Source organism: Crocodylus siamensis, chromosome 3 (genome assembly GCF_052110815.1).
Source record: "Crocodylus siamensis isolate JL-2025a chromosome 3, ASM5211081v1, whole genome shotgun sequence".
Lineage (NCBI taxonomy): Eukaryota > Metazoa > Chordata > Crocodylia > Crocodylidae > Crocodylus > Crocodylus siamensis.
In genome coordinates, this window is record NC_143397.1 from 194,349,316 (window position 1) to 195,399,046 (window position 1,049,731).

The 1,049,731-nt window shown below is 43.6% G+C and overlaps 4 protein-coding genes and 1 pseudogene across 14 annotated transcripts; 2 read left to right on the forward strand and 3 right to left on the reverse strand.

The window, feature by feature from the left end:
• The first annotated feature begins 106,480 nt into the window (after window positions 1-106,480).
• On the forward strand, window positions 106,481-797,542 carry NKAIN3 (sodium/potassium transporting ATPase interacting 3). 3 transcript variants are annotated; one of them, XM_090040058.1, is made up of 7 exons: window positions 106,481-106,737; window positions 416,495-416,632; window positions 427,085-427,165; window positions 592,814-593,011; window positions 717,661-717,721; window positions 790,818-790,888; window positions 793,990-797,542. In XM_090040058.1, exons 1-7 carry the CDS (start codon window positions 106,684-106,686, stop codon window positions 794,026-794,028), a joined length of 642 nt encoding a protein of 213 aa, XP_089896184.1. In that variant the 5' UTR covers window positions 106,481-106,683; the 3' UTR covers window positions 794,029-797,542. The 3 variants fall into 3 exon arrangements, with proteins under 3 accessions (XP_089896184.1, XP_089896185.1, XP_089896186.1); XM_090040059.1 differs by lacking the exons at window positions 790,818-790,888; window positions 793,990-797,542 and adding exons at window positions 744,869-744,948; window positions 756,645-763,260; XM_090040060.1 differs by lacking the exons at window positions 790,818-790,888; window positions 793,990-797,542 and adding an exon at window positions 756,645-763,260.
• On the reverse strand, window positions 761,286-784,368 carry LOC149869285 (uncharacterized; annotated as a pseudogene). Its single transcript, XR_016440941.1, has 4 exons — window positions 784,324-784,368; window positions 779,775-780,723; window positions 762,669-762,730; window positions 761,286-761,422 (listed from the first exon to the last, which is right to left on the reverse strand). The product of XR_016440941.1 is annotated as an uncharacterized LOC149869285 (transcript).
• Window positions 780,710-823,749, reverse strand: GGH (gamma-glutamyl hydrolase). 5 transcript variants are annotated; one of them, XR_016441442.1, is made up of 12 exons: window positions 823,580-823,749; window positions 821,680-821,791; window positions 816,555-816,605; window positions 815,751-815,835; window positions 811,757-811,895; window positions 810,766-810,872; window positions 810,583-810,673; window positions 809,125-809,262; window positions 797,558-797,722; window positions 786,493-786,641; window positions 784,142-784,181; window positions 780,710-783,014 (listed from the first exon to the last, which is right to left on the reverse strand). XR_016441442.1 is itself a non-coding variant. In XM_090040055.1 (10 exons), the coding sequence occupies exons 1-9, from the start codon at window positions 823,710-823,712 to the stop codon at window positions 806,348-806,350; spliced, it is 978 nt and encodes a 325-aa protein (XP_089896181.1). In that variant the 5' UTR covers window positions 823,713-823,749; the 3' UTR covers window positions 802,455-803,870; window positions 806,334-806,347. The 5 variants fall into 5 exon arrangements, 3 of the variants coding, with proteins under 3 accessions (XP_089896182.1, XP_089896181.1, XP_089896180.1); XR_016441441.1 differs by having other exon boundaries at window positions 780,710-784,181; XM_090040055.1 differs by lacking the exons at window positions 780,710-783,014; window positions 784,142-784,181; window positions 786,493-786,641; window positions 797,558-797,722 and adding exons at window positions 802,455-803,870; window positions 806,334-806,469.
• An 18,840-nt stretch (window positions 823,750-842,589) lies between these two features.
• On the reverse strand, window positions 842,590-878,581 carry TTPA (alpha tocopherol transfer protein). Its single transcript, XM_090040061.1, has 5 exons — window positions 878,211-878,581; window positions 850,795-850,948; window positions 848,797-848,990; window positions 846,552-846,662; window positions 842,590-844,839 (listed from the first exon to the last, which is right to left on the reverse strand). The coding sequence occupies exons 1-5, from the start codon at window positions 878,400-878,402 to the stop codon at window positions 844,663-844,665; spliced, it is 828 nt and encodes a 275-aa protein (XP_089896187.1). The 5' UTR covers window positions 878,403-878,581; the 3' UTR covers window positions 842,590-844,662.
• Window positions 878,582-934,279: 55,698 nt separating this feature from the next.
• YTHDF3 (YTH N6-methyladenosine RNA binding protein F3) lies at window positions 934,280-976,657 on the forward strand. Of its 4 annotated transcripts, XM_090040064.1 has the most exons (6): window positions 934,282-934,567; window positions 935,443-935,597; window positions 936,168-936,192; window positions 942,250-942,335; window positions 944,848-946,440; window positions 972,898-976,657. In XM_090040064.1, the coding sequence occupies exons 2-6, from the start codon at window positions 935,580-935,582 to the stop codon at window positions 972,919-972,921; spliced, it is 1,746 nt and encodes a 581-aa protein (XP_089896190.1). In that variant the 5' UTR covers window positions 934,282-934,567; window positions 935,443-935,579; the 3' UTR covers window positions 972,922-976,657. The 4 variants fall into 4 exon arrangements, with proteins under 4 accessions (XP_089896188.1, XP_089896189.1, XP_089896190.1 ...); XM_090040062.1 differs by lacking the exon at window positions 935,443-935,597 and having other exon boundaries at window positions 934,280-934,588; XM_090040063.1 differs by lacking the exon at window positions 935,443-935,597 and having other exon boundaries at window positions 934,281-934,567.
• Window positions 976,658-1,049,731: the final 73,074 nt, after the last annotated feature.

The window sequence follows — 1,049,731 nt, forward strand, 5'->3', positions numbered from 1 at the left end:
CTCTATTAGCTGCTCTTGCGTAGCCCTGCAGACCAGAGTTGCCAGGTGTACAATAATTACAGTATTGGTACAATCATTTTCAACCCATGTGTTGTATATGAACAATAATAGTAAAATGTTCAAAGTGTACAGTAATTTTGAGGGGTGTGGGTTGATGAAGCATATGCAAAACCCAAGTCTTAACTGATAGGGGGGTGGGAATTTTTCATGTTCCAGGTCAAATTAGCCAAATTGGTTCCAAATCCTATTGCCTGAGCAAGACTCAATCGTTTAAAAATCATATGTGGTGCTACAACTGGCAACTATCCTCCACTGGCTTCAGATACTCCCAAGTCCCTTTGGCAGGCATCTTATATGCAGGCCCAAGCCCGGAGGTCTTGGGGTTCAGATACCCGAGTTTCACATGCCCTTAGCCAACGGCCACAGGAGTAAGCTAAGGTGCGGTTCCCCCATTTCCATAAAGTAGGTGTGTAGCCAAAATCTTCCCACTGGGAGGCTGCACTGGACTCTTGTATGGTGTCTTGTCTGCAGTGCATTGGACAGGGGTGCATCCTACTGCACAATGCAATTCTAAAGTGATCTCAGTCGGGGCAATAGACCACTGTAGCACAAGAGACTGGGGTTTACTCTCAGCCATAGACGGAGGAAGAAAAAACAGTTGTGTGGTGGGGGGGACTGAGCATGCACCACCCCCAAATGGGAAAGTCTGCAGGGGGAGTGGGGCTGGGACCAGGCAGAGATTGGGAGGGAGCTGAGTGGAGCCAGGATCAAGGCCAGGGCCTGCTATGCCTGTACAGCCGCCCCTTTCCTCATCATTGGTCAGCACTAGTGCCCCCTGCACCAACAAATCCACTGCCCCCAGCCCCACACTGGCCCTGGCTGCCTCCCCGCACCAACCCCAGTCCCACACCACCTGCAGGGCCCAGACCCCGATGCCATAGCAGGGCCAGCCTTGGCTGCATCGCAGAGCCCCAGGGACCCCCATACCCATGACCCGTCTGGCTCCAAGTCATCCCTGGGAAGTACAGCCCTGCGCCCAGCCCTGCCCCGCAGCAGCCCAGCCTAGCCTGCCCTGCCCTGCCCAGATCCAGGGGTGCGTGTGTCCCATGCCTCCTGGGGTGTAGCAGCAGGAGCAACGTCCTCTAGATGAGCTGCCTGGGGCTCAGTCTCATGCTCCACCCACTATGCAGTGCCTGCCTCTGCCCCACCCCCTCCCCACCTTGGTGCAGCTGCCAGAAGCCTGCAACCAGGCTGCCTTGAGGCCCTATTCCTGCCCTGCATTTGTGGGGACTAAGCCCTGTTAGCTCCCCCTTCTACCACATGTTTTTTGTAACATTTTATTAGAAAAGGGGCAATATCAAACAGATTTAAAAGGACCCCACCTGAGGCCTCACAAAGGGAATACAAATACAATTTCAAGAAATTACATAATACTCGCATGATAAACAACGTCTCATTCACTGTGCTTAAAACTCCAGTGTTATTCAGTGAACATCTTACCCTTGCTACTTGTATAACTACAAGTTCATGCATCAATACTTAACAGAAGGGTACTGACAAAGCCCTCACCCACTCTTTCTGATAACAAAAGCTATCCCTTAGTCTATCCTATACCTATACGGGGCTGAATCAACCCCTGAAGTCCAGAGCTGTCAGCACCTTCTTGTGATTGCTTGTCTCAAAATAAAGAAATGCTTCAACTTCGATGGAAGGCCCAGTTCTCACTCACTAGCTATGTACAAGTAATATAAAGTAAATAAGGAGATAGCTTATTTGCATATTTTTCAGTATACAATAGTTTTTCAGCAAATACAATAATTTTGAGCTTCCAATACAATAATTTTGTATTTAAGACATGGCAGCATTGCTGCAGGCTGTTCTAAACTCTAGGTTAAGATGTCAGCTTGGATGTGGAAACATTCATTTGGGTCAATGTCAGCTCAGGTGTGGAAGTAGTGTTAAGTGAAACAGTGGGTGCACTGTCAAAACACTCGAGCAGTTTTGATTTTTTTAAATAAATCTGAAAGGGATGGCCACTTAATTCTAATAACTTCAGGCTGAAATCTTTTGTGGGTTTTTTTTGTTTGTTTGTTTGTTTTTTTAACTTGGTTTGTTGTGTTTTTATACACGGTATAGAGGATAGCAAATTTAATGCACATTCCCATAAAGTTCTATTTTTCTTGGTTTGATCTTAAATGGAGTAATATAGGCCTAGGCCCCAAGCATATTCTTAAAGCTTCTAGTTTCTGTTTACCTAGATAAAAATGTGTGTTGTGTGTGACAATGCACCACACCATCTGCACCCCACTTTCCAAAATCCTAGATCTGCCCATGCTGGTAGGTATACAAACAACTCATAGGATAAACCCAGAATTGCAAATGAGGAATCCATAGTATCAAAAGAATTCTGACCAGAGCAAAGAACTCAGAAGGACCACAACTGTAGTCAAAAAACGATTGAAAACTAAAATCTGACATTTTCTGAGAAGGACCTCAAGTCTAATGAGGGGAACCACTGAGTTAGTTTATAAAGTGCACCTCTACCTTGCCTTCTTGCTGACTTCAGGCTCACGTGGCTAACTGCCTCTCTCTAGCCTGCAAAGGTCAGTCTTATTTTGGGGAAGCTAAGGCACAGAGCAGCTTGTTTATCTGGCTGGCCAGAGGCAGAGCTGGGAAAACAATTGATGGGTCTTTTTGGGTCTATCTCAGTGCCCTTTAATAAGGCCACATTTGTGTGGCTGTGACCAAAACATGACCAAGACCTGAGCCTAACCCTACATGACAGATTGAAAAACTTGTACTATTTTGCACTTTATTTTGATTTAGAGTAATTGTGATCCTACTATAAGTGGGATTGTCTACAACTTGTGTGTAGTTTTGTTTCCTTGTTTGGAGGGGGTGTTAATAAGAAACATTTCCACATGTTCTGTGCATCTTTCTTAAGTCAATGCCTTGGAGTTTAGCATGGAATGAGTAATTTAAACAAAACATTATCAAATTTTCGTTCACTTAACTCTTGGAAGTAAAAACAGAGAAAAACAAGACAAAGCCCTGGCTGGGATGATCTAGTTGGGGATGGTCCTGTTTTGAGCAGGGGGTTGGACTAGATGATGTCCTGAGGTCCCTTTCAAACCCTAGTTTTTATGATTCTATAAGCACACTGATTACAATCATATCACACATTATGGTACCAATTGGTCTCCTACATGATTAGGGAAGGATTTTTTTTCTCTCTGATGCATCTTTGAGTTATTTTGTCAACTTTCTCTGATACCCAGAGGTTCACCACACTGGAAGTTGTGATGCTGAATACCAGAACCAGTACTCTTAGAATCTGCACAGAAAATTCTGTTTTAGAGGCCTCCCTGGTATATCTTGTCCATATATTCATCATACTAATGACCAGATTTGGATTTAGAAAGGAACTCCCCCAGCTATGATTTGTTGTGACCGCAGCGGCTTGTACCTACTTTTGCAGTACGGGCATGTTTTGTCTGTTGAGATCATCTAGGCATTTGTCACCTTAAACAGTCCTTTACCATTTCAGAACCTTGGCAGCTCTGCAGCATCCTGTTATCTGCTTGTTGCACGTGGTGTAGTTTTCTGAAGGGTGAAATGCTTCATGTGTTGAAGGTCTTGTCCTAAATATAGGGATATCCAGACGAAATTCAGTGGCCTGTAGCATACAGGATGTCAGATGAGATAATTTGATATTCCATTCTGGCCTTAAGATGTCTGAAACTATGAAGCTAGTTTAAAAAAGAAAAAAGAGAGCGCTTTTTTTTTTTGCTTTTTTTTGTTTTACAAATATTTTAATGAACATATTTTTGTGGCTTTTCCCCCTCATTCTTTAATCATTTGTGCTAACTTATTTCCTACTGCATATAATAAATTATAAGAACCTCTAAATTCTATCTGCTCAGTGAAGAAAAGAGAACAAGTGAAAATACAGCCAAAAAAATCATGGATATGTAAAGGGTATGATACAAAGCCCACTGCAGTTGGTTGGAGTCCTTCTAATTGAATCATGCCAATAAAAATCCCTATCACTTCCAAGAGCCATATCTATCCTTTTCTTCAAAGTTTTGATTCCTAGTTCAGTCTGCAGATGAAATCTTCATATATTGTATTGTCCTAAAGGCACCAAAGAAGTCCTGTTTGGAAAATAAATGCTTTTCCTTTACTATGACACACATTTTTCCATAAACACCTCAGCATTTATGCTGCTGCAGCAGCAGCTGTTCAGTTGGCCCAATTCATTCAGGAGAACCATGATTCAGTGTTTGACGGAAATAAACACTTCCAATGTGATGAATTGCTGCCTCTCTGAAATAATCGGGCAGAAAGAAGATGCCACATATATAAAATGAACACTTGTATCTGGATAATGTGTAACCACAGGGAAAAGAGGTGCAGAAATATGAGATGATTTATAGAAGTTGTACAACCAATGAAATAGCATCTGCTTAAGCTAGTGAATTGGACTCTGTGCTTTAATTTTCCCAGGGGATAGTAGTGGTATTAAGGTATTCAAGGTGGTTTTCTGATTTCAAGTTTGTCCTATTGATAGGTTTATTTTGATACAGGATCTGAGGCGTTGTAATGAGACTTTTAATGAGCCTTTTTTTAATAGGAAAACAGTACCCAAATTTTACTGAAGATTTGGGTCATTCATCAGCAGAAGAAAGATACTCCCAAATTATTTTCTTTAGTGGCAGATTATACTAATTGACTTGTAGATGTATGTTCAATTAAGCTTTGTGCATTCTTTATAAATAGGTGCATATCTGTAAATAGATATGTTTTAAATTGATTGTTCATGAAGCACAAAATGTGAGCACAAACTAGAAAGGAAAAAGATGGTTGGTTGGAAGAATTAATTTTATGCATTATGCTGGAAATGACTAGAAGGGATCCAGGATACATTATAATTAAAAAATAAAGTCTTTGGGGGGAAAAGGTGCTTTTCCATTTATAATTATAGTTTCTCTCCAAAACATTTCTAAATGCCTTTCTTTCAGATTATCTTTTGGGAGATGAAAGAAGCTAACTGCCTGGTCAACCAAGAAGATCATTGCAGTCAGCATACTGTTTTCATGAATTTGTTTCATGGCTTGGGACATTAAAACCATTCCTAAAAACATGGTTTTAATTTCAAGGTTACTGTGTTGAGACATTTGGCTTGATTTTTTTTTCAAACCTACTGAGCAGCTTTCTAACTACAAATTGAGGTTTGGGCACTGAACTAGATTTAGGAGTTACAGCTTAGGCACTAAAACTACTAGCTACTTTTTGGTGGAGTGAGGAAGGAGGAGCTGACTGAGGGTTTGGTTTGGTTTTTGTTCTTGTCAAGGGAGGAGGGTATGTTCACCCCACATCCTAAATGGGTAAAGTGCAGAAGTTATTTATTCCTTTTGGCCACCTTAATCCAATGATTCATGTTAGCAAGACACGGAAATAAGAGACTGTGATAAACAAAAGGTATATTTGACTTTGATTACTGCCCAAGAAGTACCTGCTGCTTCTCTCCTTGTAGCGAAAGACCTGTTTCTAGGTGTGTACATTTTTATAGAAACTAAAAGGATTATCTACGTGGTTAAAATATTACATTTGCTATTTGCCTATTTGCTGGGACAAGAATTCAGTAAGATATAACCCTCTGATGTTTAAAGGAAATGAAGCATTTAGGCCAAAATGCAGTAGTCCAAGTTCAGGCAAAGCTCCAATTGAAGTAAATTTTGATTAAAAATTGGCATAGTAAAAAAAGAACAGGCTACATATTAACAAAGGAAGGACAAAAATCTGTTCCTTTTGCTCCCAACCAACTGACTTTGACCCCTAGGGTGAATAAAACAACCAGAGTTGTCCTTTTGGGCAAATACTTTAGCTGTTTATATGGAGTACTTGGCTTCTGGACAACTTGCACCAAAATTTGCCAGGTATGATTCAGCTAGATTGGTCCCCTTGAGTGTCATTACAGTTGGGAATAGAACAGCGAGGGTTTCTTGTTTCATTATAATCTCCTTGGAACAAGATTTTGCAGCTGCTGATTGCATTTAGTATAAAATACAAAGATTAAAGGGCTTCCTTTGTGGCATTGTGCCCAATATTGAGTCTCCTCACACCAGCCCCGTTCCTAAGTAAAAATAATATGTTGCCCTTCTGTTTTGCTCCCCACCTCCGCCCCTCCATTTCCCCTCCTGTCTTATAAGGAGATAGGCATGCTGTCATTACAATTTCCGCTTGAAATGGAGTTGTATCTAAAGGGATTGATTGTGCCATAGGTGGACTGTTCAGAATTGCATGGTCTCAGTGAGAGCACTGTGCAAATACTTTCACAAGCCTCTTGGGCTGAGTACAGACATTCCAAAAGCCTGTGCCTGAATTGATTCAGTCTTTGCAGATTTAATTTAATAGGGGCTGCTGTGCCTTAGCTAGGCAGACCCAAGCTGCAGTCCCCCAGTGGGAGAGGGGAGGGAGGGGGGAAATAAACCTCCTCCCTGCCCACTTTGCCTCAGGGGCCATACCAGACTCCTGTCTGGGCATGCCCTGCCTCTGCTCCAGCTAGAGAGCAGGTGGGGCAGGACCAGCCCTGCTCTCTGGAGCAGACAGCACAGCCCAGGCCAGCCCATCACAGCCCAGGGCTGAAGACCATGCTGGGGGACTCTTTAACTTTAACCAGGAAGTGGTCTCAGAGAGAAGTTGCATACAGTGGTTTGACTTCAATCAGTGAAGTCTGATACTACATTCAACCGGGTTTATCTTAACCAGCCGTTTTGGAACTGGGTTCTATGCACTGAACTTTTGTTCTCTTACATGTTTAAACCAGTTTCTGATCACTTAAAGCAGTTGATGTGTAACTTCTGTCCCTAGCCTTAGAAAACAAAGGTGTGCATGTTCTATCAGAGCCTTACTATACATTACACTTTGAGCTCCTCAGATGTTGATCAGTGTTAGTGGTAGCTCAAGTTTGAAGGAGTCGCATCTTAGGGCTAAAAACCTTTTCTGACTATTCCCCACCTACACAGCTCTGATTTCATAGACATCAGGGCTGGAAGGGACCTTGGGAGATCGAGTCCAGCCCCCTGCCCAAAGGGCAGGAATGAGCTAGGGTCATAGTATCCCAGCAAGATAAGCATCCAGTTTACTCTTGAAGGTGTTCAATGTAGGTGCTTGAACCACCTCCGCTGGCAGACTGTTCCAGACCTTGGGTGCTCGGACAGTAAAGAAATTCTTCCTTATGTCCAGCCTGAAACAGTCTTGCAGGAGTTTCTGACCATTCGACCTCGTCATCCCTTGGGGCACTCTGGTGAACAAACGTTCCCCCAGATCCTGGTGGTCACCCCTGATAAACTTATAGGTGGCCATCAGATCACCCCTGAGCCTGCGCTTTTCCAGGCTAAAGAGTCCCATGTATCTCAGCCTATCATCGTAAGATCTGTTTTCCTGACGTCTGATCATGCGCGTGGCTCTCCTCTGGACTCTCTCAAGCTTCTCCACATCCTATTAGAATTGTGGAGCCCAAAACTGGACACAGTACTCCAGCTGCAGCCTAACCAAGGCCAAGTACAAAGGGAGAATGATGTCCCGGGATTTGCTCAAGAAGCATCTATGGATGCAAGCCAGCATTTTGGTTGCTTTACTAGCCACAGCATCGCATTGCAGGCTCATATTCATCTTGTGGTCAATGATGACCCCCAGGTCTCTTTCTTCTGTAGTGCTATCCAACGTAGCACTGCCGAGCCTATGAGGAAGCTGCAGGTTTTTCCTCCCAAGGTGGAGAACCTTGCATTTTTCGGTGTTAAACACCATCGGGTTCTCGTCTGCCCATTTGCTGAGCTTGTCCAGGTCAGCCTGGATCACCTGCCTATCTTCTGGCGTGGATGCTTTGCGCCAAAGTTTGGTGTCATCGGCGAACTTGGCCAGTCCACTCCTGACTCCAATGTCCACATCATTAATGAAGATGTTGAACAGTATGGGTCCCAGGACAGAGCCTTGAGGGACCCCACTGGTCAAAGGGCACTATGATGAGTGACTGCCATCAATTACAACCCTTTGGGTCCGACCACGGAGCCAGTTTCCCAGCCAGCGGATCGTGGTGGAGCCAAGGCCACAACTGGGCAGTTTGGCCAAGAGGTGATCATGGGATACCAGATCAAAAGCTTTTTTGAAGTCAAGATATATGACATCAATCTCTTCTCCCTTGTCCAGGTGATAGGTCACCTGGTCATAGAAGAAATGAGATTGGTCAAACAAGACCTACCCATAACAAACCCATGCTGGCTGTCCCTTAGAATGTTAGCCTGGTTCCAGTCCATCAAGGATGGCCTCCTTAATAAACTTTTCTAGGATCTTCCCCAGGATAGAAGTCAGGCTAATGGGCCTGTAGTTAGCCGGATCCACTCTCCTCCCTTTCTTGAAGATCGGCACCACACTGGCCTCCTTCCAGTCTTCGGGCACTACACCAGAGTGCCAGGAGTTTTCAAAGATCCGTGCCAGGGGCTGGGCTATGACGCTCGCCAGCTCCTTGAGTACCCTGGGGTGCAGATTGTCAGGACCGGCTGACTTGAAGGTATCCAGCTTCTCAAGGTGTTCCTTCACGAGGTCAGCATTTATGGAGGGTAGGGGATCCCCATCACCCAGATCTCCCTGTCCCATAGCAGGCATGGGCGTCCCATGCGACTGATGAAAGACTGACGCAAAGTACCTATTTAATAGGTTGGCTTTTTCCTGGGCGTCAGTTGTGAGTTGCCCCATCTGGTTTAGCAGGGGTCCAACATTGCCCTTGCTTTTCCTCCAGCTCCCCACATATCTGAAAAAGGACTTTTTGTTGTCCTTGATGCTTGAAGTTAGTTGGAGTTCAGTTGCAACCTTGGCTTTCCTGGTTTGCTCCCTGTAGGACCGGACCAGCGCACTATAATCCTCCTTGGAGGTGAATCCTGTCCTTCATCCTTTGTAGGCTTTCCTTTTTAGCCGCAGGAGGTCCGCTAGGTCCCTGGAGAGCCAGGAGGGCTGCTGTGCTTTCTTGCTGCCTTTCCTCTGTGTTGGAATAGATTTAGCTTGTGCATTGAGGATCGCTTCCTTGAGAAGCAACCACTCTTCTTGAACTCCCATCTCCCTGGGGTCATGGTCCCTGAGGGCCTGACCCACAAGCCTCTTGAGCTTGTCAAAGCCGGCTTTTCTGAAGTCAAGGACTTCTGTGTTGCTGACTGACTTGCCAGCTTTACGGCGGATGGTGAAGGTGATCAGCTCGTGGTCACTGTCACCCAGCTTCCCATCGATCACTAGGTCGCCGATTAGGTCATTCGCCGTAGCCAGTACCAGGTCGAGCAGCGCTTTGCCTCTCGTTGGCCCATAGACTTCTTGAGTCAGGTAGAGGTCATCCACGCACGAGAGAAAGCTTTGCGACTGCTCGGATTTTGCTGAGTGATCTTCCCACGAGATGTCCGGGTAATTGAAGTCACCCATGACAACCAAGGTCCTGGAGCAAGCGGCCTCAGTCAGTTCCCGGGGGAACTCCTGGTCAAGCTCAGGACTTTGGGTGGGAGGTCTGTAGTAGACTCCCACCGTTGTGTCCCCTGTGCCGTATTCCCCACGAATTTTTACCCAGAGGGTCTCTAGCTGTGCATGCTGGTCGCCAACATCAGCTTGCAGGGACATGTAGCTTTCCTTCACATAGAGAGCTACACCCCCGCCCCTTTTGTCAACACGATCCCTCCTGTACAGGATATAGCCCTCTATACCCGTGGTCCAGTCATGGGTGGAGTCCCACCAGGTCTCCGTTATCCCAATGACGTCATAATTCTTTGCACTGAGCAGGAGGACGAGCTCGTCCTGCTTGTTGCCCAGGCTCCTGGCATTAGTGTACAGGCAGGCAAGTGTGCCCTTGGGGGCTCTTGCCTTGCCCACAGGTTGTGCCAGGGCTGGGGCAGGGGTGGGCTCCCTTAAGTGCCTTGGTCTGCTGGCTTTGCAAGGGTTGCTCAGCGGGCTAGCATTGGCAGTAGTGGGAAAGCCTTGGGTAACATGGCTGTCATGTCTATTAAATATTTCTGTTCTAGGAAGGCTCAACAGCTTGATTACCATATAAGAGAATAAAGAGGATCATAGCTATGATACTGACTCATTTGGTGATGGCAATCTCCAACAGCACACATAGGGACAACAGTCTTGTTCCTTTGATCCTGCCCTCACTTCCCCCAGCCTGAAAAAATGTTCTGAACAGACCAGATAAGGCAAGAGAACTTGAAAACATCACAATTCCTGCAACTGTATCAGGTTCAGATACCTGGCCTTATATTCCTATCTTATTCTTCCTAGAAGCTAAAACTACAAAAGATAAAAGTTTTGAACCTCTTGCAACATTGTCTTGACATGAAATTGGTAAACCACACAAATGCCTGAGCAGCCCTATTCCTGTAAGAGTATAGATGGATGCAATATTGTTAATGAAGTGGTGTGTCCTCCTTCTAAAGTGCTGTTGCCTTCCAGCAGCTGAATATGATATTATATATAATCTTTACTTTTGGAAGCCTCAGAACCAGAAGGATGTTAACAAGTTAGAAAGAACTCGGGAAAGAAAATATAAATGCTTAAATAGCTTGAGGAAGTGACTCCGACAAGAGGGTTAAAGAATTGTATGTTTCAGGTGTCCACTAATGACTCGCTGGGAATTTAGGTTGAAATGGGCAAAGTACTGTTCTATAGTGCCACAGCAAGCCATTGGGTTTACTTCTACTCTATCATTCTGTTTCTTGGGCTTAAAGCAGGAATCCTCATTGAGTTTGGCCTGTTATTATGCAGAAGGTCAGGTCAGAACATCCCCTTCTAGCCTTAAAATCTATAAAGCACTATCTGTACCAAGTAGCTAAAATACAAGTACCTACTTGGTGGCTTCATCCAGTTCTGGTATGGTAGTGTGATGCATTTTCACTAAATACAAGTTTCTGTTAATCTACTGGAGCCTTATTTTGGGTGCACCTTCAACTTTCACAATTTTTACATACTTGACATGAGTCAAGGGTGCTAAGAGCTTGTACATTTCCTCCCCTGGTCTATAAGCCTCTCCAGGATGGCTTACGTTTGAATTTGACCAAGGGCAAACACAGAAACAAGTATTTTACAAAAAATGTTTGTGGCATGAATCATACTTTCACAAAAACTACAATGCACATCTAGGTTTCTAAAGTGTGTTTTTTTTTTTAGTAAGGTACATGCATTCTGTATTCTAAAATTTAGGAAGGATTCTATCTTCCTTCTGTACTTAATTTTAAAATCTTATATTAGCATCAAAATATGGTTGTTCCATGTTGTCCAGATTTTTTTCATAATAAATCATTCAAATATATGCTACTATGTGTGAGCATATTCTGGTGATCTCAAATTAGTGATCTTTGGATCTTCAATTATAAGACATATGAATTATGCTAAAGTTTCTGGAAGTTTTTTACATGGTCTGTGCTGGAAGCAGATGCATTTAGAATGCAGCTATTGCGTTCTAAAGTAGCTGAACTGAAAGCACATATAAAAAGGAACTATTCAGTGAACTATAAATATTTATTTGATTTGATTTATATCCTGCCCTTTTACAAGAGGCTCACAGAGGATTACTATAAAACAAGCAATATACAAACAGGGGTTCCCAAACAGTACCCCAAAACTCTAGATCTCCAACTCTTCCTACTGTCAACCATCACTTCGCTTCCCAAACCCCCACACAAGCAAACCTTCCTGCCAATCCCAACCAACATTCACATCCAGATATACATTTTTCCCTAGCCCCAACTCCCACCTTCATGCCTCAACACCAGGGAATACCTTCCTGCCCCCTTAAGCCCATATCCCTTTCATACAGAGGGGTTGCAACTGTCACTTCCTTTCCCAACCCACACAGATAACTACACCCCTCCCCCAGCAAACACACCACTACAATTAGAAAAAAAGGAACCCTCCAGTCACTGTCAAAGGGAAATACTAAATTGTGCCCTTTAGTAGCACTCACTCAAGGAGGCCTGGAAACTTTGTAGGGCCTGTGGGCAGGCCAGGTCATTCCTCTTCTTAGGAATTTTATAAAATAAATAGGAATATATAAAATAGGAATAATGTAAAAAGTGATTTTATAATATAAAAGGAACTATAAACTTTAGAAACTAGTGTGTTTCTAAACACACTACGTCTCTTCCTGATGTAGAGCTCCAGAACCCAGTTCAGAGACTAGCATCAAGATGGCCACACCAAAACAGGAGTAGCAAAGTAGCAAGAAGAGGTGACTGAGACCTGGAAATCTCCTGTCCTTCTCCCAAGGGCAGCTGTCATGCAGATGCCAGGTACCAAGACTGTTCATGCACACTTGACCCATATCTACTACCTATAGAAATCTTTTTGGGGACAAGTTGTACAGCTTCACCAGAGACCAGCAGCATGCACTCTCTCTTTGAGGTGACCCTGGGAGTGCATTCTTGCCCATGTCAGCCACAAAGAGAAAAAGGACGGTTGACTTTTTAAGCCTTTATAATAAAAATGTTCAAAACAAAAAGGTCAAACTGCAGAAGTTTGTAGTCCTCCCAGGACTACAATGAAACACTGGTCAGTAGTGAAAATGCTCATATTTACCAAAGATTGAAAAGCTCTTTCCTCAATGATTTTTATGGGGTTACACATGTATGACCAGCTGTCCATCTTGCAGAGTGCCCCCTAAGTGGTCCAGCATAACACAATATATTCTGTTGCAAGGTGAAACATCCAGACCTAAATGTGACCTGCATCAAAAGAGTGAAGAGTTGGAGGAGCCACCCCGTGAGCCTGTTTCTACAGCTTCTCAGAGTCACCATCTGGGCCTGGCCCAACAGATCATGCTCCCGTTGGCCACCTGGTGTGGGATAGAGAAGGTGAGCACAGTCTCAGAGAAGTCCTCCCACTTCCTCCTTCTGCAGAAAGGGCAGGTTGCCAACATTATTGGGTCTACATGATCAACAAAAGTGCCCATAGCCAGGGCTTCTGGAAGTTGCCAGTTTTCTTAAGAAGCATAGCTCATATAGGGCATCAGGCTCGGCAGCCTTGCTCTGATATTGCCGCTACTAGGCACTGCCACCAGGTTGTCAGAGCAGGGGGTGAGGACCCAAGCATTATACACATCAATTGTCCCTGTCTGGGGAAGCACCGTAGACTTGATCTCAAAGCATATACCACCATTGTTTTCTTTGGATTTGGGGAGGGACAGCAGAGTACTATGCCTGCCACTCTCAGTGCTGTTCATGGCTGGAGAAGTAGGCAAGTAGCGGTTGGGAGAGGCAGAGGGAGAGGGGTCTGTCTGGTGAACCGTCATCAGGGAGAGCTCATTGCTAGAGATTCTGGTTTTCGCCAATTAAAATAAATAATTTGCAAATTCTCAGATAACCCCCCCCCCCCCCCAATTCCATAATTAAAATGAAACACCACTCTATTTTATTGATATATTTACAATTTTAAAGCAATTTGTAGACCTACTAGTGCCTTAAGCACCATAATAAAATAAATTGTAAATATTGATAAATTTTTGCATTTGATTTGGGGTTTTTTATCATGGAAAATCAGAGCTCCCCCTTCACTCACCAGGAGACAGGTCCAGGCCCCTCACTCCCAAGCCACAGCCCCCCAGATCTGCTGGTGCCCTTCACTCTCCAACTATAGCCCGTGGCCCTGCCAGTGCCCCTCCCTCACCAACCACAGCCCTCTGGCCCTGCTGTGTTACCAATAAGATTTCTTTTTGCCAGAGCCCTAAAGGATTAACACAGCAACTAGTCTGATGTAGTATCAAGTGACCTTTAATAGTAACCCTAATACAATATTACAGATTTCCTCCCCATAATACGGCCTGGCAAGTGGCTTCTTAGATGTTTCAGCAGCAACCTTTAGAGGTACCTGGCCTCAGGTCCTCCAGTGGGTGGGTGTTATGTTTGTTTCTGGCTTCCCTGCTGTTCAAGCAGGGATGCAGCGGCTGTGTCTATCCTCCTAGAATCACTGCATGCCAACACACACCTTCCCTTTGTGTTAACTACTTGTAACTTTTTCATACCAAATTGTCCAATCCTCTGGCACTCTGCCAAGCATTCCTTATATGGTAGACCAATCCCCTGGCACACTGCCAGGAACATTCCTTATGAGGAAATTATTGTGCCTTGCTCACCTAGCACACCAAAAATAGCTCTCACATTTCCCAGTGCCACAGAAGGTACTCTGTTCCATTTTATAGCCATAGTCCAGGCCTTCCTGGAACTAAGCAAAGAGCCTTAGTACAACTCAGTTTGGACACTACATGCTGGTGCCCTGCAGCTGCCAGAGCTATGGGGCCAGGGATTTGGGTCCACAACCCAGTGGACCCACAACCCACTCAGGAGCTAGGAGCAGCGGGGAGAGGAAGGACACAGGCACACATGTGTCTTACACACATGTGTGCCCCCTTACCTGACCCGGAGTGGAGGCGAGAGCAGCGGAAGAAAATGGAGCAGCAGCGGGGGCAGCAGCAGCTGATCCCCCTGAGGTAAGTGGGGCAGAGGGACCAACGCAGCTGAGCCGGATCCGGAGGGGAAGCCCCCCGGATCCCTCTTAGCTGAGCCGGTAGCGAGCCGCGCGAACAGAGCACGCAAACAGGGTGGGCTGGGGGGGAGACAAGCCAGGGAGCACCCCCGGGGGTATCCCTCAGGGAGGCGCCGGGTCCCCCCGGCAAGGGAGTGCAGGGGGGCGGGATCACCGGTAGGCACTTCCGGTAAGTCCGGAGCGCCTGATTGGCGGATAGAGCGGAGGCGGGAAATTCAAACCGCAGCCTTTAAAAGCCGCGGTTTGACATACCTTCCGGGAGCTAGGAGCAGCGAGGAGGGGAAGGACACAGGCACACGTGTGTGCCCCCTTGCCTGACCCGAAGCGGAGGCGAGAGCAGCAGAAGCAAATGAGCAGCAGCGGGGGCAGCAGCAGCTGATCCCCCTAAGGTAAGTGGGGCAGAGGGACCAACGCAGCTGAGCCGGATCCGGAGGGGAAGCCCCCCGGATCCCTCTTACCTGAGCCGGTAGGGAGCCGCGCAAACAGGCATGGTCTGTAAGAGCACGCCGGCGTTCGCGCCGAAGGGGGAGAAGGAGGGTCCCAGAGGCCGACTTGTCTTAGTGCGGGCCAGAGGACCCGAACTCAGCTAGAAACTCCTACGATGGTGTCGACACGGAGTGCTACCAGGGCCCCTGCCTGGGGCGTGCGGCCTTCCCGGGGCTTGTCTGAGGCCTCCACCCAGACGGAGCCCACGGGGGGGCTGGCATCCCCCAACCCCCTGGCCCGCGGGAGCTGCCCAGCAAGGCCTGGGGGGGCAGGGACTGGAGACCCCCACACCTGTCCTGCAGGCGCCTGCCTTAGGGCCCTGGAGGTGCAGGTGAGGGAGCTCCAGGAGGAGGTTAGCAGGCTGAGGGGAATCAGGGAGGCAGAGGAAGAAATTGACAGCTATTTTCTTTCCCTACAGGGTTGTACGACCAAGGAGGATGCACCTCAAGATGAGCCCTCCACTGCTAAGTGGCAGACGGTTACCTCCCGTGCCAGGGCTGCTTGAGACAGCAGCACCAGTTCCTACAGTCCGGCTGGAGAACAGGTATGAAGCCCTGGCAGCCCTGGAGGAGGAGGACACAGAGGACGAAACCGGGGAGGAGGCAACTCCACGCTCACCGCGTCCCGTGCAAGCTGAAGGAGGCAAGAAGGCCAGGAGGAAGAAGCATCGCGTGATCATCATTGGTGATTCCATCCTGAGAGGTACAGAGGGCCCCATCTGTCGCCGGGACCCCTCGGCACGCGAGGTATACTGCCTACCCGGAGCGAGGATTCAGGACGTGAAAGGGATGCTCCATACCGTAATCCAGCCCACCGATAATTACCCCATGGTCCTTGTCCGTGTGGGCACTAACAATGCAGCCAGGAGGAGCCCTGATCACCTGATGGAGGACTACCAAGCTCTGGGGTGTGTGCTGAAGGAGATGGAGCACAGGTGGTTTTATCTTCTATCCTGCCAGTGAGTGGACAAGGCAGATGGCATGAAACGTGCATCACGGAGACCAACTGGCGCCTACAGGAATGGTGCTTCGAGGAGGGATTTGGCATCCTCAGCCACGACCGGCACATCACGACGAAAGACATGCTGGGATGGGATGGGCTCCACCTTTCCCCTAAAGGTAAGCATGTGTTCTCTTCTAGGTTGGCGGACCTCCTCCAGCGGGCTTTAAACTAGGCTCGTCGGGGGAAGGGGAAGATGAGGGCGGAGGAAACATCAGACTGCCAGACCAAACAGCACCCACAACTACAGCCCAGCCCAGACCAACGAGCAAAGCGAATAAACAGGTAAGAGATAGGGGCCAGGGTAACGCTGGGACTAGGGGGTCAGTACACACACCCAGAGGAGGCCTCAAATGCCTCGACACAAATGCTCGTAGTATGGGCAACAAGCAGGAGGAACTCACCCTCCTGCTGGCTGACACCAGCCTGGACATAAGGGGGATTACGGAAACGTGGTGGGACGCAATGCATGATTGGGCGGTGAATGTCAAGGGCTATAGGATGTACAGGAGGGACAGGATAGGAAAGAGAGGTGGGGGCATGGCGCTCTATATTAAGGAGGAATACACATCCTCGTTAATTAGCAAGGAGTCAGGGGAGGGGCACTCTGAAGTGCTTTGGGTTAGCGTACAAGGCAGTCGAGGGAAAAGGGACTTAACGGTGGGAGTCTACTACAGACCTCCCAACCAGGGAGAAGAGCTTGACCAGGAATTCTTGGGTCAGCTCACAGAGGTAGTGAAGGCTAAGGATGTGGTAGTCATGGGGGACCTGAATTTCCCAGATATCTGCTGGGAAGAACAGTCAGCCAGGTCTGAACGCTCACGTAGGTTCTTGGCCAGAGTGCAGGACCTCCATCTAACCCAGGAGGTGCACAGCCCCACCAGGGGAGACGCCTTGTTGGACCTAGTGCTGGCCACGGGTGATGACCTGGTGAGGGGGCTGCGGGTGCTCGACCACCTGGGCGACAGCGATCATCGCCTGCTGGAATTCACCATCCAGCGCAAGGTGGCAAAGGCATGCAGTAAGGCAGCGGCCCTAGATTTTAGGAGGGCAGACTTCAACGAGCTAAGGAGGATAAAAGTGCTGAGGTCCCAGAGGGGACGGGAGCCAGGTGTCCAAGGAGAGTGGTCGCTCCTTAAGGAGACGATCCTCCAAGCCCAAAGGAAAGTAATCCCAACGAGGATCAAAGGGAGCAGGAGAGCACACAAGCCTCCGTAGCTCATCAAAAGCATCCGGGAATGTCTCCTTACTAAAAAGGAGGCTTACACCCAATGGAAAGAAGGGGTCATCACCGGGGAGGACTATTCTGTAGTTGCTTGGGGATGTAGGGGGGTAGTTAGGAAGGCCAAGGCAGAGATGGAACTGGGACTAGCTTCCCAGATTAAGGACAATAAGAAGTCCTTTTTTAAATATGTAGGGGGTAAAAAGAAGGTCCCGGGTAATGTGGGGCCCTTGCAGGACGCCATAGGAAACTTGGTTGTCACACCAGATGGCAAAGCCAACATGTTTAACGATTTCTTTGCCTCCGTCTTCCTAAGTAGGGACCAGAACAGCTACCTCCCTGCTGGGCCCCCCTCGGCCCCCGAGGGGGGCACACCTGGGCCACGGGTTAGCGAGGATTTAGTTAGGGAGCTTCTGGAGGAGTTGGACGTATTCAAGTCAGCCGGCCCGGATGATCTCCACTCTAGAGTTCTAAAGGAACTGGCCGAGGTCATTGCAGGACCCCTGGCACAACTTTACGAGCACTCGTGGTGCTCTGGTGAGGTACCGGAGGACTGGAAGAGGGCCAGCGTGGTCCCCATCTTCAAAAAAGGCAGGAAGGAGGACCCAGGAAACTATAGGCCGGTTAGTCTTACCTCAATCCTAGGCAAGCTGTTCAAGAAAATTATGCTGGCACACATCTAGGAGGGTCCAGCAGGGGACTGCATGCTTAGGGGCAACCAATATGGTTTCATCAGTGGCAGGTCTTGTCAGATGAACTTGGTGGCCTTTTACAATCAGATCACCAGATCATTAGATGCAGGGGTAGCAGTGGATATAGTCTTCCTGGGCTTCCGGAAGGCTTTTGACACTGTCTCTCACCCTGTTCTCATTAAGAAACTGGGGGGCTGTGGTGTAGACACCCACACCAAATGGGTCGCCAACTGGCTGGTGGGCCGCACCCAGAGGGTGGTAGTGGATGGGTCCTTCTCAACCTGGAGGGATGTGGGCAGTGGGGGTCCGCAGGGCTCGGTCCTCGGGCCCGCGCTGTTCAACATCTTCATCAGTGATTTGGACGAGGGGGTAAAAAGCACACTGTTCAAATTTGCTGATGACACTAAGATGTGGGGGGACATGGGCACACTGGAAGGATGCAACAGGCTACAATCAGATCTAGACAGGTTACAAGGGTGGGCGGACGAGAATAGGATGGACTTCAACACAGACAAGTGCAAGGTGATGCACCTGGGGAGGAACAACCGGCACCATACCTACAGGTTAGGGAACTCCCCTCTTGTCAGCATGGAGGCGGAAAGGGATCTGGGGGTCATCATTGACTCCAAGATAAACATGGGCCGGCAGTGTGGAGAGGCAGTTAGGAAGGCCAACCGCACCTTGGCATGCATCCACAGATGCATCTCGAGCAGGTCCAAAGACGTGATCCTCCCCCTCTATGCGGCACTGGTCAGGCCACAGCTGGACTACTGCGTCCGGTTCTTGGCACCACACTTCAAGAGGGATGTGGACAGCATGGAGAGGGTCCAGAGGAGGGCCACTCATATGATCAGGGGACAGCAGGGCAGGCCCTATTGGACCTGAAGCTGTTAAGCCTTCAAAAGAGAAGACTGAGGGGGGATCTTGTGGCCTGTTACAAACTAGTCAGGGGGGATCAGCAGGCATTGGGGGAGTCCCTGTTCCCCCGAGCACCGCCAGGAGTGACCAGGAATAACGGTCACAAGCTGGCAGAGGGTGGGTTTAGGTTAGATATCAGGAGGTGCTACTTCACAGTCAGGGTGGCTAGGGTCTGGAACTAACTTCCAAGAGAAGTGGTGCAGGCTCCTACCCTGGGGGTGTTTAAGAAGAGGTTAGAGGAACACCTTGCTGGGGTCATTTGACCCCAGTATTCTTTCCTGCCATGGCAGGGGGTCAGACTAGGTCCCTTCTGGTCCCAGCCCTGCCAATTCCTTCCCTCCCAATGGGGGCCTCAATTCCCACCACTCCCCGCCTCCCCACCACACCGCCAGACTTACCTGCAGCAGCTGCTCTCCAGGCTCCATAGAGGCCATGTGCATGTATATGCACATGGTTTCCACTGCCTGACTACCCTCTTCAGCCCCTTTGAGGCTGAAAATCTGCCAGTCTGCAGAGAACTCTTTGCAAAAGTAGAAAATTGATGCATTTCTCCATTAAAATGAGAAATCTGCATTTCTCTCAGTTAAAAAGGAAAATCCACAGGTTTTTTCCACTTTTCCGTGGGAAACAGAAAACTGGAATCCCTGCTCGTTACATGCAGAGGTGGTCCTCAAAGGCAACTTGCAGTTCAACCAAGTGGTGTGAAGCAACCCAGAGTGCAGGCCCAGCCAGTAGACCAGGGCATTTCCCAAGGGCCAGGCAGACTGGGGTAGATTTTAGGGGCAACATGTAGGGGGTACACAGGGGTACATGTGCACCAGTTGAGAGCCCTGGTACACCCTCTGCCAGGCCATGCTCCCTGTTTAGCCAGCGAGCAGGGGGGGCAGGTGGGAGCACCAGTGCCCACCCTGTGAGTGCTGGCTGGGGAGCAAGGCTGCCAGCAAAAGCAGCTGTGCTGCTTCTGGAAGTGGCCATGGGACCTGGAAGCAGTGTGGCCACTTTCATGGTGAGTGAGATGGGGGGGGGGTCCCTCACAGCCAGTCAGCAGGATTGGCTGCTGGGGGACCCCTCATCCCCCAGTTGCTGATTGTTGTTATGCCCCACTTGACTCAAGAGGTACCAGATGCCCATGGTAGATTGAGGAGGTGGATCAGCTGGATAGTTTGTGACTAACAGGGAAGCAATGAGACTTCTGGAGGCTCAGCTCAGTGTCCCCTGCTGCAAGGCCAAGTTGTAGACTAGGGGCTCCTGCAGCAATTCTAGAAAATGAAGGTGCCTGTCTTGGGGTCTCAGTTGGAAGAAGGCCTGTCATGCCTGGGCAAGGCTGCAGTTGAAGGGCAGGAGGGTCTCAGCTCTGTTGATCACTATCCAAAAGAAAGAGTTCCTAATTGAGGTTGAGGTCCCCCACCCAACACAGGAAAATGAAGGCCAGTTGTTGGCAGGAGAGTGGTTCACCAACAAAGAGGAGGAGCTGAAGAGCTTGCAGATGGAAGGCAGCCACCCCGATTGCCAGGTCAATCAAGCCCTGGCCCTGCTCATTAGTAGAGGAGAGTCCACTGGAGCCAGTGGTGCTTGCCCCATAAGTCTGCAAGGAGCTTCCAGACCTTTTGGGCAGGGACATTGGTAGGTCCAAGGTGGCACACTTGTGCCACTGTGTAGAAGCTGGTGGCTGGTTAATGACTAGGACCTGGCCAGGGTAGTAGGGACTGGGCAGGCAGTAGTGCCACCACTACAGTTGCCTTCCCAGTTCATTGCTAGATGGGCTAGCAGGCCTAGGTAAATGCCCAGGGCTTTGAAGCCATCACATCACCAGGGCAGGCCTCCAGGCAGGTCAGGATCTGAGCATCAGTGCAGATACCCAACAGAAAGGTGTTGGTTTTTGCCCAGTTCATATGGGCTGAGCAGGCACACTCGAATGCCTGCTGACACTCAGTCGGGGATGATATGTCATCATCACTGCTCACAAAAATAGTCTGATCACCAGTGTACCCTGTCACCTTAACTGAGAGGGCTGCAACTGATGGGATGGCGCTTGTCAGACATCACAGCAGCACACAAAGCAGTTACTTGATGATTAGGAGTTAGATCCTTCCAGAGAGGGGGAGCCCTGTCGGATGCCCCTGCATGCTGGGAACAGGGTTCATAATGCTCTGTTCACCTTTAGGAAGCTAGAGATATCCCAGTACAGGAGCTGGATGGTCGAGGTGAAGAGGGACCCAAAGCCAAAGGCTCTCAGTATCTGGAATTAAAAAAAGTCATAGTTGACCCAATCAAAGGCTTTTTCTTCATCCTGGGAAACAAAGCCAATGTTCAAGCCAAAGAGTTCCATGATTGCCTGCAGGTCACGCAGAAGAAACAGGTTGTTCTGGACGGTTCTGCTGGGTACACTGTAGTTCTGTCTAAGGCCTACAATCAAGGCCATGACCATTTTGAGCTGGTTGGCCAGGGCTTTAAGGGTCATGATTTTGTAGCCAGTACACAGATGTGTACCGGTTTTGAATATTGCTGAGATCCTATTTTTGGGTAGCAACATGAGTACAGCTTTATGGCAGCTGACTGATAGGATTCCATCTTTGATCTTCTCCCGGAATATACAGGAGGTCCAGGCTGAGAAGGGGCCAGAATTTGACAGGTAACCCATCAAGGCCTGGTGCTTTCTGCCTGGTGAGGCCAAAGATTGCACCTGTTTGAGCCTCAGATATGGAGAGTCTGAAGAGGCCTTCATACACATGTTGTATGGCCTCTGGGCATGTTCAGCTACAAATAGTTCTTTGTAGAAGCTAACAGCTTGCTCCTGGATCTCAGCAGGGTCTGTGAGCCCAAAGGAGTTTTAAGGCTGCCAATGATCCGTTAGACCAGTCATTCCTGGGAACAGGACACCACAGCTTCATGTCCCTACCTCACCTGGTGCAGCAGTATCAATTAAGCTTGCTACTTTCAGTCCCCTAGGCCTAGTTATCATTTTCCAAACTGAAATGTATTTGCTGATTGAAGAAACCCAACTCGGCCACACCAGCTATTGGATACCACCTGTAGTACTCAACATGCACAATCAGTTAAAGCAGCAAATATCTCATCACTTCACTTGTCCTTGCAGGGTAGTGGTATATGTTGGACAGGGTTCACAGAGTCATTCAACTAGGCTCCCAAAGGATACCCGAAGCTGAATGCCTATTCTGAGATGACGTTGTGGTAACTTTATTTTCCTTTATGCTGCTTCCAGACAGATTGGTTCTTTATGCACTGATCTGTAACAGTTTATATACAACACTTGAATAGCCTTCATTTATCATCATTCATGGGATTTAAAATGCTCTGTAAATTGTAGTTTCCATATGCTGGAGACTTGAATTAGTTCTGCTTTATACCCATAGGTATGCTGTCCCCTTTCCATTGGAGTAAAATGCTTCCAGGACCAGTTGATTTTTATTGCTTGATACTTATTACTTTGTTATTGTTGTTGTTTTACTCTTCTTTGTTTCCTTATAATAATCCCAGAAACTTTAGTGAAGAAGAATGAATGTTCAACACCACAAGATCTACACTTTGGCTGCATTTATTTATACCACATCAGTCAGATTCAATTTGATCTCTGACAAACCTTAATACTTCAGGCAAAGGAGAGCAAGTATCAATTACCTGAAATAGTAGGTCAAGCTTGTAAGTTCTCTCTGAAAAGAGTGAAAACATGACTCATACAAACATTTGGTATTGAGAGCCTTTCACTACAGTGCACATTGTGAAGGCAGTATTGTGATAAACAACAACTGGAGAAATTATTTGGTTATCACAGGAGCAAAATTTATTAAATACAAGGTGTTCATATAAATATATTAATTCTCATGCCTTGTAATGTTTCATACTGTAACGGGGGCAAACTCCCAGGCCTAGGCACAGTGCTGGCCCGCCCACTTGTCTTTGGGCACGTTGCCCGCCTTACTTGCCCGCCACACCTTGTTGTTAAATAACTAAGATGGTAATTAGGCAGGAAGCTGCTCTTCAAGTGTCCTGATGCCAAAGGGCAGTACACACACAACTCTGACTTCCCCTTATCATGTCCCACGCCTCAGATGACATCTGCCAGTCGTGCTGTGCTCTAGCTTAAGGCCAGGCCCAACTTAACACACTGTTAGGCTTTTCTCACACTGCCCTGTTTGGGCCTTACACATACTGTCCCCCCTGTCACTAGGGCCTCTACCACTCTACCTGCTGTAACCAGGCCTCTTACACTCTCGCCCTTTACTGAGCCCCATTCACCCCTCCCTGTTCTCTTGAGCAACCACATGGGCCATCAGGCTTGTCCCTTCACTTCTTGGCCAGCCATGACACATTCTTTTGGGCCTCTCCCATGATCCTCATCTGCACAGTGGCCAGTCAATTTGCCAAACACTGGGCTAACTCCACCCTGGCCCCTCACCAGGTAACACAGCCCACTGGTTACCAGCTGGGGGCTAGTGACTTGCCTTTCCCACTTGTAGCTCCCTCTATGCCATCCCACTCGGCCTTAGTGGCCCCAGGCATCTGAAGACTTACCTGGGCCTCAACACACTCACCCACATCTCCCTGGGGCCTCAACACACTCACCCTGCTCTGAGACCCCAACTTACTTGTCCCACTTTGGGAGCCTCAGCTCACTCACCCCCAACCTTTAGTGCCTCAATTCACTTGCCCCTATGCTGGGGCTCTAGGGTCTTACACCCCCGTAGGCTTAGGTGCCAATCCTATGGGCATGCCTGGCCCCACTACTATTGGGTTTAGGTGCCCCTCCCTGGAAGCGTCTGGCCCTCCTCCTCTCCACTCTCATTAACCCACCAAAAAGTGGGAGCTGAGACTTTAAGGCATCCCTCATCACCTTTCATCAGGGGGATAACTAGTCTAGCATTTCCAAGGAACTATCCCACCATGGCCAGTCCTACCAGGCTGCCCTTCCCAGGCAGGATGCAGTTTTCAGTCATAACCAGGACCAGGAGCCTCCTGCCATCCCCAATAGCTCCCACCCTTACCTCCAAGATGTTCTGAGCAGCAGTTAAGCCAGGTGTTGCCTCCTTAGCTGTTAGCAGCAAACTGCTGCTCCAACCCTGAGAACCAGGATCTTAAAATGGCCGCCTCACCAGGACTGGCCTTCACCTGTCTACTGCCTGCTCTCCCCACCTTCCCCACTAAACTGGTTTCTGGGGAAGGCTTTCCCTGCTGCTCACAAAGCAGGCTCATTCAGAGCCTGCAAGAGCCCTTAAGTGGCAAGCACCCCCATGGTGCACTGCCACATACCTCTCCCCCTATACACTGGGGTGTCTCCCAGCTACTCTCCTTACAAGCACTTCTCCAGCCTGCTGCAGCCCCCACTAAGTGGCAAGCACCCCAGTTGTGCTCCTCCACACATACTTACTAAAAGATGTTTGTTTTGTTCTTGAAGGGAAGTCACTTTGAACACCAGGCTTTATGACTCAAAATAGGTTCTCTGAGTGATATTTTTACCAATAAAAGTGATTCCATTTTTTCAGTTTTGGAGAAGATTATAGGAAGTAGTATATTGAAGGTTCTTAATACACTGTTAAGAAGTCATGTGCCTGGGAAGTACAACCTTGCCCCTTTTTTCATTGTATTAAACAGGATGACCAATCTTACACCTGAAACCGTCATTTAAAAAAAAACACTTTTAACAGATTCTGCCTATTTTACTCATGCTGGGTGCGTCTACACAAGTTATTTACTGCACAATAGGCTCATAAGCTATGCAGTAAATGTTGCATGTCTACATGTGTGCCCCTATTAGGCTGGAGTAAACTAATTTACTCCAAAACAGTGCATGTGTAGATGCTGCCCCAGCTGGCTGGACCATGAGAGTGCTTCAGTGCTGGGGCTTCCTACTGGCTAGCCTTGCATTGAAGCACCCCTGTGCTTCAGTCAGCCGCTCTGAAGTAGCAGCCCCAAGCTGGCAGGCTGACTCTCCAAGGTCCCCTGCCAGGCAGGGATGCTCTGACTCATCTCAATGTGCTGTGATCCCGGGCATATGTGCAAACATGCACCCAGGAGCAATACACTCCAGTGCAATAAGCACTAGAGTTTACTGCAGCATATTAATATGTTCTCTGAGTAGTTCTCTTTCTCACGCTTCTCCCTGGGATAGTGAAATAGATCTTTAGTTTCCCCTCTACCACCACCTCCCTTTTCAAAAACTATCATACCATTTACTATTAAATCCTTTAACCTAAAAATTGTCTTTGATTTGGCCCTTCATTGAGGCTGCAGCTAAGGGTTTTTTTTCCCCAGATTGTTTCTACATAATATCTATAGAACAGAGCCTTTCCTCTTCAGCCACACAGCTAAAATTCTCATTTTCTTAGGCCTCAATTATTGTAACATACTTTTCCCAGGCCCTGGCAAATTCAACCTTGCCATACATCTGTGCAGAATGCTGCTGCAAAGATCATTTCCCCAGCCTCCTGCTTTGATCTTTTCTCTTTCTATTCTTCCCTTAGCTTCCAAATCAATGTGAGTAATGGTGGCAGAATTTGGCCTATTTTGTTAATTGGCTTGTCTCTTTATAAAAATTAACTGTGTCTTGTAGGGACTGTGAGATGGTGGCTTGACCGCTGCGGGATGGGGGCAGGCATGACCTGTGGGGTGGGGTGGAGGGGCAGGTGTGACCCACAAATGGGGTTGGTGGGGCCCACATGACCTGTGGATAGGGGGGACCAGTGTGACCTGTGTGTGGCGTGGGCGAGGTAGGTCCAACCTGCATGTGGGGAGGTGGGGTGGAGGGGCAGGCATGATGCATGGGTGGGGTGAGGTGTCCTCTCCAGCAAACCTACACCTTTCTGCCCCCCCACAACTTATTTAGCTCCAGCAGCAGCGAATGCTAATAAAAGCAGTTGCATCTGGAGCATCTTGAGAAGACTGCTGGGGGAGGGTCAGGGAACCCAGGAGATGGGGGAGGGCAAAAAATATCCCGGGGGGGCAGGGTGAAAAGAGCAGCCCTGGGGCTGGGGCCAGTGGCTGTTTTTTCCTGGCCCCCAGGGCTGTGCAGGGAAAGTGGGCAGAAGTTCCATGCACCAGTTTGACCTACATCAAATAAATGCGATACTACACAGATCCAGGTTTATCTTACACTGGGTTCTGCAATTTTTAGACTGGTTTCTGTGCATGGAACTTCTGTACAGTTACAGGTTTAGACTGATTGCTGATCATTGAGACTGGGTCAAGTTAAGGTTGGAACTGGGACAAGCTAAGTTTAAATTGGGCAGCTATTTTGAACTTGATTTAATCTCCCCAAATGTCTGTACTTAACCTAGGTGTGTAAAGTAGCGTAGCACAATTGACATACAGAAATCAAGGAGATGGCCTCAAGTTTCTAGTCTTCAGGTGACCTTATTACAGCTGGAATGCATTTTTCTGTTGCATCTCAGAAAGCTGCTATTTACATTTTCAGAGCTACATGTATGGCATTTGTTTTCTATGTATGTGCAAGAGAGACAGAGATCACATGAGCACTTAAACACATGGTGAATTACTGAGGTGCCAAAGACAGTGATGTTCCTTTTCTGTGTTGGGACAGGGAGCCTACCACCAAAACATTAAATATGGCTAATAACTTTTAAAAGCTGTATATAAATATTTCAGACTCTTGTTTTGTCTAATTGATAAAATGAAAGTGATAATGTATGTAAAAATCAGACTCCATTCTTGGGTTTCTTGAAGTAAATAACAAAACTTACATTTTTTCTGTTTGCGGAGGAAAAAAATTAGATTTGGGTTATGACCTTATTTTGATAAACATTGCTTCTGTTGACTCTGTCATATTTTAATGACAAATGGAAAGTGATGTTCCATGCTTCAGTTACATTACTTTATAAGAATTAATTACCAATGTACAAGAAGATGGTAATCTGACACTACAGCGCCCATCAGAATGCATTCATTCAACAGCCAGTAGTCATGTGTTAAAGTATTACACTGAAAAGGAGAGAGATCTTATTTCACAAATATGTTTTCCTAATTGTGACTGGACAGTAAAATGACATGAACCTTAATGTAATTTAGAAGTTTGAAAAACCTGAACTTTAATTTAAAAGCTCTGAATAAATAACTGTACCTGATTTCACAATCAGAAAATATTTTATTAATGAAATAGTTTTTGAATTTCCACATAGGGAAGGAGGCAGGAAAAGGCTATAAAGATCATTATTTTTTTTCAAGAAATTTTGGTCCAAATAAAATGGTGTTCAAAATCAAAATTAGCCCAAATCAGTTTGCTATCAAGAATGTAGACCCTAGAGTGCAGAAAGCACTATAAAAACAGAGCGGTATATCATCCCTCAGAGCCAGGATATCTTAGCATTTGCATCCCTAATTTTTCAATGTCCAGATGTGGCAGTGGAATTCACAAACCTAAGTTAGGTGCATGTAAACTCTTACCATTTCAGTCAAGTGAAAGGAGAGAAGGAAATGCTTCAGGTAGCTAATGACGATTGCTGCAGTGGAGGGGTGAGTCTGAAATTACCTCTCTCCTGGACATAGACATATATAGGAGATAAAATACTCAGCTCAAAACCACTTCCTGGACTTAGGCAGACAAGGTTCTTTGGGTGAATCCGATATCTTTTATTAGACCAATCTTTTATTATACTTCCTGTTCCTTATTATGCTTCCTGTAAGCATTTGGGCATGGACACCTTGCTCAGTCCTTTTTTTAAAACTTGATCCAGACAAGGGGAAGGTCCTGACTGTGGCAGAATGAGGGTATTCACTTAGGTGTGCAGAGTCCTGGATTCCAGTTCTTACTACCCCGACTGCTGATGAGTCATTGGAAAAAATAAACAAACAGTGTTGGGAATGATAAACCCTCTATTAAAACTCTTGTACATCTCTTGTAGAGACTTTCCTCCACCAGGGACCCTACATTCCAAGTTACATTGAAAAAACCTGTTGAGTTCATTCTCTACGTGCTACATACGGGAGTTACTTAGTAAATACTTTATGGCCGCATCTACACATTGTCCTATGGTGATGTAGCAACATGCTACATTGCCATACAGTACACTATGGTGAAGTAGCAATCATGTGGGTCTACATGTGATCTCCAACTACATGTCCACGATGGCACACCCGCTTGGTATTATTAACAGATTTGCCCATCACTTTGGGGTATGCTCATTTATTAGGGGTACATTTCTGGGGGTCTCTGTAATTCTATCAGTGTGCTGCTTGTGTTACTTGTGTTTCTGTATTGAGCTGTATCTCTCCCTTCTGAAAGTCCTCACCTCCAATGGAACTATCTTGCAGGACTCAGGTTCAGTGGGGCTGGGTTCCTCCAACCACCGAATCGGTCAAACACATATACACACATGCACACAGAGATTCACAGGGCATGCCTGAGTCAGGCCAGATTATTCAGCATTGACAGGCTGACACCCTCACGTGTCTTGAACTCAGTTCATCCCTTATTTCAGCAGGACAACACTAAATGCAGTTAGACACACATACACACACACTAATAGACTACGTCTGATCAGGCTGGGTCCAATCAGCACTTTCAGCTGATACCCTCACGCGCCTCAAAAATCAGCATGTCCCAATCTCTTATCACAATGCTCCTAGTAGTGACTCCCATGGTGAGCAGACCCCACCATAGTTTTGGACATTACAGGGATCTTTGGCTTAGGTAGAAGAAGCATTGCTGCAAAGAAAATGGGGAGGACAAGGGGAAGGAAGGGTAAATGAAGTTGAGAGAGACAGTATGGCAACCAGCTTGACCATAAAAGTTATTTATTGCCAGGTATATGAACTTACGATGATACCTGTAGTAATAGCCATACAAGAGAGACAGATAAAATAGTTACAATATTACATAGTTTCAGTTAGGTATTTGGGGACGTCTAGCTCAAGTTTGATTAGCAAAAGTCAAGTTCAGAAAGCTGTGCCTGGAGTAAGAGAATAAAAGGTTCCTGGAGTCAGAGAGAGGGAGAGTGATCAGCTACAGTCTGGCTTAGAAAGCTGTGCCTGGACTAAGAAAGCAAAAGTCAGGTTCCTGGGGTTGGGGGGGAGGAGAGAGAGAGGAGAGAGAGAGTTGGGATCTCACCACTCAGAGAAGCTTGAACCAGTCTAGGTTCCCAGGTGCTGGAGATTGCAGACAGGCAGAGACCTCTGCCTGATCAATGGAGGGATTCCAGGCAGAAAAGGAGTGGAACTGATGCAGCTTTTGGATCCAAACACCAGAACAGAAACTTGAGCTTGGGTAGGTGTTTTTGTAGAGAACTAACAATGGCTCAAGGGAGAACACCAGGTTTGTTAATGGGTAAACAATGGTTTGTATGTTGGGTAATAGGAACTGATCACTCCTGGCCATGGGTGGCATTACTCTGAGGGAGCTCACAATACAGACAGGCAGTGTTTTGGGTACCAGTAAAGGAGTCATTACATTAATTGGTCTGATAAATACTGAGCTAGGTTTGTGTAGATGTGGGTTGATTAGCATTTGGAGCAGGGATCCCCCATCATGCGGTGCTTCTCTAGTCACAGAATTCAGTGTGGTCCTTGCCTTGGAATCTGTTCTCCATCCTGAATGTTGATGAAGGTGCTTTCCTGTCCCATCTCTTATGTAAATGAGACCAGGGGAGTTACTTCACTCCTATCACCTTGTCTGGAGGACTTTGGATGTGTCTCTCAGTGCATGTTCATTGCCTTTTGTAAGTCCTTCTAATCGGCTCTTGTTCAGGGAGAGGTGGAGAGGTGCTGAGTCCTTTGTGAGTCAGATGGGCTGCGTACTGTGCCAGGGTTCCGAGGAGCACGGCCCCAAGAACACAGAGCTGAGAAGTAGAAGTATAGTATACTGCTACAGCAATGTAGCAGTGAAATCTAACCATGCACCAGGACGATGCATAGCACCAGGACGATGCATAGGGGCTGTACAGTGGTGCACACGTACCCCCTGAGGGTGCTGGTGCACCCCCTGTCAGGCCGCGCTTCCTGTTTAGCCAGCCGGCAGCGGGGCAGGCGGGAGCATGAGTGCCCTCCCTATGAGTGCCAGCCGGGGGGTGGGGCCACCAGCAAAAGTGGCTGTGTCGCTTCAGGGAGTTCCGGGAGCAGCACGGTCTTGCTTTTACAGTGAATGAGATTGGCCACTGGGAGACACCCCTCCCCCCAGTTGCTGACTGGTGTTGGGGCGGGGTATGTGCCCCCCCGACTCAAGAGGCACCAGACACCCATGCATATCACAGTAACCACCCAGAAGGAAGGATTGTAGCACAGCGCTGTACTAACATTGCTGTACGATGACCTGTAGATGAGCTCACTGTGTATTAATTAGATGTCTTTGACCAAGATACCTCCGTAAAACCAATGGCAGGTAAAAAATAATGTTCACAGTGAAGGAATAGTATATATGTGAATAGCATACTGCCTTTGGTCTTGATTAACTGAGGGGGAAAAAACCCTGTAAAACATATGAACTAGTCAAAATTATGCCATCAGGATAGATTTCTCCATGATCCTGGTTAGGAATCAGGAAGCATGAGGACTGAATATAACTGTTGACCTAGCTAATGTAATATGCTATCTAATGTAATTCTTTTCATTTGTGCCCACACTATTTTATAACTTATATTTGCCTCAATAATATCCTATTAACGATTCTATTACGCTTCATCTGAAGGAGTAGTATAGGTTGCAACAAATGGTTGTCTCTATTACATATAATGTGGTATTCCATGATGATTAACAATTCTTCAGTGCTGTGTACTAGTTTGCTCTGGGCGTTTTGTCTGTACCTGCCTATGAGGTTGCAGCAATTCATCTCAGATGTGGACTTTATCACCTTGAGATTAAACTTCTTCAGTGTAATCTACAGGGGGGAGGCATGTTGCATTTATTTAGAAACTACAGCTGTTGAAAACTTGTTGGCCTGCTTTTTAAGCAGCATACCTTTTCGGGAGCATTTCAAATCGACATTCTGTGATTACCACTGGCTGTTAATTAGTTTCTACTTTCTTTTTAAAATGTTGGTTTTGACTTATAAAGTCTAAAGCCAATCTTAGAAACTCCTGCTCCCCACCATGATATTTTGCCAGGGGGGCAGTGAACAAAGGACCTTGAACTGAAGCCTCACTTGTATAAAAGGGAATGATTGGTGGACCATTTTTCCATGAGAAACTTTGGAACTAACTTCCTTCCAGGTCTGAAGGGGGAAAAAAAGTTGGGAATAGGTACTGGGGAGAACTGTGGTAGTGTAGAGGTGGGCAGGTCTGCTTAATTTATGGTGTTACTTTAATTATTTGATTTGGTCTGGAAAATTTGATGGTTTTACTTACCTATTTATAATACTTTAAAAGATTGCCTTTGACTTTCAGATCATTGGATGGTAGCTCTTAAATCACACTACACTTTCTAAATTCTAATTTAATTACATAAACAAATGCATACACAACAAATTTATAATTGAAATCGTTCATCATACTTTTTATATATTAAATTCATTGACAATGCTAAGAAGGTTTAAGCATACTTGCATGAGTGTTTTGCTATGCATTTCTCTTGTGCTCATTTACAGGGTGTGCAGTGGACCATGTAAATAAATTTGAGGCAAAAATGTAATGTAAAAGTAAGGTCCATGGATTGCCTTTGTGTGTGCAGGTGTGTCTGCGTGTGCAAGTGAAGAAAGAGCATGAGAAGTGTCAGTTTCAGTTTTCATGACTATGAAGGGAATGTGTAGCAGTCAGACATGTAGCATAGGTTTTGGTCTATAGCAGGGGTGGGCAAAATATGGCCCGCAGGCCACATCCGGCCCTCCAGCTTTGGGCCCCTAAAAAATTTAGAAAATCAAACTCAGCTCCTCATCATGCATGTGCCATGCTAGGTATTCTGGGAACTGTAGTTCTACCTAGTGGCAGCCATGTTGAAAACAGAGCAGGGAAGGAAATCCTGGACATTTGTCTTGCATTTAAAAAACCCACCCAGACGCAACACAGGGGGCCCAAAAAGAGGACATGTCCAGGAAAACCCCAGACATATGTAATCCAAGGCAAAGGTCAGGGATTAGGGGGTGGGACTTCCAGTCACAAGATGGTGACCGGGGGCAAGGCACCTGTTAAGTGGACCCTCCACAGCTTGCCAAAGCTCAGTAAGCGGCACTTCGCCCAAAATAATTGCCCGCCCCGGTGTATAGCATTGACTCAACCTGGGTGCCGCATATCCTGGGGTGCACTGTTCAGTGTGCAAACATATCTAGAGATTTCAAATAGGAATCCACAGTATTAAAAGCATTTTGACCTGTTGTAATCTTTGTGAGTTCTTTGCAACAGGAGAGCTGCTCTATTATTTTTCTGTAGTCAAAAATGAAATTAAAACTATGAGCTGACATTTTTCAAGGGGTGCCTTGAGTCTACTGAAGGGTGCCTTAAGTCTAAAAAAGTTGAGAACAACTCATATATGGAAGCGTGTCAGTCATCCAGCTAGTCCAGTGTCAGGTAAGTGCAAAAACATTCAACCTCATAAATTATTAAGAACCCCCATCCCCCAGAAACAAGCCGCAAATCCCATAACACACATAGCCAACTGTGCAGTGCTCTGCATGTGTAGGAAATTTATTTCTGATCTCTGTAAGTGATCAGTCTAGGCCTTGAATCAGGAAATTTGATTGCTGTTATTATCTTAAGCTTGCTTAACCCTAAATGTTCTTTAATGGAGATAAAATCATTCGTACCTTTAAAAAAATCCTGCACTCATATCTGATTTAACGATTTCCTGTTGCAGTAAACACATAATATTACAGCTCTTACAGGGAAAAAATATTCTCTTATTTTGTGTTATTTACTGGCTTCTAATTTCATAGGTGACCCCTTGTTTTTGTACTTTGAGAACAAAATAAAAAAGCTTTTCATTAGCAAATTCCTAATTTTGAATATTTCAATTTATATTAATTTAACTTTGTTTTTCGCAACTAATTCCATATTATAGGAAAATTGGTCTATGTCTCTAGCCATCTTTGTTTTCTTTTCCTTGTTCCTTTGAAGTATCTGCCTTACAGTAGGGCAAGGTTACTAAAAATACCAAGAGCTGGACAGTGCAAAGGGCTGGCTTTACATCCCTGTAACGAGGCAAGGAAGAAAAGCCAGCTTCACTCAACATCATTTACATCAGCGGTCAGCACCCTTTTAAAGCTGTGGGCCAGATTGAGTCAGTTTGGGTCAGTCAGGTAGGTGGACGGGCAAGCATTAGCATTCATCCACCACCTCAGCGTTTCCAAGCAGTGACACAAGGAGCACCTCTACAGCTAGCACATTCCCCTTCAGAGGCAAGGGAAAGCAACTGCAGCCAAATGGTGCCAAAGCTGCATGTGCCTGCACTGGATCTGGCCTGCAGACCATGGGTTGCCAAACCCTGATATACACAATTATTATGTTGCTTACCCACAGTTCTACATATTTGTTGCTTTAATTGGAGTTTGTAATATACTAACATCAATACCCAGGAGGCTTGAGCACTGAGTCATCCCCAGTGGCACTGTGATATACAACAAAACATCAATCATTTTGGGCAAACTCACCTCACTGTGAAGGCAGATAGACAAGAGAGACAAAGGGACAGCTGTGACCCAATATCACCAGGATCTGCTCCTGCCTCCTGGAACTATTTGCCACATCTGCAGCTGTGAATCTTGGATTGGTCTCCTCAGTCACCTAAGGATCCACTAATGACTTCCCTATTTACTGGAAGACTGTTATCCTCATATCGAGGACCGCTACTGCTGATATTTGTAGTCTGTCTGTGTAAACAATAATAGATTGCAGTTGTAACAATATTGAGAGGGAAAAATAATTCTTCCTGACACTGAATGAGAGCACCACCTTAGTAATAGCACTAGACTGATTTGGGAAATGGGATCTGAGTTCAACAAGAAAGGTTAGAGAATTCCGTCCTAGAAATCAGAGATCCATTTTAAAAAAACCATGAACTGTCTAACACTCCTGTTGTTTTTTTGGATTCTCTAAAGGGGATTCTTATTTCTGCATGGAGAAGTTTCATACAGCTGGTCTTTTATGGAGCAGGGTGAGCTAGTGGCAGCAGCAGCAGCTACTGACGTTTTCTAGCAAGGCCCAACCAGACAAGAGACAGCAGCTGATTTGCAGTAAGGTCAGTCTGGTCCAAACTAACACGTAGGCTGCAGTCTAGGACTTAGCAGCAATCTGATAGGTGCTGTTAAACGAAATGTGCAGATCCCACCAGATCAGCAGGGCTTATGTCAGAGAGCTGGAATAAGTAGGTGAAAACTGAAGAGGAATTTTTCAGTCCATATGGGAACAAATAAAGATCTGGCCTCTGATGACAACTGAATCTTTTTGGACTTGTGGGTGGGATTGTTTTGTGACTAAATTCTGAGCCTTAGCAAAACAGGTAATGCTTTGTACTATGTGGTGGCCATATTCCTGCTATATTTTTCAGATTTTGCTGCTTTTAGCATGCATGTGTGTGCGCATGCACAACCATGCATAACTAGGATTTTCTCCTTTCTTCCACAAATATAAAATATTTGTGGTTCTCAGTACTTGTGAGTTGGGAAGAACTATCCGCAAAGGTAAGTAGGAAAGTATCTTAATTTTTTAGGACCCAAAGCAGAAGTACAGGCCTGGGCAGAGGCTCAAGCCAGTATTTTATTTGTCCTTTTAGAACAGGATCCCAGCCAGGCTGTACCTGGGTTTTGTTGCTGCTACTGGTACCTGGGAAAAGTATTAAGTTATATTTATTTTATATCTCATATAGATATACATAAGTATTCTATGTACATCTTTAACTACTGCTATGTTGCTGAGCTTTATGAGGAATTCTTTGGGAGTTGTATTGCCAGTGTTGTACACAAATTAGGTTATTAAAATGGTTATAAAATAAATGAATGTGTTCTAAACACACTATTCTTCGAGCTCTGTATGGTTACTCTCCTGTTTCATCCTCTTGTAAGTACAGGGCACATCAGCATATGGTAGAAGTGTAGCAGTATACAGGGTGATAAAACCCCTGCACCCACCCGTGGAAGAATTCCTGCCTTGAGAACATTGTCTAGGCCAGTGGCGCTCAACCTTGAGTGATACAGGGTTGGTCTATAGGCCGGATCCCACAGGGGGTCAGTCCATGGACATGATCCAGCACGTTGGCCTAGCTGCATGCCAGCCCAACCTGATCCTGCACACCTGGACCTGGCTGCATGCTGGAGCTATCCAGCATGCAGGGCCATGTCATCTGACCTATGGGGCTCCTTGTGGGTCCAAAAACGTAGCAGCAAAGGAGTGGAAATTAACACTGCCACTGCCTTCCTGCCACCACATTTCTGAACCCGTGGGGAGCCCTACCTTGGCTGAATCTGGCCTGTGTGCTGGAGGTTGGACATTCTTGCTCTAGGGCTACAAGTCCCTTAGGAGCGAAGCTGAAGGGAAGCTGCAACTGCAGGGAAACTCTGCACAGATCTATGGGACAGGGCCCAGGAGAATTGCTACTCAACTGTTTCTTTGCTTGTGGCCAGTTACTCCTATCATATAGCTGTACAACAACATTCTCTATACATGTGGTGTATCTGAACTGCACTCTCAGGAGCTGAAGCTTGAATTCAGTTACCTAAAAACAACAGAGCAGGAAATGAGTTTCTGTAGCAAACAGAACCACAGAGAGTTTGGGCTGCTCAGGGCTATGTAGCAATCCTCAGGAGGCTGCCATAAATAAGCACAGTTCCTGGCTGACTGACAAGGACCTTCAGCTGTCAGTGGAATTAAGTACTGAATATGAAACTAGAGTTGTGCCAATATCAAACAGGTGGGAATAAGATCAAAATCAGACTCCCTAATATCTCTGACATGCATGTACTTTGCAAGTCTGCACGGAAAACTGGAAGTTATATAAAAGTATACTTCATACATAATTATATATGTGGGTGCACATGCACACACAAAGTAGTGACACCTAAAATTTTTCCTTCCAGGTGAATTCTGCATGCATTCTTCATAGATTTTTCTTAAGTGGTAAACTTTCATATGGCAGTAACATTTTAAACATGAGATCTATGTGTGTGTGGGGTGGAAGGGGGTAAGTATAGACAGTCAAAAAGCCCGAGACTGTGCAGGTTAGTCTAGGCTGCATAAATTGAACCAATAAGCCAGTGAGCAGACATTCACTTTTGATTCTGGAAATTCAGCCACATGCTTGCAGTGGCTCAGGCCAGAAGTTGGAGGGGTTCTAGAGCACACCTCCCTGGCACACAGTTTGGATCAAAAGGTTCCCCACTGCCCCTACCCTGCAAGCAAGGGGGGAGGGTTGCAGGGGAGGTAAAAATCATCCCCCTGGGGTTGTGGGGGACCCCGAGTTAACTTGAAGCTGGAGGGGATCTGGGGCAGAAGATCAATAAACTGATTTAACCTAAGTTAGTTAAGTCTGATATTGCATCTATCCATGTTTACCATAGACCTGTTTCAGCCATTTTGAAGGCCGTTTATATGCACTGAACTTCTGTTGTGTTACAGATTTGAACCAGTTTCCAGTCATTTATACTGGTTTATGTGTAATTTCTGTCCCTAGCCCTTGTGTGTGTTTGTAAGCGAGAGGTGGTGAGGGGGCCTAGGAACAGATATTCAACAATCCTGAGTCTAAATTGATTCAGTCTTGGCAGGTTAGTCTAACCTGGCTAGGCTGAACCAGTTTGTAACCATACAGACATCACCTCTGGACTGAGGAAATCCCAGCACATGCCTGCAGTGGCTCAGGCTAGAAGCCAAGGGGTGCTAAAGCAGCCCTTTCTTCCCTTCTACAGTGCTGAACAGAGTGGGGGGCATGGCCAGGCCCCTGTGATTAACGAGTGGGTTCCCCCCACCCCGTGGTTATTAACAGAGCATTTCGTTACACAGGAGGGAGTTACACAGGGAGTTGTTAGCATTTATCAGCCCATCAAACAAAACAAAAGCCTCTCTCATTCGCTCAAGATCTTCTTAAACAACTTTTTCCAAGGAAGGAATGGAGGGACATTACCAGCTACCTGTTGATTAGCTCCAAAAAGCCCTAAGCCAACACTGTCCTTCTGCCTTTGTCCTGTCTCCCATAGCATGGACTAGGCAGCATGTGGTATGCTAGCAAATGCTGAGAGGTGTCTCTATAAGGCAGAGGGGAGGAGAGAATTCCTGCTTGAGCAGGGAGTACTTGGGGGTGGGGTGAGCCAGGCAGGCAGACACCGCTGTACCTGCAGTCTCTACCAGAGCTGCAGCCAGGGAGCTGAAAGGGTGGAGCAGAGAGCAGAGCCCTGCCTAGGGCTGCAAAGCATCTGGGATGCTGGGGTACTATGGTTTAACTTAAACCAGAAAGGGGTCTGGAACAGACATTGCATAAACTACTTTAAGCCAAATCAGTTAACTCTGATCAACCAGGTTTATCTAAAACCAGTTTCACCCATTTTCAAACTGGTTTATGTGCACTGAACATCTATTCTGTTACAGGTTTAAACCAGTTTCCGATCACTTAAACAGGTTTATGTGTAATGTCTGTCCCTAGCTGGAAGGTCAAATTTTACCTCTTATATGACTCCAAACAGAGTATGTTGTTCAGAACTCAGCTGAAGACAAAGGTTTTGTGAATTTTGGATCACGCTTTAAGTTAAGTGCTGTTCTGTTGCAGGGTTATTAGATACTTCTTAGAGGCAGTAATTGCAGTGATCTTCAGGTTTGTAACTTTCTATTAGGAGAGTTCAGTAATACATATGGCTTTGTTCTAAATCAATTTTAAACTAAGAGCTTCTTGTTGGATCCTGAAACAATACTGATAAAATTACCTTAGAAACCTTGAAATATTCCCATTTTACTATCAGAGTTATGTGCTTGCCACTTCAGCAAGCTAGTATTTTATACAAGTTCACTGCTTTTGGAAGTTCTAGTTCATTGCTTTTGGAATTCTATGAGAATAATGTGCCCTGTGTGCACTGCGACCTGTTTTTGTGGTGCCTGCTTTTTCTATACAGGCATGTAATTAGAAGTGGAATTAAATGACAGCAACAAAATTCTGAAAAATCTCTGTTTATTTAATTTAGCAGTCAAAAATTATTCTTCGCTTTGCCACAGAATATTATTTTGAGGGAGAAAATAGGGCTAATAAGTTCTTTCTTTAAGCTGAGCCTTTTTATTAAATAGGGCATTCTTTCTTCCTTTTGGGATCGTTGCTCTCAACAAAACTTTTGTAAGCAAAGGAAATAGATGGGGGAAAAGAGAATTGTACAGGTCAATCTCTGCTCATTTGCATAAGCCATTTCATTGTTAGGTCCAGATTATCCTATGGTGATAGGATGTGCCATAGCAATGGAAGAATAGTCCAGTTTGGTGATAAAGAAGCTCAGCTGCACACAGAATATCACAATTAGTTATGGTAGCGTGGGCTACCACCTGGAGCCAATTGTCTTTCCAGTAGCTGATCAGGCAGAGGTGAGGAACCAGAGATGAACAGCCTTAGTAACATAGTAAAAGCAGGAGGCAGATCCAAGACACCAGGCAAAGATCAGATGCCAACAGCCTATAAGTGTGATGTCAAGCAACCAGGCAAAAGTAAGAGGTAGATCCAAAAGCTTTTTAGCCAGAGCATCCTAATGAAGGTCTGGGGAGCAGGGAATTAACCCTTACATTAACTCAGTTGAGCCCATAAGCCAGAGTTTCTCAACTTTGAGGCTCACGCACCCTCCAACCCCCATTTCAAAAACAAATATAAATATAGCATGAACATTATGTTAGAAACATTATGCTATTCATATTTAGTTAATTGTATTTCTGTGTTGTAATACAATACAAAATGTAATATAGTAGTCACCCCTTGAGGTAGCTCCTGCTGATTTTGTCTGGCCCTGCATGTTTACTCGCAATCGTTCAGCTGGACTTCCTACATATGGGGGTTAGGTATTAGCAGGCCAATTTCTGGTCTTTGTTTTTCCAGAGGCAAAACAAAGGCCAAAGTGTAACAGAGAATACTACTCCTGTTACTAGGAAGGGGAGAGAATCATCAGGGCAAACTGCAGAAAGCCTGATAGCAATGGAAAGCAGCTGTGAGCCACCATTTAAATTGAGCTGCAGAGTGCAAGGCTGCTACTGAGGGCATCAGCAGCACTTAGGCCTGGGTGGCTATTAGCCCAGCTTCCAGATTTAGATGATCAGTGTGTCCTTAGTTATCACAAGGGAAAGAGCTTTGATTGAAACTGGCTGTAGAAAGGGGTGTTGCAGGCCAAATAAAATACCTGAGAGACTGGAGGTATATGCCAGCTCCTAGGATAGGAGTACTATAGTAAGCAGAGACCCAAGGATGGGTTTATATCAAAGTTGAATCTGTTTGACACTTTTTGTTCCAGTTGCTTGGGGGGTTGGGTTATGGTTATGGGAGCGGTTTGGAGGCCATGTGATAGGTGCTAGGGGTGCAGGTCAAGACTTGCTCTGGGTGGGGATGTGAGGGGCTGTAGCCCACGAGCTGAGCTCTGGAGCAGTGGGCCTGGGCTAAGGGCTAAGCCAGAGAAAAGGGAGGCCAGAACTGGGAAGGCTAAACGCCCCCACCCAAGTGTTTTAGAGACCTCAGGGGAATGCTTTAAAGGGAATCACTCTTGGGGAAGCATAGAGAGCCTAGACTGAATTTGGGTGGAGTGCAAGGATGGCATCAAAAAGAGGAAGCATCATAGAAGCTACTCCTAGCTGCCCCAGGATATTATCAATGATGTCAAAGGTGTGGCAGGTAAAAGACTGGAGGCAAGGGGCATGAAGAATACAGCAATCAGGTCTGACCCCAGGGGCATTAGATGTTAGGGAAGACCCACAAGTTTGCTACAGAGATACCTTGCTGGCAGGGACAATATGCGAAACTGCACACTTATAGCATATGGTAGTCCTTGAGAGGTCACAGCAGCAGTGAGGGGGGGGCAATAAAACACATGGAACTCAGGAGATGGTTAGGGGGAAGGGAACCCCTCCCTGCCCCAGTCTACGTGAAGGAACCGGTACAGCCCCTGCTACCATGGCTGGTCCTCTGGGCACTTCCAGGCTTGGATCCAATGCCACCGGTCCTTGTAACCACTTCTGCCAGCCCTGGGAGCATGTGGATTGGAGGGATGAACCAGGCTGAAAGGCCCAGGGGACCCAACACCCTGGTTGAGAATCACTGCTGTAGAAAATTGGGCCAAATGTTTAAGTCTTGAAGTGGTATGCTATTATTTATTTTGGGGGTCGGACTTGAAGATCTACAAGGTCCCTTTCAACCCTACTTCTATGATTCTATGATATGATGATGCTGCTGCTTCCTAGGTAGCATGTAGGGAGCTGCTTGGGAAGGGGAAACCTTAGGGACTCTTCATGTAAGCATTCTCCTACTCCTCTCTTATGTGACGATAAAGTTCTGATACCTCTGTCTGCTCAGACTGGCCTTATAAGGAATACTCCAGCCAAGTACCAAGTGCCATCAACTTCAGTGGGTTAGAGTGATAAACTAGATCAGTAATTTTCAAAGGAAAAATTCTTGTTTGTGGAGTAGATAGTCTGAAGCCTCAGAAGAAGGTTACATACTTCTTCCTCTAGTGGTTCAGCCACAGCTGACTCTGTCCATGCTCCCTCATAGATTTCATAGACATTAGGGCTGGAAGGGACCTCGGGAGATCATTGAGTCCAGCCCCCTGCCCAAATTGCAGGAAGTCAGCTGGGGTCATAAGATCCCAGCAAGATCAGCATCCAATTTACTCCTGAAGGTGTTCAATGTAGGTGCTTGAACCACCTCCGCTGGCAGACTGTTCCAGACCTTGGGGGCTTGGACAGTAAAGAAATTCTTCCTTATGTCCAGCCTGAAACGGTCTTGCAGGAGTCTGTGACCGTTCGACCTCGTCATCCCTTGGGGCGCTCTGGTGAACAAATGTTCCCCCAGATCCTGGTGGTCACCCCTGATAAACTTATAGGTGGCTATCAGATCACCCCTGAGCCTGTGCTTTTCCAGGCTAAAGAGTCCCATATCTCTCAGCCTGTCATCGTGAGATGTGTTTTCCTGACCTCTGATCATGCGGGTGGCTCTCCTCTGGACTCTCTCAAGCTTCTCCACATCCTTTTTGAATTGTGGAGCCCAAAACTGGACGCAGTACTCCCGCTGCGGCCTCACCAAGGCCGAGTACAGGGGGAGAATGACGTCCCGGGATTTGCTCGAGAAGCATCTATGGATGCAAGCCAGCATTTTGGTCACTTTACTAGCCGCAGCTTCGCATTGGAGGCTCATGTTCATCTTGTGGTCTCTTTCTTCTGTAGTGCTATCCAACGTAGCACTGCCAAGCCTATAAGGATGCTGCAGGTTTTTCCTCCCAAGGTGGAGAACCTTGCATTTTTCGGTGTTAAACACCATCAGGTTCTCGTCCGCCCATTTGCTGAGCTTGTCCAGGTCAGCCTGGATCACCCGCTTATCTTCTGGCGTGGATGCTTTGCCCCAAAGTTTGGTGTCATCGGCGAACTTGGCCAGTCCACTCCTGACTCCAATGTCCACATCATTAATGAAGATGTTGAACAGGATGTGTCCCAGGACAGAGCCTTGAGGGACCCCACTGGTCACAGGGCACCATGATGAGTGACTGCCATCAATTACAACCCTCTGGGTCCGACCACGGAGCCAGTTTCTCAGCCAGCGGATCGTGGTGGAGCCAAGGCCACAACTGGGCAGTTTGGCCAAGAGGTGATCGTGGGATACCAGATCAAAAGCTTTTTTGAAGTCAAGATATATGACATCAATCTCTTGTCCCTTGTCCAGGTGATAGGTCACCTGGTAATAGAAGGAAATGAGATTGGTCAAACAAGATCTACCCGCAGCAAACCCGCGCTGGCTATCCCTTAGAATGTTAGCCTGGGCCAGTCCCTCAAGGATGGCCTCCTTAATAAACTTTTCTAAGATCTTCCCCAGGATAGAAGTCAGGCTAATGGGCCTGTAGTTAGCCGGATCCACTCTCCTCCCTTTTTTGAAGATCGGCACCACATTGGCCTTCTTCCAGTCTTCGGGCACTACACCAGAGCACCAGGAGTTTTCAAAGATCCGTGCCAGGGGCTGGGCTATGACGCTCGCCAGCTCCTTGAGTACCCTGGGGTGCAGATTGTCAGGGCCGGCTGACTTGAAGGTGTCCTGCTTCTCAAGGTGTTCCTTCACAAGGTCAGCATTTATGGAGGGTAGGGGATCCCCATCACCTGGATCTCCCTGTCCCATAGTGGATAAGAGCTGCTTGTACAACAACTTCTATTCTTTTGTGACTAAAAATCAGCCAGTGCTACTTGGCTGCTGGGGAGCAGTGTCCATCTTCCACAAAAATGCTTCTGGGGACGAAAGTGGTCAAGCTGCATGACCACTCTAGGCTCTAGAGCTTGCAAGAGCCTGCGGCTATGGTTTGGCCCTTACTACTTTCACTAATTACTATTAAATGTAAGTACTTTTATTTCTAAAACAATGCACTCAGCTGTATCTACCATGGTGGCTGTCATCTTACCCTTCACACTGTGTTTTGAATTCTGGATATGAAAGCTTAAACCAAAGAATGACACTTCCCAACTAAGAGTTTTAACAGATCCATATTTACTGTAGATTAAATGTGAAATGGTACTCAAAACACGTTCTCCAGGGGATGCCATACTTTCCATGATTAAAGAAAGCTGGTCCCAGGTGTCAAACCATCATAACAGTTCAAATTTTAAATAAGCCCCCAATTTGTGTTCTGGTTGATACCAAGGATTAAACTAGAGATATCCAAAGCTAAAAGTCAATGTTTTCATGGCATGAGCTAAAGACAAATCTTTCTAACTAAGAGCTGTAACAGACTTGTATATCCTCTGGGGAAGAGGCATAGCAGGCAGACTCATGAATTAAATATGCTTACATTTGTGAAAATGGTACTGCTACTTGTAGAAAAATCTTACAGTTCACACTTGGAAATCTTAATAAACAGTTAACTGATATAACACAGGGAAAAGAGCCCAATAAGCAGCTTAGAATCCAAGTACACGTATTTAGTATTTACAAAGGTGCTCAGCATGTGGTTCTTTATTCAAATGTAAATGTAGTGTAGAGTAGAACATTAATTTCAACAATGTGGAATGTCTTTTATTCTCTGAGGACTTTGAGCAATTTTTAACCTGGTCTCCAGTGTCTTCTGAATATGAATTCAGACAAGACTGATATCATGATGGTTGTGGGCAGACCACTTGATTGGGGGTCACTGAGACACCTATCATTGATGGGGTTCAACCTTTTTTTGTATTCAAGTTTACAGTCATGGGATGCTCATGGATCCTCTGCTGTACTGGGTAACAGCTATAGATAGGAACACCTTTCACGAATTCCATCTAGTAAGAAGGTTGCAACCCTTCTTTTCAGATTCTAATCTGGCCACCATAATCCATGCCGTTGTAATTTGCAGCTATACTACTGCAATGCCTTTTATGTACGGCTACCCTTAAAAACCATCCAGAAGTCACAGCTGGTGGAGAACATGGCAGCCTGCCTTCTGACAGTAGCAAGTCACCAGGAACACACAACTCTAGTACTCCAAAGTCAGCATTGGCTTTCTGGGGACAATTCCGGGTGCTGGGCCCTATGTATATAAGGGGCTGCCTTCTTCTTTATGCCCCATTGTGATTCCTAAAGACAGCCCAGATCAGCCTCCTTCAAGGATCATCAGTATACCAAGTCCACTGGTCAAAATCATATGGGAGGTAGATCTCCACATTTGCTCCTCAGCAAACACCTTTCAGAAGACTTTCCTCTTTGGACGGGTGTTTACCAAAACAAAGCTAGGATGGTAAATTGTTTAGGGGGTCTTTGTTTCATCTTGATATTCTAGTTCCCTTTTAAGTTGTTTTTGTTCTCTTGTCGTTCTCCTGTTTTTAAGTGTGACATATAAATAAAATACATAAATAAATAACATTTAACTTGGGCCTGGCAATAGCTAATGAAGTTAGTTTTTCTAGTGATTTAAGAGCATTAGAGGAAGTCCTTCAATTCTATCTTAGCCTATGTGCTTGTAATTAGGAAGCTGTTAAGAAAGATAATGTCCAATAAGATTAGGGCCTGAATTTATTATGTTTCTATTTTAGAAAAATAAATCTTTTATAAAAGCAGCAGTCCAAGAGTTTCCTTATCCTTATAAATTCCAGTAGAATGTTTTTTAACAAAATCCCTGACTTTTACTGGTGAAAAAGCATGTAGCCTTGTCCAAGAACACCTAAATGTTGAAATAACACTGAATATGTAGCCACAAACTTGAATCTGACCAATTTCTTCTTTTTTATTGTCTCATGGTGAAAGAAATTCAAAACATAAACAATGCAAAATATGTTACTTTTCCTATTAAAAATATTATTTGCTATTTAAAGATGTCTGTTTTGGATGTTTTGAAAATAATTTTAATCCAGCAGTATCTTTTTAGTATTATAATTATTAGTATATGATATTGGGTCAGCACATACTTGAAGAGGCTGATAAGTTCCAGCATGCAGTCTGTACCAGTTGCTTGGCTTTTGATAAATGATATGTTTTATATTAATTTTAATGATACAGTTGAGTCACATCTTATGCGTATTTAACTTACGCAAATTCAGCTATATGCGCTCGGCTGTTGGGGCTGGCCTCGGGCTGCTGGCCGGGACACAGCACATAGTGCGGCGCCACGTGACGCTTCCTGCACGCTCCTGCATGTGCCGGCATGGCTGGGGGGCGGCAGCTCGCTCATGCTCAGCTGGCTGCCCTGGCAGGACAATGCAGCGGAGGACGAGCGGGGCAAGGAGTGTGGCGGGAAGGGCGATTTCAACTATATGCGATTTACACCTTACGCGCTGACTTCAGTACATAACCCCCACATAAGATACAACTCCACTGTACTGAAAATCTTTAGTAAATGTGGTCCTTGTCTATTAAAGAGGAAGGAAAAAGATCATTTCAATTACAGAACCCCAAACATAGTTATATACAACTATATAATTCTATATCTAGACAGGGCTTTAAGCTAAGATCCCTGGGGACAGGTGGACAATCACTAGTGCAAGCCAAAGAAGGGCAGCAGTGTATCTTTCTATGTGAAGGAGCAGTACAAGGAGAGATTGGCACCCAAGGAGGGCAACTTGAGATCCACTGGGTTAGAATATGGGGAGAATGGGGTGAAGGGGATATAACTGTAGGTGTCTGTTACAGACCTCCTAACCAGGAGGAAGAGCTTGACTATGAATTCTCTAGGAAACTGGCAGAGGCTGCTCACTGTCATTACATGGTTGTCGTGGGTGACTTCAACCACCCAGACATCTCATGGGAAGAGAATTCAGCCAAATCTGATCAGTCATGAAGCTTCCTCACTTGTATTGATGAGCTCTGTTTCACTCAAGAAGTCTACAGGCTGACAAGAGGTAAGGCACTACTGGATCTGGTATTGGCCAAAGGGGATGATCTAGTCAGCAGCCTGGGGATCAAAGGGAAGCTTGGTGACAGTGATCATGAGTTCATCACTTTCTCAATTCATCACAAAGCTGGAAAATCAGTCAGCAATGCAGAAATCCTCAACTTTAGGGAAGCTGGCTTTCACAAGCTCAGGATATTGGTTGTTGAGGCCCCGAGAGACCATGATCTAACAGGGAGGGGAGTCCATGATGAGTGGTCGCTCCTTAAGGATGTAATCCTAAAAGCACAAGGGAAGTCCATTCTGGCCCATTCTGGTAGCAAAAGGGCTGGGCGATCCCCTTGGCTCAGTAGGCAACTCATGGACCTCCTGCATCTGAACAGAGAAGCTTAGAAGGGATGGAAGTTGAGAACTACCACTAAGGAGGATTATGTAGCATTGGCTGCTAACAGAAGGTAATGTTCTAAGAGAGAGCTGACATGGCTTTGTTGCAGGTAGGTTTTGTCTGGCCAATCTCATTTTCTCTTATGACCTGCTGATGTATTACTTGGACAAAGGAGAAGAGGTTGATGTCATATATTTAGATTTCAAAAAAGCCTTTGACTTAGTCTCCTGTGATGTCCTCATGGTAAATTTGGGTAACTGTGGCCTCAACAACTTTCCAGTCCAATGGCTGGGGAACTGGCTCCACGGTTGGACCCAGAGAGTGATAGTTGATGGAACTGAGTCAACATGATGCATGGTGACCAGTTGCATGGGCTCAGTACTTGGACCAGTACTCTTTATTATATTCATAAATGATTTGGATTCAGGTGTCAGAAGTGGACTGGCTAAGTTTGCAAATGACATAAAATTATGGGGGAAGTAAGTTCACGTTAGAGGAAAGGCTGGCACTTCAGGCCAACCTGGAAAGACTTGCAAGGTGGGTGGATCAAAACCTGATGACATTAAACATGGAGAAGTGCAAGGTGCTCCACCTTGGGAGAAAAAACCCACATCATACTTTTAGCCTCGGCAGTGCTACACTCACTATCAACACAACCAAAAGAGAGTTGGTGGGTCATAGTTTCATAGTATCATAGTTTCTAAGGTCGGAAGGGGCCTGAGTAGATTTCATAGATTTCATATTTCATAGATTTCATAGACATTAGGGCTGGAAGGGACCTCGGGAGATCATCGAGTCCAGCCCCCTGCCCAAAGGGCAGGACGTCAGCTGGGGTCATAGGATCCCAGCAAGATAAGCATCCAATTTACTCTTGAAGGTGTTCAATGTAGGTGCTTGAACCACCTCCGCTGGCAGACTGTTCCAGACCTTGGGTGCTCAGACAGTAAAGAAATTCTTCCTTATGTCCAGCCTGAAACGGTCTTGCAGGAGTCTGTGACCGTTTGACCTCGTCATCCCTTGGGGCGCTCTGGTGAACAAACGTTCCCCCAGATCCTGGTGGTCACCCTTGATAAACTTATAGGTGGCCATCAGATCACCCCTGAGCCTACGCTTTTCCAGGCTAAAGAGTCCCATGTCTCTCAGCCTGTCATTGTAAGATCTGTTTTCCTGACCTCTAATCATGTGCGTGGCTCCCCTCTGGACTCTCTCAAGCTTCTCCACATCCTTTTTGAATTGTGGAGCCCAAAACTGGATGCAGTACTCCCTCTGCAGCATCACCAAGGCCGAGTACAAGGGGAGAATGACTTCCCGGGATTTGCTCAAGAAGCATCTATGGATGCAAGCCAGCGTTTTTGTCGCTTTACTAGCCGCAGCATCGCATTGGAGGCTCATGTTCATCTTGTGGTCAATGATGACCCCCAAGTCTCTTTCTTCTGTAGTGCTATCCAACGTAGCACTGCCGAGCCTATGAGGAAGCTGCAGGTTTTTCCTCCCAAGGTGGAGAACCTTGCATTTTTTGGTGTTAAACACCATCAGGTTCTCGTCCGCCCATTTGCTGAGCTTGTCCAGGTCAGCCTGGATCACCCGCTTATCTTCTGGCGTGGATGCTTTGCCCCAAAGTTTGGTGTCATCGGCGAACTTGGCCAGTCCACTCCTGACTCCAATGTCCACATCATTAATGAAGATGTTGAACAGGATGTGTCCCAGGACAGAGCCTTGAGGGACCCCACTGGTCACAGGGCACCATGATGAGTGACTGCCATCAATTACAACCCTCTGGGTCCGACCACGGAGCCAGTTTCTCAGCCAGCGGATCGTGGTGGAGCCAAGGCCACAACTGGGCAGTTTGGCCAAGAGGTGATCATGGGATACCAGATCAAAAGCTTTTTTGAAGTCAAGATATATGACATCAATCTCTTGTCCCTTGTCCAGGTGATAGGTCACCTGGTAATAGAAGGAAATGAGATTGGTCAAACAAGACCTACCTGCAACAAACTCATGCTGGCTATCCCTTAGAATGTTAGCCTGGGCCAGTCCCTCAAGGATGGCCTCCTTAATAAACTTTTCTAAGATCTTCCCCAGGATAGAAGTCAGGCTAATGGGCCTGTAGTTAGCCGGATCCACTCTCCTCCCTTTTTTGAAGATCGGCACCACATTGGCCTTCTTCCAGTCTTCAGGCACTATACCAGAGTGCCAGGAGTTTTCATGGATCCGCGCCAGGGGCTGGGCTATGACACTCGCCAGCTCCTTGAGTACCCTGGGGTGCAGATTGTCAGGGCCGGCTGACTTGAAGGTATCCAGCTTCTCAAGGTGTTCCTTCACGAGGTCAGCATTTATGGAGGGTAGGGGATCCCCATAACCCAGATCTCCCTGTCCCATAGCAGGCATGGGCGTCCCATGCGACTGATGAAAGACTGACACGAAGTACCTATTTAATAGGTTGGCTTTTTCCTGGGTGTCAGTTGTGAGTTGCCCCATCTGGTTTAGCAGGGGTCCAACATTGCCCTTGCTTTTCCTTCGGCTCCCCACATATCTGAAAAAGGACTTTTTGTTGTCCTTGATGCTTGAAGTTAGTTGGAGTTCAGTTGCAACCTTGGCTTTCCTGGTTTGCTCCCTGCAGGACTGGACCAGCGCAGAATAATCCTCCTTGGAGGTGAATCCCATCCTTCATCCTTTGTAGGCTTTCCTTTTTAGCCGCAGGAGGTCCGCTAGGTCCCTGGAGAGCCAGGAGGGCTGCTGTGCCTTCTTGCTGCCTTTCCTCTGTGTTGGAATAGATTTAGCTTGTGCATTGAGGATCGCTTCCTTGAGAAGCAACCACTCTTCTTGAACTCCCATCTCCCTGGGGTCATGGTCCCTGAGGGCCTGACCCACAAGCCTCTTGAGCTTGTCAAAGCCGGCTTTTCTGAAGTCAAGGACTTCTGTGTTGGTGACTGACTTGCCAGCTTTACGGCGGATGGTGAAGTTGATCAGCTCGTCGTCACTGTCACCCAGCTTCCTATCGATCACTAGGTCGCCGATTAGGTTGTCCCCCGTAGGCAGTACTAGGTCGAGCAGCTCTTTGCCTCTCATTGGCCCATAGACTTCTTGAGTCAGGTAGAGGTCATCCACGCACGAGAGAAAGCTTTGCGACTGCTCGGATTTTGTTGAGTGATCTTCCCACGAGATGTCCGGGTAATTGAAGTCACCCATGACAACCAAGGTCCTGGAGCAAGCGGCCTCAGTCAGTTCCCGGGGGAACTCCTGGTCAAGCTCAGGACTTTGAGTGGGAGGTCTGTAGTAGACTCCCACCGTTGTGTCCCCTGTGCCGTATTCCCCATGAATTTTTACCCAGAGGGTCCCTAGCCCCTGCATGCTGGTCGCCAACATCAGCTTGCAGGGACATGTAGCTTTCCTTCACGTAGAGAGCTACACCCCCGCCCCTTTTGTCAACATGATCCCTCCTATACAGGGTATAAACCTCTATACCCGTGGTCCAGTCATGGGTGAAGTCCCACCAGGTCTTCGTTATTCCAATGACGTCATAATTCTTTGCACTGAGCAGGAGGACGAGCTCGTCCTGCTTGTTACCCAGGCTCCTGGCATTAGTGTACAGGCAGGCAAGTGTGCCCTTGGGGGCTCTTGCCTTGCCCACAGATTGTGCCAGGGCTGGGGCAGGGGTGGGCTCCCTTAAGTGCCTTGGTCTGCTGGCTTTGCAAGGGTTGCTCAGCGGGCCAGCAGTGGCAGTAGTCCCCACATCCCCCAGCGGGCTTAGTTTAAAGCCTGGTGGAGCAGGTCAGCCTGCCTGGCTGAGAAGAGCCTCCTCCCCAGGGGAGAGAGGTGGAGGCCATCTCTTCCCAGCAGCTCGCTGCTTCTCCCACCAAAGAGCGGGCTGTGGTCATGGAAGCCAAAGCCTTCCCGATGACACCAGTGCTGCAGTCTTTGGTTCACTGCGTGGATCCTTCTCTCCCTCCTCAGCCCATAGCCCAAGACTGGGAGGATTGACGAAAACACCACCTGATCTCCCAGACCCCTAAGCTCCGCTCCCAAATCCCTGTAGCGCCTCATGACCTGGCTGGTGGTGCTCAGAGCCATGTCATTGATGCCCGCATGAATAAGGAGCATGGGGTAGTGGTCTGTGGGCCGGAGGAGCTGTGGGATCCTCTCCGCAATGTCTCATATGCGGGCCCCTGGGAAGCAGCAGACTTCCCGGGCTAAGGGGTCAGGGTGGCAGATTGCCCCCTCAGTGCCCCGCAAGATGGAGTCTCCCACAACAAACACCTTTCGCTTTGACTTGGGGAGAGCGGGGGTAATAGCTGCGGTTGAGCCTGGGTTGCCTGCGGGAGCTGGCAACTGAGCAGGCTCTGCTGGGGCTGCAAGAGGTGCTAACCTGTTGCTAAGCTGTGGCGAAGGAGGGGCCTTGGTGCGGCAGGCCTTGGGGCTCTTGACCACCTTGGTCCATGCCCCTGACTGGGCAGAGCGGGAGGTCCCAGAGTCCTCCTTAGTCATGGAGTTAGATGGTGCTCTACCCTGCGGCTCCCAGCGGAGAAGGGCCTGGCAGTAGGAGTCTACCTCCTGCTCGCAGTCCCTGATGGCATGCAGTCTCTGGACTCTGGCCTGGAGCTCCTCCAGCTGGTGCGCCAGAGACCCCAGTAGGGAACAGACCCCGCAAGGGGAGGTGGCCATGCTCCCGGGTCCCAGAGCCTGGAAAAGGGACAGGCAGCCCCCGCAGCCAAGAGCCAGGGGCTCCGTCTGCGTGGAGCCTGGAACCATGGGCTCCGTCTGGGTGGCCGTCTCTGAGGTGCCCAATGGGGGGGGCCGCAGAGCCCGAGGGGACCCTCTGGGTGTGGCGCGTGCCCATCCGTGTCATGCCTCTGGTAGGCTGGCTACGGCTGGGGCTGACTATTCTGGGGGGGTCGCAGGCAGGGTCTCGTGCCCTCCCGTGCCCTCTCCTGCGTGAACTCCGCGCTAACTCGAGCGCCTGTTTACGCAGCCTGTTCGCGCGGCTCCAGTCGCGTGGCTCCTTGCGGGGTGGGCCAAGTAGGGGCCTGGGCTGGGGCTTGACCCGGCCCAGCACCAGGCAGCGGCCTCCTCCCAGGGAGCGAGGAGTTAACCCCTTCTCACCATGAGCCCGCTTACCTCCGCCTGTGCTGGGGGTCGGCAGGGGGCTCTGCGGCTGCTGAGGGGGTGTCTGGGGGGCTTCGGGGGAGCGGGGGCACAGCGGGCTTCACCCACATGTCTCTCTTACTGCTCCAGAGCCTAACTGAGCTTTTTTTTTTTTTCCCCCCCCCCCGTTTGGCGGGCCCTTTTAAACTGCGCGCATGTGCAGTGGGCCTGCCGTCGGGGAACGCTGGTTTCTCAGGCCAGGGGGGCCCTGCCTGGGATTTGGGGGGCCCTGCCTTACAGGAGGGGGCTGGTGAGTACCCCACTCCTTCTCTTGTCACTCCCTGGGGGGCTGGGCCAAGTAGGGGCCTGGGCGGGGGCTTGACCTTGCTCGGCACCAGGCAGCGGCCTCCTCCCAGGGAGCGAGGAGTTAACCCCTTCCCACCGCGAGCCCGCTTACCTCCGGCTGTGCTGGGGGTCGGCAGGGGGCTCTGCGGCTCCTGAGGGGGTGTTTGGGGGGTTTCGGGGGAGCAGGGGCTCAACGGGCTTCACCCGTGCGTCTCTCACCGCTCCAGAGCCTAACTGATCAGATCATCTAGTCTCACCCCCTGCCATGGCAGGAAAGAATACTGGGTTCAAACGACCCTAGCAAGGTGTACCTCTAGCCTCCCCTTAAGGACCCCCAGGGTAGGAGCCTGCACCACTTCGCTTGGAAGTTGGTTCCAGATCCTAGCTGCCCTGACAGTGAAGTAGCGCCTCCTGATATCTAGCCTAAATCTACCCTCTGCCAGCTTGTGACTGTTATTCCTGGTCACTCCTGGTAGTGCGCAGGGGAACAGGGACTTCCCCAGTGCCTGCTGGTCCCCGCTGACTAGTTTATAACAGGCCACTCTTTTGGAGGCTGAACAGGTTCAGGTCCTGTAGCCTCTCCTCATAAGGCCTGCCCTGCTGTCCCCTGATCATGCAAGTGGCCCTCCTCTGGACCCTCTCCATGTTGTCCACATCCCTCTTAAAGTGCAGCACCCAGAACTGGATGCAGTACTCCAGCTGCAGCCTGACCAGTGCCGTATAGAGGGGGAGGATCATCTCCTTGGACCTGCCTGAGATGCATCTGTGGATGCATGACAAGGTACAGTTGGCCTTCCTGACTGCCTCCCCACACTGCTGGCCCATGTTCATCTTGGAGTCAATGATGACTCCAAGATCCTTTTCCACCTCTGTACTGACAAGAGGGGAGTTCCCCAAGCTGTAGGTATGGTGCCGGTTGTTCTTCCCCAGGTGCATCACTTTGCACTTGTCGGTGTTGAATCCCACTCTATTATCATCTGCCCACCCTTGTAACCTGTCTAGGTCCGACTGCAGCCTATTCCTTCCTTCTAGCGTGCCCACATCCCCCCACATCTTAGTGTCATCAGCAAATTTGAACAGGGTGCTTTTTACCCCCTCGTTCAAGTCACTAATGAAGATGTTGAACAGTAGGGGCCTGAGGACCGAGCCCTGGGGAACCCCACTGCCCACATCCCTCTAGGTCGAAAATGACCCATCCACTACCACTCTCTGAGTGCGGCCCTCCAGCCAGTTGGTGACCCAGTTGACTGTGTGGGTGTCTACACCACAGTCCCCCAGTTTCTTAATGAGAACAGGGTGAGAGACAGTGTCGAAGGCCTTCCGAGAGTCCATGAAGACTATTTCCACTGCTGCCCCTGCACCTAATGATTTGGTTATCTGATCATAGAAGGCTACCAGGTTGGTCTGACAGGACCTGCCACTAATGAACCCATGTTGTTTGCCCCTAAGCATGATCTCCCCTGCTGGCCCCTCGTGGATATGCGCCAGAATAATTTTTTCAAAAAGCTTGCCCAGGGTCGAGGTAAGACTAACTGGCCTGTAGTTTCCCAGGTCCTCCTTCTTGAAGATAAAAACAGTCTCCTTTGAGCAAGCAACCTAAGGATGTCAGCAGGTAGCTCCACTACAGTCCTCTGCTCTACCAGCTGAGCTATTGAAGGGACATGGTCAAAGGCCAAGAGAGCAAGCCTTATGAGGAGAAGCTGAGGGACATGGGACTTTTCAGCCTGGAGAAGCAAAGACTCAGGGGTGAGTTGGTGGCAGCCTGTAAGTATATAAAGGGTGTGCATCAGGATCTGGTCTGTTCATCAGGGTACCCCAAGGGAAGACAAAGTCTAACAGTTACAAGCTGTTGGAAGACCATTTTAGACTAGACATAAGGAAAAACTTCTTTACCGTCCGAGTCTCCAGTGTCTGGAATAGAGTCCCCCCAGAAGTGGTGCAAGCACATACTCTGGATACCTTTTAGAAAACATTTGGATGCATATTTTGCTGTGGTGATCTGACCACAGCTGACTTCCTGCCGCTGGGGCAGGGGGCTGGACCTGAAGATCTTGCAAGGTCCTTTTCAACCCTAATGTCTATGAAATCTACGTTGCCTTGTAGAAGACAGGAAATTTTATGAGATTCCTATTGAAGAGCTGTCTGTGAAATATTCCGTTTGAGGTATAGGATCTGTATCTTCCAGCTTAGAAGTATTACTGGTAAACATAGGTCTGTGGTTGAGGAGCCCTCAAAGTCTATGAGGCAGAAATATGGCAGTGTGTAACAAGGGCCAAGCCCTATTACTGAGAGAAGGGCTAGGCAGTTAGAGAGCTACCAAGCCCATACTAGGAAGCTCGTAGCTAGTTAGGTATTAGGTTGCTGGGGTGTCCTTAGCTTAAAAGGAGGAGCCAGGGGCTACATAAGCCCTGAATCAGAGGCAATGGAGGCACTGTGACTTTGGCAGAGCTGGAGGCAGGACTTTGCTGCTGGAAGCAGAGAGAAGCAGCATGGGGAAATGGAGACCCTGACTATGCTAGCTGAAATTGTTCTTTGTGCTGAGTGGAGAAGCAGTATTTGAGACTGGGGGAGCTCTGAGTAGGCCTAGGAGGGACCAAGCTGGGAAAAGGAAGTAGAACTGAGTAGAAGCCTGGGGAGAGCTTAGAGAAGTCATCGTGGCTGCACTTCTTAGAATCATAGAATCATAGAAGAAGGGTTGGAAGGGACCGTGTAGATTTTCAAGTCCTACCCCCTGCCTGGGCAGGAGAAAAAACTGGGCTCAAATGATTCCAGCCAGGTAGGCATCAAGCCTCCTCTTAAAGACCCCCAAGGCCAGCACCACTTCCCTTGGAAGTTGGTTCCAGATCCTAGCCACCCTGACGGTAAAGTCATTCTTATGGATGTCTAATCTAAACCTACTCTCCAACAACTTATGGCCATTATTCCTTATTATGCCAGGGGGCACTAGGGGAAACAAAACCCTTCTGGTCCCCGCTACTGAGTTTATAGATGGTCACCAGGTTCCCCCTCAGCCTTCGCTTGTGAAGGCTGAACAGGTTCAGGTCCTGCAGTCTCTCATTGTAGGGTCTGCCCTGTTGTCCCCGGATCATGTGGGTGGCCCTCCTCTGGACCCTCTCAATTTTGTCCACATCCCTCCTGAAGTGGGGCGCACAGAACTGGACACAGTACTCCAGCTGTGGCCTGACCAGTGTTGCACAGAGGGGGAGGATCACCTCCTTGGCCCTGCTTGAGATGAATCTGTGGATGCACAACAAGGTCTGGTTAGGCCTGCCAACCGTGACCTCGCATTGTCGGCCCATGTTCATCTTGGAGTCAGTAATGACCACGTTGGCTATCTTCCAGTCATCTGGCACCTGGCCCGAGCACCATGAGTGCTCGTAAAGCCGTGCCAAGGGCCCTGAAATAACCCCTGCTAACTCCCTCAACATCCTGGGGTGGAGAGCACCTGGACCCACTGATTTGAACACGTCCAGCCCCTCCAGAAGCTCTCTAACCCAGTCCTCCCCAATCTGAGGCCTGGAAGCATTCCCCTCAAGTTCATCTTGTATCACGGTGGGGAAGTCTCGGTCCCTGCCCAAGAAAACAGAGGTGAAGAATTGGTTAAAGAGGTCTGCTTTCTCCTCTGGCGCAAGCACCAGATTGCCCAGAGGATCTTGCAGGGGCCCCACATTTCCCAGTGCTTTCTTCATCTTCCCTATATATTTGAAAAAGGACTTCTTATTATCTTTGATTTTGGATGCAAGTCCTAGCTCTATGTCCACCTTAGCTTTCCTGACAGCCCCCCTACAGGCCCGAACAGAGAAGGTATACTCCTCTTTGGAGATAGCACCCCCCTTCCACCGGTTGTACACCACCTTTTTCACAATCAGACATTCCCGTACACCCTTGGTGAGCCAGGGGGGCTTTCGGCACTCCTGCCCCCCTTGCTTTTTGTTGGGATGGTCACCCCTTTGGCCCTGAGTATAGTCTCCTTAAGGAACAACCACTCATCTTGGGCACCGAGCTCCCCTGCTCTCAAGAACCCCAGCGCCTCTCCCACTAATCTCAACTCATTGAAGTTGTCCCTCTTGAAGTCTAGTGCTACCACCTTGCTGCAGGCTCTTGACACCCTGCGCTGAATGGTGAATTCCAGCAAGCGATGATCGCTATCACCCAGGTGGTCAAGAACCTGGAGGCCCCTTACCAGGTCGTCGCCTGTAGCCAGGACCAGGTCCAACAGGGCATTTCCTCTGGTGGGACTTGCACCTCCTGAATTAAGTGTAGGTGCTGTATCTCGGCCAGGAACCTCCTGGAATGGTCCAACCTGGCTGACTGTTCCTCCCAGCAGATGTCCGGGTTATTTAAGTCACGCATGACAACTACATCCTTCACCTTAAGTGCCTCTGCAAGCTGGCCTGAAAATTCCCGGTCCAGCTTCTCCCCTTGGTTGGGGGGTCTGTAGTAGAACCCCACCGTTAGATCCCTCTCCCCATGGCCCCCTTGCATCTTGACCCAGAGCACTTCCGTTTGCCCCTCTAACCCCATTTTGCTGGCAGAGGATGTGTATTGCTCCATGACATAAAGCGTCACACCCCCACCTTTCCTTCCTTCTCTATCCCACCTGTAAAGCCGTATAGCCCCTAATACTAACTGCCCAGTCATGGGATGAATTCCACCAAGTTTCTGTAAGCCCTATTATGTCTGGATCTGAACTGGCTATTCTGAGGGTGAGGTGCTCCTGTTTATTCCCCATGCTACGAACATTGGTATATAGGCATTTAAGGCCTTGCCTAGCTGCGTGTGCCACCCTACAATTTGGGAGACTGTTTGGGCTCCTGTTTCTTACCTGGGTACTCCTTGCATTTGTCACCTGTTTTGCTCAGGTGGTGTCTCCTTGTCTTCCTGCGGCCCCCCTCCCCCGGCGATGCTAGTTTAAAGCTCACTGTATGAGATTGATTGTGTTTGGGTTTTGATTTATGCTGTTGTTTAAGCTGCAAGGCATGAGAGTGTCTGAAGGGGATGCAAGGTGGCCACTGACGGTGCCCCACAAAAGGGCTACATTATTGTTGAATTGGTTGGGTACCAGAGACTCAGTAAACTATGACAAGGCTGTTGGAGCCTGAGATGTGGTATGGGGCAGGGCACCCAGAAATGCATTGGTGATGCATAGGGAGTGCACACAGGTGTACATTCACCCCTGAAGACTGGCAGTGCTCCCCATGATTGTCTGCCACTGCCAGTGGTGTCTGTGGGTGGTTGACAACTGCTGGTTGGTGCTCGCCACCCCCCTGCCCCCACCACTGATGCTGCTGTGACTACCTGTGGGAGCTCCCCACTCGCCACCACCACCACCACTGCCTGTAGGTGGTTGCCATGCCCCCTCAGCCTCCAGGGGCATGCATCATTCATGCAGAAACACATTCTGGTTCTCTGGAGGCAACTTCCCAGAGTTAATTATAACAATCAAAGTCTGGCAGGTGAGGAGACCAGAGTGGAATAGGTGGGATTAAAGTGGCCACAAAGAGGTGCTACTCCTGCCACTAGTGACAGATCTTGCTACACTAAGTTATTGTCAAAGTCCTGTAAGTGTTGGTAAGCCAATAATAAAAAAGTCATCCTAAACCGTGAAGACTACATAAAGGAAGCCAACAGATACCACCTACTACAAAAAACTGCAAAAAGATCCTACTGCCCTTTTCACCAAGAAACTCAACAATACCATCAAATCATTTCCATCAGGACAACAAGAAAAACTACAGACCTTGATCTCACCATTACCTAACATGGGGACTTTTTACATGCTCCCTAAAATCCACAAACAAGGGAACCCTGGCAGACCTATCATATCCAACCATGGGACCCTAACTGAGGAACTATCAGGTTTCGTTGAATCAATCCTAAAGCCACTCATCACCCACAGAGCAAGTTTTGTCCAAGACACTACAGACTTTCTACAGAAACTTAAAAACATAGACCACCTTCCCAGCAATACCCTCCTAGCCACCATGGAGGTTACCAGCCTACATACCAACATCCCACACCAGGATAGCATCCAAGCCTGCCTTACATATCTACAGGAACAAGATTACAACTCAGTATACATACCCAAAGATATTACTAACCTTATACACTTCATCCTCACATACAACAATTTCACTATTAATAACCAACACTTCCTCCAAACAATGGGAACAGCTGTGGGCACCAAAATGGCCCCACAGTATCCCAACCTTTTTATGAACCACCTAGAAGAAGACTTCCTCAAGAACTGCACCATCAAACTCTTGCTATACTTAAGATACATTGATGATATCTTCATCATTTGGACTGAAAACCTGCAATCTCTGATTGAGTTCCATCAGAAATTCAACAATCATCATCCCTCCATCTGACTTTCTCTTGAATATTCCAGCACCAACATCTCCTTTTTAGACATGATGATCAGTATTCATAATGATAAAATACGGACCACATTATACAAGAAACCCACAGACCAACATACATCTGCACAGGACCAACAATCACCCTAAACACATCAAAAAAGCTGTGATATACAGCCAAGCCCTTAGATACCACCGAATTTGCACTGAAGAGAACACCCGAGATAGCCACCTCACCAGTCTTGGCTTTCACTCAACAAGGATACTCCTCCAGAGAGACAGATTGCACATTTGAAAGAGCCACCCAGATACCACGTGAACTGCTGCAGTACAGAAGAACGCCCCCCCCCAACAAATTGCACACTGCAGGTTATGACATATCACCCCTCCCTTGAACCCGTACGGAAAATCCTCAAACAATTGCAACCCACACTAGAAAGAGACCCTATTCTTAAAGAGATCTTCCCAGAGCCACCCATCCTAGCCTTCAAACAAACACTGAACCTCACTAACCTCATCACTAGAAGCAAACTTCCTCAGGCCCAGAATATACCAAATGGATCCAGACCACGGCATGACAAGAAATGCAAAACCTGCCAACACGTCTCCACCACTTCCACAATTACTGCACCCCATGGCAGAGCCATCAGCATTCCCAGATCTTACAGCTGCACCTCCAGAAATGTAATATATCTCATCCAATGCACCAAATGCCCTGATAGAAAATACGTAGGAGAGACCAAACAACAACTGCGCACCAGAATGAATGCACACTGGAAATCTATCAAAGACAGGAATACCCAATTACCTGTGGGGGCACATTTCTCACAAGAAAACCACTCTCTCTCCAATCTTTCAGTCCTGATCCTCAAAGGAAACTTACAAAACACTTCCCAGAGATGAGCCTATGAACTCCACTTCATCAACCTCCTGGATACTAAAAATCATGGACTAAAAATAGACATTGGATTTATGACACATAACCTGCCTGACATCTGACTCCCCAGGTACTTCTCCACTATTCACTCCCTTTCTCTCCCCTGCCACCCAGCCTGTCTCTCACCCACTGACTCCTCAATCTACATCTTCACTGACTGCCTGTCTTGTATGCATACCAGACCAGCCCCTGGCTTCTTTACTTTTCATTCCATCCAGGAAGAGCAGACACCAACTGCTGAAACTTCCTTAGCCTGATGAAGGGCTTCTGAACCCAAAAGCTTGCTTAAAAATTGTTTTCCAACTATTTACATTGGTCTAATAAAAGATATCAGATTCACCCAAAGAACCTGGTAAGCCAATAAGGTTTTTGTTTTTTTTCACAGACCTTGGAAGTGGGTTTGTTGCCAGCCTTAGGCATTTGCAAAATGCCTAAGCTTCAGAACTGTAGATAAACAGAAGACCCCAGTCTGTTTTTGAGTAACTGTAGCGTGAACCTTTGCAAATGTGCCAACTAGCTTGGTTTGCAAAGTAAAGGAAGACATCAAACACATTTAAACAAAGCACAGGGCTTAAACAGTGACAAGGGAAGACCAGACATTTAAATAATCCATATACACTATATCATAGCTTTATCTTAAAATGTTAGTCATAGTGATTGATGTAACCCAATATATTGAATGCTCTTTTGCTATGATAGACACATTTTTGTTAAGTTACTTAAATATTTTTTAAAAATAAAGGGAGCCTTGTCAGAGAAGACCATAAACTAGGAAGAAACAGGCCAGTGTTGAATAACATTCCACAATGGAAAGGAAAGGAGATAAGAAACTCTCCTTTTTCTTTCCCAAGGGTGTAAGTCCTAACTAACTGATGCCTTCCAAGTCCACAAGATATTCAGCTTAGTCTAAAAACTTCCAAACATTTCAGTGAAACAGAACATTTAAATAAAACTAAATGGAGATAATTTATTAAAATATTAGAACCAGTCATCTATAAATATTGGACATAGGCTGGAGGGAAATTTGGAAAACTCAGCAAATTCAAGAAGATCTGCTACCATTCTGTGTGCGACCCTCCTCCCACTTGTTGAGTCTCCCCAGCCAGGATAGGTGAGAATCTATGTTGTGCTGTCATGGTTAGTCAGGTAGACTTTGGGATAAATGTTTGCTTTCATGTTTTAAAGTGAAGGAAAATAAAAGGTTGGGAAAATAAAGGGTTGTAGACCTGTTTTAGTCTCTTCTATCAGTATCCTCCTACCCACAAGGTTACCTGTAATCAGGGCAAACACAACCCGAGGTCTTGCTGAGGCTGGTGGTTAAACACAACATATCATGCAAATTAATATAAATAATGCAAAATCAGTCAAATCTAATGATCAACACTAGGTGTGTGCAAAGCTTCAGTCACTGATTTAATTCGGTAGAAATTCAGCCTGATTTTGTGACCGAATCTCCAAGTCAAACAGGAGACCCTTTAATCTCTGAATTAAATCGGAACCCTCCGAATCGATTCAGAGAGATTCAATGATTTGGACGTAGACACAGCTTTAAATGTTTTTTCTACATATCTCAAGGTACCAGGCAGCTCATGAACGCTGAGATGGTAGGGTGGATGGAGTGTCCCATGGGAGCATGGAGGGGTCCCCAGCCCACTCAGCAGCAGACCCCAAAGTGGACCAGAATTAAATCATTGTCCCCCAAATCCGGCTGGATCTGAATCAAATACGGTCTCCTTCACACACCCCTAGTCAACACTGACCAAATGAGTAGAGAATCTTCCTTCAGGCAGTAGAAACACAGCACATAACTCTCTTCTGTGCCCCAGGAACTTACTTTCTCTTTTTTTTATCTGCCCTGTAAAGCCATATGATAGCTAGAGGGACTCCATGAGCTCTTTCTAGCTTGCTGTTTCCATTCTCAGTGGGTGTGTTTACACAAGAGACAAGCTACAGTGATATAGCTTGTCACTAGGGTGAAGTAGCATTGGCGGGCATGAGCCATGACACTGATGCTATTGCACAGTAGCAAAAAGCTACTGAGCAGTAGGGTCAGAAACAACCTGTGTACTTCTGGGACTGTGCAAGAACTAAATGACAGCACTGTGCAGTTGGGCACATGAATAGACATGCCCGGTGTGTTTTGGAATAAGTCGACTTCTCCTTCATAGCTATCAGAGGCCTTGACTACATGAACAATTCATTTTGGAATAAGGCAGGTGTGTAATTAAATCAGAACAGCTATTCCAGAATAACTCTTCATTTTGACACTTAGTCTGGAATACAAATGCTTTTGCTTTTTCTTGGTTTTGCTTAAGTCACATTCAAAGTGGTATCAGCTGAATCAGGAATGCCTCTGATTCTAGAACAAAATGTCCACAAAGGAAGCTATTGCAGAAAAGTCTTTTTTGTAAGCTACTGTTTTGGTCAGTTTCCCCATGTGGACATATCCTGAAAAGATCTGTGGCAGATGCAGAATTCCCCATTCCCAGATGGGTCCTAGCTTTTTGTTCTGCATCGTTGCCCATTGTTTTCTCTGAATGAGTGCTAACTACTGGAACTTGAATTGATTCTGTTATTCCTATCCTTGATTCCCTCCCAACTCTTTTTTTTCTCCTTTGTGATAGCCTTTCAAGAGTTGGAGGATAGATTTCTTTTTACTAATTTAATCCTTCTTCATATTTGGCAAATATGTATTTATTCCTGGCATTTCTGATTAGAGATGAAACTGACAAGGCTTTTGTAATTTGTACATGCATTATAATCAGGCATGAAGACAGTGGCCTGAAATATTCAATTGGAAGATAGTGTATAATAAATCATCACAGTTACTTTAAGCTGTATTATAGTCAGCCCCCTGCAGAACATCTCAGTGGCGAATAATGAGATATTGAGCCTTTGGATTTATAGAACTCCTTGAAATGTGGCACAGGTAGGATTTTGGTTACATTGCAGTTAGATCTTCACTAGCGTATGGGAAATGAGGTGGTGTTTAGTTTGGTTGCCCAGATCATGATCCATGTGGTTGATTTTAGTTGTTAGTCCAAATGGGCATGGAGACTGCTGTGGATTTTTTCCCTCATCCTTAACTTGTGGTCTCTCCAGTGTTGACAAAGAATGACTGCACTTCGGATAGATACGACAAACTAAGAGTAAGCAGACTAATGATGGAGGCCTTCAGTGTCCAGGGCAGTCAATCTAGAAAAGTTAAGTGTTAATTATGGTGTTAATTATGGACTTTACAAATCATCAAATTCTGAACTACTTAAAATCAGAAATAAATAGCTAAAATGTTAATGCAATCTACCTGTATTTAAAATAAATGGAATCCAGAACATTACAATGCTACAAATGTGCTATATTTAGAATCTCAGGCCCAGAAAAATGTTGGTAATTTAAGTTATGAACTCATACATATTTAACTTTATTCCCATGAGGTCTAGAAGCCCAGTCCTGGAAATACTCTGCCTACAGAACCTTAATGACTTTAGCTGGGAGCATTGCAAGCACAGTGTTTGCAGAACCGGACCATACTTTCCTAGTATTAGAAGGTACTAGTGTTTAGTCTTGTCAGCTGGCTATTGTGCTCCTTTGCATTCTTCTGGAAATCAGTTTCTTTGGAAGATTATAGCTCATAGCATAACATTTATTGGAAGGAGAATAGATCTTGAGTAAGACCCTAAGGATTTGATCCTGTAACTTCAACTCACGCAAGTAGTCTCACTAACTTCACCAGGAAAACTCTTGTGAGAGACTTCTCAGTATCAGACAGACCGTGCCTACCTCTTCAATAAATAGGGAAAGAGGCAAAGCATTTTGTTCAGGCCATATACTAATTGCTCAGTAGAGGTCAGTAGTGAAGCATAGCAAAGAAGATAAGCATTCTTTTAAGAAATCCCAGTTCTGTTCAACAATACTATGTTTGAAAAAATCCTTAAAGTCAAATTGTATGCCAAGAATTCTAGGCGTGGAATTTCAGTAACTCTTATAGAAAAGTTAAAAGGATAATGTAATAGAATATAAAATACTTTGTAATCTTTTGAATCACACAAAACAAAATAACTCACCAGCAAATATTTAATACTATAAAAATAAATGTCTACATTTATTTTTTAATTTTCCATAGCTGTGACCCCTAAGCAGTAGGCAGTGTAAAAAAAAAAATAAAACTGGGAACCACCACAATTTTAAATCCAGTTTCAAAGAATAATAATAATATTGCCATGTCCATAAACAGGAAAGTGTTAAATGAGAAGAGACAAATTGTTGATAACGTATTCCAGGAACCTTGGGCATTACAGTGAGAAGGGAATAGCAGATTCCTCTTTTTAAGGTTTGATATATTTTCTCCTCCATATTGTTTTGTGTGAATATACAAACATATACATTAAAGCAGAATTCAATGAAATTTCTTTTCATCAGGATAGTGAGCTGTACCACTGGTGCTTGTGTCTTGATACACATCAAAGAGGCAGTGGGTTTTTTTTCCTTTCAGAAATATTACAGTCCCAGATCAGAGCTTGCTGAAATTAGTGACACGCTATTGAATTTTAACGGCTTTTGGTCAGCACCTGAAGTGAGCTGCCCAGATTAATGGGCTCATATCTGTGGAAGTTTTGAGACAGTTTAATAGTTTTAAAACACTGTTTTTAATATAATAAAATAATTTATGTAGTCTGATTAAAATGAAATCTTTCGTAGTCATCTACGGCCATGTTAAAGAATCATCCATTTTCATTTATATACTAGAGATGGAATTAGTAATGTACTAAATCAGGCAAATTAGATATCATGCAAAACTGGGTTATCTTTCAGGTTTTAATAATGTAAAATCAATAGAAACATTTAGCACATTCTGGCACTTTCTGAACTTGATCTATAACAGTTTTTTTAGAACACTGACTGATTTGCAAACTATTGCATTGCCCAAAGTTTCCCTGTTGGACAGAAGATGCACTTCAAAGGCTTGCATAATTTAGCAGTCATCTTTATCTGAGTTTCTGAGCTGTAGTTGAAGTTCTCACTGAAAGGATTTAAACATTCTCACCATTATAAAATAATAATCAAATGAGACATTAATTAAGCCCAACCATTTGTCTTCCTCTTGTGGAAGCTTGGCATTTAGTTTTTATATTAAAAAACTTGTTTTAATTTAAATAGAAATGAAGAAACTGTGCAACTTATAATACAATCAAAATAACAGCCTCTGACCTATGGTATCCTGTTCACTCAGCTTTTACAAGGGTCTAATCCAGTATTCAAATTAACATTTTTGCTAGATTTACTGGGTAGCAGAATGGGCCCTAAATAGGGAATGTGTTGAATTCTGTTATCAAGGTCACGATCCAAAGTCCAGCAAAGTCAATAGAGATTCCTATTAATTAAATTCAGTGGGCTTTAGATTACATTTTAAGTGAACAGACAAATAATATATAGGTAGGGAAAAGTGCTTAAGAACAACTCTTGGGATGGCCATGTTTTCATTGTGTAACAGGGTCTCCACTGAGACCCTGTTGCTAAGGGACCCTAGTGAGACCCACTAGGAAGGGCTAGAAGGGATTTGGTGGCATAGCCATACCACCATACTCATACTACTTTCACTTGGTAGTTGAATGCTGCTTATATTGGAAGAAGAGTTCCCTAAACAAATTAAACTATACTGGGGCTGTACACCACGGCCAGGGCCACACGGTGGGGCTGAATTTGGCACCTAGGCCTGGACTGTGCAACAGGTTCTAGTCAGTTGGGGCAGGGTGTGGGGATGATCCAGAGATTTGGCAGTGGTGGAGTGGTGGCTGTTTTGTTGCATCTCCCAGTGCCACTCTGGGAGCCGCTGCAGTTAACAATATCATTGATCCACTGCTGCCAAATCTCCAGACCTATGGACCTTATTTGTTGCATATAATGCACATCTGTAGTTTCCCCAGCTGGTTTGGGAGTATTTTGTATGGAAATATATGGTAATTATGCATCTGTATGCAGAACTGGGCCTGATGCTTGTCTTCCATTGCCTTAAGTGAAGTTACTTCAGTTTTACAAAATATTCAGCTAAGGCTAGACTGTCCACTATCTCTAGCAGTGATAACAGTACTAAGCATTGGCCCAAAAAATTACTAAAAAATGCCCCAATCAAATGATGTGTAAAGTCCTCATCATTATCAATGTGCTATCTGATCTTGAAGGATTAAGATTTATTTGCCCATGATGGGGGAGAAAAAAAACAGTACAGCCCTTCCTGTTGACACTAAGTTACATTCACTAAATTCAATATGTTGCAAGTTTTCAAAATAATATACTTCAGATCCAAAGTTAAGTGTTTGGTGAATGTTGAACTTGGAATTGGAATGGGACTGGAAAACATACTTGAATGTTACAAGTAGTATGCATAAGAAGGAACGTAGAGTGAAGCTAGGGTGAGAGAGTCAGAATCCACATGCGTTTGAAAGTCAATGGAAGGTTTGTTGCAAAATTGAAGGATTGGGATGGGGGAAATGAACTCGAGAAGACATAGTGGATGTGAAAACTGCTTCTCCTGGTGGACCACAAGATGGTCATACTACAGTTGTTAAAAAATTAGAGTTAAAAGAAAGTGAAGAATTCCCTCAGGGTCTCAGGTGTGCCACTTCAGGGTTTTGCTGCACTGTTCTGGAACTTAACATGCTTTGACTGAGCAATGCAGGGTATGGTAAGGTAAGAAGCAGGGTTGGGTATTTGACGAGTCAAATAAAATTGGCCAATTGACTGGTCAAATATTGGTAAAAAATTGTAAAAAAAATAAAAAATAAAAAAGTCTAAATAATACACAGAAAAAGCACATTTTTCAAAATTAAGAAATGTGTTTAAAAAATAAATATATTTTTGTCAAGAAAACTACCAAAAAAATGTAAAATTGCTATACTCTTTGACCGGTCAAAAATATACAGTCAATTGACAATATTTGACCTGTGAATTGACCAGCTTGCCAACCCTAGTAAGAAGAGCTTGAGTGGGGACCTGCAAGGCAGTTGTATTTATGATGTTTCCAGGGAGATAGTCAGAGTACCAGTGCAGAGTGAGAGAGATTTTTTTAGTTAAAACACTGCTCCTTTGTGATACAGGAGACATAAATAAGTAAAAAATATTCCCACACCTAAAAGCAGATCATTATCTTTTCTGATCTTAACAATGCTGTACACTAGTAGTATATAGACATGGATTTTAAATACAGTACCTTTTACGTGTATGGTACTTATGCCCAGCAGATGTGTGTCTAGTCATACATGTATCTATATGCCGGTGGTATCTATATGTGTGTGCTCCTCAAGAAAGTTCTTGGCTACTGCTCTACACTTAGTCTCTTTAGTGCTGCCCTTGCTCTCTGGAGGTGTGAGGCTAGCAAAGAACAGCAGCCCATAACGGTTAGACATAAGGAATTTGAAGCTTGTTGGTAATTCCTAGTATCCTACACTTATACTTGACTTGAAAAATAATGTGCATGTGTCAATGCCTTGCTAATCCCAGCATGGTTTCAGAAATGTTCCTGTCCTCATCTTTCATGTATTGTTTAGTTCACTGAAGATTAACTTAAGAAACATCAGGGAAGTGAATTGCCTCCATGTGACAGACTTTTGCGAAGCTGAAACAGCTGGAGCTCTTTTACCAAATAATTCATCAGGAGGGCTCATTACCATTAGTCACACTAATGTTCCATCGCACCATTAGCTTAAAAGAACTCTTGAGCCGCATCCATTTCATTTTTCTTTTATGAGTAATTGTTTCTGCAAAGGACAGGTGGTTGAGCCAAGCCCTACCACAAATCATAGGGAATTCCTCCCCCTCTCTCTTTTTTTTGTATATGTATCATATTATTAAAAGACATTCTGAATATTTAGATTCAAAGCCGAGTTATATGGAAGCAGGGAGAATCTGGATCGGGGGTCAGCAACATGTGACCCAAACAGGCTGGATCTGGCCTTCAGAGCCATGGCTTCAGTAGCAGGATATTCTCCATGCGCTATGTCACAGTCGGTCCCCTGGGATTCCATCCGGGGAGAGCTCTCCATGCACTGCGTGGCAATTTGCTCCCTGGGACTCTGGTAGAAGGAGAGCTCTGCCCAGGTCAGGCTGCAGTCAGGCAGCATGGGCTTTGGTAGAGGGAGTTTTTGTCATGACATGCTGCAGTTGAACAGTGGCAAGGTCCAAAGGTCCATCCGCCTCTGACGCAAGTTGCATCATTCTCCTCCTCTCCTTCCACCCCTCTCCCCACCCCTCCTGGAAAACATTGCTACGGACATATGGGTGAAAGGACACACAAATGTTTCCCTGACTTCCACAGCTGCCTCATGAAGTTTCCTCCCGTTACCATTTTTCTTTTGGTGAGGACTAGGGAATGGTAGTTAATGTAGTTTTGTGTCGTTGAGAAGGTATGAAGCCACAGAGTTCTTCCTTCTACCTGCTCCTTAGTTACAGTTTACAGAGCCCCTGAAGCAGGAGATAATTAAGGGAAGTGTCAAAGCCTTCATTCCAGAAGGGATTAGTGTGGCCATCATCGGAGGTAAGATGATTTCATATAGCCAATCCAATAACACTGTCCATTAGGAATGTGCATGCTTAACAACTCAGGAGTATGTTACAGAAATAGCTGAGTATTTATATATAAAAACAATTCAAAAGATAGGGCAAGCCAGGATGAGTTAACAGCATGTACGTTTGATATACATATTGGCAAGTGTTTGATTTTGGTGTGAATTGTAAGGTTTTAATTTTGACTTTTAAAGTAGCTTGGACCTAGCTATCTGAGGCTTGGCCTTTCTCCTCCAGTGCTGCCATTCCTGATGAGTTTATCCGGAACACTTGAACAGTTGGAGGGTTTATTGGCAGGGCCTTCTAACAGGCATATTCAGCTATGGCACCCAGCCCACTGCTTGGCCTGTGTGACAGACCAGAGGTTTTATTGTGATATTTCCATCTTCATGTTATAACACTGTATTGACCCAGTTTACCTCCTTAGCTTGTGTACAGAGGAGAGGTTAAGTGCCAAGGCTGGCTACAAGCAGGAAGAAACCAGATGGACCTTTAGTATCAGCAGAGCCTTCAGTGACTTTGTTGGCGTATCATCTGAGTATCTTTGGTACTCTCACAGAGACCAGACAAGGCTACAGCAGTCCTGAGTAAGCACTCCTCTGGAGGGTACTCCATGGCAGTCTGCCAGAGTCCATCTTGGTTAAAATGTGTATTAAAATGTTACCTTTTATTTGCTTACCAGACCAGCCAGAACTTGTGGCAAGAGCAGAGATTTGACTGGTTAGTTGAGCAAAGTCCTTGTGAATGGTAAGTCAAATTAACATAACTTAGGCTTTTTCGACATGTGCACCTATCTTTTGACAAATGTCCCTGGGCTCAGTTTAGAACAACACTAGACAATGAATTCACTGAAAAATGAGGTTTGGGGAAAATAGTGTGTGGGGAAAATTCTTGATTTTTGGTATGATTAATTTGGGACAAGCAGCCAAAAAAGATAAAAAATAATTGGAGCTTTGCCATTGAATTGAATGAATGAACCTTATATCCCAACCTAAAGCATGTGATTGAGCGCTTTTATGAATCGGGGCTTCAATGACAGAGGAATACAAACTGACTCCTGATATATGTCATCAATGACCATAGTTTTTAAACTAGTTCTAAGATAGGCCTCTCAGATCATTGACACTTTGTTTTGTTATGGATGTGACTGAATCCATTTTTGTAGGATCGGTCATTTTGCAGTAAGTCATTGTAAAAGAAATACTGATTGTCATAAAAATATAATGAGTACTATTCAGAAATGGATTCTGAGGTAGAATATTCTTTGTTCTGTGGCTTTATAGCATCAGTAGCAGTATTTTCAGTTAAAACAAGACACTTATTGAAACAAATTCCCACATAGGTCAGAGAGAACTTCCAAATTAGTAATTAATTTACCTTTTATAATTTTCACCAAGTTACAGAAAAATACAAACCCTTTTACAAGTCTTATTTTTCTGCTCTATGGTTTCATTACTAGCAATAAAACTCTTTCAGATTCAGGAAGTCAACAGCTGACTGATTACTCAATGATGCAGCAGAATAAATCTGTCTCAACCATAATTAAAGAGCAAATAAGTTCCACACTGCCCATGCAATGAGCATTAAATGTGTTACATACAGGAAGCAGACATCTTATTGATCACATACAGTTCTCTAATAAATTGAGGTAATTAATTTCTGTCTGCAAGTTCTCAGATGAACATAGTTTAAACTTTGTAAAAGAGTTTCTGGTACTCAGCAGAAATTGGGTCTTTTTTGTTCTTAACTCTTCCAAAGTTTAAGGTATTCAGATATGAAGGCTTGATTTAGTTCAGTTCTTATCAAAGTGATATTCATTTAAAACTGCTGCATTTTTTAAACTCTGCTTACACACTCAGTTCATCAAGTATTCTTTTTTTTTCCTTTTTATGTCTACATTAAATGTTGTGGGCCAGTTCGTGACCTTCTGAAGGAAAGTCCATTGGAAGGGACAAAACAGAAGAAAACTTTTTGGATTTCCTTTTATTGAGTTTCCTATGCATCTTGTAGAGGTTTCACAGAATGACCAAAGGCTCCTGCATTCAAACCTTAAGGATCCATACAGACACTGAGGGATCAGCTAGAAGAAGCGAGGGCTATCTGGGTTTGTTAGAAAGCATGGATACACAGCCTAGAAGAGACTGCCACATCTCCTCCTTTTATCTCTGATATGGAGGGTTCAGTTGCACACTGAGGGATATTGAGCAAGTGTTATATCCTGGGATTTTATCATCCTTTTGATGGGGTTCCTGCTGGGTGCCACAGGGAAATGTGAGAGTACTGTTTGGCTGGCTCCTGGCTCTCACTTCTCCTCCTTACACCTATTCACATGTTCACACTCAGCCCCACAGTGCACACAGATTCCATGGTTTGAGGACAGGGGATCTGAGAAGAGTGCCGAGTAAGTGGCTAATATCTGCTCTCTCTCCATGTGATATGGATGAGATGCCCAGTTCCACAGGGAATGACCCACTTCATCTTTTTTGGCAGGGAGGACCACAATCAATACCTTTGGTGAGTATAGTTTTATGACTGCTTTACCCCCTGTGCATGCAATGGTCTTGAACAGATCCATAAGGATACTTCTACTCCTTCTCACTCCCCCTAAGTCTCTTCTTTAAACTTAACTTACGTCATGATTCCTAAAAGAAGTTAGCCAACAAATAAAGGCCTAGCCAAGGGCAGTGTGAGAGATCCATTAAATAAAAGTAGTTAATGGATATCTTTAACATCATTCATATGCTAATGCCATCACATCTTAAAGTCTATGTATATACTGCTTTTTCACAAAGTTAACTATATTGGGTTAGGTAGGTATTCATATAATTAAAACAGGACAACATCCTAGCAAGGTGCAATTATATCAGGTATAAAGCTGGTTTCATCACTAGAGCTTATTCCAGTGCATTTATGGGAATAAGCTACCCTGATATAAGTCTCTCTATATATCTATATAAGAGAGATATAGACATGGTTGGAGATTTCACAGTTGAATGACTTTGTGGTGAAACTGTTCAGGCCACAAAGTTGAAATTTGTTGTGGGAACATTTGAGGGTTTTTTTCTAGAAATGTTTTTATTTCCCATAACTAAACTTTGTCACCCCTGTGCTTCTTTTCTTCTTGGCAGTCTGCCTGGTGCTTTGGGAAACCTCTACAATACTGCAGTAAGTTCAAAACAAAATGTCATTTTTAATTTTTCAAAACATAATTTCATAATTTCCAGTCTGCAGGGAGTTTTTGAAATTTTAGTCTTTGTTCTATTTTGGATTCTTTTTGCTTTGCATTGTAGGGATTTCCTGAGGGACAGAATTCCTATTTCTGTCCATCTCTACAGATATAATTAAGTTTGTTGAAACCTGTGTGCTGAACAACCATTATATTCAAAATTCCTCAGGTCTAAGAATATGTTCTCCTATGTGTTTGTACTGCATTTGACACATGCTGGGCATTACCACAACATAAGCACTGGCAATAATGAAGTTGCTTTAAGATAGTATGAACATCAATAAGGTAGGGGCACAGGAAGACCAAACAGAAAGAGTAAGATAAAGCTGCAGGGCTGTCAACATAATGATGGTAACAAATCATATTTATAGAAACATGAGACGTCAAGTACGAAACCTGATTAAGTACCAATTGAAATTACTGCTAGAATTGATTGCTTTTTAAAGCTGCCGTCTTGAAAAATGGTTCAGAGGCTTTTTTTTTTCCTCCCTTGGGATCCTCATGAATTAGTTGTGGAAAGAATGAGCAAACTTCTCATTTTGGTATCCTTTTTGGATAAATTAAATGAAAGAAGTGGAAATTTACATACACAAACTGTGTAGAATGGGGTACTTAATAGTCACAACTGACACTTCTTACATTATTAGTTTAAATGGTGTGATTTAAATCCTGATGCCACAATGTGTTATATATGAAAGTAGTTATTACCTTCTGTGTTATAGCAGAATCTTATGGCTTCAGTGCAATTGTGTCCTATTATGTTGGAAACTCTACAGACATCACAGTTCCTGTCCCAAACACTTTAAAGTAAAAGAGACAAGGTACCTGGACAGACAGCCTGTTTACACCATTGTAATTTTATATTGGTTTTGTATACTAAGGCAAATTACACTGAGATCTGAAGCAACCATCTTGGAGCAGCTGCATGTAAACTAATTACCTTGTCCTTGAGTTGCAGGGGAGCATCAGCTTGGTTTTACTCAGATTCTTGTAGAAACTTTGGCTGTTACTCAGGGTAAAATAGGTTAGTGGCTTAGGCCCTGGAGAGACATAATATTAGAAGTGTGTCAGATGCCTTTGAAGCACTTGAAATGGCAAGCAGATAGGCATGTACACCCAATGAAGTACTCCAGAAGTGGCCAAAGCACTCCAAAAATGACCATGTAGAGTGATGGAGAGTTGCTTAGTCTTCCAGTATCCCACAGTGCAGCACATTCTCCCCTCTCCTCCTCTGTGCCTCGCCCAAATGCATGGGAGAAAAGGCAGAGAAAGTGGGGCCAAGGCAATGGCTAGTGAGAACTCTCCTGTGCACATGGCCATCCCTCAGACTGAAGGGGTACCAGCATGCTGCTTCACCTCTGGCATATCTGGGAAGGATACAGTCTCCCTTCCCTCGTCTTTTGGGGAATGGGGTGAGCACTTGGGCCTCTTCAGCAATCTCAAGAGTTTGAAAACTGCAACAAATCATTTTCTTCAGCCCTGGGATCAGACAGAACAATTCCTTTCATGCCTCTGCTGCCAGATATTGGAGACCAGAGGTCAGGAACATAGAAAAGCACTTATTGGCTGTTTGACCCACTTCCCTTGTGGAAAGCAGAGCCAAGAGATCAAGCAATCCCCCTTATCACACCCCCTGGCTGAGAGTACACTACTGGATGCCATCACAGTGATTTTTTTTTTTAAGTGCTTTGGCACAGGAGAATGCCAGGGAAGGTCTGCATCTGTTTGCAGCTGTTTCTGAAGCACTTCTAAGTGGAGCAGTACTTGAAACACTTTAAATGCTACATCTGTCCAGGGTGCTGGTGCCTAAAACTACCTGAGTGCCACTTAGCCATCTTGGAGGCAAAATAAGATTCGGGCCTTTGTGTTTCCCGTTATTTGTATTTTAGTTTTTATTTTGTGTTTATCATGCTTTATTGCCTTAAATTTTCCTATATAATTTTTTTAATTCCAATATTTGTTTTTCTTCTGTGGTATTTGGCCCTGGTTTAAGATATTTATTACAGACACTAGATGTCACACTAGGAATGTTTGTTTCTATCCAGAGTCAACACCTGGCATCAACAGGCAAAATGCATTCTTTTGGAATACTGCACTATAGGGATAGGACCATTATCTGATTGAAGTCAATTGATTTTATGTGGGCCCAGGATCTAAACCTAAGTGTTTTTATTCATTTGTATTGTTTACAGAATTAGTAGATGTGGGCCAAAGTTACAAAGTCTGTTCTGCAGCTACATGCATTCAGATTTCCCATTCAGCATATGTGGGAAGGAAGTCATTAGAATTTGATCTGAATCTGATCCTCATTTTTTTCAAGCTTTGGAGCGGATGCTGGTACACTTTTATACTTGGTGTTCCTGTTTTGCTTCTTCTACAGATAGAGATACAGCTGATTAGATCTCAAAATTACAAACTCAGACAAATTCTGCCTAGACTTCATAGTTTCATAGTGCTTAGGGTCGGAAGAGACCTAAACAGATCATCAGGTCCGACCCCCTGCCCCGGGCAGGAATGGATGCTGCGGTCATATCACCCCAGGCAAATATCAAACTTCACACTGGAAAAAACCTGATTGAAACAATTGGGCTTCTACAATTTAGCCATACAGGTCAGATTATCCTTGTCTTCATGCAGATCTTCCTAACATCATGATGAAGCTTGGGGCAGTTGCTTCTTCGCCATGCTTCTTCTAATGGACAGAGAAATTCCTGTGGTCCTAGCTCTATGTGGCAAGAAAGAGAAACATGTGGTAGAAGGATTGGTCACTGTACCACAAAGAGCCTTGCTGGAAGTGTGTTTAAAAACTTACCTTGCATTATCTTTTGCACAAAATTCCTCCACATATGGTTATTTATATAAGGTCTAAGCCATAGTTCATTGTATTCAATGGAAGACTTTCCACGGATTGTATTGGATTCTAGTTCAGGCTTGTAGTGCAGATCTGTGGCCAGACAGGTCACCTGCAGGTAGAAAGGGAAGGGAAAAGAAACCTGTACGTGGAAGGAGAGATACATTCAGATTTTTAAATTTATTTAATTTGTTTTGACTTTTAATTATTTGAACAAATATTTGTCTTTGTTGTGAGATATAGCAGACTTTACTGATGAAAGCATGGACTTCATTTCAGAGAGCTCTGGAAGCTTTTAAAAGAGAAAACTTACAGCATTTGCTCCTTTAGTCTGATATTCTTCAAGAGAGGTTTAAATCCTAACCTCTTGTAATTCTCTCACAACACACCACAGGCTCAAGCTGAAAGCACTATAAAACTTGTTTACAAGGACTCAGAGTGAAATATTGTTGAGTTTTAAATGCTACAGAGGAAATGGGAGCTTACAACCCTAGTACAATCACCTACTACCTGGCAGCTTACGTAGTACAAAGAATGTGTAATTTCCTACCAGGCCAGAATGTTCCCTTGAGAACATGTATGACTACACAACATGTGAAGAAATGAAATTTTTTTTTGTATGCTTCTTGGATTTTTAATCTTTATAACGTGATAATTCAAAAAAGGGTGTGTCTGCATGCATGTGTGTATGTGCACATCATACTAGGTCATTTTCCTTTGCTGCTTTAACACCAGTAAAGCACTAGGGTGGCAATAAAAGGGAGGAAGGGAAAATCATGCAAAATTATGTTTACCCCCATTTACTTTAGCCTAGCACTTAGGGGTAGGGTGTGCAGATGGGTGCAGGGGGGTGGCAGCAAACTCTAAAATTCAGGAAGCTGGAGCTTTGATGCTAATTTGTTTTCTTCTGCACATCTTTGACAGAAAGGTGTCTTATGGGAATGTGTAATGATTTAATATAAATACTCTTCATTAACAGGATCAACAAAAGACATGACTATTGACTATCAGAACCCATGCACTTTAGACATTCTTATGTGTACACTACTAGCTAGGTTCAGCTTTATAGCTGCTTTCAAACCCTTGTATAAGCATCATCGGCAATCCATCACAGTCAAAGATGATAGTCTTCCGTGACTGCCTTACCTATGGGTCTGAAGATGACTGACAAAGCCAATCCAGGATTGACAGGTTCTACTGCAACTCAGGCATGTGTTTTCTTGCAGGGAGGGTGGCTCTGGATTCTTGATTTGGTTTGCGACACTGTTTTTGTTGCTCCCACTTTTTTGTCTCCTGTTGTCATTGTGGGGTTTCAGACTACTGAGATCCTTGTGGCAAAGTCTTCCTCCATTTGGCAATAGTTTTCTAATACTTGATGTCTTGCATTTTCAGGTTGGCCTTGAGGATGTCCCTGAAGCATATTCTCTGCCCTCCTCTTAAGCATACACCTTGACTGAGCTGAGAGAATAAAGCTTGCTTTGGGAGTCTGGAGTCCAACATCTGCATGATGTGGCCAGCCCTTGAATGTTGATGTCAGATGATCGTTGCTCATGGTGTTTGCTTGTAAAAGGACACTAATGTTGGTGCATCTGTCTTTCCACTGGATTCAAAGGATCTTCTGCAGGCAGCATTGATAGGTACTTCTCCAGCAACGTGAGGTGTCTCCTGTATGTTATTCATGTCTCAACTCCACACAGTAAGGTGGGGATTGTGATGACCTGATAGATCATGAACTTGATTGAAAATCTGATGTTGTGTTCTCTGAACACCCATTTTATTAGGCATCCAAAGGCTGCACTTGCACATTTTGAGACAGTTACAGACAGAAAATACCCAGCCCCCAGCACCAGTTCAGTGCAACCCTAGGAGCTCAGCTAAACATTAGAGTTGGAGATTAATCATCCCCATAGCTTATTTCTTCCTGCAGTGCATTCAAAATTCATTTGGGCACTGTAGTCCCCAAGTACTGGAATTCTATTAACAGCAGTCCAACAACTTCCTGTTCCTAGCTTCTGATCCTTCTGTATCACACTTCCTGTTTCTCGTGAAGTTGGCAGGTGAATTTCTAGAAAGGCTCTGCTTGGAGAATGGGAAACACTGTAGACCACTTTTAGTGTGAGTTTGTTTTATTTATTCATATATTATATATCCTACCCTTCCCAACAAAGCTTCAGGTGGCTTGAGGAAAGTTAATGCAGGTTTCCCACTTATATCAGACTGAGCCAAAATATTCTCAATTTTCTGAAATTTTCTCAAGTCTACAGAAGAATCAGTTGGGCCCATCTTAAATTGTTTAACTCAGGCTCTATTTAAATTGAACACACAGTGTAGGTTGACAGGCTTTACGTAAGAGGGAGCATATTACTCTGTTATACATAGACAACTTTAAGTTAAGATGGAAGTTTCAAATGTATTCAAGATTGGTCTAACTCTGCTGCTACTGCATTAGTGTTAAAGATGTCATTTTCTTAAATAGAAGAGGATTTTAAGCCACTGATCAGTACTCTTAAAATCCCACCCTGTCGCCACATCTACATGAGAGGCTGACTGTGCAGTAGCCCACGCCTACTGCCCAGTAGCATTGCATGGCAAAAAATGTAGTGCAATGCTACTGCGCAGTGGTATTAGGCTACTGCGCGGTAGCATCACGAAAAAGGCATTCATTGGTGCTACTTGTTTATACAAGTATTAAACGACTGCACAGTAACAATTGTGCAGTCCGCATCTCACGTAGATGCAGCCTTTAACTTTGGCCTGTGAATCATTGATGTACAGAGAACAGGGGAATGATAACAGCAAACAAAATGCGAATAGCCTACCAATAGGCTGCTCAAGCCTTTTGAATGCTTTAAGATTATGGGATCTGTCATGCAGCTGAGGTGAAAACTCAGGTTTTGTATCCACTAAAAATGATTTTAAAATGTTAACATTATTATTTGGTTACTGTTACTAACAGCAAAAATATCAGTAAATGTTCTGCCTATCTACAAGCATTATTTACACAACAAACTTCACAATGTAGTGGTGGAGGATGAAAACTAGAATCTGAAAATTGTTCTAAGAAAAAAAAAAGCTCTTAGTTCCATGTATACCAGTAATTAGTAAGCTGATTTGCATATACACAACTATTGACATTTTACCATAAATTTAGTTTATGGTGGTTAACATATCCTTCCATGAGCAATGAAAGGAGTAAAGCAGGGGGCTGCACACTGCTTGGAACATATGACAAAAGGAGGGAGAAAGGTGAAGGGTAATGAGGGTGCTAGAAAACCCAGAAGTCATTATCTGAACCTGTGATCGCTGCTTCCCTCTCTTGCTGCTGCTGTGGATGTCACAGCCCTTTTCAGCCCTTGCACAGCAACAGAGAGATGGAAAGCACCAAGGTTAGTTTGTCTGTCTGCTTGGCAGATGACATAAGGGTACTGGGTAACTGGAGACAGCATTTGCAGGCCATTGTTATTGCCTGCCTGCCTCCATGGGTGTGATCTTAGCTAAGTTATGAGGCGAGACTGTGTTGCCAGTATGGAGTGTCACATGATATGTGTGATACCTGGCAGCCTAGAAAGTATTACCCATTGTGAAGGAGACACAAAAATTAAAGGCACACAGTATACAGGAGAAATTAAATTAGATTTTTGAGACTGCAGATACTGTTTATAAATACTCCAATGTGATAAGCAGTGTGTAGAATGACATATTTTAATGTGTGCTGTACTTGATTCTCCTTCTGTTATACCTTTTGACACCGGTGTAACACTACTGACTTTAGTGGAGCCATCTTTTATTTTCCTTGTGTACATGAGTGAATTCCACCCCCACCACCCCATTCTTAGACCTCTCAACTGATGGAGTCATGTAACTGATTCAATATAGGGAAGAATCAGGCCCATCACCTGTAGCCAGAAGGTTCCCTTTATTAAAAGAAGAACCTAATATTGCCTAGTGTGTGTCCAGGGTCTTTTCTGTCTTCTCCAGTCTATTCCTTCCATGTGTGAGCAATGTACAGCTTAATAGGCAGGTTTACAAGATACAGAACAGACCAATTCCTTGTTAATGATCTGGCTTCTTTTTTAAGCAGCTGGCTAGAGGCAAATGCTTCTCAAACCACTGACTCTGAACAAAAACTGCAGAACATTTGGAACAGTTTGGCTTCTAAATGTTTGGCTTGGATCCATCTCTGTATTTCACTCTAGTACCTTAACACTTCATTAGGCGAGAATTATCTGTACTACCTCCTTATGATTATTTTTTACAAAGTACTCCCATCACCTATTCAAGCTGTGAGAAACTGAGATCAATGCCTAACTATGGCAACCAGTTAGGAGTGGGAGTATCTCAAGCTAAGCGAGTGAACACACAGGTAGCCTGTCAGCTCCTAATCATTCTTTGCTGTTTTGACTGTGTTCTGAAGTGTTAAGTCTTCGTCATCTCTAGGAGTGAAATAACAAAACTGAGTGCTAACTGAGGAATGATACCCAAAAACAGTTTCTGAGTTCTTAAAAACAATGTTTACCAACAGCTTAAATCAGCAGTATAGGGGCTGACAAAAGCTTGCTGTGGCTCTTTTTCTGACCCTAAACTGGATTTTGCTGCCTTTATTTTTAATCTACTAGCACAGTTCCAGCACTGGCTGCCACTATAGGCCTTTATTAGTAGGTCCAGATTATACTTTTCAGAATTCTAGGCAGCACTGTAAATCCATTAAGACTTTTGAATTAAAGCATCTCCATAGAATCCTTAAGAGGAATGCAGACAGTTCATGACTTTTTTTTTTAGTAGAATTGAGTCTACCAGATTCGTTATCTTCTATCAGGTTTCTAGGTTATTTCCCTTAGATGTTTTAAGAAAAGGGTGTAATCTGATTGTAAGTTCAACTCTTTTATATTTGTTTTCTTGGATGACTGAACAGAACAAGTCTATAAATCTTACCTTACATGATTTTGACCCTTCAAGTTCAAACTGTTGTATTGCCAACTGGAAGATTTTTTTATTTCTGTTTTTTTGGCTCAGAAAACAGATCAGCGTTGTTCAATCTGTTTCAAGTTCCTAGTTCTTTTGTCAAGTGTAAAAAAATTTGGGGTGGAAAAAAATTTGGGGTGGTTTATGTAATGATAGAGAGACTGTAGTGACAAGTGCTGTGGAAAGATAAATATGTGAGTAGGCTGCTAGACAAGACAATTACTGGTCAGTAGACTTATTGGCTGTGCAGTAAATGTCACCCGTCTATACATGCTCCCCTACTAGGCTAAACAAATTTACTCCACAGCAGGATAGTGCTTGGAAATAAAAGTATGGTTCTGCTGTGGAGTCTTTTACTCTGCAGCAGCGCATGTGTGGACACTATCCGTGCTGGCTGGCGCACACGAGTGCTTCAGTGCAGGGGCTGCCTGCTGGCGAGCCTTGCACTGGAGTACCCTTATGCTCCAGCCAGCCCTTCACAGCACGTTGAGCTGCAACAGAGAGGCCCCAGGCTGTCAGGCTGACTCCCGGGGCACCCTGCTAGCTGGAGCTGCTCCACTCTGGCTCAGTGTGCTACAGTCTCTGGCACATGTGAGGACACACTGGGAGCAATAAACTCTGGAACAATAAGCTCTGGAGTTTATTCACACGCATTAATATGCACATGTAAACACATCCAGTAATGATTTTCATCAGAAACCATGGAGGGAGGGAAAGAAAGGGGGAAGGTTTACAAAATTCATATTTTTAACTATGCAGAAAAGACTAGTGTTTCCATAAGAACCCGTATGGATAAAAGTAAACTTAGTGCAGAGCAGTAGGGGCCAACCTTTTCTGCCAGGCATGCCACAAATTAATCCTGGGCCCTGCCTGAGTGCCACTCTGAGTTCCTCTGCTTTCTGCTACCTGTCCTGTGCTTTCTGCCCAATCTGCCATAGCGCACACACAGGTGGCATGTGCTGCACAACCAGAGGGACTGTAGTTGTATCTCCTCCCACCATACCTGCCTTGGATCCACCCATGTAAACAACTCCAAATTCATTAGACTATTTTTTTGCAAGGGTTAAAAAACAGAGCAAGAAATTCTCACTTCTTTTTTTCTTCAGCATAGTTACTTCCATCTTGGGGCCCTTCCCAATGCCAGAGCCAGTAAAAACCTCTTGAAGTATCATTATGTCTTCCTTGTAGCTCCTATGGCTCCTGTTCCTTTTTCTGTCCTCATGGTTCCCCTTCTGTCATTCATGGCCACCATGGTGTCTGTACACGGCACGGGATCCTCTGTAGTTCACATCTTCTGTTTTCTGCCCCTTTGAAATCTCTTTCTCTCTACCCCACATGTATCCATAAAGTTTTACGTAGCCAGTGGCTTGTTCAACCACTTTATGGCCCTTCCCTGGCTCTTACTATGCTCTAGAAGTGGGGGATTGTTTGGTTTTGGGGAGTGGGGCTGAGGGGGGTTGGCTCTTAATGTACTTTAGAAGTAAGGTAGGTTTGGGGGTTTTTTTGATTACTAGGGAAGTCCCCAAGATTTTACAGGCATCATAGGTATACTTAAAGGTTATGGGTATGTTAATATTGTCTCCCTTGATTTAGAGATTGGATTTACATGTGCCCAGTTTGCCAATTTTTGAAGAAGTCAATGTGAGAGTTGGTGACTGCAGATGATCTATTTTGCTATCGGCTTTCTCTCATAAAGTGGGAGGTTTGTCCCTCATGGAACGGAAATGTGGGAATAAGTCGGCCTGCTGAATGTTATTTTTAAAGTCTTATGGTTGTGATTTCCAAAATCACTTGCAGTCTTTATTTCTTTACCTCTCCCAGCCCCACACCTTAGGTATTCCTACCAAGAATATTCCCAGCTTGGTCTCCTCTCTGATCCTTTTTAATTAGTCAGCTAAGCGCCCATAAAACTTAAAAGCCCTGTAGAAAACTAAAACGCAAAGCCCAGAGCAGCACTTTATGTAACTCAACTGCTGGATGGAAAGCTGCTTCCCTTCTCCCCCTCCCATGTTGACTAGTCTTGTTGCCTTGACTTAATTCAGATGTCCCATACACAACAGTGTGTTTTTCTGGAGTAAGTTTTCTTCTGTGACCATTTTTCAGATTAGATACTAAATGGAGTCTAATAGATTATGTTAAGGTTAGATGGTTTTATGTATTGGTTTGCATAATGCTAGTCAGTTTCTTCAGTACAGTCTGTAGCTGTTCTGTGTTTTTGACACTAAAGCCTGGCATTTCAGATGCTTACTTTTGCTCCTTTCTTGAGTGATAAATAAAAAACTATAGGTGCCTCAAAACTGTTTCCAGTTCAATTCTACTATGAAAAGGTTTATGGGAACTGATTCCATTGCACAGCTTTTGGAACACAGTCATTTAAAGAAAACACAGAAACATGTTTCTGCACTTTGTGGCATGCCATTCCCATACTAAATCTATGCTGAGAGTTTGAGATGAAGGTTATTGAACATTACAGCATATCTCACACTTGTAAGATTACCACTACCACTTAAATGAGTTTCATGGTAGGGAATGCATGCAAGTTTTGTTGGTTTCTATAGATAGACTTGGGGCACAAAGTTCATTAAAAAAAGATTCAGAGTTCCCAAAACTGTGAAATAGTAAGAGCTCAGGATTCAAGCTCATGTGTTGGCCTGTTTCATTATTTATGACAACCTTACTACCAACTGAAAATATTTTACACTTGCTTCCATACCCACTTCATATCTTACACATTCAAATCCATGGGATATAAAATGCTACTGTTCTGATAAAATCCCTAGTGTCAGGCAGAAGAGAATAATGTAAATTTGTCATTAAATAAGCATAAATTCTTCCCTGGTCAGTTCTTCGTGCTATTTGACAATGAAGTAACATCTTGAGATTTGAATTCAACTTGAACAACATTTTAGGTAAAATCCCTGCCTCTTTCAAGGTTTTGCCAAGGCACTCTCAGCTCTTTTGTTGGTTTTGTGTATTTATGCCCCTGCACATTCGAAAACCAGTGAGCATACTTTATTTATTACTGTGTGTTCTGATGTTTTTTTTCCTAAAGGATTGAGAATTTTGCAATATGTTTCCAAACTACAAAATAGTAGCACTTGAAACTATTTTTGGACCTTTCCACTCGCCTATGGTTAGAAACAAATCTTCAGATCATACTCCAGTTCTGACTTGGCTGACTGTGTGTGTATAATTTTTTTTTATGAATTACATCTTGATGTATTTGGCTTTGGAGACTGAAATCCTTTATCTACCTACAAAAAATAGGTACAGGGTGCACTGCAGCTTTGCTAATGTTATTTGCTAATGCTTAAAATGTCCCACAGCTATACAGGCTATCTCTAATTTGGATAGTTTTACTGTATTACAATCTAATTGGGCATAGTGACCACATCTAGTACGTTCTCTTGTCTTTTCAGATACTAAAGAAAGTATTTTCCTCTGTTTCCAGTTGCTTAATCTTTCTTTAACTGTCTCACCTAGGCAAGCACCATGACTCTTAGATGTGACTTTCAGTATGTATTCAGCAATTTAAAAAACAGGGCCTGATGATCCTATGTATATAAATATATATCTCGTATACATTCTCTCTACCACGTTTTTTGAATTAGATAATGATTTCCTTAAGCCTTGAATGAAAATAGTTCCTGTCAGTAGACATCTAAAACGTGAAACTCATTCTAATGCAATTAGAGACTGGCTGTGATTCAGGCCTTGCTTTTTACATTGTTAATACTTACCTTTTCTCCAGAGACTTTAGCTTCAGTTATTTGTGTTGATTCTAGCTTTTAATTTTGAAAATATTTACACTGATGCCAAATGCTGTAGGATGTGATTTGAAAATTAAGATTGGTTTATTAAGATAATACTATTGCTTAATGAGATTCATGTACCAAATTTCTACATGCGTGACTGAGCATAGAGTTCAATAGATTTAAATATGGCTTTCACTAAAGCTGACTTGAGTCTGTTTTCTTTTCTAGTGTATGAATCTGTAGTATATTATATTTGGATCCATGATAGGATCAAACTGCGAAACAATGGATTTAGATTTTAAATGCCCCAAATTTCAGGAGCATTTTATCCAGAGTTTTACTCGGATCTGTATTTTTCCAAACATTTAATTTTTGGAACAATAAACTATACCCCTGAACATTTAGTAGGTATGTTGCCTTATATTCTATAGGATGTTGATTCTACATTCTTGTCTGATTCATACAGGTACTGGAGCAAGTGGCTAATTTTAAGGAATAATAGTTTCTTTGGTTTCAAAAGTACTCGTGGTTAAATATAGGCATATAATGAAATATATGAATCAGATGTTTCATAGTACCAGTACTTGTATTGTATACACTACAGAAAATGTATCTGTTTACTCTTCTCCTGACCTAATGGAGGCTGATGCCAGTAACAATGAAGAATTAGTACTTAGGGCAATCCCTTCTAAGGCTTTCAACTTGATGCTAAAACCTCATTTGCAGGGAACAGTCCTGCCACACCAGGATGAAATTTTACCCAGAGTGTAAACATCTTGGTATAGGGGCTTTCTGTCTGTTAGATATCATATAACAGCTAGTACAATGATGCTCTCGTCTGTGATTAAGGTTCCTAAATATTATTTTTAGGGACCTACTTAAATTGCAGCAAGACAAAGTGTTTTTCATGGCCTGCTTGCAGTGCACAGAGCGGATTTCTTGGGCATTTCACGGCAGCCCTGTCCCTCAGTGCTGATTGGTGGACAGGTCCTGGATGAGGGGAGAGGAGGGACAAGGGGGCAGCCGCCACCTTCATGCCTGGCTGCCCTTCGTGCTACCCCATCCCTTGGCACTGATTGCTGAAGAGGCCCCAGCGGGCAGAAGAGGGACAAGTGAGCAGCCACCATCTTGTCCACTGCCCTTTGTGGCACCCTGCCAGCTGGTGCCTTCCCCTCTTGACAGCAAAGACTACTGGCTGTCACTGGGGAACCAACATTTTATTCTTATTAATATTTTTTTGTGGATTTTGCGGACAACCCTGCATTTTACGGTTTCTGCAAAACCATGAATTGAGTAGGTCACTAATTATTACTGTAGAAATAATAAATACATTTTAAGAAAGTATTACTCCAGTCAGGGATCAAGACAAAACCCCAACTTTCCTGCTGCTTGTGTAACTTCTTCTATCCCAAACAACTGAAACCAGCAAAGCAGCATGTCTTCCTATAATTGAATATTTGAGCCCATGGTTAGAAAAATAAGTTGGAAAACTGTGTGTAATGGAACCACCTGGGGAAATCTGCCTTAATAAAGTTCTACTGTTTATAACCTATCCTTCCCTGAGTTTGCTGAAGTTGTTGATATTCATATACTACAAGCATATATCTTCATTTCTAGTCTTTATACCTCCTCTTGTCCAGACAGCAGGGGATAGAAGCAGAAAATGAGCCTTTTTGAAGTGACAACAGATTTCTTGTCATCCTTAGGCTCTGTTATTTAAGTAGTAGTCCATTTCTGCCTTACCCCTTTGTCTAAGTGGGAAGAATCTTTCTACCAATTATTAGTTTCTGAGTCATTGCTTACTGAGATGATGCTATCAAGCACAGAACAATAACTATTTTATAGTTACTCTAGCTTATCATGATTATCATTGCTCCCATAATTTTTAGAAGGATTTTGCTCCCTGCTCAAGAGGAAATGGTTAGCCATTATTCTATATGCTACATGTATAAAGAGAAGGGGAATTGAATGCATAAAACCAGGCTTTCAAGGAAGCTGCTGAAAAAAGAAAAAGAAAAAAAAAGGCAGAATTTTTTTTCTTGTTTTGAGATTTTAAAAAGTTTATTTTAAAAATAAGGACCACAAGATCTTAATCTTTTATCTGAATTATTCAAAGATTAAATTAATTAATCTAAAATGATCCTTATATAAATGGTTTTCAGAGGCTATACAAAAGTATTTTGAATATGTCAAACTTACGTGACTTAGGTCATTGCATGAATTGAATAAGGATTTGCTTTTTCCGATTTAAGTTTGTTATTCTCTATCAAATAAACCATTATGCTCTTCTGTAGCTGTTTCACTTTCTGGGTGGGATGTGGTGTACTTTGAACACAGACTTCAGACATGTGCATAAGACTTTATTTTTCTGTTTCACAGAAACTTCTTTGACTGTCCAGATCTTAACAGTTTTTAATTATATGCACACTGGGGCTTTGATTCACAATTAGAGCCCCTAGTAAACTAATCAGTATTGGACAAGTGGTCAGTGGTTTCCTAGGGCATAATGTAACAGTAACCAGCATGCTCTGCCTGATCACCTGCTGTGCTCAAACTGGGCTCATCTAAAGGCTTACATTGGAATTGCTTTAATTTGAACCTGTTTGAACAATCTGTTAAGACTGGATCCTAGTCAATGTCCAAATTCCTGTAAGTACCCTGGCCTTTTCCCAGGCATCTCTGCCAGGCTTCTTCTGCTGAAAGATTTGCAAAGGATAGTACAGAACTAGATTTAGCCAAGAGGCAGCTTTAGCTATCCTTTTAGGACAGTTTGTACTCCTTCTGCCATCTAAAGTGCTCATAAGAGGACATAAGGTCTGGCTCAGAGCAACTGCACTATTCTTTTTAAAGTTCCAAAAGCTGCTGTTTTAATATCCCCTGTTACAGGGACTATTTCAGACTGGTTTCAAGCAAAGAAACAAGGGGCACATTCTAGGTCTTGCATTATTAATGAAAAACCCAGTGTCTTGCCAGCAAGAGGGAACTGCTGCAGCATATTTGTGTCTTGCCATGTAGCCGTTTTTTAACTTCTTGCCAAAAAAATAATGAGAACACCAATTTTCTGTGAATTTCACAGTGCCCCATTATATGTGATGGTGCATTGATTGGAAACAAATCCTGTATGAGGCTAATCATGGGACTCTAGTTCCAAACAATTAAGCTGGGTCTCCAGATTAGTGGCATGGGGACAAAAATACAAACAAGTCTGACTTGGGGAGGTTTGTAAGAGATTGTGTGGAGAGCTACAATTGTAGGACTGCCATGGGGTGTTAATGTTCATAAATATTTGCGTTTAAGAGGAGATCAGTAGAAGAAAATTCATTAAAATCTGTCAAAAATAATATGTGGAACATGGAAAAAAAACTTGGTGGGATGTTAAAACTATTGTTTCCAGATCAGATACTTGATTGTGAAGTTTTATAAGTTGTAAATTGGAGCCTGGTAATAGTGTGAGCATAATAAATGTTATTCAAGACTTACTGAAACAGAATGAGAACTAAATCTAAAAGGAGCAAGCTTATAGAATCATTGAAGATATTTTAGGTAAAGGTGACTCAGAGCAGAGCAAAAAGGCAGATGATGTGATTACATTTAATCATTAAGAAAAGTAAGCAGTGGTAGTCAAATACAAGATGAAAAATGTATCTAACACTGCAACTCTCTTGATTCTGAAGCTCTTGAAGGAAACAGAAAGGGGAAATGCAGCAGTGAAATAACTGGGAACACTGTTAAAAAGTGAACACCCATGTTGATGTCAGTAGGTTTAGCACAATTAGAATGAGGGCATGAAATCTGTTCCTCCCATGTTGCCTGAATGGTTTTTACCATTTATTATAATGATACTAGCTGCATAATACCATATTTACCTGAATCCAAGATGACCCTGAACTTAAGATGTCCCCCAATAATTAGATTTTATACATGGAAAATTAATAAACTTCTTCTAATTTTCTATGTGAAAAATCTAATTATTGGAGAGTTGTCTTAAATTCATGTTCCTCACTGCTGTAGTGGTGAAAGCAGTGGCAGAGGGGTAGGTGGTAGGGGGATAGGTGGTAGGAACTTGGTGGAGGGGCAAGCAGCCTGCCCCTTGCTCCCTACTGTCTATCTCCCCCATCACCCTCCATGACCCTGTCCCCTCTGCTATTCCTCTTGCTCTGCTCAGGCAGCTCTGGCCCTGTTCTAGCCTGGGGCATGGAGCATGCCCCCAATCCAGCTTGATGGCAGTGACATGACAGCTCCAGCTCCAGCTCCAGGGACCAGCCAGGGCTGCTGCTGCTGCCACCACCACTGTTACCAGCCTGTGCTGGGCTGTTCCCCACACGTGAGGCTGCAGCAGGGCTGGAGTCTGCCAGAGTAAAACAGGAAGGTGTGGGGGGCAGGTGGTAGGGGGAAATGAGGTGGCAGGTGGGATGGCAGAGGCAGGAGGGCAGGCAAGAACTGACTCTGGCACAGACCTGGACCTGGACCTGGAGGTGGAGCAGCTGCCTGCCCCACAACCATCTTGTATTTGAATCAAGATGAAGGGCTTTCCCTCCATGTTAAATGGTGAAAAAAACCTTGTCTTTGATATGAGTAAATATAGTAGCTATAGGTAAGAATGTTTTCAGTGTCATAAAACATGGGGATAGGAAGAAAGAGAAAAGGTGGCTTAACAACCACAGAGGTTTTCTAATCAATGGCCATCTATGAAGGGGCCCATACAACCGGGTTTTACTAGAAAGACCACTCTCAATAAGATGTCCCACTGTCTTAGGAACTTCTTTTAGGCTATATGATACATCTTTAGTTTTTCATTTAATCTGTCAAAATATTAGCGGTTTTAGTTTTTTCTTTTTAAAATACATGCCGAGGAAATGTTTATATCCTTGTTTCACTCACCATGTAGTAATAGTCTGTTTTGCATCAATCATTGTTCAAACCTAAAATTTGTCATAAGTTGTAGTCACAGCAGCACATATCTTCCTATTACTTCCCCATGCCCTTCACTTGTAATTTTCTATATTCCATAGTGTGTGTGGCCCCTGGTTTTGTCTTCCATTTCTTGTTCAACATGGTCTTTTTCATCTTTCAGATTGATTTCTTCCTTTCTTCTGCGAAATAGCCCTGCCTTGTTCTCCTCAATAAAAATCTTTCAAAATCTTTCTACATCTGATTTGTTTTGAATCTTTGAACAGTTTGACATAGATTTGAAATATCTAACATAAGAAAAATATTATTCTACTTTACATAGCTCCTCACATACGGGGATCACTATATAAATGAATAAAAATAAGGTGTCATGGCCATGTTGTTTACCTGTAATATGCATCAGTGGGATGGACAACATGACCACAAGTTCTTTCTTGTCTCATTTCTGCTAATAAGCCCTAAAATGTGCTGCTTATTTAATCTTATTGCTCAATTACACTTGTGTCACTGAACAGAAAATGCACATGCTCCATCTGGATTATTAGAGAATGCAAGGGAATGGCTAAACAACTTCTACATTTAATTCACTTGTTTTCTTTATCTGGCTGTAACACAATAAAGCAAATTAAAATCAGTGATTGATTGTTTTTGGGACCATTATCATCAAGGCTGAATACATAAACAACATACCAAATGAAAAGCTATTTAATCACATTCTTTCCTGTGCGCATCTCAGTCGGTATATCATGAGCCAAGTAAATTACATTTATTTTATTCAAAAGAGGAAAAGAAATTCATTTATTCAGTTTAAATGTTTCTCCCATGACTAAAGGTTTTACTTTATTTGAAGCTTCCATATTTAGGAAAATACATAACAATATTTAAAAGTATTTGAAGACATCTAATGTCATATGTACCTTTCAGCAATTGCTCAGTGAAGCACAGGAGCTCTGTCTTCATACCACAAAATGTAGAGAACTTTAATGAATTTAGAATGCCCTCCCCTTAATACAGGGGTATCAGACTCACCTTGCACCCTGAACCAGTTCTGGACTGTGGGGCTCCTCATGAGCTAGATATGGACTGGGGCACAAGGAAGCTGCATTGACAGTCACAGTTCTGGTTCTGGACCAAGCCACAAGGCAGCAGCAGCTCCAGCTGTGGACCAGGGCCTGTGGCAGTAGCAACTGTGACTCTGGACCTGGGCATGCAGTGGCAGCAGTTCCAGCCCCTGCTTTTCCTGTGCTGGAGCTGGAGCTGGAATCACTAAATGCCCTGTGCCATGATGGCAGCTCCAGCTCCAACACAGGGCACACATCAAGGGCCCAAAGTTGGGGAGGTAGGGCTCTGGCAGTGTGGACAGGTGAGGCAGCTGCAGGGCAACTGGGGCTGTGTCAGCCCTTGCCAGCCTGCCACCAATTGTCATGTTCACTGGGGACATTCCCTCTTGGCCACACCAGTAGATCAATGTGCTGGACAGAGCAGCCCCACTGTCTGCATGTTTGACACCCTTTCTATAATGTACAATTGTGTACAACTGTAAAGTCCTCCCACCTAATGCTCAATGCTGTTTTATGTTCATTTTAGTTGGTATGTTGATTTCTTTGGGCCATAATTTTAAAATGTATTGACTATGGGAGTGGGGGGTTCTTTCTTTTTGTGGTGTATTTCAGTTCTGTTTTATTAGCTGTCTCAAGCTCCTTTGAGGATGTTGTGGTAGGGTGGTGTATGCATGTGCTTGCACCTGCTCCTGACTTGTGCCACAGGCACCCTTAGCTGTAAATGGGTTCCTGCTTAATTGTATGGGGAGGCTTGTGTGCCACTGAGTACAGAAACTGGTGTAGCCAGTCACAAATTACGATCAAAACTCTTAGAAATGTGTGCCCTGTGAATGACATCAGAATGCTGCTGTTCTGCATTTCAGTTTGCACAGATTTACATGACTGCATATGCCACAAGGCACTTGAGAATCAAGGCTATTATTTCTTTTATTAATCTGAAATAGTAGTACACTATGCACTTGCTCCTTTTAATTTTATTTTCCCCAAATTCTTAAGGAAGTGAAAGATGATCTTCTGGTAGCTCTTCCATTAGGAAGATGGTGAACATTTATGCATGTTAAATTTCAATGATTACTAACAAATAGTATTTTAAGAGTTTTTTTGCTATATTTTTTACTATAAATCAAACTAAAAGAATACATGTAGCACACTGAAATGTAAAATGTTATATCTGTAACCTGGTGATGTGAAAACAAAGGCATAATTTCATGGAGACAAAATAATGGTGTTGATTTTAACTTCGCTTATTTAACAAGAACATTTTTCTCCATGCTGGCATGTACTAATTTATGGGCCAGTGTTTTGTGCTTTTTTTTTTTTGTACACTGCCAGGATCTGTTGCTGTATCCTTTAATATCTGTGTACACTCCTTCAGATTTCTCCTTATATTTGAAGTAGAGATACACTTTTACACCAACACTGGATGGTATGGCAAATTGACTCTTAAAGCCCAAATGGGTTTTGTACAGCTGGAAGAAATAAGCCCTTAATTCTTTTTTTTTCCCAACACAACAGTGGTATTTGAAACCTGGACAAGTTATCTCCAATATTATATTCCCCAAATTCATAAGGAAAGGAAAGATGATATTTTGGTAACTTTCCCAACAGGAAGACACTGACATTTATGTGCTAGATTTCAATGATTACTAACCAGTCCTATTTTTCTAGCTGCAATCACATTGACTTTTATGTTTGTGTGCAGAGAGAAATCCCTGGTTAAGATCTGTAAAACCATTAGCATATCCTCCTCCATATCCACCTTAAGAGTCACCTCTTCTGTGAGCCTTCTGAACACTGCCATCTGATAGCAGTTCTGTGGTGCATGGTGAGCTGAGATAGCAGATACGGATCAGTTTTATTACACCTATAGAGAGTTGGATTGTTAAAACGATGCTTGTATTATTATTACCCTGTACTGTCCTTCCCTTCACCCTCTCTTCCCCCTTCCATTTATATGCCTGGCATTATGAGGGCTTATCTTTTGCTATATATTTGGACAATGCCAAGTACAGAGCATCCTAAATCTGATTGAAGGCTGTAGACACTACTGTAAAACAAGTAAAGAATAACAACACTAATCAAAGAATAACAACAGTAATCAGAAATAAGTAGCTGCCGTGTCTTTGCCAGGACAGGGGTAGTCTGTATAGGCCAGTTAACATATAGAGGCTGAGGTTTCTGTCCATTTAAAACTATGGTTTAATCTGTACAGAAGTCTCATTTGCACAAAAAGGCCCTTAATTTACTTTAATCCCATTATCTGACATTTTTAACCAATAGCCCTTTTGCCATGACCCTTCTTTACTTTTTCTGTTTCTGAATGCTAGTTAAATTCTAATCCACAGATCTGTGGCCTTCTCTTCTAGGAGCTGTTTTTGGAGAGTTCTTTCTTTGTACTTGCTGGTCTGAGTTTACAGTGCAGAAGTTTTACTTTTTATCAGGAGGAGGTCTGTAGCAGACTGTCGACCAAATAAAATGTTTTCACCAATTCTGTGGAGTATTGGCTCTTATGTGATTTAAGCATGAGGAAAATGAGCTTCAGTAGGAATGAGAGGACCTAGCACTTCCCTTCGTTTCATAAATATGCACTATGTGACAGGAGCAGAGTGACTGACTACATGGCAGTCTCCAGTACTATGCTTTCTTTCTTCACATGGCAAAAGGAAGAATAGATGGGAGACCACTGCTCTCAGGTGTAAGCAGATGTCTGGCCTACAAAACTAGGAAGTGAATTGCTAAGTGAGCTAGCATTGGAACGCAGCTTAAAAGTTTCAGAAGTAAACTGTGTTTTTTTCCTTCCTTCTTTCTTTCTTTTAAATGCCACTTTTATGCTAAAGTAGACATGTTCCAAACTATATTCTGAGGATGGCCATGGCAATGAGCTTGTGTGTCTAAGAACGTTCTCAGGTGAAGCTGGTGACTCTTATTTCCTTTTCACTGGGACCTGGTGCAGCCAATGTTGCATGCTGTATTCACTGGAATGCATAAGCCTAGAAGGCACCATATGACCATAAAAACATGGAGATTGACTTGAAAGAAATAGTGAGAGATAACAGGTAAAAGAGATGAGACTGGATGGAAGAGGAATGCAGTCATAAGAGAGACGTGCAAGGGGAGCTATGGGTTTAAAATAAGCCTTAGTTAAAAAAAACAGGTCAGGATTAACCAATTAACTAACCTTAACTAGCTTGCACCATACAGGTGGTTAAGGTACAGCTGGAAAACAAGTATCTCCACTTACTGATCCTAAACCAGATACAGCTTAAGTTAATGAACAGATGCCATATCTTTTATCTAGATTTGTAGTACTCCATCATAGATAGCACCTTCCGTTTTAAGACTCTCAAAAATATTCTTGACAATGAAATGATGTACACAGAATTCCTTGGAGAATAGTATTTAATCTTTTCTATGCTTCCAGGAAACTAGGACCTAGTAACTTGCCAAACATCCTATAGGAAGTCGTCATCGTCGTCATCATCATCATCATAGTGGGACTAGAAATTAAAACCCAGATACTGGCTATATCTTCTTTTGTGTTACTAGAACCATTAACATTCAATGCAAGTTAGAACAGCTGTAGTTCTGTGGGAGGAGGAGACAGGATACTGATTTAGAATCATATTTGTCCCCTTGCCTCTAACCTGTGTTTGAGTTCTGTTCGAGAGTGCTTATACTGTGCATACAAATTTGGGTACCTGGGATTGCAAACATCCATAGTAGCACATTTTAAAAATATTGTTCCCAGATGGAGAATACCAAGTTATTTCAAGCAAAGAAACATCTAGTAATCTGTTTGTTTTTAAAAGTGAAAGCAGAAAAGTTGAAGGAACATAAACCTGTAAGAAAACCTTGTATAGCCATCAGTATGGTTTAAACCAGGGGCGGGCAAAATATGGCCCATGGGCTGGATTCAGCACACCAGGCAATTTCATCCAGCTGGTGACAGCCCACCAACTAATTGTACCCTGCCCAGCTCACGTGCCTCACTCTCATGTACAGATGGGCTTGGCCATGCCCAGCCAGCATGCAGCTTTCCAGTGGGGCTGATGCCACCATGGTGGCAGCCACCTAGGGACCTGCTCATTTTTCCTGACATCTGGAAGTTCCTCCTTGCGTCCCTGCTGCAGTGCTTGCTCCAGGCAGCAGGTAGGGAAGTGGCAGAGGAAGTGGGGACTGAAGCTGGGCAGGAGCATGGAGCATGGGGCTGGCAAGAGCACAGAGCCTATGCCCAAGCGGGGTGGCAGGAGCATGGAGCTCAGGTGGACAGGATGTGGTGTGCAGGAGGGTAGCAGGATGTGGGGACCCCCCCCCAAACACCCCCCGCACCTATGGTGCATAGGTCCTAGTGCCAGCAGCAGCAGGCGGCAAGCGCTTGGAGGGCTTATGGCCTGTGTAGGCATTGCTGCCCAGTGGCGCATGGCTCCAGTGAGCGCTGCACATGGTGGCAAGGAGTGCTGCCAGGCCAGCCTGGCTCTGTCACAGGGGTGGGCAATTATTTTGGGCAGAGGACTGCTTACTGAGTTTTGGCAAGCCATCGAGGGCCGCATGACAGGCAGCCAGGGGCAGATAAATATTAATTTTCTAAAGTTTTTAGAGGCTCTGCAGGCCAGATAGAATGCCTTGGTCAGTCGCATCTGGCCAGTGGGCCGCATTTTGCCTGCCCCTGCTCTATCACATGGGGCTCCTGGCATTCGTACACCATCAGAGGAAGCCCTGCATGATGGAGCTGGCCGCCTTCCTGCTCCCTGCCACCATGGAAGCAGGGGGTGGGACTCCCTGCCACTTCTGGCATAGTCCCAGGACCTGCACAGCAGGGGGCAGAGAAGGCAGCTGGCTCCATCATATAGGGCTTCCCTCAGTGGTATGCAAGTGCTGGGAGTTGCATGTGCACTGGGGGGAGCCCCACATGATAGAGATGAGCTGGCCTGGCTGTGCTCCTTATAGCCATGTGTTGTGCTGGCTGGAGTTGCACACCGCTGGGTGGCAGTGCCTGCACAAGCCACAAAGTGCCTTAAGCACCTGCTGCTGCCTGCTGCCACTGGCAGCAGGGGCTGTGCACCATGAGGCCGGAGTGTGTGGGGGGTCCACACACTCCTCCCAGCGTTCCTCACATCCCACAGACCCCACACACCTAAGCCCAGGTCCCACAAAGCCTACACACCTACACCTGCCAACATACCCTATGCCCCACCCACACAGCTACACCCCCCACAAACCCCACACATACATACACCCCCACCCCAACCACACCCTACCATACACATGCACCCCCCCAACCCCCCACAATATACAAGAGTAAGGCTTTATTTTTTAGCTGTTATGCAATCATCTCTATATGCCAGCAGTTCCTGAAGTGTGGGTTGCGACCTCAAATGCAGTCACAACTGCAATATCAGCAAATAGGGTCTCAGGGGTATTTTTACAATATTTTTTGTAATAAAATTAAAATATGTTATAGTAGGTGTTTGACTTTTAGTATATGATTTTTTTTTCTGGTTCCAAGATGGCAGCCCTCCCCTCTCAAAAGGAGTACATCCAGGTGCAAGGGGAGGGACTTCTGGTGGCAAACATCTTGGGATCAGAAGTCCCACCGACTAACTATGGTGACTAGGGGGTGGGGCACCTGTCAAGGAAAGGGGCTACCCTTGCAGCCCTCAACAGCTCATCAAAACTCATTAAGCAGCCCTCCAGCTGAAGTAATTGCCCACCCCAGTTTAAACGCTAAATTATTTTGGCTAAACTATTGATTCAGAGTCTTCTAAAAATCTTGTTTTCAAACATATACTGAGGCACTCAAGACATAGAAGTTCAGAAAGGTTTTATGATACTCAAAGATCTGACGAAATAGATCTTGTATGTGCTTTTCTTCTTGAGAGCAAAATTTATTTTATTTTATTTATTTATTAGATTTATAGCCTACCTGATCCAAAAGGCACTCAGGCTTAAACAGGAGATGAGCAGCAGTCTTTGTACCCTGCACCATGCAGACTGCAGTGGCAGACACACGGTTTTACATTTTATGGTTTTATATCACTAGGATAAATGAATGTATAATCCATCCATCCCCTGAATCAGTTACTTTTAAATGGAACACATTTTAAAAGAGTATTAGAAAATATAATAAGTACTGATGTGACTTTGGCTAATTATGAGACAGGTTTTGTAACATTACATGTATACACAAATTCCAAAACTTTAAAATGTGGTTCTGCTGTGAGAATGATTATAAAATTACATTTTACCATGTTTGTTGTCTCTCAATGACTTTCATATTCTGTATTTTCATTAATAGAAAATGTGTTTTGCTATCTCCTGAAGTAACAAGATTGGCTCGAATCTAGGAGTCAAGTTGGGTTGTTTCTGGTTTGTGCATTACAGTAGTATTTGGAAGTAAAATGTTTGTTGATGATGTACAAACCAGAAGAGTCTCACTTGCTATCTTGCTCTCTCTCTCGCTCTCCCCCCTTCCATGATAGCTCTTCTGTATTAGTACACACCAATTTTGGTTGGTAAGCAAGTAGATATGAATCTAAATACAGAGACTGTGCCAAACTTGGTCCTTTGCCTCCCAGACAAACTCAGAAATGCAAGTAGTCTCCTTTCATCAGAGACGGATGAAGGTGTACTGGGGCCCTGGGCAAAAACAAAATTGGAAACCCTCTCCCCCCATAGGATCTGGACTGCAGGGGGGGAGAGGAGCCACTTCCCTTCCTAGTGCTGGCTGGGTAGACCCCACTGGGCTGAGGGGGTTTCCAATTTTGGGGGGTCCACCTCTTCTCCCTGCTCCCTGCCTCCCCTACAGTCAAACGTACACACATGTGCACACACACACAGGCATGCACAGACAGGCATGCACACTCTACTCTCACTTTCTGCAAATGGACACAGACACACTCTCTCTGCCATGAACAGACAATTGCACAGACTCTCTCTCTCTTTCTCTCTGTGTCTCATCTCTCTTTCTCACTCTCTCTCTCTCTCCCCTCATAGTTTCATAATTAGTAGGGTCGGAAGAAACCTGAGCAGATCATCAAATCCAACCGCCTGCCATGGCAGGAAAGAGTACTGGGGTCAAACGACCCCAGCAAGGTGTTTGTCTACCCTCATAGGACCTCCTCGCACCCTCCCTGCTGTCAGTTGCCTGTGAGTCAGTCTAGATCCCTGCCCAGCCCCTATTACACTTATCTGCAGGGAGCTGCTGCCCAGATGTCCTATGCAGTCATGCAAATGCAGAGGGCCAGGCTTGGCTGGGCTGGGCTGGGAGTGCCGTGCTGTGTCTCTGGCTGTGGGTGGTGGCACTGGGATGGGTGGTGTGGGCAGACCAAGGTGAATTTTTGGGGCTATAGCCCCCAAAGCTCTCCAAGTGCTGCCATCTGAAAAGGCACAATGCAGTATGGCGCAGTGCTCGTGGCCTGGCTCAGCCCTGCCCACCCCCCTCCCATGCCAGATGAGGTGTGGTTCTCCTGGCCAGGCTTGGCCGCTTCCCCGCAGGCAGAGCATCACCCGGCTTGCCCCCTTTCCCCAGGCATGACGCTGTTCTCCCGGCCCAGCCCCAGCCCTGCCCCCTTGCCCCATTGGTGGGGACCCTGTTTCTTGCTCCCAGGGAAGCAAATGCGAAAGCCATGGTTTTAAACTTGGTGCATTTTTGTGTCTCTGTTGGGAGACAAAAATGGGCGCTGAGTTTAAAACTCTGGCTTTCACTTCCTGGTGATGAGGATCCTGGGGCCCTGAACTGGTAGAGGGCCCTGGGCTCATGCCCAGCTGGCCCATCCATGAATCCACCTATGCCTTTCATTAACTTTTGGGGGTACAAAAACTCAGAAAAGTAGGTCTAGAGGCCAGGTTAGGAAGTACAGAAAGGCAGTGGTAAGGTAGATGTACAGAACCGAAAAAGCTACAGCAATCAACCTTGGGCACAGTGTGTATACTTGGGGCACCATCTTTTCTGCAAGTCCCTCTGGAACAGAGTGGTGAATGGCCCCAGTCTATAGCTCAGTGCAGCAATGAAAAGCATGATTTTACATACTTTGTTTTCTGTTAGGACTTTCAGACTGCAACTTAATAAGGCTCCTTACTCCTCCATGATGAAAGGTACTTATCAAATCCAGTAACATACTTGACTAAGAGTACACAAATATTTTTAAATGTATGCATTTATTTCAAATGTTACTATTTATCATAGCATTTGAACCACAAGGACTTCCTTGCAGCAAAAGCACACTGAAACTGCTTATAACACGTCACTGTGTACATCAGGCTTGACTCAAATTACCTTTTTTGTTTCTTGGGGCTAACATAACTCTCCATCTGTAAGAAGAACAAACTACAGGTGGGTCAAATTCATATCCAGGAGTTCACTGCAGTTTCATTATGATATTCCAAGTCCGTTACTCCTTGTTGAAAAGATGACATTTCCTGTTGAATACTGACATTTGAAAATACAATGGTAGCATATTACATTTCTTCTGAAATATTTGATACTTTAACAAACACATGACAGACAAGATTTCATTAGCTTTGGAGGAAAGATTATACAAGTTGTTATTTATTCTGGAGTCTTAACCCTTCTTTTCCATTTTGGTGTCAAGCAGCTGAAAAGCAGATCACAAACAACTGTTATTTGTTTCATTATTTGTTACAGGAGGAACCACAGGCTGCTGTGGTGGTTGATTTTGTAAACCACATTGTAAAAATCGATCTCTGCCTCAAAGTTTAAGATCAAGAGTGTCAAATTCACCCTGAGCCATGGGCCAGATCCATGAGGCCAGTGGCTGCAGTGGTTCTGGCAGTGATGGGGCTGATGCCATGGGTCCAGCAGTCATGTCAGGGCAGAGATCTGGTAGTGATGGGGCTAAGGTTGAGCAGGGCTGTGGCAACACCATTCCTTGCTTGCCCTCTTGTGCCAATGGCCATGTTGAGCAGGCCCCAGGGGCCCTGAATTCTGTGCCAGACCCTCCCTAGCTAAATCCACCAACTTCAAGTAGCCCACTGGTAGCCTGATGGTCTGGGTGGAATAGCTCTGCATACCAGATACAGCCTGCTGGCCATGTTTGATACTCCTCTTTTGACAAATGAGAGAACTTAGAGATGGTTTATTCCTTTAAATCAGCACTGTAAAAGCTAAAGGGGGGTTTTATTTCAGATTACCAAGTGTTCACCCAATTAAAGCCCATAATGAAATACATGGTAAAATCTAGATAGGTGGTACATAGTACAAAACTGTGCCCTAGTATCAGTAAATATGAACTATCAAAATATAAATGGCTTTGCTTACTGCAATATAAAAATATAGTTGGACTGCTATTAATGAAGTTACAGCAGCGTATAACTGGTGCAATGAAGTGGAGAATCTGGTCCAGTGGGTATTACAGTTAGTTCATTTAATAATGGCAGGATTGCCTTTTCCCTTTTTTCCCCTTGTACAAACCAGAAAGTTGGAATTGGGTTTAAAAATCTTATCCAAAGCTCAGTGAAGTTAGGGGAATGGGAATTTGATCAGTCTCTGTATTTCATATGATAATTTCAAAGGACTGTGGAAATACCCATTGCAAAATGAAAAGGATAATATTCAGATTTGGAATATATTTGTAGTTTACATGATCAAAACATTATCCATCAATACAGCCTCATTCTGTCTGCTGCAGAAACTTCTGTTTATTAGAGCTGGGAAAACTATTTGCATCCAACAATTATTCAATGGATTTATTTCACTTTTTTGTTTGTTTCATAAGGATCAACAAAAAGACTGCTCATGAGCTGCTCCTGACCTATTCACACTGGCTCTTTTTTTTTCTTGTTTGTGCTGTATAGGTCAAATCAGTTGCATAGTACTGGTAATGCTTCTTTAATGGATGATTCATAAACCCTAGAGCAGGGGTTCCCCAAGTTTTTATGCTGTGGCCCGGCAAACCACAGCCCGGAAGTGGTCACATCCTGGCAAACCGTGGCCCAGCAGTCACAGCCGATTGTGGCCAGAACTTCTGGCTAGAAGACAGGCAAGGATACCCCCAACGCCCTGGCAGGGAGGGAGGGTGGGCCAAGCCCTGCGCTGCCACGGGCCCTATAGGAGCCGCAGCCTCTCCACCTGTCTCTGGAGGGCCTCAGTTTGCCAGTCCACGGCCACTTACGGTCCGGCAGTGGCCCTCGCTGACCTGCTGTGGCCCAGCACAGGCCTGTGACCTGGGGATTGAGAACCTATGCCCTAGTAGGATACATAAATTATGCCTGGCATCCAATACCTATGGCAGCAGTGTGGCCCAGAATCTTAATAACAGTACGTGCTATAACTCCATCTTCTCCCATCCTGAACACATCCATCTCACTCTGACCCAGACATCCCCTTTGTACTAGTGCTTGTGAAGGTTCCACTGAAACAGAAGCCTGAATGGATCTCTTGGTTCACTAATTCCAGTCTCTTGCTATCACAAGCAGCATCATTATAAAAAAAAAAAAATTATTTCATAACATTTTAAAAATAAATTGGTTTTATGCCCCTCCTATTCCTGTTAACAGGCTGTTCAAGGACCTCACTTCCCTAAGGTAAAGACACTTTCTTCTGATTTCCAACCTAAACTTGTCCTCCAAGTGCACCTTGTACTTGTGTTCCTCAATTCCTGTGCCCTGGGATGTCTTCTGTTTAGAATCCTATTATATGCTCCACTCTTTTTTCTGAGTACAATGGCTGGAGTAACAGAGAATCTTGTCTATAACCATTATAACTGTACCTGTTTAGTATTATCAGATGGGTACAAAACCATACAGTATGAGTAAGTTATTTAGTAATAATAAGTTAATGATTTCCTTTCAAATTGGTCCAAGATCTGTGATGGCATCATTCAACCTGATGAGAAATTTTATTCGTTCAGACTACTTCCTTGTGCACCAGAGAATATTTTTATGAGAATGAGTGTGTATGTATGCACATGTGAGTGTCTGTGTATGAGTGCATTTGTGAGTTCTGTACAGCTATAGAGCTAATCTAACTTTTATTAAGCTCAGTTGATAGACTCCCATTGACTTCATAGGGTATTGCCAGCTGTGAAATTTCAAGGACAGAAATTACATATAAACTGCTGTAAGTGAATGGAAACTGTTCAGATCTGTAACATGAGAAGTTCAGTGCGCATAAACCATTTTCAGAATGGGCGAAACTAGTTTAAGATAAATCTGGATGAATGTAGTATCAGACTTAACTGATTCTTAAATTGGTTTACTGAACTTCTGTCCCAGATACCTTCCAGATTCAAGTTAATTCTCAGTCTCGCAGTATTCCAGGATGCTTTGCACATTTTTTTTTATAAACCCCTCCTCTTAGGGTGGGCGTACTAGCTTTGACTCAAGCTGTCAGTTCCAAATGAACAGGGAGGCATGCTCTGTTCCCCCCCAGCTTCTGGCCTGGGCCACTGCAGGCATTTGGCTGCATTATTAAAATCAAAAGTGAATTTTTGTTCACTTGCTTATCAGTTCAATCTACACAGTTTAGACTAAACTGCGAAGATTAAATTGATTCAGCCTTGGGCTTTTTGACTGTCTGTACTTAGCCTCAAACCTCACTTGACTCCTAGAGCTAGGAATTAAAGAAAAACAACAAATATTATGAAACTAATTATAACATTGCAAGAGTGGGCAATTGGAATTGACTAGGTCCTATACGTATGTATTTTAAATGTCAAGTTTAACCACTGACAGCTGGCGATAAACAATGGTATTATAGGAGTCTGGGTATCTTAGGTGAGTGGGCAATCTATAGAGGAAACAAAAATTAAAATAGTAAAATAGTGCGCACATCACTCTGTATGTTGTTCAACATCATGCACCAGCCAGACAATATCACTGGTTCTGGAAGAGTCTGTAAAACATAATCCAAAAGCTTAAAAAATGCCCATTTACTGGCCTAGTTCACTCTAACATTTGTCAAGTATGAAAAAATGAAATTAACTTTGTTCTAGCCCTTTTTGATGCTATCGGAGTTTGACCTCTATATAGATAGCCTAATAAGTGCCTGTCTGTAAAGTCAGATATAGATGGGTATATGAGAAAAAGTAGAATAGTGTTCATTTTTCTATTAATTCAGATATACAAGCTAAATTATGTTTCAATGAACTTAGTTATGGAAGAGAACTAAAAATGTATTTATTTCAGAGTGACACATAATTATGTACTTCTAGTCTGCCTTGTCTGTTTTAAATTACTTTATGCAAATCTCATTTTCAAGGATTATATATAGAGTAAAATTAGATGAGCCCTTAAACACTTAATATAATATAATTGTGGAATTATGGTGTGTGTGTTCATGGTGTATGTTTGTGTACATGTGTGAACCCACACACGCACACACACACTTTCTCTTTTGCATAAGGTCCAAAGGATAATTTGTAAATCAGGTTGTTATAGCTAACAGAAACGTGTTTTGTTTGAGGAAAATTGGCGAGAGGCCTAATTATTTCCAGCAAATGATTGTTTGTGTCATGAGCGTGTTGAAAAGAAAGACAAATTAACACAGAGCAAAATAATTAGGGGAAAAACCCAACAGTTAAGATACACAAATAAGAAACGGTTCCCGCCAGATCTAGGCTGCTTTACTTTGCTGTGGAAGAAGTAGTGAGAAGCCTTCTTCTACCTATATGGTTTAAGGGAAGGGTAGTTTTGCAGTCAGATCCTCAACTTATATAAATTGCAGTAGCTCGACTGAAATCAATGGAGCAAGGAGTGAAGACGGTTTACTCAAGCTGTGGCTCTGGCTCATGGTCTTTGCTCCAGTGGCACTTCCTGCATTTTAGAGAGGTTTACACACTCCCTCCCACCATCTAGGGAGTGCATTCTTCTGTCCTATGCCAAAATGCTCTTCATTACTACCCCTTAGTTTGGGGTTGCTCTTTATGGCCCCTTAATAGGGCATGCCCAAATGGTGCAATCAAGTGCATGTTGTGGAAAACAAGCACTTGAGTTATAATGTTCTAGCACTATAGATGTAACAAAAGAACATGTTTTTAAAAACAACGGTAATAAGTGTAATTTAAGTCAATTTCATTTTTTGGCATTGAGTGGGCAAGTCATTTGTTGCCTCTTTTTGTGAAAAACTGCTATTACACATCTGTATGGAATAGCAGGAAAGGGAATGTGAATCATCCTGAAAAAACACTGCATCTACTAATGTTGCCACAAGAAATCTTAAAACTTAGCATGTGGGAAACTAACCCAAGGGGGAAACAATAAACAATCGTAATTCAGGTCTCAAACTCCTACTGTCTTCAGTGTAGAAGGAACAGAGTGCAGAGCATACCAATGTTGCTGAGACGCGTAGTACAGGCTCTCACTTGATGACTAGGACAGGTTGAGAGGAATGAGCCCATCAGATGCAGAAAGACTGCCTCATGTATTCCTTAATAGCAAATCCTTTTACCATTAGAACAGCAGTGTTGGTACTTGGCTGTGTTTTACATGAGTATTTGTTCTTAAAATGTAATACCAGTTTGGGGGGCAACTATGTTTTACTATTATAGTACACTGTTACAGTTCTTCTAGCATAGATATGGTTGTAGTCTGTTGTGTTAATGTCGGTTAGCTTTTGATTTGCAGATGTGACAGTTTTTCAATGAAGTTTTGTTTGTTTGCCATCAGCTTGTGTTACTATATCTGAATCAGTTTCTTAAAGTTAAAAAAAAAAGACTTCAGCACCATGTTTATTCACAGTTAATGTTCTCAAGTGGAACATTTATTGACCTGCAAAAAAGAAGTGTCTTAGTACTTGTCAGCTAACATGTGTTTCTGTGGTTAACATGAACTGGGGAGTTACAAAACAATGATTTCTAACTGTGTTCTATCACAGATAGAACTCGTAGTTATAGTGCCATGATAGCGAGTACTACACATAAACAAGAGAAACATAGAGAGAAAATAGAGGGAATAAAGCTTAGCTGGACAAAATCTGTTGTCAACATGCCAGGAAATGTTATAGGAAGACAGGCCCTGTGTTTAGAACATGCTTGTGTTTTCAAAACTGGCTTCATAACAGTCTTAGTTTACAAGTGAGATCATTCTAATCTGTTGTTCAGATTCAGAGTTTAGGACAATTAACATCTGACCAAGGAAAACCAAGAATGAAGTGGTGTTTTAGATCAGGGTTAAAGTATATGAGCCAACATGTGAAGGAAAGCAAACACAACAGCCTCTCATGATATTCTGAAGTCTGGTCTTTGTCATTGATCCCTTGCTTTCATTACCATTGGATTCACCTGTTGTATTGTTTAAAACAATATTTTTAAATAAAAAATCATCTTTCAAAATATGCATGCTTTTCTCTTCCACTCCATTCTAATGAAGGACACAATTTCCTGGCAGGAGGTGTTAACACCGGAATGAAAAATTAGATCGTAATATTGTAGGCCTGTCTTCTGAAAGATAAACGGAAAGCAGGATTTACTCAAAACACTGATAATATCTTGAAATACTCATTTGTCTTTAAAAGTGTATTAAATTCTATCTAGTTTCCAAGTTGTCTACAGTATTTTAAAACTGCTTGGGGAATATACAGTAGGTTGTTTTTCCTAAGCAATTACAATTCTGTATCTCACTGAAACTCAATCTACTGCTAACTATAAGGAGAACCATTCCCATCCCTGTATCCCCCATGATTCAATGAATGCTTAAAGAGCTGTCAAACACTCTAGCTGTTTTCAGTTCTATCTCACTGCACACAGAAGAAAAAAATGACAGACTACGAGAATCCTGCAAACTTCTAACTACCACATTTACTTGAATCTACGATTCAGCACAGGGAGAAAAGCCCCTTGTCTTGGATTTGAGTAAAAAGTGGTGGTGGGGGGAAGGGTGCAGGGGGGACAGGTTGCTGCTGCAACTCTAGCTTCATCCCAACCAGGGCCCAGAGTCAAAATCATAGCTACTGCCCGCCCCTCCTTCCCACACTGCTCTGCCACCTTTGTTTTGGGCCATCTCATCCCCCATGCCACCTCTGCTTCCCACCATGCCATCTAACTTCCCCTTCCCTGCCACTGCTGCTTACCCTGAATTGTGGCTCTGGCCATGATGCAGCAAGGAGTTGGAGTCAGGCTGCTTGACTCCCCTGCTGTGTACCTTCCTACCATCTTAAATTGAAATAGTCTTGAATTCAGGTAAATGCAGTATACACACTTTGCTTTCTGCACTATACCTGAGGACTATTTGCCATGCTTAGAGTTAAGGCTTTCAGCCTGCAGGTTTAAATTGCCTTTCAGTGAGGTATTTCTATACATGAGTAAAGATAGCAGAGCCAGGCTGTTAGAGTACATTCTCTGTGTTTTGATAATTATTGGAATGCAGTGAAAAAGTACTGGGAGTTGCCTTATTGTTAACTCTGCCTCTTGCTCTTTTCAAGATGCATGCTACGACTTTAGTGGTGGGGTGGGGGTGGGAATGGAGAAGAAGCCTTTTGGCAATAACCCTATTCTCTCCAAGTTGCCTTCAGATCATGGCACGAGGCTAAAACCACAATGGCAGAGCCCTAGACTAATGGGGAACCTACATCTAAAATTGCTTTAAACTGATCCTGAAACAGTAGTTAAATTACAAGCTTATATAAAATGACAGTATCAGAAAAGTCACTGATAGCCATTAATGTCATATAGCTCTATTTAGCACCTATAAGTCCTCTCTGGAAAAGCCTAGGCCCAAGAATAGAATTACATTCCAAGACTAAAGACCTCTCTATGAGGAGCCTCTGCTCTTTTGCTTGTTTTAAAGAAGTGGTCACTAGTTTCACTGCCTCCCTTGATTTCAACTTATGAAGTTGCATCAGGAGACTGACAGGATCTGGCCAAATCAGGGTTACAAAATTAGTTACTAGGATGAAGTTAACACCCTGAGCTTCATTTGGAAGTTAATCAGTATCTAGGCTAATCTAGCAGATGGATGGCAGGTATAATGTGGTCTCCATGTGAAACACTGCTTAGAAAGTGAGCAGCCACATTCCGTACTTGCTACAAAATGGATTTAGGGTTAAAGTAATGTAGGCTCAAGATGCTGAAGAAATAAAAGGCTATGATAGTGTCTGCAACTTCAAGAGTCTGTAATTTTATTAAGTACAGATGATACTCCTGATGGCACCTGCTGCTACCTGAGCATCTAACAGGAGATGGCAATCCAACAACATTTCTACATCTGGTATGCAGGCCAATTCAGGGAACAGAATCCTTTCCTTCTCTACAAATATTTTCACACCAACTGTCTCTTTTTCTGGCCCAGTAACTGTTTCATTGTTGAATGTAAAGTGGCTCATAGCTGTCTTGTGATTGATGAGTATGTTCAAGTCTTTCTCTTCCTCAGTCATTTCCAACTATGTTAAAACAGAAATTTTAATTAGTCCTCCATAAGTGAAATATCTTGCAGTTGTATTATGCTGTGTCTGTTACTGTAGGTCCTAAGGCTATGCCACTCTTTCTATATGCTACCCCAGTCCTTTTCTATATGGCATATGCCTTTGAACTTCATATGAACAGTGAATGCTGTTATACTATGTGCTAGGATAATTAATGAAAATATCAAAAAAGACTAGTCCCAGGATCAGTTCTTGAGAAACTGCAATAACTTCTTTCTACCCTGATAAATTCCTCTTTCAACACTATGTGTTACCTTCCCTTTCGATGTTTCACTTTGTAATTCTACTAATCCCCCATCTTCTCCAGCCTAACTAATAATATCGTATATCATATGGCGCTATTCTGAATACTAAAGTCTAGATAGATGTTATCTGTAGTATTTCCTTTGTTTTGAAAAGCATTTATCTTAAAGTCAGATATTAGGTTAGCTTGGTGTAGCCTGCCTTTGCTAAAATTCATGTTACATTTTATCCCAATTTCTAAGCTTAGTCTTTTTCATCATCCTTTCCTTTAAATCAAATGTATTTTAAATCCTCATATACTACTGAAGTCAGATCAACAGGCCTATAGTTGTTCAGATCACTTATTTTTCACCTTTCTTAAATATAGACACTACATTTACTATTCTCTATTTTAATGATACCTGAATAAATGTTCTAAAGGTTGAGTTGATAGAGCTCTGTCGGTGCTTTGTGTGAGGTCTAATCAGCTATGTGCATTATAAAAACTCCTTCAGAATTGAGTCTCAGGGTAGGGAAGGAGAGGAACACCTGACCTGCAAGTCTAGCGTTGTCAGGATTTGGATCTTAGGAAATTCTGCTAGCAGAAGTTTTGATGCCTAGGAAATTAAAGCCACAACAGAGAAGAGGTTCTGAGGACTAAATTTTGAACTTAAGTCGCATTCAGGCACCTTAGTTCCTTCATGGTCTAGCCATTGGTATCATGCCTACATTGAAAGAACTACTCCTCAGGTGCTTATATTGAATCTATCACAGTAATATCTATGCAGAGATGATGTGCTCAAACTGTCATTGCAAACTTTCTTATTGTCATTGCAAACTTTCAACGTACTAATAGATGTAAACCTTTGAGCCTCTTCAAACTGAATAGTCTCTTTTTAAGATGTTGTAGATGGAGGGTTAATTTCTGCACTCCTTACTACCATATTCAAGCTAACACTTGCCTAAGTTAAGCAGGTCATGGCTTCGTTCTTTCTCTCTTTTGTTCCTTGATCTGTATAAAAATATTGTAATTCTTTTTCTTACATAAGCAATTGAAAAAAAAAAATCAGACTTAAGCAGCATTCCAAATCCAACATGCAGTCCTCTCACTTTGCAGTCAGCCTGGCTTCCCAGGGGATGCTGCCCATGAGTTTCCTGAGCCAAAGTCTGATTTTTCTGAAGTCCAGGATCCTTATTTTGCTGCTCTCTGTCCTTCCTTTACTCAGGTTCCTGAACTCAGTCACCTCATGGTCACTGCTGCACAAGTCTCCATCTACTAGTACTTTCCCTACCAATTCTTCCCTGTTTGCGAGCAGCTGGTCAGGAACAGCACAGCCCCTAGTTGGCCGCTCCAGCACCTGCACCAGAAAATTGTTCTCTCACTGCAGTTAATTTCTGGTCCCAACTAGCTGACAGTCATTATTAACATTTAATCCATCCATTGAAAATGCTGCTGAAGGTCTAGTGATGAGCCTTCTTGGAAGCTCGTCTTCCAGGACTGTCATCCTCCGGTCCACTGTTGCGCTGTGTATGTCACAGAAGGGTGATCGGGTGTGTTTCTAAGGTGCCGATAGACAGATTTTTCATACAGCAGTGTTCAACCTTGGCTGGCAGCTGTTAGCAGACAATAGGACCGTGGCAGTTAGGGAGTGCAACATGCTTTGTCTGTGGCCAGGCCTATGAGAGCCAGACAGGTAATCAGTTTGTGCTGATGGGGAAAAAACGTAAATAGCACTTCTGATGTTTGAGAGAGAAAAGAAACCCAGCAGAGGCAAGGTGCCTATGTATTTCTGTTTCCCTAGCTAGAGCTTGCAATGAGGGGCTGTCTCTGGACCCTAAAACCTGTCTGGAGGTGCACCTCTACCCTGACTTCAGCCTAAGCCAACTATCTACTTCTCCATCTGCCCTCCCGGGGCCGCAGCGCTGCAGCTCCGAGCTCTCCTTGAGGCGCTAGGAGAAGGGGAGCTCTTTCGTGCTTCCCGGGCTGCCTAGGTTGTCCTGGCAGTGATCAGGGAACTTACTCCTGGGGCCAGCTCCATCTCCCCGGTGGAGTCAGGGGGACACGCGTGTGCCCCCCCCCCCAGCCAGCCAGCCAGCCAGCCAGCCAAGTCCTTTGAAGTTTCCTCTTGGCGACCCTCCCCCGGCGCTTCCTCCCTCCCGCCCGCCCCGCGCGCCGCCCCCACCTCCCCGCGCACACGCCGCCGCCCCCTCCCCAGAGCGGGACCCCGCTGCCCCGGGCTGCGCCGAGCGCGGCTCCCTCCCAGCCGCCGGAGCCCGACAACAAAGGAGCCCCGGGGCCAGGGGGAGTGGGGCCGTCCGGATGCGGTGAGCCCCGCCGCCCCCGGGAGGAAGGGAGAGGACGGAGCGGCTCGCCCAGCCGCCACCATGGGCTGCTGCACCGGCCGCTGCACGCTCGTCTTCCTCTGCGCGCTGCAGCTGGTGAGTGACCGCCGGGTCGGGGCCGCGGGGCAGGCAGGCACTGCCGAGCCGCCCTCCTCCTCCTCCTCCTCCTCCTCCTCTCTCCGAGCACCGCCACTGCCCCGACCTTCGGTTTTTTAGCGATTTAGTTAATTTCTGTTGGTGGTAGTCGGGGTAATTTGCTCCGCTGACCTGCCCTCCCCTCCCCTCCCTCAGCGCGGGGGTGCCCGGGCCCGGGGGAGAATCCCTCACTCCGGCCCGGCTGCCCCTCCGCCTGGGTCTTTCTTGTGCCCAAGCCCGCTTAAAAAAACTCCTCCGCCTCGTGTCAGGTTGACAGCTCCGGGCTACGAATCAAGTTGGTGGTTAAGCCCGGGTCGCGGTGCTGAGGCAGCGCTGGGAGGTAGGAGGGGGCGCCTGTTGTCTGTCTGTGTGTGCGCTGGCAAGTCCAACCAACTGAGAAACTGAAGTTGGGTTTTACGCCCCGCCATGCGAATGGCACTCTTAGGACCTGCCGTTGGCTTTGGCTTCTTATTTTTGAGCCCTTTCTTGTGGTCAGATGTCACTGACCTCCTTTGATGTCAGATCCGTGCGGGGGAGTGTGCAGGATCCCCCTCTCCCTGTTTTAGGCTGGAAAAATGCAGATTTTTAATTTTTTTTTGCCTATCTTTCTGTGTCTTTCCTCAAAGGTCTTCCTTTCCTTTGATAAAATATTCCTGGACTTGTACCATCCAGATCTAAAGTGCATCTTCTCTTTGTTTACCGAGTTGGCGCGTTTGTTTTGGAGAGAGAGTTGTCAGGGAAAAAAATCTATGCCGAGCAATAATAATTCTTTGTCTGGCTCATTAGCTCCGTGAAAAAATAACGCTCTTTCTTTTACCAGTTAGTCCCTAGTCCCAGGAGTGTTTTAAAGGATTTTTCTCTCTTATACTGATTTGGAGCCATCTCTTTTACCGCATGATTTTCCTTCCGATGAGTGGTGTTTTCACTCTGGGTGTGCGTGTGTGTGCGCGCACGCATGTGCATGTGTGTGCCTCCAAGGTGAAAATGTACCATGTGTCTCTGGATTTTGATCGTTTGGTAATCTTTCTACCTTCCTGCTAAAGCCTTTTGGAAAAGCTTCTGCTTCACAAGAAATATGAATGCCTTGTTAAATACAGCATATCATTCATTTTCAAGGCATTAGATGAGAATCTCAGCTGGTGTAAATTGGTATAGCTCCATTGTTTTCAAGTATTGGCTCATTAAGGGGGACTCTTTATCATTTAATCTTAGACACCTGAGTGCAGTGTATGCCTTTAATGCATGGCATTTGGCAGTTTTGTTTCTCTACTTTTAGGAAAGCTTTTCTTATGAATTGGTGGCCTTAATTTTCCTCACTTACATGAGTTTTAAACTGTCACTGTATTGACTAGAAAGAAGTAATTTCTGATTTACACTGATGCACAGGAGAGGGGAATTGGGGCTTTCATCTTTAAAAATCTCTCTCTACTGCAGCTATGAAGGTTATAGTAACTGTATTTACTATTCTGTAGGATTACTGGGAGGCTATAAAAACTGAAGAAGTAAAGTGTGAATAGCTACCATAATACATGGAGAACTGCATATAAAATCTTTTGGAAAAGAGTATCATATTTTATAACATACCGATCAAATGCTTTCACAACTTTAAAAAATGCCTTTAATATGTGGACTCTTCTACTCTGCCTGTTTTCTAATAATGCTTAGCTTGATGAATTGCATCTAACATAATTCTTTCATTTACAGAATAAAAACTGTTGTAATGGGTATGTTTGTAGAGCTGAGATTTTAATCTAGTAGGCATAAACTCAAAGCCAGGTAACTTCCAGCGATCTCCATGGTGGCAGTGTTGAATTTATGTTTGTGAGAATTGTCACCACAGGGGGTTTTAGATCTCTTTCTAACACCACAGGTCATGAGTATAAAGCATGCCCAACAAAACTGCATCCCCAGACATTACTGTCATTAAGGGAGATTTATTCTACCTTGCATCCATTTATGGAGAGGTGAAAGACATATTACTGACTGTGGACAATGTTTAGATTAAGTGCTACAAAAGCCAAAGTACTTGTCTTACTAATCTGTAGCAGTGCAAAAGTACAAATGATTTATACAAGCTGAGAAAACTCTGGAAAAATAGAAAGATCATACTGTTTTTAAAAACAATAAGAAGTAAAGGTTCACAAAAAGAGCATTTCACCTTCCCATCACAGCCAAGTCATATTACACCAAAGGAGACAAAAATAGTTTTACAAAAAGGGACTTTGAAAGCAATCGGAACTTTGATTAAGAAAAAAACTGGGCAGCTGAAAATTCTCTAATAAAGAGTCAACCCTCCTTTTGTGTATGCACCATGTACCTGGTACTCCTTGTATCTCCCTAAATGTTTGCCAATAAAATGTATATTTCAGAAACTGTTTGATATCCCAAATAAATTATGTGTAGATTTACTGATGCTTGGGACTGGAATACTTTCTAGTCAGTTCTAGCAAATGCTATCGTTATTAACTATGTAGAGTGACCCTCATATTCATTCAATCCCTAGCCATGGAGCTTCTCATACTTTACTTCAAGGCTTGATTCTCCATCATGTTTCAACAGTTTTGTGTCAGGAAGATTTTGATTAATGTCTGTAGAGTCACATCTGTATCAAACTGGATATAAGCCTGGAGAACCAGGTCTCTGAATCTTAATCACTGTTTAAAGATTCTGTTCTATCTAGTTCTGAAAACACCGGCTGCATTCATGAAACGTGTTGGTGTGATAGCAAGTTGGTGTAACAGGGAGCAAGGGCTCCTGTCACTTTAAGAGGACATGGACATCAGGGTAAGACCTGCAGTCTGGTGGAGGCAGCTGAGCAAAGGCCAGTTGCTAACACCTAGAGGCAACAGGGATAGGAGCTACCAAAGGGGCTAGGTATAGACAATCAAAAAGCCCAAGGCTGAATTCATTCAGTGTTTACAGGTCAGTCTAAGATGCAGAGGTTGAACCAATAAGCAAATGCACAAACATTTACTCTTGATTCGGGAAGTGCAGTGGCTGGTGGCTCCAGCCAGAAAAGGTGGGGGACAAGTGCTAGGGCACAGCTCTCTGGTACATAGCCAGCATAGGCTCTTCCTGCTGCCCCTGAGGTCTCTGGGATTTATAGTTTACAGTCACATGAGCAGGACTCTGCAGGGCTGTTCATTGCTCCCTCTTCCTGCTTCCAGATGCCTCTGGGATTTGTAGTCCACAGTTGCAGCCAGCAGGGCAGCTCTGTACTTGAGGGAAGGGGAGTTTAACTCCACTCCCTGGCCCCAGATCCCAGCTAGGGTTTGCCAGTGAGCCATCTGGTGAGCCAGCCCTCACTGTTTCAGGTAGGGAGCAGAGGAATAGGACCAGCCCTGTCTCTGGAGTAGACAGCACAGCCTGGCCCAGGGCGGGGATGCTGGGATGTTGAGGGATTCTGATTTAACTTGAACCAAGGAAGGGTCTAGAACAGAAATTTCATAAACTGGTTGGACCAAAATCAGTTAAGTCTGATACTACACTCAACCAGGTTTACCAGTGTTAGCCATTTTGAAATTGGTTTATGTGCACTGAACTTTTATTCTATTACAGGTTTAAACCAGTTTCTGATAACTTAAATGGGTGTGTGTGTGTAACTTCTGTCCCTAGCCAGAGATAGTGGCCCTGGAGCTAGATACCCTGCAATAAGCAGCAAGTGGCAGAACTCCATGCAGAACAGCTGGGTTGGCTGCAGCAGAGGAAGGCTGGTTTAGTGGGCTAAGGAGAAATCCCTGTGCATGGTTAGGAAATCATGTGATTGGAAGGGGTGATGCTTAGGGGAGTATACGACTTGTTTCTGAGATGGATTAGGCAGTTTGACCCTGACTGCTGCAGGGAAAGTTGCTGCCAGGGAGTAAGGTTGTTGAAAATAGACCTGTAGGCACCCAGAGTACACTACAGCGCTGGAAGGAGATGGCTAACAGGGGAATAGGGGTTCTTGTAGGATAGGGACCCAGAGTAGGGTTTAAGGACTTTAGTTGGAGGCTGTTTCCTTGTGTTTTTATTTTGAATGATGGTTTGTGTGGCGGTCAGCGGTTTTGAGAGCCAGTGCTACATGACAAACTTGGACGAACAGGTGGGGGCTAGCGGGGCAGAGACAGCACTGATGCGTAATGGTTTCAACGTAGTTTTGTTACTTACGCTTGTAGGAACCGTAGGTTTCAGATGTAAACTCTTAGTTACTTAAAACAATTGAACCCTAAGTTGAAAACAACTAACTGAACTAATAAAGCAAAATAAAGTAGAATAACAGAACAGAACAGAGTGGAACGACAGCTGATGAAAACGAGTCAACTGGTCTCGAGCATGCAGGGATGGGGTACGCTGGGAAACAACTGTGGTAGAGAGACAGTGTTCACAGGTGGCCAGCCTGTGAACTAACCCAAGGTAATTCAGAGCTGGTCTCTGTTCTCTGATTTTCCTGAGCTGGTCTCTGTCTGGGCAGAAACTGTGCTGACTTAAATACTTCTCAAATAGCCAATCACACGATGCCTTTTGTGGAATGTTCTAGGCCTATCATGTAATGGCTATCTGCTAGTGCATGACTGGGCATGTGCGCTCTGTCAATTTGAATACCTTATTAATCACACACTGGCCATGTGTGTGGCACGTGTTGGGACATGCGCACTTGTCCTAGGTGCCCTCCCTCTGTATGCTTGTATTTGTCTCTCATGGCTCTGTGTCATCAGCACCTTCTGATTTTTGGCTCAGATAGTTTGGACATGACTGCAGGGGTAATTAGATGGCACAGGTGGGATGTCTGGGAAGCACTACAACTCAAGGGGTTGAGGCCAGACCTGCAAGTGTCTGGGATCTGTTGGGCTGTGAGAGCTAAAGTCAGGTAGTTCATAGGCTGGGGGCAGCAAGCCCTGTAGGGATCGGGGAGCCTAGCAGATGGAATAGTGGGACCAATGAGGCATGGACATAGTTATGGGGGAAGCTGGAGACCACGATTAGGACTTGTAGGGACATGACTGGTACCCACAGGGCAAGATTAATTCCAGGTATGCACAAATGATGCTGGCAGGGACTGGAATAGTTTTTATTAGCAGACTGAAGGTCCAGTGACAAGTACTATCAAGGAACCAGCTAAATAAGCTGAGTCAGACTAAGGGCAGGGTCACCAGGATCACCCCAGGACACTGAGGCCACTTTCCAAAGTAACATATAACATTCACATCAAGATACTGGCAGGCAAAGCGGTGAAGGACTACCTAGAGGAGCTGGAGCGGGACCAGTTCTGTCATAGTTGGCTTCATAGCACAGTTTCTCTGGTTCCATTCTACAGATTTTTCTTCTACTCTTAGTCATTTAAACTTGTTCTGAAGAGAATCACAGTCATTGGTTGACTGTTGGACCATAAACTGTCCTTTTTCTAATGGAAATAAGGCTTATTACCTTCAAGATAACTTGTTTGCATTCTTTAGTGTTCTCTAGGCAGGATTGCAATATAAGTTTTAAAAATATCATATTAGCATAATTTCCCTATAATTATCTTTAACAAAAGCATAACCCAAACTGTCCACACCAGTTTTCAGCTTTGTACAGAATACAGTTCAGCACTACATACAAAAAACTTCTCAGAACCATGCATAGTGGTGAATACCTGAAGGGCATTCCATAAGTAATCTTGTATCTTATATCACAATAAACTTGTTTCAAAATGTAAATCAATTCAAATGCATGCAATACAAAGGTTGTAGAAATATTCAGAGAATGAGTGAGGTATTAGGTCCCAGTTTAGAAAAGCCCTGAAGCTTGTACTTTGCTGAATTGGGTTGCCTCATAAGCTTGTGGCTGGCCAGTCATCTTTTCTCAGACCAAAGGCTTGTTAAAAATCAGGAGTTTTCCGTGTGTAAGAAGGTGCCTTTTACTTTATTCAGTGATTTCATTCACTGTAACACTGTAATGTGTCATTTCAGCAGCTGTCAACCTGAGAGCTTTAAGGTATATATATTCTCCTTAATGTGTGTGTAAGACTCTCATTAATGTTAGCAGGAGAGATGTATATATAGCAAGAAAATATATCATAAGGATATAGTAATACTTTGGTTTGTGACAGTAAGTCTCATCAGTACCATCAGAAGTCACATGTTGGACTTGAATGTCCTAGGAAAGTATAACAACTACTGGCAATAATGCATGTATTAGTAGCCAACATATAATGAAAAACTGCAAATGAAAAAGATAAAAAAATTAAGCAAATGCAAAAATATTGATAAAGAGTGGAAGATGTAAATTGGCAAAGAATTGCTCATGGATTTAGCTGTATGAATCCAATTGAATTAACATATGTTGCATAGCAAAAGGTTTCGTGCTGCTTTGAGATGTATTTCTGGGTAATCTACATTGCAGGATAATTTTGTCTTAAAGTTTACAGTAGGTGGGGGTTCTTGGTACCCAAGAGTAAGATAGTTATGTAAATGCAATAGAAAACTAGACAATAAGTATGATGGATGAAATTTTCAAAGGGGCAAGGTTATTTGTGGGGGTGGTATCTTTTATTGGAGCAACTGCATGGTTGTGAGAAATTTCAGATAAGCTGTTGATCTTCCTCAACTGCTGAGGAAGCTTAAAATCTCTCCTAACCCTGCATTTGGTCCAAAAAAGGTAAAACCCTACAAAAATATCTTTGTTTCTCTCACATTTCTTGGACCATCGAAGCTACACATCATTCCAACACAATATGAACATTTCAAAGCAGTTTAGGGTAGGTTAACAGAAGGTAAGTCATCGTCTCCACTTCACTGGTTTGAAAATTGCAGCCCGTGTTTTTATCTCTGGGTTTTGGTGCCCTGTGTTCATTGTAAGGCTCCCGATTTAAATCTTAATTGAATATGGTACAGCTGGTATAAAATAGATTATTACCTATTTGCAATATTACTTTCCAATTGATTTAAGTGTCAGCTGAGCACAGGTGAGATAATCGTAATAGAAATGTGGCCTCTGTGTATTAGTATTTGCTAGTGGGTGATTATTTTGTGGGTGCATTTGGTCATCTTAAAATAGTAATTGTTCTCTTGATATGCAGGAGATTTATGCTTGTAACTCCCATTAATGCTAATTAGAGTAATGCATGTAAATCCTTGCACTTTGAGATGAGACTTCTCCATTAGCCTAAAAGGTACCACTTTGCAATTGATTAGTATGTATAATTCCAGTTCAGTAGTTGTACAGGCAAATGATACATAATATGCACAGAGGCAGTTCCATTTCCATCTCATTTTAGTATACTTTATAAAGCAGGAAACTCTAACTGATGCTAAAATGCACTTTATAAAATCTTCTGATTTTGGCTAGAATTGATATATAGCCATTAATTAGTTAACAGTACTGGGACATGAGAGATTTTGATAAATTTAAGAAAGTAAAACCTTTGAACCGATAAATTGCTGAACCATTTGATGTTGGTAAAAGAATCACCAGTCCATTGATTTGGAGATGAAGCATCTGCCCATCAGAAAAGAAAAAGCAGGAGGTTGAGATTGTGCTGTAATAGTGGGGGCTGGGAAGGCCCTGGTAACCAGCGCTGACGAATGTATTGTTTATAGAAGTAGATTGTCTGTTTTTATTAAGGGAAGCTGATGTATGATTGCTTAGATGGCTTCCACAAAACATACACGTGCTTCCTTTGTGTTTGTTCCAGACAGAATGATTCTTTTGTGTAAGGCAGGCCCTGATCCTGTAAAAACTTGTGTACATGCTGAACTTAAAGCATATGAATAATCCTGGCAAGTCTGCCAAAGCATCAGATAGAATCAAGCTTCTGAAATGTATCGGTCAGCAGGGACATGCATAGCCTGCAACAACAACAACAATTTTCTGCACTGTATTTTCAATTAGTTTTACAAACCCTTCAATAATCACAACATGCACACAAAATAACCTCAAGAATGAAATATACATTTACTTGTAATTTCTTTTGTTGATAGTGGTAGGTTTTCAACAGAACTTGGTTGTGTCAGCTCAGCTGAAATTGAGTCAATATGCTGTTAGAGTGCATACATATGAATTTCAGCCAACAATCAATCTGACACTATAATGCATTAAAAATGGCACAGTTCATGGTGGACTGTTCATGTTTGTAGAATGCAAATAATCTTAAAAAGTTTAAAGCTTGGATTTTTGAAAGTGTTCACTTTTCTAGGTAATTGAGGCACTTAATTATCCAGAGTAGGGGGGTTCAAAATTTGAAGAAACAAGAGTTGAAAGCCTTCTTTTTAAGTGAGCCTAGGTGAATTTCTGAAAGTCACATAGCAGTTTATGCGTACAGTGGTAGTGCTGGTGGCTGAACCGTAGCTCCCACCAGGTTTAGTGTACTACAGCATACTGCCCTTTTCCTTACAGATCCATGACTGGCAGTGTAAAAATAAATGTGTGTGTGTGTGTACATGCACCATATTTACATCTATGAGGTGAATGATTCCAATTTAACTAGATAGCCCTCATTTACGTGGAAGCAAACTATTAACTAAATATGGCTACTTGCAACTCCCATGGCAATACAATCTGTTTTTGGGAATAATGACCAAGATATTGGAATTTGCTGCTGATCTGATATGACTCCAAAATCTGCTCATGTCCCAAATAGCAAAATTGCTAGGCCTGAAGTAGTGTTATTACAGAGGTTTGTTATGGCTACCTTAGTGATAGGCCTAAGTGGGAGAACTTGAATCTGGATTGAAATCAAAGATCTAATTAGAAAAATCTCTAATTAGAGGTGAGATCTAATTGAGGCAGATAGTTGGCTAGATAATGTCCAAATCCTGAGCATATCACGTTCTGGTCTATGTCGTTTCATAAGATCTGGTAACGAGAGCTCTTAGTTACGAATGCGTCTGCATCTCTGATTCAGTTAGTCTATAAGGTGCATATTTACACAAAAGTGCTGAAGAAAATGTATGGAAATAGATTACATACTTCTTTCTGGATCATTTGTTTTTATAGTATTTCAGTTGCATCTGAACCACAACCAAAAAATAGATTGGATTTATTTTTTGAGTCTGACTTAATATCAAACTGTAGTGGCAGATTCAGAGATGGGAACTAAAAACAGAACTATCCCCTTTGCTTTTTTTCGCTGTGATCTTTGGGTTTTGGCTCATCTATAATCTACAAATTACTTTCCTATATAAATAGGTTTAATTGATTAAATGTAGAAAGAGAGAGCCAAACAGGTCACAAAGTTCTTAGGCCCTGATCCTGCAAATAGAAGTCTTGCAATTGACTTTAATAAGAACAAGATCAAGCTCTTAGTTCCAATATTAGCAGTTCTCTCTCCAAGGTGTAAATAATAAATAGTCATGCATTCTTTATGAAGATGACATTTAAAATACACAATCATTTAGATTACATTAAGGGTATAGAAGAATGAGATTTTTTAAAAACAAAATTTGAGTTTGATGCTGTAGAAATTAATCCCAATTAAGAATGAGGATGCTACTGTATCTTTCTCTCCCAAATCTCAATTTTTAATTAACAAAATAATAGCAGTTGTGTGTGTAGTTTTTCCATGTTTTCATTCTACTAATAAAATTATATATCAAAAAATGTACTGTAGCCTGCTTACGAGTGCCTGCCATTAGAGGCGTCCTAGTGCCTGCACTCTTCATTCTCTTCTCTTCTCTTCTCATCAGTATTCTCGCCTGTGATGTCTTGCTGTCAAAAGTAGGGAAGGCTGCACAGAGGGCAAGGCAAACTTTTGAAGAGGTGGGCCCTGTCTGGTCTGAGGCTTCTCCCCTGGCTTTGTTCCAATCTTACTCTCGCTGAGCCCTCCAGCTTGGGGCCCACTATTCAGGGCTACAAGCTCCTGGCTCAGCCTTGGTCATGCCCCATGATCTCAGATTCTAGACCCTGCAATATCTTCAGTATAGGCACCTAGATTTCATAGACATTAGGGCTGGAAGGGACCTCACAAGATCATTGGGTCCAGCCCCCTACCCAAGGGGCAGGAAGTCAGCTCAGGTCAGATCACCCAGCAAGATAAACATCCAAGCATTTCTTAACAGTATCCAAAGTAGGTGCTTGCACCACTTCTGGGGGGGACACTCTATTCCAGACTCTGGAGACTTGGATGGTAAAAAAGTTCTTCCTTATGTCTAGTCTAAAACAGTCTTCCAATAGTTTGTGACTGTTAGACCTTGTCTTCACTTGGGGTGCTCCTAGTTCCTGATGTATACCCCTTATGTACTTATAGACTGCCACCAAGTCACCCCTGAGCCTCCGCTTCTCCAGGCTGAAGATTCCCATGCTTCTCAGCCTCTTGTCTTGACTCGGTGGTGGCTCCAAGTAGAAGGGAAAACAAAATAGAAAGTGCCTGGGCTATTTAACTTGTTTCTGATGCAAATCTCCAGTTTCTCTTCATTAGGGGCTACCTCCTGAGTCCTCTCACTGCAGCCTAGGCTCCAATCCTCATGTCTTTCAAAGAAGGTCTGTCCCCGATGGCTTCCACAACCAGACTGCCCCTTCCTGGCCTGAGGTTCAGGTTTATGCAGGGTGCTTTGGGTCACCTGACCTCTCTACTTCTACCCACTGGGTCATCGGGCTCTGCCTATGTCTGGATCTGGCAGCTATCTTGCTTTAGTCTCTTCTGCTTGCAAGTTTGCCTCTGGCATCACCACTGGGGCACAAGTAGAAGACACACAGAGGCAAAGTGGAAGGAAGACTATGGAGCAAGGAAACCATGGAGAAGGGACCTCAACTAGGGAAAGGATGCACTGGCAGATTGGAGGGGTGGGGTTAAGGAGGGGAGAAGGGCCAGGCATCCCTGGATTCCCTTCCCATTCTAGTAATAGGATATGGGTGCTGTTACAGATACTCTGTCAAATTTTATACATTAATTATGTTACAACCAAGTGAAATTCATTAATCCAATTTCATAATGAATTCTATTCAAGACTGCAAGCACTTTGGGGCAGGAAATTTGTCTGTATTTGTATGGTAAAGTGCAATGCACATCTATAGCTCTGGGTGAGTAATACATACTAATCATGATAAAATGGAATTGTGTTGTTCAGGAGACTGGTAATAGGATAGAATCTTTCACCTCTAAATCATTGATTGAAATTCATTGCAAGTTAGGTGTTGCTGAAAGTCATTATGGTCAATGTGAAATGAGTTAGTAGTCTTGATCATTCTCCATATTAAAAAATTACAGTCATATTAGCAGTAATTGGCACCGTTGCTATTATATTAGTAATATCAGTAGGAGACCAAGGTGTCATAAAGGCCAAAGTACTGCTTTACCCTCGTAGTTCCTTCAGGTCATTGTTCAGGAATATTGGCAGGATGGTGTGATGGAGTTTTTATTGCTCCTACCTATGGTACACCTGGTGTGCCAGCATTGTCACTGTGGTCCTTTGCATAATCAGTGCATTCACGCTAAATAAAAAAATCTTTTAGATGGGGTCTTACTGAAAACTAGCAAATAATCCTACTCCCTCACTTTTACCCATGCATTTTGTGTGAAAGATTTCACTTTGGAGACAATTTGGGGACCAGAAAATATTTGTTAACTGGGTAGTGCCAGACTTAGAATCTTGAAAGTTTCTATGAATCATATTGGATGAAAATGTCTCTTCATCTAACACAGGAGGCTAATTTTGTACTTTTTTGAAGAGAGGAAGGGTGCAGCAGGTTAAGATAGCATGCTGTTACTTTCAGTGGGAAATGCAGTCCTCTGACAGATCAGTGCCTGCATGGTGTCACAGTTTTTAGTGAATCATAGTTTTATCTGTTCATTTTCATGATGGACCAAATCTGTGTGATCTTAGTAAGGATTTGTGCCTTTGGAGAAGTCTGTGAAAACAATTGTGAATTGGGATTAATCACTGTTCTCTGATCTCAAGAACATACAGAGTGCTAAAACTAGGGTAATAAAAAGACCATAAAAGATTTTATTTTAATCTCTTTATTTCCTATAATATTCCCTGAACTTTTCCTCCTGTACCAAGAGTCATACCTTGTACGTTATATTTCCTTGACTCAGTTGACTTGTTGGTGGATATTTTTAATGTTGTATGTGGTGATTTGGGACTTCAATAGTTGTTGGAGGGCATTCAGTAATTCATAAAATAAAGTCCCAGAAAGTCATTCTGATGCATTTAGACCCTTCACAATGATAAGTTCAAGCATCAAGAGCAGTAAAACCCATCTGACCAATAAAGATAAACATTGCATTTAAAAGTTGGTTTAGATTTGCTATTCAGATTTGGAACAACAAGTAGTGCCTGCTAAACATCATTTAAAAATAAAATGGAAAAACTTGCAAAATGCAAATTGCAGAAGGAATGGAGAAGAAATAGTTGTATCTGAGGATCTTTCTCTTTCTAAAAGGTCACAGCAGGTTTCTTCCAGAGGCTTTGAGGAGGGAAGTTTTTGATAAAGGCATAGATTTTTTTTTTATCAAGAGAAGTAGAACTAGCGAATAGAAAAGGAATGGTGTTGTAGCTAAGATGGTCCAGGAATTATGTAAGAAGCAAGGATTTTTGTGGGTGATAGATAATTCCAAACATGAAGTTGGATCAATAAAAGGTATTATTATCCATAACAATCTTTACCTCTTGCATAATTCCTAGACAGTCATGGCTATGACACCAAATACATTACTATTCCAACCATGCAATTTGCTCACTAAAAGGTATCTACCCAAAAAATCCTTGCTTCTCAAATTGGGAGTCATTATAGTTATAAAAATATATGTTAAGTTTTGTCAGTTTAGAAGTTGTAGCTGACATTAATGTAGAGATAAGCTAATCAAAAACAATGAGATATAAAAGAGCATATGGCTGAGAAGTGAGACTTAGAGCTCAGAAACAAGATGTCTCTAGAGACTGGGGAAGAGTTATAAAAAGAGATGAATCATGAAAAATGGGGTGGGGGGGGATCCTTACATGCCTCTATAGCTAGGTTGGTGATACAGGAGGATGGAATAAACAGTCCACAGTACAGAAGTATTTAGGTCCATGCAAAAGATATGGGACAAGGAGCCATCATCAGTAAACAGATGGAAGTTAACTCAGTGCATGGGAGGAATTGCTATTTTATGGCTACAATGAAAATCCAAATTGTGTGCATGTAACTTAGCTTTCTTCTTCTATTCAACAATGCTAATAATACTCTTCTACCTCACAGGGGTATCATGAAACTTGTTATATTAGCACTAGTTCCTTGGATAGAAGGCACTATAGAAGCAACAAATATTTAATGTTCCCAGTGCATGTTTTTTCTAGAGTGGCTGGAATTAGGATCTCTATATTTATTATTCAGGTTCTAGCATTGACATTTAATTGTGCCTTGAATGCACTGGACTGTGTTGTGGATAGCATGGTTGCATTGCCCCACCAGGAATACTGCAGAAATGTTCAGCAATTGAGGATCTTGCAGGTATGCAAGCAGCATACAACTATGTACAATAATATAGATAACTTTTTCTCCTGCCTCTTGCTCCCCTGGCAAAGCAATCTGTAGTCAATCCCCATATTTTTAATGGACTTTTATGCTGAATAAACATGTAGAGTACAGTATATCAACTCATATTAAGTACATTCTTTCCCTAAATTTTTCCTAAACATGGGGTTTGGTTAACATTTCATGTAACTATCACCCTTCTGCAGTTTTGCAGCATACAAAATAGTCCATTAGAAAATGCAACCAATACTGTTCAAAAAACACAAAAAAATCCAGAGTATCTGAACATCATAAAATATACCACAAAGAACAAAATACGTTGTACTCAAAATAGTATCACAGAAATGTAGACTTTAAACAGGCCCCCCCTTCTAAATTCAATCTAAATAGCCTATGTTTTGTGCTTTTTTTCTTATTGTTAAAAATGTAATGCATCTTTTTAAGATGGAGTGAACTGAAATTTGTATTGATTTATTTACTTATTCCCCCCCCAGTTAGGAAAGGTAGGGTTGTGTTAAGGATTTTAACTATGTCAGAAGCTTTGCTACTTCTCCAGATGGTCTGAATTATTTGCATCATGGAAATCTCAAAAGAGTCCTAACCCATGCTAAGTCATTTTACTCTCAGAACACTGAAGAGGAGTAATGTCCTCTTGAAACACTGCTGAGCTACTAAACATCATCTTACCTCTCTGTATACACCCATCTTTTCTTCTTGCACTATTATTCTGTATACCATACATAGTTTAAAGGATTCTTGTCCAGTCCTTTCAAATCTCAGTCTTTCTGGTGGCTTAGACCTTTTATTTCCAGCTGATTCTCTTGTTGGCTAATCTTGTGGATTGGTGCCCCAGGCAGGTATTCTCACATTAGACTCCTCTGATTACTATCCAAAGCAAATTCTTAGTTCCTGCTATTTCTCAAAAGACATTGGGTTCTACTTCCTTTCTATCTCCTGAGTTCTGCTTGGTTCCAAACTCTCCTCCTACCCACCCCTTGTCAAATACTGGGTTTTGACCTTTTTCATGTCTATTCTAGTAGGCTTCAGACCTCTCCCAACAACATCCAAGAGGTATATTTTGATCCTTGCTTCCAGCTATTAATCTCTCAGGCAAGCAGCTGATGTCAGTCTCTCCCCATCCTCCAGCTATTTTTGTTCACAAATCCTCAACTTGTCCCTTATTTCATTTCCATCTGCAAGGGTCTCCTAGCTGAAATGATGTAGCATTTTAAGAGTTAACATAAGAAATAATTACAATGGGACAGATTAGTATTATAGTAGAACAAGGGGCAGTGTCTATAGATCTAATGTATCTTTTATTTACTTAAGTGAAGATTAAAATTCCAGTGGATTTTAAGAAAGACAGACATGATAACTGAGATCACTAGCGAGGTCTAATCAATTCCAGGATATGATTTTAGTATCACACCTGGGATTTCACTGTCAATTTCCTAAACTTCTCTTTCAATGCTATAACATAAAGAAGGATAGGAAGCATCTTTTAATTATTATTTAATTAGATGATTCTAGGAAACATCACAATCATTTTCTTCATTGATAGGAAAAATCAAAGGGTGTACCACTGATTTACAATATGAGCTAATTTATACCTACTGAAATCCTGTTGAAGTTAATGGGAGCCAGTTTGGCTCCTCTTCTATGGCTGACTGCATCACATTTTAAAGAGTATTGATTGATACCATTTTGTTTCAAAAAGTCTAACATTTATGTAATAGATAATGATTGATACTGGGTGAATAAACTAATAGTATCACAGTGACTCTTTTAAGAAGAGTAGTGAAATAGAATTGAATGGTTTTCTCCATCCAAAATTGCATTTGTGATGAGAGATAAATAAAAATGACAAAGTATTTTAAATTCAGGCTGCATTTAAATATCATGAATATCTTGCTGTACTGAAGTATTTTAAATTTAGTCATGGATGGCTTTAAGTTGTATTATTAATGTATAATTTAATCATAGCTGTTTGATGAAAGCTGAAGGCGACTGTGTTGTACTGGAAATAACCACAAGGTGCCAAACTTGATTTAAACAGATTGATGTGATCAAACCCTTAGTTGGAATGGTTGGATACATTGTTTCAGAATGTAGCTCTGCACTGCTGAGGAGCAAGGTCTGATTCTATACTTCTCCAGCCTCCTGAGATTGTGCAGGCTGCCTCATAATGGCAGGACAGCTGCAGTAGTTGTAACTTCTTATGGTTCTTTCAGTGAACTTGAAAGATCAAATGGCAGGAATCTGGTGAAAGCTTATTTGAAATTTCATCTGATTTTTTTTTTTGTCTAAAAAAAGTAAACAGCTGGTATAATCTTGATGATATGCTCAAACAGTGTGTGATATTTGCACTAAAGGTTGAAGAGCTGTTAACTGCAGAGTCTTTAGGGACACAGATGTGTCAAGTGTTATTGAAAAACAAAGTTTCCAGATGTTTTGCTTGTGTAAATAGCAATGCATTATATGAATTAATCAATATGCTTGTCACGGTTCTTTTTAAATTTTCACAATCCCTCTGTTCTGTCTGTTCTGTGAAATGCCTCGCTATGGATCCCTCCGTTTTGGGGAGATTTTTTGCACCCAGTTGTAGTAGCTGTGGCACATGTGGTTCCAGGATAGTTAAAGTTGCCTCTGGTTACCTCCCTGCTGAGGCAAATAATACTGACTGCAAAGGAGGGTTAGATTGAAGGCTGTTTTTAAAAAAGTCACTTGTGCATATGGTACAACCAAGATGGTCTTTATGCTAGGGTTTATACATATGCAAAAATATACATGGCTTTACTTGTTTAATTTTTGTAAGATGTTGTATAAATACTACTATTTCCTTCCATGCCCCAAAATGCTTGCCAGTAGCTGGGGTGCCCAGTCTCCCGTTTTGAAAATGTTTATAATGGGGTGATTTTCCGAAGTTGATACTTTTAAATAGGCCATAGCACAAGCTTCTGGGCTTCTAGATTGGGAGGCTGGTGGTGACCCGAATATCATCCACGCCCCCTTGTTGCTAAATTAATTTTGTTTTATGGAATTGTCATGGAAATTTTTGAGTATGTGCTGCCAGTACAGAAGAGGTTAAACTGACATGCGCGGTTTGAAGCTGTGAGTGGAAATTTCCAAGGCTCACCCAGCCCTTGCCCCCTGGGTGACCTGCGGAGCTGTCAATCATTGCTGACCTACTTTCCCCACAGACGCATGCTCAGATTGTGTCAGCTCCTGACTGAGAGCATGCTCAGTCAGAACCTGACATGAGGTAATCGGACTAGAAATTTCTCTGCGGAGAGCACGTTGATTGGCTACTAAATTGATATAAAAGTTCTGTGAGCCCCTCCCTCGGGGTGGGGTGTGTGGTGGTGTGTGGTGGTGTGTGTGTGGTGGTGTGTGTGGAGAGAGATCGCGCGGACCAGAGACAGAGGCTGCTGCTGCAGGGACTGCTCTCTGAGTCAGGCTTTAGGGCCTATTGATCTCCTCCTTTGCCTCCTTCGCTTAGTATTTCGTATTACTCGTTGTATTGCGGTTTTGACTACGTTCATCTGGCTTCCTGACTTACCTTTCGAACTGATTAACGGCTTACGATTTCGGATCACCCTATGGACTTTGTTTAACTCGGTTCCGGATCACCGACCTCGGCTTTCCTTCACCACCTACGACTCTGCTCATCCCTCCAACTGACGTCTCCGCTGCATCACCTTCTGGCTACTGACCTCGGCTTCTCTCATTCGACCACCCGATTTGTCCATTGCTGTGGACTGGCGTCACGCGGTTCATCATCACCGTGTTACAGTTCGTTTTATTGTTTGTTTCGTTGTTTGTAATCCCCATTTATGAGCTGTTGACCAGCCCTGGGACTAGGTCTTCGGACTGAACCTCGTGGGCCAACAGACCCCTTTGTTGTTAATTGTTTGTTTGTGTTCCAACTGTAACTGAAGACCTTTCTGCCTACGCCTAAAGCGTAAGTCAAATAAACTCACCTGTTTTCAATCCGCTCCGAGTCCCTAACTCCAGACTCTACGCCGCTAATCCCACCTGTCCGTATCTAATTGCCACCCCGGCCCACCGTGACCTTGGGGCCCGATCCTTCGGTTTTCCCCGACAGGAATCTTCAGGGCAGCCCTGTGTACAAGTTGTCACAGAAATGTTCATGGGTCATAGAGTTTAAGATGAGAAAAACCTGTGTTGCCACCAAAATGCTGAATTCAACTGTCTGCACAACATCAAAGGGAGACCATGTCAAGACATTTTTTTTCCTCTTCATGATGGATAAGCAAATCATTTTGATCATATTACAAGAACCTTGGAATTTATAACAGAGTTGGGTACATCAACTTCTTCATCCCATCTGCTTGCTTTAGTTTTTGGTAACTGCAATTGACTAAGGTATTACAAAACCCTTATTGCAATAATACGAAGATAACTTAGTCTCTTGGGAGACAAGCCTTTGATTTTTTTTTATTTATTTATTTTTTGTGTATGCACTATTTTTCTAAGTGACAAAAGCACATCTGACAGTGGATCTCAGATATATAGGCGAAAGAAAAATTTCCAGGGCAGACTTTCATAATCAATTGTTTTTCCTCTCAAAAATAGTAATACATTATTTTCTGGGTTTCAGGAGCTGATCTTCTTTGGCTGAAAGTTGGTGAAATATCAGTGGTCTAAGAGCCTATTCTGCTAAGTGCTGAGCATCTCCTTAAAGATGCTCAGTGATCTCATCTTATTGAGAGCAGAAGGAGTAAAGGATATTTATTAACTTCCATTCAGGCACTCACTACCTTGTGGATTAGGCTAAAAGTGTGGCAGCCATGCCTCTGCATCAGCTTTGAAAGAGCAGGCACTGTTAGAGGGGACCATTAGATGAAGTCATTGAACCATTAGGAAGCCTGCAAAAAATTAGTACTCTTTCTGATCTAAAAAATGTTGTGGTTGAGAATATACATATGAAGCCATCCTCAAGGGAAGATTCCTTTCACACGTACTGACTCTGTTAGTGCAGCCCTTCACTAGCATGAGACTTAAGCTTTGTAACATTTCACAGATTTCTACATCATGCTGAGTAGTGCCGGTCATTTATTATTAAAGCACTGGCATTTTTTTACTAGACTAAAAGTGTCTTCTAATTATCTATATTTTATTAACTCCTGTATTGCTAAATGTTGCTTGCAAGCTATGTTTTGTTGCTACTTTGTCATTTGGGAACAAAAGCATTCCACATCTCAAAAACTGTGCGCTCCCACCTATTCATTATCTTAAGACTCATCAAGTTTTCAAATTATCTTATTGTGCAATTGCAAATGTCTGAACAAAGTGTTAGGATAATACTTTTTTTCTTAATTATATTTCAGTACATAACTATATCTATTTTGATATTTCTGTACTAAACACATCAGGATAATGGTTAAAAACACATTTTTTCTCTTACCTCTAGTTGTTAATACTTTTCATTTATGCAGAGACTGACACCAAAGATTGCAAGATAACAGTTTAAGAACTGATACCCTTTTATTATTACTCCACTTTTACAAATGATGACATTGAAGGGTTTTGTGTTAATTCCAGCAGAATAAAGGGACCCAGACAGTCAAAGGTATAAAACTGGACAATATTAGTTAAATCTGGTTCAGAGTTTTGAGTAGAGACCTCTGTCTGCTTATTTCCATGGTAAACTCATTAGGAAATTCAAGCCAAAGTTTGGAAATACATTGATTAGGATACCAAATTAAAAAAAAATTAAAAAATTGAAATTGAGTGCATATGTAAAACTGACTTATGCAAAGCCTCTCAGAGCCTCAAAGAGATAATATTCTTTAGAGTCTCTTTGTTGTCAAACAATCCTTCTAGTGGGGGAAAATGGTTAGTTATGTTTAATTTTGTGCTGAACACTGTGATAGTTACTTTGTCCATTATATTAAAAGCAGGAATACACAAACAAGAGAGAGATGACCATAACATGCAGTGGAAATACAGCTGATTGACACTCTGAGGGTACAAGGTGGCTGGTCACAGACAAGCAGATGCTTTAGGCTGGTTGGTTGGCTACATAAGCTGTTGTCATTGGACTTTAGCTCATTTCCTGAGTTTGGGAACATCAGTTGCCTGATTTGATCAGATTATTTTTCTTCGCTAGTCATCCTCAGGCTTAGCGGAGGTGGATGGGCCATTTCATTTTATGGTGTTAGCACTGATCAGGTGATAATCTGAGAAAAAGTACAGAAAGAAACTAGTAAGAGATGAAGTCGCAAACACAGGATGTGAAAACGGGTCAGGGTATCGCATGTATGAGGTTTAGGATCTTGTCATTCTAGTGCTCATGGTCAGGCATGCTAGCCTTTAGTGACAGAAGCTCAGAAGTTGGAAATGGAATCTCTGGTCTGAAGCAGAGGTCTTCTGGGCTTCTTAGGGAGTCTTTCCCAAGAGCCTGTTGTAACATTTTGGTGCTTTTACAGTTTTTAAAGCTCCAAAAAGGGGCTTGCAGGTAGAGCAAGACCATCCTATCATCATTTTGTGAAATTGGACTGAATGTTTGGCATACCAGTTTTGTTCCCTTAACTTCCAATGTCACCCTCTCCTTGCTTATAAGTCATGACTTCAGTACAATCCCTACAAGGTTCTTTACATACCCCTTCTAGTAGCAGTTGTTGCTGCAGGTTATTTTAACATTTTATGAACTTCCTACTTCCCACAGCTAAGCTTAAAATTAGAGTAGCTCTCTAGGGCCTTTCTGCGATATATAGTAAGACTGCGATGAAGCTGGGAATAGAACCCAGGTCTCTTGGCTCCCAGTCACACGTCTCAGCTATGTTTCCTGTTTCCTAGGCCTTTTTTGTCTAGTGCTTTCAAATCTTCAGAAAAATTTGGCTTTAGGCTAAAATTGTCATACTTATTTTGCAACACAAAGATGGGTTTCTTTTGGAAAGTTTGGAAAGACTTTGCATTTTGTTATTTTTAAGCTGACTGAGTATGCAGTCAGTTGCTCCCTCTGCAATTGCTCAAACATCGGTTTGTCTAGCTCCTTAGCTGGCACTTTATTTTTGGTTATAGCTGTCAATAACAAATGCCTTTTAACATGTTTGTAGAGACTTGGTTTAGAAATTGTGTCCTACAGCTTGCTACTGAATTTTTAATAACTTACTACATGGAGTGCAAGGGTATAACGTAGGGGTGGGCAAAATATGGCCCGTGGACCAGATCCAGCCCACCAGGCCATTCTATCTGACTCACAGGGATCCTTAAAAAATTAGAAAATTAATATTTATCAGCCCCGGTTCCTGTCAAAGATGACAGGAGCCAGGGGCAGTAGGACCCAGGGGCAGCTCTGGCAGGCTCCTGCAACAGCAGGGCCCACCTGCCCCTGCCTCCCCACCCCCAGCTTGCCTAGGTCTGTGGGGCTGTTCGTGGTTGCACCAGCACAGGAAATTCAGGTAAGAAACGGGGCGAGGAAGGCAGGGGACGACTGTGTGGATCGCCTCAGTCCTTGGGGCTGGGCCAGCTCTTTCTGAGCCCCATGGTTCACCCATGCAGCTGGGAGCTGGTGGGCAGGCAGGAAAGCAGCGGTAGTGGGTGGGGGGAGTGGAAGTGAGTGGGAGCATGGGGCCTGTGCTGGTGTCCTGGAGACAACACCGGCGGGGCCCAGAGTGGGGTGGTAGGACCACAGAGTGTGGGCTGGCAGAAGTCTCTAGAGTCAGGCTGGGCTGCACCAGCAGGGAGAGCAGGGAGCTGGCCCAGCTCCATAGAGACCCTGCTGCTCTGCTCTGGGCCCTGCCAGTGCTGACCTCAGGACACGAGTGTGGGCCCCGCGCTCCTGCCTGGCTGCTGCTAGATCTTGTGCATCTGTTCACTCCCAGTGCCCCGCCTCAGCCCCATGGTACAGGAAGGGAGCAGCATACAGCCCCAGCCCCATGCTTACCTGCAGGGAATGAGCTGGTGCTTGGCAAAGGGGAAAAGCAGCCTCCCCCCACTCATGCCCAGTGCTTCCTGCTGCAGCTGCTCACAGCCTGAGTGGGGCAGTCCTGCTCCAGTCTCCATCACCACTGCCCAATGGAGAGCAGGTACAGGTAGCCCCGTGCTGCCGCTCCCCTTTCCTGTGGCTGGTGCCCTGGGCTGCAGCAGCTCAGAGCCCACACAGGGCTGCCTGTACCTGACTTCCATTGCCACCACTGTGATGGAGAGGCAAGCCATGGGGGGGAAGGTGCTTTTCTCCTGCACTGAACACCAATTTGTTCCCTGCAGGCAAGCGCGGGTCAGGGCTGTATGCTGGTCCCTGCCTGTACCGCGGGGCTGGGGCGGGGGCACTGGGAGTGAATGGGCGCACAGGGGCCAGCGGCAACCGGGTGGGAGCACAGGGCCTGCGCTGGTGTCCTGGGGCCCAGAGCAGGGCAGCAGGAATGTGGGATCCCAGCTTGCTGTAGATTAGTTCTCTATGAACTTCCTAAAGTGGCACAGAGGGGTGATGGAACGGGACTGTAGGGCATGGCTGAAAGAATCACAGGTATATTTACCAAATCCTTCACTTTGTACTTGTGTGTGTGCACATGCACACGTGTGACTGAGTGAGTAGTAGCTAAGGGAATCTGTAACATTTGCAGTTTGGGAAGGCATTCTATTCCCACATCCCAGTGTAAAGTCCTTTTAGTCAGGTGTAACGCAGAGGTACATAATTTATTGAGATAATTTGATACTGTCTACTATGTATTTTTACTGTAATGTGGGACCATTCACATTCAAATTCAGCTTTTATCTACTTTTTTATTATTTTTCTTGAAATAAGAAAAAGAAATTGCAAACAGTGATACGGTGGCCCCTGGCATACATTCAGTTAATGGCACAATGGGCTCTAATTCCTAGTCCTAACAATCATGCCTCCTACCATGCCACATGTGCATGGGAGGGAGGCACAGCTGTTGGCATCAGCAGCACTCAGTGGCAAGTTCCCCACTGCTGAGAGCCATGGTGCAGGGCTTTCTAGCTGACCATGTCCAAGTCTGGGGTGCTTCCTGATATTTGGGCTCATGGTACTTTTGGGGATTGGACAGGGGTGCTGGGTTCAGCACTTGATGCTGTCCAAGCCAATCCCACTGATTGTGTAGGAGATGGATATGCCTCAGACCCTAGTGCTGTCCCATGCCAAATCCCTACACTCCTGAGTATCAGGATCTGTCATGGGTCATTCCTCACATGCCCCATGTTCAATTTAAGGTGGAATACAAATGAGCCACAAAGACAATATATGTTGTATATGGAGTATCTTTGTGGCTTGTCTGCTATATTAAGCTATACCTTGGCTTTAACATTGGCTAGTTACATTTACAACGTGAGGCATGAACAGTGTGTGCCCCTGGCGGTTGGGGTGGGCACAGCTGCGCTGGTGGTGGCAGGAGCGTAATGGTGGTGAGTGGGGACCTCCTGTAGACACTGCTGCAGATATGGCAGTGGCGGCAACACCTTTTTGCAGGGGATGCACCACTACACTCAGGGGGTGCATGTGCACCCCCTACACACTGCCCCTGACATAGTAACACTAAATTGCATCATAAATGTAACGTGCTAGGGCTTCAATTACCATTTTAAACCTCTGACACACATGTCCTGGTTCCCTGAGTTTGGTGCTCCAACTACAAGGCCAGGCTTTCTTTTCCTGTAGGTCCCAAATCATTCTTTACCTACTTAGCAACTCCTGCAGCAAGTGAGGTAAGGGTCGTACAGAGAACAGGTACATTCACTAGGCAACCCTGAATCTGTCCCAGAGAACCATCTATCCATGCACTTGAATATGGCAGGATACTGCAGCAAAAACAATATGTGAACCTAGTTAATATAGGCAGAGCAGGAAATTCTGGGATTTTCAGTGCATCACCCTGAAATATTGATAATTCTCTTCTAGGGTCTGATGAAAAGTTTAAGTCAATGGAAAGATGCCCATTGACTCCAGTGGGCTTTGCACTAGGCTGTTAATTTGGATTTGTGGGATATTTTCTGAAAAATGTATAAGTGGACAATGTGATTGAGAGACATAGTTTTTGTTTCCCTGATTGGCTTGTTTAAAATCTCAGCCATAATATTGTATTAATGGAATTATTTGCATTTAACATTTTTATTCAACAGGCTAGAAACCTACCAGTGTCTGGAATCATTATCTGAAGACCTTTCTGGAATTGTCTAGAGAAATATTATATATGCATTCTTAACCTTTCAGTGGGAAGCAAGAGGTTCTAATTCTAATTCTGAACTGAGCCAAAACTGCAGTTCAGAATTAGAACTAATACATCCTACAACAATATGATAAAATGTTAGATACCATGGTAAACAGGCAACTTTTCTAAAAGTATAAGTAGTAAGAATTAGAGAAATGCATCATCTCAGCTACTTACCTCAAAGTGTTACCCAGATTTTCTTGATGACAGTGGGAGCATCAGCAAGTAAAGTAAACCTTGCTCATTTTTATGTGTAACTGGCACTTTATTTACTTGGGGAAAACATGTATTTTTACTTTTGGTCTGTTGCTGCTTATACTAAAATCAATGGGGAAATTTTCATCAGGTTCACTGGGTCCAGGACTAGGTCCTTGATTTGAATAGTATGTGTGAAGGCAGGTGCTAGCCTTGTTCAGCAAATTCATATTTGCAGGCTTTCAAGGTATGAACTGTATGAGTCACGGTGCTCAAAGCTGCAAGTAAACACAGAATGAGATCCACTGTCTTCCTTCACTCTCCTTCAAATAATTCTCTGTTTGGAATGACAGATTCCTTTACAGAAATGCTTTGATTAGGAAGTGTGTACATCAAGTCAGAATCAACAGAAGGTTTGTACAGATTTGAGAAACTAATCCCATTCTACATAGTTCTTATTTAAGATTCTCTCCTTATTGTCTACCATTGAATTGATGGACTGGGTTCCTAGCCCAAGTGCTCAGTCTGGAAGGAAAATATATCATCCATTTGAGAATGTGATTGTGAATATGGATGATATTAATGTGCAGGTAAATTTCTGCACCCTCAGAAACTTAGGTACAAATCTGATAGCGTTAGAGTTGCGTACTGTTGATAGCTGAGTTTACTTCTTAGTTTATGACTGATGAGATTTGTCTGTGCAGGTATACAGTTACAGGCAGTCCAGTGATAAGAGCTGGTTTTAGACACTTTAGCCTGGAAGTGTGGTATTGTGTTTTAGAACATGAGTACAGGATTTAAAGGACCTGAGTCTGACCACCACAGACTTCCTGTATGGCCTTGGACAAATCAACATCTTTCTGGTTTTAGTTCTTTATATGTAAAATGAGGATCCTAGTATTGGCCTACTCAGAAGAGTGTTGTAAGGATAACTGGTAAAGACGGTGAGACACTGTGGTATTAAGGTAATAGGACCATACTTTAGATCAGTGGTGCTCAATCTGTTGGCCCCATAGGCCAGATAAGTAATATGGGGCCAGTCTATGGGCTGTATTCAACATGGGGTTGGTTCACCAGTGCAGTCTGGCACACCATCCTGGTCCTGTGTGCCAGCTTGACCCCACACACAGCCAGATGTCATGTGCCAGATCTGCCTGCAGAGTGACCCTATGGTCTGGCACAATATAGTAACCAGGGCCACGGATCCAAAAGTTTAGCAGCAGGGGAGTAGCAATTCCCACTGCCACTGATTCCCCCACTACCAAAACGTCAGACCGATGGGGAGACGCACAAGCCAGAGAACATGGCTTCCCTGGCTGGAGGTTGATTACCACTGCCTTGGGTAGAGAGATGGGCTTCCATTCCATATCGATTCATCTTCTACTACACGAATGAGAGCTTGCCTTCAAAGGGGCTTATGGTGCTCAGTGTTAGTCTTGATAGCTGTGTATTGCTGCCTTTGTTCACAGTAAACTTTTTTTTTCTTTTGAAAAAAAGAAATTAAACTTTATCGTCTTTTGAAGAATACAAACCTAATTAAGTGTAGGTAGGACACAAGTACAGACCAAGCAGTTATGAAGTATCAGGTAGACCTAATTTTAATGATAGATTATGGAAGGTATTTTTATTATGGACATACATGATATTGCTCTGGAAAGCTAAATGCTGAACCATAAGAATGCATGAATAAACAAAAGAAAAGGAAGACGGAAAGAAGAAAGCAAAGGATATAAGATAAGAAGAGAGACTGAAAAGTTGAGTTTTGTCTTTAAGTAGAGGAGGTTGTATTGCTTTAACTTCTGGGCCAGATTCTGTCACACTTATTCACTGTGAGCAATGTCCTCCTGGTTAAGTAGTGCTATTGATTCTGGAGGGACTTCTTGCGGCATAGGGCCTTGCTTAACTTGAGTAGGGGTGTTGGTATTGGATATTCTGTAATTTCAGTTATTTTAGTCATGATAACTACTGTATTTTCTCAACCAAAAACTTATTTTTGTTCAGTGTCTGACAGTGATTGAGAAACTCATTCCCTTGGTGACAGTCAGAGGCAGATCCAGAGCATAGTTACACTCTGCTTTTGGACCATGCTGAAGGATTAAGAGCTAGAGACATTTTTAAATTCCTGAAGCAGGTTAGAATGTCCTCCCTGCCTCTCTTCCTTTCTGTGTTCAGTAGCACCTCTCCTTCCTTCCTTCCCATCCCAGCTCTCCCCTGCCTGCTGATCCTGTGCCCACTGTCAGGTTGTGCAGGGAGTTGGGTTTAGGGATAGCAGCAACCACAGCAGTAAATGGATTCCTCCTACCTTCCTGATTTCTGTCCCTTCCCCTCCTGCTGGAGTGGGGCAGGAGCCCCACTCTGCCCTTTAGGCAGCTGGGAGCATTGCCAGCGGTGGGCTGGGAATGGGGAAATGGGAGGGGAAGGGATGTGCCACCAAGAACAGAAGGAAAGGGATAGAATGCTACCTGGTTTGAGGACTAGAATTCCCAGCTGCTTCTCCAGGAGTATGGTCTGCTGGCTGGTTGGTGAGGGAGGAAGGGAGAGCTTGGAGTAGGAAGTGCAGCCATCCCTGCATTTGTTGCTCCTACACCCCTCTTTACAAAATCCTGGATCTGTCCATAGTGATAGGTTGGTGGTTTTCTTTCAGTGATAGGTGGTTAGTAGTCCTTTTCCTCTTAAAAACAGACAAATGGTTGCACTATTTAGTAACCTGGTGAGGAGGGCTTTAAACTAGGTTTGCCAGGGGATGGAGAACAAAGACCTGAGTTAAGTGGGGGACCTGGAGAAAGCAGAAGCAGGAGGGGGGTAGCAGGGGAGTCCTTTCTGAGAAAGTAGGGCAATCAGCTAGTCCCATGAATGCCTGGGGCCTGGGAAACAAGCAGGAAGAACTGGATGACCTTGTACATGGTCCTTGTGAAGGAACTATGATGTGATTGGAATAACAGAGACTTGGGATAGCTTGCATGACTGGAGCATTGTCATGGATGGGTACGAACTGTTCAGGAATGATGGGCAGGGGAGAAGAAGAGGAGGAGTTGCACTTTACATAAAAGAGCCATACAATTGCTCAGAGCTTGTTTGAAACTGGAGATAGGCCTGTTGAGAGTCTCTGGGTTAGGGTCAAGGGGAAGAGCAACAAGGGTGATGTTGTGGTGGATGTCTGCTATAGACCACTAGATCAGGAAGATGAGGTAGATGAAGCTTTCTTTAGACAACTAGTGGAAATTTCCCAATTACAGGCCCTGGTTCTCATGGGGTACGTCAATCATCCTGACAACTGCTGGGAGGGCAAGACAGCAGTGCACAGTGAATCCAAGAAGTTTTGGGAGAGTGTTGGAGACATCTTCCTGGTGCAAGTGTTGGAGAGACCAACAAGGGGTGGCGCTCTTGACCTACTGTTCACAAACAGGGAAGAATTGGTGGGGAATATAGAAATGGATGGCAAGTTGGGCAGCAGTGACTATGAGAAGATTGAGTGTAAGATCCTGACAAAAGGAAGAAAGGAAGTCAGCAGAGTATGGACCCTGGACTTCAGAAAGGCAGACTTTGACTTCCTCAGTCATGAGCAGGATCCCCTGGGAGGTCAGTCTGAAGGGGAAAGGAGTCCAGGAGAGCTGGTTGTATTTTAAAGAAACCTTACTGAGGGTACAGAAACAAACCACCCTGATCTGTAGGAAGAATAGCAAATGTGGCAAGTAACCAGCTTGGCTTAGCAGAGAACTCTTCAGTGAGCTTAAATGCAAAAAGGAAGCTTACAATAAGTGGCAGCTTGGACAAACAACTTGGGAGGAGTATAAGAATATTACTTGGGCATGCAGGGATGAAGTCAGGAAGGCCAAAGTGCATTTGGAGGTGCAGCTAGCAAGGGACATGGAGGATAACAAGAAGGGTCCCTACAAGTATGTTAGCAATAAAAACAAGGTCAGGGAAAATGTCGATCCCTTACTGAATGGGGGAGTCAACATGGTGACAGATAATGAGGAAAGGCTGAAATGCTCAATGCCTTTTTTTACCTTGGTCTTCACAGGCAAGATCAGCTCCCAGACTACTGCACTGGGCAGCACAGTTTGGGGGAGAAGGTGAGCAGCCCTCAGTGGTGAAAGAACAGGTTAGGGACTATTTAGAAAAGCTGGATGTGTACAAGTCCATGGGGCCAGACACAATGCATCCAAGGGTGCTGAGGGAGTTGGCTGATGCAACTGCAGAGCCACTGGCCATTATCTCTGAAATCTCACGGCAATTAGGGGAGGTCCCGGATAATTGGAAAAGGGCAAATATAGTGCCCATCTTTAAGAAAGGGAAGAAGGCAGATCCAAGGAACTACAGGCCAGTCAGCTTTACCTCAGTCCCCAGAAAAATCATGGAGCAGGTCCTCAAGAAATCCATTTCTAAGCACTTGGAGGAGAAGAAGGTGGTTAGGAACAGTCAGCATGGAGTCCCCAAGAGTAGGTCATGCCTGACCAATCTGACTGCCTTCTGTGATGAGATAACTGGCTCTACGGATGCAGGGGAAGCAGTGGATATGATGTGGCTTTAGCAAGGCTTTTGATACCATCTCCCACAGCATTCTTGCAAGCAAGCTGAGGAAGTTTGGGTTGGATGAATAGACTGTAAGGTGGATAGAAAGCTGGCTGGATTGTCTGGCTCAGTGGGTAGTAATCAATGACTCAGTGTCTAGTTGGCAGTCAGTATCAAGTGAGTGCCCTAGGGGTTGGTCCCGGTGCTGTTTTTTCTTTTTTCAACATCTTCATTAATAATCTGGGAAATGGGATGGATTGCTCCCTAAGAAAGTTTCCAGATGACACCAAGTTGAAGGGTGCAGTTGATACACTGGAGGGTAGGGCTAGGATTCGGTGACCTATACAAATTGGAGGATTGGGCCAAACGAAATTTCATGAAGTTCAACAAGGACAAGTGCAAAGTCCTGCACTTAGGACAGAACAATTTCATGCACTGGTACAGCCTGGGGACTGACTAGCTAAGCAGCAGCTCTGCAGAAAAGGACCTGGGGGTTACAGTGGACAATAAGATGGAGATGAGTCAGCAAGGTACCCTTGTTCCCAAGAAATCTAACAGCATACTGGGCTGCATTAGCAGAAGCGTTGCTAGGAGATTGAGGAAAGTAATTATTCTGCTCTGTTCTGAACTGGTGAGTCCACATCTGGAGTACTGTGTCCAGTTCTGGGTGCCCCACTTGGATGTGGACAAGTTAGAGACAGTCCAGTGAAGAGCAGTGGAAATGGTTTGGGGGTTGGGGCACATGACTTATAAGGAGAGACTGAAGGAACTGGGCTTATTTAGTTTAGAGAATAGAAGACGGAGAGGATTTAATAGACACTTTCGGCTACCTTGAGGGTGATTCCAAAGAGGATGGAGCAAAACTGTTCTCAGTGGTGGGAGATAACAGAACAAGGAGCAATGGTCTCAAGTTGCGGCGAGGGAGGTTTAGGTTCGATATTAGGAAAAACTCTCTCACCAGAAGGATGGTGAAGCACTGGAACAGGTTACCTAGAGAGGTGGTGGAATTTCCATCCTTGGTCCTGTTTTGAGCAGGGGGTTGGACTAGATGACTGCATGAGGTCCTTTCCAATCCTAACTTTCTACGATACCTCTTACTGACTGCACAGATACCTTAGACTGCCAAAAACCACTTAGTAACAGAATGGATCTTTTTACGACATTATAGCCTTGCACCAACCATCAGACATGTAAAAGCTACCGCCTTCTCACTGGAAAGGCCTACCTATATCAATGGGTTAAATGAGGTAAGTGGAAAACCATCATGAATTCAAAATGCAGTCTGTTGGATGGTTCTAAGTACTGGCCAGAATGCAGATAAAACAATAGTTTATCTTTGAAGTTTTTTCTCAGCAGGAGTATTGTCACTCACTGGAGACATGAACCAAGGTATGTATAACATACATATCTTGAGCATGTCTACATGGTGCAATGGACTGCTGTGTAAAGATACTTTATTTAGCTTTAAATGAGCTAGATCAGATGCTGGAAGCAGCATATCCATATTCGCTTGGAGCTCCAGTCAGCTAATTAGTTCTGCTGAGAATCTAGCTTGTGTATCTCTGTGAATTTCCACATCATGCCATGAAGACCTACCCCAAGGGTTGGCACCATTTTTGAGCCAGTGCCAAAAACCCCACAACCTGAATTTCAAACATGTTGGCATGCTGGGGCAGATGGTGGGGGAGCCGTGAAGTGCTCAGTCCTTGTTGTGGCATTGCAGCCCCAGCCCCTTCCCTGCAGTGCTTCCCAAGGCATTTGTGCAGCTACAGCCAGCAGTGAGCCAGGCTGGAGCTCTGGACCCCAGTATAGCCACTTGCAACCTTTTGGCTGCCAGCTGCAAGCAGTCCGGGTTCCGTCTGGATAGTCACCTCCATGTTGTGGGGAGAGGGAGCTGCTTCAGGGGCTGGCTGTCCCCTCTGGAGGGCTCCTCTAGGCAGCAGCTGCAGTAGCTTTCCAGTGCCCCCCTGTCTCCTGATCACAAGGCATCAGATGAGCAAAAGGGCACATAAAATAAATGACATGGGACGGAAAGGGGACAAGTTTGCAGCCACTTCCCTACACAGAGTGAAGATTTACAAACCAGAGCCAGCATTCAAACGAACATACCATCCCCAGCCTCAAAGGCACGTGTAACAAATCCCTGCAGTGTTGGGTACAGTCACTACAGCAGATGAGGGTTATACTTTATATTCAGTGTCCTAGGAGTTAAGGTTACGGGCAAACAGGAAGGGACAAATACAAGTACATAGGCATCCAAAGTATAACAACATACACTTACAGGGCAAGTAAACAGGCAGTGGTCCATACCGCTGGGGAACATGCGTTCAGCACATAGGGTCCCCTGCCCACCTCCAGAGGTGCCCCCAAGAACCAGCCTTTAGTTCAAAGTCACTCTGTACAGCTCTGTAGGCTGGAGATCGTCTATGTTGTGCAGAAGCTTTCCTCTCCTTCAGCCCATCTCACAGCTGACCCCATAGCCACAGGCACCCTGGCATATAGCCAGCCAGTGCTCAGAGGTTGCCTCCTCTTCCTCCTGCCCTCAAGATTGTCTGGGATTTGCAGTCCAACAGCAGGGTTCTGCAGGGTGTCTTGTCACTTCCTGCTTCCAAGTGCCTCTGGGATTTGTAGTCTATGGTCAGTCAGCAGGGCTCAACAAGGATGCTCCCTTTCTGTCACACACTTGTATCGCATTTTCAGTGCACACGATGCGTACATTACACATGGGGGCAGCATGCTGGGAGTGGAAGGAAAGACAAGGGAGAGTTGTTGCTGGCTGCCAGGCATGGGCACTGCAAGGTAGGAAGCGCAGGGTATTTTTCCCCCCCTTCCCCAATCAAGGAAAGCCCATGCATTGGGCACATAACCCCTGCTACAAAGCCTAGGCTGCACAAATAGCCCAGGCCACTTGCAGCAGGCGTTACTTCAGGCCACTTGAAGGCGTTACTTCACGGTCAGGGCAGCTAGGGTCTGGAACCAACTTCCAAGAGAAGTGGTGCAGGCTCCTACCCTGGGGGTGTTTAAGAGGAGGTTGGATGAACATCTTGCTGGGGTCATTTGACCCCAGTGTTCTTTCCTGCCATGGCAGGGGGTCGGACTAGATGATCTGCTGGGGTCCCTTCCGACCCTAGAAACTATGAAACTATGCATCTGGAGCCCTGGCTGGGCTTGTCGCTGGCAGCAGCTGCACACATGGATCGGGGAGCACGGCAGGGAAGGGGTTGGGGCTGGGCTGCCTCCTGCCCTTCCCTGCCATGTGCCCAGAGATGGGCATGCAACCACTGCTGCCACAGAGCCCAGGCTGCTTGCAGTAGGCAGGCTGCGAACAGGTGCACTGGGGTTCGGAGCCCCGGCCCAGCTCTGTGGCAGCAGCAGCTGCATGTGTACTTTGGGCGTGTTGAGGGGAAGGGGCTGTGGTTGTGCTGTGCCAGGCTCCTTCCCCCTCCTTCATCCTGATGAATATGTGCAGTTACCACCATGGAGCTGGGCTGGGGCACTGGACCCCGGTGTGCCTGTTGCACCCTCCCAGCTGCCTGCTGCACCCTGCCTGGGCTCTGGGCAGCTGCTGCCTGCCACAGAGCCCTGGCTGCTCACAGCAGGGCTTGCAGGCTCTCTGCCACCTGTTGCAAGCAGCCTGGGCTCCATGGCTGGTGGCAGCCTTCCAGAACTTGGGCCAGCTGTAGCGCGCTGAGCAAAATGGCTTCATGTGCCATGCTCTGGCACATGTGCTAGGGGTTGCTGACCCCTGACCTATTCCCTTTTTGCTATAATTGCAGTTGTTGCAAGGGAAGTAATCCTTCAGTATTTCTGTGTTCAACACTATATGCAGTGCTTACATTGTAATTCTTGGTTTCACAGAAGGATTTTAGAAGGTCAGGAATTGCCAGTCAGGTTCCTAAAGAGAGATCCAAAGTAGTAAAAGACAACAGCATTTTCTCATCACTGGGGTCTGTAATGGTGAGAATGGAAGTCTTCATGGTCCTGATCTTACAGAGGCTTATGCATGTGAATGGCATATGGGACCTCAGTCCTATATAGTTATTGATACGAGTCAAAGCTACCCTTGTGAGTCAGGCTAACAAAGCCAATATTTTTGATTTTCAAAAAGAGGAAAATAAATAATTTTCTTCCTTTTGTTAGTATGTATTACAAGTACAATTTCAAGGATAAAAGGTTTTTGAACATCTGTTTCATCCACTCCACCAAAATGCGAGTATAGAAATAGATTACAGGTATTTCCACTGAACGAAATTAGATGAATTCACATATTACCCATGGAAAAATCAGGATGTTTGATAGAAAACCATTAAGGTCAGTATTTAGACTTCATTATCTCCAGTATCATCCATTCCTTTTCTTTGATTTTAACACACGGCTGGTTAACTAAACATTTTTGAAGCCGCATGATTAATAATAAATGCTTTTAAATTGGTGATAATTGGAAGTCTGTTAAAGAAACCCTTAAAAAGCTACTTTCTAAAATAACTTTGAGATGATAGCTTCTTCCTGAATGGAATTTAGCCAGGATAAGCAGCTGTGAGACAGCTTCTTAGTAAGGGGCAAATGAGGAAAGTTTTGGCCAGTAGCAATTCATAGGGGGTGCACATGCACCCCTTGACTGGCCCTCCCTGCAAGCACCGGCTGATCGCCACAGCCACTCCTAGAAGCAGCCACAGCCGCTCCCAGAAGCAGCTGCAGCGATCAGCTGGGGGGACCCTCCCCCTTGGCAGCAAGATCAGCCATGGGATTGGCTACAGGGGACACCCCGTCTTCACCTCCAGTCGATGGGACTGGTTGCATGTGCCCCCCATGACTAAGGCGACACTAGTTGCCCATGGTTTTGGCCTCAGCCCAGTCCATTTTCCATGATATTTTTTTTCATGTTTTGCTCCCGTTTCTGATGTGTTTGGCTTCTAAAATACATTAATTTGAAAATATGTCAAATTTGTGGCATGGCAATCTTTAGGATTTTTTAGTGGTCTCCACTTTGTATAGTGTGTAAACCATATTGGTATTCTCTCCTATTGTCATTAGGAAGATTTAACAGATTAGTTTAGATGCAAAATGCAGCTGTGGTCAAAAGCTTATTTAAAAATATATCGTCTTGTGTTTTATGCTTTGAGAATATTATAGGCATTTTACAAACAAGTATATAGACCAAAGTAAAATGATAGTCTTATAAAATTAAGTAGGAATCTTGACTTCTGCCACTAATTTTTATGGGCTGGGATTTCACGCCAGGTCAATTTTTCTGGTTGTCTTAAAATGAAGATGTCAATGTTATTTCTTACAACATCACAGACACCAAGCTAAAGCTGAGGACTTTGGTTTCTTTGGCTAGGGACAGACATTCAAAAAGCGTAAGCCTGAATTGATTCAATCTTTGCAGATTAGTTTAACCTGGCTAGACTGAATCAGTTTGTAACTGCACAGACATCCCAGAAATTCAGGCACATGCCTCCAGTGGCTCAGGCTAGAATCTGGGGGGTGCTACAGCAGCCTTCCCTTCCCTTCCACCGTGTTGAGCTGAGGGGGGCATGGCCAGATCCTGGTAGGATGCTCTGATATCAGGGAGGGGTTACTTCCCCCTCTTCCTCTCCTTAACAGCCCAACAGGGAGTTGATAACACAGTATTTATCACACCTAACTCGGTATTTATCACCCCATTAAGAAAACAACATGGGAACATTACCAGATCTGTTGATTCTGCCTTTGTCCCGTCTGCCACAGCATGGACTGTAGCCAGCATGTGTAATGCTATGTGTCCACGTAAGGCAGAGGGGATGAAGAAATCCCCGCTTAGCAGGGCATGAGGAGGGAGGGGGGGAGCCAGGCAGACACCTGCAGTCTCTGCTAAGCCCCAGTCAGGGAGCAGAGGAGAGGGGTCATCTCTGCTGTGTAGCGGAGAGCCCTGCCAGCCCAGAGAACATGCTGGGTTGCTGGTAGAGTCTGATGTAACCTAAACCAGCAAGGGGTCTGGGACAGACATTTCATAAACTGGTTTGACCCAAATCAGTTAAGTCTGATACTACATTTGACCAGGTTTGTCTTGAACCGGTTTCAGCCATTTTCAAACTGGTTTACGTGTACTGAACATCTGTTCTGGTTCAAATCAGTTTCTGATCACTTAAACCAGTTTGTGTGTAATGTCTGTCCCTAAAAGGCTGTGTGTACATGGTCCAATGGGTGGCAAATCGGCTTAGCAGTCACACCCAGATGGTGGTAGTAGATGGGTCAGTACTGACCTGGAAGGGTGTGGGTAGTGGGGTCCTGCAGGGTTTGGGTCTTGGACCTGTACTCTTCAGTATCTTCATCAGTGACTTGAATGTGGGTGTGAAGTGTACTCTGTCCAAGTTTGCAGATGATACTAAATTGTGGGGTGAGGTACACACTCTGGAGGGCAGAGAATAATTGCTGGCAGACCTAGACAGGTTAGAAAAGTGGGCAGTACACAAAAGGATGCAGTACAACAAGGACAAGCGCAAAGTGCTGCACCTGGGGCGCAAAAAGTTCCAGCACACTTACTGGCTAAGAAGTGACCCTCAGCAGCACAGAAGTGGAAAGGGATCTTGGAGTCCATAGTGGACTCCAAGATTAACATGAGTCATCAGTGTGACAAAATCATAAGCAAAGCTAACCGCACTTTATCATGCATCAGCAGATGCATGACAAGTAGAACCAAAGAGGCAATACTTCCCCTCTATGCAGCACTGGTCAGACCACAGTTGGAGTACTGCATCCAGTTTTGGGCACCGTACTTGAAGAAGGATGTTGATAGACTTGAGAGGGTCCAGAGGAGGGCCACTTGTATGGTTAGGGGCTTACAGGACAAGCCCTAGGAGGAGAGACTGAGGGACCTGGACCTCTTCATCCTCCACAAGAGAAGGCTGAGAGCTGATCTTGTAGCTGCCTACAAATTCATTAAGGGGATACAGCAAGGGATCGGAGATGCCCTGTTCACCAGGGCGCCTCTTGGGGTAACAAGGAACAATAGTCACAAACTGACAGAGAGCAGATTTAGGCTAGATATCAAGAAAAACTTCTTCACAGTAAGGATGGCCAAAATTTGAAATGGGCTCCCAAGGGAGGTGGTGTTCTCCCCTGCCTTGGGGGTCTTTAAGAGAAGGCTGGATAGGCATCTGGCTGGGGTCACCTGACCCCAGCACTCTTTCCTGCCTAGGCAGGGGGTCAGATTTGATGATCTGTTGAGGTCCCTTCCAACCCTACCATCTATGTATCTATAAATCTAGCCTTTGACATCAAGTGTATGTGTATGATCCTGGTCTTCCCCTGTCTTGTAAGAACAGACCCAGTCAAGAAGATCCTAGCAAAGCAATAAATTGGGTTTCTTAGCTCAGTCAGTAGACATGTGAGACCCACAGTCCCTGTTCTGAATGACTGACAATTTATTACTTAGGTACACTTTTGGGGGCAAGCATCATTTTAAAAAAAAAGTTTGTATAGCATACAAACTTTGTATAGCATCCCAATAACACTGGATCCTCTAGGCCAGGGTCCCTCAGGTTTTTTTCCACTGTGACACCACTTGTAACTGTACTTTTCTTACAAGCGCATCTACTGTAATTGAATACAAGCCTATTTTTAAATACCATGACCTCATATGGGATCACAAGCATTAGTTTGGGAATCATTGCTTTATGTACATGTTTAAATACGATAGTATTGCCTATGTTTAAGGATCAAATGCATTACCTGCAGTCCTGACTTGGACTGTATTTCTATGAAAATATTTAGGGGCTGAAGAAAAATTATGCTACCTATTCTAACCTGCAGTAAAGTCGCATACAGTTGTTTTAGTAGCCAGGAAGACGGCATTGTCTTGGACTGCTGTTAACAAGGCCATCTGTATTTTTCTTTGTCTCCTTTTTATTGCAGTGGTAACTGCTGAAAATATCTGTTGCTGATGTTAAGTAGGATGGCATATATTCCTGAGTTGTGAGTCCCTGTAATAGAACTGTATCATTACACTTATTGTTAATAATGATACCGTTAAAAATGTTGGAAAATATGTTTTTTCCATAGAGAACTATGGCTTTTTGGTAAAAAATGCAAACATACATTTCAGCATGATTTTTTTTTTGGCTGAGGACTTTGATTCTGACATTGATAAGAGTTGTAGTTTGAGAACCACTTTTCATGATTTTTCCATGAGTGAGGCTTTCAAGCTAGATGCTAAACATGGTATCACAAGGCATCCACAAGGTATGGTCTCTTTCATCATGGAGGTCTGGTCACAGGGTGTTATGGAGGGTTGTAGTATAGCTGAAGGGGAGGGGGTCTGCAGAAATTGAACTAAAAGTCTCATGAGGTGCTGGAGCTATGCTTCCTAGCTGGATTTTGTGTGTGTGTTTTCACCAAACATCTGTTTTTCACTAAAAATTCAGAATCATCTGTGGAAACTGATCCTTCTTAAATGTGGTGCCCTGAACTAAATGCTTCTGCCTAGCCAGTTATCCACATTATACATTTGGGTTTTCACCTTGGGAATAGCCCTTATTTGTCTTGGTTGAATTTCATTTTGTTGTCTATAGCCCAGTTTTCTAATTATCAAGATCCTTCTGAATTCTAATTTTATCTTCCAAAGTGTTTTCAGTCTCACTCAGTTTTGTCTCATTTGCAACTGTTATCTGTAAGCTCTTCATTAGAAAGAGGGTAAGTAATACCAATCCCAGAACAGACTGCTGGAATGCCCACTTAAGACCACCTGCTTTTGATGGGACCTATTCCCAATGGTGCTGTGTTGCTCCCTGGTGGATACACAGTTCCTGCTCATTCTGAACCCCTGGGGTGCTCTTTCCTATTGCTCATCAGCCATGCCTTGATGTTGTTCAAAAAAAGTGTTGGGAGGCTGCCCCAAGAGTGAGTCAAGTCAACTGCCAGTTTGCCTTCAGCTATCCATCACAGCCCTTCTGGCCCTATTGGTGCTGTAGGACACCAGGTGCCTTAAGGGCTGTGTTTGCGGCCTCTATCCACCCCCTAGCCATGCCCATGCCTCACAGATGGTATAATATCACTTCAGGTGGTATATAATATCACCACAATGCCCTCTCAGGCCTGAAAACCTTTGTTGGGACTTAAACCTTCCTGGCTTTTGACCCTTTTCTCTGGCTGTGCCCCTCTTAGCTTAGGCCCACTGTGCTTGACCTTGACTTCTAGGCCCCCTGGCCCTGGTCTCACCCCTCTCAGGCTCTGGGGCTTAGACCTATCTCATGCCCCCAGAGATCAAAACCTTGGCATGCCCTTGAGGCACCTTTGTGGCATCCTCTTCACCCCTGACAACCGCACCCAGTCCAGCAATATAAACTAGAAGAAAAAGGCAAGCAACTGCTTTAAAACAAAAACCTTCCCAGCTCTGGGTAAAGCGGACGTTTATCCAACCCTCTTTCCCTTTGGCTTTCACCTTTCTGCTCTCAGGGTGTTTTTGTGCCTGCCAGGCTGTCTCCAGCAGCCCCATCTCCTGGGACCTCTGTTCCCTGCAGTGCACCAGGCCTGACTGTCTGCCTCCAGGTTCTGGGCTTGTGTGCCCCAGAGCCCTGGCCCCTAGGCCTGCACAGGTGTTCCTCTTTAGGTCTAATGGGCAGCCTACTCCTCCCTATTGCAGCTTAGTTCTGCTACTTACAGCCTTTGTCCTGTGGCTGCCTGAGAGTCTGCTCTATTCCTCCAGCCTATTGCTGTGTAGCTAGCCTCCTCTCAGCTGCCTGCCTACCTACGCAGCCAGGCTAATCTGCTGTGCCTTCCCCTTTCTAGTAAGAGGAGCCTTTGGCTTCCTGCTACACTACTATTCCAATCTCAATTCATTTATAGTTAATTTTGTTTGCAGTTATTCAAACAATTATTTTATTTGATAATTCACCTACCTTCCTCATTCTATCTATCTCATGTTTCTCCAGTTAATTCTGGTGTTTTACAGAAATAATAGATTCGCACAGAATGCTTTGAATCCACTAAATTAGCCTTTTCCAATGTAAAAACCTTTCATTGGATAATTCTGGACCAACCTAATATTCGCACAGAAGGTTTATCTTAAATTGGCCTCCAAGAGCTCCAAGCCCCAGTCCAGTAAACCCTTATGCACATACTTGACTTCAAGAACATGAGTAATTCTTTTGACTTCAATAAAAGAAAAATTCAACTGTGAGCTTCAGCAGCTGCTATATGGAATTTATTATTAAATTCCAAGCATAGTACCTGCTTTACAAGTAAGTATAAAGCTAAATTTGTGTCTTGGACAGCAAACAATCTAAATAGTTTTGTTATTTCTAACAGTTGACAAATATCAGACTCATTGAATTCAGTAGGAATGCTACCATGGTTAAAGTTAAGTGAATACAAAAGCTTTATTCTCTAAGCTCTGGGCTCTAAGCTCTGAAGAAGAGTACTTTAATAATTCTGAGTACTTTTTAACATAAAATGATATATTCTTTCAAATGTAGTGATAAGCAAATTGTGGATGTAAAATAAAAACTAAAGAATGAAGCCATTTTATATTTAATGGATTGGTTTAATCATAAATTGTCTGGAGACACCACTGTCTGAAGGAAAATTATAGTAGGCATCGAAAACCTGGCCATAACATTTTCACATTTTATAGAAGGAAATAAAAAAGAGGTAATTGTTAGAATTTTGTGTGCTGTGTAAAACATACTTGTCTATTATTCCTTTTCATTGTGCAGAGGGACTAATTTATAAATGTATGGAAAAGAAGACAATGTTTTGTGTTTGATCTCATAAACAATATTTTATACAGCCATTATTTCTCACTGTTTTCTGTAGAACTATATTTTAGGAGGTTTCATAAATTATTCTCTCATATTTGTGGCTCTTATGCGCTCTCTCTCTCTCTCTCTCCCATTCTCTCTTTCACATGCACAGACTTTAGTTAAAAGTAATGTGGAAGGTTGAAATCTACAATCTAACTGAATCATTTTCTCCTAGCATTGAGTATACCGAAGTCCCTTGTTCATGTGCATGTAGTTTATTAGGTTTTAAATATCCCATAAAATAACTCATGACAGCTAAACACTAAAACAGATAGCTTACTCCTTACACTTTCAGTAAACCTTTGACTTGTATTTAGTTAAAGCCAGTAGACAGAACAGACAATATTTGTGCCAGCTCCAGCAGAATGTACATTTAGAAAGAAAGTTTTATACACAGTGGGAGCTCATGAGATATGTTCAAGAATATCAGGAATTATGCTAGCTCTAATTGGTCTTCTTGTAGAGACACATGTAGTAGATTTATCTGAGATTTTGTCATCTTTGAAATTGAACCAGTGTTACTTTAATACAGTTAAGGTTAGCATAGATCTGGACCAATTCACCTGACACTTGTACATAGTGACTTTCTCTCCCTGGAAAACCAAACTATTCAGTAGCCACAGCAAATCTCCAAGGGTCCCTGCAAATGTTAGGTTTGAGATGTGATTAACTAGGGCTCCAAAGTGCTCCTGTGCCTGGGAACAGTGATCAGCTGACTGACTTTCCCAGCCATGGGTGCACACTGGACCAGAAGGACTGCGATATGCTTCATGACTGGGAGTGCTAGTTAGCTGACTGGTGCTCCCAGCCTCGAGACCCAGTTTGCTACTTGCACCTGCATCAGCAACAGAAAGTGATTGGGATCCAGTTCCTGGGATCACTTGTGGCATGCCAGGAGGCATGATCGTTGGAATCACAGATTAGATCTCATCACACCTTTTAATTGAACATTTGTTAATGGCTTCAGATAGACCAGATACTCACAGGGGACAGAGACAGCTAGAACCATACTGGCAATAGCTATCATAAAAACGTAAGGATTGACATTTATTGGATCAGATCACAGGTCCATGTATTGCCCAATATTCTGTGTCACATGGTTGGCAGAGAGTGGATTCTGAGAGGGAGAGTGAATTGGGTGTGACCAGGATTTTTTCCCACTGTTCCTCTCTCACTTGAAGCTTCCAGCATTTTAGGTCTAGGAAGTTCTATTTCAGAGACTATATCTCTAACTCCCATGCTCAATAGCTACTGATGCCCCTTTCCCCCAAGAATTTGTCCAATACCTTTTTGATTCTAGCTAAACTGTCAGCTTCCACATCTGGTGGCAATGAGATCCACACTTGAATTACATGTGTGAAAAAGAACTGTTTGTTAGTTTTAAGTTTACTTGCCTCATAGTTTCATTTTATGACCCCTAGTTCTTGTATTAGAGATTAAATAATAAATCTTTATTTACTTTCTCTTCATGTAGTATTTTGTAAACCCTTATGATGTCCCTCCTCAAGCATCTCTTTTCTGAATAGGCCTAGTCTTTTCAGATATCCATCTCCTTCCAAGAGAGTGCCGTAACCATGTTCTAGGGTTGGGGGAATTCTCTTATAATTTCTTAGTTGGTAGGGTCAGAAGGGATCTGAGCAGATCATCGAGTCTGACCCCCTGACATGGGCAGGAAAGGATGCTGGGGTCAAACAACCCCGGCAAGGTGTCTGTCTAGCCTCCTTTTAAAGACCCCCAAGGTAGAAATGAGCACGAATTTCCTTGGAAGTTGGTTCTAGATCCTAGCCACCCTAACTGTGAAGTAGTGCCTCCTGATGTCTAGCCTGAACCTACTCTATCAACTTCCGGCTGTAATTCCTAGTTACTCCTGGTAGTGCTCGGGGGAACAGGGACTCTCCTGTTCCCCGCCGGTCCCCCTGGTAAGTTTATAGACGGCCACCAGATCCCCTCTCAGCCTTGTCTTGTGGAGGCTGAACAGGTTCAGGTCCTGTAGCCTCTCCTCGTAGGGCCTGCCCTGCTGCCCCCTCGTCATGCGGGTGGCCCTCCTCTGAACCCTCTCAATGCCATCCACATCCCTCCTTGAAGTGCGGCCTCCAGAACTGGATGCAGTACTTCAACTGCAGCCTGACCAATGTCACATAGAGGAGGAGGATCACCTCCTTGGACTTGCTCGTGATGCATCTGTGGATGCATGACAAGGTGCGGTTAGCCTTACTGACTGCGTCCTCTTATTGGTGGCCTGTGTTCATCTTAGAATCAATAATGACTCCAAGGTCCTTTTCTGCCTCTGTGCTAATGAGATGGGAGTTCCCCAGCCTGTATGCTGCTGGTTCTTTCTCGCTAGGTGTAGTACCTTGCACTTGTCAGTATTGAATCCCATCCTATTCTCATCTGCTCGCCAGATCTAGTTGTAGCTTGTCCCTCCCTTCTAGAGTGTCCACCTCTCCCCACATCTTGGTATCATCCACAAATTTGAAGAAGGTGCTTTTCATCCTCTCATCCAAGTCGCTGATTAAGATGTCTCCATCTGTCCTGTTGGAGATTTACCACAGAAAGAACTCAATATTCATTGGGCCAAAAAATGAAGAGAGGAGGAAACAGGGTTCTGCATCTTAGTGTTTAGGGCACTCATATATGAGGCGATAGCTCCGGGTTTCGGTTGCTTTTTTCAAAACTGCTTATGTATGTGACTGGTGAAAGACAAGAGTAGTCCTGAAAGCTGGTACCAGAACACAGGTTTCCTTCCCCCATTTGTCCTATACTTTCCTGACCATTAGGCTATAATTCATGTTTTTGTTCTGACCCAATGAACTTCTTTTATATACAGTGGTACAACTTCTGTAGGAGGGATGGAGAGTGCTCCTACCCGGCCTCTTCTAAGGGTACTCTCCTAAGTGCGACTGATGGAGGAAACATTGCACTGAATTCCTTTTCCTCTGATCACATCTCAAAATAAAGTGGCACCTGCTACTGAACTTTTTAGGGAATCTAATTCTTGCCAGTGTGTTAGCTTGACTCTCTCAGAGTATGACTATATCAGTCTTCTCAGGGGACATAAATGGAGGAATGTTTGGTTTTTGGATCTCAGCTGGGCTTAGGCACTTCTGCTTCAAGGGCACTTCTGCCCAGGTCCCAAAGTAGCAGAACTTTTAGGTATGTTAGGGAATTTTAAGGTTGCAAACTACAGTGCCTAAGAGGCTAGTTACCTCCAGGCAGCATAAGAGTGGGTTTTACTGAAAATGAAATAAACTTGGTGCTCAAATTCTAAGTCCCCTGTTACGCACCTAAGTCTTTAAAGATACGGTGGAAAGGTTCTCATCTTGAATAGGGATCTGTGTGGCTGGACTTCTCTGCTCACCAGGAGCCCCACAGAAATCTTACCTTAAATTCAGTACTATTGGTTTTCAAGGTGTGAACCTTCAGTCTCAAGAAGTTAATTCTAAAGTCAGTGGGTTGGTCTCTGTATCTACTAACAATAGAACTACTGCAGGCACCCCTTGAATTAATTTATTCTTTTGATTAAATGAATCTCGAGAATTGGTGCAAAATTGATTTCCACAAACACTCAAAGGAACAAAACTTTATCTGCAGAAATGGGGCAAAATAAAGTAAAAATAGGGCAAGCTTGGCTGACTAAAAATGCAGTTCATTGTTTAAAAGAACATTTGAGAACATTCTGCACTCTTCACTCAGCTTGAGTTTGGAGTACTGAGCAGCACTTTGAATTCTATTCTCAAAAAAATCCCTCTGCTTTTTCTTTTTCACTCAAGATGCTTCATCAGACTTTCATTGCTTTGTCATTTTGATCTCTTCTAAACCCCACCTTCCCTTGAGAGAACAAGTATGCTTGCACTTTGCCATTGAAACCATACCAACTGCAACACCGCTTCATATCTTCTCAGATGCATGTGTACCTAGAGTAAGTAGCTGATTAATCCTATTTCTATGTCCTTCTTTTCCTGTCCTCCTTTATTGATATATGTTATACCAAGACTAGTTCACCAAGTCTGATCCTGCACACACTTATTTTCATGCACTACTATAAAAATATTTTCCTGTGGATTTTCTTTCAACTTACAAGTAGTTTGAGAAGGAAGGAAAGGAAGATAGAAAGAAATCCTTATGACTTCAGAGGAACTATTGTGCACAGTGCTTGAAGACTTCCAAGTATATATGATTGGCTGGATTAACCATAATGGGTCATTTAAAATGTACTGCTGAGGTTTTTCGAGATATGTGCTATTAATCATATGACTCTTTTAGAACTATTACTGTTTTTCTAGCACAGGTGTCTATAACCTTTTGAAAATTCGCTTATATGAGGTTTGCTATTATATATCTGATTTTAAAAAGCTGCTAAATGATTAGTTGTGATATGGACATGGCATTCAGATCATGTATTGTTTTAGATTTAGCTGAAAATACATGTGACTATTTTTTTAAAATTATACAAAATGAACAAACCAAAAAAAAAAAAATCCCTCCTAGAAAAGCAAAAGACATGCACAAATTCAAATAAGCCACAGAAGAAACAAAGTAATCTCTCACCGAATCTATCACTGGAAAGAAAAAAACAGAAGCAAGGAGAGGAAGAAATAAAACTAAGTATCTTAATAAGCAAATATAACAAGACTACTAGAATTAAATAAACAGTGTTGTACTAGGAGTGACAGGAAGCTACCAAACCAATAAACTTCAAGGCCATCTTGAAAGATCCTTTGGCTGCTGAACTCTAGTTTGGTACAAATAAGTTCAGGTAGCTTCATAGTTAACTTATTTGCTTAATAAAGAGCCTAGAATACCGAAATGATGCAATTTAGCATCTGGGTAGTGTTCATGTCTTAACAGTAATTTACAGTCATTAATAAGTTAGTCTTTATAATTAGAATTGAATGCACTTTGTTGCGAATCACTGATTCATCAAAAATACCTGTTTAGCACAGCTGAAATTATTTAAAATAATAATGAATTTGGGTTATATTTAGTGAATATTTTAGTCCCTCCCCCTCCAAATCGGACATTTCAAAGCAGCGTGTTTAATCATTTCCAAATAGAAATGTCTACATTTTTCAGGAAAAAGAAAGAAGCAACTTGGACACTATAGTGGGTTGTCACTTTTACAATACAGTTTTTATTTTCCCTGGGGCAGAAACTTGTCCCCACAGGAAACAAAACAAACAAGAACATAAAGAATAAATGATTAAACCAAACCCTGCCATCCTTTCTCAGACCTTAAGAGAATAACCCCATCTCTGTGCTGCCTCCTCAGAACCTCCACCTTTCCTTTCTCCCTCAGCTCCCTTCCCTGGGAGCTTTTTAACTTCATCTGGGCTATCCAGTAACCCCCCTCAGCTGGCCCAGTCCTCCTAGGCAGGTAAGTAGTCCTTTTTCAACTTCCTGCAGCTGGGCAGCTAAGCACCATTCACAAATAGGAGGTGGTGCTGTTCCCAACCAGCCTTAGGAAGGTATAGGAGTTAGAGCAGGGGTGGGCAATGTGGTGGATCCAACCAGTAGCCAGACTCTATTTCCCAGCAGCTCTCAGCTGACTCCATGGAGACCCCAGGAGTGGCAGGGCCATGACAGTGCAGGGCCACAGAACCAGAGCACTGCCACGCCCTGCCTCTGGCCCTGTGCTGTCATGACCCCATGCTATCAGGGCTCTACACTCCCAGGGAGACTGGTTGGGAGTGGCATGGGCAGGAAGCTGCTCTGGGGCTGGGGCCGGGATCTTGCATCGGTGACAGTGCAGGGCCAGAGTTGTGGCTGCCACCACAGGGGCTGCTGGGAAATGGAGTCCACTATGGATCCAATCCACCCTATGGGCCAGACCTGAGCCACCCCTAAATTAGTCAGTCATTTCTATAAGTCAGAAGCAAAGAATATGAATCCATATCTTCTACACCTTGTGTAAGTGTCCTAACTGCTCAGCTATTCTATAATGGCATTCCTGCCTCTTCTGTTTGGTCACTGGCACACCCCTTTCTGACTCTAGCCTTTCATTTCCAGATTCTATTCAACAAATCTGTTCAAAATGAGCAGCAAGTAAACTATTTTTTTTTTAAATCACTGATAAACTTGGGGAATTTTGGTTTAGGTTGACCTGCAACATTTTTTAATATTCTTTTTCAAGAACAGCCAGCAAACAAAAAATTATTTATTCCCTTGACTCGCAACTCCCCTGTGAAATATAGGTATAATATCTCCCATTTAACAGACAGAGAAATAGAAAGTGATTTTTCCCAAGAGTGCAGGATGAACTTCTTGAGCTGGGCCTAGAACTTATAGACTAGTTTCAGTACCTGTCCTCCTATTGCTAGATCATGACTATCAACATTTATTATTTTAATACATGAACAGCACATATCCAAAACAATATACAAGCTAGCTCAGTATATTGGGCTAGGTAGCTGATGGTGTAATTCAACCTAACTTTATTGACTTTTAAAGGAGTGATACTGATTTAAATTATTTGAGGATCTAGCATTACCTGTTTTGTTACATTGTTACGTTCTTCCCTCACAAAATTGAGTTTACTCTATAAGCTTACTCTTGTAGATTCAGCTGAGAAAAACCAAAATTATTTGCACAATTACGCTGTGTGCACATGTGCTGTGGACATTTGGTTTCCTGGGGACAACTAACAGCAGCACACCTGCTGCTGCCGCTTCTTGTCCCTGAGGAACGCCTGTGCCATGGGTGCTCTCGCATGCAGCAAGTTACCCCAGGGGCAGTAGGGGAGGCTGGGGCCAGCATTGCGCTGGTCCCAGCAGCCTTACCTGCGTTCTTGGGGGGCCTCCTGGGGCTGCAGCAGTGCTGATTCTGCTGTGTGGAGCCTGGCTCTACTTTTGAGCAGTGTGTGCTCCCTGTGCGTGTGCTGCTCTATGTTTTTTCTTTATAGGTCTCCTTGACCCCTATCCAGGGGTCAAAAACCCCTCCATACTGCTTCCTTGCAGCATGGAGAACAATTGAACATGTGCTATGTGGCGCCACAGATGTGTCTGCATCGCCACATACCTTATGGCGGCTGTGCTTGCCTGGATGCGGCCTTAAGGAGCAACAAAACTCATAGCACAATTCTAACCTTGATCTAATACAGTACAAGAAAGAGGAACAAAGTTACTGTATTTACCTGAATCCAAGGTGACTGGATTTAAGATTACCTCCAATAATTAGATTTTATACATGGAAAATACATATTTTTTTATCATTTTTCGTGTATTGAATCTAATTATTGGAGAGTCGTCTTAAATCCATTTCCCCCATTCCTGCAGCAGGAAACTCTGGCATGAAGGGAGTAGATAGGGGGTTGGGGGAGGTCAAGACCCCCCATGTCTCCACCCTCTGGCACCTGCCTGCCCCCTGGTATTGGTTCTCCTGCCTGGCCCTTTTCCTTCTAGCTCCCTCCCACTGACTCTGCCCATGCCTCAGTCTTTTCTGTTTCCCCCTTGCTGTTTCTACCTCCTTCCCCCCAGCCTTTGCCTGTCCCTGTCCCCTGCTGCTTCCCCTCCAGCTCTGGCAGGCTCTGCCCCACCACAGCCCAGGGTACAGAGCATGTACTTGCTCTGGCACCAGCACCAGCCCCGGTCCTTATGAAATTCAGGGCACTCCTTGTTAGGCTCAGGGTGCCCTCAGAAAATGCAAGCTCTTAGTTTTCACTATTTTTTTTGACTACAGAAAAATAACAGAACAATTTTTATATTGAAAAGAACTCAGAAAGACCACAACAGGTCAGAATGTTTTTAATGCTATTTGAATCTCTTGATTTATCTTGTGAATCATAGTTGCACACTTAACAATGCTAAAAACACAAGGTACCTTGAGGCACCCTTGACAACATCTGAAGGCACCCCAAGGTGCCATAGCACCTTCGTTGAGAATTATTGGTGTGGTCTGTTATGCCTATTGTTTAAAATGATCTATTAAGAGCCTTGTTACACATTGCACTGTGAGCTATTCAAATGCTGATCAGTGTTATTGCTAACTGGAGTTTGGAGCAGTCACACCATATGGCTAAAAACCTCTGATTGCCCCCCACCTGCGCAGCTCTAACTTGCTACTACAGGGCTGGCAAGCAAGGCCCTAACTAGGAGCTACAGCTGTGAGTTGCCATTAGAGTGCTGGTGAACTAAGGCAGGCTTCTATTTGTGCTATAGGTTGTAGGGTGTGAAGGACATGAAGATGGGAGGCAGAATTAATGGGATGGAGATGAAAAAGAATGAAAAGGGTGTGTAAAAGAAATGGGGATAAAAGAAAGGTGGTGAAGTGAAATCAGCTGCTGAAGGATAAAATAAAAATAGGGAAATAAAAAAAAAAGGAATAAAAAAACCCTAAGAGGAAGTAAATCCAGGAAGGTCTTTTGTTTTAACAAATTGGGTTGGGAATTGGGATGTAAGAAGTGCTGGCTATGCATCCTGGGGTGGCTGGGAGGTGGGAGAGGTAAGGCCTCTTTGGAGGAGCTACTGCCCCTGCCCTGGAAAGGAAGTCCCAGCTCATGGGGACGTAATCCAGCCCCCAGTGGCAATGTGTAGAGGGTGCATGGGGGTGCACTTGCACCCCCTGAGAGTGCCAGTGCACCCCCTGACTGGTCGTGCTCACCACTTAAGTAATGGGCGGGGGGGGGGCAGGTGGAATTGCTGGTGCCCCCCCCTGCAGGTGCTGACCAATTGCTGCCATTGGGGTAGCTGCTTCTGGGAGTGGCTGCAGCTGTTTCAGGGAGTAGCTGCAGTTATCGGCTGGTGTTTGCTCCCAGAAGCGGCGGCAATGATCTCAGTGATTGGTCATCGCAGGATTGCCTGTGGGGGACCCCCAGTCTGCAGGACTGGTCGCAGGGGTCATGTGCCCCCCTCTGACTAAGGCGGCACCAGTCGCCCATGCCAGCCCCCTTCTTTGTTTTTTCCCACTCCTCCCGTAGAACCCATTATCACACTCATCCATGCCCTGCGACTGGACTAGCAGACATGTGTTCTGCAGGCTGTTAGCATGGAGTTGACCCCCTGGGGGCAGGAAGATCCACCCATGGGGGCTGGAGTGGGAGTTGGCTTGGTGCTAGAACTACCCCCTGGGCAGTTAAGTTCAAGAGGCTGAAAGCTTGTCCACACAAAACAGGAGGGTGAGAAGGGCACACTGCATCCTGGGATGCTGAAGGACTGCAACTTGGGCAGCTCATCTGTGGGGAATGGCTACACATTAATGAAACACAACCTGGGTAACATGGATCAGAGAGAAATCTGCCCTGGAGTGGTGTAACTCTAACCTGCTTAAAGTTGCTTAGAACTGTTTCAGGTGTTTATATGTGAACAATCCAGGGCTTAAGAGTTCCAGGAGCTGTATTAACTTAATGTGTAACAGGACCCTAACAATAGTTATTTTTTCTTCTTGAAGTCTGCAGAGGGCCTACTATTAAAATCACTGCAAGAGCACAAAGGAAAAAGGACATAAATCAATTTGCAGATTTTGGGGATAGATAAAGAACTCCATTTTTCACTATTGCCTGTCTTTTTGATCTCAGGAATTGAAATGCATACACAATAAATCCAAATACCACGGTTAGAACCAACCCAGTTAGAGTGTGTGTTTTGCCCTGCTCTCCTGGGATATAGTAATTCTTTTAGAAACAGTCAGATTGATTTTCACAGTTTGCCAGTAGTTTCCTTCTGTTAACAAGGGGATATATAAATTAGCTGATTGGACCAATCGGCACACCCAGTCAGTAAATGAAAGGGGTGGGGGGCTTGCTCTTACCCACTGTAGGTCTGCAGGCCGTTCCTAAGCTGATGCAATAATAATACAACACAAATAGGAGGATTAATTATATATTATTTAACAACCATCAACAATCAACACTAACTACACTACCATATACATATTAAATATACTCAATAGCACTCTAACAACAGAGACCAGCAACAATATCAAGAAAACAATCCAACTGTGAGGGTGCTGGAGAGCAATCCTGTGCTCTCGCTCTCTCCACAGCATTCACACACGCTGTTTAGTCATGCCACCCACTCACTGGCAGCCCCAGGCCCTCACTTCACAAGGGTATTGGTCCCCCAGACCCTCACGTTGGGCACCTGATACACACTTTGGACCACGTAGCCCACAGATGGGATCGGTCCCCTTGACCCTCACCCAACCTGCGTCTATGCTCCAGACTCGCATGACTCTGTCAGTCCGTCACCATCACGACCTATGCTGGTTCAAACACACAGGCATTGGGGAAGAGATGGACCTCTTGGGTCCAGCCTCATTCATCTGTCTTAACCTGTCAGCCACAAGCACACAAAGCAGAGAGCCCCGATTTGCCTAATCTGGCTCCTTTTATCCATAAAAGTGACTGGCATCTGCCAATTGCCCAACTAACCAGTCATCCTCTGGTGCACACATCACTCATGTCTCTTTCACTTGGCATTCTAATGTGCACACAACATCTAACTTTCATTTAACAGTAACAATTTTAATTTCCTTCAGAGGCTTTCCCACCTTTACTGAGGCCTTACCATGCATGCTTATATCTCAAACGTAGGTCAACTGCTCTCAGAGGTGAGGAGTTCAGCAAATCCAGGACCTTCCAGTTTTCGGGTACTCTGGCCACGTTCAAATTATCAAAAGGCCAGGGTGCATACTGCCTTGTGGCCCCAATACTCTTTCTGTTACAAAGATGGATTGATTATTTGGAACACACGATGTGACAAGTTTTATGAAAAATAAGGAATTAGCGGTTCCTACTTTTCCATCGTTTTGCATCATTACAAATATTAATAAGCTCTTGGCATGTCTATGCATGCATTTATACCAGCTTAAATTTACTGTGCAGTAAATTACTGCACGTTAAGTGGGAATAAGCCAGCATCTACCCGTACAGGCATTAAAGTGCATTAACTCTGCGTGTGGTTTGACTTGGGACTAAAGTTAGTCCCAAGTAAGTCCACACACACAGTGTTACTGCACAATAAGACTTTTACACTTGCTTTCCTGCACAGTAACTAATTGGGCATAAATTTGATACCTGCATGATACAGGTATCAAATTTATGCTAAGGTTGGAGTAAGTCACCATATTTACTGTGCAGTATGGGCCTGCACGTGTAAAAGTCCACCCATACTATGCAGTAATTTTGGTTACTGCGCAGTAAATGTGCATTGTAGATGTGCCCTCTGTGACTTTTTTTCCCCCTATCTCTGCAGAAAGTTTTAACAAGCATTTATTGTCTTCAATGTTATCTGTTATCTTAGCCTTCATTTTTTATATTATCTGATGCATATCAGGTTTGAAACCATAGGAAGAGTATTAACATTTCACATTGCGAAAATGTTTCCTATAATTAGAATGTCTGTGTAATCACTAGAAAAGAGACCACTTCAGTTTTCTAAAATACAACGAAGTTGGCCCCACTACTAGTTCGAGTAAATTGTGATTTGAAGGCAAAGGATACACCAAGAAGACTTTAAGTATTATTATTTGATATGCGTCACCACTCCAGTCAAGATAGCATAAATGAATGCTGTTGAGCTTTTATGGAGAAAAACCTGATGGTATTGGATGTACAGGATTTGTATGATATGGAGGATCATTTCAGGGTCAGGAGCAGATCATTTACATTTTCCAACGCTTTTAAGGGAAAAGAAAAAATGTCAAGAGTGGAACATTCCTGTTGTTTCAATTTAATGAGCATGGAATATTATAATAGGCCTGCTGCTTTCTGTACATTTTACATGATATAGCAAATGATATTTTGTCTGTGCGATCATAGAGTTCTGTCAAAGTCTGGGGACTGGAATGTGGCCCAAGTTAGCAGTAATCAAACTCATTATCTGGCACCAGACTGTCAATAGGAATTCCATGAAATGAGTTTCTAGTCTCAGCCTAAGCCTTCTGATGTCTATTTGGCACGACCACCACCACCCACACTATTATTGTCTTCTGTTTTGGGAAGCTCTTCAGAGAGTGACTTAAGAACTGAGAATCTGGTCTAACGCTGATGAAAGTCAATGGCAGTTGTTGGAAGCTCAGCAATTTTGAAAACCAGGCAGTTTATTTAGGTAGCTAAATAAGGATTTAGAAGCTTAAGTTTGGTTACTCATTTTTGAAAGTGTTGACCATGATACAGCTTCTTTTTAAAAACAGTTAAGGTATTTGTAACAGAATGCCTTGTCCCCATAAGAGGGAGCTGAGTAGCTGCAGCTCCAGGGACATTGCTGGTAAGGGAGTGACTCAGTTTTATCTTAAAAACCTGGAGAGAAAAGTAATAGGATAGCAAACCGTGAGGGAACAGTTGTGAACCAGAAACAAGCAGTGGCCTGAACAGCTGACTGCATGGTGAGGTCAGACTCCTGTGCCAGGGCCAGAGCCACAGGAGAGCCCTCCCAGTGTGTGGGACAAGCCATCAGGGTTTTGTTGTTGTCTTGTTTGCTCAAAGACTATTGTAGTTGTCTGAGCTGGCTGAGGAGCTCCTCAGGGAGCAAAAGCCTGCCTGGAAAAGCCCACAATAAAGGCAACCTGCTTATGGTATCTTTTAAGCAAAGCAGCAGCAAGAAAGGAGCCTATAGTAGGTTGATCTGGAAAATAAAGACTTGTCTATTTTCCTGCTAAACAACTGGAGAACTTTGGATTTTTAAGGGCTATCTGAATGCCAACAAGACCTGGAGGACTTCAAGGATTCTCTTAGAGATTTAGCAGTATAGTTTGTGAAGTTAGAGTAGTAGAGTGATGGAAAGACCTGCCTGGTTCATTTCCTTCTCTATCTTTTTCCACCCTTACAGCTGCACCACCTCTGCACGTAAGTGGCAAATGGCAATTTTAAATAGTTGGTAATTCCGCTCTTCTGAGTGGATTTTCATGAGGTAGAGATAATTCTTAGGCCTACAGTCTCTCTCCCTGCTAGATTTCACGGGATGGCTACAAACAAGAAGCTCTGAGACTTTCTCAGAAAAAAGTCACATGGCATCTCGCTTTCTCAGAGATGGGAACAGAACCCATTTCTGAACTTTCACATGAGCACCTACTCCCCCAGACTATGCTGCTTTCCTGTGTGGGCCTTTCATAGTCAGAAGGCACATCTACAAATTAATTAATGTGCCATAATTACAGCGCATTAAGTTTAATACCTGTAATAACAGGTATTAAACGTAATGCACTGTAATTGAAGCTATTGTGCGTTAGTGGAAACGAACACTTTTTTGTGACACTTAATGCTCATTGGACTAGCCTACTGCAGATTAGCACATTACAACCTTTTTTGCCAGGCATGCTAATGCAATGTAGAATTAGTCCAATGGGCATTAAGCATCTCATGTAGATGTGCCCAGGAAAGTTGTACTGATAGTATTTAACTAATTATCACAGAAGCCTTATGACATCATCTTATCCTCATAGGCACAGAAAGTTATACAGTTAGTATAACTAAAAGTTTTGCACTCTAGGTGCATGTGTGTGTGTGTGTGGGGGGGGGGAATGCTGATTGCCAGAGAATAGGGTAGAGGGATGGAGGTGAGAACAGAGGATAGTCAGTCTTATCTGCACCCAGCTTCTACTGGGTAGCATGGGGCTGTTTTTGCCTGGCTTCTACAGCAAAGTATCCTAGGTTAGGGACAGATATTACATGTAAACTGGTTTAAGTGATCAGAAACTGGTTTAAACCTGTAACAGAACACAAGTTCAGTGCACATAAACCAGTTTCAAAATGGTTGAAAATTGTTTAAGATAAACCTGGTTGAATGCTGTATCGGACTTAACTGATTTGGGTCAAACCAGTGTATGCAATGTCTGTCCTAGACCCCTTCCAAGTTAAACCAGCGTCCCAGATGCTTTGCAGCCCTGGGCTGGGCTGTTTGCTCCAGAGTGCAGGGGTGGCCCCTCCCCTTTGCTCCATAGCTGGAGCTCTGGCAGAGACTGTAGGCACAGCAGGGTCTGCCTGGCTTCCCTCTGTCCCACCCCTCCCTTGCCACTTGCTGCTCAAGCAGGGATCCCTCTCCCTCCCTCCCTCACATCTCCCCTAGCATAGACCTCTGCCCCATGGACCGTAGGCATGTGGTATGCTACCTAATGCTGAGAGATGTCTGCATGTGTGTTTCCAATTTCACTGGGACAGGACAAAGGCAGACAGGACAGTGTCCACTTATGGCTTTTAGGAGCTAATCAACAGGTTAGTCCCTCCATTCCTTCCATTCCTTCCCTGGAAAAAGGCTATTTAAGAAGAGCTTGAATTAATGAGAGAGGATTTTGTTTTCTTGATGGGCTGCTAAACACGGTTATCAGCTCCCTGCTGGCTCCCTTGCCTGTCAGGTTTGCAGACAGTATGAAGAAGCAGAGAGAGGGAGACTGAAAAGCTCATCAACAGATGCATGCAATCCACACTCCTGCTTTGCCTCGGAGTACAAGCTGGAGTTTGGGGTCTGGCAACACTCCCATTGCTTGAGCAGCGACCGGGGAAAAGCGTAGGACTGTGCAAGCGGGGTGAGGGTTTAAACCCCTCCCTAATCAGAGTGTTCTTCTGGAGGCTGGCCATGCCTACCCTCAGCTCAGCACTATTGAAGGGAAGAGAGAGCTACTTTAGTGCCCCCTGGCGTCTAGTCTGAGCCACTGCAAGCATAGTTTCATAGTTAGTAGGGTTGGAAGGGACCTAAGCAGATCATCAAGTCCGACCCCCTGCCATGGCAGGAAAGAGTACTGGAGTCAAACGACCCCAGCAAGGTGATTGTCTAGTTTTGTTTTAAAGACCCCCAGGGTAGGAGCCAGCACCACTTCACTTGGAAGTTGGTTCCAGATCCTAGCCGCACTGACAGTGAAGTAGCGCCTCCTGATGTCTAATCTGAATTTACCCTCTGCCACCCTGTGACTGTTATTTCTAGTCACTCCTGGTAGTGCTCGGGGGAACAGAGACTCCCCCAATGCCTGCTGGTCCCCTCTGACTAGTTTGTAACAGGCCACTAGATTCCACCCCCCCCCCACCTTCTCTTGTGGACGCTGAACAGGTTCGGGTCCCATAGCCTCTCCTCATAGGGCCTGCCCTGATGCCCCCGATCATGTGAGTGGCCCTCCTCTGGACCCTCTCCATGTTGTCCACATCCTTCTTGAAGTGCGGCCTTCAGAACTGGATGCAGTACTTCAACTGCAGCCTGACCAATGTCACATAGAGGGGGAGGATCACCTCCTTGAACCTGCTCGTGATGCATCTGTGGATGCATGACAAGGTGCAGTTGGCCTTCCTGACTGCATCCCTACACTGCCGGTCCATGTTCATCTTGGCATCAATGATGACTCCAAGATCCTTTTCTGCTTCTGCACTGACGAGAAGGGAGTTCCCCAGCCTGTAGGTATGCTACTGGTTCTTCCTCCCCAGGTGCAGCACCTTGCGCTTGTTGGTGTTGAATCCCATCCTATTCTCTTCCACCCACCCCTTTAACCTCTCTAGGTCTGATTGTAGCTTATTCCTTCCTTCTAGCGTGCCCACATCCCCCCACATCTTAGTGTCATCAGCAAATTTGAACAGGGTGCTTTTTACCCCCTTATCCAGGTTACTGATGAAGATGTTGAACAGTGTGGGCCTGAGGACCCCACTACCCACATCCCTCCAGGTCAAAAATTGACCCATCCACTACCGCTCTCTGGGTATGGCCCTCCATTCAGTTAGTGACCCTTTTGACTGTGTAGGTGTCGATGCCACAGTCCCCTAGTTTTTTAATGAGAATGGGGTGAGAGACAGTGTCAAAGGCCTTCCTAAAGTTCAGAAAGACTACATCCACTGCTACCCCTGCATCTAAGGATTTTGTGACCTGGTCATAGAAGGCCACCAGGTTGGTCTAACAGGACCTGCCTCTAATGAACCCGTATTGGTTGCCCCTAAGCATAATCTCCCCTGCTGGCCCCTCATGGACACGTGCCAGAATAATTCTCTCACAAAGCTTACCCAGGATCAAGGTAAGACTAACTGGCCTATAGTTCCCCGGGTCCTCCTTCCTCCCTTTTTTGAAAATGGGAACCACACTGGCCCTCTTCCAGTCCTCTGGCACAGCACCAGAGCACCATGAGTGCTCATAAAGCCATGCCAGGGGTCCCGCAATGACCTCAGCTAATTTCCTCAGCACTCTTGGGGGGAGATAGTCTGGACCAGCTGATATAAATATGTCCAGTCCCTCCAGAAGCCCCCTGACTAGATCCTCACTGACCCTTGGCCTAGGTGCGTCTCCCCTGGGGCCTGAGGGGGGCCCAGTATGGGGGCTGATCTGGTCTCTGCTTGGGAAAATGGAGGCAAAGAAGTTGTTAAATAGGTTAGCTTTGTCGTCTGGTGGGATGACCAAATTTTCTAGCATGTGCCTGCATTTCCTCAGGCCAAGGGGATGTCTGTACACTTGCAAACGGTTCAACCTAGGCAGGCTAGACTAACCTTCAAAGATTGAATCAATTCAGGCTCAGGCTTTCTGAATGTCTGTACCTAGCCTTAAGAGGAGATTTAGCATTCCAGTGCCCCCCTATGTCAGGATGCTGTGCTGATGCTCTGCTTACTCCCCACTAGTTATATACTGCATAGAGGGGTTGAGACTTGCCCAATCAGTGTGAGTCAGTGCCTGAGCTGGGATTACAATTTAATAGTCCTGGATTTCTAGTGGCTTGATCAATATAGCTATAACACCCCTGTTGTAAAGTTCTTTAGAAGTAATTGCTTTGGGTAGGTGGCATCCTTCATTTCATCAGAATGAAAGTCTGTCATTTGTCTTTGAATTTACATACAAACGTGATTTTTATTTGCCTCTGAATATGAAAAGAAGCTTACATTTATAAAGCTGAGCAAATGCTAGACAGCAAAGAATTTATGTAATGTTCTTTATACTCATAAACATTCTGTTATTTCCTCATATTCATTTCTTATTCAGAGTGCTTAACCATTTTTATTTTGCTAGATAAATTGGAAACAGTCTTCTGCAAAAAAGATGATTAACATTTGCGTTACTTTGTCATTCATCAGAGAAATTGCATAATAGTGTATCTGCTCCCTAACTGAAGAATTAATGCAGGACTTCAGGTGTGAATACTTGGCCATACAACTTTAAAACTTTGTTCCTACAAATACTCGCATAAGAAGCTTTGAATTTCATTTTGTGCAAACAGTTGTGATAATCAAACTTGCTCTCATGACTGCTCATTATCAAGATTAATTTTAAAAGGAGAACAAATAAGCTATTTTTTTTCTAGTTATTTCCCATATTCTGTTAATTTCCATTAAACTCAATCTTCTAATTATTTTGAAAGGAAACAGAAAACATATTCTTGGTTTGTATGTCTAAAATATGCTATGGCATCTCAGTGCATTTAGCTGACAAATTTCATTATCCATTTATCAAAGCAAATGAAAATATATTTAATATGGTACAGAGTACTATTGTATATGCTCTTATACAGTGCAATTTTAATAGTTTAATCTCTAAGCATAATTAAACACATGCTATGGAAGTTAGAAGTCAGATTAGTTTTTCAAGTGATGTAAGTACAGTTTGTGAACAGAAATGTTTGAAATAATAGTTGTGTCAATTTTTTGTTGGGATTTTGTGCAAGTTGCCTATATTTTTATCTTCTCTGAAACAATTTAAAGTTCCTTATTCAGACTGAGCCGGAGAACTCTTTGTAAGGGGAAAAATATTTCCATTTTTACCAAGCTATCTTCCTTAATTGACTTGATATTTCTGTCAAGGAGAGGTTTTTAGTGTGATGGGGTGCTAAGGCTGAGAAGCTATCAAACATTCTGTTTTACAGTAAATGGATTCATGATGGATTAGTTCAGTGTTCCATATTGGAGTAAGACAGACCCAGATGACATGAACTGAGATGCCCCAACACTATTCAAACAACACTAAGTGAGCCTGGTTGCAGTATCATCCACCTGCAATGCTTTTTAAAGCTTGAAGTCAGAATTGAAAGCCTAATTCCCTGGAGAATTATTTCTTCTCCAGCACGCTTCATCATAAATGAACGTTATTTTATCATTGTTCCTCACAGATAAAGATGACTTGGCCTCAAGACTCTCTTTTCCCCTTACATACAGATACTAATGTTTCCTTGAACTTGCTGACTGCTGGCGAATTTTAATGCCCCAATCATGTTATCTTTCTATACGCTTGCATCTTTTATTCAACCAAACCACTTGATATTGCTAATTTGTGGTACATTAACTGTGGACTCTTTTATTGTAACAATACTCAGAAGAACAATATTCTAAACAATAGCTGACAACATTTTACAGGAACCCAGTGCTATGTGTTGAAGTGATTTAATTACAAGGCTCATGATTTTTGCAAGTAATTTTGGCTTTTTCTTTATTTAAGTATGTATACATGGTTCAGAGTATCTCTTATAAATTTGAGGACAAAGCCACATTATCTTTCTGATATGCTCTTTATCCTGCCTTTTAAGAGAGGATGAGCAAATTTTAATTTCTGAGAACATATCTGAGTGTCTTGTAAATAGGCCTTCCTTTTATTCTTTCTCTCCTCGTTTAAGAAGACTCTCTCCCATGACTTTCTGGCTGCAGCCACTCTCTGCTGCCCTCAACATCCTCTTTGGCATGCTGGACCTGGATTTCTTTGAGATTGTGTACATTTTTCTGCCCCATATCAAGCAGCTGAAGGGAATGTGATCTGACCAGCTAATTTCCTGCTGGTTGGGGCCAAGATGGTAAACCTGAAAAGCCACAGAAATTGACTAGCAGAGGCCAGCTCTGATAGTGCCTTCCAACTCTTCCACCTCTTGGTCTGGATATGTGTCTCATTTGAGTATGGATGCTTCACTTTATAACAAAATGAGAACCAGTTTGTATCATGCTGGGCAAAGTGGAAGAAAGTCCTAAATGTAACACTACAAAGGACACTGGGGCTAGGGGCATTACACATAAGCCAGTTTAAGTGATTGGAAACCGGTTTAAACCTGTAAGACAAGAGAAGTTCACTACACACAAACTGGTTTCAAAATAGTCAAAACCAGTTTAAGATAGACCTGGATGAATGTACTATCAAAATTAACTGATTTAGTTAACAGCAGCTCACTTCAATCTAGGCAGCTCAGAGAAACCTGTGCAGATTGAATCAATTCAGTCTCTCGCTTTTTGACTGTCTATACTTAGCTTGGGGGAAGGGACTTTCAATCTCTGGTGACATGGCTGTTTTGTTACTTACAACATTTTCATGCTTGGTGTCAGGCTGTGGCCTTGAATCTAGGACCTCATTCTGCCTGGCAAAGTTGCTCATCCTGGTCTGTCACCTCCTCAACAGAGCATTCGGGTGGACACAGGTGGGTTTAGCCATATGCTCACTCGCTGCCACTGGAGTGGCTAGCCGGGGTCAGCTGACCCCTCTCCAATATAAACCCCTGATCTGGCAGATGAAGTGTTTGGGCAACAAGCTTCAGCTTTGTCCTCAGGTTGCTAGACCCTTGGTTTATGTGACTACTGGCTTCCTGACAGATTTTCTATATACTTGACGTGGCTAGCCTCCTGAGCCTCTGGATCTCTGACTTGGTTTGCCAGATGGATCTTCTAGCTTCCTTATACTCTGACTCAGCGTGCTCCCCTTGGACTTTGGATGCTTCTTCTGGACCTGAGGTAACCCTGGGACCTGGCCACCTATACTTACTTAGCCGCTGAAGAGATCATGTGTACTTTGTACATTAACTTTTTTCTTTTTCACTTTTTAAAATCTTTTCTTAAAAATACTGGAAAGTTTCCATCTGAAACCCCCCCCCGCAACAACAACCCCCTTAAAAACAGTGAATGATGTCTCAAAGGAGTGTCTCTATCCCTTTCTCTGTCATGGCAGCTTTTAAAAAATTGTTGGGTTTTTTTTTAGCTTCATCGATTTCATTAAGTTATTTGTATGCATGTGGGATGAATTCATTTTCTCTTCTATACAAATCCTGTACATTTCATATGACAGTCTGAGAAGCTTCCCATCAACCTTCCAAGTGCAGGTTGGTGTTACCTTTGTAGTTGTCTAAGACTCACCTCTCCATAGACTTGTTACTGGAACATATGATATTCTAGCCAATGAGAGGCTGTTGTTATATGTTCTCAGTTGTGCATCAAAATATCCCCTTTTATTTTGAGAAGATGCTTTGACCTCTGATGTAAAGACTTTCTTTTTGGTCTTGAACAGGTCTGATATGTGTTCTCCAAGAAGCTGTCTTATCCACAGAATATCCTTTCCAAGCAGGTATTACCATGGGACTATGGTAACTCTGGTTAACCACAAAGATAATCTCCCAACTTTTGGACACTAGAGTTAACCTGTCCATGATGTGGTTAGAATGGCCTAACTAACTTTTTGGAAGGGGGACTCCTCATCTGTGCAGGTACTAGATCCCAGCTCATAATGAAAAGGGAACATTCCAACACAGCTTTAATATGTTATATTTTGCTTCCCATAAAACTATGCTAGAATGCTGGGTTTTTTTCAGATCCCATATTCATAAAACAATAACACTTTCAATTGGGATTCTAAGACTTTGTGTATCTTTTATGTTTAGCTACATGTTTATCTTAGAACCGGCTGCCCAACTAGCAGCCTATGGGTTGCATGTAGCCTACAAAGGTTAATTTGAAGCCCCTGGGCTAGTCCCTTCAGCGCTCCAGCTAGGGAGTAGCTAGGAGGTCTGGGCTCCCCTTTCCATTTCTACGGTCTGATTCCTGCCCCCTCTCCAGGTGATAATGCACCATAGCCAGTGGCACTGGGTGAGCCTGCAACCTCGAGTGTCCACAGAGCACAGTAGAGCAGAGGGGGAGAGCATGTGCAATGCAGTGAGGATGTAGGGTGCCTATGGACTTGTGCCCTCTGGAGTCCATGACCTGTGCTGGTGAGACCCACACAACCTGAGGCCCCTGGGGTATGTGGTTTCCAGTTGCTTAGAAGTTGAACAGCCATGTCCAACTTAAAAAGTTTAAGTATTTACAGAAAAGTGCATGTCTTTTTTAATATTTGCCATGCTTTATGTCTAAAGGTTTTTAATATCAACTACAAGATCAACTACATTTTTGTTGTCTTCGCCTGAGGTTATGGAAAATGCAGGTTATTCTAGGTTATTTTAGTTTTATTCTAAATATCTCATCTCATTCAAAACCAGTTATTGAAGAAACAGTCATTATTTATACGCAACTTAAACTGCAAGTTTTAAGAGATGAAGAATTGCTGTGTTGCATCTCATGCCTTTCAAAATAGCTGAAAGTTGACAGTGGAGTTCTGCTTCACGTGTTTGCCAATAGTCTGGAAAAACGGGTGATAAAGGGAGGTGACACTCACCATCAAAACAGTTGCAGATGTTAAATTCTGTAGGGTGTCAAAGATCAAAAAAAGACTGTAGGGGTCAGAGTTTATCTGACAAAGCCAGGTGAAGTGGGAAAATGGAGGACTAAAAATCCAATGCCAATAAATGCAAGGTAACACAATGAAAAGAGCTCTTTGAACTATTCATATACATTATTTGGTTCTAAGTTATCATTAGTTATCATTGGTCACCATTTTATGAACGTCTCATTTTGGCTTCCTTTGCTCTTTAAACTCCAGGATATGCTGTGTCATTTTTCTTATGAGTGTTATCATTTCTCTTTGCTTGTCAGACTTTGACCAAACTGCCAGAATATTACAGTGTGTTAAAAAGGGACTCCTCATTCTACCACCTTCTCTAACGCACAGAGGGCTACACTACCTCTACAAAGCATCCTGGAAGCACTCACTTGTCAGCAGTATAGTCTAGAGCTGTCCTAAGCACGTGCCATAAACCACACCTGAGACAAAGAGCCTAAGAATATCCCTGGTGTTCTTAGGGCTGCCCTTAGGATGTTGCACACCTTGTTTTTGTAATTTGGCATACACCAAAGAAAATGATTTAGCTAGGTATGTTCCATGGTGATGCTCCCCAGCAAGGCTCTGAGGCAGTGTAGATGTGCCCGTAGTTTAAGAGTTTACAAAAGGTATTTCAGGGACTTGAACAACTTTCTCTGCAACTTGTGTACAGTAAGTATTGTATATATGGTATGTGCTTGAACCTACTCTCACTTCTTCCCCTTATCACGTATCTCCCAGATAGAACAACTGCTGAACGTTCATAGCTTCCAGTCACGCTGCTCCATTACTTTTTAAATTAGTACTTCACTTGCATGCCTGACGGAATTATATCAATACTCCAGATAAAGGGGTTGCCATTCAGCAACCTTTGTCTGAGTTACAAAAGAAGGATTTAATGATGATCTAAAACAGGCAGAGGGCTGCAGAGAATGAAACCATGGATAGAGCCTCAGAGCAGTATTTATCCAAGGAGTTCAGCTCGATACTCAGGTGGTCAAGAGCTGGCATAGCTGTTCTAATTAGTCCTTTGAGACCTCAGGAACATGTGGCCAGCCACTCATTGTTCATTTTGGACAAACAGACAAATAGCGAATGCCCAGTGGTGTACTTAAGGCTGCAATTAAGGCTTACCATTTTTCATGCTGCTATTTACTTTGTCACTAATCAGCAGGGCTTTGTGTTTTGATCTAAGCATTTCCCCTTTATCTAGCTATTATTAAGTTTTTTCTGTTTTTTTCATTTAAACAATAAATAAATACCTATTAGAACCAGGATGAACAGTCCACAGATATCTTGGATTCTTTACATCTCTCCATCAGCTCTGTGCTGCTCTTTGTCAATGTCCTACCAGAGAGTGCTGTAGAATCGAGGGCCTAGGGCATGCCCTTAAGATTAGTTGATCCTGAGTACATATGGAAACCTGTGAATGAAATGGAGTTGTATAGCCTCAGATTTATTTGCCTCTTTTTGTTGTTTTTTATAATTAAACAAATCCTAGGAATTGTAAATTTTGCTATAAATCTGTTTACAAACTTCTTTTCTAGGACCTCGCATCTAAAACTAAATAGTTAGCATTCATTCCTGAACTACACCCCCTTTTTATACAAAATAAAAGTATTCTATGTGAGAACTAAGTGAGTTATCCTGTAGATGGGTTAAAAGCTATATTTTCATAGCTAGCTAGCATTGTGATATCTGTGGTATTAAGGGGAAGTCATTAGTTCACCAGCCCGGAGTAAGTTTTTTTTTCATAATGACTTACTTATGTTACCTTAGCTTTCCAGAAGAAGGAAGAAAAAAACCCAGTTATCATTGCTATATCAGTTTATTTTGTAAAGAAATGAAAAACAATATAACCTAGAGAAACCTGTTACAAGGCCTTTATAGATTTTCTTTAATAAATTCCTGTATTCCTTCTTCACTAAGCAGTTTTAGTAGTTCTGGGTTGCAGTTGTACCACTGTTTTGAACTGGAATTAATTTCTATGGTAGGATTTCCAGAATATTCTGTATTGGTCTTTTTTTATTTATTTTCTTTTTTTTTTTACTTCAATGAGAGAGCAGTCGAGCCAGCACTATGTTGGAGGATCCCATCCCTAATAAGTACAGTAGAAACTCACTAATTTAATCGGTAGCATTTGTCGTGGAATACTGGTTAGATGAAGGTGGGAGTTACTGATCCTCATGAAGAGAACTGTGGGCCTCCTTTATTTGTGTAATGGACATATTGGAAGCTACTGTTTCTTAGTGTGCTCCTTTAGTGGTTCATGTTGTCCTAAAAGGGTGGAAAGCTATGTCAAGAAATCCTCCACACCAAAGTTCATATGGTGCTGCCTGCATATTCCAGCTCTGAACAGAGGCCCATATCCACAGAGGGACTCCAGCAGGGCAATGCTGAGCATCACCATATCTAACTCGTACATGCCCAGCTCCCAGGGTTCAGGTTAGTGGATTGTATTAACTCCAAGTTTCCTGCACAGGGAATTGGGAAAGTTAGGTGCCTAGGATTGGGGGACACAACAGTCAGCAGGCCAAGGGGTCTGTGTGGAGGAGGACACTTAAACCACCCACTAGGAAACATCCAGGAGAGGGGCATTTTTTAAAAGCTCACCTCTTTCCGAGACTTAGATGTTATATTGCTGTCCTTGTTGGGTAGCTATGTGAGATGAGATCCACAACTTGAAACCACTTCCTGGACTTGAGTATGTGGTCTCATGCTTCTAAAATGTGGCCCGTTGCTATGGTACTGCCCATCTTTCCTACAGTGACCTAGTGATTAAAGTACGTGAAGTTCTGGGCTTACCCTGTCTGTAATGGTTCAAATGCATGTTTCCTACATCGTAAGAGAGTGCACAAACCACCAGGGAGAGGCTATCCATTCATCCTGTTGGTGGCCATGTGCAGCAAGAAATACAAGATTCAGAAGGCTAGGGGGAAAGTAAGATAGAGGGAGCATGTCATATGTACTCACATGTAAGGAAGGAGCCCTAGGTTCTGGACCATGCTATCAATTCCCTTTATGTATTTTATCCATAAAATAATTCACGTAAAATGTGTAAGCATTCCCTGATGCAAGGACCAGAGGTCAAAACTCCTTGCTCTCCCAGAGAAATGCCTGCTTCACTGGGCTACAGAATCATGTAGCCTTGATTGTTCCCTCTTGATTGTTCTACCTTTGGCCTGATGAAGCTTGCATTCCTTCTTACATAGTGGCCTAGATTGAGGAAACAGTGAAGTTACTCTCAACCTAGCTTACCCTGTGATGGTTAGGATGCTCCTGGGAGTTGGGGGATGGGAGTTTTGACTCCCCTTCTCACCTGTGAGCTGGCATTGAACCCAGATCTTTCCAGGCAAGTACTCTAATCAGTAGGCTATTATATAAACGGTGGGTAGTAGAGCTCTCCTCTGCCTGAGTTTTTGAATGAAAATGACTGCAGCTGCTGCATTTTCCAGTGAACTCCAGTGATTATGGTTCTATATTAAGGCTAGTTTGAAGATGTAAATCTAAGACAGCCTGCTAATCTGGGGCATAATTCTGCCACTATTCCGTGTTGAATGTTGCTTAATAACATAATTTACAGAGTTATCCCAATGGGACTATTTGGATGAATAAGAACTTGCCAATAGGGGTATGGGAAGTGCAATTGGACCCCTAATTTGTTCAGTAAAGGAAGGCATTTCTAGAATTGAGCACCAAGAGAAAAGACTGTCTGGGGGAGATGAAAACCAGTGACCAATACACCTTCCAGCAGGGATTTTTACTTAGTAGATTTGACTTCCAACACATTCCTTTTATTTATGATGCATGCTATGATTCTGACATGCATTTTAATTAAAATAATAGTAGCAGTGAAAGATAATTTTTCACATAAATTTACAGGGATATTTCTCTGAAATGTATTTGTCTCTTGAGACAGTTCAGTTAAGTCTTTTTCCATCAAGGCTGAGAGAAGCAGTTGGGTTTCTTCATTGACTAGGATAAACAATTTCCTTTTTCCCTTTTTCTTTTCTTCCCATACTGCTGCCACCAAATATATTTAGAAAATCACAATAAGCAAGCTTCCAGTTATGTACTTTACACACTATTTATAGTGAAGAAAAATGCTGCAGAATAAGGGGGTGCTGTAGCTGAATGTGATTTTTTTTGTTTGTTTGTTTTCCCTTGAACACTTTTCACAAGAGCTTTGTCATAAGCTAGAAAGAAGAGATATGTAGCTTTCTTTAGAATATACCTGGGAAACCAGGGTTGACTTGCAAGCTTGAACATAAAATTTTCCACATGTAATATATGCCTATATCATCATATATTTACTTGCACTTCCTGGGGCCCACTTCTTTGATTTTCACTTCTTTGTCTATAGCCATGCAAATAATAGTGAGTAGGTTGTGGTAATGCCTCTCAGTTCTCTACCACAGAGTCAGTTCCAGCTGTGATTTCCTCAGTATCTTCTAACGTACAAGGTAACCAACCACTGATAGGCTAGCTCTGTCTACATGGTAAACGTAGTCTCCTTAGGAATGGTTCTCATAAGGATGCTATGCTGTGCCATAGACTACAAGTAGTGTAGCCACATACACATGGATGGCTTAACTAAGTTGGAAGTGGACTAAATGGTAGTGTCGTTTAGCAATACTAATTGACCTACTTAGCATGAAAGCTGCTATATGACTTCTATTCCAGAAGCAGCCTGCTCAGAGCATGCAACATCTTTGAGGGTACCATCACTACCAACAGTAAGTTATCCTGTTGATGAAACCCGTAACACTCCTACCACCTCCTCCATTGCACAAAGAAAGGGACATTCAGGTACAGAAACATATTCTTAAGCTGCTAGTGGGCACCTCTCTGTGTGCATGTAAAAATTGGGAAGTGCATTTAATAGACATGTACATCTGGTTCTTCCTGTTGTAGTGAAATTCACTAAGGAAGGGTACAGGATCTGACTTTAAAAATTGCTTTAATGAGCTACTTTAGTTTTTCATGTATTCATGAACTGGATTACAAAGTGGCAATCACTAGGGTGCTGATCTGGAAGGACTTTGTGCTTAGCGCCTGTCAGAACTGGAGCCTTTATAACCAAATTAAAATGTTGGGTTTATATCTCCAGTCTACTTCTTTGCCAGACATTTTGATACATTTTAGGAAAACAAGACTTCTTGGCTTGTTGAAAGCTAGAAACTTAAAATCAGGGCTGTGCAACTGGCAGCCCATGAGCTGCATGCAACCTTCATGGGGTTTGTGCAGCTCCCAGGCAACTATCCAGCCACCACTCCCCCTGTCACTCCAGCTGCTGCTACAGTCAGGGACTCTAGGTTCCCCTTCCCTCCCTCAGTTTTCACTTACTGCTCCCTGACCCAGGAGGTTGGGCAGTGTGGCAGCTGAGGTGAGAGCTGCCTGCCTGTGCAGTGTGGGGTAGGGAGGTTCTACCCACCCACACAGTACAGCATTCTGTGCATGCATATGTGTTCGGGGTGGGGGGGAGGGCTACTTGCTCTCAGTGCAGTAGTGGTGGGTATAGCCTGGATGGCAGTGACTCACGCTAGGATGGCCCGAGTGCGTATGGCCCCTGCTTGTGCAGCCAGTATTGCATGTGGCCAATGGACACTTCCAAATTGGACAGCCCTGTTTTAGAATAAATGTGAGTTGGTATCTGGTGGGTCCAATATATTCAAATGTATGTTGTTCATTTGTTGATTTAATGTTTCCTTTCAAAGCAGCTCTAGTCTTTGGTGACTTATTCTATTACAGTTAAAATGAAATGTGTGGAAATGCTGAATTATCTCTGTATCAGCACAATAAAACTGGACACACTTGCTAGTGTGAGTAGATCTTTCCATTCTAATTTGCTGTGGTTATCACAAGACTCTTGAAATATAGCCTGTTTGTGCAGGTCTAATTTCTAGCCTGCTCAGCCCCTACTTCATGTATTTTTAATATGATTCAAACAAAAAATAAATTAGGTGTTTGGAAGGGCCTAGCTATATTTCAAATACCCAAGCGAGCCTTTCGCTGCAGGGATCATGCTATTTAATTGCAGATGAGATTGCCTCCAAAATTGTGGTTCTTTCAGAATCTGTAGGCTAATGTGGTGAGAAGGCTTGGGTTCATAACTTAACAAAACAAAAGGTTGATTGGAGATGTCTGGTTCTTAACATGCTACTAATTCTTTTGAAGTTCGGATGGGAACTGAGTAAAGAAATGACATTTTACTGTTCCATAGATTTTAAATGGAAGAAGATATTTAAAATTCACAGTTTATAGTTTTGTAATACCTGTGAACATGGCAATGAGTATTACTTCATTTTCCCTTTTGCATCCTCCATCCTTTCTGTTTTCTTCCTCTGATATATATCAACTCTTATTTAGCCTGTTGTTGGGACAGAAACTGCCTGATCATGCTACTTTTTGTATAGTGAATCGTAGTCTCTACAATACAAAAGTATGATGAGAAATAATAACAAACTTTTGTTTGTAAGAAGGCTCAAAGTGATGAAGGAATAAATCAAATACCATGGGTACTGTGATTTAGAATTGTCTTCTGCTTTTAGTATTTATCATTCTGAAAAAAATTCCTAATAACATAAGCTGAAAAGAAAGGGTGCAGGTTTCAGCTCACGTTTCTGGTTCATTTTATTGCCTAAAGCTGGGAAGCTTAGAAGACAGACTAAAGGAAGTATATTATAGACGCATAAAATGTTGCTATTTTCTTGGCCACTAAGTCTATTCTTCCACGAGACTAGGAAATCTCCATAAAAGGAAACAGGAAAAGAAAATATGGCAATCTTTCTCATCGTTACCAAGAAACTAGACCTGTTGTTGTCTAAGCCTGATACTATTAAGGATCTTTGGCAACAACTGCACTGTTTCACACAATGTTCAATTGCTTTGATGTAATATTTGCTTTAATATTAAGGTATATTTGAAAACTGGGAAGGGGGGCTGGGAGGGAAGAAGGAACAAAGATGAGATGAAAACAATCTAATAAGGTGAAGGTGGGGAAATTTAGGATACTATAGCTGGGTGGGCTATCAGTGATCGCTAATGAAAATGAATGGAGTCTCTTTTGTTACCATGTTCTAGTGGAAATGAGTGGAAGTTATTAAGACTTAAAAATGTTTCATAGTGATCTAAAATTAATATTTTAGTAGTTGTAATGTTTTACTGATTTATATATTAACTATTTTTAAATATGTAGCTTCTTCAATGAGCCCTGAGCCTTTAGTAGGGTTCCCTTGCATAACACTCATGGTAGATTTCTGGCCTATGGGTTAGAACTCATGCAGCATGCCAAGAACTTTCTGTGGGGCTCTCCTGAAGAATAGCACTAGTCCTCTTTAAAAAAAATAAATAAAAGGATGATCAATTAAAAGACATATTTGTCACTCTAAAACAAAATAAAATGTGAATCTATTTTATAAATACATATTTAAGCAATTGTTAGAATGGAAGAGAAACTTTCCTTTGATAAACAAATGCTAATCTAAATGAGTTTTATAATAAACCGTATGAACATTGTGACAGGGCTCACTGTGGCCAAGGTGCAACACTGGCCCACCTCTGTCTAGGGCAGTCTACCCTCATTCTTCTGCCATGTCTTGATGTCACAAAATGGATGAAAATGTGGGAGGCTGCCCATTTTATTGCTCTGATGCCTACGGCCAAATACACAGCTTCAAACCTCTCCTAATACCATGCCTCACAGAGGCATCTTATGCAGCAAATGACTCCCCCAGCCCCCTACTGGGCTGAACTCTGCCCCTCGCTGGGCTTCACTCACTCCACCCTACTCTGTGTAGTCCTTCAGGCCCACCTTTGTGTTGCATCTTCCATGCACTCAGGCCTCAGCCTGCACAGACCTTCAGGCCACCCAGGCCCTACTCTGCACTGGCCTCTAAGCTCAATGCCCCACACACTGGGACCTCCTTGGCCTCTGGCCCACTGTGACCTCAGGTGCCTTATGGCATGCCTTGGCCCAAATCTGTACCCTCTATGTGGTAACCCACCAGACTGTGGGGGCTAAAGTTTTCCAGTGCCCCAATCTTGCCTTTTACTGGAAAGGCACAGGTGTGGCACTTCTTGGGGGCTGCCCTGCCACAGGCAGTTCCACCACACCAGCCAACCCCAGCAGGATGCAATTTCATGGCTTACCTAGGACCATAAGGAACCTCCTCCATCCCCGTAGTTCCTAGCCTAACCTCCAGGTGTTCTGGGAGTTGCTCTCCTCAGGCTGTGTGACTTTGCTCCACTGGCTCCCTAGATGCAACTGCCAGCCCTGCTTCTAGGGTCTGGGTTATATAGTCCCTGCCTAGCCCTCCTCCAATCAGGCAGCCGCTTGTGGTCAGGTGACCACCTAAATGGGCCTGAGCTTACCTGCTGACAGGCTGCCTAAACTTCTTAAAGTGGCAGACACAACTTGTGCAAAATTTGTCATATATTTGGGGAACTGTAACTGCCAGCAGTAATAGGATGTATGGGTAAATGAATATTGAAGAAAGTGCAAATACGGTTTACTAAAGGCTGATCATGCCAGAATAACTTGATACTGTTTTTTGATAAAATAAATCTATTGGATTTTCTTTATCAAACACAGTCCAGAAAGATTAAGATAACTGACAAAGTTATCCACATGACATATTTTTAGCCAAGATGAAGATGGGGACTGTAAGTGCAGAGGGTAAACAACTGGTAAAGGGGTAGATGAGAACAAGTTGTTAAGAAAAGGGAACTACTGATTTAAAGTGAGTTTATTAATAGAGTTTTCCTAGGCTGGAGTTCAGACCAAACAGATTTAATATTTTCACTGATGATGTTGCTCACACAATGTAGGAGTGAGCTGATCAAATTTAATGAGAAAAAGTTAGAAGGCGTTACCACTATAAAGAATGGTCAGGATGCTGTACAGGAAAAAACTGAATGTCCTTGAGCACTGGCATAATAGAGGGAATGAAATTTAGTACTATGAAGTGCAAGGCCCTACACTTGTGGGCTAATAACAAGAATTCCTGCTGTAACCTAGATGTATTAGGGTGCATCTGCATGAGATGCGTTAATGTGCATTAGCCTAAATTAATGCGTATTACAGGTGTATGTCTACACATGTGCGCCCTTAATGCACATTAACTTAAGCTAATTGTGTCTAAATAGGTATGATTAGTTAATGTGTATTAATGCACATGCAGACACAACCCAGCACAAAGTTTGGTGCTGGGTCTGGCCTGTCAGTAAGGGGCCAGCCTGAGCCCAGGCCCAGGGAACATCCAGGGGTTGGGGTGCTGGACACCTGCCCTGCCTCGTAGGCCCCCTTTCTGTTTGATAAAGAAAATCCCCAGATGCTCACTCTGGGATTGAAGACCCAAAATATTATGTATAATTTTCCCCTTGAATATGGTTTTTATTGTTCGTGGGTGGGGTTAGTAGTGGAGGGGTTCTGTTGGTTGAAGGGAAGGGATGGGGGTGGGTATTGTGAGGGTAATAATTTTTTTTTGTTTCACCTATGCACATGTACTGAGAGTAGTGTATAGTGTGGGCAGTGGGGCAGGAGTGCTGAAGGAGGGGGTTGGGCAGGGCCTCCCACAACCAGTGCCCTGGCCCCTGATGGTGGGTGTGGATCTGTTTTGGGGCATGGGAGTGGGACCTGATGAGGCCAGCAGGGCCAGCACCATGGCCAGCAGGAGTGCGGGGCACTAGTCCATTACTGGCAGGGGCCAGGCTGGAGCAGCGGGGCACTGGACATCACGGACAGGGGCAGTGGGTGGAGCAGTCCTGGTGCAGGGAGGCAGGGTGGACAAAGAAGGAGCTCCCGCGTGCTAGGCAAGGAAGGCGCTGCCCAGAAATCAGAGTTTTCCAGGTGGCTGGCAGCTGGCTTTAGCGTGGCTGCCAAGTCATGGTAGCCATGGGGCCAGAGGTTGGACCTTCCCTCTGGTGGCCACAGGAGCACATGGCAGGGCTACAGGGATTTGGTACTAACTTTAGTTCCAAGTCCCTGCATATGTCAAAATACCTGCCAAAAATGCTTAATGCACATTAGCTTTGTGCACATTAAATTTAGTCGCGCTTAAATGCACATGTAGATGCACCTTTAGTTGATTAAAGGATACCTATGAGGTACCAATGTGATGCAGCTATTAAAAAGGCATATGTAATCCTAAAATATATCAGGCAAGGAGTTTCCAGTTCTGCTTCTATAAAAGATGCTTCTGGAATACTGTGCACTGTTCTTGGCCCTGCTTACATCTCAGAAAAGGTGAATTCAGACTAACACAAGAGCAGAGAATAGCTGCTAGGAGGATTATGGGAATAGAAAATCTATTGTATGAGAGGAAACAGGAGAAATCTGGCTTATTTTCCAAAATTATGGTTGAGAGGAGGTAGGGTTGCGATCTATAAATATATCTGTAGTTTGTGAAGTCTGCAAATAATACTGGAGAGAGAGAAGAGCCTTTTCACCTAAAGACCAATATTGGCACAAAAACAAATGACTGTGTATTTTATCACCTGTTACACACCCTGGAGTATAATAAAACCCTTCTTGTAGAATGAAACAAGAAATTTTTCTAGAGTTCTGCCTGCATAGAATAGGACCAGAGCCTAAGGTTCAGTTGACTTGCCATTCTTTTCCTGCTTAACTGAATCTAAAACCTGAGCTATTGCCGAAGTCTGGTCTTCACAGGTGCATCTGTGATATAGGAAAGAGCAAAGGAGTCTCCAGCGCTGTGAAATAGGACAAAAGAGACCAGAAACAGTTAGCAGATGGCAAAATTGCCCTAAGAACAGTTGGATTGATTAGTGGAACATCAAAAAAAAAAAAAAAAAAAAAGGAGAAATGATTTTTAGCAGATCTGGAGTGAAGAATAAGCCATGAGTACTCTGACCACCTAAATATGTCTATCATATGTACTGTAACAAAGAGTCTATTAAGTTCACTATAGTGACATAAAATGCATCATGAATTATTTGCCATTATCATTTTTCTCTCTTAATGTAGTGACTAAAGTGAATATTATCTCAAACTGGTTGATATGTTTCTTTGACTTCATAAATTTGTGGAAAAAAGATACAGTCATATCTTTAAAGGTTCTTTGGTGAAAAGTCTATGACTCATAACTGAACGACATCAAGCTGCTGGGCAAGTAACATTAAAAAACCCCCATACAACCTTAAAATAACAAATGGAATAGGAGAGGTTGTATCGTAGGGCTGTGCCAAGCTTTGGGTCCTGATTGATTCGGAGGAGATTTGGCTCAATTCAGTGGCTGAATCTCTGAATACAAATCAAATTGGGAGACCAATTTAAAGGTCCAAGTTGATTCAAAGCTCTCCAAATCCATTTGGAAAAGATACTGAGAGCTTTAGAGAGACTCAGGCAGTCCTCACTTGCTGCCACAGGGAGCTGGACCCAGACTCCATGCCAGTAAGTAGGGGGTGGAGGTGGGAGTGGGGGCTAGAGGAGTGGGGAGAGGGCCATGGGGGCACCACCACCATGCCCCATCTCCTGTCTGTTCCCTCTCTGAGCACCCCCGACCCCTGCCCACTCTCCCAGCCCTGTCAGTGGCTGCCCCACCGGCTCTTTTTTAAAGCCCTGCACTCACTGGCTTCTGCCAGGTGAGGGGGCTATCCCCACTACCCCACACTGCGTGGGGGGCTCTGCCACGAACCCCCAGTCCCGTCAATGGCTGCCTCAGCTAGCCCTATCATCCCGGCTCTTTAAAAAACAAAAAAATCCCTGCATTCACCAGATGCTGCAGTGGCCATCGGGGCTTCAAATGGGCTCTGCCATGAGCCCCGAGAAGCCCCAATGGCTGCTGCAGCATCTGGTGAGTGCTGGGCTTTTTTTTCTTCTTTTTTCCAATGAGCTGGGATGCTGGGACTGGGTGGGGCAAAGTCAAGCCATGCCGTGCGGGGCAGTGGAAGGCAGTGGGGATCGCCTCCCCACCTGGCAGCAATTGGTGAGGGCGGAGCTTTAAAAAAAAAAGTGCTAGGATGCTGGGGCAGAGCAGGACAGCCATTGACTGGGCTGGGAGAGTGGGCAGGGGATAGGGGCTCATGGCAGAGCCTCCCATGCAATGTGGGGCAATGGGGTCCAGTGGGGATCTCCCCCACCTGGCAGGAGCCAGTGAGTACAGGGCTTTTTTATTTTTTTATTTTTTTATTTTTACTTTTTTAAAGAGCTGGAATGCTGGCGGGGAATGGGGGCTCATGGTAGAGCCCTCCATGCATTGTGGGGCAGTGGGGATCACCCCCTCACCTGGCATGAGCCAGTGAGTGGGGGGCTTTGTTTTTAAAGAGCCGGGACACTGGGGCTAGGCAGGGCAGCCATTGATGGGACTGGGAGAGCAGGCGGGGGATGGGGCCTGTTCGATTTGGAGATACAGCAGTTGCTGAATTGGCTGAATTTCCAAATCGGATTCAGCTGAATCAGTTTGGGATAGTGATTCAAATCACTGTCCGCCGAATCTGAAGTGAATACTAGCCATTTTGCACAGGCCTATTGTACTGTTGCTTGGAGTTTGTCTGTGCTTCTGTATTGATCAAAATCAACTCAATTTTGCATTCTGTCTGAATTAGAAATTAGCAGTAACATTCTAGTATGGCAGGTTTGAAGAAAATAAATATTTAGGTTTAAATCATTTTTTGTCAGCAGGCAAAGTAGTTGAATAGTACACATCTACTTGGTGACACGGGACTAGCTTTGTTTAGAGTTTCTGCAAATAGACAGAATATATGTTATTTCATGTAGAATTTTTCACATAGAGTATCACTGAATGTCTTACAGGGGGGTGAATTATAAGCAACAGAGAAAAGCAAGCTTTTAAGATGTGATTTAAGGAGAGTGAATTTGACTCAGTTGCTGAGAAGGGAGGAGAGGATTGGATTCCAGATAAATGAGGCAGCAAAAGTAAAAGCATGACTTTCTTAGTTGGGGAGGGGTAGGGGGGTCATCACGTTTGAATGAACTTAATAAGCAGATGGAAGGGGAGTGGGTGAATATATGATCACAAAGATAGGGTAGGAAAAGGCAATAGAAGCTTTCCAAGATAGCAACATGATTTGGAAAATGAGATGGTATGATTTAGCTCTAGTAGCTAACTAATTAAGGGACTTGCCCAGGAAACTAGACACACAAGATCTAGCTGCCTTTCACACACAGGGAGTTTGAATTTGCATCTCTCTGACTTCCCAGTATGTTTCACTAACCATTGCACCAGCAATTAGATCCAGTCTCCTCTCTAGTACTCCTATGAGGCTGGTCATTGGGAATGCGAGAGAAGAAAATACCTGGGGCCACAAGGATGAGAGCAAGTTGGATGGTATGTAATCCAATGAGATAAATACTCCCCTAGAAGGAAATAGGTTCCAGCCTGGGCTCAGGCTCCCAGTGATTAGAAACTGTTGTATTGGTCTTCATCCATTTTATTGAATGACTATAAAATGAAAGGGACAGTACGCCAGTTTCAGAAGAATAGCTGGAGAATGCACTGATGTCTAACTGGTAGCAACATGGCCAAAATATTGTTTTGAGACGTCACTAAGGTGACTTCAAACACTTTAGGGAGAGTGGTCTTAAACCTGGGTCATCTGCTTCCTGAGTTAAGTGCTTTGCCCACTACTGGAGCTAAAACATGGGATGGTTGTTCTCACTTTCTCCAGGATTTATGGCAGCGTACATGCATATGTATCCATGTACCTACTTTAAGTGTCCACACTGCATGTGTAAGAGAGGAATAGATTTGCAAACAACATGTGGCTGGGTAAGTTTAATTTAGGTGTATAAAGAATAATGGAGTTCCACTTCAAATGACTGGTAATGGTACATATAGGTTCTCACTTTCCAGAGTTGCACATAACTGGCTGAGGCATACTTGGCCTCTTGTTGAATATAGAGATTTAAGAAGAAAAAATAAATTATTGTGGTCAAACTTGCATGTAATTAAATGGTCAACTATAAAAATAGCTCACGAATATGTCCTGTTCTGTATAGACGCACATCTTTTGACAAGATGCATGTCAGCAGAAAAAGTTGATCTTCAAATTTCAGTGAAGTTAAAGACATAATACGTGTGTACCATTTGGCCACATACCACAAAGTATCACTTTTTACTTTATTTTATTACTTTTATTTTTAATTTATCCTTTTGACAAGGTTACTATAACTTGAATAGCAAAATACAGGATTTACATGCTCATTGCCTTGCAATATTTTTGATAAATCTATTCTATGATAACTCATTCTGAAATAATCTATTGTCATCTTCAATTTTCCCTTGAAAACAAATGTGTTTTCAAATTCAGGTAAAACAAGATTTATGCAGCCTGCTCAGTATTTGGCAGTTTGCAGTCTAGATCTAGATATGGATGTATTTTGGGGATAACCATTACTAGAAGTGTGCGCATCTGCAAAGCAATCCACAGCAATATCTTCAAGATATAGGTACATTTTCATTGCTGCTTCTCTGCTTATGAGCAGAAATTCTAATTCAGGGGTGACTACGTTTATGGCCCACAGGCCAGATCCAGCACACACTCATGTCATCCAGCCTGTTGGGCTCCCCATGGGCCTGGAAGTTTGGCAGTGTGGTAAGTGCTAGCAGTGTTTAATTGCTGTTCATCCAACTACCAATCTTTTTGACCTGGGGGGAGCCCCATGGGCCAGATCTGGAATGCAGAACTGCATCAACTGGTCTGTAGGGCTGGAAACTTGGCAGCAGGAGGAGTGGTGGCAGTTGTGGCTCCAAGAACCTAGCAATTAATGCTGCCACTGCTGAATTCCAGCTCCGTGGACCAGATGATATGGCTCTCTACTCTGGATTCAGCCTGTGTACCAGAACCATGGGGCCAGGTGAATTGGTTAATAGTTGCCTAATTTACTGCTTAGTATTATATCAGGGGTCACCAACAAATGGCACAGGCAGCCTGTGTGTAGCATGCAGCAGATCAAGGAGGGGACAGGCAGCACAGCAGATCAGGTAGAAAGCAGAGCAGCAGATTGGGCAGAAAAAGGGGATCAAAGTGGTACTCAGGAAGGGTGCAGGGCTAAGTTGCGGAGCACCTACTAAAAAGATTGGCCACTCTTGGTATCAACACAATCTCCTCCTCATTCATCAACAAAGGATTATTTTTCATCAATATTTTATGAAACGCTTGATTCTATAATTTAAGAACTGAGATATTTTTTTTATCACATTATAGCCTTGCTTTGGAGCTGGGTAATCATAGAATATTATAGAAGCAGGACTGGAAGGGACTTCCAGATGTCATCCAGTTGAACCTATTGCCTGAGGCAGGATCATCCCTATCCAAAATCATCCCATACAAATCCATAATCTAAACTCTTTGTAAAACCCTGACACAAGACCTAACACCCTAACCTGTCACAGGTAAAGCAAGGGGATCACAACAGTCAATATATTGCTTCTGTAAAATGTTGTTAATATATGCTTCAGAAATCCCAGGTAGAGGGCCATGCCCCCACTACACAGGAAAGTAATTTTACCTTTATTAGGGACTGACTTTGGGAAGACAGGTGCAATTTTTATTTCTGTTCATCTTGATTAGTGTGTCTATGAAGAAGAGTTTATTCTGATAAAACTGTTGGCATTTTTCTAGTGGTGGTCTATAATGATCCAACTAGGGTCCAGTGTAGGCCAGTGTTAGGACCCAGTTGCTGCCAGTACTACTTCTTCCAGCTGCCTGGCTGTGGTACAGCATAGGTGAAGCTCCCTGCCACACTGCTGTCATCCAGCACAGCAGCATAGGTAAAACACCCTTCTGCTGAACACTGCCAAAGTCCCCCAGCTCTGTGGGCCAGATCCAATGGTTCTGTGGGCTATAGATTACCAATCTCTGACATAGTTGTCTTGATTCATTTACTCTAAGCACATTACAAGTTATTAGCTGTCTGGGCACCATTCTGACTCTTTTAGTGAGCTGGTAGTTGATATACTTTTTATTTTGATTTAATAACACTCTTTCACTCAGACATAACTTCTAACATCTTTAAACATAGAGGAGTTGCCACTGAGAAGCTGGTATGATGTACCTGTTATGTCTGTGTGACGGGCTGGCTGGCAGTGACCTGGCCCAGGGGTTTTGAAAGGGCAAAAGATGGTTGGAGGACTTGGGACTCCCTTTCCTCACCAATCAGGCCCCAGAGACTCACCCCCTGTGTTCCGATTGGCCCCTTGGGTCACCTGGGGCGGGATAAAAGGGGCAGCGTGGGCTGACTCAGGGAGACCAGCGAGGGACAACAAGGAAGCGGCTTCACAGAGCTGAGCCAGCGGGGCAGGAGCACTGCCCCGGAAGAGCTTGAAAGAGCAGGACCTGCAGGCAACAGTGGGACCCTCAGCAGTGCTGTGTGCGGCTGGCAGGAGAGGCTCCCCACTGGGCTCCAGGATCCCCGAGGAGAGGCTCCCCAGCTCCAGGAAGGATCTAAGCAGCAACCTGAGGGGTTCCCAGCTCTGCTTCCAGCTCCTCCAATCAGAGGCCAGGCAGCTTGACATGAGGCCGGGCTCTGGGAAGGGCAAGACCCCTAGCAGGTTGGAGCAGTGCTACCAGTGGTGGCTGTGTGGTAGTGTTCCTGCCTACCATGTGGGAGATCTGGGTTCAAGTTCCAGCTGAGGTGACTTTGTTTTGGGGTGAATGAACTAACAAAAGGCAAATCTTCTTGCAGTGGAAAGGGGCCATTGTGTTTTCCGCCCTTTCTCCCCCTCCAGGTACCAAGGCCCTATGTTTCCTTGTCATTTGACATTTTTCATTTTGTGCCCTTTGTATATTTCACCAACCCATATTGTTTGTTCTGCTGTTTGTGTTTTATATTTTGTTAACCCTGTTTTGTCAATGATTGTAAGTGTCTAACTGTTGTTGAATTCTGCCCCCTTGGGACATTGTAGTGTTCACTATAGCCTCTGATTTATGCCTGTTATGTTCCCAGTATTAAAAGGTATATGGTTACGTCCTCATTGGTGGTCTGGCTGTGCTCCATAGGGGAGGAGAGTCCCTACACCTCCCACAGAGCTTGTGCACCTGCTTTGATCCCTTCAATTGAAGAGGGGGTACTTCTTGGAGTACCACCTAGGTTACATCTGCATGTTCCTGGAGCAATACAATCTATCTATCAATCAATCAAGTACCGCCCTTGTCAAGGGGGCCAGCGGTATGATAGACAAATGTTTTCCGCTTGTCAGCCACAATCACTGTGTAATCCAATCCAGTCTTCTGTGTCTTACTACTGTCACACTCTTCCTGTTCCCTGACATTCTCTTCCTCTTATACCCTTTTTGCACTGTCTCCTGATCTTAGAATGTGCCCATGGTACTGCAGTTGTTCTGGTTTCCCGCCCCCCCCAACCACATTTGTATAAATTTGGGCTCAGGAAGATGGGAGTGAATTAAACCTGAACAACAGGGGGTTAAAATTTCAATGGTTTTGCAACACTTACACTACAGAACCATGCAGATGTAAGTTACATTGTGACCATTTCTATCAGGATCATTTACTACCAATATATGTTTGCTTAAACCCTCATAAAGATTCCCCTTTCCATGTGTTATGTAACAAGAAATCTGCAGTACATGTAACATGCATTCTGCCATTCTGTACATTCTGTCATTTTTAATATAATATAGATGGCAATCAAACATGTACAAACAACAAACATGTTGCGCCATTCAGGCTCAAATTCACCTTGAGGAGGTGTGTATGCAAGAGGATCTCTGACTCGGTTCCTTTATGTTCTGTGAAAATCTATAGCAAAGTTGATTTGGGAAAAACTCAGAATCCTAATTGGTATTGTGTGACTAGGTATTGCAACTAGGTGTACATGCCAACTGGATGAATTTATTTTAAAATCTAAGACCTTGTCAGACCTTGAATTGAATCATAAAAAGGTATCAGAAAAATCCATCCATTTCTGTACTAATTGAAAATGGGATTTGTTCATATTAGAAAAAAATATTAGTGGATTTTACCTTCAGTGATTTACTTTAGTATAGAACAACTTGCAGCTCTGAGTTCTGAAGGAGAAAATCAATTTTGTCAAGTCATTTTACTGAAGTCAGGATGTAGGTTTTGAAACATGAAATCATTACGAAGTTTTATTTAATACTGAGTTTTACATTCTGCTGGAAAAAAAAAAATTGTCGTTCATGCCTGCAGTTGTTGAAAGTAAATTCATTCTTAAGCCCTGTTGTGATGGATTGAATTATTGCATAGAAGCATGTGTGTTAAGGGGCCTGAATATCAGCAATTTCATGACAACTCATTATAATTACTAGCAGTTCAAGGAGAAAATATTAGACACTACCAATGGGAATTTAGATGATAAAACGGCTGTTCTCTGTGTGTGTGTGTGTGTGTGTGTGTGTGTGTGCACGTGCCAAAGGGCCCCCCACTCACCCTTTGGGGCCAGCCATGTAAACACCCTGCGCCACTGCTGCCACCTCCTCCAGCCAGCAGCGCGGGGGCTTCCTCCCCCTGCCCACCTCTGCCTCCTTCCCTGATTGATGGGGCTTCCCCTCCCCATTCCTCTCCATCCATGCTGCCTCCCCTTCCCTGCTAACTGTTGGGTGTGTGTGCGCCTGCCTCTGCCCCTTGCCTGCCTCTGCCTCTTCCCCGCTCAGGCCTGAGCAGTCAGTCACCACCTGCCCTCTTGGTGGTGCTTGTGCAGTAGACCAAAAGTGTTATGGACAGACAGACAGACTAAGCTCTTTATTATATTAGAGTGTGTGTGTGTGAGCGCGTGCATGTGAAAATGGTACATATCCAGTAGCATAGAACTACTGAAAGCCCAGTTCTTCACAATAAATGTTTACTTAGCTCTATAAGAAGTGGGAAGGGATTAGTTTAGAGTATGCCCTGGTGCCTCTGGAAGTTTATGGAATGCCTTCCTGCAGTCTGTTGCTGTTTTTATGCAACTTAGTTCTACAAGCCTTGCAGGTCATTTCTGGTTTATACCGGAGGAAAATGCAAAGTTGTGCCAATTTGAATGCTAGCAGATCAATAAAAGCACTACTATATTTATTCTAGGAGAAATAAACAAGGGAAGACCATACACAAACATGTAATGGCTGTGACAGTGTGACCAATATGCTTACATGTTTAAAAAAAAAAAAAAAAAAGGTTTCTTTTCATGCTAAATTATATTGTTGTTTAACTTGTTTAATTCTATTGCACTCCCTTTTCTTTGTTCCACATTGGTTGTATAATATGCTAAACCTTTACGTTGCACACAGGGAGTTGTTTGTTCTAACAACTTGCACTCTTATTCTGGTTTTATAATGAATTCTAGTTAATTCAATAGATTGTACTTAAAACCCATAAAAATTAGGTTGATTGGTTGTCGTTTTCTGCCATTGCTTATTTGCATTCTTTGTTGAAAACACATAGGTAGTGTACAGTGCTACAGTACAGGGTTGGAGCTTCTGGGGAGGTGTAAGACAATTCATAGATTGTAAGGGCTGGAAGGGACCTCACAAAATCGTCACGTACAACCCCCCTGCACTAGGCAGGAAACACAACTGGGGTCATATGGCCCCAGCAAGATGACTGTTCAGTCTTCTCTTGAAGATCTCCAGGGTAGGTGATTGCACCACCTCTGGAGGGAGATTATTCCACACTCTGGACACTAACTATGAAGTTTTTCCTAGTGATAGACAGTCAACAGGTTAAATAAATTAACAGGATGTGCCAAGTGGTTTCTTGGATTAATGTTTGTTCATGGGTATTTTTCTGCTTGCTGCCTCTATGGTATTAAAATCCATGTGGACTTAGGGCTACTTCTTTGCTATTTTTAGTAATTGCTCCTGAAAAAAGAAGGTGTATATCATTTGAAAAAGGCTGGACAAAGAAAGATTCAACCATAATTCAGCACTCAACAAGGCACACCACATAAGGAAAGTATAGGAATTTTGAAAGTGGCTTCAGAACCATGCTATTTAATTAATTTGGTCATTCTTCATCAGTATTTTGGCATACCATATACCAGTTAAAGGGTTATGAATGCAGAGTATTGCATGTTAGTACAAATGTAATTTTGAATATGCAGAAAAATACTGATGTATTGTTCTTAAATACAGTCAATGTGCTTCATTAAAAAGGTTCTCTCTCTATTCTCACTTTGAAAAGTTTAACCATAATCATTCAAAAAAATAGATTTCAGTATATAGATTTCTTCTTTGGAGAAGCAAAATCGTTACACTTCTTTTTTGCCTCGACAAAAGAAAACGACTGAGTGTTCTTTCAGTGTAACTTTCTTCCGTCTCCAAACTTGTGTATACTCCAAACTGGTAAATGTTCACGTTTTACAGAAAATTAACTTTTGATATGGGAACCCCCAAATAGGTAAATTCAGGTCAGTAATCCTCAAAGCAATTGATCAATCTGTGGAACAGAACCTCTCTCTACTGGGTTCTGCAGGGGCTTTGTGAGAGAAATAATCTCCAATCTACTGATTTCATTACTGTTCACTCACTCAGAAAACAGGGGGGGAAAAGACCCTCCTGAGCTAATTACATAGTTTCACAGGATTCTCATTATAGTCCTGTAAGGTACTTAAGTGTAATGGAGGTGCGAGGCTGAATTCTCTGTTACTCTAGTATAAATCCTCCAAAGTCGAGGAAGTTGCTTAAATTGTATGCTTATATCTTCAAGGACAAGGATTGCTATTATTAATTTTTTATTATAGTGGCAACAGCTAGAAACTTAGAGGGTTCTATCTGAAGCTAGCTCTTTATTGTGCTAGGCAGTATACACAGAAATATTGAAGAAGTGGTTCATGTCTCAAAAATAAGGGGTAAGAATAAGATGAAGAATGTAGTAAATGAACTAACGAGCAGGTAACTAGAAAAAGTCTTGAACATTTGTATGGTCATTTTTGTCTCAGTTTTGCACCTGTATTGTGTACGTGTCCTATGTATGTGTCCATGCCGCTGTCTTGGAGTAAATGTCGACATATGTGACTAGTCATTGCATCACACCACTACATGACAAGGGACTAGGTAATAGACTATGGCAAGGTAGTCATTTTCTAAAGGCAACAGACATGGAAGCCAAACACTACACTGGTGTAGTTTACAATAGTAATGTTCTAGCCTTTTTTTTTTTTTTAAAGGGTTATTATCTATCAGCTTGGGTAAAAATACCCTGGCTTAAAGACTTACATGATCTTTCTGCTTCTTTTTGACACTAGTAGACTGCTGATTACTCTGGTGTAAACAGTTCTTCTGTCTACATGCCTTCATGCCTGAATTTTTTTATTGCTTTCTCACTGTTCTGGTATACTTTCTCTTGCCCCTGAAAAGTAAGGCTTTAATAAAGGACTGTGTTTTCTCTATGTCCATAGGTATTACTCCTCAGCCATGTAGTGCTATTCCTAACCAAAAAAACCAAAACCAAGCCACAAAGCCTAGAGTATTTTTTCTACAAGTAAAGCCAGTGCGATGTTAGCTGTTTTCCTTGTTGTGAAGGGACAGCTGAAATTGTACACCTGTAATTCTTTCAATCTTTCTTTTTAAGGTTTAATTTAGCCCACATTCAAGGTATCCCAGACAAGGTTCAATCTTCCAGGGAAAGCTGTAAGGGGATATTAAATCCCAGCCAAGACAGCAGTGTAGTACAGTAGGTTTAAAATGTTCACTGATTAGCAGCAGGAGCTTTGGAGATTAACGGTGTGATAAGTGGCAGTACCCCACTGGTAAGAGTATAGTGTACCACCACTATCTTGTTGATGATGAGAGTATCAAGGAAACTGTTGGTTGCAATCTTATACGTTTGGTCTGTTTGTGTGTGCTTAACTTCTCTACGAACCTAGTAACTGAGGGCAACACTTCTTTTCAACTGCTTTAGTTGTTTTAAAAGCAAATTAAACTATAGCTTTTTCAAGAAAACCATTTCACTTGGAAATATTTAGTTGAAGGCAACTGAGTTGTGAAAACATCAATCTCTAGACGAACCTCCCTACCATAATCGAAAGTTATGATACTCAAGGGAGCTCCTTAATGTGCTCCAATGTTTTACATGAACTAGCAAAAACACTAGGAACACTGAATTTATCTTTAAAACACAGCAATAACAATCTGTTACAAGTCTATTTCTGACAAAGGAACACCTTCATTTTTTATTTTCAATTCCGCCCCCCCCCCCCCCCCCCCCCCCCCCCCCAGTTTCAGAGTAGACCCTGGCAGTAATTCTTTTGAAATTTTAACAAGAGGCTTATGTAGCAGCATGCAGTAATTAACTATTAATTCAAGGAATCATTTTCTAAATGTTATAATTTCAAAACAATTAACTTAATAATGATTTTTCATATTGGTTCCATCCTGAACACATTAACTGCTCATTATATCCTTGTGTTGTGTATTGATCCATCAATTATGCCCATTCATTCCATTCTTATGCAGAGAGAAATGCTTATCAATTGCACCCATGAGCCTGAATTTATTGGAACAGTTAAGTGACATTTAATGCACTGTAGCTGGGAAACAGAGCCAGTAGACAAACCTATTATTATACTAATGGAGTTTCTGAATTGCATCTTGACTAAGCTCAGCATTATCTTCTACAGTATTCTCAAACCCAATGACAGGTAGGATAGTTTAATATCTCTGGAATGTGTACACTTCTGATTTGTTTGCTTAATGGACCCACAGTCTCAGACACTGTTTTCCGTTATTTCTAACACAGCTTAAATGTTTTAAAACAGTCATAAGCAAACCAGCCAAGCTGAAAAAGCAGCTCTAGCATCTGGAGGTAGCATTCATCTTTCACTACCTATCTGTTCCCTTCAGAGGTCCAATGGAGCAACAGTTTAGCAGTCACATTTCAGGCACAGATTTAAGCTAATGTGGTAAAAACTTCAGAAAAATCAAAGCCAAACTAGGTGCTGCTCCTCACAGGGCACGTCTACACGAGCGTGCATGTGCCTGCTGCCCCATCTCAAGCCCCTTTGAGGCCGGGCAACAGGCAGGTGCGGGAACAAAAAAATGGTCCCTGCACTGCAAAATTGCAGCGCGGGAAGAAAATTAGACCCCTCAACATCCAGGGGTCTATAAAAAGCAAAGTATAAAAAAGCAGGGCAACCAGAGGCTGGGTCCTCCGTAGAGATGCTCTGTCTGCCATATGAAGCACATGGCTAAACCAAAACTGGCATAAAAATGTAGAGACCTGCTGGTTTACACCAGCTGATTATTTGGGCCATGATTCTAACTGTCTTGGAAATAGCAAGTGACAAAAGACAAGAATCACAGTATAATGTGGTGATAGGTGATACACAGCTAGTTTCATTACAGGGGAAGCTAGTAACAACCTCTACATTAAAGTTTGCCTGGTGCTACTCTTCATATTTATAGCTAGCTGAAAAGCAGAGCTCCAGTTCATAGAACATAATGGATTTTTTAAAGTTTTGGCTTCTGTTTGGCTTGGACTGAAACAATTTTTTCTAAAAATTTCCAGCAAGCAAGAAGCTTTCAGAAACCTACAGCTGCTTAGTGAAACTGAGTACAATTCTGCTCTGGAACCACCATTTTCTAACATCCCTGGGCCCAGGAGAATGATATACCCACCAGGCATGTAGGCAGAATCCCATCAAAACTTTGTCTTATATTTGGTGAAATTTCATTGAAACCAAGATGATTTGACCAAGAGCTTAAGAAATAAAATTTCTATATTTCTATCTATATCTAATTTAATTTTTTCAGCTCTTGGTCAAAAAAATCTCAGGTTCAATGAACTTTCACGAAATATAAGGGTGTACATGCATGTGTGTATGCGCATGTGTGCACGTGTGTGTGTGAATAAATAAATTTCTGGCCAGCTCTAATTCCTTAATTCATTGCTTTAACACATTTTAGCCACTCGGACTGCTTTAACACATTTTAGCCACATTTTGTCCCACCAGACAGCATAGGGATTTCCCTATGCCATGGGCCTCCACACTGCCCTGCCCGGCCCTGCTCCACCATCAGGGCTCCTGGGAGGTGCGGAGTCAGGGCTGTATGTGTGTTGGTGCATGTGCATTTGCACAGAGAGGCAGGGCAGAATCATGGCGTGTGTATGCAGGTGTGGGGTGTACATGCCTGCCCACCTCCCGTTGCATCCTGTATTTCCCTAAAATTATCTTAACCCTAGCTATCAGTTAAAATAACCCTGAGGGTCTATTAGCCCCTGGTAGCAGTGGGTAATCTGGGAACGCCTTGCTTGGCTTAAGCTCCTTTAGCTCTCTGTACAGCACAGCTATTGTCCCTAAAGATCTGAGCCTGAGATTGGATTTATTTTCAGTGTTAAAGAATCAGAGCTGAAATTTGAAAGAAAAACCTGACTTTGTATATTTGTTAATGTAAATGCATTTTTATCTTTGTGTGTGTGTTTTGGTGTAGCAAAGTGGAGATAGGCCTAAATCACAGATAAGATAGGAAAAAATTCAGAAGCACAAGAAATCGCACGTTTCAGAAATGAGAAAAAGATAGGCAGTTAGTTATGTATAGGTGCTCAGTCCACAGATAAAGCAAGCAGTTATAAATCTGTGCTTGATGTAGAACAATACTACAATATTACACAATACAGTACAAGAGATTTAATAAACCATTTGTTCCTTGCCCACAGAACACAGCTTTATTATGATTTTTTAATTTTCTCTTCAAACGATATAAAAATTATAGTTGAGCTTAAATTGAGATTTATTATTTATATTTATTACTCCACTAGGATTTCGTAGATTTCACTGGCATTAGGGCTGGAAGGGACTTTGGAAGCTCATTGAGTCCAGCCCCACACATGAAGGGCAGGAAGTCAGCTGGAGTCATAGGTTCCCAGCAAGATAAGCATCCAATTTGCTCTTGAAGGTGTTCATTGTAGGTTCCTGAACCACCTCTGATGGCAGGCTGTTCCAGACCTGGGGGGCTGGGACAGAAAAGAAATGCTTCCTTATGTCCAGTCTGAAACGGTCTCACAGTAGTTTGACCGTTTGACCTCGTCATCCCTTGGGGCGCTCTGGTGAACAAATGTTTCCCCAGATCCTGGTGGTCACCCCTGATAAACTTATAGGTGGCCATCAGATCACCCCTGAGCCTGTGCTTTTCTAGGCTAAAGAGCCCCATTGGTCTCAGCCTGTTATCGTAAGGTCTGTTTTCTTGACCTCTGATCATGTGTGTGGCTCTTCTCTGGACTCTCTCAAGCTTCTCCACATCCTTTTTGAATTGTGGAGCCCAAAACTGGACTCAGCTGTGGCCTCACCAAGGCCAAGTACAAGGGGAGAATGACGTCCCGGGATTTGCTTGAGAAGCACCTATGGATGCAAGCTAGCGTTTTGGTCACTTTTCTAGCTGTAGCATCGCACTGCAGGCTCGTGTTCATCTTGGGGTCAATGATGACCACCAAGTTTCTTTCTTCCATAGTGCTAGCCAGCGTAGCACTGCCAAGCCTATAAGGATACTAAAGGTTTTTCCTCCCAAGGTGGAGAACCTTGCATTTTTCAGTGTTAAACACCATCAGGTTCTCGTCCGCCCATTCAGCCTAAGCCTGTCCAGGTCGGCCTGGATCGTCCTCCTGTCTTCAGGTGTAGATGCTTTGCCCCAAAGTTTGGTGTTACTGGAGAATTTGGCCAGTACACTTCTGACTCCAGTGTCCACATCATTAATGAAGATGTTGAACAATATGGGTCCAAGGACAGAGCCTTGGGGGTCCCCACTGGTCACAGGGCACCATGATAATTGATTTCTATCAATTACCACCCTCTGGGTCCGACCACGGAGCCAATTCCCCAGCCAGCAGATCGTGGCGGACACAAGGTCACAGTTGGCCAGTTTTGCTAAGAGGTGATCCTGGGATACCAGATCAAAGTCTTTTTTCAAGTCAAGATATATGACATCAATCTCTTCTCCCTTGTTCGGGTGATAGGTCACCTGGTCATAAAAGGAAATGAGATTGGTTAAGCAAAACCTATCCGCAACAAACCCATGCTGGCTATCCCTCAGGATGTTGGCGTCAGCCTATCCATTAAGGATGTCTGCTTTAATAAACTTTTCTAAGATCTTCCCTGGGATAGAAGTCAGGCTGATGGGCCTATAGTTAGCTGGATCCACTTTCCTCACTTTCTAGAAGATAGGCACCACATTGGTCTTCTTCCAGTCCTCGAGTACCACAGCAGAGTGCCAGAAGATCTCAAAGATGTGTGCCTGAGGCTGGGCTATGATGCTCGCCAGCTCCTTGAGTACCCTGGGGTCTAAAGTGTCTGGGCCAGCTGACTCTCAAGGTGTTCTTTTACAAGGTCAGCATTGATGGAGGGCAGGGGATCTCCCTCACCCAGACCTCCCTGTCCTATAGTGGGCATGGGCCTCCTGTGAGACTGATGAAAGACCGACGCAAAGTACCCATTTAATAGGTTTGCTTTTTCCTGGGTGTCAGTTGTCCCATCTGGTTCAGCAGAGCTCCAATGTTGCCCTTGCTTTTCATCCAGCTCCCCACATTGTGAAAAAGGACTTTTTATTGTCCTTGATGTTTGAAGCTAGTTGGAGTTCAGTTGCAGCCTTGGGTTTCCTGGTTTGCACCCTGCAGGACTGAACCAGTGCAGAATATTCCTCTTTGGAGGTGAATCCCATCCTCCATCCTTTCCAGGATAATTATGGAAAGGGAAAAGGAAAAATTACTGGTTTGTTTATGACCCCACATTGCCTACAGGCAGCATCTTATTCTCTGACTATATACTAAAGAAAGGGTAAAGTGAAGATATGTACCACCCTGAAGATATTTTATCAAGCGTCTCTACATGTGAGCAGCATTGCTTGGTAAGCACCGTTCCCATTGTGTGCTATTCATAATAGTGTGGTCTGTAAAACGAGATTTATGCATAGCCCAGTCACTGTCTGATGTTATAATGTTCTCCAGAAGGTGTTTGGAATCATCCTGTTCTTTTCTGGTAATGACAGCAGGCAAGGTTGGAGAGGAGAGAGAAGTCCAGTGTGGTGGTTCCTGTTGAAGGCCAGTGATTTTGGTAAAATTATCATTGGCTGCATGTCTTTGGGATCATGACACAGTTGCAAAAGTAGCAGGTTTTTATTTTAATTTCTTGCTTTGGCGTACTTTAATAAAAGTATTTGAAATTTGTCAGCATGTTGGAGCCATTATTTAGTTCAACAATAAACAATTCAAATGAAATGTCAATAAACTCCACGTTGCTAACAATGTACCTCTTGCATGACCCCCCCTAGAATACATCCTTCCTATAAATGTCCATGAACACTGGATTTTCGCAGTTTAGCAACCATTAAATCCTAACTGGCCATAGACTATGTAATTGTTTGGTGCACTGGCATATAGTGTGTTTGTATATGTTTGCCATCCTGAACTGAGCTGGCAAACTGACTGAAAAAATGCAGCTTTGGGAGGGACCAAAGCTGTTTTTGAATTGTATTTGTTTCAATTAAAAAAAACTCTGCATTCAAAATTAGCCTATAGAAATGAATTTTAAGAAAAAGGGCAGGGGGACAAAGAACTTGAGGGGCACTTTGTTTCAGTAGCAAGAAAAATATTTTGACATGACCCCAAATTACTTTAAAAAAAGTTCTCAGTAGCAATTTTTTCAGTTTCTTTCCTGAATTACCAAAAGAAGCAGCTGTGGGAAAGGGCTGGAGAGCCACAGGACAGCAATTAGTGGTGAAAAAGGGAAATAAGGAAATCAGAATGTAAAATATATCAAATGTATGTATACATATGTGAGAAGTATAGAGGACAAAGAAGATGACCTGGAAGTCGCAGCCTGTGAAAGGGACAATGATCTGGCTGGTATCACAGAGACTTGGTAGGACAGCTCTTATGGCTAGAGCATCAACATTGAGGGTTATACTCTGTTTCTAAAGGACAAGGTTTTGGAAGAAAAGGTAGTTGTGTTTCTGTATATAGCAAAAATTAAATACAGTTGTTTCCTGTTTTGGCATGTGATTAAGAATAGAAAGAGTCAGATCTTTGGATGGGTCTGAATTAATTCAAGCCATCAGGGCCTGAAGTAATGAGCAGAGATATCAGAGCCTTTGGTAGTACATTTACAAAGTTGTGGGAGATGGGTGAAGTACTAAAGGGCTTTCAAAGGGCCAACTTCAGTCCTTCAGTAGTTTGTCCTGGGTCCAGTGCTCCTCAATATGTTTATTCATGATTTGAAAGCTGGCACAGAAGGCTTATTGAGCAAGTCTGCAGATGACAAAACTGGGAAGGATTTAGAATACAGTATGGGGTGAGAGTGCAATTAAAAAGGATACTGAGAAATTGGAAAGCTGGGCCTAAGCTATGACGATAAATGATAAAAAACCACAAGTACAAAATGAGTGACAAGTGACAGAATGGCAGCACTATAGGAAAGAATCTGTGAGTCTTGATGAAGTACAGATTTAATATGAATCTGCAGTGTGGTGAATGCCATTTTGGGCTGCATCGATAAGAGCAATTAGGTACAAGGTACTGGAGATTTATTCAGCACTGGTTAAGACTTGTCTAAAGTATTGTGTGAAGCTTTGGGCTCTACATTTTAAAAAGGATGTGGAGAATCAAAGAGGGTTCAGAGGCAGGCAACAAAAATAATGAAGGGCTTGGAAGACAAGCCATAAAAGGAGAGGTTGAAGGAAATAGGTATATTCTGTGTACAGAAAAGGTGCTTAAGATGGGATGTGATGCCAGTCTTCAAATATTTGAATGGCTGTTATAATGAAGAGGAAAAACAACTGTTCTTTCTTGCTGCAGAGTAGGATGAGGACCAATGACTTGAAGTTGCAGCACAGTAAGTTTAGACTGGAAAAACTTATTCACTCTTTAAAACAGTGAGGCAGTGAATAGACTGACTAGGCAAGTTATGGAGTCTCGATCATGGGATGTGTTCAAGAAGAGGTTCTTGGCTTTGCCTCTTGTTTCTCCAATATGTGAGGATTTCCAACCCCCCCCACCCCAAAAAATAAAAACAACCAACTTTCCCAGAAATATGGAGTGTTGGCTGCAGCCGAGGCTGGGAATTTGTACTGGGATGTGCCAGTGCTTCCGCTGGGACGAAAACCCAGCAGTTTCTGGCTAGAAAGTTTAGCCTCTACACTTGGTGTCAGGCCAGTCACTACATTTGGCATCAGGAAGGAATTTTACAGCATAGTCAGATTGATATAGCCTAAAGGGGATTTATGCCTCCTTATGTGTGGGGGAAAGGGGATGGACCCTCTCCCCTGAGTCTCTTGAACATATTTTAACAACCTTTGCAGCAGCAGGACACTGATAGCTGTTTCCCCTCTTCTTTACCTGTAGTTTAGGTTGCTACACTTTGTCATTTGTGCAACAGGGGACTGAGTAGTTGCCTGTATAGATTTAGGGTGCAGACAGAAGTGACAATTTTCACCTGATCTGGCCACAGAAAGTGATTTATAGATATGACCAAACAAGCGCATGGCTGAAGACCACTTAAAAATCGCCAATCAGGTAAAAATCTGAACCCTTATGCAATGAGGGTTCAGATGAAGATATTTCTAAACATAGTGTTTTCTGTGCCTTCTGATTGTGCTACCTGTCAACCTCCGAGATGATGTTTTCAGACTGGGAGCGGGGAAAGGGAGTGGAGGGAGTTTGGTTTGTCATTTTTTTTTCAGCCTCTGCTGGAGGATGGGACAGGTATATTGGAATCCCCTCAAGGTGGGGGGCTTCAGTTCACCCACCCCATTCCATCCTCCAGAGCCAGCTCCCTTTCTGAAAACAGGGACAGGCTGGGAGGGAGGAGGGGCTGTTGCCTGGGGAAACCCAGCTGTACACTGGAAACCAGCATCTAGATTCCCTTCCCCCCACCCCTGGAACCAACAGTGAACTTCTGTTTGATCTGGGGGATTGTTGTAATTGATCTGCAGGAAGCACTGTGAGTTAAAGCAGGGAGCTGCACTTCTGTCTGTGCCCTTAGCAACAGGTTAGACAAGGGTTTGCCTGGGCTGGTTTGGATAGGGATGATCTTACTTCCAGCAGGGCTTGAACTAGATCTTTTCTAGAGGTTCCTTCCAACTCTACTTTTCTATGGTTCTATGGCATAAAAAACCCCCAGTCAAACAAACAAAAAACCCCACAACTGAAACTTAAAATATATTGAAGTATACTAATTGATAAGGTATTGCAAATTAAAATTAATATTTTGTACCTAAGTTTTGATTTCTTATCCAGAAATGTGTTGATCATTCCTGTTGACAGTCTAGGAGGTTTGATAATATATTTACTTGTGCAAACATCTATGACCAAATTATTTTACAGAATTTAAATTAAGGTATAAAAAAATCTGTTCTTAGGTGCTACATTCATGGGGGGGGGGAATCCATCCCTAGACGTTTTGGTGTCATCAGAGCTCTTGAGCAGTATTTTCATAGATTTCATAGAAATTAGGGCTGGAAGGGACCTTGGAAGATCGAGTCCAACCCCCTTCCCCAGGGCAGGAAATTAGCTGGGGTCATAGGATCCCAGAAAGAAAAACATCCAAGTTTCTCTTGAAGGTATTCAAAGTAGGTGCTTGAACTGCCTCCAGAGGCAGGTTATTCCAGACCTTGGGGTCTTGGACAGTAAAGAAGTTCTTCCGTATGTCCAGCCTGAAATGTTCTGGCAGGAGTTTATAACTGCTCAACCTTGTCATCCCTTGGGGCGCTCTGGTGAACAAACATTCCCCCAGATCCTGGAGAACGCCCCTTTTAAACTTATAGGTGGTCATCAGATGGCCCCTGAGCCTGTGCTTTTCCAGGCTCAAGAGTCCCATAGCCCACCTCCAGCACCTATCTACTCCTGGGCAAGGGGGGCCCTGCCTGGGATTTGGGGGCCCCTGCCTTCCTGGAGAGGGGTCAATGAGTACCCCTCTCCTCCTCAACTGTCTCCCTGGGGGGCTGGGCCAAGTAGGGGCCAGGGTGGGATGAGGTCCTCCCTGGTTCCTACTTAGCTGCCTCCCCACAGCTGAGCAGGACTAGTCCCCACCCCCACAGGCCCCACTTATCTTCAGTTGCTGCTAGGGGCCAGTGGGGGGCTGTTACAAAGAACTGTTTACTGCAAGTGGCTTTTCAAACAAACCTGAACCTGATCACTACATTTTGTGTATGACTTTTTAATGTATATGCAAATTCTGAGAAATTAAAGTATGCACAGAATTGTCAGGGCATAATTCCAGCATGATTTAAACTGTCTTCTAGTATCAAGCTTTCCCCCATGATTTAACGGTATTGTCTGCCCCAGTTTTCAGAAGTAATGTCAGAAAAATCATGTGATTTATTTAATAATCATGACTATGTTTAAAAGGAAAAGGAACAAAAGATGCAAAACAAAGTAATGAATTCCAAGTTCTTTTGGTTTGCACTGTGATGCAGTCATGTCACATTTTCAGGCTTTTCCATAAACCATTGGATTCCTTCATAGTCATAGGATAGGGCTGGAAGAAAAACACCAAATAAGAAACATGCAAATTTCAATCAAGTTGTTAAACTTTGATATTAGTGAATGTATATACTTCCTTTCTCTGTCCTGAGTGAATATGAAGGGTATTGCTCAAATCAACAAATAGGTTTTGTATATTCTGTTTTTACATCATTTCATATTTGAAAAACTTTGTTTCAGTAAAATTAGAATCCATTTTTGGTGGCATGTAAGAGAATCACTGACAATCATATGCTTATCGCTATTTCGTCTGCAAAATGTACTATGCACCAAATGCTTCTGCCTCTTTTTTCAAATAAAAGGAATGCTATAGAAAATATTACTGCTGTGGTTTCATACTATCACACAGGATAACATTGTCATATAGAGTAGATACAACAATTGGCTATCTTTGCTTTGCTGTCAAAATTTTCTATCTGTCATGACATTTTTATTTGAAATTTGTTGGAAGCTAAAAATGAGGTTCTTCATTGACTTATGCCCATGTAAATTGGAAATAATTCTGTTTAAGCCAATGCAGTGGCTTGTGAGAAGGGAATCAGGTATATTGGATTTATATTTATTCAGATTGTCAATGTCTGCACCAGACCCAGTGTAGCGTAATCTACACATTTTTACTGGCTGCAGCACAATTTGTTTCTTATTTTAGGCCTCCCAGTGCACACGGGCAGCTTATGGTTCTTGTTATCCATTAATCTAAGGCTTCTATATATAAAATGCAACAGCAAGAATGTCAATTCATATACTGGGTATGCCTCTTATTGGATAAAAATAAGGATTAGTTTAGAGCTCATTTTCTTGTCAATTTCTGATGAAACAAAAATGATCCAAGTACTGTGTGTAGCCATTCTCTTATATTTGTAAGGCTGTAAAAGTTGCAGATGGAAGCATAGAAAAGTACCTAGTTTTCATGCTCCAACTACTCAAACTTTTACGTCAGAATTACTATTTGGAGAATGAAAGCTTCTATAGACCTTATAGTGTCTTTGTAGGTGAACAATAAAGAATGATGTAATTAGAATTAAAGAGATCAGACTAAGAACTTGATCTAACATGTTCCTGAACAAAATGGCTCAAGCCTACCTCCAGTTAAGAACTTTAATTACTCCTTAGAGATGGGTTAGTTTTATATAAACCATCCATACATTAAGTCTTGGTAAATGGCCATTTTTACCACTTTTTTTCCCTTTTTGGGGAGCCAAGCTATATTCACTTCCAGAGACTTCTTGCTAGCTTAAGAATATACAAATTTTCCCATACATGGACAAATGCAGAATGGTGAGTATGCTTTATTCACCCAACAGAGAGGTAAGAGCAACACCAATAACTAAGTAGTTAAAACTAAGCAGAAAAACATAATTCCTTTGTGTGAAATATACTTTACATAACCGACTATATGATCCCTAGGCAAATTATAAATGCTAAACAATGTTGTTTATATTTTAGTTATAGGAACAGAAGATGGTATTGTGCTTTCATGTCAATGGAAACAAATCAACTCTTTTGGAAGGTTTTTTGTAATTCAGCTTGCAAACATAACGTGCTTGGTTTTGGTTATTATTTATTGGGCACAGTTAGTCAGACAATCACTCAGTTTTACAGACCTGTGATACTAGAGCTTCTATTAGCAAAAGCCAGTGCTGAAGTAACAGTCTCCTGAATATGAGGTATCTAGACAATCGTGAAGAAGCTCTTTTTTTGTAACAAAGGTATGTATTCTCTTGCTCTCTGCATTTATTAAAGCTGTCTGAATATCTCTCTGTCACATATGGCTTGGCATACGGCTGTCTCACCAGTGTTAGAGTGGAGAGACTTCTGGACAAAAGAACTCCCAGAGCTTTTGATTTTCATGATCTAGTGACACAGGGTTACTAGGCTTCTCTTTTATTGATGAGCTGAATGAAAGAGGGTTATCACAACAGCCAGGGCCCACGTGGCATCCCCTGCCCATATTCTTTGTCATATTTCCTGAAAAGAATACATTAGTGGAGTCAACAGTTGTCCCTAGGTTGTCGATCAGTCATACAACAGTCTGTTTTGAGAGAGTTCTGACTGCAGACAGAATCACTTTCTCTCCAGGCAGAAGTATCTATGTACTGTGTGTCAGGAGGAGCTTCAAGCAGTGTTAGAAAGTCGACAAGAAACCTTTTGTTAAGATTCAGCAGTGAGCTGAATGAGACCAGGGAGCTTTGATCAGAGTTCTTTTAAGAATCAAATAAATTCACTCAGCAGAAATTAAATAAGTCTCTGAAAAGACAGATATATTAGCCTTCCAAAAATTTCAGTTGTTTTTACTACCCTAATTACCCTTTCAGGTCACCTGCTTTATAATGAACTCTTAAATATGCCCTTTCAATACTGAATCCTACTATACTACTTTAAAAAGTATTGTGCATGCGTGCAGTTTAAAAGGGCCAGCCAACAGCAAAAAAGCCTCAGTCAGGCTCCGGAAGCAGGAAGAAACGCGGGGGTGAAAGCCCGCTGTCCCCATGTTCCTCTGAAGCCCCCCAGAGACCTCCCAGCAGCCGTGGAGACTCCCGCCGAACCTCAGCACAGCCAGAGGTAAACTGGGCCCATGGTGGGAGGGGGTTAATTCCTAGAGAGTGGGAGGAGGTGGCTGGGTTCCAATTTGGTCCCCAGAAGTGAGTCACACCACAAGCCACAGAGACAAAGCCTTTATTGCTTGCAAGCAGGTCGGCCTGGAGTCATGAGACTCAGATCAAAGCCGACCCCGAGTGCCTGTTTTCCATTGCTTATATACCCGGTTACAAAGTACTGGAATCTTTCATTAGCGCAGGCGCACTTCAGGCTGACATAGTTGCAAGATTAGTTGCAAAACTTGGGACTTTTCAGCCACAAGCTTTGTGGTTTGCATTCTCACACAACAGGGTGGAAAGACAAATTTCAGGTCCTGGGTACATTCTTGTGAAAGCATAAAGCATTAAAGCAAACAGTTTTTAGCCCCCGCTTGTCCCACAACTGGTCCCTCTCCAGTGGGGCAGGGTCCCCTAAATCCCAGAGAGTGTCCCCCCAGCCCGAGAGCAGTTTCCACCAATGGTGGGCCCACTGAGCATGTGTGCAGTTTAAAAGGACTTGCCAACAGCAAAAAAGCCTCAGTCAGCCCCTGAGAGTGGCGAGAGATGTGTGGGTGAAAGCCTGCTGCGCCCCCACTCCCCTGAAATCCCCCAGAAATCCCTCAGCAGCTGTGGAGCCCCATGCAAACCCCCAGCACAGCTGGAGGTAAGCGGGGCCCATGGTGGGAGGGGGTTAACCCCTAGAGAGTGGAAGGAGGCGGCTGAGTGGGAGCTGGGCTGGGTCTCACCTCGCCCAGGCCCCTACTTTGTCCAGCCCCCCCAGGGAGCCATGCAAACTGGCTGCACAAACAGGCACGCTTCTTTGCTGGCACGTGAGTTAATGCAGAGTTTGAGCAGGAGGGTGCACGGGAACACCCAGGGCCCTGCCTGTGAGCCCCCTAGGGTAGGCAGACTCAGGCCCAGCCTGCCTACCAGCAGCATGCCATAGATCGGCACGCGCTACACCCCGAGGGTCCCCTTGGGATCTGTGGCCCCTCCCCCCCAGCACCTCAGAGACGGCCACCCAGACGGAGCCCCTGGTTCTTGGCTGCGGGGGCTACCTGTCCCTTTTTCAGGGTCTGGGGCTTCGGAGTGTGGCTACCTCCCCTTGTTGGGTCTGCTTTCTTTTGGGGTCTCTGACGCACCAGTTGGAGAAACTCCAGGCTACAGTCCAGAGACTGTGTGCCATCAGGGACTGCAAGCAGGAGACAGACTCCTACTGCCAGGCCCTTCTCCTGCAGGCAACACAGGCTCAACTGCAGCTACTGCCCCCCGCTCTCCCCAAGACAAAACGCAAAGTGTTTGTTGTGAGAGACTCCATCCTGAGGGGGCAATCTGCCACCCCGACCCCTTAGCCTGGGAAGTTTGCTGCTTCCCAGGGGCATGCAGCTGATACATTGAGGAGAAGATCCCAAAGCTCCTCCAGCCCACAGAGCACTATCCCATGCTCCTTATTCATGTGGGCACCAATGACATGACTCGGAGTGCTTCCAGCCGGGTCATGAAGCAGTACAGGGATTTGAGAGCTAAAGAGTCCAAGGGCACAGGTGGCATTTTCTTCAATCCTCCCAGTCTCAGGGTATGGGCTGAGGAGGAAGAGGAGGATCCAGGGAGTTAACCAAAGACTGTGGCTCTGGTGTCATCGGGAAGGCTTTGGTTTCCATGACCACAGCCCACTCTTTTTGGTGAGAGTGGCAGTGAGCTGCTAGGAAGAGATGGCCTCCACTTCTCTCCACTGTGGAGGAGGCTCTTCTCAGCCAGACTGGCTGACCTGTTCCACAGTGTTTTAAGTTAAGCCCACTGGAGGATGGGGGGACTACCGCCACTGCTGGCCCACTGAGCAACCCTTACAAAGCCAGTAAGGCAAGGTGCTTAAGGGAGCCCACCCCTGCCCCAACCCTGGTACAACCTGTAGGCAAGACAAGAGCCCCCAAGGGGACACTTGCCTGCCTGTACACAAATTCTAGAAGCTTGGGGAATAAGCAGGAGGATCTGATCCTCCTGCTTAACGCAAATAATTATGAAGTCATAGAGATAACGGAGACCCGGTGGGACTCCACCCATGACTGGACCACGGGTATAGACAGCTATACCCTGTACAGGAGAGACAGTAGATAGAAGGGGCAGGTGTCTAGTTTTCTAAGTTAAGGAAAGCTACGCATCCCTGCAAGCTGATATTGGTGACCAGGGTAGATGACTAGAGACCCTCTGGGTTAAAATCCCTGGGGAGCATGGCACAGGGGACACAATGGTGGGAGTCTACTACAGACCTCCCACCCAAAGTCAAGAGCTTGACCAGGAGTTTGCCCGGGAACTGGCTGAGGCCACTTGCTCCAGGATCATGGTTGTCATGGGTGACTTCAATTACCCAGACATCTCATGGGAGGATAACTCAGCAAAATCCGAGTGGTTGCAAAGCTTCCTATCGTGTGTGGATGACCTCTACCTGACTCATGAAGTCTATAGGCCAACGAGAGGTAAAGCGCTTCTTGACCTGGTACTGGCAACTGGGGATGACTTAACTGGTGAGCTAGTGATCAATGGGAAGCTGGGTGACAGTGACCCCGAGTTGATCACCTTCACCATCCGCTGTAAAGCTGGCAAATTGGTCAGCAACACGGAAGTCCCTGACTTAAGGAAAGTCAACTTTGACAAGCTCAGGAGGCTTGTCAGTGAGGCCTAATGAACTATGACCCTCGGGAGGGGGGTTCAAGAAGAGTGGTTGCTTCTCAAGGGAGTGGTCCTCAATGCACAAGCTAATTCTATTCCATCTTGGAGGAAAGGCAGCAAGAGGGCACAGAAGCCCCCTGCCTTTCCAAGGATCTAGCAGACCTGCTGAGGCTAAAAGAAAGGCCTACAAAGGATGGAGGACGGGATTCACCTCCAAGGAGGAATATTCTACGCTGGTCCAGTCCTGCAGGGAGCAAATCAGGAAAGCCAAAGCTGCAACTGAACTCCAACTAGCTTCAAGCATCAAGGACAATAAAAAGTCCTTTTTCAGATGTGTGGAGAGCCGGAGGAAAAGCAAGGGCAACATTGGCCCCCTGCTGAACCAGATGGGACAACTGACAACTGACGCCCAGGAAAAAGCCAACCTATTAAATGGGTACTTTGCGTTGGTCTTTCATCAGTCCCATGGGATGCCCATGCCCACTACAGGACGGGGAGGTCCCCTGCCCTCCATCAATGCTGACCTCATGAAGGAACACCTCAAGAGGTTGGACACCTTCAAGTCAGCTGGCTCTGACAATCTACACCCCAGGGTACTCATGGAGCTGGCTAGCATCATAGCCCATCATTTGGCACAGATCTTTGAAAATTCTTGGTGCTCTGGTGTAGTGCCTGAACACTGGAAGAAGGCCAATATGGTGCCTATCTTCAAGAAAGGGAGAAAAGTGGATCTGGTAAACTACAGGCCCATCAGCCTGACCTCTGTCCCAGGGAAGGTCTTGGAAAAGTTTATTCAAGAGGCCATCCTTAATGGAGTGCCGATGCCAACATGCTGATGGATAGCTATCACAGGTTTTTTGTCGGTAGGCCTTGCTTGACCAATCTCATTTCCTTTTATGATCAGGTGACCTATCATGTGGACAAGGGAGAAGAGATTGGTGTTGTATATCTTGACTTCAAAAAAGCCTTCTATCTGGTATCCCATGACCACCTCTTGGCGAAACTGGCCAATTGTGGCCTTGGGTCCACCATGAGCCGCTGGCTGGGGAACCGGCTCTGTGGTTGGACACAGAGGGTGGTAATTGATGAAAGTCAATTATCATGGTGCTCTGTGACCACTGGGGTCCCCCAGGGCTCTGTCCTTGGACCCATATTGTTCAACATCTTCATTAACGATGTGGACACTGGAGTCAGAAGTGGACTGGCCAAATTCGCCGATGAAACCAAACTTTGGGGCAAAGCAACCACACCTGAAGACAGAAGGGCGATCCAGGCTGACCTGGACAGGCTCAGCAAATGGGTGGATGAGAATCTGATGGTGTTTAATGCTGAAAAATGCAAGGTTTTCCACCTTGGGAGGAAAAACCTGCAGCATCCTTATAGACTCAGCAGTGCTACACTGGATAGCACTACGGAAGAAAGAGACTTGGGAGTCATCATTGACCACAAGATGAACATGAGCCTGCAATGCGCTGCTGCGGCTACTAAAGCGACCAAAATGCTGGCTTGCATCCATAGGTGCTTCTCAAGCAAATCCTGAGACGACATTCTCCCCTTGTACTTGGCCTTGGTGAGGCTGCAGTTGGAGTAGTGCATCCCATTTTGGGCCCCCCAATTCAAAAAGGATGTGGAGAAGCTTGAGAGAGTCTAGAGAAGAGCCATGTACATGATCAGAGGTCAGGAAAACGGACCTTATAATCTGGCTCATAAAGAGCAATGGGGCTCTTTAGCCTGGAAAAGCACAGGCTCAGGGGTGATGGCCACCAGGATCTGGGGGAACATTTGTTTAACAGAGCACCCCAAGGGATGATGAGGTCGAATGGTTATAAACTACTGCAAGATCATTTCAGGCTGGACATAAGGAAGAATTTCTTTATTGCACAAGACCCCAAGGTCTGGAATAGCCTACTATTGGAGGTGGTTCAAGCACCTACATTGAACATCTTCAAGAGTAAATTGGATGCTTATCTTGCTGGGATCCTATGACCCCAGCTGACTTCCTGCCCTTTGGGCAGGGGGCTGGACTCAATGATCTTCTGAGGTCCCTTTCAGCCCTAATGTCTATGAAATCTATGAAAAAAACCAAAAAGTTTAATTTCCAAGGGTGAAATATTATGGTAATGTGTTATTAATTTAATCTTAGAGAGTTGAAAACTGTCCATTGAAGAGAGGCCTTAGAATTATTCTTTACTGATTTGCCGGAAAAAATGTTTTCAAGGGACCCAGCACAAAGCAGAATTATGAATAACTTTTGGTTATGTGATTTCTTTCCCAAACTCCTGCATGCTTATTCTTTTAGAAAATGTGAGGCTGTTTTTATCATGTCGGGCAGGGGTGGCTCACCTGCAGCATGGTTGGTACAGGCGGGCTCTGTGTGACACACAGCATATTGGGATGGGGACAGGCAGTACAGTAGCAGATAGGTTAGGAAGCAGAAAGCAGAACACCCAGATTAGGCAGGGAGTACAGGGAAGGAAGCAGAAAGATGAATAGCAGATTAGGTAAAGGAAACGGATCTGTATGGCAGTTGGGAGGGTGCAAGTCTAATTTGTGACATGCCCACCAAAAGGTTAGTCCCCACTGATCTAGAGTAAGAAAATTGCACAGAGGTACAAGGAGACTAGACAGTCACCTTGCTGGGGTCACCTGACCCCCAGTTGTCTTTTCTGCTTGGTGCAGAGGGCTGGATCTGATGATCTTCTGAGGTCCCTTCTGGCCTTACAGTTTCTGAATTATGTGAAAATCCATTTTGTTTTTTACTTAAGTGTATTCATTGCTTGTCATCAGTCCGCATCCCAACAAATGAGAATGTACTTGTAAATAAAATCAATTTTTCTACACCCTTTCAAGAAGATTGGCACTGACTCTTACTAGTAAACATATATGTGGTCACCCCCAGATGTAACAAAGAAAGTCCCGACTCAGATTTCTTGATATTTTCGACTGAAACTCTCTTTACTAGATGGACACAGTCAGTTCACTAGAATTTCAGTGTCATCCAATATGTGATGATGTCCACTATCAGAAGATTTGCACGTTAGAACATTAAATTGCTCTATCAACATAGTTACTTGTTCAGTGAAATGTCATAAGTGACAGGATGAATTCGTAAGGATAAAAATCTCTTCCATGATGTTTCTTTTCTAATGGAAATAATAAGGGCATGAATTGGATGGTGGTTTCTGATATTATTTCAACTTAATTTTAATTTGTGATCAGTCATCTAGAGCACATTTTTATGGTTTTATCCCTGATTTTGGATGGCTTCTGACTTGCCTTGAAGAGTCTTAGGTGATTCAGTTCTCTCTGGGAGTAGATGATACATTTTGAGGGAGAAACAAATAGCAGGATATGTGGGTCTAATGTATTTTAGGACATTGGCAATACTTGGTTTTATTCTTGCATGTTGTGGGCATGCCTTAAGTGCTAGAATTAATCATCATCTACTGACTTAGGTCTCACTTTTCATTAATTTTAGTTGGAGTCTTTGGGAGTTGAAGTGGCCAGCACTTTTCAGGAATAAAGCAAGGTGCTTCCTGCTGCTCAGGCACCTCTGTGTCAAAGATCAAAGTCTTTGATTTCAGGTGCCGATGGCAAAAGGTCAGATGACAAAATGTCAGAGGCTAACACAACAAACTCTGTGGTTATAATTTATCCCTGTGTGTTAACAGTGCTGCATATACACACCCGTGTCTGTGCCTCATTTCAAATTACTTGAGAGAAAAACTGGCCTTGACAGTTCAGCACAAGAGATATCGGTACCCATAGTGACCAGATAAAAATGAAACTACTTTTAATGAAGTTGTAAAATTAAATATGCTACGTGTGCCATCCTGTGACCAAACAGAATCAGTACCACCCAAGTAAAAATAACCCCCCTTTTTTATGAAACCTGAGCAAACAAAGAAAGCACATGTGCCAACTCATTAATTATTCGTATTTGGCGTATAGTAATTGGTCACTTTTCCCAAATATAACTTTGAAAGAACTTCCTCCCAAAGCAGAGAGCAGGGAACCGTGTATACACTCAAGAAGAACAGATTGTGCATCTCTCTACCTACGTTATTTTTCTGGTGTACCCCCGTCTCATCTTATGGGTCCGTTTATCTCTCTATCTTTGGCATTATCGTTCTTATCAAGAGCTCTTAGTAATCTGCAGACTGCAACGGCTTATATGAATCGCTCGGAAGCAACTGTCTTACCCACCCTGTAAATGCTGGGTAACATGATATATACATGCTGTAACTAAATCAATCAGCTCCTCTGCCTACGCTGCAGCACATCAGAAGCGTAAGTAAAATAAATGTTTTGTGAAACCATCACGCTGTGTTTAAATCATACTGACTCCTGCTCACCGTTATCACCCACCTGCCCGGTCATAAATCCCCCTCCTCGCGCCGAGCTGGTCGTGCCGACCCAGGCTCGCAGGTCAAGGGTGCTCTGGCGTTAGGGGTGCGACAGTCTGAAGCTGTTTATTTCATTGCTTTCTCTTTGTTTCTTAGGGTTTACTTACATGTGGTAAGTAAATGTTGGCTGTCCAGTGATCATTGATATTAAATATGGGTAGTATAGCACAAATAGGCTCCTTTGCTCTTGAAAGTGTAAATTCACACAGTCCTTATTGAACATTTTTGTGAAAAAATGGCATTTGTACAAAATGCAGTGTACGTGTAAGATGTTTATAGAAATGCCAACAGATATAGTTGAATCCTTAAGTGATTCAGAATTCATCGTAATCCTTGGAATCATTTTCCGTACCGTGAAGCTCTTGTCAGTCTCTGTAACAGACTGTATGCTCAGCCTGCTAACAGATGTTGATTCTAATACATTGATCCTAAGCAAGTTCAGTTGTCTCACCAGAACAAGTGATTCATTAACTACGCTGCCTGTAAAGGAAGCGGAAGTGGCCCTATGAAAAAGGAGGTCTAGGTTTCAGCAGGTTCCAAGAAAGAAACAGAAAAAAAGTTGAGTCTTGGTGGAAGGTATGGTCTGGATCTTGTGTTAGTTTGATTATAAATTATTTTTATTTGTAAATACAACAAAATCCAAGAAGGGGGTAGGTGTTGATCCTCTTTAAGTTGTGAGAAATATGTTTGGAAACAGTTGTGCACAAAAGGCTTTCAAAGGCTTTCAATTTTTGCTGAAGTTGAAATGGCTTCTAAATTGAGGGGATGTATCACTGGCATAGGATATTTAAAAAGAAAGAAAATACTATGATAGTAAAATTATTTAAATGTCCTCATGGCACCCATAAAAATAAGACTAAACAATAAGGCTGCAGTGTGTGTTGTAGTGACGCATGCATCGAACTTGTGCTAATGTGGATAGGAGTTGAAGTGAAGATCTACACCTCTCTGTGGACTCTTTAGACAAAAGTATTACAGCTATTGGTAAAATTGTGTTTTTTATTCTGCATGTGTAGCCCCCATAAAAGTCAGGAATGTGTTCAAGGATCTGGTGAAACTTTGACTCCCCAGGTACCTCTGCACTTTTACCTGCGCTGCTACATCTTCCTTCCCCCCACCCCAGCCTGTCATTCACCCCATGATGCCTCCATTTCCATTTTCACTGACTGGCTTTCTTGCCTGCATTGTGTGCCAGGCCAGCCTCTGGCTTCTTTACTATTGCTTCCATCCAGGACCAGGAAACACACCAACTGCACGTACTTCCTCAGCCTGACAAAGGCTTTTTCAACCTGAAAGCTTTCTAACTATTTTGATTTTTTTCATAATAAACATAAAAACACAAGATAAGCCATCGCATACCACGAGTAACATGACAGCAAGAAGTAGAGATGTTGTGTTGCTTATAATTCCTTTATAAAAAGAAAGGCTTTGTGACAGTCCTGTATGGGTACCTTTGCTGCTGCTGGTGCTGTTGGTGTTGAGCCAGCTAAGTTATTTTGACCTGCTGTTGTTTACAGTGGTGGACCGAAGGGAGGCTGTAGGGGAGGAAGAGACCTCATGGAGGCACACTGCCATGTTGTGCAGAGGCCCCAGTGCCAGGGAGGGTGCACCTGAACACACACACAGTCCCACAAGCACCCATGTCACGAGTTTTGCCTGCCTGCGGTCAGAGGTGCATGGTCCCAGAACCCAGACTCCCCCTGCACCTATCTCCTTGACAGCCAGCAGGCTTTGTGGCCACAGCAGGCCCTAGCAGGCCTTCAGTTTTCACCCCCTTGTGCCTTAACACACACAGTGTCACCTATGTCATGAATTTTGCTTGTCAGCAGTTTGAGGTGCAGTTTCCCTGCACCTATCTCTTTGAAACTTGGGAGGCTTTGTGGCCTCAGCAGGGGCTACTACTTCTGCAGTTTTCACCCCACTGTGGCTTAACACACATACATGACATGAGTTTTGCTTTCAGGACTTTGAAGTACAGTTTCCCAGAAACCCTTGCACCTATCATCTTGAAGCTTAGTAGGCTTCATGCTGTCAGCAGAGGCTACCACCCCTGCAGGTTTCATCTGAGTCAGCCAAAAAACAACAAAGGTATAGATATTTCATTTATTCCCCTTATACTGTATAGCCAAATCTCCAAATCGGCTCCTAATCTTCCGAAGCAATTTGGCTGAATTGAATTGGAAAAATGATTCAAATCTCTGAATCAAATCTCTGGCATCCAAATCAGCCAAATCCGAATTCGAGTCATATAGTTCCTTATTCACACAGGCCTAATACCTGTGCTCTATCATCGATGAACATTGGCATGTTTTGGACAGCACCCTACTGGACAGTTTCCACATCTTGAGCAAGAAACTAACATGGACAGCTAGACCTTCTTTGACTCTGAAACCCTGGGGCAGGCTTTGCAAAGGAGTTAGCAGTGGAATGTCAGTTGGAGAACTAGCTTGATGGTGCTGGGAGGTGACCTCTTCTAGTACTCCGATATGGTTTGTTTTTACGGTACAGCTACATAGGGAAACTATTTTGAATGCTATCAAGCACCGTCTCACCAGCATGTTCAAAATACTGTAGAGCATGCACTTGTCTAAATTTCAAATTCTACAAATATTGGCCAAATGTGTCATCATTACTTTTTAATATTTACTTTCTGTCCTGCATGGAGGATGACAACGACAAAGGGGGCATCTTTTACTGCAGAGATGATTAAGTAGCTCTACAGTAAAGTGTCAGTGCCTACAGATGTAGAGCTATTAGGCCAGACTAAACTAATTAATTCTGCCAAGGATAGTACTCCCCAACACAAGTACTGCCCTTCGGTAGAGTTTAGTGTGCCGCAACTGATGTATAGATGGTGACCAGGGCTGTCTGGGGCATGAGGGTGCTACAGTGTGGGGGCTGCCAGCTGGCCAGCACCTCACTGTAGCACCCTCATACCCCAGCAAGCCCCTTTGCAGCATGTTGGGCCAGGGCAGAGAAGCTGTGGGTTGGCATGCTGACTCCCTGTGCCCCCTGCCATCTGGGGCTGTGCTGCCCGAGCTCAACATGCAGGCACATGTGTAAACACTGCTTCCAGGAGCAATAAACCCCAGCACAAAATGTGCCAGAGTTAATTCAGGCACCCTAATTTCACGTGTAGATGCACATAGATTTCAAAACAAAACAAAACAAATGCAGATTCTTTTTATTATAATAGCAGATACTCTTTGTGCATTTTGGCTCACACCTTAGTAAATGTATTGAGCTTTCAGTTCCTTCTAGCTTTTTAGCTGCTTCAGGCTTGAAAAAATGCACACACATTCCAGTTCTAATTAGGCACACCCTTAGCATTGTTATACCCTTGAGTTCAGATCAAACAATGCAAAGGTTTTGCAGTGCATTTGTGTTGCTTTGTGGATGTTATAAACCAGGCACTGAGGCAAAGGCAGTACTTTATTTCAGCATGCATAATGCATGACAACATAGGTTAGTTTAGGCTGCCCATGCAGATTGTGTTTCTTCCACTTCTGAATAGCTATAAGGACACCTTTCTTCCAAACACTACCATGGCATACATTTTCAGTCAGTTTGTATGTTGCCTTTTAAACAAGATTTTTCCCTGGAGTACTCATGACAGCATGATACCCCCCAATGTATAGAGGTGTATATGCAGTTGCTAAGTTGTCTATTTACAAGACCTGGCTAGTCTGGGGTAGAAGTTAATGTATACAAAGCCAGTTGAATGCTGCTTTGTGGCAGTACTCCTATGTGACCCAAATACAAAGAAGAGGTCTTTTGCTTACCACACCATACCAAGTCAGGAGATGTTTATACTCCATAGAGAGGCCCTTTCATGAACATTTCAAGAGCCCAAGATGCAACATCTTCTAGCTACACTTGTCTGATCAGAAAAGCATAGATGTGATCACTTAGTGACAATTGTTTCTTTTCTTTTAGTTTTTGTTGGTTTTAACTGTACCGTATGTTCAATGAAGTTATCTGTTACAAAGATTTTATAATTTTTCCATCTAAATACAAGAAGTTGTAGTTGTGTAAGGTTAAATGCATATTTTACCATCACAGTCTAGCTTAAAATAAGAGCATCATGCTCCTGTGTGCATGTTCAGCACTTAGCATAGTTGATGTCTGCCAGTTCAGAAAATCTGTCTTCTGCTCACTGGTAAGGCACTCTCTCTTTCTCTCACATATGCTAGGTAAAATGTTGCATGTAGTTATTATGTGAAACAGATTATTGCTCAGCAGTCTCCAGGCTGGTGATGCAGTGTCTCCGCTTTCTTTTCAGTCTTCTAAAAGCACTCCTCACTGTTGTTGTACACTTAATCAGAATGTAGTTAAATAGCCTTTTTCTCCTATCCTAAATATCTAGAAAGAAGCTGCCTAGGTTGTAGAAGTAAGGCATAATCTGGGTCTTCCAGAAAATAGCGGTAGGATCATAAGACAGCAAAATAGAAGAAAAAAAGGTAGTTTGAACAGTGGAACATCAACACCATTAAAAAGGGTAAGGGGAGATTAGCAGGAACCAGGGTGATGATAATGAGCCATAAAGTCAACTGATTCTTTCAGCACTGCCTGGACAAATGCTGCTGGTCTTCCCAGGCAGTTGGTTTTAAAGTTCAGGTGGAGCAGGAGTCACAGAGGGGTGCAACTGCACTACTGCAACCTCCCTGGATATCTGCTGAGAGCACGGTGTGCTTATTTTGAAAAAGTTCACTGTGGATGCATTGATTCCAAAAAGAAGTATGTTAATTTAACATGAAAGAACAGTATGGACTCTGTTTTCAGAACAGTTATTCCTCACTAGTTTAAGGTAGAAGATCACAATCTGAAATAACTTTCAAATATAGACAAATCTTTATATTGCAGTATTAATTTCACTCTCAACCCCAGAGGTTCATAAAACTAAACCTAATAAATGTGCTTCTTTTTTTTAATACTCTAAAAACCTGAAGTTAGGAATTGGATAATTAGACTTCTTCATATTTAGACAGAAATTGGAGCTGATTGGAAATGCTAAGGTACTGTGCAGGTCAATTGTGCATCATTATTAGAGCCATTTAATGCATTTTAATGATGACTGATAAGGTGCAAAGTGCTATGTAAGCCAGAAGTGGATGTTTTCTTTCATTATATATAAAAGGTATAGGCATAAATAGACTCACATTTGCATTTTTTGCTACTTTAAACTTTTTTTTAACCTGTATTACTCTTTCACTAGCACTTGGTTGAACTGTAGCACTGGAGAGTTTACTCTGGGCTAAGCACAGGCCACTTCGTGCAGCTCCACTAGAAAAAAAATATAGCCTGAAACCAGTTGAGGGTTTCCCTTGCACAGTTCCCAAGAGCCACCATAATGGGAACGACTGGCTAATGACAGAATAACAGCTGTCAACTGGCCATTAGCTCTGGTCTCAGTAAAAATAATTTGGTGGCAGTGGTAATGAATGACTAAGCTGTATCAAGTAGTTAATGCACAAAATATAATGGGGCCTTATCTAAGAGGTTCTGATGGACTGAACTGTATTCAGATCTAACTTTTCACCATTGGCAAAAGAGTATTCAAATCCAGTTAAGTAAGGTGATGCTTTGATTAAAAACTGTCAAATACTTTAATCTCTTAACTTTCCTACCAGAAAATGAACACGCCTTTATTTATTTATGTTTGCCATTTATGAAAAGATCTGAATATTGCCAGCATTGGTTCAGAATTTCAGATACAACCTGTGATTCTGGATGTTTTGAATTTGAGACAATTTAGCAATCTGGTTTTCAGAAGAAGTTGGTTTCTTCCTGTCTCGCTCTGAAAATGAAACACCTTAAGTGTCTCAAGTCAAGTACCTTAAAATTGGAAATGCCCAATGTAGCCAGTTACTTTTAAAAATAGGGACAAATATTTCCTCTGCCATTTTCTGCTAGTCTGTTTCTTGTGATTTTCCGCTGAATGTTATTGTCTTTCTGCACCATTAGTTGTAAATGTAACAGGTAAAAGGAGGAAAAAAGAGAGAAAACTGACTATTACAAAGCATGATCAGGAAGAGAAAACAAATACAACATGTATGCTGCACTGCTTGCTGTTTTCAAGGTAGAATGAAAACCAGTGCTGACCTATGTTAAAAACAGTGACTTGCTGAGGGATGAGATCTCCAACCCGAGGGATATGTGATGTAGAAAGCAAAGAAGAATTGTTTCCAATGTCAAACTGTTTAGTCTTTAGCAATAGCTCCCCTTTGGATATGATTTTAATCTTAAATGCCACACAGGAACTCCCACACATCAGGGAAATAGGTCAAGCACAAGGTTATTTTCAACTAAAACACACTTGTTGACAGGCTTTTACCAAGGAGAAGTTCTGGCAGGATACTGACAGAAAAGAGAAGATTTTCTTTTTCCTTGTTGAATATGCCCTCAATAAAGGGCACTATAGTGACACATTTCTGCAGTTTGAAGATACACATTCAGTATACATGCAGTAAACTATCCAGGGCCAAATGCCCAGAAGAGGAGTCTTCAGGCTTTTGCATGCGACCTGGCCATGACTGTGGACCAGAGTCTCCATATCCTGGAGCAGCCAGCTGCCTGCACTCGCTCTCACTGCAGATTTCTGACCTGGCTGTAGTGAGCGAAGCACAGATGCACTGAAGCACCAGGCTGCAGTAGAGAGGAGTTTTGCAGAAGTGATGGAAGGCATGGTGCTGCCAGGGCTTGAATTGCACTTTGACTCTTAGGAGGGTCTGCGGCAGTGGCAGCCAGAAGGAGCTGCTGCCTCCACCTGAGTTGCTTAGAAAGGTACGGGGCGGGGTAGGGCGGAGGCTTTCTCCTCCTATGGTGGGGGCTCCTGTCTCTCATGGGAGGGCTCAGCCCCCTCCAAGGCTTCCCCCCAGTATTTTGAACCCTGAGCACAGCTCTATGCCACCAATCCCCTGTGCCAGTTCAGACCTTTGCAGGCCAAATTGGAACTCTATGTGCTGGATCTAAGCTGCAAGCTATAGGTTGCTGCCCCTGGCCTAGGTTGTTTTCTGGAATTCAGTTGGATATCTTCCAATGGAGGTAAGCTTGAGTTGCTCTTTTAAACTACAAGAAGAAAAGCCCACATAGGATTAAGAAGAATGTGTGTCAGAGTTTCTTAAGAGTGGGTTAGAAAGTTTCTCATTTTCATGTCATTGGACCAGATGCAAGGAGTCACATGATTTCCTTTTTTGTGGAGAGGAGTGCCTGCCTCCCCAAATGGCCATTAGGTCGAGAAATAAGGAGTGGAGTCTACACAGAATACTTGTGACCTCTCCATGAGATGGCAGAAATTCTTTGTACAGGCATTTTATGGTTTCACATTGAGGATAAGGTAGAAAAGGTTGGAGTGGGCAAACAGCTGCTTTATACAGGAGATTAGCAGTTTTAACAGGGAAAATGGATTCAGGGCTAGTGTGACAGTGCTGTGCAAGGTTTTGTTGCAGGATGTTCCCATTGTGGAGGGTAGTGTGCAGTTGGGGCTACTAATGGAAGCATAGTTCCTGCTAGCAGCTTCAGTGGCTGGGTACGCCCAAAAACCATTTAGAGTTGGAACAGAGTTTGCACACAGCAGCCAGTGTGGCCCCTGAACTTCTGGAGTTCTACTCTTTCCCCTAGAGAAGGTAGTACTTTGGATTCTTTGAATATGGGCCTGAAGGCAATAGTGAATGAAAATCAATACCACAGGAATGGGTGTTGATCTAACATTTGGTGGGGAGGGGTGTTTTTCCCAGCTATTCAGTTTCCCTGAATCCAGTATGAGTGGTAGAAGAGAAGATTGCAAAGCTGCCCTGAATGTTGCAACAAAGGCATGTGCATGTGTGCATGAATTGTTTAATATCAAAGAACAGATTGTTGCAAATTTTAGAGTATCACAATTTGCTTTGTATTAGACATTTATGATGACTCATTTGTTCTGTGAATTATCTGCGGTTTGTTAATATTTTCATAACAATTTTTCTTGCTTCAAATTATTTGGCAAGCCAATTTCTGGGAGTAGCCCATGGTCTCCAGATTGTTTCCAAGCAGTTCACTGAAGCTATATGGAACTCATTTGAGTTGGCTAATTTTACTTCTGTACATATATGTAGATCACTCAACTAGCTGATTACGTTTAGTACTTTGAATAAGTCCTTTGTGCAAGTATTCACATTGAAAGTCAGGTTTCCATAAATATTTCCTGTTCAGCTGTAAACACAAGTGTAAAACACAAAAGTTACCTTCGGTTTTTCATCCCGTAAAGGGTGCTGTATCCTGGAACCTTTGAGATTTCATATTTACAGTACTGACCTGTCTACCGTAAAATCTCAGGTATCTGTGTGCCTCTGAATTTTGGCCAATACGTTAATATAGCGTTAAGATTGTGAAAACTTTCAACTGTGCTTTTCTTGATTTGGGACTGTTGAAGGCACTGTTTGGCAACTATCTCTGGCACTCTGGGAAATAATTGTGGGCTGGTACCCTAAATTTGTAATTCTGAAGTAAGTCTGTTTTGGCTGTACGGTAACAATATGTTTGAATGTCATTGCTAGTACTAGCTAATTATAATTCTTGATCCTTTAGTTTTCTTCTTGTAAGATGATGTTCTCAAGAAATCCTATGTGCATTTGCAAAAGATTCTTTAAGCGATTAAATTGTTCTGCCTTTCCATCTGGTAGACTTCTGTAAAGTCCAGGAGAATTCAAACCCACTAGATAATCCAATTCAGGATTGTTTTTCAAAATATTTGATGCGGATTTGGCATTCCAGCTTGATGGGTTTTTTTCCCTTCTCAATGGGTGTGTCTATACATGTATTAGATCCAGGAGCAGTTTACTCATGAGTAAACTACTGACAAGTAAACACTCCCAGGCAGGTGCCTACGCATGTAGGGAAGTGGGAACAGATTTGTTGCTAATAGTAGCAAACTGCTCTCACTTCTTAGGCCCTGCAATGGGCCCCTGCTGCCAGCAGGGGGAGATCTAGGCATCCCCTGGGTGCTAGCCCAAGAGCTGGCAGGGAGCACTCGGCCAGGAGACAGCTGTCTCTTGGCCAGGGCTGGGACAATTCTCCCTGTCTGCTGCTGGTGTGGGGACAATGTACCCCTGCCCAAGCAGCAGGGAGCTCCCAGCTCCAGCTCCTTGATTGGGGCAGGGGACTTGGAAAGAACTGCAGGGGAGGGACAGGTACCAGCCCCCTGCCCCAATCTGCCAGTGGGATAGCTACTAGGGCTGTGTGAAACAGCACCATTTCATTTCAATTTCTGTTTTGCCATTTGAGAAATACAGTGTTTCATTTTATTGTTTCATTTCCTTTCCTTTCAAAGCACCATTCCATTTTGTTACATCAAAACTGTTTCGCTGTTTCAATGCATTTTGATGTTTTGCCCATAAGCTGTAATGGGGAATCATGAAAATGCCGATTACTTTGTTATTTCATGCCTGATTCAGATGAAAATTGCAGGGATGGTAGCCCCTTCTGAGGGCATGAAGCTTGCCAAGTGTCAAGGAGATAGGTGCAGAGGTTTCTGGGAAACTACCTCACATTGCTCACAAGCAAAACTTGTGTGACTTGGTGTCAGCGGCAGCCTCCTGTCATCCCACACATAGATCCAGGGGCCCACACACCTGGGAGGTCTGTGAGGTTGCACTGGACTTCTCCCAGGGGTTCGAGCCCCTGGATCTGCTCAGGATGACAGGAGGCTGCTGCTTGGGACTGGTGCTCGGTGCAGCCCATGCCCAGCGTCAGGAAGACGGGTGCTGCCACTGGCCCCAGGCAGCAATGGCAGCCTCCTGTCATCCTGCCTGCAGATCTGGGGGTCCACATCCCCAGGAGGGCTGTGGGGCTGTGCTGGACTCCTCCCAGGGGTATGGGCCCCCGGATCTGCTTGGGATGACAGGAGGCTGCCACTGCTTCCTGGGACTGGTACTGGGCTTCGCCTGCGCCCAGTGCCAGGAAGACTAGTGCTGCCACTGGCCCCAAGCAGCATCAGCAGTCTCCTGTCATACCGTGTGGAGATCTGGGGGCCTGCACCCCTGGGAGGAGTCTGGCAATGCTGGGAGGGCAGGTTGACCAGCCCCATGGAGCTCAGCCCAGTGGCAGGAGGTGGGGGAGAGCCAGGGCTGCACTCCGAGCAGCTCTGCCAGCCCCACGGAGCTCAGCCCAGCAGTGGAAGGCAGAACGCAGCCCTGGCTGTCTCCCACCTCCTGCCGCTGGGCTGCACTCCGACTGGCTCCACCAGCCCCATGGAGCTCAGGCCAGTGGCAGGAATTGGAGCACAGCCCTGGCTCTCTCCTGTCTCCTGCTGCTGGGCTGAGCTTCAACCAGCTCTGCCAGCTCTACGGAGCTTAGCCTGGCAGCAGGAGGTGGAGCACATCCCTGGCTCTCCTCTGCCTCTTGCACCAGGCTGACTGGGTCCACCAGCTGCATGGAGCTCAGTCCAAAGGTGGGAAGTGGCAGGAGAGCCAGTGGTGGAGCCGATCAGAGAGCAGCCCTGCCCAATGGCTCTCCCCCACCTCCTGCCACTAGGCTCATCTTCCTGGCGGGTGGCAGAGCTGCTTGGAGTGCAGCTCATTGGCAGGAGGTGGGGCAGAGCCAGGGCTCTGCCAGCCCCATGGAGCTCAGCCTGGCGGAGGGAGGTGGAGCACAGGCTGAGCTCTCCCCCACTTCCTGCCACTGGACTGCTTCAAAACTTGAAATGTTTTGATACTTTAAAAACTTTTCAAGTGTCCTCATTTCATTTTGAAGCCATTTCAAAGCCTTTTGTCTAATTTTGATTTCACTGTTTTGAGCTCAAAACAACTTCAAAATGAAACACTCATTAAAATGTTGCACAGCCCTAGTAGCTAGCAGTGAATCCCCAGTTGGATGGGGATTCCCTGTCTAGCTGGGGGCTCGCTGTTAACTGCCCCACTGTGAGATCAGGGCAGGGGGCTGGGAACTGCTCCACGTCTGCAGCTCTTTCCAAGCCCAGCATCTCAATCACCTGATCGGGGTGTGGGGCCGGGACCTGCCTCTGACTGGGACAGTTCCCAACCCCTGCTCCATGATCTTGGGGTGGGGGCTGGAGAGTCTGTTCCCTGCTCAGCTCCATGATTGTGCTTCCACCAGCAGGGAGCTCCAAGCACCAGCCCTATGCTCTGCACTCCAAGCACCCCCTGCTCTGAGATTATGATTGCAGAACTGGTGCTGGGAGATAAAGATCTCCCAGTTTCTGTTCCCTGATCATGTTCTCAGAGCGGGGGGAGGGCTTGGAGATCCCTGCTGCTGGGGTGGGGGACATAGTTCCTGCCTGAGCTCCAGTGGTGGAGCCCACCCCAGCAGCAAGCAGCTCCCGGGGGGCAGGGAACAATCTTCTGCCCCCTGGTGGCCACCTGACTGGAAGCAAATCTGTGCCTGGTCAGGTATCTACATGAGTGCTACTGTACAGTTTGTAATTGCAAGTAAATTTGCTACTTGCATAGCAAATTTACTCATGATTAGCAAGGTTTGCTGCGCACTAAGCATGTACATGCTTACCGCACATTAAACTACTCTACTTTTCAGTTAAGCAGCTCATGTAGAAGCACCCACAGGGTGTATCTACATGTGCACTTTACTGCATAGTTGACTAATTAACTCCCCAGTAAAGTGTCACCATCTACACATGCGTCAGTATTAGGGCATAGTAAATTAATTAACTCCACCTTAACATAGTGCTGTCAGGGCCAGACCCCCGGCTCCTGCCAGTCCCTCTGCCGCTCGACGTCACCACCCAGAGCCTGGGGCTGACTCCCAGTGTCCCCTGCCAGTCCAGAGCTGGTCCGCCTTGGCTCTAACTGCTGCAGTTCCAGGCATACATGAAGATGCTGCAGCCAGGAGCAGTTAACTCTGGCATAAACTGCCCGAGAGTTTATTGTGTAACCTTAATAGCACACGCAGATGCACCCGTTATGCACCCTTCTGGTTATTTTGATAATGATGTTCAAGCCTGAACTAAAAATAACAAATCTCATCTTTATTTCCTAGCTTTTGGTTTCTTCCTTTTATTTCTCTCTCTGTTGCTGGTGTGCACAACAGTGTAAATTTATTTTCATCAGAAGCATAATTAAAGTTGATACCGTTGTAAAGGACTGAAGGGTTCATCAAAAGCCCACTTTTAAGATGTTAGCTATTCTCTCTAAAACTGAGACAATATGTTGACCTGTGCACTTCATTAGATCTCCTGGACGATGGTAGAAAAGGACAAAAAAGTAATAGTCCTCAAATAGTGGCTTAGGGAATATGAAGTACCACGAGCAAGAGTACAAACAGCTGTGAGCTCAGCTTATGTTGTTCACTTTTCAACAGTTAATAAGCTTTGTTGTACAAAAGTAGGATACAAAATGCCAAATAGTCCTGCTATTACCGTTGTTTATAGGGGAAATGTTATAGGTAAGAGACTGAATTGACATTTTGGAAAATATATTCCAAGTGGTTATTTGATAAGGTCTCTAAAGTTTTTCAAGACTTGAATATTCATAACCCAGTTTCATAGATTTCATAGACATTAGGGCTGGAAGGGACCTCAGGAGATCATCGAGTCCAGCCCCCTGCCCAAAGGGCAGGAAGTCAGCTGGGGTCATAGGATCCCAGCAAGATAAGCATCCAATTTACTCTTGAAGGTGTTCAATGTAGGTGCTTGAACCACCTCCGCTGGCAGACTGTTCCAGACCTTGGGGGCTCGGACAGTAAAGAAATTCTTCCTTATGTCCAGCCTGAAACGGTCTTGCAGGAGTTTGTGACCGTTTGACCTCGTCATCCCTTGGGGTGCTCTGGTGAACAAACGTTCCCCCAGATCCTGGTGGTCACCCTTGATAAATTTATAGGTGGCCATCAGATCACCCCTGAGCCTACGCTTTTCCAGGCTAAAGAGTCCCATGGCTCTCAGCCTGTCATCGTAAGATCTGTTTTCCTGACCTCTGATCATGCGCGTGGCTCTTCTCTGGACTCTCTCAAGCTTCTCCACATCCACACAGCCCAAAATGGGATGCACTACTCCAACTGCAGCCTCACCAAGGCCAAGTACAAGGGGAGAATGTCGTCTCGGGATTTGCTTGAGAAGCATCTATGGATGCAAGCCAGCGTTTTGGTCGCTTTACTAGCTGCAGCATCGCATTGCAGGCTTATGTTCATCTTGTGGTCAATGATGACCCCCAAGTCTCTTTCTTCTGTAGTGCTATCCAACGTAGCACTGCCAAGCCTATAAGGGTGCTGCAGGTTTTTCCTCCCAAGGTGGAAAACCTTGCATTTTTCAGCATTAAACACCATCAGATTCTCATCCACCCATTTGCTGAGCCTGTCCAGGTCAGCCTGGATCGCCCTTCTGTCTTCAGGTGTGGTTGCTTTGCCCCAAAGTTTGGTTTCATCGGCGAATTTGGCCAGTCCACTTCTGACTCCAGTGTCCACATCGTTAATGAAGATGTTGAACAATATGGGTCCAAGGACAGAGCCCTGGGGGGACCCCAGTGGTCACAGAGCACCATGATAATTGACTTTCATCAATTACCACCCTCTGTGTCCAACCACAGAGCCGGTTCCCCAGCCAGCGGCTCATGGTGGACCCAAGGCCACAATTGGCCAGTTTGGCCAAGAGGTGATCATGGGATACCAGATCAAAAGCTTTTTTGAAGTCAAGATATATGACATCAACCTCTTCTCCCTTGTCCAGGTGATAGGTCACCTGGTCATAGAAGGAAATGAGATTGGTCAAACAAGACCTACCCGCAACAAACCGTGCTGGCTATCCCTTAGAATGTTAGCCTGGGCCAGTCCATCAAGGATGGCCTCCTTAATAAAGTTTTCTAGGATCTTCCCCAGGATAGAAGTCAGGCTAATGGGCCTGTAGTTAGCCGGATCCACTCTCCTCCCTTTTTTGAAGATCGGCACCACATTGGTCTTCTTCCAGTCTTCAGGCACTATACCAGAGCGCCAGGAGTTTTCAAAGATCCGTGCCAGGGGCTGGGCTATGATGCTCGCCAGCTCCTTGAGTACCCTGGGGTGCAGATTGTCAGGGCCAGCTGACTTGAAGGTATCCAGCTGCTCAAGGTGTTCCTTCATGAGGTCAGCATTTATGGAGGGTAGGGGATCCCCCTCACCCAGAATTCCTTGTCCCATAGCAGGCATGGGCATCCCATGTGACTGATGAAACACTGATGCAAAGTACCTATTTAATAGGTTGGCTTTTTCCTGGGCATCAGTTGTCAGTTGCCCCATCTGGTTAGCAGGGGTCCAACATTGCCCTTGCTTTTCCTTCGGCTCCCCACATATCTGAAAAAGGACTTTTTGTTGTCCTTGATGCCTGAAGCTAGTTGGAGTTCAGTTGCAGCCTTGGCTTTCCTGGTTTGCTCCCTGCAGGACTGGACCAGCACGGAGTAATCCTTCTTGGAGGTGAATCCCATCCTCCATCCTTTGTAGGCTTTCCTTTTTAGCCACAGGAGGTCCGCTAGGTCCCTGGAGAGCCGGGGGGTGCTGCTGTGCCTTCTTGCTGCCTTTCCTCCATGTTGGGATAGATTTAGCTTGTGCATTGAGGATTGGTTCCTTGAGAAGCAACCACTCTTCTCGAACTCCCATCTCCCTGGGGTCATGGTCCCTGAGGGCCTGACTGACTAGCCTCTTGAGCTTGTCAAAGTCGGCTTTTCTGAAGTCAAGGACTTCTGTGTTGCTGACTGACTTGCCAGCTTTATGGCGGATGGTGAAGGTGATCAGCTCGTGGTCGCTGTCACCCAGCTTCCCATCGATCACTAGGTCACCGATTAGGTCGTCCCCCATAGCCAGTACCAGGTCGAGCAGCGCTTTGCATCTCGTTGGCCCATAGACTTCTTGAGTCGGGTAGAGGTCATCCATGCATGAGAGAAAGCTTTGCGACTGCTCGGATTTTGCTGAGTGATCTTCCCAGGAGATGTCTGGGTAATTGACATCACCCATTAGAACTAAGGTCCTGGAGCAAGCGGCCTCAGTCAGTTCCCGGGCGAACTCCTGGTCAAGCTCAGGACTTTGAGTGGGAGGTCTGTAGTAGACTCCCACCATTGTGTCCCCTGTGCCGTATTCCCCATGAATTTTTACCCAGAGGGTCTCTAGCTGTCCATTCTGGTCACCAACATCAGCTTGCAGGAACATGTAGCTTTCCTTCACATAGAGAGCTACACCCCCGCCCCTTTTGTCAACACGATCCCTCCTGTACAGGGTATAGCCCTCTATACCCCTGGTCCAGTCATGGGTGGAGTCCCACCAGGTCTCCGTTATCCCAATGACATCATATTTCTTTGCACTGAGCAGGAGGACGAGCTCGTCCTGCTTGTTGCCCAGGCTCCTGGCATTAGTGTACAGGCAGGCAAGTATGCCCTTAGGGGCTCTTGCCTTGCCCACAGATTGTGCCAGGGCTGGGGCAGGGGTGGGCTCCCTTAAGTGCCTTGGTCTGCTGGCTTTGCAAGGGTTGCTCAGCGGGCCAGCAGTGGCAGTCGTCCCCCCATCCCCCAGCGGGCTTAGTTTAAAGCCCGGTGGAGCAGGTCAGCCAGCCTGGCTGAGAAAAGCCTCCTCCCCAGGGGAGAGAGGTGGAGGCCATCTCTTCCCAGCAGCTTGCTGCCTCTGTCGCCAAAGAGCGGGCTGTGGTCATGGAAGCCAAAGCCTTCCCGATGACACCAGCGCTGCAGTCTTTGGTTCACTGCGTGGATCCTCCTCTCCCTCCTCAGCCCATAGCCTGAGACTGGGAGGATGGACAAAAACACCACCTGAGCTCCCAGACCCCTAAGCCCCGCTCCCAACTCCCTGTAGCGCCTCATGACCTGGCTGGGGGTGCTCCGAGCCGTGTCATTGGTGCCCACGTGAATAAGGAGCATGGGGTAGTGGTCTGTTGGCCAGAGGAGCTGCGGGATCCTCTCTGCAATGTCTCGGATGCGGGCCCCCGGGAAGCAGCAGACTTCCTGGGCTAAGGGGTCGGGGCGGCAGATTGCCCCCTCGGTCGCCCGCAGGATGGAGTCTCCCACAACAAACACCTTTCGCTTTGTCTTGGGGAGAGCAGGGGCAGTAGCTGCGGTCGAGCCTGGGTTGCCTGTGGGAGCCGGCAACTGAGCAGGCTCTGCCGGGGCTGCAAGAGGTGCGAACCTGTTGCTAAGCTCCGGCGAGGGAGGGGCCTTGGTGCAGCGGGCCTTGGGGCCCTTGACCACCTTGGTCCATGCCCCTGACTGGGCAGAGCGGGAGGTCCCAGAGTCCTCCTCAGTCGTGGAGAGAGACGGAGCTCTCCCCTGCGACTCCCAGGGGAGAAGGGCCTGGCAGTAGGAGTCTATCTCCTGCTCACAGTCCCTGATGGCACGCAGTCTCTGGACTGTGGCCTGGAGCTCGTCCAGCTGGCGCGCCAGAGACCCCAGTAGGGAGCAGACCCCGCAAGGGGAGGTGGCCATGCTCCCGGGCCCCAGAGCCTAGAAAAGGGACAGGCAGCCCCCGCAGCCAAGAGCCAGGGGCTCCGTCTGCGTGGAGCCCGGAACCATGGGCTCCGTCTGGGTGGCCGTGTCTGAGGTGCCCAATGGGGGGCCGCAGAGCCCGAGGGGACCCTCGGGGTGTGGCGCGTGCTCATCTGTGTCATGCCTCTGGTAGGCTGGCTACGGCTGGGGCTGGCTATGGCTCGCGGGGGTTGCAGGCAGGGTCTCATGCCCTCCCGCGCCCTCCCCTGCGTGAACTCCGCGCTAACTTGGGCGCCTGTTTGCGCAGCCTGTTCGCGCGGCTCCGTTCGCGCGGCTCCCTGGGGGGCTGGGCCAAGTAAGGGCCTGGGCAGCGGCTTGACCCAGCCCGGCACCAGGCAGTGACCTCCTCCCAGCAAGCGAGGAGTTAACCCCTTCCCACCACGAGCCCGCTTACCTCCAGATGTGCTGGGGGTCGGCCGGGGGCTCTGCGGCTGCTGAGGGGGTGTCTGGGGGGCTTCGGGGGAGCGGGGGTGCAGCGGGCTTCACCCGCGCGTCTCTCACCACTCCAGAGCCTACCTGAATGGTTTTTTTTGTTTGTTTTCCCCTGTTTGGCGGGCCCTTTTAAACTACGCACATGCGCAGTGGGCCTGCTGTCGGGGGACGCTGGTTTCTCAGGCCAGGGGGGCCCTGCCCGGGATTTGGGGGGCCCTGCCCTACAGGAGGGGGACTGGTGAGTACCCCCTCCTTCTCTTCTCTCTCCCTGGGGGGCTGGGCCAAGTAGGGGCCTGGGCGGGGTCTTGACGCGGCCCAGCACCAGGCAGCGGCCTCCTCCCAGCAAGCGAGGAGTTAACCTCTTCCCACCACGAGCCCGCTTACCTCCGGCTGTGCTGGGGGTCGGCAGGGGGCTCGGCGGCTGCTGAGGGGGTGTCTGGGGGGCTTCGGGGGAGCGGGGGCGCAGCGGGCTTCACCCGCGTGTCTCTCACCGCTCCGGAGCCTACCTGAGTAGTTATTTCATGGTTTCTTTATTTTGAATAAGCAGGGTGGTGCAGTGGAGGGAGACTGGCACAGAATGAATTCTCTGAGGATGCCGGAGCGATGCAACTGTGGAGCAAATGCCTTCTCTCCCTGTTCGTGAATCTGTAAAACAATTTAGCAAGTAAAACAGAGACAGATACTGTGCTGGACATAGAAATGACCACGAGTGTTTTTGGTATGTGATTCCCTAACTAGTTGTGCACATAAAGTTGAGAGGATTCCTCTGCCGAAACAGAAAGAATCGTATCCATTGCTCATGTGTCATGCTCAGTATATTCAATTAGATGTTCATTAATATTGTAACTTCTGCCTTGTTTTTTTTTCGGTTTTTTTTCAACACTGGTGGAGAAGCAAAAGATGGACACCAATATATATCATAATGCAGAATTGATGTTGGTTACTTGCGTGTTTCACATTTATCCTTTTTAGTGTGGCACTTTATTGTGTTGCTTCTCTTTCCCCATCTCTCATCTCCTCTCCTCATCTTATCCAGATGCACACCCTTCTAATGGTTTGATCTAAATCAATCAGGATGCAAGTATTAGTGTGTATTTATTGCATATGTAAATTAGTAAATAGATTCTTATGCATACTGCATTTTATTCCTACTAACTGAAAGCATTAGAACAAATTGGAGCATTACTTAATGTGGCGTAAAATGATTGCAAATTTTATCTTGTTAATTGACTTCTCATATGCTAATAATGCCTTAAAGGTAAAACACTAATATAGAAAAAAATTGAATAAGAAAGAATCCTCAGATCCAAATCCTTAGCAGAGTATATGGGCAAGGATTAAAAATGACTGGCACATTGGTTAGAGTATTTAAAGATCATTTCCTTGATAACTAACTCTCCTGACAAGTTCCAATTTCTGGGATATCACCACTAGACTTGATGACATCACAGGTAGACTTGATTACATCTGATGCTACAAGTGAGGGGAAAAAAGAGGGCAGATCTAAATGCCTGGCACTCTGTTAGCTGTTTGTACAAACCTCGTCCCACCCCATGACCCACAACTTTTATACATTGCCCCAAGCTTTCATAGTAATCATCTCTACCATTGTATGTTCCAATCAAAAGCATTACTCAGCCTACAAAGTAAACAATAAGGGCTCCTGTTGCAAAATAGAATGAATTCCAGTTGTTCCCTCTCCATCCCTCAAATATCCTTGTAATGCACTCAGTTACTACTGGCTGGGACTGAAGTGCATGGGCTCACTTTGATCACAAGCCACCAATACACATTTATTAAAGACAGATTATGTCAAACCAGCTTGAATTCCTTTTATAACAGTAAATTATTGGGTTGACATGATATACCTTGACTTGAATGAGTCTTTTGATATGATCCTACATGCTATTCTCCCGATTACTTATGAGAGATACGGACTGGGTAAAATTATGATTAGATTTGGTTGAATAACAGTAAGTTAAGAGAAATGTATTACTTTATCCATGTCAAACTGGGAAGAGGTCTCAAGTAAGGCTTCACAGAAGTCTTCCTTGGATCCAGTGCTGTTTAACATTTTTATTAATGAGTGATCAGATTTGTAGATGACATTAAATAGGAAGGGTTTGCAACACTTTAGAGGTTAAATTGAAAGGGTTATAGATTAATTGGAGGACTAGTCTAAGGACAAGAAAATGAAATTGAACAAAGACAAATGTGAGGTGAGTCAGTAATGTGGTGCTGCCACAAAAAAAGCAAATAGTCTTCAGTTGAATTAACAGAAGCATGAGTAAAGTATTCTGTCTGGGGTAATGCATTTTAAGAAGGATGTAGAAAAATAGGAATAGATCCAGAGATGAAGATGATAAAGGGTTTAGAAGGCAAGATGTATGAGGAATAACTGACTAGTATGCTTAGTTTAGAGAAGAAAAAATTAAGGGGTGATAACTTCTCTCAAATATTTGATAGGCAAATTGGAAAGACTCCCACGGGGGACAGTGGAAATGGTTGGGGGCTGGGACATGTGCCTTCTGAGGAGAGGCTGAGGGACCTGGGTTTATTTAGTTTGGAGAAGGGAAGACTGAGGAAGAATTTAGTAGCAGCCCTCAACTACCTGAAGGGTGGTTCCAAAGAGGATGGAGCTAGACTGTTCTCAGCGGTGACAGATGACAAAACAAGTAACAATGATCTCTAGTTGCAGCAAGGGAAGTTTAGGTTAGATATTAGTAGGGACCTACTGAAATTGAAGTAGAAGTGGGCTGTGTGGTGGCTTCTTTTATCCTGCAGTTTCCCTTGTATCCCTCCCTCCCCCCAGCTGATTGGTGGCGGGTTCCCGCCAATCACTGCAGACTCCTGATTGGCAAGGAGGCAAAAACCATGGTTCTAAATATGGTGCCATTTTTGGTCCTGCTACTGATTGGCCAAGGGATCCTGCCAGGTCTGCTTTTGGCTGACCAGCCAGGAGGCAAAAAACACACCATATGTAAAACCACAGTTTTTGCCTCCCTACCAATCAGGAGTGATCTGTGATTGGTGGGACCCCTCTGTGGAAGGCCAGCAGGGGGTGCTCCTGTACTGAGCCACCCACCTCACTGCACCCGACCACTTTCCAGGCTTCAAGTGCCTCCCTGGGGGCACCTTCCCTGGAGCACAGCTGCTAGCCTGGGGGTAACACTGCCACTGCCCAGGGTCTGGAGTGATCCTGGCTCTGTGCCCCCTGGGAAACAGGCCTAATAGCCCTTGAGGGTACTCGACTCACTTCAAGAACTTGGGGGCTTCCCTCAGTCTGAAGCAAAAACAGTGGTCTCCCTTAGTCAGCCAATCCAAGGGGTCACCAAGGCATAATCTAGACCCACTCCCAATAAGTCTCCCATGCTAGGTACTAAGGAGAACTTTATTGGTTACAAGGAGTAGGTTTGGAATAGGGTACAGGGTAGATAAATATAAGAGAAATCCCATAGAGCAAACTGGCATGGCTCGGTCGCCTTTGATCATGCATCTGAGTTACTACAAGCTATATATTTAGTTAGGTCTCAGGTAGCTTACTGATGAGTATCACCCAGAGGCAAGTGGAGATTCCCTCTGGAGGCAGGCAGTTCATTGATCATCAGTTTCAGATGGTCCAGCTTTTCTCTTTGAGTTTTCATCATGGCTACTGCTCCTCCTCCTGGGTAGTCCTTAACTTATATAGACCTTATGACCTCATTTACCTGGGCCAGTGGAGGCCAGCACCTGTTGGCTGCCAGCCAACCAATTTGAAATGCATCACTGGTTGCTGGGTAGACTGGCATTGCTCAGAAAAATAGGGAGCCCAAGCCCCTCACCCAAGTATGTGATGCTAGTCACATAGAGGGAGCGGGTTACCCCCTCCCCCCCTCCACAGGAATGTATCCAGCTCAAATTACAATTCAGGGTTACCTAAAGAGTCTATGGGAAGTTTGCCCTCTGCAGGGAGCATGTTAACCAAGTTGTCACATAGCAGAGTTTTTAGGGAGAGACAGAGGTGGCGTTCTGCTACACCCTGCCAATCAGCCGCAGGGTGGAGCAGGGGAGGAGGCACATGAGGGAAACTGTAAGATTAAAGGAGCAGCCATGCAGCCCACTTTTGCTGTCATTTCAATAGGTCCCTAGATGCTAGGAAAAATGTTCTCAATAGGGGAGTAAAGCAGTGGAACGTGTTACTCAGAGAGACTGTGGCATTTCTGTCCTTAACTGTTTTTAAGACCAGGCTAGATAAAGCCTCGTCTGGGATGATCTAGTTGGGGATGGTCCTGCTTTGAGCAGGGGTTTGGACTAGAGCTCCTGAGGTCCCTTCCAACGCTAATTGTGTATGATTCTGTGATATGCTACCATAAAGATGAAGAAGCATTGTTTTCCCTTTGCTGGAGGAGGCAGGACATATGGTACTGTGTTTAAACTGTAGCAAGGCTGGTTAAGATTAGATCTCAGGAAAAAAATCCTAGACTGTAAGAACAGTAGGACAGTGGAACAAGGAAAGGTATATAATTGCCTATGTTGCAGGCTCTCAAGAGGCTTAATAGGCATCTCTGTTTGCTTCGTTTACAATATTCTGGGTCATTATTTGTTTAAACTATATTTTTTTTAAAGTGTAGTTAGCTTTGACATACTTTTCAGTGCACTGGATGAAATCAAAACAAAATACTGATTTTTGCCGTGTTTTGGCTAAGCTCCATGTCTATTTGTTGGAAAGTCAAAATGTATTAAATAATCTTTTACACTGTGATTTTTTTTTTGTGAGACTCACTTTTATACTCTAATTGTATGCTACGTGCTTCCTAAAGTGTATGTAAGGAGACAATGGCTGCAGCCTTTGACAGATATAGGTTGCCATGTTCAAAATGGCATACCACGTGTGAAAAGATATGGCATGTTCACTGTTGCAATGTATCAGGAGTGTCCAGCACCACTCCTAGAAGCAATCCCAAATTGTCACTGGGTACATGCCAAAAAACAGCTCTATGCCCTCCGCTTCCTTCCTCACACACTTTTTTTTCAGTGTATAGCACATGCAGAGCAAATGCAAATGGGCAGGGTTTGTTTCTTGGCAGGAGTTTTGGGAATACCATGGTGGCAGCCAGGTTTAGCCATAGATCAAAAATCCATTTTCCCCCCCCATTCAGGTCAATTAATAATTTTACTAAATGTCACTGGAGGCTAAAGAACCATATCAGTCAATGGCTTTACTGATATTCTGTCTCTGGATCATCATTAGTCTTTATTAATATAGCTCCCAAAATGTTCTAGGAGTTGTACCAATGGATAAAGAGACAATTATTTTGCTTCAAGATGCTTATAACTTAAATGGCCAACAATAAAATAAAGGATAAGGAAGGAATATATCCAATTAAAATTAAATAAGCAGCATGTCTTGTTAATTAGATTTAAAACCCAGAAAATATATTTTTCAAACACTGATTTTTGTCAGCGCCTTCATTGAAGGGAAAAAGCTATGGTTATAATGGCTTTAACAAGAAGTATGTTTTTAATGAATGATTGTGCAGGGCTTATGCTACAAACAGAGATTTATTCTGACACTGACCAGGGCTTTTTCTAACATGGGGCATGGTGCCCTCATTATTTAAGTGTAGTAAATAATAAACTTTTAGTTTGCAAACCTAATCTGGATTGATGAACAAAGTTCTGAAAAATAAGAGGCTTGGGCTAATAAAATATAACTGCTCTGCTGTTTCAGCCTGAACTGGAAATCAGTGGCAAAGGGAATCAACTGCATGGATATAGGTGCATATATTTATTTAATATCTGAATTTTGAATGCCTTCCCCATTGTGGCTGCATCAAGCTCCAGTGGTATGTGCTTATAAACTTATTTGTGGAAATAATCGTTGTAGAATAGCATGTGAAGTGCACAACATGATGTATTGTTCTTTGTGGTATCGCTTCTTTTCACAGATGTCTTTGTTTGAAAGGTTTGATTGAATGAGTTGTCATATCGGGAAACTCAGTAAGTCAATTTGTTATACTGATAGTCCTCATGTATTTTACAGGAATGAGCCAAGAACTGCTGTGTTCCAATAGTCATTTCAACAGTCCTGTCTGATAAATCAGACTGAATCACATTTAGTAAATGCTGTGGCTTAAATTTCCTTTCACCTTGACTTCAGCTAAACTACAAAGACAAAGATATATAAAATCCAGTCGCACATGGCAAGGCATGAATTGTAGAGAAGAGACAATGTGAGAAAATGGAAAGCCAGAGATAGAAAGGAAGTGAATTTTTTTGACAGTTCTTCACACCTGAAGCCCTCAGCCTGGAAAAATCCACACAGGACTTATGTGATTAGAAGCTTAAGAAAACTAGTCAGTTAAATCTTGGAGAGGGACAAGTAAGCTTATAATATTGGAATACCAATCTTACAAACTCCTAATTGAAGGTATCATATAAAGATGTTCTGAATTACCTTCAGAACCTGGTCTCATTTTTCTGCTTCTTTCAACCTTAGACAGCCTGGTATCTTATTTGGCTACCAGCGTCTGATTTAAAGAAAGTCATTTGCTGCATTCAGGTTAAATCAAAAGGATCATGCTGCCTTGGGTTGTTTTGCATCACAATTGGCATATACATCATGGAATTTAATGCAAAACAGAGCACCAGGTATTCCCCACTTCCACTTTCTGCTTTAGATTCTTTAGGCTTCAGCAGAACTATTGAAATGACCAATGTTTAGCTCAGGGATAAATCCTAGAAATAAGTTTTTGTCTGTAGGTATAGCCCCAAGTATTGGACAATTTGAAAATTCCCTGTTGCTGGAGATGCTCAACTCTTAATTCCAAGGCATCTCTGAAAGGGTTGCAGGTTCTTGCTGTGCATCTAGCCAGTTCTCTGTTCCTTTTTGTCCTCATCTTACCTAGTTGCTCCCTGATGAAAGCATGTGGACTATATATAACTCACTTTGCACTGCATAGAGGATCGGAATATAGGTAGCCCGAGTATGGCTCCTTTTAAACATTACAGTAAAACCTGTGTTTACTGGCATTTCTATTAACTGGAATTTCTGGTCAGCTGGCCGGATGCTGGTGCGGGGGGGAAGCGGCAGGGAAGGTTGCACGTGGTGGCACCACCCACCACTCTGCGTTGCTGCCACTCCGCATCTGGCTGCCCCCCACCCCCCAGCTCTGTGTCTGGTTGAAAACCCCTGCCTCAGGTAACCTGGATTTTTATATAACTAGCATGCCATGTTCCCCATTCATGCCAGTTAACACAGCTCTTACTGTACAGGCATACCTCGGAGATATTGCGGGTTCAGTTCCAGACCACCGCAGTAAAGCGAATATCACAATAAAGTGAGTAACACGAATTTTTTGGTTTCCCAGTGCATATAAAAGTTATGTTTACACTATACTGTAGTCTATTAAGTGTGCAATAGCATTATGTCTAAAAAAACAATGTACAGACCTTAATTAAAAAATACTTTATTGCTAAAAAATGCTAACCGATGGAAAAATGGCACCGATAGACTTGCTCAACGCAGGGTTGCCACAAACCTTCAATTTGTAAAAAACGCAATATCCGCGAAGCTCAATAAAGCGAAGCGCAATAAAACGAGGGATGCCTGTACTTCCTGTATCATTGTATAAAAGGTAGTTAAAATGAAGCTCCTTAATGGATTCAACACATTCAGTGTTTTTTGTAGTGTAGGGAATTTGAATCATGTTTTTGTTTCATTTGTTTGTTTGTTTGTTTGTTTGTTTCAAACTAGGGATATTATTAAGATTTAAATTTGAGGGTTAAATGCAGAGGAAACCAAATAGAGTGTTCTTCTCTGAATAAAATTCCTTAATACTTAGCATTATTTGGAGGTAAACCCTTGGCTGTAGTGATAGAAGGTATAGTTTAGAGATGCTGTCTAATTTAGAAGAGTTGAGGTATGGAAGATGCTTCCTGATGCAGGCTAGTTGGCTAGTCAGAGAAACCAAGGGACTACAGAGGCTTGTCTACAGCTCCACAAATAAAGGTTATTGCTAGTTCTTCCAAATCACATATGCCCGTACTTATTGAACCCTGTGATCAATACAGTGGTGACTTCAGTGTGTCTTTACTCTCAGGGTCAGGTCTCTCCTGTTTCCCCCCTCTACCTTCAAAACTGGTATGTATATTCCAGGGGTTTTCAACCTTTTTTGGCTGGTGTACTCACCTTTGTGAAGGATGTAGATAGCAGAAACAAAAAATGATTACAGCCCTGCAAAACGTGATTTACAAGGAAAATCTTAAAGAACTAGGGTTATTTAGTCTGGAGAAGAGAAGAGGGAGAGGGATTTGGTAAGAGTCTTTAAATACCTTAAGGGTGATTATAAAGAGTGCAGAGAGTCCTTTCTTCGTGGCTGTAAGGGATGAGACTAGAAGTAATGGCTTCAGACTTCAGCAGAGGACATTTAGGTTGGAAATTAGAGGAAACTGTTTAACTATGAGAGTGGTTAAGTATTGAAATGGCCTGCCTAGAGAAGCTGTGGACTCCCCATTCCTGGAAAGTTTCAAATACAGGCTAGACAGACATTTGACAAGGATGGGTTAGTCAGGGATATTCCAGCTTTGAGAAGGGGGCTGGACAAATCAACCTAATGAGATCCCTTCCAGGCCTACTTTCCTATGAGCCTAATGTGAAAGTCTGTTATGTGCGTATTGCAAAACTGATTACTCTTCCTTTGTCTCATGACACTTATCTTTTACCGATGTACTCCTGCTCCTTTTTACCTTCCTCAGATGACTAACCTCATTTTACTCACATAATCAGTGGATGGCACTGATTATGTGAGAAAATTTGCCCTGTTGAACTGGCCTCTCCTCTTGTTTTACATTTTTGATTTTTTTTTACCATGTGTGTTTCCCCCTCCCCCCTTTAAAATAAGTACATAGAGCAGATGACATAAAATGGATTGCATTTTAGAATGTAAGTAATAGACAGTTTTAAAATCTAATGCTAATGAAATGCAGGCAGCGTGCCAAAACAGATCTCCAGTATTATAAGCTGACAAAGCCCTCCCCTTTAAAAGATCTGGTGTAAATTTAATGTTTCCTTTTTTTAATGCAATTTTCTTGTAAATAATAGTCCCAAAAGAAGCTGAAATAATCAACTCTATGTCGTATGTTTTCTCAAAACATGTCCTACCTACCCAGGCTGTTTTGGGGCAAATTTCCTTGCTCTGCCCATCTATAGTATGAACTTCAGTATCTGTTTATTCCTTGAAACCTCAGCAGATAATATGAATGGGGGAGCCAGTTGTGCTTGTGCTGTTCACTTCTTCCTCCTCTGCCATCTGTTCTCCCTCCCCCACCACACTTAAGAATAAAGCAAAGATCACAATGGTATGTTGATTATATTATGAAAAGTGAGTTAACATGTTTGAGCCTGTACTGTTTCAGCTACTTTCAAGCTAGCGATCTAGAAATGGACACACTGGGGCCCACGGCGAAGTCATCCAGTTCTTCCTGTCTGCTTTCAAGTTCTAACTAATACATGAAGTGCAGTTTTAAAACAGCTGAAAATACAAACAAAATCTTCCACATCACAAGCTACCACAGGAATTTCTTGTGCTACCACCTGAAGGAAGAATGTAGCAAGGGAATGAATGTCCCAGTGGTCCTGGAACCAACAGGCACAAACTAAAACATCCTGAAGGATGCATACTACAAAGCCATATTCCTGCCCCTGCCTGGGTTTTTTAATTTCAAGTCTCCTATGAGTACAATAGGAAACCCCTTTTTAATGGAAAAAGAGAATGTCAGTACAATTGATGCTTTGGAGTGGTGGCGGGAAGTACAGGAGTGGAGTGGAGTGGAGTGTGAAGAAAAGCCTAAATAGCAGTAAAAAAGATGCCCTGCAAAGAGAAGAATTCAGATGCTTTCTGGATTCTGGCCCAAATCACCAGGAACAACGGCATTCTTTATTAAAACTCCCCTGTGGAACAGTTTACTGCAGGGTCACTTTCTATTGCAGTTTAAGGAAAAGAAGTAGGCACAGTTGTGCCCTGTTCTCAATTTCTGCAGGCAGTACAGCATCTGGAGATCAGAGAAATGTGACTTCCTACACTATCAGTCTTTTGTGGCAGCTCTCACCTTCAGAGAGAGAATATATTGCTGTCCTCCAGCAGTTGACCCTTGTATAAACCTTTACTGTTTCACTTCTATTTCCTACTGTACCTTTCTGCATTTTCAGTCAGGATGAATAGACAGTGCTTCTAAGGACTGTCAGATTCCTACTGAAATAGTGTGAATGAAAATGTTTTATTATTGATCATTCCATTATTTACTATAGGCTTTGAAAGAAGATTTATCTTATCTCTTGCAAACCTGTCCTCAATCCCTTTTTACCCTCTCTAGGCACCCCAGCTATATTATTTAACCATCTCCACATCCCAAGATTCCTCCGTTAAATCACAACACTTTCTTCCTCTTCTGCTGTTTCTGGAATCCCCCATCCCTTTCAAACTGCACCAAGTGTCCTCCAGTCACAGGGTTCTTCTGTCTGATGTGCGCCTGGTGGTGTTTTCTACCCCTTACATTCACTTTTCATTCTTGTTTTGTCTGTGTGTATGTCATATGAATAAAGTGCAAAAGGCAATTATTTTTCTTTTTTTGTGAATCACCACACTTCTGTTTTCAACGAAAGGAAAGAACAAATAGGAAAATAAATAAAAGTGAGTAGTAGTGATTGCTAGGCTACTAACATCTAGAAGATCAGATTAGCTGAGCATGACTGGAAGCATGGATTGTGGTAGGTTAGCATGTGGGTATCTGAAACCCAAGAAATGGATCTTTGGAGATGCTTCAGGAGAAGCATATTCAGGGAAGCTTTGTTCAGAGCTGGTGAGCGATGCCATTATTGATTGCCTTCATGTAGTCTGTGCACATGTATGTATGTTGTGGGTTCCTTTTGCTTATGGTGTTCGGGGTTAGAAGAATACAATCTCTGTCCTCATTGATCTGAAGTGGATTTTTCTTTATTTGCCAGCCCAGTTACTTCAGGGCCAGATCCTGTGTCCACCTGTTAAGTACTATGATATGATCCTATCCCACCCTACTCAAGTCCCTGGAAAAAAAATAACATGCTAAGTTCTGTAAATGTCATCTGAGCCTTAAGACTAAGAAGCAAAAAGCCATGAGCAGGAAGAGAGGGGAGGCATCTACTTTTTGTGTTAACTTTTATTTCAGGGACTCGAGCAAGGAGAAAAGAATCATACTTATGTACCTAAATTGATGTAGGCACCTAATAGCCCTTCATCTCAGACATTTTTTAAAAATCTTTCATCTCCTCTATCTCCAAACTGAAAACTAGTACTTCTATCATTGTGGCATTTGCAGTTATTTTATCATTTTAATGAGTTCTTCAGATTCCCAGCAGAATGTAGTAGCAGCATTGATTTTCCTAACTCTGCTCTTGCTGCTTTAATTCCTTGGTTTTTTTAATAATGCACCATCCTAAATTGAATTACTTAGCTAATCAGTTTTATGGCACAAAAAGTGGATGTTTCACTGAAAGTTATATGTGAGCTAACCCAATGTGGGACCTGTCTTGAAAAACATACTGGTCAAGTGAAATCTTAGTCTCCCTGTTATCAATAAAGAATTTTGGCATTGCTTTTCATGGGGCCAAGAGTTCCCCTTGAGAGTACAGTTTCAATGAAATGCTCAGATATGCATTATTATCTATCAATAGCATTGCTGAGTCCCTGCCTCTCGCTTTAAAAATTTATATTTAATTTGACACCAGATTAGGGATCACGTTAAAAAAAAACAAAAAAACCCTAGTGTCATTAGCTTAGGTACATGTTATCCATGAAAATCACCTCTAATGCATTTTCAGATGCAAGGTGAGATCCTTCCAGAAAGACTGAATCAAATCAATTAGCTCTCACTACTCTCATTTCAGCTGTCAATTCAAGTAGGAAAGAGTAAAGGCATGCCTGTATTCAGCAGTACTTCATATGCCACACATCAGGAGGAACTCTGAGTCAAAAGCAAGGGAGAACAGCTCGGCAGTCATAAGAAAAATTGGAGAGAGAGGTTGTCTTCCGAAAGTCTCTAATTTCAGTTTTCAATCTGACCCATGAAATGGGGGTTACTGGCAAGTTGTAGAGGTATGGACCTATACATGTTCTGTCACATTCTGCATTATTACTGAACTTATGCAGCAAATAAGCAAAGTCACAGGGAATAGGCTACCGTTGAGATCAGAAACCTGATCAGTGCTTTAAAGAAAGTGCTGTGCCTATCACCCAAAATGAGCAACTGCTTCCTACCCCCTGCCACGTTGCAAAGGCAATTCAGTATTGCCGGTGTGGAGTAACTTTCACTGGCCATGAACTGGTCATGTAACTTGGATAAATCCTACTAGTATCAGATTTATAACCTAAAGTTCTTACTGAGCCAGGCACTGAGAACATTGCTTCTTAGATGAGAAATGAAGCAGAAGGCAAAGGAGCAGAACAGGGAGCAGTATCAAAAGCTGGACGGCGTTACTTTGTATCTGTTTTTTGTATAATTTAGGAGAGGAGACCATCTCTTTAGATTGACAAAGGACTCTCTTTAAGCTTCTTAAAGCATTTGTCTAAAGAAGCCAATCTTTCACTTCAAATTGGAGGAAATAAAAGGGAAACTCTAAGTACTTTTTCTGATTAATGCTTTGAGAATTACTCTATTGGGCAGTTAATATTTGTAGGATGAAGGCATGAATTTCTTCTGAATTTTACCAGATTTTATCTGTGTTAAAAATCTTAAGTTAAAGATGCTCAGGATACTAGATATAATTTGACAATTGCATAATTGTCTCACTGTGGGCAGGGAAAACTTTTCAGAAAAAGGGAAATATGACAATAAGAGGTTACTGAAGACTTTGCAGAAAACTCTCTTGGTAAGGCTGGATGTATGCCTGTTGTGACAGAATGGTGTCGTGTATTAACTACTAACGACATCTGAACAACATACCATAACATTCACCACTTCTAGTTTTTATGACAGATTATGCAACAAAACCATGTCCTTTTCAAAGGCTCTTGCTCTGCATACAGAAAAAGGCAAGCATTTTAAAAAGGAACATTAGGTTGGGGTAGCTCAGGCTGCATGCAAGTGGAATACTAGGGAACAGGGGACAGAAATGACCCAGGCCTAGAGCAGGTTGAAGAAAATACAATAATAAATTTCTAAAGACCCTCCATTCCCTCACAGTGCCTGGATGTGTATGCTCACACTCCGCTGAAGCAGATGATGGATGCAGAAACCTTCAGAGATCATATGGTATCATTGGGCTTATCCATCTCTGCAAGGCCAGGAGAACTGCAGAGGACAAATACAATTCCTAGTTGAGAGCGGCTTATCAGCTTGCAGCTTGTGAGGAATGAATCTTAAAGGATTCTTGCCTTCATTAATTTTTGTGTGGTTACAAACCAGGAAAAGGCAGGAAAAAATTCACTGAAAAATTGAAGGAGTATTGTAACAGTTTTAATTGAGGAAGAAGCTGTTTTATCTTGTAATAAGTCTTCATTGGGAGATAATTACATGTTTAGTGTTCTCTTTAACTATTTAAATCAGAACCACCTAACTTTATCAGAGTTGTTCATATCGTAACTAAAGTTAGTATGTCTTGGGAACTAAACCTAATCCCTAGAATATTCTAAATATGTGCATAGAGATCCCAGCAACATGTGTCTTGCTTGGCATATGTAGAAAGTGACCAGTGGATCATGAAGAGAGACAAGATCCTAAGTAGCATAAGGATAAGGAAAGAAAAGTGTGAGAGAAGTAGATGTCATCTAGTGCGATGAATGGCTTGTGCATAAAATACACAATGTCACAGTGGGACAGAGAGGTGTACCTCAAAGCATTTCGGTATGTCTCAAAGTCAGAAGTCTCCAATCGAGAACCCGGGGCTTTTGCCACATCTGGGACAGAACTCTGGAATCACTGGGTCACCCTGATAGTAACTGGGCACATCTACACAAGATACTACAGGGCCGTAGCGACGTTACAGTGTGGTAGTGTCCACTGACAAAAACTGTGATGCCACCATTACATCCCCATAGCAGTGAGCTCCCTCGTTATAGTGCATTGCTACAATGACATAGTGGCTAAAAATAACCTTGCATGGCTGGCATAGTGCAGTATGGGCTGTTACTGCGCCACTAAATGATGGCACAGTAACAAAGGTCCCATACAGCCACGTGTAGATGCGCCCTCTGAGCACTTGTGACTTGCTGTCCAGTCAGTTAATGGCAATTAGGAGAGTACCTGACATCTCTTTGTTTGAGTAGGAATTATGAAAAACCTAAGAACAAGTCCTGAATTATTTTCTTATGTGCTGTGCAGAAATAGGGGCCAGAACGAAGAGCTAATTCTAAGTAAGTTGAGGGAGGGCAATGTGAATGCGTGGTGATCTGCCAAAGACTACTGCAATTATGACAGTCAGTTGATGGGTTTTGTATGGCCTTTAGAAACCATAACAGAAGGATACATAGCTCTAACTGCACTTGTATTCAGTAGATTTCAAAGCACTATCCAAAGAAGGTCAGTCTCATTATTTCCATTTTTACAGATGGAGAAACTGAGGTACAGCGAGTGAAGAGATCTCAAAGTCTCAAACCACTGTAATAGTAGAGGATAGAGTCAGCACTGAAGTCAGTGAAGGCTGGCAAAATCTGATCTGCCCTGAGTAGTAATCTACTCTGATGTAGAGAACTATAGATGAACTTCCTGTCTTATTGGATGTCCTGGTCACAGTGGCTCTACAGCTGCAGTGAACCTTTAGACTAAGCACAGCATGCTTTAGTGCAGAATATAGTGTCACGTGTAAGCCACTTATCCCAAAAGAAGACCCAATGTAGTATTATCATTGGTTCCTTTCCTTGTCCTTTCATGTCTTATCCAGGTGGCATTTGTGCACAAATTGAACACCTAAGAAACTAGCTCTGGCTCTGAATGAGAATACTTTGTGGATTGTGGTCATAAATACATTTCCAAGTTTAGTTTGGTCTAGCAAGATTTTTTGTTGTCTTTGTAAAATCCTTTCCTCTCTTCTTGTCTGTAGTTAGAAAGCTCTGATTGTAGGGTAGTTTTCTGCTTCTTTCAATATATGTTAGTGGGAGGAAGCAGTCTGGCCATTGGTTATGGAGAAATAAGATGAACACTATCCCTGGTGTGATTGGTTGCTAGCAATTACGTAGGGAGCTCCTAATACTTGGGTCAGGACTGGGAAATGATGCTAATGTTTTTCAGCAGTTTTTCTTAGATGCTGTTTTTATCAGCACAAACTACTCCTAACTTGGTTGGTTGCTTATATTCTAGTACACAGGTGGGCAATTATTTGGGCCCAGGGGAGATGGAGCATTTTGATGAGTTGTCACAGGCAAGGTCAATACCCCTCTCTCACTCATCCCCAGCCCCCTCCTGCAACAACAATTCACTGAAAATCTCCATGTGGACTGGGGTCCTGGATGGGTGGGGAGCAGTCATCAGAAGTAAGATGGGCAGGTGAGGCTGGGATCATGGGGTGGGGTTGCAGGGTGGCCCCTGTCCTGTGGGGGAGGGTAGAGGATGCGGGGCAGTGTGTGGGGAGGCATGTGCATGTGGTTGTGTGAGTGGGGATGCCTGAGCACTAGATACTGGGAGCTGGCTGGGGGCGAAGGGGCGAGTAGCGGACAGGGGAGCTCATGCAGCAGGCCTTGCCCAGGGAGTGTGGTCTGTGGTTGCCCCCGCTGCACTCTGCATGGGGCCTAGCGCTGCTTGGGGCAGCCTGCTCCAGCGCAACCACTTGGCAGGTGCCTCCAGCAGACTAGGTCCAGTCAGTTGACAGAGCGGATCTGGCCTGCAGGCCATATTTTGTCCAGCCCTGTTTTAGTAGCATCATGAAATTTTGGTGATATCATAGCCCAATTGAACGGCATTACACAAAGCTATTAGAAAAGACGATTCATGTTTGCAAATCCTCCAATTTAAATTTATAAGATATTGTCTTCATTCGTATGTTGTGGCAGTGTGAAGCCCTATACAAGGCCCTATATAGGAACACTTTTTTTCTGTTTCAGTTTAGCTGAACTCTGTTTCCAATTGACCTAAACTGAGCTGAGATGAGCCTCATTTGTACCCATTTAAGAGGGTATTTTCCAGCAACCAAGAGCCATTTGCATTGCTTTTATTAAACATTCTTAAATGTCACTGTTTAAGCCAACACAACTTTGTGTGTAAACAAGTGCTAAAATGTCATGGAAAATGAGGGTTATATGCAACCAAAATGAACGTGGGAAGAGAGAAAAAGTGATAGGAACATTTGGTTATAATGTAGGCTAGGTATCTGCAAAAATTACTGCTTCTAAAGCAATTGTCTGTTTAGATCTAAATAACGGATATTAACAAAGTCATTAATTTGTGCTGCCTGCCTGCCTAGCTAGTTTATCCCCTGTCTCCTTGAGTGCTTTTGGGTGGCATGATTGTATATAACTTGCTTTCAATTATTTGTAGGTAATTTGGGGGAGAACTCATCTTCTCATGACTCCCGGTGCCACAGGGGTTGATTTGTTCTTTTTGTTCAGCAAAACAAAACTGAATTCTAATAAGAAAGTTAATGTGTTGGAAAATTACTCCACATGGAATAAAAACACATTGTACCAACCAATTAAATTATTTTTCATTCTCTAAAATAACAAAATGCAGTTCCCAACATTCATGTCTCTCTCCCTGCTTCTGAGGCCTTTAGGGGTCCATTGGTCTTTATTCTTGCTGTTACTGGTCCTCTGTTCAAAAAGCCATTTTCCCTACAAACCTACAGTCTGCACCAAAGTCTCTTATGCCCTTTTTTCTGTTGCATGGTTTTTATTTTTGCCATTCATCCTTTCAGTTCTTTGAGGCATTTTTTGTATCCTCCTTATGAGTCTTCCTCCTTCCACTAGTCGTTTAGACAGTATCTTTCTGCCTTTTTCCTTATCTCAGACACTCAGTTATTAAATGTGGCTTGCCTTTTCTTACTTTTTTTTACCTCAAAATGTATTGTATCTCTGGGTTCATGGGTATTCCCAGCTTTTTTTCTGCTTTAGTATTTCCCACCTCAGTCTTCATGGCCACATGTTCTAACAACTACCCTCCTGGGAAAACAAGGTATGTAGCAGATTCTCAGGATCGGTACACTATTTGTCAGCAGCATTGCTCTTAAACTATGTGAGGTACTGTCACACTGTGCTCCACAGTTGAATAGCTTTGCATTAACTGTGTTCCAGGTTCCTGGTAGCCCAGAAGGCAATTGGCCAAGATTGAGAAGCAAACCTAAGTTTTTCTCATTGCTTTGGAAAGTAGCTTTGAGGGAGCCTGAAGGGATTCATCACTTTGTTTTAAGTTAACATCCCAAAAGTCAGATCTTTATCTGCTACATAACTACTAGGGTGAAGAAATTTATCTAGGAAGCACTTGTAAATACAGATTTCTACTTTTGTGATTTTCAGAGCTCTGCTGCTGTTACAAGAATCTTAAGAACTAGATTTTTCTCTGGGTATTTTATTTTCTTGTACAATATAAACCTAGGAATTTCAGAGGTAGACTTTTTAAAGTGCTAATAAAAAACTTGGGTTAATTCACTGAACTCTGAGGCATTATGTTAGTCTCTTAAGCCTAAATATAGGTATGTAAATAAGTGGTGTGATTGGCAAAAGCACCAAAACTTCTAAAGCTTTAATTGCCATCATTGGGATCTGTTGAATCTTCTGGACCTCTGGAAACAAAACCATTTATTCATGTGCCTACACATAGAGTTAGATCAGTGGAGGCCTGCTCTTGTAAATTGTTGGCCTAGACCCAGGAACGCAAATATCTGGCCCATGAACTGGATCTGGCCTATGGGGCTCCTAGAGGTTCTGGGAGTTTAGAGATGGGGCATGCCAGGGTGGGCCTGGCCATCAAATTCCCAGCTACAGAGCTTCATAGGTGACATGTTGATGGTAGAGGTAACAAGCAATAGATGCATTAATCTCCACACTGATGCTCACTCTAGCACCACTGCTAAGTCTGGATCTGGCCCAGGGGTTCTGGTGAGTTAGCCATTGCTAGCCTAGATTATTCAATACCATACTGAGGAGTGGGCAACCAAGGCACCAACTCTGGGCGCCCATTTGGAAAGGATGCAAAATAATAGCCCAGTTGCCCCATTGCTGCTACTGTTCTGGTACCTGCTGCTGCCATTGCCTAGAGTGCACCATTTAAAAAACCCACCATTTCAGTTTAGGGAACTAAACCCCATCATGTGTACAAATGGCTTATAAGACTAAATTGGGGAGAGTAGAAGCCTTGGGGAAATGCCAGTAGGCCTAGAATGTGCTTCTAGGTTTCTGGCCTCTTGGCATTTTCCCACTTTGCAGGCTTTAGGTGTACTAGCATTTTAAGGATTCAGATTGCTGCCACTCCAGGATCTATTTTATAATTCGTTCTCCATTAAGATTCAAGCTGTTTCTAAAACTCAGTTCTATAAAGAATAAAACTACAGTTATAAAATAAGAGTAAGGAGTACAAAAGGAAAAAACCGTTACTTTTAAAAGAGAAGTATAATGCCTTCAGTTCTAACAACTTCCAAGTGTTATAAAAAAAAAAAAGCAGACACTTAAAGAAAATCACAACAGGTATTTTTAGTCACAACTCACCATGTAAAATAGATGCTGTGTTGTACTACATACTGAAGAAACATTACACCAATAAAGTACAAAGTGTGAACTGAATTTCTTTTTGCCAATCAGTGTTCCAGCACAAATGGAAGTTTATAATTTAGTACTTAAACTGCAGATTGAGAATGGCCCTTGTGCTCTGGTTTTGAGTAGCACATTATCATTTTAAAAATGTATCTACTGGTGTTTCTTGGAATTGAAGCAATATTTCTTATTTTAAAAAAGATTACTTACCAAGAACTCTCTCTTTCTTTTCTTGTTTCATTTCTAATAAAGTTTCCTGTACTATAACACTGTATAAAACTCAAGTCTTCAATTACTTAATTCTTCAAGGAGTTTGGTGCCCTTTTGACTATTACACTGTATGTAATTCTATTTCCCAAGTGCTCAGCTTACTTTTATGTTTCCATGTTGATTGCTGTATGTAGTATACCCTTGGATTGTTTTTTGCCTGAATTTCTTTGTACCTTCACTGTCTTTTGTCCTTCACCTGCACTCTGTCACTATTTATGGTTTTTATTGCCGCATATCATAAATACTTCGTCCTGAGGCAGTTGCACAGTATTTCACAATAGCATGTCACTATTGCTTCTGAGCATCCCAGAAAGGTCTGCTTCAAAGCAATGCGTGGTATTATCTAAGCACTTTTTTAACTTTGAGCCACATGTTTCAATACTGTGTGCCAGCCTGATAAACATTCATCTAGTGATGGCTTTCATCCTACCAGGTGCAGGTAGTAGTTGTGTTAAAAGAGTGAAAGCAGTACAGGCAATCCCCAGACATACAACAGAATTGGTTCTTTAAAACCATGTCTTAAGTCAAAATGTTGTAACTTGGAAGAAATTTTCTCATAAGAAACAATGTTATAAATGAGGGATTGGTTCCTGAACCAAGGCCTGATAACCTATTTTTACCAAAAAACCCCCAGAATATTGTACTCAGTCAATTAGAGATGAGTAATATAGCTACATAAATGTATTTATATTGTAAATAGCAATCATATTGATTTGGAGGGACTTCTTTCAGGTGGCTTTGCTGGACTTTTTGCAGGGCTCTTGGTTGGACTTCTTGAAGTGTTCTTGGCTGGAGTCTTCTCAGGAGTCTTGACTGCAGGTTTTTCTGGAGTCTTGTCTGCTTTCTTAAAGAAAGTGTTCAAGGAAGTTTGGGCAGATGTTCTCCAGGGAGATGGGTGATGCAGCAAGCTTGTTTGCTGGTGTGGGATTGAATCAGACCAAGCATTGTAAGGTTGAAACTGATGTCAAAGTTGAAACGGTGTCAATTTATAAATGTAAGTGTGAAACGTTGCAACTCGAAACGTTGTAAGTTGAGGACTGCCGGGACATCTGTCATAACAGTGCTAGTAGTAATCTAGTTTCTCATTGCTTTGGAAAGTGCTTTGAGGGAGCATCACTATTTCTCTAGGCAATTACTTATTGGCATGTTTCTCAAGAACTGGAAATATTCAAGGAAAGATATTTGTCATTTTAAAACTAGTTTCACCTGTTTTAGGCAGTTTTTTATTATTCCTTTCAAATGTATTCCTTTTATTCCTTGTTTAGTTTTTTTTCATTCCTCACCTTTGTTTTTTTTCAAGCACCCACATTGTAGTAAGTCCTGGAGAAACAACACCAGTGTGCTTGCTATCTGAGTTTATAGACTCTAAAACTCCTGATACCTGTAACAACAGGAGAAAAAATTCCTGTCTAGCCTGAAGCATGGGAAAACCAACCCTCTTTGATTCTGCACTGCAACATAGATCTTGATCCCTCACTGAACCTAATGTAGAATAATAATGCTCAGTCTTCTGGCTGTGTGGGCTGGATGAGTGACATGAGGCCAGTCTGCAGGCTGGATTCCTTAGGCTGGATCTAGCATGCAGTAGGTGCATGGGATCATTCTGCAGGTGCAACCCTATGTGCCAGATCTGGCCCTGCAAACTGGATCTGGCTGCAGCATGACCCTGCGTGCCACATCCAGCTATGGTGTGATTCCATGCAGCAGCGGGGTCTACCCACAGGCTGGAAGACGCACAGCTCCAGGCTGGAGGTTTAGCACCAGTGTGTTGGACAGTGGTTCTCAACCTTGGGTTGCAACCCAAATGTGGGGGCAATGCCAGTGGTGCTGCACACAGAAGACAAGCTGCACTGTGTGCTGGAAGCTCTCCCACCTCTGGGCCGCCGCCACCGCATTCCACTCCCAGTAGTGCGTCGCAGCAAAAAAAGGTTGGGAACCACTGGTGTAGGAAGATTCATGATTCAGCACAGAGCTCCCTTGAAATCCAAGAGTGCCAAAGTAGAGCTTGGTGCAAGACTAAGCTTAAAAAGAGGAAAAGGAGGAAGAATAGGGGCTGTTGTAGTACAGTGGATGAAGCAGTGATTGTTCATATCATAGTAAAAGCAAACTGTTAGGTATGCAGATATTGTGCCTATTCAGCAAACTTACTTACTACACTAGCCATGGTGCCCTCAAACAGGCCACGCTGTTCTGTAGGGTCTATTTTCTCACCTGGAAGCAGTGTAGCCATGCTGGAAGCCATATCCACAGATCATCCGCTCTAGCCTTATCCACAAATCATCACTTCTGGGCCAATGATTGTAGGGTTGGGTTAATTGGCACTGGCACTCAACACTGCTAGCTAGCCCATTTGAAGTGCCTTGTATCTAAACTGTATCTAATTTAGAAGGTAGCTCATGTAGAGCTCATTGCCACGTGATCTGTTTCAGTGTACCACCACCTCATGCAGTAAGTAGACATGCCCAAATTATCCTCACCTGGGCTGTTGCTGGGTAATTACTACTAGGCATCAGTGACTGGCCATATTAGCCTTGTTGTCGACTTAAATGGAGCAGTAGCTGTAGAGAGGCTGATGACCTCAAAAAGATTTTTGTCACATAAAGAGTGAGCTATGAAATATACCAAATCAGTCTTAATACACAAGCACTAAGTGGCATTTAGTAGCAATGCAGTAGTATTCTTTTTATGTGTCTGGCATTTGGTGTTGCTATAGTTCTATTCTCCAAGTGTTGGATAGCTTCCTAGTTACGCAGGTTTGCTGGATATTTTAGAACCTTCATAGCCTGTGGGATGAGGACATAACAATCAGATAAAAATGGACCAAACTCTTAGATTTTTTTTCCTCAGTCAAAATTAATTGAAGCTAATACTAAGTTTGAGCAGATAAGGACCTCTGAATTTAAGTCAATAATGTTTTTAGCAGTGATATTGAATCTGTCTTCTTCACAGTGATCCAACATGAACAAATTAACCCACAAAACCCTTGTGAGAAGGAATTGTTATCCCTTCTTATGGGAAAATAGTGGAAGAGGATCCAAGTGCTTTAAACAAAGGCACTCAGCAAGCTCATGGCAGAGCCAGAATTCAGATTTCTGACCTTTCCCCATACAACTGTATTCTCTTTCCCCACACAACTGTATTCTTACTGGTTCAGCATATACCACCCCAAAATGTTAAATAACTTTGGCTTTCAAGCCTGCTGCCTGTGGAGTGTCATTCTATGATGAAAGCCAGAGGAGATCAGAAAGAGTTGATTTGGCATAAGCATGAAAGCTAGTATTGTTGAAGACTGTATATGGCCTGCTTGTTGCTTTACTTGGAGTGATGTGGGACAGGTAACTATCCATTAGTGAAAACTTCCATACCACAATTAAGAGACACCTTTTTCCCCCATTACCACCTTTATTTTTCTTTCTGCCTTCATTTTAAATTCTCCATTGATTTGAATTAAGCTTGCCTTGGACTCATGACCATCAACATGGAAACTTCATTTTACTTTAACAACATATTTTTCCTGTAACATCTATTCATCAAGTTACATTTCTCAACTGTAATGAACTCTGCTTCTGAAACTTCCTTCTCTGCTATCCAACTCTTACTTCTTAGTTTGCTTTCAAAATAAATAAACAGCTGTCTATAGTCACAATATAAAGCAAGAACATGTAGAAAGAAGCAATGCCCTGAGATGGGGAATGTATTTTCACACTTAAGGTATATATTCTTCATTTAATATGGGAAGCCTTTAGCTATGTAACAAAAGCACATATTTTGTGTACTGACTGTCCCTTTTGATGACTTTCCTGTATCATTCTCACTTGTCACTTCGCTATACAGCTGTCTTGAAACAGATACATACACAGGCAGAGAACAGTTAGTGAAACCTTTCTCTAAATAACTTTAACCAGAGGAAAGATTTTGGTTGTTATGGAATTAGAATAAGTTGTCTCTTCATCTGCCATACAAACTTCAAATCCTTTTTAGAATATCTACCCTGGGTGACTGGCAGCCTGGCTTAACCAGATCACCTATTCATGTAGACAGAGACATTTCTTTTTTGAGGATTTTTCATATGGTGCATGAATATGATTGCAACAGTAGCATAAGTGGTTGGGGAAGCAACCTGGGCTGTTGCCCCTGAGGCCAGGTTGGGGGAGGGAGTGGAAAACAACGCTGCTTTCCCAGCTCTGCAATTTGGTAGGTGCATGGTGGCAGCCAGAAGTCACCACTGCCCCTATGTGATGCCCTGGGCACTTGGCTTCATTGTTGCATCTCTGAATCAAATTATGGTAATTCCTACTTTAGTATTAGTTTTGTATCCAGATGTGGCATCTCCTACCACTGACTTTCAGTCATATTTGCTCACTTAGGTGTTCAGGGAATTTTAAGCTATGACCCATGATGTCCTTCATGTCTGGTTAAATTAGCAAAAAAGCAAAAGGATATGTGCAGATAATCAACACCTTCCTACAGAAGGATAGTGGACTAATAGCGTCTTTTAAGCAACCATTAGACTTGTTCAGTTCATGGGGTGGATGCACAAGCAGTTATTCAGTATTTTGTTTGATCTTCTTCACCTATCGTGTTACTCCAGGCCTTATTTACTATGTACTGTTAAACCCATCATTTGAATGCATAATTATTCATTTTCTAGTAGTGTTTCTGTGTCATGTGTCACTATAACATGCGAGTGCTTTGTGATCCTTAATAAATGTATTTTCACAAAGGCCCAGTGTGGCAAGGCAGTATTATCTTACAGGTGGGAAACTTAGGCACAGAGAAATTAATGTTTAAAATATTTAATATCACTGCTTTTTGTGCCCTGTTTGAGATGCCTATGGCTTCATTTTTTAGAGGACTCCTATTTTTACTTGTTCAAAGTAGAGCGTCCACTGACTTCAACTGCAGCTATAAGTCTTGTTATTCTGCAGGTCAGACCCAGCGGTCTTAATTTGGGGCATCAAAAATGTAGAAATTTCAAGGCTAACCATGAAAAGTTGGCCTTAAGCGAACTGCAGGAGCAACCTCAAATTTGGCCTTTCCTTACCTCTGAATATTTAACATTTTTTTTCTGTCCTAGGTAATTAAATGATCCTTACTGGCAGAATATATTAATGTGTCAATTTCTAATACCCCTGTAAGATAAAGAAGTGCTGTTATCACCATTTTACAGATAGAAAGGTAAGGGATAGTGAAGCTAAGTCATTTGTCCTGGGCCTCTCAGGAATTCTATAATACAACAAGGGCTAAAACCCGGTTCTCGCCTGGTGTCCTACCCACTGGACTACTTATCTTATCTGTTAGTATAGTTATTTAAATATTGTAGTTTTGATTAAAAATGTATAAGCCAGTGTTCCAAAACAAACAGTGTTAGTAAAAGATGTAAAAAAATAAATATTTATGCCGCTGGTCTACTGCGTACAGGTCCCAGAGAATTCTTGATTAGGTGAAACCATCACCTACCAGAGTTATCTTTTCACTTTTCATATTATTTATTAATCTTTCACACTGCAATTGTGGCACTTTATCTGTAGATTGCTGGCTCCACTCCAGCTCTAGTGGCAGTGATTAAAACTGTTACTGTCTCATTTATGAAGTAACCTTGATTTCAGTCTCATTTCAGTGGGCAAATAGCCATATCAGTTAGGTAGAATTGGGTCTGATTTTAGTGGCCGTTCCCTAATTGACAGTCCTCTCAATGCTAGGGTGTTTGTATTGACATCTCTTGGCGTGGTTGCATGAGGCATCTTTCATTTCTACTGTTTGAATTGTACCTTGCGACTTAAACAGAGCTTATTGATGTCCATGGCTGTCAGCCAAATAACTTTAATGACACATATGCTAAATATTTAATAACAGCAGCAAAGGTAACAAACCTGGAAATAACTCTGTTATCAATTTAATTTCAGTTATTACTAACACCCCAGCTGGCTTCCACAAGCTATGGGGTTTTTCACTAACTAGACACAAAGGCTGCTGTAACTTAAGTGACACCTGAATTGGACCTACCCAGAATTAGGGAGATGCAGATGTAGCTTGACAACCACTCTTGCCCACTTTCTTTGTTCTTGTTCCATTGTTTTTGTTTCTTTTTAAATAAACCCAGAATCTTCTTAGTTATGATACAGAGCTGGTCACACATTTTGTGAAAGCCAGAAAATGCTGGCTCATGAAAAATGAAAGGTCCCGCAGTACAGAACCCCCCCCAAAATCGCATACTGCTGGTTATGACATATCACCCCTCCCTTGAACCTGTATGGAAAATCCTCAAACAATTGCAACCCATACTAGAAAGAGACCCTATTTTTAAAAAAGATCTTCCCAGACCTACCCATCCTAGCCTTCAAACAAGCACTGAACCTCACTAACCTCATCACCAGAAGCAAACTTCCTCAGGCCCAGAACACACCAGAAGGATCCAGACCACGGCATGACAAGAAATGTAAAACCTGCCAACACGTCTCCACCACCTCCACAATTACTACACCCCACGGCAGAGCCATCAGCATTCCTAGATCTTACAGCTGCACCTCCAGAAATGTAATATATCTCATCCAATGCACCAAATGCCCTGATAGAAAATACGTAGGAGAGACCAAACAACAACTGTGCACCAGAATGAATGCACACCGGAAGTCTGTCAAAGACAGGAATACCCAATGACCTGTGGGGGCACATTTCTCGCAAGAAAACCACTCTCTCTCCAATCTCTCAGTCCTGATCCTCAAAGGAAACTTACAAAACACTTCCCAGAGATGAGCCTATGAACTCCACTTCATCAACCTGCTGGATACTAAAAATCATGGACTAAAAATAGACATTGGATTTATGACCCATTATAACCTGCCTGACATCTGACTCCCCAGGTATCTCTCCACTATTCATCCCCTTTTTCTCTCCACCCCCTCCCACAGCCTGTCTTTCACCCACTGACTCCTCAGTCTACATTTTCACTGACTACCTGTCTTGCATACGTACCAGACCAGACTCTGGCTTCTTTACTTTTCATTCCATCCAGGAAGAGCACACACCAACTGCTGAAACTTCCTTAGCCTGATGAAGGGTTTTTGAACCTGAAAGCTTGCTTAATAATTGTTTTCCAGCTATTTGAGTTGGTCTTACAAAATATATCAGATTCACCCAAAAACCCTTGTCTACCACAGGTTGTGATACACTTTTGCCAAAACATAGAAGGGTACCACTGGAAATCTGCTTGGTTTCTTGCCCTTGCCTAGCAGACTGCTGGAGAAAAGATGGATGGCTGCAGGGCAGCTCTATCTTGACGAGTAGCAAGGACTCACAGTTGCTAGTGTTCATGGCTCTACAACAGTGCACAGTTCTTGGCTTACCCTGCTGTGCGGATTTCTCTGGGGAGCAGATGCCTAAGGTTTCCATGCTCTCTCTTGTAGAGCTAAGAGACTGGAAACCCTCAGGACTAGGGACAGACATTCAAAAAACCTAAGCCTGAATTGATTCAATCTTTGTAGGTTAGTCTAACTTAGCTAGGCTAAATCAGTTTTGTAACTGGACAGACATCCCAGAAATGCAGGCACATGTCTGCTGTGGCTCAGGCTAGAAGCTGGTGGGGGTGCTAGAGCAGCCCTCCCTTCTTTTCACAGCATGGAGCTGTGGGGGGGGGCGGTGTAGCCAGGCTCCAGCAGGACACTGTGATTAGTACAGCAGGGAGTTGATAACGGTGTTTATACCCAATTAAGAAAAGAACAGAAAGACAACCAGCTACTGGTTGGTTCTGTGGTCTATATTAGCTAGCAGACCACATATTGGCTACAGTCCCTGTTGATTCATCAGGGACTGTAGCCAATATGTGGTCTGCTAGCTAATACACAGACACCTCCTCAGCAAGGCAGAGGGGAGGAGGGAATTCCTGCTTAGCAGGGAGTGGTGGTGGTTGTGGTGGGGAGGGAGGCTGCAGCCAGAGAGCAGAGGGAAAGGGCCAGCTCTGCTGTGGAGCAGAAAGCCCCACCCAGCCCAGACAGCATGCCAGAATGCTGGGGCTGTCTGGTTTATTTTAAACCAGCAAGGGTTTATTGCATAAAGCAGTTTGACCCAAATCAGTTCAATCTGGTATTACATTCAACCCAGTTTATCTCTAACCGGTTTCAGGCATTTTCAAACTGGTTTATGTGCACTAAATATCTGTTCTGCTAGAGGTTTAAACCAGTTTCTGATCACATAAACCAGTTTGTGTAATGTCTGTTCCTAGCTCAGAAGTCCAGGTTTAAGTAGGCTGCAGCTCCTGAGTCTTCAGTAGGAAGCAGTGGAACCCTAATTGTTCAGCAGGGAGCTGGAAATACTTGGGTAAAGCTGGGAATCTCAGAGCTTCCAAGCTCCCCAGTGTGGACTAAAGAGCCTAGCCTGAAAACTTGTGAACTTCTAGGCTTCTTGCTGGTAGGCCTGAGTCTGGATCAGTTGTTCTAGAAGGGACGCTGTTTTGGACTTTTCCTTTTGCAGGAAATTTAGAAAATTGTATTTTTTCATTTGAATTTTTTTTTTTGCTTTAAATACTAGAATTTCCTGTGGAAAGAAAATTCTAACTTTTGAGACGCTCTGTTGTAATTATATAGTCAGCAACTCTCAGCTGGTCATGGAAAGGCTATTTGGCTTTTGTAGTAGGATTTTGATGCTTCAGGTAATTTTGCTTCCTATTGTGCTCTCAAAACTGCAGTAATAAGTTTGTTTCTCCTTTACATTTTTTAGCTTCTTTATCATTAGTCTGAGGAAAAACACAGAGGAGGAACAGCAACTGTGGTTTTATAAGGAAAAAGAGAATATGAGCTGCCTGAACACAAAGAGTATTAATTTCATTCAATTATTAATGGATAATTTTAGATTACAAGGCGATAAAATTGATTTGGTAGAAACAAATGCACAAGAAATGTAGGATGGAGGCTTTGAAGTGCTGAAGCATTAGCTGTAGTTTTAGAATGATCAGACTTCCCCACAAGAAGCTGAACAGTTCCTTCAAGTGGGGCGTTGGGAGCTGAAAGTGTCAATAGGAAGTCAGTAGAAGTAAAGTGCATTCAGCATCTCCCTAGAAATTCTCAGCATCTCATAGGATTAGGCTCCTTCCTCTTATTAAGGATATATATCTCTAATAGTGAATGTGACTTCAGATAAGGTAGAGTGGGGAGAAGGAAATATATTCATAGGCCTGTTGGAAGGAATATAGCTTCTTTTACAAAAAGAATTTAGATAAGACTTTAATAATAATAATAAAGAAAAAGCTGAAATGATTGTAACGTTTTTAGAAACCTTTTGGTATAATAAGTTAAAAGTTATTTTGCTTGCTGAGCCTCTTGATTATGCAAAGAAAAGCACCAGTGTACTGTATTCATTGAACCATTAAATAGGAGTCCAGCAAGCCATTAAAATTAATAGGTCAGCATGGAACTTGGGTGAATGTAGAGGGAAAAGACCAGAGTGATTAGCTGTCAAATTGTTGCATCTGTTTATCAAGGTGAATGGCGTAGCCCAAATTTTGTGTAATTTTGCGCTGTTCCAAGTATTTGCATTTTAGCTTTGTTATAATTCATGTGTGATTGTCACTTTTAAAATTTGAAGATTAGAATTAAATGATAATGGTATGTGCATGTTTGCAACAATACTAAAAATATATTGTATAATCTAAATTTGTGGAAAATTGATTTCATATTCAGTAGTTTCTTCAGCTACAGCCTAGGAAATAAGCTAAGTTACATACATATCTCAGCTTTGAAAGCCTGTACAAATATTTGTTGTAGCTTTTCTAGTATTAAAACTATAAGGTATCTTCACATTGTAAAACAAAATTAAATGCTGCTCAAAAAATGCACCTGAATGTTTGCTGATTTGAGTAGAAATGAGTGAAATGGAGATAGTATGTTGATCAAAATTTCTAGTACTATTTGAATGGAACCTGCAGCCTGGGAAATAAGAATAATATAACATCAGGAAGGGAGAATTAATTGAATAAGATTCTTTCTGTAGCTAAAAAGCGTGGTTGGGCCTATGGATAGAATGATATTTTTGCTGCTGAACAATTTTAAATATGCCTGACATTGCAATAGAATGTATCTTATACTGACTCCTAGTCATACACTGATTTCAATGGGACGTTAATGGAACATTTGCAGCACAGCAGATCCCATGGAGAATCCACAGTGAAAGGATTAATAAGGATTATGATCTATAACAATGTATAGTTAGTATTTCTGAGGTTGATGTTCTCCTATACACATGTAGGGAGCCTGCTCCAATGAGCTGTAATTCCAGCAGCTTAATCAAGTCTGTTGCAGTGTGGATATTAACGCATTTCAGTAGCCTCCAGTATCCCGTGTCATCCCTGCACTGAAAAATGGCTTAAAGGAAAGCTCATTTGAGCTTTAGTTGAAAGCCACCCACCACCACTTTTCAGTGTGGAGATGATGATACATGTGATGCTCCAGGCACTTTTAATTAGCGTGGCTCTCAGAGCGGAGCTAATTAAAGCACCCCCCATGCTTCCTGGAGCACATGTATAAATGCTCTAAGATACCTCCTTTTCAGTTTTTTGTCAGACCTTATCCTTCTAGAGCCCATTTGTGCCATCACTGGCATGAATGTCATGCGCAATGTTATTTATACTATGTCTTCAAATAACAAGGTGTTTCAAGTGTATTGGTCAGGAGCATATTTTTTGAGACTTTTCATGGGAAAAACTTACACATTTATAAAGTAAAAAATGCTGGATAAACATTGAATATTTTTACATTGTGCCCTAATTTAGTAAACAGGGACCCTTAAGTTAGCAGTAAACTATAAGGCCTGGACATCTTTTAAGCCTCTAGAAATCATAAAAGGAAGCATTTTAAAATTGACTCAAACAGACCTGCAGATATAGTTTGGATTGATGGAAACAATCCTGGGAATGGATTTTGGTCTACAGATTTATGTCTGTGCAACTATATCCATTAACTTTGACAGAATTACCCTAACATTTATACCCTCAAACAGAAAACAGAATATTGTTGAGTTTCACAAAGTTTTATTTAGTCTTTTAAGACTACCCCATGTATTGGACTCAATTTTAAGTACTTAATCTTGTTGAAATGTGACGTTTGTAGTGAGGACAGCTCACACTGAGTCCATGACCATATTATCTGACACCACCAGTGTTATGCTCCTTACTTAACAAAAAATACTGAGGCTCACTTTTCTCCAGGCCCAAAACAACAGGCCGTTTTATTCAGAAACAAACAACACCTACCTGGGAAAATGAAAGCAAACAACATCCTTTTTGGAACAACAAAGGATGGAGTTCTAGCTCTCCCACTCCATCCCATAATAATAAGGACTAATAATTAACCCTATAATTACCCAATTACTACATTCCTCCTCTCTTAATTTACAACCCAGACATAATCTTTCAAATAACTAGGAGCTCTCCATTCTCTGGCTGGACAATCCCCTCCTCAGGAAGAGGCTTCTCCTCTGGCTGGGGGAGTATATGTCTGTCTCCAGCTTCTCTGCCCCCCTGACTAGGAGAGTTTGTGGATAGTTCTGCATTACTGGGCTCAGAATTTGCAGTCATTCTACCCAATTCTGGGTCCTCCGAAAACCTCTCCTTCTCAGGCAATGGCTCCAGTCCCTTAGGTAGGTTGGTTCATAAGCAGATGTGTTCCTGATGTTGTCTCACCATTTGGCCATTACTGACTCCAATTTTAAAAGATAAAGGTCTCGTTTGTTCTTGGATCCTACTTGGAATCCAAGTAGGTTGGTGGGTACTGATGTTTTTTTGTGTAGATAGGATCACCCCCCACCCCCATAACTCTCTCTTTAGCATGATAATCATGGTTGTGTTTTTGAAGGGTCTGTTTTTTCTGCACTTCTTTCTTCATATTGGGATACAGTAAATTCAAATGAGTCCTGATCCTCCTTCCCATTAATAGCTCAGCAGGGCTCATGCCTGTGGTGGTTTGAGGTGTGAGACTGTTTCAAAAGGAATGGAGCCAATTTTGTCTCCAAACTTCATCTGGTCATTTTTCTTATCCCTTCTTTGAAGGTCTTCACGGCTTTCTCTGCAAAGCCATTCAAAGCTGGGTGTTATGGTGATGTTTGAATGTGCTTAATTCCATTTTTACTAAGGAACTCCTTAAATTCATGACTAGTAAAATTTGGCGCATTATCTGTGACCAATACCACAGGCAATCCATGTGTGGCAAAAATCTGTCGAAGCTTGTCACAGTTTGCTTCTGAGGTTGTTGAGTTCATGGGGTACACTTCCAGCCATTTTGAATGAGCACCTATTATGATTAAAAGCATTTTTCCTAAATAGGGATTGGAACAGTCTATGTGCAGATGAAACCAAGGCTGTCCTGGCCATTCCCAAGGATGCAAGGGTGCCTGTGAAGGAGCCTATTGATGTACTTGACATTGGGGGCAGTGCTTGACCACCTTTTTCCAGGTCTTCATTTAGGTGTGGCCATCACACATAGCTGCGAGCCAAAGTTTTCATTCAGGAAATTCCAGGATGTGCCTCATGTTGTTCTGCCAGAACTTTCTGTCATCCTTGAGGGGGGGACTACCACTTACATGCCCCACAAAATACAGCCTTACTCTATGCTCAGTTTGGTACTTCTTGTCCAAGTTCTATGCTCCGTTCAGTACTTCTGATGATGATTTAAATGGCCTCTTAGATTGTCGGAAGACTTCTTCATAGTTTCATAGTTTCTAGGGTCGGAAGGGACCTGAGCAGATCATCTAGTCCGACCCCCTGCCGTGGCAGGAAAGAGTACTGGGATCAAATGACCCCAGCAAGATGTTCATCTAACCTCCTCTTAAACACCCCCAGGGTAGGGGCCAGCACCACTTCTCTTGGAAGCTGGTTCCAGACCCTAGCCGCCCTGACCGTGAAGTAGCACCTCCTAATATCTAACCTAAACCTACCCTCTGCCAGCTTGTGACCATTATTCCTGGTCACTCCTGGCGGTGCTCGGGGGAACAGTGACTCCCCCAATGCCTGCTGATCCCCCCTGACTAGTTTATAACAGGCCACTAGATCCCCCCTCAGCCTTCTCTTCTGGAGGCTGAACAGGTTCAGGTCCTGCAGCCTGTCCTCATAGGGTCTGCCCTGTTGTCCCCTGATCATACAAGTGGCCCTCCTCCAGACCCTCTCCATGCTGTCGACATCCCTCTTGAAGTGTGGCGCCCAGAACTGGACGCAATACTCCAGCTGCGGCCTGACCAGTGCCACATAGAGGGGGAGGATCACCATCTTGGAGCTGCTCTACCTCCCCAGTGCCATGAGGTTCCTTTCCGTAAGAGGTGATGTAAAAGTTCTAAGAGAGCTTAAAAGTTTGGAAGGAACTGATAATAATTCAGCATTTCCAGATATGCCCGAAGTTCTGATGTGTTTTGTGGGGCCAGTGCCTTAACAATAGTTGTGACATTATCTGCCATGGGGTGAACTCCCTCCTTGTTGAACTTATATCCTAAGAACTGCAGTTCAGGCCTCAAGAAAAAGCATTTCTTTTGTTTCAGATGTAGCCCTGCTTCTTCTAGCCTTTGAAATAGCCTCTTGAGTGCTGCCATGTGTTCTCTATCACTTTTTCCCATGATGAGGATATTATCAATCCTCACCACTACCCCTGGAATCTCCTTCAAGAGGTTTCCCATGATCCTCTGGAATATGCCAGGGGCTGATGAAACTCTATAAGGCAATCTATTATATTGATGCAGTCCCTTCTGGGTATTTATTGTGGTGAATTTCTTACACTCTTCCTCGAGTTCCATCTGTTGATAAGCCTGGGACATGTCCAACGTGCTAAAATGTTGGCCTCCTCCAAGCACTGCTAGCAGATCCTTGGTGCGTGGAATGGGGAAGTCATCTACCATAGAAACTTGATGGGCTCTATAGTCCCCACAGATACGGATGATTCCATCAGGCTTGGCCGCTGGTACAATGTGTGTTGCCTATTCAGCAAAATGCACAGGGGAGATAATGCCTTCTAGTTCCAATCTATGCAATTCTCTTTCAGTTATTTCTCTGAGGGCATATGGAACTGGCCTGGCTTTAAAATACTTTGGCTGGCTGCCCTCTTGGCTTTAAATCCTAGCTTGTATTCCCTTCAATGTACCTAACCCCTCTTGGAATACTGCAGGGTAGGTCCCCAGGATTTATTTTAGGGCAGACATTTCCTATAAGTCTAACTTACCTATTTCTTCCCAATCCATTCTGAGTTTTTCAAGCCATGTCCTACCAAACAAGTTTGGCTTTTCTCCTTTTACTACTAAGGCCTTTAAGGTTTTCTGATGTCCTTTATATGTAACAGAGACACTTACTGATCCTATTATTGGGATTTTTGCCCCAGTGTAAGTCTTTAGTTTCACTCTTTTTTTTCCCTAAGGGACTGAGGCTTGCTTTATACTGTTGATAAGCCTCTTTGTATCTATTTCCATGCATACAGGTTGATTATTTAACTGTATAGTTACTCTGTAAGCTTCCACTTTATCCTCCATTACACAGTATACAGTGTGTACCTCTTCACCTGCCTCCTCTGCCTCATCCTCCTGTACATAATAAGCTTTTTGCTTTCTTCCCTTTTCTTTGGCCTGACCTTGTTGTGCAGTCAGATAGCTCCCCACCCCCTTGCATTTTTTGCTAAGTGTCCCATCTTTCTGTGTTTATGGCACTGAGACATTTTGTATCTGCAAACTGAGGCCTAATGTATGCCTCCACAGCGAAAACAACTCTCCAAGTCTCTAAACTTTCGTTGAGAGCTTTGCACTTGGTTTATGGGCTCATGTTGAGTTTCCTTATTGTCTAGATGTAAATCCTGTACATTTTTCACTGCTGCTTCCATGGCCACCTTTAACAGCTTTGTCCCAGGTCAGGTCCTGATCTGCACGTAATTGTTTTTCGGTTGTTACTTCACCAACTCCACAAACAAATCTGTCTCAACATATCGTCTAGGATATTTCCAAAACAGCAGTGTTCAGTTAGCTTTCTGAGCACAGCAATATACTCTAAGATAGATTCATCTTCTTTTCTCATTCTGTTATGGAATTTGAAATGTTCTACAATAGTGTTTGGCTTTGGAGTATAATGTTCAGATAAGATTTTTTGCAACTCTGCCAAACTTTTATTTCCTGGCTTTTGAGGTTGCAACAAACTTCTTTAAAGGGAATATGTTTTGCTGCCACAAACACTGAGAAATGTTGCCATCTGTTTGTCCCCATCAGTGATTTCATTTGCTTGAAAATTAATGGCCCAATCTCTCGATATATTGTTGCCAATCCTCACTGTCTGGATTAAATTCCTCAAGTTTCCAATAGGAAGACATAGTTAGAGTTTCTCGTTATCACTGTTATGTTTCTTACCTTACAAAGAATACTGAGACTTACTTTTCTCCAGGCCCAAAACTACAGGCTGTTTTATTCAGGAACAAACAACACCTACCTGGGAAAATGAAAGTAGCTCTGGAACAGTAGAGGGGAGAGTTCTAGCTCTCCAGCTCCATCCCATAATAAGGACTAACAGTTTAACCCTATAATTGCCCAATTACTACAATCAGTTCTTCGTATTAGAGAACTAAAAGCCGTGCCTGCAAAGAACAGTTTCTCCCAAGTTTACAAATACAATAGCTTTTCTGAGTAGTTTATGGGGATGGGCTGCAAGTTCTTGACTTTGAAACTAGAACTCATGTACATCATATTTTGACTCTGATTTGCTTCTGATTATACTATGCCGATTGTCTTTCAATACCAACCTCAAAACTAGGATGGTAATAGGGTTGATTGTAACCACTGACTACTATATTGATTTGTCTTATTTCACCGATGCTCTGGACTTTGGTATGGTATGGACTGTGGGGATTCTTGCCCCTTTCTGTAGTGGGAGGACATGACCTTCTTCCTAGGACCTCTTGAGCATATATTAACAAATTCACAGAAGCAGGGCATTAGCTGTTGTGGTACCGCTGCTTTATCTGTGGCAGGTTAGGATGTTATGTTGTGTGTTGTGTCAGGACTGATTGTGTAGATTTGCTAAGAGGCTAGACAATGACTTTTGTATAGGATGGTTTAGATAAGGATGATCCTGCCTTATGCAAAGGGTTAAACTAGATGACCTATGGAGTCCTCATTCATTATGATTCTAACAATCATTGGTAGGAAATAGCTCACAAATTGGCCTTTATTAATGAAAGTCTTCATATTGAAAAATTTGTAGATTCCTCCAGCTGTTTATTTTGCTCTGGAGTTCTGCTGGGATGAAAGTATTGACTGAAGAAATGTCAGTTATAGCAATATATTTGCATAAAATTACATGTGTGCATGTACATGTAATGACACCATACAAAAAAAGGAGACATGCATACTAAACAGAAAATTTAAATTAAATGCAAACAAAGGTCTACTCTCCAGTTTCAAAGATTTCCATACGTACATATATTTAAATGAAGTGACTATTGCAGTATGTCTCAAGTAATTAAATGGTAATAGCCTGATCCAAAGCCCCTGGAAATTAATGGACACTTTCCTTTTCATTTCAAAGGGAGCATGATGAAGTCCAGAGTGACCAGCTTCTTCCTAGAGGTTGATTTGCTATAATGTACTCCATGCTTCAGTGCCTCTCACCTCCAGCAGTAGTAAAATAAATTCTTCCTTTAAATACCCTGTAAACTGATGGCTTACTATCAGTGACTATAATTCCTAAATATCATTAACAGGGAAGCTGTTTTTTCCAGTGGAATCTATAACAAACATCTAATATAATAAAGGGCTTTGTCTGTCTGTCTGTCTATAACTCTTTTGGTTAACTGCACATGCACCACCGAGAGGGCAGGTAGCGATTGGCTGCACGGGTCGGGGTGGGGAGGAGACAGAGGCAGAGGTGGGTGAGGGATGGAAGCAGGTGGACACACACCCAATAGCTGGCAGGGAAGGGGAAGATAAGGCAGGGGGAAGCCCCACTGCTCATTGGAGGAGGCGGAGAGGCATTGGGTGGACGACAGAGGCAATCATGCATGCACTCAACAGCTGGCAGGGAGAGGGAGATGGAGGGGAGTTGGAAGTGCGGGGACGCAGGGGGAAGCCCCGCTGCTTAGGGGTGGAGGTGGGTGGGGAGAGGGTGTCCCTGTACCGGCGGCTAAGGCTCAGGGAGTGTTTACATGGCTGGCCCCAAAGTGTGAGTGGTGGTGAAGGCAGGGAGCAGCCATATAAACACTCCTTCATTTATTTTAAATCCATCATTCATGACAGGCAATTGGCTACTTTTATATAAAATACATTTTGTTTGTTTAACTTAAAAAACCCAAATTTGACTAGTCTGAAAAACTAAACCAAGGATCCAACAATTCGTGTCATGCCGTCCTGTCTTTTGTAGCATATGCCTGCCCTAGTGTTCCCACTCAACTCTATCCCTTTCTTAATGGCTCTTCATTTCCAAGCCTGCAACCTCTTCCAAGCTCTGCTACCTCTTTTTCTCCCTTTCATGTGTCCTGGTCTTCTCCTTTTACTACTCAGGGCTCTTTGCCATAGAAAATTACCATCCTTAACTGTGGAGTGGTTTCTACGACTTCATACAGACTTTCTCTGCATCCATAACTCTCCATTCAAGGTATATGTATCCATGCAGCTGCCCACTGAAAGGCACAAAATAGTTGGATAACCATTGGCTTAGTGCCAGTAATTCTCATCTTAAGTGCTACAGGACCATGGGATGTTGTGAGATCCTTTTAAGGATGTCATAGGGTCCACACCTAACACATTAACACTTTTAGATATGCAAACACCTACATATTTCACAAGATAAACCCAGAGATTTCAAATACGAATCCATAGTGTCAAAACCGTTCTGATCTGCTGTGTTTTTTCTGAGTTCTTTGCAACAAAATTAATCTATTATTTTTCTGTAGTAAATAAATCCATTAAAATTATTTTTCAATTTAGTTTACTCTATTTCAAGAGTTGTGGAGGGCGTCTTGAGGCTAAAAACATTGAGAACCATTGGCTTATACAAGAACCCTCTCCCATCCTCTTTAGCTTTGTAGGACTACTTGACAAACAGAAGTGATGTGGTTCCACTAGGCTCTTGGGTGAGTGCACAGAGTCATGGACTTTGCAACGCATGGTGCACCAGTCAGCACATATTCTTTGTACTGCTATGAACAGGCCCCAAAGGGATAAGGATGAGAGTTAGCTCTGAGTACCTAACATGTTGTAGATCCTTTTGTGCTTTTTTCTGTGGAGGGCAAAGTGTTGTCCTTCAGCTGAGTACAATTGCTTGGAGCTTGAGAGGAACCTTGTGCATCTGGTGAACATGAAGTCCAAACACTTGGAATGGTCCTTGGGTAAGGATTTGTTCCTTAATAGAGATCCTAGATATGAGCTGACATCTTTCAATTCAGTTCTAAAATGATGTTAAGTGGGATGAGAAACAACAGTCATACTCACCACAAACCTATAATAAACTCGGGCACAAGGGAGCACATCTGCATGAGACGTGTTAGTGCGCATTAGCCTAATTTAATGAGCACTACAGGCACATGTGTACATGTATGTGCCCTTAATGTGCATTAAAAATTGTGAAATGACTCTATTCACACCTAAATTTGATACTTGCAAATGCAGGTATCAACTTTAGGTGTGATTAAAGTGCATTAATGCACGTGTAGACACGACCTGGCACTAACTTTAGTGCTGGGTCTGCCCAGCCACTAGGAGTACATGGCAGAGCTGCAGGGACTTGGCATTAACTTTAGTGCCAAGTCCCTGCATGTGTAGACCCCTGCCAAAAATCACTTAATGCATATTAGCTTAATGCACATTAAATTAAGTTGTGCTTAAATGCATGTGTAGATGTACCTGAAGACCATCGGGGAAATTGCTTCATTTATGTTTAGCTTTAAAATGTGTTAGTTAAGATGGCAAATGCATTTTTACTGGTTATGTATTGTTCTTTTAAAATTTCAGGCCCCCAGAGAGACCTGGGGAAATCACCCTTGGGTATTCTAACTTGCACACCAATATTTTTGGATTTTTTTGTTTGGCACCTGGTATGAATCATTTTGGGAACTTCCTTCACCTTTTCCACATCCTCCATTCCCTTCCTTGGGTTTCTTGTCACATTCCTCTACTCTGTAGCTGAGCAAAAGAGCCACGGTTCTCCTATGTAAACAGTTCAATAAAATTAAAATTAGATCTACAGAAGGTGGGGGGCAATTATTCTTTCAGCACTGGGCCTTTCAAGTACAAACCTGTAGATGTTTCAGAATTCTCTGGTCTGCAAGAGAAGTTTCACACCTTTCTCTTTTTGCATAGTCAAAGGATTTAAGGAAAATGTGGCTTTTGTCATTTCATAATTTCCTAACAGGGATAAAGTGTATTTTGCACACACAAAATAAATGCATGATTTTACCCCTGATCAATCTGGACTTTTATTAAGAATAAAAGTAATATTGTTCACTTGTGTAGTGCTTCATTCATATGGACTGAAAAATATTCATCAAAGTGATTATTCCTGTTTTACAGTGTGGGAAAGTAAGGAACAAATTGGTTAAAGACCTGAATTTTGCATGTGTAAAGCGCTCACACTTCCATTTAAAGTAAATGGGAGTTAAGCTACTTAACACCCCTGAAAATCATGCTCAAGAAACAGAGTTAGAAAGAGAACTCAGATCACCCAGTTTGGTGCCTTATGCCCTAGACCAGGGGTTCCCAGAAGTTTTCTTATTGCTTACCCTCTTCCACTTTTACCAGCTGCCTGTGTACCCCTAACAGCATATATTTTAACCCCTTAAATGCCAATTATTATTATAATTAAAATTAAATCCACCATCACATAATTTCTCCCGCATACCCCGCAGAGATGTCTTGCATAAAGGTATGCAAGAGAAATTTGGGAGCCCCTGCCCTTGACTATGTGTATTCTTCAATATCTATTAATTTAAATAAAATAATAATTCTAAAATCCATATGGTAATTAGTTCTAGTTCTCTTTGAGCTGAATTATATGGAACTGTGAGTAGGTGCCAAGTTCCTTGAAGTCAGGAGTGCTTTTTTTGAGGGTATTTCCATGGCAACACTATGCAGGATGCAGAATTTCCTAGCAGTGGAATTTTGCTACAAAGGAAAGAAACAGGAAAAAGAAAAGAAAAAAGATTCTTATGAATTATGCAAGTTGTCAATTACTAATCAAAAGTGGGGAATACAGAAAGAATCTTTCTTAATACAGTTGTTATTACCGTCACCTTGGCATAGTAATGATGTACTAAAATCTGTATTGATTAGCAATTGAAAGCTTAAAAGTAAGCTAAAAGCAGCAGTATGTAATTATGTCATCCTCTAATTTTCTTTATAATTGCTGTTCTCTGTCCTGAGACAGTTGTACTGTCACTATGTCCTACCTGCAATTAGAAAAGAGACATAAACTAGGTAACTGTTATATTTAGTGTCTGAACTTTTGCATAGGTAGTCCAGCCAAGAATGGGATGTCCCTACTTTCCTCCTGGAATTATCAGGTAAATGATTAGGAGCTGCTCAGAAACTCCTGGGGAAAAATAGTTTGTCAGCTTGTTCAAATGTAAAACTATTTTGTGTGAACAGCCCTGTTTTGACAGACTTTTTCACTAAAATATAGGCATTGGTGCCTAGTCATTCTGGCTTTTTCAAAGCTGAGGACCTCATGCTGCTAGGCTCCTTGTGGAGGAGGGAGTCTGAAGCCTCTGGGGATCTAACAGGAGATTTTAGTGACTAGAAATATTAAACATATCTAAATAGTTCTCTCCCAAATGATCTGCAAATGGATCACCCACCAGCACAAGTAGAGGGCTCATCAACCTTGTAATATGAGGGAAGAGAAAATAACAATGCCAATGCAGTAGAATAGAATTTTCTCTTCTTCAGATGTTTAATGTAGTGACATAACCTGAAACAACTAGCTTCATGGCATGCACTAGCTCTAAGCATACTGTAAGAGCTGGCTTGACTGAAGGATTCAAGCTCCAAAATCTAAAGTAACAAAACTGTATTGCACTGTGAATGAATTAAATAAGTTGTAATTTAGCTTGTCTATACAGTGTACGATTCTGGCTTGGGAGTGCTCTTGGCTATAGTATGGACAGATAACAATTTTAGAAAGTTATTTTATTTTCCGTTTCCTATTTTGCCTTTTGTGTTTTTTCTCTTTTCTTTATAGTTGCTGTTTACTGTGGTATGGAACCTGTTTCACAGATAAAGTATAAGTTTTGTATTTAAATACTTAATATTAAAGATGGAAGAAACACAGCTGAAGAGAGCTGCTCTTGGGGAATGGGTATGTTTGTTATTGTGTACCATATTTCACAGTGTATAAGTCAAGGTTTGAAGCCCAATTTTTAAATCTTAAAATTCAACCTCAACTTATACACCATACCCAGTGAGCAGTGCTGGGCTCAGTGTTTGACTGGGATGGCCTAGGAAGCACTGCTGGCAAGGGATGGGGCTACAGTGTCCCTGTCCCCACCCCCATCTCCTGCGAGCAGTGGTGACCTTTGTGCTCGGCTAGGAGTGTGCTGCTCACAGGGGACGGAGATGCGGCTGGAGTCGACACTCAGCTGGCACGGCCCCATCTCCTGTGAGTGGCACTGCCTGGGCTGTGTCACCTGAGCATCGAGCCCAGCCTCATCCCTTGTGAGGCAGCACCACTCGCAGCAGATTAGGGCGAGGCTTGGCTGGCGCGGCCAAGGCAGTGGCACTCACAGGGGACTGAACTATGCTAGCCAAGCGGCGAGCCTGGCCATGACTTATATTCCATGCCTATGAAAATCCTTGCCTTTCAAATCGGAAAGCCAAGGGTCAACTTATACACCATGAAATATGGTGTATATGTGCATAATAAGAACCTGCAGCCTGATCTAGCTCCCATTGAAGCCAGTTCCAGTGACTTTAATCAGAGTGCATCAGATACTTAATATGCTGTACGCATACAACTTGTCTGTCAGACAAGAAATTTGCTTTATTTTGAGCAAGAAACCTAGAAGCCCTTACATGGTTCTTAGGACCAATAGGCTCATAGATCCATTGCAGGCCAACAAGCCAAAGTTGTATACCACATAGACAGGTTAAGCACCCATCATTTCAGTAATATATTCATTCAGGGCTGCACTTGTTCATCTGTACTATGTAGTTTTGTTACTTTAGCTTGAATCCTTAAATCAATGTAGCCCTTATAGTATGCTTCGGAGCCTTAGAGGATGGTTTATGCCACCCTCTGTTCTTAGGTTATATCCTTATATTAAACCCACTCAGGAGAGAGAGATGCTATTCTGCTCCATTTTCATTATTTTTCTGTTGGTGAGCCTTCCATTTTTATTGGTAAGTGCTCCATTTGTTCATTTGGGAACAAACTACTCAATTCTGTTTTATATTTTTGTAGTGCAGGCAAGAATAGTATAAGAGATATACCCTGTTGCATTCTTCCTGCTATATATGAATATGAATTACATTTAGACAAGTGATGTTTTTAAAGCCCTCTGTGGTGAAGATAGAGGGAAACTAAAAACGCTGATAAGCACTAGAGGAGGTAAATAAATGGATACTTAGACCTTTTCAAATATAGTTTCTCTCTCTTCCTTTCTCATTCATATTCATATATTGGAGCTCTGCAAATTTTAGCCATCAAAGCACTCCCTGACAGTCATTTACCTGAGAAATTACATTGATCTGACCTTCCTTGCAGTCACATTATACTGGTGGATAAGACTCCCTAACGAGAAATATTTACCAGGGCAAAAGCTTTTTGCCGACTTGCCTGCCTCTTTTTCTGCTTCTTTTTACTTCTGTATACAAAGCTGCTGCTCATTTATTTACCTTTCTTCCTCCTGTATATTCTCTAAAAGCTACCTGACAGACTGCCAATGACTACAGGTTTTCTGTCAATAAAGCCTTGCAGAATCGCACATAATTGATTGTGCTAATCCATAACATAATGTACATTATCCTGCATTCAAAACCCAGAAGCTTGCTGATTGGTGAAGATGATGTTGCTGCTATTCTAACCAACTTTGCCTATAAATGCCGTTAGAAATAGCAGCTGTAAATAGTAGCTCATGAAAAGAACCCCAAATAGATTACTTTAATATGAAATATGCTGGTGGCAGAAAGGGAAAGCCAAATTTTAAAGGGACAACTCTTGTTCACCTTTCTCAAATGAATAGTTCTTCTGAAGGCATAGGGTTTAATCATGAGTAAGCTGAGGAGGATTTTGCTTTTGATATATGCTATCATTTTATGTCATCTCTTACTTTTAAAATACATTGAGAGAGTTTTAATATAGTTTTTTCTATCTGATTTAAATTTAATATAGCTTCCCATCTGTCTAAGTAGAGATAAGTCTGCTGCTTACTTCAAAGTTTACAAAATTGCTATGTCAGTATTTTGCAAGGAAGATTTCATAGTCATCATAGCAATACCAAATACCTAACAGAGTGGGAATGTGCTGTTGTAATCCTTGGAGAACAATATTAGCATTTCTGCATTGCTAATTTTGACAATGGGAACATACTTCAGCTTGATAAGTTTTTCATTAATGCAACACAAGAGTTCTGTCCTAGTTTCACATTTCTTTAATATTAATGACTGTGCTCCTGAAACTAGATCACATTTAAATGTCAGTAAAATCGGTGGGTGGACCAAGATGTGAATAAATTATTCACATACAAACAAGTGCATTAATGATTTTTTGTAAGTCTTAACTTTTGGGAATAGCATTTGTATACAAGACGAGAAGCACTAAATGTCTGCAAAGAGAAAGTGTAGTGCAGCTGAATTGGTAAAGACCCACATCTTTTAACAGTTGTCAATTTAACTTCCTTGTGTAAAGGAGTAATCTTGAATCTAACCTCAGACTGTAAATATCAAAGACATCTGAAGCAAAACAGGCATTTTTGTATAATTCAAATAAAGGTCAACTATAAATATTGCATTAGCCAAGTTCATTAATTTCAATTACACACAAACTAAATCTAATCATATCACTCTTCCTCTCATTTGTAGTTAAATTGTAAGAGTAAATGAATTCACTGTGGCATACTTGACTTCAACAATTAATAAAGTAGTATTTCAAATGAATTTTACTCAACCTTCAATGCTGTTATATGAAGTACATTAAATTTAATAAAGACTGGGATCATGTTTTTCCCTTGTGGAATTCCCTTGTCTGGAAAAGTGAAAATGGATTTGGCCTTGAAATAAATTTGGCCCATTCTAATCACAGGACACCTTGGCCTAATGATGGTTATTATACAAGCAGAAAGTTTAAATTTGTCACACAGCTTTTTCATACTAGATAATCTATCATATATGTAGGTAATCTAACATTGCGTGTGTGTGTGTGTGTGTGTGTGTACACACACACACACACACACACACAATCTAACATATATAAATGAAATGCAGAAGATGTGAATAAAAGTCATGGTATACTCTTTTCTTTTTCAATATATCTACACAAGCTATTAAGCTTTTTCTCAGTTACTTACATGTAAACAATATACTATGTACATCAAATTCTTGAAATATGAAGCAGAAATAAATTGATTAGCCCCTGGAAAGAATATGAATGGGCATTTTTTTGGTGATGTCTACAGTCTCTACTGGAGTGTTGCTTATAATTAGTAATTGTGTGATCACTTTCATTTGTCTGAAGAACACCATGCTGACCTGCAAGAAATTAAATGTAATGCATATATTTTCCTATGCATTGCTTAAAACTGCCTCTTACAGCTGGGGTTGTAATGTAGGGCCTGAAACCAAATGCATTGAGACTAGTGAGCCATCCCGTTGACTTCAGATCAAAGTGTTCTTTTCTGGCCTATAGGAAATCTGGAATTCACTCAGTAGGTAAGGAATAAAATTATGGTGCATGCTTTATTCAGATTTCTCTTGTCAGTAAGGAGTTCTGTGGTGAGTTTGGGATCGAGCTGATGATGAGTTGTCTAGGCCAAGTGGATTATGCTAGATCAGTGGTTTACCATAATGGAAGCCAAACTCAAGATTAGGTATCGGTCCTAGTACAGGATAGCAGGCCAAAGGTTGAGACGGTCATGATCAGGGCACACAGTTGATCTAGATCAGGAGGTTCAAGACAGGAACAGGAGCAAGCAGGAACCCCCAGGAGGGTCTATGCTAAACATTCAGAGCAGTCTAGAGGCACTGCAAGATATTATGTTGCTCAGATATCTGCTATCTGGTCCGTCCTAGCTTATGTAGATCAGTATGGGTGGAGCCCTCTTCCTGAGGGCTGATTTGCCTGATTTCCTGATTATTTCCAGCTGGATCCTGAAACTAGATCTGCCTGAAACTAGATCTGCCTCAGCTATACTTCATCTTATTGCAGACAGGCCTATCCTATCCTATTCTATCCTATCCGATCCTATCCAGTCTTACTCTGTAAAGTATTGCTGCATTTTTGCTATTAGTGACTTGTATGGTCTTAGTGCTCTATGAAAACCTCTGATGATTGCACAAAAGGAGAAATATATGGCAGGAGTTCTGTGTTATTGCTGGAGTTTTATTATATGTGTACCTGCAGACCTAGGGCTAAATTCACTCCATGGATTCAGTGTCCCTGTGGAATCTGATAAAGTGAGGAAGTTGATGGTACAAAATTTCTCTTGGGCCAAGTGGAATGATACAGACCAAGGCCACTGGTAAACTGTGTAGCATTCATTCAAAATTAAGAGTGCTCAACATGATCAGGAAATACTCAGGACTTACCTACAGTTTTTATATGGAGCCTTAGTTGAGCTAAAGCTGATAACTTCAGCTAGGGATAAACATTAAAAACACCAAGCCTGAATTGATTCAGTCTCTTCTGATGATGCCCATTGTAATTTAGTCTAACCTGCAGAGATTGAACTGATTTGCAAGTGGATAGACATTCACTTTTCATTCCATAAATTCAGGTATATGCCGGCAGTGGCTCAGGCCAGAAGCTCAGGGGTGGTAGAGCACACCCTCCCTTCCTTTCCTCAGGGAAACTGAGGTGGTAGAAGGGAGGTGTGGCAGACCCTGACAGGACTGAGTATGACTGAAGAGGGGTTTAAACCCCCACCTTGCCCTGCAGGGTTTGGAAGGTGGGGGGAGGGAGCATGGCCAGACCCCCATAGTGGAGGGTGAAGAAGAGGAGGAGGAGAGGGAGTACCCTGCCCACTACAGCAGCTTTCTGATAGCCAGAAGCAATCTAGGCAGACAGTTTCACTGCCCAGCTCCAGAGGAGTACTATTCCCCCTCCTCCTCCCTCTCCCCCACTGCCATGAGGCAGGGAGGGGAGCTCTTTCTTTTCCTCCTCCCCCCCCCCCCAGCTACTGCACAGTGGGAAGCTGGGCTTTCTGTGGTACTGGAGGGGGAAGAGTCCCCCCCGTAGGACCGCATAGAACCCCTCTCCCACCCTGCAGTGGCGGGGGGGAGGAGGAGGAAGAGCCCCCTCTGGGGCTGGACAGCACCTCACAGAGCCACCCCCCTCTGCCCTGCCCCATGATGGCCAGGGAGAAAGAAGAGGGCTGCTCTGTCTCAGCTGCAGTCTCCTGGTGGGAAGGGAGGGGGAAGGAAAGGGTGCCCCTTTCTGCCCCCTTAGCCTTAACAGGCACATGCTGGGATGGCTGTGGTCCTTGCTGGTGGGACAGGTAATGGAGGGGGGGAATTAACCCCCTCTGTGCTTGCACTCCTTGGGGCACCCTGACAGGCTGCTGCCTCTCCCTTTCCCCTTGCTACTCCAGCAGTGGAGGTGGGGCTGTAGCCAGATGCCATCCTGGCATGGAACCATTAAGGCAAAGTGGGCAGGGTGGGGGTTAATTCCTTCCTCCATCCCTTCTGCTCCTGGGACCAGAGCTGGCGTCTGTCAGCCCAAGCCATCATTTCTGCCTTGGCCACTTGTCCACAGACTGGCAGACCCCAGCTGCAGTGGGGTGGGGAGGGGAAGAAGGGAAAGATTAACCCCCTCTCTGCCCACTTTGCTGTGGCCAGGTCCCTGCCTCTGCCCCTGCTCGGGCTAGAGAGCAGAGGGGCAGGGCCAGCCATGCTCTCTGGAGTTTATGGACAGAAGTTCCATAAACTGGGTTGACCCAAATCAGTTGTTGGATACTACATTCAGTCAGGTGTATCTTAAACCAGTTTCAGCCACTTTGAAACTGGTTTCTCTGCACTGAACTTGTGTTCTGTTGCAGGTTTAAAGCAGTTTCTGATCACTTAACTGGTTTATGTGTAACTGCTGTCCCTAGCTCTTGTAGCAGTAAGGTCCTTTACACATTCACTTCTGCTCTTACCCAATATAGGTTTTCAAGTAGAAAAAGACACAATTGCAAAACTGTAGGGTGTTTCTTGTGCACCCCAATACCACTCCTTGCTACCAGAGGCAATAGGGTATAATTTAAATGTTGGTAATATGGCCTCCAGGCTTAAATGTTCTACCTTCCTGCAAGGGATACTCTCTCTCTGCAGATGAATAGTCTCAAATGACTGATTAAAAACTACTCTCTTCCTGCATGATGGGTGATATATGAATGAATTGTCTGGAACAGAATGCACAGTTTCTTTCACTAATGTTGTCTCAATCTACTTTTATATAGGAATGCAACAATTCAAGACAAATCCGAACATTTTTTTGTCTGCTGTAAATAGAATCGCTGTTTGGCCTACTTAAGTGACTAAAGTGAATGCTCCTTCCATATATTTATTTTTGTTTGAGTTATTTACTAAAGGATGTAGTAAAAGGTGAAAAGTCTTCCAGTGGTTTCAGTAGACAGTGAATCAGACCAAAATCATTTGACTATACAGTCTGATCACACCCTGGGCTCAGTTTTATCACAGAGGGACCTAGGGTTGGAAGGGACCTTAAGATCCATCTAGTCTAACTTCCTGCACATGTACTGGATAGGCTGTTCCTAAAATGTTTCAGGCAGATGTCTATCCAGCTTATTTTTGAAAGTCCCTCAGTTGAAGAGTTTCCACAGCTTCCCTAAGTATCTTGTTCTGTTGCCCTACTTTTCTTACAGTTAGGAAGCTTCCTTGAGATATAATATGAATCTGCTTTGCTGCAGTTTAAAATCATTGCCATAAGTACCTACTCTGCAGTAAGGGAGAATAGTAGTTCTCCCTCTTCTTTACAGCATCCTTTCAAATATTTGAAAACTGCTATTTTCATATTTACTTGAATCTATGATGACTTCACATTTTTTAAGATAACTCCCAATAATTCGGTCCTATACATGGAAAATTATAAATTTGTTATATTTTTCTGTGTCTAAAATCTAATTGAGGGGTTCTTACATTTTTCCTCCTATTGCAGCAGGAAAACAGCAGCAGACAATCAGGCAATGGGAGAAGCAGAATCAAGGGGGCTGGTGAGGTGGAAGTAGAGGTTAAGCAGTGGGGAGGACCATGAGGTGGGGAAAGCAGAGGCATGTCAGGGGGAAAGCAGGCATCCTGCTTCTTATCCCTTGACACCCTAGTGACTACCACCCCACCATTTACCTTTGCTTTCCGCTGCGTTCCTCACTGATCTGGCCACCTGTGTAGCCCCAGAGGTGTTTCTGTCCCATGCTGCAGGAAACGGCTCTAGGAACCTGACTGCACCTCACAGATTTCACTTTCCCTGTCCTGCTTTCTTTCCCCCTCCCCCTTCTTTTGTTTAAAAAACAGGAGATGTAAAGAATAGAGCTAGTTCCAGAGTTCTCTTTAACTTAATGTGAACACATAATTATGGCAAGTTATGCACACATTGGGGTGTTAATATAGTCCTGAAGCCTGTACATTGATTGTGACCATAAAGGAACAGGCCCAGTCATCAGGGCTCCATTTTAACTTGTCATAGGGAATGTGGATAGAAAGTGGGAGTAACTACAAACTGTGACTTTGTTCTGGCTTAAATCAATTCACTTTGGGCATGTCTACATGTCCATTACTGCACTTTTGCTACTGTGCATTAAGTTTAGTACCTCTAATATGAGGTACTATATAAATTTGTAGTAGTTGGCACTACTGCACAGTAGTTTTTGTGATGCTTAATGCTGAGTAGTCTAGACTCATTCAACTGTGTATTAGTCCATTAGAATGGCATTTGTCATGATGCACTAATGCACGGTAGAATTAGTCTACTGTGCATTAAGTGTCTCCTGTAGATGCACCCTTTGTCCATATACAGATCCAGATGCAAACAGAATTCCATTGCTGAATCAGAACTAGAAAGTGAAACTGACTACTTAGAATCAATGGGGGCCTATTCACAAGCAGCAAGACTGCCCCAATGTGCTGTAATTATGTTGGATTAACTGAGTCTACTGGAGCATGGTAATTACTGTGGTCCAGCAGACTCCAGCGTCCCGTGTATCAGCGTCCCCACTCTTAAAAATAGTAGCAGGGCACTCTAACTAAAGCTTATTTGATGAGCTTCTGATAAAGCGTCCCTGCCACCATTTCAAAGCGTGGGGGCGCTAATACATGAGACATTCTGGGCACTTTAATTAGAGTGCTCTTGGAGCCATTCTAATTAAAATGCCCCCACTCCCAGAGCATGTGTATAAATGCCCAGCAGAGAAGTAGGGCTGGAAAAAACCCTTAGAGGTCATGTAGTTCAGCCCCCAGACCAAGGCAGGATCATCCCTGTCCAAACCACCCTATACAAATCCATTGTCTATCTTCTTAGTCCAACTACCCAGCCAACCCATACATAATACAAGACATAGCACCCTAATCTTCTACAGATAAAACTAGGGGGACTGTGGTTGCCAACATGTTGCTGCTGCCAAGGTTGCTAAAATATGCTCGAGTGGACCCAGGAAGAGGGCTACAGGCCCCTGCTATATTGGAAGGCAACCTCCACCCCGCAGTCCATACCAATATGAGCATAGGGTAAAATTCCTCTCTGATCCCAAATATGGCTGTTGGTCTGATCCTGAGTGGCAGGGCAAGACCCTGTAACCAGGAAGCTATGGATTTTGGTCCCAGAAGAAGCATTAGCACCCCCAGTCAAAATCCTCAGCCTTGGCTGCAATCAACACTGAGTGTTTCTAAGGAAACTGTAGTGGCAGAAGGCCCATGTGGCAACCAGCAAAGCCTAGATGCATGGGATACATCCACAGTAGAACATGCCTATAGTTATACTTAGTTCATTCCTGGCCAGTGGCTATCCAGCCTCTTCTTGAACATGTACAATGGAGATTCAACAACTTCCTTAGGCAACCTATTGAATTTGACCTAATCAAGTGCAAAAAAATATACAAATGGTTTACAGTGGTAGAAAGTAAATTGGATTTAAACAATCCATTTAATATATCAAAATGAGATTAACGCAAGGAAGAAGTCTTTTAAACACAATTGTGTAGCCAGAGTGGATTATTTAATTATGAAATGACTTGATTTGCAATGGTGAGGTAGATTCTTAAGATTGAATATCTTTTGAATATTAGAGGTTAGGAAGGTTAAATATATTATAACTAAACCAGCTTTGTTCAAGTACGCAACAGGAAGGGCTTTTTAAATATGCACAGATACTAAAAATGTACTCAACTGGGATATGTAATTATGTGTGTAGAAAGTTGTCTGTGCTGGTTTTTAAAGGAATCCCTATTGAACAGGTTGAAACCCTTAGCTAAATGCCTCAGAAATCCTGAGTCATGTATGACTGAGTTATTTTCCACAAGTGGAAATTCTCCATATATTCATTTGTTATTTCCTGTCTTATTTAAATGCTTATTGATGCAGTAACAAGTTTGATAAGGATTCAATTGTATATCATAAGCCTAGAAGTGAATTAGCATAGTACCTTAGGATTTTTATTTATAAATGTATGCTCACACTGTTCATCCTTAATCCAAAGACATCAATACTTGAGATAATTGAAACTGTTAATTGATTTGGCTAGGCGTCTTGATTTAAGATTAATTGCTCCAGATGGAAAGCTTGCCCTATGGGTAATTTCAATAGGCAAATTATGTTCCCCATTTCCCCCTCCATTGGGCTGCTGCATCATTACAGATCTCAGGTGCCAAGAAAAGTATATTTTAAGTTAAATGTTCTATCACAACACAGAAAGATATTTAAATAAGTAATTATTGATAACTTGACCTTGATAATAAACCAGCTGAATGTAACTTCTAAGAGGGTTCTTTGAACAAGAGTCTGGAATTATGTTTAAGACTTGAGTACATTATAAAAAAGTAACGAAGCAAGGAAGTATGAGGAGTCCCTACAGACACATGCGTGGGATTTCTTTTTTTCATCATATATCTTTTCACTTTGAGGCTTCTGTGATTATTTATCCACAATGGGCCTATAGCCTTTAGAAACCATTTCTAACCATAGATAAATAGGTGGCTCCTAAACTTGGGGCCAAATTCTGCATGGACTTGCATCCCATGCAATTTGAATGATTTCAGGATGCAGGTCATCATCAGATCTAGGATCTTTCATTCTCTAATCAAAGATTAATCTTGTGATTTGAGAAAAGTCTTGAGTGATCCTTTCATAGAAACAATGGTAAAGTTAAATAAATCTACCCCCACAGTTCTTTAATTAGATAAATGGTTTTGCATAAATGCTTCAGTGCTCACTACAGAATGTATTGTAGGAGGCATCAAGGCTGGAAAATACAACCCCTAACAAATGTAGATTGTTTTCACATCACTATACAGTAAAATCCCTGTTATCTTGCATTTTACTAACCGGCATGCTCTACTGGCTAGAATTCCATCTGGCTGGACATGGGGAGGAGGGGGGAGTTTACACCTCGTGGTTGCTGCCACCACCACACTGCCACTGCCCTGCATCTGGCTGGAAAGTCCACCCTGTGCTGCTGCCTCCCTCTGCTCCAAGTCTGGCTGAAAACAACCCGCCTCAGCTAACCGGAATATTTAGATACCTGGTACCCACATACCACTCATGCCAGATAACAGGGCATTTACTGTATTTCATTATCATATTTTAATATATACCTGTGTTATTAACAAAGGTCCTCTGTAATAGGCTGTCACCTTAAAATAGACATGTTGAGGTATGTTTGAGTGCTTCCATGTAGTGACAAAAACAAGGGGGAGAACAGACTGTTGTTTTTGATACTGTAGTTTAGCGTGGATAATAAATATTAAACCATAGTTAAAATGAAAAATCCTTCTGCTTTTACCACATCTGTTTCCCATCTCAAACAGGGGTAATAATTGCAGCTAGATCGGTAAAAAGGCTTATTTGGCTAATTGTGGACAGACCTGATTTGGGCCATATAGGTTCTCAGTCTTTACTTTCCCTATTGCTTTACTTTGACTTGAATACTTGGCGGGTGCTCAGTGTTGAGGTGCTTACCTAACTTTTAGGTGCCTTATTTCTAGATCAGAATCCACTACTTTGATTTAGGTATCTGTGTCAGCTACTCCAGGAACTGCCTTTTTAGATACTTTGAGTAAAACAAGAGATATTTTACTTCTCAAGGAGAATGCAGTTTAATAGATAAGCTTTGGTATGAGCAGTCTTAGATCAATATAGAAGTGGTTTATTTCAGTTTAAAATCAACTTATGCGGGCTACTCTCATGCCAAAAAAAGACTGAACTTGTTAGAAACAAGTTAAATTAGTTTGACTTTGTAGATGTAGATATGTAGATAAAGCCTACTGTCTGAGAGTCAGGCTCCCTAAAATAACAAGATTCTGGCCTCTGGAAATTAATAACTAGCTTATGCCTTGTTGAACTGTTCCACAAGTGAAACCACAATCAGATTGCTTAAAAGATAGCAAAGCAGATGATTATTGATGTTCACTATGAAAAACAAACTTGTTATATGAGTTCAGTGGACACTAGTCATCCTCACAAACCTTTGGAATGATTTAGTGCAATTGACAGGGGTACAGAGATCTAAATACCATGCCTTAAGTACAGAAATGGTGGGTATTTACAACATGCCCCTTATTTAATGCTTCAGATCTGAGGTCTTGTTTCATTACAACTTTCTTTCATTTTTAGGGCCTTATAGGATTTGAAGAAATAGCTTTTTACAATAAACCTGCATGACAAAAAGCCTTCATACCTTATTGGTCATATTATAGCTTCATTAAACCTCTCAAACCTCCTCCTCCAACACTTGATTCCAGTGTAGACTGAAATGGAAGTTGGAATGTAGAATGGAATATGAATGGATGGAATGGAATGGAAACTGGCGGTGTGTTTTTGCTGGGTGAATGTTATTTCTGCCTGACATGTAAAAATCAGTGGTTCAACTTATTTGTTTCTCAGAACAAGATTCTCTGCAGTTAAGAAGAAAGTACAGGTAAAAATGAATGATTAGAATTAATTACATAAAAAGAATATTCAAAATAAAACTGTATACAAAGGAAATAAAATACTCAGTAAAGGGTGAATTGGCTTCTTATAAGAGAATTCTGTGCCTGCATCCTGACTTTCTTTTTTCTCTTCTGGATAAAAGAAACCCAGGGAAATATCTTCCTATTGCTGCTCCCTCTAGCTCTTGAGGGCCCAAAATCATTATCTTTGGGGTCAAGCTCTGTGTGAAGCAGGGCCTGAGGTAGGGGGAAAAGCATCTGTCACCTCTGATGCCCAAGTGTCAGAATACTTCAATGTTAATGTCTGCTCACTTTAGCTGAATAAGATTTAGCTCATAGATTAAGCCTTATCAATAAGATTTAGCTCATAGATAAGTTCCAGCCTGCTAGAGCTGTTTGCAAAAGGGGTGGAAAAGCCCCAGCCCTGTCCAGAGAGGGAAGGGCAGGACCCGACACTCTCACTTACTGGAGGCTGCCTCAGTATCAGTCTTCTTCATTCCTGGAGGTAAGTGGGGTTTGTGGGGCAGGGCTGGGGAGAAAGCTGACTGGGGGCTGAGGGAGTAAAGATGTGTTGGGGGAGACAAGGGGTGTCTGCTGGCTGATGGGTACTCCTGGTGGGGCTTTCCCCAACACCTTCCCCTCCCTCAGCCCAAGCAGGTGGGTGGGCAGGCGGGGAGAGGGGAGGGAACAGAGCACAACCTGGGGTGTGGTGGCGGAAGGGCAAAGGGCACTGCCGGCCCCCCACCTCAGCTCGTTCTGTGCCCGTTCCCAGGAGCAGGGCTGGGGATAGTTCCCTGCCGAGCCAGGGGGATAGGGGGAGCTTGCACACGGCAGCTGCCACCACCACTGGACCGACACCACTGTACCTTGCACTGCTTGCCTGTGACCGGCAGTGGGAAAGATGCACAGCATGCAGGGCATAGTGGTGTGGTGGTGGCCACCACGTTTGATTTCTCCCCTCCCCAGCTGAGCAGGTACGCGAGGCCTGCAGAGGGGCACTGCTGCCCTCACCCCTGCTCTGGACAAGTGGTGTGGGGCATGGTGGCAGCAGTGCAGTGGTGCTGGTGGCTGCTGCCACGTGTGAACAGAGGTGCAGTGTGGGGGCAGCTGCTGGCAGCAGTGTGGCGGCAACTTTTATCAATGTGAACATCTGACATTTATCAATGTGAACATCGAAGAAGAGTTGTGTGGTATGACAACTAGAGTTATTAAGTTGAAACTGGGGGTCTGCTCCTGCAAAGCCTTATTCATGTGAGCAGAATTCAAAGAGAACCTCAGTAAGATGGCTAGTGTCACTAAAAGTTTGCAGGGGTATGCCATTATTTAGAAAGCCTTACAGCCAGTATTTTGTTTTGGATTTTAAAGTGATGTTTTTGAGTCCTGATGGCCTCGTTAAAAAGAAAATAAATTTAATTTCCATGATGTGGAACCCAATTCAAAAGTTTTCTTCAGTGCTTCCTCAATGGAAGGTCCAGGAGTTTTTTTAAAATGGGTTGGTTAAAGTAGCCATGATAAATTTAAGCCAAATACTGTCAGTACAGTATATAAATATGTATAAGTTCCAATAATGCACTTATCACTATGGTGTCTGTACGCTTTTCAGTAGTGTTATTAAGCAATGTGACTAAAATCTGGTACAGGTTTGTTTTCTCATCCTTGTCCCATGGTGAAAAGTGTATAGAATTTTGTTAGGTGGGGAGGAGGTTGAAATATTTTTGTTTTTATTTTATATCTGTTTGTGTGATAATATTAGAAAAGATATGGCAAAAAAAATAAGCCTTGGACCTGGAGCAGAATGTGTTGAGGTTCATAATGGTCATTAATTCAGTTGGGACTTTATTCTGCAGTTTTGGATCAACTCCCAGCAGAAATTCACATCCAGCACAGATTAATTTGACCCTTGTTTGTGAATTTTACTCCATGATGCTTAAAGATATCCTTTGGCATTCTCTATTAGCAGGTGTTTCCTAGGTGCTGAAGGTTTCACGTCCAGATATATCCTAAACCTTAGTCAGCCAAGATGTGAAGAAGTTGGGATAATTGAAACTAGGTCATCATTTACCATGATAGGATAGAATATCCTGACCAGCTTTATATTATGAAATTTATTATTGAGATCTTTTGTGATGTGGCAATTTAGTGTACATAAAATTACACTAAAAGTGTACAAACTATAGATTTAAATCCAGCAATTGTGAGCACATCTGCTGATTAATCACAGACTAATCAACTGTACAGTAAACATCTTTGTGCCTACACATGCTCCCCTGTAAGGCTGAAGTAAATTAATTTATTCTGCAGCAGGACAGTACTTGTAAATATAAGTAAAAAACTCCACAGCAGCACACATATAGAAGTTGCTAGGGTACAAGAGTGCTTCAGTGCAGGGGCTGCCTGCTGGCTAGCCCTGTGGTGAAGCACCCTTGTGCCCCAGCCAGCACCCCTGTAGCATACTGAGCCAGGGGGAGCAGCCCCAAGCTAGCAGGCTGACCCCTACCTAGATCTCCCTGCCAGCCAGGGCTGCTTCAACCAGGCTCAACGTGTTGCGATCCTGGGTGCATGTGCAAATGGCAATAAACTCCAGAGTTTATTGCTTCTGGATGCATGTTCAGATGGTGCGCCCAGGAGCAATAAATTCAAGAGCAATAAACTCTGGAGTTTATTGCTTCACATTATTTCTATGTGTAGATGTGCCCTGTGGGTATTAATCCCTTAACCGTTGGAGAAATGTACTTAGATTGTGAATTGTTCAAAATTCTCTCTTTTTTTTTTTTTTTTTTGCTATCACCACTATCTGGTTTAAATTTGGCTTCAGGCAATATCATTTTTGAATTTTACTTGCTATCCTAAACACAATTCTGTTTTGAAGTTGACTTAGATCATATTTGAAATTGTGTATCCTAAACGATTTCAGTGTTTCATTTTTGTATATGACACCTAAACAACAATGTCATATGATCATACAGCCAATGATTCTTAATTGTGGTGCCATAAGATCCTTTGAAGGGTGTCACAATATGTGAGGAGGTCAGTGAGGTGCAAGGAGATAAGCAGATGAGCACAGGCTTAGGCTTGTCCTTGCCCGACTGATCCCTTACTCCTACTGCCGACCCCCTCTGCAAAGAAACAAGCACTGTAATATAGAAATTTAGTTTTTTAAATAGGATGCCACTCCATTCACAAAAGTTATGAAGGGGTCCCTCAAGTGCAGTGTGGGGTGTCTTTAGTCTAAAAAGGTTGAAGGTCACTGCCTAAACAAATCAACCCTCCTCTTCCTTCTTTAAGTTCTATTATGAAAGAATCACAGTAGCTTTCATTATGCTGGTATTTGAGACTACTCACATGACTTCATTATCAAAAAACAGCTAATAACCATAGATTTATTATTTCATTAAAAATATCTGACAACTAGTGAGCTTCATGATGGTAAGCCACATGTTGCAACTTCATGCTTTTATAGAAGTCCTTTTGACTTCAGTGGGAGTTTTGCCTAGGAAAGGGTATTAGCCTGTGTGTCTGAGCCTGTGACATTTCTAAGAGACCTTCTGCCTTGATTTTTAAGAGGAAGGAATTGGATGCAGATTAGATGAGATTAATTATGTTTAGTCAGTATCAGAGCTGTTTTGGGAAGAGATTTAGAATTTTGACATTTAAGTTCTCATTTGATTGATTTAATTCATTGCCATTCTCCCTTTCCTAATTAAGATGCAAGGGACAAAGATAAGAGGAGGTGAAATCACCTGCAGTGAGAGCAATAGTGGCTTAGTGATACCAGCCTCAGTTTTTGTGGGAGGAGAAAGAATAATGAAATTCTAGACAAGGAATTTGTGAAGACAGACCCCTGGCATCTCTTTATGTGATGCAAAATAAACAACAAACCAGAGCAAGCCAAAACAAATCAGTGCAAGAGAGGGAAAATGTTTTCTCTTTCTGTCCATCAGTTTTTTCTTGTTTTTCCTAACATTAATTTGGGCTAAATAATACCTTGCTGCAACTGGCTTGAATGCTAGTCAGTGCAATAACTGAGTGCAAACCAGGAAGGAAGGAAGGTCTGTCTCTGTGATAGTGGAGCACTTTGGATTGTCTATTCACCTTCAGAAAACCTGTTCTGTGGAAGAGCAGTGCTCTTAATTTTTACTTATTTATTTATTTTAACTAAGACTTTAACACACCTGGGAGTGGCTTGGTGGATGCACTGCTAGAATACAGTTCATTAAGGGCCTCAGTTAAAGACTTGATGCAATTTTTAATTCGGGAAGAGAATTCTCTGCTGAAAAAAAATATTTAGACTGTAACAAGTTTAACACATGAGCATGAGAGATATTTAATTTTTGCTAATATTGTCAAAGCTGGACTTTAAAGTAATCGCATAAACACCTCTAGGAGATTCAAGGTGCAGTTAAATCCAGGCATGCATCTATCTGTAGACAACTCCCTCTAAGACAGTAATGTCCTGCCTTTCATGCAGTACAGCCAAATGCCATTTCAAATGAGCATTGCTTAAGTCTTTGGGACAAAAGTCCCTGCCTTAGTCTTGTCCCCTGTATCACTTGATGTTAAAACTGTACAAAAATTGATATTTGTATGTGTGTGCATGTCACTGACTAAACAAAAAAAAAGGAAATATGTTATGGTTTGAACAGTGTGTTTCATTCGCCCCAGTACAACTATTTCATCACATCATCAGATTTTTTAACTTCCATTTTGCAGAAAGTAGTAAAACATGTTTCAAAACCTAATTCCAAAATGAAATATTAAAATGTTTGGCTTAAAACATCTCACAGTGAGCAGTTTCAAGTTTGATTTTTTTCACCTGAAACTATTAAATGAATTAGCATGAGTTTATGACCATTTTCAATCAACCTGAGACTGATTTTTTTTCTGTGTAATTGTTTAAGCTCTCAAATCCAGCCAAATATATTTAGAACTGGTGATACCCCAGTGAGCTGAATCTTCATAGCCATTTTGTATACCACTTTCATTGAGGTCCTAAAGTAGGGGACAGGGAGGCACAGTGGTTAAAAATGCTTTGGTCCCAAGGGAACTACTTAGTTCTTTCCAGAAAGGGCCACTTTGTTATTCTGTGTTTATACAGCAACAGGCACAATGGAGTCCTAGTTTTTTAGCTGTCATCACTAAAAATAATAACAAGGGGCCATACCCACCTGCTGCATACTGGATCTTGATTCCTCCCCCTGTTCTTGATTCTCACTTTCTCTTCTTTTTCCCTCTTCTGGTTTGCCCAGGGCAGATGCATATGGCACTTCAGCCAGTTTTCACAAGTACTTAATCAGCCAGTCATATTTTTCTTTGTGTTTTTGTCACTGTCATCGCATGGAAATAGACAACAAAGCAGTTCTGGCTACTTTCTTCTTTCTTCCAAGATGTATTAAGTGATTAGATGGAACGCTGCTAAATAATGGCAATGGAGGAATAATAGCAGCTATGTGGAGTAGTCCTAATTCACGTTAGAGTAAAGAACTCAGAAACTTCCCCTTGTATTGATTCAAAGACTTTGCTTTTAAAAAGCACAAAGCACATCTTGAAAACATTATTTCAATTAATAGTAACAAGGACTTTTCTTCTCAAAGCAGTTGCCTTTGAGTGCCACAGTTCAAGTCTGCCTGCCACATGTCTGCACTAGTATTTAGGGCCATTTTTAACTAGCAAACTGCCTTTTTTCTTCTATACCTTACACTGCAGCCTGCACCAAAGTGTTCTACAAAGTGCTTACCATTCCTTGAAGAGATAGAGGTAGTTAACTGTGTTAGTCTGAAGTCAGACACAAGGCAGGGAAAAGCTGGATGTTATAGACTAATTTAGAGATGCATAAACTTTTGTAAGCAACAGCTCACTTTTCAGATGCTATAGAAGGACTTACAGGGAGAAGGCATTCAAATACAAAGCATGATTTGAATACAAAGGATAAGGAAGGGATAGAAAGGAGAGGGGGCACTGCTGAGAGAGGCTGTCTAGGTATCATTCTATTACTTTTCTCTTCCTATATTTGGCTCTAATTATGGGCAATACAGGCAGGACTTGTGCTGCAGAAGGGCCAGAAGCCAGGAACTCAATTTGCAGTTCCTGGGACTGCTATTGGCAGACTTCCTGCAGGCCCTTGAGTGGGTTCCAAACAGGTTGCAGGGAGAAGCAGACTAGGGGAGTGACTTAATGGCTAGGGGATGACATAATGACTGGAAAAAGCTAAATATCATGCCCATCTTTAAGAAAGGGAAGAAGGAGGATCCAAGGAGTTACAGACCAGTCAGCCTGACCTCAATACCTGGAAAGATCATGGAGCAGGTCCTCAAGGAATGTGTTGTGAAGCACCAAGAGGAAAACAAAGTGATCAGGAACATGCAGCATGGATTTATGAAGAGCAAGTCATGCCTGACCAACCTGATTTCCTTCTATGACAATGTGACAGGCTCTGTGTATGGAGGGTGAGAAGAAGATGTGGTATACCATGATTTTTAGGAAGGTTTTTCACACTCTGTCTCTCAATATTCTCATTAGTAATCTGAGGCATTTCAGACTAGACCAGGGCTGGGCAATTATTTTGGGTGGAGGGCTGCTTACCCAGTTTTGGCAGGCTGTCAACAAGGGCCACATGGGTTGTCCCACCCCTTGACAGGTGCCCCGCTCCCTGGTCACCATCTTGAGACCAATGTCCCAATGTCTTGGGACCAATGTTCCAGGGCCAGCACTGGTGGGGCCCAAAGCAGGGCACAGGCTGGCAGGGGTCTGTGGAGCCAGACTGGGCTGTACCAGCAGGGAGAGCGGGGAGTGGCCTGGCTTCATAGAGCTCCTGCTGGCCAGGACCCTGCGCTCCTGCCACCCTGCTCTGGGTCCCACTGGCACTGGCTCTGGGATACCGATGTGGGCCCTGTGCTCCAGATGGCCTCTTGCCCATTCACTCCCAGTGCCCCCCAGTACAGGTGGGGGGCAGTGCATAGCCCCGATCCCTTGGTTGGCAGCAGGGAAGAAACTGGTGCTGAGCATGGGGAAAAGTGCTCCTCGCCTGCCCTGTGGCTGGTGCTCCCTGCTGCAACTGCTTACAGCCCATACGGGGCTGTCTGGAGCAGGCACAGGAAGACCTAGGTAGGCTGTGAGCAGCTACAGCACGGGGCATGGCGTACTGACAACAGGGCGGGTGAGGGGCTGCTTTTCCTGGCACTCAGCATCAACTTGTAATCCGCCTCTGCTGCTAGCCTGGACCCCTCGCCGGCTCTGGGCTTGCCTGTTGGGGCTGTGTGTCGTGGCAGCAGCTGCTGCCCCCCTCCCCCACTTGCCATGCTAGGCAGTGTTGGCTACTGTTGCCCACTCAGCTTGCACACTGGGCAGCCCACAGGCAGTGGTGGTAAACACTGCCCAGTGCGGCCAGCGTGGGGAACACAGCTGCTGTCACCATGTGCAGCTCCAATGGGTGAGCCTGGAGCTGTTGCGCGGCCCAGGCTGGCACCGGGGCCATGTTAGAATCTGGTCCTAAGCATGGGAGGGGGCAGGAAGCAGCCCCTTGCCCGCCTCACAGCCTGCGCCCCGTGCTGCAGCCGCTCACAGCCCACCCTGGGCTGCCTGTGCCTGTTGTAGCAGGGAGCACCGGCCATGGGGCGGGCAAGGGGCTGCTTACTTCCATGCCAGGAAGGAGCCCAGGGAAAAGCTGGGGGGGGAGTGGCCTGTCCCCTGCCCCGTGGCCAGCGCTCCCTGCTGCAGCCATTTGCAGCCTGCCTGGGGCTGCCTGGAGCAGGCACAGGCAGCCCCAGGAGGGCTGTGAGGGGCTTCAGTGGGGGCGCCGGCCATGGGGCTGGTGAGGTGTCACTTTTCCCCCACCCCGCAGTCAGCTTTTCCCCAGGCTCCTTCCCTGCCCAGGGTCCCCCCACCCCCGACCTTTCTCTCCCCTTCTCCCTTGCCTGCAGTTCTGGCGCAGGGCAGCCATGCAGTCCCCAGGCCAGAAGCTCCTGCTGGGGCTTCCAGCTGTGGGGGGCAGGGCTGGGTAGGCCCTGCTGTTGTAGGAGCCTGCCGGGCTTCCCCTTGGCCAAGGGCAGATAAATATTAATCTTCTAAATTTTTTAGGGGTTACATGGGATGTATTTTGTCCACGCCTGGACTAGACCAAGGTACTGTAAGGTGTATACACAGCTGGGTGAATCATCAATCACTCCATGTCTAGTTGTGAAACGATATCAAGTGGGGCTCCCCAAGGGTCTATTCTTCACTTAGTATTTTTCAATATCTTCTTAAGCAATTTGTAAGATGGTACTGAGTACATGCATAGCAGATTGGCAGATGATGCCAAGTTGGATGGAGTTGCAGACACTCTGGAGGGTAGGGCTTGGATTGATAAACTGGAGAAATGGTCTGAAATGAGTATAATGCTATTCAGCAAGGAGAAGTGCAAAGTGCTGCACTTTGGATGGAACAGTTACATGCACAAATACAGACTGGGGAAGGACTAGCTAAGATACAGGACTTCAGAGAAAAGAGCTGGGGGGTCACAAAAAATAAGTTGAGTGGGAGCCAACACTATGCTCTTGTTGTGAATATAGCAGGTATTGGGCTATATTAATAGAGCACCTCTTGAATATATAGTGATTCACCCACCCTATTCAGGTATTGATGAGACCTCATCTAAAATACTGTGCCCAATTTTGGGTCCCTCATTTCAAGAAAGAGACAAATTAGAAAGAGTCCAGTGGAGAGTGACTAAATTACTGCATTTACTTAAATCCAAGACAACTTGGAATTGAAGATGACCCACCCCAAAACACTAGATTCCAAGCATGGAAAATTTATAAGTTTGTTCTAATTTTCCATGTATAGAATCTAATTATTGGAGTTGTCTCAAAGTCATCCACCTCACAGATGCAGCAGTGAGGCAAGTAGCAGCAAAGGACAGGCAGCTGGGGGCAGGCAGCAGGACAGTCGAGCACATGTATAGGCGCCCATAGACAATTTGGGCTGGAAAGGACTTCAAGAGGTCATTAAGTCCAACCCCCTACTCCAAGCAGGAGTATATCATCCCAATCAAGGCTTTGTCTACCTGGGTGGAGATTCCACAACACCTCTGGGTAGCCTGTTCCAGTGTTTTACTACCATCTTACTGAGATGATTTTTCTAAATATCTAACCTAAACTTCCCTTGCTGTAACTTGAAATCATTGCTGCTTATTCTGTCATCTGCCACCACTGAGAACAGTCTAGCTCCATCCTCTTTGTAAATACTTTTCTGGTAGTGAAGGCTGCTATGAAGTCTTCTCTTCTCCAGGCCAAATAAGCCCAGTTTCCTCAGCCTCTCATCATAAATCAAGGCTTATTAGCTGATACAACTGATTGCAAACACAAATTATGTTCCCATGTTTGTACCTGTGATTTTTATACCTACAGAAGAAGTAGGTTGGTTCAGTTCCTAAATTTGCCCTAAATATTTTGGTTTGTTTAGAACCTGTGTTTTGTGGCAAAAATTCATTTTTTAAATGAGTGTCAAAATTAAACTTTACAGCCAGCTGGCAGGGAAGGCTAATATTTAATGAGGGAGTTATATCCTCAGAGGTGTGCAGGAAACAAATTAAACAATCACAGTAGTTTATAGTGTTTAAAAGTAGAAAGATAAAATAATCCGCAATTGTCAAATTGCAATAGGACAAACATAGGTCCTGGTCTCTAATTAGCCTGACTGTACTCATAGAGATTTCTAGCACCTGTAAATATTCATATATGTAGTCTTGGCAACCCTCCCAGGGAAGAAGAATGAAAAGAAGAAGAACAAAATGTAGACAGGAAAAATGCTTGATTGTCTGAATGACTTCACCACACCTGCCTGTGAGTTCGAAGGCAGATGTGAAATACCTGGACATTGGAGTCAGGAGTGGACTGGCCAAGTTCGCCGATGACACCAAACTTTGGGGCAAAGCATCCACGCCAGAAGATAGGCGGGTGATCCAGGCTGACCTGGACAAGCTCAGCAAATAGGCGGACGAGAACCTGATGGTGTTTAACACCGAAAAATGCAAGGTTCTCCACCTTGGGAGGAAAAACCTGCAGCACCCTTATAGGCTCGGCAGTGCTACGTTGGTTAGCACTACAGAAGAAAAAGACTTGGGGGTCATCATTGACCACAAGATGAACATGAGCCTGCAATGCGATGCTGTGGCTAGTAAAGCGACCAAAATGCTGGCATGCATCCATAGATGCTTCTCGAGCAAATCCCGGGACGTCATTCTCCAGGATCTGGGGGAACGTCTGTTCACCAGAGCGCCCCAAGGGATGACGAGGTTGAACGGTCACAAACTCCTGCAAGACCATTTCAGGCTGGACATAAGGAAGAATTTCTTTACTGTCCGAGCCCCCAAGGTCTGGAACAGTCTGCCAGCAGAGGTGGTTCAGGCACCTACATTGAACACCTTCAAGAGTAAATTGGATGCTTATCTTGCTGGGATCCTATGACCCCAGCTGACTTCCTGCCCTTTGGGCAGGGGGCTGGACTCGATGATCTCCCGAGGTCCCTTCCAGCCCTAATGTCTATGAAATTTATGAAACCTCATAATCTAACAGTTAAGTTTATTTTTAAGTGTTGTTCAGTGAAATGAATGTGTCTTCTTCAAACCCAATAATAATCCACAGCTACCAGAACCACTGTGTCAGTGTGGCCATCACCCAGGGGGCCAATGCAGCTGTAGGCATTGTGAAAAAAAATTTACTACACTGGTAACACCTGATGACAGCTGCTGCCAAATTTAATGTTTTCAATTAATTTTTGCTGGCAGCTAAAACCAGCAGTAGTTGGAGATTGGGGTTGAGTGGTGATTTTATTGTTAAAAAGTGGTGACTTTGTTAATCTGGGGCTGGTAGTTGAAGCAACAGTGGCTCCAGCAGTCCTAGTGATAGGGCCTGATTGGCAACATTAACTCCTTTGCTGCTGGTGTCAGCCCAGCAGCTCTGGTCACCTCCTTGAGAAACCCTGCCATTTGGACTGTCTCGCCAACTCATTTGAGTTTGATATCCCTGAGTTAAATTATCCTGTCATACAAGAGCCAGGTCATAGAGTAGAGTAAAAGAGAGTAGAATGGCAAAATCTTCATTGACCTCAATAGCAGCTGACACAACCTTTCTAATTATACATATTAATATAAACATGTTAATAACTTTGTTGCTCCATTCTTTCCATGCCTTAAGCTCATGTTGGGCAGATTGCCATACAACTGGTTGAATGACAGTTGGTAAGATACAGGAGGAACAAGGATCCAGCAACTTCGCTTCAAGTACCAAGTCCTCCTATCACATGCTATCAAGCATTCTAAAAGCAACATGATGATGACATCCTCTATGTTTGCCCTTACCCTGAGTGCATACCCAAAAAAGCATTATTTGTTTATAGTGTGACAATTATCTTGTATTCCACAGACAACCATACTATTATGGATTCAGGTAATCTGAAACAAGTGATTTATTTTCTTTTGACTGTTGTTGGCAATTGTCACGAATGGCCCCGCGAGCGGCCATGAGCTTGCTAGCGCCTCCTTGCCGTGCCAATTAGGGTGAGTTGGCACCCTCTACTCGCCCGCCATGTCTTTGCTGTTGAGGTTCAGAATGGGAGGCTGCCTACTTACACCTAATGACACCTTGCTGGTATCACCTCCGCTCCAAAGTGGAGGTACTCTCACCCCAGCCTTATGGGCAAATGCGTGCCTCCAAACCTCCCCTTTAGCACGCCCCAAGCCTCGCAGCTGTCCCGGGGGACGTTGTTTGGTCCCCTGCCCCTCGGGTACTCTCCCTCTGACCCTGGGCTCGTCACCCGCCTGGCGCCCCTGGGCTGGGCTCTTACCCACCGGCCTATTACTGACGCCTTTGGGTCTCCCTAGCTCCTCTCGCCCCTCCCGGGGTCTCTGCCGCACCCTCTGTGCTTGCGGCCCCTCTCGGGGTCTCGGACTGCGCTCTCCGCGCCTCCCGCCCACTCTGGGCCTGTACCGCGCTCCTCGCGCTGCGCCCTCTCTAGGCCTGTACCGCGCTCCTCGCGCTGCGCCCTCTCTAGGCCTGTACCGCGCTCCTCGCGCTGCGCGTTTCCCGCGCTTGGGGCTCAGGTGGCCGTAGCCGTGCCTGGCCCCCTTGACCCTTTCCTGGGTCGTTTCTGCGCTGCGCCCTCTCCAGGGCCTTGCCCTCTCTGGGGCCTGTACCGTGCTCTCTGGGGCCTGTACCGCGCTTCCCCCTCTCTGGGGCCTGTACCGCGCTCTCTGCGCTGCGCATTTCCCACGCTTGGGGCTCAGGTGGCCGTAGCCGTGCCTGGCCCCCTTGACCCTTTCTTGGGTCGCTTGCCCTGCTGGGCAAAGTGCCGCCCTTACAGGCTGGGGTCCAAACCCCGTACTCCACACCACTCCGGCACAAACGGTTGTGCCCCGCAGGCCCTGTGCCCCCACTGGGCACCCGGGGCCCCCCCAAACTGTTGGGGAGCCCCGCTGAGGCCTCCTCACTCCCCTACAGCCTCACCCAGTCCGCCGGTTAACCATAACTCAAGCCAAGCCCAAACAGCTGTAACAAAACCAACAAAGAGCCTACCCGCTCGTAATGTAAACTCCAAGCCCCTCTCGTCAGGGTGTTCTCGTCCCTAGCATCATCGCAGCCGGTCAGTAAGGTAAGGCTGCAACCTCCAACTCTGGCCACTCAGCTCGGCCACAGAGCTCCTGCTCCTGTGGCATCCAGAGGGGTACTGCTAGCTAGGCTTTGGCCTAGCTGTTTATAAGGGCCTGGCCCTGCCCCCTCCTGGCCACATGACCTGCCTGGTTGCCCTAGCAACCCCCGTCTGTGTTGCTCCAGGGTGCTTCAGCAGCCCTATTCCTTCTGCTAGTAGCAGGCACCCTGGTGCCCTGCTACACCTCTCCCCTTCCCGGGGTGGCGTCCCCTTAGGAGCGGGGCGCGGGAGTGCCCCGCGACAGTAATCAATGGAAAGGATGACATTAATGTACCTTAGAGATGGATTTAATTAATTACCTCTCTTTTTGAGAGCCCAAAGACAATTTAAATCATTTGTCATAAATAAGTGAATTTCTTCTGCACAATATATAATCCTTCCTCTTAAAACATAACTGGTATGTAGTTAACTTATACAGAAAACTCTAATATTCATTATGATTGTATTGGTGGAGAGCAAAGAAGGGGGACAATTCGGTATCAGAGGAAGCATAGATGGATTTCCTGATAACAAACAGCAGTACCTTCTGTTTGTTGAATGTTCATATACTAGGTCATTCTTTGTATAAAAGGGCATTCCTCTGAATGGTTACTTGTAACAGAATGCAGTATCATTCCAAATAGTTCACATCATAAATCCGGGATTTGGTCCTTTCAGAAACCCATAGAAGAACTGAGCCACCATGGGCTGTACATAGTATCATGAACACATACATTCACAAAGTATTTGTGTGCACACCCCTAGAATCAAGTTCAGTTGAGAAAATTCACTTAGTTTAGTCAGAAGGTACAGCAGGGCAAATGGCCTTCATAGCATCTGATAAAATAAGTTGATGCCAATGAAAGTGCACACCTCTCTGACCCAGTTAGTTCTTAAGGTTCCATCCTGCCTTGCCGTCTGCCAGCATGAGAGCCTCCATCTCAGCAGAACTTGAAAAAAGTATTCAAAGAATCTTTTTCGCCCAAGATTACTTTCCTATAGCTGTAAAAATAATTTAATGAACTGTTTCTATGTGAAAGGAGAAAGCTGCTATGCCTTTTAATTTAGTGGCCCAGAAAACTCTCTGTGATGTTGATGTGACCCCAGGGCATATGCATTAAAATTAATCTGTGACAGATATTACACATTATCATGATATTGGATGCCTTGTCATACTAGGTATATGCTTTATCTTTCTCATGCTGTTTTTGATCATTTCTGGAGGGCAGAGTTCAGTGCTGGAAATTGCCACCCTTGAAGGAAATGCAAGTGCTTAGCATACATGTTGGAAGCCAGGACAAAATATTAGTTTGTGTTTTTATTTCTCTGAAAGTGCATACTTTGCACTGCTGTAATTTAAAGCATGGCTGAGTTCAAAATATGGATTGAGTAGTTGCCCCCAGAAATCCAGATATATCTGAACTTGAAGTACTTGAGACAAGGCTAAGCAGGACATTTTCATTTGCAGTCTCACCTGTTGTGAGAATTTTTCACATTGTTCTCAGAATTACCATCTGTCTTTGGTCAAATAAGCTTTTGGGGAGAAGTACCTTTGATGTAGTTATGTATGTTTGGCTTCCTGAGGACTTCACCCCCCCCCTTGAATTGACCTACTGTTAGGCTAGGTCTGAATGGAAGTATTGCGTGTGTGGAGCTGTTTTGTGAAATCAGTTATGGTATTACTTTTTTGCAGCATTTGCAACCTGATAGGTTACTTGGGTGGCAGAAATTATTGGTTTTCATGGCTGTCCAGGTTTAATGAAGATAGAGTAAAAGCTATCGCAGATTGTTTTGAACTCAAACTATACCATTAGCCCACATCATTGGTACAGATGGAGAGCCTCCAGCCACAGCAAAACACAGGAGGGTCTGCTGTATTGGAAGATACAGATGCATTCCATCTGTAGTCTGGATTCCTGTTTTATGGTTGTTCCCACTGCATAACCATTGTGAAGACTGACACAAAAAAGAAGAGTGGGCATCAGGTCCTGGCTTTCTGAGATGCAGTGGTCAATTTCCTTTCTCATGCTTAGAGCTGGGAACTAGATTGTATTTAGGGTTCTTCTGGTGCTCCTGGCTTTGGGAAAGGATTCTTCTGTTCCTTTCAACCTTATGGGCTTTGTAGTGGGGAGCTAAAAGGAATAAATTACATGGTACAGTCATCACATTTCTTTGTATTGTATTAGGTTGTATGAAATTAAGAGTTCAAACACCACAGGTACAGCACTAGGAAATGTCCTTAATTGATGCTGATTTCCAGTTTTGTACTTGGTTTTGTGTGCTGTTCGTTAAATGGCACACAACACAGCTCTCATGTTGACTGAAAATAAGAGGATAAAAACGTGTTTTCTAGATAACAACTTTATATAGGTAATCAAAATTTCTTTTCTACATTTAAGATAGTTTGCTTTTAGTTCTTTTTCAATTTAAAGTTTTCTGTTTATTTGTACCATTTATAAAACCTCTGGGAAACATGCAGTATAAAAGACAATGGCATTTTTTATTTTATGTTGTTTGTATGTGTAACAGGATGAATATGGAGCATGCTAGAAACAGTATTCCTAGTATTACCCTTTTTGTTTTGTTTTTTTGAACAGTAATCTCTATATGGCAATGCAATCTCTAGGGCTAGGGACAGACATTCAAAAAGCCTGAGCCTGAATTGATTCAATCTTTGCAGGTTAGTCTAACCTGGCTAGGCTGAACTGGTTTGTAACTGGACAGACATTTTCTCTGAACTGAGGAAATTTAGGCACATGCCTATAGTGGCTCAGGCTAGTAGCTGGGGGGGGTGCTAGAGCACACCCTCCCATCCCTTCTGCAGGGAGCTGTGCTGAGGGGGGGCATGGCCCAGCCCTAGCAGGACCTCTGATTAGAGAGGTCTTCCTGCACCATCCTGGGCTTTTCTCTGCTGGCTGCTTAAGGGGAGGAAGTGTTATCAGACACTAGCCCCCTGCTAGCACTCTATCTATTTGTAACACTCATATCATGGGCCGTAAGGCCTGGATAACTAGTAACCCCTTGTGGGGCTAATGAGTGAGTGGTACAACAAAATACTTGGGACAACTAATGAAAAAAACAGGATAGGCGTGTCATGTGGGTCAAAGGGTCAAAACATGAAAATAAGTGCACCTGAGGGGGATACTGAGCAGAGTCCCCCAGGCCACACCCACCGGTCATCCAAGGATCCATTGGATGCTGCCCACTGGTGCTCCATCTGAAGGCGTGCACAGACAAGTGAGAGGAAAGTGGCCCCGCAGTCTCCAGGCCTTCCCACCACAGCCTCCTTCCTGGTCAAACACAGGGCCATTTGGCCAGCTGCTAGCACTCTGAGGCAAGGAGAGGTGTGCAGTGCATGCATCTGTTGATGATACGGAGCTTTTCAATCTCCCTCTCTGCTTCTTTGTACTATCTGCAGCAAACTGCCAGGCAAGAAAGCCAGCAGGGGTCCGATAACAGTGTTTATCACCCCATCAGCAAAACAATACATCTCTCTATTAGTTCAAACTCTTCTTAAACAGCTTACCAGATGAACTGTTGATTAGCTCCAAAAGCCCTAAGAAGTCACTGTTCTGTCTGCCTGTCCCAGTGAAACTGGAGACACACACAGATACCTCTTGGCATTAGTTAGCAGACCATGGGGCTGGGGTGTGTGCTGTGGAAGGTGGGAGGGAGGGAGCGGGGGATTCCTGCTTGAGCAGCAAGGTGGGGGAAGCCAGGTAGACTCTTCTATGTCTGCCGTCTCTGCCAGAGCTCCAGTCAGGGAGCAGAGGGGAGGGGTCAGCTCTGCTGTGGAGCAGGGAGCCTCATCCAGCCTAGAGAGCATGCCAGGATGCTGGGGGAGTCTGGTTTATCTTCAGGCAGTAAGGGGTCTGCGACAGACATTGCATAAACCAGTTTGAATCAAATCAGTTAAGTCTTATACTACATTCAACCAGGTTTATCTTAAACTAGTTTCAGCCATTTTCAAACTGGTTTATGTGCACTGAACATCTGTTCTGTTACAGGTTTAAACCAGTTTCTGATCACTTAAACCACTTTGTGTAATGTCTGTCCCAAGACTAGAGGACAGAATTTATGCTTGGTAAGTGACAGTGCAGAGTAAGCTGTTATTGAGAGACCAGGACAGTGTCATAAACAAGAAGTTAAAAGCATTGATTTAAGGAAGTGAGGCTGTAAGAAGCACCCAGTAACCTGAATGATCATATTTCTAATGGGGCTAAAAGTTTCAGGAGCCAAATAGTTTCCGGGTTTTGTGCATGGATGTACAAGTTGACTATAAGTGAAAGAACCTTCCTTACTATGATGGACTGTATACAGGGTGAAAGTCTCAGAATCTTTGTGCCTGGCAGAGGATAAGGGAGACTTTTGTTTGCCCTGAGGACTAAATCCCTCAAAAGAAGAAAAAAAGGAAGTAAGTCTATGAACCAGCACTGTTTACAATGTCCTATGGAGCCCACTAAATCTAGAGAGGAGGCCACCCTGTACCTGTATGCTAGGGAGGAGGAGTATGATGGATCGCATTAACCTTCCAGGATCTTCCTCTCAGCTAGGGTGGTACCTCTAGTATGGGCTTGTGCCTTATTGACAGAACCTGGGCTAGAAGGAATGTAATGATAGGACCAGTCTAGTTTCTACTATCGCGCCAAGTTAAGGATTCCCAGTTTGCATTGCTGTATGATCCATGAAACCGTACAAGAAAAAAAAGGAAACCTAGCAAAAGGTTTGAGGCCAAGTAGAATAATCTTCAAGAGAAGTCTCCAAGGAATCCTGACAACACTAGAATTTGTGTAAATTCAAAAAGGACAAGTTTCTTGACACATACTGATCTTCGTACTACTTCCAGACCAACTGGCAATAGGACCCCACTCGAGGGAGGTGTCATACAACTGCAGAAGACAGTATATTTGAGCAGCAGTTACCCTGGGAATTCTTGCTGGAAGGTTTGTGATTCTGTGGGAAGTAGCTATGCTTTCCAGCATTTTCTCTTCTGTACTAAAGAACTGAAGTGTATCCATGGAAGTGGCAGTGAGGGATGGGTGTGGAGCCAGCACTCTGTTTCACAGAGCAAACTTCCAGGAGTTGAATGTTTCGTCTCCTTGTGCTTATTGGTCTTTTCCACATCATCACTGTGGTGCAATAGAGATCACACACTGTCCAATATTGAATTCTAATGGTTTCCTTTTTTTAATTCAGGTATAATCCATCTCAATACTTTAGCCACAATTGCCTTCTTTTCATAATCCACTACCACCCTGACCTTTAAATTTTTAATACGTAAAGATAGCATTAGTTTCCAAATGTAAAGAGCAGCTTCCTTTTGGAACTGAGAGCCTAGTAATTTCGGTGTAGAGAATTAAGGAAATGTCTCAGACAGTGAACACTGGAAGGCTAGGATGACAGCAGCAAGCAGTATAATGAACTGAACAATCATTCTAAGAACAACAAAAAAACCAGATAAGACTGGAACTTATCTTTGTCCTCAGGGAAACAAGAAATAAAATACAGATCTCCTGTTCTCTTTCCTGAATCTTTTTTTGCAGAAGTGCCTTAAACTGAATATTTAAGGAAAAGAAAATAAGTTTTGCTTTTTGGATTTCTCCTGGATGAGACTGCACGCAGATATTCCCTTGCACAGGAGAAGCAGTCCTGAGAGTGATTTAACCCTGGTGTCTCCCAGGTTATTTTTCTCTTGGAGCAGTCATTTTTTTCTCTGGGAGAACAATCCTGAACACCTGTGCACTCGTGGTTACTCCTGGAAGAGCAGAGACTCTTGGCTGGTAACACTGACTCCTCCCACTCCTCCCCTGTTCTCTGGCATTTGGTACCCCTTGCCACCATTTCCCAACAGGGTTTTGCCTATGGTGCAAACTTACCGGTTACATGTTTGCCTGGAACATTGAGCCTTGATCGGTTGATTCACATCCGGAATTAAACTTCAGGTAAAAACTGTGGAGATGAAAGACTCTAAGAATTTATTTTTAAAAACCCCTTATTTATTAATGAATCCAACTTATAAAATGATAGATCAAAGACATTCAAAGCTGCATCTAATCCCTCAAAATATATACAAAGCAGATACTATCTTCCATTTTCCCCACCAACAGAATTTCTTGGTAAGTTAGTAGAGGAACTGATAATTCTGTGTCAAATGTCTGCATAGTCCTTGGTTTCAGTGGAAAAACCAGATGAAACAGCATTTTTTTAAATTAAAACCAAAATGAAATTCTGGTGTTAAGAGTGCAAACATATGTTGATCTATATTAAGGAAAAGTTTTTGTAAATTCCTGTAAAACAAAACATCTGCTTTTAGAGAGCTGTGCATTATGTTCCCTCTGTCTGTGTGGGCATAATCAACTAAGGAAGAGTAACAGAGGGGGCACCTTTGGGAATTTGGATGTATCTGGTATGTCTAACCCTCTATGTCTAAACAACCTAATTAAATCAGTATTAAATAGCCTGCATGTGCTTTTTAAGTGCTCCTTTGGTTATGTTCCAATATTCATAATTAAAGAGAGTGGTTTTCTTTAAGTTATTTGATTTAATTCCATTTTCTTATTAATGGTTATTATTATTGCACAGTTACTACATACAGAAAGGCCTAGTTTATACTTTGAGAATCTTGCACTCTAAAGGCTTGATCCAGCTCCCATTAAATTAATGGAAAGTGTCCCATTGACTTGAATGAAAATAGGATCAGGGTCTAAACTGGCTGAGAACATGAAGTGCCTAGGGAGTCCTAGAAAATGCTTGAGGTTGTGGTGCAGGAAGATTGTGCTTTCTCATCCTTTTGTCCCCACCATTCTTGACTGATCCTAGCTAGCACTGCAGACTTAAATCTTCTGGGATTATTGGAACAAGGAAAAACATTGTTACATGGTGTACCATGTGGAGAGCTGTATGACAGCATTACAGGTGTATGAAATGGTATAGAATAGGAGAAGGAAACAGAGTGGTAGAGCACAATTCTTTAGTGACATCAGTGGCTTTAGCTACCAAAATGTTCAATAAGGAATACAGATAGTTAAGTGGGCCAGTGCTCTACAGTGCCTGTTTTGTGTCCAGTTCAATCCCATTGTAAATCGAGGCTGAATAGAGGGCTCATATGAACACAAAGCAGGTACTTTTGAACAAGTGAGTTCCCCCACTACTCTTTTAATTCAGTTTAATTTATTTGTCTCTGTGAATGCTATGACAATTATTATGGCACCTGATGCTAAACACTTCTTTTCTTTCTCTACTTAGGTTCTGAATTTTTTGTAGACAGCTTCTTTACAGTATTTTAAAACAATGAGAGACTCTAATGTATCTGTGGATTGAGCACATGATTAGCCTCCGAAATATTCATGCTCATATTAGTATTACGCTATCCTTCTTCTGTGCCCCTTGTTGTTTCACCTGCCCATTGCCTTTTTCTCTGGCTCACGTTGTAAGCTTTTTGGTGCAGGGACTTTTTTGTCATACATCTGTACAATGCCTCCAAAGATGGGTACTCAATTTAGTTGGAGTCTGTCTCAGGAGATCTTATTAGTGTGTATCCAGTGCCAAACTAAGCTGGTCATGCTGGTTCAGGGTTGGTGTGAGTGGACATATTATATCACATGTCTGCACGGCACTGAGGCATTCTGGGACAGTATAGACACTAGAAGTTGCCATTAGTCATCCAATCATGTAATAGAAATATTATCATTTTGGTACCAAGAACAAATAGTCAAAAGAAAAGATAATAATTCAAAAGCAATAGAGGCTGAAATTTGTTCCCAGAAAATTCATTTAATTTCAGGTGAGAAATGAATGTATGAAAAGCATGTGGGCAATAAAAATAACTGAATTCATTAAATAAATTACTAGCTGTTAATAGGTTGACCTGTTCCATGAAGAATTTGCTAAATTAATTCAAATAAACATTGACATTGTTTTTAACTAAATGATTCAGCATAGAACAAATTAAAAAAGACATACTTATTCCCAATTTTCTCACACTCTTTGCATTAAAAATTATGGTCCCTGAAAGTCATGTACAATCACTGAACATTGAGTGTGTTGCCCAGTATCATGTTATATGTTTCTTACAGATGTGCTTTTTAATTATTACTTTTCCTGTTTGCACGGAGAGGCTAAACTAGAATGGTTTTCTATACATCTAAGGCTCTGTTCACTGTAATCATTACTTTAAGCAGTTTTTTTTCTTTTCACAGACCACTATATTCCTACTTCCATGTAAACTCAAGGTTTTTTGCCAGTTTTATCTATATTATACTTGGAATAGTTTTATTTTAGTCTTATCTTTTTTATTTGCCTTGTTATAGATTGAAATAGGTCTCTTAAGGGGGACTGGTGCTCTTTCCTGAAAGGTATTTTGCATCTTTAAGTGCTTCCAAGGTCAGATTCTTGATGAATGGGGAACACATCATTCATTTTTTTATTGATCTATGGGAACACTTCTATTTAACTTCTATACTAAACACCGAAAGGGCTCAAGAAATGCACTAAAATAAAGCAGGTCAATGGTAAAGTCACTTTATTATTTGTCTGACTTAATAATTGGTTACAAACAAATAATAATAATATCGATTTCCATAAACTGAGTGTGATGATTACATTAGTTGCATTGTTTGTTTGGATGGTCTGTTTTAAATTTTTTTTAAATGTGTTTTCGTGGTAAAGGGGTTAATGGCTGAATTAGAGGGGCTGGGGGTGGCCTGGCTTATTACTTGTTCCTCTAGATGGTGCTGGAAGGGATCCTTTCCTGAGAACTCCAGCTCTTTCTAAAAACTCAGGGGAGGAGATATTAGCAGGGGAGACAGAGAGTACATGTGTCTGTGAATGCCCACCAGCATGCGGCCTATTGGAGTCATAGACTCATAGAAAATTAGGGTTGCAAGGACCTCAGGAGGTCATTTATTTCAACCTCCTGCTCAAAGCAGGACCGTCTCCAACTATATCATCCCATCAAAGGCTTTGTCTAGTCGGGTCTTAAAAACCTCCAAGTATGGAGAGTCCACAACCTCTCTGGGTAATCTGTTCCAGTGCTTTACTACCCTCCTAGTGAAAAAGTTCTTCCTAATATCTAACCTACAGTTCCCTTGCTGCAACTTGAGACCATTGTTTCTTGTTCAGTCATCTGCCACCACTGAGAGCAGTCTAGCTCCATACTTTTTGGAGCCCTGCTTCATGCAGTTGAAGGTTGCTATTAAATTCCTCCCTCAGTCTTCTCTTATCTAGACTAAAGCCCAGTTCTCTCAGCCTTTCCCAGAAGTCATGTGTCCCAGCCCTCTAACCATTTTTGTTGCCCCCACACTAGACTCTCTCCAATTTGTCCACACCCTTTCTGTACCAGTGCGTAGGACTGTTCCATCCTAAGTGCAAGACTTTGCACTTGTCCTTATTGAACATCATATGGGGTTTTTTGGTCGAATCCTCCAATTTGTCAAGATCTCTCTGAAGCCTGCTGATGTGAAGCCCCAGAGAATGGAAATGGAGGAAGTCTGCCACTTGGGAACTGTAGCTGAAAAATCTGGGGCAAGGGGCAGAGGCAACCTGCTCAGGGTCAGCAGACAAGCCTAGACCTCCAGGGTCAAGGGGGAGTCTTGCTGCAGAGACGGGGATGATTTCTCCTTGCTACTGAAACCAGCTGGGGACTGAGAAGTAAGCACTGGCCAGGTGTGAAAGTGCAGTGTTGGGAGTTAGTGTGTTTTCAACTTTTATTTTGCATTATGTCTTCCCTAGTTATGTCGTGGTGTTTCTTCCTAATGATTAAAGTTGTGGTATTTTAATCCTGAACTTTGGCTGTATCTTTAATTTGATATTTCACCTCAAGGGGAGTTTTTATCTTAATGGTGTTGGCTGACTTGGGGTCCTGTCACACTGAGTTTGATCTTTTACAGCAGGGGTAAAACCTGTAGCCTGTAGCTGTATGATTCAGCCCAGGGACATGGAGCTTTGGCGGTGGGCAGTTTCCCTGTGCTGCCATCTGGAGAAGTGGCAGTAGTATCCAAGTCCTAGTGCCCGCTCTGCTTATCTCTAGACCAAGCTGGGTCATTCTGGTTCACAGCCTGAAAAGGTAGCTGATCACTGCTTTACAGCATCTGAGAAAAAAAAAAAATGACCTTATCTTTAGAGATGATGAACATGAGCTTTGATTAGTGTGGTTCTCACCACCTCTGATAATTAAGCCACATGCACATTTTAGACTACTGGAATGAATAGAACATGGGTGAGAAACATGTTCCCTGCCTTGCAAATCTTTTCAAGATTTGGGAATTTTTTTCTGTTCCAGATTGTGACAAGCCTAAAATTTTCCATGGTTTTTGAACAAAGAGTGATCCAGACCTATTCTAGGCCAATACCCTGCTGGTAAGCTACTCACCTGAGATGTGGGAGTCCAGCTCTGCTAGATTTAGGCCAGCCGCTTGACCCGGGGTGCGTGCCCTAACCATGCAGGAATTGCCTGCTGTTGAGAGACTTACTTTCAGTCTTTCCTCTTGGAGCTACTTCATTTGGGAGAAATAATGAACTGTTCATTAGAGCCAGGACTTGAACGTAACTCTCATACCACCTATGACCACTGGACTATGGAGTTAGTATTTATATTTTTCAATATTACCTGTTTAAGCTATATCAGTTTGTATAAATAATATTCAGTGAACACAAGGGAGACTGACTACGTGGCCTGGTATGTATAATACTCAACTGGAATCTGCATGTGTAGTTTCCAAATCCTTGGTCTCATGAATAGTTAATTATGTATAAAGGGTGGATCAGCTTCAACAGGAAAGACTGAAGACGCATCATTCCAGAATAAACAATATGCTGATCGTTACAGCACTTTCCTTAGATGCCAGATTTGAAAGTTGGATTTGTGCTGATAGCCTGAATAAAGGAGAGCAGGAACAGCTTGAATGCCTATTCTGAGTAAGTAGCGTAACTACCAGCCTGTTTGTTATAATGCAGTAAGTCTCCTGCTAGCCAAACCGTCTCCTGAGGACTTGAGAAATTGTTCTCAACAAATTTTGTCAGATCCCTCATATTCTTGCAAACCATTTTGGTTTCAATGAATTTGGCACGTTGCTGACAAAATAGAAACATGTTGAACAATTTCTGACTAGCTTTAGATATAAGCAAGTATTTTTTGGAGGAGCATAGGAGTATGCCATCCCATCACAAAGAGTTTTTAGTTTTAACCTGAAGTAAGCAATTTTGTAGTCTGAAAAGTGCATCTTAAGATCTGGAAAGCAAAATATCTGGGAGATAATTATGATTATTTGTTTTGTCCCAGCAGAACTGATCTTCAAGAATTAGTCACATGAGAAAGTTTAATATTAATTTTGATATATCTACATCGCATTTGAATGAAATATCCTATTTTTCCCCTGAACTGAAAGTTCTAAAAATTAAGGTCAGAAATACCTAGGCTTTATTTTATTTTATTTGCTTAAGGAGATTTGAAAAAAATGCACACCTTGAAACAGCTCAATGAAAAATCTAGGTACAGGCTGTTTTCTTTTGACTTTTCTTTTGGTTGTTTGTTCTTGGCACCAAAATGGTATTTCTGTTACCTGGTTGGATGACTAATTGCAATTCCTAATGTCTATGCTCTCCCCATTGTCATGCTAACATGTGATACAATATGCCCAGTCACACCAAGCTCTGAACGAGAAGTAGCATGACCAGGTTAGTTTGGCAGTGGATACATACTAATAAGATCTCCTGAGACAGACTCCAGCTAAACTGAGGACCCATTTTAGAAGGGCACAAGCTCATGAGTCACTCCTGCAGTGGTGTAGGCTTCCCAGGGCTGCCATTTTGGTGCCCCCTCTAAATTAGCATCTGGGGCTGATGCTCCGCTTGACCACCCCTAGTTCCACTACTTCATGGGAATACCCAAATTAATGTTTTTGTTGACATAGTGCCCCATCTCAATTGTAAAGTACATGGTATATAATAAGTGGGCTACTGGGAAACTAGATACAAACAGTTGTTTGGAAAATTGGCTACGACAGTGACTTACAGTGTGAACCTATAAATCTATGTAATGTTAAATTAAAATCTGAGTAATGCTCCATAATTACCCTCGGCTGGTATAAATCAGCATAACACCATGGGGCTACACTAATTTACATCACCTGTAGATTTGGGCCAGTTAGGATTTGATAATTGTTTTGCCATGTGAAAAGTCCTGCTTTGTGGTTTTTTTATAGAGTAGGAGAAGGGTTTGGCCAAACCTTCCAGCACCTTCACCTCTGCTGGGCAGTGCATTTCCTGGCAACAGGTTGTTGTTTTGTTTTTTTTATAGAATATTAATGTAAATTACTGGAATTTCAGATGGTTGCAAGTACAGTTTATTGAACTGGGAGAGTGCATTTCCCATTTGTACCTGGCACATGCTGTAGTTTATTATGCAGGAGCTGACACATGGTATTCATAATCACAACTGTGAAGCCAAGCTCATCTGTTATGGGAAGTAGAACCAAAATAAACCTATCATTATAAATGATACATGCAAATTAGATGTAGCTTGATGTTTTGATTTTTCTTTGTACATGAAAAAGCAGAATTAATTTTTAATATAATTTACACAATAATATGAAGTAATAAAATGTCACAGAAAGCAGAGACCAAAGACCTGCCATATGAAAGGAATTTTTCTTAGTCAAATTATGATCTAATTCCATCTATAATCAATAATGACAAAAACTCCAAGGGGAGGCAGGAACTACAGTGAAAACAAAAACTTCTTATAAACAAATATTCTGCTGTCAGACAATTGGAAAAATGCCCAAGACACTCATTTTAGAAACATATATTTGTATAAGCAAATGCAGCCCGAGCAGAAAAGTACAACCTACTTATTCAAAATCAATACAAATTAATTTTTACACCATAGAGAACACATCTTAGGTTAAGTAGACAAACATATAGGACTAGACTGTGGCTATTATAGACAGTTCCACACAAGGGAGGCATAGGGGGTGTGGGGGTCACTGTTACATTTTCTGTAGGTATTTTGCTTGCAGAGAACAAGTGCAGACAGCAGGCCTCTAGAGGGAATGAGAGAGAAAGTGTGAGTGTGTGTGTGTGCACGTGGGTGTGTGTGCACGTGCATGCATGCATACACACATGTACACCCATGTGCATGTGCCTACACACATACACACACACGCGTGCGCGTGAGTAGTAGCAGCTGACACTACACCATCGGTGTTTCTGACTTCAGCTCTTGCCCACTTCACCATGAAATGGCATATTCAGGACCATATAAAGTATTCAGTCTTGAATTACAGAATCATCGAAAATTAGGGTTGGAAGAGACTTAAGGAGGTCATCTAGTCCAGCTCCCTGACCAAGGCAGGATCATCCTTGTCCAAATCATCCCATACAAATGCTTGTCTAACCAGTTCCTAAAACCACACAAGGAACCCTGTCAGAAGGTAAAGCAGGAGAATGAGGGCTTTCATTGTCCTGCCACTGCAAGGTTGTTAAAAATGCACTTCAGATCTCCAAGGAAGAGGACCATGATCCCCACCACAGAGGAAAGCAAAACTCCCCACAGTCGGAACCAATCTGAGCATGGTCACGCTGGTTCCTGATCCCAAATACAGCAATTGATCTGACCCTGAGTGGAGCGTAAGACCCTCTAACTGGGAACATCTGGGTTTTAATCTCAGTAGAAGCACTGACACACCCCAATGAAAATCTTCAGCCTTAGCTGCAGCCAACATCCAATGTTTCTGAGGAAGACAACCCTCCCCCTACCCCTCCCCATATCAACAGGTGGGGAATAAAATTCTTTCTGGCCCCATGAAGGCCCAGAAGCATGGGGGAAAAATAATACCTGCAACCTGAGGATAGTGGGAGCTTGTACACGTGACACTATTACCATGTACACATGATGAAAATGTCACTTTGTGTGGCTTAATGGCAACATGCTGTACCCATGGAGAAGTTTTGGGGGGGTTAAATGAGTTTGTATCAGGATGTAGTTTAGTTTGCAATGATGTGTTGCAGCTATTAGTCAGCTCTCCCCCTTGCCTTGGGAGAGGCAGGCAGGCTCTGTAGAAAAAAAGGATCGGGCCCATCACCGCTTCTGCCTTCAAGTGCCTGCTGATGGCAAAAGCAGTGAGGGACCCAATCCTTTTCTTTGTTTTTTTAGCAGAGCCTGCCTGCCTCTCTCATGGTTGGGGGGCAAACTGCCAGTGGGTTGAGCAGCCCCTGATTTGTGGGGAACTCTGATCTTTCCCTCTGCAGCAGTGGTACCCCCTGGGGCTGCCAAAGTGGGCTGCTAGCAGGCTGGGTGCTCCCCAGCTCAGGGTCGGGGAAGAGTTGGATGTGGCTGGGTGCTGCCTCCAAACTATGTGGCCCTGGGGGTGCTGCTGCTGTGGAGGGAAGGAGTGGGGCTCCCTACAGCTCAGAGGCTGCTCAGCCCACCAGCAGCTGCCCCCCAGCCACACTGCAAAAAAAAAAAAAATTGGGCTCCTCATGTACCAGTGACAGAAACCCCTAAATTGAAATGGAGTGTTTCAGTTAACTCACCATTTCAATTTAGGGGGCATAGAATGCAGCCCTAAGGACTAAACCCCCCTTACATGTACAAGTGCCCAGCAAGAATATTTCTGTACATTATACCCTCTAACTGGAGTGCCAGAAATCCCCTGTCTGTATGTCCTCACTAAACTTATCCCAAGTCCATTAATCTTTTTCCATAACCAAGCCAATTGTGGAGCTTTGCTTCATTCTTTTGCTGCTCAGGATAGTTCTCTCTGTTATCCCCTGCTCTGGACTGCAGAGCTCTTCTTGTGATCTTCCAATGATTATGGTGTTAGGGGGCTTTCAAGTGTTACTCTTTCCAATGCACTCTACATATTGCTACTCATATATAGTCCCTAAACAATACTTAACTTCTTCTTGAAACCCTCCAATAAAAACATCCACAATTTCCTTAAGCAATCTGTTCTACTGCTTCACTGTTTTAAGAGTGAAGTAGTTTTTCCTTATGTTCAATTTAAACCTACTTTTCTGCAAATCTAAGCCATTGGTATGTGTCCTACTCTCTGTCTGTCCTATTCTCCTTCTTCTTTATCAACACCAGAATAGACATCTTAAATGATAGTCAGAACAGAGAAGTCCACAAGTGAATAGATGTGGGGACTAAACTGATTTCTTCTGTACTACTGTTCTAAAACTTGTACTGTTGCCATGTTCTGTTGAACCATTTATTATATTCTGTCTCTTTTTCTCCTTTCTGGCCACATCCCCACATGCAGAGGCAAGTGTTTGCAGCAGAACAAATTTGTGCCACTACTTTTTGCTGCTGCACATGTCCCTGCACACGTGGTGTGGTGCAGGGCAAAGTGCCCTGCTTTGGGCTAACTGCCCATTTCCCACTTCTCCTGGCTCTCAGCATGCTGGAGGAGCTGGGGCAGATCTAGAGGAGGGGAGATGCTGTGGCCAGCAGCTAGAGTGTTTCCCTGGAGAACCCAGCCTCCAGTTGCTCTGGCACACACTCTGAGTGTGCGCTGCATTTTTTTGGGGTGCTTTTTGGCCGCTTTTACCAGAAGTTCCCAGTATCAAATGTTGGTGCTGCATTGCAAATTTGCAGTGCGGTACACGGTTCCACGTGTGCCGCATGCAGTTTGTGGTGCCTTAAACAGATTTGAAGTGCCACAGACTGCATGTGCATACTTATCTGGATGTGCCCTATATGTTTATTAAAGTGTCTTATGCCACAGCCATTACCATGATATCTGAGTGCGTATTGAAACACCTGTTGTCATGTAGGGACTATAGTCAATCTGTATTTTTAATATGTACATACTGCACATCACCCAGTGTAAAACACTTTCTTTACACGTAGACTGGATTGCCTGCCTTCAAGTCTGATTTTGGCAAGGTTGTCCTGGGCAGCCTTAGTATTGCTTTTCCCTTAATTAATATGTGGATGTGTATACTTGACGCTCCTGAAAGCCCAACTGAATGAACATAGCCAAGAGCCCAGCAACTCTATTTACAATTAAAACTTGATGCCAACGACAGACATGCCTGGCTTCCTGGCTGGGGCAGAAATTACACATAAACCAGTATAAGTGATCAGAAACTGATTCAAATTTGTAACACAACAGAAGTTCAGTGCACATAAACAATTTTCAAAATGGCCAAAACTGGTTTAAGGTAAACCTGGATGGATGTAGTATCAGACTTAACTGATTTAGGTTAAATTGTTTTATTGAACTTCTATCTCAGATCCCCTCCAGATTCAAGTTACTTCACAGTCCCCCAGCACCCTGGGATGTTTTGCACCTCACCCACAAAACCCTCTTGCAGGGTGTGTGGGCTAGCTTTGGTCCAAGCTGTCTGCTCCAGCTGAGCAGAGCTGTGCTCTAGCACTCCCCGACTTCTGACCTGAGCCACTGCAGGTATGTGGCTTCGCTTTTGAAAGCAAAAGTGAATGTCTGTTCACTTACTTATTGGTTCAATCTACGCAGCTTAGACTAACCTGCAAAGATTAAATCGATTCAGCCTTGGGCTTTTTGTCTATTTGTACTTAGCCTACAAGTCAGTGCTCCTGCCAGCTTGCTGTATTCCAGTTTCTTTTCATGTTTGTCTCAAAGTATTAACAAATGGTGAACGTATCAAATATTTAAAGCCTCTGAGGCACTGCAAACTGTCAAAATGATCTATTCGACACATGCAGCTTTATACTGAGCCTTTTAGGGCAGCTTTTCCAGTTTATGTTAGCTATAGCTAGAATTGTTTTCTTATATTTCATTGAACTACATCATAAAAGTAACAATAAACTTTAGAATATACTTTAAAATCCCAGTCTTTCTTGTTTGTTTGCCTTCAGGTGCTGCACAGGAGATCCCAAATGGAAGGGAGAATAAAAGAGTTAGTGCATTGCCTAATGAATGATTTGAAAGCGCTGGAACTGGAACTTAACTTTGCAAGAGTTGTAAAATCGCCAACTCTTTGGATTTTGCTGTTTTCATATCATGCTGCATCCTCAGTATAAACTGAAATATTATTGTTCAGATCTAGAAGAGCATGAATCACCTTAAGGTTACTCAACTTCATTGAGGCCTAAAGGAAACTCATTAATGTCCATTGCAGACAGTCTTTCATGCTAGCATTGTCACCTGTCATGAGTTGAACCTAACATCTTTGAAGGTAAATAACATGTGGGAAGGAATGGGTATGAGTTACTAAATAAAAGAGCTGCTCCTCAGGGAGAAGCAAACAGCATTTGAGTCAAAATGACCATACCCAGCATTTAGGGTTTACCCATGCATTTTGCAGTTAAAGCACATTCTTGCATTGTATTGCTTATTTTTTCTCTTAACTGCTGTCCCTTAAATCTATTTTTTCTGTTCCAACTAACTGTTTTCCTTCCCCACCTTGGTTGTAGTTCAGAGAGGAGAAAGGAGTGGTTTAAAGTATATACCAGTCTAATGATAAAAAATGAAGAAGAGTTGAATAGGATTTTAGTAAGCCCTACTAAACCAAAGAAGTCTCTCTTTAATAAATCAGAAGAGCAAGAGACTCAATAATAGATAGGTGTCCTGTGACACTACTAATAATACTCTGCTTAAGGGAAGAGAGTGTTAATAAAGACAGTTCTTTGCAGCCCTTGGGATTTTTTGTTGTTGTTAATAGTGATGGTATCGTTTGGCAATGGGTTTCCTAGGCAATTTTCTACATTTCTGGCAAGGCAACATATTGAAGCCATTGTAAGGTGTACACACACACTCAGTTGTTTCTTGTTGTTGTTGTTTTTTTCCAATTATCCTCTTTGATAGAGGAGGGCAAGGGATAAATATTTGACTTGATGGAATCTCCTCTGGGCCTACAACAGAAGGTGCAACTTGTTTCTGAGATGAAATTGGTAAGGAAGGTTATTAGCAGATGGTCACCAAATTGCAAAATCTAGGTAGGGTATACTAAAAGCCATGTCATAGGTTATCTACACAGCAGTGATGAGGGGAGAAGTCACACTGAGCACTTCCTCAACTTGCCTATTTACAGAAGAATCCTAATGTCTGCTCAGCAAACCCTAATCAGGTATATGGAAACAGGTATCAGTGTGGCTCCAATGTCATTAGTGGAGTTCAAATAATTTACACTTGCTGAGGATAAGGCCCCATTAGTGTAAATGTGGGCTAAGATGAAGACTGGTATGGATTTAAATGGCATTGTGTAGTGGACAACATGCTGTGGACAGGACACCCTGTAAGTCTTGTAATTAGCTTCCCACTGGCCAGCTTCCAGTGGATCTTATTTATACACCTACTTTATGGAAATGGGGGAATCCTCCCTAGTTTGTACCTGTGGCCATTGGCTAAGGCAGAGGTGGGCAAAATGCAGCCCAGGGGCTGGATGCAGCCCACCAGGCCATTCTATTCGGCCCACAGGGCCCCTAAAATTTTTTAAAAATTATATTAATATGCTGTGGCTGCCTGTAATGAGGCCCTCGATGGCTTGCTGAAAGTAGGTAAGTGGCCCTCTGCTCAAAATAATTGCCTGCCCCTGGGCTAAGGACAAGAGAGACTTGGGGGCATCCAAACTCCATGTACAGGCTTGGGCCTGTACATAGGATGCCCACCAGCAGATTTGGGAGTATCTGAAGCCCTGGGCTGAAAAGTCTGGGGTGGAGGATGCTTGCCAGTAGCAGCACCACATATGGTTTTTGAATGATTGAGTGTTGCTCAATCAAGAGGATTCAGAACTAATTTGGGTACTTTGATTTAGACTGGAAGACCAAAACATAAAAAATAAATATCAAATAAAAATAAAGTGTGTTGGGAAAATCATAATGCTGGGGCCTCTCGTGCACCACCTGGCAGCTAGCTGCCATTCATAGCTGTGCAAACTACAGCTTGTTAAAAGGCTCTTTTCTCCTCCAGCACACTCAAAGGTAGTCTGCCTTTGTCTCTGGTTCACAAACCGAATGCCTCCATCACTATCCCTAGTGAAACCCTGTGCATCAGCACTTACAATTTGGATGTCTTTAAATTAGAGCTCTTGAAAACATTCCAGTGAAGTATTTTTCATCAAAATATGCCAATTCATCAAAGCAAAAATGCTTTTGGAAATTATTTGAATGTGAGAAGTTTGGATGGGTAGCTTTTATGTGAGAGCTCCTGGGGCTTTCAGGGCTTGCAACTCCATTCATTTTTATGGAGAGTTAAAAAGAAAAGGAAGGAGGCTCTTGTTCCAATTTGGAATAAAACCTAATTTCAAAATTTCAGAATGCTTAGTGCAGTAGAATTACTGTTCTCTTTCTAGCTCTACTGTTAATATCACAAATGTTTCACTCTTACAAAAAAAGTTGTTGCCCCGAGAGGAAGGAGTCCAGGAACTGCATCTTACAGAATATTTTATTTTTAATTACTGTAAGAGGACTATTCTTCACTCTTCCAGATGAGTACACTGTATAATTTAGAGAAACTTTGCCAATGTAAAGCACTGGTGCCTCTTCCTATTCAAAAGAAAATTATCCCTTTCTCCCCCTCCCATCTCCTCACTGGCTTGGGAAATAAAGACTGGACAGATTGGATAATTTCAAATGGGAGTAGAAGAGGCCATGGAATGTTTTCAAAAATGCTTTTGGAACTTCAGTCTGAGGAAATGTTGAAAAAAATGTTTTTTATTGTTTGACTGAAACACAATGAAAAAAAAGAAACCCAGAATGTTGTATGAACCAGAAACCCTGCTCTTCTGTTAGTTCTCTGGACAGACACCAGTCTGTTTTGCTAGAATTTAAATACATACTTTCGATTGAGTCCTTTGGTCTAAGGAGTGACTGATCCCTGGTCTTTGCTCTGGATCTCTTAGATATACTATCTCTTCCTGATATACTAACCTCGTGTTGAATGCCCTTTTTGAGTAAGGGGACCCTGCATTCCAGCTGTGAGTGCTCTAGAATCGATGCCATAAGCAACTAGGAATCTCTGGTGGTTAATCACAAGTCCAGTTGCCAATGGAAGCTCCCATTTTCTAATGAATACCTTGAGGGACAGTGGGTAGTAAAACAAGGAAATGGGTTTAGGAATGGGATCTCTCATTCACACACTCACTTGTTTTTCTTAAAAAAAGCCTAAGAAAAATGCATATTTATGGAATTCCATATGAAATTTACTGTCTCATATGTGTCCATCCACATATGAGAAAGCATCAAAATCCTGAACTCATTCCCTCTAAATCTGACCTCCTGTTCTTTCAGGAGTCCTGAGTTTTGGCCCAAGCAATTAAGTGATGCAACGTCCTTACTGCTTCTGCGTTCATCACCTTTGTCTTCAGTTTCTGGCAATGAAATCGTCCTCTTTGCTTGGACATTATGTATCTCTTTAAAAAAAAAAACTTTGTTGGTATGATAGATGTGGGATATGCCTGTCATTTTTAAAATTCTAGGTTGACATTGATATATCCCACATCTGTCACATGCCATCTAATCCTGAATCATAAAGAAACTGCCAGGGGTTTTTTTTAGTGGATATTGTGTACTATATGCAAGGGGCTAAATTTTGGACTGAATTACAACTTGTCTGATCTCATTGGTTTGAGCCTTGTTGCGGGCAGTGCATGTGTACAGATTTTATTTTTTTTTTTATCTGCAAGCAACTATTGAAATCCAGTTGTACAACTCTTTGAATAAAAGCACTCTTTCTGTGCCCATCAGCATTTTTCCATACTAAGCAACGTGTCCGTAGGGTACTTAAAACAACAATATATAAAGAGCCCCATACAAAAAAAGCACCCTGAGGAACTCAGGGTCTTGTGGGTAATCTTTTCTTACAGGAGTACAGGAAGGAAACACAAGCTTTTCCTTGTACATTTGATGCATATGATAACAACAACTGTGTGTTGTTTATCCCCGACACAGAAACATCTTACAGCCCCTATGCCCCTGAATGTATTAAACAGCACATCAGAATTGTCTAAAGTTTCTCTTATGCATTTTGATTTTTCTGTTCTGATTTATTATGCTTCCCACCTGCAAGTGGATTCTCTTTGAACACCTTTCATTTGGTGAAAAACAGCAGCGAACATTGATTTCACAAAATTTCTTGGCCTGATTTTTCTGAATTGAAAAAAGCATGGTTTTTTGGTGTTTATAATTTTATTGTCATTTTCTTTAGATCTTTCAGAATATGGAGTGCAGTTATACCCAGCTATTTTCCTTTCAACTTTCTAGCTGGAACCTATTTGGTCTCTGAGTATGCAATCAGGAGCTCTTCCCACAGTGATAATTTAGAGCTAGATTGTGCAACTTTACTCAAGTTGAGTTGACTCATACTCTAGAAGTATTCATTTTAGTTCATTTATAGATTCATAGATGTTAGGGTCGGAAGGGACCTCAAATAGATCATCAAGTCTGATCCCCTGCCCTGGGCAGGAAAGAGCACTGGGGTCATATTACCCCAGCCAGGTGCTTGTCCAGTCTCCTCTTATGGAGGGGAGAGCACCACCTCCCTTGGAAGCCCATTCCAGACTGGCAACCTTTACCATAAAGAAGTTCTATCTAAAGTCCAACCTAAATCTGCTTTCCATCAATTTGTGGCCATTGTTCCTAGTTATTCCAGTGGGTGCCCTAGTAAATAGAGCATCTCCTGTTTCCTGCTGCCCTCCCCTGATGAATTTATAGGCAGCCACAAGATCACCTCTTAGCCTTCTCTTGTGAAGGCTGAAGAGATCCAGGTCCCTCAGTTTCTCCTCATAGGGCCTTGCCTCAGGCATCTAATCATACAAGAGGCTATCCTCCGAACTCTCTCAAGATTCTCTGCATCGCTCTTGAAGTGCAGTGCCCAAAACTGGACACAGTACTCTATCTGCAGCCTGACCAGTGCCGCATAGAAGGGAAGCATCACCACCCTGGACCTGTTTGTCATGTATCTGCTAATGCATGATAAAGTGCAGTTAGCCTTGTTGATCACTTCATCACATTGATGACTTGTGTTCATTTTGGAGTCAACTATAACTCGAAGATCCCTTTCCACTGCTGAGAAGGTCATCCCCTAGCCTGCAAGTGTGTTGGTCCTTTTTGCCCAGGTGTGGCACTTTGCACTTGTCTTAGTTGAACTACATCCTATTTCATTCTGCCCATTTTTTCAACCTGTCCAGATCCACCTGGATCCATTCCCTACCCTCTGCTGTGTTTAATTTGCCCCATAATTTGGTATCATCTGCAAACTTGGACAGGGTGCTCTCCACGCCTTTATCCAAGTCACTGATGAAGATGTTGAATAGCACTAGTCCAAGGGCCAAGCCTTGCAGGCCTCCACTGCCCACATCTTTCCAGATCGATATCGACCTGTCCTCCACCACTTTCTGGGTGCAACCCCTAAGCCAATTTGCCACCCATCTGACCATGTAATCATTTACATCACAGCCTGTCAGTTTATTTACATGAATAGAATGAGATACCATATCAAAGGCCTTCTTAAAGTTTAGGTAGATGACATCTACCTTGACTCCTGTGTCTAAGCATCTTCTGACTTGGTCATAAAAAGGAACAAGGTTAGTCAGGCAGGATCTGCCTGCAATGAATCTGTGCTGATTTCCTTTCAGTGTTATTTCCCTTGCTGGGCTCCCACAAATGTGATCCTTAATGATTTTTTCCAGAGTTTTCCCAAGGATAGAGGTGAGACTAACTGGTCTGTAGTTTCCCAGTTCCTCCCTCCTCCCCTTCTTGAAAATAGGGACCACATTGGCCCTTCTCCAGTCCTCTGGGACCTGACTGGAGCACCATGAGTACTCAAACAGTCATGCCAGTGACTCTGCTATGACACTGGCCAATTCCTTCAGCACCCTTGGATGAAGTTCATCTGGGCCTGCTTATCTAAACACATCCAGCCCCTCCAAGTGCCCCTTAACTAAGTCTGCACTAACAGTTGGTGGGCTGGTATCCCTCGTGTGTCTGTCTGTGATCCAACTGGGAGATTTGTCTTGGTCTATGTCTAGGAATACAGATGCAAAGAACTCATTGAAGACCTCAGCTTTGTCCCCCCCCAGTCACCAACTGCCTTAGTTTGTCCTGTAGGGGTCCTATGCTGTCTTGCGCCTTCCTTTTACTCCCTGCATAAGGACTTTTTGTTGTCCTTAATTTTTGTTGACAGCCTAAGTTCTAATCTTGCTTTGGCCTTCCTAACTCATTCCCTGCAAGTGCGAGCCAGTGAGGCATACTCCTCCTTGGTAGCTACCCCATTTCTACAGCCTGTATGTCACTTTCTTTGCCCTTAAGCTTTTCTGGACTCCCCTGTTCAGCCAAGAGGGCTTTTTGGCCCCTTTGCTCCCTTTTATGTACAATGGGATTGTCTCCTTCTGCACCTGTAGGATTGCTCCCTTGAGAAAGGACCACCCTTCCCGGACCCCCATTTCACCGATGCTCTTGAGCTTTAATGGCTCACTAGCTTATCTCCTGAGCACATTGAAGTTAGCTTTTCAGAAGTCTAGCACTTCAGCCCTGCTGGTTAGTTTATCCACTCTTCACTGGACAGTGAATTCAGTCAATCAATGGTCACTATTCCCTAGGTTACCCTGTACCTGCAGATTCTCCACTAGGTCATCCCCTGTAGCTAACAGCAAGTCCAGCAAGGCGCTTCCTCTAGTGGGATTGTATACCTCCTGCATTAGGTGGAGGTCCTGTAGGCAGGTTAAGAACCTACGTGAGCGGTTAGATTTGTCTGACTGCTCCTCCCAGCAGATGTCAGGGTAGTTTAGGTCACCCATGACAACCATATCTCTGAACCATAGGGCCTTTGAGAGCTTTATGGAGAATTCCAGAACTAGCTCATCCTCTTGGTGTGGTGTTCTATAGTAGACCTCCACTACCAAGTCCCTTTCCCCTGACCCCCCTGTATCTGGACCCACAGTACATCAGTTTGTTCCTCCTCTACTCCCATCTTGATTATAGAGGATGTATAGAGCACCCCCCCCACACCTTTCTTCCCCACTCTATGACATCTGTACAACCTATGGCCCTCAATGCTTACTGCCCAATTGTGAGTAGGGCCCCACCAGGTTTCAGTTAGTTCAACCAGGTTAAAATTTTTGCTTGCAAGCAGAAGTGCAAGTTCCTCCTATTTGTTCCCCATGCTCCTAGCATTAGTGTAGAGACATTTAAGCCCCCCGATGGGTGCCACTGGTACCCCCCTTGCCCTGATGTCTATCGGGCTCCTTAGCACTTACCTTAGTGCTTATCGCGGGCTGATCCAGTGCATTGCTTGTGGCTTGCTGATCCTAGGTTCTCCTTATCCTCTGCTTCCCCATCCCGCAATGAACCTAGTTTAAAGCCCTTAGGAGGAGATCAGGCAACCTGTCAGATAACAGAATCTTACCCTTTTGAAGAAAGATGAAGACCATCTCATCCCAGGATACCCCTCTGATGGAAGTATGGATCGTGGTTGTAGAAGCCAAAATCTGCATGATGGCACCAACTCTGGAGCTGCAGGTTGACTTCCCTGATGCAGGTACCCTGATGCTGACAGCAATTGCTGACTGGAAGGATGGATGAGAAGACCACCTGTGCCCCCGACTTCCTAATCCTGGCCCCCAGAGCCCTGTAATCACCCATGACATGGTCCAGAGTACTTCTGGCTGCATCATTCATGCCCACATGGAGGAGGACTATGGGATAGTAATCAGAGGACCTGATGAGGTTGGGAATCCTCGCAGAATCTACCTGGCTCTGAGTAGGCAGCAAACCTCCTGTACCATGGGATCCAGTCGACAGATAGGCCCCTCCATGCCTCTTAGGAGGGAGTCGCCCGCCATGATGACCTGGCTGCTCAGTTGTTGCTTAGCCTGCCTGGTGTTTGTTGCAGATGTGTCTTCCTCTGCTGCATCATCCTCCAGTCCTGCCATGGTTTGTATCTGTTCCCCAGTTTCATTGGGGAAGCAATCACAGCTGCATGCTGTCTAGCTGTGGAGGTGACCGTCCTCCATTTGGCTGTCCTGGGTCTCTCCCATGATGTCTCTGTGCTAGGTGTCTGGTGCGGCAGAGAATGAAAGTATCTATCAATCTCATCCTCTGCAACCCTGATCCACCACAGCCTGCTCACCTCTGCCTGGAGTTCCCTCACCTGCCCCTCCAGGCCCTCGATCTGGGTACATGTGGGGCATGCAAGGGAACCCCCAGCCCTCACACTATCCCCAGGCCTCAGAGAGGTCCCTCCAGGCAAGCCCCACAGACGGGGGGGCCAGGGCACTGCTGACCCATCCAAGGGGCATGTCTGGGTAGAAGCGTCACAGGAGCTCCAGGGTGAAGGCAGCAGCAGAGAAGGGTCCCTGGCTGCGCTTCGTGTCACTACCCCCATATTAGCCCCCTCCTCATTCACTTACCTGAAGTCCTCTTATACAGTGTGTACTCCTACCCACAAACTGGCCTGTGAACTCCTCCCCTGTTGGCAGTCCCTGTTCGCTGGCTCCCTGGTCACCTGGGGAGTCTCCTTTTATACCCTTCTGGGCCTGGGCTGACTCACGCCCAGGCAACAATCTCACAGCAATCAACAATCAGCACTCACTCCCAGCTTCTCAGAGCACAACCCCCACCAAAAAAACAAACAAACAGTCAGCTAAACCAAAGGTACAGGCAGCTGGATGACTTACCTTTCCTTGGCAGGTTCTGGTGCCTGGCCTGGCTTCTCTCCACCTTCTTCCTTCCTCTTCTTGCCTCCAGTAACTGCCTGCAAACTGTTCCCCTGTTGGCAGTCCCTGTTTGCTGGCTATTCTGTTTACTCATAGAATGAGGTATGATTTCTTGTAAGTGGGATAGAACAGTAACAAGTGAGAAAATTTCATAGGATCCAAAATAAAGGTTATGGAAATCAGTAAGGCTGGAAATGCCTCTCTACCTGCAAAGTGGCTGTCTGGGAGACAAGTTATTTACCAAATAATAATTTACACTTTGTTCCTTTTCAAACATAGCAAAAAATAAATAGGCTGATTTTAGAAAGTGTTTGTATCCAGCAAGATAGTTTGTAATCCAAGTTATATAACTGATCCAAATTTCTTTACTGGTTACTACCTCTAATATTTCCATATTCCTCTGTATGGTTAGTTAAGAACACAGCCTCTGTATAGAATGAGCAATCCTTGCCAAATGCAGACCACAAGATTTGCTTCATCTATGGTTTAGCTATGCACTGAGAATGATTTTTTTATTTAATCTTTTTCTTTATCTGAAGTTATTCAATGTTTTCCTTGCAATGTACTTAATAAAGCAATTGGCTAAATATATGTATAGCTGATTTTTATTTACACCAAGGAATTGTGTTATATTAATTTAGGTATGGGGGTATTTAAAATCATAGCAGCTCATAAATTGTTCAGCATTAGAACCTGAGCATTATCCCTTTATTAGCATTGTCCCTTTCTCAGTTCCTGTCTAGTATTTACTAACCTCCGTAATTGTTATACATTAGGTTTGGGTCCAAAAATCACGCAAGCAAATAACAGTTTCACTGATGACCATATAGTGATCTTTTGTCCCCTTTGTGTGGGCTGTATATTTAGGAAAGTTTCATAGATGAGCAGAAAGTATTTCAATCTACTTCTACCCAGAAGAAAACAAAATATTATCAGAGTAATAGATAGCAAGTGCCAGATAACTGTCTGGCTGTTTGTGAATAATCTCTACATCTTTGTCCAATTGTATGCTAGCAGTGGAATTGTACATTTCCACCATTTTCTTTGCTTCTGCACATGCTGTAGTGCTATGTGTATATAACATGCATATGCCATTCACCAAATCCATGAGAAGAAATATAAAAAGTTTCAAATTCAGGAAAAAAAGAAATGGGATAGGCAAGTCAAAGGGCTGGTAAATATTACCAATTATACAAATATGACTGTGAGTGAAAACCTCACTGCTGACTACTGTATAGCCCGAGCTCTGTTTTCCCTCCCACCCAAAAACTGCCCCCCAAACAAACACTTTTTGATATCTCATCATATGACTGTTGATCAACCATCACCCTGCAATGTTGGATAAAAGCAGATTTTGCAAGTCTTCCTGATATATGGAAATACTTAGCATAGATAATTAACTGTGTCTGTGATTCTTTATATGCATTATTATATTATAGTAATATAATAACTGCATCCTTCTGTTACAATTGTGCTTTGTCCTGCAGAATAGTTCCCATCTACATAAATAGTCCCAAGCCCTTTAAAAAAAGCATTAAACTGAACATAATTCAATATGCTTAAAATATATGACTGAGTAATGCATTTTTTTCATGTTTTTGCTTTGCTTGGAGTAACCTTTCAACATAACTTTGTATACTCAAGCATTGTTCTCTAGATAGTTCAACATGAAGCAAATAATACAGGTATCTGAAAATTATATCCAAATAACAGATATAATTGAGTGGTTGGAAACCCTACTTATTTGTATTACTGTTGACAGAATAAGTACAACAGTTATTGGAAGAATGCTGTCATATCAGGTATCTTTAGTATTGACCTAAGTCTGAACAAGTTAGTGTTGACTTGTTGCATTTCTGGTAGAAGTGTGTGTGTGTGTGTGTGTGTGTAGGGCTAGGGACAGATATTAAAAAAGCATGACCCGAATTGATTCAATCATTGCAGGTTAGTCTAACCTGGCTAGGCTATATCACTGTGTAACCATACAGACATCCCAGACATGCAGGTACATGTCTGCAGTGGCTCAAGCTAGAAGCTGAGGGGTGCTAGAGCGGCCCTCCCTTCCCTTCTACAGAACTGAGCTGAGGGACCTGGCTAGGCCCCAGCAGGATGCTCTGATTAGCCCAGCAGGGAATTGATAACATGGTGTTTATCACCCCTAACTCAGTGTTTATCATCCCATTAAGAAAACTACAGAGGGACATTACCAGGTACTTGTTGATTCTACCTGTTGACTCAGCATGGACCCTAGCCAGCATGTGATCATCTAATTAATACACAGACACCTCTCATCAAGGCAGAGGGGAGGGGAAATTCCTGCTTAGCAGGGAGTGGTGAAGGAGAGGGGAGAAACAGCTTGCAGTCTGTGCTGTAGCTGCAGCCAGGAAGAAGAGAGGGGCCAGCCCTGCTGTAAAGCAGAGCACCACCCAGCCCAGAGAACATGCCAGGGTGTGGTGAGAGTCTGGTTTATCTTAAATCAGCAAGTGGTCTTGGGCAGATTGTTTAAACTGGTTTGAGCCAAATCAGTGAAGTCTGATACTACATACAACCGGGTTGATCTCAAACCAGTTTCAGCCATTTTCAAACTGGTTTATGTGCACTGAACATCTGTTCTGTTACAGGTTTAAACCGGTTTCTGATCACTTAAATTGGTTTATGCGTACTGTCTGTCCTTAGCCTAAATGAAAAACTTCTTTGGAGCTTCCAGCTATTGTTTTAACCTGCTGTTTGACTAATGAAATTAATTATTATTTTATTTCTTTTTTAATATAAGTAGACTATCTAAAAATGTTCTCGGGTCCTCCAGAACTGAATCCACAAGAGATTCTTTTAAAGACACATTAATTTGAGAATTACCGGAGGGTTTTAAATAGTGTTTTTGCTCCATATTTTATTTACCAAATCTGCTACCTTTACTCCAATTAAATAGTACTTTGCCTTGTCTAATTACTTACTTCTGGAGTAAGGATGCAACATCCAGTGTGAGGAAGGATGACAGGTTTTAAAAAATTGGAAGGATTAGATGGTCTAGGACAGCAGTAGCCAACCTGTGGCAAAGGTGCTCCAAGTGACATGGGACAGGCAATACAATGGCAGACAGGTGAGGGAGCAGAAAACAGAGCAGCAGAATGGTCAGGAGGCACAAGGCAGGGAGCAGAAAGCAGAGCACCAGATCTTTCAGAGAAGGGAATCAAAGTGGCACTCAGGGAGTTTGCGGGGCTACTTTGTGTCATGCCTGTGAAAAAGGATAGTGACAATATTGTTTCCATCAGTGCCATATGAGAAATAAACTGACAATTTATTTCTGTCCCTAGTTAGATACAGGCCATACAGTTAGCATTAATTAGCATTTTTGTTGCTCTAAGAATGGAGGTCAAAGAGTAGATGGACATTGATAATGTCATACAAAAACATAAGACAAGGAAAGTATAGGAGAATCTGGCCCTGCTGCTGTCTGTCCTGTTCTGTAGATAAGAATTTTAAGTTCCCAACTTTGATCATACTCCTTTCTTGATTTATTTATTTATTTATTTTGGATTAGACATTTTGAGAAACTAAACTCAGATATTCTAAGAAAAAGGACCGTATTTCACCATGTTTGCCTACATATTGTACTGTTTGAATTTGAAAGGGACCTTACTGATTTATGCAGGGTTATTTGTGAAGTAAAGTGTTATTTCTTGGCATAAGGAAAGCAGAATACAGCCATATGTGTTTAATACTGATGTTTGTTTGGACGGATACATATGCAAATATGTAAAGAAAAGGAAGAAGAGATTACAGTGGACCATTTTGCAGATGTCTGGAGGAGGAAAGGCTGATCACAAACACCAAGCATGGATTTATGACAAACAAATCGTGTCAAACAAACCAGATCTCCTTTAACAAAGTAACAACTTGGGCTGATGAAGGGAGTGCTGTGGATATAGTGTATTTGGACTTAAGCAAGGCTTTTGACAGGGTTCTGCATGACCTCATTAATAAGTTGGATAAACATGGGCTGGATAAAACTACTATAAGGTGGATATATAACTGGCTCAATAGCCATAAGCAAAATATAATTATTAATGGGTCCATGTCAGAATGGCAGGCAAGTTTTTAGTGGAGTCCCACAGGGGTCTCTTCTCGTGAATTGGATGCTGATGAGGCCTCACTGTGTGCAGGTTTGGTTCCAACACTTCAAGATCAGATTAAACAGACACTTGACTGGGAAGGTGTCATGGAATGACATACAGGGGGTACTTGCTTGGGACTGCTGCAGCCCTGTCTAGTCTCTGAGACTGACTCTTGAAGCCAGCACACTTTGGTTTCCAGAACAAAGAGGGAGCCTAAACTCCTTCCCACTCTGAGACCACAGCCTTTGATTTCTCACCTTTCCTGTATCTCTTTGGGCCTGACTCAAGGAGTTATAATTGAATTCTGCTCCTGAGAGACAAACTTGACCTCCTGGTGGGGTGACCCACAATTGCAAGCAGCACAGCAGACAGTCTCTTCTCTAAAGGCATTTACTAGGGCAAAGGGCCCAGCCAGAGGTTGTTTGTCATGGGTGTCTGGCAGCTCACCATTGTTGACAGGTCAACAATACCATTCAAGACTGCATTGATGCTAAAGGATCATTTTGTTTAATGTTGCGTGAAACAGTCTTTGGCATGTAATTCTTCATTCATTGTGCATAGATTAAAGAAGTAAACTGAATCAAAGGTTTGGAATAGACTGCCGCTGGAGGTTGTTCAAGCACCTACTTTGAACGCCTTCAAGACAAATTTGGATGTTTATCTTGCTGGGATCCTATGACCCCTGCTGACTTCCTGCTCTTGGGGCAGGGGTCTGGACTCGAAGATCTTCCAAGGTTCCTTCCAGCCCTAATGTCTATGAAACTATAGTCTACAACATGAATATAGTTGAAGTAGAAATACTGCAATAAAACCTGTCATCTTTTATAGATAATTTAGTCAGGGATGATGCCTTGAGCAAGGGACTTGACCGATGGCTAGAAAATGATATTTAGAGATTTGCTTTTAGGAACTGGTTTGTGGGTAGAGTAAATATTTCATTAGAGCAATGGTCCAGGTAAATGGCAAAAGGTTTAATTGGTTTCTAAAAGTCTGTTTGTGACAAAAATTTCACATTCTCAGCCTTTCAGGCAGACACCATGTCTGAAGATGGCAGACAAACAGGCCTGGGAAATTGAAAACATGAAGACAGTGTTCCATAACAAAATAAGGAACCTGCAGAATTGGCATCAGGTCACAGTGACCAGCTACAAAGCCCCTGAAATGTCTTGTTTTGGGGGAACACCCAGATTAAGTCACTGAGAAATGACCAAATTAAGAACCACCAGCAGAGGTGGTTCAAGCACCTACACTGAACACCTTCAAGAGTAAATTGGATGCTTATCTTGCTGGGATCCTATGACCCCAGCTGACTTCCTGCCCTTTGGGCAGGGGGCTGGACTCGATGATCTCCCGAGGTCCCTTCCAGCCCTAATGTCTATGAAATCTATGAAAGATACATGCATGTGATATGGCTCTCAGCTGTGGGGGATGCCTATCCCTTTTTCAGGCTCTGGGGCCTGGGAGTGTGGCCACCTCCCCTTATGGAGTCTGTTCCCTTTTGGGGTCTCTGGCACGCCAGCTGGAGGAGCTCCAGGCCACAGTCCAGAGACTGCGTGCCATCAGGGACTGTGAGCACCTCTCTTCCACAGGCAACATAGGCTCAACTGCAGCTACCGCCCCCGCTCTCCCCAAGACAAAACATAAAGTGTTTGTTGTGGGAAACTCCATCCTGAGGGGGACTGAAGGGGTAATCTGCCACCCCGACCCCTTAGCCTGGGAAGTCTGCTGCTTCCTGGGGGCCCACATCTGAGACATGTGGAGAAGATCCCTAAGCTCCTCCAGCCCACAGACCACTATCTCATTCTCCTTATTCATGTGGGCACCAATGAAATGGCTTTAAGTGCTCCCTGCCAGATCATGAGGTGCTACAAGGATTTGGGAGCAGGGCTAAAGGGTCTGGGGCACAGGTGGTGTTCTCCTTGATCTTCCCAGTCTCAGGGTATGGGCTGGGGAGGGAGAGAAGGATCCACGCAGTTAACCAAAGACTGCAGCACTGGTGTCATTGGGAAGGCTTTGGCTTCCGTGACCATAGTCTGCTCTTTGGTGAGAGAGGCAGCGAGCTGCTGGGAAGAGATGGCCTCCACCTCTCTCCCCTGGGGAGGAGGCTCTTCATAGTTTCATAGTTTCTAGGGTCGGAAGGGACCTGAGGAGATCATCTAGTCCGACCCCCTGCCATGGCAGGAAAGAATACTGGGGTCAAACGACCTCAGCAAGGTGTTCATCTAACCTCCTATTAAACACCCCCAGGGTAGGAGCCTGCACCACTTCTCTTGGAAGCTGGTTCCAGACCCTAGCTGCCCTGACCGTGAAGTAGCACCTCCTGATATCTAACCTAAACCTACCCTCTGCCAGCTTGTGACCGTTATTCCTGGTCACTCCTGGCAGTGCTCGGGGGAACAGTGACTCCCCCAATGCCTGCTGATCCCCCCGACTAGTTTATAAGAGGCCACGAGATCCCCCCTCAGCCTTCTCTTTTGGAGGCTGAACAAGTTCAGGTCCCGCAGCCTCTCCTCATAGGGCCTGCCCTGCTGTCCCCTGATCATGCGAGTGGCTCTCCTCCAGACCCTCTCCATGCTGTCCACATCCCTCTTGAAGTGCGGCGCCCAGAACTGGACGTAGTACTCCAACTGTGGCCTGACCAGTGCCGCATAGAGGGGGAGGATCACCTCTTTGGACCTGCTCAAGATGCATCTGTGGATGCATGACAAGGTGTGGTTGGCCTTCCTAACTGCCTTCCCACACTGCCAGCCCATGTTCATCTTGGAGTCAATGATGACTCCAAGATCCTTTTCCGCCTCTGTGCTGACAAGAGGGGAGTTCCCCAACCTGTAGGTATGGTGCCGTTTGTGCCTCCCCAGGTGCATCACCTTGCACTTGTCTGTGTTGAAGCCCATCCTATTCTCATCCGCCCACCCTTGTAACCTGTCTAGGTCTGATTGTAGCCTGTTGCTTCCTTCTAGTGTGACCACATCCCCCCACATCTTAGTATCATCAGCAGATACTAAAAACAGGGTGCTTTTTACCCCCTCATCCAAATCACTGATGAAGATGTTGAACAGTGTGGGCCTGAGGACCAAGCCCTGTGGAACCTCACTGCCTATGTTTTTCCAGGTTGAGAAGGACCCATCCACTACCCCCCTCTGGGTGCGGCCCTCCAGCCAGTTGGCGACCCATTTGACTGTGTGGGTGTCTATACCACAGCCCCCCAGTTTCTTAATGAGAACAGGGTGAGAGACAGTGTCAAAAGCCTTCCAGAAGTCCGGGAAGACTATGTCCACTGCTACCCCTGCATCTAATGATCTGGTGATATGATCGTAAAAGGCCACCAGGTTGGTCTGACAGGACCTGCCACTGATGAACCCGTGTTGGTTGCCCCTAAGCATGCAGTCCCCTGCTGGCCCCTCCTGGATGTGTGCCAGAATAATTTTCTCGAACAGCTTGCCTAGGATCAAGGTAAGACTAATTGGCCTATAGTTTCCCAGGTCCTCCTTCCTCCCTTTTTTGAAGATGGGAACCACGTTGGCTCTCTTCCAGTCCTCTGGCACCACTCCTGAGCACCACGAGTGCTCGTAAAGCCATGCCAGGGGTCTTGCAATGACCTCGGCCAATTCCTTTAGAACTCTAGGGTGGAGATCATCCGGACCGGCTGACTTGAATACATCCAGCCCCTCCAGAAGCTCCCTAACTAAATCCTCGCTAACCCTTGGCCTAGGTGTGCCTCCCCCGGGGCCCGAGGGGGGCCCAGCAGGGAGGTGGCTGTTCTGGTCTCTACTTAGGAAGATGGAGGCAAAGAAATCATTAAACATGTTAGCTTTGCCATCTGGTGTGATGACCAAATTTCCCAACGCGTCTTGCTTGACTAATCTCATTACCTTCTACCAACAGGTAACCTATCACCTGGACAAGAGAAAAGAGATTGATGTCATATATACTGATTTCAAAAAAGCCTTCACTCTGGTATCCTATGATCACCTTTTGGCGAAACTGGCCAATTGTGGCCTTGGGTCCACCACGATCCACTGGCTGGAGAACTGGCTCTGTGGTCGGACCCAGAGGGTGGTAATTGATGGAATTCAATTGTCATGGTGCCCTGTGACTAGTGGGGTCCCCCAAGGCTCTGTCCTTGCACCCATATTGTTCAGCATCTTCATTAATGATGTGGACATTGGAGTCAGAAGTAGACTGGCCAAGTTCACCAAACCTTGGGGCAAAGCATTGACACCAGAAGACAGGAGGGTGATCCAGGCTGACCTAGACAGGCCTTTGTTCCAACAAACCCATCACATGCATATATTTTAATCTGGGCCTTTACTGGTCTCCTAATTTGGTCTGTCCACCAAAACCAGAAATCCCAAGGGTACTGCAGTTGAGCACTGTGACCTAATGCCACCTTATGTTATGGGACACTGTTATTCCATTTCCCAGCCTGTGTGCCTGGCTTCAGACACAGTGGGCCTTGAAGGAAACTGTCACGAACAGGCTTTTTGAAACCAATTAACCCTTGCAATTGCCTGTGACCATTATTCTAATACATATCTACTTTACTGATAAGCCAGTTCCTAAAAGCAAGCCTGTAAATACCATTTTCTAGCCATCAATGACTGTGTTGTAAATCTAGTGCCAGCCTTGACTAAATGGCCTCATGAGTCCCGTCCAGTCCTATTTTGCTATGATGCTTTCAAATGCAGTTTCTGTCCCAGATGATTATAAGACAGTTCAGACATGCACAGTGTGAAAGAGAGCAGTCTAGAATATGTGGTGTTCTGTGAAGCTGGATTGGTCTAAAAAGAGTTCTAAATATGAGGGAAAAAATCATTAAGAGTGGGAGAAGTTTGCAAATGGGCCATTGAGGAGGAATATTTCCATGAAGTGCAGGTACCAGAGAAGGAGTAAGAGAAAAGAGAGCAGAAGTTTTGGCAGGGTCAGAGTTGTGTCGTATCATTAAATTTGGGGCCAAGAAATATAAACATAATGCTGAAGAACAGAGAAAGTCACTACAGATATTTGTACAGCAGAATGATCATCGGAACAGTTAATAAAGTCAAACATTTCAGAATGGATTAGTGCCATTAAATAGTACCATTATTTAATATAAATTATTATCATTTAGTATTTTGGCAGAACCTAGAGATCCAACTGTGAAAACGGTGCATATATGTAACAAAAAGATGATTTCTTCCTTAAGAGTTCTGGGAATGGACATTAAAAAAACCTTTCGGGGAGAGGTTTTTGGGCTGTGCGCTGCCTGAAAGATGTGAGGAGCTATGAATGTTATCTTTGTAAACAAATGGGATCGTGTCAGAGATACCAGACTCTCATTAATGTATTTTGCTAATCAAAACAGTCTGCAGGCTCCTGAAATTTGACTAACTACCCAGGTCAAAAGGGCTAATTATGCTATTTGTAATGTGCCTCATTTATTGCTTTCAAAATAAATTGATATCTTGGTAGTCTCTTGATAAACAATATGTTACACGAATTATGAACAGGGTGTATCCTTCTTGATGTAAAACCAGTAAGAGTTCTTCACTATAGTAAGCTTATGCTTGGAGTGAATTTGACGTGTGAAATTTAAAACTTATATCACAAGGACTTAACACTGATAAGTGCAAGGTGTTGCACATGGGGAGGAAGAACCGGCACCACACTTACAGGTTGGGGAACTCTCCTCTTGCCAGCACGGAGACGGAAAAGGATCTTGGAGTCGTCATTGACTCCACGATGAACATGGGCCGGCAGTGTGGGGAGGCAGTCAAGAAGGCCAATCGTACCCTATCATGCATCCACAGATGCATCTCGAGCAGGTCCAGGGAGGTGATCCTCCCCCTCTATGCGGCACTGGTCAGGCCGCAGCTGGAGTACTGCGTCCAGTTCTGGGCGCCACACTTCAAGAGGGACGTGGACAATATGGAAAGAGTTCAGAGGAGGGCCACTCGTATGATCAGGGGTCAGCAGGGCAGGCCTTATGAGGATAGGCTACGGGACCTGAACCTGTTTAGCCTCCACAAGAGAAGGCTAAGGGGGGACCTTGTGGCCTGCTACAAACTGGTCAGGGGGGATCAGCAGGTATTGGGGGAGTCCCTGTTCCCCCGTGCGCTGCCAGGAGTGACCAGGAATAACGGTCACAAACTGGCGGAGGGTAAGTTTAGATTAGATATTAGGAGGCGCTACTTCACAGTCAGGGTGGCTAGGGCCTGGAACCAGCTTCCAGGGGAAGTGGTGCAGGCTCCGAGCCTGGGGATTTTTAAAAGGAAGTTAGATGAGCACCTTGCCGGGGTCATCTGACCCCGGTGCTCTTTCCTGCTAAGGCAGGGGGTCGGACTAGATGATCTACCTAGGTCCCTTCCGACTCTAGCTACTATGAAACTATGAAACTATGAGACATAGTGGTTTCTGAATTGTAAAATTGTGAGCCAATCAATTACTACAATAGGTCAATAACTGCTTAATCCATGAAGCACACATCATATTGTTAGGGAAATTATAGGTTTCTTCTAATGCCATGGTGTTGGCTTTGCAAGAGCTAACAGAATAATGCAATGTGAAAACATGAAAAAGCTCTTGAAGTGTTCCTTATCTACACAGATGCATTTTTTGCATATGATCTATAATGGGTGGGCAAAATACAGTTTGCAGACGATATCTGGCCTGCCAACAGATTTTACCAGCCCACAGCAGGTCCCTCATCCTTGCCCAGCCCAGATACAGGGGGCAGGCCGGCCATGTCATGTGTGGCTGGTCACACCACCCCCAGACATGCAGCAGGGCTGGGGCAGCACAGCAGCCAAACCTACTTCCCAGCAGCCCCAGTGGTAGTGGCCTCATCCAGCTGCCATTACCAGTGTTGCCACTGCTGTCTGACCCAGCCCCACTGCCTTAGCACCCAAGCTCATCTGCATCACACCCACCACCGAGTCGCTTGATGGAGTGGCAGGCAGACGGGTTCTAGCGCAGGACCCGTGTGGGTAGGGCATGCTCGGCCAGGTGGATGGGATGGGGATGGGGCTGTGGGCGAGCAGGGAGCAGTGTCCAGGAATGAGACAGGTAGGCGGGGGCTGGGATTGTGGCACAGTGACAGTGTGGGGATGGGGACCCAGGGCAGAGCCACGATTCGCTGCCCGCGTGTCCCTGTGACGAGTGCTGGTTCCATGGGCAGGTCATGTGAGGAGCGGATTGTAGCTTTTTCCTGGGCCCTGGCCTCACGCACCCATCCTGATTCCAGACACCACTCCCCACCCACCCTCGGCCCCATCCCCTCCACCTGGCCGAGCGCAGGATCGCTAGGTGGTGACAGCACGGGGCCAGGCCCCAGGCAGAACCCCTTTGGGAGTTTTGGTGAGCTGTTGCAGGCCAGGGTCGGGGGTGCCAAACCAGTGCAGCAGGGAGAAGTGATGACCCAGCCCTCCAGCCCAAAGAATTGCACACTCCTGGTCTATAATTTTAAGTGTGATTTCTTTTTTTCCTCACTTGATTTTGAAAAAAAAAAAACTGCTTGAAGAGCTGGTTGTCTGGTTGTTACTGAAGGAGTAACAGATGTATTGTTCTTCAGTTCTCCCAAATGTACATTTTCAAATCTTTGTACATGAGTAATCTCATCCCACTCCAGCTGGGTTGAAAAACCAGCTCCTCATGAGCCCTGTGAATACTCCTTTTCAATCTGTTCTCTCAAATACTGGCTAAATTTACCTTGATGAAATGCTATTGATGTCAGTGGAGTATCACCAAGGATGAGTATGGCCATATGTATTAATTCTCAGGAAACTTTCCATGCAGTAGAAAGTATTTCCTTTCTGTTTATCTATTTTAACAAAGTGAAAAATCAAAATATTAATTGTTATTAATTAAAAGTGGAAAGAAGAAGAGAATAAAGGAAATGCAGGCTTCACTGGAGTGACAGTGTTAGTCATGTCTCTAAAAAATAGACCCCCAAAAATGTGTTAATATTAACAAAGGAAAGAATAATGTTCTTATTAATATTTGCATTTCTTTGCGTGCAGTTTTTTCAGGCACTTATTTCTTACTAGGGATATGAAGTGTCAGATTGCACCCAAGATTTAAAAATTGAAGCAGAGAAATCCCTGTGGAATGCAGTTTGGTTCCAAATAGAGAAAACTGTCCATATGAAAATGAACCCTTTTTAAAATCTTTATTTTCTATCTCCTTTTCCTCTGCAATCGCTTCACATGTGAGACTGAGTTCTATTCTACTGAGATTCACTAGTTCATATAATACCTAGAGGGAGTGACAAGTAGGGCTCTAATTGTGGAAATCTCATACTGCAAATGGAGTAATTGTGATGTAAAGAATCTTTGAATTATGTTGCTTTGGTTACACTGGAACAAATACATTATTTTCCACTTTCATTCCAACATGAAAATAAATTTTTCTCAAGTGTTTGTATAGGAGTCGAAAGAAAAAGGATGGATCATACATGCATGTACTATTAATTTATTCTCGTGGTAGGTAAATGTAATATACCAAGGAAACGATTATATGATTTCATAAGGAAACTGTTTGCAGTGTTTTTGTAAAACCCCCAAGCGCAACAGATAGATTTTCTATAAATATTATGAACATATTGCCCAAATCATGTGTGGCCTATGTAAGTTTACATATTAGATATTTCAGAATTCATTCCAGAAAGGGTCATTTTCTCACTTAAAGTATCACTGCCTAGAAATTTGACAACTCTGGAAAAGCAGATGCTCTTAACTCCCACAGCCATGCACCAGTATAAACAATAAGGATTTGCTTCACACATTGGTCATGTCATGCAGGATTCTGACTGAAAATAGTAAGAGCAAAACATTACAGCTGCCAGTCTCCCAGCCTTTGGGGGTGCACAAACCCCCAGGGCTGGGACACTGCAGCAGCTGCATCTTCCAGTTGCAGGGATACATGGGCCGCCTCTGTGGCTGGGAACCCCTCAACTGAACCCCTCCCAGCCATGAGAGCTTGCATCTTGCCAGTATAAACAATAAGGATTTGCTTCACACATTGGTCATGCCATGCAGGATTCTGACTGAAAATAATAAGAGCAAAACATTCATTTAATGCCATTACTTTTTCATAGATCCTGTTTACGTAATCAAAGAGAAGACTTTGTTGTAATAGCACTTGCTGTTACAGTCACTGTTACATCCCAAAATATAGAATTCTAACAATAACTGTTTAAACATGCCAGAATCAGAGTACAAAGATCTGAGCTACTAGAACATACCATTGGCTAATCCAGTCTGGAAGCACTCTGCTTCTAGCAATTGCTAAGACATGGTCATTCAAGGGAAGATAAGCCCTTCATATCCCACTTGCATACATGCTCAGTACATTCATTCAGTTGTGGAGTGCTGCCTCTTTTGGATGAGCAGCCAGCCAGAAATTTGGGGGTTTGTTGGTTGTTTGACAGGATAATTTGCAAGTGGAGCCAGGCATTTGTTTGTACTCTTGTTCTTGTTTCTTGAACTACAGGGGGAATCAAATCTTCATCGTTTCTCCAGTCCAACCTTTCTATATGGTCTGTTCCCAGTATTCTGCATGGGGCACTACTTCTGGTGTTGGTGTTGCCAGATATCATGGAGTGCACTGTGGTGCTACAGGGCATCTCATCTCAGGAGATGATCCATGGTTCACTTCTCCTGACAAACAGATTGGTCACTTGAGTAGAAGCTCCATGATTTCATGAGAAAATTGCATCTGCCGAGAACCACTCTCAATCTGTTTAGGCTCGGCCATGTATGTCATTTGTTGTTGGAGACAATCAAATGGTGGAATCAAAAGAGTAGACAGTAACCTTGTTCTGAGCACCAACCCTCTTTCACCTAACATCTTCCCCAAAAACCTGGTAAAGCCTTTTTTTCCAGGACCAGCTACCACCTGCATATTCAGGCTATGCTATACTTTTTTGCTCCTCTCTCTCTCTTTCAGGCTAAGTACAGTCAAAAAGGCCAAGGCCGAATCAATTCAGTATTTGCAGGTTAGTCTAAGCTGCATAGATTGAACCGATAGGCAAGTGAACAGACATTCACTTCTGATTTTGGAAATGAAGCCTGTGGTGCAGGTCAGAAGCTGAGGGGTGCTGGAACATACCTCTACTCAGCTGGAGCTGACAGCTTGGACCAAGGCTAGCCCACCCACCCTGCAAGGGGGTTTTGCGGAGGAGGAGCAAACCATCCTGGGATGCTGGGGGACTGTGAGGTAACTTGAATCTGGAGGAGATCTGGGACATAAGTTCAATAAACCAGTTTAACTTAAATCAATTAAGTCTGATACTACATTCATCCAGGTTTACCTTAAACCAGTTTTGGCTATTTTGAAAGCAGTTTATGTGCACTGCACTTCTGTTGTGTTACAGATTTGAACCCGTTTCCAGTCATTTAAATTGGTTTATGTGTAATTTCTGTCCTTGTCTCCCAGACACTTCTACTCAAAGAGTACCTGACAAAACCCTGTACCAAAAAACTTCAAGTTCTTGAGTGGCCTTGACTGTGCTTTTGTTTCGATTTGGAGCGGGTATTTTTCTGAACCTATAATCTAGAGTAATAAGCCTGTGTTTGGAAATAGGACAGGTTGGAGAGGAATCCTTCCTGCTCTCAGAAACTGCTTATGCCCTGTAGCATGAGATATGATTACCTTTAGCTTAGAGTGGTGATTCAGCAGGAGTGTCAGATTTATTAATACAAGATTGGTGGTGCCATTCTACTTCAGGTTTTGTCAGTATTTCCATTATAAATGCCTCTGTGTAGAGAGTGATAATTTATCTGTAGCAAACTTGCTTCCATCTAAAAAATAGATTATAGGTCTCAGCCCATGACTGTATTTTACTCTGCAAAGTTCCCCCAAAGTTAGTTCATATTATTATTATTAGTCGTAGTAGTAGTAATATTATGCTGGAAGAATATTTTTCCAGGAACAGATAGAAACAATTATTTTAGTATTTTGAAAGAAAAATGTTTTGAAACACCTGGAATACCTGATGAGCTTTATGAAGTCAATGATTTTCTCCCCATGTCCTTTTCCATATTTTCTAATCTTAATGAATAAGGTTGCAACTGCAAAGCATAACTACAAGGTGTAAAGTTGTCCATCGTAATATTTAACTATTATATGTTAATTTTCTATAATTAAGCTAGCTACTTAAACTCATGAAAAACAGTGAAAACTTGCTTATAATAAACAAGGATATTACCTAAAAAAATAGGGGAAAAAATGAACATTCAGGATCTAGGTGGCCAAAGTTAAGGGCACTTCTATTTAAAGAATAGTCCTGCAATCTCAGTATACCATCTGAGTATGCAACCAAATAAGGCAAAATCCCAGTACTACCTATGAGACCATGAGGCTTCTTGACGCTAGGGTTTTGATTCTGAACTAAGATTTGCCTTATTTAGACTATTCTTTCTATCTGAAAATATTTTTTCTCTCAACATTATACACCTAAATCTGTTTTCATTGAAGTCAATGGCAAAGCTTTTTTTTTACTCTAATGGGAAGAGATCAAGATCATTACAGCTATCAGATGTCAGGTTGACTGTTGCCATAAAAGAATCTGGAGAGACCAGTTAGCAAATCTTATCCAAGTTTTGCTAAAATGCCAACAGCAGTTCTGATTTGTAATTCCTTATAATTTGATAAATGCCAACAATTATACAAACCATTACTGCGTTGCAGTACCTGCCACCTCAGCTAATGATACTGCACTATATTCAGACATATACAAGGCTTTTTCTGTTCACTATTTCACTGTGCAACATGTTCTTTCTACGAAATCATTCATTGTTATATATCAAGGCTCTTATACTTTACTTAATCAGGGAATTAATTCAAAACTTGGTCTTTATACATGGATGATCACCTCAATAGATTGTAAGATATTAGAATGTGTAAAACAGCCTATAAAATAGCTCCATCCAATTAATTCTAATTTTAAAACTCGAAATTGAAGGTTTGAATGTATTTACATATTTTTTTAAGTCTTTCAGATGTACGTAGTCTACCTGCCAATACTATTTGTTACTACTGCAACTTAATTCTTCTTTTACTGAAATTAAATTCCTGCTAGTCATTCAAAACCCGTGAATTATGTTGCCACTTCTTGCAATTGTCACGGTAGTTAATTAGCTCTTGGCATGCCTGAGTATTTGAAGAGATTGGGGAAATGATTTGTAATTGTTCACTGAAGTACAAAGAGGCTCTTAAAATAAATAAAGCTATGTAAATGCACAAGAATAGATGTGTATTTCAGCGTAATTTAGGTTTATGTTTTTTATTACATCAGCAAAAAAGAGAGGCTCATTTATTTTGCATATGAAATATAGGCTCACTACCTCTACCTTTACCTGATTTAGCAAGGTCATAAAACATGGCGAATACCATAAAAAGAAAAATGGGATTTTATAGAAGAAAACTGCCAAATAGAATTTGTAAAGGCTAACTTCTGCAAGACCTCTGGAATAAAATGGGCTCTTACTGCTGGTACAGATTGTGAGGGTGTTAGAATGGAGAGACTTAAACAGCATACCAGATTGGATGCATGAAGAACTTTGCAACCTAACTCATGAAGATAGATCATTGGCTCTGTAAGGCTGCTTTCAGTGTCTGTGGTGGAACAAAGTAAACTTAAAGCTGGCCTAAGTGACTGGGGCCTTTTTGAAGTCCCTAAATAGGCTTACCTAGAACTAAATGCCTGTTCCTTTGGGGTGCAGTAAGGTCACAGAGCCAGGGTGCAAGCGATTTCTTGGGGCAATAAATAGGATAAGAGGGATGAAAGTGAAGTCAAAGGGCCAACAAGGGTTCTAGGATGTTCCTGACAACACTCACCTCATCAAGTTGTCTAGAAAGGTCAAAAGAACTGCCCAGAAGTGAACAAAGGAGGGCACAAAACTAGCATGCTGCCACCAAGCTTCTTCCTTCTGCTCTCCTCCTGAGTTCAACTAAGATAGGGCCTGGAGGACTTCACGCAGCCTGGGATGGCGAAGGCTTAGTTAAGAATGTGACTGGGGAAGGCCACCAAACATTAGCATGAGCGTCAAATATTTAGAGATGGCAAGAATGATGTTGCCAACACATCCATTGCCATATTACCATTCAGATGCTACTCAGCTTCCATCTCCAGCAGGCCACAATACCATTATCTAGTAGACTCCTTGCCCTCCTGTGACCGTGGCTTGCAGCTGCCACTCCCCACCAGCCTGAAGTGGCTAGAGCTCCTCCCTCAACAGACTTCAGGGCTACACTCCCCCCTCTGCCTGTGGGACCCAGGCTCATATTGCCTGGGCTCCTCCCCTTCCTGTTAGGTGTTCTCTTGACAAGATGCAAGTGTGTCCTTTCATCTTAATGGGCAGCTTACTATTCTTAGGCTGCAGTTTCTCTCTTCCCTCCTGCAGCTAACCCCTGTTCAAATGCCTGGGGCTCTTTCTGCTGCAGTCTCTCTCTTAAAGTAATAGAAGCCTCTGGCTCCCTGTCATACCCACAGACTGGATCTGGCCCATGGACCAACCTGGCATCACTCATTTGGCCTGTCTGATGAAAAGGTTGGGCACCACTATTCTATACCATTACTACTTTATGAGAAAGAGGGGATGGATGCCTGGAGAGGGCCTGTTTCAGTGATCTGTAATAGTCACAATGCTGTTTGAGTGACTTTGCAAGTATTTGTACCTTAGAAAAATTCCATTCTTGCTTTTACCTGGGAGTGAATTGACATCTGGGACCCCTGGTCTTGACGGTACACATAAGCAGTATAAGGTACACACAAGCTTCTTCATTCTTTCATTGAGTGCAGTTTATAATACCCAATAATACCCTGTTGGAGAAGGGAAGAAGGAAAGCCTATATTAACATGTTCCTTTTATGGAACATGGAGCCAGATCTGTACAGTAGCCACCTAACTCCCTTGAGCATGGATCCCATGAACATAGATGGAAAGTATATGCATGAAGGAAGAGAACCTTAAGATGAGCAACTTCAGAAGTTACGTTGTTTGATTTCTTGTTTATCAAATGCTCAGTCTCCTAAAGTCACATAGCTACAAGTGAGGATGCCAAGTGCCTTGTTAATGCAGAATTTAATGTACTGCAATGGTGGTGTCAGATAATTAGCTTGACAGCACAATAGATTTTCCAATAAAACTGATGGTATAAACTTTTAATTTTTTTATTATTTATATCAGGCATTATAGACTTTTGCTGAAGTTGAAATCAATCCAGAAATAAAGCCTCAAAGTCTAAAGCATGGATGTAATTTTGGCTCAGAATTATCTCTGGCTCACTTCTTTTCACTGTTCCTCCCTCACTGTAATTCTGATTTCCTTTGAGAAATGTAACTTGGCAGGGATCATTAACACCCCTAATTTGTTCAAGAAAGGCAATGTGGCATGGAGAGGAGATTTTCATAAACAAAAGTTCTTTCAAATAACTTTTACAGCATTTGACTGACTGTTTGCTGCCTAACTTTTCTAGCAGCCAGTGTTTCATGTTTGTACTGGCTTATGTACTTTATGTACTCTTATGTACCTATATATGCTGTTTCTGGAGCAAAGATACCATACACCAATATGGAAAAAAAAATATATTTACCTATGAAGACATGGTTTCCGAAGAACTTATAATTCTTATTTTTCAAAATCAGGTCTGGACTGTTCAAACAGTTTTGTATTAAGACTTTCTGTATTAGCTTATTAAAGGAGCAAAACCTTGCAAGCAAAAAACACACCAAGGATAGTGAAGAGGGATGAGGATTCAGACATATAACATGAAACTTGTACTTAAACAGATACATTTGCAATTTCGTGTCTAATTATATATAGGAAGAAAAAATAAGTGCCAACAAGTATCTTCTTAGCATCTGATTTTTTATTATTGCAAAAGTGATTTGCAAGGTAAGATTTAAAAGGAAGGGTAGTTGCTTTATTAGTTGAAGCTTCACAATAAACCTGTAACGGGTTTATGTAGTGTGTCCCTTCTACTAGGCTCCAGATGGCAGCATGGGTGTTATTGCACATGAACTTAAATACAATTTTAAAGGCCTTTAAACCAGGAGTGTCTACACAGTAGGGCAAAGAAACATGTGCTGAGAGCCCTGTGAGTGTCTTAGAGATAATCCTCTTCCATCAAGGATGATCTGTAACTGGTTTTAGGCAATTTGTGTTGCAATCACATGTAGCTGTTCTACAGGCCCAGATCCAGTTGGGAGCACTCCTTCAACATCCCAGAAGACACTGTTCCCAGCTGCTCTTTCTTTCTCCACGGTGACAGTAGAAGAGCACCTAAATGTCAAAATCCTTCTGTCCCTTTCCATTCCAGGCTCTTTGTTAACAAGTGTTTGCTCAAACCATGTGCTAATTTTAATACCAATTAAAATCAGTATATTCTAAACTGCTAAGTTTAATGTGGATCAAGGCCCTAGCGAGGATTCTGGGAAAATTTAAAGGTGTAACACCAACTTTCCAAATCTAGCTTGAGTTTCCACCCAGAAACCTGGGAAAATAAGTTTGAACTGGGTGTTCTGAGACAAACTTCCCCACTTGCAAGGGATGTTCAGCTAGAAAAAGGTTTATTTCAGGGGAAAAGAGACAAATAGACAACATTAATGACAACCTTAACTATTAAATGTTAATGTTTCATAGTAATGTTTTGAACCCCCCAAATAATTAACAGTCTTAGTCACCAGCAAGCCAACCCAGGAGAGCTATTACCTAGCCCACTCAGTTGGGAAGGGACACTTACTCAGGGCTGCTGTCCAGGGACTCTGCCAGCCAATGTCATAAGTAGAGGCCTAACCTGGAGACTGTGCGAGGCTATGCAGCTCCTTGGTGTCAAGGGTTGCCACTGTGCCATAGGGGCTCTACACCTATGCTAGCCAAAGTAGCAAGTGTTGGGTAAGGAAGTCCACATCAGAGTTACCACCACTTTGCTGGGGATCACTACAATGACCATTGAGGACCATTGCTAGGGATTGCTTCTCAAATTGCTACTCTGGCAGCTGCCACTGGGGGTTGCTGCCAGTCCTCCACACCATCACTATGGGGTGCCACTGCTTCTCCACCAGCCCTCTTCAGATTGCTATGACAACCCAGCTCTTTCAGACCATGACCTACATTAAAGCAAGTTCTGGAATTTTTCAGCTCTTTTAGCCATCGCGAGTATCATGCTTTTACTTGAACCCAGTATACCAATTTGTGCTTAACAAGCACTTTTACTTGAAGGAACTGATGAACTACAAGGCCATCCAAAGAGTCTCTCCTCTTCTCCATATACACACTTATTCTGCAATAAAACTGGAAGCTGTCCCATTGCAGATCTCTGCACAGCTCAGGAAGGGGCTGACCTTTTAGTGACTTTTGTGTCACTTTGCATTAGCAACAGTTTTGTGCCTACAGATTTCAGCCTTTTGGAAGGGAGGGCCTGTGGACACCAAATCTGATCCATCTACCCTTTACAATTGCACACTTGAACCTCAGATAGTAAACCTAAGCCTACATACAATGAAAACATGCAGAACTCCTGAAAATGCATAGTAATGACAGTCATATATATGTCACCATTTATAGAGCATAGCCATAACTGAACATGCATAGCATAAGAAAGGTTACATCAAGAAGTATCATGGTCATTTAATGGAAACAAAATCTGAGGTTGTGAGGTAAGTCAGGGTTGTCCCACCTCTAAGCAACTGGGGGCTATGTGTTCCTCAGGTCACACAAGTGGGGGCCATGTGCTGTGCGGACCATGAGCCCCCAGGCAATATCTGCATGTGTATAGGTGCCCCTGACTCCTTTCCCAGCACTGCACACAGATGGCCTGAATGATAAGGGCAGTGGAGACTGGGAGCTGCATGTTAACCTCCACAGGTACCAGTTGGATAGCCCAGGGTATGCAATCAGACCATGGAGAAGCTGACTGTAGAGGCAGGAAGAGAATTTAAGATTTCCTAAGCCACAGGCTTGATCCAGCACCATTCAAGTACTTATGGGATTTGTTTTTTGTTTTTGACTTGAGGGAGAGTAGGAGCAAATCCTAGATGTTTGAAATACTAAACTGCTCTTTTTTCAGGCACTGGTGGAATGACAGTAACTAACTTCCACAGTGATGATCTGGTACCAATCCAAAGCTGTAATTGTAATTTTTGTATACACCTGTTCCTGGTACTATGGTTAAATGGGATATAATAGGCAGCTCTGGATAACCGTTGGACAGGATGTATAGGACATTGTGTCCAAGTGAAACTTCGATACCATTTTTGTCAGATTCTCTGTCATGCAGACAAAGACAGTGGGAGAGAGTGTGGGCTTAAGGGGAACATGGCTTTTAAAAGATTTTGTTTATAAACAATAACAATAACAAAATTGTCCCCTTGGGCTCTGCGGCCCCCCCATTGGGCACCTCAGAGACGGCCACCCAGACGGAGCCCATGGTCCCGGGCTCCACGCAGATAGAGGCCCTGTCTCTTGGCTGTGTGGGCTGCCTGTCCCTTTCTGAGGCTCTGGGGCCCAGGAGCATGGCCACCTCCCCTTGTGGGGTCTGCTCCCTACTGGGGTCTCTGGCGCACCAACTGGAGGAGCTCCAGGCCGCAGTCCAGAGACTGTGTGCCAGCAGGGACTGTGAGCAGGAGATAGACTCCTACTGCCAGGCCCTTCTCCCCCGGGAGCCGCAGGGGAGAGCTCCGTCTCCCTCCAGGACTAAGGAGGACTCTGGGACCTCCTGCTCTGCCCAGTCAGGGGCATGGACTAAGGTGGTCAAGGGCCCTAAGGCCCGCCGCACCAAGGCCCCTCCCTCGCTGGAGCTTAGCAACAGGTTGGCACCTCTTGCAGCCCCAGCAGACCCTGCTCAGTTGCCAGCTCCCGCAGGCAACCCAGGCTCAACCACGGCTACTGCCCCCGCTCTCCCCAAGACAAAACAAAAGGTGTTTGTTGTGGGAGACTCCATCCTGCGGGGGACTGAGGGGGCAATCTGCTGCCCCGACCCCTTAGCCTGGGAAGTCTGCTGCTTCCTGGGGCCCTGCACCTGAGACATTGCGGAGAGGATCCCAGAGCTCCTCTGGCCCACAGACCACTATCCCATGCTCCTTATTCTCGTGGGCACCAATGACATGGCTCGGAGCACCCCCAGCCAGGTCATGAGGCACTACAGGGAGTTGGGAGCGGGGCTTAGGGATCTGGGAGCTCAGGTGGTGTTTTCGTTGATCCTCCCAGTCTCAGGCTATGGGCTGAGGAGGGAGAGGAGGATCCACACAGTGAACCAAAGACTGCAGAGCTGGTGTCATCGGGAAGGCTTTGGCTTCCATGACCACAGCCCGCTCTTTGGCGAGAGAGGCAGACAGCTGCTGGGAAGAGATGGCCTCCACCTCTCCCCCCTGGGGAGGAGGCTCTTCTCAGCCAGGCTGGCTGACCTGCTCCACCGGGCTTTAAAGTAAACCCGCTGGGGGATGGGGGGACTACTGCCACTGCTGGCCTGCTGAACGACCCTTGCAAAGCCAGCGGACCAAGGCACTTAAGGGAGCCCACCCCTGCCCCAGCCCTGGCACAATCTGTGGGCAAGGCAAGAGCCCCCAAGGGCACACTTGCCTGCCTGTACACTAATGCCAGGAGCCTGGGCAACAAGCAGGAGGAGCTGATCCTCCTGCTCAGTGCAAAGAATTATGACATCATTGGGATAATGGAGACCTGGTGGGATTCCACCCATGACTGGACCACGGGGATAGAGGGCTTTACCCTGTACAGGGGGAATCGTATTGACAAAAGGGGCAGGGGTGTAGCTCTCTATGTCAAGGAAAGCTACATGTCCCTGCAAACTGATGTTGGCGACCAGCATGGACAGCTAGAGACCCTCTGGGTAAAAATTCATGTGGAATACAGCACAGGGGACACAATGGTGGGAGTCTACTACAGACCTCCCACTCAAAGTCCTGAGCTTGACCAGGAGTTCGCCTGGGAACTGAATGAGGCCGCTTGCTCCAGGACCTTGGTTGTCATGGGTGACTTCAATTACCCGGACATCTCGTGGGAAGATCACTCAGCAAAATCCGAGCAGTCGCAAAGCTTTCTCTCGTGCGTGGATGACCTCTACCTGACTCAAGAAGTCTATGGGCCAATGAGAGGCAAAGCGCTGCTCGACCTGGTACTGGCTACGGGGGATGACCTAATCGGCGACCTAGTGATCGATGGGAAGCTGGGTGACAGCGACCACGAGCTGATCACCTTCACCATCCGCCGTAAAGCTGGCAAGTCAGTCAGCAACACAGAAGTCCTTGACTTCAGAAAAGCCGACTTTGACAAGCTCAAGAGGCTTGTCGGTCAGGCCCTTAGGGACCATGACCCCAGGGAGATGGGACTTCAAGAAGAGTGGTTGCTTCTTAAGGAAGCATTCCACAATGCACAAGCTAAATCTATTCCAACATGGAGGAAAGGCAGCAAGAAGGCACAGCAGCCCTCCTGGCTCTCCAGGGACCTAGCGGATCTCCTACGACTAAAAAGGAAAGCCTACAAAGGATGGAGGACGGGATTCACCTCCAAGGAGGATTATTCTGCGCTGGTCCAGTCCTGCAGGGAGCAAACCAGGAAAGCCAAGGCTGCAACTGAACTCCAACTAGCTTCAAGCATGAAGGACAACAAAAAGTCCTTTTTCAGATATGTGGGGAGCCGGAGGAAAAGCAAGGGCAACGTTGGACCCCTGCTAAACCAGATGGAAAAAGCCAACCTATTAAATAGGTACTTTGCGTCAGTCTTTCATCAGTCCCATGGGACGCCCATGCCTGCTATGGGACAGGGAGATCCGGGTGATGGGGATCCCCTACCGTCCATAAATGCTGACCTCGTGAAGGAACACCTTGAGAAGCTGGATACCTTCAAGTCAGCCGGCCCTGATAATCTGCACCCCAGGGTACTCAAGGAGCTGGTGAGCATCATAGCCCAGCCCCTGGCACGGATCTTTGAAAACTCCTGGCGCTCTGGTGTAGTGCCCGAAGACTGGAAGAAGGCCAATGTGGTGCCGATCTTCAAGAAAGGGAGGAGAGTGGATCCAGCTAACTACAGGCCCATTAGCCTGACTTCTTTCCTGGGGAAGATCTTAGAAAAGTTTATTAAGGAGGCCATCCTTGAGGGACTGGCCCAGGCTAACATCCTAAGGGATAGCCAGCACAGGTTTGTTGCGGGTAGGTCTTGTTTGACCAATCTCATTTCCTTCTATGACCAGGTGACCTATCACCTGGACGAGGGAGAAGAGATTGATGTCATATATCTTGACTTCAAAAAAGCTTTTGATCTGGTATCCCATGATCACCTCTTGGCCAAACTGGCCAGTTGTGGCCTTGGCTCCACCACGATCCGCTGGCTGGGAAATTGGCTCTGTGGTCAGACCCAGAGGGTTGTAATTGATGGCAGTCACTCATCGTGGTGCCCTGTGACCAGTGGGGTCCCTCAAGGCTCTGTCCTTGGACCCATATTGTTCAACATCTTCATTAACGATGTGGACATTGGAGTCAGGAGTGGACTGGCCAAGTTTGTCGATGACACCAAACTTTGGGGCAAAGCTTCCAAGCCAGAAGATAGGCGGGTGATCCAGGCTGACCTGGACAAGCTGAGCAAATGGGCAGATGAGAACCTGATGGTGTTTAACACTGAAAAATGCAAGGTTCTCCACCTTGGGAGGAAAAACCTGCAGCATCCTTATAGGCTCGGCAGTGCTATGTTGGATAGCATTACAGAAGAAAGAGACTTGGGGGTCATCATTGACCACAAGATGAACATGAGCCTGCAATGGGATGCTGCGGCTAGTAAAGTGACCAAAATGCTGGCTTGCATCCATAGATGCTTCTCGAGCAAATCCTGGGATGTCATTCTCCCCTTGTACTCGGCATTGGTAAGGCTGCAGCTGGAGTACTGCGTCCAGTTTTGGGCTCCACAATTCAAAAAGGATGTGGAGAAACTTGATAGAGTCCAGAGGAGAGCCATGCAGATGATCAGAGGTCAGGAAAACAGATCTTATGACGATAGGCTGAGAGAGATGGGACTCTTTAGCCTGGAAAAGCGTAGGCTCAGGGGTGATCTGATGGCCACCTATAAGTTTATCAGGGGTGACCACCAGGATCTGGGGGAATGTTTGTTCACCAGAGCACCCCAAGGGATGACTAGGTTGAACGGTCACAAACTCCTGCAAGACCGTTTCAGGCTGGACATAAGGAAGAATTTCTTTACTGTCCGAGCCTCCAAGGTCTAGAACAGTCTGCCAGCGGAGGTGGTTCAAGCACCTACATTGAACACCTTCAAGAGTAAATTGGATGCTTATCTTGCTGGGATCCTATAACCCCAGCGGACTTCCTGCCCTTTGGGCAGGGAGCTGGACTCGATGATCTCCCGAGGTCCCTTCCAGCCCTGATGTCTATGAAATCTATGAACCCTTTGATATTTATAATTTGAATTGTGTTTCATGGAACGGGTAAATCCATCATCATGTCCATTGTTAAGGTGTTTTGGAAGGTATTTTATACCTTTACAGTGGCCCAAATGTTAGTTTAGTAAGAGAATGGTTCTACTATTCTTTCCCAAGTAAGCCTACTGTTTACTTGACATGGGGGACTACAGAATTTACCCCTCAAACCCACTTTGACTTATTGCTTTGCTTTGTCTTTCTATCTCCATCTCTTTTAAAATGGATTGCCATACCAGTCCAGGAAGATGAGAGACAAGTGAGCACAATATGACTGAAGGATGAAATGACATGTAGTTTGGGTACCACTGCAAAGACAGCTTTGATTGAAATGAAATATAAGGAAGGCACAAGAACAATCACAGGAAACTATTATATATCTCTAGGGGCAGAATGAAAAGACAGACTAGGAAATGTTTAAGCAGATAGAGGAAGCAGCTTGTAAAAAAACTAGAGAACTAATCATGTGATATAGATTCAGCACTCATCTGAGACTTAGCTGTACCATCCCATATGGGATTTAAGGTGGGAGAAATTTTAGTGTGGATTTTCCACTGCAGTATGAATATTTTAAGATTGCACTGCAAAAAACAGTTAGATGCACATCTTTTCTCTTTTAAATGCCAGAGAAGTTATAAACATAATCTATATGGTTATATGGTATAGAATCATAGAAAGGATTGGAGGAACCTCAGGAGGTGATCTAGTTCAATCCTCCAATTTGTCTAGGTCACTCTAAGTCCTAGCCCTACCCTCCAGCATATCTACTTCTCCCCTCAGCTTGGTATCATCTTCAGACTTGCAGAGGGTACCCTCTATGCCATCTTTCAGGTCTTTGATGAAGACATAAAAAAAAAACGGCCCCAGGACTGGCCCCTGGGGCACTTCACTTGATACCATTTGGCAACTAGACATCAAGCCATTGATTACTACTCTGTGAGCCTGATGATTCAGCCAGTTTTCTATCCACCTTACAGTCAGTTCATCCAGCCCATACTTCCCTCATTTGCCTGGGAGAAAGTTGTGGGGGCTGTACATTGCTAAAAATCAAGGTACACCACATCCAATGGTTTCCCCACATTCACAGAGCCAGTCGTCTCATCATAGAATGCAGCCAGATTGGTCAGGCATGACTTGTCCCTGGTGAATCCATGCAGCTGTTCCTGATCACTTTTCTCCTTCAAGTGCTTAGAAATGAATTCCTTAAGGATCTGCTTCATGATTTTTCCAGGGACTGGGGTGAGGCTGACTGGACTGTAGTTCCCTGATTGCCCTGATTTCTCATAGAGTATGAGAGCACCTCTCCTGTTGCCCTCTCCTGCTTGCTCTTCCTCCAGGTCTCCCGCTTCCCCACTTACCTCAGGGCTTTGGTCTCCATCCCCTGGCAAACCTATTTTAAAGCCCTCTTCACTAGGTTAGCGAGCCTGTCTGGAAAGACACCCTTTCCTCTCTTCATCAGGTGGATCCATAAGAGGTTTAATCAGTACAATGTGTTTATCAGGAAATGTTCCTTCTACTCTTTGCAGCTTTGGCATTCATCTTTTCCTAAGGTTATTCCTGTTTATGTGGTAAATACCACTAATCGCAATTTAGCAGTGATTGAGCTCTCACTAGTCAGGGGAAGGCTTGCCACTGATTTTAATGGGAGTTGGATCTGCCCCCTTTGGGGACAGATCTTCAATTGGTGCAAGTGTTCACAGCTCCACTGGGGTCAGCATAATCATGACAATTTCCACCAGCTGAGGCTCTGTGCTCTCAACTGTGGACTATTTGGTGGATAATTTCTTAAATCAGCATTAATGTTGCAATGGCATTCAGTTAGGGACTTGGGTAGTACACAGAGAAAAGAACTGAAATAAATTGTTGAGCAAGTCTAAGGCACTTAGACTTCATGTTTAGAAGTAGTATTTGCAAACAAAATTAAGATGGATAAGAAATCAGGTTTGCTGGAGCTTCTGTGTGTGTTTTCAGTAATCCAAAATGAACTGTTTTGTTTGGCAGTGAGCCATGGAAATCAGAGGGTGTAATCTAATAACTAGGAAATTAGGAACTATAAAATATTTTAAGTATGCAAGGGAATAAACATATGGGATAGATTACTGTAAAAACAAAGCAAACTAGTGAGACAGCTTCTAGGCATTGAGTGAGACTGAGAAGGGAAACCAGCTCAATCCTCTGCTTCTTATAGGATTTCTTGAAACCAAGCTTCATTAGATATCCCAAAGCCTAAGCTACTTCAGAATCAAGGCTCTATAGATCAGTGTCAGTCTGAACAGTTCCCTAGTTATGTATATAGGTACTTTTTCAGTGTCTCAGCCATGGTATCTATTTAGCCAATCCAACCAGGAAACTGTAAATATTGGAGAAGAGAACTTTAAGCCAGAGAACACAGTGGGCATGTCTACACATGAACATGTAATGTGGGGTAACCCGATTTAAGGTGCATTAAGGGCATGTATCTACACATGTTAACCCTTAATGCACCTTAAAAATGGTGATTTTAGGCCATGCGAGCCTAAATTTGATACCTGCATGCAGAGACGACCCTAGCAGGCTGTAGGACCCAGGGCAAATCAGCCTGTGTGGGGCCCCACCCCTGGATGTGAGGAAGCCAATGGTAGATTTTGGGGGGGAGAGGCGGAGGGTGCCAAGTGGCCAGAGGTGCCAGATTCAGCAGCAGAATCAGTGGCAGCGGGGGCGGGTGCCAAGTCGCCAGATGTGAAGCTGGCAGCAGCGCAGATTCACTGTGCCACACTGCCTGACTCCACAGGGCCCCCTAAAGTGTAGGGCTGGGGCGATCACCAATTTGCCCCCTCCTCAGGACGGCCCTGGCTGCAGAAGGTGGGTATAAAATATTTATGCACAAATAGCAAAGTTGCATTAGTAAACATGTAGATGCACTAATGTGCATTAATACCGTGTGTGTCCATTGACTTGGGACAAACCTTACTGTGCATTAGTGTAATATGCATTAAGTTTAGGCGTGCGGAAAAGCACATGTAGACACAGCCAAGTAGGAACCAACATGGGGAACAGAGCACCAAACTGATGTGTTGCTAAGCAGTAATTAGCTTAGAAAGAATTATCAAGCATTGTTGTTGATCTACAAATCATGATTGTAAGGTGAACTATGACCAGTTCTGTGGCAGATAAGAGGGATACAGTTGTCTGGATTGCCCCACAGGAAGGGGCATATCTTTTTTTCAACCAGTTGCAGCAAGGAGTCAAGAAAGACCTCAAGGCAGCAGGATGACTTAATATGAGAGTAGAAGTTTGTTATAGGACATTTCCTTCCACCCCTGCTCTGTTTTCTGGAGCTGAGAACAGAGTGTTTGGCGATTAGTAGCATCAAAAGCTCCAGAGAATTACAGGTTATGCATTTACTCACCTTGCCTCTGGAGAGGAGAAAGTATTATCAAACAGTGGGAGCATCTACATGTGCATTAAGGCATATTTTCTATGTGCATTAAATTCAGTTCCTCCAGGCATTTTTACATGTGCTCCAGGAATGGGGGGTGCTTCAATTATAGTGGCTCTGAGACAGCTGTAATTAAAGAATCTGGAGTCTCTTAGCGTCCCCATGCTTCAAAATGGCAGTGGGAGTGCTTTACCTAAAACTCATCGAATGAGCTTTAGTTAAACTGTCCCTGCTAGAATTCTGAAGCATGGGAATGCTGATACATAAGACATAGAGGTGGGCTAAAGTGCAGTAGTTACAGCACGTCAGGGCAGCCTCCCAGTTGATGTATAGGCACCCCCCAATGTGAGGTACTAAAGAAATCTGCGTTAGGCTGCTTTAATGTGCTGTAATGAATGAACATAGTTTTTAAGTGATGCTTAATGTGCAGTAGCCTATTTTACTGTGCATTAGCATAATTATATGGTTTTTTATGTGATGCTTTAATGCACAGTAAAATAGGCTACTGCACATTAAAGTACACATGTAGACGTTCCCAGTGACTACTTTCTCAGTACCATGCACTGGCCTGAATCCTCAGCGAGAGGGAGCTATGATTTGGCACCTGACTTGCTATTGAAAAGTATTATTTGCTAACTTCTTAATTAGCAACCATAGGTTGTTAGAAACTGCAATAGTTTCCAAATTTCCTAGTATTAAGAGAGTGTTTCTTGTCCTGGTGTCAGTTTCTGATGGCCATTGAATTCATTGTAAAAGATGGTGATTATTATTTTTTTTTGTATTGGGTAAGAAAATTCTTCACTTTCTTCTCACATTGCTGGGTCTAGATTGAGTGTAGACAATCCAGGCCATTTGTGAACTGGAAAAAGTCTGCTGATTTTGACGTCTTTGACTGTTTGGCAGTAGAGAGGTTGGATTTCTATTGCATTTGCACTGCTTGTACAGGACTGTAGAAATTCACTGCATCTTTCCTTACCAGACTGTACTTTTTGCCACACAAACTTGTTTTCTTCCTACTTTTCTTGAGCGTACCTCACTTTTATAATACCAGTAATCAGGGAATATATGTACTGCTTGACTTACTTGTTTGGGAAGTCTCCTAGTAGAAAATTGTAATAGATTTCTCTTCCTTTGCAACAGGAAGAAGTGTTCTTTTTTGTTTGTTTGCTTCTAATTTTGGCAGCAAGAGGAAGTGGCTTGAAAAGCTTTGGGGGTATGAGGCTGATTATTGTGTGTCTTAGGCCTGATCAGACAAGGTTTTTTGGTAAATCTGATATGTTTTATTAGGCCAACTTAAATAGTTGGAAAAATTCTTCTTAGCAAACACCCTTCATAGATTCATAGAATGCAGGCTGGAAGGGACCTTAGAAGATCATTGTTTCCAGCCCTTGCATCCTTTGTCAGGCTGAGGATCACTGGTTTATATTACGTACCCTTTGCACCTATGCAGACAGCTTTAAAAGTGTTCCCATTGACAGGGGCACAGCAGGGGACCGGAAGGGTTCTGGCTGGATCATATTAGTTATGCGATCCCTGTCATTGAAATGGTGCTTAAACATGAAATGTGCCACAGAATTTTGCTAATCACTTTTTTATCTTGAGATTGGCTCAAATTGTGCCATTTCTGGACTTCCAAATAATATTGACGTCAAAGGCAAACATTGGCTTATTGTTCTGAAGAAAGACATTTTCATATATAAGGCCTACATTTTATCCACTAAATGTGCATTCAGACAGGTGCACTCACTGAATTGCATAGTGAGAAAGTCATGCTATTACCTCTGCATCTTATATATGAGCTTTAATCCCAAGTTTGGCTCTTTGCAGCTTGACCCTGAAAGATGGTGAGCATTCTGGCCTCCATCCAGCAAAGCACTTAAATATAGGGCTAGAAAATTTTCTTCATTGAATAAAAGATTTGACTCTTGCAATTAACCCTTAAGTACTTGTGAATTCAGTTTCGATCCACTGAGTAGATTAACTGGAAAAAAACTCTTCAGCTAAATTTGCCAAACTCTGAAGGAAAAGGAAGTGGTGCCTCTTTTTTTTTATTTGATAGCCTAATGGTGACGGCACTTAACTGCATTGTAAGAGGTCTATGTTCGAATGTCTCCCCTGCTGGAAAGAATTTGAATGCTCATCTCCCACCTCCAAGGAGACTGGTCTAACCCCCAAGGTAGAGTACATTCATGGGAAAGGCTGCTCTCAATTTCTCCTGTTGATGTTGTTTCTTTTAATGTAAAAGCTTTACTGTTCATGGGGCCTAGGAAAGAAGGGAAAAGTATGATATCATAGCACCTCAGCTTGGGCACTCTTCTTAGATGGATAGAATGAAGCTTGAATTCTCTTCTACCTAATTCTGGCCAGGTACTGGAACCAGAATTTCCATTTCCACAGAAAACTCCCTATAGCCCAAATGCTGGGGTATTCTAAATTCAGTCCCTCATTTCTCCTGTGCAAGTATTCCACTTTGGATAAATAATTACATATTTATTGGATTGGAAAAAAGAATACTTCTAGTGCCTGGTGGCCAAGGCACTCACCTGGACCCCAGTGTTGGCACTGGATTTATGACTCAGATACTTTGTTCCAGGTGGACCCAAACACTTAGACTAACCACAACTTCTCCATTCAATAATAGGCAATTTCTGTTGATGCACAGTAATAGCAGATAAGAATAATGTAGGCAAAGCAAACAAAATAACCTCCCCTAGTCTATATCTACTAGCCCTAGGACTGTCACAGAGGGAAGGTACATCTGGCCAGTATGTGAGCTTCCCCCGGTGGTTCTCTTATGAATGTCAGATGTCAGCAGCCTGGAGGTTGAAAGCCAAGATGCACCCTCTCCCACCAGTGGGGTGGGTGACATGGGCTGATGGTGTGCTTTCTGTCTATGTTGGCTTTGCATTCCCCATCAGGGAACTTTTGCTGCTTTGAAATCCCTCCTTCTGTATTCTTTCTCCCCTCTAATGACTCTTTATTCCTGGGTACTGTTTGGTTTCTGTGTAGTTGTCATACTATTCACATTCTGTCCTGTCAGCATATTCCTTTGTTCCAACAAACCCATCACATGCACACTTCTTAATTTGGTCATTTACCAGTGTCTTAATTTGAGCCATCCACCAAAAATGGAAATCTCAAGGACTCTGCAGTTGGGCACTGTGACCTAGGCAATCCAGCAGAATCCCTTATCTCATGTTATGGAACAGTGTGGTGTATGTTTCTAATTTCCCAGCCTGTGTAGGCCCACTTGTCTATTGGCCCCAGACACAGTGGGCATTGAAGGAAACTTTGTCACAAACAGGCTTTTTGAAACCAATTAACCCTTGACATTTCCCCGGACCATTATTCTAATGCAATATCTACATTGCCTACAAGCCAGTTCCCAAAAGTAAACCTCTAAATATCATTTTCTAGCTATCACCCAACAGATTAATATTTGAGTACTTATACAAAGTGGGCTGCATCAACAGAACAACTTGAGCGCAATCCATCCCAGAATATCCTATAGCGTTGCATATGTTCTGTATATCCAGTATATTGTAAGGGTGCTCTTCTTGGACATTTTAATTTATGTCCTGTCAGGTGAGTACCTGACTCTTTGGATAAAAGAGGGTTTCCTTCTGCTTGCTGTTGTGTGAATCATGTATAAACCCAATTCTGCTTTACCGTAGGTCCCAAAATGGAAATGAAATAATTTGGGCTGGCTTTTAGTTTTAGCAAAACAAAAAATGTTTTTATTTTGGTTTGATCAAAACTGAATTCTTTATTTTGCTTTGCTTTTTAAGTTCTGTAATCAAACAAACAATTGCTTGTTATCTAGGTATTGAAGTTATATACAACCCACTTGTATTGAAAGGAAAGCCTGTTGTAAGATTTTCTGGATTCAGTCTGGTGTGCTCAGTGTCTTGCACCATGATACAAATATGTAACATCTCCCTGAAGTTAAATGAACTAAAGCTTAGCTGGAATTATCCCTCCCTCCCCACCATGCAAATTCAGTGAGCTGACAGATCTGCATGGTCTCTTGCCTTTTCATATTTCTTCTACAAAGAAAATAAGTTAGTAAACTCTTCTGATGAACAAGTCTGATGAATGTTCACTAGCAAAAGAAATTTGTATAATTTAAAGAAGTCAGTTCTATTTCAGTGTTGCACACAACCTCTGCCATCCACCTTCAGATCTCTTTCTGAAGGATTGTTTCAGACCAAGAAGAAAAGCTGAGTTCTGACAAGTCAAACCCAAATACATCATAAGATTAACTCCACCGAAATGTTTGTTTTGCATGGGCGAACATCTAGTTGGGAATGGTCTGCTTTAAGCAGGGGGTTGGACCAGATGACCTCCTAATGAACCCCCTTCTAACCCTAATTTTCTATGTTTCTATGGCAAAAAACAATATACAAAGTGGAGAAAAAAGCATCTTGGAGATGTTTGTTACTGACCACATTAGACTATGTAGGTTTGGCATTGCTTCTTTCTGACCTTATCCTAGATTGTTCTGATAACTATTTATATTTGTCTGGCAGGGGCCAAATAGATAAGATCTGTTCATTTTTAGTGCAGTGAAGTAATATTAAATACTGCTTAATTGAACTTCATTAGCTATCTTACAAAAGAAATCTCACAAAGTTCAATAAAGACAAGTGCAAAGTCCTGTACTTAGGACAGAACAATCCCATGCACCAGTACAGGCTGGGGTCTAACTAGCTAAGCAGCAGTTCTGCAGAAAAGGACCTGGGGGTTACAGTGGAGAAGAAGATGAATATGAATTGGCAGTGTGCTGTTGTTGCCAAGAAGGCTAACAGCAAACTGGGCTGTGTTAGTAACAGTGTTGCTAGCAGAACAAGTGAAGTGATTATTCCCCACTATTTGGTACTGGTAAAGCCACATCGGGAGTACTGTTTCCAGTTTTGAGCCACCCACTACAGAAGGGATATGGATAAACTGGAGGAGTCCAGCAGAGGACAGCAAACATGGTTAGAGTGCTGGGGCACATGACTTCTGAGGAGCAGCTGAGGGAACTGGGTTTATTTAGTCTGGAGAAGAGAAGACTGAGGGAGGATTTAATAATAGCCTTCAACTACCTGAAGGGTGGTTCCAAAGAGGGTGGAGCTCGACCAGTGGTTCTCAAACTTTTTTTTCATGGACCACTTGAAAATTGTTGAGGTTCTTGGTGGACCACTTAAACTTTTTTTTGCATTATCGTCAAAACGGCCTTCATCTCCATCATCAAAAAAAATAAATCAAGTGCAAAGCCAAGTACAGATATTCTCAGTTGTTCCACAACATTTCTGTGGACCACCTGAATGGAGCTTGTGGACCAGTGGTGATCTGTGGACCACAGTTTGAGAACCTCTGAGCTAGACTGTTCTCAGTGTTGGCAGATAAAAGAACAAGGAGCAATTGTCTCAAGTTCCAGCAAGGGAAGTCTAGCATGGATATTAGAAAAAGCTTTCTCACTAGGAGGGTAGTAAAGCACTGACCCCCTGTGCCTAGTCCGCCCCTCCTTGCACCTCCCCAGGTTGCAATACACTCTGCAGCCTGCCACATCTTGCTGGTAAACAAGATAGTGAAGGGAAGTGGCCTTACTGGGGTAAGTGAGTCTTTAAGTCCCTCTCTCTTCTTGATTTTGTGTGTCCATTTCCTGTGGCCCAGTTTGGCCTCATGAGTTAGTTTCATGACTTCCTTCCTGCCCTTTCAATCATCCGTAAGCCTAGCAGATGTTATAATTTAGCAATTGAGTGGAGCTTCTGGCCCCCTCTGGCCCACAAAGTTTTGTTGAGTTTTGACCTCTCTGACTTCGACCCCTCTCTGGCTGGATCTTGTAGTCCAGGACCCACTGTTTTGGACCCCGGCTCCTGGGCACCAGCATTGGCCTTCTCAGCTTTAAGCTCTCTGTCTCTCTCATTCCCGGCCTGCATCCAGTATTCCTGCTCTGTGCACGACTCACTAACATGCTGTTCTGGCACTATGTGACCTCCTGCTCCCTAGTCAGTCGCATTCAGTCCACTGGTTTAAGACCAAACATAAAAAGAAAGCTATTGCTTAAATCAAAAGCCTGCCCTGCTCCTGGAGAAGCAAACACAATGGAAAAGAAAAAAGAAAGTGTGCTTCTACTCTAAGACCCTCCCCCACACCCTTTCTGCTCAGGGCAATTAACACATAGCAGTGCCCAAGCCACTTGGATTCCTTCCCCCACCCCCTCCTTCCCCTGGGAGGTTTAATCTCCCTAAAGTCCCAAGGGCAGGATATTTTGGCATCCTGGCCTGCAGCTCCTTCTTGTCAGGTCGCCCACCACCTTAGCACAGCTGCATCTCCAATCCTTCTGAGGGGGTGTGCCTCTCTCCCAGACTCTAGCCAGGCTTTGTCATTAGTACTCTCCCATTTAGTAACAGGAGCCTTTGGCTTCCTGCTATACTTTTCCAACCATCATATTCTATGTTTCTATGATTTAAGCTGTAGGGACTTGCTGGAAGCAAATAGAGCAGAGAAATCTTTATCATTACTTTGAGACTGAATTGGGCATGACAGCAAAAACAGTTACAGTTAAATTATTCTAATTTCTTTATTTCTTTTATGTCTAGGTGACATTTATTAATTTATACTAATTCCTTTTAATAAGATGCCAGTTAGATTAGGAATGGGAGAGTTAGAGAGAGGGGTTGTGAAATTCCCTAAAGCCTGGCTGTACCAATCTTGAAATTAAAAGCATAACAAAGATTTTTTGATATTGCTTCATATTTTCCCCCTTGTGACAGCTTACCATTTCTGGACAAAGGGAAGACTTCTGAAATTTTGCAATCCAACAAGCAATCGGTCCTTCAGTAATATCATAGTTGGTAGGGTCGGAAGGGACCTGAGCAGATCATCAAGTCTGACCCCCTGCCATGGCAGGAAAGGGTACTGGGGTCAAACAAACTAATTTTGAAATAAAAAAACATCCAACACACTTGTAGATCAATTAAAACTGATTTACACCTAAATAGGGGTGAACAATTTATCCTAAGCCACTTTAGTTGTGCAGACATTTAAAAACTTGTGACTCTAAAGCAGAGGTGGGCAATTATTTTGGGCAAATGACCACTTACTGAGTTTTGGCAAGCCATTGAGAGCCTCATGACAGGCAGCCAGGGGCAGATAAATACTATTTTTCTAAATTTTTTTTAGAGACCCCATGAGCCAGATAGAATGGCCTGGCGGCTCGTATCTGGCCTGAAGGCTGCATTTTGCCCACCCCTGCTCTAAAGTTTACTAGCATTATATCTTGAACTATTCCTGTGCTATGTTGTCACTGAGTGAGATTATTATTACCAGGTCATTTTGAAAATGCCACTGCTGGTCACAGTGAGTTTCCTATGTATCCACATTGCTTCTTTTGTTGTGTGCACACATGCATGTGTACAGTATATGCATAGTTTGCAAAAGAAACATATATGATTGATGGATGAATATTTCTTCTGAATTGGAGGCCCAGTGACATTCATAGAAATATGAGCATATGGTATTATTCCTATTGCAGGAGTGAATTGCCCATGTAGAAGTTAAACAAGATTAGTGGTTCTCAATTGGTATATCACAAGAACTTGCCATGAGGTGGAACTGCATTACGCGCATTGGTTTTCAGGAGGAACATTAATTAGTAATGTAATTATAATGCTCATATTATTATATTAATCATATATTCATATTCATTTTTAAATGGTGTGCTGCTAAATTCTGAAAAGTTTTGGAGGGGTGTCTTGAGTGAACTATATACACATTTTTAATAACTGATAAAGAAGCATGTTTCTTGTTGTGAAAGAATGCAAAAATGTTTGTGTCTGTGAAAAGGAGCTGTAATTATGAAACTATAATGCAACTGCTGTTGGCACATATTAATTCTGACTCTTGTGTGCCAGTCACCTGTCCTATATTAAGTCTAAGAATATTGCCTGGTGGCTGAACCAAAACTCTGCAAAGTGCCTGATTTCCAATTCCAGATTACATATAAAGGAGAAGATAGGGAGAAAAAAAATCTATCAGGAATCCAGTGATGTCATAAATGCAAGAACTTTACTGGTTTGATTTATTGAGTTACTAGGAAGCAGATGTATGCACAGAATGATTTATTTTCTATTTCATTTTACAAACTTTTTATGTTAAGAATTTATTTTACAAGTTTAAGAATTGTATTTTTAAACCAAAAAGAACCTAAAATATGTTCAAAAAGTAGTTCTGCAGCAGAGTATAACTTTAGAGCTTCAATACTGTAGTAGAATATAAAGGTTTCTTTAACACTTGCATACAAATGCACTTGCATAAAAATGTTTGCAAATTAATCTTGAGATTTGTATGTTGCATGCCACAATAACAGCTACCTACAAATCACATGTAGTATTTTACCAATAGTTCTTACTCAGAAATACTTGAATATGCCATAAAAAGAATATCTATGACCTGTATGAGCAACCAAAACACAACTTGAGTAGTAAATATAAGATATTAACAGATTTGTTTTATTAAATCTACAATTCAAATATTTTCCACACATTATATACATTCTGGGAAATCACACTCTGCTCGTATGTCATTCTCAAACAAAAGGGCAACTAAATTTGCCAACGATGTAATCACTAGGACCTACTTGCTCAGGTCTACTCATTTTACATGGGGTACATCTACACATACCACTGTGGTGCTGTTGTTACTGTGCTCTCTTTTAGTACTTCTGAAATACTGCGTAGTAACAACACTGTGCGTGCTGCACACGGTTATTTGTAGGCAGTAAATCACCAAAACAACACACTGTATCAACGGAGTACATCACTATGGCAATGTAGCTGTGGCATTATGGGTTTTGCCTACGGATGCTATGTCATCAGAGTGTGTTGCTATGGTGACATACCGTCATGTGTAGATGCACCCACAGTTTCTGATTGAATTCTTTGTTTTGTAATACATGTTCGGTTTTTCTCTATGCATCATCATGGCAGTTAGTTTGGCTATCTTGGGAAAAATAAGTTATTATTTATTCATATTCTGTTTTCTAAGCAGGCTGAAAATGATTGCCTGAGACAAACATAGTCTCCTTGTTAAATTGAAATGTAAACACAGAAGAAGAAAACAGTGAATGAAACTTTTATCATTAATATTAGTCCAGTCCACAATGATCATTAGTACTTCAAAGTTGCCCTAGGAAACTAGCCACCAAACAGGTTTGTAAATAACAAAGTTATGACAAAATTCTGCAGAGTCCAAAACAGCAGTGGGAATAACAGAGCGTGACTGGAATGAAATTCTGGTTTGCTAATTTATGGGAATTTTGCCATTGCCTCAATTATGACCAGGATTTTTCTCTAAGTCCATACAAAACAGAAGATGGAGGGAAAAAATGGCTGAATCCAACTAGAAAAGAATGGAAGCAAAAAATGGATACTAGTATTTTAGCAGAAGTTGACCTCCACATATGGCCACAATGCAATCAGTACCTTACAAGAAGTGTTTGTGGCTACAAGATGGCAAGATAGTCTGAGAAGTGAAAATGTACAATAAGTGTAAATAGATATTTACACCTGCAAGGCATGAGAATCAACTTGAAATTTTTTATAATTGTTCTCTGTATTTGCAGTCTGGCTCCAGAAGCCAGCCAAATGTGATGCAGAAGCAGGGAATGAAAGAGGAAATGAAACTTCACAGGATTTCAGTGAAAGCAAAATCTAATAACCTTCATTAAGGTTTTGAATTGGTGTATACTCTAAGAAACAATCCACGGATACTGTACACTGATAAAATTAAGCACCAGTTCAAGCAGAAAATAAATAGCAAGTTGTGTTGATTATAAAAAACAGGCAGAGAAAGCTAAATCAGCCCAATAAGCACCTCTAGACCTTAAAAATATTGTTTCTCCTAGCATTTTTAACCCATTACTAATAACACATTGCTGAAGTGGGAGCAAGTTAGATTTCATAGGTTTGCAACAGTCCTGCTGGGTTGAAACTGTTTGGTGGTGTCGGTTACAACCATATTAGTCTAAATACGTAGGCAGACAAGGTTCTTTGGGTGAATTTGATATATTTTATTTGACCGACTAAATAGTTGGAAAATTTGTCTTTACAAACTTTTGGGCAGAAACACCCTTCTTCAGGCATAGGGAGAGTCTGCTAGTGTTTGTGTACTCTCTTGGGTGGAATAGAAGCTTAAGACAATATGCAAAATGTAGGTCTGTGAAAATGCAAATGTGTGGAAAGGAAGATCAGAGGGGATGGGAGTTAGTGGGTGCAAGACAGATAGGTGGGGTGGGGAGATGCAAAAGGGGAGAATGTTGACCAGTGATAAAATGTAGCTATTAAAATGTAGAGAGGTTACCTGGGGTTACAGGATGGCAGGCAGGTTATAATGTGCCATACATCCAATGTCTATATTTAGTCCATGATTTTTTGTATCTAGTAGATTTATAAAGTGAAGGTTGTAGGCTTGTCTATGAAAATTCCCCTTGAGGTTTAGAACTGAGAGACTGGAGAGAGTGATAGTCTTGTGAGAAATGTGCACCCATAGGTAATTGGGTATTTTTGTCTTTGATAGATTTTTGGTGTGCTTTCATTCTGGTACACAGTTGTTGTTTGACTTCCCCAGTGTTTTGTACATCCATTAACTCCCATCCCTTCTGATCTTCCCTGAATTTTTACAGACCTAGATTTTGCATATTGGCTTAAGCTTCTATTCCATCCAAGAGAGTAGATAAACATGAGCAGGCTCTCCCTATCCCTGAAGAAGCATGTTTGTTCCTGAAAGCTTGTAAAGAACAATTTTTCTAACTATTTAGTTAGTCTAACAAAAGATATCACATTTACCCAAAGAACCTTGTCTGCCTATGAAACTGTTTGATGGCACTTGTCTTCTGGAGTAGCATGCCAGCTGTTTCCCTAGTGCTCTTCTCTGTCCTTCCTAAAGCTCACCTCTTTATTTCTCCCCATTTCTTCCAGTCTGTGCACTGCTATTGTTCTATACACATCTGGCATGTAGCAGCAATTCCTCTCCTAATCATACTGGCACAGCTGCCACTTCTAAATGTGAGCTGGTCAGCCAACTGTTCATAATAATTCCCCTGATAGCTTCCTCTACTTACTGCTCCTGCTTTTCTATCCACCACCTGCTTGATTTCCTATCCCCAAGCACATCATATGCTCCTACTCCTACTGGTTTGAATCCATCAGACTCCCAGAACCTCTGTATATCCTTACCACATCCTGCTATCGTTACTTAAAATCCTTTCTGCCCTGCCTCTAGCTAAGCAACCCCATCTTCATCAGAGCTGACTTCAGAATAAAAGGAATTACTATATGTATCAATATGAGGTAACAACCACAACCTTTATTCCCTGTATTGTGATATCCTGAGCCTACACCTCATGGCTAGGGACAAAAGTTACACATAAACTGGTTTAAGTGATCATAAACTGATATAAACCTGTAACAGAACAGAAGCTCAGTGCACATGAAACAGTTTCAAAATGGCTGAAACTGGTTTAAGATTTCGTAGACATTTGGGCTGGAAGGAACCGTGGAGGATCATCGAGTCCAGCCCCCTGCCCTAGGGGCAGGAAGTCAGCAGGGATTGTAGGATCCCAGCAAGATAAGCATCCAAATGTGTCTTGAAGGTGTTCAAAGTAGGTGCGTGAACCGCCTCCAGCAGCAGTCTATTCCAAACCTTGGGGGCTCAGACAGTGAAGAAGTTCTTTCTTATGTCCAGCGTGAATCGGTCGTGGTGGAGTTTGTGACCATTCAATCTTGTCATCCCTTGGGCTTCTCTGGTGAACACATGTTCCCCCAGATCCTGATGAGCACCCCTGATAAATTTATAGGTGGCCACCAGATCACCCCTGAGCCTGCGTTTTTCCAAGCTGAAGAGCCTCATGGCTCTCAGCCTCTCATCAGAAGGTCTGTTTTCCTGACCTCTGCTCATGCACGTGGCTCTCCTCTGCACCCTCTCAAGCTTTTCCACATCCTTTTTGAATTGTGGAGCCCAAAACTGGACACAGTACTCCAGCTGCGGCCTCACCAAGGCCAAGTACAAAAGGAGAATGACGTCCCGGGATTTACTTGAGAAGCATCTATGGATGCAAGCCAGCATTTTGCTCACTTTACTAGCACATTGCAGGCTCATGTTCATCTTGTGGTCAATGATGGCCCCCAAGTCTCTTTCTTCCACAGTGCTAGCTAGTGTAGCACTGCTGAGCTTATAAGGATGCTGCAGGTTTTTCCTCCCAAGGTGGAGAACCTTGCATTTTTTGGTGTTAAACACCATCAGGTTCTCATCCGCCCATTTCCTGAGCTGTCAAGATCTGTCTGGATCACGCTCCTGTCCTCAGGTGTGGATACTTTACCCCAGAGTTTGGTGTCGTTGGCAAACTTGGCCAGTCCACTTCTGACACCAATGTCCACATCATTGATGAAGAGGTTAAATAGTATAGGCCCTAGGACAGAGCCTTGAGGGACCCCACTGGTCACAGCACACCAAGATGATTATCTGCCATTGACTACCACCCTCTGGGTCCTACTGCAGAGCCAATTCCCCAGCCAGCAGATTGTGTTGAGGTCGAGGCCACAATTAGCCAGTTTAGCCAAGAGGTGATTGTGGGATACCAGATTGAAGGCTTTTTTAAAGTCAAGATATATAACATCAATCTCTTCCCCCTTGCCCAGGTGATAAGTCGCCTGGTCATAAAAGGACATGAGATTGGTCAGGCAATCAGATAAATCTGTTTGCATATAGAATCATAAAATCATAGAAAATTAGGGTTGGAAGGGACCTCAGGAGGCCACCTAGTTCAACCCCCTGCTTAAAGGAGGACCATGCCCAACTAGATCATCCCAGTCAAAGCTTTGTCTACCCAGGCCTTGAAAGCCTCCAAGAATGGAGACTACAACTTCTCTGGATTACCTGTTCTAGTGTTTAACTAGCCTCCTAGTGAGAAGATTTTTCCTAATATCTAACCTAAACTTCCCTTGCTGGACTTGAGACCATTGCTCCTTGTTCTGTCATCTGCCACCACTGAAAACAGCCTAACTGCATCCTCTTTTGAACCCCTCTTCAGGTAATTGAAGGTTGCTGTGAAATCAGACTTAACTGATTTAGGTAAAACCAGCTTATGGAACTTCTGGCCCAGACCCTCCTTCCTGTTTCAAGTTAAATAATAGTCCCCTAGCATCCCAGGATGCTTTGCAGCCATGGGCTGGGGTAGGCTGTGCTGTCTGCTTGAGCAGAACAGGGTTGGTTGCCCCTTTGCTCCCTAGCCAGAGCAGTGGAGGCTGGCTGATGCCCGGGTGGTAAAACCTGTTGGGTTTACAGCTAGGTCTGCCTGGTGGGGGCAGAGCAGCCCCTGTCAGGCATTCCCCTATTTTCCCACCACTTAAACAGCAGGGGGCATGGCCAGGCCTGGCAGGAGCCCAAAGCAAATGGGGGAGGTAGGGGGTTTAATCCCTCCCTTCCTCCCCTCTCCTACCAACATGGGACTACAGCTAGGGACTGCCAGGCAGGGGTGTAGCAGCCCCTGTTAGGTATTTCTTGCCCTCTGCCCACCCACCCCTGCCAGCTCACTGCTCAGGTGTGGCCAGCCTCAGCAGCAGCCTGAAGCAACAGGCTGCCATTGGAGCTGGCCACACACCCCACTGCTCAAGCAGCGAGCAGGGAAAAATGCCTGATGGGCTGCTGCGGCCCTGCATGGTGGAGACTGGCTGGGGTCCCGTGCCAGTAGGAGAGGGGAGAGGGGGATTAAACCCTCCCCCCACCCCCATTTGCTTCAGGCTGCTGTCAAGCCTGGCCACACCCCCTACCACTTGAGCAGTGAGTGACAGAAATGTTTGATAGAGGCCACTGCACTCCTGCCTGGGTCCTGTGCTGGTGGGAGAGGGAAGGGAGTGGGGGGATTAAGCCCTCCTGCCCCCACTTGCTTCAGCTGCCACCATAGCTGGCCATACCCCATGCTGCTCAAGTGACGGGGGTGGGGGTGGGAAATGGCTGGAAGGGGCTTGTTCCCCCTTTCTCGTCCAGGCACACCCTGACTAGGTACTGTACAGGCTAGGCTTGGGGTTTAAATCCCTCTCTAATCAGCCTGCTGGGACCTGACCATGCTCCCCCCTCACCCCCCACCCCCAGCTCTGTTTCCCTTCAGTCTTCCAGCCACTGCCAAAGGGAAGGGAGGGCTTGCTGTAGCTCCCCCCCTCCCCTCCCAGCAGGCATGGGGCTACATTTCTGAAATCAAAAGTGAATGTCTAATCACTTGCTGCTCGGTTTAGTCTATGCAGGTTAGATACATCTGCAAAGATTGAATTGATTCAGGCTTGAGCTTTTTGAATGTCTGTACTTAGTCCATAGGCTCAAGCCAATACCTGTAATCTGAATATTCTCCTGAAACTGGGAGCTTGGAGGCTGAGCCAAAGTTTGGCTCTGATCCTGCCAACCCCCTCCCCCCAAACTTTCTGGATAGACTCCTGCATCATTTGGAGCACTGCTGGTGACATTTGTTTTCCTCAGAAGTGCTGGGGTCTCGTATGTTATTCTCCCTGAAGATTTTGGAGCGCTTATCTTTGTTAGAGTCAAAGCAGGGAAGTGGACACTTCTACACTTTTGTAAAGTTTGGGTTTGACTCCAGGTTTTTACCTCATACACAAATCCATTTAATATACCCATGCAGACCAAAGTAGATCAGTAACATTCTGACAAACAGTTTTCCATTGGAAAATGTTATAACAAACCTTTTTGCAGGTGTATAAGTACTCAGCTATATTCTGTAGCTGATGTGGGAACAAAAGGCCAATTCCTTGGTCTAAACAGGCTAAATACAGACATGCCAATCCCATTTCCCAGGTAAGTAGTGTAGTCTTTGAAATAGTTGTCTCTTTGTCTGGGATGTCATAGTCAGTAGATCAAGAGCTGTTGCTGAGAATGAAGCAGGGATCCTAAAGCTCTGGGAGAAAAATAACATTGGTTTTTTTTCCTGTGCACCTGGATTCATTTCCCACGAGAGAGTAAGCTAAGCGTTCCCTGATTGGGCTTTGTTACAAAAAAGAAAAAAACTGTTAACATATAGGATTCAGAATGCAGTGATATTCATGCAACATAATTGTTTGTTGGGCTCCAGAATACATTGTTTATGCTTTTATGCAGAATATAAATTTTGATGCATTTGTTACCATAGAACAAATAAGTGAGTAAACAGATAAAGGAGGAAAAATGCATATTCCTTTAAGGTATTAACAAGCAGTTTAAGCCAGTCCATTAATGAGTCTCCTATCTGGTATTCAAAACTATTAGTCAAAAGGCAAGAAGGCAGGGCAATGTATGGTACCTTATTATTCAATTATTAAATTGACTTGGTCAATAATTTGCCAACAGAGAAGGCTTGAATGAGAAATGTTTTGACTCTTTGGACACAAAGGCTGTTAATGCTAACTCTCCCATCAGAGTGCTGCTTGAATACACTGGTGATAGCATGGTCACCCCCTGTGCCAATTTCCCTGGATATAAACCTAAACCCATTGAGTCAATGGAAGGACTCTTCAGAACAGCTTCAGATCAGGCATTTGGTAGGCAAAAAACATTGCAGAGCAAATACTTCAGTTATGCTCTGGGTTACCCAGCTCCTTAAAACACTTGGTCATGCTCAGAGTGACACTGACAAGCTTAAATGAGTATATTGCCTAAGTCTCCTTGGGCGAAAGAAAGGTGCCATGTTCATGATGCAGGTCCTTGGTGTGAAAAAAGGAGTGCATAGTTCAGTAAAATATGGGACATATGATTTCCTTCTAAAACTCCTCATTGACGATGCTGATATCATGAAATGTGACTGAAAATGGGAAGTACGAATTCTAACATCATCTCAGCGGTAAGTTGCATCAATTTCCCACCAGTTTAGTGCAATTAGTTTCTTAGCAGGGAATGTTTCAATTTTCTTCCCCTCATTCCCACAAGTGTAATGGTTCTTTACCATTTTAATAAGTGCGATAAGTATGCTCCATTAATGGACCAGGCATTAGAGAATAATGTTATTGCTGAAAAATCTTAATGCATACTACAATTAAGAAGGCATGGATTGAAGGTCTTTTTCAAAAGAGCAAGAAACCAAAGCATTTCCCTAGTGCTATTTACTGTTCATGAGGAGTTGCTAACCTGGCAAGAGATTTTTTTTGTTTCCTCAAGTATGCATTTATTTGAATAAGCAAGATTTTCTCAGCCTTAGAACCCACCTGCAATACTTACAAGCTGTTATTGCTTAAAGCAGTGGTCCTCATTCAACTCGAAGCACCCCTCATTCAGCTCAGCCCTCCCATAACTTTTGTGAATTGAGTGGCACTGAATTTAAAAAACTATTTTATATCTTACAGTGCTGACTTCCTTGCAGAGAAGTCAGGCAGTTGGGGTGGGGAACTGCCCAGTCAGGGACAAGCTTAAGCCTACCCTTATCTACTTATCTTCTCCCACCTCCCCTATCACCCCACACCTTGAGGCACCCCTCAAGGGATCTGGTACCCCCGCTCAGTGCTGTGTCACCCTGGTTGAGAATCACTGGCTTAAAGTATTGGATTCCAACTGCTTCAAAATTGTGAGTTCATTATTCAAAAATGCAAACGTATGATTTTCTTTGAAATATGTGAACGTTTGAAAATATGAGAAAATACTATGCATTTTGAAGATCTTGATTAGACACTACTTAGGAAAAAAAATTCTGAAGAACCTCTTCCACTCTGCCCAAGAAGCAGGCCATTGTGACTTTTGTAGGTGCTTATCTCTGCTCATAGTTTGGCATTCTGGCCCCTGTTCAACAAAGCATTTAAGCACAGGTCCTACTAACAATAAAGTACTTTACTATTTTTTGTAGTCCTGTTAATTCAATGGGACAGCCACTGTGGATGAAATTAAGGAGGTACATGTTTACCATATTGGTACCTAAAGGTTTTAAATGTAAACTCTTTTTTCTGGCACTCCAGCAAATCTTGAGTAAAACATAGAATTTCAGGTTATATATAATTCAATATTTTACATTTACCTTTTCTCTTAGTGAAAATAAATTATATGTATGATGGTAATAGAAGTAGAAATTAATACAAAGTTGAATAGAATTCTTTACATTTATTCCTCTTTAAAAGTACTAAAACAATCTCTTTCTAGTTCCAAATGTTACATGGCTGTCATATTGATGCCATTTCCTAAATACAGTTTGGCTTTCATTCACTGCAGGAATCTGCATTTCTGCTTGCTTCAGCCCAGGGGTTTCACATTTGCTGACTATGGACCACCCTGCAGTTTGTCAGAGCCCAAGAAAGGACTGCTCCCAGCTGTATAAAACTGTAAATATCCCTACCTCTAATATGGATGTGCAGCATGGAGCAGTCTGTGATCTCTGCAGCCCATCTCCCCTTTTATTTATTTTTAAATATGCATGCAGGGACATGCAAGCCATGCTGTAGAGCTCAGTGGGTTGTACTTGGGATATCCAAGTTATGAGATACAACTTGATGGCAGCAATTGCTATGCATGCCAGTCTTTTTCTTTCTGTGCCCTGTACTGTGTAAAAGGTTAACAGTTTAATTAATCTCTCATTATTTTTTGTCACAGTTGAGGCATCTTCAGAGGATTGATAACATCAGAAAGATAGATAACTTCTGATTTATTTGATGAAAAAGAACAACAATTACTAATGTAGGGGGCATCACTGACAGCACCAAATGATTTCACTTTGTGAATAGTTAGACTAACCATCTGGAAGGTTCTTTGGCCAATTTCTTTCAAGCTCATTAGCCAGCTTAGCCCCGACTTTGCTGTTTGCTGCAATCCCATCCATATTTTTATGATATTCCATGGATTAGGTATGTCACGTCCGTCTGCTATGGACTCACTTTATCATTTTGTAAAATGAGAGATACAGATAAGGCAAAAAAAAGTTACTTCCATTTAGTACCCTGGGTTTTTTTTTCCATGAATTTTATGAATTAAATGATGTATCTAATAAAACTCTGAGAATGTTAAATGTATAGCTTATTAACATGAAAAATTTCAGTGTCTGATGCCAGAAGCTAATGAGAATAATTGTTTCAGTTAGGCATGAGAGACCCTCAGAAAATGTTAAGTCCTAAAGCAGTATCTCTAAATGAACAAGCTTTGTTTTTATGCATATAATTAATGCAGAACAGGAACAATGGTCTTTCTAGAAGGAATAAATTGGCAAGTATATATAATGTATCAAACTCCTCCTCTCAGATCTGTGTTTGTCAGAGTTATTATTTGAGTTTATACCACTTTTGATTATTGGACAGCCTCCATCCCAAGGTTCCCTGGTTTCCATCCACAAATTTATTTCTTTAGGTCCTTAGATGCCCCCACTGCCAAACGTGGCTAAGACCCTCATGGACTCTAATGTATTTGTGAGTGTAGGGAAGTCCTGTTGTACATTATACATTTCTAGACCTGAGACATGGAGTGGTCAAAGGACACAATTCAAGGTCAGGCAGAAAGACTAGGGTGGGGTTGTGAGTTGCATGTGGGTTGCTTGAATTCTAGTTTAGTATGCTGACAACAAAACTAGTCTTCTCACTTCCCCTTTCTACTTCTGTCTCCTCCCCCATGCAGACTTTCAAGATCCCTCTCTGTTTCCATGATTCCTTTTCTACTCCTAGCTTCTTGTATACATTATTTTAAACTTTGAAACCCTTCTTCTAAATTCTGCTTATCCTGTTTCTCCTGGTATTTCCTATATCTTCATGCTGATGCTGCTTACTGTGAGGAAGGGGAAAAGAAAAGGGATTTCTTGGCTTCTTTATAACACTATTGCTTTTGTTACCTATGTTTCTTTTGGAATGCTGTCATTAGTGGACAATTAAAGGAGGCACGCTGGTTCTGAGAACTTACTATCTTTTTCCATACAGAACATACAGAAACCCACAGCTTTAGACACCCTTTTTGAACACATGCAGAAGTACCTTAATAGATGTGAGAAGTTTCTTCAGATGAACTACTCTTTCTGCAGTATACCATGTGGCACTACACACTATTGAAAGAGATGTGCCATCAAAATAGTTTTGTGCTTCAGTGAGTTATCTACAGCTCCACCACAGAGAGTCATTTTCTATTAAAACATTATATAACAACAAAATGGATCTCACCTCTTATATTACAGTTATTATGTTCAATAAGCTAAGAAGGTTGATGTCTCCTCAAGGCGTTATTGATAAATTTGTTCATTATGGATTGTAAGTTGTTAAATTAATATTAACACTTGTATGTTGGTACCAAGTGTTTCTTGTCCAAGCGGCACTAGAATTATTAAATGAGTGTACTTTAATGGGATGCCAATTAAGAGGCTGTCTTGCTGCCCGTCGTAATTTCATAATGTAGTGGTTAAGAATGATAATTCTGCACACTCTGGATTAAATCCTAAGAGGTGCTGGACACCTGGAGTATTTACAGACATTCATGGAGGTTAGATAGAGTTAAAAATAGCTCTCCAATCTAGGATAAGGCAGCATGGGCTGCTAGCAGGGGAGCTTGGGGTACTGGGGGGGCAAGTGGGATCTGTGAGGCAGGGATGGGGAGAGTGAGGGGAAAGTGGGGTCCACATGGGGGTTTGGTGAGATCGGGGGGTGGGAGATAGCAGGGTCTGCAGTAGGGTTTGGGAGGATGGGGGAACTCCCCTCCTCCCCTTCCCAGGACCAGGGGCTGTTTTTAGCCCTCTGACCCCTCCACCCCCTAAGGAACAATCCCCCCCAACTTACATTCTCCCAGTAAAACTGGTATGGGGAGTAGCTTGCAAGATGGGGGAGGGTTGGTGGGATGATGGGGTACTGACTGGTCCATGGGGGATGTTGTCCATCTGGAGCTGGGGTGAGGAGCTGGGGCACTAAAAATAGCCCAGTTCTTGGAGGAGGTAGGGAAAGAATGGCCTCATTGGGAATTGTGTAGTTCAATGAGTTCATTAATTCCAGACCCAATCTAAGTTAGACTGCCTTTGAGGTAGTGTTAACTAAGATTGGGTAAGCCCTTTTTAGGCTGATCTAACCTTTCTGAACATCTGTACAGTTTATAATTAGATTTACCTAATTACAATTCTAAGAGCTCTGATGGAGGTTATGGCTTGTCATGCAATCAGGCCCCCGAAGGACTCTACAGCTGTGCCTTGGCAGAAGAGCACATGTTCAGAGCATTTTGATTGCATGACAATCTGTTGGCATGTGCCAGAAGCAGCGCTGGGCTCATGTAGCCCAGCCCTCCCTCCAGTGCTGTCTTCAGAATGGGATGGGGGGAAGGGAGCGGAGGGAGATCCAGCTGGGGTTTGCCCACCTGTGGTGGAGGGTGGGGCAGGTGGATTGGAGGCCCCCCCCAAGGTTGGGGGGGCCTCCAATCCACCAGCCCTACCCTCCAGCACAGGCTGGACAAAGCTTGGACCAAGCTCCATCCACTCCTTCCCCCCTTCCATTCTGAAGACAGCACTGGAGCTGGAAGGCGGGTGGGCGGGGCTAGGGGAGAGTGGTTGCGGACACTCAGCCACTCCAAACCAGAGCTTGATCCTCCAACCTTCTGGACCCAACAGCGAACATCTGCTGGGTCCAGGGACTTTCTGTAACTCACGTTGCTTCCTGCGAAGTGCCATGAGTTATGCTGGGTAGCGCACATCCAACAGCACCCTAAGTGTAAGGGTTGTACCTGGGAAAACTAGTTTATGTTGGGTAGCCATTTTTGATGCAATCTAACTGCCTCCTAACATTCCCCAACTATCTTCATGAACCCCTGTTGAATAACTGTAAGACTAATTGATTTCAGTGAGATATAAAGCACTTCCAAATCTGTTCTTTTAGCATGATGTTTTGGGGTGTTCAGTGAGAGTTCAAGTCCCACTGAAATGAGTGGGAGGTAAAGGCATTCATCACTTCCCAGGAGGCACTCAGCATTTCCTAGGACCAAGCCCTATGCTTCACTGCTTTTATCTTTTTAACAGATCCTCCTCTAACCTCCCTCTTCCCAGAAGCTCATATATTAAAAAAAAAAGCCTTAGAAGCTATAAATAAGTATTCTGCTCCATCAGCTTCAGGACTCATTTATTCCCATTGCCTTTGTGCTATTAGACCTTTGCAACAGGAGTACAACATGCTGACATTTTCATGATCTGGTTACTTGCTAGCCATACAGAAGAGAGGCAGCAGTTTGACATGTTAGAGACTATCCTATCTGACTGTCAAGGCAAGACAACTGATTTTTTTTTCAGTGATATTGTCAGGCTCACTGGGCACGTCTACACAATATGCTGACTACACAGTAGCCTGATACTACTGTGCAGTAGCATCACGTGGCAGAAACTGTACCAAGATGCTTCTGCACCATAGTATTAAGCTACTGCACAGTATCATCACTTTAAAGGCATTCACCAGCACTACAGTGCAGTAACTCCACTGTATTGTGCATTATTTAGTACTTGCTTATACAAGTACTAAATAAATGTGTAGTAATCACTGCATAGTAGCATCTCATGCAAACATGCCCACTCTGTTTCTTTTTTGTCCTCCAACATCTGGTTTGAAAGAGAAAGTGCAGTGAATCCCAGTGTGTTATTTTTTTTCAAAGCACAAATAAGCAAGGACTATTTTTTGTTGAGTGTTTATAGGGCTTTTGGCTGATGCTTGCAGCCCTCTCAGTGCTGTTGCATTGCAATAAATATGAATAAAAAGAGAGAATAGATCTTGTATAAAACATACCTGTATAGTGATAATAATCAATAGATATGTGGTGTATTTACTACTTTTATGTGTGAGAAATTTATTTTACACTAAGAGCAAATTATTTCAATTTTGCAGTAGTGTCCATTATTTGCTGTAAAGTTAGGCAGGAATATTAATGGAGCAGCAACATTTGAATTGCCTCTCAATTAAACTCAGCATAGCAATCCAGCTTCATACTACACTCCCCTAAAGTGTAGAAGGAGAAAATAAGGTTGCATGTTGTAAAATTTATTAATTCTTTCTCTCTCACTCCCCACTCTTGTATAGGATACCTCTTCTTCCTCCCATGACCTTTAGCAGTTTAGCAACAAAAATGCCAACCATTCTTCCTAACTTAGTTTTCTCTTCTACTGCCTCCCTGGGTCCTTGTTTGCTACTCATGCCTGTATACTTTTCTTAGAGAATTGTCCAGATTGGGCTTCTACTTTCTCCAGTATTTTCCTCACCAAAAAAGTACATTGTACAGGCTCAGTTACTTGCCTAATTCAGCATTCCTCAAGACTGCTCATGCCCCCTTCCTTACATACGCTATCTGAGCTAAAGTAGGGAAATAGTAAGTCCCTATTTTTTTGTTAATTGGCAACTGGACACTCACAGGTTAAGGCCAAAGGGAATATCACGTCCAAAGGGCTTAACATTGAATTTCCCCACCAACCTCACCCCAAAATCTCAGAATTGAGGGATACATTGGAAAGTACCTTTGTCCAAAAGTAATAAATGAGCTGAGACAAAAACTGAAATCTCCATATTTTCATTTCCATACTTACAAGACGTCCTCACCTGAGCCACACTTCTCAAAAATTTTCAAGGAATGAAGGAGCCAGAGGGTGTGAGACCTCTGTTGTCTTGAGTTAGGCCCACATATAATTAGAAGAGCCTAAGTGAATTTTCAGATCTAAATCTTAAAAACTATGACACACCTTTGTCAGTTGTGGTTTTAATCATTATTGTAGGCATGTAGTAGAACAGCTTCATGAGAGAAGACTTAAAAATTTGGGCTACATCTTGTCCTGCTGAAGTCAGTTGTCTCTTCAGTTTCTAAGCTCTAAAGCCACAGAACATATTATAGGGGAGGTTGCCATCTTATAGAGTAACTCTTTCAGAGAGACATGAGCTTTCAGAGGTGACAGCCTACTTCATTGGATGCTATGAGTAAACTTGCAGAGAACAGGGGTCCGAAACAAAAACAAATAAAGTAATTTAAATACAAAGGATAGGAAGAAGAAGGGAAGTAGGCTTTGCCTATGAAAGCTTATGTGTCTCTGAATGAGTTATACTATAAGGTACCTCCCTGTCCTGCCATCTGCGTAACTCCAGACTAACAAACCTCACTAGCTCATAGTATGTATATGAATTTAATTAATCGTGGACAAGGAATACCAGTTTGGTCACTCTTGATCTCATTAGGTCCAACTGGTCCTCAACAGAATTGGTCAGAGTACTCTGCTTTCTGATACAGGCTTATGTAACGTTTCACTTCCTGCTGTTATTCTTTGCAGAGGCTGATGCTGGGTTTGCACTGCTACGTTGACACCATGGTGTCAAACTTTGTAATTGTAATAAGCCATATCACCTGCATATCCCACTGGCCGCATCCAGAAAAGTATAAACATTTGTTTCCCCAGGGACTATTAGTAGTGGCACACCTTGTGCCACTGCTAGTTGTCCCCAGGGAACACCAGTGCCACGTGCGCTCTGGCATATGGTAGGTTACACTGGGTGGGGTAGAGGAGGCTGGGGCCAGCACTGGGCTGACCCCAGCAGCCTTACCTGGGGCCCTGGGGGCCTCCTGGGGCTGCAACAGTGGCAGTCCTGCTGCTCAGAGCCTGGCCGGCAGCCGCAGTGTGGGTCCAGAGAGCCAGACTCTGGTTATGAGTGATGCATACTGCCCCTGTGTGCACTGCTTGGGAGGGGAGGGGGGCTCCCTTGCAGTGTGGAAAACAGCTGAACATGTGGTATATGGCACTGCAGACATGTCTGCGGCACCACATACTGCATAGCTGCGCTCGTCTGGACACAGCCACTATGTTCACCAGCACCAGTAAGTGAAAGTTACACCATACCCCAGAAGGCAACAACAGCAAGGCTGGAATTGTTTTCAGTCTTCCAGAAGAGATCAAGCAGACAGAAGCGTGAGTTCTTTGCCCATCCTGGTGCTTTTCCCACACACGGTGCAAATTTGTTAGCAGATAACATTGGTGATATTTGTGAGAAATATGGTGGCACCTCACTCTCTCAGTAGCCCATTGAAAGTGCCAGTAAGGAGATGGATGATGAGACGGAATCAAATAACCTTTGGAGAGATTCTGGCTGTTCAGAAATTGGTAACTGAAATTGCCAGTTTTTTTAGTTCAGTGGCATAAATATTGCTAAAAAGATTATTTTTAATGTGTAAAACAAATGCTCAGAGATGACAGGTCCTTCAGTCACAACATTAGACAGCTGGTCTTACTAAAGGCAGCATGATGAATTGGCACTGCAAAGAAGCAATTCCTTATTCTCCTTCCTCCCTGGTTGATCATTTAAAGATGAAGTTTTGCAGAGAAGTTAAAACTTGTACTGAAACTTCAAGAACTTGTAGCAGTCTCAGTGATATTTCATTGAGCTTCTCACTGGCAAGTGATATTTTCCCCCCTTCTATAACCTCTCTCTTTTTTTTCATTTAGTTGCCACATAAGGGCCTTCTCTGCTCGCAACTCTCAGCCTTTGCCATTGTTGTGTTTTTTGGGTGGGAGGTTTATAGCAAGCACTCTGATGTCAGGCAAACAGGAGCAATTCCACCTTTTCCTAAATGAGATTGCCAACTCTGATAATGAGTCAAGTTAAAGACTTTTTCTGCGGGTCTTTAATTAAAACTGCTTCTATGTGTCTGCATACCTTCCAGTCATGAGGACCCTGCTCTTTTGCTGGATACATTATTAGCATATTTAAGCTCTGCCTCCTTACAGCACTTTTGCCTTTGCGAGGTAGAACCCTGAAGAAGGGAGCAACTGCACAGCTGCCCCCTGCTCAACCTGTATCCAACTGGCTAAAAGCTAAGCAGGGCTGAAACTGGCTGTTGCTCTGGTCTGCTTGATTCTTTTCCTTTCCTCCAAACTAGATCTGCTCTGAGTATGGTTGAACAACATCCCTGGTGGACATGCAGGTTTTGACCTCTTCTCTGAACCCACTTTAAACAGAAGGCCTTTCTGGTGCTCATTGTCAAGTTGGGTGGGTGGAAGTCAAAGACCCAAGGAAAAGACCTGGGTGAAGAGCAGTGAGAGAATGAAAGCAAGCAGGAGACATGAGGTGAGGGTCAAAGGGGAATATTTTTAAGGTTATTTTTCTTAGGAGTGACCAAAGCTCTACATGTAAAACACTGGACCCATATTTTCCTGTGCAGTTACTAGGTTTGTAGAGCACATTTGTCAGCTCCGTGCTCAGTTGGCTTGATGTATACCAAGCCAAGTGTTTGTATATACATTGCCTATTTAGCATACACAATAACCACTGGCGCACACAGTTTTATATATGGATGTGCTCCTCTGTTTCTCAAAAGTGGGTCTCATTTTCAGCCACGTTAAATTTTGCAATGTCAGTTTCCCCAAAACAGCTCAGTATTTGGGTGTCAGGGTCCACCAGAATGCTCAGCCTAGTTGAACCAGGAGTGAACCTAGGAATACAGAGGTGGGCCATGGGCTGGAAGTGGGGTCAAAAGCCAGGAGTCAGGAACCAAATACTAAATCAGGGAACCAACCAGAATCAGGGGGTCAGGAAGCAAGAAAAAGTCAAGCCAAGGTCCCAAACCTGAGGAGCTAGATGCACAATTAGGTATGCCAAGGCAGAAGCCATAGAAGTTACTGAACCAGAACTGCTCTGGTCTAGAAGGACTGGAGGAGACCAGCAAGTTGTACAGCAAGGTTCAGGGGCTTGAGGATTTCCTTAAAAGCAGAACCTGGGCCAGTCAGCAGGAAAAGCTCCACTGGTCCTGGTTCATTAGGTTCTGCTGAACCAGTTAAGCTGCAGGGCATGAGCTGTACCTAGCCTTATCCTTACATTGGGTATTGTTGGTGGGGCTTGAGAAAAATCCCAGAATTTCCCTCTGCCCCAAATCTTCTATGTTCCATTTATCAGAAATACACAAAACTGTTTCTTTACTAGATTGAAAAGTGCAGCCTCATCTATCGAGAGCTCACTTGTGTAAATTAGTCTTTATAAGATGGTTATTCTTAACAAAAGTATTTTTTTCCTTCCTTCTACTCTTACAATGATAAACTATGAAGCAAACTGAGTGTTTGATTTGCCCTTTACGGCTTTTCCCTAAGTAGGCTGCCTAACAAGCTCATGCTTACTACAGTTCCCTCTTCAACTACCTTATTTATTATTTGTACTACAGTAAAACCTGTAGGCCTTCGCCTACATTATTCACAAACATTTTAACAATTTAGACAGATAGGATGAACAAAATGTGGAAGAAGAAAATAATCTTGATTTTCATATGGGAATCTGAAGCATGGAGGAATTAAGGACCAGGTGCTTAAACATAGCTAGGTACTTAAATTAATAGACCCTGGCAAGGAAGTCTGCAGCAGAACCAGAAACTGAGTCATATTCTAGTGCCTCTACCATCAGCCCATGCTTCACATGTGCTTTTTTGACATCAGTATTTTCTGTCTTGTCTGACTGTATACTCCATTGATTGATGACCTTGGTGATTGTACTATATGTATACGTATTGCAGTTTTACAGGCAAGTACCTGGATATTGTCAGCTTCACTGAAACTCTTTATTTGGATAGAAGAGCCTTAATTTACCATGGTTTTCCTTTCTTTTCAAGCACTGTACTGTTACCTATATATGCCTTAATATTTCAAAAGATTTCTGAAGTGTTTTGGTGCAGGATTATTAAAGAATCACTGAAAGTATGTGGATATAGAGGAAGACACAAATTCTACTATCACCTTCACTTACATTGCCTCCTTATGGAAATCACCTTACCTTTGGGTTTCCTACCTTTAAGATAGAACTTCACAGGCATTTGGCTGTTAATTTGATAATGTTTTAAAAGTATGTGGCATAGTGGTCAATAGCTGTCATACTAGAGGTATTCTAAAATCTAATATTCTAAGTAACTGACACTCAGTGAGGGTGATGAGGCACTTTGGGGTGATGTGAGATCCTTATGAGAGTGTTTCAGGGTGCCATGCAATATTAGCACTCTTAGATGTGCAAAGCACCTACACACAATTCACAAGATAAACCCAGATTTCAGTTACAAATCTATAGTGTCAAAAACATTCTGACAGGTTTGTGGTCTTCCTGAGTTGTTTGCAACAAAAGAATTGCTCTTATTTTTCTGTAATCACGAAATGAGGGAAAGCTAAGAGCTGACATTTTCCAAGGGCTGCCTTCAGTCTAAAAAGGTTAAGAACAAGTGTGCTAAGTATAGGGGAAAACTCTGGTACTCGAAATACTGTCATTTAGGAACTACTATTTTTTTTAAAGAGTACAACTAGTTCCTTGTGAATACAAAAAATTTAAACAGTATTTGGAATACTACTTAAATCATTAGACAAAAGGTATAAGGCAGTACATCTACTTATGTTCCTTATAGCCCTGTTGTTGCTGCTACATATAGCACTGTGTAAGGTTTCATTGCAGACATATTCCGCTCTAAATTTTTTCAATGATAAATTTTTGGTCTGTATCATATGGTCATTATATAATGTGTGGTCATATATATAGATATAGATAGGTATCTTTCTAGCCATCTGTCTATCTGTCTGTCTATCTAAATGTGTGTGCGTCAAGTGAAATGTTCAGAGCTTGGGAAGAGCAGCTGCTTCTGAGTTAATTTCCAAACACTTTAGACTTGACAGCAGACATTTAAACATATTTAAAGCTAATGGTATTTCAGTACATGAGCTGGCAGTTCACTGGTCCCCTCAGTTTTGGAGAGATGAAAATCTGTAGTCTATAGCTAGACTGAAGCACAGATATTGGGACAGGCGCATACAATATTTCCATAAGTCTGTTACCTTTTAGGATACTGTCTTTTTCCCATAAGCCCAGATAAGTCAGATAAGGATCCACAAAGCCTCACCTCACTCAGCTTTGCACCTTTCTCTCCTTTTTTGAGACAATCCTGATACTTGTTGAGTTGCCTGCCCTGCTTGCTGTGCATTTGCAGACACAAGGTACAAACCAAAATCCATGCCCTGCCTTCTTTTCCTTTTCCCTTCTTTGGGCTACCTTTGCATTTACAATGAAGTGTTCCAGTATAAACCAGGTGGATTTATGCATATAAGGACGAGAGTGATTGTGATGGTAATGATGATTATTATTAATTTCTACTTAATGCATCTCTTCTTTGGAAAATCTCAGTCTACTCATTTTCATAATAGAATACTTTAGACTTGATCTTAACTTATTTGAATTATATTTCTTTAAGGAAAACTTTTCTTGAGTGACCAAAACACCAATGCATTTTTATCATTATGTTTTTGTATTTTTTGTACATCCTGAAAGAGAAGATATTTTTAGTTTGTAGGTATGAGGAGCATATTTTGGGGAAACAAAATACTTCATGCAGATAGCAAGGATGGCTGCTGGTCTATTCTATTCTAATCACATTCAACTTTCTTTGCATGTTTTTGTATTGAGGGCTTGTGCAGTTAGAATAGCATGTAGAGTACCTTAATTGGGTTTTAGGGTCATTTAAAAGAAATCACTTTTTAGTTGGTCTAATCATTGTAAATTAATTTGATATGACTGTACTCCCATATATTTGTTCATATAGACCCTTATTCCAACCAAAAATGATGAGATGGAAAGGACCCATACCATTAAGACTCACTGAAGTTGCTAAAACAGAAGTGCTACACAGATCTTGAAATAGGTCATCTGCATTGAAATGTGTTTCAGCTTCAATAAAAAAAGTAATAAGAGTCCCTATTGCATAACCTTCGACAGGTATCTGGGATATAAGCTTATATCTGGTCCCATCTGATTATACTAGCAATTCTGACATCTGCAATTTTTCAGCATGTGTCTTGGAAAAGTATAACCATTTTAGACTGCACTATCATGACTGGGGAAAATGCTTGTTTCACAGGACACATAAAATGTATGGTGATGACTGTGTCTTCAGACTAGCATTTCTTTCTAATCATACCATAAAAGATTATGTGTCAATGTCAGAAAAATGAAAGGAGCAGAGGAAAAAAAAATAAAATGTGCACTGTAACAGTCAGCTGGAATTATGGATTTCACAGTATGCTTTGATATTTTTCCTTGTGATATTAATGATTCATTCTCTATTTTACTTGCTATTAAAAGGTTGAATATAGGGGACAATTTATCCAGGACAGAGAAGTCTATTTCCTTCAGACTTTAGGGATAAGAAATAAAAAGTCTGTTAGCTTTCTATTTTAAATGGAAGAGTTTCTTTTGTGCTGTCTCATGGCTTGTCAGGAGAAATTGGTGAATTTATGTTGTTCCAGGAGCACTGCACTGAAATGTTATGAAACAGCAGAGTTTAGTGGGCATTATTATAGATATGCTGTGTCATGCAGTGTACATTTTATAAGAAGCTTTGTTAAATTTAAGAGGTAAATGTATAGTCAAGTTCATTAAAGTTGTAAGGGCTTTAAATTATCTCCTTAAGCAGTATAAGGGAAATTGCCTCTCATGTAACATTACTCTAAAGAGAAGAGTAACTCATATTATATATAGTAATGCTTGGAAGCCTTCAGTCAGAAGCATGGCCCCATTGAGCATAGGGCTTTGTTCATATAAATGTTCAGTTAGGGATAGTCTTAGAAGGATGAAATTGACTCCTGTGCACATCTATACCATAAGGTATTTGTATAGCCCTTACTTGGAAGGGTTAAGCAGAATTTCAGCAATGCATAAGCTTTTTGCTGGGTTTCTGAATAGGAGTGAATTTCACCACCAGAGAATACTACAGAACCACCATAGCTGATGATTTCTTCCAGGAAAAGGACCACTGACTGCAAATGAAGTGCTAGAAAACTAATAGACCATAACTCTAAAACATAACTAGGATGTTGAACAAGATTACTACACACAAATGCACAGAAACTAGGTGATCTGAGGTCAGTCAGACTAAACATTTTGAAGATATGCTTAAATTTGAGAATGAAATAAAGAAGCCGAGAAAAGAAGATTTACACACACCCAAATAAAGCTACAATGGCAACAATTCCTGACTCACTAAAAATCCTCTGCAAGACAGGCTGTACATTATTCAATTTTAAAAGGATCCAAGATGCTGAATAAGGGTACATGCATATATTTGGGGAGGTTAGATCATGTCAAAATGGTCACCCAATCTAATTTAGTTTGCCTAGGTGTAGACCTTATGCTTAGATCCCTAGTTAGGTGGATCTAAGTACACACTGTACAGAAGTTCAGGAAGGTTAGACCAATCTAAAAATGGCCTACCCAATCCGAGTTAACCCTGCCTTCATGGTAGTCTAACTTAGATTGCTTGGCTATTTTTCAAACAATCTAACTGGGAACTGTGTAGAAGCTGTGCTTTTCCTACCCATTCCCCACCCTCCAGCACTGCTCTATTTTTATCCCCCCCTGCCAGCCCTTCCTCCCCCTCAGATGTACAACCCCACCACACACATACACAGGCCAGTCAGCTCCTCCCCGAGCCCACCTATCCCTCCATTCTGCAAGCCCCTCCCCCGCTAACTCCCCCCATCCCAGTTTACCTGATGGTAGCCGCACAGTCTAACCTCCCCAAATGCTTGTACATAGCCTAAAGGCCCAATGTTGTAACCACTGCTCAGCAAAATCAATAGAACTACTGGCATAGTAAAGGGTGTAGTATTGACCTCTAAGACTTTAATGTCGTATACAAAACAGCAGATACAAGACTAGACAGCATTTCTTAGTTTATATTGCAGATCTGGCATCCAGGGAGCTTAGAAGTCTGATTTCACAACAGTTTGAAGGATTTAGATCTGTGTTCCTAAATCACTTTGGGACAGAATTTCAAAGATATTTTAGAAATCAAAAGACCAGAGAGGAACATCGTGGGATTTTCAGAAATGCTTATCTGCATTTTTAGAAACCAAAATAACTTTGAAAATCCTTACAAACATCTTTGCTCCCATCTTTTGCACTATTGTGTAAATGGAGTAAAAATGAAGCCCCATATACATGGTGCTTATATTGCACCCAAATGCCGTGACCAGATGAACATGAATGCTTGGTTCCCTGTGGATAACTAGCAGGAGGACACCTTGTGCTTCTGCTAGTTATCCCCAGAGAATGCCTGTGCCACATGCCTGCTGGTGCACCGCAGGTTACCCCGATTGGGGTGGGGGAGGCTGGGACAAGCATAGTTGCTGGCCCCAGCAGCCTTACTTGGAGTCCTGGGGGCCAGGGAAGCTGCAGCCACCTCACTGCTGCCCCACACTGCAAGGTAGCAGTGCAGGAAGTGCCTGAACGTATGGGACTGCAGCGCCCCATCCCATACAGCTGTGCTTGTCTGGATTCAGCCAGAGTTAGTTCCTGTATGGGTACTTAGGCATCCTGTTACACCATGTAGAGAGCAGAGTTTACAAGGAAATCTTGACTTCGTCATCAAGCCAAGGTTCAAATATATGGGGTAAAGTAAAATATTTTCAGGTCACAGAGAGCCACTGCCCTTTAGACTCCTACAACAAATAGCTATTACTTGTTCCCTTTTATGTTAGTGCCTGCAGGAACCTCACCAGCTGATCAGAGCGGCAATGGAGAGAAATCCCGATTAGTAGCATAACAGTAAAAGAAACAGCATTGTAACATATGGTGGCACATGCTACTGAAAGATATTGTTTGTTCTTAAATTGAAACAAATATACTAAAATGTATCCTATTTTGGGAGCTATTGCATAGTATTTACAATTTGCACCTTGGACACCATTCAGACAAAATTGCTATGACCCATTTGAGAAAGCCCCTAAGATAACAATGGTGAGAAATAGAAAGGAGAGTTCAGTTTGAATCCTAATTAACTCGGTTGAAATGGCTGGTCTCGCAGCAGAGCCCATGATGAGCGGGTACACTGTCAGACCAATTCTGCTGTAATGCCAGTGGAATTTAAAGTAATACAGACATGCTGATGAGAAGAATAAGCAAAGAGTGGACAAAATTATGTGGTTTAATGCAGCTACAGCTGACATTCACTGTAAGCATTGGAGGAGGGAATGGATAACATTCTGACAGTCCAGGAGCCTATGGTAAGCAATCTAATTTCACTTGTTAGGTTAAACTTTTGGGAGCAGCATTATGAAGTTTAATGTATTTTCAAAGAAAGGGGCAATAAGGTCATTTTTCAGATTGTTTCCTAACAGGGAGAAAATAATTTTTGTAAATGCCTGTGGCCTCTGAACAGATAAGGAATTGAGAGAAAACAGTGGGGAATAGGAAAAAAGATTTCTAAGAAATAAGAATTTTGATTCAAAGTCTCTCTCTCTCTCTCCCCCTTGGAGGTTCTAATGCCCCAAATTGAGTTTCAGTATATAATGTTCCATAGAGGATATACGGTGGGACTATTTCTTTGATCAGAGGCATACCCTAAGGAAATAAAACATATGTGATACAAATTAATTTTAGGAAAAAGACACATAGAAGGTAATCCTGACTTACTGCAATGTGAGTGAAAGCAAAATCAGGGTCACCTTCCTTATGTCATAGTGGAAACAAATTTGTTTTTAACATCAGTGCCCTAAGCATAGGAAGTCTGAGACTTTGTAGTCTCTTCCCTCAGGTTAAATATATTGGCTGTCTTCAAGGTAAGAAGTGAGCTGTAAGTGATGTCTTAGTGAGAGACAAATGAGCCTACAGAAAAGCTGTACCACTAGGCCCTATACAGTTGCTAATTTTGAGTGCCCCTGTAAGAATTGTCATACATTAATTGTAAACCACCTCCTCTGGAATAGTTTAACTTGTTTTGCTAGGGACTCAAAATGTGAATCCCTAAGACCTTTCATTCTATGTCTGCACCTCATGTAGACGCTTAAGTAATTTACTGCATAAATTCTTAAATAATTTATATGCAATCTTTTCTGCATGCCTGTATATTTTTATTCAAGTTTATTCTCATTTCATTATGTTTGCTAAAGATCTGGACACTAAGCATTTAAAACAGAAGGGTTACAAAAACTGTTTATTTTGAAGTCAGATGGAGGAAGTATTGCAGTGTAAAATGTGTGAAAAAATGCAAGTGAACAGTCAAAGAAAGACGCTACTTGATAAATAATAAAATATTTTCACATCCCCATACAGTCTCTTAAATAAATGTACTATGGTTCACTGAGCTTTGAAAAACAATTTATTCTTTATGTGCCATCTCCTCAGTCCTCATGCATCAGTCTATATATCAGAAATCCTCCTACATCAGACCAAGCCTATATTATACACATTTAAAAAATGAGCTCCCAACACAACACCCATTCCATGGGGCCAAGAGACTCAACTTCCACTCTTCTTTGTTATGGAGTCACCAATAATTTACCTCTCTATGGAGCTGGTTGGAAACTTTCTGCTGGAACACCAAATAGTAAAAACAAAATATTTCAAAAAATGAAAGAACTCGAAGAGGTTTCCATGTGAAACATGCCTGAATTCTTGCCAGCTTGCAGGTCCACTTGATTGCCCGCTACATGTGCAGGTAAAGGCCCAATGGTATGTAATGAGCAATCAACAAATTCCGCCTCCTTGCCATGTCATGCATGGACACTCCTTATTGCCGGTGCAGTGCCAGCCTGATCTGAGCCCTGCCCCCTACCCCCCCCCCAACCCCGTGCTGGTAAGATGCAAGCTCTCATGGCTGGGAGGGGTTCAGTTGAAGGGTTCCCGGGCACAGAGGCAGCCCATGCATCCCTGCAACTGGAAGATGCAGCTGCTGCAGTGTCCCAGCCCTGGGGGTTTGTGCACCCCCAAGGCTGGGAGACTGGCAGCTGTAATCTCCCAGTCCAGGGACTTCCTGTACCCCTGAGGCTCAGAGTTTTGCCGTAGCTGTGACCTCCAGGCTGGGGTGCTCCACACATCAGAGACCGGGATATTTCAGCTGTGCCCCATGGCTGCCAGGACCCAACTGGGTCCTAGTACATAGAGACATGCTGTTAGGACCCAGCAGCCATAGCTGCAGGATGCTGCTGGGACTGAGAGCCCCTAAGTTGTGGGACTGCCAGCCTTGGCTGGACATGGAGCGTCCATGCAGTTTGGAGCCACAGCCTCAGGAGAGATCCTGCTACACATTCAAATTAAAGCTTGAGAGCAACTAGCTATAAAGTTAGTATGCATTTATGAGGTGTAACTTTAAAGTTGTCTGGACTGTTAACCAGCTAATTGCTCGATACCTACAACATGTAGAAGGACTTTCAAGCACTAACTTTGTGGCTGGTTGGTTCTTTTAATAGCTGGATTGACATTTTTATGGTATGATAATTACTTTGCACATGTGGCCAATCTAAATATATTCCTCAATTAACCAGTTAATTGCATAATATATATATACTGTGTGGCAGGGGACTTAGTTAATGGGGAATTAAACCACAACTGTTACATGTATGAAAGAGATTGATCTCCATCACCTGGCATGTACCGATTTGAAAAGAAGTGACCATAAACCCAAGATGAATAATAGAACCCTAAAATGGATAAAAATCATTCTTTTTATCACTGAATCATTTCGGACAAGAAACCAAGTTGTTTTAAGTGAAAACAAAGGTAATTGTCTTAGTTATTTTTCAGAAAAAAGTACTTCAACTGTCACACAGGAATTAGTTTATCTGTGGGAACGTATGTCCCATATGGTCCAATTTTGAATTAATTATCGACTGATAAAAGAAATAAGGCAAATGACAGTGGACTGAAAAAACGGACCTTGTCTGAAGCAACAGAATGGCAGAAATGACTATTTCCTCACAAATACGTGGCCTGATGTGGGTCACTTAGAAAATGGGGCCAAAGTGAACAAATTGTTTACCTTCAGGTTTAAAGGTTCTGTTAGTTTACCTCCAAAGATATTAATTAACCCCTACAGCTTTAGGCAATTGGAACAATATAAAATCCCCACAGTAACATATGGCATTTCCACAGCTTGCCAAAACAGGCCTCTGGATTTTTATGTTGTTTTGCTTTCCTTTTAAAGGCTTTCAGCATAACAACTGTGATATTTAAACTCTTTTATTCTAAAGAGCATTCTGTCCATTCTATTTGTAGCATAACCTGCTTCCTGCTTGCTACCAAGCACATCTTGACATTTTGAAAATGAACACAGATCCCTAGAGGATGCACAATGTACTCAGATTTAACAGCTGTTTGAGTTACTGATGTATACAATCATATTAAAAATGTATTAATTGCACATCAGGATTAACACTGACTGAAGGCCCACACAATAGCAATCCATTACTCTGTTACCTGTGCCTTCACTGAGGCCATTGCAGGGAAAAGGTGAACGATCTCATATACATTTCTTCCATCAGCACCTGTTTTGTAATTCTTGCTGCGAGCTGTCGAGGAGCCAGTCTTGGGTTTAATGGAAAGCTGTGTACTGAGAATTCTGTCACAAAGTCTCCTAATGAGTGTTGATTACATTGCAAATTACTTGCTAGGGAAAGAGTACTTATATGTGAATTGTAGCAGTTCCAAAGTTTAGATTTTAAAATGGACAAATACTGAAGAGAAAGGAAAAATGCTCGCCAAATGAAGTGTTACAAAGGGCCGTATTCCCCGTTGCCCTAAAACCATCCTGTTACAAAGTTGCTGACTCAAGCGTAAGGTTAGATACGAGGCACTTCCATATTCTCCTTCCCCCTTAACCCCAACTTTGATGACTAGCAGTGAGGTAGAAAGCCTCTGTGCCATACACACACAGAAATCCTGGGAAGTATTCTGGGGCAGGACAGGAAAATGCCAAGGGTGAGCTGAAAAAAAGAAAATGTGGGTTGAAATGGTGAGCCAAGGCTGGGTTAATCTTGTACTTTGGGTGTTGCCTGCTGCTATATGCCTCTTGGTGTTTGTATTAACACAAGAATCAAGTTTGGCTAGGGTACTGTTTTAGGTAGCTGAGGTGGGCCCCAGGCACAGATCTCCTAACTTCTGGGGAACATGCATTAACCACTAGGCTATAGCCAGTTCTCAGAAGCAAGAGTCATCTGCATAGGACAAAGAGATATGAAGACCTGTTAACAAGAAAAAAATAACTGGTTCTCTTCAAGTTAACAAAAATATATTCTAACAAATGATGGGAAAAAATTAACAGTGTTTAGATAGATGATAACCTACCAGGGAAGTGAAAGCAGATGGAAAATTGAAAAATCAATATAAATGAACATAAATCAGATGCAAGAAATTGCAGACTATTGATAAGGTAAGTAAAAGAACATAGGGGAAATATGGTTTCTTAAGTTTCTTTTTATATCATATGTATTTAACAATGGCATCAGTCTTTGAATGGATGGAATTATTAGAATTGTCAACACATTTAAATATGTGGAAGTACTTAATAAATATGTGCATTCTGTATTTGAGAAAAAATCTGAATGATGCAGTTATAGCATATAGTGGTTATGATGAAACACTTTTCACTAAAACTGTAACTCAGGAGGACAGTAAATAGCACTAACAACTTAGACATGTTTACATCAGCAGGTCCAGATGTTTTGTGTTCAAAAGCTTTCAAGACCTACAAACATTTGAGGCAATTAAAGTTGATTTTTCGTTAAGTGTTGGAACATTGGGGAAATTGCAGAAGAAAGCTGTTATCCTGAGACTATTTTAAAAAGGTAAACATTAAAAGATACAATGGCTGTCTGCAAGGCTCAGCACTGGCCACACACAAAAGGTGTGATGGGAACCAGCCACAAAATTATCACACACATTTTATGTAATAACTTTGTGACTTATTCCCTGTTTTATCACACCATTAATTGAATGAACATGTGGCCAGCTTACTACTTAAGATACGATTAACTGCTTAATTACATCTTAAGTGTAGTGACTGTCAGGGGCCTTTGACTTGGTACCATATGACATTTTGATTTAGGAGCTTAGAGCAATGAGAATAAACATTGCACAGTATGGTGCACATTAAATGGATTAAACATGTCTAACTGTAGATCTTTAATTATAAATGGGGAATCATGACTATTTCTAGAAGAGTCCTGCAAGGTTCTCTTTTTGATCCTATATTATTTTGTATTTTAAGAAAGCATTACTGATACGGTTTGCAGATGTTAAAATATTGGGGGAGTGGTTGATAATGATGATAAATATTGCCTTTCAATGCTCCGCTTTCCAGAAACCTCAAATATTTATAATTCTGTAGTTACTGTATTAGCTCTTTGATAAAAAAGATAGAGTCTGAGCTAGGATTTAACCAAGCCTGGAAAGAAAACAAGAAGTTTTACTGGAATGGCTTACAAAGGGTAAATCTTGTGTGCGGGGAGAAAAGAATTTAAACATATTATGTTTGGCATCCCTTAGCCAGGATGAACTTTACTTTGTAACATCAAGCTAATTTTAATGGCTTAGTCATTCAAATAAAGCATCTCTTGGGAAAAGTTACATAGGCAATTGCCTTTTATTTTCAGAATATTGTAAAATATGAAGAGTCAGAAGAATTTCACATTTTATTCAATATTTCCTAATCAAAGTAAATAGACCAGATTTCATAAATTTTATAACATATTATGTGCATTCTATATTGTACCTACAGCAGTCAGTACTATATCCTGGGTTAATCGCAAAAGACAACCACCGTTTCCCTGACAGTGGAGATGTACAAGCGTTCTGGACATCCAGAAGATTGTTGAAGTATATTTACTGATAGTGTAAGGTTCTGGATGGACAGCTTCCCTTCCAGTATGGCTGTAGGAGCCAGTGGCTATGTTGTTCAATTTAGATATGCAGTCACTGAACTACTAACATTAATAGTAAGTCAATAAAAATTTTATAACAAATGAAAGAGCTTCATTTTATTTTTTATATAATATAATTAAAATATGTTAGTACATACGCACTATCTTAACTAGTATTCTTACAGTATATCAATAGGCTTCTAATGGGTTGGCCAACAGCTGGGTACCACCACACTGTTTGCTTCATCAAGTTGCTCCTAGTCATGATGTTTTCCCAATTGAGGTTCTGGGGACTCTTGCAAAATGTATGTGCCTGGAACTCCTGATTTGCAGACATGTGCCCCAAATCGAGGCACAGCAGTACAATATGCATATATTTTGTTTCCAGTTAAATCAATCCAAATCCAACAAAATTCCAAGATTCCCAAAAGTGTAGTTTAGCTCAAAATTAGGTAATACATGCTTATTGTTATGATTGCTGCTATGACTGTTTACTGACTAAAGTCTTATAATCTAGATCAAGAGTTGTCAGTGTTTTCTGGCAGGGGGCTGAAATGACCCAGCTTGGCTTGTAGGTTACCATGCCTGTGAGACCTTAGATAGAGATACAGCAGTCTAGTTCATAGGAAACAGGCAAGTAGACATTTTGGATTTTTCAGCCAATGGGAAAAAGTTGCATAATAATTTTATGCATTTAAAACTGAAGTAAATGAGTATTATTAGCTCAGTATACTTATATTGGAAGTATTTCATATTTTAACAGAATACAATTATATGAGAATTCAATCCTTAAAGTGATCAAACAGTTATGGCAGTATTATAGTTTTTAGGTTATCCTCAAAGCTAATGCAGCTTTTCCTATGATAACACTGAATGAGAAGTTTGTGCTATCTGCATGTTACCTATACAATAAGTAAAACCAGTACAATAATACAAATCTGTGGTTTTATAACTTTAATTACATACGTTTCAAATAGGTATTTGAATAAAAAGTACCATTATTTTCTATGACTTTACATTTTCAATTAGGTACTTGTTTTTCCTTGCTAGTGGGAGGTCTTAGAATTCAGCGACAGCTAAAAAGAAAGACAGTTCCCCTGAAATACCAGAAGGGTGTTTCAGAAGAAAATCTTTGGAGTGGGAAGAATGTATTAAATACTGTGGCATAAGAGAAATAGGCCGTGAGCCTAATGCTCAGGCTACTGAAGTCAGCTGGAGTTTTGCAGCTGATGCAAGTAGGACCCATAGAAATAAGATTTTAATAGCTGGTAAGTCGCTTCAGTGCTCTTGCTGTAGAAAAGGTGGTCAACCGAGCTGTTAATGGACAAGTGGGCAAGGACTTAAAGACCTAAGGCTTCTTCACTTTTTTGACTTATACTGGCTCCATTATAGTTCTCTCCTTATTAGAATTCCATTTATATAGTACCCCTACATACATAATATTAGTAGATTTTCCATTGTCAAAAATAGGCCTCAAATGATTTAAATTAGTTGAATTACTGACTGCCAGTACAGAAAATGTTCTGACCAGTCTGAACACTACCAGAGAGACTGAAAGCTAGAAAATACCTGGTAATAAAAGGGAATGTTCAACAGCAGAATCCTGAATTGTGGGAAATGTCTCATTTTTGTTTTGTGTTAGGTCTCCCCTTCATTAATATTTTCACTAGTGGTCTAGAAAAAAACCAGGACTACAACATGCTAATGAAATTCACTGATAATGATTTACAAAGTAGCAGTTGCCAACAGCAGCAAGGATAGAAAATTAACATGGGAATATTACAAATATGGAGATAAAAAAACTAAAAGGAGATTCAAAATATAAGATGATATACAAAAGGGTGGAGAAACTATCTGGAATCTAAACTAATTAATCCTTAGTACTAAATCCTTTAATCTCATTTTGAGTCTTGGGTGCTCATGGTTTCCAAAAACCAAGGCCACTTGTATACACAACAGCAGATTGCCAGAAAATTAAAAAGGGACTCAGAAATATAAGGTGTGTTTATGAACATCTTGTTTTAAAAAAATTCCTATTCAAGCAGACTTTTGTTTAAGTACCAAACGCCAGACTGAACCCATAATATACAGCATAAAAAATGCTTGGGTAGAACTAATTACACATCTCAATTTAAATAATACATTTATTTAAAATAGCTATGTATATATCGCAGTGTATATCACAGGCAACTAGCAGAATTCCCATTTAAAAGGCACTTTGTTCAATTTTTTATAAATTAAAATTGAGCTGTGTTGTTTTTAAATAGAAAAAAGTATACATATAGTTAAGTAATAGACTCATAGAATCATAGAAAATTAGGGTTGGAAGGACGTCATGTAGTCCAACCCCCTGCTCAAAGCAGGACCATTCCCACAACTAGGTCATCCTAGCCAAGGCTTTATTGAGCCAGGTCTAAAAAACCTCCAAGGATGGACATTCCACAACCTCTCTGGGTAACCTGTTCCAGAGTTTTACTACCCTCCTAGTGAGAACACTTTTTAAACATATAACTGAAACTTCCCTTGCAGCAGCTTCAGAAAATTGTTCCTTGTTCAGTCATCTTCCACCACTGAAAACAGTCTAGCTCCATCCTCTTTGGAACCACCCTACCTTCAGGTAGTTGAAGGCTGCTATTAAATCTCCTCTCAGTCTTCTCTTCTCCAGAATAAATAAGCTCCATTTCCTCAGCCTCTCCTCAGAAGTCATGTGCCTTAGCCCCCAGCCATTTTCATTCCCTGCACTGGACTCTCTCCAATTTGTCCGCATCCTTTCTGTACTGGGGCAGGCCCAAAACTGGACACAGCACTCCAGATGTTACATCACCAATGCTGAATAGAGGGGAAGAATCACTTCCCTTGACTTGCTGACAACACTCCTACTAAAGCATCCCAGTATGCCATTAGCCTTCTTCACAACAAGGGCACATTGCTGGCTCATATCCAGCTTGTTGTCCGCTGGAACCTCCAGGCCCTTTTCTGCAGAGCTGCTGCCCAGCCAGTCAGCCCCCAGCCTGTGCTGGTGCATGGGATTGTTCTGTTCTAAGTGCAGGACTTTGCACTTAACCCTTATTGAACCTCATGAGATTTCTTTTGGTCCAATCCTCCAATTTGTCTAGGTCTTTCTGAATCCTAGCCCTACTCTCCAGCATATTTGCTATTCCCCCAGCGTATTGTCATTTGTAAACTTGCTGGGGGTGCACTCCATCCCATTTTCCAGGTTGTTGAAGAAGACATAGAACAAAACCAGCCCTAGGATTAACCCCTGGAGCACCCTGCGTGATACTGGCTGTCAACTAGATATCGAACCATTAATTACCACCCTTTGAGCCTGACAGTCCAGAATGTTTTCTATCCACCTTACAGTCCATTCATCTAACCTGCACTTTCTTAGCTTGCTTGAGAGACTGTTGTTTGAGACCGTATCAAAACTCTTGAGAAAGTCAAGGTATAGCACATCTACTGCTCTCCCCACATCCACAGAGCCAGTCATCTCATCATCAAAGGCAATTGGGTTGGTCAGGCATGAGTTGCACTTGGTGAATCCATGCTGACAGTTCCTAGTCAGCTTCTTATTCTCCAAGTGCTTAGAAATAGATTCCTTGAAGACCGGCTACATGATTTTCCCAGGGTCTGAGGTGAGGCCAACTGGTCTCTAGTTCCCTGGATTCTTCTTCCTATTCTTACAGATGGGCACTATATTTGCCCTTTTCCAATGATCCAAGACCTCTCCCAAATTATGTTAAAATAGTTAATTTAGACTCCCTCTTTTTATGCTAAGCACCACATTTCAAAATAAGTACCTGCATCTATACGTTTGGACACACTGAATTAAAGCTCATAAATAGTCACTCTGTCTATGCAGATCTCTTTATTTGTATTCCCATTACTGTTTTGCACTCGCATCTGGTGCGTGTGTTTCTAAGTTGGGTGTGTATGCCTTTTAGGATGTAGTTCCATGGGCCTGATTTTGTTTTACCATATAGCTCAAAGCATGCGAGTAACAGTTTTATGATTAAGGAAAGGTCCTGTAGTTAAAGCAGAGCACTAAAATTCCTGAAAAATGTGTTGTACTCCTGGCTCTGTTGTAGTATTATTGTTCAATTTCAGGCAAAACATTGGACCAATAATCTTTCACTGCTTCACAGGGATGGAATGAGAGTAAATTCATTTATATTTCATAAGTACTCTGAGGTCTTTGTATGCAATATGCAATATAAATGTGAACCATCAATTCCTAATCCTAGGAAAAACAAAGTTTTATAATGAACATAGAAACATAAACTTAATGAAAGCATAGTGACCATGATACTATAGTGTTACATCTACATTTTGCAAAGAGTGAAATTTAAACTCACAAAGTTTAACCTGAAGTACGTATTAGAAATGATCAGTACTTTGAATTTTCATTTACTTGGTCTGATGTGTAGGTGTCAACATTTTGGGGCTATTGGGACTACCAAACCCACATAGAAAGTAAATTCCAAGAGTTTAATTACAAATATCTATTAAAGAAAAAAACATGGAAAAGGTAAGAGAGGAAAAGAGGGAAGGATGAAAAGATGAAGCACAGATGTATAGATTAGTGCAAGTTGTTCAGAAATCAGTAGCATCTTTAGCTTTTCAAGACAAAATGACTACTAGAGTTTAGATCTAAGACTGGAGATCTTTATGACTCTGGACTGACAGTAAATTTTTATAAATAATATAGAGAAGCTGCCTGAACAAACACATTTTTAAGCCATTAGCTGCTATAGAAAGTAGATTGTGAATTTTAAATAGGAACTCTATGTCTTGTGGATGTATATTTTAAGTCAGGGCATTAGAGGGTCAGAATGGAGATGGTCTTAATGGTATACCTGTTGACCTACATGTGTAGTTAATTAAATTAAGTTCTTAAATTCCTTGTCATACAAAAAAAAATTAGCTTGGCAATGAAGCAAAGTAGAAAGGCATAGGGTATAATCCAGCAGGTGTCCTGAAGTGAACTGACATGGAGAATTAACTCTGTGCCCTTTCAAATGGAACTTTTTTCTCTTTAAAATCAGCCCATTTGATGGTAAAAAATAGAGCTAAGCAGAGAAGAATTTTATTGTCCGATGCAAATTTCTGAGGATTCAAATATTGTCCCCCTCTTTACCAGAGGAATGTAAGACCTTTTCAAGGTTTTCCACAAAAAAAAACTGGGAACAAACTACACTATAATATTAAATAGCCTAGTAGTTACTGATTCCCTGGAATTTCATAGACATTAGGGCTGGAAGGGACCTCGGGAGATCATTGAGTCCAGCCCCCTGCCCAAAGGGCAGGAAGTCAGCTGGGGTCATAGGATCCCAGCAAGATAAGCATCCAATTTACTCTTGAAGGTGTTCAATGTAGGTGCTTGAACCACCTCCGCTGGCAGACTGTTCCAGACCTTGGGGGCTTGGACAGTAAAGAAATTCTTCCTTATGTCCAGCCTGAAACGGTCTTGCAGGAGTTTCTGACCGTTCAACCTCGTCATCCCTTGGGGCGCTCTGGTGAACAGACGTTCCCCCAGATCGTGGTGGTCACCCCTGATAAACTTATAGGTGGCCATCAGATCACCCCTGAGCCTGCGCTTTTCCAGGCTAAAGAGTCCCATGTCTCTCAGCCTATCATCGTAAGATCTGTTTTCCTGACCTCTGATCATGCACGTGGCTCTCCTCTGGACTCTCTCAAGCTTCTCCATATCCTTTTTGAATTGTGGAGCCCAAAACTGGACGCAGTACTCCAGCTGCGGCCTCACCAAGGCCGAGTACAGGGGAGAATGATGTCCCGGGATTTGCTCGAGAAGCATCTATGGATGCAAGCCAGCATTTTGGTTGCTTTACTAGCCGCAGCATCGCATTGGAGGCTCATGTTCATCTTGTGGTCAATGATGACCCCCAAGTCTTTTTCTTCTGTAGTGCTAACCAACGTAGCACTGCCGAGCCTGTAAGGGTGCTGCAGGTTTTTCCTCCCAAGGTGGAGAACCTTGCATTTTTTGGTGTTAAACACCATAAGGTTCTCGTCTGCCCATTTGCTGAGCTTGTCCAGGTAAGCCTGGATCACCCACCTAACTTCTGGCGTGGATGCTTTGCCCCAAAGTTTGGTGTCATCGGCAAACTTGGCCAGTCCACTCCTGACTCCAATGTCCACATCGTTAATGAAGATGTTGAACAGTATGGGTCCCAGGACAGAGCCTTGAGGGACCCCACTGGTCACAGGGCACCATGATGAATGACTGCCATCAATCACAACCCTCTGGGTCTGACCACGAAGCCAATTTCCCAGCCAGCGGATCGTGGTGGAGCCAAGGCCACAACTGGGCAGTTTGGCCAAGAGGTGATCATGGGATACCAGATCAAAAGCTTTTTTGAAGTCAAGATATATGACATCAATCTTTTCTCCCTTGTCCAGGTGATAGGTCACCTGGTCATAGAAGGTAATGAGATTGGTCAAACAAGACCTACCTGCAACAAACCTGTGCTGGCTGTCCCTTAGAATGTTAGCCTGGGCCAGTCCCTCAAGGATGGCCTCCTTAATAAACTTTTCTAAGATCTTCCCCAGGATAGAAGTCAGGCTAATGGGCCTGTAGTTAGCCGGATCCACTCTCCTCCCTTTCTTGAAGATCGGCACCACATTGGCCTTCTTCCAGTCTTCGGGCACTACACCAGAGTGCCAGGAGTTTTCCAAGATCCGTGCCAGGGGCTGGGTTATGACGCTCGCCAGCTCCTTGAGTACCCTGGGGTGCAGATTGCCAGGGCCGGCTGACTTGAAGGTATCCAGCTTCTCAAGGTGTTCCTTCACGAGGTCAGCATTGATGGAGGGTAGGGGATCCCCCTCACCCAGATTTCCCTGTCCCATAGCAGGCATGGGCATCCCATGTGACTGATGAAAGACTGACGCAAAGTACCTATTTAATAGGTTGGCTTTTTCCTGGGCGTCAGTTGTCAGTTGCCCCATCTGGTTTAGCAGGGGTCCAACATTGCCCTTGCTTTTCCTCCAGCTCCCCACATATCTGAAAAAGGACTTTTTGTTGTCCTTGATGCCTGAAGCTATTTGGAGTTCAGTTGCAGCCTTGGCTTTCCTGGTTTGGTCCCTGCAGGACCGGACCAGCGCGGAGTAATCCTCCTTGGAGGTGAATCCCGTCCTCCATCCTTTGTAGGCTTTCCTTTTTAGCCACAGTAGGTCTGCTAGGTCTCTGGAGAGCCAGGAGGGCTGCTGTGCCTTCTTGCTGCCTTTCCTCCGTGTTGGAATAGATTTAGCTTGTGCACTGAGGATCACTTCCTTGAGAAGCAACCACTCTTCTTGAACTCCCATCTCCCTGGGGTCATGGTCCCTGAGGGCCTGACCGACTAGCCTCTTGAGCTTGTCAAAGTCGGCTTTTCTGAAGTCAAGGACTTCTGTGGTGCTGACTGACTTGCCAGCTTTACGGCGGATGGTGAAGGTGATCAGCTCGTGGTCGCTGTCACCCAACTTCCCATCGATCACTAGGTCGCCGATTAGGTCGTCCCCTTTGCCGGTACCAGATCAAGCAGCGCTTTGCCTCTCTTTGGCCCATAGACTTCTTGAGTCAGATAGAGGTCATCCATGCACGAAAGAAAACTTTGCGCCCGCTCAGATTTAGCTGAGTGATCTTCCCACGAGATGTCCGGGTAATTCAAGTCACCCATGACAACCAAGGTCCTGGAGCAAGCGGCCTCAGTCAGTTCCCGGGCGAACTCCTGGTCAAGCTCGGGACTTTGAGTGCGAGGTCTGTAGTAGACTCCCACCGTTGTGTCCCCTGTGCCGAATTCCCCACGAATTTTTACCCAGAGGGTCTCTAGCTGTCCATGCCAGTCGCCAACATCACCTTGCAGGGACATGTAGCTTTCCTTCACATAGAGAGCTACATCCTTTTGTCAACACGATCCCTCCTGTATAGGGTATAGCCCTCTATACCCGTGGTCCAGTCATGGGTGGAGTCCCACCAGGTCTCTGTTATCCCAATGACATCATATTTCTTTGCACTGAGCAGGAGGACGAGCTCGTCCTGCTTGTTGCCCAGGCTCCTGGCATTAGTGTACAGGCAGGCAAGTGTGCCCTTGGGGGCTCTTGCCTTGCCCACAGATTGTGCCAGGGCTGGGGCAGAGGTGGGCTCCCTTAAGTGCCCCCTTAAGTGCCTTGGTCTGCTGGCTTGCAAGGGCCATTCAGTGGGCCAGCAGGGGCAGTAGTCCCCCCCATCCCCCAGCGGGCTTAGTTTAAAGCCCGGTGGAGCAGGTCAGCCAGCCTGGCTGAGAAGAGCCTCCTCCCCAGGGGAGAGAGGTGGAGGCCATCTCTTCCCAGCAGCTCGCTGCCTCTCTCTCCAATGAGCGGGATGTGGTCATGGAAGCCAAAGGCTTCCCGATAACACCAGCGCCGCAGTCTTTGGTTCACCGCGTGGATTCTCCTCTCCCTCCTCAGCCCATAGCCCGAGACTGGGAGGATCAACGAAAACACCACCTGAGCTCCCAGACCCCTAAGCCCCACTCCCAAATCCCTGTAGCACCTCATGACCTGGCTGAGGGTGCTCCGAGCCGTGTCATTGGTGCCCACATGAATAAGGAGCATGGGGTAGTGGTCTGTGGGCCGGAACATGTACCATCCTGCTGTTCACTGAGTTGGGACACACTTCTGTCAAGAGATTCTCCAAGCACGCATATCACATTGCCATGCCTTGATTTGGGGCATATGTCTGCAAATTGGGAGTTCCAGGCTTTCCCTGTTTTGCAGTTTTCTTGTGGGATTGGGCCTTGGAAGCTCCAGGAACATCAGGGACCTGACTGACAATGGACTGTCAGGGGAGAAGCCTGACATAGTAGGGATCACAGAAACGTGGTGGGACTCATCGCATGACTGGGCGGTGAGTGTCAAGGGCTATAGGCTATACAGGAAGGACAGGATAGGAAGGAAAGGTGGAGGAGTAGCACTCTACATCAAGGAGGAATATACTTCCTCGTTAATTAGCATGGGGGTAGAGGGGGGGCACTCTGAGGTGCTCTGGGTTAGAGTAAAAGGCAGTCCAGGGGAGAGAGACTTAACGGTGGGAGTCTACTATAGACCTCCCAACCAGGGAGAAGAGCTCGACCTGGAATTCTTAGGTCAGCTTACAGAGGCAGTGAGGGCTAAGGATGTGGTCATCATGGGGGACCTGAACTTCCCAGACATCTGCTGGGAGGAGCAGTCAGCCAAGTCTGATCGCTCACGTCGGTTCTTAGCCAGACTGCAGGACCTCCATCTAACCCAGGAGGTGCACAGTCCCACCAGGGGAGACGCCTTGTTGGACCTAGTGCTGGCCACGGGTGATGACCTGGTGAGGGGGCTGCGGGTGATGGGCCACCTGGGAGACAGTGATCATCGCTTGCTGGAATTCACCATCCAGCGTAAGGTGGCAAAGGGCTGCAGCAAGGCAACAGCCCTAGACTTTAGGAGGGCTGACTTCAACAAGCTAAGGAGGATAGTTGGGGAAGCGCTGAGGACCCAGAGGGGAAGGGAATCAGATGTCGAAGGTGAGTGGTTGCTCCTTAAGGAGACAATCCTCCATGCCCAAAGGGAGGTAATCCCAACAAGGGTCAAAGGGAGCAGGAGGGCACATAAACCCCCATGGCTCACTAAGAGCATCCGGGAATGTCTCCTTGCTAAAAGGGAGGCATATACCCAATGGAGAGATGGGGTCATCGCCAAGAAGGACTATGTTATAGTCGCCCGAGGATGTAGGGGGGCAGTCAGGAGGGCCAAGGCAGAGTTGGAGATAGGACTAGCTTCCCAGATTAAGGACAATAAGAAGTCCTTCTTCAAATACATAGGGGGTAAAAAGAGGGTCCCGGGTAATGTGGGGCCCCTGCAGGACACGATGGGCAACTTAGTCATCACGCCAGATGACAAAGCTAACATATTTAACGATTTCTTTGCCTCTGTCTTCCTAAGTAGGGACCAGTTCAGCCACCTCCCTGCTGGGCCCCCCTCGGGCCCCGAGAGAGACACGCCTGGGCCAAGGGTTAGTGAGGAGTTAGTTAGGGTACTTCTGGAGAGGCTGGACGTGTTCAAGTCCGCTGGTCCGGACGATCTTCACCCTAGGGTTCTACAGGAACTGGCTGAGGTCATTGCGGGACCCCTGGCACGGCTCTATGAGCACTCGTGGTGCTCTGGCGAGGTGCCGGAGGACTGGAAGAGGGCCAATGTGGTCCCTATCTTCAAAAAGGGAAAAAAAGAGGACCCGGGAAATTACAGGCCAGTTAGTCTGACCTCAATCCCCGGTAAGCTCTTTGAAAAAATTATCCTGGCACACATCCAGGAGGGCCTTGCGGGGGAATGCATGCTCAGGGGCAACCAACATGGGTTTATCAGTGGCAGGTCTTGTCAGACCAACCTGGTGGCCTTTTACGATCAGGTCACCAAATCATTAGACGCAGGGGTTGCTGTGGATGTAGTCTTTTTGGACTTCCGGAAGGCTTTCGACACTGTCTCTCACCCTGTCCTCATCAAAAAGCTGGGAGACTGTGGTGTCGATGCCCACACGGTCCAATGGGTCGCCAACTGGTTGGAGGGCCGCACCCAGAGGGTGGTAGTGGATGGGTTCTTCTCGACCTGGAAGGATGTGGGCAGTGGGGTTCCGCAGGGCTCGGTCCTCGGGCCTGCACTGTTCAACATCTTCATCAGTGACTTGGATGAGGGGGTGGAAAGCACCCTGTTCAAGTTTGCTGATGACACTAAGATGTGGGGGGATGTGGGTGCACTAGAAGGGTGCAATAGGCTACAAGCTGACCTTGACAGGTTGCAACGGTGGGCGGATGAGAATAGGATGGGGTTTAACACTGATAAGTGCAAGGTGTTGCACATGGGGAGGAAGAACCGGCACCACACTTACAGGTTGGGGAACTCCCCTCTTGCCAGCACGGAGACGGAAAAGGATCTTGGAGTCGTCATTGACTCCACGATGAACATGGGCCGGCAGTGTGGGGAGGCAGTCAAGAAGGCCAACCGTACCCTGTCATGCATCCACAGATGCATCTCGAGCAGGTCCAGGGAGGTGATCCTCCCCCTCTATGCGGCACTGGTCAGGCCGCAGCTGGAGTACTGCGTCCAGTTCTGGGCGCCACACTTCAAGAGGGACGTGGACAATATGGAAAGAGTTCAGAGGAGGGCCACTCGTATGATCAGGGGTCAGCAGGGCAGGCCTTATGAGGAGAGGCTACGGGACCTGAACCTGTTTAGCCTCCACAAGAGAAGGTTAAGGGGGGACCTTGTGGCCTGCTACAAACTGGTCAGGGGGGATCAGCAGGTATTGGGGGAGTCCCTGTTCCCCCGTGCGCTGCCAGGAGTGACCAGGAATAACGGTCACAAACTGGCGGAGGGTAAGTTTAGATTAGATATTAGGAGGCGCTACTTCACAGTCAGGGTGGCTAGGGCCTGGAACCAGCTTCCAGGGGAAGTGGTGCAGGCTCCTAGCCTGGGGATTTTTAAAAGGAAGTTAGATGAGCACCTTGCCGGGGTCATCTGACCCCGGTGCTCTTTCCTGCTAAGGCAGGGGGTCGGACTAGATGATCTACCTAGGTCCCTTCCGACTCTAGCTACTATGAAACTATGAAACTATGAGATAATGGGTGATGTTTATGTTACCCAATGAAGTGGATCAACTGTGCCAGGACATATTCTGGCATAAGTCATGCCACAACAAAAACAACATCTATTTTTAGTTTGTTTCTACGTGTCATGTTTAGTTTGTTTCTACGTGTTTCTACGTGTTTCTACATGTCATGATGTAAAGGTTTTAGACCAAAAAATATACTTTTTGATGTTAGTTTCTGCCCAAGGCATTTTGAGGAACTGTAAAGCGATGATCCACTTCTGCAATCACTACTCACGTGAGCAGTCAATAGATGTGGACAGATCAAAAAATGATGCTGCTTTAAAATGGGTAAGGAGAATAGTGCTGAATCCACTGTAACTGTTTCATCTATCCACTCTATCCCCCTATAAACGGAAACTAAAGTGCAATATTTACAACCAGTTGCATCCAGGGGTGAATTGTTGGATTTTAGCTTCACTTACAGCAGGATAGAAGTAAACAGATTAAACAATTAAAATGTATTAGCTGAACTATGCTCACAAGCAGTAAGATTATCCTGCTCTCCAGTCTTAAAACAGCAGAATTATCTTGTTTGCTAACAGTCAGTAGGTATGATGCAAAGTAATGCAACTCCTGACAGATTATAGGATCTAACTTCATATCATTGTTCAATGTTTGCAGCAATAGCTTTTGTGTGGGCTCTTAATTACTGAGCTTTTAAGGCTAGCAGGCAGACTTTTCTGTGTCTGGCATCCCAAGAATGCTGCCAAATATAAATTATTTAATATTACCAACAGTAGTAACAATGATTATTATCATTCTTAGATATTATCAAACATTTGTTTTGTTTATTTTATCCAACCAACTATATAATCACCATCTATATAACCATATGATTTCCATGGGCAGCACTACCTCTGAAAGACCTTAGCATAACATGGGAAAACTGTCACATTAATGCCAGTGTCTTCACTGATGCTAACACCACCAGTATGGAAATATTGATTACTCAACATCTGCTGTGGTAGACAGGGCATTGTGTGCACATGCCTAATGTACATTTACTGAAACAACCGCCATAGTCCCAACTCAGCCAAAGACAAAGGACATGTGGGGGCAGAGGAAAAGCTTCAAAGACACCCTCTAGTCAAACATTAAGAAGTGTGGCATTGACATCACTAAATGCGGAAAACTAGCTTGGAACAGGGCTAGATGGTGACGCCTTGTGAGAGACGGCACATCTTATTTCGAGGAAAACCGTCTCACCCTGGAGGCAGAAAATTCCATAAATGGATGGAAAGGAAACAAGACCAAGAAATCCGTGGTTCAACCCTTTCTTTAAGCACCACCTGTGGCATTTTCCAGAGAGTCTGTGGCTCTAGGATCAGATTTTTTAGCCATCAATGGACTCATCTATAACCCTTTACTTGACCCATGAATGTAAGGGTTTGCTGATGTTGGCACCACACTATGTAATAAGCATTTACAAAGCTTTATTTTGTTGTTTGTAAACACTTAGCTGAAAACTACCAAGTTTAGTAAAGGAGCCACTTGTGGAATCAGTGACACTAAAGAACTGAGCCAGAGCACATACTCTTTACAGATAAAGTAATCCAGTGTGCCAGTCGAATTGCGTTTGAGAAACTGACAAAAGGATTGTGTTCTCACCTCACTGGTCTAGTGAAGGTTTGTAATAGGCCCGTGCAAAGTGGCTATTATTAGCTTTGGATTCATATTCAGCTAATTTGGGGGACAGTGATTTGATTCGGTGCTTCAAATCACTGTCCCGAATCAATTCAGCCGAATCGGATTCAGAGATTTGGCCACTGCTGAATCAGCCAAATCTCTGAATCAGCCCCATCCCGCGCCCACTATCAATGGCTGCCCCACCTGCTCTCCCAGTTCCCAGTTCTTTAAAAAAAGAAAGCCCCCACTCCCCGGCTGCTGCCAGGTGGGGGAATGATCCCAACCCCCACCCACTTTCTGAGGCCCCCCATCCCCATGGCTGACCCACCCCCCCTTGAATCGGGCTGAATCTCCTCCAAATGGAATCAGCACTCAAAGCTTTGTGCAGCCTTTTGTTTCTGATTAAGCGTTCATATAGGTTTCCAGACCGTGATCTTTTAAGAGATGTTTTATTGGATTCCCTAGTTTTTATAGAGGGATATTTCATGTAATGTGGTGAAGTAGCAGTCTGATGACTGGCTTCTCTGTTGTGTGCTGTAGCTTTTGCTGTTGGATGAAGCTGAAGTTTTGCTGTTGGGTTCATATATTAAGATGCAATAGGATTTGGAAGCAACTGCCATGCATAGTTAACTCTCAGCAATTCAAGAATGAAGGTATCCATAGACACTGCTGTTTTCTCTTTTTTTTCTCTAAAGGCTAGCTGGTATCGTTATTTTACTTGTCCAAATAAGGAAATAAAGACAGCAAATATTCTACCAACTTTAGTGCACACTTGACACAAATCTTTGGCTTGGGTCTGATGAAGACCACAGTTTTTGTTCTCCAGGGACCCCCTGTTACAAAAAGTTGGGCAGGAAAAGAGTGAAGAAAATGAGATAGTAGAAGGAACCCCCACCCTCCCCGGGTAGTTGGTCAGGGCCAGTAAGCAAAGTATATTGCAGTTGGCATGATCTACAGTAGCTTACTGCCCTTCTTCAGCAAGAGTAGAGAAGGGGAGTAAAGATGCTCCAAATTACAATCCCTTGACACTGTTGCTGCTGCAGTAGAGCAGATACCCATTAACTCCCTAGTCAGAGTCATGGGAGATTAAAGACTAAACCTAGACCTCCACTTACTGGTGGAATTATGCATGCACTGCATTTTACCCAGAACAAAATGTCAGGAACTATTCAGAACATTAAAGAATGGTACATAATTGGTACTCTGTATTTACTGGACATTGCCAGTCCCTGTACAAACATAAAGGCACTGGCACAGGTACCATGGAGTATAATTTCATTCAGTCAGGACTGCTGAGTCCCCTTTAATTCACCAGAAGCTAGCATAAGTCACAGGTGGGGTGAAAATGTCACGGTCATTGTCACGAAAAGACTTTACCAAAGAAATGTGATTTAATGAGGGATTCAAACAGGCAGCAGTAGACTGTTCTGTACAATAAAGCAAAAGGGATAGAGTTCTAGTCTTTTAAGGGGCAGCTTGATACAGAAGAGACAAGGGAGGATACAAAAAAATGTGTTACAGCCAATGCATTAGAGGAGATGAAGGCAGGGATAAGTGTTTTACCAAGCTTTCTACCTCCAACATGATAATATCTAGTAAAATAAAAGAATGCTATAAGGGCTCCAGAAGTAGCACCATGACAGGTGTTTGTTTGTCTGCATTTGACTTTCTTCTCATGACTGGCCAAGTGCTGCGTTACTTGGATTAAAGATACTTTTCCGCACAGTGGAATTTTGAGGACTTCTTGTAGGTTAATGAGTGTTTATCGTTTCTTGACATTGCATCAGATAAGGCAAGCTCAATGGCAGTGCCTTGTCTTGATGCTTAATCCAGCAATGATGAGAACAGTGATTACAAGCAGCCATTCTTGGAGTCTAGAGACTCCGTCATAGACTGATTGCTTAGCCCATCTGAAAACACATGTCTCTCAACAGGCAAATGAAACTGGGATTCATATCTGTAGGCTATCTCTGTCTGAAACCACTAGATGTGTAAACATCTGACCTGTTAATGTGGTTACTGGTATTCACTGTGATGTGAAAGCATGATGTAAAAAACTTGCCTAGTGAAACTAAATGAGGCAGAACACCACATCAGATCCGCATACTACAGATAAAACCTTTCCCCTACTCACATTTTGTACTAATCCAACTATTTTTAGTAACTAGAATTTGAGTGAAGAGGAGAAGGTAAAAAACTGTGCTTATCAGCTCAATTTCTTCAAAGGTATAATCCTTACAGATCTCATTAATTTTAAAGAATGATTTTCATGAAGAATAAAAATATGATACATCAAGGATTTTGTAAAAGCTAAAATCCATCTAGCTGATAGTAGTGATCTTTGTTGTCATGTTAGCTCATTACTAAAAATACTTGTGTTAGACAGGAGATTGTATATCCCTACAAGTCTCTTCTTCCTTCATCCTGCACAGAAGTTGTAATGCTTCCCTGTTGACATCACACTTCCCCACCACCACATAGACGCAGATTATAATCTCACATATAAAATTAGCCGTTATGTAAATGGCACAGATTCATGATATTCTTTGATATACTGACATTGTATCAATTTGCATCAAGGCAATATGTTGAATATGAGCCAGCAGTGTGCCCTTGTTGCCAAGAAGGCTACCAGCATACTGGGCTGCATTGGCAGGTGTGTTGCTAGCAGACCAAGGGAAGTGATTCTATACAGCATTGGTGATGCTACCTCTGGAGTACTGTGTCCAGTTGTGGGCCCCCCACTACAGAAAGGATGCGGACAAATTGGATTCCACAGATGGCAATGAAAATGTTTAGGAGGCTGGGGCATGTGACTTGTGAGGACAGGCTGAGAGAACTGGGCTTATTTAGTCTAGAGATGAGAAGACTGAGGTGGGATTTAATAGCAGCCTTCAACTACCTGAAGGGTGGCTCCAAAGAAGATGGAACAAGACTGTTCTCAGTGGTGGAAGATGACAGAAAAAGAAACAATGGTTTCGAGTTGCAGCAAGTGAGTTTAGGTTAGATATTGGGAATAACTCTCTCACTAGGAGGGTAGTAAAACACCGGAACATGCTACCCAGAATGGTGATGGAATCTCCATTCTTGGAGGTTTTCAAGACCTGGCTAGACAAAGCTTTGGCTGGGATGATCTAGTTGGGGATGGTCCTGTTTTGAGCAGGGTGTTGAACTAGATGACCTCTTGAGGTCCCTTCCAGACCTAGTTTCCAATTATTCTAAGGCTCAGGACTGAACATGATCAAATTCTTTTTTTCCAGAGAGGCGCAAGGTTGTCGTCTTATAAGCATAGGTCTAGGACCCAAAAGCACTAGCATACTAATCTCATCCTTCACATTCATTTTCTCTGTTGACTTAGGCTAGGCTTAAATTTTCTGCCTGCTTCCAATGTCCTCAATCCAAAATATTGCAGGAACCAGTCCTATAGATTGTAGCAGGAGAGTGAGGAGCGTGAAAAGATGATAATGAAACTGCCTTTTCAGATTCCCCCTCAAGCATGTGCTCAAGCATCCTCACCTCAGGATATGGCCTTTGAAGTGTCTGTTTTGGCAGAAGTATTTTTCCCCTGCCTTCTCCTTGCTAAAAAATGGCAGGACATTAGCTAGCACTGCAGACAAGCTTTCCCTCTTGCAGAAAGCCATGGAAAGTAAATGTTCTGTGACCTGCCTCATTTCCTGTTCATAAATATTGCTACCTTATCACACTCTTGAGGCAGCAAGCAGCATCACAGTATTTGAATTACATATGGTGTCATTAATTTGAATTTCCACTGTTGAGCGTAATAAATAACTCTGACTGGTATCATCCCAAAGTGCAAGGCAAAAACAATGGCCTTTTGATTTTGCAAATTCTTAAGACTTCTGAAAAAAAATTGATTCGTAAGCTAGATGTAATCTTTTGAGCCCACAATGCCAGCAGTATTTTCCACCAGGATAGATGCTTTTGGTTTGTACATTTTACCTTGGAATTCCTTTGTAGGTTTGATTGATTAATTTTACACTAGGTGCTTTTTAATTTGCCAGCTGCACTGACCAGAATCTGCCCTCCAATAAGATTAAGTTCAGCTGAGTTTACATCTTGATTAAGAGGGCCAAATTACACAATCCTGATATTTATGCTCACTCACATAAGCAGGATATCTTTCTTTTACCTCACAAAGCCTAGAATGCATTTGAACTATTCTTTACCTTAGGCGTGCTTAACATTAATTGAACTTGTTCCTTTACCCCAAATTTATGAGAGAAGCCCATTCACTTCAATAGAACTATCCTTGGGAATAACAGCTGCAAGCTCTGGCCCACTATGATCATCATGGACTCTGTCTGCTGCCCGTAAGCTGGGAAAGCAACCCGTAGGAGAGGAGTTGAGAGGCCCACAGAGTGACAGTACAGAACAGGTTCTTTCTCCAAAGTATCTAGGATCCCAGTGTAGAAGGACAAGTTTTTGACTGCTAAGAGAAATACAAGAACTTTTCATGAAGAATCATTTGCTGTCTCTGCTCCACTCTCAAGGAATGGTGCATCACAGTTCGGGGGGAGGGGGGGAGTGTCTTTTTTTTACATGTTTTGTCCCTTTAGATTAGATGTTATTACAGACAAATTCTTCTCTTGGCCACACTAATGTACATTTGAAGTAGTCCTAACTGAAATCAGTGGAGTTACTCTGGATTTCTTTCTACTGATATCACAAAGACAGAGTTTGACTTAAGTTTAATAAGTTATCTTTTACCAACAAAAACAACCTGTTACTCAGGATCAGATTGGAATACCCTTATTCACATTGAGCATTGCTTATAAACAGCGTGGGACCATTCCATCCTGTTACCCTGTGCTGAGTCATCTGCTTTCTTACTATAGTTGAGGGAGAGTGCAATGCAGTGGCACAAGTGACAATTGTCATAGCCTATTTTCATCATAGAACCAGTGCTACAAAATCTCCTGTGCAGGGATACAGAAATACATTTTTGTGAAAACTTCAGCTTGATAATACACTACAGAATGTGCACATTAATTTTTCTGCAGTTCTGGTTGAAATTGTTGGTCTCTATGTACAGAACCTTTCCGGCCATTCTGATTCTCCAGTGATATCTATGAGTTATCTATGCTTTGACACTATTCCATTATAAAACTATCTAAACTCTGTCAGTTTATTTTATAGAGTTTTTACAATCTTGGATGATATTGGAAAGGCACCAATGCAACATCTGTCACAGTTCAGGGTTATAGTTGCAAATTGACTCTGTGACACCTTTTACATGTCAGTTCTTGTACTACTATCAATAAATGGGCTTTGCAGGAGCCAGTTATTTTACAATTATTTGAATATGAGCTTCCATATTATTTGACTATGAAGAGTTGGAATTATCTCAAAATGGCACACACAGGTACACACATTTATCCAGTGTGGCACACAAGCAAATGCTAAGTGGATCTGGCTATTCTTGTGCCATCAAAATCTGCTGTCCTATGCGATCTGCAGACTCATGCATTGTTCTTCCTCATGCATTCATTCAGGATTGAAAGTAAGGGCTTATTCATGCACCATAAATAAGATGGCATGAGATGTGTGCATGTGTATTTAAGTTATTGCTAATTTACTAGAAACTGAGGGCCTGATTACATTCTGACTTGCAGTTTTTATTGACTTTGGTTAGCACTTGTGGGTGCTGAGCACTGCTGAAAAATCAGGACCAGAATGTTATCTGTATCCTTCTGAAATGTAGTGATAGTTTCAAAAACATATTGTATTTTATGAAATGATGCAAGGCCCCCTGCTTCCCTCTGGTTGCTTATGGTGTTCAGATCCTTTCATAGTTTCATAGTAGTTAGGGTCAGGAGGGACCTGAACAGATAATCTAGCCTGACCCCCTGCCACAGGCAGGAATGAATACTGGGTTCACAAGACCCCAGACAGGTGATCATCTAACCTTTTTGAATTTACCCAAGGTAGGGGCAAGGACCACTTCACTGGGAAGTTGGTTCCAGATTCTGGCCACCCTAACTGTAAAATATTGCCTCCTGATCTCTAACCTAAACCTATTCCCCATCAGCTTATTACCATTGTTCCTTGTCACCCCAGGTGGTGCTGGAGAGAAAAGGGCTCTTCCTATTTGCTGATGATCTCCCCTGATGAGTTTGCAGGCAGCCACCAGGTCCCCCCTCAGCCTCCTCTTGGCAAGGCTGAGAAAGTTGACAAGTATGTGCATTTTTGGTTGCCAACTGAGTGTAGAAATGGACAAAAGAGCTGTGGGAGAAGATTTGACTGTTGGGATTAATGGAGAGAATACTACTGTGATAAATAGTGAGCTCTACTGAATACCAGCAGCTATCTTCTCAATGTACTGCGTACTAAAATGAAGTAGCACAGCTAGTGGAGTGTAGCTATGAATGTAAAGGTAAAGGGAGATAATTGCTAGATCCATGGTTGGCAGGGACAAGGAGAGATAAAGTTTGCAGTAATGCCAAGGGAACACTGCCAGATCAATAGAGGTTGCCATTTTGATGTCAGTGTAGGGAGAGAAACTAGAAGTTGAGGGGTAAGGGTGAAATAGAAAAACTAAAGAAAATATCTCATAACAAGATAAAATAGGTAGAAATTAAACAAGATGGAGTAAAATTAACTGTTAATAATATCTATGCTTATGATGTATGAAGGCTGACACTGTGTCATATGCAATGATTTTAAGCACTTATTTATACCTTAATCTATCAAAGTAGCATTCATAACTTCCATGGTAGCAGGAGCCTTTTCAGCTATTTTCAGATAAATTCAACAGCACAGAGAGACTGATTTTTCTGTTTGTTCTTCTCTCAACACAGGATGCTAGCATACATAGGGATCAATGCTCAGGATTCCTGCAAGGTGCACAGAGACCTTTTTTTTTTTTTTAAATTAATAGCTTTCTAAGGGTACTGAGCACATTGCAAAAGATTGACAGCTCTATAAAAGTCTGATCCTGCATCACAGAAGTCAAAAAGAGTTCTGTCATTTGTTTCAGCAGACATATGCTTAATTTCCAACCAAGGTGATTCTCAACCAGGGTATCATGAAATTTGTAGCAAGCTGGCTGGCAGAGGCTTGCATCAAGTTGTAGCTGTCTGCAGGCCTGCAGGAGCTACAACCTGCTGTGGGCAGTGCACAGCTAATTACAGAGCTGCAGAGGAGGACTTCACCAGCTGATGCAAATAATTGGCTATCTGCAAGTAGTTAAAAGCTCCCAGGGAAAGAAGCTAGGGGAGCAACAGTTAGAGAGAGAGTATGGAAGGAGATCCAGGAGGAGACTGGAATGTCTCTGAGGTAGCTCTTTCTGGTTCTTGGACAAGATCACAGAGTGAGAGTGAAGGCTACAAGACCAGAAACAGCAATGAGCCAGAGAACTCTCTCACAGGGTCTGGGGGAAGACCCAGGGGCTCCAAGGCTAGGAGTAGCTGCACTACAACAAGACCAGACTGAGAAGGAAGACTACAGTGTGGAGGGAGCAGCACTGAGCTGGAAGCATCTTCTCAGGGCTGGAGAAGATGCAGGACACTGAGTGCACTCTGTATGAACTATGTTAAGTTTAGGTTCTGGAAGACAGATGTATACAGGAAGGATCCTATGAGACAAGTGTGCCAAGGAAATAAGGGCTGTGATGACTTTAAAGACTGTAAAAGACTTGAATTGAGCTAAGTGATTTCCCCCAGTTTGCTACAAGATCCTTTTTAAGGGTGCCATGGGGTACTGCACAGCATTAGTGCTCTTGGGTATGCAAATATCTGCTGTGGTTCCCAGGTAAACCTAGAGACTTGAAATGGGAATCCATAGTATCAGAAACATTGTGACTTTGTTGTGGTATTTTGAGGTTCTGAGCAAGAGAAGAATTGCTCTATTTTTCCACAGTTGATAATGAGTGAAAGCTAAGAGCTTGCATTTTGAGGGTATGCCTCGAGTCCAATAAAGGTTGAGAGCCACTGACTTAGACTTTGCACATACATACAGGAGGAAAGACATTGCACATTGCTACTTTGTCACCTTTCTGAACCTTTTCCTCTTATTTAGTGTTTGTGTTAATCGAAAGATTCCCAGGCTGCCAGGATATACCAATATAGAGCTGTCCAATTGGTGGCTTGCAGTCTGCATGCAGCCAATGAGGGGGTAAACTGTGGTCCTAGTCTTCCACCTACCACTCTTCTCTGACAGAAACAACTGGGGATTCTGGGCTCCCCCTCCTTCCAGCTTCTTTGACTGCATGGGTGGTGGTGGGGTAAGATGCAGGGCAATACATCACGGTAAAACCCACAGACTTGGGGGAGCCTGGAAGCATGATGCAGTGAGGCAGCCAGCAGTTGCAGAGATTAGAGTGAAGCTGGGCATGTGGTACAGTAGCAGGAGGGGTGCCCAGGCACTCACTGCAGTGAGAGCAGGGATGCCAGGGTGCACAGTGCAGTAGAGGGGTGCAAAGGACAGCATGAAGTGTGGCCCCAGGGGCCTGTGGCTCTCACTGGTGTGGCCTCAATTAGCATGATCCCTGGCCATCCAGAAGTTGGATTCATCCATATGAGGGTGAGCTCCCCTGTTAGTGTATATGGGTGTGTCTACATGTGAATATTAATGCGATGCAATAAACTCTGTTGCATTTGTGCTAGAGTTTACTTTTTCTGGTCACAGTGTTTACACGTTGAGCCAGGGCAGTGCCCTAGCCAGCCCTGGTTGCTTTCTACATGTGTGTTGCAGCAGGGTAAATAACTCCACCATAGAATAGTACTTGCATTGGGCAGTGCTCTCCTATGGTGGAGTCAATTAGTTTACTCTGGCCTAGTAGCACTGCTCATGCATATGGGTGACACATTACTGCAGAGCTAATTATGCAACTCCACAGTAAGCATCCCTACTACGCATCTATTTTCTAGTTTGGAAGAATAAGGAACTGTTGATAGGTGATTAGATTTGCTTCTTTATCCTATCAATACACTGTACTGGAATATAGAGTAGCACCTTAGCAGATTTTTAAAAATTTCTGCTTATTACATTTGCTACGATATTGTTCTTTATAATTCTTGTTTCTAAGTAGCAAAGATTAAAATGTTGCTACACTGACACTAATTCAAGGATTAGCATTGGTTCCTTTTCTTCCCAGTGCCCTCGTAAGCCTGTACCTCATATTTCCAACAATATAGTATTTCTTCACAACCTTCCTATCTTTTCCTCACAAAGGCTACAGAAAGCTTTTATAAAGTATGGTTCTCTAAAGTATTCAGATGATAAACTTAGCTCTTGAATTACTTCTGATAACACCGGGTCAGAATAATTTGTTGTGCTGTTCAATCCTATCTCTTTCTCTCTCTCCCTTTTGTATTAAGCAAAAAAAAGTGTAAAAAAAGACTAGGTACCCTACTTCTTGTTCATAGCAGCTGGAAGGAGGATGCTCATGGGATAATATGTGTGTGTCAAGCTGTAGGATTGGATATTTGATATAAAGGTATAGTACTTGAAAAGAAAAAAGACATAGCATAAAGACATGGCACAGAGAATCATTTGCAGCCCACATGGAGCCACTTGTCCATATCCATGAAAGTTAGGCTGTACCAGCTGGTTGGAGCCAATCCCGATCCTAAATTATATTTATGAGAATTGATAGGAATTCAGCAAATGGCAGGCTAACCTGCAGGAAGCAGTAGGTATTCTTTATCATATAACAGAATGAACAAAGAGTGATTTTTGGGGATTTTTTCCAACCATGGCCAAGAGTTGTACTAAATGATGTTGCCCTAGGTTCAGTTGCCTCAACTTACATTTTTACCAACAATGGAAACAGATCTGCTGAATTATAACATCATTGACAATGTCACTTGTTTTGCTGCTAAAGATAGCTCTGAAAGGCTTTCTTCCTTTCTTTGTGCTCTGAGCTGCAATGCTGAGTGCTTCTACCCTGCTGTCCTAATTCATCTCAGAAGTTGAGGCTGGTGCAGCTGCCAATAAGGAACAGGGAAAAACTGAAGAGAGGCAGACAGGGCAAAGGGTAGATGAGGAAGACTGAAGCCAAAGAACCCCCACTGAATGAACTGCTCTGCGCCCAGCCCTTCCTTAGATCTTTGTTTTCAGTGTTACAGCAACCTTTTCAATACAAATTGGGCAATGGGGCACAGGTGACATCTCCTAACCTTGCTGTCTCTCACTCTTGGGTAAATAAATCATAAAACTGAGGGATGCTTGCTGTTACATTATAAAAGCAAAGCACTTAAGTTTATGGAGAGTGGTCTAGAGATTAAATGGCAGAGAAATTTCTCCCCTAAGCCAGAAAGAAGGAGAAGCTGAGGTGGACATGTTTGTTGCTGGATATGTCAGAGCTGTGAGGGCAGTAGCAAGTGGAAGCAGCTGGTTTTACAGTTATTGAGATCCCTGTTCAGGAATGAAGAATGCAACCTTTTACAGGGATGGCACAATGGTGGTGCTCCTGGGACTTGCCACACCACTATTGTTCCTCAAAAAAAATTCCCCTTCTCATGTTTCGCAGCCTGAGTTTACATTAAACTATTCTACTTCTGCTCATGATTTGGGGGAATCCTAGGAATCCCTTTCCAATTGTGAAAAAGGTTTCGTGGGATGAACAAGGAGGGAATGATGTGACAAAGGCGGAATCACCACCGCTTGAAATGTAGGTCACACTTCTTGGAGAGTGATGCAAAGCGCCTGATTTTTGTTTTACATGGTTCATAACAGAATGAGATTGTTGATCTAAAATTTTAGTTCAGGATATATACTTCCATTAGAAACAAATACCAAGAAGGGTTGCCTCCATCCTCCAAACTGTGGAGAACAATACACTGAGAGTCTTTTGTCCTGAATCAGTTGGCACTGGTTAACCTTTAATGCGCAGACTCATGTAAATGGGGTTGGGGTGGAGCTGGACCCGAGGATCTCCCGAAGCCCCTTCCAGTCTCGCAGTCTATGAAATGATCGGTTGGAAATCAGACACCAAATAAATCAGACCCCAGTTATATGTCTGGGGGTGAATTCCAGTGTGCATACTAGTAGAATTCTATACAGTTTTATTTGTGTCCTTTTGAGGCTATATGAAAAGCCAAGCTTTGCCTGAACCTTAAAGATTCCTTGGATTCTGTCACAGTTACAGGTTTGCTTACCTGTGGCCAGTACTGATCCATCTTAGTCTCGTCCATGACCCGATCAAAAAGATATTGAAATGTGTAGAAAGATTACACTAGCTGGTGCTTGTACTAGGCAGCTAGCTAGTTGCCTTCCCTGCAAGCTATCTGTGTGTAGATTTTGGTGGCATATTATGTGTATACAACAGAACACTGTTGCTTGTTTAGAAAGTTCAATAACTGTGCTAGAGGAATTAGACTCCTGTGCAATATTTGTTAAAGAAAGAATAAAAAAAAGGCTGCTTAGGAGACCATGCAGTAGTTCGCTAAAAAGGTCAGTGCAATGGGCAGTGGTGATCAAAAAAAGCCAATAAAATGTTGGGCATCTTTACGAAGCGAATTGAAAACAAAATGGACAAGATTATCGTGCCATTATACAAATCCATAATGCATCCACATCATGCATACTGTGTATAGTTCTGGTCTGCTCATCTCAAAAGTGTGTAGTAGTATTGGAAAAGAGACAAAGATGGGCAACCAAAATGATTGGGGGAGCAGTTGCCAGGAGAGACAAAAAAGGGTTAGGACTCTTCAGTTTGGAAAGAAGGCTAAAGTGGGATATGACAGAGGTCTATAAAATCATGGTGGGCATGGGCAAAGTGAATAGGGAACTGTTATTCATAAAGTCCCAGAATGCTAGAACCAGAGGGCGCACACCGTAATTAGGAAGCAAAATTATTTTTTAATGCAACATTTAATTCACTTGTGACATTCATTTCCACAGAAGGTGGTAGAAGCAGATAACATAGCCAGGTTCAGAAGCAATCTAGACAAGTCCATGGATGATAGATGTATTAATAACTGTTGAAAGGTATGGTTGGAGATGTTTCCTCTGGCATCTCTAACTTGTAATGATAGATGTGAGGGAGGGCTATGTAGTTATATCCTATTCACTGCTTTCTCTCTAAAGCAGTGGTTCCCAGCCTTTTTTTTCTGTGCTCAGCTTCTGCGACAGGAGTATGGGGGCGAGGGAGCTCATCTCTTCTGTGCAGCACTGCTGACATTGCCCCTGCGACCCTCATTTTATTGTGACCCATGGTTGGAACTGCTGCTGTAAAGCATCCATCCCTGCTACTGTCAGAGACAAGATACTTGGCTAGATGGATCTATTAGTCCCATTATGGCACTTCTTATGTACTTATGAATCTAAATATACAAATAGGTGTAGTATTATAAACAAATATAAGTGGGCTTTTAGATTAAAGTTGAGTCCCATACAAATTATCATTACATGGGAAATACATTTTAATAAGTTTTCTCCTTTACCTTGTGTGTTTACAGGTACAAAATCCTGTTTTACATAAAAAGACAGAGAACTTTAAAGGTCTTTAGTCCCTTACATCTCTTACACTTTCTCTCGCTGTACATGAGCTGGCACTTAAATAGAGCAACCATGGGAATTCTAAATGCCATCACAGACATGCTCATTCCAGCTGTTTGTGAGATTGTGTAGGTCAGCTAGCCAAAAGGGTTCAACTTTAGTGTTTTGGGATCAGTTACAGCTTCACTGAAGGATTGAAATTCAATCTTAAATCGCTGTTCTGTAACGAATTGGCACTATGGGTTTTTATTACAAGAGTTGGCTTCTTCCGTATCTGGACTACTCATGGACTGTAACTGCATTTTTGTAGTGGTTGTTTGGTACAGCTATCGTATTCAAACTGTGGTATATTATAATGGTACATGCAGTGTTCAAGAGGGCATGATTGCCAGTTGAAATCAGGGGAGCCTTCAGGGACAAATATTAACAGATTCTTCTTTCTGCAGTCTTTGGGGAGAGTGTTAAATTATTTAATATTGACTTTCTGGGCCTGATCCTGCAGCCCTGAGTCAGCCAAGGCTCCCATGGATTTCAGTGGGATTTTTGTCTGAGCCAAGGCTGAAAGAAGAGGTCCAATATGTCAAAGGTACTTAATTCTCTCCATGTAAAGGTTGTCATTATAATGTTGTGATAGCATTACTAGTACAGCTGCAAACTATTTGGAAGCCCATATGATATGGAAAATACCATAACTCTAAGGAACAGCCATAGAGAGAGATTTATGATAAAGAATGTTTTGTGTTTGCTTAATAACATATAAAATAGTGTTGTAAAAAAACAAATGAGTATTGATCAAGGCAGAAGAATACAAGCTCAGAATTAGATTACTTTCAGCTTCATATAATTAATCTTGTGGGGCTAGACCTTTTAAAAAGTTCATTCCCCTTTAGCGCTATGTCTGTATGACACAAGGTATCACCATGCACAGGCACTCCAACCTAGCTTTGTATATGTGCTAATTCTGGAACCAGAAGCAAGGCACTCCACCTGAGCCAACAAGCCCTGCTTCCGTAGTAATGGTTCTCAATTGGGGTCTACAAGACCCGTTCAGGGATGCTGTGACCACATGAAATTGCCATGTGGACTTGTGTTTGGAGGCTTTAAAAGGTTGAGAACCAATGTTCTATGGAAATGTTGAACTTTTTCAAATGTGTTTATCACCCATGCACTCCCATTGTGACATGTATGACCAATTTTTAAAATAAGCAGAAGTCTTTTGAAAATTTGGCCCTAGTTGTGTGGGTGCAGCACATTGACTTTTTAAATGACTTTGAGAGTATACATCATGTTGTAGTCACATGACTTTTTTTCTTTAAGGCATCTTGTTCTTCAAGAACTGCTTGCAAACTAACAGTGAGGCAGTGTCCTGTCTTAGCATATCTTCATGATGGGCTCCATAATTAATTCCCTCAAAAGATACCATAAAGCTTCTGCCCAAAGGCAATATATACTGTCACAATATGAAAGATTACCATAAACCTACCTTCTTTGTTTTTTTGCTTTACTAATTCATTTACAGGGGAAAAAAAGTCCTCTTTGAGACCTCAGCAAGCTGAGCTATACACACCGCTCCTTTCAGCAAAAGGCAACACAGACTTTCTTAAACTAATACATTTATCGTGTTATATCTTCCCTTCTCTTTTCTATATCTGTGCTTTGGCCTCCACTAACCTTTGCCACTGCTCTTTGTGTTAAGCTCTTTCAGCAAGGATGTCATATTCTTTTTGTGTTCTATATTAGCAACAGTCCCTTACATGTACACAGTGACAGCCAATTACCCATTTGACCAGCAGTGCAAAGTCACTTTTGATATCATACCAGCAGCTTCTTTTCCTTTGGCAATAACATGTCAGAAACTAGTGATTTCTCTTTTGTCTTGTGCAGCTGAACTTACTATACATGTTAGTGATTTAGTAAGAACTGCATTGCACTCTCTGAATTTTAATAGTCTTCATGATATATTACCCTAATTATTTTGTTTAGTCTGCTATTATAAGGGACAGGCAGGTTCAGAATTACCCCTATGCTAATATTTCACTTGTGCAAGCTAGTTCAGTAGCCACACCACTCAGCTACCACTGTATATTTCTTACCTCTTGTATTTAAATGTTCTCTCTTACTCCTAAACCTGACGTTCTCCCATGTATTGTAATTCTTAATAAAATCAAGCATACTAATAAAATTTCAGAGCTGAAGTGAAAGTAAAATAATCTACACTTAAAAACTGTTTTACAATCTATTTAATGTTTCTCTGATTCCATGAATTTCTGTATTACTGTTGCTTCAACTGGTTGTGCAGCTTATCAAGGATTCTCGGTTTTATCATTTAATAAGCCAGATGTTTTATTAACTTGGTTTCAGTGCTTTTTAGCTAGACCTGGTTGGGAATTTTTTGATGAAATATTTTCATGGGCATATGCTTAGTTACCAAAATTGAAACTTTTAAAAAACGAATTTGCAGGGTTTGACTAAATTTTGTTAGGATGCTATCGTATACTCCATAGAAATGGATTGTAAGTTGGATATGAGCCAAAGGTGTAATGTGAAAAAATGCTAATAATATATCAGAATGTATGAATGGGCAAATGGCTTACACAGGTGATCCTTGCGCTCCATTCAGCACTGGTGAGGCCTGCCTTGGTGCGCTGTGTCCAGTTTTGTGCACAGCAGTTCAAAAATATGTGGTTCAGTTGGAAAGGGTCTGGAAGTAGGCAGTAAAAAAGAAATCTAGATAACATGACTTGAGGGAAAGTTTGGAAGAACTTGGATTATTTAGTGTGGAGGAAAGGTGACTGAATGGGGACTTGATGGCAGTCTTCAAATACAAAAACACTGATATAAAGAAGATGGTGATTAGTTATTCTTTTTGTTTGCTGAGGATATTACAGGAAGTAATGGATTTAAACTGCAATAGGGAAGACTTAGGTTAGATATTAAGGGCTTTCTAACTATGAAGCTGGCTAAACACTGGGACAGATTTCCTAGAGCGGTTCCAAACTCTCATTCAGTGTTTTAAGTGCAGGTTAGATGATTCTTCTTTGAGGCACTATTAAAGATGAGCTTCCTTCCAGCCCTGGGTTTCTGTGATTCTATCAATTTCAGCCCTCCAGAAGGAATCTGGGTTTTCTTTAGCAACAGATTAAATTTAAGAAGGAAATCAGAGATTTGGAGAAATCTACTTTTTCTTTAGTAGCATTATAGAGTATTCAAGTTCCATGGTGAGTAGCACCTTTAGAACTGTCAATTCAGTGCTTATTAGTAGTAATAGTGATGATCATCCCTGTTCATTCCACTCTACTGTTGCAGGGAGTTTCTAAAATTGTACTTGGAATCCAAGCCTTCTGGATAATAGTATCTAGGTTGACTTTCATGCCTATTTTTCCTTTTGTTTTTTGTTTTTAATCTTCTAGAAGTTTAAGGTCCCCTAAAACATGCTTGAGAAGGCACGTAGTTTTAGTATATTGCTAAAGAGCTACAGCTGCGTCTCATTTTAAAAAAAATACTATTCTAATTGTACGTATTTGCTCTTACTCTTTCTTGGTGGATTTTGAATATAGTAGGCATGGTATTACTAGACATTGTTTTTAATATAAAAAATCTAAATAGATATGTGATTTCAAATGCAGAGAAGACTACATTTGTAGCACCATAAACCCAATTACATATAATGCTTAAAGGCTGCTAAATAGTGTTAGTTTTGTTTATATTATGATGCCTTTGCATCCTTCCTTACATGCACAGTCTTTCAATAGGACCTAATAGCACTTTGATTATCAAATTTATAATGGTAATCTCTAATCAGTGTACCCTTTAAAACGCATTTTTGTGTTATAATTTAAAATGGAGTGTTATCTATTATGCTGCTGACAGAAAAGGAAATTGAGTTTTTATGCTTATTTTGAAAAGTTGACTTCCTAAGTCTGCTATGGTGGCTCATCAGCCACACAGGCTCTGATCTGTACTTTGGAAGTAAAATAGTACCTGACCATTTGAGAACTATACTCTATAGGGAGTAGTTGTTGGGGCCTGCTCTTAACAGTATGTTCTGATCTCTTTATTTACTGGGAGCACCTTGGCAATCATTTTCTGTTGCTGCCTTGCAGCATTGTTCGCTGCTGCTGCCTAGCTCTTTATTTTGCGTCTGCTTCGTAAACAATATGTGGCACTGAGGCTTCTTCTCCACTCACAGTGCAAGAGAATTAAAGTTCCTCTGAGGTGTTTCAGTTCAAACCAAGAAAAAGGGTCTGAGTTAATGTGAACACAATCTGTTTCTGGTTTTCAACACAGCAAATTGAAAGGGTTTGGCCAGAGAAAATTGACTGAACCAATAGAGTGATATCATTACAAGACGGCTTTGCAGCCTATCAGCACTTTTTCATTGCTCCGTGTAGGAAGAAGGATACAGAAAATGGTAAGCGAAACTTAGTGAACCGTAGAGGGGAAAAATATGGGATATATTTTTATTAATTGATCTTGTTATAATCCTACTACAGTTTTCTGCTGTGCTTTGAAACTGTACAGCTTCTGGGGTATGCCCTTTTCATTTTAGGGCCGGACTGCCAGTTCTTCTGGTTACCGTAGTAGAATACTGATAGCAAAGCAGCAGCAGTCTGCACATTCAGTTGTAACCTGAGTGCTTTTATTCCTGAACTACAAGAATAGAGAAGGGGGTATCAGCTCATTCTCCAGCCATGTTTTTTAAGAAAGCGATAGCCACCACTACATTTTGTACAGAGCCTGCCCCTGAGAGTGTACGTTAAGTATACTCTGAAAATACTGTCTGGTATGAGTCCCTCAGTTGACTTAGAGGAACAATTAGCTTCTCAGGCCTGAATGAGTGAGGCACAAAACTACTTGGGACTGTCAAAACTGAGACACTGCCATATATGCTCAGAAATAAAACCTTTGGGCATCTAGGGAACTTTATGGTCACAAAGTGAACTAGTTTTGGAGTTGAAGTTCCTCCAGAGTTAGACAGCAGCTGAACAGAGGTTTCCAGGATCTCAGCTTTGGGCTTAGGAAACTAAATTCCCTTAAGTCATGATGTAGGCACCTAATTTCTTTTTTGTATCTGGTCCTTGACCTCATTTTTTTTTTGTATCTGATTCTTGACTTTCACAGTTCACTTCTACAGAAGGCGACTGTTGACCAAGCTAGATGCAGTGAGTGAGGAGAACAGAGGGCAGGGTTAAAGGAGATAGAAGCAAGAAGAGAAACTCTCACTGCACAAGCCAAGGAGCAAAGGAGCTATGAGACTGCTCTGGAGCTTTACCAGTAAAGGGTTTCTGCACTCTTTTCATGCTGTCTTTACTTTAGTCTATGCGTAGGTTTCCCAGGAGAAAGAGGTCCTTCCAGCTGAGACAGAAAATAAGTCTTTTTGTTATTTCCAATCTATCGTAAATGATAGTCCATGCTTCTGTATATTGGGGTAGGCCTGATGCTGTGTATTTACATTGATTTAAATGAGACCACACTAAATTAAAAACCTGATCTGTACTTGGGCAGTGAGTTTAGTTGTAAACATAATAGGCCAAATTCTGCTCCCAGCTACACACCCAGCTTATTCCAACAAGCAGAAAATGAATCTGGACCAGTATGTGTAAAATGCAATGTTTTGTGTGATAAGCCATATATGATGATGGTATGGTTGGTATTCGTATTCCATCTCCATATTTTAAGTGAATAGTTCAGTGTTTCTAGGGTTTGTAACAATGTAGTAAAATCAAGCATATGTGTAATAAATCCTGGCATGCATAGGAATTTAGTTGTTGTTCTGTGGGATTCTGCTTAGCTGCTCAAAGATGTCTTGCTACAGGTGAAAAAAAAATATTGAACTGGGTTTAAATTTCCACGGGCGCATCCACACATACAAGCACATATGCTTGCAGCAGCTCAAATAGAAGCAGTATAAATCTGAGCTGGGGCTTTTTGCCTCAGCACACATTCCCGGACATGCACTTTGGTGTGGGGCAAAATAACCCTGCCTGGCTCCTCCTGGATCTGCAGCCAGGGGAGCTAGAGCCTGGGGCCTGTGCTGTCCCCAGCAGTATAAAAAGCTGCCCTGTCCTGACCCCAGCAGTACAAAAAGCTGCCCTGGCAACTAGCTCAGGGCTACTCGCTCTCAGGAGCTTCTGGGGCCTGGTCCAGCCAACTGGTACCTGGGGACACTACCCCTTGTGCCAGCTGGACTGCTGAAGCATCCCTGAGAGTTTCCTGCACCCTTGACCCACTGCAGCAGTCTGGGGGCAGCTGCAGCAAAACATATAGGTATTTAGAATTAATTTTATTTTGATGGTAGAGACACTGGTAGTTTATCTCTACAGTGTTAAAGCAATTTGGAAGCCTACCAGTGTCTCTATCATCATAATAAAATTAATTCTAAATACCTATATGTTTTGCTGCAGCCCCCCCAACAAGAGCCAAATGGCCCCTGCAGGGGCTACCCCACCCTTGCAGGGCCCACATACCCCATCCCCGCTTGCTCCCACAGCCCCCTGGATTGCTGCCCTGCCTGGACCCATCCCCTGCTGGCTTCTGTAGCCTCCCCATTGGCTGCCCCTCCAGCACTTAAAAAAAACAAACAAAAAACAAAACAAAAAGCCTTTACTCACAGCAGGAGCAGGGGCTCCGGGGGCTCTGGGGCCTCCTGGCAGAGCCCCCCTACATGCAGCATGGGGCAGTGGGGGATACTGGATCCCAGGCTGTGGCCTCTGGGGCTATCACCCAGCCCTGCAGTGTGTGGGGTGGGGCTAGTGACCCCAACAACAGCTGGGACTGCTGGTGAGTGTGGGATTGTGGGGGCTTGGAGGGCAGCTGGGGGTGCGGCCGGGTGGGGCAGTGATGGGGACGCTCAGGGAGCAGGCGGGGGCTGGGGTTGGGTGGGGCAGGGATTGGGGGGCTCAAGGAGCAGGTGGGGGGTGGGGGATGGGGCCAGGTGGGGCAGGGATTGCAGGGGCTGAGGCAGCAGGTGGGGGTGGGGCTGGGTGGGGCAGTGATGGGGGCACTCAAGGAGTAGGCGGGGGATGAGGCCAGGTGGGACAGGGTTTGGGGGCAGGTGGGGCAGGGATCTGGGGGAATGGGTAGGGCCAGAAGATGGTCCTCTCCCTCCTCCTCCAGCTCCCCCACCCTTACTTATCTGCAGTGGAGTACAGGTCCAGCTTCCTGCAGCTGGCACACTGCCTGCCCCACATGGGCAGGCAGTGTGCTTCAGCCCCAGGGTGAAGGCCAGCTGCAGAGATGCTCTGGCTGCTACCAGAGTGTGTCTGTGGAGGACCCAGTGTCCGATTGCCTCAGGGCACTGTCTGGGACTGTGCCCTGCCCCACTTTTTTTCTCTGCAGGTTTTTGTGACTCCTGGATATTGAGGAGTCTAATTTTGCCCCCACGATACAAATGTGCAGCGCAGGCAACATGTTCCCGTTCGTGCACATGGCTCTTGCAGCATCTCAAAGGAGTTTGTGGGCACGCCCCACAAATGTACTGCATGAAAAGATGATTTAAATATTTTTATAACCATTGATAAATTGTCAAAATGAGTGAAAAATGGTTTTGTTGAAAAATCAAACAATTATAATTGTTGAAGAGGTGTTTAAAAGCCAGTTTTGGGAGCGAATTTTTAATCCAGCCTCTTTTACAAATAATTTAGACATTGCCTTGGGGTTTAAACGTTAGAATTATGTAGTATTTGGAAATCCTAATCTAGATTGTGCTATGCTGTCATTTGTACAAAGGTCAGACTTTCCTCTTCTAATTCTGGGCTGCTTGTGACAGCCAAAGTAACCTGTATCATAACATGGACAGCCCTGAGGAACTGTCAGTGTTATAGCAGCCTACTTCTAGCTTTGTATTTATCATAGCCAGCAATTTTTAAAGCAGTGGTGGCCAACCTGAAGCATGGGCAGCCTGTGTGTATAGCACATGGCAGGTGTAGAGGGGGTATGCAGCACAGAGACAGGTAGAAGAGAGAGCAGAAAGCAGAGCATCAAATCGGGCAGAGAGCAGGAAGCAGAACAGCAGCTTGGGAAGGGAGCACAGGGCAGGGAACAGAAAGCTGAGCAGCAGATTGGGTAGGGGAAAGAGGTTGGAATGGCACTTAAGAATGGTTCTAATTTGTGGTAGGTCTGTCACAAAGGATGGCCCACGCTGCTTTAAAATGCTACCTGTTATGCTACTGATACCAACACACCCAACTAACCAGGACAAAATGAAATGTTGCTTCCTTTGGTTTTGTACTTAATTGTGAGGCAATGCTATAATTAGTGAGGAAGTAGTGCAAGTTAAATATTTATAAATGCTTTATCACAGAGATAATTTCTATATAATAACAAGCAGCAGTGTTCAGATACTGATAACACTGAAAGATACCATCAGGGGTTACAGCTCCCAGAATTCAAATTCCAAACCCCACAGAATTTTAATGAAAGTCAATCCGGGTAAGGCTGCTGCGATGATATAAAAATGACAAATATTCTGATTCAGCCATAATTAAAATGTTAATGTTCTGTTATGTGCTTCCTTACAGCTGGCAGCATTAGAAAGGCAGATCTTTGACTTTCTTGGTTTCCAGTGGGCTCCTATTCTTGGAAATTTTCTACAAATAATAGTCGTCATATTGGGTTTGTTTGGGACCATACAATTCAGACCTCGATACATAGTTGTGGTAAGTCCCTCTTATTGACGTTGTGTATCTTAACTTCTTGCGTTACGAAATATAGTTCTATGCTTAAAAACACCTCCATTCATTTCTGTGTTAACTTTTGCAAACCCTATTCCCTGCTTATCTCTTTGCAGCTTTTTGACCATTAATATTAGGGTCATTTTGAGGTATAAGAAGCTACACGAGGGGCACATCTACACGTGCCTCTATGGTACTGTTTTTACTGCACCGTCATTTAGTACTTCCTTTTTGAAGTACTAAATGATGGTGTAGTAACAGCCTGTACTGCACTGTGCTGGTGGTGCACAGTTACTTTTAGCCACTACATTGCCATAGTAATGTGCAATAGTGAGGGAATGCATTGCCATGGCAACATAGCTGCAGCATCATGGTTTGTGCCTTTTGACGCTATGTCATTGTAGTGCGTTGCTACAGTGACATAACATCACATAGAGATGCCCCTGGGGTGTAAACCACCATGGTAAAACTGAGGCTAAGATCTTAGTGGGAGTTGAAAAGGGTTCATCCAAATAAATATATGGTAAAAATATTGTCAGTAAAACTAGACAGAAAAGAATAGGAAGAATCTATAATGTCACGCTTTTGCTGTTAGCCAACCTGTAGTTGTAAACATTAGGAAAAACATTTTTTTTATAGATGATCTTTCTATCATTGGCTACTGTATACCTGTATACACCTGTCTTTTTAAACAAGTCATAGACACTGTTGGAATTAAGATAGTGAATTAAGTGGATTGTTGACTTGACTTTGTGTAGTAATTCCTATGCTTCCAGAGTGCTTATTAGCCTGATCCTAAATGTATGTAAACTGATCTGTTTTTGGTATAAGTAATCTGAAGTCACAAAGATCGCCTCTGGGGTATAATGCAGCTAATCAGGTTGTTCTCCCCATAGCCAGGAACGAAGAATTCAAAAGCCATTTCACAATAAGCCATCACAAATACTTAAGTTTCAATGTTTCTAGTCCAACATCTTGAAACCTGTAATTTTTTTCATTTCTTAAAAAGAACAATTGCCCTCCCCTAAGGAGATGGTGGGCTCAGTATAATATCAAGATTCTTTATACTCACTTCAGCTACTGACCCTATAAATAACTAAGAAAGGACTGATGCAAATACTTTGCACTTTTATCTAACAGCTTGCTTGTGAGAATCACTATGTGTGCTCTATAATTTGGTTCATGTTTGTTTCACTTTCTACATAAAGCAAATGAAGCACAGAGGCATAAGGTGTCTTGCCCAAAGTTGCATTCTTTGACAAAACTAAAATGAATCCTTGATATCTTGATCCCTAGTCTAAGTCTTTTTCCTTCTTGAACACTTTGAAGCCTCTCTTACCAGAAAGAAATATGAAATGCAGCATATTAACCCAATATTTTTAGGTTGTTTTTAAAGTAAATGCATACATTAAAAAGAAGTTGCATAACTGCATAGATATAGAAAAGAATGCTGACCAGATATTTTAACATCAGCTCTAATTTGAATGCATCTTTAAGCACATGCTTAAGTGTATATGTTTTATTATATGGGAATACCCAACATTTGGAAGATGAGCCCTCAAAGCAGTTTGCATTGGCCATCATTATTTTTATGTATGAAGCAAAACTCCCACGAAGGATGGCTCACACTGCTTTAAACTGCTACCTGTTATGGGTATTGGAAATTGGCGGGGCTAGATCCTGAAGTCCTAGTACAGGTCCCCTAATAATCCATGTTCCTTCAGAATCCATGTTTCACAGGGCTCGCCTGCTCCACAGGACCTGCACAGGGATCCACAGCACAAGACAGGAGAAACATGTGAATCAGTTCAAGCTGCAGGCTGCTTTAATTTGTGCTGTTTCATCATAGTATAAATAGGACTATCTGAAAGACTCTGTCACAAGTCATGGTACAAGTTGCTTGTCAGATTCTGAGATCAGATTGTAGTCCAGAGCACAAGTGTTGCTTTATTTCCTGGGAAACAGGCTGAACTTCAGAAACTGGAATTGGCTACTGGAAATATTCAACAAGGGCCAGAGTTTCAAATCTACTTAGGCACTTGAGAATGTAGAGAGTTGCATACTGGGATTTTCAGAAGTGAGTCAGGTATCCAGTTCATGTAGGCTAAGTACAGACGGTCAGAAAGCCTAAGGCTGGATTGATTCAGCCTTTGCAGGTTTGTCTAAGCTGCAAAGATTAAACCGAGAAACAACTGGCCACACATTTATCTTTGATTCAGAAAATGTAGACACATCCCTGCAGTGGCCAGAAGTCAAGGGGCAATAGAGCATGGCTCACTGGCACTTCCTCTTCCTGCTGCCCTAAAGTCTCTAGGATTTGCAGTCCAGCATTACAGAAGCAGGACTCTGCAGGGTTGTTCATCACTTCCTCTTTCTGCTTCCAGGTGCCTCTGGGATTTGTAGTCTACCATTACAGCCAGCAGAAACTTTTAGTAAGCTAAACAGGGCAGGGCAGCTCTGTACTCGGGGAAAGGGCGAGGGTGGGGGTTAACTGGGGGAAGGGGTGTTTAACCCATCTCCCTGGCCTCAGACCCCAGCCAGGGTTTGCCTGGAGGTGGCAGTCTTTGCATCTCTCCTACACAAAACTTTTCTGCTTGGAGCAGACAACACAACCTAGTTCAGGGCTGGAAAGTATGTTGGGATGCTGGGGGACTTTGATTTAACTTGAACCATGATAAGGTCTGGGACAGAAGTTTCATAAAGCAGTTTGACCCAAATCAGTTAAGTCATATATTACATTCAGCCAGGTTTATATTAAACCAGTTTCAGCTATTTTGAAACTGATTTATGTGCACTGACTTTCTGTTCTGTTACAGGTTTAAATCAGTTTCTGATCACTTAAACTGGTTTATGTCCTTAATCTTAGACAGTTAGGGCACATCCAGTTGAGTATGCATGTGCCTCTTGTGGCATCTCAAATCAGTTTGAGATGCCACAAGAGGCACGCTGAGAACAAAAAAATGTTCTCCATGCTGCATATTTATAGTGCGGGCTCTTAATTTGATACCTGGATTTCCAGGTATAATCTCTTGGCCTGTAAAGATGGGAGAAATTGGACCTAGTCATTGCTTTTCTTTAACGTCCTGTAGAGTTCTAAGATAAAGGAGGTTGAAATGGATTGAACAACATCCTTAGTCAATCAGTATATTCAAAGTCAAGTCAAAGAGTTGCCATCATTTTAATGGCTCCCCCACTCAGTTCTAATTTAAATAAATCTCAGTGAACAATCCAACATGCAATTTAGCACATGTGTTATTTACAATACTTGAATATTTTTGGTAGAGGTGAATAAGCCCAAAGCTCTCAAACTGATTAATTTTCTTATATTAGCTGATTTGTAATGAATGCAAGTATTCCTTTTCAGAGAAAAAATTACTTAAATTTGAATTCTAACCTAGAATATAACATACTATGCACATAGCTCTGAAATTACACTGTTATCCATTTCTCTTTGTGTTCTTTTACTCTAATTTCAGAGTTCTCCATTATTAGGAATTACTAGCAATAGCAATAGTCTAAAACTGTTAAAATCAATTAAAGATTGTTACTGGATACTTGGTATCCAGTTAGATATTAACTGAAAAGCATCCAGGAACATCTCAAAGCTAAAAAAGAGGTGTACACCCACAGGAAGGGAGGGGCTGTCACCAGGGAGGACTATACCTCCATTGCTCGGGATTGTAGGGGGGCTGTTAGAAAGGCCAAGATGGAGATGGAAGTGGGACTAGCAACCTGAATCAAGGATAACAAGAAATCCTTTTTTTAAATACAGAGGGGGTAAAAAGAAGGCCCCAGGTAACATGGGGCCTCTGCAGGACATGCTAGGAAATCTGGTGATCTCACCAGATGACAAAACCTATTTAACAATTTCTTTGCCTCCATTTTTCTGAGAAGGGGCCAGGTCATACCCCCTACCAGGATTCCCGATGGTCCCAGGGGAGGCACAGCTAGGCCCAGGGTCATAGAAGACCTAGTCAGGGAACTTCTGGTGGGACTGGATTTGTTCAGATCAGCAGGTCCTGATGGTCCCCACCCCAGAGTGGAGGGAATTAGCAGAGGTCATTGCGGGACCCCTGGCACAGCTTTACGAGCAATCGTGGTGCTCTGGCAAGGTACCAGAGGACTGGAAAAGGGCCAATGTGGCCCCCATTTTCAAAAAAGGGAGGAAGGAGGACCCAGGAAATTATAGGCCTGTTAGTCTTACCTCAGTCCTGGGGAAGCTCTTTGAGAAAATTATCCAGGTGCACATCTGCGTGGGGCAAGCAGGGGAGTATATGCTTAAGGGCAACCAACATGGGTTCATTAGAGGCAGGTCCTGTCAGACGAACCTGGTGGCCTTCCATGACCAGGTCACAAAATCCTTGGAGGCAGGTGTTGTGGTGGACGTAGTCTTTCTGGACTTTAGGAAGGCCTTCGACACTCTCTCACCCCATTCTCGTTAAAAAATTAGGAGAATGTGGTGTCAATGCCTACGCATTCAACTGGGTCGCCAATTGGCTAGAGGGCCACACCCAGAGAGTGGTGTTGGATGGGTCATTTTCGACCTAGAGGGATGTGGGCAGTGGGGTTCCCCAGGGCTTGGTCTTGAGGCCCACACTGTTCAACATCTTCATCAGTGACTTGGACGAGGGGGTATAAAGCACCTTGTTCAAATTCACAGATGACACTAAGATGTGGGGAGAAGTGGACACACTAGAAGGGAAGGATAGGCTGCAATTGGATCTGGACAGGTTACAGGGGTGGGTGGATGAGAATAAGATGAGATTCAATACTGACAAGTGCAGGGTACTGCACCTAGGGAGAAAGAACCAGCAGCATACCTATAGGCTGAGGAACTCCCTTGTCGTCAGTGCAGAGGCAGAAAAGGATCTTGGAGTTGTGATAGACTCCAAGATGAACATGGGCTGCCAATGTGGGGATGCAGTCAGGAAGGCTAACCACACCTTGTCATGCCTCCGCAGATGCATCATAAGCAGGTGCCAGGGGGTGATTCTTCCCCTCTATATGACATTGGTCAGGCCACACTTGGAGTACTGCGTCCTGTTCTGGGCACCGCACTTCAGGAGGGATGTGGACAACGTGGAGAGGGCCAGGGGAGGGCCACTTGCATGATCAGGGGGCAACAGGGCAGGCCGTACAGGGAGAGGCTACGGGACCTGAACCTGTTCAGCCTCCACAAGAGAAGGCTGAGAGGGGATCCGGTGGCCGTCTAACTTACCAGGGGGGACCAGCAGGGAATGTGAGAGTCCCTGTTCCCCTAAGTGCTACCAGGAGTAACTAGGAATAACAGCCATAAGTTGACAAGAGTAGATTCAGGCTAGACACCAGGAAGTGCTGCTTCACAGTCAGGGCAGCTAGGATCTGGAACCAACTTCCAAGGGAAGTGGTGCTCACTCCTACCCTGGGGGTCTTTAAAAGGAGGCTAGATAGACACCTTGCGGGGTTATTTGACCCCAGCATCCTTTCCTGCCCATGTCAGGGGGTCGGACTTGATGATCTGCTCAGGTCCCTTCTGACCCTACCAACTATGAAACTATGGGGGTTTTTTTCCCTACCAGTACTGATGATAAACTTCAAAAGCCTTCAGAATGATGAGTCATAGAGCCAAAACTGACATTTTTCATATCCCATCCTAATGTTTTATGTCATGATTCCTGCTCATCTCTCACAAATTGGGCTCTGGTGATAGGTCTGGCAGGAATGGTCCTGATGATTAGGGACCTACCCAAATCACGATTTTGCACAGGAATGACAAAAAACGGTGGCTTTTGTGATTTTCAGCAGACCTTCAGGCAAAAAAAATTTACTGAAAATAAAATGCTGGCTTCCCAGTGGGAGCCAGCAGCTGTTGTGACCCAGCCTCGCAGCCTGCTGGCAGGGTGAAACCATCAGCACAAAGTGGAGCAGCCAAGATATCAGACACCCCCTCCTCCCTCCACCAGTGATTGTCCAAGAGGACTGCCTTTCATGGGGCTCTGCCCCTTTGCCAATCAGCTGGAAGGGGTGGAGCCACACAAAAAGCATTCTTTGGCCAATCAGAAGTGAGGAGCAGGGCTGCCAAAGCCCCTCAGCCAATCAGAGGTGTGGGGGCCTCCACTGCAATAAACGTGTGAAAATAGTGGCCAGCTCCATGATCAGCCCACAGTATTGCCCATCTGCCACCTAAATTTGGGTAGGTCCCTACTTATGGCTAAGAAATTCTTTCTTTGACGTTAACACTAAAACAATGTTCTCCTTTTGTCACGAATGCTGTTTATTGGAATTGTAGTATCGTAGTCAATACAAACTAGAGACGTTTTTTCTTTTTAATATTCAGCTGTACAAGGTGCCCTATACATTCTGTCATAGATATTTAGTAGTGCTATGCAATTACTGTGTAGACTAGAGCTGGAAGTTGGGTGTGAGAAGGCTGAGATTGACTGGGCAAGGAAACCAGGACTGGAAAGGGAATTGGGGCAGAAGACAGACATGAACAAGGAGCCAGGGAGAAACTGAGACTGGTTTGGCAAGATTGTGACTAAGAACCATTGGATGGGGGAAGGGTAAAGTGATGACAGATACAATGAGGGTGCTGGGATAGAGTTTGGACTTGGGGGAAAAAAATTGGAAAAAGTGAAGGAACCTGAAGAGGCCTAAGACAGGAAATTAGGACTTTGGATATGTGGAGACAGGTATTTGAGGGAATGGGAGAAAATGGGTAGAAGTAAAGAGTGAAGGAGCAAAGGGTAAGAATGCAGATTGAATGAGGACCTAGACAGGGGGAACTGAAACTAGCTGGGTATGGAGTCTAGGGACGGCCAATTGTGGAAAGTGTGACAGAGCAGTGGTGCTCAACATATTGGTCCCACAGGCCAGGGGAATGGCACAGGAGAATGGGCCAGATCTGACTCTGTGCACTGGGATCAGGGCTGTGCCATCCTATTATGCCTGGATCAGGACTGGGGTTCTGCACTTCCCCTGCCCAGCACCCATGTACCACCTTTGTTCAGCCCTGCATACTGGGATCAGGGCCCCATGTCATCTCTGCCCAGTCCCACATGCCAGGATCAGGGCTTTGTGCTGCCTTCTGCTGGCCCCGTGTGCCAGGACTGGGGCCCTGCACTTCCCCCACCCATGCCCACATGCTGGCATCAAGACTGGGGCCCTGGATGCTGAAATTGGGACCCAAGGACCCACACTCCCTTGGCCTGGCTTTACATGCTGTGATGAGGCACGATGCTGCTCTGAGCACCTTATTTAGTGCACAGGGCTATGACCCACAGGGCTTCCCACATACCCATGAGGAGCCCTGCTGGCTGGATCTGGCCTGCAGACCTGGGCATGGAGCACCCCTGTGATATAATAGAGATGTGTGTGGAGGGACAAAACTAGTCCTGGGCAAGTAGAATTGATAGGAAAGGATATGCTCACAGAACATATCCCCTTCTTTTCCTGGATGGAATTAAAGATGCCCGAATCTCAGCTTTCTTTTCTTGTCAGCAAATATCTGTGATGCTTACTGTCAAAGGGCTTGAACTCCTCTAGGGCTGCTCCACACAGAGCAGATCAGCCTATTAATGCTATCAGTTACTAGCTAGCTGAAGTGGAGCAGTTGAAACTAAATTTGGAGGTTATAAATTTCATCTCTGCTGATAATCCCGGTGGGCACATGCACACACAATGTTTATCGATGAATAAAGTTGACTGATTAGTTAGTTGACTAATTAGTTATGCAGTAAACATCTCAGTATCTACATGTGCACCCCTATTAGGCTGGAGTAAACTAATTTACTTGGACTCAGAATAGTATTTGTTAATTCAAGCACTATCCTGCTGCATAGTAAAAAAACTCCACAGCAGCATATTTGTAGATGATGCCTCAGCTGGCTGGGCCACTGAAGAGACCCTCATGCCCCAGCCAGCCCCTCCACAGCACATTGAGTTGTGGGGAGCAGTCCTGGGCTGTCAGGCTGACTCCTGGGACTCCTAGAGCAGCTGGGGCTGCTCTGAACTGGCTCAACATACTGTGCAGGAATAAACTCCAGAGTTTATTGCTCCTGGGAGCATGTTCAAACAGAAATCAGCTCTAGAGTTTATTCATGCGCAGTAATAACACATGTAAATGCACCTGATGAGTATCAATATGACACCACCTACTGGAATGTCTTGTTTTTCAGTTTGCTTTTTTCAAAATATAGGAATTTGTGAAAGTGTGTGAACACTCAAAACTCCATCTGTGTGTGCGTATGCTTGCCTTAGGCTATGGGCACAAAAAGTTATTATGAAGTTGGGACATGGTAACTCATGTTTACGCTCATATCCCACAGTAAATGCAAGATATTTTGCACATCAGTAAAAGTGAAGTGAGCTCTTTGCTGACCTTGCAGCAAGATGCTCTTGTATCCATAACCTTACTCTGCCCCAGCAGAGTCAGCTATGGTAACCAATGGCAGTTTTGCTTAAGGTGGCTTTCATTGTCATTTTGCAAAACTTCTATTGGTTTTCATGGAACAGGATCATATCATATATTGGTATAATATGAAGTAGCTTACATGTGAAGTAATACTTACCGCTAAATATCTGGTGACGTATTCTATCAATGTAGAGATTTGTTTTCTATTATATTGTTTTTAAAGTAGAATTGTCTGACTATTTTGAAATCTATTTTTAATAAACAGTTAAAAAGTAACATTACAAAAATTTCAACACGTGGATAAGAATTAGGTGTTCATGTTGTTGAATGCTGGTGTTCTTAAAGATATCCTTCCACAGCTTGGCTATTGCATATGCATAAATCAATTATTGTATTTGATACAGAGTTTATAGTGGGTTGCCACAAAGTCAGAGAGAGAAAAACTACAAGGTATCTTTTTAAAATAAATAATATATCAAAGGAGAAAGCCTTTTTATTAGCAATAGATCACACCTATTTCAGTAATTTTATCATTGTATAATTAAAAAATTAAAAATGAGCCTTCATTAGTATAATGCTCTTCTTTGTAATATAGAGACTATTGACTGGGTCTATTAATCTCATTTTGTTTATTCATTCTCTACCTTTCACATAGTAATCATCCTCAAGAGTCACAAGTGCATCATTAAAAAATTTAAACTAAATAACCCATTTTGCATATGGAAGATACTGGAGTGCAAAAATGAGTAACATGCAAAAAAAATCAAAGCATGAAAAATACCAACCCCCTTTCCATGGCACTGTTTGTTATAAATCACAGGGAGATGGAGGAAGAAGGAAGCATAACTGAAAATTGTGCAACAAAGTCAAACTGACAGCACCTTTTGAATAGAAACAGGACCTGGCATTTTGTACATTATGGTGGTGTTTTACTGAATATATAGAAGCAAAACAACAGCATCTTAGCATGACCTGGTCACAGTTAATTGGACGTGTAAAGCTTATAAACAACCTTTCTTTTACTGTGAAGGTAAATAGCATGTAAATGTAAAGGGACACAGCCAGTCCAGCATCTCTTTACACTGTTTTTGAGTGCAGCTCCATCATTGCTTCTTATGCAATTAGGTATTCATATATAAATGATTATGAACAAGAACACTTGGATAGGTAATTGTGCCATCCTACAACCCTAGTTAGGTAAATGGTGCGATCCCGTTGTAAATAGCATTCGTTTACTTTAAAAAAAAAAAAAAAAGGTGAATAAAATAAGTCCTGGGTCATTTCTGTGTGAACAGATCCTTGCATCAGCATGGAACGCAGGCTCTGGAAGGGAGCCCTGCAGGTCTGTGCCTCTGTCTCTTCAGGTTTTATTATAAGATTGTGATGCTTTCAAATCAACCAATCCAAATTTAACACTTCTGACAGCAGATACAGTGCCAATCATTTTCCTGGTATTATACCCATTCATGCCAGAGCTGAATTTGTTCTGCAGAGTAAACTTTCAAAAAACAGGCTGTCATGTTTAATTGGAAAAAATACCATAACTTGTATTAGAAGAAAGTTCTTGGAGACCAATTCATGTTTAATTTGACTCATTTTCAAATGACAACCCCATAACTGATTAATAGCACTTCTGGTTTATTTGTTCGTTTCTTTTCCTACTTCTTTTTCTGTTAACATTTTCTCTTACAAAGTAGACTATCATGCACCTAAGTAACTGTACAATTTTGAGAGATCCACCAACAGAGCTGAATAATGAGATGCATATGAGTCATAAATGTCCCCAAAACAGCAATCCAATAAATCTAGGTTTTATTGGTGTTTATTTAGAGCAGCAGAAAATATTGAATTTGTAATTTGCTATGGTTCTTATGGGACTCAAGCTGGAAGTAGTGTCTTTCTGGAGTCTCCCTGCTTAGCTGTTCCCAGAAGAACTGTATGTATTGATATCAGATTTTTTATTATTGATTTGCTCAGTATAGTCTTTTCATTTTCACAAATGTATTTTTCTTTCTTTTTGCTTTCATCTGGATCTCTGTGTCTAGTACACCGTGTGGACTGCGCTCTGGGTCACGTGGAATGTTTTCATTATCTGCTTCTATTTGGAAGTAGGCGGACTTTCCAAGGTAAGGTTTCTCATAATTCTTTAGGATTATAGAGGAAAAGTTTGATAGCTGTTAGTGTTTGAAATTACTGGAACAAAAACAATAGTATTATTTTAACTTGTGATCATGGCTTCAAAGGATTTTTTTCTCCGCTAGCTAGAACTTTAGTATTTTAATTTATCTTTACGAGTTTGGAGGTATGTAAATAAAGTTATGCGTTATGAACCAGATTCTATTCCAGTGATTCTCAGGTAGGATGCTGCAGGGTGTCATGCAATTTTAGAACTGTTAGGTGTGCAAACCTAACTTGCAAGATAAACCCAGAGATTTAAAATAGGAATCCATAGTGTTAAAAACTATTCTGATCTGTCATGGGTTTTCTGAGGTCTTTGCAGCAGAAGAATTGATCTGTTTTTTTGTAGTGGAAAATTGAGTGAAAAATAAGAGCTGATATTTGCCTTGGGTCTATTGAGAGGAGCTTTGAGTCCAAGAAGGTTGAAAACCACTGACTTGTTCGATGTATAACTGAAATTAGGCACCTAAGTGTTATTCTATCCTGTTATTGTTGAGTCACTGAAAAACAATTAATGCAAAAGGTGTGTGGGTCCCCATCTTCCTCACTGCTTTCTGATGACTCAGTCTTAAGACTGAGATAATAGTATGTTACAAAAGTAGAAAAAGAATTCCTCAAGAACTGCATCATCAAACCCATGGTATACCTAAGCTATATAGATGGCATCATCATCATTTTGACCAAAAACCTGCAGTCTCTGATTGATTTCCATCACAAATTCAATAACCATCACCTGTCCATCAGACTATCTCTTGAATACTCCAGCACCAACGTTTCCTTTTTAGACATTATGATCAATTTCCAGAATGGCAAAATACAAACCACCATGTACAAGAAATCCACAGACCAACATACATATCGACACAGAACAGCAATCACCCTTAACATATCAAGAAAGCTGTAATATACAACCAAGCCCTTCTATACCAGCGCATTTGCACTGAGGAGAATACCCATAATTGTTACCTTGCAAATCTCAAAAACACACTGCTCCAGAGAGAGAAATTGTACTTTTGAAAGATACACCTGGATACCATGTGAAGAATTGCTGCAGTACAAAAAGAAAATCCTCACAAATCTCACAACTTCAGTTATCACCTACCATCCTTCTGTGGAACCTATATGGAAAATCCTCAAACAGTTACAGCCCATACTAGAAGAATACCCAATTCTTAAAAGATCCTTTCAGAAGCATCCATCATAGCCTTTAAACAAGCACAGAACCTCACCATACTCATCACTAGAAGCAAAGTTTCTATCACTCAAACCACACTGAATGGCTCAGGACTATGCTGGGACAAAAACCGTAAAACCTGCCAATACATCTCCACCACTCCGACAATAACTACATCCCACAACAGAACCATCACCAGTCCTGGATCTTACAGCTGCACCTCCAGAAATGTAATACATCTCATCTAGTGCACCAGATGCCCTGATGGAAAATATGTAGAAGAAACCCAACAACAACAACTGTGCGCCAGAATGAACGCACATCAGAAATGTATCAAAGACAAACCCCCCCAATTATCTGTAGGTGCACGTTTCTCACAAGATAACCACTCTCTCTCCAATCTCTCAGTTCTAATTCTAAGCGGGAATTTACAAAACACATTTTGTAGACAAGACTGACTATGACCTTCACTTCATCAACCTACTGGATACAAAAAATAATGGACTAAATATAGAAGCACATTATAACCTGCCTGCCATTTGATAACCCCAGGTAACCTGTCTGCATTTTACCAGCTACATTCTATCCCCAGTACAACATTCTTCTTTCTCCCTACCCCATCTATCTGTGTCACAGCTGTTGCTTCCCATTCCCTCTGAACCTCACAGCCACACATTTCCATTTTCACAGGCCTGAATTTTGGCTTCTTTTCTACCCAAAATCTTGCAAAGAACTTTTTTACAATTATTTAGTTGGTCTAATAAAAGGTATCACATCTACCCAAAGAACCTTGTCTTATAAAAGTAGAGAAATCAATAGATTTTTCAGAATCTGAACAGTATGGACTAGAATCACATTTAGTTGCCTAAGTCCAATTGGACCCTTAATTGGTAGAATAGAATGTGGCTGGTTATACATAGGTGAATCTTTAAAGAACCACTTAAAATCGACTCAAATGCAGATTCAAGATTTTGATTGTTGAAAACAAGAAAGATCACTTTAAGAGAAGCTTTGAGTATGCAAATTAAAAATGTGTCTGAATGTTCTGAGGCTGGCTTGAAAACAGTTAAAAGGGAATGACTAAGAAGGTTAATGTGACAACTTGTTGAGCAAATTGTTCTCACTATAAGAATGCTAATTCAGTAAAAGAAAATTCATGAGAAAGGATGACATTTTTTGCACATTTGAATAAATCTTTTCTTTACTCAGTGCTCAATACTTTATTGATTTCTTTTTTAAACTAGTGATTAGAGTAGAAACATTTGCTGGAAGCTGCAACGCATACTTTCCATTCAACAATGTTGATGTAGGTCTGTTTCTGAACACATCAAAATCAATAGAGTCTTTCCCTTAGCTTCTGTGAAATTAGTGATGGATAAAGTAAAAACAAGCATTTATGGAGGAAAAGCATTCCGTGATCAACTTCATTATTTCTCAGTTTTAAGTTATCTTACAATATATATATGTAGTCAGGTGGAAGAATATCACAATGTTATTGCTCAAAGGCTTATTGCTTTCATTCTTTTGATTTAGGGTGCCTGTATGTCTGAGATCCGTGCATCATAGTAAAAAATATTAGATTTTGAAGAGTTGTTTCACAGTTAAAAGATGTACACAATATTTCTTCAATTAAAATTAGTTGGGATTTTGCCATTGACTTCCATGGGAATAGTATCACAACAAGTTTGTAAATGAATCAAGTGAGGGAACTTTTTTTCAATGAGATTTAAACACTGGTATCCTTTTTTAGGACAATTCTTTTAGGACAAAAGTATGCTGGGAACCACATAGTCATGAAATAATGTAACTGAATGAAATGTTTTATACAGAAGTTACAAAATACTGACTAGTGAAGTCATTGAGGCCAGCATTTTACTGTAGATAATTTTGGTTGAAGTTTTTTTTTTTTTTTTTAATCATGGGTATCAATGATTCAGATCCTTTAGTGCAACTAAGGTAAAAAATCATAGAAAATTTGGATTGGAAAGGACCTCAGGAAGTCATCTAATCAAACTGCCTGTTCAAACAGGACCATCCCCAACTAGATGGTTCCAACCAAAGTTTGTCTAGCTGGATCTTAAAGACCTCCAGGGATGCAGAGTCTACAGCCTGTCTGGATAACCTGTTCCACTACTCTCCTAGTTCGAGAGTTTTTCCTAATATCTACCCTAAACTTCCCTTGCTGCAACTTGAGATCACTGCTCCTTGTTCAGCTGTCTTCCACCACTGAGAAAAGTCTAGCTGCATCCTCTTTGGAACAACCCTTCAGGTGGTTGAAGGCTGCTATTAAATTCTTCCTCAGTCTTCTCTTCTCTAAACTAAATACGCCCAGTTCCCTCAGCCTCTCTTCTTAACTCATGTACCCCAGTCCCCTAACCATTTTCATTGCCCTCTTCTGGACTGTCTCCAATTTGTCCACATCCTTTCTGTAGTGGGGGACCCAAAACTAGACACAGTACTCCAGATGTGCCCTCACCAGTGCCAAATAGAGGGGAAAAATTACTTCCCTCAATGTGCTAGCAACACTCCCAATAATGTAGCCCAGTATGCCTTTAGCCTGCTTAACAACAAGGGTATACTATCAGCTTACTGTCCAAAATGTTGGTAAGATGCTGGCTATAAAGCTAATAAAGGAATAAACCCTGTAAAAATATTTTTGGTGGAAGATGGGTATTAAATCAAACCTGAAATTTTTCAGGAAATGTCTATTCTGGATTATATTTTCAACCAAAGTTGCTTTTTGATTGCTGAAATCCAAACAAATATTTGTTTCTGTTGATTTTTATTTTGAAGAGGAAAAAAATATATAATTAGCTGTGTCTAGCAGCTCTCTATATTTTAAATGCTGTGTCATGCATATGTGTTCTGAGCAGAGGCTGATCTAATTAACAGCAGACAACTCTGTCTACATCAGTTTCTACCATTATCACCTGAAGAGCTGAAATGGTGGTAGCAACAAATGGTAATTGTCGTCCAAACGGCTTGGTGTAAAATAGGTCTTCAGCCAGACTGAACACTCCCAATGACCCAACAGAGTAAAACATTCCCCAAATGTTGATCCTCTCTCATCCTTGGAATTGCAGAGATGTCTATTGTGTATCTTTTATTTTAGCTGACCTGCACAGCTCCCATCAATACTTACGAGATTTCTGAATGAGAGAAAGTATTGAACAAGTCATTTAGGTGTGCAATTTGCAGTGAGGGTCTAAGGGTAAGAACGTCCCTTAAGTTATGATTCTAAACTGATTAGACTTCGCTAGTAAATTACCATGCTTAAAAGAATAATTTGACCTTAATTGAAAGATTAAAGCTTTAGTGCAGGGGTTCCCAAAGTTTTTTATGCCACGGCCTGGCAAACCGCGGCCCAGCAGTCAGAATCGGCTGCGGACAGAATTTCCAGCCGAAAGACAGGTAACGATACCCGCACCTCCGGGCGGTGGGGTGTGCCAAACCCTTCGCTGCCACGGGCCCTGCAGAAGGGGCCACAGCCTCTCCACCTGGCTTTGGGGGGGCCGCGGTTTGCCAGTCCATGGCTACTTCCAGTCCAGCAGCCAACCGTGCTGCAGACCAGCAGTCGACCCACCATAGCCCGGCACTGGGTCATGGCAAGGGAATTGAGAACCCCTGCTTTAGTGTATCAAGACTACCAAACGTACGTGGTGTTTGTTTTTTTCTGATGAGGAAAGGGAAACAGTGAAGAACATCCATTACTATTCAAATGCTATGTACAGTAGTATGAAACTTCTCTTTCTTTTCAAAAAAGCAACATTTTTAGCATAGAGTGATTTTGGATGTCATCTTAGGCAGTGTTTTTTTTCTTTATTGAAAAATGTATTTTATGTTTTGTAAACAAAGTTAAAGTCTTTTCTCCACCTTGTAAAATTTAGAGCTGCAGAATAAACTGGTTTTTCCCCCCCCCAAAATGCACTTTTATTTCCTCCCTAGCCTGTTTACAACCCAAATTCTCCTAATAATTTCAGTTTAAAACAAAATTTGGGAGGATTAAATTCACAGAACTGAGGAAGATGTGAGGAGGAAAGAAAAAGAAAGATAGTGACTCTATAGTACATTGGTTAGAAATTCACTTAATCAAGTGGACGTATAGATATTTTCTATTAAATGAAACAGGATCCACAAGAAAGACTGAGAATAGCACACCCCAGAATTATGGTTGCTCTCTGAAGGAGGTTGGTGGTGTCAATTCAAATCTCAGTCAAAGGAGGGAACTGAGTTGGATTTTCCACATCCTACATCTAAGTCCTGGGCTGTTGGTAAAAGACCCTAACCATTTTAGGCTTTCTGTTTTGGGAAGGTGTCTAAGTCCAGCCCTCTTTTTGCTATAGATACCCAAAATGGGATTGAGGTATTTGTGTGCTGTGTAATGAAATGTTTTGTTCAGGCTGAAGTGTAAAGACAAAGAAAACTTTTAGGCTTGCATCAGTTTTTTGGTTTTGTTTTTTTCTTTTCTTTTAAAAATATTGGGGACAAGATTCAGCCTCTAAAGTAAATATCAATTATTTGTTCTGTTCTACAAAAAAAATCTACCCGACAATTATATTTGCATTTCTTTTCATTTGCTACTCTTATGACACTGAGAAGGTAATTTTAAGTGTGTAAATTTTATTTTGTTAATGCTACTGTAGAAGAGGAATTAGTCTGCAACTATTAACAAGTTTTAATGGTAAACTTAAGAATGATAAAATGCTACATGGACAAGATGTTTACCTGCTGAGCTCCTTAATTGTGTGCATCACTGTGATGGGGAATTAAGATGTGTTTAATAGCCACTTTCAATAGTACATGGGCCAGCTATGCGTATACATTTGTAAACAAGATTTTGAAAAATAGACACAAACTGGAGAATTAAGAAACAACATAACCTTCATATCATGATTAAAAATAAAACTTGGCTGAATTTAATACAACACAAGAAGCCATCATTTTGAAATTGCTTGTAAATCTGACCTTCCATATCTTATATACAGGCTGTTCATTTTCACTAGCTGCTTCTTTCACATACCTTTTATTTTGTGAAAAGAGGTTTCATTAAGCTAACAGGTATACTTAATATTTTTCTCTCTCTAATGCGATTCTATATTTTGTACCCACTGAGAAACGGATTTGTTATTTTTAGCAGCGTCCTGTTTGCTGATATTGAGGCTTTCCCCCCCTTATTTTTGTTGTTCTAAATTACTGCCATGCTTACTGGATCCTGTTGTTGCCTCTTCCCTATTTCTGTGTCTAGTGACAGACTTCCTCTGCAGGGATAATGTCTGAGTCAAATACATGGAATGATTGGAGACCTTTCTTGTGCTTCAGTTAAGCTGTGGATGACTCTTCACAATGCCTGTTTTCTCCCTACAGAGTACTTCAGCTCACCTCAGATGAGCTTCCTATCTCTCTTATATATTTCACCTAAGCAACTGTCTAAGGTCGATTTGTTCTTCTATCTAGTCAAGGATATTTCTATTTAGTCTGATCAGTTTTTCTTCAGCATATCTGTTAAGTGTGAACTTTGTCTCGCTAAAATTCATTTTTAGGTTGGCTTTCAAGGTTGAGCTCTGTCAGCTACGTCTGTCATGTGTCAATGTTTAAGCAGGTATTTGCATGGCAAATATTCATTACTCTCTAAAAATAACTTCCAAAATGACCTTTACTTATTCTCTGGCCCTTAGCTTTAATATACAAATTTAGGTAAATGTGATTCAATCCCTGATTTTTTTTTCTTCTTTTAAAAACTCAGTCAAGCCTTTTGGATAGGGTAGGATATGAATCTAACCACCACCACCACCTATTAATTCAGGTAAAATTCCATTGGTCTCAATCAGAATTAATAACAACAGTAATAGCTGTTGTTGTTGTTTCCTGTTGAAGCTAATTGGAATTTTCCATGTATTAATTATCTATAATCAATATAAAAATACCTTATTGCCAATTTTTCTTGTTAGTCTTTTCTTATCAGTGAAAGTTGAGTTGGCAAATTTGCAGACAATTCTGTGAATACATGGAGAGTTAGAGACAGAGCAGTGAATCTTATTTTTGAGCAGCCTCTTCAGTTGGTGTACAGGGACACAGCTCCATTTCAATCAATGATTTACACCAGTTAAGGAAGTGACCCTACTATTTAATAATATTTTCTACTGGAACAGCTACAGAAATTAAATTCCAGAAGGAGAATTAATATAACACTTCAAGAGCTGAGGGTTAGGGGAATTTGATGTTATTTCCTATAGAAAATATTATGAATTTAATCATTCCTGATTAAACCCAAACCACTTCTGGATTCCAGATGCAGGCACGCAGTTTACAAAAATGGTACAAGTTATATCTCTTCATCTCAAAAGGAGTAAGTTGCACAAAAATAATGCTGTTTTACAATTAACAGGAACTATGAGGATGTAATTTAGTGCTAATGTTTTCTATGCTTGTACTGTAAAATAATGGGCAGTAATTAAATATGAGTCATCAGTTCTGGGCTGTATTAGTGTTTTAGATGTAAGGCAAGGGAGGTCAATATTCTACTCTACTCAGCCAGCACACAGTAAGAAAGATCTAGGCAAATGGAGTGTCCAGAGGAGAGCAACAGGAATTATATACTTTGAAAATGACCTTGAAATAAAAATGGAAAGAATATATAATTTGCTTAGTCTGAAAGAAACTGGGTGTTAGGGGCATTATGACAGTATGACTAGTATGTAAAAGGTTTTCATAAAATGGAAAATGGTCAGTTACTCTCTGTGTCCACCAAATGTAGGAAAAAAAGAAATCCCCATAAAGAATACTTAGATTGGAAATTAAAAGGAACTTCCTAAATATAGGGGAAGTTAAGCACTAAACAGATTACCAGAGACATTACAGAATCATTACTACTGGAACCTCCAGCAGTTGGGCAGACATCTGATTGGGATGGTCTTGGTGTTGGGAGCTGAGGATGGATTAGATGAAGTCCCTTCTAGACCATCGTTTCTATAATGTTTTTCTATATATACAAAACGTTGTGATGAAGGCAGCATCCCTAAATGTAAATGTGCGTAGGGTAGGGTAAGTTGTAGATAGTATGGAAGTGGGGAAGGAGAAAGAATAAAAGCAAAAAAATGGAAGCAAGATAAAGATGCACCACTGATTACTGAAAAATAATATTGATTTTTGTATTGGTATGCAGGCAGCGATTGTGTAGTGGATCTTGCATACATTAGGCTGTATGATGTTTCAGAGGCATGCAAGCTATTGCATGGGACCATTGTCATTACTGTGCAATCCTGAAGAGGTCAGACATCTGTTATGGTTATGATTTGTGTACTTTCCCCACCCCCATTGATGGATTTTTAATTGAATCTAATCATTCCTATTTTCAGCAGCATATGTACCAATGAGGGCAGCATAATTTCAGAGATGACAGTGATAATAGTGTTTTGTTCGCTATTAGATATGGTACATACATTTACTTCCAAGTCAGCTGAGCCTTTCTTCCCGTACACTTCTGATTCACATCAATTGCTTTTGGTTAGCATCTCTCCTGAGACTTAAGGCCCATTATCTACTCACCTTCTACATTTCTTCTGCATGTCTATCTACTTCAGCACATGCCATCATTTGCTACAATCTCTCTGTTATAGATAACAATGATCTCACACACAGCTGAAGTGAAAGTTGTAATTGCAGGCACTGTACTGTTTAGTGGTTCTCTAGATGCCACTAGTGAATTCAAGTATTATCTCTTTCTAATCTGGCTTCCTTGAGACCAGATTTTGCATGAACTAGTTAGGATGGATGAAATACTCCTTACTTCCTTGTCCTGAGGAAATTTAGAAAATCTCCCTCTCCTTTCTCTTCATTCTCCCATTGAACACTTTTTAATAATCCAAGCAGGATAATTGTGCCTGCCTTTGACATGTTTGTGTTCTTAGATGTAATGGGTCTAAGTCTATTCTGATTTAAAGTAAATCAGGAGTTACATCATTGTATTAAATAGAGCTATATAAATTAAAATGAAATCTGAAAAAGGCCCAACATGATTTAATGATTTGCCTGATGCAATCCATCCCAACCCCAATCCTTTTCCTTTTTTTCATTGGCATGTCTAGTAAGGAAAAACAGTTAAAAATAAATTTAAATGAAATTATCTGTTTTTATTTTACCATTTCCTACAGTGGAGGTCCAACAGAATCCATTTTCAAAAAGACAAAACTCTAACATGTTTTTTTGTAAAGATTCTTGCTTCCTACCCCAGTGTGCCTTCACAGAAGGAAATGCAGACTGAATGGTGTTTAGTAGTCTTCCATAATGTCCTGTTCAAACACCAAGTTTTTTATTTTGTTTAGCTGCTTTGGAAGGAAGCTAGGACTCTAATCAACTGCTAAGTTATGCTTTGTACTATCATATAGGAACAATATTTTTGGAACTTCAGAATAATAGCTGTATCCTTAGGTAGTGTTAGGTGCTGTTAATCAGAAATTCTATATGATGGTAGTATACCTTTTCAATGGTAGTGACAAATCTCAATTTCCAATGGTTGGGTAGAGCTTCAACAATAGAAACTTTATGAACTGGGGTTTCTACAAAAAGTTAAGGTAATCTAAATAACATGTGCCTGTAATTCTGAAGCTGTGCAGAAGTATGTTATCTTTTTCACTTGCACTCAGCTCAGAATAGATAAAATATATGGTCCATCAATGTTAAAATAAAACTAAATCACTATGACCTATGTACTCCTTTGAAAGAAACTACTTGTTCTTTCTTAAAAATGGCATGTAATTAGGGAATAATATAAAACTAATTTAGTAGGAATATGCTCTAGATTGATGCTATGTAATTCACTTGAAATCAATGCTGTTCCACCCATTTAAAACTCAAGTAATACAGTAGTGAGTCATGTCCTTATGCTTGTATTGCAGTAGACAGTGTGTGTGTGTGTGTTGGTGTTTTAGATGTTAAACAGACAACCACTCCTATTTGCTTGCTTTTCTGTCTATTACAATCCCTTTAGAAAATTCTCAGAAAATGTTATTACAGCATTGTGTAAGTTATGATTAAATATTTGTTCAGTCTTGAAAGGAGAGTTAAATATGCAACTAATGGAACTTCTGTGGTACGGCTTGAACATAAGGTCATTGTGCAAAAACATGATGTGGAACAAATAGCGTACCAGTAAATGCCACTAAAACTGCAAAAGGTGTCATTCCGATGTTAATCAGTGTGCTTTGCTGACACAATCACTTTGCTGAAGAACTTAATTAGGAGTATATTCCAGATGGTGCAAAATGGAGATATTCATATTTTCTCAGGTGACATTGAGGCTGGCTCATGAGATTACATAAAATCAGAATTGCTAAATTGCAATATCTCTAAGTAGAATTCATTATTTTTGTTTTGATTATTTGTTATGCTGGTATTGTAAATAGGGTCATGTCAACCTTATGCTGTTCCAGGAAGTCTACGTTTTGACCTAGAAGTGGCACACCCATATTCACATGGTTCTGTGCTCTGCTGAGAATCGGAGCTATTTCTGAGAGGCAGATCTGACAGACAGCTAATTAGTTTGGGTTATTAGCCTGCACTATTAGAATCATAGAAAGTTAGGATTGGAAGGGATCTCAGGAGGTCATCTGGTCCAACCCCCTCCTCAAAGAAGGACCAGCCCCAACTAGATCATACCAGCCAAAGCTTTGTCTAGCTCGGTTTTGAAAACCTCCAAGGATGGAGCTTCTACCACCTCTCTGGGTAATCTGTTCCAGTGTTTTACTACCCTCCTAGTGAGAAAATTCTTCCTAATATCTAACCTAAACTTCCCTTCCTGCAACTTGAGACTGTTGTTCCTTGTTCTGTCATCGGCCACAACTAAGAACAGCCTAACTCCATCCTCTTTTGAACCCCCGCTCAGAGAGCTGAAGTCTGTTATTGGGTCCCCTCTCTGTCTCCTCTTCTCTAGACTAAATAAACTAGTTCCCTTAGTTCCCTTAGTTTTTCCTCATAACTCATGTTCCCCCTTACCATGTTTGTTGCCCTCTGCTGGACTCTCTCCAATTTCTCCACATCCTTTTTGTAGTAGGGGGCCTAAAACTGAACATAGTACTCCAGATATGGCCTCACCAGTACTGAATAGAGGGAAATAATCACTTTCCTTGCCCTGCTGGCAGCACACCTAACAATGCAGCCCAGTACACTGTTAACCTTCTTGGCAACAAGGGCACACTGCTGGTTTATATTCAGATTATTGTCCACAGTACCATCCTCCCAATGGTCCTTTTCTGTAGAGATGCTGCCTAGCCAGTCAGCCCCCAGCCTGTACTAGTATATGGGATTGTGCCTTCTTAAGTCCAGGACTTTGCACTTATTCTTGTTGAATCTCATGAGATGCCTTTTGGCCCATTCTTCCAATTTGCCTAGGTCTCTCTGAATCCTAGCCCTACCCTCCAACATATCTACTACTCGCCACCCAGCTCGGTGTCATCTACAAACTTGCTGAGGGTGCACTCTATGCCATCTTCTAGGTCACTGATGAAGACATTGAACAAAACCTGCCCCAGGACAGACCCCATAGGACACTAAACTTGATACTGGCTGCCAGCTAGACATGGAGCCTTTGATTACTACTCTCTGGGCCCAATGCTCGAGCCAGTTTTCTACTCACCTTACAGTCCATTCATCCGTCCCATACTTCCTGAGCTTGCCTAGAAGAATGTTGTGGGAGATCATATCAAAAGCCTTGCTGAAATAAAGGTACACCACATCCACTGGCTTCCTTTCGTCCATAGAGCCAGTCAGGATGGCTGGGCCTTGCATCCATAGAGTCAATCACAGAAGGCAGTCAGGTTGGTCAGGCATGACTTGCCCCTGGTGAACCTATGCTTACTATTCCTAATCAACTTTTTCTCCTCTAAATGCTTAGAAATGGATTATTTGCAGATCTGCTCCATGACTTTTACACGGACTGAGGTGAGGCTGTAGTTCTTGTTAAGTATCTCTGTCATTTGCAGACCTGTACGCCTCTGCCTGCTGGCCAACTCGAGTGAGACGGTTTCTAATTTTGGAGATCTACGCACCAATGCTTTTTGCCTGCCATGACTTGGTGTTAAAGGAGTTGGTTCAGTACCTGGATGTGGATGTGTAGTCCCAGTAGTCGTCCCACCATTGTCCCGAGGAGGTCCTACATTCCTGAGGGCTCCACCACCCCTACACCCGTTCCACTGGTTTCTGATCAGCCGCTTGGTCCTGCAGCATGACTTCCATCCCAAGCAGAAGACAAACAAAAGAAAAAAAACCAAAATCCAGCACTCCTGGCCTGGGGTTATGATTCCAGCTCCTTTTAACCAAGCCAAAAAAAATCGACTTTCAGGAGGTCAATCCCCTTCTTCATCCCCTTCATGACACCATTTTGGCTTCCGCCATTTTTAGGGACTTTATGGTACTGCAATTCTATAGTGCCCCTCTATTAGGGACTTTACGGTACAAAAACTCTGCTGGGCTCTGCCGGCTCCTGGCGGGGTAACAAACAGTTCTAAGTACCACCGGGTCAGCAGTCCTCACTCTAAGTTCCCTCTGGGAAGCTAGCTTTCAGCAGGAGTCTCCTACTGGCTCTCCACATTGCTCTGATTGTTCCCTGCAGCATGAGTCGGCTTGGTCCTCCTCCTCCTGGTTCTACGCTCCCTCCCTCTGTCTGTTCCAGGCTCTTCTTTATACCAATGTTGGCACTCATGGCCCCTTCCCTCCAGAAACACCTGGGTAAGGAGGGTTTCTGCCGGGCTTTTTGGGGCTGTGGGGCTGGGGCTACTGACCCTTTGTTTAGCCCATGTACTTTTGAGACCTGTAACTCTTTCTTTCTCTCTCAGTTCCCTGGATCCTCCTGGGAATGTGGGGCCCCTGCAAGATCTTCTGGGCAATCTGGTGGTTGCACCAGGAGAAAGCAGACCTCTTTAACCAATTCTTCACCTCCGTTTTCTTGAGCAGGGACCGGGAGTGGGACTTCCCCACCATGATGCAAAATGGACTCGAGGGGAATGCCTCCAGACCTCAGGTTGTGGAGGACTGGGTTAGAGAGCTTCTGGAGGGAGTGGACGTGTTCAAATCAGTGGGTCCAAATGCTCTGCACCCCAGGGTGTTGAGGGAGCTAGTAGGGGTTATTGCAGGGCCCTTGGCATGGCTTTATGAGCGCGCATGGTGCTTGGGCCAAGTGCCAGATGATTGGAAGATAGCCAGCGTGGTCCCCATCTTTAAAAAAGGGAGGAGGGAGGACCCAGGCAATTATACGCCCATCAGTCTTACCTCAACCCAGGGAAACTCTTTGAGAAGATCATCATGGAGCACATCTGCGATGGGCCAGCCTCAGGGATGATGCTCAAGGGGAACCAGCACGGTTTCATTAGGGGCAGGTCATTTCAGACCAACCTGATTACCTTTTATGTTCAGGTCACAAAAGCCTTGGATGCAGGTGTTGCCATGGATGTAATCTTTTTGGATTTCAGCAAGGCCTTTGACACTGTCTCCCACCCCATCCTCATTAAAAAAAATTGGATCACTATGGCATTGATGCGTACACAGTCATATGGATTGCAGATTGGCTGAAGGGTTGTACTCAGAGGGTGGTGGTAGACGGGTCATATTTGACCTGGGGAGAAGTGGGCAGCAGAGTCCCCCAGGGCTTGGTCCTTGGGCCCGCGCTGTTCAATTTCTTCATCAGAGATTTGGACGGCGGGGTGAAAAGCAACCTGTTTAAATTGGCTGATGATACCAAAATTTGGAGTAAGGTGAGCACGCTAGTAGGGAGGGAAAGACTGCAGCAAGACCTGTATAGGTTACAGGGGTAACCTTGTCGTGCATCCACAGCTGCATCTCAAGTAGGGCCAAGGAGGTGATCCTCCCCCTCTACGCAACACTGGTCAGGCCACAGCTGGAGTACTGTGTCCAGTTCTGTGCGCCCCACTTCAGGAGGGATGTGGACAACATTGAGAGGGTCCAGAGGAGGGCCACACGCATGATCCAGGGATAACACGGCAGACCCTACAATGAGAGACTACGGGACCTGAACCTGTTCAGCCTTCACAAGAGAAGGCTGAGGGGGGACCTGGTGACAGGCTATAATCTCACTAGGGGGGACCAGAAGGGTTTGTGAAAGACCTTGTTTCCCCTAGTGCCCCCTGGCATAACAAGGAATAACGGCCACAAGTTGTTGGGAGTAGGCTTAGATTAGACATCCATAAGAACTACTTCACAGTTAGGGCAGCTAGGATCTGGAGCCAACTTCCAAGGGAAGTGGTGTTGATTCCTACCCTGGGGGTCTTTAAGAGGAGGCTTGATGCCTACCTGGCTGGGATCATTTGAGCCCAGTTTTTTCTCCTGCCCAGACAGGGAATTGGACTTGAAGATCTACAAGGTCCCTTGCGACCCTACTTCTATGATTCTATGATTTTTCCCTTTTTTAAATATGGGCACTATTTTGCCCTTTTCCTATCATCAGAACCTTTCCTAATCACCATGAGTTTTCAAAGATGATGGCCAATGGCTCTGTAGTCACATCAGCCAACTCCCTCAGCATTCTCAGATGTTTTCCATCTGGCCCATGGACTTGAAAAGCTGGACGTGTACCAAGTAGTCAGTCTGTTCTTTCACCACTGAGGATTGATCACCTCCTCCCCAAACTCTGCTGCCCAGTGCAGTAGTCTGGGAGCTGACCTTGGCTGTGAAGACTGAGGTGAAAAAGATGTTAAGCACTTCTACCTCTTCTGCGTCCTGTCACAAGGCTGCCTTCCCCATTCAGTAGGGGACCCACACTTTCCCCAGTCCTCTTGCTAGCAACATACTTGTAGAACCACTTCTTGTTACCCTTCACATCCATTGGTAGCTGGAATTCCAACTGCAATTTGTTCTTCTGACTTTATCCCTGCATGCCCGAGTAATGCTCTTATATTCTTTTCTAAGTAATTGTCCAAGTTTCCACTTCTTATGTTTCCTTTTTGTGATTTAGCTTACTGAAGAGTTGCCTGCTAAACCAAGCTGGTTTTCTGCCATACTTGCTAGTCTTCCTGTGCATCAGGATGGTTTGTTCCTGCTTTCTCAGGGAGGCTTCTTTAAAGTACAGCCAGCTCTCCTGGACTCCTTTCCCTCTCAGTCTGGATTCCCAGGGGATCCTGCCCATGAGTTCCCTGAGTGAGTCAAAGTCTGCTTTTCTGAGGTCCAGGGTCCTTACTCTTCTGGTCTCCATCCTTCCTTTCCTCAGGATCCTGAACTCAGTCATCTCAGATGTTTTCCATCCTGCCCAAGTTGACATCCACTACTACACTCCCCACCAATTCTTCCTTGTTTCTGAGCAGCACGTCAATAAGAATGTTGCCTGTAGTTGGCCTTTCCAACACATGCACCATGAAGTTGTCCCCTGTATTTTCCAAAAACTTCCTGGCTTGCCTATGCACTGCTGTATTGCCCTCCCAGCAGATGTCAAGGTGATTAAAGTCTCCCATGAGAATCAGGGCCTGTGATTGAGAAACTTCTACTAGCTATTTGAAGAAAGCCTCATCCACCACTCCCTCCTGGTCTAGTGGTTTATAGACCCCCACCACCACCATGACATCACCCTTGTTGCTCTCCCCTCTGACCCTACCCAGAGACTCTCCACAGGCCTATCTCCAGCTTCCTACTGGAGCTCTGTGAAATCATATGGTTCTTTTACTTAAAATGCAGCTCCTCCTCCATTTCTCCCCTCCCTGTCCTTCCAGAATAGTTTTAGGTTGACTAGTTGATTGCCTTGATTTCTCAGAGAGTATGAGAGCACCTCTCCTGTTGCCCCTTCCTGCTTGCTCTTCCCCCCAGGTCTCCTGCTTCCCCACTTACCTCAGGTCTCCATCCCCCAGTGAACCTAATTTAAAACCCTCCTACTAGGTTAGTGAACCTGTCTGCAAAGATGCGCTTCCCTTTCGTCATCAGGTGGATCCCATATCTTCCCAAAAATCTTTCTTCTTGGAAGAACATCCAATGGTCAAAGAATCCCAAAGCCCTGCTGGTGACACCACCTGCGCTGCCAAGTGTTGATCTGCAGGATGCATCTGTTCCTGCCTGGGCCATTTCCCTTGGCTGAAAGAATCAACGAGAACACAACCTGAGCCCTAGACCCCCTCACCCTTGCAGCCATAGCCTGTAGTCATTTCTGATATGCTTAGGGTCTCCCCTGGCAGCCCTTATGGATGAGCAGCATGGGGTAGTAGTCAGAAGGCTGAATGAGCCTTGGTAGCCCTCCATGACATCTCAGATCCTGGATCTGAACAAGCAGCAGACCTCCCAAGACAGCAGGTCAGGTCAGCAGATGGCTTTCTCTGTCCACCACAGAAGGGGGTGTCCAACTACCACCACCCATCAGTTCATGGTGGCGGTTGTCTTGATTCTTCCCACCTTGGTGAGACTTGGCCTGTCTTCCTCCACCGTTGGAACTTGCTCCTTTCTCTCTGCTGCTAGGGCTGCATATCTCTTCTACAGATGAACCACTGCAGGTGGAAGTGAAAATCTCTGCTTGCTGCCAGAAGTCACAGCCCTCCAGCTTCCATTCTCTTTGGTGTCCATGTCCCTTCTCTTCTCTAGCATTGTCTGGTAGTTCTTCCTCCACAGTCCCAGAGGTCTCCTTCAGCATCAAATCAATGAACTCCTCATGGAGAAGGATTCTTCAGAGCCTTGTCATCTCCTTCTCTTGCCTGTTCCGTGAGAGACACCACCAGGAGGTACTACTCAGAATGCAGGCACTCCCTGACCTGTCCGTCACTGGAAGAAACCTGCAAGCCATAGTCTTCACAGCACCAAACCTGGACCTGAGTGGAAGCATTGATGGTGGGTAGTTCTGCCTGGACAGAAACTGCACAGGTGCAAGGAGAGGCAGTTACAGTGACTCTGGCATTGTGAAATCCTCCAGCTATTTCCCTGGGTCTCTTAATCTGCCTTCTCTCTCTTACTGCTCTTCTTCCAAGCAGATCTTCCCTAGCAGACTCACCTGGAAGCTGGCCTGTTCATTGCTTATTGGCCCCCCAAAGTTCCCATTTTCCCTGTTTCCTCATGCCAACCTGAAGGGCTTTCCTCTCTAAAAGTGTGTGTGGGTTGGGGGAGGGGAGCACAAACTGGCCTGTGAAACTGCTTACCCTGTTTGCAGCCTGTGGTCACTGGCTCCCTGGTCACCTGGGGAGTCTGTTTTTATACCCTGCTGGGCCTGGACTGGCTCTGCCCTCTTGTTAGGGCTTATGTCAGACCCAGGCAATAATCACTCAGCAATCAGCAATCACTCCCAGCTTCTCGGAGCACACGCCCCAAACACATGCAGCCTACCAACAAACACTCAGCAAACCAAAGGCACAGGCAACTGTATCACTTACCTTCCCTGGGCAGGAACTAGTGCCTGGCTTCCTAGTTAATGGCCAGGGAATGTATTGTAGCTTCTTTATTTCTGTGAGATAATGTACATGGAACTGCGTGGAGTGTTTCAGCACAGTATTATGTGATGCAGTACATCAGTGGTATTGACAAGTCCTTGGTGTAGGCCATCACTGCTTTAATGTTTAAAGGGCTTATTTAAACCAAATATATATTTATACTTGGGTGACCGACATGTTCAAAAGTTACTGTGATGGATGCAGTATAATTATATAGGCAGACTTTTTTTGTCTTTTAAAATCTTTATTATACAAAATTAAGAACAAAAAGGTAAAAGTGCCAAAGGAAGATAGATTGACTTTTACTACAAAATGTCAAGTAGACATAATTTCTAATGTAAATGTTTATGCTTTTATAATGTTTGAGTGCATATGTTTTTATTCAGTTTAGCTTTTTGATACTTTAAAGAGTATACAGTATTTGAATAACGGGGTGAAAAACGCTCTTAAACAAAATAACATATAGGCATTCAAAGGAAGGTGGAAGAAAGTCCAAATCCATAGGAGTTTCTAAATTTTCACTGAAAATAGACATTAGAACTTCTCATTCTAAAAAGTGGCAGTAGGAGTTTTAGCAAGGTTCAGAAAGGGAATGAGCATTTATACGGATAATAAAAACATCTAGAGTAAGATGCATAGCATCTAAGGCCAGGAGGATCCATTAGATCATCCAGTCTGACCTTCTCTATGGCACAGATCATTACATTGTATCCACTTACCCATGTTGAGTTGGATAATTTCAGCTTCGCTACAGTATGTCTTCTGGAAACGCATCTAGTCTTGATTTACAGACAGAAGGTGGCAAGTCCATCACTTTTCCTGGAAGTTTGTTCCTTTGGTTAATCAGCCTTACTCTAAAACTTATGTACCTTATTTCTAATTTGAATTTGTCTGACTTCAGCTTTCAGCCATTAGAACTTATTGTGCCTTTTTTCTCTAGATTAAACAGCCCTTAGTACCAGGTGTATTTTCTCTAGGAAAGTGCTTATACAATGAAGTCACATCACCTTTTATATCAATAATTATTCATAGTTTCTTAGTTGTTAGGGTTGGAAGGGACCTCAGTAGATTGAGTCTGTCCCCCTGCCTTGGGCAGGAAAGAGCGCTGGGGTCATGACCCTAGCCAAGTGCTTTTCCAATCTCCTTTTAAAGACCCGCAAGGTAGGGGAGAGCACCACCTCCCTTGGAAGCCTATTCCAGATTCTGGCAACCCTTACTATGAAGAAGTTCTTCCTGATGTCTAACCTAAATCTGTTCTCTGTCAGTTTGTGATAGTTGTTCCTGGTTATTCCAAGGGGTGCCCTAGTAAACCAAGCTTCTCCAATTTCTTGTACCCCCCCCCAATAAATTTGTAAACAGCCACAAGATCACCTCTCAGCCTTCTCTTGCGGAAGCTGAAGAGATCCAGGTCATTCAGTCTCTCTTCATGGGGCCTTACTTGTAGGCCTGTGACAGGGGTAGGCTTTCATGCCTGGTGCAAACACCAGCCTGTTCCCTGTCTGTGAGTCAGCCACCCACCTCACTCGCCTGCCATGTCTTGATGTAATAATATTGATGTGATAATTAGGTGGGAGGCTGCCCATTATACACCCTGATATTGTGGGGGCTATCCATGGCTCCATTCCACCCCTACACCATGGAACAAGCCTCGCAGATGGCATCTCAGGCAGCCAACTCAACCATCCCCTTTGCCCATTATCTGTGGCCCTTCCCTGGGTCCTTTGGCTTTCCTTTAAGCCCTGGCACCATCTCAGGCCAGACAGGACCCCAAGCTTCTCTGCTTTATATGGGCATCCCTCGTGGTGGGCCCTTGTCCCTTTTGACCTCTATCTGGGTCCTGGCCCCAGCATTGACCAGTTGGGTCTCTCAGGTTAGGTCTAAGCCACCTGCCTGCATTCAGCTATCAGGGTCCCCCATTCCTGGCTCAGCTGCTTCATAAGGCATGCCTGGCCCCACAGGCTCACTCATCTCAGCAGGCTCAGATGCTTCAAGAAGCTTACCTGGCCTTCCCTGGATTAGATGGATCATATAACCCACCTGAAAGTGAGGGCTGGGGTTAAGGCACCGCACCCACCTTTCACCACGTTGGTAACTGGCCTGGCATTTTCCTGGGGTTCCTGCACCACTGGGAACCCCACCAGACCATCCACTCCCAGCAGGGTGCAGTTTTAGGTCATGCCCAGAACCAGAGCTTCCTGCTCTTACCTGCAAAATGTTCCCATGCAGCACCTCAGCCAGATGTTGTTTCTTGTCTGGCTCCCAGCAGCAAATTGCTCTTGTTTATATAGGCGGCCAGAGCTCTAAAATGGCCACTGTAAACAAACGTCTACTGGCTGCTTGATCTAGCCCTTAAAGTGGCAGGCACCACTAGTGCCCTGCCACAAGGCCCCTAACCATATGAGTAGCCCTCCCCTGGACCTGCTTAAGGTTATCCACTTCCCTCTTGAAGTGCAGCACCTGGAACTGGTTGCAGTACTCCAACTGCGGCCTGACCAGTGCCACATAGAGAAGTATCACCTCCCTGGACCTATTCGTGATGCACCTAGTAATGCATGATAGAGTGCGGTTAGCTTTACTGATTACTTCATCACACTGATGGCTCATACTCATCTTAGAGTCAACTTTGACTTTGAGATCCCTTTCTGCTTCTGTGCTGCTGAGAAGGTCATCGCTTAGCCTATAGGTGTGTTGGTGATTCCTTCTCCCTAGATGCAGCACTTTGCACTTGTCTTTGTTGAACTGCATCCTATTCTTTTCTGCCCACTTTTCCAACCCACTAGTGTGTTAACTTTACCCCATAATTTTGTGTCATCTGCGAATTTGGAGAAAGTGCTCTCCATGCCGTCAGCCAAGTTGCTGATGAAGACATTGAATAGCACAGGTCCAAGGGCTGAGCCTTGAGGGGAGCCCACTGCCCACATCTTTCCAGGTCACTACTGACTTGCCCACCACCACTCTGGGTTCAACCCTTAAGTCAATTTGCCACCCACCTGACTGTGTAATCATCTATGTCGTAACTGCTCAGTTTGTTCATGAGAATAAGATGAGATACCATATGGAAGGCCTTCTTAAAATCCAAGTAGATGACATCTACCTCAACTCTTGCATCTAAGTGTTTTCTGACCTGGGCATAAAAACAAACAAGGTTAGTCAGGCAGGATCTACTTGCTATGACCCTGTGCTGGTTGCCCTTCAGCATTATTTTTCCTGCTGGGCTCCCACAAATGTGATTCTTAATAATTTTTTCAAAGGTTTTCCCAAGGATAAAGGTGAGACTAACCATCCTATAATTACCCAGATCCTACTTCCTCCCCTTCTTGAAAATAGGGACCACATTGGCCCTTTTCCAGTCCTATGGGACCTGACCTGAGCACCATGAGTGCTTAAATAGCCATGCCAGTGGCCCTATGACACTGGTCAATTCCTTCAGCATCTGTGGATGGAGGTCATCCAGGCCTGCTGATTTAAACACATCCGGCCCCTCCAAGTGTCCCTTTACTAGGATGGTGGGCTGCTGTTCCTCCTGTGCCTATCTGTAATGCAATTGGGAGATTTGTCTTGATCCATGTTCAGGAATACAGAGGCAAAAAACTCTTCGAAGAGTTCAGCCTTGTCCCTCCTATCTGTCAGCAATTGCCCTAACCTATTTTGTAGGGGTCCTATGTTACCCTTCACCTTCTTTTTGCTGCCTATATACCTGAAGAAGGACTTTTTGTTGTCTTTAATTTTTGTCGCCAGCCTGAGTTCCATTGCTGCTTTGGTCTTCTTAACTGACTCCCTGCAAGTGTGAGCCCCTGCTTCTACAGCCCATATGTCTATTTCTTTTCTCCTAGATTTTCCTGGATTTCCCTGTTCAGCCAAGAGGGTTTCTCTTGGCCCTTTTTGTGTGCAATGGGATTGTCTCCTTCTGTGCCCAAAGGATTGCTCCCTTGAGGAACAACCACCCTTCCTGGGCTCCCATTTCAGCAATGCTCTTGATCTTCAATGCCTTACTACTGGAACTCCTAAGCACATTGAAGTTAGCCTTTCTGAAGTCTAACACTTCTGCCCTGCTGGTTACTTTTCCCACCCTATGCTGGATAGTGAATTCAATCAATTGATGGTCACTGTCCCCTAGGTTACCTTGTACCTGCAGATCCCCCAACAGGTCATCCCTTGTAGCTAGCACCAAGTCCAGCAAGGTGTTTCCCCTAGTGGAACCGTATACCTCCTGCATTAGGTGAATGTTCTGTATGCAGGTTAAGAACCTATGTGAACAGTTAGATCTGGCTGACTGCTTCTGCCAGCAGATGACAGGGACATTTAGGTCACCCATGACAACCAAGTGTCTTGACCATATAGCCTCTGAGATCTGTCTGGATAATTCCAGGTCTAGCTCATCCTCCTGGTGTGGTGGTCTATAGTAGACTTCCACTACCAAGTCCCTTTCCCCCCAACCCCCTTGTATTCTAACCCATAGTACCTCAATTTGCCTCTCCTCTGATCCCATCTTGATTATAGAAGATGTGTATTGCTCCTTAACATAGAGAGCAACACCCCCATATTTTTCCCGCTATACCACGCCTGTACAACCTATAGCCCTCAATGTTTACTGCCCAATCTTGAGGAGGATCTGATCAGGTTTCAGTTAACCCAACCAGGTTGATGTTATTGCTTATAAGCAGGAGTTCAAGTTCCTCCTGCTTGTTCCCCATGCTCCTAGCATTAGTGTAGAGACATTTGAGGCCCCCAGTGGGTGCCCTTGGTTACCACCCTGTCCAGATGTCTATCGGGCTCTTTAGTATTTATCTGGGATGATCCAGTGCATGACTCGTAGCTTACTGATCCTAGGATCTCTTTGTTCTCTGCATCCCTGTCCCCCAGTGAACCTTGTTTAAAGCCCTATGTAGGAAATCAGCCAACTTGTAAGAGAACAGACTCTTGCCTTTTGAAGAGAGATGAAGACCATCATGTCCCAGGATGCCCCTTTCATGGAAGTGTGGATTGTGGTTGAAGAAGCCAAAACCTGCATGATAGCACCAACTCTGGAGCCACAGGTTGACTTCTCTGATGCAGGCATCTTGATGCTGACAGCGACCACTGTCCAGAAGGATCGATAAGAAGACCACCTGCATCCCTGACTTCCTGTTCATTGAAACAGGAGCTTCAACTTTAATTTCCCATATCCTATGTGCTATAGAATTATTATCTCTCTTTCTAATTTAAATCTTTTGACAACATGGAACAGCTCTTGGAAAAGATTGAGAGGAATCTAACCTAGCATTTTCAAAAGACTGGTAGTCAGGATATTGATCTGGGATGTAGTAGATTGAGATACAAGCCCTTAACCCAACAACTTCCCATGTTCCACATGAGATGCTTACACTATTGTGTCTTCTGTGATAGAGAATGATGAGACAGTGAGTTGCTGTTTCTTATTGTGCTTCCTTATTTTTGTAGGGAGTAGGGATTTGGGTTTTTTAGTTTAGTTTGGTGCTGGTTTTACCTTTAAAGGGTATCACTTTTATTCTGGCAGGCTTTCCTGGTCTTCTGGTCTTAGAATAGCTTTTAGCTTATGTTGAATTTTGCCTCTGGACTATTTCTCAGTGGAAGAATGTCTTATTTGTTGCGGGAAAAAAGTGGCCTGCCTCTTGTCTTAGCAAGGCTCTTGTGTATATGAATACATTCATTTTGTTGACCTACATTATAGGAGAATTGTTTGAATTAGGGTATTTTCACCCTTATTATGTTTGTCATAACTCTTTAGGATGATAAGATCAAAGGAAAGTAGGGGTGGAAAGGAACTGACAAGGTCATTTAGTTCAGCCCCCTGCTCAGGGCAGGGTCATCTTTGGTTAAATTATCCCAGCCAAGTGTCTGTCCAACCTGCTTTTGAAAATTTCTAGAGATGGAGATTTCACAACTTCTCTAGGTAGTCTATTCCAATACTTGGCCACCCTCATAGTCAAGAAGTTCCTCCTAATCTCCAACTGCTGTTTGAGTTCATTGCTCCTAGTTCTTTCCTCCCTGTCTTCAAATACCTGAAGAGTGAATTACCACCTTTTCTTTTTTAAGGAATGAATAGGTGGCTGTAGAACAAGCAAGACAGGAGAAGATCACCAGCTCCCTTAGATGGATTCTTTTGGACTATAAAGGTCTAGGTGATTGGGGTTTCTTATCCTTTCATAAGCACTGGTTCAAATTCTGTGAAGGTTCCTGTGAAATATGACAAGTGAGTGTGATTACTATATATTATGTTTATTCCCTCTGAGTATATGGTCTGCTTTTATCATGGGAATTTGAAACATTTAGGCTAGGAACAGACATTGCATTTTTCTCGTGACAAGCTGTGCCTGTGTTTTTCCCAGGGGAAAAAAACTATCCTGGGATTGGCAGGTCCATACATTGCCCTCCCAATCAGGGTTTAGTGAGTGGCTGAATGTACTGTCACTTTTCTTCCATGGATTCAATGGTGCAATCTGGAGATGACCTTGTGATGTCCTGGGACAAATTATTAGCACTTCTTATCTTGTGAACCTTTCCAGTACTTGTCCTGGGACAATGGACATAGACATCTGAATGAGTGCACTTTGTCCTGAGATAAAATGGTTTCTCCTGGGACAAATGTGATGTCTATTTGTAGCCCCAGTTAATCAGCTCACTGTGAAAAGACAGTTCACCCTTGGGGAAGATGATCTTGTAACTGAGAATGGATTAGCCTCCCTGGGTACAGCATAGCATATATATTTGTGGCAGAGATTGGGTTCCATCAGGCTCCACATAGTCTGGGAGTTTTGCTTTGGTTGGGTTTTTGCAACTTTGCAATATGAGGGAGCATTGTTTTTCTGGTGTTGAGTCAGTAGACTCAAAGCCTGGTTGTGAAATGGAGACTGAGCTTGCTGCATTAGATTCCATGGATTCTGTTTAGCTGGCTAAGTCATCTAAGAAAAATGATTTTTCAAGGAACTGAAAGTACTACACAACAAGGTGGCTTGGTCTATGTTGTTGGGATGCACTGTCAGGGATGCTCTTGTTGGGTCATTCTTTGGTTGAAGGTACAAGAGGTGCTTGTTTTGCCCCCTCAGGTCCACTAGTGACCTTCTGATCTTCTCAGGAGCCTGTCCCTTGGATGGAAAGTGACTGTGAATCAGGAAAGATGGTGATGAACTCTCACATTCTTTCTGCCCTCCCCTCTGAGTAGGGATAGAACTTAGATGCTAGCAGTAGATTTTTGGATGAGTTAAGAGGAAAATATAAGATAGGTGACCAAAATGATTTCTGGTCTTCAGTTTTGCTACATCAGGGGTTTTCAACCTCTTTTTATGAGTGTACCCCTTCTGGTGGTGGTTGCCAGACACAGCAGGGGAGGGGGAAGGGGGAGGCATGGAGCTTGCATGCAGTGGCGCGGGGTGGTGGATGGTGGTGGTGGCAGCCGCTGTGTGCGAGCTTCCTCCCCCTCCCCCCCCTTGTGTCTGGCTGGCCAGGTGGCATCTATGCAGCCTGAAGAGGGTTGCATAGATGCCACCCTGCTGCCCCCGCTCCCTCCTCCCCTCCCCTCCCCTCAGCCCTGCTCCTGGGAGGTGGTGGCATGGGGTGGTGGGTAGGGATGCTCCATCCCTGCCCGCCTGTGCCTACCGCCTAGCACCTTCCCAAGTACCCCTGGGGTATGCATATCCCTGGTTGACAACCCCTATACCACTTCTGTACCACAGACGCATACCTCATGACATATGGAGCAGAGAACAAAAGAGAATGTCTCAGCACCCCCCTCAGGAATTCGGGGAATCAGGCAGGGTTGTTAAATTTATTTTCTATTAATTCGTGTTGCAAAATTGCCTTTCTGGCCTATCTTTTCCTGTTCCAGCATGTCTTTCTGTTTTATTATTTATGAGCTTGATGTTCAAGTTTGACTGAATGACAGCACTCCTATTAGCAGGCTCCTTCAGCTTGGGTTAACTGGGGGAAGTGTTTGGGGTTGAAGTGACCTCTTGTCCCTTGACTTTATCAGGAGTTTTGTCACACTGCTAAACTGGCTACTGAATAATTATGCTGGATTCCAATGATATTTTAGGCTGGGCCTGGCAGAAGTGAATATTGGAGGGGAGATTGCAGATGATTTTTGTCTTAACTCTCTTTCTGAGTTAGTGCTAGGTATTCATAATGTCATTGCTTCTTTTATTGTGGTGTAAGTATATTGCTGTAGATTTTCCTTCATGCATAATTTTAATAGAGTATTCAGAAGGCACCTTTGGACTTCTGGGAAAAGTATCGCTGCTTCGGGAAGAGTATTTTTTATCTGCTCATAGGTGAAAGGAGTCAAGTTTTTGGTAATCTTGTAAGCACAGTTTCCTTACTTTTCAGTTGTAGACTCAGAGGGCATAGTTTCTGGATAAGCTTGTTCCTTGGGTGTTATGAAGAACTCTTTCTGCTGGATGCTTTTGCTCAGTCTAAGCTTTATAAAAATCTCAGTTTTATGAAATTTTGGTTTTATGACAGTATTTGAAAGCTTAACATTTTTCATGCTGAGGTCTCAGCATAGACAGCTGTAACTCTGAGTTATTTTCTGAACTGCTTTTACAATCCTGCTGTGAGGCTTCCTAGTTGTATGTCAAGAAGTCTAACCTCCTTCATTGCAATAGGTATAACAAATCTGATCCCTTTACCTGATCTTAATAATAGTACCTAGATTTTTGAAGGTATCTTTGCTGCCATTTTTTTCATATTAGGCTTCTCAGTTTTATTTGAGTTAAAATCAGCCTTCCCCAGGGGCCACATAGTTAAGTTTGAACAGTCATTTTTCCTCCTTGAGCTACCTATTCCTCCTCTACTAATTTTTTTTGTCTTTTGCCTATTGCTTCTAGTGTGAATTGGGTGACTGACAGGCCTCATAGTTTTCTTTTTTTCTATGATTTTTATACTTTTATTTTTGATGGATGATGCCGTGAATTATTATACATACTTTTGGTTAAGATTCATTGTTGCTGAGTGCATATTAGTTGTCCTGATTAAGTAGGGAAATGACTTCTTATGGTAGCATAATGCATCCATCTAGTCGGGTGAACTATATATATTACTACTCTAGTGAAAAAGATGGGTGATCTCTGATGGAGGATTCTTTACCAGATTGTCATCACAAATGTGATTATGCATTGTTTTAAACCTAAACTGTCTGTGTTATATCCTTTATAGGATGCAACAGAGGTTGTTCTATATTGAGGCCTTTTTTTAGGTTTTCTTCAGGGTATTTTCCCATGCAATATCTATTTATTATTAAGTACACCTTACATATATACTACTGTAGATGGACATGGGGGTTTTGAGTAATATTGTATGGATTTGCAGTATTTCTTTTGTTTTAAATATATTGATTTAAAGTATCTTAAAAGTAGAATTTCTTTCTCTTTGGCTGTGCAGCTACATGTGTCTGTATATTGGGCATGTCAAGTTAAATTCTAACTGGCAAAAGCTCCTGGCTAAAAGTTGGGGAGGGGAGAGGAAGGAACCTTTTCTATGTTTTCGGTCCAGTAACCGAGTGGTGAGGGCACTCGCCCAGGAAATGGGAGAGCCAAGTCAGGCATTACCTTGTCCTGTCTCCACTGTTCCTTTTGAAGTTGGTCACTTCAGCAGGCAAGAGAGGTTGCTCTGTAGGGCCAGAATTACAGTGCAGGCACTTGGTAATATAGCTGCTACTCTGTAAGGTGGTATCTATTTGGTAGCCACGTTGGTCTGAGACAAAAATAAATGCAAAGCTCTAGAACTCTTGGCTCAGAGGCGGTACCTTTTGTTAGACAAACTAAGAAATCGCAAAAAAAAAAAAAAAAATCTTTTTCTGCAAGCTTTTGGGCACACACACCCTTCCTTAGGCTCAGGGAAAATTAAAGATGGTAAAAAGTCCCCATGGGTAGAAAATGAACTGCACTTTTGCACAGAGGAAGCTGAAGGTGGAAGTCTGTTCCTCTGGGTCCATGAGAGTGTCTTTGTGACTTGTTCTTTCGTGTGCAGATAAGGCAGGATTCCTTCCCTGATGGTGTCAGATGGCAGACAGGCAAGGACGTGTAGAAATCGGCATCTTCCATGTTTCAGGGATGTATCTGGCAGCCAACAACAGACCAACACGGCTCCCAAATACATCTGTGAAACAGAAGATGCCTAATTTTAGCCGATTTTGGATTTAAACTTCATTGCTGAACAACAAGAAAGATTTCTACACCTCCCTGCCTGTCTGCCATCTGATACCACCAGGGAAGGAATCCTGCCTTATCTGCACATCAAAGGACAACTCACAAAGACATTCTCACAGACCCAGAGGAACAGACTTCCACCTTCAGCTTCCTCTGTGCAAAAATGGAGTTTATTTTCTATCTATAGGGACTTTTTACCTTCTTGAATTTTCCCTGAGCTTGAGGAAGGGTGTGTGTGCCCAAAAGCCTGCAGAAAAAGATTTTTTTTTTTTAAAGACTTTTTAGGCGGTCTAATAAAATCATCTTGGAGCCAAGGGTTCCAGAGTTTTTCATGTCACTTTGCAAGGTGGTAAGTCCTACCTTCTCTGGATGGGACACTTTGCAAGGTGGTAAGATCCTTGCTCTGAATGGGACAGAAACTTCAGCATTGTGCTGCATCCATTTTATTGAATAAAAAGGTGCAGAGCAGACTTGGATGCCTGGCCTGTGGTAAGAACTTTGTTCTGGAAAGTTGAAATAAAGTAGATTCAAACTTTCTTCTCAGTGCCTGGACCCCAAGTCTCTTTTCTTGGCAAGTATCCTAATTATTCACTTACTGGGACCAAAACATGGGACTCTTCCACCCCTGCTTTTACAAGTGATCATGGCAGAGTACCTGCCTGGGCAGTGTGTAGTTTACTGTGCATACTCAGTAGCTTTCTGGTAGCTTATGCAACTACACTGAATGAGTAACAGAAAATACAAACTGTATGTAAGTGACAAAAAATGCCATGGATGTGCCTTGAAAACTGTCATTTGGAAGAATAAAGGGTAATAGGATTTTAGTGTGTGTGTGTGTGTGTGTGTGTGTGTGTGTGTGTGAAATAATTACTGGCTGAGACTGTCCTTTATTGATATTGAATGTAACTGGGTCACAAACTCATGAGTTCTTTCCCTTAGGGAACTGCAAACTTTCACTCTAGTGATTCATCTTTTTCCAGGAAAATGAGGTCCAAAATGAGTTGGCGTTGTATTGAGTACAATATTTTTTATATAGTATCTACTTTTTATAAAAGCTAATATTTTACTGCTGGCTACATAAGACCTCCAACATATGAATCCCAAATTGGAATTCTATATAACAACATGTTTTTTCTTTCTTGGTTGCAGATACTCGGTTTCTTTTGAGGTCAGTGAGATTTTTGCTATTGCAGATTTTGCCCCAAGAATTTTTGAAGAGATGCACTTATGAGTTAGTACATAAATTAGCCTCTGACTAGTAGAATTAAAAGTAATATTCCATCTGTGGGAAGGTTATTCCCCTGGCCAAAGTCTAAGGCAAGATACTTGAGTGGACAGAACATCTGATCCTGTATGGCATCTCCTCTGTTCTTAATTTGTATGACTATTTCAGTAATGACTGCTATAGAAAATCACTGAGAGTTACTTTTATGCACCAAAGGATGTAATCCTAAAAACACTGAAGTTGTGTACCTATTATGGTGATTACCACCCTATAAATATATAGATTAAAAGAAGATACATATACAGAAATCCCATAATAGGAATGTAGTATGAAATCATTGTTATAATTTTTAAAATAAAATTAAATGATTAATAATTGGTTGATTGTTTGTAGTTAACAGGGGAAATACTGACACCATTCCCCAGAACATATTGAAGATGATGATTTTCCAAGCCCTTTAGTAATGTTAAACTTAATGTTGTTAAATTAAACCAAAGGAGGATTCCTCTCAAACAAATTGTACATTCTGTCCAAGTGTCTCTCACTAAGACTGTCTATATTTCTCCATGGCTCAGATCCACCAAACAGAATGATCTTTAAATACACAAGTAGTCCCATGATAAAAGACAGTCTTTGGTCCTCTTCCATGTTCTTAGCCAAGATTTAAAAACCCAATTTTTAGCTATAGAATTTTTCTATCATGTTTACAATATTGACATTGAATTCCCAGTATCTCAATCTTTTACTAATTGGAACATATCGTGTATGGAATATATCTACATATTAATTTTTATACATCTATACCTGTTTGTCTGTTGTCTGCCTTCATTATAATAGTATCTAAGAGTATCTCTTGGTTGAATCTTCGGGTAAATTAGATTGCCATTTATTTATACTGCTTTTGCATAAGTTAATATAACATCTATACTCTATAGTAGAGAGATTGAGCAGCATGCTGGACTGACTATACCTAAACTCCTTTGAGCCTGACAAGTTCTTGGTACCTAGGCATTGTAGACACCAGCCAAGGAGTTATGGTCAAATGCTAGGCCAAGAGCTAACAGACAGGAATAAAAGGAATTGTCCATGATATAAAAAAAGTTAGGTTAGATTAATTAAATGAGAAAGAATATGACACTTGTGGTGCTGTCTGTCCACTGTTATTAATCAGTAACTTGCCTTAACTTGCCATTTCAGAAGATCTCCTAAGCACTTCACAGTTTTAAAATGCATGCGGCTACTAAAAGTCGCTTGATTGCTTCTAGTTAGAGCCCACTCTAAAAAGACTAGCTGAGCCCCTTTGAATTTCACTAGCCAAATAGGCATTCAGTTATGCTTAAGAGATTTTGCATAATGTATGTATTGCTTTGAAGATAATATGCTGCCACACCAAAAAGTTAAGTTTCACAAATTCTGCACTTTTATGTGATTTAAGGCTGTGTGAGAATAGATGGGTATTTTGGTGACAAATAATCTCTCTTAGATTACACCTGTTTGTAATTCAGTATTTACATTGCAAGCTTTTCCTAAAACTTGAGAGTTTATAAGTATTCTTGTATTTGAGGTGTTTTACAAACAGTAAAATAAGTTCAAGCATCAAAAAAGTATGATATAATATTTATTTAAGGGGATTCTTTCCACCCTTTCCATTATTTATTGTAACCTTCCTTCCCTTGATAGATCAGTGATCACTTTGTCGGTCCATTCCACAGCAAGCAGCCAAGGAGGAACACAGCTCTGCGGCTTAGCGAGTGGGCACTGCCCTGGGAGCCAGGGAGTCCTGGATTCTGGCCTCTGCTCTCAATACTGTTTATCCTGTTAATACTGTTAATGCATTTTATCCAATGAGCATTTAATGCAAGTAGTCTTTACTCAGTACTTACATGTTCTGGAGGTATGTAACATTGTTCATTGAGAGAATGGACACCCACCCTGGACAGAACAGGCTCAGTCTTATGAGGATAAGACACTAATTTTTTAGATCCACAGCCACACAGGCTTAGATGTCTGGTAGGCAGAATAAGGAACTGGGCCTACATCTTTGGTAGTCAGCCATTCTGGAAGAATGCCTAAAGTTTTCCTTGCTTCAGAATACTTTGCTTTTTAACAGAAGACTACCTATGATGTTGCTTGAAATTGCTGGTTGTATGGCGATAAAATTGGCCACTTAAGTTCGATAAGTGAGTTCTGAGGTGTGTTATGGATCTTTCCTTGGTGGATACATTTTTAGTCCTTTATTTCAGAAGAAAACGTCAAGGGGAAAAAAGTATTTTAATCTGATATAAAAGGCAGATGATAGGTTCCTGAAATCAATGACTCTCTGAATTGCCTAAACACTGAATGATATGCATGAATAATTTAAACCTGTTTTGTTAAATGTGCAAAAGTCAAGTTATCCTTGCAGGAAGATGCACTGTCAATCGCCAACAATTTACTGTGTTTTTGAAAACCAAAGGCAGCAATTTACAGAAAAGATTAGACCTGTTACTATACACATATGACATTTTTGAGATTTAAACTGTCATTCTGAAAAGCTGTTAACTGACAACTAGAGTTTGGAATGAGGTTATAAAGTTTAGTGAAGGACTCCTTTTAACTGAGCTAGTGCTATATTTCTGCTTTGGAAGGGCACAGCATGTAGACCTCCTACTGGAACTAAAATATGTATGCATGCAAATTAGCATTTTCAAGGGAAATTATACATGATCTTTTTAGACATTCATGTGCTGAGGTAGTAGATGGTGCTGTGCTGACATTTTACATCTCATAAACACAGTAATATATTTCTGAAATACCTTCATTCTTCTAAGATATGTCAGAAATTCTGATTTATAAATGCTTTGCATGCCTGGTACTACAGCTACTATATAATCTGTTTCATCATTTCAACCAATCTCTATAGCTGATGCTTATAACAGTAGTTTCTGAATATGACCTATTGGACTCAAAAATATTTTGAGATTTTTTTTTCTCAGTGTTGTTGTTATTAATGCCACTTTTAAAAAAAAGTGGTAATCAGAACTGAACTCTTCAGGTACTTGTACACATGACGGCATTACCATGTACATGTGCCGAAAATGACACTTTGTGCGGCTTAATGGTGTTACACTGTACACAAGCAAAAGTTTGGGGGTTTTAAAATGAGTTTGCAGAGTTGCAAAGTAAACTACATCTTGATGTAGTTTAGTTTGCAGTGTTGCAAATTGCAACATTGTACCTATCAGCTTGCCCCCCGAGGGGGAATTTGAGATGGACTACCCCCTACAAACACAAGATAAAATCATGCCAGTTGAGGACAGTGAACTACATACTGGGCTGAGACTTTTTAACAGGACACAAAAAGAGTACCAAAGAGTGAGTTACCCACAATATCAGAACAGACTCTTAACGCATTGTCTCCAGAAGAATCAGGTGCAAAGAAATGTCTTGTAAAAGTTAGAAGAAAGGTGTGAACTAACTTCAGTACCAAATAATCTGTCAGGCATACAAAAGGCTTTCCATGTTCAACTAGCAGGTTAGTCAATTGCCTGCTCTAAGCTATGATTTATGCAAAAGAGAAATCTTTGAAGTAAAAAAAGCCACATACTGGTATGTTCATGTGGATCTCTGATTTGTAAGTCATTCTGAGTATGCAGGATATCAGATGCCAAACAATGCAACCAGTACAAGGATCTTCCAAACAAGTGAACAGCAAAGAAGCCTGCCCCTTTGTGCTTTCCTGGAAGTTCTATTTAAATCTCTGTAGATGTGATTTATTATCAAAGCAATATTTTGTTGTTGTTTGCTATATGTTAGAAAAACAAATGTATCTATCAGCCTCCATAAGGTCTTGCAGAAACTTTAAGTGCTGCAGGCCATTATTCTAATTGCAATACACAAAATTCCTGTTGTGAGATCTCATCATTGGAATGAAAAAAACAAACAAACGGGGTCACCAAGTAAGTGCTAATTTGAGTTACACGATCTCCCAGGGAATCCCAGTGTTGCTGTCTTACATATCTCTATATGTATATCTATAGATATGTATTTTTGTGGTTAAGCACAAAATAAGTAAGGCAAGAGTGAGCTGTGACCTAAAGCTTCTCTTGAATTGATTTTTCTTTTTTGTGTGTTAAAATCAGTCTGTTCTAGGCTAGTCTCTCCTTTCATCTTTGATGGTTTATTTCAGTTGCTCAACTCCATGCAGTTTTTTCTCAAAAGGGAGAAGAATGGTGGCTCTTTAATAAATTACTACTTTTATCTTACCTCTGAGCTTTCAAGAGCAAAATTGAAAAATATTAGAACTTCATCACAAGAGTTCAAAACTGAAGTGGCCAGTGAATAGAGATTAATATTAGTCCATTAGTCTGGTATTACCTGAGTTATTTCATAAATAAGAACGATCAATAATACACAAGCTGGCCCAAGGAGTCTCTGTAATCTTTTCTATGCTTTGATTTTTCAGGAGTGTCAAAGTTAGCTCTAAATTGGGTCAGCAATAGTAATTATCTGCAGCCAGACTCAGAGCAGAAAAGATATTGGTCTGTACATTATTGACAAGCCCATATGATTCTGACCTGATAATAAGAGCACTGGTATAAAATTTGAGGAAGCAATACAGTGCCTTCTCTATTTCTCTCTTCTCCCTGTTTCTCTCTCTCCCTCTCAGATTCTTTTAGAATGTTTTTTGTGATCTTTGATAAAAGGCTGCTAAATCTAAGCTCCTAACAATTTTGAACTGTTTGTTGGGTATTCATTGGGTGTCCAAACATGTGCTCCAGGGTCGGGGTAGGGGACATTTTAATTAAAGCGGTTCCTGGACAGCTGCTCCTAATTAAAATATTGCAATGTCATGTGTATGCAGCATCCTGCATATCAAAAGTTCCACAAGGATGCTTTGACTAAAGTTTGTTAAATGAGTTTTTTAGTTAAAACTCATCACCCATCACCATTTTGAAATGCAGGACGCCGAATATACGTGGAGTGTTCTAATTAAAACACACTAGCAGACTTGATTAATTGAGTCTCCTCTGACTCTAATTAGAATGCCTCGGAGTCATGTTAAATCAAACTGATTAGAATGGGATCTCATAGGATGTATTAAGTACAAAATTTGTCCTCCTATACATTCTTTGCTATGGTATACACAACATCCTTGATCTGTGAGAATACTATATTTAAAGACATATTTCATTACATCTATGATAGGACCTAATTTAGGAATTCACAGCAAAGGCATAGTTTCCATAACTCATTGATGTAAGGTTTCTAAAATGTTTGAAATCCTTGGATGTAGGGTTGTGTATAAATGCGAAGTAATAGCAGAAATAATAAATAATAATTTTGTTTGAAGGGTGGAAAGAATCCCTTAAATATTATATCATACTTATTTGATGCTTGATGAAGGATTAACTTGATTAGTGGAACATCAAAACCATTTAAAAGGAGAAATAACTATTTCCGTCTGTGGAGTGAAAAATCAATGAGCCATTTCTTGAATCACCTCTGCTGCCTGAATAGAAATGCTACTGTTGTAAGAAACAGAAATCAAAGCTGGAGCAGGAAAAAAAAGTGTTTCTCATCTGGGCACAATCAGCTTCCCTCCTTAAGACACTGACCCCAGTTTGGGGGTCTGATTTTTGGGGGGTAAAATGCATGTTGTATGAAGTAAATACAGTATTTAAATTATTTGTGGACACATACCAATGCTCTATAATGAACATCTATTCCCTGTAGCCAGCAGCAATAACTTTTGAGATATTTGCCATTGACCTATGACAAGGCCCATACCTCAGATGTGCCATCTTGGATGCCTGACATTTTATAGAAAAAGACACAGGGCACCCAGTACTACTGCAACAAAAATAAACTAAGGGTCTTGTGTGATGTTGGTTCCCTTCCTACTTATTTCCTATACCTTACATGGAAATTAAAAAACAAATGGTGGAAACTTTGATTGAAGTATGTTTTGTCATGATGCTTCAGTGATGAAGATGATTCATTTTAACATGTTATATATATAAATATATTTTGTTTGTATTCATTCTACCATACATGTTTCTCCATTTTAAAAAACATCTCAAATTCAGACCTAACAAAATAGGGCTCCAAAATATTAATTCTTCAAAAAAATAAAAAGCATGAAAACCAAAGTTGTCATGCTAATTCTATTTTAACCCAGTTATAAGAATAACAAGACTGGGAAATGTGAGTACAATAATTATTAACCACCTTAGTGCCCCTAATATAGTGGACTATAATTAATAACTCAAATGTCACTTGTTAACTATTCTCTTTGTGACAGCATATTTATGCCAGATGTAAAGTACTCACCTACAAACCATGTATGTATTTTTGTTGTACTTTTCTGTATCCTTTGGGTTGATTTATTTTTTGTTTCTGATAAATATGAGGGAATTCAAATGCTATCTCTTTTTTTCAAAAAGACAGGTCTTTTCTCCAGTTCTGGGATATGGAACGCTACAGAAAATCTTGCTTTAGAAACACCGCTTGGTTCTGGTGTTCATGTTCAAGCCTGTTGGGCAAAACAATCCACTGTCTTGATAAAAATCTACGTGTATTCTTGGCTATGTCATTTTGGTACCAGCTAACTATTTTGAAATGAAACAATGCTTTTGATAGCTATTGATCATGTGTTTTTGACAGGTATAGGTCATCAGGATCTGTGTATAAAAAGTAAAAGTAAAGAAAGTGATGATAAAGTTAATCTTTGAGTTTTGCCTTACTGCGGGCCCCAAGGCCCTTCCGGGGTTGCAGGCTCAAGCCACCACTTGTGGCTCTCAAAGCCTGGGCTCCATGCACCGAACTGTGCACCATGATGGGCCTGAGCAGTCTGATCTTGCTCCCAGGGCTGGGTCTCCGTGCACCATCCCTATGTGTCATCAACAGCCCGAGTGCTTTTGCACTGCTTCCAAGGCTGCTCCTCCAGTGGCAGCTTCAGGAGCCTTGGGCTTACTGTCCACTTAGGGAGGGCTCCCCGCTTTTCTTAGCTGTACTCTTCTTGAGTCCCTCACTGCATCTGCCCCTCGTGTTGGGCACGCAGTTCCTTTTATACGTTCCAGATCTTTGCCCCTAAAGTCTTCCAGACCCGACAGTTTACAGTCTTCAGTCAGGTCCAGGGGAGCTCTTCTCCACCCCAACTCAGGGGCGTGACTTTATTTCTCCTGCTGCCTCCTGATTGGTGGATGGGCTCCACCAATCAAAACAGCAGGATCTCAAGCCTGGGACTCAACCCAAGCTCTGAAAGGTGAGCTGGCTACATAACAAATACTTTGTAATCAGCTGATTTAGCATTTTTTGTTACCTTTGATAGTATTATGAGCGAATGGATGAAGTTGTGGTTGAAGACTATACAACATGGTAGCTGTGTGCATTTCATTGGAGAATGGACTTGGAACATTGTGGGGACTTTTTATGCAGACAGACATGACAGTTTGTCACGTGATCACCCACTGAAAGCACTGTACAACCGTGCACTGACAGAAGTGCATGACTGCAGAACACTTTAAAAATGCCCAATCACTTGACAATCTGAACCTTCGTTGCATGGGGGTTCAGATGAAGGCACTCCAAAGTGGAGCAGCTTCATTAACATCTGTCAGCAGGGCTGGGTTGACGCAGCCCCGCTCTGCTCCACAAGCTCTCTTCAGGATGGGAGCAGGGGAAGGGAGGGGAGTGAGTTCAGGCAGTGGGTTTTGTAGCCAGAGCATGGAAAGGGTGGACTGGAGCCCCTCTGACGTGGGGTGGGGGGGTCAAATCCACATCCCACCCTTCCACTCCAGTGCAGTTGAGGAAACCCCAGACCAAGCTCATTCCCCTACCCTCCCTGCCTCCCATCCTGAAAAAGCATGGGAGTTTGAGGGGGGTGGGGTGGGAAGGGAGGGGTGAAGCCAGGGGACGGACACTGGAGGCATGCAGCCTCTCTGCCCCAGTCAGCTCCAAATGGGAGCTAAATCGCACACTCTTCTGATCAAACAGCAAGTATCTATTGGATTGGGAGAGTCGGTCTAACTCAGACATTTGCTGTTAGACCAGGAGAGTCAATCTAACTCATGGTGCTTTCTGTGAAGCATCATGAGTTAGACTGGGCAGCTGCACATCTTCCAGCGCCCTTTGTGTGTGGACAGTTGAACTCATCGAACAGTGATGTTTGTACCAATGTAAAATTTTTCTGTGATAGGAGTAAATAGACATGCAACCACCACCTAGTTCCGTTAGATTAGTGCTATCATACGAAGAAAAATGTAAGGTGTCTCATCAGTAGGTTGTGAGGAGGGAGCCATCCAAATATCTCTTGCAACCCAGTTTTCCCAATTTTTCTCAGACAGAAGTTGCTGTGTCTGTTGCTGAAAGTCTCAGGCCTTCACTTCTGCTAGTTTTAAGCCAACCAGCTATGCCAATGGTTCCAGTGTCATTTTGGCCACACAAAGGGCCTCCTCAGCTTCTTAAGTTCACCCATTTAATAGAACGTTGGAGGTAATGCCTTTGAGAAGATATCTGACGCTGTTTCTACAGGGTGTCCCTTGGAAGCACTGATGAGGTAATAAGTGTGGTCTTAGCCTGCTGGGGTTTCTGAATGTAGTCACAGGAAGTGAGCAAAAAGAGGGGAGGAGGGTCACAGGGAGTAATTACTTCCAAGCAGTCTATAGAATGGGACAGCAGTCCTTGTGAAGAAGTCTGACATTGCTGCAGCTGGGGGAAACATTGAGGAGGTACGAAGTTGGCCCTTGCCCTGCCTTAGCTTCTAAATATAACCTCTGAGAGTATTTGGGGGGAGAAAGAAGACAGGACACTAGTGGCCATAGCCAACTGGTGGCACAATGGGGGTATCTTTATCTTCCCTACTCTTAACCCAGCTCCTATCTGAGCTGCTCATCTCAGTGTTATACTAGTCTCATTCAGTGATGAAGCAGGGTTTCATGTTTCCAGCAAGGATCCTGGATGGCTACTCTTCACAGAACAGGCAGGAGACTGGTGATGGCTTAGCTCCATGTCTGCAGGTGCAGGGGGATGGTGGCGGGGGGGAGGGAGAGGAACAGTCCCTGTAGCCTGGGGCCAAGCCAGTGCCAGACTGGACAGAGGGTGGGAAGGGCAATGCTGTCTCTGCACTGACAGTATGATTTGGGGGACCCTGACCCAGGCCAAGGACACCTGCTAAGGCACAGGGATCCCCCCCACTCCATGTGGGCTCATGCCAGGTACCAGCTTGGCCCCAGACTTGAAGGACTGTTCCCCCCCGGCACTTGTGGGGGTAGAGCTAAATTGGTGCCAGACCATGCTGAGGGATGTGGGGGGAATTCCCCTCTACAGTTGGGCAGCAGGGCTTGGGACAGGGGAGCCTCCCCATGTGTGCCTCCCCCCAGGCTGGAGGGACTCTTTCACCCTGCACGGGAGGGACCGCAGGGAGTCGTAGGGGGGAGCATGTGCTGTGCAGTCAATCAGGGATGTGCTCTGCTTAACTGCATTCAGGTGTCCTCAGCAGGCTGGGAGATATGCTCTAACGCCCCCCAGCTCTGTTCTGGGACACTGCAAGCTGCTCTTTAGATTCAAAAGTGAACATCAGTTCAATTTATGAAGCTTAGAAAACCCTGCAAAGACTGAACTGATTCAGCCTCAGGCTTTTTCACTGTGTGTACTTAGTCCCCATGTCCATCACATTTTAAAAACAGTTTAAAACAACTTAAACTGTTATAAGTGTTTCAGCTGTCCACATCCTTGATGTACTAACCACCTTGATGTAACCTTTCAGTTATTTTATCCCATCAATAATCTTTGGCCAGTGTGAAATAAGAAAGAGCAAATATGTCTAGAGATAAATATTGTAATAAAATACCATTACATATGTATCCTATTACAATATTTATCACACAATTCTTTTTTATATATATTTTAATTAGCAGCAAATTCTTACACTTGACAATACTTTCAGAGAAATAACAGAACTGTAATACTGACTATATGCAGCATGCCCAAGTCAATACCAAATGTCACACTATAATTTTGATGGGGAGAGAAGGCCCAGAAAATGTGCAGTATGCACTACGAGTTCCTGTTGAATGCTTCTCTCATAGGGTATCAGTTTGTGAAAAGGTCAGGTCCTATGACCTCCAAGCCCCATGGATCTCAGTGAAAATAAAAACCTTGGAAAAAAGGCTGGCTCTGTATACAGCTCTCCAGAGTTCTTTCCCACCACAGAGCATGATTTTTGTACTATTTGGTACTCCAGTCAGACCTGTATTTTATTGCTTGTATCCACAGGGGATTTTTGAAGGTAATTCATTAATATTAAATTGTACCAGAATGCTAATTCAGTGTTTGGAAAAATTACTGAAAACTAACGTCGAACTTTTGTATAAAGGGCCTTAATGCTTATAAGATGCTAAATTTATACTCCAAACTTTCTAATTTGGGTAATGAGTTCTGGCTTAATACATTTTGTTAAAATGTGGTCTGATTTTTTTGCATGGTGCCTTCCTTGTAGACATTTTTAGGAACTGTGGGTGCTTGGAGCCTCTGAAAATAGGGATACTGGGGTTTTTTTATATCACCCAAATTTGAAACTTTGCTGTTAACCCATACCCACTACTCATCAAATAGTATGTATCAAATGCTATGGAATAATAGAAATGTAAGATACTTTTTAAAGGCTCATTGAAATCAGCCTTCCCATTGATTGCAGAAGGGTTTGCATCAGGCCTGTAATGCATGTCAGAACAGAATATAACAAGAATTGAGCTATGTCACTAGATTTGGGTAAAAATTCAGGAGATGGTTAACTATGGAATTTATATGAAAGCCTCTGACCTCTTTTGGTCTAGAAATTTTATTGTAAATCTATTTAAAAAAACCTTTCATTACTGAATTTTTAAAATTCCGGTTTCTGGTAATACCAAAAGCATGGAAAGGCAGGGAAGAAATAACTTTTGTGCAAACCAAAAGAAGTTCAAACAAAAAAAATTCAAGCCTAAAATGATTCATATTAGTTTAAGTTTCAGTTTGACAGAGGGGTGGGGTTGGGAGGGGATGTTTGTGTGGCTAAAAACAAACCACTGATTTCCCCTCTTCCCTTCCCCCTCAAAGCTTCTTATCTTGGGATCCTGTAGGGTGCAAACAGAAGTGTAGCTTCCTGCTGTAACTGAGAACACTTTGCAGAAAATGTTCTGAGATATAATAATCCACCAAGCCAAACAGAATTCACCATTGATTCCAGGGAGAGAGTAGGGGAAAGAGGAATCTAGCTGCTGGCTGCAAGCCTGCAGCCAATTTCCCCCAGCAAAAGCCACTCCTTCCTGTGAGCCTGGGTGTTTGCAGAATGGGAGGGGGAAAGGGAGCAGAGGGAGCTCATTCTAGGAGTTCCCCAGCTGGCTCTGGATGGTGGGGTGGGTGGATTGGAGACCCCGACTTTGAGAGAGGCTCCCATTCACAACCCCCACCCCACTCTGCAGTGGGGACTTAAAATCCCCCAGACTGAACTTCCTCCACTCCTTTTCTCTCCCTCCCATTCTGAAAACAGTGACAGGCTGGGTGGCAGCACAAATACAAATTACACAAGATGTTCAGTTTTGAAATGTCTTTATCTGAACCTTTGTGCAATGAGGGTTCCGATTTTTACCCAATTGGCCATTTTTTAAGCTGTCTGCAGTTGTGTACTTGTCTTTGGTCATGGCTATAGATAGCTTTCTATGGCCAGATTGGTTGAAAATTTTTGCTTCTGTCTTCACCCAGAGGTGTACAAGCCGAAGCCCACTACCTGTAGAGTATCTGCAAAGTTACCAGGATAACACTCCCTGCCCCTCTGCACCCTTCAACAATAGAGGCTAATTTGAGTTACCTGCCTTTCAGTATGTATGTTTAAATGACTGTCCAGTGCCTATTTTGATGCAAGTCAAAGCTGGGGGCAACCAGTCTCAGGATACATTGGTCACCTTTTTTTTAGCCAATGAGAGTGTATTTTGTCCAAATGGGTTTGTTATTCAAAGCCAAACTTTAACATTGTGTTAGCAGAATAAATGTTTTATTGGCCTCCTGCTTTGGAACTGTGTCCTGTAATGAGCCCTGTATGGTGGCTCATTGCATGATTTTTCATTCACATGGAGCACCGTACGGGATTACAGCCCTAGTGTTGTGCTTTGGAGAGGTGTTCTTGTAAACCTCCTCATTTTGTATATTCAGAGACGGAAAAAGGAAATAGGTGGACATTTTTTCTCACATCCATATAATAAAATTCATAGATATCATCCACCTTTTGCTGTGAGAAATTTTCAATTACTACATTCTAATTTCTGATTCTATTCCTGATTTCTGTTTGTTTCCCCCCTCTAATTATAAAGCTTTAATTACTGTGTTCATTACCCATTTATCTAAGGGCATAGAAATAAATGAATTACCATGAGATAACAAAGACAGAACTTTCTATTGCTTCACAGCATATTCCTTAGTGAAGGAGGGCTAAGCTAGTGCAGATGGGCTTTTGTTTACCACATACACAAGCAATTCATGCAAAGTAGATGACACACTAAAACCCATATTATACTTCATGAAACATTTGTGTGCCTATGGTCTTGTTTTTTCTATTGCTTTGTTGCTGGCTGCATTTCAGATCAGTTGTGTACTTCTCCTTTTACCATACAGTAGTCTACCAAGCATATAAAGTCCTGTTAAAAGTTACTGGACATCAGCCATATAACTACTATAGTAGGAAGAGTTTGAAAAATATCACTTTAATTTTCCCTGTTTGTATCTCAGAATTATAAAACTTGTTCAATTTCCACTCTTCAAGCTATGGTCACACCTTTCCATATTAAGGGAGGATGATACGAGTCCTCCTAATACATCAACGATGGTCTTGGAAAGGCTGACATTTCTATACCTTTTTTGGTCAATGATTCAAATAATGAAAGGTGTCAGTTAGTCATTCCAGAACCACAGAATACATCAAAACCTGAAAGGTCAGGTAAATTAAAGAATGCACAGCTGGCACAGAGTACTCTGAGGTTTGGCATTCATTCCAGCTAGTTTCCTGGTATTGATTAAGCAACAATTGCAAGTGCTCCTTTATGGGCCAGAAAGCAGATAAGTCCCTTTAGAGGTCATTTATCTTCTCTCATTTTTTTTAATTAATATTACTAATTTGAAAACTTGTGGAAGTGAAATTGGACCATTAATTAGACTAGTCTTCCAATCTTTTTTCCCTTCCAGCATTATCAAAATTAAATTATATCTATTTTTCTTTTGCAAAATGAGTTATAATTTAAATGTTTGGGCTCAAGCTACAAATTAGCATTTGTCTCATCTGAAGAATCATTTACCATGTGATTTAAGAAGAAAATGTCAATTTAAAGATCATGATTCTGTCTGGACTTCTCTTTAGCAGCTATTGTTACTAGTAGCATACAAGAAGCTTCAATTTAGGGGTGTCAAACTCCCTCAGATCCCCAGGTTGGATCCAGACAATAGAGCTCCTCATGGACTGGATCCAAACCACAGGTCTAGTCACAGGCTGCATGTGGCTACTTGCAGTCCAGATTTGGACCCACTTGCAGTGGCAAAGTGAACTGTGGCAGGATTAGCTGCCATGGGTTCCTGAGTCCATCCCTTGCCACTCTGCCACCAGCACATGTACCCAACAGCTCTCCTTACACCAGAATTTGAAAGTGGCTCCAGCCTCTGCTGACCCCTCAGCCCTCTCAAATTCTTAACCCCTCCACAAGCCCCATGGGCCATACCTTCAACACTCCTGCTATAAATGAAGGAAATTAGAGGAAGATATTCTCTTTATTTTGAGCACCTAAAACATTTTCTAGCTCCAGCTTTCTTCTATTTACTCTGTTTTACCCTTTGATTGTATCCATTTTTCCTAGAGCGACAGTGGGATTTCTGATTAGAATACTTGGAAGAAGTGCTGTGTGTGTGTGCGTGCCGGGGGGAGGGGGCGGGAGGGCAGGGCTGGGGGGCGGTATGCATCACTCAGAATCGGTTAAGTATATTTGCTGAAATTTTCTAAAACATTGCCTTATCACTGAGATGCAGTATGAAAAATAGCAACCCCAAAGAAATTTTTCTCAGGTGGTATAAATATTTTAAAAGAGGTGTTATAAAAGAAATTGCACATCAGCTTTAAGTATAGCAATCACTGTTGCTCTAATATATGCTTTATAGCACTCTTTTATAAATTGAAACCAAAGAGTAGAACTCAGAAAATTAAATAATTTCTTATATTTGGTGGCTGAAGCACCTTTACTAATTGAAAATTTCATTTCAGTGGCATTTCTCTTGCCTTTTTTAATAAACCTTGACTGCTTTCATAGTTACTTTCTTTGCTTCGCTGTTTCTCCCCTCAGGGTTTTCTGAGGGTTCCCCTCTGCCTTCTCCAAATTCACTGTATAATAATGGAGCTGTTGGATAAACCCAGCATATTAGATACATTCAGTTGGCATTTCCAAAACTGACCAAATGGACCACATCTTGCAAGAACAAAGGAATCTAGGAGCAAGTTGCGTTTAAATCTGTTTTCCCTAAAGATAGCTTTATTTTCTGATTCAATATGATGAGATATGTGAATAGATTTAGGCACATTGGGCATTTGTACATGTTTGCACTGCAGCAATGGGCAAAGCACCCATTGCATAAGCAGTGAAATGCATGTCAGCACTGAGAAAATGGTGGCAGTGTGCTTTTGAACTAAAACATACTGGAGGTGTTTTAGTTCAAAAGCGCACTGCCACCATTTTCTGAATGCTGATGCACACACTGACGCTGCTTGTACAACTTCACACGAAGCAGAACAGCATGCATCAGCTTGTGTGTGGAACAGACTCGATTAATTGAGTCTGCTCTCACCTGCCAGATCCCCAGTGTGTCATGGGACAAAAAGGAACGTGTAAAAATGCCCATAGTGCTTGGAGGGAACTCCTAGGTTATTGAGTCCATTCCCCTGCTGTTACCACCAGTCCTGTCACATATCCATTTAGGAATCAAGTCCAACCTAAACTGATAATTTATGTTTATAACAATTCTAAAGGCAATTTTTGTTGTATAATAATCCTCTATTGACTCTAAGTGCTCTTTAACTGGTAAGGAACTTATGGGAACACTTTACTTAACTCTGCATTTTGCAGGTATCATACTTACCTGAATCCAAGATGATTTCATATTTAAGATGACGCCTCGATCATTAGATATTATACTTGGAAAACTATAAATATGTTATAATTTCCCATATATAGAATCTCATTATTAGAGGGTTGTCTTAACTTTGTCCCCCTCCCTCCTGTACTGGTTTGGCAGGGCAAGGAGAAGTGGTGGGGCAGGCATCCAGACCCATGCCCCTTGATCAACCTATGCCTATTCTCTTGCTACTTGCCCCCTGCCATGTCTCTCCTTACCCCCTGCCCACATTCCCCATGCTTGTTCCTGTGCCTTCCCCCTCGGAGGCCTGCCTCTACCTACCTCCTATTACCCCTCAGTCACTTGGTCCCCCCCTGCCCTGCTGCTTACATTCCTGGTAACTCTGGCTGCAGGTCTGGGGCAAGCAGCAGTGGCAGGAGCTCCATGGGTGGCTGGTTTGGGGTGGAACCAGAGGTAAGGGGCAAGAGGTATAGTTGGTGACGGTGCACAGTCTTCCCTATGGTTCCCCCAAGCTGCACACCCTGAATCTTCACTATGTGGCCCCCCACTCACCCTACAGTGTCTGCTGGCTGCTCCTACCAATGTCTCCCTTGTGCTCCCCACCCCCCCATGCTCCCCTGCCCACCAACCCACGAGCCACCCAGGCCTGGGTCAGGCAGTGGCTTGTTTTTCACTTCAGCCCCAGGCACAGAACTTGGGCTACAGCAGCCACCTGTCTCAGGCTGGTACTTGAATCTAAGAGTAGGGGTTTTTGTTTCTTTATCATAGCTGGGGAAAAATGCTTGTCTTGCATTTGAATAAATATGGTATGTTTACAACACAGTGCTTCCCAACCTTTCCATGAGGACCCTCATATATTTTAGTCCAAGGATGACCAAGATCTGACCCAGGCATTCTCCAATGGTCTGAAAATTTAGTAGCAAGGAGTAGCAAGCCTTCCAGAAGAGGCTTGAAGCTCCATCTTCCCATCTCAGTCTTTTAACTGCTAGTCCACAGGGTGCCTAAACCTAGGCATTATCCTCATATTAAAACTTGCCCCTGGGCAGCCAAGGAAGGGACATATGTAAGGCAAGGAGAAATGGAACAAGTGAAAGTATATGCAGCTCGGTGACATGAATGCTATTTGGGAATGGAAAAAGTCCTAAGTTCTAGCCTGTAACCTTGTTACCAGTAGAACAGAAGTGTCTCCATCCATTTTATATAATGATTATTGAGTACAAGGGGCCATGGCCCAGCTTCAGTAGGAAGACTATAGTGTGTTCCATGTAAAGCCTAATGTGTAGTGTGGTGGTTAGAGCACTATGCTGGGGAACAAGAGTATGGCATCATCTAACTGTCCACCCCAAGTGCAGCCCTATCGATCGTGCTCAGTGTTTAAGTGCCAAACTGGTGCAAGTGCTGAAAGTGGGATTTCCATAGCTAAGTAACTGCCACTTACGGGTATGTACATGAGTAACATTTAGATCAACCTAATGAAGGTTAGGTCAATCTAAATGCCTGGGTGTGCAGGCACTCATAAGGCTTAAATCACCCTAAAAATGATGTACCCAATGTAAAGTTAGTTTATTTCAAAGGTGAACTAAATTTAGATCCACTTAGGTTAACCCAATCTAAAATGGTTTAACCTGGCCTTATGAATACTCACAGCACAGCCCTGGGACAAGTAGAGCCCAGCTGGTCACCTAGCCACAGGGCTATGCTATCCCTACCTCTCAAGATCCTGATTGGGCTATTTTTAGCCCCCTTACTACCCACTCTGGACTGGACACACACGTCTTCCATCCCACCCCCAGTCCTGCCAGCCCCTCTCACCATTGCAAGTTACTTGCCTTGGGCCACCCACATGCCTCCAGACAGTTGCAAACACCTGCACATGCCACTCCGATTTTTGGTTTAGGTGGGTTAAAGCAAGCTGCCTAAACCTAAACTGGGTCCCACAAATGCTTGTTTGCACTCTGAGGGTGCGTCCAGATATGCATGGACGTTTGGTTCCCCGGGGATCCACGTGTGCGCTGCTTTGGGGGTTTTTTCTGAGGGGAAAAAAATGGAGCAGTGTGCCCTTTCACTGTGGAGAACTCCAGACTGTGCAGTATGTGGCACTGCAGATGTTTTTGCAGCACCACATACTGCACAACTGCGCTCATCTGGATACGCCCTACGGGCACATCCACATATGCAAGCACATGCACTTGTAGCAGCTCAAATAGAAGCGGTGCAAATTTGAGTCAGCGCTTTTTTCCTCAGTGCATGTGCTCAGACAGGATAGTCAGGACAGACTATTTCTTGTAGTCCCCTTTGTTGTTGAACAAATTGTGCCATTTGGGGCAAAATAACCCTGCTTGGCTTCTCCTGGATCTGCAGCCAGGGGGAGCTAAAGCCTGGGGCCAGCACCTCTGCTGTTCCCAGCAGTATAAAAAGTTGCCCTGTCCTGGCTCCAACAGTACAAAAAGCTGCCCTGTCAAGTGGCTCAGGGCTACTCACTCTCAGGAGCTTCTGGGGCCCAGCCAATTGGTACCTGGGGACACTACCCCTTGTGCCAACTGGATTGCTGAAGCATCCCTGACAGTTCCCTGCACCCTTCACCCACTGCAGCAGTCTCACAGTAGGGGCTGCTGCCTGGCTGTGACCTGCTGCACACCTGCCAGACCCAGATGAGGCATTTGCCCCCCTGGGCCAGCTACCTGTGGGCTGTGTTTGCAGAGTTGGCCTTTGTGTGACTCTACTGCCATATGTGCCCCCTGCCTGGCCATCTGGGCAGCTATCACCCAGAAGATGTTCTGGATGTGGTGGCCTACTTTGAACTGTCAGAGCATGTCCTCCTGGCCAACTGGGGCCAGCCACCTCCAGCTGGGTCCAAGGTGCCAGCTCTGAGCAGGCAGAGTCCTGCCACTGGCCCCCCTTACAGGAATTCTGATGTTCCCTATTGGAAAACTGAAAAATCCCTGACAAAAAAATCCCAAAGTCACTCTGTAAAATACCTCCAAATCCATGTTCCTCCACAATTAAAACAAAAGACCACTAAACAGAGAGAGACAGCAAGACAGCAATCAGTTGTGCAATGTTTTATTGATATATCTACAGAGTTAAAGCAATTTGGAAGACAGCAGTGTCTTTATCATAATAAAATGAATTCTGAATACATGTTTCATGAATACATGAATATATGTTTTGCTGTGGCCCCTCAACAGGGGCTATGCTTCTACCCTCAGGGGCTATGGCCTCCCTACAGGGCTTGCAGCCCCATCTTAGAGACCATGCTCTCCACAGGGGCTGCAGCCCCCACCGCAGGGGCTATCTCCCTGCAGGGCATACATGCCCCACCACACCCCTGCTTGCTCCTCCAGTCCCCTGGATTGCTGCCTTGCCTGGCCCCATCCCCCACCGGCTCCTGCAGCCCCCCCGATGGCTGCTCCACCCAGTCCCACCCCTCCTACTCCCCCAGACCCCCAAAATTAGGAGTCTAATTTTGCCCCCGCACTGCAAATTCACAGCATGAGGAACATTTTCTCATTCCTGAAAGTGCCTCTTGCAGCATCTCAAAGGGGTTTGAGATGCTGCAAGAGGCATGTGTAGGTTCATTTGGATATGCCCTATGTGTGTAAAGCAAAATAGGATTTAACCCTCAGGAACAGAACCAAAAGCAGGAAAAGTGGATCTCGTTTTACACTTAAAATACCAAATGAAGCTAATAAACTTAAAAGTAATGTCTTTTCACTTGAGTTACAAAAAACATTTTCTCTCTCTATTTTTGTACCTTTTTCACATTAAAATGTACAAAATCCATGACTCACCATAATATGATGAGAAATTAAAAAGAAAACTAGAAATGGCAAGTTAAAACATTAATTATGTGTTCTTTGGGTGGATCTATCCTATTGTTCATAGAATACAATTAAATAGATTAAACTATAAAAAAACACAGTTCCAAGGGACATGGGTTTCCATTGAACGCATCTGGTTGATGTGAAAGGGAAAGTACATTTTTTGAAAATATTCTTCTGGCTCCCTAATCTCATTATTGTTATGATATTTCTTGTAGTCCCCTCCTATTCACCTTTTATTGCACCCAGTCAGCATTCTTAGAATTATAGTCATTCTCAGTAATGTTGGCTGATACAGTATTTCTAAATAACATGTGTGTTGTAGTGGAAACAGGAGAGGATAAGGAGAGTACAGCAAGTGTGCATGCATTTGGCTCTGGAAACACACTACTGTGTGGAATAGGTCAGGACATTTTCATGGAAAAATTCAGGAAAAAATATTGAACATTTTTTTTTTAATTTTGTGGATGACCAATACTTCTAGCTGAAAACTGAAAAATGCAGTGAATCAGGGGAGATGTAATTCAGCAGTTTTGTGGCTCTTTTCCCTTTCATAAGCCAGGGATCCTTGATGAGACTGTAATTTCCGTGATATACTTCACTTGTTTTGAGCCTGTGCAAGGTACCATGGGAGATGTTATCTGTGTGAAGAAACTAGTTCTTAGAGGGGAATGGAATAAACTACAAGTCCTCTGAAATACTGCAATGGGATTTCAGACTCTTTTGGGCTAACACTCTAGTTTTTGGCTGAAAACCTTTTTTATTTCATTTTCTGCTGAAAAATTGTTTTTGTTTATTTGTTTTCTTTCACAGAAAGCATTTTCCCAAAACATCATTTAATTGAAAACCCAATTTTCTATAGAAAAAGAGTTTCACAGAGTATTTTTGGCCTGCCCTACAGCCAGGTCTTATCTTAGGCCACCCATCATTGACATTGTTTGTTCATATTATTTCATAACTGATGGAAATACTAAACATGCCATTTAAGTCATATCAGACAGCATCCAATTACTCAGACTATAGAGAAAAACTGTGTACAGTGCCTCATCAATACTGGAACACTAGTCAGCCATTGAGAAGTCATTTTTAACTTTGGCCAGGAGGAATCATTTTTTGATTTTCCAAATGCAATAGCTGGTACCTTTCCAAGTGCTAATAGAATTTTTTTTAAAAATTGCACTCTGTCACCCCTTCCCCCCACAATATGTACAAAGTAGAAACATTTAGCTTTTTGTTATGAGGATTGTGGGGCAGGATCATTGTATCAGATTGTACTTAGTCCAGTGCAAAGTGCAGTGAAGACAAAAATAGCACTTCCCATCACCTTGTATCACTATTAGGAAGCCATACCTGTCTTTCTGCCTTCCACCACACAAGAACTGAAGTGTGCCCAGCTAGTCTGAGATGTGTATTGTCTTCACATTTCTGCCTAAGCCTAGAAAAAGGAAAAGCACATACTGGACATGTCTACACATGCTATTAATTCAAAGCAGTCTTATTGCTCAGTAAAAAACTGGGCAGTAAGCCTACAAGGAAGCATGTCTACACATGTTCCCTCTTGGGACCAGCCCAGCATGGGGCTGCTCCTGCCCTGCTCTGCCCCCCTACGGCAGGCAGGAGGAGCTCCAGGCTTACCGCAACCCTGCTAGCCTGGGGGCTGGCAGGGGACATAGAGTACTCCCAGTGGGCATGGGGCCAGCAGAGCTCTATCAGGTGCAACAGCAGCTGTCTCCTGGCCTCATGCAGATTCGGAGGGGACCTGATGTGCACAGGGCCAGGAAGGAGCTGTTACTCCAGTGGGCAGAGCTCTCTTGGCCCTGTATGCATCCAGAGACACAGCTACCAGCAAGCCCCACTTCTGGGAAGGGAGTTTGTTGGGAGCTGTCCCAGATGTGGGGCAGCTGCAAGGGAACCTCCTGCCAGGTGGGGGTGCACAGGGCTTACAGGCAGCTGCCCTGCTTGGCACAAAGCCAGCTGCTCTGATGGGAAGCTGGAGCTGGCGTGCAGCTAGCTGCTTTAGGGGATAAGTGAGAGCTGGATTCCCAGCCCATGCTCACTTCCCATATCAGCCTGTTTGATTCCCTGCTGCACAAAGCTGGCTACTCTAAGGGACAAGTGAGGGCTGGATTCCCAGCCCCCACTCACTCTCCAGAGCAGCCAGCTCTACGTGGGGAGCAGGGACAGGGAGCAGAGGTCTCCCCAGTCCTGCTCCTGATCAGCTCCCAGCTCATGGGGGGAGCCAAGAAGCCGAGCAGTGCCAGGACCAGGGACAGAGAGCTCACTGTCTTCTGTGGCCCCTTATTAGGTAGGCTGACCAGGAGCAAATTTGCTCCTGGCCAGCATCTCTATGTGTGCATCCATATTGTGCAGTTAGTTTACTATCTCTATTGATAGGTAGTAGCGAACTGTGCAGTAGACTAATTTAATGTGTAGTAAATGTGAGCACATGTAGATGCTACTGCTCTACTGCACCATAGATTAGTCTACGGTGCAGTAGTGTTTCATGTAGACAACACACACTGTAGTCTTTAAGTGAGTATATCAAGGATGGGTCAGACATTCATGTTATGGTTGCTAAAATTTGTATCAGGATGATTTTTTCGCCAAAGAATAGGTTATTCATGAATAAATATGACCCAGCAAGATTCAGGTTGATTTTTTTTTCTGGGAAGAAAGAGTGATAAAATCAGTGTAGAGGACATTATGGTTAGAGAAATTTCCCAGGATCTGGTAGATGTGGGTTCACATCATTTCTCAGTCTGATTCAGATTAATGACTAGAAGCAAGTTCTCTCACCTCTTAGAATCATGCCCTTGCCAGTATACTATAAAATATTCTGATATGTAATATAAGTATTTTATAAACTGGCTATGATGAGCCACAAAAAGAACTCTAAAGCCTAGTAGTTATCTCATATACTTGCAAGATACTCAACTTCTGGAGTCTGCTCTGTTAGATATTCAAGTGTTTTATACAAAGTAGAACACTTCCAATATGAGCAAGATTCATCCCAGATTCCTCTTCAACCTAACACTTTGGACACTTTGAGCCTTGGATTCAGATCTTTGTTCCGCCTAAGGGGATTTGAACACAACTGATTCCCATTAGAATATATTAATTAGCTGTCTGCAGAATCATTCTCTCTTCTCCAACGACTATGTGACTGTTATTTTGCAGAGACACAGCTTTAGCTGAAGGAATGCACCCTAAAATACCTTGTACCATATTGGTTGTAGAACTTTTCTAAGACGTGGGAGACCGTGGTTCAGATCCCTCCACTAAGTCAGATGAAGAGGAGAATTGATTATGTGTGTCCTATATCATGGGTATGCACAACAGTAACTTCATTATTGTGTAAAAGTGGATCACCCCCTCTTCATTTCCTTTGCTTTGCTTCTGTTAAAAATGCCTCAAATGGAAAAAATATATTTAATTTTGAACCAAATGAAACATTTTGTTTGAACCCAAACTACTTTTTTTCCAGTTTTTTATTATGGCAAGAAACATGTAAACTTTTTATTTTGGTTTGATCCGAACCAGTTTTAATTATTTCCCTCTCCCAAATCGTGAAAAAAACAATTATTCACATTATCATACTGGTCCGGTAACAGCACATTACACCTTTTGAGCTACCCCATACTGATCACAAAATACTCCTATGAACAATGTCTCTGGGAACAACCTATAGTGTGGGTTTGCTTCGAATCCACTAGCTCAGGGGTAGGCAAAGTCCAGCCCATAGGCCAGATAAGGCCCACAGCGGACTCCATTTCCCAGCAGCCCCAGTCCACACTGCTGTGGTTTCTATGGAGCCCCCCAGTAGCAGTGATGCCCTGACAATGTGGGGCCAGGGTTTCTATAGAGACCAGCCCTGGCAGCACTGGGCAGGGCACGCAGCTGGGCAGGGAGCTGCTCTGGGGCTGGGATCTTGTGGCGGTGACAGCATGATCCAGAGCTGGGGCAGAGTTGTGATCTACTGCCTGCACACCCCAGGCAGGGGTGAGCAAGCAGCGGATCTTGGCTCTGCCTGACTCCAGACCCCTGCAAGATCCCTGCTTTAACCTTGGATCAGCTCCTTGCCCATCTGTGTACCCTGCCAGGCTGGTCTCCATGGAAACCCTGGCCCTGCACTGTCACAAAGCCACTGCTACTGGGGTCTCCGTGGAAACAGGTCACCTTGGGTTCCGTGGCAGGCAGGGGCTGCTGGGAAATGGAGCATTGGCAGCCAGTCAGATCCACCATTTTTCCCCACCCCTGCACTAGTGTGGCCAGAAAGAGATGGTTATCACTATTTGTATTAAGGTAAGCACCACTGTAGACCAGGACCTCACTGAGCTAGACAGTCACAAAACAAAAAGATAGTCTACGCTCCAAAGGGTTCACTAAATTTAGCCTACTACATAAAACTTCTCAGCAGGATATTAGTATCTCTGGCATTTATCTCATCTGTTCTAATGGATTTTTCTACTGCTCAGAACAAAGAGATAGAGAGAAAGAACTTGTTTTTCCTCTTAAAAGTATATATTTTTCTTTAAGGAAAAATTGCAAAGATGACCTCATTTAAATATCTAGTTTCTCATTTTCTGGAAATGCTAATACAACTCATCAGTGTTTCAGTATTTTAGCTGTTTATAGGCTTTTAATGGATGGTGCGATTAAACAGTTCTTATTAATGGAAACGTAATGGTATCAGGTCCTAAATTTGCTCCAAAGAGCTTTGAACACAAATATAGCTTTAAATTGTTATGTGATTTTCTTGTAAAGAGGTGCTATATACAAGGCAGAAGCATGAGAACGGTGATTAAAGCTAGAAAGTTGTTTTTCTTTTCTTGCTTTAGACAATATTAGACAAAATTTACAGCTGTAATAAGTATCACCATAGGTTGTGATCCTGTCAGCTTGCTTAAGCTAAACACGTTTAAGCTGAATTAGTATTTGGAAGGGAGATCTCTGAGGGGACAACTAAGTGAACTGATAATTCAGTAAGCTGCCCTTTCCTTTTTCAAGCAGGATTGAATTAGTCTTCAGCATGATGTCAGGAGGCACTGTCATGCCAGAGATGCCATCTTTCAGATAAAACCTGGAAGCAGAGCTCTGACCGTGATTGTTTTATAGGCATTCAGAATACCCTGGAGTAGGAGTGTCCTAGTATATAGTTACCACCATAAATCAACATAAATTTCTATGCCACCTAGTTTCAATAGTACATAATGTTCTTTACCTGCTATCCTTAACTGCTGTATAATGGGTGAAATGATTTCTACAGATAGTTGAGATTCAGCTGGTGTCTGTGGGCCTTTATCACTGCCACGCGGTGAGGAAGGGCTAGTGGAGGGGCTGTACTCAGCCCATTCAGCAGGGATAGGTCCCAGGTAGGCTTTCCCTGCAGCCTGTAGTTTATGCAGAGTGACTGATGGCACTGAATTTATAAACCAGATACCTTGTTTTGGGTGGAGCCAACCCACAGATTGACCACAATTTCTTCCATTCGATAATAGGCAAATTTTTATTGATACATAGTGATAGAAGATAAGAGTAATGCAGGCAAAGCAAACAAAATAACCCCCCTTATCTACCAGTTCCAGGATTCACAGAGGAAAGGTATGCCTGGCCAGTATGCAACCTTTATTTACCCTGTGGTTCTTTCTGGAAAGTCAGCAGACTTGGAGGTTGAGGGCTGAGCCCCCCCACCTTCACCCACCCCCTCCACCTCCCATACTGGGGTGGGTGAGACAGGCTGGTGGTGTGCCCTCTGTTCACGGTGGTCCTGGGATCCCCCCTCAGATACCTTTTGCTGCTCTGAAAATGTTGTATTCTTTTTCCTATGATGGCTCTTCATTTCCAGGCATCATTGATTGGTTTCCCCATGGTTGTCATACTGTCCACGTTCTGTTCTGTCAGCATATTCCCTTTTTCCAACAAACATATCACATGCATGCACTTTAATTTGGTCATTTACTGGTGTCTTAATTTGGGCATGCCTGGCCTCCTAATTTGGTCTGTCCACCAAAATTGGTAATCCCAAGGGCTTTGCGGCTGGTCATTGTGACCTGGCTTCAATGCATAAAGTCTATCTTTGTTATGGATTTTCAGGGAACAGTATGTTGCATGTCTCAATTTCCCAACCCATTTTTCTGCTGGTTTCAGACACATTTGGGCCTTGAAGGAAACTTTGTCACAAACAGGCTTTTAGAAATAAATTAACCCTTGCCATTCCCCTGAATCATTGTTCTAATGCAATATCTACTTTACCTAAAAGACAATTCCTAAAAGCAAATCTCTATATATCATCCCTGTTTTAGATACTTTGTAATTTTGTGCATTTAAAAGGGTCTTTGAGATCTCAGCTGAATAAGGCAGTACAATAATAAAAATTACTTTTTTTATATTGGTTTACTACTTATAAGAATTTGCACCCATTGACAAAAAAAATCTTTTGACATACATATAATATTATAACCTTCTAAGGAAGATCTTCCCAGAAACCAGTAGAAGTATGTCCAGCATCTTTAAACAAAGGAATGCTTGACTAAATTATATATAGGGACTTACCTAAATTGCAGCAACACAAAGGAATTTTCACTTACCGCTTACAGCTTGTAGAGCCAATCTCACGGTCTTTTTGTGGTGAGCCCCCTCTCTTCATTGATTGGTTGAGGGGCCCCAGCAACCCTGCCCCTTGCTGCATCTTCAGACTGCAGCATTGCTACAGTATTGAAACTGGCTTCTTAAAAGATGGTGCCAAAACCTCTTGCATTCCTGACTGATACCTTCACTAAGTCTATATTACTAACTCAGTCTCTCTTAGTAGGTCTTTCACAAACCACATGCTCTATAGCTTCAGGGATTTCTGTGTTTTCTTTGTATTCCAGTAAACTTTTATTTGGGGGCGGTGGGTCAATTCCACACCAAATGCCATTTTTCTCAGTGATCGGAGAATCTGGCATTTTTCACAGTTTCTGTGAAAATCCCAAACCCTGATTTAAGTTGGTCTCTAATTATATACATTAGCATCCTTTAAAAAGGAAATAAAAATATCAAGCATCCTGGACAGTGGAGTGGTCATTTAGTCATGTGGTGTCAGTTTATTAAGTTATTGAATACTTGAACCATTTGTCAGGGTATGATGAGACGAAGTAGAACACAGTCCTTCTCTTCACACCAGGAGCAGGAATAAGAGGTAGATGAGAGTCCTGCACAAGAGGAGATGCATCTCTCACACAAGCTACTGATAAAAAAGGCTTCATGGTGGTGTAGAGGGGGGAAAATGACAGATGAGTCATTCTTCTGATTCAGATGTCTTGCAGGTCTCCCTCTAGCATTTACTTCAGCAGTTGCTTCCTTCTTTGTTAGTTGTATTGCATTCTTTACAGAAAACAAAATTAATTGCATTCACTTCCTCATTTATAAGTATGGCAAACCAAAGAGAAAGAAGGAATGGTTTTCCCCACTATTCCTTAATTTCAGATCATGGGAAAAGAATATTGAAAGCAGCCAGGATGTGAGCAGACAGAAGATTGTGGGATTTAGGAGAGTATGACTTTTAAGATGCACAGGCCATTAGGCCTTCCCTTCTACCTTACAGGAGCAGAAGAACTCTTCATACTTTTACAACTCCTGTGAGAAGCAGCTTCCCCTCCCAGTAAATAAGAATAATATATAGTGAGTGATATAACTTACCAAGTTATCAAACCATTAACTTGCTGTGTTATTAAAATGGAGGGGAAAGAGAATCTTACAAGGTGGTAGGTTTATGCAGATCATCGTAATGACTTCAGAATTTAATTCTAAAGCCGCTTGTACACATGACAAAAATTGGACATTTTTGCAGTTTAATTGCGTCACGCTATACACGTGGGGGGAGGGATTTACCATTTAAATCAGTTCATTACATTGCAAACTAAACCACATCTGCATGTAGTTTAGTTTTCAGTGTAGCTACTTGTAATGCTGCAGCCTTTGGCAGGTTGCCTGCCCCACCCCACTGCAGGAGAAGAGGGGTGAAGGCAGAAACAGCAAGGGGACTGATCCTTTTTCTTTTTTTTTTTTTTTTGTGAAGCCTGCCCATGTCTCCCACAGCCAGGGGGTGAGCTTCCAGTGGGCCAAGCAGTCCCTGAGCTAAAGGGGGCCCAGTTCTTCTTTCTGCAGTGGCAGTACCCCCTGGAGCTGCCTGAGCAGGCAGCTAGCAGGTGGGTGCAGCGCCGTCTTGGGCTCAGGGAACAGCTAGATTGGGCTGGGCGCTGCCTGTGGGCCAGGGCAGCACATGCCCATTAGCTGCCTACCCAGATGACCTCAGGGGATGGTGCTACCATAGAGGGAAGGTCTGGGCCCCCCCCCCGTACCTCAAGGCCTGCTAGCAGTTCACCCCCTGGTGACGGGAGAGACAAGAAAGCTCCACGGTGGGGGGAGAAGGATCAGGCTTCACTGCTTCTTTTGCCTTTTCTCTCAGCGAAGCCTGCCCACATGAGCTGCCACTGGGCCATGTAACCCCTGAGCTGCAGCGGGGCCTGGTCTTTCCCTCTGCAGCAGTAGTGCCCCACCAGGGCCACCCAGGTGGGGTGCTAGCTGTATGGGTGCTGTCCCAGCTCACAGGCAGCACCTGCTGAATCCGGCTCTTCACTGAGCCCACATGCTGGAAGCCCACCAGGCGCTGTTCCCATTCCAGGCTTGGGGAAGAGTTGGATCTGGCAGCTACCTGCAAGCTGGTGCAGCACCACACAGCTAACAACCCCCCCCCCGGTGGCCCCAGGGGGCACCGCTGCCATGGAGAGAGGGACTGGGCAGCACCCACCCACTAGCAGTCCACTTAGGTAGCCCCGGGGGGCACCCCTGCAGCGCAGGGGCTCCTCAGCCCTCTGGCAGCTTGCCCCGCAGCTGTGGGAGATGCAGGCAGGCTCCATGAAAAAAAAGTGATCTGGCCTTTCACTGTAACAGTGATGGAAGCCCCTAAACTGAAACAGTGGGTTTTTAATCATCACAATTAAAAACTCACCATTTCAGTTTAGGGGACTAAACCTCCATCCTGTGTACAAGTGACCTAAGAGACACCTCACATCTTGGCAGAAATGTTTAATCTCCACTCTGGTTTTACAGAGTGGCCAGGTTGAAAGGCAGTGTGCTCTCCACTTCAGAACCACAGAAAGCAGGGACATTTAGTGCCAGGTGCTTTGTCATTGGAAACCTTGGGGGGATGGGTCCTGTTCCCTGAGTGGATTGTGGGTTTTTTTTAATTAATCATTCTTAGTTCGAAGATTGCAAAACTTATTTCAATTCCCCGTCCTTTCTGTTCTATTAAATCAGGCTTGTGTGTGTATGCATAATGTATATTTAGACAAATTAACACACACAGATGTGCTTTGTGACTTCATGGTGGTGTCTTATTGTCTCAGGGAAGCTTGGGACAGATCTCAACTGATTAAATTGTCATAGCTCCATCAGCATTATGACCTGGGAATAACCCATGGTGCTTTTTTACCGCAAGAACAAGGTATACTAATAAGGGCTTGCTATCTTGGTAGCATTCTCTCAAAGGACACTTGCAACCAGTGTATCTGCTATTTCTCATTACCTGTTGACACGAAGCAGCATTCAAGCAAATCCTTGGCAATAACTGTGTCTGTGGGGTAAGAAATAAACAAAGCATAAATAGAGTCTCATAAAGGGGCAAATGGCATTCAGAATATTGAACCCCATCTCTCAGTATAAGATGGAAAGCTCAGATGCCTCAGGCTTCAGCCACATTAAGTAGTAAAAGTTAAAGAAGCTGTGAGAACAACTGCTTATTTTCTTTAGTATCTTTGAAATAAACTATGTTCGCAAATGCTTTACAGCAGTGTTTCTCAACCCATGGGCTGCAACCCAAAAGTGGGTCACAAGAATATATGAAAGGGACACAAAGAAACTTTAACAATGGATTCTCCTTTAAAGGAGAAAAACGTAAGAAACTGTGGCTTTTCCCTTGCAGGCTATTAGAGTTTCAGCCTGTAAGGGGCTTCTTGGGACACTCCATGCCCCACACGTACTCATTCCCTGTCCCACACACTGATGGTGTGGGGCAGCGGGTTGGGACAGGCCATCGATGTTTACAAATGGGTCCTGGTAAAAAAAAAGGTTGAGAACCACTGCTTTACAGTATTTAATGATACATAGTTGCAGAATTAGTAGTAAATGTTATCTGAGTAAGAGCTTAATTAAGAGGCTTAAGCAATGGAGAACTGAATTTTTTTTCAGGTGAGATATAAAAAGAATTGGTATACCAAGATTTTCATTTGTATATACTTAAGAATTGTCAGGAAGTATTTTAGAAAACTCCCCAAACTTTTGGGTGCCTGTAGACATGTGGGACACCTGCTCTGACACACTGTAATTACAGTGTATTAGAGCAGACTTGGTTAATTGAGTCTGCTGCAGTGTGCTAATTAGCATGCTCCAGCAGCTTTGGTATCTCATGTATTCAGCATCCCCGCACTTCAAAATAGCTCATTTAACAATTTAGCTTGATTCAGCCATTTTGAAACACGGGGCATGGAATACACAAGACATGGTAGACACTTCAATTAGAGTGGCTCCCAAGAGTTCCCCCTCCCCCCCCCCCGAACATATGTAAAGACCCTCTCTGTTATTTAGCCACTTCTCTTGCAGAGATGGATGTAGAATTCTTTTAATCACATAGCTTGGACTGGTTTTTAGGACCTTGTCCATACTAGCCATAATTTGCCAATAGATACAGTTTGCAACAGCAAGAGTCCTTTTGCCTGTTTAGCGTCGACTATGCTAAGGTTTTTGCCAGCACAGAATAGTAATAAAAAAGCCTAAAACTGCCACTATAGTGGTACATGTATTAACTCTAGAACTAGCCTAAGCTTCTCAGAAAAGCCTTTAACTTTTGCTAAACAGTTGCATTAGCTCTCAAGAAACATATCTCTGTGTTTAAGGATTTAGTCTCCTGATTGAGCTATTAAATAGCATAAAGACTTAGCGAGGTTTTCTTGAATATTAGTTACCCATTGAATCACATACTACAAACCTACAAAGCAAGTGTGCTACAGGGCATTAGTGGATTACTGATAGCTTTTTGTTATTGTGATTAGGTATTTTATAGCTAATCTCTTAGCTGCAAAGATATATTAAAGAGGATAAATGAAGCCTGCTTTCTCCAACACTAAGCCTACCCATAAGGTATCATTAAAGAACCCTTTCTTTTTGAAGCTAGAATTTAGCTCTACACAAACGATATCAAGATTATAAAGTAAATAGTTCAATAATCATTCAGGACTTTAGTTCATGCAAAACAGGTTCTTCTGAATTCTTTGGCTTTGGGGGCCTCTTTTACCTCAAACATTTTAGCAGCCTTGGAAGCTGTGCTAAGTCTCTCTCCCCCTTTTGGCGGCTCTTCTAAGTTCTTAGCATCATGGGTGGATGGATCTAGGATTTTGAGAAGGGAATGCAGATGCTGTAGAGCATCATCATATATAACACAACATACATTTTTCTCCAGTTAAAAAGAACCTAGAAGCTTCACTTACTATATAGGGACCTAAATCTATATTATTCAATTTAATATTGAAACAAAACAATCTTTATTGGAACATGCATTACTTTTTAATATCATATATTATATATAAAAACAGAACACATTAGTAAAAATAATCTGAAGATATTGTTTCATCAGTCCTGGAGTCATTATAGTTAAATGTATAGCTCTTTTTCAGATGCATAAAACAAAATCAAGCCTTCTTGATCATCTGGACAGTGCTTCCAATGCTTCATTTAAAGCGGTTTCTGCACCTGAGCTAATGTTCACCTAAGTTAATATTTCCACACCTAGAATCATGTTTTTAGTTGGAGTTAAAAATAATCTGCGGGCTGTGAAAAGGGAGCTACGTTACTAGAAACAGCCAACAAACAGCAGCATGGCAGAAGGAAGGAGAGCTGGAGTAGTGGAATCATTAAAGGCCATTTAAAAGGAAAGAGGGTCCTTAATATCTGTGGAATGAAGAATTTAGAAGGAATCAAGCAAATTCTGGTGATCCAGTAAGTCAATTGACTCTCTCACTGCTGCCTGAATAGAAGCGCTGCTGTCTCTGCTCGGCAGTTGGCTTTAAACTTTGAATGGAGCAGTAATAATAGTGGGATGCAAGTGCACCAGTGCACCCCCACTTGATCTGCCCCTGCTTATACTTAAGAGATTGAAAATGGCTGTGAAGAAAGAGGAACTGGATAATTTGGACATGCTCAGAACACTGCTTTTCCTTTTCTGTCTCTTCTTGATTATATTACTATATCTTGTAAGGAAAGAAACATTGATCTTAAGTGGGTTTAGTGTGTAGTATCCAAATAGTGCTGTTAAATCCAGAAGACATGTGAGAAACAGACAAGTATAAGCTATACAGGCACTATGTGGGGATTTCACACTGTGATCCCCAACCTTGGACCACTGGAGCCCAGGTGGGGCAATGTCCCCCTGCCCCAGCAGAAGGAAGCTCCCAGCCCCTGCTCTGTGATCGTGGGGCCCAGGCTGGGAGATCCTTATTTCCCACTGCCAGTTCCATACAACTGTGGGGCTGTCACTAGGAGATCCTCATCTCCCAGCGCCAGCCCCATGGTTGTGGAGCCTGTGAGACCATGGACCTGGCCCTGGGAGAGAAGACTCTCCCAGCCCTACCCTGGCAACACTGGAATGGCGCTGGGAGGCTCTGTGATGATGCAAATCATCTTGGACAAAGGCAGGAGCAGTATCTCAGGGGCAGGAGCAGTTTCTCAGGTTTCAGGTGGTCAAAGTTGTTTCCTCCTTGGGAAATCATGAAGATTTCATTTAAAAAATCAGCTAAAATTCAATATCTCCCATGTGAAATCCTATGAAATATGAACTTTCATTTCTACCCAGGAGAACTTTTACAGTCTTTTCTCTGATGCCTGATGAAGGGTATTTGTGCTCAAAAACTTGCAATTAAAGACATTTTTTTGCAAAAATCTTGTTGGTCTGATAAAAGATATCACCTCTACCACAAGCCCTGGTTGCTTTTTCCTGTGGAGTAGTATGGCTACAACCTGGATACTTGACACACAGAAGATACTGAATTTTAACCGATTTTTAAAAATGAAATCTTCATATTATGGCTATCCTGTACATTAAATAAGACAGGAAGTCTGTGGGGAAAACCAGTAGGGAAACCAGTTAGTTAAGGACTGTATCATAATGGTGCCAAATTTAAGGTTGCATTTCCTAGCTTTTGAGTGTTTGATGTTGTAGACCTAGAGTTATTGTAACGTGTTTTGATGTAAAGAAAGAAGAGGTTGATGCCTGTTTCCTACGATGAGTAATTTTCTAAATGAAGTTCCTTACCAGTGCAAGCTAGAAAACTAAATCTCCTTAAAAAGACACCATCAGTAGATAATGTGCTTTGATATTTTGGGGATCATGAAGTAGTAATGAGATACATACAAGTGATTGTTATTAAAAAAATCACATCAATTTATTGTTGCTAATTACTCTCTTGGCACTGCATAAATTTAAGATTAATTGGAATGTCTGCACTCAGTAATGAGGTCCCATGTAGATTGCACTGACTGACAAAATTTTCCCTTATCTGAAAAATTACCACATCAAGAAAAACAATATAAACAGAACAGTAGCATTTAGCAATCCTGTTTTGAAAGTACTGTTCAGTACACCGGTTAAGTCTTTGCTTGAGATGAAAGACCTGCTCAGTGCCTGATTTGCATACATGGAAATACCTGGTTACTCCCCAAGTAGCCAGATTTAGCATGCAGGCAGAGACCTGTTTTCTTGGTATGACATAGGGTCATGAATTGACAACTGTAATAATGCTCAGTGTTTTATTTTGCGCACACAGTTTTGCCACTGTAAATTTAGTCTTCTTAGAGTGGAGGCTGAGGGAAGAAAACCTGTCTTTTCTCCATCTTGAAAGGTCATGAATAAATAATAGCAATGGCCCTCTGGAAGGAAAGTACAGTGTTGTAATTTGCTTTGTGAGATTTTCTGCCAGTGTGCACGCATGTGTGCATACTTGTTTATGTGCGAGTCTGTCTCTGCTGGCTGGCCTATTTCTGTAGCCCACTGAATTTTTGAAAAATGGGAACCTTGCATCATTCTTTTATGGGTGCAGCGAACATTTATCATGTGGAGCTGATAAAGAACGACATTTTACAGACTGTCTTGTCACAGAGTGGGAAATGGCTGCTGGTGATAAAGTTAATTATTAATAGAATTGGAAACTCAGCCTTCCCAGCCACAGGCACCATCTTCAATCTATTTCTGGCATTTGGAGAGAGAGAAAAAAAGAGAAGTCATAACCATGCTCACTGTTGCATCACGCAGTCACATCCAGACTGCACAGGTATGGCTATAATCCTGAAACCAGATTATTTCTGTGGGCTCATGATCTTATTATGGAATTCATAAATCATTGAAAAGACCCTACATGCATGAGCTGTGTTAACACACACTTCCAGTTAGGAATAGGAAAATTCATACATCAAGTGTTTCTTTTATGCATGTTCCCAAAGCATTCAGTACACAGCTTCATTATAAAGGATTGGGATGAGTTTCATTCATTTAAGCTAATAAAGAAGATTTAGAATAAAAGACAAGTGGCTAGGTACTAACAAATGACAGCACTTGTTAAAGAAAGATCTGTTCGATCACGTATACTTCTACACAGTATAACTTATGATTCTTCAAACTTTCACCGCTCTGCTCCACTAGAAGCACCTGGTGTTGAAATGAATTATCACCATCCTAGTAACAGCAACATCAGCAGATGCAGCACTAGTCATGCCTACCTGGAGCACAGCGTGCATATCCCATCACAATATGTGGTGCTTGAATGAATTTGGAATGGCTTCCTAAACAACACAAAACATATCTACAGTGGGATTCAGTGGGTTTGAACTGGTGTCAAAGAACCATTTTTTTCTGTTTGTTCTTTTAAAGAGATTAGGTATTTCTAGTGCAGCTAAAATTAAGGGAGGTACTAGCACATCTTGGCAAAGCTCTATACAATTCAGCTGTGCATGGTGGCAGGTCATGTGATTGTGCCTTAAGAAAACTAAAGATGGTGCTGTATACTGTGCCTCTGAGCATGGAGAGATCCATAGGCTGCTATGGAGAGTAGAGGGTAATTGAGGCCATGACCTACATGCCTCTTAATTAACAGGACTGATTATTATACTTCAAATGTGTCTTTTCTCCTTGGTAGTGAGAGACTAACCTTGTTTAAATGGCTCTGAAAAAATGAAACTGGTGGGGTTTGTGACTGCACAGTGAATACACATAGTAGGTGTTTTTCCTTTATGTCAGTTGCCATTCCTGGCAGCCAGTGGAATTAGTGTGAGAAATAGCTTCCAAGTAGGTCAGTCTTACCACTGATCTTGTCATTGTGTAATCTTGAAAGCTGGGTCACTGCCACAGGAGCTCTTTAGCCTTGTTTTTTAATCTTGGAGCTTGATCTTAAGAAACAGTGCATCACAGTGCAAATGGAAGTAATAAGCATATGAGGGCACATCCTGCTTGTACTCCAGCTTGACGTAGTAGATCCAGGTCAGTGTTTTAATTATAACATGGTGTCTTTCCTCAGCTGCAAATGCTCTTCCTATAGTGCCTTGGTGACGCTTCCTGTGGTGCTAAGAGTGTTTGGTTCAGTCCCTGAATAATTGCTTTGGAAAACAGTCAGTCAATTTGGAATTCCCCATCCATGGGACTTTTAGATATTTGAGGGAGCTTGAGTTCCAGTTCAGAACAGAATTTGAAATTTCAGAATCTCCCTGGAAAGGAAATTCCAAAATTTTATTTAAGAAAAGATTTTTAAAGATTTTCTGTGATTTTTTTTCCCTCTAAGAAGGAAACAGAGCAGCTGTGTGCCCCAGGTCCTGGGGATTTCTTGGTTGCCCTTGGCCCCAGGAAACTCCCTAACTTCCTTTTCATGACCTCTAAAGGCTCAAAACCTAAAAAGCAAATATAAATCAGTTCTACTACTTGGGGGCATGGCTAAACAATCAGGGAAAAAGTGATGCTCACAGATCAAAGAAACCCCAAGAAAGAATGTTTTGAATGCAAAACCTTGTCTAACTTCATCCCCAACTACATAGGTGATCCAATAAAAAATATCACCTGAAGAAATCTTTGCCTTCATCTTTAAGCACATGTAGGAAAAACCTGGATGTTGTTGAATTTTTGTCATATAAACCTCAAACCATCCCCAGAATGCTTTCCAGGATTCTCAAGATTGAATGCTGTTAAGCTTTAAGAAGTGTGCCTTGCACTTGGGCTTCTAACATTCTTTACTGGAACAAAAACACAATATAAGTTAATGAACCTTTCTCTTCCATTAATATGCACCACAAACTTTTTTTACCAGAGCTTCAACAAACCTGATTAAATTTTTCATTTGTTAATATGGAAACACATCAGCTGCAAGAGCTGGGCAGACAATTCTAGTAACAGAGTTTGGCACTTACAAAGACAGATTTCTGCAGCGGCATGGTTTCTTGCAGACTTCATACATGGCATGAATGTTTGTATATCTTTAAATTTAATTCTGTGTTCCAGATCACTGGACCCTTTGTAATTTACTTTGAGCTACCTGTGGGGTAATATGATATTTGATCTGTAAAACTTCCCTGACAATCTGTCTCTGTCAACAGCCTAATGTAGGTAGAACTCTACTGACATGCCAAAATGAGAGACTGTCTGACCCATTTCTCGGCTACCACTGGCCCTGAACAGTCATAATATACCAAGCTCCAGGTGACCTACATCTGTATATTGTTTCTGATTCAATTGGTCTGCCTCCTTGAAACCTTAGTTTTGCCATCTTTGGTGACTTTTATTCCAATTTCCAATTTGATGGCTTTGTTTAAAGACCCAGGATATGGTGAAGTAGCTATGTAAGATTTTTACATTTCATGCTTTTAAAAAGTAAGCTTTCAGCCCTTGAGATTAAAGAGAAAGTCTGAAACCATACTAAACTATATGTACAGCTTGATTTCCTGGCATTGGAACACCTTGAGTGGGAGTGAATGGATAGGGTGGCACTTCTTGGTGAAACTCCTAAGCCAGGTGCAGACAATTACACCTTTTCTGGTTTAGGTGGTTGGAAACTGGTCTAAACCTGTAACAGAATAGAAGTTCACTGCACATAGATTGATTTAAAAAATGGTAGAATGTGGCCTCAAGTAGACCTGGATGGATATAATATCAGATTTAATTGGTTTAGGTTAGACTGATCTATTGAACTTCTCTCCCCAGTTCTCTCCTGACTCAAGGTAGGTCTCAATCCCCCAGCACCCCAAAAGCTTTTGCAGCTCCCCTGTTAGGGTGGATGGGCTAGCCTCGGCCCTGCTCTGCCTGAGTGCTGGGCTGGCCTTGCCCCTGGGCTGTCACAGCTGAGGCAGCAAAGACTCTGCTCTCCAGCCTGCATCCTGCCTGCGCCTCTCAACTGAATGGAGCTGGAGGGGAGAGGAGGCCCCAGTCCCCTCCCTGGTTTCTTGCAAGTGGAAACTCATGCCCCAGCCCTCCCAGAGTCAGCATAGCTGAGTGGGGCCACACAGCAGGGAGCTCTGTTCCTCCACACCTCCCCACCTGACCACTGGACATCTGCAGCAAGGAGCCATGGCTCAGAGCTGCATGGCTGTCCACTGCGCTGGGAGCCAGGGGTGGGAGGGAGCAGAGCCCCCACTGTGTGGACCCAGCCCAGCCAGCAAGTAGGGGGTGGTGGGGCATGTGGCAAGGGCTCAGTTCCCTTGCCCCCAGTTCCTGGCATAGCGAACAGCCCAGCTCCGAGCCATGGCTCCTGCTTCCAGCTGTTAGGCAATCAAGTGGGGGGAATGGAGACTCCTACTGTGCAGCCCCTTCCACCCCCCCGCCCCAAGCTGTGCAGCCCCTTCCACCCCGCCGCCCCAGGCTGCTTGTTCAGGGGTTGAGGACCAACCACTAAGACACCTAATAAGTGGAATAAAATCTGGCCTCTTTTTTTTAGTTTATGGTAAAGCCAATATTGTGAGACTCCCAATAAAATCATGAGAGTTGGAAACACTGGTAGAACATAGTGACAACGCAAGTGGATTGTGTACAGCTTCTTTCCTGAATGCATACTAGGTCACCAATGCATAAGTCACCAAGACAGTTCACCAGTGAAAGTGTGCCCTTGTCCCTGCCGGTGTCATCTTAGCCCTGCCTGGTCTCAGCCTTTGCTGGCTGCTTTTCATACACATGTTGACTTCAGATAGGCCTCCCAAGAGCTGAAAGATGGTGCTGTTCATGTTTGATGTACTGGAGATATAGCGGAGGCTGTCAGTAATCTGCTGGCATTTCAGCCTGTTTTGCCTCCTCAGCCCTCTCAGCTGCTTCTCTCAGATGTTGAACAGCACGTGGAAGAAGACTTAAATTTTGTGAGATACTGTAGATGAAGCCACTGAGAATGGAGCACCATTGCCCTCATCAACTGTCTGGGATATATCTGAGAGAAAGGAACAATTTTAGAGGATTTGCATGCCGAACTTCTCAAAAAGGGGATTGGTTGGAGAATGCTAAGCATCAGGCTATAAATATAGCTTTAAGGTATTTCAATTATGATAGAGCAAGTATACAGTCAGTTTGCTGCTTTGTAAGGACAGATAAAGCAGTATTAGATTACAGCTGCTCAGTAGATTATTTTCTTTGTGTAACTCATGTACCTGTTTAGCCTTGTAAAAGTATTTTGAGGCTAGTCCAAATGGGAAGGAGGCTATTTACGGTAAATATGCATCTCCCTTATCTCTAGTTCCTGCTTCTTAGAATGACATTTGTTACCTGTTACAGTTATTATCTGGCTGCAGAAATCAGAGGAAATAATTACTTTGACAATTTTGTCCAAAGAAATCAATGCTTTTCATGTTATTTGTGAGAGCTTTATGCACATCACACAAATTACTAGAGTTTGATTTTAATAGACTTTACTTATTATTTACTGATTAAGCAAACCAACACAGAAAGGTCTGTTTTCTCTTATCCAGCACCTGAAAAAAACCCCAACAGTCTAGCATCCAGATTGTCTTTTTATACTTCTGAAACAGATTTTGAGTCACTTGTATTTTTGTGCTAATATTTTAATAGCAATATTTTCCTTGCATTTTCTTTGGGCTACACATACAAGTAAAGGCACGATGGGATTTCATACACAATCCACACAATCATGCCTCCTGCTATGCTACAGATACATGGCAGAAGGTGCGATTGTGGAATCGTGCATTAGATCCCATCACCCCTTATTGCCAGGGGAGGGGGAGTATGATTCTGTGGTGTCCCTGTGGCTGGGAGATCAAAGCTGCTGTGAGGGGGTTTGCCAGGAGGCACGTGCAGGGACTCAGCATCCACAGCTGCAAGACTTTGGGTCCTGGCACTGCAGGGTGCTGTCTGAATCCATCATCCACTGCTGCAAGACTAAGTCTCCTCAGCTGTAGGATTCCCAGCCCTGGCTGCCTATGGTGCACCCCTGCAGCTGGTCAACTAATGGGGCTCCCAGCCACAGGGGAGACCCTGCTACATGTGTAATTAAAGCTGGATAGCAACCAACCATAAAGTTAGTACACATTTTTTAGGTCTAACTTTAAAGCTGGTTGGACTTTAAAGCTGGTTTCTATGTCTTGATGAGGACTTTACATGTGTAGCTGGTCTCAGTTAATTGTGCAATTAGCTACTTAATTGCATAATAACTAACATATAGAGGGGGCTCTGACTATTTTGTTTTTCAGTGAGGGTTGTAGTTGCATAAGATATCAATTTGTCTGATCTTGGTTGGATGTATTTTTGGTGAGGTATCTAGCTGAATAAATGAAAGCTGGAGCTTACTCATGTATGCACAGATTCTCCTTGCTCACCCAGCTCCTTCTAATTCACTCAGGGATATGGATTCTAGTGTTCTGTGTTTCCTTTCAAAATTCTTTATGGTATTTTCTCCTTCATCCTCTGGAACCAAATAAGATGCCTACGTTGTGAAACATTTTTAATGCTTTGCGGGGCTCTTGTTTCAGGAAGCATTTATCTTCTACTTTTGTGTGTGTTTGTTTCGTTTTGTTTTGTTTGGTTGTGAATCAAATTGAAAAGGCTTTGGAAAAAACAGTTCAAGGACCATTTATCTATACATTTTCTGCAAAGATGAACAGCAGGCTTTGCCAACTGAGATAACAACAGTACCTAGAGCTGGGCACAAGCTCTAGGGCTATATACAAAATCACACAATGTTCTAGAGGCATTTGAGGATCCTTTTCCCCTCTAGGGGTGCTTCTACCCGTGATGAAATTAGCCTTTTAAGTTGTTTAATTGCCCTTTTTACTGCTTTAACGGCATCACAGTTTATACCTGCGGTGGCTTATTATATTTCAATTTCATCACGCTGTACACATGGGGTGGCATATTTTGATTTAAATGACTTTGTTATGTAGCAAAGTAAACCACATACAATGTGTTTTAGTTTTCTACGTAACAAATTTCAGTGATACGTCCGGAGCAGGTGGCAGAGATGGTGCACGGGGCACTGAAAGCCCAGGTGTGCTTGGGAAATTTTATGTTTGGCAAGCTTCCAGCACCCCCTGCACCATCCCTGCTGCCTTCTCTGGCTTCCAGCACACCCAACTGCCCTCCTGCTGCCTTCTCACACTTCCCTAGAGCCAAGACAACCCATTCCTGGGCAGTCCCAGGAGGCAGGAAGGTGGCAGAGACAGTGCACAGGGTGCCCCAGCCCTGCCAAGCCTGAGCTTTCCTCAGCATGCCTGGGCTTCCAGCACCCTGTGCACTGTTGGATTGGACCGGGTGTTGCCTATGACCTGGGGCAGCACCTGCCGACTAGCACCCTGCCTGGGTGGCCCCAGGAGGTACCACCACCATGAAGGGAAGCACTGGGCCCCCCCTGCAACTCAGGGGCTGTGTGACCCGGTGGCAGCTTGCACAGGCAAGCTCCACTGAGAGGGAAAAAAAATCGGCAAGGGGCTCATTTTTTTTTTTTAATGGAGGAGTCTGCCCACATCGCCTGTGGCTGGGGGTGAGCTGCCAGAGGACCTGAGCTGCAGGGGGCCCTGGTGTTTCCTTCTGGAGCAGCGGCACCCCACAGGCAGCACCTGCCTGCCAGCAGCCCATCTGGATGTCCTGGGGGACCAGATTTCCCCACACCTCAGGGGCCGCTTGGCCCTCTCGTAGTTCACCCGCAGCTGCGGGAGATGCAGGCCTGCTCTGCAAGAAAGAAAAAATGGATCAGGTCCCTCACTGTTTGTTTTTTTGGTGGAGCCTGCCCATGCAAACTGCCACCAGGTCGCACAGCCCCTGAGCTGCAGGGGCCCAGTCCTTCCCTCTGCAGTGGCAGTGCCCCCCAGGGCCACTTGCGTGGGGTGCTAGTGGGTGGATGCTGCCCGGGGTGGGGTGTGCTGCCAACGCAGAAGGAAGGACTGGGCCCCCTGTAGATCACGGCCTGCCGGCAGCTCACCCCCTTGGCCTTAGGGAAGGTGGGCAGGCTCCGGAAGGGGGAAGGATTGGGCCCCTTTCTGCTTTTTTTTTTTTTTTTTTTTTCTGGCAGACCTTATCCACAGCTGGAGGGGGTGAGCTGCAGGCGGGCTGTCACTATTCTGTAACAGTGATGGAAGTCCTTAACTTGAAGCAGTGAGTTTTTAATCAACACAATTAAAAACCCACCAATTAAAAACCCACTATTTCAATTGAGTGACAACTAAATCCCCGTCATGTGTACAAGCAGCCTAGCAGAACATATTTTTCCTAGTTTTGAAGATGGGTACTGGAATTGATTTACAATACTCTGGTGTAATATATCAAATCCTTTGCTCGGAATGGTCTTGATGGTGCTAATCTATTGTTAAGAATTGGATGGAATATTTTTTAAACTGAAAGCTCATCTCAGATATTTGTAAGATACAATTATGTTGTTTTTAGATACACAGTAATTGCTTGATCCTAAACACATGTGCCACCAACCAAAAAGGAGCATGCAAAGTACCTGTGGGTGGAATAATTGCCAATTATGGTTTTGTAAAAGTTTGTGCATCTCCAAGTGAAGTAGCAGACAGACCACAAAAGCTGAGAGAGAGGGCAGAAAGATAGCCAGAGCAAGCAGTGCCAGTTGCAAGTTAGATCTATGGTAAATCAACATATTACTCTTTTTTTATTTATAAAGATCCTATTTGAGCAGTACTCTCTCTCGCACACACACTAACACACACACGTGTGTGTGTGTGTCCTTATCAAAAAGCGTCTTTATAAACAACAAATAAGACTAATATGGTTGTACTTATACCCACGTACAGCCACTCCTGACTTCAAATTAGTCCCCTTTAAGTCTAGAACATGCTTCAGTGCCTTGCTGAATCATGTCTTCAGCAGTAAAGTGTTTTAGACATCTTTCACACAAACACTAAGACAATGTGACCCAAGAAGATGACAGTCCAAAGGTTTTTATGCACTATAAAAAATTACAGTTGCAACTGAACCAAATAACAAGTGTGGTTCTGGTGCAAGCATAATAAGGACAGATATCAGTTTCTGAAAAGCTTATGAATCAGTTTGTCCTTATTTACATTTGCAGGTGACTTGTATTCCTTACTAGTTCTGCTATATCCTTTGCAGACACCTGTTGTCAGCCGTGGATAATTTTTGTATTGAAGACAAGCCTCCAGGACTTTGTCATATCTACGATTTCTAGTATAAACAAGTTTGTATATATTGGACACAGGCCAGGCAGCTTTAAGGTCATGGAATTTCATTAAGTTGATTGTTCCCCTACCTCCGTTCTGCCAGAAATGTTAATTATCACCTCCCATTGTTCTACAGTTCTAGGAGATGAAGAGCCATGAAGTATATAGCGGAGCCCAGCCACTTTACATTAAAGCTAAGCTTGAGCAATTAAGACCTATACAATTTTTTCTCCCTTGTTAAAACCCACTCTGGGAATTCTGCTGTAACACAATAAAACCACTTAAATCCAAATAGCTTGATGACTTCCTCTCCCCAAGGTAGCTATCTAAGACCTACCTTATTTTCATAGGCTCCAAATTATTTAAATTTAATTTGAATATTAAAAAACAAAAATAACTAAAATTTATGCTTAGATCCTTTAGTGATGGGTGCTGTAGATCTATTCAGGACCTAATCTAAAATAATATATCATAATAATATAATAGTTAATAATTCACCTGTGGACAAGGCAGGTAAAGTATTCCACTTGAAGGAGTCCATGAGTGACATAATGAATAAGTTAACCGTAGACTATAAGCTGTCAAGGGTAAACAGAAAGCAAGCACACAGCCAGACCCACTTCCCTTTCAGTCCTTTCCAATATTCTGATGTCACAAATCAATCCATTTTCCAGTGAACTATAATTGTGTCAGCTACGGTATGTTTTCCTTAGGGCCTTGTTACATGGTAAACTGTGGAAAGAAAGGATTGGGCCCCCTGGAGCTCAGATGGTGCCCAACTGGCAGCCCAGGCAGGGGTGGTGCAGTTGGGGGGGGGGGGGCGTGCCAAGTTCCAGAGAAGAAAAGGATCAGGCTCCTCAGAGTTCAGGTAGTGCCCACCCAGCTGGCAAGCTGGGTGGGGTGGCACAGTGGGGTTGAGCTCCAGAGAATAAAAGGATCAGGTCCCTTGGAGTTCAGGTGACACCCAGCTGGTCAGTAGCCCAGCCAGCAGCTGGGCAGGCTCCCAAGAGAGAGAAAGGATTCTTTTTTTTCTCCAGGGGCTTGGCCTCCCACACCACTGCCCTCTGGGCTGCCAACCAAGTGCTGCCTGAGCACTAAAGGGTCTGATCCTCTTTTTCTTCCACAGCTCCCCCCCCCCCTCACCCCACACATCCCCACCCAAGCTGCAGACTAGTGGGGATCTGCCTGAACTCTGAGGGGTCCAATCTTTTGACTCCTCATTCAACTTGTAGTTTACTATAACTCTGCTGCTGCTATTCACATTTTGGATTTGTGCATTTGATTGTTGTTTCTTAAACAAATGATATGATAGAAATAAAAAAGAAATAGCAAAAAAAAAGTTCCAAAAGGTTGAAATAGCAAAGATCTTCTGGATTTCTGTATTTATCTCAAAGCAAACACAGAGTATGCATGGTGATCTAATATTTAGAGAACAGGACCATAATTAAGGAAGACCCAGCGTGAAAGCCATTTAAGGCTTCTAGTCCTTCCCCGGCTCACCAAGCTTCTAGTGGCAAGTCACAGCTGTGCAGGTGAAGGAGAGTCAGAGTTGGTTTATTGCCTTAAGGTGTGTCTGCTCCATTAAGTCAAACAACACTAGACTGATTAACATTTGTATGGCTTACACTGTAAGGTGTACCAAATAGGGCAGCACAAAGCTTCGGTCGCTGATTCAATTTGGTGGAGATTTGGCAGCCGAATCTCTGAATCTGAATCAAATCAGGAGACCCTTTAATCTCTGAATCGAATTGGAACCCTCCAAATTGATTCAGAGAGATTTGGAAAGATACGATAATTTGGACATAGACATGGGTTTATATGCTTTTTCTACATACCTCAAGGTATCAGGAGGCTCGTAAATGCTGAGATTTTGAGGCAGAGGGAGTGTCCCTCAGAAGCGTGGGTGGGGAGGGGTCTCAGTGTGCTCAGCAGCAGACCCAGAGGTGGACCAGAAGCACTTCCGGTCCACTTTTGGGTCTGCCAGGGAGTGCATGGGGAACCCCTCCTCACCCTCTGGGTCAGCAATTGGTGCCTCCTGGGTCTGGGAGGACACTTGGGGTCCCACATGGGCGATCACCGAGCTGGGAGGCGGGTGCAGAGGGGGTTCCCTTCATGCTCAGTGCTGGACTCAGAAGTGGACTGGAAGCACACGGGGGACCTTCCCATGCTCCTGTGGGACACTCCGTCCGCCCCACCATTGCAGCATTCACAAGCTGTGCCCGGTACTTTGAGGTATGTAGAAAAAACTTTTAAAGCTGTGTCTATAGCTGAATCACTGATTCTCTGAATCAGCATAAAATCTTCAGATTTACACTTGGCCAAATTGAATCAGGACACTGATCCAAATCAACCAATGGAATCACTGTCTCTGATTCAGGCTAGATCCGAATTGAATATGGCTCATTTTGCACACCTCTAGTAACAAGGCCTTTAATAAATACTTGTGTGTATGCACTGTACATTGTATATATGCTAATAACATAACATTTGGGTGATATATATATATAACAGCATAAAATTTTGATTGTTTTCTGGGTGTAAGCATGTACAAAGAAAGGGCAGAAAGTAGATGAAAATATCAACTTGCATTCAAATTACTTCCAAAATACACAGATAGACCATGATATTATGAATAGGTACTGCAAGATTTTCACAACAGAAACTTAAGGCATTTCTGTACTGCCTCAAGACAAAGCTATAGAGCAAGTAAATGCAGCAAAGCACACCTAATCCCCAAAATGCAATGTAACCACTCAGAAGAGGGCTGAGTGTGCACCAATAAGCGTCTGAGGCACGGTTACATTACATCTGTTTGGTAGATACCAGAGTATGCCATGCTTCACTGAAGCACTCCCTACTGTAGTCAAGAGGTAGTATAGTCATGCTCTTAGATCAGTGATTCCTGCACAAGATCCTTTGAAGGAAACCACAGAAATTGTGAGGCGATAAGTAGATACAGGCAGGCTAAGGCCCTCCCTACCTGTGTGCTCCTCTCTCTCTACTGCTCAGCCCATTTGTAAGGAGGTAAGCACTGTAATCAATAAATTAGTTTTTGAAGTGGGGTGCTGTTCAATTTACAAAAGTTATGGAGGGATGCCTTAAGTTGAAAAAGGTTTAAAACCTCTACCTTAGATACAATAGCGATGTGTTCTATAGAAAACCCAAGATACGAACTAGAGATGGCCATTCAGGAGTAGGGTGTAGGTTTTAAGTGTATTCTTTATATATGTATATAAATGTTAGTAATGTACATGAGTTATGACACTGTATATATATATTAAACAGGTGCTTTCTGTTACAATCAGAAATAACTAGTCAGTGTCTGGATAAAGGAAAGGCAGATATTGCTTGTGGTTAGTGCATTGACATGTGACAAGTTTAGAGACATTTATTCAAGGGACAGAGCATTTTCCAGAATTCTACATCCCTCCAATTATTCCTGTATCAGATAAGTTACAACAGATTCAAGATCAGAGAGCCCAAGTCAGTTGAAAAATATCATAATCAGCTTTTATTCAATGGACAATAAAATCACAGCTAAGATAACAAATGTGGCTGAGGAAAGAAATGACAATGTTCCCCAGTTAATCTGTTCTAGTTCCCAGGCAAATAGCACATCCAACAAATTTCATAACTGCATAAATAAGCAGTCACATTAATATAAAAACAACTTGCTGTAGGAAAAAAAGTTATAAAACAAATGCTTTAAGAGCAGTAATAGAACACAACAATGTAATTAATGTGAATGAAAACAAGTAAAATTATAGATACATCATTCTCATAATTTCTTCTCCAGGAGAAATCATCTTAAGGATTTTTTAACTTGTGTGCTGGTAATATAGATACTAAATAGTAAAGATAAAGCATACAGCTCTTACAAGGCCTGATTGTCATTTACACCAGGGCCCTTTACTACTGCTATAGCAGGACTTTACATTTTATTAAATACATATCCACCATGAGGCATCATACACTACTTTAGTGATAAAAAGGGATCTTAGGGTAAATAGTAATCAGACCACAGACTTTTAAATCTGCCCTTGTGCAGATTCTACATTCTTCTATATGGTCGCTGTGCACAGCACTGCTGACATAATACAGCCACAAAGCCAGAATAACTGGCTTGCAGTGAATCATCTCAATGGAGAGTGTCCTGCCAGACACTTACAGATTTCATAGATTTCATAGACATTAGGGCTGGAAGGGACCTTGGAAGATCATCAAGTCCATTCCCCCGCCCGAAGGGCAGGAAGTCAGCTGAGGTCATAGGATCCCAGCAAGATAAGCATCCAATTTACTCTTGAAGGTGTTCAATGTAGGTGCTTGAACCACCTCCGCTGGCAGACTGTTCCAGACCTTGGGGGCTTGGACAGTAAAATTCTTCCTTATGTCCAGCCTGAAACGGTCTTGCAGTAGTTTATAACCGTTCGACCTCGTCATCCCTTGGGGTGCTCTGGTAAACAAATGTTCCCCCAGATCCTGGTGGTCATCCCTGATAAACTTATAGCTGGCCATCAGATCACCCCTGAACCTACACTTTTCCAAGCTAAAGAGCTCCATGGCTCTGAGCCTGTTGTCATAATGTCTGTTTTCCTGACCTCTGATCATGCGCGTGGCTCTCCTCTGGACTCTCTCAAGCTTCTCCACATCCTTCTTGAATTGTGGAGCCCAAAACTGGACGCAGTACTCCAGCTGCAGCCTCACCAAGGCCGAGTACAAGGGGAGAATAATGTCCTGGGATTTGCTTGAGAAGCATCTATGGATGCAAGCCAGCGTTTTGGTCACTTTACTAGCCACAGCATTGCACTGCAGGCTCATATTCATCTTGTGGTCAATGATGACCCCCAAGTCTCTTTCTTCCATAGTGCTAGCCAGTGTAGCACTGCCGAGCCTATAAGCATGCTGCAGGCTTTTCTTCCTAAGATGGAGAACCTTGCATTTTTCAGTGTTAAACACCATGAGGTTCTCGTCTGCCCATTTGCTGAGCCTGTCCAGGTCAGCCTGGATCACCCGCCTGTCTTCTAGTGTGCTTGCTTTGCTCCAAAGTTTGGTGTCATCGGCAAACTTGGCCAGTCTGCTTCTGACTCCAATGTCCACATCATTAATGAAGATGTTGAACAATATGGGTCCCAGGACAGTCTTGGGGGACCCCACTGGTCACAGGACACCATGATGATTGACTTCCTTTAATTACTACCCTCTGGGTCCGACCGCAGAGCCAGTTTCCCAGCCAGGGGATCATGGTGGACCCAAGGCCACAATTGGCCAGTTTCGCCAGTAACTGGGATAAGTGCCTTTAGACCATTGACTTCTCTTTCTGTTGCTGCAGTATGAAAGATTGAGCATATCTGGTGGATGGGTGGCATGGTCAAGAAGCTTTGGTATTACATTGATCCTAAATTGTGTTTCTGGCCCCCTGTAGCCATTGAACACCGAGTTTGTATGAGATTAACTGAATGCCTGCTCTAATACAATACAGGGGCCGTGTCTACACAGGACATTGATTGCACAGTAGTGTCACGTGGCAGGAAGTGTGACATGGTGCTACAGTGCAGTTGTCACGAGCAGTCATTGTCATGAGAAAGTAGTCCCATGATGTTACTATGCAGTCATTTAGTACTTGTTTATGCAAGTTTATACAAGTACTAAATAACTGCTCAGTAACAACTATGCAGTCAGCGTCTCATGTAAATCTGGCCAAGGATTCCAGCCCTACAAGGGAATGGAAGAACAGACTTGGCTTACCATTCCAGGAACGGTACTGTGTTTCCTTTATTCAGCTGCAAAAAGCATTCACAACTAAAAAGGAAAAATCAAGGGAAAACCTAAAAGCATGTGAGATCCCTTATTGGTACTAACCATAACTGTATAGTTTTACCTTCCTTAATGAATGACAAAGATATTCTTTAAACATGAACATCTATAAAAGTTGTAAGAAACAATCTCAGTGTTGCTTTCAGATTAGCAATTAAACAATTAATGACAAAGTTAGATCTATAAACAACAGACCTTCCCCACATGGCCCCTCAGCTGGTAGAATTCAATGTCAGAGTAGCAAGAATGAAGAAAAAACATGCATGTCCTGATTTCATGTTGTAATACTGAGGTAATGCTTGTCGTCTTCAGGTAGCAGCAGACAATGAATACCTTTCCTCTTCACAAGTGAGCTGAGTGTTCATACTGATGTATATATGCAGCTTGGACCAAGAGAGTATGGAGACCTCCTAAATTAAAATCTGCTTCTTCATGAGGGCACATCTTTTTTGGTAAAAAATCTGCCAGTGCAACTAGTTCAGAATGAAGGGCATGTCTTCAAGGGGCTCGTTGAATGACCTTTAGTTCAAACATCTTCACTGCCATTTTTAAGCAGGGGGGATGCTGATACACAAGACTGCTGGAGTGCAGTATTTACCATGCTCTAGCAGACTTCAGTATGCTCTGATGCGCTGTACTTACAGTGCGTCGGAGCAGCCTCCATGCTTGTGTACAGATACCCAAAGAGTCTATATGGTCTACCTAGCTGGAACCCGTTTTCTTTAAATACACGTTAAATTCTGCAAGGACTCTTCTGTCTGGAGAAAGATAGAGGACATGCACATTAAGTTGGTTTTTCCTTTCAGTTACTCGTGCACAAATCAGGACCAATGCCACTAACATCAGGAAAGTTACACTGGTGTAAATAAGGACTAATTCCACCAAAGGCAAAGTCCCCAGTCCTCATTTCACTTGAATCAGTTTTATACCAGTACTAAGGTTGAAGTGCTGATATAGCCATGATGGTCGCTGGAAATGTCCAAGAGGCCAGGCTTTTCTGTGATATCTTTTATTGTACCAACTGTTTAGCTGGGAGAGCTCTTGGACAAGCTTTCAGGCATTAGGTATTCTTCCTCAGAGGCATCAGTGGAACTTAAATGATGGCTGTGGTCTTAATCTTAATTTCCAGGCCAATAAATGAGACCAGAATTAGGCACAGTGGGATTACACAAACAGAGTGTGAAAGAGGAAAGAAATCCTGATGATTACCATATTTTTAAAAAGTACCTATATGTTTGAATTTTTCTGCCAGTCACCAGTACTTGTAGTTGCTTTGTTCCATGACCGTATTGCTTTCATGTGTTCAGTGACAATAATTTGAATGATGGAGTTTGCAGCAGATTTTTAAAAAATATTTCGTGGCAGATGTGTGCTCAGAACCCATTTAGCAATTAGTGTTGTGTATCTTTGGAGCAATGCACATAATTCATCATTTATGCAAGGGTGTCTGGAAACAAAGACTCAGGTGGCTTGATTACAAGCATGGGATAAACTATACTAAACTTTCCTTTTAAATTAAGGAGGTTCATTCTCCATAGAAGGAAATGGTTTCTATTAAAAGAGCTGCTCCTTTGTCTCCTCTCATTGTTTTAATTGAGTCTTTGAACTGAATTAAAAGCCCACAATATGTAAAGTATCCAACAAGATGTATATTTCTTAAATGAATCTACATTTGAATACCTTTTCTGATTTCCCACCAGCACCCACCAAAAAAATCTGCTTGAAAAGAAAAGAGAATGCATTTGCAAGTTTAATTTCCCTAGGGAGAAATGGGCTTTTCAGGGGAACTTTGATATGTTTTTCCTTTCTTCTTTGTGTAACCTGTAGTTTAATTTTTATTCACATTTTCACGTTCCTATTTACATGATAAAAGAGGTGCCTCATCCTTAAAAAAGACCTCTCTTGAAAGTCTAAATTGTTCATAAAAAAAAAAAACCTGAAGAGCAAAACAGGAATAAAATTAAATTAAAAAACCTCTCTCCTTTTGAACAATTTACATAATCTTCTTACATTCACCATTCTTTAACTCATGGTGGCAGCGTACTGTCTTTCTTGTAAAAGGTGTACGAGGAATATTGCCTTGCTATTTCCATGGCAATGCCCTAATTTGATTCTGCGTCTTTTAATGGAATCACCTCAGTGATGCAATTTTTTACCTTTAGCATTAAAGATATCCTTGATACATTTTCTGCAACCCCAAACAAGAATTTGGACTGCTTGCTTATTGGTAGGTCTGAAACCTCCTTTCACACTATGCAACCTGCAGCTGAGGTTATTGTGAAGCTCTGAGGAAAAAAAAACTTTGAAAGGAAAAAGGAAGTCTTGGAATAGTGGAGACAACTCCGCATATCAATGTTATTTTATTAAGGGGGAAGCATGGGAATCTGTGGCTTATTTCCTTGCAGCAATTCTTTAGTGCATAACATATTATCATCTTTAACTGTAACACATCTGTGGAACATAATACCACAAAAGATACAACTAGGGATGATAGCTTAAGTCATTTGAATCTTCTCTACTGATTTGTTTGAATGCTTACTCTTTACAAATGTTTATGGCACCTCTTTCAGGTATATGTAACTATAAATAATGACTAATCATAGATGTCATAGAGAAGTAGGGCTTGAAGGGACCTTCAGAGGTCATCTAAGTCTGACCCCCTGCCTGAGGCAAAATCATCCCTATCCAAACCATCCCATACAAGCCATAATCTAAACTCTACGTAAGACTGACATAAAGCCTAACACAACACAGACCTAACACCCTAACCAGCCACAGATAAATAAAGGGAACCACAGCAGCCACTGTCCTGCTTCTATAAAATGTTGTAAATATATGCTCAAGAGGTCCTGGGTCAAAGGCATTCCCCCTGCTACAAAGGGAAAAAAACCCACAGACCATACCAATTTTACCATAGGGTAAAATTCTTTCCTGACCCCAAATATGGTGATCTGTCTGATGCTGGGCAGAAGGGCAAGATCGTCTAGCCAGGAAGCTCTGACTTTTTCCCGGCAGGAGAATTGGCATACCCCTATCAAAGTCCCCAGCCTTGGCTGTAGCCAGTGTCTAAAACTGCCTGACACATATAACAGAAAAGCAGGGAGAAAGGGCAACCAGAAAAGCCCAGAAACATGGGAAACACCCATACTAGAACAGAGGTATAGGTACTCCAAGATCATCCCTGACCAGTGACTGTCCAATCTCTTCTTTAACACCTCCAGCAATGGAGAGTCCTTAATTTCCCTAGGCAGTCTGTTCCACTGCCTCACTTTTCTAAAAGTAAAGAAGTTTTTTAGAAGTTTTTCCAGATATCCAATCTAAACTTACTTTGCTGCAATTTTCAGCCATTGGTCCACATCCTCCTCGCTGCAGCAACAAATAAGAAGTGTTTTCTCTTTTCTTTATGGCAGCCCTTTAAGTATTTGAAGACTGCTGTGATGTCCCCTCTTAAGTACCTTTTCTGCAAGTTGAACATGTCTAGCTCCTTCAGCCTCTCCTCATATGACTTGCTTTCCAAGTCCTTGATCATCTTTGTTGGCCACCTCTGGACCCACTCCAATTTCTCTGTCCTTTTTAAAATCAGGAGCCCCAGAACTTCACACAGTACTTCAGATGAGGCCTAACCAGTGCCAAACAGAGGGGCACTGTCACCTCCCATGTCTTTTACATAATGCTGCAGCACACTGTGGACTCATGAGTCTGTGGTTTACTGAGACTCCCAAGTGCTTTTCCTCAAAGCTCCCATCCTGCCTGGGTCTTCCATTTGATATTTGTGCTTTTGATTATACCTCCTGAGAGGCAGAACCTTGCATTTGTCCTCACTGAACTTTCTCCTGTTAGCTCTAGCCCAACTTTCCAATCTGCCGAGATCCTTCTGAATTGCACTCACATCCTCCAGTGTGTTTGCAACCCTTCTCAGTTTGTCTCTACACTTGCTCAAGAAGCTTTCTATACTAGCATCCAAATCATTAATAAACACATTGAACAGCATCAGACCCAGGACAGACCTCTGTGGGACTCCACTTTAAACCTCCTGCTGTTCTGATATGGACCTGTTAATAGTTATCCTTTGCTTGTGGCTATTGAGCCAGTTTCTATCCACCTTCCAGTAGTTTTATCTAGCCCACTTTTCTCCAACTTGTTTATGGGAAGGTCATGCAAGACCTTAAAAAAGCCATGCTGAAGTCCCGATACACTATATCCACATCATTCGCTCATCCACCCAAGAAGGTATTTTGTCAAAGGAGATCAAGTTTATTTGATATTATTTGTCTCATCCAGCCTTGCTGACTTGAATTCCTTCAGACCCAATAAAAGCTCTCTGGCCATCTCTTTTGTTATCTGTTCCCTCAGTTTATCCTCTTCCTCATACAGATAATCCTTATTAGGTGTCTGGCTGCAGCTTAATTTTTTTTGTGAAGACAGAGGCAAAGTATCTATTAAGTAGCTCCACCTTCTTTGCATCTTCAATTAGGAGTTCCCCATGACTTGTTAACAGAAGACCTACAGATTCCTTGGTCCTTCTTTTCTGGCTAGCATACTTATAGAACTGTATCTTCTTGTTCTTAATGTGCTTTGCAATGTGCAGCACATTCTTTACCTTTTCCTTCTTGATTTTGTTTCTGCAGGTTCTTGCTATTTCCTCCTATGCTTCTTTGATGACTGGCCCATTCTTCCATTTCCTTTATGTTCTCCTTTTGCATTTGGATATTTAAGAAGCGCCTTGTGCAGCCACATTGGTCTCTTACCATTCTTCGTCTGATTCTATTGTACCAAGGCAGTTTCTTGTTGGGCTTCTAATACTGTGCTCTTGAGAACCTCCCAGCACATTTATTCTTCAATCAGTCTTCCAGAAACAGAATGCCTATTAACTCCTTCAGTTGGGTGAAATTTTTTAAATCTCGCATCCTAATTTTGCTGATCTTATGCTTTCCCTGTCTCACAATCTGGAATTCTGTCATATCATGATCACTTCCTCCCAAGTTACCCGTCACTTTCACATCCTCCACCAATTCTTCCCTTTTAGTCAGGACAAGATCCAAGTTAGAAGATCTCCTAGTTGTATCCTCCACTTTCTGAAAGAGAAAGTTGTTCTCTACAGAAGTTAGGAACTGGCTTGACAGTTTATGTTTGGCTACATTGTTCTTCCAGAAAATGTCTGGAAAATTGAAGTCTCTCATCAGTACCATCCCATAGTTTTTGGATAGATTTGTCACCTTCTTGAAGAGTGCCTCATCCACCTCCTCTTCCTGGTAAGCCTTTAATAAATCCTGCGTTATTATTTAGCCCCTAAACTACTATCTGATGAAGATTTTGCAGTGTATTTGTCCCCAGATATGTTAACTTAAGATAATCAAACCTGTATGCTGCAAATGCAGGGATCTCTGTAGCCAGCTCTGTGTGAAACATGGGATGCAATCATAGAATCAATGAGTTGGAAGGGACCTAGACAGATTATCTAGTCTGACCCCCTGCCATGGGCAGGAAGGAGCACTGGCAGTGGCAGGGTCACAAGACCCCAGCCAGGTGCCTATCCAGTCTCCTCTTGAAGATTTCCAGGGAAGGTGAGAGCACCACCCCTCTGGGAAGCCTATTCCAGGCTCTGGCCACCCTTACCATGAAGTAGTTCTTCCTAATATCTAACCTAGACCTATCCTGGCTTGTGGCCATTGTTCCTAGTGACCCCAAGGGAGGCCCTAGTGAACAGACTTTCCCCGAGTCCCTGCTGGTGGCCCCTGGTAAGGTTGTAGGCAGCCACAAGATCCCCCCTCAGTCTCCTCTTGCAGAGACTGAAGAGATTCAGGTCCCTCAGCCTCTCCTCATAGGGCTGGCCATGGAGGCCCTTAACCATACAAGTGGCCCTCCTATGAACCCTCTCCAGGTTCTCCACGTCCTTCTTGAATCTTCTTTACAGCTTCATTTTTTCCACTGTAACAGAAAGCCAGAAGACTCCTGTTATTTGTGGATGAAACACCAGCAGGAGGAGCTAATTACAAAGAAAACAGTCAGCCAGGGAGACAAGCATAGCCTAGGAGGGCATATTGCAGAGTAGGTTACCTTGCACTAGTCCAGCAGGGTCGAGTTTGGCAAGGAAGACAAGCTATTCCTGCAGCATCCATGCACCAGCAGTAAGCTAGCAGGGGATGGAGCCAGCAAGCCTAATCAGAAAGTACCTGTAGGTAGCTGAGGAGGACATGTAACAGGAAAGGGGCAGGGCCTTGGAGATATAGGCCCAGAGCTGAGCTAGGGCAGACAGTCTGGCACTGCAGCCTGGATGTCTCCTGAGCTGGCAGGTGCCCTGCAAGAAAGGCTTGGATGGCTTCAGGGGAATATGACCAGAGTAGGGCAATCTGTGTTACAGCCAGAGGGCTTATGATTTTGTTTATAGTTTAAACCAGTCATTTGGGTGGGACTAGAAAGGGATAAGAAGAAGTGCCAGAGTGCCAGGGAGGCACATGAGACTGTGGCTTGTCAGAGCAGGGTGGAAGCTGCAGTATAGCTGAGAAGGCAAGACTCAGGGTCGAGGGCCCACCAGTAGAGAACGTGGGAGAGATAAAGACAGGGCCAAGAGCCCAGCACCAATGGGAGGCAAGGCCAGGGTTGGGGACCCACAGCCCACAGGTGTCAGAGAATGGTTTAGGGAGCCCACAACCTGGAGAGAAGCAGAGTTTGGGGGCCAGAGGCCCATAGCCTGTGAGAGGCAGAGATAAGAGCCCAAGTGGGTGAGATAGTGGCTGAAGTCCAAGAACCTAGACCTGGTGCAGTGGATCTAGGTCAAAGGTGTCAGCCAGAGCAGTGAGATGGAAGCCAGGAAGGCTGAGGAAGTAGAGTAGTAGTGGCCTTGTAGTTTGGGCTATGTGCCTATTTAAGTAATGATTGGAAATACCTGCAAGACAGGCATGGCGGTAGGGGAGACTTAGAAGCCATGATTAGCCCATAAGGCAATAGGTTTCCTGGGGGACACATATGGGTGGGTTGGGGACAATTAAGGTTGAGGTTTGAAGTAAGTCCCACAGGATCTGAAGAGATCTGTTAGCAGGAGGCCAGCATGGTGTTTGCTCTAGGGCCCTGGGACAGACTCCCTTTCCAAACTTTATTAAGAACAGCAAGGCATGGCAGACAAGAACAGAATGAGGTCATCTAGAGTCAGACCAGAACAGAAGCAGAGTGATTGCCAGGAAGTGTCATGGCTGCCCCAGGGGTGCAATCCTGTTACACATATGTTTAGCTGTAGCCAGCTATTCATTCAGACAATTTCAATAGTTATTGGGAAAACTGGAATTATACCAATTTGAAAGGGAGAGAAGGGAGAACTATGGTGCATGAGGTGCTTCACAGTAATTGTTTTAGGTGTCCACTACTGTCCTTCAGTGAGTTGAAGATAAACCAGGACAGTTCACCCTAATGAACGTAACTGATTTACCACAGTTTAGTTTTCACTTGCTGTGGGGAAGAAATGAACTCAGAATAAAATTATGACAGAACAGCTGCTGTCTTTTAATGTGGAGCAGTAAGTCTTAACTTGATTCATTCATTGTCCATACCCCAAGAGGATAGTGTTATTCATGTTTTATTTAACTTATACATAGACCTGGATATCATCTGTATACTTCTGCCACTTAAAACTGGGCTATCCTTCAAACTCTCCCAAAAACTTGATGCAAGTGTTGAATAGCATGAAGGAAAGAATGAGCCTTGTGGGACCCTTGTAAGGGCAGTCTTTTAAGGTAGAAGAACTGTTGTCTGTGAAGGATTCAGATTGAAAAGAACTACCTGAGGTATTTCAGGGTGCTTCCACATCTCTTATGTATACCCCATACTTGGATAATAGGTGTATTGCATTTTCAAATGCTGACACATATACCTGCATTTTATTGTCTGTTGAATGACTTATCTATTAACAGAACTATGTTTTTTGATTAGGTTTATTTTTTTCCTCATAAGATACTTAATATAAATTGCTTTATTTGGTCAGTGATTTTTATCCTGTCTGCAAGCTAGGTTCCAGGTTTCTTGCTTGTTTAATTATTTGGGCACTGACAAATTATTTACTTTTTTCTCTTCCATCTGTCTGTTGGCTCAATTGTACTTCTTTTAACTTCTTGTCATTATTTATATATTTTAAAGTGTCAGGGTATTTGGCTTATTTATTCTGGCTTGTGTTTGAAATTCAATGACTGCTATAAGGAAGTTTATTAAAAGATGCCAAGATAAACCAAATGAGACAAAAGCTCTTCTGAAGTAAAAATCCCAGAACTTAACATTCTTTATCATTAAATTACCAGTATTTTCTTTATGACTGTTAGCTTTTTAAAATCTTTTTTATATGAATAAAATTAAATTTGTGCATAGAACCAAAGCAATTCAGAAATTTGAAAGGGGAGGCACAAGAAACAAATCTTCAGATAGGAAACAATAAGTGAATTGTAATTTCATCCCTTGTAGGTACTTGTTTCTCTATTATTGCTCTCTTTGCTGTGTTCCTCTTCATTCAATACAACAATAAACAGAGTCAAAAGACATTTCTTCTATATTCTTGCAACTCCTAAAAGATGCACTGTTCTACTGCAAACACCAATGAAAGCTCATATTAACTGTAGCATTATTTTATTTTCCTGGTGTCTGCACCTTAAAAGTACTGTCTGCTGCAGCTTGACAAACAATAATGAAGGCTTTGAAGGATCAAATATTTCTTTCGGTTCAGATTTAGTTTAATGTTTCAGTTCTGTGCAAGTTAAGAATTAGAAAGTGCTCCTTGACCCTTTCCATATCTGGATCTCCCTTTTCTCAGCATATACACTGTGACCTTTTTCCCTATATAGCTGGAACCTAAGTTTCTATGAATTTATTTCCATGACTATAAAGGATATGGTATCCAGAATTATAGTAGCTAATACTAATATGGAGGTCTTTGGAAAAGAGATGCTTCAAGTTGTAAAATAACCTCTGACCATTAGAGACCTGAGTTCATGGGGGTGGACTACCATACATCTGTTTCACGAGGTTTCATACACCTTCCTTTGAACTGTCTGACACTTGCCACCATTGACAACACATAGGGGATGCACACAGGTGCACACGCATCCCCTGAGCTTGGCAGTGCATCCCCTGCAAAAAGGCACTGCCAACACTGCCGGCAGCATCTGCAGGCAGTTGCTACTTGCTGCTGCTTGCTACTGACGCTGCTGTGGGCGTCCGTGGGTTGTCGCAAGCCCCTGCCACTGCCAGAAGCACTGTGGCCACCTGTGGGAGCTCACTGCTTGCCACCGCCATGCAGCTTGCTGTGCTCCTCCAGCCTCCGGGAGCACACAGCATTCATGCTCACCACTCTCATAGACAAGATACAAGACTAAATGGATTTGGGATCCTATCTAGCAGGGCAGTTCTTAGGTTCTCTTACTGCTGTGCTTGCCATAGAATTGTTATTCTTAACTAGGGTGCTTTGAGATCCTTTCAGAGATTTCAAATAGGAATTCATAGTGTTAAAAGAATTATTTTAACACCTTTTGTGATCTGAGTTCTTTGCAACAGAAACATTACTCTATTATTTTCCATAATCAAAACATGAGTGAAAACGAAGTGTTAGGCTTTTCTGAGCATCCCCTTGAGTTTAAAAAGGTTGACAATCACTGCCATAGAAGAGCAAGTTGGCTCCAACCCCAGGCATCAATTAAATTATGGCCCTCAGGTTTAAAACCTACTCTGTGGGTTCAAGTACTAAAGCTGGCTGTAAGGAAAGAGTATATCAGAAGAAATATAATTTAACTGGTGAGCCAAAACCATAGAGGAGAAAGAGGACATGAAGCAAATTAACTACAGATTCCATAGGACACCTCTGAGGCCTATCAGAACTGAAATATTACAGGTTATGGATACTGGAAAAAAAGAGTAAAATTTCCCTTGAAAAATAGATATTTTTCACGAAAAAAGATGGACACCTGACAGAAGATTTTTTTGTTATTTTTTTACTGGCTCTATTAAATATATTGAAGGTTTTAAAGATTCATATAACACTGCAGGGGGTCAAAAATAAATTAACATTAATTGATGACTGTCACAGAGTGGAGCCTAGGAGCAGCCGTGATCTCTCTAGCGCCCCCTACTGTGCCAAGTAGGCAATTCAGCGCCCTCTATCTCGCCCGCCATGTCTTGGTGTTATATAGTTTTATAATGGAGGCTGCCTAATTGTCCCCTTTGACACGGTGCTAAGAATATCCTGTCCCCTATCCTGGATGTAGTGACCTGGTGCACCCCAGCCTTATGGGCTATGCGTGCCTCCAACCTCCCCTTTAGCATGCCCCAAGCCTCGCAGATGTACCGGACGTTGTCTGGTCAATCTCTCTTTCTGCGCCTTGCCTGGTGCCCTGGGCTTGTCACGCAACCGGCGCCCCTTCACTGGCACCCCTAGACTTGTCACGCAACCGGCGCCCCTTCACTGGCACCCCTAGACTTGTCACACAACCAGCACCCCTCACTGGCACCCCTGGGCTTGTCATGCAACCGGCGCCCTTCTGCCTGTTAGCCCTCTTGGGCCTGCTCAATATGCTTGACCCCCGGGGCCTACCCAATATGTTCGCCCCTTCTTGGGGCTTCTCCGTATATAGACAGTGCTCCCCTGGGTCCTGTCTCTCTGTGCACTTGCCCTCCCCGGGCTTTCTAACCGCGCACTCGCCCGTACTGGGTTCATCACTATAGCAGCACCACGCCCGGGGTTTTGTCCTTCACGTAAGCCCACCTGGGGCTTAACATGAACACCCTCTGGGCGTCTAGCTGGTGCCCACACTAGTGCTCTGAACAATAGGGGCTCAGGTGGCCTCAGCCATGCCTGGCCCCTCCCAAGTCCTCTATGCCCCTTCTCGGGGCTTGGGTATTGCACCCCTAAACGGCAGTGCCTCAATGCCACGCGCCCCCCTCCTGGGGCTTCTCCAGCACGAACAGTGCCCCGCTGGGCCTGTTCCTTGTGCCCCTTTAAAATGCGGTGCCCTCGCTGGCACCGGGGTTTCTACCACTGTGGAGCCCTTCTTAGGCTTTTCCCAACTGGGCTCAGGCGGCCTTAGCCTTACCTGGCCCCTTTCTCTGGGTCCTGCCCCACTGGGGTTTCTGCCAATGCCCACACTGGGCTCCTTTTTCTATACACGCCCTCCCAGGCTTCTCAATTACACTACGCACCCTTCCCGGGCTTCTTAATCTATTCGCCCCCTCCAGGGCCGGGGTCTAGACACCCCGCAATGCAGCACCACTCTCCGGCACTGCGAGCACCCCCCACTCTACAGGGGCACTCCTAATGAGGCCTCCTCCATCCCCTACAGCCTCTCCTGGTCCTCTGGTTAACCATAACTAAACAGAACCATAAGCCAATTGGCTGTAACACAACAATAAACCTGCCAGCTAAAATATACAATCCAGTCCCACCTGTCTCTCCTGCCAAGCCTCCCAGTCAGGGTTCTCTCTACCCTGCAACATGATGCAGCTACTCGGTCAGTCGGTCTGCTCGACTCAGCTCGGCTCCACTACAGAGCTCCTGCTCCTGCTCCTCCGGCTGCCAAAAGGGAACTGCCCACTGGGCTTCGGCCTAGGCTGCTGATAAATGCCCGGCCTGGCCCCTTCTGGTCAGGTGACCAGCTGCGGTTGCCCCAGCAACCGACACCTGGGCTGCCCTAAAGAGTGGCAGCTGCCCTTATTCCTTCCTAGGAACAGGACACCTGAGTGCCCCTGTGACAATGACATTAAGAAATCATCATTGCTATGTGATCGTTCTCACCTGACCATACGTCTGGGGGACTTGCTAAGGACTGGTTTTCCTTCATTTTGTTTACTTGTTCAGGTGGATCATTGGGTTAATTTGACTTAATGATGCACTGCCACACTGATTCTTTCAGTTGTAGTCATAAAGGGTTTCATGGTATGAAAGAAATATTGCATCATGGTCCATTGGACAAAATGAAGAACTGTCTTCCCAATGCAGTTATATATGATTTATTCAATGGTTAGAACTTTCTGATCAAAATATAATATGTTTCATCACCTAGCAAGTAAAATTCTGTCTAGTTGAATAAGCTGTTGAAGTAAAAGTTTTATTCCTATGTGTTCTTTCACTAGAATAATTTGAGTGTAAAAAATTGTCCTACCTTGTACACATAGTGAGATTTGGCAGAAGCAAGGATCTAAAATAGAAGCTAGCGGGTTGTTTGATGTTTTTAAAAAGCTTGAAAATACTGTTTAAATAAGAAGCTTGAATTTGTCTTAAGAATTTGTACAGTAAAAGCTGCCTTAACTCGCACCTTAAAAGCTGGCATGCTCTATTAACTGGCATACCGACTTGTAAGGTAAAAGCAAAACCAAAGTGTTTGGGACTCTCAATTAACCGGCATGTTTTGTTATTTGGCACCCCCCATTCCCCATGGGTGCCGGATAACAAAGCTTTTACTGTAGTTTGATACTGAAAGGTGCTGGTCACTCCCACCTAAAATGGCAAAGCATTTAATATCTGCTTAACTTTTTAACCACCTGAATAGTTCCACTAAAATGTAATCTAAGGCGTGAAATTTTAGACCACTGGTACTCGTCATTTTGTCCCTCAAGCCAAATGAGGGGAATAGAGCCTGTGTCTGCAGGCTGAATCATACCCCATGTGCCAGGATCAGGTCCCAGGACCCCCATGCCACCTCCTCATGTGGGGATCGAGGTCCAGGGCCATGTTCTGTCCACATCTGGTCCCACCTATGGGGATTGGACTCTGAGGCTCTGCACTGCCTATGCCTGCTCCTGCATGCCAGAATCAGGCCTTTCACTGCTCAGTCCAGTCCTGTGTGCAGGGATTGAGCTTCAGGGGTGTTGCACTGCTTTCCGCCTAGTCCCATGTATGGGGATCAGGCACTGGGGCTCCATGCTGCCTCCACCCAGTCCTGCGCACTGGGATCAGACTCCAGGGGCCCTGAGCCACTCCCACACACTGGGATTGGGCCCCCTACCACCCTGTACAACAGCCTAACACACAAGGCCATGTCCCCTGGAGCTCCTCACAGATTCATGGGCAGCCTTGCAGGCTGAATGACTAGGTAGTGGGGGCCAGATCTGACCCATGAACCAGGGGTTGAACAGCTCTACCCAAAGCTGTTGTAAACAAAGGGGTGAGCATTGTGGTGGGTGGGTAGGCTAACAGACTGTGAGACTGTAGGCAATGAAACCTTTCCAAACTCTCTGTAAAGGGTTATAAGCATTATATAAAAGATACAGATTTTCCATTAATTTAGGATCATTCCCCAGCAACTGCGTGTTTCCAATAAAACATGAAGATCTTATGAGACTAAATAATCCCCTAGTTTTCAGCTGGAGGAAATGTATGAAAAAGTCCTCCTGAAAATTGTGTGAGGTTTTTTCCTTCCAATTTATTTTGAGTTCTTAATATTCCATCTTCATAAAACTTTAGGGGACTAGTGTGCTCTCCCTATTTCCTTTCTCTGTTCTTTGTATCTAAATTACCTTTTTCTTCTTTCTGTTTATTACCTCTGCTCTTTGCAAGTCCATTTAGAGTATCCAGTGAAGTAGACTATCATCTACAAAACTTACTACTTTCTGAAAGAGCTGGTCTCCTGGGTGCTACCCTGCTCTGCCTTCTTCCTGACTTCAGGCTAATGCAGCTAACTACCTCTCTTTGCCTGTTAGATATTGTCAGGTTTTACAGGGTGCTTTCTGATTCTGTGGTGCAAATGGGGTCAGAGTGGATGATTTTGTGGATGCTTATCGATAAGTGTTTGCTCACACAGGGGACTAGACTCCATGGTCCAGGAAGCCCCTTGTACTTCTATATTTTTAACTTAACACAGAAAGGCAGGTGATCTTGTACTCTCACTGTTCTTATTGGCAGTTGGGTAACTTTGACAATTCCTTGTAGTTGAGGATGATTGTCTTTCAAGATTGTCTTATCTGTGGGTCCAAAGATGTTTGGTGAGGCCAGTCAAGGACCAACAGACTCTTTTGCCACTTGGGCACGTTTCCATGTGGGGTGGGTGGGTCCAGATTCTTGATAAGATCCACAGGACACTGTGCCATGGACAAAGCCACAGGAGGAGTGAAGAGACAGACATATAGGGTAGACTAGTACAAGTGAATGGAAGAGATTGGGTTAAGGAGCCTATGAGGGAAGAATGGAACTTTGTATTTTTGGGGATACTAGAAATGGCTTAATAATGATAGTGTAACTAGGAAGAAATCATTACTTGATACAGAAGAGAAAGGTAAATACATATTAGATAGGTAAGACTGAGGCTGGCTGAGCAATGAATATAGCAGTACAACTGGCATGAAGAGCTTGGGATAGAACGCTGGATTAGGAAGACAGGGTAGGTTTTGGAGAAAGAAGCACAAAGGAGAAGACGTGAACTGACTGGGTAAGAGAGTAGAACTGGGATAAGGACGTGATAGGGTGGAGAGTGGAACTGAAATGAGCTGTGAGGGAGGGGAATGATTGGGATGAAAATCAGTGCAGAGTAACTGCACAAGTATTTAACTGGCTGTTTTGGGGGATTCTTTACAAGCTCCATGCTGTCGTGGCTACTCCACTATAGGTACCCAAGCTAGCTAATTTAAAGCTACCTCAGGTATATGTATATGCACTGGAGTCACAACTTTGGTTTAATTGTTAAACAAAATAATTCTTTCCAGTATTAAGTTCCTGATGTGATTTATTATCTGTTGTATTAATTTGATAACTTGATCTAATTTATTCATTGAATCAGTCTTAATTGTGACCTCAAGGGCGATGTCCCCAGAAGCAGGGGTGTGCAGTTGCCACAGACAAAAAAGCAGTGGCACAAATTCATGCTGCTGTTTTTGGCCCTGGTCCATGCCCCTGCATGTGGGGTTAGTGCAGAGGAAATTATCTGGGTTGGGTAGGGGAGACTGGAGCCAGCACCTGGGCTGGCCCCAGCAGCCTTACCTGGGGTCCTGGGCATGCTGTCTCTGGCTGGCCAGGCTTCAGTTTCAGGCCATGCATGCTACTGCCATGTGCACCATCCTGCTTTTTTCTGCTATGGGTGTTTTTGACACCAGGATTTCCCAGTGTCAGAAAAATTCATCACCCTGCAAATCAGCAGCATGGTGAATACTTGCATGTGTGGTGCAGTTCGCAGTCTTGCAGACAGGTCTGCAACAGTGCAACCAACGTGTGCACTCATCAGGACACCCCCAAATTAATAATTACATTTGCCTTTTTTCAGTTACCTTAGTAAAACTGCAGTAAATTGGGTCAGTAGAATGCTTGCTTATCCATTTTGATAGGATCCAGGAAAAACATGGAACTGGTTTATTTATTTAATACAGGTACTCAGTAAATGCACAGTAACCTGAGTTACTGCACAGTAGCACCAGCAAATACCCTTTTTGTAATGCTGCTGCACAGTAGCATCATGTCACAGCGTTTGCCATGCAACATTACTGCATGGTAGTATCAGGCTACTGCACGGTCAGCATCTTGTGTAGACGTGGCCAGTGTCTTCTTGTGTTTGATTAGTTAAAGCAACTGTCATACTATACCATATCCATCCACCTGGTATAATAGTATAGCTAATGCTTGTGCTTTGATAGATGGAGTTGTCTTAAGTCCTACTGAGTTGAGTATTTAGATATTTCACCAATGCATTTCATTTACAAACAGCCACACTACAGGAAGCCATGGCTCTACTCCTCTCCTCTTTTCAAACATTTTCCTGTTAGACTGCTTCTAAACTTCAAAGCTGAACAAACTGTGCGGCTCCTTTTCTTGCTCTTCTATAGGCTAAGCATAACAGAAAACAGATTTTTCAAAGGTTTTGTCCTCAGAGCTTTCCACTGCAAATGGACAATGCCCTTCTAACCTAGACACAGATCAAAGATTTGTCCAAAACAGTATCAAATATTTAATGGATAGAACTTAGACATCCAACCTCAACAGTCTTAGTAATTCATCAGAATAAAAAACAAAGTGTCATAAGGGAACAGAACAGTAATACATTTTAATTTACAGGTTCTCTCATTATTTTCTTAAATCATTTCACCTTGACATTTCAAATTAAAATACTTGTGCTTTACCTCTGCAGAACTTTGCCTCAATCTTTTCTTGTCTCTATATTCAATACATATTTCACTTGCCTGCTCCATATGTCTGTTGAATGATACATTTTTATCTGTATTTGAAATGCCATGAGACTTTTCTTTCATAATTAGAGGAGCAGTGGGATTTTTGTATATGAGTTCCTAGGAGCTAGTTCCCTTAGGGAGATACATACTGGCTGCCTGCTTTCATCTAGAAAGACTCTTAACTTCAGGACTGAAAATACGTATTAGCAGGTACATTTTAACCACTGAATGGATTAAAGAAATCCATATCATAGTCATAATACTTTGAATTTCTTTAACACCCTCCTTTTGAAAATCTCTACAAATTTAACTATATCGGGTCTTACAGTACCCCAAGGAGAAAGAAAGGTACAGTAATATTACCCCTTTTGATGGATGAAGTAAATAAATATGGAGAGATTATGATCAATTTAACTTGGGTGATTCAGGTTAGGCATAAAATAAGTGCTCAGATTTGCAGAAGTGGCAAGCACCCATATAATGTACTGATTTCATTGAGCTCTAAATATTTTGCTTTCAAGCTTCAGATTTTGGCCTTACACAGCGTTACACACAATGGAGTGTGTAAAAATCAGGAATGGAACTGAGATCGAGCAATTCCCAGTCTTTTGTCTTAACCACATAGCTAATATATAATTATAATTTTCTATGGTCCTTTGAAATCAGTGGACTGCACTAAAACTATGCAAATTTTGCATATTATTAATGCTCAGAAAGACAGAGTTGTGATTTTGTTTGCATCAAATGCTGCCTCCTCACTTCTCCTAGTGTCAGTTTATAACAAAAGGATAAGGTTTAAGTAGTTGAAAGGGCCTGACATAAAGTCCTTTGGGTACATATACCCATTGTAGCTGCATGTCCAAGTCAGAAAAATATAGCCAGTCACAAGTCTGTGACTATCAGGTGTTATATAAGGAAATTCTGCCCATGTTTTAGCATTAATAGCTGAGTAGCTAGGTCACTTGTATAGTGACTTTGTTTCTAGGCTCACTGCACCTGGGGGGGCTTGAGCCATATTTTTGATTTTTCCAAAACAGTGCTGTAACTAAGAGTCTGAATTTAGGCATTTTTCAGATCCTTCTCCAGTGTTCTTTCTGAAGCTTCTCGCCTGTGCAGCCAAGAGATACATGGGCACTTTCACACGTGACAAAATTGGCCTTTTTAGCAGTTTAATTGCTCTTTCTTACTGGTTTAATTACATCACAGTTTACACCTGCGGTGGCATATTATGATTAAATTTCATCACATTGTACACATGCAGTAGTGTATTTTGTTTTAAATGGCTTTGTTGCGTAGCAAAGTAAAACACATTCAATGTATTTTAGTTTGCTATGTAACAAATTGTAGCTATACACCCAGAGAAGGTGACAGGGACAGTGCATGGGGCACTGGAAACCCAGGCAGGCTCGTGGAACCTCAGGCTTGGCAGGCTTCTGGTGCCCCAGGCATTGTCTCTGCTACTTTTTCTGGTCGCCAGCACATGCAGCCATCCTCCTGCCACCTTCCTGCACTGCCCCAGGGGCAAGCCAGCCCAATCCCAAGTGGCCCCAGGCAGTGGGAAAGTGGCAGGGACAGTGCCTGGGGCACTGGAAGCCCACCAAGCCCGAACTTCCCCAAGCATGCCTGGGCTTCCAAAGCCCCACGCACTGTTGGTTCAGGCTGGGTGCTGCCTGCAAGCTCTGGCAGTGCTTGGGCAGCACCCGTGCAGCTAGCACTCCACCCGGTGGCTCCAGGGGATGCCACCACTGTGGAGGGAAGCACTGGGCCCTCCCATAGTCCAGGGGCTACACAACCCAGCATCAGCTCACACAGGCAGGCTCCACTGGGGGGGAAATAAAAAATAAAAAAAAGTACCAAGGGGCCCAATCTTTTTTGGCAGTCCCCATATCTCCCGTCCACAGTGGCAGTGATCCCTGGGCAGCACCCACCTGCTAGCAGCCCACTGGGCAGCCCCAGGTGGTACTGCCACCATGGAGGGAAGGACCACCTTCCCCCATCCCTCACCACAGCTCAGGGCCTGCCAGCAGCTTGCCCCCTGGCCATGGGAGAGGCAGGTAGGCTCTGTTAAAAAAAAAGAAAAAAAAGGATCAGGCCCCTGGCCACATTTTTTTTTTTTTTGGTAGAGCCTGCCCATGGCTGCAGGGACAGGGGGTGAGCTGCCAATGGGCCATCACTGTGACAGAAGTCCCTAAATTGAAGTGGTCGGTTTTTAAGCATCATAATTAAAAACCCACCAATTAAAAACCTACTGTTTTCAATTTAGGGGAACTAAACACACCTCACATGTATGAGGTCCCCATAAGATCAGAAGGAACAGAGCTGGCAACCATGCTAACAAAGCCTTCGGATCCGGCCCATGGGGTTGTGGGTTTGGCAGTGTTTGGCACTGGGGGCTCTGTCCACACTGTGCTGCAGTCACACGCGAGGGGCTTCAGTAAAGGGGGAGCTCTCCTTGTGGCCACCACATTTGGGCATTCAGGGCTTCAGTGGAGGTGGAGTTTCCCTGTGCTGTGCTGCAGTCTGGTGCCCAGGGCTCCAGCGGAGTGGATCTCTGCCCACACTGTGCTGCAGTCAGGCGGCAGGGAAGAACAACAGAAGCAGCCAGCTCCTAGTGACCTCCTTCCTTAGACCTGAGCTTGGTTATTCTGACTACTCACTAGAAAATGTTGCTTAGCCCTGAGTTAGGGAGTATGCAGCTCAGTGAGATAATTGTTGCTTTAGAAGGGCAGGCTAGATTCTACCCTTGATTCTTGCTCACAGTGAAACAGAAGCTTTCCCACTCATTCTGTGTTCATTTTATCCAGTGACTGTTAAATGAAATTCAGTGACTCAGCTACAAAAGGCGTTTTGGAGAATGGTTTGGGAGATGAGAGAGATCCAGGTTCACCCCCTGTCTGGACAGGGGGCCTAGAGCCTTGGTCTTTTGCTTCTAATGCAATTATCTTTCCTACGCAACTACTCAGGCTAAAACATGAGGACAGGCCTCCCCCTCCCCCAAACTATTCCTGGACTTATACACATGTATGCATGTATCTGACAGTCCATGTTACATAGTCTAGACATGCACACTTAAGTGTCCACAGTGCAGGGGCAGGGCCAGAACCACCTTAATATGTGGCTGGAAGTCTGTCATTTATGCATGCAAAGACAAATAGAATTCCACCTGTAGAGATTTAACATTTTCCAAAGGAGAAAACTCCAGATTTTTGTAAATACTTTGTTATAAAATCCTCTTCCTTTAGCTTGCATTAGAATTACTAAAAGATCCAATCAGCAGAATCAGTGAAAAGAGTGTTCATCTTCCAGATCCTAATCAGTAGACCCCTCAACTGACAAAGACAGAATAGATATTTGTAAATCAAGTATGTGCCTAGAAATCAGCTTCCAGGGTTCCCAAGGTAAAGATGATTTCAAGAAGCTCCCCTTATCTTAAGAATGTCATTTACATTCAAAATATAGATTTTATTGGCCAACATTTCACATAAAGAATTGCCAACGTTTTACAAAAAGGGAATGTTTTACATGCACGTTTGCTCATGCAAATGCCCATATGTGTAAGCAATCAGGTCATTTGTATGTGTAAAATGACCTTTCGAAAGTGAATACACATATTTCACTTGTGCCATTTTAAAAATGTGAGCTGTTAAATAGCCACCTATTTAATGACGTGTACATTGCTGTTACCACATCTTGGAAAGCCAAAGCCACAGATCACATGTATAGAATGCTCTAAACTGTATGCATTATAGATTATATTTTGTCTGACTTAGCAGTAATTGGTTATTCCAAAACTGTTAGGGTACCTGTAGATGTGTGGGGATGCTGCTCTGACACACTGTAATTACATCGCTTTGGAGCAGACTCGATCGTGTCTGCTGGATTATTCATAGAATCATAGAAGTAGGGTCAGAAGGGACCTTATAGATCTTCAAATCTGACCCCCTGCCTGGGCAGGAGAAAAAAAAAACTGGGTTGAAATGATTCCAGCCAGGAATCATGATCCCTTTCTGCCTCCGTGCTCTCAAGAAGGGAGTTTTCCATCTTATAAGTGTGCTGCTGGTTACTGCTGCCCAAGTGCAGCACCCTGCACTTCTCAGTGTTGAAGCGCATCCTGTTTTTGCTAGCCCACCCCTGTAACTTATCCAAGTCTTGCTGCAGTCTTTCCCTCCCTACTAGTGTGCTCACCACACCCCAAATTTTGGTATCATCAGTGAATTTAAACAGGGTGCTTTTCACCCCATCATCCAAATCGCTGATAAAGAGATTGAACAGCGCAGGCCCAAGGACCGAGCCCTGGGGGACTCCGCTGCCCACTTCTCCCCAGGTCGAATATGACCCATCTACCACCACCCTCTGAGTGCAACCCTTCAGCCAATCTGCAATCCATCTGACTGTGTAGGCATCAATACCACAGTCACCCAATTTCTTAATGAGGACGGGGTGGGAGACGGTGTCAAAGACCTTGCTGAAGTCCAGAAAGACTACATCCACGGCAACACCTGCATCCAAGGCTTTTGTGACCTGGTCATAAAAGGCAATCAGGTTGGTCTGACATGACCTGCCCCTAATGAAACTGTGCTGGTTGCTCTTGAGCATCATCTCTGAGGCCGGCCCATCACAGATGTGCTCCATGATGATCTTCTCAAAGAGTTTCCCTAGGATTGAGGTAAGACTGATGAGCCTATAGTTGCCTGGGTCCTCCCTCCTCCCTTTTTTAAAGACGGGGACCATGTTGACTATCTTCCAAACATCCGGCAACTGGCCCGAGCACCACAAGCACTCATAAAGCCATGCCAAGGGCCCTGCAATAACCCCTGATACCTCCCTCAACACCCTGGCGTGGAAAGCATCTGGACCTGCTGATTTGAACATGTCCAGCCCCTCCAGAAACTCTCTAACCTGGTCCTCTCCAGCCTGAGGTCTGGAGGCATTCCCCTCGAGTCTGTCTTGCATCATGGTGGGGAAGTCCCGGTCCCTCCGCAAGAAAACAGAGGTGAAGAATCGGTTAAAGAGGTCTGCTTTCTCCTTTGGCACAACCACCAGATTGCCCAGAGGATCTTGCAGGGGCCCCACATTTCCCAGTGCTTTCTTCATCCTCCCTATATATTTGAAAAAGGACTTTTTATTATCTTTGATTTTGGACGCAAGTCCTAGCTCTATGTCCGCCTTAGCTTTCCTATCAGCCTCCCTACAGGCCCGAGCAGAGGCGGTATACTCCTCTTTGGAGATAGCACCCTCCTTCACCGGGTGTACACCGCCTTTTTGGCGATCAGGCATTCCTGGATGCCCTTGTTGAGCCAGGGAGGCTTTCAGGCACTCCTGCCCCCCTTGCTTTTTGTTGGGATGGTCACCCCTTGGGCCCTGAGTATCATCTCTTTAAGGAATGACCACTTATCTTGGGCACTGAGTTCCCCTGCCCTTGAGAACCCCAGTGCCTCTCCTACTAATCTCCTCAACTTGTTCAAGTTGGCTCTCTTGAAGTCTAGGGCTACTGCCTTGCTGCTGGCCCTTGACACCCTGCGCTGGATGGTAAATTCCAGCAAGCGATGATTGCTATCACCCAGGTGGTCAAGGACCTGGAGGCCTTTTACCAGGTCATCACCTGTGGCCAGGACCAGGTCCAACAAGGCATTTCCTCTGGTGGGACTGTGCACCTCCTGAATTAAGTGAAGGTCCTGTATCTCAGCCGGGAACCTCCTGGAATGGTCTGACCTGGCTGACTGTTCCTCCCAGCAGATGTCCGAGTAGTTGAAGTCACCCATGACAACTACATCCCTTGCCTTAAGTGCCTCTGCAAGCTGGCCCGAAAATTCCCGGTCCAGCTCCTCCCCTTGGTTGGGGGGTCTGTAGTAGACCCCCACCGTTAAATCCCTCTCTCCACGGCCCCCTTGCATCTTGACCCAGAGCACTTCAGCTTGCCCCTCCTCTGACCCCATTTTGCTGGCAGAGGATATGTATTGCTACTTGACATAGAGCTCCATACCCCCACTTTTCCTTCCTTCTCTATCCTGCCTGTAAAGCCTATAGCCCCTAATGCTAACTGCCCAGTCGTGGGATGAATCCTACCAAGTTTCTGTTAACCCTATTATGTCTGGGTCTGAACTGGATATTCTGAGGGCAAGTTCCTCCTGCTTATTCCCCATACTATGAGCATTGGTATATAGGCATTTAAGGCCCTGCCTAGCTGCGTGCCACCCCCTGATTTGGGAAACTGTCTGGACCCCTGTTTCTTACCTGGGCACTTGTAGCATTTGTTACCTGTCTTGCTCGGATGGTGTCTCCTCATCTTCCTGCGGCCCCCTCCCCCCGCGATGCTAGTTTAAAGCTCACTGTACGAGATCAGCCAACCTGGAAGAGAAGACACGCTTGCCTATAGGAGATAGGTGAAGCCCATCCCACCCCAGCAAGCCCCCTGCCCAAAAGCATGGGTCATTATCAAAGAACCCAAGGCCTGCCTGGCGGCACCAACTGCATAAGCGCCGGTTGACCTTGCCAATGCAGGCCTCATGTCCCCGTCCCCGCCTACTCACCAGAAGAAGAGAGGAGAATACCACCTGCACCCCCATCTCCTTAAGCTTGTTGCCCAGAGCCTTGAAATCCTTCATAATGCGGTCAGGGTTGCCCCTGGCCGCGTCATTCGTCCCCACATGGATGACAACCATGGGGTCCTGGTCTGCAGGTCAGATGTAGGCTGGGATCCTCTCCGTGATGTCTCTAACCTGAGCCCCAGGCATGAAGCAGACCTGTCGCGCCATGGGGTCAGGCTGACAGATGGGACCTTCCAGTCCTCGTAGGATGGAGTCTCTGATGACAAGGACCCAGCATTTCTTCCTGCTGGCATTCGCTCTCTGCCCATTCTTTACCATGTGGGGAGTGGCATCATCCCCGCTGGAGGCAACTTCACTGTCTTTCTCCATCACAGCTGCCAGGGCATCGAACCTGTTCTCCAGGTGAACCTAGGGATCTTCCACCACTCTAGGCCTAGCAGCTCTGGATTTGGACACCTTCTGCCACTCCTGTGTTGGATGCATCTCCTGTGGAGGCCATACAGTGGGCGACCGGGCCTGCAGAGAACAGAAATAGGCATCAGTTTCATCCTCTGCATCCCTGATCCCCCTCAGCCTGCTCACCTCAGCCTGGAGCTCCCTCACCTGCTCCTCCAGGGCTCCAAGTCATGCACAGGAGGGGCAGGCAAGGGGACCACCAGGCCCCACACCCCCTCAGGACCCCACCGAGCTCCCCCCACAGACAGGGGGACAAGGGGCCACCGACCCCACCATGTGCTCCGTCTGGGTGGAGGCCTCAAAAGGATCTGGATCTGGTGGCCTTTTACAAACTCACCAGGGAGGACTAGCAGGAGTTGGGGGAGGCTCTGTTTCCTTGGGCACCACCCGGGGTTACTAGGATGGATGGCCACAAATTGTTAGAGAGAAGGTTCAGGCTGGACATCAGGAGACATTACTTTACAGTTAGGGCTGCCAGGCTCTGGAATGGGTTCCCAAGTGAGGTGGTACTCTCTCCTACCTTGGAGGTCTTTAAGAAGAGGCTGGACAGATATTTGGCTGGGGTGATATGATCCTGACACCCGTTCCTGCCTGAGGCAGGGGGTTGGACTTAATGATCTGTTTAGGTCCCTTCTGACCCTAAGTACTATGATACTATTAGCACTGACTATTATTAATGATTAGAGAGGCCTCTTTCCTTTTTAAAGCCATGCCTTTTACTTTAAGGCCACTGGAGGGAAATAAGCATGGTGTGATGGTTCCTCCAGCCATTGCCCCTGGAGGTAGATCCTAAACCTTCTTACTGCCTGCTTCCCACAGCTTTGGGAGAAGAGAAAAATTTGCAAGGTGAGTCACTGGACTTCAGCATGAAGGAATCAGAGCCAGCTGGTGAAGTTCAGATTAGTATGTAGGCGGTTATATCTTGTGCAAGGACTGGGGCCAAAGAGGAAATCAGGAAACTAATTAAAATTGCCTGACAGCATCACTTTTTTGCTGTGCCGAATATATGCTGGATGCAGCAGAGAATCTTTTAATACAGGCCTGCTCTGTCAATCAGAAGTTATGCAAAGAACCCAATTTCATGCTGATAAAACCGTTGCACCCCATGACTTCCACTTCATCATCTGATACAGTAAATTATAATTAATATGATCACTTGTAAATCATCTATCTCTTCCACCATGTCACCCCCTCCATTTACCTAACTGAACCACTGCATACAGTGTGGCTAAATAGTGAATAAAGAGTATACATTCATCATTGCAGATATATGAAGGACTTGTGCACTAAGGAGATTTTGAGTGAAAGAGAGGAGAAAAGTAGAAGTAATGTAATGAAATAAAGGAAAAAAATCAAACTGTCTATCTGGTAAGCAGTTTTCCTAATGAGATGCACAAGACTTTGGATTCACAGCGAAAGCCTGGACTCCATACTGCTTTAGTTAGTTAATACAAGACAAAGCACTAAAATATACTGTAAGAGCCCTGGAATATGAATGGAATTGAACTAGCTCTGCTAATAGACTCTTTCCCTCACTTGCAATATTCTTGATCCCATGCTTGTGTGGTTTTGGCTGCACAATCTGTGTAAAGAAAAAGCAGCATTTGCATGTGGAAATGGCATTTGCACGTTAAAATTGGGTAGGACGAAATCTAACCATTTGATTTGCATGCACATATCTACATAAAAATGTGACCTTTTGCATGTGTAAACAATGGTGCATGAAGACCTGTGGGGCCAACATAGAAGTGAAATGACGGATTGTTAGTAAATCAGATTCTTGACTTTTTAAATCACTGACTACCAGTGGCACAATGCGGATGGGCACACACCGCACCCTGGGGGCCCACATCAAGGACATAGCAGAGAGGATACCAAAGATTATCCAGCCCTCCAACCAGTACCGTATGCTCCTTATCCATGTGGGCACAATTGATATGGCTCGGAGCAATCCCGGGGTGGGGGTGTAGCCCTCTATGTCAAGGACAGCTACAGATTTCTCCAAATTGACATTGGCACCCAGGAGGGATGACTGGAGTCTTTCTGGGTCAAAATACATGGGGAATATGAGTCAAGGGACATTATGGTAGAAGTCTACTACAGACCAGAAACAAGAGCTGGACCAGGAATTCACCAGGGAACTGGCTGAGGCTTCATGCTGTCCGTGCATGGTTGTCATGGGAGACTTCAACTACCCGGACATCTCATGGGAAGAGCACTCGGCCAAATCCGATCGGTCGCAAAACTTTCTCACGTGCATGGGCAAGATCTACCTGACTCAAGAAGTCTATGGCCCGATGAGAAGTAAAGTATTGTTGGACCTGGTATTGGCCAAACGGGATGACATAGTCAGTGACCTAAGAACTGATGAAAAGCTGGGTGATAGTGACCACGAGCTGATCATCTTTACTATCCATTGTATAGTTGGCAAGTCAGTCATCAATACTGAAGTCCTCAACTGGAGGGAACAATGCATTAGACACAGCCAGAGTCCTGGAGAGGAACTTAGGCAGGCTGAGGCCAAAAGGGCAGAGGGCCTGAGCCTGGTATGACCAAAGATGAGAGACTGAGGCCAAGAAAGTTGGGCCAAAACAAGTGGGCAGGGCTGGAGGCCTGTAGCTAGAATAATGATGGGCTAAAGGCAAGAGGGCTGAGGCCTACCAGGGAAGGCAGAAAATGTCAGAGTAACACCTACAAGGCAGGGGTGTGGCTATAGGGAAGGACAGAGCCCACTATTTCAGAAGTTAAGGCAATTAGGGCCAGAGAGGTCTGAGTCACAAGAAAAGGGCCAGTGTCTAGGTGGGTTGGAGCCCCAGATAGTGACTGAAGCTTGGCAGGCATTACAGCCCCAGGCCCAGAGACTGCGGATGGTGGGGGTAGAGCCCCAGGGCTCAAAACAGTGATTCAAGTAGGCTACGTAAAGCCCAAGGAGGACAGAGTACAGGAAGAGCACCCAGAGCACATCAGCTTCTGAGGGCAGCTGCTTCTCTTTATTTTTTCATCAAGGTGAGACAGCAGGGTGAGACCCTGAGAAACTGGAACAAGGTGAGCAGGGCAAGATTTAGGCAGCCCCTAGAGTGTAACACAGACGGGTAAGAAAGGAAGAAGGCAAAGAGCACATCTGACAAACTCCTGTCTTGTCACTTATTGAATAATTGGAAAATGTTCTGGTATCATAGTGATGTGTTTATGATAAAAACTTGAATAAGTAGAATGGACTGCATCACAGAGCTAAATGATCTATGTTTAGGTCCATTTATTATTTTGGAACACACATATTAACATTCAGCAACTAAACTAACTGTATTCTAAGTAATTGTTCATTCAGAAGTAGAATGGTTTGTATTAATAGTCACTCTAAAAACTTTTTATATTCAAGCATTTACTTTAAAGTTTTCTTGGAGTTTTTTGGGGTATAGAATTATGTTTACCTCTTTAAACTGAAATAAGATGAGATATTCTGAGAGAGGAGGTAGTTTGAATGACTTTAAAGGTTCTCTGTATCATCTGATTAAGGAGAACGTTTTATGTTCCAGGATGTGAAACAAACAACTTCTGGACTTAATTTGCAGATAGGATTAGGAGTCAAAAGCTGTGAAATACAAAGAATGAGAAGTGCAGATCTCTGAACATCAGTTTATTTTACTGGAAATTATGGAATAGCATGGAAACCTCCAACAGGATTTTCTGTGTATTCCCTCTCTTTGTATTATGTTTGTAAAGGACCTACCACAGTGGGATTCTAGTCTATGACCACGGTGATTATGATGGGGTGATTATATTAGTAACAGCTCTGCTATAATACCCATATCTTTTTCCTTCAATATTATTTAAACCTCAATTTCATAATTGCAATGAGGTGCTACAGAAGTTCATTCTTAGAGAAGTAGGAGATATTCTTTATTAGGGATAAAACTATTAACTCTAGCTTTGTATGTTTATTCATCACCTGAGGTATGTTCTAATTGCACAGAGACTCATGATCTGTCAAGTTTTATCTTTTCCATGTGATAATGTAACATCTCAGTAATTATATTGAAAAAACAGATGACAGTCTATCTTCCTAGTGGATAATTATCTCTCTCTTCTTCTGTCTTCTAAAAGTCACCATTGTTATGAGATCTAAAATATGTGGGTTACATGATAATTAATCACTAAAGAGCTAGGTAACTTCAGCCATGTGTAACAAGTGTTCCATAGAAACAGTTAATTACCCTGTATTGATATGCTACTTTTCATATAATTACCAAAGATTTTGTTTCATGTTTACATGTGCTCTGGAAAGATATGGCGGATGCCTGAAAACTATACTTATTATTAGCAACAATCATTCTGAAAGTTAGTTTAGCCTGTTCATTTTTTCTAATTGCTCATTTAGAAACTCACATGACAGTAATGACACCGATTATACCAAGATACTGTACATGATGGTTAACCAACAGCTACAGTTTTCTTCATGTTTGAAGATGGTATTTGCTGTCATGGCACATTTGTGAATCCAGAAACATTGGATATGCTGCCAAAACTTTACACATCATAGTGTAAACATGCAGTTCTGGAAAAGTCAAAAGAATAAAAGACCATTACTTCTCTGCAGACAGAAGAAATGGCAGTAGAGATTTGATGTCTCTAGGGCAAGACGTATAAAAGAAATTGTTATAACGGTAATTTTTCATTTTCTGGTTACAGTGCTCTTTCAAGTTTCATCCATGAGGTAGAGATCTTTTGCAAAAAAGACAGAAATGACGTGCACTATCAGAAAATTGTAGCCAGTTTTTTGAGATTTTTTACATAGTACAAACCAGGTTTTAATGCAAAGATTACCTTGGAGACCATCTCCCCTTCAGTCTCATTTGGGTAGACTAGTCCAGTCACAATTCCGTAACATTTTATGGAACAGGCATAGTGTAATAACAGGAAAAAGTAATGTTAGAAATAGGTCACATTACAATTAGGTTCTTTTAATGCAAGCAATCTACTGACAAAGTTTAACTACTGATTCTAGCGCGTGTTATTAAAAGTTGTGTTCTCTCTCAAAATGACCAAAGATTTCCTGTTCTGTTTTTAAACAGCTGCCAGTCAAGAAATAAATGATATATCTGTCTATTTAAATTAGTACAATATGTTTTGAAAGCTTGTGAGAGAATTTGGTTTCATAGTGATGAAAACTAATTAGCTCCATTTCCACATGCTATGCTTGGCAGATGGACCTCTCACATTTATTTTCAAAAGATCTGTGCCCCATGACCGGACCTGCTGCATAACTTTTCTGCTACTATAATCAAAAGACTTTTTGTGAAAACTTATTAGTTGTCCTACATTGTTTGCTAGGTTTTCAGTGAGTATAACTAAATGGTAATTGTAGAGCACCAAATTCATTTCTATCTGTGTCCTGAGCCAGGATTTGAATTCAGCTGTTCAGTGTGGAACTCAAATGCACCATTACACTTTTGTTGATAGATAAATCTTGATAATTTCATTTTTGTTGGATTGTTTTAAATTAGATTCCAAGTACTGGATTTATTAACTACTTCCTTTCTGGAGATTTTGCCCTGCTTTTGGCTAAATGTTTGAAGAATTAGGCTAGGTATAGAAATTACACGTAAATGAGTATAAGTGATTGGAAACTGGTTTAAACCTGTAACAGAACAGAATTCAATGCACATAAACTGTTTTCAGAATGGTGGAACCCAATTTAAGGTAGACCTGGATCGAAGTAGTATCAGATTTAGGTTAGACTGGTCTATTAAATATCTTAGAGTGGGCGTGCTAGTTTCTGCCAGTACTCCTTTGCTCTACCTGAGACAGGCCAGCCACACTGCTGGGCTGTTGCAGCTGAGGCAGCCAAGCCTCTGCTCCCCAGCCTGCATCCTACCTGCACCTAACAGCTGGGAGGGGCAGTGGGGGTGGAGGGGGAGAAAGAGAGGGAACAAAACCCTCTACCCGAGCCCCAGACTCCCTGAGCTGAGGTCTGCCCAGCTGGAGGAAGTTCTGTACCCAGCTGGCCTCCATGAATTCATGCCTCACAGGAGCATTCCCCCTGCCTGGCTGGGCTGGGGTGCACAGTCCTGCCTCCTCTAAGTCAGTGCCAATGACCTGTTGGGGAGGAAGTGTACCCCCATGCTTCAATCAGGGAGACCCCAGGCAGACAGACCCCAGCTCTTAGGGGTGGCCAGGAGCAGGGCAGGGAGCTCTGTTGCCCTCTCCCCACCCCCACCGCCCAAGGCACTGACTCACAGGAGGCGGGCTGTGTAGCCTGATCTGGCAGGGTGGGGGGAAAACCTTCCTTAGCACAGGGCTTTCCCCAGCTGAGCAGACAGTTTCCTCCCTCTCCCTACCCCCGCCACTGTGGGGATGGGGAGAGATTCCATGCTGGCTTATCCCCTCCCTTTGGCTAACACCAGGGAGTTGGGGGCATGTGCCAGGCAGCCAATCAGGGATGGCTCTCACTCGGTTGGGCTCAGCTGCCCTTGGCAATATCCAGTAGGCTGGGAGGCATGCAAGAGTGCCCTCTGCCTTCTTGCCTCAGCCGATGCAGTTATCTGCCTGCCTTCCCTAATCAAAGAATGAACTTGAGTTTTCTTCTCTATGGTCCAACCCACATAGTTTAGAGAAACCTGTGTAAATTGGATTGATTCTGCCTCAGACTTTTTAACTGTCTATACTTAGCCATAGAGCAAAAGAAGAGAGGAATCTCTTCAGTTCCCATGAGGATTATATGCAACCCCTACTCTCTAGGGAAACTTGCTAGTAAACACCTTAATGCAGTAATCAATGGGCCCTAATTTGAAACAGAATGAGCCATGTAGTTTGGAACTAAACAGATGATCTTCTCTACCTTCTCCTCTTCCACTTACAGAAAGGGACTTCTTCCCTAATATCTCCTTCTCTGCTGGTAAGGATTGGGATCTTTCCCTCTTCTCCTTTTCTTTCCCCAGGAGAGAATGTGGTGAGATGGGAGAATTGATGGCAATCAGAACTGCATAAACTCGAGTGCTGCTCTTCTGGATTGTTGATCTTTTAAATAGAGGTGCTAGACAAAGATGGAGAGTTTGAATGTTGGGTTTAAAATCTGATGCTCAGTTGTTGTAAACTAGCATTAGCTCATTATTTACAGTGGAATTTATGTCAGTTCAGGATCCAGCTCCAAACTTATTATTTTTGCTACTTAGATGTCTATTCCTGGATTTTAATCTTTCTTTATAGTCTGGTTGTGAAATAGTATTGATGGGAAAAATGATCAAAGAGGTCATGTTTTGGATTTTTAATGTGTGTTTTATAAACATATCAAAAGTAAGAGGAAGACCAGAAAAGGTATTCTTGTGGAATACAGAAGCCAATCTACTTATGGATGATGCAGAGAAGTTGAAGTATTTAATGCCTTCTTTACTTTGGTTCTCACAAATAAGGGCAGCTACAAGATGATGAGTGCAGTTGACTTCATAGATGGGGAAGAAGACAAACAGCCTACAGTAATGGCAGAACAGGTTAGCGATTACTTAGAGAAACTAGGTGGTCTCAAGTTGGTAGGGGCAGATGGGATGCACCTTAGGGTACTGAAAGAATTGCCTATAACAATTTCAGAGCCAAATTCTCTTTGATAACTTGTGGAAATCAGGTGAGGTCCTGAATGACTGGAAAAGAGCAGATAAAGGGTGCCTATACACATGCATCAAGGCTGCTCCAAGGTGCTGTACTTACAGCATACTGGAGCAGACTTGATTAACTGTGTTTGTTGGAGTGTGGCAATAACTGTGCTCCAGCAGACTCCAGCATCACGAGTATCAGTGTCCACATGCTGAAAAATGGTGGTGGGGCACTTTAACTAAACTTTGTAAAGCGCCCTTACTACCATTTTTCAGCACAGGGATGCTAATACATGCAATGCTCCAGGTGCTTTAATTAGAGCAGCACTTGGAGCCAGCACTCTAATTAAGACACGCACCCCCCACCTCCCAAAGCAGGTCTCAAGGAAACCATTGTGAATCACCTAGAGGAGAACAAGGGGCACCTGTACATATGCCAGACGCCTGCTCTGATGCATGCGAATTAGCACACATCAGACCAGGCTCAACTGAGTCTGCTGGAGCATGCTAATTAGCACGCTCCAGCAGCCTCTGCACCATATGTATTCAATGTCCCTGCATTGAATGAGCTTTAGTTACAATGCCCCTGCCACCATTTTGAAGTTCACAAGACGTTGCGGGTGCTCTAAATACAGCCTGAGAGCCACTCTAATTAAAGTGCCCCCTCCCTACACCAGAGCATGTGTGAAGTCACTGAAGGTGATCAGGAACAGCCAGCATGTATTCACCAAAAGCAATTAAAGCCTCACCAACCTAATTTCCTTCTATGATAAGGTGATAAACTCTGTGGATGTGGGGGGAAGCAGTAGATGTGATATACCGTGACGTTAGCAAGACTTTTGACATTGTCTCTCATGACATTCTCATTAACAAACTAGTGGAATGCAGACTAGATGCATGTACTGTAAGTTGGACATATCTGCTCAATGGGGCAGAGACCCTGATTCAAAGGGCAGATTGAGATAAAGCTTGGTGCTGTCCATTTTAAAATTCCCTCCTTATTGTTACTATTGGTAATATCTCCCCACTGGAGGCAGTGATGGAATCTCTAATGAGGTGTCAGTGGCTGCTAGTATTTCAATCATAGTGCCATCAGTAAAGGATTTGATAACGCTATGGTTAAATACACCAAGCAGCCAGTCAGCATTCATTCTCTGGCTGTTGATTTAGTCAATGAAGCTGAACTGTTGAGTGCTTTAAAGAAAAATGTCTAATATAGACATCCTCACTGGGACTTCATTCTCTGGGAATTGTATGATGCACCATTCAAGAAAATAGGCATCCTGCCTATGCTTGCTTTTATACAGTTTTCAATATCAGTTTGAATGATCCCACTGAGAAATATAATCAACAATATTCAGTTAGCTAATATAGATAGAAATGGACAATTGCAACAGTTTCCCCCTCCTAACTACACTAGGAATCTTACCCAATTGCTGACTGTTTTTGTCAGCATTGAGTTCAAATGAACTGATGCTGGCAGTTGGTTATACATTGTAGACAAAACCAAATTTTGTTTCCAAAGCCATGGTTCAAACTTGCCTCTTTGAAAGAAAAATTCAGTCACTTACACCTAGTTCAATCTTTTGACTCTGTGGGTCAGATGAATGGCACGTGTTAGTCTGTGGGTCAGATCCCATGTGGGGTTTGCACGTTTGGATGGGTCCTGCATCGTCTATCTCCATATCACCTCAGCTTAGCTCCACATGCTAGGATTGAGCTCTGCACGACCTCAGCCTGGCCCTGCATGCCCAGATTGGACACCATGCACCTAGATCAGTCTCCACACTGCATTGACTAAGCCCCAGGTACCCAAATAAGGCACTGCACTGTGTCAGTTTGGCCGCATATGCCCATATTGTATCTGGCCATGTACTACCCCAGCCCTACTAGCTGACCATCTGGACTCCAGATTAGGGGTCTGGAAATTTGCCAGCATAAGAGTGACAATTAATGCTATCATTGCTTCTCTGCCACAAAATTTTTGGACCCATGAGAAGCGGCAACTGTGTTCTAGCAGAAAGTATTAAAACTGGGGTACCTACACGTGCCCAATGTGTGCTCTGATGCATGCTAATTAGCAGACTCAATTACTTGAGTCTGCTGGAGTGTGCTAATTAGCAGTGTATTCAGTGTCCCTGTACTTCAAAATGTAAAGCCCCTGGATGCCAACTACTAGACAGGCCAGTCTGTCAGAGGTGATGGCTGTCACCTTATATCCATAACCCTGCTGAACTGATGTGTTAACTTGTGAAATTCAAATGCTTCAGTGGAAAAGACCTAAACATTGTAGAGTTAAACAGAGGCCTGAAAATACCACTTCACCAACAGGTCTCCTGGGCACTTGAGTCAGCAATGTACTGAAGCGTGTACCTGATTTTAAGTATGTGAGTATGTCTGTAGGATTACTCATATACTTATAGGTACATACTTAAATTTATTGCTGTATCAGGACAATAGTTAGTAAACCAAACAAAGTATAGGACAAGAAAATCAGATTGGTTCCCTCAGTTTCTTCCAGAGACTTTCATTTCATTTTCATTTCAGGTCTGTAGACAGATCTAGATACAATTTGTTAAGGAAAAGGGGTAAAGACAGCTGTTCACATTAGACATGATATTAATCCATATGATAGTGGATTTGTAGATTTTTTTTTCAAATCTTTTCCACATCCGTTCTTTCCTTAGGTGCATTAGAGCTCCAGGTATCACTGTCGAAGTTGTGGGCCATCCTTATTTTGATTGTACTTTTCAGAACTGTACAGTATAAAGTAGTAGTTAGTCTTCAGTTGTTTCATTTGTATTGCAAGGAAAGGATTATTTCGTGTTAGAAATATAAAAGAATGTTATTTCTCATTCCTCAACCAGTCTGTTTGAGCTTGGAAAATGTTAAGTTAGAACTTTATAAATAAATTAGCAAACATGTTAACAGAATTATTTTATCATTTATGTTTCTGATATTTTTAAATTAAATATTCCAGAAGTTTTTTGTTATATATTCAGTTCCCAAGTCAAAGTTGTCAAAACAAATTTTACTTTTCTTTGAAGATTTGTGAATATTTGGCGCTATTAGGTCACATCTGCTTTTAAGTGTCAGCAGCCATATTTGTTCTCAGAATAATTGCAGCCATGCCAGAACAGGCATAGACACTGCTCTCTGTTGGAGAATCATTGTTCCTTTTCCTTTATTTTGATGGAAACTGAAGATTTCTGAAGGCTGCACCTAGAAATGAACTAACAAGTTCATTTATCTTTCCCTCCTCCACAGTTAAACTAGACAAAGCACTGAAAAAATATGCTACGGGAACAATGTTGTATCGAAAAGAGAACAAGAGATGAGATGATCTAATATCAAGTTCTAATTGTCTTTTGTTTAATGAAAGATGTGTGCTTTTTGTAACAGCAAATGTAACAGGAAGGATGCATAAAAGATCATTTTTAAACTTAACAAATTAGCTTTTCTGCAGAAAATCTGAAAATGATATCTATTTAGACTTGCCCTGGCCCTACGTGTTACAGGCCTGAATAAATTCCCACGGAAGTGAAGGATTAGGATAGCAACTACTTTATTACAATTCAAGTAGCAACCAAAGAGGCCCATGAGGGGTTAAGTTGTGGCCCCTAGACTCACCCAACTGCCACCCCCCTTATTGCTCTGGCTGCAAGAGCAGCCAGAGGGTGCAAACAAGTGTTTAAATTACCCAGTGTAGGTTAGATGGCTTACTTTGAGCCCCCTAAACCTGAGTCAGGTTTTACCATGTGCAGGCATTCACCTGGGCAGCTTCAGGTAGATAAGCTGGTGTTGCGGGGGGGACTGGCAAGTTCGGGGGGGAACTAACATAACAGGTCCAGGGAGGCTGGTGGGTTCATGGGGCTGCTGGCTACTGCACAGAGGGTGAGCTATTATAAATATACTTACATGTGAAGGAAACAAAGGATATCCCTTCATTCAAGTCTGGATATCTTATAGATCTTATAGGTGATGGATCTTATAGGTATGAATATACATTTGTACATGCTAACTGTTATATGCTAACTGTGTCCTAATGAGGTCTATAGCCTGAATGAAAAAACAAACAACCCCCCAAACCAAAAAAATCAACCCCCTCCCTCCACACACTGATCATTAATGAAAAGTCACTGACACTTAAAAGTAGATCTGAAAGAATAGTGCCAAAAATTATTCACTGATATTCAAAGCAATGAAATCTGTTTTGATAACATTCACATTGACGAACCAGAGAAAGTAGTCTGTTGGGGAGCTGGAGAGGGAGTTGGTTAAAATCTCAAGGCTGTGGCAAGTGCTGGGCTTTCCCAGCCCCAGGCCTGTGCTATGAATTTATGTAAGCATTTGTTAGGCTAGGTTAACCCATTCTAGTTCAGATTAACCCAGGCCAATCTAAAGTTAGATCACCTGTTAAGTAAACTAACTTTAGATCAGACACGCCATTTTTTAGGGCTCTTTAAGCCCTATGAACACTTGCACACTTGGTTAGGGTGATCTAAACATAACACTTGTATGTAACTCAGGCGCACCCAATCCAGCCCAGGCTGCGCAGCCAGCATGCATTTGCATAGGAGCTGCGCCTCCTGGAGCCACGTGTCCCACTCCAGTGCAAAGCCAGGCTAGTGAGTTGCACTGGGCTGGCTGGGTTGGTTCTGCCTCACACAGCCAGCTCCGCCGTGGCCACTGCGCACCGCTGACTGCATGCTCTGGCTGCTCACCACCCCGGCATCCCCCACTTGCCACCCTTCCCTGAGCCCCACACACCCCTGGGCATGGTTCTGGGGCTGCCACACACCTTCCCCCCACCTGGCAGCTGTGGTGCTGGCAGCAGCAGGCAACTGGGGCTGTGCAGGGCTGTGGCTCTGCTGCAGGCACAGCTGGCAGCAATGCGGCGCTGTGTGACTCAGGCTCTGTACATGCTGAATGGATCTGGCCCAGCCTGTGCAAGGCTGTGCACTAGTGGGCCAGGCTGGATCCATTCAGCATGTACGGAGCCTGGGTCTCACAGTGCCATGGCACTGACTGCTGTGCCTGCAGCAATGCCACAGCCACACTGCCTGCTGCCGCCACTGCCGCATGGGCCAGGTGGGGGTGCAGGCATGTGGCAGCCTCCACTCAAGCACCTCCATGTACCCACCCAGTGGGACACCCCACCACCACTCCCCACACCCCCCTCTACTCCTGACACCCCCCACAAAATTTCCCGCCACTCCTCATAGCCCCTGACAACCCCCTCCACTCCCAACACTCCCCAACATCCCCCCACCACTCCCCATAGCCCCTGATATACCCTGGCATCCCCCCAACACTCCCTATAGCCCCATCAACCCCCTCCACTCCCGACACCCCTCAGCATCCCCCTGCCACTCTCCATAGCCCCCAGCAACCCCCTCCACTCCTGATACCCCCTCTACATCCCCCCCACTCCTCATAGCCCTCGACATCCCCGCCACTCCCAACATCCCCTGATACCCCCCTGCCACTCCTCACACCCATCCACCCACATCCATAAACTCCTCACCCCCATGTCCCTAACTTACCTTTGACAGTGCTGGGGGCAGCAGGAGCACCACAGAGACACTCTGGCCAGAACCCAGAGCATGTCTCCTGGGGGACTGATTCCTGGGTTGCCTCCAGGCATGCTCCCAGACTATTCCTGGCCCCGCTGTTCTGTGGCATGGTTTTTTTTCAGGGGTATAATTTTGCCCCTGTGCTGCAAATATGCAGTGTGGGGAATGTTTTTTTGTTCCCACATGTGCATCTTGCACTGTCTCAAAGGGGTTTGAGATGCTGCAAGATGCACGTGCTGCTCTTCTGGACATGCCCCTGTGTTTATTCCAGTATGTACTGGCCCTGGGGTAACATCTCTGATCATTTATTGTAACTGTCAAGACACTAAGCCTGAGGTCCATGCAGTCTTTTTTTGCTTCTAGTCCTTTCTAGTAAATTATGCAGTGGATGTAATATGCCTGGATTTCAGTAAGACTTTTGACAGAGTCCCAAGTTTCTTTTAAGCAAGCTAGATAATATGGTCCAGATGTATTCACCTAATAGTAATTCTTAAATTGCCATACTAACTGCAAGTAGAAGAGTACTTATTAATGGATCCATAACTGACTGGTGGAAAGTCTCAAGTAAGGTTCCACAGGGTTCTGATCTGAGTTAAAAGATATTTAACTTTTTATCAATTACTTGGATGCAAGAATAGAATAGAAAGCATACAGGTCTAATTTGCAGACAATAAACAGAGGGATTGCCAACATTTTGGAGGAGAGGATTAAAATTTCAAAGGAATCTTGAGTTATTGGAGAACTGGGCTATAAACAACATGAAATGCACTTAAACATAATCTGTCAATAGCTGTTTATTAATAGATTAATAAGTAGCTACACACAGCGAAATAACCAAATTCACAAAGACAGACCAGAGGATAACTTGGCAGTAGCACTGCCAAGAAGCATCTCAGGGTTATGGTGGTTCACGAGCTCAACACAAGTAGCAATGTGATACTGTCACCAAAAAAAATGAAATGGGCTCTATTAAGAGAAATACTGTACACAAGGTGATAGTACTACTCTGCTAAGAACTCCTTAGACATAGTACTCTATCTGAGACCTAATTTGGGGTACTGTGGATGTCTATACACATGCTACTGGGTGGAGGGGGGACACACACTTTAATTAGAGTGGCTCTAAGAAAGCTCCTGCAGCGTCACACATATTCAGTGTCCTGCACTTCAAAATGGCAGCAGGGGTATTTTAACTAAAGCTCTTCAACCAGCTTTATTTAAAGCACCCTGACCACCATTTTGAAATGTGGGAATGGTGAATACAAAAGATGCGGAGGCTACTGGAACGAGCTAATTAGCACGCTCCAGCAGACTCCCAGCAGACTCAATTAATCAAGATATTAATTAGTTAAACTAACCCTAACTCTAATTAGCATGTCAGAGCAAAAGTCTGTCACATGTATAAGTGCCCTGTATTCTAGGAAGGATGTACAGAAATTGAAGAGGATGTAAAGTTGAGAGAAAAAAACAAGGGGCTGGAATATAAGTCCTATGAGGAGAGGCTGAAAGAATTAGGCATGTTTAGTCTGGAGAAAAGGAGATTTAGAGGATAATAGTTTCAAATATTTGAAAAGCTATTGTTAAAAATTTGCCCTTGCTACAGAGGGCAGAACAAGAAGCAGTAGTTTTACATTACAGCAAAACAGATTTAGATTATATCTAAGGATTAAAAAGTTTCCTAATTGTAAAAACAGAGACATTGGAGTAACTAAAAAAACTCCAGAAAGCTGTGGCATCTCCTTCATTGAAGGTTTTCAAAAAGAAACTGTCTATCATCTCTCTGGGATATTTCAGAAACACCAAGTCTTGTATCTGTTTGGGGTTGGACAGGTCCTGTCCAACTCCATGATTCTATAATCCTTGGGTTTGAGACCCAATATGAGTGCTTCTTGGGGAAAAAAAAAAACTTTGTTCTAGAGTTAATAGTTGTTTTCAGTGCTTGCTTCTCAGATGGTGTCCCTAATACTAAGAGTTTAGTTACCACCAACTCAAAAACCATCACTGAAAACACCACAGTACCCTAGCAGTTCAACTTGCACAACTGTAATGAGTTTCCAGCTCTTTATCCAGTGTGCTTTTAAATTACTTAAGCAACTGAGCTTTAACCATTAATTGAGAAATGATTCCACATTCAATACAACTTATTTTTTCAGAAAACATATTTCTTTTTCAGAAAAGATTAAGCTATGGAAAAGGGTCAGTTATTTATAGTTATTCCACAGTCAACATTTTCCCTCACTAGTGTTTACACCTTTCAACACACTTATAGAGGGTTATAATATCTGCCCTGTAGTCATCATCTGCCTGAGTAAAAGATAATTAATCCTGTTAATCTTTCCTCATAAATCAGGTTTTCCACTTCCTTAATCATTTTGTTTCTCTTTTCTGATTTACCTCCTATTTGTCAGCATGTTTCAAGTACTGAGAGGCCGAGAATGATAATTTTATGAAACTGGGGAATAGATTGATTCTTACTGTGAAAATCAATCTTATTAGAATCATACTCTAAAAATTGGAAATATTTTGTTTCAGGCAAAATAGATAATATTGTATGTAGACTTGTACACTGCGGAGGGACTAATAACATCAAAGAGTATTTTTCTGCTACATAGTGCAAGCTACATTATATTGCAAGTAATTTGTCTGATATGTTAGATGTACTCTAAACACACAAAATGCAAAATATAAAATAACAGTATTGTGCCTAAAATAAAAGTAAGTATTCTTGAAATATAGGTTAATGTTTCCTGAACAATTTGCTGGGCTTCTCAGGACACAGTAGTAATAAAACAATTAAATATTGCTTATTTAATCTGCCATTCTTAGAAAAAAGTATATGTTCTCTGTTTTCTTTTTTTACCTCTTAGATTACATAGTCTTAATCTACATTTTACATTGGTATACAATCTTCTTGGTTTCCAAAGCAATTTATTTAAAAAAATAGTTTATGGAATTTATCCTCACACTATTCCTATACTGTGGCTCAGTATTATTACCCTCACCTTACAGATGAAGGAAACAAGACAGTTAATTAAAAAACCACCAGGTCTTATTTCTTATTAGTAAGTTTGTATTATGTATATCTGGATTTGAGTGTTTACATTTATAAATAATTTGGGATTGCAGAGCTTCTACCTTCTCTCCATAGACTTCAGTCCCATAAAAATGTTGAAAATAGTTTTCCTTGGTCTTTCTAAGTATCAGAGTATTCATCATTTGCATTATTTTAAAGCCTTCAGAGGAATCATCAATGTATGCCATTATAATATCCCATTTACATGACATGTAGTAGGCCACATGGTTCTATAAATTAGTCCTATTTAATGAGCAGTATGAATCAGTAAAATTAAACATGTCTTAAATATTTAAGACAACGTGTGATAAAACTCTCCATTTTCTTGCTGATTCTGGTGATTCTCATTTTGTCCGTCTCCTAAGTAACACAAAGAAATTGTTATCTTCTTGATAAGTCTCTTTTTATGTTCCTTAGTTAAAAAATACCAGCTACTTTCAAACGACCATCTTGGAAAACTGTATCAGCTAGTTCACTTTCTCCCGCTTAAATATTAATTAGGCTCTTTGGAAAGCAGCTATTTGTTTGACATATGGTAATTGAAGGAACCAGAGTTTCTATTGGATTGTTAAAGAGTAAAACCAGAAATCACTTGCCTGCTGTCATTAAGTGTGATACTCTGGAGGGACCTTCTAGTTAGAGTAAGCTAACTTATTATACCAGCTGATTATTTTGGTGACAAGCCATATTAGAAATAGTGCAGTCCTTATTCCCAGGTCACTGAGTTGAATAGCACCTTCTATTTTATTTAGTTTCATTATCTTTACAATCCTCACAACTAAGTGAAACTGATTTAATAAGCTGTAATTCTTCTCCTTCAGCCCACCACCATAATCCAATCTCTTTTGGCAGTTAATAAATATCAGTCATTCTTTCCTAACATATAGCACCAGGTCTTATGTTTTCTTGTTAACCAAGTAAGTTAAGGAACATTATTTTCCCTCTTAGCCTTTAAATGAATGGTAGCTCTTTTTTCCGTAGGTGAAATGGATTTTATTTGTATTTATGGTCACGGTTTTAATGAAAATGATAGTGGAATCTACGCAGAGTAGCAGATTGGAACTGATTCCTGTGACCTACAGAACTCCCAGAGGGGGAATGTCTCAAATTTCATTGGAAAATATTGTATGAATACAGCTGGTTGTACATGCTCACAGGAGCTCCACTATTTATATACAGTTTTTTGGTACAGAATGTGAATGGAAGAAGAGATTGAATGCATGGGGGCTCTCCAGCATGGGGGTCCCTTGTTGGGCATATCTAAGCTTCTAAAAATCACACAGAGTGGGATTTGATACCATATGGGTAGATTTTTGAGTTACCAGAATAATGCATACCTAAAAGTACCACAGGTCAAATGTTCCTTCAGTGCAAGTATGCCACTCCTATTTATTGCTAAGATGAATGGGCAATAGATGAGACAGGGGTCCTCACATCCTTATGGAAAAACATCTTGAAGGGTTTATGGTTTTGAGCAAAATTTCTAGCTCCTTGTTCTTTATTCTGATATTATTAATAATAGTGTACTATGTGGGGTTGTTGTGACAGTGATGCTCATGGTGAAATGAATGAGCCAGACATTTGGAATGAGATATAAGAGAATGTGTAATGTAAAGTAAAATAACTTATTTGTGTATGTTTGTATTATCCCTTGCTTGCCAGCATTCCTGCCAGTTCCTAGATATTACAGCAAAGGTAAAGTGATGGATCTATCAGAAATGCCTACAAGAGATTTCTGAATAATGTTTATCTAGGCTTACCTCTACTACAGTGGTTGGCAACTTTTCAGTGCTGCAGGCCAGAACAACCTGGCTCAGGTGCAAGGCAGGCTGACGTTCTGACATGGCTGCTGCCACTGCCACCACCATGCTTTTCCCTGGTACCGCTTCTCCCTGCCCCTCAACTTTGTCTCCAACATGGCTTCTTGCCTTCTGGCACCAGCACAAGCATGGAGGAAATTAATTGCTGCTTACATGCTCCCAAAGACCCTAGTTTTGCAGGCCAGATCCAGCCTGCAGACCTCATGTTGCCAACCCTTGCTTTAGTGTATTTTGATACATAATTAAATTACCCTTGAAACCAACTCTCCAAACATGCTGACTATGAGCCTGATCCAAAACTCCATTAAACTCAAAGGGAGTCTTTGCAGTAATTGCTTGGAACTTTATATCAAGCCCCAAACTTCAAATGCTACTAGTGAATTTAGTACATCGAATTTTGATGCTGCAAACATGTGAGCCTGTAACTTTAACAAAAATGAGAGCAAGCCAATTGAAATCACATACTGATTCACATGGTGTTTACAGCATTAGGGCGTTGCACCTGTTATCTCTTAATATGAATGTGGATGTATACTTACATCTCCATCTTACCCTGAAGAGTTTCTGACATGGCCTACTGAGCCTATTTTCTCTGTTGTCAATTTGTACCTTCTATCCGACAACTGTTGCCACTGGACCACTTTACATAGAAGTGTGGATTGAGTATTGGTGATAAAAAAAAATGTTTTCAGATTACTCTGTGCATTAAAGGTCCTTGCACTGAAGTCACTGCACTAGGTCAGATCCTGTTACCAAAGTGTTATTCAGTGATGTAATGTAACCATTACTTATAATGGCATTAATTTTGTCCTTTGTTACTTAAGTGATATTACTCTAGACTTACATCACTGTGATACATTTTGCATTGAATAAAATGCTTAAATAGCAAAAGGACCAGAAGTAGAACCCAAGATTCTTTCTCTCCTGTGGCAATGGGCCATAGATTCAAGCTATTTTTTATTTGTTTTTCCTACTGACCATTTGTATCTTTCCCTCTCAGCCACCCAATGGGGTGTGGGGTGCTTAAAGCGTTCTGGTGGGATGTAGAAAGTATGGGTTTAAGCACTCTGAGCACAGGTCTAGAGCCTAGAGCACAAGTCTCCCACGTCCTGGACAGGATTCTAACCACAAAGCTATTAAGAGATAGAGTATAGGAAGTTTACACTGAAGTCAATCCTGCTGTCTGTCATGTGTCTACCTGACATCCCACTGGGTTCAGATAGAAATCTCACTGCTTTAAGGAGACATTTCTCAGCTTAGGTCCTGAATCTTATTATGGCATCTTCCTTTTCAAACTGATCAAACTGAATTGCCACATGATGGAAACATCTTAGTCTGTGCTATGGTTCCCTACTGAGAAAACAGAGAAGTATGTGCCTCTGAAGGTACATAAAATATACTGTAAGAAACTGAGAGAGCCCTGTAATTCTGCAGGTTGAAATAAGATCTCCCTCTGTAGGCAACCTAGCCTTCCCAGTAAAGAATAGGGCAACATGTACTACCATAGCTCTTTGGTCGGAGCTTGCCATGTTCACTTGGGACAAGTGGCATCCAAGTCAGAGGAGAAGTGGGACCTGAGCTTACATGTACATTGACTACTGAGAGAAGACAATAGAACTGTCCCTGTTTTTTAGTTTCATCATCAGAGACAAGGAATCTTCTTCACATATGCTTTGTCATCTCTTTTTTATTGCTGGAAATTATGAATAAGTATGATGGTAATGCAGTACCTGTTGAAATCATGCAAGAAGAGAATATGGTTTCCATTAAATAGCTACCACTTGTATTTAAATATCTATTTTTAAAGTATTTTATCATAGTAAGAATGGAAGTAGTCTTGAAATAAAATAGCTGAATACTCATAGACGCTATAGAAATATGAAAAGCTAAGTCTTATGTCTGGTTGGCGAAGAAATTATTCAAATCATAAACTTCTGAGACTGTACCGTTTTGCCTTATGACATTTCTATATGATAACTGAAAGAACAGAAACACTAGAGGAGGTGAGATAAAAGGATCACAATGAGATGAAAAAAGAACATCTTAACAGAGCTTCAAATCTCTATCTCTGTCAGGTACTTCTGCCCTCTCCACCCCTTACACCAGTGATTCTCAACCAGGGTGATGTGGCATCCTGAAAGGCCTTGAGATCTTTTCCGAGGGCCGCAGAATGCCAAGCAACATTAGCACTGCTAGGCATGCAGACATGATCCACAAAATAAACTCAGTGGGCACTTACACACATGCAGGGAGGCTGCTCCAACATAGATTTCGTAGATTTCATAGACATTAGGGCTGGAAGGGACCTCGGGAGATCATCGAGTCCAGCCCCCTGCCCAAAGGGCAGGAAGTCAGCTGGGGTCATAGGATCCCAGCAAGATAAGCATCCAATTTACTCTTGAAGGTGTTCAATGTAGGTGCTTGAACCACCTCTGCTGGCAGACTGTTCCAGACCTTGGGGGCTTGGACAGTAAAGAAATTCTTCCTTATGTCCAGCCTGAAACGGTCTTGCAGGAGTTTGTGACCGTTCGACCTCGTCATCCCTTGGGGCGCTCTGGTGAACAGACGTTCCCCCAGATCCTGGTGTTCATCCCTGATAAACTTATAGCTGGCCATCAGATCACCCCTGAGCCTGCGCTTTTCCAGGCTAAAGAGTCCCATGGCTCTCAGCCTGTCATCGTAAGATCTGTTTTCCTGACCTCTGATCATGCGCGTGGCTCTCCTCTGGACTCTCTCAAGCTTCTCCACATCCTTTTTGAATTGTGGAGCCCAAAACTGGACGCAGTACTCCAGCTGTGGCCTCACCAAGGCCGAGTACAAGGGGAGAATGACGTCCCGGGATTTGCTCGAGAAGCATCTATGGATGCACGCCAGCATTTTGGTCGCTTTACTAGCCGCAGCATCGCATTGCAGGCTCATGTTCATCTTGTGGTCAATGATGACCCCCAAGTCTCTTTCTTCTGTAGTGCTAACCAACGTAGCACTGCCGAGCCTATAAGGGTGCTGCAGGTTTTTCCTCCCAAGGTGGAGAACCTTGCATTTATCGGTGTTAAACACCATGAGGTTCTCGTCTGCCCATTTGCTGAGCTTGTCCAGGTCAGTCTGGATCACCCGCCTATCTTCTGGTGTGGATGCTTTGCCCCAAAGTTTGGTGTCATCGGCGAACTTGGCCAGTCCACTCCTGACTCCAATGTCCACATCGTTAATGAAGATGTTGAACAGTATGGGTCCCAGGACAGAGCCTTGAGGGACCCCACTGGTCACAGGGCACCATGATGAGTGACTGCCATCAATCACAACCCTCTGGGTCTGACCACGAAGCCAATTTCCCAGCCAGCGGATCGTGGTGGAGCCAAGGCCACAACTGGGCAGTTTGGCCAAGAGGTGATCATGGGATACCAGATCAAAGTTTTTTTGAAGTCAAGATATATGACATCAATCTCTTCTCCCTTGTCCAGGTGATAGGTCACCTGGTCATAGAAGGAAATGAGATTGGTCAAACAAGACCTACCCGCAACAAACCCGTGCTGGCTGTCCCTTAGAATGTTAGCCTGGGTCAGTCCCTCAAGGATGGCCTCCTTAATAAACTTTTCTAAGATCTTCCCCAGGATAGACATCAGGCTAATGGGCCTGTAGTTAGCCAGATCCACTCTCCTCCCTTTCTTGAAGATTGGCACCACACTGGCCTTCTTCCAGTCTTCGGGCACTACACCAGAGCACCAGGAGTTTTCAAAGATCTGTGCCAGGGGCTGGGCTATGACGCTTGCCGGCTCCTTGAGTACCCTGGGGTGCAGATTGTCAGGGCCAGCTGACTTGAAGGTATCCAGCTTCTCAAGGTGTTCCTTCACGAGGTCAGCATTGACGGAGGGTAGGGAATCTGTCAATCTAGCATGTTGGAGCAGACTCAGTTAGTTGAGTCTGCTGAAGTGTGGAAATTAACGTGCTTCAGCAGCCTCCAGTGTCATATGTATCAATGTCCCCACACTGAAAAATGGTGGGGGGGTATTTTGAACTAGTGCTTTTAATTAGCACAGATTGTTAATTAAAGCGCTGCCCGCGCCCTTCCTCCCTCTCTCCCTCCCCCCCTCACGAGCATGTCTATAAATGCCCAATGATTTTAAGTAGGAATCCTTAGTGTTAAAAACATTCTGACCTGTTGTGGGCATTTTGAGTTCTTTGCAACTGAGCTGGTCTAGTGCTTCTTTCTGTAACAAAAAAAATTAGCAAAAGCAAAGACCTAACATTTTCCAAGGAGTGTTTTGAGTTTAAAAACATTGAGAACCACTGCCTTTCACTCTAAATCAAGAAACTGACATGTTGTCAGTTCAGCATTTGACTCTTCAGTAGCACTGCTATGGCATGGCCATTCATCAGAGAGTGATGGTGGATATTGCAGCTATTCTACTCATCAGTAGCACATGTACAGCAAGCAAGTTATGTTATTTTTGCTAGCACTTACCAGAAATTTTTTTCAAAGGAAGAGGAACATACAGAAATATCTTCTGGAATGAGAAGGAAAGCAATCCACCCACTGTGAGTAAATGTAGTCGTTCTCACAGCATCCCTGATAAGACTTGCTTTCTGAAGTGTAAGCTATTATACTAGGACAGATATAGAAGCTGAGAAGTTTTCCAGACTTATCATTAAAAAACATGAGCTACTCTGCATTAGACACTTGTTTTACCTATTTCCCTTTCTCAGACTGACACTACCAATATTGCAGAAGTGTATACTGGATGCAGGGGAAGTCCAGCAGAGAGAATACACTGGTAATGGTGCACACAACCCTAAGCTGTTGTTCCCAGTATGCTTTTTTTTCTTAATGGCTGAAAACATTTTATTTCTTCAGAACTCCTTCATTGATACAGCAGTAGCTTGAGCTGGAGTGAATAAGCCATGTTCTGTGATGCCAGATAAAGGTCTAAGTGTTACTTCTTGTCTCTTAGACCCCCAAAATGATGCAGAAGGAATAACAGGAAGTTATGGCTGCTGCTATGGATAGGGGGCATCCACATGTGCCTTAGATCCGGGAGCAATTTACTTGTGAGTAAACTACTCATGAGTAAATGCTCCCAGGCAGGCATCTACACATGTAGGGAAGTGGGAGCAGATTTGTTGTTAATGGCAACAAACTGCTCTCACTTCCTGGGGCCCTGCAATGGGCTCCTGCCTCCACCAGGGGGAGCTCTAGGCTACCCCTGGGCACTAGCCCAGGGGCTGGCAGGGAGCACTAGGCCAGGAGACAACTGTCTCCTGGCTAGGGCTGGAACATTGCTCCTTGCCCCTGGGGGGCTGCCTGCTGCCGGGATGAGGACAGTGTCCTCCTGCCCTGCCAGGAGGGAGCTCCCAGCACGAGCTCTGCAGCTGCAGGGCCAGTGCTGGAAGATTCTTATCTCTCATAAGGATGTCCCAGCACCGGCCCCACAACTGGATCTCCCACTGTCTGCTCTGCAACCATGGATTTCCCAGCTCCTGCTCCCCAACTGTGATCCCTGATTGCATCGGGGGCTTGGAGCTCCCTGCTGCCAGAGCAGAGGCACATAGTCCCAGCCCAGCCTCCAGTGGCAGAGCCCAGCCCAGCAGCAGGCAGCTCTTGGGGGAAGGGAGCAATCTCCTGCCCCCTTGGTGCAGTGTTCCCTCTAAGGTGCACACGTGCACAGCCATGCACAAGTAAAAATCTTGCTGCACACAAAATTTAAAGGCTGCACACCTGGCCAGAGAGAAGCTGGGTATGGAGTGCGGTGGAGGCACCAGGGCTGGCATAGGACACTTACTGAAGGTAAGCTCCTCACTTCTCACTCCTCATGCAGGGCAGGGCAGGCAGTGGCTCCTCCCTGAGGCGAGGTGGGGGTGGGGACAGAGATGGGGACAGGGACAGGGCTGGGGGCTGGGGCTGGAGTTGGGGGTTGACACAGGCTCTGCCGGCTCTGGGAAACTGCTCCGTGGGCTCTGCCAATTCAAGGGAACTGCTCTGTTCCCCCATGTCACCCCTGGGAGCAAGGAGGCACATGGTGTCGGGGCCAGAGAGCGGAGCAGTTCCCCAGAGCCAGCAGAGCCTCACATGGGGCAGGCAGTGGCTCCCCCCAAGGTGAGGCAAGGTAGGGATGGGGGCTAGGACTGGCACAGGCTCTGCCAGCTCTGGGGAACTGCTCTGCTCCCCAGCCCTGACACCATGTGCCTCCTTGCTTCCTGGGGCAATGTGGAGGAGCGGAGCAGTTCTGTTCCCCAGGAAAATAACCAAACTAAGATATCTGCAATTTATATGGATGGCCAACCATCTTTCTAGACCAAAGCAGCGTGCTCACAGAACGAAGCAGCACACTCGCAGACTGCTACTCCTTAGAGGGAACATTGCCTTGATGGCTGGCTGCACAAGTGCTACCGTGCAATTAGTAATCGCAAGAAAATTTGCTAGTTGCATTTTCAGGTAGCAAATTTACTTGTGATTAGCAAGCTTTATTGTGCAGTAAGCATGTGAACATATACATGCACATGCTTACTTCACAGTAAACTATGGTACTTTGCAGTAAAGCATCTCATGTAAACTTACCCACAGTGTCTCTGTGCCTGTGTCTCAGTGTTTCACCATTCTCTCTTCCACTATCTGATACCCCAAGGATAATTCATGACTAAACTGAGGAGGAATATGGTAAGGATGACATGGCCTCCAGCATTTTGTTTCTGACAACATCCTAATGGTTATCCTTTTCCCTCCAAACAATTTCCATTCTGTGCCTGAAGCAACAGGCAAGGAATACTTTCAAATACAAAATCTTCCTCCCAAAATATTACAGTGATCCTGAAATAGTTCAGAAATACAATGATTCTGAATAGAGGAAAATGTTTTAAATTTAAAATCATGGCTTTAGCTACTTCAGATGATTTTAGGGGGTCAATTCTTCAGCCCTGACTCAGTGAGTTCTGTGTCACTATAGTACCATGAAGACCACATGCAGCAGCTGCCTGGAAGTAGTTGTGGGTGTCCACGGTGAAAGAGAATTTGCTATCCATACATCACCTGCCCCCAACTCTAACAAATGTGGGAGAATAGCAAGATTACAGTGCATGGCACTTGCCTGACCTTTCCACTGATGGAGTTGTTTAAGCTTTGCTAAATTAGCCTGAAGACCAACTAGGCAGAGGCACAAAGATATTTTAAAGCAGCTGTGGCCTTCCAATAGCTAAAAGTGGATTAGAAGCATTTTCAGTAAATAGAAACACCATCACAAATGATCAGTATTATGAATGAAATGTGAGGTGATTCCAGTTTCTGGAACTCTGATCTATTTGTGGAGTGAACTTTTGATGCAGCCCCGTGCTTGCTTGAGGTGTTTGCATTTTATACGTCAAAACCAGTTTTAAGTATGACTGAGTTTAGTGAACTATTAGAGCTTCTTTAAATTTGCTCTAAAGTCTTAAAAGCAAGAAAATGTTGGCTCAGCTTAGACAGAACTGACTACTTTAAAAATGAGAATAAAAAACTGTTAATAGGCTATTTTTAGCTCTGCTCTATATTTTCCTGAGCAGACCTAGTGCAATAGATAGAGCTGTAAAATATAATAATAGTTATAAAATTATATACCTAATGTGCAACAATAGACCTGACTCACTGCAGGCTTTAAAACCTTTAATAATTACCCGCCAGCTATAGCTGACAGTGATACTGATGCTGTCAAAAATGTCTAGATTGTTGATGTTACAGAAAGCCTAATTAGACAAGTATTGCCTTAGGTATTCAGAAAAAACTGCTGGTATTTCTTGTTCTCTTTAATATGTCTCTCTCACAGCTTGCTTTTTAATGTCCAATATCTTTTCCCCCTAAGTACTACAATCCTAGGGCCAAATTCTATTTTACTGTACAGGATCTTAGATATATTGACTGCAGTTCAGGTGTACCAAGGGATTTCAGTGCAAACTAGGCCTATTTTCAGTAGCCAGTAATTTAACTCTTGTTTGAGAGTAAAAAAGTCCATAGAGTGGGAACATTGACTGCTGAGACACGTGGGGGAGGGGGGAAACGGCATTGTACTTTCAGGTCAGCGCACCTCCAAAACTAAGCACAGCACATGCCCAGAAGAGGAATCATGTTAGTTTGACCCAGCTCACCCAAAGTCTGTATAGACCAAGGGCTTTAGTGGAGCTTTTTGGCACTTCTATCTGATAGCTGATTAAATCAGCTGTTAGATAAAAGCATCAAAAAATTCTTAAGGAACCGCATTCGTTTGACCCAGCTCCCCAGCATCTTTAGAGATTGTGTGCTTCTGCAAAACTTTTTGATGCTTTTATCTAATAGCTGATTCAATCAGCTATCAGATAGAAGTGCCAAAAAAGCTCCACTAAGGCGTGCAATCTGTACAGATGCTGGGGAGCTGGATCAAACTAATGTGGTTCCTCTTTCAGTAAAGCACTGTTTTGGTTTTTTTTCCCCCAATGTCTGTCAGCGGCCTTTATTCTCTTCCATTTTTACTGTATTCAAAATGGCCACATACAGGCATGTATTTTTATCATTAAAAATGTATCTGAAATTCATATTGGTATAAAAATAACCTGGGTGTGTTAAATGTGTTCCAGACCTCTGCCCTACACAAGGGAGCTCTCCAGATAGGAGGCAGTAGAAGACTTCCCCCTGGACCACCCCTACCCGCACGGGAGCCCGTTACTTGATAACCTGTTCTCTCCCCTGCCTTGGAATGGGGTAGGCTTTCAGGAGACAGTAGGGGTGTGCGAAGCAGGCAGTATTTGATTTGGATTTGGATTCAGCCCAATTTGGGGAACAGTGATTCGATTCACTGATTTGGATCACTGTCCCAATTCGATTTGGCTAAATCTGAATCTGAAGATTGGATTCTGATTCAGAGAATCAGTGATTCGGCCATAGACATAGCTTTATATGTTTTTTTCTACATACCTCAAGGCATTGGGCTTAGGAACCCAGGTGCCCCCCCACCCCCCAGGCCCAGGAGGTACCAGTAGTTGAGCCGTGTCAATAACAAATAGGACATTCAATTTTTCATACAATCAGTAGTATCTTTTTCAGAGTATGTAAAATACATACATATATACTTACAGCTGGTTAAGTATATATATATTCTAAAAGCTAGATAATATTCTAAACAATTAGGATGATCTGAAATTGCCATTTCAATAGTGTATATACCCTTTAAAAAAAAAGAAAAAACCTCCTCTTAATGTTTTCTCATTTTTTCCCATTTGTGTTTTTAAAGTAAACAAGTCACTCATTGTAATAATCACTAAGTCTCAGTCCTGGCTTGGGAATTTCACAAATCTTGAAATCTTGAATCTTGTATCAAGGGGAGGAAAATGGCTTCCAACCATTTCACAGGAGGACATACTCAGTGTGCATGTAAATTGTGACAATTTAGTGAAAATCAATGAAACAATGTCAGCTTGTAGTGGCCAAGGACCTGATCCTGAATATGAGGACAAAATGGTTACAGCATCCTAGTAGGCCTCTAGGGATATGAGTGCACAGGTGGCCACATGCCTACTGATCATGTTTTCAGGCCTGTATTGTGGCTGCCCAGGGGTGTGGACTACATATTGGCCTGGGTGCATCCCCAGATTTTAGCTGGATAAACCTCATGACAAAGAGGAGAGCCATCCCATGGTTTAGCCCAGTAATCTAATGGCTAAGACAGGGGTTGGCAACGTATGGAGCAAAGGGCCATTTTAATAGAGTTTGGCTCCAAGTGCAGCCCACGTCCAACCCATCTTGTGCCACTGCAGTCATTGCTTCCCCATGCAGTGATGCCACACCTTCTTCTTACCACCAGGCCTCCACATGGTCAAAATCCTCCACTGCTGAAATGTCAAAGAAGTCCCATGGCTCCATAGACTGGATCTATCATATGGGTTCTCAACTCCTGGGCTAGAACATTCTTCCAGAAACATAAGACCCAAATTTTGGTCTGTCCTCCAGACCTTGCCTTAAAAATGAGTGTCCCTTCCCCCTGGCTGGGACAATGCCTAACTTGTGGCCTAGTTACTAAAGCACTAGGAAGCAGTTAATTTTGGTTCAGTCTCTGTCTGGATGAGGTGGTCCTAGAACCTGAATCTCCTGTTTCCTGGGCAAGTCCCCTGTCTGTTAGTTTAGACCAGTGATGCTTAATTCATCTGGTCCTACAAGCTGAATGAATTGCATAGGGCCAGTCTACAGTCTGGATCTGGTACATGGGGTTGGGACATGGACCAGATGAATGGTGTGGGTTCAGTCTGGTGGGTCTGATCTGGTGTATGGAGCTGCATCACCTAAGCCAAGGGCAGGACAAGTAGTGGCATCATTTAATTGCTGTGGCTCCAGGAGCCACATCAATTAATGCTGTGACCGCTCCCCTTCCACCAAATTTCTGGGCCCAGGGGGAGCCCCATGGGCCAGATGACATGATTCCATGGACCAGATCTTGGTCATCCCTAGATTAACCATGGAAAGGTACTTCTCTATTTTGCTTCCAACAGCTACTCAAGTAGGCATTCAGAGCAATTTTATTTTACCATAGGATGGCTCTTAAGTGCCAGTTTTGCAGCTGGTTAACTGCCATTTAGGTGTATTAAGTGAAATAAGATTCTGCCTAAAGTCTTTATTGCTAATTGTTTTAGTATTCTGATTACTGGGGGATGTTTTCATTGAAATTCTCCTTTTCCCTATGCAGGTACATTACAAAGTGTTATTTTTCTAGAGTTAAAACAATGAAAAAGTGAAGCAGAATGTATATATTAGGGACTTTTTATGCAGTTAAGATTATTTATATGATAAATTGTTTTCTGTGAACATTTTGAGGAAATTAGTTTTTACTGTTGATTATTCAATTTCCCTGTTTGAAAGAGAAAACATTAAGAGGAGGTTTTTTCTTTTTTTTTAAAGGGTATATACACTATTGAAATGGCAATTTCAGATCATCCTAATTGTTTAGAATATTATCTAGCTTTTAGAATATATATATACTTAACCAGCTGTAAGTATATATGTATGTATTTTACATACTCTGAAAAAGATACTACTGATTGTATGAAAAATTGAATGTCCTATTTGTTATTGTATGAGTAATTATATTTTGAGAGAATTATGATGATGGGTGATCATTTGCAAATGAGTAAGATTGCCTTCCAAGGATCTTAATAGTGAGTCTGCAGGTGGCTCCATAGCCCAATGCTAGATCCACATGTCTTGTTGCAGTGAGGACAGGTGTTTCCAGGAGGGATGGGCACTGTGTTGCTGCGTTACATGTTCTGATGGTCTTTTTTGCCTATTCCTCATTTCCTTTTCTGCCTGTCAATGAGCTGTTTCAAAGTGTTGAGGTCCCTCCCAAAGAGCCTTCCTCCATTTTGGTTGGTCCTGAGCAAGGGTCTCCCGAGTGTTGATGTTGATGTTACACCTCTTCATGTTTTCCTTCAGGGTATCTTTGAAGCATTTCTTTGCCTTCAGCTACTTCGCTGACCTTCTTTCAGCTGTGAGAAAAAGATTCTCTTTGGAAGGTGGGAGTCAGGTGAAGTTGGTTTTGGATGATCATGGCCTCAATGCTGTTGGAATTTGCTTTGGGCAAGATGCTGATGTTTGTGCATCTGTCCTCCTAACTAATCCAAAGGATCTTGTGAAGGCACCCTTGGTGGTATTTTCCAAGCTCTTTAGATATCTTCTGTATGTGGTCCAAGCTTCCGAGCTATACAGCAGAGTTGGAATGACAATGGCTCAATAAACCAAGAGTTTCATTTCAGCAAGGATGTCATGACTTAAGAAGACTGCCTTACTCAGACATCCAAAATCTGCACTCACACATTTCAAATGGTGTTGTATTTCCACAACAATGTCTGCCTTGCTGAAACATGGCTTCCAAGATCAGCAAAGTGATTCACAGTCTCCAACAATTCTCCATTGATTTGAATGGGGCGGGGAAGAGGGGGGTTGTTTCTCCATTTGGAGCAGGTTAGTAAAGGACTTGTGTTTTCCTGGTGTTTAGAGTTAGGCCAATACTCTCATGGACTTCCAAGAATACATTAAGAATGGTTTGGAGGTTCATTTTAGATTGAACAATGACAGCATTGTTATCCACATACTGGAGCTCCATTATGGATGCTGTTATGGTCTTCATTTTGTATTTGAGTCTGTTGAGGTTGAAGAGTCTTCCATCCATCCTATACACAATTTCAGTTCCAGGTAGGAGCTTTCTGTTGATGAGGTACATTATGGTGGAGATGAAGATGGAAAACAAAGTTGGAGTGAGGACACAACCTTGCTTCACTCCAGTTTTCACCTCATGGTTGTGTTTGATTCCCATTGCTGAGAACCTTGCTGATGTGTTATCATGGAGAAGTGTCAGAACACTGATGAACTTGTTTGGGCAGCTAATTGTGGACAGGATTTTCCATAAGGCTTTGCAGTTACCGAATTGAAGGCTTTAGAGAGGTCGATGAAGGCCAAATATAGAGGTCAATTTTGCGCATAACACTTCTCCTGGATTTGATGTGCTGTCAGGATCACTACTGAGGCATCTCGTTGGCCACTGCTGAGAAAGTCATCACCTGTTATCCTCGCTAACTGCCTTTTCTCACTTGCAGAATAAATTCTTCCAGGATCTCAAAGTGGGTTCAGACCATCTTGAGGAACTGTGGACATAATCCTTATAGCACGTCAAATCCAGGAGAAGTGTCACAAGCAAAATAAACCTCTCTATTTGGTCATTGAGAGAATAGCACTTAGGTGGGAAAACTTATTTTCTATGCAAATAAATAAGCAAAGTTCAGGGAGCAATACTGATGGCAATGTTGCCTTTCATAGGGGGGGCACATGCCCCCCCTAACAGGGCTGTCCCTGCTGCCAACACCACTGGCAGTGTCAGTGGGTGCTCAACATACCTCCTCTTGCAGTGGCATGCTAATGGGGGGCAAAGCGTTGGTCCCCTGGCGGCACTTGCGGTTTTGCTGGTGGCACTTCTGGTTTCACCACCGGTGTCTCTGGGCTTGGTGACTGGCCATTGGGGAACCCCCCATCCACCACTCAGCAATCAGGTGCCCCCCCAGATGCAGGAGGGACCAGTAGCCCATGCTGCCTTTTTAACCATGCAAGTCAGTATATCTTTCTAACTATTCCTCTATCCTACGTCCAGTATGTCTATCACTATACTATCTAAATTCAAAACTCTGTAATTCAGATGTACATTGAAGGTGTTTCTCTATTCTGAGTTCAGCTTTTTAAAGGACTTAATCCAAAACTCCTTGACACCAACAGGAATCTTTCCATTGAGCTCAATGTCTTTTATATTTTACCCATAACATACAATTTAGGTCTAAAACTTTAGTTGGTGAATTTGAAGATTTATGATATTTAATTCTGCATATGTAGAACTATAGAATTATTTGCAGAAATGCAATTGTGGCTGAAGTGATGAGGTTTTTTACTTTATTCCCTAGTGTACCACCTAAGGTATCACACTGAAGGCAGGGAAAGCACATTTCCCTTCTGTTCTATCTGATCCCTTTCTTTCTTCCCCTGTGGCTGCTGTCTTCAAAGCAACACTGCTTTGATTTCCACAGCAGATCATCCTGTGGTTCACTGACAATCAGTAAATCCTGAGCCAGACAATTCTCAATAGTGCACTAGGGAGCATTCATTCTCTCCTACTGAGAAGCATGCAACATTGCAGAAGCAATGTCAATGAGTCTTGCCAAGACCAGCATTAAAGAGGTCTTCCACACAATAAGAAACCCTTTGAAAATCTGGAACAGGGAGGGAGAGGGGCTGAAACGTTCTTAAAAAGTTTATAGTGGAGATTGAACATTTGAATGATGAACAGAAAATGGAGAATAGAGGAGGGCCCAGAAGGGACTAGGAAATGTCTGAACAGTGATTCTGATACAGAAATGAGGGAAAAGATAAAAAGAAGAAGAGATAACAGAGAGGGTGGAGGACTTGAAAAATGGGAAGAATTGTTATGGGGAAATAAGGTAGAGAAGGGGTCAGAGGCCTGGAAAAGAGAATTAAAAAAAGGTGATGTGGAATTAGGGAGAGAGAGGCTGGAAGGAAAAAGAAAGAGTCTGAGGTGATTTAAAGAGGGAAAATTTCAGAGGCAGAAACAGTAAAAGGGAAATGAATAAAAGGGAAAAGGGAAAAAAAAAAGGTAACAGCCTTGGAGAGCTAATCCTGACAGCAACATAAAAAATTGAGGGCGGGGGGGGAGGGAACAAGAAGGGCGAAGATGTTGGAGAAGTTACAGATCAACAGGAAATTCTGAGACAAAGACGGAAAGGAAACTTAAATAACAAGCAGTGGATGTCCACCACGTGTGCTAGCGTTGAAGGTGGTAGTTTGTGCTTCTTGCTGATGTGAAATCTCCTGACATACTGTAGATGTCTTAGGCCTTTGGTAGGAGCAAGAGAGGTTGTTTAGGAAAGTAGGAGAACAGAATTTACCCTCTTCTCTACTGTAGCTTCATTTCAGAATGGGAAACTAAGTTATTTTATGCTAAAGAGGAAGGCGAGACAAAACAGCATTTCTCTCTTTGAACCCCTTTCACTGTTCTCCACTAGAGCCACCCTCTTCCTTTTCAAATTAAGCTCTCTCTGAACACCAGTAGTTTTCAAACTGTGCGCCACAGGGGTTCTGTGATCAGGTGCTCCGCAAAGAGGTTGAGAGTAATGGTGGAGGCCTGGAGGTGGTGTGCCACTGTTGCCAGGCTGTATCAAGTGGCTTTGCATCAGTCTTTGTGATAGGGGTAAAGGTGTCACAGGCCAGCTGGGCACTGTAAGTGTATCAATTTAGTTGCAGGCTGACTGGGTGCTGCAACTGTATCAGCTACTGGGCTGTTTGGTTCGGGATCAAGGAGGCAGAGTTAGAAACAAAGCAATGGCAACTTTATTGTAGCTTACACACACACACACAACAGTTAACAGAAAGATAAATGCGATAAGCAGATAATGCAGAAGTAAAGAGCTAATAGTAAATAATAACAACAGATAATAACAACAGAAAGATAAATCAATCTGTTGCAGGCCAGCTGGGCACTGCGAGGGTATCAGCCACTGGGCTGTTTAAAACAACAGATACAGACATGGATTGGCAACTCATTGATAGTCCCTCAATGCCAGTTGCAGTGATTCCAGCTAAATCAGGCATCCCCGATCGACACTGTCAGAGGGATTACTGGGGAAGGTCTCTTGATCAGGATCCCATCCTCACTCACATCGGGAGTCTGGGGTCCAGGCATGGAACAGCAATAACCGTTCTATTCCCTCCTTCCTGCTGGTCACGTGGTACACGCACTTTTTATACCTAGTCTTATGCTAATCTGTTGGTTTTAGAATCAGTCACAATCTTTCCCTATAGCTGTTACCCTATGGGATTGAAAGGTGTTAAAAATTATCATAAAAGGTTACTACCCAGACCTGGGTTTATCCAATAATCAAATTATAACACAGCACCTTTAGGTTTGAAATTGACATTGCTCTGCTTAAGCCCAACCCCTTTTAGGTTTTGCTGAATATGCTTTTTTGGGATGTGCTTTCCTGGAATGTGTTGTATGTGCCAGGCTGTTGGATCCAGTTTTTATCATCAAGGCTGAACCCTGAGCAAAAAACCGTTAGGTCAGCTAATCTTGCAGCTACAGCTTTGCCTATGGGTCCCAGTCATGTTTCCACAAACAGCTAATTTATCATTTTGGTTAAACTTATGACAGACAAGTTGCATTTGCGAGTTATGAATTTACAAGCTTTATATTAGCTAATATTACCTGTTTAGGCAAAATACCAAATGCCTCCAAGCACATTATGGCTTATTAATCCCTATGGTTCTGGCCATCACATAAGGGTTTCATCACTTTTGGAAGTTTGGAAAACACTGCACTATTATGTTTCCACTTCTATACCAGCCTCACATATCATAGCCTCATCTCTACCCTTATTTACTAATTGTCTCCATCCCTCCTGCACTCCAACCTGACAACCAAAGCACTTCCCTTTTTTTTCTCTCTAAATCTTTCCAGGTACCCTCAACAGTACAGAAACATCCCATGCATATGTACTTAGGCTGAGAACCTCCTGACTTCTTACCTAGCTTTTCCGTTGTCCTAAACCTGCCTTTGGAGCTTGGAACTGTCTCTGTCCAAGACACTGCCCTCATTACACACCCACAGCACTGTCCCAGGGGGCAGGGTTGACGAAAGTATTCTTGTAATGTGTAAAATAAAAGAAGCACATAAGGGAGAGGAGGCCTGTAAATAAGAAACAAAAAGAAACAGTTATCATGAGTAGCTTTGAAGCAAAAGAAGTTTAGTTGACTGGATCCATAGTTTTCAACCTTTTTCATTTGTGAACCACTAAAAAATTTTGAATGGATGTGTGGACCCCTTTGAATTGTAAGTGTAGGTATTCACATACTTTTGACTGTTCATAGTTATCTTTTGCAGACCCCTTAAACATAGTCTAGGGGTCCACAGACCACAGGTTGAAAACCACTGGACTAGATAACCTAATTATGTAAAAGACCAACACCATTCAGAAGGGGAAAGGATCCTTAATACATAGAGAGTACTGAGAGGTGAGAAGAGACACCAGGTAGATTATTATTCATTATTATGAGACATGAAACGATCAGTTATATTTAGTCCATGGTTTCATGACTCCTAATCTACCTGGTGTCTCTTCTTACCTCTCAGAATTGCTGTTGCTGCTTCTGTGGCAGTGCCCCCAATTCACTGCAGCCGCCAGGTGCAATGCCATGGCACAGGGCTGCTGCTGCCATAGGGCCACAGATTCCCTGGCGAGCCACCATTCTTGCACCCTTCTAAATACTCTGCTTGGCCACTCTAAGTAACTCTACTGACTTTCCTGCTGGAGTTTCTTTGCTGGTTAAGGGTAGTTAGATTAGTGAGTGCCAACCTAAAATCTCTGTTCCTGGAACTTTTCAAGAGCAGCTTAGACAAATATTTAATTAGGATGGTCTGTTCATGGATGTTCCTGCTTTGAGCAGGGAGCTGGACAAGATGATCTACTAAGGTCCTGTCTAGCCCTATTTCCTATGATCAAATAGACCATGGGAGCAGAGGGTACCTGGCAACCTGCAGAATCAGGACCTACATTATGAATGTCCTCAAACACAACCTTATTATTCCTTTTATATCCATTTTATTTTAGAAGGTTATATAGTGGCCTTGGTTTTTTTCTCTTTAGGGAATATATTGTTAACAGCCGTTTAAATCCAACCTTCTATTTTTTCATTTATTATGCCTGTAGCAAAATAGCACTGCCATTTAAAACATTAGTAAGTTTTTACTCCTCTGAAATATTCCAGATTCACGGCTATTTATTAAAGCAGGATAGATTAGTATTTGCATGATAATGAATTAATGACAAGTGTTTGAAGTTAAAGGCTACATGGATCATTAGGCATCTATATGGCTTTATTCATTGGTTAAAGTGGCTAGCTTTATATAACACATATTAGTGGGAACATTAAAAAGGATCTAGACTTAACGCTGCTTAATAAGCCATTATATCTTTTTTGTATTGACATTTATTAAAAATACCTCCTCTAATATTCTGAACACTATTGGTTAGAAGAGCCTTTATCTTCTATTTCTTAAAAATTAGAAATGAATTCCAATATGCCTCTTCCTATGTTTTTTAGCATAACTTGCAAGGAATGTCTTGAGTGCTATCAGAGGGTATTTAAATTCACCTAATCAAAAGATCCATTTCAGGTTTGGTTATAAAATAATACCACTGTTGAAGACATATCTTAAAGTAAAAGTGTAGTATATCTGAGCATAAGGGCAGAATCCTAATTATTTCATTTTATATGCCCAAATGGCAATTATCAAGCCACATAACTCCCCTGTTGGCACTTGCACATAGTTTGAGATCCTACTCTACGTATAACATGGACATACAAGCAGTAGTATAAGGAATGGGTGGGCAGGCCCTAGGCAAAAATAGTTTTTTGCCCAGTCAACCCACTTGTCTGTGGCAAAACAAATTGGAGGTTATATCTCCCCCCAGCAGCAATGAACTTCAGCTGCTGCTTCCACACACTGCCCACTGCCAGAGTCTCTGGGACCAGAAAGGTACAGGGAGAAGATGAAGGAATGTCCTGGGGTGCAGCCCTGGTCAGTTATGCCTCTGCAAATAAGCATGCACACAGTCACTGGATAGGTACAGTAGCCTGAACACTGGCTGGGCAGGTGTGCAGCTCTTTATGGTCATTTTTGCACATGCTCTGGGGGTGGCACACTTTAATTAGAGTGAATCTAAGAGCTGCTCTAATTAAAGTGCCTGCAGCATCTCATGTATTAGCATCCCAGTACTTTGAAATGGCAGCAGGGCTGCTTTAACTGAAGCTCATCAATGGATCTTTAGGTATAGCACCCCCACCACCATTTTGAAGTGCGGGAATGCTGATACACAAGATGCGGAGGGTGGCTGGAACACTCTAATTAACATGCTTCAGCGGACTTGATTAATCAAGTTTGCTCTGATATGCTGTAATTACAGTGCAGGGGAGGCACTGCAGCAGCCTCCTCACATGTTGATAGGCATCTCTTGTGTATATTTAAGCTTAATTCCTGAAACTCTATTCCAGCAAAAGCTAGGAGAAGTGCCTTCCCACATCTTAACCCAAAAGTCTAGCTCTTCTCCTTTCCTATAGGGCAGGGGCAGGCAATTAGTTTGGGCGGTGGGCCACTTGATGAGTTTTGGCGAGCTGTCAAGGGCCGCAGGGGTAGCCCCACCCCTTCAGTTGCCCCACCCCCTGGTCACCATCTTGGGACTGGACGTTCTGCCCTGCACCCCCTGACCTTTGTCACCAGAAGCCCCACCTCCCACCCCCTGACCTTTGCCACTGGAAGTCCCTCCCCTTGCACAGCTTACCAGGTAGCAAGGGGTTGTGACCCCTCTAACATCCTGCCCCAGCAGTGGGGTTTCAGGGGCACCAGACCTCCCCCAGAACTTTCCCCCTACCTGTGCCAGCTGGTCCCAAAAGGAGGAGGCTCCGTCACCACTTCTGCTGGCCAGTGCCAACTCAGTCGGGCTCGCCTTGTCCCCAGCAGCACCTCGGAAGCTGGCTTCAGCTGCATGCAGAAGTGGCGGCAGAGCCGTGTGCTGCTTGGGATGGGACGAGCCTAGCCGGAGCAGCAGGGGCTCAGCTGCACTTTCCCCCTGCCTGTGATGGTCAGTCCTGAGCAGCACATGGCTCTGCTGCCGCTTCTGCTGGCTGGTACAGACCTGGCCGGGCTCCTCCCATCCCCAGCAGCATGTGGGAAACGGACTTCAGCTGCATGCCACCTTTCCTCGCCGGTGCAGACCCAGCTGGGTCTGTCCCATCTGGAGCAGCATGTGGCTGAAGCCAGCTTCCCACATGCTGCTGGGGATGAGGTAAGCCCGGCCGGGTCTGCACCAGCCAGCAGAAGCAATGGTGGAGCCGTGTGCTGCTCAGGACTGACCGGCGCAGGTAGGGGGAAAATGCAGCTGAGCCCCTGCCACTCCGGCTGGGGTCATCCTGTCCCAAGTGGCATGTGGCTCCACCGCCACCTCTCCTCTCTGGTGCTGACTGGGACGGAGCTGTGGCCCGGCTGCTGCTTCCCTTCCCCAGTGCTGGCTCAACCTGACCCTGCACAGCCCAAGTGGCATGGCATAGCACGGGGAAAGCCTGCCCAGAAACTTTCTTGGGTTTACCTGCAGGGCAGGGCCCTTTCCAGTCCTGTGCAGCAAAGCAGAACCCAGCCCAGACAGTTTCCCCTCACCGGCACCACGGGTTCTGGCTCAGCCCCCCTGCCACCGCCCCTCTCAAGCTGCAAAGGTGGCCTGAGCCAGGGGTGGGGTGAGGCCAGCTGGGTCAGGCTGAGGTCTGGGTTGGTTGCCTCACAACCAGAACCCAAGGAAACAGCCTGAGGAGCTGCAGCCAGTGGCTGGTGTCACCGGAGGCCGCCATTATGTGGGTTTTGAAGGGACTCTGTGGGCTGGAGAGAAGTGCTTGGCAGGCCAGATCTGGCCTGTGGGCTCTATTTTGCCCACCCCTGCTATAGGGTTTGAACCTGCATCTCCCTGGTTTCCTAGCATACTTCTCTAAATACCAAACTTCAGGTTAGATATTTTCAAGCTCTTTCTTGAAGTTGAGCCACTGCACCTTGCAAATACAAATGGAGGGGCCTCATTTGTGGCTCCCTTCTGATCAGCAGAAGCAAAAACTAGGGTTTTGCACTGTTCCATAGTGCCCCTTCTAGAGAGGTGCTGTGTTGTCCCAATTATTCACTTCTAGCTTTCGTGCATACAAATGCACATAAACACTGTATCTTACATAAATATTCTTTTTCTTCTCATAAAATAACTCAATGATTTCCTTACCATGATTAAATCTTAAACAACTTCGAGAGATGACAGCTCTTTATCTCATGAAATACCTGAATTAACATTTTCTTGCTTATATTTGTTTGGGAGAACATGTACCCCAAGCTAAAATGTTAAAGGGACCTCACAACTGCCATTTCATGCAACCCTAGCTGTTTTCTATCTTTCTTGCTATGCACACTCAGGCATTACAGAAGCTTGGTGAGCTTAGCTTAGCTAACACTGTAAATCCAGTATAAGCACTTACACATTTTGTCCACATAAACACAAATAATAAGAATCCACACCACGCATTTTAAGACACATTTTAGTTTATTAATGTGAGGAAGACCTTCAGTCCGGTTCCGGCTATCACCGGGCTGCCTCCTCTTCCCGGGACCCTTTGGGGAATATGAATGGGTAGACTCACCAGTCTCAATGGACCCTTGCATCGTCTCACCTGCCACGACTTTGTTGTCACTCTTTATTGGTTCAGATGGTATGACGTGTGCAGTCCAAAAGTGAGACTCTAGTCTTCTCCCGCATCCTGGGGTCCTGTGGGCTCCTCCACCCCTACACCCTCGCCCATGCCACCGGAGTGCCCGCTCCTCTGGATCGGTTCTCCAATTGTACAGCTCAAGGTGCACCTGAAATAAAGTACAGTATCAAAACATAAAGAACGTTGCGGCTGAGGTCCCTTGGGTGGTCGTTGGCCTTAATGCTTGGCGTTCGATCCCCAGACTCCTCCCCTACCGCAAGGTGGGGAATTCCTCCCACCCTCAGTCTACCACCGTCCGACGGGGCTGCTCCGCCATCGTCTCGCTCGGTTAACCGAGAAAAGAAACTCTATAAACCAAAATGGGTACCATCAACTCCTTTGCTCCCTGGAGGTCCTTCCTGCCGTCGTCTACCTCCGGCGTGGTCCAGGCTGGACCCCGCTTACTCCACCCGCTGTGGGTCTCTGTGCCCCGTCGAGCCGGCTCCCCTTAGCAACGTGCCTCGCCGGGGTATGGCTGACTCCAAAAGGTCTGTCCACTTCTCTGCCTGGCAGGGATCCACCAGAGTGTGCTCCTGCCGCCGTCAGCCGCCACTGCCACTGCTTTTGGATCCCCTCTCTGCCCGGCAGGGATCCGCTGGAACATGCTCCTGCCGCCATCAGCCACCGCTGCCGCCACTTCTGGATCCCCCCTCCTGTGTGCCTCCGGCGCGCTTCTTATACTGCCTGGGTTGCTCCCGTGCTGGCTATGTCGGGGTTCCTGTAAAGAGGAAGTTCCTGTCCTCCGCCACCAGCCACAACCCGGAAGTCGAGCCGGGTCGCACCGCTGTCGGGGCCATCCGGGCTGGAGCCCCTCCTCACTCCCTTACATATCCCGCCCCTTAAGCCACCGATAGGCGCTTCTATGTCCCAACCGTCTTCTTCACAGCACCCTTCCCCTTTCAATAAGGCTGCCTGACTATTGGAATCTGGGCACTGTCTTGTTCCACTGTACCTCGACAGAAAGTCTGCCACTATGTTGGTCCGTCCTGGTTTATAACAAACCTGAACCTGAAACGGTTGGAGTGCCAGCACCCATCTCATTATTCGCGCATTATCCGTCTTGGTCGAGTTAAGCCACCACAGAGGTGCGTGGTCCGTGACTAAACGAAATTCTCGAACCAGCAGATAATACCTAAAATAGTGAATACCCCATTTGATTGCTAGACACTCCCGTTCGATCGTGGAGTACCTTTGTTCACTGTCGTTCAACTTCCGGCTAGCGAAGGCGACCGGGCATTCCGCTCCCTCCACCTCCTGGGTGAGCACGGCGCCTAGGGCATAGGCCGAGGCGTCACAGTCTGTAACGTAAATGGGACATTAAAGTTAGGTGTATGAAGCACAGCTTCCTGACACAGTGCCCTTCTTAGCTCCTCAAAGGCCTACAGCCTCTCCGCACTCCACTTTATCTTGTTGGGCTCTCATCCCCGCGTTGTTTCCACCAAGGGATTGGCAATTTCGGCAAACTGAGGGATGAACCGCCTATAATAACTGGTTAGTCCCAAGAATACACACATTTGTTTCTTCGTCGGGGCACCTTGTAGTTCTTGATGGCCTCCACCTTGTCCCTTAAAGGCCTATCCTGGCCCTGGCCCACCAGGAAGCCTAGATACTTCATTTCTTGTTTACCCAATGCGCATTTCTTTGGGTTCGCCATTAGCCCTTTCCATCTTAGTTCTAACAGGACTGCTCTTAGGGCTCTTACATGCTGTTCCCATGTCTCTGTGTAGATGACTATATCATCTATATAGGCTGACGTGTATTCTTGATGGGGTGCGAGTACCCATTCAATAAGCCGCTGGAACGTGGCTGCAGCCCCATTGAGCCCAAAGGGCATTCTCTTAAACTCGAACAGGTCCCACGGGGTGCCGAAGGCCATCTTAGACTGGTCTTCCTGTCGCAAGGGAATTTGCCAGTAACCCTTGGATAAATCTAATGTGGAGATTAATTTGGCCTGCCCTATTTGCTCCACTAACTCATTAACTTGGGGCATCGGGAAGGCGTCAAATTGCGTTAACACATTTAGTTTCCTGTAATCTACGCACAACTGCAGGCTGCCATCCGGTTTCGTCACCGCTACCAACTGGCTCCTCCACGGACTGCGTGAGGGGGTAATAATCCCCTGAGCTAACATCTTTTCTGGTTCAACCTTGATGGGCTGGTACCGATGGAAGGGAATTCTCCGCCACTTCTCCCTTGCCACCTGGCCTCCTTGGGTTATAATGGCATGCTCGACCCCTCTTGCTTTCCCTGGCCTATCAGTGAACATATCTCGAAATTCTTGGATAAAATCCTGCATCTGCTGCTCCTGTCTCATGCTGAGATGTTGCCCCCTGACGATCGGAGAATCCCCTGAGAGGCCTTGGGGCAGGTCTTTCTTCTGTGCCTCTCGCTTCTCAGACTCGAAGTCCAGGTCGAGCAGAAGTCCCTGAGGCTCTTGCCACTTCTTGAGCAAATTCACATGGAAAATTTGCTTTTTCCTCCGCTTGCCTCCCCGAAGGATTTCATAATCGACTGGGCCTACTCATCTAATCACCTAAAGGGCCCCTGCCACTGCGACTTGAATTTGCGATTGGAGCTGGGTAACATCACCAGCACTTTCTGACCTGCTTGCAGCTCTCACATCTTCATACCCTTATCATATCGGTCCTTCTGCTGCCGCTGAGTTCCTGCCAGGTTATTCTGCGCTATCTCCTTGGTGAGGCGCAGGCATTCCCGTAATCATTGCACATGTGCAGTCGCCTCTTGCCCTGCACTGCCACTGCTCTCCCATCCTTCCCGCACGATGTCTAGTAGGCCTCGCGGGTGGTGTCCGAAGACCAGTTAGAACAGGGAGTAACCCATAGATGCCTGCGGAGCATCTCTCACTGCGAACAGTAGCAGTGGTACTAACAAATCCCATCTACTGGGGTCTGTTTGCATGCAGCGCCGTAGCATTCCCTTCAGGGTAGTGTTAAAACTCTCAACCAACCCATTGGCTTGCGGATGGTACACAGTTGTCCTGAGATGACGTATCTGTAGTACCTTACAGAGTGTCGCTAAGAATGTTGACATAAAGTTGGACCCTTGGTCTGTCATTATTTCTTTGGGGATTCTGAATTTGGTCACCCACTTCATGAGCTCTTCTGCTATCTGAGCTCCAGTAACCGTCCTCAGGGGCACAGCTTCCGGGAAGCGGGTGGCATAGTCAATGAGAACCAGAATAAATTGGTGTCCTGCTGTACTTTGGGGTAATGGGCCCATCACATCTAGGGCTACCCATGCAAAGGGGTCTCGTACCACTGGCACGGGTTGCAGAGGCGCCCGTGGAGGCTTGGTGGAGCTCACTCTTTGACACCACTCACATGCTTTATAAAAGTTCTCCACATCCTCGTACAGATGTGGCCAAAAACACCAACGAGTCAAATGGGCTTCGGTCTTGCGCTTCCCTAGGTGCCCTCCCAGGGGGTTCCCATGTGCTAACCAAAATAAGGATTCCCTGTAGGAGAGGGGTACCAGCAGTTACACCACCTCCTCCCCCTTGTGTCAGCCCTGCTTAATCCGGTACAGTAGTCCCTGTCTTATTTCCACCCGGGGCCCCATAGCCCGATCCGTGTTAGGGCTTACCTGCCCTTCATGCCGCGAGGCTTCCTCCTCCCAGAAGGGCTGAAGCTCTCTGTCGGTTTCTTGGGCTTCTTTAAACTGGCTGCCGCTTGCAATTTCCTCCAGATCTGGGTCGTCCACCGCTCTTGGCTTCTCTCCAGCTAGTCCTGTCTGAGGGGCGCTCACGGAACGGAGTCCTGCAAGGATCTCAAAGATCTCCAGCCAGTCTCTTCCCAATATCATTTGGTATGTCCTCCTTTAACCCCACTGGCATCTGCCGGCAAGTTCCTTGTACCCGCACTTTCAATAGCCTCCTTTCAAAGTACGACCGCTGCTTGTGTAAGCAGACGAGGTATATACCCGCACACTGGGGAGCTTGTTTCCACTCTATCGTAGATGGTCTGACCAGAGACTGGGCGCACCCTGTATCCACCACTGCCGTCACGGGGCATCTTCCTACCCATGCTGTTACCTCGGGTAACGGCTGTGGGGAGTGTGTTACCTCGGCACTCACCCCGCACTCCATCGGTTCCCCTTCCGCTGGACCTCTGTCCCTAAAATGCCCCTCGGCGTAAGGTCTCCCCATAGTAGCTTGACCATCGGGGTTCAACGGGCATCCCCGGGCTATATGTCCTCTTCCTCCGCAGAGGAAACAGAGGGGGTCCTTACCGATCGGCTTTTTCTCACCCCTGACTTCCTTCTCTCCCTTTGGAGGGGCCTCCCTTCCCCGCATACCTCTATCCGGGTGTAGCTCCCCCTGTGCCGCATGAAATTGCTGCGCTAGACGAAGGGCCTGGTGTGATGTCATTGGCCCTCAGTCTAGCACCGTCCGATGGGGCTGCTCCACTCTCGTCTCTCTCAGTTAACCGAGAAAAGAAACTCTATAAGCCAAAATGGGTACCATTAACTCCTTTGCTCCCTGGAGGTCCTTCCTGCCGTTGTTTACCTCCGGTGTGGTCTGGGCTGGATCCTGCTTACTCCACCCAGTGTGGGTCTCTGTGCCTCGTTGAGCCGGCTCCCCTTGGCAAAGTGCCTCGCCGAGGTACAGTCGACTCCAAAAGGTCTGTCCACTTCTCTGCCTGGCAGGGATCTGCTGGAGCGTGCTCCTGCCGCTGTCAGCCACTGCTGCTGCCACTTCTGGATCCCCCCTCTGCCCAGCAGGGATCTGCCGGAGCGTGCTCCTGCCGCCATCAGCCACCGCTGCTGCCGCTTCTGGATCCCCCCTCCTCTGCATGTCTGGCATGCTTCTTATACTGCCCCGGGTTGCTCCCATGCTGGCTGCATCGGGGTTCCTGTAAAGAGGAAGTTCCTGTCCTGCACCACCAGCCGCAACCCGGAAGTCGAGCTGGGTCGCACCGCTGTCGGGGCCGTCCGGGCTGGAGCCCCTCCTCACTCCCTTACAGTTAACCCATAAGCATTTATTGGCCAACTCTGATTTTTTTCCAAGTTTTTATTATGCCTTTAATACTGTTGTTGGCAAGATATTGCTGACACACATGGTGTCTAGCACATGTGAATAAAGTTACTGTCAATGGTCTCCAATATTTTTCAGGAGGTCTCAATAAAATTTACTCTGCAGCTGACTGAGGGGCCATTTTGGTGGAAAGAGTTCTAGGGTTCTTTTCTAATACCCTTAATAAGTATATATGTGACCCATTGGGGGGGGCTTTATATACAGCTGCATAATTTGCTAAAGATGTCTATCTCTGGCTTAATCTCTCCATGTAAAAGTGTGGTTGTAGATGAAGACTAGGTGCTTGAATCCATATGAATTGAAGGAAAATTTAATAGGGAGTAGAGATCGACAGCAATTATTTTAATTCATAGAATCCTAGAATAATAGGGTTGGAAGAAACCTCTAAAGGTTATCTGTCCCAACCCCTTGCTAAAGACAGAATCATACCTGAATAAACCTTCCCAGTCAAGTGTTTGTCTAACCTGCTCGTAACATTTTGCAAAGAGAGAGGTTCCACAGTTTTTCTAGATGGCCTCTCCCACCTAGAACCACCCTTATAGTGAGAGAGGTTTTTCCCTAATATCTAAGGACGTACCAAATTCATGATTTTGTGATTTTCATGGAAAAGGTGAATTTCATAGTCCCCCATAAAAAAAGCCCAGTCCCTCATGTATGCGCAGGGACTTGGAGAAGGCAGGAAAATAGGGTTGGGGAGGGGGAGACAAAACAAAAGAGAGCTGCAAATGGAGGTGGGAAGCATGGTGCAGAGGGAAGGGGAAGATTTTTTTATGGCAGGCCCCCCCACACTTCTGGCTAAGGGTCCCAGAAGTCCCGCTTCTCTACGGAGATTCACAGATGGCTCTCTCTCAATCTCCAGGGAGGGCCCTCCCTATGCCTATGGCCCAGGGACCCTGGAGGTCCTGCCTTTCCCCAGATGTTGATAGGTGGCTATCTGTCAATTTCTGAGGAGGGGTGAGATTTACAGACCCCATCAGGCAATCAGAGGCATTGGAAGGGAGGCGGCCTGCTGAACTGTGCAATGAAAATGGCGCCTGGTGTTATGCTGGGACTGCAAAATCCATAGGCAGCCTCCATCCAGAGGCAAACTAAATTTGTCTTGCTGCAATTCAAGACCATTGCTTCTGAAGCCAAGAATAGTCTGTTCCTATAATTGTCCTTGAGGTATCTGAAGACTATTATTAACTCCTCTCAGTCTTTTCTTCTCAAAGAATGACCCTAGTTCTTTCAGTGTTTCCTCATAAGTCATACCTCCCAAGCATCTAGTCATTTTTGTCAGTCTCTTCTGGACTCTTCTAATTTGTCTACATTCTTCTTGGTGTGAAAACTGGAAGCAATATTTAGGCCTCACTAGAGGAGGAATTACTTTTCATATTCAGTTCATGGTCAATTATAGTCCCAGGTCCTTTTTTGCAGTACTGCAGCCTAGCCAGCTTTTCCATAGTTTGTATTTGTATATGCAATTGTTGTTGTTTTTTTAAGTAAGGGATTTTGCATTTATCCTTATTGAATTTCATTTGATTGATTTCAACAAGTCTCCAGTTTATCAAGGATTCAAACCCTGTCCTCTGTTCTATGTGCAGTTCCACCTAGCTTTATGTCATCTGCAAATTTACTAAGTATTCACTCAATTCCATCTTCCCCATTCAATATCTCCTCCCAACTGGACATCGAGCCACTGACGACTACTTATTGAGCATAATAGTCCAACTGGCTGTGTATTCATCTTACAGTACTTCCATCTAGTCTGTATTTTCTTAGTTTAGTAATGAGAATATTATAGGAGAAAGTTTCATAAACCTTGCTAAAATTGATGTATACCACATCAAGTGTTCTTCCCCAATCCGTAGAGCCTGCCACTTTTTCATAGACAGAAATCATATTGGTCAGATGAATCCATGCTGGATTTTCCTAATCACTTTGTTCTCCCCTGTTTCTCAAGAAATAGACTCCAAGATAACCAACTCTACAATCTTTCTTGGTATTGAGGTCAAACTTACCAGTCTAATGCCCCAGATCCTCCTTCTTCCCTTTCTTAAAGATGGGTACTTAATTATGTCAGCCTGTTCCTTTACTACTTTAGAGTTCATCCCATTTGGTTCTGTTGGTGGTGTATGTCTTCATTGTTCACACTGACTTATTTTTTGAGTCTGGCTAGATCCCATTTATTTCCATTGTCACTGGTGAGTTGAGTGAGTCCTTTTCCTTCAAGGGCAGACCTGCACTTATCCAGGGCCTTGTCATCTTGGGAGTATATAAGAGTGCCATTTGGAAGCTTATATCCCACAGCTTTCAACTATCATGGCAATAGCAGACTGTGACTGCCAGGCTTCGAATAACCACTCTCGAGCAGCCTTTGCTCTATGGGTAGATGTCAAGCACTTCCTGGGCTCGTGTCAGTGCCAGAGTAGCTCTCTTCTTCCCACGTCGCCAACCCCGTTCTCTCCTGCCATGACTTGCTGCTCCTCAGTAGGAGGGGTTGGTTGACAGGATACTAGGTGGCCCAGGGTTCACCCGGCGGTCACTCACGGGCTCTACCACCCCTACACCCTGGCCTCATGCCACCTTTGGTGCATCACCCTTCCATTGGTCTCATTCCCCACTGTGGAGTAACGCCTTCTGGCTTTGCCTTTAAGTGCCCGTGGCCCCTAGCCACAGTGACCACCGTAAGGGCCTGCCTATCTGCCCTCCTCACCTTCACCCATTCCTTCAGGGGAAAACATACAAAAGGAAAGGTAAACTTTCAGAGGCTTCTCTTCAGCCTCAGTCCCCGGGGTACGTACCCCTTTCTCTCTGCCCCTATGTCTGGGGTGACTAAATAAACGGACCAACAAAATACAGAATACCAGGTCGCTCCCTACCCTCTTACAAGCCTACCCCAAACACTTCCTGGGGTTTCCTTCTGGCCCACCCCAGATGAGTCACCTCCAGCTTTCTTCTCTTCTGCCTGTCACTCCATCTGGGACTGGCGGTGATGCCCGCCCCGACTGCACCCCCTCAGGGCTCTCCCAGGGTCTTCCCTCTCTGGTGCGGCTTTCTCCGTGCCCCGTCATCCCAGCACCCCACCTGTGGGTCATGTTGCTCCTGGATGCCACTCCAGCCATGTCTTTGGATACCATGCCTGCTGCTCCCACGTTGTCCAGTGTGGGCTCCTGTCAGGATGTTAGCCTTGTGCCATCTGCATCCTTGCTGGCTTTCCCGGCTCTGTGAATCCTATGGTGAAGATTCCTCCTGTCGCCGGCGGCAACTGCAGCTCCTTGTCTGTGCTGTCTGCCCCCTCCGTGGCAGTGGCCGCCATTCTTATTTCCGTCGGCCGGCGTCCGATGCTGATGTCATCAGCCAGCCGTAATTGAACAAAAAGGTAGTTAAAGAGCCATGTGGGTTCCTTCTTCCACCACGTGCACGTCCCATCCCAAGCTGCTGGTAAGTGCCACTCATTATTTTGACTCCCGGGACACAGACCAATAAACCTTATCTATCAGTCTGTCTAAATAGTGCTCTGTGGGTGCTTCTACATGTGCAATTAAGACAAAACAATAAAATCCAGCACTTATTGTACTGGATTTTTTTTGCTTCCCAGGCTCTGCATTTACAAGTGCACTCAAACGTACAGCATGCTGAGCCAGGTCAGAGCAGCCCCAGCTGGCCAGCCCAGGACTGCTCTGACCTGGCCCGGGACTGCTTGCCAGCCCAGGACTGCTCTGACCCGTCTCTATGTACTACGGAGGGGCTGGCTAGGGCACAAGAGTGCTCCAATGCAGGGCTAGCCAACAGGCAGCTCCCATATTGAAATACCAGATTAAGTGGTTAAATGGTTAAGTACCAGGAAGTGAGTGAACTGATGGCTGAAGAGTGGAGAGGTAGTTAGTAGGTCTGTGCACAATTTCAGTGGCCATTTTGTTCTGACACTGTTTCAACCAATTTCGAGGTCAAAACAGCAAAATTGGAACAAAACAACATTGGTCAAACTAGCCTTGAAACAAAATGAGGCTGATCAAAATGTTTCGAAAGTCAAAACTTTTTGACATAAGCTGGGGATGGGGAGTCAGTCCAGCTGGGCTAAATTCCCATCTGCAGTGCAAGATCTGGCACCCCCATCTGCTTGATCACACCCACCTGGGATGCTTCCCAGAGCACTGTGCTTGATTGCACCGGGGGTGGGAGGCAGCTCAGGTGGGCTGCTTCCTGGGTTCCCATGTATGACAGGAGTAGCACTACTGGAGCCTTTCTACTGGTGACTCCGCCCTCCTGTTATGGGCCAACCGCCTGCTTACTCGCCTGCCTTGCCTTGATTTTAATTGATTAATTGATTGGTGTAATTAGCAGGAGGCTGCCCACTTTATATGCCCCGGTGCCAGGGGGTGCTATCTGTGGCTCCTTTTCCTCCCCTACACCACAGCCCAAGCCTCGCAGATGGTACTGACATGGTTTTGACCTGGGCCCTGTTGTGACTTGGCCTTCTCTTTTACCTCCTTGTGGCTTCTCGCTGCCCCCCCTTGCTTTGGGGCTGGGATCAATGCACCCCAAATGCTGCACCCTCTCTAGTACCAGGATCCCCATGCTACCATGGAGCCCCTATGAGGCCTCCTCCAACCCCTAATAGCCTCACCCAGTCCTCCAGTTCAAAACAGCAAACACAAAAACACAAAGCCCCTGGGCTATAACATAAAAAGCTAGACCGTCTGGCCAAACAACATTCAATCCCTACCAGGAAAACACTTTAACCCCCAGCAGTGACCAGGGGCTGCTCATGCAGTCAGAGTTCTCCCTTCTGTCTGCACTGGCCAAGCTCCTCCTCCCTTGGCCGCCAGAGGGGAACTGCCCTCCTGGCCTCCCACCTGGGCTTATATGGGCCAGGCCCTGCCCCTTCCTGTCTGCTGGTTCCCCAGCGGTTGTCCTGGCAACCAGCACCTGTTACTCCAGCTGCCCTGGTAACTGGCAGCTGGGCCTCCCTCTTCTTGCCACTAGGTGTCTCTCCTGAGCTGTTTTCTGCTCTCAGGCACAGGGCACCTGAGTGCTCTGTGATACCATGCTTAATTGCCCACACTCGACCATGCTGGCGGGCAGGAGGCAGCCCAGCTGGGCTGCCTCCCGACCCCAGCACGATCTAGCAGCTAGGCTGTCTCCCGCCGCCAGCACGATCTAACGGGGACACCGGGAAGCAGCCCAGCTGAGCTACCTCCTGCCCCAGTGCAACGTAGCTCTGGTCTCATTCACCATCCCCAGTGAAACTCAAAACAGCATCAAAACAGCCTTTCTGTTTTGACACAACAGAACAGGACAGCTGTTTTGACTCAAAATGAAATTCAAAACAAAACACTATTCCCTCAAACCATCAAAACTCAAGGCAAAACAGAACGGTGCCATTTTGCACAGTCCTAGTAGTTAGCCATGTTAGCCTGAAGTTAGTCAGAAGGCAGCTAAGAAAAGGGAACTTTGAGGGTTGGTTTAAAACTATTTTTTTGCATTCACTTGTGGTAGTCTTTTCTGCCATCACTGCACTGGGATTTCATTTCTGTGATGTGTGTGCATTTGCGCATATGAGTATTGTTAAAATGCCTAAAGTCTGGAATAGGGTGTTTACAATCAATTCAAAATAAATAATTAAAACAAGCATATTTACTAGTGTCCTGCTACCTTCCACAGTATGTTGCTGCTGATGCTTTACTTCTTTTGCTAGCAAAGAGAGGAGTTCAGTTTCCATTGCTTTCAGTTTGAAATTTCCACAGGGACTAAATTAGCTTTTAAGAAAATTTTAAGAGTTTGGTTGTGGAGACTGTAAGTGCTCCAGTACATTGGTAATCAGCAATGAGGTCAAGGGCTTGTTTATAGTGATTCCTGGACCACTGCCCAAACAGCAGTGCTAGACTTGGGGAACAGCAAAAATATTACAGCCTGGTATCATGAACAAAAAGAAGAGAAAAGAAAACTATATGTGAAAGCTAACTGTAGTGGAGTAATGCGGATTTTTTCAAGACCAGGATATTTCCCAAAACAGAAAAAGTATTAAACCTTCAGTTCAATTTAAATTTTAAAAAATTAAAATGAACCTCCTCAGATCTTTAAAAAACATCTGCTTTTTCTTGATTCTCAACCCTGTGCCCTCAAGGACAGCTTTACTGGAGGGCAAAGGAAAAGGTACTCAGATCTGGATGAAGACTGTTTTCTTCTGATACAGTGTACACAGATGTACACAGTGCCTGGATGTTCCATCTTTGACAACCTGTACCTGGTTCAGGACCTCCTGGAGCTAGTGCACAGGGAGGGCCTGTTTTTCACCCTCCTATCCCTGGACCAGGAGAAGGTGTTTGACAGGGTGGATCATGGGTACCTCACAGGCACACTGAAGGCCTTTGGCTTTTGGTCCCGCTTTGTGCAGGCTTTCTAGGTGCTGTACACCTCTGCAGAATTTTTGGTCAAGCTCAACTGGATTCTGAGGGAGCCCATCCTGTTCAGGAAGGGGGTATGTCAAGGCTTTCTGCTGTCAGGCTAGCTTTATGCCTTGGCCCTGGAGCCCTTTCTCATTCTCCTGCTGAAGTGGGTGGTGGGGTTGATGCTCTGGGAGCCGGCAGTACAGCTGGTCCTGTCAGTGTATGCTGATGATGTACTCCTCATGGTCCAGGACTCAGGCGACCTGGCGCAGGTGGAGGCCTGCCAGGCATTGTACTCAGTGGCTTCCTCTGCCTGGATCAACTGGGTCAAGAGCTTTGGCTTGGCAGTGAGTGACGGGTGGCAGGTGGGCTCACTCCCACCTGCGCTCCACGGGATCCACTGGGGTGTTGGGTCGCTGCTTTACTTGGGAGTCTACCTATCCTCCACAGACCCCTCCCCACCAGAGAACTGGCACCAGCTGGAGGCAAGGGTGGTGGAGTGGCTCTGGGCATGGGCAGGGCTCCTGTGATGTCTTTCCCTGCGTGGTAGACTGCTGGTGCTGAACCAGTTGGTCCTATTCATCCCCTGGCACCGCATACACACCCTGCCATTGCTCCCTGAGGTTCTGGTAGGACTCCAGAGATGGGCTCTGAAGTTTTTCTGGCCAGGACAGCACTGGGTTGCTGCAGAGGTCCTGAGCTTCCCTTGCAGGAGGGTGGCCAGGGCTTAGTTTGCCTGTGCAGCCAGGTCTTGGCATTCTACATTCAGGCCCTGCATCGACTGCTGTACAGTGTCGGCAGCCATGCAGCATGGAGCCACCTGGGGCGTGCTTTCTTCCTCCACTTCCAGGGGTTACGATATGACTGGCAACTCCTCAGCTTGCAGGGCTTCCTGCAGGACCTGCAAGGGCTGCCAGATTTCTACCAGGACCACATCTGGGCCTGGAGGCTGGTCTCCACCTGCTTGTCGAGCCCCTCCTCTGGAACCCCCACCTGGAGGTGCTGGCAGCAGAGGCACCCCAGTTGTGACAGGGGTTGATCCTGGCTGGTGTCACCCATGTTGGAGACCTCCTGGACTACAGTAGGCAGGAGTGGGTGGACCCCTTTGCACTGGTCCAGCGCATGGATTTACCCACAACACGTGCAACCTGCCATCTGGTGCAGGAAGTGAAATCTGCCCTACCTCCCGACACCCTTGCCTTTGTTAACCAGGTCCTGCATGGCAGCGGTCCCCACCCCCCTGTGTCCTCTAGCCCACCAGAATTTGTCATGGGGCTGACGCCTCACTTGGCTTCAGAGTGCTCCCCACTCCACCACCTGGGCTGGCTGGAGGACACCAGACTGGTCCGCTTTTGCACTGTCCATCATTGTCACCTGGGTCCCCTCTGCTGCCTGGCCAGGTCAGGCCCATGGCAACAAGATCTGGCACAGTACACAGTTCCCGTGTGCTGGGCCCAGCTGGGTCCTGCCACCCTTGGGGCCACTCTGCCACCTGGCTGGGCCCTTCCTATAGTGGCAGGACCCGTGTGGAGCCGAGTCCTGCTGGCCTTGGGGCTGCTTGTGTCACCTGGCGTCTAGTCTGACTTCGCACCAGAGCGGGTCACATGGCTCCAGGAGGTGTGGCTCCTGTGTGTGCCTCCCAGAGCTGTGCAACTCTCTCTAGTGCAAAGCTGGAGGCTGGTCTCCACCTGCTTGTCGAGCCCCTCCTCTGGAACCCCCACCTGGAGGTGCTGGCAGCAGAGACACCAAACGAGCCACAGGGATCTGGGCCAGGTCCTCACCCCCCACAGCCCCAGGGACATTCCCCCCGCCACTCCCCAAACCCCCACATCCCCCTGCCACCGCTTACCCACCCACATCCATGAACCCGCCCCCCCACACTTATCTTGGACAGCACTGGGGCAGGGGCAGCAGAAGCACCAAACAGATGCTCTGGCCGAAACCAAAGCATCTCTTTTGGAGGACCGACTCCCTGCTGGCTCCGGGCATGGTCTGGAACTGTGCCTTGCTCTGCTGTATTGCGGCAAGGTTTTTTCTAATTTTTTCAGCGTGGGGAACTTTTTTTCCCACACATGCCTCTTGTCTTTCCTCAAAGGGGTTTGAGGCAGGGCAAGAGACAAGTATGCACTCGTCTGGACATGCCCTTTAAGTGGGGAATTGTAATCCTCCAAGGTCTTTGTGAATTTATGCTAGAGGTCATCTGTGTTCCTTTACCTTAAATGATCTTTGGGTTGGGGGTCCTATATTTAGGATATACTATTTTGGTAAAATTTAGATTAGATTTTTATCTTTCAGCTATATCTTCTTACGCTCTCAGAGTCCTTGTATTTTGAGTTAAGGGAGAACCAGCACAGAATCCACCATAAATGAGAGAAATTCTTAAATTCAGACATGGATCTTGGAAAATAATATTTTGGGAGAAAAGCAGACAGGTTTTAGAGAAGTTATTCCTGCATGGACCATTGCTTGGCATTATATTACTCGGCATCTAAATATGTTAAAAGACAGAGTCATCTGTATATAACCTTCAAGGTAACCCTTGACTCCATAGACAGATTAAATTATGGAAGAAAATAGCAACAGACACAGTTCTTTTACAATTAATTATCACTTACTATTCAAACAGAGCATCGAGTGTGCGTTGTGAGATTGGCAGTGCCCAACCCTATAGTTTCCCAACTAAGACAGGGATATGGCAAGGATGTTTCTTTGTTCAGCTACTTTTCAGTGTATCCTTGAATGATCTTAAAGAGGTTCTAAGAGGGAATTGAGTCTAATGCACCCATGATTTTGAATGATCCTATTTCTCCTTTGCTTTATGCAGATGATATACTAATTCTGTCACAATCCCAGATAGGTCTTCAAAGATTAGTAGACACCTTTCAACAGTATTGTCCTTCAAATAGCTTAGAAAGCAATACAGCTAAAACCAGGGTATTGGTTTTTAGATATGAAAGAATAAATGACTGGTTTTTACAGGAAAAGAAATGAGGGATGGTATCTTCTTTTAAGTACGCTGGAATATATTTTAGCAAAAATCTGAGATGGAATAAGCACAATGGAAGTGTAAATGTTAGGAAAACAAATTATGGATGGAGTTGAATCCTTCTGCAATAAGACAGGTGGAAGAGCTGTTCTGGAAGTGCTAAGTCTATGGATCCAATGTAGATTCTATTTTATTGCATGGAGTTGAACTCTGGAGTGTTGATCCCATGGTCCACCCAAAAATTGAAAAGATTTCCAAGTACTTTTTAAGGCAGCTTTTATCTTTACCTAATTCCACAAGGTGGGGGGTAAGGGGAGGGGTTCATATGCTGGACTGATAAATATGAGCACTTTAGCTCAATTAAGAATCCTAAGTTACTGGATGAAAGATCTTTTACACCTACCAAATACTCCAGGAAGTGCATTTTAGAAGCCTCTCCTCTGCCAAACAAACCCTGGCTTGGATGACTAAAGAACATCTATACTCTCCCCAGATAAATGGCATGGAAATGTACTGAGAGTAAGTAACTGACCCAGTATTTCCCCTTTATTAAAATAAGACAAAAACTTAAGAATTAAGGATACCAGCATGCAGGAAGATATGCTAGCAGTGAGACTGTCTTGAACTTCTCCTTTTTAAAGATCGCTAAAACACTCCTTTGGCCCAGAAACCTATCTGTCTGTGGTTCAAAACTACTAACAACGAGAGGCCACCACTAGATTGAGATTCATGCTAATGAGATCTGCACTTTTCATGGGCAGCTGCTGTCAGAGTCCATATTCAGATAGAAGATGCTCTTGTGGGAAGAATGAGACTGATGACTTAAATCATTTTTATGGTCTTGTATCTTCTCTAAAAAAAGTGAGAGGGAGATGGATTTTTCCATTAATGTGAAAAACTAAATACTGGGTTAATGAGGAAAAAAACAATTTGGCTTCTTTCTAACACTTTGGAGCTTTTCTTATACTTCTTAGGTTAACCCTCTTTTTGTTGCCCTTCTCTAGACTCTGTCCTATTTGTCCACATCCTTTCTGTAGTTGGGGCCTCAAAACTGAACACACTGCTCCAGATGTGCCCTCACCAGTGCCAAATAGAAGAGAATAATCACTTCCCTCCATCTGCTGACAACATTCCTACTAATGCAGCCAGCATGCTGTTAGCCTTCTTGGCAACCAGGCACACTGCTGGCTCATATTCAGTTTCTTGTTCACTGTAACCCCTAGGTCCTTTTCTGAAGAGCTGCTACTTAGCCTGCAGCCTTAGGTATATTTGTGCTACTTGCACAAAGAAAAAGGGCCAAAATCAAATAGAATTTTCCTGTTCTGTTTTATTGTACATTGCTCCATTTTACCTCTTCTTTTAGATCATTATACATCATATTCTTGTATAAACTGGTAGAAAGTATAATTTTATTGTATGCTTTTAGTAAAACTGATTTAATTTTACATATATATTTTTATTGTTCATTTTATTATATTGTTTTGGTAAAAGCTGTAAATAAACTAGTTCTACTCCTCTTAAATGGTATTATACCATTATTACAATGCTGTAATTTAAATCATTCCTCCATCCTTACACTTTGTCTTTGTTTAAAATTGTTATTTATAAAATGAAAGCTATTTGGATAATAATAGAGTTGAATACTGTTTTGGCTAGTGGGTAGATTGCATCTGTTCTTATTATAGAATTGTCTCTTTTGTTGGCAAAAATTGAATTTGCTATTTGCATACATTTCCCAGTAACAGAACCAGCGTCCCATGAATGGATTGCCTCTGGAGGAGTTATTACATTATGACTCCGTGTGGTAGAGGAGACTGAAATATGGACAAAAGCCATTATTTCTAGTGTAATCATGGTCAGGCTGGATTCTATGTGCAACAAGCATAACAATCCAATCTTAGTTATCATTGCAGCAGTTCCTCTTGGTAACAGTATATGTTATTAAATAATCAATAACATACATTTGTTTAGTCTTTGTTCATAGATAATTTATTCACACAGAAGTGTAAGATCCCCATTCCCATAAGTGAAACATATGTCAGGAAAAGCCTTTGTTTTAATTTGGGGACTTCCGATAGGCACGTCCATCCTCACAGGGAGGGTACGGTGTTTGACAAGTTCTGTTTTCTAGGATGATATAAAAATATATTTTTAACACCAGAGAATTATAGTTCCTTTGTTTACATCCACCAAAAACTGTAACTGATGGAAATGGGCACTGTATGGATGAAAAGTGCTTTGCATCATAACCTTTATTTCCAGATTTCTTAACTGTATGAACTCCTTGGGCAGAAACTTTCTGTTCTCTTGGAGGAGTCTTGCTCTGAGTTCTTCTTTTGCCTGAATTTTTGCTGCACTTGACTTGATATTTTTAATGCTCTGTTTTTATGCTTACAGTTCACTCTCTTCTTAATTCTACCTTTCAATCTGAATCATTCCCTTGGTCATACCACTTGATTAGGGACATGCTAGTCTACTTGGATTTTGCCCAAATCCTCACACTATGTCAAGTCTTCAGAATCAAAATCATGCTTAGACTCCACTTACTGTTTGTCTAATGGCTCTGTGTGGATAGTCAATCATCAGTGAGGGTAGGTGAGAGCAATTTTCAGACTAAGTGTTCAGCTTAATCATATGCCAGGGACCACGTGAGAGCACAATAGGTCTTTTGGGTTTCCCTGACTGCTTTGTGCTTATCCTGTATATCCTATGACAAGTAATGTGTGGGCTTATATTGATCTAGTCATCCTTTCTGTAGCTGTCTTCCTTACTCCTTCATTTGGATTTGTGATTATTTTTCTGAAGTTATGTTAATGCTCTTGTATGATGTCAAGCCTCTTGTCAAATGCAGATACTGTCAGCAAAGTGAGACAGACATCAGATACCTGAACTATAGTGTTGAGTTCTGAGTATGGATCTGATTGTACCCAAAGTTCAAGGCTCATCTCTAGTCATAACAGGAGGTTTAAAAAGAACAGATGTCATTTCACCTGTCCTTATGGCAAATACTGAGGCCCAGATCCTGTTCCACCTACTAAACATCCAAGGACATAGGCTAGAGGTGTTACATTTAACATGCATTAAAGACACAGAAAACATTTTAAAGCCACAACAGAGCAGATGTTCATAGCCCTTAAAATGCTTTAAAATGGCAGATTCCACTCTAAATTAACCCTTGATGGGTGTGGTATTAGACTAAAGCGCTTTAGGTTACAGTGCTTTTTTGAATGTCTGTATGACATCCATTATGCTTGAATATAAGTGTCATTCTGCTGCCATCCCATGGGGCCCCCACTGGACAGCTTGCTAGCCTCAGGCAATGTTTGTCTCCTTCAGGTGAGAACTGGCCCAGCCCTGACCCCAGGCTGTCACAGAGAGTAGAAAAGGCTCTATCTGCTTCTTATGCAGCCAGGTGGTGGAGGTGGGGGAACAAAGCCTTTATGCCAGGCAGATCCCTCCCCCCATCAAAGCTCGGGTCTTGGTGGGGGTTGGGCTGGGTCCATGCAGCAGAGAGGCTCCCCTGGCTTCAGTTCCTGGCATGGCAAAAAGCCAGCTGGGCTTGGAGCAGGTATAACTGGCCGAGCTGAGTCACCTAGGAATCTTTTTAGGCTGAAACAGAAAAGTTTAAGGAATCTAGCTACCATAGTGTTTCTGTGCCTGTTTCATGGAAACAGGACATGTTTAGTGATATAGTTCTTTAGAAGTTACAAAAGTCTCACTTAGATATCTTGAAGGTAGGATAAGACAGGGGGACTGCATAAGACTGGGCATAAGTTTACAGAAAAAAGACACAACACACTGCATTTTTTGCACAGTGCTTACTGCTTGATTTCCTACAGATACTATTAACTTGTTTACATCTAGCCAGAAACGTGCCAATTTTGCAAAATGTGCAAGACATTCCCAAGGATGTGGCAAATTAAACCGCGCAAAGGAACTGCTTTTTTTCCAGTTAGGCACTTGGTTTGCCTGTAGATTGAAATAAACCTACAAAATGTAATTTTCATGCTTGAAACAAAATCTGACTTGCTGTGTTTCACAACAAGCAAAACAGATAAAGTATGGTACTTGTCTAGTTTGTCCACCCTCCCGGGCATATAATCAATTTAGCTGTAAGGCTTAACTTGTTTTTGTTTTCATTTTTGTTTTAACGAAGCCAGTATTTAATATGTTGTGGAAATGAATCAGCACTTTCTGCCAAATCTCTGAAAGGGCCAGAAAACTTCCAGTTTCTAAAACTGGAAATAATTAGGCTGCCTGCCAAGAAGCTGTGTGAGAAATCTCCACCACTAGAAATCTTTCCAGAGAACAGGCATTCAGCTTGCAGTCACCATCTCTCCCTGTTTCTCATGTTTTTCTGAGACCCAGGTGATCCCAGTTAGGGGAAGGTGTGGGAAGCAGTGGCTGCTCCTCTCCTCTCATTCTCAGGGGAAGAAACAGCAGGGAGAGACTCATTGCATCTTCTTCAGACTGGGAACATTCAGATTTGGGGAAAAGATGGGGACTTTTGGGTGAAAGCAACAGGGCCAACCCCCTGTCTACTCCCCAGACCAGGGACTCCAGCTGAGGAGTGGGCTGGGGGGCTTTGCCCCACTTCCCTAAGTTGCTTCCAAGACTAGACTGGGAGAGGAGTATACAGATGGAAGATTTTTTTCATGAGTACGGGATGTTTTCCCCTGGGAGAAGTTGAATGAATGCTTATACACTCCAACAGAGACTCTCACAGTAGAAATACAATGCTTGTATGTAGCCAAGCAGTTTTACTTAAGAAGTATATGCCCTTTTTGGAGACATTCCTCAATATTCTGTCATTTAAAATGTAGGAAGTAGCTGTCAAACATATAGAATCTTACAGAGTACAAAATATGAAATTTCATAGGTGTTTATCCACTATGCATGGGCATGTATTATTTATAGATGAATAAAGTGCGTAGATTAATACATTACAAATATATTAACACTAGTAAGTATGCGTAATGTGGAAGTCCTGATTCCCACCATACACAGACATGGAGGTGACCAGTGCCAGGGTGGAAGCTAGCTGCACTTCTGTCCCCTTGGCTGATCTCCCTGGGCACGTCCAGACAAGTGCTGCCTGAGTATGTGTTGCACCACTTTTTTTCCATGGGTTGTTTTGACCCCATGGATATCCAGGGAACCAAAAAAATCGGTGAGGGAAAAAACACACTTGGTCAGTGAGTGCTGCTGAAAAGCAGAGCTGAGCCCGTGGCTCTGCGTGGAAGAATCACTGTGGCTGCAGCCTGCAGGACCCCAGGCAAGGCTGTTGGGGCCAGTACAGTGCTGGTCCCAGCCACCTCTACCACCCAGGATAACTTACTGCACACCAAAGCACACGTGGCACACACGTTCCCCGGGAACAAGTCCCTGGAGAACCAAATGTCCACATACGTCTGGACACACCCTCTGAGTCCACTACCTCAGATACTAGGCTTCAGGTCTTCAGATTTTTTTAGAGTAAAATCCTATGATTATCCCACTCTTAGGTTAAGTCCTGTTGGATAGCACCCTGTGAATCCACTAGGCTAAATGGACATGCAGCACATGCAGTTCTTCCCTTTGGAAATCTGTGACCAGCAGTGAATGCCAAACAGGCTTTTAAATATGATGTTTAATCTTATATCAATAGGAATAAGGAAAATTGTAAGAGAAATAATATGCAGTCTCCATGTGTATTTATCTAATGTCAGGTTTATTATCCCCCAGAAGGCTTTAGAAGATCTGACATCTTCAGGCACTGGTTATCTGTCTTTGTGACTGTCATTTCTCTGTGATCAGCAAGCTGAGAACTACCTCCACTGTCTGCAGAGTGCCTCTTTTTAACTGTTTGTAATCCTTTACTGTCTTGGTTCCTACCACTAGCAAAGGGCCTCTTATAGCTGGAACCTAGAAGTAGCATCTTCCCAGATCAATAGCTCAGGGCTGGTCTCTTAATGAATGTCAGTGTGCCTACTAGGGGCTTGGACTGATATTCAGTTTCTCCTGGGAGAGTCCCTGCTACCTCTGGAGAAATCACAAGTGTATAGGAGTTCATAATTTCTCTCCCAGAGTAAAAGTGGCCACTGGGAGAAAAATAAGTTGGGAACAACCTAATGAAGTGGCTCCTTGGAGAAAATCTCTCAGGAAACAGAAGTTCTGTACAGGCAGTAGGAGATTGTTTTTTTGCTTGCTTCCTAGCAGCCCGATTAAACTAGGCGAACATATATGTGTTATAAACATGCCAATAACCCATTGCAGTTATATAGTAACTGTCCCAATAATCAGGTCACATACAGTTATTAGATTGGCAAACATGGTACATTTCTACTGCATGCAAGAAAGTGGCTGCATGACTCAGAACCCTTGTGAATAATAGTTTTTGTGCACCACTGGTCTGTTCCATATAGGAGGTATTGGTCAAAAGTAGGAAGTACTAAAGCAATTGAAATTGCAGTAATGCAGATTCCAATTGTTATGGCTAACAAGCTAATTCTTATCTCCAGCTCAGAGCCCAAGAAAAGACACTTATGTAAATTTGAAGTAAAAAAAGATTCAAGGGAACATTGAGTAATTAATATTCAAAATATCAGGAGCATGAAGACCATCACTGCTAATGCAAGACACTGAGAGCTAGTGATGAAAGTGTCTTATTCACAAAACCACTTTCTAAATGTGGTCTGCCTACTGCTTCAAAATCATTCTATTCGGTAGTAATGGAGAGAGACAAAGAGTGAATGGTCAAATGGAGATGAACTGGGATCAGAAACCGTGGTCTTAGGAAGTAATGGAGTGGAAAACTGAGGTTAGGCTGCAAATTGTGGACTTTGGCTGGCAGCTGATGCTTGTCCTCCAGGGTAGTCCTACATTTAGAGCAGGCTTCATTAGTGCTAAAATGCATTGTTTGTATCTAATGGGGAGAAATGATTCCTTGAAATTAGATATTAGGGAATAGGGAGGCCTTTTGTTCATGCCAACATTGTTGAATCAGAACTACAAATGTAACTGCGTATAGGGAATTGCAAGGAATTTTTTGTTCTATTTTGTTTTTTTTTCCCCCTGGTATTTTATATATTATTTTCCAAATAATTCGTCGATAAATGGCTTGAATGTTCACACTACCCGTATGACAGGGGCTGGGGAAGACTGTGCTGCTCATGTGGTGGTAATGGGGAAGAGAGTCTGTGGTGTGCACATTGCAGGAGGGAGGACTGACCCACGCAGCATACAGGGAGAGGGCCCCAGCTGCTCAGCTGTTGGACAGCTCTGCTAAAGCATTGCTTCTCCAGTGCTGACTGAGTGAAACAGCAAAATGTAACATATGACATTACTAACGTTACTTCTTTAAGATCTATAATTTCATGGAAGTATTGTTACCCATCAACTATCCAAACTTGGTCTGTTAAGTCTAACAAGACTACAGTCTCAAGTGGTATTATTTACAGGCTGACAAAGAATAAATACAGGGATAGCTGGTGCGAATTTTAAACTCAGGAAGTCAACAATTTTAAATTGGTGAGCCTTTAAGCTCTCTCTCTTTGGATTCATCAAGGTGTAGTGTTATATAGATGCATGAAACCTAATCAGTCAGTAAGCTTTTGAACAACAGCATACTTTTGTAAAAGAACAGCAATTTTCATTGCATTCCCTACCAGAACATTGAATGTTTTGTGAACATTTGTTTGACACTTGCTTTTAGCATGAAAGAATCATAACTGTGATTTTTCTCCTGAAAAATTACAGGCACACCCTTGGACTATTTTAGCAAATACTTAACTTTTATTAATTGAACAAATAAGAATAAGTAGGTTGTAGCCTAAGTACTTCACAAAACAGCAGCTTTCTGAGTAGGTCTCAATTCTATCCTCTAGAAACTTCACTGGAACTTCCAAGTTGCACACAGGTAGAAACAGTCTTTGAATTAGCTATATTTCTGTAAACAATAATGAAGTCACCAGTTGATGTTCTTAAGGTTGGCATATCTGACTCATTATACAGTCTAGTTATTTCTGATAAGTGAAGTCCTATAAATTAGACACTCTGGCCAGTATAAGTGATTTTTTCATGCTTTCTTTTATTGCTTGGTAATTTAAAATGTATCAGCTCATACACATGCACCACTACCATTTTGTGATGAAGTACATCAGGGTCAAACTAATGCATGAAATGATTTTGTTTGCTTATACAAAAAATCAGTAATGCCAGACAGTGATTTCCTTTTTGTGCCTGCTTTGGAGAATCAGCATGATACACATTGTGAAAGGCCATGGAGAAACACTCTGACACTAACCCATGCATGACTCCCTAATGAAAAATGATACATAAACTGGCATGATCCTATCTTCTTTTTGTTAATGCAGAGGCTAGATTTTGATGGTGATGTTTGTGCCACCTCCTCTCTTGTGTACCATTAGCATAATTAACATATGCCATTATCTTCATCAGTTGCATTACCAAATGAAACATCCAGTACATTGAATGGGACTTCTAAAGCATTTACTTGAAGTTAAGCATGTTATTAAGTGCTTTGTAGATAGTAAAAGTAATATTATGGCAAACTTAAAATTTTTGCATCTCAAAAAAATTGGAAAAACTTGCACAAAAATTTGGGGGACATATCTCATTTATTATTTAGCTCTAGCTGAGATTACTCATGTACATAAAGTTAAACATATGTTTGTTTTTCCTTTCTTTTTTGTCAAGTGCTATATATAAGCTTATTGGCTCACCTTGGAAACATCAAACAGTTGTCTTTGTAATATTAAAGTTTTCTGAACACCATGATCTGGTTTGCAGTAATATTTACCTTCAAAGGTGACAAGATGATCCTTATTGATATGTTGTTCTCTATGTGCCACACATAAGAAGAGACAGCAGCAGTTAAAAAAAACCCCAAACATATTTATACAGTTACATTCACTTTTGTTGAAGGGGCTGATCCGTAGTCCCATGCCCCACATAAGTACCACTTAAGCCTCAAGAGAAGCAAAAAAGAAATAACGAATAAGGTTCCTGTATCCAACTATCTGAGGGAAAACTTTTAGATGGTTTAGTGGCATAAAAGGCCATGGTTTCAGTAAGATGTGACATCCAGTTATGTGCAAGACTTGCACACCACATAAACCCCACTTAAGCTCTTAAAGCTAATGCCTGAAGGCTTAAAAATAAGACCATCAATGTGCTTTCCTCCCTGCCTGATAAACTATTTATGGTGAAGTGACTATCTGCCTACTTCTGTAGTTCCAGGGATATTCATTATTTTTACACCTCTCTGCATTACAATCTGCAGCTGAAGTGAAAGTCCAGAGAAATACAAAAAATATTGTTAGCTATTTTCTGTTTCCATTCTTACATATATCCAAATATTTTTGCACCTAGATAACATATTTTTATTTGAATTCTGATTACATGAACATAAAACCATAAAAAGTAACATAAAATCAGCTCTCAAATCACATTTTTAACTAGTAAAGTATTAATCTAAAACAGAAAAGAAAGATATAAATAAACTGCATAAACATGTACCAGTAAAACAAGATATATAACAGTTGCCATTTGGAAGTCAGCAATTTGCCTACATCTCCCACAGAGTGATATTTGAGTGTCATAATTTTTCATTATAATTAGAATAGGTGGTGTCAGTGGTGACTGCACCAAATTTAACTTGTTAATGTTGTCAGCTGTCTTTTAACAGTATTTATTCATATGTAAGAATACTATTTATTCTTCTTGTATGAGCTATGGACTAATCAAATGCAAACATTTAAATAGGGAGTACTGGTAGCATACAAAACTTGAAAAACCAAAAGACTGTGAGAGAAAAGAGAACTGAAATCCATATGAAAACCTACTGCTACAATCAACCTATTTCTGCAGTCTTGATATCAAAACATTTTCCCCTTGTCACTTGATATTCAGTCCACAGGTTTAGTTTGCCAAACACCTTAGTAAAGAGCTACCAAATTCAATGAAAATAAGCCAGTCTGTACAGATCTTGACAAATCATACTTTCTCAAATCATACTTTCTCATATTTGTCAATTGCTAAAAGCACTTGACACTACTGTGTGTTCTCTGGGATTGTTGAAATGAGTAAAACACTGTTGTTGCTCTTTTTTTTTCTTTTATTTATAATTATATTTTACTGAATGGAATTGTGTTTCAGGATGTATTTCTGTTCAGTAGATTATCATGGAAACAACTCTAAACCAATGTCAGAGAATATTTAAAAACAGAAGACCAATATACTACCAAATCTAATTAATGACCTGGCAACTACCAGTATATAGCATACATAACAGCAGAAAGAGACTATGAACTTTTGTTAATGTAGACTTAAATTCCACAGAAAGCTAAACTTACAGGATAGATTTGCAAAATAACGTTCCATATGTGAATCTGTAAATATAACAGCCTACTTTACAACCACAGATAGGCATGTATATATCTATATACAAGTGTGCACATGAAAATGACAAATATCTGTGTAGATAGCAAGGTTTGCCCACATAGGGGCATTAACAAAGTTAATCTAAATTTGATTTTAAAATGGTTTAATTATATGGTTTTAACCCCTTCTATGGACACTCCATTCAGAATTAAAATGGCTAGAATTCATTTGGGAGAGTCCTTTTATTCTGAATAAGATAATCAACTCACAGATTTAATACAGAAATCCAATTTGAAATGCCACTTTTATTTAATTCATTTCAGGACATAGCCCAGCGTGTCCATTCCTAGCCAGGCCCGTAGAACATGTGGCAAATTTTTGCCTTTTCCCATCTTACTAGCCATAAAGGTAAAAGTAGGAGGTTGATACGCGGTCTCTGTGTGCTGTTCTTTGCCTTGAGCACTGGTAGATTTACACAAAACAAAAGCTATTAGGGCTGTGTGACGCTTCGGTAGCTGATTGGATTTGGAGGAGATTTGGCCTAATTCAGGGACCAGATCTGCAAATCTGAATCAAATCAAGAGACAAATTAAAAGCTCTGAATCTGTTTGAAGCATTCGAATTGATTCAGAAAAGCTTCGGGAAAGACTAGGCAACTTTGGAGACTGGGCCATAGACTAAGCAGGCAGCTTGATACAGCTGCTTGCAGCTGGTAGGTCTGTTGGGGTTGGGGGAGAGGGAAGGGAAGGGACATGGGGGAGAGGGAGGATTGGAGCTGGGACAAGCTTCCCAGCCAGGGCAGGGGGGAGGGGGGGAGAATGGGATGTGGGTATGGCAGCCCTCGGAGCAGGGGCTCTGCCCTGCTGCCGCTTGCCCAGCCCGGGGGGGAGGGAGGATGCGGGTGCGGTTTGCTCCAGACAGAAGGGGGCAAGTGGCAGCAGAGCATAGCCCCCACTCCCAGTGCTGATGCAGGTGCAGCAGTGCTAGGAGTGGGGCTATGGCCCTGCTGGCACCTGGAGTGGGCCACGCCTGCATCGTGCCCCCCTCCCTCTCATGCCAGCTGGGCAAGTGGCAGCAGGGCATATTCCCCACACCCAGCCTCCCAGCACTTCAAAAAAAAACCAACAAAAAAACAAAAAGCAGCCCTGCACTGACTGACTCTGGGAGTGGTGATTGGGGCCTCTGAGGGCTTGTGGCAGAGCCCCCTCATACAGCACAGGGCAGTGGGGGGCAGCAGGGATCGCCCCCCTGCTTGGCACCTGCGTGGCAGCTGCCCCATGACACAGGTACAGCATGGCTTGGCAGGGCCCTGTGTAATCTCTGAGAGCTGGGATGGCTCAGGCAGTCAGCTGGAGCCCAACACCACTGAGCCCCAGCTCCCAGACAGGGTGCAGTGCCCTACTGAGCCACATTGTACCCGTATGATGCGACAGCTGCTTACATGGGTGCCAAGCAGAGGGGCACTCTCCGCTGCCCCGCTCTGCCCCACGCTGCGTATGGAGGGGGGCTCTGCCACGAACATCCAGAGGCCCGAATCACCGCTGCTGCAGCTGGTGAGTGTGGGGCTTTTGTTCATTTATTTATTTATTTTTAAGTGCCAGGACTAGGCTGGGGCCAGGAGGGGGATGAGGCCAGGCAGGGCAGCCATAGGGGCTTCTCCCATGGCTCTCCCTGCTCAGGGAGAGGCAGGCACAGCCAGAGGAACTGTGGGAGAACCTGCAGCTGCCCAGCTGTGCCTGCCTCTCCCCAGCTGATCCAAATCACCAAATCTCTCCAAATCAGCACCGAATCTTCTGAAGCCAATTCACCCAAATCAATTTGGGACAGTGATCTGAATCGAATCACTGCCCTCCAAATTGGCTGAATCAAATACTTCCCTATTTGCACAAGGCCTAAAAACTATTTCCTCTAAAGAAACTGAATCAAGTACCTTCCACAGAGGTTCATTTAGATCTCCTCCTTTAGGAGCTGGGCTGGATACAAGAGACTGTCATCTCTGCCTACTAGAAAAATAAATATATGCTGGAGTCACTTGCTAAGAATATAAAAATAGAAATGTAATTTTGCATTATGCATTCTTTGGGGTGGAGACACTTATTTGCTCTTTGTAAAACACCTAGTCCAAGGAACTCCCAACACAGGGGAGTCTTCTGTGCACACCTGCTGTATAAATAACAAATGTCAGTGCATTTCTCTTTCCTTGTTTATGGTTTGTTTTCATATAAAAATGTTCAGTTATTCTTGTTAAATATGTTCAATTTTCTTGTTAAACAGGGAAAATTTCCCCTTTTCACCTTAAATGATGCAGTGACAGAGGAGCTCATCCCCTTTCTTTCTCTGTCTCCTAGGAAACTGATCTTATGACCTTTAACATCTCAATGCATCGTTCTTGGTGGCGAGAGCATGGGCCCGGCTGCATACGGAGGGTGGTACGTCCGTCAGCCCCTGGAATCCTAGATGATTACTCCTACGTCTCTGTGACAGGCTGTATAATTGACTTCCAGTACCTAGAGGTCATTCACAGTGCCATCCAAATATTACTGTCCGTAAGTTTCCATTTTTTGTTATGCTTGGATCGCCTCACTCCAACTCTTGTTTATTGTACAGGTCAAATGTTTCTATATCCTCACTGATGTTTTAAGTAGCTGCTTAATAACAATACAAGTTTGGAATTGCATATTCAAATATAAAATTTGTCATTTGAAACTTCAACAGCTCTTTTCAAAGGGCATAAAAGCAAATACTAGCCCTACTTTATGGGGATACTCCTTTGCATGGCAGCATTCTACTTATAATTCTTAATACTCATTTATTAGAATATGTCCAGAATGAAAACACAAAAGGAGAGCACAGTCCAAATTAATCTATCTAAGGCTTCCATCATACATTCAAAGTAATTACATCACAACACTCACCTAGCTCTATACATAAATGTTTTACATATACAAGGTAAATCACTTCTTAAAAATATGAACAGAAAAACTGGAAAAGATCAGAAAAATGTTAGTATTTAGAGTACCATTTTATACATTTGATGAGGTTGTGTACACTCTTTTTGGGACTTGTGGTGTCCAGACATTTTATGGTAGTATGCCACTTGCTAGAATTACCATATAATTACCATACCAGCCTGAGACTGCACACCATTTTCTACAATAATAATAACAATAAGAACAACAATAACGTGCTATCACAGGATAGCACATGTTTATTATTTATTAGGTACAACTAACTATTCTGCTGATAGACTTTAAGCATTTGCATTAGTAATGCAAAGAGGGGAGAAAAATCTTAATTTTTCTAAAATAGATTCAGTTTATTTAGTTGAAAATTATTTGCAAACTGTAATTATTGCAGTTTTGTACAGGATTTTGAGGTACCTTTTTCTATGCTGGATGACAGAATCTTAAGAGGACAGGAACAGGTTATAGCTATTGAGCAAAAAAGAGAAATAGGCCTTATAGCAAAGTAGGATGGATATGTTCCCTGCATTGCTAACCAGCTTCCCCAAGAGGCTAACTGCCCTCTGCTCTCACTGGTTTTAAATGAAAGTTGTGTGCAGTAAACATCTTACTGCAACACCAGGCCCTTGGTGATTCATCGCACAGGTCCAAAGCTCATTAAAGTCAGTGGAAAGGAGTGTAAAGTAAGTCCTGGTTGGGGGAGGATGGGCAGGATGGGGGGAAGGTTCGCTGGTGGGTGTGAGGGGCCTAAAAATAGCCCCTGGTCTGGTGGGAGGGGACAGCTCCCCAAGCCCCACCCCCCAGGTCTCAGCACCCTGCACAGAACCCACCTACCGCCCCAGTCCCCCTAATTGCTCCTGTGGACCCCACTTACCACACCAACCTTCCCACTGACCCCACTTGGTAGTTTTGTACAGATCTTGAGACTCTCTACACACCAGAACTGGCACCAGAACATCCAATGCAAATTTTTCCTACATCTCCCGATGTTCGGTGCTTGAGAGAGAAAGGGGAAAAAAACCAATGATGCCTTCACAGGAAAAAAGTCTTGGTTCTTACAAGTTGCTGCCAGAAGCTGTAAAGCATAGGAGGCTTCCCACACAGAAACTGTTTTCCTTTTAGCCCCATTGCAATGAAAGCAACCACTGGAATCCATTCATATTGTAACAGTGGTATGAGAAACACCCTGGCACATCATAATATTCCTTCTATAAACTTATTGCTGTTTTTCTTGAAGAAATTCAAATTCCTGCCTCCACTACTTGTTTGAGAAGACTATTCTAAAACTGCACTTCTCTAACAAAATAGATTGTTAGACTTTTTGTTTCTCATTTCTAGTCTAGCTTTCTTCAGTTTGCATTCATTTGATCTCATGCTAATTCTTTAGTTATTCTGTAATATAAATAGCTCCCCCATTCCTTATTTTTCAACCTGCAAGTGTAAAGAGTAATCATACAACCCCTTTTTAAATTTCATTTTGCTAAACTAAATAAGTCAAGCTCTTTTAATCTCTCACAGGATAGGTTTTTCGTTTTCCTAACCATCTTAGTGGCCCTTTTCTATTCTAAATTAATCTTTTTTTCACATAAGCAACCAAAATGGTACATAGTATTTCAAATGGGATCTTACCAATGCCTGATAAGTTGTGCTAATGTTTTCCTGCCCTTACTAAAAATTCCTTACCTAATACACCCTAGGATTGCATTAGTCTTTTTTACAGTCACGTCACACCTACAACTCATGGTTGCCTTACAATTGACCAATACACCCAGGTCCTTCTTTTCCACCATTATCTCCAGTCTATTAGTCCCTATCTAATAACTTGTTCTTCATATTAATCCCCAAATGTATGTCTTAGAACTGTGTTCTTCTAAATTTCATACTATTTTATCATTGCTGTCCACAAGGTTATGTGTATTGCAATCCAATCCTCTTCCATATTGGTAATACCTCCCAGTTTTGTGTGATCTGCATAAATCATAAGCACACATCTAGTTCTTTCAACAACATTGTTAATGGAAATGTTAAACAAGATTGGCCTCAAGGTTTGTCCCCAATGAACATCACTTGGAAGCTTTATTGAGTTCCCTTTCAACATTGTCCATTGTAGTCTCTCTTTTAGCCAACTACTTGTCTGCTTCACAATCATGATTTTATGTCATCTCCAATTTAGCTAATAATTTCTTCTGAGGCGTGGAATCAAAGGCTTTGCTTAAATCTAGATTGTTTAAGTCCATTGCATTACCCTTTCCTAAAAAGTTAGTTATCCTGCTGTGGAAGGTTATTAATTTGGTCTGATGTGGTCTTCCTTGGATAAGACCAAGTAGTAATTTATTTTCTGTCTGCCTCCATATCTTTGATAATTCTTTTCTTCAACCTCTGTTCTATTTGCACTTGCAGCACAATGCTGGCTCTGCACTTCCCTTTTAAGCATATGCTGGCCACATTGTCTCCAAGAAGGAGTCAAAACATGCAGGCATATGCATAAGAAGGGGTAACTCCCAATACTTAGGCACAGAAAAAATATCTAGAATATGACTAGACCTAAGGACCCTCCTACTTTTTAGTGCACTTGCCCATTGAGTGGGAAACCCTGTTTCTAGACTCCTCTCTGCCACAGGCAAGTTTGAACGTGCATCTCCAACTTCGTAGAAAGTGTTCTCACCATAAGTCCATGGATGAGGCATTGCCCAAACTACTATCCAGCTCTCTTCTTCAAGCTTGGATGCTGCCGTTGAGGGAAGAAGACCCTACTCTGGCCCCTGCCCCAGTGGATTTTCTTCATCTTACATTTACTATTCATTGATTACAATGCATATACAGAAGTGGCCAGAACTCAACGGTCTCTCCCTTCCAAAACATCATCCACATCGCTCAGAAAACAAGCTAGAAACACGTAGCTTTCTCCAGATCCCACATATTTTCCCATCCTGGCTGCTTAGTGGACCAGCTCTAAGAGGTGGGCTACCTTATCTTATATTCCAACTTCTCTCAGCATGTGGAGATAAAGATTCAAATCCCCTATAAATGAGGAGAGCCCCAGGAAGTGAAATAGTCTTAGGCCCATTCCCTGGACAAGTGCACTATTCATTAAGCTGTTAGGCTAAAAGGTGGGAGGGTCTTCCTATGCTTTAATTTTGGCAGGTACACATGTACCTGGGTCGTCTTATTCCAGCACAGGTGAAAATATGATCCAAACTGTCTTTAAAAATTGCAGTTTCATGGCTACTGCATTTTCACAGCTATGTAAGTTCCACTTACATGTATAAAGGGCAAAAAGGATTCAGTCTTGTGTTTGCTATGTTCCAGTCACATGGTTCTGCTCTGAATTAACAGATCCCTTACAGATCCATGCTACAGGTGTTGCTTTTTTGGTATTCAAGTTCTTTTAATATTCTGGGATGATGATTATCTGCTCCCCCTATTTTTAATAAACCTGTAAAAGATTATACCTATCTTAATTCTAATTCTAATTCTTATTCTAAAAAGCATTTACACATATGCTTAACTTTAAGTACATGCTTAAGTCATACTGCCTTCTGTGCAATGTAAGTATGTGATTACAATTAAGCATGTGCTTAATTATTTCCTAAACCAGTAATCTTCTGTGGATATTTAGTATAAAGGTCATTTATATCTCATTACAGACTCTCTTTTTTGCCATGCTGAAAAATGCTATGAGAAGGAAAGTTGGTTTTTTTTTCAGCAGCTAGTTGTGGAAGTGGACTGTGGCTTTTTGGAGTACAACCTAGTTAATTTTCATAACACTTTATGCAGCAATAGTAGAGTAACAAACCGTTTTACAATGTAACAAAAACTTTATTGCCATAACAAATCATATCATCATGCTAACTGCAATCTAAATGTGCTTGTATTTGATAGGGAGCTAAAACATCTATAACAAGAAATTCCTTGTGAGTTAAATATTGTATACCTGTCTGGATAATTTACTAGCATGGGATCTCAGGTTTCCAAGGGTGCCTTTTTATTTTTTTAAGGAAAGAGAAAAAAATTATGCATAAGATGCTGCAGCCAGGCCTACACTGGATCTTGCTTCAGAAATTGTTGGTTCTTTCATTCCAATGCAGCAAGATGCTTGCTGTATTTGTGTTGCAGCATTCATCATTAAACAGTCAGCCTCTACCAGCAGTTACCATGCTAGATCTCTAAGAACCAGGTTTCAATGCTGAGCACCCATGGGAACCTCTGAGTCCTTGGCATCATGTGTGTTTTCTTATTCACAGAAATACATTTTTATCTAGGAGTACTATTCTGAATATTAGTCAAGAAGGTCTATAAAGGTAACCATCATAGAATTGCAAAAGAAAGAATTATTCTTTGTAAAATGCCTGGCACACATCCTCTCAAAGGAAACATCCGTTTGTGGAGTGCCTTTATATTTCAAAAGCAAGGCACTATTTCTTGTGCTGCAGGTTCTAAATGAAGTTGCATTTGAAAGGTTAAGAGTGATGGCAGCTTTAATCAAGCCGATTGCTTACTAATTTGATTGCTGTGGTTATTTCAGTATAAATAATATTCTTATACAAAACTGGAAATATTAATTGAGAGGTGGAAACTGGCTTTAACAGAACTATTGAGACTCTTCCAGTGACTTAAATTAGGCTCACTGGATTACTTCCAGAATCTGATATATCATGCCTCTGATTACTAAGCAGCTGTACATGTTACAAGTATTCTATTCTTAATCAAGAGCAGTATGGTATAAGGTTAGAGTACGTATGTGCTTTCTTTTCCTAGTTCCTTTTCAGTGTCTCCTATTGAAACAACAGTGTAGCTCCTACCATCTAGGAAATTAGTACAGATTATAGATAGTTTAATTACATGGGCCATCACATACAATTGGTACATGGTAAAATCACACTCTGGTCCTTACCAAAAGGAGTAAAATTAGCCTGGCTACAATCGGATAGAGGTGCAGAAAGGGAAACAGTGAATACTTAATATTATAAGCAGTGCAGTATAGTGAACAAGTATAGTGAACGAACCTACCTAGAATAAAACAAAAAATAGCAAACAGTCAACCTGTCAGTCTCCATAGAACTTTAGACGTCCCTATCATTGGACAACGAGAGGCAGACCAGAAATATAGAATATTAAAATGAATAAAAATTAGAGGTTTTAAGCTTTATTCAACAGAAGATAAAGCTCAGTGGGCTTTGATTCAGACCCTGTGTCGGCTCTGGGACTGGAAATGGCTTTGGAGGATAAAACTGAGACAATTAAAATAAGGGAAGGAAAATACTGTGATCTGTCATGTTATTGTATATACCAATGTAATATTTTAAAAAGTTTCCCAGAGTTTCTAACCTTATGTATTCTTTACAAGGCAGAAAGGGCATATATTTTCATGTGAAATCCAGTGATACCAGGGACATTTTCTGACTCTACACAGCAGTAATGAACTGATCTCATTGTGGTTCTTGTTAACACTACTTGCCATAGAGATACTTCTACAAATGATGAAACTAGAGATGACAGTGAATATTAATTCAAAGTTATTCTGTTCCATGTAAGTTCTTCTATCGCAATCATTACTACAATGTCCGACTACCTTCCAGCTGTGTGTTAGTTGACATGGCTAACCTCTGTCAAATGCTTTTTCCATTATCCTATCCCCAGAGGAGGAAATGTGTGCTCAGTGAAGTGGTTTGTTTTGACAGGGTGTCTGTTCTTCTCATTTTTGGCCATGTCCTTTCTTTTTTTTCTTTTTCTTATGGACATAGAATCGCATGGTTGGAAGAGATCTCAAGGGTCACCTAGTCCAACCACCTGCACAAATGAATGATACACTATTGGTAAACCACCCCAGAAAAATGCTTATCCATCCTCTTCTTAAAACCCTCCAGTGAAGAAGATTCTGTAATTTTCCTGGGCAGTTTGTTCCATTCTACTGTGGTTCTGACACTAAGGGATTTTTTTCTGAGATTTCACCCAAATCTGATTTGCTGTGGTATAAACATTTGCCACTATGTGTTATTAAAGTTGGAAGGTCAAGGTTTTGAGGGTTATGAGGGTTCTTAATGCCTGTGGGCTTTTTTTCTACACTTGAGCTTCACCACTGTGGCAAACTTTCATTGTGCCAGAAAAAGCAAGCCATAATCAAGTTCATCCTGGAACTTTAGAAGGTCTTATAAGCCATGTCCATACTACCTCTGAGAGCAAAACTATGGATGTTTTCTGAACCCCGTTAACCTATTTACAATGCCTATTTACTCTGCTTAGATATGTACAAAATAGGATCAAGTAGGCAGGGCTTGTTTCTAGTCCCTCAGCTTTGCAGGGAAGCTGTATAATTTTCATAGATTTCATAGACATTAGGGGCTGAAAGGGACCTTGAGAGATCATTGGGTCCAGCCCCCACTGCCATAGGCAGGAAAGTCAGCTGGGATCAAGTGACCCCAGCAAGAAATATATCCACGTGTTTTTTTAAGGAATCCAGAGTATGTGCTTGCACCACATCTGGGAGGAGTTTATCCAGACCCTGGACACACGCACTGTCAAGAACTTTTTTCTTATATCCTGTCTAAATCAGCCTTCCTGGAGTTTATGGCCGTTAGGCCTTGCTATCCCTTGGGGAGCTAGGGTGAACAGCTGTTCTCCCAGGTCCTGGTGTACCCCTCTTATGTATTTGTAGGCTGCCACCAAGTCCCCCTGAGCCTTCTCTTCTCCACACTGAAGAGTCCCAAGTCCCTCAACCTCTTCTTGTATGGCCTTCCCTCCAGGCCTTGGATCATATGAGTGGCTCTCCTCTGGACTCTCAAGCTTCTCTACATCCTTCCTGAAGTGGGGGGGCCCAATATTGGATGCAATACTCCAGCTGCAATCTCACCAGGGCCGAGTAAAGCGGGAGGATGATCTCCCGGGTATTGCTTGAGATGCATCAGTGGATGCACACCAGAGTTTGGTTAACTTTGCCAGCCACAGCATCACATTAGTGGCTCATATTCATTTTGTGGTCATTCAAGCCCCCTCAAGTCCCTTTCGGTTGTGATGCTAGCAAGTGTAGCACTGCTAAGCCTGTAAGTGTGCTGGGGGGTTCTTCCTACTGAGATACAGCACCTTACATTTCTCTGCATCTGGACATGGGCTCTGGGCAGGCAGCAGACCTCACAAGCCAGGGGGTCAGGGCAACAGATCAGTCCCTCAGTCCCCCTAAGGAGGGAGTCACCCACCACAATAACTCTGCGCCTTCTTTTAGGCGTGGGTGTTGGTGGCCCTGCATCCTCACATGCTGGAGCCGGTGTTATTGCTGGCTTTATTGATGCAGGAAGTACAAATTTTCATAGATTTCATAGACATTAGGGCTGGAAGGGACCTCGGGAGATCATCGAGTCCAGCCCCCTGCCCAAAGGGCAGGAAGTCAGCTGGGGTCATAGGATCCCAGCAAGATAAGCATCCAATTTACTCTTGAAGGTGTTCAGTGTAGGTGCTTGAACCACCTCCGCTGGCAGACTGTTCCAGACCTTGGGGGCTTGGACAGTAAAGAAATTCTTCCTTATGTCCAGCCTGAAACGGTCTTGCAGGAGTTTGTGACCGTTCGACCTCGTCATCCCTTGGGGCACTCTGGTGAACAGACATTCCCCCAGATCCTGGTGGTCACCCCTGATAAACTTATAGGTGGCCATCAGATCACCCCTGAGCCTGCGCTTTTCCAGGCTAAAGAGTCCCATGGCTCTCAGCCTCTCATCGTAAGATCTGTTTTCCTGACCTCTGATCATGCGCGTGGCTCTCCTCTGGACTCTCTCAAGCTTCTCCACATCCTTTTTGAATTGTGGAGCCCAAAACTGGATGCAGTACTCCAGCTGCGGCCTCACCAAGGCCGAGTACAAGGGGAGAATGACGTCCCAGGATTTGCTCGAGAAGCATCTATGGATGCACGCCAGCATTTTGGTCACTTTACTAGCCGCAGCATTGCATTGCAGGCTCATGTTCATCTTGTGGTCAATGATGACCCCCAAGTCTCTTTCTTCTGTAGTGCTAACCAACGTAGCACTGCCGAGCCTATAAGGGTGCTGCAGGTTTTTCCTCCCAAGGTGGAGAACCTTGCATTTATTGGTGTTAAACACCATGAGGTTCTCGTCTGCCCATTTGCTGAGCTTGTCCAGGTCAGCCTGGATCACCCACTTATCTTCTGGTGTGGATGCTTTGCCCCAAAGTTTGGTGTCATCGGCGAACTTGGCCAGTCCACTCCTGACTTCAGTGTCCACATCGTTAATGAAGATGTTGAACAGTATGGGTCCCAGGACAGAGCCTTGAGGGACCCCACTGGTCACGGGGCACCATGATGAGTGACTGCCATCAATCACAACCCTCTGGGTCCGACCACGAAGCCAATTTCCCAGCTAGCGGATCGTGGTGGAGCCAAGGCCACAACTGGGCAGTTTGGCCAAGAGGTGATCATGGGATACCAGATCAAAAGCTTTTTGAAGTCAAGATATATGACATCAATCTCTTGTCCCTTGTCCAGGTGATAGGTCACCTGGTCATAGAAGGAAATGAGATTGGTCAAACAAGACCCTTAGAATGTTAGCCTGGGCCAGTCCCTCAAGGATGGCCTCCTTAATAAACTTTTCTAAGATCTTCCCCAGGATAGAAGTCAGGCTAATGGGCCTGTAGTTAGCCGGATCCACTCTCCTCCCTTTCTTGAAGATCGGCACCACATTGGCCTTCTTCCAGTCTTCGGGCACTACACCAGAGCGCCAGGAGTTTTCAAAGATCCGTGCCAGGGGCTGGGCTATGACGCTCGCCAGCTCCTTGAGTACCCTGGGGTGCAGATTGTCAGGGCCAGCTGACTTGAAGGTATCCAGCTTCTCAAGGTGTTCCTTCACAAGGTCAGCATTGATGGAGGGTAGGGGATCCCCCTCACCCAGATTTCCCTGTCCCATAGCAGGCATGGGCATCCTGTGTGACTGATGAAAGACTGACGCAAAGTACCTATTTAATAGGTTGGCTTTTTCCTGGGCATCAGTTGTCAGTTGCCCCATCTGGTTTAGCAGGGGTCCAACATTGCCCTTGCTTTTCCTTCGGCTCCCCACATATCTGAAAAAGGAATTTTTGTTGTCCTTGATGCCTGAAGCTAGTTGGAGTTCAGTTGCAGCCTTGGCTTTCCTGGTTTGGTCCCTGCAGGACCGGACCAGCGCGGAGTAATCCTCCTTGGAGGTGATCCTGTCCTCCATCCTTTGTAGGCTTTCCTTTTTAGCCACAGTAGGTCCGCTAGGTCTCTGGAGAGCCAGGGGGGCTGCTGTGCCTTCTTGCTGCCTTTCCTCTGTGTTGGAATAGATTTAGCTTGTGCACTGAGGATCGCTTCCTTGAGAAGCAACCACTCTTCTTGAACTCCCATCTCCCTGGGGTCATGGTCCCTGAGGGCCTGACCGACTAGCCTCTTGAGCTTATCAAAGTTGGCTTTTCTGAAGTCAAGGACTTCTGTGTTGCTGACTGACTTGTCAGCTTTACAGTGGATGGTGAAGGTGATCATCTCGTGGTCGCTGTCACCCAACTTGCCTTCGATCACTAGGTCGCCTATTAGGTCGTCCCCCGTAGCCAGTACCAGGTCAAGCAGCGCTTTGCCTCTCGGCCCATGGACTTCTTGAGTCAGGTAGAGGTCATCCACGCACGAGAGAAAGCTTTGCGCCCGCTCAGATTTATCTGAGTGATCTTCCCACGAGATGTCCGGGTAATTGAAGTCACCCATGACAACCAAGGTCCTGGAGCAAGCGGCCTCAGTCAGTTCCCGGGCGAACTCCTGGTCAAGCTCAGGACTTTGAGTGGGAGGTCTGTAGTAGACTCCCACCGTTGTGTCCCCTGTGCCAAAAGCGGTTGTGAAGCTCCAGGGGAGCAGTGACCCCAGTGCTGCGCATCTTTGAGCCAGAGACAACTGTCATCCAGGCAACCCCAAGCTTGACTTTGTGGCAGTTCCTTGGTTCTGCCACTCCATCATGAACTATTAGGCGGAAAGCCTGAAAGTAAGAGTCCAGCACCCCCAAACCCAGCTGCCTGCAGTCTTGCTAGACAGCCTCCACATGGAGCCAGGGGCTCCGTCTGAGTGGAAGCTGGGGCCAAGGGTCCCACCTAGGAGGGGGCAGGGACTGCAGTCTCTGTCTGGGTATAGGCCAGAACTATGGGCTCCATTTGGGTGGAGCCCCCACTGGTGTCAGAGCAGGGGAGTCCAGGTGTAGGGTGGAGCCTTGGGGTGTGATGTGGCCCACCCATCATGGTCCTTGTATTCTGGCTACTACTGTGCAGAGCTTTGGCTATGGCGCAGTGCCTGGAGCCTTGGGCCCTCCTGCATAAACTAACTCTCGTACTAACACGTGCCAGGCAGACAAGCATGCCTTGTTTGCACATCCTGTTCACACAGCTCCGGTCACATGGCTCCCTGGGGGCTGGGCGAAGTAGGAGCCAGGGTGGGGCGAGACCTTCTTTGGCTCCTGTCACCTGCCTCCCTGCAGCTGGCTTCCCCTCCCACCATGGGCCCCGTTTACCTCCAACTCTGCTGGGGGTCAGGCAGGGGTCCTCTGCAGTTGCTAAGGGGCTTTGGAGTGTGGGGACATGATGAGCCTTCACCCATGCATCTCTTGCTGCTCCTGGAGCCCAACTTAGATATCCTGGATGGATGGATAGAGTCTCTTACACAGCTGGAGAAAGTTCTCATTAAAGTATACCTCTTAACAAGGCGTGTCTGCACAAAATGCTGACTACACAGTGTCTGAACCAGAATTGAAGAGGATGCTGATAACACAGAGTTAAAAGAAACTAGTGTGAGCATGCAAGTGGAAAGCCCCTAAAGCCAGCACGCATGTCCAAACATGCCCCACACGTGGTCAGTACGTAATTTGAGTGAGGTATTTGAATTGGCTAAGCACGCGTGTCGAGTCATGCACTAGGCAGAAAATCATTATGTAATCTGACTAGAACTTTCCAAAAAGAGAACCGTGTGATTGGCTACCTGGAAAGTATTTAAGTCAGCGAGTTTCCGTCTAAGGCGGAGACCAGCTCTCGCAGAAACCCGGTTCGCATGAGCCCAGAGCTACCTCACAGGCTGGCCACTTGTGATCGTCTCCCTGCCACCGCTATCTCCAGCACACCCCACCCTCGCATGCTTGACTTCGTTCCGACCAACAACTCGCTCGTCTCTGTCTCCTAGCTACCAATTAGTTCGTTTTACAGCTGTCGTTGTAATCAAGCTTGACCTGCACTATACTACTGTTACCTGGTGGTGTAAGAAAAAGAAAAATAAGAAGTTTTTTGCAACCATATGAATATTGACTGCCTGACTCCTCACCACTAGCCCCCACCTGCTCGATTGTGTCAGCCCAGACCGTGACCAGTCAACTTGGTCGCCACACACAGTAGCTTGTTATTACTGCACAGCAGCATCACATGGCATGAAGTGTGATGCAACACTAGTGTGCAGTAGTAACAAGCTACTGTGCAGTCAACATCACCTAAAAGCTGTTTGGTGATGTTACTGCACAGTAATACTGGTTACTGTGTAGTCATTTAGTACTTGTGTATGCAAGTGCTAAATACCTGCACGGTCACAGCTGTGCAGTCAGTATCTGGTCTCAACATGGCCCCAGTGTACCTTTCTGGTGCCCCCACAGATGTTTGTTTACATGTGTAATACCTTTGCTTGCATTGGTTTTCCCAAAATGTGGCTGTCTAATTAAAAAAAAATCTGTCAAAGGATATGGGTTGCCTTAGGAGATGTGGTTAAATAGCTCCCAATAACACTAACAATAACTGCAACTCCTGAACATCGTGCTGAAGCTTCCTTGTATAGCTAAGCTGGTAGAGTGGAGAACAGCAGGCTTGGTTTGTGTCATAATCCTTAAGTTGTTTGTTTGAACCTAGTTTGAAGGAAAGCTTTTCTGAAGTATTGTGTCCAGTTTCAGGTCCTGCACCATAGATAGGATGTGGACACATTGGAGAGCATCCAATGGAGGGCAATGAAAATGGTTAGAGGGCTGGGGCACATGATTTATGAGAGGCTGAGGGAACTGGGCTTATTGGGTGCTTGTACACATGACGGAAATTGGCCATTTTTGTGGCTTAATTGCATCACACTGTACATATGAGGGGGGTTTTATGGTTTAAATGAGTTGGTTATGTTACAACCTAAGCCACAGCTGCATGCAGTTTAGCCTTTTGACAGCTCGCCTCCCATTCTGCCATGGGAGAGGCATGTTGAAAGCACAAGCAGCAAGAGACCCATTCTTTTTTTTTTTTTTTTGCAGAGCCTCCTACCATGGAGGGGTGACCTGCTGGCAGGTCGAGCAGTCCCAGACCTGCAGGGGGCCTTGATCTTTCCCTCCATGGCAGCAGCGCCCCCTGGGGCTGCCCAGGTGAGCTGGTAGTGGGCAGGTGATGCCCCAGCTCGGGCTCAGGAAAGAGTTGGATTGGGCTGGGTGCTGCCTCTGAGCTGGGGCAGCACCCACCCACCAGCAGCCCTCCTGGGAGGCCCTGGGGGTGCCCCCACCATGGAGGGAAGGACCACGGGCCCCCACAGCTCAGGGCCCACTGGCAGTTTGTCCCCTGGCTGTGGGAGAGGTGGACAGGCTCCATGGGTGGGGAAAAAAAGGATCGGGCCCCTCACCGCTTTTTGTTTTTCCGCCAGAGCTTGCCTGAATGAGCTGCCGCAGGGCCACATGGCCCCCTGAGCTGCAAGAGAGGCCCAGTCCTTCCCTCCACATTGGCAGTGCCCCCTGGGGCTGCCTAGGCAGGGTGCTACCTGTGTGGGTGCTACCTCAGCTCACAGGGAGCACCTGCTAGGTCCAACTCTTCCCTGAGCCCATGCACTGGAAGCTCTCTGGGTGTTGCTCCTTGGGCAGGCTCAGGGAAAAGTTGGATCTGGCAGGTGCTACATGCAAGCTGAGGCACACTTGCGCAACTAGCATCCTATCCAGGTAGCTCTGAGAGATGGCACCACCACAGAGGGAAGGACTGGGCTCAGACTGAACAGCCTGGCAGCAGCTCACGCAAACAGACTGTACTGGGGGGGAAAAAATGCAGTGAGAGTTCCAATCCTTCCCCCCCCACCCCCCCCAACGGAGGCTGCCCACCTCTCCCACAGCCAGGGCATGAGCTGCTGGTGGGCCCTGAGCTGCAGAAGGCCATTGTCCTTCCCTCCACAGTGGCAGCACCCCCCGTGGCCACCCAGGAAGGTTGCTAGGAGGTGGGTGCTGCCGCAGCTTGGAGGCAGCACCCAGTCTGATCCAACTGTTCCGTGAGACCGAGCTGGGGCAGCACTCTGCTGCTAGCAACCCACCCAGGTGGCCCTGCAGGCACTGCCACTGCAGAGGGGAGGACCAAAGCCCTGCCTCTCCAGCTCAGGGGCCAGTTGGCCTGCCACAAGGTCACTTCTCTACTGCGGGAGACATGAGCAGGCTCCATGAAAAAGGGGAAAAAAAAAAAAAAGGATTGGGCCCCTCGCCATAACAGTGATGGAAGCCCTTAAATTGAAACAGTGCTTTTTTAAAATGTCACAATTAAAAACCTGCTGTTTCAATTTAGGAGACTAAACCCCCATCACATGTACAAGTGCCCATTTAGTCTGGAGAAGAGAAGTCTGAGTGGAGATTTAACAGCAACCTTCCAGTACCTGAAGGTGGTGCCAAAGAGGATGAAGCTAGACTGTTCCCAGTGGTGGCAGAGGACAGAACAAGGAGTAATGGTCTCAAGATGCAGCAAGGGAAGCCTCAGTTAGATATTTGGGAAAAGTTTCTCACTAGAAGGTTAGTAAAGCACTGGAACAGGTTACTGAGAAAGATTGTGAAATATCCATCCTTGGAGATTTTTAGGACCTGGCTAGTCAAAGCCTTGGCTGGGATGATATAGTCTGTCCTGCTTTGAGCATGGAGTTGGACTAGATGACCACCTGAGGTCCCTTTCAACCCTATTTCTCTATGATTCCTGATGATTTTTTTATGAAAATACATTGAAATTAACTTTTTTGCTGCTTTCCTGATAATCACTGGTACTTATTTTTTTAGCTGGACTTGCATGTAAGCAGACACATAGGAACTAGGATTAAATCCAAAGTATTCTGGTATTCTTAGAACCCTATGATGAAAATTTCCAAAGTCCTTTGAGTTGACCCAATTTAGCTCACATTAAAGAAAATGGTAGTTCTACCACTGACTTCAGTAGGAACTGTTAAGCCAAGGCAGAACATTGTTGAAAATGTAATAGTTGGTGTTCTTAGATAAATATAAATGATTCCATATTTTGTTGTTTGCTTTATGAAAACTGAATGATGATAATAGTTCTCTTATTTTCTTATATACCATTGTCTACTATCCTCGCTAATTTTTTTTGGAATGAATAATGTCTGTGCCATCAGAAAATGATAAATATCATGATTTGATTATATTTGTTCTGGAAACGTTGCTGGCTTCCCTCAGCAGTGCATCAAGCTAACCCCATGCCTCACTTTATGAATTATTTCTGCTGTGCTCCTTTCAAAGCATGTGCCAAATGTTGATTATCTAATACCAAAATAAATTATGACATTTGTGGACTTAAATACTATTTCATCAAAGAAAAATGGAATTTAATTAGCAACCATATTCAGCACAACAGTCACTAAAGTGTGGGGTAAGAGACAAGTGTTAGTAATTAATCAAGACAAATGTTTTGACTGTTGAACTTCAAAGAGATTTAAAGTGAGAAAAGTAAATGTTATTGGGGCAGGGTTGTAGTAACTGAATGAAGTTCAGGTTGATGATAAGCTTCTATTCTTGATTCAGAAATTCTAATCACATTAGGCAGGTTTGGGTGGCTTTTCATAAATGCCTTGAATTCCCTTCAGTGGTCCATGCTAAAAAGCTCCAGGATTTTTTTTATGAACTATAGTGTAAAGAGGTTATTGCCCCATCCCTTAGGAAAGCCAGAGCCGCAATGCTACAGCACAGTGCTTATCATTTCTACAGAACAAAAAGGCTAATGATACCAGTATATAATGGGATTCCTTTAGGGAATTGTAGCAGCCCCTCTTTTCCCCTTTAGTTATGGACCTGTTATTTTTATAATTGGACAGGAAAGGATGCTTGGAAGCACATCATCTATACTGTTCTCAAAAGAAACCCCCCTTTGGGACCAACACCAGTGGTGAGCCTGGTCCCATGGTCCATTTCCATTTTCCAAAATGACTCATGATGGATTAGAAAATCCAATCAACATCAATATGTGATAGCAAAACATGAAGTAATTGAGTTTGCGGGGTATGGGAATTGTATGTGAAGGAAATATACTTTCCCTTAAGATACTACATCACTTCTTGAATTTCACCTTGCTCCTTTTGTCACCTTTATTGGCTAGAAAATAGTTGCAGTGTCATTTTCCCCATAATGAACAATTGTAAAAGGGGCATAGAGAAAGTAAGTTAACAGGAGTGCAGAGCCAACCATCAGCATTATACCAAAAGAAAGCACAAAAGAAATACCAATTTGTAATAATAATAGCGAGAAAGACTTGACTAATAGCAATGTGAATAGCAGTTTCAGTTGGCCTATGGGCTTCTTAAAGATTCATTAGCAGCTCTAGAGAGCTCAGCAGCTGATAAGAAAACTTTTTTTTCAGCCTGAACAATTTTCCAGTAGAGTTATAATTCTCCACTAAGGCCTGCAAGCAGAAGACGTGGTGAAAAACTATGGCTTTTGAAGTTAGGTGCATTCCTTGTGTTTCAATACACTTTAGACAGAATCCATGTCTTGTATAATTCCTCTGAGTTCAGTGGAATTAAACCAGGGATGAAATCTGTCTGTTTCATATATAGGTCTCAGATATAACAAGATCCATGTGCTACTTTTTCATTCAGGAATGGAAAAATCAGTGGCAGGAAGAAGGTTATTTGTGAATTCCTGCTCAGATTAGCTGTCTTTCATTGCTATGGCTGATTGAAACCATTTGTGTCGTTATGCATAACTAAGGCAGCATATTAATAATGAGTGGACTTGCTTATTTCTAATTGGTAGCAATGCAATTTTCTCAAAAACAACTACATCAAAATAGATGAAGAAAATTTCTAATACTTTATTTCCCAAATGTTCTTCCTTCCTTGTCTAACAATATCATTTGCCATGCTTCTACTGAAGCTTTAAATGAAAATAGTTGTTTTATTTGTATTCTCATTTACAAACTCACCTTATCCATCATGTCACTTTTTCATGACAAAACAAAAGAGTTTGTTAGGTAACTCATATTGCAACACCAAATGGGTTGTTTTGTTTGAATGCTTACATGTAGGTTTTAGACAAATAGAAGCTTTTTTGTTTTAGTAATTACTCAAAACTAGAGTCGGGCATAAAGCATTGTAAAATAGTTTTCATTTCACAGGATTTGCAATTGACTCATTTTCCATTTTAGAGGAAAGTTTCTGAGACTTTTATCAATTTTTCATAGACATTGATTACAAAAAGGTGTTAAGGATTGTTATAGAATATTTTCATTTACCTGAGGTTTATTTTTAGTAAATAAAAAGGTTCAGTAACAGTTTTTAATTTTTTTTAAAGTATTAATGAGAATGTCACAGAAACATTTGAGGAAAACAGAAGATTTAGAAAAGATACCTTTTTCTCAGAAACAATCCCTTTCTAAACAGGATATTTCATCAAAACATTTTTGGATATATTTTTTTAATAACTGTATTCAAAATATTGAATAATTTAAATAAAATTTTTAAATTTCAGAGCACACTTAATTTCTAAAATACCTTCCCCTCAACTACTTAAATTTGAAATTTCCTGACTGTGATAAATCTCTGGTATGGATAAGTGAATATTTAACCAGTTCCTCTAAAATTATGAACTATGAGGAGGAGAGAGAAAGAGTGTCTCAGTGAAAATGCATTTGTGTCATCCAACTTTAAGGCAATACAATAAACTGCAACTGCTCAGCCACACAATTCAGTAGAAAAATGTTGAATATGACTGAAGTATTAGTAACAGTATTATCTAGCATATTTATGAGGTAATGGTAGTATCAGTCCAGGGAGAGGTAGCTAGCCATGTTAGTCTCAAGTCAGTTAGAAGGCAGGGTAAATATGCACTAGGCCTGTGCAAAGCAGCAGGTATTTGCTTCAGATTCAGATTCGGCTAATTCAGAGGTAAAGTGATTCCATTAGGTGATTTGAATCACTGTCTTGATTCAATTCAGCTGATTCGGATCTGGAGATTCAGTGCTGATTCGGAGATTTGGCCATAGATTAAACAGGGAGGAGTCCTCGACCACACTGGACATAGCTGCCTTCAGCTAGTAAGTCTGTTGTGGTAGGCAGAGGGAGGAGGAAGGGCCGTGGGGTCGGGGGGAAGATCAACGCCCCCACAGCGGAGGAGGGATTGGGACTGGGACTCGAATAAGCTGCCCAGCCAGGGCAGAGAAGCACAGGACTTGGGGAGAGGAGCTCTCACCATTGCACACCACTGCACACTGCCAGTCCAGGAACTGCTCTTCCAATGGCTCCTCCAGTGTTTCTTGTTGCTGGTCCAGGAGGGTATGGGATCATGTGTGTGCCCCTGGATCTGTGTGGGGTGGGCTGGGCCGGGATGCACTCCAGACAGGTGGCAGAAGGCACTGGGAGTGGGGGCTATGCTCTCTCAACACTCACACTCACCCATCCGAGGCAGGGAGGCATGGGACAGTGCTGCTGCGCTGCCCCAGATAAGCAGCACGCAGCAGCAGAAGCCACTCCAGCCTCCCCATGACTTCTGCTCCACCTCAACCCACTCCGGCTGGGTGAGCAGTGGCAGGGCATGGTGCGGGCATGTGCACCTGGTTCAGGGCGGGGCCAGCAGCATGAACTATGGGGAGTTTTAGGGTGGTTGAAGCCCCCCTATAGCACCCACTCCACTGCATTCTGTGGGGCAGGATGAGCCAAGGCTGTGCTCTGGGCAGCAGCTGGGGCTATCTGCCTGGAGTGCAGGCCTGACTCCACTTGCCCTGAGGAGCGCAGCCCACTGGCAGGTGGCTGGGAGTAGCCTTCCAGAGCGCATCCCGGCCCAGCCCACTGCATGCAGATCTGGGGGCACACGCCCACTCCAATGCCTCCTGGACCAATGGCAAGAGCCGCTGGAGAAGCCACTGGAAGAGCTGCTCCTGGACCAGCAGTGTGCAGTCAGGAGCCCCCCTCCCTGAGTCCCATGCCCCCCTCCCCATCTGTGCAGCTTGTCCCAGCCCCAATCCCTCCCTCACTGTGGGGGTGTTGATCTGTCCCCCCCACACCACTTCCCTTCTTTCTCCACCCCCCACAACAAACTTACCAGCTGGAGGCAGCTGTGTCCAGTGTGGTCAAGAACTCCTGCCTGTTTAGTCTATGGCCAAATCTCTCTGAATCAATTTGGAGGCTTCCAAATCAATTCAGACCTTATAACAGGTCTCCTGATTCGATTCAGATTCAGAGATTTGGCTGCTGAATCAGGCTGAATCTCCTCCGAATTGAATTGGCAAACAAAGCTTCACACAGCCCTAATATGCACCATTATAGACTAACTAAATAAGATATATATATGTGAGCATTAGCTTTCATGGGCTGAAGCTCTCTTCAGATATTATGTATCAGTCCAGACATAGCACAGAGTAGAATGATACAACAATGGGAGAGAGACACAGAGAGACAGTCATTTACTTTAGAAGATGTTGGTTGAATGGATATGCGGGCTAGGAGCTTGATAAATGCTTCCTAGTTGACACAACTATGCTGGCAAAAGCTTCTGGTGTAGAGGCAAGTCTGTCAACAGAATTGTGCTTTTACTGGTTTAGCTCAAGGGTGCTCACCCACTGGCTTGCAGGCCAGATCGGGGCCCATGGAGCCATGGCATCCAGCCCATGGAGCCCCCCACAGGTTGGGAAACATGGTAAATTTGGCAGTGGGGAAACACTGTCAATTAATAATGGCATCCTTCCCCTGCTGCCAAATTCCCATACCCCCTGCAGCCAGATCAGGCCCAAGCCACACCATCTCTTCCTCACATGGCTGGATTGAGCCACAGACTCTTTCACCCATGCAGTGATTGAGGCTAAGTTATGGCCCCTCGTACCCTCAAAACCAGGCTGTGCCCCCTTCCCTTCATGCAGCTGGACAGGGGCTGGGCCATGCCCCCACTCCCATGCACCTAGACTGGGGCCCAACTGCTTGCCATCTGTCTCTGTATGTCTTATTGGGCCCCACATTCACTGGATCAGGCCCACAGGCCAGATCTGGCCTGCAGACAAACTGGGTGCCACCCATCTGGTCAGGGGGGACCAAAAGGTTGAGCACTACTGGTTTAGGTTATAATGCTAAAAGAAGCAGTATAACTACTTCTGAGGGAACAAAGGGATCCACAGAAAAGCACATTCTGTTGGCGCACACTGCACTTCCACCAGAGAGCAATGGTGAGATATTTAAGCTGGCATAATTGTGGTAGACCATCTAGGAAAGGTGAGCCCTCAAAGAGAGAGAAAGGTTACATTTCTGCTGCCAAGAACTGTGTTACTTTACAGTGGAAAACTAATGTGTAATCTACTTCACTGTCAGTTCCTAGAATAGACAAGGTGAAGTAGTTCTTACACCTTCCTAACCTTATACTCCCACAGTAAAGCAAAATCAATGCTAAATTCTCTGCCAGGTCTAGATGGAACCCTGAATTCCTGTTCTATAGGAAATTCTAATATTCCAATCAGTTCCCGCATGTGATAATCCCTTAAACCAGCGGTTCTCAACCTTTTCCACCTTACATCCCACCAACCATTTTGTCAAAAAAACCCCGGTCAAACCAGGGTAAAAACAAACCCCACAAGATTGCACTGTTTGAGAGATCTGTTGATTCATCTATTTTAAGTGCAAACAACTGGTTTTTTCAATCAGGCAATGAGTTGAAGTCCCACCTATGCGACCTTTGTATTGAGAAGCATTGCCTTAAACAATAAAATAGTATTGTATTGAGCTGGAGTGAGACTTGAAACTATTGTGTAGTCTGAGGTCCACTGCTTCAGTGTGAGCGCTGCAAGCAAGCTAAAGGCTCACTTAATGCCATCATTTTGTTGTACCTCACATCAGTGCATTTGTGCCTCACTAATACTCATTTTTCTGTATATTGTAACTGCCAACCATGTGACCAGACTTTCATATAGAGGCAAAAAATATCCACTGATTAAAACCTGTCTCTGTGTGAGCCTGCACAGACAGGACATTTTTCTTTTAATCATGCACTGAATTCACAGCCTAGCTCTTCCATTAAAATTTGTCACCTGAATGTGACCTGACTGCAGAAAGGATTTTTTTTCCCTCTTGACTGTGGTCCCAGATGATTTGAAGCATTTTATATTTTATCCTATGGGACTGTAAGACTATAGAATTGGAATTGTGTTAGGTATGCAATTGCTGTGACTTTGGCTTCTGCAGATTTATTGTAACCTTTTGGTTTTTGCTAAGCAAGTGTACTGCCATGGGAACACTTTTCAGAACAGCTCAGTAAAATACATATTCAAATTCACCTGGGAATAAATACCTTGATTAGTGAAACTTATCGTCAAAAACAGTGAAAGGGCCCTATTCTGTAGCTGCCAGAAAGAAATTCAGAAGCTTCATGGAAAGATGACTCTTTTGAGGATTTCAGTCGCTCAGGGCTCCTATACACATGCAGGAAGGCTGCTCCAATGTGCTGTAATTACAGATGCAAGAGAATTTCTGCTTCTCCCAGCTCACTGGAGATTTTCAAGGCAGTCGCACACAAGATGGTTTTGGAGCCAAGGCAGGGATGGTCTACAGACACATCTTACAAACATGTTTAATTTTATGTACATGAATATTCCAGGTGGGTGAAACCCTGAATCCATTGGGGTTAATAAGAGATGTCCATAGACTTCATTGGAGTCAGATTTCTTTTCCTAGATCCAGCATAAGCATAACTACTTTGCCGCTTTGCAGTATGGGACTCATGGACCAGATTCTGAGAACCAAAGGACCCTATACTCAGAGCTGCAGTATTTTCATGCTGCTGCTTATTTGCTACTTTTTGGCCTTTTTGGCTTCCCTAGCACCTCAAAGCTTTTTTTCTCCTGTTACCCACAGAGACTTCCAGCACCAAAAAGTAGGGGAGAAAGTTTCCCCTTATAAAATATGTCCAAATAGAAAAAGGCTATTAGGATTTGGCTGACACTGGAAGTTCATTGGAAGACAAAGAGTAAACAGGCAGTATATTCATACATGTCAGTTATAAATCGATGATTGCTCCAAGGGTGATATTTTGCAGTCTTATCTGAAGGTGATTCCTGCTGAACTTGTATTTGTTTTGATCTGATTTTTTTCTCAGTAATTGGGAAGTTATACTAGGACCTGGAGTTGGCAGGGGGTTTTTTTTAAATTGCTTTTATAGACCTAGAAATAAAATAAATCATATCAAAGAGAGGAAACTTCTAAGGTCTAGTTTAGTACAAATGTGAAGGCCAGTGTCAAAGAACATAGTCGTGAAGAAGTGTTTGTGTGTTTCGAAGGGTCTAGGGGCTGAGTGCCTGAAGCACATGTGATTTTTTGGCATAGTTTGACCATGATTTAAGAAAGATTATATACATAAATGATTTTATGGGGGAGAATACCAGACATGAATTATTTTCAGTTTATAGGGTTTTTTGTATGTGATACTTATTGTAACTGAGAGAAAAAGATACCCAACAGAATAAATTACATTTCACTACAGAAAGTGAAAAGGACCTTATTTGGAGCAATCATCCTCTTCAAAGGGAAGACAATTATGGGTAATGGTATTGTTCCTTAATGCTGCTCAAGGAACCTTACATTACTCAGAACCAATGTGATAGTCTGATGTTCATCTGCTTTGTAAAACAGTTCCAGCTACTAGATCTCTAACTAATAATACCTAATAGAAAAAAGACCTTTCAAAACATTATCCCAACTAATGTGTAACATGTTATGATAACAAGTATTGCTGTATTTTGATTTCCTGGAAAAATTGTCATTGTAAATTTCATTAGAAATGTGATAATTAAAAAGCCACTTAAAGGAAAGTTGCCATTTTCCAATTTCATCCATGTTCAATTTCATGCAACTTATTTCTTTTATTGGTTTATAATCCATTCACAAACTCTGGCACACATACCAACACCTACACGCAGAATCAAATAAAGACCTTCTATTAATACTTATACATCATTAGAGCCGTATCCTGAAGAACTTACCTAGTGTCTCCAAAGTTCTTATTGAAGCCGAAAGGATTTGATTTTGTTACAGAGCAAGGACTCAAAACACGGTTGTCATCTAATCTGTTGAAATCAACAGAAAGTTTCCACTTAATTGAATGCCCACTGGATCAGACCCTTCTACAGATGATCACATACACACTGAAGCTGAGGATGCACATAAATAAGGGAGAGAATTTACCTGTTTGATACTAAACTAGTTCAGTTATTGGAGATACATCATGTGTGATAAAATGTGTTGGAGAAGAATGATGATCCATCAGTCAGGGCACTGACCAGGCACTTAGAGGCTCTGCTCTAATTCTCTGTTTTGTCACAAACTTCTTGAGTGATGTTGGGCAAATTATTCTCTGTGCCTGAGTTAGTTATGTATCTGTAAAATGGCACAGTGCTTGCCACACTTTTCAGGAGCACTGTGATAAGCGCATTCTGGATTGCAAGACTGTTTTAGAGAGACCTATAAGTATAATTGATACAGCCTAACTGAATTTCTACCTAAAAAATAACTGGAATAATTGTGAGGATTCTTGTCACAATTCTGCCCTAGCCTAATACTTTCTCAATGGCAGTTTAAATGGATAAGTAGTGGTATGAAATATCTAGGGATTTGCTTTATTAGAGCCTAAACATGAAAGATATTAGATTGCACCCTTGTACAATCTGCGTGCAATGACAAAATAAATTGGAACAAGATGCAGTATACTGTGTGGGATCGAATACAAATCATTAGAATGATTACTATCCTTAGGTTTAATTATGTTTTCAGCATTCCATCCTTCCAGATGCCTAATGGGCTCAATAAACATGTGCAAGCTCTAATTTAAAAAAATTATATAAGAAAATTGATAAAGAAGATGATAATGATGATGAAAATTCTACAGCTAAAAATATCTACAGGGGGTTTAAATTGCCCTAATTTGAATCTGCATTATCTGGCAAATAGCCTTGTATGCCATTGTACAGAGGCCTGTACTCTAAGTTGTCCATGGTAATAAAAGTCCAATTCAAGTTGTTACATAACATTGTTTATAAGAGTCAGAAAATATTAGAAACTAATAACCTGGTATAAACTGGGGCATTTTTGCTAAAGAACTTCAATAAATGGTCTTCAGGAATGCCGGTAACATTAGGAGACAGACAGCCTGACCGGTTCTAGAAATGGAAGGAAATGCTTATAGTTGAAATCACCCCACAGTGTTTTGATTGGCAAAAGTTCATGGGCTGATGTTGTCCATCTTGTTTATTTGGGGTTAGAGATGGTCATTAAATGGGACTAGGTGGAACTTGGGGACTGGAAGGATGCAGGTTTTCTATCTTCACTGACCTACAACCATTATGACCTACAACCATCATTTACCAATGCAATGTCGCAGCTGGTAAAGCAAACAAAACTCTGGCTTGCATCCATAGATACTTGTCAAATAAATTCCAGGAACTCATCCTCCTGTTGTACTCAGCCTTGGTAAGGCTGCAGCTGGAGTACTGCATCCAATTCTGGGCTCCACAGTTCAAGAAGCATGTCATGAAGTTTAAGAGACTCCAGAGGACAGCCATGCACATGATCAGAGGGCAAGAGAATAGGCCCTGTGAAGAGATGCTGAGAGCCATGGGACTCTTCAGCCTGGAAAAGCACAGTCTCAGGGGGGACTTGGTGGCTGCTTATAAGTATATAAGGCAGGGGCAGGCAATTGCGGGGTCTGCTCCCTGCTGGGGTCTCTGGCGCACCAGCTGGAGGAGCTCCAGGCCACAGTCCAGAGACTGCATGCCATCAGGGACTGTGAGCAGGAGATAGACTCCTACTGCCAGGCCCTTCTCCCCCGGGAGCTGCAGGGGAGAGCTCCGTCTCCCTCCAGGACTAAGGAGGACTCTGGGACCTCCCGCTTTGCCCAGTCAGGGGCATGGACCAAGGTGGTCAAGGGCCCCAAGGCCCGCCGCACCAAGGCCGCTGCCCCACCGGAGCTTAGCAACAGGTTCACACCTCTTGCAGCCCCAGCATAGCCCATGCAGTTGCCAGCTCCCGCAGGCAACCCAGGCTCAACCGCAGCTACTGGCCCCGCTCTCCCCAAGACAAAGCGTAAGGTGTTTGTTGTGGGAGACTCCATCCTGCGGGGCACTAAGGGGGCAATCTGCCGCCCCGACCCCTTAGCCCGGGAAGTCTGCTGCTTCCCGGGGGCCCGCATCCAAGACATTGTGGAGAGGATCCCGTAGCTCCTCCGGCCCACAGACCACTACCCCATGCTCCTTATTCATGTGGGCACCAATGACACAGCTCGGAGCACCCCCAGCCAGGTCATGAGGCATTACAGGGAGTTGGGAGCGGGTCTTAGGGGTCTGGGAGCTCAGGTGGTGTTTTTGTCCATCCTCCCAGTCTCAGGCTATGGGCTGAGGAGGGAGAGGAGGATCCACGCAGTGAACCAAAGACTGCAGCGCTGGTGTCATCGGAAAGCCTTTGGCTTCCATGACCACAGCCCGCTCTTTGGCGAGAGAGGCAGAGAGCTGCTGGGAAGAGATGGCCCCCACCTCTTTCCCCTGGGGAGGAGGCTCTTCTCAGCCAGGCTGGCTGACCTGCTCCACCGGGCTTTAAACTAAGCCCGCTGCGGGATGGGGGACTACTGCCACTGCTGGCCTGCAGAGCGACCCTTGCAAAGCCAGCGGACCAAGGCACTTAAGGGGACACTTAAGGGAGCTCACCCCTGCCCCAGCCCTGGCACAATCTGTGGGCAAGGCAAGAGCCCCCAAGGGCACACTTGCCTGCCTGTACACTAATGCCAGGAGCCTGGGCAACAAGCAGGATGAGCTCGTCCTCCTGCTCAGTGCAAAGAAATATGATGTCACTGGGATAACGGAGACCTGGTGGGACTCCACCCATGACTGGACCATGGGTATAGAGGGCTATACTCTATACAGGAGGGATCGTGTTGACAAAAGGGGTGAGGGTGTAGCTCTCTATGTGAAAGAAAGCTACATGTCCCTGCAAGCTGATGTTGGTGACCGGCATGGACAGCTAGAGACCCTCTGGGTAAAAATTCATGGGGAATTCGGCACAGGGGACACAACGGTGGGAGTCTACTACAGACCTCCCACTCAAAGTTCCGAGCTTGACCAGGAGTTCGCCCGGGAACTGACTGAGGCCGCTTGCTCCAGGACCTTGGTTGTCATGGGTGACTTCAATTACCCGGACATCTCATGGGAAGATCACTCAGATAAATCTGAGCGGGCGCAAAGCTTTCTCTCGTGCGTGGATGACCTCTACCTGACCCAAGAAGTCTATGGGCCAATGAGAGGCAAAGCGCTGCTTGACCTGGTACTGGCTACGGGGGATGACCTAATCGGCGACCTAGTGATTGATGGGAAGTTGGGTGACAGTGACCACGAGCTGATCACCTTCACCATCCGCCGTAAAGCTGGCAAGTCAGTCAGCAACACAGAAGTCCTTGACTTCAGAAAAGCCGACTTTGACAAGCTCAAGAGGCTAGTCGGTCAGGCCCTCAGGGACCATGACCCCAGGGAGATGGGAGTTCAAGAAGAGTGGTTGCTTCTCAAGGAAGCGATCCTCAGTGCACAAGCTAAATCTATCCCAACACGGAGGAAAGGCAGCAAGAAGGCACAGCAGCCCCCCTGGCTCTCCAGAGACCTAGTGGACCTCCTGTGGCTAAAAAGGAAAGCCTACAAAGGATGGAGGACAGGATCACCTCCAAGGAGGATTACTCCGCGCTGGTCCGGTCCTGCAGGGACCAAACCAGGAAAGCCAAGGCTGCAACTGAACTCCAACTAGCTTCAGGCATCAAGGACAACAAAAAGTCCTTTTTCAGATATGTGGGGAGCCGAAGGAAAAGCAAGGGCAATGTTGGACCCCTGCTAAACCAGATGGGGCAACTGACAACTGACGCCCAGGAAAAAGCCAACCTATTAAATAGGTACTCTGCGTCAGTCTTTCATCAGTCACACGGGATGCCCATACCTGCTATGGGACAGGGAAATCTGGGTGAGGGGAATCTCCTACCCTCCATCAATGCTGACCTCGTGAAGGAACACCTTGAGAAGCTGGATACCTTCAAGTCAGCTGGCCCTGACAACCTGCACCCCAGGGTACTCAAGGAGCTGGCGAACATCATAGCCCAGCCCCTGGCACAGATCTTTGAAAACTCCTGGCGCTCTGGTGTAGTGCCCGAAGACTGGAAGAAGGCCAATGTGGTGCCGATCTTCAAGAAAGGGAGGAGAGTGGATCCGGCTAACTACAGGCCCATTAGCCTGACTTCTATCCTGGGGAAGATCTTAGAAAAGTTTATTAAGGAGGCCATCCTTGAGGGACTGGCCCAGGCTAACATTCTAAGGGACAGCCAGCACAGGTTTGTTGTGGGTAGGTCTTGTATGACCAATCTCATTTCCTTCTATGACCAGGTGACCTATCACCTGGACAAGGGAGAAGAGATTGATGTCATATATCTTGACTTCAAAAAAGCTTTTGATCTGGTATCCCATGATCACCTCTTGGCCAAACTGCCCAGTTGTGGCCTTGGCTCCACCACGATCCGCTAGCTGGGAAATTGGCTTCGTGGTCGGACCCAGAGGGTTGTGATTGATGGCAGTCACTCATCATGGTGCCCTGTGACCAGTGGGGTCCCTCAAGGCTCTGTCCTGGGACCCATACTGTTCAACATCTTCATTAATGATGTGGACATTGGAGTCAGGAGTGGACTGGCCAAGTTCGCCGATGACACCAAACTTTGGGGCAAAGCATCCACACCAGAAGATAGGCAGGTGATCCAGGCTGACCTGGACAAGCTCAGCAAATGGGCAGACGAGAACCTCATGGTGTTTAACACCGATAAATGCTAGGTTCTCCACCTTGGGAGGAAAAACCTGCAGCACCCTTATAGGCTCGGCAGTGCTACGTTGGTTAGCACTACAGAAGAAAGAGACTTGGGGGTTATCATTGACCACAAGATGAACATGAGCCTGCAATGCGATGCTGCGGCTAGTAAAGCGACCAAAATGCTGGCTTGCATCCATAGATGCTTCTCGAGCAAATCCCGGGACGTCATTCTCCCCTTGTACTCGGCCTTGGTGAGGCCGCAGCTGGAGTACTGTGTCCAGTTTTGGGCTCCACAATTCAAAAAGGATGTGGAGAAGCTTGAGAGAGTCCAGAGGAGAGCCACGCGCATGATCAGAGGTCAGGAAAACAGATCTTACGATGACAGGCTGAGAGCCATGGGACTCTTTAGCCTGGAAAAGCGCAGGCTCAGGGGTGATCTGATGGCCACCTATAAATTTATCAGGGGTGACCACCAGGATCTGGGGGAACGTCTGTTCACCAGAGTGCCCCAAGGGATGACGAGGTCGAACGGTCACAAACTCCTGCAAGACCGTTTCAGGCTGGACATAAGGAAGAATTTCTTTACTGTCCGAGCCCCCAAGGTCTGGAACTGTCTGCCAGCGGAGGTGGTTCAAGCACCTACATTGAACACCTTCAAGAGTAAATTGGATGCTTATCTTGCTGGGATCCTATGACCCCAGCTGACTTCCTGCCCTTTGGGCAGGGGGCTGGACTCGATGATCTCCCGAGGTCCCTTCCAGCCCTAATGTCTATGAAATCTATGAAATCTATGAAAATCTATTAATTAGTTTGGGTGGAGGGCCGCTTACTGAGTTTCGGCAAGCCATCAAGGGCCATATGACAGGCAGCCAGGGATAGATAAATGTTCATTTTCTAAATTTTTTAGGAGCCCCACAGGCCAGATAGAATGGTCTGGCAGGCCACATCCAGCCCATGGACCGCATTTTACCCACCCCTAATATAATTGGTGTATATGAGGACCTGAGAGAACATCTGTTCATCAGAGCGACTCAAGGAAATACAAGGGCCAAGGGTCATAAACTCCTCCAAGACCGTTTTAGGATGAAGATAAGAAAAAAATTCTTTACTGCCCGAGCCCCCAAGACCTGGAATAGACTCCCTCCAGAAGTGGTGTAGGCACCTACCCTGGACTCATTCAAGAAACGCTTGGACGTTTATCTTCCTGGGATCCTTTGACCCTAGCTGACTTCCTGCTCCTGGGGCAGGAGGCTGGACTTGATGATCTTTGAGGTCCCTTCCAGCCCTAACATCTATGAAATCTATGGGATCATGGGCCTGTGAAATCTACCACTCAACTCTGTGGGTGCTGATTTTTTTATCAGCTATTAAATAAAAGTGCCAAAGCCCCCCCCCCCGCCACTAAAGCATTCGATCTTTACAGACACAACAGAGCTGAGTAGAAATAACGTACTGCCTCTTCTGGCCATGTGTGGGGCTCAGCATGTGAATGTGCCAAGTTAAATATAAAGTGCTGGATATTTTTTGATAGCCTGAAAGCACCCACTGGCAAAAAACAGTCAGTGCCTATGACCACTAACACCATTGGGTCTTACTTGTCCTGAGCCTGAAATAAGTTCATATTAGGCAGGGAACTAATGGAATCTCACCTTGAATGATTTCAGCTAATTCCTTCAGGAAACTTGGAATGCAAGACATATGTTCATTATGTCATTCTCTTCATTAGGTGCACCTTTACTCCCCGTTCCTCATTTCTTCTCTTTGTTATCTTTCTCCTTTTGGGTTTTTTTTTTTTTGGCTTTTTGGGGTTGGTTTTTTTGTTTGCTTGTTTTTGAAGGGGGGCATTGTTTTGTTTTGGTTTTTTTGTAGTTGGCTGGCCAAAGCTGTTTCTTTGTATCACTTTTCTAAACCTCCCTCTCTTTGTACTAAGAAACCCACTATTGGTACAAATGTTTTAGGTATTAGAATGGTTCATAAGACTGTGCTATCCTGAAGTATCCAGGAGCAAGTTTAAAAGTCAGAGTCAGCTTCTGAAGCAGAATGTGTGTTTTCTATAATTGCTCTTATTTTCTGTCCTCTTTTGTGTTTATTTTTCCTATTCTGTCTGCAAGGAAACAGGACTGGACTTTAGCGATAACAGCACCAGTGTCTCCAAATCATCTCTCTTCTTTCCTCTGAAAAGGACTGTTATTTATCCAGATTTAATGCCATGTAAAAGACCATCTCATCGGAGTATTTTTTTAGTTCACTACAGGTAGTGGAAAAGAAAGTAAGGGACATTGTTAAAGCCTGCCTTAATATTTTACATTTCAATAGTTTTAACTGATTTTTGTCTATAAATTTAATAAAATGTTCAAGAGATTGGTAGCATCGTGCCAGTGATAATTTGGCACAAACCCCCAACCATGCCTAAATACTGTAGTGGTGAATGAAAATTTTGTTAACATTTTATCCTTTGTTGAGCCCAGGACACACCTTTTTCAGCACCATAACAGTTGGAGCTATTTATATAATACTGCAATCCTTGCAGAATTGAACAGAGAAAACTCTAAGAATTCGGCCCCCTCTACATGTGTAGGTAAAGGCCCAATGGGATCTAATGCACAATTCACACAATCACACCTTCTGCCATGCCACACATGCATGGTAGGAGGTGCAATTATGAGATCAGGCATTAGATCGCATTGTGCCTTATTGCTGGTGTAGCAGGAGTCCAATCCCAAGCTCCCCCTGCACTGGCTAAAAACAAGCTGTCATGGCTGGGAAAGGCATGTACCCCACCTAAGGGACTCTGAGCTGTGGGGAGCCCTGTGTACTTCTGGTGGAGGGGGATCATTATCCCCCTGCCCATAGGTGCCGACTTTATTTTTTTCTGGTAGGTGTTTGCAGATGTTAACCCCCCCCAAAAAACAGCACTTTACGTTAAACTTGGCACATTCCTATGCCAAGCCCTGTGCATTCCCAGAAGAAGCAACACATTACTTCAACCCAGATCTGCAGTCTCTGTAAATATTGGATGCTTTAGTGGGGCTTTCAGCTAAAAGTGCCAAAAAGCCCTACTGAAGCACCTGATCTTTACAGATGTTGCAGAGTTGGGTTGAAGTAATGTGCTGCTTCTTTTGGTAAAGCACGGAGGTTTGGGGTTTTTTGTGGGGGTGGTGGTTAAAACATCTGCAAGCACCAAAATGGGCATGGCTCATGGGTGCCGAGCACCGACTAATTATTTCTGTGGGTGTTTGAACCTCGGAGCACCCATGGAGTTGGTGCCTATGCCCCTGCCCCAGGGTTACATGAAACCTCTGGGGTGGGAGGATCTCTGCTGCAGCAATCACTTTGCCCCAGGGGTGTGGGAAACCCCTGGGGCTGGAGATTTGCTGCAGGTTTCCTAGTTCTCTGCACCCCCAGGGCAGGGAGACTGCCCCTGCAGTGTTCCCCTGGCCCTGGGGGTTTCTCACACCCTGGAGCCCTAGGAATTATGGCACCTGGGAGCCCCCCAGGCCCAGAGGTTTCCCAAATGCCTGAACCCTAGGGATGCTGGTAGCTGAATGCCTGAACCTCCCTCTTCCCGCCTTCCCCTGCAAATCTCCTGAGACCTGTGGGTGCCTTGAAACCCAGAGCATAGGGCATGGTGCATCTCTGTCAGCTGATGGGGCTCCCAGCTGCAAGAAAGTCCCTGCCATATGTGCAAATTAAAGTTCAGTAGCAAGCAGCTATGAAGTTAGTACATGTTTTCAAGGTCTAACTTTATACCCGGTTGGAGCTTTTTATTGTAATATCTATTTGGTGCATGTAGCTGGTTTCCAGGTAATTGTGCAGTTAACCAGTTAATTGTGCAATGCTCATTTGGAAAGTATCATCCATTAGACATAGAGATGCCATCAAAGAATAGTAGGTGTCATTTTGAAGTGTCATACAGTTTAGGTGGCATCACACCCATACTTAGTGAATATTCTCCTATAAAGGACAATAAGAACCAAAATTTCATATTCGTTCCATTGAAAAGCCTTTTAAAAAACTCTACGGCATTAATTCCTTGTTTATTTCTTTTTAAAATCAGTTGTTAAGAATTAGGATCTGTGACATTTTATCTATTTTTAGTATTAAACTAGAATGTCTTTGTATTAGCTAGGATAGCACAGGGTTGTCCTGTACTTAAAAGCAATATATGTATCTGCTTGAATGTTTATATTTTTATAAATCTGACACACTGAATCTGTGACAGATTAACCCTTTCTCTTGCCTTTGTCAAATACTAAGCATATTGCTACAGAGGAAATTTGTCTCAGAAGTTTACTTAGGTATTAGTGTCAAATTCAACACAAAAACAAAATGTCAAATATACATCAGAATGCAGTGTCTGAAAGATCAGAAACTGATCCACTGGAGAAATAAGCAACATGTGATCCAAACTATATTGTGAGAGAACAAAGCTTATATATTAAAGTGGAAAAAACCTGATTCCTCTATCCCTCTTGTTTTGCTTTCTCTTTTGAAGGCTGAAAATTGCTCCTTATTTTACTGTTGCCCTGGAATATGGCCACAGTTACACAGTAGCACTGTCTTCATAAGTTCAAAGCCCTTTATCTATGATTGCATTAACATAGGTAAGTAACAAATCCATACAAGCATAAGCAGTCATGTGCTTGTTATTAATTAACATATTTTGTTTGCCTCACATTAGTTAGTAATGGATGACGGTATGCGATTGGGCTGCAGTAATGGATTCTTCTATTAATATGCCATCAGAAGTAGAGACCTTCTAACTTGTCAGAGGGAAACATAGATGATGTAATGCCAAAATGGGGTGTGGGAAGCTTCAGTCGCCTGACTGAAGAAGATTCAGCCCGGCTCAGAGGCCGAATCACTGAATCTGAATCGAGTCAGAAGACCAAAAAGACCCCTTTGAATCGATTTGGAAAAAGACTCGGAGATTTGCAAGGCAGTCTTTCAGGGGAACAGAAACTGAGAAGAGGGAGGAGGAGCAGGGGGGGAAAGACTACCATCTGTAGCTGGCCAGTGACTGTGATCTTTCCACGAGTCCCCTTCCAATCACAATGCTCTGCAGGAGTGACGTGGAAATAGCACATAAGCCTTTGCCTGCAGTCTCTGTCCTTTTTGTGAGCTGTTTCTGCCTGAGCAAGAGAGGGGTGGGTGGCTGGCCCAGAAACAGGTGGGCAGGGAGAGATTTAACTGGCACCAGGAAGGCCCCCTGTTACAGGATACCATCCCTACTGTCTTCATCCAAATCTGCCTTAGCACACACAAGTGACACGAGTTTTGCTTTTAGCAATATGAGGAGCAGTTTCCCAGAAATCCCTGCACCTATCTCCTTAAAACTTGGCAGGCTTTGTGCCATCAGAAGGGGCTGCTATCTCTGCTGTTTTCACCCAAATCAGCCTCAAATTGACAAAGTTATATGTATTTCAGTGATTCCCCATTATAGTCTATGACTTAATCACCAAATCTCTCTGAATCAGCACCAAATCTTCCAAAGCTAATTCAGCCAAATTGATTCAGGACAATGATCCGAATCTCTGAACTGAATCACTGTCCTCCGAATCAGCCAAATCTGAATTGAATACTTCCCTATTTGCACAGGCCTAATGCCAAGTGTAGTTGTCATGAGTGACTGGTGCCTCCTGAATCTGGGGGGGCACCCGCAGAAGCCACCAATGGTGGCGGCCCTATCAGGTGGGGGCACCAGCCCTACTAACACCATCAGTGTCAGCCATCAGGGGGAACACCGGCTCTGTCAGGGGAGGCACGTGCATCCCCGATCAGTCTCCTATGGTCGTTATAATGTGGCAGATCCAAAGATGGATGTATAATCCTAAAATTTTTCTCAGGAGGACTCTAGGTTCTAAAGTCTAAAACTGTAAAACAAAAAAAAATGCTTAATCCTCAAGGGAGGTCTGCCTGCTGCCTAACTTTGGAGGTACTCAAACATACTAGGCGCCTCCTTTTTTGACCTCAGTATTTTCTAGGGGCCTGTAGTTCTGTCCAGAATTGCCCCAGTCTGAACAACTATAGGCCTAGCACTTCAGAGCCCCAGCAGGATCAGAAACTAGGTAGAGCAGAGGTTCCAGCCCATGAATGGCCCAATCTGGTAGGGAGAGCATACCTAAGACACACTAACAGCAATGAGTTAAGAATAAAGCAAAAAGGCATGGCTACTTTCATTTGACAGCACATCTGCCAGAGAAGGTAGTGATGGTATCCTAGCCTGGTAGTTAGAGCATTTAGCCAAGAAGTAAGAGACCTGGGTTTGTCTATGGCCTGAGAGGATTCAAATCCACATTTCTCATTTTCCGGGTTTACCATTACTGTTTAATATAAAAATCACCAACAGTTGTAGAAACAGAAACCAAAACTTAGCAGAGCACCTTAGCCACTTGGCTACAGTCATGCTCTCCTTGCTGCCTAGTGACCAGCTCTAGTAGAAAGGAGAAACATGTGTCCTCTATCTCTACCCTCCCCACTGGTTTCTAGCCAGGTGGTTAGCCCACTAGGCTACATAACAAAATGTAAATACTGCCCCCACCCACTGTATCCATCTCCTACTCTAGAGCTGAGTACAGTCAGTCAAAAAGCCCATTGGGGTTCAGTATTTGCAGGTTAGGCTAAGTTGCAAAGATTGAATTGAAATACAAGTGAACAGACATTTACCTTTGATTCAGGAAATGGAGCCACATGCCTGCAGTGGCTCAGGCCAGAAGCTGGGGGTGCTAAAGCACAACTCTGTGACAGCCATCGTGGGCTGTGTATTTTCTTCCTCTTCCTGCTGCCCCTGAGGTCTCTGAGATTTGCAGTCCAAAATCACAGTAGCAGGACTCTGCAGGGTTGTTTATCACTTCCTCTTCCTGCTTCCAAGTGCCTCTGGGATTTGTAATCTATAGTTGCAGCCAGCAGTAAGTTTGAGCAGGTGAGGGGGTATCTCCCTCCCTCCACCCCACAGACTGGGCTGCATCCCGAGCCAGGCTTCCACCTGCCCCTCCTGACCTTCTCGTCAGGCAGCTCTCACTGCTCTGCTAGGGAACAGAGGGGCAGAGCCAGCTCTACTCTCTGGAGCAGACAGCCCAGCACAACCCAGGGCTGGAAAACATGCTGGGATCCTAGGGGACTGATTTAACTTGAATCAGGAAGGGGTCTGGGACAGAAGTTTCATAAATTGGTTTGACCCAAATCATTTAGGTCTGATACTACATTCAACCAGGTTTATCTTAAACCAGTTTCAGCCATTTTGAAACTGGTTTATGTACACTGATCTTCTGTTCTGTTACAGGTTTAAACCAGTTTCTGGTCATTTAAACCAGTTTGTGTGTAATTTCTTTCCCTAGCCTGGTTGACTCTGTTTGAAAGAACTGAGCAGGACTCACTGTTTCTACAAGAATATATTTAGGCTCTCACCTTACAAAGGAGACTCTGGAATCCAGAGCAATGAAGGTGCTTCCCTTGCAGGTACATAAATTCTAGTAAGACAGGAAATTAGACAAAATCCAGTGCTTATGTGTTTCTTTTTGCCTAGATCTCACCAATATTCAGCTTTTGGACATCACCCTTCTGATGGGCACCTAACTCTGGGCTTCTGAATCCAATCTAGGGGACAGGCACTGCATGTTAAGTGGGGTGCCCATATTGAAACCCCTAAGTCCATCTTTAGGTCTGGCCAGTAATAGCATGGGAACTTTTCTTGGTATAAATTGTTCTTCGTACCAAGAGTTTCATACCTGTGGGTCAAACTGAAAACTGCAGTGAAGACTGAATAATAGTGCTCAAAGGAAAAAGCAGAATAGTATATTGAGGTTAGGGGAAAGAATAATAAACACAGAGATGCTCCTCTCATTTGTTTAGTCTTCTCTTAACTAATATAGAATATGAAAAGTCTGATAAACATAAATGATTAACACCAGTCTTTAAGCCTGCACATTTGCTGTGTTTACACCCCTTTTGATTACACCTTTAATTTATTGTGGACCAAACTCTGAACACAGTGAAGACTGAGTAACATGAGATGCCACCATGAAAGCCTCTTTGTTTAGATTTTCTATTGTTGAGCCTTCAAATGCACTTTTGTGCAGTGTGACAATTTGACAGTTGCAAAATCCAGTTCAGGATCTGAAACTGTACTATCTTTTCTTCTCTAAATCATCCAGTTTCTATACTGGTGTATCCAAGTTTTCATCGTTTATAGTTTGCCTCCTTGAATTCTTAAGAAAATATTCATTTTCACAGAAAACTGTCTATTTGATTCTCTTCAAGTGTGATATATAATGCATAAAGACACTTCCACTTGAGTTTGAGACACCTGTGGATGGGAGATACTTATTCTGTTGTAAGAGCTAGTTGAAATAATCATGGGTTTGCATTTATTTTTTTGAGTCTTTCAAAAATCCTTGGTGTGTTTTTTCCTGACTTGTGAATTCATGTAACAGATGGTAGGGAAGGGGCTCTTAAAGACTCATGAAAAACATCCTTTGAAGTTTTTTAGACAGAAAATAGAAATAATACTATGATTCCCCATGTGCTTTGGTATAGTTTCATTATGTTGTGTTAGCAAGTTCTCTCCGACTTAACTATGTTTTGCAGGGAGCTTTGGCTGAACATGTTGATTAAAGATCTCTGGTTTTTATCAGTAGAGGTTCATCTGTTTACTTCTGATAAGACATTCCCTGCACACTTCAGTGGAGTTAGTCCTGATTTACAGTGAAGTAAATTGAGATATACCAGTGACTGGCAACATATGGCCTGTAAACCAGATTTGGTCCATGGAGACGCATTGGATACAGCCTACAGAGCTCCAGGGTTTTGTTTCTTCCTGCACCTGTGCCTATGCCAGGGCTAAGCAGGAAGCTGTAACAGGACCAGACAATTTCCAATTGCACTCTTGTCACCACTTCTTCTTTTCCTGCTCTGTAGCCTTTCCTGGCTGTGTCATGGGTACAGTTTCCAGCAGGGATTTGGCTGGGCAGCTAGAAGCTGCATCCATACTGCTTCAGCTTCTCCCTCCCTCCCCCCCCCCGACTGTCCCAGCTGCAGTGCAGCAGCAGAATGGATGCAACTTCCAGTTGCTGAGCTCTGGCACAGCTCCCCACTGGCTGGAAGCAGCAGTTGGGGGTTGGGAGAAGCAGCAGCAGTGCAGGCACAGTTCCCAGCAGCCTGGCCTCAGCATGGATGTTGGCAGAGCCCCCTGCCACTGACACCATGGTAGCCACCTGCTCCACATCAGACCACAGCTGGGTTGTTCCAACCTGTGGCTTCAAAAGGTTGCCAGGCATCGAGGCACATTACATTTATAACTGGTGTGAGAGGCGAATCAAACCTTTCCTGCTCATTGGTAAATGGCTTATAATATGTATAGAGAGTCATAGATAAATGAGAGGATTATGAAGATATGATGGCTCCTAGGACTGTCATTTAGTTCCTAATAGTTTTAAGTCAAGGGTTGTAATAACAGTAAATTCTGAACATTCATGCTTTTGTAAGGTTATTACTGACTGGATGGTTATTGACTTTTGTGGGAAGAAGCATGATCACAGATCACTGAATGGGTCTACCTTGCTACTGAATAAAGGACAGCACTGTGAACTCTGATTCAGATAACATGAGAGGCCAGGAGAGTACCACTGCAATGTACTTTCTCCAATCAAAAAATCACTGAGCGTGAAGCTGTTTGCAAGAGTGATAATATACACAAAAAGACAATCACTTTAATGCTCTATTCATTTACTTCTTCAAGTACTTTCAATACTTTGGCCAAGAATTACATGGACATATTCTTGATTTATACATGTTCACATCTCTCTTGGATTGCTCATATATGAACAGCAGGAGCACTCAAGTTTGCAGTGGGAGCAGAGATTTCATCATTGTTTCCATTCTCCTCCAGCCTCTGCTATTTCACCAATGTATTAATAAGGATACTCAGATACAAGAGCAGGGACAAGCTTAGTGGCACTGGTTGACAAATGTATCAAGAAACAGCTGTACCTTGTGATGATGTCTCACACTTTTGATATAGGGACTGAAGCCTGAGATAAGGAACCAAATGTACAGAGAGAGATTTTTATGCTTTCTGGAAAGTGGAGCTTTTTCAGCCAATTAGAAACTGAATCCCCTAATGATACAAATTGTGGAAAAGGATAAAGAAAATCTGACAAATTAACTCAGAAGCCATGCTGCTGGACACATGCTGGGCCTTAACACGAGACTACCCTGAAGTTTGGGTGTTCAAAGATTAAGCTGTGTGTTCTGATTCTGATTTTACTCAAACAAAATAAAAAAGGCAAATAAAGCAAGGGGGGGGTGAAGAATTTTGTATGCAACTTCAAGTGACACAGGCGGTGTATCTGTTCTTATGATTCAACATAGTTAAAACAATAAAGAAAAAAGTAATGCTTCAAATGGAACATCATCTCAGCCTTTAGAATATGCAGTGAATTTCCCTTGCAAAGTTGTGCATATTTCCATAGCGAATTAAACCATTTTTATGGGAATTCCTTTCATTTGATAAAACAGCAACTGTTGAGAATGAAGGCACATCTGCACAGCACAAATGCACTTTCACACTCCTTTTCATTTCATTTTTTTCAGCTCCCAGTTTGTAGCTGAAATCAGCATTTTAGTCTGTGGCCCACATAATCATTATCTGATAAAAGAGAAATCTTCCTATAGAGTGCAAACTGAATAATGCGGGGGGGGGGGTCCTGAATAAGGTACACTGAGACCAAGTGCATTTAAAGCGTAACCTGTCAGAAATAATGGACTTTGTCAATTCTGTTAAATCCAACTCAGTCAGCAATGTCACAGTATCTTCCTTTTCATTTTCTAATATGATGAAAAGGTTATAATGAGTAAATGCAGAATTCCTATTTGTGTATCTTCTGTCTTTTGTGGGCTGTCCATATTTAGTAGCAGAATGTCTTATGGACAAAAAAGTATCAACCTATTGCTGTATACTATATTGATTTGTCCTTTAAACATACATTCATGTTATTATAACCATATATTATAGAAATCTCTCCTTACAGGGAAAAAAATGCATTTCTAACCTATAGGATGCAGGTCCCCGGACAATAATAGCACTGTATTGGTAAGTCCCAATGATAAAGAGCAGGAGCTGAAATTTTAAAAAGAAAACCATGTTTTGTAACTGCATCCTGTCAAATAGGCTATATAAATACAGTGCTCAGGCTGTTCTACATCAGAACACATTTGGTTATTCAGTATACAATGGGCTGAATAATCCAATAAATATTTATAAGTGAACTACAGAGGCTGGCATAAGCTTTACTTATTCTTTCAGCACGTGGAGGTTTTAAAATGTGCACTGTGTTAGTACAATATAAAACCTAATGTTTTGGTTGCTACTTAATAAATTTAGCCGCTTGGCTCTGCATCACATATGCATATTCTCTAGACAGTTTGTCATAGGCAATTTTCTTTCGGGCAGTTCGTGAGAAACCAGCCTGTGATCAGCTAATTCCCAAATCTCCCACAGGCAGCATATGTTTCAGGGAGGAGAGGAAGAGAAGATATAAAACAAGCAGCTGCTTTGCACTTTGACCTGAGGCAGGGTGAACTCCAGTCCACAGATCAGTAGATTTTAAGTGAACAGTTCAGACGGCAGTGGAAGGGAATGGATATAAAGAACAAGGACAGACAGAAGAGTTCTACTAAGCTTATCAGGCTGACATACAGCTTTAAGGCTCGCTACTGGTACCTTCACAGTGGATATTGAGTTTTGCTGTAAACTGGGCTTTTCTTCCTAATTAGTGACCCAAAGCAGCATAATGAAGGGTGGGCGAGAGTGGGTACCAGATTAAGAATCCCTAGAGCACCCGTGCTGCGCTGGCTGCTGCAGTTGGTGTGTGGGGAGCCTGTAGCCACAGCAGGCCCAGCATCCTGTATAGCAGCAGGAGCAGAACGCAGTGAACCCGTGTCATGGCAGGTGCTCCTTTTTTCATCCCCTTGCACTGGCCAGAATGCCAAAATAGCCAGCAAGGACTCTGATAACCCATTTTTATGTTAATCCATGAAAAAATATACATCTACAAACTGCATACGTTCAATATTTATCTTACTGATAATCTCTCGGCTAAACCTCCACTCTGACCCTCACTACCTCTGCTGTGACTCATCAGACCATAATATAACTACATACACAAAATAAATTGCAATCTGTTTGCTTTTTAAAATAGTTATATTCTGTGCTCTCTCCCAATTGCTTACTATTGTCTTTTCTTCCCTTCAGTATCACCCATCAACCAAGACTCTCCTTAGTCATTAAAATATTCTGTCTAACCTTAGGGTCCATCCTGCAAAAGGCTGAGCATCCTGTTAGTGCAGTGCTAATCATCCTATACTTCAAGTGCTGTCCATGAAAGATCAGATCACTCAGCCCCTGCTTAGTGCCTTCAGAAGCAAAAGGGGAGCTATAGGGAATTGCAGGGAGGATAAGAGCTTAGGGAGGGACAGGCAAAAACCAGTATGAGGTAGGGGGAAAGATATCTTCATTGGAAGAGGACAAAGCAGAAGCCAGGAAAGCGAGGTGGGGAGGAAGGGATGGAGAGGAGCTTCAGATGAAGACCATACAGTAGACAAGTATTATGTAGAAGGGTAGATGGGATCAGGAGGGTTGGTAGGAATGAGAGACTGAGGAGGTAAAGGCAGGAGGGGTATGGGCAAGAACTAGAGGCATTAGAAAAAATGAAGATATGAGGAGAAGCTGTGGATGCAGGGTTGGAGGGGACAGGAATAGAGAGAAAACAAAAGAGCAGGGACAACAATGGTTATAAGTATGAAAGAGCACTTCTCTACAGAACTTGGAATAGAACTCAGTTGGAATAGAACTCAGGGCCCTGTGAAAAACTACAATAGGAACATGTAAAAAGACCATCTTAATTCTTGCATTTTGTCATTTATGAGGGCTTGATCTTGTAACCTTAAATGTTCTTTAAGACATATTTCAGAAGTGGAGGGGAACAGATGGAATATGCATGTAAGTAAGACATGCAGCAAACTGCCTAAATAAATATCATGATCTATTAATTTGTCTTTCAATGTAAATAAAAATTCTCACCCTAGCCTTAGATGCTAAAATAATTTCTGTAACAAACAGGTTTAAACAAACAAGCCTCCCACAAAGAACTTGCTTCCAAATACCAATGAAGCTTTGTTTTATATACCTTTCCTTCTTCCTCATGTCCATGTGACAAGGTATTTAGCATAATTCACAGATTTAATTTGGAATCTGACAGGCCACGCTGTGAGTGCTTCTACTGTGGCCTTGAATGTATAACTTCTGGGTGGTTAGCCATGCACTTTAGTGCCCTATGCCACCCCAGCCCCCTCTGTATACCTAAACTTTATCATATGAGTTTGTTATTACAATATTCACGACAATTGAATAAAGCTTTGTATGATGGAAAATGGGAATTCTCTTATAGTAAATTCATTCAAGCATATTTTGGTTTATCAGAGCTATAGCAAGCTCTGTACCAGAGATTCCAGGTCTTAAGAACAACCTGTTCTGTGAAAATCTGGGCTAAGGTCAGAATTTGTATAGATACTCTTGTGCCTGGTTCATCAAGATTTAGTCTGAGAAGGGAATGTACAGTTAGGCTTCCCTGTTAGACAGCACTGATGCTACCTGTTTCTACATTAGGTTTTACTGATGTGTAAGCACCCAAAGGGACACTGCCCCCCCAAAAAGACTTAAACTGCTATGCAGTAGACATGCAGTGAGAGTTATTGATATGTACAGGTAAAAATACTTTGCTTTGAGTAGCTATTAAGGTTATTTTGAGTTGGAGCAGGTCCAAAGGAGAGCAAATGTCTGAATCCATGTAGTCTTAGTGGGAACCCTTGGTTTCTCAGGTAAAGGGTATTTGGCCAGAGGAAAGAAAAAGAATAAAGTCAGTTAAGCATTATGACTTCCATGAGGTTCCAGATAGACACAAAGTCTTGAGACATCTGCTCCTTCATCTGGGAGCAATTCAAAAGTACTTCCATATGCACTGTGATATTTCTGTTTAGAGAGACATGGCATGCACATGTTCTGTAAATAACCAAATTACATTAAAAAAAAATCAGACATCATTATTTTTTTGCTCTCAACAGAAATCTGACCTGCAGAACAACTCTGACTTGGCTGAGAGGCTACATGTCCCTTCCCGCCATAGCTCTGCCAGCAAAACCCCTGGTGTAGATCAAAGAGAGATTTTATTTTTTCAGCTTACGTCAGCTGATGTATAGAGGTGATGGCAGAAAAATGCCTTCTCTTGGTATAAACTATGCCTCTACAAGGAATACAAATGGTGGCATGGCCATAGCAACAGAGGCTTTTCTAGCTATCTTTTTTTTTATCTCTTCCCAGTTAGTTCATGGCTGATTCAATGTCCCTGTAAACAAGAGAATGTTGACATGTATGAGACACTCAAGTCTTGCTCAAGTTAAAGCAGTTTTTTTGGACAATATATTGTGGGTGACTTTCTTAGGGAGGCATTCTTTTATTCCTAAATCCCTACCCTATAGTGGGAAGCAGGGGGGCACACATATGGATTAGCTAAGAGATAAATAAAGCACCTTTGTATATGAAATTAAATATATTTGTCAAAAAACACTTTATAAAGTTTATCGAATTCAAAACTCTTTCACTGAAAAAACACAAAACACCATCAAATTTAAAACAGTAAATAGTTTTCAATGAGAAGGATGAGTTTGCTTGCTACTGCTTAGTTTTTCAAACTTTATTTTCAAGACTGGGCTTTATTTTCGAGACTGCCAGTCTCATTTCACACTCCACATTTATTTTTGGTGGGTATTTGCTCTTTATAGTGGCAACTGCTGATTCACATAAGTAGGATGTTGTGAAGGGAAACAGTATTTTCATAGTTTTCTCACTTAATTCTTTGTACTCAGCTTGCACGCTAATCCAAAATTAAGGAAGAGACAGCGTCGGGAACTTGATTTTCAAAGAGGTGTCAGAAGAGATATCAATGAATTGCTCTTCTTTGGTAATAGTGACGGTACCACCTTTCAGTTCAGTATTGAAAGGTTCTGTAATCCAGTTATAAATTTTCCATTTCCGGGTCAGGAAAGTAATTCTCAAAGTGGGATTTCAGTGAAGAAAGGTGACTCAAGATATAGTTTTTCACATCTCCACTAATTTGTGTGTCACTGCTCTCAATAAATTGTTTTAAACTAAGAAACATGTCCACACATTTGCTTGCCATTTTCCTCTGCCACCGTTCAATTTTTTAAATAAATTCTTTCAGTTTGTCACTCAGCTGAAGAATATTACTGTCACTGCCTTGCAGTGAGGTATTAAGAGTGTTCAGCTTCTCAAATAAATCACTTAAATATGCCAACTTCATGATGAAATCACTGTCACTGAACATGTGAGCACTGTCATGATTTTCCTCGGTTAAGTACTGGTAAAATTCATTCCTCAGTTCAAACGCTTGTATTAAAGCATTCCCCCAAGATGGCCATCTTGATTTACAGTAAAAAAGTAAAGAAGTGTGTTCTGCGCCATCTCTTCACTTAGCCTAGCAAAATTCCTTGCCTTTATAGGTCATGTTTTGACGTAGTTCACAATGTTTATGGCTGTTTGTGTAACTTTCTCTAATACTGGGCTCAAATCAAACTCTGGGCAGATAAATACTGAGCTTCACTAACCCCCCACACACCAAGATTAGAAAACAAAAAAAGAGACACTTTGTCACGGGACAGGGTCCTAGGGGTGGCTGTGATCTCCCCTAGTGCCCCCTACCGTGCCAAGTTCATCTCAAAGCACCCTCATTCTCACCTGCCATGTCTTAAGCTTTTATATATACAAGGGAGGCTGCCTTTTGTCCCCTTGGACACAGTGCTCTGTTGTATCCTGGTCCCTGTTCTGTACTGTGCCACTCAGTACACCCCAGCCTTATGGGCTATCTGTGGCTCCAACCTCCCCTTTACCACACCCCAAGCCTTGCTGACATCCCAGACGTTGTTCAGTCTGTCTGGCTCTCTGCTCCCTCTCTGGTGCTCGGGCTCTCCGCAGCCCTTGTCTCACAACTGCGCCCCACAGGCGCTCTGGCTTTCCACAGCCTTTGTCTGGCTGCCCCCTTTGCTCTGGGGCACTTCTCATGCTGCCCCCTTTGCTCTGGGGTTACCACAGCCTTGGGGCTCAGGTGGCTGTAGCCATGCCTGGCCTCAAATCTCCTCCTCAGGGTCTCAACCCCCTCGCAGGGCTCAGGTGGCCTCAGCCTTACCTGGCCTCCAATTCTCCACTGCCCTTCTCAGGGCTGGGGTCAGTGCACCCCAAATGCTCCCTCTCTGGCACCGGGGTCCCCACACTACTGTTGAGCCCCTATGAGGCCTCCTCCAACCCCTAGCAGCCTCACTCAAACCACCAGTTGTAAACAGTAAACAGAAAGCTCAAGTCTCGAGGCTGCAACGTAAATTCAAGTCACTTGGCTATAACGTTAGTCCCGCCACATCAGGGGGGTTCTATCCTTCCCCCCAGTCTTGAAGCTGTACCTGCAGTCTCGCCTCTCTTCTTTATTCAGTCTGGCAGAGCTCCTTCCTTTATGGCTGCTGGCAGGGAACTGCCTGCCTGGCCTCAGCAGGCCCTGTCCCTTCTGGTCAGCTGACTCACCGTTTTTGCTGGCAACCCGCAACTATGCTTCTTTATTACTACTGTGGCTGCCCTGGTAACTAGCAGCTGGGCTCCTTACTTGCCGCTCCACAAGTAGCAGGCACCTCAGTGCCCTGCTACACACTTCCAATGTGGGCGAGTCCAAGGACATGTGCATCACTACTGGGGGAGGGAAGCAGGCAAAGCATTTGTGCGTTGGGGATGGAAGAGAAGTTTGCAACCCCCTTTTAAGTTGCTCACAACCCCACAGTTTGAGAATCCCTAACCTAAGGGAATCAGGCATCCATTTGCCATTGTTTTTCATTGAGCTTTGGGCACCTAGTTTCCTTAGGACAGTGAAAACTCTAGCCACTGACTCTCAATGGAGCTTGTGTGTTGGAGTCACTTGGGTGTTTTTAGGAAAATCCTTCCACCTAACTTTAGAAACTGCTATTTAGAAACCATAGCCAAAGAATACTCTAAGGCCATGTCTATGCTGTCTCCATGTCGAGGCTGGTGCTGCTGCTAAGATGCATGCCCCGTTCATTCCCTCCTACTCAGCATGTTACAAAGGCCACAAGTTGGATGTTGTCGCCATGTTAGAGTAGCTCTAAGTACATGCCTGAGACAAACAGCACAAAAGGAGTACTTTGGTATGTGCCAAAGTCTATGCTAAGCCACCTACACCATTTAATTTCCACACCTGTGTTGGCACATGTGCAGCAGAAGCAAGTGATTTAGGGTGCTTCCTGAGCTCAGCATGGAGGAAGTATAGAGATAAGTCCTAAGAAAGCAGTAACTTTCAAGCTTTCTCATTGCAACTTTTGACGTTTCATTTCTAATGCACGTCAAGCTCTAACACTCAATGCTAAGTGCCTTCCGAGCATCAGTACTTACACTACTGTACATGTCTAATCAAGCCTGATATTTTTGGGTTAAGTAATATCTACACTTATCAGAGTGTTTGAACACAAATGAAATAATATCACTAATTAAGTACCAACTGTGAAAGACCCCAGTCCTCTTAACTTAATTTTTCTAGGGTTTGTGCAGACAGTCATTGACACTGGGCTCTTTCATATCAACTTACATTAGAACTAATTGCTCCTCTTCTCTTTTTCAAGGAAAAAGAGGAAAAAGCCTCAGCAGAATTGTTAGCTGCTGGTGGGGTGATATGTGCTACAGAGCTGAGAGGAATTTTGCTTCTGTCATTCTTTTCTCCTTCCTGCCATAATCAATAGCATTCCTGTTTCTTACAGTCTAATCCTGAGTAGTGATGAGGACTGCCCTACCCCTCCTCCCCACAGAAGATGCTCAGCACATCCTTGGATTTAACTTCTTAGATCAATGACTGTTTCTGTATTTGCATCCTATACAATGCCGATCCCATCATTAGTGCTTGTCAAACAGAACACAGTCATCTGCAAACATGTAAAGACAGGCCAGGCAAGAAAGAAGGGTGCTCTGTGTGTCAATAATTGGTCTCCTAATGAGGCACTGCTCATAGTGTTGTGAGGCTCCCATTCTAATCACCTTCTCTCTCCTAGTATTGACATATAGTTACTAGAAAGATTCTTTCAGGTTTTATCTGGGGATACATAGATGAATCCAAGTAGACTCTCTAACTGATGGCAGATCTTAGAATCATCACACACATACAGCATGCTCATCTGACCTGAGGCTACTGTCACATAGGTGCAAAGAATGGGCTTCAGTCATATCCTGGTACTGTTTTAGGAGTATGTGAAACAGCACAAAAGCAGCTTGAGAGAGCCCAGTTTCTTGGAGACTTTTCATTTCTGAAGGACCTACCTAAAAAAAATCTGTAATTACCCAGATGTCATTTTCTTTAAAATGCTGTTTACTAACGGGGTTCTGAGTATCTCAAAAGAATGTCCCTGCACTCCAGCAATAATATTGACTTGTCTGCAACACAGGACTTGCAGACAACCAAGGATAGACATGTGGGACTATGCAGTTAAAACACTGCACTTCTGTCACCTATCTGAAAAAAGCAGTTAGGCAGGTACTACTTTTCAGCTCCTGGGCACAGACTTAGATGAGCAAAGAACCCTCATAGAAGACACTGATCTGAGCAGACAGTAGAAAGCAACTAATTTAGTATGTCAAAAAAACATTTCAAGTTGAGCAGAGCAACACAAATGAAAAATTAATGCAAATTTTGAGTGCACAAATACAGGGTATTGTGGCAAGAAGTAGTTAATTTAGAAATGTGCACACGTGCTCCCTTTTGTAACAAGCCCATCATGGCTAGTACTAATAAGAACTTCTTCAACATGTGGTTTCATCCTCATGGAAGCAGAAGCAACCTAGGTATGTAATTTCAGACCTCACTTGTCTGTCATTTGAGAGTGCACCAGATGAGTAATCTCCCAGCCAGATGACTTTGCAGGGCCAGCCCTGTGGGCCAGATTGGGCCCCAGTCCCTTCTCCCCACATGCTGGATCCAGTGCTTGCTCCAGCTAGTTTGGGACTCCACCACATGCAGCACCTGTGCTATGACCAGTGCAGCACATAGGGCTCATACAGGACTAGCTGGAGCAGGTGCTGTGTGGCTCACATCTGACCAGCCAGAGCAGCTGCTGTGTGGTACAGTCCCAGACCAGGTAGAGCAGGTACTAGACAATCCACCTTAATCATGGGTGGAGACCCAAACTGAGACTGTAAGGATGGTACAATATGATATATTTTGCACAGCTGTATAGGAGGCTTTAAACAAAGCACACAAGACACAGCCCCTTCAGAAAACTTGCTGAGGCTGATCCTGCAACTCTCTGCCATGGTGTTTATTACACCCTCTTCTGCCTAGTATAGCTTCTGTATTATCAATCCAGGATGATGGCTCATGGGTGAACAAGGAGACTGTTTAAAGGAAAGGCACATTATTGTAATAGAAGATACAGAAAAAGAAAGATAACTGAATATTTTTTCTGGCTCGCAGTTGTATTAATGCCCTCAGCTTTGAGGCCAACTTGAGGTAGCATAAGATAAATTGGCCAACTCATGCTGCACAGACATTTCCAGAAAGAGAAAGGCTGGAAAGTACCTTAAAGGATTCCCTCTTTGGGGTTATTGGGGGATTCTCTTCATTATGAAGTGCACTTTGTACTGAGCTGCAGGTGTTAAAAATAAGAAATTGAGCCAAAGGGAATCTGGCACAGAAGTTGCATGGCAATGCAGCTCTTTTGGCTGTGCGTGTATTGCTTGTGGTTAGCTTCACTTTGGCAGCAGTGCTGGAATCATATTCCTGGCAACTGCAGCAACTTCCTTTTTTACCCATTGCCTTTTTAGCAGAATTTTTCTCTGTCTTTTGGGTTCGGACCTCAAACTGACATCCTCCAGAAGAGGACAACCTGAAGCAATACAGTGTCACTTCCTAGTAATACCAGTGCCTCCTTCATATACCCCCAATAGCAGCTTACTGAAGCATGTAAGCAGTTATTAGCAGTCTTTGTAGCAAACCACCTCTCCCTAGCACTAGCAGCCCACATGGCAGCTTTCTTCATGTTGCTAAGACAGCCAGGCCCTCCCTCCCAGGCACTCAGTGGCAACTAGGGCAGGGCAACTAGGGCCAGCACCTCAGTCACTGAATTGAGGCAGGGGCAGTGAAAAAAAAAGGCTGCCACTGACTGCTGCACAATCACAATTGCAATCACACTGGCAGTGCAGCAGCACCAGCTGGAAGTCACTGCTGCCCCATGCCCTGGGCTCCCAGCTGCATCCCTATGCTGCTGTCACTACCATCCTCCCAGGGCAGACCTTCTTATTCAACATGCTCCTTGGATTGTCCCTAATAAATGTTCATTTTTTTTAACATCTGTAATGAAGGAGACACAACAACGTCACTAGGTAGGCTATTCAGTGTTTTACCACCATAGCAGTTAGAAAGTGTTTCCTAATATCCAGCCTAAATCTTCTTTTCTGCAAATAAAGCTAGTTTCCTCTTGTTCTTCCCTCAGTGGATATAAGTGAACAATCAGTTGTCATTTTGGCCTGGCTGCAGTACTGCAGAGAAGGATTTGGGGGTGGCAGCAGACCATAAGCTGAAAATGAGCCACAAGTGTGCTCTTGTTGCAAAAAAGGCCAGCAGTAGATTGAATTGTGTTAACAGAAGTGTCACTTATAAATCAAGGGAAGCAAGAGTGACAACAATGATTAGAGTCCTGGAATACATGATCGATGGAAAAAAGCTGAAAGAACTTGGATTATTTAGACTGTAGAAGAAAAGCCTGAAAGAGGATTTGATAACACTCTTCAAATATTTGAAGGGCAATTTTATAGAGGATGGAAGTAGACCAGGAGTGTCAAACAGCCCTACTTTCCTGTGGTCTTTGTTATAACACCTGTTTACATATTTGACACTCTTATGAGTGTCTCCCCACATACCTCATCTTCTCTTTTCTAGATAAAACAAGCCCACTTCATTATTTTTTTCCCCTCCTGGGTAATATTTTCAAAACATCTTATCATTCTTGATGCTCTCTTTTGGATTCTCTCCAATTCTTCTAAATTTCCTTGAAGTGTGGTACCAAAAACTGGACAAAGACCTCACTACTATGATGGTATGGGTACATATATCCTGATAAAATCATTGCCCCACTATATGTGCAGCTGCAGCTGCAAGTGGTCTGCAATGGCTCCAGGAGTTATAAGGCTACCCTTTGGGTACCTGAGCTGGAATGTCAAATGCAGCCTGATGTGATGTTACCCTATCATAGCCTAGTGTTCTGTTGTCTTCTGGGAGAAACCTACAAGTCCATCATATAGCCTAATGAGATGAGAGGCTTGAGTAGGCTTGACTTTGTCTTCACATACACAAAGAAAATATATACAGTGACCCCCAATTAATGCCTTATAGAAAAGTATGCACATCCTTCTCAAGTGGCCCTGACTTTGTGTGCGTAGCTGCAAAGCATTCAGCATGTCTGCCCATTGTCTCTACAAAGGCCACAAGGCTTTTTCCACACAAAGGCTGGGCAAAATAAAGCAAGCAGTTATCCTGACAGGTGGTTCTCATCTGCATAAAACTTCATGCACAGACACACATGGCCAGCATACAGTGAGGCCAGGTTGTGAGAGCAGCCCCAGCTGCTGGACACAAGTAAGTGTATGAGGAACAGAGGACGGAAGTCCAGGGGACTATCTGGAGGGCTGGGAGGGATGTTAGTGTGTGTGCTAGTGCGCATGCAGGTGCTGGAGATGGTAGCCACATGTGGGGCTGTGGCAGGGCAGGGGGAGTGGCAAGGAGAAGGCACCTGACCCTTCAGTGGGGGAAAGAGGCAGGGGCAGTTCTTCATAGCAAGGAGCTGCGAGCCTGGGAAGGAGGCATGGTGTTACCGGATTTGCCCATCACTTTGGGGTGTGCTTATTTATTAGGGATATGTTTCTAGGGTCTTTGTAATTCTATCAATGTGCTACTCGTGTTACTTGTGTTTCTATACGAAGCTGTATATCTCCTTTCTGCAAGTCCTCACCTCCAATGGAACTATCTTGCAGGACTCAGTTTCAATGAGGTTGGGTTCCTCCAGTCACCAAATCAGTCATATACACACAAACACACACAGATTGATGTGACGCACCTGACCTGGCTGGGTTGATCAGCATGGACAGTTTTTCTTTCAAGAATTTGGGGTGCAGTTCCTCGCAAACCCCTGAACCAATCTTCTTGAAGCTGGGCAGGTTTCATGCTCTCAAAAGGGGCTACCATCCCTGCATGTTTCATCCAAATCAGACAAAAAACAACAAAGTTATAGATATTTCATTGATTCCCCATTATACCCTCTGGCTGATCTCTGAAGCGGTTCTGAAGCTTTTCCAAAGTGCTTCAGAAGCTCCAAACCATTTCAGAAAGCCTAACAAAGCCAGTGCTTTGATCCAAACGTGCTGCTTCAGACGCCAAAGCATCCAGAGTTTCTCTGGATCCAAAGCACAGTCTGAAGCCTTGCACAGCCCTAGTGGTTATCTGTCTGGGGATGAAGGGGCTAGGGGGCTAAAAACAGCCCAGTCAAAGGCAAGAATATAGAAAGAGCCTAGGTCTGGGGCTATGGCAAATGGTCAAGTCTTCCCAGGCCCTGGGCTGTACTCCAAATGCTTACAGGTACTTGATAAATCGGGTTAATTTGTTCACCCCCTTAGGTGAACTAACTTATATTGGGCCCACCATTTTAGGTTGATTTAAACACCTCTGAACACCTGAACAGATATGCATTTAGATCACCCTAACCCTAGTTACATTGATCTAAATGTAACAGCTAGAGCAGGGGCAGGCAATTATTTTGGGCAGACGGCCGCTTACTGAGTTTTGGCAAGCCATCAAGGGCTGCATGACGGACAGCCAGAGCACATAAATATTAATTTTCTAAATTTTGTAGGGGCCCCGTGGGCCAGATAGAATGGCCCAGTGGGCCACATCCAGCCCACAGGCCATATTTTGCCCACCCCTGAGCTAGAGGTACCCTCAGAAGATTGATTATATGATTTAAAGGGCCAGAGCCGAAATGAGCCTGTACACCAAAGGGTCTGTAACACTAGCATGAGCAGCCAGCTGGGAAATTCCCATTCCATGGAGGATGCTATCCAGCTAGCAAAACTATCTCTTCACCCTGCAGCCTCTGGCCCAAACAGGGGGGGTGTAGCCACAGTGTGTTTCATCAGTGATAACAGCTTATATAATGGTTTCTTATGAGCTAATAGCAGCTGGCTCACATTACAGAATCCATGAAACTAAGAAGTGGATCACTTCCCTCTCAAGAGAAGAGAAGCCCAAACCTACCTTGGGAATACAGCTAGTCCTGAAGAACAAGTACAAAGCCTTAGATTTCTAGGTCACTGTTTTAAAATCTGGTTCAGGCCATTAATCTTTATTGGAGGAAAGTAAGCTGTTCTCAGCTTCTTTTCTGGTGTACAGGTAGTCCCATCACAAAAGCATCAGATACAGACAGGGTAAAGGGCAAGCTTGTAAGACCATATGAACTAAACTACAGTACTATTTTCCATTTTGGGATCATGTCTCCTGGACAGAATTTAAGAATATTAGTAGGGCAGTGTGTGGAAACTTCCCCTGGTATTGCCTATGAAGTGCCTACTCAGTGAATGAACAGTGTATTTCTGGCAGTGTGGCTATTTTTACAAGATCTAAGACAAAAACATATTCCTAAAAAAAAAAATTAAAATGAAGACTACTTTTCCTTTAAATAAATGCCACAAAGTCTCTATGTCATGAGTGACGAACTCCAGCCATCTGCCATCACGTATTTATTTGGCTAGTTAGATTGTAAAGTAGGCATTTTCTCTGTGCTACTATTTATAGGTATCTTTAAACTTTCTGTGGGAAATTTTATTTGCAATTATTTCTTGCTGTTATTCACATGCTGCATATATGGAGGCCATTGGTCTCTAAATAAATCCTTCTCCCTGCTGTATTTGTAACTGTGCGCTCAGTGTACTGGGGAGCAGAGTAAGGTCTAACCACAAAATGGAAACAAAAAGCATTATCAGTAGGGAAGCGTGATGAAAAAATCCACAAAACATTGGCGTGTTTAAACACATAAACCTGTCTGCTTGCAAAGAGATCTTATATATTGTATCCATGAGATCCAACTAGTAGCTGCAGAAATGCCATGTATTGTGGCCAGCAACAATAAGATTACTGTTGATACATCATAGAATACATAAGAATACATCTGCATTTTATATTTATTTAAAGGAACAGCTGCTGTATTCTAAGATGTTAACTTTGAGATACCATTGCAGAGTTTGGACAAACATTTTTGCAGGAGTGCCACAAGCTAAGCCCCACATCCTCCCTGAATACCACCTTGATCTCCTTTCCTCACCCAATCTGCTTTCTGCTGTAGCAGATTCATACCTCCAGGACTCTACTCCAGCAACTGTCATCAAAGACATCAAAAACAATGATGACCCTTTGCATTTGGAGGACAGAAGTTGACATATCTCTTTCCTCATCTTTCTACAACTCCCAATACTCTAGAACAGTGGTTCTCAACCCTTTTTATTCCAGGACCCATTTGCTAAGATTGATGGCTTGTCCTGACCCACACTCACCTGGCCCTGCCAGTGCTTGACCCAAAGTCCCCTGCCAGCACTCTTCCTCTGCAAATCACAGCCCTCCTGGTCCTGCTGGTGCCCTTCACCCCCAAGCCACAGCCCCCTGCTCCCCTGGGCCATGCTGGTGCCCCTCACTTCTGATCCACAGTCCCCTGTCCCGTTAGCCCTGCTGGAAGAGTCCCCCAGCTGCCCCTGTCCTGCTTGGGCTGAAGCATGAGCAGCGAGTGAAGGCCTCTACATGTATGGGCACTGGCCCCATTGTTACCTCTCAGCTCCGTGTTCTTGGGTAACCCTGGCACAGGACACAGCCTGTCTGACTTACAAAGAATTTCTGCCCTCCCCTGCTCCTCTACCTAAACAAAACTGGTTAAGATGCAGTGGGAGATATACCTAAAGCCCTCCAGATAAGGGAGCAACTGCCCCAGGTCTCATTTGTATCTGAGATAGAACCAGATGACCATTCATTTACATGGGAGATGGAGAACAGAAAGCCCAAAGCAAAAACTGCAGTGAATTCTGGGATCAGATAAGCAGGGGAACACTGCATGATGGGGAATCTGTGCTCCAAATGCTAGTCAACCCACATTTACACACACCCAGCTCAGCATTTATCAGACTGATTCTAATCTGGATTTACAAAGGACTTCCCCCTCCCCCCACCCCTCAATACACACACACACACCTCTAAGCAGAAGTAAAAGTTTAATAGGCATCTCAGGCCGTACATTCCCCAGTCCCACTATGGGAGGCCTATTTAAACTTGATTGACTAACACTCTGTTGCCAAGTTAGGGAATGCTGAGACAAGGGGAGTCAGAGGGGGTATGGGCAACATTTGAACAATGGTAAAGGGTTCATCACTTCGTCCAGCCCATTGGAGCCCTGACCACAAGTGCTGTCATACTTTTTCCGGGATGACTGGTGGAAGTTCTCCCCACAAAAGGTTATGAACACTCCAATAATTGCCTTAAGTCTGTTAAAAGACTATAGTAAGATCTGGAGAAGTCATGCTAAGCTGAGGCTTGTTCACAACTAGTAAAAATCCAAAACCCTGATGCTGCAAGCTATCTATTGTTTCTGAAGAAACAATGAAGTATCCCATCCAGCATATCTGCTATCCATAAGAATTTCAAGGTGGCTCCTAAGTGTCAGGTTACTCCTTAACCTTATGTTTTTCCTGGTTAGTAATCCATTTCTTGAGATGTTCCAAACCAGATAGTCCCTTGTCCATAGAAAAGACAATGATTCACACTATTAAGAATGCTTTGAAGAAGCTGAACTGAGGGTATAAAAATCTGTAAAAAAAAGCAGCAGTGTGTGTGTGTGCTTCAAGAGGAGAAGTCTCTCTGACACCATCCACTGTAGTTCTCGAGAAGCTGGAAGAAACAGATCGTCTCCCTTCAAGGACTGTGCTAAGAACTTTACCTGGCAGCATTAGAACCTGAGTGCCTTGGACTGGTGAGATCCCAGCGCTCGCTCGCTCTCTCTCTCTTTTCTTTTTTCTCTCTAGGCATAAATTTCTGAACCTGAACTGTATTAGTTAAGTTTGAGCTAAGTTTCCCCAAACACTTAATGAAACCAGGGTAGTATTGTAATAGTTTGTGTTTGTTTTTCCTTTGCATGTCTATTACACTAGTGCCATTATATATTTCATATACTTAACAATAAATAACTTCTATAGTCAAACTGGTAGTAACTGGGTATATTTTTCCTTCTCTACTTCTCCTTCTCCACTTGCTCTGCAGCAATGCTTCTTTTAACTAAGCTAAAGATCCCTGTGAAGCCCAAAAATACTGTGGGGTCTGCTCATCAAGAGGCTAAAGATTGGGATGTCCTGATTTTGAAACACGTAAGGGGATCAGCTTGTACAGGCTGACTGACCCACTTTGGCTCAGACATGCCCTAATGAACTGAATCCTGGCCCATGAGGGTGTCAGCTGGACACCCAGCCAGATTCAGAGGTATTCTGTTTACCTGTGTGCTTGTGTCTGACTGCAGTTTATTGTTGCTCTGATGAACTGATTCTTGGCATATGAGGGTGCACCATGTCACGAGTTTTGCCTGTCAGCAGCTAGGGGTGCAGGGCCCCAGAACTCAGAAGCCCTGCACCTATCTCCTCAACAGCTGGCAGGCTTCATGGCTGAAGCAGGGGCTATCATCCCTGCAGCTTTCATCCTGCTGCGCCTTAACACACAGGGTCATCTATGTCATGAGTTTTGCCTGTCAACAGCTTGAGGTGCATTTCCCCCCAAACCCCTGCACCTATCTTCTTGAAACTTGGCAGACTTTGTGGCCTCCCCAGGGGCTACCACCCTTGCAGTTTTCACCTCCCTGTATTGTAACATATAGACGTGACACAAGTTTTGCTTTCAGGAATGTGGGGTATAGTTCCCCCTGAGCCCCTGCACCAATCTTCTTGAAGCTTGGTAGGCTTCATGCACTCAGCAGAGGCTACCATCCATGAAAGTTTCATCCAAATCAGACAAAAACCAACAAAGTTATAGATATTTCATTGATTCCCCATTATACCCTGTGGTTGGATCTCCAAGGTAGCTCCAAAGCTTCGAAGCCACTTTGGTCAGATTGAAGCAGAAACCCAGTCCAGAGCTCTGGATCGGATCCCTGACATCTGAAGTGGTGTGATCCGAAGCCCGATCAAATAGCTGCCTACTTGAACAGGCCTAATAACCACTACCCCTCCCCAGCAGACCTTCCAAATCCCTGTCCCATGGACCTGCTAGCCCTACCCTCAATACTGCCCATGCCTCCCCACACCATGAGTTACTTACACTAGTTTCCCTGTGTGGCTCCCAAGAGTGGGGAACCCTTATATATTCTGTTCTTGGTCTTTGTGCATGCAGTTTAAAGCAAACCACATAAATATAGACCATGTAGCAAACTGAGATTTTTCCCTTAATAAAGAAATTTGGCCCAGCAGAACTGTACATCCCACATGTGGTAGGCCAAGGAAACTGCTTTTTTTATATTATAGAGTCTGTACTTTATTAACAAATAAAGGGCTTAATTCAGCTTCTCTTGAAATCAAAACAGCATTGTCATTGATGTTAAATGCAACTGTATCAGCCCTAAGGACATTATTTTTAAGCCCATAACCTTAGAAAAGGTAATTTTTTTTTTCATGGTTTGCATAGCAGCTTCTGGCAAGATGATATTGAATTATTTTGCAACTAGTGAAGTATGCAAAAGAAACAAGTTCTCACCTAAAGAGATAAGCAAGTGAATAAAAATAGGCCACATTATTAATATACATCTCAGTTTATTATGCTATTCATTCCATAGTAAATATTTGTGCAACATTTATTTTACTAACCGTCTAATGTAGCCTGAAATTGCATTCATGATTAGAAGCAGGGAATTTCTAATGAATGCTGATTGCAGTTTGAATGGCATCACCTCCAAGGTGCAAAGCTATAATCATTTACAGAAGGCTACCCTTTGTCAGGGGGGCATCACCTCACTCCATCTGTCAACCCATTATACTCACTGGGCCTATTGGACAAGTTAGGCATTACTAAATGTGAGTAATGATGGCAGGATCTTGTCCAGAACCACATTTTAAGAAGACTTTTTTCAGGAGATTCTTTTACCCAAAAGGTTGACTAAGAACTTGAGGGGAAGATTGTGCAGTCCTTTTTCCTATTGCAAAGCAATGTAGCCCCATTATTTCTTTCCATTATGTGTTAGGATATGTTCATGGATGGATCCAGATTTTTGAAAAGGAGGCTGCAAAGTGTGAGGTACATCATCACATATAAAACAATATATATATTTTTTCCAGTTAAAAATAAATATGCCAGGAGCCTTGGACTATATTTTTCAGTTTAAGATTGAAGCAAAAGCAAATATAACTTCATTGGAATGAGTTAAAAACAACCTGCAGGGCTGTGAAATAGAGCTTCATTACCAGGAGCTGCTAATAGCAGAGCTGCAAAACTGGTGGGTGGGACATCAGGATCATTAAAAAGATGATCTTGTTAAAGGGTGATTAACACCTGTGGAATTAAGTGTTTTGAAGGGATCAGAATAGATTACAATGAGCCATGAAATCAATTAACTCACACAGCACTGCCTGTCTTGAAATGATGCTGCCACTGCCAGGTAGTTGGTTTTAAACTTTGGGTAGACTAGGAATCAAAGGGGAGGAGCAAGTCACTAGTGTACTCCCACTGGATCAACCCCTGGATATGTTCATTATAAAGCAGAACAGGCCAACATCCAGAGGTCTGTTTATTGTCTTGCTTAATAATGAATTACATGCAGGAAGAAAAAGAAGAAATTAAAAGTAAGAAGCAATCATGGAATTGCCAGTGAGCAAATGTAACTACATTACAAAGGCTGCTTCCTTTGCTGGCCATCAGTAGATCACTTGAAAGAGCTAATTAACTTTAATAATAATGCTTAACAGAAATATGGAGCTATAATGGCATTCAGAACATAAAGGGACAGAAATTACACATACACTGGTATAAATGATCAGAAACTGGTTCAAATCTGTAACACAACAGGGCTAGGGACAGACATTCAAAAAGCCTGAGCCTGAATTGATTCAATCTTTACAGGTTAGTCTAACCTGCCTAGGCTGAACTGGTTTGTAATTATACAGCCTGCACAAGCAGGGGCTATCATCCCTTCAGCTTTCACCCTGATGCACCTTAATACACACGGGGTCATCTATGTCACGAGTTTTGCCTGTCAGCAGCTTGAGGTGCAGTTCCCCCCAAACCCCTGCACCTATCTTCTTGAAACTTGGCAGGTGTTGTGGCCTCACCAGCAGCTATCACCCTTGCAGTTTTCACCTCCCTGTGTTGTAACATATAGACATGACACAAGTTTTGCTTTCAGGAATGTGGGGTATAGTTCCCCCTTGAGCCACATGCCTGCAGTGGCTCAAGCTAAAAGCTGGGGGAACTAGAGCAGCCCTCCCTTTCCTTCTTTAGTGCTGAGCTGAGAGGGTGTGTCCAGGTTCCCAGGATGCTCTAATTTGTGTGGAATTCCCCTCTCCCCCCACCCCTCACTGCTACTTACCAGCCAGGGAGTCAACACGGAATTACACAGCTTTTACTTACACACCAGAGAGTTACACAGGGAGTAACAGAGCACTTACCAGACCATCAAAACAAAACAAAGCCACTCTCATTAGTTCAAACTCTTAAACAACTTTTTCTAAGGAAGAAACGGAGGGACATCACCAGCTACCTGTTGATTAGCTCCAAAAGGCCCTAAGTAGACACTGTCCTGTTAGCCTTACTCAGACACCCCTCAGCATTAGCTAGCATACCACCTGCTGGCTACTGTCCATGCTCTGGGAGAGGGGAGGAGGCAATCCGTGTTTGAGCAGGGAGTGGTGGTGGTGGGGCGGGGAGGTGGAGCACAGGGAATCCAGGTAGATGCTGCTGTGCCTGCAAGTCTCCGCTGGAGCTTCAGCCAGGGAGCAGAGGGGAGGGGCCAGCCCAGCTCTCTGGAACAGAGAGCCCAGCCCAGAGAGCATGCTGGGATGCTGGAGGATTTTGGTTTAAGTTAAACAAAGAAGGGGTCTGGGACATACATTGCACAAACCAATTTGACCCAAATCAGTTAAGTCTAGTACTACATTCAACCAGGTTTATCTCAAACTGGTTTCAGCCATTTTCAAACTGATTTATGTGCATTGAATGTCTGTTCTGTTACAGGTTTAAACCAGTTTCTGATCACTTTAAAAAAGAGTTTATGTGTAATGTCTGTCCCTAGCCCAGAAGTTCAGTACGCATAAACTGTTTTCACAATGGCTGAAACCAGTTTAAGACAAACTTGGATTCAGTCTATTGAATGTCTATCCCAGATCCCCTCCAGATTCAAGCTATCTGCTCCAGCTGAGCAGGGAGGTGTGCTGTAGCACCTCCCAGCTTCCAGCCTTAGCCACTAGAGGCATGTGGCTGCATTTCTGGAATCAAAAATGAATATCTGCTCACTTACTTATTGGTTCAACCTACACAATTTAGATTAACCTGTGGAGATTGAATTGATTCAGCCTCAGGCTTTTTGACTATCTGTACTTAGCCTAAGACTTCTCACAAGTTTGCAGTCCAATAAAGCAACTTCTTGCCAACAGTTAATAGCAAGTTAAGACATTGACACCAAGCTGGCCAACTATTGTTAAGAGATAAAAGCCATATTTATCAATCAAGGTGGTGATTTTATGCAGATCTTTTCCTCTAGGCTATATGTTATCTTCCCATAAGCCAGAGATTTCAATCTATAGTATTCAAAAACTGCTAGTTCTCCACTGTTATCTGGCTAATTTATCAAAGGTTGTTGGTTCCTCTTCTTTCCTGCTGAATTGTTGTAATGATAATAAGTAATGTATGAAATGCCATACTTTCCCAATACTATTTGCCCATCCAGCTGCTGAAGGCACATACAAAGGATGGCATACCAAGCATGATCGTCAATGGGAGGCTAGGTTGTTTTTAATTTCCATCTTAAAATGTTCTCTATGCACTGTAAAACTTTGGGAACCCCTCCCATAGCTAACAGAAGACAGGTAACAGTTTCTGTTTCTAATACTTCTTATTACAACTATTTCTGAGAGAAAGATGGAAACAGAGGCATATTTAATAATGCCTTTGATACTGTCTGCCTCAGTAAGGCATTGCAACAGTGTGAAGCATAAAGCTAGTAGACAATTAAAATCAGCTTCATTCAGAAAAGGCTGAAGAGCTGCTCAGCTTTGCAATCAAGCTAACTCTCCATTTATAACACTGTACTAATGAATGCCTCACAGGCTGAGGCATAGCCCCCCTAGTGCAATTTAATAGACATAATAAAAATGTCTAATTGGCTACCCATATTTCTCAAATGAACCCCTGGAGATTAGCTTTCAAGGAGGACCCTCAGTTGCAGTAAGAGTGGGAAATGATCCAAATTTGAACTAATCTCATTATGTCAATGTAATCCTATCATGTTGTTCATTTCTCCCACACCTGTATATTCTATACCTTATTATCTGGCTTTGAAGTCCTTTTTCAGACAGAAGGAATCAGATAAATATTGCACATTACTGACCTGTATCTTCTTATCTTTATGGGCGGAAAACACAATAGGATTGTACAGGTCTGCATGTGAACTGAAGGCTGATCTTTAGATATTACTGATATTTGTCAGTAATGAAGGAATACAGAGGAATTGACTGCACTGGCCCTTCATTCTCATAAAGAAAGCTTTCACTAGAGAAGCAGGCTCTTGCAGGAATGGACCTGACACCCTCTGTACACTTCCTGGCCTTCTTTGTCCAGTGCTTTATCAGAATACGCAACATGGGACAGCCTTAAAGTGAAAGGCACAGTGACCTCAATGGGACCAAAATGTGAAAATACTATAAGCACTGGCCTCTAATATACATATGTTTTCTCAAGCTGAACTATTGTTGCCCTTTGGGGTCAGGCTAACACTCAGGAACTCAATATTACGCTGTTAGACAGGAGGGCATGGTGTACAATTGCACATAAACACACACAAATCAATTAGGTGCACACACACACTCTAGGTGCATACACCCCCACCAGGCACTCACACACACACTACCAACTCAGGCAAACACGCATCCAAAATTACCAGCCTAGGCACATGCATACCTATCACCAAGTCAAGCACATACACGCTGTAATGATGACATGAAATCATACACAATACTCACATACATACGCATATACACACAGGTTAAACGCTGACTCAGGTGACAGTGTGTGTGCGTGCTGGTGCCTTTCGTACCTATGCTTGGGGTGCTTGGTAACTAAAGGGCAAGTGGCAAGATCAGGGAAAAAGGCAGTGCGGATGGGGCAATAGCAAAGAAATGCGTTTGCAGGCAGAGAGGAGCTCAGGACAGCTGGAGCCACAGGAGCATGGGACAGGTGTTGGAGGTGGTGGTGAGCCAGAAGCAGGAGAGGGAGAAATGAGATGGAAGTTAGAGGGGTGAGGAGCAGAGATTAATGCGGGGCCAAAACCGTAGTAAAGCAAAACCCAACTCAGGGGTCCAAAAAACAGTTTTATTAAAAGAATACTGTACTATACAGCTTGGTTCCCCCCACACACTCGCACAAGCACTCCCACACACACTCACACTATGGCAGCAGGAGAAAGAGACTCAATAGAAGGGTTGGAGTCCAGGTAGGGAAGAGAAACGGAGTCCAAGTCCTTGGCTGAAGAGAGGATGGGGGTGATAGCTACCTATCCAGGCTGGGAGAGGGTCCTCAATGGCCAGTCGGGGTCTTTCTCCAGCAGGTGTTGTCCAGAGGGGGGTCGCCAGCAGGGCCTCTGGGTTGATAAGCAGTGTGACATGGAGCAGGTCTGGTCCAGGTGACGATGGCATCCTACTGGGTCTGTCTTCACTGCTCCGTTTTATAGGGACCTCCTATCACCCTATCACCCTAGTGGCAGACCTCCTATCACCTATCACCTAGTGGCCAGACCTCCTATCACCCTAGTGGCAGGGGCACGCCCAGGCAAGAGTCAGCCCCTGTGTACTGAGCATGTGCACTCCTGGGCAAGGACATGCAGTTTCAGGTGTCTGTAATGGTGGGTTGTCTGATATCTGCAGCAGTTTTTGTCTTCTAAAACTTGAGCCAGGGAGGGTCAATGCAGGGTGATGGTTGGGTCGTCAAGTTGATGGTTCAGTCATTCAGAGGGAGCTATTTTTAGGCCAACTGCCATTGTCTCTCAAACACTCTCATTTATCCCCAATCATTCAGGAACAAATTTACAAAAGAGGGATAGGTATGAGTCATAGGTTACAACATATTTGCACAACAGGGCATGGGGACAAGATAGGAACCTGACACACAAAATGGATACTTGACATCACTCATGCCAGCCCACATTGCACGCCCAGATCATACAATGTTAATATGAAACAATAGAAATCAATGCACAAATGATAGGAATACAATATAATACAATATAAAACAGTAAAAATCAATGCAAACATAACAGAACACTATTTAAAATATAAAAATAGGCTTATTACAATAATAGCATATGAGAACTTAGCTTACCTAGTACTACTTGTAATCACTTATAAGGGATAGAGAGGAAAGAGAGAAAGTCAGAAATGGTGAGGGGAAGGGGAGGGAATGTATTTTAAATAAGAAAAAAAAGAAAAACTGGGGGTTTTGCTACACTATTTTTCCACTATTCCCTGCCGGCTGCTGCCCTGGTTTGGTTGAAATGGAGCAGAGATGAGCTTTTAGGAAGATAAATTTTAAAATGTTTATGGGAAATGGAATCTATTGTTTTCCTGCAATTGCAAAGCTGTAGCAAAACAGAGAAAGTGACCATCACATTCCTAAAATCATTGTGTTCTGTAAAAGGAGCAACAATCACATTCTCATTTGTTTTACTGTAATGCCTAATCTAGCTTCGTTGACAATTTAAATTAATGCTTTCCATTTCTGGATAAATTAACTGCTTTTGAACCATTTGAATATGACCTGTAGCTTGCAAGTAGAATCCTTTGCAACATAGGACAAATCATGAAAAAAACCAACTAATTTATTCAGAGCGTTTTTTTGAAAACTCTGGTTTCCAAAATTGTAATAAATCTTTGTAGCCATTGTAGCATTTTTTATGTTCTGAGAGGTTTGTTTTTGAACTATGAAGCATCTTTAAATAGTCAGCTTACATTCATATTTATAGAACACCAGTATTTAAAAATGTCTTTTTTAGTAACAAAAAAATAATTAAAAGTGAATACATTTTATGAATTTCAGAAAACCAGATTTTTTTGTAGTTGCAATACCAGGAGGCTGTGTATCATCCAAGAGAAATTTCATTTGAAGAAAGCCAGCTTCAGTTGCAAGATATATTGTCCCTCTTAAATTAAATCAAACCATGCTTTGTGGCAGCTACTGCTTATGCTAATGTGCAAGGCCCTGAATCTTCTGTACCACGGCTGTCCATCCTCTGGGCAACCAGGGGTTACATGCTGCATGAGCTGTAGTCGTGGGGGCTGTACAAGGTGCAGGCCACAGACTGAAGGCTACTCGCCATGCCATGCAAGCAGCGTAGCACACCTCCCATACCGTGTACCTAGTATGAGCACCTCAGCTTTCCTCTTACCTCTCTGTGTGCCATGAAGGAAGCCCAAACCCACCTCTGCAACACAGACAGCCTGGCTTCTCTCCATCACACATACAGGACCTCCCTCCCCTCCTGGCCACACGCCTACCTGGAGTGTGGGAAATTTGATTCTGCTTTTTGCATGCACAGAGTGAACAGCTGCAACTCTTCCTCCACCACACAAATAGGATGAGCACCCTGGCCCCTTCCCACTGCACTGCCCTTCCACCAAGAGCGGGAACAGGAAGAAGAAACTGGAGAAAGGCAAAGGGGTCCTGAAAGACCCAGTTGTCATGGTAGGAACAATGGTGGAGTTGGGCAGTGGAGGCCAAGCCAGGAGCCCACCGGCCACATACTAATCTTTCAGGGGCCATGTGCAGCCCAGGAGGGCACCAGTTGGACAGCCCTGTCTACGCTGGCTTGACTGAGATATTAAGCTATTGCTTCTTTTTCTGACCAAGATAACAAACAATCTTTAAACTTAAGGAAGAGTAGGCATCTGTCTGTCTTATGAGACAATAGAATTGTGCTGAGTGAGGCTTCAGCTCACTGGACATCTGTGAGTGTGGCTGGAGAGCGCAATTCTTGAGAGACAGTCCCTTCTGCGGTTATCATATTTGAAGTCTGTATTGAACAATTCAGAATTTGGTACAGGGTTTTTCCTGAGGTTTATTCTTTCCTATGCATGTTGGGCTCTTCTTTCCTCAAAAGCTTTCATTCCTTGCTTAATGGACTGTTTCCAAGTGCTTTAATCCTCAACAGCCTTCTCCCAGTCATTTGGCTCAACGTTCATTGCCTTCATATATCTTTTCAAGTATCTTTCAGACACTGATAAGGGCACCTGCATGATCTTCTTCCTGTAAAGTGTTTTCCATGCAAAAGATCCTTAGGCATATGGTTATCATCCATTCTCTGTATATGAGCAAGCTGTTTGACTAAAGTCAAAAAGCCGAAGCCCAAACTGTCAAAGTCCCCTGCCACCACTGAGCTCAAATGAGAGCACTAATAGAAAATATATTCAATATGGGGTGTAGCTGAAGGCAGATTCAGTTGTCTACTTTTCTTATGGCTTCACCTCTCATCAGAAGGCCTGGCTTGCGTAACTGGCATCAACAAGGCTTTTCCCTTTTCCTCATCCTTTGACTAGTCTTTCAGTTATATGCTCAGCTGTTCTTCAGGACCCCTTTTCTAAAGCACTATTCTGTACTAATACTCTGAAATTTCTTTAAAAATCTATAAACATCTCTCGCTTCCCAGTCAGGGCCTCAGATGACTTCCTTCTCTAATTGACAGTCAAAGGATACTCAGGGAGATGCTACACAGTCTCCCTCCAGTCTCCACCGGCCTCCTTTGTAGTACACCAGGAGACCTGACACTTCCCTTGTTCGTACCCACTGTTTTCATACAGAATTTAATTTAAAATATTACAGTTAAAGAAAACAGGCAAGGACTATAAAATATTTTCCTTCCGAATGGTTCATAAAATTCCAAAAGTCTCATAAAAAGGCTCAAAAATTGTCCAGAGATTCACTAAACCATAACAAAAAGGGAGAAGGGAAAGAAAGGAGGAAACAATTTAGTAATTCAAGGAAATATTCACAAAAGCATTCATTTGAATTCTGGCATATAAATTAATAAACATCAAGTTAATTTGCAATCCAATACATTGACTCTTTCCACTCAGGGAAAAAATAATTATCCCAAACTGTCATCATTAGAAACTAAATTTTCATTTAGAGTAGTACTTTCTTGCATACTCTTCATAGACTTTAGACATTTAAAATCTTAATGGGAAGTAGTCTTGGCTCACTATTAATACCTTTCTTCTGTGATTTTAAGTAACTCTGTCAAGAGAAATCTTTTTTAGTTTCAAAAATAGATATGACTCTTCAATTACCATCTTATTAGAGTATTTTCTTTGTCCCTCTTCAGTACCCATTACTGTAATTTTTCTAGTTGAAGCGAAGAGTATAGATCACCGATTCTCAGCCAGGGAGCCATGGTACCCAGGGGTGCCTTGAGATACTTCCAGGGGTGTCGAGGGCATCACATAATGTTAGTACTGTTAGGTGTGCAAACATGATTTTCAAGAAAACCCAAAGATTTCAAATAGGAATTCTTAGTATTAAAACTGTTTTGTCCTGCTGTGGTCTTTCTGAGTTCTTTGCAACAGAAGAATTTCTCTAGTATTTTTCTGTAGTCAAAAAACTAGTGAAAACAAAGAGCTAGCATTTTCCAACAGTTGCCTCAAGTCTAATGAAGAATACCTTGAGTCTAAAAAAAAACCCTCTTTGATCTAAATTGAACAAGCAAAAATATAACATGTAAATTGTTGTGGGGTGGAATAGCTGCCCGATTGGATTTACTGAAATGACCTCTCAGTTTTTAGAGGTGGGTCTTTGATTAACTGATTTCCTTGCCTTAAATGGCATTAGGGTTAACAAAAACTGCAGATAGACTTTGAGGGAGACAGAATACCTGCTCCTTGCATCACTGATCTTTTTTTATTTCTTCTCAGCTTTGGGGAAATATGCTTTTTCCCAGCCTGTAATTATCTAGGACACAGAGATATTTATATATGATACCTACATTCCAAGCAATGCAAAAGTTCCTGCCATTAATACTCAGTGCTGTGCACTTTGAATTTTAATCAGGTAGCATTTACCTGCCATGAAATTGGTGAATTTTGTCTAATTGCCTTTTATTTCAACATGAAATATAAGCAGTAATAAAGTATTAGGATAATGTCTGCAAATACTGTCTCCATATCATCCTAAAGAACTGAATGTAGTGTCTTCAGATCGAAGCAGCTGGTTAAAACAGTCTGACTTCTTCCACTAGAGACCTGTAGGAATTTTAGCATTATGTCTCATGTTAAGGAAAGAAGGCTACTTCAGATAATTGTGGATCATATTTTATTAGGTCACTACCCGTTTGCATGACTGTTCACAGGAAATATGATCAGGGAGAGATATATTGACGGACTAATTTGCTCTCTTTCTAGCATGTCGTTGCTATTCATTTTTCAAATAAAGGTGAAAATGGAGACTCCCATATAAATCACAGATGCAAAAATGCCACTTAGTTCCTACATGCCTCCCATATGAGTACAAGAGGTTTTTTTCCTAAATTCCACTACATCACTTGCAAGACAATTGTAGTCTGCTTTTTCTCAATATTATATCATAAACCATCTCTGGATATTTTGATTCTTTTTCATTTGCAAATTTTTTTTAAAAAATCAAATTTTTTCCTTATACCTCCATCATTATATTACTTAATTTTCTTCTCGTTCCAAACATATATACAAATATGTCCATTTATATAGCATCTGTATATTACCCTAACCCTTTGCAATTTTCCTACCTATATGCAATGTTAAACAGTCCACGGTGAATACTTTTCTAGAAGGGTAAAACATTGTAGAAAACTTCTTATTTTTATGTTCACTATAATGAAGCCATATAATGTTTTTTGCTAAGTTTATGTTTTCCCTCTGGCATTTTATATCTTTTCCTATAGAATTTCAAAATTAATTACTAAGAATTTATAAATTCCCCAAGTTCTTCTGTGTTTTCTTTATGAGGTTTTGGCTATAAGATACATTCACAATTCTAGCTAGGGAAAAATCATACAATCTATCCAGCGCTTTAATATATTTCTTAGTAGTTTAACCTTTAATTATTGTAAAATGTAGAAACTAACATGGTTCCTGTGTTTTTCCTCCTGGCATTAAATAGGTGTTCACTGTAAGTGTTTGGGAAATTGAAATAATTATTAATTGTTGGACAGTGAGAAACTACCCAATTAAGATCTGTAAGGATTTAGTTATCTGAAGAATATCAGGAGTTGTGCGGATATGGTAATAACAACCTTTGACTAAGAAAAAGGGTATAGGACATATTTCTTTCAGTTTGTAGACACCTTTGTGGTACTGGGAGGCAAGATTTGAGGTATGGCATTATCATTCCTTTGTAGAAAAGGGACTATCATGCTATTCTGTGATGAATAGCATGCACACATCTAGCTTGAGATGACTGATATTTTTGTGTTTTCCAGTACAAGATCATATCTGATTTGCTATTCAATATCTCTCCTAGGTCCCTTCTAGCATTATTGCTTTCCAAGTAATTCCATCAGAATTTCTGTGTTTCAGATTATTATTCCCCAGCTATGTTGGCTTACATTTTTCCAAGTTGTATCTCATTTTGCTATTGCCTGCCCATGTTGCTGCTCTCGGTAGTCATTTCTCTGCTTGCAGCTCTTCCTGATATAGCATGACCTACAGAATTTGGGGTTTATTTACCTTCCCCCCCATCATTAATAAAGATATTTAGACTGACCCAACTCATCTCAAGTCAAACTATTAACCATTAGCACTGAATTAAATGAGAGGCTGCTGCAAAGAAGCATTCTCCAAGAGAGGTCTTGAGTTACAGAACTCCTTCACCAGTGTTGAACTAAATTGAACTAGAGGACAATAGTGAAATCCTGACTCTTTTTAAGACAATGGGAGCATTCAGTTTTAATAGAGTTAGGATAATTACCTCAAATTAATTAATTTTCCCAGGTTCCAGCAAAACCTATCCCCCTTTTCTAAAATGGTTGAGAACAGGGGTAAGTTGAGGTGAATTTGTGCAGTCTGTTATTTTTATAGCTTGAAGCAGAGCACTGGATTGTACCTACAAAGGTATTTGACAAATGTGAATAAAGAATAAATGGATACAGTATGTATTTTATATAGTATATATTAGATATTACATATTATCAAATAATAAAGATTTGAATAGAAGGCTTTATATTAGAAAATGCACCGAATGGTGGTGTAATGTACAGATAACTATAAAAATATTCCAGGTAGTTATAGTATGCTGTTCAAATATTAATGAATTTTAATTTGATTTGTAACTTTCCTCAACTAATCTTAAACCAGGTAAGGATTATATAACAGTATTGCTTACAAATAAAGGTGAAAAGGGCACGGTCCATTTGTCTAACTGAAGCATGGAAAGTTCCCTCTGGATAGGAGTGAATAAAAGGTATAGTTCTGGTACTGAAAGGCATTTTCCCCTACAGATAGCTGAGGGATCATTTAGTCTCTATTCACTATTGCAGAACAACTTAGATAATATCAATTTTCTGAGGAAATGCTGGCTAATTGTGCAAGACTTACTATGTGTTAGAACCTTGTAAGCACCATTGCTTGTAATAAGTTACCATCCATTTTTAACGTACATACTAGTGCTTCATGGAATAGCTTCTCCCCTGAATAGATAATGGTCCAAAGTCCATTTTTGCAGATGCAGAGAAAGTTGTGGGCACAGTTTTGACAGTAGACAAGTCCAGCAAAGTTGTAGAGTAAGAGTATTAGGCACTATGCACTAAGACAGAAAAGACATGGCATGATCCAAGGCCATAGCATAACTGGGGGAGGGTGGGAAGCAAGGGGGACACCAGCCCCAGACAACATCTTACTGAAATTGCCAGGATCTCCCTACCCCAACCCCAGGAACTTTACCATGGCAGGATTAGACCCACACTGTCGGGCCATAGGTGCTAGGAAGGTACAGCCCCTCACTCAATAGTGTATTAGGGCAGCAGGCTGGTAAGCAGAATGGTGCCCTTCTCAGGGAGTCTTTCCCACAATTGATGTATCTACATGTGCAATTAATGCAAAGTGGTAGATTATGGAGCTCTTTGAGCCAGAGTACACTGCTCCTGGCTGCAGCATCTATATGTGAGCCTGAAACAGCAGCACTCTGAGCCAGGATGGAGCAGGCCCAGGCTGGCAGCAGGTTTGCGTGGGGTGGGGGAGGGGCACTGCTTTGGGCCCCAGGTGGTGGTATCAGGTGGTGGCAAGGCTGGCTAGGGCACAATAGTGCCAAACACGTGGAGCCATTTGTGTAGGCAGCAGACGGGCATCTGCCCCTGCTGCCTGGGCTGACCAGGTGCAATTTCCACTCAGAAGTCATCATCTACATGAGCGTTTGATCATAGTTTATTAGTCTACCATAAGATAGTACCTCCCATGGCAGAATTAATTAGTTTACTGTGCTGTAATACCAGTGCCCGTGTAGACAGTGACACTTTATTGCAGAGCTAGTCTACTCTGCAGTAAAGTGCACATGTAGATGCACCCAGTAAGCACATCCCTGCATCCAGTATTGTATCTGGTCAGGGAGCGGGTGTGAATGGAACACCAAGGGAGGCTCCCAGTTAGCCTTGGTAGTGCTGCAGCTGATGAACCGTGAGCTTATCTTCCAGTGGTAGCAGTCGAAGCCCAACCTACTATAGCAGCAGCCACAGCAGTAGCAGCTGACTGCTGCTTCAGTGCAGAGAGCAAGGACAGGTAAGACTCCATGTCCTCCCCCTACCCCACCATTCTAATAGTTCTAAACTTTTTTACACAATAAATTCAGCTGTTCATCAGTTCTTAATTTGTCTAATAGTTCTACATTCCTGCCTTCCTCTCTACTCCCTTAATTTCTGTCTAAACCTCAGGCAGAGTGAGCTCCTTCAGTGCCTGGGGCAAGTATTGGGAGGGCATTATGCAGACCAGTGGAGCTCTAGCAGCCTGCAAGGGGAAACCCACCATTTCCTGCGTTTTTGTCTTATAAAGGAGAAAATGTGTGTTTTACCATGTTTTTCCATGGCGAACAGAAAACCTGGATTCCTGGTGATTATGAGTTAAAAAATGTGACTTGGAACAATTTATAGCAGTTATACCTCAGTTCTATCATATGAATGCATTAAAGGATCATCACATGGCTGAGTTGTAGAAAAATATAAGTGTTTTCCCCAGTTAATTGAAACAGAGTATAGAAAGCATGTGGAATGAAACATTTTCCCCTGAGATTTAGGGATGTTATTAGAAAGAAAATTACTGAGATGTATTATTTTATTCTAACCAGAACTGTCACTGATGTGTCCCACAAAAATTTGTTTTTATCTGTGTACTGAATTTATTGTGTAAAACAAGATACCTCTGGACTCTCCAGCATGTATACTGGAACAGGAGCTACTATAGTTCTGTCATATAGTCCTTAACCCAGGAAATCTAGGTTCAGGAATGTAGGTGGATGTAAGGACTGGTGGCAGGGAAGATTCCTGCTCTGAAGGGTAACATTTTATCCTCCTTTACTTTAGTGCTGTAATCTAGTGTGCAACTTTACTTTATACATTTTGTATATACAGCTTTCCCAAAAGTTTTATCACAAAGCTCCTTCCAGAATCAAATAACACGATACAAATCCAAGAAAGAAATTGCAAAAAACACACAAGCTATTTAACTAGAGCAGTGATTCTCAACCAGGCTGCCCCTTAATATCTTTCAAGGGTGTTCTAGGTGCCGTGCAACTGTAGCACTGGCAGGTGTGTAAATATGATTCACAAAATAAACCTAGAGACTCCAATAGGAATTGATTATGTTAAAAACATTCTGACCTCTTGTGGTCTTTCTGGATGCTTACAGACATTGAAAAAAAAGAAACCGGAAAGACCCATGCTTTAGTTTCAGCTCAGTGCACCCCTGCCAGCTTTAAATCATCTTTAGATAAAAGCGTCAAAAAATCCTGCTGAAGCACCTGATCTATACAGACCCTGGGAAGCCAGGTCAAGCAAACTCATTTCCTCTTCCAGTAAAGCGCTGCTTCTTAGGGTTTTTTCATGTCTGTCAATGGCCTCTGAGTTCCTTGCAACAATAATACTGGTCCGTGATTTTTCTGGTCAAAAATGAGTAAGAATTGGAATTGTCCAAGGGGTGCCTTGACCCTAATAAGGGGTGCCTTCAATTTTACAGAGGGTGCCTTGAGTCTAATGAGGTTGCAGATTCCCACTGAAGTAGGGAATCTGTGTAGGTACTCACATGCTTTCTTTGAAAAGGTATAATATTCTCCTTGAAAATAACAATTGGGCACAGAAAGCAGGAGATAGAGCTATAGTAATATGGGGAAAAACCCAGAAATCTTTACTCATATGACTAATTCTTTCTCACTCAAGTAGTTTAATTCATTTGAAGTATCAGGCTCCTAATTAGTAGTGAAGTGTTCATTAGTCTAGAAACAAAACACAGTTTATAGACACAAAGCTTAAGGCTGTAGCCTGACAACTGAATTAACTGATAATCTTGAGACACTTTATAGATATTCAAACTCACTAGCTGTTCCTTGCAGTCAGTGCAGACATTTCCTAGTCATTTAGTCTACTTACAATCCATCATCAATTAAAGATAGAATGGCAGATTTCTTTGAGATTATTGAAAGGCATACTGAATGGCCAACTACAAAACACAGAGTATTGCAATAATTTCACTGATGGTGACCAAAGTAGTAATCTAAAGAGAATGTTCAGCATGGCTAAGCCCAATGATAATGGCAATCCATATCCTTTGACATGAGTTATTAGTGTTTCCTGAAAGCCCAAGATAAAAATGGACATGTTAGAGCTCTGCTTAAACTATAAGATATAGATTTCAAAGCTAGACTTGGAATTCGTGCAAAATGAGTTAAAACATCAGAGATATTGAGTGAGGATGTGGAGACAGGGGGAGTTGGTTACTTTTAGCAGATGTTATTGAATTGTTTCTCTATGCCTCTTTATTACATACCCACCGTAGATGTGAACAATGTGGACTTTGCGATCGAATGCATGTATAATTTCATAGATTTCATAGACATTAGGGCTGGAAGGGACCTCGGGAGATCATCGAGTCCAGCCCCCTGCCCAAAGGGCAGGAAGTCAGCTGGGGTCATAGGATCCCAGCAAGATAAGCATCCAATTTACCGTATTTTTCGGACCATAAGACGCACCGGACCATAAGACGCACCCCTCCTGGAGCCTCAGTCTCCACGGCAGCGAGTCACTCCTTCGGACTCCTGCCCCGTCTGTTCCGGCCGGCCATTTTTATTGCCGGCTCCCGGCCACCGGCACGGGCGCCGGCTTCCGGTCTAAACAAGCGGCGGATGTCCCGCTCGGGCTCCGCCGCCTCCGCGGGCAAGCTCCGCCCCGTCTCCCCGGGACACACACCTTCGGACCATAAGATGCACCCTCGTTTTCCCCCCACTTTTGGGGGGAAAAAAGTGCGTCTTATGGTCTGAAAACTACGGTACTCTTGAAGGTGTTCAATGTAGGTGCTTGAACCACCTCCGCTGGCAGACTGTTCCAGACCTTGGGGGCTCGGACAGTAAAGAAATTCTTCCTTATGTCCAGCCTGAAACGGTCTTGCAGTAGTTTGTGACCATTCGACCTCGTCATCCCTTGGGGCACTCTGGTGAACAGATGTTCCCCCAGATCCTGGTGGTCACCCCTGATAAACTTATAGGTGGCCGTCAGATCACCCCTGAGCCTATGCTTTTCCAGGCTAAAGAGTCCCATGGCTCTCAGCCTGTCATTGTAAGATCTGTTTTCCTGACCTCTGATCATGCGCGTGGCTCTCCTCTGGACTCTCTCAAGCTTCTCCACATCCTTTTTGAATTGTGGAGCCCAAAACTGGACGCAGTACTCCAGCTGCGGCCTCACCAAGGCCGAGTACAAGGGGAGAATGACGTCCCGGGATTTGCTCGAGAAGCATCTATGGATGCACGCCAGCATTTTGGTCGCTTTACTAGCCGCAGCATCGCATTGCAGGCTCATGTTCATCTTGTGGTCAATGATAACCCCCAAGTCTCTTTCTTCTGTAGTGCTAACCAACGTAGCACTGCCGAGCCTATAAGGGTGCTGCAGGTTTTTCCTCCCAAGGTGGAGAACCTTGCATTTATCGGTGTTAAACACCATGAGGTTCTCGTCTGCCCATTTGCTGAGCTTGTCCAGGTCAGCCTGGATCACCCGCCTATCTTCTGGCATGGATGCTTTGCCCCAAAGTTTGGTGTCATCGGTGAACTTGGCCAGTCCACTCCTGACTCCAATGTCCACATCATTAATGAAGATGTTGAACAGTATGGGTCCCAGGACAGAGCCTTGAGGGACCCCACTGGTCACAGGGCACCATGATGAGTGACTGCCATCAATCACAACCCTCTGGGTCCGACCACGAAGCCAATTTCCCAGCCAGCGGATCGTGGTGGAGCCAAGGCCACAACTGGGCAGTTTGGCCAAGAGGTGATCATGGGATACCAGATCAAAGGCTTTTTTGAAGTCAAGATATATGACATCAATCTCTTCTCCCTTGTCCAGGTGATAGGTCACCTGGTCATAGAAGGAAATGAGATTGGTCAAACAAGACCTACCTGCAACAAACCCGTGCTGGCTATCCCTTAGAATGTTAGCCTGGGCCAGTCCCTCAAGGATGGCCTCCTTAATAAACTTTTCTAAGATCTTCCCCAGGATAGAAGTCAGGCTAATGGGCCTGTAGTTAGCCGGATCCACTCTCCTCCCTTTCTTGAAGATCGGCACCACATTGGCCTTCTTCCAGTCTTCTGGCACTACACCAGAGTGCCAGGAGTTTTCAAAGATCCATGCCAGGGGCTGGGCTATGACGCTCGCCAGCTCCTTGAGTACCCTGGGGTGCAGATTGTCAGGGCCAGCTGACTTGAAGGTATCCAGCTTCTCAAGGTGTTCCTTCATGAGGTCAGCATTGACGGAGGGTAGGGGATCCCCCTCACCCAGATTTCCCTGTCCCATAGCAGGCATGGGCATCCCTGTGACTGATGAAAGACTGACGCAAAGTACCTATTTAATAGGTTGGCTTTTTCCTGGGCGTCAGTTGTCAGTTGCCCCATCTGGTTTAGCAGGGGTCCAACATTGCCCTTGCTTTTCCTCCGGCTCCCCACATATCTGAAAAAGGACTTTTTGTTGTCCTTGATGCCTGAAGCTAGTTGGAGTTCAGTTGCAGCCTTGGCTTTCCTGGTTTGGTCCCTGCAGGACTGGACCAGCGCGGAGTAATCCTCCTTGGAGGTGACACGGTGGTCTGTCCCTTTAAAGAGAAACAGTCAGCCTTCTTAGGAAGCCCAGCTATGGGACATTTGTGCAAGCAGGCAGCATCCCACTGGGAACTTTAAATGCTTCCAGGACAGTATGAAAAAGGAGGAGGAGGAAGCGGCTGTGAAAGGAACAGCTTGCTGCATGGAGGAGCCAGGCTCTGATGGGACCAGAGTAAAGGGGGGCTCTTCTTCTAGTGTCCGGGACAGTACTGAGGGATTTGAGGTTTTTGTTGGTTTATTTAAAAGTCTGCACTTTACATTAGAAGGCAGGCCAAGCAGCTCCTCAGAGAATGAGTTGCCGTTCAAAGTCAACCACTTACAGTATCATTTCTGGAAATGATTTTTAAAAATTGGACTATCCTTCTAACACTACAGTTTTATGTCATTTAATTGTCATTGTCATTTAATTGTGCAGGGATATATTTTTCTTCTTGGAGCAAACTTGCATATGTAGAATTAGAGACAGGGTTCAAAACAGACTTTACAGCCATGTCCAAACAAGCAGGAGCATGAGCTTACAGTGGCACAAATTGCCCCAGCACACGCCCCTGCACGTGAGTTTCATTGTGGGACAAATTGTGGAATAAATTAGGCAAACTGCCCTCACCTAGCTGCTTCCAGCTCTTTAGCCAGAGACAGCTAGAGGCTGGCACCAGCATGCAGTCTTTCCTGGTAGCCTGCCGGAGCAGCAGGAGCAGCACAGAGGCCTATCTGACAGCCAGATCATTGCTCTGGATGGTCCGGCCTCTGTTTGCACCATCTCATGCTTGTTTTGCATGCTCTGTGCTGCTTTCATCTCTGATGGGGTGTTTTTTTTGCTACTGGAAAATCTCAGTAGCAAATTTTGCTGCTTTGCTTCAAATTTGCAGTGTAGCACACATTTTAACATTCACCGTGTATAGTTTGTGGTACAACAAAAAGGTTTCTGGTGCCACAAATCACGTCCCTGCTCATGTGAGCACGGCCTATAAGTTTTTTAAGTCTAATGCTGGTCAAACAATGTAAAACATTATAACACACAAAAAGGCAGAAAAGAAACCACCATATACGTAAGAGGTAGGAGGATCTGTGGGTGCCTGTGGATGTGTGGGATGCCTGCTCCAATATCCTCTAATTACAGTGTGTCTGCTCCAGCAGCCTCAGCATCTCATATATTCAGTGTCTACACTAGTGTACTCAGGAGGCTATATAGTATATATAGTATATATTTCTATGTTATTCCTGAAGTTGTAGCTGGGGCCCACCTGAGGCTATACAGTATAGTATATAGTTCTAAGTTAATCCTGAAGTTATAGCTGGGGCCCACCTATACTTTGCTCAATAGCTAAGCACTTAGTCAAGAAACGAAAAATCTGGAGTGGATTTGAATCTCAACCTTTCAGGTACAGTGCTTGAATCACCAGGCCACAAGTTCGGCATTAACAAATCCCATCTCCAACCCTCCATTTGAAGCTAGCACCCTTAGCAGCCGAGAGAGAGAGAGAGATGAGGCTAGGAGAAATAGGATAAGCTAGAGGGTATGTAGCTCAATGAAATGGCCTCTGTCCTGGAAGAGCAGGGGCCTGGATTCTAGCCTGGACCTTTGATCCCAATAGGCTAAAAGATTTTCCTTTATATTCTATGCAGTGTCTATTAAAGGCAAGGTGCTGTAGCTGAGTTTCAAAGGGAGTGCTGGAGAAGGGGGCAGATAGTGTCCAATCTGTGGCCTGTTGGTCAGCATGCTATGCTACAAAGTTAAAGACAGATCGGTTTAAAGCCCCTGTATGTAAAAGGAACCTCAAACAGGCATCTTTTCTTCAGGGTCAGTGCCCTAGCTATTGGGCGTACCCAGGTGGAGGACTTTTTAGCTCTAATCACTGAGCAACGAGTGCCCTTACACCTAATATTAGGCCATAACAAAAGAAGCCCCACTTGTTATGGGTTTGTCTACCTGGGTACAACTTTGGGATTTATGCTCACCCAGGTATGTAAATACAAAGCAAGTACACACAATGGACATGTCTACATGTGCATTTAAGCATACCTAAATTTAATCAAGTCTGCTCTGAAGTGGCGGATCTCTGGTGCGTCGTGGAATAAAAAGGTATGTTTATAAATGCCTGAATAACCTAAATTTGCTATTTTTAATGTGCATTAAGGACATGCACATGTAGACACATGCCCTTAATGTGCATTAACTTAGGATAATGCACAGTAAAGTGTCACGTGTAGATGCACCCATAGAGAATCATGGGCCTGCCTGGATAGAGTTCACTCTACTTGTACTTCCACACTATATGTGAAATAAGATCTCAAAATGTGGATATGTGCTAAAAATAGCATTTATACAGGTGGGCAAGTGTCATTTGGGTCTGGAAAGTGAAGTAAGATTCTGCCCAAATGCGTTGATTAGGAAGACAAGAAAATTGTTTAAAAGAAATTCTTAAAAATAGGAATTCTGCAAGTGTTATTTTTAGTTAACTATAATTACAATATTCACTGCATGGTAGTTAACATTTCTATGGGGTATACATTCATAAAAGAAATTTGAAGGAAAACAAATTTGGAACATACATTTGAATATAAGTCCATTATCATGCTGAGAACAATGACTGTGAGCAATTGCCCGGTAGTCAGGGTTGAAGAAATAAGAAAGCGGGTTATTTAAGCAAGAATTCAGTGATGCTAGCAAAGACTGTGATAGTCCTAACAGAGGAAACAAATGTTGCTAGTCTTGGTGTTGCTGTCATATCTCAAATTAATTACTCCGTAACTTGTTTCATTAAAGGAAAAGAACATAGATGGAATATTTTTGTCTGAATCAATGGAACCTTTTATTTGAATCTAATACTTAAAACCACTCTGTTGTTATACAGTGAACCTGTATTTTCCCCTTAGTCTATATCAGAACGAATATGCTATGCATCCCATTAATATGATTTTATTGTGTATTAAGTGGCTACATTTGCAGAGCATTGTAACTTCACATTTTTTATAGGCATGTGAAACAATCACAAAGCAATCAGCTGGAATTTTCATCAGAGAATCTTAGTCTAAGGTCGTAATGACTTGTAATACCTAAGTACTTTGCAATGAACATAATATAGGACTACCCTCATTGGTGTGGTGCTCTTGTAGATCCAATCTATAATAATAATAGACTTATTCTGTCTTTCCAGAGCTCTCTGATTCGTTGTCTCAGCAGCCAATTACAATGCTTTCTAAAACAACCAATCAGAATGCTCTGGACAAACAGTGCTCCAGACAGGCAGAAAAAGAGTGTTATTATTATAGATCCTGAGGCATTTCAAACCAATACATAGGCAAGTCAGAGCTAGAATAAAGCACCAAAGGGAAAAAAAAAAGCTTTGAGGGGCCCAATAATCTCTCCCCTCCCCCCAGAATCTGCCCACCTCTGCTGTGGCCAGGGGGTGAACTGTCAGCATGCCCTGAGCTGTGGGGGGCCCTGGAGTTTCCCTCTGTGGCAGTGTCACCCCCCAGGACCACCTGGGTGGGATACCAGTAGGTGGATGCTGCCCATGGGGTGCAACCACAGTGGATGGAAGCAGCAGGATCCCCTCACAGGTCAGGGGCTGTGGGAGATGCAGGCAGGCTCCAGGAGGAAAAAAAAAAAAGACCAGGCACCAGACCCCTTGCCATTTTTTTTTCCCCTCAGCAGAGCCTGCCTGCACAAGCTGCTGCTGGGCTGCACAGCCCCCGAGCTGGGGGGGGCAGTGCTTCCCCCCACAGTGCCAGGGGTCCCCCCTGGAGCCACAAGGGCAGGGTGCTAGCTGCACAAGTGCAACCCCAACTTACAGGCAGCACCTGCCAGATCCAACAGTGCATGGGATGCTGGAAGCCCAGTTCTGCTCAGGGAAGCTTGGGCTTGGCAGGCTTCAAGTGTCCTGTGTACCATCCCTGCCCAGGCATGGGCGGGCTGCCCCAGGAAGGTAACAGGAGGGCAGCTGGGTGTGGTGGCAGCCAGAGAAGGTGGTGGGGATGGTGCCCAGTGCACTGGAAGCCCACCAAGCCTAAGCTTCTTTGAGCATGCCCAGGCTTGTAGCACTCCATGCATCATCCCCCCTGCCACCTTTTCCAGATAGGACCCTTGTTCCTGTGAGTAATATCACTGTCATTTGTTACATAGCAAACTAAAATACATGGGATGTTTTCTCTGATCTCTAACCTAAACCTATTCTCCATCAGCTTATTACCATTGTTCCTTGTCACCCCAGATGGTGCTGGGGAGAAAAGGGCTCTACCTATTTGCTGTTGATCTCTCCTGATGAGTTCGTAGGCAGCCACCAAGTCCCCCCTCAGCCTCCTCTTGCTGAGGCTGAACAGGTTCAGGTCCCTCAGTCTCTCCTTATAGGGCCTGTCCTGCTGCCCTCTCACTAAGCAGGTGGCCCTCCTCTGAACCCTCTCCAGGCTGGCCACATCCTTTCTAAAGTGCAGCACCCAGTACTAGATGCAGTACTCTAATTACGACCTGACCAAAGTCTCATAGAGGGGAAGTATCACTTCTCTGGACCGGCTTGAGATGCATCTTTGGATGCATGACAAGGTATGGCTGGCCTTGCTGGCTGCGATCTGGCATTGGCAGCTCATGTTCATCTTGGAGTCAATAATGACTCCAAGATCCCTTTCCGCCTCTGTGCTTTCAAGAGGGGAATTCCCCAGCCTGTATGTATGCTGTGGATTCCTTCTCCCAACATGCAACACCCTGCATTTTTCTGCGTTGAACCCTATCCTATTCTCATCTGCCCACTTTTGTAGTCTGTCTAAATTAATTTGCAGCCTCTCTGTCCCTTCAAGTATGTTCACCTCGCCCCACATCTTAGTGTCCTCAGCAAACTTGGACAGCGTGCTTTCCACCCCCTCAACCAAGTCACTGATGAAAATGTTAAACAGTACGGGCCCAAGGACCAAGCCCTGGGGTACCCCACTGCTCACTTCTCACCAGGTTGAGTACAACCCATCCACCACTGCTTTCTGGGTGCGCCCCATCAGCCAATTTTTTACCCATCCAACTGTGTAGGCATCAATGCCCCAGTCGCTTAATTTATTGATGAGGATGAGGTGAGAGACAGTGTCAAAGGCCTTTTAAAATAATCCTTGGATCAGTTTCTCAAAAAGCCATCAAGTGGTCCTAAGTCTCCCCAAAAGCTCCCCAAAGAAGCCCTTCTGAATTCCATGAAACTGATGAAGGTGTTCCTTCACCTTCTGATTAAATAAAATTTTATGTGATTAGTTACTGTATTGCCCTGTTTAATTGATTTATATACAGTACACTTTAGAAAACTTTGTACTGTACAATGTATATCAGTTATAGTTGATTAAATAGTTTATTTAAATATGGTGTTTATGGTCATTTCTATAAAAAGTTGGGCATCAGGCCTTTGGTCAGGAATGTAATCCCCTATTATAACTTCGTTTCTATGGGAAAATCAGATTCAATTTACATTGTTTCGACTTACAGCACCTTTTCCAGGAATGTAACCTGCCGTAAGTGTGAGGACTGCCTGTACATCATCAAACATGTATACTGTTACAAAATTTAATGGTAACTTGCCACCAAACATGTACACTGTTATGCAATTAAATTGTTAAAATGGGCAATTAAATCACTAAAAGGGGCAATTTCCTCATGTGTTCAAGGGCCCTTAGTCACATGTATAAGTACACTAATGCTATGACTATGAACAAGTCACAAGGTCAGATTTTTGGCAAAATATGTATTTATATTCCTAAGCTTATGTTTACACATGGACAGCTTTATGTAGCCTTGTTGAGGGTGAGAAGTTTTGATTCCATGGAAGTGTTTGGTTAAGAGATATCCAAGAATCCTGTATTTAAAGAAATACTTTTGCAGTACAAATTTAATCGCAAATGTTTTGCGCGTTTCAGCATTAATACCTGGGAGCAATCACAAAGAATAAGGACAATAGATTGTTAAGTGCTGCCACTTGTAATATTATTAACATTTTCATCTCAAAACAAGTTGTCATAATTAGATTACTAATAAGAAGTGAAAGTCAGGAAAACTAATTTAATGTGGAGTGGTTCAGCAATAAAAGCTGAAGTGTGCAATGAGATGCATAACAAGTAGACCTGAACTAAAATAGCACAGTTTAACAAAAGCTTTGACAAACTCATTTTTCTTGTAAATCAGTGATTAGGAGAGCAGGGGCTGGGTCCATGAATTGAAGAATGGGTATCATGTACAACCTTCATTTTTTAAGTGATGCGACAGAAGTGACTCTGCAATTGTGTAATATTCAGAATAAATTACTATCTTATTAATTACTGAATTTTGATGTTTTTGAATGAGGCACATATGAGAATGTAGAACAGCATAACTCAACATTAATTTAATTAGTAGAAATAGCATTTATTTATTGCAATTAAAGAAAATATGAATATAGCCTTTATCACTACCTTCTTTTGCCAGATACCTATATTTGAAAAAAATAAAACCGTCTTATTACAAAATGTCTTGCATTCTCATTAAATAGTGTCCATCTTTCCCATGAAAAATACATGTGTGTATGAAATATTATCCACTTTCTTGCTACTTATTTATTGATAGTATAAGGACATTTTCATTCCCATATCTGTTTATAAAGAAGATGCTTTTCATGCTTTTCTCCACTAGGCGTTTTTCTTTAGTACTACATTCATTTTTGTTTTGTTTGTTTGTTTTAGGGAAATAAACCAGAAGGGTTATGGATAAACATAACTTCAGCTGGTACAGAGAGGGAGGGAGAATTGTTGTCCTGGTGTGTGTATCAGCTGGTACAATTTAAATGTTACTTCCACACCCTTCCATAACTAAAACAAGTACTAAATGACTGCACAGTTCTAACTGCACAGTTGGGCACTTGTGTAGACATTGTACATCATGGCTAGGGGCAGACATTACACATAAACCAGTTTACGTGATCAGAAACTGGTTTAAACGTGTAACAGAACAGATGTTCAATGCACATAAACCAATTTGAAAGTGGCTGAAACTAGTTTGAGATAAACCTGATTGAATGTAGTATCAGACATAACTGATTTGGCTCAAACCAGTTTATGCAATGTCTGTCCCAGTCCCATTGCTTGTTTAAGATAAACCAGATACCCCCAGCATCCCAGCATGCTCTTTGCACTGGGTGGGGCTCTCTGCTCCACAGGAGGGCTGGCCCCTCCCCTCTGCTTCTGGGCCAGAGCTCCAGCAGAGACTTGCAGGCACAGCAGATTCTGCCTGGCTTCCCCCTGCCCTAGTCCCCCTGCTTCCCCCATCACTGCTTGCTGCTCAGGCAGATCGTTTCCCCCTTCCTCCCTCTCATCTCCCACATCAGGGACCCCAGGCCCACAGACCCTAGGCATGTGGTATGCTACCTAATGCAGATGTGTGTGTCTCCAGTTTCACTGGGACAGGCAGACAGAACAGTGACTGCTTAGGGCTATTTGGAGCTAATCAACAGGTCAGCTGGTAAGCTGTTTAAGAAGACAAACTCCTAGAATGCCGCTTCAGGCTCAATTCCAGGAAAAACTCCTTCACAGTCAGGGTGTCCAGACTGTGGAATAAACTCCTTCTAGAGGTGGTGCCCTGGAGGTTTTCAAGAGGAGACTGGACAGTGACCTCACTGGGGTCACCTAACCCCAGTTGTCTTCCTGCCTAGAGCAGGGAGGTGGGGTTGGACCTGATGATTGGGAAGGTCCCTTCTAGCCCCTAACAATCTGTGAATCTATGAATCTAAGTATATGAACTAATGGAGAGAGGCTGTTGTTTTGCTGATGGGGTGATAAACACTGTTATCAGCTCCCTGCTGGCTTGCTTGCCTGTCAGTTTTCTGCAAACAGTAAAAGAAGCAGGGAGGGGGATTGAAAAGCTCTGTATCATCAACAGATGCATGCAATGCACACCTACCCCTCTACCCCTCTTGCCTCAGAGTGCTAGCAGGGATCGGGGGCTGGCAACACTCCACCCCTTGAGGAGCTAGCAGGGAAAAGCCCAATATGGTGCTCCCTAATCCAACCATCCTGCCTGGGCCTGGCCACACAACCCACCCCTCAGCTCAGCACAATGCAAGGGGAGGGCTGCTCTAACACCCCCTGGTTTCTAGGCTGAGCCACTGCAGGCATGTGCCTGAATTTTCTCAGTCCAGAAAGAATGTCTGTCTGGTTACAAACTGGTTCAGCCTAGCTACATTAAACTAACCTGCAAAGATTGAGTCAATTCAGGCTCAGGTTTTTTGAATGTCTGTCCCTAGCCCATGTTGTAGTATACAGTAATCTTAAAACAAGGAGAAAAATCTCTGGGAAGGCATTTAGCAGAGAGAAAGGGGGATACCTAGCAAAAAAATGTGCAAGAATGGAAAGAGGAAATGCAAAAAGGGAAGGAGAGAGTCTTTCCCTCCCTTTCTGACTACTTTCTTAGCTGTAGACATGTGTAACAGTTCTGTTGATCTCAAAGGATATTGGTATAAATTTTCAGATATAATTCTTATGTCCACATGATTCGAGTGTAATATAAATGGGGCAAAACCACTGTAACTTTAACTGGGATATATAGGGTGTGTCTACATGAGACACTGCGTTAAAAATAAGTACTAAATGACTGTTCAGTAACTACCGGTATTGCACAGTCCTGGTGCTCCATGGGTCATTTACAGCCCTTCTGTGCAGTAACAATGAACTACTATGCAGGAGTGGTGATGTCATGGTTCATGTCTGCCAATGCTATGTCACTGTAGCAATGAGCTACATCACTGTCAGCTTGTCTCTACAGCAATGTAGCATCTTGTATAGATATGTCGTATGTATCCCAGCTAAATTTACAGTGATTTGCCCCACTTATATCACACTCAAATCATGTGGACATAACAGTTAAATCTGAAAATTTATACCAGTATGCTTTGAGATCAACAGAACCGTTACATATGTCTACAGCTAAAGAAAGTGGTTTAACAGGTAAAGGAAAGACTCTTTCCCTCCCTTTTTGCATTTTCTCTTTCCATTCTCACACATTCTTTTGCTAGGTTTCTCCCTTTCTCTCTGCTAAATGCTTTTCCAGTGATTTTTCTCCTTGTTTTCAGAATACTTTATAGTACAACATGATGCTGCTTTTACTCTACATTTAGCCATTTATTGCACTCTTGTTTTAAAAATAGCTAAATCTCTCTACTTATCTTTAAGATCCAGATCTTCTAACGGTAGACTGAACAGAATATCTCTTAAGCCTGAATGAGTATGGTAAGGCCAGATTGCATGAAGCCTTAGCAAAGTATAGTCTACTTTACTTTTGTTTTGTTCATTTTTTCTTTTTCAAATAAAATAAAACAAAATACAATTTACTGAGTTGTTCTTATATCTGTAAATACTGAGGTAGAATCCTGGACCTATTGGCTTCAGTGGAGCAAGGACTTCAGTATTTCAAATGCCCCGGAATATTTTCTTGTCCACTTTCATTTTCTTTATTTCTATAGTTCCAATATTTCTGTGATGCTTTTTATAGATACATTGCTGTAATTCACTTCAAATTACTGAATGTGTTTTACAAGTGAACTGTATAATATTTGTTGAGGTTATTATAATGCTAAAGCCCATACCTACTGGGGACTGTCCCAGCTTATTTACATATGGGAAGGATCTGAGGGCTCTGTTATATGTTACATTTCTTGTACTTTTATATGTGAGATTTGTATGACAAAATGTTAAATGGCTATATATTCACACTGTTTGTTATACTATACAAATGGTAGATCCATCACAAAAATGGCAAATCTGTCCCAGTCAAGTTGCTGTTTGAAATAGCAACTTCCTTGTGGCTCAAACAGTTCTGCAACAAATTCAACATCTAAACAGGTCTCTTCCAACACCCAATATTTCACAGTGCTCTAATCTATTTTCCCCCTCCAAAGGGGGAAGAAGGAAGAAGAATGGCTGGTTAGCTTCCCAATAGCTTTTGTGGTTATTTTGTCACACTACAGCCAGGGGGCTGTGCATATGGCTCTGTTTGTAGCACTGCAGAAATAATGTGCATCAGCAACCTAAGTACCTCTAAAAGAATAGTTAATGAAAATGCAGCAATTATCCATTATTTGGTGTTTGGGGAGACCATACTAAACCACTCCCTGTTCTAAGTATCAGTGGGTATGTCTACACATGCATTAGATGAGGAAGTGGTTTACTTATGAGTGAATGACTCACAATTAAATGCTCCCAGGCAGGTGTCTACATGTGTGGGGAAGCAGGAGCAGATTTGCTGCTAATGGCAGCAAACTGCTCTTGCTTCCTGGGGCCCTGCACTGGACCCCTGCTGCTAGAAGGGGAGCCCTAGGCTCCCCTTAGGTGCTAGCCCAGGATCTGGCAGGGAGCACTGGGCCAGGAGACAGTTGTCTCCTGGTCAGGGCTGGGACATTGGTCCCTGGCCCCAGGGGGCTGCCTGCTGCCAGGACAGGAATTATATCCCCCTTCCCAGGACTTGGAAAGAGCTGCAGGGGAGGGGCAGGTCCCAGCCCCCTGCCCTGATCTACTGGTGGGAAAGTTAGCAGTGAGCCCCCAGCTAAGATATAAGGATCTCCCAGTGCCAGCCCCACTGTCACGGAGCTGGCGCTGGGAGATAAGGATCTCCCAGCCCCCATTCCCCAATTGTGATCTTAGAGTAGGGGGCTTGGAGCTCCGGGGCAGGTAGGTCCCAGGGGCAGGGAGCAATCTCCCAGCCCTGGTGGCTGGCTGACCAGGAGCAGATTTATTCTTCATCAGGCATCTACAGAAGCGGTACTGCACAGTTAGTAATCGCAAGTAAATTTGCTACTTGCATTTGCAGGTAGCATATTTACTCAAGATTAGTGAGGTTTACTGTGCAGTAAGTATGTGCACGTATAGATGCACATGCTTACTATGCAGTAAACTATGCTGCTTCACAGTAAAGCATCTCCTGCAGATGCACCCAGTTTGAATTAAACTTAGTTCTTGTAGTGTGTGTCAGGAGACACATTATATGTCTCTGGCAAAATATCATGTCTCTGATTTTGAGAGAATGGCTCATAGTACTTTGCCTCAGAAGAAAAAAAACATAAATCAGAAGCAAAGATTCTAGGTGTAATTCTGGACACCTACTTTCCCACTGATGGCTTCAGTTGCATGGTATCTGATCTACAGTTTAAGTAAGATCAGATTCAGTCCCTCAGTGACCAGTGTTGTCTTTACATATATTTCTGTCACTTTTACAGAAATGGAAATCAAATATTTTAGATCTGGAACCATTTGCGATGATCATGTAACTAGTTGAACTGTGCATTCCAATACGTTGCAAAATATTATTTAACATTTTTTTCTCATGACTGTTTGTCTTGATTATTTTTCTCTGAAAGTGAACCCCCGCCCCAGCATTATAAAACTAAAATAGTGGTCTCAGTCAAAGAAATGGAAGATGCAAATGACTCATTTTGCATTTGAGCCTACCCTATTATTGTAATCATGCTGTGTATATTCTAGTGCATTACCCAGTTTTAAATATCAATTCTCTCTCCATAGATACTCTGTATCTTATCATATCTTATTTTGGCAGAAGTGTAATAGGTATAATAGTTCCAAACTATTCTTGATATGCTTATGATCTTGTGAAAAATAAATCCCCTGTTGTATAGAATTAGGTAAAATTGAGCTTTCCTACATGTGATATTAACAACAGAAAAAGAAATATAAATGAATGGAGTAAAGTAGGCTGGTTTGCAAAGATGTGATATAAAAAAAGCTTATAAAAAAGGTCTTTTTTCTAATGTAATGCAGCACTTGTGAAACAAATTGAGCCTTTTAGTCACCATATGGCACTTTTAGTGCTCCAGTTGCTGTCCCTATATTCTAAACCTCTGTTCTAACCAACCAAATTCCACCTCTTATAGTGTCTTATTTATTTCATTGTGTTCACTTCACGTTTCCATTTGACCACTGACTTTGATTGGAAGAAAAAACAATTTATCCCAGTAGGAAAATATGTGAATGTTAGTGAATGCAATAACAATAAAATTAAGCATCTGTTCCTTTGCATTTTTTAGTAGTGACAAAATGTTACTGACCCATTGCTATCTTATAGATAAAACGAAAGAATAAGCCTGCACCAGCTCCTGCAAATGTATAGTATTCCTTATAAGTGTCCCCATCTTATATTATCAAGAAAAAAATACAAATGTACATTGAGTAAGCAAATACTAAATGACTGTGTGGTAAGAACTGTGCAGTCCCCTGCACATGTAGATGCACCCACTGTGTGTCAAATTCTAGATTGACTGGTGAAGCTGTGGAGGGTACAGGAAAATGGATTCAGACTTAAATATGCGGAAAGTAATATTGCTACACAATAACATTATTTGATGATATGCCAAAAGCCCAACTGCACCACTAAGTAAACTGGAAGTGCTGAACATGATATTTACGTAATTAAAGGTCACTGTGCTTGCACTCTGGAAAAGGAACAAAGAAATGTCTGGAAACAATTTCTGTCAACAAGAAAGTCAGATTTTCCCTCTACAATGAAGGAGTCTTTATAGTATGTCCTTCTGTGATCACTGTTGTTTGGTGATGACTGGGAAGGAATGAAATCACGAAAACAATGCAAGTAGAAAGGACATAGGACCGAGAGACCACCACTGTGAGCTCGATTACTTAATTAATGAAAATAATGAAGGGGATATTGGCATGGCATTTTGATTCAGTCTCATTTAGAAAAACTTATTTTTAGGTTTAGAAGATATCAAGCCTTTTATTCAACATTTTACATTCCTCTAACATCTTATCATCCATGTAAACAACCAACTAAAAGTCTTTCTATCTGACTAGTGAAGAATATATATGAACTAGAAAAAGTTTTGGAAGGTTTGAAATATATTTTATGCTACACTCTACTGAAATAGCTTTATTGGTCTACATAACCCTTCAGGATTGGATATTTATACCAATAGGCTTGATTTGCCTCTTATTTTCAAACACAAATGCCAAAAATTAGATTTCTAAATCCCTGGGCAAGCAGCTAACTTAGAGACTTCTGTCAAGACTAACTCCACTACACTCAATCGAATTACACTGATGTAAACCCAAGCTATTTCTGTGGAATGTGAAGTCAAATATATTTAAATACACTCTTAGATGAAATCAAGTTGTCTAACATATATGTGTAAGGTACCATACCCTGTGTCTTATTTGCACCTATTTATTTTCTGTGAACACTAACTATTGATCACTAAATGAAGATAAGGTGTTGATAAATAGTCTACATGCTCTAGCATCTGTGCAGTAATTTAAATGACCACCTTCTCTTTGTTTATAAGCATAGTATTCATTTCTTTTTTAAAAGGAATATAGCATACACCATGAGAAATCATCATTCTGTGCACAGGGATTTTGCTCTTTGCTTTCCAATCCCTTGGAGATGAGTGTAATACTTAAAATGGCTTCCCTGGCCATAGAAGTAATTATGGTATAGTTCTGATGTTCTCTTATCCTTTAGCTTGACCTTTATAAATGTACTTTAATAACTTTCTCTCCAATAAAGTTAATTAAGAATTTAACGTTTCCACCTGTTAAAATGCAGTAAAGTACAGTTACTTTTGCTAGATCATATTAAAAATGTCACTAATTGAGATAATAATTGTCATGACATGAGATGCTCCCTTTTGTTCTGAATTAGTGGAGTAAGTTTTACTTTTGGGAGAGAGGCCGTGACCTGACGTGGGGGATACAAACTGTAGTAATGAGAGAATTTGTTATTAATCAATGAGTAGAGACCTGCAGGGAAAAAAATAGCAGCACAGCTTTACTTTGTTCTATGATTATATGTCACTACAATATTGGTAATAGGCATTAGAGCACAGAACCAAGTTAACTAAATCGGGGGTGTCAAACTCACCTGGGCTAGATGAATGGCATGAGGCCACACAAAGCAGCCCCACACATTGGATCCAGCATGCAGTGCTGGTCCAGTGCAAGCACTACAATTTCCCCTGCCCAGTCCTGTGTGCTGCGTGTCATGTAAGCACTGGATCCAGCCACATGGAGCAGGTATAAGTCCAGTCCAAGACACAGGAGTGACACAGCTGGCCTGATGATACAGGTCAGATCTGGTCCATGGGCACCCCTGAACTAGATCATTTGGTCAGTATCATCTTACCCCTTATCTCACACTTCCTGCACACAAGACAATGTGAATCTGGCAGCAAGTACTGTCCCCCCTTCTACCAGACACCCAACAAGTTTCCCTTTGTAAGTTTAAGGATTTTCTGCTAGGCAGAAGGCAGGAATAGGAAGACAAAATGGAAGGTCTCAGGCCATTGGAAATGCTGCTGGAGAGTAACTGAAGCCAGTGACTTCATTAGTTTCTCAGCCAGCTCCTCCACACTGTGTAAATCTCCTTTAAGGAAGAACCTAGGAACAGCACAGGCTTGAATGGAGTTGCACTACAAGGGAGCTATAGAAAGAGGCAGGTATCCCTTTCAAACCCCAGTGTTACACGTTTGAAGGGGTAGGCATATAGTATTATGTTCTTTTCATAGATGAGGTAGCTGAAATATAAATGCTTGCCCAAAGTCATGTCACATAGCTGACGTTTCACAGGACTGGGAGAAGCAGCCAGCTTTCTGGTGTGAGATTCTGGCTAAGTACAGACATTCAAAAAAGCCCAAGGTGGAAGCATTCTAAATTTTACACTTTACACTAAATGCCCTAGGTTAGGTCAGGAGGGAATAAAACAGACATTTGCCCTTTCTAGGGGCATGGGGGGAAAGCAGGGTGCCTGTACTGCCCCGCATCCCCAGCTCCAGTGCTGGCTGGAGTGGATGGGGATGGGGTGAGGCCTCCATTCCCCCCCTTGTTCCCCCCTGCCCAGCCACACAGGCAGGAAACGGAGACCTTTTTTGGCTCCTATCTGTGACAGCTTGGGGGCCGGACAAAGCTGGTCCAGCATTAGCCCAGAGCGGAGGAGCACTGGCAGAGGTGAGCCTGGCACCCAGTTGGGGTGCGTGGAGTGGAGGAGGACAGTAAACTAACATGATTCACTACAGGATCTGGTACAGAAGTTCGATAGACCAGTTTAAACTTTATCAGTTAAATCCAATACTACATCCATCCCAGCCTATCTTAGACCAGAATCCATCATTTTTAATCCAGTCCTTGTGCCCCAAACTTCTGTTTGTTACACATTTAGACTGGTTTCCAGCCACCTGAACCAGAGGAAGTATAATGTCTGCACCTGGCTGCAGTGTCTCAGAAATATGGCTTCATGTCTACATGTTATTAATGATGGGTTCTGTTTTTCTTTTGCCATGCAGCTCAAGGGCCTTGCACTTATTCCCTATGCAAAGAGAAAGCAAAGTAGGTATAAAACAAAACCAAGCTAAAATGAAAAAATCTCAATGCAAGCGCAGAGTATTTTCAGGCCCACTTTACAAATAAGGAAATGGACACAGATGGGCTGGGGGCCTGATGCTCTACCCTTGAAAGTAAAGAGCAGTTTTGTGGCTAGTCTTAGTACTAGTGGGATCCCTATTGATGTTATTTGCCAAGGAATCTAAATGAGATAGTAGTTTAGGCTGTCACCTGTGAACCAGTCACAGGTTAAATCAGATGAAAGTCCTGGATCTAACACTTATATGCTATGTATGATACTGGGTATGTTGTATGCCTTTCTGATCTTCAGTACTGCATCTTTGAGTTGTGCTCATGGATGCATGCCTGCTGTTGACAAGCAATTTGAAATCTAGGTGAAAAAAGTGCCATGTCAAAATAAAGCAGTATGATTCGACCTGTCTGACAGACAAGGCAAATGAGACCAACAAAGGCTGGGTAACTTGCCTGGGTAGCACTGTGTGTTAAAAGGTTTGGTTCTTGAGCTGCTGCTTATTTACAGTGCTCTCTGGAAAAAGCACATTAGCATCTATGTCCTCAGTTTTCTAATCTGGATACAACTACCTAGCTATATCTTGAGGGAGAGGATGTGAGAATTAAGTAACCATATGTGTACAGTTTTCTAAAAGTAATTATTATCCGTGCATCTTGGAGGAGCAGATAATATGCTCAAGGGAGAACAGTTCTTTCTGTTTTAGGTCCAGAATCTTCCAAGTTTCAGAATATATCAATAATAGATATACTGAAGGGAAATGAATGGTCCAAACACTGTATATTAAAAAACCCTGATTCCAATCACTGGGAAAGCATCCACTATAGTTTGTTCATAAGCCTGTATATTATTATAGGTCTAGCTGCTTTGGTTGCCTTTCTCCGGAATTTGTCAGTTTAGGCTATCTTTTTCAGTAAAGTGAGAAACACATGGCTCCAAGAATCAATATAATGATTCTTTTTCAGTAACTTTTATTTTATATCTGAGGGTTTTTTTAATGCACCCAAGCATCACCTTAGGGTTTAAAACTGCTGCTGCTTACCAGGCAGACAACTTTATCAATCTCTTCATGATCATTCCCAAGAAAAGAGGATCCAGCTTGTTCAAAGCCCATCAGTGTATGAAAAGTCTGATTAGACTTTCAGCATATCTGACAGGCCTAGCTGTGGGAATGCCAGATTAACCATCTGGAATCAGTTCATCTTAAGCAGTATTAAAATAATGTTTCAATCAAGCCATGTTTGAATGCTACCATGTTTATAATCCTACAAACGCCAGTCTCAGAATCATCCTTTTTTTCTATGATAAAAGGCATCCTCTCTGAAAAACCTGAGAAGCAAAAGCTCGTGTTTTTCCTTATCAGATTCTGCATACTTATATGCATGTCTAAATACCAATAGCATACAATAATTGCACCATTACTGCTATGAATCGCATGCTTATTTAAAATCCAGACACCATAAAATCACTTTTAAAGCTCAAGCAGGTTATTGGTTTGTAGAAGTCAGTGTACAAACTGTCTAGGAAAGGGTCAGTTTTATCCCAGAGCAAAGAGTTTTCTTTTGCTATGGACCAGCAACAATTAAGGAAATTTGATTGGCTCAGCTGGAATGAATTAGTCTGTCCTGCGGGTGTATAAGTGAACTCAGGATGCCTCTTTCAAGGTTTGTCAAGTTGATCTGTTGTAGGGGTCAGGTTCTGCTTAGCTGTGACAAGTTCTTTGTTTTTTATCTAGAGAGCTGATTGCAAGAAGCACTTTTGCTATAATTTAGAGGAGCTCTAACCACTAGAAGGCTAGTTCCTTTAGCTATATAGACCTGGTTTGGCTGTCCTTTTTCTGAACCTGATTTACTGGACCTATCTTACAAAATAGAGAATAAAGAGGGTTTTTTCTGAACACAACTGAGTTTCAGGGAAGCAAGGAACAGGAAGAATCTTTTTTTATTATTATCTGATAGTAATCCATGGTGACTGGAGTCTCTTAAAACTGACAGGTGGGGTTACATAACTAACATCCACAAAATATTTAATTTACACTTAACACAGAAATGCTTTTCTGGCAGCACCTCCTTCAAAGGGGAGATTTAGCATGAAAAAAATAGAAAACTGCCCTCTAATATTATATTCTATCTAGTTACATTTTACCCAATCCTCAACTACTCTTGGCATCTGCCTTTGAGCCAGTTTGCTAAACTGTGAACAATCAACAGTGAAACATCATTCTAAAGCAGGATTTTTGTCTGAGTTCATCCACTTCTTTCTTTGCCCAAACTGAAAACCTACTACTTCACTTCTTTTCTCTTCTCTAATTCACTTGCATTACATCAGTAACACAAATGAGACTGCTGTCTTGCTCTCTGCTTGCTGTTTAGTTTCATATTATACCTGTTAAATCACCTTACAGGAAAAACTTTTTAACAAGACAGAAAGAAAAAAAACAAAATGGAACCCAAATGAAACAAAGGTTTCATAGGGGAAGGTAAAAGTTCTCATTGATGAAATGTGTTATTCCTTACTAGCCTATCATTTCTGAAAAGGAAATATTTTAATTAGATGGAACTGGGACAAATCTGTTAAACAAAAAGCCCTTGATCTGGACAAAAATACATTCTACAAATAAGTATTATTGAAACATGGAGGGTACAGGATAGTGGATTTGTTTGCATTTTACTTAGGAAATCATACTGCAGCCGTCAGTGGCATCTTCTTGTCACAGTCTTCATCAAGTACTTAGGCAAATTTCTTCTAAAAAGGTATCAATGCATACAATTTCTTCCTCTGGAAAAGAAATCTCAAGTCTTATACTATACTGGAAGGTATTCTCTCTCTTCAGTCTTTTACCTTTATTCTGGATAATTTTTCCCAATGCACAGACCATTTTAAAAGTACTTGCAATTTTGTTGTTACTGGTATTAATCGTATAATGAGCACCTACGAACTCTAATCAAGAGGTCTCATTGTGCTAGGTGTTATGGGGGCAAATAAATTCTGCTGCAGAGAATTTTGAAATTTGCAATTTTGTGAGAGTACTCACAGTCTTCAAGGCAGATAGTATGTAATAGAAGCAGACAGAATGGCGATGTACTGGGAATATAAACTACAATAAAATGAAGCAAGTGTAGCAGAAAAAGAGAAATCATGGCTCCCACTGCTGTTGACAGCAGTAATTGCTGCTTCTTTTGTGATGGATCAAGGCAAAACCAGCAATACCTTACAGATAATTTTTCTGCAACTTCAACCTTTTCAGTTATCTGAATGATTATGGGTGTGCTGTATACTCCTGTAACTTTTTATTGAAAAGACCCAATTATGTTTTCCATCCTGTATCCTAATGCCAATTATTTTATATTTTATCATTCTAATGATCCATATTCATATAGTACTTTCCATCCAAACATGTTAAATTGCTGCTGTGCAAGCTTAATTAATACAAGTTTCTACAAGAGAGCCATACATTACTAGTAATTAACCATTTCCATGTGGAAGACAGCAGTACTACAGAGCTGTTCAGTACAGAAATGAAATTCTGCAATTGAAACTACAAGTAGAAGCAAATTAGCTGGAATTTTGTCAAGAAGAGGGCTAACTCTCCACACAACATCGTAATGGCTACTCCCTATGCATTCACCTGAATGACACCTTAACTCATGTTCAGGATGTTCCTTTTGTCTCTTACCTGAATGACAATAGCTGCAGCATCCCAGTATCTCTATGTCTGTATATTCTGCATGTTTTTGAGACTGCAGTAGGATATTGTTTCTCTCTTGGCATTGGTCACCTTGTAGATATCACGTAAAGAGTGACCAACACAAAATAAACGCTGCATCCTGTAGGACTGTGTTTTATCCTTCCATCTCAATTCTGAAAGCTTAAGCCTCCTATGTGTTTAAGGTCTGACAAGATGACAGCCAGAAATGTATATGACTACAGATAAGATAAATCAACTAATTGTTTTTTCTAGGTGTATGTCCCTTCTCCTATTCTACTACTAATCTGATATTTCTACTTTCTAGGAAGCAAAGTGCCAGACACTCTGCTTTCCCTACAGTTTCTCTTAATTTCTTGTACTGGATGTTTGGGTCTGCTTGCTCTGCCCTCAGGTTCCTTCTTCAGGAGAAATCCTGAGAAACATGGTCCAGGGAAGAAAGGGAAAACAAAAGGGGTTTATAAAAAGGCTGTCTCCTACAGTTTTCACGATCTGCTCCGAGAAAGAAATTTATGAGAGCCATCCTGACTAAGCTGCCCCCCCTCTTCCCTCAAACTTCCTTTTCTGCAGTTTAAAAAAAAGAAAACATCTGATTTGCCTCCTGCCATCGAATGTATAGGCCAGCTGCCATCCTCTGACCCTTAGGATGGGATCCCTGGTTATTTCTCTGAACTAGTCAAATCGCTCAATAGATGCAACCAGGGTAAAGAGAGACTGCAGGCTTTCCAGTAATTCTGTTCAGACTTCTGAGTTGCATCATTTACAGACTGAGGGAGTTTTTTTCTTGCTTCTTATTGCCTCATGCCAACAACTCAGTTCACTTCCAGGGTTGTTTGGTGTTTCTCAGACAACACCCTAACTATAGCCCTGACAGCAACATATCTTATGGGAAGATGCTCCTTATCTTTTGGCCAAGACCCCTACGTTGGCACAGGGTGCTGACTTCCTCCCATTTCCTTTTAAAACCAAGATATATCAATCAGGGAGAAAATTACAGCAAAATAAATGCTTTGCACAACAGCACTAGTATTGACCTGCACATTAGTCAGTCCGAACAACTAGGTACTGCTAAGTGAAGGAAAAGTGCTTTGTTTCCAGGAGACTGAATTGAATACTGGTTTGCATAGAACTTGTTCTTGCATTTGACAGTTATGATCCAACTATCTTTATAAAAACCTCATTTTACTTTTTTGGTATATTGGCCTGTTAAAGACAGTTTTTTCTATCTTTGTAATTTCTGTTTACCATAGAGAATAACTGAAGTATGAATTGTTATTGACAGATACAGAATAATCTGTCATACTCTAAAATAGTAAAAAAAAAATTAAAAAGCAAACAAACCCTAGAGTCTTTAGATATTAGCAGTCACTTTGTGTTGTAATTGAATCTGAAAAGCTCCATTAAGATTTTTTATCTTCTGACCGTAGCTTATGTTTTATAGTAATGTTTGATAATTAGTTGAGATGACAAGGGTCTGAAAAAGCATTTTTATTCAAACTTAATATGAATAATGTGAACTCATTGTATGACCTAAGCGAATCAGTGGATTCCCTGTTGGCAGTTTACATTAAAAGGACGAACCATCATTCTGGATTTTCTAATGGACATGTCTCCACATCACAAATTACACCAAAGCCATAAGCATTATGGGGTGCAAAACGGGCCATATTCAATTTGGATTCGGCCTGAATAGGGAACATTGATTCAATTTGTTGATTCGGATCACTGTCCCCAATTCGATTCGGCTGAATCCAAAACTGAAGATTCAACGCTGATTCAGAGAATCAGCGATTTGGCCATAGACACAGCTTTAAATGTTTTTTCTACATACCTCAAGGTACCAGGCATGGCTCATGAATGCTGAGATGCTGGGGTGGATGGAGCATCCCACAGAAGCATGTGGGGGGGCGGGCCCCATGTGCTCAGCAGCAAACCCAGAAGTGGACCGGAAGTACTTCAGGTTCACTTCCGGGTCTACCGCCAAGTGTACTGGGTCCCCCACTACACCACCCCAGCTTGGCGATCAACCATGGGGGGACCCAGGGTGCCCTCCCAAGACCCAGGAGGCACCAGTCGCCAAACTGGAGGAGCACAGGGGGGCCCCCCCACGCACTCCCTGGCAGACCTGGGAGTGGACCAGAAGTGCTTCTGGTCCACTTCTGGGTCTGCTGCTGAGCACACTGGAAAGCCCCCCACACTCCTGCTCCATCTGCCCTACTATTGCAGCATTCACGAGCTGCCTGGTACCTTAAGGTATGTAGAACAAACATTCATAGCTGTGTCTATATCTGAATCACTGAATCTTTCCAAATCACTCTGAATCAATTTATAGCGTTCAGATTCAATTCGGAGAGATTAAAAGGTCTCCTGATTAGATTTGGTTTCGGAGATTTGGCCACCAAATGGAGCTGAATCTCCACCAAATCAAATCAGGGACCAAAGCTTCACACAGGCCTAATAAGCATCCTTGGCGGAGAAGCCAAGAAATGTATGTGGAAATGATGGTGTCAGCTTATTAATAGTTGTGTGTTAAACTTCACACAGCTTCAGTCCATGCTTCCCCTCTTCAGTTTGTGGAGCATGTTTGTTTCTGGATCCCTCGTTTTGTGCACTGGTTACAACATTTAACTTCACTTCCTTTATGCAATCAAAATTTGCATTTGTAATCTCTGACCCAGCATATTCAGTGAAGTCCTGCTGTTCACGTCTCACTTTGTTGTAATAAACTATTGACCTGCTGATATCCTCTATAGACACAGGGACCTACCAAAAAAGAAAAAACAAAGGGCAGAGGGACAACAGTGACACCAAAGGGACTCAACAATGTCAGCTGTCATTATTTATCAAAAGCAAATGTGTAGGGGGCCAGGAAAGGCAGGAGCCCCCAAAGCAACCAGTAATGCTGAGCCTGCTGCTGTCACTTAGAGCAGCCCAGGGTGTGAAGACAGTTGAGACATTCTGATCTTTTGCAGGAAGGCACTGCGTATCACTGGGAAGCATCTATTGAAAATTATTTGGCTCTTGTTCCTGAGTTCAGGCTTGATGAACTTCTGCATTAAACTGCTCAAAACACCATGGAATTTCATAGATAAATAAAATGAGACCTTTATTAGCGAAATCTAAAAGCTTCTTTAGGATTTTTTCTTGAAAATGTATAATGTCCATATGCAATGGTCATCCCTGCAAACTTGTCAGTTGCCTTAGCTGGGTGATAATCTAACTATCTTCAGTAGTTGTGATATAGGCCTGGGCACTGATATAAGGTAATGTAAGGAACACTACAAGTATTTATTGTTAGACCCCGACTCCATGCGGCACTCAACGACTAGGGAGACTACGATCCAGTCGCTCGTGGGTCCTGTTACTCATTAGCCAGAGCAAGTAGGGAGCAAACACCAGCACACATTGCTCACAAAAGCTTTATTTAAAGTGGAGACAGCTTCGGACTAGCTCCCAAAAAACCAACTAGCCAGGGAACCGCCGTGAACAATGGATTTTTCCACATTTATACACTTTGGTTTATGCTTATTTCCATTTATTCCACCCTCACTCCTCCCATGTTCCACCCATCTCTCCTCCTAATTCAAGCTCTGCCTCTGTTTACTGTTTGCTTTATTAGCATGGAACTGCCTATGCATTTTATTCATTTACATGTATTTTTGCTATGAGCGCATGTCTAAGACCTTGATTTCTCTTCTCTGGTCAATGGGCAGACTTTGACCAAAACCTGGAAGCTTCTGGAGGCTTCTTCACTAATCACCATTCACTTTTTTGCATATGTTCATCTTGGATTCTGTTACCAATTGCGTGTTGTTTTTTATATTCCAATCTGTTTTTCTGTCTCATGTTGTACCATCTTCCACATTTTTGTGCACCTGTATCTTATCTTGTTGCTCACTGTAGCTGGTTCACAGTGCACAGACTCACATAGACTCACTTGCTGCTTTTTCCTCAGAAAATGGTTGACACAGCATAAGCAAATGGCTGGCTTAGATATCATTCTGCCTTGCAGTCAGCAGCTCTGCTAGGCCACAGGTCATGCCTTTATTCAGCTGCAAATCCAGTGCTCCCCAAGATCCAAATATTGTCACCCTAACATTTTTTTTATGGAAAGTAAAATTAGCAAGTTTTAGAATTGCTCTCTCAAAAAAAAAAAATACCAAGTTTTAGTTCAGATTACCAAAGGCCCATAAAAATGAGCAATGGTAAAGTTTTGGTTGGGTACTCAGATTGCTTAATTAAAAGTTTTCATAAGCTATACCATACAATTTTATATAGTTTTTTTGTACACAGAATGATGATATCTTGTTCCCTTAGAACCAAATCACAGATCCATAGGCAAGAGTTGGAATTATAATATTATATCTTTTTTACTTATACTAGTTTGTAATGGCTCATTTGCCAGCTATAAAAAGTGTCAGTTGCAAATAGCTCTAACTGAAGAGATATAGCTGACATCTTAAAATAACATTACACAATAGCATATAATTAGCAACAGCTGTGATATCTAGTTTTTTCTCACCCTGTATAAATATACTAAAATGAATTAGGACCTATGTATTTTACTTTTTTCCCTAGCAGAAAAGAACAGCGTATAGTATAACGTTAAAGGCAATATCTCAAAATCTTGTATTTAAAAATTAACCATTTGAGATTTTATTGAGCTCAGTGCACGATCAAGCCATTCTAATATGTGTTATCTGAAAGACTTGACTCTGTTCCCAATTTAATAACCAAGTGGCTTACAAGTGTCTTACTTGAGTTTATCTTTGCCCTTAAGTTTATGACCCATGTTGCATTTGGCAGAGTAAACCAGTCTTGTATATATTTTATGGATTTTATTAGAAAGGATAAGCAAGCAAATACATACTTAGCACAAACTTAAAATACTGATGTAATTCATGTCAGTTTTTACTAATTGAAGATGGAAAAATGCAGCGATCTAAACAAGGTCACATTTACGCTTTTAATCAATATACATGTAAATTTGAATTGTCAAATCATCAAATAAATAGAACAGATAATCTGGTCCTATTTTTCACGGGGATTGTTTCCTTATGTTCCATCTTTTATAACATATGAGCAATTAGGCATGCACATGTTCTAAATGGTGAACATCACCCATCCTCTTACAAGTAGGCAACCATTAGGTATGTTCATGACAGCCAGGTTTCCTCCAGTGTCCTTTGATTTTCCCAGATCTGCTAGGTTAGATCAGATCATAATAATCGATTATAATGAGATCTAATGACCTAACCACCACATCCTTTCATCATATATTCACCTCTTGATGAATTACTTCATTGTTCTCAGCATTTCTTAAAATATTGTAAGCTTCTTACTAAGAATTGGGGAACCAAAATAAATTTATAACCTGCTGTGATAACTTTTGACCTAGAACACAAATCTGGGCCAGCCTCCTTCACAATAACAAAAGCCAGGGGTGGATCCAGAAGAGGTGCAGTGGCAGAGCTGCGCCCAGTTTTTCAATTGGACCACACCGTGGGAGACTCCAGGGAATTTTTTAGACCTTAAAGGAGATGCAAATCCCTCTCCCTCCTTTTCCCTTCCTCCCCTGCCTGCCACAGTTGCTTTCCCTGCTGTGGGCGAACCACGAGAACTGTTCCTGTTTGCCCCAGGCAGGCTGCGTGTCGGCTGAGCTCATCCAGGGATGGGAAAAGCAGCAGTTGCAATGGGTTGGGGGGATCCCGTTCCCTACACCTGCACCCAGAGGACAAGGTAGGGAGCGGGGAACTAGTTTTCCCACTCTGCTGTTGCCACTGTTCCCTTCCCAGATGAGCCCAGTCCTGGTGCAGCCCAGTTGGGGTGGGCAGGAATGGCTCTGGTGCTTCCCCCTCCCCTGGAACAGTGGGAAAGCAACAGCAGCAGGCAGGGGATGGGAGAGAGGGAAGGGAGGGAAAGGAAGCTTTTTGCTTGCTTTAGGGACTTTAAAAAGTCCCTGGAAGCTTCCAGTGGCAGTCTGCCTATATCATCGGGGATGGAGGAGGCTGGGAGCTAGGGGGTGCAGCCACCCCTGTGGTGCGGGTTGCTGCTTCTGCATCCCACCCCGCCCCTCCTGAGAAATCCTGGATCTGCCCCTGACAAAAAAAAAACTGTCAGAAAATCTTCATTTATGATTTGGTGAAAGCTGTCATGATGATCCAGCCTGAAAGTGCTGTAGTTCCTCAGTGCTGCATTTACTTCAGTATCCTCTTTGTAAATTACCTGCTATTTTATACAGTACTTAACCTGAGATCATTCACTTACATGCACAATTTGAATTTGAATACATTCAAACTTTTAAAAAAAGTGACATAAAACATTTGGCAGAAATATAACAGATCAAAAATCTAATATGTAAGGGCATGTGTAGACGAAACGGGGGCCCTAAATTGTAGCAATGGGATTTTAAAAATACCACTTCAATTTAGGGCCCTTTAAGCCCCCTTGTCATGCACACACTAGAACTTACCTGCTTCGCAAGTGGTGCTGGGGGAAGGGTGAACTGCCAGTGGATGAAGCAGTCCCTGGGCTGCAGCAGAGCAGTCCCTTGGTGGCAGAGGTGGGCCCCCACAGGTGGCACCTGCCCACAGGCACCTGGCTCGGGTGGTCACAAGAGGCACCGCAGCTATGGAGGGAAGCACCAGGCCCCCACACAGCTCAGGCAGGCAGGCTCCGGGGGCGGGGAAAAAAGGGTAAGGCTTGCCACTTTTTTTTTCTTGGGGGAGCCTGCTTTCCCAGGCTGCTGCCAGGCTGCCTACATGGGTTTCCTGCAAAGCCCCTGAGCTCCATGGAGCCTGGTGCTCTGCTCCACAGTTGTAGGGAAGCAAAGTGAACCTCCTCAGAGTTTTAGTTTTGGCTGGCATTACTACGCCGACAATGATGTGTGCAAACACCAACGCTATTAAAGCAGTGCAAAAGCATTTAACCTGTTTTAAAGTGTCATGCACACATGCTCCTTGTTTCGTCTACACATGGCACATGGACAGTAGAGCCAGTTTTCCCTTTTTCTCCCACAAAGGAGGTAAAGTGTCCTCTCTCTCTAAGCATTCCAGCTCTGTGGCTTATGGTTGATTTAGGGGAAAAAACCAAAAAACTTAAGGAAGTGTCATAAAGACATTTGGTGTCATATGTTTAATTCTACAGACATAGAGCCTGATAATGTCCTCTAGGAGAAAAATTAGCTGAAATTTAAAAAGTTGCTTAAGAGATTCACTGAGGTTCATTATACAGTATCCTAATGATCATGCTGTTGGGGAGCAAAGGGAGATCTGCAGGGCTGTGAAACCTTCTGAGATCACGTCTGTACTGTTGTCCTACTAAAACCAGGACTGCCTCCAAAACATAAACCCAGTACTGTCACTCCATCCTGCCCACAACCCAGCCTAACAATTAAGTAGAGCAGATAGCTAAGAGGGGTTCAGAGTGCAATTAGTTGCCCTGGCATGAAGGCTCCCAGAGAAACATGCCACTGATTTCACTGTTCTTAATGTATTTACACTTTTCTTGGTACTCTGGCCAGAAGCCATGACACCATTAACAACATTCCACCTGCATGCTAGCTCCTCTCCAAAAGTGTGTAACTGGCGCTGAACAAGTGCTGATGTTGTACTGAGTAGTCTTATTCCTGCAGGATTTTGGTCATGAATTTCCACAATGTCTACAGCTCAGGGATTATTGCTGCATTGTCTGGGGCTGTGTTTCCACTCCAGACTGTCGAAACCAGGGGTAGGTAACCTCTGGCACATATGCCAGGGCTTGGCACACAGAGGCATTTTGCTTGGTACTCACATTTTGGGGAAGGGGCTGAGGCTGCGCTGTCACGACAAGGATTGGGCCCCTTGAGGCTGCCCTGCTGTCCACCCCTGGCATGCCAACATCTTACAAGTTGAGGTTATGGGTGTTTTCAGCACTCTGCCCAAAAACAGTGCCAATCCCTGGTCTACACCCTAGGAAATCCAACCTTATAGTGTTTGTTCAAAGGATCTTCTCTTGTTTCATGGGGAAGGAAGGATAATGCCATATATTTCCTATACTCCAAAAATGTATATAGTTTTTTATAAGATTACAGCTCCTTTTCTTCCTCTCACAGGATAATCCATGTCACCTGGTGAACAATGATAGCAGGAGAGGGTGTTTTAAAAATTTCAAAACTTCCATCATTAATAATAGCCCAGTTGTAATTTAACATATATCGGGCATGTCTACACATGCGCCTGACTGCGCAGTTGTTACGGTGCAGTCAATTAATATTTGCCTTAGCAATATACATCATACAAATAATTGTCCAATATACATCATACAAATATTCCTGCAAGTTTCCCGCCAGAGTTCAAAGTAGGGCACCAGGAGATGAGACAAAGTGGGTGCATGTACATGAGATGCTACATTGCTGAGTAATGGGTGTCACTATGGCAATGTACATTAGCAGGCATGAACTGTGATGCCAATGGTACTGTGCAATATGGTTGAAAACAACCCATATGCCGCCAGGACTGCCCAGTAAAACAAATACTTGTTCTATGCAATGACTGCACAGTAACCACCATTACTGTCCGGGTCTGGTGACCATAGGTGGCAGAAGGCTAGGGCTAATGGGGCTGAGCCTCCCCCCCAACTGGGCCAGCAACAGTGGCTCCAGCACCACTGCCACCACAGTGCCACACCCAACTCCCCTGCTGAATACTCCTTTCTCCTTTGCCACTGCATGCACAGCACCAGTACATACTGGCCCTGAAATGGCCCTGTGGGAGGGAGGGGTGGGGTCAGGCAGGTGCACTCCACACCACCCAGCCCCCCCCCCAAATAATATTTTCTAGTCCCATTTATGCTGGTGACACATGGGTTGTTTCTGACCCTAGTGCATGGTAACGTCAGTATCATAGGTCATGCGTGCCGACACTACATTGCTGTAACAACAAATTAAATTACCATACCTTGTTGCTACAGCACTGTAGCATCTCATGTAGGTGCACCCACTTTGTCTCATCTCCTGTTGCCCCACTTCAAGTCCAGTCGGAAACTTGAAGGAATATTTGTACCATGTATGTTGGATTTGAAAATACTTATTTATAGATTCATAGATGCTAGGGTCGGAAGGGACCTTAACAGATCATCAAGTCCAATCTCCTGCCTAGGCAGGAAAGAGGACTGGATCAGATGACCCCAGCCAGATGCCTATCCAGCCTTCTCTTAAAGACCCCCAAGGTAGGGGAGAGCACCACCTCCCTTGGGAGCCCAATCCAAATTTTGGCCACCCTTACTGTGAAGAGGTTTTTCCTGATATCTACCCTAAATCTGCTCTCTGTCAGTTTGTGACCATTGTTCCTTGTTACCCCAAGAGGTGCCCTGGTGAATAGAGCATCTCCAATCCCTTGCTGTACCCCCGTAATGAATCTGTAGGTGGCCACAAGATCACCTCTCAGCCTTCTCTTGCGGAGGCTGAAGAGGTTCAGGTCTCTCAGTCTCTCCTCCTAGGGCTTGTCCTGTAAGCTCCTAGCCATACAAGTGGCCCTCCTCTGGACCCTCTCAAGTCTATCAACATCCTTCTTGAAGTATGGCGCCCAAAACTGGACACAATACTCCAACTGTGGTCTGACCAGTGCTGCATAGAGGGGAAGCATCACCTCCTTGGATCTATTTGTCATGCATCTGCTGATGCATGATAAAGTGCAGTTAGCTTTGCTGATGATTTTGTCACACTGATGACTCATGTTCATCTTGGAGTTCGCTATGACTCCAAGAGCCCTTTCTGCTTCTGTTCAAGGGTCATGCTGAGCCAGTAAGTGTGCCAGATATTTTTGCGCCCTAGGTACAGCACTCTGCACTTGTCCTTGTTGTAGTACTGTATTGAGATGGAAATGAGGCCTAAAAAGAACATGATACATTAATTAGAAAAAATAATAATATGATGAATTGAAACAGTTCCTTGCAAATCAAAGTGCTATTAAAAAGAGGATTTTGCTTTGATTGCACTGCCACTGAAGATCTAGAGAAAGTGCCCTGGGGAAGTAGAGTCCATAAAACACATATTTAAAAGAACCTTCTGAAAAGAGGATTTATATTGTAGAAAGAAAATAAAAGGACTAACCTACGCACAATCAAGGAATATCCCAATGAAAAATTCTAACTCATGAGCAGCAAAAAGTGTGTGTATGTGTCAAAAGATTGCTGACTTTGCAGATTCACTCTAATACTAGATCAAGTCTCTGTGACAGCACTGGTTCAGCATTGCAGTCAGGGTTGCTGGTATTATTATTACTGTTATGATTGTTCTTAATTATATTTATTAAAGAAGCAGCAAGGGGCCAACCAAGAATCCAGCCCTATTGTGCTAGGCACTGTACAGACATGCAATAGGAAGCTCCCTGTCCCAAAAGTCAAAACAGGTAGCATAAATGAAATGTAGGAGAATATAGACTATAAAAGCAAAGTAAGCCAACAACAAACATCATTTCATTTCATATCTTTTTTGTGGGTAGGATGATCTGGGAAAAGGAAGGGAGCATAAAGCATGGGCGACTGGTGCTGCCTTAGTCCGGGGTGGCATGTGCCCCCCAATCAACCAGTCAGCGACTAGGGGGGTCCTCCCCGCAGCTAATCCAGCCAACCAGCACGGGTCCCCCTGCAGCCGATCGTGAGATGGCCAGTCGCTGCGGTGGATCACTGTAGCCACTTCTGGAAGTAGCTGTGGCCACTTCTGGGAGCGCCACAGTGCTCCACTTTGTGCTCCCGCCTGCCCCCTCTACCCATCACCTGAGCAAGGAGCATAGCCTGACAGGGGGTTCACCTGCACTCTCAGGGGGTGCACATGCACCCCCTACATGTTGCCACTGGCATAAAGGCTTCAGGTGAGGGTGATGAGGGTAAGAGGGGCATGTGTAGAATGAAGCTGAGGTGAAGAAACAGTGGGTTTATCTACAATGTAGTTAAAGGGATGACTGCAATCCATGCAGCTAGACCTGAGCTAGAATGGATGCTGCTAGCAATGTAACTGTGGCAGCATGGAGCTCAGTATAGGCGAGCCCCCCAGGTATTTAACTGGCCTCTTAGGTGGGTTAGAGCTCATGCAGCCCATGCTAAGCTCTATGCTGCCATGATTACATTTTTATCACACCTGAACTAGCTGGTTTAGAGGTAGTATGCACAAAAGGCAGCTGGACTTTAGACCGCAGCATACTTCTACCCATAAAGAGGAGGAGAGAAAGGGAGGGAGTGATCAGAACAGGGCCAAGAAAGTCCAGGCAAAACTGTCCAAAGTTCTTTGAATGTCCCAGACCCTCTGGTTGGACTGATTCTGATGGTGTTTCCACCAGCTAAAGTCTCCTATCTGCAATTTTTCTCTAAAAACACATGGGGGTGGGAAATGGGGATCAAAAGAGGCACCACCTGGGCCCTAGTCCCCACAGCATTATAAATGGGGAGATGCTGGCAGAGACGTAGCTCTGAGTCCCATTTTACTCCACCGCTCTTAGTGGAGAGTCCTTTAGCTACTTTTTAGCTACTGTAGCTGTGGTCCAGCACCATATAGGATCCATTAAGTGACAGCCAGAAAGAAACTGGACCTGAAGTCGCTTGCAAGTTGCTAGCACCTCAGCATAAGGGAACGATATTCTGTGAGTTTATAAACTCTGCCATTGAAAGGTGGAATAAAAGATCACACTAGGTTAGATATGACCTAGAGAGGCAGATTCTGAAACTCATTAGGCAGAGCAGCCTGACAGAAAGCACTGCTTCAGTGAAGGTCTTGATAGCTTTGTTGCCCAGTGGGAACCCAGAGCAAAAGCCTTTCAGCTCACAGTTTAACTGGAAATACCTGAGTGAACAGATCACATTGTGATTTTTATGGCAGTCTTGTTTCTTAACAACTCACAGCAGGCCATTTGACAAACAGTATATGTGTTTTTCTTTCTTTGTGGATGCATGCATGTGTGAGTGTATGCTATGGTAGGGATTATGAAGAATTATGCCTTATGAACTATATAACCCAAAGCAAGAGAACAGTATTGGAAATGAGGAATGTACAGGAGCACAAAATATGAGAGCTTTTCTACATTAATTGACAATGTATGTAGAATACCTTTAATTGTACAGAATTTTTACCAAATTACGGTTGAAAGCTGAAGCTGTTACGTTATCTATTAAAAAGACAAGAAATACTTGTTTCTGTCAGATGACAAGAATGGTCCATCTTCTGATTTCAAGCAAAACTATTTGTTCTGCATTTTAAGTATGCCAGTTATCATACCCACTATATTTTTTGGAGTATAAGGTATCCTTGAATACTAAATGCATCAAAATATTCTGACTCTAAGAAGAGAACAAAGCATTAAATAAAAACACAGTTCAACTCTGGTCCATAATAGAGCTTTTCTATTTGTTTTATTTTAAGATGTGGGCTCTTTTTAGAAAAAAAATATTTTGTTTCAAAATATGCCTTTTACTAAAGAGGTGCTTATATATATGCACTCATATGTACATCTACTGATATGTGTATAAAGATAGGTGTATTATCATATGAATGTACTGACAGGTATCACTATCTACAATAAATTCTGCTTAATTTGCCCCTTCAAGGTGAATGAAAATAACAGTAAATTTTTCAGTAGAGACTAATTTTCTGAAGTTGATAATAGAGGGAAGGGCTGGAAGAGAATCGGAACAATGACAATTTAAAGCATAATGACAGATGATCATATAGGCAGATTTAACTGACTCTATATTATTTTTTCAAGACACGGCCTGTCACTTAGCAGCTTCCACATAAAAAAGCATTTCAGTAGTGAATTTCCTACTGGACTTTCTAGAGTCTGTTACTTCTCCCTTGCTATGGGGGAACGGTCTGAATGGGGTGTGTTTTTCTTTTTGGCAATGTTTTAGTGTGGTTTTGGACAAATATTTAGGTGCTGGAGGTGTGTCAGTGTCAAGAGTAGAAAGACTTTTATCATTTTTTAAAAATTGGCTAAACATATAGATCTGTACATATTCCTGAAATATCAAGTGTTAATTACTGTTTTAGAGTTTTCCTTGTTGTCTGTGTATAAAACTATAAGTAGAAAATGGATATTGAACAAAGAAATCTTAAGTTTCAAATAAAAGTTAAATATGTTAAATATATTGTTTAATATACACAGGTAACAGTGGGACTTGTCTTGCGGGGGGGCACATGCAAATTACAATGGGCCATAATAAGTAGAGTTTGAGTCCATTAAATATACATAATGTAACGGGGAGGAGGGCAGGGGGTCACATCCTGACCACTTCAGGAACTTGTGTCATTGTATAATGCGCACTGACCTACCACTGCCCCTGTGCACAAGAGCAGGGAACCTCTGCTTCCTTTATGGTTCACTGTGTTGACTGGATGAAACAGGTTTTCAAACAATCTGTGCTCATTCATGCTGCCTTATATGAATTGCTGTACTCTTGTGAACTTAAATCTGCTCTTGAGTATGATTGGAACATATTTTTATGTGATTTAATTACTACTAGAACTAAGCTGGTGCATGTCTTTCAAGTTACGGAGCTTGCTTCTGAAGTACATTTCTGTGCCTACAATTCCTGAAAATCCTATTTGAATGTTTCACTAGGGGGGCTAATAAGAACAGCCTGGTGAATGCAGAGATAAATCTTACTTTACAGTTCATTAGATCTTAGAATAGTTTCTAACATGAGTTAATACGATGCCTTGGGTTTTCTTTGTGGGTTTTTTTTTTCATGAGTTTTACTGTAAGCTTGGAATACGCATTGTTAGTGGCAGCTTTGCATTTGTTTTCCACAATTTGTAGGTTATTCCAAGTAAGTTATCATCTAGAATAACACCTACTCTCTCAATTATTAATAGTTGATGTATTTAAAAAGTATCTCTGGGTGGGGTATGGTTTAGTGTTACAGATAGGGAAAGTGTCTATACCTTCAAATAATGCAACTGCATAAATTCTGGTGCAATTTGAGCCAGAGTAAACTAATCCCAGTGTCCCCATCTACAGGTGTGTTTAAGTGCAGTAATTTACTCCATTGTTGAACAGCACTTGTGTCTGGCAGGACTATCCGATGTCACTGTAAATTAATCTGCACCAGCCCATTTGCCATGCACGTGTAGACAGTGATGCTTTAATGGGCAATAAAATAGTCTACTGCACAGTAAAGTGCACGTGTAGATGCTCCCAAGGAGTAGGATTCAGGGCTCAAGTATTCTACTCTTACACCAGCAACCAACTCACTCTAATATTGAATGTCACTTCACTTCTCCATGTGACAGTTTACTTATCTATAGAATGGGTATTAGCACCTACCTCAGAGGGAGATTCTTTAGGTTTACTTAGGTGAAATGTGTATTGTGCTGTGAGAGTAATGAACCATGCAGTAGAAAATAAATCATTATTCTGTATTGCAGTGCATGACAAGGAATAAAACATCTGTTTATCTCTGGAAGTAGGTAGAAATAATACCATTAAAGCATTTATTCCTTTTTGATGTAATCTGGAAGGTATTTTCTTTACTTCAGCATACTTGCAGATTGAACTATTGACATCATAGCAGCAAGAAGCAGACATTGTACTTATATCAGCCTAACTAGGGTTAGGTGCCAATCTGTATGTACATTTGGGGAGGTTAGATGAGGCAAAAAAATGGCCTGTTTGTTCTAACTTAGTTCACCTAAGGAGTGAACTAAGTTAGATAAAGGCATGGGTTATCCCAGTCCACTGAATGTCTGTACACATTCAGAGAGTGGTTCCAGGACTGGAAGAGCCCAGTCACTTGCCCCAGCCCTAAGGCTGCACTTTTCTTATCCACCCTCCCACCCAAACTGGGCTTTTTATAGTGCCCCAACCTCCCCCCAACTCCACCTCCAGACAGACACCTTCTGCTCCAACCCCCTCCCCCACAATGGACCAGCCAGCCACCCCAATCCCATCAAATTCCACTGAAGATCTGATAACCACCACCCCCATCCCACCTGCCCCTCTCTCTACCCTAACTTAGTTATACTGGGTTCCCAACAGGGTTCCCGGCACCAGTAAATGTCTGCACAATTGAGACCCAATCTACGATCACGTGGCTTGAAGCAAGCTGTGTGTTGATAGATTGGGTTCCAGGAATGTCTGCATGTACCTGATAGGTCCATAGGTGGAAATACTTGTTATGTTTTACAGGGAAAATTGGTGATGATAAAGTTTTCAAGCTAGGATCTGTCATGGCCTGCTGCTTTGGGAAACCCAGTTTGGCAAGAGAATTGAGCTACAGGAACAGCTAGGTCAAATTCTATGCCCTGTGCTACACAAGAGTCCAGCTTAGATGGCTTAATTATCCCTCCTGGCCTTACATTCAATGAACGTAGAAAGCCCTGATATTAGCAAAAACAAGTTTTTGTTTTTCTTAAAGGCCCCATGGCATAACAGTTGGGAGAAGAAGCAATAACTAGTAATTATAGTTCAAAGCGAGGATGAATCCTCCTCATAGCTATTCCTTTGAAATAACCCTCAACTCAAACCAAACTTCAGCATATCTTGGCAGCACTCTAGCAGGCTACAGCATCCTGCTTTGGGCTGGTAGGAAGCAAGCAGCTATCACAAGGGAAAAGGCCAGTTTGGTTAGCTGAGGCAGTAAAGCAACCCCAGAGGGCAGTTGTATGTTCATTCCACGCTGTTAAAGAAATTAATTTCCTAGTTCAACTGCTGGTGGAAATGGTAATGATCTGAGCATGTGAAAATTAGGTCATCAACTACAATCTTTAATTTAGATGTGAAACAGAGGAGGCCGGGAGTTAACCATGTACACATGGTCGCATTTAGGAATGCACAGCAGTCTACATGTAAAATATTTTCTACTAGTAGTCCGCAATTCCCAGCATGAGAGACAGAGGATATTGTAGTGAAATTACCTCCACCACTTCCTCCTGGCAAGTAGGCAGCAATTCAAACTATTTGCATGTATGTATTTTAAGAATAAATGCTATTGCCTGTGCTCACTCTCCTTCAGCATCAATGTAAAACAATTCACCTAGCTTAAACTCCTGTCACCCTCTTTTTAGTCCTACCTTTTAAACCTATTAACAGACCCATTTGAACAGAGCCTTAGTAGCCTACAGAGCACTCTTTACCACAACTCTAGATGACAGCTAGACCAAACTGACTTTTGGTCACACTGCTGAAATAAGTAGACCATGCCCCTAAAGCCTGAATTAACTCAAGTCAGATTCAGTAGATGTTAAGAAGGAGAGAGCAAAAGCAAAGATTTAGACAACCAAAGTACTTTAAGATTCACAAGATGCCACTTATATATTCCACTCTGTTTTCTATCCTCACATTTTATTTCTTTTATGCTTTTAGATTTGTCAAGGTTTCTGAGTAGGGACCAGCACTTGATATGGTACTCTCTACTTCTGTAAAAAGCAATGCATATAAAATAGTGCTATGTAAATAAATCATAATTTCAAGGCCACGACTAAACTATCCAAAAATGTAAAAATTTACATAAAGCTTCATCACAGCTATAGCAGGATCATAATGGCCTCCATGTTTTTGGAGGAGACCCTGAATCTTAAATTTCTTACTTAATTAGCAATAGTGACACTTTTCAGAGCTGAAGTTAGCAGTTCACCAAAGGATCAAACTTTCACCCATAAACTGGTATAAATATGCTTCTAGCTTAAAAGATAGTGAATGAAGACTTACTGACCTGGAAGAAAAAGGAGCAGAAGTAAGAAATAGCACAACATACAGAGATGTGGGAAGAAAACTCATTGTAGAAAATGGAGTTTAATAGTAAATGGGAAAAAAATAAACAGCTCTCAGTTAGTAAAATTATGTTTGAGAGTACAATGGAAAAGGTCTGAGGTATCCTAGGTAGTAAACTAGAAATCTATGGACGCTAGTTATTATGAGTAAATGAGTAGTCAAAAACCCCATTTCCATTAAGAACAAGATTTGGGAGGACAGGAGATATACAAGAAAATAAAATTATGCAGAAAATAATAAAACATATTTTGCTTTTTCTTCAATATTGTTATTTTCATACAGTCCTTATTTGAAGCCTTCTGCAAGCCTGACTTAGTGTTGTATGTTTTTTCCAGTGCCCTAAAACTGACTTTGTTGATAGTCTGTTTAGGTTTGCCTGATGGGATTAGATTTGTGTAAACCTATGTGCAGTGGCTAAACATGGATAAATGAGTCAGTCTAGGCCTGAATTTGTTTTTGGGGGAATCAAATAATTACTTATTGAATGCTGAAGGCACCCTAGTTATGAATGATTCAGAGAAGCTGAAGTATTTAATGCCTTTTTTACTTCAATTTTCACAAGTAAGGGCAGCCACCAAAAAACAAGTACAGTTGGCAATGAAGATAGGGAAGGCAACAAACAGCCTAAAGTAATGGCAGAACAGGTTGCTAAATGCTAGTCAGCAGGGCCAGATGAGATGCACCCAAAGGTAGTGAAGGAATTGGATGACATAATTTCAGAGCCATTAGCTATCTTTGAGAACTCCTGGAGGTCAGGTGAAGTCCTGGATGACTGGAAAAGGACAACTATATTGTGGCCATCTTGAAGAAATGGAAGAGAAAGGATCCAGGGAACCACAAACTAATTAGCCTGACCTGCATATATGGAAAAATCATGAAGCAGGTCCTCAAGCAATCCATTGTGAAGCATGTGGAGAAGAACAAGATAATCAGGAACAGCCAGCATGGATTCACCAAGAGCAAGTCATGCCTGACCGATCTGATTTCCTTCTATGATATTCTATAATAAGGCACATGGGCCTGGAGTGGAGGGGGAAGCAGTGGATAAGATATACTTTGACTTTAATGAGGCTTTTGATACCATCTCCTATAACATTCTCATTAACAAGCTGAGGAAATACAGAGTAGATGAAAGTACTGCATATTATAAGGTAGTTACATAACTGGCTGAATCCCTGTGCTCACTGAGTAGTCATCAGTGGCTCAGTGTCTAGTCAGGAGGAGGTATCAAGTGACGTTTGGGTATGGTATTATTTAATATCTTCATTAATTATTTGGATGATGGAATAGAGTGCACACTTAGCCAATTTGCAGATTAGTTCAAGTTGGAGAGAGTTGCAGATACTCTCAAGAGCAAGACTAGGATCCAAAATGACTTGAATAAGCTGGAAAAATCGTAGAGATCTAGGGCTGGAAGGGACCTCAGGAGATCATTTAGTCCAGCTCCCTGCTCAAAGCAGGACTATCCCCAACTAAATCATCCCAGCCAAGGCTTTGTCTAGCCAAGTCTTAAAAACCACCAAGGATGGAGATTTCACAATCTTTCTCAGTAACCTGTTCCAGTGTTTTACTGTTCTCTTTGTGAGAGATTTTTTCCTATTATATAACCTAAACTTCCCTTGCTGCAACTTGAAGCCATTGCTCCTTGTTCTGATATCCACCACCACTAAGAACTGTTTAGCTCCATCCTCTTTCGAACCTCAGATCAGGTAGTTGGAGGCTGCTATTAAATCCCATCTCAGTCTTCACTTCTCCAAACTAAATAAGTCCAGTTCCCTCAGCCTCTCATAAGCCATGTACCCCAGCCCCCTCACCATTTTTGTTGCCCTCCACTCAGATCAAGGTATACCACATCCACTGGTCTCCCCCGCAACCACAGAACCAGTCATCTCATCATAGAAAGCAATCAGGTTGGTCAGGCATGACTTGCCCCTGGTGAATCCACGCCAGGTGTTCCTAATCACTTTCTTCTCCACGTGCCTAGAATGGATTCCTTGAGGATCTGCTCCATGATTTTTTCAGGGACCAAGGTGAGGCTGACTGGTCTCTTGTTCCCTGGATCCTCCTTTTTCCCTTTTCTAAATATGGACACTATATGTTTGCCCTTCTTCAATCATCTGGGACCTCTCCTAATCGTCATAAGTTTTCAAAGATGATGGCTAGCTGCTCTGCAGTCTCACCAGCCAACTCCCTCAGCACCCTCAGGTGCATCCCATCCAGCCCCATGGACTTACATATGTCCAACTTTTTCTAAATAGTCCCTAACCTGTTCTTTCACCACTACCACTATTGGCTGCTCACCTCCTCCCCAAACTCCGCTGCCTGGTGCAGTAGTCTGGGAGCTGATCTTGCCTGTGAAGACTGAAGTGAAAAAGAGGATGCAGAAAAGGCTGAAGTGCTTAGTGCGTGTCACGAGGTTGCCTCCCACATTCAGTAAGGGACCAACACTCCTTGATCCTCCTCTTGCTACCAACATACTTGCAGAAACCCTTCTTGCTACCCTTCACATCCCTTGCTAGGTGCAACTCCAATTGTACTTTGGCCTTCCTGACATCACCCCTGCATGCCCAAGGATTGCTCTTATACTCCTCCTAGATATTTGTCCAAGTTTCCACTTCTTATCAGCTTCACTTTTATGATTTAATTTACTGAAGAGTGCCCAGCTAAGCCAAGCTGGTTTTCTGCCTCTCTTGCTATTTCCCGCATTCTCAGTAAGGTTTCTTTAAAGTACAGCCAGCTCTCCTGGACTCCTCTCCCCCTCAGACTGGCTTCCCACAGGATCCCGCCCATGAGTTCCCCGAGCGAGGTGAAGTCTGATTTTCTGAAGTCTACAGTCCTTACTCTGCTGTTCTCCTTCCTTCCTTTCTTCAGGATCCTGAACTCAATCATCTTGTGGTCACTGCTGCCCAAGTTGCCATCTACTAATACAAGGGTTGTCAACTGGGGGTACACGTACCCCCCCAGGGGTACTTGAGAAGGCCCTAGGGGGTACTTGGGAAGGCATGCGGGGACAGAGCACTGCCACGCACCATCCTGCACTGCTGCACAGGTACCACCCACCTGGCCGGACGCACAGGGTGGGGGAAGCTCACATGCACCGGCTGCTACTGCACTGTGTTCGGCTGCATGCCACCTGCCTCTTTTTCTGCCCTGCTCCACATCCGGCTGCACACTGCCACCCCTCCCCCTGCTCCACGTGTAGCCATCGGGGGTATACTGCTCTGCATCCGGCTGCCAGGGGTACACTGATCCAAAAAGGTTGAAAACCCCTGTACTAGTACATTCCCCAACAATTCTTCGTCTTCGTGAGCATCAGGTCAAGAAGAGCCTAGCCCCTAGGTGGCTGCTTCAGCATTTGCACCAGGAAGTTGTCCCCAACACTCTTCAAAAGCTTCCTGGATTGCCTTTGCACTTCTATATTTCCTTCCTCCCCCACACCCAGATGTCAGGGTGAAGTCCCACATGAGAACCAGGGCCTGTGATCAGGAAACTTCTGCTATCTGTCTGAAGAAAGCCTCATCCACCACTTCCTCCTGGTCTACAGACTCCCACCACAACATCACCCTTGTTGCTCTCCCCTCTAACCTTAACACAGAGGCTTTCAACAGGCCTATCTACAGTTTCATACTGAAGCTCTGAACAATCATATGGCATACTTTTACATAAAGTGCAACTCCTCCTCCTCTTTCCTGTCTATCCTTCCTGAACAGTTTATACCCATCAATGACAGTGCTCCACTCATGCAAGCTATCCCACCAATCACGTAATAGTTTCATGACTGTTAAGGGACTTGCAATTCTTCCTGCTTGTTTCCCAGACTCTGCGTTCATGTACAGGCACCTGAGGTACCTAGTTGATTGCCCTGATTTCTCAGGAAGAATGAGAACACCTCCCTTGTTGCCTCCTCCTGCTTGCTCTTTCTCCAGGTCACCCACTTCCCCATCTTTCTCCAGGTCACCCACTTCCCCACTTGCCTCAGGGCTTTGGTCTCTGTCCCCTGGCAAACCTAGTTTAAAGCTCTCCTCACTAGGTAAGTGAGCCTGTCTAAGAAGATGCTCTTCCTTCTCTTTAGCAGGTGGATCCCATTTCTTCCTAGCAATCCTTGGAACATCACCCCATGGTCAAAGCATGGGCAACACCACCTGTGCAGTCAGGCATTGATCTGCAGGATGCACCCGCTCCTGCCTGGGCCCTTTCTGTTAACTGGAAGGATCGAAGAAAAGACCACCTGAGCCCCTGTCCCCTTCACCCTTTCACTCAGAGGCCTGTGGTTACCTTTGGTCTGTTTCAGGTCTCCACTAGCAGTATAATTGGTACTCACATGGATGAACAGCATGGGATAGTAGTCAGAGGGCTGGATGAGTCTCAGTAATCTCTCTGTGATATCTTGGATCTGGGCTCTGGGCAAGCAGCAGACTTCCTGAAACAACAGGTCAGGTCAGCAGATGGATCCCTCCATCTACCACAGAAGGGAGTCTCCAACCACCACCACCTGTCGCTTCTTCTTGGTGGCAGTGGTCTCAATCCTTCTGACCTTAGGGAGGTCTGATCTGATCTCCTCCACCAATGGAACATGCTTCTTGCCCTCTGCTGCTGGTGCACCATATCTGTTTTCCAGACAAACTGCTGCAGATGGAGATGGAGATTTCTGCTTGCTGCCAGAAGTCACAAGCTTGAAGCTTCCTGGGAGTCCATGACTTCCCCCTTCTCTTCGCTACCTCTGGCAGTTCTTCCTCCACAGTCCCAGGGGCCTCCTCCAACATTGAATCAATGAACTCTTCATGGCAGATGCTTGGAGCCTTACCACCTTCTCCTGTAGCTCTCTTGTTTGTTCCCCAAGAGACAGCACCAGGAGGCACCATTCACACCACAGGCATGCTCCCTGTCAGTGGAAGGAACCTGCACGCTGCAGTCCCCACAGCACCAAACCTGGCCCTGGGTGAAAGCCTCAATGGTGAGTGGTCCTGTTTGGACAGAAACCTCACTGGTGCGGGCAGGGACAGTGGCATTGCAATGTCCTCCAGCCATTTCCCTGGGTCTCTTAATCTACCTCTTCTGTCTTACTGCCCTTCTTCCAAGCACACCTTCCCTAGTGAACTCACCTGACAGCTGGCATGTTTATTGTTCCTTGGTCCCAAAGGGTTCCTTTTTCCCTGCTTCCTCACACCAAGTCGAAAGACTCTCACCTCAAAGTGGGGAGCACAAACTGATGTGCAAACTGACCAGAGAACTGGTTGCAAACTGCTTGTCCTGTTTGTGGCCTCTGTTTGTTGGCTCTCTGGTCACTTGAGGAGTGTCTTTTTTATACCTTTCTGGGCCTAGACTGGCTCTGCTCCCTTGTTAGGTTTTCTGTCAGGTACAGGCAGCAATCACTCAGCTAGCAACACTCCCAGCTTTTCAGAGCACATATTGCAAATACACACAGCCCACCAAACAAACAAACACTTGGCAAGCCAAAGGTACAGGCAGCTCTGGATCACTTACCTTCCCTGGGCAGGATCTGGTGCCTGGTGCCTTGGCTTCTCTTCCCCTTCCTCTTCCTCCTCTTGCTACCAGCAAACTGCCTGCAAACCACTTGCCCTGTTTGCTGCTCCTGTTCTCTGGCAATGGTCTGCAGTCAATCAAATGAGATTCCCCAAGGGCAAGTATAGTGTCCTGCACTTAGACAAAATGGCATGCACAAATTCACACTGTGGGATGCCTGGCTAGGCTGCAGTACTGCAGAGAAGGACCTAGTGGGTTACAGTAGACCACAAACTGAATATAAGCCAACAGTATGTTCTTGTCACAAAAAAGGCTGATGACTTACTGGGCTTTATTAACAAGACAGTCACTTGTAATTCAAGGCAAGTTTTCTTCAGCTCTGTTCAGCATTGATGAGGCCTTACCTGGAGTCCTGTGCCCAGTTTTAGGCCCCACACTTCAAGAAAGATGTGAAGAAATTGGAAAAAGGCCAGTGCACAGTGATCAAAATGATTAATGGCCTGAGAAGCAATATCTATGAGGAAAAGGCTGAAAGAATTAGGATTCTTTAGTTCGGAGAAGAGAAGATGGAAGCTGGATTTGATAACAGTCTTTAAATAACTGAAGGGCAATTACAGAGGATGGAGATGGGCTTTTCTTTGTCACTGTAGGGCAACAGGACTAGGAACAGTGGACTCAAACTCCAGCAGCAGGAATTTCAGTTGGAGATTAGGAGAAACTTTCTGACTATGAGGGTGGTCAAGCACTGGAACAAACTATCTAGGGAAATTGTGGAATCTCCATCCTTGGCAGTTTTCAAGAGCAGGTTAAATAGATGTTTGTCTGGGATGGTTTAGTAGGGATGCTCCTGATCCCATTTGATCAGGTGACTGGACTAGATGACCTTGTGAGGTCCCTTCCAGCCCTACTTTCCTGTGATCCTAATTAAGGTGCCTTGTTGAGTGCCACCTTAAATATGCATTATGTATTGACATATTTTCTTTGATCCAGCTGATCCTCAGCATGCAAAATAAACAAAAAAAGTAATTATATATCAGATGTAATCATTTTAAGGCTCTAAACTGAAGTGATAAAGCAGGGTGGGTTGATTTAAACCAAAGTGATTTAAATCAACAATTTTAATCAACACGATTTCAATCTGCAAACAGGAAAGCTCATTTTAAATCATCATTATAAATCTTGTTTAGCATTTATACTTTTTAGTTGTTTTCCTATGGAAATGTTGTTCCTTATTCACTGGTAAATGTTAAAACCTGCTGATTTCCAGCAAATATAGACTTTGCACTGAATTTGGTACTGCTTTTTTTCTAACATGAGGATATACTACATCTGTTTTTCTAAAGCAGTTCTAGAACTTACCATAAATTTATTCAGATGCTTAATTTTTAAGAATGTTATACCTTATCATAATTCTGTAGGATTAAAATTCAAAAGAGGGCATTGAATCATCCAGTATGACTTCCTATATACATCAGACCATTAAATTTCACCTATATATATATATATATATATACTAAGACCAAAAACTGTAATTAGACTGAAATGTTTCAGACCTCGGGAGACTACACTGTGCAACAAGGAGGAAACATGAGAGAGCCTGAGTTTTGTGAATGATTGAGGCACTTGCAATGGCAGGGAAGATTCAGTGAGATATAATCAGATCAGAAAAATGAAAAATGGCTGCCCTGGCCACAGGAAAGGACCTGGTGGTCATACTGGATTGCAGACTGAGTATGAGTCATCCATGTATTATCGCAAAAAAAAAATGTGGAATAACTTTGACAAAGTTGTAGAAAAACTGGAACAAGCATGTGAAGAAAGGTTGGAAAAATTGGGATTAGTTACTCTGGAGAAGAGTAACCCCTCTTCACTGGGAATGGGCATCTCTCACAGGGCCAGACAGCAGTTCATAAAGCCCATGGGAAACTAGCAGAATTCCCAGAAATTTGACCAGCATACAGAAGTTATTTAAAGTGCTGTAGTTTGCTAAAGTGCTATAAAATACAGCACTTCAAATTTAATACTTAATTTAACAAGGGATAATTTAAAGCACTGTGCTCATTTTTAAAGTGCTGTAAAGCCATGCACTTCTGTTAAGTCATAGTAACAAAGCACTTTAAATGATGAAAAAAGCAACTTCTGTACACATCCAATGGTCTTAAATTGCAACCAGGAGTTTTAGGTTCGATATAAGAATAACTTTCTAATTATAAGGGTGGTTACATTGTTTTAAAGTTTACTTGAGAGGTTATGGAATTTCCATCACTGAAATATTTTAAAGGAAATTTACATAGATATTTTGTCTGAGATGGTTTGAACATAGGCATTGGACCCTACAGGACCAGCAAAAGTTCCTTCCCTATTTTTTTGTGATTCTGTGATCCCAGAATGTTAACCACTGCCACTGTTACAGAGGAAGGAGATAAAGGTTTTGGCAATCTGTTTTAGGAGAAAATTCCTTCTAGTGATCAATATGAAACGTTAAGAAAAAATCAAAAAGAAAAAAATATTCTTTTTACCATCACAAAGTTCTAATTCAATCATGGCATCTCCTGTCTTCAATACTGGCTCCTCTCTAATGCTCCAGATCATTTTATTATAAAATTATGTATGATCTTTTTTCCTAAATATATAAGGACAAACAAGATTATCAGCATAAGTTTTGTATTTAACGTTAACTGATTGAGAGTATGGTAAACTGGTGATACAGATATTCTCTTGACCAGTTTGTAAATCCTAGTGGGACACAGGCATCTTGTTCATCAGCTGTATTAAAACTGAACTGCTTTTGGACATGCCCAGAAACAGACATTTAGGTATCTGGGGAACTTGACTGTCAGGAACTAAAGTGTCTAGGGACTTAAATGCCTCCAAAGTCAAGTGAGTCACACTTTTGAGGCTATGTATTTTAAACTTAGGCACCTACCAAGGCAATTAGGCAGAACTTAGGTACCTAAATCCTTTTGTAGACTGAGTTCTAGATGCTTATCATTTACCTTTTGGGTGCTTAAAGACCTTAAAAATTCTAACCCTCATGGTCTTACTATTTTAATAACCACTGTAAAACTTTATTGAAATGTAAGAGGAGAAAAATAATTATCTTTCAGGTAATTTGCACTGAGTTTTCTTTTGTAATTGGGGAAAATAGTCTTCACTTTATCACTTGGTACCAGGCCAATAGCCAGCATTTCGGATATTAAAAAGCCAAGCACACACCAATCAGTCCACTGCAAATTGGTGATTAACATGATGGCTGGATGGATTTACATGAGCATAACATTATTAATTAAACAGCAGTTGGGTTAATCAAGATAGCAAAGGTAATTTGTAGGAATAAATATTTTATTAATGTGTCCATCAGTAAAGCAGAAAAGTAAAAGGAGATATTTTAATTACTTAATTTATAATATTCAGTTCATGCCTAGTATCATCTGTTTAAAGATCTGGAGATAGGTCTAATCTACAGAATGGTATGTTCCCAGCTTATCATTCCCTGTTAATTGTATTGTAGATTTCAGTTACCTGACTATAATTACTGGTATGTAATTTATCAGCTGGGTTTTACTGTCCACTGGTGAATATGAATCTGACAGTGGAATGCTAAGAGGTTCTTTTGTTGTATGCAAGTTTGCTCTTTAGTAATGTGTATTTTCTAATTTAATCAGCAAGATAGATGCTCATAGGTGGTAGAGGGTTATGATACTTGCCATCGTGATTAAAGACCTGATCTTTCCTCCTGTTCCCCAAAAGTCTGTGCTTGTACTACATGATTTGCTGGTGTATAACTACATTGATAAAGAATCTAAGAATGCCCAGGGAAGAAATGGTGCATATTTTAAACATAGTATATAAACTAAACATAATGTGAAATTTAGATTTCTCTCCATGAGAGAGATTTACTCCATCTGGGGTATCAATGTATATAAAACACCCAGTGATATTGCTGCTTTCTGTCACAGATTAGGCAAAGGCATAACAGTAGAGTAAGCACCAGGCACCTACTAGGATGTTAGGAGTTACATTTAAGAAAGGGATTGATGAGACATGATGGTGTAACAAAATGCAGGCTTGCCAAGTCATTTAACTTATCTGGAAAGAAGCTCTCTCATTTTACATTATTTTTCCATATAACTTTTTTTTTTTTTACGTCTTGGGGTTTATTATATATTCATAAGAGTGAGCCTATAAATAGAAAAATACTTTTCAATAATAGAAAGTAAGAATTTCAAATGAATTATCCTTTCATCCACTCTAGATCCAGCCAAACAGGACTAGTAACTTTTATTTATGCACAGGTTTAAAAAAAACAAGAAGCACCTTTTTACATAGTGCATAGGTAACTTGTGGAATTTGTTGCCACAGGAGACAGTAGAAGCAGATAGCATAACTGGGTTCAAAAAGGAATTAAACAAATTAATTGAGGACAGTTCCATTGATAGCTGTTAAATAGAACAGCTTTTCCCTCTCATACATGGGACAAGTGTTGTCCATTTACAATGTCAGAACTGGAACTGCCATAAGCACTCTAACAGCAGGCTCATGGTATTGCTAGCCATGCACAGCTAGAGTTGGGCTCAAGGTACTATAGTATGTTGTTGGCAGATACACCTTGATGCCAGCACTCTCCACTCACCATAGTCACTCTCCACTCACCACTCATCATTGTCTCCAAGTCATAGATGTTACCATGCTGATTGTGATGAGCCAGGAGATGGTTTGTAATATTTCACTGAGTGTTATGTTGGACTGTTTTCCCTATCCCATTTTGCATTGCTTCCTGCCTGAAGGTGTGCTAACAGAGAGCTCTAATCTACTTGCTTACAACCTCCCTTTTCACCTTTCTCTTCCACAGTGGACAGCATCACCATTCTGCTGCTCAGGCATGTCCTTGGAGTCATCTTTGACTCAGTCCTCTCTTCAGCTACGATTTCCAGATTCTTTCTGTATAATTTCTTTAATACAGTATATGGCATTTCTTATTCCACCACCTAGCTAAAATTCTCATCCAGGCTCTGATCATCTTGCATCTTGGTTACTAGAGCATCATTTCCCTAGGCTTTGGCAAATATTCTCTTGACCAACCCATATCTATCCATGATACTGCAGCAAAGATCACTTTTCTAGTCTTGTTGTTTTGTGTCACCTGTCTCTATGCATCTCTCCCCCTTCCCAAACACATCAAATAAGCTACCTGTTTTTATTTTCAACATCTGTAACAGCCTCTCCTATATATCATCTTTCATTCAGTCTGAGATGTTCACTTTAACTTCTCATGAGCCCAGAACTATCATCTAGTTCTTACATTTTTAAAGAAGCACTTTCATGTTTTTTCCAACAGTACTCTTCACATTCAAGAAGAGCTAGTAGTAAAATCTATGTGGGTAACTAAATGTCTTCCTTCAAAATTCTTCTTTGTGCTGCTGCCTACAAAAACTAGCAAATGGTGCCCTGAGATCACTCTTCAGCATGCTAACCATCAGTATCATCTCCTTGTACTCCCACCACCTGTTGTCTCCTGGCCCCCTACCTAGATCTGAAGTTCTTTGGTACAGAAACCATCTTTTCTGTTGTGTTGATACATCACTTATCACAACCAGGTTTGGTCCAGGAGCTGGACTCTTGAGTACTATCATCATCAACCAGTGGTATACTGAGAAAGTATGGTTAAGACACACCTTAGCCACTGTGCCCCAGTCTGGGCAATACAAGTAATAAGTAACAACAACTTTTCTAAAACTGTACATTTCTTCCTAAATAAAAGTAATCAGTTTTCAGATTGCTTCCAATATCTGTATGTCTCTTACTTCAATTGTCAGATGCTCATAAAGAGGCAAATCGCAAACCCAGGGTGTGCAAAAAGATAGAGCCCTGGGAGAGAATATACATAAGCCACTGGGGAGTCTGGAGGTCAGTGCTGATCCTGGGGGTCTGTGAGAACAGAGCCACATGAGTCTATGACTATGAAGGCATAACAGGTACACCCTGTGCATAGCAAATGTACCCTGGTCTGCCACACTAGGGTGGCCTACTGCCAGTCTCAGATCCCTGGGGTGCCAATGGCCTCACTCTTTATCCCAGTCCACTGAAGGAGTGGTAGCAGCTGAGCAGCAGAGTATCCAGAGTTCCCCTCCTCTAGTGCAAGACAGGATTTAAACTGATATATACATGCACACAAATTATAGGCACTTGAATTTATGAACAACATAAAAAGGAAAATACATAACTAAGCTAATAATTTGGGTTACCAATTAACAACAAACAGCCCAACATTTATTAATTTGACCCCAACATACTTAACTATACATTAATAACATAACACTTTAAATACATGAATGACTTAATACCCTGTGCCCGCCAGGCTTTATTCACTCCGTAGGGTACCACCCTTTTGATGTCATCCCACCCCAGGACCCTTGAGGGTAGTGCGTGTGTTCTTACTCCACCTCGCTGCCCCCGTTCTCGCCTGCCATGTCTTGCTGTACCGTCAATGGGGGAGGGGGGGAGTGTCTAGCGAGTCCCTCGTAGCCCAGGTCTGACCCGGCGGGTGTACTTGGGGCTCCAACCACCCCTGTACCCCGGCCTCACGCCACTTTCAGAAGCGGACCCTAAGGAGGAGACATGTGGCTCCTCTTGCCCCTCAACAGCCTTTCCCTATCCCTATCCCTTATACCTAAAGGGTCGAGCCTCTACAATTACAGGTTTGGCTCTGGACCCTCAGTCCTTAGGACCTCCGTCCCTAATAGACACGGGCACCTGTGGTTCCAGCGGCGACCCCGCCTCAATCTGGCTCCTCCCTCGGGACCCTTGCCACCCTGCCATGCCCCGTGTGCACCTGGTTCCTGTGGGTCTTCCACAACGCCTCCTCTACCTCATCATCTTGTCTGGATGCCATCCGTCCACTGCCGGCTCCTGGCAGCTGTTGCCGGTTCCCCTGCTCTCGCTCTTCCTGCTCCGGTGGTGACTGCTGCCGTCTGGCTTGTTCCTCCGGCGGTGTCAGCTGCAACCCAGCTTGCTTCCCCTGGGTAGAGGGTCGTTCCAGGGCTTGCCCCTGCTGCAATCCCTGCAGCCGCTCCACTCTCGGGCCATCTGCCCCTCCCTCTGCCGCCACCGCCGCTTTTATCCTCGCTGGCCAGCGGCTGGTGCTGATGTCACCGGCCGGCCGCAGCTGTATAAAAAGCTGGCTCATGAACTGCACGGGTTTTGCCGGTGCGTCGTCCCCTGCTGCAGGTAAGTATCTTATTTCACCCCGGTCTCCGGGACATATCGCAATGCTCAGGGTGACAATAAAATGCCTTTTGTGACTTTTCAGTTGTCAGCAGGAGACGTGCAGCTCGGGGTCTGTTAGGCTCAGCACACACCCAGGTCTTCAAGTGGGTTTGCAGGCAGCAGCCAATAGAGGACGCTGTTCTCTCTGGCTCATCTGGTAGCTGATTCTGGCTCCTGATACCTTCACACAGTGCTGTCCTACCCTGATATAAACCTTAACTCAAAGGCAAACACAACAAAGCAACACAAAAGCCACTGCACTTCTCAACCCCTCTGGGACTCTCCCATAGGTGGCAGAAGACTGAGGCTAATGGGGCTTAGCACCTCCCCAAATTTTTCACTGTGGCCAGTGACAGCAGCAGTATCATGGCACCACCCCACCATCCCCCAGCACCCAGTTCCCAGCATGCAGCTCCTCCTCCACCACCATATACAGCACCAGTGCACTCCAGCCCCCACAACAGCCCTGCAGGAGGGAGGGGCAGGGGTCAGGCAGGGCTCAGCCCCCCCCAATAATATTTTTCCCCACTGCTTATGGTGCCCTTTCCACAGCCCTTTGTGCATCCCCAAAGGGTATCCTCCATCACAAAACTTTCCTGTGTGACACCTGATACCCCACTTCCCCTCAGGCCAACCCAGCCTTTCACAGATGCCTAAGACAACCTGGGCTATCTTCCTCCAGTCTTGCCTTCCCTTGAACCCCACATGGAGACACAGGTTCCTGCTGGCTGAGTCCCTGCGGGGACCAGCCTGTCACATCCTGTAGCCCCAGCTTGCATAAGTAGCACTAGAAAATATTATTTGCAGGGACTAAGCAGTGCAGAGAGTGCCCACCTGCCCCTGTCCCTGCCCCTCCCTCCCGCAGGGCCAGGCCGGGGCTAGTACATGCTGGTGCTGTGCACACAGCAGCAGAGGAGTGCACAGCAGGGGTGCTCAGCACAGTGCTCTCACCAGCCCAGTTTGGGAGAGCTAAGCCCTGTTAGCCCTGGCCTTCTGCCGCCTGCGCTGGCTTGGTTGCTCAGAGCTGCATGTTCCCAGGCCTGCCACATGTCCCCTCATGAGCTCTGGCCACCCTAGAGGGTGGATCCACCCCACAAGGCTCCCTCTCCCCTCTCTGGCCGCATGTGCACACCTTCTCTCTTAAAGGAACCCTCCCAGCCGATCAGGAGGTTGGGATTTTTCATGGGCTAGCTGTGGCCTGTCTTTGTTTTCCCAGCCTCTTACAAGGACTTCCCTCCTCTAAGATGTCTCTGCTGGGGCAGATTTCCATTTGCCTTCAGTCTGGCATCCTTAGAGGGACAAACTTCCTGCTCCCTATGGTGCCTGAGAAGGGACAAACCTCCTCTGCTGCATGGCACACTGTGCCCAGTGTGGAGCACTTGCTTCAAGGTGTGTGCACTTTATGCTCATGACACAAGTTTGCCAGGGAAGCCAAAGGAAGTGCCAGAACTGCAAGCAAGTTAGGTGAAAGAAGGCTTTGAGCTAAACAGGCTAATGTGTAGGACCCAAAAACATCACCCTGGTGATTGTCCAGAAAGCAGTGTTTTGTGGGATGGTGCAGCTGCATTAAACCCTGTGATGATGGCTCTTATTCAGAAGGAAAGGTGGCATTAGTTCTCTATGGCTTAAATCTCCTTGAAGGATTAATCCCTTGGAAGAGGATTAAGCTATTAGGACTACTTTACTTCCGAATGAGAGCATCCAAAGAGGGTGTTAATGCTCTTGATCTTACATGCACTGACTTCACATCTTTAGTTAATTCATCTCAAGTCTCCCGAGTGTCCTCCTGATGGGAAGCCCTTTGTCTGCCAATAAACACCCTGGAGCTGTTCAGCAAGATTCTGGCACAACCAAACTGAAAGGCAGTTTGGGAGGATTTTTCTGCCTATGGTGTCACTTCTGTTAAATCATCATTGTTAGAGGTAACTTATCATCATAAAAATATTTGTGAAAAGAACCCCATTTTATTACTGATCTTCAAAATGGACCAGATTGTAGGTATTTAAAAAGGTCTGAGGTAAAAATAACCCCAAACATTCCTACAGGGTCCTACGTGACATAGATTTAAGACTCTGTAACACTATCAATAAACACCATTTATTTTCTCAACAACAAAGATTTCTAGGGCAATCTGGTTTAAAATGTTTGTTTGACCGATTCACTCCTTCCTTGGTTATAAGAGAACATTTTGTCTACCCGGGAAATAAATCAAGCGGAGCCCCATCCTTCCTTTCTGTGTTACAAGTAACACAGAATGAAGCCAATGAGGATGTTTTTGCAGGAGCTTCTTTTAAATAAGTGGCATTTCTGGTTGGGCTTTCAGGAATGAGGATGTTTCAATTATTTTACAATGAAGCAGACTTACCCTGATAAAGTATTTCCTGAAGCCGATGAATTTAATGACCTGTTTTCTGTAATGCAATACTACACTTCATGCAACATAAGCTGAAGATTTAGTGACTTTCTTAATTATTTAATTACGTATTTTCTTTGCATACAGTAAATACGACATCCTTTTAACATGTAAAGTGAATGTGTGGGGGCTCCTTCAGCAACTGATTTACCTTCCTAGTTAGTATTCATTGTCAGTGAAAGAATGTGTGCACTTAGGGAAGAGAATACACCGTAAATGGCAGAAAGAAGTTAAACACAAAGGTCCAGTTTCTTCAAATTGGTGTTAGTTGTGCAACCCTGCATGATCTTAATGAACAGATTGGTTGTAAATGAAGTTAAAATATAGCCCTGCCTTAATGAGGTTATGTGTTCAAATTGTGTAATCACCTGTGTTAAAACCGTTATGTAAGTTAGGAAAGTAAAACAAATATATTTTTTAATTTAATCTTGGCACGTATATTTTTAAGCATCTGTTTTTATTTTTCTAATAATTATTTTTCCTTTTATTTTCATGCAGTTGATTGGTTTTGTGTATGCCTGTTACGTGATCAGTGTTTTCATGGAAGAAGAGGACAGCTGTAAGTACTGATACACACCTATCCATCTCTGGAGCTTCAGTAGCTAAGGAGAAAATATTCTTGCAATTGCCAGCTTCAGAGATGGAGAACTGAATTTGCAAAATGTGGCTTTCCGTCACTTTCAGATGACTCTGTTTATTCAAATATTTGTATAGATATTGCAGGTAAAAGAATTATTGGATGCAAGATGTATTTAGCTTTTGTGAGCTATTTCAGCCTCTTGAAAGGCATACTGCTCAAAAACATGAGAGCCAGAATGTGCATATACAGGTTTTGTGTATGTTAATATAACTTGAATCAAAGCCCCTTTAAAAACTGTCTTGAAGATATTCAACTCCTGGTAATAGATAAATACATATAGTAGGATTACAACAAACTAGATTGTTTTGATCCTGTGTTTTAAAACTGCATTTATGGGGAAAAATATAACTAAGGAATTTGAAAAGTAAGGAATTAAGATAGACCCTGTATAATAAGTATTGTTAGAAAGCTACTAAAGAAAATCCTGAACAGGAGCAGAACAGTTGTTCAGATGACATGCCAAAGTATATTATGGAAATTAGCTAACAAGCTAACAAACTTTCTATAACGTCTCACCTATTCCAATTATTTCTTTTATACAATGATAGTGGTACTGGAAGTGGTCCATTCTTCAAATGAGTAGTAGTCCTGGAAATTAGTTTCTTATATAGAAAAACATGTATAATGTAACTTTTCTCAACAGGAAATAAGTGGAATAAATGCCAAGATAAAAAATACTGCACAGTAGATGCAGCTATACCAGGGGTGGGAAAAATGCAGCCCAGGGGCTGGATGCAGCCTGCCAGACCATTCTATCTGGCCTGTGGGGTCCCTAAAAAATTTAGAAAATTAATATTTATCTGCCCCTGGCTGCCTATCATGCAGCCCTCAATGGCTTGCCAAAACTCAGTAAGCGACCCTTTACCCAAAATAATTGCCCACCCCTGAGCTACACCCTCTGCAGAAAATTTCCTCTGCAGAAAATTCAGGTACATTAAACTGTGCCTGGACATGCATCTGAATGTGTGTCTGTCAGGAGCAAATTTGCTCCTGATGACAGCAGTTCTGTCTAGGGCTGTTCCTGTCATGCTTTGCCCCCCTGAAGCAGCCAAGGGGAGCTCCAGGCTCCCCCAGGTGCCATCCTCAGGCTGGCAGAGGGCACAGGGATCAGGTCTGGGCTCTGGAGGGTGGGGGATTGGTATCCAAGCTGCAGGGCATCTCCCTCCCAGCAGTCTGGTGATTGACGCCAGCTGCTCCTCCATTCTGCAACTGAGAAGGAGCTCCAGGACAGCTCTTCCTGCCCTGCAGAGACTTGGGCTGTCCCCAATCTCTGCATGGCTGGGAAGAAACTTCCCTGGAGCCTGGACAGCTCTCTCGGCCCTGCAGAGATTGGAACTTAGCCAAGCAGCAGTTGTGGCCCCCTGCTGCCTGGGCTGACCAGAAGCAACTGTTCCCAGTTGGGGTCTACATGTCTCCTTCAGCACAGTAGTTAATGTGCTGTTTTTCTAGTACCTGTATGTATTGGTACTAGCAAATGGCACATTAGCTACTTTAATACTCAGTAACTGAGGCACAAGTGTAGACGGTGACACTTTACTGTGCATTAGATTAGTCTAATGTGCAGTAAAGCATCTTGTGTAGATGCACCCAGCTAAAGATTAGCAATAAACAACATACATTTATAGAGAATAAATCCTAACAGAAAAGTTGTGTTGCTATCCCTCCAAAATGAGAAATAGTGAGTAAAAGAAATATACCAGATGAAATTCCTTTGAATCTCAGCAAAAAGTTTGATAATGTCTCACCAGCTCCTAGTTCTGGAAATTGTTGTTCAAAATGGCTCAGACAGAAACACTGACATTCTTCACTGAAATCTGAACTAAGAACCACAAGCAAGTTGTTATACTGTTGTTATAAGAAGGAATGTATTGAGTCGAAGGGAGATGTATAGAGGGATACAACAGACCTCAAAGTCAAGTCTGCTTAACATTTCACTTAGATTCTGAACCAGGAAGAAAACAACGTTTTAGTGTATGGAATTCAAGGATGATGATAATGTGGGGATATATAATACAGAGAAGCCCAAGAGAAAGAAGGGAAGAGAATAACAAAAAAAACTAGAAAAATGAAAACATGTGAAAATATCCTGAAACATGGATTTTTAATAGGAAGGAGAAACCTAAACAGCACAAGTTCTGAGAGAGCTTTAATGACAATGGGCAGAAAACTAAGCAGGAGTTTACAGTACACTGTGGGAGCATCTACACGTTCATTAATGTGCTGTAGTTAATGCGTATTACATTTAGTACCTCTATTACCAGATACTAAATCAATGCACAGCAACCGGCACTGTTGCACAGTAGTGCCAGCACATGCCTTTTAAGTGTTCCTAATGCACAGTAGACTAATACTACTGTGCATTTGTGTATTAACATGGTTTTCACCCATGATCCACTAATGCACAGCATGAGTCTAGTGCACATTTAGTGCCTCATGTAGACATGCCCTGTAACAACAGAAAAGCTAACAGAGTTTTAAATGTATAACCAGAGACCTTCCTTAAGAGGTCAAGAGGGTAATTTATAATGAGGGTGATGATGGTAGTGGTGATGTTTTGATATGACTGCATCTTGAAGTGGATTTTCAGATCTGGGAGCTTCATTTCAACAAACTTGACAGAATGGTAGCATCAAATGATTTAGGTAGGTACATGGGCTGATTAGAAAGGACATGCTATTACCTTTTAATTACTGATAGGGCACATATGCAAACACTTCTCTGTAGATTATCTTTATAATTTACATCACTCCTTACTTTTGTTTATAATGTTGTTGCTGTTGAGTCCATACAGGGATTCTTAATGCCATGCTGCACACATCAGTTATTTTAATGATAAATGTAAAGTATAAAAAGCAGTTATCTCCCACCAGGAAATAGAGCATGATATTGAAAAATGTAATCACCTTCTAAAAATGCTGTACCATATAATCTATATTCAGCATCTAAAGGTTTATGGTCAAGTGAATGTGCTTGTTCAATTAGGCCATGATTCAACTGCACAAAAGTCAGAGTGAGTTTTCCTGATATCTGCGAAAGCACAGTTGTGGCCATACTAACAAGTCATTCCTGAGAGCCACTCAGTGTTTTATTATGAGAGTTCAATGGGAAATTAAATTATCATTCAGTATTTCCTAGGTTTGGGCCCCAGCATACGTAGTTAAAATGAAAAATATATCTAGTGGTACAATGATACCAAATTCAACATCAGCTCAGTGCACATTCTTTTTGGAAGGTACATGTACCTGCAGTCAGCTTTTGCTGGTCTCTTCATTACACACCAATGGCAGGCTTGCTTACAGTGTTTTGTTGTTTGATGCAAATAGAAATCGTGTTATCTATCCAGTGAAATTTTAGTTTATTGTAGCTCTTTATACTCCATAAATAATTTTTATTTATTAATTTATAAATGTTCCAGATTCTGTGGCCAAAGGCTGAAGTTTGAGTGTGTGCTTATAGTCAACAGAACTAAAAGCAGTATATTTTACTAACTATAGTTTGTTTCTCAAGCAGACTTTCCATGTTAAGACTTCAGTTATCTCAGATAATTTGTCTTTATGCATTGTAGTGAAATCAAGATACTTTTCTTTACATTTCCAAAGGTCCTTATTATTGTACAGCAGCCAAAGCGCAGCGCTTATACAGCACAATGAGAGGCACTAGATATAAATCTCAGATAAATTTTGAAAAGAGGCTTCAATAGTAAAAATCAGTCTGGACATTTACAAATATGGACAAATGTGCTTGTTTCTGTACTGGACTTTTTTGTCAAGACTAAGAGAATAATCATTTTGAAGTAATAGATTAAAACTTGAGTCCTAGTCTAGAATTCTCCTTTTCTAACCTCCCTTACTAAATCTTACTAAAATGCATTGCTTGTGTCTTATACTTATTATCATCAGCTTTCATTAGTTTGTGGAAACCATGCTATTTAAAAAAGAGCAAATAATCGCTTTATTATTTCAAAATCTGCCTATAAATATCCCAGATAACACTCTGAGAGGAACAGAGAAAATGTTGCTAGGATTTATGTGAAAGAAAAAAGAAAAAGTAAGTACAGCTACAGACTCATTGAATGGGGTGGACTAGCTGTTCCAAATATTATATAGTACTATAAAACCAAAAAGCACAAAGTAATAAGAGATTTGGAGTCTTGAATCTAGCCAAACACTAATTCTTTATCAAACAAGAAAATTGAGGATGTGTAAATATGATTATATTACCATGGATTCATGAAAAATCATGATTTATAGAAAAGCATAACCATTCTTGAACAAAGAATTAGTTGTATAAGCAGATATAGAACAAGAGGAACAGGATGATCTAAAGGTTAGGACATTAGCCAGAAGGTTTTAGCAACCTGCTCTGCTACAGGCTTCCTGTAGCACATTAGTCAATGTAACAGGGTTAGAGAGTTACAGCTATGATCATCCAGGAAACATGCAAATCACAAGGGTCTTTTGGAGGAATTTCTTTTATTATTCCAACTATAAAGTTAGGAAAGATTTTAGACGAGCTTTTAGGCACCAAGTATACATCTTCAGGTCTGGGGAAGAAGCAAATGGAGCCTAAACACTAGATAAAATAATTAGCTTGTCTGTAACTCCATATATAAAAGAAAAGAGGCACTTCAAGGAGTGGAAGAGGGCTGTAAACTAGGAGCAAAGAAGTTATCAGAAGTAGCTTCAAACAGAAGCTTAGTTGAATAGAGAATTTAGCCATATAAACAGGAGTGCTCAACCGTCATCCTGTGGGACGGATCTGGCCCCCAGCACCATGTAAGCTGGAATGTGTGGCTACCCATGGGTCCAATCCTCATGTGCAGGGGTGGCATCAGCCCTGCACCACACATCTGTGTTATAAGACCAGACCATTCAGAAGGGAAAGAATCCTTATTACCTAGAGAATACTGGGAGGTTAGAAGAAATACCAGTTCAATTATAATGATCATGAAACCATTGCCTATGAGACTTCATGGTGTTTAGTATCCATAAAGTTACAAGTTTTTGTTCCCAGGCCTGTCTTCTGCAGTGTCTTATAGATTTCCCTTGAGTATAAGGACTGTGTAGTCAGAAACAGTGATGGTTTTGTGAAAAGTATTCTCCCACACGTTATTGGGTGTCTTTAGCCTTTATCTTTTTTCTGTGGTTGGTTGTTCATTCTGGAATATAGTTGTTATTCAGTTTCAGCCATATAGTTTCCATGAGGACATTTAGGGCACCTATACACATGCAGAGAGGTTGCTCCAATGGGCTAAAATTACAGTGCACTGAAGCAGACTTGATTAATCGAGTCTGCTGGAGTGTGGTAGTGACCATGCTCCAGCAGACTCCAGCATCACATGTATCAGCGTTCCTAAGCTGAAAAATGGCAGTGGGGGTGTTTTAACTAAAGCTTGTTCGACGAGCTTTTGTTAAAGTGCCTCCGCCACCATTTTTCAGTTCAGGGATGCTGATGCACATGATACTCTGGGCACTTTCAGAGTTGTGCTAATTAAAGTGCTTATCTGCTCCTGGAGCACATGTATAAACATCCTTATTGCTTTGGATGAGGTATACCTTATAGTGTGATAGACATGTGTAAGATCCATGTAGTCTGATGGTTTTGTTGTGGTGAGTGTTGATTGTGATGGGCATAGAAATGTGTTGACAGGTTTTACAGCTGTTCTTAAGGCAGGGAGGTTCTGTGTTGGTGTTTGTTGATCAGTAGGGAGTTCGCTTCTCACAGTGTATTGGGCCAGGTTTGGAGATTGTTTGACAGCCAGGAGCAGGGAATGGGTAGAGATGGGGTTGGGACTATTTCTCTCAAGGTATGATCGTCCTTGAGTATGGGCTGCAGTAGCATAAGGAGGGGTCAATGAGCAGGACATATGACCCAGCCACTGCCTAAAAGGGCCACTGCCAGAATTCACAGGTGCCACCCAACACTACCTGCATTTCTGGCACCATCAATCAGCAGCAGTGCAACAGTGTGTCAGAGTGCAGGGCACACAGATTGTAGGTCTTTACAGTAGCAGTGGAAATAGATGCTGTGGGTGGGAGATTTCACCCCATGTTTTTACCATCAAGAGCAGGAGCTGCTCAACATGGGTGTCTGCAGCAAATAAATGGGATGAATTGTCCCCCACCCTTCTCAGCAACAGAGAAATCCAGTACCACTCTGACACACTGCTGCACTGAGACTACTTGTTGCTCCCCCTGCATTTTGAAACATCTGGATCCAAAAGGGAGAGGAAGGTTTGCCCTGGACACATTCTTGGCCAACTACACTTTTGACCACCTTCAAGTTTGATGGCCCATTTCTTAGCTTTATAGACAAATTGTTTTTTATTCAGAAAGCTTCAATCTAGATAAGTGATAACTTGTGGGTGAATAGGAAATAAATACACACACATGGACACAGACAAATCCTTTGTCATACCAATCTTTTATGGGTGCACCAATAGAGATTTTTTGGGCCATTACTGATGGCCAATTTTTAATGAGCCATATCAGCTGATACCATTCTGATTGCTGATATGGAGCCAGGCAGCTTGGAGACCAGCATCCAGCTGGTAAGTCTGTTGTGGGGGAAGGGAGGAGGGAAGGGGTGTGGAGCAGGGGAAGATTGAGGCCCCTGTGGTGAGGGAGGGAGTGGGGCTGGGGCAGGGGCAGGAGCTGCACAGCTGGGGTGGGGTGCAGGACAGAGCCATGAGCAGCTCATCCACAGGTATGGTGGGGAGGCAGCTCCTGCTGCTGCACACACCAGGAGACTATGGGGACCATGTGCCCCTGGATCTGCATGCAGGGTGAGGGTCACTGCCACTGCAGGCTGGGGCTGGGGCTGGGGCAATGCTGGGCTCTTCCTGGTGTGGGGCTGGGCAGGGCTGAGCTTAGGGCGATCAGCAGCAGCACTGGGAGGGGAGCTATGGGGGTGCTGCAGCCACCCCAAAATTCACCATAGCCCCCTCCTAGTGCTGCTGCTGCCACCTTGAGCGCAGCCCCAATCCAAACCCCCACCTGGGAAGAGCCCAGTGCTGCCCCCAACCCAGCCTGCAGTGACAGCCTGCCCTCACCCCATGTGCAAATCCAGGGGCCCTCCCGGGGTGCGTGCAGCAGCAGGAGCTGCGACCCCTCCCCACATCCACCAGACAAGCTGCTTGCAGCTCCATCCCATGCCCTGCCCCACGCTGGCTGAGCAGCACCTCCCCCTTCCCGTGCCCCACTCCCTCCCTCTCTGCTGGGGCCTTGATCTCCCCCCTCTGACCCCTCACCCCATGCCCCTTCCCTCACAACAGAATTACTAGCCAGACCCAGCAGCTCTCCACACGGCTGGGCTGCACTGCTGACCATCTGCGTGGTGCGCTGCAGCCGTGCGCGTGTAAGGGGCACTTACTGGTGACATTATCTGCCACATCAGCCAAAAAAAGCCGATTGCCAATACTGTCAGTTTTCCCTATATTGATGACAAGCTGATATGGGTGCACCTCTACAATTTTTATAAACATCTTTCCAAACTTGTTCTAGAAAAGAGCATCTCTGCAAGTTTCTCTAGGACACTGTTTCAGCAGGCCATCCTCCTGTCAGTTTAAAAATTATATACAGATTGAAAGCGGATAAATGTTGGGAGAAGTTCAGTGAGAGGTTATTTTATGCCTCTTAATATATGTACAGCATCTCTCTCTTCTTTGATGATTGTATGTACTGTATATTGCTGCGATATTTTAGCATAGAATAAATCCTGAATCATTTGAGATTCAGATTCTTCTTAATTAAATATACTCTGCAATATTCTGTGCATAAAGTTAAGCCTATTTCTTGGACTGAAACCTGTCAGGCAGGCTTAAAAATTAATAACAGTTGCCTACTTAGTTGCTATGCAGTACTTAAATGGATTTAGAGGGTAGCATTTCAGCTGATGGACACTTTCTGAATAGTAATATATGCTTGAGGAAACATTTATTTCCAGCTATTGCTCTTCTTACTTATGTTTTAGACTGCAGTTAACTTTTCCTTAGAATGAAGATGATTGCAGGTCAAAAGAATGAGAAAGAAGACATGTAAAAGGTGCATTGCTGTAGTGGGGTTAATACCTTCCATCATTCATCCTAATGAAAAAGTCTATTTATATCTCTTCCTTTCATTTTTTCCATTTCTTCCTTTGTAGGCCTATCAATCTATATGAGCCCTTTTGAGAGACTAGAATATGTGAAATCTGTAATCATAAAAGCTTTTCACTGTCCTGTTTGTGAATCATTTTCTCTCAAAATGAGCCCAGAAGCTTGTTACCATCTTGTCACAGTTACTGAATGGTTTTAATAAAGTGGAGACTGGAGGCAAGGCAAAATAAATTGTTAAAAATATTATTAACCTTTATAAATATTTTGCAGACTTTTTTAGTGGAACAATTGATAACAATATTACCACTAAATACTAGACTGTAAATATACCATCTGCACAGCTCCAACAGTGCATGTGTGTCTTATGAGCTGGGAGCAGGAACAGTGCTGTGTAAATTATATGAGTCTGGAGAAGGAAATGAAGTCAGAGGAATAGATTTGCCACAAAACTTACAAAGATGATTCCTGCATTTGTTGTAAAGACAGGCTAGGCCCACCAATTGGTGTGAGGCCTAGCCCAAAGAGGCTTCTGGGAGGAGGCCAAGCTGATACCCTGAAGGCGGGGGTCAGCTTCGTGGAACCTGGAAGCCATGGGATAATGACCTAATATATCTTCTGATGTTTGCTGATAGGCAAAGACGAAAATAAGAAAAAGGGGAACTGTCCTTGCCCTACCAACGGCCCTGGAAAGTCCCAACCCAAAAGGAACTTAAAGATAACAGCTTTTGCTTAGAAATGACAGCTTTGCAAAATGAGATAATAGCTTGGCTCTAATCCCAGAAAGGCAGTGAGGCTAAACCCCCTTCTGGAAGATTTCATAGATTTCATAGACATCAGGGCTGGAAGGGACCTCGGGAGATCGAGTCCAGCCCCCTGCCCAAAGGGCAGGAAGTCAGCTGGGGTCATAGGATCCCAGCAAGGTAAGCATCCAATTTACTCTTGAAGGTGCTCAATGTAGATGCTTGAACCACCTCCGCTGGCAGACTGTTCCAGACCTTGGGGGCTCGGACAGTAAAGAAATTCTTCCTTATATCCAGCCTGAAACGATCTTGCAGGAGTTTGTGACCACTCGACCTCGTCATCCCTTGGGGTGCTCTGGTGAACAAATGTTCCCCCAGATCCTGGTGGTCACCCCTGATAAACTTATAGGTGGCCATCAGATCACCCCTGAGCCTATGCTTTTCCAGGCTAAAGAGTCCCATGTCTCTCAGCCTATCATCGTAAGATCTGTTTTCCTGACCTCTGATCATGCACATGGCTCTCCTCTGAACTCTCTCAAGCTTCTCCACATCCTTTTTGAATTGTGGAGCCCAAAACTGGACGCAGTACTCCAGCTGCGGCCTCACCAAGGCCGAGTACAAGGGGAGAATGACGTCCCGGGATTTGCTCGAGAAGCATCTATGGATGCAAGCCAGCATTTTGGTCGCTTTGCTAGCCACAGCATCGCATTGCAGGCTCATGTTCATCTTGTGGTCAATGATGACCCCCAAGTCTCTTTCTTCTGTAGTGCTATCCAACGTAGCACTGCCGAGCCTATAAGGATGCTGCAGGTTTTTCCTCCCAAGGTGGAGAACCTTGCATTTTTCGGTATTAAACACCATCAGGTTCTCGTCTGCCCATTTGCTGAGCTTGTCCAGGTCAGCCTGGATCACCCGCCTCTCTTCTGGCGTGGATGCTTTGCCCCAAAGTTTGGTGTCATTGACGAACTTAGCCAGTCCACTCCTGACTCCAATGTCCACATCATTAATGAAGATGTTGAACAGTATGGGTCCCAGGACAAATCCTTGAGGGACCCCACTGTTCACAGGGCACCACGATGAATGACTGCCATCAATTACAACCCTCTGAGTCTGACCATGGAGCCAGTTTCCCAGCCAGCAGATTGTGGTGGAGCCAAGGCCACAACTGGCCAGTTTGGTCAAGAGGTGATCATGGGATACCAGATCAAAAGTTTTTTTGAAGTCAAGATATATGACATCAATCTCTTCTCCCTCGTCCAGGTGATAGGTCACCTGGTCATAGAAGGAAATGAGATTGGTCAAACAAGACCTACCCGCAACAAACCCTTAGGATGTTAGCCTGGGCCAGTCCATCAAGGAGGGTATAAAAGTCAGAAGAACTGGGCCCCAAGCAGAACTGGTTTGAGAAGGACAAAGCTGAGGACCCAGTAAAGGAGGTGGTCTTGCCACCCTGGACGCAGGGTGGGGTTCCTGAGACCTATCAGTTAACAACTTAGAACAGGGTGAGGAGTGCCTTTCCTGCAGCCCGATGCACTAGCAGCTTGTAAGCTTACAGTATTGATTTGGTGTGTGTTGTTTTTCAATAAAGAAAGTTATACTTGCTGTTTTATCTTGGCATGTGACCTGTGGGTTACTCATCTTCCTCCTGGGAAGGGAGGGAGCCCTAACAATTGGTAAACCAAAGAAAGTTCAAATCTCTTTATCTGATTAGAACTACTCATGTTTCAAAAGGTGAAATCACTCAGGCAGCAACTTTGCCAACCCCAAATTAATAACTGAGTTAGAATGTTTTTATGTGGCTTCACTACATCTAGGTTATCTTCAGAGCAAATACATTACGAGTACAGATACATTTCCTGAATTTTTATAAACTGTCTTTTAGAAACATCAATTAACAAGTATATTAATTAACACATAATACATTATTATCAAAATTGAAAAACTCCAACTCATTACTGTCTGAAATATAGCATTAAACTTATGCATGCCATTGAGTATCTGTTGTCAGCAGTCAAATGCAAAACAGATATATTATCATCTTGAGTAAAAATGTCACATGTGTTCTACACCTATACTTTGAATCTTGGTTTAAAGCACCAATGGAATACGAGAGAAGTTTTTTTTCTAAAATGGCAAGGAAGTTAGAGGCTACCTGTGAGAATCCAAAAGGTACTCACCTGGGGCACAACAGAACTCGCCAGATCAAGACATCCACGCTGTGGTGGGAGCTTCCTATCCACCCATGCCTGCCTTTACTACCTCAGCAGGTGAAGTGGATTGGTGTGAATCTGCAGCCAGGGCAATATCTGGGGGCCAGGAACAGAGCCAGGGGGAGAGGGAAGCTGATGGCAGAGGGTGAGGAGAAAGGAGCCAGAGAGCCTGAGACACCCGGAGAATGCTCCAACGTCAAGGTAAGCATCTGGCAGGGCGCTGGAGAAGCGATGATGACCCCGCTATGGGGTTGAAGAAGAGAGGAAGGAAAAAGATAAGGACAAGGAGAGGCCCAGGGAAGGCAAGGAAGGTGGATGCCCTAAGCTGTAGGTTCCATTTTCCTTTTTTTCAAGTGTGGCAGGATGCAACCTAGGGGTGCTGTGAACTCCCCTAGCGCCCCCTAGCTACCGTGCCAAACCAGGTTCAATGCACCCTTGCTATCTCGCCCACCACGTCTTTGATGGCAATATCATTAAAGGGAGGCTGCCTTTCTACCCTCTTTGACACGGTGCCTTGAGATGTCCCAGTCCGTGCCCTGGCTTCAGTGACACGGTACACCCTAACCTCTGGGGCCTGTCTCCTGTGCTCCCCTGCCCGCACTGGGCTCCTCACAATCGAGGCTCAGGTGGCCATAACTGTGCCTGGCCTCCAGACCCTCTTTCCAGGTCTTGCGCCCCACTGGGGCTTCTCACCTGTGCCCGCACTGGGGCTTTTTACACGCAATGCTGCCCACACTGGGGCCGGGGTTGATACACCCCCAAAACGCAGCACCCTCTCCGGCGCCAGGAACCCCCATGCTACTGGGGAGCTCCCATGAGGCCTCCTCCGGTCTTATACAACAACAAAACAGAAAACTCACACTCCTGGGTTCCAGTATAAATTCCAAGCCAAACTGGCTAACCTTCCTTCATATCCCTACTAGGGTTTCCTCTACCCAGTGTCCTCATGCAGGAACCGCTCAGACCAGCAGGCTTCTCTGCCCTGCCTACTCCCAGCAGAGCTCCCTCTTCCTCAACTGCCAGAGGGGAACTGATCTCTGGCCTCAGCCTGGCTGTTTATATAGGCCAGGCCCTGCCCCTTTCCGGTCAGCTGAACAAACTGGTTGTCTCGGCATCCCACACCTGTGCTGCCCCGGGGACTGGCAGCTGAGCCCACACTACTGTTTGTCAGTAGCAGGCACCTTAGTGCCCTGCTACACAAAGCCACAACAGTAGGTATGCCCAAATATCCTAACTGAATACTTCAGAATGACTAACCCGAGTACCTTTCCCCATGTGACTCACAATACTACTAGTTCCTGTGACACTTAACACAGGCTAAGTGAAATGAACCTTCTTCCTAGTTTTCACTATAATATTGTTTTGATTTACAGTGGAAATGCTCTTCTAAGAAATGTAATTTTAGAAGTCCACATTACAAAAAGATTCAGTGATATGGCAATATGATGATTTTCAATTGGAATGATATTAATAGTTGATTACAATAACTAAACAATTAATCACATCACCAGATTAATATAAATATGTCTACCATTAATTATTGGCTAAGTCTTTGGTCATTCATTGCCATTTCTTTATTCACTTTCCTCACAAAAATTATTCCTGAGTTTATCATTTTAGACCTACTGAATTAATATGCAAGTATGTAAATATTAAGCATATATACTCCCCTACCCCGCAAGATGGTGGCCAGGGAGTAAGGCACCTGTCAAGGATTGGGGCTACCCTTGTGGCCCTTGACACCTCACCAAAACTTGTTTAAGCGGCCCTCGAACTGAAATAATTGCCCACCCCACTCTGGATTCTTATCCTGTCACCTGGACATGGGGCGTTTTTGCATGTTACATTTAGGATGTGTTAACTGCACTTAAAACATGAGCATCTGCATATTCAAGCAGTACAGCACATGTTAAGCGCACTCATATTATAGCAAATTTAGGACTTTTTACAGAAGGTTTATTTCTAGACTGTATCTGGTATTAGGTAGCACATATTCTGCCATCATCTGCTCCACAAAGATATTACAAGCAACTTGCAATCCCAAGGCTGAGACCCATAATCTGCTGATAGTCAATCCCAGCTCCAGGACTCAACTGGAGTCTCAACTGGAGCCTCAAACTGCCTCCAGTCCTGGGGTACTGCAGTGTCCAGTGACAGAGGCAGCACCCTTTCCCAGGCTCAGTTCCCCATACTTCCTTCCACCTGCTGCCAGCAGCAGAGGCCCAGTTTGCAACAGCTCCTTATGAAGTATGTGGGCTGGGAAACCATAGTAAGCATTACTGTATGTGTGACTGCTCAGAATACATTCTAACTTCAGATAATGGTTACTGGGATCTAAATAAACACATACAAAGTGCCTTGTGCAACAAAGACCTAGATTTTATAACCCCAAGTCCCTCAGTGGGTTAACTGCTTTGTCCCCTTCAGTGTCTTTAACTCACTTTTACCTCTCTCAGCAGTGCCCTCTCCTGTCTTCCCCCTTTCCTAATCCTTTGTATTTAAATTACTTTATTCCTTTCTATTTTGTACCCCTGCACTCTGCAGGTCCATTCATAGCATCTGACAAAATAGGCAGTAGCCTATGAAAGCTCATGTCTCTCTGAATGTGTTAATCTATAAGGTGCCACTCTGACCTGCTTTCAATCTACTTTCAGACTACCATACCTTTCTATAATGAATAATATACCTATTAAACAGAGGAGCATTTACCAAATTGTTATGTTTAATAAATGCACCTGCGCCCCTCAGCTGAAAACATTACTTCCCTAGGCCCAAATACTCTATGCAGCATGCTTTTTAACAAACTGATTTGATTTAGCTAACTTAATATTGATTTTATTCTCATCTCCACCTTTTACCTCTCTGGTCTGTTTAAATCAAATCCCCTCTTAAATGGATATTATCCCAACCCCTGGCTTCCAGCACCTTGGCTTTTCTGTTTAAATTGCATCTATTGTTAAATCAATCTTATTCCAACCTTCAGCTTCCATCTCCTGAGCTTTTCACTTGACATCACATCTAGGCCTAAGTGGTGCCTGGTCCTTTCCCTAGCTTCCACTTAGCTGTTCTGTTAAAATAGACTCTTCCTCTGAATCCATTTTTCCACTTCCAGTTGTGATCTTACATTCTTCTAAGTGGCAGCATCAGATGTTGTGCTTGTACAGAAACTGATCTGAACCCTGTTCATCTGTATAAATCCTTTCTTCACCAAATCTTAGTTTTTCTTCCTCTTAAGCAAGACAAGCTTCCAATTACAGCCTTCAGTTTACATATCTGTTTCAGTGTTACTGTTATTTAAGCGGTGATTTTTCTTATGGCATCAGGTGTATGGGTTTAACTAATTAATAATTTTCAATACTGATTTTAATACTGGATGTGTTTCTCTGGACTGAGAGAAAATTACGTGTCATAAGGTAGTGTACTGAGCTGCATAAATTTTAGAATTGATTGGGTTTTACACCTAAAGTAAGTTGACCATAAATTATATTGATCACATGCTGGTAAAGGACATTGGGATTCATGGAGTTGGATGGTTTCAGTGTAGATGAATATTGCCATTTCCTCCTATTATATCTCAGCAGATCTGACTGGTTTAAAAGACTCATACATGAACTGGCAAATTAGCATTCTGAGTTCTCAGAGCCTTCTGCTGCAGGCCCCTTGCTCAGTTTGGGAGACCAAAAATGAAAAGAAGAATCACAACTTTCATTCTTATTGAAAAGAAAATCTCCAGCCTCTCTCTTTGCAGAGATAACCTTGAAAAAAAAATGTAAATTGATCTATAAAAGCTCATCTGAGCTTAGAGTGTCATTGAGTTTTCCCAAAGCTAGAATTATAGGATTATAAGGGATCTTGAAGGTCAGCTAGTCTCCCCCTGCAGAGATGCAGGATTTGCCATTTTTAACGGTCCCAGACAGATGTTTATCCAGCTGCTTCTTGAAAACTTCCAGTGGAGGGCCTATAACTTCCCCAAGCAGCTTGTTACATTGGTCTACTGTTCTTAAGTTGGGAAGTTTTTACTAACATTTGTTATTGCAAAAGAGTAAAAAAAAAAAAAATACTCTTTTGCAATAACTTTTTTTGGGGGGGAGAAAGAGAAAGAAAGAATCGTTGTGCATATAATAGAGAAAAGAAGAAACCTTAACTTTTATTAAGAAATCTCTCCTCCAAATTAGCATTACTATGAAACATAAGGTATAGTTAATTTGAAACGTAGGTCCCTCCAGTACCCATGCTGAGCTGTTCTGGGAAAATTATTATGGATCTCAATCCTAACTAAATGGAGGGAAAATTGTAAAAGTGAAAACTAGAAATGACAGAGCAAATCAGTCCTTGTAAACCCAAGATTTGAGTGTGGAATTCAAAGAGGGCAGTGTGGTCCAGTAGGATCAGAAAAAAATGAACAATACTTTGCACTTATCATTACAAATCATCAAAAACAGTTATTGGCAAAACCTAGTAATAAAGATTCATAGGTGTGTAAAGTTGGAAGGTGGGAAGAACAATAGACAAAAATGACAGTCCATCTCCAAGATGCCAAACAAGAGATGAGAGTCTTAAAACTGACCAGCGGTCACATAATGGTCACATCAAGGGAGAGATACTGTAGAAAAAATGATGCTTTTCTAGTGATTCATATGTGTTATCTTAGTTGAAGAGAGGTTCTTAAAGACTAGAAAGTGATTCTAAGAAGTGACTTTTAAAGATACTTTGTGAAATTGCACAGTATGTGGTTTAACTGCAATAATGGAGTGAATGGAGTTTTAAGTAGCTTTCTAAGATATGGAATACAGAACACTTTGAAAAGCAGTTTCAAGATTAAGGATGGCTGATACAGTCCTAGGAAGGAAAGGTTGAGTCTCTCCTATTTGGAAACTTCTTTGATGTTCCTTGCATCTTTCATCTACTTTAGCAGTAATATTCTCAGATATTACAAGTCTCTAAATATCTCATGTTAATATCTCAAGAGTCAAAACACTGATAAAATGCAGGACAGTTCAGTAGCAAAGATGAAAGTGAAAGTGACTTCACTGCTAATGTCTTCTTTAAAATAGTTTCATAGTTTCTAGGGTTGGAAGGGACCTGAGCAGATCATTTAGTCCGACCCCCTGCCATGGCAGGAAAGAGTACTGGCCTCAAACGACCCCAGCAAGATGTGCATATAACCTCCTCTTAAACACCCCCAGGGTAGAAGCCTGCACCACTTCTCTTGGAAGTTGGTTCCAGACCCTAGCTGCCCTGACCGTGAAGTAGCGCCTCCTGATATCTACCCTAAACCTATCCTCTGCCAGCTTGTGACCGTTATTCCTGGTCACTCCTGGCGGTGCTTGGGGGAACAGTGACTCCCCCAATGCATGCTGATCTCCCCTGACTAGTTTATAACAGGCCACTAGATCCCCCCTCAGCCTTCTCTTGTGGAGGCTGAACAGGTTCAGGTCCCATAGCCTCTCCTCATAGGGCCTGCCCTATTGTCCCCTGATCATACGAGTGGCCCTCCTCTGGACCCTCTCCATGCTGTCCACATCCCTCTTGAAGTGTGGCGCCCAGAACTGGACGCAGTACTCCAACTGCGGCCTGACCAGTGCCGCATAGAGGGGGAGGATCACATCTTTGGACCTGTTCGAGATGCATCTGTGGATGCATGACAAGGTGCAGTTGGCCTTCCTAACTGCCTCTCCACACTGCCGGCCCATGTTCATCTTGGAGTTAATGATGACTCCCAGATCCTTTTCCGCCTCTGTGCTGACAAGAGGGGAGTTCCCTAACCTGTAGGTATGGTGCTGGTTGTTCCTCCCCAGGTGCATCACCTTGCACTTGTCTGTGTTGAAACCCATCCTATTCTCGTCCGCCCACCCTTGTAACCTGTCTAGGTCTGATTGTAGCCTGTTGCATCCTTCCAGTGTGCCCACGTCCCCCCACATCTTATTGTCATCAGCAAATTTGAACAGGGTGTTTTTCACCTCCTTGTCCAAGTCACTGATGAAGATGTTGAACAGTGTGGGCCCGAGGACCGAGCCCTGTGGAACCCCACTGCCCACGTCCTTCCAGGTTTAGAAGGACCCACCCACTACCACCCTCTGGGTGCGGCCCTCCAGCCAGTTGGCGACCCATTTGACTGTGTGGGTGTCGACAGCACAGCCCCCCAGTTTCTTAATGAGAACAGGGTGAGAGACAGTGTCGAAAGCCTTCCAGAAGTCCAGGAAGACTATATCCACTGCTACACCTGCATCTAATGTAATCTAGTATATGAGAGAACATTTTTTTCAGTGTATTCAAAAAAGTGTGATGACTACCATAAATATACTCAAGTGTCAAACTGTAGGCACCCAAAATTAGTGGGCAGTTTTTAAAATGTGAGTCTTGTTTGTCTCACCCAAGTCTACAGTGTCAGATCAAAAACAATCACTCTGGAAAGTCCTTTAAACCTTGAAATCTTTCTTCCAACCTCAGGTAATAAAAAACACTTTGAAAATATTATTAGAAACTGTATAATTTTCCGTCTCCTTTTCTTTTCTAATCCCTTTTGCTTATAGATGTCCTCTGGTACATTTTAGAGAGACCATCACATAGTCATGTATTAAAATGTTAAGGTTTGTTGCCCTGTGGGGTCAGACCAACTCTCAGGATCTCAATATTGCATTGTTAGACAGGAGGGTGTGACACAATTGCACATGTACAAACACACAAATCAATTAGGTGCATACACACATGCACACTACCAGCTCAGGCACATACACATCGAAACCAGCCTAGGCACATGCATACCTATCACCAATTCAAGCACATACACACTACACACTAAAAATTAGACAAGAATCAATTGTCAATACCTGCACACTCAGTACACATACACAGATCACTAATTTATATATTACACACATAATGATATGATATATATATACACACACACACTCACCAGTTCACACACATACAACCCACCTACACATAGGTAAGTTTCCAACTTGGATGGTACAGTATGTATGTGTGTGCTTGGGTTATCTGGGATACATGGGGGAAGATTAAGGTGAGAGAGAGAGAGTTAAAGTGTAGGGAGTGAAAGTTGCCATAGTCAGGATTAGAACTGGTAGAGTAGAGAGAGAAGGTGACTAAGGAACTGAGACTGGGGTTTACTTAAGATCAAATGGCCCTGGGTTTACTCGAGGTCATTGATGCATAGGAGGGGAAAAAAAATAAAGAAGCCTGGTGGCAAGGAGGAGACAACCAGGAAAGAGAGGCAGAAACCTGGGAGCTTAGGGCTGGAAACTGGCAGACAGCTGAGAGATTTGGGAGGGGGGTGGGGCAGATAAGTGGTGGCAAGGAGGAGACAGCCAGGAAAGAAACTGAGGCAGAAACCTGGTTGCTCAGGGGAAAAGGAAAAGGCAGTGGGGATAAAATGGTGGCAAAGAAACAGGGGGTTTGGAGGCAGAGAGGAGCTCAGGACAGGTGTTGGAGGTGGCAGAGAGCCAGAAGCAGGAGAGGGAGAAATGAGACAGAAGTTAGAGAGACAGAAGTTAGAGGGACGAGGAGCAGAGATTGGAGCAGGGCTGAACCATAGCAAAGCAAAACCCAACTCAGGGGTCCAAATAACAGGTTTATTAAACAGGCAACGTGCTACACATCCCCATGAAGTTATTGATTCACACACGCGCACACACACACACACACACACACGCACTCACAATGGCAGCAGGAGAAAGAGACGTAGTGGAAGGGCTGGAGTCCAGGTAGGGAAGAGAAGCAGAGTCCAAGTCCTTGGTTGAAGAGGGGGTGAGAGGTGATAGCTACCTATCCAGACTGGAAAGGGGTCTTTGGCCAGTAGGTGTTGTCCAGAGGGGGGTTGCCAGCAGAGCCTTTGGGTGGATAGGTGGTGTGGCATGGTGCTGGTCCAGATGGAGAGGGCATCTCAAGGAGTCGGTCTTCACTATCCCTTTTATGGAGCAGACTACCTCTGATCTCCTATGGGGAGGGCCTGTCCAGGCAAGGTCAGTCCTGTTCCAGAGGGCTCCAGGCGTTCTTACTGAGCATGTGCAGCTTGGCACAATGGTGGGTTGCCTCATCTTTTGTTTCTTGAATGCTGAGAGCTGAGAGTTCCAAGAGCTGGGTCCTTGGTCCAGGTATTGGTGTTGATGGTTTGGTCATTCAGAGGGAGCTATTTTTAGACTTACTGCCATTGTCTCTCAACCACCCTCATTCATCTCCATTGATTCAGGAACCAAGTTACATAGGTGGGGTAGGTGTGAGTCATGGGTTACTCAACTGGGCATGGGGATAAGATGGAGGTGTGACAGTACAAGATGGAAACTTGACATGACTTATGCTAACTTACATATATAGGCCTAAAACACACAATATAAAAGCAGTAAAAACAAATCAATACAAAACATAATAATTATCACTTATAAAACAGTGGATATCTATATGAAAATAGCAGGGCACTTATTTGCAAAGAGGGGAGAGAAAAATAAAACTTACTACCTAAAATAAAATGTTGAAGTTTATCCTACATCTTAGCTTACTTATACTTATCTATAGGGAATAGAGAGGGAGAGAAAAAGTCAGAAATGGTTGGGGAAGAGGAGAGAATGCATTTTAAAATAAATAAAAAAAGAAAAACTGGGGGTTTTGCTACCTATTGTTAACATTTGCCTTTGTTCTTCCTTTCTTAAACCTCTCCACTGGCTTATTTCCCTCTGTAATAGGGAGGCAATTTCTAGGATCCTTTAGAGGAGCACAGGAATTTTCTGTAGAGCCATCCTAGACTAAGGTGCTAAAACTCTCTAGCAATATATCAACTATTTACTGTTGCTTCAAGCTGATAAATAGCTCTGGTTAGTTCACCCCAGTATGTGACTAGAGTGGCTCTGGGGCCTGGGGAATAGAGGTCCTGCAGGGAAACACTGCATGTGAAGACAACTGATGAAAGAGATAAATCTGGACTTTACCCAATTGATGATATTTTATTCTTGTGCAGATTCAACTACTTCCTCTTTCTTGTTGAATTCAGGTTCTTTATCCCAACTAAAATCTATAACCTAGCATTTTCAAGTGACCAACTTTCTACTGGATAGATCTTACATAATTTCCATGTCTTTTCATGAATAAATACTGATGCATTAACACACCATTAATAACATAATCCAAATAATAGGACTGATCACATCACAGGGAATCATAGGTAAGCAAAAGTATATTTTATGTAAATGAAGCCTGTCTGTCAATGGAATTTGTCTATCTCCTAAAGGGTGAAGCAAAGAGTACCAACCCTCAGGATCTTATACACTCATAAAAGATCTTTTTGATCCTAACATCCTCCAAAGTTGTTTCAAGCCAAATGACTTTACGTAGTACTAATACCTAAAATTTGCCAAAAATAAACAGTACAACAGTGACTTCACAAGCTATGGCAGATAAGTGCATACATCCTGTGAACAGCAAGTTTCTATTGTCATTTCTTACCAAAGAAGCATTGTTTGGGAGCTATTCTGTCTTCAAATCTTTTTCCTTATCTTTCTAAGCTTCCCTCTCCAAACTTAAAAAGAAATTTTATTAAAGGGGTATGGGTGAAAGCATTGAATTTATAGTCAGAAAAATATATAGATGTCAGCTATCCAGCAATAAATAATTCTCAGAATTATCGAGGACAGCAGGAGTGACTCTTTTGGTCAGTAGTGTGCTACACTCTTCGTAGGCAGGGAGATTGTGACAGCCATTACCCAGTGTTGTCCACAGGTGAACAAACATCCTTTCTTTTAATGGGCTGGCCATAGTGAGCCTCCAAAGAAGTTTTGCAGCTTCCAAGCTCAGCAGGTAGTGAACTTTCAAAAAACCATTTCACACTGGCCATTTAGCATCCGGCATAACTGCAAAACAAGGGAGAGAACAATTCCCTAAGGATATGGATTATGTTCTGCAGCAACCACAGATAAAATAACTACCTTTTTCTGTAACCGGCAATTATCTGTGGGGTGCTGAAAATTCCTCTCCCTAGTTTTTTAAGTGTCTCTCTGCAAGACAGTAGTTAATGACTGGACTCCATGCAGCGTTCCTTTCTGCTAACCGAATATCAGTACTGTTAAAGTGACTTTTTTAATGCATAGGGTGTATATCTGAACAGAAGATAAGTTATTTTCAGGGGGCTTTATTCCTGGTGGCTGTAGATTTCCAGATAAAAAATAATTGTAAGTAATTGTAGTAGTTGTAAGAATCTATAGTGGACATCATTCAGAATCCATTAATTAGGCCAGAGATAAATAAATTAGTTATTCAGTAGAATCCTTAGACTAAATTTGTGTTTTGCAATAATCCTGTGCAAATATTGCTGTCCCCTCACCATTTAAACAATAGGAAACATACATCCTAAAAGATGACTGAATAAGATGCAAAGAATCATTTGATAGATTTTTGCTACAGAAGCCTGAGTGGTCTATTGCAGCTGAAAGATGCATAGAAATACTTCCTAGGATGAGAACAGAAATTCATATACCTCTGTAGCTAATAGCTACTTTTCCTTTGCTGTCTCAGTCCTGGGAAGCAGCTGAGACATGAATGTAAAAAGCAGGAAATTCTAATCAAATTTCTAAAAACAAAAAATACTTCATAATTTAAATAAACAACAACAAATATGTATAAATGAACTACCAGCCACACGCAGATACAGCATATTTTGTCAGAAGAAATTATTAATTCCATTGCTTTATGCAGACCTGCATTTTGTCCTAAAAGCCATTTCAATGGGAAAGGCCATTAGCATCAATAGGAATATTTATATAGATTACAGGGAGCTTTTGCTCAGGCCCTTTTTACCTCATTTCTCCATGCATAAAATGGGAATTATTCTTTCCTTTTCTTTGTTTTCTATTAAGACTGCTTACTCTTTGAGGGCAAAAATGGTCTCTTACTCTGTACAATACTTAATACTTTTTTTTACAAACAAGTGTCACATTCCCCAACCCCTGCCTCCTTTCCTACCCCCTTGCTCCCAGGCTTAGTTACCTGCATGTTTTATACGTTCCCACTCCTACGGCCACCCCCTACTATGTAGCCCCCCCCGCTCTGGTCTTCTGTATACTTTCTTGTACCTTGAGCCTTGTCACGTGAACATTAACATTTTCTAATAAATTTGAAGTCGAGGCCAGGCATCTGTATTCAAGAAGCTTTTATAAGATCAACCAATGGCTATGAACCACAAATAGTATTTCAGGCAAGTTTGGAGATCAGATACTTGTTACACATCTCATCTGACATGTGATTAAAATCGTCCCTTTGGCAGACAAACATGTGTCAGCACTAGGGAACTGTAATATTCATTAGCCTCATTTTCAATGCAAAATATGTGATTGAAGGAATAAATGAGTTGCTTTAGGTTGTATAGTTGCTTGTATTTGCAACTAGTGACAACAGAATTATGTTTGGTATGTAACAGTTGTGGCAGGCCAGTAGGGAGCACTCTTGCACTGAACTACCCACCTCACTGCATCTGACCACCTACCAAGCTCTGAGTGCCACCCCTGGGGCACCTCACGTTTGGCTGACCCCTTTCCTGGAGCACATCTGCAAGCCTGGGGTAACCACTGCCACCACCCAGGAATCTGATCTTTTTTCAGGCCCTGTGTTCCCTGGGATACACAGGCCTTGTAGACCTTGAGGGTTCTTGACCCACTGCGAGAACTTGGGGTGCTTCCTGAAGCACAGCAGCCTCTCTTAATTCAGCGGAGCATAGGGAGCATAAGACATGCCCTAATCCCTCTCTCAGCAAGTCCACCAAGCTTGTTATAGTGGAGAGCTTTATTAGTTAAAGAGGGTAGGGAAGTGTCATAGAATAGCCCAGAGCAAACACTACCAGCTTAGTCCCCTTTTGACAAACCTCTACCTTACAGTAAGCTATATTTCTAGACAAGTGTGAGGTAAGTTACTCGCATGTTCATCAGCAGCCTAGAAGAGCTCCAGAGGCCATGTGCTTACTCCATGTTCCCCAATATGGCTCCCCCCTTCCAGGAAAAAGGGACCCTTAAATAACCTTTCTGACCTCATCTTCCAGACCCAATCAGGGCAGGTATTGTTTGAGGTAGACCAACCAGTTTGAAAAGCATCACTGTTCACCTACAAGGGTGACATGGCTCAAACCCCTGCCCTCTTGCCATGAAGTCAGTGCTTAAAACAATAGAGGGATTGAGTTCCCACCCTCTTACCTGTCCTTGGGCACATAGGCAGAGTGAGTTGCTTAGCAACTGGAGTGATAGACACATGAGTGGTTGGTGGGAGGAGCAGACTACCCCCAGGGAGAGGAGGAGGCTGGAACAGGATTGCTCCACAACAGTAATTTATCAAACATAAATACCCTGTTCACTCTCGCTTCCAGCATCCCCTTTCTGCCACTTTGTGATATAGGATACTGGGCAAGGTGGAGTTGTGGTCTGACCCAGTAAATTGCAGTTGTTATGTCCTTAAAAAAATGGATTCTCTTCTCTAGTTTCCTTCAGGTGACAATCTCTAGTTGTGATGTGTCTGAAAAATGTAAAATATTTTATGTAGCAAGAGATGTTTGTAGAGTGTTGGTACCTCTTCTATCACATGACCTCAGTAAACAATGATCCTTCTCAGTGAGTTGAGAAAGCCACAGTATATGCCCACTAATAGGATTCTGTTGCCATGAATAACATTTCTTCCAAAAAGTAAATTGGTAACTATACCATTTACTGCCACACAAAAAATAGCTGAATACGCATCCAAATAAAAGTCTTTTTAAAGATATGTCCCATTGCTTCTATAACTGTATATTGCATATTATTGTATATTGTAAATTATAGATTGTTGAATATTGTAATATATGGTTCTGAAGGAACACTGAATGTGAAAGAAATAAAGTACATCACAAGAGCAGTAGTCATTCTAGGGCTGGCATGCTGGCTGGTTAGGATGAAGCTATGCTCATTTAGCCTTCATCAGATGGCCCTGTGGCCTTACTACAAGATATCTGTGCTCAATTCCCAGCTAAGGTGTCTGCTGCTGATGTCAGTGGGAAAGGTCATTGACATCAATAGGAATATTTCTATAGATTACAGGGAGCTCAGGCCATTTTTACCTGGTTTCTCCCTGCATAAAATGGGAATGATTCTTTCCTTTTCTTTGTTATCTATTAAGACTGTTTGGGGAGAAAATGGTCTCTTACTCTGTATTTGTACAATACTTAGTACACAGTGGGCACACCTACACAAGATGCTAACATCACAGTAGACTAATTCTACTGTGCATTAGTGCAGCTGGCAAAAACCATGTTAATGCACCATAGAATTAATCTATGCTGTGTTAATGTCATAAAAACTGTTTGTCTGTGCTAATGAGCGGTAGTGCCAATTATGGTGCATTAATGAATGTGTAGACACGTCCAGTGGGACTCTGAATTTATTTGCGGCCTAAAGTTGATACTGAAATAACAGTAGTTGGTTGTAGTGTGACTAAATATTTATTGTATACTATGAATTGATGAAATATTTATTGGAAAAGGAATTATATACAACAATAGACTCTTCTTTTCCCATATAAATATGATATACAAATTTTTTCCACCAAGGCACTTAACTGCATCTTTCTTACCATTCATTTGCTTCTGGATTCCCAGGCTAGTCTTGATGAAGTTGAATTCCCATTCACTGAATTCACAGGGTGAAAAATACAAAAAAAGCATGGCATCTTATAGACAAGTCTAAACATTATACAGGCATACCTCGTTTTATTGCGCTTCGCTTTATTGTGCTTCACAGATATTGCATTTTGTACAAATTGAAGGTTTGTGCTCATTTACCATTCCGAAAATCCTAGGGCCCTTAGCCCTTATGCTAAATCTACTCTGCCTGTGCTCTATAAATGGAACAAAGAAGCCTAGATGACAGCACATCTGTTTACAACATGGTTTACTGAATATTTTAAGCCCACTGTTGAGACCTACTACTCAGAAAAAAAGATTCCTTTCAAAATATTACTACTCATTGACAATGCACCTGGTCACCCAAGAGCTCTGATGGAGATGTACAACGAGATTAATGTTGTTTTCATGCCTGCTAACACAACATCCATTCTGCAGCCCATGGATCAAGGATTAATTTCGACTTTCAAGTCTTATTATTTAAGAAATACATTTTGTAATGTATTACATTTTGTAAGGCTATAGCTGCCATAGATAGTGATTCCTCTGATGGATCTGGGCAAAGTAAATTGAAAACCTTCTGGAAACGATTCACCATTCTAGATGCCATTAAGAACATTCGTGATTCATAGGAGGAGGTCAAAATATCAACATTAACAGGAGTTTGGAAGAAGTTGATTCCAACCCTCATGAATGACTTTGAGGGGTTCAAGACTTCAGTGGAGGAAGTAACTGCAGATGTGGTGGAAATAGCAAGAGAACAGAATTAGAAGCCTGAAGATGTGACTGAATTGCTGCAATCTCATGATAAAACTTTAATGGATGAGGAGTTGCTTCTTATGGATGAGCAAAGAAAGTGGTTTCTTGAGATGCAATCTACTCCTGGTGAAGATGCTGTGAACATTGTTGAATGGACAACAAAGGATTTAGAATGTTACATAAACTTAGTTGATGAAGCAGCGGCAGGGTTTGAGAGGATTGACTCCAATTTTGAAAGAAGTTCTACTGTGGGTAAAAGGCTATCAAACAGCATTGTATGCTACAGAGAAATCTTTCATGAAAGGAAGAGTCAATCAATGCAGCAAACTTCATTGTTGTCTTATTTTAAAAAATTGCCACAGCCATCCCAACCTTCAGCAACCACCACCCTGATCAGTCAGCAGCCATCAACATCGAGGCAAGACCCTCCACCAGCAAAAAGATTATGACTCACTGAAGGCTCAGATGGTGGTTAGCATTTTTTAGCAATAACGTATTTTTTAATTAAGGTATGTACATTGTTTTTTAGACATAATGCTATTGCACATTTAATAGACTGCAGTATAGTGTAAACATAACTTTTATATGCACTGGGAAACCAAAGAATTCATGTAACTGGCTTTATTGCGATATTCGCTTTATTGCGGTGGTCTGGAACCGAACCCGCAATATCTCCGAGGTATGCCTGTAATGCATTGCCATTGAGAGAGACCCTTGTTGGCTCTATTTAATCCAAAGCCAAAGAGCAGGGTAGCTGGTTTAGGATAGGGCGCTTTTCAAACTAATTAGCTCTGCTGAGAAACAAAGCTTATTAACTTTTTATGCTAACAAAGCTATTCTGCATTCAGTGCACAAGCTTCTCTGTTAAGAGCTATGATAAGTATCTCTGTTTAGCATTTCATTATGCCATGTAGACATATCCTGAAGAATCTTACTAAGAATGAAGACCTGGAATACTTGGGCTTAATTGTGTTTCATTTCAAATCATTTTGACCACATAAACAGGATTTTACCTCAGCAATAGATATTTATTATTTCTGATGTGGAAATCTTGAGAGAAACAGAGAGTGGGTTCTTATGACATCAGTTGTCCACATAAGCCTTTGTTGCCTTTTGATTTTTACTCATCACTAGTTTATTCATTTGAATCACATAAATCAAGGCTCAAATTCTGTTGTCTTCACTTATTTAACTTCCACTGATTTCACTCTATTGATTTGTACTTATGTAACTTATATTTGACTCACAAAGTTCTCATATTGCACTTCCCCTATAGGTTACACACTCATGCACTTCAGTGGGAATTTCAGCTGAGTCATCAACTCAGACCCCCTGAAGAGCCATGTTCACAAACCAGTCTTTGGTTGCATGTGGTGCAACTCTGCATACATTAACGTTCCTACTTGGACCCCTGCACAACTGTTTGACCACATCATGCATAAGAACAAATGAACAGAAAGAGGCTGGGTAGAGAGCTTTCTGTAAGCAAGTTTCATATACGTTTCATTTACTTGTCTTTCTGTTTCTTTATGATTCAGATTCATTTTCCATGTTTGTTTCAGTTGGTGTGATTGTATTTTCATTTCCATTTATTCATTTTTGGAACTGTTGTATTTTCAGTTGATTTCATAGGTGGACTTGATTCATACTCCTACCGACAAACCCACCAGGAGCTTGTTGAGTTAAAGCCCGTTAAGCCTGTAAGTAAGGTTTTGGTCACATGAACAATGTAAGTCCATCTAACTGGAGTGACAGCTAATTCACTGCTAAAATAGTTTTAGCATGAGTTTGCCAATCACTTCATTACCACTAAATATGCTGAAATGAATTCATTTAAAACAAGCTAACAGTTGTTTTTTACTGGCTCATATCCACCAACATGATAATGACTTCTCATTTTGTTGTGGCTAGCTATGCCTTTACACACTATGCAATGCCTGGCTTTAGAATAAGGAGTTTCAGGACTGAAGGGGAGAAATTTCTTTGAGGAGCAGTGCTGCTAACTGGCAGCTACTGAAATAATACATGGAACTCGATGAAATAACCTGTTTCAGGGAAATGCAGACTCCCATACTTTTGTCCAGATTTCTATAGCTACTACATGGGTCAAGTAGTCTAACCTGGAGAAAATGACTTGCTGAAATAGAGCAAGTGGGTAAACATGGTGTGTCACTCACGGGGGCAGAATCAAGGGAGATGCAGTGGTATGGTTGCACCCCCTTCAGCAGTGACAGTCATGTGCCAGTGGCTCCAATTCCCTGGGGCCTAGGATACCTGGGTCCCCTGCAGTGTCTGAGGAATGGCTAGAGCCCTGGGCTGGAGTGGGACACCCAGGGGGACCAAACAGGGAACATGTAAGGAAAGGGGGACCTGCCCACTGCTGCTGCTGTCCCCAGCTGACTCAGGGTCATGAAAACCTCAAGGCTCCTCCTGCCCTACTTCAGTTGGGCGCTGCCAGGAGTGGCATGGGACACTAGGTCACTAGTGGCTCCCTCCACTGTGCTTCCCCTGCTGGCTTGAAGGGAGCATCTGCAGAGAGTGATGGGCAGGGCTGGGGAGGGTGTGTCAATGGGTGATCCCCCGCCTTCAAGCACCAGCTTCTGTAGGCAGGGAGCAGGAGCACCTGGAAGGAGGGGATTGCCCACTGACGGTACCATCCTAGCCTTGCCCAGCTTTCCACGCAGCTGCTCCTCACAGCTGGAGCCCTCAGGCCAGCAGGGGAAATGAGATGGGGAAGGAGGGAGCAGGAACATAGCACCCTGTGCAGCTTCTTACTACAGCCCCCAGGAGCCCCCAGATCAGCCAGGGACAGCAAAAGCAGCAGGCAGAGGCCCGCTTCTTGCACCCAGAGGCAACTTCTGTTGGAGAAGGGAGCAGGTACCAAGAGCAGTAAGGGAAGTCTTATCTGTTTTAAGGACTCCACAAAGTCCCCAGCAACTGGTTCACCTACTGTGGGGGTCTCAGCAGTCCCTGCAACTTCCCCTGTGGCACTGGTAGCATCTCTTGCATCCCCCTTTTCAAATTCCTGGATCTGCCCATGGTCACTCATACTCCATTATCTTTTCACTCCAAGTGGCTTTCTTCCACAGTTAAATGGTCATTTATTTTAGTCTAGTCAAACAAAATATAGCTGTCTTGAACATATAATGGAAAGTTTTAGACTATATCTTTTTTGATTTTTTGTACTTGTAGATAAATTTGACCACAGGGAAATATTAGTAATGCATCTTTTGGCAAAAACTCAGATACCTTCAGATATATGATCGTTCACAGTACTTTGGTGATGAAGAATCATTTGGAAATTCTTGTTAGATGTTCATATGTTGCTGCTCTGATGCTTTTTGTGCTATCAAATTTATAAGACACTTTTTATGCATCTTAAACGTAAGGTGAAACTAGAGAACAACCGACTGACTGAATTTGACATGATGGAACTTACTATATTATATTTAACATCTAAGAGAATTAAAATGGGATTTGAGGTAGTTTTTGTTTTCCTCGTGTGTGTGTCGGGGGTATTAATTTAAAGAAAATAGTTACTAACAAAATGTTTGGATTGGAAATATGCAACCTGACACTGGGATTGGGGTTTTAGAGTGTTCAAATACAATGTTTCATCTGTGCGCTGCAGCTTTTAGTAATAGAAATGTATTTGAGAAAAAGTTTTTTCCACCATTCCAGTAATTTTATATTGTGGGATTATGAAAAGGATAAGAAACTATTACAACTTGATAGTTTAGCAAGAGGCACGTTAAGACAGCTATGACAAAATAGTGATCAGCTTTTGATCACATTGACTACATCCTTGTGGAGGTAGGATCTGTATTTACAAAATTAGTGTACTGTTTGTTGAACAGGGATGTAGAAGGATTGCCAGAGGGATGTGTTTACTAATTGCAGTGTTTGAGATACTGGAAGGCAAAAAAGGAGTTGGTACACCAAAGGAATGTGACCAACTGCTATATTTGCATTTCTAGTTAAAATGCTTTCTACTTCTGGGGGCTAAGAGATTATAATAGTGTTGGTTCGAAAGAACACAACTTCTCTTCCCCATGTGTTAGACAAAGAATTGAGGATGGTTGAGATTTTTTCAACAAATACAATATTATTGAAGAAATATGGAAGTAATATTTTTTTTCTCAGAAAGGGTAAGCATAGGTGAATAGATATCTGCATACAATTGAGTTATGGGTACAAATGTAAAGTTACACCTTAGATTATACACTGAGATAAAATACAAAGAAAGAATGCAGATTTTATTCATAGTTCATTTGTTGGAAGTATGCTTTGTGGGAATAAATTATATCTGTTAAATAGGAGTCTTGCCATTCTCACCAAGTTCTTTGAGAATAACTTGTGAGATCTAACAAGACAATAGCTAGCCATCCTATTAGACAAAACAATAATACAGATTCCTTAATGATCTCATATCTGCATGCACTGGCAGGATACAAACATAAATAGGGAGGAAGAAAGTATTTCAGTGTTTGTGGTAAATTTAGGTTAAAAGCCAAACTGCAGAAAACAATTTGGGTAGCCAGTGAACTGTGCTATCTGCTAGTTTGCAGATGCTTATCAGCGTGCAGCACATCAGCTTGCCTGGTTAATTTCTTTCAGTAAGATAATTGCTATCTGTATCAGTTGTAGATGGTTCAGGAATGTTACTGGCCCCATGAGAAACATGACTTTCAGTATCCAAACTATGACAAACTCCATTCCTTTTAAACTTGGCAGCTGGAGGTGATTGAAAAAGGTACTTGTTAAATGGATTAAGAGCCTTAATAAAGGTTATGCACTGTTCACTGTCTTTATCACTTTACTCCTGGGAAAAAAACGTTATTCCGTCCTTTACTATGGATTATAATCAAGCTGTGCACATTCATTTTGCTCTTCCTGTCTTCATGTCAGTGTGATTTTTTGCAGGCATTAAGCTAAGAAAGTGATGTAGAATTACCTCTTCTTCTTTGTTTGTTGGGTAATCAAATACCAGGGTTTCTTAACTCTCTTTAACCATCTCTCACTATGCCACACCTTGTTCTTTGTTAGTTATCCTGTGTGGTCTGGACATCACATTATAAGGCTTTCATAGAAGTCTCTCATAAATTAACAAAACATAGCATATAAAATGCAAGGTTGTTTGCCCTTATCAAACTTACATAAGAGTTCTTGAGTCATCAGCTGTGGATAATTCATTTTCTTGGTTATGCCTAGTTCATCATATCTGTCTAGTATTGCCATAATTATTAATGATTAGCAAGTCTAAGAATAGTTACCCTTTTCACTCTTAAAGGGAGGCTGAAATTAAATGCCTTTTCATGGAGAATATTTCTTAATACACATATGAATGAGCAGAGCCTGTCAGCTTGTTGTTAGTTATTCCTGTGGTCCCACCTATTCATCTGGCACTCCACAATACAAGTAAAGACAGATCCCCAGCCCTGAGGAAAATAAAGGAAGACAATGACAAAGACAAGACGAGGGAAGAAAATGATGAGGGAGAGAGCATCAATTATGAATGCGTTCCTTGTAGAGGCTAAGATACACGGGTTATAAAGTGTATCAGACCAAAAGTACATTATATTTTCACTTGGTTCTAGGGCAACGTCAAGAGTCATGTTAGTGAAGTTACTGAAGGCTTTGACATGCCACTGAGGAAGGTAATAGGATGAAAATAAGAAACGCCAAAGTGTATGAAAATCTATTAGTACTTATCCATGTCCAGTCACTTTTTAATGGGCTAGCCCATTGCTCTAGAGCAATATATACCTAACTTTTGATACCTGAGGCATATTTTTTTTCCTTGATTAAAAATGGCAGAACTTTTCACTCTTGTACCTGAAAAGGTATAGGTATATGTATGTATTTTTCAAATAGGTGTAAGTGCAGAAAAGAGAGTAGTGGGGTGGGGGGGGGGCTTGAGGTTAAAAACTCTGAGGATCACTAATCAATCTGGTACCACTTAAGGACAGCAGGAGCAGGATAGCACCCTGCTTTGCCCTGTTTTTCCTACTGTCTGCCCCGTGCTGAACCCTCAGGGGGAAAGGTAGCCCCTGCTGCTGAGGCTGGCACTGCAAGATTTCACACACTCGTGGCATCCTTCTGCTAGCCCTGGGAGCCTAGAAGGAGTGGAGGAGGCAAGGTGGGCTGTGCTCCACCTGTGCATCCACCCACTCTCAGCAGAGCGTGCTGCTAGGAGCATGGGGGGGTGGGTAAAGAGCACTGGCAACAGGGGCTGCCCTAAGGTTGAGGAAGGGCAGGGGAGGGCAACAGTGGCATTCTTCAGAAGAGCAGCTACAGAGACTGCTGGAGTAACTGGGGCAGGTGCAGGGTGCAGCATGTAGAATTTGTTAAATGAACTGCTGAATACAGGACGCATGCAAAGAGCATCCCATTTATTTTAAAATAGTGAGCAAATAATTTTTTTTGCCAGGAGGGGCCAGGTGCTGCGAGACCTTCTTAAAAGCAGCCCTGGAACCAATCACCAGACTCAGGCTCAGTTGACCCTATTTAAGGGGGTGAGTGTGGCAGACATAATTTCCCAGTTTCAGTGCAGAGGCATTAAAAGGACTTTGGCTTTTTAGAGTTCAGACATTGCTGCTGATACCCACATTCACTTGAATCAGAACTAAAATTCAAATTGTCACAAGTCAGTGAAGTAAGGGTCTTGACCCCCCAGGCCTCCTGCTAGTCTGGGGCTGCTCTGCCCTCACTCAAATTGCTGCTATTCTGGGTGCACATGTAAACACTGCACCTAGGAACAGCTGACTCTGGCATGAACTGCACTGGAGTTTATTGCATCAGAGTAATTGCACGTGTAGCTGCGTCCTGTTAGTGCTAGCTCAAGTTTGGAGCTGTCACAACTTAAGGCTAAAAACCTTCTCTGACTGTCCCCCACCTGCACAGCTGTGACTTGCCATGACAGGGCTAGCAAACAGAGACCTATAAGGAGCTTGTACTGTGATTTGCCACTACAGGGTTGGTGAGTCAGGACAGGCTCCTATGCTTACTGTAGGTGGAAGAGTGTGAGATAGGTTGTTGGAAGGGGACATGAAACTGCGAAGGTGGAGAATTAATGGGATGCGGGTGGGAATGAAATGAAAGGTGGAAAGGAAATGGGAGTGGGGGTCATGCCCTTTTCCTCCACAGGGCTGGGCACCACCCTTTTCCCCCATGAGCCTGAGTTGGGGCCTGGCCATGCCCCCTTCTGCCTGCAGAGCTAAGCCATGACCCCTTCTTTCTCTGTGGGGCTGGGTTAGGGCTTCGCCATACCCTCTTCCTCTACAGACATTGGTCACAACTCCTTCCCTCCTGTTGGGCATGGGCCATTCACTCTTTCCCCTGTGGGCCAAGTTGGAGCCTGGCCATGCCCCCTTCTGACAGGGCTGGCCTATACCGCCTTCCCTCTCCATTGGACTGAGCCAAGCTCCTTTCCCTATAGAATCATAGAATCATAGAAGTAGGGTCGGAAGGGACCTTGTAGATCTTCAAGTCCGACCCCCCTCCTGGGCGGGAAAAAAAAAAAAAAACTGGACTCAAATGAGTCCAGCCAGGCAGGCATCAAGCCTCTTCTTAAAGATCCCCAGGGTAGGAGCCAGCACCACTTCCCTTGGAAGTTGGTTCCAGATCCTAACTGCCCTGACTGTGAAGTAGTTCTTGCGGATGTCTAATCTAAACCTACTCTCCAATAATTTGTGTCCATTGTTCCTTGTCATGCCAGGGGGCACTAGGGGAAACAGTGTCTCCCCCAACCCTTCTGGTCCCCCCAGTGAGTTTATAGACAGTCACCAGGTCCCAGAAGGTACCTGAGCAGATCATCGAGTCCAACCCCTGCCATGGCAGGAAAGAGTACTGGGGTCAAACGACCCCAGCAAGGTGTTCATCTAACCTCTTCTTAAAGACCCCCAGGGTAGGAGCCAGCACCACTTCTCTTGGAAGCTGGTAACAGATCCTAGCCGCTCTGACAGTGAAGTAGTGCTTTCTGATATCTAGCCTAAATCTACCCTCTGCCAGCTTGGGACTGTTATTCCTAGTCAATCCTGGTAGTGCTCAGGGGAACAGCGACTCCCCCAGTGCCTGCTGGTCCCCTCTGACTAGTTTGTAACAGGCCACTAGATCCCCCCTCAGCCTTCTCTTGTGGAGGCTGAACAGGTTCAGGTCCCATAGCCTCTCCTCATAGGGCTTGCCTTGCTGCGCCCTGATCATGAGAGTGGCCTTCCTCTGGACCCTCTCCATGTTGTTCATATCCCTCTTGAAGTGCGGTGCCCAGGACCAGACACAGTACTCCAGCTGTGGCCTGACCAGTCCTGCATAGACGGGGAGGATCACCTCCTTGGATCTGCTTGAGATGCATTTGTAGATGCATGACAAGGTATGGTTGGCCTTCCTGACTGCATCCCCACACTGCCGACTCACGTTCATCTTGGCATCAGTGATGACTCCAAGATCCTCTTCTGCCTCTGTACTGATGAGAAGGGAGTTCCCAAGTCTATAGGTATGCTGCTGGTTCTTCCTCCCCAGGTGCATCACCTTGCACTTTTCAGTGTTGAATCCCATCTTATTCTCGTCTGCCTACCCCTGTAACCTGTCTAGGTCCGATTGTAGCCTATTCCTTCCTTCTAGCATGCCCACATCCCCCCACATCTTAATGTCATCAGAAAATTTGAACAGGGTGCTTTTTACCCCCTTGTCCAAGTCACTGATGAAGATGTTGAACAGTGTGGGCCCAAGGACTGAGCCCTGGGGAACCCCACTGCCCACATCCCTCCAGGTTGAAAATGACCCATCAACCAGCACTGTCTTGGTGCGGCCCTCCAGCCTGTTGGTGACCTATTTGACTATGTAGGTGTCAACACCACAGTTCCCCAGTTTCTTAATAAGAATGGGGTGAGAGACAGTGTCAAAGGCCTTCCTAAGGTCCAGGAAAACTATGTCCACCGCTACCCCTGCATTTAAGGATTTGGTGATCTGGTCATAGAAGGCCACCAGGTTGGTCTGACAAGATCTGCTGCTAATGAACCCGTGTTGGTTGCCCTTAAACATAATCTCCCCTGCTGGCCCCTTGTGGACATGTGCCAGAATAATTCTCTCAAAAAGCTTCCCCAGGATCGAGGTAAGACTAACTGGCCTATAGTTTCCTGGGTCCTCCTTCCTCCCTTTTTTGAAGATGGGAACCACATTGCCCTCTTCCAGTTCTCTGACACCACACCAGAGCACCACGAGTGCTCATAAAGCCATACCAAGGGTCCCGCAATGACCTCAGCTAATTCCCTCAGTACTCTGGGGTGGAGATCGTCTGGACCGGCTGATTTGAATACATCCAGTCCCTCCAGAAGTTCTCTAACTAGTTCCTCACTAACCTTTGGCCTAAGCACGCCTCCCCTGAGGTGTAAGGGGGGCCCAGAGCGGGGTGGCTGTTCCAGTCCCTGCTCAGAAAAATGGAGGCAAAGAAATCATTAAATAGGTTAGCTTTGTCTTCTGGTGTGACGACCAAATTTCTGAGCATGTCTTGCAAGGGCCCCACGTTACCCAGAACCTTCTTTTTGCCCCCTATGTATTTAAAAAAGGACTTCTTCTCCTTGATCCGGGAAGGTAGTCTCAGTTCCATCTCCACCTTTGCCTTCCTGACTGCCCCACTACATCCCCGAGCAACTCCCTTTTAGCTAGGAGACATTCCTGAATGCTTTTGGTGAGCCATGGGGTCTTTTGCGCCCACCTGTCCCCTTTGATCCATGTTGGAATTACAACCACTCTTCTTGGACACCTGGCTTCCCTCCCCTCCAGGACCTCAGTGCTTCCCTGACTATTCTCCTTAGCTTATTGAAGTCCACCCTCCTGAAATCTAGGGCTGCTGCCTTGCTGTAGGCCTTTGCCACCTTGCACTGGATGGTGAATTCCAGCAGGCAATGATCGCTGTCACCCAGGTGGTCGAGTATCTGCAGCCCCCTCACCAGGTTTCGCCAGTAGCTAGCACCAGGTCCAACAAGGCGTCTCCCCTGGTGGGGCTGTGCACCTCCTGGGTTAGATGGAGGTCCTGCATTCTGGCTAGGAACCTATGTGAGCGTTCAGACCTGGCTGACTGTTCTTCCCAGCAGATGTCCAGGAAGTTCAGGTCCCCCATTATGACCACATCCTTTGACTTCGCTACCTCCATGAGCTGACTTAAGAATTCCTGTTTGAGCTCTTCCCCTTGGTTTGTAGTAGACCCCCACCGTTAAGTCTCTTTCCCCTCGACTGCCTTGTATTCTAACCCAGAGCAGTTCAGAGTGCCCCTCCTCTGACTCTTTGCTAATTGATGAGGCTGTGTATTCTTCCTTAATGTAGAGCTCCACACCCCCATCTTTCCTCCCTGTCCTATCCCTCCTGTACATCATATAGCCCTTGATATTCACCGCCCAGTCATGCATTGGGTCCCACCACGTTTCAGTGAGCCCCACTATGTCTTTGTTTGTGTTCCTCTTGCTTGTTTCCCATACTTTGAATGTTTGGGTAGAAGCATTTGAGGCCTCCTGTGAGTGTGTGCACTTCCCCCTACTTTCAGCATTGTCCTGGTCCCTGTTGCTTACCTGTGTGTATGTTCCACTCATCGGTCTAGGCTGGACTGTACTTGTGGGTGTTGGCAGTCTAAAGCTTCCTCCGCCCTTGTCTTCCCCTTCCTCCAACGAGCCTAGTTTAAAGCCTGCCAGAGGAGATTCGCCAACCTAGAAGAAAACACACACTTACCTTTAGGGGAAAGGTGGAGCCCATCCCATCTGAGCATGTCTCTCATCATGATGTGTAGGTTGTTGTTGAGGAAGCCAAAGCCGGCTTTGAGACACCATTCCCGAAGCCGCCAGTTGGTGACTGCGATGCACGTCCGCTCACTGGTAGGACAGAAGAGAAAACCACTTGTGTACCTACCTCCTTCAGCACACCCCCCAGAGCATGGTAGTCCGCCATCAGGTGATCAGGGCTTCTCCTGGCCGCATCATTAGTACCCACGTGGATTAGGACCATGGGGTAATAATCAGTGGGCTGGATCATGGCCTGGATCATCCCCTTCATGTCCTGAATCTTTACTCCAGGTAGGCAATAGACCTCATGTGTCGAGGGGTCGTGGCGACAGATGGGGCCCTCCGTACCTCTCAGAATGGAGTCGCCTATGACGATCACTTGACACTTTTTCTCCGGGACTGCTTAGTTCCTTCAGCCTGCTCGGATCATGGAGAGTGTGGAGTTGCCTCCTCTCCGGTTGCCTCCTCCCCCTCCTTCTCCTCCAGTGTTGCCAGGGCCTCGGACCTGTTCTCCAGCCAGACTGAAGGAACTGGCACTGCTGTGTTACGAGCAGCCCTGGTTCTGGAGGTGACCATCTGCCACTCTGCAGTGGAGGGCACTTCCCGCGGTGCTTCTTCCTTGGGTGTGTGGCCCCGCAGGGAAAGAAAATAGCCATTAATTTCATCCTCTGCCTCCCTGATTCCCCTCAGCCTGCTAACCTCCTCCTGGAGCTCCCTCACCTGCACCTCCAGGGCCCAAAGGTGGGCATCTGCAGGACAGGTGTGGGGGTCCCCAATCCCTGCCCCCCAGGCCTTGCTGGGCAACTTCCTCAGGCTAGAGGGTAGGGAGATGCCAGCCCCCCCAGGGGTTCTGGCTGAGTGGAGACCTCAGACAAACCCCGCGTAGGCTGCGCCACCCGGGCAGGGGCCCTGGCAGCACTCCATGTCAACACCATCATAGGAGTTGCTGCTTGTTTATGGCTTAGTGCAGTGCCTTCGCCCTGCCCTAGCAGGAGTCTCCCTCCTGGCCTTTCTTGCTTGCCCACCGGCGTGAACGCTGACACAAATGCCGGCGCACTCTTATAGAGTGTGCCTGTTTGCGTGCTCTGTTCACATGCTGCGGTTCAGGAGCGTGGCTCCCTACCAGCTCAGCTAAGAGGGATCCGGGGGACTTCCCCTCTGGATCCGGCTCAGCTGCGTCTGGTCCCTCTGCCCACTTACCTTAGGGGGATCAGTGGCTGCTGCCCCCACTGCTGGCTCCACTGCTGCTGCGTCCATCTCCGCCTCCAGTCAAGTAAGGAGGCACACATGCATGCGGGACCCACGTGGGTCTGGATCCCTCCTCTCCTCCCTGCTCCTGACTCCCATATAGTGCCTGCTGTGCTCACCTGGGTGCTGGAGCAGGAGCACCAGCTAGATTTGGCCTACCAGGCAAAAAGGTTGAGCACCACTGATCTAGGCTTTAAGAACCAGGAAGCCTAAGCTAATATCCCCCTTTCATAGCACCTGCTTGTCTGTCATAATTATAACACAATGTTCTTCTTTTGCTGTGTAGATGAGATTCAGTGATTGTACAGGTATAACCAGATTAGCTGGTCCTCTGCCTTTCCAAGCCCTTGCATGATTTGCCATGGCAGAGTGTACCAACCTGCCTCTGTGCATGATGTATTCACTGTGGAATTAGTATGAAGGACCTCATGGATTTTTTCCAGAATACACTGATAAAAAACATGGTAATGTGCTGGCAAGTGAGGATGCAGAAAAACAGCTGATACATGATGGAAGGAGAGGTGGAAGGAAAGTTGTATGTACCCAATTCAAACATATTTGATATAATCAAGTCAGATGAGAAGATTATGAGCTAGCATTCAGAAATGTTCATATTTTTAATATAGATGAAGCCAAAAAGAATCTGTCACTCTGTAAATTTCTGACTTACATCCCTAGTAACAGTACTTTCCCTCCAACTTAGTCACCTTCATGGCACATTTGCCCATTAACAGAAAGAAAGCACTGGCTCCTTCAAAGTTAACATGTCACACTATCTCTTTCTCATGGGCAACTGGTACCTCCTGAGTCGGGGGGGCACTTGCCCCCCCAGAAGCCAGTCAACGACTGGGGAGGGTGTCCCCTGCAGCCGATCATACCAACCAGATGGGGGCCCACAGCCAATCACACTGACCCAGAAATGGCAGCGGCACACCGCTGGCACTTCTGGGTGTGTGCAATCGGCCAGAGGGATCACTTCTCTTGGCTCCCCCACTGCCCAGCCAGCACTCTCAGGGAGGGCACCAGTGCTCTCACCTGCCTCCTCTGCCCAGGAATGCTGACTGTCAAGGGGTGTACCAGTGCTATCAGGGGGTGCACGTGTACTCCTGTGCCCCCTCTACGTGTTGCCACTGCTCTTTCTCCTTCAAAGCTTCCATGAATGCTTTTATCCCTCACCTTAGAGGAGTGCAAACATTTTCTCTGTTTCTCAAAACTAATTCAATCTTGACTTCATATTGGGGCTCTGGATATGCAGAACTGTTTTTTTTTTTCTATTGTGAATATATTACTAACTGTTAATCCAGTCAGAAATGCAAACATAGATATCTCTATTCAGACAAGATTTCCATTTGTAACTAACTCATATATTCTGTTTACAGGTCGAAATAAGTAATGAACATTGATTTGGTGCTGCTGCTGAAGAAACAGATTTTAGAAGAAAAAAACAACTTTGTGAATTGTTGTCATGGAAGAGATACACGCTTCTCACAGAGTATGGATTACTCTTCCCGACTCTGTGTGACTGAATGCCTCAGTCAGCCTCAGTATTCTTATCATTATCATCATTAGGTGGATCCTTGTAGATGATCTTGGATTTTTTTTAATTTTTTGCTTATATGGACACTTGTAAATTGTAAATTTTTCCTTTTTTAATTTTGTTTTTTCTACAATACCTAGTATTAAGGCATGAAAACAAAACAATCTGTGGAAACTATGAGAGGGTGTGTGTGTGTTTTCAAGTTCAGTCAGTATTTTTTGACTGAAAAAATTATATGTGCCTGGTAAAGATTGTGTTAGTAAATGGTAATTTGACCTCAAAATATTTGTCAGGGGTCAGATACCAATAGTGTAAAATGGATCATTTTTAGCAATGCATCAGACATTCACAATGTCTACACATCATATTGTTTGAGCTACTGTATGCAGTAGGAATCGATCAAAAATTCTTCTTTTCCAGGTTTCCTAATAATGATGTACTTGCATAAATATTTTAATTCATATATGGCTCCTTCTCCCTTTTTAATCTTTTCTCGTCTGCACCCACAAGCAATAGTTGTCTGTGAACTGCAGGGAGGTAAAATGGATGTTCTCTATGAATGTCTTTCCTCAGGAACCCTTATATGTAGGGCTCTTGAATTGTCTGTTATTTTACACTGGTCTTTATTCTTTTCCTTCTCCTCCCTGAAAGGAGCCCAGCATGAATGTACAGTATAGGCACTAACTGTAGCCTTAGAAGGGTTATTTTTACTCTTAATTTAAAAGTAAACAGAAAGGTGTGGATGTGAAAATGTGTATAAAATTTTGTAAAGTTATCTGTAAATACTTCTAGACATGTATGTAATTGTGGCATTTTGTTTGTCTCCACCAGTATAAAAGTGATACAAAAAAGCTATTTTCTTTGGGGAACTGGCAGTATCTTCAAAAAGACCCTTTTAATTGCTTTTTTCAATACTGTTTAAAATATAGCCCAAAGCTCAAAGGAGCTTTCCTTCTCTGAAGAACAAGTACTGCATAGGCAGCAGAACTGCAAGCTTCTCCACAAAGCCCTGCCAATGTGCCTCAAGCTGCATAGGGAACAACTTTTAGGGATCTAAAGATCCCTGCAGAGATTTCACCTCCCTGCATGTCAAATGGTGACCTCTTTGGTGGGATTGGCAGCAAAGGTGGGTGGCTCTTGGGACACCCCTCCATTGTGAATTGAAGTGAAGCTACCAGGTTCTTTCAAGCAGTATTCAGGTGGTAACAACTTTTTGTCCATCATTAATGGATCGAGGCATCTGGCTTTGCAATTGTTTTTGTCTGTAGCTTATCTCAATAGGTTTTTCAGGTATTGACAAAGTTGAGCTAAACTAAGACTTGTTATGGTTCTATACAATAGGAATTATATATATGCTATTTACTATTAAGAATCTGAACAGCTTGTTAATGGAAGTGCTGTCAGGGTTAGGTAAAGGAATAGTGATACCTGCCACCTTTTCTCAATCTACTGAATCAGCACTACACTGTCTTGAAACTTAGAATCAGAAAATTAAGGTTGGAAGGGACCTAAGGAGGTCATCTAGTCCAACTCCCTCCTAAAAGCAGGACCATCCCCAACTATATCATTCCAACCAAGGCTTTGTCTAGCCAGGCCTTAAAAATGTCCAAGAATGGAGATTCCACAACCTCTCTGGGTAACCTGTTCCAATGTTTTACTACCCTCCTAGTGAGAATGTTTTTTTCCTTATATCTAACCAAAATTTCCCTTGCTGCAACTTGAAATCATTGCTCCTTGTTCTGTCATCTGAGAACACTCTAACTCCATCCTCTTTGTAACCACCCTTCAGGTAGATGAAGGCTATTAAATCCCTCCTGTCTTCTCTTCTCTAAACTAAATATGCCCAGTTCCCTCTTATGTCTTCTCATAGGACATGTGCCCCAGCCCCCTAACCATTTTGTTGCCCTCTGGCGGCTCTCTCCAATTTGTCCACATCTTTTCTGTAGTGGAGACCCAAAACTGGACACAGTACTCCAGATGTGGCCTCACAGGTACCAAACAGAGAGGAAGACCTACTTCTCCTGATCTGCTGGCAATACTCCTAATAATGCAGCCCAGTACGCTGTTAGCCTTCTTCACAACAAGGACATGCTGTTGGCTCATATTCAGCTTCCTGTCCACTGTAATCCTGAGGCCCTTTTCTGCAGACCAGCTACTTAGCCAGTTGATCCCCAGCCTGTGCTGGTGAATGGGATTGTTCTGTTCTAAGTGCAGGACTTTGCAGTTGTCCTTACTGAACCTCATGAGATTTCTTTTGGTCCAATCCTTTAATTTGTTGAGGTGTCTCTGAATCCTAGCCCTACTCCAACTTATCTACTATTCCCTACCACAGCTTGATGTCATCCACAAATGTGCTGAGGGTGCAATCCATCCCATCTTCCATATTGTTAATGAAGGTAATGAATAAAATTGGCCCCAGGATCAACCCCTGGGGTACCCTACTTGATACCGGCTTCAAGCTAGACATCAAGCCATTGATTACTATCCTTTGAGCCCAACGATCCAGCCAGTTTTCACGTGAAATCAGCAACGGTACAAAAACAGTAATGTAAACCTGATCCATTTTCAGTATTTCTAGGACTAGAAATAGTATAGGGCAGCCGGCATCACTAGAAAACTGGCTGTGCCAAAGAAAGAAGGGCTACCAAATATGAAAAGCAATACCCAAGTGCTCCATGTATTTGTATGCTCCCATTTGTATGTGCATTCTGAGCTGTAACAAGGTATTTGGTCTGCCATGTCTTGAAGTCATTATCTTCCAGGCACTGAGGAGGTCAAAAATGCATATTATGTCATAAAACAGTATCACTTTTGACACTGCAGAAGGTCAAACTGCAAAGCAGTTAAGATAGCTTATGAGCTGAAAAGCACTCTCCTCTATCTATGTAGTATTTTGCTGGTGCTTAGTGAAAACAGTTCTTATACATATGGCCTCACATAACCTCACATAAGAACACAATACATTCAATTGTGCCTTCTCCTATCTGTGGCACTCTAAAATGTTGCATTCTGTTTCCTCTGAACCTGGAGAAGCCAGACAGAGTATTTCAAGGTCCAGGTTTTTTCCATTGTTTAATTAAAATTTATTTATGTGCTTGAATACTCTACCTCCCTGCTCCACACTCATAGCTGGATGCATGGGGATATTCTGCACATATTCCTGTGTTTACTGTATTTCCATTTTGGCTTTGCATTTCAGAATTAATTCCCTGGCACTCCAGTGTGGGCTGGCAGATTAAAGGTGCCAGTTGAACCAGTGTGACGTGCTATGGATCGGATAACAAACAATGGGAAGGAATAACAGATCCGTGTCATTTACACAGCTCATCCTCCAAAGAAACGCATTGTACTACATTCTGGCAGTGCCTGGGAAGCATAGATCTAATTTTCTGTAAACACAGACACATCTGCTAGACCATGTCTTGCAAATTCATCTCAATGTGTCTGTTCCCCTGCCATGTCATGCAATTTACAGATTCTCATCATACTAATAAATACATATGTATATACCACACCGAATCTGTAAGGCACTTAAAATTTGTTGGCTAGAACAGCACTTGACATATTTTCCAAACAAAATATTGACTATTTTTCCTGTGGAACACAGTAGTATTTTCTATAGATCTATATACTCTTTTAAAAAAGCATCCTAACTGACACAGCAGACTACCATCCATCTTACTTAATGATCAGGACATTCCTCATTGAAAGGGATTTGTCTTCATTAAAACAAGTTCAAATGCATACTGCATTACTGAGAAAACTGTTGTGTTTTTCTAAATGGAACATAAATAAATAATAATATAGTAATGATCAGCCTGTACATGTCAGGAAAATAATCTTACATATAATCAATGGAATGTTAGATTGTTCATCCTAGTACAGTGAAAATACATTGAAAGTATAGTATTTTTTAGGAAATACAGAGCAATAATGTCTATACTTTTGCAACAAAAACTTTAAACAAAGATTAGGCAATGAAACAGGAAGTGACCAGATTTGGCAGGTTTACCAAGGTGAATTTTTTCGTCCAGGTTCAGAAAGTTACTGGATTTGTACTTCAACACAGAATTTGAAAACAATCTTAAAATCTCAGATGCAGATCATAAGCTCATATCAATTCTCTTGGCTGTGTTGACCAACAGGGACATGGCAAATGATGCCTCTTTCAACTTCAAACTTCAAACTTTTGACTTTCTTTTTCTCCTTTGGTTTTCCTCTTGTGTGTGCTCTCTCTCTTTCAGCCTCACTAGATGCCTTATAGACAACTGGATTAGCATGCAGTTGAGAAATAGCAAAATTGGGGTGACTGCAGTGATATGGCAAAATACATTTGGGTATGAATTTTAGTGGTTTCCATTAAGGCAGTATAAGTGCTCTGTAGTTCCAAGCAGTTGAGAGAGGAAATATTTTGGATGAAGTACAATACAACCTTATGAAGACTGTTTCTTTTTAAACAAATGTGTGGCAGAATATTTTAAGGGTTTTTTTCTGCTGTTGAAGAGGTTGCTGTTCATAGTGGTGTCCTCCATTCTAAGTACATGGACTGTTTCTCACATCTCTGGAATCTTCAGCAAAGAAGAAATGCTTGAAAGTACCACCACCAACTTACAGAACTCTCTGAAATGACAGTAGTTTGGATTTAATGACATTTTCTTTAATGCTAAGCCACAAGTACAACTAGGAAATTACTTTCAGTGCAGCTACACCAGTTAGCAGCTGAGAATCTAAACCCGTTATCTTTTCCCTTTGACAGCTTTCCACCTGTAGCACCATGGAAGCCATTGACAAGCTAGTATTTGCAACACGTTTGTACAAAGATACTACAGATATCTCCTATGCCAAGCATAGGTAAAATGTAGTCACCTCAAATACAAATACTGACAAATGCTGCCTTTCTCATGGCAAAGTGCTGTATGTTCTCTTCACCAGGCTGTCTCACTTCCTTTCACTTCAGAACTGCCTGATTAAAAAAAAGCTAGTCTAACAATCTATCAAGTTCCTACAACAATATTTGACAATGGCAAATAAAAATTGACATCCCAAACTAATTGGCCTGCCTCATTCTAGAATCAGTCTCATTTAGTTTAATTATAATAAATTACAACCTGTGAGTTGTTTTGTGCAGTGAAGAAGTTTTCTTCCAACTCAGTAAAGCACCCTTAACAAGTCAGTACTTCAGATCTTCTCCAGTATGTAAAACCTTTTGGGCAATCATTTTAAAAGTCATTACTCCAGCATTTTATTCATCATTTAAATAGTTGAAGCCAGGCTCTGCAAGATTCCCAAGGGCTTTTAATGAGCTACCCAGGATCAGGTCCTTTCTTGTATTCTGATTCACCTGGCTTTGTGCATTTTGTCTTTGCCATAATTTACCATCATTGGGCTGCTGTTCTTATAACATTAGTAATAATAATTAGCAATTTACCTGCAGAAAAATTCCAATGGTGTTAAAAATTAAATAGCAAAATTTTAAATGATTTAAAATTCAGAAGTACTATTCATAATCAGAATTCTGGCTTTCCAAAATCCTGATTTTCTGATAGACCCCCTCACCACCCATTGTACATGAAATGGTGAGGCTCTTTACATATAGACATTAACTAGCGAGTTGTTTCAACTGTCCTGTGAGATAGAGAAATAAGTATATTAGTCTAATTTTGTAGATGAGAATTTTTACTTTATATTTTCAGCTGGATTTATCTGTGGAAAACTGCATTATATTTGCTCCAGGATGAAACTACAGGATGTAACTGCAGCATGTCTTAACTACTATCACTTTGCTAGTTGGAGTACCAGTAGTATGACCTGTAAGCCTGCCCAGATCCAGGCACTTATTCAAGTAGCTAAGGATATATAAACTTACAGTCTGAAGGTTCTTCCTTCAGTGGACAATATTTCCATGATACAGCTACATGTGACAGTTATCTAGAGAAAGGTGCCAATAACATTACTGTTAGCTGAACAAAAATAGCCTGTGTAAAAAGATTGCATTACACATAAGAGTAATAATTGTTAACACTGTGCCTATTTTCAGTAAACCCAAAGGCTGGAGGAAATAGAGCAGATAACATTAAGAAGAGTCTGCCCCATTTTCTTCATGAACTTCAGAATTAATACCAATAGGGAAATAACAGGTAATAATGGATCTGGATTAATTAATAATGGAGGATCAAATTAATCCCAAAAGTAAATCCAATAAAGTCACAGGGTCTACAAAAGGGATGAATTTGGCTCAAGGAAAATGCCTGTTTTTCTTCCAAATCTAGTGATTTTTTTTGTATTACTTGTTATTTGATGACTTTTTATATGATGTGCTCTTTACCTCACCATGTGGATGACTGTTTATAAATTATGGTATTTCTCACCATAATTCCTGTTTCTTACATGTATATTTTATGTGTATTTTTTATGTTTCTTCTTATTTGCTTTTAAACAAATTAAACATCTGGCTTGAATCTCTGTCCCCCCTGATATTCATATGCCTCTGCTTATCAGCCCAGTTTAGCATGATGGAAGAGTATGTGAAGTACTTCCCTGTTTTAGATTTACACATAAATGATGCTTAATGCTGATCTGCTGCCAAAATCAGCACCATCAGTGGGAGTTAGTACCGCTAAAAACAGCCATGGCCCACCCACTAGTATGGGGTGACACCTGTTCCCACTGTATTGCTAGTACCATTAGGTATTATTGAACAGCATAGACTCATAGCAAATTAGTATTGGAAGGGACCTCAGGAGGTCATCTAGTCCAATCCCCTGTTCAAAGCAGGACCATCCAAAACTAGATCATTCCAGCCAGGGCTTTGCTGACCTAGACCTTAAAAACTTCCAAGGATAGAGATTCCACCACCTCTCTAGGTAACCTGTTTCAGTGCTTTACTACTCTCCTGATGAGATTTTTTCCCTAATAGCTAACCAAAACTTCCCTTGCTGCAATTTGAGACCATTGCTCCTTGTTCTGTCATCTGCCACCATTGAGAACAGTCTAGCTCCATCTTCTTTGTAACCATCCTTCAGGTAGTTAAAGGCTGCTATCAAATCCTCCTTCAGTTTTCCCTTCTCTCATAAGTAATAATGTATTTGGTGAGCTTTGCATCACTTTCCTAGTTACTTACATATAACCATTGACAGTCATGATTCCCAAACACTCTCAGACCCTGGACAGATGTAACATTTGAAGCAGTATGAATGCCGCTTCACTTCCAGGCATTTCAGAAATGGAGTACTTTAGCAGGGTTGCTGCCCCAAAACATTTTTTTACTGGCTGGACTAGATGACCTCCTGAGGTCCCTTCCAATCCTAATTTTCTATGAGTAAAAATCTGTGAACTTTTTATTGACTACCAAATGTTTTTACTGACATATGGTTTACATAAAGTAAATATAACCCTTCTGCCAGGCCCTGGACAAGGGCTAGGTTCAAATTTAACACCAACCATAGTAAAAAAGTTAAGTTGTCAGGAAGAGGTTTGCAGATTATCTGTAAAAAAAAAAAAAATTCTGAAATTGCAGTAATTATTTTACCCCATGCTTTAGTGGGTGGAGAGAAGTCTACAAAACCCTGAGACAATGCTTCCTGCTGAATGCTGCACTCCCTCTCAGGCACTAGATGGCATTGCTCTGCTTTGCCTACTCATCAAGCTGTCAGTTGCTACATTTTTAAAGGGTGGGTCCATTTTCCTTTCAAACCTTAAATTCAAATTTTTAGCCTTGGGTTTTTTTACATACTGTCCTTAAATTTATGGACAGATGGCAACCCTGTTCTTCAGCTATGGACAGATATACAGTTTCCCTCCCCTCCATTAGAACCCTTTAAAATCACCACCACAGCATGCATCATTGTGCTTTCCAGGCAGGAGCCACAAGAAGAGTTTGTTAGGTCCTCCAGCATCCCACAGTCAGGGGGAAGGGGGGACAGGGGGCAAATGTGCAGGGCAGCCAGCCAGTGTGTGCTGTCCTATGCAACTGGCCTCTGGTTTGCAGAGGCAGAAAAGCATGCAACATCCTTGCATGACTGTTGGGTTTTGGAGTTTGCTGAGGATGGCTGATCACCCTCCACACACATGCCTGGAACCAGGTTCAAATCTGTAACACAACAGAAGTTCAGTGCACATAAACCACTTTCAAAGTGGTCAAAACAAGTTTAAGATAAACCTGAATGGATATACTATCAGATTTAGCTGGTTCCAGTTAAATTGGTTTATTGAACTTCTGTCTTGGATCCCCTCCAGACTCAAGTTAACTTACAGCCCCCCAGCATCCCAGGATGCTATGCACTTTCCCCACAAACTCCCCTTCGCAGGGTGGGTAGGTTAGCTTTGGCCCCCAACTTCTGGCCTAAGCCACTGCAGGCATGTGGCTACATTTCCGGAATCTAAAGTGAATGTCTGTTCGCTTGCTTATTAGTTCAATCTATACAGCTTAGACTAACCTGTGAAGATTGAACAGATTCAGCCTTGGGCTTTGTGACTGTCTGTACTTAGTCAAAGTGTATATTATATTAACCTAACCATAATTGTTATAGAAAAACAGTAGAACTAATCAATTCCTATGGATTCAAGTTGGTGGGTTAGTTTTCCTAGAATGTGATGTATTTGAAATGAAAGGCATATTTGAGCCAATCTCAAATCTCTTGTTACTAATGGGTTACTTATTCTTCAGTGTCTGTAACCAGAACCAGCACAGTGCAATGGAGAATTCAGCTCTGTCGACTGGGGTGAATGCAAATGAACAACTCATACAAACAACCTGGCTACGGTATTATTACTTAGTTAAGTGACAGTGATTACCTTCTTTACTAGATCCTCAGGTACATGGTATCTGACACCCTTGGGAGGTAGAGACATACATGCTTCTCCACCTCCTTTACAACATAGATCTTTAGGAGTGCAAGGCTCCCAGCACAAGTCAGAACATCTTCAGTTTCTACAAAAGTTTAGACCTAAAAGGGAAGAAATATACAGGGTCTTCATAAAGTCCTTGTGCACTTTTAAACTTTAATGACTTAGGTTGTGCACAAGGACTTTATGAAGACCTTATATGGAATCCTTGACATGTATCACATTCTGGCACTGTCTTCTTCCCATTCCAGCCATCAGTGGATGCATGTAGCAATCATCACCAGTGTCTCAAATTTGCAGGATGCCCTCAAATGCTCAATTATTATTTTATATTCTAGATGCCCCTGACCATGTTTATTCCAGCTAGCAGTTGGAATAAGCTGTACTCAAGAAATGAATTTCTGACAAATTTGCAATGACACAATGTAAAGGAGATGCCCCCAAATAAAATTATCCATGTTTTAGTCAAACCTCACCCTGTTAAGGGGATATATGTACAGAATCATCTTAGACATAGGTATCTAACCTAATACTTTGCTGGGATTACTTTACTACCCACAATCCAATGGGAACAATTTGAGACTACCGAACTAAATTAAGTTTGTGCCTATTACAACATCATTAAATGATGATTCCACACAACTATTAAGAGCTGAAAGTAGGAGCAATCCTTCAGGAACAAAAGGAAAAGAAACACATTAAATAAAACAAATCATGTTTACATACAACACTGTGTTCAAATAAAAACCAGGGAATGGATGCAAAACAAAAACACAAACAAAACCAAATATCTAATGCAATCCCATTTATAATGCTGCCCTGTACCAGTCTGTCACCCAGGCTCCGCCTTACAGGTCTGGGGACACAGCGTTTGCTGAAGTTAAAGATGCACACACAGAATTTAATGATTGCTGTCATTATAATTTTTTCTTACTACCACATGTTGAATAATTGTTCTAAGAACTTAAATACTGAGTCAATGACTGTAAACTACACTATGCAACAGTAAAATGAGTGACAGAATGAAAGTTTGTTTGCAATTATGTTGTACAAACTGTGCCATCTCATGGCTAACATCAGAAATACCGAGTACATCTTCTCTGTACTCTGTTGAAACTGTTGTGTGGGAAAAATTACAGTCATACTTCTTAGCTCTGTTTTTACATGCTGATAAGTCACTGATCTAATTGGGTCCTGTCAGTTCATGATATACAATAAAAATGTTTGTACTTGCATGAATAAATGCAACAAAATATGTAGTTTTCATTTTGACAATGGCATTTGTTGAATCTTTGTGTAAACTTATTGTCAATGTGATACTTAATTTCAATCTTAATTTGTACTGTCTCATAAAAATTCCCTTTGCAGAGAAAGATCACCAGATATTATTTTGCTTATTATGGAATTTGAAACAGGCAGGCTCCATTTGTTGGAAGCGTGTAATCTTATTAATTCCAGAAAGAACAGTGCGCTATTACTTCAGTTTCCATCATGGGAAATACTCTGAATTTACAGTGGTATAACTAAGACTAGACTCCAGTCTTGTATGTATGTAATATACACACATGTATAATACTTGTATTTTAATATGACCTAGAAGTGTTACAAATAGAAACACTTGAAACACATTTTTACTTGAGTCTGGGTACAGTTCACAAAACGTTAGCAGTAACTGGATTATTCTTTTCCAGAGTGAATAAATTGTACATTGAAAGTAAATAGTTGCCAATGTAATGATGAGATCTGTGGTGCAGTACATTTGCTGGTACGGAGTGCCTTGGAGGAAAAATTACCCTTATACTCCTCCTTAGTAGTTTGTCCAAGTTTCCACTTATTGTAAGCTTCCTTTTTGTATTTTAGTTCACTGAATAGATTCCTCCTTAAGCCAAGCTGGTTTTCCCCCATACTTGCTAGTCTTCCTGTGCATCACGATGATTTGTTCCTGAACTCTCAATAAGGCTTCTTAAAATTACAACCAGCTCTCCTAGACTCCTCTTCCCCTCAGACTGGCTTCCCCAAGGATCCTGCCCATGAGGTCACTAAGCATGTCAAAGTCTGCTTTTCTGAAGTCCACAGTCCTTACTCTGCTGCTCCTTCCTTCCTTTCCTCAGGATCCTGAACTCAATCATTTTATGATTGCTGCTGCCCAAGTTGCCATCCACTTAAAATTCCCCACCAATTCTTCTGTTTCTGAGCAGCAGGTCAAGAAGAGTACAGTCCTAGTTAGCCTGACCAACACTTGCACCAGGAAGTTGTCTCCAACACTCTCCAAAAACTTCCTGGATTGCATGTGCATTGCTGTATTGCCCTCCCAGTAGATGTCAGGATAGTTGGTGTCCCCCATGAGAACCAAGGCCTGTGACTGGAAATGTCCACTTACTGTTTGAAGGAAGCCTCATCCACCTCATCCTCCTGGTCTGGTGGTCTATAGCACACACCCACAAGATCACCCTTGTTGCTCTTCCCTCTGACCCTAACCCAGAGACTTTCAACAGGCCTAACTCCAGTTTCATACTGGAGCTCTGAGCAATCATACAATTCTTTTACATAAAGCTCAATTCCTCCTCCTCTTCTCCCCTTCCTGTCCTTCTTGAAGTTTGTACCCATCCATGACAGTACTTCAATCACCCAAGCTATCCCACCAAGTCTCTGTTATTCCAATTATGTCCTAGTTCTGTGACTATGCAAAGACTTCCAGTTCTTCCTGCTTGTTTCCCAGGCTTTATTCATTCATGTACAGACGCTTGATGTAACTAGCTGATTGCCCTACTTTCTCAGGAAGAATGAGAAGGTGGGGCCCCTGTTGCTCTCTACTGCTTGTGCTTCCTACAGGTCACCTGCTTCCTCGCTTACCTCAGGGCTTTAGTCTCCATCCCCTGACGAACCTAGTTTAAAGCCCCTCGCTTAGTGAGTCTGTCTATGAAGATGCTTTTCCCTCCAAACAAATACTAGTGATCTTTAAGTGCGCACACACACACGCACGCACATGTACACACAGACACCCCTTTAAAGGTTTTGGTTTTTTTTACATTACCCTTTTTTTCACTGAAGTGCATTCAGAGCTAATCAGGGACCACCAGCAGGGACTCGGGGAAAGTCTGTTCACCAGGGCCCCCCTTGGAGTCACCAGGAACAATGGCCACAAGCTGAGGGAGGATAGGTTTAGGTTAGATATTAGGAAGAACTACTTCACTATAAGGGTGGCCAGAGCCTGGAATAGGCTTCCCAGAGAGGTGGTGCTCTCACCTTCCCTGGAAATCTTCAAGAGGAGACTGGATAGGCACCTGGCTGTGGTCTTATGACCCCTGCCTCCGCAAGTGCTCCTTCCTGCCCATGGCAGGGGGTTGGACTAGATGATCTGTCTAGGTCCCTTCCGACACATTGATTCTATGATTCTAAGCTTCATTACAGTCCATAATTTAAACGTGAACTGAATCTTTCCCATGTCCATCATACTAATGTGGCTTTTGTGAGTTTACTCAGTTTTATTTCTCATTGTGGGGATTGGAAGTGAAATATTTTAAATACAAATTTGAAAAGCAGCCATCCTCCAACGGATGAATTTTAAGTCAAATATGGCACTTAAATTATTTTATATAGGTCTTTAGAGAGGGCTTTAAAAATCTTCTATCTACTTTTTAAATATCTAGCAAGGTTGCAGATCAGAATGCTCTCCTTCAATTAAGTAGGTAAGGGTACCTGCTTTGAGCAGGGGGTTGGTCCAGATGACTTCCTGAGGTCCTTTCCAACCCTTATTTTCTATGATTCTAAGATTCTGTATCTAAATAGTAATCAGCAATACAAAATCATTGATGTGTTTAGGGCTCCTATTCATTCCTCTAAACTGCCATATGCTTCAAATCCTCAAAGAATTATTTATTAGCCAACTGAGTTAAAATGCAAAATTTAGAGAGAGACAGAAGTTCTTCTTATTTCTTGGTCTGGATTTATTGTTTATTACAGTGATACAAAATGGTCTAAACACTGGTTAAAAGGTTAAATACACCATCTTTTAAACTCATGGCATAGAAATGTACAATCAATATGAATGCTGCTGTTTTGAACAGTTAAACAAGCATATCATGTGAGGAGCAGGGATTATAAAATCTTTTCAGTTAGAATCTTTGGGGGAGACAAAAAGATATATTTGACAAAAAAAGCCATGTATGCTTTTCCCATTGTCAGTTTTTGGGCCAGCATTAATTTGCCTAGACACAAATACAGGCAAATAATGTACTACGAAACCGGCTTCATACCTTTTGAGATTCATACCATTTATTCAGTGGAGCCATTATATGCCTCTCATTCTGCTCTGTGACGCACATAATTATGCATAATATTAGTCAGTATATGGGAACCTGTGGCTCCATAATAAATACACTTTCTGCTTCTAAGTTACATAGAGCTGACTATTTTGAATCAGTTAGTGCGTGCTTGTAAAAAATCTGTTCTCTGATTAAGCTTGTGTCAGTTAAAACAATGCTTAAAAATTCTATGATAAAGACCAAAATTGGTGAAAACACCAGAAGCCAGTAGTGCCTTGATCGGTCTTTGTCATGCTAAAGATAAATAAAATAGGACTGAATGTCCTTTGTGAATAAAGGAATGTTGGTTATAGCCATGTTGGTCTATAGGCAAACAAGTTTATTTGGGTAAATGTGATATATTTTATTAGACCAACTAAATAGTTGTAAAAATTGTCCTTTGCAAGCTTTCAGGCACAAACACCCTGGCATAGGGAGAGCCTGCTAGTATGTGTATGTTCTCCTTGGTGGACTAAAAGCCAATATGCAAGTATAGGTCTGTGAAAACCAGTTGTATTGGTTTGTCTGCCCCAGGTGTCATTCAGAAAATACATAATGGACTGAATAAATCAGAAAATTGTAAAACAATAGGGCTGGAAGAGACCTCAGGGGCTAATCTAGTTTAACTACCTGCTCATGAAAGATCATGCCTGCTTAAACCATCCCAGACAAATCTTTATCTCATCTCCATTTAAAAACTTCCAGTGATGGAAAGTCTTCAGTCTCTCTAAGTAATTTATTCTAGTGCTTAACCATCTTCAGCTTGGAAGATTTGTTCTGATATGAGTAGCACCAGAGCCTAATCCCCATTATACATTAGCAAGCAGCTCTCTGTGTGAGGTTAATTTTGAGTGGGAGGGCTGTAACAGTGAATTCTGCGAGAATTCTTTCCCACTTGTTTATTGCTTTTGACAATGCTGCCTCCTGCTAATGCAGTACCTGCAACTCAGGTACAGTCTTTGGTTCCTGCAACAGGAATGCACAAATTATACATTGCTCTTGAGCATCTCAGTTAGAATGGAATTTTCAAAATGAAATGTAGATATTTACTCTGAGCCTTAACTTTTAGGACAAAATTCAGGTAGGACAGGACAGAATAAAAAAGACCTAAGTTTTGAAAAAACACCAGGGTAGTGCAAATGTAGACACAACTGAAACTAAAAAGCATGGGTATGAAAAAAACCTAATATAAAGGCCTATTTTATTTTTTTAATTAATCATATTCATTTTACATGAAAAGCAATGTTTGAGTTTATTCATAGAGCATATCCCAAATACTTGTTTAATATTTGCCATGAGTCACTTTTAATACCATATTTCTCCTGCCCAAATTTCAGTTTAGAATGACATGTTTTGTTCTGAAGCATTCTTCAGGAGGGTAAAAGTTCAGAAGACCTAACCCTTCTTTCAATGTACAAAGTAATTACTTGAAGTTCTTAGTAGGGTTAGCCATTTTATTAGGAAGTTTGGCAAATAGTGAATTTCTTTGGGTTTAAAGGCTGGCATTTCTACCAAATTAGGATATTATGTAAAGGAGACAAAATGTCAAAGTTTTATGAGCATCATGTTCTATAAGCATTAGATGGAAGGGGTGAGGGGACATCAGGCTGCTTTAATCACTCTTAGCTGTAAAAACTATTAAAACCCTGTACCACCCCTACACCCTCGCCCGTTCCACCAGGAGGTGGCCAGCCAGTTGATCCGGGGCCACGTGTCCTCAGTTCCTCTCAAACAAACAACAACAAAAAGGTCAAAAAGAAAACGTGAAAACAGAGAAGGCTCTCTTGGCCTGTGTCACTGCTCCGGCTGTCTGCAGTCACACTTTGAACCAAAATTCACCTTCGTGGGGGTCAGTCCCTCTTTGCTGGCTCTCTCTCTCTTTCTCAGAGAGCCTCTTGTAGAGTTTGCCATTTCTTCTAACAGCTTAAGTCCATACTATTGACCTGTGCCACTATTATATGTACTACGGTACCCCAAAGTCAATAGTGCCCCTCTATTAGGGTTATTACAGTACCTTTCTCACGCGGGGCTCAGCCAGCTCGGCAGTAAACAAACAGTTCTACTCCCCGCAGGGGCCAGTAAACTGGGTTCTAAACCGGCACTGGGTTGTTTTTTTTTCCTCTGCCAGAGGCTCCTACCAGCACTCAACATTGCTTTTAGAGTTCCCTGCAGCGTGTGCTGGCATGCTCCACCTCCTCCTCCTCCTCTTTCCGGTTCTGCGTTGTTGCCTCTTGCCTGTCCTGGGCTCTTCTTTATACCAGCAGGGGAATTCTTGGCCCCTCCCTTCTCGACACACCTGGGTAAGGGGAATTTCTGCCAGGCTCCTTGGGGCTGCGGACCTGGGGCCGCTGAACCTTTGATTAGCCCAGGAGCCTTGGAGCCTGGTGGCTCCTTCTCTCTCTCACACTTACCCATGGTGCTAAATGATCACTCAAGCATAATCAACCCTGAGTAAACACAGAATACACCTTACACAATTCAACTTATCTAAAAATCTCACTTTATTAGCACGTTAAATGTATTAATAGTTTCTACATAGGGAGAGAGAACAATACTTAGTTCAATCATCTCAGCCAATCTCAAATCTTATTCTACTTCAGAGAAAAGGTGGCCAATCAGTTCCTGAAAGTAGAGAATGGTTTTCTGTGGGTAATGGCTGTTTTTCAGTCCAAATGTTGTTGGATGATAACATACACCCAACATCCTTGTTTCCCCCATTTTGTGCTTTTTCTTTAACTTTATTCCTCTGATGACTCTTTGCTTCTGAGTACTGTTGATTGGTATCCCTGTATCATCATACTGTTCATGTTTTTATCCTGTCCACATATTCCTTTTGTAGCCTGGGTGTACACAGGTTTGTACTGCCCTCTCCAGTTGAGGGAATTATTGGCAGGGCAGTGTGCCGTGGAGGGATACAACAGCCTAGTGACTGCCTCCATCCCCTATACAGTCAGGCCTAGTCAGTCAATGACTTAACTATATACAAATTTATTATTACAACAAAACCATTAAAGTGTAAGGACATAGATTTTATCTATATATCTATACATATATGTACCAATTTACAAAACAATAAATCCTATACCATAGACAGATAGATAGATACACCCACTTATTATTCAAAAATACAAATGAACAATAGAACAACCCAGAACAAAGGATATTGATTGGGCAACCTTATAATTCTATTAATATATAAACTATTACTTCAATTTGTTTATATATCTATAAGGCACAGTCTACAAATATAACAAGCAATCCTTAGACTACCTGGGAGCCTTCCAGGGCAGGGGCCCCACTCCCAAGGTACCACTACAGGAAAGGAGGTGGGGGGTTAGAAAAGGCAAGGGAGACCCCAACGACTCCTAATCCCTTCCATCACCCAGGAGCAGCCCATGTGGTGCCCCTTCACAACTCTGGGGGTCCTTCCCCTGTGGGGAACCCCTCTTTCCAGGGTTACTTACTACTCTACAGTCCCGGAGGGTTGCATCTCTTTCTCCAGGTTGAGCTCTGTTCCCTGCTAAGCTTTCCTGCCTCCAAATCTGCTGCTGCCGGCTCATCTTAGGGCCACATCAATTGCTGTGTGTTGCAGGAGCTTTGCCCTGTGCTAGGGGTTGGAGGCCTGGGCAGCCTTGTGCAGAACTGGGGCCTGGTCTGCTCCCAGACCCTCTGTGAAGCATCGCCTGCACTGAGCTGCTGCCCCATGCCAGCAGCTGTAGACCCAAGCCACCTCAAGCAGCTCCCATGGTCTTTCACCCTCCTTGCAGCATTTCCTGCACCAAGCTCCTGGCTTCATGTGGAGGTTGGGGACCTGAGACACCCAAGCAGCTCCAAAGATCCTGCTCTGTGCACAGGATTGTGCACCATGTCTCTAGATGCACGCCAAAGGTTGCAGACCTGAGCCACCACACGCAGCTCCCAGGATCCATGTGCCTTGTGCACCAACAGCCTAACTGCTGGAGCCTTCCACAGTTCCCTGCCAATGGAAGTCTTCAAGGACTCTTCTGGGTTACTGCTTCGCCCAGTTGAGCAGCTCTCCTAAGCTCTTCTAAGCCCTGCTCTTCTCTCTTTTTCATCCCTGATGCATCTCCCCTGTGCTTGGCATGCAGTTCCTTTTATACTTTCCAAGGCTTAGCCCCTGAAGTCTTCGGGAGCTGACAGTGTTGCAGTCTTCAATCAGGTCTGGGGGAGCTTTTCCCACCTCACCTCAGGAAAAGGGTGTGATTTCATTTCTCTTGCTTCTTCCTGATTGGTGAATGGGCTCCACCAATCAAAAGAGCAGAATCTCAAGCCTGGGACTCAACCCAAGTTCTGAAAGGTAAGCCTGCTACACTTTATTCCAACAAACCTAACACATGTACACATCTTAATTTGGTCTTTTACTGGTATCTTAAGTTGATCATGCCCCAGGCTCCTAATTTGGTCTGTCTATCAAAACTAGAAATTCCAAGGGCTCTGCAGTTGGGCACTGTCCAGTTGGTTCCCTCTTATCACCTTTCATTAACACATGCAATCCTGTCATCCCTCTGATTCAGTCGGTTAGTGCCAAGTTCAGTTAATTTGTAGTAGTTAGAAGGTTCTCATTATACACACTTATGTAGATAGCGCTGAAACATAAGCTGCCTGTAAAAGCAAGCTCAAGGCTTTTACCTGATAGTGTAGATATAAGCAAAATAAAAGTTCAGATAACAACGAGGCTGTACAAAAACTTAAACTTAAATGGTTAAATACAGCTGAATATAAAAGAAAAGTTCAAATAATACTATAATCACCACTCAAGCAGGTACAATTAACGCTAAATGTGACAAGCTACCCTAACAGTTGGCAGCTCTTTATTCTTCTCCTGTTTACCCTGGGTGCCTCAATGCGGTATAATTTTGCTTCTCTTATTCATTATGGGTTGACTTTTATTTGCCTTATTTTCTCCAGTTCAAGAGTTGTTAGCCTAAGTGATCATATTCTGAATAATACTAATCACCTCCCTCATCCCTATACTGCAGCAGAGGTGGACAACATTGACATACAGTTTTATGCATGCTACCTGGTCACTGTTTACCTCACTTTACTCTGTGAGTTAATGGTATTTTGTTTTTTGAAGGAGGTTCTTTTGTGGGTGGTAGTTGTTTGTTTGGTTGAGTTTATTGGCATCTAGCATGGTCTCTGAAAAAAACTGACCAGGGTGTAGTTAACGAACCTTGTGCCACCAAATAAGCATTTCTAAATTAGTTTGCCTGCTATTGCCTTTTGAGGGGTTTTTTTTCAATTGCATATCTTGATCTTGATATTTGCCAGTTCTATCTTTTGTGTCCTACAAGGTGCAAGGTAATGCAGTGCTGAACTTATTCAGACATTCAAATCATTGTTTGAACTCTTGATTAAATTCCATTTTTGCTTTTAATTCTCTTCACAACACTTTTATTATTTAGAACTATGTATGTGATCTTATTCCTATTCCTTTCTTTTTTTCTGTCTCCCTTTTTCCCTTTATCTTCTACTTCTAGCTTAAACAAGTCACGGGCATAATTCCAGGAGTTGCCTGTTCTGCCACTGATCATCTTGTTGCTATTGTTAACACATTGAGTAAAAAAAAACTCTTGAAGGGTCCAGATTTCCTGATTCCATTCCTTGTATTCTTGCAAGTATTTTGTCATGATTGGTTTTAACAAGAGACAAGGGTTTATAGAGGGTGATATCTTTTCTTGGACCACCTATGTAGTTGGGATAGAGTTAGACAAGCTTTTGAATGCAAGACATTCTTCCTCAGGTCTCTGCTTACAGGCAGATAGGCACAGCAAGTGATTTATACTCATCAATTATTTAAACATTTTGCCAAATCCTGCTTTCATAAATGGTCTAAACTCACTGGGCGCATCCACACATGCAAGCATGTGTGCTTGCAGCAGCTCAAATAGAAGTAGTGCAAATTTGAGCCAGGGCTTTTTGACTCAGCACACATGTTTGGACATGCACTTTGTTGTGGAGCAAATTGTGACACTTGGGGCAAAATAACACTGCATGGCTCTCCCAGATCTGCAGCCAGGGGGAGCTGAAGCCCAGGGCCAGAACCTGTGCTGTCCTCAGCAGTATAAAAAGCTGCCCTGTCCTGGCCCCAGAAGTACAAAATCTGCCCTGGCAAGCAGCTCAGGGCTACTCACTTTCAGGAGCTTTTGAGGCCCAGCCAATTGGTACCTGGGGCCACCACTTATGCCAGCTGGACTGCTGAAGCAGCCCTGAGAGTTTCCTGTACCCTTTACCCACTGCAGCAGTCTGGCAGTAGGCGCTGCTGCCTGGCTGTGACCTGCTGCGCACCTGCCAGACCCCAGATGGGGACTGCATAGCCAGTAGAGGTATATGCCCCTCTGGGCCAGCTGCCAGTGGGCTGTGGCTGCAGACTTGGCCTCTGTGTGGCACTACTGCCACATGTGCCCCCTGTCCACCGATCTGGAAAGCTATCACCTAGAAGATATTCCGGATGTCGTGGCCTGCAATGAACTGTCAAAGCATGTTCTCCTGGCCCCATTTGGCCAGGAGGTCAGCCACAGCCAGCTGGGTCAAAGGTGCCAGCTCTGAGCAGACAGGGTCCTGCCACTAGCCTCCCTAGCAGGAATTCTCGTGGTCCCTATTGGAAAACTGAAAAATCCCTGATTAAAAAAAAATCCTGAAATCACTCTGTAAAATACCCCAAAATCCATGTTCCTCCACAAGTAAAACAAAAGAGCACTATAAAGAGAGAGAGAGTGAGATAGAGATAGTGATCAGTTTCATAGTTTCTAGGGTCGGAATGGACCTGAGTAGATCATCTAGTCTGACCCCCTGCCATGGCAGGAAAGAGTACTGGGGTCAAACAACCCCAGCAAGGTGTACATCTAGCCTCCTCTTAAAGACCCCCAGGGTAGGAGCCTGCACCACTTCACTTGGAAGTTGGTTCCAGATCCTAGCCGCCCTGACCGTGAAGTAGCGCCTCCTGATATCTAGCCTAAATCTACCCTCTGCCAGCTTGTGACCGTTATTCCTGGTCACTCCTGGCAGTGCTCGGGGGAACAGGGACTTCCCCAGTGCCTGCTGGTCCCCCCTGACTAGTTTGTAACAGGCCACTAGATCCCCCCTCAGCCTTCTCTTGTGGAGGCTGAACAGGTTCAGGTCCCGTAGCCTCTCCTCATAAGGCCTACCCTGCTGCCCCCGATCATGCGAGTGGCCCTCCTCTGGACCCTCTCCATGCTGTCCACATCCCTCTTGAAGTGCGGTGCCCAGAAGTGGAAACAGTACTCCAGCTGCGGCCTGACCAGTGCCACATAGAGGGGGAGGATCACCTCCGTGGACCTGCTTGAGATGCATCTGTGGATGCATGACAAGGTACAATTGGCCTTCCTGACTGTGTTCCCACACTGCCTGCCCATGTTCATCTTGGAGTCAATGATGACTCCAAGACCCTTTTCTACCTCTGTACTGACAAGAATGGAGTCCCCAACCTGTAGGTATGTTGCCAGTTGTTCCTCCCCAGGTGCATCACTTTGCATTTGTTGGTGTTGAATCCCATTCTATTCTCATCCACCCACCCCTGTAACCTGTCTAGGTCTGATTGCAGCCTATTCCTCCCTTCTAGCATGCCCACATCCCCCCACATCTTAGTGTCATCAGGAAATTTGAACAGGGTGCTTTTTACCCCCTCGTCCAAGTCACTGATGAAGATGTTGAACAGTGTGGGCCCAAGGACTGAGCCCTGCAGAACCCCACTGCCCACATCCCTCCAGGTCGAAAATGACCCATCCACTACCACTCTCTGGGTGCAGCCCTCCAGCCAGTTAGCAACCCAACTGATTGTGTGGGTGTTGACACCACAGTCCCCCAGTTTCTTAATGAGAACAAGGTGAGAGACAGTATCAAAGGCCTTCCGAAAGTCCAGGAAGACTACTACCTCTACATCTAAGGATTTGGTGACCTGGTCATAGAAGGCCAGCAGGTTGGTCTGACAGGACCTGCCACTAGAACCCGTGTTGGTTGACCCTAAGCATGATCTCCCGTGCTGGCCCCTCGTGGACATGCGCCAGAATCATTTCTCAAATAGCTTGCCCTTGACCAAGGTAAGACTAACTGGCCTATAGTTTCCCGGGTCCTCCTTCCTCCCTTTTTTGAAGACGGGAACCACATTGGCCCTCTTCCAGTCCTCTGGCACCACACCAGAGCACCACGAGTGCTCATATAGCCATGCCAGGAGTCCTGCAATGACCTCAGCCAATTCCTTCAGTACTCTAGGGTAGAGATCATCCAGACCAGCTGATTTGAATACATCCACTCCCTCCAGAAATTCCCTAACTAGTTCCTCACTAGCCATTGGCCTAGGTATGCTACTCCCCTGGGGCTTGAGGGGGACCCAGTGGGGGGGGTGACTGTTCTGGTCCCTGCTTAGGAAAATGGAGGCAAAGAAATCATTAAATATGTTGGCTTTGTCGTCTGGTGTGACGATCAAATTTACTAACGTGTCCTGCAGGGGTCCCACATTACCCAGAACCTTCTTTTTACCCCCTATGTATTAAAAAAAGGACTTCTTGTTGTCCTTAATCCAGGAAGCTAGTCTCAGTTCCCTCTCCACCTTGGCCTTCCTGACTGCCCCGCTACATCTCTGAGCAACTGTAGTATAGTCATCCCTGGTGATGGCCCCTCCTTTCCATTGGGTGTACGCCTCCCTTTTTGCTAGGAGACATTCCTGGATGCTTTTGGTGAGCCACGGGGGCTTGTGTGCCCTCCTGCTCCCTTTGATCCGTGTTGGGATTACCTCCCTTTGGGCTTGGAGGATCGTCTCCTTAAGGAGCGACAACTCTCCTTGGACACCTGCCTCCCCTCCCCTCCGGGACCTCAGTGCTTCCCCGACTATTCTCCTTACCTCATTGAAGTCTGCCCTCCTGAAATCTAGGGCTGCTGCCTTGCTGCAAGCCTTTGCCACCTTGTGCTGGATGGTGAATTCCAGCAGGCAATGATCACTGTCGCCCAGGTGGTCGAGCACCCACAGCCCCCTCACCAGGTCGTCTCCTGTGGCCAGCACCAGGTCTAACAAGACATCTCTCCTGGTGGGGCTGTGCACCTCCTGGGTTAGGTATAGGTCCTGTATTCTGGCTAGGAACCTACATGAGCGGTCAGATCTGGCTGACTGCTCTTCCCAGCAGATGTCCAGGAAGTTCAGGTCCCCCATGACTACCACATCCTTTGACTTCGCTACCTCCATGAGATGACTTAGGAATTCCTGGTCGAGCTCTTCCCCTTCGTTGGGAGGTCTGTAGTAGACTCCCACTATTAAGTCTCTTTCCCCTTGACTGCCTTGTATTCTAACCCAAAGCACTTCAGAGTGCCCCTCCTCTGTTTCTTTGTTAATTGACGAGGATGGGTATTCCTCCTTAATATAGAGTGCCACGCCCCCACCTTTCCTTCCTATCCTGTCCCTCCTGTACAGCCTATAGCCCTTGATAGTCACCGCCCAGTCATGCATTGAGTCCCACCAGATTTCAGTGATCCTCTCTACCAGGTTGGCGTCAGCTAGCAGGAGGGTGAGTTCCTCCTACTTGTTTCCCATACTACAAGCGTTTGTGTAGAGGCATTTGAGGCCTCCTGTGGATGTGTGTACTGGCCCCCTACTTTCAGCATTACTCTGGCCCCTGCCGCTTACCTGTGTATATATTTCACTTGTCTGTCTAGGCTGGGCTGTACTTGTGGGTGTTGCTTGGTCTGGCAGTCCAATGATTCCTCCACCCTCATCTTCCCCTTCCCCCAACGAGCCTAGTTTAAAGCCCACTGGAGGAGGTCCGCCAACCTAGAGGAAAACACAGGCTTACCTTTAGGGGAAAGGTGGAGCCCATCCCATCAGAGCATGTCTCTTGCCGTGATGTGCCAGTCACTGTTGAGGAAGCTAAAGCCCGCCTTGAAACACCATTCCCGAAACCAGTTGGTCTCTGTGATGCACGTTTAATGCCATCTTCCATGTCCACCCACTGGTAGGATAGAAGAGAAAACCATCTGTGCGCCTATCTCCTTTAGCACATGCCCCAGAGTGTGGTAGTCCACCATCAGACGATCAGGGCTTCTCCTGGCCACATCATTAGTACCCACATGGATTAGGACCATGGGGTAGTAATCGGTGGGCTGGATCACAGCTTGGATCATCTCCTTCACATCCTGAATCTTTGCTCCAGGTAGGCAGTAGACCTCACGTGTCAAGGGGTCCTGGTGACAGATGAGGCCTTCTGTACCTCTCAGGATGGAATCGCCTATGACGATCATGTGACGTTTTCTCCTCCTGGCCTGCTTATCTCCTTTTGCCTGCTTGGGACGTGGCAAACGTGGAGTTGCCTCCTTCCCGGTTTCCTCCTCTCCTTCCTTCTCCTCCAGAGTTGCCAGGGCCTCATACCTGTTCTCCAGCTGGAGTGGAGGAACTGGTACTGCTGTGTTATGAGCAGCCCTGGTTCTGGAGGTGACCGTCTACCACTCTGCAGTGGAGGGCACTTCCCAAGGTGCTTCTTCCTTGGGTACATAACCCTTCAGGGAAAGAAAATAGCTGTTAATTTCTTCCTCTGCCTCCCTGATTCCCCTTAGCCTGCTAACATCCTCCTGGAGCTCCCTCACCTGTGTTTCCAGGGCCCTAAGGCGGGCACCTGCAGAACAGGTGTGGGGGTCCCCAATCCCTGCCCCCCCAGGCCTTGTTGGGCAATGTTTTATTGATATATCTACAGTGTTAAAGCAGTGTGGAAGCCTACCAATGTCTCTATCATAATAATAAGGTGAACTCTAAATACATGTATTCATAAATTCATGAAACATGAATATGTATTTTGCTGCCCTCCCACAGGAGCTATGGCCCCCACACAGCGGTTATGGCCTGCCAACAGGGGCTCTGGCCCCCACACAGGTGTTACAGCCCCCACACAGGGGTTATTCCCCCCAGCAGGGGCTCTAGCCTCCTCACAGGAATTACAGGACCCCAACAGGGGCTACAGCCCCCACATGGGTTCTGGCCCCCAGACAGGGGCTATGGCCCCACTCAGGGGTTACGGCCCCCCAAGAGGGCCCAAATGGTCCCTGCAGGGGCTGCCACCCTTCCTGCAAGGCCCACATGTCCCACCCCATCCCCAACAATTGCTGCCCCAACTGGCCCCATCCCCCATCAGCTGCTGCACCCCCCAATGGCTGCCCCACCCCCACTTCTCCAGACCCCTCCAACAGTTGCCCCACCCAACCCCTTCCCCCACTTGCACTCCCAGGCCCCCATGGCTGCCCCCCCCTCAGACACCATCACTTTAAAAAGAAAAAAGCCCCAAACTCTCTACTTACCTTAGAAGCAGGGGTTGGGGGGGTTCTGGTGCCTCCTGGCAGAGCCTCCCCGGGCAGCACAGGGCAGCAGGTGGCAGGGGGCCCTGGACTGGAGCTGCTGGGGCTGTCCCTCTGCCCCACACTGTGCGAGCAGGGCCCCAGTGACACAGATGGCAGCTCAAGCTGCCGGTAAATGCTGGGTTTTTTTTGTTTTGTTTTGTTTTAAACTGTTGGGGTGCTGGGGTGGGGGGGATAGGAATTGGGGGTTGGGAGAATGGGGGGGTGGGGCTGGGCAGAAAAGTGATCGGGGGGCCTCCAGGGGCCAGGCGGGGGGGTGGGAATGGGCAGGGCAAGGCTGGGGAGGATGGGGGAGCGGGAAGGGACAGCGGAGGTCACTTTATAAAGGTCCCTGACCCCTTACTTATGGCACTGGAGCCCTGGTGCTGAAGTAGCTGCTTCAGCACCTGGGCGAGGAGCCAACCATAGAGATGCTCTGGTAGCCAGAGCATCTCCATGGAGGACCCAGCCTCTTGTTGCCTCAGGGCATGGTCCGGAACTGTGCCCTGCCCCACTTTTTTAAGATTTGTTTTTTTTAGACCCCTGGATATCCCGCACTTGGCTCTTGCCCCATCTCAAAGGGGTTTGAGATGGGGCAAGAGGCATGTGCGCACTTCTCTGGATATGCCCACTTTGTTGTAAACTGTGTTGAGTGATCTACCCACCTAAGATCCATAATCATTAGATTCCAGCTTCTACACCATTACTGTCTGTACCTGATGAATAAGTTACAACCCATGCTAACTGGTTTGATTGATACTGACAATCTCATCTAGATCACCAATTCCTAACTGATAGCCAAAGTGTATTGACTACACTGAGGTTCAATACTGGAAATACCCAGAACTCCACCTAGCTGGCACAGTCAATACCTGTATTACTGAAAGGTTAAGACAGTGAGTATAACCACATAAACCACATATTGGAGACACCATCAAGATGCTCAAGAAGCTAGATCTTGTTTTGCAGATCTCCATAAGAGATGTACATTTAACTATAATGACTACAGGACCAATGAAAGACTATCTTTTGACTATATTTGTCTAGTTTGTTGTGTTTTTTAAACTTACTAAATTACCTAGCAAATAGTGCACATTCCAATAAATTTATGACTGTTTTTGCTTTGATCTTAAACTGAATAATATAGCACTACACCCATAGCATATTCGTAAGGCTTCTAGTTTCTGTTTAATTGGATAAAATATGTGTTGTTTTAGGTGATGATGTATTTCAAATTCCAAAATTCTAGATCCACCCAGGATTGGATTTATAGCAATACATGCATTACTACCACACTGTTAATGCCTTGTTCCTTCACAGTTTGCTTGAACGTTCTTTCCTATGGAGAAGTATACTTCACTCCGATTGGTCTTTTAATCAGAGAAGACACTTCTTTCACACACAACTCCTTAATGCACTCTCTTGAAACAGCGCAAAATATGTATTTGCACTTTCAGAAATTGCAGCATTTGAGGATGCACTTTCAAAGTCTGCACTTTCTCATCTCAATAAGCCATTTAAAGATAGCCCAAACTCAAAAAATAAAAATATCAAGCTGTTATTTACAGAACTGTGTTTTCACTGTGTCTCTTTCCTCCCCTCAGGTACCAAAGTGACTGCACTCAAATACACTCTGTGAAGTAGCTTAACTGGCACAAATACCAACATACAGCTTCTCAGATGTAGCTGAAAGGTCCATTGTCATCTATGTCCTGAACAAACAGAAAAGGAAGCCTATGAACACAGCTGTAAAATCTGTTATGATGTCCTCCAGACTCCACTTCCCCTTTGGCAGCTCATTTCTGCTAAAATGGATTAAAAATGCCCTACAGCAAGTGACAGTACATCATATACCTGATATTGCTAGCACAGTATGCACTGTTAGTACCTCCACAAAATCACTGCACTACACTGGCTTCCTAGATTGCTCTTCCTTTTCTTTCCTTTTTATTTTTTTTAAAGATTGAAGCTTTTACTAACTGAGATGCAAAACAGTCCATTAAAATAGAGAATGAAAAATAAAGGCTACAGATATGGTACAGAGAAAAATGGAATAATCCTGTGTTCTCTGAAGTCAGTGACAACACCTATATTTTTTCCACTCTAATGGAAGCAATAGGGTTCACTGACAATAGTGCTCTGAAGCACTGATATACTACACACTGAAGTAATTGTGAACCTTGGACTTCAGTGGGAGAAATGGCCTTGATTCAGCAGTCTTTAAATTGGATTTATATGTAGGATGACCATACATCCCAGTTTGCCCAAGACAGTCCTGGATTTCACCAGCCAATCAGCTGGTGAAGATTAAAATGAGCCACCCTATGTACCACTGTTGCCTGGTGTTCTTGTGGAGTGGCAGCATCATGCCGCTGCCCCTCTGCATTTAGCAGAGCCATTGACTTGGAAAGGTGGGAAACAGTGTCCTAGATGTCCCAGATATCCCATATTTCCTTATGGTCACCCCACATATACATATGTTAAACACTTTGCTGTATTGAGTCTGTTAAACCCAGACAGAAAAGGCCGTGATATTCAAAAAGGCCCCCACAGCAGTCACAAATCCTCTGTGTATATTTTCAGTTTCTTTTGGTGTTATACTCTGATTTTGAGCATGTGAAGTAGTCTGCTTTTTCTGTTCTACTCTGCTGCCATAGGAGATTAAGGGGAAGTAGACTGAAAATAAATTAAACAAGTCATCCTGGACTAAATCTTTATCTCACTAAAGCCTGTTACATGCTTCCTACTTGCTTAAGTAGGTTCAGGACCTGGGTGCAAGCTCTGTATCTGAAGGAAATGGTAATTATGTTACCAGTAGCAACATTTTTAGCTCTTTTACCTTCTTACACTTGGGCAAAGGACATGATGAGAAGGGAGGTCTGTAAAACAGATGATGAAAGGGAAGATAGAGAGACATCTAAGTAGACAACAAGATAATGCGAAACCTAGCAGCTATATTGCATTATGTTTTCCTACCTCTCACCTATCTTTTTAAATATGTTTATGCTATAAAAAGCTTACATCACAAGCTTTCAGGAAGAGGTAATATCTTTCCTTTTTGTCCATTCAGCATGTTTTTTATTACTGCTGTAATGTAGAAACACAGCTGTGGAGTCACACAAAGTGAAAAGTAGCATAAACTTAATGCTGCCCCAGAAGCCAAGCAGGGAATGGATTGGAACTCAGAAGCTGTGTCTACTTGAGCCACTGACTGTGCAGTTGTCACACAAGTACTAAATAACTGCTCAGAAAGAACTAAATTGAGTAGACAAGTACTAAATGCACGAGTACTAAATGGCTGAATGGCTTTTTGGTGACACCAACTGTGCAGTAGCTCATTACTACTCTGCAGTAGCGTCGAGTCATACTGTGCCATGTGATACTACTGCACAGTAGTAACAAGGTACTGCTCAGTAGTAAAGAGGTACTGCACAGTCAGCATCTCATGTAGATGTGGCCAAAGGATCCATCTCCACATGTGCTTTACTGTGAAGTTGACTAATTAGATCTGCAGTAAAGCATCACCATCTACATGTGCACCAGTACTAGGGTGCAGTAAATGAATTAAATCTGCTGTAAGATAGTACTGTCTGGGACAGTACTATTTTACAGTATAGTCATATACTGTCCTGCAATGCATATGTGGATAGTGAGTGGGACAGCAGCACTTTGAGCTGGGGTGGAGCAGCCTGTGGCTGGCAGCAGGTGAGGGGGGCGGGGGGAGTGGGGTTGGTGAGCCATACAGCTCTGCAGTTTCAGCACTCTCATGTTCCAAGCAGCCCTCCACTGCCTGACACTACCACCCAGAGGGTCAGCCCAGAACTGACCCTCCCAGCCAGCTGCCAGCCCAGGGCCACTCCACCCCAGCTCAGAGTGCTACTGTTCCAGGCAAACATGCAGGTACTGTGCCTGGGAGCAGTGTACTCTGGTACAAACTGCTCTGGAGTTTATCATGTTGAATTAACTGCATATACAGATGCACCCATATAGTCATGAATCAGCCCCTGCTTCCCACTTCTCTCTCTGAAGCAATATCTGCCTCCTTGGCAGCAATTACTTTCCTCTCTATGCCAGATAACTATGCTCACCATAGCACTAAAGTTGGAAAGCAGGAGGTGGGTCTTTCCTATGAGGGAGTGGGGACAGGTCACTGATGTGAGTGAGAGAGAAGCAATCACCCTATGGGGCCATAGAGTGGCTTACTTGTGTGCATAAGGTAAGCCAGAATCTTTCTTCAAACAAGTTAATACTTGCTACAGTAAAACAGAGGTAACCAAAGCTTTAGTGTCAACATGTGTCACAAGAGGTTTTGGAGGAATTTCTCACAGTCAGCAGTCTATGATTGTCTAGAGGCGGTATTGAAGTGACAATTTATTTTATTTTGTGTTATGCCTCTTTCTGATGCTTCCTGTGTGGGTTAGCAGAGTAAGTAACCAGAGATGATAGACTATCTCCTCAGTCCAATACCACTTAATTAACAAATATTCCCATTCATTATTAGAATTTACTGCCTATCTAGACTTTTTCCATTTTTAATTTTTAAAGTTTTTTTAGGGTTGAAAGGGACCTCTAGAGGTCATCTAGTTCAACCCACTGCTCAAAGTAGGACCATCCCCAACTAGATCATCCCAGAAAAAGCTTTGTTGAGCCAGGTCTTGAAAACCTCCAAGGATGGAGATTCCACCACCTCTCTGGGCAGTGGCGGTGTGTAGGGGGTGCACGGGGGTGCACATGCACCCCCTGAGAGTGCTGGTGCACCCCTCACAGGCCACACTCCCCACTTAGGTGACAGGCAGGGGGGGCAGGCAGGAGCACTGGTGCCCCTCCCGCGAGCACTGGCCAGGGAGCGGGAGCACCGGATGAAGCACCGCAGCCACTTATGGAAAAGCTGCGGCTGCTTCCCAGTCAGTGTGATTGGCTACAGGGGACCCCCCCAGTCGGCAAGATTGGCCACAGGGGACTTCCTTCCCCCCCCCCCGCCCGCCAGTCAGCAAGACTGACTGTGAGGGGATCCCCTCCCCCTGATCACTGACTGGTCACTGGGGGGCACATGCTCCTCCTAAGGTGGCACCAGTCACTGATGTCTCTGGGCAACCTGTTCCAGTCTTTTACTACCCTCCTGATTTCAACACCTCCCCTGTTGCCCCCTCCTGCTTGCTCTTCCTCCAGGTCTACCACTTCCCCACTTACCTCAGCACTTTGGTTTCCATCCCTCAGCAAACCTAGTTTAAAGCCCTCCTCACTAGGTTAGTGAGCCTGTTTGAAAAGATGCTCTTCCCTTTTTTTTTCAGGTGGATCCCATCTTTTCCTACCAGTCCTTCTCCTTATGAGTTATGAAGCTGAACAGAAAACAGTGAGAAGGATTAGAATTTACTCTCTGTTTTGCACTCTGCATGCAATATATTTTCAAACAAGTGAAACCATGTGCATTTGCTTAAACCAACCAAACTGATAGCCAGCCAATAAGCCAAATGTCTTACTGTTCACTGTATTAAGTAATCAAATTTAAAATGGTTTTGTGGTTGGCAGCTAACTTCTAAACTCACTTTCTCAACAAACAGGCTAGCCTCTTTTTTATGGAATTTGTGAGTTTATTTTCATTGTTATTTGTCATTTGTATTACAAACGCTGCTTGGCATGTCCTAGCATGTAGCCACTGTATAAACATACTGTGAGTCTACAGTCTAAATGGACTAAAGACAGACCAAGAATGGGAAAGGAAACAGAAGTGCAGAGGGGAAGGAAGATACCCAAACTCATGTAACAGTTCAGTGGAACTACTAGAAATATATCCTATATCCCTTTACTCTCAATACAGTAGACAGTGTTGCTCTCCTAGTGAACTACAGTATTCTCAGCAACCTGTAATATCTTGAACCTGTATCAACCTGTTATATCTACCTATAATATCTACCTGTAACATCTACAGTGTAAGGTTGGCTGATGATATAATACATGTTTACAGCCCCAAGACTTCTCTAAAATGTGCCAGCTGATCAAGGACCCAATCAGAAGGGGATACTTCTGGAGTACGATATTAAGAATAGTACAAAACATCCAGGAGCTCCAAATTAGAGATCATTACTGGGACTATTGCAGCCTTGTATATCACACAAATGTTGAATCATGACCTGAGACATATTAGCTACAATGGTAAAATGATATCCATGTTGGATAAAACTGAATGAAAACTGACAATTAGCCCTGAGTCCCTAATTTCTAAAAGGGACACCAATTATCCTACTTTTTCATAAACAAATTTTCATACTTGATGGCATCGACTGAAAATGCTTTGCAGATGCATAATATGGCAAGGCTCAGTGAATCTCAGAACAACAGATGGCTTATATACATCTGAGGAGTTTTTTAATATTTAACAAATAAATGAAGATTGGAGAGGAGTGTCACTCTCACATCCTGTTGGATATTTAATCAAGCAGAAGAGACATCCCAAATTTTAATTGCCTCATTTTTTCTAGCATCCCAACCTCATTCAAGTCTGCCTAAATGAAGCACTTTAATTTTCTTGTCTAGCTCAGAAACCTCAGTATCTAGACTGTAGTGCATCAGTAAGTACAGAAAATGCAAAATGAGACCACTACCCAAAACCTTATTGGTAGTTAAACTATGAGATCATGTTCTTAATTAATTACTTTTCCTTTAATTATCCATCTGTCTAGTTTGTATCCTTCAGTATGTCCTATATTAGAGCAGGAATGGGCAATTATTTCAGCTGTAGGGCCACTTAACAAGTTTTGGTGAGCTATCGAGCCCTGCCCCCTGATTGCCATCTTGGGACTGGAAGTCCCGCCTCTAACCCCTGACTGGCTATTGTACAAGAAAGCTGGCCCTATAACTAGATTCAATGTTGAAACAGAAAAGGACTGGACAGGTCATCATAAATATCTGAGAGTTCCTCTTCTGACAATGAAGACAGTGAAATGAGGACTGTGAAATTGAAAGCTGTGAAATTGAAGGCCCAAACCAGCAGAAGACAAGGAAAATCACATTCAGGCTTAACTGTAAGGCATAATTTATAATTAAAATTGCTGCCAGATATGCCTTCCCCCATTGCTCCCCAGACATTGGTTTCAGCTTTTCTTAAAAACAACCCAGACATGAAACCATGAGATATGAGACTGTAATGACATCCTATGACAGCTATATAGAATACATTCATACATGTGCACTTATATGACACTGTACGCTGAATAGATTATTTCAGATTTAAATTTACTCTCCACATTCTGTAGTAGACAGTGTTAGAGAACATTAGGTTAACAATAGTCTAACAATGTGTGACTTACTGAGCTTGATCTGTATTTCTATCTCTTAGTGGTATATTTTTTGTGTACTTAATGTTGTAAGCCAGTGATGTCAGAATTGGATTGGGTTATAACAACACAATATTCAAACTGTGTTCGGGCAGTAGAAAGAATAAAGTCAGGCAAAAAGCAGGGTACATATGTACCTTGCAGACTAAAATGAAGTGCAGAATGAAATAAAGCAAACTCAAGTTTCCAAAAGCTTGCTCTTTATATATATCTTAGTTAGCAGTATGTATCTACCTTTCTTTTAATATAAAGAATCACACTGGGCATGTCTACCAGTCAGCTTTAATGCAAAAGAGTTTATTCTACTGTGCATTAAAACAGCATGTAAATAACTGCACTAACACACTAATGTGCAGTAGAACAGGCTACTGAACATTAAGCATCACCTAAAAAGCGTGTGCTTGCACTACTGTGCATTCACACAGCCTAATGCACATTTATTTAGTATCACAGATTGGAAGTACTAAATTTAATGCGTAGTAATAAAACCGCATCAATGTACATGTAGACATGCTCACTGAGTAGGAAGCCATTTTATACTATCAGAATGATTTAAAGAGTCTTTCATGTGAATATGAATCAGAGCCATTACTGCCAGAGCTATGAGAGTTATATGCACTGCTGATTGTAGAGAAATGTGTGACATTTCAGTTCATTGCAAAAATCAGATCCTCTTGTCTCAGAATAATCCCACTGGCACCAAAAGGAGTTAGTCATATCCTGTAGTATAAGACTAACCCTGAATGTGTGCTGTTCTAGCATTTCTGCAGTACCACTCATGGGCAATGAATACTTCAGTGAAATACAGGATTGTGAAAATGTTCTTAAATAGTTCTGCACATGACTATTACACTGCATGACAGTGGCCTTAGTACACATGAGATATCCATATTAATAGGTAAAAAATATATCTATTCTTTGCTCATTGCAGTGATTTCTTTTTCTATGCTTCCTATTTAAATAGTGATAGAACATATGCAACCTAGCTTTCTCTCTTCCCTTCTCCTGGAAGCTAACACATTCTTCTTTCATGACTTTCAACAGGAAAGCAAATAAAAAAATAAGGATTTTTTGTTTTAAGACCACTGACAAGACTTTGGTAAATTTCACTACTGCTCTTCCTGTAAGGGAGAAGGGAAAAGAGATTTTGAACAGTATAAATCCAGGCACTTCTGAAATGGCCATGAAAAAAGAACTTTGCTTTTTCTCTGGTGTACTTGTCACTTCATTCAACCCTGAAGGGTGAAATCAAGCAAAGAAAATATTGGACTGAACACCTGGCAAGATTTCCTAATTCTTTAGTTAAGTAAATTGTGAAACAGTCTCACTAGAAAAGTACTGGATGCTATATTGCTTAAGTAATTCAAAATTAGAGTGACTGAGCACTCGTATATGCTATGTTCCTAATGTTCCATATAGGTCAATAGTTTATCAATACAATAGCAATAGATAACACTCAAGAAAGCATAACATTTTCCCAACATTTGTGCGATTAACAACACTTGTTATGTGCACTGTTAATGGTTCTTTTTCCTGCCTGTTTTTCACCTCAGATCTTTACATACTGTAAGGTTAATTGTTCGATAAAAGGATTACAGACTGTGTGACCCAGAGGCATAGCAGGATAGTTCCATGCTCACAGCTTATCATGGTGCAGACAGTGCCGTAGCAAGGGGGGAAGGAGGGGAGCGGGGCAACTGCCCCGGGCACTGAAGCGAAGCGGCGCCAACAAGCACTGTCCAGCTGGGGCAGGGTGTGGGATGGAGCCGCAAGTGGCTTGTTGGGGTGGGGCAGGGACGTGGGGACGGGTGGCTTCTGCCACTGCATGCACTCCTGGGCAAGCATGGAGGGGTGTGTGCACCCAGATCTGTGCACAGGGCAAGGATGGGCTGCTGCTGCAGGCTTTGCCCTGGGCACCAAACTTCATTGCTACGGCACGAGTGCAGGTACTGGTGGCATCCTCAGCTGCTGCTATGGCAGTGGCTGTTTTTGTGTTCCCACTCCCTCATGAAGGTGGCTGCTAGAGTCACTCCCCACCCCACCCACACAAGTTACACTACTGATATGACCTGTGCAGCCATTTCCTGATCTAAACTGACTACATGATCTTTTACAGACTGAATACACCAGATGACAAAGCTAACCTCTTTAATGCTTCTTTGCCTCCATTTTCCTGACCAGGGACCAGATCATGGCCCCCCCCGCCGACTGGGCCTCTCTCAGGACCCAGGGAAGGTGCACCTAGGCCAAAGGTCAGTGAGGATCTAGTCAGGGAACTTCTGGAGGGAGTGGATATATTTAAATCAGTATGGTCCGGACAATCTCCACCCAAGACCGCTGAGGGAATTAGCTGAGGTCATTGCGGGACCCCTGGCATGGCTTGACAAGCGCTCGTGGTGCTCTGGTGTGGTGCCAGAGGACTGGAAGAGGGCCAATGTGGTTCCCGTCTTCAAAAAAGGGAGGAAGGAGGACCCGGGAAACTATAGGCCAGTTAGTCTTACCTCAATCCTGGGTAAGCTTTTTGAGAAAATAATTCTGGCGCATATCCACGAGAGGCCAGGAGAGATTATTTTTAGGAGCAACTAACACAGGTTCATTAGAGGCAGGTCCTGTCAGACCAACCTGGTGGACTTCTATGACCAGATCACCAAATCCTTAGATGCAGGGGTAGCAGTGGACATAGTCTTCCTGGACTTTTGGAAGGCCTTTGACACAGTCTCTCACCCCGTTCTCATTAAGAAACTGGGGGACTGTGGTGTCAACACCCACACAGTCAAATGGGTCGCCAACTGGCTGGAGGGCCAGCACCCAGAGGGTGTTGGTGGACGGGTCATTTTGAACCTGGAGGGATGTGGGCAGTGGCGTCCCCTCGGGCTCGGTTGTCAGGCCCGCACTGTTCAACATCTTCATCAGTGACTTGGACGAGGGGGTAAAAAGCACCCTGTTCAAATTTGCTGATGGCACTAAGATTTAGGGGGGATGTGGGCATGCTAGAAGGGAGGAATAGGCTGCAATCAGACCTAGACAGGTTACAGGGGTGGGCAGACGAGAATAGGATGGGATTCGATACAGACAAGTGCGAGGTGATGCATCTGGGGAGGAGGAACTAGCAGCATACCTACAGGCTGGGGAACTCCCTTCTTGTCAGTGCAGAGGCAGAAAAGGATTTTGGAGTCATCATTGATGCCAAGATGAACATGGGCCGGCAGTATGGGGAGGCAGTTAGGAAGGCCAACCGTACCTTGTCATGCATCCACAGATGCATCTCAAGCAGGTCCAAGGAGGTGATCCTCCCCCTCTGTGCGGCACTGGTCAGGCCGCAGCTGGAGTACTGTTTCCACTTCTGGGCACCGCACTTCAAGAGGGATGTGGACAGCATGCAGAGGGTCCAGAGGAGGGCCACTCGCATGATCGGGGGCAGCAGGGTAGGCCTTATGAGGAGAGGCTACGGGACCTGAACCTGTTCGGCCTCCACAAGAGAAGGCTGAGGGGGGATCTAGTGGCCTATTACAAACTAGTCAGAGGGGACCAGCAGGCACTGGGGGAGTTCCTGTTCCTCTGAGCACTACCAGGAGTGACTAGAAATAATGGTCACAAGCTGGCAGAGGGTAAATTCAGATTAGACATCAGGAGGCGCTACTTCACTATCAGGGTGTCTAGGATCTGGAACCAACTTCCAAGCAAAATGGTGCTGGATCCTACCCTGGGGGTCTTTAAGAGGAGGCTAGATGAACACCTTGCTGGGGTCATTTGACCCCAGTACCCTTTCCTGCCATGGCAGGGGGTCAGACTTGATGATCTGCTCAGGTCCCTTCCGACCCTACTAACTATGAAACTATGATTTTCTTTCTTTTCTTTTAGTTTTGTAAATTATATTGTGATTCCCCTGTTGGAGCAATTTATTGCTGAAAAAGAGTCTGATGGGTTAGCTCAGAAGGGTCTACAGTTTGTAATAAACTCATTCCCTGAAGCCTACTATGGAGGAGAAATGAAGGAAGAAAATGTGCCTTGCAGACCTGCTTCTCTCCCTTTAGCCCACTCTGTTAAACACACAGACATATGTACATCCTTTTCTGAGAGGAATATTTACCAAGCTTCTGAGCTCCTCTGGATCCAAGGGGCTAAGGTGTTTGCTCACTGCTTCAAGCCCCTGTCTTATACATAGATCTAGAATACTGCTAGCATATAGCCATGCACAGCTCCACGTGATGGTAAGAATGCAGTGTTGCAGCACTTCAGTTGAATGAAGAAAATATGGGCTCTGACAGAAGTGATATTTGTCACACAATCGGTCCCCTGAAAGCACTCTACAATCATGCCCTGATAGAAGTACATGGCTACAAAGTGCTTTAAAAGTGCCTGATCACTCAACAAATCTACTCTAATTTAATGAGGGTTCAGATGAAGGTGCTCCAAACAAAAAGACCTTCATTAACTTCTCTTTGCCCCTGCATGTGAGCAGGGCTTGGCTCTAGAAGCCCAGCTCTGTTCCTAGTTCTGTCTTCAGGATGGGAAGGGGGAGAAGGTATGGGCTGTAGTTTGCTCAGCCTGCACTTGAGTGGGAGAGCCTTCTTGGCAACAAGGACACACTGTTGCCTCATATTCAGTTTATTGCCCACTATAACCCCCAGGTCCTTTTCTGCAGAGCTGCTGCCCAGCCAGTGCAAGGGATTCTTCGATCCTAAGTGCAGGACTTTGCACTTGTCCTGCTGGCTAGCCCCGCACTGAAGCTCCTTTGTGCCCAAGGCAGCCCCTCTTCAGTGCATTGAGCTAGGGGGAGCAGTCCCAGGCTGGCAGGCTGACCCCACAGGCCTCCTGCCAGCTGAGGTTGCTCCACCCAGCTCCATGTGCTGCTCCTGAATAAATTGCGCAGCTTATTGCTCCGTAGTTAAGCGTTCCTGGGCACACAGTTTGGTGGGCAGACTGTATTGTGATGGGCAGACTCCCCTTCTAAGCTAGCAAGAAAGAGTTGATCCTATACACCTAGAAAGAACTATAGATGATTACAATCAGTACAAGAACTGTCAGTGTAGGTCACGGGACTGACTGCAGGGTCCATGTAAAGTGATGTTGTAGGTTAATTTTTGAGAGGGATTCTGGTGTGAAATGAAGCTGTGTGGGCCTCTGATAGCCGTCTGTGGAAACTGCAGTGGCCAAGAGTTTGGTCACAGTGTTGGGAGGGTGGAGTGGATTGTAACAAATAGAAAAAGAAGGGCAAGAACAAGGCTAGTGGCAGGGCTTGGTGAGGGAGGTAAGTGATATAGAGCTATCAAACTCAGAACAAGCTAAAAGGTCTTGAAGAGACTGGATAGAAGTATGAGGGACTGACTATATCTTTGCCTTTGTTTTCCAGCTGGGGGAAAGCCGATGCTTTGATGGAGGTGGGTTCTGAAGAAGAAGAGGGACAAGCATGACACCAAATCCTGAGTAGGGCAAATTGTATACTGATGCCCTCTTCAGACCAAATTGAAATGGGGCACGTGTGTACAGTTACAGACAGGTTCCCAAAACACTGGTGTTCGACAAAGACAAGAAAGATGAAGAATGGAAATAAAAATGCTTTTATATTATAGATTTGGCCTAGAGCCTAAGTGATTTGTCCAAGGCTCTATAAGAAGTCTGTGGCAGAACTGGGGTTAGACTTGGAAGCCATGCCTTGCCTGTATAGCTGAACTCCTGTAGGAGTTTTCTATCTTAAAATGCCTTATGACAAGCAATGCTTTAGAAATAAGGAATTTACCAAGACTATGACCAGTATGAAAGGTTACCCACTTTAAGAGTCCTAGGCCACTGAGAGATGTGGGGAAAATAAACAAACAGTGCTTTACTTTCAGGTCATTGTGCCACCATGTTGAGCACAGTACATGCCCAGAAGAGGGGCCGCATCAATTTGACCCAGCTCATGGTTCAGCAGGGCTTTTTGGCACTTTTCTCTAATATATTTAATAAAAGCACCAAAATGCCCTGCTGAAGCATACAGTCTGTACAGATGTTGGGCCAGCCAGGTCAAACTGATGCAGCTCCTCTTCCAGTCAAATGACGTTTTTGTGTTTTTCCCCCACATCTGTCAGCGGTCCTAGTGATTTTCTTTCGGTCTAAAAGATGAGCTAGAGATTCTTCTCAGAGGGGCTAAAGTCAATGGAGAGTAATATATGCAAATTTACAGTGCTGATACAATTCAGGAGAAATCTGTGTATGCTAGCTTGTCTCAAGGTGCCTAGCAAACAAAGTCATAAATTGTATAAACTGACTGCCCTTACTTGGAGAAACTGGTAGCTTCTTGAACTTGAATCAAGAAACCCCATTAAATGGCTTGAAGTGTCTAGCTTTATCAGTGTCTAATCAAAGAAGTTGCATGACTGCTTGGTAGGCCTGTATATAAGTCATTTGTTTTGTGGATTTTTTTGTTTTCTGCAAGACTTTTGTTCTGAATAAACAGTATTTTGCTATGTGAAAGCTGGGTTACCCTGGTAACCCTCTCATTGTCCCTGAGAGAATGGCTATGGGCATATAGTTAGATCTTCTGAGTTAACTGCTGTGAATTGTAGAAGTCTCCCTAGTCAAGGTATTTATACTCTGACAGAAGTGATGCTAGAAGCTGGAGATGTAATTGTTGTGTCGACAGAGTGGTCACAGGTGCAATTAACTTGGAAACTGTGACACATGCTGTATACATTTTGGTTTTTACTTTAAAAAAACTGTAAGGAACTTCAAACATATGTAACCTATGAAATCCAGTTTTTAGGTCACTATAATAGCTACATAAATTACAATGAAGTACAGTGGGATTTGACACATTACATATAATCTTTAAACAAAGGAAGCTTCTATTGTTCTCTGGAGGCACACAGTATATGCTAATTTTACTCAGTCCAATTACTTTTAATTATCTAAAGCTACAATTACCCCTATCTAGAAATTATTTTGTTTAGTCCTTTTATTTGTTTTCTATTTGAATACAGAAAACTGTGGTTGTGGGAGACAGAGAAAAGGTTGCAATGCTCATCTGGAAACTACAAAGGAAAAGTGAATTTTCTTGGCTTGTTTGAAGAAATTTGATGGGGGTGTACTTGGTAGCCATGTTGGTTCGAGTCAAGAAGACATACAGAAAACTAGACCTCCTGGATCCAAAATGATACCTTTTATTAGATCAACTGTAGTAATCAAGAGTAAATTGGATGCTTATCTTGCTGGGATCCTATGACCCCAGCTGACTTCCTGCCCTTTGGGCAGGGGGCTGGACTCGATGATCTCCCGAGGTCCCTTCCAGCCGTAATGTCTATGAAATCTATGAACTGGAAAATCGCAAGAAAATTGTCCTTTCACAGTTTTCTTGCGATTTCCCAGTTGGTCTAATAAAATGTATCGTTTTGAAACCAAGAGTTCTAGTTTTTGTAAGACATTTGATAGGCATTTTCATGCTGTTTTGGCTGAGTGTCTTCCAGCATTTGGCTGCAAAGATGCTGGAAGACACAGTAGTTCAAAAAGTCCATTGTGTGGTAGGTATTATGGAAAAGACCTAAATCAGCTGGGGGAATGTGGAAAGCAGAGGAAAGTCCCCAGCACATGGATGCCCTATGAAAGCCATTATTGAATATCTAGCAAGGAAATAATTGTGTAGAGTAGAAAAGGCTACCATTAAGATAAGACAAAAATATAAAAAGCTTTATTGGTAAGAATGAATACTGCACATTGCACCTGGAAATGAACTGTAAGTAAGTGCAATTTGTAGAGCTCATTAAAAGGAACTTGAGTTATGGATGGCATTAGGACCCTTCATTATGGTATTGATGCATTTAAGTTCCAGGAAAGGCACACTTAGCTCTGGAATCATTCACGCTGGACTTCTGAAATTCTACAGGGAATTGAATATCTAATGGCTTTAGGCTTCTCTGAAAATCCCAAACTTTATTTACATAAACATGAAGTAAATTGCTTACAAGGAAACATTAAAAGAACATTAAGTTGCAAAAGGCAAAAATTTAGAAATAATGGAATGAGGGTTGTCTGCGCAATCTTAATTTAGCTCCCTTGCGAGCGGATATTAATATACAGCCCTTAATTCCACCAGTTTTTCTGCCAGATCCCCTGCCTCATTCAGTGCACAGAATGATGTTCATTTAATGAGCATCTATTCATTATTTTGCTTTTTCTGGGTGGTTTGGAACAGTAAGGAAAGCACGGGGATGAATTGAAGACAGAACTATTAATTTCTTAGTGGGGTCCTGATGGTTCTCTTCACTGTAATATCTTAAGGTTAAATCAACAAAGGACAGAAGGGAGCAGAAACTCAGCATCTCATCTTTCTGCCTACTGGAAGTCATGGGAAAGGTAATTTGGTGCCTAACAGCTTTGTTACCCTGAGATCATGCTAAATCTATGGAAAGTTATATGATATTAGAGTTAGAATATGCTGCGAGTCATACATGTTTAGGGTTAATATGGTCTCTGGCCTGCACAGCTCTGACTTGTCGCTGGAGGGCTGGTGTGCAGGCGCATGGCTAGGAGCCAGGACACCACAAACAGGAAGTTGCCTAAAATAGCCAATATCCAAGAGGGGTTTAGCTTAAAGGATTTAGTGTTTAGGGCAACCCCCTAGGAGTTGGTAGATTTGGGTCTATTGTTTAAGTATATTCTCTTCTTCATTGATTCTAAGGCTTTTGTCACATGTTCACTTGTAACTGCTAAAAATCACTGGAATGTTATGTTGTCTTAAAGTTAGTACCTGTTAAGGTGCACGTTCACTTGCAACCTCTGCAAAATCACTGGACAATAACCCTAGTCTGAAAGGGAACAACTTCTGAGGGCACCTATATGGTTTGAACATGCATCTGTGAACATGCATCTGCTTGTGTTTTAATTGTGCTTGCTTAGTGTTAAGCTGAAAGTGTAACACAACCCTAAGCCTTGACCCAACCTACCTGTTTTCAGTCTTTCGTATTACCCCTGCCCGATGTGTTGGTCACTCCACCAGCACGGTCCTTGTCAAAATCCACCTTCTCTACACATCCCATCAGCAGATTCAACTGTGGGCCCAAATTAAGCAGCTTCTTCCTTTGCATTACCTGCAGTGTTCTTTACCTCACCTAGTTTTGGCGTACAAAATACAGTAATGAGTAAAGGATAAATTATACAGGAACTAATTGATACATTACTGAGCAGCCAGCTGCTTAATAACCAAGTTGTTCTAACCTGTTAGCAAGGAGAAGGCTATGAAGAAAAGCATATAGCTCAATACTCTAGAGCTCTCAAATTAAAGTTATTTCAGCTGAGACAGAGAGAAGTAGTTAGCCATGTTAGTCTGAAGCCAGTCAGAAGGCAGGGTAGATAAGCACCATTACAGACCAACTAAGAAATGTATAGAAAGAGCATAAGCTTTTGTGAACTCAGGGTTACTTCATCACATGCTGTGACAGGACTTGGATAAAGCAGAGTATAAGAAGGAGAGAGAAATTAAAATAAAAAGACAAGGGAGGGGGCAGAAAGCAAGAGAGAAGGGGGAAGAGGGAGGTCTGCAGAGAGAGATTCGCTGTCTACCTCATTCCTTTCCTGTTTTTTATTCTGAATATTTGAATGTTTGGGAGAAGATAGGCTTGGGAATTGGTGCAGAGCGCAACATAGCACCCTTATATTGCCTCTACTCATGCTCTGGAATAAACCCAACAGGTTTATGCTGACACAGCATTCCCTGAATAAGGGGAATATCAACACAGAAAATAGCTATCCTCGTGCACATTACCAGCAACCTTCTGTCCCTGGGGATCACGCCCATGTGATTCTCTCAGAGTGCAGCTTCTGTGGCCAGGTGGAAGAGGGTGGTGAAATTACTGATCTTCCTACTATGCATCTGAGCCATTCTCTTTTCAGTCGTTCCATGCAGTAGACTGGAGCATATGTGCATGTGTACGCTCAGTAAATATTAGTTAATTTTCTACTAGAAATGCCAAAAGCTTAACAGGCATCTAATTATTGCCACAAAATACTATTTAATCCCACATACTTAAACAAATACCACAATAAATAGTTGTCATATTCAAGCCAACATTTGGAATGTAACTTTCTGCCTAATACCAACACATTAAAATTTCAAATCTGATACAAAAGAACACTACAACTGTTTAAGAAATTATGGGCTCAATTAACTGGTTTTCTTAGGCCATCTAGTGTTGGAAATATAGTAGTACAAATTAAAAACTATTTGGTTTATGGAGGTGTTGAAACCTAACACATATAATAAACACAATATTATTGTTCATAGGTGCTGACTTTTATTTTTGCTGTGGGAGGGTGGGGGTAAGATGATAGACATGTGGAAAGTTTTGCACCCTTCAGGTGATAGCCCTCTTCCTGAGGTGGGTCAGGGCCCTTGGGCCCCCATATACTTGGCATCCATAATATTGCTACAGGAAAGACATATTTTTTAATAATAGTGGGATAGATTTGCTAGCACTGTCTGAATGAGATTAGTACCTGGCTCCATGGTTTTTCTGCTTCTTCATCAGTATCAATTTCAAAACGCATTTTAATGTTTAAATAATGTGGATAGTGAAGTCTGAAGACTGGAATTTTTGTATTAAAAACAAAATTGTTCATAAAAGTATTACTGTTATTTTCTAATGTGAGCAATTTTGGATTGTTCCGGACAGAAGTCATTGATAGACTCAGATATTCAAGGAAGTTACAAAGAATGTAAGAAGTTGTAATTTTACTGAGTAAAGTAAAAATGAAGCATAAAAAGAGGTTCCTTGCTCACACTTCGAAGCTTCATTTCACTCATCATGCTGCCCCATGAGCCTTGTGACTTTCTTGGGGCCATAATGCCCGGTATCACCCAGCTCCCTGCTGCATCTCTCAGATGCACAGAGCTCTGCCAACATTACCCAGCCCCCTACCCTGACAGTCACCCCCAAGGAAAATCCCTCAAACTACACAGCTCAGCTCCTGCAGAAGCTTCACCATGCCATCTCCAAGCTGGGCAGTGTCTTGTTTTTAGAACTAAACAAAGGCTGCATAACGCACATTCAAACGTTCTGGGAGAATTCTCCTGAGTTTGTTCTTGCAGAGAAATTTACCAAGAGCCATGTGTACAGCCATTCAATGCTGAGGCCCTGAAGAGCTTACACCACAGGTGGGCAAAAGTGAGCCCGAGAGCCAAATGCGGCCCGCCAGGCCATTCTATCTGGCCCACCGGGCCCCTAAAAAATTTAGAAAATTGATATTAATCTGCCCTGGGCTGCCTGTCATGCGCCCCTCAATGACTTACTGAAACTCAGTAGGTGACCCTCTGCCCAAAGTAATTGCCTGCCCCTGGCTTACACTGTGCAGCCAGGGAGTGCTCTGCAAGTTTCTTCAGTCTGCCTGGCAACAGATGGCATCAGTGCATAGGGCAGCCCTGATTGGCTAACCCAGGCTCATCCTGTGTTTCCCTGCAGCAAAATGTGGGGATTGTAAAGTGGAAACATTTTGGAGCAGCAGTCCAGTGAGTGACACCCTATCTCCTTGGGCAGGGGAAAGGTAGGGAAGCTGGAGGACTATATTCTCTGCTGAGAAAAGCCATGGGATGTACAGACACTCTCCCAGGAGAATTTCTCCTGGGAGTGATTTAATTCTGGTTGTTCCCAAGTTATTTTTCCCCTGGCGTGGCCATTTTTACTCAGGGAGAAAAAACCTGAACATCTGTACACTTGTGGTCTCTCCTAGAAGAGCAGTGACTACCGCAGGAGAAACTGAATGTCTATATGAGGCCAAAGTTAATCTAAACCAGGGGCTGGCAATTATTTGGGCCCACAGGCCACATAGGGAGTTTTGGGGAGCTGTCACAGGCAAAGTGAGTATCCACCCCGCACACCATGCAACAGCTTACCAAACCTCCTTATGTGGGATGGTACTACGGGGGGGAAGCTGGTGTGGGCATGGGTGGGCAGCAGCTTCAGCAAGAGAAACTTAGCTGGGCCTCCCACTGCCACCAAAACCACCTCCAGGCTGCCCTTTTAGCCTGATGAGAGGTTGGAGCTGCTGCCCTCCTTCAGCATTGGCAGCCTTAGTGCACAGGCAGTGGTGGCCAAGCAGAAGTTGCTCCTGGGTGTGGGAGGAACCACAGAGCAACCACAATGTCCACTCTGGCAACTGCAGCAAGAAGGGGGAGGTGACTGCAGACAATGGCAGCGGTGAGGGGAAGGTGACCGCAGCTCCCACTCAATTCTACTTTTTCTCCGCACCCAGCAGCAGCAACTTCTGCCCAACCGCTGCTGCCACTCATCGTGGTCAGGGTCGGCAGGTCTAGAGTGGGTGCTACAGGGACCCTGATCCCCACATGTGAGACGGGCTGGGGCTAGGGCTATGTGCTCAGTCCAGGCCTTAGGCCCTGTCTGCACGGGTTCCAGCCAGTCTTTGTGGGGCTCCAGCCAGCGGCAGCAGCTGGAAGGAGCCACCACTGCCAGGCCTGCTGGAAAATGGAGTCCATCTGCAGAGCTGCCTCAGCCCTGATAGTATGCAACTGTTAAGGCTGGACAGAAAAACAATGAACTGTAACTATTTGTCTCTTTAGAATCTGTGAACTGTAACTGTCTTATAGTTTTTAGCAAAGACTTTATATTATTTTCTCTTTTTTTTGTGTAACTGCCGCGCGGCACTCTCACATTTATGTAACCTTGGAGTAGACTGTTAATCAAAATGAACGCTTTGTACTTTTCTCCACTGGCATTAAGCTACACATGCGCATTCTGTAAATTTTATTTCTTATCTAGAAGTGTCATTTCTGCAGAAATGAAACTTATGTAGAAAATCTGCCTAGCAATAATTATGTAAAAGAAAATTACCCTATCTGTATACTATAGTTAGTGTCATAGAGGCAGTCCAACAAACATTTATAAAAGAGGCAAAAAAGCAGGAAGCAGCAGAGACGACAACTGGAAAACTCTGTGGGCCTGATCACCCCGCAGACCGGTTCTCAGCCTCCCCGCCTGGGCGTATCCCAGCGAAGATAAAGGCCTCAGAAATCCGACAACAGACAACGATTCACTGTGTTACAGTATTGCTTTGTGTTTCCCAATTATGAGCCGTTGACCAGTTCTGGGACTTAAGGAGCCAGCAGCCGCACCTAGCTTTGGACTTGTTCCACTGTTGGAACGCAAGGGCTGGCTCTGGAACCTCGTGAACCAACGGACACCCTATAGAATATCCCATTCATGAGCTGTTGACCAGTTCTGGGACTACGGAGTCGGCAGCTGCTGGCTCTGGAACCCCGTGAACCAACAGACCCCTTTAGTATCCAGCATACTGTAACTGAAGAAACATCGGAGACTCCGCTTCTCGACTGCCTCTCGTCGTAGCTTAGACAGCATATCTACGCTCGCTATACTTGTATTTACTGCAACTTCGTTCCAACCGGCCTCCCCTCTTACTTGTAAGAGGGTGAGGCCAGGTGAGTGAATAAATCTTTTTATTTTACTCTATATCTGCTCCGTAATAACTCTTATAACTAACATTCCATATCAATGAGCCGTTGACCAGTTCTGGGACTTAAGGAGTCGGCAGCCGCACCTAGCTTTGGACTTGTTCCACTGTTGGAACGCAAGGGCTGGCTCTGGAACCTCGTGAACCAACGGACACCCTATAGATTAAGAGACACTAACTACTTACTCTAAGTCGTCTACTTGTGCCAACTCGGCAAACCTCGAGGGCGGCTAAGAGCTACCTCAATCCCACCCCACAAGCCGCGCGCTCGCACAACTCCGCAAAGCCCGCGGCTCCCCTAAGCGGTGCCGGAGCCGCTAGCCCGGCATTTCGCCACATGAACAACATAAAAAAGTACAAAACTGCTTAGATAAGTTTTATTTCAAGTATTAAAGGAAATCATTAACATTATCACTTCAGTGAAGTAAGGCTTACACAGTACAACAAGAAACATTAACTTACATATTTGTGAATAATCTCTTCCATGTTATATATTAGACAAAATTCTTTGGGTAGATGGGATATCTTTTATTAAACCAAAAAAATAGTTGGAAAAATTTGTTCTTCACAAGCTTTTGGGCACAAGCCTCCTTCTTCAGGCATGGGAAGAGTCTGCTGTTGTTTTGTGTTCTCCTGGATGGAACAGAAGCCAATATGCAAAATGCATGTCTGGGAAAATGCAAATGTGTGGCACTGAGGATCAGAGGCCATGGGAGACAATAGGTGTGAGACAGGTGGCAAAGGGAAAAGGGGGGCAGTGTTGACCTGGTGACAGAATGTAGCTGGTAAAATGTAGAGTGGTTACCTAGGGTTATCAGATAGCAGGCAGCTTATAGTGTGTCATAAATCCAATTAGTGCATGATTTATGGCGCACAGTTGGTCTAAAAAAAGATATTACATTTGCCCAAAGAAGCTTGTCTACCTATGTCCTTAGACCAACACGACGACAACCAATACCCCCAAAACATATTATATTGCATACAATACATCCCTTCTTACCACCACTAAACTTAACAAGAATCCCAAATTCAGGACTGGTCCCTGTATAAGGGCGGCATCTTCCATCGCTTAATCAGGTCAATGTCCCTGAGAATTTTGCTTGTGTAAGAACTGCAGGATTTGGCCCTTAGCTTGTAAGCAACTTAGCTGCTCTGCCTGCTCACAGATAGAGGATCCGATTCCATCTCTCCTCTCCCCAGTGTATGTCAGGAATAATTCTAATACAATCAATTTATACTGTCATATTTGTGTAAGAAATCAGACCCATATTGCAGATTCAGAATATAACACAGAACTATAGCAAACTGAACTGGGCTAGACAAGCAATTGCAGAAGTAACCTACAATGTCCCACATAAATTCAATTTCTCTCCCTTTGACAGTAACACTCAGAAATTGTGAAATACAGGCTTTGAGTTTCAGACCCAAGCCACACTCAAATAGCTGCTTTTGCTTTGTGGCTAGCCCTATCTAATTGTAACTAGCAAAAAGTCTTCCACCAGCTTGAATGACCTGAGAAATGTATTGCATGCATTTCAGATTTGGTACTTCGGAATGCAGTATATTCACTTCCAATTCTGGAGACCTGAGTGTCAAAACCTGTATTTTTTCATACTCAAAATTCCCTCAGACATCAATGGAAGTTTACAGCCTGACTAATGAAAGAGAAATATGTGCAATTGTCTCATTTGAATTCTCATGTGGATCTAGCAAAGAAATACCCACATTTTTTCAGTAATTGAGACCATCCACTTAAATTTAAAGAAGTGTGCTGCAAGGCTAAACAAAAAGAGAAAGAGATTACAATGCAGTAAATTCAACAGTAAGCATTTGCAGTGCTGACTTCATATAGTCACCATTATGTAAAGTATCACATGACCCTGTTTTAAAAAGAAGAGTAAAACTCTGGCCCTTCTGTCCTCAATGACCAAACTTTTGAAATTTGGAATTCACTCAATAGCAAAAAAAAAAAAAAAAGTTAAATTACTCATGATGGCATTGTTAAAGGAAGGACTACTCAGTCCTTTAAAAAGCAAATTGAGGGCCTAATCCAAAGATCTGCCCATTGATTACAGTGGGCTTCCTGATTGGATTCTCAAGGAAGGTATGAAAATGTATTTGAAGTTGGGAGTGGAAAGTTAATCAGTGGGTGTGTCTACACATGCACCCTTAAGGTGACTTAAGGCAATTATCATTGTATTAGTCGCCATAGTTAAGGCGCATTAAGGATGGGTCTACGCGTGCCCATCCTTAATGTGCCTTAAATATGGCAATTTAGGGAGATCTGGCACTAAATCTGATACCTATATAAAGCAGGTGCGAGTAGTAGAGACACTGTACCCCATGTGTAAACACAGTACGGCACCTTAATACTATGTCTGTTGTGCCAGCTGCAACCTGGGCAGGGGGCTTGGTGCCCAGCTTCCCTAGGCTGAGCCAAACAGAGCCCCCAGGAGTGTCCTGCCAGCAGAGAAGCTGGGTGCTTGCCAAGGACAGAGCCAGCTGGAGCAGGAAAAACCTGCCACGAGTGTTAGGGTCAGACGCAGACCCAGTCTGCTTGCTGTCTCAGGCAGGAGCCCCAGCGCCAACTTCTAAAGGTGCCTAAATCCCAGGCAGGCAGTGAGGCACCCCACCACTACAGGGGCTGCATTTTCTGGCCAGCAAACCCATGCCTCTCCCCCAGGACAGGAGAGATGCTAGTGGCTGCAAAAGTACCCACCATTTTTACTTCCTGGCACCGCCACTCATCTGCTGGGGAGGGAGGACCAGCAGGAGTGGATTAGAGCAGGGCTGCGAGGGGAACCATCTAGCGTGTTAACAAGGGCAGGCTGCAAAGCCATGTTAAGGTGCCTTAAGGTGACCACATGTAGACACGCACCTAAACTGCCTTAATGTGCCTTAGGGTGAGGCACATTAAGTTTAGACGCATGTAAATTCACACATAGACATGCCCAGTGTTCTGTAACATAGGCCCTCCAAACTAGTTTATTTTATCTGTTAGCTATGCCTTGACTATGCTGCATTTTCCCCAATACGTAAGGCTACAATGGCACAGGTTACCCAAAAAGAGATGCCCAATACAATTCCATAAATAGGATAATACATGACCTTTTTATCTCTTTCTGCAACAACACTTTCCTATTATTTTGTCATTGTTTCTAAGGACAGACTGGGTACTTTGCTGAGGAGTTGTCTAATTAGCTTTGCACTAAACATCACAGTATCTACACATGCAGCTCTTAGGCCTATTAGGCCGCAGGAAACTAATAAACTCTGCAGCAGGGAGTTTTTCCATAAAGACGAGTACTATCCAGTTAATAAAAGTACTATCCTGCTGTGGAGTTTTTGGTGTACTGCAATCCATGTGTAGATGCTGATATTCAAACAGCACACCTGCAAGCAATAAACTCCAACACATTATATGCTGGAGTTTGTTTCATCAAATTAATAACGCATGCAGGTGTGCCCACTGTGTTGTCTGCCAAGAGTTTGGTTATGCAGACACACTTACATCAAGTTCCAAATGAAATGACTGTTTCATTTTTAAAATTTCATATTCTTTCCAAAACAGAATTATACTGAAATATGTATTTAAAACTAAATATGTTACAATGATAGATTCCACCATATTTTGCAGAAGTAAACTAATTTGAAATATATGTGAGCGGAATATTGCAAAATGTTTAATTAACGCCGATGCTCGATTAATCAAGTCTGCTGGAGTGTGGCAATTATTGTGCTCCAGCATCCTCCCACATCTCATGTACCAGTGTCCCTGTGCTTCAAAATGGTAGTGGGGGTATCTGAACTAAAGCTTGTCAAACGAGCTTCATTTCAAGCAGCTCTGCCACCATTTTGAAGTACAGGAGCACTAATGCACAAGGCGGTGGGGCGCTTTAATTAAAGTGGCTCTTGGAGCTACACCATTAATTAAAGTGCCACCTCCCACCCCCAGAGCACATGTTAAAATTCCCCCTGATTCTTTCAATGTATAATTAAATTGCCTCCTCTGGAGGTAAAATACATTCCTCTGTAGTGTGTTTGAAAATGTGATCCATCATAATTATTTTATCACTGAATGTAAATTTTTAAATTAATAGTTCAACCCTACAAAGACAACACAAGATAAATCATTGTAAGGTAATGTAAGACACTCAGGCCTTCTGTCATTTGCAATGCATAACATCTGCTTAATTATGAAACAGGAACAAACAACTCTATTCACAAATAGCTATCCTGTACCTTTGAGGAGACATTCAATCAAAAAAAAAGGCTTGCTGAAAGACAGAAAATCCTCCAGTAAAAACTGGGCTATAATTGTAAATCAATGCTTTGGTTTCTTCTTTTTTACTGGAAAAATGGTGCAGGCTCTTCCGGGCTGTAAAATATTTTAAAAGTACAGGCTTATTCCACTGCCATCATCTATGACAGCTCCTAGTACTGTCAGTTATTCCATGTAGAATGAGCATAAAGAACTTTATAATAATGGTTGTTTTTTGTGGAAAAAAATATATTGGGATACCGTTCTCTGGTAAAAGGGTTGCTTTATCATCATGGGAGACAGTGTAAGTTACTAAAAGCAGTAGCTGGTGCTAAAAATTGATTCATGCAGCACTGGAGTCACCCACACCAGCAGATTTAAGATGTTTGCATACTAGTCTACTATAAAATTGAAAAGTTGATATGGACTGTATTGGTAAGAAAAACAAAAGCCTTCCAAATTCACTGTTTCATTTCTGGAACTTCACACAGGAAAAAATTAACAGGAAACAGTAAGAAATATCACTGGTTAAAAGTAAACATATCTCAGCAGACCAGTTTGGTTATTAAAAGCTCAGAAGTTCTGAGTATAATTCTCCATCAGTTAGAAATTATTTTCAGTCTTATCGCATATTTCATTTCATTGTGTGGAGGAAATAGGTAAGAGAGGTTCTAATCAGTACAAACTAAATAAAATACAACCCAAAGACAGTGAAACACTGAGGTAACCCACCCTGAAGACCTCTTTATAATCTGCACGGAACTTTACAAGATAGTTGCAATAATGCTGTAGAGAGTTTTGAAGGATTAACTAACATAGACAGCTGCGTCTACGTATGGGTGAATGTGCTTTTCCTACTGCACATTAAATTTAGTACTTCCAATATGAGGTAATAAATACATGCACATTAGGCTGTGCTAATACAAAGAGGGCAAACACATGCTTTTTAGGTGATGCTTAACGTGCAGTAGCCTATTCTACTGTGCATTAGAGTATTAGCATGGTTTTTTATGTGCTGCTTTAATGCACTACAGAATAGGCTACTGTGCATTAAAGTGCACACATATATGCACCTGATGAGATCTTGCAATTCAGGAAAAGAGATAGAAACCTATAAAGGTTGGAGTGCAATGCTGCAAGTGAGGACAAAAAAGGACTCATCTTTTTTGCCAAGTTGTTTTCTTTTTCTATCCCCCTTTTGAGTCGCACTGAAAACCCTGATAAAGCAAAATAAAGGAAGCTTGTGGAAATTCTGAATGGGAAATTTTATCTCATTTTGCCATGGGCAAAGTAGTGACACTACAACATGAATAGAAGCCTAGTCAGTGAAAGAACAAAATTTTAATACTGATATTTGTTACTCTGTCCCCCTGTCAACTTTCCTGTTAACTGTTTTCTGTTTCTAATGAGAATATGTCATTCAGAAAGATTTTAGAGACGAAACTGGCCAAGCTCAATTAATTTATTGATTGTGGTCTTTGTGGTCCTAATCCATCAGCAAGTCATAATCCTGAGCATTACCCATCAAATGGAGCAGTGGGCGCATCTACACGTGCACATTAATGCACAGCAATTTCTCAGTTGTCTAATAAGAGGTATCATTTCTGGACCAAGAGTTCTACGCTTTTGCATTAATTTTTGTCTCAGACCAGCATGGCTACCAAATACATCCCAGCAATAAACTCTGACACATATCACACCAGTGTTTATTGCTCACAGGCACACATCTGCACGTGAACCCAGGATTGCAGATTGCAGTTGAGCTAGGGCTGAACAGCCTCAGCTGGAAGGGAACCTGGGGGGTCAGCCTGCCAGCCTGGGGTTGCTTCCCCCAGCTCGACATGCTGTGGAGGGGCTGACTGGGACACAAGGGTACTTTAGTGCCGGGCTAGCCAGCAGGCAGCCCCAACACTGAAGCACCCTTATGCCCCAGCCAGCTGGGGCAACATCTATACGTGCACTGCTGCCAAGTTTTTTACTCCACTTCATGATATTACTTACAATAGAGGTGCATGTGTAGATGCTGAGATGTTTATTGCCAGCTAATTATTCTCCCATGCAGCTAATTAGTGCAGTTATTTTCACAATAAACTGTACAGTAAACATCTCGTGTAGATGCACCCAGTATGTGCTACAGTGTCTGCAGTGACTGGAATGGAGCAAACTCAATACACCTATATTTATATTCCAGTTGTTTGCAGCAAACACACCAGCATATTTAAAATACTATACAAATTTTACAGAACAGATCCTTGCAGTTTACCATGTTCTGAACAAATCATTTCAGAAGCTCATCAAAATCCAAAGATCTTACATTCTCCAGATGCTGGTTCACATTACACAGTTGCTAAGCAGCCATATAACCATCTTATATAATGTCTTTTTGATATGTTCTTATATTGAAAAGCTTTCTGAGAAAGAGGTTTATTGTTATTCAACCTAGTTTAACTACAGAACAGTTTAAAATACCAAGGACCTGACCAACAACACTAGCTATTGAAAGTTCATCACCTTCCATCTGAAGGTTTCACTTCTGATATTACATTTTGCTAAGTTAAGGTGTTCCTTATTTTATAAGCCTATACATTTTGCATAATAAGCTTCTCAGGGATCAGTAAGAGGTACAAAATTTTGAAAAGGAACTCATTTTTCCTTCAAATAAAGTTCCACTATTGTAACTCCCAAAAACCAATGATGTAAGATGTGTGTCCATATGTGTGTGTGTGTGTCCATATGTGTGTACACATATATCCCCCTCATCAAACTTCTTACCTTCATTAACAAAGAACTCAGCTGTATAATATGCTGCTTTCACAGCTGATGGGGAATGTGGTATTCCTGATGAGTTGTACCATTCAAAAGGATTTTTCTCTGGATGCCACTGAACACCATAAATGGGATATTTAAATGCTGTAGAAAAAAAATTTCCAACAACACAGGTGAACAAAATGTATGCCTTTACTTAAGAGGTATGTGGATACCTTTATTAAGATGAACAAGAAGGTTTGGAGAAATATCACTTATATTTAATGGCTTCTATAATGGGAAAAAGGTCAAAAAGAGCAAGTTGGATCTCTATCATAAAAATTCATTCATGCTTCAAAATTCATAATAAGCCCATTGTTTAGAACAACATTTAGCTGCAGTGTTGTAAACAGTTTCATTTCAGAAAAAAATGTAACATGGCAAGCAATTACTGTGTGCAAGCAGCCCACAGCAGTTACAATTGAATATATAATGTATGTAATACCACATACATTATTTGCTGTATAGGTTTTAGCAGAATAATAAGAAAATTTCTCTCTAGGATTCTCTAGTGCATGAGTGCCATGTAATCTGGCCCAAGGAGCTATGTAATCTAGTTCATGGAATCTCCCCTGAGGTCTAGAAATTTGGTGGTGGGTAAGCAGTGGCAATTAACATTACCACCACTCCCATGCCAAATTTCCAAACCCTATATGCTTGGATTGGCTCCAACTGGACCAGTCCCTGGCCCCAAGCGGCTATATTGGTCCTGGCTGGGCTGTTTCCACACAGCTTGATGGGGCCCCAGCTGAGTCAGCACTACACTCTGGATCAGACCCATGGACTGGATCCAACCTATGGACAGACCTGGCAATGCTCATCTGGCCCACAGGCTGAAAAAGTTACACACCATTGCTCTAGTGAACTGACACACATATTAATGAAGTTAAATATGCCATGTGAAAGTGTAAGTAATGCAGAAGCCTCTTAGATGTCAGAAGTTACCAGCTTTTAGACGTTATCAGCGCTACTGACAAAGTTGTCAAGGACACAGTTGATATCTCTACCATAAATGGTGCTCCTTGTACTGCAGGCACAGATAAAGAGTGAAGCAGGGAGAGGCAGTATCAGCAGCCTGGCAACAGGTAAATGCACATTGTACTGTATAGGAATTAAGCTGGAGTAGCGTATATCTTGTTTCACAACACGGAAAATATTCTAGTGCTTAAATACGTTGCCTTATCTGGAAGGGGAGCAAGAGGTGAGAAGTAAAAATACTTATGTTCAGAGGCATGCATGTCAAAAAATAAGCTCTCTCTCCAGACAGAGTACATTCCAGTCACTCAAAAGGTAAACGGTGCTAAAACATTTATTAGTGCAACAATTAACTTGTATTATAAATTAGAAAAACTGCCATCCTACTCAGGCAATCCACAACTCTTCCCTCTCCCCTGAAACCAACTTTATTAGCATTTCAATCATTACCTTCCATTGTTGATATAAACTCCACTTCATTGTGCATGCTGGTTGTCAGAACCTTATAGAATTTCCATAGTTTACTATTCGCTGTGAAATTCTGCAGCAAAAATGTTACAGAAATTTTAATTATTATTTCTAAATTTCAAAGAGGAAACTTATTTGGGTTCACTAAACAAGACAATCAAATACCTGTTTGGAAAGACTCCAGTTGTGAAAGTTTGCTGTCAAAGGCTCAGTAGCAAGATGTCGTAACAACTCATCTGGGAAATTCTTGAATAACCTGCTATCTTTTGCATCTTATACCAAAAAGACAAAGACATGTTTTCAATTACCTTACTGACAAGAGCTGGATTATCTTTATCAGGTGGGATACAATATTAATAAATACTGGTGAAACTTATTCTGAATCCTTGTAATCCCATTCTTTCATGAAACTAAGTTAGTTAAGAAGCCCGACATAAAGATGCCCCCACATGAAAGTCTGTACTACTACTTCATCAGCATTTGTGCTTACTGTTTTCACTAGGGTACATGCTGCAACCCTCACACACTGCAGGTTTTGTTTTGTGAACAGCAACGCAATACAATTTGACCCAATGACTGACTGATGGCAATCAATGGGGCAACACTGATTATTTCATGACAAGAAGTCACAGAAAATGTCATTAAGGCCAAGCTTTTCCCATCTTTATGCTGAGTTTGCATACACCTGAGTCTGCAAATAGCCCCAATACCCTGTGCTATAACACCAAAGAAAAGAGTGCTCCAGTTCACAATTACACATGATTCTTGCAGCCAAGTTCTAATCTGTCCTCAAAATTTGGAGGTGGTCACACTACAATTTGTGACTCAAAGAGAGGGTCAGAGCCAAATACTGAATTCAGGACCATAGTTCCCTGAAGCTCAAGGGTTTTCAAAACCACAATTTTTGTTTGTATCGCAATTTAACTCTTATTACCTTCAAACTGCTTGTTTCTCCTCAAATCTAGCAGATATATAATGTTATTAGCTTACCATTAATAGTAACAAACCTGACAGCGTTAAAAGTTGATAGTTGGTGACAGAACAAATCACTTGTTCCAAAACCTCAACCCCCAAACAAGAAAAAAAAAATCTGAGAAGTTCTGCAAAGATTTCTGAGCATTTCAAATGACAGCAGGAACATAAGAGGATGGTTCACCTGAAGTAAAGTTCAGTGGGAGTGCAACACCTGTAGTATTAGTCTGAACAAGTAAAATCTTTCCACTGGTGAGGTATGTAAGCTCTTCAAATCCGAGGCAAGTTCCCCATACAGGAAAATAGTCTCCCTTGTCATTAGCCTTTAAAACAAGAGGGGTTGGGGGAGGAGAGGGAAACGGTCTTAAAGCAGGTCCACACATAATGTGGGCATACGCACAAGTTGCTGGAACTTAATCTTATGATTGTTTTAGACATGAAAACAGTTTAGAAGTGAGGAAACTCCTAAAAATAAGGCAAGCCCAGCAGAAAATCCTATTAAAATAAATACTTTATTTGTATGGGAATGATTTCAGCAGCAACTAGCCTCTTATGCTTGTAGAGTCAGTAATTTTAGGTTTCAGGTACCTGAAGGAGAAATCTGGACTTTAAATAATATGAGAGAGAAAGTTGCACTTATTTAAAAAAAAACCACAATTAAATTAACGTAACATTTGTTTTAAAAGCAAAACCACAGGAAGGAAAGAATGAAACACATTAAGAAAAAAAAACAGAATAAAATCCCAGTTTTGTCACTTAACTATATAACTCGGAGAGAAAATCCAGAGAGCAAGAATTTGGTATTTTTTATTTTACTGCTCTTCTGGCCACAAGTAAACTTTAAACTGGTTTATCTCCAGAACAGTACTTTTTCGTGAGGGCCGACTATACTTTCTTAAGTTGTTTCTAAAACAATTTCACTTCTGGGTTACAATCCAGCTTAAAAAGATGCTGTTCTTTTGACATTTAGAATGGAGCTATTACCTCAGTATAACTAGACACTACAACAGAGAAGGTCCAGTGGTATTATAGGGTCTCTTTTATATGCTATGCATGATTTAAAGGTATACGGCTCTGACCTTCCTTGGTGAAAATGAGAAGTAACTCCGTCAAAGGAGTTATACTGATGGAAGTGAAACTATAATCAAGCCCCTACCTTAAAGTCCCTTATTTTTCCTTTATTTAAATAAACATGCTGGAGTAGACATATATTTATGAGTGTCAAAGACTGCAATTTTTAAGCTAAAGAAAAAAAGTACTGAATTTCTTCTCATTAAAGCCAATGTTAAAACATTGGATTTAGGACTTATATACACATTTGAAAATACAGCAAGAATTTCTCACTGTGAACTTGATAAGGCAAGAAGGAAAAGACATCCACATGAACTTAAATAACAGTACAGTATAAAATTCCAGGCATCTCAATACATGCTAATATGCTCTTGACTTTTTATAGCTAACTATACCTATAAAATGTATTAGTATTTTATGGTACTAATTAAGTTTCAAAAGATGCAGTTTAGAGTACACAACAACTAGGAGTAAGATAAGTAAAACATACGAGTAAGGATTGTCTATAAAGAAGTGAAAATTACTTTCTACATTTTCAATTATCTTAATACATATACAATTGCTAATAAGATTTTTCTCAAAAACTGAGTAAAAAGTGATGTCAAAAGCAACTGAGCTGCTGCAGTGTTAATGGTATTTCATTACAGGCATTATTAGTAATAAGGATTGCCCTGCCAAAAACTTCGGCTCCAATTCTGCACACTTATACGTATGCTAAACTTTCTAAATGGTATTTAGAAAAGTAAGCATGCTCAGTGGGAAGTTGTCTAGGCAAGCCAGTTAGAAATGCTGAGAAGACAGGTATGTCTAACTCTCACTCTCTCAGGGACTAATATCAGGCTGGAAGGAGGTAACTGTTTCCACTTAAGATTCAGTTATTACCACTTCTTGGATTTTAGTATCTAAGTAGCATCAGCTCTTCTTTCAAAGGATAGCAAGAGGAAGAGTAAGTGGTGGTGGAAGTGGTGTTCCTTTTTTCTCCAAAAGTCCAATGCTTCAGACATTCCCCTAAGATGTGAGAGCTCCCAGTTTAATATTCTCTGACTAAGAGAGTTTCAACCCCATCTCTCAACTCTCTAACCATCAGGTTATAAAGTTTCCTGAGGGGCTTATACTTCTCTCAACCTCTCCTGCTGAAGCAGTTATACTCTGAATGAAATAATTAAATGTTCACTGGGCCAGAAAGAAAGTTGTTAGAGCATTCACCCAGGAGACCAGGCTTTCAGATCCTGCTCCAACAGTTATATAAATATTTCACATGAAGTGGAAGAACTTGGGGGAATGTTTGAAGCATTGGACTTTTGGAGAAAAAGGGAACACCGCTTCCACCACCACTTACTCTTCCTCTTGCTATCCTTTGAAAGAAGAACTGATGCTACTTAGATACTTAAATCCAAGAAGTGGTAATAACTGAATCTTAAGTGGAAACAGTTACCTCCTTCCAGCCTGATATCAGTCCCTGAGAGAGTGAGAGTTAGGCATACCTGTCTCCTCAGCATTTCCAACTGGCTTGCCTAGACAACTTCCCACTGAGCATGCTTACTTTTCTAAATACTATTTAGAAAGTTTAGCATATGTATAAGTATGCAGAAACAGAGACAGTCCTACGCAAGAATACATCATTAGAGCACAGGTTTGGGCAGTGGGAAATGTAAATCTGAACAGCAATAGCAGAGGAAGAATTATAAATCTAGGTTTTCCCTAATTGAGAGTGCCCTAATGACTGGGTTACTGCTCTGTTTATATCTCCCAGACACCATAGGTGATCAACACAGAGAAGCCTATTTTGTGAGTCCTTTGGGGTCAGTATGAACTAGATACCTGGCTGCTAAGTGATGTCAGCACAGTTTTGTCAGTTAGGTGCATGCTTAATAGCAAACATGTAGTTGCCTGGGGACTTCAGCAGTGTTGAGGGGCTTTAGGCCCCTACAAGTTAAGTAGCTGCTAAGCCGCACTCTGTGACACAGTGGGTGCATCTATACAAGATGCTTTACTGCACAGCAGACTAATTTGCTACACAGTAAAGCATTACCATCTACACAGGTGCGGCAATTAGGGTGCAGTAGACTAATTTACTGCACTGGCAGATAACACTTACATCTGACAGGACTATCTGGCAGCGCAGTATATTACTGCACTTAAATGCTAAACGCACATGTAGACAGTGGTGTTAGAATTAGTTTACTCCAGCTCAAATTGAGTCAGAGTATACTCAGTCATATTAACTGCAAGTGTAGATGCACCCAGTGACTGTGTTCCAGGGCTGCTGTCTCAACTGTAAGTTATAGAAGTATTTATTGTAAACTGTTGCTCTATGATATAGCACTAGTTTACAAAGTATATCTATTAAAATGTGTTTCCTAACCTAACTTTGCATAAATTCTAGTCAAGATTTAATCAAAGAGATTGGCAGTAGACCTGTTCAGGACCTCTCTGAATTGTCTACTCCATATAATTGCCAGGCTTGAGTGTGGGAGCACTCAAGACTAAGGGGTCAAGGCTTGTTTTTCTGCAGCTGATTGTTTCTGAGTTCAGCAGAGAAGTGGCACAGACATGATATAATGGTACCTGATTTTCAGAAAGTACTGAACTCACTCTGACTTTTAAGATGTTTGGTCTGAGGTAACATAGAAAAGGAGTAACAAGTATTTCTGTTTTACAAAATATAAACTGTTCCAAAGAAATAACAAGCAAGATGGAATAAGTTTAGGAAAAGAGGGTGAATAAGATCCTTCTTAGAAATAAAGTTCTGTAGAAAAAGAAGTCAACAGCTGGTTTCCCTAAAACTAGGAAAAGAGACCCCAAACTCTAAAGTTCAGATTCAAATTTTGTGGTGTCTGAAGTTATTTGGTTCAGATTTGCATGTTAATAAATTACTACATGATTTGCTATACAAACACTGATAGCCAGCTGCTTATTAATAGATGCAATAATCGTTTCTCAGCCTCTTGTAGGGTAAGATCAAGTGTACCATAGTATAGTAGAGTAGTAGTAATACTACTATAATATTATTATTTTCTATTCCAGCTGGAAATTGTCCAAATGCGAGTCACTTTGGTCTCTAAACATGCACAATAATCAGAATGGATCTTCCAAAACATGGTTACCTCTAGTGCTTTGTTGTAAAATTTCCGAGCAATACTGGAATATTGTGAAGTCTTAAGTTTCACACCACCTCCTGGAAAGAGCACCCTGAAAAAGAACGTCCAGTGGTTTTGTTAGTAATAACGAATACCTGCATTGACTACAGTATTTGAGTACATTATAAGCAAAAGGTGAGAAGGTCTGATAGGTGAATTCTGAGACCTAATAATATTAACAGGGGCAAATATCAGATTTGCTACCAGGCCACAAGAAGAGGAATGACAACATGAAGAGGGTTGGAAAAGGATACTGAGGAGGCATGAGGAGAGGAGAGAAGCAGCAAATAGAGTGAAACAGCTTTGGCAAATGGAAGGAATTCACTTGAAAATGGGTAGTGACAAAATAAGAAAAAATGGAAAGTAGGCAGCTGTAGATGTAAAATACAAAGCCAAAATTGCCATTCAGATACTATTCATGTCAGCGTGAAAATGGACAAAAAGAAGTACCAGGGTAGAACTTTGTAATCAGACAGGTATCTGACCATTAAGCACTTCCTAAAGAGCAGGATAAAAGAAAAAAAATAACTTCCTGTCTTAGCACAGGCATGTATATGGGGAACACTCAGCAAAACTGTAAAAAACAACAAAAAAAATAATAAAAAGAACTGAATAGCACTTCCAACTAAGAAAAATAAAATGTATGAACTTTGAATTTCTGATAGAAAAGAAGAAGGACTTAAACGTATACCAGTGTCTCTAATATTGTGAAATGTCTTTAAAACAGATGATAACACATACTTTAATAGGAGACCGATGTTCAACACTTACCCATTTATAGACTGAAAAATCCTATCATACTCTTCATCTGAACAATTTAATCTGAAATACCAACAAATACAATTATTGTTACTGTCTACAACGAATTCATTTCTCCATGAAAATACCAAATGTGCTTACTGGCAACCATTTGCAATTGGCACAGAATTAGTCAAACAGGAAGTATACAAAGAAAAATGGAAAGAGAAAAAAAAATCAACCTTGTCACTAAAAGCCCAGTTCTGCCAGGCTTACTCATTGGGTGCATTTACACGTGACACTATGTTGCTGTAGCAACACGCTACGGCAACATAGTATTGGCAGGCACAAACTGTGACACCACAGCTACATTACCATAGTGATGCGCTCCCTCAGTATAGCGCATCGCTACGATGACATAGGGACTAAAAATAATCATGTGCCACTGGCTGTTACTGCCCTGTCATTTAGTAGCTCCAAAAGGAAGTACAGGCAGTCCTCCACTTACAACACTTCAAGTTACAACATTTTGCACTTAAAACGTTTATAAATTGACACCCTGTTTCAAGTTTCTGACATCAATTTCAACTTTACAATGCTTGATCTGACACCAAGCCATGCCAGCGAACAAATTCACTGTGTTGCCCACCTCCCTGGAGAACATCTGTCCAAACTTCCTTGGACACTTTCTTTAAGAAAGCAGACAAGACTGCAGAAGAACCTACAGCCAAAACTCCTGCGAAGACTTCAGCCAAGAACACTTCAAAAAGTCCAACCAAGAGCCCCTCAAAAAGTCCATCAAAGTCTCATCACGTAAGTCCTTCCAAATCAATAGGATTGCTATTTACAATATAAATACATTAATGTAGTTTACAGTACTCATCTATAATTGATTGAGTACAAAATTGGGGGTTATTTTTGGTAAAAATAGGGTATCAGGTCTTGGTTCAGGAATGAAATCCCCCATTTATAACATTGTTTCCTATGGGAAAATTGGTTCTGAGCTGCAGCGTTTCGACTTAAGATGTGGTTTTCAAGAACCAATTGTGTCATAAGTCTGAGGACTGCCTGTACTAAATGATGGCACAGTAACAACACTGCTATAGAGGCACATGTAGACATGCCCACTGTTCAAATACAATCATATCATAGAAAAGTAGGGCTGGAAAGGGACCTTAGGAGATCATCTAGTCATCTTTGCGACCATGCAATTTTATCTGTCCTATGAAGCCCATATGTCAATGGCATTTCAATAGCAAGGGGGGAACCAGGGAAGGTAGAAGTGGTGGAGGCCTGCCTTTGGACCAAGCTTTGTTAATCTGGCTTGCTACTTACCACAGAATCATAGAAGTAGGGTCGGAAGGGACTTTGTAGATCTTCAAGTCTGAACCCCCTGCCTGGGCAGGAGAAAAAACTGGACTCAAATGAGTCCAGCCAGGTAGGCATCAAGCCTCTTCTTAAAGATCCCCAGGGTAAGAGCCAGCACCACTTCCCTTGGAAGTTGGTTCCAGCTTCTAAATGTGTGCTGACCGCTGGTCTAACCTGCTCTTAAAACCATCTAAAGACAGAGGCTCCACAGCCTCTGTAGGTAGCCTGTTCTAATACTTAACCCCCTTCATAGTAAGAAAGTTCTTTTTACTGTCCAACCTAAATGTCTCTTGTTACAAAGGCTTTCCAGGTGTTTCAGGCCAAATTGGATTGAGCAGCTCTAGATGACAATCAGGTTCTCCAGTGTCAATAAGACTACCAAGCATACCAGGTTTTTCTGAGACTCAAGGATATCAGGGGTCATGGGGATTTCCAGGACTTGACAGGATGGTTTACCTGGAAGGTGGGAGTTCCAGGCTTAGCAGGTACAAAAGGAGTTGCTGGTGAAGTGTTTGGTGCTGAAAGGTACTGATGGTAAGTGGATAAGATGGAGTCTAGCCCTACAGAATTATGACCTGCAGGTGATTCACATTAAGAGCAATGGAAATGTGATTACCAATGCCTGAAAAAGGGGTTCGTTGGTTGCAGTGATCCAGCTCAATTCAACTTTTAAATCAGGGAGAGATGTGACAAAAGGGGCTAAGGGGACTGAGTTCTAGCCTACAGCTCTAGCTGGGAACACTACTGGGGGCTCAGTGTGAACATATGTTGATGTAAATATTTGTAAATAGTTTCAGAAGTAGGACATCTAGATGCCCTTTTCATCAGTGGGACACCTAGGGTGCGATAGGAGTCTGGGCCTGGCAGCAGATTACATAGCCTGTTCTCTCATTGGCTCCCCATGACTGTTTCATGTCTCATTTTATTGGATGAGCGTTGTCCCCAAGTTAATACTAGTTTTGTAACAATTTTTCTGCAAGCGTGACTGACTGCCACATGAGAGAGGGAGCCTCTGAGAAAGTTAGGGAAAGAAAGGGTAGTCTCAGGGAGAACTGAGAGCTGAAGAGAAAGGAATAGTCCCATGGAGGACAGAGCAGAGTCCATGGAAGGATAAAGGGAATTGGGGTGGCATACTAAAAAGTGTTTGTCTGGACCAGAGCCATCTACTGCGCTGTTTTGGGATACTCATCCCCACCTCTCCTCTTTTAAGAAGAAAACACTCCCTTTACCAAGAGCTGACAAAGAAGGAGCTATCTGAAGTAGGAGTGCTTTATGAGTAAAGAACTGACAAGACATATGCCTTCCACATTTACATTCCTTTTTTTTTTTAATCTTAGAATATTTCATCTGAAATACTTTGGCTTCGGAGTCAATGAGTTTTTGCCAAATCCAAGGCACAATTGCTGACAGATCTGCCACATGGCCAGGGCTTGCTGGTCTCTGCTCCCCAGGAAAAATGGTCTAGTGGGTCTGGCTTAAGTGGGAAAGAGGATGGGGGATGAAATCCCTAGGAATCCCCTGCAGCTGAGCAAACAGTTCAATGAACCGTGCGCTTTTTTGCAAACTGGAAACTCTAGTTTTCAGTTAACCTTCTTCACAATTTAACCTTTGTGAAAATTTCCCTTTGGCCACTCACCTGTTTCGTTAACACACACTAGATGAAAAAGAAGAGGAAGACCAACATGGCCAGGAAAACTTTGACTAACAAAAGGAATTTTATGTGGGATTCAAACCTGGTTGTAATTTTGTTCTGTAGCAGCAGCAGTACCTGCTGTACTATGTTAATTCATATTAACATAGTAGTCACTATTGTTATTTTACGTTTTTCTGTTGGCTAATAAACAGTGTGGGAAATAATACTGCCTTTGCATATTTATCCACTATTTGGAATACTCACAAGACACGGAGCTCTGTGTGGCAGTAGTTTCTTAGCCACATTAAACAATGAACTTTCTCTCAGACATATTAAGACTATTGGCAGTTTCCCATTATACCTGGAGCCCTAGCATTATTTATGTATAAGTGGCACTATACTAGCCTGAAAACTATCAAACATATTTAGCAGACTGCTAAGTCCAAGGTTAAGCAGAAACTTTTAATGCGGAGTATGACAAGGCAATGGGGTGTGCCTGTCCCTTTTAGAAGGCAAGCAGCCTGAAAGACAGCATGCAGGTAGCAGAGGGTGATGGGAAGGGGGCCAGGATAGAGCCATATAGGCCCTGAGCCTGACTTGGACTGGCAATCCAGCCCTGAGAGCCATGCAGTGAGAAGCTCCTGGAAGCAGAGCAGCAGGGCTCCTGAACTGACTGAGAGCAAGCAACTCCACAGGCCTGGGAACAAGAGAAGATACCTGGGGCAGAGAGGGACTTGATTCAAAAGCAGTGCCCTTAGTTTTATGTTAAGCCCAGAGGAGGTTTGGGTGCCTGCCAGAGGGTACAGGTGCTTTTTATTACGGTGCACCAGGGTTTAGCCTTGAGTCCTCATGGGTGCAGGTTCAAGGCGCATTTAGAGAAGCAGTAGCATGGGAGGAGTTAAGAGTGGGGCCCAGCAGTGAGTGTAGGAGCCCAGAGAGTGAGGATCCGAAAATCCACAAGCAAGACCCCGAAAGAGATTGGAAGCTGGATCAGAGAGGAGCTCAGCATGGGCTAAGAGAGAGGTCCAGAAGCCAGGGGTCCAAGGGGGACTGAGCATCGGACCAGGGTCTGAAAGCCCAGGGAGTGGTTGCATGTTGGACCAGGGTTGAAGAGTCCAGACAGAGAGGCTGAAAGGGGATCCAAGGGTGTGAGAGCATCGAGGTAGCCCAGAGAGGGGCTAAGTGGAACGAACCTCAATTGACATCAGTGAGTGATAACACCCATAAGGCATACAGCATGGTGTAGGAGAGGATGCAGCCACACCATGAACCCGTAAAGCTGCGGGTGTCCTGCTGGGACACGGACAAGGTGAAAGGGCCAATTTTGCATGACGGCTGAACTGAGTAAAACAGGGTCCAGAAGAAACCCAACAGTGATTTCTGCAGCCTCAGGCTTACTCTAAACTCCATAGGCAGCCTCCCTTACACCATCTCTAATAAGAAAAAGCAATGGAGGGTGAGTGTTCAAGCGAGGACTACATTACAGCCTGAGTCAGGCAGGAGCTGCATGGCCCCTCCGGGGCATCACAGCTGCCCCTGTGGCCAGGGCCTGCCACAGAGTACTGGTATGCACCAACTCACTCTGAATCTAGCTTCTGTTCCTATAGTTAAAAAAAAGGGTTCACCCTGTGTAATCAATAAGGAAAGCACTCAGTTTATCAGTATACAGTAACAGCTTTGTTATCCGGCACTCACAGGGAATGGAGGGTGCTAGCTAACGAAATATGCCAGTTAACTGAGTGGTCCGAACAGGCGTCTTTGCCTATTTGGGCCATTGCTGTCCTGCGGTGTCTGGGGTGTCACTGCCCCTCCCACCGCGTTGCCACACTTTCCACAGGCCCCATGGGCCCAAAGAGACCGGGGGGGGCCACACAGGCTGCTATGCCCCAGGCCGTGGGGGCTTGGCAGCACAGGCTGCTTTCCCCTGGGCCAGGAGGGCTCTGAGAAACCAGAAATACCACGGTGGGCACTTCCAGTTTCACTTTGCCCTTACATGCCCTTATAAGACGGCATGCCAGTTAACAGAGTTTCCCAGCTTGTAAGGTGCCGGATAACTCATCTTTTACTGTATATGGTTTCAGCACCTGACAAAATTAGGACTTCAGGGTTTAAAAAAGCCTGGAATTATGACTCAACTACAACTACATGGGACCTTACCTTATTGGCACGACCCGTGCCCCAGCTGATTCTATAAACTTCACGTACGAAGCAGCAATGTAGGACTTTCCATATGTCAAGAACGATGAACGACATTCCTGTGTCAATATCCCTAAGGAATCCAGAAAAAAAAAGATAATATGTGCTTTACAAATAAACATGATCATGTCATTGACTTCTTTGTCTTCATGAGTACAGCCAAACAGATCAAAGAACTACGAACATGGCACTTGTATTAGAGGTGGATGACAGGCAACAGATACTATTTTCTGTGCAGTCCGACATATCTGCTGCAGGCTATTTTTGTGGTGGCGATCAGCATTTTGGAACGTTCCATTTTCACCTTTTTAATGACCTTTTTGTAAGTATAAAATCCATAAACAATGGAGATATTAATTCTGCATCTTAAACTTTAATCATACAAAAATGTACAGAAAAAGACATCTCGAGTTCTCAAATCAATACCCTGCTAGGCTCTATTATTTCAAACACTTAGGTATGTGCTTCATTTTAAGCATGGGAGTAGCCTCCTGGAAATCACAGTTTCTGCGTGGGCACATCTACGTGAGATGCTGACTGTGTAGCAACCAAATAATACTGCGCAGTAGTGTGTCATAGCACTAACAGAGCTAATATGCTATTGTGCAATATTATTAAGCTACTGAGCAGCAGCATGACTAAACAGACATTTGCTGGCACAGCACAGTAACTCCAGTTACTGAGCATTTATTTAGTACTTGATTATGTAAGTGCTAAATAAATGTGCAGTAACCACTGCACAGTAATGTCTCATAGACACTATGTATCAAGTTATGCAAAACTCTAGAACTCTTGGTTTAGAGATGATACCTTTTATTAGACCAACTAAGAAACTGCAAAAAATTATCTAATAATAATTATGATATTATAATAATAATAATAATAAAGGATTTTTTGTGGGGTTTTTTTATTTGGTCTAATAAAAAGCTATCACCTCTGAACCAAGAGTTCTAGAGTTTTGCATTTCTTTTCGTCTCAGATCAACAGGGCTGCCAAATACATCCGTGTGTCAAGTTAAGCACGTGTGTACTTGCAGGATACGGGTCTTTCACATTGTCTTGATAGTTTCTGAACAGCATCATGCAGATAACAGACTAAAACAGTTCGCTGACCTTTTATCACTCAGTTGGGCAGCTGTATCACATGACTTGCCCTATTATGACTTTGGAAAAAATGCCAGAATCACAGGGTATTTTGAAACTCAATGGGCCATAGCTTTAACTTTGCACAAACTGCTGTAGCTCCATTCATTTCATGCATATCGGCCAGAGATGTGCCTCCCAACCTCTTTCAAGGGGTTTGTCTCCCCCGGATTGTAACAGAAGCGATATTAAAAACACACCAGCACAACCCCAAAGGGAAAAGAAACAGACCAAAAACCTGATGCTGGGTGGGGCTCACTGTTAACTTTAGCTATGGAAAGCAAAAACTGAAAGGCTGCCAGCGGCCAGCTCCTTCACGGGGAACACTTTCTTTTCAACATCAAGAGCTCTTCCTGCCAAAGAGGTGGAAAGCTTTTCTTAACTTTTGGGAACGCTGCCAGCCAGGAACTAAATCCTGGGTGGAGGCTGCCCTTACACCCCATTTCGCAGCAAGAGAGAGGTGGCTGCTGCTGAAGCCCATAACAGGGGCGAGGGGTTCAGACAGCAGGGCCATGGCTCTGTCCTGGCACAGCTAAGCTGGATGCTATGCCGAGGGGGCTGAGCTGGGGGTGGGGGGGAGAAGCTATTCCTTACTTTCGTGACTGGATCCCGCCCTTCCCCGCTGCCTGAACAGGCTGCAGCGCGCCCCCTGGCCTGGGACATGCCCAGGGAGGCTCGCAGCGGCAGAAACAGGCTGCGCCCCTGCCCGCCCTCCTTACCGATGATGGGTCTCTCACTGCTTCTCTCCAGGTGGCCCCGGTACAGAACGGAGGGCAGGACAGCGGCGCGGAGGAGGAGGAGGAGGAGGAGGAGGGAGGACAGCGAGGCACGCAGCGCACAGAAGCCCGGCATGATCGCGTCTGCCCGCAGCTCCCACCCGCGCCGCGGAGCCCCGCCCCGCCGCGGGGCACCCTGGGAGGTGTAGTCCGGCTGCTGCTCCCCGCGGGGCCCGGGTCCGGGCCTCCACGTGGGTTCCCTGCTGCTTTCCGCCGTCCTCTTCTGTTGGTGCCAAGCCACAGTAGTTCCTCAGGCTGCCAGGGAAGTCATCGGACTAAACCCTTGGTCAGACCCAGAAGTGGGTCGCAGGAATAGATTTCATAGACATCAGGGCTGGAAGGGACCTCTGGAGATCATCGAGTCCAGCCCCCTGCCCAAAGGGCAGGAAGTCAGCTGGGGTCATAGGTTCCCAGCAAGATAACCATCCAATTTACTCTTGAAGGTGTTCAATGTAGGTGCTTGAACCACCTCCGCTGGCAGACTGTTCCAGACCTTGGTGGCTTGGACAGTAAAGAAATTCTTCCTTATGTCCAGCCTGAAACGGTCTTGCAAGAGTTTGTGACCATTCGACCTCGTCATCCCTTGGGGCGCTCTGGTGAACAAACGTTCCCCCAGATCCTGGTGGTCACCCTTGATAAACTTATAGGTGGCCATCAGATCACCCCTGAGCCTGCGCTTTTCCAGGCTAAAGAGTCCCATGGCTCTCAGCCTCTCATCGTAAGATCTGTTTTCCTGACCTCTGATCATGCGCGTGGCTCTCCTCTGGACTCTCTCAAGCTTCTCCACATCCTTTTTGAATTGTGGAGCCCAAAACTGGACGCAGTACTCCAGCTGCGGCTTCAACAAGGCTGAGTACAAGGGGAGAATGACGTCCCGGGATTTGCTCGAGAAGCATCTATGGATGCAAGCCAGCATTTTGGTTGCTTTACTAGCCGCAGCATCGCATTGCAGGCTCATGTTCATCTTGTGGTCAATGATGACCCCCAAGTCTCTTCCTTCCATAGCGCTAGCCAGTGTAGCACTGCCGACCCTATAAGGAAGCTGCAGGTTTTTCTACAAGGTGGAGAACCTTGTATTTTTCAGTGTTAAACACCATCAGGTTCCCGTCTGCCCATTTGCTGAGCCTGTCCAGGTCAGCCTGTATCACCCACCTGTCTTCTGGTGTGGATGCTTTGCCCCAAAGTTTGGTGTCATCAGCAAACTTGGCCATTCCGCTCCCGACTCCAATGTCCACATCATTAATGAAGACGTTGAACAATATGGGTCCAAGGACAGAGCCTTGGGGGACCCCACTGGTCACAGGGCACCACGATGAGTGACTGCCATCAATCACAACTCTCTGGGTCCGACCACGAAGCCAATTTCCCAGCCAGCGGATCGTGGTGGAGCCAAGGCCACAACTGGGCAGTTTGGCCAAGAGGTGATCATGGGATACCAGATCAAAAGCTTTTTTGAAGTCAAGATATATGACATCAATCTTTTCTCCCTTGTCCAGGTGATAGGTCACCTGGTCATAGAAGGAAATGAGATTGGTCAAGCAAGACCTACCCGCAACAAACCCGTGCTGGCTATCCCTTAGGATGTTGGCGTTGGCCAGTCCATTAAGGATGACCTCTTTAATAAACTTTTCTAAGATCTTCCCAAAGATAAAAATCAAGCTGATGGGCCTATAGTTAGCCGGATCCACTTTCCTCTGTTTCCTGAAGATAGGCACCACATTGGCCTTCTTCCAGTCTTCGGGCACTACACCAGAGCGCCAGGAGTTTTCAAAGATCCGTTCCAGGGGCTGGGCTATGACGCTCGCCAGCTCCTTGAGTACCCTAGGATGTAGATGGTCAGGGCTGGCTGACTTGAAGGTATCCAGCTTCTCAAGATGTTCTTTCACGAGGTCAGCATTAATGGAGGGCAGGGGATCTCCCTCACCCGGACCTCCCTGGCCCATAGCGGGCATGGGTGTCCCATGGGACTGATGAAAGACTGACACAAAGTACCCATTTAATAGGTTGGCTTTTTCCTGGGCGTCAGTTGTCAGTTGTCCCATCTGGTTCAGCAGGGGTCCAATGTTGCCCTTGCTTTTCCTCCGGCTCCCCACATATCTTAAAATGGACTTTTTATAGTCCTTGATGCTCAAAGCTAGTTGAAGTTCAGTTGCAGCTTTGGCTTTCCTGGTTTGCTCCCTGCAGGACTGAACCAGTGCAGAGTATTCCTTCTTGGAGGTGAATCCCGTCCTCCATCCTTTGAAGGCTTTTCTTTTTAGCCTTAGGAGGTCTGCTAGGTCCCTGGAGAGCCGGGGGGCTGCTGTGCCTTCTTGCTGCCTTTCCTTTGAGATGGAATAGACTTAGCTTGTGCGTTGATGAGTGCTCCCTTGAGGAGCAACCACTCTTCTTGAACTTCCCTCTCCCTGGGGTCATGGTCCCTTAGGACCTCACTGACAAGCCTCCTGAGCTTGTCAAAGTCGGCTTTTCTGAAGTCAAGGACTTCCGTGTTGCTGACTGACTTGCCAGCTTTACGGCAGATGGTGAAGGTGATCAGCTCGTGGTCGCTGTCACCCAGCTTCCCATTGATCACTAGGTTGCCGATTAGGTCATCCCCAGTAGCCAGTACCAGGTCGAGCAGCGCTTTGCCTCTCATTGGCCTATAGACTTCTTGAGTCAGGTAGAGGTCATCCATGCACAAGAGGAAGCTTTGCGACCACTCGGATTTTGCTGAGTGATCTTCCTACAAGATGTCTGGGTAATTGAAGTCACCCATGACAACCATGGTCCTGGAGCATACAGCCTCAGCCAGCTCCCGGGCGAACTCCTGGTCAAGCTCAGGACTTTGAGTGGGAGGTCTGTAGTAGACTCCCACCGTTGTGTCCCCTGTGCCATGTTCCCCATGAATTTTAACCCAGAGGGTCTCTAGCCGTCCACCTTGGTCGCCAATATCAGCTTGCAGGGACATGTAGCCTTCCTTAACATACAGAGCTACGCCCCCGCCCCTTTTATCTACACGATCCCTCCTGTACAGGGTATAGTCATCTATACTTGTGGTCCAGTCATGAGTGGAGTCCCACCAGGTCTCTGTTATCCCAATGACGTCATAATTATTTGCATTGAGCAGGAGGACAAGCTCCTCCTGCTTGTTCCCCAAGCTTCTGGCATTTGTGTACAGGCAGGCAAGTGTCCTCTTGGGGGCTCTTGCCTTGCCCACAGATTGTACCAGGGCTGGGGCAAGCGTAGGCTCCCTTAAGTGCCTTGGCCCGCTGGCTTTGCAAGGGTTGCTCAGTGGGCCAGCAATGGCGGTAGTCCCCCCGTCCCCCAGTGGGCTTAGATTAAAGCCCAGTGGAGCAGGTCAGCCAGTGTGGCTGAGAAGAGCCTCCTCCCCAGGGGAGAGAGGTGGAGGCCATCTCTTCCCAGCAGCTCACTGCCTCTCTCGCCAAAGAGCGGGCTGTGGTCGTGGAAGCCAAAGCCCTCCTGATGTTACCAACGCCACAGTCTTTGGTTGACTACGTGGATCCTCCTCTCCCTCCTCAGCCCATAGCCCGAGACTGGGAGGATCGACAAGAACACCACCTGTGCTCCTGGACCCTTTAGCCCCGCTCCCAAATCCCTGTAGCGCCTCATGACCCAGCTGGGAGTGGTCCGAGCTGTGTCATTGCTGCCCACATGAATAAGGAGCATAGGATAGTAGTCTGTGGGCTGGAGGAGCTTTGGGATCTTCTCCGCAATGTCCCGGCTGTGGGCCCCTGGGAAGCAGCAGACTTCCCGGGCTAAGGGGTCGGGGCGGCAGATTGCCCCCTCAGTCCCCCTCCGGATGGAGTCTCCCACAACAAACACCTTACATTTTGTCATGGGGAGAATGGGGACAGTAGTTGCAGGTGAGCCTGTGTTGCCTGTGGGAGCTGGCAACTCAGCAGGCTCTGCTGGAGCAGCAAGAGGTGCATACCTGTTGCTAAGCTCTGACAGGGCAAGGGCCTTAGGACCCTTGACCACCTTGGTCCATTCCCCTGACTGGACAAACTGGACAGAGTGGGAGGTCCCGGAGTCCTCCTTTGTCCTCGAGAGAGACGGTAGTCTACCCTCCGGCTCCCGGGGGAGAAGGGCCTGGCAGTAGGAGTCAATTTCCTGCTCACAGTCCCTGATGGCACATAGTCTCTGGACCATGGCCTGGAGCTCCTCCAGCTGGCGTTCCAGAGATCCCAAAAGGGAGAAGATCCCACACAGGGAGGTGGCCATGCTCCCAGGTCCCAGAGCCTGAAAAAGGGACAGGCAGCCCCCACAGCCAAGAGCCAGGGGCTCCATCTGCGTGGAGCCCGGAACCATGGGCTCCGTCTCGGTGGCCGTCTCTGAGGTGCCCGAGGCGGGGGTCACAGAGCCTGAGGGGACCCTCAGGGTGCGGCGCGTGCCCCTCCGTGTCATGTCTCTGGTAGGCTGGCTACGGCTGGGACTGTCTGCTCTGGGGAGTTTGCAGGCAGGGCCTCAGGTCCTCCCGTGCACCCTCCTGCGTGAACTCCATGCTAACTCACACACCGACCGACAGTCTGTTTGTGCAGCCTGTTTGCATGGCTCCAGTCGCATGGCTCCCTGGGGAGCTGGGTGAAGTAGGGGCCTGGGTGGGGGCTTGACCCCGCCGGCTCCATGCAGCCGCCTCCTCTCACTCAGAGAGAGGTTAACCCCTTCCCACCACGAGTCCCGCTTGCCTACAGCTGTGCTGGGGGTCAGCAGGGGGCTCTGTGGCTGCTGGGGAGTGTCTGGGGGGCTTTGGTGGAGCGGCGGGCGTGGCGGGATCTCACCCGCGTGTCTCTCACTGCTCCGGAGCCTAACTGGTCTTTTTTTGCTGTTTGGCAGGCCCTTTTAAACTGCGTACATGCGCAGTGGGTCCGCCATCGGGGAAAGCTGCTCTCGGGCAAGGGGGGGCCCTGCCCTACTGGAGGGAGACTGGTGAGTACCCTCTCCTACTTTTCTCTCTCCCTGGGGGGCTGGGCCAAGTATGGGCCTGGGTGGGGGCTTGACCCAGCCTGGTTTCACGCAGCCGCCTCGTCCCACTCAGAGAGGGGTTAACTCCATCCCATCACAAGCCCCGCTTTCCTCCGGCTGTGCTGGGGGTCAGCAGGGGGCTCTGCGGCTGCTGGTGGGGTGTCTGGGGGCCTTTGGGGGAGTGGGGGCGCGGCAGGCTTTCACCCATGCATCTCTTGCCGCTCCGGAGCCTAACTGATCCGTAGATCGCTAGGGGCTGGGAGGGACCTTGTAGATCACCGGATCCAGTCCCCCTGTACTAGGCAGGAAAAGACAACTGGGGTCAGGTGACCCCAGCGAGGTGACTGTCCAGTCTCCTCTTGAAGGTTTCCAGGGTAGGAGACTGCACCACCACTGGAGAGGTGTACATTGTAGCTGTGTTGGTTTAAGGACATAGGCAGACAAGGCTCTACATTTTTTTCTCCAAATATTTAAGTTGGTCTAATAAAAGATATCAGATTCACCCAATAAACCTGGTCTACCAGTGGAGGGCATTTAGTCCACAGTCTGGACACCTGGACTCTGAAGGAGCTTTTCATGGAGCTGAGCCTGAAGCGGCCTTCCAGGAGTTTGCAGCCATTGCTTCGGGTCTTCCCCAGGGGTGCCCTGGTGAACAGCTGTTCACTGAGTTCTTGATGTCCGACTCCCCTGATGTAGCAGTAAGCCTCTACCAAGTCCTCTTTCAGCCTTCTCTTCTGTAGGCTGAAGAGGCCCAAGTCCCTCAGCCTCTCCTGGTATGGCTTGTCTTGCAAGTCCCTGATCATACGGGTGCCTATTCTCTGAACCCTCTCTAGGTTTTCCATGTCCTTGTTAAAATGCGGCACCCAGAACTGGATGCAGTACTCCAGCTGTGGTCTCACCAGTGTGGAGCACAGTGGGAGTATCGCTTCTTTAGTTTTGCATGAGATACAACGAGTGGATCAACAAATGGATCACCAAACTTTAAAAATGAGAAAAAGGTGGGGAACTGTGGCTTTTCCCTTGCAGGCTGTCAGAGTTCCAGGCTGCACAGGGCTGCTTAGGGCCCCCATGCCCTCCTGATTCTGGTGCCTCCTGATTCTGGGGTGGCACCCGCGGAAGTCAGTGGCAGGGACAGGGCTCATGAGCACCTGCAGAAGCTGCCGGCAGCAGCAGTGCCAGGGGACGACACTGTCGGGGGGGGCATGTGCCCCTCCTGTATCCCTTCTACTAATCACCTATGGCCATGCCCCACACACGCCCACCCCCTGCCCCACGCAATAGGGGGCAACAGGTCGGGACTAGCCATCAATGTTTACAAACGGGTCCTGGTACAAAAAAGGTTGCGATCTAGAGCAGTGATCTAGAGCAGTGATCTAGAGCAGTGTTTTTCAGCCATGGGTCACGACCCAAATGTGGGTGATAAGAATATATGAAAGAAGAATATATGAAACAGAGAATAAGAACATAAGAAAGGGAATACATGAGGTTAGATCTCGGCTATTCTCAGTGGGGGCAGATGACAGAACAAGGAGCAACAGTCTCAAGTTGCAGCAAGGGAAGTTTAGGTTAGATATTACAAAGACTTTTTTTTACTAGGAGAGTAGCAAAACACTGGAACAGGTTACCCAGAGTAGTGGTGGAAGCTCCATCCTTGGGGGTTTTGAAAACCCGGCTAGGCAGAGCTTTGGCTGTGATGATCTAGTTGCAGATAGTTCTGCTTTGAGCAGGGGGTTGGACTACATGACCTGGGGGCAGGAAGCATCGGGTCAGGAGTGAGGGGCACTGGGTTGTGAACTGCACTTCATCAACCTCTTAGGTACAGAAAGTCATGAACCAGTACAGACAGTGGAATTCTGACACAATACAACCTGCCAGACATCTAACATCGCAGGTACCTCCCCACTTTTACCTGTGCTGCTACGTCCCCCTTCTCCCCCACCAGCTTAGCCTGTCCCTCACCTCCTGATGCCTCCATTTCCATTTTCACTGACTAGCTTTCTTGCCTCCATTGTATCCCAGCCTCTGGCTTCTTTACTATTTCTTCCAGCCACGACCAGCAGACACACCAACTGTAGATGCTTCCTCAGCCTGAAAAAGGGTTTTTCAACCCAAAAACTGGCATCCCAGGTAGCTAAGGTGAGCTCAGCTAGAGTCTCACAACTGCACTGCAATCAGAAAACCTCAGGCCTGTCAAAGACGTGACAGGTCTGGGCTTTCCCCAGCCAGAACTGTGTGCATGTAGCTGGAGGTTATGGCACCTCCTACCTGCCTTTCACCAGGGGGATCCTCAGTCCTGGCATTTCCTGGGGCTGCTGCATCGCCTGCAGTCCCACCAGGCCTCCCTGACCCTGGCAGGCTGCAGTTTTAGTGGCCATGCCCAGGACCTGGGGCCTCTTCCTTCCCCATAGCCCCATCCCATACCTCTAACTTCGCCCTGGCAAAGGACATGTTCTTCCCCTGCTGGCTAGTGATGCAGTGAGTGCCCCCTCCAGCTCAGAGCGGGACATTAAATGGTTTTAAAAAAATGAAAAAAGGAAGTAGGTGTGGGCAGAGTGAGGAGAGTGGCATTCACTCCATCTGCACCTGGAGCTTGGGGAACCCCAGCAGCAGGAGCTTAACCTTCAGGAACACCAGCTGCTCTGCCAAACCAGGATCCAAAGAGGTGTGGTGGGGTGTCACTACATCCCCAGCAATGCTGAACACCCTCTTGTTTGGAACACTTGACAGTGGACAGGACAGATGTTCCTGGGCAACTGTGGACAGATCTGGCTACATCTGGGTGCAGCTTGCCCAGTAGCCTAAGGGGTTCCACAATAGCGTCTCCACGTCCTCGGTGAGATAGGCAGCCACCAACACCTGAGTTCTAACTGCCTAATGGTGGGATCTGGTGCCTCTGGACCTTACCATAGAAGCCATGCTTCTGGCCCACACTGGCAGTGCCTGTGATGGAGGAGCAGACCTGGTGGCCTTCTATGACCTGGTCACAAAATCCTTAGATGCAGGGGTAGCAGTGGACGTAGTCTTTCTGAACTTTAGGAAGGCCTTCACCACTGTCTCTGACCCTGTTCTCATTAAAAAACTAGGGGACTGTGGTGTCAACACCTACACAATCAAATGGGGTGCTAACTGGCTGGAGGGCCGCACCCAGAGAGTGGTAGTAGATGGGTAATTTTCGACCTGGAGGGATGTGGGCAGTGGGGTTCCGCAGAGCTCAGTCCTCGGGCCTGCACTGTTCAACATCTTCATCAGTGACTTGGATGAGGGGGTAAAAAGCACCCTGTTCAAATTTGCTGATGATACTAAGATGTAGGGGGATGTGGGCACACTAGAAGGGAGGAATAGGCTGCAATCAGACCTAGACAGGTTACAGGGGTGCGCGGACAAGAATAAGCTGGGATTCAACACGGACAAGTGCAAGGTGATGCACCTGGGGAGGAAGAGCCAGCAGCATACCTACAGGCTGGGGAACTCCCTCTCATCAGTGCAGAGGCAGAAAAGGACCTTGGAGTCATCATTGATGCCAAGATGAACATGGGCCGGCAGTGTGGGGATGCAGTCAGGAAGGCCAAAGGCACCTTGTCATGCATCCACAGATGCATCTCGAGCAGGTCCAAGGAGATGATCCTCCCCCTCTATGAGGCACTGGTCAGGCCGCAGTTGAAGTATTGTGACCTGTTCTGGGCACCGCACTTCAAGAGGGATGGCGACAACATGGAGAGGGTCCAGAGGAGGGCCACCCGCATGATCAGGGGGCAACAGGGCAGGCCCTACAAGGAGAGGCTAAAGGACCTGAACCTGTTTAGCCTCCACAAGAGAAGGCTGAGGGGGGGTTCTAGTGGCCTGTTACAACCTAGTCAGAGGGGACCAGCAGGCATTGGGGGGGTCCTTGTTCCCCCGAGCACTACCAGGAGTGACTAGAAATAATGGTCACAACCTGGCAGAGGGTAGATTTATACTAGACATCAGGAGGCACTACTTCACTATCAGGGTGACTAGGATCTGGAACCAATTTCCAAGCGAAGTGGTGTTGGCTCCTACCCTGGGAGTCTTTAAGAAGAAGCTAGATGAACACCTTGCTGGGGTCGTTTGACCCCAGTACTTTTTCCTGCCATGGTAGGGATTTGGACTTGATGATCTGTTCAGGTCCCTTCTGACCCTACCAACTATGAAACTATGCTCACCTCTGCCTATTTTTCCTGCGGCATCTTTCCCCCCTTGATGCTCTGGTGGAAGTAGCCTGCCACCTTTCTGCATTTGGAAATGAGCTTGCTGATGGTGCTGGCACCATCACTGGCAGCCCTGCCCCCCCACCTCCAGGCATCCCTGACAATGAGATGCAACTTGTGTGCCACACAGCGGATGCCAACAAAGCTGGCATCATGGATTGCGTTGACCATATTGGCCCCATTGTCGGTGACCATGAACTTGCAGGTGAGCCACCCCTGCCCAATGAGCCACCCCTGCACCAAGCAGTTCATGGCCATGATCTCTGTTGCCGTGTGGGACTAATCCACCACCTCAACTTGAAGAAGAGCTCACCGGCGGCCTGACTGGTCGCACCAGTACCCTGTGAGGGAGAGGTAGGCATGATCGCCACCCCGGCTGCCCCAGATATCCAAGGTGAAGTGTAAGGCGGCGGACCTGCCTTGCACAGCTTCTCCCTCAAGTACTCCCTGCATGCCTCATACAGGGAGGGCACCACCATCCTGCTGAAGGTGGTGCGTATGGGCACTTGGTATGCTGGGGCCATGAGTGCCATGAGCCGCCTGAACCCTGGCTGCTTGACTAAGGAGAAGGGCTGGTCATCCACAGCAATCATCTCCCCAGTGCTCTTGGTGATCTTGCTTGGCCTTGCTATGCACCATCCTTTCTGTCCGCCTTTCCCCCACTGTTCCAGGGTGGCCTGCCTCTGGTTTTGGGGGACCGGAGCTTTGGAGCAAGAAGGGAGCTTCCCTTTGGGCATGTTCCTGCTGGTGCCAGGGTGAGGAGGAGCAAGGACAAGGGGGTGGTGCCTGTGGAGATGCATCAGTATCCCCACAGTACTCATGTGTTTTGTTCCTTTGCCCTGGCTGGTTTTAGCTCAGCAGTGCAGGCAGATAGCATATGGATAGATCGCTTCTCGGCCTCTTGAAGGCTCAGATCGAGCGAAAACATTTATTCTTCATCTGCCAGCTCAAAATGATCCCAGACAACATTACCCACTCCCTTCTGCAGCGTCATTGTGGGTGCATGTATGGATCCTGCAATTTCCCCCTCCTCAGCAGGCAAAGGCACAGCAGCAGGAGGAGCAGACTCAGCTGAGCCACTTGCCTCCAAAACCTCTACCTCAGCCTCCTCTGAAGTGCCTTCTGGGAAAGGAGACCTGGAAAAGGAGTGCCTTCTGGGAAGGAGAAATTTCTAGGGGAAATTTGAGGGGTGTGGAGCACAAACTCAGCTGATTTCCCCTCCTTCCCCAAAATTTCCCTTGCTAGGGCACTCAGATCCAGCTCCAGCTCCAGCTCTTCCTCCAGCACTGGAAGGCTCAGCATTGGACGTGAAATGGGGGTGGAGGAGACTGTCATGCTGGTGCTGCTGCTTGTTGTCATGGTGGTAGTGATGGAAGAGGTTATGGCTGGTGCTCTTGGAGGGGATGCAGTTTCAGGCATCGACAGTGGAACTGCTCCCCTCTCCTTGCTGCCTGTACAACTAGTGGAAGCGTGATACCTGCTTGTTGTAGCAAAGAGGCTGTATCTAAGGTGTGGTTGGGGGGAACTTACAGCTCTCCTCCCAACTCCTTCCACCCCCACCTGAAGGTTTGCCAGCTGCCTTTCTAGCACCCCTCAAGGTATGTTTCATAATGTCTTGTCTTTGCCTTGGTGTGTTGGAAAATCTGTCTCTTCTTCTGTAACATTATCTGATTTATGTAATATATGTAGATAAGTGTATGTATGTGTATTCATGTAATAAACAAAATAAAAAATATAAATGTATGTATGTGTTTTCCTATATAAGTTCTATATTATAATATGCAATATAATTATGTTGTGCTTCCCTGTACGGTGAATGAAATGCACACTGTGAGAGAAAGCACAGATTTGAAAAGAATCAAAATAGACTGAACAAAAAGAAGATTTTGAGGGAGGAATAAATTGGAAGGAATCAATCAATGAATATAATACTAAAATAAAAGGGTATAGAAACTAATGCAAAAGGTATTACTGAATCCCACTTGCTAGGCTAGCAAGTCGGAAATGAATGGTACCCTTTGTTGTCTAATGCTGATAAGCTTTTGGAAGACAGCTCAGCAACTGACCCCAAAGCAGAAAGCAGCTCAGTTCAAACAATGCTACTTTTTATGCTGCTTTTCCATCCCTCCCCCAGAGCACTGGGGTTGGAAGGGACCTCAGGGAAGGATCACAGTCACTGGCCAGTTACACAGTCAGTATCAGAGCAGTCCTTCCCCCCTCTTTCCCCTCCCTCTTCTTAGTTTCTGTTTCCCTGCAGGCAAGCCCAGCTTCAGCTTCGAAACTCAAGAAGTTTCAAAACTTACAAAACGTTTCGACTGCCCTTGTTTCGTTTTGAGGCTGTTTAAAAGCCCTTCATTTCATTTAATTTTTTGCTGTTTTGAGCTCAAAATGAGTTGAGACAGCATCGAAACGAAACAGCCAGCAAAATTTTGCACAGACCTATTTGGCTGGATCTTGCGTTTTGGCTTTGTGACCATGGATTCTTTCCAGGTTTCTAGTTGCGGGCCTTTAGCATGAGAAACCAGATACAGAGCATAGGCACCAGATATTGGCTGAGTATGTAGGATTTGCTTCTTGTTTTTTGCCCCCTGAGTTGGGATCCTGGTTATTGATCTCTTACTCCTGATTTCTGCCTGGTTTCTGAGTATCCATGAGAGCCTTAGCCACTAGGAAAAGCTCCCCTAACAGAAAGGTTCTTATGTTTGCTGATGCAAAAAACATCTTACACCTTCTACTCTTTTGCTTTGCTAGGGTAAACATTTTCCCTCATAACAAATGCTTTCCAATCCCTTGGTCATTCTATCAGCCCCTCTCTGTACCAGTATGGATTCATCTTTCTTGAGTTTGGATGACCAGATTAATTCAGATGAGGTGTCATCAGAGCCTTGACACTGACATTATTACTGGAAATACCAGTTCAGATTGAAGACTTACATCATAGAATCAAATTTGTCTTTAAATAGTTACACCACACGGACAGTTCATAATAATGATCTTGTGATCAACTAGTGAACAGAGGTCTTTTCTCTCCTCCATTTTTTTCAGAGATGAATCCCCAGAAAGTAGCAAAAACTCTATTGGTCTGTAAGTGTATGGCCTTGCAGTCTGTTATTTAATTACATCCCATTCTTGTTTCTGTAGCCCTTGGCCATCCAATTTTTTTTACATATAATCCTGATCCTCCTTTCTATTGATAATGACTCCCAGCTTTCTAACAACAGCACATTTCATCAGCACATCCATGCTTTTTGTCAAGGTCAGTAAGGAAAATATGAAATGTTGGTGGTCCCGAGAATGATCCTTGAGGAAATGTACTAAGTTTCCTTTCAGATACATACTTCTTTCAGCAGTACCCATTGTCATCTCCCTCTTTGGGTGCTTCTTTATCCACCTAACAGTTTCCCATGTAGCTTTACTGATTTTATCTGGTTCATAAAGCCTGGATATCAATAAGGATTTGGAGGCAGGTCGGGGTTTTGTGGCAGTGGTGTGGATTCACATGCATGGTGGTGTTAACAGTTAGGTCAGAAGCACTGGCCAGGTGGCATTATTTTAATGCCCTGGTCCTAAAGGTTGCCACCCCTGGCTTCAGAAGTCAGTTTTCTTATCAAATATCAGAATACCCTATTCTTCATTTAAATTCATGTCTTTCTTTATTCCTTCCAATTTTTTTTAAAGTCTTTTTCACTTTGACAAGCTCAAGACTGACTTTGACAAGCTCAAGAGGCTAGTCGGTCAGGCCCTCAGGGACCATGACCCCAGGGAGTTGGGAGTTCAAGAAGAGTGGATGCTTCTCAAGGAAGCGATCCTCAGTGCACAAGCTAAATCTATTCCAACATGGAGGAAAGGCAGCAAGAAGGCACAGCAGCCCCCCTGGCTCTCCAGAGACCTAGCAGACCTACTGTGGCTAAAAAGGAAAGCCTACAAAGGATGGAGGACGGGATTCACCTCCAAGGAGGATTACTCCACGCTGGTCCGGTCCTGCAGGGAGCAAAGCCAAGGCTGCAACTGAACTCCAACTAGCTTCAGGCATCAAGGACAACAAAAAGTACTTTTTCAGATATGTGGGGAGCCGGAGGAAAAGCAAGGGCAATGTTGGACCCCTGCTAAACCAGATGGGGCAACTGACAACTGATGCCCAGGAAAAAGCCAACCTATTAAATAGGTACTTTGTGTCAGTCTTTCATCAGTCACACGGGATGCCCATGCCTGCTATGGAACAGGGAAATCTGGGTGAGGGGGATCCCCTACCCTCCATCAATGCTGACCTCGTGAAGGAACACCTTGAGAAGCTGGATACCTTCAAGTCAGCTGGCCCTGACAACCTGCACCCCAGGGTACTCAAGGAGCTGGTGAACGTCATAGCCCAGCCCCTGGAATGGATCTTTGAAAACTCCTGGTGCTCTGGTGTAGTGCCCAAAGACTGGAAGAAGGCCAATGTGGTGCCGATCTTCAAGAAAGGGAGGAGAGTGGATCCGGCTAACTACAGGCCCATTAGCCTTCTATCCTGGGGAAGATCTTAGAAAAGTTTGTTAAGGAGGCCATCCTTGAGGGACTGGCCCAGGCTAACATTCTAAGGGACAGCCAGCACGGGTTTGTTGTGGGTAGGTCTTGTTTGACCAATCTCATTTCCTTCTATGACCAGGTGACCTATCACCTGGACAAGGGAGAAGAGATTGATGTCATATATCTTGACTTCAAAAAAGCTTTTGATCTGGTATCCCATGATCACCTCTTGGCCAAACTGGCCAGTTGTGGCCTTGGCTCCACCACGATCCGCTGGCTGGGAAATTGGCTTCGTGGTCGGACCCAGAGGGTTGTGATTGATGGCAGTCACTCATCATGGTGCCCTGTGACCAGTGGGGTCCCTCAAGGCTCTGTCCTGGGACCCATACTGTTCAACATCTTCATTAACGAGGTGGACATTGGAGTCAGGAGTGGACTGGCCAAGTTTGCTGATGACACCAAACTTTGGGGCAAAGCATCCACGCCAGAAGATAGGCGGGTGATCCAGGCTGACCTGGACAAGCTCAGCAAATGGGCAGACGAGAACCTCATGGTGTTTAACACCGAAAAATGCAAGGTTCTCCACCTTGGGAGGAAAAGCCTGCAGCACCCTTATAGGCTCGGCAATGCTACGTTGGTTAGGACTACAGAAGAAAAAGACTTGGGGGTCATCATTGACCACAAGATGAACATGAGCCTGCAATGCGATGCTGCAGCTAGTAAAGCGACCAAAATGCTTGCCTGCATCCATAGATGCTTCTCGAGCAAATCCCGGGACGTCATTCTCCCCTTGTACTCGGCCTTGGTGAGGCCGCAGCTGGAGTACCGCGTCCAGTTTTGGGCTCCACAATTCAAAAAGGATGTGGAGAAGCTTGAGAGAGTCCAGAGGAGAGCCACGCGCATGATCAGAGATCAGGAAAACAGATCTTACGATAACAGGCTGAGAGCCATGGGACTCTTTAGTCTGGAAAAGCGCAGGCTCAGGGGTGATCTGATGGCCACCTATAAGTTTATCAGGGGTGACCACCAGGATCTGGGGGAACATCTGTTCACCAGAGCGCCCCAAGGGATGACGAGGTCGAACGGTCACAAACTCCTGCAAGACCGTTTCAGGCTGGACATAAGGAAGAATTTCTTTACTGTCCGAGCCCCCAAGGTCTGGAACAGTCTGCCAGTGGAGGTGGTTCAAGCACCTACATTGAACACCTTCAAGAGTAAATTGGATGCTTATCTTGCTGGGATCCTATGACCCCAGCTGACTTCCTGCCCTTTGGGCAGGGGGCTGGACTCGATGATCTCCCGAGGTCCCTTCCTGCCCTAATGTCTATGAAATCTATGAAATCACTGTATTGTTGTCAGACTAAATCACTTTGTCAAAATCACTTTAATAATATTTTGAAATATAGATAGTATGCTTGCTATGCTCCAGTCTGATGGTCTATTGCAAATATTTGCAACTGGATTTGTGGCAATTTCTCAGAATTTGGGAATGCAGATTATTTGGTCTCCCTGATTTGAGTTTGGTAAACTTTGAGCTTTGCTTCCATCTTGGTTGAGATAATTTCCATTTCCATATTTTATGTCCAGTATCTATCCTGACATTATTGCAGTGCTCAACATCATAATTCTTACTGAAAATCGAAGCAAAGCTCCATTTAGCTTTAGAGTTCTCCCAAGGCACGTGTTTTCAGCCGGGGGTACACATCTTTAAAATCTTTTAACACCTTGGTGTATTTCAGGCCCATTTCTTTACTTGTTCTATTTTTATTTACATGGCTGAAAAACCTTTTGTTATTAGGCCATTCTCACTTTACTCACTTGATCTCAAAGATGTAACATTCTTTGCTGATCTGTCCTTTTTTCCCATTCCTCATCTTTATTTTTCTAGGGGTGGTACTTCATCTACTTTACAAGGCTTCTCTCATTGCTAGGGCTATGAGTTCCAGTCAGTTTTTTGGCAGACAGAGTTCATAGATTCATAGATTCATAGATGCTAGGGTCGGAAGGGACCTCAATAGATCATCGAGTCCGACCCCCTGCATAAGCAGGAAAGAGTGCTGGGCCTACATTACCCCAGGTAGATACACATCTAGCCTTCGCTTGAAGACCCCCAGGGTAGGGGAGAGCACCACCTCCCTTGGGAGCCCGTTCCAGACCTTGGCCACTCGAACTGTGAAGAAGTTCCTCCTAATATCCAATCTAAATCTGCTCTCTTCTAGCTTGGCCATTATTTCTTGTAACCCCGGGGGGGCCTTGGTGAATAAATACTCACCAATTCCCTTCTGTGCCTCCCGATGAACTTATAGGCAGCCACCAGGTTGCCTCTCAACCTTCTCTTGCGGAGGCTGAAAAGGTCTAGTTTCTCTAGTCTCTCCTCGTAGGGCTTGGCCTGCAGGCCCTTAACCATACGAGTGGCCCTTCTCTGGACCCTCTCCAGATTATCCGCGTCCTTCTTGAAGTGCGGCGCCCAGAATTGCACGCAGTACTCCAGCTGCGGTCTGACCAGCGCCCGATAGAGGGGAAGTATCACCTCCTTGGACCTATTTGTCATGCATCTGCTGATGCACGATAAAGTGCCATTGGCTTTTCTGATGGTTTCGTCACACTGCCGACTCATGTTCATCTTGGAGTCCACTAGGACTCCAAGATCCCTTTCCACTTCCGTGCCACCCAGCAGGTCATTTCCTAGGCTGTAGGTGTGCTGGACATTTTTCCTCCCTAGATGCAGCACTTTGCATTTCTCCTTGTTGAACTGCATTCTGTTGTTTTCTGCCCACTTGTCTAACCTGTCCAGGTCTGCTTGCAGCTGCTCCCTGCCCTCCGGCGTGTCCACTTCGCCCCATAGCTTAGTGTCATCTGCAAACTTGGACAGAGTACATTTCACTCCCTCATCCAAGTCGCTGATGAAGACATTAAAGAGTATCGGTCCAAGGACCGAGCCCTGCGGGACCCCACTGCCCACACCCTTCCAGGTCGAAACCGACCCATCCACCACGACTCTCTGGGTGCGACCCTCCAGCCAATTCTCCACCCACCGGACTGTGCAGTCATCCAAGTCACAGCCCCTTAACTTGTTCACCAGTATGGGGTGGGATACCGTATCAAAGGCCTTCCTGAAGTCCAAGTATACGACATCCACCCCTCCTCCTGCGTCGAGGCGTTTTGTAACCTGGTCATAAAAAAAGACTAGATTGGTCAGGCACGATCTGCCTGCCACGAACCCATGCTGGTTTCCCCTCAGCATAATTTGACCTGCCGGGCTCTCACAAATGTGAGCCTTGATAATTTTTTCAAAGACTTTGCCAAGGATGGAGGTGAGACTAACTGGCCTATAGTTGCCCGTGTCCTCCTTCCTCCCCTTCTTGAAAATGGGAACCACATTGGCCCTTTTCCAGTCCTCCAGGACTTGACCCGTGCGCCACAAGCGTTCAAATATTCCCGCCAGTGGCTCTGCAATGATGTTGGCCAGTGCCTTCAGTACCCTTGGATGGAGCTCATCCGGGCCTGCCGACTTAAAGGCATCCAGTTCTTCCAAGTGACCCTGCACCACCTCAGGGTCCACGCATGGAAGTCTGGTGCCTTGCTGCTGCCTCCCTACACTCCCAGTGAGAGACTTGTCATGCCTCTCGCTTAGGAACACTGAGGCGAAGAACTCGTTGAGGAGTTCAGCCTTGTCCCCTCTGTCCGTCACCAATTGTTTCTGCCCATTTAGCAGAGGTCCTATTCCTCCCTGGGCCTTCCTTTTACTCCCTATATATCTAAAAAACAATTTCTTATTGTCTTTTACTTGGGTTGCCATCCTCAGCTCCATGGTAGTTTTGGCCTGTCTAACTGCCTCCCTACAAGCACGAGCAGAAGAGATATATTCCTCTTTGGTGATCTCTCCCTGTTTCCACTTTTTATGTGCTCCCCTTTTGGCCCTTAGTCTGCCCTGGATTTCTCTGGTCAGCCAGGGAAGCCTCCTGGTCCCTTTCCCTCTTTTACCTCTCACGGGGATCGTCTCGCTTTGTGCTCGAAGGATAGTTTCCTTAAGGCACAGCCACCCTTCTTGGGCTCCCATCATTTCAAAACTACTACTCTGTAGTGCGTCCTTCACTAATCGCCTGAGTTCACTGAAATCAGCTTTCCTAAAGTCTTTGGGTAGATGTGATATCTTTTATTAGAGCAACTAAATGGTTGGAAAAATTGTTCTTTGCAAACCATCATGCAAAGAACAATATATCCAACTAGTCAGCTGGTCTAATAAAAGATATCACATCTACCCAAAGAACCTTGTCTGCCTATGTCTGTAGACCAACATGGCTACAAACAGCAACCCTAAATCATTTTTTATATCTTTAGATCTTAAAGAAATCCCAGGTCTTCTCTATACATGAGTCTAATTTGGCACTTTATACAAGCATAAATGACTTAAAAATGACTTTGTTGGGGCTGTTTACAGAGGTAAGTGCTGTGGACTCAGCCTCTGCATGCAACATAAAAGCAAGTTTACTTTTTTGCCACTACTGCAAGTGCTTTATGTCTCTACTAGCTGAAGCATTGTAGAGACTGTTCAAACCAAGGAATAACTTGTCTAGGAAATGACTGCTCAGAAAGTAAAGAGGAAAAGTGGGAATTTCCCTGGAGGGAAGCCCTCAGGTTACATTAGAATATTTTCCTGTGAAGGATTAGGGCAGGCTGCGTGTGTACTGCTGATGACAGAGAACAAGGGTCTGTGTATGGATCAGGTGTATAAATGCTGAGTATAGGTGGCCTCTGACTGTGAAAGTAGGACTGGCAAATGTGCTTATATGGATTTTGAGAACCACATACAAAAATTTAAATTGCCCTTGCCAGAGCAGACTGCCTTATCTCAAAAAGTAGCTCAAGGCTAAGTAACCTGCATGATATGCCAGAAGATGAGGTATAGACAGAAGGGGCTTTGAATGGGCTGCCAGGGCATCAGGTATGAAATAGTTACTAAGCAGTGAAAAAAAATCAAACCTCTTCTTGATGAGTTCAGCTGGGTTGCCGATGGTAGCTCTATACATATGTTACCATTTGTAGGGACAGTAGAACAGACCCCCCAAAACCCCCAAATTAGTTTTTTCAATTAAAGAATAAAGTTTTCCATTTTCATTGAGTTTGGACTTGGATTAACAATGTACTTTTATGATTAATAGGTCAAATATTAGAGAAGCTACTTGGAAAATGAATACTTCTATAATTGGAAGATGTCATACTATCTGGGCATTTGAAGAAAAAAAAGCCAGGACACATCTCTTAGAAATGGTTTATTCTGTTTATTTTCTGAATATAGAGAGATTAAAATATGTACAAAATTATAAAACATTGTGCATTACAGTGCATTTATAGTCAGTAGCAAAATTATATTTGCGTTGGCATTTGGTAGCAAGTTATTGTTAAAAAAGGCACTCCTGTTGCAATTTTAGTGGGAATAATATATGTGCAGACTGTTTTTTACTTTGCAATTCAAGTTTCTTCATATCCATTCATCTTAATAATAGCCTTTCCACCCATCTTACAAAATTCTGTAGTGACATCTGAGTAATTTGAGCTATATAATGGGTGAAAACATTAAAAAACATATTTGAATCCCAAGAATATACTTACAGCTAACATTACGTTGACTGTGTTAAACATTCAGAGTACCATTTTACTCATAAGCATTCAGTTTAAAAAAAAGAACACATTATTTCATTGGTCTGGTGCAAAAAAAATGTAATGCTGCTCCACAAAATATGAAGCCAAATTTTGCCTTTATATAATATGCGAGGCCATGTGAAACAATTAGGGCTGTGAGTTTATAATTAACGACGAAGTTTACTTCTGCTAGGTAAAGCAAAAGCCATACAAAATGTTATCTTCACTGGAAAACTAAATTTTCAGTTAATTGGAAATGTCTTTCTGTGATTTCTTTCCAGAGCATTAATACTGAAGAAATATAATAGCTATGGCCAGTAGCTCTTATTTCTACCCCATGAGGGAAAATCTACTGTGTTCCCTTTAACAGCCTGATTCTGTGAATTGCTAAGTACCCTTTATTTACACAGGCAGACAAGGATCTTTGAGTAGACCTAATATCTTTTATTAGACCAACTGAGCAATTGGAAAAAAGTTCTTGGCAAGCTTTTGGGCGCACACACCCTTCTTCAGGCATGGGGAGTCTCTGCTGGTCTGAGACTCCAAGAAATGAGAGAAGCTGAAAGTGTGGCAGGATGTCAGTGAGAACGTAAATAGGTAGAAATTAGAAAGACAAAAGGTAAAACAGAGAGGTAAAGCAGAGAGAGGAGGGGGAAGAGAGCAGGAGAGAAAAAGGGCTAAAGGGAGGCATTACAGTGATAGAATACAAGGTAGAAAAGAGGCTGTCAGTGAAAAGGAAAACAGCAGGAGATCAGGAAAACTGGAATGATAGGAAGATAAAGGTATTTACTATTTCATAGGGAACTGATCTGTAAATTCCCCAAGAGATGATCTGTTAGAGGGAGAATCAGTCATCACTTTTCAAATTTATATTTATTTATACCTCCTGCTTTCTGATTTACATTGTCTTTTCACAGCAGTTAAGTTGCATTTCCCCATTCTCCCTCCACAGTGTTAGATTATCATCTCAAGTATTCCCACAGATAGGAGCTGCTCATTGCAGCGGATGGCACAGCAGTGTTCCACCACTGCAGACTAAACACCATCCAAATTGTGCAGGCCCAGCTGGGCAAACTGAATGAAAATCAGTTTCCCTGAGAATCAGTCCAAAAACCATCCCCTCTCTGCCCCCTTCAGATAGACAGAGCCCCGAGGGGAAAAAAATCACTGCTTTGTATAATCCTGCATCCAAGCCAAACTCTTTTGCTCTAATCAGGATGGCTCTGCAGTTCTTGAAATCATTTGGCTCTTTATCTTTGCCCCTCATCAACTTGATGAGTCTTAATGCAAGAGCTAAGCATATGGTCTATATTGAACCATCACAAATTAGTGCTCCATGAGGACATATCTAGAAGAATATTGATCTCCGCAATATCCTACATGTAGCATTATACAGCCTCTAGGCATATAATTTAATCTGTTACAAAGAGTAGTGCATATTATCCCACTAAATGTGAAACTCATGAAACTTTTAGTTCAGAGATGTAAATACTTGATCTCTTCATGCTAACATAAGAAGGCAGTCACTGGGGCATTACAGCTCCCAATGTCTTGTTTACAATCATTTCAAATTTGCATGAAAGACATCTGATCACATTTCTTTCTGATTGCAGTTGAATGCAAGGAACTAACTGCTGCTCTCTATTTTAACGACCAACCGAAAAACTGAGATGTTATTTTTGTATGTTTGGTTCACTGGGAAACAAGAGAAATACTCTGAAGATACTCTGCGGATTCCATTATAAAGTCAGTCCACTCCTGAGCGAGGTCTTCAATGGAGACTTCCTCCCCTCCATATTCCTGTGGGAGAATGCTGGCTGGAAAGTGATGAGTCAGGCTCTGTGTGTAATTGTTTCCATGCATGTGTACCTGAAACCAGAAAGGTGGTTTGAAAATGGCTTTCTAGGCTTATCAGATACACATTTACTTCTGCTTGAATCCCATAGTATTGTGTGAAGATATTAAGCAAGCCGAGAACCATAGGTGTGAGAAGTGAAACAAGCTAGTTTTCACAAAATGCTTTCAGTGTGTTATTGTCAGTAGCTATGCAACAAAATATTCAACAGAAGTTCTCACTGTGCGAATATGCTGTGGCTGTTTCAGACTACCTCCTCTTTGAAATGCAATCCTGAGAGATGCTGAAATTTCAGGGAACTGTGCTTTACAAAGCTGCAAGCATAGCAACCAAATCTTGCTCTATGTGCTGTTTCTGCACTAATGTAATTATTTTCATTAGAGAAAGCCTTGTATACCCACATAATTAAAGTGTATGAAGACCAACCTTAAAGGTCTGATCATGCACAAAAGTCTGATCATTTTGGATAGGCATCTGGCTGGGATCATCTGACCCCAGCACTGTTTCCTGCGTAGGCAGGGGGTTGAGCTCGATGAAGTGTTGAGGTCCCTTCCGACCCCAGCATCTATGAATCTATGACTATGCAAACCAGTGTGAAAGGTGGTTGGCCTAACAGGATCAGATAGAAAGTATCACATTTTTAAAGATATTTAAGTGCCAAAAAAGGCAGATAGGCATTTAGTGGAATTTTCAGAAGTGCCTGGGTACTTGATTCCAACAGAAATCAGATCCTTTGCTTTCAAGTAAATTCAGATGTTTTAACCTGTCGTTACAGTAAAAAAAAGCTTTCTTTTTGGTGATTTTTCCAACACTGGCTTACAGTATGTTGATGCCTCGCTCACTGCTTCCGTTGCTTAAATGGCCAGCATCTGATTGTTAACATTTAACAAGAATTTTCTGCAGATCAAAATGGCACAATGACTTCCAGGAATAAAAGCATAATGAAGTGAACAGGTGGTTAACTGTCTTTTTGTCAACACTCCATGATTGGGAGCAGAGAGGGAGGGAGATAGCACCATCTGCTCCTCTTGAAGCCAGTCCTGCTGGCCTCTTCCCCAGACCACATGAGCCTGGGCTCACTTTAAGTGGTCTTATTGATCCCAAACTTCTGTTCCACTTCATCAACTGTGGGCCTGCCTATGTTGGTCTTTCATCTGGGATACAGGTTGTAGCTGGGTTGGTTTAAGGACACAGAAAGACAAGGTTCTTTGGGTAAATCTGCAATCTTTTATTAGACCAACTCAAATAGTTGGAAAAATTTTTTGCAAGCTTTTGGGTATAAATACCCTTGGTCAGGCTGAGGAAGCATCTGCAGTTGATATGTGCTCTTCCTGGATGGAATGAATAGCTAAGAAGCCAGAGGCTGGTATGTGCTATGCAGTGGTGTCTTCCACTATGTTTGAAGTGCATGGAGCATAATGCTAGGGCTCAATGAATAATATTCAGTAGAATTTAAAAGAAAGGATCAGAGAGCAGGGCTCTAGTCCTCCCTCTACTGAAGACTTGCTGTGTTCCTTATTATGAAAACTGTGATGATACCAATCTCTTGCCACTCTCAGATCATTAATATTTATACAGAATTTTTCTTCTACAAAAATCTCTGTCAGAATGAAAGTATAAACCTGACAAGCCATTCAGTGCTCAAGCACTAGTGACCCAGGTCCTCATGAAAGTTTGATGGCTGTAATTTTTTTGTGGAAGAAAAGAAATATTTATGATTACTCACCCGTTCCTTTATTTTTTCAGTGAGGAAAGGTTTAATTAGACTGAAGACGGGGTGGAAAAATAAAGGCTCATTAATCAAGTGGATGCCACGAACCTTTAGTGGAAAGGAATCCTGTCAAAATAACAACAGAAAAAAGAGCAATTATTAGTTAAATGGTTTCCTTATGGCCAAGTGCAGCCTAGTGCATAGGTCAGAGCACCTCCTCCCCCTACCTTTGTTAACTCTTGCTTGGAGTACAGATTTCCCTCACTTTATGCTGTACATGTGTTCTTGGAAAACAGCATATAACTCGGGTTCACGCAAAGGGAACCCACTTTACAATGTAACAAATAGAAATATGTTCCAAAACCTAGACTATGCTGACCTCAGACCCATTTCTAACACTTTTACAGAACAATTTTGGTACTCACCAACAGCACAGTTGAAGATAAGCTAGAGGGACACTTAAAGGCCATAATAGGGATGGTGACTATGGAAACATGTTACAGACAATGAGTGACGCGCACAGATCCACACAGGAAATGATATTTTGGTGCATGTCACTCCTACAATGCACCGCACAAAGCAGCTGACTGTGGACTTCCACCACACCCATCTCATAAGAGTGAATTTACCTCGCATATAACAAATTTTTGGTGTAAAAAGGTCATCGCATGAGAGTGACTTCACACATACAGAGCTTGCACAAAGCGAGGGAAACCTGTATTTACCATTTACATTTTGTTGCTATTAAACTTCAGAAAAAAGAAGTCTAAACTAATTCCTCTAATTGCATTGGGAGGAAATCACTGCAGTAAGAGGGAACATGATTTGCTTTATCATTAGATCTGGCCTTTTCACAAGCCTCCAGTTCTGTGCAATGCAGAATGTATGACAAAGGTATCCAAAAGCCAGGCAGCCAGCAGCTTTCCTTGGCAACTCACATGACAAATTCTGAAAGAAGGTCCTCTGTTAGGGCTGAGGGGAAGATTTGCCAAAAATGAACTATTTATTTTCAAAATAGTGAGTCAAAAGAGTTTAAAGTAGCTTTTTAGAGCATCAGGAAAGAATCTTTTCTTTAAAAAATAAATCAAAATGGATGTAGAGAAACACTCAGAATCAAATATAGATCACTGAAATTTAGTTACAAAAATTGTTTTTATGACACAATTTTGGAAAAATCCTGGTCTTAAGGGGAGTCTTGCCTGAGTCATGAGGTGAATTTTTTTTTACCCTTGTGAGAACTGAAAAATTTAGCTGCCATATAACCTCCATAATATAAAATGTTAACTGTATTAAAAATGAATTGGAGTGCCACAGCTGAAAGGAAATATGGCCACTATTCAAAGATACTTTATCTGGATCAGAGCAGGGGTGTTGCATCCACAGAGCAGCCCTGCACTCCAGATCTAGTGCATGTCGTGGAGCAGCTGGAGCGAGCAGCGTGTGCAGCCCAGTCCTGCTCCGGCTGCTCCAGGGCTGTGCTGCATGGCCATGAAGATGCCACCTTGGGACTGTAGTACCCTGGAGCCGCAGAGTGATCACTGAGCACAGCATGGCCCTGGAGTGGCGGGCAGTCACTACGGTGCTGTGCTGCACATGGTGGCCGCTCATCCAGGGCCTGGAGTGCAAGCTGAAGCAGGTACATAGGCCATCCAGCCTGTCCTGCATGCTGCCTGTGGGTCACTGGCACAGGAAGTACCAACGGCTGGATGATACAGCTCAATGGGCTCTATCTTTAAGACACCTTTGGAACTGAGGAAGAGCAGCCTGCTTTCAAACCTGCTTCACTGCTACAGCTCTGGTGACTACAAGTTTCTTCCCTCTTACCAAAGTCAACTTAGAATAGCAGTCACAAATGTTTTCCTCATCAATGTTACACTAACTTTTCTTCTCTTACGATTTTGAACTGACCTGCTCTTATCTAGATTAAAAATCAAGCTTGCTAAATGCAACTGTTTGCAGGAACTTTTTAACAATGGGATAAAAATCACACCTCATAGTACCCTTCAAAGCATTAGGTGGCATTCAAGGTGCCCCATCACCCTTGTTAAGAGTCACTGCCTAAAGAGGGTATGGTGATAAAAAGGACCCGAACTTCCAAGCAAGACCAGAAGAAATGTCTTTATGAAAAATACTAGCCTGAAGAGCACAGTTGTTTTGTTCCTTCAAGCTGCATGATCTCTGCAAGGTTTTAATCACAAGAAATTTTTGCCATAGTTTAGCCCTTTGGCAATAAAGCAAGTAGAAAGAAGTATAAGCCTACTGTGACCACAGCAGCAATCCTCCTGGCCACTGTCGGACAGATTTGAAATGCATGAGCAAATCGCCACCCTTGAAGATCAAAAATTGCCTTGACTCCATTCCGCTGTGTCTCTGTCTCCTTTACGATGAGCTCTGATGTGATAAGACTTACACGAAACACATCATATGCTGTAAACATCTTGGGATCCCATTGTCCTAAATAGCAAATAGGTTGCATTGCATTACCAAATGGACATTGTGTCAAGGCACAGTTCCACTTGCAACAGCTTTTAATTAGTTCCTCAAGTACAAAAAATAAAAGTAAACTACATACAGAGTGTATGTGCCATTTTCTTTCCCTTTGAGACTTCTCAGATCCTGCAATGGATCATTTTGTCTGTTCAGAAGTCATGATACCTCTGGTCTGGCTCACCTTTCATCTTCTGCTCTGCCTGGTCACTCAGGCTCTCAGCAGTCAATTTTTCCTAAGAAGAGAAAGCCTGTTTCGAAGTTTAACAAAATGTTTGCTTCGAGAATTATCTAGTTTGTCAATGAAAGTAAAAATCTTATTGGGAAGAACCTCACCAAACTCCTCACTACAGCATCTAGAAATAAAATGACTACTGTTACCCTTGACAAATTAACATGTTAAAACTACAACTTGCCTTGTCTATACTAAGATTTGAACAAGTTGGCCAACACATTAAAAGTACACCTTTCTTAGTGAAGATAAGTCTTGCATTACTGGTCTCTCTTTAGCACTTAGTGTGTCTCTAATCCTTGACTAGGGTTTCTAAGATCTCCTGTAAGAGAAGTAAACAACAATAACAGTAATGGTGTGGTGATAGTAAATACAGTGGTTAAAAAGACAGACAGCAATTTAACACTGATTCACACACAAGTTTAACAGGAAGTGAACAACATTTTATCCAATTGTTTTGAATGTGATACCTTTAAGTGGCTGAAGAACAAACATTTAAAAATGTTTGTGGCACTTAAGTCCTTCCAGAATCTGTCAAATGAGTTTTTCAATTTAGGGATATAGGTTGTAGCCGTGTTGGTCTAGGGACATAGACAGACAAGGTTCTTTGGGTAAATCCAATATCTTTTATGAAACCAACTCAAATAGCTGGAAAAATTCTTCTTTGCAAGCTTTTGGGTACAAGTACCCTTTGTCAGGTTGGAGAAGTGCCTGAAGTTGGTCTGTGCTCTTCCTGGATGGAATAATAAAGAAGCCAGAGGCTGGTATGCATGTGAGAAAGCCAATCAGTGAAAATGCAAATTGAGGTAGTCAATAGGTGAGAAGCAGGTAGGTGGGGGAGAAATTTGAGACCCTATATTTTTAGTTTCTGCTTTCTTATGTCATTGACATCATTATCTTTTTAGCATCTTTAGCAGCTTTTCTGGCAGTTCAGAAAATACAATTTGAGACTCCCATCCAAAAGATCAAGGGCCCTCAGAGTGTTCCTGATACTGCATACCGAGACAATTTGGATGTTTCCAAATAGTTCTGAAAATCCCTTGGATGTCTGCTTGCCATTGGAACCCTCACTAGATACCTAAGTAGCTATGCACACCCACACAATATTATGGAAATACTGGATTTCCCATTTAACCTTACCCCTTTTCTAACCTTTGTTACTGAAGTTGGCCTTGAGTCCAATTGGAAATTGTTTTCATTTAGCCATTTAGCATAAAGACCAGTCTATACACAAAATTATACCCCTTTACCTATACAGTGGTATGGTTAAAACAGTACAGACCCTACTTGTCCCAGCCTGACTTCAATATGGACACAGCTATATTGGTATGAAAGTGTTTATTGCAGTACTCCCTATAAGGCAGGGAAAATAACTAATACAGTATAGTACAGTACTGGATTATATAGTGATATAACTAGCAGCTGTACGAGTAAAGCAATGACAATAGAAAAATTTCAACCCTAATAAAAATGTTTATACTGGTACTAACACCAAAGTGTAAGGAAAGTCCTATGCTGTAATAAATGGTTGTTACCTACCAATCCTATAAATCAGAACTCTGCTGCCATGTGGGTCTCTCGATCGCAGAACTCCATGGTAACCAGCACGCAGGAGATTAAGAATAGAAGATGGCTGTAAATCTGCAGTTATTTCTGGGCATTCAGCTCTCCACTTGTGATAGTTCTTCAATAACTGTAGGAAAAAGAAATGCTCTGACCAATGAACATCAGGTAACTGGGAAGCAAAGTATAAGGATACAGAAAATGTGTCTTGGACCAGTGAGTCACAGCTATATGATTAAAACTTCTATCATTTCAATGCTTATATTATATTTACTTTAAATAAAAAAATCTTAAGCAGAGAGAAACTACCAAACTGGGTCACACCAGGGGGCTGGAATTCTGTCTTTTAACAGTAGACTGGAATCACTATTTCAGGGGAAGATGTTACAAACTCTACTGTAGACTGTTATGGAATGATCCATATGGAAAGTTTCTACTTTACTTCCCATCAGAGGTTACCTTATGCTCTAAAAAAACAGGCATGTGTGGCATTAGGTACTTTAAAAATATTATTTTAACAGTGGATATTTTTATCATCCATATCAGTGTCCAGACCTTTGTAATCCTGATCAGTTTGGGTTTCAGTGATACTTTGTGGCAATGATCTTTCTGGTTTGCTAATATATAGAGTTACTGTCTTCCTAAAGTTTAGATTTGCTGCCTTTCTGTCTCCTTGACTGTGCCCCTCTATACTATTCTTTATTTTGTTTACTTTCACCATGCCTCATTTAAGCAGTAATGTAACAAGGTTGGGGTGAGAGGATTACTAGCCCTGGTAGCCAACTTAGACAGGGTGCCAGGTTGACCCCCTCCCTCTTCGGAGTCTTTCCTGTGGCAGGCACAGATCTGAGCAGGTGCAGCGAGAAGGGGCAGCACCATGCTCAATAGAATGATGCTTTGCCATGGGAACTGCAAACTTGCCCCCAGGGCTAGGGGGCAAATATGACACCAGGAAGAGCTCCTGAGAGCCAGCCCTGCTGCGTGAGTCTCAGTGGCTCATTTTGCCAGGAGACAAGCAATAGCAATAGCGACTGCTGCTCAAGTGAAAAGAGCCCTGCAGGTAACGCACCCTTCCCTCACTGTTCAGTAGTAAGCACATTCCTTCCCTGCATCCATTCAGTGCTCAGAGCAGGGTAAAAACTTCCTACACCTTTGCATAGATGTCTTGTTTCTAAAGTGTACAGCTCCAATCCCTTCACTCTCCACATAAAAGGTCTTCCATGATTCTAAGAATACTTTTGTTCTTGTTTTTATCTATTTCAGATCTTCCCCTACAAACTTTTTCAAAGTGTGACCAGAATATAGCATAGTATCCAGTGCGTACTTCTGATTTCTCTTGTACAATGGTATTTTTAGCACGATTAAACATTTTCCAGCCTATTTCTTATATATCTGTCTGGCTTTCTCTTTTTTCCCCTCTTAATTGCCATTATATCTTTGTAGTTCACTCATCTAGGTACTTTCTGCAATAAATTATGCAGAGGGCAGAGTAGAGTGGTACCTAAAGCCCCCTCTACATGTTATACTATTATGCTATTTCCTCGTTAATTGTGCAATAAATTTAGACTGATGCCAGGGGTGCCCAGGATTGGGTTTCCCTACCCCAGCAATGAGACACAATGGGATCTAATGTGCTATCTTACAATCATGCCTCTTGCCACATGTGTCTGGCATGGCAGGCAGCATGATTATGTGGATCACACGTTAGATCTGAGCATGCCTTTTTCTTCATGTGCAGAGGAGGCCTTAGAGACAGACTTGTCCAGATGGGCATGAGCTTTTGTAGGCAACAATCTACTTCATAAGATGGTATCTTTGAACATAAGTACTGCCATTTACTGGATCAGACCATAGGTCCATCTTGCCCAGTATCTTGTGTTACACAGTGGAAGAGTGGATGCTGGAAGGGAGAGTGAACAGGGTGTGACCACATCTTTTTCCACTATTCCTCCCTCACTGGCAGCCTCCAACATTTAAGGTCTAAGAAGTTCTGATTCAGAGGCTGCACCCTTAATTCACATGCTCAATAGCTACTGATGCACCTTTCCTCCAATAATTTTTTTCCAATTCCTTTTTGAATCTGGATAAACTGTCAGCTTCCACAGTATTTGGTGGCAATGAGTTTCACACTTGAATTACATGCTGTGTGAAAAAACTTCCTTTTGTTAGTTTTAAACTTACTACCTACCAGTTTTATTTTATGATCCCTGGTTCTTGTATTGTATGTGAGAGTGAATAATAAATACTTATTGACTTTCTCTTCTCTATTTAGTATTTTGTAAACCCTTATCATGGTCCCTCTCAAGTGTCTCTTTTCTAAACTGAATAGGGCTAACCTCTTTAGTCTTGCCTCATATGGAAGCCCCTCCATACCGCTAATCATCCTTATTGCCCTTCTCTGGACCTTCCCTAGTTCTTCTATATCCTTTTTGAGGTGTGGAGACCAGAGTTTGGAACAATATTCAAGGTGTGGATGCACCATGGATTTATAAAGAGGCATGATGATTTTTTCCGTTTTCATTACAATTCCCTTCTTAATAATCCCTAACATTTTGTTTGCCTTTTTGATGGCTGCTGAGTGAGCACTGAGCTGATGTTTTTAGCATACTGTCCACAATGCTTCCCAGAGCTCTTTCCTGTGTGGTACCAACTAATGTAGAGGATTTCATAGTGTAGGTATAGTTTAGGTTATTTTTGCCCATGTGCATCACTTTACATTTATCTACACTGAATTTCATCTGCCATTTAGTTGCCCATTCACTCAAAAGTGCCAGATCCTTCTGTAGTACCTTGCAGTCTACTGCCTTGGTCTTTACCACTTTGAATAATTTTGTGTCATCGACACTAATTTGGTGAATTAGCTATTCATTCCCTTTTCCCAGATCATTAATAAATACGTTAAAGAGCACTTGTCCCAACACAGATCCCTGGGAGACCCTACTGTTTACCTCTTTCCAATCTGAAAACTGACTATTTATACTTTCACCTTGTTTTATATCTTTAAGCAAATTTCTAATCCATGAGAAGACTTTTCCTATAATTCTGACTACCTAACTCCTTTAAGTGCCTCTACTGGAGGACCTTGTCAAAGACTTTTTGGAAGTCCAGATATATTATGTCAACCAGATCACCTTGGTCCACCACCAAAGAACTCAAGTAGGCACCCTCAAAGGCCCCAAAGAACCCCCAAAGAATTCAAGAGGCATGAATCTCTCAGATGCTACTGTGCCCTGCCTTCTGCCTGACTTTAGACTAATATACCTGGTTTTTAATGCGGTGTAGTCATTGTTTAGTGCTTGATCAGGGAACCATAATATGCCAGTAGCTTCTGCTCAAGAGCAGTAGAAACAGACTTTCACCTTAAATACCCTATTATTTATCTTGACATTTGTTTCAGGTTCACCCAGAGGCTTCTTGAACACGGAAGGGACACACACATTTTATAAGAATTCTTCCCCCAGATGCATCAAGCTGTCTTACTGCACAATTCTCTCATACACTCTCATGAGAAACTTATTAAATCCACTACCATCGTAACAGCTGCGAACAATCAGAATATCCACAGCACATTTCAAAGACAAAGGTTTTCTCCCAGTCACATCATTAAGTAATGATGTAATGGATGCCCCTCCTTTTTTTATTTGCTGATAAGCAGGGATCCTAGCTTTCTGTGGGGAAAAAAGTGAAGAAATCTATTCAAAAAACACAAAAATCTGCATTTTTCTATAACCTACCGAAACCACAGTGGCATCCCACAGTGAGTGGTACCATTTCTACTCCCTTTTATTTTTTGCTGCAGTTTTTGTTTCGCAGCCAACCAGCAGTGCCTCCTTCTTCCACCTCTTCCCCTCTACTCCTCCCCCATTGCCGATTGGCTTTTGGCAGATGGTAGGAAAATGCAGATTCTGTGTTTTTCCGTGTTTTTCTGTGGCAAACAGAAAACTAGGATCCCTGCTGATAAGATACCGGCTTTTAGAAAGCAGAAGTAGTAGAAGTCTCCCTTTAAAGAAACAACAAAAATCCTGTCTGTTGTACACTGTTTTTCAGAAGGAGATAATGCAGGTTTGTATAGCATTATGCACTACCACTGCTGAAAGATAAGAAGGGCTCTGCATGCAGCTGGAATCTGCTGTGGATCTGAGTAAGAGGTCATTAAATTGTGTTACCTTTGGGTTACTTCCTGCTGGAGAACAAGAACATAGTGATAATTCCATGAAGAATTATCATGGAAAATTAAGCTGAGGATGCAGTAGTTCCGATTTCTGAATGCACTGCATTTTTTTCCTATTTAAGGAATGATTATTTCAATAATATATTTACATAAATATAACATATTCATTTTAAGATTAACTATTTTAATAACCAAGGCTTTAATTGCTGTTGTGAAAATAGCTCTGCGGTGTACAGCAGGTATTGGTTTTATTGAGCTGTGAATATAATCACTTTTTATTTGTTTGTACTTTAAAGAAATGAATAGGAATGACAGACAAGCTTGTGGAGTAGTTCCAGCATGCACCTAGTGCTGGAGGTGAAAGTTCTGTCGATGGTTTGGTGTATAAACTTAACTAAGTGTTGTAAACCTTTGGTTAAGATTTTCAAAAATAGAAACCTGAAGCTAGGCTCCCAGTCTGACTTTTTCAAAGGAGTCTCAGGAAGTTAGAGTTCAACAGAAGATGCAGTACCTAATTTCACAGAAGAATGAAGCAAAACTAAGAAAAACAGATTAAAATCATAATGGCAACATGAATAGGGCTTTATAAAATGATTGTGTTTTTTAAATTATTTTAGTAGTGCCATTAGGCCAGCAACACTGATATGATTGCAAGCATAGTCAAAAGACATGAAGCATTTTCTGCATGGTATCAAGCTACACTGTGACTGAGGCCACCTGATCTTTTAGGTTACCTCATTTTTCAAGAAGTAACAGAGCTAGAAGTAAACAGTTACCACATCTTTTCTTTCCAATCAAGCATCATTGCAATGACTTCACAATATCTCACCTCATGCAAGGATCCCCCGTTCTGGGCTATATTTCCAGGGTTTTCATTTGCAGACTATTCAAAGAATTAAAGTGAAACCTAAGTCTTATCATGTATTACCAGTTAGTAAGTTTATTATGGATATTTTTTCTGACTAATGACTTCTTCCCCACTTCCCCACTTTTAAATTCCTCTTTGTCCTAGATCAGTGTTTTTCAAACTGTGATGCAAATAGAACTTCTAGAGTATACCAAGAGGAAGGAAAGGGGAAATTTAAATGGAGGAAAACATAGAAAATGAAAAACAACTGGACATCTCTTAGGCAATGGGTGAGATTAGTGAGTGACTGACATACAGTGTTGTATGGGTGGGTTTTGTTTTTTTATCATCTATAACAGAGTTACAGGAACAGTATAAGGTATCCAGGTTGTTGCCGTATTGGTCTAGAGGAAAAAGCAATCAGGGCTTGTGGATAGATGTGTGACTGCAGTGGCCATTTTAGATCTCTGGCCACCTATATAATAAACAGAACAGTTCCCTGCTGGCAGGCCAGGCAGAAACACTGCCTGGCTGTAACATCCTGAAGGTAAGGACAGGAGCTGTAGGGGATGGTTTGGAGACTCTTGGTCCTGGGCATGACCTAAAACTGCACCCTGCTGGGAGTGGGTGGCCTGGTGGGGGTCTCAGTGGTGTGGGAGCCCCCAGGAAATACCAGGCCAGTTACCACCCTGGTAAAAGGTGGGTAAGGGCTCCTTAACCCCAGCCCTCACCTTTGGGTGGGTCATTTATAATTGGAAGCACAGCTGCAGCCACTTGAGCCCTGTGGGGGCAAGACCCCAAGGAGAGGTAGTTGGGACCCAGGCACAGCTACGGCCACCTGAACCCACCAGGGAGGTAAGCCCTGCGGCCCCAGTGAGGGGGTGGCCCCAGTGACGGGCGGTTTGGAGCCCCAGTGAGGTGAAAAACCAGAGGGCTGGCAGCCCAGTATGTATAAGTATATAGAGTTGCCCTGAAAGGAACCAAGGCAAGCTTAGATCCAGTTGGGTAATTGGCTAGCCACTACGCCAGTAAGGGTCATGGAAGAGGCCCAAAAGACAGTATGTCTGCCACCCAAGGTATGAGCTAGCTAAAGCTTATAGCCTATGGGGCCTGCTCCAAGAGGGAGCAAGGCAGTACAAGTTGTCAACACATGAAAAAGACCCTGTGAGAGGGGGTGGAGTGTGTGAGGCCTTAGTGAGAGGAGGGCAGTATGAATGTGTGTGTGACTGAGGCCTGACAACAAGGCCTATGCTTGGTCCGGCTGTAAGCTGCGAGCATTGCCATCTGCAAGGCTTGGGCTGCGGTGTAGGGGAGGAATGGAGCTGCAAATAGCACTTCCTGGCATCGGGGCAAGAATGGGCAGCCTCCTGCCTTAATTAACAACTTAATTGATTAACAACAATCTCGCCAGGTGTACCAAGTGAGACAGGTGAGTGGTGTGCCCAAAAACAGGTGGGGAAACTAGCACTGTGGCTAGCTGCGGCCCACTCACTTTGCCACAAGAGGTGATTTGCAAAAAAAATTTTTTTTTTTTTTGCAAACATTTTGTTGATCTAATAAAAGACATCATCTTTGTCCAGAAACCCTATCATAGAATCATAGAAGTAGGGTTGGAAGGAACCTTGTAGGTCTTCAAGTCGGACCCCCTGCCTGGGCGGGAGAAAAAACTAGACTCAAATGAGTCCAGCCAGGTAGGCATCAATCCTCTTCTTAAAGATCCCCAGGGTAGGAGCCAGCACCACTTCCCTAGGAAGTTGGTTCCAGCTCCTAGCTGCCCTAACTGTGAAGTAGTTCTTGCAGATGTCTAATCTAAACCTATTCTCCAATAATTTGTGTCCATTGTTCCTTGTCATGCCAGGGGGCGCTAGGGGAAACAGTGTCTCCCCCAAACCCTTCTGGTCCCCCCTAGTGAGTTTATAGACAGTCACCAGGTCTCCCCTCAGCCTTCTCTTGTGAAGGCTGAACAGGTTTAGGTCCCGCACTCTTTCAATGTAGGGTCTGCCCTGTTGTCCCCGGATCATGCGGGCGGCCCTCCTCTGGACCCTTTCAATGTTGTCCACATCCCTCCTGAAATGGGGCGCAGAGAACTGGACGCAGTACTCCAGCTGTGGCCTGACCAGCGTTGCATAGAGGGGGAGGATCACCTCCCTAGCTCTACTTGAGATGCATCTGTGGATGCATGACAAGGTCCGGTCAGCCCTGCCAACCGTGACCTCACATTGTCGGCCCATGTTAATCTTGGCGTCAATAATGACTCGAAGATCCCTTTCTGCCTCCGTGCTCTCTAGAAGGGAGTTTCCCATTCTATATGTGTGCTGCTGGTTTCTGCTGCCCAAGTGCAGCACCCTGCACTTGTCAGTATTAAAACGCATCCTGTTTATGTTAGCCCACTCCTGTAACCTATCCAGATCTTGCTGCAGTCTTTTTCCCTCTACTAGTGTGCTCACCTCACCCCACATTTTGGTATCATCAGCGAATTTAAACAGGTTGCATTTCACCCCATCGTCCAAATCTCTGATGAAGAAATTGAACAGCGCAGGCCCAAGGACCGAGCCCTGGGGGACTCCGCTGCCCACTTCCCCCCAGGCTGAATATGACCCGTCCACCATCACCCTCTGAGTACTGTCAAAGTAAATTTTTAGATACAAGTGCTGTCACTACAAGGAGTTAAGTTTGACATGCACAGACAGCCTAAGGGAGTGGAAAATTCCACAGTGCAGCCAGAGCTTGCCCCCTCCTCGACCCTTAGGGCTGTCAATCACCCGTGACCTACTTTTCAGCCCTGCGCATGCTCAATTACAACACAGACCTTAACCAGACGCATGCTCAGTCAGCAAGAGCATGACCTAATCTGACTAGAAAGTTCTTTTGAAAAAGTACCCTGATTGGCCAAGGGGTTGCTATAAAAGCCAGTGAGCCCCCCCACCTCGGGGTGTGTGGTTTTGGAGTTGGTGAGTTTTTGGGCATCGTTGGTGAGAGAGTTGTGAGAGACTGTGCTCTATCTGTAAGTGGAGGCTGCTTTCAGCAGGGACTGTGAGGCAGAGAGAGGTACTGGGATTCGATCCCCCGGTTCTCTTCATAACCTCACACAGCGATTTACCCTTCGATTTCGTCTCTCCTCGTGTTGATTCTTTCGATCACCAGACTGTTTTGGCTTTGACCTCGACCTCGATTTTGATCATCCCTACAGCTTCAACTTGATTCTGGCTTCTACTTACCTGGCTCGTGACTGACGACCTTAGCTCTGTTTACTGACTACAGCTTGGCTCATCCCTACTCATCTTGATCGTATCTCCGCTGCATCACATCCTGGCTCCTGACCTCGACTTCGTCTATTGACCACCCATTGTCCATCACTGGATTGGCGTCACGACGCGTTATAGATGTCGTTTGTCTGTTGATCCCTGTATGAGCTGTTGACCAGCCCCGGGACTTAAAGAGTGGGCAGCCACCCCTATCCCTCACGGGGTAGAATGCAAGGGCTCATTCCAGAACCCCGTGGGCCAACAGACCCCTTTGTTGTTGTTTATTCGTTCCACCTACTGTAACTGAAGAAGCATCGTTGCCTACGCCTCAAAGCATAAGTTAATACAATCCAGTTTGTTATTTGAAACCATACGAGTCTCGTGCCTCAGAGCTCCACGCCAATAATCCCGCCTGTTTTGTTCCAAGCCACCGCCCGGCCCACCGTGACCTTGGGGCCTTTGTTCAGCTCCGACAAGTACGACCCTTGAACCAATCTGCAATCCATCTGACTGTGTAGGCATAAATGCCACAGTCACCTAGTTTTTTAATGAGGATGGGGTGGGAGACAGTGTCAAAGCCCTGATTGCTTTAGGAACAGTATGAGACTTAAAAAGGGCACAGTTTGAGAAGCACCTTTTCGATCTGCTGGGAAGAGCAGTCAGCCAGGTCTGACCGCTCACATAAGGTCCTAGCCAGAATGCAGGACCTCCATCTAACCCAGGAGGTGCACAGTCCCACCAGGGGAGATGCCTTGTTAGACCTGGTGCTGGCCACGGGTGACGACCTGGTGAAGGGGCTGCGGGTGCTCAACCACCTGGGTGACAGTGACCATCGCTTGCTGGAATTCACCATTCAGCACAAAGTGGCAAAGGCCTACAGCAAGGCAGCAGCCCTAGATTTCAGGAGGGCAGACTTCAATGAGCTAAGGAGAATAGTCGGGGAAGTACTGAGGCCCCAAAGGGGAGGGGAGCCAGGTGTCCAAGGAGAGTGGTCGCTCCTTAAGGAGACGATCCTCCAAGCACAAAAGGAGGTAATCCCAACACGGATCAAAGGGAGCAGGAGGGCACACAAGCCCCCATGGCTCACCAAAAGCATCTGGGAATGTCTCCTAGCTAAAAGGGAGGCGTACACCCAATGGAAGGAAGGGGCCATCACCAGGGAGGACTATACTGCAGTTGCTCGAGGATGCAGGGGGGCAGTCAGGAAGGCCAAGGTAGAGATGGACCTGGGACCAGCTTCCCAGATCAAGGACAACAAAAAGTCCTTTTTTAAATACATAAGGGGCAAAAAGAAGGTTCTGGGTAATGTGGGGCCCCTGCAGGACACGCTAGGAAATTTGGTCGTCACACCAGATGACAAAGCCAACATATTTAATGATTTCTTTGCTTCCATTTTCCTGAGCAGGGACCGGAACAGTCACCCCCCACCCTCTGGGGACCTCAGGGGAGGCGCACCTAGGCCAAGGGTTACTAAGGAACTAGTTAGGGAACTTTTGGAGGGAGTGAATGGATTCAAATCAGATGGTCCAGAGGATCTCCACCCTAGAGTATTGAGGGAATTAGCTGAGGTCATTGCAGGACCCCTGGCATGGCTTTACAAGCACTCGTGGTGCTCTGGTGTGGTGCCAGAGGACTGGAAGAAGGCCAATGTGGTTCCCATCTTCAAAAAGGGGAGGAAGGAGGACCCAGGAAACTATAGGCCAGTTAGTCTTACCTCGACCCTGGGCAAGGTTTTTGAGAAAATTATTGTGGCACATATCCACGAGAGGCCAGCAGGGGAGATTATGTTTAGGGGCAACCAACACAAGTTCATTAGCAGCAGGCCCTGTCAGACCAACCTGGCGGCCTTCTATGACCAGATCACCAGATCCTTAGATGCAGGGGTAGCAGTGGACATAGTCTTTCTGGACTTTTGGAAGGCCTTCAACACTGTCTCTCACCCTGTTCTCATTAAGAAATTGGGGGACTGTGGTGTCGACATCTACACAGTCAAATGGGTCATGAACTGGCTGGAGGGCCGCACCCAGAGAGTGGTGGTAGATGCGTCATTTTCAACCTGGAAGGACGTGGGCAGTGGGGTTCCGCAGGGCTCGGTCCTCGGGCCCGCACTGTTCAACATCTTCATCAGTGACTTGGATGAGGGGGTAAATAGCACCCTGTTCAAATTTGTGGATGACATGAAGATGTGGGGGGATGTGGGCACACTAGAAGGGAGGAATAGGCTGCAAACAGACCTAGACAGGTTACAGGGGTGGGCAGATGAGAATAGGATGGGATTCAGCACCAACAAGTGCAAAGTGAGGCACCTGGGAAGGAACAACCTGCACCATACCTACAGGCTGGGGAACTCCCTTCTTCTCAGTAGAGGCAGAAAAGGGTCCTGGAGTCATCACTGATTCCAAGATGAACATGGGCTGGCAGTGTGGGGATGCAATCAGGAAGGCCAACCATACCTTGTCATGCATCCACAGATGCATCTCGAGCAGGTCCAAGGAGGTGATACTCTCCCTCTATCCAGTTCTGGGCGCTGCACTTCAAGAGGGATGTGGACAACATGGAGAAGGTCCAGAGGAGGGACACTCACAAGATCAGGAGGCAGCAGGGCAGATCCTATGAGGAGAGGCTACGGGACCTGAACCTGTTCAGCCTCCACAAGAGAAGGCTGAGGGGGGACCTAGTAGCCTGCCACAAACTCGTCAGAGGGGACCAGCAGGCACTGGGGAAGTCCCTGTTCCCTCGTACACTATCAGGAGTGACCAGGAATAACGGTCACAAGCTAGCAGAGGGTAGATTTAGGCTGGACATCAGGAGGCGCTACTTCACGGTCAGGGCGGCTGGGATCTGGAACCAACTTCCAAGAGACTTTCTACCCTGGGGGTCTTTAAGAGGAGGCTAGATGTACACCTTGCTGGGGTCGTTTGACCCCAGTACTCTTTCCTGCCATGGCAGGGGGTCGGACTAGATGATCTACTCAGGTCCCTTCCGACCCTAGAAAGTATGAAACTATAGATAACCTAATTGTTCCATTAAAAGAGCTACTATAAAATGTGATATTCTTTTAAGAAACAGTTACTGGTTTCTTCTCAGGAGAAAATTATATTAGGAAAGGTTGGATATAACTAGTCAAAACCAAGATGTAGGGAAAAAAATGATCTGTTTGATCATCTTCTAAATAATACAGGACTTTCCCCCTTTTTTAAGATAAAAAAGCCATACAAAGCTGTAACAATCAGTATTAATCTCTCATTTTCATGAATATTAAAAATTCTCCTAGTGGAGACACCAATGATAGTCTATATCCTGTAGTTAGTGATGTGTGAGAACAGAGAATCTGAGTAAGAGATTATTGTCTTCTGTATTTACCGGAATTTCTCACCTCTAAATGTGGTACTAGTAAGCACTCTAAAGAGCAGATTTTGAATACGTCTCCCCCACCCCAAATGCTAAAATGTATCTTAAAAAGAAAATCAAAACCACAATAACACTTCATTACACTTATTAAGAGAAAGGATTCAGTTTTAAAAAGCTGGCCTCAATTTTTCATGTAAGTATTTCACAGGAAACATTATCTTTACTCGGAAATATAAGAGCTAAGCATTTAAATATCTACAGCAGTGATTCTTATCCAGGGTGCAGGGGTACCCTAGGGTGCCTTGGGATCCTTTAAACCAGGGGTTGCCATGCTATCTTAGTACAGTTAGATGTGCAAACATGACTCACAAGATAAACCAACATTTTTCAAATAAAATCCACAATGTTAATCCATTCTGACCTGTTGTAGGCTTTCTAAGTTCTTTGCAACAGAAAAATTGCCCTAGTATTTTTCTGTAATAAAAAAACAAACAAAAAAAACCCCTCTCAAAAACATAGAAAAAAAGGAAAAAAGGAAAAAAAGGAAGAACTGGGATTTTCAAAGGGATGCCTCCAGTCTAGTGAGGAGTGCTTCAAGCCTAAAAAGTTAAGAATCACTGATCTCAACCCTATAGACGAAGGGAGACATTACATTTACTGCATGATAAGCATGCAGAAAGCACTCTACTGCCATAACTGAACAGATAGGGCACCTAGAGCACTGTAAAAATGGTGGAGAACCTTGGATGGATGAGGTATCAGACTACAGTGATGTAGGTAAAAGCGCTGTATCGAACATGTGTACCAGATCCCATTATGACTCATGTTAGGTCATACTGCGCTGGGGCCATGGGGCTTTGCAGCACCCTGCTCATCCTCAGCGTGGAGCTCTAACCTCAGCTAAAGTGTGACTGCTCTACCCAAGCTCTGGGCTGGCCTGCCCCTAGGCTGTCATGGACAAGAGTCAGTGAAGCCTCTGTCCCCAGGCCTCTGTCCTCTCTGAGGTTAGAATAGAGCCATCCACACAAAGAAAACTGCTTATTGCTAAATTTCTCTTATTGCAAACTGCTATGGGTGAAGCTGAACAAGTGTTGAATGTGGTTCAGCTGCTGTTGTAGGCTCAAAGAAATTAGGGCTGCTTCTGCTCAGTTAACCTGTCTTAAGAACTGATTCATCTGCAATGATTTTTGACAATGGGCAGTTTCTGTAATGGATGTGAGGCTTTGGACAAAAAAATGTGTTTAAAGCTTGGCTATTTAATATGGTTCAGAGTGGCATCATAAGTTTCGTGATGAGAATGCCCTCTAACCCCAGCCTCTACCAACGTACTTAGTAGTTCTGTAGCATTAACAAATTGTATTGTGCTTTTCAAACACTGTTACAGATTCCCTCGTGTACACAGGAGCCCCAACTCCTATACTATAAAAAATATACTTGAACATGCCCAAATGTACATCAGCACGCTTATACATACTAATGTGTAGCATCACTATTTTCCAACTTGTCTGGGGAAACATTGTATGTGTAAAATGTAGATTATTATGAGAAGTATTTACACTGACTGTGATCAATACATGACAGAGGACCAGAAACCCATGAGACCAGCTCACAGACCTGAAGTCCCATAAACCTTGGATGCATTCAATAGTCCATAGAGAAGCAGAGAGTATTTCTCTGTTTTCATGTCTTAAAGCCAATCTCTAATAATTCTGTTCACAGAATTGATTCAGAACAATGTGCACTGGATAGAAAACTGTTTCAAACAGTCAGTTACAGGCAGTCTTTGGACTCATGACACAACTGGTTCCTAAAAAACGTGTCTTAAATCGAAACATTGCAACTCGGAACCAGTTTTCTCATAAGAAACAATATTATAAATGGGGGATTCATTCTTGAACCAAGGCCTGATACCATATTTTCACCAAAAATACCCCAGAATTTTGCACTCAGTCACTTATAGATGAGTAATATAGCGACATTAATATATTTATATTGTAAATAGTAATCATATTGATTTGAAAGGACTTCTTTGAGGTGACCTTGCTGGACTTTTTGAAGGATTCTTGGCTGGAGTCTTCTCAGGAGTCTTGGCTCCAGTTTTTTTCTGGAGTCTTGTCTGCTTTCCTAAAGTGTCCAAGGAAGTTTGGACAGATGTTCTCCAGGGAGATGAGCAATGCAGCAAACTTGTTTGCTTGCACAGCATTGCATCGGATCAAGTGTTGTAAGTCCAAATTGGCATCGTAATGTTGAAATAGGGTGTCAATTTATAAACGTTGTAAGTGCAAAACTCTGTAACTTAAAATGTTGTAAGTCAAGGACCGCCTGTACAGCAGTTTAGGTACACTGCTGGGAGTCCCATAGATAGATGCAAAGGCTAGCTAGCCCTGGGAATTTTTTCTGTCATGCTCCCATGTTGTTTGTTTTGTTACTTACCATGTTGTTGTAGACACTTTTCCTGGCTATATGAATAATAATATCCAATAGTCTTGCTGGCCTTAATATGTTTAGAGCCATGCACCAATCCAACAAAAACCTTTTGGGACACAGTGTCTATGGTGTTCCCCTTAGGGAACACCTGACATCCTTCAATGGGAGGAAAGGAATTTTTTCCCTACCTTTCCAATCTGCTGCCTACAAAAAAGCAATGATTTTATTGTCCCTTCTGACCCCAGGAGATTCCCTAATGTACAGCATTTAGGAAGCCAATAAATATACAGGACCACCCTCCTGAAGCCCTTGTGTTTTTGTAATGACTCTAAGGGCTCTTGTCCCCAGCTCTCCCCTGAAACTCCCCTCCTCCTCCATTAATGTTGGTACCAAGGACTGTCAGACTGTGAAATGAACCACTGAAAAGAGTCATTCAGATTTTGGTTGAATTTTCCACCTGTGGCTGCAGGATAAGACAACACGTGCTTCCCCAAGCTAGACCTCCATCAAGCTCATCCCACATGTAGGAAATTGGAAGCACTGAGAATTGGACACTTCTTACAGTTTTATTTCCTGGGCTTTAAAATTCCTTTGCTAGATCTCACCTTCTTGGCAGCAAAGTTTAGAGATCTCTCCACTGGCACTTCTAAACCACAATGACAGTCTCTGTTGTTAATTTTGTTCCCATTCATTTTTAGCAAGTAGAAACGCAGCCTGTTCAGGCACTAGTAGCTGCCAACAAGGACATAATATTTGTTTCTCTGTGTTCCTGTCTTAAAAGCAGTCTGTCAAGGTGAATACCATTATACGTACTGACTTGACTTACACTGTTCCACGAACCAATGTTTTCCATTTTACAGAAGGCTGTATCCCACAATCTGTGAGGAGGAACTGGATATCTAATGTGACTGCTAATCGCACAGTGACCTGAAGCACTAGTCGCCATCTTGGCCTCCTTGTGAAATATCCATCTAAGTGAAATAATAGAAGTCCAAGGCTACTTTTTCTTGTTTGTAACAGCAGCCAATCTCAAAAATCCTAGGTACAGGTTTGTTTGGTCAGGCAGACTGTTGCACACAATTTTATTCAAATCATGGCCAGCTGCAAGCCATAAGCTGGGAGGGGAGGGCAAGAGGAAGGGTTTTCTGTCCCTACACCAGGCCCAGCAATGAGCCACCCTCATCCGTGGGCTGTACCTCCCCAACCCCATCACAAACCCCATGGACCAGATGCAGAGACCAGAAGAACCCCCAGTGTGTGGGCACAGGCCCAAGGAACCCCAAGGCCAGGCACCCTACCATCTGGAGTCCAGCATGGCTCCCATGCAAGCAGAAGCTGGGTGGCAGGGGCCAGGAAATTGGCATAGGGCCTGCATGGAGTCAACCCTGTGGCCTCTGCAACTTGGGCACTGCTGACAGGTGCCTGGTCCATGGGCACCTGCCACGCTAAAAGGTTTTTTGCCCGCTTCAGGGCCACATGGGGCATAGCCAGCTGCCTCTGTGATGAAGGTCCTGCTTTTAAGACAGGAACCCCTGAAATTTACAGCTTGGGTGGGATACGGGGCATTGCCAGAATGACAGGATGTCTCCTGGAAATCCCTGCAAATTTTAAGATTGTGGAGATCTTTCCATCCATCCACCCTTCCACCCACCCCCATGCAGCCAGACGCTCACCCACCTACAGATGCCAAGACCCCACATGTTAGCAGATAGTTATTTTCAAACACCATTAGAGAGTTGCAGGGAGGGGAGAGACTGTTTGCTGACAGTTATATCAGTAACGGGTTATTTTTCCAGAGTGAATAGATGCATAGGAAGCAGTTCGTCAAGGGGCTTATGTACAACAAATGGAACAAGACACAGAACAGGAAGAAATAAGGAAAGAAACACAAGGCTGACTTACCCAAAGCTTTGAAAGTGAGGGGAACTTTGAACTCAAATGAAAAAAGAGCAAAAGGAAATCAGTGAAGGGAGAAAATGAAACTGCACTCTATTATTTGGCATAGACTGTAAACAAGCAACTTAGTCTTCATAAGGTATTCTAACACACAGAAACAGAAATTTCACCTTGACATAATATCCTTAGTTAACTAGATTAAGAGATGCCCGGTTCCTTCTACATGCCATGAAGTCTGGAGATTGACTGAAGGTGACGAAAAATAGGCAACTGAAATTTGGCTTTAATGATCATCCTCTCAGTGGCTTATTGCTGCCAACATAAAATACTGAATAGAGAGCTGTGAAGAGAATACACCCACCCAAAAGAAACACTACTATTGTGGGAACAGTATCTCAGTACACAGTATGGTTGCTATCTGTTATTTTTTTAGGTAAATTTAGAAAACTGTCTGACATGGTAGCAGTTATAAGATTACCCTAAAAACCTAGCAGTGAAGAATGACAGTCTTAATATTTTGTGGTTGATTCAATGAGCGTTTAGGATTAAAACTGAATGTGTTATATTGTTTTTCAGGATCTAACAATCAGTAATTAATAGAGCAGACGTCATAATCTGTAACAGTATTAATACCTTCACTCATTCTTCATACACACAATAATTACAGTTGTGAGGAAAAATTGCAGGGGAGGATTTAATAATAGGAAGCTAAAGCAGGGGTATCAAACTCAGCTTGGTTGGAGGGCCACATTCCCTCCTTCTCAGGTGCCCGCAGACCACACCCAGCTCTCATGTTTGCAGCTCCAGTAACACAACAGTGTGCATATGTGTGTGTGTCCTTACGCCACCACTGCCAGAGCCTGGGATCTGTCCCTGGCAGGGCTTCCCACAGCAGCAGCCTGCACCCCAAGAAGTTACACTTATCAAGCATTAAGCATGAAGAAAGCATTCTAAAGTCATAACTGAACAGATGTTCATGGCACAGAGAATGCTGTAAAAATGGCAGATTCCGCTCTAAATTAACCTGGGACAGATGTGATATCAGACTAAAGTGCTTTAGGTTAGAATACTTTATCAAACTTCTGTACCACATCCCATGAGTCAAGGTAGTTCACATTCTGCTGGCATCCTGCGTGTTTCAGTTGGCTCGACCACTCCCTCCCCTTGCACAGAGGCACATTGGAACTTCACTCACTTGGCTGCTCCAAGCTGTCAGCCAGATGCTGGGAGAGAGGGAGAGAGAGGGAAGAGGGTATCTAGATCTCTGTATTTTTCTAGCATTATACAGTGCCCCTGCTCCACAGATGGAAAGAACAGGCCCCTTGGCAGGTAGCGATAGCAAGGTAGGGCAGGACAGGGAAGCCACAGAAAGCATGTGGTGGCTGCAATCTGCTGTGCCCTGTGTGTACGGGGCCTGGTGGAGCCATGGCATGCTGCTGCCACTGCTGCTGGCTCTCTGCAGGGACCAGAGCTGGGGGGCAGGGGGAGGTGTGTGTGTGTGTGTGTGTGTGTGTGTGTGTGTGTGTGTGTGTGTGTGTGTGTGTGTGTGTGTGTGTGTGTGTGTGTGTGTGTGTGTGTGTGTGTGTGTGTGTGTGTGTGTGTGTGTGTCCAGCCTGGCCTCAAGTGATTCTGTCCTGAACACCCCAGGGCATGCTGGGAGGTCTTTGAGAGTCCCCCCCTGCCCCAAGGCATGTCTGTTCTGTTCAATCCTGATCTAATCTAGACCGCTTTGATACTTTGATAAAGCATGATACTTAAAGCACTTCCACCTCGGACTTATTGAATGTCTGTATTTAGCCCCAGTGACAGCAAAAGCATGGGTAGTTCCACCAGCAGTATGGACAGAAGCCCTGCCACCACAGCCAGAGCCAGGGCAAAAGTGTGCCCTGGACAACCCAGGTCAGTAGAACAGATCCGGTCTGGATCTAAAGCACTGAACACTCAGAACTACCAACTCAGCCACATTCTAGCCTTGATCCTACAAACACTATGACTAATCCTATTAAATCCCATGGGATTACTCATGTGCACAAAGTCAAGTGTGTATGTAGGAGTGGAGTTTGAGGCTATGCATCAACTTCTAGCACTATATCAATTCAAAATCATGTATGCCTCCAAGAGCTCCACACTCTAGCAACACCTTTGTACATAGTTCAAAGTCTAGACTTTGGAAACCATGATAGGGCATACAGGATGCCCTCATGTAACCCCACGGTTGGTCTTTGTAACAAACAAACACCAGTATGTTTGCTTTGTATGGGCATCATACCAAGTATTGTTAGGCAATTCCATGAGAAAGTAATCTCCTAAAATATGCACTCAGCTAAAGCCAGATTTGAAATGTGCACTGAGCTGTACAAAAGCACTGTTCCAATTCCTTCACTCCATATCTTTCAAATGACGGGCTGCTTCCAATTCATGGCCAAATGTTTTTATGCTTGCTTTTCCAGAGCTCAGCTCAGCTCACAGAACAAGTCTATTTGAAGCAAATCACACCCATATCCATCCAGTATTGCCTCTACTGGGGTGAGAGGCAGAAGTAGTAAAGACTAAGGGGAGAAAAGCTATGAAAGGAGAAGATAGGCAAGGTTCTTTGAGTAGACGTGATATCTTTTATTAGACCAACTAAGTAGTTGGAAAAAAGTACTCAGCAAACTTTTGGGCGCGTAGGCATAGGTGTTCTGAGGCTCCTCAGAATGAGAGAAGCTAAAAGTGTGGCAGGATGTCAGTGAGAAGCAGGAAAGAAAGGGGGAAGAAAGTGTGTGTGTGTAGGGGTGGGGAAGGCCAAAAGGTGGTAGTAATAAAAGGTAGAAAAAGAGCCTGTCTGTGAAAAAGGAAATAGTTGGAAACCAGGAAGACAGGAATGAGAGAAGCTAAGAGTGTGGCAGGGTGTCAGCAAGAATGTAAATAGGTAGAAATCAGAAAGACAAAAATGTGGCTCTACTTGCTCTCCAAGCCCATTCCATTTTTGTGTATGAAGGAATGTTGCTGTCTACCACAAAAATGAAGTCAACAACAAATAAATCAGAATACTGTGGTAGCCGGTCCACGAGGAGGAGTGGGTACCTACTACTCTGGCTGGGGTCCTTGGTCCCTGTTTGATAGTGTATCATTTCTATGACAGTGCAAGGCTATGGAGCAAAGACCCCATCGTATGCTCTATTTGAACCCTGGACTGTAGGCAGGTGGGAGATAATGCTCTTTGCAGTGTTCCTACCAACCCCTGCTTGCATCTCCCTCAGGGTACAAAGAAATTTGTTGCTGCACAGGTGTGTGGAGTGGAGACAATGACACTGTGATTCCCTTCTCAATAAGGTGAACACTGTGCAGGTATCTCTCTCTCTCTGAAGCTTCTTGAAATAAAACCTTATTTGTGCATTCAAGCCTAATTGCCCATTCAGTGACCTGGCTGCAGTTAATCTTTTCTGTCAAAGGACTTCTCTGTTCACTCAAAAGGAAGGCAAATCTTTGCCAATATTGCATTTGGACTGTGTGAGAGAGTGCTTATGCTAAGCAAGGCCTAGCATTAAAAAAAATGCACTAAAACTCCCAGAATGCTTCAAGGAGGTTGAGGAGTCAGCGATTGACATTCTGGTAATCACTTTCTGACCCTTAGATGAAAATACTGAACTTCTGACCTTTAAACAAATGATAAAAATAGCAGACATGCTGCTTACACTGTTAAGAATAGGAAACTGCATGGCTAAACCGCAATGACGAAAACCCCCCCGCATATTATGTCAGTTTTGACATTTTAACCCTGCAAAACCCAGCAACACATATAGATGAATAATGTATTTAGGTTACAGAAAATTAGCATAAGAAATATAAAGGTCATTAAGGATTAACATAAGAAGTGTAATGATTATAATACAAAGCGTATCACCTGATATTATAATATAGATAAGTTAACTAAATAACCAATAGAAGTAAGAATTAGAAAATGCATATGTATAAGTGTTATCATATATAACTAATAGTAAAGTTATGTTAGATGCCTCACTTCCACCATGGGGACAGTTTTGTATCTTTTGCCTAAAAAAAGATAAGGGACTCCTTCTAAATGAGCTGTTGACCAGTTCTGAGACTACTGAATCAGGCAGCCGCACCTAGCCTCCGGGTTAGAGAGCAAGGGCTTGATTTGGGAACCTCGTGAACCAGCAGACCTCCTTTAGTTTATGACTTTGTGAAACAATAAAAGTTTTAAATTGAACGGGTCTGAGCCTGTGCTTAATTCAGTCCTATATAATTCGGCATCGAGCTCCCACAGACTGAGTTAACTCTTTCCTACTGTATGTACTTTTACACTTGCAGTCCTTTACAGGAAGGCATTCATTAACTTTGTGCATTTGGAATCCATGGTTAAGTTTCATGTCTTATGTATACACCCTCACTCATTTTCCATGAGTTTTCATTTCTTTCTGTTTCTTAATTGCCACGCAGAAATCACATAAGAAGCAATTGTCATGAAACTTACTACAGGGGCAGGCAATTATTTTGGGTGGAGGACCACTTATTGAGTTTTGGCAAGCCATTGAGGGCCACATGACAGGCAACCAGGGGCAGATAAATATTAATTTTCTAAATTTTTTTAGGGGCCCTGCAGAACAGGTGGTATTCTCTTCTGTCCTACCAGTGAGCAGATGAAGAAGACATGAGACCTGTATCACAGGGACCAACTGGCAGCTTTGGGAATGGTGTCTCGAGGTGGGCTTCGGTTTCCTTGACAACACCCCACACATCAGAGCGAGAGACATGCTCGGGTGGGATGGGCTTCACCTTTCCCCCAAAGGTAAGCATCTGTTCTCTTCTAGGTTGGTGGATCTCCTCCAGCAGGCTTTAAACTAGGCTCGTCGGGGAAGGGGAAGGGGAAGGGAAAGATGAGGGGGGAGGAAGCCTTGGACCACTAAACCAAGCATCACCCACAAGAACAGCCCAGGCTAGACCACAATGAACAGAACAAATACCCAGGTAAGCAACAAGGGCCAGGGCAGTACTGAGATTAGGGGGCCAGTACGCACATCTTCAGGAGGCCTCAAATGCCTCTACACAAATGCTCATAGTATGGGGAACAAGCAGGAGGAACTCACCCTCCTGACAGCTGACACCAACCCAGGCAAAGTGGGGCTCACAGAAATATGGTGGGACCCAATGCACGACTGGGCAGTGAATATCAAGGGCTACAGGCTGTACAAGAGGGACAGGACAGAGAGGAAAGATGGGGGTGTGGCACTCTATGTCAAGGAGGAATACACATCCTCATCAGGTAGCACAGGGTCAGAGGAGGGGCACACTGAACTGCTCTGGGTTAGAATACAAGGCAGTCGAGGGGAAACGGACTTAACAGTGGGGGTCTACTACAGACCTCCCAACCAAGGGGAAGAGCTAGACCAGGAATTCTTAAGTCAGCTCACAGAGGCAGTCAGGTCAAAAGACATGGTCATTGTGGGTGACCTGAACTTTCCAGACATCTGCTGGGAAGAGCAGTCAGCCAGGTCTGACCGCTCACGTAGGTTCCTGGCTGAAATACAGGACCTCCATCTAACCCAGGAGGTGCACAGCCCCACCAGGGGAGACGCCTTGTTGGACCTGGTGCTGGCCACGGGCGACGACCTGGTGAGGGGGCTGCAGGTGCTCAACCACCTGGGCAACAGCGATCATCGCCTTCTGGAATTCACCATCCAGTGCAAGATGGCAAAGGCCTGCAGCAAGGCAGCAGCCCTGGACTTCAGGAGGGCGGACTTCAATGGGGTAAGCAGAATAGTCGGGGAGGCATTGAGGTCCCGGAGGGGAGGGGAGCTGGGTGTCCAAGAAGAGTGGTCATTCCTTAAGGAGGCAATCCTCCAAGTCCAAAAGGAGGTAATCCCAACATGGATCAAAGGGGGCAAGAGGCACAAAAGCCCCCATGGCTCACCAAAAACATACGAGAATGTCTCCTAGCTAAAAGGGAGGTGTACACCCAATGCAAAGGAGGGGCCATCACCAGGGAGTACTATATTTTTGTTGCACGGGGCTGCAGGGGTGCAGTCAGGAAGGCCAAGGTGGAGATGGCACTGGGACTAGCTACCCGAATCAAGGACAACAAAAAGTCCTTTTTTAAATACATAGCGGGTTAAAACAAGGTACCGGATAACGTGGGGCCTCTGCAAGACACGCTAGAAAATCTGGTCATCACACCAGACAACAAAGCTAACCTATTCAACAATTTCTTTGCCTTCATTTTCCTAAGCAGGGACTGGATCAGCCCCGCCACTGGGACCCCCCCAGGCCCCAGGGGAGGCACACCTATGCCTAGGGTCAGTGGGGATCAAGTCAGGGAACTTATGGAGGGACTGGATGTATTTAAATCAGCTGGTCGTGATGATCTCCACCCCAGGGTGCTAAGGGAATTAGCAGGGGTCATTGCAGGATCCCTGACACAGCTAGACGAGCACTTGTGGTGCTCTGATGTGGTGCCAGAGGACTGGAAATAGGCCAATGTGGTTCCCATTTTCAAAAAAGGGAGGAAGGAGGATCCAGAAAACTATAGGCCAGTTAATTTTACCTCGATCCTGGGTAAGCTTTTTGAGGGAATTATCCTGGCACATGTCCACGAGGGGCCAGCAGGGGAGATTACGCTTAGGGGCAACCTAGGGCTAATTAGAGGGAGGTCCTGTCAGACCAAACTGGCGGCCTTCTATGACCAGGTCACAAAATCCTTAGACGCAGGGGTAGCAGTGGACATAGTCTTTCTGGACTTTAGGAAGGCCTTCAACACTGTCTCTAACCCCTTTCTCATTAAAAAACTAGGGGACTGTGGCGTCAACACCTACACAGTCAAATGGGTCACCAACTGGCTGGAGGGCCGCACCCAGAGAGTGGTAGTAGATGCGTCATTATCGACCTGGAGGGATGTGGACAGTGGGATTCCCCAGGGCTCGGTCCTCAGACCCGCACTGTTCAACTTCTTCATCAGCGACCTTGACGAGGGGGTAAAAAGCACCCTGTTCAAATTCACAGATGATACCAAGATGTGAGGGGATGTGGGCACGCTAGAAGGGAGGAATAGGCTGCAATCAGACCTAGACAGGTTACAGGGGTGGGCGGATGAGAACAGGATGGGTTTCAACACTGACAAGTGCAAGGTGATTCACCTGGGGAGGAAGAACCAGCAGCATACCTACAGGCTGGGGAACTCCCTTCTCATCAGTGCAGAGGCAAAAAAGGACCTTGGAGTCATCATTGATGCCAAGATGAACATGGGCCGGCAGTGTGGGGATGCAGTCAGGAAGGCCAGCTGTACCTTGTCATGCATCCACAGATGCATCTCAAGTAGGTCCAAGGAGGTGATCCTCCCCCTCTGTGCGGCACTGGTCAGGCTGCAGTTGGAGTATTGCGTCCAGTTCTGGGCACCGCAATTCAAGAGGGATGGGGACAACATGGAGAGGGTCCAGAGGAGGGCCACTCACATGATCGGGGGCAGCAGGGCAGGCCCTATGAGGAGAGGCTACGGGACCTGAACCTGTTCAGCCTCCACAAGAGAAAGGTGAGGGGGGACCTAGTGGCCATTTACAACCTAGTCCTTTGGGACCAGCAGGCATTGGGGGAGTCCCTGTTCCCCCAAGCACGACCAGGAGTGGCCAGGAATAACAGTCACAAGCTGGCAGAGGGTAGATTCAGGCTAGATATCAGGAGATGCTACTTCACTGTCAGGGTGGCTAGGATTTGGAACCAACTTCCAAGCAAAGTGGTGCTGGCTCCTACCCTGGGGGTCTTTAAGAGGAGGCTAGATTAACACCTTGCTGGGGTCATTTGACCCCAGGACTTTTTCCTGCCATGGCAGGGAGTCGGACTTTATGATCTGTTCAGGTCCCTTTTAACGTTACCAACTATGAAACTATGAAACAGATAGAATTGCCTGGCAGGCTGCATCCAACCTGCAGGCCTCATTTTGCCCACCCCTGTACTATGAAAATTCTGGATTTATTTTTAAATCTCCGATTCTTCCCCTTTTTTGGTCAAATAAATTCCTCATTTCTGGGTTTTCTTCAGTTAAAAAAATAGCAGCATCCCAGGTCTTATAAGCCCACTCTATACTAGCTTTGAACACATCATTTGGAAGAAAGAAATGGTATAAGATTTTGTCTCCAATGGGCTGTTATAAAATGATTAAAAAATATACTACCTTGCTACTGTCTAGCTGATGATCTTTCGTTTAGTAGCAGTTCTGTGTTGGGCTAGGCCCAAATTGTCAGATGTGCTAACAGTGAAGGAGTGGGACATGTCTGTGCTGAATTGTGACGAAGGCTGTATGAATAATTTATTAATCACTTTGGTGGCCAGGTACCATGCTAGGTCAACCGGGCACCAAGGCTACGGACAGAAGTTACGCATAAACTGGTTTAAGTGATCAGAAACTGGTTTAAACCTGGAACAGAACAGAAGTTCAGTGTATTTAAACCAATTTCAAAATGGCTGAAGCTGGCTTAAGATAAACCTGGTTGAATGAATGTAGTATCAGATTTTACTGATTTAGGTCAAACCAGTTTACAAAAACTTCTGTCCCAGACTCCTTCCTGCTTCAAGTTAAATCACAATCTCCCAGCATCCCAGGATGCTTTGCAGCCCTGGGCTGGGCTGTGCTATCTGCTCCAGGGTGCAGGATTGGCCCTGCCCCTCCGCTCTGTGGTGAGGGCTGGCTGACAAGAGGGTGGGAAACCCGGCTGGGGACTGCAACCAGGGGTGGGTAGCTCCTGCCAGACATTTCCCTGCTGCAGCGGTGGGGAGGCGGGCTCACGGGTTTAAATCTCCCCTCTCCCATCAGCACAGGACCCCAGCCAGGGTCTTCTTGGCAGGGGAGCAGCAGCCACTGCCAGGCATTCCCCACTCACCACTGGGGCAGAGGGAGCAGGGGCATGGGTCGAGGTGCAGGGTAGGGGGGAAAAGTGTGGGAGGGACTGTCCCTCCAGGCAAACCCCAACTAGGGTCCAGGTTTAAACCCCCTTCCCCAGCTCAGTGTGCTGGCCCTGGGCCGGGGCATGGCCATGCCACTATCTCCGCTTGAGTGGGGCATGGGGGGTGGACAACAGCCTGAGAGGGACTGCCCCCACCCCAGGCAAACCCAGCTGGGGGGTTAACCGGAGGGGGAGTCCTTCACAAGCTTTCCTACCCCATGCCCAGCCCCCTCCGCTCCAGCAGCAAGCATGGAATTGCCTGGCAGCAGCTGCCCTCCTCTCCCCCTTGAGCAGGGAGTGGGGTGGGGCAGAAGACTGGGGAGGCAGCCAGCGCTCCCCCCACATCCAGGCAGACCTGAGCTGGGGTCTGATGCAGGCCAAGGTGGGGAGTTTAGCATGTCCCTTCCGCTGGCCTCAGCATATTAACCCTGAGCTGGGTTGAAAACATACTAACATCTAGTTGAATGCCTGTAACTAAGAAGTCAATCTATAATATTCCACTTTGTCTCTTGACTGCTTATCCCAATACTGAGTCCCAATACTGACGTTGATTGCATTTGTTATATAGATTGGTGACAGTAGCTTAACTTGGGCACTGTACCAAAAGGGGACAAAGACTGTTTGAGATGAGGTGCTTCTTGGGATGCAGATGGAGGTAGCATGGACAACCATATACAAGAACAACAAGTTAGCAAAAGGGTGGAGACATATCAGTCACATATACTGACATGAACTCAGTCCCACCTTGCAGGAGGAGATTACCCTATGGTGTGCATCTTATTTTGCAGTGATTTCTAACTTTCTAGGGCTTTTGAAGACTAAAGTGACTGTGTTTATTAATTTTTTTGCTCAACCTGTTTTCTTCACCTTCTTGCCACACTGCTTCCAAGAGAGTTAATGTAGAAGCAAGAGCATTTGCCACCTAGATGCAACTCTGGACAGGAATCAGTCTAAACAACAACATGGTTAGGAAATCCAAGGTGCCGGTTTTGGAGAAACTGAACTGTGGATGCAAGCTTCTCTTGAAGCTTAGGCCTGGGAGCACACACTGTCCTAGATTAAGACTCTAACAAAAGTGGGAAATCTAAATATACAGAAATAAAAAAAAAATTAAAGAGATGAGTTTTGTTGCTCATCAGTGCTAACTCACCCATATAACATCCTGGCACATCCTGGGAATTAAAGCATTACACATATGCAAAGCAGGAGAGTAAACATTACCCTGAGAGTCTTAAATAAACTTTACCCTAAGAGTCTTAAACAAACAGTGGCTACTTTAATACTTGTCATTGTTTTAAATACTGAAGAAGCTTTTAAAATCAGCCTCTTGGTAAGAATGCTTACCAATATTTTTATATTGCAAAATGATATTTCTTTGCCTTTCATGAAGCAACCCACACAGCAGGAAACAGGTGAAACTTCAGATAAGTATAATGCGTTTAAAAAATTAACAGACTTAGAAAGGGAGTATTTTTCTCCAGTGTTGTTGAATTATAGTAATTCAAGTGCTTTCATAGTGACAACAGCAGGGAAAAAACCCAACGAGAGCATGATTTCCATCTTTAAAAGTATCTGTGATTTTCTTCCTGACTTGCAAGCAGTTGAATCTTGACTCTTAACACTCTGCTCTAGTCAGTAACATCACACCAAGTTCATAGGAATACTGTGTGCTTCCATGGCACCACCTGGAAGATTGCCTTGGGTATTATCCAGCTCTCTCTCTACACCCTTAGCTACCAAAGTAGCTGCCCAGTGTCTAAGCTGGGCAGTTTCTCCACCCTGCTTTACTGGGTTTATCAGGCTGCCAAGGTCTGATCTGGCCAAGTCTTGTCAACAGGCTGAACTTTACATCTGGGAACAGTCTGGCAAACCTGAGTGGGTTACCTGTGGCCAACAGGCAGGTCTGTGCAGAGAGAATCAGGCATCTTGATTCCAGTGTTGCCAACACTTATGATTTTTGGCACTGTTTTTAAAGTCTACGCTTTGGGTATGTGAAATCTTGACTCTTTATTTCTTTATCTCTCTCTCTCTGTCTCTTGAGAGATAGATGGAGAGAGACAGAGAGATAGAGATCTCTATCACTAGAGAGAGAGAGAGAGAAAAAGAGATCTCTACTGCTATAGAGCAATAGATATAGAGATCTCTACTGCTATAGAGACAGAGAGATCTCTACTGCTGTATAGAGAGAGACAGAGAGATCTCTACTGCTGTATAAAGAGAGAGAGATATAGAGATCTCTGTCGCTATAGAGAGAGAGAGAGATCTCTATCACTATAGAGAGATAGAGATCTCTAGATAGACAGATATAGGTGGATGGAAGAGTAAGGTTTTCACACGCCCGAAGGGCAGACTGTAACAACAGCACCAGCAGTCATGAGGTAGCAACACTGTGACTCTTTGTGGAGCAGACGTGAGTGTGTCCTTACCTGGGCGCTGGCAGGCACCTGCCAAAGCAGCCCAGCCCCTGCGGGCCCGGCCTTGGTCCCAGCCCCGGGGAGGGGGTCGCCCCTCGCCGCCCTTACCCTCCAGGCTAGCTCCAGGTTGAAGTCGCGGGCTCGCAGGAACCTGAGCAGGAAGGAGTCGGTGAGAGGCAACGGCCAGGGCTGGCTGCGGTCCGCCTCGGCTCTGGCCCGCAGCTCCGCCGCCGCGGCTCGCACGGCAAGCGCCTGGTCGGGCAGCGCGGGGAGGCTGCGCTGCGCCCGGTCCTGGGACATGCCGCCGCTCGGCCCCGGCCCCGCACAACAGCCGCGGCCGGCCCCGCCCGCGGGGTCTTACACAGCCAGGGCCAGGCTGCCCCCGCCCCGGCCCCGGCCCCGGCGGCCGGGCGGGGTTAACCTGTGCGCGGCCTCCGCGCCCGCGGGCTGCTCCGCGCGGCGTGAGGCGCCCGGCCCGCTTGCTCCGCCGCGCTGTCTGCGGGCCGGGGGGTGGGGCATGGCTTGCCCCACACTAAATGCGTGTGAGTGTTCAAGGCATATGTGACTGTGTGTGTGTGTTAAGTGTGTGTTAAATAAATGTGTGCATCTCTGTGTTAAATATGCCTGTTAAATGTGTGTGTTAAATACATGCAGGTGTATGTGAGTCTAGGTGTGTGTGTGTTAAACGAGTGCTAAGTGTGTGTATGTGTGTTATATACATGTGTTAAAGGTGTGTGTTAAATACATGTTTGTGTATGTGAGTATGTGCATGTTAAATGTGTGTGTATCTGTGTTAAATGTGTGTGTATTAAATACATATGTGTGTATGTGAGTCTAGGTGTGTGTTAAATATGGGTCAAGTGTGTTTATGTGTGGCAAATACATGTTTGTATGTGAGTATACGTGTGTGTTAAATGTATCTGTAATAAGTGTGTATACGTGTGTGTGTGTGCATGTGCACGCGTATGTTAGGGTGACCACCTCTTCAAAATGAAAAAGCAGGACATGAAGCTGGCAGCCAGGCAGGGGGGTCGTGGGGTGCAGCCGGCTGGCCTCGACCCCAATTACCACTGCCTCTGTGTCCTCCTGGCTACCGCTGGTGCTGGGCTGGGCGGTCTCTCCCTCCATCACTGTCTTCCCGCTGAACGGGGGCATGTGGGACCAATGCTGTCCTGGAGGCTAAGAATGGGGGTGAATATGGGTAAATTCTTCCTAGGACATCTCAAAGGCACGTTCCTGCTACCAGGCTAAGTCCCCCCCACCTCCCCTCCACCATTACATGTCCAGATCTTGCTTCAAAGCGCTGAACCCTGTGATATTCCCAGGAAAATAGGTATAAACAGATACATGTTTGCACAGGCTCGGTGAAGAGGTAGAGTCCATCATCTCAGGTCTGAAAACTCTCAGCAGTTCTCAACATGCTTAGACCCAAGGCACCCCACGTTAGACTCAAGGCGCCCATGGGAAAATGCCAGCTCTTAGTTTTTCACTTGGTTGGGTTTTTTTGATTATAGAAAAGTAACAGGGCAGCTCTTTGCGCTAAGAGCTCAGACTGCAATAAGTCTTGCCATCCCTGAGTTTATCTGGTCAATCGTATTTGCACACCTAGATTATATTAATCTGTGAATCTAGGTGTGCAAACTCGATTCATTCACAAGATAACCCCTAATGGTGCTAATAATGTGGGACACTCCACAACACCCTTAAGGCACGCCAATTAAGCATCACTGCTCTGTCTGGAGTGAACAGGTTTCATTATCCTCCAGCTCCTCCATGTTGTTGGACATCATCCCCCTGAGCCTGCTCCAACCTGCAGCTGCAGGAGCTGAGCAAGACTTTCCCTGAACTTGCTGCTCTTAGTCACTGAGGCCCACTCTAGGACACCTGAATGGGAACTTGTGAGCAGAGAAGAGACTTTCTCCAGTGCTCTCTGTGTTCCCCCTGCTGGCATCCGAGTACGGTGGAGGTGAAGAAAGAGCAATCTAAATGTGTATGCAAAGTTGAGAAAAAGTGTGGGAGATGCTGCTGGGAGGTGGGGCAGAGGCAGGAGATAGGGGGTTACAAGAGAGAACATAAACCTGGTTGAGGTAAGTACTATGAAGAAGACAGGGAGTGGAGAATAAGGGTAGGAGCAAAGGGGGGATAACAGGCAGTGCTTGGGGATAAGAACAAGATAAGGTCAAAAGGGCAAAAGCCATGGACAACAGCAGGTACATTGGGAAAGAGTATGATGAGTATAGGAACAGAGGGCAGGAGTGTGGCAAGCCAGCATTTTACAAAGGAATGAAACTCTGGAACAGCCTCAACTCCTCAAAGAACATACTGTTCCTTCAAACATTAAGTTCCTTGAGAACAAGGCTGTCCCAGTGGTTGTGTAGATGTGTCAGTTAAGATGTATTTAAAAAGTGATGCTGTTGGTGTCATGGCCCAGATATTGGGCTGGTCTGTGGGCCTGATTGGACTCTGGGGGCCAGGATTAGCCCTGTGCTATGGGATCTGGGCACCATGCCCCCAGATGTAGGTTCTGCACTACCTTCCTGGGTTTCCGCTGTCTCCAGTAGGACCCTGCACCACCTCTAGCTAACCCGTGTGCCTGGATCAGGCACCAGGCTACCTCTGTATGCTGATCTAGAGTGCTTTTCATCCAGCGGGGCTCCCCACACGTCAAGAAATTTGGCAGCAGAGAAGTGGCAGTTGCTGCCACCACTTCCGAATTTTCAGACACATAGGGACCCCAGTAGGCTGCATTCAGTCAGTCAAAGCTTGTTGCTTAGGCAGGGTGCACATGCAGAAGCAAAGTGGTGCAGAACTCTTTAGCATGCATACTATACAGCATACTCTTCAGAAGTTAAGCCTTAAGTAAGGAGTGGTATTCCCTGGGTACTTTAGGGAGGTTATTGGTTGGGGAATGTGTCGGAAATCTGACAGGGGTTGTAATATTTACATATTTCCAAATTTAAATAACTTTTTCAAATTAAGAGATCATCTGAGATTGTAGTCTTCTCTTCAAAAGTGTCTTCTTAAAAATATAAATATATAGTGTTATGAAGTTTGATCTAATTTATTTTCATTACTTTTCTAAAAAACCCTACCAAATTTACACTAAAGATTTTTATCCTTTTTTTTAGCTTTTGAATAAGGAACTGGGAATAAAGAACAACCTGCCATCATGGGATTTTGTCTGCAGGTGATATCCTGAACTGACCCATGACAGATGAAAGGATTTCACACTTGTTTTCTGTCCTGAAATGAGTTCCTTGACTTAATTGTATGTAATTAATTTTCAAGAGTTTTCACTGAAGAGCTGATGTATTCCAAAAGATATTGGTGAGGGAGAGTATAAACATCAAGCATAGACTGTGAGCAAAGTTCTCATCAAACTCTGCATCTCTGTGTTTCTCCTGGTTGTACCTGGGTGCTTGGTTTGCCTAGCCTTAGTGTATACCCCTGAGACCCACGCTCAAAAATTTTTGCTGCTTTTGCAACCTGTCGAGATTTCTGCTGCACAAGCACACAAGTAACAAAGATGCTAACTCAGGTTTTGGAAGCTGACCCCCAACTGAAAAATGGAGAGCAAAACAGACACACAAGCAGAATCAAGAGGGTGAATATGCTATATTTACAGATATTGACTTATTTGCTTTACAAGTTTAAGCATGCAGTTCTTGACTTTGGTACCGAGGCTACTGTTATCATGATTTGCAAACGCAAATTCTAGCAGTGCTTTGATTCTTAATGACAGTGATTGATAACAGCGTTCATTTCTGTTAGGCTCAATATGTGACTCTTCACAATGGTGAGCAAATTTGCAAAAATTGTGAATATGTATAGCCCTAGTTAAATTGCAGTGAGAATAAACAATTTTTGTGGGTTGGTCATGGCGTAAAGAACAAACCACAGATATTTCCCAGATGTGCTTTGCTGGCCCCACCCAACACTGATTAGCAGAGAGGCCCTGGCAGGGGGACGAGGGACAAGGGGGCAGTCACGATCTTGTCTGCTGCCCTTCATGTGGTCCTGCTAGCTGGTACCTTCCCCCCTGGGTGAACTGGGAGGCCGGACCACAGCGTCAAGGACTTCTGGCTGCCACTGGGGAATCAGCAAATTCTTTTTATTACATTTTTTTTAAATGCTGATTTTGCAAACAATCCTGGATTTTGTGGTTCCCACGAAATCTGCAAAATTGTGAATTGAGTAGACCCCTATGCGTGAGGGAGTCACCATAAGGGAAAGCAGGGTATGAACTTACAGAGTCAGATATTCTGTGGTAACGGCTAGTGTGAAAACTCTTACCCTATGATAAGTGTGAGGTGGATCACATGAAGGTAGAGTAAGCTACCTTATGCTTACTGTAAAATAAGAGCATGCAAAAGGGAAGTTATAGCTGGGTAGTTGACACAAGCCTAGATTCAGGCTCTGGCTCAGGGCTATCCAGCTGGTGGCCTATAGACCACATGTGACCTACAAAGGGCCAAGTTGTGGCCTTCAGGATCCAACCTGGTTGTTGCTCCCTACATCACTCCGGCTGCAACAGCAGCTGTAGTCTCCAGGCTCCCCTACCCTCTGGCTTTTCCTGCCTGCCTGCCCCTGCCTGAGGGGGCAGGGCATTGCAGTGCAGCACAGCCTGGGAAGCTGAGCATGAGCTTGGGCACACTGTACAGCATCTATGCATGCTGTGGCCTGGGGGGCCCATGGCTCACCCTGGTGCAGTCCGTATGTGACTCATGGGATGATTGGCCTCTGCCTGCTTTAAAGTTGGACGGCCCTGCTCTAGCTTATCCTATGTTAGCCTGTACCCCCGGAAGCTTCTTGCTCAAGTACAAGACAAAGTAGATGCATTGGAGACAAAGTACAATGCACTGGAGACACACTGGACTTGAGTACAACACATTGGAGACACACTGAATACATACCTTGCTGAGGTTATTTGACCCCAGCAGTCTTTCCTGCCCAGAACAGGGGGGCTGGACTTGATGAGCTCACAAGGTCCCTTCCAGCCCTAAGCTTCTGTGAATCTGTGAGAATCAGACCCAACCCAAGAAGGAAAACCAAGCTTGAAATATAGAGGGTTTCCTATCCTTTTAATTAGTTCACTAGTTAATCACCTGCCTATAAACTGAAACAGTTTATTAATTTGGCACCACTTCCTATCTGCTATATGATCGACAGCATAATAAAGGTACCAGGCCCCATGAGTGAATCTACCACCTGGACTTCGGTCTGTAAATTGTCTCTAAAATGGTAGCAAGAGCTAGGTGCTTCAGAATGGAATTCCCAATAGCTAACAGGCTGAGTAGAGACCTGCCTAAGGTAGTCAATAGGAAATGCTCAATAGGGGATATTTTTAAGTTATTGGAAGAGCTGGTTTGGGAGGTGCTTTGTCCTGAACTCACTCACTCCTGGAGGTAGTTGCCGAAGAGCTATTTCCATAAAGAACATATCAGAGAACCTTTTCTTTAAAAGATAGCTACTGGAGGAGAAGATGGCAGTTCTCATTGTACCTAAGTCAAGTAATAAGAGCACTTATCCTGGATATACATCTAAGATCAGTTCCCTGCCAAGGGGGTTTCAAATGCGCATCTCCTACCTCCTAATCACCAAGCTGTGGGCTGTTCTGGGTGGGAGCACTCTTAAGCTTTGTCAGTGATACAGTGCTATGGTGCATAGCATCATTAAAGATTCACTGGGTACAGAGGGCCATTAAGCATGTCTCCTTAACTTAGTGAATAAGACACTCACTACAGAGGGGGGGACTCCTCTGTTTTTTCATCTTCTACTGGGACCGTTTGTATATTGGACATTAAGTGGTCACTGCCAAAATATATAAACAACTCTCAGAACAGGGACTATATGGAAGTCATTGAACTAAAAAGGTGGCAGGACCTGAAGTAATGCATATGTTTTGTGTGGAGGCTTGTCCTGAAGTAATGCATTGGGTGTCCTTACATTCTCCTTTTAAGACTGGCTATGTCTTTACCGTATACCTAGCTTGTGGATCATGTTTGCACTTGCAAATGAAGTCAGTGGCAAGTGCCGTAGCAAGGATGTTTCGCATCAGGGGCAAGCCCGCAGCAGCAGCCTGCCCTTGCCCCATGCACAGATCTGGGGGGCACATGCGTCCCCATGCTTGCCCAGGAATGCATGCAGCAGTGGGAGCCACCCTCCCCCTGTTCTGGTACCCCTCCAAATGAATGGCTTCTGGTTCTGTCCTACGCCCCACCCCAGCTGAGCGGTGCATTTTGGTACCTCTTCATTTTGGTGCCTGGGGAAGTTGCCCTGCATGCCCCCTGCCTCCCCCCCACTTGCTGTGGTACTGTCAGTGACAATCAGATCAGCTATTTAGCAAGTATCACACATTAGTTTCTAGTTTGGGCACCTAAATCTGTATGTGGATTTAGGCCTGAATTTTTACATTCAGGTATTATTTTGCAACTAGAGAGAACATGATCAAGCCTATTATCCATTGGCAATATATAGGGGGTACATGTGGGTACACATGCACCCCCTGAGACAGGCCATGCACCCCCTAGAAGTTCTAGCCCCGAAACTGGAAGTACACTTCCAGTTTTGCTGCTGGTTTGGTGATTGGCCAGTGGGGGACACCCCCCCCAGTTGGTGATCAGCTGCTGGGGGACCCCCCCATCAGTGATATGGTGCCCCCCCAGACTTGGGAGTCACCAGTCGCCTATACTATTATCTGAAAGAGGAGCACTCTTTTTATCATTCACCTCTTTTTCTCAGCCAAAGAATATCCCCTGCTCTTAAACAAATCTAAATTGGAGGGAAAGCCAAGCTAGATCCTAGCTATATAGGGAGGGATTTTTGGGGAACCTTGAATGGGAAAAAAGTGAGAACTACTGTCTCAATGATAGCAACATTTATACAATCAAAATAGCAACAATTGCTAATCAGTTAAATTATTCCAGCCAAGTTGATGGAAGATTGTACCCTGGCTCAAATTATTTTCTTTAACATGTCTGGATTTGCTCCAGTGAGTAGGGAATATCATTGATTGCTAACACTTTGGAGACAATTGTGGGGTGTGGTTGGACTGATAGTTCCATCATTATGCTCTACTGATTCACAAGAAAACAAATATAAATTAAAATTATATTTACATGACAGATGATACAATTTCAAATGTTCTAATAGGCTCTTACAGAGGTCACTGTGAATTTAATATCAAGTGAATTGGGTCTGTTGTTTTGAAGCTGTTGAACCATCCATTAGTCAGTGAGATCTGAGCAATCTTAGCCCCTGGAGTTGAAGCAATACTGTATGGGGAAGGAAGGAGGCCTAGAGGTAGAACAAGATGTCAGGACTACTGAATGTCATTCATAAGTGTCTTCCAGTGATTCCATGTGACCCTGAGTGAGGTACACATGCAGAAGTCTATGTGTAAAACCTGCGTGTGCACTTGGTACTACATGTACAACACATGCTTCCTTATGTATACTTGTAATTATGTATGTATTTTGCATGCTAACTTCCAGGTTCCACATCATAAAACTTGGCCCATTTTCCTGCTTTTTATTCATCTATATCACAACATGTGCCTTCGAAAAAAATGTATGTTGTTTACATCATTTTTTTATTTGCCATATCGCCACACTTCAAACGGGTCATCTAATGAACTTCAACAGCTGTCATATTGTGACTCCCTGGATGAGGGAGATTTCTTGGAGTCAGATTTGAAATGTTTTATTGAAACACACAACACAATCTTCCTTTATAAGTGGGGAGTTCTTTTCAAGTTAAAACAGGTGCCAAATAAGAAAAGGTGACTGGCTCGACCTGTGGAATTTTCTCAGAGAGACCTGGGAACTTGCTGGTTCATTGCCTTGTCCCTTTGTCCTAGGGGGAAGAAGTAGCAGGCTGGGTGGTAGTATCCACCTCTTCACTATAGCCACAGGGACCATTCAGCCAACAGTTTAATAATATTTATAACATATATGTGGTTCTGAGCCCTGATCCTGCACACAGACATAATTTTCATAGTAGACTTACTGATATCAATGGGATTAAATAAAGTAATACGGAAACTCATGCTGATCTGCTCATAGAATAAACAGATTCTGAGTCATTTGGAAAATTGTAAGTATTCGTTTTACAACAGTTGTAGCTCAGACTTTTTAAAACAAATACAGTTTCAGGATTTTTTCTTGTAGAATCCTGGAAAGTGAAAATTAATTCACCATATTAATTAAACTTCAGAGGAGTCTGGAGGCTACTATTATGGAACAGACTAGACAATGTGACCTCATACATCACCTTGAATATGGAAAGGTAGGAACTCAAGTGATTTTTTTATTGGGAGTCAAGAGAAGCATAACAAGGCTGATGGACACCTGGGAAGGCAGGAGGCAGTGGGAGGACAGCACCGATTGTGTGGTTGTAGTGTCAACTGCTATTTTTCCAACTCTGACCCACCAAGTCAGTGGCTGGGGCTGCCACCCTAGTCACCACACCCTAGTTAATGCTACTGGGACAAAGGCCTGATACTGGGAATTAATTCCAGGGGCAAAAGCCTGCCACTGAGAATGCTCTTCTCTGATTGTTGATAGCTTAGCTGTCATAAGGAGGCCTAGGAGAAGGAAGTTATTGCAGTAGCTCTGGTGTAGATCATTTTGATGTCACCAAATTGTCATTTCAGATGACATTATAAAAGTTTTGTTCTCCAAATTCATTCAGACAGGAATAACACAAGTGCTGCAATCAGAATCCCACCACTGTGACAAAGCTGTGCGTGGCAAAACTACCTGCATTATGATTGCACCAAGCAAAACGCATTATCCCTCATCTTCTAAATATATTCACTTTACTTTCTTAAAAAAATTAACATGGTAGTAAATGTTTTCTAAATTTCACCTTGACTATGTAATTGATCTGAACCATTTTGTGAAGAAGCTAAAAAGGAATGACATTATGTAGTGTTATTGCCCTTACAGAAGAAGAATAAAAATTGATTTCTATCATTGGTTTATTTTGTAATGGTCTTGGGACTAGACATAAGGACCAGGCTTCAGTGCATATTGCACATGATCTTAATAACACAAGCAGCCTGATTTAATGTGATTAGATACAACACTGCTCCCAACTATTTATAAATACTGTCTCCAATAGCCGAGCTAATCAAGCTATTCCTCTTCTTTATCTTTGCTTCTGGAATGGATGATGCTGTATTAAAAGCATGGTCTATGCTATCTTGTGTTTGTACCATCTGAATATGAAGCCACAGATCTTTTCAGATGAACCTTTGACAGTGGGCGTTAATCTCTGTATTCTAGTTGAAGGATCTCTGTCTCAGCTGGGCTTTCTTCTAATGCATTTGTTTATACTAATTTATTATCACTGCCTTCTTCCTTCATGACACAGTCTGGCTATTGTAACTCTGTCTGCAGTTGAGGCTGATGTGTCTTTTTGGGATACTGATATAGAGTCAAAGTTCATGGATTTGCATTCCATTTCTTCCTCTTGATATGAGGAATGTCCTGGGGGCTAACCTCAAACTGAGATGATGAATATAACCTTGAAGGCAGGGAAATGTTTTCCACTGCAAACTAAGAATAGATTGCAACGCATCCATTCTCATCTTGGATGGAATGTCATAGAACAGATTTAGCATGTGTAGTTTTGTATGGAGTAGTCCCTAAAGTAAGCTGCTGCCACAGGGGTACAAGATCATTTTCACTATTCAAGGTGGCAAACTGGGGAGTACAAAGAAAACCTAAAAAATTAATTAATACCAAAGAAATCTTTAGGTAGATTCAGTTGAAGGAAATTTATTCCTCATGCTTATTAGATATATTTTTCAGAGGCCCTGCAAAGAAACCTGTATTCATTATTGACCTATTGACAGTAAGTACGTGATGAGACTTTGTAGATCTGATGAAGCTAAGTTAGATTAAAATTAATTGTAAGTTAATTAAAAATAAAGTAACTATATGATATATTAGGTTTTTTCAGACTATGTTGTATGCAGCTTATTTCTTGAATCCTATAACTCTGGAAAATAATTCTGTAAATATATAGATATACTGGAAATGGCAAAAATAAAAAAATCTTAGGAAAAGCCAAGAATTATATGCTGCTGTTTAGGATTTTCAAATGTGCCTAAAGCCCAAATATCCCAAGTACTTTTGGCAGCTAACTCCATTTGAAATCAGAGGGAATCAGAAACCTAAATACTTTAAAAAATCTGGCCCTTTGTGGTTTTCAAGGGTATTTGCACTCCTATTAGCCACTTCTTAAAATTCTACTTGACATATTTAAAATAGTAGATAATGGGGTTTCTATAAAGATTCAGGTGCAATTTTTCAAAAACACCTCAGTGATTTTGGAGTGCAAATCCCAATCATAAAGTAATTTACTTGCGAGAATGTTCCTATTAGTGGGTCATATATTGTCACTCCAAACCTGTCTGTAATAGCCACAAAGAAGGCAAGGTAGGTTTGCACCTTTTAGAGTACTCAAAGTGTGTGTGTGTGTGTGTGTGTGTGTGTGTGCACATACACATATTTCTATACACACACATACACTTTATATACGCAATATGTGTATGCAGGTATGTATATATATGCATGCATGTATATGTATACAGATATGACAAGCTTTCATATTATACATATACACTCTCTCTATATAAACACACACGCGCACACACACATATATATAAATTTTGGATATTCTAATGGACTTCAGATTAACACAGCTAATTATGGCTTTCTGTAACAGCCACAGACAGCACTGTCAGGAATTCTGTTGTATTGATTCATGTAGAAGTTCTAATGCCTCATTCAGATATTATATAATAATGTGTTGCCACACAATATCAATCCCTGAGATAAAGGTTGTGCATATGTGATGAACTTGGTTTTGTTTGTTTGTTTTTTATAGATGAAATAGTTCTAGAGTTTTTTTACAGTTAAGGCCTACATTACAAAAGCTGAGTGTCAAGAAACCATACTCCTAATTGGAGCTGGCCCAAAGCTGACCGACCATCTGTTTCACAACATTGTCTGAGATTTCAAAATTTGTTTTCATACTTCAGTGCAAGTGTGTTTGAATGCTTTTTGTGAAATGGAACTATGTCACAGTGCTTGTATTCAGATTTTTAAGAAGCAGGGTTTTATACAGACATTGCTCATAAATTGACTGGAAAGTCTATTCGGGATGCAAGAAAACTTACCGGCAAAAACTTTGTCAAAACTAATAAATATCCATGTACTATACAGGTTTGGACAAAATAGCACATTTTAGTGCTGAACAGTGATTTACTTGTGGACATCGTTTCAACATTTGGTGGATCAAACTCCAGCAATGGTTGTTACCTTATGTTTTCTTAGTAAAGTGAGAGAAAGCCAAACAAATCAACCTGACGATCATTTCTAGTTAAGACCAGGAACAGGTAACCTTCTAACAATGTTTATATTCTAGGTCTATGTACTTATCAGAAATATGGCATTTGCCCATCTCACAACTCACACAAAGCTAATAAATAACCCAGATTGCAACATCCCACCTTGCTACCCTCAGGGACACTTTGTTTAGTTGCACCTTTGCTCCAACTTCTAGGAGCTGAAAAAATATTTGAGTCCATGAATGTTGTGCAAACTTGTAGCCAGGGCTTCTAATTATTTAACCAATGATTCATCAGTTTTTTTATTTAAAAAAAGAAGTGAATAAAGCAATTATTACAGTAGGTTATTGATTTTTCTTAACATTCCTTAATTGGGTTCAACCTAAAATAAATAATGAAGGTGCTTTATTGTAGTTATAAAGTGATGTTTAGAACTCAGATAGGCATCTTTTCAGCCTGTGTAATGGTAATATTAATTAAACAGGTGAAATAACTTACTACTGTGTTCTATCTTTAATTTCTATGCACATATTTCTTCTTTTCAATTTGTGACTTACGGTCAGCATGACAGGAACTAGTCATAGGACACTGGCAGTTTTACCACTATGAAATATTCAGTCTGCATTATGGCAATGGAAAGATTTGAGGAAGAATTTGAAGGAGAAAAGAATGACGTAGCTTTAAAGGTGTAGATAAAGCTCCTATGAAGAATGATGGACAGCAGCATGACTTGTGTTTGTTTTAAAATATACCACATGGGTGATAACGGATCATAGGTCAAGAGAAAGCAGGAGATAACCCCTTGTTACTGAATGATAAATGATATCTGGCTTGTGGTAACAGGCTGTTTAAGGCTTTGAGCCAGTGATTCTCAACCACTGCTGTAGCATGCTGGTGTGCCTTGATATCCTTTCAGGGATGCTGTGGGGTGCCATGCAATATGAGGATGGTTATGGTTAGGTATGCAAGCATGATTCACAAGATATACCTAGAGACTTGAAGCAGAAATCCACAGTGCTGAAAGCATTATGATTTGTTGTGTGGTCTTTCTGAGTTTATTGCAACAGGAAAATTGCTCTATTATTTTTCTGTAGTCAAAAATCAAGTGAAAACTAAAAGCTGACATTTTCAAAAGGCTGTCTTGAGTCTAGTAAGGTGTGGCTTGAGTGGTTGAGAATCACTTTCCTGAGCCTTTCATAAGCAGCTAATGTTTGTTGTAATAGTAAATAGAAAATTATAAGAGGATGCATAAAGAAGGGTGATATGGTCAAAGTAGACTAAGAACAGCCCTTGTATGGATTTTAGATGAGCAGGCTTGCATTTGTCAAGGCCAGAGAAAAGGCAAGATTGTAGTAATCGAGATGCAATATGATCAAGCTAGTTTTAGCTAAGTGGATGAATAGGAAAATCTGTGTTTTCGAGAAACTGCAAATTGTAGACAGAGCCTGGATGTATGGACCCATAGAGCGGTTTGAATCAACATATTATGGCCACTAGGTCCCCCCTCAGCCTTCTCTTGTGGAGGCTGAACATGTTCAGGTCCTGTAGCCTCTCCTCATAAGGCCTACCCTGCTGGCCCCGATCATGTGAGTGGCCCTCCTCTGGACCCTCTCCATGTTGTCCACATCCCTCTTGAAGTGCAGTGCCCAGAACTGGACGCAGTACTCCAGCTGCGGCCTGACCAGTGCCGCATAGAGGGGGAGGATCACCTCCTCGGACCTGCTTGAGATGCATGACAAGGTGCGGTTGGCCTTCCTGACTGCATCCCCACACTGCCTCCCTATATTCATTTTGGCATCAATGATGACTTCAAGATCCTTTTCTGCCTCTTCACTGATAAGAATGGAGTTCCCCAGCCTGTAGGTATGCTGCTGGTTCTTCCCCCCAGGTGCATCACCTTGCACTTGTCAGTGTTGAATCCCATCCTATTCTCATCCGCCCACCCTTGTAACCTGTCTAGGTCTGATTGTAGCCTATTCCTTCCTTCTAACATGCCCACATCCCCCCACATCTTAGTGTCACCAGAAAATTTGAACAGGGTGCTTTTTACCCCCTTGTCCAAGTCACTGATGAAGATGTTGAACAGTGCAGGCCTGAGGACCAAGCCCTGTGGAACCCCACTGCCCACATCCCTCCAGGTCTATAATGACCCATCTACTACCACTCTCTGGGTGCGGCCCTCGAGCCAGTTGGCAACCCATTTGACTGTGTTGGTGTCGACACCACAGTCCCCCAGTTTCTTAATGAGAACAGCGTGAGAGACAGTATCAAAGGCCTTCCGAAAGTCCAGAAAGACTATGTCCACTGCTACCCCTGCATCTAAGGATTTGGTGACCTGGTTGTAGAAGGCTACTAGGTTGGTCTGACAGGACCTGCCTCTAATGAACCTGTGTTGGTTGCCCCTAAGCATAATCTCCCCTGCTCCCCCTCGTGGACATGTGCCAGAATAATTCTATCAAAAAGCTTACCCAGGTTTGAGGTAAGACTAACTGGCCTATAGTTCCCCAGGTCCTCTTTCCTCCCTTTTTTGAAGATGGGAACCACACTGGCCCTCTTCCAGTCCTCTGGCACCACACCAAAGCACCAAAAGTGCTCTGACAGTCTCCATGGAAAATGTTTTGGAGCTATACCAAGAATGATTTAACTAATTCTTAGGAACGGGGAATCTATATTAGCGATAATTAAGCAGTTTGCTAGATATATTGCTAGATACATCACAAAGCACAATTTTAACGGTAACAAGAAAAAATGAAAACATGGTCTTTCTTCTCCTCCACATCTTGTTTCTATTTAGCTCAGCTCACTACTTACAGGATGCATCTCCACAAGATATTTTACTGCAAAGTAGCGTAGTTTACTGCGCAGTTAGCATGTGCGTCTACACCTGCACATGCTTATTGCATAGTAAACCTTGCTAATCGCAAGTAAATTTTCCAGCTGCAAATGCAAGTAGCAAATTTACTTGTGATTACTAACTGTAGAGTAGCACTCATGTAGACACCTGACTGGGAGCAAATCTGATCCTGGTCAGCCAGCCACCAGGGGGTAGGATATTGCTTACTGCCCAGCTGGGCTCCACCACAGGACAATGTCCCCCTGTGCTCCCACTCCCTGCTTTGCCATTGCAATTGGAGAGCGGGGGCCTGAGAGATCCTTATCTCCTAGTGCCAGCTCTGCAGTCGTGATCCTGATCTTCTAATGCTGGCCTCATGACTCCAGAGCTGGTGCTGAGAGATAAAGATCTCCCAGTGCTGGTCCTGCTGTTGCAGAGCCGGTGCTGACAGATAAGGATCTTCCAGCACTGGCCCCATGACCATGGAGCCAGTGCTGGGAGCTTCCTGCTGGCAGGGGCTGGGGAAACAGTGCAGTTTGTGCCAGAGTTTATTGCTCCTGGGCACAGCATTTACACATGCACCCAGGACTGCAGCACATTGAGCCAGGGAGGTGCAGTCTGACTGGCAGGGGGTCCAGGGGGTCTGCCTGCCAGTCTGGGGCTGCTCTGTCCTATCTCAATGTGCTGTGGAGGGGCTAGCCTAGGCATGAGGGTATTAAAGTGTGGGGCTGACTGGCAGGCAGCCTCCACACTGTAGCATTCTTTTACCCCAGCCAGCCCTGGTCACTGTCTACATGTGTGTTGTGACAAAGCAAATAACTGCCAGAGGATAGTATTTGTGTCGGGCAGTACTGTTATATGGCAGAGTTAATTACAGAAAAGCTCTGTTATCTGGCATCCATGCGGAATGGGGGGTGCTGGTTAATCAAAAATGCCCGTTATCTGAGAGTTATACTCATCTCCAGCCTGGCGGGTTAGAGGCGTCTTTGCCTGTTCAGGCTGCCGCCCCTCCCACCGTATCCGGTGCACCAGGGCTTTCACTTCCCTGTGTCAATGTGCCAAGGGACAGGGATGGGGTTCCTGCACAGGCTGCTTTGCCCCAGGCCGTGGTCCACAAGAAAGAAGTGGGACGTGGCTTGTGGCAGCAAAACCGGAAGTGCCATGGTGGGACAGATGCCGGTTAATAGAGCATTCCAGATGGTAATATGGTAAAGTGCTGGATAACACAGCTTTTACTGTAGTTTACTTTGGCCTAATAGCACCACACGTGTAGATGGTAATGCTTTACTGCAGGGCTAATTAGTCAACTACACAGTAAAGTGCACATACAGATGCCCCCAGTAAGTAGTAAGATAGACAGGTTTCCTTCTATATTCTAGGGACTTGCCAACTACTCATAGTGCTTTAGTTTCTTTTTATAACAAGCTAATAGCACAAGCAGGCTTACAGTAGTGAAGTACTGCATTCACTTCTGCCAGTGAAATGTAAATGCATCTCCTTCCTGACACCTGTTTGAGCCTCTGAGAAGAACAGCAATCAAGCTGAGAATTTCTAGACTGACCTCCATACATAGTAAATGTGAATTGTTAAAACTTTTTTGGCCCTTAGCCAATACAAACTTGAATTGGCTATTCATTCTCTCCAAAGTATATTCTCCAGGAAGAAAAAGTGTGATGCTAGAGACATTCAATAGAAGGAAGAATTCTGTATCTGGAAAAGCTGTATCTTGTGGAAGCTGTATCTAATGGCTCCCTTCTCTTTGTAGTAACTCATAGATCTGTGGGATTTGTTTCTAAAGTTCCCTAGTGTCTTTATGCCCTAGAAAACACTGTTTCCAATGTCCGAGGGTCATAAATTGCTCCTCCCACAAGGCATTCATACTTGATAGAAACAAAATCTATAAAACAGTAAACTAGACTTGCATGAAACTATCTAATAAACCCTATCAAACCCAACAGACTTTAATTTTAGGTAAAGGTCAATGGATGGAAAACCATCAGAATACTTTTTACTATTCAACTTCTATTAAATATTAGGAGAAACATGATAAATAGAAGAAAGGAAACAGTTATGTATGGAGTACATTACTTTTTTTATGCAAATCAGAATTAGAAAAAATAGGAAGAGAAGTAGAAAATACTGAACAATAAATGAGGTGGAGTTGTTACAGAGCTGAAACTTATATATCAACATTGTTCTAGAAATGCATTGGAGACGTATCAAATCTGTCCATCCTTTTCTATAGTCTATGGATCACTTTTTCACACAATGTCATGTAAATTAATGATTATTTTCTTCTCCACAGGTGGTTATCTTTCCAATGACTTAAATAATCTTTTTTTTAGATCAATATTTCAAGGTCAATTTTTCAATGGAAATTTCTTAAACATAAAAAGATAATGTGAATGTTCCAGGCATTCTAGTTGTGTAAGAATAACTTCTCATCAACAGCCCCTTAATTCAGCATTTATGTACCTTACTCCACTTCCAAATCAGATAAGAAAAGATCCTATGCGAATCCAATACATCCAATGTAAGTACTTTATAATCCCATATGACAAATTTTATGTGGAGCCAGTACAATTGTTAGATGGAAAATCTAACTTTTATAATTGTGTTGCCCTGTGGGGTCAGGCCAGCCCTCAGGATCTCAGTATTGTGCTGTTAGACAGGAGGGTGTGGTATACAATTGCACACTCAAAATTCGATTAGGTGCATACACACACACACTACCAACTCAGGCACATACACAACCAAACTAGCCTAGGCACATGCATACCTATCACCAATTGAAGCACATACACTATACACCCCAAAAGTTGGACAAAAATCAATTGTCCATACCTGGACACTCAGTACACATACACAGATCGCTGATTCTTCTATCATGCACACAATGACATATATATATATATATTTTTTTTTCATAGACATTAGGGCTGGAAGGGACCTTGGAAGATCATCAAGTTCAGCCCCTGCCCAAAGGGTACACACACACACACACACACCAGTTCACACACATACAACCCACCTACCCATACACACAAGAAAGTCCCTAACTTGGATGGTACAGTATGTATGTGTATGCTTGGGGGAAGGTTAAGGTGAGAGAGAGAGTTAAAGTGTAGGGAGTGAAAGTTGCCAGAACCAGAATTAGAACCGGTGCACTAGAGAGAAGCTGGCTGAGGAACTGAGGCTTGGGTTTACTTAAGGTCAAGTGGCCCCAGGGTTATTCGAGGTCACTGGTGCAAGGGGAAAAGCCTGATGGCAATGAGGAGACAGCCAGGAAAGAGAGAGAGACAGAAACCTGGGAGCTTGGGCCTGGAAACTGAGGCAGACAGCTGAGATATTGGGGGGGGGGCAGGTTGCAGATAAGTGGTGGCAACGAGGAGACAGTCAGGAAACAGACAAAAATCTAACTCAGGGTTTCAAAATAACAGGTTTATTAAACAGACAACACACTACACAGCTCTATGAAGTTATTGGTTCACACATACACACACAAAAGCACTCACAATGGCAGCAGGAAAAAGAGACGTAGTGGAAGGGCTGGAGTCCAGGTAGGGAAGAGAAACAGAGTCCAAGTCCTTGGTTGAAGAGTGGGTAGGGGTGATAGCTACCTATCCAGGCTGGAAAGGGGTCTTTGTCCAGTAGGTGTTGTTCAGAGGGGGGTTGCCGGCAGGGCCTCTGGGTGGATAGGTGGTGTGGCATGGTGCTGGTCCAGATGGAGGGGGCGTCCCAAGGAGTCAGTTTTCACTACCCATTTTTATGGGGCAGACTACCTCTGATATCCTATGGGGAGGGTCTATCCTGTTCCAGGTGTTCTTACTGAGCATATGCAGCTTTGCACAATGGTGGTTGCCTCATCTTTTGTTTCTTGAATGCTGAGGGTGGTTCCAATGGCTGGGTCATTGGCTCAGGTATTGCTATTGATGGTTTGGTCATTCAGACGAACCTATTTTTAGACCCACTACCATTGTCTCTCAAGCATCCTCATTCATCCCCATTCATTCAGGAACCAAGTTACATAGGTGGGGTAGGTGTGAGTCATGGGTTACACAACCAGGCCTGGGGACAAGATGGAGACTTGACAAACAAAATAGAAACTTGACATGACTTATGCTAACTTACAAATGCAGGCCTAAATCATATCATACCAGTAAAACCGTAGTATGGAACAGTAAAAAGCAATATAAATATAATAAGGAGAAAAATCAAAACGAATACAACTTGCTACCAAAATAAAATGCTGAAGCTTATCCTGTGTCTTAGCTCACTTTTACTTATCTATAGGGAATAGAGAGGGAGAGACAAAGTCAGAAATGGTTGGGGAAGGGGAGGGAATGCATTAAAAAGAAAAAGAAAAACTGGGGGGTTTGCTACAATTGAGTGATTCGAGTCTCTCCCACTAAGAGCCAACATATGTTTTTGCTGCATGACCTTCCCCAACACTGATTCTAAAAGATGTAGAAATCCAGAACTCTTGGGCCTAGGTAATGATGCTTTTGCCATCCCCAAAATATGGCTTGCTGGAGAGATTCTGCCCTCCACTACACAAGGTGAAATTATGATGGTGAGGGGTCTGCTGGCACTTGCTTTTCCTGCATAGCATGCATGTAGCAGGGAGCTTGGTGCTCCTGCTACTTTAAGGGAAGGTGGGCTGGAGGAGAAGCAGACTGCAGATGAGGCAGAGGGCAATCAAGGGAGCCATATGACCCAAAATGGACTAGGCTTGCAGGATATAAGCCCAGGGCTTTAACCAGGCAGGCAGCCTGACCTAGAAGCCATGGAGAGAAGAACTCCTGAGCAGAATGGCTGCAGCAAGGCTCCTGACTAACACCTGAGCAGGGGTAGGCAAGATCGCTGGTTTAGGGATTAAGACTGCAGGGACAGTAGAGGTCTCAGCTGGCCTGGGAGAGGGGCCAGGGTCCAAGGGAGAGGGGCCAGAACCGAGGAGCAAGGCCACAGCCACAGAGTGATGACAGCAGGTGGGATCAGGGACCTGTAGCCTGCAAGGGGCGAGAACCAGGGTTAGGGAGCCACAGCCTGCAAGGGGTGAAAACTAGGGTCGGGGATCCGTAGCCCAGTAAGGGCAAAAATAAAAAGAACTAGGAGGCGCATAGCCAGGGAGGGTGGAGGCTGTTGAAGGTAATCAGGTCTGAGCCCAAGAGTGGCAGAGGATAGAGGCCTGGGCTCTGGAGGCTGGGAAGTCTTGCTGGTACAGTTACAGAGACAGAGACCTGAGCCCAGGAGGGGCAGAGAATGCAGGCTTAAGCCTAAGAGGGGTTGAGATTGTGAAAGATATAGAGGCCCAAGCTGATGAGGGGCTGGGATGGTTAAAGACACGGGGGCTGGAGGCTCCAACAGTGGTGGAGACCATTCCAGGTTTAGAGGCCTGCATTGACTGGGAGCGATAGTGGGGTTGAAGGCCCATGGATTAGAGACTGACTGTACTGGACAGTGGGACAATGCGCAATGATTGCTAACATCTGTGAGGCTTGGGCATGGCTAAAAGGGGAGATGAGCGAGGAAGCCATGTAATTAGTCCTTAAGGCAACGAGCAATGGGTTCGTGAGTATGAGATCTTGTTTGGGGAGCCCTGGGGCAGCCTCCCTTTTGTCTAAAAGCATAATTATATCAAGGTGTGACAGGTGAGCTCAAATAGCAGGGGAGTTGGCCCCATCTTACACTGTCTCATGCCTAAAATATAGGTTGGTGTAACTCATTTCCTGGAATCTTCTAAGCATTGAGAAGTGCCTTTCAAAAGACATCTTTGACAACTACATGAGTTCTTTGGACTTGGAGTAAAATCTGTACTCCATTAAAGTTAATGTGGCAAGGATTTCCTCAATGAAGAGTAGGGGGAAACTAAGTTGGCTTAGGTGCCAACTGTCTCTGGTAGCTCTGCCACTATATAGGCAAGAACAAATGTCTGAGGAGACTGCATGAATATTTCACTGGTACCTACTTATATTAGCAAGCTGTTGGAGATGTAAGAGCAGATAATTATGCCAGAAGCTGTTACTGCCAAGTTGAAAGGTGCAGGAGGTTACCAAACAGCTGTGTAGTGGATAGTTGAAAGAGCTGTGGCTAGGGGTGGGTTTTTTTCTTTAAAAAAAATACAGTCACCAGACCCAGCTTCCTTGGCACTCAGTTCAGATTGTGAAGTGTGATTACAAATAAAATGGCTAGAGACTGATCTAAGAAAGCAAGCCTAGGTTTTCCCAAGTACATTGCCATGATGTTCTTAATTTACCTTGTGATTAACTTACCTAATATCCCTTTACCTATCGCAAAATAAAGACTTGTCGAGGAATGTCATGGACACCTTCTTTAAAAAAAATCATCTGAAGTTCTAGAGCAACTTCTCAAGTATTATGTGACACTAGAAGAAATAGTGAACCTGCTTTTTTTTGCTCCTGTGTATTAAGGCCTTATGTCCAAATCACCTTAGTTCAGAGAAAGCATTCATTTCAAATGCAAAAATGCTAAGTAGAAAAAAACTTTAAAGGTTATTATCAGTTGAAGTGACAATAATCACTTTTATAATGTGAAGCAAATTTCACCCTTAAATGAGCTATTATTTCTGCATAATAATCAACTATGACCAACTGGTTTTATGTTTCTCTTTATAAAAATTCCTGAAAAAGCAGGGACCCAGATTCAAGCACAGAACAGTTTATTTCACTTAAGACAGAATTTTGGCTCTGCTGTTGTCAACAGGAATTTTGCCTTTGACTTTAATGGGACCAAGCTTTCATCCTTAAACTTACAATTGGAAATTCAACTGTTGAACACTTCAACTGTAGGATGAATTAATTAATAATTAAATTGTTATTATTTGGTATCAAAGATGAATTGAGTGCTGATTGTAGGTTTCTTAGTTTGGCCTAAAAATTCTAAATGAGCAGAGCTAGAGCAATTTTTTCTGAGCACCACCTAGTGGATCTGTTTAAGAAAATAAAGAATTGCTCTCAAAATAGACTATCATCTTTTTTAAAGTTAATAATAGCAGCTCATAGTTTCTTATCTCAAAATATTCTTGTTTATTAATTTCTGATCACTGCTAGTGTGTTCAGCACTCTATGAGACCCCAGACCAATTCTAATAAATAATAGTAAAAGGCTGATAATATTATTTCAGATGTTCCATGCACCAAATTATTGCAATATTTCATATAATGTCTCAAAAGAAAATCTCCTTTCTCAATCCAAGGCCCAAAATATTAATAAGAAAATGTAATCAGCTGTGTTGAATGAGTCAACTTTAATTCATGTATCTAATGAAAGAAGATAAGCTGTAAATTTTCCTTTTAAAACACACAGAGAGAGGGAGAGAGATTGGATCTCTGTATATTATTAATGGAAAAACATATAAGAAAGCAAACAAGATACTTTTATTGTGTGTTGATCAGTAATAAGGAAATGAATAGTGAATAGTGTGGGTTGACAATATTTAAGACTTTTTTAACGGGGCAGGTGATGGTTATTATTTTGCATGCTGCATTTCATTGTAATATTACTACATCAAACATAAAATAGTGTGTGTGTAAGGACATTTTGGATCGACTATCTGAAGTTACTTTTACAAGGAGTTAGATTTATAGACGGTTGACTGAAAACACTGAAATATGTAGAAGGTTTGTGGTGATCGGTCCCTGACAAGTTCTTCCAAGCAACCCAAAAGTAAATGACTCAACGACTTGGATTCAAAACGTAAATACTCAAGTGGGCACATCTTGGGTAATGAAGACTTAGGCAATGTCCCTTACCACTGACTTCTAGAGAAAGAGAAATGGAAATACCCACTGCCAGGAAAGGGGTTTTGTTGTCGTTTTCACTTCACAATTTTCTTTTTAGTTATATTTGCAACCTGGAATCAGCATAATGACGTGTAATATACAGGCAGTGAAGACTGGAATGTCAAAATAATGGCAAGTAAAAATAGCTGTTGAAATGAGAAGAAACTAAAAATGGAACAAGAACAACCCCAAGAACTTCAGAATGTGCAGGCCTTATCCAGTGGGCCAAAGTAATTGGTGGTAGCAGTTTACCAGATCTTCAGTTAAATAGATTAATCAAAGGATTCAGAGAGTATTACAGCAATTATATTTGATTTAACATTATAGGTCAAAGTAAGAATCATAGTAAAGACTATCTTTTGTAGAACTGGGTTTTGAATAAAAATGAATTTTTGTAATAACCAGCTACGTTAATGGGTTTGCTGAGCTTTACCTGACATTTACTTAAAAGGTGAACTTTTTACTTAGAAAATCATTTGTCTTAGTTGCTTTTATTGAATTTTTAAGTATTATTCATACATTTCACACAGTAATTGCAGCAGAAGGGTACATTTTTGTGTTATACTTTGCCAGGACATGTTTGCTAAAGACAAAAGAGTTATCTTTTGTCAGAAAAATATAGCTAGAAGTAGTAGCAATTCAAAGTCATAGGCCATCTGTGAGAACATATTTTCACTTAGCTGAACTGTAAGGCTAAATGACATTTCTGTTAATTGTACAGTTATATTTAAATGTCATTTAATTACTTTGAACATCAAATTGATTTTGGATCTGGGGACTGTATGTTAAATCTGTGGTCACTTTAAAATAAAATTAAAATAAAGTTGTACTTGTATTATCATAGATTTCATAGACATTAGGGCTGGAAAGGACCTTGCAAGATCTCAGGTCCAGCCTCCTGCCCAGGGGCAGGAAGTCTGCTGGGGTCAAATAAATGATCCCAGCAGGATAAGCATCCAAGTGGGTTTTAAAGGTATCCAGATTAGGTGCTATTCCAGACTCTGGGGATGTAAGCTCAAAAAGAAAAAAAGCCATATTTTGCTGTCCTTTGGCTTGTGATATTCTCTTAATAATAAGATACCGCTCCAAAATGTACTTATTTAGCTGTAAAAATGTTATTGTAACACTGCCCTAGGGTAGAGAGCTCTGCACCTGCACTATTGAACTGGCACAAGTCAAGCAGTTTGGGTGTATTTTTTTTAATTCCTTTTTGTGCTTATGGGTTATAGACAAGTGACTCAAATAAAAATATCAAAATTCCTGATTCATAGGTCATACTTGCCCGCATGCTTTGGTATAAAGAAATACTCACATAGAGAAACTAGCCCAGCCTTACAGAATTGTTATTAGTTTGGGGTGATTTATTTTTTTCATTACCATCACAATAAAGAGGTGGGAGGATACATTTTGTGCCTGGGCTGGTAAGTTGTAATGACAGTTCAGGAATGCTTAACTAATATATACTATACATTATAAAGCTGCTTCTTCCACCTGCTGTGCTTTGAGGTCAAAGTTGGCCCTGGTGTCAGTAGGTACACTGTTTTTGATAGCAGGGCTGGATATAGCTTTTGGATTCTTCATGAAAAGCTGCTGTTTTTATCTCTTTTGTGTTTAGAAAGAAGATAGCCTATTTGGTTTTATATTTATCTTAAAGGTCTAGTTTCTTTCAGTGATGAACCTACCCATCTCACTCATACATCAGAGACACAAAGAGTTATCCATCTGCTTTGCAAAGGTTTTGTTATCAAGGACTTGAACCCCAGCTAGAATTCAGATCAGGATTCATTAGCAAGACTTCCAACTTCCCTGAGAGTAGGAGGAATGTGTACATTGCAGAATGTTCTTTAACTTTTTCAGGGAACCAACAAAGTTTATTATTTGATATTTTAGCCTGAAGTGAACTAAAAGTATTAGATAAATATGGAATTAGGATATCTTTAAGACTTTAAATTCTACAGGTGTTAGAGATAAATATGGAATGATAATGTATTTAAGAACTTTAGAGCTAAACTCTAAGCTTTGACTTGCAATGTACCTATTGGTACATACAAGCTCAGACCCTTAATGAGTAAACTCACCAGCAAAGATGACAATGTCTAGACATTTGTAAAAAGTGGTGGCAAGAACTATCATTTTCACTTATCAGGGTTCGTAACAAGCTAATTTGGATCTGGCTTTAGAACTAGTGCCCTTTCATTTAGGTGCTTTAATACTTCTAAGAGTACAACTAGTATATCATGGTGTTGCCAAAGCCTCTGATCAAGCACGCCTGGCTGGACCAAGCACTTGAGTTATCGCACTTAGCTAGTCTGACTGCCTCAGCACTCTGCAACCAGATTGGCTGTTGAAGGCACCACTCGTCCTTTTGAAGCACACCTGTAGCGAAGGTGCCCTCTAAAGCTGCACATGTGCACAGCCACGCACGATAAAAAAAATCTTCACTTTTTAATGCCGTGCACTCGCCCCAACCCAGCCCCAGGCTGCTGCAGGAGAGGGGAGGGGTGGGCATGCTGAGATACCCGTGCACTCCCAGCCGGGATTGCAGCTGCAGGCAGGTAAGTTTCTTTCCTTATCACTGGTCTTGGAGGGAGGGCGGGGAAACTGAGACCCCTACAGTGCAGGGGGGAGTACGGTAGGGGCAGGGCACTGCCCTGCTCCATCCTGCATTGGGGGGTTGTCCCCACAGCTGGAGGAACTGGGCTCACCCTGGGGCCGCAGAGGAGCTCCGCTGCCAGCTGTGGCTGGGGGGCAGCGGCCCCCGGCACCCAGGACCGCCCCAGGGAGGAACTGGGTTGCGGCTTCCCGGAAATGTCGGCCAGCGCCGCTGGAGCACGGCTCGGGGCAGAGGCAGTGGGGCGGGCGCGGGACACTTCCCGCTTGACTGTGCTGAGGCTGCTCCTGTAGAAATTTACTAACGAGACCATAAATAATAGTGTAGAAGTTAACTATAAAGCAAACTCAGCGCTTCAAGGACACAAGCCTAGTCGCCTTGAAGTCTGAAGCAATCAAAGATATAGCTCTCCTCCCTATTAGTTAGCATTTCAAAACAAGCATGTAGCCAAAAACCAGTTTGAACTAATTAGGAGTTTTCTCACACTGACCTGATATCTTGTTTCCTTTCACAGTAGAAAATTCCCACCTGAGCACACATCTTGTCTGTAAACTATAAATCGCGTCTAACAGTTTTATTTGAGGCCTCTGAGCTTGCTCAGGGTGCCCAGTATGCTGAATAAATTTTGAGACTGACAGCGACTCTGTGTCTTTGGGAACAGCTCCGCAAGGGGTCACGAACTCCTCAACACCCCGCTCCTCGCTGTCCCAGCATCCCCGTGGGAAGGGAGAGCGCAGCCCGCAAGGGGCCAGAGTGCAGCTCAGTGGATGGTCACTGCCGCCACCGCTTCCTCCTCCTTGCCCGTGGTGCAAGGCAAGCAGCGGCTCCTTCCCGAGGTGGGGACGGGGCTGGGGCAGAGCTGGGCATCACATGGGCTCCACCAGCTCCAGGGAACAGCTCCGCTCCCCAGCCCCTTTGGGCAAGCTTCACCCCAGGCCCCACCAGCCTCCCCCACTTTGCTTTCATCCGCACGCTGCAAGCCCCACAGCTCCCCTGCCAAAGCTGGGTGGCCCCACAGGCCTTCCACACTCTGCCTGCTCCCTGCCTCTGCTCCAGCCTTTGAAAGCAACGCCATGTGCCTCACTGCCGGGTGAGGGTGAGGAGGCAGGATTTAGTCTTTAAAAGTGTGTGGAGAAAGCTATTTCTTAAATAAAAAGCTATAGTATCATCTTTTGTTGTTATACTGTGGGGCATGCTGAAAGGTGAGGTGGGACCAATTTGGGAAGGACAGAAGCGGCGTGCTCGCAGATCACTACACCTTAGAGGGAACATTGCTTGTAGCCCCAGGCTGCAGGCACACCTTGACATAGCCTCCATCTGTCCCAGCAAGCCTCATGTCCACTGCTTTCTCTGTTGCTTCCTGCACCCAACTCGGCTTTTCTCTCTTCCTGACCCCGACCTCCGATCTTCCCTGGAACTTGGCACTGGTTCTCTGGCCCCTGACTTCTGATCGCAGCTCTTTTCATGGACTATGTCTCTCTGACTTCCCCTCTCGGGTCTCCTGGAACTTGGTCCCTAGATTCTCAGCCCTGCTAACTATGTACACGGGTTTGTCCTTCCCTCTCCAATTGAGGGAATTATTGGCGTGCTGCGGAGGTACACAACAGCCCAGCGGCCACCTCTGTCCCCTATAGAGTCAGGTCCAGTCAATCAATTACTTAACTATATACAGATTTATTATTACAACAAAACTATTAAAGGGTAAGGACATAGAATATATATGTTTGTGTGTATATGTGTACAAATTTACAAAACAAGAAACCCTATTTTATAGTTATATCTATACACATAGATATACACACACCCAGTTATCATTTAAAATACAGATGAACAATAGAACAAACCAGACCAAAGAATATTGATTGGCCTACCTTATAACTCTATACAGAATATTACTCCAAATTATTCATATAATCTGTAAGGCACCGTCCACAAATACAATCAGCAGTCCTTAGACTACCTGGGTGCCCTCCAGGGCAGGTACCCCACTCCCAAGGTACCACTACAGGAAAGGAGGTGGGGAGAAAGGAAAAAGGAAAGGAAGACTCCTAAACTTCCCTGCTATCACCCAGGAGCAGCTCGCGTGGTACCCCCTCGCAACCCGCTGGGGGTCCCTCCCCTGTGGGGACCCTCTCCCCAGGGTAACTTACTACTCCACAATCCCAGAGGGCTGCCTCTTGTTCTTCAAGTCAAGCTCTGTTCCCCGGTGGGTTTTCCTGCAGCCTGACTACTGCTGCCATCCTGGCTTAGGGCCACATGCACCGCTATATGTAGTGGGCACTTCACCTTGTGCTAGGGGTTGGAGGCCTGGACAGCCTTGTGCAGCACTGGGGCTCAGTCTGTTCCCAGACCCTCTCGGCAGTGTTGTCTGCACTGAGCTGCTGCCCCGTGTCAGCAGCTTTAGACCCCAGGGTCTCTCACCCTCCATGCAGCACCTCCTGCACCAAACTCCCAGCCTTGTTCTGAGGGTTGAGGACGTGAGCCGCCCCAGGGGCTCCAAAGATCCTGCTCCATGCACTGGCCTTTGCACCGTGTCTCTGGCTGCATGCCAGAGGTTGCAGACCTGAGCCGCCTCATGCAGCTCCCAGGGTCTGGATGCTGTGTGCCATGCTGCACACTGAAAGCCTAGCTGCTGGAGCTGTGCCACACTCCCCGCTGATAGAAGTCTTCAGGGGCTCTTCCTGGGATACTGTTTTGCCCTGCTGAGCAGCTCTCCTCAGCTCTTCTAAGCCCCACTCTTCTCTCTTCTCTGTCCCCGACACATCTTCCCCTTATGCTGGGCACGCAGCTCCTTTTATATGCTTCAGGGTACCCACCCTGAAGTCTTCCGGACCTGACAGTTTACAGTCTTCAGTCAGGTCCTCTCCCCCCTCTTCAGGAAAGCGGTGTGGTGTTATTTCTCTTGCTGCCTCCTGATTGGTGGATGGGCTTCAGCAATCAAAACAGCAGGATCTTAGGCCTGGGACTCAACCCAAGCTCTGAAAGGTAAGCCTGCTACATAGCCTAGACCCCAAACTGACACTCCAGTGATCTGCACTCCTGCTTTGCTGACTCCAGAGATGATCCCAGTAGGACACAGGGCCCAGGGCAAAGCAGCCTGCATGGTGCCCCCCTCCCTATCCCATGGCACGTTTATGCCAGGGAGTGAAAGCCCCGGCACACTAGATGCGGTGGGATGGGTGGTGGCCAGAACTTCCATCTGGAACAAGCAAAGAGCTGTCCATCCGGGCGGGTGCGTGGGCTAAACCATGGCCGCAGCCTCTCCACCTCTCTCTGTGGCCCTGCAAAGCGTGGGGCCCAGGGTGGTTGCCCTGATTTGTCCCCCTCTAGGGATGGCCGTGGCTGACCCCCTAGTCGCTTCTAGTGGCCTACCGCAGGCTTGGCTGCTGATGCCCCAGCTGAACCCTCACAGGTGTTACATGACCAATAGATCTGACTGGCAACAAATCAAAATGCCTGCTATAAAAAGCCTTAGTATAAAGAGAGGCATCAGAAGGTTTTTAAAAACTTTTATAGGGTTATAAAACTCATAAAAGTTTTTCAAGTTTAAAAAGTGATAGGGTGTAGAATGGATGTTGGGAACCAAACCAAAAACATTATTCTACCAATGACTGTCTTTGTAGGAGTCAGAGGCAAAACTGGACAAAGAAAGTACAAGGAAAAAGGACACAGACTTTTGGCCTGAGAAAATGGTTAGTAAGTTTTTTAGGGAAAAACATCACTAAGGTTAGTAGTAACAGCCATAAAGTACAATTTTTTATTTTGCCCAAATATCAACACAAGCCAAAAAGAGGCAGAAAGAGAGGCTGTCATGTAAAAAATCACTTAAGAAAGGTTCATGATATTTCTAACAGCTTGATTGCACATGCTGAGGAACTAGTACTAAGGTTGTGGGATCATTTCTCTGTTCACTATTTTTGGATCTTTCAAAAGTGAGTGCCACCATACAGATTAGGAGGATAAATCCTACTTCACGTTATGCACTTAAATAACTGATACATTACCATGTACCTGCAGTTTTTGGCACTTACAGTGTGGGATTCTATTTTACTATGCAGAAAAGGCTAAAGTATTTAATGCCTTTTTTATTTCAGTCTTCACAAATAAGGTTAGCTACCAGGGCTAGAGAAAGAAATTACATATAATCCGGTATAAGTGATTGAAAACCAGTTCAAATCTATAACGCAACAGAATTTCAGTGCACGTAGCCTCTTTTAAAAATGGTTAGAACTGGTTTAAGATAAGCCTGCATGGATGTAGTATCAGAATTAACTAATTTAGGTTAAACCACTTCACTGAGCTGGTCCCAGATCCTCTCCAGATTCAAGTTAACTCACAGTCCCTCTGCATCCCAGGCTTTGTACCTCTTCTGCAAACCCACCTCACAGGGTGGGTGGGCTAACTTTGTCCCAAGCCAGCTACTCCAGCTGGCAAGCTCTAGCAGGAGCAATGCATAGAGGGTGCATGCGGGTTGCACCTGAATGTGGTGGTGCAACCCCTGCAAAAAGGCGCCACTGACAGTGTTAGCAGTACCTGCAGATGGTTGCTGCTCACCACCCCACTGCTGGCACCACCAGCGGCATCTACGGGTGGTCCACAATCTCTGCTGGCTGATGTGCAGCGGCTGTGGGTGGTCGCCGACCTTTGGTTGGCTCTCACCACTCCCCCCCCCACCAACAGCGCTGGCAGAAACTGCAGGATGTCACCTGCTTACCACCACCGCACTCCTGCCACTTCCACCACCGCCAAGCTCCCGCTGCTGCCATGCCCCCCCAACTGTTGGGGGCACAAGGTGTTCATGTGCTCTAGCACCCCCAGCTTCTGGCTTCGGCCACTGCAGGCATATGGCTGCATTTCCACAAACAAAAGTGAATGTCTGTTCACTTGCTTATTGGCATAGACAACACGTAATGGGAGTACGGAGGGGCACATGTCCCCCTGAGATTGGCTGCTGCTGGCTTATGCAGGCGGTTGCTGCCCGCCCCCTGCTTCTGCTGCTGCTTGCCACCACTGCTGGTGTCTGCAGGCAGTCCCCACTCACCCCCTGCCCTACTCGCTGCTGATACCATTGACAGTGTCTGCAGACTGTCCCCACTTGCCATCCCTCCCCACCCCCTCCTGCTGCTGACACTGCCGCCAGCGTCTGTGGGTGGTCCCACTCACTGCCGACGCTGCCACCTACAAATGGTGTCCCCCCAGTCTCAGGAGGCACCAGTCGTTCATGCTTATTAATTCACTCTATGTAACTTAGGTTAACCTGTGAAGGTTGAATTGATTCAACCTCGGGCTTTTTGACTGTTTGTACATAGCTCAGATAATGAGCACAGGTGACAGCAAAGATAGGGAAGGAGACAAAGAGACTAGAGCAATGGCCCCAGTCATCAGGGCTGAATGGAAAACACTCCAGGGCATTAAAGTAGATAATTTCAGAGCCATAACCTGTTGTAATTTCAGAGCCATTGGCTGTCTTATTTGAGAACTAATGGAGGCTATGTGTAGTTCTGGGTGTTTGAAAAAGGGCAAATATAATGTCCATCTTTAAGAAAGGGAAGGAGGAGGATTTGGTGAATTATAAACCATTTGGCCTGAGCTCAAAACCTGGAAAGACCATGAAGCAGGTCCTCAAATAATCCACTGTGAAGCACCTAGAATAGAACAAGGTGATCAGGAACACTGAGCATGGATTCACCAAGAGCACGTCATACCTGATCAACTTCATTTCTTTCTATAATATTGGCTGCTTGCAGACGTTAACGCCGCCACCCTCCCCAAAATGCACTTCACTGGAAGAAGCAGTGCATTACTTCAACCTGGCTCTGCAGAGCCTGTAAGGATTTGGTGCTTCCACAAGGCTTTTTGGCACTTCCAGCTAAAGCTGATTCAATCAGCTATTACATAAAAGCACCAAAAAAGCCACACTAAAATGCCAGTCTTTACAGATTGTTGTGCCCTGCAGGGTCAGGACCTGAGGCACAATGAGGAGAAGGTTCGTTTTGCCTTTAAGGGAGGGAGCCTCCTGATCGCAGAACAGGGCACGAGTTGTAAATTGTAACAAGAAACTTTTGTTTACTTACACGCTGATGAATGAGGTGCGTAGGTACAGCGGCTTGATTAAACGCGTTTTGTTTACAAAACAAATTAATGACTCACTTTCTCTCGCGGATCGCGGTTCGGTTTGCTAATCAGGTTGGTGCGCAGGGAAGGGGTACGCCGGGAGAATCGGTTGCGGAGAAGCGCTGACACGGTTGGCCAGACAGCAGCAGAAGGGACTGATCTGCTGGTCCCAAAATGGCTTCTGCCATGGTGTGGACTCAGCAAGGCTTTTAAAGACTTCTCCCTTCTCCTCCCCCCGCTCCCCCTGACATCAGAAGGGTAAGCTGTTTTCGCGCCTTTTCTAAGCTTGTGGGAGGGGCTGGGTGTTAAACTTTGTGCTTATGGCACTCTAACTGAAGTGAAGTACAAAACATGCCCCCTTGCTGTACAGCACAAAGTTACATCTCAGTTCCGCTTTCTACGGATTCTGGATCTTGTGCCGGCAAGTGGGTGTACATGAAAACAGATAACGTTATTAACTTTTGTTTCAAAAACTGAAAAACACAACAGGCACAAGAAGTTACAACGACGACCAGAAATAAGAGGGATAACAGCAGGGTGAGTAAGTTTAACAGCCATGATGAGGCATCCCAACCTACCCACTTAAACACGCTCGACAACCATCCTTGGCCAACGCCAGAGATAGCATTGATGTCTTTGGCGATCTTGCGGATCTTGGTGATCTGCTTTTGAAGAGGAAGGGAAATGTTAGGGATGGTGATGCAACACATGTCACGGGACAGGTTTAAGTATTGACAAAGGCCTCCGAGTTGGATGAGCATAGCGTCTAAGGCGAGGCAGTTCTGCATGGTCATTTGGGATGTCGCTTGTAATTGCTGGTCGAGTAAGTTGAGGCCACTTGCGGTATGGTTGGCAAGGAGTTCGACTTGTTCCACCAGCTGGGCGATAGCCACACGGGCTTTTGCAATACCCAAACCCTAAACAAAGAAACCTTCAAAAGCCCAACTTAAACCCTGGGCTACCTTTTCTCCGTATGTAAGTGAACTCCACATGGGATTAATGGAGCGAATGCATCAATGGAGGAGTGGACTCATGGGATGGGTGGTAGAAGCTTGTAAGGGGGGACAAAAGGAGACAGAGCCTAAAAAGCATTGGAGATCCGATAGTGTGGCAGGTAAAACAGTATACAGTCGGCCATCAGTACATGCCCAGACGAGGCCAAACGGTGCTGGCGTGGCCAATTCTGAACACATACCGCTAAACTTGAAAAGTTCGGAGGCTCGCTCCGGAGGGCTAGACTGTCGAAAGGGGAAGGTGACATTGTGGCAAACGGCACTGATTAACGCTGTCTGTAAAATTGGGTAATAGAACCCGAACCAGGAGTTATTTCCGAGGGGCCTTTGGTGGGTTAGGTTAATGGCCAAGGAAGCGTTCCAGTGGACCAAAGGTGTGGGCTTGGTAAGGGGAGAAAGGGTGACTTCAGACTTGGATTTGGCACCGCTGGGTGTAAGTTAGAGGTACCAGGGTGGGGTAATAGAGTGGGGGTCCCAGTCAAGCGACATGTCAGGACGAGACCAGTCAATGCCTTGCGGGTTTATTCCCCAGGGGATGGCGGAGCAAGCATGTGGGGCTTCCCTCTCGAAACAATCTTCACGAGGGGGCAAAGTGGTATTGGAGAGGTTCGCAAGGGTGAAGTTGTGGGGCCAAGTGAAATCCTTATAGATAGAACCTCCACCCTCTAGAGGTGCAGAGATATTGATCGAGGTCACCAAACCTTTTGAGACCTGGGAAAACCAATCTGAAACATTGAAAACTTTAAGGTATGGGATCAAGATGGGGTCTGTAACCGACAAAGATATCTTGAGGCATGCAGTCAGGCCTTCTCCCATCCCACCGTCTCCCAAAGCGTTGGCCCACAGGGACAGTAGGTGCAAAACTGTGTTGTCAGTACAGATGGGGTTGTCAGCGGTGGGATTCGGGCTTGCGCATTTCATCACCGGCAGGGTGGCAAGCGAGAGTAGGGTGAAGAGTAGTCTCATGTTGGCGAAGGTGAACCTGGAAATAACATAAGAAAGGGGAGAACAGTAACTGAGTTCAGAACAGGTCAACACTCTAACTGTTTTGAGTGCCTGGAGAGCCAGTTGTGGTGAGCTAACAGGTGGGTATTAGAGTCTTTTATGTCGACTATATAGGTGTTCGGATGGTCCCCTTTTTGTACGATTTCTCCTTGAGATACTCGTGGGCATTTTTGTGTAGGATGTGGTACTGCGATCCAGACAAGTTCTCCAGGTTGAAATTTTGGAGCCCATGGGAGAGGTGTTTCTGTGTTTTGTGGTTCCTGTAAGGCTTTTCCAACGTTTAGATTGAGAACAACTTCGCTTAGGTGTTCAGTCCAGTTTCTGTAGGTTCCATTCCCTTTGACTTGTATTCGTTCTTTTATGAACCCGATGGCATGTTCTACGACTCCATTGGACTGAGGGTGGTACGGGAGGTGATGGTGCCAGGCAATATTGTGTAATGTGGCGAAAGTTGATATCGTTTTTCCGGTGAATGGTGGTCCTCCGTCAGAGTGGATTGTTTTCGGGGTCTGCCAAAATGCAAAGATTTTTCTGAGGGCTTTAGTTACATTGCTGCCACGGGTCTTACAAAGGGGTAGTACTGCAATTTGCCAGGTTCCTAGATTGACAGTGACAAGTCCCTTGGTTGCCCCCTTTGCTCCGGGCAGGGGTCCCATGAGGTCAACCTGCCAAACCTTCCCTGGGGCAAAGTATTTTGGATCATAAGCACCTTGTTCTGCTTTGTGGGGGTGTGCTTTTTCTTTTCCACATTGTTCGCATCCCATCACCACTTGTCTCCAGAGGCATAGTGGACCGTGTTCTTGACTACTTCCTGTGTGTCGCCAGCCATCATATGCGGCCTTGGTTCCTGGGTGGCCCCAGTGTTTGTGTAACCATCTGATATATGGTTCAGAGTGTGTCGTGGATGTAGTGTAGGTGGTGTCTGTGCGAAGTGGGTTTTGGAGCATCTTGTCGATGACTTCGTGAATGGGGTCTGTCTCAGGTTGGTGGGATTTAGTGTGTTTGATCAGTGGTAATCTTTTAAATCTTTCAAGTGTTGTGAAAACGTCTTCCCACAGGTCTATGTACTCAGAGGGATCAGCTGTTCCTGTTACTATTCGGTAAATGTATTGGGAGTCGATGGCCATAACTGGAACAGGTGAAGTGTTATCGTGATCAATGAGACAGTGTTGCAACATAAGGATGAATCCTCGTAACTCACATAGTTGTGGAGAGTTGCCAGACTCTGCTTGACGTAAATCAAGTTTATGGCAGGGTCTGCAGTAAAGTCCGAAGGCTCCTCCATCATTGGATGTACCGTCAGATGCCATCCACGCTGCTTGAGTCATTCCATAAAGGTTTATTCTCTGTGGTATTTCTTCTGGTGGGGGCGGGAAATTATGGTGGCTCCAGGCGTGCCAACAGTAGTGGTGTTCAAGTACTACAGTGCTCCATGTGGACACTTCTTCTCCGAAAGTAGTGTCTGGCGGGCTCAGGTCTAGAAGTGGTAATAGTGTTCCTCCTGGCAGGGGACTGACCCTTGTCCTTGGTGTAGGGGTTGTGCTAATTGAAGAGCAAGTAGTGCTTTCCCTATAATCCCATAGCGGAATTGGCAAGTCTGGAGTGTTTTGTGCGTATTAAAGATCAATTTTTCTTCCATGTTTTTTGCAGTTGCATAAACGTGTGCTGGTATATCCGGCTATGATGTGTATTGGTTAGCTCGGATTATAGGCTTCAAGGTTGGTTTCTAGTGTTGGTGTGAGTAGGTCTGATAGCTTTTCTGTGTCCTGAGGTGTCCAAGGGTGTTTCTTCTGCTGTTTATTTCGCAGTTTAATTTGTATCCTGGCTAAGGCTGGCAAGTGCTGAGAGGGTATGTAGGAATGAAGCCATACTAGTTGGCCTAGTAGGGTTTGGAAGTCCTGGCGTATCTGGGGTGGGTGAGTCTTCCAGTTCCGCTGGTTGGGAAGATCATGTGTCATACCTTGGCGGGTCGATCCGTCAAAGGTGGTACCCAGGAATTGGATGCATGTTGTCGGCTCAAGGTTTGATTTCTTGTCGTTAATTGTCCACCCTTCTTGTTGTACATGAGTGACTAATTGGTTGGCCTTTTGTTTGACCTTATTTCGATTGAAGCCCATAATAGCGAGATCATCGACTAGTTCCAGATCTTTACATCTTGATCTTCCACTCCTGCCTTTGTCATAAACCGTCGGAAAGTAGCAGTCATTTCAGAACACGCTAGAGCTGGAGAGTTGCTATAACCCTGGGGACACACATTCCATTTATACATGCTTCCCTCAATACACATGTTGAGGAGGACTTCTTCTTCGTTGATGGGGATTGAGAAAAACATATCCTTTAGGTCGATTGTACAGCCCACCCAATTTTTGGCTTGTACTTGTGACATTTTGTGGATGATTTGTGACAGGGTTTTGGACTGGGGTTAGGCCAAGGTATGCCAACTTTTATTGACTTCTCTATAATCGATGACAAGACGCACTGCTGTTTTGTTTCCCGGTTTTGGTATTCCCCATCCTGCTGACAGGTATGTGCTTGTTGTTGTCCGTTGTATCTTACCCTCATCTAGGAGGCATTGAAGTAGTATTTCTAGAGTGGTGCTATAGGTTTCTTTTGTTGGAATTGGTTTGTAACGCCAACGACTAAGGCGGGTAAGTCTGGGCGTGTGTATCTGTGACACTTGAATGGGTAGTGCTTGAAGGACTTGTTCTTTCAGTTGCAGGGCTCGTATTCCTGGGATTCCAAGTAAGTTGATTGTCCCGAGTACTGCTGTCAGGCCTTTTGGGTAGTGGTTTGGAAAAAATTTGACTCGCTGCGCTTGATCGTTCGAGTTAAGACCTTGTATGAGGTTTTTTCCAGAAGTTAGTATATGAGGGACAGTCGATTATATAACATTTACTTGAGCTCCGGTATCTAATAGAAATCACACTGTAATTGGTTGTCTTTGGCTATCTGGGTGTCGTACAGTGATGCTACAATAGGGTCGTTGATCTTCACTGCCGCCGGGGCGACCGGTGGCGGCTAGTCGTTTTTTGCCTTGTCTCGGAATCCTAATGCCTCAGTCAGTTTCTCTTGTCTGGCGTCCCCAAGTGCTCGGAGCTGCGACTTGCTGAGTCCAGATTTCACAAGTAGGAATCCGAACATAGACCATTCTCATGGAATTCTCTCGAACCGGTTGGCCCACTTGTGAAGTGCCCCCCGAGGCCCCGTTCATTCACTGTTGTTGCCTTGGGCTGGGGTGCTGGCCATCATTACACTCCAGTTCCCTATGTCCGTGGTGGCTAGGTGATGAGCGGGGGGGACAGTCAAGAGCACTGGTGCTCCCCCTGAGAGCACTGGCTGGGGAGTGGGGGTGCCAGGAGAAACATTCTGCGTGGCTGATTGCAGTGACGAGGTTTTCCCTGCAGCCGAGCACGCCAACCTGGAAGCACAATGTGGGTTGGTGCGATTGGCTGCAGGGGAATGCCCCCGCCCCAGTCAGCACAATTGGCTGTGGGGGGACCCCCCCACTTGGTGACTGGCTGCTTGGGGGGCAAGTGCCCCCCCGACTCAGGAGGCACCAGTTGCCCGTGCTGATGAGGCCTCACCTGGAGTATTGTATTCAGTTTTGGGTCCCCCCACTTAAAAAAGGATGTGAAGAGATTGGAAAGCGTCCACTGCAAAGTGGCCAAAATGATTAGAGGCCTGGGAGGCAAGACTTGTAAGGAAAACCTGAAAAAGCTATAGTTACTTAGTCTAGAGAAAAGATGACTGGCATTGGGTGGTGGGGGTGCAGTTTGACAAGTCTTTAAATGTTGATTATACAGAGCATGGAGTTAGGCATATGTCTGTGGTTGTAGGGGACAGGACTAGGACAAATGACCTTAAGCTGCAGCAGAAAAAATTCAGGTTGGAGAGTGGGAGGAACTTTCTGATTATGAGGGTGGACAAGCACTGGAACAGGCTAACTAAAGAAGTTGTGGAATGTTCATCCTTAGATAGTCTCAAGAGCAGGTTGGACAGATACGGCTGGGACAGTTTAGTCAGGGATGCTCCTGCCTTGAGCAGGAGGATGAACTAGATGATCTTGTGAGGTCCCTTCTGGCCCTGCTTTCCTATGCCCAGGTCAGAACTGCAGTTTGAGCCTATGTGCCTTATAGGTGCATAAAGTGAAACAGTTTTTAGCCCTAGGTGTCTGTCTCACCCATAACTCCTCAAAACTAATGTTACCAAAATAGATGTTGAAAGACTAGGCTGCTAGACAGGCTTAAGAAAGTCAAAGGCTATACTGTACTAGAGAAGATTTTGCTACTACGGTTTGACTAAAAATTTTCAGTTACATTTATAGAAGTACTATGTTAAATGAAGGAACCATCTATAAATGTTCTTCTTTTTCACTGCTCGGCTTTTTTTAATGGTTTGTACTGAAAGGTGGTCTTTTGCTCTCATTTGCTTTTTATAAAGCAGGCTTGAAAGTTGTGGCATTTTTGCAGAAATTTAATTGTCGGGGTAACTGAACACAGAGTGAATCAGGTCTCAAGGTCACGGTGGGCCGGGGTGGCAATTGGAATACGAACAGGTGGGATTAGCGGCAGTGGAGTGTGAGCTGTACGGGAAGTTTAAACAAAGATGATTTATTTACTCACGCTTGGGAAGCGGAGGCTCAGATATTTCTTCAGTTACAGTATAGCGAACAACAAAGGGGTCTGTTGGCCCACGGGGTTCACTAGCGAGCCCTTGCTTTCTACCCCCTGAGGGATAGGTGCGGCTGCCCACTAGCTAGTCCCAGGGCTGGTCAACAGCTCATGAACGGGATAACAAACAACAAAAACTGTAGCGTAGTGAATCGAGGAACGGGGTTGTGATGCCAGTCCAAAAGACAGTCCGTAAACCGAGGTCGGAGGTGAGAAGCCAGAACGAAGTAAGCCAAAGTCAAAATCGAAGCCAAACAGTCCCGTAACCGAGATCAAAAAGACGAGTTGCTCCACCTGCAGTCCGCAGCCTCTGCTTGCACCTCACAGTCCCTGCCGTCCACAGCCTCTGCTCACAGGATCGTTCTCTCCCTGTGAGACAGTCCCTGCAAAGGCAGCCTCTGCTCACAGGATTGAGCACAGCCTCTCCTCCAAAACACACATACACTACCTCACCACACCCGGGTGGCGGCTCACAAACCTTTTATAAGAATTTAGTGGCCAATCAGAACGCTCTTCACAGAGAAATTTCTAGACAAATTATATCATGCAGTCAGTGAACTCAGCATGTGCATTAGATCAGATTACCTCATGCTCTGTGATTGACAAGCCTCCAGGTCACCCAGAGGGCACATTCTGGGGGCCTGTCTGTAGTTTCAACTCCCTGTGATGGCAGCACCAAACTTAAGATTTTTCCTTGACATTAATAAATACACTTCTGTTTTAAGAAAACCAGATTTTCTGATTTTCTAGAGAACGGGATGGAGAAATTGTAGACTTATGACATCATAAGTAGCAAGGAAGTAAAAACAATGCAAGTGAAAGGGGAATTCAGATAGTTTAAAGACTGGAGTCAGACTGAAACAATAAAATGTGGGAAAGGTAGTTGTATTAGGTTAGATACTCAGCACTTTTGAAAATCTGAGTACTTATTTACTAGCCTAAGGACTCCCATACACATGCAGGGAGGCTGCCCCAATGCGCTGTAATTACAGCATATCAAGTCTGCTGGAGCGTGGTTATTACTGTGCTCCAGCATATTCCAGCATCATGAGTATCAGCATCCCTGCACTGAAATATGGCAGCAGGGCACTTTAAACTAAAGTTTGTTCAGTGAGATTTAGTTCAAAGCACCCCACCACCATTTTTCAGAGCAGGGATGCTGAGATACATGATGTTCCAGGTGTTTTTAATTAACGTGACTCTTGGAGCTGTGCTAATTAAAATGCCCCCTCCCCACCAAGCATGTCTATAAACACCCTAAAACTTAGACACAATTTTAAAATATTAGCCTTAGTTATTGTTTATTTAACCAAGAAATTGTAAATTACTAAAACCTCAATGCATTCCTTTATTTAACAACTGAGGATGTTCCCAGGATTGAATCATAGAGGCTATCTTGTTCTACCTCTCACATAAGGCAAGATTATTGTAGCTAAACTATCCCAAACAAATGTTTGTCTAATCTGCAGTTAAAATCATCCAGTAACAGACTCCACATTTCTCTAAGTAATTTGTTCCCGTGCTTAACTATCATCATAGAAAGTTCTTCCTAATATGTAATCTAAATCTCCTTTGTTGCAATTTAAGCCCATAAATTAAGCTATAAATTGAAAGCACAAGTTGGGAAGTCAGATTCATTTGAACTTCTAAGGAGAAGAACTTCTAAGGAAAAGAAGCTGCAGAAAAAGTACCCTGTAATACCTGGTCACCTGAGGATATTTTTAGTTATCCAGATCCCATGACTGCTCTTTTAATAAATACTCTGCTTTAATAGACAGGGTGTAGTCTTGTCTTGCTGTAAGCCAAAATGTATACCCCTCAATGTGGGTAACACCCTGATCATCCTTGTTCCTCTATACCTTTTCTAGTTCTAGTTTTGGAGATGGGGGTGGGGAAGACAGAACTGCATGCAATATTCAAGGTACCATGATATTTTCTGTTTTGTTTTCAATTTTCTTCTTAATAATTCCTAATAATTTATTTTGCTTTTTGACTGCTGCTGAACACTAGGATTATGTTTCCAGAGAACTGTCCATGGTAATTCCAATATCTCTTTCTTGAGTAGTAATAGCTAGTGGAGTAGCACCCATCATTGTGTGTCCAGGCTATTGTCTCCCAAGTATATCACTTTATACTTGACACTGAACCTCATTTGCCAGTTTGTTACCTATTCACTGGTACGTTCTTTTTTGTTTTTAATGAATACTCTAATCGCCTACAAGTCTACTCCTACTCCTGATTCGCTCAACAACCTAAAAGAAACTCGTAAGGCTATTCAAAAAGCTTCCAGGAGATGCGCTCAAAAATTTTTGTCTGGGTCTCTGCAACAGCATCCAACAGTAGACGGTTGTACGAGGGTATTAGAAAGGCCAGTGGGCTAATAACATACAAGACAACTCTGTTGAAATACCTCAATGGTACTATCATACCTGATAAGAGGAAGCAACTCGAGGTGGATTGAGCACTATGGAATGATATACTCAAGGAAGTCTGTAGTAGACCAATGTGTGGTAAATGAATTGCCTAGGTTTGAAGGTATGACTTTCCTGGATACCAAACCTGCAGTAAAGGAACCTGAAAAATGCATCAAAAAGATTCCTAATAATAAAGCTTCAGGATCTGACTGTTTACCTGCTGAAATTTACAATTGTGTAAGCAAAGACTTGCTGCAAAGATTGCATGAGGTACTGCTATTCTGTTGGAAGGAAGAAATTGTTCCATGAAATTTCAAGGAAGTTTGTTTCATTCAACTTTATAAAAACAAAGGAGACAGAAGTGACAGTAATAACCACAGTGGTATACCTCTTCTTAACATCGTGAGAAAAATCATAAGCTGTATTCTTTTACCTAGACTTCAAACATTAGCTGATAATATCTATCCTGAGAGCCAGTGTGGCTTCCACTCAGAAAGGTCCACCATAGATATGGTCTTCTCTGTAAGACAACTGCAGGAAAAGTGCAAAGAAGCATATCCTATTTCACATGACTTTTATAGATTTAACAAAAGCCTTTGATACGGTTAGTCAGTCAGCACTTTACACTGTTCTGAAGAAGCTTGGTTGTCCACTTATGCCACTAAACCTTGTGAAATCCTTATATGATGACATGAAGGCAACTGTAATGCATGAAAAACAAAAGTCTGACTTGTTCAACATCAACAATGTAGTGAAGCAGGGCTGCATACTGGCTTCCGCATTGCTTAACATTTACTTCTCATTGTTGCTTCAGCATGTGTTCCATGATATTCAAGAGAGTGTTTATCTCAGCACTAGACATGATGGAGGACTGTTTAACATTGCAAGGTTCAAAGCTAATATGAAGGTGAAGGAGATCATCATAAGGGAACCTGTTTTTTGCAGATGATGCAGCCCTTGTGGCATATAGTGTTGATGCCCTACAACTTCTCATTACCAAATTCTTTGACTCATGCAAAATCTTTGGGCTAGCAATAAGCTTGAAGAAGTCTGTTATCATGCACCACAGCTTTTCAGAACTAGTTCCAGGTATCACCCTAAATGGTACTCATCTGGATGTTGTTGATCAATTTTTCTACCTTGACTCTACTGTTATCAGCAAAGTAGATGTTTCATAGTTTCATAGTTGATAGGGTTGGAAAGGACCTGAGCAGATTATCAAGTCTGATGCCCTGCCATGGGCAGGAAAGAATGCTGGGGTCAAATCCCCAGCTAGATGATTATCTAGCCTTCTTTAGAAGACCCCCAAAGTAGGAGCTTGTTAGTAGAATCAGCAAAGCAGCAAGGACGTTTGGTTTTTTGCAAGACAGAGACTGGAACAGTAATGAATTGTCAACTAAAATGAAAATCTGTATTTATGATGCATGTGTTTTATCCACTCTTTTATATGACTCAGGAACATGGACAACCTATGCCAAATATATCAAAAGACTAAATAGCTTTCATTTCAGATGCCTGCATAAAATTCTTCAAATAAGATGGCAAGACAGGGTGACAAATGCGGTAGTGTTAAATTATGCTGGTATGTCATTCATGGGAACATTGATTAGTAAAAAAAGACTCAGGTGGCTTGGTCATGTCAATCAAATGCCAAGTCACAGGATCCCGAAGAATGTGCTGTACTCTGAAGCTTGAGAAGGGTCTAGAAAAAGCAGTAGACTGCATGGATTTCAGGATGCTTGCAAAGATGACTTAACATCCTTTGGAATCTCTGTGGATGGCTGGAAAAGCAGTGCAGAATGCCACCCTGGATGGTAGGGTCAGTTTGCAGATGGAGCAAGGCACTACGAGGTGGACTGGATCAAGTTTTGTGATGACTGGTGTCAGAGGAGAAAAGAATTTGCTGCTCGGATGCAGAGCATTGGTAGTGTGTGGGCATGCTCTACCTGCGGGCGGGATTGTCAGTCGCACATTGGACTCAGCAGCTATCAAAGAACTCATTGGCATATACACCATGCTCTGTAAAGAACAGTGGTGCCAATTACTGACTGGTACATTATCGATGTTGTAACTTCTTTAAAAGAACACTGACATTCATCTGTGGCCTTGATAATTTTCATTGCTATATTTAAGTCAACACATGCTTAGGTAATGTTGGTCTTTATATATTTAGGAAATTCTGCAATTTTGATATTCCAATCATGATCTGGTTGTGAAAACTACAGAAATGGCATTTCAATTTGTATAGAAAATGCCAACTGGTAAAAATAAACTCTTCAAAGAGGTGTTGATTCATCAGCTGTAGTTCAAATAGTACATATGAATAAGTGAATGAAAAATAAGTGGACTGAATCAGACTGTTTTCTAAAAAAGGTGACCTGGAGAAACTGAAGAACTGCATACTATTACACTGAATACTTTGGAGTCTCAATTCCTAATTTAAGGAATACTATGAAGCATTTTTTCAACAATAATGAGATGTTACATTAAATAACAATGATGGAAATTAATATTGGAACAACTTACCTTGATGCCAATTGAGTTCTTTAAGATCAAGACTGGATGCCTTTCTAAAAGAGATAATATAGCTTCTTTATGGGCTAGATGCAGAGTAAGCTCCTGTGGTTAGTGTTATTGCAGGAAATGAAGATAAGGGATCAAAATGGTCCCTTCTGACATTGAAAGCTATTGAACTATTTGTGGCAGAAGGCCACCTCTGTTTGTCCTCAAAAACTCTGCTCTGTGACAATTTGGTTAGGGTGGGCCCAGCAGAGGAAACACACCTTACCCTATCTCTTTAGGTAACCTGAGCTGGATACATTCCTGAGGAAGCGGGGAAACCTGCTCCCTCTGCCTACATGACTGGCATCACATACCTGGGTGAGGGGCTTGGGCTCCCTGGGGACCTAGTGACTGCCAGTCTGCCCAGCAATCAATGATGCATTTCAGATTCATTGGCTAACAGCCAACAGGTGCTGGCCTCCATTGGACCAGGTAAATGAGGTCATAAGGGCTATATAAGTTAAGGACTGCCCAGGAGGAGGGAGCAGCAGCCCTGAAGAAGACTCAAAGAGAGAGAAGAGCTGGACCATCTGAAACTTGCTCCCTCTCTCAAGACTCATGATCAAGGAACTGCCGGCCTCCAGAGGGAATCTCCATCTGCCTCTGGATGATACTTGTGAGTAAGCTACCTGAGATCCAACTAGATATATAGCTTGCAGTAACTCAGATGCTTGATCAAAGGCTACCCAGCCATGCTAGTTGGCTCTATGGGATTTTTCTGATATTGCTCTACCCTGTACTCTATTGCAGCCCTACCCCTTGTAACCAATAAAGTTCTCCTTTGTAGCTAGTGTGGGAGACTTATTGGGTGTGGGTCTAGATTATGCCTTGGGGTCCCCTTGGTTTGGCTGACTAAGGGAGACTACTACTTGTGCTTCTGAGTGAGAGAAGCACCCCCAAGTGCTTGAAGCCAGTCAAGTACCCTTGAGGGCTACTAGGCCTATGTTTCCCAGGGTGCACAGAGCCAGAATAAAGCCCAGCCCTGGGTGGTGGCAGTTTTTACCCCAAGCTAGTGGGTATGCTCCAGGAAGGGGGTTGGCCAGACGTGAAGCGCCCCCAGGGAGGTACTCAGAGCCTGGAAGGTGGTCAGGCACAGTGAGGTGGGTGGCTCAACACAGGAGCACCCTCTATTGGCCTGCCACACTGTTAATATATTTGTGTATTTAAAACACCAGTTACAAGTGGTTCCAAAATCTTCATTTTTTGTATAATTCTAAATACTAATTTAACTTCCCCTAACTTATTTAACTCTATACTGTCATAGTAGTTATTAAGTATGCTTAATTATCTACTAAACTTAATGATGTCTTCATTATACAGAAGTGGCTGTTTCTTAATCCAGATTGCTTGCAGTCCTCTCATACAGTTGTTTCTTATGAAAGCTCTACAGTTATAAAGACTAGATGTCCTCATTCCTAAGAAAGTACAGAGAAGAATATTTCATTTCCTGGTCTACTATTCCTCTGTTGTACATTGTCATGACATTTTAAAGTTCCTGTATGGCCAATATACTCTCTGACATGTATGCTCCACAGTATGAAATTCATGTCTGTGCAGAAGATCAGCAGATGGCCAATTCATCACCTCAGGTCTCATATCAGGATGCAAAATGGTACACCAGCCTTTCATTGACCTCTACACAGGAATAGATTTTACTAATCTAACATTGAATTCACTTGACTTTCTATTTCATCACTAGAGCCTTTTCAGTAAATTATAAATTCTCCCTACATTTACACCTTTTAACAAACTCTGTATTTTAAAACTATTCCATAGCTATTTTCATAATCTTAGTTTCTCAGGGTACAATGAATAACATAAGTATCAGTACTATTATTGTCAGTCTGTTGTTTATTCTTAGTTTATAAGATCCTTGGGGCAGGGACAGTTTTTAACCACATATTTGTACAATGCTATTTTTACAATTTAACCTTTGTGAATTCCTTAAAATATAAATAATTAAATTAGCTTATTTTTCTTTTGACCTTGAATAGCTAAGAGATAATCTGTTTATCTAAAACATTACAGTTGTTTCTGAGAGCCTAATAACTTGTGTTCTAAAGCCCTGCCATTTTCAAATCATGTAATAGCTTCTTATGTTTTCTTAGTTTTTTAAAATAAAGCACGTATTGTTTTCTACTGAATTTTCATCCTCTAGAACTGAAAAGAGAATGTTGCTCATAAGGATTTATTTGAACACCTTTTTCTAAGTCAAGTCTGTCTTTCAGTTGAACAATTAGCACATGGACACACAGTAAATCCAGGATAGTGTCACTGAGGGCAAAGGAAAGACTTGTGTATCAACCTAGTGGTTTCAAGGAAATGATTCTTTTCCTGATTTTTCTGATACACTAAGACAGTTTTCTTTAGTGTTATAAGGGTCTTCCAGTAGGGTTGTGAAGGCTTGCCAGCTTTACATTTAGTTCAAATCATCTTTATGGCTTATACTAATGAAGAAATATTTGTTCTTGGAATGAATCGAAATCCAAATAACTTTGTAAACCACTGGTTTAGTGGATTCCCCAAGACTACCTAGTGCTGAATGTGTACGTAATGACCATCTATAATGCAAATCTCATGCACAACCACCTAACAGTACTAGATGTTGGAAAAAAAATGGTTCACTTCACATGCAAATTTAATTTTTTCTTAAGGTACCTATTATAATGGTGTGGGGGAAAATGGTTTCAGATGTAGGCATAGTGCACTTTGAAGAATGAACCATATGTATCTGTAAAGTCTCTAGAGCTACCTAATACCGGAAATTGAACTATTATGTTACAGACTAATTGCCACAGAGCATTCCAGTGAGTCCTCAGAGACTTATATTATCCCCTTCAAAAAGGTTCATTTGAGCCTAAGAATTTGTGAGGCTTGCAATATAGATTAGAAACCTGCTGAACTTGCACTCTCTTAAAGGATATTTTTCACTCTTTCACATTCCTAGTAGTACAGATAAGGAAAAGTGGCATGGAATTCCTTCCCAACAAAGTCCTCAACTCACCAAAAAAATTAGAACCTTTGGTATACAGCTTGCCTCACAAGAGCCAAAGCAAACATATAAATTAAAAATACTCTAAATTTACTACCTTCCTTTTTTTATTCTGCTGTTGTATTCTATTTAATAAATCACCAGAAACCAGTGTTTCAAAAATACAATACTCCCTTTGGATAAGAGCTGCAATATTCACTACTAACCACATTTTAAAATTACCAATCAGGCCCTTAAAATTCATAACATTGGCATTAAAATAATGACTTAATTTCCTTTTTAAAGCTTTCAGGAACTGTCTTTCCTTCCTAAAGCTTTCAAAATGGTCTTTACCAAAACATTTTTGTAAACAAAAATCAGACTTTTTATGTATGTGATAACATCATTTGAATAGCTAGGCCTTCAAGAAAAATAACCAATATTGTAAGACTAATGATAAAGTCATGAGAATTTTGCATCTGTCAAGACTAGCCAGATAAATCACTTTGAGATCGATGAAACATTGTAGATTACAACCTGTGGACTGTTTGGTAAAGATCAACAAAATGATTTATACACTTAACATAAGACTAGGATAGTAGTTTGGCCATTGAGTTCAAAGTTGGAATTCTCATAACCCCGCCTCAAATGTCATCATTTTTAATAAAATGGGCAAGCAGTGGCAGAGCACGGGGTGGCGGGGGAGGGGACATGTGCCACCTGAAAACTTGTTGCAGGCCTCCCATAACCCCCACTTTGCCATCCACCCTCTCCTGGTCTGGAGGCACCCCCCCCCCCATGCTCTGCCGCTGCTTGTCCAGCCAGGGTGAAGCCACTGCTCATTTGGGAGGTGCAGGGAGGCTGGGCCAGCTCCTGCCACTTTGCACCACTTGTCTTGAGGCGCTATGACACAGTCCTGTGCTGGCCCCATGCCAGCTGGGTGACCGGCGTGGGGGCACAGCCCCTGCTCCCAGTGCCTTCTACCTTTTGCTCAGATCGCAGCCCTGGCCCTGTCTGCCCCATGCAAATCATAGGGCACACGTCCCTACTCCATGCCCTCCTGGACCAGTGGCAGGAGCAGTGGTGAGAGCCACCATACAAACCACCACACAAGCAGCTCCTGAACTGGTGGCACGCAGTGGTTTGAGCCGCCCCACCCCCTCCCTGGGGAGCACTTGCCCTAGACCCAACCCCAATCCCTCCCTCACTGTGGGTTTGTTGATCTGCCCCCCACACTCCTTTCCTCCCCTCTACCCCCCACCACAATAGATTTACCAGTTGGAAGCAGCTGTGTCGACCATTGTAAAGGAACCACTACCCCTTTTTTAATGTGGTTCCTATGGAAAAATTGGTTCCGAGTTACATTTTGACTTAAGACACAGTTTTCAGGAACCAATTGTATTGTAAGTCTGAGGACTGCCTCTACCCATCAATCTTTTCTGGTCTGGGAAAAATGTCAGATGAATATCAGATATGCCTAAAAGCTGATGCCATTCCATATTCATTAACTACTCCAAGACAGGTACCACTGCCACTAATGGACAAAGTTAAAGAAGAGCTAAAACACATGGAGGAAATGGGAGTAATTACAAAGATTAAAGAACCTACTCGTTGGTGTTCTACGATGGTGGTTCTACCAAAACCCAATAATAAGATTAGGATATGTGTTGACCTCACACAGCTGAACAAGTGTGTGTGTAGAGAAAGACACATTCTTCCTTCTGTGGATCACACCTTGGCTCAACATGCAGAAGCCAAAGTTTTGACAAAATTGGATGCTTGGGCAGGGTTCTGGCAGATTCCTCTAGCCACTGAATCATCTAAGCTAACAACTTTTATTATGTTATTTGGGCACTACTGATTTAAATGGCTACATTTTGGAAACTCATCAGCTCCTGAATTCTTTCAGTTTTAGATGTCACAGGTATTAGATGGCCTAGAAGGTGTTCTTTGCCATGCCAATGATATTTTGATTTTTGGGACCACCAAGGCACAACATGACACGGGAGTAGATGCAACACTCAGAAAACTCCAAGAAGCTGGAGTTACACTTAATGAAAAGTGCACTTTTGCTACTTTGTAACTCATGGTTGTGGGGCATTGGATTATACCACATGGAATCCAGCCAGATCCATCATAAGTTTCAGCCATCAAAGGGTTCCCAGAACCCAAAGATGGCCCCACCGGGGTAACATGGATTTTTAGGCATGGCCACGATACCTGGGCCATTTTGTGCCAAACTTGGCAACAATAACAAAGGCTTTAAGAGACCTCTTCAGTGACAAGAACATATTGCTCTGGGGACTGCTACAGCAGTTGGCCAGTTAGTGTTACCTCGTCCTGGGTAAGCTTTTTGAAAGAATTATCCTGGCACATGGCCATGAGGGGACAGCGGGGGAGATTATGCTTAGGGGCAACCAACATGGGTTCATTAGAGGCAGGTCCTGTCAGACCAACCTGGTGGCCTTCTATGACCAGATCACCAAATCCTTAGATGCAGGGGCAGCAGTGAACGTAGTCTTTCTGGACTTTAGGAAGGCCTTCAACACTGTCTCTCACCCCTTTCTCATTAAGAAACTGAGGGAATGTGGTGTCGACACCAACACAGCCAAATGGGTCTCTAACTGGCTGGAGGGCCACACCCAGAGAGTGGTGGTGGATGGGTCATTATCGACCTGGAGGGATGTGGGCAGTGAGGTCCCCCAGGGCTTAGTCCTCGGGCCCGCACTGTTCAACATCTTCATCAGTGACTTGGATGAGGGGGTAAAAAGCACCCTGTTCAAATTTGCTGATGACACTAAGATGTGGGGGGATGTGGGCACGCTAGAAGGGAGGAATAGGCTACAATCAGACCTAGACAGGTTAAAGGGGTGGGTGGATGAGAACAGGATGGAATTCAACACTGACAAGTACAAAGTGATGCACCTGGGGAGGAAAAACCAGCACCATACCTGCAGGTTGGGGAACTCCCTTCTCGTCAGTGCAGAGGCAGAAAAGGATCTTGGAGTCATCATTGATGCCAAAATGAACATGGGCCAACTGTGGGGATGCAGTCAGAAAGGCCAACTATACCTTGTCATACATCGACAGATGCATCTCAAGCAGGTCCAAGGAGATGATACTCCCCCTCTATGTGACACTGGTCAGGCCGCAGCTAGAGTACTGTGTCCAGTTCTGGGCACCGCACTTCAAGAGGGATGTGGACAACATGGAGAGGGTCCAAAGGAGGGCCACTCGCATGATCAGGGGGAAGCAGGGCAGGCCCTACAAGGAGAGGCTAAGGGACCTGAACCTATTCAGCATCCACAAGAGAAGGCTGAGGGGGGATCTAGTGGCCTGTTACAAACTAGTCAGGGGGGACCAGCAGGCATTGGGGGAGCCCCTGTTCCCCTGTGCAGTACCAGGAGTGACTAGAAACAATGGTCACAAGCTGGCAGAGGGTAGATTCAGACTAGACATCAGGAGGCACTACTTCACTGTCATGGCAGCTAGGATCTGGAACCAACTTCCAAGCGAAGTGGTGCTGGATCCTACCCTGGGGGTCTTTAAGACAAGGCTAGACGAACATCTTGCTGGGGTCGTTTGACCCCAGTACTTTTTCCTGCTGAGGCAGGGGGTTGGATTTGATGATCTTCTCAGGTCCCTTCTGACCCTACTAACTATGAAACTATGATACCTTCAGCACTACACCAAGAAATCCTAGAGAAGATTCATGATGCTCACCAGGGCATTACAAAATGTTAAACCAGGGCTTGCCAGACAGTTTGGTGGCCCTCCCACTTCTGATAATGTACACAACTGGGTGGCCAGTTGTAAGGTTTGTGCTCAACCCTGAGCAGTCCATGTGGAGCCATGCGTCACGACTGATTTACTAGATCATCCATGGCAGATGTTGGGAGCTGATTTATTCACCTGAAAGGATTCTGTTTATCTCACTGCTATTGATTATTATTCCCATTACTTGAAGATGGTGCAATTACAGAGCACCACAACAGAGAGAATTATAATGACATTGAACAATATATTTGCACGTCATGGCATACCTTCAGTTTTAAGAACTGATAATGGCCCACAATTTTATGGAGTAATGTTTAAGCAGTTTGCAGCCCAGTATGACTTTCAGCATGTCACCAGCAGTCCACATTTTTCCCATATTAATGGAAAAGCAGAACATGCAGTGCAGACTGTGAAGAATGTGATCCAGAAGAATATCTCTATAAGGCACTTTTGATTTGCCGTTCAATGCCATTGGAGCATGGGTGGCATCCAGCCAAGTTACTTATGGGTTGTCAACTCTGTAGAACTCTCCCAAGTACGATCAATGACTTGGTTCCAAAACTTGTTGATCCACAGGAATTTCATGAGAAAGACAAGCTGATAAAGGACAATCAGAGATAGCATTATGACACCAGGCATGCTTCAAGATGTGTACCTGCTCTTTCCCCCAGCAAGAAGTTTGGATCCCAGATCCAGGGATCCATCCAGGCTAGGGCAGCATTCATACTTGTCGGGGAAAACCGAAGGATCGGGCCTCAAGGTCACGGTGGGCCGGGGTGGCAATTAGATACGGACAGGTGGGATTAGCGGCGTAGAGTCTGGAGTTAGGGACTCGGAGCGGATTGAGAAAGAACAGGTGAATTTATTTGACTTACGCTTCAGGCATAGGCAGAAAGGTCTTCAGTTACAGTTTGGAACACAAACAAACAATTAACAACAAAGGGGTCTGTTGGCCCACGAGGTTCAGTCCGAAGACCTAGTCCCAGGGCTGGTCAACAGCTCATAAATGGGGATCACAAACAACAAAATGAACTGTAACACGTTGATGATGAACCGCGTGACGCCAGTCCACAGCAATGGACAAATCGGGTAGTTGAATACGAAAAGCCGAGGTCGGTAGCCAGAAGATGAAGCAGCGGAGACGTCAGTTGGAGGGATGAGCAGAGTCGTAGTTGGTGAAGAAAGCTGAGGTTGATGATCCGGAACCGGGTTAAACAAAGTCCATAGGGTGATCCAAAATCGTAAGCCGTTAATCAGTTCAAAAGGTAAGTCAGGAGCCAGATGAGTACACAAAGCAAGTATCAACAGAGCCGAAGGAGGAGATCAATAGGCCCTGAAGCCTGACTCAGAGAACAGTCCCTGCAGCAGCAGCCTCTGTCTCTAGTCCACGCGATCTCCCCCCGAGGGAGGGGCTCACAGAACTTTTATATCAATTTGGTAGCCAATCAACGTGCTCTCCGCAGAGAAATTTCTAGTCCGATTACCTCATGTCAGGTTCTGACTGAGCATACTCTCAGTCAGGAGCTGACACAGTCTGAGCATGCGTCTGTGGGGAAAGTAGGTCAACAATGATTGACAGCTCCGCAGGTCACCCAGGGGGCTAGGACTGGGTGAGCCTTGGAAATTTCCACTCACAGCTTCAAACCGCGCATGTCAGTTTAACCTCTTCTGTACTGGCAGCACATACTCAAAAATTTCCATGACAATACTGGGTGGATACACCTCATGGTCTTCTCTGTAGGAATCGAGAACATCTCCGCCAAATTACACCTGTTTACCACACTAGGTTTGGGCATGCCTCAGTTCCACTAAAGAGATTAGGTCTGTAAATTAGTTGGGTCTAAAAGAACAGACTTAGCAATATTTCTGCTTTATGTTCGTTTTGTAACAAAGTGTGTATCAACTTTTCCCCTGACAGAGGGGGATGTAGTAGTAAGGATTAACTCCCTTACTAAAGAGTGATGTCATCTACAGGAAGGGGTCAGTTGACCATTTTGGGTCAGAGGTTAGTTGTTACAATAAAGGCTTAATGAGACCACAGAGTCTTCCTGCTTCTTCCTAAAAATCCAGAATAACATATCATCCCAGAATAGCCTATAATCTCCCCAAGGAGGTACAAAATGTGAGATGAAATCCTTTCTGGCGTTAACACAAATTGCCAATTGCTCAAATCATGAGTGAGACTTTATAAAGCGGGGTAAGGCAAGGTGCTGTGTTAATCGATCACATGAGTTAGACATAGAGGTTTGGACACACCATTCATACAAACACACACAAATCATCACACAGAGGCATACACATACACAAAACAACCATTTCATCCACACATACATCAGATATAGTTACCAGCAATAGTTGCTGAATATCAGCCCAGGGTGGCCAACCTGGACTTATTGAGTAGATGATGATGATTTGAAGATAGCAGATATGAAGATAACAGCTGGAGCGGGGTGAACAGATGCATCTGTGCTCCGATGAAACATTAGTAGAGAAAGAGACTCACCCAGTTTGGCATTTTAAAGGGTTCTTTTATAGGGACTGGCATCCTTTGTTTCAGTGCTTTGGGGTTTTTCCATACCCAGCTTCTGTTTTTGCAGTTGTTCTTCTTTTGTCTTCAGCTTACCTCAGCCTTGGAGTGTTCTTATTGCCCGTCTGGCAGGATGGGTACGTTCCTCCTCCTCGTTATCTTCTTTGTGCCCTAGTCTTAAAAGGGATTCTTCAGCCACTCATTAATTAGTTTACTGACTGGTAACTTACATTTGGCGCTTTGTTGCTTACATAAACAGTTAAATCTTCTTCCATCTCTATGCCATTCTTTCACCATTCACCCTTTTACACACGCTCATACATAAGGGCTATGCAGAGTTCATTCGCTTATGTCAAGCAGAAGGATACAAAATGGAGTTTTTAAGTTGCTTACAGGACAAGACTAACATGGTTATATTTCAGTATTATTACACTCTATGTTAACGTCAGCTACATTAGTTCAGTTCATGCTACACAGGGAGGGAACTGAATGCTGGCTTCCAACCTCTTGGGTGAGTTTTATAATATTTATGCTATGTTTTTTATGGGACCACCCCTATATACCAGCATCATCTTCTCTGGGATTATATAGTTGGGGATGGTCCTGCTTCAAGCAGGAGGTTGGACTAGATGACCTCCTGAAGTCCCTTAGAACCCTAATTTTAACGTGATTCTTTGATTTTATCAGGTGCTCTCTTTTCGTGCCTAAGTCACAAGAGAACATTCAAGGGCTCTGGATGTTCAATGGGTGAGTGCCTTACCCTGTGGCCTTGAATCTGACAAAGCTTTGTCCTCTGTGGGCGCATCTACATGAAAGGCTTTACTTGAGATTAGAGCTACTTACTGCACAGTAAGCACCACCATCTACACATGCAGATGCTTACTGCAGATATTGGCTCTAATAGCAAGTAAATTTACTCTTGATTGCTTATTGCACAGTAGCGCATGTGCAGGCAGCTGACCAGGAGCAAATGTGCTCTCCCCATTCATTGTATAGAGACACTGAGCACTTGACTCACGGCTGTGCTTTCCATGACACGAGCTAGGCCTCTTAGAGTTAGGGCTATGAAATGCTGAGTACTGTCCAACATGTTTAAGCTAAAGGAACTTCCCATAGAAATAGTGTGGAGCTGCAGAATTTACGTAAGCCTTTTTTTTTTCTATTTCATATGGCATCAGATATCAACTTCCAAATCTTTAAGCTGCTGTCTGATGTTTTTGGTCAGTGTGTGAATTCCATCTACCCCATTCTATAAATCTGTGAATCTGGGCATTTGTAAAGATTGCAGCTTTCAATAAAGTGCTGTGGTGTTTGTTGGACGCTGCATTCACACAGGGGGATGTCCAAGATGCTGATCTTGTGCAATGTTGTTTTAAATGTTGTTTTGTGTTCATTTTGATATCTCAACTATTCAGCTTGACCCATACTTCTCTGTCAACATCATGCCCAATGAGGGACTTGTTTGTTGTTCGTATGAAAGGCTGTAGGAATAGGCCTGACCTTTTCTAGCAGTTGGCCCACTCCATTCCTGCTCATAGGTTTGGTTCAGCATCCTGAATCTCTTCCAGGAGTTTGTGGGCTTCATGCACAGTTTACAACTTTTAAGATTCTTAAACTTCCACCTATTCGGGTCTTCAGTTACCCATTGATGGAACAGGTGATTTTCATCATCTCCTGCCTCTGTTGCTAATAATGATGTTAGGATTTGTCTCTTTATATCACTTGGTCTAATGCTTGAGAGTACAGGAAGTACATCTGTACATATATAAATTGTGTAGCCTGTTATGAGTCTCAGCACACTGTTAAGTATAGTGTTGAGCTTTTTAGTGAGACAACTTCTGGAGCATACAGCAGCAAAATATTCTGTTGAGGCATATACCATTGCAAGTTCAGTGGTTCTGAGCACTTTCAAGTTGGCACTCCATGTTGTGCTGGCTAAACATCTTAATGCAGGTACCCATGCAATGACTTTACTGCTGACATTCTGAATGTGATGTTTATAGTTGAGGGAATGGTCTCATGTGACTGTTAGGGAGGTTGGGGTATGCTCATGAGGAAGGATATAGTTGCCTACTCTGATATTCAGTGTGTTGTTGGCTCAATGATTGTCTAGGTGCAAGAGTGATGGTACCAGTACTCAACTTTAAATGCCCTTATAGAGGTAGTCAGTGATGAGTTCTATGTCCCTACTCAGGGTCTTTTCCAGTTCTGTCATGTCTATTCCTTGGGCTACTATGACAACATTGTCAGCATACATGTATCACTTAGATGTTGGCAGAAAGTCTGAGGTATATACCTGGAAAAGTATTGATGCTAGCAGTATGACCCTTGGGGGGCTCCATTCTTCAGTTTGTAGTCTGCTTTTTTCACCTTGGTTGGAAGTGAGCTTGAATGATCTATTGGAGATCACATTCATGATAAAAGTGCATAGCTTATGGTCAGGTATCATGGAATACATATTTGTGGACTTGGTGCCATACAGTATCATAGAGTGTATATTTTGAGGACTTGGTGCCATACAGTATCATAGGCATCTATAAGGTCAATACAGATTGTGCCTCTTTCCTGCCTTATTTCAAATCCAGTTTGTACGTCAGAAGTAAGTATTGTAACCTGGTCAGTGTTCTTTTGGGAGCCGTGAGTCAACGATGTTCTCTATTTTTTTTAGAATTATGTGCTGAGGTTGTATGTAATATAGTATAGATAGATTGGTCAGCAGCTCTTTGGCTGCTTTTGGTGATTTATTGGGTTTTAGGATATGATGTCTGCTTTCCTCCAGATTTTTGGAAGTCTGTTACTTTCTAGATGCGTATACGTGAATTTCTGAAGCCATCTTTTCATTGTGGTTCCAAGCTTGTTAACATATTCTGGAAATATCTGGTCCAGCAGGCTTGCTAGTCTTGGTCACTTTAATAGGTGTGTTGAACTCACTGTCAGAGATGGGGACGATTAAGTTACAGTTGGTGTAAGGTAAAGCTACAGTATATTTACAAACTGCTTAATTCAAATAGTCAAGTCTTGTGTATCTGGAAGCTACAGAACCCATTATGTGCCATGCTGGGATGAGCAGCGTGAACAACTCTTTATCATCATCAACCAATTCAATGACCCTGCAATCCTAAAAAGAACTACAGAACAGCTGGCTACCACACTGAACAATACTGAAAAGGAGAGATGTTCCCTACTGAAGGATTGGATGTGACTACTCCAGCAGACAAGCATGGTGCACCATAAACCGCCTTACAGGCAAAGGCACTAAAAACCGATGTTGCCTTGTGTCTGCAAACTCCCTCTCAAAAATACTGCACAACAGCAGCAAGTGCAGGGACCCAAGCAAGCAACACAGAGAAATCATTTGACACTTGACTTGGGAATAAGTTCAATTACCTTATGCCAGCCTTACATACACTGTTGTTTGGGTGAAGCGTGCATTTCACAGTCACAGGGGCTATGCAAATGATTATTGGAGGGTGCACAGAAGCGGGAACCAAAGGTCAGTTGAACTGCCCCCCCCGCCTTTTTTTTTAAGGAACATTTTTCATGTTCCAAACCAAATCAATTCCAAATCTGTGAATCAGCCAAGAACCATATGCGGCCCTACTACCAGCAAGCATCCTCCACCCCTGCATGGGGCTTCAGATGCTTCAAAATCCTTTGGCGGGTGGCCTACGTGCTGACCCAACGCTGGAGGCTTGGGGTGCGGATGCCTCTGAGTTTCACTTGCTCTCAGCCATATGGCCACAGGAGCAGGCTAGGGAGAGTCCTCTTTCCATAAAGTAAGCGTATTGCCAAGATTTTCCCACTGAAAGCAAAAGTGGGGAGAGAGTATGCCTTATGTTGGTCAAAGTACTATCCCTGCCAAGAAAGTGGCTTTCCCCTGCAAACAGGAAAACCACCTGCTTGGTCATGGTGTTTCCCTGGCAGGTGCCCAAAGGGACATGTGTGAAACCAGATGCATCAGGGGTCAGGTGCAGGGCCTGCGAGGTGTGACAGCAAAGGGATGTGCTGTAGTCACCCCTGGTGTGCAGGCAGAAACTGCAGAGCTCCCTACTGGACTACAGCAGCATCTTCAATTTCCAGGATACAAGTCAGTACTTTGGAATTACACCCTTTTACTCTGAAGCGGATGCCTACATGTGACACTACCTCGCACCACAGCCCCCGCCGCAACATCTGCTCAACCAGGTTGTATACCAACAGCTAGAGTTGAACGAGACCATACAGACTGCGCATGCGCAGGTTGCAATTCCCCCCCCCCCGCTTTTTTTTTTTTTTTTTTTTTTGGAACATGCGCACTGGAACGACTCAAGCCTCGCTTCCACCCCCTCACTGAACCACATCTGGCTCTTCCCCAGGCGCATGTGCGGTCGCGAGCGGCGGAGGCTGTGCCCACCCCTTCCGCCTGGTCTCGCGCGCGCAGACGCCATGGCGACCAGGGCCTCTCTCCGCCCCCTCCCCCTCCCTGCCGGAGCTGCTGGCGCGGGGCTGGCGCCGGCCCCACGTGACATGGAGGCGGAGACGGGAAGGGAAAGGTCAGCGCGACGCCGGCGGAGGGGGAGCGGAAGGTCAGGGCGCCGCGGAGCGGAAGTTAGAGCCGGAGTCCGTCCGCCATTGTGGGGAAGCGGAGCCCAGCGCGGGGGGCGAGAAGCAGCGGCGCGTCCGGCCGGCCGGCTCCTTCCAGCGGCGTCCCGAGCGGCGGCGGCGACAATCAGGCGGCGGCGGCGGGCGGCAGCACTCGGGGCGGGGGCGGAGTGGAGCGAGGGGATCGCGGTTCCCCGTGAAGAATGTCAGCCACCAGTGTCGACCAGGTACCGGCCGCCGGAGGCCCCGTACGTCCGGCCCGGCCGCCGCCTCCTTCCCCACCCCGGACCGGGCCCATCCCGCGACCGTGGAGCGTTGCTAGCCGCCCCCGGGCTGCTGCGGCCCCTGCGCGCCGAGCGGCTGAGCCGCGCCCGCTGCTTGGCCCCAGCCCTGGGCCCTGTACGGCCCGTGCTCCGGGCTCCGCCGTCGCCCTTTCCCCGCCCCGCCCCTCCTTGGGCCCGCGCTGCTTCCGGCTCCCCTCGCTCCGGGCTTCTCCGTTCTTCTCTCCGGCCCGGCCCTTCCTTCACTTTACGCTGCGCCTCGGCCTCTTGGTGGCTGCTCCCTCCTTTCCCTGCCTGGAGGCCTCGCACTCTCGGTCTTCCTCCCATTGCTTCCCCTCCTTGTCCCATGCTGCCTGGGCCTTTGCTTTTTCCGTAGGCCTCTGCCACTCCTGGAAACTTTCTGGCCTCCGAGCCTCCCTTTTCTTTTTCCCTTCTGTGTTTTGCCTGCTCCCCAGTTTCCTGGGTGCCGGTGTGGAAGACATCCCTCCCACTCTGCCCACTACTCCTCATACCTGTCTCCTAGTTTTTTCATCTCTCCTGTGCATCCTAGCTGGTCTGTGCTTGTAGGTGTTTTTCTTTTTTTTTTCTGGTTTGAGGGATTAGTCTCTGTCTGGGGGAAGAAGTGACTAATTGGAGAGCAAATGGTTAGAGTGACGAAGTCAAGGGGCCCACACAAGCTCAGCGATGCCTGCAGGTGGAGAGATGCATTGGCAGCTCATGGCCTAGCAGCCATTTGTATCTTTTCTCCGTCCCCCACCCCTCTGCTCTGTTATGGAAGAAATTCAGATTGTGACTTGCATTGTTGTAATATCACTTGACAGATTAAAAGTGGTTTGTAGTTACTAATCCTTGAACACCTTCGTGAAATATTATCCCTGTTCCTCGTGTGGAAGCCTCAGAGGAATGGCACCGGGGAAACCATGCAATTGACAGAACTGGGAACTAGAAAAAGACAACAATGTGGCCTTCATCTCAGGTTCATGCTCAATCCCATTTTGCCTGCTCACTTTGAGTATCTGAAAAGCACAAAAAGTGTACATCACTTGTAAATTTTTGACAAGTTCCTTCAGTAATGGGCCCTTCCCTATCTGTCACCATAAAATATCTCAAACAATAAACAGTTTTTTATGCTAGTAATACCAGGTTATTAGGCTATTAGAAAGGAAAATGGTCTTAAAATTTCCTTTAGAGCTTTATTCTTTGTTCATTGCTTGCCTGTATTTCTCTAATCTTGGATAAGCAGGCTCAAAGTCAGTTTACCTTCCCAGTTCCCATTGTTGGAGATTTTAGGTTTTCAACCGTGCAGAATAGCTTATGTCAAAAATAAAAAATAAAAGTTTACAGTGGAATTTGAGATGTATAAGAAAATCTCTTGGGCCTCATAAAACCTTATTTTTGAAATATTGAAGTTTGGGCTGTAATTGAATTTTCCTTTAAACTATTAACCACAAACCTTAAGTAATCTACCCTGAAGTTTCACATTTGAGGTTTATCGTTGTTGTTAACTTGTTTGTTTTTCCTTTTTTTTTAATATGGCTATATACAGAGACCTAAAGGACAAGGAAATAAAGGTAAGTTCCTCTTTTGTGTCTCTGTCAAAGTCCGTGAGCCTACAGTTTGTAGAGGTAAATGACTGTTCAACAAATCATATGAAGAGAATGTAATTTCACAATGCTTTGCAATCCATTTTATCACAGCAGCATAATTAGAAATAGGATACCAAAGGAATATTTTCCAGTCATTTTAATATTGTATAATGATACATCACTATAAAAATGCTTTTATCTACTGACCAAAGTAAACAGTTCATGATTAATCAAATGATAAGATGATATAATTATTTCCATATAGCTATCTTTCAGGGAAAATGTTTGTACTATAGCTGGGCAAGTATGCATAGGCACTTGAGTAGGGCTGGTGTACTAATACCAGATGAGAGGGTCTTTTGGATAGATAAACAATAAAGAGAGATGATCATGCCAGTTTCAAGTTTCCTCACTCTGAACGGATGACATCCCTCCAGTTCCAGAAACCTTCAGTGGTTTCTTTTTCATTTTGACTACAGTACAGAATATTCTTCCTAGTATTTCTCTAGTTTCTCTCTTCTTCCCCTGTCAGTGCTTTGCTTATGATCTTTAAACACCACACTTGTTTTGGCTTTCTTTACCCACACAAATTTTCCTAAACAGTTCTCCTTCATCCTCCCTGGAAAAGCCAATGTCTAAATGACTTACTGACTTTTAGAATTATATTTTATGATTGCTTTCTGTTCTGATTTTCTAAACATCTGTTTTGTAAATATCATTCATTTTCTTTGATGCCCTCTGTTTTTCCTTGCTTAATTTTTTTAATGTGTATTCATTTCCTTGGGAGCTAAGCAGTTGGGCTGCGATATAGTAGACAGAATGCAACATGTATGATGTATGGAGTAAACATGCTTCTTGCTGTTTTCACATGTAGGAATTATCTTGTGTGAATGCCTGATAATAGGTAAAATAGCATATAATATAGTAGGAAGGTGGTCAATGATATTTAACATTAAAGTGCGTTCTTGAACTGGGAGCTTTATTTTGTTTAAGTGTGGGATTTTTTTCATAATGTAGTCACTCTTAGAAATGTTGCACTTGTTACTAGAACTTCAAATGAAAGAGGGTTTTACCATTCATATTGCATGTTTACTAGTTGAGTTGATCCAAGGATCTCTCTAGGAACTGTCACTTTACATGTTTGTTGTCTTTGTCCCTCTCACTCCTATGCTCTGTCTGTGCAGTTTTATCTGTATCCACAGTAACACGTCACATTGGTACAGGTGATTCCCAATTTATCTTTTGTACTTGGTACTTTTCCTTGGCGTTCCATCAGCATCTCGGGTTGTAGCTAGTGAAAACTGAAATTTCTCTCTCACTTTGTCCATTATATCACTGCATAACCCCATACCTTCCTCCATTTTTGTTCTCTCATTTTGGTAACAGCACCCTTCCCAAGGCTGGCTTTTAATTGCCCCTTTATGCTTCTCCCCCCTCACCTACACCCTTGTGTAGACAGTGTGAAATACAAAACTACCTCTTGTTCTTAAACATCAAAGTTACTGTATTTTCTTGTGTTAGTTTTAAAACCTTAACCAGGTCAAAATTTGTCCACTCCTGTGCTTTAACAATAACATGTATTTGAAGTAGAATTTAAGGGATTTTATTCCTGGGTTGTTTTGCAAGCATTTGATATTGAAAATATGGTAGTCAGTTTTACTTTCATTTATCTACACTAGCATAGTTTGGTGAGATTTGAGAATACTGTAGAATGTGTATTTCTAATAAAACTTTTTTTAAAAACCATATCCTGGTCAGACTTAATTGATCTCTTTGAACTAGGCAAGATTCACCTCTGGAAAAGACAGTTCCAGCACCAAATTACTTAATAGTTAAGGAAATACATTTTAACAGATTAAAGAGAAAGTTAATGAGAGTATTTTGGTGACATAAACTAGTTTTGTGGGCAGTTAGTTGAGTTATTCAGGTCGTGTCTGCATTGTCAAAGACCTGGGCGTGGGGCTGTGGCTACTGTGCAACATGGCATATCTGTCTGTGGGTGGAATACCTGAAATGCATCCACTGTAACTGCCTTATTAATGTGTACCCGCTACCACTTTAAACATGCTTTTGTGACATATCTACTGGTGTGCACCCGTCACTTCTCTAAGGCAGCTACATTGCATTCATTCTAGGTTTGTACTGCATGGTGTAGACATGACTTTAGAGGCTGTTTCAAGGGTATATATTAGGTGCTTGTGGTCTCTACTGCTTGAGCATTAACAGTTGGTAATTGCTTACAGGCAGCATGGCATGCTTGTTATTTAAGGAGACTTTAAGGAAAAAGTGTACAGGATTGACAGATTACTTTGGGGAGTGCATTCCATACTTGGGGGATTAGCATGGTTGAAAATGGAAAAAGGGCAGTTAATGGCATCTGGAATGGAGGTAGTAGGAAGTTAACAATAATAGTAATTGGGGTAAGCTATCGTGGTTTAAGAAGGCACAATGTTAAGATATAAGAGCAGATATGTTCTCTTTATTAAATGATACTATGGAAGTGGCTAAATTGTGTGGTCTAGTTCAATTTATTTTGACACCGTGTAAACAGCTCGTTACAAATTGTGGGGGAAAGCACCATGTGCCAACCAAAAATAGTGAGATTTTATTTTAGTTTTAGGCCAAAAAAAGCCTGCATTTTGTGCCTCTATGAGAACTGATTGAATAAAATGTTCTCCTTAAGTTTCTTCATCACTTAAAATTGTCATCTTGTACACAGTTATTGACACATTGTCAATTAGAGCAGGTTTCAGTGCATAAAAAGTGCCTTGTAGGAAAGTTTGGTTATTCATACAAAAAAAATCTTTTTTTGCTTTCTATTTTGTATATTGTAGTATGTTAAAACTAAAGCACATGTAGAACTTGATACTTTCCTGTTATCTTTCATTTTATACAGTAACGTTTTCTTAAATAAAGCTGTTTAGGTGTGTGAAGTCTCATCTACACTGACGTATGGGAATGGAAACTTCATATACCTATCTTACACATTAGTTAAGAAAAACTGAAGTCTTTTAATGTAAAGTTAGTTCTTCCATCTTTGTATCCCTAGCTGGTGAAGATCAATGTACCATAATAATTTGCTACCAATTATTATCTAAAGGTGAAAAAAATAAAAAGACCACAAGAGTGTATTCTGCATTTGAGCTATTTAAAATTTACGACTTAATTGTGTTACCTGTAAATTGTATTTTAAAGAACGAAAAAGAAATATTTCATGTTCAAGCTAACATTTGAGTTAGTGGATTTTTGGGGCACAATAGACTATTTACTAGTTTGAGCTGGGCAAAGATTAAGTTGAAACATTGTTTGCTTAGCTTTCTTGGAATGGGGTACGTACTGTGGTCCATTTTTAGAAGACTCTTTAAATATGCAGGGCTAAATCCACTATTTTGAATAGGGTAGTCCAACACAGAATGAAAAGCTAAAATAAAACATTATCAATGCTGAATTTCATCTTTGGGAGTATGACAGCCTGGCAGTCTAGAACTGTTTTATGTTTCTGTGGCTTAGGATGTGGCTACAGACAAAGTAAGAAAGCAAATACATTTTTTTAAGGAAGATCCAGCCTTAGAAATCTCACGGCTGGACAAAGTAAGACAAACAACTTAATATAGATTTATTTTTAAATATCTCCTAGACCACCAAAAACACTCGTTTCAGACTGACATTTAATGCCAATTCTTAGTATGAGAGAATTACTTCAGATAGAAGGATTCTGCTGCTGGCATAAGCGATATGTTTCTCAAACTGTGTTTAGTAGGTTGTTTTTGTTTGTTTTTGAAAAATTTGGATTCCTTAATCATCTTATTATTAACCGTTGCATCTGAGTTGTGGCCCTATCCTTACTGTTTAGTTTAGACCAAGTAATGAACCCGTTTTTTTTTAAGTGACACTGACAATAGACTTTTTGTGGATCCACCATCCTGTGCAGCTGAGCCAGACATAAGAAGAATTGTATTCTTTCAGCTCATTAAAGCATTTTTATTGTCTGCTCTCAATTTAATATGAGTATATGCACTTCTAGTTTGTTTCAATACTGTAACTCAAGCGATATATTTTTATTTTGGGAAAAAGTCTAGGCAACTTCATTACATTACTTTAATTAATCTTAGTTGAACCTTTAAGTATTTCTGTGTCTCAGTTTATCTGTATCCTTCCCTCCTACTCCTCCCTTTTTTTTGGGGGGGGGGGGTTATTTATTTATTTATTTTTGGCTTAACCATTTATCTGTGACCTCAAAATATGGTTGGGGGTTTTTTTTTTGGTTTTTTTTATTTTTTTTTTTTTTAATATAATCGTTGTGGTGTCAGGTGTTTTGTAACTACTGCCTGAATTGCTGAAAAACTAAGGCTTACAGGAATTAGGCATGCTCTTAATTTTTATTTTGTTAAAAATACCAACAAGGATTCTGATTATATATAAATGAAAGGACTGCATGCACACTTGCTTCCTGCCTTAAGACATGAATTGTCAGCTCCTGGAGCTGGTACAGTAGTTTGTTTCACTTATATTTTCTTGACATCATAAGTGATATTGCTAAATGATTCCTGCTACTTAGTCACTATAGTACAGCTTTAGCTTCACAGTTGCCTTTGTTTATATATAATCGCAATCATGGAAACTTTACAAAATTGTTGGGATGGGGACAAGCTAGTTTGCAACTTAAGATTTGTAAAATGAGTGTCACTCAACTCTAAGTCTTCAACTTTTTAATTTAGATTCATGGCTGTATATACTTTTTCAGAGGATTTTGACAAAAGAAGGTAACCACAGAAACAACTTTTTTTGTTTCCAGTCAAATAACTGAGTCAGTCTGATGCATTCTGCTTCTCATGATTGGAACTTTCTGTTTCAGAGTGGCTAAAGTGGGTCTTTAAACATCACCCTTCTCACTAAGTTTATTGATTCCCAACCAAAGAATTGCACGTGAGGAAAATCACACAGCTTTGAAACTCAGCCTTCATCTGTAGAGCCTTCATCTGTAGAATGTGTGGTCAAGAAGCTCATACTCATGAATTTCCCAACCACCTTCCAAGTGCCTCACTTTAAACAGGTTCTAGCCTGCTAATGGCTGATCTTGCTGGGGTACACCTGGGAGAAATGTGTTCATGGCTTGTGAATACTCATGTATGTTTCCAGAGATGTTTATGTTCAGACTGGAAACTCCTTGAGGCAGGGACCTGTCCTTTTATGTCTTTACAAAATGATTTAATGTACCATACAGTGGTCAGTGTTGTTTGTATGCCACCCTAATACACTAAGGTCTGTTGTGCAATGAAAAAAATCTGGCATTTTTACATTAGTTGATACTATAAAGTTAAATTCTGTTGTTTAGTGGAGGTTCATTGGTTGAGCATGAACTGTGACTTAAGAGTTTTTGTTCTGCATTGTGTAGGCCTTCTGTAGACAACAATACTGAATATATTTGTATTTTTTCTTGTAACTGCAGGAAAAATGATTTGCTATGACACACTCCTGCACTGTGAAATTATGCCACATAAGTGATATGTTCTTCTGGATAAAGAATTCTGTGCCATCAGACTTCTATAGTGTATAAAACATTAGTTTTCCTTTTCTGTTAATAGAAAACATTCTAACTGTGGTATCTTAATTAGAATACTTTTTGTCAATATTTTTCACCTAAACAGGTGAACTTGATAAAATGTCATTAAGATTTAAACATTTAGGAACCTGTATTTTAGTTACTTGTAAAGAGTATATTATGTATTTATTAAAATGACACTTTAAATGACATTTTCCAAGAGGTTTATTGCAGTCACTTTGTGTCTACTGGTTGTAAGTGCATGGTAGAATTTGCTACCTTATTTTGTTTCTATTCTTAGATAGAGAAGCACTGGTTTTCAAATGCTCTAAAATAAATTCAACAAGTAATAGTATAACAAGATGTTCCACATTTCACCAAAATAAGAGTACAGGCAATTGACAGTACAGATAGCAAAATATTTGGAATTGAGTTGGGATTAATTTAGAAGGGCTTTATTGTAACTTTAAAGAGCATTCCTGACATAGACTTACTTTTAGTTTCAGTACAAAACGGTTCGATTCATCAAAAGGATGCAGTAAATGATGATGATTTTGAGCCATATCTAAGTAGCCAGACAAATCAGGTAAGTGATATGAAATATATTTGTAGTCGGTCCAACTAAGTTTCCTTCACCTTGGATAATATGTATGCAACTGATTGCATGGATACTAGAGATATAATTTAATGATTGGCATATACCAGGGGTGGGGAAAATGTGGCCTGGGGGCCAGGCCATTCTATCCAGCCCATGCCACCCCTCCCCACCCCAAATAAAAAATAATATATTTATCTGCCCCTGGTTGCCTGTCATGTGGCCCTCAATGGCTTGCCAAAACTCAGTAAGTGGCCCTCCACCCAAAATAATTGCCTGCCCCTGGCATATACTGTCATTTAAAAACTAAATTTTTAAGAGTTGCTATTGAAAACATTAAAAAGTAAAAGTAAAAAAATGGAATTTTAGTTAAAATTTTCCATTGTTAATATATTTGTATATTTTAGTATCCTTTAATGTTAAACAAGTTTTCCAGCTTTTTCGATCTTAAAAGTATTGTTTATCATACCCTGAAAAACAGTTTATTGCCCCCCGCTTCCCTGCCCAAAAAGCAGTTCCTTGACTAAGAGTAATATTAGCTATGAAGACTTGATTTTCACTGAAGTTGATGAAAATACTATACATGATTGATGACCTAATGAATTGAAATTTAATGTCACCACCTTCTTGTGTGTAATTTTTATGACAATAAGTGAATGAAGAGTTTTGAATTCTGTATGCTTCAGGAATGCAGATTCATTTTAAAATTTTTATACATCTAATTTAATAATTAAGGAACATTTAAAAGTTGCAGGATTCTTTAGGAGGAGGAGGAGGAAGTGGAGATAACATATAAATGGCCTTTGGCATTTTTCCCTGCCTTCCTATCTCCTTTAATGTCACAACACTATACTGAATTCTGCTGAAGGAAGATGGCATATGGCATTTTTTTCAAAGCAACATCACATATTTCAAGTAAGTTTGTGCTGCATCTTCCAAAAGAGCTGAATAATTTGCCCTCCTAGCAGCTGTATTTCTGAAGCCTTGGGAGCAAGCAGATGTTTCACTAGACCATTGAATCATGTTTGAGATCCACCCTTAAATGGTTAGAGACATGGGTTTATTTCTACTGTCTGTGTACAAGACAGGCAAATGCTTTTGTACCCTCCATCAAAACACTGAAATCTTATTTCTTACTGGCATTTTTATTCCTAATAAGAATACCAAAAAATTGCAGTCATACTTACAAATCATGAAGCACTATTTATGGATTGGCAATATTTATAGGTTTCATTTTTAAAATGCCTTCATTTAGTAGTTTTAGCATTGTCTGTGGCACATCTTTTGAATGAAGTTTTTTGGCTTAAGGATGGGAAGATGAAAGTGTTAAAATATAGGGTGATACAGGGGCTGTTTAAGTACCTTTGATGGATTGCCATCTTTGCTACAGACCCTGTATTCATCTCACTACCTTGTATAAACAACATTCAGTCACTTTACATCTGGGAAAACGTGTCAAACTATATCGGAGATCCTTGCATAGATAATATTAGTACTTGAGTGCTAAAATACTAAATACTGTGAGAACTTAGCCCTTAAACATAACTATCTTTGTTATTTGTGTGCTTTGCTACTTAGGAGAAGTTGGTGTAAGCAGCAGCTGTTCATACTAACTTCAGGCCACTTCTATGTATGTGCCTGACAATTTTAAATGTAAATCAATATTTAATGTGGGTGCTTAGCTTATGAATATTCCAGCTTTTCTCTCTAAAGCTGTTCTATATCAGTTCTAATTCTGTGGATATGAAAAATGACTTTTCATAAATAGCATATACATTTCTTTTAAAAATAATTTTAAAAACAGTAATACATGCTTATGGCTCAGAATGCCAAATATATGGAATTATAACTAAATTCACACCTAGCTCTATTTGACTGCTTGCTTGATGTATTACTTAAAGCTTTAGTCAGTAAAACTGAATGGTTTGAGCTTTTTTGTATCAGTTTTTTAGGAAAGGCTAAATTATTTCATGTTTCTCTATTAATAAGTTATAAGGAAGCCTATTGAATGGCTTTGTATCTGAAGAAAGAACAGTTGGGTTTTGCAAATTCAGGGATAACTGTTTTATGTCTCAGCACTTGTGTTTCTTTCTTGAGCATCTTGTTCATGTCAATGGAATAGACTCTTTCTGATAATTGAGTATCTTAAATCTAGCTTTTTGAACACTTCTAGTGTTCTTTATTGCTCTACTTTGACAGGTTATTCTCCTCCTGTCTTGCTGTCTTGAGGATGACAACTAGTACCTTTACTTTATTACATATTCCATTACATATTTAACTTTTTCCTCATGACAGAAGTGTATTTATACTCCATTCAGTTCTGAAAAATGTTGCTTCTGGTATTTATAAAGCTATCAGTTTTGAATAAAAAATAGTTTGACATTTATGCAGGAAAAATAATTGAACATTACAAATGGAATGCTGGCATTTCTTATGGTGTTTTGTCTGGCATGCTTTCTTGAATTATGTGCATAGCACTAATTTTTGCTTTATTTTCTTGCAGAGTAACAGCTATCCACCAATGTCAGACCCATACATGCCTAGTTATTATGCTCCATCCATTGGATTTCCATACTCTCTAGGTGAAGCAGCGTGGTCCACTGCAGGAGACCCTCCAATGCCATATTTGACAACCTATGGACAGATGAGCAATGGTGAACACCATTACATACCTGATGGTGTGTTTAGTCAACCTGGGGCATTAGGAAATACCCCTCCATTCCTTGGTCAGCATGGATTTAATTTTTTTCCTGGGAATGCAGATTTCTCTACATGGGGGACAAGTGGATCTCAGGGACAATCAACACAAAGCTCTGCTTATAGCAGCAGCTATGGCTACCCTCCCAGCTCTCTTGGTAGAGCCATAGCAGATGGACAGGCTGGATTTGGCAATGATACTTTGAGCAAGGTGCCTGGGATTAACAGCATTGAGCAAGGCATGACTGGACTGAAAATTGGTGGGGATATGACAGCTGCTGTGACAAAAACTGTAGGTTCAGCTCTGAGCAGTACAGGTATGACCAGCATTGCAGCAAATAGTGTGCCCCCAGTTAGCAGTTCAGCACCTAAACCAACCTCATGGGCTGCCATTGCTAGGAAGCCTGCTAAACCTCAGCCGAAACTCAAGCCTAAAGGTAATGTGGGAATTGGAGGCCCTGCTGTGCCACCTCCACCTATAAAACACAACATGAATATTGGAACTTGGGATGACAAGGGGTCAGTGGTGAAAGCACCCCCTATCCAACCAGTACTGCCTCCTCAGACTATTATCCAGCAGCCTCAGCCATTAATTCAACCACCACCATTGGTGCAAAGCCAACTGCCTCAACAGCAGCCTCAGCCACAGCAACCACAGCAGCAACAAGGACCTCAGCAGCAGGCCCAGCCTCACCAGTTGCAGCAGCAACAGCTGCAGAACCGCTGGGTGGCTCCTCGTAATAGGGGTGTGGGCTTCAGCCAGAACAATGGAGCTGGCAATGAGAACTTTGGTTTAGGTGTTGTACCTGTCAGCTCTTCACCTTCTGGTGTAGAGGTGCATCCAGTGCTGGAGAAACTAAAGGCCATAAACAACTATAATCCCAAAGACTTCGATTGGAATCTGAAGAATGGACGTGTGTTTATAATCAAAAGCTATTCAGAGGATGATATACACCGCTCCATTAAGTACTCTATCTGGTGTAGTACTGAACATGGTAATAAACGTTTGGATGCTGCTTACCGTTCCCTGAATGGAAAAGGTCCACTCTATTTACTCTTCAGTGTGAATGGTAGTGGACATTTTTGTGGAGTGGCTGAGATGAAGTCTGTTGTGGACTACAATGCATATGCTGGAGTCTGGTCTCAGGATAAGTGGAAGGGGAAGTTTGATGTTAAGTGGATCTTTGTCAAAGACGTTCCTAATAACCAGCTGCGGCACATTCGTTTGGAAAACAATGACAACAAACCAGTTACCAATTCGAGGGACACTCAAGAGGTACCCCTAGAAAAAGCGAAGCAAGTGCTTAAAATAATTGCTACTTTCAAGCATACCACCTCAATCTTTGATGACTTTGCACATTATGAAAAGCGTCAAGAGGAGGAGGAAGCCATGCGTAGGGTAAGAACCTAGCATTGTTACAGTAGTTTATTCTTAAGTTTTGTTTTTGGTGCCTTCATTATTTTGTACAACTAGACTTGCTTTTGTGGGTTGGAAGGGGAATATATTGAGGCAGATAGTAATAGTGTTTTGTGCCAAGCTGATTTATAGTATGTTTATAGTTGATATAACTGGTTCTTTTCGTTTAGTATTTCTTGTGGTAGGAATTCATGTGTTACACTTATTAGTAGCATTCTACAAGTGTTATGTATAAGAAGATTTTTGAATTGCTTTACTTGTTTTTTTACAATTAATAATATAAAAAATTGAATGCAGTATTCCTAAATGAATCTTCTTGAACTTTTAACCACATCTAGTGCCATAATAAAGCTAGGTATAACCCAAACAGTTATAAATCACAGGATTACAGGGGAGGTAGACAGTATTTAAAGTAATAACATATAATTATCAGGGGGAAAAAAACAATTGTGATCTTAAAGATGCTAACACCAATGTTAGAATATGTTTAGGTCAATGTGTTTTGTTTGTAGTAGTTATAAACTATGGAAGCAGTGCACTGATGGTTTGGACAGTGTCAGAAATATTTTTTTATCTTTCTAATGGTGCTGTTGTCTCAGATATTTCAACCTGTTTTGTGCCTATAAAGGAGCATGTGCTTTATAGCAAAATCATTTAGCAGGAGTGCAGGGATGATATTCTAAATTTTATGCTTTCAAATCAGAATTTCAGGAAAATGAAGAAAATTGTTTAACTTAAAATTGCCTTTTCAAGTTTATCTGATTTGATCTAGGTATCTCCTTTTGTCCTGCAAGTAATACTTTTCTTCTCTTGCCTTTGGAACTCCAAGGGAAAATTGGCCTTGCCACCAAACAGCTTTTATTTTCTTAAGCTTCTGTCAGAGCTACATACACTGTAATTTATTCCATGGCTTTGAAAACCTCATCCGATCTGGTCTATGAGTCTTCCTTTCTGAATAATACCTGTAATCATTTATGCTCTTGCCTGTAACTTTTTTTTTTTTTTTCTAATCGGTGCCATCTTGAACTTGGCATGATTGCTGACAGTTTAATTGCTATCCACTGATTTCTAGATAAGAGTTGTGAGACTAACTAGTCTCGTTATTTAACTGTACTTCGTTTACCAAAGATTTTGAGGTTAACAGTGGAGCTAGTGAAGAAGACTGCAAGCAAAGAGATGACATTTTAGTGGCTAACGCTTGTTTTTCACTTAGAAGAATTTCTTTGAACCCATCGGGCGTGTCTACATGAGAGCGTATGTGCATCTTGCAGCATCTCAGAACACTTTGAGACACTGCAAGAGGCATGTGCGGAATGATAAAACATTCCCCATGTTGCAAATTTGCAGCATGGGGGCAATATTAGACACCTGGATATCCAGGGGTCAAAAAAACTGTAGGAGGAAAAAAGGGTGCAGTCCCGGACTGTGTCCTGAGGCAACTGGAGGCTGGGTGCTCCACAGAGATGCTCTGGTAGCTAGCCAGAGTGTCTCTATAGCTGGCCCTCACCCCGGTGCTGAAGCACGCTGCCTGCCCGTGCAGAGCAGGCAGCGTGCCTGCCGCAGAGAGCTGGACCCAGGCTCCTGCTGGTAAGTAAGGGGAACCACCCCTCCTGAGCAGTCCCCCCACAATCTACCCACACCTACTCACATCCCCCCAGCGCACACCCTGCGTTCCCAACTGCCAGACAGGATGAGACCCGCTGTCAGGAGACGTGGCTGCAGGTGCAGCTGTCCCCACATCCTGGTTAGAGAAGGGGTCACAGGGAGCTCTAACTGCTCTATGGTAAGAAAACCAAAGGCAAACAGCAAAACGTATAGGTATTTAGAATTAATTTTATGATGACGATAGAGACACTGGTAGGCTTCCTAATTGCTTTAACACTGTAGAGATATCAATAAAGCATTGCGCACATGATCTCTCTCTCTTGTGGTTTTTTGTTTGAATTGTGGAAGAACATGGCTTTGGAATTTTTTTTTTACTGGGGATTTTTCAGTTTGCAAATAGGGAACACTGAAATTCCTGCTAGGGAGGCAAGTGGCAGGACCCATGCAGAGGACTCTGCTCAAAGCTGGCACCTTGGACCTAGCTGGAGGTGGCTGGCCTCCTGGCCATTTGTGGCCAGGAGGACGTGCTTTAACAGTTCAAAGCAGGACACCACACTGGGAACATCTGGGCAATAAGCTGCCCACATGGCCGGGCAGGGGGCACACATGACAGTAGTGCCACACAAAGGCCAACTCTGCAGCCACAGTCCACTGGCAGCTGGCACAGAGGGGCAGATGCCTCTATTGGCTGTGCAGTCCCCATCTGGGTCTGGCAGATGTGCAGCAGATCACAACCAGGCAGCAGCCCCCACTGCCAGACTGCTGCAGTAGGTGAAGGGTGCAGGGAACACTCAGGGTTGCTTCAGCAGTCCAGCTGGCACAAGGGGTAATGTCCCCAGGTATCAACTGGCTGTGCCTCAGAAGGTCCTGAGAACAAGTAGCCCTGAGCTACTTGACAGGGCAGCTTTTTGTACTGCTAGGACCTGGACAGGTGCTGGTGCCAGGCTCTAGCTCCCCCTGGCTGCAGATCTGGGGGGAGCCAGGCAGGGTTATTTTGCCCCAAGTGGCACAACATACCCCACACCAAAGTGCATGTGTGGGCATGTACACTCAGGCGAAAAGCCCTGGCTAAAATTGGCATCGCTTCTGTTTGAGCTGCTGCAAGTGCACATGCTTGCATGTGTGGATGCATGCTCACTGTGGCAACACTTTTTTTTTCCTGAATCAAAGCATAACTTTCATGTTTTAGCTTCCATCACATGCTAAGGCAAACTTCAAATTAATGAATGTTTCAGGCCTTAATGCACCATATTGCACATGGTCAGTAGTTGTGTGCATTTTGAGATCTAATTACATAGATTTTGTTGCACATCTTAGTAAGTCATCATGTGGAGAGAGTGACTTAATGATTGATGGAAATGGAGATCTCATATCCACAGAATATTGGTATGTCTGAAAAGTTTAGTTTCCTTTTTAAATGTAATTAATTCTCTAAATTAATGTTTTGCTAGTTTCATGAAACTTTCTGTTTAAAATAGATTATTAATTTGGATAAACAATAATTAGACTTTTAACATCTTGATTACATTTTCTGATAATGTTTCAGAAGTGTACAAGCTCTGCTTATAGATAGGTCGCAAGTTTCTTAATAGGTTTAATGTTTCAGGATTTTTTTTTTTTGCTTTTGCTTTTGTTGACCTATTCATTTTTAGAAGTGGAAACCTTTTGTGGGAGAAATTATAAAATATTTCCCTTTAAATTATTGTCTTTTAACAACTCAGGAAGATAAATAGTTTTGTTTTACATTTACCAATTTGGCTGTAATCTCTTTAGGGGGAAATGTTTAGTATCCATATAGCTGAAGCGCTGGCATCTGCATTTCTGAAGTTTTAAATAATTCAGTCGTCTGTCTTCTTCAGTGGTATTTTAGTGAGAGTGGCTAATTGAGAGAAAACTAACACAGCTAAATTATTTGTTGTGATACTTTTTAAGTGTGTAATCTGCATTCGTTTTTATAGCCATCTACAAATAGCTTTGGACATGAGTACTTTAAAAACAAGCTAAGAACTGCCTTAATAGCCCCACTGCTGCTTCAGTATGGATGCCTTTGAAATATGCCTAAAGTTTTAGTAAATACTTCCTACATAATGGAAAGTCTATAGTGCAGCTACAATGCTTGCAGAACTTGGGATCTTCAAGTTTTACTCTTCTTACCTGTGCATATTTCAATTTTGCCTTCAAATCCATCAATAGCTTTTGCTTTGTATTGTTTTTCTTTTGCCGCCTTTAAGTTGTAAATTTAGAATGCACTTAACTGTTTTAATTGGCAAGCAGTTTCTGAAATCCAGTATTTCATATGCTAAATTTGTGGAGCTTATGGATAATTGGATGATCCTTTTGTCTCTTGTGACAGCTAGGTTTTACAGTCGGATCTAAATTGGGGTATTTTGTATTGCCAGTGTAGCCATATATTCTCTGTTTTATAGGCTGTGGACATACCTATTTTCTATACCAGCTGGGATTTCTTTGTTTGCCAACATTCTTACCTGTCCTGAAAAATGCTGCTTCTTGCTGCTAATAAAATATTAAAAGCATGAAATGATAGTAGTCAATTATACATTTCTTGAAGTTCAATTAGGATTTTATGTGCACAGGTAATAAACTTACTTAAAGTCAGCAGTCTAAACATACCAAGCAGCAAATGAGTTATAGATTTAATTTACTTTATAACCGTTTGCCACTTCAACTAGCTTACCTCAAAGTAATTGGTTTTAAAAAATTAATCTAACAATTTGGGACGATCACTTTTCAATAAAGCTTGGCTTTCTTTTCTATTAAAATACAGTGGCATATTTGCTAGAGTGCAGTGAGCACACTATAACTGGATTAAAGTGATCTTCTGAAAAAACTATGGTTAATTAAATTTAAAGTGGTTATTTACTATCTCTGTACACTAATTTGAATAAACTCTCCTTGATATAGTTAACCTTAGTTATTATTTGAGGTTCCTCATATCTCTTTATTTTTTCTCTTGCTATTTTTCTGTTTCAAATGTAGAAGGATGGCAACCCTAACATTTTGTCAAGGAGCAAAGATTTGTAGATGCATCATGCATGATGATCTGTAAGATCATATAGAATCTTGACCCCTTAATATAAACTATTAAACTACATGAAAATATGCTGGATTTTATACAAACCACTATGGGGTAGGAGGGTATACACAGGGAACAGCCTTCCAAGTAAAAATAATAGTAAAGTTATTTAGGAAACTTGATTGAATTAAAGGTTTCTGTTTCAAAAAATTCAAAAACAACACTTAATTCAACTATATGAAAAGAAACTCACTGTATGAGTTTTTGTCCATTTAAATGTTCAGTTGCATATGTATAGCTAAAGGATTGAGTAGAAAGTCACAATTGTTAAAGGAAACTCATAGTAAATATCTTCATTTCACATACTGTCCACTGTTTTGTTCTAGTAATCTCAAAATCAGCTAGCACATCATATATTCTGTTTCCCTGTGTGAAATGGTGTCTGTAATCATGTAATCCTCTCTTGCCATCCCTTTTTTCTGCAGTTTAAAATTGAAGCTCTTCTGGTACTTTCTAGCACAGGATACGCTATTTACTGGCATGCAGTAGAAAAAACATGATAGTGAACTCAAGCGATTAAAGAAGGTTAAAATTTAGCATTAATAGGATGGTAGTAAAATGCAACTACTTGAGTAGTGCAAGTATAAAACTCATAACATGCCACCTGTTGGAAAGCATCTGTGTCTGTGTATTTAATTGGTCTTTCCTAGAACAATATTTGGGTTTTATCCTTGTCCAGAAAAGCTCTAAATACCGGGAAGAAATAGGTAAAATTTTAGATTTCTTTTGCCAGTGTTATACTTGATGAACATCTTAAGCCTGGATTGTAGTCAGCTGTATAATTTTTACTTTTTTTAACTCTTCTGCAAAATCTAGAAAAAATGATTTTCAGTGTGCTATCCAATCCAACAGTGACAAATCCAACAGTAAAATATAAGTGTGTAAATTTAATAGAAGAAACATGGTAAAATTGGGAAACTCTGGAGAGTTCTGGCTTGCATAAGAATTTTTTTGCATGGGGATCACATGCAGATTTTTCCAAAGACCTGACTAAAAACAATACAGAACTGTGGGGAAGCACGTGTTCAAAGGCAGCATCTTCATCAAAACAAATAGAGAAAGGCAAAAGCTTAAGACTGGGTCATAAGACTGCCTGACCACTCAAGGCAGTGGCCACTTGCAGTCTGAAGAGTGCTAAATTTTGTTTGTGCTTGGTAGCCATTAAAACTGGTATATTTGCATCCTTAGTTAAGAAGCTGTAAATATTACTTACAGTGGCAACCGTCAATCCTCCTGCATCATGGTGTATGCATGAGGGCCACCCAGACCTTTGATACACATGCCTGGGCAGGATTTTTTTGTTTTGTTTTGGTTTGGTTTTTTTGGAGGAGTGAAGGCTGTCTCCTACCTTGGGGGTCTTCAAGAGGAGGCTGGACAGATATTTGGCTGGGGTGTTATGATTCTGGCACTCGTTTGTGCCCGGGGCAGAGGGTCAGACCTGATGATCTGTTTAGGTCCCTTCCGACCCTAAGCACTATGAAACTATAAGGCTGCCCAGACCTTCCATCCTCCCTTCAGGCCACTGAGACAGAATCCAAAGACCAGACTGAGTCCAGATGTTTGGTGCCTCCATGGCTGTAGTTGTATGAGTGTTCGGGAATCAACCTAGGTCTCCTGTGTGGTAGACGAGGGTTCTACTACTGAACTGCAGGGGACTCCAAATAGTACTTGTATTATATTTGCAAATAGCTTTAAAAAAAAATGAAAAGGACATACAACCTTCCATCTTTGTTCAGAGAGAGCTTGATATACAATACTGAAAAATTAATGTTTCCAAGTAACGAGAATTCACTCACTAGTACTAGAGGCAGGAGTTTTCGTGGGTAATATCTCTTATTGGACCAGCTGCATGGTTGGGATGGATTTAGACCAGCTTTTGGGTATCACAGTACCTTTGGACAGTAGTCTGCCCAAGGACCCATGGAAAGGTGTGGGGCTCAGGTCATATTCTCTTTGATCCTTCTGGTGAAGGAAAAGGAACTGGGCAGGAACAGGTGCATCCTGCAGATCAATACCTAGTTGCACAGATGGTGTCACCAGTGGAGCTTTGGCTTCTTTAGCCATGGGATGTTGTTCCAAGATGAAAGATTGTGTTGGGAAGAGATGGGATCCACCTGACGAAGAGAGGGAGGAGCATCTCTGCAGACATGCTTGCTAATTTAGTGAGGAGGGCTTTAAGTTAGGTTCAGTGGGGGATAGAGACCAAAGCCGTGAGGGAAGTGGAAGACTAGGAGGAAGAGCAAGTCAGAGGTGGCAGCAGGGGTGGGGTTTCCATACTTTGTGAGAAACCAGGGCAATAGACTAGCTATCTCAGGTACCTGTACATGAATGCATGGAGCCTGAGAAACGAGAAATAATTGGAAGTCCTTGCACAGTCATGGAGCTATGACATGATTGGAATAACAGAGACCTGGTGGGATAGCTTGCATGACTGGAGCACTGTCATGGATGGGTACAAACTGTTCAGGAAGAACAGGCAGGGGAGAAGGGGAAGAGGAGTTGCACTTAAAGTAAAAGAGCTGTATGATTGCTCAGAGCTCCAGTGTGAAACTGGAGATAGGACTGTTGAAAGTATCTAGGTTAAGTTTAGGGGGGGGAGTACATCAAGAGAGCTGTTATAGTGGGTGTCTGCTCCATAGCAGCCAGGAGGAGCTGGTAGATGAAGTTTTCCTCAAACAGTTAACAGAACTTCCCTTGATCGCAAGCCCAGGTTCTCATGGGGGACTTGAATCACCCTGACATCTGCTGGGAGGGCAGTATAGCAGTGTGCAGGCAATCCAGGAAGTTTTTACAGAGTGCTGGGGATAGCTTTCTGGTACAAGTGCTGGAGTGGCTAACTAGGGACCATGTTATTTTGACTTGCTGCTCACAAACAAGAAAGCATTAGTGGGGAATGTAGTGGTAGATGGCAACTTGGGCAGCGGTGACCACGAGATGATTGAGTTCAGGATCTTGAGGAAAGGAAGAATGGAGACCAGCAGAGTAAGGACTGTGGGCTTCAGAAAAGCAGACTTTGACTCGCTTAGGGAACTCATGGGCAAGATCCCTTGGGAAGCCAGTCTGTGGGGCAGAGGAAACTAGGAGCTGACTGTACTTTAAAGAAGCCTTACTCACAGTACAGGAGCAAGCCATCCGTATGTGTAGGAAGACTAGCAAGTATGGCAGAACACCAGCTTGGCTTATTAGGGAACTCTTCAGTAAACTAAATCACAAAAAGGAAGCTTTTAAGAAGTGGAAATTTGGACAGATGACTAGGGAGGAGTATAAAAGCATTGTACAGGCATGCAAGGATACAGTCAGAAAGGCCAAAGCACAATTGGAGTTGCAGCTAGCAAGGCTAACAAGTAGGGTTTCTACAAGTATGTCAGCAGCAAGGGTGATTAGGAACAGTCAGCATGGATTCACCAAGGGCAAGTCCATGCCTGACCAATCTGATTGCCTTCTATGATGAGATGACTGGCTCTGGATGTGGGGAGACCAGTGGATGTAGTATACCTTGATTTTTAGCAAGGCTTTTGATACCATCTCCCACAATGTAACGGGTAACGTGGGGCCCTTGCAGGACGCGTTGAGAAACTTGGTCGTCACACCAGACGACAAAGCTAACATGTTTAACGATTTCTTTGCCTCTGTCTTCCTAAGTGGGGACCAGAACAGCCACCTCCCTGCTGGGCCCCTCTCGGGCCCCAGGGGAGGCATACCCGGGCCAAAGGTTAACGTGGAACTAGTTAGGGGGCTTCTGGAGGGGCTGGACGTGTTTAAGTCAGCCGGCCCGGACGATCTCCACCCTAGAGTCCTAAAGGAATTGGCCGAGGTCATTGCAGGACCCCTGGCACGGCTCTCTGAGCACTCGTGGTGCTCTGGTGTGGTCCCAGAGGACTGGAAGAGGGCCAACGTGGTTCCCATCTTCAAAAAGGGGAGGAAGGAGGACCCGGGAAACTATAGGCCAGTTAGTCTTGCCTCGATCCTAGGCAAGCTGTTTGAGAAAATAATGTTGGCACGCATCCATGAGGGGCCAGCTAGGGACTGCATGCTTAGGGGCAACCAGCACGGGTTCATCAGTGGCAGGTCCTGTCAGACCAACCTGGTGGCCTTCTATGGTCAGATCACCAGATCATTAGATGCAGGGGTAGCAGTGGACATAGTCTTCCTGGACTTCCGGAAGACTTTCGACACTCTCACCCTGTTCTCATTAAGAAACTGGGGGGCTGTGGTGTAGACACCAACACAGTCAAATGGGTCACCAACTGGCTGGAGAGCCGCACCCAGAGGGTGGTAGTGGATGGGTCCTTCTCAACCTGGAAGGACGTGGGCAGTGGGGTTCTGCAGGGCTCAGTCCTCAGGCCCGCACTGTTCAACATCTTCATCAGTGATTTGGATGAGGGGGTTAAAAGCACCCTGTTCAAATTTGCTGATGACACTAAGATATGGGGGGGATGTGGGCACACTAGAGGGAAGCATCAGGCTTCAATCAGACCTAGACAGGCTACAAGGGTGGGCGGATGTGAATAGGATGGGATTCAACACAGACAAGTGCAAGGTGATGCACCTTGGGAGGAACAACCGGCACCACACCTACAGGTTAGGGAACTCCCCTCTTGTCAGCACGGAGGCAGAAAAGGATCTTGGAGTCGTCATTGATGCCAAGATGAACATGGGCCGGCAGTGTGGGGAGGCAGTTAGGAAGGCCAACCATACCTTGTCATGCATCCACAGATGCATCGCAAGCAGGTCCAAGGAGGTGATCCTCCCCCTCTATGTGGCACTGGTCAGGCTGCAACTGGAGTACTGCGTCCAGTTCTGGGTGCTGTACTTCAAGAGGGATGTTGACAGCATGCAGAGGGTCCAGAGGAGGGCCACGTGCATGATCAGGGGACAGCAGGGCAGGCCCTATGAGGAGAGGCTACGGGACCTGAACCTGTTCAGCCTCCAAAAGAGAAGGATGAGGGGGGATCTAGTGGCCTGTTATAAACTAGTCAGGGGGGATCAGCAGGCATTGGGGGAGTCACTGTTCCCCCGAGCACCGCCAGGAGTGACCAGGAATAATGGTCACAAGCTGGCAGAGGGCAGGTTTAGGCTGGATATCAGAAAGCACTACTTCACCGTCAGGGTGGCTAGGATCTGGAACCAACTTCCAAGAGAGGTGGTCGTGGCTCGTACCCTGGGGGTTTTTAAGAGGAGGTTGGATGAGCATCTTGGTGGGGTCATTTGACCCCAGTATTATTTCCTGCCATGGCGGAGGGTCGGACTAGATGATCTACTCAGGTCCCTTCCGACCCTAGAAACTATGAAATGTTCTCACTGGCGAGCTAAGGAAGTACGGGCTGGATGAATGGACTGTAAGATGGATAGAAGACTGGCTGGAGCATTGGGCTCAGAGGGTAGTAATCAATGGCTCAGTACTTAATTGGCAGGCAGTCTGAAGTAGACTGCCCCAGGGGTCAGTCCTGGGGCCGGTTTTGTTTAATGTCTTCATTGATGACCTGGAAGATGGCATAGAGTGTATCCTTAGCAAGTTTGTAGATGACACCAAGTTGGGGGAGTGATAAGATGACACCAAGCTGGGATGACACCGACTGGAGGGTCGGGCTAGGATTCAGAGTGACTTAAACAAATTGAAGTATTGGGCAAAAAGAAATCTCATGAGGTTCAACAAGGACAAGTGCAAAGTCCTGCACTTAGAACAGAACAATCCCATTCACCAGCACAGGCTGGGGGCTGACTGGTGGGGCAGCAGCTCTGCAGAAAAGGACCTGGGGTTACAGTGGACAATAAGCTTGATATGAATTAACAGTGTGCAAAGAAAGCTAATGGCATACTAGGTTGCATCAGTAGGAGTGTTGCCAGCAGATCAAGGGAAGTGATTCTATACAGTATTGGTGAGGCCACATCTGGAGTACTGTGTCCAGTTTTGGGCCCCCCACTACAGAAAGGATGTGGATATACTGGAGAGAGTCCAGCAGAGGGGAGCAAAAATGGTTCAGGGGCTGGGGTACATGACTTATGAGGAACAGCTGATGGAACTGGGCTTATTTAGTTTGAAGAAGAGAAGACTGAGAGAGTATTTAATAGCAGCCTTTAGCTCTGTGAAGAGAGGTTTGAAAGACGATGGAACCAGCGGTTCCTGAGCTGACAGATTGCACACCACCAATTTAAAATGATACAACGTTAAGTACGACCAGAACATTTTTGAAATATAAAGTAATTATAATAAATCTGTTAATATGTACCACTGACGGGTGGTCTGTGTACCACTGCTGGTACCCATACCACAGATTGGAAACCACTGAGCTAGACTGTTCTCAGTGGTGACAGATGACAAACGGGGGAGTAATGGTCTCAAGTTGCAGCAAGGGAAGGTTAGGTTAGATATTAGGAAAATCTTTCTCACTAGGAGGGTAGTAAAACACTGGAACAGGTTACCCAGAGAGGTTGTGGACGCTCCATCCTTAAATAGCACTAGGTAAATATGTGGAGGTTCTTAAGACCTGGCTAGACAGAGCTTTGGCTAGGATGGTCTGGTCGGGGCTCCTGCTTTGAGCAGGAGGTTGGACTAGATGACCTCCTCAGGTCCCTTCCAACCCTAATTTTCTATGATTCTAAGGGTATTATGAGATTGAAAAGCTTATCCAAATCTATCGCAGCCATGCTTTTGGTCCAAGAAAAGGTATTACCCACAAAATCTTGCCTCACTTTTTTCCTGGACTGTGACGGCTACCTCACTTCATCGGTCCTAAATAATACTGTCATTGAACTGAGGAAATTTTGTGTGGTGTATAGGTTTCTGATGTGACTTCTAGGTTGAGTATTTTATAACTAGCCTGCGTGAACTGTGTATGTCTAGGGTCTCATCTACATGGTGAAAATGACCAGATTGCTGAAAGTTCGCCTGAGGGGGTTCCAAGGCTTTTCCTATTAGCATGAGGAAAAGGTGAAAGATGTATGTAGGACTGCTGAATGAGAGGAGTTAGAGATTGAAGCTGTATGGGAGCCATTTTACTCTTATAACTTGGAGGGGGATGAATGTGGGTATTACTGCTGGGGTTTTTTAAATATTAGGGACCACCAGTTCTGGGGGCCTAACTCATCTGCTGTGTTCCTTTTGTGTTATGAACTTGCCCTGCTGCGGGAACAACAGGCCAGCAGTCACTTGGGTGAACCTCTTTACTTTTTCTTTCCTGTGTCAGTGATAATGGTGAGGGGGAGGGAGTTGACCTTAAGGAGGAAGTGAGAAACACAAATTAATTACATTATTGTAATGTTTAGAGATCCAGATTCTACATTTCCTACCCAGGTACTTAAATTTGAGAGAGACATCAAGTCTGTATAGTTTGACAGAGTCTTGCTCAACTGGAAAAGCATTGACAACTGATTACAGCGTTCAGTTAAAGTGGTTATGGCCATAAAATGGCTGCTTTTGAAGTGGAGAAGAATTGCATGAAAAGTAACACACTGGAGATGCACAAATGCAGAAGGTAAACACATGACTAGCTCCCCCAAAATCACACTGTGGTAGCTTGTTTTATGTCACTGTTACATTCTCTTTCCATGTAGTGTCACTCAGATACACTTCAGGTGGCTTTTCCTTCAGCTGCTTTTTCCAGTTGCAACTAAAGAGTGGTACAGAAGCCCTCAGGGCTGTATTTGGTAGCAGTGTTGGTCTGAGACTAAAAGAAACGCAACACTCTAGAACTCTTGGTTCAGAGATGATACTTTTTATTAGACCAACTAAGAAATTGCAAAAAAATAAACCTTTTTCTGCAAGCTTTTGGGTGCACATACCCTTCCTCAGGCTCAAAAATTAAAGGTGGTAAAAAGTCCCCATAGGTAGAAAATAAATTCCATTTTTGCACAGAGGAAGCTGAAGATGGAAGCTGAGGAAGGGGGTGTGTGTGTGTCCAAAAGCTTGTAGAAAAAGTACAGAAGCCTTTGTATTTGACAGAACCACAGCTGTAGCTATACTGTTGTGTTTGACCTGGACCAGCAACTCCATGTCTCTGTGCTGCAGAAAATCTAGTTGGGATTGTCAGTAGGCTTTGTATAGCAACTTCTTAGTTGTCTGAGCAGTTGTTCTTTGAGCAGTTGAATGTTTCTTTGCTTAGTATGCTTAAAGATTTGGTTTCTGATACTGCAGACTCTTGCAAGAAAGTTTCTTATGAGTCGCATCAGTATTGAATTGCCTGTGCATGCAAACAATCTCCTAGTGCTTTTTAAATTTACACAATAGTGAAAAAAATGAAAATTGCAGTACAGATTCCCCTTCTGCTCCATTCAGTTGTCATCTGTTGCATGTACAAATTGGCATGTCTTTTAACTGGAAAGGTATAAGATAGTAGTATCACTTCTCAGCCTTGTGGTGCAGATCAAATGTAGTTCCTCTGACTTCTCTAATTGGCCTGTGGCTTTTCAACTCTCAGCATTTCAAGTCAAGGAATATTTTAGGATTAAAATTAAGCTTGCAGGATTGGTTTTGATTTTCTAATTGTGGATACAAAATAAATTTTATGTCTATTTTTGTTGAAGTAGGAGAGACGATTGCTGTTTTCTTCTCCGTTTAGATAACATGCACATAAATCTATGGCTAAAGTATAAATGGAGAAAAGTGCGTTTACATACTTTTAGCTCTGTAGGTATGTTCCATGAGCCAGGAGATGGTTAGCTGCCAGGCAAGTCAGGGTGGCACCATAGGCACCTGAACAAGTGCCTCATGCCTGTTCTGTTGTAGGCTATTACCATGCATCAGAGCAGACTCAATTAATAGTGTGTGCTGGTGTGTGCTAATTTAATTAGCGTGCTCTAGTTGCCTCTCTGCCTTGAGTATTCAGCATCCCTGTGCTTCAAAATGGCAGTGGGGGCGCTTTAACTAAAGCTTGTTGAATGAGCTTTAGTTATAGTGCCCCTGCTGCTATTTTGAAATGTGGGATACTGAGTACATGAGGTGCTATGGGTACTTCAATAAAAGTGGCTTCCAAGAGCTGTTTTAATGAACCCATCACCCCCACCCTTAGAGATGCCCTTGGAGACTAACTGGGGGAGAGATGCATGAACTTTTATAGGTCACAGGTTACTTCTTCAGATTGCCTATGAAAGTTCATGCTTCTCTGAACTCTAAGGTGTCCCTACCTTAACTTCTGGGTATAGGTCCTTATGTAGCCCCCTGTCACTGGAGCAGTGGTTGTCAACTTCTTTAGACTAGAAGCACCCCTTTGTGTGAATTGGGCTACTCAATTTCAAAAATCAATTGGGGGTGGTTTGGGTGGGTCATCCTGAACGAAGGGGTCAGCAAGGCAAGCCCTATGAGGAGAGGCTACGGGACCTGAACCTGTTCAGCCTCCACAAGAGAAGGCTGAGGGGGACTTAGTGGCCTGTTACAAACTAGTCAGAGGGGACCAGCAGGCATTGGGGGAGTCCCTGTTCCCCTGAGCACTCCCAGGAGTGACTAGAAACAACGGTCACAAGCTGGCAGAGAATAGATTCAGATTAGACATCAGGAGGTGCTACTTCACTGTCAGGGTGGCTAGGATCTGGAGCCAGCTTTCAACCGAAGTGGTGCTGGCTCCTACCCTGGGGGTCTTTAAGAGGAGACTAGATATACACCTTGCCCGGGTCGTATGACCCAGTACCCTTTCCTGCCATGGCAGGGGGTTGGACTGGAAGATCTGCTCAAGTCCCTTCCGATCCTACCAACTATGAAACTATTACAGTGCTTATGCCCTTACAAAGGAACTAGGCAGGGGTGGGGAATCAGCCAGGCAGGGATAAGCATGAGCCTGCATTTACCTTCTTATCTCCTCACACTTCATGGCACTCTTCAGAGGATCTGGCAGCACCCTGGGGTGCCACTGCTGTCTGCTTCAGAATCAATTCTGTAGTCTCAGCTAATTGCAATTATCTAGGCACTAAACTACCTCCATCCTTAAGGTTGTAACTGAAAATGTAGACTTTTGGAACATGATACACATTCCAGTTTTTACAGCTTAAAGAAAATGTTTATCTCAGTTGTTTGTTTTTTTTAACTTTGAGTTTTATTCAGTTGCTCTGACCAGATGTAGTACAGAGTATCCTTTTTTTATTTTTTATTTTATTAGCTAGTCAGCAGTGCATTGCTTGAGTTTGCAGTGAATTTTGATTTGGAATAACATTATTTGAGTGCAGCTGTGTGTTTGTAAATGTCAGAGGTAGCAGAGCTGCACTGAATACTATAATTCTGTTAGCTAGTCTTTTCAGGTATAAACTTTGTTTAAATTTTTTGCTGCTATTTTTACGCACGCATGCGCGAATGAATGAATGTTTGGCCTTCATCTCTAATTATATCAAACTATAGTGTATCATAAGAAAAGAGTTGTTGTAAAGTTTTATCTTGCTATTTGATTGCATTCTAAATGTAATGTGTAGATGGTAACATTCACTGGCTGCCAGTCTTGTTTAAGTTTCCCAGCAGAGAGTTCTGAGTAGAAACAGTGGAGCTGGCCACAGTCTTTGGTAACTTTGCTAAGCTTTTCTGTAATAATGGATAGAAGCAACTCAATGCATCTATGTTCTCTTTGCAGACCTAGGAAGACAGTACTGCTTCCATTAACTTGGTGGGGGTGTTATTTATAATCATGAGAAAGTAGATGCTGCTTTTTAAAAAAGAGAGAAAAACTCTGCTGAAATCAATGTCTTAAACCATTGCCTAACTAATATATTAGTGAACTATGAAATAATTGTCCAGCATTGAAGAGAAATACTTACTTTACTTGCTCTGATTAGAATTGTTTGGTTCTGTGCCTGAAAGTAGCATATATTTGAATGGATCTCTTGAGTTGAGCGCAACCTCCCAGTGATGTAAGGCCATCCCCATCATATTTTTTTAAATAAACTTGTCTAGTTTGGAGTTGTAGGGACAAGAAGCTTAGTGAAAGGCTCTTCTGGAACATCATAATTTATGTTTAAAACCTAGTGCCTACATTTTTTTCATCTTTTTTTCTTAAATCAGTATAATCTTTTAGCTTAACTCTCCTTCCTTGGTGCTACTTAACACCTGTCATACAAACTGTTTAGGTCTTGCTAGACCTAAGCAAGCCAGACTCTTTTGGGCTTCTCTCAAATATATTTTCCTTTCCTTCTGTCATCTGAGCAACCCTTCTGTGCACTCATTCCAACATGAATTCATCTATCTTGAATGCAAGTAACCAGAATCGTGCACAGCACTTCTAGATGAGGTCTCACAAGTGCCTTATATAATACTTTCTTAGCAGGAGATAGTGCTGTCTTGATTTTGTTGTGGTGAATTACCACTATATCTGAATTCCTAATTTCTTACCTTAAAGACTTCCTTTTTGCTTCAGCCTGTAATTGAGATTTCACCTTAGATCAGTTTGTGAGGTAGCAGCTTGCCATAACTTAGAACTGAAATCAGTGTCTAGGAGGTTGCTTTTTCCACCTCTTTCTTATGTCTGCTTAAAGCCCTTAAAGTTAAGGGAGCAGTGTAGAAGTAATGGATGGTGGCAAGCAGGGTAATAAATAGGTGGAAGTCCTTGATTAAGAGAGGAGGTAGTAGCAGAGGCTTAATAGGATTCACAAATCACAAGCTAATTAACAAAATAGAATGGGAGATTCATAGTTTACCTTGTCTGCAGGATTCTTGACTTCTTGAAATGTAGGAAGACAATAAGAATGACTTGGAATTCGCAAGGAAATTGATAAAAGACCTGGTTAAGTAATTTTGGAAGCATTTGTGATCTTTCTAGGGCAGTAATACTTTTCTGTATTCTAGAGTCTAACTAAAAGCCTTTTGTAGATTTGCAGCCATGTATCTAACGTCCCATGTTTCAAAAATAAATTAAGTTTTAAACCATTCTTGTTTAGAGAGAGACTTCATACTTTATAAGTACAAACAGAGCTTTATTCATTGTTGTGGAGAACTCAATTAAAAATTATCACTTCCCAGAAAAGTTATGGAAGTTCACAAACCTTGGACCATCTTGTTCTACCTTTTGTGTTACTTGATTAATTACACTTTTTATGACCTAAAGCTGTGGTGCTCAGCCTTTCAGCCTTGTGACTGGATGAGTGACACTGAACAATTCTGGACAGGATCCTATAGGTGGGGTCAGCCTGTGGGCTGGCTCCTGCTTGGTGAATCAGCATGCGGGATTGATGTGATCCAGTATACCAGCCTTGCTCTGCGTAGTAGATCTGGCTGCAGAGTGAAGCCATGCACAGAGCTACTTCATCTGGCCTGTAGGGCTCCCCAGTGATCCAGAAATTTGGCATTGGGAAGCTGTGGCAGCTCTGGCTCTGGAAACCATGGCAATAAATGCTGCCACCCAGTGGTCTTAAAGGACAGGGTTATAAAAGATTACTGTACCAGAGCCACCTTCAACAATTGAGGCAATGTGGAAATTATTACTTGAATGTTGTTTGTCTTTTTGTTGTCCTATTTAGTGTGGGTATGCAAGCGAGTAGTGTGTGTGTGCACATTGCTTAGTGGCAAAATCCAAGAAATTTTTAATAGAAACTCCTGATCGTGCCGCCATCCGGGTAGAACAGTTTTAGTTGCGTGATTATGTTAAATTCAATTTAACATAAGTTCATCCAGGAAAAAAAAATGCAGTGGCGAGGGGGCTTCAGTTGCAGATGCTATCTTTGTGCCGCTGTGGAAACAAATTTGAGCTGCAGGTGTTCTTGCCATGCTGCAGCCAAGCAGCAGCCACATCCTAGCACTCACCCGCCTCAGACATGGATGGCTCATTTCAACCTGTGACCAGGAAAGGTTATCTACCCCAGATCTAGATGATTAGCTAAGCTGAGATGTATATGGGAGCTGACTTCAGATATCTGTCAATTTTCAACAGAGTATGAAAGCTATGTCAAAGCTGGGTAGACAGGATTTCTATCGATCTCTCTTGTGGGCTTATGTGCCTAAGCTTTGTCAAAGTTTATTTTTTGAATTTTGTCATAAGAAACTTTCATCTCTTACTGCATGTTCCTAACTCTTCCCACCTCTCAAATTTGATTTTTGTTTGTCTTTGCTAGTGTAGGACAGGTTTCTTTGGCTCCATCCTTACAGTAAACTGGAGGTCACCAACTGGTCGATCAGGATTGACTGGTGGATTTTGGAGCCTCTTGAAGTCCTGGGTGGGGGGGGATGGGCTAAGGTTGTGGGGGGTGGGCAGCGGAGCTTGGGGCACAAACCCCAGCCTGCAGCTGCCTTGGCCATGCACAGATCAGGGGGGCATGTCCCCCCTTCCCCCAACACGGGACAGTGCCAGTGGTTGCAGCAGTTATGGGGTTGGGAGTGGCACTTGGGCAGGGGCTGGTCCTGCACAGCCAGAGCAGGGTGGGGGATAGGGCAATGAGCAACTTTGTCTGGGGAGTGTGAGGAAGGGAGGGCATGCAGCATGGGGGTGAGGGGGTGTGCCCCTGGGTCTGCTGGCAGGGCAGGGCAGGCTGGGGCAGTGTTGGGCTATTCTCGGGCCTGGTGGTGGTGCTGGAGTGGGGCCACAGTTTGGGGGGGGGGCTTAGCCATCAGCACTGCTGCAGCTGCCCGCCCCAAGCGCAGCACGGGCCAGGTCCCGCAGGAACAGCCCAGCCCAGCCTTCCCCTCCCCGAGGACTTGGGGAGCAAGGGGCTGGTTGGTGTGGGGGAGAGTGGGCTGCAGCTGTGGGCTGCAAAGCTGTTCCTGCTGGGCCTGGCCCACTCAGCATGGGCAGCAGCAGTGCTGGGAGCAGGGGATGTGGGAGTAGGCTACGGCTCCCTCTGTGGCCCCGCTCCCAGCACCACTGCTGCCTGGCCCAAGCACAGCCTGACACCACCCTTGGCGCAGCCCACCCTGCTCCCTGTGGAGCTGTGTGTTCCCCTTCCCTGTGGCCTGTGGATGAGCTGCTTGTGGTTCCACCCCTCACCCCTACCTGGCTGTGCAGGACTTGCCCCTGCCTCTCCGTCATTGGGGGGCAGAGGGGGCAGATCAAGGCCCCAGCAGTGAGGGAGGTAGTGGGGCTAGAGCTAGGGCCTCGATCTGCCCCTCCCCACCCCCGCCCTTGCCTCTCCCCAGAGACTTGTGTTCTGGGAGGGGAGGGGGATGATAGATCTTGGATTCCTTTTAAATTCCAAAAGTGATCTCTAACTTTAAAAGGTTGGAGACCAGTGCAGTAAACAGAACTTTTAAGTGTTTTGTGGTGTTTCCCTGTCATCTTTGTGACAAAGGGGTACCTGATACAGATTATTTTCCTTTCCTTGTGCTGTACTTGTTTCTCTCGTCTCCCCCAAAGCACTCTTCGATCAATCTGTAGCTATTAAGACTGGTATGATGTCTGGAGTTTAGTTTTTGTATTGGACTTGATAATTGCTTTCCTTCCTAAAATACCTGTACTTTTCCTAGTAGCTAAGTAGCTTCCTCTGGGACCCATTGAACAGAGAAGTCAAAAGTATAGATGGACGATCCTTCATTTAAGTGTAATGCATTGTATCCCAGCCGTTTCTTGCCTCAGTTCAGAAACCACCGTGTAAAATGCTGATCACTAGTTTTGTTGTCTGTATCCTTTCTATTTTAAGGTTTTTTGGGGGCGGAGACTATTTGTCCTCAGATTATACAGTGGGTTCCTGCTCCATGACTCAGTCTTCTGTACTCAGTGATAATACAGTATACAGCACTTAAAGCGATAGTTTCTGAATCTGACCAAATTCTAACGAGTCAACATGATTCTTTTAGCAACTCTTGGCCCCTCTGACAGAAGGGGATATCAGTGTCCCTCTCAGTGTTGTGTGCAAAAAATGTATGTAAAGAAAAAAGGGAAGGAGAGCTGTGAGTTTAGTTCAAGAAATATCCAGGAAACAACAGCCGGCCAGTCTTGAAGTTTTTCATGTTTTTCTGACTAGTCAGTTGATCTTCAAGCAAAGCCATGCCTTAAGTTTTATCTTCAGTCTCTGAAGTTGCCAAGCTATTATCAGATTACTAAAAATTCTTGGCAGAAGCACTGCAGGCTTTAAATGGATCGGTACTAAACTTTGTTGATATTCAATATTACATATTTAATGCTTGGAAGTTTATCTGGGTTGGAAGTCTTGTGTTTATTTTGTATTTCAACATAATTCAAAAAATAGCAGACCTTTGTTTTATATTTGAATGTATCAGAGACTGACAGTATATGAGGTATCTAAATCTAATTGGTTAACTTAAACATTGCGTTTCTGTCTGTAACTTGTTTTCCAAAGATTGTTTGCTCTATTCGGTAGCCCTTGTGTAGTATCAGGATCTAGTATCTGGAATTCCGTTGATGGAATGATTTGGAGGTTGTGGAATAAACGATGCCAATGGACTTTGCAGAGTCTCAAGCACAGAGGGTGAAGCAAGATGTATTGCCTGTAATTGTCCTTTACCTTTTAATAGCGTGACATGTTTAGTTAAGGAAAGCTTAGTTAATTCTTCACATGTAGATAAAGAACGCTCCTCTTTGCAGGGAAAGTTCATGGATCAAATTCAGTGAGCAGTCTCTCGTTTCCAGAAGACCCGCCCACTTTGTTCCCTATCTTGGAAGCAGAAGACGGGATCTGCCAGATCTCCCTCTCAAAACTAGTCGAAGTATCCTTTTAACCTCTGATTCTTCTCTCCCAAATTCTTTAATGGCTGAATACTTGGGCTGATGTGGCTTGGAATCAGCACAAGACAGCCAAACACCAGACTTAAACAATGTATGTTTTTCTAAGTTAAAAATCAGCTTTGTATCTTTTCTTTGTCTATGGTGTTTAAACATTGTGCGTTTCACTCTAGCCTGGTCAGTTCATTTTGTGGTTGGCAAGCATTAGATTCTGGTCTGCGCTTAGAACTTTTGTTGTCACATTTACAAATGGTTAAGGATGTATTGAAGGTATTGACTGACACAGGGTGCTAGTAAAAGCTCCCAGTATAGGCACTGATACACCAGCAAAACTGTCTTTGGACATGAAGCTATTGCTGGGATTGATGGGCATTTTTAGTCTAAGTTTTTCATTTTCAGAGAATTCTGCTTATAGTATACCAATATATAGTTGTACTGGTATCATCTTCCGAGTGTAGACCTGACCTCAACCTATTGCACTTACTTACGTTCCTAATGCTGCATGCAGGTAAAGGTTCGAATGACAAAAAACCCACAAACCCCCCTGCCTTTTGCAATTCCCATTAATAGATTTTTGCAGATCCACCCCAAACACTTATTTTCAGCTTGAAGTAATAACATTTTCTTTTTAGATTTGCAATGACTTTTTGTTAAAATAATGCCTTAGATATTTTTCCTAGAAATTACCCCTTTGACTGTTTACACTCTCCTCTTTCTACCAAAATGTCATATTGTGGTTATTTCAGTCTCAGGTGGAAATCTGTTTTAAACTGAACCACATGCTCATTTTTACTACTTCAAATTTTGGAAAAATAGGGGAAGCTAAAATAATATTTTGGTTGAGCACCAAAGTCTTTATTTTGAGGAAAAATTCTATCAGAACCTTTTTTTAATCTGGTGATTTTTTTTTTTGAGCAGGTGAGGGGTGTGAACTGTGAATTTAGAGAGAAGTAAAATTGCATGGAAATATAAGTCAGCCTGGAAGAGTTCGGTGCAAATTGCTATATTGTGGATTCCACATGTTTTTGTATTCTAGATCGATGTGCACGTTTCCAAAGCCTGAGTTCTTCAGGTTCATCCCCTTAATTTTATTTTGTTAGTATGTGTAGCAAATATTCTGTTTGCATGCAGGAAATCTGCTTACCATGTGGTCTATAGCTAGCAGTTATCATTAACCAGCTGTTGCATTATCATGTAATTCTAATTCAAATGCTAATTACTCTCCATGTGCTGTGCATAAACTTTACCCAGAACCCAGTAGCTTCACTGCTTGTGATAAATTCTTCAGTGAAACAGATTGTATTGTCCTTTGGCAGAGAACTTGAATTGATGGAAGCATCTTACTATTCTGGAGCATTAAGGAGAGATTTGGCAAAGATTTGGCTAGTCTGAATGTGAAGAGTATAGCAAAGATTGTAGGTGAATGGAAACTGCAAGAGAATCCAGACTTTGCACTGGAAAATCTTTCCATGTGAAGACAGTTGGTTCCAGTGGTGGGAAGCTGCTTGGATAAAGGTGTTCTGTTGTTATGTAACCTGTCTCTCAAATGTCTCTTCTATTTCAGAGAAAAGGGCCTCTCCTGGAAAGTAGGTTATTGACTTGCCTGTCTTTCCTGATTGATCAAGCTAGGATAAAGGAATCAATATTACTGTATTTATTCAAATATAAGATGACCCCCCCCCACGCATTAGATTCAATATATGGAAAATGTTTACATTTGTTATAACTTTTCAGGTATAGAATCTAATTATTGGAGGTTTGCTTGAATTTGCTCCCTTCCCACTGCTACAGCAGGGAAGATTTATATCTGGGGATCAGGTGTCACTCTTGCTCTCTGCCACCCCAAGTTCTTTTCCTTGCAGCCGCTTCCCCATGCCTCTTGCTGTCAGACCTTGGTCTCCGAGAGCACATGGAAGTGGAATTTGAAAATAGTGACTTTTTTCATAAACATGCCTGTAGTAATTTTCATATAGGTAAATTACTATGGGTACCCATAGACTTAGTTCACTCAGAATTGATAGATTTTTATCTTTTCTTTAAACTGCTGCAAGTTTTAGCACAGCTACTTCATAAACATGCTTTCAAGCAGCACATTAATGTACCTGCTTGCCTGTAGTACAAAATATGCATAATATTAGTCCAACAGCAAAAAGTTCATGGTTTACCAGATGGTTCATTGAGCTTTGATGACCCAATAGCTCAGCACTGTTCTGTGTGTGTGTGTGTGTGTGTGTGTGTGTGTGTATAAGTGTAATCTGGATACCCCCCTAACAAAAGGTCTGGGTGCTAATTAGCCTCTACTTATGACTGTAATTTATGTTCTTGTCACAAGTTCTGAGATCTTCCAAAAATGTGTAGGTAGATGAGGCACAGGGCAGTCTGGTCTGGTTCTACCTCATGGTAGGCAGGGCCACACTAATCATATGCAACAGGTCGAGAGAGGGGGCAACAGAGATTCTGGGTGAACTGTTTGGGGTCCTGTTTGTTGAGGTTTGCCAGACACTTGAGGCTGGTGAAGAAACAGGATTCATTGGAAATGGGAGAGTAAGGTACATCTTAGCTGTGGGAGTAAAAAGGAAGTCAAATGTATTTAGTGTAGTGGCTCACTATGACTTGAAAAAGAGTTGGTGCTGAGGGGAAACTGAGCATGATGGCCACCACCACATTTTATTCAGATGGGCTTCATTAATATATCCTTGTGGCTGGTTCCTTCAGAATGTTTGCCTAGTATGGGCCATGTGTGTTACAGTCATGTTCAGTGCTGTTTGCATTTAATCAGTCATAGTTGGTTTCCATTCTTGAGCACATGCTGCTTTTGGCAGCAGTTTAATGAGGGCTGTATGTAAATTTAAGACAAATTGCTTTTTCCCCCATGCTGACTGGGTCTGGGAGAAACCTCATCTTTAGATTTGAGTAAATAATGGTTATAAAAACTAAATTTAACACTGATGGTGAGGCTTCACCTCAGTCGATTGCAATGAACAACTTTTTCTTCATTATTATTTTATGTTACTGCAGCTTAAACATATTTGAAATGTGTATTATTCTATGCCTGTCGTTCATTAACAGGCAGTTTAAAAAAAAAAAAGTTTTAGTTGTTCGGGTTCACTTGTACATATGTAAAGCAAAAACATACTACTAGACACGTATGCTTGAATCGAGAGGGGAAGTGTTTGTTTCAAAATGGTCCTTTATTTTCTGAGTTGAAAAATGTACAATTTTAAGAGCTATCAGATTTCATCCTCCTTGAAGCAACAGATATGGTTAGGTTAACTGTTTAGATCATTGTGCTTTAGAAAAATTGAGCTGAACATGAAACTGTTTTGTTTGGAGATTTCTTTTAAGGCTATTATTTTTTTTCATTTAAGTGCATACTGAGTCCAGCAGGTGCGTATAAAGTACAAATAGGTATAATCACGGTCTCTAATTACTGTGTTGAGGTTTGGGTCGGGGAAAGACTAACCAAAAAACCGTGTGGCCCCTTATAGAAGTTAGGTTTTTGCAGCTTTTGCAAACATAATGTGAAACATTCCAGAAACACAATTCTCGCTAAGTAGAAATCACTTCATGTTCTCTGATCACTTCAGATTGCTCTTTTCAGTGGAAGTCTGCTAATAATACAGCCATAAACTTTGACAGCTTGTGCATTAGTAGGCTATTTTTGCTTTACAATACACAGGGAGGCATAAAGCCAAAGGTCAGGTACTTTTAGCTGCCTCAGAAATACATTAGTATCATACTGGTGTATATTAATGCCTCATTAATTTCATATTTTAAAAAGGGCTATTCTTTCTTGGCACTTCTGCCAGTGTATCCTTGTACTATGGAAAGTATGTAGTAAAATGTTGATAACTATTTCCCTATAATTTTGTACCTCTTGAACTATAAAACTTTTGGGGCATAAACTATCTTGTTTTATCTGCAAAACGTTCAGGACAGCGAGTTCCTCGTTTTCACTACAGATTCTGGATATTACTCCAATGCAAATTACTTGCATGACCAAAGTAGTGTGAAGGAAACAAATTGCACGCCAGAGCCTGGCCCAAAAACTACATGTAATTTTAAAAAATTTTTTTTGAAGGATGAAGGATCTCAGTATACATCATTTTGAGTGGTTGCAAGGCTTTAACATCAAAAACAACTTTTGAAACAGTTTGTGCCTTCAGCTAATTTCTAACTTAATAATAAGGGAAACTTGTCATCTGTGGCTATTGTATGTTCTCTTTTTTCATGTAGCATGGATGAATTTATTCAGGATTTCCTACTTCGTTCCTGTTGTAAATAAATTTAGGTGTACTGTATAGTTTCACCATGTTACATGACAGATAAAGCTGGGATTCAGTCTTTAGGTGCAAGAAGTACCTCATTCTAGCACGTATTGATATGCTGGGTTCCATTTTTATGTAGTTGTTGCAGAATTGGTGCAAAACAACCTAACAAAAATGGGTTGATTTTCCTTACTTGAATGGGGGTGGGGAGGTGGTCCCCCTTTCTTTATAGAGATTTTGAGAAAAAAATAAAATGCCTTTATATAGTGTGTTAATGTAGGGTTTCTCAGCCAGTGGGATACGAAGGTCCTCTAGGTGGGACTTCGACTTGATATTTCTGGTTTCACTTCTGTGTGCTTTGATTGGCTGCTGGTAGACGCCTGCCCTGCCCCCCCCGCTCGTCAACCAGTGGGACCAGGATTTTTTGAACTTCCGTGGGTGGGATGTAAGGTGCAAAAGGTTGAGAACCGCTGTGTTATTGCACCTGTTGAATCATGAGTGCATGAACAAATCGAGATGCAATGTCATAGAAAAAATTGCTTATCCTAAACTCTGCAGAAAAAGACGCTCGGGGTACATCAGGAAGTATAGATCGAAACTGGAGAAAAGTGCTCATTGGCAGTTTCAATAGCTTTCATCCAAAGGGAAATTAGAATATGCATGTGGCTTTCAGTAATATCGAAGCAGGGACTGGGCAGTGTTAAAAACAGTTCTTTAAGAAATAATTTTTCCTATGCCAATCAGTGGGAGGAAGGGAGGTTTTGTTCACTGTCTGTTAGATACAGTACAATTGTGAAAGCCACTAGGAATTGTGGAAAATCTTTATGGATACGTTTTTCAGATCATGAAGTGTTTTCAACTGGCTTCAAGATTTTGCGCTTTTTAAAATTTAATTGGATTGAATGGGTCATTTTGCACCTGTGGGATTTTTGTCAACATCTAATGTAATAATACCATTATCGGTTCCATATGGCATATCACTTTTATGGGAATTCAGTCTGGTTCTTGGGTTGACTCAGACAGATAGGTTTCTTTTGCAGGTTACTGTGTTTTTAAAGTCTTTCTGTTTTCTACTGTCATATCTGTCCTTCCCCTTACCATCACCTTTTTGCCTTTTTTGTAGCAAAACTATTTTTTACAAGTGGTAGTGTGTCTTGGTCCCATGATTTTCTGCTGCTGTTTTTTACGTAGTCATATCTGGTAGTAGACATAGACCTTCATTGCTAGACCTGTTTTCATAAGGGCAGTAGTGATAAAATTTGTTCCACCAAGGCTTGATCCCAGGCACAATACTTAATAGACTCCTGTACGCTTCAGCAGGCTTCAGATTAAGTAGTAGGACTGTCATTTTATGGAAACTTCAATTTATAGAACCCTAGTAAATAGACCCAAGGAAACCTAATGCTCTGCTAACTTTATATAGTCCATTTTTTGCTGCCTAGCTAAGCAGTGCATTTAGGATAACCTTTTGTTGTTGTGATGGTAGGTAAGCAAAAGGTTATCTCTTGCTATATTCTGTTCAAGCAGTGCAATAGCTGTCTTACTAGCCAAAGTAAATGTTTTTACGCAGCAATACGTAAATGTACAGTGGGAGGCTTTTTTTCTTTCAACAGCTGATTTATCGGTTGAATATATGTAGCTTTTAATTGGTCCTGTACTTGCCAGGAGGGAAATGCATTTTATTTTAAAATGTTAGTGTGAACTAAGCTTTCAACTGGCCTGAATGTATGTGGAACGTTGAGTTGGTTTCTTGTAAAGCTTGCTGGAGGCTTTAAAGAAAGCCATGAGTAATTGATGGCAACAGAACAGCTCTAAGGAGATGGGAACCTAATTTTAATGTGGAATTGTTTGTATTAATTGTATTTCCTCTTGTGTTTTTGTTTTCTTTCAGGAGAGAAATAGAAACAAACAATAACTGTACGGAGATGTCCTGCTAGAATTACAACACTAATGATGTAGACTCTGGAAATGCCTAATATGTCTAAGAAGACGTTATTAAAGCTTTTTTCTGCTTAAGGTGACATCTTTGAACACTTTAACACAAAATTGACTCTTGTAATGGTTCTCATCAGTGCATCTGCCCTTATACTCTCTCACCAAACACACTTGAGAACTGTAACTTCGTCAAGCACTTTCTGTCCTGAAGCTTTTACCAGTATCTGCTGTCTTTTGTATTTATGCATCCTAGCTAAGGCACAGGAGACGGAACGAATGCAAGGATTCATTAACTCTTTGAATTTGTTAAATACTAACAATTAACCATTAGAAGTGGTTCAATGATGTGAGATTCACATTGCTTCAACTTATTTTTTCTTTGTAGGTTTTTCTTTTTTTTTTTTAATTGTCAGTTTTTAGCTATTCAACAGATTAAAAGCAAAATCATGCCATATTTAGTCCTGGAGTAAAACTCAAGTCTAAATGTTCATGTGAAAATTATTGTAGTAAACTTTTAATATGGCAAAGCAACTTTAAGCTGCAGTTTAGCCAAATGAAACGTAACATGAAATTATATTAGAATGACATTTCCCTTGTTTCAAACTGTTTGGTGTAAGAGAATATTAATATGCAGCTTGGTGGAAAACACCAGCTAATGCACATTTCTTTATTTTTTCTGTAACATGTATACCGAAAAAAGTGCATTTGTCTGAGGAACTGTTTGTTTGCTACCACTCAATGAATCTCAGTTTTGAGTAAATGTACCTCAGTCTAAATCAGACTTTTTATGACCTTTATAACTACATTTAAAATAATCTTTAATTCCTATTTCTGGGTGTTTGCAAGCCTGACAGATTGCTATCATGGAAGTGAAAATTTACTCCTCTAGGTGATTCACTAGCTAAATAAACCTAATTCTTGTTTAGCAAGCATATACTCTGTTTCTCAGCTTTTTTCCCCCCTCCTGTTGTATTATTTGGGCATTCTCTTTATTCAACATAATTCTGGAAACACTTTGATCCATGGATTCATTTTGTGTTCGCCACTGTTTACATGTTCTTGGCTAAAGCTATATTACTGTGCGTTTAGGATACCTATTAATCTGGATACTCTTATACTAATTTTTAATTCTTTTAAAAATATCTTTTTCAATTCTATAGGAAGATGAATTCTATCTTCTGGAAGAGAATGTTCAAAAATGTCAAGCAGCTGTATTAACTGCATAAAATACTGAACAGCCTGTACAGACTCCAAGGATAGCTTTCTCTTTTTAGAACAGCAATGTAGAAGGCAGATATGTTAAAGCTTAAAATAGCAATACTGCATATTATTTGAATGTGTGTGGTGTCTCTTACTAACCAACACAAATGTTTACATTGTGTTTGAAATCTTTGATTTACAACAGTTTCTAATTGCATACATTGTGAAATTTAAGGACAGGCATTGCTTTTTTTTTTTAATATAGGCTATTTTACAGTATTGTGCTACTTTCTTCCCTCTGCCACCATATATGTATAGCATTTAAGACCTTTGACAATTCTTTGGTAAGAATGAGCATACTGAAACAATCAGATAGTTGCACACAGTTTAGCTTGTCCCAGCTTTCTAAAAGTGTGAAAGGTAAGAGGCACCCAGCAATGTAGAAAAGGCAGCAGTTGGAGGAGATTAATGTAGATGGGGGAGATGCTGAAGGCAGCAGGTGGAAAACAGGAACAGAGGGAGATGGATAAAAGAAAAAAGCTGAATATGTGGAATGAAATAATGCCAAGCGATTGGACCAGAAGGGTCTTGGAATCATAGCAAGTCTTCTTCCAGAAGCCGGATTAGAACCTGGGATTTCTGATCCCACAGATTCTTCATACAGTAACAGTAGCTTTAAAAACTCACTGACAGATCTCATCCCTTCCCACCCCCGCAACCTCCCCACCCCTCTGGCTGGTTGGTAGAGGATAAATAACCAATCATTGCTATTAGTGTATCTTTGTAATGCCACCGCATTAGTGCATGTGGTAAAGATTGTAGTGACTCCGAAGGATACAGTTACCACATACTTCCACATAGTAACATTTCCATGTTTTCCATTTGTTTTTTAAAAACCTGAAGTTATATGGAAGCCTTCACAACACTAGCATTCTCCCGATGAAGCCAAGTATTCACGAATTAGAAAATTTGGTCCATTAATAGTTCTTAGTTACTTGATCACATGCTTTTTTTTTTCCTATTGGCTCCTTTGCCCGATTCATTGCAGTACATGGACTTTGCTCAGGGAATGAATGAGACTTGTGGAAGAGGCTACTGCATCATTTGTTGTAGAAATTGGAAGGTACAGAGGAAAGAAAACCAGAGATTGCAAGAGCATCGTGAGGCTTAAGGCACTTGTCACAGACTTCCTACTTCATGGTGGCTTTGTCTTTTAAATCTAAAACTTGTGTGGTCATTAATAATGTAGTTGTCATTTTTCTGGGTGTCCAGCTTAAGACATTTGGGGCCTGATTTACATTAATATTGAAAACTCTCACACAAAACTAAAATCAGCATCACTGTTTAAGCATAGCAAACTTCGTAAAATATCAGTACACATTAGGCTCCGAGTGTGTCCAATTGAGCAGAAAACCAGTGGACACTTGTTATTTTTAGCCTTCATCTTTCTGTGCCTGAGCCTATCCCTCTGTGTATTTAAAAAAAAAAAAAAAAAAAAGCGGGGGGGGGGGGGGGAATAAATGCTGCCTTATTTTAAAAGCGTGCTGTGTTTAGTACTTGCAAAGTAATTACGTTATAGTGATGAGAGTCATAGAAACATCCATAATGAACATACGAATTCAGTATTCAGTTTAAGGTTTGGAAGGTGTACAGTAAATAAGGTACAGTGCTATGTGTTAAGTAAGAGTTTAAAGAAATATTAAATGGCTACCAGTTGGTGAGTATTCTTCATTCTGTGCATTGAATGAGGCAGGAGCCCAATTGAGAATACAGTAAGTGATCATGTACCTAAAGGGTGCTGCATAATGCATGCACAAGAAATAAATTATAGTAGAGAAACTGTCATATTTTAAGTGTTCTGAAATTTAAAGATTGGCTGTTTTTGCATGTTCTGAGACTGGTTTATCTTTCTCAGCAAAAGTTGGGTTGAATAAGCACTGCATTGTAAATCCAGTAAGCAGTGGCCTTATTTATATATATATTTTTCCTATCTAGACTAGCTTTCAAGATTGCTAGTATTTTTCTAGCAAGAAAGATGTTAAAATAGTTCTCCAGATGTTTCTAACAGTAAGAAAGCCTAGTATGGATCTGGCCTTCTTAATTTGTTGCCGCATTAACTTTTAAATGGATACTTTGAGGCATTCAAATACAAAATGTGATTCATAGGGGAATGGGTCTTGCACATTTTGGAAAAATAATGTAAGCCATTTGATTATTTCAACCCATTTTACTGCCATTTGCATTTTAAGGAAGTAGGAGACACCTGTTTTCAATAACGTGTGTATTGCCATGTAAATATCATTATCTAATTTTCTGATAAACTTAAAAGAAAAATTTAAGATAGAATGATTCATTTAAGTTCATTCATAGGAAAACATGGGTTCTTGAATTTTGTTTGTTCCTTCATATGAATTAGAATGTAGTTAATTAGGTGAGAACTTCTGTTTGGCATGGAAATTCACCATTTGGTCCTTTTTAATCATTCTGAGGGTTTCAATAAAGAGAACCTGTTCACATGGCTGACTATTTCAACTTTCTCTTAGCTTTATATAGAAATGTAATGTGCTCCCTGTCAACGTTGGTTTTTATTCTGTCATCATGTTCCAGAAAAGAAATTTATTTGTTGATCATACGGGATTTTAGGTAAATGTGTTTGGCCTCTTTTAAGATTCCTACAGTGGTACGCAGGCTACACACTGACACATAACTGATATCAATCGATCTGTGTTCTATACTGTTTTCTATAATTTGTTAATAAAGTGAGTTAACATGATGAATGTAGAGAGCCTTTTAGTTCACCATGTCATGCTTGTCAGATACCAACTCTTGTGGTTATTTTTGTCCAGGTTTCTATACCCTGAAACAGATTTATGTGAAAGATGATGCATTAAAGTGCCTAGCATTGTAGTCTCCTAATCCAAGTGCTACCAAATATTATTGAGACGGCAGTAGATTGTATTATATTGCTATTAATAGCTTCAAGTATCCATATTTTCAATATTTGTTTTTAGTTAACTTTGTACTCACCCCATAGTTGATCTACGTGTTAGCTGGATTTTTTTGCCCAGTTTCTTCTTTGTCTCAAGATACTATTACACATTGAAGGATCTCCCATACTTGTGCATATGTATACATACTTCTAAATAACTTGCGTGGTTCTGGCAAAATCTCCCTCTTTCTAGGTTCATAGTGCTATGAGTAGTGCTCCATGGCTTCCTAGCTTCCTCCTATATATAATTGATCTTATGTGTAAATTACCTCACAGCATTCGTCTGTTTTGACAACTCTGCAGTGTTTTGATATGAGAGGTGAGGAGGGAAACAATTTCACTGGCATTTTTCAAAAATGGAGCATACAGCTTCTCAAAATACAATGGTGGGATAAACCTCTTGGTCGTGATTCTGGTTATTGCTGTGGATAAATATGGTGTTGATGTTTTTGGTAAGTGTGAGAACCTCACATTTTTAATTCAATCTTTTGGTACTTATATTGTTATTAGTGTTTGTTGCCGTAACAACTTCATTCTTTCATTGTTTCAAGAGAAGTTGGGAGGCTAGGGGGAGCTAAGAGACCCTATTTACAGCCCTTGGAAACTCAGCAAGTTTGATCTTTAAATTAATCTGCTTATCAGACATACCACCTAGCACAGGGGTGGGCAAAATACAGCCTGTGGGCTGCATCTGGTCTTTGTCCAGCCCACAGCGGGTCCCGCAGTCCCCTGGCCCAGGCACAGTCCAGCTGTAGTGCTTGTATTCTACCACCGGCAGGCATGCAGCGGGGCTGATGCGGCTCCACAACTGGATTGCCTTTCTAGATGCAGCAGGTGGCTCCTTCCAGCTACTGCTGCTGGCCCCAGCCCTGTGGTACCAGTGGTGCACAGCCCTGACCCTGTGTGTCCCCACACCTGCTCCAGGTTTGTCTGCCTGGGCTCAGCAGCTATGATGCTGGACAAAAGTTGTTGCTCAGCACGGGGGCGGGGGAGGGAAAGAGCTTTTTCCTTCCCCCACTGCGAGCAGTTCCCTGGTACAGCTGCCTGGAGCTCATGCTGGGCTGTACTATGTCTATGCTACCATCACTGCCCCACAGGGCATCCTGGAGGCAGCAATGATGGCAGGGACCCACAGGGCAGCCTGGTATGGGCTCCAGGTGGCTGCAGTGGGGAACTGCCAGCAGTGAGAGGGGGAGGGGCTGATTTTACCCCTGTGCTGGGCAGCAGCTTTTGTCTGGCACTGCTGCTGCTGAGCCCGGAGAAGGTGCCAGGTTGGGGCTGGGCAGTGTGGGTCCCTGCTGGTATTGCAGGGCTGGGGCCAGCGGCAGTAGCAGCTGGAAGGAGCTGCTTGCCACCAGGGCTGCCTAGAAAGGCAGTCCAGCTGTGGAACCGTGTCAGCTCTGCTACATGCCTGGTGAGACAGCAGGACACACCACAGCTGGGTGGCACAGGGCAGGCTGGGTGAGAGCAGCACACAGGTTCCAGCTGATCTGTTCCAGAGGTGAGTCTGGAGTAAGCATGTGACTGCTGGTGGTAATGGGGAGGTGCTGCATTGTGCCCAGGTTGTTGTGGGGTGGGGGCTGAACAGCTCAGGGGGGTCCCATGCACACCCTACCATATCCACAAACCTCCTCCACAAGCCCCACAGCCACACTCTCCCACACACAATAACACACCCCACAAACACCACCCCCTCCCCCACACACACGTGTGTGCCTCTGGGGGAGTTCTGTTCGGTGCTACCCATGCTCCCCACCATCCACCGTTCCCCTCTACACACCCCACAAATCCCATACACACCACCACAAACACTCCCCTTCACAGTTCCTCCATACCCACCCACACACACCTTCCCCCACATACACACGTACTGACCCCTTCATGCTCCCCTACAATATACAAGGGTAAGACTTCATTTTAAGCTATTATGCAGTCACCTCTATACCCCACGAACATGCACAAATCAGGGCGCACATATTTTAAAAAATAAAATATTCTATGGTCTATTTATTTATTTATTGATTTATTTAATTTTTTTAGTATATCATTTGTTTGGTTTTTTTTCTGGTTCCAAGATGGCAAACCACCTTCTCAAAAGGAGTACTTCTGGAGGCATGGGGAGGGAGTTCTGGTGGCAAAGGTCAGGGGTTAGGGGTCGGGACTTCTGGTCCCAAGATGGTGACCAGGGGGCAGGGCACCTGTCAAGGGGCAGGGCTACCCTTGCAACCCTCAACAGCTTGCCAAAACTCCTTGAGTGGCCCTCTACCCAAAACAATTGCCCGCCCCTGACCTAGCATATGCCATATCCATAATTTTGTGCAGGTCAGTAATATTTTGAGTCTTGGATGCATCTTAAAACATAGCTACTTCATATAGATTGAACAGATTTAGTTCAATTTAGTTTAGTTGATTGCCAGTATTTTCAGTTATCAGCAACACTACCTCATCAATTAACTACGCATCTGTTTTGCCACTTAGTTTTTAAGTCAGGGCCAAATTACATTCCACCTATTGTGTGTCTAGGTGGTACTCGCACATCTAGATTTCTAGGTGAAATCTAATACACCTGGCTAGAATCTCTGAAAAAATGTTAATATGTTTACTTTTGTAATGGATGGTTGTCTTAACTTAAGTATGAGAAGTTGTGAAGAGTAGGACCCAGTTTTTGTTAATGACTTTTTAAGGGGCTTCAACAGTAGCATCTGGAATTCGGTATGAATGTCTCTTTTTTTTTCTTTTCCCTTCCCTTCCCTAGTTTTTAAACATCTGAAGTAACTTCAGAAAGTAATTTTACATCACCTTTTAAGTTGATACTAAGCATAGAAATGTAGTATTTCTAGATGTCCCCTAGAAGTTTAAAGCAAGCAAAAATGAGGATTGGAAGTTTGGAGTCAGTTTGATGTTGGCTAGTTCATTCATCAAAAGGGCAGAAGGAGAGAGAATAGGATTCTTAGTTTTCAGTTACTTAACTTCTACAAAGTGGCTGGTTAATTAAAACCAATGGCATATATTGTCTGAGAAAATCTGGTAAGGTATTGAATAGTTCAGAGCAAAAAATGATTCATTTTCTTAGAGAAAGGGTGGGAAGAAGATTGGAATCTCCTTTCCAAATGCTGCATCATTGCTGGGTTGGTTATAATTTAGATGTTTGTGCTGTATGACTGGAATAAATATTTAAATGTTAAATCAATCCCCCTTCCTCTAGAAGACTGCTGTTAAATTCTTAATGTAATCTTGTAACTTCAGGTTGCCTTTCCAGTTTGTTTTCCCAATGATTAACTAGCTTGCAGCTTGTTTTTTATGAGACACTTAACTGGGTCTTTAGTGTGTTGTTTCTGGAAATTGTTGAATTTCTTCAGGCAACTTTAATATTAAGCAATTGCTTTTAAGTTGAACTGCATTCAGATTCACATTTTATGGCAATGCATAATGTTTTAGTTGCATTAAACTAATTACAAGGAATTACATAATATTACAGAAAATGGGTAGCAGAACAGTGCAGAGAAATTCTTAGTTCTTAATCTATGCTTATTTAGAGTTTTAGTAAATACATACTGTGCCTAACATGGGTTACTGGTGAATATTGACTTTCTTGGAAAACTGTCACACAATCACATACCAAGGAATACTTCTGCCATGAAGATAAAGAATACTGGCACACCAGAGAACCGTATGAGACAAACAAATGTAACAGCAGAGGAGTATTGAAATGCTTGCAATTCTTCATGGTTCGATATAGTAGGGAATGTATTTTTGAAAAGAACTAGATAGTAGGTAATGAATGGCTACACAACTATAATAAACACTTTCTTCCACTACCTGAATTCTTAATTTTTATTTTTAATTTTATATTTTGACTCTTTCGTTCTGTGGCTGATGCTCTGTTGCTCCTTTCTTCTGGGCTTCAACTGATGTTTGTGATTAGCTTGCTTAAAGGATACTACATTTTATCTCTCCAAATTATACTTTATTTTTAGAAAAGCACTTGTGATCTGTGATCCCCACTGATCCTCTATTAGTTATTTGTCCTCACAATTTACTAGATTCCTACCACTCGGTCTTCTCCTCGGTGGTGGTTCTGATGTTCAAAGTTTACACCATTATGTTTTTGGGTGTTTGACAGAGTGTGGAGTTTTGTTCTTTATCTTGATGCCACTAAACCTTGTTCAAAGGAGTCCAGAATGCAAATCTGTCATCAGTTACATTTTGCTTAATATTAAATGACAAGATGGTGAAAAACAGTAAAAATAACTTTATGGTTTTTGTTTTTTTTTTTGTTTTTTTAAGAAGTGGAAGCTTTCTTAATATGTTGTTAGGAATGTACCTTAACCATGGTGGTATTCATATTGCAGATTTCAGTTAGCCTTTTTTTTGTACATATGAATGTTTAGGAATTTAAATTTTTTATTTTTCTCTGGCTTCCTGTATGTTTAAATGAGCATCCTTTGACATTAGTGCCATACAGGAGCTTCTTTTGTACTTCCACGTCTTTCCATAGAATTTAACTTAAAGATAGGCACTAGTACTGATAACACAAACTCAGTGAATTTAATTTTGTATTCAGCTGATTTCACTTGCACTTTGAAAGGGCATTTATGATTTTTACTTCTTTTGTTCCTTCTGACACTTCCTGTTCTTTGAAGTGGTATTGATCACACCTATGCCAAGAAAAAAAAAGCTGACAAAGGGTTGACGGTTTATCAGGTTTGAGCAGGTGGTGGGACAATAGGAACTGATTCAAGGAGAGAAGAGAAACATGAATTGTGATCAGTACACCTGAAAGGAACAAGAAAAAACATCAAAGCCCAAGTTAAAAGTAAATCATGGAAGGGGGTTGGGGGGGCGACCAGATGTTCTATGGACAGTTTTTCTACATGTTTTGTGGATTTGGATACTATAGTAAGTGTTCAAATAATTTATAATCAAAGCAAGCGACTGTAATAGATAGCCAAACTGAAATTCAGAAGTAAAGGAAGGACACTGGTTCCAGCTTCAACTTTGTTGGGAAGATGTTGAACAACCCTCCTGCCTGGTTTTTATCTCTTTCTAGCAGAGAGAGAGCAGCAAAAATCTAAGTGCTCAGGAAAAGGTGCAATTCAAGTAACTCCCATATATGCTCTTCTGTTTTTGTAGTTTCAAGAAAGCCACTGTTTGCTGAGGACCTACTTCTGTTTGTAAAATTTCAAAACAGATTAAATAAGCTTTTGATGAGCTACTGCTAGTGGCTTAAAAACAAACCCTGATAGCTAAGCAACAGTTGGTTATGACTTTTTTGGGAAGTGACTTAACTGCTAATGTTATTTCTTGCATTAGTAATGGGAAATACTTCCCTGTTGTCCAGCTACCCACAGCTCACATTGTGAGTTTCTTCAAAGTAATCAAAGCAAATTCAATAAGAGATGCAAGAGGACTAGCCCCTAAGGCTAGCACAGTGGTTGCCAAGTAGGTGGTATATCTGATGCATCTTCTGAAGATTCTAAAGGCCACCATATTATCCTAATTTTTACACTATGATCATAAAGATGTTTAAAAGTGATCTGCAAAGCATTTAAATTTCTAGAACAGCACTTCAGTATATATTATGTTAACTTTTAATAATTGCTTGTCTTTTTCCTCCTTTTTGGACAGTATCTTCTGAGCCATTATGTAACTTAGCTTTCTGTGAAATAATGACATTAAACTCCAGACACCTAATTACTGACTACAATCTGAGCTGTTCCTAGTCTGTTTTCTTCACTCCCACACACTGTTGGGGGATGGTAAGGTAACATCTTAAACACAGGCACAAAGTACAAGTAAAAATAAACATGTGATGAAAAGCAATGCTATTGGTAGCTGTGATGTTGGCAGAAGTTGTCATTTAAACCTCACTTAGGTTTTTTTTTCCCCTAGAAGAGCCACCTCAGTTTAAATAAAACAATGCTTGAGGAAAAAAGTAGGAAAACGTGAAAGAATCTTCATGTAGTATCATAAGCTGAAAAGGTTCCTGGATGCACCAGAAGTCTCCAAGGGAATAAAAATTGTGTATTGTGTACTTTTTTAAAAAATACATAAAGGAATGTGCAATCCAAAAAAAGTCTTAGTGATATTTTAAATGTCATGTCTTGGACCAAATTAGGCAAATCGGTTCTGAATTCTATTGACTGAGCAGAGCTCAGTTGTTCAAGTCTGTCGTGCTACGACCAGCAAGTATCCCGCCTTCCAGACTTCAACCTGGGGCTTCAGATGCTTCTAAATCCATGGCAGGCATCCTATGTGCAGGCCCCAAGGCCAGAGGCCTTGGAATTCAAAGGCCTCTGAGTCTTGCTTGTTCTTAGCCAAAGGGCAAGCTAGGGAGAAATCTTAAAAAATAAATCTCTCATTTACCTCTAGTTCTCAGAATGATTTAATTGTTAATCCAATCACACTGGAATCAGGGCTGTATTATGCCAAGTACTGTATAGACCCACAGTGAGAGATGATCCCTATTAGTTTGCCTTTCAAACTCGAAACAGATGAGATGAGGAGACTTCCATTTTACACGTGGGAACTGAAGAACAGACTAATTTATCTGGGCTCAAAACAGCACTAAAGGACCTGAACTCTCATCTCATGACTTCCAGTTCACTGCCTTATTTGTAGTCTTTGCAGAAGAGGGTACTAGAAAATAATCGTGGCTTCCTGTTTTGAGAGGAATCCAGACCAGCATACTGACCTCAACACTGCTGTAGTTCTTGGATCAAGAAGGGAGATAGTGCACCTGTGACCTATTCCTATGAATAGGGGAGACCAAGTATAGTTTAATTGAATTTAAACAAGAGTGATAACTAAGTGGCCTGATCCTGAATGTGTATTTCCATTGTGGCTAGCATATTGCACCTCCCCAAAAGCTATATATTCTATTTACCAAACCAAAAGTTTGGCCCAAATTTGATCTGACAATGTATCCAGAAATGCACCAGAATAATACTGTGATGAGCTGGTCAAACAGACTAGGTGCTTATGCTCTACTGTTCCATCATTTAGAGTGATGAGAATTTGATGTTAAAAAAATGTAGATAACTTAAAATCTATGTAGGTATCAATATTAATATTTGATATTTGTATTCAGTATTAATGCAGTGCAAATAGTGGAACATAGACTAAATTTTGAATACAAAAAAATGTTTAGTAATTTTAAGACCTAATTTCTGCAAATATCAGAGCACTCAAATTTACTCAGTTGATTTTTACAAAATGCATATCTTTGGCATGAATACGTGAATGTTGTGATTCCATGTTGCACTGTAAATTTAAAAGTGCAATCTTGTAATTATCCCAGAATTCAGACTGAATAATACTGCGATCTGTGAACTCACTGCTGTACTGGGCATGGGCTGTTACCCTGCATAGTCTATTACAGGATTGGTGTCTGCATATTTGTGATGTGAATCTCGAGTATTCTGCATTGCCTAAGGGGCAAACAAGATGCAGCCTTATTTTGCTGGGTGCTGTATACACAATGACATAATAAGACAGGGTCCCTTGTCCTGAAGAGCTTTCTAAATGGGACACACCGAGTAGAAGCATGTAAAATGGTGAATAGTGTGATAGCATCATGTATTTTATTTTTGGGAGACTGGATTAAGTTAGAGCTGATTTGGATTGAAGAAGGTTAAGAGTGGCAAGTGTAGTAGAGTCAAGCTAAGATGTAGAGACAGTAATTAAATTAAAGGAACAGATGAATAATGCTGAATGAGTGGGCCAGAAAGCACAGAGGTAGCATTGCTGTCACCTAGTGGTTGATGCTGCCCATGCAGTGATTGGCGGGGGGCGGTGCGGGGAGAGACTCATATTGCCTATGCAGTGTGATGGGTCCTGAGGAGCCTGTGTGGCACATGGTCTCTGGCAGCTCGGAAGTTAAGCAGCCCTGCTTTAGCTTATTACATACCAGAGGGGCAGCACTCCATCTCCTTTGGCCGCTGTGTTGTAATAGCATCATAGAAAAATAGGGTGGGTTGGTTGATCTCTACTCTGACTCGCTACCTAAGACGGGATCATTCTGTTGAAAAACCTTTCCAGACAAGTGTCTGTCTAATCCAGGGTAGCTTGTAGGTAAATCTAGGTCACAAAGAGTTTGGATGCCCATGATATTCCCATGCCACATTCCACCTTTCTCCTCCCCTCTCCATTCTCTTCCTCTGCTTACCATCAAATTCCTCTGGAATGTCATTAGCCATGTGAAGCTGTGGTACTTCATCACAGTGTTAAGCGGAGACTACAGGGCATATATGGGACAGGGCAAGGATAGCAGACTATTAGCAGCCCACAGCAGTGACTGGTTTGCAAGTGCTGTCCTGGTGTCTATAAAGGTTGCAGACCCTTGATCTTTAGCTGCTTTCAAAAGGCTCCAGGAATTGAGATTCCACAAGTCAAGGTATCAGTTGCTTGTTCCAGTGTTTAGCTACCCTCACAGTTTTAAAATAAAGTTCTGCATAGTTTCATAGTAGTTTGGGGTCAGAAGGGACCTGAACAGATCATCTAACTCCCCACCACTGGCCGGAGCACACGCCGGGATCACACAACCCTAGACAGGTGTTCGTCCAACCTCTTTGAATTTACCCAGGGTAGGAGTGAGGACCACTTCCCTAGGAAGTTGGTTCCAGATCCTAGCCACCCTAAAAGTGAAATAGTGCCTCCTAATCTATAACCTGAACCTATTCTCCATCAACTTCTGGCCATTGTTCCTCATCACCCCAGGTGCTCCTGGGGGGAATAGGGCCCTTCCTATTTGCTGCTGATCTCCCCTAACAAGTTTGTAGGCAGCCACGAAATCCCCCCTCAGCCTCTGCTTGCTGAGGCTGAACAGGTTCAGGTCCCTCAGCTTCTCATAGGGCCTGCCTAGTTGCCCTCCAACCAAGTGGGTGGCCCTCCTCTGAACCCTCTCAAGGCAGGCCACATCCTTCTTAAAGTGCGGTGCCCAGAACTGGATGCAGAACTCCAATTGTGGCCTCAACAATGTCGTGTAGACGGGGAGTATCACCTCTCTGGACTGGCTTGAGATGTATCTTTGGATGCACGATGGGGTACAGTTGGCTTTGCTGGCTGCAGTCTGGCATTGGCAGCTCACGTTCATCTTGGAGTCAATGATGACTCCAAGATCCCTTTCCACCTCTGTGCTCACAAGGGGGGAGCTCCCCAGCTTGTACGTATGCTGTGGATTCCTCCTCCCCGGGTGCAGCACCCTGCATTCATCTACATTGAACCCCATCCTATTACCATCCTCCCACTTTAGTCTTTCTAAATCTAATCGCATCCTCTCTCTCCCTTTGAGCGTGCCTACCTCTCCCCACATCTTGATGTCATCGGCAAACTTGGGCAACGTGTTTTCCACCCCCACGTCCAAGTCACTGATGAGGATGTTGAACAGTGTAGGCCCCAGGACCAAGCCCTGGGGGACCCCGCTATTCGCATTCCACCAGGTCAAGTACGACCTGTCCACCACCACTCTCTGGGTGCTCCCCATCAGCCAATTTTTGACCCATCCAACTGTGTAGGCATCAATGCCACAGTCACTCAATTTACGGATGAGAATGGGGTGAGGGAGCGTGTCAAAGGCCTTCTTAGAGTCCAGAAAGACTATGTTCACAGTGACACCATCATCCAGGGATTTAGTTACCTGGTCATAAAAGGCCATCAGGTTGGTCTGCCATGACCTGCCTTTGATGAACCCATGTTGATTTCCCCTGGGCATGATCTCCCCTGCTGGCCCCTCAGATCTGATCCTTGATAATTTTTTCAAGGATTTTCCCCAAAACCAATGTGAGGCTTATGGGCCTATGGTTTCCTTTCTCCCTTTCTTATAAATGGGGACCACATTAGCTAGTTTCCAATCTCCAGGCACCTGACCCGTGGACCATGATCACATGTACAGCCAGGCCAAGAACACAGCAATGACACCCACCCGCTCTCTCAACACCTGCGGGTAGAGGGCATCAGGGCCTGCAGATTTAAAAACATCCAGCCCTTTGAAAGAAAGGATCAAGGTACTTTCTTTCAGGAGAAGATTCCAAGTTGTGATACCCATGTAAAAAAAAAACAAAAAACTCCCTGCCTGCAGCCTTGCATAGGGTAGTGGGGTAGCTAAGGCATGGAAATGTAATATTCCATCCTCAGCATTTTCCTGTCACCTGGCTCCAGGCAGCTTCATGCTGAGTCTGCTGGCATTAGGTAGTTCTCTGCTCAGAGCTGGCTTCTTTGGTTTCTGTTTTACTGCATCTGGTTCTCCCCATGAGCTGCACATGAAGGCTGTATGCTCGAGAGTGCTGGATTCCATGCCATGCCAGCTTTTGGTATCTAATAACTTGTTTTACCTTGCTATTTGTAGGGAGAAGGTTTTTAGTATAATTGTAGGTGCAAATTTTACCAACAGTTTGAGTCAGGATAACCACTTGTGTAGACACTCGTATTTAACTATATAATGCTTATATTTTGTAATTTGGGAAAGTCTTAAAGCTGATGAGAAAATTGTAATCTTAAATTTGCACAGGAGTGCCCAAAATGAGGTTATATTTGGACATCTATAGCTGTATAATGTATATGTTCCCATGTAGGCTGAATTAAACGCCAAACACATTCCATCAATCAAAGTTAGACATTGTAAGTACATTTGCTGAGCTTCTTGGTTAGAGAAAAAAATCGATAGCTCATTCCTTTCCCTGACAGCAGGATTCAGTAGACCCTTGGTCAGCCCAGCTTCTGCTCCATTCTCACTTAATTGCACTCTAGTGTTTCCCTGGCATTTGTCTTAGCTTGATATTTTAAAAGCATGATGCATCTAAAGACTAATAAGTCCTTGGTACACAAATAGAGACTGCCAATTCTTCTAACTGGGGGAAGGATTCAGCATACCCCACCTCCCACTTTGCTTACGGATGCAAATTTAGATGACATTTTCATATTCATTGGTAAAAGAAATATGATGTCATTGGGATAACAGAGACCTGGTGGGACTGCACCCATGACTGGACCATGGGTATAGAGGGCTATAGCCTATACAGGAGGGATCATGTTGACAAAAGGGGCGGGGTGTAGCTCTCTACGTGAAGGAAAGCTACATGTCCCTGCAAGCTGATGTTGGCGACCGGCATGGACAGCTGGAGACCCTCTGGGTAAAAATTCATGGGGAATTCGGCACAGGGGACACAACGGTTGGAGTCTACTACAGACCTCCCACTCAAAGTCCCGAGCTTGACCAGGAGTTCGCCCGGGAACTGACTGAGGCCGCTTGCTCCAGGACCTTGGTTGTCATGGGTGACTTCAATTACCTGGACATCTCCTGGGAAGATCACTCAGCTAAATCTGAGCAGGCGCAAAGCTTTCTCTCGTGCGTGGATGACCTCTACCTGACTCAAGAAGTCTATCGGCCAACGAGAGGCAAAGCGCTGCTTGACCTGGTACTGGCTACGGGGGACGACCTAATCGGCGACCTAGTGATTGATGGGAAGTTGGGTGACAGCGACCACGAGCTAATCACCTTCACCATCTGCCGTAAAGCTGGCAAGTCAGTCAGCAACACAGAAGTTCTTGACTTCAGAAAAGCCGACTTTGATAAGCTCAAGAGGCTAGTCGGTCAGGCCCTCAGGGACCATGACCCCAGGGAGATGGGAGTTCAAGAAGAGTGGTTGCTTCTCAAGGAAGCGATCCTCAGTGCACAAGCTAAATCTATTCCAACACGGAGGAAAGGCAGGAAGAAGGCACAGCAGCCCCCTGGCTCTCCAGAGACCTAGCGGACCTACTGTGCCTAAAAAGGAAAGCCTACAAAGGATGGAGGACGGGATTCAGCTCCAAGGAGGATTACTCCGCGCTGGTCCAGTCCTGCAGGGAGCAAACCAGGAAAGCCAAGGCTGCAACTAAACTCCAACTAGCTTCAAGCATCAAGGACAACAAAAAGTCCTTTTTCAGATATGTGGGGAGCCGGAGGAAAAGCAAGGGCAACGTTGGACCCCTGCTAAACCAGATGGGGCAACTGACAACTGACGCCCAGGAAAAAGCCAACCTATTAAATAGGTACTTTGCGTCAGTCTTTCATCAGTCACACGGGATGCCCATGCCTGCTATGGGACAGGGAAATCTGGGTGAGGGGGATCCCCTACCCTCCATCAATGCTGACCTCGTGAAGGAACACCTTGAGAAGCTGGATACCTTCAAGTCAGCCGGCCCTGACAATCTGCACCCCAGGGTACTCAAGGAGCTGGCGAGCGTCATAGCCCGGCCCCTGGCACGGATCTTTGAAAACTCCTGGCGCTCTTGTGTAGTGCCCGAAGACTGGAAGAAGGCCAATGTGGTGCCGATCTTCAAGAAAGGGAGGAGAGTGGATCCAGCTAACTACAGGCCCATTAGCCTGACTTCTATCCTGGGGAAGATCTTAGAAAAGTTTATTAAGGAGGCCATCCTTGAGGGACTGGCCCAGGCTAACATTCTAAGGGACAGCCAGCACGGGTTTGTTGCGGGTAGGTCTTGTTTGACCAATCTCATTTCCTTCTATGACCAGGTGACCTATCACCTGGACAAGGGAGAAGAGATTGATGTCATATATCTTGACTTCAAAAAAGCTTTTGATCTGGTATCCCATGATCACCTCTTGGCCAAACTGGCCAGTTGTGGCCTTGGCTCCACCACGATCTGCTGGCTGGGAAATTGGCTTCGTGGTCGGACCCAGAGGGTTGTGATTGATGGCAGTCACTCATCATGGTGCCCTGTGACCAGTGGGGTCCCTCAAGGCTCTGTCCTGGGACCCATACTGTTCAACATCTTCATTAACGATGTGGACATTGGAGTCAGGAGTGGACTGGCCAAGTTCGCCGATGACACCAAACTTTGGGGCAAAGCATCCACACCAGAAGATAGGCGGGTGATCCAGGCTGACCTGGACAAGCTCAGCAAATGGGCAGACGAGAACCTCATGGTGTTTAACACCAATAAATGCAAGGTTCTCCACCTTGGGAGGAAAAACCTGCAGCACCCTTATAGGCTCGGCAGTGCTACGTTGGTTAGCACTACAGAAGAAAGAGACTTGGGGGTCATCATTGACCACAAGATGAACATGAGCCTGCAATGCGATGCTGCGGCTAGTAAAGCGACCAAAATGCTGGCGTGCATCCATAGATGCTTCTCGAGCAAATCCCGGGACGTCATTCTCCCCTTGTACTCGGCCTTGGTGAGGCCGCAGCTGGAGTACTGCATCCAGTTTTGGGCTCCACAATTCAAAAAGGATGTGGAGAAGCTTGAGAGAGTCCAGAGGAGAGCCACGCGCATGATCAGAGGTCAGGAAAACAGATCTTACGATGACAGGCTGAGAGCCATGGGACTCTTTAGCCTGGAAAAGCGTAGGCTCAGGGGTGATCTGATGGCCACCTATAAGTTTATCAGGGGTGACCACCAGGATCTGGGGGAACGTCTGTTCACCAGAGCGCCCCAAGGGATGACGAGGTCGAACGGTCACAAACTCCTGCAAGACCGTTTCAGGCTGGACATAAGGAAGAATTTCTTTACTGTCCGAGCCCCCAAGGTCTGGAACAGTCTGCCAGCGGAGGTGGTTCAAGCACCTACATTGAACACCTTCAAGAGTAAATTGGATGCTTATCTTGCTGGGATCCTATGACCCCAGCTGACTTCCTGCCCTTTGGGCAGGGGTCTGGACTCGATGATCTCCCGAGGTCCCTTCCAGCCCTAATGTCTATGAAATCTGCATTTTACCAGCTACATTCTTCTATCACCAGTTCAACATTCTCTCTTTCTCCCCCCAACCTGTCTCACACCTATTGTCTTCCAACTCTCTCACCTTGTTCCCACATATTTGCATTTTCACAGACATGCATTTGCATTTTGGCTTTGATTCTACCCAGGAAAGCACACAATTCACCAGCAGACTTTGACATGCCTGAAGAATGGAGCTTGTGTCTGAAAGCTTCCAAAGTATATTTTTTCCAACTGTGTACTTGGTCTAATAAAAGATATCACATCTACCCAAAGAAATGTGTCTACCTAAGTCCTTAGACCAACACAGCAACAACCAACAACCCTAAAGTCTAGTTGCAGCTGTCTTTCCATGCTTGCCAACCTTGGTTATACGTTAGAATTGCTTTAAGGGTCAATGGGGATTGATCAGATGGCTTGTTGTGGGTGATGGACAGCTAGATGTTGTGTGTTTTCTCCCCCATTGGACAACCACCTCATTAGATGCTTATGTAGAACAGTGAACAAATTGTGGTTACAGAATAGTTAAATACGTTTTATATTGACTTAATTCTTCTGTCTCTCTCTGCTAATCTGCTGGAGGAGGGAAGAATCTTGAGATTAGGGTAACAGACTCGCTTTGGCATTTGGGTCTTCCTGCTTCTGCCATAGACTTCCTGTGTGACTGAGCCAGCCCTATGCCTATGCTTCATGTAGTATGGAGACATTCCCTGATGTTTCAAGGGTGTTTGTGTAATGTCACTAAGCTATCTTAGGTACTATGGGGAAGAGCTAACAAGAGGCTTACTAATGCAGGCATACAATCCTACACTGCTACTTGCAGGTTCAAGGTAAAGCACAACAGTTAGTTGATCTTGAGTCAGCAAACATTTTGCTACCACATAACCAATGAAAGAGATGAAAACAGATGCCAGAGCAACATTTAAAGGTTGCATTCCTCTTATCTTCTAAATAATATGAGCTTGCTGGCTGCTTCATGTAACTAATCGCATTCTATTCCTACCCTGCTGTCTGTCCACCTTGGGTGTTGATCGATGTGGTGGGAAGGCTGGAGTGAATGCTCTATATATCCCTCTTACTGTGGTTTGCTTTTGTGGGCTTTCAATAATTGTTCTTGTGATATGAGGGAAATCACTCCCATGTTTACTGCAAACCAAGAAAATATTACCAGTGAGTACATTGCCAGGAGTCAAACCATGCTATGAAAGGAGGCAATGCAGTTGGAACTTTTGCAAATGCAAGTAGTTTTACAAAAGATTCCTTCTGCATGGTAAAAGAAAGCAGGTGAAAGAGGTCCCCTCAGTGACATTTGTTTTGACTTGTATTTGGGGATTTTTTTTTTAACATTTTAAGTTACAGCTTGAACTTTTTAAACAAAGGTGCTGTTATAGTGTCATGAACTCTAATTAGAATCCATACAGCTGCTTGTACTTGTAGTCCAGGTAAAGCAGACTGAACCAATTATGCCCAAGTATGCTTTGCTGTCTGTGGTAAAGAACCAAGATTTTAAATTGAAGGCATGTAAGAGATTAGTTTGTATCTTTTCAATTTTTAGTAAAGCAGCAGCATAAAACTGATAAAATATCAATCACTTCAAGTTTTAGAAAAGCTTCTGCAAAACTCCCTTATAGAAGCACAGAAATAATGAAGACTGACAAATTCTTTTTTCTTGTCCCTGATGGGTTTTAGTGTGTAGGCTCAGACTAGTAAGACTAGAGTGGATTTTATGTTAGTGGAAACAAACCTGAGATGTGATAAATATTTAAAAGAGGAAGCCAAGTGTTCATTGCCTTGTGTGTTTAAATTCACTTGTCTATTTAGGACAGATTTCTTATCGCAGCAGAGGGACTAAAAGAGGAAGAACTGAGGCATCAGGTGAGAGAAACTAAATCATGTGAGAACTATCTGTCTGTAGTCATGTGGGGGGAATGGATTGTTAAAGTTAGAAAAAAATAAATCCCTAAGAGCATTTTTCTAAAACAAGAATGTGATAAGAGTTGAAATATGTTTTGATTTAATTTCCATGGGAAGATGTCTGGAAAAGGGGTATAGTTGGGGATATTGTGTAACACTCTCTTGTGTAAGTGTGCCTTCACTGGCTTTAACAGACCTAGAGAGCTAGGCCCGCTAACATCAGACTTGATATATACCAAGTACATGATAAGGGCACCAATACAGTGTGGAGCAGTTAGTATTTCTCAGATTTTCCAACTCTTCAACTGAGAAATGTCGGATTGTTATTTAAATGTTTATAGTTATGTATTACTTGCAAAAGATGCAACAAATGTACAAGGAATTCTGATAGTATGACTTAACACAGATGGAATATGATTAGTTTAGGGCATGACAAGTTGGCTTAATTTAGAAACGTGACAGCATCAAACATTACAGTATGCAGGGAGTAAATATAGTCTGTGGTTTTGCCGGTGTCAGGTTATGAGCAAAGAGAAGGCATCTGTAATTGAGGCAGATTTTGTGACTAGCATGGAAATATTCCTTATGGTTATTCCGCTAACCTCATAAACCAAATATACTTAAGGGATGCATTAGTAGAATGTGTCGCTAAGCAAAGTATATTCCTGCAGGGTTGTCAAGGTCACAGGATTGTTATTTGTGAAGGGAATGCTGCATTCACTAAATGAGTAACCTCTCACATGTCTTTACATGTCTGGAATGTGCCTACCAAGGTTTCATGATCCTAAGGCACTCTTCAGTGTCGTTCAGTACTTACACTGCCTCTTAAGAGGGGTACTGCCATGTTTTTGGTGACTATCAGAGAATACTGTGATATTTTTCTTATGACGTTCAGTGGGTCATCTTTTTTTCACACACTGATGGAAATAAGAGTTCATTTGCTAAAAGTGGTAGCTACAGTCTTTCCTAGGTGTAACTAGTACATCTGTGCTGTGAGAATCCCCATCCGTTTTTGAACTGTTCCTCAGGAGTGGTAAAGTTAACTTGTTCTTCACCTAGAAGCTGTCCCCTAATTATATACTTAGTACTTAACAGCCTTGAAGTTTTAATGGTTAGAGAGATGTACTAATCAGATCATTCACGTAGGTTCTTAGAGTGCAGGACCTCCATTTAACCCAGGAGGTGCATAGCCCCACCAGGGGGGACGCCTTGTTGGACCTAGTGCTGGCCACGGGTGAGAAGGCTGCGGGTGCTCGACCACCTGGGCGACAGCGATCATCGCCTGCTGGAATTCACCAGCCAGCACAAGGTGGCAAAGGCAAGCACTAAGGCAGTGGCCCTAGATTTTAAGACGGCAAACTTCAACGAGCTAAGGAGGATAGTTGGAGAAGCGCTGAGATCCCAGAGGGGAGGGGAGCCAGGTGTCCAAGGTGAGTGGTCGCTCCTTAAGGAGACGAACCTCCAAGCCCAAAGGAAGGTAAGCCCGACCAGGATCAAAGGGAGCAGGAGAGCACAAAAGCCTCCATGGCTCACCAAAAGCATCCGGGAATGTCTCCTTGCTAAAAAGGAGGCTTACACCCAATGGAAAGAAGGGGTCATCTCCAGGGAGGAGTTGCTCAGGGATGTAGCGGGGTAGTTAGGAAGGCCAAGGCAGAGATGGAACTGGGACTAGCTTCCCAGATTAAGGACAATAAGAAGTCCTTTTTTAAATGCATAGGAAGGTCCCGGGTAATGTGGGGCCCTTGCAGGATGCGTTGCGAAACTTGGTCGTCATACCAGCCGACAAAGCTAGCATGTTTAATGATTTCTTTTCCTCTGTCTTCCTAAGTAGGGACCAGGACAGCCACCTCCCTGCTGGGCTCCCCTCGGGCCCCGGGGGAGGCACACCTAGGCCAAGGGTTAGCGAGGATTTAGTTAGGGAGCTTCTCGAGGGGCTGGACATTTTCAAGTCAGACGGTCCAGATGATCTCCACCCTAGAGTTCTAAAGGAACTGGCCCAGGTCATTGCAAGTCCCCTTGCACGGCTTTATGAGCACTCGTGGTGCTCTGGAGAGGTACCGGAGGACTGGAAGAGGGCCAACGTGGTTCCCATCTTCAAAAAAGGGAGGAGGGATGACCTGGGAAACTATAGGCCAGTTAGTCGTACCTGGATCCTAGGCAAGCTGTTCGAGAAAATTATTCTGGCACATATCCAGGAGGGGCCAGCAGGGGACTGCATGCTTGGGGGCAACCAGCACAGGTTCATCAGTGGCAGGTCCTGTCAGACCAACCTGGTGGCCTTTTACAATCAGATCACCAGATCATTAGATGCAGGGGTAGCAGTGGACATAGTCTTCCTGGACTTCCGGAAGGCTTTCGACACTGTCTCTCACCCCGTTCTCATTAAGAAACTGGGGGGCTGTAGACATCCACACAGTCAACTGGGTCGCCAACTGGCTGGAGGGCTGCACCCAGAGGGTGGTAGTGGATGGGTCCTTCTCAACCTGGAAGGAGGTGGGCAGTGGGGTTCCGCAGGGCTCGGTCCTCGGGCCCGCACTGTTCAACATCTTCATCAGTGACTTGGACGAGGGGGTAAAAAGCACCCTGTTCAAATTTGCTGATGACACTAAGATGTGGGGGGACATGGGCACACTGGAAGGAAGCAACAGGATACAATCAGACCTAGACAGGTTACAGGGGTGGGCGGGTGAGAATAGGATGGGTTTCAACACAGACAAGTGCAAGGTGATGCACCTGGGGAGGAAAAACCGACACCATACCTACAGGTTAGGGAACTCCCCTCTTGTCAGCACGGAGGTGGAAAGGGATCTTGGAGTCATCATTGACTCCAAGATGAGCATGGGCCGGCAGTGTGGGGAGGCAGTTAGGAAGGCCAACCACACCTTGTCATGCATCCACAGATGCATTTCAAGCAGGTCAAAAGAGGTGATCCTCCCCCTCTATGCGGCACTGGTCAGGCCACAGTTGGAGTACTGCATCCAGTTCTGGGTGCCACACTTCAAGAGGGATGTTGACAGCATGGAGAGGGTCCAGAGGAGGGCCACTCACATGATCAGGGGACAACAGGGCAGGCCCTATGAGGAGAGGCTGTGGGACCTGAACCTGTTCAGCCTCCAAAAGAGAAGGCTGAGGGGGGATCTAGTGGCCGTCTATAAACTAGTTAGGGGGGATCAGCAGGCATTGGGGGAGTCACTGTTTCCCCGAGCACCGCCAGGAGTGACCAGGAATAACGGTCACAAGCTGGCAGAGGGTAGGTTTAGGTTAGATATCAGGAAGCGCTACTTCACAGTCAGGTCGGCTAGGGTCTGGAACCAGCTTCCAAGAGAAGTGGTGCAGGCTCCTACCCTGGGGGTGTTTAAGAGGAGGTTAGATGAACACCTTGCTGGGGTTGTTTGACCCCAGTACTCTTTCCTGCCATGGCAGGGGGTCGGACTAGATGATCTGTTCAGGTCCCTTCCGACCCTAGAAACTATGAAACTATGTTGCTGGCTACTCTGCCAGATATGTTGATATTGTTACTTCTCAATACTCCCCCTGTATGATGCATATTAGACCGCATTTGCCTTAATAATTATATTGTCTTAGAGAAAAACGTTTGCTAGATTCAGGGAAAAAGTTTGTTATACTTGGGCCACCAACTTTTTTGGCTAAAAGATTTTGGTTTTATTTTGGTTGTATAACATGCCAGAGGCAAGGCCCTTCTCACAACTTTTAATTGTTTGAATGCTTGTCCAGCATATGAACGAGAATCCAATTCACTTTCCTGGAACAGTTGGCTTTGCTAGGTTTCAATACTTTTGTCAGCAAAGGAATCTAAATTGTTCCATGAGGCACTGGTAGACTAAATAAAGTGCCAGTTTTGCATAGTTATTAAATATAGAATTTGTTTCTGGGAGCACCCACAGTTGGGGTAATCATTGTACAAATGTATGTAGAAGGCAGAGTCCGGACCCTGCCAAACAACAGGTAACCAACTACAGTCGTTCTTTCAAGAACTAACTCATGGAGAAGGTGTTTTTGACTCCAAAAACAAATGGTGTGTCAAAGCCAAATATTCCTGACCAAAAGTTTTGAATTACAGTGAAACTACTAAGAAAATGACAGCAGAGGGAGCTATTGAGACTTGATTTGATCATTTCTCCTTTTTCAAGACAGAAACTCTTTATAAATTTGCAGAGTGCTTGCTTTCTTGTACTTGAATAAAGAAACTAGTTACGACTAAGAGTTGTACACCCCCCCACCCCTCGAAGCACCCCCCCCACAATAGTTTAGACTGTTTAAGTTAATGAATTTTATATCAAGAGGGACTGTACTATAGTAGCATTTTGAACAGAATTCTGCATAAAATCTTTATAGGCAAGGCTGTAGGCTGATCAAGGATATACATTTATAATATAAATAGATGTCCCTATATAGAAAGACTTATTCCAAAACATGCCATAAAGTCAGTCATCACTCTGACCACATTCTTTGTGTCTTGTCAAGGAAAAATTACTTGATCCAGGGTCTGTATGTTCCCTTGTGCTTGTACCATGGTGCCTAATATTGTGTGGACATTATAGATATTAACAACTTTGAAAAAGTATCTGTGTAACACCCTCACAATAATAGCACATTTGTCTGTATTTTTTAAAACTTGTCGCAGTTTAGGCAGGGGGAGAAAAAGGGTGGAGGCAACACTCTCAATCTCTACTGTTGACTCTGTTCCATTTTTTAAAATAATAAACATTCACAGCATCTTGGGTATCTCACCTCCTTGGTGGTAAGGATTCAAATTATAAGGTTATAGAAGTGGTTCTCAGCCTTTTTAGACTCAAGGCACCCTTTGGAAACTGTCAGTTTAGTTTTAACTCAGTTTTTGACTACAGAAAGATAAAAGAGTAATTCTGTTTCAAATTGCTCAGAAACACTGTGTGATCCTATTTGAAATCTCTGAGTTTAGCTTATGACTCATGTTTTCACACCAAACAGTAGCAGTGTCAGGACACGGCTGGATGCTTGGGGCAAAGTGGAAGCAGTGACTTCTGGCTGCTGCCATGATCAGAGATGCATGGTCACAAGCACAGCTGCCAGCAGCAGCTGTTTTTTTTTTTTCCTCTCCCTGCCACCCACCTCTTCAGTTGGCACTCAGAGTGGCTGCCCCCTATCACTACTCTCTTCCTTCCCAGTTATGCCACTGCTTTACAGTGCTAACATTGCATGGCACCCTGTGGCACCCTTGGAAGGACCTCCAGGCACCCAAGGGTGGCTTGGTACCCTGGTTGGGAATCACTGGGTTAGAGTCATTTTCTCTTTTAGTAAAGAAGTCTTTATACATAGTAGAGTAGCATTCTCAGGAGGGATGGGAAATGTTTCTGCCATGTATTGTTGCAGACTTTCCTGAGATGAAGGCTACTTGCCACCACTTTAGAGTAAAAGTACTTTCTCTTCTTTACTACTTCTGTCTTCACTCTCCTTTGATAAACTTTGTAAAGGAAATACTTTAGCATTTGCTCAATGTAAAGCAATCTCTGTTTATACAAGGGAAGTTCGGAAAGTATCTGGTCTGACTTAGTAATATGATAGGGCTTCAGAGCTTTCACAGTAGAAATATTTTGATGAGCCTCTCTTTATCTGTGCAGACAAAATAAATCTGGTTCAGTTCTCAAACATTTGAAAAATGGGGAAGCATCAAAGCAGAGTAACTATCAAGTACTTCCAGAAGACAGGCCTGACTCCAAAGGAAATAGATGAGGATGTTGACACTGGGAGATTTATACCCATTCACATGCCACAGTTAAATTCAGCTAATTGCTTTGCTTTATTTAGTATGAGTGAAGGAGTACTGGCACTGTAAATAAGGTAAGTTAAGACACAGTTAGGCCACCACCACAACAACATCTTGTTGAAGCAGCCCACAAGATGGTGATGAAAGGCAGCAGATCAAGTCAGGCACATGGCTGTGACAGTGCATCAGTAATGGGTCAGTGTACCCATCCTCAATGAATAGTCAGGCCTCAGAGGCTTCAGCAATGTGGATCTCCAGAACACTGAGTACTGATCAGACAAGAGCAAGATTTGATACTTCCAGGGAACCATGGGGCAGTTTTAAACAGGCTGTGAAATTCATGAGCAGACTTGTGGGTCAGGATGAGATGTTTGCCACTTTTTATTCCTGAGACCAAACAGCAGAGCATGCAGTGGAAGCATGTAGTCTGTGTCTCTGGAAAGTCAGTCAGATGATATCAGGCAATGTGGTCATGATTACAGGTTTTGGGGACATGAAGAGAATGATGGTAACTGATTATCTTTTCTAATGCAAGACTTTCAATGAGGGGCTCTGTCCTAGAGAGCTGCTATGCTTGTGAAAAGCAATTAAGAATAAGAGCTGTAGAAAATTGAATCAAGGGGTGCTGCTCTTCTAGATCCAGATATTACATCACACAAACCAGTGTTTATGATGACCAAACATAATTTTGAACTGCTTCCCAATCTGGCTTTCTCCAGATATAGTACCCTCAGACTTCTGTCCTTATCCTTGGAGTACAGGTAGACATTAACAAAGCCAGAGCCTGAATTGATTCAATCTTTCCAGTTTAGTCTAACCTGGTTAGGCTGAACTGGTTTGTAACTGGGCAGACGTTCTCTCTGAACTGAGGAAATTCAGGCACATGCCTGCAGTGGCTCAGGCTAGAAGCTGGGGAGGTGCTAAAGCAGCCCTCCCTTCCCTTGCATAGTGCTGAGCTGGGGGAGGTGTGGCCAGGCCATGGCAGGATGCTCTGATTAGGGAGACATGTAAACCCCCACTCTGCCTGCGCACTGTCCGTAGCTTTTCCCCACTGGCTGCTCAAGGGGTGGGAGTGTTGCCAAACCCCAATCCCCTGCTGGCACTATGAGGTGAGGAGGGGTGTGCAGTGCATGCATCTGTTGATCATATGGAGCTTTTCAATCTCCCTCTCCCTGCTTCTTTATACTGTCTGCAGCAAACTGATAGGTGAGCAAGCCAGCAGGGAGCTGATAACAATGTTTATCGCCTCATCAGTAAAGCAATAACCTATCTCCATTAGTTCAAATTCTTCTTAAACTGTTTACCAACTGACCTGTTGATTAGCTCTAAAAAGCCCTAATGTGTCACTGTTCTGCCTGCCTGTCCCAGTGAAATTGGAGACAAGCACACATGGACACCTCTCGGTATTAATTAGCATATCACATGCCTAGGGTCCATGGGGCTGGAGTCTGTGCTGTGGGAGATGGGAGGGAGAAAGGGAGAGGATCCTTGTTTCAGCAGCAAGTGGGGGTGGGGGCAGGGGGAAGCCAGGCAGACCCTGCTGTGTCTGTGGTTTCTGCTGGAGCTGCAGCCAGGGAGTAGAGGAGAGGGGCCAGTTCTGCTGTGGAGCAGAGAGCACCACCCAGCCCAAAGAGCATGCCAGGATGCTGGGGGAGTCTGGTTTATCTTAAACAAGCAAGGGGTCTGGGACAGACATTGCATAAACCCGTTGGAGCCAAATCAGTTAAGTCTGATACTACATTCAAGCAGATTTATATTAAATTGGTTTCAGCTATTTTCAAACTGGTTTATGTGCACTGAATTTCCGTTCTGTTACAGGTTTAAACCAGTTTCTGATCACTTAAACCAGATTATGTGTAATATCTGTCCCTAGCCCAAATTAAAGACCTTCATGAGAAGAGTTTCAGTGATGCTGATGTGATTTACAGTCACTGAGGTATTTCTCAATATGCAGGATAAGGACTTTCTTAAGGCATAGTTGAGCTGCAGCTGGCTTGGACTATGGGTATGGATGTCAAGGGTGTTACTTTACATATTGAAAAGTGAACAAGCAGTTGAATGCAGTGGTTTTTTGGGGGCTAGAAAGTTCCTCAATGTCTCTTGTATGGCCTACTCTATACAAGGCTATTCTTCCAGGTATCAGTTACGTGTAAAAGGAAATTTATACAGAAATGCACTACTCTACAGGTCTTGAAAATATGGATCATCAAATGTATGTACAGAAGATATATTCTAAAACCCCTCATTCATGTTCTAATATCAGTGATCCTTCTGGTTGAGCGTAACAAAATAACACTGACCAAAACACAGAGGAAACTATAAATAATAAAATCTGTAGGTACTGGCTACAAGCATTGTTGGAGTTTATCAGAGTAGCCTCAAGATATTTCTGGAATGGAAAAAATTACCCATCAGGGCTAAAATACAAGGTCATTCTTTAAAGTAGGAGGAAGGGTTGGACAAGTGCAAGTTTTAGCCACTTTAAAAAGGGGGGGGGGAACTGCTGCTTTGGAGCCCACAGGAGCTATTATGATCTGACTGTACGATCCTGTAGCGATAATTAGCAAAATCATGGGAGTTTGACCCTGAAATGAGGTCACGTTTTTACTATATTTCTATTGCTACAGAAACGTGCAGATGTAATGTTTGCATCCTAGTATCTTGCATCTGTATCTTTTGATATTGATACAACTGTTACCTAAGCATATACCAAAAGTTAGTGAATGCTCTATGCAAAGTCTGGGATGTCTCAGCTAAGTGGCTCAAATGTGATCTTTCATACCAGAGAACTGGATTCAGAATGTTTAAATTAAATATGTTTCAGAAACTTTCAAATGATGACACCACAGGTGATTTAAAAGTGAGGACACATGGAACCAGTCTGCTTATCCTGCAGACTTACTCTGACAGTCACAAAGGGAAACCACTAGGAGGAAAATCCATTTTTCCCTTTAGGTCCTAAATAAAAATTAGAAGAGATGTGAGTTGGGAAATACCATGTTACCTGTTTATGCCTGCAAAAAGTGGTGGTCTAAACCAAGGATTTGCTCCCTGAAAGAAATTAGGTTTTTTCTAGGTTTCAGTACCAGCATATTGTAAGTTTTTCCAGGTACCAAGACAGAACTCTCCCACCCCCTTCCCTCAATCCTTCCAACCTTTGTTAAATGGATACAAAGTAACAGCATAAATATGTTAACCAATTCATTTGTCCATGCAGATGACATTTCTTTCACTAACTCAGAAAGTCCAGCATGCCTGAAACACTGCAGGCACAAGGCTTGTGAAGGTTCTATTGAACAAAGGAATAAGTTGACAGGATAAAAGATGGTAAGCATGATGACCTCAGGGAGACTAATCCAAAAGCAAAGAGTCATCGAAGGAGTGAAGTTTAAGAAAAGCATAAAAGGGGGCATCAAGGAAGTTAGGTGTTGTTGTCATCCTTATAAATCCAGCCTTCAACACCTGTCTGAACCGTCCCAGCCCAAAGTGTACCCTTTGCTTTCAGGAACTGAGTGGCCATCCTTTCTGTTGAGCAAAATAACATCCGGGATTGGGTGAGATTATTGTACTGAATGTTTTTCTCTTTCTGAATATAGAAACTGCTAAGAAACTTCTGTACTAATGAAGCTAGACTTTGATTTTGGGACACTGAGTTATCTATTTTCATATTTAACATTCCATTTAAGGGTTAATTGTACTTTAAGGATCCCATAATGCCATCTGGGAGACAATGGTGCTAACACATGGATTTGGGTATAAACCAGGGGTTGACACTGTTTTTGGCCAGAGTGCCAAAAACACCACAACCTAGATCCATGCCTTGACTTGGCATGCCAGCAGGGAGGAGAGGGTGTGAGGGGCCCAGTCCTCATTGCTGGAGGTGGGTGCACATGCACCTCTGGGTGGAAGGTGGGGAAGGGGCTGGGGTTCTTTGCTGAGTGTGATGAGGCATGTATGCAGCCATCACCAGCCACAGAGCCTGGGCTGCTTACAGCAGGCAACAGGAAGGCTGGAAACGGTAGGTGTATGTGAAGCGGGCCCTATTCGATTTGCATTCAGCCCAAATCAGGGACAGTGATTCAATTCATTGATTTGAATCGCTGTCCCTGATTTGATTCAGCTGAATCTGCATCTGAAGATTCGCTGCTGATCTGGAGAATTGGCGATTCGGACATAGATACAGCTTTAAATGTTTTTTTCAGCATACCTTGAGGTAGCAGGCATGGCTCGTGATCACTGCAATGCTGGGGTGCATGGAGCATCCCACAGGAGTGCAGGGGGCCCCTCCACATGCTCGGTGGTGAACCCAGAAGTGGGCCGGAAGCACTTCCGGCCCACTTCTGGGTCTGCTGGAGAGCATGTTGGGGGGGCCCTCCGTGCCTCCCTGGCTCAGCGACTGGCCACATAGGGACCCTGGTTGTCCCCCCAGACCCAGGAGACACCAGTCACCAAGCCGGGGTGGGATAAAGGGGGCCCCCAGCATGCTTTCCGGTGGACCGGAAGTGCTTCTGGTCCACTTCCGTGTCTGCTTCTGAACACGCTGTGGAGCCCCCCATGCTTCTGTGGGACACTCCATGCACCCCAGCATTGCAGCACTTACAAGCCCCTGCTACCTAGATGTATGTAGGAAAAACTTTTAAAGCTGTCTCTTATGTCCGAATCTACAAATCTTTCTGAATTGATTCGGAGGGTTCCAATTAAATTTGGAGAAATTAAAGGGTCCTCTGATTCAGTTCGGATTTGGAGATTTGGCCATCATATCTGGCCGAACCTCCACCAAATCGAATCAAGGACTGAAGCTTCACACAGCCCTATCAAACAGCTACACTGGGGTCAGAAGACTTGGCTAGGCTCCATGGCTGGTGGCAGCCATGTGGGGTGCATGTGGGGCCAACCCTGGCTCCTCTCCTGCCATCCACCTGGAACCATATGTGCACCTACTGCCAGCAATGAGCCAGCCTGGGGCTCCACAGACCTTGGTGCAGCAGCTTGCAACCTCCTGGCTGCCTGCCACAGCTAGCTTAGGCTCTAGGCAGGCCCCTACTGCCTGCCACACACAGCCTGGGGAGGCTGCAAACAGCTGTACTGAGGACTGCAGAGCCCTGGCTTGGCTGGTTGCTGGCAGCAGGTGCATGCATGCATGCCTCTGGGTAGATGGTGGGGGAAGGGGCTGGGGTTGCACTGCCCAAGCTCCTTCCCTGCCATGTGCCACAAGGCGCATATGGAGCTGCCACTGCCACATAGCCTGCTTGGGCTTTGGACCCTAGTGTAGCTGTTTGAAAGCTCCCAGCTGCCTGTTGCAGCTGGTCCAGGCTCTGGACAGTTGTTGCTTGCCACCATCTGTGAGCAGCCTGGACTCTGTGGGTAGCAGCAGTTGCCCAGAGCCTATGCCAGCTGTGACATGCTGAGCAAAATGAATGCACATGCCATGCTCTTGCATGTATGCTGGGGGTTCCCAACCCCTGGTATAAACTGTTCAGGAAGGATAGACAGGGAAGAGGAGGAGTTATTCTGTAAAAAAGTTGCATGATTGCTCAGAGCTCCAGTATGAAACTGGAGATAGGCCTGTTGAAAGTGTCTGGGTTAGGGTCAGAGGGGAGAGCAACAAAGGTGAGGCCATGGTGAGTGTCTGCTGTAGACCACTAGACCAGGAGGAAGTGGTGGATGAGGCTTTCTTCAAACAGCTAGTGGAAGTTTCCTGATCTCAGCCCCTGGTTCTCATGGGGGACTTCAGTCACCCTGACATCTGCTTGGAGGGCAATACAGCAGTGCACAAGCAATCCAGGAAGTTTTTGAAGTGTGTTGGGGGTAACTTCCTGGTGCAAGTGTGAGAGAGGCCAACTAGGGGCTGTGCTCTCCTTCATCTGCTGCTTACAAACAAGGAAGCATTGGCAGGGAATGTAGTAGTGGATGGCAACATGGGCAACAGTGACCATGAGATGATTGAGTTCAGGAAACTGAGGAAAGAAAGGATGGAGAGCAGCAGAGTAAGGACCATGGACTTCAGAAAAGCAGACTGATTCCCTCAGGGAGCTCATGGGCAGGAGGTACTTTAAAGAAACCTTATGGAAGGCACAGGGAAAAACCATCCCAAAGCTCAGGAAGACTAGCAAGTACCATCTTAGCTTAGCAGGGAACACTTCAGTGAGCTAACACACAAAAAGGAAGCTCATGAGAAGTGGAAGCTTGGACAAACAACTAGGGAAGAAGGAAGGTCAGGAAAAATATGGGTCCCTTACTGAATTTGGGAGGCAACCTAGTGGCAGATGATGAGGAAAAGGCTGAAGTAATCAATGCCTTTTTTTACCTTAGTCTTCACAGGCAAGGTAGTCTTACTGCACTGGGAAGCACAGTTTGGGGAAAAGGTGAGCAGCCCTCAGTGGTGAAAGAACAGGTTAGGGAATACTTGAACATGTCCAACTTTTCTAAGTCCATGGGGCTAGATGCAATACATTCTGAGGGTGCTGAGGGAGTTGGCTGATGTGACTGCAGAGCCACTGGCCATTGGAAAAGGGCAAATATAATGCCCATATTTAAGAAAGAGAAGAAAGAGGATCCAGGGAACTACAGACCAGTCAGCCTCACCTCAGTCCCCAGAAAAATCATGGAACAAGTCTTCAAAGAATCCATTTCTAAGCACTTGGAGGAGAAGGAACTTATAAACAGTCAGCATGGATTCATCGGGGCAAGTCATGCCTGACCAATATGATTGCCTTCTACGATGAGATGACTGGCTCTGTGGACATGGGGAGAGCAGTGGACTTGCTATACCTTGACTTAGGCAAGGCTGTTGATACTGTCTCCAACAACGTTCTTGTAAAGCAAGCTGAGGAAGTATGGGTTGGATAAATGGTCTGTAAGATGGATAAAAATCTGGCTGGATAGTCAGGCTCAACAGGTAGTAATCAACTAGCTCAACGTCTAGTTGGTAGCCAGTACCAAGTGGAGTGTCCCAGGGGTTGGTCCTGGGGCCAGTTTTGTTCACAACTTCATTAATGATCTTGAAGATGGAATGGATTGCAACCTCAGCAAGTTCATGGATAACACCAAGCTGGGGGGAGTAGTAGATACACCAGAGGGCAGGACTAGCATTCAGAATGACCTAGACAAATTGGAGGATTGGGCCAAAAAGATCTCATGAGGGTCAACAAGGACAAATACAAAGTCCTATACTTAGCACAAAACAATCCCATGCACCGCTACAGTCTGGGGATTTACTGGCTAAGCAGCAGCTCTGCAGAAAAGGACTTGGGAGTTACAGTGGACAATAAGATGGAGATGAGTCAGCAATGTGCCCTTGGTGCCAAAAAGGCTACCAGCGTCTTGGGCTGCATTGGAAGGTGTGTTGCCAGCAGATTGAGAAGCAACTATTCCACTCTATTCTGTACTGGAGAGGCCACATCTGGAGTACTGTGTCCAGTTTTGGACACCCCATTATAGAAAGAATGTGGACAAGTTGGAGAGAGTCCAGCATAGGGTAACAAAAATGGCTCAGGGGCTGGGACACATGACTTATTAGCAGGGATCCTGGTTTTCTCTGATAAATAATCACAAATTCTCTGATACCCACCTCCAATCTGTGATTAAAATGAAATACCACTATATATATAAATGTGTGTGTATGCATCAACTGTACACAATGTTTTCTTGAACTATTTACAATTTTAAAGCAATTTGGAAGACTACCAGTGCATCAATCACTATAATAAAATAAATTCTAAATACCTATACATTTTGTATTTTATTTTGGGTTTTGAATGATGGAAAACCAGAGCTCCCCCTGCCCCTTTAGCTCACAGAATGCAGGCCCAGGCCCCAGCCCCCAGACCTGCTGGTACCTCTCACTCCCCCCCTCAACCCCCCAGCTCTGCCACCCCTGATGGAGGGTGCCCCCAGCTGCCAGAGCTACAGGGCCAGGGATCCAAGTCCACAGATCCTGCTGCTGCTGGGCTGGCAGGGGGTACATTGCCAGGGCAACATGGAGCTTGCAGCAGCAAGGGGCTTCTCCACCTGGCCCTACTTTGTTCTGCCATGCTGGGTCCCACCTGCTGATCTGTGGAGGCCCTGGGGCAGGGCAGCAGGATAGGGAGCCCAAGCCCACAGTGGGCAGTCCACCTCTGCCCCATGCACAGATCTGGGAGGTGTGGGTCCTCCCCTGCCCCCTGAGGAGTTTGTGCAGTGGCAGGGAGTTGGCCCTACTCCCCTATCCCTGAACAAGCTGCCTGTGGTCCTGTCCATCTCCCTGCCAGGGCACTGTGGCTGCACATTCTGGCCCTGAGCCCCAGTCCCCACGTACTGCCCAGCTGGGCAACAGCCCCAACCCGCCTAGCTCACTCTCTCTCTCCTGTTGGGACGCAGAAGCTTCTGGGCCCAGCTCAATTGTATTAGCGACTGGCAAGAAATCGATGTCTGCGTTCGCTGCACACTTATTCTTAGCTGCAAGCAGCTGTAACCCAGCAGAAGTTTGACAGACAGGTCACCCTGACCATGACCTGTCCCTGGCAAAGGAAAATAAGAAGTCTGGGAGGACCCTGGTTGGATGGCCAAAGTCAAAACAGGAATTGGGCAAACCAAAATATGAAATTTGGCTGGGGAGAAAAGGTAAGTTATCCCCAAAACTAACCCCTACCTAAGAATAAATTCTCTTAGCTACTGGAAAATTCCAGTTACAGATAATCATATATAGCAAGCAGAAATAGGTTCATTAATATGCACTGTAAGGAAGAGCTTACACTAATGTATTAATGATAATGCAATAACAATAAGGTATATAAGAACAAAAGTTGGAACCCCTCCTCTGAACACTCCTGATGAAAGCCTGAAGTGATCCTGTCACCAATCCAAGACCCTATCTCAATATCAGACATGGGAGCCACGAGTCCCCCAGACAAGACTTCATGGCTTGATCAACCAGTGAAATTGGGTTTGCAACATTTTGGGGGGTGAGCATCTGATTTGACTAGCTACAAACCTAAAACTTTTTTTTAACTGCTACTGCTACTTCAATTTTAATTATAATTGTATCTGTTAGGGTTTAATAAACTTGTTCTTGGTTTAGGACAACTGTGTCTTAGCCCTCTTGCCCAGTATAAGACCCATTATAGTGTCATAGGGATGCAACACTCCCTCTGGGGGCCTCAAGTTGCAGCAAGGAAAGTTTCAGTTAGATATTAGGACAGTCTTTCTCACTAGGAGGGTAATAAGTACTGGAGCAGGTTGTGGAATCTCCATCGTTGGAGGTTTTTAAGACCTGGCTAGACAAAGCTGTGGCTGGACAGTGATATAGTTGGGGCTGGCCCTGCTTTGAGCAGGGGGTTGAACTTGATGACCTCCTGAGGTCTCTTCCTAATTTTCTATGGTTCTGTGATAAATTGCTGAGATTTCTCTACAGTAGGCTTGAATTACTTTTATATATATATATTCTTGACTTGATAATCTATACTGCTCTGTTGTAGCTTAATAGCATATTATGCATGGAATAGAATAACCTTACTTTGTGTTCACTAGTTTTGTTGTTGTTCTTTTGATGCTACAAACTACTTATGTCATTCTTAATTGCTATACTAGGCTTCAGATGAAGCTTGGACATGCTGGCAAGTCTGTCCATTGTAATTATTCTTTTAAGATTTTTGGTGACAAGCTTGATTTCATTAGGTCTCATCCAGTAATATATATTTCATTGACCTTGATAATTCAATGTTTTGTCCTTCCACATCACCTTTCACATGTCTAGATAGTTTTCAGTTACCATTACTAAAATTATGAAGTTGATGTTGAAAATGCATGTCACTTCTAATGAATATGACATGACCTTCATATTGCATTGTTTATCCCTGAGTCCCAATAGCATAAATTGTCTTGTTGGCATTTTCATTTTAATGGGCAGGTATATGGCCAAACAGGACATTGAGTGGAAGGTACTTTTTAAATGATCTTAGACATTCTCTGTTGCCTCTTAGCTAAGTAGCTGGAAAAACAAAGTAGTGGTAACTATTACTATGTTCAGGAGCTTATCAGCTGACACTAATAACTTGCAAAATTTCAGTCTGCAGTTGCTTGAGATGGGGCCACAGCATCCAGACAGCCTATTTATGATCCATTCATGATGATGCTTTTTCTGTTATAGGGTCAGTGTCTATTCTTATGGTTAGCTGCTTCAGTAGAATTTCATGTCTTGAACAGAATTTTGCTTCAGTGCCTGGGGACTTGCATTGGATTCCCTTGTTCTCTGGACTGGCTGAGATCTTATTTGAGACAGTGGTATCAGATGTTGCTCATGTCCATTATAGGATTCCTCAAGGGCTCCAGCCTTAGTTCTGTGCTATTTTGTATCTCAACCTTTTAATATAGCTGTTGAGAGAGAGACTAGTGCAGGCTTAGTGCTAGCAGGGTTTCAGCTGCTATGCATGTAAAGTGCAATTCTACATGATTCTCCCAGTTCATGTGCACGCTAATCTCAGTAATGATAACTTTACCAAAGTCTTAATTTTTGCAGAATAAATAAGATTGGTCTTTTTGTCAAGGTTTGGCACAGGTTCCTGATTTTAGAGAAATGCTTGGGTTGGATTTTATAGAGGGCTGGGTAGCTTTATGGCTATTAATAACACTTGTAATGGTATAAGCGCAGACAAAACTAATACTGTCTTTGGAAGAGAAGTCCATCTGTCTTGAGGATTTTACAGTTGGCTAGGTGGAGTATGTTATTTCACTACTTTGTAGTACATGAGGGAAAGGAAGTGGATGAGAAGCACCAGTTACCTCATCAGGATTCGAAATTACTTTACTCTCTTGGCTTACTATAAATAAGATGCATGATCCATGCTCTGTTATTAAGGTGGTTTTATTTTAAATATGAAATACCTTTATTTTTATTGAAAAGCAAAACAGCTTCAAAAGGGAGAGAAAAGAGAGTTTTCATATTTGAAGTTCACATTCAATACTCCATAGCTGCCAGGTCTGTAATGTTGAACCCAGAGACTTGACTAACACCTCAGCTTTTCTCCACCTGCTACCCTTGTTATTGCTCTCAAGCACTTGACACCTAAGACCTCCATCAATGCCCAAGACTCCACCCACTTCCTGGGACCTAAGTGGTTAGTTCATCATACCAAATTAGCCATTTTCCTCTCCTGGCTTTTAAAATTTGAACAAGAAGTGTCTGGACACCAGGGTTTTCCTGCTCCTAGACTACTCTGGTGACGCTATATAGTTCATGATTCCTGGACTCTTGACTTGGCTTGCTTCTGCCGTTCACCTCTTGATTTTCTGGTTCCTGACTCAGATTTCTCTTGGACTTCACTTGTCCCTTGACCTCTTGGTTTCTGATTTCTCTGGATGCTGCTTGTCTCCTTATTTTTTTGGCTCATGACTCAGGCCTCTCCTGGACTTTGTTCACCCAAATCCAGCTTTAATGTTACAGACCTCTAATATGGTAACCCTGGTCTGGTTGTCCATATCCCAGCACTGACAATAGCATTGGATGACAGGTGGTGTATTTCAGTGAAAGGGGTTCTAGTGTGGGAATTTGGCAGATGTGATATCTAACATCATTTTGCTGTCACTTAGCATTTCTATGAGTCAGTATAATACAGGCAGTCCTTTCACTTATGGAGGGTTACCTTCCTGGAAAAGGCACTGCAAGTCGAAACGATGCAAGTTGAATCTGATATTCCCATAGAAACAATGTTATAATAAAGGGTTATGTTCTTGACCAAGGGCCTGATGCCCAACTTTTTATAGAAATGACCATAAACACCATATTTAAATCAACTATTTAATCAACTATAAATGATATACACTGTACAGTACAAAGCTTTCTAAAGTATACTGTATATAAATCAATTAAACAGGGCAATGTGTAACTAATCACATAAAGGAAGCAACACCTTCATCAGGGTCATGGAATTCAGAAGGGCTTCTTTTTCTTTTATCAGCCATTTTTAAGGACTGAATATATAAAATAGTTTAACATGCACTAAGAATCCAAAGAATACAAAACACTTACGAGCCAGAGCACATCAAGAAGCAAACTGACTGGGTGGAGTATGTACATTTGTGCGCCGTCGTCATGCCATCATGCCGTAAGTGCAAGGATCCAGTGCAGTAAGTAATAACATGGGTGTAAATGGTGGAGCGCCGCAAGTGAGAATTGCCATAAGTCGAGGACTGCCTATATCTGGTCATCAAAGCCACAGTATGACCAAATTTTGTGAATTCTTTCTGCTTGTTTTCTTTAAGACATGGCCTTTCTTACCTACTGCCACAGCAAAAAATCTGGTCTAGGCTCCCATCATCTGGCATTTCATTTATTGCAACATCCTTCTATCTGGTTTGTGTCAGAGATCACACCACTTTTAAGGGGAATTTGGAGGCAGAGTTTCCCAAGAAGCAGCTTTATTCAGTCTTCATCTCCTGAAGGACCCACTCCAGCCAGCCCTGCCATGGCTTGTTGAGGGGACACCTCTGGCATTGAGATCCTGGCTCTTCTCTGTCCCTGGCTTCCCCAGTGATCCATAGCATCCCCCACCTCAAAGAGCATCTTTTTTGGTCACCTCCAGGGAAGGGAGGGGGTAGTAGTTTCTTCCGGGGGAGGTAGTGTCAGAGTGGCAATGTCCCAAGCAGCATAGCAGACTCTGCTTTGAAACAGTCTTTATAGTACCACTCCCCTGCTCTCTGTCCTTCCTCAAATTCATTTCTCTCCTCCTTGGGACTACTCCTTTCTCTCACTCTGTCCTCTCTATGACTACCTTTTTTCTCTATCCCTAGCTATGAGTCTCACTCCTTCTTCTCAGGCAGTCAGCCACACTCTCAAAAAAACTGTCACAAAACTATAGAATTAACCCGGGGACAACACTCACCAGCTAACTGAGACATAAACTAATAGGAAACCAATCAGAGAGCAGTTTCTGCTGCCTCCTGTCAGGCCTAGACTGACATCTGCCTGTTGGTGAAAAGGGCATAAAGGTGTCCTGCTTATGAAACTATTTACAGAAAGCATTTTCAGCTAAGCATATTCGCACTACCCCACTCCTCCAGCCTCCCAAAGTGTTCCTCATAAGAACTGCAGGCCATATGCTTAGCTGTCACTTTGTCCAACTCACCCTAATCTACACCCTTCCTGTAGCTCCATGGGCAGATCGAGAATGTTGAAAAGGGGAGTGCAGATGGCATGGTGCCTCATTGCATATAAAACAACATGTTTTTTCCCAGTTAAAAAGCAACTAGAAGCTTTAGTAATATGCTAGTGGCTTAGAGCTGTATTGCTCAGTTTAAGATTGAAGAAAAACAAATATGACTTCATTGGAATGAGTTAAAAACAATCTGCAGGGTTGTGAAATAGGAGCTTCATTACTGGGAGCAGCTAATAGGCAACAGAATTGCAGAATAAAGGATAGCTTGATCGGTGGAACATCAAGACCACTAGAAAGAGAGGGTCATTAACACCTGTGGAATGAAGAGTTGGGGAGGCTCAAATAGATTACAACGTGCCATGAAGTTCATTGACTACCTCAGTAGTGCCTGTCTAGAAATGCTGCTGCAACTGCCAGGCAGTTGGTTTTAAACTTTGGGTGGAGAAGGAGGGAAACAGAGGGATGCAAGTGCACCAGCGCAACCCTCCTGGATCTGCTCCTGTGCACGCTTCTCAAATGTAAGCTTCTAGCTTCATCCACTGCTGATGATGCTGACCAGTATTGTCTTACTAATACCCTCTTGTCTTACAGTGTCCATTTGTTGTCTTTCATCTAATACTTAGCTTGCAAACTTTCTGTTGGCAAGGACTATTTGTTCTGTATTTGTACTGCAACTTGGTCTCCTAGGTGTTACAATAATGTAAATAAATAATAGTACTGAATACAGCTGGTAAAATTACTTTTTTTTCCCTCAACACTTGCTATAAAATTTGGTTTTTAATTAAAACCTTAAAACACTGGGGGTTTTGTAGGGTTTTTTTTTAATTAAAAATAGTTTTTACTATAAAAACTTTTAACTCCAAATTGTTTGCAGTTTAATAGGATTCTACATTTTGACACAAAGGCATCTTTTTTTTAATAACTTCATCCAGCTCCACAACTGATTTTTTTTTGGCTGCTTGGTGTACAAGGAAGCAGATTCAGGCAGCTGAGGCTCAAGGAGCTGAGCGTTGGAATCTTCCTACAAAGTCCAAATGCAATGCTTAGAAAAGTTCACTGCCTCTGTTTCAGTTAATCAGTTAATATTGGTCAGCTAAAGCATTTCTAAGCCCTTGCAAATTGCAGGGCATTGGACCTCAACTTCAGAATCAGCTAATTTTCCCAGTATTTGTTTATATAAAACACTTTGGTAATTTCAAAAACTTTCCAGCAAAGTTTGAAACTTTTCTTGTTGGTTTTATGTTGTTGCATCTGTCAAAAGGTCTTTCTCTCTTTAAGTTTAGCTTCTTTAGAGAAAATAAACTCTTCAATGCTATGTAGAGAACCGTAGTTTCACGTTTTTTTGTCTAAGTTTGACCTTTTGTCCACTTTAAGTAACAACAACCGAATGATTTCTAAGTTTCAGCTCCAGCTTCTACAATAGTCAGCTGGAATTTTTCAGCTGATTTTAATGAAGCAGTATTCAGGGTCTTAGTAGGCATGTTTTTTTTTTGTGGGGTGAAGGCAGAAATCCTGCCTTAGGAAATGTGCTGCAACATCATTCTAAAATTACCTTAGCAAAGACTTTGGATTGATACTTCCCCAGCAGATGGCAGTAGTGTTGGAGTTTGAGACTGTTCCTTAAAAAAGCACCTTACCATCCATTGACTATACGCTGTCCGGGTACAGGATCCTCTCTCAAATCTGATTAGAGGTAGTGAACACAGTAATATTTTTCCTCATTAGCCATTTTCTGACCAGTAATATATTTCAAAAGCATTTTGTTAGTACTGACTTCCCAAATATGTGAAAATGATATTAATAAAACAGAATAAAACACTTTCACATCACTGCAATATTTTTGCAATATTTCCCAAGGGATATAAGAGGGACCTATCATTCTTTATTAGGTAATGAAGTTATTTTTACGATTCCAAGGTTTAAATCTCTTGAAGATTTTTCCATTTATGGATTACAATCATTTAAGAAAAGAAGTTGCATCTTGCCTAGCAATACCAAATTGGCTTTAATCATAGAATAGGGCTGGAAGGACCTCAAGAGGTTATCTAGTCCAACCCCCTGCCTTGGGCATCCGATAATGCATTAAAACTTCTCTTCTGGTTTCTGTTTTTTGTTCCTTTCACTTCTGATGTATTTATATAGGGTCCTTACTTTACAAACCTCAAAATGCTACACCTAATAAAGAACTTAAACACCAGCATTGAAACTTAAGTGCCTAAAGTCTATGGAAGTCCAAAACTGTCATCCTGAAGATCTGCAATTGGCTGGTACCTAGCTTTTTAACCTTAGATATTCCTGAGGTGCCTGAGTAGCTCCACTGTGCATGTCCAGATCTGCCCCCTATCTTGAGAGGCTTTAACAGTTCAGTGACTAGTTCCAGTTGGAACTCAGAAACCAAGTGGTTCTCTGTACTAAATCCTGGAAGGGGTCAGTTCATTAGGCATGTTTGGAAAATGTTTAACACAGAATCAAACTCCCCACACAATGCAATTGAAGTCACTGCTTTCTTTTCAAACACAGCTGTGGGAAGGTGATAGTTATCAGACTTTGAGAGAACTTGCCCAGGAAGTTGGAGGCCGGGGGCTAATTCCCTTGGTCTGAGACGTTTCAGACCTCACCTCCCACTGCAATACTCTGATTGCCTGGCTAAAGGATATTTCTGATGGGGGCACTCAACTCTCCTCCTGTTGTTAAATTACAGAAAGGACATCAGGAATCATTGGGTCAGAGAAGGAGAACTGTTTCTATAGCTCAGTGCAAAGCTTAGGAGAGGGGACACCTGGATTCCAGTCCCTGTTTCCTAGGTTGTCCATACACTTTTTACATTCAACAGCCATTGGATAAAACGTTTTGTGGGTCCTATTGCAATATCAAAATGTACTAGGTGCTTCCCCCATAGACATGAAGATACAATACCTACCTGAAGAGCTTACACTGGAAAAGTAATTTGCAAAGGACAGGGCAGAGGTGAAACACACAATCAAAATGGAAACAATATGTGATGGATATGAGATTGGCTTGAGAAAGGAAGGAAGAAGAGCAGCAGACATGCAGTTCCATTCAAGTAGGGTGCTCTGGAGGTAAGAAGGCACAAAGACAGTTGAGAGAGGTGGATAAGCACTAGGGTAGACATTGGCAGGTAGCAGGTAGAAGCAAAATAAGAAGAAAGAGCAGATCAAACCAAAGCTGAAAGGTGAAAATATGAAATGTGAAGTGACTGTAATCAGCAAGGAAGAGAGGTCTGAATGAATGTGGGCAAGGACAATAGATTTTGGATCTGCTTTTTCTAAGGACTCTAAGGAGTGGATGTGATTTGACTGTCATGGAGGCCAGGTAGTAGAGAATTGTTCTTTCTTTGAAATGTGAAGTAGAGGTAGCGGACACCCCCCTGGCACCCCATGCCCCCAAACCCCCCAATTCCTGCCTTACAACAAACAAGTGCCTAAATATTCAAGTTTTTTGGCAAATACTATAGTTCAGGAGTGTCAAGCTGAAATCAGTTGATGGGTTATATTTCCGGGCAGCAGCTGGGAGGGTTGGGGATAGTCATTTGGCCCACAGGACTCTGCACTGTGGCTGCCAATCCTGCTGTGTTTGCACAGCCAGCACCCAGAGGGTTAATGCTGATCATGCTCTTCCCCCTCTTTCAGACTGCCACTGATTTTTGCTGCCAGTGGCAATCAAAAAACTTAAATTTGGTGATGGGGGAGAAGTTGATAGGCTGTTATAACTTCAGCTTCCCCCCCCGGGTAACATGGGGCCTCTGCAGGACACGCTAGGAAATCTGGTTGTTGCACCAAACAGCAAAGCTAACCTATTTAACAATTTCTTTGCCTCCATTTTTCTGAGTAGGGACCTGGTCATCCCCCCCACTGGGACCCCCATAGGCCCCATGGGAGGCACACCCAGGCCTAAGGTCAGTGAGGACGTAGTCAGGGAAATTCTGGAGAGACTGGATGTATTTAAATCAGAAGGTCCTGACGATTTCCAGCCCAGAGTGCTGAGGGAATTAGCAGAGGTTATTGTGGGACCTCTGGGACGGCTTTACGAGCACTCATGGTGCTCTGGCGATGTGCCAGAGGACTGGAAAAGGGCCAATGTGGTTTCCATTTTCAAAACAGGGAGGAAGGAGGACCCAGGAAACTATAGGCTCGTTAGTCTTACCTCGGTCCTGGGGAAGCTTTTTGAGAAAATTATCCTGGTGCATGTCCACGAAGGGCCAGCAGGGGAGATTATGCTTAGGGGCAACCAACATGGGCTCATTAGAGGCAGGTCCTGTCAGACCAACCTGGCGGCCTTCTATGACCTGGTCACAAAATCCTTAGATTCAGGGGTAGCAGTGGACATAGTCTTTCTGGATTTTAGGAAGGCCTTCGACACTGTCTCTCACCCCATTTTCATTATAAAACTAGGAGACTGTGGTGTCGATGCCTACACCGTCAGATGGGTCACTAACTGGCTGGGGGGCTGCACTCAGAGAGTGGTGGTTGATGGGTCTTATTGGAGCTGGAGGGATGTGGGCAGTGGGGTCCCCCAGGGCTCGGTCCTCGGGCCCGCACTGTTCAACATCTTCATCAGTGACTTGGACAAAGGGGTAAAAAGCACCCTGTTCAAATTTGCAGATGACACTAAGATGTGGGGTGAAGTGGGCACGCTAGAAGGAAGGAATAGGCTGTGTAGAAGTAATTGGCTTACTTGACTAGAAAAACAGACAAAGACCAGACGTGCTGATACTGCTTAATTCAAATGTTCTGAGATAAGGAATCCGCGTTCCTGCATTCCTTGGGTTATCTTGATATCTTGCCCTGTGCATTCCTGCATGCCTTGGGATAGCCCTATGCATAGACAGTTGTTTAAGTAAACTTTCTAAGTTTCTGTGTAATTTACTATTGTTTTGTTTCTCCAAGGTGTATTTTTTATCTTTCTCTGTCTTTAGTATAAATACGCTTGTAAACTTAGAGAGTCTGAGAAATCCTTTGAAACAGACAAGTGGGTGATTCCCCTTACTGTATGAAATTCTCCCTGTGATCACAGTATAGCCCTAAATAAAGAAAAGCTGGCTTTGTCAGTTCTGAGTCAACCACAACGCGAAGTTTGATTTCTTCCACAGCTGCAATTGGATCTGGACAGGCTGCAGGGGCAGGTGGACTAGAACAGGATGGGTTTCAACACTGAAAAGTGCAAGGTGATACACCTGGGGAAGAAGAACCAGCAGCAGACCTACACGCTGGGAAACTCCTTTCTCATCAGTGCAGAGGCAGAAAAGGATCTTGGAGTCATTATTGATGCCAAGATGAACATGGGCCGACAGTGTGGAGGTGCGGTCAGGAAGGTTAACCGTACCTTGTCATCCATCCACAGATCATAGAATCAATGAGTCAGAAGGGACCTAGACAGATCATCTAGTCCAACCCCCTGCCATGGGCAGGAAGGATCACTGGGGGTGACAGGGGTCATAAGACCCCAGCCAGGTGCCTATCCAGTCTCCTCTTGAAGATCTCCAGGGAAGGTGAGAGCACCACCTCTCTGGGAAGCCTATTCCAGGCTCTGGCCACCCTTAGAGTGAAGTAGTTCTTCCTAATATCTAACCTAAACCTATCTTCCCTCAGCTTGTGGCTATTGTTCCTGGTGACTCCAAGGGGGGCCCTGTTGAACAGACTTTCCCTGAGTCCCTGCTGCTTGCCCCTGATAAAATTGTAGGCAGCCACAAGATCCCCCCTCAGTCTCCTGTTGTGGAGACTGAAGAGATTAAGGTCCCTCAGCCTCTCCTCATAGGGCTGGCCACAGAGACCCTCAACCAAATGAGTGGCCTCCTCTGGACCCTCTCCAGGTTCTCCACATCTTTCTTGAAGTGCGGTGCCCTGAACTGGATACAGCACTCCAGCTGCAGCCTGACCAGCGCTGCATCTCAAGGAGGTTCAAGGAGGTAATCCTCCCCCTCTATGTGACACTGGTCAGGCTGCAGCTGGAGTACTGCATCCAGTTCTGGAGGCCGCACTTCAAGGGGGATATGGACAGCATGGAGAGGGTCCAGAAGAGGTCCACCCGCATGATTGGGGTCAGCACGGCAGGCCCTATGAGGAGAGGCTACGGGACCTGAACCTGTTCAGCTTCCACAAGAGAAGGTTTAGGGGGGATCTAGAAGCCATTTTCAAACTAGTCAGGAGGGACCAGCAGGCACTGGGAGAGTCCCTGTTCCCCTGAGCACTACCAGGAGCGATGTGAAATAACGGTCACAAGCTGGCCGAAGGTAGATTTAAGCTAGATATCAGGAGACGCTACTTCACTGTCAGGGTGGCTAGGATCTGGAACCAACTTCCAAGAGAAGTGGTGCAGGCTCCTACCCTGGGGGTTTTTAAGAGGAGGTTAGATGAACACCTTGCTGGGGTTGTTTGACCCCAGTACTCTTTTCTGTCATGACAGGGGGTCGGACTTGATGATCTGCTCAGGTCCCTTCCGACCTTACCAACTATGAAACTGGCTGTGCTGATACCAAAGTCTGGCAGCTGCAGCAGGATCCCCTGAGAATTGAATGATCCACCTCTGGAAAGCTCTGTGGGCTGGATCTGGCCCATGGGCTATATGCTTGACACCCCTGCCATACTTCATGTTTGCAACAGTCAATTCAGATCCACCTCTTGCTTGCTGGCTGACTTGGAGTAAGTTCACTTGGATTCCAGGAAGTGAAATGCTTTAGAGATGCCATATCAAATATGAAAGACATGTTTTTACTCTTCTCTGCTATGCCTCCTTTAGGTCTATTTCTCATGCCGATGTGACAGCAGCAGTTCTGAATACTGATGAAACAAGCCTGAGCGCAGTACCAGATAAGAAGTATATAGGATTACAAATCATTGGCCTTACAACTTTTCAGGTGCAAATTATCAAATTACCTGTGGTTATGTTTGTTGCAGTTCTTACAACTCTATCATGTACAGAAAGATAATGGTAAGTGCCAGTTGCTGTAAGAATGGTTTAGCCATGTAACCTGTATCATCTCTGTGGGAACAATTCTTTTCACAAGTTCTTTGTTCATATTCTCTTGTGAAGCCAAAGAGCAACTCGAGCTGGTGTAGTCTAAGTGCCACTTGTGTGCTAGTGCTGAGCTCATAGTTGTCTGTGTGCTGAGAAATTACGGGCAATTGCTTTAACGGTTGCCTTTCTAGAATATTTCTAAAAAGTTAAAGAAAGGTCTTCACTACTGCAATATCCTGCATAAAGTCTGTATGGAGGAGTTCATATCTCAGTCTAGTAACACTACACTTTCTTGCAAACCACATTCCCCCCAATAAGAGAGACAACTTGTTACTGGAAGACAGCATATAGGAAAAAAAAGTTTTTTCCTGAGTCATGCTGGACTATGACATAGAATTAGTTTTCCTGGGCATGGCCAGACAAGTGTGCATGTGCAGTTTGTGGTGCCTCAGAGCTGTTTGAGGTGCCTCAAACCGCATGTGGTGCACCTGCACCCAGTCACCATGCTGCTTACTGTGACACTGGGAGATCCTGGTGTAAAAAAAAAAAAAATTGCCAAAAAGAAAAAGCATTGTGGTACATACAGCAGGGGCATGCTTCACCTGAAAAAAAGGTTGGCTATCCAGAGCCAGGCTCTGGCTGCTGGCCAGGCTTTGTGAAGCTGCATCAGCGTTTCTGCTGCGCTGGGAAGCTCCCAGGGTCCCAGGCAAGGCTGCTGGTGCCAGCACAGATACTGGTCTCAGCCTCCCCTACCTTACCTGAGACAATTTGGTACATGGCAAAGTGCATGTGGAGGGGCGTGCCCTGGGGCACAAAGCAGTAGCGCAAATACGTGCTGTGGCAATTGCATACCTCTGCATGCATATGCTCATCTGGATGTGCCCCTTAGAAACTGTGTGTCCAGGAAGTGTGGCATCCCAGGAGACAGTCTGGATGACGCAGCAGGAGTGTCCTGATTTATTAGGATAACAACAAGGTTAACTCTTAGGCCCTAACCCTGGTGAACTGGTTATCTTCATGTCTGTGGGGGAAGCACATAGTAGCAGATATTTTCAAACCCAGTAGAGCAGTGTCTGCAGCTTTTATTCCAGCAGAGAAAAATACATTTTCATGCTTAAGACACACACCTCAGTTTTGGAGGGCTGATTTTGGAGAAAAGGTTGCATGTGGTATGCAAGTAAACATGGTACATGACTTGTTTAGAACATTGAAGTACCTGGAGATAGTTTGTAGAAAGGAAAGTTCTCTGAGATGGATTGGATACTCAAATTCAAACCAATTTGTGTTTTGTTTGCATAGTATGTAGAATGAGAGGGATATGGTCTGATCAGGGATCCTGGTGCTACTATGATTGCATGTAATAATTACACAGACTTCAATAAATGAATTAACCTCCAGATGTCACAGGCCTCACTCTCTCTAAGTTTACAGGTTGAATATTGACTGAAAATTCTTCTTGTAAGTTATGTCAGTTATGTAACTGTTCTGATTTGGTTTCAGCTATATTATGCCTTTACACTCTGAAGGAGGTACCATTTTGAGGCAGAGTTTGAAGCATGCTAGAGAGAGGGGGGCACACTGTACTCTCTTATGCTGAAAATATGCATACTATATAACAGGTAAAATGGCAGTATGGGTGTACTAAGGGCATGTCTACCTAGCATATTTATCATGCCAGATAGCAGTGCAACCTGTCTGAAGATATCACTATGAGCAGACCGTTTCCTTAGCCAGCAGTACTGAAGCCATATTTGCACAACACTGAGAGTGGGTTAGCAGTGCTAATTAGCCCCTCAGTAACACCTCCTTTCCTTTTCCATGTCCTTGTGACAAGGTATTGAGCAGGATTTTCTTTTTTCTTTGAGATCTGACAGGGTACACTGTGAGTGTTTCTGCTATGGCTGAGCAACACTTGAATATGGAGATACTGCTTCCAGTTCAGGAAGTATGTGCTATTTATATGTTCCTTATCTGCTGCATTTGCTCATTCACTATTACTTTGGGAAATTTTAACAAATTTGTGGGAGATTTCTTATAGTCAACAGTTTCTGTGCAACTCACCACATTTGAGGAACTGAGCCTTTGCAAGGTAGTCAGGTATTGCCATTATTATTTTATAGGTAAGGTACAGAAAGAGGAAACTTTTTTTCCCCCTAGGGTCATAGTTTCATAATTTCATAGTATCTAGGGTCGGAAGGGACCTGAGTAGATCATCTAGTCCGACCCCCTGCCATGGCAGGAAAGAGTACTGGGGTCAAACGACCCCAGCAAAGTGTTTATCAAGCCTCCTCTTAAACACCCCCAGGGTAGGAGCCAGCACCACTTCTCGTGGAAGTTGGTTCCAGATCCCAGCTGCCCTGACCGTGAAGTAGCGTCTCCTGATATCCAGCCTAAATCTACCCTCTGCCAGCTTGTGACCATTATTCCTAGTCACTCCTGGCGGTGCTCGGGGGAACAGGGACTCCCCCAATGCCTGCTGGTCTCCCCTGACTAGTTTATAACAGGCCACTAGATCCCCCCTCAGCCTTCTCTTTTGGAGACTGAACAGGTTCAGGTTGCTCAGCCTCTCCTCATAGGGCCTGCCCTGCTGTCCCTTGATCATGTGAGTGGCCCTCCTCTGGACCCTCTCCATGCTGTCCACATCCCTCTTGAAGTGTGGTGCCCAGAACTGGATGCAGTACTCCAACTGCGGCCTGACCAGCATCTCCTTGGACCTGTTCGAGATGCATCTGCGGATGCATGACAAGGTACGGTTGGCCTTCCTGACTGCATCCCCACACTGCCAGCCCATGTTCATCTTGGAGTCAATGATGACTCCAATATCCTTTTCCACCTATGTGCTGATAAGAGGGGAGTTCCCCAACCTGTAGGTATGTTCCCAGTTGTTCCTCCCCAGGTCCATCACTTTGCACTTGTCTGTATTGAATCCCATCCTATTCTCGTCCGCCCACCCTTGTAACCTGTCTAGGTCTGATTGTAGTCTGTTGCTTCCTTATAGCGTGCCCACATCCCCCCACATCTTAGCAAATTTGAACAGGGTGTTTTTCACCCCCTCGTCCAAGTCACTGATGAAGGTGTTGAACAGTGCGGGCCCAAGGACCGAGCCCTGCGGAACCCCACTGCCCACGTTCTTCCAGGTTGAGAAGGACCCATCCACTACCACTCTCTGGGTGCGGCCCTCCAGCCAGTTGGCGACCCATTTGACTGTGTGGGTGTCGACACTGCAGTCCCCCAGTTTCTTGATGAGAACGGGGTGAGAGACAGTGTCGAAAGCCTTCCGGAAGTCCACTGCTACCCCTGCATCTAATGATCTGGTGATCTGATCGTAAAAGGCCACCAGGGTAGTCTGACAGGACCTGCCACTGATGAACCCATGTTGGTTGCCCCTAAGCATGCAGTCTCCAGCTGGCCCCTTCTGGATGTGTGTCAGAATAATTTTCTCAAACAGCTTGCCTAGGATTGAGGTAAGACTAACTGGCCTATAACTTCCCGGGTCCTCCTTCCCCTTTTTGAAGATGGGAACCATGCTGGCCCTCTTCCAGTCCTCTGGGACCACACCAGAGCACCATGAGTGCTCATAAAGCCGTGCCGGGGTTCTGCAATGACCTCGGCCAATTCCTTTAGAACTCTAGGGTGGAGATCATCTGGACTGGCTGACTTGAATACGTCCAGTCCCTCCAGAAGTTCCCTAACTAGTTCCTCACTAACCCTTGGCCCAGGTGTGCCTCCCCTGGGGCCCAAGGGGGCCCCAGCAGGGAGGTGACTGTTCTGGTCTCTACTTAGGAAGATGGAGGCAAAGAAATTGTTAAACATGTTAGCTTTGTCATCTGGTGTGATGACCAAATTTCCCAACGTGTCCTGCAGGGGCCCCACATTACCTGGGACCTTCTTTTTACCCCCTGTGTATTTAAAGAAGGACTTCTTATTGTCCTTAATCTGGGAAGCTAGCCCTAATTCCATATCAGCCTTCCTGACTGCCCCCCTACATCCCTGAGTGACTGCAGTATAGCCATCCCTGGTGATGTCCCCTTCTTTCCATTGGGTGTACGCCACCCTTTTAGCAAGGAGACGTTCCTGGATGCTTTTGGTGAGCCATGGAGGCTTGTGTGCCCTCCTGCTCCCTTCGATCCTCATTGAGATTACCTTCCTTTGGGCTTGGACGATCGTCTCCTTAAGGAGCAACCACTCATCTTGGACACCTGGTTCCCCTCCCCCTGGGACTTCAGCGCTTCCCCAACTATCCTCCTTAGCTCATTGAAGTTTGCCCTCCTGAAATCTAGGGCCGCTGGCTTACTGTAGGCCTTTGCCACCTTGCGCTGGATGGCAAATTCCAGCAGGCAATGATCACTGTCACCCGGGTAGTCAAGCACCCGTAGCCCCCTCACCAGGTCATCACCCGTGGCCAGCACTAGGTCCAACAAGGCGTCTCCCCTGGTGGGGCTGTGCACCTCCTGGGTTAGATGGAGGTCCTACACTCTGGCCAAGAACCTACGTGAGCATTCAGACCTGGCTGACTTCTTCCCAGCAGATGTCCGGGAAGTTCAGGTCCCCCATACTACCACATCCTTAGACTTCACTACCTCAGTGAGCTGATCTAAGAATTCCTGTCAAGCTCTTCCCCCTGGTTGGGAGGTCTGTAGTAGACCCCCACCATTAAGTCTCTTTCCCCTCGACTGCCTTGTACTTTAACCCAAAGCACTTCAGAGTGCCCTTCCTCCGACTCCTTGCTAATTAACGAGGTTGTGTATTCCTCCTTGATATTGAGTGCCATGCCCCCACCTCTCTTTCCTATCCTGTCCCTCCTGTACAGCCTATAGCTCTTGACATTCACTGCCCAGTCATGCGTTGAGTTCCACCACGTTTCAGTGATCCCCACTATGTCCGGGCTGGTGTCAGCTAGCAGGAGGGTATTTACAAAAAGTAAATATGGTACATGTAACAAGGAAGCTGGTGCATGTAAGTAAGCTGGGGTAGGCTGAAAAACGAATCCAAATCTCCAGTGTTAGGTGAGCGGAGGGTCAGGAACAGAAGAGATGGGGAATGAGGGGATCTGCAAAACAGAAGCATTAGTACCTAGTTGTTATGCTGCAAAAATAAATGACTGACTTTCTAAATGAGAAAAGAAGCATGTATTGTCATAGATAATCACTACAGCTAAAGCCATTAGAGAAAACGGAAGTGCTGTATCACTGTATAGTTTAGTCATATTTCTAATATTATAAAAGCCTAAGTCTGCCTGTCTGTCTAGCTGGAATGCGTTATTCGCATGCTGATTGGCTGACAAACAGCCAATCAGAGTGCGCACAAACCTTTGAGCATGAGCTGGCTGCAGTGGTGCTGCCATGATGGTAGGGACACAGGGGATGGAGGAGGCGGTGAGGCCAGTGTAGCTCTCCCTGTTCCATCTGCTCCCTGGAGGCGGGGACAATGGACAAGATGGAACGGGGGGGGCGAGGCCAGCACTGCTCCCTGCAGGTGGCAACGATGAAGTGGGGGGGGCAAGGCCACCAGAGCTAGCCTTGTCCCCTCCCCTTACTCCTTGAAGGTGATGGCGGCAGTGGCATGGAGGGGAGTGGGGTTGAGATGCTGCAGGGGTGAGGGTGAGGCCACCAGTTCTGGCCTTAGCCCACCCCTCCCCCTTCCATCATTGCCACCTGCAGGGCTGAGGCAGTGGCAGTGGGGGGAGGAGTGGACTCGACGTGGGTGGGGGGAATAGTGGGTGCACCACGGCAGTGGCAGCAGCAGTGGTGGGGGGAGGGAAGGAGTGGGCCTAGGCCCAATGTGGGCTGGGAGGACGACCAAGCCTGAGCTGGTGGAGAAGCCGGCCTGCTGTGGTGGTGGTGGGGGAGTAGCCAGTCTGGCTGATGCAGAGCAATGGGGGGGAGGGGGAGGAGTGAGCCTCCTCCCCACCTCGGGCTCATTCCTCCCCCTGCATCAGCTCTGAGCCTGCCCCTCCTGTTCCCCCGCCGCCACCGGGTCAGTCTGGGCCCCCTGCTCCCCCCACCATGGCGGCCCAACTTCTCCCCACCCTCGGGCCTAGTCCCACTTCTCCCCTCCCCCTTCCACTGCAACCGGGAAGGTGGGAGTGGGCCCGCATCCCAAGCAGCAGGAGGTAAACAGGGAGTGGGCCTTGATGGGGGTGGGGCACAGGGCTCTGTCTCCGCACGTTCTCTCTCCTCCACCCCTCCATCATTCCTGATGGGAAATTGGCTAGTATAGGATATATGGACCACTAGAAAAAGAATGCATTTTGATAGTCTGATATTCTGATGTTAGGTAAAAGAGAGATCATATCTGCAGATAAGAATGTCTAAATCTGGATGACTGTCATTTATGGAAGGACAGGACAGGAAGCTGTTTAATGTAGTTATGAAGGTATTACCACATGGTGAGTTTAAATGAAGTACAAATGATATTGCTAAATATTTCACTTTAAAAAAAAAATCCTGTTTAGCTTGTTCATGGGACTGCATAGCATTGATTAGCTTAATGATGGTTTGAATACAGGAAACTTTAATAGCATGTGGCTTTGATTCTTACTAGAAATGTAATAACTCTGCAAGATACTGGGTCTAGAGACATATAACTACTTCTGAAAAATGTTTGAGGAGAACAGATGTAAACACCGAAACCAAATAAGAACATGAAATTTTCACATCTGTCCCTTTAATTTTCTGCACTTTGAAACTGTCTGGAAATTTTGGAATGCTATATCTGTCATATGCCAACAGATGGCAACATTATAAGTTCATTTTTAAATAACTTAGCTCTCAGCTGCTCCAAAATTAGTCAGAAAAAATAGGAAAAATAATGGTATGTTTCCTTTGGTAAGGATTAAAGATTGAAAACTCTTATAGAAGGTTGTTAAAACATGCACAAAAACCAGACACAATTTCTTTGTTGCCTACTTAACCATTTGTTTGTTTTGTCACTCCCTCTTCTTTTGTACCTTTTGGTTTGCACCAAATTTCAGATTTGCTGTTGTCAGACTTTGTTGTATTTATACTATAGTATTTTCTTACTGAAAGTTATTTAATAGTCTCTAAACTTTGTAATTATGGTAGCTCAACAAAGGTTCCTCAGTCCTTCCATAAGCAATGAGGATTTTACTTGCATGTTTCGCATCTGTTTTCTCCAGGTTTTCTGAAGGAAGATGCATAACGCTGTCCAGGAGGCAACATCAGATTCCACCAGACAGCTTTTATCCTTCAACAACACAGGAATCAATGGATGAAATCATTTTTTCTGCAAGTATGAGGAAAACCCGACTAAGATGATCCTTATGGTCTCTTTTGGTCCTCAGTGACACATTGGGATTGTAGCTGAATAAAGTCTAGACTTTTCAATACTACTTGTGGTGTCTCTACACATGTATGTTAATGCTTATGAATACGCTCCAGTGCTTATCACACTGGAGTTTATTACTCCCCAGTGCACGTCTTCATGTGCACCCAGAACCACAGCATGTTGAGCCAGGTCAGAGCAGCCCCAGCTGGCAGTAGGTTGGGGGAGTCAGCCTGTCAGCCTGGGGCTGCTCCTCTGGCTCAGGGTGACAGGAGGCCAGTTCAGGGCCAGGTCACAGTATTGGCTTGCCACCTGTCTCTGGGCTAACTGCACCTACTTCATGTACCAGGCCTTGGATGATATAATATAATGATGTTGACAAGCCCATTTACTTACCCTGGTGACAAGGGCTGATACACATGGCTCCAACCATCCCTACCTACCTGCTCTCAACCCTTAAAGTGGCAGGCACGGAAGGTACTGTGCCACACTCACTATGCTGCAGATATGCTGGCTGTGGCACAAGGGTGCTTCAGTGCAGGGGTAGCTGGCAGGCAGCCTCTGTACTGAAGCATCCTCAGGCTCCAGCCAGCTGAGTCAGCATCTACATGTGCTATCCTGCTACAAGTACTATCCTTCTGCAGAATAAATTAATTCACTCCAGCCTAATTGGGGCGCACATGCAGACGCACAATGTTTAGTGTGCAGCTAATTAGTCTACTGCACAGTAAATGTCTAGGATAAACGTGCCCTTAATCTATGCAATTGGTTTAAGATTCTGCGTTTAACCCCGGCTGCTTTCCAGCAACAGGTTAACTGACTCTATTTAGAATAAGACTCTGCCCATTTTTAAAAGCTAAATAAGCGTGTGTATATATAAAATATATTACATTACAGTAATTATATTTTAATGGTATTTTAATCATTTTATAGCCTGATCTGCCAAGTCCAGACTGAGAGTACCATTGATCTCTCGGGGACTTTTCTTTGACTTCAAAAGAGGCAGTACATGAGTGAGGTCTGTATCACTGAGGCCAAGGTTCTTTATAGATGTGATTGTTGCTCTCATGGTGCCTAATTTTAATGTGTGTGTAAGTATATATATCTACTAGGAATCCCAGTTTAGCATAATTAGCTGAAGAGTTCAAAGAATGTAATCCAGGCAAGGCTTCTAATTTTGTTACAGGTGAACCCTAATGACACCATTGCAAATTGGCTTTTAATGAATTAGCTTGTTAGTTTATTAGGAAGAACATGCACAACTTGCAGTAAATGGTGGCAAGTCAATCTTAATGGCAGTCATATGGGGTTACTGCAAGGATCAAATCTTGAGCCATTCTTGTTTACTGTCATTATAAGAGGCCTAGCATACACACAAATACACAGATAGCCATGCTCATCTGGCCTCATGAAGATGTGAGAGGTAGTTAGCTGCGTTAGTCTGAAGTTAGGCAGAAGGCAAATCAGACTAATGAAACCTCATAGACTAACAAAATCAGAGATACAAAGCATAAACTCTTGTACTAACTGCTACAGCTCTCTCCATGTCAGCAGCTCATTCTAAAGCACCACATTGTCCATTGTCTACAGCCAAGCTCTATGTTATAACCATACCTGCTCTGATCCCACTGACTGGGGATGGATACCTTAAGGACTTGGAACAGAGATTCCTACAATTACGGTACAGTCCTAAACTTGTAGTCACTCCAATCCACAAAATCAGACTTTACTCTGTCCTGCTACAATACCAAGCCTGTGACAAGGCCAACAGAATCCCTTTGGTTGTCACCTACAGACCCTGTCTTGAATAACTTAGACACAACATTAATGATCTCCAACCCCTTAAGATGAAGATGATCTCAAGGTAGCCAAAGGAGACAAACCTGTTCTGGCTTACAGACAGCCCCCCAATCTCAAATGGTATTTCTCTAGCAAAAAGTCTGTGTGATAATTCTTTAACCTCTCTGGGTAGTCCATTGCTGACTTCAGAGTGGCTATTCTTAGACACCAAAATGTTAAAAACAAACTTCAATGGGAAATTGCAGAACACAAAATCATCCACAGATTGGATTGTGTTAAGTATGGTCTGAACTGAGACTATGGATTCTTATCCCATTACCTAGATTATCTTTTATAAACCTTGTGCCCCTCAATGGGTTAACTGCTTCGTTTTTTTCCTCTCTCTCCTACCCACCTTGCCTTTCCCAGCATTGTCCCCTCCTCTGACTCCCTACACTTTGTACTTTAATTACTGCTTTCTATTTAGAAGCTCTGCTTCCTGCAGTCCTTTCATGCATCTGATGAAGTAAGCTCACTGCTTAAGGAAGCTTATGTTGTGCATCTCTAATTTAGCTAGTCAATAAGGTGCAAAACTACTCTGTGTCATGATGATGAGACAGAGTTGGACAGAAGTCATCTTGCTTCCTGGTCGGCTCAATTCCAGATAACTTAAAATTAGAATGACTAGGGCAGTTTCTCATCCATATTGTGCTTTCACTTTCTAGGTTTGTTCTGCTTCACAGTTGACTTTTTGCAATTCTTCATCCCACTATGCAACCCAGCTAAGCCCCTTTCATATAAAGGACTTCCTTGGCAATAGACCCAAAGAGATACTGCAGTAGGGCTGAACACTGGTGACGCATGAGGGGTGCATGTGGGTGCACGTGCACCCCCTGAGATTGGCTGTGCACCCCCTGGAAGCACCAGCTACAAAACAGGAAGTGCTGGTGGAAGTGCACTTCTAGTTTCACCACTGGCTCGGCAATTGGCCACTTGGGGACCACCCCCACTGGGTTGGCAATCTGGTGCCCCCCCAGACTTGGGAGGCACCATTCACCCATGATGAAGTGGCTTGTAGCTAAGATGATCCAGGATAGACAATGCTTTTTAGGACAGTGATCCTTTAAAAGGTTTGTACTACACTAATATTCATGGTGTAGAACTGACTGCGAGCAGTGGATCAGAAGCAGGGCCACAGAGTTGCACAGCAGATTTCTCTCTCAGTTCTATCATTTTTTAAATGTTATTAATACAATAATATAAACTTTCCTGAAAGCTTGACTATTGCACCTCTGCAGAATTCAAGTAACACAGGCTGTACCTCCTGAAACAAAAAAACCAAAAGAAGGTCTTTATGGTTTGAGTCCTATTTTATACCCCTTATTTAGAAACTACTTCTGTTTGCCATCCCATCAGAGGAGTGGAGCTAATGGTTCCTATATTCCAAAATTTGGACATAGAAGCAGTGCTTTCTTGTAAAGGGCCTTTGACTCTTTTTTGGTACACCTGCTTTCTTGGCAGAGCCAGTCTGGGAACTGTTTGGAGATTAATAATGAAGGGCTTTGTTTGAAATGAATGGGTTGGAGTCAGCTATTAAGCTTTGTAACAGATTAGTGGAGAGAATGTCTTCTGTGTTTGGTTAAAAGTAAATAAAAATAATAGTCTATTAAATGTTATGCTATCTAGTAATGCTCTATACCACATACATTAAAAGAGCTTTTTGTAGTATGTTTAATATACTACTTATTGGGGCTTTCTCATGTGTATCCAAGAGAGTTTCATGGTCTGAGTGTGGAATGGCACTAATGTATCTGCTGTCTTTCCATGCAGGTCCTGTTAGTAGTGGATGGTGAAAAGATGGGTATGGTGGCAGCAGGCACAGGTACAGTGAGTTTGCTCTGCCTGCATTTAGTGCCTGAGACTGGAGCTCTTGGAGGCAAACCAATGAAAAAGTGCAGTGCGACCACACAACCCCACCCATTCCTGGAGTTTGTCCTGGGCCCTTATTCAATTAGCATTCCAAAAAAAATGTCATTTTACTAGGCTGTCCTGGGAAATAAAAACTAAAGTCTACCTAGTCATACCTACACAGACCTATAAGACATGATAGCAATGTCACCTAAAGTTGGGGATACAAACTGCAGATTTATGCAACTATTTAATAGTGGCTTGCCAAGAGAGTTGGTACTCTTCTTTTCAAAAGGAATCTTTCTTTGTGTCTTTTGATATTTAAAGAGCTGTAATTACAATCGTAAAGCTTTGAATCCTTTCTTTTTTTTCCATCCTCTTATACACATTAATTTATGGACCAATCCAACATTACAGACAAGCTAATGAAAGAACCACACACTCCCTTTATAATTTTTTCTTCCTTTTACAGTTTCACTTGTGCGGATGAATGCAAAGTAGTTAATGCTATAAATAAGTTTAATGATGTATCTCTTCCCTCAATTGCTGGTTGTTGATGCTGTAGCCCTGCATAATAGGAAATGAACGGAATTGAATTTAAATCTCTCTAACTCTTTCTCTCATGCTCCAAAAGGTTCCTCTAGCTACTAAATTCAACAATTACTCTCTTGGTTCTTCTCTCTATATTTAAAGATCTCAACATGATTCCCCCTATCCCTACCATTTTATGTATTTTTAGCTTAATGAAAAGATCAAAATTACATAAGCAACTGCCAGTAGCTTTCAGCAAATTCAGCAAAATCCAGTATTCCCCTATAATATTTTTCTCTCAGCAGGTCACATTTGGCAGAGAACAACAGCAGGTAAATGGAAAAGGAAATTCCTGCTGTGAGATTTTTTTTTAACCACTGTCAGTGCCACATTCCCAGGCTGAAATATCAAATGATTACAACATGTACTTTGATTTCTTATAAAGCATATATTGTCAAAAGTATTGTGTATTGCTGTACAAGTTTGACTTTCCATTTTACTCCAGGACAGCAGCTGAAATGCATCCTCAGGAAGAGGACCCACACAATACCTATGTTATAGCCAAGTGAGAGAGACTACTAACGGTCAGTTTGCCCCCAGTCTAGTTTCTGAACTGTAGCATAGAATTCCACAGTGTATAGATCAATCTGGCAGCAAATGTGGACTGAAAACACTGGTGGTGTCTTGTCATGCTCTTTACAAGAGAGACAAAGTATCTTAGCTTGAAAACCTAAGTTTACAAAACACAGGTAAAATCCAGCCTGTGCTACAAATTAGACTATGTTTACAACTGTTTTACGGACAACTGGATTAGGTTGCCCCCTATAACTATCTTAAGTGTTGGGCATAACTAACTTTTGCATTAGAGGCTTCTTAATAGCTTTGTTGTTCCTTTTATCTTGGAATATACCTTGCTGTTTTAGAACAAAAAAAGACCATTTTATTGTTGATATCATTAAAGGACTAAGTCATCATATGGATGGAATTGTGTGACAATCCTTCCAGTAAAGGGGATGGCTATGTATCAGATCCTTGGTTTGAAATATTCAGATGTTCAGGAGGCAGGGGTTAGAATCATGGCAGATACAATAGTCTTTCTACTTGTATAAAGAAACCTTAGAACCAGACTCCTTTGTGATTTTGGTGGCAGTGGAGAGAGGCAATCACCTGGTAGGCAAGAGATGTAAATTTGAATCTCTTAAGTCTTAATGAGGGCAGTGAACCTAAGTCTTCCTCTTCCTGGGTGAGTGTTCTAACTACTAGACCAGGGATTGGCAACCATCTGGTCAACAAACAATTGGATCCAGCCTGTGGATGTGGGCTTCAGCACCATTCCACAGTGGGAGGGCTTTTGGCTGTGGGACTCTACCCTTGCTACTGCAGAGACAAGCACTAACAGCAGCTAGGTGCTAGGGCACAGGTGTAGCCAAAAAAGATTGCTTACCCATGCACTAGGGTATTCGATTTAGTGTATGTATCACTAGGTTTAAAAAAACAAAACAAGAACACCCCCCCCCCAATTCCTCTTCACTCCTTGAAAAAAGACTTCTTAGGACTATGAATCCTAAATGGAGGGAGGCATCAATGTTCTGGAGCAGGGTGGAATTATAAACATGGCATTATAAATGGCTTGGCATTTCCTACTGGCTAGTTTAGGATTATTTTCCTGCTCAGTACACTGGTTCTTCTGGATCCCCAGTCAATGGGTTAGCATTCTCCATTGATGTGAAACATGAAGACTTTCTTAACTTGGTTCCAGATTTTGCTCCTGGGACCAGGGAACCTAACATTTTGGAACTTATGGTACCTGAAAAACCTACAAAATCTCTAGATGACCAATGAAGTTAAAAATAACTCTGAAAGGTATGTTGTTGGGCTCTTATTCAATTATACTTAAAGCTATGACAGTAGTTAGGGATTAGGCGCCAACCTCTACATATTCTTAGAGAAAAGCATCTTAGACTAACCTGCAAACACTGAATCAAGTACCCGAGTTCCACTGCAGCTTTACCATAGCGAGGTACAGACAGTTGAAAAGCCTGAGGCTGAATCGATTCAGCGTTTGCAGGTTAGTCTAAAATGCACAGATTAACTCAAAACAGAAATGAACAGACATTTACCTTTGATTCATGAAATGCACCCACATGCCTGCAGTGGCTTAGGCCAGACGCTAGGTGGGGTGGGGGGTGGAAGAGCAAGGAAGAGAAATTTAACCCCCCTTCCTTCCTGGCCCCAGATGCCAGCTAGGGTTTGCCTGGGGGAGGCAGTCCCCGTTTCTCCCTCTTCCTTGAACCCTTCTCTGTTGGAGTAGACAGCACAACCCAGCCCAGGGCTAGAAAGCATGCTGGGAGGCTGTGATTTAACTTGAACCAGGGCTGGGTTTGGGACAGAGGTTTCATAAACCAGTCTGACCCAAATCAATTAACTTTGGTACTACATTCAACCAGGTTTACCTTAAACCAGCTTCAGCCATTCTGAAGCAGACTTTTTTCGTGCACTGAGTTTCTGTTTTGTTACAGGTTTAAACCAATTTCTGTTCACTTAAACTGGTTTATGTGTAACTTCTGTCCCGAGCCCTAATGCTTGTGCACTACCTTGAACTGAGTATATACAAAGGATCTGCTGCTGAAATCAGTCCTGTCAGGGCTCTAGTTTTTCTCATAGTTTCTCTATATCTTATTTTCCTGATGTCCAGTTGACTACCCCCCACACTTTTTTTTGAAATACTGCAATGCAGAAATCCATTATATTTAATGAAAATATTTAAACAATGCTTTCCTGAGGGAAAAGCTAGTTATGGTTAACTTGCATAAGATTTTGCACACAAAATATGAACTAGGGAACTGGTTTCATTTCATATCCATAGTTCTTATGTTGGATTGTATATTAATTTTTACCTTGTAGTGTTCAGTACACTTCTATTAGATTGAGATAACAATAGGAGAGCCTTCCTACAGGTAATTAAACACCTGCAAATTTTCATATATCTTAATGGAAAAAATATGTAGTCTAGAAGATAATGTCTTCCTGAAACTGCATAGGTAGACTATTTGAAATGCTGTTAAAGCTGCACTTCTATTGACACTTGCTGAACATTTCCTCCATCAGTGCCATTACGGATTAATTACACATTTTCCAAAGTGCCAAGAAAGTTAATCTGAAGCAGCTCACATGTAGAAGGAAAGCTTCTTCCTCGTAGTGGAAAAGTGCATTATGATAATCAACCTATTTTGAAGTTTAATGTCTTTTATGGGAAAATTTACGATAAGCAAGAATTCCAAGTTTAATGTGCTGATCAAAATTTTCTGTCACAATGTGGATTTGATAGAACAAATTCTCTACTAAAGAGAAATTGTTATGAAATAACCTATTTTTAATGCAAACTACCTCATTACCCACATTTGTTTTCAGTTTGTTTTTTTGTTGTTTTCTGGATGGAAACTTAAACATGAAAAACTTTAAAAGTTTCTCTGAGAACAGAAAAAAGAAATCCGTTGATAATGGTTTTACCCTCAGCTTTTTCTTATGTTTAGGTTCCAAGGCTGGCATCTTTAGTATAAGGGAATGAAATGCCATATCCCACCAAAATCCAATAGGAGTTGGGATCTTCACCTTTTTTGGCTCCCTTGAACATCTCTACCCTAATTAACCTGGTTGTTACTATAAGTGCTCTTACAGCTTTCTGACTGAACCACTGAGAAGTGATTTCAAGATATAACCTCAATGTTTCTTCCTACAAGACTGTTTTGTATTCAGGATAGTCAGCTATGGAAGAATACTGAGAATCTAGAAATGTAGAAATAGGTCCATGTATCTCAAACTCCTTTCTCTATTTATAACTAACATCAGATTGTTCAGAGCAGGATATAACACCCTCATAAACAATGAAATGGCATAGAAAGTTTCTTCCTTAACTTCTGAGGTTAGCAGTAGGTATAGATCCTGAATCATGAGAATTAAGTGTTATTTAGGAAAACTCTCTCTTTTCACCCTTCCAATAGGTAAGAAAGGTCCTTGATAGCCATTTAGAGAAGGAGGAATGGATGTATTTTGTAGAAGAGTCAAAGGCATGGCCTTTTTTTACTTTTAGCTCAATGCCAAAGAAAAGGACAAACAAACAAAAAAAATCCCCTTTTGATATATAATTAATTCAAAGCTGGTCTAGGTTCTAGTAAGACAACATTGTTAGGATCTGGTCAGTTGGTGGCCAGTATGAAACAGTGTCAAAGCATGGACAGGCATTCATCAGTAGTGCTGCAAAATGTCTCAGCAATTTGTAGCACTGTGGGGGTATACAGGATAGTTGGTCATGGAAGTGTTGCAACCTCCACTTGTCCTTCTGTTGTTGGGCAGTGTAGCAGAGAACGAGAGGACGCTCAGACAAAGGTTTGAGCAGTACCCAATAGCCACAAAGGCAGAAGAGAAAAATGGCATAATCAAATCCTCAATCTTCCTGCATGTTGTGGGGCAGAAAGCCCTGGCTGTTTATAACATCTTTGCCTTTGAGGAAGGCCAACATATGAAATTAGTTTATGCCAAAAAGAATTAGACTCTTGAAAGAGACAGATTTTTTTTATGTACAAAAAGAGAGAATGAAGTATAGCTCAGTATGTTACTGAACTAACAATATTGAATAAAAGCTGTACTTTTGGGAACTTCTGATTATAGATGGGCTTATTTGTGGTGTTAGAGACACTGCATTATAAGAAAGGCTATTACATGAGGGAGACTTGTTCTGACAAAACCATCCAAATATGCAGGCCAGCAGGAACTTGGAGCTAGACTGTTCTCAATAGTGGCAGATGACAAAACAAGGAGCAATGGTCTCAAGTTGCAGCAAGGGAAGTTTCAGTTGGATATTAAGAAAAACCTTCTTGCTGGGAGGGTGGTGAAGAACTGAAAGAGTTTACCTAGAGAGGTGGTGAAATCTACATCCTTGGAGGTTTTTAAAGCCTGGCTCAACAAAGCCCTGGATGGGATAATCTAGTTGGGGATGGTCCTGCTTGGAGCAGGCAGTTGGATTAGATGACCTGAGGTCCCTTTCAACCCTAATTTTTTATGATTTTATAACTCTGAAGGCCCAGACTACAGCGCTGAATGCACCAAAAAGGGTTGTCCATGCAGTAGGCATAAAAGCACATGACCAGAAATAGCCATCTCATAGGGTGACATTTTCTGTTGGTAAGAAGCTACTTTGCAGGTTGGAATTTTCTGTTGACAAGGAGAGTGGTAAGTACTGCAGCAAGTGTGACAGACCTAATTATCGTCTGGTGTTATTGATGTGTTGTCAGTGTTTGAAGTCTCTGGAAATGTGGTATCAACAAGGACACAGCCAGGAGATTCCAACACCAATCCTGTCTTAAATAATGACCATAGATTTGGTTAAGTAGTAAAGATTCAGCCAGGTTTATTGTCTACAAGCAGAGCCCTAAAACACTTTGGCCTAACAGGTACACCTGACCAGGAGTTAAAGCATTTGTACCTGTGATAAGGTAGTCAGCACAAAGTCACACAGATTCCCCTAGGCTACTACAAAGTCTCCTGATTCCCAATTCTCCTTTTATACAGCAATCAAAACAAATTACATATTACATTCCATCTGTAGCTTTGCTTCATGGGCATCCTGTTCTGGCTGTTCCTGTTACAGCCTTCTCATGCAGGCACTGGACCATCCTGTGCCTAGCACAACCTGTCCACCCATCTCATGATAAGACTGCACATCTTGCTTTATTATCCTGACCACATCTGTGCATTGCAACCTCTGCTTATGTAAGGGGCTCGTGCATCAGCCAAGCTTGCTGATCAAGCCTACTTTGGCCAATGTTTTAGCAAAGCCTTTGTGTGAGCAGTATGTATATATATAGATATAGATAGATAGATAGATACATATCGATATTGATGTCTATCTATCTATAGACATATATATAGAGATGAATGATCCAGTGAGGTCTCTGCAAATGTGCTGCATTTGGAAAGCTGTTTTAGATGCAACAGGAGGAACCATTTTCCAGGTACTGCAGATCCCATATGTATATATCTCTAGTGCCCACAGGTGAGCATACCTTGGAAGTAGAATTTATACAGGTATGGTAGTAAAAAGCAAAATCAATGAGAGGGACTGGTTGTAGCCAGTGAAAGTGCAAAGAGTAATAGTTTTATTTAAATTGGACACTGGAGCTCACGTTAATATTTTCATAGATTTCATAGACATTTGGGCTGGAAGGGACCACAGAGGATCATCGAGTCGAGCCCTCCGCCCCAGGGGCAGGAAGTCAGCAGGCATCATAGGATCCCAGCAAGATAAGCATCCAAATGTGTTTTGAAGGTGTTCAGAGTGGGTGCTGAACCACCTCCGGCGGCAGTCCATTCCAAACCTTGGGGGCTTGGACAGTGAAGAAGTTCTTTCTTATGTCCAGCCTGAACCAGTCACAGTGGAGTTTGTGACAGTTCAATCTTGTCATCCCTTGGGGTGCTCTGGTGAACAGTTGTTCCCCCAGATCCTGATGAGCACCCCTGATAAATTTATAGGAGGCCACCAGATCACCCCTGAGCCTGTGTTTTTCCAGGCTGAATTGCTCTCAGCCTCTCATCATATGGTCTGTTTTCCTGCCCTCTGATCATGCGCGTGGCTCTCCTCTGCACCCTCTCAAGCTTCTCCACATCCTTTTTGAATTGCGAAGCCCAAAACTGGACGCAGTACTCCAGCTGCGGCCTCACCACAGCCGAGTACAACAGGAGAATGACGTCCCGGGATCTGCTTGAGAAGCATCTATGGATGCAAGCCAGCATTTTGCTCGGTTTGCTAGCCGCAGCATCACACTGAAGGCTCATGTTCATTTTGTGGTCAACCATGACCCCCAAGTCCCTTTCCTCTGTAGAGCTAACCAGCATAGCACTACTGAGCCTATATGCATGGTGCAGGTTTTTCCTCCCAAGGTGGAGGACCTTGCATTTTTCGGTGTTGAATACCATCAGGTTCTCATCTGCCCATTTCATGAGCCTGTCAAGATCTGCATGGATCACCCTCCTGTCCTCAGGTGTGGATGCTTTACCCCGGAGTTTGGTGTCATCGGCAAACTTGGCCAGTTCACTTCTGACACCAATGTCCACATCATTGATGTAGATGTTAAACAGTATAGGCCCTAGGACAGAGCCTTGAGGGACCCCACTGGTCACAGCATACCAAGACGATTGCCTCCTATTGACCACCACCCTCTGGGTCTTACCGCAGAGCCAGTTCCTCAGCTAGCGGATCGTGGTGACATTAAGGTTATTTTACCAGTGTGTGAATATGGAAAATTTAAATTGAGACCAAAACTGTGTCCAACAAACACCAAAATAACTGCCTATTATCTGTATACTGGCTATTAATTGACTATCATCTGGGAATCTTTACACATGCTCCAAAGTACAGGGTGGGGGTAGGGGAGGAGGGACAATTTAATTAGAGTAGCTCCAAGAGGCACTCTAATTAAAGTGCCTGCAGCACCATGTGCATTCAGTGTCCTCCGCTTCAAAATGGAAGCAGGGGCACTTTAACTATAGTTTGTTTGATGGGCTTTAGTTAAAGTGCCCCTGATGCCATTTTGAAGTGCAGAGACACTGAATACATGTGACGCAGAGGGTGCTGAAGCATGCTAATTAGCATGCAGAGGGTGCTGAAGCATGCTCCAGCAGACTTAATTAATCATCCAGCACATGTATAGGTGCTTTTTTGTTCCTGAAAGGGAGGTGCATTGTTACATCCAGTATAAAAATAAAGAAGACAAACTCCCATTCATTATGGTACCCAGGGGGGTGACACCAATTTTGGGTATGGCAGCTTGTGAGAAATTGAATCTAGTTAAGGGTATGCTTGCGGTACAACAAGGCACATGCCTTCTGATGATTCTCTTGACCATCACAGCCCAAATCTGGATAATTTTGTTAGGAAGAAACTTATTGCTCCAGAACACAAGAAGCAACTATGTTCTTTTGGGAAGTAATGCACCTACAGACACAAATGTAATTACTACCATACAGGAAGAGAAAATCAGTCTCAGCAGTCTGTAACTAATGAAGTTTGTACTATATGTAGAAGCACAGCTGACAAAAGTACAAGTCACTTGGATCCCAGCATAAGAACTCAAGTCTATAAAGATCTGGATGAAAAGCTTCCATGAAAAACAGATCAGAAACTCTATCTGATACTTTGTTGGTCTGAGAACAAATTGAAGCTCCCCTGAAAGACTGAGACTTGCTGAAAGAGATGCAGAAAAGGAGGAATTGGAAAGTGAGCAGTAAAGGAAAAGGAAAGTGAGTGGTAAAGTCTCACTCCAGATGACTGTTAACTCATTTTTATTTTAATTGTTATTGGTAAGAGGGAAGATGTAGTGATAAAGATTATATTTTGGAGGGACTCAATTTGGAGAAATTGGGAGTTGGGATAGGGTCCATTAATGAAGGAGTTAGTTAATTAGCCAGAAAAAAGGAACTGCAGAGATGTTTGTCTATTGCTCTACAAATAACTTTTAATGTATGGTTCTTCTTATTCATGTATGCCTGCGTTTATTGAATCTAGTGATCGCTTTAGGCTGGAGAGGTACAAAGTCTCCTCAAAGGTGAGCTCTCCAGGCGGGGGTGAAATAGAGGGCTCCCTCTTTGTTCCCCTCCACCCCCACAGGAAAGCATTGCCCCCCAAGGCAACAGCTGATGGAACTGTCTCCATATAGTGCTGCCACAATACCCAGAGGCCAGACTCCTTTATGTGTTGTAGCAAATGTTAAAGCTATGGGGATGGGGCTTCTCGCTGCAGCTATCAGAGCATGGGGAAGAACTCTAGCTACAGTAGCAATAGGGATATTGGGGTGCATGGTGGGGAGAGAGTTCACCCCCATGACCAGAACACCAGGCAGGAGGAAACCACAGGGCCATGACAGACCCCCTTTGCACAGTCCTGTGAATGAGTAGAAGAAAATTGCTAGGTCCTCATACAGAGCCACTCTTCCTCTCGCACTCCAAGGTCTGGGGATTGGGAAGTGGGCTGGAAAATTTTCCAGTGCTTTATTTTTCCATGAGAAATTTTCCATTTCTAAAAATTCATCATTCATAACATTCACTAGTAACAATGAATGGATGCCAAACCAATATTTGGCCAGCTTGGCAGTTTCAAAGTTGTAATTAATGTTTTTCAGATGATTATCCTTAGGAAATGTGTGAGAGAGTACATGTTTTATTGATTTGTAAACAGGAAGGGAAATACACTCACATAATAATCCATTCCAAAAATCAAGTCATAAATTCACCAAATTGGCTGTGCAGGTCAAATTGAAACCAAAGCTAAAATTCTTATTTCATCTCAGACTGCTAGTGAAAGCAAAGCCAAAACTAAAACTATGATTAATTTTTGTTTCACTTTCAGTTCAACAAACGCACACAGCAGTGTCTCATTTCTTTTCTTGAGTTGGGGAAGTTGGAAGTGTTTGCATAAGATCTGTTGGTTTTTTAGTTCTTTTGGTTTGAAGTAGTCATAATAATGCCTAATTAGAAAAAACTAGTGTGGCATCATTATAGTGACGTTCAAGCCACTGAAGGAAGGAAGAAAGTTGGTAGGTGTAAATATTGCAGGCAGGCATATACTAACAACGCAACAAGAATGAAGAAACATTTAATAATATGTAGAATCTGCCTTGAAAGAGTACAAGCCATATACAGAAAGCTAATACAACCATGTGGTAGAACAACATCATCTGAGAAAAGTCTGCTTCAGGAATCCTATGTAAGTAAAAAAAGTAATATGCTAAACATCACACAGTATAGACTAGCATCTATATTGTTTTAAAACATTAGAATTTTAAAAGTTAATGCAACTCTGGACTATAATTTATTTATTTACTTAAAATATGTGTATCCTGCTTTTCTGCTTGCACTAAACACCCAAAGTGGCTCAGGCTTAACAATTTTTTTTTTTAAAATTACATAATAGATAAATAGTTAACTATTTCAACCCAGCAGAGCGATCTTAGTCCTCTGGCTGATGGCACAGGCCAGACTATACTTCCCCTTGGCTCTGTAGTCCCAGGGCAACTAAGCAGCAAGTTGAGCAGCAGAGTGTTCTTTCTGGCAGGTAGCAAGGAAGCGAGCTCTCTGCCACTTCTCCTTTTCTTTCTGACTGATGAGGCCAGACTAGAATAGGCTAAAATAAAAATCTTTTCTGCCTTTTGTTGCTGGAACTTGGTAGCTCAAGTGAAATAGCAAATTTGCAAAAAATGGAAAATGAAAATGTTGAGCTGCCAGGTCTGGGGGAAGAAGAAGCAGGATCCTCACTTTCAAGATCACTGTCACCAGATATGTGATCCACCATGAGTAGCTGTTCAAGACAGTCAAGTTTTTTATCAAGCTTTGTGGACAAAATGTCAAAAAAAACCCAAGGAAAAACAGATGATACATTAGCCTAAGCTATATTTGCAAGTGGTACACCTCTTTCCATAACTGAAAATCAATACTGGAACGAACATTACAAACTAATTTGCCCATCATATAAGTTATCATAATGTTATCACTTATGACATCTCTCTTAGATAAAGAGTATGACAGAGTTCAAACAATGGTTATTCAGAGGATTGGTCAAGCATAATCACTGACTCTGATATCAGATGGATGGACTGACATACAAAGAAATCCTTTATTGAACATTATGTTAGTAACATCTGAGCCAATATTCCTGTAACCAATTGCTACCAAATCTTCTTGTCATACAGGTGAATACATAGCCAAATTACTGAGTGAAGAGACTGAAAGTGCAGGTCTCTCCAAGGTACAAGCCCTTGTAACTGATAATGCAAGTAACATGAAAGCTGCATGATAAATATTAAAGGCAAAGTATCCTTATTTAATAGTATTTGGCTGTCTTGTTCATGGGTTGAATCTTCTGGCAAAAGATATAGCAAGCATGAATACAACAAAGACAATACTGGCAATCTGCAAAGCAACTGTGAAGATATTTGTGACAAAAATAGAACCCCAGAAAGGAACTTACCTGAGGGAGAAGATGAGCAGAGCCGGCACGAGGCTGTGCCGAGGAGAGGGACTGGCAGGCATTAAGCCATGACCAGAGAGAGCGTTGCACCAGAAGTAAAAAAACACAAAAAAACAGCTGACCTGGGAGGAACTAAGATCAGCTCCCACGCTGGTATGGGCATGTTTTATGGCTGTGTGCTGGCCGGCCCATGGAACAAGGAATAAAAACCCCACCGGATAGGAAGCCCGGGGGACCGGAAGTGGGTTCCCCTGTGGGCATCCAGTGGCCCAGGCCAGAGCAGTGCCCCACTGAGGTAAAGTGGTGGTAGCCCCGAGAGGGGGCTTTTGGAGATATTTCAAGCCCAGAAGCACTGCATTACTTACCTGAGGCAGAGTCGTGGATTCCTGATGTCTCTCAAAGGGATTGGATTCACCAGGAACCTGCAAAGAGAAGAAGACAGAGCTGTCCATGCCATGGCAATGGCAGACTAAGGAAAGTGGAACCAACACTGGGAGTCAAGGTAACCTGGAATCAGGAAAAGTCTAGGTCAGTCTCACTGCAGAAAAAGAAGAGTGAGGTGAATGGACATCTGTACACATGTATATGGATTCGAAAGTCCAAGACACATATACCAACACTGTGACCAAACCCAGAAGATCGGGATTCAACATCATTGGTTGATGTTAGGTGAGGTGTAGGGGAGGCAGAGCCCCAAAACGGGAAGACTGACAGGAGGATTGAAGGAGGGGACCATAAGGGACAGAACATACATATTCCTACCTATGAAATACATTTATTCCAGCAAAGACATGGCAGACAAGGACCCCTGAGGACCCTCTGGAATCCAACTCAATAATTGGCCATCTTTCCTGCGGACAACAGCAACGTCTGATAAACCAGTATGCACTGGGTGCTCTGGTGAATGGCACGGCTGATTACAGTATTCAATAATCATCATGTTGCTAATCAGACTTTGAAGAAATTACAGAAAGACAAGCAGGGGAAGGAAAGTGCACTTTTATTGCCAAGAGAAACTAGATGGGGCTCAGCTACAAAGTGTTTACATAGTTTGCTGTGCACAAAGAACTGTTTGTAGCATGCTTCAATAGATGATGCAGTATCCCAGATTATTCAGAAGCAGATTCTCGACAACAATGTGTTCTAGGTTCGAGTTCAAGGAGCATTCAATTTACTACTGCCAGTTTCAATGGCTATCAAGAAGCTTGAAGGAGATACACCAAGCCTTTCACATATTCCAGAGATTTTCAGACAACTGAATGAAAATCTAATTGAGCTTTTGTCTTCTTCATCTCTATCCAAAAAAGAAGAAGGAGAAGTAAAACTATTGTTTACTAATAAGAGATCTGAGTTTTGCTCTCATCCAGTTCATTTGGCAGCAAACCTTTTGGATCCTCAACACAGAGGGCAATATTTATCAGAAGATGAATTATCTACTGCTCTCAATACAATTATGGAAGTAGCTAAGAATGCCTCCAACATCGATAAAATAGCTGTAATGACAGACATTCCTGAGTACCACGCAAAACAAAAACTTTGGAGAAAAGACATCATTTGGTGGGCAGCAGAGGATATGTTTCCTCACATGGTGGAAGGGATACTGTAACACCCCACTGTTGTCCAGGATTGCCCTATGGATCCTAAGTATTCCACCAACAGCAGCTTCTTGTGAATGGAACTGTAAGGTTTTTAGCTCAACCAAGACAAAAAAGGAGGAATAGATTAACATGCGAATGCACCGCTAAGTTTGTTTCTATTTCTCAAAATCTCTTGCTTCTGGAGAATCAGTCAAAGGACTATTAGTAAAGAAGATGCAATGTGATGATAAATTTCCCTTGCCCATAGACTCATTGGTAAAACCATCCTTTAGCAAAACAGAATGTGTTTCAAGTAATTCTGAATCAGATTTGCCTCAATCTGATTTTGAAATGGAATAAGTAATACAAGTGACAGTGACATTGAAACTGGAGGTACTGCAGTGACCTCAGTAGAAGAGAGTTAAACTCTGTTGAAGTAGGTGAGTTGACAACTATGGCATATCACGCACAGTTCTTTGGGTGTACTAAAATTAGTGTCAATAGTTTTCAGTGCCTTTTGGTTTTTTTCTTAAATTTAAATAAACAATGAAAGGGAAGTACATGCTACTGTGTATTGTCTTTATATTTTTACAAGTATTCCAATAAAAATAATTTATTTCCACATAAAGCTTTGGATTTGTTTGATTATAACATTTTAACCACATTATGTGAGCTGTATTTAATTTTTTCCTAATCATATTTCAGTTCAAATAGTCATGGCTATTGGGGCATAAAGTTAACATGGGGGTACTTTTTTAGTTTTTACTAAATACAAGTCAAATAAACATGCTAAATCAGACTGTGCTCTATTTAGGGCATTGGAAAATTTTCCAGAAAATTTTCCAATTCAAGATTTTCTGGAAAACCCACGTCTCGGGGGGTGGGGGTGGGGAACAAAGGATTGTGGGATATTAGGGGTCCTAGAGACCCCTTGAGCACTATGTGTGACTGTACAGGTGTTACATATAACACTACAACTTCTAGACATTTCTCTTTGAAAGTATTACTGTTGTAGTACATTCAGCATCTTTGTAGTGCTACACGCAGCTTGAATAGCTATATTCTTGTACCCTTGCTTTTTGTAGCATTACAAAGGCATATTTCACTCAAATAAAATCTCTGTCCATGACCTTGGTGAATTCCACTCAGTTTCCAGTGGAATTTGTAAAAACAAGTACTTACAACAGTGAACCAAATCTTGGAATTTGATTATAACTATTTTACCTATCATTTTTATGCATCTCAGCATTCATCTTGCAGTTTCAGCTAGAACAGAAACACAAGTACTACTGTCCGCCATGAAAGGCTTCCTTGGAGTGTTCCCAGAGAGCTCAAATGCAGGAAGCAGTGAAAATTGCATGAGTAGTAAGAGACATTTCCTAATTTTGCAGATTCACAGGCTTTAGGTAATTTAGACAATGTTTGGAGAATAGACAACATACACGCTTATGCATCAATCTCTGAAGGTTTTGATATTTGTTTGTTACTAGGGTTGCACAATTTAAAAACCTCCAAGTAAAACACCTGATCAAAACACCACGAGTTCTGTGAAAGTCTGAATCTGGATGATTTTTTGGATCCAATTTTGTGCTGTACCCAGTCTTTCTAACCTTATTTCCACTTGTCCTAATTTGCACTGTAGAGCTAGGGACAGAAGTTACACATCAACCCGTTTAAGAGATCAGACACTGGTTTAACCCTGTAACAGAACATAAGTTCAGTGCCCATAAACCAGTTTCAAAATGGCTGAAACTGGTTTAAGATAAACCTGGATGAATGTAGGATCAGACTTAACTGATTTCGGTTAAACCAGTTTATGTGACTTCTGTCCCAGACCCCTTCCTGGTCCTCCAGCATCCCAGCATGCTCTCTGGGCTGGGCTATACTCTCTGCTCCAGAGAGCAAGGCTGGCCCTACCCCTCTGCTCTTGAGCTGGAGCAGGGGCAGGGACATGGTGAGAAACTGGCCGGCATGGACCTGTTAAAGCAAAGTGGGCAGGAAGGAGGTTAATTCTTCCCTCCTTCCCGTCCCCCCTCCCTCACCCCCCAGCCAGGGTCTGCCTGTCTGTGGTGAGTGGCAAAGGTGGATGGGGCTGAGGTAGAGCATCCATTCTCCCCATTCCCCCATCACAGGGTGGGGAGGGTGGCTCTGTCTGTGCAGTGCTGCCCAACCTCAGAGTGGGGCTCTCCCCCCTGTTTCTCCCACCCCATGGGGTGGGGAGTGGGGCTCTGTTTGGGTCTAAAGGGGGACTCTTCCCTCTCTTCCCGCTTGATGCTGTGGGGTAGGGAAGGTGTGCTTTGTGTGGCACTGCCCAGCCCAGCCCAGCATGGGCATAGGGAGCAGCTTTCACTGAGCTGTAGACCCATCCCTGCAACCTGGGCTGGTCCCAGTCAGCCCTGGCCGAGGCAGCCACACTCAGCCTAGGCAGAACTGTGGGGGTGGGGCAATCCCCAGTGACTGCAGCTCAGTGATGGGGAGGCCAAGCCCTGTCAGCAAGCACAACCTGTCTGGGCAGGGGCTACTCGGGCCAGCTCAGAGGCACCAGCAGGCCCGGAGCCCAGCAGCTGCCTGCCACAGGGGCTTGCTGCAGACCCATAAACCCTCACAGCACCTCTGAGGCAGCCTGGGTAGCCAGCTACAGCCCATGTGCACAGGGCCAGGCTGTGCTCATTGACAGGGCTCAGTCTCCCTGTCACTGAGCTGCAGTCACTGGGGGTGGCCCCACCCCCATGGCCTGGCCCAGCCCCAATGTGTGGCTACCTTGGCCAGGACTGAGACATGCGGCTGAGATGTGCGATGTGTGGCTACCTTGGCCAGGGCTGAGACATGTGACCCTTGACATGTGGCCACCCCTGGCCTGGGCCATGGGGATGAGACCACCCCCAGCAGCTGCAGCTCAGTGACAGCCACTCCCCATGCCCAGGCTGGGCTGAGCTAGGCAGCTCTGCACAAGCCCCTCCCTTCCCACCCCAATGGGGGCAGGGGAGGAAGAACAGTCCCCCTCCAGTGCTGCACAGAGCTCCCACCTCCATGCCTTGTGGGGGTGGGGGGGGAGAGTCCCCCTCTGGGGCCAGGCAGCCCTGCACAGAGCCCCCCTCCCCATCTCATGGTGGTGGGGGAAAGGGAGGAGGAGGAAGAGTCCCCTTCTGTGTGCCCAGATTGCTCCTGGCTGTCAGTGAGCTGCTGGGATGGGCAGAGCTCTCCCCTTCTCCTCCTCCTCTTCCTTCCCTGCCACAGAGGTCTGGCCATGCTCTCTCTTCTCCCACCCTCTGAACCATGCAGACCAAGGTGGGGATTTAAACCCCTCTCAGTCTTACTCAGGCCTGCTGTGGCCTGGCCATGCCCCCTCCCCACCCTCAGCTCAGCTTCCGTGTGGAAGGGAAGGGAGGGCTGCTCTGGCACACCCCGGGTTCTAGCCTGAGCCACTGCAGGCATGTGCCTGCATTTCTGGAATGAAAAGGGAAAGTCTATCCACTTGCAAATTGGTTTAATATCTGCAGGTTAGACTAACCTGCAAATATTGAATCAATTTAGGCTCAGGCTTTTTGCATGTCTGTCCCTAGCCTTGCTGGCAACCAGTACGAAGTTAAGGACTTTGCAGTCATGGAGAGTGAAAGGCTCCTTCATGTCTATGTACAGAAGCTTACATTTCTGCTGCAAGGGCTGAATAGGTACAGGGGGTACGCAGAAAATGTCACTAATACTGTCTTCCAGCCTAGCAGCTTGTACAAGTAGTTAACTTTTAAAGTAACATCAAAGGAGTAGACAGCTGCAAACATATAAGCAAGCATTCATAAGGGAATTTGATCAAGACCAGGAAACTCTCCCAGCCAAAGAGATAACAGAAGTTGAGAAATGACACGATCTTTAAAGATGTCATTTCATTGCTGCTTTTCCCTTATTTCTCCTCTCTTGCCTTATGCCACCAAAGTCTGAACAGTGCTTGGCAGTACAGGATTGCCTGGGTGGAACAACTCACAAAACTGATGTCAGCTGTTGGCTTCCACAGACACTGGAAGTCAGCAGCCTCTCTTGCATTTAAAACTGCTAGTTCTGTATTGTGTGCATATGGCAGCATAACCTTTTCACTCTCCTGTGGATCTGCCCCTTCTGTGCTTGCAACCACACAGCATTTGACCAGATGAATGGGTTTGCTCTGTTTTTTTCAATGCTGGTATTTATTCTTTTGTCTTCCTCTCTTTTTTTTTTTGTACACACGTGTTTGTTTCTGTGAATGTTTCATTGCCTAAGTGCACAGAAAGAGTTAAATTGGGTAGTGCTGCTGTGACCATGGAAAGTCCTGGCTCCTGGAATTCAGCGGCGACAGGGGATTCTGTAGATGGGAGCTGCAGATGGCTACGCGTTATTACAGCCGCAGAATTGCTGAACGTTTGCTGCAGAATTCTCTTGTCCTTGCCACAGAGAGCGACCTTGAAATACTGCAGAATTCCAGGGGCTGTCTTCAGAATAGAAGCATCAGAAGCATGCTCTGACATTTGTTTATTCTGTAGATTATTCTGTCTGCTTGTGATTTAAATGGACTGCTGTAGGTTGATTTGAGCATTCTCTGCATTAGGTACCTGGAAACTCTATTCTATTGTGTGGCTTCATTCTTAGTCATGATGGCTCATGTGTGTGTTTTCCTGCACTTCTCTTCGTTTTCTCAATATATGCTCCCTGATCCTACCTTTAAAAAAAAGAGGATATGAGCACTGGAGACATGGATAGTAAATTTGTTATTAACAGCTAAAATCATTCTTCCTTCTTATTCAATATTGCCTTGCTCATAGTAATTTCAGTGACCTTGTTTTTAAAACTATTCAAATAAGGAAGCAGTGATTATGGGAAGTCTGCATTTTTTAAACCAGTGACCAAAACATTTTTTTTTTGTTGTGCATTAGCCATATATACTATATAGAGATCTAGATATATATAAAATAAAACAAAGCAGGCTTGATAATTCTAGCACAGCATTTTAAGTCCTGAAAAATTCTTACCTCAAGCCTCTGTTGATTAATGATTTACTCCCATATTCACAAGCTAGAACTAGAACAACCTGCAGTGATAAGTGTTTCAAGCAACTGTATACACAAAAGAGAAAATCACTATAGGAGTTTCATTTTGAGAAACTTCCTTGCTTTGTATCTCTTGAATAAATGGCAAACATTTGTGCTTTCTCTCTCTCTCTCTCCCTCCCTGCATTACGCTAAGTACAGACATTCAAAAAGCACTGTAGATGAAACAGAGACCCTAAATTGAAGCTGTGGGTCTTTAAAAACACTGCTTCAATTTAAGGCCCTTTCAACCCCTGTGTCATGCACACACCCATTTACCTGGGTCTCCAGTGGTGAGGAGGGGAGGGCAAGCCGGCAGGTGGAGCAGTCCCTGGGCTGTGGCAGGGGCTGGTGCATCTCTCCATGGCGGTGGCATCATCCACCCATAGGCATCTGGCTCAGGCAGCCTCAGGGGGCACCACAGCTGTGGGGGGAAGCACCGGTCCCCCACATAGCTCAGGCAGGTAGGCTCTGCAGTATGGGGGAAGTGGGGGAGGGGGAAATAGATCAAGCTTGCTGCTTTTTTCCCCCCCTCTTTTGGGCAGAGCCTGGCTTCCCCGGCTGCTTCCAGGCTGCTTGCAGGGTTTCCTGCAGAGCCCCTGAGCTGCATGAAGCCTGGTGCTTCGCTCGGTGGCTGGTAGGCCAGCAAACTAAAATTCTTCAGAGGAGTTTTAGTTTGCTGAACCCCAAATAATTTAAGGCACATTATGCCACTGAATTTGCTACAGCAGCTGGAATTTATGTACAATATGCCACCGAGGCATGCAAACGCTGACACCATTAAAGCAGTGGAAAAGCACTTAGTCCACTTTAAAGTGTTATGCACACATTCCCCTTGTTTTGTCTACACATGGCCCTAGGTATAAGTTACGTGGTTTTCTGTAAGCAGCATAGGTTAGATAGGTAGCAAACAGTATACTTGTTCACCCTTTGGAGATTAGGCATGCAGGCTGCCTGCACTGGCCAAGGCCTACACACTGGGGGTATTCCTGCTGCCAAAACCTGTACACTGGGGGTACCCACAGGCTGCTGGAGAGTGCCAGAGAGGGGAGAGTTTCCAGGCACCTAATGCAGAGAATGCTCAAATCAACCTGAATGCAGTCAAGCAGCTGGGTCACTCCTGATTGGCTGCCAGGCATGAGCATGCATTGCCCCCAAACCACCCCACCTTAGTACTCTGGGACCCTGTAGCTGTGGGCCAAAAAAGCCTTAGAGTACCCCAGGTGCCCATGGCCCACATATCTGCTGGCAATGGATGAGCCATGGAGGTCACAGGGTTGCTTCTGTGCAGGCCCAGTCCTGATGTTCTGCCCCCTGCCACCCTGACTCACCAGAGGTGAGTTGCCTGCACTGGCTTTTGCTGTGGGGGAGGGGAGGCCATGTTGGGGTCTGGGTGGCAGGGTCCCTGGCTCTAGCCACTGAGATGTGGTTTGCAGGAGCCAGGGTTGGGCTCCATGGGGCTGTACCCGAGCATGCGGGGTTCTCCTGGGCTTAGTGTCAGGTGTGTCTGACAATGGGAGGTGCTTCATGACAGGATGAGGGGAGATGGGAGGACCCAGGGCTTGTGCAGGAGACAGACTCCTTGTTTCCCCCCTGCTTTCCCCCCAATGCCTGCCTGTGGCTGACAGGTGGCAGGAGGTGGGGCTGGGAAGAAGGTTTATGCCGGCTCAGCTCTGGGAGAGGTTGGGGTTGGGCCTGCTGGACAATTGGCCAGAGAAGCTGAGTGTGGGCTGGGTGCTAGTACACCACCCTGCAAGGGGAGGGGTTATGGGGTGCTGCAAAGGAGGCTGGGATGCTGGAGGACAGTTACTGAACTTGAATTAATAGGGGATCTGGTACAGAAGTTCAATTCACCAGGCTAACCTAAGTCGATTAGATTTGAGAGCACATTGAACCTGGTCAATCTTAGACCGGGCTCTGCCATTTTTAGACTGGTCTATGTGCACCAA

Coding starts and splice junctions, on each gene's coding strand:
- YTHDF3 (XM_090040062.1), top strand. CDS start 934,544: ATGTCAGCCACCAGTGTCGACCAGGTACCGGCCGCCGGAGGCCCC. Junction 934,589..936,167: donor TACCGGCCGCCGGAGGCCCC/GTACGTCCGGCC, acceptor GGCTATATACAG/AGACCTAAAGGACAAGGAAA. Junction 942,336..944,847: donor TAAGTAGCCAGACAAATCAG/GTAAGTGATATG, acceptor ATTTTCTTGCAG/AGTAACAGCTATCCACCAAT.
- TTPA (XM_090040061.1), bottom strand. CDS start 878,402: ATGTCCCAGGACCGGGCGCAGCGCAGCCTCCCCGCGCTGCCCGACCAG. Junction 850,949..878,210: donor ACCTGGAGCTAGCCTGGAGG/GTAAGGGCGGCG, acceptor TTTTTCCTACAG/TTATTGAAGAACTATCACAA. Junction 848,991..850,794: donor AGTTCTGATTTATAGGATTG/GTAGGTAACAAC, acceptor TTTGCTATTTAG/GACAATGGGATCCCAAGATG.
- NKAIN3 (XM_090040058.1), top strand. CDS start 106,684: ATGGGCTGCTGCACCGGCCGCTGCACGCTCGTCTTCCTCTGCGCGCTG. Junction 416,633..427,084: donor GACCTCGATACATAGTTGTG/GTAAGTCCCTCT, acceptor CTCTGTGTCTAG/TACACCGTGTGGACTGCGCT. Junction 593,012..717,660: donor CCATCCAAATATTACTGTCC/GTAAGTTTCCAT, acceptor ATTTTCATGCAG/TTGATTGGTTTTGTGTATGC.
- GGH (XM_090040055.1), bottom strand. CDS start 823,712: ATGCCGGGCTTCTGTGCGCTGCGTGCCTCGCTGTCCTCCCTCCTCCTC. Junction 821,792..823,579: donor CAGTGAGAGACCCATCATCG/GTAAGGAGGGCG, acceptor TGGATTCCTTAG/GGATATTGACACAGGAATGT. Junction 810,674..810,765: donor ACTGGAGTCTTTCCAAACAG/GTATTTGATTGT, acceptor TTTTTGCTGCAG/AATTTCACAGCGAATAGTAA.